Here is a 1,153,433-nt window from a genome sequence, read left to right as displayed (position 1 = left end):
TGGCTCCCCCAGCCCCACCACACACAGACACACAGTCCCCACACTGAACACGCTTACACACAGCAGAAGTAATCAAGTAGAGTGCCTCCCACCCAGTAGAAGGGAGGGACAGACAGGAGAGAAGAAGAGAGGAGAGTCTTGGGGAGCTGCTGACCTACAGGTTAGAGCAGCAGCCTGGCTTCTCTGAACAGGGTGTGGCCCAGCCCTCTTTTCTGACTGAACCTGGCTGCATGGGCCAACTCTGAGTCAGCCATGCCCATCCGGCCCAGCAACTCCAGGCTCCAGAGGAGGCCTCAGCTTCTCTGGCCTGAGCCAGAGGCCAGAAGAGGGCCTGTGTGCGACAGGTTTGCTGTGTGCAAAGGAAAAGCCAGGCTGCAGCCCCCACCAGGGGCATCAGAGGGAGAGGTGACAGGTCATGCCCTGGTTTCAGGCTTGGGGCTCAGAGCTGGGAAGTGACATGAATAAATAGGAATGATGCTTAAGATGAAGCCGAGCCAACTGCTGGTGTTAAGTTTTGTGGTGTGGCTACCTGGGAAGAGCAGGGCTTGGGGGAGGCCCAATGCTGAGCAGAGGGGCTTGCAGGCCTCTGGGGATGTCAGAGGTCCCAGGACTCGCCCCAGGGCCAGTGGAGACCCCCAGAGGGCAGGTCCGGAGGCAGGCATCCTGGCCTGGAGGAGAGAGTGAGGACAGAGAAGGACCCCTCAGCCTCCCTGACCCCAGGCTGGAGCTCCAAAGGGAGGCCTTGTGTGGACTTGCTTGTTGTTGAGCAGAAGGGAAAGCAAGGAGGGCTTGGACAGGCCTGAGGGCAGGCCACTTGGGGAGAGGGCTGGATTAAGGGCTAGCCTTCTCCGTGCAGGAGAGGCGGGAAGACAGAGGGGGCTCTCCAAAGTCCTGACCCAGCCTCAGTCATCAGGATGGGAAGACTTGGCCTCTCGCTGGCTTACATCCGTTCCTGAGGTATTCAAGGCCACCCAGACCTGCCTCTGCTGGGAGTGGGAGGGGCTGGGGTCCATCTGGTTCTGCCAGACTCTCACTGTTGGCTTCATCAGCCCAGGAAGCCTGGGGGATTCACTGGTGGGCTCAGCACCATCACCGCCCCCATCCTGAAAGGTCTTCTGAGGGCTCTCTCAAGGCCTTTCCCAAAAGTTGGTGGGCAGCAGGATTCTGGGACTTCTGGGGGTCTCTGGGTACTTATAAAAAGTGTGTCAGGACTGCAAGAGTTGACTGTGGGAGTAGGGGCAAGGGTACCACTTGTCCAGACAGTCTCTTGGGATGCCACCCAAAAAAGGAACCTTGGAGATGTCCTAGATTCTGTCCCCCACTTTGTTGTACAGATCGCCAGGCGTTTGGGGTGTGAGGGGCTCAAAGGAGAGTTTTCTGCAACTACTCTAAGTTTTGTGGCTTCTGCCCCAGCCCCCGCCAAAGGCACTTCTAGGGTTAGAAACTTCCCAGAGAGAGGGAAGGGGACCCTTCTCCAGACTAGATCCAGGCATGCCTCTCTGAGGACCTTCTAACTCTGAGGACCTTCTAACTTCTCATTCTGCAGAAGAGAAAGCAGACATCCGGGGAGCCGCGGCTGGACGCCTGGACTCCAAGGCTGCCTTCTGCACCAGCCTGGCTGGGCGTCGAATGTTACGCGGTCCCGGGCCCAGGAGGACGCAGATTCTTTGGCGCATCACTGTAACCCGGCGAAGCGCCCACAGGCAGGGCGTGGGGCCCGGCCGCCCGAGCTAATGACAGGGCCCGCGGCCTGTGGGTGGCGGCGGCGGAGGAAGCCAGAGGGATCTGGCTATTTCTGTCCGGGACGCGCCCACAGGCCTGGGCCAGGGATGGCCGGGCTTCCAGGCCCCCACCTCTGTCCTCCCAGCCAAACCCCAGGAGGGGCGGGGAGAGGCGCGGGTTGGAGGGCCCAGGGGGCGGGGGCGCGGGCGGGCGGGGGGCGGAGCGGAGTCCCGGGCCCACCTCCGGCCTCCTGCCCCCCGCAGTCCATTCGGGTCCCTCCACCACACTCCGCTCGGACCCGAGGCCGCCGCGCTGTCGCCGCGGACGAGTGTCCCGCGGCGCACCCCTCCCGCCACGCCGTCCGTCGGGCATGGACTCGGGCCGGGACTTCCTGACCCTGCACGGTGAGTGCTCGGCCTTCTCGCGGGGAGGGGGGGCGTCCCCTCCTGGGTCGACCCTGCGAAAACCCGTCCCCGGCCCAGGGCGGGGGACCCCCTGCTCCTTCGGCCGCCCTCCGCCCCGCCCCGGGCCCGCCCCTCGGCCCTTTTGTCGCATTGAGGAAATCTCGACCCGACTGCCGGGCGCGACCCTGGGCGTTTCCAGGCTTGTCCCGCAGACTCGGCCGGTGGGGAGAAAACGGGTGTGCGAGTCTGAAGACTTCCCTAAAGACGACCCCCGGCCCCGCCGCCTTGGGGTCGACCCCCCTCCCTTATCCTGGTCACGGAAGGCTAGGCTCCAGGGTCTGCTGCACTCGCAGGGGCCGAGCAGGGAAGGAACCGGCATCCACGAATAATCAAGTTCTCTCCGCCCTGTCCGGGCCGCCCGGAGAGGCTCCCCAGAGCACAGGCGTGCCTGGACCGCGTCCGGGCGCGTGAGTGTTGCGGGCTGGGAGGAGTAGGGCGAGGAGGTGTGCGAAGTGAGATGTGGCCGTGCCGCAGTAACTGCCCAGCGCAGAAATCAGGGTCAGCGATGCCCGGGCTGGGAGGAGCAGCCCAATAGCCCCCATTTGCGCACCCTCCTGGCCAGACAGGCTCGTGTCTCCACTCTAACTGCCTGTGGCTCTCAGCTTTGTCCAGCCGAGCTCTGTCTCTTCCGAAAGACCGGGGAACAGTTTGGACCAGCTCCTTGTCCTATCGCAGTCTCTCCAGGAGAGAGAGCAGCCGTGGGCTCCGGACTGCAGGGACTGAGGGGGTCTCTTAGCTGAAGGGGTCCCCAACCTGCACCTGGCATCTCTTTGCGCCAGCCTGGGGGCTTACCCACTCTTAGAGGGCTTTGCACTCCAGCCCCCTAGGTCATGTGCCAGCTCAGCAAACCTGCCTCTCTCACTCCAATCACTGCTTAAGTAAGTCCATCTCCCTCTGTTTTCTAGTACCCCTGGAGTCTGAGACGTTAGTGCCCACCACCTACCCATCTAAATCATGGATAGTCTAAACTATCCATCTAGACCATGATTTCTGTGCTGGCAGTGGAGGTAATAGATGGGAAGGGGAAAGGCAGAGCCCTCCAGCTGTCCACTAGAGACCCCCTGGAACTCAGGGAAGACTCAGATGTTCCTTTCAGCCACTGCCCAGTCTGTCTCACGTTTCCTGGTTGGCTCAGACCTGGGCCCCATGGCCCAGAGAGACCTTGCTCAGTGCCCAGAGCTGTTACCCTCTCAAGGCAAACTCTTCCAGCTGGGTCATGGGTTCCCTGCTTTTTCCAGTGCCCCCTCTTCTCCCCTCAGGACAGAGGTATCCTTAGTGCTCCTCCAGACTGGCAGGGAGGCTGGGCAGCTCAGAGGATCACAGTAGAGACATCTCTTTCTCTCTAATCGTCCCTTAGCTGGTGCTGTCTATCCTGCAGACTGCCACCTCCTCCGTGCCTACTTCACACTCAGGCATCCTGTAAGCCCTCTGGTGGCTTCTGACACAGCTGCAGCTTCAGATCATGTTGGGATGGGCTCCAGCCTCCAGCCTCTGTGGCCTCTGTGCCTTTGTCCAGTCTCTTTCTCTCTGTGTGTGTGTGTGTGTGTGTGTGTGTGTGTGTGTGCTTAGTCACTCAGTCCTGTCCAACTCTTTGTGACCCCATGGACTGTAGCCCACCAGGCTCCTCTGTCCATGGAATTCTCCAGGCAAGAATACTGGAGTGGGTTCCCATTCCCTTCTCCAGGAGTCTGTTTCTAGGCAGCCCTAGTATCTTGCCTGGAGAGGGAACTGTGCGGAGTCTCAGTCAGCACCTCTCAGTCTTGTGGCATGGGCTTGGCAGCCCTGGCCCATCCTGTCTGAGACCTGCCTCTCAAGTGCCTGACTGCCCAGCCCTTCCTGCGGAGCTGGCACAAACCCTGCAATCCAAAGCTGCTCCCCTGGAGGCCCTGCTGCTTCTAGCTCATCACCCCAAATTACCTCCCTTAACTGCCTTTGTCCCCTATGCAACCCCCTACCCACCTTGATTGTTTCCAGCTTGTCTGTCCTGGGATTCCAGGCCCACACAACACAGAAACACACTGATCCACACTGATTTTAACTTTTTTGTGCCATGGACCACTTTAGCAGTCAGATGAAGCCTGTGGACCCCTTTTCAGGATCAAGTTTTTAAATGTATAAAGTAAAATACATAAGAATTCGAAGGAAGCAATTTATATTGAGATGTGGTTCTATCCATAGGTCCTCGAGGAGTCCTTGGCCCTCTGGTTAAAAACCATTGTGTGGTTTCTCTAAAACAGAGGCTTCCCCTTACCCTCAGCTCCCTTCACTGCAAATGAAGAACAACTTGTCTGTGCCCATATTCCAGCTCACCTTCACTAACACACGTTCCCATGCTTTATTATTCTCCAAGGTGAGACCTTAGGCAAGTCACTCTGCACTTCAGTTTATCATTATTATTGCCATGCTTGTCTGTACTAATAACTGGCTTTGCGAGTGACTCACTGTCAGTGCTGGTGACTGGAGCTGCAGTGAGGCAAATGAAGGAACTATTCAGAGGCAGCGAGTAAAAGAGAGGAGTGAGTCAGGCCTCTGGGTGATGTCCTGACCTTGGCACACAGGAGGGGCTCAATAAATAATTGCTGGGTGAATGAAAGTGGGGTGGTAACTTACATGAAAGATCCCACTGTACCAAGCACACTGGCAGCACAGTTTCGTATAGAGTTGGAGTCCTCACCTATTTATCAAAGCAAACCTGTGTTAATGGATTCATTTTTAAGATCGGCATTTTTTCAAGAATTCCATTCGCATTTGGCATCTTGGAGATTATTCCACTCAGGTAGAGAAACTCCCTCAGAAGGAAACAGGCCTACTTGGGATTCACATGTGAAGCAACGGCCCACTCAGTCACAATGGATTCGTTGAGTGACTGAGGTAAAATATTTGGCGGGCTCCGGTGTCCGGCCGAGCTCCATCCTCAACTCTGCCTGGCCTGGCCCCACCCGGCTGTCCGCTAGACCCTGCAGCCCAGGCCGCCGCCGGGCCGGGCTTCCCTCCTCGGCTCAATCTCGCCCAGCCCTCTGGTTCTCCGCCAGGTCTCCCGCTGAGTGTTTAGGATTCCCGGCTCAGTCTCCGCCCCCTGGTCGGACTCCGCCCCAACACTGCCTCCAAAGTCGAGGTACCGCCCTCCCTGCCCCCAAACGGCCATGCTTTCCATCGCTGTACCCTCCCCCGGCTCGTCCCCTGGACTCTGGCTCCGCCCCCCGCCGTCTTCCAGAGTCTGACTCTGCCCCACATCGCCTCCCAGACCTGGCTCCTCCCGCTCCCCGCCTCTTTGGCTCTGGCTCCGCCCCAATCCGCTTTCTGGACTCGACTTTCGCCACTGATCTGCTTCCTGGGTTATGGATTTGTTCCACTCCGCCTCCTGGCCCCGGCTCCTCCTTCGGAGCGTCCCGCCTTCTGAGCTCCGGCCCCTTCGCTCCCCGTCTGGATTCCACTCTCCCTTCATCTCCCGGAGGCATCCGTTCTACCCCTCTGGAACTGGCCCTGCCTTCTAGGATATGGCTCCGCCCCGTCAGTGCTGATTTCTGTATCGCTCCGCCTCTAGACTCAAGGCCCCACCCATCCTTCCAGACCCCGCCCCCACTGGTTCTAGCCCCGCCTACCTACTCCGGGTCTCTGCACCTACTCCAGGTCTCCGCCCCCGCTCCCCTCCGAGGAGGTGGTTCCCACCCTAGGGCCGCGGCTGCCTTCTGGACGCCACACTGTCCTGGGCCAGGTTTGCTGGGCCGCAGGGTCACTTCGGAACGTCATGCAGTGCTTTGGGGTCCGGAGGCCGAGCCGGAGACTGAGCCGCTCCAGAGAGCTCTACTTGCAGGAACAGAGCCGCAAGGTGGCAGCGCTCAATGGGCAGAGGCTGGGTAAGGGATTCAGGGGCCCCGAGATCAGGGGAGGCTGGAAAGGCAGCTGGGGCAGGACGCAGACTGTGTGTCTTGGAGCCTGGACCTGTTTAGTACTTCTGTGAGTGTATGACTCGCAGTGGGGCTGTTTTTGCAGGGTTGCCATGTACTGGGGGGAATGGTTACCCTGCCCCTTGCCACTCTCAAACCATCTTGCTTACACGCCTAGTGGTAATTCTGTCACTTCTATGGTACTTGGGACCACTGTGCAGCAATGAGGATATGCAATGCTGTGTAATCAAATGGCACCAGTGTGACAGTGTGTGATGTGTGATGCTGCACACCATGTTTGACTGTGGGAGACAGATGTGACAGTGGGTGACCCAGACAACTGGGTGATTCTGTCATCTGTGTTATGGGGTGTGTGTTCTATAGATTTTCTGCTGTTGCTCTTTGTGGCAGCGTGCACAGGTGGTGGCTGCATAAGGTAACATTTCCTAGCACTGATGCTGTGGGCAGGCTTCTGAGTCCCAACTCCACCGTGTAACTTCCTTGACCCTCAGTTTCATCATCTGTAAAATGGGAACAGTATTGCCTTCCTCATAGGGTTGTTGGGGTGATTAAATACATGTGCTAAGAACAGGATCTTATTGAAATGTGAACTATTATTACGGTGGCTACTGTTATTATGACAATGATGATGTTCCGGCACGGTACCTTGTTTGGCTGTGTGTGACTCCATGTAACAATGTGTGTCACTGTGTGTGGCCCATTGTCTCTTCCTGGTTGTGTATGGCAGTGTATGATGAGTATGGTGGACTGTGTGACTGTGTGTGTGGCTATATCTGTGTAGCTGTGCACTGCTTTGCATCCCAGACTCAGTCTGTCTTCATCAGGCATCACCCTAGGTACATGGGCAGGGCTCTTGGCATCATACACCCCTATGAGCACTGCAGCCTCTCTGCACTCCCCATACAGCCACCTCATTGTGTGCCACTAGCCTGGGCAGACTGATGAGGCTGCAAGGTCAACCCAGGAGTCCCTGAGCTCAGAGGCCCCTCTTTGCCACCTTCCCACAGGAGAAGATGCTGTATAGCTGAGTGAGTGGGGCTGGATGAAGGGGTGCCTATGGACCTTCTGGCTGCTACGGGAGCAAGGGCCGGGGGCAGACCAAAGGCCTCAGAAACAAAAGGGCCTCAAATGAAGCTCAGAGAAGGAGGTATCTGCTTAGGTTTCCCAGCAGCCTGGAGGGTCACTATTATCAAGACCCCCTTTGGGACCAAGGTCTGTGTTCCGGAAGCCATGTAGGCAGCCAAGGGACTTATCTCTGCCTGACCGCCGACAGGGCCACAGTCTGGCTCCAGGACAGGATGAATGTGTCGTCTGCTCACGGTGTTTTCCAGAACTGGAGGGTGGAGCTCCCACAGGCTTCCGACCCTGTGCCCCCACTCCCATCTGTGCTATGTGTGTGCACCCCCAGATGCCCCAGTTGGGCGGGGGTGAGGGGAGGGGAGTGCAAGCAGAGGGCAAGGGGATGTCCCTCTCAGCTGACCTCAGCCTCAGGAGGGACAGTGGGATCCCCCAGCTGAGCTGAGGCTGAGGCAGCTCTTTCCTCTGGAAGGCAGTGGAAACAACCTTGTCTCTGTTCTCTCTCTTGAGCCCCCCCAGACATAGCCACCAGTTGAGGACATTCTGTAGGAGCCTTCTCCTCCACTGGGTCTCCCCTGGCGCTGAAGGGGAACTGCTGACACTAAGGCGGGGGGTGGAGAGACTTGGAACAAAGGTGAGGGAAGGTCACATCAGACATCACCCAGTGCTGATGGCGGAATAGAGTTTCAGAGAGGGAAGGAAGTTGCCTAAAATCGTGGAGGGGGAAGTGTTAGCATGGGGCTATGTTCCCACTGGAGGAGGGTGACTAGGGAGGGATAGAGGCTGAGGCCTCTGTGTGCATCTGGAGCAGGCTGGCTGGGGTGTAGGAAGTGGGGTCATGGATAAAGTGGGAGAACCTATCTGGGGCTGGGGATCTGGGTTGAGACAAGAAAAGCCTGTAGGCCTAGGCACAGGCCCCTCACACTAGACACGCACGGCTTCTGAAGCCTCCACTCTGCTCGAGCAGGATAAAGACTGCTGAAAAGCCACAGAGTTTTCACTTGGGGGACAGAAGGGAGGTGAGGTGGTCTCTTGGCTCTGAACAGTGCTGGCTGCTGGGCTCCATGTGGCTTGGGTGATAGGCTTGAGATGTGCATTTCACCGTTAGTTACACTGATGGGTCATTATGGTGGTGTGGGGTCCCTCTTTGATCACAGTTGGCACAGGGTCTGCTTGGGATGAGGGATGCTATGAAACCAGGCCTGGTGCCCCTTTGGTGTCTCCTGCTTGGGTCTGGTGGGACGAAGGACACTGTCTCTGTGGGAGCCCACCCCCCAGGCCAGCCTGCATCTCTGAAAGGAGCCGGGTGGGAGGGGGCCAGGCAGTTAGGGTTCCTCTACTTCGGGGCCTTGGGCCAGGTGCTGCCTCAGCCTCGGAAAGGCCTGCACTATGCCTTTGGGCTACTCTACCCTGAGAGGTCCCAGACCCAGGCCACTCAGAGATGGGGTGGACAGGGAGGGATGAGGCATCTCAGCAGGCCTCTCCTGGACCCAATACACGATTCCAGAGCCATTAGACTAGGGAGGCTGTTGGGCTCATGATACTCATGGTGCTCTGGGATCCATTTCTGCCTGTGTTTACCCCTCTTCTTTTCTGCTCTGCCTGATCTTTGGTCCTACCTTCCTTCAGGTCACTCTGACCCCTAGGTGTGATAGTGAGGAGCCTACCAAGTCTTTTGGAGCCAGGCCATTTTCTAGGGGTCTGGTCCCCCAGGTGTTCTTTGTCCATTCAGCTGTGGGTTGCAGGGCATTACATATAAAGTGTGGCCTTGAACAGGTGGGTATCCTAAGGTTTGCACAGCCTCAGCTGGAGTCAGAGATGCCTGAAGGCGGGGCTCCTGAATTAGGTTGGAGCAAGGGTGGTGGAAGAAGTGAATAGAGCGCTGAGGATGAGGCTGGTGAAAAAGGAGCCAGCATGGGGCTGGAGCAGCAGGTACCCTAGAGGAGGTGACATCTTACCAGCTCTGCCCCCCAGGCCTACAGGATGACAAGGACCTACAGGCACTGCTGAAGGGCGGCCAACTCTTGAAGGTGAAGTCCAACTCATGGCGGAGAGAACGCTTCTACAAGCTGCAGGAGGACTGCAAGACCATCTGGCAGGAGTCCCGCAAGGTCATGAGGACCCCGGAATCCCAGCTGTGTGAGTGCTCCCAGAGCACCATGAGTATCATGAGTGGGGAGGGGCAGGGTGCTGCTCCTGCGCTCTGATGGGGAAACTGACACTGGCTGGGGGAGGGGTGGGGCTGAAGGTCAATCGTGAACCACAACCAAAGGTAGGGAAACTGAGGCCTGGCCTGGCGGGGCAGCGGTCAGTCATGCAACCAGGATATCAGGTATGGGGGATCTGAGGCGGCCAGGCTCGGAGAAGGGAGTCAGTTAGATCACTGATAGGGAAACTGAGGCCTAGTCTGGGCTAGAGAGGGCAGTCGTGGACCACAGATGGAGATGCTCACGCTTTTTCGAAGTGGGGATACACAGCCATGGCCACAGACGGGAAAAGTCAGGCTCCCAAGTAAGGAGGGAACGAACAATGTTACCAGCGCGCACAGGTATCCACCCAGACATTTGTGGGAAGGAGGGAAGTTGGGCGGATGGATCAGGACTCAGGTGTGGTAAGGCCCAAAGTCCAAGGGCAGATAAGGCCCTTCCGGGTATTGGTGGACAGGATGAGAGGTGGGGCCACAGGAGGCAGCTCCTCCCTGGGCTGGAGCCAGGACAGGCAGGTTGGGGTGGAGCAGGCTGGGACTTGCATAGAGAGGCCTTGGTTGGTGAGGCTGTGGGCCTGAGGGCTTTCTGGAAGCTTCAGAAAAGGTCTAGGAATTCAGAGCTCAAGCCTGAAGATGGAGAGTGCCTCCTGCAAGGTCTTAGGAAGCAAGCTCTGCAGCTCTGCCAACACAGAACGCCCCAAACATTTTGCAAAATGAGAGGTTCCCTCTGCACCTTTACTTGGTGGGAAAAGTTTAGACCAAAGCTATCCAAAAGAACTTTCTATGATAATGGACATGTTCTATAGCTGTGCTGTCCAATATGTCAGCTACTAGCCACCTGTGGCCCTCGAGCACTTGAACCATGGCTACTGTGCTTAAGGAGCTGAATCCCTAATTTCACTGAATTTGAACTAATTTATATGTGAATAGCCATATGTGGCTGGTAGTATGGAAAGATCACTGCAGCTGTTGTTCTCTCGCAGTCCAAGTCCCTGGAAATTCATCACCCAATCACCTGCCCTTGGCTGTGGAGGGGATGCAGGCTGGGTGAGCCCACTAAGCAGGTCTCTGGGGAATGAGACCAGACAGAGGCTCAGGTGGGAGGAGGAAAGGGAGGGTCTGCCAGGCCCCAGGACACTGGACAGAATCCTGAGAAGGTGTGGCCTGCAGGCCCGCAGCAGGGTCCGATGGAGGGAGCCTGGCTGGGTCCTGGGAGCTGTGGGCCGTGGGAGGTCTGAGCAGGGGAGGGCAGGGTCGGAGGGGATGGAGCCAGAAGGGCTCTCAGAAAATGACACTGCACACATGTCGGTCACATAAGACAGGAGTGACCCAGCCCTTGCCTCTGTCTGTGGCTCCAGCCAGGCTCCTTCACAGACCTCGGCCCTGATACAGGGTTTCCTGTTAGATGCTGGCAGTCGGCGGCACCGTGGGAACGGGGCATCGTACTCTTCGAGCCCTGGGGACTCCCGGAAGCCCATCCACCAGCCAGGACATGTGCATGGTTCCCAGTGTGTGCCAAGCACTTGGCGGGGGTGGGCAGGGGACAGATGGAGGAGTAGGAGATCTGGGCATTGCTAGACCTGGGCCGGTGAGATGGGGACCTTGTACCAGGACAGCTATGGGCAGAAGGGCAGAAGGGAGCTCCCAGCCCAGAGACCCAGCATGAGCAGAGGTGCAGGGATACGAACGCAGAAGGGCTGTGAGTGAAGGGCCTTAATCCTGACAGGGAGGGCCACAGGGGCGATAGCCTGGGGGTTGGGCATCAGGAGTGCTCAGGTGAGGAGTGTCCAAGACACAGAGACAGCTCTGGGCTGGGCATGCCTGTCATCTGCTTCCCTCCTCCTGGTGAGCAGTGAGCCTGCGCTCCACCCCCGGGGAAACTGAGGCCAGGAGCAGCGGACGGGGGGCAGTCTCCCAGTGCTGTGTCTCTGCTTCCTGCTCCCCAAGTCTCCACTGCCTCCCTGATCCCGACCCCACTAGCCTCCCTCCGCTTTGGTTACCGCAGACAGGCAAGGGTTATCAGTCAGGAAGGCATCTGGACTTTCTCTCTGGAGTGGGTGGGGAGCTGGCCCCCACCACCCTGGCTTCCTGTTTTCACTCCCAGTCTGGGGCAGCTGCAGCCAGTGTGGGGCCTGGCAGGGCTGGGGAAGGTGCAGGGAGGGATTAAACAGGAATATCCCCTGCACCCCAGACAGCCCAGGGTCTGTGTGTCTCACACCTCAGAGCCTGCTGCCTGGTATGGCATATGCCTCACACATGGGGCCTGCAGGTGACCTGGAGGCCCTTGGGCACTCACCAGGAAGGACAGGCAGGCTGTTGGCCAGAGCTGGTCTCGACCCAGGGAAGGTGGATGTGGATGGCTTGGGATGGGGTTGGGGCAGGGGCAGAACCTGGCTCCAGATGATGGGAGGCCCAGCACGAGCCCAGCTGTAGGGAGTGGCTCACAGCCAGGTCAGGAGGCACCCTGGGGTTGAAGTGGGGCAAGCAGGGCCTCGCTGCTCCTGGAAGCTAGGAAAGCTGGGCTGCCCCAGGAGGGCCCCCTGCTGTCCCCAAGGATAGAATGACATGGTCTCAGACCCCCAGGGGCACCCTCCAGTCTACCTCTTGGGATCCTGGAGCACCAGCCCTCCCAAGGGGCTCCCTGAGATCAGGACCCATAGATGCATGCAGACAAGGCCCTGGCTGCTCCCGACACAAGCACTTTTCCCTGTCAGTGGACCTCTGTCTCCAAACCCCAGGGCCAGGGCTGACTGAGTGTGGCTCCAGGCTCCTGAGTGGTCAGAAGAGCCTGGAGGCTCTCATGGCTGTCTTGGAGGGAGGGAAAGGGCCCAAAGTCAAGTACACCAGGAAAGCATGTGGCCACCCCTCCGTCACAGGCCCCAAGCTCCAGAGTGGCCTCTTCCAGTCACTGAGAGCCCTGCCCTGCCCCAATCCTCTCCCAGGGGCCCCACTTCCTCCCAGCACAGAAACAGGGGGCCTGGGACCATAGGAGCCCTTCCCGCCCTAAAGTCAACCTCCCTCTCCCTGGGCATTTCCACTCTGCCTGCTGCAGCTGTGTCCCCCTTTCCTCCTCCATGTCAGCCTCTTTCTGTCCCCACTCTGACCATCCTCCTGACCCTCACAGCTCTCTCTCTGCCCCCACCCCCTTCCCGCAGTCTCCATCGAGGACATCCAGGAGGTGCGGATGGGGCACCGCACAGAGGGCCTGGAGAAGTTTGCTCGGGATGTGCCTGAGAATCGCTGCTTCTCCATAGTCTTCAAGGACCAGCGCAATACTCTAGACCTCATTGCCCCATCACCAGCCGATGCCCAGCACTGGGTGCAGGGCCTGGGCAAGATCATCCACCACTCGGGCTCCATGGACCAGCAGCAGAAGCTGCGACAGTATCCTTTTGGGGGCAGTGGACCCAGACCCAGCCTGCGGCTACTGGCTATGCTTATCCCCAGGGCAGCCTCGGTATGGAAGACACCTGGCTTGGGCCAACATACCATAGACTGGGTGGCTTAAACAACAGAAATTAATTTGCTCACAGTTCTAGAGGCTGGAAATCCAAGATCAGGGGCCAAGCAGGGTCGGGTTCTGGTGGGAGCTCTCTTCCTGGCTTGTAGATGGCTATCTTCTGTCTTAAAATGTTGGGGGCGGGGGGCGGGATGTGGGGGGAAAGCGGGAAGAGAGAGTGAGCAAGATCTCTGGTGTCTCTTCTTACGTGGGCACTAATCCCATCACAAGGGCCCCACTCATGGTCTTACCTAAGTCTCTCAAGGCTCTGTCTCCAAATACATCACATTGAGAGAACACAATTGGGGGAAGCAGGGAAGGTACTTGGGCCCTCTTTTGTCTACTCTGACCCAAGGGCCAAACAGCAGTGCAGCTCCGTGATGTCCCTCGTCCCCTCGCTATAACCAGCATAGAGCTGGGAGACTGGGGAGGCTGAGGGGAGCTGCCTGCTTCAATGGGAGACCTAATCTTAGACTTAAAAAAAATATTATGTATCTTTTTTAAAAAGTCTTAGTTTTCTTTTTCTTTTTTAATTTTATCTATTAAAGATTTTTTTTTTTTGGCCGTACTGTTCAGCATGTGGGCAGTTCCCTGACCAGGGATGGAACCTGAACCCCCTGCATTGGAGGCTGACTCTTAACCACTGAACCACCAGGGAAGTCCCCTAGACTTAGACATTTTAATGTTTCCTAGAGTTACTGCATTTTTTTTTTTTCTCTCTGGGAGTTCGGGAGGCCATGGTCCACTCCCACTTACCTCTATCCCCTGTGCCATTCTTTGGGGAGTGATCAAGTTCTCCCAGGCCTGGTATGCAGGCCAGCCAGGGGGCTAGAAACAAATTCACTTCAAAATCTAGGTACACAACAATGCCCTAGTCTATGGTTCAAAGAGGTCAGGCTTCGGGTATATAGGATTAGGGTGGAACCAGTACCAACTCTTTTTTTATGACAGCTTTATTGAGATATAATTCACTTACCATGTAAATCATCCACCAGAAGTGTACAAATCCATGCTTTTTAGTGTATTCACAGTTATGCAACACATCAGCCAATGAATTTTAGAATATCCTCATCATTCTAAAAAGAAACCCATACTCTTTAGCAGTTCCCATTTCCCCACAGCCCCCACGGCCTAGACAACCACTAATCTACTTCCTGTCTCACCAATCTATTGATACTTTGTCTTTCTGGACGTATTATATAAATGGAATTCTACAGTCTTTTGTGAAGGCTTCTTTCACTTAGCATAATGTTATGGAGACACACTGGTGGCTCAGCGGTAAAAAAAATCTGCCTGCCAACGCGGGAGACATGGGTTCAGTCACTGGGTCGGGAATTTAGATCCTCTGGAGGAGAAAATGGCAACCCACTTCAGTATTCTTGCCTGGAAAATCCCATGGACAGAGGAGCCTAGTGGGCTTATATAGTCCATGGGGTTGCCAAGAGTCGGACACAACTTAGCGGCTAAACAACAGGGTTTGTACGCGTCATAGCCTGTATCGGTACTTTATTCTGTGTGCCTAATAATATTCCATTTTCTGGCTATTCCACATTTTATTTATCCAACCAGCAGGTGATGGCCATTTGGGTTTCTGCTTCTCTGAATAATGCTGCTCTGAACATTCGTGGTAAGTTTTTATGTGGACATACATTCTCATTTCTCTTGGATACATACCTAGAATTTCTGAGTCTTGTGGTAACTATATATTTAGACTTCTGAACAACTACCTATTTTCCAGAGAGGAAATTTATACTCCCACCAGCAGTGTATGAGGGTTCTGACTTTTCACGTCTTCACTAATCCTTGTTATCTGCCCTTTTTTATGACAGCTATCCTGTGGGTTTGAAGTAGCATTTCACTGTGGTTTTGATTTGCATTTCCTTGATAGCTAATGGGTTGAACATCTTTACATGTGGTTACTGGACATTTGTATATCTCTTTGGAGAAATAGCTATTCAACAGATCCTTTGCCCATTTGTTGTTCTTTTTAATGGACCTATTTAATTTTAAATTATGGTAATATATGCATAAAATTCGCTGTTTTAAGCATTTTTAGGTGAACAGTTCAGTAGTGTTAAGTACATTCACACTGTAGTTCAGCCACCTCCAGAACTCTTCATCTTGTAAAACTGAAACTCTGTACCCATTGAACAGTAGCTCCGCATTCCAGCCTCCCCCAGCCTTTGGCAACTGCTACTGTACTTTCTGTCTCTATGAACTTGCTTACTCTAGGTTCCTCATATAAGTGGACTCATACAGTATTTGTCATTTTGCCATTGGCTTATTTCACTTAGCACAATGTCTTCAAGTTTCTTCCATGTTGTCACATATGTTAGAATTTCCATCCTTTTAATATGAACAATATTCCATTGTATGTATGCACCACACTTCATTCGCCCACTACTGGACACTTGGGTTGCTTCCACTTTTTGTCTATTGTGAATAATGCTGCTATGAACATGAGTGTACAAGTATCTGAGACCTTGTTTTCAATTCTTTGGGGTACATACCCAGAAGTGGAACTGTGAGATCATCTGGTAATCCTATTTTCAGCTTTTTGAGGAACCACTCTACTGTTTGCCATGGCGAGCACCACTTTACGTCTCCCCAACAGCACTCAAGGCTTCCGATTTCTCCACATCCTTACCAACTCTGGTTATTTTCTTTTTAAAATAAGTATCTTACTGTGGTTTTGATTTGCATTTCCCTTATAATTAATGATATTGACCATTTTTATGTGCTTTTGTACATCTCCTCTGGAGATATGTTTATTCAGATCTCTGGCCCATTTTTTAATTGCGTTACCTTCCTATTATTTAGTTGTGAGAGTTTTTTCTTAATATTATAAACACAAGTCTCTTACCAGATATATGCTTTGCAATTAATTTCTCCCATTCTGTGGGTTCTGTTCTCATTTTGGTGGGTTTCTCTGAAGCACAGAATTTTTTGTTTCGGTGAGCTCTAACACATTTACCTTTTGCTTTTCTTGCCTGTGTTTTTTGTTGTCATAATCCCATGGGCAGAGGAGCCTGGTAGGCTGCAGTCCATGGGGTCGCGAAGAGTCGGACACGACTGAGCGACTTCACTTTCACTTTTCACTTTCATGCATTGGAGAAGGAAATGGAAACTCACTCCAGTGTTCTTGCCTGGAGAATCCCAGGGACGGGGAGCCTGGTGGGCTGCCGTCTATGGGGTCGCATAGAGTCGGACATGACTGAAGCAACTTACCAGCAAGAAGGCTTAGCCTAACTCAAAGACACAAACATTTACTCATATTTTTTCTTATAGTTTTAGCACTTGCATTTAGGTCTCTGGTGCACTCTGAGTTCGTTTCTGTAAATTCTGTGTATGGTGTGATAAGAGAGATCCAACTTCATATTTCTTTTGCATGTAGACATACAGTTGTTGAAAAGACTATTCTTTCCTCATTGAATTATCTTTATACCCCTGTCAAATATCAATTGACCATAAATATGAGAGTTTACTGCCTGACTCTCTATTCCATTTGTCCTTTTTTTTTTGGCCACGCTACACAGGGGGACAACCAGGGATCTGAATCCGTAACCCCTGCAGTGGAAGCGTGGAGTTCTAACCACTGGGCCACTGGGGAAGTCCTCTGTTCCATTTACCTAAATTCCATTTATCTAAATGTCTATTCTTGCACCAACACCACGTTTTAGTTACTGTAACTTTGTAGGAACCTTTGAAATCCTGAAGTGTGAGTCTTCCAAATTTATTTTTTTCAAGAATGCTTTGACTGTTTTAGGCCCCTTGAATTTCCATACGAATTTGAGGATGGGGTTGTAAGTTTCTGCAAAGTAGCCAGCATGACCGTGACAGGTATTGTGTTGAATCCGTAGATTAATTTGGAGAGTATTCCTCATTTAACAGTATCAAGTCTTCTTTCTGATCTGCAAATATGGGGTATCTTTCCATTTATTTAGATCTTTAATTTCTATCAACAGTGTTTTGTGACTTTCAGAGTATACAGTATGCATTAAAAGAATTTGTATTTTTATTCATTTTGATGCTACTATAAGGAATTATTTTCTTAATCTCATTTTCTGATTACTTTACTCATTGCTAGTGTATATCCAGCTCCTTTGGGGGACACATTTTGAACTCTGTAGATTCCCTTTATTGTATGCTTTTCAGCATTTCAGGGGCTTTTAAGTGTTTTTCTCAAGGCTTTGTCTGCCTGACTTTGAACTTTTTTTTTTTAATAAATAATTTTATCTATTTATTTTTGGTTGTGCTGGGTCTTTATTGCTGCCTGGGCTTTTCTCTAGTTGCAATGTGCAGGTTCTCATTGCAGTGGCTTCTCTTGTTGCTGAGCACAGGCCCTAGGTTTCCAGACTCAATAGTTGTGGTTCCTGGGCTCTAGAGCACAGGCTCAATAATTGGGGCGCACAGGCTGAGTTGCTCTGAGGCATGTGGGATCTTCCCAGACCAGGGATTGAACCTGTGTCTCCTGCATTGGCAGGCAGATTCTTCACCACTGAGGCACAGCGAAGCCCAATTTTGAGCTTTCCTAACAGCCCAGTTCTATGGCACTTTTCTGACAGTCACTCCTTTTGCACAGGCTTGTGCTTGGACAATCTCATGCCCTCTGCAGGCTTCTTCTGCCTAAATCTTGAGGTCTTAAAGCCATTCCAGCCTGCTGAAGAGCAATCAGCACTGGGACCTTATGCTTGGGTGGACCACTGTGAACTTGTATTTTTTTTAACCTGGAATTCTACCATAATTTTTTTTTTATGTAAATGTATACATATATTTACATAAAACATACTTATATATATAAATACAAATTTAACTATATGGGTATGTTAGAATGAAGCTTTAAGGCCCAGAAAACCTGCCTCCTCCAGAAACTACTGACATTTGAGTTCTCCCTTTAATCTTTTCTTGATGCATTTCATTTTGTCTAGTGGTGCATTTGCCAAAAATAATGAAGATTAATATATTTGTACCATTTTTTATGTACCATTATGTCATAATTAGTTCCCTGTGTTAGTATGCTGCTGCTAAGTCGCTTCAGTCGTGTCCGACTCTGTGCGACCCCATAGACGGCAGCCCACCAGGCTCCCCCGTCCTTGGGATTCTCCAGGCAAGAACACTGGAGTGGGTTGCCATTTCCTTCTCCAATGCATGGAAGCGAAAAGTCTCGGCTTTAATGACTGTGTACTGTTCCACTGAGTGGATGTACTATAAATTAGTGATCCATTCTTTTACTGTCAGACGTTTCATTTGTTTTTATTCTTTTACCTCTATAAATAACACTGCAAAGGACTGTGTTCATAAAACCTTTCAGTATTCAGAAGTGCTTCCTTACCAATGGACTGCTAGAAGTGGAATTACTGAGTCAACTGGTGTAACAGGTTGATATCTCTACATTACCTTCCTAAGGGTTGTTCCAGTTTACTTTGTCCAACTGATGGATGAGAGTGTCCATTTCACCTCACCCTTACTTGCACTGGGAATATACCTTTAAGTTGCTGATTTTATCATCTAAGAAATTGCATCTTATTTCCAAACTGTTAGTATCTTTGATTACTATCAATGTTTGTAAAAGTTTGGTTTACATCCCTTTCTCATTTAGTTTTTAGGGTCATCATACTCTTTTCTTTTTAATTAATTCAAAAACTTTGCTGCAAATGCTTCCTCCAGTCTGTCAGATAGATGACTTTGTTTTTTCTTTATTTGATCCTCAGAATTTTAAAAATGTTGATATGGCGTGATTTATCTTGTGGTTTCTTTTCTGATTTCTTCCCAAAACCTGCTATCATGTTTTCGTTGTGCTCATGAGTTCCCATTTTCTTGTTCTATAATGAGCTCTCTGTTTTCTGTGGAATGTAGTATGGAGCCTCTCCTTCTCTAGTTCTCAAGTTCAAGGCTGATGGGAGAGATAGAGGGAAAGAAGTGGGGACCAAAGCACCGCAATCATGACACCATGATCCAGGCTTTGTTTTTGCATGTGATGTCCCCACCTTTGATCAGTGGCTTGAAATATGCTGTTTCCTAATAAAGAAGCCTTAAAGGCTTTAGTCAAGTTGAGTAATAATTGTATGTTGAAAAGCAAAAGGACATACCTTGAAATGTTAACAGTAGGTACCCCTGGCTGATAGAACTGTGGGGCCTTTGTTTACTTTTCTTCATTTTCTCAGCTGTCTGTAATGAACCTTTTAGAGTGAGAAAATTAACATTTTTTAAAATTTCAAATTTTCAAATTTCAAATTTTTCTGGGTTCAAAGCCAGAAAGTAGGAAAAAGACTCTTTCATTGGATGTCATATTTCCTCCAAAGAGGCTACCAGGTCTTACCCCTGAAATGCAGATGTGCCAACAGCCAGGCCTGTGGGGAGCAGTGTCTATAGGGGCCCTCAGTCCACCTGGGCCTGGGAGTTGACCGTGAGCTTGAACCATGCCTCTGGCTGGGACCTAGGGGGTACCACGGCTCCTGGGGTTCTTTCCTTACTTCTTGCCCAGCTGGATTCATTCCTGCTTGCGAAAAGCTGACAAAAACAAGGACAACAAGATGAGCTTCAAAGAGCTACAAAACTTTCTGAAGGAGCTCAACATCCAGGTGGACGACAGCTATGCCCGAAAGATCTTCAAGGTGAGGCAGGAAGCGAGGGCTGGGTCTGCCTGGCAGTGTGTCTGGAACACAGCTTGGGACCTGCTCTGAGCCCTGCCTACCTGGCGTCCTGGCTCTGCAGGAATGTGACCACTCTCAGACAGACTCCCTGGAGGATGAGGAGATAGAGACCTTCTACAAGATACTGACCCAGAGGAAGGAGATCGACCGCACCTTCGAGGAGGCCACGGGCTCCAAGGAGACCCTGTCGGTGGATCAGTTGGTGACCTTCTTGCAGCACCAGCAGCGGGAGGAGGAGGCGGGGCCTGCACTGGCTCTCTCCCTCATTGAGCGCTACGAACCCAGTGAGACGGGTGAGGGCCTGTGAACTGCAGTTCTGGGCCCCACACTGCGGGAAGACCCCTGGGGAGACGGCAGCCCGAGTAGGGAGCTGGAGGGCAGGGGACGCCTCAGCCATTTCCAGGGCCCCTGGGCGATATTTCCCAGCCCATGCTGGGCACAACGCTTTAAGACGTCAGATGGGGGCCCAGTCCTGGAGAAGGAGGTGATGAAGTCCTGCCCTCGGGGGGCCTCACCGAGTCTGGGACAGAAGAGAAGGAGACAGAGCCCCATGCTGGGGTATAGTCACGGTCTGGTCAAGAGACTCAAACTTACCCCCTTTCCAAGAGATACGCGAGCACCAGCTCAGGATGGGAGGCGGGGCTGTGGGGGCCCTGCTCCCAGGGCGCTCTGACCTGCAGTCGCCCTCCCGCCTCCGCCTTCCAGCCAAGGCGCAGCGTCAGATGACCAAGGACGGCTTTCTTATGTACCTGCTCTCGGCTGACGGCAGCGCCTTCGACCTGGCGCACCGGCGCGTCTACCAGGACATGGACCAGCCGCTCAGCCACTACCTGGTGTCGTCCTCGCACAACACCTACCTGCTGGAAGACCAGCTCACGGGTCCCAGCAGCACAGAAGCCTACATCCGGTGGGGCAGGGCAACTTGGGCGTGACGGGGCGGGGTGGGGCGTGGCGTGGCGGGGCGGGGCGGGGCCGGGCTTGACCGGGGCGGGACCAAGGGCCTAGCCCACACCCCACCTGCAGGGCGCTGTGCAAAGGCTGCCGCTGCCTGGAGCTCGACTGCTGGGATGGGCCCAACCAGGAGCCGATCATCTATCATGGCTACACCTTCACCTCCAAGATCCTCTTCTGCGACGTGGTCAGGGCCATCCGGGACTACGCCTTCAAGGTGGGCGTGCCCCTGGGGGTGAGGAGGAAGATACTCTGGGGCCACCCACCCCTCTTAATCTACCCCTGGGCCTCCAGGCATCCCCCTACCCCGTCATCCTGTCCTTGGAGAACCACTGCAGCCTGGAACAGCAGCGTGTGATGGCGCGACACCTGCGCACCCTCCTGGGGCCCATGCTGTTGGATCGGCCATTGGACGGGGTCGTCACCAGCCTGCCTTCCCCTGAGGTGCCCCACGGGGACCCGGTGCCCAGAGGAGAGGGCAGGGGACTGGCCGGGAGGCCAGCTGAATCTTGATCAGCTGCCCCCTCCATCCTTAGCAACTGAGGGGGAAGATCTTGCTGAAGGGGAAGAAGCTTGGGGGGCTCTTCCCGCCTGGAGGAGAAGGTGGCCCAGAGGCCACTGTGGTGTCAGACGAGGATGAGGCTGCTGAGATGGAGGACGAGGCGGTGAGGAGCCAAGTGCAGCACAAGTCCAAGGTTCGAGGGGGAGCTGTGGGGGTGCGGGAGCAGCCCTGGGGCCTTCCTCCATCATCACCCTCCATCGCCTTGTGGGATGTTCGCCTTGTCTGAGTGCTCTGTGGCTGTCACTCAGACCCTCTGCCCCCTCTCTCTGTCTCTGTCTGGGTTTCTGGCTCTCTCAGTGCCCACCTGCCCTAATCTCTGAATCTAACCTGGGCCTCCCCATGGCCCCCAGGAGGACAAGCTCAGGCTAGCGAAGGAACTCTCCGACATGGTCATTTACTGCAAGAGTGTCCACTTTCGGGGCTTCCCCAGCTCTGGCACCTCTGGACAGGCTTTCTATGAGATGTCATCCTTCTCTGAGAACCGCGCCCTCCGACTGCTCCAAGAATCAGGTGAACCTGGCCCTGCCTCCCCACCCCCTAGATTGCTGCCCATCTGTCTGACCATCTGAGCTGGCCAGGGCCAGGACTAGCTCCCACCCCTCCAGACATCTCCCAGAGCCGGCACTCCATGATGTTAGTGAGGTGCTTGGGCTCACCCAGAAGGCCTCTGCTTCTGACCAACTCATACCCTTCCTCAGGAAACAGCTTTGTCCGCCACAACGTGAATCACCTGAGCAGGATCTACCCCGCTGGGTGGAGAACGGACTCTTCCAACTACAGCCCCGTGGAGATGTGGAATGGGGGCTGCCAGATCGGTATGGGCTGGCTGGGGCTTGGAGGAGCCCTGGGTGAGGGTTTCTGTCTGGAGGGCCAGGGGACTCTGGGGACCCAGGCAGAGCCAGATTCACAGATTTGGCTTCAGAGCTGGTAATCACAGTTTGGATATAATCTCCCGTGAGCAAATACAGCCTCTGAAATTTCATCATTAGCGCACTTGTCCTTTGAATTCTGGCCCCAGAAATGTAATGTAAGGTTGGTGTAGTGGGTCAGTTAGGGCAGCAGGAGGGCAGTAGGCATTGGAGTGATCCTGGACCCTGATTCTATCTCACTATGTGACTCTGGGCCCCAGTGTGCCCCAAGCCAGCTGGGCTCTGGGACCCGAGACACCCCCAACACACACACACACACACACACACACACACACACACACACAGCCTGTGACTACTCTGTCCTGCCTGCAGTGGCCCTGAACTTCCAGACTCCTGGGTCAGAGATGGATGTGTACCAGGGCCGCTTCCTGGACAATGGGGCCTGTGGGTACGTGCTGAAGCCTGCCTTCCTGCGAGACCCCAACTCTACCTTCAACTCCCGTGCCCTGGCCCACGGGCCCTGGTGGACTCCGAAACGACTCAATGTCAGGGTATGGCCAGCCACAGGGGGGACAGGTGCCCTGGGCCTCCCTTCCCCCTCGCTACCATCCTGAACGCTTAATTATCCCTTGCCTCTCCTCAGGTCATCTCAGGGCAGCAGCTGCCAAAAGTCAACAAGAATAAGAATTCAATCGTGGACCCCAAGGTGACAGTGGAGATCCATGGCGTGAGCCGGGACGTGGCCAGCCGCCAGACCGCTGTGGTCACCAATAACGGTACGTGCTGGGCCTGGGCTGAGCCTGGCTCCCGGAGCTGATGTCTGTGCTGTTGACACGGTGCTTGCACCCGCTAGGTTTCAATCCGTGGTGGGACACAGAGTTGGAGTTTGAGGTGGCTGTGCCTGAGCTTGCCCTTGTGCGCTTTGTGGTGGAGGACTACGATGCCTCCTCCAAGAACGACTTCATTGGCCAGAGCACCATCCCCTTGAAAAGCCTCAAGCAGGGTGAGTGTCTGTGAGGAAGGGGAACGACTCGGGCGGCCGGGTGGGATGGGAGGCATTTCTTGGGTGGGGGCTGGCTGTCCCTCGAAGTATCCTCCTGGAGTGAACAGAACTCTCCTGGTGCATCCCTCCCCACCCATTCGCCCGCCAGGATACCGACACATCCACCTCCTCTCCAAGAACGGGGACCAGCACCCGTCTGCCACCCTCTTTGTGAAGGTGGCCCTCCAGGACTAGGCTCGGGGGTTCTGGTGAGGGCTGCCCTGAGCAGACCCGATGGGAGCTGTCCCAGCCCCTCGCTCAGAGCCGGCAGCCCCGTGCCGCCTTCGGCTCCAGCCTCCTGTCTGCTGCTGCCTCTCGGCAGCCCAGGTGCTGGCCCAGTGCCTGGTGCTGCCCTCACTTCCGTTAGGAGCCACACTGCAGCCCTCTCTCCATCCTCCGGCTGGGCCCTGGGCTGAGGGTTTTTATAAAAATCGTCAAAATAAGTACTGTGGTCTCTCTACCTGGATACCAGAAAAATCCCTGTAAAGCACACGTGCGTGTGTGTACATGAATGTATGTGTGTTGTGTGTGTGTGTACATGTGTGTGTGTGTACATGTGTGTGCATGTGTGTCCCAGAGCCCTGGAGCCCCAGCAGCTCATTCTCTACTCCTCTCCACCTTCACAGTGGAGCAAGGTGGGGGTCGGGGGTGTCTGTTCCCCGGGGCAGGACGGACCAGCACGGGACACACCCACTCAAGGTGGAGGGCATGGAGGGCTCAGGCTTTGGAATGTCACAGCCCCCCTTGCCCCCCCAGTCCCAGAGGCCCACTCTCCTAAGAGGTGGACCTGAGTGACCCAACCCTGAAAGCTGACTCACCACACCTTGTCAGAGCCACTGGCTTTTATTTTAGGGACCAGGAGTCTCCAAGGAGGGAGTGCCAGGAGGACCTCCTCAGGCTCTGGTATTTGTACGGAGGTGCCCGCAGGCGGGTGCCCACGCCTGGACCATCTGGGTGGCACTGGCAGGGCAGGGCCTGGGTTCAGAAGAAGCCAAGCTGCTGCTTCTCCTGCTGCTGCCTCCACTTGGCCATGCTGTAGAACTCCTCCTTGGACTTCCCAAAGATATCTTGGAAATCAGAGTCTGAGAGATAGGCCTGAGGCAGGGTGGGGGCAGGAGAGAGTGGGTGCAGAGGCAGGGTGTCCCACAACCCTGTCCCACCCACCCAGAGGTGCCATCCTCTCCCACGTCTCTCTGCCCATCACCCCATCTGGAACACTCGTCTCCCAGGGCAGCTGCCCATGGCCCACCACCTGTGGGTCACGCCCTGGGTGCCTGCAGCTCAGCTTTCCCTGCACGAGTGTGGGGACTGGGAGCGGCAGGGGTTCTAAGCACCCACCTCCTTGTGGGCCGGGTCCACGCCCTCCGGCAGGTCCTCGGCAGCCTGGTGCCTCAGCTGTTCCCGGGGCAGGCCCCCACTGCCCAGGGATTGGGGGCTGCTCTGGTAGCTGCTGCTGCTGGCGCTGCTGACGGTGCTCCGGCTGCCGGTGCCTGCGCGGGGGCCCAGCTCCAGCTCACTCTCTGAGATGTCCTCGGAGCTCTTGAGGGCCCGCAGGGCCAACGGGCCTGCCCTGTCATTGCCTGGCCATCTGGACAGCCGGAAGTTGACGATCTCCTGCCAGGAGAGGGGCCTCAGGCTCAGGAAGCTGGGGGATGGGCTCCCTCAGGAGGCTGCACTGATCCCCCTGGTCCTCTTGCCCCCAATGCCACTCCTGCCCCTTCCGGCGCCTGGCTCCTTCCCTGCTCATTCTGGCCTCTGAGCCATGCCAGCCCAGACCCATGAGTGTGTGTGTTCGTTAGTTGCTCAGCTGGGTCCAACTCTTTTTTGACCCCATGGACTGTAGCCCACCAGGCTCCTCTGTCCATGGGGATTCTCCAGGCAAGATTACTGGAGTGGGTTGCCATGCCCTCCTCCAGGGCATCTTCCCAACCCAGGGATTGAACCCAGGTCTCCTGCATTGCAGGCAGATTCTTCACTATCTGAGCCACCAGGGAAGGGGGCCCCTAATACTCACGGCTGTTATCTCAGAGATGGTAGAAACTGCTCCCGGGTCACCCGCCACCACCTCCTCGTAGGACTGGGTGTTCTAGGGGCAAGAATCAGGATGGGAGCTTGATGGAGGGGCAACAAAGGGATCAGGTTCCCTCCACAGACCGGAGGTCCCTGGGCAGGGTGATGGCTCCCCCTCAGTATACCAGGGCGGCCCCCTCCTGTGGATTAGGGTGGGGATGGGGGAGTCCAGGTGTCACTCACACTCCATTTGTAGGGGTCCCAGGTGCAGAACCATCCAATGAAGGTGGGAGGCTCGTGGCCCTGCTTGACCAGCACAATGGGTGTGGCCAGGCTCCTCCCTGCCGGGTGGGTCTTCAGGTACTCCTGGCCCCAGGCCACAGCCTCCTGCTTCCACTCGCTGGCAGCTGCCCCCAACCACAGGAAGATCTGGGCCACAGAGGGGGCCTGGCCTTGGGTGGGTGGAGCTGACCTCTTCCCTCCCAGCCCTGTCCAACAGGTGGTCTCAGAGCCCCCCACACATATCCCAGCCAACCAGACCCACCCAGCAGGCTGGCCACACACCCGCACACCCGGAAACATGCCAGGAGGTTCGCAGGCATGCATGTGTGTAGTCAATCCACACATATTTACTGAGTACCAATGGTGTGCCAGGCACTATCTCGGGATGAGGGACTCAACCATGGAAAACACATAGACAAAATCCCTGCCCTTGCAGAGCTTTCGTTTGCTGGGGGAAGCACAAAAATAAGTAAATTATGTAGAATATCAGATGGAGAAAAACAAGGCAGGGAAAGAAGAGTGGTGGTCGTGGTGGTGAAGTGGTAGATACCGTCATTTGAGTCAGGGAAAGCCTTACTGAAAAGACGACATTTGAGTCAAGATCTGAGGGAGTGGGGCTGGGGGATGCTCTGAGCAGAGGAGACACACAGCGCAAAGGCCCTGAGTGTGCCGGCGTGCTCAAGGAGCAGCCAGGAGGGCGTGGGGGCTGGAGCAGAGTGAGAGAGAGGCAGAACCAGGGCTGCTGGGCACAGGGCTTTGCTTGTGCTCTGAGTGGGATGGGAGCCCAAAGGCCTCCCTGCCATACTCACATGGCGTCCCAGACACACACACAAACAGCCACAGCTACACAGACACAACTGTCCCTCACCACTCAGCCAGAAGGCAAATCACGGCCACACACAATCACCCACACACAGACACAGCTGATCCACAGTCACACTGGATCGCACAGCCTGGAAAACATTATCTTGAAACGCCACTGCATCCGGCCACACTGAAACATGATTGCACAGTCGCATGAATACATTCACTCAGGCACCCATACCGTCAGCCAGTGTCACAGCCTCTTGCACAGCATCATTGCTCCTGGCTGGTCTGGCCACTTACAGCCAGTTCCTTGACCACACAGCCATCACACACAGCTGCATGAACACAGGCAAATGCACGCACACCGACAGATGACGATGAAAACACAGCCATACAAAAATCTATGGGGTGCAGTCAAAGCAGTCCTTGGGGGGAAATTCATGGTGATACAGGCCAGCCTCAAGAAAACTAGAAAAATCTCGAATAAACAACCTATTATCTACAAATATTAGGTAAAGAGAACAAAATTAGATAAAAAGAACAAAATCTAAAGTCAGCACCAGCAAGGAAATAATGAAGATCAGAGAGGAAATAAATGGAGATCAAATGCAGGTACATGAAGACACCACACACACACATATATACACACATACAATCACTTTATGGCCACTACACATACACACACACATACACACACACACAATCACTTTATGGACACCACACACATACACACACAATCACTTTATGGACACCACACACACACACATACACACACACACACAATCACTTTATGGACACCACACACATATACACATCAGTTCAGTTCAGTTCAGTTGCTCAGTCGTGTCTGACTCTTTGCGACCCCATGAATCACAGAACGCCAGGCCTCCCTGTCCATCACCAAGTCCTGAAGTTCATTCAAACTCACTTCCATCAAGTCCGTGATGCCATCTAGCCATCTCATCCTCTGTCATCCCCTTCTCCTCCTGCCCCCAATCCCTCCCAGCATCAGAGTCTTTTCCAATGAGTGGCCAAAGTATTGGAGTTTCAGCTTCAGCATCAGTCCTTCCAATGAACACCCAGGACTGATCTCCTGTAGGATGGACTGGTTGGATCTCCTTGCAGTCCAAGGGACTCTCAAGAGTCTTCTCCAACACCACAGTTCAAAAGCATCAATTCTTCCATGCTCAGCCTTCTTCACAGTCCAACTCTCACATCCATACATGATTACTCGAAAAACCATAGCCGTGACTAGATGGACCTTTGTTGGCAAAGTAATATCTCTGCTTTTCAATATGCTATCTAGGTTGGTCATAACTTTCCTTCCAAGGAGTAAGCGTCTTTTAAATTTCATGGCTGCAGTCACCATCTGCAGTGATTCTGGAGCCCCCCAAAATAAAGTCTGACACTGTTTCCCCTGTTTCCCCATCTATTTCCCATGAAGTGATGGGACCAGATGCCATAATCTTAGTTTTCTGAATGTTGAGTTTTAAGCCAACTCTTTCACTCTCCACTTTCACTTTCATCAAGAGGCTTTTGAGTTCCTCTTCACTTTCTGCCATAAGGGTGGTGTCATCTGCATATCTGAGATTATTGATATTTCGCTAGAGTCGGACACGACTGAGCAACTTCACTTTCACTTTTCACTTTCATGCATTGGAGAAGCAAATGGCAACCCACTCCAGTGTTCTTGCCTGGAGAATCCCAGGGATGGGGGAGCCTGGTGGGCTGCCGTCTATGGGGTTGCACAGAGTCGGACATGACTGAAGCGACTTAGTAGCAGCAGCATTGATATTTCTCTCGGCAATCTTGATTCCAGCTTGTGCTTCTTCCAGCCCAGCGTTTCTCATGATGTACTCTGCATATAAGTTAAATAAGCAGGGTGACAATATACAGCCTTGATGTACTCTTTTTCCTATTTGGAACCAGTCTGTTGTTCCATGTCCAGTTCTAACTCTTGCTTCCTGACCTGCATATAGGTTTCTCAAGAGGCAGGTCAGGTGGTCTGGTATTCCCATCTCTTTCAGAATTTTCCACAGTTTATTGCGATCCACACAGTCAAAGGCTTTGGCATAGTCAATAAAGCAGAAATAGATGTTTTTCTGGAACTCTCTTGCTTTTTCGATGATCCAGCAGATGTTGGCAATTTGATCTCTGGTTCCTCTGCCTTTTCTAAAACCAGCTTGAACATCTGGAAGTTCACGGCTCATGTATTGCTGAAGCCTGGCTTGGAGAATTTTGAGCATTACTTTACTAGCGTGTGAGATAAGTGCAATTGTGCGGTAGTTTGAGCATTCTTTGGCATTGCATTTCTTTGGGATTGGAATGAAAACTGACCTTTTCCAGTCCTGTGGCCACTGCTGAGTTTTCCAAATTTGCTGGCATATTGAGTGCAGCATTTTCACAGCATCATCTTTCAGGATTTGAAAGAGCTCAACTGGAATTCCATCACCTCCACTAGCTTTGTTTGTAGTGATGCTTTCTAAGGCCTACTTGACTTCACATTCCAGGATGTCTGGCTCTAGGTGAGTGATCACACCATTGTGATTATCTGGGTCATGAAGCTCTTTTTTGTACAGTTCTTCTGTGTATTCTTGCCATCTCTTCATATACACATAGACAATCACATTATGGCCACTACACACACACACACACACACACACACAATCACTTTATGGACACCACACACATATACATATACACATAGACAATCACTTTATGGCCACTACACACACACACACACACACACACATAATCACTTTATGGACACCACACACATATACACACAGACAATCACTTTATGGCCAATACACACATACATATACACACGCAGTCACTTTATGGCCACTACACACACATATGTATACACACACGCAGTCACTTTACGGACACCCACTCAGCACTGACACGTCAGCCACAGGCACTTGGTCGCCTGGGCTTCCGCGGTCAGAAGGCACACAGGTACACTGCACCCAACTCCAGCGCATGTGAGCCCTAGACACACAGCCACAGCCTCCCACAGGCTCCCCGCGTCTCATCCATAGCCACAGGATCACAGTCCTCAGGGTCTCAGGGTCACAGGCAGTCACTCACCCGCAGCCTTATATGCAGTCACGTGGCTAGATACTCGAAGCCACACACACTCTCCCCAGTTAGACAGGCGCAGGCCCATCCCATTCACACCCCACCCGGGCACCAGGTGACCGCACCTCCTGCCAGGCGTCCAGCAGCATGACGTCATACTTGTCCAGGTCCTCTTGGCTGAAGAACACTACTTCTGTGAGGACCAGGGGGCCCGCCTGGCAGGAGCACTCAAACAGTCGTGGCTGAAAGTCGCACACATCCTCGGGGGGCCTGGCCAGCATGGCACAAGGCTGTGAGGGGCGCAGAGAGCCCTGGGCCTCTGGCAGCCTGGGCCAAGCCAGCCCTCCGCACAGCACCCCTCCACCACCCCTCCGGGGCTGGAACACAACGCCTCCTAGGGCAGGACGCGCTGGCCCTCCTCTGAGCTCCCCGATCCCAGGGTCTACTCCCAAAACGCCTGCCCTCCTCCAGGCCTCCATGTGTCAGTGGAGAAAGCTAGGTGATCTGTCTACCCACAGGCAGCCGAAGCACAAGCTGCCCCGTGAACTTCCCGGGGAAGGAGCACCGGGAAGGAGGGGGGAGCCGGCTGAGTATGGAGGTAGGGAGGGCAGGGAGGGCCCAGGGGAAGTCCTGCTCCCCCCGGAGGGAGAAGCCGCTGGCCCCACCCCGGGCTGGGAGCTCAGGAGCTGCGCCTCAGGCCGAAGGTGGGAGGAGTAGGAGGAGAGAAGCCAGACTGAGAGAAGGGACCGCAGAATGTAGGCGCTCAGGAGACAGTGGGGGGAATAGCCAGGTCCCGCACACACAGAGAGACCAGCACTCTGCTTCCAGAGCCCCGAGAGACCTCTGCCTTTCCTTATCCATTTACACACGACACGCACACTATTCTGGCACACTGCACACACGCTGTTTCCCCACATGTCCCATTACCCTGGGGACACCACCTCTGGGAAGTGCGGGGTTGGGGGACGGCGCTTTTGCCCTCGGGCCCTCTGCGTCCTGGATGGTCCAGGACGGGACCGTGCAGGGAGTACATTTCTCCAGCAGAGGGCGCCACTGCATCGCTCTCCCCAGCATCTTCCCGCTACAAGTCAGTGATGGGGAGAAGAGAGGGGTGGGCTCCTGGGCTCTGTCTAGTTCCCTGTGTGATTCGTAACTAATCACCCACCCTCTTGGGCCTCAGTTTCCTCCCCTCTTCCCAGCCTTGTCACCTCTTGTTGCTGCGGTAGGGCGCCCGGCCCCCCAGAGCCTCCCAGAAGTTGGGAGGCTCCTGACCCTCCAGCACTATCTCCATATCCTCCCTGCAGATGATGGTGACCACCGTCCGCGCCATCTCACGCTGGTCACCGCTGCAGCCCTGCAAGGCAGGAAGCTGGGTCAGGCCCTGCAGCGGGAGAGGGCCTCACCTCTAGCCCCTCAGCCCCCGCTAATGGGGGCCTGGGAGCAGGAGTCACGTGGGGCCTGGGCTCGCGGCCCAGCGTGAACAAGCGTCTCCCTTCCTCCCTGCCCCGCCCCCGCCCGCCCCCGGCTTCTGTCTCCTCAGGCGATCAAGGTCACAGGGACCCTCTCCAGGTCGGAGCACAGGATGGAGACCTCTAGACTTGCAGATCATTCAGGTTTTACGCTGAAGATCAGCTGAAGATCCCCAAGACACTTGGGGAGGGACCTGGTCCCTGAACGAGGCCGGAAGGAGAGGAGGTGGCCCCGGCCTGGCGTGGCTCTGACCTGTGGACGCCCCTGTCCACCTGTCACGTTATAACTTCCCCCAGGTTCCAGAAAGCACAGGTGGCTCTCCGCCGCCTCCCTCCTGGCCTGTCTGAGGCTGGGCTTGCAATCAGCCTCTGCTGAGGAGTGGACTTCCCTGGCCTGGTGCCCCTGCCCCGGGCGTGGGCTACCTTTCCAAACCAGAGGTAGCAGAGGTTGGCTGTCACCAGCAGGAAGACGTCGCTGGAGTTGAGGGCTGAGGCGCGGGCTGGCACCTCCATGGTCCGGGTGTTGTAGCTGTCGGTGCCTTGGATGTGGAAGAGGCTCACGGCGGGTGCTGGCTGCCCCTTCCTGCTGTGCCTGGGGTGCCCCTATGAGAGGACTGGGCCTCAGGCTGAGGTAAGGGGTCCTGGGCTGCCCCCTCTCCCAGGGCGGGGGCTGTACTGCATCAGCACCCAGGGCCCCCTCTTAAAGCTACCTCTATTTTCTGTTCTCTGTGAGTGTGTAGTGGGAAAAGCCCCTTAATCTGGAATAGGGCACTAGGCCCTTTCTAAATGGATCCCTCACCCCATCTCGGAGGGGTCAGAGCAAGGGTCCCCCAGGCTTTAAAGGTGGAGAGTGGAGAGCAGCTGGGTCTGTGTGTGACCCCAGACAAGGCCCCGGCTCCCCTTCTGTTCAGCTTCCTCACTGCGCCCCTGTTCTGTGGTTGGCTCTGGGGATGGGGGAGGAAACTGGGGCAGGCCGGGGTCACCCTCGGAGCGCCTGGGCCTCAGAGAAACACCAGGAAGCTGAGGGGCGGTAGGCTGGCCCCTGGCCTGCAGAGAAGGTGCTCAGCCTGGGCATGGAAAGGCCACAGGCACACCGAGGACTGGGGAAGCCGTGGCGGCGGCAGCAAGGTGAGCCCTACCTGGAAGATCACGAGCTGGCCCTGGAAGATGGCGAGGAAGTGGGGGGGCTCGCTGCCCATGGTCACGTGCTCCTGCACCAGGGCTCCACGGTACCACAGGTCCAGCTCCTCGGCATTGCCCCTCAGGGCGCTGATCTCATGTGCCGTGGCCTGGAGGCCCTGTGGGCGGGAGCGGTGAGGGCCCGCGCAGGTCACAGGCCCCGTCCTTGGCTCCTCCGCTTCAGGGCTTGAGGGTGCCCGCCACCCGACTCAGGCCGGCGCACCTGCCACAGGTACAGGACGTGCTGGACGAAGCCCATCCTCCGGTAGGTGTACAGGACAAGGTAGCAGCTGTCAGCGCACAACTGTCCGTGGCGCTTGGGGTCCACAGGCTGCCTGTGTGAATCCTGGATACACCATATCTGGGGAACAGGGGACCGACAGGCACGGGTGGTGCCTCCACCTAAACCAGCCCACCCACCTGTCCAGCCAGGAAGCTCTCCGCAGCCAGAGGCCGGCCGCACCTGTGCAGGCAAGGGGCTCCCTCCGAGGTGTGCACCCACCCCAGGCTCTGTGCTCCCCCCACAGACCCCTGGGGCCTACATCTGCGCCAGGCTGCTCGCAGCCAGGACTCTGAGTTGGTGTGGAGCACCTGCAACAAACAAGTAGGGAGGACTCCAGAGGCTGCCCCGGCTGCTTCAGGCCACCCCAGCCTGAGCCCACCAGCCACAGCCGAGCAAGGGCCAGACAGGTTCTGCACTGCTGATTGCTGCTCAGGCCAGGGGAGCAGAAGCTGGGTGGAAGCAAGGCCCAGGGGTTCTTGGAAAATTTTCCTTTTCTCAAGTGTCATTTAGAAAAGCAAAGCCTGTTCAAAGACTGAAAAGGAAACAGTCTGTCACACTTAGCATGATTTCTTTTTCCTGTGGGGAGCCAAGCCAGGGAGATCCTGGTCGAATCCTGGTCACCCACATGGGCAGTGAGTCCATGCTGAGATTCACCTGTAAAGTGAATCTGTAAAGTGTAAATCTTTTTCCACCTGTAAAGTGGGGGTAACAGTGCTCACTTTGATGTAGTAAGAAATAATATCGGGGCATCCTGAGGCCTGATAGCAGTCTCTGGAAAAGACCAGAGCACCCAGCATCCTGCTTCTTGCAGAAGAGGCTGACTCCCGTCCCATGCCTCCAGGAGCTGCACTCACCTGGCAGCCAGGCCTCCTGGCTTGAGTCCTCCCCTTGGCTGCCTGTTCCCCCACTGCTGGGGTGGGTGGGTCCCGTCCCTGCCTTGGTACTTGGGGTCTGGGCTACAGACCCCTCCTTCCTGCCTTCCTTGCCCTTATCTCCATTTTCCGCTGGTCTCTGCCTGGGTACCCCACCTCTCCCTGATTCCCTTTCTCCTCTCCTGGGCCTTCAGCCCTCCCGCCCTGCCCTACCCCCTCCTCCCTCTAGCTTCTGTCTTCTCCCTCCTCCCTCAGTCTCTCCCTGTCCTCCAACCTCTCATCCTCTCTCCCTGCTCCCCGTCCTCCTATTCTCAGCCTCCTCCCCGCTCATTGCCACTGTCCATCCATATCAGGGCAAAAGTTGGAGGGAACCTTGGAGAAACTGTATTTTCTCTGACCTTGGCCGACCTTGAGAACTAGCACCCCTCAAACAGGCCCACTGTCCTGTTCCCATCATCCCACAGCACCCGCACACCAGCCTGGGGGCCAGGTGGGACCACAGATTTAGCCCCATTTTAAAGACTTTAAAAAATGAGCCTTCTAAACAACTGAGTCCTGAAGACATTAAGGGCCCTGACCAGGGGTGACCCAGTAAGTCAAGAGGCAACCCTGCCCTATACAGAGCCTGGAAGTAGCCCCCAAACGCTGCATCTCCCAGGACGTCTGTCTGAGCCCAGACAGGGAGCTGACAGGGTGTGACTGTGTTGAAGGTTGGGTGTGGGGGTGTGATCATGTGTGATGTAGAGTTTGTACAGCTACATGTTTGCAACTGTGTACGTAACTGTGAATAAGTGCAGTGACAAAGGTGTATGTGTCTATAATATAATAGGTATGGTTGTGTCAAACATACGACAAAAGGGCACAATTAATTGTCCAGATGTTACTGTGCTGAGTGCCATGTTACCAGCAAGTGGCCACTGTGTGAGACAATACTATCACACACAGTATGAGCTGGCTCAGGGGCGGTGTGGGTATGTGTACACATGCCCCCGAGGGTCCCTGATTGTGTGCAGACGTGCACTAGGGCATACCTGCGACACTTTAGCAGCCACATGGTTCACCTGAAGACATCTTCACCCAGCCAAGCCAGTGCTCCTCACCTGCACGCTCCCAGAAGCGTCGTCCACCATCCTGAGCTGGGCGGCTAGCTCAGGCTGGCTGTGCAGCTTGCCCACGTCTAGCTTCACCTGAAGCAGTTTACCTGAGGGTGGGACAGAGGGTGTCTTGCCCCGCCCATCACACAAAAAGCCCCCTCCAGCCACACCCCTCACTCTTCTGGGCCCTGCCCTGCCCACTGCAGCTCGGAGCCCCGCCCCGCTCTCTGGCCACGCCCTCTCACCCATCCCACTAAGGTTCTTGTTCTTGCGCTGCTGCCCAGACCACGATCGGAAGAGCTGCTTGAACCCGGCCGACTCGGCGCCGTCGTCCATCACCTCCACGCTGGTGTAGCTCGGGTAGCCCTTGGCCTGGATGAAGTTCTGGGGCGGGAGTTGGGTGAGGCGTGTGGCCCAGGGGCCCACTGCTCCACTCTACCCCGCGGGAGCTGCGGGGCCAGCTGTGCACTGAGCAGCATTAATTAACTGAGCTCGTGACCCATATAAGGAGCTGGCTCTGACACTACCGATTTCTCCGAGGTCCCCAAGGACACGCAGGTTCCCCTTACTCCGGGCCTCCGGAAGGGCGGGCTATGACCACCCCTCAGACCCCAGGCAGAACCCTGCCTCCCTTCCTGGAAAAGGAAGGTGGGCCCAGTGCTGGAAAATCCTCAGACCTCAAGGTACAAGACCTTGTACCTCAAGACCACAAGCCTGTGGTACCCTAGAGAGGGGCCGTGTGTTCCCCTGGGATCTGTGGTCAGAGTGTGTCTCCTCCCTCAGATAGGGCAGTGGGTCTCCAGGCTCGGACCCCGGGACCGGGTTATATTCTCCTCCATCAGACAGGGCTCCAAGGGCACGAGGTATCCCCCTCCTGGCTCCAGGGCAGGACTACCCCTCCCTTTAGACCCCAGAACACAGATGTCCCCCATCCTCAGACCCCAGGGTGGCACAACGACCCTCTGAGACAGGGCCCCCAGCCTCACCAGAGCCCTCCTGAAGGCAGCCCCTCTCTCCTGGAGGCTGGCCCGGCGTCCCTGCCACACGTAGATCTTGAAGCCACCCTGATCCAGGATGTAGCAGTTCTGGGATCAGAAGTGGGGCTGGTCAGTATGTGGTCCGGAGTGGGCTGGAGTTATGGAGTGGATGGGGATGGCTGGGACCAAGCCTGCCTCACCTCCTCCTGAAGCAGGTCTTGGGTCAATGGGCAGGTCGACAACTCTTGGACCACCAGATCCTTGCTCTTCTGGCAGACTCTAGGGGACAGGCATGCAGATGTAGGCAGTTCAGCCCCTTCCTGGCCTGGTTCCACTCCAGCTGCCACCGCCCCTCCTGCCTCCAGAAGCAGAAGGCTTGGGGGCTGGGTTCTTCGCAGCCTTGCTATGAAGCCTTGGGCAGTGCCCTGGCCTTTTCAGGGCCCCAGTCGCCTTGTCTGTACAATGAGTTTCTCAGGAAGGCAGCCATGCTAGAGTACAGGCTGAGGCCAAGGTGCCTTATGGCCTGCTCCAGACAGCCAGGAGCCTTTCCTAGAGGCCTTCCTAGAGGCACCACGTGACTGCGGTAATGATGGACACACCCACCCTTGGGACACGCCCACTCCCAAGGCCTGCTCACTGGTAGAGGTGGACATTGGCCTTCTGCAGCTGATTCATCCTCTTGCTGGGCATGGCGGCGTGCAGGCTGCCCACTCTGCGGCCCAGCACAGCTTCCATGATCTCCATGAGGTCAGTGGCTTCAGCCTCATCATCCACCACGCTGACCTGTGCACGACCGCCACGCTCCCTGTCCCGGAGGCTGTGGGTCAGGAACAGGCCCTGCGGGACCAGAGCTGGAAGTCAGGGCCTCCCCAGCATGCCCTCTTCACCTCTCAGACATTCCAGCCCAGACCCTTCCTGTTATTGCTCAGCTCCCAGAGGTGGGGGGCCTGGGGAGGTACCTCCTGATCCTGGTATCCAGGGGTACCCCCAGTGTGGAATCTGGACTCAGCTTGTAGGTACTGCTCAGCTTCTTGGGCGGAGAGCCATGCCCACTTCTTGGGGTGGCTGGAGGATGGGCCCATGGAGGACCATCCCTCCCCCCAAGCCCTGCAGCCCTTTGTTCCTGGGGCAGACACTGACCCGCGCCTTCCTGGCCGCGCTGGCCTTGGGCCCATTCCACTGGATCATCATCCTCCCCAGGTCCAGCAGGAAGACATCACTATTGTTGAAGCTGTGCCAGGAGAGCTCCACCTGCGAGGGCCAGGGTCAGGGAAGAGACGGGGGGTCATACTACCTGGACCCTGGGAAGGCCCACAGCCAGCCCCTGCCCACGTGAGCATAGCTCAGGTGTGTCACTTGTGTGCAGCAAGCTGCATGTATGAGTGTGGTGTGGTGTGTGCGGTGTATGTGTGAGCTGTGTGTAGGCACGCATCGGTGTAAGCACATGAGACCTCAAGGGTCACTGTGTGGGTGTGGCTGGGTGCGTCTCTGGGTGTCTGTGACTCCAATATGCTTCCTTTCACAGGGTGTCCGTGACTGAATCTGGCACTTCTTGGCGCGTGTCCACAGCAGTGCGTGTGTACGTGGACACATGGATACAAGTGGGGCTCACGCATCTGCTTCTCCATGTGTGTAGCTGTGTGTGCTCCTGGGTGACAGTGCATGTGTGCCTGTGTAGGAGACAGTGTGTGATCTGGGGCTGAGGGCAATTATCACCCCAACAGAGGCACTTTTGAGAGGAAAAGTGGGGGCTCTGAATAATTATGGCAGGCTAACAGGCAAAACCTCGGGCTGCATGGTGGCCCTGCATGAGCCAGATGTTTGGTCACTGAATCAATGGGTGATACTGCATGAGCTGGGCGGGACTGTGTTGACAGTAATGTGCACAATTCGGGGCAGGTGTCAGACTCCTGACTGTTCACTACACTGGATGGCAGTAGACCATCTTGTTCTCACAAGATTAGTATTTTCCATCAATATCCTGACAGGAGTAAGGAGCACTCAGGTCTAATTTGCACAAAGGCTCTCAATAGGCCCAGTGGCTCTGGGGTAGCAGTGGGAGAGGCTGTGTGTACCTATGGGTGGCAATGAATATGTGTATGAGAGTGTGGGGCCGTGCACCTCCCCAGATCATCCTCTCTCTCATGGTGCTGCTTACCGGGGCCACCCAGGTGCATCATCTCGTCCGCCTCCCTGTCCTAGGTCTTAATGTGCTCCGGGACAGACGAGGAAACCAAGGGTCAGAGGAGATACGGCAGAGGTGGGGCTGGAAGCTGGGCTCTGCCTTCTCTCTCCTCATCAGGATAGGCCACCGCCCACATTCCCCTCACTGTCCCCACCACCCTCCACACCTCCCGACACTCCAGGACATGCAGTCCAGCTGAGTCCAAGGTCAGGCGGCATCCCTCGCAGCTCTCACCTCGGTGGCCGACACGTGCTTCCCCCCTCGGATGCGCAGCAGTCGCTGGATATTGTACACGTTGGTCTCCACATGCTTGAGGGCAGAGGCCAGGCCTCCCTTCCTGTAGCTGAGGAGAGCACAGGGTCCCACGTGAGACCACAGACTGCCACTCGGGCAGTGAGTGCAGACACGAACATGGGCACGCGCACATGTGGGGACACACATGTGCCTAACATGTATGTGCAAGTAGATATGAACACACGTGTGCAAGCATATGGGGGCAGGACTGTGCATGCGCTTATCCGTGTGTAGATATGTGGACACATGCATGTGCATATCCATGTATGCATGTGGGTATGTGTATCTATATCCGTGTGAGTATAGATGTGTATGCATGGAATTCACGTAACTGTGTATGTGTGTAGGTGGACATGAATACTCACTGATGTGTGCCCACCGGTAGGTGGACATATATGGGCTGGCATGTTTTCTGCATGTGCATGTATACATGTTGCATGCATTTATGTACACACTATTTACATGTATTTGATTCAACAGAATGATCGAATACTGGCAGTTTCCTGTGGTTCAATGCATTTGGTAATTAAAAACATGTTTGAAGCAATTTACAACAAAAGACATATTTATACTGGGCATGGTAACACAAAAGCGAACTCAAAACAAAACTGGGATCCACTCCTGGGTATACACCCAAGAGAAATGAAAAACAAATGTCCACACAAAGATTTATGTACAGTACTGGATGTGAGTAAACTTACTGCAGTAATCACTTCACAATACCTGCAAGTAAAACCATTGTGCTGTACGCCTTACACTGATAGAGTCCTGTATATCTCAGTAAAAATGGGGGCAAAAACTAGCCCAAAACTGTATGCCAATGTTCACAACAGTATTACCTGTAACAGCTAAAAAGTAGAAACAAGCCAAATATCCATTAAGTGGTGAAAACAAATAAAATGTGGTATAAGCACACACGGCATTGTCTAATTCTATTTAAGTAAAATGTCCAGAAGAGAGAAATCTAAACGGATGGAGGGAAGGGAGTATGGGAGGAAGTGGGGATGATGCTAAAGGGTAGGGGTATTCTTTGGGGGGTGACGAAAACGTTCTAAAACTGTGGTGATGGATCACATAAGTCTGTGGATATACTATAAATACTGAATTGTGTATTTTATATGGGTAGGTTGTATGGTATGATTTCTATATATTAAAAAAAAAAACACACAAAACAACTCCAACACACCCCACACGCTGTGATGAGGAAGCCAGTTGCCCCAGCTGCCAGCCACCGCACAGCTTCTGGCCCTATCAGCCCCCTGCCGGTCTCACTCACATGATTCCCGAGCGGAAGTAGCTTCGAAAACAAGCGGACTCGTGGCCTTGCACCTCGCGGTGCTGCACGGTGGCGCCGCCCAGCGCCTCCTTCAGATGCTGCAGGAAGGAGCCCGGCGCGCCCTGCGCCCCCGGTGCCGCCATCTTGCCGACCCAGTAGTGCAGGTCTTTGGGCACGCCCGGTGTGGCCTTCAGGCTCTGGGGGACCTAGGGCCCAAGAGTTTGTGTGTGTGTGGTAGGGGGCTGGGGTCCCAGGGGTGGGTGGGGTGGGCTGGGGCCCAAGGTGGAGGAGGTAGCAAGGGCTTTGGGGAGACTGGTCAGGTGCTTCCGCAGCTAAGAGAGGGAGAATGCGGAGGGGAGGGTAAAAAAGCCTCAAGGGCAGCAGCAGCCTCCTTGTGGGATGCGATTCTTGGGCTCCCAGCCTGCCTCTTCCCAGGGTGGAGCTTAATCTGCATCATCAGAGCCCCCAGTGGGCTGTGCCCCTCCCCCCGCCCAGTCCCCCAAAAGGCTCCTCAAGTGCTCACGTGCAGAACGACATAGCAGTGCTTCTCGAAGAAGTTCCCGTAAGCCGGCTCGGGGACCGGCACCATCTGCAGGTTCTGGGAGAGGAGGGTGCCTCCTGAGGACTCAGGAGAGCAACCATGACCCTCTGGGGTGGGAGAAGCCTAGTCTCAGAGACCCGAACACTCTCCCAGTTCTTCTGTTTGGTCGTGCTGCTCACCTCAATGATCCATATGTGGAGGTCCCTGTGACTCTCAATGTCAGGGAGGCCCCTCCTGGTGTCCATCCTAGATCAGGAGGGAGGGAGAGAGGAAACACAAGCCGGAGTCCTTAGGCTCAGGTTGCCCCCCTTGCCCCCCGGTCCTCTGGGCTCCAAGCAGGAGCTCTCCTCACCGACAGCTCTCCAAAGCCCCTTCGTCAGGGCCTGTGCCCCTTATGACGAGGGATGCATAAACACAAGTGCCAGAAAACCAGGACAGGTACTGCAGATGTCAGCACAGAGGCTTTGCAAACAGGGACCTAGCTTGTGGTCTGCGTTTGTGCTCTTGAAAAAAGGCTGAGCTTGGTAGACAACAGTAGGCTTTGAGTCTATGGACCACCTTTGCCAGACAGAGTTCAAAACAGACAGATGTAGGATCTGCAGCCAGAGACAGGCACTGTGGATGGTGATAGGCTTGCAGAGGGCGAGGGCTCTGCTCAGTAACAACAGGTGCTGCAGGCAGGGACAGGCTCTGCCAACAGGGACACGGCTCTTGAAGTAAGACAGAATCCTGTAGGCAAGATAGGCTCTGCACACAGGGCAAATAAATGAAGGTCTTTCAGACTGCTGCAAGGTGGCCGTGCAAAGAGACACAGCACCTGCAGAGAAAAGGCTCTGTGTACAAGCACAGGCTCTGCAAACAGGGACAGCTTCCTGAGACCCAAGAAAGGGATGGAACAGGCACAGGTTCTCCTGACAAAGATGAGTTCTGTTGACAGACACCACCTTTGAAAGGACGACCTGTGTGAAGAGACACAGACAGTACCTGGGGAAATTCAGACAGGCTGGGCAAACAAGCAAAGGCTGTGAATGCTGAGAAAGGCTCTGCGAACAGTCCTGGGTTCTGCTGGTATGGAGGAGCTTTTCAGAAATGGGAAAGGCTTTGCAAATCTTTGTGGGTGGGGATGAACTCTTAAGACAGGGACTTTTTGCAGAACGGACAGACTCTGCAGATATGAACAGGCACACAGATAGGCAAGGCTCTGCAAACAGGCACAGAGTTACCAGTCAGAGATGTGCTTCTCAGACAGAGGCAACTCTGAAACAGGCCAAAGTTCTCTAGGCGTGGTCAGGCTTAGTATGCAGGGACAGCCACGGGAAACAGCCTCAAATCCTGCACACGGGGAGATGGAAACAGGCTGGGCAAGCAGTCATGAGCTCTGCTGAGAGACTTAGGCTCTGTGAAAAGACACAGGCTCTGTAGACAAGGCCCCTAGAGACAGAGTCTTGGCAAACAGGAGAGGTCTTGTAAGCCCACACAGGCTCTGCAAACAGACGGCCTCTGTTAACAGTGACATCTTTAGAAAGGGCAGGATATGCTGAAAGGAGCCAGCTGGGAAATCAGCTCTGTGGGCCAGCACAGATGCTCCAGACGGGGACAAGATATTGAAACAGGGCTGGGTTCTGTAGAGAGCCCAGGTTCTGCAAACAGGGTCAGGCTTTAGAAAAGGATGAGTTCTAGAAACAGATAAAGACTCCATGAATAGGAACAGGTCCTGTTAAAAAGTACACATGCAATTATTAGGAATAGACCGTGCAGACTGACATGGGCTCTGCCAACAGGGATAGGCTCTACAGAAAGACAGAGGTGCTCACAGACACAGCGACCCCTGGTGGTGAGAACTCTTTGTAGGAGTAAAGCCTGCAGACAGAGTTTCTATCCAGGCAAGTTCAGATAGGCCGTGCAAATAGGCAAAGGCCCTGAAAAACACCCCAGACTGTACAAACAGGGCTCAGGTTCTGCAGACAGAACCTGGCTCTGAAAGAGGAAAAGACTCTGCGAGCAGGACACAATCTAGAGACAGAGATACTTCCTGCCAAGGGAACAGGTTCTGCTGACTCGGACAGGTGCGGAAAACAGACAAATCTTTGAAAACAAGGATAGTGTCTTTAGGCAGAAAGAAATGTCCCAGCCAAGCATGTAAGACCAGCTCTGTAGACAGAGAGGTTTGCATGCAGGGCAGCTTTTGCAATTAAAAAAAAAAAAATAAGTATCTTACCCATGAGGAAAGAGGGACAGACTGTTTAAAAAGACTCAGATTCTCCAAACAGGCTTAGGACAGAAAGAGGTTTGGCAGGGTAGATGAAGATTCTGCAAACCCAGGACAGACTCTGAACATACAGCCTGACTGTGAAGAAGGTGACAGACACTGCGGCAAGTAATAGGCTTAGCCAACACAAGCAGCTTGGGTAAATCAGGCCAAAACACTCTCACATTCTTGATACACAGCTGAACGCTTACAAACAAGCGATGCAAACAGACTGCAGACAGCCATTGGCTCTCCAAACAGCATCTTTGTTGTGCTCCATGGTTCCAAGTGGCACAGGAGAGAGGAGTGGAATGAGAAGGATCTGGGGATGAAGGGAGCTCTGGATTTTGTTGCCTGTCTGCAGGTGACTCTCAACGACCCCGGGCTTCCCTGCACCCCTCCTTCAGAAGCCCCTGCCTGAGATTTGGTCATTGCTTCACTGGTGGAAGTTCTTTTGACCTGTAAATCCCACCACCTGCAACTTTTCCTCCTTGCTGCTGCTTTGCCTCATAGATCCAGAAGTCCCTTCTTACTGAACTTCTCCCCTCTAGTGGTCCTGGTGTGGTGTTCACTCCTCTCCCTTCCTCTCCCTGCTCACCTCCAGCGTGTTATATCCCAGGAGGAACAGCCTTGACTCTGCATGACCAGGGGAAAGGAAGTGGCAGGGGATACAGAGTTACAGAATCAGAGGCATAGTGTGATGGGGGCCACCGAGAGCAGCCCACATTCCTTAGGTCTTTATCCAGGCCGGGCCCAGGCCCTGGTGAACTCACACCGGGAAACACCCAACCCTCTCAAAGAGGGCCAAGGCAGCTATGGATGTGTGTGGGGTGGGGAGGGGTGGGGGAGGGAGCTACCCAGGGGAACCGGGGGGTGGGGGGGAGGGGGGAGGGGGTTCTCGTGGGGCTAGAGCTGCCTCCTCATCCCGAGTTGGAGTCCCCGAGTGCTCATGGCCTGGTCTCCCTCACTAGAGTACAGGGTTCCGGGGCCAGGGGCTTCTCTTCTTATTTACTGCTGGCTCCCACTGCCTGACACCCTAAAGGTCCGCTGGCCCGTGACTGCGGAGGGGAAAGTGGATGGAGTCACCGTGCTCTCTCACTGCACCCGGAACTGCTGTGGCAGTGCCATGAGCGACGGCAGACGTGGTGACCGTGTGATGGTGGTCTCAGGCAAAGGGAAACACGCAGTGAGGTCAAGGGACAGGCATAGTGACGTTCGGCGGTGACGGGCGGCAGCAGTGACTACTGACAGCGACCAGGGCACGGGCAGGCAGTGACGAGAGGTACTGCCAGGAGCTGCAGCTGGGAAGCAGTGACAGAGGGACAGGAAGCCTGGCTGGCTCAGCAGAGGGGTCACCAGGGCTCCCTGTGGGGAGAAAGTGGGGACTGGGCTGGCTTTACCGTGGAGGGACAGCATTACCCTCGAGGGGCTCGCAGGGTGCTCTGATATCTAGTGCTAGCCTGGGGAGTCACACTCTCAGGCTCCCGGGGCCTGAGGCCTCATCCCATGTCACCTGTCTTCCACGTGCTGGGGGGTGGGGAAGGGGTGCTGGGGGTGGGGAAGGGGTGCAAAAAGGGTGGGGCCCTCCCCCCGCCAGCACCCTCCTCTTCTTCCCCCAGGCGGTCCCTTCCTCCCTAGAGTGCCCCTTCTGATCCACAGGCTCTTGCACCCAAGCATGTCCCCTCTTCCCCTTCCGTCACCCGCCCCGAGTGGGGACACATCCCCCCACTCGGTGCCCTCTCCTGCTGGAAGCCCCTTTCTCTTCCCTGGGGGCTCACTCTGTCCCCCCACAGCCCCCTTTCTCTCTCAGATGCCCAGTTCCTCCTCTGACTTGCTCTTCTCTCCTGCTGCCCCCTCCTTCCCTGAGTGCCCCCACCATCCCCCACGCATCCTCTCTCCCCAGCGCCCCTTCTCTCGTGACTCCCCCGCCCCACTGTGCATGCTTCTCCCTCCAGACGCCCCTATCGGTCCCCTGGGTTCTCCTCCGGTTCAGGTGCCCCCTTCTCTCCCTGGGGCCCCCTCCCTTCCCGGGGTCTCTTCATCCCCCCCTTCCCCCTTCCCCCGGGGTGTGAACTTCCTCCTCCTGAGGTACCTGTGAAGGGGCGGGCTCCGAGGTCACTTTGCCTGACTTCCAGGAAGCGAGGAGGGGCGCTGCCTGCTGGAGTGGGAGGAGGGGGGATGGCCCGGGGCCCCCAGGGTATGGACTCTGGGAGACAGACACCCCTATCCCGTAGAAAATCCGCCACTTTCTCTCCCCACCCCCACCCCCGCCCCCAACCCCGCTCCACCCAGAGCTGCTCTGGTTGCAGCCTCCCGGCCCCCGCCAGTGTTCTCACCTGCTGGTTGGCTCCGCTGCCTCCCCAGCTCTGTCAGGCCCCTGGGCAACCCTGGGCCCAGTGACCCCACGTGGTACGCTCCTGATTCGGAGCAGCCCTCCCACCCTGGCCCCGGGAGTCTCTTCCCCCCCCAGCCTACCTGCTGGAAACTGCTCCTGCCTTCACCCTGCCTGTGGGCAGTGCTGGGCTTGGCATGGGGCCCGGCTCTGCCCATTGCCACTGTAACTCAATCCCTGTCCCCGCCTGGCCCAGCAGAACATACCTCAGCGCTTGGCGGGCGCTGGCATTTATGCTGAGTCAGTCACTTAGTCACTCAACAAATATTGACCCAGCTCTCTGAGAGGGGCCAGCCCTGTCCCCAGGGCCACAGCTGGACTGGTGGGCAGAGAAAGCAGGGGGTGGAGGCCTGGGCTGTGCTGAGATGTAGGCTGTGGAAGCCACTGTGACTTCCCTTCTGACAGCCCTTGATCCCTGACCTCCAGGAGGCCAGGCCACCCCAGGAAACTTTAGGAGGAAGCAAGACCAAGGCTATTTATTGCAGGATGGGTTGGCAATCTGGCTCTGTGAGACCCAGGCCACTTCAGAAGGTGGAGGAAGGGGGCCAGGGCTCCCTCCTGCACCTCCACTATCCTTCACAGCCTAAGTTGGGCTCACTGCCCGGCACAGCCTTCCCCAGGGAGCCCTGATACCCATCGTGGGAGAGGCCAGTCCAGCCCTTGCTAGGGCTGCCCCTTCCTTTCCTTCCTGATTGTGGGATGGGGGAGGAGCTGGAAATAGAGCCTTCCAGAAACTCCAGGGTCACCATGGCCTCAGTCCCAGCCACGTGCAGCCAGTGTGGACTCCCCTTCCAATGCAGAAACACTGCTGAAAGCTGCCACTGACCCCAAGACCCTTTCTCCACATTCAGCGCTCACTGCCACTGCTCCCTGTCACAAGTTGAGGCAACTCCAGGAAATCTAGGTCCAACTGTGCCTGGGAGGACGTACTGCCAGTGCGTGACTGTTTAACAGATAGAGTTACTGGGCCCCTGTGTATGAATGGAGGCCTGTGTCACAGGGCACTTGGCCAGTACCTGTGTGTGTCTGACCTGTGTGTGGGAGAATGCCTTTTTGAGCCTCCGTTCCCTTCTGGGACCTGTGCCTGCACAGTGCATGCCTGTGTGAGTGTGGCTCTGCCTACCTGAGCACCTGTTTCCTGGCTCCTTTTGTCCGGTGTCCAGCGAAATGCTGTGCACTCACTTCTCCCCATCTCATCTCAACTTCTCTGCTCATTCTGGTTGGTCTTTGTTCCTCATTCCCTGGAAATGTTTCTTTCCTAGGTGCCAGAGTCCGAAAGCTGGGGGTTGACTCCGTCTTCACCTTACCACCGCCCGCTACAGCCAGAGACTTGCTGACCACCCCTTCCCCTTGAATCAGCCCCCAGCCCAAGTTTTTTCCCCACTGCACTGGCTGCTCCACAGTCTCCTTTGGGGCCTTTCAGTGTCAGCAGGCGCAGAGCTCAGGCCTCCGCTCTTGTCATCTTTCTAGTTTCTTCCCAAGTTCCAGTCCCCAGGCTTTAAACACCATGGAAACGCCAGTGTCCCTTCTGACCCCGACTCCCACTATTCCCAACCTCCCTCAGCCTCCATCCATCTCCTTCATCTGGTCACGTTTCTTCTGGCATGTCTGCCTTCACGCTTGACATCCATGTCAGGCCTTGTTCAGATCTACCTCCTCACAGCCTCTGAAAAGGGCACAAACATCTAGCTGGTTGCTCCAGGCCCCAAACCTGGGAGCCATCCCAAGTTCCTTTTCTTCGCTCACACCCACCAGGCTGGCCAGTGGTTGGTTCATCTGGGCTCCTGGGCCTGGCTAGCCCGCTCTGGAAGGCAGCCTCTCACACTAGTTGGTACCATGAGCTCCTGCATCAGTCTGTCTGGCCCCTATGTCCATCTTCCCACCATAGCCAGAGAGATGGTTCAGCCATACATCAGATCATGCCACTCCCCTGCTTCAGATCTTCCACTGGCATCCCTAAAATAATATCCCCGGTTGCCTGTCCCTTTGGCTGCATCTCCTATCTCTCGCCCCAGTTCTATGTTCCAAACAGAATTCCTGTGTCTCTTAAGATGCGAACCTCATTCTAGGCTCTGGATCTTTGCACTTGTTTCTTTTGCCTATAGGCCTTTCTCCTTGATCTGCCCGTGGTTCCTTTTCCACATTCTGGACTCAACCAATATGACACCTCCTTCCATGCCTGTTGTAGGCAGGGTAGGACACCCAACCTGGCACCATGCAGCCTCAGCGGCTTAGTTGGGGGAGGCACAAGGACCTCTCCAAGACCCCTCCCTTTAGAAATTTCTGGGTCTCTGGGACCTAGAAGAACTTGGGTGGGCATAACTGCCCTACTCCAGTACAGCCTCCCCTGTAACCTGTGAGCCTGGGCCCAGAGAGATGGCAGTGGGCCCAGGGCCTGGCTGGGGCCTAGATGAGCAGCACTGTTTTGTGTCTGGGGTGGACAAGCTCCATGGGATCAGGCCCTTGACACACAGAGAGAACACCGAGGCCCTGAGCAGTGCTCACAGGCAGCTAGTATGCTACGAGGAGGCGGTACCGGCCTCTCTCTTCCTCCTGCTCAAGGAGGGGTCTCTGCCACCTTCTCCTCCTGTTCGGCCACCCTCCCACGCATCTGGGTTTGCAGTCTGAAGGACACTGAGCCTGGTTTGCCTTGGCCAGCACCGCTCTGGCCTTGACTGCCTCCGCTCTCGCCCTGCAGGGTCCGAGGGTTCTCAGCGGTATGCGGTGCTCCCGCCCCTCTCCCTGAGCTTATCTCGGAAGGCCCAGCCCGCCAGCTCTGCTTCAATGTTGACTTAGGCCTAGGGGCGGGGAAGGCGGCGATGGAGGCCGGCCCGCTCCAGGTTCGCCCCCCTAGGTTACCTGCTCTCTGGTTCCCCGCTCCTGGTCCTGGGGCCCCAGGCCTCATCTGAGTCCCTCCCACACAGATGCAAGATGTCACCTCTTCTGTGGACCAAGTCCCACGGAGGTGGGGGGGGGGGCGGTGCGCCCCCTGGAGAGCGTACGGTACCTACACCCAGGATGGGGCGGCCTAACTCGGGTCCTGGGTCCCACGGTCTGGACATGTCCGGTCCCACGCCCTTGAGGAGAGCAGCCTTGGGTCCACGTGGGGCCCCTCCTCCTGATCCCCGCCCCCCCAACCTGGCTGCAGGCCACGGAAGAGCAGTGACAGGGTCCCCGGCCACGGGGGCGCGCATGGTCGGAGCGCGACTCCCCGCGGGCGCCATGGGAACCTCCAGGGCCGGAGGAGATGGAGCTAGCCCTGTGCCCGCGGGGCCATCACTCCATCGGGCCGTGTGGAGGAGTGTCCAAGCCTGATGGCAGCCCAGAGAACAGGCCTAGGTTCCTGAGAACCAGAAGGGCTGCTGTCTTGCGTCTCAACGGTGGGGGAAGTCTGGCCCTGCCCTGTGGGAGCACCCACGCCAGTTAGACATATGAGGGGCCGGGAAGGTGCCATCCCTCACCACTCCTCTGGCCAGGTGAGGTGTTGCTGGTGACCTGCCTGGCCCACTGCTCCGATGTGAAGTGGGGTAGCCACTCTGCTCCCCACCTCAGTATAAAAGCAGGGAGCTATCAACTAGGTGGGGCTCTTACTGGGGCTCCTTCCTCATCCCTGCCTTGGGAAAGGCTCCCAATGTATCGTGTTTTCTGTGTACTTTTCTTGGTTTCCTGAATTTTTTTTTTGGCAATGAACACACGCTTTATCTTTCAGATAGAACAATGCATTCCTCCTAAGCCCTGCCCATAGCTCGTCTGCCATACCTGGGTGTCAGGCCTGGAACAGTTTGGGGTGACTTTTCCTCCACAACTAGTTGGAGTGGGGGTTCTCAGTTCTGGTAGATGACCTTTGAGTCATCTAGGCACTTAAAAACAGAATGTCCACCCTCAGAGACCGAGGTTTAAATGGTCTGGGGTGGACTTAAGGATCTGTATTTTTAAGGGCCCTCAGGTGATTCTAATGGGCAGCCAGAACAGGATCACTGAGCAAGGAGAGGGCACTGGGAAAAGAGCGGTGTGGAGTGGAACACCCAGAGCCCACGTAGCCTGCTCCTGAAGGCCTGAGGGTCCAGCGTGTTCCCCTTGCAAATCAGGCTGATGGCCATGCCAGTTGGTGGCTCATGGGCCTTGAGCAGCCTGTTGATCCCCGGGCAGCCCTGGCACAGATGTGTGCCACTCCAACATCTCAGGTTACACAGACTGTGTGGCTAGCCTCCTATGCAACCCGGTGGCTAGACAGTCGGTAAGCCCAGCGACTGTCTTCTTTCCCAGCCACTCCTCCCCCACCCTCCTCGGCTTCTTGCCCTGGTCTTACGATAGAGAGGTGATAGGTGCTCAAATAAGAAAACATCAGCAGGTCAAGGCTCAGTATGCCAGGTCCCAAGCGAGTGACCTCGTGATGACCTGTTCCCTTCTTGCCTATTCAGGGGACCTGTGGACACTCCCTGGGACACCCCGGCTTCAGGGGCAGCCGCAGTTCTCAACCTTTTGTTTGCCTGTATGCAAAGGTGGGGGCGTGGGGACAATGCCAGAGAAGGCAAGGGGACACAGCCTAGGAATCCAGAACCAGGGAGGCAGCTGGGCTGTCCTGGCTGGCTAGGTGCTCTACAGTGGGGAGGGCACCTAGGGGCCTGGCACAGACTATCTGTGGGGGGTATGGGCTTGTCTCTGAGTAAACACGAAGTTTCCTGGGCTGACACACACACTGTGCCCTGGGTTTAGATGAACAGACATGCCTGGTAGAACCCTGTATTCCTGTGACAGGACTTCAAAGCATTGTCTCCCAGGCCTCGGTTTTCTCATCCACAGAATGAGGATAAGGCCTGTCTACTGAGACTGTTGACCCTAGTGTTTTTTTGCTATCTGAATTAGCTATCTTTATGAAGAGACAGTCCTGAGAGTGGCGAGGCTCTGCCCAGGGCTCTGCCTGTACTTCCTAGTGTGTGTGTGGAGGGGGTGAGGGGGCACCCTTGCAGCCCCTTACTTTCCTGCATAGAGGGGCTGGGTTGAGGGCCGTGTTTCCTGGATGTCCCAGTGAGAGAAACTGTCTTGGGTATCCTTATTCTCTTCCTGGTCCTTTGCCGTGCTTCACCTGGTCACCAGAGCATCTCAGCTAGGGTACGCAAGGGCTGTGGGTTTAGGTACCACAATGCCTGTGGCTCTGAGGGGGCGGGGTGGGGGGTGTGGTTTCCTCAGGCTGAACTTGGAATCCTTGGGGGAGGATGGTGGGCCAGATTGCTTCTGTCTGGTCGTAACCCTGGGCAGAGTGGTTATCTAGCTCCCTTGGAGTCAAGGTCCACAGCTCTTGAGATCTTGGCTGTCCTGCTCTCATTGGCCCCTGCTCTTCAGAGACCCAAGGAGCTGGTGTGAGGCTGTGCAGCTGGGAGAGAACAGATAACACAGTGAGGAGAGGCTCTAAGAAGCAGTCCACCCACAGGAGAGTGCGGTTTCACGTATTTATTTTTGGCAGGAAGGAAATCATTGCAAACCTCTTCACTGACAACGCTCGCCCCTGGAAACGTGCACATTCCACATGTAGTATTTCCCCAGTGATGTTTATCACATTCAAATGTCCAACAGAAATCCATGACTACCCAGACACCAGCATCTCCACCCCTTGAGCAGGGGTGTTAGAAGCTCTCTGGAGAATGAACAGCAGCAGACACCATCAGATTTACAGTAAAATAGGAACAGAGGCAGCCAGTGGACTGTGCACAGGTAAAGGCAAGCACTTCAAACCATCCATTCTTCTCGAACCCTGGCGGGCCAGCCGTCCATCACAGCACCTTTAAAGGCAGAGGCACAAACATCACTAGTGTTTGACCATAGGGCTGCGTGGTTCTGGGTTTCATGAGAAAGCCATCTTGAATGCACAGGGCTGTAGAATGTTGCCAGGTTCTAGACTTACAGACTTCCTTTTCATCCCATGCGTTCACACGCTGCAACCATGACAAGTCAGTGTCACTATGGCATCCTCCTGTCTCCAAGATCATCTCAGCAAGATGGCACCACGTCAGAGGAGCTTCCCCACCAGCCGTCAGCTACGACGGGTGGTGTTTCTTTTTAGGATACAGATGCATTGCTTACAGCTAATGAGTGAGACCATGGACCAACATGTGGGATTCCAGAGCAATGGAAGACAGAGCAGTAACCACCTCCACTGTGCCTGGGCGCCTCCACTCGAGGCCCAGCCAGAGTCCATGACCCATGGTATCCTGTTCCAGATATTAAAGTGAAAAATAATTGTCCAGGAGACTCTATTTTAACCTGGTACCAAAAGGACCATGGAAACTCAGGAGGTCAGATTTTTCATTTGGCTAAAGAGTTGGGGGTGTTTTGGTAACATGGGAAGTATATGGCACAGAGATAGGTTTCCTTAGGTTTTAAAGCCCACAATCTCATAAAAGGTAATAAGTAAAAACAATACCCGTATTTACCTTAAAAACATAAACCCCAAACATTCATCTCATTTCTTGGCCTTATGTTAGAATTCTATTGCTTCATTTACATGTAGATGATTAAAAATATATATATCAATATAGATATTTTGATTATATACATAAAGCAGAATCAAGGGTTAAAATAAGAACGGAATTTTGGAGTGGGGTCGAATAAGGTGCACAGAATCCAGAACTCCCCGGAGGGCCTGCTGCCCTCCTGAGACATTCTGTGTCTGTGCTGGCAGGAACTGGGCTCCACCCCCGCCAGCTCTGCACTGGCCCAGTGCTGTGGCACTCACGGCCTCGGGAATGACCAGGTGAAGGATCTGGCTCAAGCCTGCCAAGTGTCTTCACTCCATCAGAAGTGGGGCACGATTCCTAGGTTTGATGCCCCTGTAATATTCTACAATTTCCTCGCTGCCCGCTAGTCCAAGTAAGACCATGCGATGCCAACAAAGCAGGGAGCACAGGTGAGGGGCCTAAGGCTCTCATCAGGACCGACTTCTGGGTGGATGTCAACACGTGACAGACACTTGACTGCAACATTCAAGACATTTAAGGCAGTGGGTTCATTTAATGACTAGTTTTCTGAATCAAGGTGTATGGCATGTGCAGACCTGCCATATAACTGTCATTTTCTGTGGTCACACTGAGCAAGGGGCTGTTTCTGTGTTAACTGGCGTGTGGATGACTGGAACGCTCAGAGTGTGGGGAGACCTGGTTTCCCCTAAATACTTACTTCTCTCCTGAAAGCACGGCAGTCCGCAGACCAAAGTGCTGTTGGGAGGATGTGATTGGCAGCTGGCTTCACTATTTTGTGAATGAAAGCAGAAAAGAAATTTTACTTTGACACCGCCCCCCCCCCACCCCGACTGTTTTCCAATCTTCATGGTGCCAGTGGCTCCCACCAGAACTCCAGCCTGACCCATAGAGGACTAAGGCAACGGTGCCAGCATGAAAGGGTTCTTTTTAATTATCTTTAAGAGCAATACTTTATATAGACCATCTTACTATCAAACGAGGATCATGGCACTGCTTAAGAGATCTCACTGGAAAAGGCTGCAAAAGGAGCCCCAGCTCAGGGAGGGGGCCCTTTCTTTCCCTGGCTCTGGGTAATGGGTCCCACATCCAGATGCGTCTCCCCCACCCTCAGCTCAGAAACAGGCTGTGCTTCAAAAGAGAAGCCCAAGAAATGGACTTGGGCTGCATCAGCGTGGTGGCGGCTTGAGGCCACAGGTTCTCCTGAGAGAACACTCAGCTTAGCACAAGCTCTGAGGCTGCCTGCAGTTTGAAAAGGACGCCACACCGATAAGGTGCGCCGGCCCTTTGGTCTTTGTTCCCTTCTGAACCTGTGCGGTGGGCACCAGAGAAGGAACGAAGTCCGCAGTCCTCAGTGGGGTGGGACACCTAGGTTTCTGACCCTGTCCAAGTCTGCAGCTTAGCAGTGAGCAGATTCTGAGCGTAGGCACAGTGGCAAAGAACAGTGTAACAGCCGCTGGTCAATTCCATTTGGTGGCAGCGCGGTAGCAGCAAAGAAAATTCCCGAACAGCTCCATGGGTATCCAGCTTTTGAAAAGGACAGATTTAAAATAAACCAATGAACAGAATTCCTTTTTTAACTATCCAAGGGTTTTAGAGTTTTCTGTAACTGCTCTACCCCCAACGACAACAATAACCAAACCAAAAACATACAGAAGTATGGCAGTCGTGTGGAAGCAGAAGTGACATGATGCCACTTTTCAAGGGGAAAAATGTGACCTCAAGACAAATCTGTCACCATCAGAAATAATACGGAGAATACAAAAGGATCTATCATTGCCTAAAGCGTTGAGCCACACGATTGTGGATACATTCCAAACTGGGTCAGAAATGAAGAAACACACTGATACAGTCACAGGATCTCCTTGTGGGAGCCTGGCCCTGAGGCATGCCACAGGTGGTCAGGGCAGCGCGCCTGTTGGGAGACAGGCTCCTGTGACTCACCCCATCCCCTGCCACCCGCCCCCCTCCCACCTCCCAGGTTTTAGAAAATTGTCATATTCATCTTCTTAGAGAATCTAAGACAATAAAAGACTAAAAGATGTCTGGAAATATGTCGCATAGAAAAATTAACTCTCAGCTTAAAATAACATTCAAAAAGGCACTTCATCCTGTAGGAAAAGATTCTGAGTTGGGTCAGCTCCTCTGAGCTGGGGTAGAAGGGGACAGGCTGTCTGCTTGGAGGGGAGGACAGTTGTAAAAGGAAGTCTGATAGATACCAAGCTTTTTTTTTTTTCCCATTTTTTTCCTTTTTGGTATGTTTTAAGAAAAGCAAATCCAGTAAAATGCATGTCCCTTTATGAAATTCATTAAAAGAGTTCATTTTAAAATAGTTGTTTCTGTTCTTAAAAAAGAAATCAGGTAGGTATGGCCACATTCGCCCCGTGGCCTGGAGCACGGCGTGTCCTCACTCTCAGCTCCCGGGGGAGCGGAGGCCAGGCGGGTCCCGAGGCTGAGGTTCCAGGGTGCGCAGGCAGGAGGCGGGCGGAGGCCGGGGCTACCTACTGCAGAGTCTATGCAGCATGCTGTACACGTCGTCCTCCTGGCTCAGGCCCTCGAAGAAGGGGATGAGGTCCAGCAGTTCCGTGTCCGTCATGTCGTCGAACCAGGACTGCACAGGCACCTGGAAGACAGTGCGTGCAGTGGGCAGCAGAGCTGACTCAGGCCTGGGGGCCGCATCCAGCCTGACTGGTCCCCACACCTCAGTGTTTCAAGATCACCAGCACCATCTTCTTTCTTCTCCCGTCCCAGCTAAAATCAACCTGAATCTATCTGGTTCGGGAGGTGGTTCAGGAAGGCAAAGTTAAGTGTATCCAGTTGGCATGCACTTTCCTGTTTTGTTTTCCTGCTGCATAAAAGGTAGCCAGAACGCAGAATATATAACTACCTTGCGTGTGTGCATACTAAGTTGCTTCAGTCTTCCCGACTCTTTGCGACCCTATGGACTGTAGCCTGCCAGGTTCCTCTGTCCATCAAACACTCTTTCTATTGCATCAAACCACTCCTTGCACCTCAGAGCACTTGCAGTCAGAGGTCACCGATCAGCCACTGACATCTTTGAAGAGAGTAGCCGAGGGCTTCTACTTAGTGTCACTGCACAGCATGGAGATGTGGATTATTGCCTCCCATGCTTCGCAGAGTTCAGTTAAAAGGGCAAGTATAACATCTCAGGACATTCTGAGCCACAGAAAAAGAGAGTCTACTTCAGTTTTAGATAGAGAGGTGGGGAGGGCTGCTAGAAGGTGGTAGCAAGAGGTGCAAAGAAGAGACATAAAAACAAATTCGGGGAAGCCAAAAATGTTTTTAAAACTAAGATTTTTGACCCTTTTACAAATCTAAAGACTGTTTAGAAATGTAATAGTTCATTGGTGGTTGTGGTTTAGTCGGTAAGTTGCGTCCAATTCTTTGCGACCCCATGGACTGTAGCCCTCCAGACTCCTCTGCCCACGCGATTCTCCAGGCAAGAATACCGGAGCGGGTTGCTATTTCCTTTTCTAGGGGATCTGCCCGACCTAGGAATCGAATCTGCATCTCTTGCATTGCTGGTGGATTCTTTACTGACTGAGCCACCAGGGAAGCCAACAGTTGATTATGTAATTAAAAAAAAAAAAATCAACAAGCTAAGGAGTAAGCAAAAAATGACTACTCCTAGGGGAAGGGATGGGAATAGGGGAGAGGGCAGGAATGGACACAAGATTTCTCTGAATGTATCTTTGTTGACAGTTTTGTTTTTAATTTTTAAAAAAATTTTGGCCGCACAGCGAGTCGTGCAGAATCTTCATTCACCGAGCAGGGATCAAATCCAAACCTTCCTATGGTGCAAGCGCTTGTGAGTGCTAGCCACTAGCCTGCCAAGGGAGAACCTTTGGTGACAGTTTTGATGCTAAACCATGTAAATGTGTTCCATGACTGAAATGAAATTAAATCAGTCAGGAAAAAAAGCAACAAAAAAATGAACCTTCATGTATATAAGTTTGGTGACATAACCATAGAAAGGATTATTTCAGGTGATTTTGAAACATAGTTTTCTGTTTGTACAATTGCTCAAAAAAATTCCTAAATGCATTCAATTGTTTTATTGTTAGTAATAATATTAAAACAATGCAATTTTGAAACTGTTAAAACTACACTATAGGATGAATCAAATCTGTAATGATGTTAATAAGGAATCATGAGTTTCAGTGTAAGAGGAGACATAAATACAAAAACAAAAGGAAATTAAATAAAAACTGTTACAATTGAATTGGAAAAACCATTGTGAATTTATGATTTTGTCCTCATTCTATAAATAAAAATAAGTGTATTTTAGCTCTGTCCAGTAGAAAGGACTGGAAGCAAAGGACATCCTAGTAACAATGAGAATCCACCCAAACTGTGGTCTCTAAATACCATTTTCACTCACAGGAACCAGGTTGCATAGAAAAATGGCTGATTACAGGGCTGGGGCAAGAAATGGACAAGATGAGCTTGGAGTATCTTGTTGGGCCAGAAAGCAGGAAGTGATCAAAGACTATTGTTATTTGAAGGAGCATCCACTGGCTATAGGTGAACATTTGAGCATAAAAAGGATAATAGATTAAACTATAACATAAAAAAATCCATAGCTTCATAATGGTACCTAAAAAAATTGGTTACTTCTAGAGATTGCTAGAGCACCATCTCATAACTCTCAAAACAGAAAAAATAAAGAAAAAGAACCAAGACTTTACTCTGATTTCCCTATTCAAACTGAATTGTAGGGTAATCAAGTAATCAATGAGAGTAAATTCAATTAAAAAAAAAAAAGAATTCTAGCCAATAGATGTAGAAAGAATGATAGAGTTTAGAAATTACCATTTTGTAATTTCTAATAAAACACTGGATGTAGGCAAAGATCATCAACAACTGCTCACGTTTTTAGGTGAAAAGTCAATTCAAAAATTGAAAATGGATGGATCAGGCTGATAACACCTGAATCCAAAGGGCAATTAAAAATCTTTAAAAGTGGGACAATCTGATGTTATATGCCTCCTGATGTGACGTCACAGTAAGAACACAATACCGAAGCAATGGATGTACCTACCTTGTTTGGATTCTGATTCAAACAATCCAAATAAAAGAAAATATTTCTAGATGATAGGGAAAAGATGAATACAGACTGGATATTAGTGATAATATCAAGAAACTGCTAGTATTATCAGACATGATAATGGGATTAGGATTTATTTTTTTGGTGGTGGTAGGAGGGGCTGTGCTGCATGGCCTGTGGGATCTTAGTTCCCTGACCAGGGATTGAACTCGTGCCCCCTACAACGGAAGCACAGAGTCCTAACCACTGGACCGCCAGGGAAGTGCCTGGAATTGAGATGATAAAAAGAATCCTTATCTGTTAGACACATTAGAAAATGCATTATGTTGAATTTAACTCATCAAAAGGAGCATACTTTAATATATTTTGAATGTTTGTTCAGTTAATGATTATATACTAAGTGAACCTAGTTTGAACTCGGTTTTTGGTTATAAGAGGAGCAACATAGTTATGGTCTCAAGGAAAAGATGCTGTATGGGCTTTCATTGAGACTGGGAAGCCTGGGCTTGGGAGAAGCATCCTCTCCAGGGCCTGAGCTGAAGTCTGGTGTGGCGGCCACTGTGGAAGGGTGAGCAGTCTCCAGTAGGGCTGACCTTGCCTCCTGGAAATGAAGGGCCAGCGGCAGGAGGGCGCCTCTCCTGTTCTGAGATGTGCTGCACCCAGAGACTTGGCACTGGGAGCTGCCACGCTCCGGGGAGTTTTATGTAGGAAATGTTCCCATTGTCTACTTTTTAAACATCATTAGGAGGTGGTAAAGCCTGGTAGTCTCATTTGAAAACCTCACTAAAGTGTTTTATTCATTCTTAATACTTCTGTTGAAGAGGTCACCCAGACCTTCTGAATTTACAGGGGTCACGAAGTCCTGGGCAATAGCCAGATCCAGGAGGCCGGACAAAAACCTTCTCAGTCATGATCCCAAAGATGCTGAGAAGATACAGGCTCACTGAGCACTTACCCAACACAAGCACTGCCACACTTGATCCTCCAACAATCCCATGAATCAGCATGCCTAGAATGCCCATTTGACAGAGAGGGCAACTTTGGCAGAGAGGCTCAGTGAGCATAAATAACAGTCAATGTCATGTAACTGCTCAATGCAAAGCTGGGATTTCACTAAGGAAAGGGCCACGAAACCCCTGCACAGGTGCTTGAAGGTACAGAAGTGGCAAGAGAGCTTAGCTGGAGCCCTGAGTCCCTTTGGTCTGGGGCTACTTACTGCATTCTCAGGATGGAAGATGTAGGAGGCAGGAGAATTGTCCACGATGATCACTTTGCTCAGCTCCCGCCCAAGGCGACTCAGGTCTTTCACATAGTTCCCACGATGGAAAACACACGATTCCCGGAAGAGCCGGGCCCGGAACACACCCCAGCGGTCCAGCAGGTCGGCCACAGGGTCTGCGTACTGGGAAGCGGGTGTCATGGTGAAGGCTGGGGGCCTGGAAGAGCTCAGGAGCCCTGACCTCCTGCAGCGAGAGCCACACTACTCTTCTAAAAAGGGACTTACAGAACTGCAGATGTTTCAAGATCCTGGGTATTTCCCTGACACCCTGGATTCTTCCATTTCTCTCACTTCTCATATCGAATCCATCAGAAATTCCTGTCAGTTTCCTCTCCAAAAATATCTCGAATCCACCCATATCTCTCTGTTTATACTGTCACTCCCTTGTCCGGGCCTCTGTAATCTCTGGCCTGCAGAGGAGCCTCCCTTTTCCCCTGGGGCCTCCTTTCCACTCACTCACTCACCTTGCAGCTGTCAGAACGGCCGCTGGAAAACACCCGTCAGACCCTGCGCTGGCTTCCTGCCACACTTGGAATGAAGCCCCACGTCCCTGCCAGATCCCACATGGCTGCAGCTGCCTCTCAGCTCCACCTCAAGTCACTTGAGCCACGCTGGCTTTGCACATGGTCGGGACCTGTGCATCAGTGTCCCCTCGTCCCCTCTGCTGTAACACGCTCTTCCCCACTCTCTGCACACACTTCTTCCATCTCCTCAGTTTTCGGCGCTTGGCTTTCCTCACAACCTTCCCAGCCCTTCTGGACCTTCCTCTGCAGAAACTCTCTGGCCTGACAGCTGCGATCGCCTCCACAGAGCTCACCACTACCCGGGACCACGTTATGGTTCCGTCATCCGTCAGGGCCTCCGGCCTTGCCTGCCGTGTTCCCTATGACATCACCAGCACCTTGGGGTGCCTACCTCTTGGTGCATGTGCTAAGTCGCTTCAGTTTGGTCCGACTCTCTGCGACCGTATGGACTGCAGCCTGCCAGGCTCCCCTGTCCATGGGATTCTCCAGGCAAGAATACTGGAGTGGGTAGGCATTCTCTTTTCCAGGGGATCTTCCCAACCCAGTTTATGTCTTGGCAGATGGGCTCTTCAGCACTAGCGCCACCTCTTGGTAGGGCTCAGTAAATACTAGTTGCATCAGCAAAGCGAAGTGTGGACTTGGGATCTGGCTGGTGCGCACCGGGCCACACTGCCCCCTTGAGGAGCTCTGAGCAGTACAGCCAGCCCAGCCCCTGACTGTCACAGGATGTGCCCAGACAGCACAGCCACTGACTTGGAGCCCAGGAGTTTTAAGGGAGGGAATTAGAGCCCCAGTCACAGCTGGGGTTCATCCTGCTTGGCCATCTCCCATGGCCTGGGGAATTTTCCCCAAAGAACACTGAAAGGGATGAAGAAATAAAGGGGTTGTGTCTGAGGGAAAATCTTCATACAGACTGAGTAGCTGGGGCTGGAGGCAAGAGTGGCAGCTCCAGGCCACGTAAGGCCAGGCCTCAGCACCAAGACCCAAGTGAGGGGCACAGTCAGAGGTCCTTAGGGGCCCAGAGGCTCTGCTGGAGAAGAGTGGGAAGCACCCGAGGCTGGTGGTGTTGGGAAGGCCAGTGGAACACATAGCACCCCGAGTGCAGAGCAAAGGCTGTCATGGCTGCAGGATGCAGGGCTACAAGCAGCATCCTGGCTCCATGGGTGAGTCCTCTCTTCAGAGACATCCTGATGGAGCAGAGTGCAGGAGGAGGCTGGGTTTCCTGTTGACCAAGGGAGGTGAGCTCAGGGCTCCAGGTGAGGGTAGCGAAGTGCCATGTGGGTCATTTTTAAGCAGCTGACTGTAGCTAATTTCTTCATAATCATTAACAACGGCGGTGGCGTACATCTTTCAAGGGAGTGTCCTAGTCTGGGGCTCTTGGCCGTGGGGATGTAAGCTTCACGTGGGCAGGGACCATTTCGTGTTCTCTGCAGTATGCCTAATGCCTAGGACAGTGCCTGACACACAGCAGGTATAAAGGACATACTTGGTGGGTGAGTGAATGAAGGAAAGACACGAGACGGGGAAGTAGACCCTGTGGGGCTCTGACTGTCAGCAGAGGTTGCTCAGGCCCCAGGGAAGCAGGCCCGGAGGTCCTGCACACCAACGGTGCTGGCTGGGGGCTGAGTTCAGGGCCAGGCCCTGGGGAGTGGCTCCCTGTCAGCAGAGCTGTGCACTAGGGAGGAGAGAAGCTGGAAGGCTGCACATTTTTTTTTTTTTTTTGCCACATGCACTGCATGGCATGCAGAACTTCCCTGACAAGGGATGGAACCTGTGCCCCCTGCGGTGGAAGCGTGGAGTCCAATCCACTGGACCACCACTGAAGTCCCGGGAAGGAAGCACGTGGGGGCTGATTCAGCAAAGGCAGCCTGGGGTAGCAGCGAGAGAAGGGCTGGAGAGACAGATGGAGGGGCAGGTGGGAGCCGTCCAGGAAGAGAGACCGAACAAGGATGTTTAAGCAAGTGCTGGGGATGATGCCAAGAAAGAGTGCTTTCAATTTTGCCAAAAGAAAAAAACAGCTCTCAATCCCCCAGCACAGTGCAACCTTCCTGTTTGTTATTTCTTTGGTTATCACTTCAGGCGCCTCAGCGGCCGAGAGCACTGTCAGAAGAGCCATCGGCACCACAGCAGTCGTGGGTACCATTCATCCGAAAGGGTACCCACTGGGGAAGATGATGTTCTTCCTGAGGCCGCATTCTATTTTCAGCATAAAGAAGACAGCCTGGGGCTCTTGATTCCCTCCCCACTGGCTCAAGCTTTATGGCCTGGTGATGAGCCTGGCAGAATGGCAGAGAGATGGCCAAAACCAGAAATGCCCAGCCCAGCAAAGCAGCACAGCACATCTGGGAACTCAGGGTAAGAGTCCCCAACATTCAGAGGAGGGAGCCTGCATAGAGATGGAACACGGGGGAGGAAGCTGCCTGTGTGTCCTTGGAGCAGGTCTGCAGACAGGCAGACGTCTAACCTGGACTCTGCAGAGCTCATCCTGGGCTCACTGAGGTTCCCTGAGGTGCCCATGGAGACACTCTTGGTGCCACCAACAAATGGATGGCATTGGCCCTGTCAGGGCCAGGGTTGGAGACACGGACATGGCAAAGAGCTCTTTCGAGGAGCAGGGCCGGCCTTCCACACAGTGCAGGCACCTCAGTTCACCTGCAAAAGGACAAACTCACCCACATGGCGGGAGGCAGTGCTGTGAACCTGCCAGGTCCCTCAAACACTGGGTCAAGGCAAAGAAACCACTTTGTTTGGTCAGGGCCATTGTAGATGCTGGGTCAGAGACTCAAACCAAACCGCGGGACCAAAACATGCGTGGCTTATTTTATCATCATGAATAATTATAATAAAGAATGAATACCAAGAGCAGTGACCGTGTGACAGTGCCCAGCACAGCACATGGGAGACTCAGCAGGGGCTCCGCAGGCCCTTGCTGAATAGGAGTCGGGCCCTGTGCTAAGCTCCTTCTCGGCATTATTTCATTTGATCCACCCCACGAAGTAGATGGGATCATCCCTATCTCATAGAAGAAACTGAGGCGAGGGAAGTGAAGTGACTGGCCTGAGGTCCTGGGGCTCTTTAGGGCAGTCAGAACACTCATGAGGCCTCCGTGGGTGGATGAACCTTTGATGCTTATCCTTCCCTGAAACCTGGGTGAGCTGCTAAGCCAAGTGCACAGAGGCCTCAGCCAGTCACCAGATGAGATGCAGACGCCTGTCTCGGTCACACGGGACACGCCTGTGGTTTCCTGGTCTGTGGACAAGCAGCCTCAGCAGCAGCACGCAGCAACTTTATGGAGCGTTTGTTCCCAGTGCTCCTGTCGCTATGGTAACCCAAAAGCCTTTCAGGCTGGTGCTGTGCACATGGCCTGCATCTACCCCATCTGGGGTGGAAACCTGTCACCATGGAAACTGCTTCCCCCACCTTAACAAAGGGCCGGTTGACAGACAGGGGGCAGGGCTGGAGGGGCTGGGCTCTGAGGGCTGGGGGCGCGACCCACCTTGGCCAGGCTGGCAGTAAAGAGCACACATTCAAACAGCTGTCCCATTCTCTGGAGGAACTCGTCCACGTGTGGCCGCTTCAGCACATACACCTGCAACGGCAGGGACAGCATGCAGGTCAGTCACAGCCACCGCCGAGGAAGGCCTGGGGCCCCGAGAGCCCTGGGGAGGAAGAATTCCTAAGCTGGTTCCTGGTTCCTGTCTTCTGCCCCCAGGAGGACTGAACGAGGGGCTGTGTAATATAACATGGCACTGAGGACCAGATACCCCTCACGGTGCACTCCAGGTCAGAGTTTGGAGCAGACTCCCCACCCAGGGGGGAAAGAGAAGCTGAAATGGTGTGGAGGCTTCTGGGGATTTTCAGAACCAGTGAGTGGAAAGGTTGGGCCACGTTCGGGTGACCCAGAGCCTTCATTTCACATGTGTTTCATGGGACATGCTCTGGGTCAGGCCGCTTCTAGACAGAGGCCGTGGTCTTGGGTGGTGCTTCTGGTGGAGGTCGGGGCGTGGCCCACTGCCCAGCAGGTCTGGGATTGCTCCGGTGGTTGCCTACTTGATTGGAACCCTTCTCCTGCCAGAAGGCCTGGGCTGGACGCACAGGAGCAGTAGGGCTGCGTGAAGGGATTCCTTGTCGGTGTGGGAACCGTCTACTTGACACACAACATTAACTCTGCTTCAGTCTGCTCCAGAAACAGATGCTTCAGGGGATGTGAGGCCAGCCTACTCTTAGCCCCAGCAATCAGGCATCAGAAGCAGCCGCCAAGCACAGCGGGGCAAAGGACCACCTTTGCTAGAGTGGCTGGGCTCTGCCCCCAGCTGGAAGCCTGAAGAGATCTGAGGAAACATGGGAGCGGGGAAAGAAGGCAGAGCTGGCGAGAGGAGGCAGAGAAGGTGGGAGGAGGGAAGAACTAATTAAAACTTGAATAAATTTCACTTGAAATTAGCCATTTCCCTAAAATAATTCAAACTTGTTAAAATTCAGTTCGACTCATATTCCTTCAGTTCCAGCTCTGGCCTCAGCCTGAAGTGGTTACAAACGTGAGGGAAAACACAGGCCTTGCCCTTGAAGAGCTCACAGTCTAGAGCAGACATTCAGAAAAACAGATCAAAATAAACATGCATAATGAAAGCTGCAGCATAAGGATAAATTAGTGATGATAAACTTCCCTCTCAAGGGGAGGGAATCACAAAAGGGAACATTTGGCCTGGACCTTGAAGGATGAATAGGAGTTCACCAGGCTGATAAGGATGAGAAGTGAGCTTCCAGGCAGAGAAATTAGTTTGAGCATGAGACCTTGCCTGAAAACACTTGGGGTATTGGAGAATGGCCAGAGCTCTGCTGACCAGCCCTTCAGAGGCAGAGATAAAAGAGGGGGAGATGGGGATAGAAAAGGCTGAAGATGTAGTGTAAAAGGCAGGTCGAGGTGAGTATGCATGGGTTGTGAACGGCAGATGGAGCAGGCTGGAAACCCTACAGGAGGAGGGGCAGAGGGGAACGGGGTTCTGCTCCATACAGAGGAAGAGCTGCTGACAGAGGAGTTTACACAGGTGGAGGTCTTGGTGGGAAGCTTGTGGCTGAGGGAAAGGGCATGTGGAGGGAGGGGCCAGAAGAGCAGGATGGCCAGGATGGGTGCTCTGCGGAGTGGAGAGGCCTGTGGGTAGGGTGTGGCTGCAGTAGCTCCAGGCCTACCCTCTGCTCAGGAGGCTGCTAGGTGCAAGGAATGGGTGCGGCCTGTGATCCGCAGTCTCCTTCGGGATGCTGCTTGGAAAGCAAGTGTTGCTACATGCAAAGGGCAGGAGAATGGTCTGGGGACTATGGCGTTGGTGCCTCTGACAGAGAGGAGGGTCCTGGGCCCAGAGGCTGGCGTCCAGGCCCGCGTCCGCGTGCAAGTAACCGAGAATAGGCCCCTTGGGACCTGCACAGCCTATCCTGGATTACTTGAACGAGGCCACGGCCTTCGCCAGGGCCTTGGTCCTCCTCTGGGCGCCTGTGGCTTCATTCCCTCAGGAGAATGAGTTTTTGATCCCAGCTCTGGAGTGTCTACCACCAGGTGAATCATAGCACAGTCTGGAGGGCTGGAGGAGCTGGGCAGCTTCTTTGAGAATGGGCTGGCCACAGCAAGTCAGGTCCTGAGGGCCATGCTCACAGTCATGAGGAATGAAGGGATTCATTTCTCTCCTAATTTCTGTCATGCCAGTGGACAGCTTCTCCTTCATCCCATTATCTTGTCACACGAGCCAAGATAATAAACGTGGAAGCCTTAACTGCTTCTCAGATGCAGAGTTAATTCTGTGGATGCTTCGGCAAATGTTAAATGCCCAAGTGCCTGCCATTCTGGCTCCCTGATGGCTTTCCAAAGCATGAAGTGTGGAAGCACCAGGGACAGGCTGCTGGCAGGACCTCCTGGCAGGGGGGGAGGGAGGGACTTGAGTACCCGGCAAAGAGCCCTGTGTCAGGAACAGGAGACTGGAGCTCTCATTTTAACTCGTCCTATTGTATGACCTTGATCCAACCCTCTCCCTGGCTGAGCCTCACTTCCCCCATGTGGACAGTGAGGTAGCTGGACCCGTTGACTCCCAAGGCCCCACCAGCTCTGACACCCTGCATTCAAGGGCCAAAGAGACTACCGACATCTCCAAGGAAAGACCCTTGACCCTGTTATGACTCAAGCACCAAGGGTGAGTTTTCCTCCTGGGATATAAACACACCAGGCCACAGGCTCTCCCTTTAGATCTTGGGGTTGACAAAGAAGATGACTGGGGCATTTCTGTGGAAAACCTACAATGTCTTCCCATAGTGTTTCCAATATTTCATAAGTGAAACTATTCCTAGAGGAGCTTCATGCAATAAAAAGGAATATAAGGGGAAATAAAATATTGGAACAAAGATGCATGCCAACTGACTAGGGCATCTTTATTCAAAGCTTCCTGCTGATCCAAAAATGCACACCCTTCCTCCTTTCCCTTTTGGGTTGGGCTTTCCTAAATATTAACAGAACATGATTCAGGAGTGACAAGGTCAGTCTGGAGTGGCTGGCAATCTTTGACAGTCTTTGCTGAGAATCTACTGTAAAGTCAGTGACTTGTGACATTTCCCTGTTGCCTGCTAGGAGAGTAGCTAAAGCAATTACATAGCGAAGTTAATTAGACCATCAAGCTAGGCCAGTGGGGGATATGGAAACTTCTAAAAGTCTGCATCAAATCAAAGAACTATTTGAACCTGCAACCACATCTAATATTTACAAATAGATTATAGCTTCCCTTATAAACGAAGCATAAAATTCATCCAAGTGAAAAAAAAAAGGCAGAAAATCACTGAATTTTTAATAAAGTCTGCCTCCTACTGATTCAGGAACAAAATGATTACTGAAAGGGGAATTTAGAAATACAGTTCATAGAAAATGTAATTACTAAAAAAAATGCTAACTGAAACTCAGATTTAGCTTTGATTTCTTACCTGATGTATAGTTCCATCAATTTCAACAGGAACAATAAAATCAGCATTACTAATAGGCTGGAGAAAGAAGAAACTATAATTAATATGTCTGAAAGAACAAAATAAAACTGGAAACTTTAGCACCAAAAAAGCTTGCCTGGACTAATGTTTTTATTATGGGACAAAACAGTTCAGGGGGACATTGGAGCATGCTTAGGTTCCTCAAAATAAACATAAGCAGGAAAGAATATTATTTTCTGTTCTGAATATTGTTACATTTCAGCATCTTTATTACCCGCCTAGCCCCAACCGCAAAGAGTGCTGCACCCAGCTTGGAAACGAGGCTTCTCCAACCCTGGGCTCTTGCCTAGAGTGGCAGGAACCACTGCTGGCCACCAGGGGGAGGAGGCGAGCGCCTGACAGCCCTAGAGGACAGTGCTTGTTTAGTTGCTACGGCGTGTCAGACTCTGCGGTTGTAGGCTCCTCTGTCCATGGATTCCCCAGGCAAGAATACTTGAGTGGGTTGCCATTTCCTTCTTTAGGGGATCTTCTCGACTCAGGGATAGAACCTGCATCTCCTGCATTGCAGGCAGATCCTTTACCACGGAGCCATCTGGTAAGTTGCACAAATACAGACATGTTCAACACATGGGCCCAAAGTGGGGCCACTGGATATATGGGGTGAGGTCAGAGGCCACAGACCACGACCTTGGGCAGGCTCTTTATCCTCTGGACCTTGGTTTCTCCTGTCTTCCACAGTTAGAGCAATGGGTCTAATGAGTGCCCATGGCTCCATCCAGCCCTGCGCGTCAGTGATTTCCAGCCTTGCCTGGCTGTCTCCTGCCCTGGAGGTGGGGGGGTGGAGTGGGTGGGAGAGCCACCACACCTTAGACTGTTCTGCACTGTGTGATACAATACCTAGCACAGTCACAAACATCTGCATATTTAAAGTAACCCCACACTCAGTGACACTTAAAACTCAAATGTGATTCTTCAGCAGTCACTATTTTCTCAACGACTGACTTGCATACAGTTCTAAATGGAATTCCACAAATCAAGTGGAAATGAACAGGCCCAAGAGAATCATGAGATCACAAACCCTTGGGATAAGGAAGAGAGGAATAGAAGGAGGGAGACTGGGTGTGATGGTCCCTGGGCAGGGGCAGAGGGTAGAGAGTCTCTGGTGAGAATGTGAACTAAAGTCTGCCTTTAAGTCCATTACTGTACCCACACATTGTTCTTTAAGATATACACTGAAAAACTGTGGAAAATACTGGGTCACAGAACCAGTACTAAGCATCCAGTAGAGCACTTGAGCCTTAAGCTTACAGTTTCTTCACTGCTTTGGTTGGAAGGTCACGGATGAGCTTGGTATTTTATAATTTCACAACTAAAATACAGAATGAGCCGAGAAAACAAAAAGCTGAAGGAAGAAGTTCTCATAAGGTCTATTCCACAAAGTATATATAACAAGGGGGCCAAAGCCAGGGCTGTGAACATGTGTCTCTGGGTCTGTGTGCTCTATAGTTTCAAGGAGAGAAGTTCTTAGCTTTCAGGTTCTCAAAGGGCTTTGGGATGCCCAGAACCTTAAAAATCATACAATATTCTGCTTGAAGATGCAGGCAGCTCAGGGAGGGAAGAAATGAAGACATGTTATTCACATCACCTGTGTATCAATGCCCTCTGAGCAGGCCCTGGAAACACCAGGGCCTCCCAAGGCTCCCTCTCTGGAGCCACGAGCCCTCAGTAACCTTGGGCAGTCTGCCTGGTGATGCCCATGCTCCCAGAGCTGCTTGCAAGGAAGCTGGCTATGCTGTGATGACAACTGACCCTTGCCCTAAAGGCCTTTGCTCCTCAGGGACGTGAGAAAGTCCTGAGCATCCTGCCCACAGGGGAGGAAAAGCTTCCAATGCAGTTCACAGTTGAGTTGGGATATAAGGTCACTGAATCCTTGGGATCAATCCTGGGAAGGCCCATGTGAGGCTGTGGAATGAGTGGTACCCATATGCTCCAGTGGTCAGCCAGGCCATTTCTCACTGCCAGGAGGGTGTGTGGCCCCTCCTCCACACTCCCAAGGACTCCAGGACAACTGCCTGGCCCCGACCTGTCAAGGAGGATTCTGTTTAGTGAGAAGCAGGCCCAAAGAGGTATGTTTCTGGCAGAAAGGTCTGCAGGAAAATTTGATAGCTCTCTTGCACTTCCCATACCGCCATCAAGGAGTGACTGACTGGCTGGTGTCAGACACACCCTTCATCTCAGGTGGTGCTTTCAGGTCTTCCAGCAAAGTCAGCAGGGTCATGGGCCGGTGGTAGACAGAGGAAAATGGTCTAACTGGCCAGCAACAGGAGGGCAGTTCCATTACCGGAAACATCCCAAGGAAAACAGGACCAGGACCCCATACGCTTTCTGCTTCTCCCCCAACGCACCAATCCCCTATTCTCAAACTTTTTCATCATTTGCTCATTTCAAACAACTTTAAAAATTGGAAAAATGATTAATTAACTCATTTCTTAGGAGTACAGCCATTGCTGTTCCTTCCTAGAGGCCCAAGCTTCCCAGGTGGCACAGTAGTAAAGAATCTGCCTGCAATGCAGGAGGCCTAAGAGACACTGGTTCGATCCCTGGGTCAGGAAGATCCCCTGGAGGAGGAAATGGCAACCCACTCCAGTATTCTTGCCTGGAGAATTCCATGGACAGAAGAGTCTGGAGGGCTACAGTTCCTGTGGCTGCAAAGAGACATGACTGAGCACATACACACATACATGGAGGCCCTTGGGTAGTTTGTAATTTTGGCTGCTATTCTGGTGGGGAGATGGAGAGGGAGGCGTGAGGGAGGTGACGGAAGTCAGACTGTGATGCTCACGCTGAGCGTACTGCAGCCCCTGGCCTTCAGGAGGGAGGGCATGCAGGTGGATACACACTTAGCCATGAAGCTAAGGAAAAACTCCAGCAAACTCTTGTCATGAAAACCATTAAGATAAATGACTGAATCTGTTCAGATGCCGTAACTCTGAAAGTCTTCCAAAACTTGGTCTGGGAAAATTTCCAGGATAGTCAGTTGCTTGCTAGTTTTCAACTGTGTCTCCCCTTGTCATTCCCCATATAACCTGCAGCTCGCACAGTGCTCAGTTACTCTGACAAACACACAGCGGTGTCCTGGGGCACTGCCTGCCTCGTGCCACCTGGAAAGTATTTCTGCGGGGGGCAGAGTGCTGGAAAACTTAAACTGCATAAGAATGAGGTCTCAGGGATATTGGCAGCCCAGTGGATTTTTTTCCTCCCAAACTAATTATGTTAATATTCAACTACTCGAGTTAATGTTCACCTGAGTTAATAACCAACTGTTACTGGGATTTTATGAACAGTGAAGTCATATGCCAACAAACCACAAGCTTTCATCTTTTTAGTTTTCCATTTTCCAATACAATTGTAGCCAAATCACAAAGATCACTGATCGTTTTTTATGTTGATTTACCTTAAATGAACTGTGCACCAATGTTTCATCTAAATCGATGACCACACATTTCTTTCCATAGTCAAGCACCGTTACCTCTGGAAGGAGGTATTTAGCTGGTGGCTAAAGTCGGGGGAAAAAAAAATCAATATTATTACCTTTATATAAAAGATCAACTAATTCCCTTATTATTGTGTTACACTATGACAGTGAGGTTAGAAATGAAACCAAACATTTAAATGTCTGGTTAGGTGCATCATGGAATTTTATTAAAAACAATAGGAAGAAGTAGCTTACAACTGAAGTTTTACCAAACAAATACTGTGCCACTGTCTGAACAGCTATGATGAGGGCCTGGGCTTTGGAACCAGACAAAGCTTGGCTGGAATATCCGCTCTCTTTCATCAGCTCTGTTTCTTGGCTCTGAGTTGGGAGAATAATACTTACCATAAAAGGTTGTTATCAGCTATAATTGAAGTAAAACATCCAGCATTCTGCCTGGCACATGTGTGGTAGCTATTGCTATTATTAAAATGGACAATATGAAAATGAATGTTCAATTATAACAGCTATTCTAACCATGCACCCCATGTTCTGGGGTCCTATTTCATTTTAAACTCACTATGGTATGTAAGTATATTTTAGAGCTATACTGGACCATAGTATTTTTTTAAGTGACTGAAATTCTGAAAAACCTTTAAGAGGAACTATAGAACCACCAGCAAAATGCAATCCAAAGTGAAAACTGAAAGTCACTCAGTTGTGTCCAACTCTTTGTGAGCCCACCCATGGCCTATACAATCCATGGAACTCTCCAGGCCAGAATGCTGGAGTGGGTAGCCGTTCCCTTCTCCAGGGGAACTTCCCAACCCAGGGATCAAACCCAGGTCTCCCGCATTGTAGGCAGATTCTTTACCAGCTGAGCCACCAGGGAAGCCCAGCAATCCACAGTGACCTCCAGTAACAGGAAACAGAACTAAGACTGGCCCACACGCAGTGCCCTGTGCTGTGCGTGCCCCGCTGTGGTACAACACGGGGTGAAGGTGGCGCTCCATCCCTTTAGTCTGTCCCTGGCAGTCACACTTGAATTCACATGCTGTGTGTTAACCAGAAAACCCACTGATACGTCTTTGTAGTAGCTGACAATCTTACGGTAAAGAGGTCATAAGAGTTAAGGAAATGCTGGATATCTTCAGCCAATCTCAATTTTTGACTTAGAGTATTTATTTCTTGGGCCTTGCTTCAGTTTAGAAACAATTTTAAGCATTTCAGTTTACTCTCTGGCATATTCACTACCCAATATTAACTAGCTAATTTTCTGTCCTGGAGGAAGGTCAGACTCTGTTCTGGAGTTAATGCAAAACAAAACAACAAGAAAATCTCTATCTGCCCCAAGCCACTGAAGAATGGACAAATTAGCTTATCAAATAAAACAAGAAGAAAGAAAAGTAATCTAGAAGTATTTACTTTCAAATGGCTTTCTTTCTTTCTTTCTTTCTTTCTCTCTTTTTGGTTCAAGTTGAACATTAGTCAAGGAATTTGTTTTAATTTTGGACTTCAGCTGGTTCAATAGTGAATGTAACACAGGCGGTCAACAGGTTAGGTAAATTTGCAAATGCAGTGATTATCTTGGCTGGAGGGCTTGTGGGGTTGAGCAGGATGAGCCCTGTGTGGAGACAGGAGCGTTTCTAACGCCAGGGGCTCTCTCTATTGAGTGTGTGCGCTTCATTCTCTCCAACATCACCCAGGAGAAAAGGCCCTTATGGCCTCCCAACTCCTTTGGCGCTAACGAATGCTCACAGGCAGAATCCTCGATGGCGTGGCTCTGGGAAAGACGTGTCTTAGACCTTGGGTGTGGGATCCAGGGTCATGGAAAGGACTCTGACCTTCATTTCAAATCAGCAAGCGACTTTTATATTTTAAAAAATGAAAATAAACCATGGGAATTTCTTGGAAGTCCAGTGGTTAAGACTCAGTGCTTTTCACTGCTGGGGCCTGGGTTCAATCCCCGGTCAGGGAACTAAGACCCTGCATGTTGTGTGGCATGGTCAAAACAAACAAACAAACAAAAAAACCCCCTGCAAAACTTGCAAGAAGTTCTGTATCAAAAAGAGATTTAAAAAGGTATGGTGTAATGAGCCCAATAAATGAACGTAATATAGAGAACTGGGGTTATTTCTGTTGTGTGGACCATAGCAGAAAACATACTTGCAACGAAAATAAAAATTTTTTTTTTAATTTTCTATTTCATAATTATGTAATAAAAACACATTCTGATTGTAAAGAATATAGACACATAAAACACAAGTATTCCCTCTTCCATATCCCCCATTCCTTTCCCCAGGTGTCCCCCTTCTTAGTTTGGTGTGTATCTGCCTAGACCTTTTTCTATGCATTTATAGACTAAAACAACATTTTAACTTTATGTAATTGCCAGCCTGGAAAATAAAGATCTAGAACTTCTATCCCGAGCATATCTGAAAACATCAAAGATCTGCCAAAAGTGGCTCAGTTATTTTCCAAGCTCAAGAATAAAAATTACTTTCTTTGCAGATTTAACCCACACTTTACAAGCATTCTTTGAATTACCAGTAAGGAAAAAGCCTCCCCATATTATTTTAAGAGAGAAAAGAGTGAGTGGGGTGAGAGGCATAATAAGCAAGCTATTGATTTATCATTTGTGCTGCAGAGAACAAGGCCAGGCTGGGGCCATGCACTGTGCGGGGCGGGTGGGGGGTGGAGTTTCGTTAATCCTCAGCCTGGTTCCTAAATGCACGCAGCTTCCCAGAAAGCTCGGCTTTAGATTACTGCCAATTCTTCAGACCATGGGTAAGAATTCTCCTGGACAGCTGCTGTGTCCTCGGAACATGCAAGGACGCTAGACACCTGCAGAAGTGTTCTGTGACTTCAGTGACCTGCTCAGGTGATGCTTGAATCATTAACTAAAAAATGTCCTGAGGCAAATTTTCCCTCAGACCATCATAAAGCTGAAGAATAGGAGAAACACCAAGCATATAAAAAAGGAGCTTTTTCTGAACACGATGATTTGTTCCAAAGCATGGGTGGGCATGGCCAGGGGGTGGGAATAGGGGCAAGAAATCATGGGAGGTGAGGCAGAGGCTAGGTCTGGGGAGGGCACTCACACCAGTGATCTTCCTGGGAGTGGAAGTGAAAGTCCTGTCTTGGTCATGGACTGGCAGCAGGAATAGCTGATCTAAGGTACTCACCCCATAGCACACTCTCACAAACCTTACAAATGCAGTGCCTCTTCTTGGGACACGGATGGTGGTCTGTGCATTTGAGGTTTCAGGCACTGAGTCTGCACACTGTCCCCCACCATCCCCACGCCTCCAAGCTAAGGGCAGAGTCTCAGGGCTGTGGGCAAAGGGGACTCGACACCACCTCTAATGAGAGGAACTGCTCTGCTTATACGCTTTTCACAAGGTTTGCTGTTTATTAAAGGCTTCTTAAGCCAACAGCACAGAAACTTAACTGTTAGAAAACAACTTTCTCCTCTTCTCTTTCAACATTTTTATGGCTCAGCTGCACTGTCTCGCTGGTGCGGTTGGTCTGTTATTCCAGCAACAGCGTTGAACTATGGGGTCAGGTCTACACTGGGGCCAAAGCATTGAGTGCTCACGTTCAGCCTTACCACCAAACTTTACTGTTTCCCAAACTGTTCTCTGCTTTGTTCCTTACGCTTCGGTACCTGACCTTTACCGGACAGACCATGAGGGCCTCAAACCCCAGCTCCCAATTGGGAGTCAAATGTTACTAAGCAGCACGTTGAAAACCAAGTCCAGACAGAGATATCACTTCCAGTAGGTGTACAAAAGATGGGTTACTCAGGACATGATGCGGGGACAACTGACTTGCCATTTGGAAAAGCAAATAAAGCTGGACCTGGGTTACGTGGAAAAGCAAACAAGGGTGAATTTCGACTTCACACCTTACATCAACATAATCCAGATGGATCGAAGATTTAAGTGTGATAATGAAATTGTTAAAACACTAGGAGAAGATGTGGGTCACAGTCATAGAGTGGGGAGATCTTTCTAAGCATGATGTAAAGTTCAGAAGCCATAAAAGATTTCCCTATACAAAATTAAACTTCTTTGTGGCCAAAATGATTATGGACAAGGCCGAAAGATATATCATAAATTTAGGGGAGAGTGCTAATTTCCCTGAAGTTTGAAAAGATAACAGTATAAATGAATAGGGAAGGAGAAATACACATGTACAATAAACTTGTGAAAAGATGTTCATATTCATTCAGGAAGAAATACCAATTAAAGCAATAAATCGATACCATTCTTTACTTTTAGATCAGCAAAGATTACAGTATTTCCTAACTACCATTTTTGATAAGGGAATGGACTCTTGGTGGGAATTTAAACTAGGTTTTTAGAGGATAAATTGCCTTTAATCTACCAAAAATATACAGTATACCCTTTGACCTAGTATTTCCACAACTAGGAACTGATCGCCTAGATACTATCACTCAGGTGCACAAACACATAAGCACAAGAATATTTATTTTTAAGAGCACAGAAGTGGAAACCAAGTAAATGCCATCAACTACATGTAAAACAATGAGGCAGCTTGCTACGGACTAATATCTGGAAAGATATTCAAGGTATCCTGCTAAAAGCGAAAACAATTTGTAATACTCTCGCTTGTTTAAAGATGCTTGTGTTGATTTAGAAAGTTTTTGGCATACAGAAAATACTAGTATACTAGTTTCTAATATACAACAAATACTAGAAGGGTATTCTAAGGAGTGAGATCAAGTTGGGGGATTTTCTTTTCTATTTTAATCTTTCAGTATTTTTTTTTAAACCATGACTTTGAATAATGAAAAAATATGAATGAGGGCTTCCCTGGGGGCTCAGTGGTAAAGAATCTGTTTGCCAACGCGGGAGACACGGGTTTGATGCCTGATCTGGGATGACCCCACACGCTGTGGAGCAACTAAGCCTGTCTACCACAACTTCTGAGCCTGTGTTCCAGCGCCCGTGCTCTGAAACAAGAGAAGCCACAGCAATGAGAAGCCGGCACACTGAAAACAGAGAGCAGCACTGCTTGCTGCAAGTAGAGAGAAGTCTGCACAAATAAATAAAAATTAAAAAGCATGAATGAAAAACTGAATAATGAAAAAATGAGCTGAGTAAAAAACAAAAACAAAATCAAAAGATCCAACCTGCACATATAAACTACAGCATGTGAATAACAAAAGGAGGACTTGTGAAGTGAGCAGCAGCGATGGGCCTCCAGTTGGACCTCCTCTGGGCACCTACAGGCTCAGGGGCACCTTTGTCTTCATGGGCTGGACAAAGCTTTTACAGGGCATGAGGACTTGGTTTGGAGGCTCAGTACAAACCTGACTTCTGATCCTGTGGGGCAGTGCTCCAAGCTCTCAGGGGCTCTCAGTACTAACCACTGCCCTTTCTGGACCACAGGGCAGTGTTACTGTTTATGGAACCTGCAACTTTGACAGGTAGGTGCAGATTTTGCAGGGGACCCAAAGGCTCGAATCCTTTGGCAAAGCTGGCCTCCAGCTGGGCTTGGGTTCAGTCTTCCCTGCTAAACAGCCAGTGGAGGTCACATGGTATCCATCAGTGGACCTGCTTTTCTGGAGGTGATCATTCAAAGATGTGAGTTACTTTGGGTAGGCTTTGTTTTCCTGCAAAGTATTTCAGATGCTTAAAGCCTGACCCACTGTCTCACATGTAGGGAAGGTCTACAGTTTACTAACCTAACACTGAGCTAAATTACAAAAGACATCTTTTCCCTCTTGGCTATTTTATTCTGGGATTCTAGAAAGAGATTTGTGGAGAAAGGGTCATTTGTCTCAGTAAAGTGTTTGCCCTGACAAATACGTTGATTCAACACTTAACTTTATAGATAGCTGTGAATTAACTCTGGAAAAAAACCAGAGCTATCAGAGTACCAGAGGTAGGGGGAGAGATACCACCTGTTGTCATCTGTTGAATGTAGACATGCTTGCAGGAAAAATACACAAAACTACTTTGTTATAAAGATTAAAAAGAGACCCTGGTAGCAATTTCACTGGGTACCCTACTTAAACACTGGATTAGAAAATGGATTGATCCATCTTTTTGATCCAAGTCAGTTCCCAACAAAGCCTAAACCCTAGGCACGCTGGCAAATTCAGAATCATTCCACAAACTCATGCAAGCTGCAAATCAATGCAGAGTTAAAGTTCAGGGAAAAAATTCACAAGTGATATCCACTACCAAATTTGGAGTCAACCTGTTACTTTGCCAACAAAGGTCCATCTAGTCAAGGCTATGGTTTTTCCAGTGGTCATGTACGGATGTGAGAGTTAGACTGTGAAGAAAGCTGAACACCGAAGAATTGATGCTTATGAACTGTGGTGTTGGAGAAGACTCTTGAGAGTCCCTTGGACTGCAAGGCGATCCAACCAGTCCATTCTAAAGGAGATCAATCCTGAGTGTTCTTTGGAAGGAATGATGCTAAAGCTGAAACTCCAGTACTTTGGCCACCTCATGTGAAGAGTTGACTCATTGGAAAAGACCCTGATGCTGGGAGGGATAGGGGGCAGGAGGAAAAGGGGACGACAGAGGATGAGATGGCTGGATGGCATCACCGACTCAATGGACGTGAGTTTGAGTGAACTCTGGGAGTTGGTGATGGACAGGGAGGCCTGGCGTGCTGTGATTCATGGGGTCGCAAAGAGTCGGACACGACTGAGTGACTGACTGACTGACTGAACTAATGAAATCGTTTCTTTCAATGTAAGATCAGTGTCTCTTGGATGCTCCCAGAAAATAACGTTAAAAAGCCCAAGGAAAGACAGATGAACAGACTTCAAGCAGACAATCTGAATCAGAATCTTTATGGATTAGAATACCAATTTCAGGCCATCTGAAAAAAAAAAAAACAAAAAACCTAAGTCCTTCTCTAAGGACACAGACTGTTTGAAAGATCTTGTTTGATACAGGCATCTCAACTGCAGGTTTCTTTTGGGAGTTGATCATTGACCGAAGAGCAATGCTTCCTGCTGGCTGGCCTCAGGCTACCTGGCTCGGCTGGCAGAGCAGAAGGAAGAGGAGGAGCGGTGGGGACAGCCTGTGCTAGGCTCAGACTCTGGTCAGTCTCCCAAACTCCAGGACAGAAGTTGGTGGCTCAAGGGGATACCCAGTTGTGGCAGAGCTGCAGTACAGCCAGCCTGGGAGCGTCAGGGCGGAAGCAGGGAATGGGACGGGGGTGGTCCTGCAAGGTCTGTAAATATGATTGGGCTGATTTTTCTGATGGAGCCATAGCCAAGCTGCTGACACTTGAACAATCAGAAATGGCCTGCTCCCCTGGGAGGGGCGTCTTGGGAACCTGGTACCACTGAAACAGAACCTGTTGCAAAGAACCTCTTTGGGACAAAAGTATGGTCTCCCAGTCTATGGGGTGGGGACGGGGAGAAGGAAGTGCTGCCTTAAACTTATTCAGGAGGTCCTTCTCAGAGAGAAAGGTCAGAGTTTGGTTAATAGATGCTGGTTGCCTTGCTGTTCTTGAGAAAGTTCTCAGAACTTCCTGCTAACAGTTTAAAATGTAGCTTCACTCCCCCACCACCGCCCCCCTAAACACAACAGAGTTCTTTATACCATGATTAAAAAGCTCAATATAAGCCAAATATTAAGAAAAGTCTTTTATATTAGTAGGCCCAAAGCTACAAGATTCTATGAGTGTTTAAATAAAATTGGATAAATATACATACACTTGGTATGGGAATGATCTGCCTCTGGTCACCCTAAGGAGAAAGAAAAAACACAATCATTGTCAGATTTAAAGAGAAATAGATCATATTCTCAAAAGAAACTTCAAAGCACTCTTGAGTACTGCAGCCATATGACCTCCTGTTCTCTGTACCTTGGTGGGATTTAATGAGCAGGAGGAACCCAAGAATAGTCTTCAGTTACTGGGCTCCCCTCTGCCTCCTAGCCACTCCTTCCCCTGACAAACCAGGCCAGGTTCCTGAAGCTCATAAATCATCCTGTTTATTTAAATAGCGCCTCCTTTACTCCCAGGAATTTAATCCTTAATTGAAAAGGAGAAAGGAAAACCCATACTTTACTTTGATCCATGAATCTCTCTAACAACTCGCTTGTTGCTTCTTGTAAGTTTTTCTCCAAAGACTAAAGCCTCAAGTCAATATGATATGCAGGGAAATGGAGACAGTTTAACCAGATTCTGAGGATCCCCTGGCCACTTCTGGCCCTCTTCTAGGGGAGGACTGGGCAAACGGGACAGGCAAGGTGCAAGGAATACCCTCCAAGGACACAGGCAAAGGACAGCTTTCCCATGAAAGCGAACAGAACCTGTATTGGTGGGGAGTGTTCAGAAAATTCAGGTCCCAAGAAAGGGCCTCAACCATTCCTTATCCCCAGAATGCCAGTCACTCCAGACTTGGTCCATGGAAACACTTCATGTTAACATCACTGAGAAAAGCTAATAAAAAAGCAAATTTATCTCCACTGAGAATTTCCAGTTTCTGTGTTTCTTATTCTTTTTCAGCTGATGGATGGGAGGCAATGGGTCACAGCATCACGGTCCCTGATAAGGAGATGCATGGTTCGCGGTCTTCCACGTGGAAGGATTTGTGAAAGTGTATCCTTCTTTATTCAGGGGGGTCACTGGGGACAGGGGTCTCATGAGAAGAAGTCAAACCTGACTGACACAGAGGCTGATCTCTGCTGATTTCTGATCTCTGCTCCAAGAACCATTTAGCAACTTCTAGATTATCTCCAGCCCCTCGTCATCACCTCTGCAGTGTGACAGTTGCTCGTTTCCTCCTGACATACTCTTGACGGCTCTTTCCTTCCTCAGGACACTGGGGGCTTGTCTTAAGGATTCACAACTGCCTTTGTCATCATTAAAGGTGGAGGCATGCTATTCTCCAACATAACAGCGCAATGAAATAAAATCTCAGTTTTCAAGAACTTATGCAGAGAAGTGCATTTCAGAAGCTTTTAAATACTATGGTTCCTAACATCTGGAGATTGGTGGGACAGATTTTAACCAGAGGCTCACAAGCCCACTGGGTCACTGTGGACCCTCTCAGCCCTGCACTACTGACACTCGGGGCCTGTGGACTCTGCTGCGGGGGCTGCCCTGTGCTCTGCAGGGTGCTCAGCAGTATCCCTGGCTTCCAGGCACTAGATGCCAGTAGAAACCCTGGAGCGTCAACAGAAATGTGTCTGAGCGCATGTGTGTGTGCGCGCTCAGTCTTGAAGTTGCGCCTGACGCTTTGTGATCACATGGATGGTCACCCACCAGGCTCCTGTGTCCATGGGGATTCTCCAGGCAAGAGTACTGGAGTGGGTTGCCATTTCCTCCTCCTGGGGATCTTCCCGACTCAGGGATCGAACCTGCCATCTCCTATACTGGCAGGTGGATTCTTTACCACTGACTCACCAGGGAAGACCCACAATGTCACCAGACACTGTCAAATGTTTACTAGGGGAAACAGTCGTCTCCAGTTGAGAACCAAAGTGCTAGCGGGGAGATGGCAAACAGCCCCCGAACACAAGTGCATCTTTAGACTAAGTGAATGCTCAGTGAGGTGAGAGGTAACACCACTAAATGGTTACTTTGGAAGGGCTTGAGGAAACACAGACCACAACCAAAGCTGCTACCTTAGACAGGTATCTGAGCTTGAAAATGACCCCAGAGGTTTACGTGTGTGTGTGAACATGGGGCGTGCATGGATGAGTAAGCATCTAGCAATGGCATTCACTCTGCCTCACTCTCAGTAGTCCTCCATGTCTCTGCCACTGGAGTCTTCAGAGTGCCAACAACTCCTCGCCTCTGGCAAGGGCTGCACACACTTCCATACTTTCATTTTGGGGCAACTGGTCTTCAGTCCAGGCTGTAATTGGGACAGTCGCGATGGCTGTCACACCAGGCCACTGCTCAGAAGCTTTTCTCTAGGACATAGTAAATACACACGATGCATGGAATCATTCTGTCCACATCGTTCTCTCCTCCTCCAGCAGGCTGAGTTCAAAGAGGCAGAGAGGGCCTGGGAGGCAGTGGTAGAGACAGGCCTGCAACTGGCTTCCACATCTACTGAGCCTGGGTTTTACGTTCCAGTGTCCTGATTAGGCAAGTGCAAAGGGCAGAGTTGCCCCGCTTTGACATGGGCTCTTTCTACAGGGTCTGGTCTCACACACCGAAGGGTCACAGATTATGCAAATGATGCACTATTCAGGGTTAATGCTTTAAAAAGCCACTCTGACAAGTGTTAACCGAAGGACATTTCCACGAACGAACACCAGGTCCGGGTAAGTCCAGCTCTGCTGCAGGAGATGCCTTCAAAGACCTTTATTCTCTGGTAGATACAGCTAAGGGTTCCAGGAAACCTTCCAGGAGGAAGGTTCTTCAACACCACCTTCTCAAGCCATTCATCTAGGCAGGTACTCATTAAACAAAACTTTTACTATGACAGCAGTGACTCCTCTCTCTCTCCAAAATGATTGTACCCATGAAGAAGCTATTGACTTTGCATTTGATTTTTCCAGCTTGGCTCATTTCCCAAAGTTCAGGCTTTGGAATCTAACATGTCTTCTTCAGCGTTTAACTAGTTCTTTGTCAGTAGAAGTGGCTGGGACTGTCTCTCCACACATGAACTGATCTTTGTCATAAATCACTTTCACAAGGAGAGAGCAGCTAGGGCACGTTGCCACGTCTTCCCTGTTCTTCAAACCTTCCTTGATGATGCAGAAATTACCCCTACATGGGCAGGAGTAGAAACACGTCCCGGAGTCCTTGTCATGTTGAAGTGCTCAATCTCCACCTTGTCATGAAACACGGCCATTGTCACTGGGCCAGCAGAGGTCTGTCACTTCCGCGACCTGACCCAGGCCGGGGCAGGTCCAACCTCAAGGGCGCTGGCCCAGTTTGGGTAATTCTTCTCCTTTTTTTTTCAATCCTCTACAGGCCTAGGATACAAACTATGTTCCCTTCATTAATAGGGACTCTCTACAGCAATGATTTTCAAACTGTAAAAGTTGATAGTTTAAGGAAAGTACACTGAGGGGAGATATCAGAATACAGGGCTCTGACAGGGTTTACAGGCAAATTTCATTATACAAATTCTACCGACGTATTTTTCCACATCAACTGAGGGTAAGGTTTAACATCTCTTAAGGCAAGTTATCTTTCATTATATTTTTCCAAAAATTTCTCAGCTATTCTTAGATAGCTTTTCTTCTATGTCACTTTTAAGTCTTCCTATTCAGAAACACAGCACATTTCGTAATAAATAAGAGCCACCATACCAAAAGCTTTTAGTGAACTCTCATTTTTTGGTAGTATTTTGGGTTTTCAATGCAAATAATCACACCATCTGCAAATAAAATTGGCTTCCTATCTTTTCCATATTTATATCAATCATTTCATTTTTTTATCTTATTACATATATTAGCCAGAACTGCCAATGATTTTCCTATGTTGTTGGCTGTTTATTTTTAGAAGTCAGCTTTTTATGATGCTCAAATGATATTCTACTGTGTATCTGGCTGTACTGTTGATTGGTATGTAAAGGTTTATGGCTACTATATACGTCATGTATTAGATGCTGTAACATAAAATGTCCCTCTTTCTCCTGTTTAATGCTTTTGGCCTTGAATTCTGTTTGCTGATTTTAACATTGCCACTTTTGCTTTCTATTTATTTGATTTGCTTTGTACACTTTGCCCATCTCTTAATTTTCTACCTTTTTTTTTTGGGTATTACTGTATGTTGGATGCTGGGTCAGAAACTAGTAGCCACCTGCTGTAAGTCATTAGCACTGTTTACCAAATCCAGCTCTCTTTCTGGGCACATGGTAGGATTATACTTTCATGCTCTTTGAAGTTAAGTATAATCATGGGAATAGCTTTGGCCAATAAAAAGTAAGCTGAAATGAGTCTTGTTACCTCCGAGTGAAAACTTTAACAGCCAGTGTGATTTACATATTCCTTTTTTTCCCTGACGTGACATGAGATTACTATTGTTATCCCTGCTTCCTTTTGGCTTATACTTCTGTAATTTTTTTTTTTTTTTACTCATTCTCTTACCATGAACTGTTCTGAATCATTTGGTTTTGAATATGATGTCTGTTAGACAGCACGTGGGTAGAACTTGTTTTTACCTATTGTGATGATCTGACATAAAATTTTTTATTTGATATGTATAAAAGAATATATAACAAATGTTTATGACTAAACAAGGTAGTTAAATCCACTTGTATTTATTATCTGCTTTTTTCCAAGTTTCTGTTTCTCCTCTGGACTTTCCATTTCTTTGTCTGTTCCTGGTTCTTTAACTCTCTATTTCATACATTCAACCTCCCACAACAGAATGTGATAAAAATGTTAAGTGACTCTTCTAACTTGCATCAAATATGTTCTTTCGTTGTGAAATGGGAATGACTGACATATCCTGTAACAAAATGATGAACTTTTTTGGCAATTTCAAATCTTTAAGTTAATGGCTGTACACATACTGTCAGAGAGTCTTCCTAAGGATGTTCGTCAAGGATGGGACAGAGAGCCCGCGGCGGCAGTCGAGCGTTTGCACTGACCTTCTGGAGCCCACCGTTCTCCTCCACCAGCGGCGGAAGCACACCGGGGCTGCTGCCTGGCGGGGCATCCACATTGTAATCACGGAAGCAGCAGAAGAAGGAGCTGAGGATGCTGCGGCTCCTCTGCTTCTTCAGACTAACGTTGCACTGGGAGGCTGCGAAGAGAAACAGGGCCTAGTGTGGTCAACTGTAATTCGATGATACCCGAGACCAAATCACAACTGGAAGATGAAAGGTACCAGGACGTCCCTCTGAGAGACTGCTGTGTGACTCCTAGAGGGCCGGATGGCTGATGAAGTCCAGTCCTGCTGGCTGGATAGAATTCCCCTGACCTTGGCCCAGTGGGGGCTGTGTGCTCATTAGCCGACCCATCCCCGGGGTCAGGTGCCATCTGCATTCCTGAGCCCAGCAGATAAAGTCCTTCAACCCCGCACAAGCTCTACTTCAAAACACAGATCCTTGTAGGTACAAATCAGACCTGGCCCTCGCTGAGAAGCAGTTCTCTTTGAAGTGTGAAGAAAGACTCACTTGGAAAGTGGGTTCCTGGATGCTCCCTGCTCACCACAGACATAAGACTAACTTCATGGGTAAAAAAATAAGATGTGTGAGGGCACAAAGTAGCCCTCTTCTTAAATTCTGCCACTTGTCAAGGAGCTGATAAGAGCCTGGACCTAGAGAGCCTAGGGGCGGACACTTCCGTCACACTTAAAACAGAAACTGCAGGAGAGATGGGACAGAATGCGAAGGTTGGCCAGGACAGAGCCCATCTTCATGAAACACAGGGCAACACTGTGTCACCCACTCAGTCCCTGGCCTGCAATGGACTGAGGCTCCAGAGGGAGGGATGGGTCCTTTATGTTATCTAGGGCTCACAAGACAAGCTGCCACAAGTCAGAAATAAAAGGCAAAAATTAGTGCTGATGAGAAACACGCCTCCGGGGGGACGCTGACAACTTGGAGGTGCAGGAGCGTTTTGCCTGGGAATGCAGTCCCACCACATGCCACGTCTGGGTGGGTCAGCAGCGCTGCACACGGGCTACCGGCACAGGGCCCATGCTGGGGGCTGGCGGGAAAATCACCACCACAGGGAACTATTCAGAACGCGTGCTATTGTGACTGGGTGTCCAGCTCTCCCACAAAGGGATTCTGGTATGATTCCTCTTTGTACACCGAGGGATTTGTATAGTACCCACCCTCTCAAGAGATCACAAAATCTTTGCTGGAAGTCTACAGGCTCCCTTCTACCAGCAGTAAAACCAAATGCATTCAGGTGGAAATTCTGAAAAAGGACAGAAAGGCTGTTTTGCCAGCAGCTCGACAGACAGGCCTGGATGGTTTCTAGCCAGGGGTTGGGCATTTGGCCTAGGAAGTGTGAACTTAAGATCCTCAGTGGGAATTCCCTGGTGGTCCAGGGGTCAGGACTTGGGAGCTTTCATTGCGGGCGCCTGGGCTCAATCCCTGGTCCGGGAACCAAGATTCTGCAAGCCACAAGGTGTGGCTGGGAAAAAAAAAAAAAAAGATTTTCATTCACTCAAGATGAACTTGAGAACCATGAATCTTCAGAAAAGCTGGCTATTTTTTTTTTCTTATGAACCCTTAGGTATATGTCAAAGGGCATCCATTTTCTCATTTCAGGCTCCATACGCCTGGCCCGACTAGACCAGGCCACGAGGACCACCAGGCACAGAGACCTCCTGCACAGCAGTGGTGGCAGCGACAGTGACCACTATTCCCCAGGGCTGGCCCTCTGGGTGGAGCACTTCACAATTCTCATCTCAAACCACCCTCCCAGCCACCCAAGGAGACAGGTGATTGCTTCTACCTCATTGCAGAGAAAATGCAGCTAGGAAGTGCTTGTGCCAGGACTCAAACACAAGTGGGCCTGTTTCCAGAGCACGTGCTTTCCCCACGCACCACGCCGAAGACAATCCTGAAACAGCTCAGGTCAGATTAAGATGGAGGGAACATGCCAAATGGGGAGAAAAGCATGGCCATAAACTCATATTTAATATAAATGATTGCTTAAGCTGTTCTGCTGTTACTATGGGTGTTTTAGTTTTTATGGCTCACTCAAATAACTTAGTCAGAGGGAGAAAAAACTGTCTCTTCTCTGGTTGACAGTACATTTCTCTACAAGTAAACAAGCTGTTTGTTCATGTCTTGCAGACAATGAGCTGTTAACACCCAGGCCGGGCAGTAAATAGCTCTGCAAAACCCTTTCCTGGGTCCTGTTTTCATCAACAGATCACATAAATCTTCCCCATAACTAACAAACTAACCTATATATTAAAAAAATTCCTGACTCTGGAGATCATGAGCTACTTATAACTTCTACCATATGATTACTTGCCTGTTTGGCAGCCACAAACAGGGCTGTGGGGTTACTATTTGCTCGGGTCACTTGGCAAACCATTGCCCCCAGTGGGGAAATGGCAGCTCACTCTGCTCCCTGATCGGTATAGGAAGAGGTGAAGCAGCTCAACTGGTCTCACGGCCAGGGCTGTGGGAGGGTCCGGGCATCTTCCTGCTAAATACGGTCAACATCAGGGCCTGCAGGAACCACCTGGAAGCTGGGGGTTCTGAATCGTCTAATCACTCTTGGGCTGGGCTGGGCCTCTCAAAAGCAGGCTAGCAGGGGAAATGGATGGATTTCCTGAGGACCAGTATGAGCCTCACCCCGCCCGAGACCCTCGCTTCCCTGGAAAGGTCAAGGTAGGGCTGGGTGGGTCTCCTGACCCTGCTGCCTTCCACCCCAGTGGCCACCTCTCCACTGGCTACAATCCAGAGGCCCTTGATTTACTCATAAGCCTCTGCTAAAAGGGTTTCACAGTTGATGTATGAAATCAAAATCTATGTTGCCATGGAAAAATGTTTATAACATTAGGTCGAAAAAGCGAGATAAATGTATATCTGACTTGATCATAATTGTGCAAAACAAACGAAAAGAGATTACAATAGAGAAACGCCTGGCAAAATATATATACCAACGTTAATGGAAATTGTCAGATACGAGTATTTATATCTTTCTTCTGTATTTTCTAAATGCTTGGTGGTCATTATATTTTACTCTAACAATGCAGAAAGAAAATCGTCTTGTTAAGCTTTCTTTCAGCAACTTTGTAAAGCTCAGGAGAAACCACATCCTACTCCTAAGCTTAACCCTTTAGACTTATTCCTCTGCTTTCCATTCTGGGAGGTTTGAAGGGAAAAGCAGGAGAGGGCAACACTGTAAGCCCTGCAGGAGGCAAATGGCCTGGCTGTGGTGGCCCACGCTCACCCCCAGATGGCAAGATCGCCAGCATGGAACACACCTACCAAACCAGACCAGATGAGGCCCATGTGAAAAGAAGGCGCCAAGTCCGTGGTCTGCCCCAGCAGAGTGCTTTCCACTGGCTTTCTCACCTGGCAGCCCACCTGGCCTCTCACTGTCCCTGGACACACAGGCGGCCCTGCTCCTTCTCTTTGCTTAGTCTTGACTCAGCCTCTCACCACCTGTCTTCATTCGCCCCTTTGAATGTCCCTACTGATAACACGAGTGGTCTCATGGTGGCCCAGGGGGCCAGAAGATGGTTTGTATCAGAATTGTTAACAGTAAGATATTAAAAAAAGACAGTTTAATACACACACCTCCTGGTTACACTGAGTTTAAGAATATTTTGGAGGAGTAAAGGGATAGGAACTTCAAACATCAGTCTCAAACATTTCATAAAGATGCCCATGTTTTATCAGATTTAGGAGGCAAACATCATCAAAAAATCATTCTAAAGCTTTCTCTTGCTTTCCCCTGGATCATCTTCCTACTCCTCTCCATGCCCACATGTGCACCTGACTTCTGGTTTCTCTAAGGCAGACTCTTCATCACACTCACAGCCTACCTCCCGCTCCTCCTCTCCGCATTCCCCACTTCTAGAACATCCCTGTTCTTCAGGGGCTGGTTCAAAGCCCACCTCTTGGAAGAAGCCTGTTCCAGTGGAAAGGGTTTATTCCTCAGCCACTGAGCTCCCCAATAAACATGTGTATGTCTAGGCTACATCGTCAGCCCATTCCTCTCTCCCAATTTCCAGGCCACTTTATCCACCTGCCCGCCAGACAGATGTGGTCTCTGGATGCCTCCTAGGAACCCCTCACCCAGCAGGTCCCCTCTTCAGCTAGGGCATCAATCTCCTGGTATAAACATCCATGCTTCTCCCTCTCATTAAGTCACTGGTTTTGATATTCTTAGCAGCTCTTAAACCTGTCCGCAACAATGCCCTGGCTCTGTCATATCCCAGCTGAGGCCCTCAGCTTCTGTCTCCGGACCACTACGACAGCTGTGAAGCTTGTTTCACTGCTGCCGATTCTGAGTCCCCTAATAACTACTGACAGGACCCACCGAGATGTAGCCCGACAAGCGAGGAGACGGTTTGGTGGTCCTAAGTGTGGCCTCTGCAGTCAGCTTCCCAGGTATTGCCTCGACCAGCAAATGTATGTATGGGACCCAAGTTATATGACTTAGGCTTATTGTGAGAGTTAAATGAGTTCTTACCAAGCACTCGGAATGATGCCTATCACACGGTAAGCACTTCATAAATGTTAGCTCTTATCACTACCATGAGTCTCCTAAAAGCTTTTGCTTCATACAGGAGTAAGGGTTCTGCAGGTAAACCTTGGATCACAGGCTGGATTCCGTGGGTACACGTTTGTTCCCTGGCACCTGACAATTAAGAGGCCCAACTTACTATGACAGATCTTGGTCACTTACACTGTAATTTAGAAATGCAAAACTAGAAAAATCTCAGAAGTGAGTTTAGTCAACTGGAGAGGCAGAGATGAGAAAAGAAGAAGGAAGAAAAGGAAGGGTGAGGTGTCCAGATGAATGCTGCTGGGGGCTGTTCACCTGCTTTCCCTTAGGAAAAGAACAGTGCTTTCAAGACGAGGTGATGGAGCATCCACTGGCTCAGCTCTCCTCTGCTGGGCTCTGCGCCTGCCCATCTGCTTCTCACCCGGGAGCTCCTTGCCCCTCACTGTGCATCAAAAGGAGCACCCTCCCAGGTGAGGAGGCCAACAGACCCAACAAGTCTCTCCTGCAGGCTCCCCTCCTGGGCCATTCTGTTCTGCCATCTCCCTCAGGCCCTGGGCGTGCAGGTCCGTCAGAAGTACCGCCCTGCTTCCTCTCTTAGTTCTGCTAAGGAAGATGTGCTCATGGTTGCTCCCAGCAGCTGTCCTTCTCTCCATACAGGTGTTTGGCCCCTGAACATGGACTCCCATAGGGTAGGACTGGGAGATCCCTGGCAGGGCCAGATGGGGTGATCCTAAGATGTCTCCATTTCTCTGAGCAGCCCTAGGTAGGAAATCCTTCTCTGAGAAATCCTGAGAAAGGCTGTAAAGAGCTGGAGATGTTGGGCACGGGCCTCATCCATGTTCCCAGTGCCCTCTGACCATGTGGGGAGTGTGTGACCTTGAGGACAAACAGGCACGGGGCTCTGTTTTCCGGGACACATTCTGAGAGCAAACGCTTCCCTCTCCACCGCTGGACTTGATGTCACTGCAGCCGAGAAGATGAAGACCCTGCTTCCCACTCTTTCTCCGCCAAGGGCTGGGGAGCTTCCACCCTCCAGCACAGCAGACGAGGGGCTTTGAGAGTGCCTACAGATGGGGCAGCTGACATGAGAGCAGAGATGGCTGCCTTCTTTGAGTCTTCAGTCCTCAGGGTAAGACAGGAATCATCCCAAATACCTTCCCAATCCCTCTGGGCAGAGTGCTGGCCCAGCAGCAAGAACCAATATCTTCAAAGCACCAGCTGCCGATGGGGAGTGTAGTAGAAATGCAACATTTTTGCTTATCAGGATCCATCACCTGTCCTTCTGGTTAAAGTTCCACCACTGTCCGCCCAACCAACTCTCAGTGCATAGCCACAGCCCAGCCAATCAGAGCTATGTGACAGGCTTAGGGACAGGCATGTGACCCAAGCTGGGCCAAGGAACATTAGCTTGGGGACTCAATGCTACAGCTATTGAAGATGTTCTTTCTTTGTTGGTTTGCAAAACTGGCAGGATATAAGCCTGGAGCCACTAGGGCCATCTTGGCCACCAAGTGAGAAGCACCTACCTGATCACATGAGCCAACACTGCGGAGAAAGTAACTGGGCTGTGGAGAGGGACAGGCCTCAGACAACACCATCTGTGGACCTGGTTTCAATACACCAGAACTTTCTGGCATTTTAAGCTATATGAAAGAATAGATTCTCTTTTTCTTTTAAGCCAGTATGGATTGGGGTTTATGTTACTTGGAATGGAAAGGATTATCCCCTGAAGATGTGGGCTCCTAGGCATGGCAATGTAGAGACACTGATGAATCACACAGGCACTGTCCTAACCTCACGATACGCACGCCCAGGAGGAGACACGGGAATAAGCAATTCTGATACAGAACGACCCTTGTTACAGTGGGGTAGCCCAGGGCGTGGCTGGGGCCTGGAGAAGGGCTCATGGTCTAGATTTGGGGCATGGAGGGTAGGAGTGATTTCTTAGAAAGAAGTCTGAGAACTGGGCTGACAGCTTCAAAACATTGTTGGAGGGGGCAGGGAAGTAGGGAAACAGCAGTGTGTCAAGGCCCTGAAGTGAGAGGAGCATGAAATCTGAGAAATCAAAGTGGTGAAGAGTATGAGACGGGGGTGAAGTCAGCAAGGCCTTTGTAAACCATGGTGATGAGTCTGGATTTGATTCTATGAACATGGAGAGTGGTGTGATCAGATTTGTACCACACGTGTCATGGCTTTGACTTCCGTAATTGGAACTACTGAGTTTAAATTTTAGATTATGGCTAATGTAGGCTATTATATAAAAGATTTCCAGGATATTTAAAAGTCACAGATGTGGACTCTTTCTGTGTAAAGCACCTAGAATGGAACTTCTTATTTAAAAATCGACTTTAAATACAAGTTACATGGAAATAAAATGGGCTTTAGAGGGACATTTGGGTTCAAGTCTCAGCCCTGCATTTTGTCTGTCCGTGTGGATTCATCTACCTAACCCACACCAGTAACATGGGCGTACCCACCCTCCCAGGGTTGTTGCATGGATGCAGTGGAAACAGGATATGTTTGTGTACGAGAGAAAGTCTACCAGTGCCTTAAGATACAGCAACAAAAACTTTCCGTCTAAGCCCAGTGCACTGCTGCACTATGAACAGAAGTTAGCTTGTACCCAGACGACAGTACTCACAAAAACAGCCTGGCTTTAGGAGAAAACACGTAGGCAGACCCATTTTGTTTTTGGTTATGTGAATTCTAAACTTAGAACGTGAAGAAGCTCTTTAGAACTCTACCTCCTATCTAGTGAAGGCTTCTTTGTATAATAATAATAATGTTAGAAAGTAAACAAGTAAGAACCAGGTCCACATGTGAAACTTAAAGTAAGCCCTAGAATTCAGGCCTTTTCAAGGCAGTCTTACTTGAAATATGATCAGAAATAAAGTGTTGTAGTTAAAAGCACGGAATGCCATGGGGAAAGTCCACCGAGACTGATGGTGGGGTTTGGTCTGTCACTGGGACGAGAGGCAGAAGGCACCACTGAACCCACAACCAGTGGGCATAAGAGGCCGAGAAGGGCGTGTCTTCTGGTCATCCTCTTCTACTTCCTGACCTGACTGGCTTCCTTCTGCATCCAGACCCCAAGGCCAGCGTTTCCTAGTTACTGTGGTAGTTGCCCACGCCGCACCACCACTGCCCTTTGACAATTCTTACGTTCTGACCTGGTTTCAATTCCAGATGTAGAGAGGCTTAGGAACCATCCCAAACCCCAGGCTGCAGAACCAGAATATCTGGAGTTTACCCAGGATCAGGGTTTTGCACACCATCCTCTGTGAGCATCGCACAACCATCCTGGTCTCTGATCTGGTCTATAACTCCCAGCGTCGCCCCGCCACCCCCATCTCTATATGATCAAAAGAGTGATTCAGGGTCAAGACGAAAGTAGCTGACACGTGGGTGGGAATGTTTGCTGCTGCTGCTGCTGCTGCTAAGTCATTTCAGTTGTGTCTGACTCTCTGCAACCCCAGAGACGGCAGCCCACCAGGCTCCTCTGTCCCTGGGATTCTCCAGGCAAAAACACTGGAGTGGGTTGCCATTTCCTTCTCCAATGCCTGTGAATTCATCCCCAATCATTCAAGTGTCTCCCCAAGAGAAAAACTGCACCTTGGCAGCTACAGAGGTCAAGGTTCACCTTTCATTCCCACGGTGCCAAGCCAGCCTGAGTGCTGGCACGGGGTCCAGACTGCCAAAGACCCAGTGTAACAGAATTTCTAGGAGAAAACTGACTTAACACACAAAGTCTACGGCTAAGGTGTCAAAGCACCGAAACCTGCCCTCAGAACCAGTTTCTTTCATGTCTTGAGCAGAACCGAGAAAGGTACTACACGGTAGATTCGCGTCATCCACGTTATTTACAGCAGAATATTAAAAATACGCAGATACCAATGTTATCAGAGCTGCAAAACTGGACACCAGAGTTTCCCAAAGAAAGACTATTTCTCTACCCCTGTGGATGTCAGAGCACAGTACAACCCTGAAGAGGCCATACGACTGCATTTACAACCACATTACCACGGAAAAAGCTAAACACACTTTTTTAAGGAAAGAGGGGGAGTTCCTCTCAAGGGTCGGCTTTTAAATGAATGCACCATTTCTTCTCTTCCAGAATTGGGCTGCAATCTCTGGAATGCATCCCAGGGCCATGGTTTGGAATGACTGTCTAACAGGAAATTCTGGGCAGTCTGTGCATACATTACATTCCTTTCCCACCCTGAACGAGTCGTCAACAAACACAACTTTCCTCTGTTGGAATAAAATGGGAGGTGTGGGTGTGGGGAGAGGCCAGGGCACAGACCGCGCAGGGTTCAAAAGCAGATGTGGCTGCTGAGATTTCAAACACCTCTCGCTCCTAGAAAAAGGACTTAAGTCACTTTTTGAGATGTTCCATCAGTCCCGACTCTATTTGCAAAGGATCGATTTGCCCAGGGAATTACATCTGCCATTCTCTGAAAGAAACGTGCCTTTGGAAGCTCTTTTTCCTGCTGCAGCCTGGAACTGGCAGTGGTTCCTCTAGCAGTGAGAAATAAAGGTGGGGGGCCGGCAAGGGCTGATGGCTAAGAACTGGGCAGGAAAAGCCCTGATCTCATCCTCCAGAGGTGGGAGGATGTGCTTCCTCGGTTCACGGCTGGCTCATAAGAGCCCGCATCAGCTGAGCGCCTTGTTTGTGTGAGCCCTGACACAGCTCACCCGTGGCCTTCACCATGTGCAGTTCCCCATACCATCACCCCATTTTCCAATGAGAAAATCAAGGCTCAGAGTCCATACGAGTATGCAGGGAGGGTTCTGGGGTTCAAAGCCACAGCAGCCGGCTGTAGGGCTCCTGGCCTCCCAACCCATTTCCCTGTCTCTCCCCAGCACTTGATGGATTTGGGTTTTATTTCCAGGGAGAAACTCTGAATATGAGGCCTTGGACCACCTGCCTTCACTCCAAACACTGTACTCTGAAAAGCCCAAAATGAACCTATAACACTCCCAGCAGCCCTATGAGATGCAGCCAGACACAGAGGATGTGCCTGACCCCTGAATGTCTCTGGGCCACCAAACTCTGTGACAGCATCCCAGGAAGGCCCCTCGGCTGGGAATGCCTTTCCTGGCCTCAGTGCTCCTGCAAACCCCTGTGCCCACGTGACGCAGCTCCTGTTGCAGGGCTGGAGATACACCGGGTCTGTGTGGGTCTAGAATATGAACTCTTAACCATCACTGTACAGAGTCTGTTTTTCATACTGAAAGCCAAAATCAGTAGCAGAACAAAGGATTTAAACAGACAACAGACTTATCTTGAGGAAGCAAAGGTTGACATTTAACAGTAATCAAATTAACGAAATGTTTAAACAACAAGGCCGAGTTGTGGATCTAATAAATGAGCAGAAATGATAAAAATAAAAACAGACAGCCAATGGTGGTAATGTTTTGATGGCCTGGGCCCATTTTCTCACATGTTGCTGGTAACTCCATTATCTGGAACAAGCCATATGAAAAACAGGTGAGTGATGTGTCAAAGACCTTGCTGCACTCACACCAGCGGTCTGAGCATCCAGCAGAGCAGGGATGCTTAATTAAATCAGCGCACAGCAACTGGAGCGAATATTGTGCAGCCACAAGAAATGACCATCGTGAAGACACGTGGGGAGGCACATGTGGTCAATGTCAGGCAGGGCATCTCAGACGCTGCGCTGTTCAGCGCTTGTGACTTTGTCTTCTGCTCTGGACAAGCTGGGGAAGGCAGCTTCCAGAAGGTTCCAAGCAGCTACCTCCTTGGAACACATGTTGTTCATGTCTGAGTTCCTAAGCCTAGAAATACATTGGTGCAAAACAGGCCTGTTGTAATGGATGTTTACTGAACAAGCAGATATGTGAAAGGTAACTCAGAACAATGAAAACGACTGATCTGTTAAGCAACAGCTTCTGAGGTTCTTTAGGAGCACACTCAGCCCCGCAGCACGCCTTTCCTAGGAAGTGCTCTTGCCCACAACAAGCCTCCCTCCTCCAAGCAGTTTCAATCTATGCCATGCACACATGGCCAAAGAAGCCAACGCACAGCTCCTGGCTGCGTTTAGTAAAGGTCACAACTCCTGCTTTCTATAAAATAAACAGTGCATGTTTTCTGAAATCAGAGAGATTATATGAAATTCGCCAGTGGAGAAGGAAATGGCAACCCACTTCAGTACTCTTGCCTGGAAAATTCCATGGACAGAGGAGCCTGGTGGGCTACAGTCCACAGGGTTACAAAGAGTTGGACACGAATGAGTGACTTCACTCTAAGTAAGCACAGCAATCTCTGGATACTAGGACTAGGTTAATTACAATTTTTCTTTATATTTTTGTATCGCTTCTCAATTTCTATAATCTACTCATATGTATAGTGGAAAAAACTGAGTAAATATTTAAAATGCTTATTGCTACTTAAAAAAATATATATGAATGTTTTTACATTTCATGAGATACCCTTCTACAACCTTAGTTTGATTGGTTGTATTGGATTCCACTGAATGGATGTGCACTGTGCCACAATTAAACTAACTTTGCATATTTGTGTTGTTTCCTTTAAAAATGTGTCATTAAATGCTGCAGTTTGTTTGCAACAGCAATGCTGGGAACAGTCTAGCTGTTTATCAATGTGGGACAAAATATAATACATCCCAGATGTGCAACATTACACAGTTGTCAAGGAGAAGGCTGCAGTTCCATGTGCACTGATAACAGCTAACACTTATCTTATGTAAGATGCACCAGGCGGTGTTCCATGCACTTTATATATATCTTGACTCACTCAATCCTTTCAGTAATCTTATGAGGTAAGGACTATTATTACACTCATTTTCTAGACGAGGCCCAGAGAAGTTAAGAAACTTGCTCAAGATGACATAGCTAGTAAGTACTAGGCTTTATTCAAACCCAACTGGTCTGGGCTCTTAACCTCCATACTATACAGCCTGATAATGGAGCACATTCTGAGATACAGTAAATAAGAGAAGCACGGTACACTGAAACATACAGTGTGCTACCATCAACCTTCAAATACAAAATCAAATAAATTAACAAAATAAAAAGCACAAGCATGTGCATATTCTTATCGATGGAAAGAGTGTCTCTAGAAGGATTTACTAATGTAAGTAATTGCTTGCCCCATGGGAGAGGAATGTAGAACACACCAGAAAGGAGGAAAAATTACTTTAGTATCCTTTGGATTTTGCATCACGTATTAAAATAATAATGGCATACTGTGCATCATGCATTATAATAAGTAAAAAACTAAACCATCAAAAATAATACTGCAGGGAGCATAGCGTACATAATTTTATGTGCACGTCTGACTTATCCCCTTAGAAGAAATTCCTAGAAGTATAATTGTTTTTCAAAGGCCAAAGTCTTTGAGAAAAAAAAAATGTCAAGCCTCTAGATAACTGTGGACAATCTGCCGCCTAGAGAGGCGGTGTTGATGTGCACCCACCCCCTCACGGGGTGCTCCACTTAGGCTGTGCAAACACAGAGACTTGAAAGGGCCTCTGCCAAGCTGAAAGGTGAAGACGGCAACGTGCTGCTGCTTTAATTTGCATTTCTCGGGCTGCCATCTGAGTTCTACAATCTTCCGTATACTTTCTGGTCATTTCTATTTCTTCTTTTGAAAACTGGTTGTACATTGTTTTGCCTTTTATATTTTGACTTACAAAAGTTTCTTTGATATATATCAGAAACACAATCCTTGGACTAATCTGTACGCTGGAAACTGTCTCTGCTTTCAGTCTCCTACTTTTTTAAAATAGCAGTTATGTATGTGCAGAAGTTTTAAGGAAATCAAATCTTAATATTTTTCAACTGATTCCTTCCCAGCCTATTATATACTATTCACTTATATTTTCTTCTAGTTCTTCTTTAAGTATTTTATCTGTTTGGAGTTTATTCTGGTATACAATAGGCTATATGAACCCACCTTCCCCTCAAAAGACTAGTTAAATATACTAATAATATTTACTGAATAATTCATCCTTATACAATGATTCGGGGATTCTGTTCTACCCTATTCCATTCCATCTGATCCCACTCCACTCCTTTACTTGTGCCAGTAATATATAGCCTTGCTACTGCAGATTTATTGTTTTATATTTAATACTATCAGTCCCCATTTATTATTTTTTCAAAAACTTCTTGGATAGTCTAATCCTTTATGCTTCCAGATGAATGTCAGAATCACTTTATCAAGTTCTAAAAAAGATACAACTGGGATTTACTCACATCAGGCTCATAAAATACACATGCACTAATTTTAGTTAATTCCATTAAGTAATTAAAGGAAGGTTAAAATTTAAAAGTTAAAAAAATCCATTTATTGTACCTTAGTCATAAAAACTGTGCCAAGATTAAAAGTAACTTTGCCTATTAGCTTAAAAATAGGTTGTTAAAACTATGTTTTATGTAAAGTCCCCTGGTAACAACCTATGGGATTAACAACAACAAAGAAAACACCTATGGAAGAGACACATGCATACACACAAATGATAAGGAATAAGTTCATGTCACTATTAAAAAAAACCCAGCAAAGCACAAAGAAGAAAGCCAGGAAAAAGAGAGCCAAAAATGTAACAAGACTGACAGAAAACAATTAACAAAATGTAAGACCTTCCCCATCAGTAATTACTATAAACATAAACAGATTAAACTCCCCAATCAAAAGACACAGATTGATGGAGTGGATTAAAAAAATAGGCTGAAAGTGAAAGACTAGAAAAAGATAATCTTTGCAAATGGTAACCAAGATAAAGGAGAGTTTTACTTATACAGACAAAGTAGACTTTAAGACAAAAACTGTCATAAGAGACAAAAAAGAACATTATCTAATGGTAAAAGGGTCAACTCCCCAGGAAGACATAACAATTATAAATATACATGCAAAAACATCACAGCACGAAAAAATGGACAGAACTTAAGGGAGAAATAGACAGCAACACGGTAACAGTAGGAGGTTTCAATAACCCACCAGTAATGGATAACATCTAGAGAAGACAAATAAAGAAACAGAGGGCTTGAACAACACTTTATTTCAAATGGACCTAGCAGACATATTCAGAACATCCCACCCAGCAAGAGAATAACATATACTTCTCAAATGCACATGGAACATGCACTAGGACAGATCATGGATTAAGTCACAAAACAAGCCTTAAACAAATTTAAGAAGGCTAAAATCATACCTAGTATCTTTTCTTAGCACAACGGAATTAAACTGGAAATCAAGAGCAGAAGAAAAACTGGAAAATTCACAATTATGTGGAAGTTAAACAGCATACTCTTGAATGATCAACAAGTCAGAGAAGAAATTAAAAGGAATTAGAAAATATCTTGAGGCAAATAAAAATGAAAACACAACATACCCAAACTTATGGGATGCAGAAAAAGTATGAAGAGGGGATTTTATAGTAGTAAATACCTACATTAAAAAAGAAGAAAGGTCTCAAGTAAATAACCTAACTTTACACTTCAAGAAATTAGAAAAAGAAGAACAAATAAAGTCCAGAGTTAAAAGAAGAAAGGAGATGATAAAGATTAGAGTTGCTGTTGTTCAGCTGTTCAGTTGTGTCTGACTCTCTGCAACCCCATGGACTGCAGCACACCAGGCTTCCCTGTTCTTCACCACCTCCCAGAGTTTGCGCAAACTCAAGTCCATCGAGTTGGTGATGCTGACTCAATTAGAGTAGAAATAAACAAAATAGAGAACAGAAAAACAATTTTAAAAATTAATGAAACTGAGCTGGTTTTTTAATAAAACCAACAAAATTGACAAATGTTTAGCCAGACTAACAGAAAAAGAGAGAAGACTGAAATAAGTAAAATCTGTAATGAAACAGGAGACACTACAACTGATGTCACAGAAATAAACAGGATTATAAGAGACAACTGTGAACAATTATATGCCAAGACTTCCCTGGTGGTCCAGTGGTTAAGAATCCACCTGCCAATGCAGGGGTCCCTTCCCTGGTCTGGGAAGATCCTGCACGCTGCAGAGCAACCAAGCCCACGTGCCACAACGACTGAGCCCACGCTCTGCAACTACAGAAGCCGACGAACCGGGAGCCTGTGCTCCACACTGAGAAACCACCTCAGTGAGAAGCTCACACACCACAACAAAGAGTAGCCCCTGCTTGCTGCAGCTATAGAAAGCTCATGCACAACAATGAAGACCCAGCACAGCCAAAATAAATTAAAAAATAAACAATTATATGCCAACAAGTTGGAAATCTAGAAGAAACAGATAAGACTCCTAGAAACATACAACCTACCAAGAATGAGTTAAGAAGAAATAGGAAATATGAACAATCCAATAACGATTAGGAGACTGAATCAATTATTAAAAATCTCTCAATAATGAAAATCCCAGGGCCAGATGGCTACACTGGAGAATTCTACCAAACATTTAAGAAATTACTAATGCCAGTCCTTTTCAAACTTTTTCAGAAAGGTAAACAGAAGGACAATAATACTTCAAACTCATTTTATGAGGCCAGCATTATCCTAATACCAAAGCCAGACAAAGACACCACAAGAAAAGAAAACCTCAGGCCAACAGCCCTGATGAATATAGATGTAAAAGTCCTCAACAAAATACTAGCAAATCAAATTTAATAGCACATTAAAAGAATCACATGCCATGACCAAGTGGGATGTGTCTCTGGGATGCAAGGATGGTTCAACACACAAGAGCGAATCAATGTGATACACCATAACAGAGTGAAATATAAAGATCACATGATCATCAACAGATACAGAAAAGACATTTGACAAAATTCAACACTGAATCATGACAAAAATAATTTAAAAACTAGGATTAAAAGAAAAATAACATAATAAAGGCGATATGAAATATCTCACAGTTGACATCATACTAAAGGTAAACAACAGCAAGCTCTTCCTTTAAGATGTGGACCAGGCAAAGATGCCCACTCTGACCACTTCTATTCAATATAGTACTGGAAGTGGGAGCAACTGGGTAAGAAAAAGACATAAAAGGATCCAAATCAGAAAGGAAGAAGTAAGATTATCTCAGCTCACAGATGACGTGATTTTACAGTATAATAGAAAACTCTAAGGATTCCACAAAAGAACTATTAGAATTAATAAATGAATTCGGCAAACTTGTTGGACACAAAAGCAATGTATAAAAATCAGTTGCGTGCTCGCTTCGGCAGCACATATACTAAAAAAAACACACACAAAAAAACAGTTGCTTTTCTATCCACTTATAATGAACAATACAAAAGGGAAATTAAGAAAACAATTGGATTTATAATAGCATATAATGAAAGCCTAAATACTTAGGAATAAACTTAACCAAGGAGGCAAAAAACTTCTACATTGAAAACTACAAAGACTGGTGAAATAAATTAGACAGAACAAAAGGTAAGATAGTCTGTATGCATGGATTAGAAGACAATACTGTTAAAATGTCCACACTACCCAAAGCAATCTACAGCGTCAATAATCCCTATCAAACTCCCAAAGGCTTTTTTTTTTTTTTGGCAGAAATATTAGAAAAAACAATCCCAGAATTCATAAGGAATCACAGAGGACGCCAAACAGTTAAAACAATTTTGAGAAAGAAGAACAAAACTGGAGGCCTCATATTTCCTGACTTCACAACATATTAGAGATTACAAAAGTGTTGTACTGGCATAAAGACAGATATACAGACCAAATGAACAAAACAGAAAGCCCAGAAATAAACCCATGCATACACAGTCAAATGATCTTCAACATGGGAGTCAGCCAAGACTACACAGTGGAGAAAGCACAGTGTCTTTAATAAACGGTATTTCTGAAAACCAGACATCCACATACCAGCAATATGATCGGACCTTTATATTATACCATAGACAAAAATCAACTCAAAATGGATTACAGATTTTAAATGTTAAGACCTAAAATTATAAAACTAGAAGAAAACAAAGGGGAAAGCTTCGTAACACTGCTCTCGGCAATGATGTTTTAGCTATGAAACCAAAAGCACAGGTAATGAAAGCAAAAATAGACAATATGAAATTAAAAAGCTTCTGCACAGCAAAGGAAACAATCAACAGAATAAAAAGGCAACCAACAGAATGGGAGGAAATATCTGCAAATCATATTTTTAGTAAGAGGTTAATATCCAAAATATATAAAGCACTCTAACTCAACAGCAAGAAACCCCAAACAATCAGATTAATAAACTGACATTTCTCTTAAAGAATACACACTACAGCCAACAAGTATATGAAAAGATGTTCAATGTCACTAATTACCAGGGAAATGCAAATTAAAACTACAATGAGGTATCCCCTCATACGTGTAAGGATGATTATCATCAGAACAAATAACAAGTGCTGGCGAGGGTGTGGAGAAAAGTGGAACGTTTGTGCCCTGTTGGTGGGAATTTAAAATGTGGTGGCTGCTGTGGAAAACAACGTGGAGGTCCCTCAAAAATGAAAAATCCCGCATTTTTAATATTAAAAGTATCACCACCATGTGATACAATAATCTCACTTCCAGGTATTCATCCAAACGAACTGAAAACAGGGTCTTAAAGAGATATTTGCACTCTCATGGTCACTGCAGCATTATTCAAACTAGCGAAGAAGTAGAGAAGGCGATGGCACCCCACTCCAGTCCTCTTGCCTTGAAAATCCCATGGACGGAGGAGCCTGGTAGGCTGCAGTCCATGGGGTCTCGAAGAGTCGGACACGACTGAGCGACTTCATTTTCACTTTTCACTTTCATGCATTGGAGAAGGAAATGGCAACCCACTCCAGTGTTCTTGCCTGGAGAATCCCAGGGACGGGGGAGCCTGGTGGGAGGCCGTCCATGGGATCGCACAGAGTCGGACATGACTGAAGCAACTTAGCAGCAGCAGCAGAAGCAACTAAAACGTCCATCAGTGGATGAATGGATAAAGAAACTGCAGTGTGTGTGCATGTGTGTAATGGAATACTGCTGCTGCTATTGCTAAGTCACTTCAGTCGTGTCCGACTCTGTGTGATCCCACAGACGGCAGCCCACCAGGCTCCCCCATCCCTGGGATTCTCCAGGCAAGAACACTGGAGTGGGTTGCCATTTCCTTCTCCAATGCATGCAAGTGAAAGTGAAGTCGCTCAGTTGTGTCTGACCCTCAGAGACCCCATGGACTGCAGCCTTCCAGGCTCCTCCATCCATGGGATTTTCCAGGCAAGAGTACTGGAGTGGGGTGCCATTGCCTTCTCTGGATACTACTCAGTGTTAAAAAAAGAAGAAAATACTGTCATATGCTATACATGACTGTTCCTTGAGATCATCAGGCAAGACGAAAAAGTTCCAGAGACGTGATGTACAACAACGTTCATATGGTTAATAGTACTGAACTGTATACTTTAAAATTCATTAAAGAGTAGATTTCATGTCATGTGTTTTTTCTTCTAACCACATTTAAAAAAAAAAAAACAGTGGGCTTGGAAGGAAGCCACAGCTCCCACTGCTGGAAGGAACACCTCCTGTACTGTATGAGCACTTCACATGCTCACCTGACACAATCTTCCCCTCACATAGGTATCACCACCCTCATCTGAATGGCCTAGAAGCCAGGCACCTAGGCTTGGCCCAAGGATGCACAGGTAGGTACCAAGTAGAAGCGTAATCTACACTCAGCTTGTTAGACTGCAAAGCCTACCCCTTTCTGCTCACTGTCATTATGACCAGCATACCATGGGCTCTCTCTCTCTCGTTCCCTCGGGCCTGTGAGTGACCCACGTGCAGTGGTGGGGCCTGTCCACTCCTGGCTCATCACCACCACAGCCTAACAGTGCAAGTGTCTTCTAGGTAATGGATGCATTTGCTTCTTCTTGTGGACAAGAGACACAATACATTGATAAAATTCCACTAAAAACTGCTATTATTGGGACAGAAGCATTACTAGTCAAAGGAGCAAACCAGTTCACTGGGAATGTGCTTCTTCTATGTTGGTTCTACAATTACAATGTAATTGTATCTACATTTGATCTCTATCCAGTCACACTAGATAGTGGTTCACACCTGAGAAAAGGGAGGAAAGTGAAAGTCTCTCAGTCATGTCCAACTCTTTGAAACCCCATGGACTATACAGTCCATGGAATTCTCCAGGCCAGAAAACTGGAGTGGGTAGCCTTTCCCTTTTCCAGGGGATCTTCCCAACCCTTTTTATATTCATGCGGTTCTCAAGGCAAGAATACTGAAGTGGTTTGCCATTCCCTTCTTCAGTGGACCACATTTTGTCAGAACTCTCCGCCATGATGGAGAAGGAAATGGCAACCCACTCCAATATTCTTGCCTGGAGAATCCCAGGGACAGAGGAGCCTGGTGGGCTCCCGTCTGTGGGGTTGCACAGAGTCAGACATGACTGACGTGACTTAGCAGCAGCAGCAGCTCCGCCATGACCTGTCTGTCGTGGGTAGTCCTACACAGCATGGTTCATAGTTTCATTGAGCTAGTCATGTCCATGTGATCAGGTTGGTTAGTTTTCTGTGATTGTGGTTTTCATTCTGTCTGCCCTCTGATGGAGAAGGATAAGAGGCTTATGGAAGCTTCCTGATGGGAGAGACTGACTGAGGGGGAAATTGGGTCTTGTTCTGATGGGCAGGGCCATGTTCAGTAAATGTTTAATCCAATTTTCTGTTGATGGGTGGGGCTGTGTTCCCTCCCTGTTGCTTGTTCAGTTCAGTTCAGTCACTCAGTTGTGTCCGACTCTTTGCAACCCCATGAACTGCAGCATGCCAGGCCTCCCCGTCCTCTCTTCTTTTCACAGCTATTTGTAAGGCCTCCTCAGACGGCCATTTTGCTTTTTTGCATTTCTTTTTCTTGAGGATGGTCTTGATCCCTGTCTCCTGTACAATGTCATGAATCTCCAACCATAGTTCATCAGGCACTCTGTCTATCAGATCTAGTCCCTTAAATCTATTTCTCACTTCCACTGTATAATCATTAGGGATTTGATTTAGGTCATACCTGAATGGTCTAGTGGTTTTCCCTCAGTTCAGTTCAGTTCAGTTGCTCAGTTGTGTCCGACTCTTTGCGACCCTATGAATCACAGCACGCCAGGCCTCCCAGTCCATCAATAACTCCCAGAGTTCACTCAGACTCACGTCCATCGAGTCAGTGATGCCATCCAGCCATCTCATCCTCTGTCATCCCCTTCTCCTCCTGCCCCCAATCCCTCCCAGCATCAGAGTCTTTTCCAATGAGTCAACTCTTTGCATGAGGGGGCCAAAGTACTGGAGTTTCAGCTTTAGCATCATTCTTTCCAAAGAAATCCTGGGGCTGATCTCCTTCAGAATGGACTGGTTGGATCGCCTTGCAGTCCAAGGGACTCTCAAGAGTCTCTCCAACACCACAGTTCAAAAGCATCAATTCTTCGGCGCTCAGCCTTCTTCACAGTCCAACTCTCACATCCATACATGACCACAGGAAAAACCATAGCCTTGACTAGACGGACCTTTGTTGGCAAAGTAATGTCTCTGCTTTTGAATATGCTATCTATGTTTCTTCAATTTAAGTCTGAATTTGGCAATAAGGAGTTCATGATCTGAGCTACAGTCCACTCCTGGTCTTGTTTTTGCTGACTCTATAGAGCTTCTCCATCTTTGGCTGCAAAGAATATAATCAATCTGATTTCGGTGTTGACCATCTGGTGATGTCCATGTGTAGAGTCTTCTCTTATGTTGCTGGAAGAGGGTGCTTGCTATGATCAGTGCGTTCTCTTGGCAGAACTCTATTAGCCTTTGCCCTGCTTCATTCTGTACTCCAAGGCCAAATTTGCCTGTTACTCCAGATGTTTCTTGACTTTCTACTTTTGCATTCCAGTCCCCTATAATGAAAAGGACATCTTTTTTTGGGTGTTAGTTCTAAAATGTCTTGGAGGTCTTCATAGAACCATTCAACTTCAGCTTCTTCAGCATTACTGGTTGGGGCATAGACTTGGATTACTGTGATATTGAATGGTTTGCCTTGGAAACGAACAGAGATCATTCTGTCATTTTTGAGATTGCATCCAATTACTGCATTTCAGACTCTTTTGTTGACCATGATGGCTACTCCATTTCTTCTAAGGGATTCCTGCCCACAGTAGTAGATATAATGGTCATGTGAGTTAAATTCACCCATTCCAGTCCATTTTAGTCCATTGATTCCTAGAATGTCGATGTTCACTCTTGCCATCTCCTGTTTGACCACTTCCAATTTGCCTTGATTCATGGACCTAATGTTCCAGGTTCCTACGCAATATTACTCTTTACAGCATCGGACTTTGCTTGCATCACCAGTCACATCCACAACTGGGTGTTGCTTCTGCTTTGTCTCTGTATCTTCATTCTTTCTGGAGTTATTTCTCCACTGAGCTCCAGTGGCATATTAGGCACCTACCGACCTGGGGAGCTCCTCTTTCAGTGTCCTATCTTCTTGCCTGTTCATACTGTTCATGGGGTTCTCAAGGCAGGAATACTGAAGTGGTTTGCCATTCCCTTTTCTGGTGGACCACATTTTGTCAGAACTCTCCACCATGAACCTTCCATCTTGGATGGCCCTACATGGCATGGCTCATAGTTTTATTGAGTTTGGCCTCATTTGACCTAAGGCCAAACTGTGGTGGAGGTAACGAAGATAATGGCAACCACCTTCAAAAGGTCCCATGCATGCACTGCTGCACTCGGTGCTGCTGGCCCTGCAGCAGGCCCCTGCCGACCCATGCCTCTGCTGGAGACTCCTGGACACTCACGGGCAAGTCTGGGTCAGTTTCTTGTGGGGTCACTGCTCCTTTCTCCTGGGTCCTGGTGTGCACAAGGTTTTGTTTGTGCCCTCCAAGAGTCTGTTTCCCCAGTCCTGTTTAAGTTCTGGTGGTTCTATGGTGGGGTTAATAGTGACCTCCTCCAAGAGGGCCTATGCCATACCCAGGTCTGCTGCACCCAGAGCCCCTGCGGCAGGCCACTGCTGACCCAAACCTTCACAGGAGATGCTCAGACCTGGTTCTGGCTCAGTCTCTGTGGGTTGGGTGTGTGTTTTGTGCCCTTCCCAGGTCTGAGCAGCTCAGGCGACCAGGTGCTTAGCGAGTGCGCTGTCCCAGGTGGACCATGTGTCTTAATCACCTCCCCGTCCTGGCCGCTCGGTTTTCTGGCTGTGTACCATCTGAGGTGTGCCGTGTGTCTCCTCTGGAGAGATGATCTCAGGAAGATGGGGTTAGCAGCTGGAAGCCTGCCCACAGTTTGGTGGAAGATGCCGTCTCTGGGGCTGAGATTGCAGCAGCCTCTTGCCTTCAAGTCTGCCTCTTTACCTCTGGGCAGGGAGGGGCCAGTTCCAACAGCAGGCTGGCTCTCCTTTGGTATTCACTCAATCCTTTGTTCTGTGCGAGTGCCAGGCTGTGCATTAGGCTGTTAGGTTAGAGCCTTTCACGGGAAAGTTCTGTTTTCCGCAGTTGCAGTTAGGCATGTCTTCTGTGGGTTTTTTTCCTCTCCCGGTTAGATTCCAAAACTCCCTGAAGACCCACCTGTGAGAGGGTTTCCTACTGTGTGGAAACTTCTTCTCCTTCACGACTCCCTCCCCTGGACAGGTCTCCGTCCCTAACTCTTTTGTCTCTCTTTTTGTCTTTTATACTTTGTCCTACTTCCTTTCAAAGAGAGTGGGCTGCCTTTCTGGGTGCCTGGTGTCCTCCACCAGTGTTCAGAAATTGTTTTGCGAAGCGGCTCAGCATTCAAATGACCTGTTGATGAATTTGTGGGGGATAAAGTGGTCTCCCCATCCTATTCCTCTGCCATCTTAGATAAGGTAATGGAATTCCAGTTGAGCTATTTCAAATACTAAAAGATGATGCTGTGAAATTGCTGCACTCAATATGCCAGCAAATTTGGAAAACTCAGCAGTGGCCACAGGACTGGAAATGGTCAGTCTTCATTCCAATCCTAAAGAAAGGCAATGCCAAAGAATGTTCAAACTACTGTACAACTGCACTCATCTCACACACTAGCAAAAGTGAAAAGTGAAAGTGAAGTCGCTCAGTCGTGCCCTGACTCTTTGCGACCCCATGGACAGTAGCCTGCACCAAGCTCCTCTGTCAATGGGATTTTCCAGGCAAGAGTACTGGAGTGGGTTGCCACTTCCTTCTCCAGGGAATCTTCCTGCCCCAGGGATTGAACCCAGGTCTCCCGCACTGTTGACAGACACTTTACTATCTAAGCCACCAGGGAAGTCACACACTAGCAAAGTAATGCTCAAAATTCTCCAAGCCAGGCTTCAACAGTACGTGAACCACAAACTACCAGATGTTCAAGTTGGATTTAGAAAAGGCAGAGGAAACAGAAATCAAATTGCCAACATCTGCTAGTTCATCAAAAAAGCAAGAGGGTTCCAGAAAAACATCTACTTTTGCTTTATTGACTATGCCAAAGCCTTTGACTGTGTGGATCACAACAAACTGTGGGAAATTCTGAAAGAGATGGGAATGCCAGACCACCTGACCTGCCTCCTGAGAAATGTGTATGCAGGTTAAGAAGCAACAGTTAGAACCAGACATGGAACAACAGATTGGTTCCAAACTGGCAAAGGAGTACATCAAGGCTGTATCTTGTCACCCTGCTTATTTGACTTATATGCAGAGTACATCATGCAAAATGTCAGGCTGGATGACGTACAAGCTGGAATCAAGATTGCTGAGAGAAATATCAATAACCTCAGATACAAAGATGATACCACTCTTATGGCAGAAAGTGAAGAAGAACTAAAGAGCCTCTTGATGAAAGTGAAAGAGGAGAGTGAAAAATTTGGCTTAAAGCTCAACATTCAGAAAACTAACATCATGGCATCCAGTCCCATCACTTCATGGCAAAGAGATGTGGAAACAATGGAAACAGTGGCAGACTTTATTTTTGGGGGGCCCAAAATCACTACAGATGATAACTGCAGCCATAAAATTAAAAGATGCTTGCTCCTTGGAAGAAAAGCTAAGACCAACCTAGACAGTATATTAAAAAGCAGAGACATTACTTTACCAACAAAGGTCTGTCTAGTCAAAGCTATGGTTTTTCCAATAGTCATGTATGGATGTGAGAGTTGGACTATAAAGAAAGCTGAGCGCCGAAGAATTGATGCTTTTGAACTGTGGTATTGGAGAAGACTCTTGAGAGTCCCTTGGACTGCAAGGAGATCCAATCAGTCAGTCCTAAAGGAAATCAGTCCTGAATATTCATTGGAAAGACTGATGCTGAAGCTGAAACTCCAATTCTTTGGCATGATGCAAAGAACTGACTCGTTGTAAAAGATCCTGATGCTGGGAAAGATTGAAGGTGGGAGGAGAAGGGGACAACAGAGGATGAGATGGTTATATGGCATCACCAACACAATGGACATGAGTTTGAGTAGGCTCCGGGTTTGGGGGATGGACAGGAGGCCTGGCGTGCTGCAGTCCATGGGCTTGCAAAGAGTCGGACATGACTGAGTGAATAAACTGAACTGACTTTCCAACCCAGGGATCAAACCTAGGTCTCCTGCATTGTAGGAGGATTCTTCACCAGCTGAGCCACAAGGAAAGCCCAAGGATACTAGAGTGGGTAGCCTATCCCTTCTCCAGCAGATCTTCCTGACCCAGGAATTGAACCAGGGTCTCCTACCTTGCAGGCAGATTCTTTACCAACTGACCTATCAGGGAAGCCCAAGAAAAGGGATAATCACCTCAAATAATGCCTCAGGAGTCCTCAATTACCCTCCTACAGCACAGACATTTCCGAGGCCAAAAAATTAGACAATAAAGCTCAAGTCTGCCAGTCAGTCAGTTTTCAATCCTGACCTCAGTTTTGCTAATGATCAACTCTGTACATATGTCATTTGTTGCCAGAGTCTCTGTTCACTGTGAGGCAAGACTGGGATGTCTGGTTATTCTGACAAGAGGGTTTCCCTTGATCAGAGGTCCCTCGCACACTTGCACGTCAGGCCCGTGCATCTGACGACAGGAACTGACACTTCTAAGTCGGTCCCACTGACATACCTGGGCCTTCACCTGCCCAGGGACATCACTGAGGGATCTCCTGTGATGATCTGGTTTTTGGAGCTGGTGGGCTCTCCAAAGACACTGAAGTGGGTAGTTCCTAAGTGAGGGTCAGGATGTAAGTTATGGGTCGGTGTCTCAGGGAATCCAGGCAGTGACACGGCTGCATGGACTCACACGGAGACGCCAGTTCTGTAGCTGCTGAGAAGATGCAGGCCCATGTGGTGGTGACAGTCAGTGGCTGTTTCTTATTTACAGTGTCGAAGGGCATCTATCTATGTCTCTATTAACAAATGAGAACAAAAATTAATTCCTTAATAGCTTCAATGAGGGTCTCTTCCTAGCTCCTGCTGCTCTGCTCACTTTGGCTTTTCTAAGCTTCATCTCTACTTATTTGTGTGGTACATTTTAACTTCCTTTTTGCCAGCCAGCCTGACATCACCTCTCTGACTTCCTGTGGCCTCACCAACCTCTCCCCAGCCATTGCTGGTCATCCTTCTGGGGTCAAGTAGGACTGTCAGCCGCCTAGGGCAGTGAATCCGCCCAGCACATGTCTATTGTGTGCCTGCTATGTGTCAGTGGTCATCCTTCTGGGGTCAAGTAGGACTGTCAGCCGCCTAAGGCAGTGAATCTGCCCAGCACATGTCTCTTGAGCGCCTGCTATGCGTCAGGTAGTATTCCAGGAAGAGAGCAGCGAACAAAGCTTACAAAAATCCCTGCCCTCCCTGAACTTACATTCCAGGGGAAGAGACAGACCATAAATCAATAAACGTGTAAAACACAAAGTAAGCTGGTGATAAGTACTGTAGATCAAAGTAAAGGAAGAAAGAGGTTAAATAGTGGTGTATGTGTGTGTGTGTGTGTGTGTGTGTTTTATTTTAAATAGGATATTTGGGGAAGACTATACTGATTAAGTGACTATGAGCAAAGGCCTGAAGGAGGTGAGGGTGAGCCTTCTGGGCTCAGAGCACAGCAGGTGCAAATGGCCTGACAGCAAGGGGGTCAGTGTGGCTGAAACAGAGTTGAGGAGACAGTGATAGGGGAGAAGGTCAATGATGAAGGACTAGGTCAGGGGGCCTGAAAGCCACTGGAAGGACTTGGCTTTTCCTCTGATTGAGACGTGAAAGTTGTTGGAGCAGCACTATAAAAATGGCAGGCTTATGACAGGACCTGAATAAGGCTATTTAGGGCCAAAGTGAGGTCCTGTGAAGTCAGTAGCTCCGCGGAACACTCCTGCCTTGAAGAACTGCCACTCCTCCAAGGAAAGAGCTGAGTATCTCCTCCAATCTCCTGCTACCCTCCACTGGCCTCCATGCAGACCTCAGCCAGCATTCCTCTTGGACTGTGGCCCCACCTTGACTTGCGTGTTAACACCTGGCCTGTGCCCAGGACCAGATACATACTTTGCAAGAGCTGGTGTAAAATGCAAATGCAGGGCCCCTTGTTCAAAAAAGTAAGAATTTCAAGACAGTAACAGCAGAGCATTTAACCAAGTGTGGGTCCTTTCTGGGACACAGGCTGCGTGCCTGTGAAGCTGGCCCTGCTTATTCCTATTCGACCCAAGAGGGCAAATGAAGGCAAAGAGGGCCCAGGGAATGCAGGCCCCAGCCACTCCACCCCAGCCCCAGCCAGAGGTGTATGGGGACAGCAGCCTTTGCTACATTCTAGAGAGAGCTCCACGAGTCTGAGAGGAGGAGAAAGACAATCCCAGGAGCCACTGTAGGGAGGGCAGCCTCCTCCAGGGTAAGGAAAGCTTCCAGGAGGCGACACTATGAGCCAAGGCTGAACAGAGATGTTTCCTGAGTGCCTCCTTTGCTCTTTGAGGCAAAGAAACCATGCCAGATGATGCTGGCAAATATGCTCGGTGATTGGCCAAGGCTTCCTCTGGGCCGGGCAGTCTACCTGGGGAGGTGGGTCTGCAGCTGAGTCCAGAAGGACGGACAGAAGGCAGGGGTAGGGATGTTTATATGGGGGAAATGGAAAGTTACAAAGGCAAGCAAGCAGCCAGTGTGCTTGAGGGGCAGTGAGGAGGCCAGTGTGGCTGGTGGCTGAGGAGGTACCATGAGGTGGGACCAGAGCCGGGAGGGCTTTACCCTGAAGGCAGTGGAGGCGGGGATTAAGAGAATGTTCTGAAGAAGGAGAAGGACAGAATGAGAGCTGGGCTCTTAGAAGGCTTGGCTGGCAGTCTGTGAGGGACAGACAGCGGGGTCTGAGCCTCACGTAAGTGGGAATCCTGCCAGCCAGGGCAGGGGGGTGGGCGCCTATCCACATGAGCGGGACAGAGCGTTCCTAGCATGGACAGTGGGTCTGCACAGATGGACAGACACGAGAGAGGGTTCGGATGCTCATTTCCAAGCAAGCAACAACAAATAAGAGCACAGCACATCCCTGAGACTGAGTTTTCTGGCCGGATGCCCAAACCACGTGCATCCCGCAGAAGTCCTAATTTTAGAAACCAGACTGGAACTTGTCTGACCAAAATAAACCTGGCCCCAAATATTTACTTTTGTCGTTATTTTGCAATTGTGGAGGCAGGAGGATCAGTGAGAGCCTTGGGACATTTGACACGTTGCCCACCAGGATAGCCTTGTTGGAAAAGCTGGCAGTCATAGTCCTGGGGGTCTCCAAGGACAAGGAAAAGTTGCTGGCATTGGGTCCTTCCTCTCTGTTTTTCAGCCTCTCAAATGTCAACTCTGGACTTCATAACCCTTTTGAATTCCTTTTTCACATGGATAAACAAGCTTTCCAATCCTGGGACAGCAACCAAAAGGGGCAAGAGAGCAACTAGCAATATTTATTTCCATCATATAAACAGGACACACAGAGCTCCTTCTCTCTCTTTAGGCCACAGCATGGAAACAGCTTTCATTTGAATCCAAATGAACTTGGAAAATTCTTACCTCAAGGATTTTAAGGCAAAGAAAATCTCACCCTGGACTATATGGCAAGAGGCATGTTCTTGTCCCTGGTTTTTAAACACAGAAACTCTTCCCTTTTAACAAGAGTGAACTACGAGATTTTATCCACACAACATTTCTCACAGATACGGACAGATGTTTTCATGTTAATTTTGAAAATTCTATCAAATCACGTGTTTATGTTGTTTCTTTCCTATGATTGTACTTTTCTGACAGCCTGAGTGACTGATTTAATATTGTCTGGGTTTTGAATTGGTTTGCAAGTGTGTTGCTTCATTTTTAAAAAACTGAGAAAATCAAGGAATACTTAGAAGACTTGTTAGTATCAACTAGCTACCAGTTTAATAATTCAGATGGAAATATGCACATTTTAATCACTGCTGACAGCCTAGAGTTTTCAACTGTACAATCTGAATTCCCATAAAAGCATGACTCTGTAAGAAGTGTTTTTGGTTATTTGTTCCTTAACCAGGAATTTTCTAGGGTATGAAACTTTACAAATGGAAAAATAGTAACAAATGATCCCAAGTAACCTTTCTAGATAAAAAAGCATAAACCACATATTTCTAAATAAACACCACATTTTTGGGACTGCACACGGAATAAGAAGTACCATGTGATTCTTCCTACACAGAGTTCCACTCTGCCAAGATGGGATATTTTAAGAATCCACTTGAACTATCAGTTAGGCTGGCAGCCTCCCCTGGAATCTTCACCTCATCTTTAAGGTTCCCCCACAAAAGAGCTCAGGGCTCCTTCCTCCAAGGGCCCACTTCCATGTCACTTCAAGAACACCAGAGAGGTGGACGCCAAGCTCAGCTTTCCTCCTGCATCCCCCACAGTCAGTCAGCCACCAGGCAAGGGCTCTCTCCCCATCAGTGGAGTCATCACCCTGGCCCACACCATCACCCCTCTCCCTGGGACGTCACCCTGGACCATGCCATCAGCCCTCTCCCTGGGATCTCTGCAAAGTCTGATGATGACAGGTCTCTCCCCACCCACTCTTCAGAGTCATCTTTTCTCCAGGGCAGCCCCTCGGCAGCCTGAGTGGCTTGCGCTGGGTTGCTGCAATGTGAGATGAGACAAGGTGACACAGGGAAGCAAGGATGCCTGGTGAACTCACACTTCACTGTCCATGGGGGTCACACTGCCCTGGCTTGTCAAACACCCACACACTACAACAGTGCTGCCAGGCCAGTGGGCTCTGAGCCTGGGCTGGGCTCCAGCCTTGAAGATGGCCCTGATGCAGAAACACACACACAGGCTTCAGTGCTTCAGGCCAGGAGGTGGCAAGGCCCCAGCTACTGAGCTGGTCCTGTTCACAAGACTCACTTGCCAATTACTTGTCTGGAACCTGGCAGACCATTTCCCATAAATACTAGGTAATAAGGAGATAAGCTGCCCACGCTAGTCCAGAAGGACTGATTTAACCCATAACTCAACATGGCCACATTTGCAAGGAAAAACAGGAGCGATGTATTTAGGAGAGATTTATCTGACACTGAATGTAAGGAAGCCTGTTAGCTCCTTTAATAAAATAATACCCCAATCCTCCCAGGCTGGGCGGAGGAGGGAGAACCTCCCCACGAGCTAATGCTCATCCTGAGATCCACTTTCACTTTGGGGATCCGGCTGGCCACCGCTGCCCCTGCTTCAGGAGCCTCAAGATACTGCTTTCCGCACCACATGGCCCAGCCTGGGGACAGACCCAGGCCTTCATGCTGCCAGCGCCGCAAGCCCTCAGTCTGAGGACAACGTTCAAGAGCCAAACTCAGTAACTTCCAGGGGCTGCTAGAGATGGCCGCCCTCAGGCTCCTCCCCACAGGCCCCCGGCTGCCTCTGCTCCCCCAGGCAGAGGCCTGCCTTCTCCACCACCTGGGAAAAGTTCTCAAGCACATCTAAATTCTCCAGAGGAAAGGCCTGAGACAAGGGCACGGAGGAAAGACATAGGATGTCCTGGAATGACCAGAGGTTGTAATGACCATTCTCGTAGAGGGGTATATCCCCTTACCATCGTGAGACTGCACAGGCCTCAGAAAGTCATAAGTCTACATCAGCATGAAATCTACAAACACTCCATGTGTGTGCAGGGGTGTGTGTGTGTGTGTGTGTGTGTGTGTAAGTGGTGGTGCTTGGGAGTGCCTTCTCATACCAGCTATGTACCAGGTATTGATTAGACACTGAGAGATTAAAAATAGCTAAATAAGAGAATGTTTCTGTCCTTGAGAAACTCCTAAACCAGTGGGAGGAGAAAGGCACACATCCAATGCCTGTCACAGTATCTCTGACCTGGAGGGTACTGAGAAGGACACAGGTCAAACATGCCTGCAGAGCAGACTCTGGTCCCTCATATCCTCTGCCTTGACTGTGGAGAAGACAGTGCGAAAGGGTCCCCTGGTGTGACGGTCAGCCTGGCACAGACAGGGTGCCACCCTGGGCACGGGAGTGATGGAAAGAATCCTGGACTGCAGCCAGTCTCCAGAGCCTCTGTCTCAGGCAAGGCATTTAGCCGATCAGAAGTTAAACCCTGTATCTGAAAAAAAAAAAAAAAATGTGGTCCTGTGCTGGCCACGTCCAGAAGATGCTGTGAGAAAAAATGACACAACAGGTAACAAAGTCCTGGGACAAGTGTATGAGGCACAGGCAGGGAGGATGGTCCTTGGCCCCTCCACTTTCTCACCCCTCTCTTTGTCTGGGTGGGAGGGCTCTGGCTCCTTGGCTCAAAGAGGCCCAATGGGCACTGATCAAAAGCCATGGGTGGAGGAGAGGACTCAGGACAGGCTGGACCCAGGCCCACAGGGCAGAGGAAGTGCAGAAGGCCCACGGGGGTCAGGAGGGCTGGGAGTGGAGAGAGATCAGAAGACCCTGAATGACTAGGTCCTCTTCAACCCAAGCAAGCACTCAAGCCCAAACATCTGCTCCATTCCACACAGCAAGTGCAACGCACCCTCAGTAAATCCCCTGGGGTTACCGAAAGTCCTGCAGTCCTGGGGTCGAAAAGTATGTGGGATCTTAAACCAGATGCTGTTTTTCCCCCACGAAAGGTCACTGTTTGGAAAATGTCACTACTGAGGACTTTTCCAAACCGAGATGGCCACCAGGGCCTGGCCCTTCACCACCCAGAAGAACTGGGGCCACCCAGCTGGGGACCAGAAGAGCTGGGGCCACCCACCCCTCCTGCCAGGGCTGCTCCGGCCCCCTCCTCTGATGTTACCCTGCAGGGCAGATGCTCCACAGCCTGGGAAACACAGCAGCTCTGAGAGGGAGCAGGGCTATGGAACAAGGCAAGCTGCCAATTAAAAGGAGAAGCAGCTTCTCCCTCCTTAAGCAGCTCCAGCACCAGATGAGTTGTTTCTGGAGACAGCTGCCCCCATGGTCCTCAGCCTCGCCAAGACCTGTGCATTCCATTGGCTGGAAGGAAGGTGGAGGGAGCTCAATTCTGGCAGCTAGGCCAGTCCTGCCCCCAACACAGGATACTGTGGTACTTCTTCAAAGAGCTCAAGCACAGATCATGAATTCCAGAAATTGTTCCTCACTCTTTAGCTAAATCCCTCTGACCTATGGAGGGCTGAATAATGCTCCTCCCCAAAGGGAGCCACATACCCATCCCTGGACCCATGAACGTTACCATCCATGGCAAAGGGAACATGTCAATTTGATTAAGTTAGGGTCTGGAGTGGGAAGAGCCTAGATTATCCAGATGGGCCTTGCATGTAATCCAATCCCAGGGCTGTTGGAGGATGCAAGAAGGCCAAGTAGGAAGTAGGAGGTGTGAGATGAAAGTGAGAGGTTATGAGGAAGGAGTCACAAGACAAAGAACGCAGGCGCCTCTAGAAGCCAGAAAAGGTAAGGAAGCCAATTCTCCCCCAGAGCCTCCAGAAGGAACCCACCCTGCCAAGACCTTGACTTTACCCCTGGTGAAACTGATTTCTGACCTCCAGAAACTGTAGGAGAACACATGTGTGTGTTCAAGCCACAATTTTGTGGTTATTTGTTACAGCAGCCCCAGGAAACCAATACAGCCCCCAACAGAGACGGTGGCACCCTCAGGGCTTCCATGACTCTCCATCTTCTTAACTTAGCTCCCTGGCCCCTTGATCACTCCACCAGCCTCCCTCTCCAACCATACTGTGGGCATCTCCCTTGGCTTCCTCACCGAGCAGAAGACACTGCAAACCCAGCTTCCTTCTCGCTCTCCTCTGGGGCCCAAACACAGCTCCAGGAACCCAGGAGGGGACCTGGGGCAGATGGTGATGGAGACCCCATCATCGTGAGGTCCTTTGGCCCCCCTCCTATTCCGTCCTTGCTGACCCCTCCCTAGCTGCAGGCTCCTCCTTCCTAGTTACTAACTAACTCTCCAGCTCCTGAAACTGCAGCCACCCAGCAATTCCTCAACTTCTCCAGGACCTGGTTTTGAATTAGAAAAATACCTATTGTCATTAAATAACCCCTCCTGGAAGAGGTCCTCAACATCTGTCCCATCTATTTCCTATTCCAGTCTCTACCTCACACTTCACTTTTTAAAATAAAGATGGAGGTGAAAATATATTCAGAGAATCTGCCCTGTCATGCTGTGTTAATTATCAACATGAGGCAAAATTCCAATGCTGTTTTCCCAGAAAAGGGAAAAGCTTTAAATTCTATACTGAGGGTACTGTTTGGCATGTCCTAAGGTGAGCAGTCTTATCTTGGAGCAGCCGAGGTTCAAGGATCCTCTGCTCTCAAGATCCGTTAGCATGTACTTTCCCAAGAGTCCAGGAGTCCATGGTGAAGTGACTTATAGAAAGAAGCATAGTTTTCAAACTTTCAAATATCAATAGATATTCAGTGAAAAATCGTAACTTTTACAAGGACCCCTATTCTAAAACACTAAAAGCTGAGAGGAGCTGCTCTAGGGGGAGGAAGGGAGGAGGAGAGGGGGGAGGAGGGGGAGAAGGAGGGGGAGGAGGAGGGGAGGGGGGAGGAGGAGGGGGAGGGATAGGGTCGAAGTGGGAGAGAGAAAGAAAAAAGGGGGATGAAGAGGGAGGGAAGCAGGAAAAACTGTATCTGATCCACTCAACCCAAGAGGAGTTTTAGGGCCACCTGAAAAATCACTAATGTTACAATCTACTGTTTATATTACATATACTCCTTTTAATAATAAACATTTCCACTGACACAAATCCTACTATAATAAAAGATGCTCTACTATTGTTCTATTCTCGTCATTCTTTAGGGCTCATTCCCCTTCGAGTTGGGAGCTCCTTGGGGGAAGGAAACAGTGTTTTCTTTATGATTCTAACCAGCTAAGTCTGTTGGGTGAATGAATTGAACTGTTTCCAAGCTCCAGGCACTGTCCTTTATTTAAGATTCTATCAATGAGATGCAAAAAAAAAAAAAAAAACCAACGGGATCACAATGAAAGAATGCCCTTAGTGTCATTATAAGGCAATGCAAGCTTTGCTCTACCTAGACTGTGATAGCATTAAATCAAGAGAATGTGTGACGGGGAACTATCAAGAGGATCGACTGATACGGAAAGAGCATTTGACTAGAAGGGCAGGGAATGTAGAAATGTGAACCTGGATGACATTCCTACAGAAAGATGGACCATGTTCACATGCTGGAGGGCTCCAAGAAGTGCATCAAATGCCAGAAGGCTTGGAATGTTCCCCGTGTGTCCCTGAAGGTACTGAGCCAATCTGGAGCAGGGACAGGGAGCTGAGAGAAGAGCAAGCATGTGATGGGAGGAGGGGAGGGAGGACCACAAGGACCTGGGTGGCCCAATCAGACAGGGCCTTCCAAAGCCTGACAAGGCAAGCAGCAGGGCCAGGTTGGCAAGGACGGAAGGGACTCTAACAAACCAGACATGGAGGAATGTACTCCATACCTGGTGGACTTTTGGGTTCCTTAATACATGCACAGGGGAATGAAGTGACCTGCACAAAGTCAGTTTGTTAGAGGCGAGAGGCTCTCCCGAACCCCAGGGCCCTGAGGGTTGTTCTCTTATTCCACAAAGTAAGTGTGCATGTGAGTGAGTTTGTGGAGCACAGGCCTCTCCTGGAGCTTCTGGTGTCTTCCCTGCCCCACCTCTGCTCCCATCTCCCCTCACCTGGGATGACTCCCAGGCCTTCCTCTAGCTCCTCCTCTTTCATACTAAAAAGGCCAGTTCCGAAAAACTTTATGAAATTCTTCCCTAAAAACTCCAACTCACACTCCTCTGTTCTAATTCCAACTATGCCTGTGGGGCTCTTGGCTTATCCAGCTCTTTTCTGGAATTTCCACTGTCAAGCACAACAGCACTCAATGTTATACCTGGTTTGTTCACGTCGTATTCAACACCATATCCCCAGTGCCTCGACGCTCGTACTAATAAGGATGAACGAATGGAAGAATGAAGGTTTCATCACTTAACAGTTTGTCTCTGGCTGAGGACAGGAACTGCCTGATGCTTCCTGTAAGTGCCTTTCAAAGTTCTACATAAAACTCTGATGGCTGAGTTACAGGGTGTACCAAACAGAAACATTTAACAGTAAAACTGTATCTAGTACACTGTGGTCTGGCATTTGCTGTCAGGCCACATTTTCAACTGGATGACATCTACCTAATAAGGTCTAAATTTATTCAGCTATATTGGGATACAATTTAGGACAATTTATCAGCATATAATTTTCTAAATAATTACGATAAGAGTGTCTAACACTTTAGGGCAAAAGATGTGTCATAAATATTAAATAGGCTATACAAATACTTTCTTCTGTTTCACTTGATATAAAGCACAGTGGTAAATTCATTTTACACCTGTAAGACAATTGACATTCTGCCAAGTCCTATCAGAAAAGCTACAACAGTCTAAGTGTGAAACTTCTCTGCCATTGGACTGTGAGCTCCTCGGGAAAGGGACTGAGCGCTTGTCCTGTCCCTCTCCAGTTTGTCTTTCCCTGTACTGTACGTCCCTACTCTTCACTCAATAGGACCAGGCGATAACTTGGTTAAGTGCATGCTGAACAAATGAAAGTGAAAGAGGAGAGTGCAAAAGTTGGCTTAAAGCTCAACATTCAGAAAACCAAGATCATGGCATCTGGTCCCATCACTTCATGGCAAATAGATGGGGAAACAGTGGACAGAGTGGCCGACTTTATTTTTCTGGGCTCCAAAATCACTGCAGATGGTGACTGCAGCCATGAAATTAAATGACACTTGCTCCTTGGAAGGAAAGTTATGACCAACCTAGACAGCATATTAAAAAGCAGAGACATTACTCTGCCAACAAAGGTCCGTTTAGTCAAGGCTATTGTTTTTCCAGTGGTCATGTATGGATGTGAGAGTTGGACTATAAAGAAAGCTGAGCGCTGAAGAACTGACGATGCTTTTGAACTGAGGTGTTGGAGAAGACTCTTGAGAGTCCCTTGGACTGCAAGGCGATCCAACCACTCCATCCTAAAGGAGATCAGTCCTGGGTATTCGCTGGAGGGACTGATGTTGAAGCTGAAACTCCAATACTTTGGCCACCTGATGTGAAGAGCTGACTCATTTGAAAAGACCCTGATGCTGGGAAAGACTGAAGGCAGGAGGAGAAGGGGATGACAGGGGATGAGATGGTTGGATGGCATCACCGACTCAGCGGACATGGGTTTGGGTGGACTCTGGGAGTTGGTGATGGACAGGGAGACCTGGTGTGCTGCGGTTCATTGGGTCGCAAAGAGTTGGACACGACTGAGTGACTGAACTGAAGAAGTGAATGGACAAATAAATGTGTGTGCTGCCCAGTCAAGTAAGTGCCTGTCCTTTTCACACAAGGAAATGGGCATCAGCGCATGGTCACGTGGGAACCTCTCCATACCCAGGACCCTGGAAAGATGTGATGAAGCTGGAGACTCATGGCATCTCCAGTGGGACAGAAAGAAGCAGGATGCCCAGGTACATCCAGACTTCACCTGTGACTTGTGGTACCCAGAATGTTGATGCTTCCTCTCTGGGCCTCGGCTTCTCTGACTCTGACCTTGTTCAACGTCACCTGTTCCTCCGCCTTCCCATCGGAACAAACAAGATATTTATGGGAAAGTACTCTGTACACTATAAGGCACTGTATTAGTTTCCTTAGGGCTATCATATCAAAGTACAGCAACCTGGGTGGCTGATCACAACAGAAATGTACTGTCTCACAGTTTTGGAGTCTGAATTCAAGGTGGTGGCAGAGCCATGTGCCCTCTGAAACCTGCAGGCAGAATTCTTTGCTACTTCTGGGGGTTTGCTGGTAATCCTTGGCTCTTCTTGGTGTGTAGGTGAATCACTCAATCTCTGCCCCCAACCATCACACAGCCATTTTCTTCCTGTGCATCTCTGTCTCTGTGTTTCTTCTCCTCTTCTTATAAGGATACAAGTCACACTGTCTCAAAGGCCCACTCTACTCCAGTATGACTTCATCTTAACTAATTATATTTGCAGTGACCCTATTACCAAATAAGGGGTTCCCAGGTGGCTCAGAGGTAAAGAGTCTGACGGCCAAGCAGGAGATGTGGGTTCAACCACTGGGAAGATCCCCTGGAGGAGGAAATGGCAACCCACTCCAGTATTTTTGCCTGGGAAACACCATGGACAGAGGAGCCTGGCGGGCTACATCTATGCGGTCACAAAAGAGTTGGACACGATTGAGCGACTAAACAACAACTACATTTCCAAATAAGGTCACATTCTGAGAAACTTGGGGTTAGGACTGCAACATATTTTTTGGCGGGACACAATTTAATCCACAACAAACATCATGCGAATAAAAGCACCACATTTAACAGCCACTGAAATAATGTTAGACTAGGTAATTTGGACTAATGTGCCTGCTGAGAACAAGAAAAGCTGGAAAAACATTTTAAACATTCTGCCTGAAGTTACAGAGGATTAGCAAGCAGTGAAGAAGGGAGCCAAGATTTCAGAGAAGAGAGAAATTCTGAGAGGTGATCCCAGCACTGTGGGATGAGTTTCCTCTAAGAATGCTTGCCCCTTTTGGAAGCGTTAGTTAAGAGGCTGAAACGCTCAGTGTCTCTCTGGACACTTTGTGGAACCAGAGACAGTAAAATTGGAGTCTCATCCCCAAAGTGTTCCACCCTAAGAGGAAAGATGAATGCAGATGGGTCCTCGTGGGGACAGAGCCCTCTCAGTCCCTAGAACTGGGTCACAGTTACAACAGACCACAGCTGCCCCAGGGCCTGCCAGAGGAAAGAGAAACTCTCCCCACAGGACGAGGGCATCCTCCAGTTATTTCTGTAAGTTTCTGTCTTTGATGTCTGGCACTCAATCAAAACTAACCAGGTATATGAAAATATAAGGCAATATGAATGGATTCCAAGTTAAAAAACCCACCACACTATAGAAACAAATTCACAAGTGCTGGAAAAAAAAAAAAAAAGGTGTTATCAGAAGTGGAATTTTAAAAAATACTATGCTTAATCTGTTCAAAGAGTTGAAAGATAAAATTGAACAGTTTCTCTGAGAATTAGAAACAAAATAAAAAGAACACATTGAAATCCTGTAACTTAAAAATAACTAAATTTAAGAATTCAATAAGTGGGTCTAACAGCAGCTTAAACACAGCTTGAAGAGACAATTAGTGAATTAAATGATAGGGCCGAAGAAAATACCTAGTTTGAAACTCCAAGACAAAAGGATAGAAAAGAAAGATGAGAGGGTAAGAGATACATGGGGAAGCAACAAGAAGGACTGACAGATATGCAATTAGAGTCACAGGAGAGAAGAGAGAGGATTGGGCAGAAGAAATAACAGCCAAGAACTTTTAAAACTGAAGAAAGACAACAAGCACAGATATAAGATCTTAAATGAGCCCTGTACAAGATAAATAAAAAGAAAATTATATTTAGGCATATCATAGTACACTGCTGTGAAAAATCTTAAAAGCAGACAGAGAGAGAAAATGTTATTATCAAAGGAGAAGCCATGAGATGGGATTTTAATTTCTTAATGAAAATATCGAAATCCAAAAGACTCTGGAATATTGTCAAAGTACTAAAGGAAAATATCCACATGTTTAAAGAACAAATAACCAATCTTAAACAAACTCAACACAGAAATAATACAAGTCTTACACAAGTTATTTCAGAGAACAAAAATGATGGCATGTCCCGATTCACTTTATGAGACTCATTAAACCATGACATAAACATCTGGAAAAGACATTATAACAGAGCAAAACTTTGGGAACCCTTGTTGTGAGCATAGATATAAAAATCCTCAACAGAATATTAGCAAAATGAAGCTAGCAATGAATGTACGTCACAAGCAAATGAGCTTAATAATGTAGGAATGCAACTCATCACATTAACAGAACAAAGGGGAAAATCCTATCAATAGATTAAGAAAAATAATTTGATGAAATTCAACATCTGTTTATGATAAAACTCCCTGCAAACTAGGACAAGATAGAGACTTCCTGAATCTGATAAGTGGTATTTATAAATAACTCTAGCGCTCATCATACTTGACGGTGAAATGCTGAAAGCTTCCTGCTGAGATCAAGGACAAGACAAAGAGGCTTGAATCACCACCTCTGTTCAACATCACACTGGAAAAAGAGAGGTAAAGAAATAGGGAAAACACCTTATTCACCGATGTTGTGATTGTGTGCAGAAATAATCCAAAAGAATCTTCAGACACATTTCTACCATCAACAATTAGTTGGAAGGAAGAAGGTTGGTCTGAAAATATTTCTTGTATTTCATAACACTAAAAATAAACCTTTAGCAAAGGAAAAAAAAATTTAAGGTATGATTTACACTACATCCAAATAAAATATTTAGAAATAAGGAGAAAAATAGGCAAGACCTGTATTTAGAAAATTTTAAAATGTGATTTGAAGAAAATTTTCAAGTCCATAGAAAATGAGGGACATACCATGTTCATGGTTTTGAAGATTCAGTATTGTAAAGATGTCAATTCTCCCCAAACTGGTCTATAGATTCCATGCAATATGAATGAAAACCACAGCAGTTCTTGTTTGTGCATTTTTGTGAAAACAGAAACAGATCATCCTAAGATTTATGTGGAAATGCAAAAGTCTGATAACAGACTTGTTGACTGGATACTGAAACATTACTGAGCAACAGTAAGTAAGAAAAGGTAATTTTGGCAATAGACAAAAAAAACCAATACAACAGAATAGAAAGCGCTGAAACAGTCTCAGATGTACATACATGGTCACACTCAGAGAGACCAAAGCTGCTAGACTCCTGGGACAACAGCTCTGCTCCTGGGCAAGACTCTTCCCCTCTCTGGACCTCAGTTTCTTCATCTATAACATCTCTTTGGACAAGGTCACAAAATTCTGTTGAAATAAACAGATGGAATAAGCATGTCCAGGTAGCAGGATGTCCTCAGTCCTTACTTCCATCTGAAAGCAAGACAGTATGCCATGAAGCCATTCTCTCTCTGCTTTCTGGGGAAAAAAGCAAAAGAAGTGACTTAAGCTCAGTGTCCTGCCACCTACAGATTTTAGTCCAGAAGATTCCAGGCAGTTGAATATAAAGAATACAGCCCACTGAGTCTTTCACTGTTTACTCATTTCAAAGGTGTACAAGGTAGTGGATAAATGGGCAGATCTTGGTTTAAAAATGCTGATTTTTCATTTATATACCTATCAAAGTTTCTAATTAAACTACTTAAACTCTCCTCTGATCCTCAGTTATCCTCATCGGTGAAAGGACAATTATGGTGAAGATTAAATTGAATAATGCCCATAAAGTACTTAGGAAGGTGTCCAGTACATAGGAAGCAATTAATTAAGTGGAAGTTTTTGTTGAAAATATACTGGGGCTGGGTGCTGGGGCTGTGGTGATGATGAAGACAGGATGACAGAAATGACAACCCACTCTAGTATTCTTGTCCAGAAAACTGCATGAACAGAGGAGTCCAGTGGGCTACAGTCCATGGGGTTACAATGAACTGGACAAGACTCAGCAACAGAACAGCAACTACAAATCATTCAGTGCCTAAACTATGGCTAGTATTCAATAAATATGTGTGGTATGGGAAAGTTATGAAATTCCTGGGCTCTCATAAACTCCTGTTTAAAGTGTCAGACTCCCTCTGAAATGATAACCAGATAATCTGCCTAATACATTTCTGCCTTTCATTACTCCTGAAGACTAGGCTTGCTCCCATGTCCCCAACACACACACACACACACACACACACACACACACACACCCCTAGCCTCAGTGAAGATCTTTTCCTTTCTTCCTATCCTGAGTATATGAGGGCTCCTCTGCCTTGTGTAGTCAACTCGTACCTGAGTAGCCTGAAGCCTGGCTAACAACTAGTTGATTTACTGAGGGTCCACCTTACTCAGAGACTACTAATGCAAAATTCCCTATAAAGGAAATATTTCAAAACCAACAAGAAGCTGGGGATTACAAAACCCTATTCTAGAACTTAAGACTCTGGCCTGAAAACATGTGCCTGTAAGGGAGACACCGAGTGTGCTGACTGCAGGGGTGGCTGCAGCCCTCTTGTCCTTTCCTGCTGGAACAGCTACATCACTGCTGTACCTCATTCCCAAGATACCATAAAGCAAGGCGCTCTGAAAGCCACAGGTGAATACCCTGAACTGCAATGAACTGAAGAGGTTTCTCTAAGGACAGTTTTTGACTTGTAAGTATATCAGACTCCTGCTCCTCCCTCTCTGTAGAGAGGGTTCCACCTGCCACCCAGTATCTGAACAGTATCCCGACTCCTGCTCCGACCCTTCCAAGAAGAGAGTCTGAAACCTATGCTGCGACCCTTCCAAGAAAAGAGTCTGAAACCTATCTTGGAAATCCACTAAAACATTAAAAAATTTTTTCTCTGGTGAAATCCCTGTTGCTCCTTAAAGGTTCTTCTGGCTGGGTATTCAGCGCAACTAGCAAGAGCCCACCTGCACCGCAGGTAAAGAAGAGCTCATCGTTCCTCCACCCCCAAGCTGTGCTCCAGCCACACAGCAGTACTTCCCTCCAAGGTCTTCCCTCCCAGATCTTGCTGAGCAACAAGAGGGAACTCGTCATTCTGCATCGTTGACTCGGTCCTGAAGTTCCAAATACCCTCAAAATTGCTACCAAAGGTTGTGATCTCCCCGACTTGTAAAGCCCAGGGAATATTACACTCTGACTTAATATTCTGTCATCTCAACAGAGCATAATGTGGAAAAGTGAAGGTGGCAGCTGTGTAAACCCCTCTGGAGCTCAACCTTTGCTGAGATTTCCTGAGTACAGCAATTAACCAAGTCAGTCTTCTATGGTCAACTGTTTTGAAAGAAGCAGGAGTATTAAGTGATTGAAATGACCCATATGCTCACTGTAACTTCTGCACTGCCCTAGCACCTTGAGGGATACAGAACATCATCTAGCAAACCCCTTTATGTACAGCCGTAACACAGGGCAGAGGCCTGGACTTGGCACACGCAGCAGGAACCTTGTCCTTGGAATCACTGGAGCTTGAGAAGGGCTGCAACCCGCCCGCCTCACCTCCCCCAGACATCAAGGCCCACATTCACCCATAGTGAGCTCAGACCTCTCCCATCAGCCCCTGGTCCCGGAATTCAGTCTTAGTGTGTTTTCCTGGGACAAAGAGACATCTATTTCAGCAGCAAGCAAACTTCTTCCATAGGAAGATAGTCCTGAATTAACAAAAAAAAAAAAAAAAAAAATCAAAGCCAATAAGAATATAATATTTTACAACTAATTTTTTTGAATGTCTGCTATACTGTTGATGCATATTCTTCATAAATACTATCTACTCCTAATGGGCTGAGAAATTTCACAAAATTACCTTTCAATTGAACTTCCAGATCTTTGACTAAAAGCATCCAGCCTAGCCTGTGAGAATCAGAGATTCAAATGGAGTTAAGCAAGTAAAATCTTAGGACCTTATGCTAACTACTGTAAGGTTGCCACGGGCTACCGAATTCTGTTAATACTTCACTCACGTTACCTTATTCGAGCCTTACAACAACGCTACGATGCAGTTACTACAAGTTCTCCTCGCATGAGGAAGCTGCAGTACAGAGAGGTGAAGTCATGGGCCAAACACCACATACAGAGCTAACACGTGGCAGAGATGGGATCTGAATCCAGGCAGTCTGGCCCCAGTGCCCACGTCTTAACCGCTCTTCCCAGAATGTGAAGAGAATGGGAATGGGTGAGATGTTCACTTTGTGGGAAATAAAAGTTTAAAGTTTAATCAGCTTACGTTTAAAATCCATTAGCGTTAGTTCATGGGTCCTGAATTCCCAGCAAGGGTGACTTATCATCCTTTTTTTCAGCTCCCCACACTGGGGGCACAGCATCACAGCCCTGCTCAAGTTCACACAGCCCCACGATCACCATCACAGAATCCCTGGTGGAAAGGACCAGACTTTCTCGCTGTGAGAGGAATTCGAGAACTGGGGTTACCCACCCCAGCCTAGTTCTCTCTGTCCTGCTGCTGACTAGAAGAACACAACCACACCAGGAAAAACAGGAAGCTGGTGAGCAGATACGCCAGAACAACAGGTCCACTGTTCCCAGCAACGGGCAAGAAGAGTGGCCAGGGACAGTGCTGGGTGAGACCTGCGGCACGGCCCTCCTAAAGCACCTGCCTTTGCAGGGCAAGGGGAGGAAAGGGTTCCACGTTTACTGGGCTTCCTCTGTGCCAGTGTTTGTTCGTGATCCCCGGTCCACACCTGCAAGGTGGGTCTGGCCACTTCCTGGCATCAATGAAGGAAGGCAGTAAGGCTCACAGAGCTTGACTGGTTTCCTCAGCTGGGACATCATAGGCAGGGACTGGAACCCGGCTTTGTCTACCTTCCAAGGCCTCAACTGGATGTACTTTTCATCCTTCCATATTGTAAAAATTCTTTCTCAAATTTATCCAACAGGGTATCCTGAGTTTTATTTAGTCAACAAAATAAGACCACCAGCGAATCAGTATCAGTTTCTTTAAAAATTTTTAACGTAAAATTTCAAAAAGTTTTAAAGGGCAAACAAATTCTACAAACAGTTGTACGATTGTGAAAAAGATTAAATATTGGGTAAAGGCTACATACAGGCTTCCTGGGTGGCACGAGTGGTAAAGAACCTGCCTGCCAATGCCGGAGACATAAGACTCGGGTTTGATCCCTGGGTTGGGAAGATCCCCAGGAGGAGGGCATGGCAACCCACTCCAGTATTCTTGCCTGCAGAATCCCATGGGCAGAGGAGCCTGGTGGGCTACGGTCCATACGGTTGCAGACTTGGAAATTACTGAAGCGACTTACCACACACACACACACACACAGGCTACATGCAAATTAATAAGAACAGCCCAAGATCACCCTCAATCCATATCCTACTATATATAAAATACTTAATCACAAGCTCTATACAGTCAGCAAAAAACAAGGCCAGGAGCTGACTGTGGCTCAGATCATGAACCCCTTATTGCCAAATTCAGACTGAAATTGAAAAAAGTGGAGAAAATCACTAGACCATTCAGGTATGACCTAAATCAAATCCCTATGACTATACAGTGGAAGTGAGAAATAGATTTAAGGGACTAGATCTGATAGAGTGTCTGATGAACTATGGATGGAGGTTCGTGACATTGTACAGGAGACAGGAATCAAGACCATCCCCAAGAAAAAGAAGTGCAAAAAAGCAAAATGGCTGTCTGAGGAGGCCTTACAAATAGCTGTGAAAAGAAGGGAAGTGAAAAGCAAAGGAGAACAGGAAAGATATACCCATTTGAATGCAGAGTTTCCAAGAATAGCAAGGAGAGGTAAGAAAGCCTTCCTCAGCAATCAATGTAGAGAAATAGAGGAAAACAATAGAATGTGAAAGACTAGAGATCTCTTCAAGAAAATCAGGGATACCAAGGAAACATTTCATGCAAATGAAATGTTCAATAAAACATTTCGATATCGAACATTTCGATAAAAACATTTCATGCAAAGATGGGCTCTGTTAGGTAGGGACCTAACAGAAGCAGAAGATATTAAGAAGAGGTGGCAAGAATACACAGAAGAACTGTACAAAAAAGATCTTCATGACCCAGATAATCACGATGGTGTGATCACTCACCTAGAGCCAGACATCCTGGAATGTGAAGTCAAAGCTAGTGGAGGTGATGGAATTCCAGTTGAGCTCTTTCAAATCCTGAATGATGCTGTGAAAGTGCTGCACTCAGTATGCCAGCACATTTGGAAAACTCAGCAGTGGCCACAGGACTGGAAAAGGTCAGTTTTCATTCCAATCCCAAAGAAAGGCAATGCCAAAGAATGCTCAAACTACCACACTAGTAAAGTCATGCTCAAAATTCTCCAAGCCAGGCTTCAGCAATACATGAACCGTGAACTTCCTGATGTTCAAGCTGGTTTTAGAAAAGGCAGAGGAACCAGAGACCAAATTGCCAACATCCACTGGATCATGGAAAAAGCAAGAGAGTTCCAGAAAAACATCTTTTTTCTGCTTTATTGACTATGCCAAAGCCTTTGACTGGGTGGATCACAATAAACTGTGGAAAATTCTGAGAGATGGGAATACCAGACCACCTGACCTGCCTACTGAGAAACCTGTATGTAGGTCAGGAAGCAACAGTTAGAACTGGACATGGAACAACAGACTGGTTCCAAATAGGAAATGGAGTACATCAAGGCTGTCTATTGTCACCCTGCTTATTTAACTTATATGCAGAGTACATCATGAGAAACGCTGGGCTGGAGGAAGCACAAGCTGGAATCAAGATTGCCAGGAAAAATATCAATAACCTCAGATATGCAGATAATATCACCCTTATGGCAGAAAGTGAAGAAGAACTAAAGAGCCTCTTGATGAAAGTAAAAGAGAGTGAAAAAGTTGGCTTAAAGCTCAACATTCAGAAAACGAAGATCATGGCATCCGTTCCCATCACTTCATGGGAAATAGATGGGGAAACAGTGGAAACAGTGTCTGACTTTATTTTTTTGGGCTCCAAAATCACTGCAGATGGTGACTGCAGCCATGAAATTAAAAGACGCTTACTCCTTGGAAGGAAAGTTATGACCAACCTAGATAGCATATTCAAAAGCAGAGATATTACTTGGCCAACAAAGGTCCGTCTAGTCAAGGCTATGGTTTTTCCAGTGGTCATGTATGGATGTGAGAGTTGGACTATAAAGAAAACTGAGCACCAAAGAATTGAAGCTTTTGAACTGTGATGTTGGAGAAGACTCTTGAGAGTCCCTTGGACTGCAAGCAGATCCAATCAGTCCATTCTAAAGGAGATCAGTCCTGAGTGTTCATTGGAAGGACTGATGTTGAAGCTGAAACTCCAATACTTTGGCCACCTGACGCAAACAACTGACTCATTTGAAAAGATCCTGATGCTGGGAAAGATTGAAGGCAGGAGGAGAAAGGGATGACAGAGGATGAGATGGTTGGATGGCATCACCGACTCGATATACATGGGTTTGGGTGGACTCTGGGAGTTTGTGATGGACAGGGAGGCCTGGTGTGCTGCGGTTCATGGGGTCGCAAAAAGTCAGACACGACTGAGCGACTGAACTGAACTGAATCACAAGAACCTGCTGTATAGCACAGGGAACCGTGCTCAATATTCTGTAATAACTTACATGGGTAAACAATATGAAAAAGAATGAATATACGTATATGTGTCACTGAATTACTTTGCTGTACACCCAAAACTACACACAACATTGTAAATCAACTATACTCCAATAAAATTTTTAAAAAAACAAACAAAAAATCACCCCTCAATAGTATAATAATATATAAACAGAAACACAAATTTGGAAAAATTTCAACTACTGTATTAATCAAACAGAGCTTCCCTTGTGGCTCAGCTGGTAAAGAATCCACCTGTAATGTGGGAGACCTGGGTCTGATCCCTGGGTTTGGAAGATCCCCTAAGAAGAGAAAGGCCACCCATTTCAGTATTCTGGCCTGGAGAATTCCATGGACTGTATAGTTCATGGGGTTGCAAAGAGTTGGACACAACTGAGAGACTTTCACTTCACTATTAATCAAATAAATGCAATCAACATATATAAGCTATTAAATCAGCAATTAAGAATTTATGAAGCATAATGTTGGCACAAGAACATGCTCAATTCAGTTCAGTTCATTCGCTCAGTCGTGTCCGACTCTTTGCTATGGAGGTACAAATTGCTACTATTCTTCTGGAAAGCAATTTAGTAATTTGTACCAAGAGTCATAGATGCTTTTGTTCACTCCTTCATCCAATAATTTCATTTCCTGAGTCTATCCTAAGGGATTCTTCTAAAATATGAGGAAGTTATATGCAGTATAGATACCTTCTCTTCAGCATCACTCAGAAGTGGAAGTGGAATGCACCCTAAATGTCATTCTGATAAGTGTTGGGATATTTAGTTAATAAAATATTAGCTATTAAAAATGATGTAACAGAGTCTGTGTAGCAAAATGGAAAAATACTGCCAAATGCAAACATTGAGGACAGAATAACTAGAATAAAGATGTAAAAATGCAATTTATGTAACACGTGATTACGGAGATTTGTGACCGTGACTTTGGCAAAAAAATTACCCATGACATGACAAAGGAAACATACCAACAAGAGAAAAGCAGGTGTAAAGTTCAAAGTATATTAAGCAGGCTCTTCTGATAGGCTCACATGCATTCACCTATCTTTCACACACACTTACCTACCTTCCAGGAGGCGCTTCTTAAACAAGAGAGACCACAGGTAGGGTGGTACTCTCGCCTGCTGTGATGGACACTTATCTGCCTGGCGGGCACTGCAGGGGGCTGAGTTTCCAGAAGGGAGCCTGAAGGGCGGCTCACAGCATCCCTTCTTTCAAGTGGTTTCTGGGCTGCATCTGTGTGGTGTTTGTGTTCTCACCCTACAAAGGTCACTTTTGATCCATTAACCAGTTGTGGTTTAGGGGTTACACTGAGGGCTAGAGTGGGGAAGAGTAGGCAAATCGAATAGTAAAAGCTTTTTAAAGTTTCTTTCCAACCTTAAAAAGAAAAACCGGGGGTTGTCTTTCTGTTTGCCTTGCACCTCAGGAGCACAGGCTTTCCTTGCATCAGGCGGAAGCTCTGGGGCTTTCAGGCGGCTCAGTGGTAAAGGATCCACTTGCCAATGCAGGAGACATGGGTTTGATCCCCGGGTTGGGAAGATCCCCCGGAGAAGGAAATGGCAACTTACTGCAGTATTCTTGCCTGGAGAGTCCCATGGACAGAGGAGCCTGGGGCGGCGGGGTGGGGGGTGGGGGCTACAGTCCATGGGGTTGCAAAGAGTCAGACACAACTCAGCAACTGAACAACAGCAAGGCAGAAGTGTTGGGTTTCTGTGCGTGCGTTTCTCTCTGTGCCTGGCTTTCCATGCCCCTTGCCCCAGAGTCAAATTCTTTAATGTGCGTGAGGTGTATCTACGTGTGCTCGCAAACTGTGCATGTGGGATGGGTTTTCTTGTGTGCTTATTTTTAACTCATGGAAATATTGGTTTGCGTATCTCATTTTGATTTTCCACTGAGCACTATGTTCCTAAGATCACCCACCCTGCTGTGTGCACAGTTCCCAGCGGTGGTATCACCCACACAGTAGGGCATGCAGTGTTCGGCCCTCCCTCGGCCCTTCGTTCCTCAGCCCCTTTTCTTCTTCTTTGGCTCCCCTCTGGTCGGCACACGACACGGCACAATGTTCACAGTGCCAAGTGAGCATGACGGCATTTTCTAAAGGGTCTTTATTTTTTTCTTAAGAGAAAACTGTACTTGACATTTGTAGTTTTTAAGAAGGTATCTTTCAGACTTCCCTGGTGGTCCAGTGGCTGGGAATCTGCCTGCCACCCATGCTGGGGACATGGGTTCCATCCCTGGTCCAGGAAGACCCCACCTGCTGTGGAGCAACTAAGCCCATGTGCCACGGCTACTGAGCCAGCGCCCCCTAGAGGACGTGCTCTGCAGCAAGAGAAGACGCTGCAAGGAGAAGCCCGCATGTAGCCACAAAGACCGAGCGCAGCCAAAAACAAATAAATATTTCAAAAAGAATGTATTTTTCCTGTATGTCAAGAACTCTGCGGTAACTTTAATAATTAAGAATAGATATATTTAAAAAGTAGGCTTCCCCAGTGGCTCAGTGGTGAATCCGCCTGCAATGCAAAAGACATGGGCTCAATCCCTGGGTCGGGAAGATCCCCCAGAAGAGGGCATGACAATGCACTCCAACATTCTTGCCTGGAGAATCCCATGGACAGAGGAGCCTGGAAGGCTGTGGTCCATGGGGTCATAAAGAGTCAGACACAACTGAAGTGACTGAGCATAAACAGCAGCATATTTTAAAAAGTATATTCTTAATTTCCCTTATCCTCTCTCAGACCTACTTTGAAGCAGCTGCTCTGAGAAAGGCCACAGGGAGCTGCCTAAGACCTCTCAAGGTCTAGATCTGAATTCCAGAGATGCTTGGAGTCTGCCACGGCTCTTTGATGGCATGATTCTGTAACCTGGTATCTCTGAGGTCAAGCTTTGATCCTGAAATTGACACTCTGGGAGCCACGTACGTCTCCACAAGCGCGTGCAACAGGAAAGTATGAAATGAAGCAAGTTTAGCTGGGACATGAGCAGTGGGGATGTCCCCACGGGGCTCTGTGCCCTGTCTGTGACCCTGTCACAATAAAAGCTGTTTATGACAGCAGCTCGTTAGTCCACACAGACTCCTTCCTCTGTACCACACAACCATCATGTGTGGGCCCGGCTGGTGCAGTCCGCACGGGGCTGGCAGGGAAGGAGCCAAGGCTCTGAGTGTGAGGCTACCTGCCCAGAGTCACAGTGGCAGAGAGGGGTGGGAGTGACGGTCCAGCCTCAGTTGGTCTGACTACCCCTTGCCCTCTCCCCTCCACACAGTGGACGGCACACTTGCCCACTCTTTGGAAATCGGGGTTCCTACAGTCTGTGTCTGCCAGGGCCCCTGTGATCCTTGTCCTAGTGACTCTGTGTTCTAGGGATCACATTCCTGCCAGGCCTTCTCTCCCATGATCCCAGGGAACCAGGCAGGGAGGGACTACTGAAAAATGGGAACCCCAAAGGGCCAGCTCTCCCTTGCTTGCAGGCATCTTTTTTCAGAGCTGGAAAAGATCTTAGGAACCATATCCGCCAGGGCTCTGGCAGGAAACAGATGGCACTCTCAAGCTGGGTAATCTGAGGAGAGTTTAATAAAGGGACCATTTACAGAGGGGCGGGCAGGGGGTAGGGGAACCACAGGCCAGTGTTCTGGGACCAGGAACAGCGCCACAGCTACACGCTGGGACCACAGGGGTGAGGGAGGAGAGGCTACTGGAACCTGAGACGAAGTGCCCTGTGTAGAGGGCTGCCTACCAGGGGCCCAGACCTGGTGACGCCTCAGGGAGGAGTCGGGAGAGTCATTACTTTGGCCTCACTACCTGCCTTTCCCCCAGCCCCCTCCACCCACCCCTCAAATCTCCCGTGGGTGCTCCCCACTGGGTAAAGAGCACAATAGGGGCCAGGAAGCCAGGGGCCCGTCCATACAGTCCCCACAATCAGCTTTCAGAGCACAGGGCAGGGCGGAGGAGGGTGAAGAGTGGATCCGAGGGGCAAATCCAGCACGAGACAGGGCTAACCCAGCCTCCCAGCTGGAGAGGTGGTGTGCCCCTGGAGGAATGGCCTGGCCCAGAAAATCAAAGGTTGAGTTTCAGGGCTGGGCTGGGCACTCCATCCCTGGGTGCTGGGCCACACTCCTTTGCTCCCCATTTGACTTGAGGACTCCTCTTCCTTTAAGCATGACTCAAATCTTGAAAAATAACAGGTCTTCAAAGCAGCTGGGAAGTGTTTGTTTCACACATATGGATGGTGTACTCCAAAGCCACCCCTATGTGGGACAGTCTATACTTGCCCCAAGTGAGTCCTCACAACACTTACCTGGCCCATACCTGGGTGCTATGCCTGACCCAGAGTTGGGGTTCCTACAGTTTAAAGGGACCAGCTCAGGGACTTCCGTCATGGTCCAGTGGCTAAGACTCCATGCTCCCAATGCACGGGGATCGGGTTCAGTCCCTGGTCAGGGAACTAGATCCCACATGCCGCAACGAAGACGGCAGATCCCGAGTATTGCAACTAAGACCCAGCGCAGCCAAGTACATAAATAAATAATTTTAAAAAATGAATAAAGGGACCAGATAATAAGAATAAACACCTTTCAGCAGGTGCCGGCACACAAACACCAGGGGTGGGAGGGCAGGCCTGTGGGTCTGCAGTGGAGCCCAGCTGTGGTATGAGGAGGCAAGAAGAGAGACCTGCATCCAACCCCCTCCCCCTCTCCCCCCAGGGGCCAGACAGCCGGCCCCGGCCCCTCTGTGCACAGGCAGAGCACCGCCCACTCTACACACACACAGAAATAGCTGTGCATTGACCCATGAGAGCTGCCCAGGCCTGGAAAAATCCTCCAGGATATTTTAAAAATCACATGTTCTTCCAAGCCTTTTTAAACTTGACTGAAGAACTGGCTGGCTAAAAAAAGAGTGAATTATTGAGATGCTTCTGGTAGGCATTATCTGAGCTACAAATTCAAAACAAGAGATCAAAATGTCATTTGACTCTCAAGTTTCCTTACATATTCTACAAACCTCACCCCCCTTTATGAAATAAGACTGGCTTCTCAAGTCTTTGGATAACAGACTTATTTAAAGAAAACCAGGAAAAGACTATCACAATGATACTCTTTTAATATCTCCTGCAGATACGAACATGGCAATTCTGTAACTATGAAATAAAAAACATCAGAGAATTTGTTTGGCTTCCAAATTTTTATATTCAGTCATTCCATCTCTAAATGTTTCCTGAGTGCCTATGTTTGGAGCTGTGGGCAGAACAAAGTCTAAGAAGACTCAGGGAGGCAGAGGGTGACCAAATCACAAAGCAAGGTTCTCCTACTTCTGGTAGGCAGTGAGGAGGTGCTGAAAGCGTCCACACAGGGGCCTAATTAGAGTGCATTGTGTTTTGGGAAGCTGTGCCAGAAAGATGCACAGGATGTTGCTGAATGAGCCCCAGAGGTAGGAGGCTGCTGTTACACTGCAGGCAGGATGGGAGGGTGGGCAGAAAACCACTTCTCCAGACTAGAGATGTGGGGAAGAAAGCAGCAGAGACTGGGACCAGTCCCACGTGATACAGCAGGGAGGTGTGTCCTAGATGAGAGGGATGGAAGGGGACTCAGGACCACGTACATGCTTTCTGCACGAGGCGGCGGTGTGCAGAGCTACAGGCTGAGCGCCCAGATGAGGGTGAGCAGGGCCATCCCTGGGGCCCAGTCTTGGAGCCTGGGGTCCCCTAGGTGCTGACTCTCGGGAGCCTGGGGTGCAGCAGTGCTCTGGCTGGGGAGCTGGAAGGATTCCTCCTGCCGTTGATGGGCCGCCGGCTCCCAGCCCTGTTCCCAGGAGTCACCGCTCCTTGTGAGCGGGTTCTCCCTCCGCACAGCTCATCAGGCTGCGAGGTGCTCTCTCAGCTCAGGTGAGGTCAGGACCTGGGCTCCTCCACTCACTAATGTGGGTCCTTTCCTCTGAATTCTGACAAAGGTGTCTGAAAGGAACCAAGTGAGGACCCTCCCCCAAAAGAATTTGCTCAATGGCCAAAAAAAAAAAATGAAGAAACATAACCAGTTTGGCTCTGCTCTGCAATCTGGCTTTCTTTTAAGATTAAAATGCAAATGTCACAGGACCAAGTTCAAAGTTTCAGCGAAGGGCTGTTCCGCTGGCAGTCCAACAGGTGGCCAGCCCACGCAGCCAACTCTTATTCTACAGAATTCTTCAGGTTGAGAAGGTTGACTCCATGGCCCTCCGGCCCCAGATAGTCTGGAGGGGAGCTCCTCAGGCCACGAGAGTGTGTGCTGGGGATCTGGGGAGGAAGGCAGTGCTGTCCAGTGATTTTCTGTTTCAACCATTAGAGTCCAGGTGGGTGCTGCTTGAATAAACCAGCTCCCGAGTGGCAGCGGCAGTGATGGGCCAGCTTGGGGGCTGTCAGAACCAATCACATGTGAACTGGGCGAGTGCTGGCCCAGCACCCGACCTGCCAGAGCATCTCTGGGCCACAGCATGAGCGCGGGGCTCCTGGGCTTCTGTCGGGGGCCCCCATGCTGATGCCACTAGGCCGGCTCAGAGCCCTGGTTGAGCGCAGGCTGGTGGGGGTGTGGCACACCTTTGCCCCCTGTGCACCTGGACAGCCTCGTGATAACTCATGCTAACAGGGCCTCCTGGCCTGGCTTTTGCCTTTGACCCTCAGGGCCCAGGCGTGTGCACTCTCCTTGCATCCAGAATCACAGAGCACCTAAAAGTGCTATTCAAGAGACAGAGGAGCCTTACTCACCCACGCTCCTCCCGTCCCTGGATCACGGAACGCGTCGCTCGCCTCCTGTGTTGCCAAACAACCCTCCCCGCTCTCTGCCCCCACCTCCAAAGGCGGTCTCACACCTTAGGGTTCAAAGCTGTTTTGCAGCGGCAGCAGCTGTAATAACAGCCACAAGGAGCCTCTGCAGTGAGTCACGGCTTCAAAGAATGTGCACACACATTCCCTCTTTTGTGCTGACAACTGGCCCTCACCCCTCAGCAGCCTGGGATGAGGGGCCTGGCTGATGGCGTCTTCCTCGTGGACCACAAGGGCCTCCCTGGGGACGCCTGCAGTCAGATCAGCCCCCTTACCCTGATTCTCTCCTCCACCTTTTTCACGAAACCCAAGCTCTCCACTGTGCCCTGGAGTCTGTACTCTCCAACAGCCAGACGACAGGAAGTTTACCCCTATCTCAAACAGTCTCAAACAACAACTGAGGCCCACCCAGGGGACGGTGTTTCCTGGAGCACAACTCCTGCAGATTCAATGTGCATGGCAACCTAAGAACTATGCAGCTCTGCCCTGAGATTCCCCGAGGCAGCGGGTTGGGGTGAGGCCAGGGCTCCCCCAGCACGTGCCCCAGCCACAGGGCTCTCTCTGGTGAGGAAAGAAGCCACAGTGTGTCAGGTGGTTAAAGGCTGATGGGGGGACCACTGGGCAGGAAGCTTCCGCCTGACCGTGATGCTCCTCACCCCGGACGCTGTCTCTCTGGGGGTTTGAATGTAAGATGCAGCCACGGGAGCAGAGGAGGCGGCTGGCTTGAGTCAGTGGAGGGCGGAGGAGAGCAAGAGAAAGCAGAGGGCAGAAAGGTCAGCTTTCCACACCACGAAGAATCCTGGGGTGTGGTGCAGAGTCACAGACGCCGGATGCTGAAGTGATGGCAGGACAGAGCAAGCCAGACCTCCTGAACAAGGTGCCCGCGGGCCTGCTGGGAAGCACAGAGACCCCCAGGGAATGGACAGTGTGCTGCTGGAACCCATGCCCGAGTCTCCCCATCTCTGGGGATCTCCCAAAGCCCAAGGCAAACTGGGCACACCTCCTGTCAGTTGAGAGAGTCTGACCAGACCAGGGAGGAGGAAGCAGTGAGTGCCAGAGAGATGGAGTGACTTGCTGACACAGACACGGATGGCTGCTGACCCATCAAATATTCGTCTCCCTTTCTAACCGAACCCTGGTTTCTTTAGGACAGCAGTATGCCTGGCTGAACCTTCCCCCACAGAGTCCCTTACAGCCAGGTGGCCATGTGATAGCGTCCTGGCCACTGAGACATAAAGCTGAACGTTTCCCAGAAAGCTTCCGCTTTCCTGATCCAGGGCTTGCCTCGCTTTCTCCTTCTCTGCTTCTTCCTGCCTCAGATGCAGCCGTGTCATAAGCACAAGGGCGAAAGCCACCAGCCGGAGATAGCGGAGGTGGGAAGAGAAGAGGCTGGATCCCTGAAGATACTGCATGAGCCCTGGGCTGGCTCCCTCCAGAAAAATAACTACCTGCCTGTCTAAGTCACTCTTGGTAAAGTTTTCTGATCTCTGGAGCTGAATACGTGCCTAACAACTGCACCTGCCCGAGTCACAGAGCTCCTGGTCAACGGAGGGGGCCAGGACCCCAAGCAGGTTTGTGTGGCTCTGAGCCCACCCTACTTATTTTCACTGGGAGACACTACCGCCTGCTCTCAGAACAGGAGGTCTGCAAATGAACAAGCTGCTGTGTGCAGAGCACCTGAAACATCATAGCAAATGTCCACTAAATACTAGCCGCGGTTAGTACCACTGTTACTAGGCCCAGAGGGCTCCAAGCCACGTACGGCTTTTCTGTTTTAGATCTAAGACCACAGCCCTGTGGGACTCAGACTGGCGTCTCTCCTGAGGAAGACAGAGCGTGGAAGGGGTGGGCCCTCTGGCCTCCCAGGGCTACTGGAAGCAGAGGAGTTGTCCACTGGGATGGACTCCCATGCCCAAAGCCTGCTTGTCCCCAGGAAGAGCACAAATACAGAGTGACCCTGGCCACGATCAGCGGCTCTGAGGACACTCTCCCGGGTCCTTCAACCTGCATGCAGAGAAAGCCAGACAGGCCCCAAGAAGGGGTCCAAACAGGTTTAGTCTGTGGCTCCAGGCACTTAGGCAAACTCACATATTTCTCCTCCTTCCCCAGAAGAAGAAACCAAGGATATCGTCACTTTTCCAAAGGAACATTACAAACAATCTAAGTGTCTAATAAGGAAAGGAAAGTGAAGTCGCTCAGTCGTGTCCGACTCTTTGCGACCCCATGGACTGTAGCCTATCAGGCTTCTCTATCCATGGGATTTTCCAGGCAAGAGTGCTGGAGTGGGTTGCCATTTCCTTCTCCAGGGGATCTTCCCGATCCAGGAATCAAACCCGGGTTTCCCGCATTGCAGGCACACGCTTTACTGTCTGAGCCACCAGGGAAGCCTCTTCCCTGGTGGTCTGATGTCTAATAGTGAGGCTCTATTAAAACGATGCTGTGTTCACAAAATGGAATGAATATTCTGTAGTCATTAAGTATATTCTCTAGGGATTTTTTATAACATGAGAAAAATTCTCATGTATGTGAAAAACAGCTGGCATATTTCCCGTGATCTCCTTATGACATTTATGTAGATTCATATGTAAGAGAAAGTTTAAAGGAAGAAGAATCTTAAAATGTTAACAATGATTAACACCTTTCAGTTGTGGCATTATGGATGACTTTAATGGCTTGCATTCCTCTGTATTTTCAAAAGTTTCAACAGTTCGTTTTACAACTGGATGAAAAATCCTTATAAGCTGAGGAAGGGAAAGCATGTTAATGACAGAAGCTGTGGCATTATTATTACTTGGACAGGATATCTGGCCTCAAAACACGCCGTTTGCTAACAAACAGCGCACATTTCAGTGAAGTGTTTAAAAATGGAAGAGTCCCGATGTGGTAGTCTCTAGTTCCCAGCAGAGGAAAAGCAGCTTCCTCCCCTTAAGTTGGGGCCGGGTCTGAAGCCACAGTCCATAAGTCTTTGAAGCAGCTCTGAACTGAGACCCTGCTGCTCACTGGGTCCCCAGAGAGAACACCCTGTTTCTAAAAGACCTTGGGAATTCTCTGGACTGATTCCATCAATAAATAGGAATACTGACTATCTCTGCCCTGTTCACAGAGCACAAATATACAAGACCTTTGGAGAGGTATGGAGTGGTGTTCAAATGGTTTTGAAGCATTTGGGGTCAGGGCATGGTTTCTCTCCCTAATAAGAGGAAAAGTGAATGAACGATAAGGAGCATGCTGTCTCTGCAACAGAGCTCTCAGTGTAACTAGCACTCCATCAAAGATCAAACTTGTGTTTCTGGAACGGGGTCTAAGCCAGTCATCAAGCCAGCAAAGGCGAACATACCAAGGAGAGGGCTCTGAGCTACCTTCCTGTTTTTCCTACCAAAGAGTCTATGTTCCCATCTCACACTTTTTCAGCATATCATGTCTTTCCTCATATCAAATGTGAGAACCCAGTGGTCGGAAGGTTACTGTTTTCAGCATCTTTCCTTCATTCTTGACACAAACAGATATCCATCCAGACCTGGATGCTTAGAGATGAGTTTCTCATCACCTACCCAATGGTTCGATATATTTGGGACATTTATTTCCCCTAAGCCAAAAGATCAAAACATATAAGAGACGACCAGAAAGCCATTATTAAAAACTCATGCAGCAGTAGACTTTCTTTCAACACAAGAAACTGGGCTTCCCAGGTGGCGCTAGTGGTAAAGAACCCGTCTGCCAATGCAGGAGACATAAGCGATGCGGGTTCAACCTTTGGGTCAGGGAGATCCCCTGGAGGAGGGCATGACAACCCACTCCAGTATTCTTGCCTGGGGAATCCCATGGACAGAGGAGCCTGGCGGGCTACAGTCCATGGAATCTCAAAGAGTGGGACACACAACTGAAGCGACTTAGTACACATGCAGACACACATAAAATTTTAAGATTTTGTTTTCTTGCATTTGGGAATTATCAGAATGAGGCAAGCACGTCTGGATTACTCAGACCCATCTGTGACACATGCAGAAGGTTTCCCCTGTAACTTCCATCCAGTTTAAAGACTCAATCATTTTTCTTCCCACAACATTAAAGTTTAAGAGCCTGAAATGTTACCAGTCTGTGAAAAGCAACATTACCACACAGCAACAGCTCACAGTTCTGACACCCAGAATATGGGCGCTGTAATATAAGAGAGTTATGTAACAGTACAATCCAGACTTTATAAAGAAAGAGTTGGCTAACACAGCAATATAACATGGCAAGAGGAAATGTTTAATCTGTTCGTGCAACAATTTTTTCCAGTCATTAGATCACAAAATGTGACGGACCCTGGAGATCCTCTAACTCCTTCAAGTTGAAGCAGGGGCCTTGGTGGCACCCCTCTAGGGGGTGTGACTGGAATAAAACCTTACAGTGGGAGGTCGGGGAGGGGTTCTCATCTGGACTTCCTGCATATCTGGGTACCGGTATAGAACATTTACATTATAGTATTCACCTCTCTCCCTCACCCGAACATGCTACCTATGTATGTCTCCTTTCTAGCTACTGAAAAAAACCCAACCCTGGTTTTCAAGGCCCTGGTCCCATCTTTCCAGCTTTATTTCACATTCTTCCAAACATCTGCACAGGCTCCTTTCTGTATCTTGGATACTGTCCTCCCTACTGAAGTCGTCTGTCCTCTTAGTATGTAAAACATCCCCTTCTCCATGCAGCCTCCTGGCTTCTCCAACCTAATTCACTCTCACTCTGCTGAACAACCACACCAAGCCTGTCCTTACCTTCTTTACAGAAGGTATGGCCTTCTGTATGCTACTATTTGTATGTTTGTTTTACATGCTTTGTTAGATTGCAAGTTTCCAGAGGACAGGGAAAACACCTGATTCATATTAATTAATTATTCCATGGTCCTTTGTTCATAGTAGCTCTCAAGAAATTCAGAAAAAAATGTGTTCACAACACATTTTTCTTGTCTATAAAAGCAGATCCTGGGATTTCCCTGGTGGTCCAGCGGCTAAGACTCTGAGCTCCCAATGTAGGGGGCCTGGCTTCAATCCCTGGTCAGAAAACTAGATCCCAAATACCACAATGAAAGATTCCACATGCTGCAACTAAGACCTGGCACAGCCAAAAAAATAAATAAACATTAAAAAAAAAAGCAGATCCCGGTGAAGGTTCAACTCACTGCATTTCAGTAATTCTGTGTTGAAGTGAAGTGAGAGTCTCTCAGTCGTGTCCGACTCTTTGAGACCCCACGGACTATACAGTCCATGGCATTTCTCCAGGCCAGAATACTGGAGTGGGTAGCCTTTCCCTTCTCCAGGGGATCTTCCCAACCACGGGACTGAACCCAGGTCTCCCGCACCACAGGCAGATTCTTTACCAGCTGAGCCACAAGGGAAGCCCTACTATGTGAACATGGAATTAAAAGCATACTTTTCCTGTACTTTTTCTCCTTAACATTAGGAAAAATTTCATATAGACAGTGAAGTATGTTTAAATAAATACTTAAATACTTATAAATAAATATGGTCAGCCACCTAGATTCTACCACTTAACATTTTCCTATACTTGCTTTATCATATATCTATGTATACATTCATTCTGTTGTCCATCCATCAATCCATCTAATCTTTCTGATGTATTTCAAAGTAAACTACAGATGTCAGACTTTCCCTAAAAAATTCAGTTCAATATAACTTTTTTGAGGTAAAATTTACATTCAGTGATGTAACCAAGTGGGAGGCATACATTCACTGAGTTTAGACAAATATATAAACCTGACTGAAACCCCCTTACTCCTCCATAAAGAATCACTGTTTTGACTTTTTTTCCATCATGGATTAGTTCTGCCTGTTTAATAATTTCACTCAGCATTTTTTTAGTTTCATAACTGTTCTTGCATCTTATGAATGTACTTTTCTCCTTAATATTGCTAAATTGTATTCTATTGTTTAAATATCCTATTGTTTGCTTATTCATTTTCCAATTGATGGGGATACCTAGGCTTTACTTGTGTTTGTTAATATATATTTCAATTTCCCTTGCAGACATAGCTATGAATAGTATTACTGAGTCAAAGAGGTATATATTTAGTTTTATAAGAAATGCCAGACTTTCTTCCAAAGTGACTGTACCATTTTATATTCCCACCAACATTGTCTGAGAGTTCAAAATTGTGGTGGGAAGGTTTTTGATGTCAAATTAGACTTTTATTTAAAAATAGACACAGGATTATTCAGACTTTCTGTGTCATCTTGTGTTAGTTTTGGTGAGCTGTATTTTTTAAAGAATTTGTATAGCTCATCTAAATTGTTTACTGTTTCAGCACACAGTTGTTCATAATAGCCCATTATTTTTCCAATGTTTGTAGTCCCTCTATTATCCTGGATATTGGTAATCTGTGTTTTCTCTATACCTAGCGAATTTTATTGATCTTTTATAAGACCAAATATTTGGATTTATGGATTTTCTCTATTTATTCTTGATCTACTTTCTACTTCACTGATTCATGTGCTTATCTTTATTGTATCCTTCTTATTACTTATATTGTGTACTTTTCTTAAGAGGAAACCTTCAGTTACTGATTTTTAAGCCAGTGTTATCCAATATGGTAGCCAATAACCACATATGGGTATCTAAATCTAACTTAAACTAATACATTAAAAATTTAACTCCCTAGTTATACTAATTTCATTTCAGGTACTTAATAGTCACACATGGTGAGTGGCTACCAGATTAGACAACATACAGAACATTTCCATCCTCACACAAAGTGCTATCGGACAGCACATTTAAGATCTTTCTTTTTTCTGATACAAATATTTAAAACTATAAAATTCCCTCTATATGCTCCATTAGCTGCATCCTACAAATTCTGATGTGCTGTATTTTCATTATCATTTAGTTACAAACAGTTTCTAATACTTGTGATTTCTTCTTTGAAATAAAAACCATGGATTATATATACAGTGTGTTGTTGAATTTCCAAGTATTTGGGCATTTCCCTAGATAAATTTCTGTTATGGATTTCTAATTTAATTCCATTGTGGTCAGAGGATATCCTATATTCTCTACATATTTCAAACTTTTAAAATTTATTGAGACTTATTTTACGGCCCACAGCTTCGACCGACTTGGTAAACACACCACGTGCATTTTAAAAGAATGTGCGTTTTGCTGCTGTTGGATGTAGTATTCTATACCAATTTCGTTTATGCATTCATCTATACCTTTACTGATTTTTTTTGTATGATTGTTCTATCATTTTCTGACAGTGGACAAATCTCCAACTCTGATAGAGAAATTTGTTTCTTCCTTTAAAAATGGATTTGGTATGTACAATAAGTTACTGCATGGCAACTTTTACTTCACCAGAATGAAATAAAAAGTTCTGATGAAAAGATTTACAAAGCAGCTTTTGGTAGCTCACTAATATGTTGAAGTCTACAATGAACTATGTTGCTTTGTGTATTAACAGTAGTTTGCTGTTTACCAAGACCCTATGAATAACAGTTTCCTCTAGAAGTTTTCCAGTTCCATGTTTTTCTCTACTTATATTTTTCAAACTTGCTAATCTGAACTAATTATGGGATGGAGCAGCTTGCATTTAAATGTTCTTTAAAAAGTATATTTTTGGTTCTACTTCTGGTATGGCCAAGTAAGCGCCTACTGGACTAGTTTCCCTAGAGAAAATAACTACAAACTCTAGAGAAAAATATACAAAAAACAACTACCTGAAGGCACTGTGGAAAGACAAAAAAGCAGGCGTATTCTAGAAGAAGGCTAACACCTGGAAGAAGGGGAAAGATTTACATGTGTTTCTCAGTTTTACGGCTCTGAGCCTGGTGGCAGGCTGCAGTCAATGCCATGCTAGATGGCTAGACTCCAACAGAAAGCATGTAGTCCTTGTGGGGAGAGATTTCGAGAGAACTACAGATACTGGAAAGTAAAGAGAAAATCACAGGAAGTATAGAGCCAAAGAGAGACTCAAATTCAGTGTTAAAACTCTGCCCCATTTCTGGCTGACTCCCGAGCCTGGCATGTATAGAGCAGACTCTAAGCAACTTGGTTAAAGATAAAATAATTGAGCCAAGAACTGAGGTGCTCCTCAGTTATGAGCCAAGAGGCAGAGTTCTTGCCTTTAGTTCAACCAATTAATTGAGAGCTAACGCAAAACCCAAAATAAACAACAATCTCCCCACCCCATAAACTTCTACAGAATTTAGGGGAAGCCACAGTGTTCATACTAGTACAGTGTTCAAAACACACTCTAAAATTATCATGTATACAAAAATAAAGCAAGATGCAACCTGACCTCAAGAAAAAAGACAATCAATAGTGGTCCCAAGATAACCCAGATGTTACAATGAACAGATAAGGATTTTTAAGCACTTCATAATTATGCTCAATGGCCTAAAAGAATAAATGAAAATATATAGGAAACTGTGGCAGAGAAAAAGAAACAACAAAAGAGAAAAAGCTGGAAGCTCTAGAACTAAAGAATATAATACATAAATATTTCAAAAAAAATCATTGGATGAGCTTACAGAATGGAGAAAATTAAAGAGTCAATGAATCTGAAGACACACTGACAGAAATGACCCAACCTGAAGAAGAGAAAGAGAGACTGAACAAGAAAATGAACAGAACATCAAACCTGTAGGACAACATGAAAAAGTCTGGCACATGTGTAACTGCAGTTTCAGAAGGAAAGAAAGAAAGAATAGGATAGGGAAATATTTGAAGAAATAATGGCTGAAAATTCTCCAAATTTGTTATAAAACCTAAATTTACAGATCCAAAAAGCTCCATGAACACCAAGCAGGATAAATGAAAAGAAAACAAACGATAAAGAAAACATCTTGACTGCAGCCAGAGAAAGATGCTACATTATATAAAGGTAACAATGATTCCGGGAACCACTGGATTTTTATCAGAAACCAAGGAAGCCAAAAGATGGTATAGCAGCATCTGGGGAAAAAACCTTCAACCTGGAATTCTATATCCAGTGAAAGTATCTTTCAACACTAAGGTAAAATAAGTATATGGTATGTTTGTTGTATCTTTTAGTCAACACTTTCTATTTTACACTAGAAGTTGGTTAACCAGGCAGCAGTTTGCACATCAATTCAAAGAAACTGTAAGACACATGTTTCTAAATTAATAGGAATTAAAGTATCAAGTGAACTGAGAGGAGGGAAAAAAAACAAAACCACCTCAGTTTTTCCTTTAATATCGAATGGTGGGTAAGAAGTTATTTTTATGTAATCTGACCCAAGACTGGGAATCATTTACTTTCTGCCAGGATCTCCTGGTCTAAACCGTCTCTTCTCGTCCCTCTTTCCCCACAGTTATGCCACTAGGGAAATGAAGAAATAGTTATTTTGATTCCTCTGCACATTATTCAAAGCCTAGAGAAAGAATGCAGAGCTGGTCATTAAAAACTCACCTGCTAAGGTTCAAAGTGAAGGGTGGGCAAACTAACACACACGAGGAAAGAAAACAGCCAGGCAAAGGTATTCTGAAAGGACACATTCAAGTTGAGAATTAACTGCAAATGCTGTGACTGAGTCAATATTTGCCTTAGAAATCTCAACCTGAATTAACACATTTGTTGGACGTGTTAGTTCAGAAACCGTTCCCCAGAGAGCACTGGAAGTGTGACCCTTGCCTGCACATCTGCTCTGGCTTTTATGAGTTCCCTTCATACTTTTTAAAGCTGCTAAGTGTTCATTTTTGTTCAAAGGGTTACCAAACAATCTGTTGGTAACACAAAGATTCCCTTATGCAGGCCATACTTAAACCTAGAACCGGACTGTTTCTCAAACTGTTAACCTCCCAAGCTGACTGCCAAACACAGTTATTAACTAGCCTCTGATATCTAAACAACAGCTGTGTTCTGTCCCGCTAAAGGGCAGCCTCACCCAGACAGTGCCTCTCCAAAGGTCAGATGTGTCCTGCAGCAGGAAGTCCACTCCACGGTTGGTGGCACATGCCGGCACGGCGGAACAGTCTATGTTTGTCCCAATTCCCTTTCCTCCCTTTTGGCTAATCTTCAACGGGTCGTAAATGTTCAGCTCGCCCTGCACAGGAAGCGGGGGCCTGAGACTTCATCCTGCTTGCTCACTGCTGCTCTTGTTCTCACACAAACTCTTTTCACTGCAGATCATCTTCGAGCTGCTGCTGAAAATGGTGCTGATGACAAAGGGCCAGAAGATAAAGTACAAATACCCACCTCAGCCGCACGTACATTTGTTACATATTTATGAAGTGTCAGGCCCTGTTCCAGCACTTTCTTACAATATCCTCCCCCTTCACCCTGTAAGGATCATCCCTCCCATTTTATAGGTAGGGAAGCTGAGCATTTAAATGAACTGCCCAAAGCCCATGTGGCTTTGGAGGGTCACCACAAGACCACCCAGTTCCTTCTGACATAGCCCGGGGTCTTTCTACTCCAGTAACCTTCAAAAGTAGAGATACCCTTCAAAATTCCAACTGGATTAAAAAAAAAAAAAAAGCTTGTCATATTGATGGCAGGTAGGTGGAAAGTTGATTTAAAAAATTTACCTGGAGGAGTAAATGCAGAGGAATAGTTAATGTCATTTTAATAATAATGATGAAGGACTTGCCTTTGCAGATATTAAAATACTTGTTATAAGGCTCATGTGTGAAATAGTATAGTATTTGTTTACCTACACAATGCTTGGCTGACAGTAAGTGCTCAATAAATGTTAGTTATCATTATTATGATATGCTAAGTAGTTTTATACATATTATCTCACTTAGCTTTTTTTTTTTTTTAAGGGTAGGGACATTGCAAGGATAACTATTCCCATTTTACAGATTAGGAAACTGAGACTTAAAGAGTTTAAATAACTTGCTAAAGATTATAAAGTAAGTAAATGGAGTATCTAGGATGCAAATAAGGTGGTCTGACTTCAGGGTTAAGGCTGCTATTGCAACACTAATACTAACATCAAGAGTCTGGGGGGGTTTAAATAAATGTTCATCAATAGGGGACTTGGACAAACCAGGGTACATCAGTATAAAGAATATTTCTGAGAAAGAGGCAGAATTATAGGACATAAAAAGGTATCTACATAGAGAACAGACTTATGGACACTGGACAGGGGTGGGGGAGGAAGGAGAGGGTGAGATGTATGGAGACAGTAACATGGAAACTTACAATACCACGTGTAAAATAGACAGCCAGTGAGAATTTGCTGTATGGCTCAGGGAACTCAAACAAGGGCTCTGTGACAACCAACAGGGGTGGGATGGGGAGGGAGATGGGAGGGAGATGCAAGAGGGAGGGGACATACGTATACCTATGGCTGATTCATGTTGGTATCTGGCAGAAAATAACAAAATTCTGTAAAGCAATTATCCTTCAATTAAAATAAATAAACTTTTTTTAAAAAGGTGTCTATAAGTTATGCCACAGTAACAAGTTGCATTGCATAAGATCTCATTTTTACTGCATAACCATACATGTGCAATCATAGTTGTCTATGAACATACATGTATGCATACATACATGTATATATGCTGTACAAAGTTGTACATACATATGTATCATCCTTTTCCTAACATAGTTTGATACTGATTCAATCTTATTACAAGCATGCATTACTTCTATAATAAACAATCAAGATTTTAAAAAATGGCTCACTACCTGGAAGGTAAAAGAAAGATGTTCTTCTTGTTCAAAGGAAAACGCTTCCACAAACAGGTTAAACCACAACTAACTCAGAGTGCAAGGGGTCCTCCCAGCTGGGACTCGGGTGCAATGGCTCCCCTGTGAAATGGCCTCCAGGCCTGGAGCAGAAGAGGACGCACTGGGTTTCGATGCAGACCAGTCAACACAGACAGCTGTGTCCTCGCTTACGGCTGGCCTGCTGCCCTGCACACCTGTGTGTAGGAGTGGAAAAAGCAATCACTTCTTTCAGACAGGGCTGCTCAACAGGAGGAGTAGGGTGTAAGAAGCGGACAGCTGCCTGATTATCACTAACATCACTATAGTCTCAGTGGTCCAGTTCTAACGAGACTCAGGCAGAGAGCCCAGATATGGATTAGTCTGGACTGGGACAGGCCTCAGACTTACGATAAGCTACCTCTGGGCAGCAGTGATGATGGATGTAGAGGCTCCCCCTGGATGAGGGGTGTGGGCTGGGGGGAACTTGGTCCATTCTATATTCTCTGGACAGATCACTGGGTCAGGCCGTAAAGAACCCTTAGCACCACACTCCAACTCCAACCTGGATACGGGGTGGGAATGGGATACCCAGGTGTACCCCCTGCTCCCTGGGGCTGGCCGACAGACACATGTTGAGTCACACCAGCAGCTTCACATGGTCAAGAAGTGGAATTGTCATCTGATGCTGTATTCAGCTGGTTGGTGCATTTCAGATAGAATTTCCCTGAAGCTGGCTGAATAGTAAAGTGGCAAATCGTTTTCTAAATCCATCTATGAAGGGGATTTTCTCCTTCCTTCCTTCCTCTTTCCTCCCTTCCTGTTATGATGCGTACCCTCCTGCTCAGCCTCATAACCTCATCTGAAACTTGGTATGACTCTGGCAGGAGATGCTCCAGTCACCTGCCAACAGACAGGAAGGTTGTCCCATGCTAAGAAGCCTGGAGACAGAGAGCCTGGATCCGACAGAGACTGTCTGTGCCCCCATCCACCATGCCACTGATGCCTGTGCTGACAAACGCTTGGATGGCACAGGCTTGAAATTTCCCACTGATGAGCAAACTTTCAACTTTTTTCTCCTTTTCACTAATTTTCATTTTTCTCAGAGCAAACAAAAACACATGGTTTAAATCAAACTGCTCAAAACGCTGAAACCAAAACACAGTAACCAAAACACAGTACCTTGAGGCAAACACTTTCAATGCTTTTAGCTTTTTTAAAAACTCAAGTAATATGTTAACACGGCCATTTCTTGGTTTATCTATTTACGCTTCACCGATTAACTTCCTGTTATAATTGCCTATGTCTTAGCTCTTCTGTACCACCTACCACAGTTCTCCTTCCTTTACATTATTACGAGAAGGAACTGCTTACTGAAAAGTCAAGGAGTTTATTTTTTTTTCCCCTTGTAAAATTTTTTTTCCTTGGAGTTAACACTTCCCTCTTTGTTTCGTTTGCTTAATTTTCTATGCATTTACATTCAGGCTTTTCCAGACACTCTAACTGAACTATCAATATATATACAAATATCATTTTCCACACAGTCAAGTCCATCAGACAATCTGTGAATTTCAAAGTAGCTGGGCCTATTTCATATATATTGGACCCCCCCTGGATTGTTTTCCTGTGTCGGTTCCCTGCCTTCTGGGTTCTAGTTCTCTTTCTTTTTCGTTTTCTCATTTTGCTGAAGTATTCTGGTTGTTTCCTAAAAAAGGATCCACAGGAAGCCAAACTTAAAGTCCTTGCAGATTTAAAAATGTCTTTGTTCTGTCCCCACACTTTATTGAAAATTCGGCTGAGCATAACCTTCTAGATGCAAAATAATTTTCCCACAGTATTTTGGTGGCTTTGTTCTTTTGTCTTGTAGCGTAGCTTTCAGTGCTGTTAAGAGCTCTGATGGCATTCTGATTTTCCTTCTTTTGTTTGTGATTCATTTGCCCCCCAAAGCTGTTATACAATTCGTTGTTTCTGGAGTTGTGAATGTTGATGACAGTGTGTCCAGAGAAGGGTAATTTTTTTCATTCATTGTGCTGGGCTCTGGACTGAAAGTTCCTTGACCTTCAGTTCTGAAATTTTTCTTGTATTACTTCTTTGATAATTTCCTTCTCTCGCCTCACAACTCCTATTCAGATATTCAAACTCCTGGATGCTTCACAAAAAATTTTAATTTACTATTTCTCCCCTATTTTCTCTCTCTTCATCTTTTCACTTTGCCTTTTGGAAGCGCCTGATTTTGTTTTCTAGCCTTTCTATTATATTTTAAAAGCATTTAAGCTAGTTATAGTTTTCATTTTTCAAAGTTTCCTTATTATCAAATATGCTAGCTCACCTTTAAAAAACTTTATTATGAAAAATATCAAACAGTTTGGAATTCAAAATAATGCCTTACACATACATGCTCAGTGACTTTCTAGCCATCATCCTTCCTCTACAGCACAGTGTAGTCCAGGGCCTGCACTAAGCTGGCATTCGGTGAATAAATGAAAATTAGAGCTGGCTAAGGCCTCCAAGCTACTGCCAGCCACCTGGCCATCAAGCTAGCACTCTGACCTCCCACAGTGCTCGGACAGGAAGCAATAAAAAAGAACATATTCATCTAAAATTTTGCTCTCATTTGTAAATGTTAAAAATTATTTATTTTAAAAGACTTAAGGTAAAGTTACAGACTGCCATCCAACAAGGCTTTCCTGGGCCTCACTCATTCCCAGGAACCTACTCTACAGCAGCTTCTTACTAAGGCAAATAGCAGGCTCTCCAGTGAGCCCTACTAAGGCAAGCTTTCAGCCTGGCCTGGCTGACAGCAGTCCCCATAACTCTCTCCCCATCCATGACTCTAAAGACCTTGGTTTGAGCATTATCTCTGAAAAGTGTGGGCAACCAATGAACTACTCTGGGTCCTCAGAGGAGATGAGGATGATCCTTGTCTAAAGACGGTTCCAGAAACAAACTGACTTACTAGTCTCTAGAGGTTCTGAGCCTTATGTTATGACAAACATCAAGTAGTCTATTTAAATGTCAGTCTTCTTTTAAAGAAATACTGCACAACTCAAACAGGGCAGTCTAAAAAGTATTTTAGTGGTTAGCACATGAGATCACTTGTGAAGGACTCATAAGACTAGCATCTCTCACCCCAAAACAGAAATAAGCCCCTGGCATCCGCTTTCTAACACCCTCCTAGGCTCTCCTGTACTTAGAATCTGAAGGATGGAACCACTACGTCTGAAGCACCAAGGAAGGACAGAATGGCAATCGGATACAGGAAGGGGATACTTTGGCAACAATAAAAGTTGAGTTTTTACATAAAAATTTGATAAAGACATGATTTTGGAGATTGACTCAGCTTTGTGTCATTTTAGAGATTGATGCAATCAAACTTTTAGCTTAAAATATTACCAAGGATTGAGGAAACACCTGCAACATGGCTAATACAAGACAAAATCTCATACCTCTGAGTGGCAGCAGGTTGACAGTTAACACCGGGAGATGTTTTTCAAGCCAACACGTGCCAAAATGGCACAGGGCGTGTATGCCATCGCCCAGACCCAAACTTTCTGAAGCCTGCAGCTGTGGCCAGGTCCTTCGTCCATCACACCCTTCATTCCTGTGCTTAAGCACATCTTTTCAAAGCACCCTCTCCCCCACCTCGGGTTCTGCTCATGTGCGTGGTTGCAGCCTGTTATATAACTGCCACCTTACCAAAACCAAAATGCTGAACTGCTGTAGAGCTGTTAAATTATGCAAGGCTTGACCTTATTGCTAGGAAATACCTAGCATATTTTAATTGTCTTGGAGGGCCCAGGCAGCATTTTGAAGAGCAATTACTACATTCTTAGTCATTCCTCTAATCTATGCTCATGCAACAAGGGGCGACTGATAACTCTTGGACTGATAACGGTGGAGAGCAGTGAGTCTCATTATTTCATCACAGTTTTCGTGAGATAATTATAATAACCGCAGTCCCTTACTGAACACTTACTATGTGCCAAATGCTGTTTCAAGAGCTTTTCATGCATTAATTTGTTACCTTCATCACCTATCCTGTGGGGTAGGAATTCTTTTTATTTTTTTGTAATACAATTATAATTAACTTTATAGTAATTTATACTCTCACTCTATAGCTGAGGAAACAGCGGCAAAGGGATGTCAAAGGTCACGTGGCTAGAAATTGTAGATACAAGGCACAGACCCAGGCAGGCGGCGTGCCCAGAGCCTGGCCCTCATCACCGCGCAGACGGCTCCTCCTCCTGCCAGCCTGGCCCGGCTGCATGTGCCGGGGCTTGGAGAGCCTGGGCATACGCTTGGGTTTGGTTTACATGGATGCCTTGTGACACAGACAGTTGGCAGGCCCCAGAGCCCGGGCATCCACGCTACAGAAGGTGCTCAGAAACACCCTGGGCCAGGGGGATGCTTCCCAAAGAATTCCACTACACTCAACATTTGCCAAGGTATTGCCTCCAAGGACTTTGAAAAATAACTTGGCTCCTGAGGCCAAATGGCTGTGCACATCAGGAAGACAGGCGCTTGGGCCCAGGCCAGTTTGGGGCCTGAGAAGGTGAACGGGTCACAGCACCAGACTGCTGCTGTCACGTTCTAGACAGGGTGGCTACCCAAGCCTACTCTCGAGATGGGAAGCTTCGGGAGAGCTTAACAGTGTCCACAGGGAAATGTCAGAGAACTTAACAAAGAAAGCAAAACCAAAGACAAGAAAGAGCTCTGTTTCTCAAAGGGTGCGCTGAGGGCTCTCTACATTAGGATCAGCCAGAGATCCTGATGTAGATCCTGATTTTGTTTATTTGGTTTTAATGCAGATACTCCGAGCCTATCCTGTACCTACTGAATCAGGGTCTCCCCCTATCAGGCGTAGCAGTCTGGATTCTGAGCAGTCTGATATATTCTCATCACTGATATCCACTGCTTTGCGTCTCTGGGGCTTCATGTCCAGGCATCAGAGAAAAGCTTTATTTAGAAAGCAGTATTTAATTCAGTGAGGAGTGTTCAGGTCTGAGAATCAGGGTTCCAGTCTCAGCTCCATGAACAACTTGCTGGTTGACTTTCGGGGGCTTGTCTCTTGGCCTCCCTTGACTCTTAATAAGATCAGGAACCAAGGTTCCTCCCAGCTCTAAATCCTGTGCTTCCTTCTAAGTATATCAGAGTGTACTTGTCATACTTGAGTGTGAACTGACACAGAACTGATGAGGCCCTAGGAGGAGCGGTCAGTCAAGCACCCGGAAGGCAAAGATCAGTCAGTCTGGGCTGGAGCAGGGCACTGGGCCTTGACAACTGGGAGAATGTGGGGGCGGCCAGCCCGACAGGGCGGGCATCATGAAGACCCGAGTGTTGAGGAGGCCGGGGAAGGGAGCTGGGAGGGAAACAAAGCAGGTCTAAGTAAAGGGAAGGGTTTAGAAATGACTCTGGGAGGTAAGATGGCTCCAGGTTACAGAAGCTCTGGAAAGCCAGAGAGGGGCGTGGTATATGACAGAACCCGAAAAGGGAAGCAGGAACGGGGTGTTTGGGGAAGATGGCTATGGAGGCAGGATGCGGGGGCTGGGAGTAGGGAGGAGGCCGGCCTGGGAGCTCTGCTAGGAGGAGAAACAAGCTTGTTCTAGAGCCTGTGAGGCCTTGACCTGGATCTGCGGCAGCAGGAGCAGGAGGGGAGAACATGTCAATGGGAAAAGCTCCAGGACCCAGGGATTGTGAGTGGCTCTTACTCGTTTTTACTTCTTGCTTATCTGTAGTTTTTGTTCTCTCGGCAGTGAGCAGATATTGCTTTGTGATAAGAAAAAGAAACATATAGTTCAGCATTTCCTTTGGGAAACCAGCAAACAAATCGCCACCCCTTTGCAGCTCAGCCTTCCTCTTTCTAGCCTGCTTCTCTTTTGACCCCGTTCTCATTAGAACCCTAATTCTCATATTTTTACCCATTTACCCGTACCACACGGTCTTGTCCCTTCACTAAGAAACGTCTGCAGAGCATTCCTTCTTTTCTGGAGCATTCCTTCTGCCATTTTTGGACTGTAAAGCCCCACAGTCATGAAGGGAGGCTGCTCTTGGGGTTCAGGCTCCTGGTCTTAGGAGAGCAGGTCAATCAGCTCCCTGTGGGCCCACAGCTGCTCCAGACCAGGGGTCTACCAGCTCCCTCCCTCAAGCCTGCTCTGAGGAGTCTTTCTGTCCATGAACCCAATCTCTCAGCACCTGTCTCAAAATCTTCTCCAAAAGAATTCCTGTCATCATCCTGGGAAATGCTCGCATCCATGAGCAAGACCACTGGACCTCCCAGTTTCACAACCCTCGACCCTCCCAACTTCTGGGACCATTCCTGTCCTCCCACGGCCACTGAGCAGATCTTCCATAAGATGTCAAGCTCTGAAAACCCACCCTGACCCTGAGCACCTGTCTTCTGGCTTCTTGGATGTCCAAATTCCAAATAAATCCCCAGCCCTTGGTACTCTTCGTAATTCACTCTCCTCCCAGGCATCCTGGATTAAGGTCAATCAGTATGCTGGATTTTCTCATCCTCTGAAGTGCTACGACGCCTCCCGAGCCACCCCCTAGCCTGGTACCTAGTGCACTTTTCTCCTAGAGGAGAGCTGCCCAGCCACACCACTGGGTTCCCTTAAGCCAGAGTTTTATTAAGGCCCCCGGGGGGCTCTACTGCCCACAGCCCAGTGACTCTCTTCTACTGTCAATCCTACTGGAGACCCTCACCACTATCCTCAAGACCCTGGCTCCACTCAAATAGTTTCACCTCCGATTTCACTAAGAAATTGGCAGCTGTGAGTTAATTATGAACATTATTTTCCCTTTCTTTTGGCTCGGAACTCTCCCATATCTTCTCTTGTCTTTCCCTTCTTTCTGGAAGGAATGTTGTACTGCCCCTTGAGGGCTGACTTCTGTGTCTGAGTCCAGGCCCTCCTGTCTTTCAATTGACTATTGCTTCTTTATTGTAGCTTTAAGCTCTCTTTCTTCTCTGGCTGTTCTCCATCAGTCAAGAAAAATGCTTTGACATTCCCCTCCCCTACCACCCTCTCATCTTCTTCTTACAGCCAAGCTCTTCAGAAAGTTTTGCTATTTTTGTAGAAGTGATGCATGTCCATACAAACATTTTAAACAACACTGAAGAGCAAAAAAGAAAATAACTGTTATCCAACATCCTACCACACACAGATATCATTGTTAGAAACCTGGTGACCATGCCTCCAAATTATTTTCTACATACTCATTCATATATAGAAGTATGTATTTTAAAAAAGAATTATGTATTTAACACAGAAGAGGTTATGTTGTACACATTCTTCTGTGACTGCTTTTTGTAACTAACAATATCTCCCTAGCACATTCCCATGTCCACGTCATATGTTTTGTAACTACAAAAGGTACTCTAGGGTGGTCCAGTGGTTAAGACTCAGCTTCCAATGCAGGGTATATGAGTTCAATCCCTAATTGAGGAACTAAGATTCCACACGCTGTGTGGTGCCATCAAATTAAAAAAAAAAATAATAAGATAAAATAAATGTACTCTGTTGCTATTTGCTGTTAAGTCGCTTCAGTCATGTCCAACTCTGTGCGACCCCATAGACGGCAGCCCACCAGGCTCCCCTGTCCCTGGGATTCTCCAGGCAAGAATACTGGAGTGGGTTGCCATTTCCTTCTCCAATGCATGAAGGCGAAAAGTGAATGTGAAGTCGCTCAGTTCTGTCCGACTCTGAGCGACCCCATGGACTGCAGCCTACTGGGCTCCTCCGTCCATGGGATTTTCCAGGCCAAGAGTACTGGAATGGGGTGCCATCTGTAAATAACACAATTACTTCCCTGACCCTTATTGATCTGTTTCCTTTTTTTTTTTTTGGCTGCTATAGATAATGCTGTGGTGAGTATTTTTGCACTTGTGAAATTATTTATTTATGGAAAAAATTTTAAAACAGGTAGTTAGATAAAATACACTCAAATTTCATATATCAAATATACTATTCTACAAACCAGTCTTCCAGAAAGGGTGTACTAATTTAAACATCTATCAATGGTTGTCATTTCCCTAAATGCTTAAGAACTCTGAGTTGTGTTAATGTTTGAAAATTTTTTCCTAATGTAAAGGATGAAAGAGAGGAGAGCATGACCTGCTGATGTTAAAAACATACAAGGATATTTTGTACAACTTTCACCTAGTATTTCGAAAGCATAGGAAATATACAAATTCCTAAGAAAAAGAAGCTTCCCAAAACTTACATGAGAAGAAACAGACTATCTGAATAGTCTGGTATATATTAAGTAAATTAAATCTATATTTAAAAAGCTTCCCAACAAGAAATTTCAGACCTCGAAAGGCTTCACTACTGTAATCTACTAAATATTTAAGGAAGAAATAACACTAACCTTACACAATTTCTTCCAGAGAATAAAATTCTCCAATTTGTTTTTTGAGGCCAGCATAACCTTGATATCAAAACCTCACAAGGACACTTAAGGAGAAAAAAATCACAAGTCAATCTGTTTGGGGTATGATGATAAAGTTACAGGCACTGTTAATATTAACAGGTTTGCTGCCAGTTATTTCATAACTAAGAGAATGGTAAATTTTGGTTAGAGGTCAATGAAAATTAAGATGTAATCTTTTTTCCTAATCAAGTTGATGGACTCCCTCAATTCTACTCATGGACCACTCAGGGAGAAATCTCTGCACTAAAAAACCAGTGTTGGAAGCAGCCTGACCATGCACTCCATCCAAACGAAATCCCACCAGTTCAGAGCCTTCGTGAGGGCCTCTGTGTGCCAGGGATGGCGTGGGTCTTCAAACACTTTTTCAAATGATTTCTTTTAAGATGACTCCTTCTGATTTTGCATTTCACACATTTCTTTGTTCTCCAATACGATTTTCCTTTGGTTAATATGAAGGACTTGACTCAACATTTCACCTCCTTTATCCTCAAAATAAACTGCCACAGAAACAGGGTAGAGCTGGCGAGTCAAGCAAACGACTCCTCTGATGACACCCAGGCTATCTGACAACGCATTTGTAAATAGAGCATTTTAAACCAACATGGACTTTTGTGGCCAGCATGCTACACAAAGCCAGCTTGGCTCCAGGCCCAGCACTCATGACACCCAGCAGAAGGCCACCTGAGAGAAACGTGGCAGGACTGGGGTGCGACCGGCACAGCTGCAACTGAGGGCCGCTTACACTCCCTCTGGAAAGCTCAGTGACCAAGCGTTTCGGATACCTTCCTCAACTCCCTTCTTTCAGGAAGAGAACCAGCTAAATTCAATAACTGCAGTTTTACTGCTTCTGTTGAATTTATCTCTATGGAGAGGAGGCGATATTTTTTTTAAAATTTACCTCAATACACAACTAAAGCCCGGGATTAACATTTTAAATTATGAAACCCTTGGATATACAGAGAAGTAGAGAGAATAAATATAACAGACAGCTATATATTGGGCTAGCCAACTACTCAGATCTTGGATTGCTTAACATTTTGTTTGTATCTCTCTCAAGAAAATAGTCCATAGGAAACAAAACATTAAAGATACAATGGAAGCTACCTGTGTAGCCTTTCCTGGTCCCACTCCCTTTTCCCCATCTCCAGAAACAACCACTGGGGATGTTTTTGTAGTTTTACATACATGCACACCCTATAGAGGCTATTTTTGCATGCTCTCAAATTTTCCTGGTTTGCTATCACCCTCTATGTGTTTTTGTTCAACATCACATTTTAAAATCTGAGCCTTGTGAAAAGATGTGGCTCGGCACATCCCCTTTAATTGCTGTATATTATTTCATTGTCTGAACATGACTCAATTTATTTATCTAGGATTTTGTTTTTATAAGATCTTCTCTAACTAGATCTCAGCCCAGCTCCTCAAACGAGCATATACCTCAAGAGAATCAAGTGGCCCTACAGGCACTGGCTTCCTTTTATTTCTAATAATTCTTAGAAAACGATCACCAAGTTTAAGGGAGAACAAGCACGCTTGTGGTGATGCTTCTGAGCTGAACCAGCAACAAGTGAGGGCAAGGTAGTTCTAAGATATAGTTCAATGTCTTTTCTGGCTGTGAAACAGCCAAATCTAGTTCTGTGGCCTTACCAGAGGGTCTACAAGCCACTAAACTCTTTTGACTAATTCCTTTCTGCCTAGAATAGTTTAGGTGGATTCTGTGTTTTGCCATTTAGAAGTCTGACCAATACAATGGGATTCAAGAATCTTTAAGAACCTTCTTAGCATCCCATCCTTCTAAAATATCTCAACATTCCACTTTTAATTACACACTTAGACATGGTGTATAAGTATTAATAGTGAAGCCTATCACTTCTGCCAGAATTTTAAGAGATAGAAGTTATTCTTACCCCAAGAACCCCATGGATGGGACTCTTAACCTCCACTATAAACTTTAGCTCCTCTCATTTCTACTATTCACAGTTCACAACTGAATATGAAGAGTGTTGATGAGATTTAAGAGTTAATAGCGAGACTCAAGGAAACAGAATTTATTATGTAAATAACAGAAAATGAATTGTAAGAAAATGTGGCCTGTCAACTTGGGTGAGCTCTAGAATTTATCCTGTTAAATATGCTGCCTCTGGCAGAAGCAGAAAGAAGCATCTTTCAGAAAAATATGGTTGCTGTCTTTCAAGATGTAAATCTCAAAGGGCTTATGATATTCTCCAAATATTTCCTAAATTTCCTTTGAACAGAGTCAGTCAGTGGTTTAAGGCTTGGCGCCACTGTTTGGCAGGGACATATCTACATGTTCTAGATCATACAGGCAAGCTACTTATTAACTTCTCTAAGCCTCATTGGGGATTACAATATCTGTATCTTAAGGCTGTTGGAGGATGAACTGAGATCCACATGTACAGTACTTGACAGTCACCATAAAATAAGTGGCAGCTTGCATGGCACTCTGAATATCCTCCTCTTAAAGCACAGCCAGGGCTCACTTATCTGTGCATCCCAAGTCCCTGGTACAGGTGAATAGCATACAATGGGTGTTAAATAAATGTTTGCTGACTAAACGAACTGGAGATAATAATAACAATGACATGTTTATTAAATACTTATGCATTTTGATATGTACTATATACACACACATACATATTGTTAATATATAATCCTCATACACCCATTAGGTATGTACCACTATGAAATGAAGGAGTGGAGAGGTTAACAACTTGTTCACACAACTCAAAAGTGATAGAGCTGGAATTCAAACCCAAGCCCGTGTTCTTGAACATTATCCTGTGTTTCCTGCACCCTGCTCAGACAGTGCAGGAAGGTGACAGGAGAAGGTGACGTTTGAGATGGATCTGGGAGGATAAGAAGAATCCATCAGGCATATAAAGGAAAAGGCATCTGATAAGAGAAACCAGCACGTGCACAATGGAGTGAAATGCACAGCACGTTTGGGTTCAGATCATCACCACGTGGAAGGGGATCCCTGGACAGGAGTCTATAAAGGTGGCCCAGTCTGTGAAGGACTACAGGCTATGAAACACCATGTTTTTATCTTAAGGCCAGTGAGAAACACCTTTGAGCATGATCAGAGCTGTCCTTTGGTAATTTACATCCAGCAGGCTTGTGGATAAAGAAGACAGGAAGACAGAAAAGAAGTTTAGCCACTGACTTGGTCTTCAAACTACCACACAACTGCACTCATCTCACATGCTAGCAAAATAATGCTCAAAATTCTCCAAGCCAGGCTTCAACAGTACATGAATCGTGAACTTCCCGACATTCAAGCTGGATTTAGAAAAGGCAGAGGAACCAGAGATCAAATTGCCATCTGTTGGATCATCAAAAAAGCAAAAGAGTTCCAGAAAAACATCTATTTCTGCTTTATTGACTATGCCAAAGCCTTTGACTGTGTGGATCACAACAAACTGGAAAATTCTTCAAGACACAGGAATGCCAGACCACCTTACCTGCCTCCTGAGAAATCTGTATGCAGGTCAAGAAGCAACAGTTAGAACCAGACATGGAACAACAGACTGGTTCCAAACTGCGAAAGGAGTATGTCAAGGCTGTATATTGTCACCCTGCTTATTTAACTTATATGCACAGTACATCATGAGAAATGCTGGGCTGGAGGAAGCACAAGGTGGAATCAAGATTGCCAGGAGAAATATCAATAACCTCAGATATGCAGATGATACCACCCTTATGGCAGAAAGCAAAGAAGAACTAAAGAGCCCCTTGATGAAAGTGAAAGAGGAAAGTGAAAAAGCTGGCTTAAAAGTCAACATTCAAAAAACTAAGATCATGGCATCCAGTCCCATCACTTCATGGAAAATAGAGGGGAAACAATGGAAACAGGGACAGACTTAATTTTCGTGGGCTCCAAAATCACTGCAGATGGTGACTGCAGCCATGAAATTAAAAGACGCTTCCTCCTTGGAAGGAAAGTTATGACCAACCTAGACAGCATATTAAAAAGCAGAGACATTACTTTGCTGACAAAAGTCCATCTAGTCAAAGCTATGGTTTTTCTAGTTGTCATGTATGGATGTGAGAGTTGGACCATAAAGAATGCTGAGCGCCGAAGAATTGGTGCTTTTGAACTGTGGTGTTAGAGAAGACTCTTGAGAGTCCCTTGGACTGCAAGGAGATCCAACCAGTCAATCCTAAAGGAAATCAGTCCTGAATATCCATTGGAAGGACTGATGCTGAGCTCCAATACTCTGGCCACCTGCTGTGAAGAACTGACTTGTTGGAAAAGACCCTAATGCTTCAAAAGACTGAAGGCAGGAGGAGAAGGGGACGACAGAGGATAAGATAGTTGGATGGCATCACTGACTCAATGGACATGAGTTTCAGCAAGCTCTGAGAGTTGGTGATGGACAAGGAAGCCTGCCATGCTGTAGTCCATGGGGTCGCAAAGAGTTGGACACAACTGAACGGCTGAACTGAAGTGAACTGGTCTTCCACCTCTGAGATGCTGATCATCTCAACATCATTTTTTAAGCGATGTCTTAACATCAGTGGCAAACAGATGGTGGTCTCTATACAAACTGGGTCATACCACCTGGATGAAGATTTTGCTCTCAGGTAGGTTTCACCTGGTTTATTTACCTGGTGGCAAAAGAACTCAAGCTACCCAGTAACTGCCAGGCTCTTCTCTTTTGTTTAGGTAATAGAAACACTTCCTTATTTTGTGTGTTGGGGGGTGGTCAGCTACCTGTGCACAGCCTGAAAGGTGTCCCCCATGTTCTCTGGAGCCTAGGTACTCTCGGCAGAGCTGAGGCTTAGCACATTTGTTTCTGTTCTGGTGACATTCTATGCTTCTGTTTCCTGGATTCCATCAAGATAGTCACTATTTTTACACTATTGTATAACTATGGGAGATTATATTTTAAACTCAAATGCTTGTTTATCTTATCTTGTACTTTTGTATTAGCTTTCTGCAGAAGGATACTCAAGATAGAAGAAATTCTCAGCTCCAATTTTAAACCTGGAAAAAGATATAATGTACAAAGTCTGTTTGGGTAAGTTCCTAAAAAAGCGTGGAGAAAGTCATAGGTTTTGTCTTTCAGAACACCCTTCACTGCAAAATGCAGAGTAAATCTGCCCGGCCAGATTGTAAAATGTCTTGGTCTCCTCTTCTGCTTAAATCATGACCAAAAATTTACTTCTGAGGGAGGGCTGGTACTATATTAAGCTTCACACTGCTTCACATTAAGGAGGCTGATCAAAATTTAAGGAGAGAACAGAGGCCAGAAATAGACCTACACACATACAGTCATCTGATTTTTTGATAAAGATTCAAAGGCAATACAATAGAAAAAGCATGGTTTCTTCAATAGCTGATGTGGAAACAACTGAACATTCGCATGCAAACAAACTTCAATTTCTGCTCTTCAAATGACATCATCAACACCTTGGACCCATCAGGACAGCTACTATCAGTAAAGAAAGTAACAGTCCTGGTGAAGATGTGGAGAGACTGGCATCCTTGTTGTACTGGGCTTCAGCACAAAATGGTACAGCTGTTGTGGGACAGCAGGTATGGTGGTTGCTCAAAAATTTAAATATACAATTACCATGCGATGCCACAATTCCACTCCTGAATATACATCCCTAAGTACTGACAGCAGGGACTGAAACAAGTAATTGAATATCCACGTCCACAGCAGCAGTATTCACAATGGCTACTACATGGAAGCCGTCCAAGTGTCCACTGACATACGAATAAATACACAAAATGTGGTATCTTTTACATACCACGTCTGTAAAAAGATATCTAATACATATGTATTTTTCTCTCCCTCTTTCTCTCTCAATATAACCTTAAAAAGAAATGCTACAAATGGATTCTGGCATGCTACAAACGGATCCACCTTGAGGACTTTATACTAAGTGAAATGTCAGTCATGTAAAGACAAATACTGCCTGATTCCACTTAGAGGGACAATGGGCAGTTATTTAACAGGTACAGCGCTTCAGAGTTTCAAGGTGAAAACAGTTCTGGAGACGGATGGTGGTGATACACTCACAACAACACGGATGTAGTCATTATCACTGAATTGTATACAATTTAGAATATACAATTATTAAGTAAATTGTAAGACAGTAAATTTAATGTAAAGTGTGTTTAACCACAAAAAAATTGGAAAGTCAAAGACATTGCTTAGAGGATGAAAAGACAGGTCACAGACTAGGATAAAATATTTGCAAAACACATATTCAGCGAAGTACTTGTATCCAGAATATATATAAAAAAAGCTCTCAAACTCAATAATAATAAATCAAATAATCTACTGTTTTTTTAAATTGGTAACAGTACGAACAGACACCTCGCCAAAAGGTGAATGGCACATAAAAAGAATATCAGCGTTATCAGTTGTTAAGAGAATAGAAATTAAAACCCCAACAAAATACCACTAGTTGTCTGTCAGAATGGCTAAAATTTAAAAACTGACAATGCTAAGTAGGTGCTGATACCGAGCCACTAGAAGAGTCACACACGACCGGTGGAGATGCAAAACAGCACCGCTACTCTGGAGAACTGTTTGGTAGTTTTTTTAACAATAAAGTTAAATATATACTTTCAAACTGGCACACGCATACAATCAAATACTATTCAGCAAGAAATACCAACAAAGAACTGATACAGGAAACCACCTGGAGGCGCTTCAAAAGCATTTTGCTAAGTGAAAGAAACCAAACGCCCAAGGCTCCAGACGGCATGATTCTGTTTAGATGAAGTTTCAGAAAATGGAAGGAAGCGGAGAGAAGAGAGAGCTGTTCTGGGCTGAGTGTGGAAGGCAGGTAACGGCGAAGGGGCACAGGGGTTACTCTGTGAATCATGGAAATGTTCTCTATCTTGATTACAGAGGTGGTTACATAGCTGTATGAGTTTGGCAAAGCTCACAGAACTTTCCAACTTTTGTCGTTATTGCTAAGTCGCTCTTCGAGTCAAGCTCTTTTGCAACCTCATGGACTGTAAGCCCACCAGGCTCCTCTGTCCATGCGACTTCCCATGTAAGGATAGTGGAGTGGGTAGCCATTCCCTTCTCCAGGGGATCTTCCTGACCCAAGGATTGAACCTCCATCTCCTGCACTGACAGTGGATTCTTTATCACTGAGCCACCTAGGAAGCTTTCTAATTTTGGGTTACATCAAAAAGAATGATTTTTATTATATGTAAGTTTACCTTATTAAAAAACTTAAAAAAAAATCAAGAAGTCAAGCCTGTGCAGTGAAACAGAGTATCCTATGGGATAGAAAAATTCATGCTCACCAGTAAGTACTCATACCCTTGACAGAGTTAACAGCTCCTCCAACTGTATATGCCTGGTGGATGACTAACATGAAATGTGTTTGTTCTAACCAAAGCAAAAATTAAATCTGTTAAACTGTTGCCTCAAAAATGGGGTAAGAAAATACGGCTCTGATGGAGGTCTATGGAATTAAAGTCATTGGTTTCTGATCTGGACATGACTGAGTCAAATACTCAGAACAGATTTATGGTATGCTGAGCACGGAAGCTGGCTCCTGGACAGGACGCAGAGGGAGACATCACACATAACGCTGACTACAGGATGCATGTTTACTGGAACACTGACTTCACTTTGACACCGAAAGGCTACATTTATTCAAGCTGTGTTGACAAAGGAGTGTGGTTTGTTCTTCCAGATACCCTGAAACACTGAAAGCTTAGGTTAAACACTAATTATGAAAGGTAAGAATAGCATCAACCATCACACACTAAGCCACTTCTCTTCACTTTTTAAAGCGCTTTGAGTACCAGGATTTTAAAACATTTTTGGCAAGTAGCCTTAATACAAGTTATAATTACAAAGAAATCTTTCAGTTTTTAACTCAAAGCAGTTTTTAACTCAGAATCAAAATGAGTGATTACTTAGGTGATTACATGATCCTTAGCGTCCATACAGACCACTGTTTATCAGGCCCTGGTTTCAGAGAACTGTGCCACCAGTGTTTTCCGTGCTGACCCCAAATACAAAATTGCCCACATCCTAACCCAGTGCTACAGGCGGTTCCTAAGCCTTTGCTCCATTATGTGCTATTTCAAAGTCATAAGTGTAAATATTTGCCTAATTTAATTTTAAATAAAGCACTGACTATACATTCTCATTTTAAAAATAGTAAAATAAACGTTAAAAGAGTAAAGGGAAAGATACTATTTAATGATAGTAGATTTTTAAAAAGAAAGCTGGGTCATTAAAAATATTGAACTTCAAATGTCTGATAAATCATGATTTAAAATCTGGAAAATAAGTTCCAAGGTAAATATTATACCTCAACATTTCCCAACAGAATCCTGACATTTCCCTTGACCTTAGCATCATATATTACTGCCAAAGCAAGTGAAAAACATATTATATACGTATATGTAAATCTAGAACTGTTTGTGGCCAGAGTGTTTCTTGACTTCTGCCAATTCCTGGCTGAAAGGACTTAGTGAACCCATTGGCCCTATCATGTATTCCCCTTCCTTCACTGCCGAAAGAGAAAAAGTCACTGAATTTCACTGAAAGAGAAAAAGCCACTGGCTTCACTTCTGGGTATATATCCAAAGAAAGCAAAATCACTATCCCAAAGAGGTGTCTGTACTCCCACACTCATTACAACATTATTTATAATAGTCAAGACATGGAAATAACCTAAGTGTCCACTGTCAGATGAATGGATAAACAAGACTCTTTTTATATACACACACACACACACACACACATATATATATTCACATATATATTATATAAAGGAATATTATTCTATCATAAACAGAAGTTGTAACAACATGGATGGACCTTGGGGGCAAGACATGGTAAATGAAATAAGTCAGAGATGGACAAAAACTTTGTGATCTCATTTATATGTGGATTCCAAAACAAAACCAAAGTCACAGAAAAAGAGATCAGATTTGAGGTTGGCAGAGGGTGAGGGGCAAAGGAATTGGGTGAAGGTGGTCATAAGGTACAAAGCTCCAATTATAAGATAACAAGCAACAGGCATCTAATGAGCAACATGATCACTAGAGTTCACAATGCTGGGTGGTATATTCATAAGTCGCTAAGAAAGTGATCAATGCAAAGAAATAGAGGAAAACAACAGAATGGGAAAGACTAGAGATCTCTTCAAGAAAATTAGAGATACCAAGGGAACATTTCATGCAAAGATGGGCTCGATAAAGGACAGAAATGGTATGGACCTAAAAGAAGCAGAAGATATTAAGAAGATATGGCAAGAGTACACAGAAGAACTGTACAAAAAAGATCTTCACGACCCAGATAATCACAATGGTGTGATCACTCACCTAGAGCCAGACATCCTGGAATGTGAAGTCAAGTGGGCCTTAGAAAGCATCACTACGAACAAAGCCAGTGGAGTTGATGGAATTCCAGTTGAGCTATTCCAAATCCTGAAAGATGATGCTGTGAAAGTGCTGCACTCAGTATGCCAGCAAATTTGGAAAACTCAGCAGTGGCCACAGGACTGGAAAAGGGCAGTTTTCATTCCAATCCCAAAGAAAGGTAATGCCAAAGAATGCTCAAACTACCACACAATTGCACTCATCTCACATGCTAGTAAAGTAATGCTCAAAATTCTCCAAGCCAGGCTTCAGCAATATGTGAACTGTGAACTTCCTGATGTTCAAGCTGGTTTTAGAAAAGGCAGAGGAACCAGAGATCAAATTGCCAACATCTGCTGGATCAAGGAAAAAGCAAGAGAGTTTCAGAAAAACATCTATTTCTGTTTTATTGACTATGCCAAAGCCTTTGACTGTGTGGATCACAATAAACTGTGGAAAATTCTGAAAGAGATGGGAATACCAGACCACCTGATCTGCCTCTTGAGAAATTTGTAAGCGGGCCAGGAAGCAACAGTTAAAACTGGACATGGAACAACAGACTGGTTCCAAATAGGAAAAGGAGTTCGTCAAGGCTGTATATTGTCACCCTGCTTATTTAACTTATATGCAGAGTACATCATGAGAAATGCTGGACTGGAAGAACACAAGCTGGAATCAAGATTGCTGGGAGAAATATCAATAACCTCAGATATGCAGATGACACCACCCTTATGGCAGAAAGTGAAGAGGAACTCAAAAGCCTCTTGACGAAAGTGAAAGTGGAGAGTGAAAAAGTTGGCTTAAAGCTCAACATTCAGAAAACGAAGATCATGGCATCCAGTCCCATCACTTCATGGCAAATAGATGGGGAAACAGTGGAAACAGTGTCAGACTTTATTTTGGGGGGCTCCAAAATCACTGCAGATGGTGACTGCAGCCATGAAATGAAAAGACGCTTCCTCCTTCGAAGGAAAGTTTTGACCAACCTAGATAGCATATTCAAAAGCAGAGACATTACTTTGCCAACAAAGGTCCATCTAGTCAAGGCTATGGTTTTTCCAGTGGTCATGTATGGATGTGAGAGTTGGACTGTGAAGAAGGCTGAGCGCGGAAGAATTGATGCTTTTGAACTGTGGTGTTGGAGAAGAATCTTGAGAGTCCCTTGGACTGCAAGGAGATCCAACCAGTCCATTCTGAAGGAGATAAGCCCCGGGATTTCTTTGGAAGGAATGATGCGAAAGCTGAAACTCCAGTACTTTGGCCACCTCATGTGAAGAGCTGACTCACTGGAAAAGACTCTGATGCTGGGAGGGATTGGGGGCAGGAGGAGAAGGGGACGACAGAGGATGAGATGGCTGAATGGCATCACTGACTCAATGGACTTGAGTCTGGGTGAAGTCCGGGAGTTGGTGATGGACAGGGAGGCCTGGCATGCTGCGATTCATGGGGTCGCAAAGAGTTGGACACGACTGAGCAACTGAGCTGAAACTGAACTGAAGAAAGTGAATCTTAAAAATTATAATCATAAGAAAAAAAACTGGTAACTATGAGGTCATGGATGTTCAAACTCACTGTAGTAATCATTTCACTATATGTGTGTATATGTATGTATGTCACGTCATTATGCTGTATACCTTAAACTTCAATAGTGTCACATGTCAACTGCATCTCAATAAAACTGGGCTGAAAATAAACAAATGCTCCAGAGTTAAACTTGAGGCTGTGTAGTCCTACGTTTGCATATGGACTTCCGCTGTGACGTGGGCCACTCCAGTCAAGTGCAGTCTGGGGCAAATTTTGGAAGCCCCCAGACCTACGTCCAGGGCAGCACAGACAGAAGAACAGTTTTCCAGTCACAGGCCAGAGAGCTCTGTCTAGTAGTAACCAGCAGCGCTAAAACCAGAGATAAGCTCCTTTGTGTTTACCCCAGGAAGACATTTCTATCTACTTAAATGGATGCTTTCTCAATTGAGAAACAAAATGAAAGATACGATACAGGTTTAAACCTGCTTGCCAATCAAACAGAATATTAGATCAAAAATACATCTAACTCAGGATATTCGAGAATGCTGATCTAAATTCTGGTGTTAAGACGAAAGCTTAAGAATGCATCCTTTGAAGGCTGGCTCAACAACAGTTGTCACTGAAGCCCCACTGATCTAGACTTGATTTCACACTGAATTCATTATCATTTCTCTTTTTCAGGGACAATCAAGATTCTCAAAGCACTAACCCAATTTGACTTTTACATCAGTCACTAGCACTTTGCTGAAATAAACCTTTAAAGGGACAACTCTGCAATTCTAGTCTTCCTTAAAACAATTTGGATAGGTCTAAAAATTAATCAGGGGACTTCTACTTCCAAGAAGATGGAGTATAATTCTTCCTAATCTGTCCACTAGTACAACTAAAAGCCCAGTTTATAGAGCAAACACAAGCTGACTGAAAGGTGGGGGAAGAAGGCAGAGCAGGGAGGGAGCTGAGAACTTAAACCAAGGCTGGTGACCCCTGGGTTTTCTTTTGCCTCATATAACCCAAACTCAGAGCCAAAGGAGCTAGATATGGGCAAAAATCAACAGCTGCTGATAAAAAAAAAAAAAAAAAAAAAAGTCCTTTCAGAAGCCTATTCTTTGTAACCAAAGGACCAGAAAAGGGACAGTCTAGCAAGACAGGAAACTTTCAGATAATAAAACTGCTCTGCTGCAGAGAACACCACACACGCACACACTGTGGCCCCAACCCCACCGAGGTCAGCAAACCCCAAAGGGCATGTAGATCTCCACCCCCACCAGGGTATAAGGAGGCACCCCCCACCCTGCTGGGGCAGTGGCTGAGAAAGCCATGTGGGGAGAAGGGACCTTCACTCCTAACTGCTGGTAATGGGTCCCTCCCTCTCCCAGTGGTGCCAGTGAAGACCATGTGGCTAGCCTGGACTTCCATTCCTACCAAGGTGTCAGAGGAGGCCAAGAAGATTCAGGGTTTTTAGCCTCACCCACTCCCACTACAGAGATCATGTGGGAGCTGAAACTCCCTTCCTGCCCATCAGTTTGTCAGGAGAGGTCAAGTGGAGATCCTGGACTTCTACCTCTCCCTGGCAATAATGGGGCAGTGTTTCCCCTTCTCTGCTGGAGCAGTGTCAGAGAAAACCAACTAAAAATGAAGCTTTAAATAAGACACAGACTCTCATAACATGATAAGAAAAAGTCCAGATTTCAACTGCAATTCACTTGTTACACCAAGAGCCAGAAGATCTCAAACTCAACGAAAAAAAGACAATCGAGGCCAACACCAAGAAAGCTATTACAATTACCTGACAAAAATTTTCAAGCAGCTATGGTAAAAGCAATTAGGAAGATATTGAAAACAAATGGAAATAGAAAGCCTCAGCAAAGACACAGCAAGTCTTAGCAAAGGAAAACAAGACATAAAGAAAAACTGAATGGCAAATTTTAAGTGAAACAAAAGTTGAAATAAAAAACTTGTGGATAGGCTCAATAGCAGAATGGAGGGGACTAGGAGCAAATCACTGAACTCAGAGATAGGACAAAATTACCCAATCTGAATCAACAGACAGAAGAGTTTTTTTTTTTTTTTTAAGAGTAGTTGGTATTGATAAACCTGTGGGCCTGTAACAAAGGACCTCATATTTGTGTCATCAGAGTCCCAGGAGAAGAGGAGAAAAGAGCAGGGCTAAAAAAGTACTTCAGAAAATAAAGGCTGAAAATGTCCCAAATTTTGTAAGAGACAACCTTACAAATTCAAGAAGCTAAGTGAATCCCCAATAGAATAAACCTGAAGAAATCCACACTGAGACATATCATAACTAAACTTCTGAAAACTAAAGATGATACAGATACTTTGGAAGACAGTTTGACAGTTTCTCACAAAACAAAAAGCCTTCTCACCATACAGTACAGCAACGGTGCTCCTCAGCATTTACCCAGATGAGCTGAAACCGTGTGGGGTCAGTGTTACACGGGAACACTTTCTGCTCAGTTTTGCTATGAACCTAAAACCATCCTAAAAAATAAAGCCCATATTAAAAAACAACAACAACAAACATTGAGGACTTCCCTGGTGGTCGAGTGGTTAAGAATCAGCCTGCCGGTGTGGAGGACATGAGTTCAGTCCCTGGTCCAGGAAGATTCCACATGCTGTGGGGCAACCAAGCCTGTGCATCACAACTAGTGAGCCTGTGCACTAGAGCTGGGGAGCCGCGGCTACTGAAGCCCGCATGCCGCAAAGCCTGCATGCCGCAATCGGAAGCCTGCGCACCGCAACTGCAGAGTAGCCCCGGCTCGCAGAAACCAAGACCCAGCACAGACAAAATTAAATAAAATAGCTAAATTAAAAAAGAAGTTTTCTATAAAATAATACATTGAACTGAATGAAGATGAAAATATAACATCAGAATTTGCGAGATATTGCAAAAATAATACTAAGAGAAAAACGTGTGGCACAGTATGCATATGTTAGGAAAAGGAAACGTCTCAAATCAATAATCTAAGTTCCCTTCCAAGAACCTAGAAAAAGAGCAAAATAAACCCAAATCAAGCATAAGGAAGGAAAATAATAAAGAACAGAAAAGATATCAGTTGACTTGAAAACATTAAAAGTGGTAGAGAAAAATCAGTGAAATACAAAATGGGTCTTTTTTTTTTTAAAGATCAAGAAAATTGAGAAACCTCTATCAAGTCTCACCAAAAAATAAGATGGAAGACACAAATTACCAATATTACAAATGAAAGTGGGGATGTTAGAAACAGGGGCTGTCTCTTCAGACCCTGCAAGCATCGAATAGATAATGAGGGAATAATACTATGAACAATTCTACACACAAATATGACAACTTCGATGAAATGCATCAAATCTCAAAAAACAAAAATGACACAACTTATCCCATATAAAAGAGATGATCTGAATAGCTCTATAACTATTAGAGAAACTGAATTTGTCATTTAAAAATTCCACCCAAAGAAATCTCCAGGTCCAGACGATTTCACTGGGAATGAATACCAGTATTACACAATCTCTTCCAGAAAAGAGAACAGAATACTTTGCAATTTACTTTACAAAGTTGGCACCAAATTAGATAAAGACCATACCCAAAATGAAAAGCATAGACCAATATCACTCATGAATACAGATGCAAAAATCCTTAACAAAATGGTGGCAATGAGAATTCATTAATACACAAAAAGAATTACATACAAAATCATGAGGCTTATTCTAGGCATACAGGATGGTTCAATATTTTAAAATCTATCAGTGTAATCTACCAGATCAATAGACCAAAGATGAAAACTCACATGATCATATCAATTGATACAGGAAAAACATATGACAAAATTCAACATCCATCTCTGATAAAAACTCTCAGAAAAACTGGAATACAGGAGAACTTCCTTAACCTTTTAATAAAGACATACACACACATACATACACAAACAGCCAACAATAGCCAACAATATACTTTTACAACAGTAAAAGACTGAAATGGGAACAAGGTAAGGATGTCCATTCTCACAACTCTTATTCAGCATACTTCTCTAAGTTTTCATCGACACAATAAAGAAAAAGAAATAAAAGGCATACAAATCAGAAAGGAAGAAATAGAAATGTTCTTATGTGATGACATCTTAAAAGCCTTCTATGTTAAAAGCCTCAAAAAACATACAAAGTCTCTTATAACTAATAAGTGAGTTCAGTATAGAGGACATAACAAAGACATACAAAATTAACTGCATTCCTATATACTAGTACCGAACGTGTGAATACCAAAATTAAAAACATAACTAAAATCACTCAAAAAAAAAAAAAAAAAAAAGAAACATGTAACCACTTAGATTGGAGAAGGCAATGGCAGCCCACTCCAGTACTCTTGCCTGGAAAATCCCATGGACGGAGGACCCTGATGGGCCGCAGTCCATGGGGTCGCTAGGAGTCGGACACGACTGAGTGACTTCACTTTCACTTTTCACTTTTATGCACTGGAGAAGGAAATGGCAACCCACTCCAGTGTTCTTGCCTGGAGAATCCGAGGGACGGGGGAGCCTGGTGGGCTGCCGTCTATGGGGTCACACAGAGTCGGACACGACTGAAGCGACTTAGCAGCAGCAGCAGCAGCAACCACTTAGATACGTATCTAATAAAAACATTAATAGGACTTGTATGCTGAAAACCTATACAACCCTGATGAAAGAATCAAAGAATACCATATCTCAATAAATGGAAAGACCACGGTCATGAACTGGAAGATTCAATATAGTGAAGATGTTAATTCTCCCCAAACTGACACACAGGCTTAATTTGATTCCTATCAAATCTCAGCAAGCTTTCTGTAGATAGAGACAAGATTATTGTAATATATATGTATATATAGAATATATAGAGAAAGGAACTAGAACTACTAAAACAAAAGACAAAATTTGGAGGAATCAGGCTATTCTATCTCAAGACTTAATATACAGCTACAATAACCAAGACAGTGGTATAGGCAGAGGGGACAGACACATAAATCAGTGGAATAAAATAGAAAACTCAGAGACCTACACAAATACGACGCGCTGGTTTTTGACTGATACACTGATTTGAAATGCAAAAGAAACTCAAAAGAGGAAGGAAAGCCTTTTCAACAAATGTGGCTAAAGTGATTAGTCAGTCAGAGACAAAAAACTTAATCTAGTTGTGGTTCCCTGACGGCTCAGATGATAAAGAATCTGCTTGCAGTGCAGGAGACTCAGGTTCAATCCCTGTGTCGGGAAGATCCCCCGGAGAAGGGGGATCTCCAAGTATTCCTGCCTGGAGAATTCCACGAACAGAGGAGCCTGGTAAGCTATGGTCTATGTGGTCAAAAGAGTCAGACACAATTGAGCAACTAACACTTTCACTTTCACCTTACAAAAATGAAATCACAACAGATAATGGTATTAAATGTAAAACATAAACTACAAAACTTTTGGGAAGAGCATATGACAAAACACTCAGGTCTAGTGTGAGATAAAGGGTTCTTAGACTTGACCTCAAAAGCACAACCAATTGAAGGAAAAATTGATATATTAAAAACTTTTGTTCTGCAAAATACTGTGTAAGGAGGATGAATAGACAAGCTACAGATAAGGAGGAAATATTTGCAAACCACATACCTGATGAAGGACTAACATCGAGAATTGAAAAGAATTCTCAAAACCCAACAGTGAAAGAAATATCCAATTAGAACATGAACAAAAGACAAGAAGGAACATCTCATCAAAGAAGATATACAGAAGGAAAAAGCACATGGAGAGAAGTTCAACATCATTAGCCATCAGAGAAATCCAAATTAAAACCACAATGAGATACCACTACACACATATCAGAATGATTAATACAAAAAGGTGATATCAAACACTGGTGAGGATGTGGAGAAATTAGATCTTTCATGAATTGCTGGTGAGATTATAAACTGGTACATTTAATTTGGAAAACAGTTTGGCAGTTTCTTTAAAAAGCAAATATGCAACTACCATATGATCCAGCAATTGCATGCCTGGGTACTTTTCCTGGAGAAATGATGACTTCTCTTTACTCAAAAACCTGTCCACTAACGTTTATAGCAGTTTTATGTGTAATAGCCCAAATTTAGAAACGATTAGATGTTCTTCAAAGAGTGATTGGTTAAACTGTGGTATATTCATGTCATGGAATACTATTCTGCAATAAAAAAGAAGAAAATACTGATATAGGCCACAACCTGACTGAAAATCCAGAGAATTAAGCTGAATGAAAAAAGTCAACTCCAAAAGATCACACTGTTTGATTCCATGTATACACATTCCTAAAATGACAAAATTTCAGAAATGAAGAACAGACGAGTGGTTTCCAACAGGCTGAGAAGGAGTGGGAATGGAAGAGAACTAGGTGTAGTTATAAAACGGCACCATGAGGGATCTTTGAGCTGATGGAATTCTGTGTCCTGACCACACCAATGATTTTGTACAAAGGTTTGGCAAGATGCTAACATTAGTGGGAACTAGGTAGGGGGGTCAGTGTGACTGCTTACAGCTGCATGTAAACTTAAGAGTCATTTCTGAATAAAAAGTTTAATATTAAAAAGTTAATCAAATTGAATCTACTTCAAATTTGTTCCACCATCTGAAATAACTATTGCTTCCAAGAATCTTCTCCTTGATGTAATTTTGTTAGCAGCCCAAAGGTTAAAGGTTTCTGAGTTAAGCTTAAGTGTTGCAAACATGTGGAGGAAATATACCTAGTATCCTGGGCCAAAAATCTGCCAAAACAAACTTGCCTACAGAAATCTCATCAAGGGACATGCATTAGCTTACAGAATAATTAACTGTTCAGCAAGAACTGATATGTGCTTGATAATGTTGCATATTAATTGAGAGGCTTTTGTTTTATTATTATTCAACTCCCTTTAATTACTTATTTTCCTCCAAATAGCTATGGGAAATTTCCTTTCGTTAAAAAAATTCATCTGTAAAACACAAGGACATTTTCATTAATATTTAAACAAAAAGGCAAAGTTCCCTCACTTTCCAGCTCAGTCTTTTCCCCAGGGAAAATCACTGTTGTTTGTTTGAAGTATTTTTTCAGATTATTTTTTGTGTGTCTCTAGACATATGTACAGTTTTATGTCTGTGTGTCTGATATTTTTTAAAATACAGACAGGATCACACTGTTTATATTATTCAATTACTTTACCCCCACCCTGCTTTAAAATCTCTTGGAAATGTGCATGTTAGTATCCTTAGATCTAATTTAATTCATTCTTTCTAAGTGCCTTATAGTATTTTGTGGTATTGACGTACTACAGTCTAATCCTTTGGCACTTAGGATGTTCCCGATTTTTTATATTGCAAGCAATGTAGACATTGGTGAAAATCCTTGTATGTGTTTCCTGTAGCATATATAAGGCTTTTTCTCTAGGACAGAAACCCAGAAGTATACCTGACTTCACAGGTATCACCAATATTGTTGATTGGCTGAGATTATACCCGTTCCCACCTATTCCCAATTATCTTCTTTCCTGCGTCCAAACCAAAGGTTGGAGTGACTATGTGACCCAGTTCTGGCCGATTAAACATCACCAAAAGTTTGCTGGGTGGTCCCTAGCAATATTTGTGCTTTCCAGTTAAAAATAGCTGGACCTTTTCCCTTCCCTGAAGGTGGCTATGGTGTTTGGAGGGGTGGCAGCCACATTACAACATGTAGTAAAGTTAAGGGAATCACAGTGATGTCAGCTGTGATACTAATGAGTTGCTGAACTAAAGCTATCGACAGGTACCTCCAGACTGCTTGCTATGTGACAAGAATAAACCTCTGCCAGGTTAAGCTACAGTGTTAAGTCTGGTTTTCTATTACTTGCAGCCAAATATGTTTCTAAGAGATTCAGTACTCAAATATTCTCTAAAAAGTCTGTACTCACTTCATTCTCCCACAAAGGTTTATAACAGTATTCCTTTCCCAAAACTTTTGTTTACTTTGAATGTTGTCAGTCATTTCAATGTTTAAACAAGCTGACACAGAAGAAAAATTTCACAGGAAGTAAAGCATCATTTCATACATTTATTGGACATTCAAATTTCCTCTTCTACAATTTTTCTTGTTCATATCTCTTGACCACTTTTCTACTGTATTGTTAAGACTTTTTCTTATTGATTTGTAAATTTCCAGATAGTAAAGCAGCCTGGGCTAAACTCACACCGAAAACTGCCTCTGTATCTTTATACTATCAGTCAAGTCAAACACGATTACAAAATAAATCTTCGGTGACAGGCCACACCTCCGACAGGGACGATCATGTCTGAGTGCTCACTACCACGTGGCAAAGTGTCAAAAAGTAATTCAACTTGTGCAAACAACCCGGGCCCCAGCCCACACTTACTACTTCCTCTGCAAACCTCCACCTAAAGAAAGGTATATGCAACGGTGACACACTGGTGAACTAGGCAGAGTCTTTAACAGACTTCATCTCATTTAATCCAAATCAAACCCAAAAGGCAGTCATTATTAATCCTATTTTAAGAACAAAAAATAAAAGTAAACTTTTAAAACCAAGAGTTTCTTTCCTATCACAAAATCTTACATTTCAGGCTGCATAACTAAAATCAAAACGATTAAGAGTTCACCTAAAACTTGAGTGATAACAAAATCCATTGTGCCTGTCTAAATATATCAACATGCTTAAGCAAGAAACATTGTTAAACATGTTTAGTGGTTTATGAATCTGAGCAAAGTATTCCAAAGCTAGGTTCTACAGTTTATTGCCACACTATAGTTAACCCAAATTATTTTGTTTTAAAGTGAGAAACTAAACTAAGATTTTAATGCTTCAACAAGAAGCACTGACTACAAGAAGCCACCGACCCCACCCCAGAGAGGCAGGTAAGGAATTCCTCTAATCAGTTATCAACCAACCAATCTGACGCTAGAAAACAAACAAAATAAGCAGTTAAAGATAATACAAGATTGTCATGAAAAGAAACATAAACAAGTTGAATAGAACAGGCACCATCCTTGAATAGAACAAGCACTATCCTTGAATATTTGTACATGGTTTGAATTTTGGATAACTGTCTCCACTTTTAAAAGTTTAGGAGCTAGAGGAAAAGAGAAAGTTGGGGAGGCGCCTGCTCCTGCAATCAGATGGGGAGCAGTAGGAAGGCTGAAGTCCTGACAAACATTTTCCTGCTTTCTGCCACACCTCTCATCACAAGAGCTGTGGATTCTCTCTGGCACAGCATCACACAAAGCACTCAATCCACACTGGAGGAGAAGCAGAGGCATCAAATCTCCTCGATGCCTCCGAGCAAACTGTCCCTGAGGGGACATGCCCAGCCCAGGGACAGCAGGCCCGGGCCCCAGGAACCAACAGCCCCAGCAACAGGAAGGCCAGACCAAGCAAGGCGCTGCCCACTTGGGCCCCAGAGAGACATGGAGATCCATCTGGAGCAGCCTCCTCCAGTGCTTCAGCCCCTCTGTAAGGCACAGAAACATGCCTGGGGGGAGTCTGATTTCTAATTTTACACAAAAGAAAACAAGTCTGCAGACACACAGTGTTTATAGTCTATGGAAACTGCAAATGAGTTGACAAATCGCCAATCTGAGGGGTGACTCTGGTGGGCTTGCCCAGGGATTCCTGCCTGGGGAGAGGTAATGGAGTGTTTCCCCCACCCCCATGCCACTCCTCAGCAGAGCTGCACACCTCACCCAACTGGCACAGCAAGGTTAGTAACACATGTTAAGAAATCTGACTCTCTGCCAAAGTCAAAGGCCAGGCTTGGAGAGGGGAGGGGGGAGCATCCCAGTGGGCTGCTCCTGACCTCAGTGCAGGTGTTTGCCAGGCACACAGCAGGAAGATTTAGTCACAGAACAAAACAAGCCAGATTCCTTGGCCCTTCAAAACTGTCCAAAGCTCAGGCCAGCTTACTAGAGGGACAGTAACCAGGGCTCATGAGAGAGGGGGACAACAGGCCTCCAAGAGGGGCAGGGACACAAAGGAAAAGAGCAATGAGGGGTGGGTGATGGGGCCAAAATGTGCTGGAATCAAACCAGGTCCTTCAGCACCGTGCCGGCTCTCCCGGGAGGGACACACCTGGCACCCAAGGGCTCCTCCGAGGGTCCGTTAGAGCTGGGCCCTAAAGGGGCCACCAAACCCTGTAGATGCACCCAACAGGTGCCACTGAGACAGCAGAGTCAAGCAGGGGGCTAGCTCAGCAATGCTCCCCCCACCCCACTTGCGCAACCAACACACCCAAGCACACAGCCTCACTGTCGGGTGAACACACAGGCTCATGGTCAGGCACAGCACACACACAGTCTTCCTAGGTGTAACTGCACACACACACACACACACCACCCTGCCAGTCCATGGGCACAACATACTCAACCTGCCAGTTCAGTGCTGTGAGCTCACAGTCATGTTCATACACAAACTCTGTAGGGAATGAACACATACAAACTCTGCAGGCTCGGGCTCATGCAGGCACACACACACACACAACTCCACAACCTCCTGGTCAGGTACACACAAACATACATAATGTACACAAGCACACTCACAGCCTGTCAGGAAAACCGGTGCTCACACACCTTTACCATCTCTCAGTTGGCCTGTGCATACCCACAGCATGCAAGTGTACACACACAAGTGCACACACACGTAATCCGATAGACACACACACTCACAACCTATCCGTTAAGTGCACACATAGCCTTCCAACCTCTGCCCACTGCATACACACGACACACACACTTCCAACCTGCCAGAAACACACGCGGGCTCACAACTTCTCCGTCGCGTGAGCGCACACACAAACTCCTGGCCCGCAGGGTCACCCCCACATCGCCGCCACCCGGAGAAAGGCGCACGCCCCCTCCCGCGCCCCGAGCGGCGCGGGCACACTCCCCCTCCCGCCCGCTCGCCTCCCTGCTGCGCACCCCGCACCCACGCACCCCTCCCCCAGCCCGCGCCAGCGCCCGGCAGCCAACTCCGGTCGCGCGGGGAGTGCCCACGCCCCCGGCCTGCGCCCGGCCGGCGCCCCTCCTTACCTTTCTCGCCGGCGCCCGGGGCCCGGCCCTCGTCCTCCTTGGGGTTGGTCACCTGGGTGATGATGGCCGGGCCGTCCATGGGTGCGCGGCGCGGCGGCCGCCCGCCGGCCCGGCCCCCCGGCAGCCAGGCGCACGGGCGCGCGGCGCGGGGGGCGCGCGGGGCCGCGGGCCGGGGGGGCGCTCGCCGCCGCCGCCTGGGCGCGCCCGCCGCCCGGCCCCGCGCTCTGTGAGAGGCGGCCCGGGCTCGCGCCCCCGCTCCCGCCGCCGCCGCCGCCTCTGGGCTGGAGCGGCCGCCGCCTCGTCACCATGAACCCCGGAGCCGCGCCCGGGAGAGCCGCGCAAGGAGAGGCGGAGCGGGAGGCCGGGCGCCGCGGGAAGCGGGAGCGGGCGAGGGGGAAGGAGCAAGCGAGGAGCGAGGGCGGGCGGGAGAGAGGGAGGGAATGAGGGAGGGAACGAGGGAAAGCGGGAGGGCGGGCGGGTGGGTGTGTCCCGGCCGGGGGACCGGCCTCCGCCGCCGCCGCCGCCGCCGGCGCTGCCCGCCAGCCCCGGGGGGAGAGGGGTGCGGGGTGAGACCGAAGCGCTGGGTGGAGGGCGGGAGGGGTTCTTGGGCAGACGCGGGGTGGGGGGGACGGGCTTGGGGTGTAGGGGATTCCAGAGGGGTCCTGGCGGTAGATGTGAGGGCCGAGGTGTGTGGGGGCGTCAGGGGGCCTGGGAAGATGAGTGAGGTGAGCGGCCTGGGGTGCGAAGGCCGTGAGGAGTCTGGCAGATGAGTGCGCTGAGGGGTGTCGGGGGCTAGGCAGAGGCCCGCGGGGGTGCGGGTAGGGCCCCGGGGTCCGAGGCGAGATCGCACGGATGGGAGAGTGAGGAGGGCCCTTGGAAGGATATTTACCGGGAGAAGGAAGGAAGAATAGGAGGTAGAGGCGAGGGATGGGGAGAAGGGTCCCGTGAGGGTGTCTTGGGGGAGGTGCTGCGTGAGGAACATCCCGGCACGGGAAGCGAGGGCTCAGTCACATGGCCTGGAGGGCAGCGGTTTGCGAATAGAGGCTGCTAAGAGTGGTCCCTTACCGCGAAGCGACCCCGCGGAGAGGTTCGGGGCGCTGGTGCAAGGGAGTGAGTACTCGGGAGTGTGAGGAAGGTTCAGGGGGACGCAAGGGTGCGCGGGGCGGGGGTGAAGGTCCCAGAGTGTGGGGAATTCCGAAGGGTCCGGAGAGAGTAGGAGTTGGGTGGGGGAAGGGTCCGCGGACAGGGCTGGAGGCTCCAGGCATGGAATGCCTGAGGAACCCACTTCAGCATCGGCCTCGAGAGCCCGCGTGCTGGACTGTGGGTCTTCGGGGACCAACCTCCTGGCACGTGGCGTCAAGCGGGACCTGGAAAATGGGCATTTCCGGGTGCTCTGCAATAAGGGGCCCAGCCTGGGTAGCGAGTGGAAGGCTGAGGAGAGTAAGGGGCCTGTGGCTGCCGAGCTGAGCAGGGACTGTACTTCTGAAGAGCAGGCAGCCACTGTCAAACCTGGGGCGAGGGCCAGAGCGCTGGCATGAAGCCAAAGTGCCCCCTCACACTTGGAGGGCCCGGGGGCCGTCTCGCTCCCGCGCCTTCGCCTTGCAACTTGGAAGGGGCGCTCGCTGGAAGACCAGTATGCCAGGGGGCGGGGCAGTGCCGCAGGAGGGCGGGCCCGGGAGCGGGGCGGGAGCGCTCGTGCTTGCTCTCCACCAATCAGGAGGATTTGGGAGGGCCCGCGGTGCGTGACGTAGGTGGGCACGGCTGAGTGGGCGAACTGCGGCGTGGAGCGCCCTGCGCGCGCATTTCACGTCCATCCTCGTCGTGGCTTAGAGGAAGCCAGGTTGGTGGGACGTTTTCTCACTCCACGACCCCTGAAACCCCTGGAGCCAGGTCGCGTGCTCACCAGGGGAAGCAACTAACCTCTAAGTTTTCAAGTACACTTCCCGAAGCGCTTCTGGCAAAGGGCAGCCAGCAGACCTAGCGGGTCTCTTCATCAGGTGGAGCAGATAGGGTTCCAGTGTGGGAGACAGTCCTGGGACAGGCGCCCTGTAGCCGAGGCAGGTAAGAAACATTTCAGAGGAGCTACCTAATAAGGTAGTGGGGGGCGGTGAATTTGCCCCCAAATCCAGGACCTCAAGTTACATCTGGGTTTTGAGCTTGTGAGTAGGGCCATTAGCCGGCTGCCTCGCGTGTGCTCCCGTGTGAGTAAGCTGCTCTTATGTCGGCTCCTTTGGGACTGCAGTGAATTGCCTGGGGCAGCTGAACTCTGAAGGTTGAAGCAAAGTGCCCTTCTGGTTAGGAAGGCAAGTCTTAGTGTGAGTAACCCAGTCTCCAGCACATGCCTGGCCTAACCCTCCCTAGTGCAGAGCAACTTAGGGCCCCATGGCACTGAGAACTTCCCTTGTCCCCACTTATAATGCTTTTCTCTTTGTTCTGAGATTATGGCTGGCCCAGGGGCTGGCAAGTTAAGATGCTCTCTGAATGCAGAAAAGGGAACCCTCCTACACTGTTGGTGGTAATGTAAATTGGTAGAGCCGCTATGGAGAACAGTATGCAGGTTCCCTGCAAAAACCAGGGTTGAGATTTCCCTGGTGGTCCAGTGGCTAAGACTCCACACTCTCAATGCAGGGTGCCTGCTTTTGATCCCTGGTTTGGGAAGTAGATGCCACATGATGCAACCAAGAGTTCGCATACCACAACTAAAGATCCCACGTGCTGCAACTAAGACCTGGCGCAACCTCCCCCAAAACAGAGTTGATGTATGATCCACAAGTCCCAACCCTGGGCCCATATTCCAATAAAACTTGCACCCCCTATGTTCACAGCAGCACTGTTTACAATAGTCAAGACAAGGAAACAAATCTAAATGCCCATAGATAGATGAATAGATGAAGATGTGCTACATATATATATACACACACACACAATGAAATATTACACAGCCATAAAAAGAATGAAATGCCATTTGCAGCTGCTTGGATGGACCTAGACATTACCATACTAAGTGAAGTAAGTCAGGCAGAGAAAGACAAATACCATATGATACCACTTACACGTGGAATCTAAAACATGATACAAGTGAACTTACCTATGAAACAGAAACAGACTCACATTTATAGAGAACAGATTTGTGGTTGCCAAGAGGGAGTGCGGGCAGGGGAGGGACGGATTGGAGTTTGGGACTAGCAGATGCAAGCTATTACACGTAGGACAGATAAACAATAAGGTCCTATTGTATAGAACAAGAAACTATAGTCAATATCCTGTAATAAACCATAATGGAAAAGAACACGAATGAGTATATATACATATGTATGACTGAACCACCCTGATGTACTGACACAACATTGTAAATCAACTGTATTTCAATAATATATATACATAGACATGCATTCATATATATGTATATGTGTGTATATATATAACCCAAGGAAGATGATAGGGCTTTGGGTGGACCTGTCCTTTGATTTCTAGTAATACTTATGGAATAGAACAAGTTGAAACTTTAAAAGAACAGAATATATATATATATAATATATACACACAAATGTTCTCTGAATTGAATTTTTAAAAACCATTAAATTCCAAGAGGTCAGAGAGGGATCTGCCAGAGATAGCTGTGCAAGGTGATACAGTTCTACAGTTCTTGGTATATAAACACAGAGATCAGCATCCCTGCTGCCCAGTTAGTGAAGCATCCCATTATCCAGGGCAAGGTGATGTGAGCATGTGCACTCACGTGAGGTAAGGTCTGGATTCCTTTTGGTTGGGGGACTGTCAGAGGTTCTGCTACTTAGCTGAGGCTGGGAAACAGCTCAGAGCCAAAGGAAGTAATTTTTATACACAGATTATCTTCAGTCTGGCCTTTCCTGTCCTATAGATTTTCCCCAGGACCCTCCAGTAACAATTTTCCCATACCTGCATCCTCCACCTTCCTCAGCTTCCTGAGACCACCTGAAAAATAGAATAAAAAACCTATCTTTCCCTTCTTTATCTCAGGTTCAAGCAAGAAAATAACTTGCTTTCACTCCTTCTTCTCTATATTCTATTCATTTAAAGTTTCAATATATTATTTATTTCATAGTATGAATAAAAATCAAAGGACAAGTTCACCCAAAGCACTATCATCCTCTTTAGGTCAGCCTCTTTTCCCTGTCCTTGCCCATATGTTGACATAATTTTTATGTAGCTATAAAAAAACCATGGTTAAAATTATAAGGTGAGCATTTTTCCATGTGGTGACATAATCATCATAACTACCATTCTACATGATTGCATAATACCTCAGTGAATGAGTCTTACATAATATCTTGGTTTTTCAGATGAAGGAAAGATTTCAGAATTGCTACTGGGACAACTGATTAGCCATGAGGGAAACAACATATTGACCTTGGTACCTTATAAGATACCAAGATTGATCAGTGAATTAAATATAGAAAATTCATATGTAAATATACCAGAACAAATAATGGGGGAAGCTTTTTAAAAAATCTTGGATGGTAAAGACCTAAGAGAAACAAAAAGTCCAGAAATTACAAAGGATCAGATCGATACACTTGGCATCATTTGTTCATTCAATGAATATTATATTGAGTACCCACTATGTGCTGCTGGGTTCTGTTCTAGACACAAGATCTCAGAGTAACACAAAATGAGGGCTGGGGAGCTGGATTATGATACTCACACATCAGTGCTATCTAGCAGCTGTCCTGGGGGCCTTAAGCCCCCAGCACTTTGGGCTCTCCGGGAATGGCAGAGAGCAGCCCCAGTGACCCAAGGACAGGTGTCAGTTATCAGAGGCAAAGCACATCCAGCCCCAGAGAGGAAGGCAGTAAACAAACAGTAAAAGGGCTCTAAGAGGACAGTGCACCAAAATCTTGGGTCAGTCACATTTTCCAAACTCCTCTCATGCAGTGTCCTTGCACTATTTAATATTTTTCAATTCACTTGATTTAAATAGGATTCTTTCAACAGAAAAAATTGGTGGATAAGATTTTTTGAGAGACAAATATAAAATGTAGGAAGGACCACCACAGCCCTAAAAAGAAAGAGTTGCACAGACTGAGGGGCAGAGATAGATACCAAGGATTTGGGGGGATGGGCAAGAGTCCAGGCCTGGTGAGCTTTGGCCCTGAGGTGCAAAGAAAGAGCAGGAGGGAAGGTGGGAGTGTTGGTGGGGGCGGCCTGGCCTGGAGTCTCCCAGACATTCCTGGGGAGAACCCCAGGGTGGGAGGGGGCAGTTGGACCAGGAGGTGAGGGATGGGGTGACACTGCTCTGAGGCTGCCCTTGTCAGAGGAACACTGGGTGTTGAGATCAACATGGTGATTTGAAGACAGGGGGACTGGGGAAAGATACAGAAGGAGTGTTCCCAGCAGAGAGAACAGCAGCATGTTGCCAGGCTTAGTGGTGGTGGAGAGCACGCGTGGGGAAAAGTCTGCAGTGGCTGGAGTTTTCAGCTCTGGTGATGTGTAAAGCAGTCATAACCCAGGAGAGGCACCTGTGCTTTACTCTGGGGACTGTGGGCATGACAGGTTCAGATATGTGTTTAGAAAGTTCCTATTGACCAACAGGGTTGGGGCAGGGCAGGAGGCAGGGAAACCCACGGATGATGCTGCATTAACCCAGAAAGGAGCGGAGGGCGGTGTGCTCTGGATCTGCCATTCCCAGCCTGCCCCTACTCTGCTTTGTGGTTTTGAACCTCTTCCCTCCAGGCTCTCCTCTCCCTCTGCTTTTCTCTCTTCTCTGTGGGCATCTCAGTCTCATATTCTGTCTGTCTGTTAGTTTCTGTACCTGTTTTTCTGTGTCTCTGTCTTTCTCTGATTCCAACTGTTTCTGCTTCTGGCTCTATCTTCCTGGTTCCTTTTAGGAGCAGAGCCTGAGGGTGCCAAGTCTTCTGTTGGGAAAGAAGTGGGAGTGGGATCTGGGCAAAGATTCCTGATGGTCAGTCCAGTGGCTGTGAACCTGAGCCCACCCACGATCTCTCTCTTGGGGTCACCTTGGGACTGAATGAGGTTTATCCAGGCTACATTCCTTCTCTCATACTGTGAACCAGGCTCAGAGTTTGAAGTCAGTTCCCCAAAGGCCTGCTTTAGCTTAGGCAGGACAAGCTACACCCACAGAGGTCCTTTTGTATATCCTCCAGGTGTATATTGGGTGCCTTCAGTGAGCCAGGCTTGGGCCAAATGCAGTAGACAAAGCATCCTCAAGGAGCTTGCAGCCTAATGGAAGAGGTAGAGAACTAATCAGAGACTGGCAGCAGTCCAGGGGGTCTCCTCAGAGGAGATGATGCTAACAACGTCATTTTTGAAGCCTTCAGATTCTGGGCAACAGGACTTTTCCATCCATAGTGTCCACAGAGAAGGCTGCATTGAGGACCAGGAGGACATAATGATGAAGGAAGAGATTATGGTCTTGAAGGCCAGGTTGAGTTTGGGCTTTAACCTGCGGGTGATCTGAAGCCATTGATACTTGTTGGGCAAGGCAGAGGCATCATTTAAGAAACTAGTTCAGATCTGTAGGTTGAAGTGAAAAACAACTCAAGCCAGCTTAAGCAACAATGGGAGGGGGACTCGACTGGCTCACAGAACTAAACCACAGTACATGCCGGGGCTAGAATGGTCTGGAGCAGATCCCCGGAATGGAGGAGCTGGAGGTCCCTAGGGGGAGGATGTGAGCTCTTGCTGCCCCTCCCATCACCTGGAGGATCAAGGAACTGGGGAGCCCCCAGGCTTCCTTATGCCCCAAGACACCCTGTCTGTTCCTCACTCAGGTTGCCCCAGGATACCATTCTTAAGGGCTCCTCAGCAGCTCAATTTTTAACCCTTAATACCCATGCTTCCCCACATCCCGATTCTTGCTTTTCAAGAACCCCTCCTCCCCCCATCACACACAGGTCCCTCAACTAAATGCCTGTGTCCACTGCCAGCTGGGGCCTCTCAATCATCTTCTCCCTCTGCCTTGTCCCCAGAGATGCCTTCCATCTGTATCCAGGTGGGATCTGTACACAGAATCCTTCCCACCTAGAGATAGTTCACTCCCAAGGATGAGTGTGTGTGTGTGTGAGTGTGTGTGTGAGTGTGCGTGTGTGCAGGCGCGCGCTTAGTCACTCAGTCATGTGCAACTCTTTGCAACCCCATGGACTGTAGCCCACCAGGCCCCTCTGTCCATAGGATTTCCCAGGCAAGAAATACTGGAGTGGTATACTGAAAATACTTCTCCAGGAAATGGCAGACGCACTGCTGCCAATAGTGAAGTCTACTCCAGACTTCACTCCCAAGAATAATGCCCGCTACTGGGCCAGTGGTCCAGCAGGTGTAGCCTGCCCTCTGGTGGCCCCCATGTTGTGAGGTCCTTTTCATGTGCCCAGTTGGATACGGAAGCTGGCCTCTCTCCCTGCCAGCTCCCCGGGGGGCTGGTATCCTAGCTAGATAGGATACAGCTCAGTTGTGTCCCCCAACTTCATCTGGCTGTTGTGATGTGCACATCTGCCCAGCCTTTCCCCGAGTATTAACAGAAAATCCCTCAGGAATGTGAGGGCTGGGGTGCCTGTCTGCAGGGGTGGAGAGCAAGGGAATTAGAGTGATGTGTTCCACTTGGCAGCCGGTGCTGGAGTAGGAGCTGAAATGGCAGAGTGAATGCTGGCTGCTGGTGAAGGAGAAAAGGGCAGTCAGCCAGCAGTCCCAAGCACAGACACAAAAGGACACGTGGAGTAAAGGTGGTGGTCAGGATGCGTTTGGAGATTTTGAGAGCAAGACTCAGCTGGAGCTCAGATAGACTCCGGAGCCTTGGGCTGAGATGTTGCATCCTTGGGGTACCCAGATCCAAGAAGCCTCCCTGGAAGAGGATACCCCAGCCACTTCCCCTCTACTTCCAAAATTCTAGATCCGCCCTGCCCAGAGAACTTGAGTGGACTGAGGGGACGCAGCCCTGTGTTTTGGTCTTCCCTGGAGCCCTGAGTATGGGGAGGACATGGTCTCACCCTGAAACCCTGTTACAAAGCAACCGCTACAGAGGCAGAGTGGCAGGGCAGACCTGTCACTTCGTCCATGGCAGCAGTGGCTTTGCTGCTTAAAGGGGCCGAGTCACCAAGTCCTAGGTTGGTTTGGTGACTCTGGAGCCAATGAAGCCCCGTGAGGTGGGCCCATACATGGATTGCCCCTTCAACACCTGCCCTGTGTTGGGTCCTCAGTGTCACCTGGCCAGGCTGGTGGAGGCTGCTCTGGCCTGGCGGCTGGCAGCTGGCCTCTCCCACCTACATTCCTCAGCCCCTGGCTCTGGCCCGGGCACGGGTGCCCCCTTTGCTCCCTGACCTGTGCTTGCTGAGGCTGCGTAACCCAACAGGGACAGACCCAGACCTGCCCGCGGTCTGTGGCATGACCTGTTTGCTGGGCAAGTCTGGTCACGGACACACAGCTTGGCACACACAGGAACATTGTGTGCACAGGCTCACACTCATGCCAGGACACAGGGCGCACCCTTGACAGGGCCGTCTCTGCCCAGGCTGGTTTCTCCCATCTTGGCACTGCCCCCTCCTCGCTCTCCAGCCCTCCCTGGAACCCTGGTCTCCTGCCCTCATGGTCCTGAACACTCCTGGTCCCAAACACTCCTTCATGTACACGAACACAAGTGAGGGCAAGGGAGCATCTGTCGGCAATTTCTATTTTTCCCTCAAATGTCCCCAGAGGTCTAGAGGGAGAGAGGCCCAGCCTATCTCTTTTGGAAGTGGAGGAATGGAGAACACAGGGAGAAAAAAAAATGATCTCAATAAATCAGCCCACTTCTTGATTCCACTCTCCCTCCCTCTTCCTTTCCTCCTCCAGTCTCCCCCTCCCTAGTTCCCCACCCCCACACTGTGTCAATGGGCCTCTGCCACACCTGATCTCCCTGCACTGCTGCCCCCCAACACCCCTAAAGCTTCACCCCAGGGAACCACCACCGTACTCAGCTGACTACACAGTCTCATGGCCGTGGCTGCATTCCCTGTGCTCTACACTTGAGTGCTGGGCTGCGGTGGGTGGGTGGGCATGCGGGCCTGTCTCTGCTGAAAGAGGCCCCGGGGCAAGTGCTCCCTCTCTCTGAGCCTCCCCTTTGCAGGCAGGAGCAGGCAGATGACGGTCTGGTTCCAGAAGGCTCTGGAATGAGTGCAAACCAGAAGAGGGCACCCCTCGCAGTCTGAGCTTGGAGACGGGACCAAGGAAGTGAAGTTTCTGGACATCTTTGGATGATTAAAAATTATTTTTAAAACAGTAAAAGTAAAATACTTTGGAAAAACGAAGAAGACACTAGTCACCCATATGAATGTGGCCAGACCTTGAGTGTTCACAAAACTCTTCAATGTTTTCTGTCTCCGTGAGCCCTGTGATGAAGGTGGGTGAGTGCCCCTCATCTTGCTTGCTTACTGTATGCCAGGCTCTGGCTGGGTACCACATGGCCCCAGTGATGAGAGGCCCACTTGGCTGCAAGGAATGAGACTCTCTTAGGGAAGGGCCAGCATGGGGGGCTCACAGCAGGGCTCTCTGCCCAACCCAAGGCCTCACAGGAGCCTAACTAACTCAGATCCTGGAGAAGCCCACCACCTGAAGGTCCCAGGGATGCTGAGGTCCCACTACTGACATGAGGAGCTGGATCCTGACATTCAGGATCAGGGCCACTCCAGCCCAGAGCACCTGTTATTCCAGAATAAGTCATTTGTCACGAATGAGACTCACTTAGGGTCTAAGCACTTGTCTCCTGCTAGCAACTCACTCATTTTCATTTTGGGGGGCCATGCTGCGTGGCTTGCCGGATCTCAGTTCCCCAACCAGGGACTGAACCTAGTCCAGGGCAGTGAAAGCCCAGACTCCTAACCCCGAGACCATCAGGGAACTCCTGACTCACTCGTTTTCGTAAAAAGTGAAAGTGAAAGTTTAAGTTGCTCAGTCATATCTGACTCTTTGTGACCCATGGACTGTATGTAGCCTGCCAGGCTCCTCTGTCTGTCCATGGGGATTTCCAGGCAAGAATACTGGAGTGGGTTGCCATTCCCTTCTCCAGGAATCAAAGCCAGGTCTCCTCTACTGCGGGCAGATTCTTTACCATCTGAGCCACCAGGGAAGCCTATTTCCATAAACCCTGGTTTAAATTCAAAATAGAGAATTCGTTCAGCTTAGCTCAAGTTACTATAGTTGTATAAAAATCACTCGAACACTTAAAAAAAATATTTCTATGCATACAGCTTACAATTTGGGCAGGACTTGACAAGCATAGCTCGGCTCTGCTTTACGTGGTGTCACCGGTGCTTCTTGAAGGCTGGGGCGGGAATCATCTGGAGGCTCACGTTCTTACATTGTGGCTGATGCCAGGTGTCGGCTGTAGGCTGAGACCTTTGGGCTCTTGGCTGGAAAACCTATGAATGGTTGTATCAGCCATGCCTGCTCTGATGTTCCGACATCCTGGGGCCCTGCTGACTCTGGAGTCCCTGCCCATCCCAGGGCTACCTCATTCCTGGAGAAAGCAAATAACTTGTTAAAAACATGTCTTCCAGGTTTCCCTGGTGGCTCAGTGGTAGAGTCTGCTTACCAATGCAGGAGGTGTGAGTTTGACCCCTGGTCCGGGAAGATCCCACTTGTATGAAGCAACTGGGCCTGTCCGTGCGCCACAACTACTGAGCCTCTGCTCTAGAACCCGGGAGCCACAACTACTGAAACTCACGCACCCGAGAGCCTGTGCTCCACGATAAGGGAAGCCACCACAAGAAGAAGCCCTTGTACCCAAACTGGAGGGCAGCCCCTGCTCTCTGCAACTAGAGAAAAAGCCCGCACAGCAACGAAGACAGCACAGCCAAAAATTAAAAAAACAAAACCAGCATGTCTTTCATGCAAATCAGTCAATCCAGAGCCACCTCCTTGATGGAGCTATTATACCCCAGGCCGCTACTGCCCTAATCCCCTCAGGACCAGGTACCAGACTACAGATAGTCCTTGTATCCTAGAGCCCACTGAAACTATTCTAACTAGCCAATCCTAAACTGGCTAACCTGTCTCACTTGTTCCTTTCCATTGACACCACAGTAAAATCTCCTGCCCCAGTTTCCCTTTCTTGCTGTGCCTCCTGACCCAATCTGGTTCTTCCTCGTGTGTGCTACCCCCCACTTCCCCGCGGCATAGTGCAAACCCTTCTCTTGGAAACTCTGAGAATAACAAACTGTCTTTTCATCAGCAATCATCTTTGGCCTTTCCAAGGCCCAATCAGCAGGGAGCCTCCTCTGACTTTAGTATTCCTGGCCCGTGCTCCCCTTGGCCTGCAGACCTATTAACCAGGAAAGTACAATTGCAGAATGAGAAGGGAGAGGTGGAAGGAAGGTCCCCTGGGTCAGTCTGCAAACTGCTTAAACGTATCCTGGCTCTGGCAGACGGGGCTGCACCTTCAAATGAGACCATCCCATGTGCTGCACGGGGCCCCTGAAGGAGGCCCTGCTACTACTCAGAAAAGCTTGATGTGCCAAGAACAACATTTCCCTTTCCGATACCGAAACACATTTTTCTTCCTTTCTAACTTAATTCAACTTTAAAGTTTCTTTTCCTCTTTTATTGATATAAATAAATTTTTCTCAACAGTGGAGTTCTGAAAGATTCTTAGATACCACCCCCCAGTGCTGTGTATGGCTGAGACCAGGAACTGGGGGGCAAGGCTGCTTGCACCTCTCCAAAGACAGCTGATGAAATGCAGGACTTCTGCAGGGGAAGACTGTCTGGACCACAACCACTCTTCTTGTCTCTGAGGACTGGGGCTGCCTTCAGATGGAAACTCCTTTATTAGCAAATCGATTATTTATATAAGGGCTGTCTCTGCAGCTTCCTCATTGGTGCTAAGCTGCTTTAAAAGTTCCAGATGCAGCAAAGCACTCTCCAGCTCTGGTCATGGTTGTTATCAGACTTCACTCAAAATCAACTCAAGAAAACAGCTTTAAACTGGAGACTGCAAACTGGCAACCCAGAGGTGACATCAGCCCACAGGCCCAGGCTTGTAGCAAACACGGTTTGTCATCGTTGTTTTGTTTTTGCTTATATACTGCAGTCTCTCATAATCTTTTTTTTATAATTATAGACTTATGGAAACTTTGCAAGAATAAAGAATTCCATATACTCTTCAACTAGATTCCCAAATGTTAACTTTAATCCCCTGTATTATTATTATGTAGACCATTTGAGAATAAGCTGCAGGCTTACTCCCAAACAGTTTAGTGAATATTTCCTAAAAACAAGAATAGTCTCTTATATAGCCAAGTAAAGTTACCCATCAGGAAATTAACATCATTACAGGAGACCTTCATCACCTGGAGACTTTATTCACCTTTCCTCAACTGACCCATTCTGCCCTTTATAGCAAAAACGAAAATTTTTTTCTAGTTCAGAATTGAATTTAGGTTTATGATGTTAGGTTTCTCTTGCCCGCCACCCCCAGCTTGCTACAGATTCTCCAAGGCTGGGGATCAGCACTTTGGTGATGGCATGGATTTCTGTGTCTCCTTTATGTCTGTATTTTAACGAAAGGTTTAATAAGTTGCTATGAGCAAACTTTGCAGTTATCCTCTCCCTCACAGGAGGGCCTGTAACCTCCCTAAGTGACTACATACAGCCTATATCAGCCGAGGATTTTATTTTTGGGCTTTCCTTGTGGCTCAGCTGGTAAAGAATCCACCTGCAATGCAGGAGACCTGAGTTCGATCCCTGGTTTGGGAAGATCCCCTGGAGAAGGGAAAGGCTCCAGTATTCTGGAGGCTCCCACTCTAGAATTCTGGCCTGGAGAATTTCATGGGCTGTATAGTCCATGGGGTCACAAAGAGTCAGACATGACTGAGCGACTTTCACTCACTCAGTCTGAAACAGTTACTTGGTCTGTCTTTCATGACTTTGCCAGTTGCAAAAAGCACAAGTCAGTTATTTTATAGGATATCCCTTAACAGAGGTTTGCCTATTGTTTCCTCAAGATCAGACTCAGGTTGAGACTTCCCTGGTGGTCCAGTGGCTAAGACTCTGCGCTCCTAATGCAGGGGGCCTGGGTTTGATCCCTGGTCAGGGAACTAGATCCCTCATGCCACAACTGAAAAAAGATCCCGCATACCACAACTAAGATCTGGTGCAGTCAAATAAATAACTACAACAAATATTAAAAAAAGACTGCTGCTGCTGCTAAGTCACTTCAGTCATGTCCGACTCTGTGCGACCCCATAGACGGCAGCCCACCAGGCTCCCCTGTCCCTGGGATTCTCCAAGCAAGAACACTGGGGTGGGTTGCCATTTCCTTCTCCAATGCATGAAAGTGAAAAGTGAAAGTGAAGTCGCTCAGTCGTGTCCGACTCTTCGCGACCCCATGGACTGCAGCCTACCAGGCTCCTCTGCCTATGGGATTTTTCCGGGCAAGAGTACTCAGGTTATTCATTTTTGGCAGGAATGCTCCAGAAATGACATTGTATCCTTACCAGGACATCATATGAAAGGCATATCAGGTTGCTTTACTGTGGCATGATTAGTAACATTTTTGGTAAACAGTAACGGCAGCAACTATAAGGTTTGTTCACTGTAAATGTTGTCCCTTTGTATTTTTCGCCTTTCTAATTTAAAAGCTTTTTGTGAGGAGGTGCTTCGAAACCATGCAAATATTCTTACTTTCATCAAACATTTAGCCTCTCCTTTTAGCATCTGTTGATTCTTCCCTGAATTGGTTACTGCTATCAGGATTCTCCCCAATTCATCAGTGAGAGTCCATTGAAGTTGGTTTGTGTGTGTGTGACATCTCCCATTATTCCTTGTTTTTTTTGGCTGTGCTGCGTCTCCGTTGCTTTCTGCTGGGCTTTCTCTGGTGCGGCCAGCAGGGGCTGCTCTTGGTTGCAGAGTGTGAGCTTCTCACTGTGGCTTCTCTTGTTGCAGAGCAGAAGCTCTAGGGCACGTGGCCTTCAGTAACTGCAGCACACAGGTTCAGCAGTCGCGGCTCGAGGGCCCTCGAGTGCTGGCTCAGTTGCTGCACAGCATGTGGAATCCTCCCAGACCAAGAACTGAACCTGTGACTCTGTGTTAGTAGTCAGAGTGTTATTCACTGGGCCACCAGGGAAGTACTGCCCCTAGCCCCCATCATTTGAGCTCTTCCTTACTTTCTGGTCCAGTGAGGTGTTCCAGGCTCACCTTGTCCTTTCCTGGCTCTAGACCTGGAGTCAGTCATCTGTCTGAGTCTCAATTCTTTTTACTGGAGAAGGATATTTAGGGACCAAGATCTGGGGCCTGGATGTGTGTTCATTGCTGCTGCTGCTGCTAAGTCACTTCAGTCGTGTCCAATTCTGTGCGATCCCATAGATGGCAGCCCACCAGGCTCCCCCGTCTGGGGTATTGTTGATTCTAGGCTTACTCAGTGCACCTCCTTATATAAATTTATCTGTTTATCTATCATCTGTATCAATTTCTCTATCTACATCAGTCTCTTTACCAGTTATTTTCTATATTCAATCTGCAAAAACCATGAGTTTATAGCGATACCTCCAATTCCGATCTAACACCACAAATTTCATTATAGCCTCCTCTCTTCCCATATTTGTAACTCCCATCTCTGGCAGTGAGAAACTTGCCTCTTTTAATTCATTCATCATATAGTTGTATGTTCAATCTTAGAATACCCAGAGAGTAGCTGGAGAGTTGCTCACTCATTCCACAGCAAAAATCCATCCCTTTTATCCACTGCATACATTGCAAATGTTTCCTTTTTGGCCTTTTATCTGTAATGTAGATTGCAAATATTTTCTCTCATTTTGTCATTTGATTTTGCTTATGGTTTTTTGTTTTGTTTTGTTTGCAAAGAGAACATTTTTATGTGGTCAAATGTATCAATGTGTTCTTTACTGTCACTGAATTTTGAGTCATAGTTAGAAAGCCTTTCCTAACACCAGATTATGAAGGAACTCGTCTAAATTTTCTTTTAGTACTTGTATGCTTTCATATTTTACAAATAGATCTCTAATCAATTTGGAGCTTATTCTCTCATAGGGTGTGAGATAAGAATTAATTTTTTTCTTTGTTTCATGGCTACCCTGTTGTCCCAGCACTGTTTATTAAAAAGTTAATCTTTGCACAGTGGTTTGAGATGCCATCTTTATTGTATATTAATTTTCCATACATGATGAAGTTGATTTCTGAGCTTTTTATTCTGTTCTACTGGACTGTGTATGCACAAATACCACACTGTTTTAATTATAGAGGCTTTAGAGTATATTTTAAAATCTAATAAAGCCAGTCCCTGAGACTCACAATAGTTTTTTTTTCCCTTCAGTGTTTCCCTAGATATTCCTGACAACTTATCTAGCCCCATTAAAAAAAAAATTGTCCTCAAAATGTTTCCAACATTTAAAATGGGGAGATATCACATGAAAATACGGATTTCTGGTTTTCCTTGAAAATTAGGGATCCTATCAACAAGGACCTTTCCTTTTCACATACCCAACAGAACAGAGCAGACAGCACTGAAGCCTTTACACAGCCATGTAGTTTCCAGGACTGGATGCGGCCCACTATGCCCTCTGCCCTCTGAGCCCTCACCTTCACACATTTAAATTCCTTGTGTGGCATCTAAGTTGGTGACTCAGGCTTTAAATGATCAGGAAAGTTATATATCATGTCCACACTGAGTCATCTATTTCTCTGTCTCATAATAAGATGTTATGAAAGGGTTGTGTCTGTTTTGTTTACTGCTATGCCTCCAGGGCCTAAAGAGAAGGTTTAAGGCATAGTTGGCACTTAGTAATTATTTATCTAATAGTGTTTATAGATAAGAAACAAGAAATGATAAAAACGTGTTCTCTTTTCAAAAATCCATTCAAAACACATCAAGTAGAACCATTATGGGTGGGAGTAAGTGCTTACAGAGAGCAATTTGGCAATATCTCTAAAAAATTACAAATGTATAGATTGGTTTTCCTCACAGTTCTACTTCTGAAAATTTACCCTAAGTATATTTGCACACAGGCAAAATGATGATTTTCCAGGTTACTTACTGCAGTAATAATAAAAGGTTCAAAAGAAATTTACATTTCCTTTAAAAAGGGACAGATTATGGAAATTATGGTTTACCCATACATTAGAACAACGGAATAATATACAGTAATAAAAAAGAATAAGAATGCTTTCTGTGAGCTGAGAAAAACACAACGTGCCAAGTAGTGTATATAGCAGACTACCTTTTAGGTATAAAAGGAAAAAAACCCCCAAAGATCCATGTGCATACTTGTTTATAAGCATTTGAAGAAAATCTGGATGCACTCATAAGAAACAAATAATACTGATTAGTTGAGGGGTGGGGGAAAAACGGTAAAGAAGCTGGGCAGGTGGGGACAGAGTGGGAGGGAAATTCTCTCTCTTGCTCCCCTGACCCTGAGGAGTAGACTTTAAATCAAATACTTATATATGCACACAAAATGTATCCATATTTTCTAGGCAAGAGTATCGGAGTGGGTTGCCATTTCCTTCTCCAGATATATACCGATAAACATGTATAAAAACAACTACTAAGCTAAAAGGACAACAGAGGAAGCCCTTAGACCCTGAAGTCCAGCCAGGACTCTGGACAACCATGCAATGGAGGCTCTAGGCCACTCACTGGAATTTCATCTATTCTTGCTAGAGGATGATATACGGTGCATGTTAATTCCATTTGACAGAAAAGGCAATGAAATATGTTTCCTCTCCTACTATCTCGCAATCAGATAATCCCAGAGTGCACTTTACAAATTGACAGTCAATAAACCACTTCACCCAGTGGAGAAACAGAGCAAATTCCCAGATGGAATAGTGATATTGAAGCCACAGAAGACAGTCCCCTTCCCCTACTAATGCTTCATGAGAACAAAGTGAAATATTTCAGCTAGTGAAATTGGGAACTTAGCAGAGAAAGAATTTATCAACTATAGTTCTAGCATGATAGAAAGGAAGATCTTCTACAATATGAAAATGCAAAGTCAGGAAATCATCAGAGAATAATAGAGATCTTATACAGGTTTTGTTACATGGCATATGATCAATGTGAAATGAATTTTAAAAAAGAAAATGCATTAAGCTGAGTGCTGTTACTCAAATAAATTAAATGACTGATCTGTATCTGTCATAGCATTTATAAAAATATTTTAAACTGGGGAGCCAAGAGAATAATTAGAACTAACACTGTACAGACAATATTTTAGAAGGATGTACATCACAATAATATTTCTTTTGTCCTTTTTTTTTTTTTTTTTTTTGGTTTATAGATCGAATTTTTCTCTCTATGGAGCAATTACCTTCCTTAAAAAAAAAAATTCTCAAATGGCAAGCTAGTCTGTTTTATACTTTTGCATATATCCAAAAAAAATTTTTAACATTTTTGATAGGCAAAATGCTGATATTTTAATTCAGTATGCCATAACTCAAGATCATATATTCAAAATGAAAGAACACTAATTAAATTAAAAAAAAAAAACCCTTAGCATTAAACCCCCTGAGAGTAAAGATACTTATGTACAGTGAAAAGTGTTTTCAACTCAGGGGCTCAGAGTTTACACTGAAGCATTCACACACACATACACAGATACAAACATGGAAAAGGATCTGCATTAAACACTGCAAGAAGAACATAAACAGCTTAGAATCAAATCTTGTCTCTGTTATCTTTATAAGATGTATTTAAAATTAAGATTTTTCTAGCAATGGCAATGACACTGTAGAGAAAATGTTGCCAAGAGACACCCATTGATTTAGTGGCATTTCACTGACTATTACAAAGGGATTAAGAGTGAACAGCCTTGGGACTTCCCTGGTGGTTCTGTGCTTTCCACTGCAAGGGGCGCGAGTTCCGTCCCTGGTCAGGGAATGGGGACTATAGGTTACAAAACAGGCCCCAGAGAACAGCCTCTGTTGGCTGAGGATCATGTGCTACGCTTCATCGTGATTCTCAATTTCTCAGTAATTCTGCAACTCTAAACGAATGTTGAACTCAAAAATTGCCTTTATACGTTTATGGTTGAAGTATTTTTGTTGTTCTTTTATTTGTTTTTTGAAGCCACACTTCGTGGCTTGTGGGATCTTAGTTCTCTGACCAAGGATTGAACCTGGGCCCTCAGCAGTGAAAGCACCTGGACCACCACGGAAATCCCTTGCTGTTCTTTAAAAAAAAAAAAAAGCTTGTTTGCTTTACTTTCCTCATTTTTCCGCTAATTGTATCACTTAATTTCCTTCTTTTTTTAAAAAATTTATTTATTTTGATTGGAGGCTAAGTACTTTACAATATTGTGGTGGTTTTTGCCATACACCAACATGAATCAGCCATGGGTGTACATGTGTCCCACCATCCTGAACCCCTCTCCCACCTCCTTCCCCACCGCATCCCTCCGGGTTGTCTCAGAGCACCCTGCTTCATGTATCGAACTTGCACTGGTCATCTATTTTACATATGGTAATATACATGTTTCAATGCTATTCTCTCATATCGTCCCACCCTCACCTTCTCCCACATAGTCCACAAGTCTGTTCTTTATTGTTGCCTCTTAGCCCTTTCTCACTAGCCTTTTAGGAAGTTAAGTGTTCTGTTCCCATAAATAACAAAAATATCCACATACCTTCTGAGCAGTTGTTAAGGCTGCCCTGATGGGTCCTGACCACCAGGGGGCAGCTGGGAGCCAGATTATGCTTTCCTCCCAGTTAATTCGTTTTTGACGCCTTCCCTTCTAGTTTTTTAAAGGAGGAGAAGGCTACTGCTCTTCCAGCCACCTACTAGCAAAGTTTCCAGCTCTGCCTCTCATACCTCACCTCACACCCATGGCTTTTGGCTTGTATCCTGGCCAGTGGAGTTTTCTGTTTCTTGAACAGTTCAGGTTCTCTCGTCATGAGGTCTTTGCACATGCTGCCCTGTCTACCTTTCGTGTTCCCTTCCTTCTTCACCTAATTATTTCTCTGTCTCAACCATCACTTCCTTAAGGAAGCCCTCCCTGATCTAGCAGAATGGGCAAACCCTTTCATTCTGTCTATTAGATAGCTCAAATAAAAAAGTGATATCAAATACTGGTGAGAATGTAGAGAAATTACACCTTTCATACATTGCTGATGGGAATGTAAAATGTTACAGCCCCTGGAAAACAATTTGGCAGTTTCTTATACAACTAAATATATACTTACCTTATAACTCAGTAATCTCACTTTTAGGCAATTATCATAGAGAAATGGAAATTTATGTGCCACAGAATCCTGAAATACAAATGTCATAATACATCATTTTTTGTAGTAGCCAAAAACTGAAAAACACCCTTCCACACGTCAGTGGTCAAATTGTGGTACATTCATACCATGAATTACTATAGAAATAAAAAGGAACAAATGATTGATACCTGTAACAACCTGGACAGATCTGAAGGGAATTATACTGAGTGAAAAAGCCAACTTCAAAGGTTTTATATATATATATATACACACCACATATATATTTTATATATACCACATACAAAATATATACCATATATTATATATGTATGTATACATATACCACAATTAAAAGAAATTCAAATATTTTTGTATCTCTGACCCCAATCAGATAAAAGTTACTCCAAGTCCACACAATGTTTGGCAAGGTTTGGGCACACAATTACAAAACAACATTGGCAAACACCAACAAACAGGTTGTTATCCAGTTTGGACTTGGGAATGTATTTTTTCACAGGAGAAATGTTATGAATAGTACTTTGTTTAGTCACAAAACCTATACAGTCCATAATGTATTTGTAGGATAATCCTAGAATTCTAGTGCTTACCCCTATGGAAACTTAATACCCAATGCATTTTCTCAGAGAAAATGAATTCCATTTTCTCCGTGGATGTGAGAATCTCCCTCCTCCCACTCTCCCCACCTGGCTGAAGAGGACTTTCCACACACGGCCATTTGTATGGAAGACACATATGGAAAGTGGGGACTACCTGCAGAGAAAAAAAGGACAATTTCTGGGAGTAGAAATAAATCTGACTAGAATCTACAAATGGAGAAACAAGTTTATATAATCTATGATTCCAATTATAAAATATTCTCTAAAAGGCAAAATTACAGAGATGGAGACTAATGATTGCTAAGGGTCAGAGGTGGGGTGGAAGGGCAGCATATGGGAGTCCCTTTGTGGCTATTAATCTTAAAAAATTTTTTAATGAAGATATAATTGACATATTATATTATTTTCAGGTGTACAACATAATGTGGTAATTAATCTTGATTGTGGTCATGGTTAAAGGAATCTCTACATGTGATCAAATTGCATAGAACTATAGATTACACATGTACACATAAATGAGTATATATATATATAAACTGATGAAATCTGATAAGATCTATAGATTGTACCAATATTAATTCCCCCTTTTAAACATAGTATGTATTATAATCATGTTAGATGTTGCCATTGGGGAAGGCTAGGTGAAGGGTACATGGGACTTCTTATTTTTCAACTGCCTGTGGGGTTATAATTATTTCCAAAAACATTTTTAAAAAATGCAGTGAAATACTTGAAGCAAGTGTGACAAAGTGGTCGTAGGTTCCCAGGCATTCATTATAACACTGTTTGCACTTTCTGAAATATTTTTCAGAATTAAAACAAATGGCATCAGGAAGGTCATTTCTTTTTTGTCTTATAGAAGTGAATTTTAAAATACCTGGAAGTTGCCCACAACCTTAACATGAGTCAACATGGTAGCAAAGCTGCCAACAAGACACAGATGAAAATTCTCATTACTGAATTTAGTTCTATGCTGGCAGCTCCAAGCAGGGAGAGAGATTTGAGGGGTAGCTTTGTTATAGGGTGACAGTTATTTTCTTCTTTATGTCAGAGATGGTACAGGATGTGGAAGCTGTCATAAAAATAGTTTTAGGAACTAGAAATTTCGTTATGTAGGAAAGAGAAATTTTGTAGGTTATATAGTATCTCTTTTCTTATGTTTTGGTGCTGTCATGGAGACAAAGTAGGTATTTTAATTTTAAAGGGAAACTTGGGACAGATGGCTGGGAGGGTTGGGGAGATAGAGGGAAGAATAGAAATATAGACCAATAAACTCTCACATATCCAGTCATGTAATAAAGGAAAACAATAGAAAGGGAAAGACTTGAGAGCTCTTCAAGAAAATTAGAGATATCAAGGGAACATTTCATGCAAAGATGGGCATGATAAAGGACAGAAACAGTAAGGACTTAACAGAGGCAGAAGAGATTAAGAAGAGGTGGCAAGAATACACAGAAGAACTATACAAATATGGTCTTAAAGACCCAGATAACCACAGTGGTGTGGTTGCTCACCTAGAGCCAGACATCCTGGAATGTGAAGTCAAGTGGGCCTTAGGAAGCATTACTACTAACAAAGCTAGTGGTGGTGATTGAATTCCAGCTGAGCTATTATTTAAAGTCCTAAAAGATGATGCTGTTAAAGTGCTGCACTTAATATGCCAGCAAATTTGGAAAACTCAGCAGTGGCCACAGGACTGGAAAAAGTCAGTTTTCATTCCAGTCCCAAAGAAGGGGAATGCCAAATATTCAAAGTACTGTACAACTGTGCTCATTTCACATGCTAGCAAGGTTATCCTCAAAATCCTTCAAGCAAGAACTTCCAGATGTACAAGCTGGGTTTCAAAGAAGCAGAGGAACTAAAGACCAAACTGCCAACATTTGTGGGATCATGGAGAAATCAAGGGAGTTCCAGAAAAACATCTACTTCTGCTTATTGACTATGTTAAAGCCTTTGACTGTGTGGATCACAACAAACTGTGGAAAATTCTTCAAGAGATGGGAATACCAGACCACTTTACCTGTCTCCTGAGAAACTTGTATGTGGGTCAAGAAACAATAGTTAGAACCGGACATGGAACAATGGACTGGTTCAAAATTGGGAAAAGAGTACGATAAGGCTGTATATTGTCACCCTGCTTATCTAACTTCTATGCAGAGTACATTATGTGAAATGCCAGGCTGGATGAACTGTAAGCTGGAATCAAGATTGCCAGGAGAAATATCAACAACCTCAGATACACAGATGATACTACTCTAATGGCAGAAAGTGAAGAGGAACTAAAGAGCCTCTTGATGAGGGTGAAAGAGGAGAGTGAAAAAGCTGGCTTAAAACTCAACATTGAAAAAACTAAGATCATGGCATCTGGTCCCATCATTTCATGGCCAATAGAAAGGGAAACAATGGAAGCAGCAACAGATTTTCTTTTCTTGGGCTCCAAAATCACTGTGGACAGTGATTATAGCCATGAAATTAAAAGACTCTTGCTCCTTGGAAGGAAAACTATGATAAACCTAGAGAGCATATTAAAAAGCAGAGACATCATTTTGCCCACAAAGGTCTGTATAGTCAAAGCTCTGGTTTTTCCAGTAGACATATATGGATTTGAGAGTTGGTCCATGAAGAAGGCTGAGCACTGAAGAATTGCTGCTTTCAAATTATGGTGCTGGAGAAGACTCTTGAGAGTCCTTTAGATAGCAAGGGGATCAAATCAGTCAATCCTAAAGGAAATCAACCCTGGACATTCATTGGAAGAATTAATGCTGAAGCTTCAATACTTTGGCCACCTGATGTGAAGAGCGGACTCATTAGAAAAGATCTTGATGCTCGGAAAGACTGAAGGCAAAAGGACCACCCATTTGGGCAGCAGAGGATGAGATGGTTAGATAGCTCACAGACTCAATGGACATGAATTTGAGCAAACTCTGGGAGATAGTGGAGGACAGAGGAACCTGGCCTGCTACAGTCCATAGGTTTGCAAAGAATCAGATGTGACTTAGCGACTGAACAACAACAACAATTTTTGATAAGGGTCGATGGGGAGAACATTTAATGGGGAGAACAGTTTTCAATCAATGGTATTAGGAAACTGGATATCCAGATTCAAACAATGAGGTTGAACCCTTACCTAACACCATATACATATATATATATATATATAAACTCAAAATGGATCAAAAACCTAAATGTAAGACCTAAAACAATAAAACTCTTAGAAGAAAACACAGGACAGAATTTCCCAACTTTGGATTTGACAGTGATTTATTGGATACGACACCGAAGGCATAGACAACAAAAGAAAAAATAGACAAATTGGACTTCATGAAAATTAAAAAATTTGCACATCAAAAGACATGACCCAGACTAAAAAGACAACCACAGAATGGGAGAAAAAAATTGTGAATCACGTATGTGGTTGGTAAGAGTTTAATACTCAGAATCTATTGAGAACTTCCAAAACTCAATGACAACAAAAAATACATTAAAAATGGGCAAAGATGGAGAAGGAAACGGCAACCCACTCCAGTACTCTTGCCTGGAAAGTCCCATGGACAGAGGAGCCTAGTAGGCTACAGTTGATGGGGTCACAAAAGAGTGGGACATGACTTAGCGACTAAACAACGGAAACATTGTAAATCAACTATATGTCAATAAAAAGTTTAAAAAAAATTTTTAAAAATGGGCAAAGGATCAGACATTTCTCCAAAAGAGATATACAAATGATAATTAGCCCATGAGTCATGTATTGATGTGAGAGTTGGACCATAAAGAAGGCTGAGCGCCGAAGAATTGATGCTTTTGAACTGTGGTGTTGGAGAAGACTCTTGAGAGTCCCTTGGACTGCAAGGAGATCAAACCAGTCCATCCTAAAGGAGATCAGTCCTGGGTGTTCATTGGAAGGACTGATGCTGAAGCTCCAATCCTTTGGCCACCTGATGCGAAGAGCTGACACATGCAAAGAGCTGATGCTGGGAAAGACAGAAGGCAGGAGGAGAAGGGGATGACCGAGGATGAGATGGCTGGATGGCATCACTGACTCGATGGACATGAATTTGCGCAAGCTCTGGGAGATGGTGAAAGACAGGGAAGCTTGGCGTGCTGCAGTCCATGGGGTCGCAAAGAGTTGGACAAGACTGAGCGACTGAACAACAGCAACAGGATGCTCGATATAACTAATCATTAGGTAAATGCAGAGTGAAACTACAAGGAGATACTACGTCACACCTCATTAGGACAGCTACTGTCAACAAGCAGAAAACAAGTGCTGGCTAGCATGTGGAGAAATTGGACTCTTTGTACACTCTTGGTGGGAATGTGAAATGGTATAGCCACTGTGGAAAAGAGTATGGTGGTTCCTCAAAAAATTAAAAAATAGAATTACCATAGGATACAGCAATTTCACATGTGGAGATATCTATCTCCCAAAAGAACTGAAATCAGGGTCTCAAAGTGATGCGAGTACACCCATGGTTATAGCAGCATTATTTACAATAACCAAAACACGGAAGCAAGGCAGGTGCCCATCAACTGGAGAATGGATGAGCAAAGTGTGGTATATTGATACAGTGGAAAATCATTCATCCTTAAAAAGGAACAATATTCTGACATATGCTACAATACGAGTGATCCATAAGGATGTTAGCTGAGTGAAACAGGCCAGCCACCAAAGGACAACACTGCGTGATTCCATTTATATGAGATACCTAGAGCAATCAGAACACAGAGACAGAAAGCGGAATGGTGGTTTCCAGGGGCTGGAGGAGGGGGAATTACTGTTTAGCAGGAATTGAATCTTGGTTTTAGAAGATGAAAGAGGCATGGGGATGAGTGGTGGTGACAGCTGCACAACAGTGAGAAGGCACTTGATGCCGCTGCGCCGGACACTTAAAAATGGGTAAGATGGCAAATTTTACGATTTGTATATTCTAACAGAATTAAAAAAAAATAAGAGCAGACTTGACACAGGGAGATGGCTGGGGAGACAGAGGGAGCTCCAGGGTTCGGGCGGCACTGACCTGGTGGTGCAGAGAAGTACAGTGGATGCCCTATCAATAAGAATGTTTGAGCAGAGATTCAAAGAATGCAATTTCAGGGATGCCAAATACTCCTGTAGTGAGTGATCTCCAGAGTAGGTGACAACTCCAAGATTCAGATTCTAGGTGTAACTGATATATGCTAGACTGTGCTGTTACAAAAGCTTAGAGGAGCCATAATCATATAATACCCAAGAATTTATACTTCGGCCAAAACCATGCAATCAAATATTCCTGAGTCCCCTCCTCGGTATGCTTGTGGTTATAGGCAGCTGCATTATTCCCTCTGTGCATGACTGGCAGGGTGTGTGTGTGTGTCTTAGGTGAGCTCATTTCCCTTCTAAGGCCCCATAAGCGAGGTTCTGGGACATGGTGGGCCGTGGTGCTGGTGGGCATTGTCTCATCACTGACCAGGGCTCCTCCTCTGCCGGCCCATCCTTTAGGGGAGATCACAGAGGGTGCCGATAGTGGGGTTGTCTCTCCAGCGACCAGCACTCCTTCCTGGCTCCTCAGAGCCTCGTGGGACGTCTCTCTGCTGTTCTGGGTTCTTCCTTCCTGCTGGCAGTTCTCCCTATGGTCTGCCTAAATCAAGAGCTCGCCCTCTCAGCCGGACCCCTATACCGTACGTCACACACCATCTACCAAAAGGTTTGGACACATCAGGAGACCATGAGAGACATTTGATATTACGGATATCCCGGAAGAGTCTTATACGGAGAGCCCATGGACAGTCGTCATTTCTCAGAAGAGGTTGGTAAGTAATCTTTACTTGTGTGAGGAATTAGTAAATATTCTAATGATTACTGTATAGTGTCTTAGAACTACCTCCTATTCTGCATAACCCAGCTATCATTCGCTATAGCTGGGTTATGCAGTATATGCTGTTATTACCATGTTTCAAGCCCCTCCATTAAGTGGCTAACTTAGCAGAGATGAAGGAAGTTCAGAGAGAAGATCTGAGGATAAAAACCCAACCCTGAAAATCACCTGTGCTCGGCCTTGCCCAGCCTCTCGAGATCTGAGCCTCAGCCCCCTAGCTGGAGAACAATTCCACACAGAAGGAAAATCACACCCGAGGGCACAGGTGTCCTAAGACACAGTCTCATTCTCAGAGGCCCAGAGCCACCCAGTCCTCACCGGCCTGTATAAGTATTATTGTTTTTGTCTCAAAAGGCTTCAAGGAGCACTCAAGAAAATTATTTGGCTTCTGTTAGGGTGTACCTTCTCAGCCGGGTGTAGAGAAAGACCATGTATTTGTCTGAAGTTATATATCTCTTCAGATTCCAACCTTCTTAGACATTCTAGTAAGTCTGGGTTTATAGAATTTGCTATGGACACACAAGTACCATAAAAATAAATCCTAATAATTATTGCTGCTGATATTAAGCACTGACATGTAGGAGTCTAATGTATACATATTTCCATCAGCTCATATGTTCGTACAAGTTTCAACATGCAGTCAAAAGTATATAAAATAAGTTTTACTATGCACAGTTATTGCCAATAGCTACATTAACAGCAGTATCATTAATAAAACCTTCAACTCAAAGGTAGAGCAACTAAAATGAAAAACTCAGAGGGAATAAATAACTCATGAACGTGTGGTATAGAGCTCTTCATCTTGCTTTCAGTATCTCATATATCAGTATTCACATATGTTAGAGTCTGAGTAAATTCTTGATAGAGCACATGAGAATTACTTGAGAGTAGAAGAAATTCCCAGATTTTCCCTTTTATTAGATTATTGTAAATTATGACATATTTGGAGTATATAGAAAAATACAGACTTCTCTTTCTGATAGCATGATTGACTTTTCTGCTGAAATCTTCTAAAAGTACAGGACGAAAATATTACAGATGCTTTTCTTAAATGATTGACAATATGGCAAGAAAATAAGGCCATCTAGGTGAAGCACTGAGTTCATGGGGAAGCCAGGTGGGGGTGGTGGGCAGAAGGCTGAAGCTGACTTGTGCCTTGGGAGACATTAGCTGAACTGGGCAAACTGGGCTCGGACTTTTTATGGCTCACAGGGAAGGGGGCACTGGAGACACAGTCTAAGAATCCTTCAAGGAGAGCCATCCCAAAGAGATCTCTGTCTTCCTGAGCCTGGGACACCAAAGGGCTGTACCATCAGCGTAAGGCTAAATGAGAGGTAAACTTGCTGAGTCCCAACCCAAGGTACAAAAGCAAATGGCCAGACTGGAACCCTGGTGTTGAATAGAGGAGGAAAAAATATCTCCCCAGAGAACTTATAACCTTGCTCCTGCTCTGACATCAATTTGCAGCCTGCCTCCACACTCCCTGGGTGGTCTGAAAAGAGTCAAGGCAAAAATTTAGTTTAAAACAGTCCTGGATTATTAATTCTCTCATCTACTTTGCAGAAGCAAATGAAAATCTTCCCTGGAGGAAACTACTTCAAATTCCCACAGATACACCCTAAGGAAAACAAGCAATTGACAGGAAAAATGATAGCAAAACACACAGGCAGCAAGGCACCAAGACTGAGAAACAGACCATGATAGCAAGAGACATCAGCTATTGGGAATAACATACACACCATAGAATAATTAAGCTTAACACACTTAAAAAATAAAAACTTAAACATATGTGCAGGGATAAGAGACTTTATAGATGACAAACGAATCAAACAGAACTTATGGAAATGAAAAATATAATTGAATTAACAACTCAAACATATGAAAACAACTGACATTCAGGGGAAAATGTACGGAGACCTGCCACCTACTTTGAAATACGTAAAAATCAGACATGAATGGATGGAGAGAGGAATGGACGAATTTGTGATGAACTAAGTATAGGAAAATGTTAATGGACAGAATTTAGATGCTGAGCACACAGGCATTTACCTTAAAACTCTTTTAACTTTTCTGTGTGCCTGAGAATTTTTATAATAATGTCACACACACAACCATACGCACACACACACAAACTGATGAGAAGATTAGATACTTAGAAAATAAATATCAAGACTTTTAATCCATGAATAAAGGAAGACTAAGCCTTCAAACAACAACAAAAATATTTTTTAAATGAAATAAAATATTTAAAATAACATGCTCTTATTTTAAAGCACTGAAGAGATGGCAAATGTGTGAAATTATGAAGCCAAAATCTGAGTGAAAGTGGCAATGCGGAGATAAAAGGAGGGCTGTGGTCACTAGTCCTGAGCACATGTCAGCCTAACAAGGTTGAGGTTGCTTTTCATGGCCTTGCAGGCTTCAGGGGCCCAGAAAGGTGGCGCTCAAAGGGCAAAAACCTCATTGTAAAAGAAACAGAAACTTCATTCCTACCAGTACTCAACTGAGGAGTGCTGCCTCAGTGCTGAGTATGGCCCAGGGTGGGAAAGTAAGAACCACAAGGTGGCCTTAACACGGATTTGTTTAAATTCGTATTACATGGGTGGCCTGTAAGACCTCAACATATGGTCTCAGACTGGCTCCTGGCAGCAGCAGAAGCAAATGCTCTCTGTAGGAATATACTTTCATCCTATCTCTCAAAGAACTACCACAAATAATTTTTCAAGAAAAATAAGCAACTAACTGTTATATATATGTATGTATGTGTGACACACACAAACACACACAGAGGAACAAAAAGCAAGCAATCAAGTAACAAAAAACCACCAGTTACAGAAGGAAACAAAGTACTACGTGTAAGTATGATCAGGGAAAAAACCCTACAAAGCAGAAAATGCATTTATTGGATAAAAATAGAAACTATGATTATCATGTGTAACGATATAAAAGAAACTTGAAAACACAGACCCTGAATAAGAGAATACAAAGAACTACCAATCATATCTGAAGGAGAACAAAATAGGACTTTCGGGTGTAAGAATATAATTGAAACAAAATTCCCAATAAACAGTTCTATAAACAGATTTGACACAGGCTGAAAAGATACTGAATCATAGCCCAGGATGCTGCACAGAGAGACAATGAGAGGAAAACAGGAAAGGTGAACAAAAAGCTAAGAAGGACAGAGGGAGACGGTCTCACAATCAGAGTTCTGAAAGGAGAAGAAAGTGAAAATGGAGTGTGGAGAATATTGAAAGAGATGAAGAGAACAGATGAAAAAGATATCCAACCACCGAAGCCCAGCAAATCCCAAGCAGAATAAACAAAGAAATTCCACCTGCATATCAGAGTGAAACTACAGCTCACAAAAACCGAGAGAAAAGTCTTTAAAGGAATCCTGGCAGAAAAACAGATCCCTCTTTTGTTTGTTTTTTGCCGTGTAGCTTACGGCATCCTAGTTCCTGGACCAGGGGTTGAACCTGGACCACAGCAGTGAAAATGCCAAGTCCTAACCACTGGACTGCCAGGGAATCACCCCAAACAGACCCCTATTAAAGAATGGACAAATGTGGATAAAAAATAAGGTCCTACCATACAGCACAGGGTATATATTCAATATCCTATGATAAACCATACTGGAAAAGAATCTGTGTGTGTGTGTGTGTGTGTAAATAACTGGATAACTTTGCTGTATAGCAGAAATTAACACAACATTGAAATATCTAGTATGACAAAAGTAAAAGTGTTAGTCACTCAGTCAAAAATGTACAACTGTTTGTCACCCCATGGACTGTAGCCCGCCAGCCTCCTCTGCCCATGGAATTCTCCAGGTGAGAATACTGGAGTGGGTAGCCATTCCCTTCTCCAGGGGATCTTCCTGACCCAGGGACCGAACCTGGGTCTTCCATGTTGCAGCCACCAGATAAGCCCCAAATTAACACATTTAAAATACATTTTAAAAAAGAGATGGCAAATCGATTGACTGCTGACTTCTTAATGGTATCAACAGGAGTCAGAAGATGAAATGACATATTTATCACCAAGAGAAAATAACAGCTGAGTTCTATACCAGCAAGAAGTCAAGAATTTGGCAGATTAAAGATTTTATTCTGTTTAAATAAAACAAAACTGAAATACTGGCCACCAACAGACTTTCACTAAAAAAAAAAAAAATTCTAAAGGATATACTAGGCAGAAGGAAAAATGAGCCTGGGAGTAAAGATCTAAGATAAAAGAAACAATGAGGAACAGAGGAAGTGGGATATACATGAGCAATATTTTGACTACAGAAAGTCACCACAAAAAACAACAAAAGCAAAGACTTAGGAGGCTGAAGTAAAAAATTAAAATGCTTCAGAAGAGCTATCAACTTTAGAGTGTGGTAGTTTAGGCAAGTAAACTATGGTAAGTCTTAAAGTTCTAGGGTATCTGTGTATCCACTTAACATAAGAAGAAAGACTAATGGGGGAAGGATGGAATGTGAAAAATAAGAAAGAAAAAGAAACAAGATGGGCAAAAAAAGCCCCACAAAATAAGATGGGAGAAATAAATTCAATTATTTCATTAATAACAATAAGTACAGGTAAACTAAACATTCTAGTAAAATGACAAACATTGTTAGAATGGATTTTAGAAACCCAACTATATTCTGTTTACAGATGACACATACAAAATATAAGGATAGAGGAAGGCTATAAATAAGCGAACGAGAAATGATATGCTGTATAAATACTAACTAACCAACATAGACCTGAAGACAAGAAAGTATTACTACAGAAGAAGATCACTGCATAATGATAGAATGTCCAATTACATCTGGAAAAGACATCATTTAAACTTTTAAGTACTTAATAAAATAGCCTCAGTCCTAAATAAAAGGTAAAGATGGACAAAACTAAAAAGAAATAAAGAAAAACCCACAGCCGTCACGGGTATGGAGAGAGAAACAGGGTGGTTTCTGAGCGATCCTGAAAGTTCTTAAGCTTGCCTGGCAATGAATGCCTTACAACCTTCCAAATATTCACACAGATGATTTCATATAATCCCATAATAACCCCTTTTCCCTCCATTCCTATATCGCACCCTCCCTCCATTGGTAACCACTAGTTTTTTCGCTGTATCTGTAAGTCTGCCCGTTTTGCTTTATTCACTAGTTTGTTGCATTTTTTAGATTCCACACATGATATAACACACAGTAATTGTTTTTATTCATCTGGCTTATCTCACTGGGCATAATGTCTTCCAAAGTTCATCCATGTTGCTGTGAATGGTAAAATTTTCATTCTTTTTTATGGCCTAGTAGTATTCTATATATATATATATATCACATTTCCTTTACCCATTCATCTGCGGACAGACATTTAGGTTGCTTCCATATCTTGGCTATTGTAAAAATACTGCTATTAACATTGTGGTGCATCTTTTTGAATTAGTGTTTTTCTTTTTTAAAGAGTATTTAGCAGGGACCCTGATGCTGGGAAAGATTGAAGGCAGGAGGAGAAGGGGATGACAGAGGATGAGATGGTTGGATGGCATCACCCTCTCAATGGACATGACTTTGAGCAAACTTCAGGAGATGGTGAAGGACAAGGAAGCCTGGTGGGCTGCAGTCCATGGGGTCACAAAGAGTTGGACATGACTTAGTGACTGAACTGAACTGAACTCTGATTGGTTGTCGCATGGGAGAAGACTGAGTCAAGGGTGACTGCAACGATTTTGGCCAGAGCAAGCAGAATAAAGCTGTCATTTCCTGAGATGGGGCAGCAGCAGTCCAGCTCTGCACGTGCTGTTTGAAAGGCTTATGATCTAGCTGAATATTACAAGCCTAGAATTCAGGGGACAGGACCAGGCAGGAGGCACCGGGGTCCAGTAGGAGACATGGAATGCCAGGAGTTTGGATTGGGGTCTCCAAGGAGTACAGATGGAAGGAGTTCCCAGGTCACAGCTCTGATCTCTTCCAACATCTAGAAGCTGGGAAGAAGAGTGGGAACTAGCAAAGGAGACAGAAGTGGCCAGGGAGGTGGTGGGTGTGCTGCTCTGGAAATCTAATGGAGAGACTGTTCGAGGAAGTGAACCTGATTCCAGGAGAGGAAACCCAGATGGCCAATAAGAATATGAAGAGATGCATGTGCATGGCTGTCAAGCACATTCAAAGCTAACTCCATACCACAAAGGAGATTGGCAAGAGAGAGAATTCCACGTTGGGCAAGGATTCAGGGACAGGCACTCTGCTGAGAGCATCCACTGTGCGGTCATTTCGGAATCTGGAGAATGAGACTGTAACCATGTTAAGATGTTATGTATGTAATATGTCCCAGGAGACATTCTACCCAGTCCCTTCAGGGGACATGGGGGAGGGTGTTCAGTGCACCAGGAGGGTGGAAGCAGTCAAAGGTCTCCTCCAGAGAGACTGGACAAATAAACTGTGGTGAAGACAACGTACGATGGAGTGCTGCAGCTGGACACAACAGACTAGATGTAAACAAAGCAACATGAATACATCCTTAAACAAATAAAAACACAGCCTTTCAGGCTCAATACCATTTAAGAGAAGCATGAAATAATACCATGTACATATACTCCTAAAGACATATATTCAGTTCATTAGACTTGGTGCCTCTAGAAGAGAGAAGAATGTGAATGGGGATGGCAGGGGCTAAATGAGAAAAGCAACACAACATAAAAAATGAATATGATTAACCTACTCTGCATACCCCAGAGTTGTGTAAATAAAGGTATTCCTCTTGCTCAAATTCAGTCAGACTCAAGAATTTGAAGGATACATGTTAGGGCTTAAGGCAGCTATATTCTGAGTGTCTTACACCAGTGGGTATGGCAACTGTTGGTTGTCTTTAACATGTATTCTCCTCTTATTCATTAATGATCCATTCCCCAGCCTCCTTTACAAGTGAATGCATGTATATGACTACTTTCCGGTCAGTGTTGTATGGGACTTCTGAGAAGGCTAGTGAGAAGGGAAGGGGCATATGCCATTTTATCCTCCCCCTCTATTGCTGACTAGGAATGCGGACACAATGGCTGGTACCCTGGTAGCCATATGGGATCATGAGGTAACTTTAAGCCACATGCATAGAAAGAGAGAAGCTGGTATCCTGATCATCCATGAAGCTTGATGATGATCCTGATCATACAATACTTGATGCCCCATGTCCAGTCTTCTTTTATGTGAGAGAGGAACATACTTTCAGCAATGCTTAAACCATTGCTATTTTGGATTTTTCTATTACATGGAGCAAATACTGTTCTAACTGATAAAGTAGGTTCCAAATAGATGTCATATTGGAGAGGATTTCATTTTTTCCAAATCTGCTATTTCTTAGAAGAAAGTTTTCCTGAAAATTCTTTTAAAAATGCCCCCTGCTTATTCATTTATTTGGTGGTTTTGTGACTTCAGAGCGTAGTTTTTATACATCTATTGAGATGTTTTAATTTTTAGGTATTTTTTCAATTATAGAAGAATCATATTAAATAAAGTACACAATGATCTGGACTAGACTTTGAGGTGAAGCAGAGGTTTGGCAGCAGGCCCAGACAGCACAGCCTCAGATTTCAGTGTAGAGCCGGAGATATTTTGTTATATCCACGTTAGTTGGATGTTACATAGAATGAATGGACATGACCTCAGGGTTAGGGGACTTTGCTGGTGGATAGCTGCCAATGATTTGATAGTGCAGACAGAGCTCTGATTTAGCACTCCCATGAATTCTATTACTGAGCACAGTATCTTGATGAATAGACAGACTTTAAGGACCAGAGGTAATGCAGTGGATTATACAACTCCTGATTGAACAGGAGGCACACTTTACTAATTGGCCATTTTTCTTCCTCTTCCTATTGTATCTTCGATTCCTTTGAGTCAGTCAAGGCCTTTTCCTGGATTAAGGCAACAGGAGAGAAGCATATTTAATCAGCACTAGTGATCTGACTGGTCTTGTTAAGTCAGAAAGCATTCAGAGTTAAAAAGTTTGGTTGGAATTTCTCACTAGACCATTGTCCTAAGTGTGTCGGGATCATCAGTGATCTTTGCTGTAAACAAATCTCTTTCTTTCAAGACTTAGCATTTGAGATCTCTTTTGGCTTAGCAATTCATACTCTCTCAGATGTAATTATTTTAAAAATAATTTGTATATGTTTCATTGTTATATGCTCACTATAGAAAATGAAATTTCAGACAAGTAAAAACAAAATGCAAAGCAAAACCACTGACAATCCCATCTACCTAAAGACAACAATTTTTAACCCCTTGGTATGTATCTTTTCAGACCCTCTTCTATATTGTGGTGTGTGTGTATGATTTTTAACCATGGGGCAATAAAATAAATCTTAATAAGTATAAAGCAGTAATTAATGAAATAGAAAGGAAAACCCAGTAGATTTCACTGGTATAGCCAAAGATTTATCAAGACTTATTTTTGAAAAGATCATTAAAATAGATCTTTGTTGGCCTCTTCTAGGGAAAAAAGAGAAAAACACACAAATGAACACCATTTGAGATAAGAACAGGAAGATAACTAGACAGATGGAGAAGATTAAAAATTTAAGAGAACACGATGTTTGTAAATGTGTCAGGATGCTACCCAAAGGCTCCTGGGAAAATGCTTGCTAACTGGTAGATATAGGAGGACTCAGTCTACTAACAACAGTTAGGAACCTGTCCCATTCAATTTGGTCACATTCATCCTAAGACCATCCATCCTAAGACCTAAGAGCTGGCTCATTGGAAAAGACCCTGATGCTGGGAAAGACTGAGGGCAGGAGGAGAAGGGGGCGACAGAGGACGAGATGGTTGGATGGCATCACCAACTGAATGGACAAGAGTTTGAGCAAACTCCAGGAGATGGTGAAGGACAGGGAAGCCAAGCATGCCATAATCCATGGGGTCACAAAGAGTTAGACATGACCGAGTGACAGAACAACAACAAAATCCTAAGGCCAAGGTTCCAGGTGTTGCCCTGGGTGGCTGAGTGACGCACAGAGAAGGTGAGGACCATGGAAGGAAGGTCAAAGATCAGGGACAGTTCCACCACATAGAGTGTGTTCTTTATGTGCAATTAATTAGATGGACCTGCACAGGCTCTTTAAATGTTCATGCGGTATTACATTGAAACCCCATCTTCAATAACCTAAAAAGGCAAAAGAAATTAGCAAAAGAAATTACAGACTGAACTCCTGAATCATTTGCAGCCATTTTTTTTTTATTCCAAACATGTATTTTTGTAAACCTGCATTTCCCAAACAGTGCAAGTGAATTAGAAGTGACTGCATAGACTTGAATACATGTGACTTTGTGAAGAGGAACATCCCTCCCACAAAAATTCCTCAACAGAAACATGGATGCATCATCAGTCAAGTTCTGGAAGTGAACTAGCGTGGGTGCCTGCCATGCAATTAATCACTCTTAAAGCTTTTAAACTCACTCTGCCAGTCACACATTACAATTTGGGAAAAAAACCTTAACACAGGCTGAAACCTAGATCATTGTGCTATAAAGCACTGCATCACATAGGATATTTGGTCATTATCCCCCCTCACATGCTGAAAATCAGAAGACATTCTAGAAGATTCATTTTGACCCTACTGCCACTTCAGCCATTCTTTGCTTGAAAACACATTCTCCGCTGTGTATCTTCTTGCTCTACATAGCTAAACAATTCATGGACTAAAACGCTGCATACTTGGAACGTTTCTAAGGGACAGTGGTTTTCTGCCTTTAATCTGCTAAAGGGCCATTTCCCCCAAATGCCAATCCTTTATTCTGCCTCTACATTTGGAAGTCTGAATCAGGTGTAGCTTTACATGTAACCCATGCACAACTGCATTCCCCTGCCATGACGACTTACCCAAAAATAAAAGTAGAATAAGCTTTCTAAAATGACTGCTATGGTTCCACAGTTTGTGTATCAGCACCCATATCAACCACCCAAGGGATCTGCTACATGTTCACAACAAAAACGAGTCCCAGATGTTTCTAGGAGGCTTGCTGGTTTTGTTTGGAATCTCCTTGCCTCTGGCTCCAGGGCTGAAGGCTACATATGACTTGGTAAAGGAGAACTTTCTACTGGATTTTCTACAAAGCTTAACCAACTTCAGAATGCTGACGGCTTAGTGATGTTGATGGAATTTTTCTGAAGAATTGACTGACAATGCCTCAGTGACCTCAGTAGCAAGTGATTCTGGACACATGCCTGTCAGTCACCATAAAACCACTGGACCCACTCGCTCCTGCCAGTGTCCCTTCATTCCTGAACCTCAAGGCCTCTTTGTGATGGGTTCAAGGCTCACTTAGGGGGTGTTCCAAACTCCTTAGTCCATGTAAACTGAGCATAAGTGAATCATTCTTGAAAAGGGGGCATTCTCTCAATTTCTACAAGGGTCCTTTTTTCATATTTAAAAAGCATCTCAATCCTTGTGAGAGTTGATGACAACCCTAGTGAACACACAGTCAAAAGCTGAAGCTGACAATGCTGTGCAAGAGAATACCAGATAGTGTTCCACAGCGAACCCACAGAGGCAGGAAAGATGGAAATGGGAAGGCGCTGTGGAATCTTAAAAGAACCTTCTGGAGAAGGATCAAAGACACACCAACCCATTCTGTCTGCTTTCCTCAAGAGCCTACAGATGGCTTCTGAATTGGATGGAGCTGGTGAACTGGCCAAGCTGAGAGCCCTGACAATCTGCTAGACTTCCCTTTCTCTGTCTGTGATAACTGGTCAGCTCTCCACTCCTTGCAGCCTGCCTGCTACTAAGCATCAGGAAATAAGTAGAGGTACCCCCTGCCCCAAACTGGCTGCCAGTATTTGCTCCAGCAGATGCCAAGCATGGTTTTCTTAAAAACTGCCCTATCTAGTCTTAGTAACCTCCAGGGTATGTGCTCACACCTGAGTGTCTACCATTCAGAAGCACATGGATCCTAGCTCTGACACTGGTTATGGAGTCTGCCCTTTCCCCATTGAGGCTGCAGAACTGTGGGCCTGCCAGCTATCCTGTGACACTCTCACCAGTGCATCTGCACTCCTTGCAGGAGGCTGGTGAGCGCCCATTACTGCATTTAGTCAAAGTTGCGGATGGAGTTGTCCATGTCTACCGCCTAAGAATCCCAAAAGGTGAAAGTGAAAGTCATTCAGTCGTGTCTGACTCTTTGCAACCCCATGTACTATACAGTCCATGGAATTCTCCAGGCCAGAATACTGGAGTGGGTTAGACGTTCCCTTCTCCAGGAGATCTTCCCAACCCAGGGATCAAGCCGAGGTCTCCTGCATTGCAGGCAGATTCTTTACCCGCTGAGCCACCAGGGAAGTCCTAAATGATTTATTAAAGGACACCATGAAACAAGCAAGAGAATGTCCAAGGAGAGCTGCAAATGAGGTTTCGTAAAGGAATCCATGCTCTAGGCTCTGCTGTGGGAAGATCTGTCTCCCCCGGGCAAAGTGTGCGCTGGTATTCCGAGGGGAGCCAGCAGCACTCAGCACAGTGCCTCAGGCACAGCTGGGGTCCGTACACATCCGTCCTAGCTGAACTCTCAGGGAGAGCTGGTTCCTTTGCCTGCATCTGCCCGTTGTTACCTCAGGGCCTCCACCCCTCAGTGAGAGGCTCTATCTTTAACTTCCTTCTAAGACCAGCCTAGTTCATACCCTTGACCCTCTGGCTTCTGTCTACTCCCATGGTCACTGGGAAGGGAAGCATGATGCATTCCGCATCTGCCTGTATCAGAGTCAACTGCAAAAAAACAAAGACACGCGTGCTCCATGCCAGGTTCGCAAGCGCCCAGCACTCTCATGATTTGCCAAAACTTTAGGTATCTTTGCAAGGACAGGCCAAGTATGTGTATAGAAAAACCTGTCTCCCCTGCAGTTGAGTTCTGTGTCTTTTCAACAACACTCACAGGCCCCTTACATGTTAGCCTCCAGTCAACAAGGCCCTAGGAGAGAGATGGTCTTGTTTCTTGTTTCATTCGCATCTGATGCCATCTGTTTGTGCCTGCGGCTTGAGCAGGCTGTGATAAGTCTCTGAGGACTCTGTCAGACCCTGTTCTTAGACACATCTTCCTTCATACCAGATGGCTTTCCAGCAGCGGCAACAGCAGCCAGGGCTGCTCCCCGTTACTGAGTGTTCACCCCAGGCCAGGTGCAGCGCTCAACACGCTACCTCCACCCTCTCCTTGCCTTTCAGAGAATCACACCGCACTCAAACCTGGATAGCACTGTGCATCTGGTGACTAACACGGTCAAACAGAGAGCTTGCACGGTGAAGGCCATACTCGGCCTTCAGCTCCGCAAGGGAGGTGATGACGTCAGCGCTGTGCCCAGAGCCCTTTACATCGTTTCTGTGTGCCTCCCAGCTTGGGGTGCAGCTCTCTTTTTGAGGACTGCTCCTGAGCTATGGAGGCTCTTTTGCTGGCATGAAGTGAAAACATGTTTATATGTGCCCTGAAGTGACTTCCTTACGTGGCCTCCTCCCCTTTCCTGTCCTGCTTCCCTCATGTCTTTACTGGTGTGCCCTGGGGAAACTTCCTTCATAAGTTACTGTGTGAAAATCCTTGTCTCAGGGTCCACTTCTTAAGAATCCCACCTAAGATACAATTTTAAAAAAAAGACAGGTTGAATGGTCATCTCCGGGAAGGACTCTGCAATTACCATTAGCTGGGACAGCAAGAGTGCTGGGGACAATGGAGACCTCTGACTCAAATTACCGTGAAAAGGCAACTTATCACAGCATTCAGACACAAGTCTCTGCCTGACGGCCACTGATTTAGTCCTGGTGGTGTGTGGACTCTGATGCACTTTGTCCAGGATGAGATGCCATTCTGAGGTTTACCAGATAACCAACTGGCACTGCTCCAATCTTTCAAAATGTCTTAATCCAAGTGAAAGGAGGGTGGAATGCCTGCTCTATAAGGTGATGCAGAGCAGGCCGCAGGAATCAGGTTTTTCCATCCAAATTCCTGCTGGGAATCTTCCAATGAAAGGTACAGATGAAAAAACACTCTTGGTTCTTTAGCACATGACTTCACACTTGACTCCAGGCAACAAAGATGTGAAATGTCTTCGCGGTCAACCCCAACTGCAGTTGATATATAGCACCGCCTGCTTGATGGATTCTTCACACGAGGTTTCTTCAGATGATTTCATCCGCAAGTCCTTTTTTTAACGGCAAGTTCCATTCCAAAGTACAATAAGATCTTTTTTCCTTTAACATTTGTATGAATGTACATGTATTTCCAAGATTTCAGGCCAGATATCAGTGCTTGAGTGAACTATATAATCATTTAATAGAAATAATAAAACATCGATACAAATATAAAGACATAATCAGTATAAAAGGCTTATATTTATAAAAATACTTTTAGGTTAACAGTTTTCCCCTGAGGGTTGACCACACTTGTTGCATCCATAAATATCCCCCAGCTCTGCAGCCGGCTTTCCAAAGTTCGGAGTTCAACTGGAAAAGGAGGTGGTGGTGGTTCCAGTCAGGCGACCTGGCCGAAGTGGCTGCCTCAGGTTGCCACCTGGGCTTGAGAGAATGAGGACAAGAACAGCATCGTGGGGCCTCCGAAAAATCTGGAGAAGATTCTTTCTTCCAAATATGGAAGATACAAAGATCGGGACGACAGGCGAACGACTGGGCCACGTCACGGGGTGGGGTAGCGGGTCACTGGTTTTTCTGGACCCAGTCCCAACTGTCTTCATTCTCTTTCCGGTTCTTCTCAGCTTCAATAATTTCTTTGTACCTTCTGCGAAAGAAGCCCATCTGAAAGGCAGAAAGAGGAGAGGCTGGGTTAGACGTGCTGGAGAATCAACTGTTTTGGTTCCAAAGCTGCCTGGCCTGGGAGGAGGCATGATCTACTTACAGTGCTGGGAAGGCCTGGAAAACTCCTCAGACTAGGCTGATTTAGAAGAAATGTTACATGGAGCCACTCTTCAAAATGCATGGACTCCCCAAAGGCTTTCTTATGATAAGCTGTTTGTTCCTTGCAATGCACTTCTGGTGGAGTGTTTCCCAAACTCTCTGCTGGGGAACACTAGTTATTGAGCTATTGATAGGTTGTTTGGTAGTCAAGAGGTTCCGTGGTCAAATAAATTTGGAGACAATGTATTCTTTTTTTTTTTTTAAGTGGAGTTTGGCGATGTATTCTTTGAGAGATTTGTGATGTACAGGAGAACAGTACAGGATCAAATTAACCCTTTTAGGAAAGGATTGAGAAAGTCAGGGACTTGCTATTTCTCAAGCTTATTTAACTTTTGATAAATCTGTTAATATCCTGTGAGACATTAGCCATTGTGGAACAATTTGATCAATACTGCTGTCATACAGTAGGCATTTAAAAGTGTCTTCAGGTCTGCATCCTACCTTGCTGTCTTCTAGATCCTTCTCTCAAATCTGTGACCCTGGTGAGCTGCTGTGCACACAGCTGGCACTGTGTATCTCCCTAGAACTGGCAACTCCTCCTGAACCGTGATGGTAGTTTCCTTCGCTTAATTCTGAAAAGATCTTTCCTTCTAATGTGCATGGCTTTTCATATGTGGTAAGACGGATTTCCAGTTCTCGCACCGACAGTGTAGGCACTGTTGCCACAGAAAAGCAACCTTTTGTCGTCCAAAGCTGACCTTTGCCCCACGCTCAGGAATACCCGGCATCTCTTGTGCTGTGCTCCCCTGTGTTAGTGGCCTCTGTTTCTGAGGTCAGACGTCTGGGAGTGGGTGTACAAATACCCCAGCTCCCTCTCTCCTTGGGTGCGAAACCCTGAGTATGTGCTCCATGGAAGTTGCCTGCAGGGGTAACCAGCTTGATAACATCCTTTATTAGCTTCCTTCCCTGCCCTCTCCCTCTCCTGGTCCCGCGTCTGTGTTTCCTGAGATTGTCTTCCAAATAAATAACTGCCCCAAATCCCCACTTTGATCTCCTTGAGCAGGGGAAGTGAAACAGACGTGCACTCCTGGCTCACTGCGGGGAGGCTGCTCTGCAGGTTTTGGTACCACGCTGTCACTGGCACATAACCCTCACAGTCATATCTGAAGACCTTTGAGACCAGTGAGCTCCGCAGTCTGCTGCCAGTGGGGGATGTACGCACCAAACTTGCCCTAAACAAACTGCTAAGCAAACCCAGGCTCGCGAGCACATCTAACTCCTTTGTGCATCTGTCTTCACACTTCTTCACCGTGAACCCAGCATCCACTGACTCCCTGCATCTTCCTCCTACCCCTTGAAAGAGGCTTATGGCCCTGCTGAAGATGAAGATTGTTAAGAGAGCTGCCAAGACAGCACCGGTCACCTCCACCCGCATGGCCAAGGAAGTCCTGAGAGCTCCCTTTTAGAGAGCAGCCGGCAAAGTGGTGCAGACTGATGGCCAGGAGGGAGTGGAAGCTTCCACAGAACAGCTGGCAAGGGTCCTGTGTGCTGAGTTTTGATCCTCAAGGTCCATTCTGCAGACAGATATTGAGTTCCCTTATCTTCCCAGCATCAGACCACATCTGTCAGAACCCCACTTCCTGACACCCTCATACATACACTTTTCTCTCCTCAAATCTCTACCACCTTCTTCCTTCTACAAGGGAATGTAGAAAGGAGGCTTGGCCTGAATGTTCTGGAGAATCAGAAAAAGATTGTTGTTGCCGTCCTCTAAGCATACCCACAGGAGGCCAGCAAAGCAACCAAAGACTTTGTGGAAATGTCTATCAAGAAGTTACTGCTTGATATCTCATTCTTGAAAGAGAAAGATGTGATTAACAGAGCAAGTATGTCATGCACACTTTCTGAACTGAGGAGAACATAATGGTAGAAAGAAGGCTGGATGTTACATCAGAATAAGATTTTTTAGCACAGGATTCTGCCTGCAGATAGCATGATGTTTCAGTGATCTTAGGTTACTCACTTTAACTCCAAAGATGTAACATATCTCCACCATGGCACCAATCAAGCAGACCTTTAACTGTCTTCTCCTCTCTTATTATCTTCCACATTTAGGATTCCTAAGGATTTGTGCTTTTTATCTTCAGAGCTTAGCATCTCACTTCTACTTAGTGTCAATGATAAATGTAAAAATGCCCTGTACCGTGGCTCTGCAACAAACACTATCAGGAGACTGAGGCTATTTTTTGCTTCCCAAATCTGCACTGTGACTTGTTTTGATGGCTGAATACAAGGGAAGTGATGCCCTGTCCGTTCCACACTTTAGCCATGCACACTCCCGCTTGCTTTCTCAGATCCCTGCCTGGCTTCCATATGAACGAGTTTGGTCTTGCTGCTGAAAGACGAGTCCACCCAGCTGAGGTCCTCCTGAACCAGACAGCACCCAGCTGCCTGAAGCTGTGGGGTGTGAGCCCCACAAAGATGGGAGGACTGCTTTGTCAAGCTCAGTGTAACCCACAGAATTGTGAGCTATGTAGATGGTGGTTGTTTTTTTAGCTCCTAAACTTCGGTTTGTTACACAGCAGGAGTTAACTGATACAGAATTCCATATTTTTGTCTGATTTATGAATGAATGGATCAACACTCATGGGAAGAGTGGCAGGGGGGCAGCTGACAGGGTTCCAGATGGAAAGAGCATCACTGTGTCCAGTCCTGCTGAACAGACTTGTCTTGTTCCTCTAAAGGGGACAAAAAGTCGGCACGCTTCCTCATAGCTGTTATGCTGGCACGCGGCTTTGATGCAGAGTGTGCAGTCTAGTGAGGATTTAGAGCGTCTGCACTGACTCTCGCAGGTGGCTCTTCTGAGTTCAAGTTTATGTGTGCCACACTTGTTACCAACAAAGTGACGGCGTCATCCTGTAGGAATTATTTTTTCTCAAGTGGAGTGCAGTCACTATTAGTCTTGAAAACTCTGCACCCACTGGCAGTTAACTGTAAAGCTTCTCTTAGAAACAGCCTTGCAAACTCTCCACCCTACTCCAGTGCAGCAGGTCTCCAGAGCCCTGTTCCTAACACAACTTGTGCGTAGTCTCTTAGATGGAAGGCTGGAGCTGCCACTGATGTTTGTCCTTTTTCTCTGGAGCCCAAAGACAATTTCGTAAAACACGGTCCACTCTGATGACTAGGGAGTGCTGGTACAGTTGCTCAGGCTGTGCACTGCATGTAAGTCGTCAGGGGGTACCGCTCAGGTCACAGCTATCAGAGACGTGAAATTTATTGCAACTACTTTCCAGCAGATGGCAGTCAAGTGTCTTTTTCTAACAAAATCAGGTTTTCTGAATTTTCTGACAGATGGAAGTAAAGCTTCTGGAGGACAGGGTGCTGTTTACTCATTTGCACCAGGGTGCCACGGGCTTCCCAGGTGGCTTAGTGGATAAAGAATCTGCCTGCAACGCAGACAACGCACGCAGACACGAGTTTGATCCCTGGGATGGGAAGACCCTTTGGAGGAGGGCATGGCAACCCACTCTAGTATTCTTGCCTAGAGAATCCCACGGACGGAGAAACCTGGTGGGCTACACCCATAGGGCTACAAAGAGTCGGACACGACTGAAGCGACTCAGCACGCACGCATGCACCAAGGTACCGTATAGTGATCAAACGAACTCCATTTCAGAAGAAGAGACCGTCACCTTCATGCTGTTGTTTACAGCCTGATTTTGGCTTTTGATAGACAGCCCAAAGCTTAGGCTCTGAGTTTACCAAGCCATGGTCCCCCAAACAACTGTGACATGCCAGGCCTGCCCAGTGCCAAAGGACCGACTCAGAAGGGCTGGACAGGAGAGGTAGTGCATGGGGAGCCTGGAGTTCTAATTACTGCTCATGCTGGGACCCCAGAGCAGGTCATCTCCTGGCTCTAAGCCCCAGTGTCTTTGTCTCTGCCCAAGAGACGGATGGCATTCTCAGAGCTCTTCCAGCCCTGAAACATAATGAAGGCTTTTTATGTTGGTTCCCAAAGCAAACTCAGCGCTGCAGCTTGTGAAGCACACAGCTGTGTACCCAGCCCTCACACACAGAAGGCTCAGGGCACAAAGTCCTTACCCGGTATCAATTTTTCACAAAGAGCTTTCGGGAACATTAAATTTTGAATTTTTATATTAAAGTATGGATATATTATAAAGTATAAAGAAGTCTAAAACTCTTAAACACAAAGATAAATCAAGACTTTAAAGACACTTCTCCCCTGCAGCAGGCCTTCACTTTCACCCCCACTAGTGCTCATGGTTACTTTGGGGAAAATCTTGAAGAGATTCTGGACAAACTTAGATTTTCAGGGCCAGTTGGGCCCATGCTGAGGGTGCTGGGAAATGAACCATGATGAGTTAAACGAGACCCTAAGTAGCCCCTCATTCAATGCCAAGCCAGTGGAGTCTGCGTTTTCCTACACTTTTCCTGGAACCTTCAAGGGCTTGCTTTGCACTTGAGGGGCAAAAGATTCTGTTTATAATTGATTTGTCTGTAGCAGAGGAAACACTCATGGAAACTCTACAGGAAGAGAGACTCCAGCCAAACTTGGCTCCGCTGGAAGCTGGGGGAGCAGGGGCTTTTCTGGCTTCTTGTCTGTGTTGCTCCAGAGGGGGCCTGTAGTACCACAGGGCGGCTCCTTCAGACCTTCTGACAGATTCACACAACTTTCTGATGCAAACGTGTATCAAAAACCTGCCAGAAAATTCCTAGGGAAACAGCCGGTTTCCCCTTGAATAGCCCTAATTAGGAAGACGCTGTGAGAGGCCTGGGGCCAAGGAAGAAGTGAGAATCACTGGGTTCTGGGGTCCACAGCTTGCAGCATCAGGTTACTCCTTCCCAGCCCAGTCTGGGGTGAGTGAGGGACAGCTGAACAACCCCATGGTGCTTGGTCTTCAGGGAAACCCTCCACCTACTCCTTCCTGGCCTTCGGGATGCCTCCTGGGGAGCTATTCTAAGGGCCTCAGACATACTCCTTCTTTGGACTAACTCAGAGCCTCATGTTTATCAGCCCTTTCAAGTTCCTTGACTATTTACATAGCACGTCTCTGTCTCGAGATGTCAACAGTGCAACATCAATCCAATATTTACTTCCAAACATAAATAAGTCTCCACCGAGTGTCTCTGGCACATGGTTTCAATTGAGACAGTGCAAAGGGGGTGTGTGTGTGTGTGTGCCTGTGCATTTTCTTTCTCTGCAGGAGAAGCAAGGAAGGGCTCTCCTAGTCCAGCTGGAGGGAAGGTGATAACCCCCCAATGACTTCCGGAGGGGCTGCCAAACCTACACAGCCTCTGAGCCTTTTCACAGATTTCTTTTTCTAAGTGCTTCTGCTTGAAGTTTGCAGCAATGGTCTCAAGTGAAAACCAGGCACCCAAAGCCAGCTCCAGAGCAGCAGGCTCTGAGAACAGGTTCGGCTGACGGAGGGTTCGAGTTGGTCTTTCTGAAGAGGGTGGCAAACCCGCTGCACGGCCCAGCTCTACAACACCTGAGAGCAGACAAAGCTGGCAGGTCCTGGGCCTTTTGGGAAGAGGCTGGCCATGGTTCTGACCAGGCAATGGCACTGCCCTTTGCTCCAGGGCATCTCATTGGCAAAAGGGGCCAAGAGGAGGGAGGGGAACGGTTCCTGGGTTGGAAGCAGTAGAGAAGGATGCAGTTTTCTCCTTCACTGAGTGGTGGCCTGTTTGTTTTGGCGAATTGTACAAGGGAGCAGGCAGAAGAGGAGAGAGAAGACTGGGGCCCTCAATGAGGCTTTTCCTCTTGAAGTAAAAACATCCCAGCATCTCTACTCTCTCACCACTTGACTCAAAGGCTGGCTTGATGAACTGAAGGCACTCCTTAAAGGTGCAAGTCCCATATACCATCTGAACAACAATGAAACTTCCTCCTATAAACAGGCCTTTATGACTGTCTTGAAGAGGCCCCAGGGCCAGGCCATTTCAAAACCAATCGGGAGCCAAAGGAAAGGAGAGGGGACTCATTTGAATTTTTCTCCCCTAAAAGAGTTTCCTATTTCAAAGTTTTCTTCCTGCATGGTGGTTTGGCAGGCTACTGTAATCCTCGCACAGAAAGTTTAAATTATGGCTCCCAATGTCTGCTAACAGCCTGGCTCTGGGAAAGCTGATTAGGATCCATTTCAGAATTTGAAGAAGGATCTGGTTAGCTGGGGGCCCCTTGTTGTGGATTTTGTGTCAGAGCCAGGATCTGCCGCTGCCGAGCAGGACAGAGTGCCTGACATGCCAGCGGCCAGCCTTCCAGAAGGCCCAGAGGCAGAGAAGGGGGCGAGCACGAGGCAGGGAGCCTGGAGTTCGGCTCTGGAGAAGGCATTTGCTGACCCTAGAAGGGGCTTCTGTTTCAGACAAACAGGCAATGATGGGTATGTTGGTGGCACCATGGTGACCTGTAGGCGGAGCCAGGAGCTGGTGGCACAGGCTCTTTACCTGGCCCAGTGCTGCTCATGCTGGGCTCGGTCACCATCTCTGGTCACTTAACTGCTTTTCCCAGACTCTTCAAGATAGAGAGAGGGCTCTGTTACTTATTACCTCTGTCATTTCATCCTGAGCTGGCTACCTAGCAGGGATCCAATACTGTTTGCTGAGTGAAGGCACTGGCCAGCTCGCAAGTATAGAGCATGCCGACCTGTAGGCCTGTGTGGCATAAAAAGTCCATCCACACTGGGCCAGCTGCCTTGTACACTTCCAGTACCAAGTCACCATCCGCGTACATTTTGGGGAACAATATTTGGGGCTCATGAACTCAAGGCACTGGCAAGCAACCATATGCAGCAGTGTCAGGAGCTACAGCAAAGGGAACTTTAAGAGATGTCACTCGAGAAAGGGAAGAGGACTTGAATATTGCTCATTTGCCTTTAAAGGTCCCAGTGAAGTGTTTCCTGGTTCACAGTGACAACTAGGTGACTCTCCCCTTGAGAGGACTGGAGGGAATGATATGTGAAATATGGTAATAAGCCAGAATCATTTAGCCCTCCCATCTAACCCAAATATTAGGTCCATTAGTCAACAGATTTCTGGATGGTCAATGTAATATTAGATCTCTATACACAATGAATTTTTCTTAGGTTATAGACATAGAAATCCAAGTTGACAAGAGATCTGTAGTTCACTCAAAGAGAGAGAGAATAGACTTCTTGTTGCCAAGGGGAGGGGGGGATGGGGGAGGGACGGACTGAGAGTTTGGGATTAGTAGATGTAAACTATTATACAGAGGATGGATAAACAACAAGGTCCTACTGTATATCACAGGGAACTATACTCAAGATCCTGTGATAAACCATAATGGAAAAGAATATGAAAAAGTATATGTATACATAAATAAATGAATCACTTTACTGTATGGCAGAAATGCAAATTGTAAGTCACTGTAAATAACTGTAAACATTGTAAATTAGCTGCACTACAAGAAAATAAATTTTAAAAAAGAGGTCTGTAGTTGAAGTTTTAGGAATATATTTCAGTTTCAGTTCAGTCGCTCAGTCGTGTCCGACTCTTTGCAACCCCATGAACTGCAGCAATCCAGGTCTCCCTGTCCATCACCAACTCTCGGAGTCCACCCAAATCCATGTCCATTGTGTTGGTGATGCCATCCAACCATTTCATGCTCTGTCGTCCCCTTCTCCTCTGGCCCTCAATCTTTCCCAGCATCAGGGTCTTTTCAAATGAGTCAGCTCTCCACATCAGTTGGCCAAAGTATTGGAGTTTCAGCTTCAACATCAGTCCCTCCAAAGAACACCCAGGACTGATCTCCTTTAGGATGGACTGGTTGGATCTCCTTGCAGTCCAAGGGACTCTCAAGAGTCTTCTCCAACACCTCAGTTCAAAAGCATCAATTCTTTGGTGCTCAGCTTTCTTCACAGTCCAACTCTCACATACATACATGACCACTGGAAAAACCATAGCCTTGACTAGATGGACCTTTGTTGGCAAAGTAATGTCTCTGCCTTTGAATATGCTGTCTAGGTTGGTCATAATTTTCCTTCCAAGGAGTAAGTATCTTTTAATTTCATGGCTCCAATCACCATCTGCAGTGATTTTGGAGCCCAGAAAAATAAAGTCAGCCACTGTGTCCACTGTTTCCCCATCTATTTGCCATGAAGTGATGGGACCAGATGCCATGATCTTTGTTTTCTGAATGCTGAGCTTTAAGCCAACTTTTTCACTCTTCTCTTTCACTTTCATCAAGAGGCTCTTTTGTTCTTCTTCATTTTCTGCCATAAGGGTGGTGTCATCTGCATATCTGAGGTTATTGATATTTCTCCCAGCAATCTTAATTCCAGCTTGTGATTCCTCCAGCCCAGCGTTTCTCATGATGTACTCTGCATAGAAGTTAAATAAGCAGGGTGACAATATACAGCCTTGACATACTCCTTTCCCTATTTGGAACCAGTCTGTTGTTCCATGTCCAGTTCTAACTGTTGCTTCCTGACCTGTATACAGGTTTCTCAAAAGGCAGGTCAGGTGGTCTGGTATTCCCATCTTTTTCAGAATTTTCCATAGCTTATTGTGATCCACACAGTCAAAGGCTTTGGCATAGTCAATAAAGCAGAAATAGATGTTTTTCTGGAACTCTCTTGCTTTTTCCATGATCCAGCGAATCATCTCTGGTTCCTCTGCCTTTTCTAAAACCAGCTTGAACATCAGGAAGTTCACGGTTCACATATTGCTGAAGCCTGGCTTGGAGAATTTTGAGCATTACTTTACTAGCGTGTGAGATGAGTGCAATTATGTGGTAGTTCGAGCATTCTTTGGCACTGCCTTTCTTTGGGACTAGAAAGAAAATTGACCTTTTCCAGTCCTGTGGACACTGCTGAGTTTTCCAAATCTGCTGGCATATTGAGTGCAGCACTTTCACAGCATCATCTTTTAGGATTTGAAATAGCTCAACTGGAATTCCATCACCTCTACTAGCTTTGTTCGTAGAGATGCTTCCTAAGGCCCACTTGACTTCACATTCCCAGATGTCTGGCTCTAGGTCAGTGATCACACCTCTGTGATTATCTGGGTTGTGAAGATCTTTTTTTTACAGTTCTTCTGTGTATTCTTGCCACCTCTTCTTAATATCTTCTGCTTCTGTTAGGTCCATACCATTTCTGTCCTTTATCGAGCCCATCTTTGCATGAAATGTTCCTTTGGTATCTCTAATTTTCTTGAAGAGATCTCTAGTCTTTCCCATTCTGTTGTTTTCCTCTATTTCTTTGCATTGATCGCCGAGGAAGGCTTTCTTATCTCTCCTTGCTCTTCTTGGGAACTCTGCATTCAAATGCGTATATCTTTCCTTTTCTCCTTCGCTTTTTGCTTCTCTTCTTTTCACAGCTATTTGTAAGGCCTCCCCAGACAGCCATTTTGCTTTTTTGCATTTCTTTTTCTTGGCGGTGGTCTTGCTCCCTGTTTCCTAAACAATGTCACGAACCTCCGTCCATAGTTCATCCAGCACTCTATCTATCAGATCTAGGCCCTTAAATCTATTTCTCACTTCCACTGTATAATCATAAGGGATTTGATTTAGGTCATACCTGAATGGTCTAGTGGTTTTCCCTACTTTCTTCAATTTAAGTCTGAATTTGGCAATAAGGAGTTCATGATCTGAGCCATAGTCCGCTCCTGGTCTTGTTTTTGCTGACTGTATAGAGCTTCTCCATCTTTGGCTGCAAAGGATATAATCAATCTGATTTCGGTGTTGGTCATCTGGTGATGTCCATGTGTAGAGTCTTCTCTTGTGTTGCTGAAAGAGGGTGTTTGCTATGACCAGTGCTTTCTCTTGGCAGAACTCTGTTAGCCTTTGCCCTGCTTCATTATATAGGTCTTCACAATAATCCTACATTTCATTTGCCCTTGTCAGTGTCCTATAAAGTCATTACATTTAGTTAGTGCTTTAAGAGAAAAATATTTTTCTTAAAGAGCTCCTCTGCCAAGCTCCTTACTGCACTGTCACTTTGCCTAAACAGACAACCCACTCTGAATGGCAAGTGTGTTCATGAACCTTGCACCGAGCTTTACTTCTTTTTCCTTCTAAGGAGTACAATCACAGTTTTATCTATGACACCGGAAGAGAAATGAGGTTTCATCTACTTTAAAACAGCAAAACTTCCAGTTAGGTGAATTGTCCTGTGTCATAGTAAGTTTTAAAGAAAAGATTAAGGTTTTACCCACTTTTCGGAACAGCACGCATATGATAGACAAAAGATACCACTAACCCTTTGCCGCTTCCCCCCTCGGGAGGCAGGGTCTATTTCCTGTCCCTTGACTCTAGGGTGGCATGTGGCTGCTTCGACAGAGTACAGTAGGATGATGCCTTCCCAGTTCTGGGCCAGCCTTTCAGAGAACTGGCAGCTCTCACTATGCTCTCCCAGAGCAGAGCCTCCACATAAGATGTCAGCACAGTCTGCTGGAAGGGCCACATGGAGAGGCCCTGAGTCTACAAGGGGAGGGAAGGGGCCTGGCGGAGTCCAGTCGCCCAGCCATCTCTACGGTGACTGTGCTCACCCCCACCCTGTCCCCAGATCTCTCTCCTCTCTGCATGGAATATCCATCTGTCCTTCCCCGCCTGGAAAACTCAAACTGAATCCAAGGTCAGACTTGAATGATACCTCATTTGGGAAATGTCCTCTGACTATAACCAGAGGTTTCTATTAAGTGCTAAGTATTAAGTGCTAAGCATTTGGTCTAAGTTACTTCTATACCTCGAGCTGGATATTAGGGTCTCTGTTTTACAGAGGAGGAAGCTGAGGATCAGAGAGGGTAAGCAGCTCTCCCAAGGTCACACGGCTGGCAAGGGCAAGAGCCAGGGTTCCAGTTCACAGCTGTCAGCCTGCAAAGCCTGCGCCCTCATCTACCATGCTGCACTCTTCTGCTTTTTCATTCCCCTGGAGTGGGGACAGGGGAATTAATGGTGTTCTTCACAGTTTCCAGAACACTCATTACCCAGCACTCACCACCCTCAACTGCATTTACAGTCTGTATGCTCGATGGAGACGCATTCAAGGCAAGTCACAATCACTGCGGCATGCAGGCACCTAGCCCAGTGTTTGGTTCAAAGCAAGTATTCAATAAATATGAGTTGAAATCAAATACTGCTCTTGGACGGTGAGCAAAGCTGTTTGACCTACACGTCGTCACTTGCCAACTTCCTCAGAACTGTTCTAGACCCTTCCTCCCACCCCCACTTAATGGTGACCTTGTCTGGTGAAGGCCCCTTGACTGCCACCACTTCATGGCTAGTCCAAGGCAGAGAGTGCTATCTGCCTTCTTGGACCTGGGCTCTTTGAATCACACACAACTGGGTGACCTCAGGGTGCTGGCCATCCCATGACACCCTCTCCTGCAACTGCATCCTTTAAACAAACACAACAGAAACAAAGCGAAGCAGATGACAACCGGAAGGAGGTGGGAGCGTGTGCTCAGGACAGAGGGTGCTCTTAAGCAGCAGAGCAAAGTGGGGGCCAGAGGGAGGGCCTTCCCATCACAGGAGTGGGTGGGCACAACCACACACTCCCCACTCCATGTGTCTGTCTGGGCCCATGCACCCAGCCATGGAGGACAGTGTTTCCTCTCTTCTGAAATGTCCATACAGGGACTTCACTGGCAGTCTAGTGGTTAAGACTGCACTTTTATAATATAGGGGGTGCAGGTTAGATCCCTGTTGGGGAACCAAAGTCCCACATGCCACAGTTTGTGGTCAAAAAGTAACCAAATAAAAAAAAAAAAAAGAGAGTGAGAGAGAAAAGCAAGTAAAATACAAAGATATAAAAAAGATGTCTAAACTTACTTGAAATTTTTGGAATACAAATTAAAGCAACAGTGTGATATAATTTTTAAAAATGAATAAATAAAATGCTCGTACAAAGACAGAGGAAGTCTCTCTCTCTCTCTCTCTCTCTCTCTCTCTCTTTCTCTCTCTCTCACACACACACACACACACAACCAAAGCCCTTGTTGTCTTCAGATCTCAAGCACTGAGCTGGCTTTGTTCTCTACCCACAGACCAGACGCCTTGGCAGGAAGGAGTTGGAGTTGGAGAAAAGGGAGAATTAAGAATCTATCTGGCCACGCAGATTAAACAAACAACAAATGGACAGGTTTTTTTTTCAAAAAGGTAATATCCGCTCCTGGCAAACATACGGGAAAATAGGCACTTTTGATACACTGCGTGTGTAACCTTTAAAGAGGGCAATTGGCAACATGTAATAAAAGGCTTAAAATGCGTATTTGTTCTGACTCAGTAATTCTGTTTTTAAAGTTTCCTTTTAAGAACATAATAAAAGATTTGTGCAAATATTTGGCTCTAAGCATATCCACTGGTGCAGTTACAAGAAGTGTGAAGCCAGGAACCACCTGAAGCCCAACATCTGAGGATGGGGACCTGCCGACAACTGCAGCCCAAGGACAGCACTGGACACAAGTTTATAAAAACAGGGAAAGATGTTCACAACTCTGTGTTCAGAGAAAGCTAGGCTATGAAACAGTACATGGGGTGCCTTCAAAGCATGGGAACCCGAGGTAAACTTACTTTCAAGTGATATGTTCAATGTATCTTTCTTCAAGCCTGAAACACTTTTTAGGTGAAGAATCTCTGAATTTAAAGCAATCAGTCCAAATGTCAATCTGAAAAAATGTACCACAAGACACTATTTTTCCTGTTTCTAGGCTTCTTAGATACTCTGAAGTATATATATTTTCAGATTGATAATTGAATCTATTGCTTTCACTTTAGACGTCCTGCACTTGAAACATATTAGGTATTTTACCAGATAACTTAATACACTAAAATAAGTAGGTGCTACGAGAATGCCTGGTCTCTATTATGTAGAGAAAAAGGTCAAAAGGCTAAGAGCGCCTGAGTACTTGACAACTTTTTTCTTACTGATATATTTCTATGATTGATCAAGAAATACAAGTTATTTTGGAATCCCAAAGAAACTAATCATTTTAGTTTAAAGCATCCATCCAAAATCATGTAAAAGGCTGTCTCCACTTGCCTCTGAAACCCAGAACACTAGAAAAGCAGGAACTTGGTGTCAGGAAGTTCCAGTTGCAGTCCCTGTGCTCCTCTAGGAGCTGGGAACTCCGTTGAAACAAGAAGAGACAGGACCCCACTCAGCTGGCACATTACCTTCCAGTGGAAGAGGCAGACCTTCCTCAGATGATGACTCTGAAACCATTACTGATGAATACAGAGGCTCTGAAGTCAAGGACCCCAGGTCTCTGAGAGCAAAGTGCAGAGCAAAGAAACTATCCTAGACTTGAGGGTGAGAACACCCCTCTTTCTGGAGAAAGTGACAAGAAGCAAGACGTGAAGGATGAGCAGGTGCTCCCTGTTGAAGGAGGCAGGGAAAGTCTGCCACCTGGGGCACCTACAAATGAACCCCCATGGGGTTGGGAGAACTTCTGATGGAGCCACCTGGGCAGCACTCTGCACACATAGCCTATTTCCATTAGTAGAGTCCTCTGGGTGGAAATCTTTCCCATATTCCACATGGGAGAAGAACAGAGAGTGACTCTGTAGCTTCCTTTCTTATGTTTATGACAAGTAAACAAGCCAACCATCCACATCCCAGTCCCAGCTGTTACTCACCAAGCTTCTGGTTTGGAGTGAGGCTTCCACCATATTGTGTTAGGACTGGTGGCAACTCTGCTAGGGAAGCCCCAAGAAGAAGAGGGTGAAATTCTGGGGTTCCTTCTGAAGTGCGCCAGTCCTCAGGTGTGAATGACCTCATGAGGAGTCAAGATTCCATTCACTGCCTGGAGGGGACCTTGCTCCAGGAAGGAAGTTCCAACATGAAACCTCTTTCAAGGAGCTCTACCCCCTCAAGACAGGAGAGCTGGGCGTCCGGATGGAGACTCCCTGGGGACCCACGATCTCCACTCACCTTCCAGAGCAGCACGGCCAGGAGCAGGAAGATGAGGATTCCCACCAGCAAACTGATGGCAATGATCCACCCCACGACGTAGCCTCGCGGCTCCAGATTGTGCAACGCCTCGAAGACCACCTGGGAGGCAAAGCAAGAGTCAGCTGGTCCCCCCAAAGAAGCACCCACCATGCGAGGGGGTCCAACCTGGGCTTGACATTGAGGCTGAACCGGAGAGATGTGTCCAGACTGCTGTTGCTATAAAACGGACTCTGTTGAATGCTTTCCTGGTTGTATTCTGATGGGTTTTTCACTAGGATCTGAAAAGGCACTTGAAGTCTCAATTCTTGAAGGGCTTGTAAAGACAACAATCTTGATTTAAATACCACGAAGTGAATGTAAGCGTGGCAAAAAACTTTGACGAGGTACTATGTTCTTGATTCAGAAAAGACAATAACAGTCTCTGTTTTATTATGGGTTTTAAAACAAAGGACATGGGTGTGCCCTCCAGATAAGACAGGACTTCTGAGTGTTCAGCGCACTGTGTAACTTACTGTAATTACTGGATTAATGCCAGTTTCCCTAGGAGACTGTAGATCTCAAGGGCTAGGCACAGTCTGCTTTGGGTCACATGGTGATGCCTAGGACACGGAAGGCATTCACTTGAGAAGCTAAGCCCTGGTCCCCAAAGGGAGCCACAGGGTCTTCAGAACCCATGTCACAGTGAGGCAAGCTGTTCCAACTTTTATTAACCGCGGTGCTGTGCTGGCTCATTCCAGTGATGCCAATGGTGTGCCTCTCTTGCCAGCTCCACATCTAAGGACATTACGGTGGTATTCTGAAATGCTCCATCATGAGAGTATTTACACCACTGAAACTGACACACGAATCAGGGCTCCCACACCCTCCTGCCATTGTTTAACATGTATCAGCTCAACACTGACTGCATCCTTTGGCTCTGTTTTTGCCCCACTGGTCCCAGTGGAGTTTATTTTTGCATAATTCAAAGCATCCATCGTGTCCTCTGCGGCCAATCCTCCTAACACCCCACAGTCTCATTCAAGCTGCTCTTTGCTGAAGAGATGGAAATCTCCGCTCTGGGCAGCCATTGTCTCCCTTGGCAGACAGGCTGGCCTGGCCACAGGGCTTTGTCCAACCTGGTCTGTGTCCTTGGAATGTCTAGCCCCTTCTTGGAGAAGCCTACCTAAACCTTGGTCAACCCTGGAAGCCAGTTGATGTTTTGCCTGGCAGGAAGCCCAGGGGTCCTGCTCTCCTGCTCAAGCCTCAGTGGTGATGGGGCCCATGACTGAGCTGACACAGCCTAGCACCATTTATGCTCTCTATTTAGGGCCTGGCTTCCCTCTCTCTAACATTTCTTGTAGGCTCTGTGCTTTCCTTGCAATCTCTGTCTAACCCACACAATCGCTCCAGGAGGTATTAAGCACCATCCTGCTCTGGGCCATTTAGCTCAAGTGGAGTCAAGATTTGAACTCAGGTCTAGCCACCCTCGAAGGCCCAATCTAAGCTGGTCACTAGCACATCATAGAGTGTGTGGCTGATGGTGGCTCTTTAAAGACACTCTGTCAACTAAATGAATCATTCACTGTTTCTCCCTTGGTGAAAAGGAGACCAAATGCAATCCTCTTTGTCTCACTGTCTCCTTTCCTACAGACAGGATAGGAAGGGGGGGTGTGCTGGGGGAGAGGACATCCATGAGACAGATCCTGAATCCAAAATATTATCTCAAGGGAAATCAGGCAGAAGAGAAACCATTCTTTTCTATGTTGGGACAAGTCAAAGAAAACAGCCTACAGAACATAGCGGTCACTTTGGGGAATGGAAATGAGGTTTCTTTGTAGCATATACTCATTGGCTGTGTGCCCTTGGACAAGGTACTTGACCTCTCTGAGCCTCAGTTCTCTCATCTGTAAAACAGGGGTAGAACAGCCCCTCCCCAGAGAATTCAAGGGGCTAACGCACACACCACACCTGGCAGAGTCCACCCCGACACGTGCTGGGTGCTCCCATCAGTATCACTAGCAGTGCTGGCAGGAAGGTTTTTTTTTTTTTTTTTTTTTTGAGGTTGTGCATGGTTGGCACACTTCTTAATTTAAAAAAAAAATGATTTATTGAAGTCAGTATACATAGAGAACAGTGTAAGTAACCTATGTATGCAGTTGAATGCATTTTCATGAACTGAATGTGAAAGAGAGATTTTCAGATATGGGGGAACCCTGAAGAAAGAATACATGGGGGTGAGGGGAGGTGGGATAGAAATGGACTGTAAAGTCTGTCATCTTAATCCTACTCTTTTCTATCTGGTTCAGATTAGAGATTCCTGTCCTTAAAGACAGACTCATGTCTTTGAGTCACTGCCTCTAAAAAGCTGTGGATCACATCATCTCCCGTACTCAGACTCTCTCGTGGTATCAGGCACAGGGGGACGGTGAGGCACCGCAGCCAAGAGATGCGCCCTTGGGCAACCAAGGTCATCTTTCCAGTTTCCTCCTCTGTGCAATGGGGAAGCAGGATAGTCTCAGAAGGTTCCTGGTCTCTGGGCGCATAGTGAAAGGCTGCTGAACTTTTTTGTTGAACTGCCGAGACAGGCTGCGGGCTCCGTGAGGTCAGCTGTAAGCCCCGCCCCTTGGATCAGCCCTGTGGCTGCACGGAGATGCTGCCTGCTGGCGGTGTCCAAAATCCGTATCGGCAAAGCCACTCTGGAGGTCTGGTTTTGTGGATACAGAGACAGTGGAGAGAATCCACTACAGTTTAGTCTGGCAAATTCCACAAGAATGCCCTGTCACTTCCCTGGAATGTGTGCTTAATCTTTTATTATTTTTAGTGATGCCGTTCATCATCTTGGACGTGTGCTTTATGCTTTGGCAGAGCTGGTTCCTACACATCTCAACTCTAATAAACTCATTGTGGGGGAGGGTCTGAGCAGCCGGCAGTTCTAAGAAGCCACATCTTAGATAAAAGCCAAAGGAATAGCAGAATGGACCACAGAGAGAGGCAGGAAGCACTGACAGTCCAGTTGGTTGCCACCATTAATAAGCAGGACGTTCCTGCTAAAATCCTTTATTTTAATCAAAAGAAAAAGTGTTGAATTAGTCCATGGTATTTCTTAAAATGAAAGCACAGTCAATTTAAAATATTATATTTGTTTCAGGTATACAGCATGGTGATTCAGTATTTTTACAAATGATATGCCATTAAAACTTATTAAAAGATAATGTCTATAATTACTTGTGCTGCACAATATATCCGTACTGCTTATCTATTTTATACATAGTTGTTTCCTAATCTCATCCCTGGTACCTCTTTAAATATCTCTGCTCCCCATCCCCAATTATTGCTTAGGGTCAAGCCTGAGCTTCTCTCACCAGTATTATTTCAGGAGCCTTGGAGGAGCCTCTTTGCTGTTAGAGTTGCTTTCCTAAAGCACAGGTCTCATCACATCACTTCTCAGTTTATACTATAGATGGTTTCCCTTTATACTGAATATACAATTCAGAGTATGTGTTATGTGACTGTGCTCAGTCGTATCTGACTCTTTTTGACCCCATGGACTATAGCCTACCAGGCTCCTCTGTCCATGAGATTTTCCAGGCAAGATTACTGGAGTGGGTTGCCATTTCCTTCTCCAGGGGATCTTCCTGACCCAAGGATCAAACCTGTGTCTCTTGTGTTGGCAGGCAGATTCTTTTTTTTCTTCTTTAATTTAAATTTATTTATTTTACTTTGGCAACCCACTCCAGTATTCTTGCCTGAAGAATCCCATGGACGGAGGAGCCTAGTAGGCTGCAGTCCATGGGGTTGCAAAGAGTTGGCATGACTGAGTGACTTCACTTATTTTACTTAGAGGCTAATTACTTACAATATTGTATTGGTTTTGCCATACATCAACATGCATCCGCCACAGGTGTACACATGTTCCCAATCCTGAACCCCTCTCCCACCTCCCTCCCCATACCATCCCTCTGGGTCGTCCCAGTGCACCAGCCCCAAGCTTCCTGTATCCTGCATCGAACCTGGACTGGCGATCCATTTCTTATATGATATTATACATGTTTCAATTCCATTCTCCCAAATAATCCCCTACCTCCCTCTACCACAGAGTCCAAAAGACTGTTCTATACATCTGTGTCTCTTTTGCTATCTCGCATACATAGTTATCATTACCATCTTTCTAAATTCCATATATATGTGTTAGTATACTGTATTGGTGTTTTTCTTTCTGGCTTACTTCACTCTGTATAATAGGCTCCAGTTTCATCCACCTCATTAGAACTGATTCAAATGTATTCTTTTTAATGGCTGAGTAATACTCTATTGTGTATATGTACCACAGCTTTCTTATCCATTCATCTGCTGATGGACATCTAGGTTGCTTCCATGTCCTGGCTATTATAAACAGTGCTGCAATGAACACTGGGGTACACGTGTCTCTTTCAATTCTGGTTTCCTCGATGTGTATGCCCAGCAGTGGGACAACTAATCTCAAAAATATACAAGCAACTCCTGCAGCTCATCCAGAAAAATAAACGACCCAATCAAAAAATGGGCCAAAGAACTAAACAGACATTTCTCCAAAGAAGACAGATAGATGGCTAACAAACACATGAAAAGATGCTCAACATCACTCATTATCAGAGAAATGCAAATCAAAACCACAATGAGGTACCATTTCATGCCAGTCAGAATGGCTGCGATCCAAAAGTCTACAAGCAATAAATGCTGGAGAGGATGTGGAGAAAAGGGAACCCTCTTACACTGTTGGTGGGAATGCAAACTAGTAAAGCCACTATGGAGAACAGTGTGGAGATTCCTTAAAAAGGCAGGCAGATTCTTTACCACTGAGCTACCTGGGAAGCTCCCACTAGGGAGTTAGTCAGACCTGTTAAAAGAGTGCTTTTCTCAAATTTTAATTGTGTAAGAATCACATGAGGAATCTACTTAAAATGCAGATTCTGAACGAATGGGTCTGGATTGGGGCCTGAGAATCCACATTTTGGTTATACTCACTGGTGATACTAATGAACCACATTTTGAGTAGAAAGGGGATAGAGAATACTCCAGGATGCTGTAGAAAGGACATGAAATCATCTTTTGCCTGACTCCCAAGTCTTACATGATAATAAATGGGAAAAATGATACATGCTATAAAGTTATATGAAAAAATCATTATCAATTTAACATACATAAAACTTAAGCTTTGCAGAAAAAGTAGGAAGTTTTTAAAGTAAATAGGTGTTTTTTAATACCATGGTTATTTTTTCCTTTTTCTTACTTTAACTATTTTTTAAGAGTTTCAGCATCTGGAAGCCAAGTTAAAAAAAAAAAAATTAAAAGGAGAGGCTCTGCTCCAACATCTTCTGTTCCAAGAAGACTGACTTACTCTGCTTTTCTCAGCAGGATTAATCATTCTCTGAGCTTTTGGAAACAACAATTGTCAACCTTTCTTAACAGAGAAAACCTGCGATAGCACCCCAATTTGTAAAACAGAAAAAACGTGGAGATTTTCTGTATCTAAAGAAGGTGGGCAGTTAAGAGTCCTGCCTGATCAGCCTCCCTTCCCAAGCCAGTCCCTTTTACCCTAGCCCCTGAACCAACTTAAGGGAACCCACCCTCCACAAGGGTTAGTTTTGAAACCACTGTGGAGCACTTCATCATCCTAGTTCTAAGTCTCCTCACTCTGTAACGTAATGATGTATCTTCCTTTCTATGGACTCCAGTAAACTGAATTCTTACAGAACAAGGATTTGAATGCATGTTCTCCTGTCACCTAGCCCAAGGTAGTGATCCATTATGTGATTCATGAATGTGCAAACTAATAAATTCAATGTCCTTTCTGCCATAACATTAGATGAAGTATGACTATGATTCACTCTGCAACAAAAGAGAGGGAAAGATTTGAAGCTGGAGTTTCTGAGTGTGTTTTTCTTTTTTCTACTTCAAGAATAAATCGGCAAATGTCATTTTTTTTTGAGAATCCTGGCCATCCATCCATCCCATCCATCCATTTGTCTGTCTGTCCATCCATTCAACAATGTCCTATATATATATAAAGTATATATAGGACCTAGTATGTACCAGGCACTGTGGGGATCCTCAGATCAATAAAACAGGCAGTCTTTGCCCTCATGGAACTTCCAGCTTACAGAGAATACTTGCCAGTTTAGACACATAAATGCAAAATTATAATTTAGAAACTGCCCCCAAGGAGAGGTTCATGGTTAGAAAAGACTCTAAGATAAGCATGGCAGTCAGTAAGAAATTTCTGAGGGACTGCCTGAGCTGAGAGTTAAAGGATAAGCAGAAGTTAGCTAGGCAAAGAGGGATAGGAACAACATTCCAAAAAGGAACAGCATGTGAAAAACCTCTATGGCAGGAGACAGCTTAGCAGGGGTGAGAAACTGCCAGCAGACAGCACAGTTGGAGCGAATGGAAGGAGTAAAGCCAAGGGAAGATGATCAAGATGAAGCTGGAGCGACAAGGAAGGGCTGGAGACTGTGTTAAGAATTATATGCTTTACATTAAAGAAGCATGTGACTTCCATCTGAAAACTGGCCCCATATAGCTTCTCGATGGCTGCACTAAATCAAGCCAAACCTGCAGTTATTTTGATCATAATTTCTAATTCCTAAATAACTTGGTTTAATAGGTTATTTTTCTTTTCATAAAACACTGAAATTCAAGCTTCTGATTCTCTTTTATTCACTTATATAATTGCTCCAAAAAGCAATATAGAGCCTCTTTTGTCTTCCTGAGGCATGGCTTTGAGAATTCCTTATAAATAACCCTTAAGAATCATCAGATTCATTCATAAAACTATCTGAGAAAATTGTTAATAAGTATAGGAGGAGTAAGGGATGCTTTAAATACTGCATTACAGATACTGTGGAATTAAACCTAAAAAACCAGAGAGAATTATATGCTTTATCTTAAGAAGCATAGGAAGCCAATGAAAGTTTTTAACTAGGGAGTGACATAGTTTGCATTTTGCAAAGAGCACTGTGGCTGCAAAATGAGTATAGGTTAGCAAGGAGAACTTTGTGTGGGGGTTCAAGGAACAGGCCCAGTACGAAGGCTGTAGAGGAAGTGGTATCGCCAGGGGAGATCCACACTCCCAACGTAACAGGAAGGAATGAGAAAGGAGGAAAAAGACTGAGGCTGAGGGGGAGCCTGCAGGTTTCAGAGGGTGGAGGGAAGGCAGCTGAGAGACGGGGCAGCAGAAGTTCTGATTCGCAAAGGGATAAATGATCGCACCGGAGAAGGCGATGGCACCCCACTTCAGTACTCTTGCCTGGAAAACCCCATGGACGGAGGAGCCTGGTAGGCTGCAGTCCATGGGGTCGCTAAGAGTGGGACACGACTGAACGACTTCACTTTCACTTTTCACGCATTGGAGAAGGAAATGGCAACCCACTCCAGTGTTCTTGCCTGGAGAATCCCAGGGACAGGGGAGCCTGGTGGGCTGCTGTCTTTGGGGTCGCACAGAGTCGGACACGACTGAAGTGACTTAGCAGCAGCAGCAGCAGCAGCAGCAAATGATCGCACAGTAGCAGACTGAGGCTGGGGGGCTTGTGTGTCAGGCGTTAACCAATAAAACATAAGAGAAGTGAGGAGCCTGAGGATCTGTCTGGCTCAACAGATTCCTAGAGGAGGACAGCCATGGGGCGGGGGCAATGACAGGCCCACAGGCTGGGCATCCTGCCTACTGCTATAAACTTGAACGCACCTGAGGCTAGCAAGCTGGCATCAGGGAACCAACTTTCAGTCTGGGGCAGCTGGCAAGCCCAAACCACAGCACTGATTCACTTGCAGGTTTCTGGAAACTTTTATGTTCTGACCACTGTAAATACGCTTAATGTCATAGCTGGAAATGCTCAAGTCTCCAAAAGGCCTGAGAACATGACCAAAATAGAGTACAGCTGGCCCAGGCCTGGCTGGACAGGGGGTTTCTAAGGCTGAGGGGACAGCTCAGCATCAGCAACACCCGAGGGGAGACTCAGCTCCAGGCCCCTCTGGCTGAAGGTCAATTACAAGGGCAAGATGCTTTCCATAATCAACATCACACACAGGTCTCACAGAGGGAAGGAATGTATGTAAAACAAAAAGTGGGGAAAGAAGAACATCTGGAACAAGGAAATGCCATTTTCACCTGCTTCTAATTACATCTAACAGTGGGGGAGGGGGCAGGGAGAAAGGGCTGTGGGAGCTGGAGGAAATGTTCTTAGCGGAACCACATCTTAAATCGCTCTCAGAACAGAGCCTTCAGAAAGCAGCCCAGCTCAAGGGATTCTGAAGACTCAGGCTTATGGAGATGACATCAATGAACAGAAAATAAATTGCATTTGGCAAGCTGGTTGTTGCAAGCTGTGATAAACAAAGATGTCAAACTTGCCCGTGGCTGCGGAGTTTCAGGAATTCCTTGCTCTGTTAGAATTTGCAGAGAGATGAGCTAGACTGGTGCTAATTCCTTAGTTGTTAAGAATGGGTCATATTTGTTGAGAAATTACTGTGTGCCAGACATAGTGGTGAGAGGTTTTATATCTATTACTCCTGAGAAACCTCATGAGCCCTCTTTAAAGGGCGGGGCAGGGGGGCGGGGTGGAGGGGGAACACAGCTCCTTTGCCGTAGGCTAAGGAGGGCCCTCGATGAGTGCTAATTCTCCTGATGAGTAGCTGTGCATCTGGTTAGGGACCAGGCCACAACAGGAAGAGTTCCAGAATCAACAGACCACTAAGTTAGAACATGATGTGCTTCTGAGGTCACTGGAGCCAAGGGTCTCTCCTAAGACGACGGGCCAGCTGTTCACCACCCATGGCTGTGTTTCCTACCAATCTGCCAGGAGTGGTGCTCCACTGTGTGTGGGCCAGACGACAGGACAGCTCGGGCCTCGGGAGCAGAGGATGAAAGGAGCCTTGGGCTTGCAAACAGTCGGCCTTATGCCAGACCTGGCTCTTTCACTGATAAGCTTCGGCGTCTCAGGCTGTCATCTGGGGGCCTCAGTTTCCTCATCAGAGAGTAGATGCAATAATATTTCGCTCACAGGGCGACGTGAGTGTGTCAGGCGATAATCACATCAAATGCCAGCACATCACAAGAACTGAGCATAAATGAACGAAAATGAAATCATTAAGCAAAATGGGGCACAGAAAGGCAAGCCGCGCCGAGCCCCCAGGGTCTGGGTGGAGACCAGTGCCACCTGTGCTCACATCTCTCAGGTCCCTCGATCCGTTCCCTACACCCAATCATGCATTCACCTCTAGCGACTGCATTCCCTCAGGGCATGGGGAGAGGGGGAGGATCTTGGTGCTCAGTGTCTCCTGGGCAGCCTCTGTCCAGTGGCTGACATACAACAGGAGGGAGAAAGCCTAGCTCCCTTGCTTCAGAGTAAGAGAACTCTGAAGTAGTACTTGAGCTCCAGAGCTCTGCTGAGCCTGAGGCCCCTGGAATCCCACTTTTGTTTCCCTCGTTCTCTTTCCCTATCCTGTCTCCTCACTTCTTTCCCCATCTCACCAGGAACACTTCCTTTAAAAAAAATCTTGTACCCACATCCTCATCTGAGGGTCTGCTTCTTGAAACTCTATCCTAAGACACCATCTGACTCCACCTGCAGGCTGACCTTCCCCCGTCCACTTAGAAAATGCCTTCCCTATTTGTTCAGGGGTCACTCCTTCCATGCAGCTTGTCCTAACCTCTTCAACTGAGGCTTTCCCAACACAAAACCACACTGTGGTGTGTGTATGTATGTGTGTGTGCTCAAGCATGTGCGTCTGCACACATGTGTGTACAGTGTTTACCTGTTTGTGCTATGGAAGTCTTGAGGCTAATTTTTTTTTTTCTCATTCATGTTTATTGGAGGTCCAGTTCGTGTCTAGTTAAAGAATCTGAAGGATGGGATAGCAGCCTTGCCCTAAAATACAGACTTCCATAGCAGTGGTTTCCTAGCTCCATAGAGCCCAGGGGTTTGATGAGGACATGCAGAGGCCCCTCAGAGAAAAGAGATACAAATGGGATGAGTTACAGGCACCCCACCTCTGACTCAACCAAAGCACATTTCAAGTTAGAAATGGGTTCTGTTGCTTGCAGAAATGATAATGATAAGCATGACGACAGCTGGAAACCACCGGTTGAGAGTAAACTGACCGTGACTCTTGGGGTTTTGAGGAGGGAGAAGCTATTCTTCATTTGGTTCCTCCCATCCTTGACCATCTCTTTATGCAGTAGGCGTGTGTGTTTAGTCTCTCAGTCGTGTCTGACTCTTTGCAACCCCTTGGACTGTAGCCCATCAGGCTCCTCTGTCCATGGGATTTTTCAGGCAAGAATACTGCTGCTGCTGCTGCTAAGTCGCTTCAGTTGTGTCTGACTCTGTGCAACCCCATGGACTGCAGCCTACCAGGCTACTCCGTCCATGGGATTCTCCAGGCAAGAACACTGGAGTGAGTTGCCATTTCCTTCTCCCATGCACGAAAGTGAAAGTGAAGTCACTCAGTCGTGTCCAACTCTTAGCGACCCCATGGACTGCAGCCCACCAGGCTCCTCCGTCCATGGGATTTTCCGGGCAACAGTACTGGAGTGGGGTGCCATTGCCTTCTCCCAAGAATACTGCAGTGGGTTGCAATTTTCCTCCTCTAGTGGATCTTCCTGACCTAGGGATTGAACCCATGTCTCCTGCATTGCAGGTGGATTCTTTACTGGCTTCCCCATCAGGGAAGCCTTAGGCAACGGGAGCCACTATTAACTGACTGCCCATGTGGATGTACCAGGCGAGGGGCTTTGCATCAAGATGTCATTTGATCCCTCCAAACCCCTTAGGTCCAGTACTCTTGCCTGGAAAATCCCATGGACAGAGGAGCCTGGTAGGCTGAAGTCCATGGGGTCGCTAAGAGTCGGACACGACTGAGCAACTTCACTTTCACTTTTCACTTGCATGCACTGGAGAAGGAAATGGCAACCCACTCCAGTGTTCTTGCCTGGAGAATCCCAGGGACGGGGGAGCCTGGTGTGCTGCCATCTATGGGGTCGCACAGAGTCGGACACGACTGAAGTGACTTAGCAGCAGCAGCAGCAACCTCTTAGGACAGATACTCTACATGTGACTGGCACAGATTGCTAGACCTCTACCGATATAAATCTACCTGTCCAGTTCTATCTCCTTGGCCACCATCATTTCTAGCAAGTGATGATCACAACTTTCCTGTAGCCCCCTACAATCTACTGTCCACACAGTAGCCTGTGATTTTTAAAAAATATACATTGGATCATGCCATTCCCTGCTCAAAACAAATGCCTGCAACAGTTTCCCTTTATAACTGCCCCCTGGAGTTGTATGGTATGACCCTGCCTGTGTCTCCCGTCATGAATGTCTCCCTGTGTCTCTGTTATGGATGTCTTCACCACCCACCAGGTGCTGTGCCCTGCTGTTGCAGCCTTGAGCACGCCAAGCTGTTTGGGTCTTCACACAGCTCTCCCTCCTCTCTGGGACACTCTTCCCTGTGCTTGGCAAGCTAATTCCTCCTCACTCTCTAGATTTCCGCTTCTTTGGAGAAACATTCTTTAGATTTCCCTCAATCTAGAGCAGGTTACTCCCATGGAACTCGCCTCAGTTTGAAAACAAACAAACAAACACGCTGTTTTCTTCTCTTTTTACTGTCTGTTGCCCCCTCGTTAGCTCTGGGAGGGCCTGGACCGTGGCTGTTTGGTTCCCCATTGCATCCCCAGTGCCTCGTACATCGCCTGGCCCATAGCAAGCCCCCAGTACAGTATTCATCAAGTGAAACTTCAAATAGTGACAAACAGCAAACAACACTGGGGTTTTTCTAAGTTCCTTATGATTAGAGCTTAATTCTCACATGGGGTGGTGGGTGAAGGGAGAGACTGCCTACCATCTTCTGATGATGACAGAGAATGGAGGTGTCTCTCTTCTTCCTCCTACTTCTTGATGTAACAAGGAGAACTCTCTCGCTGGGTATAATGTAATTTAAACTATACTTTGGCATGTAAATAGTAAAGTACAAGCACAGTCTATTTGGTGACAGAAAACTGTCAGCTTGGTTCAAGATGCAGTGAACAACAAAGGAACTACAGGCGGAGCCTTCTGGAGCATCTCGTCTACCCCTCAGCTGACGCCTCTGGTTGAGATGTGCTGGTGTGCATTTGGCTTGGTGGGGGTAGTGGCAGGAAGCACAGTGGAGGGGAGATCTCCAGGGAGAAGAAACTAGCTTTCCCATGTTATAGATGTGAAAAGAGAGGCTCACAGAGCTCACCTGAAGCCTGCAGTCACACCACTGGGCCGTGAGGGGGACGGGATTTGAGGGCAGGCTCTTCTAATTCCAAAGGGGGAAATGCAGTGTTTCCTGTTCACAAAGAAAAGCCCAAACTAGAAGGACTGACTTCCCAGAAGGGTCAAGACTGGGAAATGAACTTGACCAGATTCAGAGAAAATGAAGCTGGAACTTGCTGGCCTGATCAGTTTGTTCATGAGAGGCAGGTTTATTCAGAAATGAAAGCAAGGCTGGAGCCAGGAGGCTCCGTTCTAGAGTCTGGTTGAGACTGAGCAGGGAAAGCCCCCACTGGGGTGAGGAGAGCCGGGTCCAGTCAGGAGGCGCTGGCTGGGCCCCAAGGGAACCTGGCAATTTTAACAGAGAGACTTTAAAACCAGTCAGTGTCCGTTCCAGGGTGGACACTTGTACTTGTCAAGGACCTTTTATCCAAGATGGCCCAGTGCCCTCTTGTATGACTGAGTGGCTGCAGAGCAGAGAAAGGAGCATCTGGATGGGAATCAAAAGTTCCGGACCCTATCCTTGGCTCAGCGATGTGAGATCCAGGGCAAGTCGCCTCTTTTTCCTAAGCATCATAGGCTCTTTGTTCACTTGAGGAAAAAGTTTTGTGGTTCTAACTCAGGGAGGGCACAGTGGAGTCTCTGGGGACTTGTAAAAATTATGACCTGTCTCCCCACCTGTAGGGTAAGGGATGGTGATGTCAGAGGACTGTGGGAGGGAGGTGACCAGCTCTTTGGACATTTGGTTCCCGTGGCAGCAGGAGAAGGCCCCAGAAATTTGTCCTATTGAATCAGAAGTAGCTCATTCAAGCACGTTAATTCTTAAAGCCCAAAGCACAAACACTCCTCAACCGCCTATGGACAAAAATTTGCATGTTCTCTTATCAATGGAGCTGACAAAATGGTCTAAATGACTGAACAGAGACTAGCTCAGAAGAGAGTCCTCAATGAGCCAGGGATTAGATGGCCCCATGTTGCCTGGAGTGTTAGAGAAGCACGTGGGAGGGGATGCTCCTCACTTTTTAGCATCCTTCCAGTGCTGGGGAATCCTCCTATGGGTGAGTCTCAGGGTGAGGGGGAGGCTGTACTACAATAGCCAAAAATGCCAGCCACTTGCTCTTCCTGGGGTGCCTGGTTCTCCAGGGACAGGGGCCTAACCAGCTAGGGAGAGGCTCCCACATGACTCTAGAGCACGAGGCTGAGAGAAGCCAGGGAAGTAGTGCCCAGGGTACCATGCCAGGCTCTCCCTGGGGCCTGCCCCAACCTGTGGTCCTGGCCCTGCAGGTTTCTCACATCCCCAGTCAGGCTCTCCCACCTTGCTGGCGATTCTGAGAGCTACCCGATACCATTCTAATCCATTCTGCTTCTGCTAAAAGGAGACAGAATCAGTCTCTCCTGCTGGCACCTAGAATCTCAACCTGGTGCCCACTCCACATGGCAATGACTTATTTATCCATTTGTGGATTTCCATGATCATCACATATGTTGCTATTTCAAAGTATCGACAAAATAGATTTGCTCTGTAACTCACACAAGCCTCCCATATGGCCAAAGAAGGGTGTCTGGGATGGCAGCTCTCAGTAGCACAGCTGGTGTGCTGTAGATTCTTGGTTTGCCCCCAGGGAGTTTCTAGCCTCAGCTGTTGGCAGCTCTCCCAGAAAAGTAGAAAGGGTTGGGTTGGACATAATAGGAAATTCAGTGTATTATATTGGCACCGTCAGCACTGAACATGGTCACTCAGACCTCATCCAGAATTCTCAGGTTTGAGTCTGTACAAAGCCAGGTAAGCTGGTGTGGTTGGTCTTGACACATGGCTAACACTCCGCCCAGGAAGGGCACCTCAAATGTATTATTAATAAAAAAGGAAAATGCCTCAAACATCCAGGACGTATTTCTAGCTATTCACCCGTACGATCTGTAAAGCACTCCCCATACCATGGAATGAAAATAAAAGACACAATGAGTCCCAAGAAAATTATCTGTATTCCCTGTCAGTTGAATTTATCACCATGTACACTTTATGTGGTTAAAAACCGATTGCTTTCCTTTTCTCACCCACACCCTGCTCGCTACCAGCTGCAAATACACTTCCTGTTCATTCCAAGGCCATACAAATATGGTGCCTGATCTCAAATCTTGTGAAATTTTGCCCGATTTAAATTTGGTGGCTAGCCTCTATGGAAAGTTCCCTTCCGATCGATGATTGACAGAGTGCCAGGCATTCAGAAGAATCACGCAGGGAGGAACATGTTTGTTCTAAAAAGGCAATCCTTTCTACTCAGAAAGGATTTATTTTTTCCTGCCAGGAAAGTTGAGAACAGATTGTAGTACTTCATCTTGGCTCATGTATTGAAAGGCAAAGTCATGGAAAGGAGAAAGATGGGGGCACTGTGGAATTCTGAAGGGTGTTCCTTTTTTCTTGGGAGTACGAGAAAAAATTCAGTTGAAAATGAGATCTCCTTCCAAAGAACTCTTGATAATGAAAATATCACCACAGTGCTCAAAATGGAAGAGTAGTTAATGGAAGCAGTATTTTGGGGGCGCACAGATGACTCAGAATCCAACAATGGGATGTCAGGCAATGTCTTTCTGGATCCCACAGCTCTATGTTTTAATCAAAGGCAATGCGCCCGTGATAGTTTTTTCATTTACCCAGGGGATTCCACCTGTAGGAACCCTGTTAATTACTTCCGTTAGCTCTTAATTGGGAACAGTGTGGTCTACCAGAACATTCCAAACCTCTCCTATTGGCCACGTATCTCATCCTATAAGCTTTTTAACTGGAGCTGTGACAATGCGCAGTGACTCTGCATTCTTTTTCACTCCCCAGGTGAAGGTCTGGACTGGCAGTTAAATGCCCAAATGGCAGGGAGGAAAAGACAAAAGCCAACTCCAGATATTTTGATCTCCAGAAACAGTGAGTCTAGGAGTGAAGGACTTCAGCATCATTCCACTACATCCCATTCATTTCCTGTTATTTAAAATGACCAGGTGGACAATTTCTCGATGTGAGTCAAGGAATTTAAATCTGCCTCTGACAGTTCTACCCTGAACTGGGCATGGAATACCCACGCTTTGGGGTAGCTTTAACGTCCTCACAGATTCTTATTTCTTCTGTGCCAGCTGATGCTCTTGTCTTCTGCTCAGGACTGAGGGTTCATGGAGGTCTCAGGGATTTATTTTCTATATGTACCCTTCCTAGCCACCGTTTTATAAGAGTCTCTTTGCTGTGATCCCCATCCTAACATTTAGACATGTGGTGTCTCCCTTGTTACTAGAAAATAAATTAACATGTTTTTCTTTGCAAGCAAATAATCTTTGTGAATTTTTCACTTCTGTAAATTTGTCACAGCAATATTGACTCTTTCAAGAGAGGGTAAAGTCTTCCTGGAGAGAAGTAAATTCCAGGAAAAGGAGATGCAAAAAGCTAGCATCACCACATAGCTTATTGGCAAAATCAGTTCAGAGGCTGCTGTTTTCCCTTTCTATGTCCCTAAGACCTGAGTCTGGGTGTCAAAGGATGCACCTCCCCTCCCACCCCTGAAAATAATAATGCAGCAAAAGTCCAAGGCCACCCCTTTCCCTCCCCTATCTGAATTCCCAGCTGTGACAACTCCCGTCTTGAGGCTGCTTGCCAGCTACACTTCATAGAGGATATGGGGGCTAGGTAGAGAATGTTACTCAACCAACTCGTGTTTAAACACTGTTTATCCATGGAGCAATGGGATTGGGAAGGCAGATGAGGTTTCAGGAAAAGGTGTGAGAAAGATAAAAAATAGTCTTGGTTCTAGAATGGAAATGCAACAAGCGCTGTCAAGGGTACTTCCAGACAATTTCTCTTTTGGCTAGTCATGGCCAGGAGCTTTCACATAACAGCATCCTGGAGAAAAAGGCTATCACAATAAGAGCAGACCGCAGTTCCCCTTGCGGGGCCTGGAAGCCAAGGCAGGCAAGGTCATGGGTCTACCACAAAGCTGACATCTTGGCTTAGAGGCTGTCATTATCCTCAAATTCTAGCATTAAGTCTCCCAAGTCACCCAGATTCCTTCACTCTTGGAAGAGCGCTGTGTGTGGTGGTGGGGGGCCGAAGGGGGGCGTTGTACTCACCGTCATCTCCTCCGGGTTCCCACTGGCTACCTCCACCACTCTCAGGGAAGGGTCCACCTTCACCTTGGCGTGGGTCATGAACTGGATGACAGATGAACTGTCCTGAGGATGAAAAAGTGTAACTTGCTGTAAGACTTTTCAGTCACAGTGACAGGGCCCTGAGATCCTAGGTGGAACTGAAATTCTAAGATTCCATGTAGATCAGACAGAAATTTCTATCACTGAATGAAGCAGAGATTTCCAGTCTCTCTCCTGAAGATTCTTTCATATCATAGTGGATGCTGAAAAGCTCTGGAGTTTTGCTGAGTCAACACATGCAGGCTTGTGTGCTGTGGTTTCCAAGCAGCAGGAGCCAGATATTTGGATCTTGGTATTGACATATTCCCCAAAGAGTAGAGAATAAATAAAACTGTTGAATTGTGTACGATAAATCTAGGTCTGGCCTTCCACAGAAGGCATCTGATTTACATTTCCCAAGCATCTTCCTGCCTTGACCACAACCCTCAAACTCTCCACATGAGTTCCTTTTAATTCCTTCTTTGCTCTTAAATGAAGCTTTTGCGGTGGGGGGTGGGGTGGGGGGGAGGTCAAAGCCCTTTAAGCGGGAAAGAGGGTACCAGACAGAGAGATGAGAAGGAGAAAGCATCTGACTTGTAATAAGTCAATGGTCTGACGAGAAAGGGGATGGGGGTGGTCGGGGGAGGTTCGTCCCAGGTAAGACTCGGGCAGAGCCCATCAGCCACTGTGGGTAGAAGCCTTAGTGTTGGGCTCAGATTTAAAGCCAACAATCCAGATAAAGAGAGAATGACTCCAAGGCAGGGATGGAGAAGGAAGAAGAGAGGGGCTGGCAAAACTATGACTCAGGGAAGGGCCAGAACATCGAGCCAGTGGTCTAGATGGGGCTGCAATGACTATTGAGGGAGAGGCAGGCTGGCTCCCACTGTGGAAACAGGACAGATGGCCGAGCACTCTGCACCCCACATGTGGAGGCAGCTGGGCTCTGCCAGAAAGGTGTCCTTCTATATTTACTCAGGTTGCCTGCCACGCAAGGAGGCACATATTGATGCTAGCTTTGGCCCATGTCCGGTTAAATCTACCCCTGCAAAAGGAAAGAAGATAACTGTCTCTGCGGAAAACAGTTTCAAGGGGCTCAGCTCATCACTTCCAGAGAAACCATGAAGACCCTCTAGGGAGGACACCTGTGGAATTTCCCTGGGAGTTACACACTAATTATTGTCCTTTTAAAAACACCAATAAAACACATTTGAAATGCTTCTTAGAAGCTTGTCACTCAAAAACAAAAAAACAAAAACTGCTTCAGTGAGCTCATATTGAGCAGTAAGTAATTTTCTATGCAGCAATCTTTTACCAGTTCTGTAGATTTATGGTTTTATGGGTCTGGATATACTATCTCTTCAATCTTGGATCATCATTATCATCATCTTGAATATTGCTAATTACAATAATAATAATGATGACTGTCAAAGTTAAAGGCTGAGCAGATTAGGAGGCATGGAACAGATCTCCTGCAGTTGTAGAAAACAAACACTTTGAAAGAAATCGGAATCCTCAGATAATTTAAAAAAATCAGATCTTACATTTCAAATAAAAACTTGTTAAGGTCAAAGCAATTAAACTGCAAATTCCCTTGTCTGGGGCCTGACCTTCAGATCAAAGGGAAATAAACAGAAGCGGCAGCCCAGGTGAACCACAAGGCTGATGCTGCTCCGTGTCCTTAGGGAGGCGAGGAGCCCCTGGAGCCCCCAGGGAGGTGTGGCTGGCTTTGGGCCTGACAGAGGCTTAACTCCATCCCTGAGATTTCTGCTGGTTTCCGTAGAATATCTGCAAGGAAAATGGTCCTCCAACACCCACATACGACACCCCATGGCTTCCTGCTGTCTTGGGGTATAGACTGGGCTGGGGACAGCAGTCAGTGGGATATATTCCATGGTAAAGGGTTGCCACTGATCACAAGGAGAGAGATGCAGACACCAGGCCAGAGCTGGGGACAAGAAAGGCTTGAGGCTTTGTGATTCAGTACATATGACTGACGTGCAAGCAGCAGCCATCTGGGCCGAGGGTGAAGAAGAAACGAGAGTGGCTTGCCACCATCAGAGCCATGTCAGGGCTCTGTCAACAGTGGAAGTGTGGCACAGGCAATAAAACTGTCACCAGGGCCACTTGTCAAGAAGAGGAACTGGATGGGTAAGTGTACAGAATCATAATCCCTCAACCTGAGCTGGGGACCCAGGCCAGGAAGGCACTTCCTGTGATGTAATATTCTGGAATCAAAGGGTGACCAGGGGTGGTTCATGTCGGGCCCTCTCCCAGCTCCACCCTTTTTAAAAGGAGAGAGAGCTACAACAGGGAAGCAGTGCCGTGCGTGTCCAACTTGCCCCTCATCAGTTTCCCTTCAAAGCACCCAGGGAGAGCAGAACCGTTGACAGCTCTCCACCAGCCAGAGACGGAAAGTGGGTAAAACATCCCATATCCCCCGTGCCTGTGGCTTATCAGGCCAACATGTTGCTGCCACGCCTAATTTAAAAAATAAGGCTGGAATGACTATTCTAAGGATATTCACTTATACACTGACAGTTTTATACGGACTGACACACAGTTTTTCCAAAGGAAAATAAAGAGAATCTCTGTGGATAACATGCCTATTTTATCTCCACATGATTGTTTTAAAATCAATTTGTTGGATGCAGCCTTTCATACTAAGAAGTGCTTATGAGAAAATAAATTACAGTGAATTTGTATTATTTTTTTTAACCACTTTTATAAACTCATAAGAGCCAAGTGATCTAAGACTCAATAGGTGGATTCTGTGAAACAAGATGTCATTTAAACAAGGGGTTGGCAATCTATGTTTCATGGGTCAAATCCACCCCTTTGCTGGTTTTTGTAAATAAACTTCTATTGAAACACAGTCACGCCCATTCATTTGAGTATGTTTATGGCTGTTTTCACAACACGATGGTGGGGTTGAGCAATGGCAAGACACTGTATAGCCCATAGGACCTAAAAAACTTACTGTTGACCCTTTACAGAAAACCTTTGATCTAAAATGTGCAAGTTAAAGTCTGACAGCAACTTTTCTGATGGTCCAGAAGCTAAGACTCCGAGTTCCCAATGCAGGGGACTCGGGTTCGATCCCTGGCTGGGGAACTAGCTCCCACATGCTGCAACTAAGACCTGGCACAAGCAAATAAATAAAAAGTAAATATTAAAAAAAAAAGTCTAAGAAACAACTGCACAAACAAAACATCTGGGGTTCTTGCTTAAAAAGAGATGCTGATTTGGTAAGGCCTGAGTGGAGTCCAGGATTCTCAGGTCTCAGAAGCTCCCAGGTGATGCTCACACTGCTGGTCCTTGGACCACACTTTGAATAACAAGGGTCTGGCATGTTTCCCTGGCATTCTTCTGAAGCAGAATTACCCGTGGTGCTGGCCAGGACAGTTTTAAAAGGGGCAGGTAGAGTTTTTCCTGAGGAAACCAATTCAAATGTTTTAAAATGAACTCTGACAGTACAGTTCTTCAGGACTTACCTTCTTCAGTATTTCTGTGTTCAGCAGCATATAAATGTCTATAGTACGACTTTCTTCTTTAGCGAGTGCACTAAGGTTACAGTGCATTGTTAGGCAAGAAATCCCTGTTTTTTCACAGTCCTGAGAAGAATAACCAGAGAATGGTCAAGCTGTATTAAGAACAAAGACAAGAGCACAACATTTACAGAATAGGCATTTATAGATACAGAACAGGTATTTATAGAACACAGCATTTATAGAACTGAGGCCTTTCTGCTGCTGCTGCTGCTGCTGCTAAGTCACTTCAGTCGTGTCCGACTCTGTGCGACCCCATAGATGGCAGCACACCAGGCTCCCCCGTCCCTGGGATTCTCCAGGCAAGAACACTGGAGTGGGTTGCCATTTCCTTCTCCAATGCATGAAAGGGAAAAGTGAAAGTGAAGTCTTTCAGTCATGTCCGACTCCTAGTGACCCCACGGACTGCAGCCTACCAGGCTCCTCCGTCCATGGGATTTTTCAGGCAAGAGTACTGGAGTGGGTGCCACTGCCTTCTCCCGAGGCCTTTCTAGGCAGATGAAATCCATAGGAAGATGCAATCATTCCTTCTTGCCGCCAGAGGGCAATCAAAGGACTTCCTGTCCAGTGGGCACCAGAACACGCCTTCAAGTCAAATCTCACTGGTGTACCTTACCTCAAAACTGGATTTTGCAAGAAGAAAGCAGTGGATTTTGTTTGTTTTTATTTATTTTTTAAATTTATTTTTAATTGGAGGATAATGCTTTACGATGTTATGATGGTTTCTGCACAACAATGTGTATCAGCTGTGTGTATTCACATACACCCTCCCTCTTGAGTGTCCCTCCCATCCTCCCCATCCCACCCCTTAGGCCATCAGAGAACACAGAGCTGAGCTTCTTGCACTATACAGCACTTCCCACTAGCTAGCTATTTTACACTTGGTAGTGTGTATACTGGCAACCCGCTCCAGTGTTCTTGCCTGGAGAATCCCAGGGACCGGGGAGCCTGGTGGGCTGCCGTCTATGGGGTCGCACAGAGTCCGACACGACTGAAGCGACTTAGCGCAGTAGCAGCAATGTGCACATATGTCGTGCGACTCTCTGCCCCACCGTCTCCTTCCCCTCTGTGTCCACAAGTCTGTTGTCTGTGTCTGCATCTCAATTTCTGCCCTGCAGATAGGTTCATCAGTACCATAAGATTTCAAATATATGCATTAATATATGATATTTATTTTTCTCTTTCTGACTTAACTTCACTCTGTATAACAGGCTCTAGGTTCCTCCTCACAACTGACTCAAATTCGCCCCTTTTTATGGCTAAGTAATATTCCATTGCATATATGTTCTACAACTTCTTTGTTTTGTTTTTAAAGAGACACATTTAATATTTTGGGAACATCCCTCTTAAGAGTTTTGAACACAAGGTGTATTTCCTAGATTATGCGGTTTTTGCCTGGAAGTGAAAAATGTAATTTTATACCCATTGTTTATACTGGGCAAATTGGAGGGCTACAAAGTCACAAGACTCAAGAAACCACAGGAGTAAAGAAAAACATGTTTGACCAAGAAAACATATGAATTACAGCTAGGAACCTAAGTTCCAAAGTTACAAAGGAAGAATTCTTTTGTGTTATAGGATTCAAAATGTGTGAATATACATTCATGATGTTTCACATATGGGGTAAAAATTTCAGCCAGATACAGAGCTGCATTTGTCAAACTACGAGATATCAATACATCTAACAGTTCTGAAAGCTGTTAAATAACAGTTGATCATCAGCATTATGTAAGTAAAAATATCCCAAACTTCCAAAAGGCCACTAGTCCTACTAATTCTACCGCCAAAAAAAAAGAGGAGGGAAATGTTAGTGAGATGTGCCATGGCTGTAATAAGGAACTGAAGAGATATAACCAAAGATGTGGAGAAAGGAGGCTTTGGAAAAGCATCTGATTCCACCTTTAACACCTACACTTTTTAAAAAGTTAAGGTGTAGCTTACATAGAGTAAACAGAATAAATCCAAAGGATCCATCTTGACATATCTTTATACACATTCATAACAGATCAAGACGAAGACCATGTCCTGCACCTAAGCAGAGTCCCTCATGCTCCTGCCTATCAATATTCCTCCAAAATTAACTGCTGTCCTGGCCTCCAGTGCCATTGACAGAGTTGCTATTTCTGAACTTCATGTAAGTAAAACACCATCTGTCTTTTATCTCTAGCTCCTTTCACTCAATATTATATCCATGAGATTTATTCATGTTGTTGGGGTGGCAGTTTTTATTGCTTGTAATAATCCAGTGTATGGGTACACTGCAACTGTTTACACTTTCTCCTGGCGATGGACATTTGGATCGTTCCCAGATTACTGTGAACATACCTGTCCATGTCTTTGGGGGATACAGGTACTCACTTCTCTTTGGGACATACCTGGGAGTGGAACTGCTAGGCCATAGATATGTTTAGTTTTAGTATATACTGACCAACAGTGGTATATGAAGTGGTTGGACGAGAACCATCACTCTTGATTAGACTCATACTACTGGGAGAAATGTATAACTTTGTACTTGGTGGGTTGCAAAGGTTTTCCCTTTGCCAGCCAATGGAATCTGAAATGCAAATTTAACACTTTGATAGAAACCTCAGGCTGAAAAAATAGGAGTTGACTACAGTCCTTGTGACTTTCTAAGCCAATTGATTCAAACCAGATTTGAGAAATAATGCCAAATAGAAAACTGGCTTCTCATCTCAGACTTGCCTTCCTAGTGAGGACCACCCATGTGAACCCAACGAGTAAGCAAATTCTTACCAAGACTTTTCTTCCCGACTTTGTGAAAAAAGCAAATATTGTATGGAAGATATTTTCTTGTTCTTGAGGGATGATGCAGGGGGTTGGGTTTTTCTGGAAAGAACAGTTTCCCTTCTCTTGGCCCACCTGAAAATGAAAAGAAATCTGGATGAGTGGTCCATCCCAAGAAAAGATCATGAGCCTGGACTCCCTTCAGAGGTAGTCACGGTGTAGCCCAAAGCCAACTGTTACCCTGGTCCATTCTCTAGGAGACAATAATGGCAGAAAATCTGAAAGGCAGACGTAGTAGCATCAACAAGGCCAAATACTAAAGAAAAGTGGATGCTGAGTCATGAAATGACTGAGATGCAATGGCACACAACACGCAAGTGAGATGTGACTAGGAAAGAGTAAGACTTAAGGAACTTTAAAACCAGCCTTACAGCAACTCTGAGATGAGTTCTTTGTCTGGATATGGAAAATGAGACTCAGGTTAAGTCATTTGCCAACAATCACACAGACCAGAACTCAGGTTTTGGACCTAGATCTTCTGAGGTCCAGCCTTCAGGCATGGTCCATGGCCAGAGGTTTTCAAACTATGCCCCATGGGACCCATAGGGTGCTGTGAAACCCCTTAGTGGATTTCCTAGCGAGGAGAAGGGGGGACCAAGCAGGACTGCTATGGGCCCCCATCTCTATTCCAACTAGAGCATCAACCACCTATAGTGTCATTTAAAACCAGGATTCTGCTACCAAAAAATAAAATAAAAATTGGGCAACCATTGCATTGGGTCATACAGGAGCTTATATGCCCAAGGAGCTCTTGTTGAATTACCTGATTTTGCTTCTGAGAGCTTTTGAGAGGCTAGTGGAAAAACAATGCTGAGCAACAGTGATGTTAAAAAAAAAATCAAAACAATAGTACAGTCTTCCATGTTGGTTTCTTTAAAAACAACTCTATTTTTGGTGCCTCAACTGGGGAAATATTGAAAAAAAAAGAAGCCTCCTTTATATATTATCATATCAAGTTGTTTGTATTTGAAGCCTTGACATGACTTAAGGTCAAGTCACAAAATTAATAGTAATTCATAATTTAGGATTATGTTTACAATTGATTTTAGCCAGAATCATCTATTTAAACTACACTCTTCTATCTTTAATGCCTTTGAGTAAAATATAGTGTGTTTACATTGATTCAAGAATGCTTCAGCTTCTCATTTGTGGTAAGGTTTAAATTTTTAACATGGAAACTTCTAAGTTCAGCTAACAGTACTAATCTTTGGACAAAGAACTATAAAATCTCCAAATGTACTAAATAAATCTCTATTTTATCTTTGAACATGTATGCCTGGATTTACTATATATGCCTGAAGATAAATAAGATGAAGGTTTATTTCCTCAAATTAACTCTTAGAAATAGTGTTACCTTTAAAACTTTCTTATACTTTGGGGACTCACTGTTCTTTATAATACATTGGTAGCCTTTCCCTTCTCCAGGGGATTTTCCCAACCCAGGGATCGAACCCAGGTCTCCTGCATTGCAGGTGGATTCTTTACCAGTTGAGCCACCAAGGAAGCCCAAGAATACTGGAGTGGGTAACTAATCCCTTCTCCAGGGGATCTTCCTAACCCAGGGATCAAACCCAGGTCTCCTGCATTGTAGGTGGATTCTTTACTAGCTGAGCTACCAGGCAAGCCCTTTGCTATACATGCCTGAAGATAATTAAGATGAAGGTTTATTTTCTCAAATTAACTTTCAGAGAATAGTGTTGCCTTTAAAAGTTGCTCATACTTTTGGGACTTACCCTTCTTTATAATACATTGCATTTTGCTTGGTTTTGGCCCTGTTCTGCAGCTTGCAGGGATATTAGTTCCCCAACCAAGAATTGAACCTGGGGCCACGACAGTGAAAGCCCCAAGTCCTAACCACGGACTTCCAGGGAACGAAAGGGACTTCAGTTCAGTTCAGTTCAGTTTAGTCGCTCAGTCATGTCCGATTCTTTGCGACCCCATGAATTGCAGCACGCCAGGCCTCCCTGTCCATCAAACTCATGTCGCTCTTTAAAAGTATTTTGTAATTTGATACTCTCTCAATTGAAATCTGGGAAGATATACCAGCCTGAAATGGTCTCAATCAGAGTTGGTTCTGGATGCTTTTTGAGGTTACTAGAGGCAATTAATGGGAAGGAGGCAATGAGATTTAACATAGATGTGGACATTATTCTGGGGTGCAACTTTTTTAAGTTGTGATAAATATTTTAAAGTTCATTTTTAGAAAGCAAAACATTAGTTGCTTACATTGTGAGAATTGTGAACATCATTTTCAAGACAAATGAGAAAAACAACTGTTGTAACATTATGCAAATGAGTCTTTGTGTCTAGCAATAGCATTTTAGCATCAAACACGAATTCAAAATGTTCTGCATTTCAAATAAATTAGATGAATTGAAGATGATATGCTTTGGAATACTGTCAACTTAAACAGTGGCTTTAATAATGCAATCCATTGATCTCAGAAGATGTACATCTGCATGAAATCATTTTGTGAAATGTGTGAATGAAAAGAAATATAAATTAATCTAGTATTCTTTTATAATTTTCAGTGTGCAATACCTGATTAGGTTAAGTATTATAAGTAGGTATTTACTTTTATAACTGTTTTTAAAAATTAAGGTAAAATTTACATTCCCTAAAAATGCACAGATTTTAAGGATATAGTTTGATGAATTTTGACAAATGAAGTCATGCATATAACCACCATGCCAGGGAAGGGACAGAACATCCATTACTCCAGAAAGATTCCCTGACTCTTTTCCAGTCAATTCCCATCCCCCACCTCAAAGGCAATCACAGTTCTGATTCCTGTTAAGTTGGCCAAAAAACTTTGCTAAATTCACCTCTTTGGAAAAGTGGGGGATTGTGTTCTTTGGGGGTTGCTCTCTTTTTGGGTATACACAGCACCTCGCAGATGGAAAACATTTTGTTCGACCATGTGAGAACTTGAATGTGTGCTCATGTTAATTCCAATCATATTTCACTCGGAAGCATGTGGGTCCCTATTTTCCTGTTTGTCTTCAGTGGCCATTTGCTAAAAGGCTGTTGGAGGGACTGTCCTTCTGTAGCCCTGTAGCATTCACGTTCCCCTGTGGAGCTGACCAGGCTGGGCTCCTCAAAACACATTTCGTCTGGATTGAGAGTGACGGAACTCTGAGTCTTGCAGGATGCACCCGTTCCTAATTAAAATCAGGGTTGGGGCAGAGTTCCTCCTGGCTCCACAGTGGGTGATTCAGGTTTCTAGGCAGGGAGGGGAAGTGGTGGAGCAGAGCCCCAACTCAGCCAGATTCACTGTCATTCCCACAGGACACCAGCACCTTGGGGCAAGGCGCAGGGAACCACAGCAGGAGGAAGGAGGACCAACTTTGGCTCCAACGAATGGGGCAGAGACACAGCTCAGAGCTCTACCTTCCTTTGTCCCATTGGAGTCTCGGAGGGCCTGTGAAAAGGGTGATGATGGGGATGTGATGTGATCTGATGTGACATCTGATCTGCCCTAGGGGAATCTGGAGAAGGGAAGCAGAAGTTGAATTTCTGGTGAATGAAAATCTCAGCCAGTCGTACTCTGACTGTGGTTACATGGGAATCACTTCAACTGGGCAAAATGACAATTTTGGGGGAGGTTCAGGGTGGTCTCTCTCAAAGGAGAATAAAGGTTGCTCCGTGCTGCACAAGTCTGGTTCAGGCTAGCTAATCCGCTTGTAGACACTCCCTCAGCTAAAATGAGCAACTCAGGCCCTGGCTAGGGTCTTGAGGGTGAGGGACTGTTCCGTGTGCATGGATAGGACAGGTGTGACAGACATAACGGCACTCGACACTTGTGCAGCCCTTACTGCACACCCCTGTGAGCTGAGTGCAGTTACTGTTAGCATTTTACAGATGAGGAAGTTGACAGGCAAGGGGAGGCCATGTCTCCCAGAGGGCAGGCAGCAGAGCTGGGCTAGAGCACAGGTCATCTAGCTCCAGAGACCTTCTTGCAAACTTTTCTGCCTCTTAGGTCCAGAGGCTGAGGGTGGGGCTGGGTTGGGGGTCACGGAGGGATTAGGGGTGGAGATGGAGGGGGAGGGAAGCTATCCCTTCCTGTTCTTACCCAGGTCAAAGGGAAGGAACCATGAACCCAAAAGCCCAGAAATTTCAGAGTCCTCCATCTGACCCACTTCTGCTCCATGGGAGATAAAGTGCCTGCTGGCTGGGGGGCCAGGCCACTCCGTGCTGTCTCAGGCTGGAAGGGGAACAGAACATCCCGGAATGTTGTTTCTGGAAGGCAGCTCTAAGATCATGTGGTCCCGTGGCCTTGGCTGACAGATAAGGAACCAGAGGTCCCGAGTTCCGTGACTCGTCCAAGGTCACCTGATTGGTTGGTGGCAGCAAGCGGCACCCAGTGAAGGAATCCTCTGGCACAGATGTCCTGGGCCTTAGTTTCCTCATGTGTGAAATTAGGATGGTGGTCTACATGGTCACTGAGGTTGTCCCCAGTTGTTAATTATGCCCCTTGAGGATTCTCCTGCCTTTTCATTAGCACATGGAATCAGCTAGCCTCCTGCTACATAGATAAGCAATTACTCAGCACCCAGCCCCCACACCTGGGTTCTAACCACTCTCACTGGTGGTGAAGTCTTCAAGGGCAAGCAAGGTTTTCTTCTTGCAGACAATCCAAGTACCATGGCACTCATTTTCCAATGGCTTCATTTCTGTGGCTGACCAAGTGCCGGGAGCCGGCATATTGCATATTGAGTGCATATTGCATATTGAGTGCAGCACTTTTCAGGATCTGGAATAGCTCAACTGGAATTCTATCACTGCCGGTAGCCAGCGTGAGGAACTCCGCCCATGACAAAGGTCATGAGGAAGGAGGCTCGGCATACGCAAAGGCGGGATCGAGCTTCAGGAGTCCCCCTGGAAATTCTCGAGCATATACCCCCAAAACCAGAATCTGCCTACTTTCTGCTTTGTGCTTTCACCTACACCTCTGACTTTACGGGGGGCTGTCCCCCACTACCTCTCTGAAAAAAGTTAGCTTACAGCTCCAGTTAATAATTCCTGGGTGTGACAGTGTTTAACCTACAAACTCCTTTGGAAATCCTCTAGCCTGCCTGAATAGGTTTTTCCGGCCTCATGTGATTGTTCAGAGCCTCCCAACTGTGAGAGGCAGGAGATGTTCTAAACTGTCTAAACACAGATTCTTTTGAGTAGTTAAAAGATTGATTAGAAATTGTATTGGTGAAGGGATTTTCACTTGTTGGGCCAATGTTTGCTGCTAAGTTTCCATATCCCTTACCTGCTGTGTCCCTGGCAGTGTATTGGTTAATATAATTGGTGTAAATAGTAGCTTTAATGTTTGTAACCTGGGACCCTTGAGTTAATTCTTTTTCTTGTTGTAGCCCACCACACCTTTGCGCTGTAGGAATGCAACTTTATCTAATGCTTTTGGAGGGTGGCTCCTGACCAATCACCTTTAGAGAAAAATAAGTTTTCTGAAGAAAAGGTCTTAAAATGTTAACAGGCCTCCGGGCCAGAAGATGATGCAAATCACCTAAGCTTTTGCATATGATAAGTTTGCAGGAAGAAAGCCTGGTTTGCTGCAAGACTCTACCCCTTCCCCCATTATCCTCTGTGCATAACTTAAGGTATAAAAACTACTTTGAAAAATAAAGTGCGGGCCTTGTTCACCGAAACTTGGTCTCACCATGTCGTTCTTTCTCTTACCTTCTGGCTGAATTATTCAGCCTCTTTTCTGCACTAAATTTCCTCACTGAGCTATCCTTATTTCAGCCTCTTTTCTCCACTGAATTTCCTCACTGAGCTATCCTTATTTCAGCCTCTTTTCTTCACTGAATTTTACTGAGCTATCCTCATTCTATTACTCTTTATATCCTTAATTAACATTTAATTAAGCAATTGTTTCCTGATCTTCGCCTACGCCGTCTCTCCTTCGAATACCCTGGATCAGCCGGGGCTGGTCCCCGGCAACCAAGGACTCTGCGGCCATTGCCCCTGCTCAGCCCTGCCCACCCACTTCTCATCTATTTTCCAGACTATCTGACTCCAAACACTTCTCATGACACGGCCGCTCATGTCCTCAGGGAGCTGAAACAGGCCATATCTACTGGAATGTGAATAAAAGAACTTTACCAACACAGAAAAAAGGACAAGAGGACGTGGGACACAGTGTCAAGGCTGAATTTGGCCAAGGCGACTATTGAGGGTTTGCCGTTGCCATCTGGCCTCCACCTCTCGCCTGGTCCTGACCCCAAAGAAAACATTGTGCAAGTTGAAACCAAACACTGGTTGTGATTTGGGAAACTGTGAGGAGCCCAAGAGAACGTGGACATCATTTAGTGGCAGAGTTTCGGTCAGCCTCAGTCAGGGGAATCTTCGTGGTCAGAAGCCTCCAAGGGCACAGGCCTGTCCAAGGATGAAGTATCCTCAGTGTACTCTAGGTAGCTGGGCAAAACCTCATTCAAGATACTGGGTTTGAAGTATGAATTGAGCCTGACTCATGGGTAAAACATGGACGGAGGAGCCTGGTGGGCTGCAGTCCATGGGGTCGCGAAGAGTCAGACACGACTGAGCGACTTCCCTTTCACTTTTCACTTTCCTGCATTGGAGAAGGAAATGGCAACCCACTCCAGTGTTCTTGCCTGGAGAATCCCAGGGATGGGGGAGCCTGGTGGGCTGCCATCTATGGGGTCGCACAGAGTCGGACATGACTGAAGTGACTGAGCAGCTTAGCAGCATGGGTAAAATATTGAAAAAGGGAATTAACTCTCTGTCACCAGGTGTAAAAGGACATCTAGACTCCCTAGAGTGTGGTGATCTGATAAAAGGGCTGGAAGAAACAGGGCGTGTCCATGTTGTAGCCTCAAAAGAGCAGCCTGTACAAGGTGCTAACAGTAGGTGGCTGACTTAAGAGTGAGAGAGAGGACACAGGTGTCTCCCAGGTGCCCAGAACACAACGGCCTTAACAGAGTCCCTGTCCCTGGGCCTGGAGGGACAGGGAAGCCCTTCAACCTGTTTTCTAAGTCTTCCTGCTCCAGGCACATCACCTTGGAAACTGATTTTAGCTGCTTAAGGCCCCTTCTCCATGCTGAGTTCAGGTATAAATGGGAATAATACTAGCTAACATTGGGTGCTAGTCTACAGTTATGAAAGTGAAAGTTGATCAGTCGTGTCTGACTCTTTGCAATGCCATGGACCATACAGTCCATGGAATTCTCCAGGCCATAATACTGGAGTAGGTAGCCATTCCTTTCTCCAGGCTATCTTCCCAACCCAGGGATTGAACCCAGGTCTCCCGCATCGCAGGTGGATTCTTTACCATCTGAGCCAAGAGGGAAGCAAAGCTATGGGGTAGATTTAATCCTTGCAACACCCACTCACAGAGGGTGCTATTGTCAGTAGGTGACCATATGATTTATTGTCTAAATGGGGATATTTTTGAGAATGAAGTGGGGGAGTCAACCAGTCAGAACAGCAAGAAAGACCTGTATCAGGGATGCACCAGGCAACCTGGGACATCTGGTCTCCTTAAGTTTCACTCTATGTTATTTACAGGTGAGAAAACTGAGGCCCGGAGAGGTTAAGGAAACTGTCATGTGCCTATCAGCTCTGACTGTGGAAGGAGCACCATCTCCAAAGTCCCCACCAGGCAAGATTGGGCACTTTCAGGGTGGTATGGCCGTAGATCAAAGTCCCCACCAGGATGCTCCCTCTCCAGCTTCACCTTCCTTGCATCCAGACTGCACACCCTCTGTCCCACTGTATCATGGCTTATCTTTCATTAGCCCTCAGAGCCGGGCTCCTATTGTGACTGTCAATCTTGCCTATGTCTCTTTTTCAACCAGCACGTTAGGCCCTGTCATGAACTGCACTCCTGACTCAGAGAAGGTGGCCCTGCAGGTAGATTTTAGAGGGTAAAGAAACTTCTAGAGAGTAAAGGGGACAGGGGAGAGGGGAACCGCACATGCAAAGGCGTGGAGGTACAAACAGGAAGCTTGGGTCTAGAGAGCCAGGGAGTTCAACATGGTCAAGCATTGGATGAACGGTGCTTGGGAGTAGTGATCAGAAATGAGGCAGGAGAGGTGGGCATGGACACAAAGGAAGACTTGTAGGCAAGTCACAGAGGCGGAGAGTGATCAGGAAGGTGGATTAACAGGTCTCAAAATTAAGGACAATTTTTAATCTCAGATATGTGGTATTATTGGTATATCTTTAGCAGGCTAATGAATGGATTTCCTCTTTCAACTGGTATCAGCCTCATTCCTTAACCATATTCCAAATGACTGGGTTCTAGGAATGGGAAGGGTCACCAGAGTGTCCCCAGCTTGATGCCCTCCCCCCAACCCTGGACATAGTACACAGGAAGTAAGAGAGAAACGGAAGGTTAAATTAATGGAGGAATAAATCCAGTGGAAACAGTTCTTCCCAGGAGCCACGCTTGGTGTCTTCACCAGTGTGGGTCTCAGGTGAAGTCTGGTCTAGAAACTATGTTTGTTGAGATGACTTGGATTAAAGGGGCCCATAGGTTCATTTTTCAAAATAACATGTGTTTCACGTTAACTCACATTTATCTGTTAATCACTGACTTTCTGTTTTCTGCTACATCCCAGGGCCGGTTTTCCGTATCGTGTGACACTGATCACAGCTGATGGCAACTGGGTAAACATGACCCATCCCCTGACTTACCACCTGCTCTTCTAAATTCACACGCCCCTTGAGCTTAAAAACCCAGAGAATGTTTTGAATGCCTACTCTGCTAATTCAATTACCTACTGCCTACTCTTGGAACAAAGATATCAGAAGATAACAAGTCCCTTCTCTGTCATAGAGGCTGAACACTGGCCACAATGGCTTTGGTAATATAAATTTTAAATTGAAACATTATTTCAATGTTCAAAATAAAAATAGTCCTCATAAAAGGATTGAGAAATGATAACTGGTTAACTGGCTAATTTAGCAGATCTAAGATGTTTACTACTAGAAAGATAAATAAAAGCTACACTTCCATTCAGCAAAATGTAAACTATGATAGTTTTCTATAGTCTGAAAGTGCCCTTAATATTCGGAGAAGGCAATGGCACCCCACTCCAGTACTCTTGCCTGGAAAATCCCATGGACGGAGAGGGGCCTGGAGGGCTTCAGTCCATGGGGTCGATAGGAGTCAGACACGACTGAGCGACTTCACTTTATTTTTTCACTTTCATGCATTGGAGAAGGAAATGGCAACCCACTCTAGTGTTCTTGCCTGGAGAATCCCAGGGACGGGGGAGCCTGGTGGGCTGCCATCTATGGGGTCACACAGAGTCGGACACGACTGAAGCGACTTAGCAGCAGCAGCAGCAACAGCCCTTAATATTATCCCTTATGTTAATCACATTGCTATGATTTTCTATTAAGTGTCTTGATATTCACCAAAGAACAGTGAAAGATGACAACAATTTAATAATAAATCCTAAGACAGATACTTTTATGTATCACCCTTCATTTCAAGACTCTGTATAATGTAGACCCAGAATAACCTAGCAGGGGTAGACGCTCAAAATCCCCATTTATTCACTCTGATTTCTCCAACTGCAATGACTTTTTAAAACAGAAGCAGAAAAACAGTGATAACCATCTTGTGTAGTTCCTTATAATGGTTATGCCCAGTTCTATGTTACTAATGTATTTGAAAGATTATGAACACAATTTGTGTGTGTGTGTGTGTGTGTTTGTGTGCATCATTTAAAGGTAGGAGTTGTCAAAGGCATCCTTTGGTAGACTTTTCTCAAGAGTTATGCATTCTTTTGCTTTGTGAAAGGGTCCCCTTGCTTATCAGTTCGGTAACTTATGATTTTCTGATATTTACCTCTGTGGGTAGCTACAGACTCCAATGTGTTCCTACAAATAGATGAAAAGCAACAGCACCTTGATGGTCACAACAGTACAAGGTAAGTTAACCTGAGGTTCTAGCTTTGGACGGGCCCTGCTAGCCCCACTCAGGTGAAGAGCTATGTTCTGGTTTCAAAATGAAATGGGTAAACGAGAATACAGAACAGCCGCCCATAAGTAATAGCTGGTTGACAGACCTGAAGAGCTGAAACAGAAGGAGCAAAAAATGTAACAATGACCTAGCGCCTTTTATTAGTAATTTCTAGAAGGGGAAAAGCAGAGACTCTAAAAAGCCTGGAAAGATCGTAACTTCAAGTCCAGATGTCTCCTCTCTTTCTAGTTGAAAATTATCTTCTAAATAAAAGACTTGCCTCCCCGACCCCCTCCCCATCCCTTAAGGCCACTGTGAAAAGTGGTATTTGATCTGAAAGGTCAGCATGTTACTGAGACCAAAACTAAAACAGAAAATAAAGAGGCAAAGCCTCAAAACCAACATTCCAAAGGAAAGAAAGAGCACGTTCTGTTGTATAATTCTGACCTCTGTATGAATCTGCCATTATTTCATAAAAGATACCACTTCTTATGATAAAAGGCAATGAATTTTTCCCCACCAGCTCTAGGGTTTGGCTAAAACAATGGTATTTTTCACCATCCCCTGCGCCAATTTCCCCTGGTGTCACAGGCCAACATGCTGAAAAGTCAAGAGTGCAGGCCACCACTAAGGCTGCCCTGTGAAACAGGGTTCACTTACATTTAATCGGAGAAAGACAAGTCCCCCTTCACCCCCCATGAGGCCCATTTCAAAGCTTCGGGATGGCCTTTTACTCGACTTAAAGTGCTGCAGATGGCATGTAGTTTCAGAGAAGCAGTGACACCAAAGAATTTCCAGATGTGGTCAGATTCTCTTTAGCAAAAAACTTAAGTATGCTATCTGAGCACTTGATGTGCATGCCAAAAATATTTTCCTTCCACAGATAATGAAACATTTTGGAAGCAGAATAGTCTGTTGATTTGGATAATAAATGAGTCAGTAGCCTCCATGTGGGACATAACATAGTCCCTGGAATTGTACTGGCTTATTTAAACTCCGGCTCTAGTTCTTGGACTGATTTTATGGTAAAGAACAAAGCTCATTCCTATCTTATGTTAAAGGATAAAGCAGCGCACCTATGGATTCACTGAGTTATCTCTCCATTTATTAGACGTATAACTTTGCTATTGCTCTTTTACCAAAAGGTAAATAATAATCATTTTCTGGATGCTGTATTTCAGGTATAAACACCTGTCTAACCTCTTACGCTGCCTTTCTGAGGGAGTACACACAAAAGCCATGAAAAGAGAAACCTAGGTGTCATTCATTGAATCTAAAGCTTCAAGACTTCATGAGAGGCCTGAAATATGCATTTGGGCATATGTTTAGGAGACGTAAATGGAGTTGGCACCCTGACGGCTGGGGAGATAATGACTTTTCACTGTCTAACGACGTTGAGGAAGTTCCCTGTGGTCAGAACATACCTGGTGGGTCTATCAGAAATGAGTTTGCCTGCTTCCGTGCCTCTGATGCACACTCAGTTAGTCCTCGGCAGGTTCAATGAGAACCATGTGTTTCTGGGCAATGACTGATGTGCTGTTTATCCTCAGTGAGATTTCCTGTTATCAACTTTGCTAACAACCCGCCACGCCTGCAGTGACAGGGCTATGTTGCTTTTGAGGAATGAAAAAAGGAAGGAGGAAAGTAAACTGCATAACCATCAACTTTTAAGGCTGATTTGTTTTGAAGACCAGAGAATACAGGCACCTCAGCATCATCACACACATGCTACCATGAAGTGTTAATGCTTCCAGATGTCTCAGAAGCCCTGCGCCCAAACCCTGCGACCTCTGATAACTGCAGGGTCCTCAGTTTAGCCAGTAGCCGGCCCGGCTGCCCTGACTCACTCCCTTTATCTACAAGGGCTAAAGGGCAGCCTCGGCACCACACTGCGCATGCGCACCTGGCTGCCGCGCTTCCCCGACCTTTCAGAGACTGTGGGTTGAGTGTAAGCTGTGCCCAGAAACACACACACTTTCTCCCTGTAGCCAAGACTAAAATTGACCCAAGAGCCCAGGAACGTAATTCTCACTCCAGAATTCCATCAGCCATCCCCTCTCTTTTGGTTTCTGTTGAGAAAAAAAATTAAAGGCCAACCTAATCCCGACATTTCAGGACCTGATTATTCAGCTCATGTTCAGACATGTGCAGAAAGAAGGAAAAAGAAAACGGTTTGAGGCCACTGTTGAAATCAGAGGACTTATGTGTATGTGTGTGTATGTATGTGTGTGTGTGTGTGTGTGTGTGTGTGTGTGTGTGTGTGTGTGTGTGTGTGTGAGACAGAGAGACGGAGAGAGAGAGAGAGAGAGCAAGAGAGATGGAGGCAGAAAATATGTTTTCATATCTCCAGCCCCAAAATTGTGGAGTTTAAGTTTGCTCTTAGAAGCCTTCATTTCTGATAAGTGATTCAGCCCCTTATTTTAAAGTTTTACATTTTAACTTTTCCCCACATTGAAATTAAAGCAACTTCTGTTGTGGGTGACGGGAAACAATCAAAACATCTCTACCCAGAGACTCCAGTTCAGTGCACGTTTTCTGAGTTCCTGGAGAGCATGAGGTGCTCGTCAGATGTGCAGCAGGGTGTGAAGGTGTCTAAGGACACACACCCTGCCCTAGCACTGAGAGATGTGATGTTGACACTAACAGAGTGGGGGCAGTCATCGCCTTCATTTATCTGAGCGCACACTGCGGTCGGGGCACCAAGTGCTAGGGATGCACAGAAAACAAGGTGGCCGTGACCTGTACTTAAACAGTGGTTTTAATCTTGTGGAAGAAGAGAGACAGACAAAAACTGCAATTTCAGATAGTGGTGAGTGCTAGGAAGAAACTAACACACAGGGAAATGGGGCAGGAAGTTGACAGGTTTGCAACTTTAGCTAAAGTAGTCAGGGAAGACCTTCCCCAAAAGGTGAACTTTGGGCTCAGATCTACATTATGAGAAGGAACTAGCCATGCGAAGATTTGGGGGGAGAGTGTTCTCAGCAAAGGCAGGTGCAAAGGCCCTGAGGCAGGACATTCTGGGACAGCATCTGGGAGGGCTTGGTGGAACAGAGGATGTATGAACTGGCTCTTGAGGAATAAGCGGGCTTCCCAGAGCCAGAGGGAAGGGAGAAGCATTAGCAAGGTCATGCGGCCCAGAGAAGTGCATGGTGGGTGGGTCAGCAGCCTTCATGGTCCAGAGTGGCTGGAAGACAAAGTCAGGGTTGAGGCTGGGAGCAGAGGAGGTTGTAGAACATAGCCTGGAGAGGTGAGTGGAAGGTCATGCAGGGTTTTGGACCTCATGGTTTTGTCCATTAAGATCTACTTGTTGATCTTTTTACAGAGAACCTCAGGTTGTCTCGGGGAGCTATAAGGGAAATTATTAGGAGTAGAAATACATTTTCAAATGGTACACCAGGTCATCCCTACCAAAGAAATAATCACTTGTGATAAGGAGAGGCTGGATAAAGATGTATAGTACTTGGGGCTCAGTTTTCAATTTTTATTTATTTGGGGATATGAAGAGAACAAGGAGAATGGCTTAGAATGGGAAAAAGAGAACTAAAGCAACTGTGAACTTTTTCGGGAAGTGAAGTGGGAAGAATGACTAAGAAACAGCTCAACTTCTCCACAGAGGGAACTAGGCAACTGTTTTCCATTTTAGGTTAGAAAACATGGGGAAATTAGAGCATGATGAATTGAAGATAGTCATACAACATGGGATTCAAGGGATATCAGACTGCCTCAACCAGGAGAACTCGCTGAAACACAGTTCTGTGGTTCTGGAGAGAGGTCTCGATTGTATTCTGTTCAAAGGCTAAGGGGTGGATCATATGACCTCCCCCAAAACCCATATAAGGGCTGGAAATCCATCTGCTTCTGCTGGAAAGGGTTTCTTCTTTCCACCCCCGCTTCCCTCTCTTACCTCCTTATCATGTAACATAAGCTGCATTACTAACAGTTAACTAATTTGGTTTTGGGTGAGTCCTTGAATTTCTATAGAAGAAACTGAGAGTAAGGGAGGGGAAAAAAGAAGCATGTGTTTCCAGAGACAAACTTACTATTACCAAAGGGGAAAAGGGGAGGTGGGGTGAAGGCTAAATTAGAAGGGTGGGATGAACATATACATACACATATACACCTTACTATGTATAAAACAGATAATCATAAAAGACCTACTGTAATAACTCAATATTCTGTGATAACCTGTAAGGGAAAAGAATCTGGAAAAGAATATATACACATAGTTGAATCCCTGGCTAAGCACCTGAAACTTACATGATATTATAAATCAACTCTGCTTCAAAAAAGGGGAAAATAGTAGACACTGAAAAAAAAAAAGTGAGTTGTTTAATTCTGCTTTGGGTTATTTGCTGGGTTGCTTTAAAGTACCAGGCCTGGCTTATGTACAAGTTACGTCTTGGCCTCTAGCAAGCCTGCTGCAGGGAGATTTCTTGTTCCAAATACCCTCCAAGCATAACTAAATCAGTGCAAAATGTGTGTTAACAACCAGCCAGCTTCAAAAATCAGTGTTACTGTCAACTGCTGTGGCCAGATAAGTGATTCACTTTGGGGCAGAGATCTCCCCTATAGTGAGCACCAACAGGGACACACGCAGACTCCTGATGTCCAGTTTAGACACCACCATGCAGGGGCGCCATGGGGCTGGGATTTTAAAGGAGAGGAACCAACCGGCACTAAAATCAAGCTAAGAGAGTTACCAGCAAACACAGACTTTGGCGAGACCTTATGAGCAAAGAAGATCACCTCACAAACTCCTGCGACAGCTTGGGTTCCCACCACCCCCAACCACCCTGCTCGCCGTCCCGCCGCCACCATGAAGGTCTCAGCAAGACCTGCCCTGAACACTCTATTTAAAACTACAAATTTCCCCACTCTCACCCCCTTTCCTCCTTTATTCTTCCCCAAAGCATCTCCCATCATGTCATGTATTACACATTTTACTTACTTATTACTTGCCTCTACCAGAATGTAAGCTACATGAGGGCTGGAAATTATTATTTTTTGTCTGTTTTGTTCCCCATAGTAATAGTGCTTGCCATAGGGTGCATGCAAAGTATTTGCTGAATGAATGGAAATGTGGATTTAAAAATCCCCACAACACCCTTTTGTGGCAAGGATTGTCATCACCATTTTATAGATAAGGAAAGGGAAGCTCAGAAAGAGTTAAGTAACATGCTTTAGATCATGGCGTCTCAAATATTAACATGCAAAGGAATCACCGTGTTTAATAAAACACAGATTCTAATTTAGAAAGTCTGGGTGGTGCATGACCGTCTGTCTCTCTACACTTCTAACTTCCAGGTAATGCTATGGCTGCTGGACAGCTACATGTCCAGACAAAATGGTATTCCGAGCCTTGTAGCAGCTGTACAGTCTAGTAGTTAAGAGCAGACATCAACCTAATCATTTATTAACTCTTGTGACTTTAGGCTATCCTTTCGCTTGTGCCTCTGTTTCCTCACCAAATTATCATGAAGATTAAAAGAATGTGTCCAGGTAAAGTATTTGATATAATTTCTCATCTATAGTAAGTTCTTAATAAGTTTATTATTATCATTATTAATGACAATAATATTACTACTACTTTTTTAGCCTAAAAGTAATTGTTCCTTCTCAGAATACTAAGGGAGTATTACTAAGTTATTGGAAGGACTGTTGCTGAAGCTGAAGCTCCAATACTTTAGCCACCTGATGCAAAGAGTCGACTTATTAGAAAAGACCCTGATGCTGGGAAAGACTGAAGGTAAAAGGAGAAGGGGGCAGCTGAGGATAAGGTGGTTAGATAGCATCACTGACTCAGTGGACATGAATTTGAGCAAACTTTGAGAGAGAGCGGAAGACGGGAGATTGGAGTGCCACAGTTCATGGGGTCACATAGAGTTGGACACGAGTTAGTGACTGAACAACAACAAAAAGTTATAGTCTACTTTACTAAGATAGGAAAAGTCTACATTTAAACTGAGAATGATGATGACTCATATCTACTATCACAACATTAGAAACTTCTACTGAATATATTATGTGAGAACTCTGAAGCACGGTCTGAAAAGTGGAATTGCTGGTATTTGTACTTTTAATTCTGATAGTTACTGTCAAATTGTCCTTCACACCAACAGTAATTGAGAGTGCCCATTTTCCCTCACTTTAACCAACAGTGGATATTAACAATCTTTTAGATTTTTGCAAGTTTAATGCGGGGGGGGGGGGGGGACACTTCATTTTCATTTGCATTTACATTGCTCTGATTACTGGTAAGGTTAATGTTTATTTGCCATTTAAATGTCTTTTTTATATGTTTGTCATTAAAGTTTCTTCTTTTGTGAATTTCCTGTTCACATTGCTCCACCCATTTTTATAATTTTGGGCCTTTTCATCTTTATATGTGTACGTCCTTACATATTATTTGTATGTGGACTATGTTGCCAGTATATTCTCTCAAATATCTTTTAGTTTTGTTTATGATGCATCTTGATCACAAAAGACATCGATATTTTCATAGATTTAAACTTGCTGATCTTCTCTTATGGGCTCTAGAACTTGTAACTTGCCTAGGAAGAAGAGCTTTCCTATACAAAGATTATAAAAATATTCAGTACTTTTTACTGATATTTTTTTTTTTTACATACAACTTTTTAATCCATCTATTTTTTTTTTCAGTCAGTTACAGGTTTTCTAAAATTTCTCCCCAAATGGATAGACAATTTTCTTCATATCATTTATTATGAAGGAGTCTATATATAATACTTCTATTGTTTGGGATGATTATTTCATCAGATATTTTTTCTTCCCCCTCCTCTCTATCCTCTCCTCTGGAACTTTAATTATGTGTATTTCAGTAAGCTTTACGGTGTCCCACGGGTCTTTGAGGCTTTACTTGTTTTTCTTTACAGCTGGCCTTCCTTATCCACAGGTCCCACATCTGTGGATCCGATCAACCACAGGATTAAAACATTTGGGAAAAAAATTCCAGAAAGTTTCAAAAAGTAAAACTTGGATTTGTTACATGCCAACGACTATTTATATAGTATTTACATTTTAATTGCAGCTATTTTAAATTCTGTTTACATTGCATTAATTATTATAAGTAACCTAGAGATTATTTAAAGAATATGGTAGGATGTGTGTATGGGCTTCCCTGGTGGCTCAGTGGTAAAGAATCCACCTGCCAATGCAGGAGATGTGGATTTGATCCGTGAGTCAGGAAGATTCCCTGGAGAAGAAATGGCAACCCACTCCAGCATTCTTGCCTGGGAAATCCCATGGATAGAGGAGCCTGGTGGGCTACAGTCCATGGGGTCTCAAAGAGTCAGACAGGTCTTACTGACTAAACAACAACAGGATGTGTGTAGACTATGCAAACACTATGCCATTTTATACACGGGACTTGGACATCCATGGAATTTGGTATCCATGGGGGAGTCCTGGAATCAATGCCCCACAGATACTGAGGGATGACTGTATTCTCTTTACTGTTAGTTCTTCAGACTGAATAGTTTCTACGGATCTATCTTCAAGTTTGCTGACTCTCTGTTGGCTCAGCTCTGCTACTGAATTCCCCAAGTAATTTTTCATTTCACTTTCCAGAATTTCTACTTGGTTCTTTTTTTAATATATATATAATTTCCACCTCTTCATTAATATTCTCTATTTGAGGAATCATTGTTACCATACTTTCCTTTAATTCTTTAAACATGGTTTCTTTTAGTTCCTTAGACATATTTATAGGAACTGCTTTCAAGTCTTTGACTGCTAAGTCTAACATCTGGGCTCCTCAGAGAAGGCTTCTATGGATTCCTTTCCCCATTCTGTGCAATGCTTTCTCTAGACCTATTTCTTTGCATGTTTTGAAATTTTTTAAAAAATCTGAACATTTTAATACATAAGTATTGCAGCAACTCTTTTTGGGGGTGGTAGCTGCTACTTTTTTGGTTTTGCTTCTTTGTTTAGTGGCTTGCCTGGACTAATTCTGTAGAGCTTGTTTCTCATGAAGTGTGTAGCCTCTGATGTCTCTGCTAATTTTTTTTACACTTGTTTTTACTTTTAAACCTGGTTTCCTAGAGGCTGTCCTGGATCAACACAGCTTAGTGGTCAGTCAATGACTGGTCAGATGTTTTACATAAATACCTAGATCTCCACCCTTGGCGGATGGACGTGTGGCTTAGGGAATGCCTTCAAAGGTTAGGCAGTTTATAAGTGTGCCCGAGCTTTTCCTTTGTGCATTCACAAAGCCTCATATTCAGTTGGTTGATTATCTTGGATTTTCTAGGCAAACAATAATATCATTTGCAATAGGGATACTTTGTTTTCTTTCCTGACAGTAAAGGTTATTCATTTCTTTTATTGTTATGACCTCAACATGACTAAACTGGAGAGACAAGAGGAGGAACTCATGCCTCCACTCCGTGCTTAGGTGGCAGGGCTCCCAATGTTCCAGCATCAGGTTGAAGTTTTCTATAAGCTCTGACAGGGGACTTTAGTCAAGAAGAGGAAGTTCCCTTCCAGGCTTGCCTTGCTGGAAATTAAAAAAAAAAAAAAAAAACAACAACAAAAAAACCTAACAAGTGGATGATGTATTTAATTTGTGACTTTTTAGAAGCCCTCATCAAGATAATCATCTGGCTGTACCACCTTTACTCCCTTTACTATTAAGAGTGAATAATGCTCATCAGTTCTTCATGGAGAATCAACTCAGCGTTCCTGGATTATGTCCTACTTTATTCAGGATATATTCTTCTAAAGGGAATTGATTCGGAAACACTTATTTAGAATTTTTGTATCTGTTTTCAAAGTGAGTTTGGCTTGTGGTTTCCTTTTTTGTGTGAGTGCCCATTCTTCATTTCTGGTTTCTGAATCAGGGTTATATTAGTTTTCTAGAACAGGCTGTTCCTTTATCTTCTACTCTCTGGAACAGCTTATATAACATAGGAATTACCTGTTCCTTGAAGGCTTGGTAGAACTTACTTATGCAGCTATCTGGGTCTGGTGCTTTTTTAGGGCACAGGTCTTCAGCTATGTTTCATTTGTCTTTAATTATATAAGTTTCAGGTGTACAACATAATTTAACATCTATATACTACTTTCCCATTTTTTTCTAAGGTAATTGGTCTAGCTATATTATTTTACCTCATATACTTCTTTTAGAGTTTTTATATTTGTGGAAATTATATTTTGAATAATTTAAAAATCTTCTTCATGTGAGTGTAGTTCTTTTATCATCTCTAGGGTTGGTTGTTTTTTGGCCTTATTACTCTTTTTCCTTTCTTGATCAAATTTGCTGTAGGTCTGTCTATTTTATTTGACAAAAAAATCCCCAGCTTTCAGTTTTATTGATGTATGATACTCCCCCTGCCATTTTGTGACTTTCACTTTATCTTCAACAGTATCTTCATTTTTCTTGCTTAGAAGTGAAATTATTTTATTGTCCTTTTTCTAGCTCTTATCATCAATTATAGGTCATTTATTTTCAGTCTTTCCTGTTTTCTACATGTAAATAGTAACATTTTCTTCTGTGTGGGTTTTGTCTACATCCATGAGTTTTGATACGAACAAGCTTTCACTGTCTTTCATTTCTAATATGTTTATCCCTTCCTCTATGATTTCTTTTTTTATCTAAGAAGTTAATTAGGATGGTGTTTAAAAATTCCCAAGTAGTTCTGTTTTTGGTTGGCTGCTGGGCTAAACTTTTGTGGTTAACTTCCAAGTTTATTGCATTGTGGTCTGAGTATGTGGCTTCTATTACTTTGACTTTAGAAATTCTATTGGGATTTGTTTTTGTGGTGTAATACATGGGTAATTTGTGAATGTTCACATATGTTTGAAAAGACATGCATTCCCTTATTTATGTACTAGGAACTTTACTAAGTGCTCCAAGTATGTTAACTTGTCCCATCCTCACCATGAGAGGTAGATAGTCTATTCACAGAGGAGGAAAATAAGCTTGGAGAATTTAGGGGCTTTCCTCAAGGTTACCAAAAAAGCTGGTAAGCAAGCAAGTACTAATGAAACCCAGACATTATGACTCATTTTGTCTTGGTCTTTCTCTCTCTAAGAGATCACAATTGTTAGCTGCATTAGTCAAACATATGATTTTTTGAGGAAACGGTAATAAATTTTCCTGAAGTAACTGTGAATGTGTAAATGTCTCCTTGTTTTTCCATCAGGAGAAACAAAACTACATGTTTTCTATAGCTGTGTGACTGGTTATGTAAAAATTCACTTAAATTACAAATTCTCATTGGACTGTATTTTTAATCATTCTAAAATACATTTTTTTGGCCATTTAATATTGTTTTTGCTTCAATTCTATTTTGTTAGCTATTACTATTGTTATATTTGCTTTCTTTTTGTTAGTATTTGCCTTATCTTTATTTGGATGCCTTACAGTCATTTTAAAAAGTGTGTCTCTTATAAGTAACTTATGCTTGGGTTTAAAAAATACCAATCTGGGAGTCTCTGAATTTCACTAGGGCATTTAATTCATTCTCAGTTATTCTGATTATTGATATGTTTGGATTTATTCTTGCCATCTCATATGTATATATATATATACATATATAAACATATAAAATTTTTTCCTTTGCCTTCTTATTCATGAATTCTTTCCTTCTAAATGCTTCTTATTCTTTAGTGGTTTGGATGTCCCACATTGTTTTTATTCTTCTAAGTTGCCATTAAAATTATTCATGTCAATGTATGGCAAAAACCACCACACTGTTGTAAAGTAATTAGCCTCCAATTAAAATAAATAAACTGATTTTAAAAAAGATAAAACTTTTTTTTGCACATTTAAGCTTTATTTCTATCAAAGTCTTGAGCTAACTGGTACACAAACTTTTCCCCAAACAAGACAAAGAATCTTTGCTTGTTTTCGCTTCCATCTTTCCAGCCTCCTCACTCTCATATAGAGAGCATTTGGATCTTCATACTAGGTAGTTTAAAAAGCTTAAAGGGCTTTTTTTCGGTCCCTTTTGTACTACATTCTTGAAATCATTCAAGTTTCCGATCCACCACTTTATTCTTTTATACCCATTCTACTACGCAGCTCATATACTGAGGGTTTTATTTGAATGGTCAAAATTTTAAATTTACAAAACTCTAGCTTACTCTATTTCATGGGAATACTGTCTTTTGTATCTCTCTGAAAGCATCAATCTTGCTCATTGTAAAATCTTAATCTGTCTGCCTAGTTAATACACCTTCTGGTGTTAGTTCTTTTTTTGATAGCAGTTGGTGGCTCACTCACTGTCCTGGGGTGAATGCTGCTCATTCTGTTCATTTCAGTTCAGTCACTGAGAGTTGGTTTCATGTCCAGCTCCTTGCAAAACCATGGACAGCAGCATGCCAGGCTCCCCTGTCCATCACTGACTCCTGGAGCTTGCTCAAACTCATGTCCATCGAGTCGGTGATGCCGTCCAACCACCTCATCCTCTGTTTTCCTCTTCTCCTCCCACCTTCAGTCTTTCCCAGCATCAGGGTCTTTTCAAACGAGTCAGTTCTTCGCATCAGGTGGCCAGAGTATTGGAGTTTCAGCTTCAGCATCAGTCCTTCCAATGAATATTTAGGACTGATTTCCTTTAGGATTGACTGGTTTGATCTCCTTGCAGTCTAAGGGACTCTCAAGAGTCTTCTCCAACACCACAGTTCAAAAGCATCAACTCTTCAGTGCTCAGCTTTCTTTATAGTCCAACTCTCACATCCATACATGACTATTGGAAAAACCATAGCTTTGACTAGACGGACCTTTGTTGGCAAAGTAGTGTCTCTGCTTTTCAATATGCTGTCTAGATTGGTCAAAGTTTTTCTTCTAAGGAGCAAGCATATTTTAATTTCATGGCTGCAGTCACCATCTACAGTGATTTTGGAGACCCCCAAAATAAAGTCTCTCACTGTTTCCACTGTTTCCCCATCTATTTGCCATGAAGTGATAGGACTGGATGCCATGATCTCAGTTTTCTGAATGTTAAGTTTTAAGCCCACTTTTTCACTCTCCTCTTTTACTTTTAACAAGAGGCTCTTTAGTTCTTCTTTGCTTTCTTCAATAAAGGTGGTGTCATCTGCATGTCTGCTGCTCATTAAGTGGGTGATTCTTGGTGGTCTGCTCATCTTCTGTCTTTTCTGTTGATTGAGTCTGCCTGTGGTGACTGGGTAGTGGGCAGTACTCCCAGGAGAGGTACAGAATAGTATAGGGGGAAGCACATGAGGTTTGAAGTCAGGTAGACCTGGCTACAAATCCAGCTGTGTTACTTACTAGCTGTGCAATGTTGGGCAAATCTTTGAATCTTGGTTTCTTAACTTGGGATAATGACCTTACCTTATGGAGCTGCTGTGTAGATTAAATTTAAAAGCACATAAAAATACTACTAAAGCCTCGGGACAGCAGTAAGTTGAGTTCATCTTTCATCAGTTATTCAGAAATTTTTTTTACTCTTCAGCCTTTGATTAAATGTGATAGATTTGATGGTCTCACACCACTGTCATTAAGCAGGTATGTTTTCCTCAGATCATCCTGGGGGAAAACAATTCAGTCCTCCATTTCTAAATTTAAGCTACTGTATGGTCAGTGATATATCAGGTGTATCTTTTCTTCAGAGGGATATGGACATCCTCATCACAAAACAATTAAAGTTCTGGTATCAACTGACTCATTTTGGCAAAAATTAGATCATGGGCAGCCTTGTCTGGTGTACATGCATTGGAAGGGTGGTTATAATTTACTAAGATAAGGAATAAATAAATAAGGAATAAAGTTCCACCTTTGCACTCTGCAAGCCATCATTTATGACATTTTTCTTCCTACATATTAAGAGCCAAATGCTAAAGCCTTCTCCTCCAGGGTTATAAAGTTGCTCATAGACAGGTTTTCAACTTCAACAACTTGATGTTTGAGTCCTGAGACAACCTCCTATCCCTTCCCTTGAACCTTCGTGCCACGTGAATAAATTTAACTTTGGAGCAGGATTCCACTCAAGTTCCAATGGTCTTGCCTTCATGAGCCATAAAGCTTGTGGCACATGTGCCACCTTGGCCTTGTCTTAGGCCTGTACTCAGGGGCTCTGCTAAAAGGCTCATCCTTGCAGGAGGCCCACAACAAGGAGAGGCTGTTACATTCTCCAGGCCAGGTCTCATCTAGCTGTGTGAGAGCAGCTGTGTCCTCCGTCTCCACAGGAACCTTCTTGCAGGAGTGACTGCCTATGGCTTGCCTCACATGGGCAGTCGGGCCCAGAAACCACTGCCCCCGGCAGCAGCCCGGGGTGGGCACACGAGCACATACACACGATGCATCCTAGAAGGAGTGATGCCCCTTAGAACCTCGCCAACTGTCACAGGAAATGCCAGGGTTTAGTACTCACTGTCACACTGCCAAGACAGCCATCTGCTGTATGCCCCACAGAAGACGTAGAGAGCAGTAACCTTCGGGTGTATGTATAAGAGGTGGGTGGGCTTCCCAGGTGGCACTAGTGGTAAAGAGCCTGCCTACCAATGCAGGAGCCATAAGAGACTCAAGTTCAACCCCCGAGTCAGGAAGATCCCCTGGAGGAGGGCACAGCAACCCACTCCATTGCTCTTGCCTGGAGAATCCCATGGACAGAGGAGCCTGGTGGGCCGTGGTCCATAGCATTTCAAAGAGGTGGACACGACTGAAGTGACTTAGCACACATGCACATAAGAGGTGGGCAGAGAGCATGGAGAACCGGGTGCCACCTCCACTGTACTCCTTCACACGCTGACACTGCCTCTGTCTGCAATGTTCTTGTCCCACATGCTCTCCTGGTGAGCACCTACACATCCCCTAAGCCCTGGCTCCAAAAGCCTGTTTTGTGACGCACGTTCTGTCCCCTCTCCATGGTGGGCTCTGTACCTCTGGACATCCCTGGGTCTGGCCATGCCTCCATGACTGCATTTGGTACAGAGAGCTGCAACTGTATTTCATAGATCTGTCTTCTGCTAGACTGAATTTCCACCTGTGTTGTGAGATTTATTCCTCTTATCAGAGCCTGGCACATCATTGGTGCTTTCTCTGCCAGTGTTTGCAGAATACATCAAGAATGATTCAGCACTTGCCATGATTTTTAGTTCAGATGGACCGTCATTCTTCCCCTTTCTCACTCTATTATTTTCATGGTCCTTCCCACTTGGACTCCTGATGGTCTCCATGGTCACAGTGCCCTGCCTATGCTTTGGCTATGGTGTGGGGAGTCAGGATCCCCACAGGACTTGGCACAACCCCAGTGGGTGGGAGGCAGTGGAAATGCCAAGTCATTCCTCAGACCACCACCAAGGCAGTTTCTAAATAAAATGCAAGCAAGGTGGAGGGGCTCAGGACAATTGCTCCAAGAAAAGAAGATCAGGAACCATGGCTTGGGTGGGTGTATGAAGGGGTCCCACTTCACTGCGATCCTTATACAAATCTTTCCCACACAAGCATTCTCCAAAAGTCATTTTCCATTCACAGCCATCTGGACCTCAAGAATCCTTTGGGAGAACAAAAGACTCTATGGTGAAACCTAGAGGCAGTTCTGTCCTGTCCAGAAACCCCAGACACTTCCAAATGAATTCTGAACCAATAGTTAGAAAACTGTGTCCCAGGCTGGTAAAGAATCCACCCACCAAGGAAGGAGACAAGGGTTCGATCCCTGATCCAGGAAGATCCCATATGCCGTGGAGCAACTAAGCCTGAGCATCACAACTACTGAGCCCATGCTCTAGAGCCCAGGAGCCACAGATACTGAAGCCCTGCGCCCGAGAGCCCCTGCTCTGCACACAAGAGAAGCCACTGAAATGAGAAGCCCAGGCCCCACAAGGAAGGGTAGCCCTGCTCACCACAACTAGAGAAAAGTCCACGCAGCAACAAAGACCCAGAACAGCCAAAATAAAATAAATACATAAAATTTTGAAAAAAGGAAACTGTGTCCCAGACAGGGCCATAGGTGGGGTGATAGCCCAGGCCCTTGGGGTCAGCCAGCATGCCCACCCTCAGCAGGAAGATGGATACCAAGCGTGCTGCTGAAGGGAGAGAAACAATCTGAGGGTCCCCTGCAGTGTGGGGAGGGACGGCAGATACACCCTCCCTCAATGCCAGCTGTCTGTCCCTGGGCTTCAGTTGGCTGAAGAGGTAACTGGCTCCTGGCTGCCCAGGGGCCTGTCCAAGGCTAGGGACTGCTGGTGGCTGAGGGTGGGATCTGGAGGGAATGCCCCCAGGCCTTAGGGGTACTTCTTGGAGAACACAGGAAACAAGTACTGGTTTCTCCTAATAGGAGTGAGTCTGACTTGTACCAAGCCACCCAAATTCCCAGAATGAGAAGCCTGCTCTATCCAAAGTCCTGCAGGGCCAGAGTGGAGGGCATCATGAGCTGCGTGAACCTCACCTACTCCAGTGGGCTCATTCTGGGCTCTGCTGAGCAGGGGCAGGGCCAAGGCTGGGAAGCTGGCTGAGCTGCAGGATGCCCTTGTTCTTGGCCCTTTAGGTTTTACGGCAGAAAGTGTGCTGCCCAGTGGCCTCTGAAACAGTACTTGGGACTCCTGTCTCTTCACTGCATCCATCATGCACCAGCTTTTACGTTTTCTACTCTCATCATCACACTGGTCTCCAGTAATGACTATCCATGCGAACACAGTGCTTCACTACTTGCTTAGTGAGATCTGCTGGCGAGCCTGATTTTCCACACCACACAAATATCATGGGCCTCTGAACACAGGCTGATGTATCCAACCAATGGCTTGGCTGTCCTTGAGAATTCTGCTACATACTTCTGAAAATTCTCAGTACGGTTTTGAAAATCGAAAGCGTCTACTTCTGAGAACTCAGAGAACAGAATGCAGGGAGCTCATAGGACTTGGGGTTTTTGAGAGCCCATTCAGTGGGATGATCAGTCAGGCAGTTCTGCAAATCTTCAGAAAAACCACTTCTCATGCCTTGCTGCCAAGCCAGCTATTTATAAATGCTTCCAAATTGGAGTAGCTCTTGTTTGGTCAGATGATTAGTAAAGAGAAAAACGGGGCTTCCCTGGTGGCTCAGTGGTAAAGAATCTGCCTGCCAATGCAGGAGATAAGGGTTCAATCCCTGATCCAGGAAGATTCCACATGCCACAGAGCAACTAAACCCAAGTGCCACATCTACTGAGCCTGTGCTCTAGAGCCTGGGAGTCGCAGGTACTGAAGCCCGTGCCCTAGAGTCCACGCTCTGCAACAAGAGAAGTCACCACAATGAGAAGCCTGCGCATTGCAATCAGAGAGTGGCCTCCATTCAGCACAACTAAAGAAAAGCCCATGCAGCAATGAAGACCCAGTACAGACAAAAATAATAAATACACAAATTCTAAAAGAGGGAAAATTCTTAAAAAAAAAAAGAGAGAAAAGGGTATGTACTTGGTTCTGAGATACTTTCAGAATCACAGTGAATTACATTTCCTGTTTCTTTCAATAAATAATTTCGTCCACGAGGGAGCAATGTTCTCTACAGCTTTACTGATGTTCATATGAACAGCTCACAGCAATGCTCTGTGAGGAGAGTATCCCCCAGACATGGGGAAAGGTGGAGTGGTTGGAGAGGTAAACAGCATGTCAGGGAGCAGACAGGAGCACGTGGGCAGTGGGAACCTCATGCTAAGTTCACACCATGGTTGCAGTAGGTGCAAGACACTGGGACTCTTCTTCTACTGTTTCAGCGGTGCTCCAAGGCACAGGCACTTCATGGAGCAGGAGTGGAAAACTGTGAGGGGTGGAGATGGCTGAGCAGGCAGGCCAGGAGGGGCACCTATCCTGCATTCAGCATTTCCTGTGGCCCAGGGTTTCAGCCCACGTGACCCAAGAGGACAGCAATGTGGGAACCGTCATCTCTATCACATCATGGGCCTCCTGTGGGCTCAGGTGTGTCACACGCCATGGGCCTTGCTGCCCCACTTTCAAGCTGTCCACAGAGAGACCATCCATCTTTCTGGCTAGCTGGCCCTCACATTCCCATGTAAGAGCAATGATTCAACAACGCCCTCAATGTGGACCACATGCCCTCTCCCTGTGCAGTGACTCTCCCGAGCATCATGCTCCCTCCTTCCCACAAGGGGTCACCCTCTCGTCCAGCCGCTCCAGACTCTTAGGAGCACTGAGGTGATTTTTTATCAGCATGAAACTTTTCCTGAATTCATGTGGAAAGAGTAAATGATGTTTTATAGCATGAACTTTTTTCAGTCCACAAATATCAAATATTTACTCAACACATATTATACTCTAAGTATTGTGTATTGGAGTCCCTAGAGATAAGAGTAGCGAGCAGATAAAAGTCCTGTCCTTATACTGTAGGGGCCAGGAGGAAGATAAACTGGTCAAATATGGAAATATATGGTGTGCCAGCTGGTGATGAGGGTGATGGTGGAAGGGTGGGTGAGAGGTTCTGGGACACAGGTTGGTCAGGGAGGGCCTCTCCAAGGATGTGATATTTGAGCAAGTACGAGAAGGAGGTGAGGGCAGAGGTCATGTGACTCTGGGGAAGGGTACGCTGGGTAGCAGAAGATCCGTGCAAAATTCAGGAGGTGGGAGAGCGTCTTCTATGCTCTAGGACCAGCGTGGAGGCAGGATGACTGGGGAAGAGAGAGGAGGAAGAGGGGAGAGGCCAGAGAGGGCAAGAGACAGAATGTGAAGCTGGCTGAGGTGCTGGAAGAATGTGGAGCATAGGCGAGCTATCGGAGGGTTTTGAGCAGAGGAGTAACGTGACCTGACTTACATTTTGGAAGCCCAGCTCTGCTGCTGGGGCACAGACAGACAGCAGCGGGGCTGGCCAGGGGAAGTGACCTAAGTGAAGAGGCCACTGCAATAAACCAGGTGACAGATGACAGTGCCTTGGACCAGGGTGCTGATGGTAGAGGGGTCAAAAATTGTAACACTGTGATTTGGGGGGAAGGTAGAAACATCAGGTTTGGTGATGGCTCAGATCTGAAGTGTGGGAAAAGGGGTTAAGGGTGACCCACGCCACTGGAAGGATTGAGCAGCCATTTGTGACATGCAGAAGGTCATGGAGGGAAGCAGGTTTGGAGGGGTACCACTGAGAGTTCAGTTTGGTTAAGACAGATTCCTGTTAGGCACCCAGGTAGGGATGGCCTGAAGGTAGCTAACTATCAAAGTCTCTGATTCATGGGAGATACGTGGGCTGGAGAAAAACAACTAGTGTCATCAGCACAGACTGAATACAAAACCAGGGGTCCTGGGGAGATTTATGAGACTGAGTGTAGGGAAAAAAGGCCCTTGGGCCCTGTAGGAACGGGGAAGATGAGGAGAAAGCCAGTGAGAAGAGAGACACCAAGTGAAATGTGATGTCCTAGAAACCAAGGAAGTGGGAGGAATGATCATTGTTGAGACAAAAATCATCTACAGTTGACTTAGGATCAAGCAGAATTGCATATTCTGCATATGAACTTGAGTTTCCACCTACACTTATGTCTTATGCATGAATCCTTCACCCTCCAGGCATCAGTGGCCCTACGAGAATCTTTATGAGTGCTGGTGAATCTTCCCCTTAGAAACACACATTCAGATACATACAAGACTGCAAACAAGTGTGGAGGTTCCAGGAGCCGGTAAAGTCCATCCCAGAAGTCAGGTTCATAAACAGCCCTTGGCCATCCCCAAAGAGGTCTTCTCATGGTATGAACCAATCTTCTCAATGTAGAAGTTCAGAACTTGCAGGTTTCCCAGCTTTTCCAGGTATGTTTCCATAGGTTAGAATGAGTTGACCTTTCTGGGCTCTTGGGTTGAACACAAAACGTGAATGGGCTGGCTCAAGTCTCAAAGCAAGCGTGAAAACAAATGAGAACTCACCACCATCTCCTGCACGTGAAACATCTCTGCTCCACCAGGTGACAGTCGATTGGGGAAGGACATGCTGACAGATGACCCAGGAAGGGTGCTTGGCCCAGTGTTATAGATCTGTGGGTGTGAGACACACACGGCATGGTTTAATAGAAATAGAGATCTTCATTTCATGTCTACATTATATATTCTAAAATCCTTTGAAGTGATACGCAGAGATACTAGGGTTTAGGATCTAGAAGGTCATGACTTGAAATGAAATATCAAATGACGGGAGATTTCAATGACACAGAAATCTTTCTAATGTGCATTAAAACCCCACAAACTTTCAAGTTACCTTATTCCCCCTGTTAGCATTTTCTTATCTTCTGCTGCTAACAATTATACTTATTTTGACCTGGAAATTTACTCATAGACTGTTACACGGGTGGGAGTTTAGAAATAATCTAGATTAGTAGTTCTCAAACTTTTAACACATATCAGAATAATCAAATGGTTTTCTTAAAACCTAGACTGGAGTAAGGTCACACCCAGAGTTTCTGGTTAGGGTGGGGTGGGGGCTGAAGGGTTTGAATATCTTTTTTATTTTGGCCATGCCACATGGCATGTGGGATCTTAGTTCCCCAATCAGGGATCAAACCCGGGCCCCTGGCAGTTAGAAGCTCAGAGTCCTAACCACTGGACGGCCAGGGAAGTCTTGCCTTTCTAAACTTCTCAGGAGATGCTGATGTTGCTGGCCCAGAAAACATACTTTGAGAACCACTGATCTGGTCCAACTCCGTTCCTTTTATAGTTGGAGGTAACTGAGACTCTCAAAGACAGAGTGGGTTATCCCCAAACCAAATGATCTCACTTACAGAAAGGGCTCTTTTTTACTACACTATCTAGCTGATTTGGTTTCTCCGTAACTTTCATCTTACCACTTACGAATACTGTTGGATGACATCTGTGCACATCTTTTCTGTCGCAGCATTTGGTCCTACAATCTTTACCCCTCTCATCCCACACACAGTCCTCCCCATTTTTTGTCTCCAGCAGCCCATCATCTCTTGAGAAGTGAGAGAAAAGATGGCAGCCACTAAAAGACCCATGAGAGAAAGGAGATGGAGCAGAGACTGACATGAAACTCAAGGAAGAAGTGGAAGATGAAGGAGAGTAAAAAAGATGGGCACATGTATAAAGACAGACAGTAGATTAGTGGCTGCTAGGGCTGGGGCGTAGGAGGAATGAGGAGTGTGGCAGGAGGAAGAATGGCTTCTCAAAGATGTCCCTGTCCTAATCCGTGGAAACTGTATGTTATATTACATGGCCAGGGGGATTTCAGGTTGCTAAGAAGCTGACTTTAAAATCAAGAGATGATCTTGGATTATCCAGGTGGGTGCAATGTAATGACAAGGGTCCTTATATAGGGAAGTGGGAGACAGAGTCAGAAACAGGGAAATGTACTGTCAAAAAGATGCAACCAGTCACTGCTGGCTTTGAAGATGAAGGGGGCCATGAGCCAAAGAATGCAGCAGCTTCCAAAAGGAGGAGAATCACCACAGAAGAAAGAAACAGATTCTTCCCCAGAAAGGAACACAGCCCTGCTGACACCTTGCTTTTATAGACCAGTGAAACCCTTGCAGACTTCTGTCCTCCAAAATTGTAAGATAAAATAAACTTGGCACAAAGTCTGTAGTAATTTGTTATAGCAGCAATAGGAGACTAATATAAGGAGTGACTGCTAACAGGCATGGAGTTTCTTTTTGCAGGTGAAAAAAATGTTCTAAAATTAGATTATGGAGAAAGTTGCACAGTGGGGAAAGTCATTGCATTGTACACTTTAAACAAGTGAACTCTAAGGTATGTAAGTGGTAACTCGATAAAGATGTTAGCTTATTTTTAAAAAGATGGGTAGGGGCAAAAGAGAGGAGTGGCCTGGGGACTAGAGAGAGGATTCAGGGCATCTCTGAAGCTGAGGTCAGCAGGGCAGAGCCCGGCGATGGGTTGGACAAGTTAGCAGATCTTCACACTTGGCAGAATATACAAGGGTCTAGCTCCAGCCAGCTCTTCCCTAGAAAACTTGTCTTTGTTTTTTTTTTTTTTTTGCAATAGTGGGTTTTGCTTCAGAGAACAGACACAAAAAATCATCGAGTGGATGAGTAGTTGCTGCCAACTCTTGATTCAAAAAGAACACAATTCACCCATAACAACAACCCTAAGGCACAAGAAAAGGAAGGACTATCCAACCACAATGGAAACCGTTAATTTGAAGTGAAATGTGAGAGCACAGCATTGAAAGGAAAACCTATTGACCTGTCTGGGAAATCACAATTAAAGCATGAGTGAGGAAAAAGAAGTTGATTTTGTTTTGCATTAGTTCATCCACCAGAACCGGACAGATGGAGAGCTTGTATTACCATATTTTTAACAAATGTCTTAATGTTTGACTCTCTGCAAACATTCCCGTGTAACATCTGCATTATTTTTCATCATCATTTTTCAAATGAGGGAAATTATTGATTTGATTTAAAAAAAAAAAAACAACTATTGATGGTCAATAAATTTTTACGTCTGTGAAGAAAAAAACTCTGATGAAACTTTGAAACCAATTCTAAGACCAGTGTCTCTGCCTTTCTCCCATCAGCACTTGCAGAACAATCTTTAAACAATGACATAGCTTGTTGAATATTAGCTTTGAAAAGACCCAGAAAAAAAATCTCTTTGTATGGAAAGTCTCGTGCCTTTTTTCAGGAGAGATGTTGCCAGAATAACGCTTCTCTGATGGTTCAGACAGTAAAGAATCTGCCTGCAGTGAAGGAGAACTGGCTTTCATCTCTGGGTTGGGACGATCCCCTGGAGAAGGGAATGGCAACCCACTCCAGTATTCCTGCCTGGAGAATTCCACAGAAAGAGGCTACAGTCCATGGGGTAGCAAAGAGTTGGACAAAACTGAACGACTAACACTTTCTATTCATTTTCCTGACCCTATTCTCCTCTACTATCTCCACCTGTTTTTGGATGACTATCACCATTAAGCTGGTCAGTGGCTTTCCTGCAGGATGGTCAGAATCATGACAATTATACCAGAAAACAAGCTGTCAGAGAATTGTAAGGAAACTGTCAGCTTTGCTAACCCAAGATTTCCTTTCCATCAGTAACACACACTATCCATCTTTCAGACTCAGCCAATTTCCTTAATCCTGACAGAATGCTATGTACTTCCTCAGGCAACTGATAATCAGGAGGGGAATCTTAGGGTCATGCCAGTCACTCACTCCCAGGGCCCTGATTCCCTAGCCTGTATCCTATGTCAGGTCAGAAGAAAGCTCTTTGTCTGAATACCAAACTTCAAGCTCCCTGTAAAAGTGCCTTCAGAGAAACATGATGTAACCACAGGCTCTCAGATTTCTTTCTTTTTTTAAATAGGAAGAAGAGAACATTTTGTATATTTTTAAAATATCTTTTCATATAACTTCTGTTCTTTTTTGCCTTCTCCTATCAACACTATTTGTAGAGACGTGGATGGACCTAGAGACTGTCATACAGAATGAAGTAAGTCAGAAACAAAAACAAATATCATATATTAAAGCACATATATATATGGGATCTAGAAAAATGGTATAGATGATCTTATTTGCAAAGCAGAAGTAGAGACACAGACACAGAGAAAAAATGTATGGATACCAAGGGGGGAAAGGGGGAGGTTCGGGGGGGTTGGGAGGAACTGGGAGATTGGGATGGACATATATACGCTACTGATACTAGCATAAAAAAGACAGCTAATAAGAACCAACTGTATGGCACAGGGAACTCTATTGAATGCTCTTTGGTGACCTAAATGCGAAGGAAATCCAAAAGAGAGGGGATGTATGTATGTGTATAGCTGATTCACACTGTTGCACAGTAAAAACTAATAGAACATTGTAAAGCAACTATACTCTAATAAAAAATAATAAAAATTTTATTTTATTGAAGTATAGTTATTTACAACGTTGTATTAATTTCTGCAAATACCCTCTTCATTACATGATGTGTGTCATTTGAACCCGTCTAAATAATTTACCTGACGTATCTTTTATTGTAAGACACCTGCAAAACTATAGGTAAGCAATTGAAACTAAAGTGGCTTCCCTGATGGCTCAAGTGGTAAAGATTGTACCTGCAGTGTAGGAGACACAGGAGATGGGGATTCAATCCTTGGGTTGGGAAGATACCCTGGTGGAGAAAATGGCAACCTACTCCAGTATTCTTGCCTGGAAAATCCCATGGACAGAGGAGCCGAGGGGGTTCCAGTCCATAGGGTCACCGCGTTCCAATCAATAGGGTCGCAAAGAGTTGGACATGACTGAGCACACACGAATAAGTAAAATGAAATAACTTCATCTGGCCTTTATCTGTTTTCTGTCCAACTGCAAAAAGCAATGGAGAAAAAGAAACTAACTGTGAGAAGGAATTCAAAACCACAGAGGTCCTATTCCCAGCAATCACTCTAAAGGTCTTGAAAGCAAGAGTGACCCCATCTTTCTCTTTTCCCCTGTAAATCAAGCATAGGGTGTGACAGCAGGGGCTTAGCTGGCTGGGAGGTGACTCCTCTCTGAGCTAGGATGTGTGTTATCCATCATGACTTTGGAGGTCTCCTGCCTGGGAGAAAGCTTTGGCGAGAGGGAGACCATTGTTTGCAAGAGACTGCAAATATGTTACTGTCTTTCTCTGGACCCTCACCCTGTCATTATTTGTCATCCCCTTGGTCCACCTAGGAGAGGCCACAGGGAAAGAAAATAATAATTATTTGGCCATAGCAGTGGATGCCAGACCGAGAAACCATCTTCTCCATAGGGAAGGATGGAGGGAAGGCAGGAGCGAGCTCTGGGAGCTGGAGCTAGAGCTAGAAAGACGTGGGATGTGGATTACGGTACACTGGCTCCATCACTTCACCCCCAGCTCCTGGCAGCTGCTGAGCTACACAGGGGTGTTCCAGGTAACACCCGCCTAATCTTGGCCCCAGCCCAGCAGCTCCCAGCTCTCCACCCTGCAGCATGTCCTCTCCTCTTGGGCCTACATTTCCCACATTTGTCAATTAAGGAGAATATCTGGACGATGCTCGGTCCCCCTAGTTTTATGTTCAAAGACCCTCCTGTTGAACAGTGCTGGCCTTGGGGTCTGTTTTCAGAGAAGGAATCAGCAACTGATGGCTCGCACGCCAGACCTGGTCCACCACCTGCTTTTGTATATCCTGTGAGCTAAGATGGTTTTATACTTTTAAATGTTTAGGGAAAAAACAGAAGATGAATATGTCATAATATGTGAAAATGATGTGTGCTGTGCTGTGCTTAGTTGCTCAGTCATGTCCGACTCTTCGCGACCCCATGGACTGTAGCCCACCAGGCTCCTCTGTCCAGGGGATTCTCCAAGCAAGAATGCCCTGCCCTCCTTCAGGAGATCTTCCTGAACCAGGGATCGAACCCAGGTCTCCTGCATTGTAGACAGATTCTTTACCATCTGAGCAACCAAGAAAGCCCAATAATACTGGAGTGGGTTGCCATGCCCTCCTCCAGGGGATCTTCCCAACTCGGGGATTGAACCCAGGTTTCCCACATTGCAGGCGGATTCTTTACTGTCTGTGCCACCAGAGAAGCCCAAGAATACTGGACTGGATAGCCTATCCCTTCTCCAGGGGATGTTCCTGACCCAGGAATCGAACCAGGGCCTCCTGCATTGCAGGCAGATTCTTTGCCACCTGAGCTACCAGGGAAGCAATTTTATATCATGTGAAAATGAATGAAACTCAAATGTCAGTGTCCACAGCCACAGTTTTGTCCTGTGCATGGTTCCTGGCTACTTCTGCGCTACAGGAGCCTAGTTGTATAGCTGCTGTGGAGACTGGATGGCCTACACAGCCTAAATAGTTACCCTCTGGCCCTTTGCAGAAGAAGTTTTTCCACCCTTGGTTTAGAAAAGGACAATGTCCTTCAGTGTCCACAGTCCATACCGAGTATACCTGCTGGACACAGTGCTTATATGATAAGGAGAGCCAGCCCTGCTCTTTGGGGAGCAGCGTGTTTCCCCCAGGGAAGTTCCCTTCACTCACATTGCTGTGCTCTTGTAAAACCCCACTTTGAAAGGCTGTTCCTTTGTGGGAGGTGTGGGTACCTAGCTAGGTCAGCAAGGAGAAACCCAGGATTAAGCGTGCGTGTGTGCTCAGTCACTTAAGTCATGTCCGACTCTGCGACCACATGGACTGCAGCCCACCAGGCTCCTCTGTCCACGGGATTCTCCAGGCAAGAGGACTGGAGTGGGTTGTCATGCCCTCCTCCAGGGGATCTTCCTGACCCAGGGATTGAACTCATGTCTCCTGCATCTTCTGCATCACAGGTGGATTCTTTACCACTGAGCCACCGGGGAAGCCCCCAGGATTAAGAGGACACGACAAATCCTCGAGGCTGCCCTGCCCACAATGTGAAGAATGATGGAGAACCAGAAGGGGTCCTCTGTGGACCATCTGGCTGAGGATGCATGCTGGGTCCAAAGGTCTGCTGGGGAAGGCTGGCATTCATCATGCCTTTTTCCCTCCAAATACTGAAAAGCAGAGGGGGCTACACAGCAGAGTACCAGGCAGCAAAGGGATTGTTTCTGTGTGTGGTTACAGAAAACACATACACACTCAGGCTGGGAAGAGTTTCTCTTAGAAAAAGCCTGGCCCTTTGGTTGCTTTTCATAGAAGGCACATCCCATGGGCCCGTCCCTTGGTACCCAGTGATAGAGAAGGTCTCCATGGGTGGGTACCTGAAGGGTGACGTTGAGGGGTTGGAAATGACACTCCAGGTCATCCAGTTGAATGAAGTTGGATGCGTCCACAGACTCGCCGTACACAAAGGAGGTTGGAGACATGATTCTGAAAGAGGAAAGCATGAAATCTGTCATCCCAATGCAGGGTCACCGCTATCCTAGGAGCTCAAACATTTGTCTCTATTGAATCTAGAGCTCAAACATCTGTCTCTATTGGATCTAGAACCTGGCTCCCCTCAGGGTCCCCCACCAAATGCTTCACTTCTGGAACTGCTCTTTCTCTCTCTTGTAAATGGACACAGCCAGACCTGTACTTTTTAAGCAGACATTCCCAGTAATGTCTGGTCATCTTAGGTCAAATCAGTAAGTTATGTATGCAATGTACTAGGATTATACTTCTAAAATGAGAAGGAAGACCATGGTAGCTTTGATTTCAGTTTTTAAACTGGATTATAAAATCAGTGAAGTCGCTCAGTCGTGTCCGACTCTGCGAACCCATGGACTGTAGCCTACCACGCTCCTCCATCCATGGGATTTTCCAGGCAAGAGTACTGGAGTGGATTGCCATTTCCTTCTCCAGAGGACCTTCCTGACCCAGGGATTGAACCCGGGTCTCCTGCATTGTAGGCAGACACTTTACCGTCTGAGCCACAAGGGCAGTCCTAGGATTATAAAATTACACGTTTTATTTTGTCATTTGAAAAACATTTTGTGAATTGAAAAAGATTATGACAATATAAGTGAATTATATGTTTGGCATTCTAAGCCCCACTCTGTAACAAATTAAAAAAATAAAGATTTTCAGACTACCAAAATTACTAGAAATTAGGTATTAAAAATTGAGTCCTTACACTAATAGCCTTTTTCTTTAGATTTCAAATGGCTGTGTAAGACGTGATGAAGAATTCCAGCTCAGTGTGTAGTGATGTTTTCAATTTTGTCTGTGTCAATAAACCCCAGGCTCATTTAAATTCCCAGAAAAATAATGGATTCTAGATGAGATTCTAGAAGTCGCTCGCTTGCCTAAACACAATATTGTAAGATTTTTGGTACCAAGTCTAAATAGATAGCAATTAACCTATTTTCAGCTTAAGTGTAGAAATTAGTTTATAAATGTAGTGAGCTGCCACCCAGGTCAAGAGTGGGTTCATTTAAATGAGTGCTATTTTATGTTCCTGGAAAGATCAGAGGTTGACTCATTTGTTTAACTGAGGGCTTCGTTGGGGGCTGTTAACACCTCACAAGGAGGCCTCCAGGGTCTGACAACTGGATCAAGAGAGCCCTGTTTTCTCTTTCATCCCCTAGGACAGGGCTTGGTCCATGGACGTTCTCACTGTGCGTCTGAGGAGAAAGTAAATAAACTACATGGTTAAAAACAGAGCCATGAACAGAGGCAAATCTGTGTTGGTTTGCAAATATATTCCACCAATGCCTCATGTCTAAAGAACGTGATGAAAAACGCCAAGAGGCAGGAACGCCCACCGGAGACTCATTCCTGACACCCAGCAGAGCTGGGAGCTTTGCAGGCATGGCTCCTTCTGCAGCGTATTAACTTTTCTACTTGCGGCTAAGGCCAGGACCCAGGAGCACTTGAATACTGAAAAATGAGAGACTTTGAACCTCTAGAAAGTTCAGCTTGCCTGTGGGGCAAAGGTTCAACAGGTCCTCATTTGATCTAAACTAATTGTGCAAATCCTTTTTCCTCTATCGTGCTCTGTTTCTGAAGCCGGAAACAGGAACTGACTTCTCATTTTTCCAGGCCTGTGTTTTGGCTGAAAACCACCCAGGCTTGTTTTGGGTCCCTGCTGCCTGCAGCCCTGATTTCCAACAATGCCAGAGGCATTGAGCAGTTGTGGGCTTCAGCCAGACAGTGTGCCCACTGTGACTGGCCCTGCCCACCTGCTCTGCAGGAGGATGGGAAACATGCAAAACCAAAGCTGACTAGAGGCTACTCAGAAAGCAGGCCCGCCTTCCCTGGGACGCATTGGCTGTAACCTCTGGCCCAGCAGCCTTTGGCTGAGATTTTAATCCCAAGAATGGAGCTGCCTGCTACCTTGTGGCACTCTGGAGCGGTGGGCGCTGGGAAGAGATGCATGTAAAGGTGTACAGAATGTTCGAAGGAATTGCGGCTTACACCTGTCATCACACTTCTTGTATAATCTACCAAGTGTGTGGGCAGCTGGGAAAGAGGAGAAAACAGGGAGGGAGGAGGGCGTGAGTCACTGTAGCTAAAGCTTCATCTTGCATTTCCAAGCCAGGCAGAAGTGGAAGTGGCAGGGCCACCGGCTCCTGGCCATACAAGCAAACACCAGAGAAGCACAGGGTTCCGCCCCAGGCAGCACTGTGTCCTGGCTACTCACCCCGTGATGGACGTGTCCACCTCGTGCATCAGCGGCACCGTCAGTGTGAGGACGTTGTTGTGAAGGGACTCTGAGCGCTCCACGTTGCCGCTGTGAAGGGAGAGAGGACGGGATGCCAGTCAGCACAGCCTGCCCGCGATGGGCCTCTCCCCTCCCAAAGAGGGACAGCTCTCTGTTCCGTACCTTTTTACCCTCAACTCTGTTTTTGGTCCCTGTATGGCATCACCGTGGGCACTCTATGGTTTCAGTTGTGTTCCCCACCCCATAAAGATGTGAGGGCCAGTAGTGTACAGGGAAGGTGACCCCAGGAGACAGCAGGGGGTAGACAGGAAGGCAGGCAGACAAGCAGGGTATGTGATCCAGGTCAGCCGGGCTCCATCTGACCAGGGAACTCCAGGAGGCAGCGTGGAGTACCCACCCTCATCTTCCAGCTGAAGCCATGGGAGCTGATCAATGACTCCTGAGACCTGCTGGGGGGTGGGGGTGGGGGATTAATTCCCTGGCATGTGACCTATGTGCACGGTGAGTGAGGTCTGGCTAGAGAAAGCCTCAGGCAGAAGGACAGGTGCTGGGAATGGGAACTGTCCAGTGTGTGTGTGGTAGAGGCGAGCTCTGAGAGGTTATGGGTGGGCACCAACAGCGTGTGCTGCTTCTGCAGGGCTTATTCCATGAATAATGGACAACCGAGGTTAGGGCACTGCAGCTGGGAAGACGTTTGCTTGTATTTAGCAGCTATTTCCCATCTAATGGCATCATCCATCATCCACGGACAACCAAGCCCAGGAGAGAGGCCCTGGGTAGCACCATCTCGATAAATACCACAGGAGCTCCTGCTATAGGACTTCTGGCTCAAACGGGTTCACATACAGGCCTCCTCCTCGGGGTGAGGAAAAACAGAAGGGGGAGGCTTGCAGGGTCATTCTGGAAAGGTGACCACAAGGTGGGTGATGGTGTTGAGGGCTACCATGTGCCAGGCACACCTCCAGCCATGACGGAGCTGGGTATTCAGAGTAACCCCAGAGAGAGGGGCTCACCCACTGCTGACAGGTAAGGAGCAGCTCAGACAGATTAGGTAATTTGCCCCAAGGACCCACAGCAACTGCTTTTCCACTGTGATGCCTTTTCCTGATGCCAGATTTGGGGGTTTGGGGGAGGGGAGAAGAGGACAAGAGAGAAGGCCCAGTTTCCCTTCATAGCTTTATGAGATTTCAAATATGAACTGTGATTATTATTGCAGAAAAGCAATCGCCTTGGAAAAAAGCACGGCTATTGGGAACACAGTGCTGAACCTGGCACCTACACTTGGTTCCACCTCACGGAATGAACACGGGGTCCCAGCTGAAAGCTAAGTTCACCCTCCAGGGGTGGAAGGCAGGACCTGCTGCTGAAGTTTGGACACAGCTCATCCGGACCACTTCCCACCACATCATCCCCCAAACTTGTGCAGAGTTCCTCTCCCCACCAGCAAGTGCTGAATGTAACCGTTTTTCAACAGACTCACAGCCCCTCTCCTCCTCTCTCCTATTGTTCTGAAACAATGGTGCTCTGTGACTCTGACCCCTGACTTCTCTTCTGTCTTCCGCAGATGAGGTGACATCCATCACGATTTGCAGAAGCAGCAGGATCAGGTGCCCATGCAGCCCCACTTCCCTGCCCTTCCTTTCCCAGGGGCACAATAAACGCTGTGCAATCTCTGCACAGGAAGGACCAGAGGCAACTCCTGAATGGGTGGGGGGATGGCAACACCTGGGCCTGCTCCCTGCCCCGACCCAGTGTCCTGCCAAGTCTGAGCCATCAGTTCCTGATGGAAGCGCCACCCTGTGCCCTGCCATTTGTCCAGCCACCTGTGGCTGCTGGCAGCTCTGGCCCAACAGTCTCATCTGTCATCGGGGGACCGCTCCAGACTGAGTGAGGTTGCAAAGTTGAGATAAAGAGGCTTAACATCAAAAGGCCCCCAGTTATTCTGCAAGCTCGTGACTTAGGATGCTTCCCAAAGTCTGCAGAGCCAGGCTGCCAGACAGAAGCTCTTGAGAAACTGTTTAGTCTCAACTTTCTGTCCTCCTAAATCCACAAGTAGGCAAGAGAGCTTCAAAGAATGGTGATGGGAAGAAAACGATGATTGGTATTTTAACTGTGGCTTTCAAGATAAGGAGCTTTAAGGATTGTTCTGTCACAGCAGGGAGTCCGGTGCTGTGGCTGCCCTCTGGGACAGTAAGATCAGATTTTCACCAAAGTCTGGAGTGTAATTGGTGCCTGAGACATTCAGCTGCAGGTTTAATAGGCAATATAGTTTCTTTAACAACTGCAATTCAAATAATTAGAAGATTCTGATTATTTAATTACTTAAGCTACCAATACTAGCTTGGCTAGGTGTTCAGTAATGCTATATAGAAATATTAATGTACATAAAAGGATCTTCTTGAATTTGTAAATTATAAGGGTTTTCTTACGTGCCCAGTACTGCATCTGTAAATAACAGGTGCTTAATAGATGTGTGTTGAGTGAAACTGTGCCCAGTACAGAGTTAGGGACTACACAGAGTAATCACTTGATGAGACTTAAAAAAAAATTCAATGCCCAGATCTCATCCCAGACAAATTAGATGAGGATCCCTGTAGGGAGGCTCCCAGGTGATCCCAGTGGGCACCTAGGATTAGAGCACCATTGGTCTATGGACATGGGACCAGGAGATGAAATTTTCACCCTGGTGTTGTTGCGTCCCTCCTTTGATACCTTAGATTAACCCTGAGTGGGACTGGGAGGTAGTTGGAGTTTCTTCTTTTTGACAAGGAACGTCTCTTTCATGTCATATTTCCTGCCCAAATGTTCCTTCTCAGGAATATCAGCTGCCTGAGCTGTTGAGAGACCCAGACAGCACATTGATGGGAGAGTTTTCTGTGGATCCCAGAAACAGCAGGAAAATGACAATTTTCAGGTTTGAACAGGCATCTGCTCCCCTTTACTAAATCCATCTTGCACTCTCTCACTCTGGGCAAGCTGTTGCACTGTATCACTCCCTTCCTCCAAAACTATCATTTTCTCCCCACTGCCGGAGGAAAGCAGTTGAGACTTCCCGGGCCCTGTGTGGCCCAGCCCAATCTCCTCTTTCAGCGCCACCTTCCTTTTACTGCCCATGTATATTCTCCGCCCTTCCTCTAAGACAGTCAGGAATCTCCACCACAGTCCAGTGCCCACCCGCCACATGGGTGTGACAGAGCAGGCTGTGCCATGCACATCCTCACTTGGGCTTCTTCAGCCTGAAAACAGAGTCCTCTGTTCAAATGCCTCCACCCCAGTGAAGCCCTTCTGGATTCTATGGGAACAAAGAATGGGAACAAAGTCTACCTCCTCTGTGCTTTGCATGTATCTCTGTTAGATCACAACCATGAACGACATGACTGTGAAAATAGTGTGAATAAAAAATAATCGTGTCTTGCATAATTTCAAAGCTTGCAAGCCCAGCCAATTGTAATTAGAAATGCTATACTACTCCTGTGGCAGTAATACCCTGACGAACTGCACTGGAAAGTTGTGTAGGATTTGGGTGATTGCTGGGGTATATTTTAACATCCACTTTGGTTCTCATTTCCATCTGCTTTGCATAGCCTATTACAATATATAGAATATAATTAGCGTTTGTCCCACTAGTGCTGAACTAAAGGCCAGAAAGTCATCACCTCTGGAGTGAATGCTGGGTATGACAATACACGGTAAGGAGGGTCAAACAACCACTGTGATGTGCTGTGCTCTCATTTTTAGATGAAAGAACATTCTCTAAAATATTAAAGAAAATGCCCCCCCCCACATCCCAAAATTGGGAAAGTGGCATTAAAAGCAAAAATATGCTAGTGTGGTGGGAGATTGAGGGGCTCTGAAAATGTATGTTTCACAGTTGTTCCAAAGGGAAAATTAACCTTAATTCTGTGAGTTTTAAATAACATTGAGACTAGCAAGACCTCCAGCGAAAAAACAAAGCCCTACCAGTGCCTTTGCTGTCTGCTGTTGCCTTATACAGTATTTGTTGGGGCCTGACCTAAGCTTCCCAAACGCACAGAGACTTCAGGCTTTGGGGGCAAAGCCATTAATAGAAAGAGGCAAGATAGAACTGCGGGTGACGTTGAAAGATTCAGCACTTGGGAAGAATATTAGTCTAATCTTTGGGTAATTGATGTTTTAGTGAAAATTCAAGAACCACTCATGCTGGGGTGAGTATGACAGCATGTTAAAGTTCAAGTTTTGGCTGAGGTACAATAGATGCCAAAATTCAGAGGAAAGCACTAACTCAAGATTTACTACGTCTGGTGGCAAAAATCCAAGCTGTAACATCACGGATGTAACGGAGTTGGGAGAGGAGGATTCTTAGAGACAGATTTTGGAGAAAACGGTCCATAGTCAGGAGGGTGACTGCCTTTTAAGTCAAGTTTTAGGGACCCTCTTCAGGACAGTCAGACGCAGGCCCCAGAAACATAAGGGGAAGGGGCTGCTGGCTCTCCTCTCCTGACCCCACAAGATCGCCTGCCTTTCCAGGGACTGTCAGGGGTGAGACTCCTGAGTGGGATCTGAATGTGAGAGTCAGTGTGAGGTCACCTTTGGTCCTGGCCCTGGGTACAGTCTTGGCAGCAGGAGCTGAAGGCATCTCCAGCTGCTAGAGGCTGAGGTTGGAGGATGTAATGAGGGGGGAAGCACAGGTGAGCATCCCCAGTTGGGGGGTGGACAAGGGGAGGGTCTCCAAAGGAGAAGAGTCAACTCAAGACACCCAGACTGACTGCTCACAGCACTGCCTGTTTAGTAAAACCTTTCTTGTTTCCCTTTGACCTCTCACAACCCCGGCTGTGAGCCTGGAGGGCTCTCAGGAAAAGCAGGAGGGCCAGCAGAAGCACCACTGGAGGAAAGCTAGACAACCCACAGAAAGGCTACCCTCCTCCAGCCTTGCCTTGGGGAGGGGAGGAAGCCTTAAGTTGCAATCAAGTTTTGATTACTTCATGGGACAAGACACTTTGATTATGGATTAATGAATTATTTTGAGGCTTGAAGTGACTATAGGACTATTAACCAAGAGTGAGCTGTGAACCCATGGGACTGTCCTAGACTGTCTCCGAGAACCAGAAATGAACAACCCTTGCCAAGTGGGCTTAAAGAGAGTAGGGATGAAAATGAAGTTGCTTTACGCTTGCCAACGAGTGCACCGTACTCGATGGATGAATCATAATGCTGCCGTCTCCCTCTGAAATTTATGTTCATTTGTTCATGATCCAACCCCTGCAGCCAGCACACTGCTCCCCAAGAGCAGGGATTTTTACCAACTTTGGTCCCTGCTGTATCTCCCCTTGTCTGACACAGTGGCTAGTTGGAGTAAGTACTCGAAGGTTTTGTAGAATGAGGGGTGTTGCCTGCCCTGGGCTGTTCTGCATCTGCTTCCATCTCTGGACCAACCCCTTCTTGACGTGGTTTGAGATGGAAGACTCTCTCTCACTCATCCCTACTCCCTTTTCAGCTCCCACTTGGTGCTTTAAACTTGATGGACACGCACAGGGTTGAGAGGAGTGGTCCAGAGCTGCACTCCTTGCTTAATAACCAGGCACGGCGTATGGGGGTCAGATGCCCAGCTGAGCTGGTGCCTGTTATCCTGCATGACGGGGCTCGTGTACAGAGTCTGGGAGATGACCTTCTCTCTTAAGTCAGAATGTGGGACCAGGAGCTCCTTCTCGGTGCTCGAGGGTGCTGTCCTCCTTGGAGGAAGGCCCGGGTTGCGCACCTTCATTTCAGAGATGACCGTGTGGTTGGGGGAGGAGCCTGAGTTTCACAAAGCTCAGTCCATTGCCTTGCTCTGCACCCCAGATCCTGTGGGCCTCCAGGCCCGGCTGCACGCTAACCTGTGGCTGCGTGACTGCCTTGGCCTGGTTGACTTTTAGCCACTGGTTTTGTGGTCTGCTCACCAGTGTCTGGCCTTCCATTTTCCCAGCCTCCTTTAGTCATGAGATTCCTGATCTTGTTATCTCACCACCTTTCTTTTCTGTGCATTTTGCCTGATCTTGCCCTTCTGAGTGTTTGGTTCAGATCTCCAGACCACCTCTGGGTTGGACCTAGGCCTCTTGGCATGACATTTTGGCTTGAAGATTAAGGCAACTAGAGAAAAAACATGATAATTGAATGCCTGATCCTTATTCAGACTCTGGACCAGTATAATAATGGCTACACAGTCATTCTTGGGACAATTAGAAAGTGGGCTAGAGATTAGATAACAGCCTTGCGTCAGAGTTACAGCTCCTGAATTTAATAACTCTACCAGGGTTATTTAAGAGAATGGCCTCATTCTTAGGAAGTACACGTGAAAGTACTCATGGGTAAAGAGGCATGATGTCTGCAACTTACTTTCAGATGATTAAGGGGAAAAAAACCATACACAGAAAGAGAATAACAAAATAAAAGAGGCAGAGTGTCCAGCCTGAGTGAATCTGTAGAAAGGGTGTATGGGAATTCCTTGTACTATCCTTCACAACATTTATGTTAAGTTTAAAATCATTTTTAAATTAAAATTCAAGTAAAAAGGTTGCCTATCCAATCTATACAATCAAAGCTTGTGTCTCCCTATTCATCCACCTAAATACTTCTCCTTCCATCCCAGTCAAGCCCTACTCAGATGGTAGGTACTTCGAGGCAAGTGTGGACTCTGGCTTGTGTGGGAAGTTTATTAGCCTAAAGCCCCTCCCAGGCACCCCTGACCACACTGGTGTGTGTGAGAGAGAGGCAGGAGCGCAGCCCCGAGGGAAGACATCACTACTGCACAGTCCCCTTCTCTATCTGTCCACTTGGTTCCTAGGACAAGCTCTCTCTTGAGGACCATCTTTTGGGGACTCCACCAACAGGCTTGGCCGGGACCTCAGGCTGCAGGTGCCCTGTCCCTGCATCAAGGGATGCTAGAGCACAATGACCACATACCACGAGAAGTGACTGACCACAGCACACCCACAGAGGACATCCGTGAATGGTTCCAAACACATGAGTTTGGGCTGGAATCCTGACCTCTCCGGGCCAGTCTCTCCTCAGTTGTAAAATTGTTACCTCTGACTGGACGATCCCCAGTTTTTCCCAGCTCCGTCTGACCTGGTGTCTGCACAAGCAGAAGGAGACAAGCACCATCCCTAAGAGACCCAATTCCATGCAGTCATTTGGGGCTTTATCACTGAGCTGTTCCTTCCTCCTCAGAGTCTGTTCAGGCAAAATCATCAAAGCATGACCAGGGCATGACCTTGCTTGGTCCCATAAATCTCTCATCTTAGAAAAAAATTTTAAATCCCTCTTACCTCTGAGCTGTAACGATGAAGCTAAGAACTTCCTCTTCCCCAGACAGGTGGCTTGTATCAAAGATCACGCTGAATTCATACTATGGGAAAAGAAAGTGACATTTGGCGCTAGCCAGCATTCCAAACTTAAATGCTACAGTCTTCTGCAGTTTATGACCTCTGGATGCTCATTTGCACGATAAGCTTTATGGTTTATGCATCTCTTTCTGATGGTTGGGCCAGAGATACAACTTTAGCAATAAAAACCAGCCCAGAGCCCACTCTGGCGAGAGGCATGTTGTCTTTTTTAGCAACTGAGGTTCTCGTTAGGAAGCAATATGCTTGAACTCTTAAACCAGGACTTCCTAAATTTCACTCACACACCATCATCCCAATTTTTGCCACATCTGCTTATCATATCACCTGTGATAAGTACTTTGTATTTTTACTGCCTCACTCTTTCTATTTAAAGACTATTTTAAAGAGAAGAATGTATATCACTATCACAGATGGGAATCCAGGATCACTTGCCATAAAGAGGAGGTCATCATAAAAAGAAATAATGAAAACAAAGTGATGTTGAATTCTGTTGCCTGCTGAAGGCTCTGAGCCTCAGGTCTGCTCTGGTTTGATAAAAGGGAGATAAACAAGTGATAGAGACATTGCAGCGCTACTGGAGACTTCCACCTGCAAAAGGTTAGGATAGAAAGAGCATTGAACAGGTAGTAGCTTTCTCACTGTCAGTCAATGCTGTTTAGCGCTGTGTCCACACATCACCTAAAAGCATCTCAGGTGCTGCCAGTAGTGACCATCCTCTGATTTGGGGAGCACCTTCTCAAGCAAATGGTTTTCACTGTATTCACATCAGGCAGGTGTGGGAATAGGGGAGGACTGCTTGGGTGGGGCTTATAGAGCCAGGCTCCACCACAAACTGACTGTGTGACCTTGGCCAGATACTTGATCTCTGCATTTCAATAAAAAAGAAGAGGGTGGACAAAATGATCCTTAAATTCCATCAAGTTTTGGGAGTCTCAGTTCAGTTCAGTCACTCAGTCGTGTCCGACTCTTTGCAACCCCATGAATCGCACATAGCACGCCAGGCCTCTCTGTCCATCACCAACTCCTGGAGTTCACTCAAACTCACATCCATCGAGTCGGTGATGCCATCCAGCCATCTCATCCTCTGTTGTTCCCTTCTCCTCCTGCCCCCAATCCCTCCCAGCATCAGGGTCTTTTCCAATGAGTCAACTCTTCGCATGAGGTGGCCAAAGTATTGGAGTTTCAGCTTCAGCATGACTTATTTAATATATAAATATTTGGGTTCCTTTATGAAGAATTCTAGGCAATGGTCTAAATCTGCAACACTAGATTCTACTGAGCTGACCGCTACCTGAAAGTAATGAATGTTGGACCACAACTAGAGTGGACACTGGACATCCTTTCTAGACTTTCTGTTGTGGTGAGACCTGTCAGCTTACAGTGAGGGTGGGGAGTGGAGACAGAACAGGAAACAGAGCTGGAAAACACAAATGATGGGAAAGTCAGGGGTCTTGTCTCAGCAAAGAGTTTGACCCAGCAGGAGATCTGAATTAAACGCTCTAACGATCAAAGTAAGGTGAAAAGCAAAAGATTTGGGCATGAGGCCAACGAGAGCCAGCAGCCTGAGAGAGCAGAAAGTCAGGAACCAGGCAGGCTGGTCGTGAGAGACTGAAATATATGGCCAGCAAAGTAAGCAGATAATGTGGTCATGAGGCTTAGCAGATGGTCGGAAGTCAGACAACTCACAGGTCTAAGGGAAAGGGAAGGACAAGCCAAGCTGTGGATAGAGGGAGCCCCATCCCTGCTGGGTTGCTTCTTGGGCTTTCTCCAAGGACTCACCCCCAGACCTCCTGCCTCCAGGTTCAGCCTTGCTACAGGTGTTCACTTCTATATGTGGGAGGAAGGTAGTGACATTACCAAGTTGGAAAAAAAGTCCAACATTCAACATCCATTCTTCTGTTGGCTCAATGACTATTTTCAGAGCTATTGAATTCTAATGAAATTTAGGCCCCAGAAGTCAGGACTGCTTTATTTTTATTGTATTCATTTATTCACCTTTTTTTTTTTTTTATGGGAAGTGATCGATCCTGGATCCATCTATGAAATTGTTATTGCTTAGTGGCTAAGTTGTGTTCAACTCTTTTGAGACCCCACAGACTGTAGCCCACCAGGCTCTTTTGTCCATGGAATTCTCTAGGAAAGAATACTAGAGTGGTTTGCCATTTCCTTCTCCAGGGGATCTTCCCAACCCAGGGATCAAATCCACATATCCTGTGTCTCCTACATTGGCAGGCAGATTCTGTACCACTGAGCCACCAGGGAAGCATCTGCGATATCCTTTCAAAGTATCTCTAAAACTAGCAAGATGCACCCTAGGTTTGTGATGGAGGCTGAATTTTACAACAAGATGGCTACTTTTAAAGTGTTTCAATTAAGTCTGTTTCCTGTTGCTCAAAAGATTTCAATTACATTTTTGTGTGTGGGGGGGGCATATATTTTACTATAGACAATGATGCCTAGGGCGCAGGGTCCTTCTCCTACATCTTAAATGGGACTTGACCTGAATTCTGTCAGCTTTTTCTAAGCCACCTCTTGAGGTTTCCCTTCTCCTGGGATGAATGTGAACAGAATGAGGATCAGAGCCAGAAAAGGGCTGAGGAATCACAGAGATAACAACCACTGCAGATTGGAGTAGGTACATTCAACGAGACTGAGGGGTTCAAGAGATTTGCTAAGAAATGAGCAAACCTTCCTACAAGAATGTTCTACAACTGGTTTGTAAAACAGCTAGTATACATTAGGAACAAAAAGCCTTAGATATTAAAATGGCCCAATTTCATGATATAGGCAGGAGAAAAGGATTAAACTTTCTTTTTTAAGTGGAGAAAAAAGGTAGACAAAGGAACACAAAATTTCCTTCAAATCACAGCAGGGAAAACAGCCTCCATTTTAAAAGGCAGATCTGCCTTGTCTTTTAGGGTCTAGTTTTGTCTCCAAAAATCGCATCTTCTACATGGTTGCACCTTTTTAAAATGATGCCACATACTAGAATGCTCCATGAATCTCCAAATCAGCTAAACCATATTATTGTTTGAGCTTAGAAAATTTAGCTCCTTATAAATGCCAAAATGACTGTAATTTCTTGAATTCTTCTGAATAAACGATTATGTATGTTTTAAGAATTTTAAGAGGTCTCTTCAAAAAAAATTGTGAGTGCCCAGAGGAGTGGCAGCCCGGACTATAGATCACTAGCCAGGACCACATCTTCTCCTAAGTGGTCTCAGGAACTCAAAGTGGCATGCGATGTTCCAGAAAAAATACGTTAGGCCAACCAGATGGTGCTCGACAACATACAAAGGCCATTGTGTGTGTCTCACATTTGAGGTACGTCATGTGGACCAAGGGGAAAGACCACATGTCCACGGCTAACCTGGAGTAGACTTAGCGATGGTCATTGATGTGGCTGGCTGTGCCCAGGCAGGACTTGGCTGGCCACTCCGGTTGCTGTGGGAGGCAGGGGTCGTGGAGGAAACCTCAGGGAGGCAGTTGGCAGAGTCAGTGGCTGATGGGATGGGCTGGAGGCTGCTGCCAAGGAAGTGTCCGGTCCCTGTCCCTTACCTTTGACTTTGACCTCATGAAAGGAAATCCCACACTGCATTTGAGGAAGTCCAATTCTAGCAGTTCACAGGAAATGCCCATTTCCTCCTGAAAGACAAAAAGCATCAACAGATGGGCTGGATGCATCAAGACAGGTGTGTGGAAGGAGCCCCAGGGAGGCAAATCCAGACTTTAGCAAACACGGTTCTTCTTTTGGAAAGTTCTCAGACAACGGTCACTGTTGGTTGGCTGCACTGGAATGAGGAACCCCTGCCAGGCCAAGTCCCTGGTCCTCCTCTGACTGCACACCTCCCCACTCCTTTGCCAGAGGTTCCCTGGGAAGACAAGTGCAGAGGACAAAACCACTCTTCATTCTTAACCAACCCTTTGGTTCTGAACCCTGATGTTCTCCCAGTGAAATGGGCCAGGCCATTTGTGAGCTGGATGTCTCCTTGCTGCTGCTGCTGCTGCTGCTGCTAAGCCGCTTCAGTCATGTCCGACTCTGTGCGACCCCAGAGACGGCAGCCCACCAGGCTTCCCCGTCCCTGGGATTCTCCAGGCAAGAACACTGGAGTGGGTTGCCATTTCCTTCTCCAATGCATGAAAGTGAAAAGTGAAAGTGAAGTCGCTCAGTCGTGTCCGACTCTAGCGACCCCATGGACTGCAGCCCACCAGGCTCCTCCATCCATGGGATTTTCCAGGCAGAAGTACTGGAGTGGGGTGCCATTGCCTTCTCTGGGATGTCTCCTTAGGTTTGGATTAAAAGGCATCCAAGTCACCTTCCTGACCCCTTTTCCTATACCCACACCCTAATCCTGCCTCTCAAGATCTTAGCTGAGGAAAGACAAATGCTAAGAAAATCACACCAGGGAAAACACAGGGATTCTTTTCACAGTCTGAATCAGTGAGGGCTGAGCTGCCTCCCCAGCAAGCCTTGCCAGAGTTGGGGCTGGGTGCAAGGGCAAGGAGGGAGTTCGAAGAGTAGCCAGCCTGGGCTGGACTCTACAGACTGAGGCACGAGGAAACCAGGAGAAGCGCTGTGGAGAGCTGTCATCTTTCCATCTGGACACATGGTTTACAACCAAGGTCAAAGGAAAGCAGGAGGCTCTTCATAACCCATAGAGCCTCTCTGAGTCACCGAGGCCTAATCAAGACTTCTGAGGGGACACAGAATGTTTGCAGATTTTGGAAAAGGAGAAGGCACAGCATAAAACTAGCACTGGCTGAATGTCTAGAAACTGGGGCACTGGAGTTCAATGAGGCTATGTGACTTCCCCAAGGTCATTTAGGCTGACTCTAAAACCTGTCTCCTTCCCCTTTGAAAGCCCTGAGTTTCTAGAAGGAATGAGCACAGCCAACACCACAATGGCACCAAAAGGAACCAACTTGTGTGGACTCTTGCTCTGAAATGCCACCCATGCTTCCTCCTCCCATTGCCAAGAACAGCACCTTTCAGCTCAGACCAAGATTCCCAGGCAGATGGGTGAAATAAAAATTTTCACTGTATGTCCAGTGAGGAAAAAAAAATGTGAGCACTTACCATAAAATACCTACTTAGTTACAGGTTACACAGCATATGATTATACTAATGTATTACGAAGATTATCAAACAAAAAAGTGGAAATGAAAAAAAAAATAACTCATCTGTGAGGTTAGAAGTCAAGATAGCAATTGGGAGGCAGTAAGTGGAAGGTAATAAGTGCTCCCCTTGTAGCTCAGTCAGTAAAGAATCTGCCTGCAGTGCAGGAGACCCGGGTTCAATCCCTGGGTTGGGAAGATCCCCTGAGGAAGGAAACGGCAACCCACTCCAGTATCCTTGCCTGGAAAATCTCATGGACAGAGGAGCCTGGTGGGCTGCAATCCATGGGGTCGCAAAGAGTTGGGCACGATTGAGTGACTAACACTAAGTGGAAGGGAGTTCTTGAGGTGCTGGGGTTTGTTCATTATGAAAAGTCGCTTAATGATTTATGTACTTTTGTCCATTTTCTAAATATCAATAAAACTTTTATTTATAAAATAGAAACAAAACAACCCAAAATAAAAGGAAGCAAAAGATGGGAGATATATAAATGCAAAAGGAAACTACAGCTTATCTTTCAGTATCCGGGTCTAGATATCCAATGGGGATAACTGACCTCAGTGACTTTAAAGTTTTCTGATGGTTCTCCGTGTCCTTAGTCAGCATCTCATGCAGTGGGCTTGGGCCCTCCTGCGTTAGAACTGGTTTGGGAGCATTCTTTAAACATACAGATTTGTGGGCCACACCCAGTGGTCTGAGTAGATAACTGAGTAGACTCTGAGACTGTGGGGCCTGAGATAAGCACTTTCAATACAGGTTAGGTGATACAGTAAGCGTTCTGCTCCACAATGATTTGGCAGCCATTGCTATGAGTTCCCCGTTCTCTGGTCCATTCTACAGGCTGCTTAAGGAATCTTCTTAAAATGCCTTTCTCTACTGTGAACAGAATAAAGCTCAAAATCTGAACTCTGGCATCCATTTGGCCCCTACCTTTCTGAGTACATACATCACTGTTCTACAAATACCCTTTTCTTGGTATCATTTCCACACCTTTTGTCTCAGTTGTTTCCACTATCAGGAACACCTTTCCTCAGCTATTCCTCCATGGTTTTCTTCTCCCATCTTGCCCCAACACTAATGGGTGATAAGTTGGCATATATAATATGGACATGGAACAGGATTTGGAATGGACCCCAAGCATGGACTCCCATGATCAGCACTGAAGATACAGGTCTGAATTACTCTGGAACAGAGGAGCCCTACATTTACTTGGCTTTGATCTAAGACTGCTTCTGATTACCTGAGAGTTGCTGAACTACCTTATTTTTGTTAATTCCAAAGATGCAAGAAAATAACATTAGTCCAGCATTTATTGCCTTATTCCAAGTCTCTCTTCCACCTACTCAGTCTAACAGAAATGAAAATTCCAGTTGGATACTGAGGTGGAGAATAAGCAAAAAGAGCGAAAACCAAAGACTTCTGTAGGAAGGACAGTGCTCAGCATATAGTCATGACTCAAACACTCTTGGATGGTGTCACAGGGAGGAATGTCATGGATCACCCTTCTGTGCCTGCCAGCACCAGCCCAGCCCTCCCGTGGCTATGTAAGTCCTCCTGACTGAAAGGTTTTAATTCTGTTCTCCACTCTCCACTGCAGCAATTAGGGAAAGAGCCTCCTCTTCCCTCTCCCACCCTCAGAGCATGGGCTTCTACATGTAGATGGTGCAGGTACTGCACCCAGAACCCCTTTACTGGATGGCTTCCAGTCCCTGGTTGAATGGGAACTGCTTTGTCTGAGAGGTTATAACATCCTTCCTCTGCAGCCTATGATTGACAGGGGTGCAGAAGGCCACCCCTTTGCCTCAAGGTGAGACCAGCTGTGCTGTGAGATTCATATTCCAGAGCCCTGCTGGAACAGGCTGAGAGCACATCCCTGTTTGCCCGTGTCCTCTGCCCTAGGCTGCTCCTTTATTCCTCTTCTCCCAAGAGCATTTCTGTACTAAATCACTTGCACAGGAATCCCCATCTCAGGTTCTGCTTCAGCGAACCGGACCTCAAACAATACTCTTTACAGATGAGGCTGCTGGTACTAAGAGCTTCTGGAAAGTGCTAGGCATCTGTTCCCAGGTGGGGAGAGCCAACAGAAGGGGAACCCCCACATGCTAATGAATGTTGTTCAAATTCATACCAGTCAAAGGAAGACTTTCTAACTGCAGGTTATATAGCTGCCCCGATTAGGGAAGCATTTCACTTTAAAGCCCATCAGCACCTCCTTTGCTCTGGTTTTATCCAGAGCAGGCTGGGCCATGAACTTAAAAAACAGGGTCATTATGGAGCCAGGTACCAGACCCGCCCCCCCACCCCCAGTCCCTTCCCTGTAGTCAGGCAGGTACCCTGCAGGCACAAGAAGTCTTAGGGAAATTTAAAAAATGTATTTGGGGTGATATGGCTAAATTAAGCCTGGTTTCAGACAGCATCAGGAACAGTGATCTAGTTGGGGAGAGAATGCTTATTACCTCTGCCCAGGAGGTACATGATGAGATTCTAGGGACCACACTTCTCCTTGGCTCTGACTCCTTTCATGCCCCAACCATTGCTCACATTTGAGAACTTCACCTTCAGCACTATTGCAAGACTTATGATGAAGAGCTCTCAGCTAATGAGGAATGTGGACCAGGGAACTGTCTACCCTTTGTCCCTGATTGCCAGACAGTGTAGAATCTGATTACTCAATTCAAATGCACTGAAATCTACTGAACCCTTGTTGCAAAGCTGCAGGCTTTCATGAAATCAACTAAAGTGATGCACAGAAACTGCTCAAACCACTTAAAAGTCTCTGATCTATCTGGATCTGATGTAGTTACTTAACAGTTAAAGAAGTCAAAATTATCCTTGGATGATAACACTTTAAGATATTTCAGAAGATAAGGATTTAAAATGAAAAGATCAAGAGAAGCCTTTGGGGAAAATATACTATCATAAAAACAAGCTTTTTGTGATTGTCCTCAAAAAAACAAAAAACAAAAAACTGGCAAAATAGGAAGTAAAGAATGTTACCTTATGATATAACAGGAATAGTTAAATCCAAAAGCTCCCTATCTAGGGACTCCCCTGGTGGTCCAGTGGCTAAAAGACCCCACGCTCCCAATGCAGGGGCCTGGGTTCAACCCCTGGTCAGAGAACTAGATCCCACATGCCGCAACTAAGACGTGGCACAGCCAAATAAATAAATATTTTAAAACAAAAAACAAAAGCTGCCTACCCAGCACTCAGTTACTTCTTCTGTTTCAGAAATTAATGCACTTCTATTTTAAAGATGCTAATAAAGCAAATAAGCCTTTGCCTTGGGTCTAAGAAATCTTTGACCATTGTAATTAACCCTGTTACAAGAGCTGTTAAGTGTAGAATAACATAAACTTATTTTCACAATCTTCAGTTTTATCTTTCAAGGAAAATCTCAATCAAAACTTAAAAATTTTTACTATCAAGTTTTGGACCCTATTTTAAGAAGATTCACAAAACTAGTCTTTTTCCTAGTCCCCACTTTTCGTTGGCTTGCAGGGACACCCAATCCCATAAAATGCTATCAAGGTTTCTCCCTGGAGATCGATTCAGTTTACATTTTTCTTTTTCTTTTTTAATAAGACCCATTACTCTCAGGGTCAGAGAAACATCAATTAGTATTTTTTTAGAACACGAGATAAACGCATACTCAGTTTGTGAACGTTTGTTTCTGTGTTCTCAGGACTGGGCACTCCGTAGTTTCTGAGTTTGCACTTAATACGTGAACAGGCCTTGGCTCCTCAGGGATTCAGATGAAGGGGCTGCAAGAGGTAGCTTATTTGCTGGTCTGCCTGGCATGGGAGATGCTTGTCTTGGCAAAAACCCTCTCTTTTCCAGACATACCTCGGCCGCCCTGGCCCCCGGGAGCTTGGCCAGTGGAGCCAGGCTCCAGCCCTGCTTGTAATGTGCGGGGTGGTTGGCAGGAAGAATCAGATCATGAAGTTAGTGAGCCTCCTTGGCCTTCAGGCTCCTTTTTCCCAATCACACAGGATTTGACTTTATTCTGGAGCCTCAGTTTTCTCTGACCACCAACACGGTGCCCTGTGCGAGTAGTAAATCCGCAAATCTGGTCAGGGCTTATGCTGGGCGCCAGGGCGGGTGTGAAGTTTAACTTCCCATTTGCCACTTTCTTGTGGGATTGTCAAACTGAGATGACCCTTCCTGTTCTATGACTGAAGTTTGGTGTTCTTCTGAGACCTCTTTCCCTTCTTCCAGACACATGAGGTGTGACCCCATGTGAGCTGGTAAGCTCTGTGTTAACTCAGTTAATAGAGAATTCAGGTGAATTTTGAAAAGCACTTGATCCCAAATTCTCTGAGAATTCAAAAGTGAGAAGGGGTTCTCAATAACCTGGCCCAGTGAGTTAATAGAAAGAGTTTATTCCCAGGAAATACTCTATTGGCTCAACTCAAGGATGAGTCAGCCTGAGCCTCACCAGAAAAAACAGTGCTATTCCCAGAGGGAAATCCTCTGGGACAGGGCCCATGGAATTCCTCCCATACAGCACCTGGACTTGCAGCATAGAAAATGCACAGGCTTTGGCATCAGTGTCCCAATTTTGATGACTGGCTCAGATACGTAACAGCTGTGTGTTGTCAGGCAAATGAGCTAGCCTTTCTACAAGCCTCTACTTTCTCACCTGTGAAGTGAAGCCTTAGCACAGGCCTTGTAAGACTGGGGGCTCAGATGGTAAAGCGTCTGCCTGCAATGCAGGAGACCTGGGTTCGATCCCTGGGTCAGGAAGATCATCTGGAGAAGGAAATGGAACCCACTCCAGTATTCTTGCCTGGGAAATCCCATGGACGGAGGAGCCCAGTGGGCTTCCTCCTGGAGTCCATGGGGTTGCAGAGAGTTGGACACGACCGAGCGACTTCACTGTGGCCTAGGCTATGGGACTGGTGCTGGCCTGCCAGTGCTATGGTCGTGAAGATGGAGTTCACAGACGGCCCACCTCAGAACTAGCTTGTTACATGCCAGGCAGCTCCTCTTATGCCCATGTTACAAGGAGGAAACTGGAACACAGAGAAGTTACAGCGCGTGCCCAGGCTTTCCTAGCTGCCAATGTAAGAATGGGCCAGAGGGGACCCTAGGTGGGGGATACCAAGCAAGGCACAGACAAGGGCCCTCTCCTCCTTCCCCTGAAGAACCCGCAGAAACTAAGCCTGAGCAGGTGGGGAGTACAAACGCAATAAGCCAAGCATGGCCTTTAAGGAACCTGAAGCACACAGGATGCCAGGACATATGCCAGTCATGGCTGATGGCCTGGCAAGGCTGGGGCAGTGGTTACAGGCCTCCTGCCGGATGGGGTTTGGCAACTAACAGCCTGAGAGAACAGAGGTGATTACCCACACACGTGGGGGTTTTGGAGGAATGGGCCAAGGCAACTACTACAAAGCAAGTCCGTTTTAAAAATTTGTCTAAACCCCTGTTTGGAAGCGACGGCCCAGACTATCCTGGGTTTGTTCTTTCCAAGCTTAAAAAAATTGAAGCAAGCAGGAGCTAAAGTCAAAACAAATGTTTGAGACAGATGAACCACATAACTGTTAAAGCCAAATGCCCCTGGGAAGCTAAGGAGTATTGAATTTGGAGCGCACACTTTGAATAAACCCCGTCCCCATCACAGGCGGTGGGAAGTCAGCTGTCCCAGGAGGAGCAATTTTCTGATCAAAGTGGAGACAGAGGAGGCTCCTCCCAAACAGTCCTCTTGGCCCTTAGGATGCTTTAAAACAAGTAAAAATATTCTTGCATTAAAAAAAGAATACAAATTAGAAATGACTTGAATAAGCTGTCTTATTCCTGTAACATGCCCCTCCTGTGCATTACACTAACTCTGAAGAGCAAATCTTTTTATTTTCCAAGATAACGACAAACCAGAACACCTTCCCAAATGCTGATGCCTTCCCCTTTTGGGGATGATGGGAAAACAAACAAGAATCTAAACAAACAAATAGATAAATCTAACAGCTCTAATTGAAAAGCCCAAAGTGAACAGACCAGAAATATGTGTCTTCTAAGGTTTAAGAAGTAATCAAAGTATTTGATTTTCATCCAGGAAGTTTTTCTTTCTGTTAAACAGAGACAAGTAACTTTTTCTTAAGAGTTTCAAAAATTTGTTTCTATTCCTAGATTTTTTAAAAAGGTATTTCCCAGAGCCTACAAATTCTTGATCAACATACTAAGAATTCAAAGTTCAATTCCATCTCATAAATCAAATTATTTTGATTTTCTATCAATCTTTTCCTTTGCCCCACAGGCTGGTTGAAAACTCTACAAGGTGGCAACCTCTCCTGAAATTATGGGGAAGGGTTTAACATCATGGCATAAAAACAATTTATGAGTGGTATTTGCGTGAAAAGGTTTTGTAGGAGTCAAATGTATGGTGGGTACTTATTGAAAGCCCGGCCAGGAATCTTGGTATTAGGGACATACTTACAGTGGAGAGTTCCATCCCACCTACCAGTGCGCCTACACTCCTGTGGGCTCAGAACTCATTTGAGAAGGACCTCCAAGGGCCTTGCTATTCAAAATGTGGTCCTTGGACCTGCAGCATCAGCATTACATGGGAGCTTGTTAGAAATGAAGTTTCGATGAACATTGGGGTACACGTGTCTCTTTCAATTCTGGTTTCCTTGGTGTGTATTTCCAGTTTTTTAAGGAATCTCCACACTGTTCTCCATAGTGGCTGTACTAGTTTGCATTCATTCCCACCAACAGTGTAAGAGGGTTCCCTTTTCTCCACATCCTCTCCAGCATTTATTGCTTGTAGACTTTTGGATTGCAGCCATTCTGACTGGCGTGAAATGGTACCTCATTGTGGTTTTGATTTGCATTTCTCTGATAATGAGTGATGTTGAGCATCTTTTCTTGTGTTTGTTAGCCATCTGTATGTCTTCTTTGGAGAAATGTCTATTTAGTTCTTTGGCCCATTTTTTGATTGGGTCGTTTATTTTTCTGGAATTGAGCTGCAGGAGTTGCTTGTATATTTTTGAGATTAGTTGTTTGTCAGTTGCTTCATTTGCTATTATTTTCTCCCATTCTGAAGGGTGTCTTTTCACCTTGCTTATAGTTTCCTTTGTTGTGCAGAAGCTTTTAATTTTAATTAGATCCCATTTGTTTATTTTTGCTTTTATTTCCAATATTCTGGGAGGTGGGTCATGGAAGCAACCTAGATGTCCATCAGCAGATGAATGGATAAGAAAGCTGTGGTACATATACACAATGGAGTATTACTCAGCCATTAAAAAGAATACATTTGAATCAGTTCTAATGAGGTGGATGAAACTGGAGCCTGATTATACAGAGTGAAGTAAACCAGAAAGAAAAACACCAATACAGTATACTAATGCATATATATGGAATTTAGAAAGATGATAACGACAACCCTGTATGTGAGACAGCAAAAGAGACACAGATGTATAGAATAGCCTTTTGGACTCCGTGGGAGGGGGGATGATTTGGGAGAATGGCATTAAAACATGTATAATTTTCATATAAGAAGCGAATCACCAGTCCAGGTTCGGTGCAGGATACAGGAAGCTTGGGGCTGGTGCACTGGGATGACCCAGAGGGATGGTATGGGGAGTGAGGTGGGAGGGGAGTTCAGGATGGGGAACACGTGTACACCCATGGCGGATGCATGTTGATGTATGGCAAAACCAATACAATATTGTAAAGTAAAAAAAAAATAATAAAAAATTTTTAAAAAATAAATAAAATGTTAATTATGTTAATAAGTAAAAAAAAAAAAAAAGAAATGAAGTTTCTCAGGTCCCACCAGACCTGCTGAGTTAGAATCCATATTTTAAGCAGATCTCCAGGTAACCTCTGTGCATGTGACCATCTGAGAAGCTTTGCTCTACATCACGGACCCATCCACTCAGAGGACATAATGTCAGCCCATGTAGCCCGCCTTCCTGTGCTTTCTACCTGCCAGAGAAAGATGGACCCAGCTGCTGCCATTTGAGGGCTACTGTCTGAGCAAGGACACACTTTTCTGGAGCTGGAGACCCACCTATTGACATGTCCCTTGTCTGGGTCCCCCCAAAGCAGATTCTGGAGCAAGGGCTGGGGTTCAAGTAGGTTGTGAGGTGACCTCAAGTGCTCCCTGAAGGAGTGGGGACATGCACCCCTAATGGGTGAAAATGCTGGACATGTCTCTGCCAACACCTGCCTCTCCTTGGATGAGAGTCGTTCTAGGGATACTGAACTCCCCTTGGCCACAGAAGAGACGAGGCCTGAGCGGATCCTCCCCCAGTGCAGCAGCCCTGCAGCGTGTTGTGGGCACACGCAGTCCTGTTCCAGGGAGCAGCTGCTAACTAATCTCTCCCCTCTGGTTGGCACATGCACTTTGCTGCCTCTGGACACATCTTAGGACTCTCCTTCAAGGACTGGCCTCCTCTTTTAGGGTGATTCCGCCCTCCTTTCTGTTTCCTTGCTACCATGGCAGATCAGCTCCAATCTCTTCCTATCTAGGCCAGTGTAAAACAGCTTCTTTGTGGATGCCCTGTTCTCAGCTGTCCTGAGTCTGGTTTACAAGCTGTCCCATATGGATCTTAACACACTATTTCATTTCTGTGCAAAAGCCTTCAAAGGTTATTAATAGCCTACACCTGTCACTGCTTCATAACTGGGGTGTGCACTGGAACCACCTGAGAGCCACAGACACCGGGCACAGCAGTGCCAGCGACGCAGGCTACTTACTGCACAAGAGACCTGCCTGGGGGTTGGGGGGTTGAAATCCAGCCCATGCTGCTTTCCCCAAGTCCTGCCTCCTGGCAAGAGGCTACGGACCACCAGAGGGGGCACTTCTCTGCAATCGTGTAACGGTGCTGGACAGACTGTGATGATTTTGTGGAAAACTTTGTAAAACAAAAAAAAAGCCCCCTTGGAAGCCCAGCTGTGGACCCACTGAATCACAGCACACAGCACGGGCCAGCGTTTGCTGAAAGCTCCCTGGGAAGTTCCAATACGCACCCAAGCCAAGAACCCTCAGAAATTACATTAAAATCCTTCTTGAAGATTTGTTGTAATTTTAATGTGGGTCCAGATTGCAGGACCCACCTCCAGAGTGGGATTCTTTAGAGCAGAAGTAGGGTCAGGAAATCTGGATTTTGATGCTCAGGCAAACATTCTATATCAGCCTCTGGAACACCAGCCCTGAGGGCTGGCACGGTCACTGCCATTTTGGAGGTTAAGAGATGAAGACCCAGTTAGAAGGGGAAAAAGTGCTTTCCCTGGGGTTCTAATGCGGGTGAAGTCAGAATATCTTTTATTATGGTCCTCCTTGTCTACTAGTCCTCAGACTGGAGCCCTGCCCACCATGCACCCAGAGCACTGACTCAGAGAAGATGGACTCTATCTCCACAGGCAGAGGCCAGCTCCCACACGGTGCCCGCCCCCTGCTGCCCTGGAGGAAGCCCATCCATCCACTCAACAAGTGTTTCTTATTTTGTCTTGAATGGGAAACAGCTCCTGTAGAATAATTCTTATGCATGAGGCACGTATGTTTTCTGTTACGTCTTGCATTCCTTTGTTCACGCCCCCACTTAATAATTATTTATCAAGCAGTCTCCATGTCCCGCATTGGGTCACATGCCTTTACAATATAGTCCTTGCTGTCTTCAGGGGATCTCCCAGCCTGGGAGGTGGGGAGAAGGACCAAGCTGTTCGAGGAATAACTGCACTCACGGCTAAAATCAATCTCTCTCAATAAGAGCATCTTCATTTCCTCCAACCGCACTGCCATTAGTCTTATTTCATTATTATTATGTAATATTATATACTTTCATTATTACTACTATTGCCTTCAGTTCAGTTCAGTTCAGTCGCTCAGTCGTGTCCGACTCTTTGTGACCCCATGAATTGCAGCACGCCAGGCCTCCCTGTCCAGCACCATCTCCCAGAGTTAACTCAAACTCATGTCCATCAAGTCGATGATACCATCCAGCCATATTATCCTCTGTTGTCCCCTTCTCCTCCTGACCCCAATCCCTCCCAGCATCAGAGTCTTTTCCAAATGAGTCAACTCTTCGCATGAGGTGGCCAAAATATTGCAGTTTCAGCTTTAGCATCAGGCCTTCCAAAGAACACCCAGGACTGATCTCCTTCAGGATGGACTGGTTGGATATCCTTGCAGTCCAAAGGACTCTCAAGAGTCTTCTCCAACACCACAGTTCAAAAGCATCAATTCTTTGGCACTCAGCTTTCTTCACAGTCCAACTCACATCCATACATGACCACAGGAAAAACCATAGCCTTGACTAGATGGACCTTTGTTGGCAAAATAATGTCTCTGCTTTTTAATATGCTATCTAGGTTGGTCATAACTTTCCTTCCAAGGAGTGTCTTTTAATTTCATGGCTGCAATCACCATCTGCAGTGATTTTGGAGCCCCCAAAAATAAAATCAGCCACTGTGTCCACTGTTTCCCCATCTATTTCCCATGAAGTGATGAGACCAGATGCCATAATCTTCGTTTTCTGAATGTTGAGCTTTAAGCCAACTTTTTCACTCTCCTCTTTCACTTTCATCAAGAGGCTTTTTAGTTCCTCTTCACTTTCTGCCATAAGGGTGGTGTCATCTGCATATCTGAGGTTATTGATATTTCTCCCAGCAATCTTGATTCCAGCTGTGCTTCTTCCAGCCCAGCGTTTCTCATGATGTACTCAGCACAGAAGTTAAATAAGCAGGGTGACAATATACAGCCTTGACGTACTCCTTTTCCTATTTGGAACCAGTCTGTTGTTCCATGTCCAGTTCTAACTGTTGCTTCCTGACCTGCATATAGGTTTCTCAAGAGGCAGGTCAGGTGGTCTGGTATTTCCATCTCTTGAATTTTCCACAGTTTATTGTGATCCACACAGTCAAAGGCTTTGGCATAGTCAATAAAGCAGAAATAGATGTTTTTCTGGAACTCTCTTGCTTTTTCAATGATCCAGTGGATGTTGGCAATTTGATCTCTGGTTCCTCTGCCTTTTCTAAAACCAGCTTGTTAGCTGTCCTTTAAAAATTTGTTTTTTAATATGTGACACACCACACAGAATGGGGGACTCTTAGTTTCCTGACCAGGGATTGAACCTGCACCCCTTGAGGTAGAAGCAGAGTCTTAACCACTGGACTGCCAGGGAAGTCCCTACCTTTCCTTTTCATTTAACTAAAAACATCTACAAGTTCTTTATTTTTTAAAAATTGAAGTTTAGTTAGTTTACAATGTTGTGCCAGTCTCTTCTGTACAGCAAAGTGATTCAGTTTTACACACATATACATTCTTATTTTTCCACAAGTTCTTTAAATTATGAAATCCAAAACCCAACAGAGTTATCTCCCAGAAGTCTCATCAATGTTGACTTCATAGGAAAATTCAGTTCATCATGTGAACACACAAGTACAGGTCAAAAGTCATTATGACAATAGTCCAAAATACCATTCATAAAACAGCAAAAGCTAGCTGAGGGTCTTCTTGTTCAGAACTGTTGCCTAAATCCTATGAAACCACCATCACCAATATGAAAACCAGACAAAGACACAACCAAAAAAAGAAAATTATAGGCCAATACTTTTGACAAATATAGATGCAAAACTCTTAACAAAATGTTAGCAAGCTGAATCCAACAACACATTAAAAAAGCTCATACACCATGATCAAGTTGTATTCATCCAAGGGTCACAAGAATGATTCATTATAGGCAAACCAATAGGATACACCATATCAATCAAAGAAAAGGCAAAATCCACATGATCATCTCAATAGAAGCAGAAAAAACATTTGATAAAATTAAACATCCATTCATGATAAAAACTCTTATGAAAGTGGATACAGAAGGGACATATCATAATAAAAACTATTCATGACAAACTCATAGCCAATATAATACTCAACAGTGAAAAACAGAAAGCCTTTCTGTTAAAATATGGAACGAGACAAGGATGCCCACTCTCATCATTTCTCTTCAACATAGTATTGGAAGTCTTAGCCACAGCAATCGGATAAGAAAAAGAAATAATAGGTATTCAAATTAGAAGACATAAAATTGTCATTATATACAGAGGATGTGATACTATTAATCTACATAGAAAATTGAGAACTGCTGCTTTTAGCATACTTAAAGCCTGAGAACAGGTCCTTGCAGTGGGTACAGGATCTGTGTTCTGTTAATTTATTCAATAGATACTCTTAGACTAACCTCATGTCAGGCATGGAGGTTCAAAGGCATGTCCCTATCCTATACAAGCTTTGCTTTTAAATACCAGACACAGAATAACTGCCTTGGCAACTGATCTAACTAAGAAACATATGCCAGCTGAGAGTTCGAGCTTTAGGGAATGCCTACGAGAAAAGGGCAGAGTCAGGAGCGCAATTTGCATCTTAGGTATTCATGCTATATGGGCTTTCCTAGTGGCTCAGGTGGTAAAGAATCTGCCTACAGTGTAGGAAACCTGGGTTCAATCCCTGGGTCAGGAAGATCCCCTGGAGAAGTGAATGGTAACCCACTCCAGTATTCTTGCCTAGAGAATTCCATGGATAGAGGGACCTGGGGGGATAAGGTCCATGGGGTCACAAAGAGTCAGACACGACTGAGTGACTATCACTCACTCACTCAGACACTGTACATTAAAAAAAAAAGCCTGATGCCAAGAACCTCCAGGGTCAATACACAACTACAACAATTACCAGCACTGAATTAAGAAGGACCCACTAACATCAGTTCAGTTCAGTTCAGTTCAGTTCAGTTGCTCAGTGGTGTCTGATTCTTTGCAACCCCATGGACTGCAGCACTCCATGCTTCCCTGTCCATCACCAACTCCTGGAGCTTGCTCAAACTCACGTCCATCAAGTCAGTGATGCCATCCATCCATCTCATCCTCTGTCATCACTTTCTCCTCCTGCCTTCAATTCTTCCCAGCATTAGGGTTTTTTCCAATGAGTCAGTTCTTCCCATCAGGTGGCCAAACTATTGGAGTTTTAGCTTCAGCATCAGTCCTTCCAGTGAATATTCAGGACTGATTTCCTTTAGAATTGACTGGTTGGATCTCCTTGCAGTCCAAGGGACTCTCAAGAGTCTTCTCCAACACCACAGTTCAAAAGCATCAGTTCTTCAGCACTCAGCTTTCTTCATTGTCCAACTCTCACATCTATACATGACTACTGGAAAAACCATAGCTGAGACTAGATGGACCTTTGTCGGCAAAGTAATGTCTCTGCTTTTTAATATGCTATCTAGGTTGGTCATAGCTTTTCTTTCCAGGAGCAAGTAAGTTTTATTTCATGGATACAGTCATCATCTGCAGTGATTTTGAAGCCCCCCAAAATAAAGTCTCTCACTGTTTCCATTGTTTCCCCATCTATTTGCCATGAAGTGATGGGACCAGATGCAATATCTTATTTTTCTAAATGTTGAGTTTTAAGCCAACTTTTCGCTCTCCTCTTTCACTTTCATCAAGAGGCTCCTTAGTTCTTAGTTTTCTGCCATAAGGGTGGTGTCATCTGCATATCTGAGATTATTGATATATCCCCCAGTAATCTTGATTTCAGCCTGTGCTTCATCCAGCCCAGCATTTCTCATGATGTACTCTGCATATAAGTTAAATAAGCAGGGTGACAATCTACAGCCTTGATGTACTCCTTTTCCTATTTGGAACCAGTCCGTTGTTCCATGTCCAGTTCTAACTGTTGCTTCTCGATCTGCATACAGATTTCTCAGGAGGCAGGTAAGGTGGTCTGGTACTCCCATTTCTTGAAGAATTTTCCACCTGTGATCCACTTAGTCAAAGGCTTTGGTGTCATCAATAAAGCAGAAGTAGATGTTTTTCTGGAACTCTCTTGCTTTTCCAATGATCCAATGGATGCTGGCAATTAAATTAATGTTAAAGTCATGCTTCCTCTTCATATTGTCAAGAACAGAACAGAGAGACAGTCTTTGTTTTCTAGGGTGATACTTCATTTTCTCTGTATTTGGTCTGAACATTTTCAATTAGTTGGTTAGCTGTTTAAAATGACTTGCAAAGAGAAGGAGTTGCTTTGGGCTATTTTTTTTTCTTTTTTTTTAAATTTTATTTTATTTTTAAACTTTATAATATTGTATTAGTTTTGCCAAATATTGAAATGAATCCGCCACAGGTATACATGTATTCCCCATCCTGAACCCTCCTCCCTCCTCCCTCCCCATACCATCCCTCTGGGTCATCCCAGTGCACCAGCCCCAAGCATCCAGTATCGTGCATCAAACCTGGACTGGCAACTCGTTTCATACATGATATTATACATGTTTCAATGCCATTCTCCCAAATCTTCCCACCCTCTCTCTCTCCCACAGAGTCCATAAGACTGTTCCATACATCACTGTCTCTTTTGCTGTCTCGTACACAGGGTTATTGTTACCATCTTTCTAAATTCCATATATATGCATTAGTATACTGTATTGGTGTTTTTCTTTCTGGCTTACTTCACTCTGTATAATAGGCTCCAGTTTCATCCACCTCATTAGAACTGATTCAAATATATTCTTTTTAATGGCTGAATAATACTCCATTGTGTATATGTACCACAGCTTTCTTATCCATTCATCTGCTGATGGACATCGAGGTTGCTTCCATGTCCTGGCTATTATAAACAGTGCTGCGATGAACATTGGGGTACACGTGTCTCTTTCTATTCTGGTTTCCTCAGTGTGTATGCCCAGTAGTGGGATTGCTGAGTCATAAGGCAGTTCTATTTCCAGTTTTTTAAGGAATCTCCACGCTGTTCTCCACAGTGGCTGTACCAGTTTGCATTCCCACCAACAGTGTGAGAGGGTTCCCTTTTCTCCATATCCTCTCCAGCTTTTGGCTATTTTAATGGTAAGGTTTTAAATTCAGACTCTCTAGAATTGTTTATGAAAAATTTACGATTTTTCCTGGTTCTTTTAAAAAAAGGGATGAGCTGCAGGTTCATAAGACTGACTGAGCCCTGGTATGTGTGTTCTGAACTTGTTGGAATGAACTAAATTTAGGACTGTGTCCGAAGTGGGCTTGTTTGCGAGCGGGGAGAAGAAAGGACCGGTTTATGTCTTGCTTCCGGGGCTCTGAGCCTGAAGAAGTAAATGATAGAGCAGCATTTTCTGTGTCTCTCCCCAATAGGACCCCCTTTGCCTGTGAACCTGGAGAGAGGGGAGGGCATGGGAATTCACACCCCTTTCCAGGGACCCTCAACCAAACTCCCTTGTCCCTGCACCCTCTGAGGTATGACCTCTACTGTGGAGAGGGCCCAAGTTACCCACCTTCTTTCTCACCCCTGAGGACTTTGATATCATACCTTTGCTTGGCTTCCTTCCCCATCCCCTCCGTGGGCTCTTCTGGGAATATATGCTAGTAAATTACTTTAAAATGATGTCTCGTCTCAGGATTTCACTCTAGGAAACTGAGACTGAGATAGTAGGATGAAACCATCACAGAAACATCCAGCTCCCCTCTTTGGTTGGGGCCTCAGGTAGGGGCTCGCCAACCTGGCGTCAGGGAGCATTTCAGGCTTCGAGCAAATGGCCTCCTGGGTCTTGGAAACCTCTCACCTTCTCTAATGCATGCCGCAGGGCAGTGTTTCCCTGGGACTGCCAGTTCCAAGTAACCCAGGATCTTTTAAAACAAAGAGTTTCAGCCACCAAATATTAAGGATGCCAGTGAAGATGTCTGTGCAGACTCCCATGACTCACATATTGGTTTTAATTCACTTAAGTGCCTCTTAAACATAGATTCATTTAATTATTACTCCTCAGCGTTTTCTCGTGGTCCATCTGGGAAGGATGCCTCCCACGCTGTTCATGCCAGGCTGCAGGCAGGGGCCCTGAATGGTGAGTGAAAGCTGCTTTCTTCTTTACAGAGCTTCTCAAGGGAAGGAATGGGGGCCCTGGAAATGTCTTTACTTGTGATCATGATTTTTTTTTTTCCAAACCATTAGGTTCAACTCTTAGTTCTGCCACCTACCAAGTGGTGCCTTAAGTTATTCTGCACCCTCCCTGCCCACGAAAATACAGATGGCAATTCCTTACCTCATACTCTCACTATAAGGATTGAATGAGTTACTATGCTGGCTGCCACCACAGTGGTTGTTCATGCTATTAGGCTCCAGAGAGGGACTTTTCAAGTGTTTTCTATGTTCAGCCACCTACAGTTGCTGGCAAACCTTTAGGCCATAAACCACCTCCAGAATAAGACCCTCAGCCTGGCTGGGCTGCTTGAAAACTAAGAAGACAGAGCTAATATGCATTGAACTTGGACCACACGGCAGACATTGCTTCGAGCACTTTGTGACGATAAACTAATGTACGCTTCTAAGCCACCCTACAAGGTAAGCATTATTTCATCCACTTTGTAGATTGGGATTCGGAGGCCCAAGTGGGTGAAGCAACTTGTTCAAGGTCACAGAGCAGCCACACAGTAGAGCTGGAACTCACGCTGGCAGTCTAAGCAGAACCTGTACTGCCTCACAGAGGCCAGTCTGCAGAGAAGCCTGAGGGTGCCTGTTGACAGTGTTTCCTTTGCTTTGCCGTAACTTGACTAGGTCTCAGAGTCTGTCGTGCATCAGAGACCCCTGCAGGTATGTTTAGAGGCACTCTGCGGGGATTCACCCTAGACTTTCTGATTCAGCAGGTCTGGGGAAGGGCCCATGAATGTGCTTTTCTAATCAAGTCCCAGATGACATGGATGCTGATGTCAGGGGACCACACCTGGAGAGCACTGATGCAGATCTTTAGAAACGCTGGGCCCGGGCAGCACCTACCATGGAGGACAATATAACAAGTGAGAGTGGGGCTCGGTCTGCTGAGCCAGGGGACACCCCAGTGATCCCCTCTGCGGATGCTGTGAGGTCTGCAGGGCCCCTGCCACTGGTGTATGGGAACCCTTCACAGCCACCAATTGTCACTGTGTCACCCAGATGTCATCTTTCTCCAGGCTGCCCCCAACTTCCATCCTGCAAAATGGGGCTAGAAAATGAACTTCCTAGTGATGCTATGGTGAGGAAATGCTAAAGAGGAAGTAAAATGGGAGGAGGGAATGGACAAGCATTTACAGATTGCCTTCTCCATGACTGGCCTTTGAAGTACCATCTTATTTAATCCTGACACTGTAAGTACGTCTCGTACTCTCCACTTTACAGAGGAGGAAAATGAAGCTTTGAGAAGCTGAGCTAACTTGTCAAAATGTGTGCAGCTAGTAGACAGCTGAAGTGGGATTCAAACCCGGGTCAGCTCAGCCCTACAGCCCCTGCATTTCCTCTGCCCCAGGCTGTGTCCCTGTGACTGTCTGGATGGTGGCCACCCTGCCCTGGGCACAGCTGGCGCTGAGCAGGCTGCACAAAGCCTGTGACCCCATGCAGAGTTCCCGCCGAAGAGTGAAGCGTTTCACAGGCAGCAGTTTAAGCCATGAAACAGACTCTGGTCTGTGTGGGGTTTCCCAACCAGAAATAAAAAGGTCAGATGTTGTCTCATCGGCTCCAGGATCCAAGGCCCATCCTTAGCCCAGAACAGAAACAGCAGTGTGACCGCAAGTGGAGTGGCCCCAGGCCTTCAGAAATGACTGCGAGACCCCTTGCTGGAAGCCAGTGTGCCCATCTGAGAGTCCCAATCCTTGTGAGCAAAGCTCAAAGGGCTTTTTATAAAGAGCAAAGAGAGTTTTCTTTGGCACAAGGTTCAGATTTCCTGCCCTGTTCCAGTGACCTCATGAAAGCGTGTGGAAGCACCCCCAGACCCCTCCCCAGTGCCAACAATCTCAACTCACAGCTCAGGCTTCCTGCTTGTTTGGGGAGAGAGCTTGCTTCTCATCTTCTGAATTTGAGACCCTTCTCCCTCCTCCATCTGAGGCTCAATCCACTGCCCTCCTCTGTGTTTGGAGACAACAGGCAGCCCCTTCAGCTAGAACCTTCTAGATAAGCAGCCATGGAAGAGGGAGGCCCTGTGTCGTGAGCACCAGCTCTGCATCTCCTCAGCAGATGAAACTCTGATGGAGAATGACACGTGGGAAAAGAATTCTGGCTTTAAATCTTATGACCAAGCAGCTCTAAAGGGTGAAAGGGAAAGTCACATGAACTTGGAGACGACAAAAGATTCCAATGTTGTTGTCCAAGGGGCTGAGGTCTCTCATGGGTTTCTGAGAAGAGGTTTTCCTAACTAGAAATTCTTTCTACTCCATTGAATGTGTGGGGGGGTCATCATCCCACGCTACAATCTCCAACCAACGGCCTTTTGTCCCAGTCACTTCTAGAGCCCTTGGTCATGTCTCAGAGTTCAAAGTAGACACTTAAGATGGCCACAGAGCACTGGGGCATCAGGACTCGGGTGGAGAGATCTCTTCCTCCATCAGCCTGAGCAAGGCTGAAGGATTAGGATCCATCAGATACTTCCAGCTGGGAGACTCAGTCCAAGTTACTTGCCTGAGCCCATTTTCTACTTTGGTAAGTTGGGTAACGACACTGGAGAAGACATCTGTTTCCTGCCACCTATGATGACTCTCTGCCCCAAGTTTCCTCTGGGGAACCATCTCCTCCCATTGTCCAGGTGAAAGGTCTACTCACCCAGACTCCCTCCCACATGAACCACACTCATGAGCTAAGCCACCAACACTACCCTTTATTGTAAACTACTTTCGTGGGGGTGGGGAGGACATTTATTTCTTGACAGGACTGCCAGTTCATGGATGTCCGGATCAAGCTCTGTCCTTATCTACGAGTTAGGATGGTAACTGCCACAAGACATATGGTGAGGGGGGCGTCTGGTCCCAGACCTGCCACTCACTAGCTTTGTGACTTGAAGTAAATCAGAATCTTCCTGCTACATTTCTGCCTCTGTAAAATGAAGAGGGTCATTGCACCTCTGCTGGGTCAGCATGAGTGTCCCTGAGATGGTGCCAGTGATGATGCCTCCTGTAGCTCCTGCACACAGCAGGGAGTGGGGAGGGGGTTCCTGCCCTCCCCATCACTGTCTGGAGCTGAACATCTGTGAGAATCAACCCAGAACAGTAGGTACAACCCTGTAGTGGTTTTCTCTCTCACAAGAAAGATGGAATCCTTTTATTCTCTCTCTGTTAGAATGGAAGTTCTCTCAAGGGAGTAGGGTAATTCTTTAGAAACACTGGATTCTCGCTCTCCACCCCAGGTTTGCTGAAACCTTGCTCTAGCTCCACCCTACTGGATGCTCAGAGTAAGGTGAAGCGTGGAGATGACAAGATCTCCCATGATCTCCCAGATGACTTGCTTTGGCCCACTAAATGCTGCAGAAGAGATACCATGCCTGTTCCGACTCTCATCTCAAGAGGCCTTGGAATTTCTATCCATTCTCTTGAACCCTTGCTGCAGCCATAGGAGCCCGAGCTCACCTTCTGGACGATGGTAGCCTCTGAGCTCCATTGCTCCCACTGGCCCAAACAACAGGTGACCCACCAGCTCACTGCAGATGCCTGAGGGAGGTCAGCCAAGGTCAGCCAAGCCAGGCCAAGAGCTGAATAACTGCTCTGAGAGTCACAAGAAATATGAAATAGTAGCTGTGTGAAGCTGCTACATTTTGGGGTGGTTTGTTACAGTGATGGGTGCAGAGTCACTGTGCAGAGTAAATGAGGGCACCTGCAAGTGACCCAGACCCAGTGGAGCCAACAGGGAAGTGCTCAGGAAGGGATAGTCATGACAGGGTGGTCACCCATGCAGAGCCCATGCCAGGGAGCCAAAGAAGGGCCCCGCTTGTCTACACTCCACTTTGTAAGAAGCTAAGGTTTACCCTTCTCTGTTGGTTAAACTCTAAAAAGAGGAAGAACCAAAGGTGAAACAAAATCCAAAGGTGATAGTTTCCTTTGATGTGCAGAAGCTTTTAAGGTTAATTAGGTCCCATTTGTTTATTTTTGCCTTTATTTCCGATATTCTGGGAGGTGGATCATAGAGGATCCTGCTGTGATGTATGTCAGAGAGTGTTTTGCCTATGTTCTCCTCTAGGAGTTTTATAGTTTCTGGTCTTATGTTTAGATCTTTAATCCATTTTGAGTTTATTTTTGTGTATGGTGTTAGAAAGTGTTCTAGTTTCATTCTTTTACAAGTGGTTGACCAGTTTTCCCAGCACCACTTGTTAAAGAGATTGTCTTTAATCCATTGTATATTCTTGCCTCCTTTGTCAAAGATAAGGTGTCCATATGTGCGTGGATTTATCTCTGGGCTTTCTATTTTGTTCCAAGGTTAAAAGACAGCCTTCAGAATGGGAGAAAATAATAGCAAATGAAGCAACTGACAAACAACTAATCTCAAAAATATACAAGCAACTCCTACAGCTCAACTCCAGAAAAATAAATGACCCAATCAAAAAATGGGCCAAAGAACTAAATAGACATTTCTCCAAAGAAGACATACAGATGGCTAACAAACACATGAAAAGATGCTCAACATCACTCATTATCAGAGAAATGCAAATCAAAACCACTATGAGGTACCATTGCACACCAGTCAGAATGGCTGCGATCCAAAAGTCTACAAGTAATAAATGCGGGAGAGGGTGTGGAGAAAAGGGAACCCTCTTACACTGTTGGTGGGAATGCAAACTAGTACAGCCACTATGGAGAACAGTGTGGAGATTCCTTAAAAAACTGGAAATAGAACTGCCTTATGATCCAGCAATCCCACTGCTGGGCATACACACTGAGGAAACCAGAAGGGAAAGAGACACGTGTACCCCAATGTTCATCGCAGCACTGTTTATAATAGCCAAGACATGGAAGCAACCTCGATGTCCATCAGCAGATGAATGGATAAGAAAGATGTGGTACATATACACAATGGAGTATTACTCAGCCATTAAAAAGAATTCATTTGAATCAGTTCTAATGAGGTGGATGAAACTGGAGCCTATTATACAGAGTGAAGTAAGCCAGAAGGAAAAACACCAATACAGTATACTAACGCATATATATGGAATTTAGAAAGATGATAACAATAACCCTGTGTACGAGACAGCAAAAGAGACACTGATGTATGGAACAGTCTTATGGACTCTGTGGGAGAGGGAGAGGGTGGGAAGATTTGGGAGAATGGCATTGAAACATGTAAAATATCATGTATGAAACAAGATGCCAGTCCAGGTTCAATGCATGATACTGGATGCTTGGGGCTAGTGCACTGGGACGACCCAGAGGGATGGTATGGGGAGGGAGGAGGGAGGAGGGTTCAGGATGGGGAGCACATGTATACCTGTGATGGATTCATTTTGATATTTGGCAAAACTAATACAATTATGTAAAGTTTAAAAATAAAATAAAATTAAAAAAAAAAGTCCAAAGGTGAAAACAGAAAGATTAGAGAGAAAAGGAGTAAGAAAATAATTGCATAATGACAGCATGGATTTCACCAGGCTGTGAGTGGCGGGATTGCACATTTGAGCCCATTGACCAGTGAGGAGGGAACACTTGTGACTCTGGGAGGCGTGGAATGTGCACAAGAAGCCCTGGCATCACCTTGTTTCACTCTGTACTTGTGTCCCCTGGGGGCTGAGGAATGAACCTCTGAACATAGAAAAACATTATCAACTCAGAAGACAGAGGACCAAAAATGGCCATCAATTTTATTTATTGTCCCTGAACTTTTAAAGCACTCGAGGGCATTGCAAACAGAAAGAAATATAAGAACACAGATGTAATAAAAACAAGAGAGGTGTTTCATAAATTCCTTCAAAGAAATTGTTCCCCTCATCTGCTGATGGTGCAGCCACTCCCAGAGACTCCACCTAAACAGAAAATAACTCATTTGTAGGATTGTTCCTGAACTAAATATCTGTAAATTGTTGGAGCACATTGAGCTCTGTACCTGAACTGCAGTGACCTACATTAAGATGGTTTTAAAATTATCTGTAGTAATGCTTTTGTAAACAAGGAAGTTCCTTATTTACCTTTCTTGAAGTCTGTATTTTATTTGTTTAGGTCCAAATAAAGTATCTTGTACAGTATAGTTTAAATGTCATAATTTTCCAGACTTTTTCATACTTTATTTTTCTTAATGTATACCCAGTGTCAAGAATGGGTCAGGGAGAGCAAAGGTTTACATTCAAACGTCCACTCTCTTCTCTCCAAAACACAAACTCTTAATGGTTCACTTCTACTTAGAATACTGAAATGTCTTCCCTTTTGGCTCACGGACAATCTCAGGCAACTGATTATGGCCAAGAGAAGAACTGACCGATGCTTTTGTTCAAATGGCAGAAAGCAATTAGGGGCTGAACTCAGGCTATGGGAGCCTGGGCTGGGATTGAGGCAGAAATGGGTTTTGCAAATGTTTGATATGCCCCATGTTGTTTCTTCCTGACCCAACTCTGATTCCAGCTCTGGTGTGGGGGTCAGTTTCATGGCCCTCATTCTCAACTACACACCTTGCCAGGACAGGATAGCCCATTCCTTCATAGGCAAGCCTCAACTGGCTGGCAACAGGAGCCTATGAATAGAGGTTCCAGTCTCCTGTCTTCCAGCTAACATTTCTGGGTGACTTTTTAAAATGCATTTTTAATTGGAGAATAATTGCTTTACAAGTTATGTTGGTTTCTGTGAATCAACCATAAGTATACATACATCCCTTCCCTCTTGAACCTCCCTCCTGCCTCCCACCCTTCTAAGTTGTCACAGAGCACTGGGTTGAGCTTCCTGTGTTATATAGCAACTTCCCACTAGCTATCTGCTTTACACATGGTAATATGTATGTTTCAATGTTATTCTATCAATTCATCTCACCCTCTCCTTCCCCCACTGTGTCCACAAGTCTGTTCTCTCTGTCTGCCTCTCTATTCCTGCCCTGCAAATAGGTTCATCAGGACCATTTTTCTAGATTCCATACATATGCACTAATGTATATTTGTTTTTTCTCTTTCTGACTTCACTCCGTTTAACAGGCTTTAGGTTCATCCACCTCACTAGAACTGACTCAAATTTGTTCCCTTTTATAGCTGAGTAATATTCCACTATATATATATGTACCAAAACTTCTGTATCCATTCATCTGTCAATGGATATCTGTGGGTGACTTTATACTTCTCAAAAGGCCCAGGCACCTCCAGCAGTGACCTAAAACCACACACACTCTTCTTTTGTCCTTCCTGGTTCCTGGGCTCCTGCTTCAATAAACCACCTGCAAGTGGCAGGTGACAGTGGCCTGTGGCTAGTAATCTTAGGGAAAGGAGTGGTCTGAAAAACAGCACTTGGGAAAAATCTGAATCTAAAGGCCCAACAGTCCAACTGAAGCTGAGAGGGAGATTTCCAGAGGCAGCTGATGGGAAAGAGGCCTCCTGACATCTTAAAGGGCTAGCAGGCAAAGTTGTCAATGACAAATGGCCTTTCTGGTACAGGCCAGTATGTGTGCAGGGGGAAAGAGAGCAAGATGTAAGAAACTAACCCGCCTGGGTTCTTGCTCTACAAACCCAAACTTCCTCCAATCTTAATCTCCAGCCTACGTTTCCACTCTGATGGCTAGCCCATTCCATGGAAATTGTGGGACCATCGGCCAATCTTTTCATTTTCTGTTGCCTCCATCTTTAAGGCCCCATTTGGAAGAGAATAAACAAATGACTTTGGAAAAGGAAAATACCCCACAGGCCCTGGTGCTGCTAGATCACGCCATCCTTTCTGAAGAGCAAGCCAGTTCACACGAAACCTGGGTGAACTGTGGCTTTAAAAGAGTCCAGATGCTCACCAGGCAGGCTCTTTCCTCTCACTGCCTGATTAACTCATGAGGCACAAGCAAAAGAAAATGGTTGCTGTATGCTTCCAGCCAAGTAAAAGAAATCTCATTTTCCAAAGCCAAAACTAATACTGCATGCGGAAACTGGCTGAAAGTTGATGCCAAGCGCAGGTAGAGGGGTTCATGGAACACACAGCATAACCTTGGCCTGGGAAACAAGGGCTGGGGGTCAGGGTTCTTATGAACCAGGTATACTTTCAGAGAAGCTGAAGAAAGAAGGAATTATGCTGAATTTAGACTTGGTTTTCTTAAACAAGGACCAAAAAATCCATACGCTCTTTGGTTCTGTGATTTTCAGAAGGCCATCTCCTTCTCCAAGGGCTTGTCCCATCTGTGAAAGGTAACCTTTCTGGACTTTAATAGCCTGAGCTTCCATCCTCCTATGACAAGTTCAGATTTAAAACTTGGAACCATCAACTAGCTAATGACCAACAGCAGTGACCAAATGTGTAAGTGGTTCTTTTACGATGACAATTCTGATTACTTTTTTTGGAAAAAAAATGTCTGTTTTCATTAAGGACAGTTTTTTTATGGCTTCCCTTCTAAGGTAAGGAGAAATAATAAATGTATACCCTCTATTTCTCAGATTTATTAGACTAAAGCTTTATAATAAATAAGTGCATAAACATTTTATGGCATTTTATACACAAATTTGGAGGCTCCAGCATTAAGGCAAATCAGAGGCTGAAATACTTGCACAACAGCCCTCCCTGCATTTGAGAGCGGACATCTTCCTGTGGGCCTGCCTGGCGCTTCCGTCTTGCCTCTGCCCCTCGTCTCACGTACTCACTGCATGCAGGCACACAGAACTTTCCTGCAGTGACCTGTGCTCCTTCTGGTCCCAGCATGCTTGCTCTCCCTGAAAGCTGTCCACAGTGCCTCTGGGAAATCTCCCAGGGCACCCAGTGTGTTCCACTCACCACAGTTACAATCAACTTCATGAAGAGTTCAGCAGACATCTAGTCCCAAAGCCCTGGAAGCAGACTGAGGGCAGGGCCTATGTCTGTTTTGCTCATGTATCTCCTGTGCCTAATACGTGTTAATAACATAATTTATATCTGCTGAATGAACAAATGGCACCCTCACCCTACTCATGATTGAGCCAGCTGCCGTTTACATGTTCTAAGAACCTATTTTCCGCTATGTAAATTTAATTCCCTTACACCTTTAGGGCTTCCCTGATAGCTCAGTTGGTAAAGAATCTGCCCACAATGCGGGAGACCTGGGTTCGATCCCTGGGTTGGGAAGCTCCCCTGGAGAAGGGAAAGGCTACCCACTCCAGTATTCTGGCCTAGAGAATTCCACGGACTGTATAGTCTGTGGGGTCGCAAAGGGTGGGACAAAACTGAGCAACTTCCACTTCACTTTCACAGCTTTAGGGTGCACATTTGTGGTTATCTCCCCAAGATCTAGTTCTAAATCATGCAAACAAGGGAGTCTATATGATTCATTCAGGTTCTTATGGTAGAACTTGTCTTTGACTTATTTAGGGCAAAACAAAACAAAAATAAGGGTTTTTATCCCATGAAAATCACAGCATCACTCCATCGTATACCAGGAAATCAGAACATGTCACAGGATTCCAGCTGTTATATGATACAATCTAAACTACTGAGCTTTGGGGGCCTAAAGAGCTTCAGACTTACTGTGTCCACCAGCGTCTCTTCTTCCATATGCCCAACGTTCATCAGGTATATGCTAAAACAGGAAGGACTGTGCTATTTCTACCTTCCTAACCCCACTTAAGGACAAAGCTTTCATGTGTGATCTTTCTTTTATTTAGAGTTCACTTGGGGACAAATTAATTCCAGAGAGGAAAACTCAAGGATGCAGTTACTGCCAGCTCTGCAGGATCCAGAGTAGAGACACGCAGGCACCACAGGAAAGCTTGCACCAGGAGGAACTGGTTGGGAGCTGGGCCTGTGTGCCAATATCCTTGGGATACTGAAGAGAGCCTTGTTCAAACAAACTGCAGCTGTCTCTGAAAATTCATCAATGCTTCCTTGCCTATCGCCTCTTGCATTAAAAAAAAAAAACAAAAAACTGGTGATGTAATGAGAAAGATCTAATTCATGAAGCACCTGGCACTCCGGAGGGTAAGAGCCACAAAGCCATGTGAGCAGCCAGCATACCACATCAGACGTATAAATAAGCCTCTCTATGCAAAAGATGCATTCCAGCACCCTGGAGTCAGCCTGTCTGCACCTGAATCCCTGCTCTGCCCCTTCTTAACCTTGCTGAACCTCGGTTTCCTCACCAGGAAAACTGAGATCATAATTGGACATGTTGCGTTAGGTGGTTGTGAGGGTTAAATGTGTTAGTAAAAGTTAAGCCCTGAGCAGAGTGCCTGGCACATAAATTAGTGCTCCAAAAAGGGCTAGCTCCCGCTGTTGGATTATACCTTGTACATTGCGAGTACAGAGAAAGACTGTAAGCTTCCTGGTTAATTTTGCAAAAATCAGCAAAAGCCTGACATGGACAGATACAAGGAATAAAACTACAGACAAATCTCATTAATAAAAATAGATACAGCAATGCTGAATAAAATATTAGCATCCTGGATCCAGCAACATAGGAAAAGAATGGCACATGATGATAAAGAAGGTAGAACTTTAAAAATATAATTGATCTTACTCAAGTATCAAAAAAGGGAAGCAATATGAATGGCTTAATATCCCACTATTTTAAGTGTTAATAGTTAATGAAAAAAGTTATCATTGTAGTCACCCAATTGATCAAAAACTTTAGATTTAAGTGAATTAGATTGGGCTGTGTTCAGAAAAAATAATCACTGAGAATAAACACTCACAAAACAGATTTATATTACGTTGTGTTACAAAGATAAACTACCCCAAACAGGGTCACTTGAGAGAAAAGATTGTGGTTACAACAACAACAAATCAAAACATATCTGATTGGTTAGATCAGTAAATTGGAAAGTTTCTGCTGTAACAAACAAAATCTGTTATGAAAAAGAGGGCCTGCCTGTTTTAGGTCTGGGTACCCGGAAGCAGACCCTAAGATGAGGATTCACAGTCAAAAGTGAAAGTGGAGTCGCTCAGTCATGTCCAACTCTTTGTGACCCCATGGACTGTAGCCTACCAGGTTCCTCCGTCCATGGGATTTTCCAGGCAAGAATACTGGAGTGGGTTGCCATTTCCTTCTCTAGGAGATCTTACTGACCCAGGGATTGAACCCGGGTCTCCCACATTGTAGGCAGACACTTTACCATCTGAGCCACCAGGGAAGTCCTTTGCATAAAAATGTACTTCCAGGACTTTCCTGGTGGTTCAGCAGCTAAGGCTCTGCACTCTCAATACAAGGGGCCTGGATTCGATCCCTGGTCAGGGAACAAGATCCCCCATGCCACAACTAAGAGTTGACATTCTAAGACTAAAGATTCTGCATGCCACAACTAAGACTGGTGCAGCCAAATAAACCCATAAAAATGTTTACAACGTACTCCCAGGGAGAGGAGTGAAGGAGTGGGGGAGGAAGTGGCCAGGGAGGAAATCAGGCAAGGCTGTGTGGGGTAGGGGGCTTCACCTGATCCCATGGGGACCTCTGGTGTGAGTCACACCTCAGAGCTGTCCTGAACTAGGGTGTGGAGGTTTCATAATCTGGCCCAGAGAATCTTTGGTCAAGGGCTGTCCATGTTGGGACACTGTGGCTTTTCATGACTATAGGTAGAATGGCTCCAATATTCTGAGGTCAGTCCTCCAAAAAAGGAAAACAAGGGATCATCTGTGCTGAGTGTTAAAAGCAAACCAAAGTGGGATGTGTATGCAGGTAAAGGGGCAAAAATGGCACGGAAGATCGGAGAGGATCCGGGTGGAACGCCTGCCAAACTGCTGGCTCTGTGGGGCAACTGGACAATGGCCTGGTGTAGACCGTCATGTCCCTGGGTCATGCTGCAGGCTTGAGATGGGAACCCTGACTCTTCTGGGAAAGTCAGTACAAGTGTAGCTCTAGGAAGAAATCAGAACCACAGTCAAAATTAGACTTAGATTAGAGAAAATAAAGAAATTTAAATCTCTGGTAGCAGCATTCCTGTTAATTGGTTTTTAGTGTTAGCCTACTGATCGATGAATCATGATTTGCTTCTTAAGGTATTGAAAGCATTTAGACAGACTTATGAAAAAATTCAATTGACTTATCTTGCATTTGAAGCTCAATGGGAAAAATCTAATAGGTTGAACCATTTGAAATCGCCAATATTTGGCTATCTTTGACCTAAAACAATACCAATTTCATATGGTTCAATGTAAACCTCTCAAGTTCATGTTTTAATTTATAAGTTATACAAGTATTATATGAATATCTATAAAATGGTTGTTTCAAAATACATGAGTTGGATATTAGATATAAGATTAATAGACGTTATAAAAGCTCTTCAGATCAAAGGATCTTACAAATAGCTTGAAAGCATATTTGACAAGATGTCAGCATCCATTCATGTTAATGTACTTCCTTAATATGATTAATAAAATGTAGAACTCAGGTCTATAACCAGCATGCTGCTAAGTCACTTCAGTCGTGTCTGACTCTGTGCAACCTGACAGACAGCAGCCCACCAGGCTCCCCCACCCCTGGGATTCTCCAGGCAAGAACACTGGAGTGGGTTGCCATTTCCTTCTCCAATGCATGAAAGTGAAAAGTGGAAGTGAAGTTGCTCAGTCGTGTCTGACTCCTAGCGATCCCCCTGGACTGCAGCCTACTAGGCTCCTCCGTCCATGGGATTTTCCAGGCAAGAATACTGGAGTGGGTTGCCATCCAACCAGCATAGTGACCCATTAAAGCTGAGAGTGAGAAGGATGTTCACTATGCCTTCCATTGTTCTCCACTGCCTTGAAATGAGTGGTGGAGCACTGCTCCAGAAGAAGTGAAGTTTACTATCAGAAACAAGGGATTTCTTCCCTGGAGGCTCAGCGGGTAAAGAATCTGCCTGCCAGTGTAGGAGACACGGGCTTGATCCCTGATTCAGGAAATTCCCACATCCCTCAGAGCAACTAAGCCCACTGGTCACAACTACTGAGCCTGTGCTCTAGAGTCCTGGAGCTGCAACTACTGAAGCCCATGAGCCCGAGAGCCCAGGCTCTGCAACAAGAGAAGCCACCACAATGAGAAGCCCAGGCACTGCAACTGGAGAATAGCCCCCACTAGCCGCAACTAGAGAAAAGCCTGTGCAGCAACAAAGACCCAGCACAGCCAAAAATAAATAAGTAAATAAAATTATATAAAAAAGCATGTAGTCTTTAAAAAAGAAAAAAGCAAGGGACTAAAATCACTATTTGTATGATGTGAGTTCTACCTTAAAAAGGTCTAGATTAATGAAACTGAAAAACTAGAATATGTTTAGTAAAGTCACCAGTTAAATTTATGCCAAACTTGAAAGCTTCCCCCCCACACACATACATGTAAAAACCAGCTATAAAATATAACAGAAAAGGACCCCATTTGCAGCAGCAAATATCCAGGAATAACAAGAAGATGTAGAACTTAAGTGGAGAAAATGATGATGCTCTTTTGAGAAAGAGAAAAGAAAAAAAAAAAAACACAGATGGACAGACACAGCAGGTTCTTGGAGGAGAACCCCCAAACAGAAAAAGATATATATATTCTTCCAAAGTTACATATTTAAAATAATTCCAATCACACTGCTACAGAATTTTTCTGAACTTAAAAGGACAGCTTAGCATTTGAAAGAATAAGCATGTGATATTAGGCAGAAAAAGTTGAGTGCTAAGGCAGAAAATTCTCCTTCCAGATATAAAACTGTCACATAAAGCTTCAGCAATTATGGTTCACAGTATGACCATGAGGTACAGAGATCAGAGGACACAACAGAGAAATCCAGAAACAGATCCAAATGTAAATGGGAATTCAGAACAGGAAGACCGAGTAACTGAGTCAGCAATGAGTAGTGTGGGTAAGTAGTGGAGGGTTTAACTGACCTTCTGGAAGCATCTGATGATTTGTAACTATTTGGAAGAAGTAAAGTTGGATCTCTACATTTCTCTTCTTACACCAAAGTAAATTCCACCAAAATGGATTGAAAATGTAAGTGTAGGAAAAAAAAAAACTATGAAGCACTAATAAATATTTGATAAGATATCTGGAGATGGGGAGGAATTTCTAAGCCAACACCAAAGTTAGAAGGTATGCATGAAGGAAAAGATGGATGCTATATAAGAATTAAAAGATTTCTGTTGGGCAAATTATGACTAAATTAAAAGACGAAAGACACATTGGGGACAAACGCCATGGGCAAAGGGTTGCTGCTTCTAAAACACTCTGCATATCCTTTCACATAATATTCAAACATATAAGTAAGTGTATAAAAATGACAAAAAGAAATTTGAGACAAACACATGCCAGCAATTCCTAGTGATCAGGGCTGGGCCGTGGGGTCACAGATCTTTCCGCACAGCAGAACTGACACCCGTCCCAGGCTCGGGGAGCAACAGAACCTCTTCTTATCCCCACACCAGGAGCCTTCTGGGAGGTGAAGCTCTGCGGGGCACTCCTCCAGGGCAGGGCCAACAACTGACCCATCGTTGGGTCCCCGGGTCTTTTGTCATACAATGTAGGTGCTCACGGGATATCTGTGAATTCTCACTTCTCATTTTAGAGGCTGGCTGGCTGCATCTGGAAAGGCTGAGCTTGCATAATGAGAGAATGCTTGGCATGAGAGAATGCTTGGCTTGAGGGGGCACCCCCCGCCCCGACACCTCTCCCAATAGTGCCATCCAAGGAGAGCGGCATCCTTAGAAGGAGTGTTAGATGGCTCTCCTGCAGCTGGCTACCTGGCAAGGGCTCCTGCACAACCCCAACCCGCTCCACATACATACCCACCTCTCCGTCCAAGGCAGTTCTCTGCTCCACCCCAGATACCAATAGCCCAGCTTTCTTTCTTCTGCTCTCATAAAGCTATAGAGAGATGCATTTTATCTGGAAAACAGGACAGAGCTCTCTCCCCAAAGGTTGTGGGCTCTGCAGGGACCTCCTTTAACTCTTCTAGAGGAAAACCGAGACCTCAGTGGAGACCTCTTAGTATACAACTCTAACCACCCGTAGGAACCCACTGCCATTGCTATGTCACACAGACACATGTCTGGGTCAAGGCAAACCTTCATTTGGGAGAAGTGTACACAGTGGACAAAACACAGGCTTGGCCTCCAGACAGACCAGGCTCAGATTACAGCTTCGCTGTTTCCTAGATGTATCATCCTGGAACCACCTGAGCCTCTTGGAGCCTCAGTTTCCTCCTTTAAAAATTGAACTTAAAAATATTAATATAATGGGTGGTTATAATTACTATTATTCCGAGTTTCATAAGTGGGTCTGCTCTCTCACATATGCCCTATCGGCCCTCTCTTGCATGTTCCCTGTCTTTGCTAAAAATAGGTCCCATGATCACCAAATAATTCACACATTCATACCCTACAATCCCACCTGGACCCTGAGTCAGGCCTCTGGTGGGCCATGTGCACATATGAGACAACATGACTTATTCCAGAGACTCAGGAAGCTCCCTGAGCGCAGAGGTGGCCTCCCTGAAGCCAAAGTTTCCAGATGGCCCATGTGGTTTGAAAGCTGTAACTACTCTAATCTCCTTAAATCCTATAGCCTGTGGACTGCTGTTCTGTATCCTCCACTCTATCTCAGTGAGGACCAGAAAGAAGCCAGTGAAAAAGGAAGAACTGTGGCTGGTGACTGAGCGAGGTGTGATGAGGGAGGCTGTCCTGGCCTGTGAGGTTGATATGAGGAAGGGAATGGAGGTGTCATAGCTGATCCTGTTGGTCCACATCCCCTCCCTAACTTTCCAGCTGCCACCATCTGTATTTTTTCACCCTAGAGCTTTTGCTAGAGGCAAATTTCCTCTGTCCCCTCCACAAGGCAGGCCAGAAGCATCAGGATATTAATGCCCTGGGAAGCAGCCCTCAACCAATGCCTGTTGAGGAGGGTGGGTAAAACCTCGGCTCCTCACCACTTGGGCAGTGTAACTCTGAGATGCTCGTGCTATGGACCCTGAGTTCCCCAATGGGAGTAACTCAGTTGTCCACAAGAGCACCTAGCTACATAACCCGACCATTTTCAGCTGCTTTCTTTCCTCTACTTTACCTCCCCATTCCCCTATCTTCACCTCCCAAACAAATTACTTGTGTTTGAATTCTCTCAGGGTTTACTTCTGGGGAAACCTAACCAAGACATGGGTGTCATTTTTGGTTCTTTTAAAGCACCATAGCACAGACACTTTTTAAGTCCTTGAGACTGTAGCTCACATTCCCAACCCTACCAGAGGTCTATAAACCTGGGGCCACTATAGAAATCCACGTAGACAGAAGACAGCTCTGCTGAAAATAGCTGCTGGCTTGAAATGAGGAGGGTGTGCAGAAAAATCTGTAGGCATAGCCTTCGTCCATTGCCTGTCACCCCTCAACAGGCACAGACACAAAGCTGCCCCTCAATGATGAGTTTCAGCACAAAGGCCTGATCTTACACAGAAAGAATCTATCACCAGGTGGGGGTAGCATTTCTCCATTTCTCTGATTCCTGGTGCTTTCCCTTTGAAGGGAGATAAGACATTAGCATCTCTCTACAAACTACTTGTTGTTTAAAAAGAGCATTTAGTACATAAAAACCACTAGTGCAATGCAAAGCCCAATGGAACTAACACAGTAACCATAAAGTAGGTAGAAAGATAGAAACATCCTTCATCTGTCTATATAGGCAATCCATGACTCATTCAGTCAGTCACTCATTCATTCAGTCGGTCATTCAACAATACTGAGATCTGACTACATCCCAGGCATTGAGGGTGTCAGGGATGAATCAGTGACTAAAAAGCCAGTCAGTTGATAGGTTTGATGAAGAAAATCAGGGTAAAGGAATGAGATAGGGATGTCTGGAACAGTAGGATATTTCTAATTAAGTGCCATCTGAGTGGAGACAACAAGGAATTGAGGGAATGGGCCATGTGCACACCTGAAGGAAGAGGCAGTGCAAAGGCCCTGAGGCAGAAACAAGCTTGGTGTGTTTCAAGGAACAGCAAGGAGGCCACTGTGGCTACACTGGAGAGAGTGAGGAGAAGAGCGGTAGATGTGTTCACAGAGGTGGCGATTGGGTCTTATGGAGTCGGATGGGTCCTGAAGGGAAGGAAGCTTTACGATGACTTGGGAAGCCATTGGAGGGTTGTATGCAAAGGAGCGTAACAGGACAAGGGTGGAAGCAGAGAGACCAATTAGGAAGGAACCCCCTGTAGTCAATTACAGGCAAAGAAGATGGTGACCTGGGGCAGGAAGGAAGCAGCGGTAATGGCGAAACACAGTGGCCTTAGGGATGGACTTGGCAGGTCCAGTCAACAGGCTGTGGTTGGACAGCTGAGGGGTGAGAGAGAAAGAGGGAGCTAAGAATGGAGGTGCTGTTTCCTGCAAATGGAACCAGTCTAGGGGATCAGGATTTTGACTTGATCCCATTTCGACCATCCTTCTCTCCTTTTAGAAATGTTTTCATTCATGACGTGGGTACAGTTCAGTTCAGCTCAGTTCAGTCGCTCAGTCGTGTCCGACTCTTTGCAACCCCATGAATTGCAGCACACCAGGCCTCCCTGTCCATCACCAACTCACAGAGTTTGATGTGGGTACAGACATATTCAAAAATTACTGATGTGCGTACTTAAGATGTATGCAGTTTACCCTAAGTAAATTGTAAGTCAAGTGGGAAATGCTATTAAAGATTAAAAAGAAAACCACCCAGTGAAGTATTTAACTGTACTGATAGTTGGCGATGGGTCCAGAAGAAAAAGAGGACTGAGAACGAGCACTGGATTCAGCCAGGCGGAGGGGATGCTTGTCTGCACCTTACTTGCAGTTGTACAGTGGGTCTCAAGCACAGCCTCTGGCTCAGAGGACAGTTCCCTTTTCTTTAGTTGGGCACACATTCTCTTTATTTCACTCAGTGCTAGACAGTTGTACTCAGGATTCAGTGACCCTCTCATCTCTGGGAAGGGACCCCTGACAAACACTGTCCTGAGACTTTCCTCTGGAGTCCTTAGGACACCTCCTTGGTTGTAAACTTCTCTGTTTTCATGTTCTGGTTACCTTCCTTTCCTTTACAGAAGAGCTTACCTTGTTGCTTCCTGCAGGTGGAATGGCTACCACTTTAAAATTTAACACTAGGGAGAAGCAGCATCTTCTCAAGCCACAGAGACAGGGGCCAATTTCCCTAGTCGGCCAACCCAATTCTCAGCAAAGCCTTTGAGAGACTTCTTGGCAGCTCAGACAAGGGAAGCTGGGCCAAAAAGGTGACGTTAGCACCAGCTCAGCCACTTACTGGCTGTGTGACCTCAAGTCTCATTAATCTTTATGAGTCTTGAACATAAAAGGATTGTATTCTCTTAACCTTGGGAATCCTGACTCCTTCATCTACATGTTGGGAATAAGGGCTTATATCACAAAGGACTGTGGTGAGGATTCAATGGGATAAAGTCCCCAGCCCCATGCTTAAAAGATGCTCCATAAAAGCCTCCTCCTTCCCTCCCAGACACTTTGTGAGCAGCTCCACGTCTGCCCAGAGGGCATCACACCCAAAGCACCACCAGACTCCTGCTCTGAGTGCATGTAGGGTCTTCATCAATGTCTTAGTAAGTTACCAAGTTAGATGACCTAAAGTCAGGAACTCTGACTTCCCTCAAATTTTGCTATGCAGGCAAATATCCAGGGATCTTGTTAACATGCAGATACTGATTCAGCACATCTGGGTGGTCAGGTCTGAGATTCTGCACTTCTAACAGGCTCCTAGGTCAGGCTGTGCTGCGGGTGCATGACTGTATTTTGAGTAGCAAGGACATAAATGATGCAGCTTCCAAATAGCATAAAAAGACTAAAAGCAATTAAGAGTAAATGCATTACAAACACATACAAGTGTGCTGTGGCTGCCACATTCGCAGAAATATGTTTAAACCTGTGTGCGTGCGTGTTCAGTACCTTCAGTTGTGTCCAGCTCTGTGAGAATCTATGGACTGTAGCCCACCAGGCTCCTCTGTCCATAGGGATTCTCCAGGCAAGAATACTGGAGTGGGTTGTCATGCCCTCCTCCAGGGGATCTTCCCGACCCAGGGATCAAAACTGTGTCTCTTACGTCTCCTGCACTGGCAGGCAGGTTCTTTACCACTAGTGCCACTGGGCAGCCTGCTGAAACCTGGGGCAGTAATAACTATGCTGGGCTCCTTGGATAACAGTGCAGGCCGAGGCTTTATATTTTAAGAAGGAAGATGCCAAACTGCACACAGTACAGAAACATAAATAGAAGAGTGAAGAGAAGGCTAGCGATACATATACCAACCAGAAGGACAGGGGCTCTGAACCTGGACCTTTCTGGCACAGACTGGCCTGGATGGAGAGCTACAGCACCTCTGCTGGAGGCCCGGGATACAAATACAGTGACATTTTCATTGAAATGGCTTCATCTTGTGAAAACAGGAGATGTAGGCATCAATGATGACAGATTCGGTGGACAGACCGAGATCATCTTATGCTTTATCGGGGTCTAACATCTACTGAAGGAGCAGATGCCCCTGGGCACCACTTAATCAGACAGAGCCAGGTCACATTACCTGCTGGTTCTCACCGGGGCCTCTGCTGCGCCTGACTACAGCAAACTAGGCCTTCCCAACAAGGTATTCTCAAGGCTGACTTTAAACAGAAAATTCTAAATGCAGTAACACAGAGCCTGAAAGAACTTTGGCAGGAGGAAAACAAGACAGTGATTGTGCTGGTCACTTGCCTGTTTGTCCATGATTCATTCCCTGTCCTTCCCCCTTTCCGCTTGTATCTCAGAGACACACACTTGCAAATGTCCCCTTCCAGGTTCCTGCTGGGGCTGACTCTGCTGATGCCTCCAAGTGCCCCTCTTCCCTTCCTCCCCATAAACAGAACCTGGCTGTGCTTGGGGTGGCCATGTGCCCAGCACAGAAAACTCATCTCCCAGCCACCCCTGTGACTGGGGTGGCCACGTGACATGGTTCTGGTTAACAAGATGTACAAGGAAAATGCTGAATGGAGCTTCAGAAGAGCACTTTAAAAGGCGGTCAGGACTGTTATCTTTCTTCTTCTTACTGCCTGGTATGCAGCTACAGTGTTGCAAGTGGAAACCAAGAAGCAATGTGTATGAAGCAGTGTTGAGTAGAAAGACAGAAGGAACTGGGTTTCTGGGCACTGTGTAGTTAACTTAGCTGTTCTGGAATGTCCACTTCGAGATTTGTTATTAGAAAAGAAAACTCAAAGCCTCGTTAGGATCAGCTACTAAAAGCTGCCCTTTGTGTTACATGCAGCCAAACACATTCCTAATTGGTTTTTAAAAAATTTCTTCCACCAATTTATTTGGGGACTATTTCCTTACTTGTAAAATGGGCATTTCTGGTTTAAAATTCCTTCTGTTCAGGATATTCTGGGTCAGGATGATCAGGATGCATGAATTTCTGTTGTTATTTTTTTTTTCTCACTGATTTTAAAATCAGCTGACAAAGGTCAGTCTAATCAAAGCTATAGCTTTTCCAGTAGTCATGTATGCGTGTGTGAGTTGGACTATAAAGAAAGCTGAGCACTGAAGAATTGATGCTTTTGAACTGTGGTGTTGGAGAAGACTCTTGAGAGTCCCTTGGACTGCAAGGAGATCCGACCAGTCAATCCGAAAGGAAATCAGTTCTGAATATTCATTGGAAGGACTGATGCTGAAGCTGAAACTCCAATACTCTGTCCACCTGATAGGAAGAACTGACTCATTGGAAAAGACCCTGATGCTGGGAAGGATTGAAGGCAGGAGGAGAAGGGGACAGCAGAGGATGAGATGGTTGGATGGTATCACCGACTCGATGGACATGAGTTTGAGCAAGCTCTGGGAGCTGGTGATGGACAGGGAAGCCTGGTGTGCTGCAGTCCATGGGGTCACAAAGAGTCAGACACGACTGAGCAACTGAACTGAACTGAATCTACTAGCTTAGGAGAACAGGACCGGCTGGCTAGTTATATTCATGTTCTTGGTTATATTCATATGCTGGTTATATTCATTCTTCCAAATGATGCTGGTGGCCATCAGAGAGCAGAGACGCTCCTTGTAAGGCTGGCTTCAAAAGGACAAAATGACAGCTCTGAAAAACTGGACTGCAACGGGACCACAGCTGGGCGTTCACGTTCTCTCTTAAATTCCAAGTGCCTCCACAGGTGCCAATTCTCTGATTCAGGAATTGGCAGAAACATCCTGTGTGTCACTGATACTGAGAACATCACACAAGTACCTCAAGAGCTCAAAGATCTTTGTCCATATGCTTGTAATATACTTTCAAATCACAAAGTGTACCCGTTGGGGTAATCCTGCTATGCGTGCGTATGTGCTAAGCTGATTCAGTCACGTGTGACTCTTTGCAACACCACCAGGCTCTTCTGTCCATGCGATTCTCCAGGCAAGAATACTGGAATGGGTCGCTGTGACCTCCTTCAGAGGATCTTTCTGACCCAGGGGTTGAACCCTCATCTCTTACACCTCTTGCACTGGCACACGAGTTCTTCACCATTAGAGCCAGCAGGAAAGCCCGATCCTGCTGCAGCCAGCGCTTTTAGTGGTATAACCCGTCCCCTGGCTCCCCTTGGTTGGCACACTCTCTGGTTTCATTGTGCATTTACTTCCATGAGCCTGTACCCATGGGTCTTCTTCAAGGCCTGTTCTTTGGCTTCTGGAGCTGTTCTGTCTGCACTCTCAGAGTGGGGAAAAGTGCTTGGGATTTCATTTCCTCCATAAGAGGCCCTTCACCGAAGACTGGCACTTGTGGCCAGCTTCCCAGCCTTGAGATGGGGCAGTGCTGAGGTGTAACCCCCATTTCAGAGCTCAGGCCAGGCCAGCCTCTCTAGGACGTTGTCCGAGATGGCACCCTTCCCTGGCCTCCACCCCCCACTCCTCACGCGCTCCCTGAGTAGCACATCCCTCTTAAGCCACTTGATACAATCCTTACCTCGGGATCTGCTTCAGGGAAACCCAGGCTGAAACACCTAAGTTCTTCTTGATTTTTTTTTTTAAATAGTTTTCTTTCGTTGGATTTAGCAGATGGATTAATTTCATGGCTTTCTTTTTAAGAGGTGCTGTGCTCCTTTATAAAAAAAGATTTAAAATCCAAGACTCCCCCTTTCCTCTTAAAAGAGGAAATTATTAAATTGCCGTTGTGCAGTTCATTAAGAAAAAAAAAAATTACAGAGGTTTAACATATGTTTTCTAAACTACCCCCCCGCCCCGCCCCCGCCCATACCAACTCCCACCAGGTCTGCCCAAGTCTGCAGCTCTGGAAAACCTCTTTCGTGAAAGATCCTTGTCGTAGCTACAGCTCTGTTGACATTTCTCAAGCAAAACGTAGCCTTCCTTCCCAATGCAGTGAATACACAAATGTAGCTTTTCACATATGTGAAAGCTGAGCCCTACCATGGAACACTGAGGCCACAGTGTGATTTAAAATAGGCGTCCGAGTTTCTCCCCTGCTTCCTCACTGCCAGCTGTGACAGAAAAGGCCCAGCCTTCCTCCCAAGCACAGCTTCACTGTAGGTTAGGATGGCTCTGGTGGTAGGGCCAGAAAAATGCTAGTGCAATGGCCCCAGGTAAGAGGACTTGCAAACCTGGCTTGGTCCCTGCTCCCCACCACCCATGCTCATCCTTTCCAAGAGGAAGTTCAGGGCCAGCAGAAACAAGTCAGAAACACCAAGAGGCTCTAGGGATTTGCCTCTGACAAGCAGGATGGCAAAGACCAACAGTGTGAGAGAAAGAGCTTGCTCTGTATTAGAGCCTCAAATGGGCTGGGATCCAGGTAAGGTTTTTCTCCCTGGCGCTAAGCAGGAGTACAAGGTAAAGCACCAGGGGGCTTAGGGCACTGGATTAAAAACAGGAAAGGGACAGAAAAGACTTATTATTTTCTGAGTATCAATATCCACCCTCAGGGCTCTCTTACAAGGGCAAGCACCAAGTTCATTCATCATCTTAATGGCCCGGCCAAGATGACTATAAACATCTAAGGGTTGCATTTTACTTGAGGCTACTATTAAGTTGACAAGAGACACCGGAGAAAGCAGAACACAATGAAAATCAGTTCCTGCCCTGAATGGCGAGGCGGGTGTGGTGGTGGCAGAGTGCAGGAAGGCTGCTTGAAATCTGTTTACCCTCTGAAGGATGAGGTGCACACATTTCCGTCCGCAAACCCTTCCACAGTGTGATGCTGGGCTACCTGGCTCCACTTAATACATTTCATTTCATCCCTGTGTACAGATGTGACTTCTCTGTGGAACCTTCTATCTGAGAACAGGCCAGGGCACTTCCTCAAACCCAAAGGTACACAAACACAGCCGCGCCTGGCACAAACACAGCCGCGCCTGGCCTCTTCTGCTCTACCTGGGTTAGAAACAGAATCAGTCTTATCTCCTGGCGCCATCTTGAGCGGTCTGCCTTAAATATGAAAAGGGGTTGCCTTTTCTCTTTTCTCCAGGAAAGGCAGACAGAAGCTGGAAGAATCACTTTACAAGAGAAGCAAACTTACGAGCTCTCTATGCATCTTGCCTTAAAGAATAAGCCCCTAAAAGTTATGGAAGCTGCCCTGCTGGCTCTCCACTCCCAAAACAGAGTTTAATTCAGAACTCAAAGCACTCACTCATTAGAAAGAGCAAAACTGGGCTTTCCTTCTGGCAACTTCCTACACCGTTGTTACATCTCCCATGTAAGACCCTGTCATGGAGAAAATAAAAGGGCAAGGCCCCTTCCCTCCATCGCAGTCCCTCCAGACTTATCAACTGAGTTCAGTGACTTACAACCAACTGGTAATGAGCAGTAACTACATGTCTTACAACAGGAAGCGCTCTGAACTGCTCAAAAGTATCACAGGGGAGGGTATACGTTCTCCCCACTGGATTCATGATCACTGGTCCTCCTCACCTGCCTTCCTCTTCCAGATTATGCTATTAAGTGAAGTAAAGACAAATACCCTACGATATCCCTTGTACGTGAAATCCAAAAAAATATTTGCCAAACAGAAACAGACTCACAGACATGGAAAACAAACTTATGGTTACCAAAGGGGAGAGTGGGGGGAGAAGGGGTGAGAAAAGTGAGGAGCTTGAGATTAACATATACACAGTCTACCATATATAAAATAAACAATGACAAGGTGTAGCACAGGGAACTCTACTCAACGCTCTTTACTAACATGTATGGAAAAAGAATCTAAAAAAGAAGAGATATGTGTCTATGTATAACTTAATCAAGTTGATGAACATCTAAAAAAGAAAAACATGACACTGCAAATTAACTATATACTTCAATTAAGAAAAAAAAGGAGTAAGAGACTTTACCAGTAGTCCAGGGTTAAGACTGTGTTTCCAATATAAGGGGCATGGGTTTGATCCCTGGTCGGGGAACTAAGATCCCACAGACAACACGGCATGTCCAAAAAAATTTTTTTTAATAAAAAGAACGGAAAAAAAAATTCTGTGAACACCAGGTTTGAGTTGACCGTCTCCAATTCCCTCCTTCCTCTCAACATACACTCACACTCTAGTCTCTGACTAGCTGATCTGATGCCCAGGGGTGGACATGAAATGTTATCAAGGCTGCAGACAGACTGGGATCTACCAGAATCCAGATCCATGAGCCAAACAGGCAGGCAAGACAATGGGACCAGAACATGCGGAAAACAGCTAAGCGGGAGGTCACCACTGGTGGCCTACAGGCTGGATATGGTCAGCGGACATGTTTTATTTGGCCCATACAACGTTCAGAGAATATTTTAATTAGCTGCCAAAGCCATGAGATTTCACATAAAAATGTGGATTTCTGGCTTTTGCTGAAAAATAGGAAGTCTGACAAACTGGCGCTCACTCCCACCTGGCAATCAGTGACTGCTGCCGGGCGTGGGCGGCCTTCTGTGGACAAGGCTGGAATCCTCCATTCTTCACAGTCTCCACTGTTTCCTCCTGTCCCATACTCGGCCTCCTTCACCCATTTACAGTACCTGCCTTGCCCCATGCCTATAGACTGTGAGGTGTGCTCCTTCAGAAACCCAGGGATGTGCTATGTATGTGCAACCTACAACTTCTGGAGGAGGCCCAGAGAGTGAGGTGCTCGGGCTGGAGATGCTGGTGAGCCCTGCTCAGACGCCTTGCACCCTTTGGGCTGCTGCAGCCCACTTCCAGCTGCCAGCATCTGCATCTCGGTGCCTGAGGACAGTGTTCAGAACTGTGTAGGCTGCTCTGGCCATGCACCTTGTAAGACACTAGTCGTGGGGAATGAACACCCTGAGAAGGCCTAGGCCACTGACTCTTTGGGGGAGTGTGGTGTGTGAATCCCCAGCTCTCTAGCCCCTGAGGCTTGTATCTTGTACTTTTCCTGTAGCTGCTTTGAGGGATAAAGCCCCACCACCCCTGTGATGGCTGGTGTAAAGGTACTCTCTTCATCAGCTGCCCTCACCTGCCTGTATGACTCCGCCTCCTCTCCACTGTTTCCTGCCTCTCCCAAATGTATGAATAGCCCTCGATTTCTTGTTTGAAGGTCAGCATCTGGGAGACCCAAACCAAGACTCCACTTTGTAGAGAAGAGGCGGGGCCAGCAGCCTGCCCTTCTCCCTCTCCCCTGACTCCACGGCAAGACGCGGTGTCCCCTTTGTACCCCAAAATCAGCTGGGCGCTCTCTCACATCCGCTTGAAGCCTACACTGTCCACATCCCTGTCCGTTTCCATGTATGCGTGGTAGTCAATACCACAAAGATGTACTCATGAATCCAGTCCCTTTTTTTCAGTTTCTCTCTCTCACTTATGTGAGGCTTTCATGACAGCAGGAGTCCCAGGTGACAAGCAACTTCAGCACAAAACAGCATTTCTAAAATGTTCCGACGTCACCCTGCCACTTATTGCTCCTTTGTCCTACATGGGCAGCTTCTTTCCACCTGGTGAGATTCCTTTTGTTCCTCCTCCTCTGTTCTCCTCTGCCGTCTCACCTTTGCTTCAGTCCAGCTCTGGACTTATTTGGGCCTCCCAAATAAACTGGCCCACCCACCCCACTCACCGACCCTAGCTCTGCAATGTCGGCCCTGGCTGACATCAACTCTTCAGAGGCCCATCCACCTATCCCCCAGCATTTATCTAGGGATTCTGTGCAACCTGAGACCAGCTGGTACAGTAACAACTTGCTTCATCTTGTCATCTCTGTGCTTCAGAGCAACTTCTCAGTACCTCTGTACAGCACTTGGCACTTTAATTGCTGGCTGACATGCCTTTCTCCCTATTAGGCTGTGTGCTCCCAGGAGCAGGGACCAGTGCTTATTCTTCCTTGTGTCTCCTAGCAGCTAGTACAGTCCCTGACACTTTGCAGGTACTTAATCACTGCTGTCCAAACAACTCCATTCCTGTTCCACTGATGCAAGAAGGGCTAAGTCCCCATGTGCCAAGTGGCACCAAGGCAAGAAATGACAACTCGACTTTATCTTGACTCCGGTGCCACATGAATATATGACTCCAGAGGGCACTGTTGACATTATATTCTGTGGAACTGTGCTCTAGGGTGTTGCTCACCTATAGCCGAAGGTGAATGTGATCCTAAAGTTGTGAGATGCAGTCCTGTTCCGAACCATGTTTTCCCCATTCTTCCTCATTCTCTCTTTTAGCTTTACATAGGTGAGAGGACAGTTAGCAGATGGTCACCCGTGTAACCGGAGAACGCAATGGCAACCCACTCCAGTACTCTTGCCTGGAAAATCCCATGGGCGGAGGAGCCTGGTAGGCTGCAGTCCATGGGGTCTTGAAGAGTCGGACACGACTGAGCGACTTCACTTTCACTTTTCACTTTCATGCACTGGAGAAGGAAATGGCGGCCCACTCCAGTGTTCTTGCCTGGAGAATCCCGGGGACGGGGGAGCCTGGTGGGCTGCCGTCTATGGGGTCGCACAGAGTCGGACACGACTGAATCGACTTAGCAGCAGCAGCAGCAGCAGCAGCAGCAGCAGTGTGTATACTGGCAACCCACTCCAGTGTTCTTGCCTGGAGAATCCCGGGGACGGGGGAGCCTGGTGGGCTGCCGTCTGTGGGGTTGCACAGAGTCGGACACAACTGAATCGACTTAGCAGCAGCAGCAGCAGCAGTGTGTATACTGGCAACCCACTCCAGTGTTCTTGCCTGGAGAATCCCGGGGACGGGGGAGCCTGGTGGGCTGCCGTCTATGGGGTCGCACAGAGTCGGACACGACTGAAGCGACTTTGCAGCAGCAGCAGCACCCATGTACAGCCCACATATTTATAAGCAGTCTCCCCTTAAAGGAAGGAATCTGAACAAATCTAAAAGGAGCCTTGCATGAGAGAGAAAAATCCATCTTAGGTCATATTTTTTGCTCAGTCTCAGAAACTGAGACATCGTTAACTGTGTGCTGACAGAAAAGACTGGAGATCTTGGAGGCAGAGTCTGCGCTCCAAGTTGCTCTGTGACTCTGGAAAAAAGGGATAGCTAGCCATCACACACAGATCTATCCACCCACATCACCTGTTCAGGTGAGGGGCCTACACAGGTGACCCTTGAGCTGAGATGCGAGGTTGGAACAGTTCATTAAACAAACTGGGGTTGAAGTATTCCTGAGTAAAGGCAGCTTAAGCAAGAAATTATGAGTGGATTCAAGGGTGTATGTGGGGGATGGTGACTGTGAGGCTGGGAGGAGGGGAGGCAGGAAAGACCAGGCTGGGAAGGGCCTCTCATGAACAGCTGAGGAGCCTGAGATCCATCCTAAAGAATGTGAAGCAGGAGGAGTAATGAGATTAAATTTCTTCTCAAATTTTTATGGTAAAACTGAGATTATAGACTTATTTTATATTACTATTCAAAATTATTATTTACTGAGGCAATAATTATTGTTTCACATTTGCTTCCTATTGTAAATATTTGTAAAAGTTGCTTTTGCTTACTTTTTTGTTTATTTGGCTTTAATACACTTTTTAACCCACAATACACTACATATGTAAGTAGCCGTTTCTCAGGAAGAGTTTCATGGTTATTTAAGCTCTCTTTGCTTACATGCTGCCAGTGCCTTGCTCATGTTCCCCAGAACGATCCCAAGGGCTGGTCACTTGAGGCCAGTCTCCTTCCAGGCTTGAAGCTCCCCCATCTCTCTGCCTGAGTTGTTTCCTGGCCCCAGGAAAGGAAATGTGGCCCAGAGCCAGGGAAGGCTGCAAAGGCTGGACAGACAGTTAATGCCTTTGGAGCGATTCTTCATGGATGAGAAACAGGAGTTGGTAGATAGACCCTCCAGCAGCTTCCTTACCCCGCACAGCAATGATTCTGAGGGGTGTTCTAGAGTCTGTCTCTCAGAGGAGCTGCAGCAGGACAGAGCACAAACTGCACACGGCACAACCTGCCCTTCTGTGCACACTTTCCCGTCTTGTCCCTTTGCATCAAAACTCATCACTCCCGCACTGTGCCTCCCCCCACCTCATTCTCCAACTACCTGTACCACAGTCATTGTGTCCAGGTCTGCTTTGGGGGGGAGTCCAAACTAGAAGAGTTAGCAGACTTCACAAATTCTTATATATCCAAAGCTATCCTTATTTTGCTTTCACCATGCAGGGCAAGTTGGCTGGGTATAGAATTCTTACTTCACTATGGAACACAATCTAATTATTGCTATTAATGTTACAAAAGCTGGAAAAGAATGAGTTTCTTTGTTTTCTGATAGATACGGGTAGCATCATTTTTACACTGCAAAAACTGAAATATGATGAAGCTGTATGTAAGCATTAAACCATTTTTAACACTTTTTCCTGATGTCTGCAGCATCATTTACAAAAATGGGGATTCTTTTTTGCTGTCTACTCAGGTCTTCTATCGGAGAAGGCAATGGCACCTGACTCCAGTACTCTTGCCTGGAAAATCCCATGGATGGAGGGGCCTGGTCGGCTGCAGTCCATGGGGTCGCTAGGAGTCGGACACGACTGAAGCGACTTCACTTTCACTTTTCACTTTCATGCATTGGAGAAGGAAATGGCAACCCACTCCAGTGTTCTTGCCTGGAGAATCCCAGGGACGGGGGAGCCTGGTGGGCTGCTGTCTCTGGGGTCACACAGAGTCGGACACGACTGAAGCGACTTAGCAGCAGCAGCAGGTCTTCTATTCCAGTGATTCTGGAATGATTTCCATTTGCTGATTCTCCAGCCTCCACCTTCCATATCTAGTCTTCACTTCCATCCTTCTCCACTGCTCTGTTGTTTTTCTCTATAAATTCTCAGAGATCTTCTCAAATACGCCCTCCACAACAATGAATCAGTTTCCTGTACTGCTAATTCTGCTCCTTTCTGATCATAACAAATATTTTAATTCTGTCATTGCTCTCTTGGTTTCATTATAATACTTCCTAATCCCACCCACAAACTTTTTTTTTTTTTTTGCTTCTCTCTCAGCCCTTTCCATTTTCCTCTCAGTCCATTGTTCTACTATCTGATCATTTGCTGGGTTCACTTTTTTTTTTCTTGAATTTTACTAAGAAAACAGATGTTCTGTAAAATTTACTTTTGCTTTCTATTAATAGTCTTTTAAAAGGTATGCTTCCCCTCTGTTTTTGGAGTTACACTTTTCTTATTTAACACATTGGGACCTTTTTGTAGGGCCCATGCTGGTTCTGGTAGTTCTCTCAGTGTGGGTGGGCCCCTTCCTGCCTCACTCATTACCCACCTACGTATTGTTGAAAACTTGCTCTGGGCTGAATGATGCCACTTATATTCCCCAATTGATTAACTTTGCAGTTGTGGTTATAGTCACAGGAAGGGGTTTTTTTCTTTGTTACTCCTTCTCCTACTGCACTGAAGGGCGTGTCAGCCATATGCTTTTCTAGCTGGCCCTGCCTCTGTAGCCACTACATGATATGATGTCTCTGTGCCTTGACACCTTTCTTGGACTAATGCCCACCAGAGCCCAAAGAGCCCGATACCTTGCCAACTTTCTGCCAAATTGAAACCAGTGTCCCCTGTGCCAAAGGTTTTAAAGGTCACTGGGACTCAATGGCGAAGAGATAACATGTGCTCTCGTTGGCCCCGTGATCAGCTACAGGAGCCAATGGCACACCTGCGTCCTGCTCAGGTGCGTCACCCTTGACTGACTGAGTCCCCTTATCCAGGATGTCTCCCCAGTGGTTAATAATGATGGGTGGAAATGGTGCTCCCCTTCCACTTCAACAGGGACAATTCTGCTGATTAATTTATGCTCTAGGGCACCCTCCATCTCTTTTTACCCCACAGATAGACCAGGGCTGGTTTGGGATTTTGTACCCTTCCTCAGACCTTTCCGCCCCATTCGGCTTCCCTCACTTCTTTTCTCCTGAGAACATTCCTCCAATAGATCAGGTGTGCCCAGATTACATGCAGTAAGGAGGGAATGGGGAAATGTATGAAAAACCCAGATTGTATAGTAGGTAATCAATAAATGTGACTTCCCATTCTCCAAATAATTATAGGATTTTAACTTATATGCAGAGTACATCATGAGAAACGCTGGGCTGGAAGAAGCAGAAGCTGGAATCAAGATTGCCGGGAGAAATATCAATAACCTCAGATATGCAGATGACACCACCCTCATGGCAAACAGTGAAGAGGAACTAAAAAGCCTCTTGATGAAAGTGAAAGAGGAGAATGAAAAAGTTGGCTTAAAGCTCAACATTCAGAAAACGAAGATCATGGCATCCGGTCCCATCACTTCATGGGAAATAGATGGTGATTGCAGCCATGAAATTAAAAGATGCTTACTCCTTGGAAGGAAAGTTACGACCAACCTAGACAGCATATTCAAAAGCAGAGACATTACTTTGCCAACAAAGGTCCGTCTAGTCAAGGCTATGGTTTTTTCAGTGGTCATGTATGGATGTGAGAGTTGGATTGTGAAGAAAGCTGAGCGCCGAAGAATTGATGCTTTTGAACTGTGGTGTTGGAGAAGACTCTTGAGAGTCCCTTGGACTGCAAGGAAATCCAACCAGTCCATTCTAAAGGAGATCAGCCCTGGGTGTTCTTTGGAAGGCTTGATGCTAAAGCTGAAACTCCAGTACTTTGGCCACCTCATGCGAAGAGTTGACTCATTGGAAAAGACTCTGATGCTGGGAGGGATTGGGGGCAGGAGGAGAAGGGGACGACAGAGGATGAGATGGCTGGATGGCATCACTGACTCGATGGACGTGAGTCTGGGTGAACGCCTGGAGTTGGTGATGGACAGGGAGGCCTGGCGTGCTGCGATTCATGGGGTTGCAAAGAGTCGGACACGACTGAGCGACTGAACTGAACTGAACTGAAGGAAAATATCATTTGCTCATACTAATTGCTCCAAAAGATAGTCATCACAATATTATTCAAAAGATAATAAAACTGGAACTAATCTAAATATCCAATAGCATGAATTCATAGGCAATCCATACTATATCCTACGATAGAATATTATACAGTCTCCAAGCCGAAAAGAAAAACATGGTGAAAGGAAGTAAAGTAAGAAGCAGGAGGCTTCTTTGTTTACAAAATAATACCACGAAGTCTTTATACTAACAGTGAGGCCAACTCTGAGCTTTCTAGAACAGGGATAATGAAGCTTAGTTGGTTATAAGGATGACTCTGTCCACAGATACAAACAAGCTGAAATGCTCTGGAAAAGTACAGCCATTCCTAATTTAGAGGCAGAGAGAAAGTTCTTCCATGGGCTTGAGTGTGGGATAGTGATGACCCAGCCACCAGTTATCATAAAGATGGGTTCCACAGGTCTGGTCCCTGAGTGAACCCCTCTCCCCCTACCCATCCTCCTACCCTGAACAGGAAGATGGCATCGTGGCACATGACATTCTGTAAAAGAGATTCTGTCCATAGCCAGGTAACAGAAGTCTATGGATACTTGGTTCCCTCTGGACTGAGATTAAATCAGGGACAATTTTGGGGGTTTAGAGGAGCTGGAAAGTATGCTCTTCTTGCATTCAGTGCTTCTGTGGCCTCCACTATCCTGGAGCTCCAGAAGCTACGTAGCATCAGGGAGTCTGAGATATCTCTTGGGAAGTTCTTGGAATGCCATTCTAGATGTCTATATACTTCAGCTGCCCTGTAAGCTGGGCAGGGTTGGCACGTCCTGGTCGAACTATTGAGCCTGACAGGATCTGTGCCTGGACAAAGGCTGCCCACAGCCTGAAGGCTGGCCTAGAGCTCACGTGTGGGCAGGGCCAAGGTTTATCTCAGAAAGTGATTTTGGCTCCGTTTCTACACAGACATCAAGGCACTGCAGTTCACTGCTGTGAACATTTTGAAAAGCTGCAGAAGTTCCCATCAGAAGAGCTGCCCACAGGTAGATAACCTGTCTAACCACAGGTAGACAACCTCCATGGAAGGACGCCTGAGTCCAGTCATTCCTCCTGCTTGCCTGTGGATGAGGTCTGTTACTCTTTCTTCCCCAAAGTGGTTCACTGAGGGGGATTATGGAACAGGAGAGAAAACCAGGTCCTTTTTCCTTTCTGAGTCATGCTATTTAAACATCATTCAAATAAATTAAATTGCTCTTAAAAACGCACTCAATTCATAGAAATAATTTAATTTCCTCAATTCACTAAAATATTTCAGGAATAAGTCAATATGGCAAAGCCAAGGCTGATGTTCATGACCCTTGAATGGAAAACATCAAAGGCATCGCTGGTGATAACTCATGTGATAAGCAGTGATTTGCTTTCATTTCTTATCTGGTCTTTCACAACCACTGCTGACCTAAAGCATGAATCCTGTAGAACATGCGTGAGCCAGAGATGATGACTGTATCATCTCAGAGAAGGGGCCAGAATACAACTGTGTGGAGAGGGTTTCACAAGATAGAAGGGACGGGAGGTAGTGTCAAATACAGATATGGCTCCAATGCACAGTGGGTATTCAGTTTCTTCTTTGGTTTTACCAACAATGCTTTCTAAGTCCAGAAGGAAATCATTGTAATAATTCCAAATGAGCCTCCACACAAAGTAACAGTATTTGCATAATCACTGCATATTCCAGGCTATGATGAAAGTCAGCAAATGCACTAGACACAGGGCCTTCTTACCTTCTGCCACATGTTGATGAAGAAGAGCTCCCGAGAAACGTTGAATGACACGTTGGCATCATAGGCATCATCCCCGAGGTTGGAGATGGAGATGTTTAGGGAGATGTTCTTCACAGCCCCCAGAGCTAGATACGGGGTTTTCTCATCAACGCTAAAAGGAAAAATGAACAGCAATAAGTGTGCTGAAACTTTCACTAATATATTAGTAACATGGAATGTAGTGGGTAGCTGAGAGCAGGGGAGGCAGGTGGGAGAAACTCCTCTGGATCAGGACTACAAATCCCAGGAACCCACTAATTAGCCATGTGTTCTGGGATACCCAGTCAGCCCTCATGGACCTCAGCTTCCACATCTAAGCACGGGGCGGGGGTGGGGGTGGGGTGGGGTTCTGTGGTGTGCAGCCTAACTCACTCACTAGGCCATCCTATGGCTCATGTGAAATCTAGTGTATCCAACTTGGAAAATTATAACACATTTAATAACCTAATCGACTTCCCTGGTGGCTCAGATGGTAAAGCGTCTGCCTACAATCAGGAGACCCGGGTTCAATCCCTAGGTCAGGAAGATCTCCTGGAGAAGGAAATGGCAACCCACTCCAGTATTCTTCCCTAGAAAATCCCATGGACAGAAGAGCCTGGTAGGCCATAGTCCATGGAGTTGCAAAGAGTAGGACATGACTGAGAGACTTCACTTTCACCTTCTTTCAATAACCTAATCATGGATTTTGGTTATAGGATAATTCACTCAACTATTTCTAAGCACCTACGACATGCCAATCACTACTTTATAGGCTAGAGAAAGCAGTGAACAAAAGAGAGTTCTTGCCTTCCTGTAGCTTTAAGGAGACAAAAAACATATACACAAAGAATCAAATATACAGGTCAGATTGGGTAAGAGCAATGGAGAAAACTTACAAAGGGTAAGAAGGATAGAAGGCACCATAGTTGGAGGGAGAGTAGGGTGCAATTTTAAATAAGCAGGTTCAGGGAAGCTGCACTGAGGTGGCCTCTCAGTAGAAACCAGGAAGGAAGAAAGACAGCAAGATGCACAGAATTTGGGAACTAGCAAAGGAGAAGTCATGCCTGGTGTGTTCAAGGATAGCTAGGAGACTAGTGTGGCTGGAGAAGAATGAGTGAGGTGCAGAGTGGGGAGGGGAATGGGTTTAGTGGTGAACGGATGGAGTCATCACAAGGACCTTAGTTTGCCTCTGAGACAGGATCCTGCAGGGCTCTGAACAGGGGATGATATGGTCTGACTTCCATATTTAAAGGCTCACACTGGCTGTGATGTACATGGTGAGTATACTCAGTCAGAGGGAAAGAGAGCCTGGTGAGAAGGTTCTTATAAGAATTCAGGTATAAGAAAATGGCAGCTCAAACCACGGGGGTAGAAGCTGAGGTTATATTCTAGATGTTTCAAAAATTGTGCCAATATATTTTGCTCACAGATTGGAAGAAGGGTGTTCAGGAAAGAGAAGAGTCAAGGATAGCTGCAAGAATTTTAGATTCAACAACTGGAAGGAAAGAGGTGTCACTTATCAAGATGCGAAAGACCAAAGGTATAGAAGGTCAGCAAAGAACATTCAAATGCCTACTGGATTTTTAAGAAGAGACGCTGAGAGAGTTGGATGTAGCGGTCTGGAGTGAAAGCAGGGGATCAGGGCCAGAGACACGCATTTGGGGTGGATTAGAAGTGACCACTAGGGAATACATTTAAATAGAGAAGGGGGGCTCACACTTAGCAATTAAAGATGATGATAAGCCAGCAAAGGAGACAGAAAAAGAGTGAATAAGGAGACAGGAGAAAAATCAAGACAGTCTCCAAGCAGCCACATGCTTCAAGAAAGGAGTAATCAATTTCATCAAATGTGGCAAAGTAACATGAAAAATTAGAACTGGCCTTTGGAATTAGCCATCTGGGGGTCATTGGTGATCTTGATAAGAACTTCTGAAGTGCAGTGTCAGGGATAAAGCTTGTCTGGAGTTGGTCTGAGAGAGGTAGGGGTAGAAGAAATGAAAACAGTGGGCATAGCCAATTCTTTGGAGGAGTTTTTCAGTTAAGGAAAGCAGAGAAATAGGATGACAGCTGGTAGGGGAAATGGCTCAAAGAAATTGCTTTTTTATTTTCAGAAAGGAATTAACATGGCATATTTACATGATACTGGGAAGGATCTACTAGACAGAGGGCAAGTAATGAAGATATGACAAGGCACAGTTGCTGGGTGGCCTGGTGAACAAACAGAGGGGCTGGCCTCAGCCGGTATGAAGTGAGAAAACGGGGCACATGGCCCAGATGCATCAGTAGATGTGTGGTAGGAAGAAATGAAAGTTCCCCTGGGAATGCCTCTCCTTTGCAGTGAAATAAAAGCAGAGTCCAAGACCGGGAAGGGAGAGGAGGAGGGAGGAACGTTTGAAGAGGGAGGAGATGGAGGGAAATGGCAGCCCAGGAGAGTGGGGTAAACAGACCTTCAATGAGATGAGGATGGTGGTGGGGACAAGGATGAAGACGCACATGAGACTGACAACTATTAGGTGATGTGAGCTTCAGACAAAAATCACACTGGAGAACAGTCTCTGATTGGCCAACCAGTTGGTAGCAGATGTGATCAAGCCTACGAGGGTTTGAGTGATGGATGTGCATGTGTGCATGCTAAGTTGCTTCAGTCGTGTCTGAGTATTTGTGACCTTATGGATGTAGCCCGCCAGGCTCCTCTGTCCATGGGATTTTCCAGGCAACAACAGGGGACTGGGTGGCCATTCCCTTCTCCAAGGGATCTTCCAGGGTCCAGGAAATTGAACCCACGTCTCCTGCATTGGCAAGCAGCTTCTTTACCACAAGCGCCACCTGAGAAACCCTGAATGATGGATAGTTGCTATTTTTGGCCACTCAGGATCCTGAAACCTTCCTGTTTGGAGGGAATCTCAAGATTGGTAGGAGAGGAAGATAAGCAGTAGAGGGGGCAGACCCTGCCTTTGCTCTCCTTTTGGTCATTCAAGTGTGGGCACTTAAGTAAGTGCAGTCATGTAACTAAGGGTAGTCAAGTGGCCTCAGTGTGGGTGGTGGATGCTGCCAATTGGGGCCATGAATTCTAAGGGCTGCCCAAAGACACTAGGGCTCTCTGAGATCATCTAAGGCAGTTGCAGAGGAGTTGAGAGCCCAGAGCTGGCATTTTGGGCTAAGCCTTGCCTCTTCTTCCTGCCTCGGCTCTGAACCATATCCTTCCAACAAATTCCTTTTCCACTTAAATTAACATGTTCATTGCTGTTTGCAACCATTAATACAGCATGAAAGAGAAGAAAACTCTCCAAAATCTCAGCAAGCTGTAATACTTTGAAATATGGATTTTTGCAAGGGAGGAATCAGCATTACCCATCTATGAAGAGAGGACCTCACTTTCCTGCATGCCTGGCACGTCAACAAGAATAACATATGTAACGAGAGATCTAATGGCCTTGCTTTTGGAAGCAACACTCTGAGGAAACAAACAAGATGTGAAAAATTAACTTGGAGAAAAGCTTCAAATTCTTGAAAGGCCTCCAACAGATGAAGACCTTAACCTCCAGTTATTGTGGCAATTATTTATTATTGTTGGCCATTTTCATTTGAAACAATTGATGGGTTATTTCTGTCCTCCTGTTTGCTTTTGTAAGATTAAAGGAGTAATCCTCAGGCCTTGAAGAATTATGAGAGTGTTAGCCTCACTTTATCTCAAGAAGGAATTGCATAAGCACCCACAAGTAGCTGCAGAAAGTGTCCACTGTTTCCAAATGAAATATTAAGCATACAGACAAGAGAGAAAAGCTGAGGACAATGGGGCAGGGGCTGCCTCCTCACACCAGTGCTGTTGTTCATGTGATCAGCCTCCTCCCCTCGTGTATATATGGCAAGGGATATCTAACCTTTTGCTAGCCCCCAAAGCTCAGGCCTCTATCACTGAATCATGCAGCAAGGTCATTCCCAGGATTTCAAAGTCAAGTGATGCAAACTTGGCTCTATGATTAAGGAAAGCCAGGGACCTTCCAGGGCCGAAAGCAAACTCAGACGTTGTAACAAAAGAATCTTCCAAGCTGTTTTCACTCTTTCCCCACATCTAAAAATCCATGTACAAAACAGTACATCTCTGTTTCCAAAGCTATTCTTAGAAATGCAATGCAGTGTAATTTGCCTGGTGCTGGGTATTTTCAAACAAGTTGTCCTGAAACCTACAACAGCATGAAGAGCTCCTGGTGTCAGTTCCATTTTTAGAGATGAGGAAATCGAGATGCCGTGAGATAAGGTGGCCAAGTTGCTGGGCTTAGAATTCAGTGCCTCCCATGCCTCTCCACCACAGCCCATGTTCTCCAGCCCCTCTCACTCCTCTAGGAGGTCCTCTTTGGTCTCCCTTCTGAGTGAAATAAATCTCCCGATTAGGAGCTTCTTCAGTCCCAGGACTCCACCAGCTCTTCATGGCATTTCCCAAGGCTGGGTTGACATATTTATTTCCAGGCTATTTGATTAAGGATGATCTCTTCCCCCTACTAGGATCTAGGCACCAGCAGGCAGGAACCTATTTCTGGTTTTGCCTGTCACTGAACCCTCAGGGATAAACGGTGCCTAATTTAGTAGGTGTTCAACAAACTCCTGTTGAATGAATGAATGAATGAATGGCATGGACAACATCCCACAACAGATTGTCAGTTCAACCTTCACATTTACAGGTGAAGATGCTGAGAACCCCACAGGGGAGCCCACTTTGATCAAGGTCACCTGGGCACAAAGGCACTGAGCTGGAACTAGTGCCAAACTGCCTTCGTCACAAAGGCTGCCTGAGCTGTAGCTCTTATATAAACTCCACCTCAGTCAGAAAGGGCTTTGGCAAGAAATGTCTTTTAATGACATCTGAGAAAAACAAGATTCCACAAAGACCAACCCCTCAGACAGGACTGCTGAAAGAATAAACTGGTGGGACACAGCGTTTTTGTGCCAAACATTCCACAGGTGCTTTCTGACTTGCTGAAGAACCATCTTTCTAATGTTCAAGGTATTTTAGTCCCCGAGAAATTTTCCCATTAATTCTAATTTGCTTTCACAGTCTTTTAAGTGGGTCAGACTTCTATGTACACCAATGACTCGTGTACTTTTATACGAAAATCATGATTAGTCATTAACATAAGGTACAAACTGTACAGTTTCTATAAAGCTTATCTTACAGCAGATATCTGAGCTATCAGAAAGGAGTGCACAAGGCTGTATATTGTTACCTGCTGATTTAACCTATGCAGAATACATCATGCGAAATGCCGGGCTAGATGAAGCACAAGCTGGAATCAAGACTGCCGAAAGAAATATCAATATCAGATATGCACGTGACACCACCCTTAGGGAAGAAAGCGAAGAGGAACTGAAGAGCCTCTTGATGAAAGTGAAAGAGAAGAGTGGAAAAACTGGCTTAAAACTCAACATTCATAAAACTAAGATCATGGCAGCCAGTCCCATCGCTTCACAGCAAATAGATGGGGAAATAATGGAAATAGTGACAGACTTAATTTTTGGGGGCTCCAAAATCACTGCAGATGGTGACTGCAGCCATGAATTTAAAAGTGGAAACAGTGAGAGACTTTATTTTTGGGGGCTCCAAAATCACTGCAGATGGTGATTACAGCCATGAAATTAAAAGACACTTGCTCCTTGGAAGGAAAGTTATGATCAACCTAGACAGCATATTAAAAAGCAGAGACATTACTTTGCCAACAATGGTCCATCTAGTTAAAGCTAAGGTTTTTCCAGTAGTCATGTATGAATGTGAGAGTTAGACCATAAAGAAAGTAGACTGCTGAAGAATTAATGCCTTTGAACACTCAGTTGTGTTCGACTCTTTGCGACCCCATGAATTGCAGCACACCAGGCCTCCCTGTCCATCACCAACTCCTGGAGTTCACTTAAACTGATCTCCATTGAGCCAGTGATGCCATCCAGCCATCTCATCTTCTGTCGTCCCCTTCTCCTCTTGCCCCCAATCCCTCCCAGCATCAGAGTCTTTTCCAATGAGTCAACTCTTCGCATGAGGTGGCCAATGTATTGGCGTTTCAGCTTTAGCATCAGTCCTTCCAATGAACACCCAGGACTAATCTCCTTTAGGATGGACTGGTTGGATCTCCATGCAGTCCAAGGGACTCTCAAGAGTCTTCTCCAACACCACAGTTCAAAATCATTAATTCTTTGGCACTCAGCTTTCTTTATAGTCCAACTCTCACATCCATACATTGACTACTGGAAAAACCATAGCCTTGATTAGATGGACCTTTGTTGGCAAAGTAATGCCTCTGCTTTCTAATATGCTGTCTGGCTTGGTCATAACTTTCCTTCCAAGGAGTAAGCATCTTTTAATTTCATGGCTGCAATCACCATCTGCAGTGATTTTGGAGCCCCCAAAAATAAAGTCTCTCACTGTTTCCACTGTTTCCCCATCTATTTGCATGAAATGATGGGACCAGATGCCATGATCTTAGTTTTCTGAATGCTGAATTTTAAGCCAAATTTTTCACTCTTCTCTTTCACTTTCATCAAGAGGCTCTTTATTCTTCTTTGTTTTCTGCCATAGGGGTGGTGTCATCTATATATCTTAGGTTATTGATATTTCTTCTGGCAATCTTGATTCCAGCTTGTGTTTCATCCAGCCTAGCATTTCTCATGATGTACTCTACATATAAGTTAAATAAGCAGGGTGACAATGTACAGCCTTGATGTACTCCTTTTCCTATTTGGAATTAGTCTGTTGTTCCATGTCCAGTTCTAACTGTTGCTTCATGATCTGCATATAGATTTCTCAAGAGGCAGGTCAGGAGGCCTGGTATTCCCATTTCTTGGAGAATTTCCCACAGTTTATTGTGAGCCACACAGTCAAAGGCTTTGGTGTAGTCAATAAAGCAGAAATAGATGTTTTTCTGGAACTCTCTTGCTTTTTCGATGATCTAGTGCACGTTGGAACTTGATCTCTGGTTCCTCTGCCTTTTCTAAAACCAGCTTGAATATCTGGAAGTTCACAGTTCACATACTGCTGTAGCCTGGCTTGGAGAATTATTACGTTACTAGTGTGTGAGATGAGTCCAACTGTGCAGTAGTTTGAACATTCTTTGGCACTGCCTTTCTTTGGGAAAAGGGGCCTGAGTAAAGTATACTAAGACATACTAATCCAATTGAGTGTATTCCAATCAACTGTGTTTGAGTTTGCAAAACTTCTTATACTGTTATTAGGACTGACGTTATATTTGTGACCCACAGCTATATTTGATAATGACAACTATAATAATAGTGTGCTCAATGTGCTACTAAATTGTGCCTAACTCTTTGAGACCCCATGGGCTGTAGCCCTCCAGGCTCCTCTGTCCATGGGATTTTTCAGACAAGAATATTGAAGTGGGTTGCCATTTCTTCCTCCAGGGGATCTTCCTGACCCAGGGACAGAACCCCAGTCTCCTGCATTGATGGGCAGATTCCTTACCACTGAGTCATCTGGAAACCCCTTCACAGATAACTGCCTTGTTGTGGAGTGAAGAGGCTTGTGTAACTCAAAGAACCTATGAGCCATGCCAGGTAGGGCCACCCAAGACAGATGGGTCATAGTGGAGAGTTCTGACAAAACAAGATCCACTGTAGGAGGGAATGGAAACCACCCCAGTATACTTGCTGTGAGAACCTCATCAACTGTTTAAAAAGACAAAAAGATCTGACCAAGGTCAGAAGGTTTCCAATATGCTGTTAGGGAAGAGTAGAGGAAAACTACTAATAGCCCCAGAAAGAATGAAGCTGCTGGGCCAAAGCACAATCAACGCTCAGCTGTGGATGTGTCTGGTGATGGAAATAAAATCTGATGCTGCAAAGTACTGCATGGGAATCTGGAATGTTAGGTCCAAGAATCAAGGTAAATTGAACATGATGAAGCAGGAGATGGTAGGAATAAACATTGATATCTTAGGAATCTATGAACTAAAATGGACAGGAATGGGCAAATTTAATTCAGATGACCATTATATCTACTACTGCGGACAAGAATCCCATAGAAGAAATGGAGTAGCCCTCATAATCAACAAAACAGTCCAAAATGCTGTACTTGGGTGCAACCTCAAAAATGACAGAATGATCTTGGTTCATTTCCAAGGCAAGTCATTCAACATCACAGTAATCCAAGTCTATGGCCCTACCACCAATGCCGAAGAAGTTGAAATTGATCAGTTCTTTGAAGACCTAGAAGACCTCCTAGAACTAACACTAAAGAAATATGTTCTATTCATCATTGGGGATTGTAATGCAAAAGCAGGAAGTCAAGAGATACCTGGAGTAACAGGTAAGTTTGGCCTTGGAGTACAAAATGAAGCAGAGCAAAGGCTATCTGAATTCTGCCAAGAGAATGCACTGGTCATAGCAAGCTCCCTTTTTCAACAACACAAAAGACTACTTTACACATGGCTATCGCCAAATGGTCAATACCCAAATCAAATTGATTACATTCTTTGTAGCCGAAGATGGAGAAGCTGTGTACAGTCATCAAAAACAAGACCTGGAGCTGACTGTGGCTCAGATAATCAGTTTCTCATAGCAAAATTTGGGCTTAAAATGAAGAAAGTGGGGAAAACCACTAGGCCATCCAGGTAGGACTTAAATCAAATCCCCTATGAATATGCAGCAGAGGTGATGAATAGAGTCAAGGGATTAGATCTAGATAACAGTGTACCTGAAGAATGTGGACAGAGTTCCGTAATACTGTACAGAAGGCATCGAACAAAACCATCCCAAAGAAAAAGAAAAGCAAGAAGGCAAACTGGTTATCTGAGGAGGCTTTACAAATAGCTGAAGAAAGAAGAGAAGCAAAAAGCAAGGAAGAAAGGGAAAGGTACACCCAAATAAATGCAGAGTTCCAAAGAATATCAAGGAGAGACAGGAAGGCCTTCTTCAATGAATAATGTTTAAAAATAGAGGAAAACAACAGAAGGGGAAAGACTAGAGATCTCTTCAGGAAAACTGGAAATATCAAGGGAATATTTTGCCCAAAGACGAGCACAGTAAAGGACAGAAATGGTAGAGACCTAGGAGAAGCTGAAGCAATCAAGAAGAGATGGGAAGAATACATGGAAGAACTGTACAAAAAAGATCTTAATAAACCTGATAACCATGATGTTGTGGTCAGTCACCAAGAGCCAGACATCCTGGAGTGCAAAGTCAGGTGGGCCTTAGGAAGCACTGCTGTCAATAAAGCTAGAGGATGTAATGGAATTCCAGTAGAGCTATTCAAAACTCTAAAAGATGATGCTATAAAAGTGTTGCACTCAATATGTCAGCAAATCTGGAGGACATAGCAGTGGCCACAGGACTGGAAAATGTCAATCCTCATCCCAATTCCCAAGAAGAGAGTACTAAAAAATGTTTAAACTATCGGACAATTGCACTCATCTCCCATGCTAATAAGGTCATGCTTAAAATCTTGCATGCTAGGCTTCAGTATTATGTGAACCAAGAACTTTCAGATACCCAAGCTGGGTTTTAGAAAAGGCAGAGGAACCAGAAATCAAATTGCCAACATTTGCAGGATCACAGAGAAAGCAAGGGAATTCCAGAAAAACATGTACATCTGTTTCGTCGACTAAAGCCTTTTACTGTGTAGATCATAACAAACTGTGGAAAGCTCTTAAAGAGATGGGAATACCAGACCATCTTATCTGTCTCCTGAGAAACCTGTATGTGGGTCAAGAAGCAACAGTTAGAACCCAATTGGAACAACTGATTGGTTCAAAATTGAGAAAGGAATACAACAGGGCTGTCTGCTGTCAACCTGTTTGTTTAACTTATATGCTAAGTGCATCATGAGAAATGCCAGCTGGATGAGTTATAAACTGGGATTAAGATAGGCGGGAGAAACATCAACAATCTCAGATATGCAGATGATACCACTCTAATGGCAGAAAGCAAAAAGTAACTAAAGAACTAAAGATGAAGGTGAAGGAGGAGACTGAAAAGGCTGGCTTGAAACTAAACATTTAAAAAAAAAACTAAGATCATGGCATCAAGCCCCATTAGTTCATGGTAAATAGAAGGGGAAAAGGTGGAAGCAGTGACGGATTTCCTCTTCTTGGGCTCTAAAATCACTGCAGATGGTGACTGCAGCCATGAAATCAGAAGATGATTGCTTCTTGGCAGGAAAGCAAACAAGCGTGTTGAAAAGCAGAGAGAGACATCACTCCGCTAAGAAAGGTCCATATAGTCAAGGCTATGGTCTTCCCAGTGGTCATGTATGGTTATGAGAGCTGGACCGTAAAGAAGGCAGAGCACCAAAGAATTGATGACTCCTGAAAGTCCCTTGGACAGCAGGGAGATCAAACCGGTCAATCTTAGGGGAAACCAACCCTGAATACTCACTGGAAAGACTGATGATGAAGCTGAAGCTCCAGTATTTTGGTCACCTGATACAAACAGCCAACCCACTGGAAAAGTCCCTGATGCTGGGAAAGACTGAGGGCAGAGGGAGAAGAGGGAGTCAGAGGATGAGATGGCTGGATAGTATCACCGATGCAACAGACATGAACTTTGGCAAACTCCAGGAGAAGGGGAGGGACAGGGAGGCCTGGCATGTTTCAGTCCATGGGGTGGCAGAGTCAGACACAACTGGAAACTGAACAACATCTGCAAAGCCCAGGATAACAGTGTAGGGCAGTCAAATCCATCTATTCTTCCTGCCCTGCCTTCCTCCTTCCACCCTCCTGCCTATCGTCCCTCCCTTCCTCTTTCTAATCATTTATCTAGCCATCACTTTTTAAGACTACCTGCTCAACTGAGGCACCACGGATACAAATTCCATCCCTCAGGAAGTTCACAGTCCAGTGAAGGAAACAAACGTGAGATATAATCTGATGTCAATGTGTGCTAAGAGATAAGGAAACATCCTTATGAGATCCTTTATGTGATGAGAGTACAAAGAAGGGATTCTGCAGGGACAGTGAGGTTAGGAGAGGGCCATGGGGGATATTAGGCAAGGTATTATCAAGGAAGTGAACCATGAATCCTACAATTAATGGGATGTTAGCCCTGTCAACAAAAATGTGGCTGACTGACTATTCACACACATACAAGCACACACCCTAGTTCTTCCATTCATGGAAATCATATTAAAAAGGACACTGTGAAGCAGAACATATTCTCCCATAGGAGAAATGTCAAAATTGGGGCTGCATTCCTGAGTAAGGATTCAGCATCCAACAAATCACAGATATCCTCAACAATGTGCCATAAAAGCAATGACATAAATTATAGCCACTGCAATTGAAAATCATAAAGAATGATGCCTATTCTTAAAAATGAGCAGACATCATAAAATCAGAAATGGAATTCGACAGCTGAATGGGAACTCATTTGCGTTATCATTTTGCAGATAAAGGCCAGAATTAACCACTTGCCTGCAGCCGCACAGCAGACAGTGCCAGAGCCAGGCAGCCATCCTAATTTCTGGTCCAGCGATCCTCCTTCTATGCCCATTACTCCTGAAGTATATAAAAATACAACTAAATGGTATAAAATTTACATAAAACTTATTTGGGTATAAGATGAGAAAGGAAATTGTAGTTGCTTTCTTACCATTTCAAATATTTAGAACACTGAGTGGTGCCACCTCTTTACGAAAGCTATTGGGGGTGCTTATTTTCCTCTTGACAATTTTCCTTGAAATTGGTGGAGGCAATCAGGATGATTCCAGATGCCTTCAGCAGCTCTGTTGAGCAATCTCCTTCTTGGCACTTTGTTGACAACTATCAGAGCCTTTTAACAATTAGTGCTTAAAACTACAAACATGAAAAAAAATCCATAAAACCACATTTCCTCATCTGATGTCTTCCTATAAGAAATATGAGCAAAAAGCACCAAATAAACTGAGTACTACGTGAAGGAGCTGCACCATGAAGTGGGTAAGAGAAGTCACGCCAAAGGAACAGGTGCTGGATAAGATGAAAGAGAAATACATAGTGAAGAAATCACTGTAGACTGAAGTTATCATAAGAAGTTCCGTAAGAGATGTAGAAATGAGTCACATCTTTCAAGGATAAGGGGCATGAGGGGTGGACAAAAAGGAAGGACATTCCAGGCAGAGAAAAAAACCCAACAGATATAGGGATAGAAATGACTCAGAAATAATAAGAAAAGAGGCAGGATATTCTTAGCAAAATGATGGCTAGAAGGCAAATAGAATATGTAGGATGTGCCCAGATTCCCATGGACCTTGAATGTCAGAGTTCTGACTTTATCCTTGTAGGCCAGTAAACTTTACAGTCATTTTGGGTCACTAATCCCAAGTGTGTTGCAAGTCATTTGATAATATACAATAAGTCACCAAAGAAAGGTATTGTAAAACACAGTAGGTTATGGGTGGTTCTGCTCCTGTTCCTAGGGTCCTTTTCACTACAGCCTCCAAGGCTGCAATTCTATCTGCTACCATCGCCATCTTTTACTGGAGGACTTTTTTTTTTTTTTTGCTGCAGGTCAGTTAAGTGCCTAAGAATTAAGCCACTGATATTCTCTGTAGCAGCCTTCAACCAATGACTGATGGGAACTGGCATGTAATTACCCCAGCTTCCTCGTTGAGTGAGTGGGTCAACCCTGAAGTGCAAGTTCCAGATCTGTGCTGTCAGATACTGTAGCCACAGGACACATGTACCTTTTGAGCACTGACAATGCGGCAGATCTGAATTAGTATAAAAGGTTCCAAAGACTCAGTGCAATAAGGCAAACAAGGATTTAAAAATCTCAAACATTGCTTTTGCATTAATGACACGTTTAAGTGATTTTTGATATTCTAAATAAAATTTGTCACATAAGTTCCACTTTAATTTTTCAGTGTGACTACGAGAAAGCAGTCAGAAAGTTCAAAATTGCCTATGTGGCTTATATTATATTTCTATTTGCCAGAACTGTTCTAGCCTCTCAGTAAATTCTACATATTTTATTTTTAATATATTGCTGATTTGTGACTAGTTTTCAGTGGTATAGTTTTGCTCATATGAAGCAGAGGTCTAGGATAAATAAATTGGGATAAAAACAAAATTGAGTATTTAAAGACATAAAATTGATATTAGCTTCCTGAAACTCACTCAGTTGTAAAAGGTTGTAATACATATTGTAAGATATATTTTTTTTAAAAAAGGAAAGGTACCCCACATATGTACTTTTCTTCCTCAGAAAGTAATTTTTGAATTTTACCAAAACCTGATGCCCCAAGCAGTGCTCTGGGCAGGTGAACCTCATGGGTTGCATGTGACATGGTAGGAGAAAGGAAGGAAGCCACACAGATCTAGGCCATAGGAATGCTTCAACTGTCCTATCTGTGCAGTGGAGGAAGAATTTACATGCTGACTCCAGTTACTGGTTGATGGCTGATGTGGGAGAGAGAGGGCATCTCTTTCAGCACCTCTGGCCCACTACCCAGTGGGCAGAGCAGGCAGACAGATGCAGTTTCTGGAGCCAGACACCAGGCCAGCACACAAGAGTAAAGAGATTTGACATCGCTGACAGTGCCTGCTGATGGGGGCCCTACACCAACTTTACGACCCAGTGAATGAGGCCTTGAGGTCTGTTGCTGGCAGGTCACATCAGCTAATCCTGTTATCTTTGACCAACTGGAAGGGGCTCAAGGCTGTGGAGAAACCCCTCTCCAACCCTTGTGATCCACATTCTGTTCACTTGCCTTCTTGTGCAACTGTCACAAGGATCCAACTCAGATGCCACAGTCTCCATTTCTTCCCACGGACCTAGGAAACATAGGTATGGGTGACCGAACACACCCCTTCCCCAGAGCTGGCTACCGATGGCTTGCACCAAGGGTGCTGTTCTGGTTGTCTATGACTGGAAATCACTCTTAATAGAAGACTAGGGCTGTCCCAGCCCCAATCTAGTGCACCTTAAGACAGACAGGGTACCACCCTTGCTGAATCTGAGGGCGGTATCTGAATTTCTGAGCTTCCTCAGTGCCATTCACTTTGAGAAGAATAACCAGGGACCAATATGAGAAAATACAGATGGCAGCAAGCACAAGTTTATGAGCCCATTTCTGCAAGGCATGCACTCCTAACACTGTCCTTAGCTTCCCAACCCAAGAACGCAATTGCCAATACCTCCAAGGCACAAGTGTTGACACCACTTTGTCCTGGAATGTCATCATGGTTATTACTCTTCAGCCTCTGTTCACCCCACAGACTGAACACTTTTATAGTTAAGTCTACTGCTGTATATGAGAGTTGGTCCAAAGCCCCTGAGAGTCTTCATTACAGAAGCACTTGCATTCAAAGAGCCAGATTGAGGCCGCTCCTCTGTAACACAGGCAACTCCTTAGCAATCTAAACTAAACCATATAAAAACTCATTTTCATATCTGAAAATCCCGACATTTTTATATCTTCAAAGAACAAAGCTGCCAACATCAGCCTTTAGAAGTAAGATGCTAGTGGAAATGCCCTCACCACATTCTGTACACACAGAGGATTATGAAGAATAAGCTATGTCCTGGGGAGTAAATGATAAAAACGTCTCCAAGAGAGATGCAATAACACCCATTTTTATAAGGTCAAAGTTTAGAGATGCATGGTCTTTTAAAGCTGAAATGGACTCCAGAATTGATTATAGAGCAATCTCCTCCCTATTTTGCAGACAAAGACATTGAGTACAAAATAATGTACGTGGCTTAAGAACTTATTGCGTGACTTGTGGTAGTATCATTTTACCTAGTGGCCATGCCAGGATTCAAACCCACTGCACCAGTTAAGGTCTAGCTTAGAAAACAGAGTCCAACCTTATCTTTGACAAAAGACGCAAGACTATACAATGGAGAAAAGATAATCTCTTTAACAAGCGGTGCTGGGAAAACTGGTCAACCACTTGTAAAAGAATGAAACTAGAACACTTTCTAACACCAAACACAAAAATAAACTCAAAACGGATTAAATATCTAAACGTAAGACCAGAAACTATAAAACTCCTAGAGGAGAACATAGGCAAAACACTCTCCGACATACATCACAGCAGGATCCTCTATGACCCACCTTCCAGAATATTGGAAATAAAACCAAATATAAACAAATTGGGCCTAATTAAAATTAAAAGCTTCTGCACATAAAAGGAAACTATAAGCAAGGTGAAAAGACACCCTTCAGAATGGGAGAAAATAATAGCAAATGAAGCAACTGACAAACAACTAATCTCAAAAATATACAAGCAATTCCTGCAGCTCAATTCCAGAAAAATAAATGACCCAATCAAAAAATGGGCCAAAGAACTAAATAGACATTTCTCCAAAGAAGACATACAGATGGCTAATAAACACATGAAAAGATGCTCAACATCACTCATTATCAGAGAAATGCAAATCAAAACCACTATGAGGTACCATTTCACACCAGTCAGAATGGCTGCGATCCAAAAGTCTACAAGCAATAAATGCGGGAGAGGGTGTGGAGAAAAGGGAACCCTCTCACACTGTTGGGAATGCAAACTAGTACAGCCACTATGGAGAACAGTGTGGAGATTCCTTAAAAAACTGGAAATAGAATTGCCTTATGACACAGCAATCCCACTACTGGGCATACACGCTGAGGAAACCAGAATTGAAAGAGACACGTGTACCCCAATGTTCATCATAGCACTGTTTATAATAGCCAGGACATGGAAGCAACCTAGATGTCCATCAGCAGATGAATGGATAAGAAAGCTGTGGTACATATACACAATGGAGTATTACTCAGCCATTAAAAAGAATATATTTGAATCAGTTCTAATGAGGTAGATGAAACTGGAGCCTATTATACAGAGTGAAGTAAGCCAGAAAGAAAAACACCAATACAGTATACTAACGCATATATATGGAATTTAGAAAGATGGTAACGATAACCCTGTATGCAAGACAGCAAAAGAGACACAGATATATAGAACAGTGTTTTGGACTCTGTGAGAGAGGGAGAGGGTGGGATGACTTGGGAGAATGGCATTGAAACATGTATAATATCATATATGAAATGAATCGCCAGTCCAGGTTCGATGCATGATACAGGATGCTTGGGGCTGGTGCACTGGGATGACCCAGAGGGATGGTACGGGGAGGGAGGTGGGAGGGGGTTCAGGATGGGGAGCATGTGTACACCCATGGCAGATTCATGCTGATGTATGACAAAACCAATAAAATATTGTAAAGTAATTAGCCTCCAATTAAAATAAATAAATTTATATTGAAAAATTATATTAATTAAACTAAAAAAAAAAAAAAACAGAGTCTCTGTCAGGTAGTTCTCTGAAAGGGATTAAAATGAGGAATTGGGTACAAAGGTGCTAGAAGAACTGAAAGAGAAAACAAGGAGAGATGAGGAAAACCAGGGATTAAGAGCAACTGTTAGAAGGTAGAGGGACAGTGGGTGCGGGTTGTGACCAGAGCTGGGACTGCCCAGAAGGGGATGAGACCACAGAGGGGATACAGGTATTGCCAGAGATACTGCATGAAGTGGGTGGCGTTAAGGAGAAATATCTTGACTTTTCTCCTTTTTCCCTCTAACCTCTCACTGGCCAAATTTAACAGGAAGTTTGTTGGCAAAGGAGCCTGGGACATGTAGTTTTCCAGAATTAGGCCCCCTAGGAGCAGGGCAAAGAAAGGTGGTGAATGGATTAATGCACGATGGTTTTAGATTCTTAGTCCCTTACTCTTTCTTGGCTTGTAACAAGTTGGGGAAGCTATCCTTTCCCCAGTTTTCTCATGGTGGATTCTGGACAAGGAAACCTTGAGTTCCAGCAAGGGACTACAAAGCAGTCAGTCAAAAATCCCTCTTTCCTACAGGGATGGAATTGTTTTTGTCTTGATGGCTTATTTTAGTTAGTTTACTTTGTTTGCTACTTAGTTTAATTAGTTTTACTCCCTATTCCAGTACCTCTCACTGAAACATGAAAATACAAATCCAAATATCAATTGTCACTGTCATGAAAAATCATTAAAGTTTTCTGATTTGAAGGTTATAGCTATTGTGGCAAGAATTTAGGAATTTATTTTATTAACCAAGGCCATTAAGAAAGATATCACTTCTTTTTTTTTTTCATAAAAACATTCTTTTAGTCAAAAAAACATATATATATATCACCAAGAAACACCCAAAAAAGATACTACCTAAAAGGTACAATTTTGGCTAGATTTAAGAAATCAAATCTAATCTTGTTTTATATTTTAATATACTCTTGAGTTATAAGAGCTGTTACTTATGCCCAATTATTTGTCTTGTCCTGTGGTTATCCTACAGCTGGCCCCACATAAGCCCAGGACATGGGCAACCTCCTGTTGTTTACAGCCTCACCCCGGAATCACCTGCTACAGCTGATTTGATGATCCTCATACTGAGCACCTCAGGGTCCCCTTATTCACACCCTGCAACATGTTTCACTGTGTTCAAAACTCAATGCCACATCTGGACCCACTTGCTTCTCAGGTGCCCAATCCACATGCCTCTGCCACCACTCAGCTTCTCCTCCTGACCTTGGTTTCCCTGGATACATACCCCAGTCATCTGGGCCAGGCTTCAGCTGAATCCCTGGGTCACTTACACAGCTTGTTCCAGACCCCTAACTAGCACCTATCTGGGCATTTGTCTCCTTTCAATACTCTTTAAGAGTCCCTTGGATTAAAGACCTAAATGTATGACCAGAAACTATAAAAATCCTTAGAGAAAAACACAGGCAGAACACTTGATGACATAAATCAAAGCAAGATCCTCTATGACCCACCTCCTAGAGTAATGGAAATAAAAACAAAAGTAAACAAGTGCGACCTGATTAAACTTAAAAGCTTTTGAACAGCAAAGGAAACTATAAGCAAGGTGGAAAGACAACTGTCAGAATGGGAGAAAATAAAAGCAAATGAAACAACTGACAAAGGGTTAATTTCTAAAATATACAAACAGCTCATGCAATTCAATGCCAGAAAAACAAACAACCCAATCAAAAAGTGGGAAAAAGACTTAAACAGACATTTCTTCAAAAAAGACATACAGATGGCTAACAAACACATGAAAAGATGCTCAACATTGCTCATTATTAGAAAAATGCAATTCAAAACTACAGTGATATCACGTCACACTGGTCGGAATGGGCATCATCAAAAAGTCTACAAACAATAAATGCTGGAGAAGGTGTGGAGAAAAGGGAACGCTCTTGTACTGATGGTGGGAATGTAAATTGATACAGCCACTATGGAAGATGGTATGGTGATTCCTTAAGAAACTAGGATTAAAACTACCATATGACCCAGCAATCCCACTCCTAGGCATATGCCCCGAAGAAACCAAAATTGAAAAAGACACATGCATCCCACTGTTCAGTGCAGCACTATTTACAATAGCTAGAACATGGAAGCAAACTAGATGTCCATTGATAGATGAATGGATAAAGAAGCTGTGGTACATGCACACAATAGGATATTACTCAGCCATAAAAAGGAATGCATTTGAGTCAGTTCTGATGAGGTGGATGAAACTAGAATCTATTATACAAATTGAAGTGAGTCAGAAAGAGAAAGATAAATATCATAGTCTAATTCATCTATACAGAATCTAGAAAAATGGTACTTAAGAATTTATTTACAGGGCAGCAATGGAGAAACAGACATAGAAAATAGACTTATGGACACAGGGAGAGGGGAGGAGAGGGTGAGATGTATGCAAAGAGTAACGTGGAAACTTACATTACCATATGTAAAATAGATAGCCAACGGGGAATTTGCTATATGGCTCAGGAAACTCAAAAAGGGGCTCTGTATCAACCTAGAGGGATGGGATAGGGGGAGATGGGAGGGAGGTTCAAAAGGGAGGGAATATATGTATACCTATGGCTGATTCATGTTGAGGTTTGACAGAAAACAACAAAATTCTGTAAAGCAATTATCCTTCAATAAAAATAATTAATTAAAAAATAAAACAACTTGGACTGTAAGGATATCAAACCAGCCAATCCTAAGGAAATTAACCCTGAATGTTCACTGGAAGGACTGTTGCTGAAGCTCTAATACTTTGGCCATCTGATGCGAAGAGCTGACTCACTGAAAAAACCTCTGATGCTGGGAAAGATTGACAGCAAGAGGAGAAGGGGGCGACAGAGGATGAGGTGGCTAGATAGCATCACTGACTCAATGGACATGAATTTAAGCAAAATCCAGGAGACAGTGGAGGACAAAGGAGCCTGCTGTGCTGCAGTCCCTGAGGTCATGAACAGTTGGAGATGACTTACAGACTGAACAATAACAACAAAGCTCTTGTTTTAAATCCATAACTTTAAGAAGCTTTAATATTTATATTGCTTGTGTCCTTAAAATCTGCATAAACCAATAATAATACTCTTTTAAACAGAATACGCTATCTCTAAGGGTGTAGGTTGTAACATTCTCCAAGAGTGGGCTACTATGCATAGAGTTCGAGATGTGCTTCATGTCTTGCCATGCCTTATGAATCCCTTCTAATCACGCAAAACAGGCCCGCATGGCTATTAACTCCAGAGATCACGGGGCACCTCTGTAAGGCATGTCAACTAAAGCTTACAGTGGGTCAGGGAAGTGACTGCTAGCAGTAAGTTTCTGCTTTGAAAACCATTTATATGAAACCAGAAATGTCTGTATGTCTCGCATACATACCCCCTTAGGATGGTTTTATGCTCATTAAAGTAAGCGAAAAGTATTTACTAAGGTGAGCTGAGCTAAATCAATGGTTTCCCTAGCAACATTCAGATCATCCATGTAAACACGTGTTACTTTTTCATTTTGATATTTGGCAAAACTAATACAATTATGTAAAGTTTAAAAATAAAATAAAATTAGAAAAAATAAAAAAATTAAAAAAATTAAAAAATAAATAAAAAATAAATAATACATCTATGTCTTCACTGACTTTGCTAGCATCAATGTGGCCTCAACTTTGGCTCATTTAATAACTCATTTAGTTCAGTTCAGTTCAGTCGCTCAGTTGTGTCCGACTCTTTGAGACCCCATGAATCGCAGCACACCAGGCCTCCCTGTCCATCACCAATTCCAGAAGTTCACTGAGACTCACGTCCATCCAGTCAGTGATGCCATCCAGCCATCTCATCCTCTGTCGTCCCCTTCTCCTCCTGCCCCCAATTCCTCCTAGCATCAGAGTCTTTTCCAGTGAGTCAACTCTTTGCATGAGGTGGCCAAAGTACTGGAGTTTCAGCTTTAGCATCATTCCTTCCAAAGAAATCCCAGGGCTGATCTCCTTTAGAATGGACTGGCTGGATCTCCTGGCAGTCCAAGGGACTCTCAAGAGTCTTCTCCAACACCACAGTTCAAAAGCATCAATTCTTTGGCGCTCAGCCTTCTTCACAGTCCAACTCTCACATCCATACATGGCCACAGGAAAAACCATAGCCTTGACTAGACGGACCCTTGTTGGCAAAGTAATGTCTCTGCTTTTGAATATGCTGTCTAGGTTGGTCATCACTTTCCTTCCAAGGAGTAAGCGTCCTTTAATTTCATGGCTGCAGTCACCATCGGCAGTGATTTTGGAGCCCCCCAAAATAAAGTCTGACACTGTTTCCACTGTTTCTCCATCTATTTCCCATGAAGTGATGGGACCGGATGCCATGATCTTTGTTTTCTGAATGTTGAGCTTTAAGCCAACTTTTTTCACTCTCCATTTTCACTTTCATCAAGAGGCTTTTGAGTTCCTCTTCACTTCCTGCCATAAGGGTGGTGTCATCTGCATATCTGAGGCTATTGATACTTCTCCTGGCAATCTTGATTCCAGGTTGTGTTTCTTCCAGTCCAGTGTTTCTCATGATGTACTCTGCATAGAAGTTAAATAAACAGGGTGACAATATACAGCCTTGACGTACTCCTTTTCCCATTTGGAACCAGTCTGTTGTTCCATGTCCAGTTTTAACTGTTGCTTCCTGACCTGCATACAGATTTCTCAAGAGGCAGATCAGGTGGTCTGGTATTCCCATCTCTTGAAGAATTTTCCACAGTTTATTGTGATCCACACAGTCAAAGGCTTTGGCATAGTCAATAAAGCAGAAATAGATGTTTTTCTGGAACTCTTTTGCTTTTTCCATGATCCAGCAGATGTTGGCAATTTGATCTCTGGTTCCTCTGCCTTTTCTAAAACCCGCTTGAACATCAGGAAGTTCACGGTTCACATATTGCTGAAGCCTGGCTTGGAGAATTTTGAGCATTACTTTACTAGTGTGTGAGATGAGTGCAATTGTGTGGTAGTTTGAGCATTCTTTGACATTGCCTTTCTTTGGGATTGGAATGAAAACTGACCTTTTCCAGTCCTGTGGCCACTGCTGAGTTTTCCAAATTTGCTGGCATATTGAGTGCAGCACTTTCACAGCATCATCTTTCAGGATTTGAAATAGCTCAACTGGAATTCCATCATCCCCACTAGCTTTGTTCGTAGTGATGCTTTCTAAGGCCCACTTGACTTCACATTCCAGGATGTCTGGCTCTAGGTCAGTGATCACATCATCGTGATTATCTGGGTCGTGAAGATCTTTTTTGTACAGTTCTTCTGTGTATTCTTGCCACCTCTTCTTAATATCTTCTGCTTCTGTTAGGTCCATACCATTTCTGTCCTTTATCGAGCCCATCTTTGCATGAAATGTTCCCTTGGTATCTCTAATTTTCTTGAAGACATCTCTAGTCTTTCCCATTCTGTTGTTTTCCTCTATTTCTTTGCATTGATCGCTGAGGAAGGCTTTCTTATCTCTTCTTGCTATTCTTTGGAACTCTGCATTCAGATGCTTATATCTTCCCTTTTCTCCTTTGCTTTTCGCTTCTCTTCTTTTCACAGCTATTTGTAAGGCCTCCCCAGACAGCCATTCTGCTTTTTTGCATTTCTTTTCCTTGGGGATGGTCTTGATCCCTGTCTCCTGTACAATGTCACAAACCTCATTCCATAGTTCATCAGGCACTCTATCTATCAGATCTAGTCCCTTAAATCTATTTCTCACTTCCACTGTATAATCATAAGGGATTTGATTTAGGTCATACCTGAATGGTCTAGTGGTTTTCCCTACTTTCTTCAATTTAAGTCTGAATTTGGTAATAAGGAGTTCATGATCTGAGCCACAGTCAGCTCCCAGTCTTGTTTTTCTATAACTCATTTAGTTATAGAATCAGTATTTGCTTCAAAGGCTACTTTCTTATTAACGAGGCAAACATGAGAAGCCCAAGGGCCCGCCTTGTCCCTTCAAGCAGCTTAGGCTCCCTCCTCCTGCCCCATCTACTTAACTGTGAAAAGAACTGCTGGTTCCCAGCGAACAGAGGAATTCAAATCCTCATCAGCCTTGACTTGAGGAGTAGTTTCCGGAATCACTAAATCTTACAACATCTGGAACAAATCAGGTTCACTCACTGTAACAACTGGATTAAAGACAAAGAATACTTTGGGGGGCAGAGGAATTCCCCAAATTTGCGGGCTGCCCAGAGGTCTGATGTCATGGTGGGGATGGTGTGTGGTGATGGATGACCTGACCAGCAGTGGCCCGGTGCCACCCTGTGCCACACACGCCGCCTGTCAAACCCGGCCACCACACATTCAAAATGCAAACCGTGGACCTACATTTCACGGTCGCTGGCAGGCCAGACAACTCAAGACAGCCCAAGTCAGCAGGGCTACCATAGTCCCTCCATGAGTAATTCTTAATGGCCATCATTTTTCCCTGTTTCTGGCTCAAGAACCAAATAGAGGATGTAAATGGTCACAGATGATAAAGCGTATTGAAATTACAAGTCTACTTGGATTTGGAACCTTCTTCCTGTGAGGTCAGCAGTCTCAGGGACCAGAGGAAAGTGGCTCTTTCCACCTGGGTCCCCAAAGGTAGAAACAAGAATAGACACACCAGGTACAGCACTTCGAACAACCACAAATGCCATGCGTCCACAAAGTGGCTGCCACGTTCACCACAGTGCCCAGGTTTTCTGCTTTGGACCTGAAGTGTTGGTTTTCTAGAGCTCACCTAAGCTATAAGAGACAGTCAGCTGTGTCTTTAACAAACTCAAACAAGGAATGAATGCTTCAGGGAATTTACTTCATCACCAGGGTATTATAGATGCTGGGGGATACAGGGTCAGGCAAACAGTTTCTCCAGTGGCATCTAAGTTCGGTCTCACATTAGAAAAACAGAAAAATGTAACATGACACCAGCCTTATAATAAAGTCTCAGTCCTGGATATTATAATAAAAATCTTTTGTCTATTCCAGTAAGCAGAGCAAAATGTTTGTTTCTCCAACATGTATCTTTCCCCCACATCAGGGAAAACTTCTAGAATTGGGGTTTTTAAACTGTTTTTGTGTCACCAGATACTCTTGGCAGTCTAGTGAATTGAACAGACGCCTTCTCAAAATGTTTTTAAATGCATAAAGGGAAAAAGAGTTACAAAGAAATCAGCTATATAAAAATACAGTGATAATTTTGTCAAAAATATGCGGTTTATGAATATGTGTTCTTTTAAAGATAACACTGAATAATAAGGTTTGGGGTGGATCATACTGATTCCACAAATTTGACATGGGGATGGATGTGAATGATACATTGAAATACCTTCAGCATCAGTGATTTCTATATGTGACAGCCACAAGTCCTGCTAATATGACTCTGCTTTGTTGTCTACATTCATCATTGACTATGATGCTAAACTTCACCATGATGCTAAATTTTACTCTGAAGTTAGTGAAAATTAAGCTGTGACTGTTTTCCTATCTAAGTTCACAGACCCCATGAATTCTATGCACAGACCACCAAGGGATTTGGACCAGGTTAGGAACCTCTGTCCTATGGCAGGTGAGAGGGAGGGACTGACTCAGTGCTGAGAAGTCACCAGTGATGATGAAAGGTCAGGTGGAGGGAGAGATGGACAGCATGCTCAGCCTCCGACGCAGGGAGGAAAAGAAGTGCATTTCTGAAAAGTGTAGGATAAGAGACTTGTAACTGCTGTTGGTTTCCTTCACCTTAATCCTTCTGTCCTGGGACTAACTATGCTGCTACTGCTAAGTTGCTTCAGTCGTGTCCGACTCTGTGCAACCCCAGAGACAGCAGCCCACCAGGCTCCCCCATCCTTGGGATTCTCCAGGCAAGAACACTGGAGTGGGTTGCCAGTATACACACTGCTGCTGCTGCTGCTGCTGCTAAGTCGCTTCAGTCGTGTCCGACTCTGTGCGACCCCAGAGACGGCAGCCCACCAGGCTTCCCCGTCCCTGGGATTCTCCAGGCAAGAACACTGGAGTGGGTTGCCATTTCCTTCTCCAATGCATGAAAGTGAAAAGTAAAAGTGAAGTCACTCAGTCGTGTCTGACTCTCAGTGATCCCATGGACTGCAGCCTACCAGGCTCCTCCATCCATGGAATTTTCCAGGCAAGCGTACTGGAGTGGGGTGCCATCGCCTTCTCCAGGGAATAACCATGAGCCATTTTTAAAACTGACAAACCTGGGGAGGCTGGACGGAGAGGTGCGTAAATGAGAATTTTTTCCTTCTTGGCTCAGGAAGTCAAATAGATTGTGTTCTTTCACACAAATGATAATTTTCTCCCAGAAAAAAAAATATGAAAACTTAAAAAAAAGTTTTTTTTTCTTGAAGGAATACAATTGTGGACTGAAACAATGGCATTCACTCTCGTTCAAATCTCATTATCACAGAAAACACTCTTAAAAAAGAGCCAGTGCTCCTAGGGAAAAAGGCTGCTCACACCACCTGAATATCATGCATCTTTCATGCCCTGAGGACTGTATCTGCCCTTGGCTCCCACTGGGAGGGTATTTTGCAGTGAAAGCCATCTCTCACAGGGGGCCCTTCTCCTTTATCCCAGTGTCTGGATAGTTCTCTTTAAAAACAAAGTCCTGGGGAAGAAACAACCAGAAGTAATCCTAAAAGACACAAAGTCCCACTCACCCCCTGCGGGGACCTTCTATCCATCACCCCACAGGCTTGGTTTTTAAAAATTCAGAAACCCTCCAATTCCAATAAGGCAGATAAAAGCCCACCAGCAACTGTTTTCCCCTGCTCATATCTGATAAACATTGAACTTGGCTTCCTTTTGAAACCCACAGTTCTGAAAAGGATTGAGCCTTCCTGGCCAGATCTAAGAAGGAACAAACTGTGAGGTCTGAGTTCTCCAGCATCTTAGGTGGGGTTTTCTGGCAGCAAGAATTCAGGTTGTTGTGGGGGATGCCACTGGAAGCAGGTGGTCTTGGGTACAGTCTAGCTATGACCCTTATTAATGGGGAGCTCTGGAGCACAAAACACAGCCTAGAAACACCAGTACTTGAGGCAAGAGGCTGGCCTTTTGTACCCTAAATCAGCCAGTCAATGGCTAGGGTTGCCCAGGATGGGTGTAACCTCCCAGGCAAGGTGACTCCCATGAAGCAAGGGCCCTTCTCCAGATCAGAGGAGGGGCAGCTGTGAGCCCTTGGCAGCCAACACTTAATGGCAGCTGGGAACAGGGCACCGGCACTCTTAAAGGTGACAGCCTTTTCCCAGCCTTGTCATTTTCGGGTCAAGATAACCTGGAATGGAGTCAAGGAGAAAGACTCATAAAATCTAAAAGGTCTTTACCTGTAATGTACAGGCAGCTCATGATCTACCCAAGCCTGTCTGTCACCTTGGCTCTGGAGGGAGGTTACTCTTAGGAAGAAAGCTAAAGTGGCCTTTGTCTTCCTTCTGCCAAAAGAAGCAAGGTCACTTTCTGATCCGCCGAAGGTTGTATCAGGTGGCTCAGAACAAACTTGTGTGCATGCTCAGTCACTCAGTCGGACCCAACGAACACTGGAGAGATGTTAATAAGAGGGCGTGTGCAAGAAAATATGTGCAGAGGTAGGTTTACTTCAGAAAACAAAACAACTGTGCGTCTTCGGAATTTGGCTTTTCTTCCAGTAGCTAAGTCTGCCCTGGGATGGGTGAGTCTAGTGAGTGTGGCAAGAGACCAATAGCACAGTCATACAGAATAAGCTGTAAAATCTTAACAACAACAAAAAAAAGCACATGGCTCCCCGTTCTCTCTTGATCTGACAGAAGTGAGGAATACAGTTGCTACATTCTTTTGATAAATCTTTTTCTTAGGCTGAGTGTCCGGTGAGAAGGAAAATGACAGCCATATGATTTTGGCCCTGCTGGAAAGATGCTTACACATAAAACCTCTGGTGGTTGGCCCTACTTGGAAGCCAAGGAAAATATTAGCAAAACTAAAAATAATTAAAAAATAAAAAATAATATTTTATTAGGTACGCCTGTGAGACAGGTCCAGCCTTCCCAGGTGGCTGGAGAGGGAGCGAGGAGCCTGGTCCCAGCCTCTTCTATGGTTGCCATGGTTACCCCTAAGCTCTGTCTTCAAGGCTCCTCTATGGATTCCCCATCCTCTTACCATCCAGATGGAAAATCTCAGTCGGTGTCTGCGCAGCAGGGGGAGGGCTGTCCCTGAAACCCGATATTCGTTGGAATAGATCGCTGCTGCTTAAGTGTGGTAGGGCCTCACACCAAAGCTGGTCCACTCTTTAGGAAGCTACAAATCAGATCCTCCTGGAGATAGGAAGGTATTTCCCACCTGGTTAGCAGCATGTCACTGTGAGAGCAAGAGACAGGCCAAGTTCCCCAAGCTGCCACGGCTATTTAAAGTCAGAGGCCACAGAACACTGGTCTTGGCCTCAGGAACCTCCCAACGGGGTTTTTTTTTCCCTTTTCTTGCTACTCCATTGAACTTTCTTTCTAACCCCAGAAAAGTGACTCAAATCCCTGTCCACCAGCTTCTTGTTCTGCTGCTGAAATACTGTTCTATCCATGAGAATCACTAACCACAAATAAACAGCGAGCTGGGCTTGTTTCCACCCTGTCCGAGTTACTTTGTAGGACAGTGGAGTTGCCAGCCGTCTGTGCTTCTCCCGAGTTGGGCTGCAGTCAGGGCTGCAAAACTGCGCAGCTGTGTGGCCTAGCTCCACCCAGGTCCCTCCCGGATAACGGACCGGGCAGAGGTCAGATCCTCTCTGCACAACATGTGCTGTGGACACTTCCCTCACCTGCCGTTTCTGCTGTCCTCAGGAAAATGGGGGACAAAGCTCCCAGCCCTGTACTTGACTTATGGGTATTCCCTACAGCCAAATTCCCTTCAGCAGGTGGGCAAAGCATGGTGATGCTTGGGGGAGAAGGGACAACAGACTAAGACGCGGACAAACACAACAGGAAACCAAGTTACCACGGTAACCAAGAGTTAGGAGTGTGGAAACGTGGAAAGAAAGCATTCACAGGAAGATAGTGGAAAGAAGCTTCGGTGTCAAAAGGTGGTTTTTGATCCTCTCCCTGGAAATTTCCAGAATGAATTCATCAACTGAGATTCTTTGAGAAAGTGGGTGCAACAGATATTGTCCATGCCCCTATCACCCCCATGAGACTTTTTCAAATGTTCCTGCTGATTTCCAGGTGCCAGGGTCTGAACCTTGCTGGATGAGAACACGGCTGCTGTCTGTCACAGGCTAGAAGGGCCCACCCAAGCCTAGAGAAGCTTTTAACCAACGACTCTCCTTAGCTGATGTACAAACAACCCATCCCCTTTACCCCTCAGAGGCAATCATTTTAAGCTGTGCATTTCCTATCATTCCCCAGTGTTTCCCTGCAGGATGAAGATCCAATATCCCCTGTGCCACCTTGGTATGATGGGCTAACTGATAGCCTCTTTATTCACATCCTTTGTCTTCTGACACACAGATCCTCCCATCAGGAAGCAGAGTTTATTTCCCCATCCCTTGAATCTGGCTGGCCCTGTGTGTGACTTTGCTTCAGCTAACAGAATGTGGCAAAAAGTGAGAAGAGACCAGTTTTGTGACAGGCCTCATGAAATCTTGTGGACTGTGTTCTAGTTTTTGGACCCCTTCCCTGCCCCCAACAGCAACACCTAGCCAACCTGAAGTTGGCTACAGGTCCAAATGGAAGCTCATGAGACCAGAAGACCTAAACAGCTGAGTCACAGAATCTGGAGCTGAATAAATGGTGTTTTTCCCAAGGCATGAAGTTTGGGGTGATTTGTTACACAGCAGTAACTAACCGATACACTGGTGTACAGTGCACCCTTAACAGTAGGCTTCCCTCTAAGTTTCTTTACTCCTCTACCTTTGTTCCCTGCACTTCTCAAATTATTTACACCCAAATCCTTGCCTGAGGGTCTGCTTCACAGAGGACTCAAACTCAGATAGGGTGGAGGGCCTCTTTCCTTGTGCTTCCAGGGAATTCCCTCATGTTCTCATGATTATAACAACCACAGTGAATTACAATTATTGTTTTCATGTGTGTTTCCCCTTCTAGATCAAGAGCATCATGATGCAGTGGTTTATATTCGTTTCCACCAAGCCTGGTACATCCATGATAAGTACTCCATTGATATTTGCCATGTAGGTGAAGGCATCAGCAGTTTATCACTTCTCATCAGGTGAGTAGATGGATTCTGCAAAAGTACTGCACACTTCACTACCTCTTCCAGTGTGTGAATGTGTCTCTTTGTTTGCCTTACTCTGTTCGTCACCTTCCTAGGGGGTTACATCTTGCCCTTTGCCTAGGTAACTATAACAGAAGGACCACCCACAAGCCTATTCATCTTGATGTGGTCCTGAAATGTGGGGGAGACACCTACTGCCTCCTCAGAGAACCCCTATCAGAGGAGGGAGAAGAGAAGAGTGCAGATGAGGAATCCTTAAATTCTCATTCAAAAGAGAGCATTTCACCTTTCTTTCAAGAACATACCACTGAAAAAAACCATTCCTGTTTCCAGAGATTCCAGAAACAGCCACTACAAAAGCCAGCTGCTCTCAATCAACAAACTTCTTCTGCACTTTTTTGTTCCCACATCTTGGGCAGACGGTGAAGGGAAAAAAATATTGAATCACAAGGCTAATATTCTGGCAAGGGCAAAAGTTTTCCAGGATTCTGATCAGTCCTATTCATCTTCCTTTACAAAGTAGTAACAATAATGAGAGAAAAATCCAGCCTACACATATTATAAATATCCTGACTTGAGGCTTAAACCATCATTTGGACCCAGCAGAACTGGTGTCTGTGGTCTCTGGGGAGAAAAGCTTTTGAACAGCACCTCACATGTCAGACATCACGGGGGGAGCATGACTGGATGGATAGGAGGGATCTTTGAGGATGCATTTTTTTTCACCCATCCACCTCCTTTCTGATTGGGGCTTTCTACACAAAGGAAGCTTTATTCCCAGCTCCCCAGTTTTGGTCCTTCTTGTCCAGAATCAGCTGATTGTGACACCCAACAGCAACTGAGGCCAGTGCACAGGAAGAGAGCAGGATGAAGAATTGGACATTTCCAGCTTTGATCACCTCCACCCTGACCACTGTGAGCCCTTGAATAAGTAACCTGCCTTCCCAAGCCTCTGCATCCTCCCACCAAAAAAGAGTGTAATAATATTTACTTCTCATTGTCACTGACCAGATTAAATGAAATAATAACGATAGCTCTCATTGACTGAGTGTCTGCTATAATGCCAAGCTTTCAGAAGCAATTAAATATGTTTTAGCTCACTAACTACTCAAAACAACTTTGCAAGATGGTGCTATTATACTCCCATTTTACAGATGAGAAAACAGAGGCACAGAGGTGTGAAGCAACTTTCCCGAGGTTGTGTAGCTGGTAAGATACTACAGAGGACACTATAGGGAAGCTAGTGCATGGTAGGAACACAATAAACAGGAGTGTCTTCCCCTTCATATAAGAAGACAATGCTACTTCTACCCTATGCTATGCAGTTGATGTTTCTGGTCTTTTTGCCATTTTAAAAAAAGTAAACAATTTACTTCAAACTCTAAATGGCCACCCCATCCTTCACCGTGATCCTGGGTATATTGATCCTCCTCTTGAAGACTGGTTTTCCATGGACATGAAAATGCCCATGAAAACCTGAGATACCCATGAAAATCTCCCAGCCAAGGGTTTAGGGAAATGCACTTGGTCCCCCATCTCCACCAAGATAATTGCATTACTAAGGCTACAGTAATGCAGATGGTGACTGCAGCCATGAAATTAACAGACGCTTACTCCTTGGAAGGAAAGTTATGACCAACCTAGAGAGCATATTCAAAAGCAGAGACATTACTTTGCCAACAAGGGTCCGTCTAGTCAAGGCTATGGTTTTTCCTGTGGTCATGTATGGATGTGAGAGTTGGACTGTGAAGAAGGCTGAGCACCAAAGAATTGATGCTTTTGAACTGTGGTGTTGGAGAAGACTCTTGAGAGTCCCTTGGACTGCAAGGAGATCCAGTCAGTCCATTCTGAAGGAAATCAGCCCTGGGATTTCTTTGGAAGGAATGATGCTAAAGCTGAAACTCCAGTACTTTGGCCACCTCATGCAAAGAGTTGACTCATTGGAAAAGACTCTGATGCTGGGAGGGATTGGGGGCAAGAGGAGAAGGGGACGACAGAGGATGAGATGGCTGGATGGCATCACTGACTGGATGGACGTAAGTCTGAGTGAACTCCGGGAATTGGTGATGGACAGGGAGGCCTGGTGTGCTGCGATTCATGGGGTCGCAAAGAGTCGGACACAACTGAGCGACTGAACTGAACTGAACTGAAGGCTACAGTCAGTCATAGGACCATTATATGTAGTCATGAGATGGTTCTTCCAACTTCATGAATATTCTCATTGTGCCTTTTTACTTCCCTTGAGAGTTCTTTCATTATAGGAGTTGCCTAGCTGGAAGGCACTGACATTTCCACTGGTCTCATATGGGATACATAAAAAAAAAAGTTCTTTTAACTTAGCTGCCATAGTGTATATTTCTCTCTTCTTTACCTTAATCACATGTGATATACTCCTAGGTACTATAAGTATTCAGACAAAAGAAATGAAACATAGTTGCATCACTTTACAAATGGAATTTTCAGTCCTATTTGAAGAAATTAAACAGCTTCCTCCTTATGCCTGGACATTTTGGAAGTGGTGTGTTTTAGAACAAGGCTCAAGACCATTAAAGATTGTAGACTTAATTGAAGAGTTGAATCGTTTTAAGAGACAACAGGCCTGCCAGAATTCATGCTCTCTGGAGAGAAAAATAAAAACATCCATGAGTCCCGGTTACAGATTGCATTTCCTGGCTTGATCCCTGACCACTCAGGGTGACCCAATCACTCCCAGATGTCTTTCTCTCTTTTTTTCAAAACAAAGGCTCCTCAGTCTATGGGTTTTGGCTGCTTCCCACAACACCTTGCACTGTGCTGCCTACCCAGTCATCGGAGGAACTTTTCTCTGTTATCCCTTGGTTTCAACCTTATAATACAGTGGATCACAGCTAACAGGAGAGCTAGGCTCTAAAGACAGCACAAAGGCAAAAATTTTTGTTGAAACTGGCCCCTGGAAACCCTTGGGGAGGCACCATGATGGAGATAAACATCTCTCATAAGCCTAACCCTGTCTAGGTGCTCCTGTACTGAGACCAAGGTGATGTCCAGGGACCTGAGCCAGGATGACTGAGATGATGGGAGAGTTGTTGTTGTTCAGTCACTAAGTTGTGTCTGACTCTTTGTGACTCTCTGAACTGCAGCATCCCAGGCTCCCCCGTCCTTCAATATCTCCTGGAGTTTTCTCAAATTCAGGTCCACTGAATTGGTGATGCTATCTAACTGTCTCATCCTTGGCTGCCCTCTTCTCTTTCTGCCTTCAATCTTTCCCAGCATCAGAGTCTTTTCCAATGAGTTGGCTCTTTGCACGGGAGAGTAGCTGACTCAAAAGTCAAGCTGGACACACTTTCTCTCAGTGGAACAGAGAACCCAACAACCCAAGGCCCTCAGTCCCCTTGCCCTTGCCCCTTTCTCTGCCCCTATCCCTGTCTCCCCACCCCTTTGGTGTGCCCACCTGCATTCCTATTAGGCTAAATGCAGTTATGCTACTATTCTGCTATACCCCCACTGGCTGCAGGACGAAGCCTAAACTCATAGGTGTATCACAATCTGCTGCTTCTCTCTCTTTCTCTCTCTTACATCTTCCTGTGTCCTCCTGACCTGTGTTCAGGCCACAGACACCTTTATCACAACCATTTTTGCGGCAAATATTTTTCTGCCAGATAACTAACTTGTCACAAGGCAATTTTTCCATAAAAGATAAAAGAATTGGTTGATTTACATCACATAAACCTTAGCACTTATACTGCTCTATAAAGTGACAAGGATACGGGCAGTCTTAATGTGGTAGATGAGAACAACTACATAAATTGACTTGATAGGAAACATGGCGATAAAACTTACTGGAAGTATGAAACAAGAAAGGGTAAAGCTGGATTGCACATTATACTAGAAAATGAAAACGTATCAGTTTGCAAATCTTCGATGATTGGAAGGCACAGAGTTGAACCCACATTCCCCATAGAACTTTGGAACGTCTATCACTGAACATGTGACAAGATGCCAGGAACACACAACAGTGTAGAGGCTTCCACAACACAATACAAAGCTCAGTTACAAATGTGCATCTGAGTATTTGGAAACTGAGGCCTCTCTAAATGGAGAAAGAAATCTTAACAGAAAAGAAAAAGTGCAATGCTGAACAGGAAAATGAATACATTTTAAATGTATTCAAATATTATGTATTTTGCAATAGTCTTTTAATTTGCATTATTCATTTTCAATGTTCCACTATGTCCTATTTAATGATGCTCTTACTTTTTCTCTTTTACAGGAGAATTGCCTTACAATCAGTTACATGCTGAAAACATTTGCAGCAAAAACGCTTGTAGCAAAGATGTTTACAGCAGAGGAGCTCATGCCAAAAATATCTCCTGACCACCTCCTTTACCCCAGATGCCTGCAGATCTGCATGGCAAGTCTGCCTTCCAGCCTCTGTGCCTCTGCTCATCTTTTCCCTCTGCTCAGGACGCCTGGAGGCATTCCCCTTGATTCCTTCTCTTGGAAGCTGCTCCAGGGCTCCATGATGACCCATCTATCCCTCTCCCAGCACTAACCAGGCACTGACAGCACCCAGCTGTCCTCTCCCACGCACACTGGGCACCCTGTGAGAGCAGGGCCCACATTTCTTCCCTGATTTGAACAATGAAGGAATGTACACCCCATCCCAGGCAATAACAAATCAATAACGATAACCAAATCAGCTCACTTCTAGTTCAAGCCACCGAGTCTTTGTCAACCAAATTCAGACCTTGGCTTCCATACGCAGTTTACTGATTGTACCTTCTCTCTCTCTGTGCCTGGCTCTGCACAAAGATCTGGTGAAATTCAAAGTAACTGAAACCCTGGGCTTGGTTTTGTATCTCTACTTATCCAATTACCAGTTAATGTTTCTCTGATGGCTCCCTTGGGGGCAACGATGGGCCCAAGAGTATAATGAAGGTTTGTTTAATGGGGGATCCAGCCAACAGGCTATTTTGAGAAACCAAGGGGCCTCTTGGGAAATAACTCACCCGAGGGAGAGGCTCAGCGATTTGGTCCAAAGATATTGATTCGGAGATTTGAAAAATCTCCTCCCCCGATCTCTAGGTCTTGTGTATGAGTTGTAGGAAGATGGAACTACAAGAAAGGCTGAAATAGTACCCAAAACTATAAGGTACCAGGAAAACAACAGGGCGATCCTGCTCTTTATGTAGCAGAATAGATTGCATTATGGTTCCAATTTTTCACCCCTCTCTAAATTTGTCTCCTTTGCTATGTGACTGTAGTTCTCACTGAAAAGGCAAAGCATAGCTTCTAGTCCCTTGATTTTGAGTTTGGGCACATGACTTTCTGTGACCATTAGAATAAGGCTGAAGTTAAGAATACACCAGTTGTAAGCCTATGCCTTGAGAGTTATTGCATGTTTCTGCTTGCCCTTTTATACTGGTGCCATGCCATGAGAAGAATATATTGAGTCCAGGCCATTGGTTCGAGCAGGATGGTCAAAGACACATGAAGTAGAGCTGAACTGAGTCACTCGAGCCTAGTGGAGATCCACCTCCCCTCTGTTGAACCCCAGATTCATAAGCAAGTCAACCAGGATGCAGCTGAATCAAGCCAGGACCAGCCAACCCTCAGTCGACCAACAGATTCAGGAGGAAAAAAATGATTTTAAGCCACTGAGTTTTGACTAGTTTGTTACACAGTACTTTTCTGTGGTTCTATCTAGCTGATATATATGGGAGTCTGGGCCCTGGCCAACCACACCAGTTGTTCTAGTATTATTGGTATCTGGGCCCAGAGAGCAGATCCAATTCTGACCAATACTCTTGGGAGGCCAGGGTTGGGCAACAGAGCCAGCTTTAAGGATAATGACCACGAGCCCTGGGTTTTACTTCTTCACATATGAAGAGCACAATGTAACAGAGATGGATTTGACCGTGCCCTGACAGGGAGCAAGAACATCAGAACTTTTCTAGTATTTAACCTGAGAGCAAGTGAATATTTTCCCACCCCATGAAGTTTTCAGTGATCTAAAATAAATGTCCACTATATATAATCTGCCTCAAAATAAAAAACAAATCCATATATTTTTGTTTCATGTTCCTTTTCCCCTAAAATACTTTTTGGAAGACTTTTCTAAAACTAAAAGTTGTGATCTAATAACTTATGAAGCTTCCTTAAAATTGGTTTCTCTCATAGGTTCCAGAAGGTCCTTCTTACTAATGTTAAAAAAAATTCCAATATCCACTTATCAGATTGAAATAATTTTCTAAGCTTGGCAAAACATGTACTACTTTAATGTACTACACTAAGTTCTAAGTAAAAGTAATGTCAATTAATATTTAAGAGGTTTGGAGGAGTGTGTGTGTGTGTGTGTGTGTGTGTGTGTGTGTTTGAGGAGGTGGTTTACACCTTTCCCCTGATAAATGCAAACAAATGAAGAATTATCTTAGTATTACTTTCCTTTGATGAATTGTAGATTATTTGTCAACAGAAGTAAAAGTGTCTAGTGCAGTTACTGGTTCATGATGGGATATTTCTTTCACTCCCCCCAAACTTAACTCTCACAGTTGAGGCATACAGTATGGATTTCAAAGGATACCTATCAACACCAATGACTATTGTTGAGAAATGGTAATAATTAGTACGGAAGTTAAAATTCTCTGAGAACGAATTGTCTCAAAAGGAACACATTCTCTGATGTGGCTAAATGACTCAGGACCAGCGTCTTCATCCTAAAAGATGACTGAAATAAAAGGCTGACAGAGAGAAAACAGGAAGGCCTTTACAGAAGGTTCACCTTTAGCAGGGGGCTCACATCCTGTGGAAGGAAGCCCTGCTCCAGGAGAGGGGCCATCTGTCCCCTCATCAGGACAGCTGCCCCTCTCCTCCACCCTCTCCTGTCACAGAACCATTACTTATTGTTAAAGCAGATGCTTTAAGTGAGAAAAATAAAAAGAACCTTTATACAGTAATAAACTGGATCATATGGGTTGTCTCAAACAGTTAAATATTGGCCATTTCATATGGTTCAACTTAATACAATGAGTAAACCTAAAATATACATCCCAACATACACACATCAAAAATACTCAGGAAAATTAGACATATAAAAATCCAATTGTGAGATTTCTGAGACTGTAAACAAAACCAAACCCAAACCATCCCCCCCCAAAATAATAGCTGTTGTTAAAATTACAGTATAATATACGTTTTCTTATACTACAACTATTCATTTTAAACCCACCAACTGCATTTACCCTCTTCAGTGGGGAACTCTACACATATAGACTTTGAGCCTGGAGCCAGAACTTCTTAGAACAAGGTGGAGAAGGGGGCACCAGCTCACCTGGAGAGTAACAGGTGACCCTGCAGCTGCAGGTCAGCGGCACAGTCCTCAGATCGGCAATTCCTTTCAAACACGGTCTGTGAGGGAGACACGAGAGGAAGGGTGGAACTGGAGTTAGCGGCAAATGAGTAAATAACAACCAATTACTTCCTTCCAAATCAGCGGGAATTCTTCCCGTGAGCCTGTAACCAAACACACGTCTGTGTGCCCAGACTTGGGCACTGGCACTGAGCCCATACAATACTGAAATATTGGAGTTTGGAGCAGAGAAAGGCTTAATACAGAGCCAAGCAAGGGGACAGGTGGCTCACGCCTTAAAATCTCTTGAGGTCCCCAAAAGTTCTCAGTAAAGCTGTTTTAGTGGAAAGGTGAAGGAGGGGTGAGGTTAGCTGTCACAAACTTCTTCCTGAGGTCAGCTCACCATTTCTCATAAACCTCCACCGGAATCAGTGTTATTCTCTGTCAAGGTCCCAAGGCTCAACTTCCAAGTCTAACCTCCGGGGGCCAGGCCTGACTATGAAGAGGGGTCCCGGAGCAGGCCTGTCCCCCTGCCTGGAGCACTGGTCCAGCTCCCGGCCCAGGTCGTCCAGCAGTGCCCAGCCCAGCTGAGGAGGTGGATCTCAGCCCAAGACGCCCTCATGGATGGTTCCCCAGACCCCACCTGGCCATCATCCCTGAGGGAGCCAGGCGCCCAGCACCGGGCAGCCCTCAGAGTCCTCAGGCCACCCAAATGGGGGCCAGATTCCTCAGACCTTGACCCATGGAGATGCCCGCCACCGTTAGACTGCGAGGTCGGGGTGGGGAGAGGCTCACCGCCTCCTCCAGGCCTGGACCAAGGCCAGTGGGTGGCCATGGCAATGGCTCTGTAGCCTGCAGGACACAACCCTCGGCCTGTCCCCAGGGTCCAGCTCACCTGCTGCCTGAGTTCAGAGGGCTGGAGGCCTAGGAGGCTGAGGGCCACCTCTTACTGCGCTCTCCACCTAGAGGACCACAGTCCTGCTGACCGTTGGCGGAGAGCGACCTCTAACTGTCACCCTCTCCGGTCTCACGTTAATGTGCTAGTGGTCTCGCGGGAATGGCTGCGCCCCCATCCCACCCCTACTACAGTTCCCACAAGCCCCCCGCCTCCAGGGAGCCAGCTGTCTCCACAATGAGGGGTCCTCAGCAGTTAACCCGGAAACCCAAGTCAGGGGTGCCTTTGACCACAGAGCGCACCCTTTATCTGATTCATTTCTCAGGCGATTCAAGTGCTACTTCAAGCAGTTTTTTCAAGAAAGGTATCCGACAGGTATTCTTCCCATCTTTGAGAAGATCTTCAAATGCTCTCAGATAGGAGTAAATAATAACCCAGTCAAGACAACGAACTCTTAGATTACTGTCCGGACATTTCCCTCTGCTCTCCTGGGGAAGCAGATAGTCTGTATTTGAGATGGGTTCTGCCAGAGTGAGGAGATCATGGTATAATTTTAATTCCAAACAGGAAAGTCAAAGGCAATTATTAGATGCTGAGGCTGAGGGCACCACAACAGGCTGAAGGGATTCTGTCTCGGTGGGGCAGCTGGTAGTTATCCAGACAGAGTGTCCTTTCTCTAACAGGGCTGGGCCTTGAGGGCCAAACCTCACCTAGTTCTGGGACCCAACGCTCACTGTGCCAAACTGGACATCTTTCCAGGGGGCTTGCGGTGTGTGCCTGAACTGGGCTTCTCTGTGGAGAGTAGCCAGGAATCAGGAGTGGCTCTGGGGAGGAGTTAAGAGTTTTCTTCTTTCTGTGGGACCTGGTGGGCTTGTCCATCCCTCCCTCCATCTGCTCTCAGCCACTCTGATGTTTTAGCTGCCTGCGTCCACGCTGACAGAGACTCTTCATTATTGCTCATTGCTCTAACCGCTTCAGTAGGATTCTGGAGAGAAAAGCCTGTGGTTGCTTTTCAGTTGTCATCTACATTCACTACTCAACTTCCCCATCATCACTCCTCATATGTGTGGATCCCCCTCCAACACACACAGAGAACACAGCTCCAGGTGACCTGCTTTCCTCCCCAAGGACAAGTCCGGGCGGCTTTTCAGAGCATCCATATGCACTCCAGCAAATGTGCCGGCCAAAGAACAGTCTAGACCCAACCAGACAGTGTAATTTTGCTTATGGAAATTCATATTTCTGTGTCACATTTCCAAGAGAATAATGTGTCCCAGCCAACATTCTCTGCCTTGAGTGTGGGGGAAAAAAAACTCATGAAAGTCTCGGGCAGAAAGAGGACATTCCCACGTTCTTTTGGACAATACTGGGGGCAAGAAGAGAACCAAATTTCCAAGATTTTGAGAGAAGGCATTTGTGCTTTATTTGCCATCTCAATTGAGGAGAAAACAAGAAGTGGATGTGAGGTCTATACGAATATCTCATGTGAGAGTAGAAGGCTTTCTGAGGTTAGAAATGAGGAGAAACATAAAAAGTGGCTTCACCACCAAGACAATGAAACTTTGGGCTGAAGGGCCCTCACTGACACGCTCCCACTGCAGTCTTGCATCTTACTTTCTATTCACAATGTTACTTGACTTTCCCCAAGAGAAACTCTCCTCCCAAATCCTAATAAGCTTTAGACTCCCCTAAACCCAGCTCTGCCCCTGGTCACAGGCTTCTCTTTGCAAGTATTTCTCCCATTTTACAGGCAAGAGATGGTCTGACTTCCCGCCTCTGGAGGTGGGATGGGTAGCAGGTGAAAACTGACAAGGCAGAAGTGACCTACAGCCACCCCATGGCACACAATCTGGCAAGACCTGGTCCCTGCCCTCCTCAGCTCTGTCACCCTGGCTCTCTCATGCGAACCGCCCCTCAGTCTGCCCTTATACCTTCACAACTCAGGGCCTCCCCATAGGCTGATCCCAAAGGCCTCCACCAGGTTCATCTGGTGTGTGTCCTCTCATCCTTCAGTCAGCAAACCAAAACCACATCCCTGAGCCCTCAGAGAGCTGGGGCTCGGTCACAAGTTCTAGTAGTTCATGCACTTTTCCTCTGACTGCTCATCTTGACTGTAACTAATTTATCATTAGGTGTTTCCTGTTTCTCTCCCGTGCTGAAATGATGCTCCATGAAGATGGGGGATTGTATTGGTATTCTTCACCCCCATGCATGCCCTCAGAGCCTGCTGTGTAGAATGTGCCCAGTCAACAGTGGAGGACCCCACATGCTCTGAGAGATGGGGTAACCCCTGGAATGTGAGCCAATGCAAATAACCTGCTCATCAACACAAACCTGTAGCCTCCCAGCAAAGCCCTGTCCCTCAGCTACAGGCAAGTGCAGAGCCTCCCCATGAGGAACTGGTTGCCCTGGTCGGACTTTCCCTTGTACTCTCCTCTCTATTTCCTGTCCTGCAAACTAACTTCTCTGGCTGTTAAGTCCTCCAGTGCTGTTGAACTTCCGTCCAACAAAGGCAAGCACTGAGTCTGCCATATGCACACTCACACACACACACACACACACACACACACACACATTAGGTGAGTGTTTACACTGATCAGCTAAAATTAAGCACAAACTCTAGTGAGAAGATAAGCTCAAGCTCAGAAGTTAATCCAGGACTTAATCTGCACATTTACAAAATTAAAAAAATAACAGCATCAGTGACTCTTGTGAATCCAGATTAGCATTTAGCTCTCAGTGTGGGAGCCTGTGGCTATCACGTTGTTCTTGTTTTAGACATCGCTGTGCATCACTGTCTACACCAGCAAAGGTGAGTGACAATGACGCTGTGTAAGAGTGAGCGGCATGAAGTTTCCTGAGTTAATGGTGCAGTGAGAAGACCACAGAGACAGAGTTGAAGTTGACTCCGTGTGTGTGTGTTTGTGTGTAGACAACTATACATTCTCAAAATCAATGTACAATGTCTCCTGTTGCACTCTATACAATGTGACCCTGACCTCCTTCCATACACAGGTGGGATTGACGCTCCACCCCTTGAATCTAGGTGGATTTGTGGCTGCAGAGAAAGCAGTGCTTTACAATTTCCAGGTTAGTCATCACAAGTCCTCGGGCTTCCTCTGAGTTCTCTTGGGGCCTTTGCTCTTACAATGTAGCTACTACTTTGCAAGAAAGCCCAAGCTTCCCATGGAGAGGCCCACACGGACAGAAATTGACCAGCAGTATCAACTCAAGGCCGCAGGAGTCAGCCAGCATTGAAGTGGGTCTCCCAGCCCCACTGAGCTGCCCCAGCTGACATGACATGGAACAGAAGTGAGCTGCCCTGCCCAAGCCCTGACAAATTCCAAATTCATAAATAAAGTGAATGACTGCTGTTATCTTAGGCCACGATGTTTTGGGATAGTTTGTTATACAGCAAGAGATTAATGGAATACTCCTCAACCTATAGCCTCCCCTACTTCAGGGAATGGTGTGAACAAAAGTGGGCCATGCATTCCAAGCACTGGTAAAGCCTTGGCTTAGGCAAGACCCTCCCCAGGCTGGGAATGAAGTTGTCTTATAGGTAAAATATGAAGACAGCAGCAAATCAAGAGACTCACATCATGCATCTTGTAGACTTAAGTGGAAACTCAGAGATCCTGCGCTTGAGTCTCCCTAGGCAAGGGACAGTTTTGTTTCCCAAAGAACTGAGACACATCTCTCTGGGGCAGAAGCATGGGCAGACTGAAGCCTCAGAATGCCAGCTGATGGCATAGCTCCCGGGAGCAAGTATGAACAATTTCTCCTGTTCAAAGTGGAAGGAGTGCACGTTCTCCCTGAAGCCAGTAGGCCAAACTACCAAATTTTCAGCCTCTCTTATGCCTGCTTCTACGTGTTTCCCTAATCTTCTGGGCAAACACAAGCTCTGTTGCCTAAATCAGGCAATCCCAATCCAGTCAGAAGCAGCCTCTCCACTCCCTCCAGCCTCAACTCTGCTCAGGAAAGACTTGCCAATTTTCTTTTTAACCTGGAAGCAGCCTTTCTGGAAAATGGAAACAGAGCTAAGAAGCCATCATCTCTGACTCCTCTCTGGTTACAGGAGGTTAAATCCCTTCTCTCAAGAGATGACCGTTTCCTCTGACTTTGTGCTCTGGACACCCAGAAGCCTCCTCAGCCTCACGGACTAGATCTCCATGCTGGCTCCTTCCTCACCCTGAGCTTCACCTCAACTTTTTCTGGAGAATATACTTTTCTTTTTAAAATCCTTTCTCCAGCTTCTCCCCCAGTCCTTACTGTTCTTCTTTTAGAGGAAGGTTGCCAGATTTTTCTGTAATGGGCCAGAGAGTGAATATTTTCAACCTAGTGAGCCATGTCGGAGAAGGCAATGGCACCCCACTCCAGTACTCTTGCCTGGAGAATCCCACGGATGGAGGAGCCTGGAGGGCTACAGTCCATGGGGTCGCTGAGAGTCAGACACGACTGAGCGACTTCACTTTCACTTTTCACTTTCATGCATTGGAGAAGGAAATGGCAACCCACTCCAGTGTTCTTGCCTGGAGAATCCCAGGGACGGGGGAGTCTGGTGAGCTGCCATCTATGGGGTCGCATAGAGTCGGACACGACTGAAGCGACTTAGCAGCAGCAGCAGCAGCAGTGAGCCATGTGGTCTCAGCTACAACTGCTCAGTTGTGTTGCTAAAGCAAAAGCAGACATATTTAAAGAAATGGCCATGGTTGTGTCTCAATAAAACTTTATAAAAACAGGCTGGATTTGGCCAGCAGAGTGTAGCTTGTCCATTCTTGTTCTAGAACATTTGGATACTTATTTCTTCGTTCCCTTTAGGTCATGGAGGAGGTGGGGGTTGAACACAATGAATTCAGTTCAGGTTACATCTTGCTCTGAACCAGAGCACAGAGGCTGGAGCTAGCTGTGTTTTTCTCACAAAGCTGTGGCCACCAAGGCCTAAAGAACCTTGGATGCATGTGATGGCTCAATGGCTGCCCTGGTCAAGACTGACTTCAAAGTAGCAGGTCTCCCAGCTGCTTAAGCCTTGTAGGGCCCCTTTTCTCTCACCAAAATCTGCACTGGAAAAAAAAAAAATGTTCCCTAATGATCCAGCAGGAAGTAAGATTCTTAGTCTATCCCAGCTGTCACGTTCAGAGGAGGATCAGTTTCTTGGAGTTGGTGATATTAGCTTTAAAATATATACGATCATTGACATAGGTTAGACACTGTTTATAGGGTTGTTATGGCAACCAAGTCCCATGCTGAGACCTGAAAAACAGGACAATTGGATTGCGTGGGAATTAATGCTTTTCAAATCCCACCCCAAGGCTATTTGTAAGCTAAAATGAGTGAGACATTTCCTGATGAAAATCTGACTTTGTAGAGGATCTCTGCCTGGACAACAGGAGGGACATTTCTGAACTGTAGTTCCTCTCATTGTCCCACGTAAGTTCCCAGAGGTCCCAGCTATACGTAACTCACAGCTGCAGCCCCCAGCACCTAGCACAGTATTAAACATGCGTGTATATGTAAACGCCATGACCTGAGTGTAAAAGGTTTCTCTTTCCCAATTCTGTTTTAATGCTTTTTCCAGAATCCAAAGTCATCCTTGAAAGTGAAAGAAAGTGTTAGTTGCTCAGTCATGTCTGCCTCTTGGCAACCCCATGGACTGTAGCCCATTAGGCTCCTCTCTCCATGGGATTCTCCAGGCAAGAACACTGGCGTGGGTTGCCATTTCCTCCTCCAGGGAAAGTTGTCCTTAATGTGGCACATTAAAGAGCTCAGGGTGGTCCCAGGAATTTCAGCTCTATTGATTCCTGTACCCAAATAACTTAGCTTGGTATTTAAAAGCAGGTCATGTAGACAGACTTGCTTTCCAAAGAATAGCATGTCCACAAAAATAAAGACAAATACTTTATAAAATTAAAGTTGAGAAACTCTTTCTATCTCAGGGTCTATATAAATTGTCCTTTCAGATTTTGAAATCATGGGAGGAGTCCTGTTGGTCTCCCTCTAAACAACTCACATGGTACAGATTTTGCTTCATGCCCTGCCTACCTCCATACCCCCTACTCTGTGGAAAACCTGGACGGAATAAATGCTTCTCTCTTTGGGAACCCTTTGGTTTACATCATGGCCCTATGGTTGGAAGAAAACCCCCTGCTGCCTGAAGGCAACATTTTGATGATCTAGTTCAAACCCTGTGATAACTGAGTGGGCAGTGGAGCTGCTCAGGGAGGTCCTGCCCACCTGGGTCTGCATCTGGCCTCTGGACCTTCCCAGTGCCCTTTCCAGGTCCACCTGGGACTGGGAGGCCTTTTCCACATCACATTTCATGTCCCTCTACAACCTCAGTGTCAACTCTTCTCTAGGGATCTCCTACTCCCCCCTTCCCCAGGACCAGAATTTCTTTCTTTTCCTCTTCTTCTGTGCGTGCACGCATGCACTAAGTCACTTCAGTCACGTCCGACTCTTTGCAGCTCCGTGGACTGTAGCCCCTGGGATTCTCCAGGCAAGAACACTAAAGTGGGTTGCTGTGCCCTTCTCTAGGGAATCTTCCCAACCCAGGGATCGAACCTGCATCTCCCGCATTGGCAGGTGCGTTCTTTACCACTAGTGCCACCTGGGAAGCCGCCTTCTCTTTTTGAAGGGCCGTAATTTCTTTGCCTGGATTTTTATCTTGGAATCATTTTGAGTTCTATGTTTCTTTCTTTTTCTTTTTTTTTTAAAGAAAGTTACTGTTAATTAGTCACAAGATGCAGAAAACAGAACCAATGATTTCAAGGAAAAGGGCTGGTGCTGTCAGAGGAAAGGAAGACTATGCTGTTGCTGCTGCTGCTAAGTCGCTTCAGTCGTGTCCGACTCTGTGCGACCCCAGAGACAGCAGCCCACCAGGCTCCCCCGTCCCTGGGATTCTCCAGGCAAGAACACTGGACTGGGTTGCCATTTCCTTCTCCAATGCATGAAAGTGAAAAGTGAAAGTGAAGTCGCTCAGTCGTGTCCGACTCTTCAAGACCCCATGGACTGCAGCCTACCATGCTCCTCCATCCATGGGATTTTCCAGGCAAGAGTACTGGAGTGGGGTGCCATTGCCTTCTCCAGAAGACTATGCTAGCCAGGTTCTAAAAGCCACTGAGTCAGAGGTAGTCAGGCATTTAGAAACGAGAAAGATGGCTTCAAGCTGGAGAAGATTCCTCTCCTCTCTGCAAGAAACTCACCTGAATGGGCCCCAGGCATCAGTTCAAGTAGCAAGAGTCTGGCCTTTGATTCCCTGAGTCATCTCAGAAGATAATGAGAAAGGGGCTAGGATTTCTTCCCCAGTTAGAGACTGTCCACTGGACGTGCACCCTCGCTTGTTTACACATGCACTCCATGTGCTTGTGGGGGAGGTTTTCAATAAGGCAGGACAGAACAGAAGAAATCTTTACAGGCTAAAGATTTGGGGGAAGCCATTATTTTATTCACTTTATTTTCCACTAAATTCAACTGGTGACTGAACATACAGCCTGGCCTCTGACAGTACGCATGTCCTCTCCTCTGCTCTTTGGATTAACCCTGACGGGAAGCCTGAGCTGCAGACACAGCCAGACATCCTGATCAGACGCTGAACTACACACTTGTTCTCCTCACATGTACCCGAAACTAGATGGTTTTCCCATACATTTCATCATGGTGCTGTTTCTGAAAAGATTAGCCAGAAGCTGATGCCAAACAGATGATGCCTATAAAAGTAGGACTGATCTGGCTGAAACAGGGAGGAAGGTGGACACCTCCTCCTCTAACACACCTCCTCCTCCTCCACTGGGCCAGCCTGCTCCCCTGAATCCAGGTGTGGGCACACCCCAGGCTGGATGGTCTCTGATACCTGTCCAGCTCTGATGTCTGGAAGTTCCTCTGTTCTCTCCTCCCTGCCAACCTCTCAACTTTCCTTTCTTCTGCACAGACTTTGTATATGATAATGAAAATAGTCCTTCTAGCTGCAAGTAACGGCATTTGAAGCCAGTTAGGCACCTCAGCCAGGAAAGCATTACCTAATGTCCAGGCTGAACAAACAGTGAGTTTTCACGGGCACAGTGCTGGCACCCAATACATCCTGGCACTGAGGGGCTGGGGTGGGAGGTCCAGATGGTGATGGTTTCCAGCACAATGGAGGTTCAGAGTTCATGGCTTTGACGTAGCAAAATGTTAATATTAGAGTAAAACAGCTCACCTTTCCCTTGAAAGATGACAAAGTGAGTATTCCTAACACAGCCAATGCTTTTGGTTTCACCAGCCATATCTCCTTCATTGTAGTCTTTGGAAAAAAATATACTCACACACGCACAAATGTGTTGTGGTGTAGGAAGATCGTCCTAAATCGCACACCAGGCTCTCTTGCCTGGGAGGAATTCTTAGAGAGTTCACGGAGCATATACAGAGCTTTGCTGAATCTGTAGTGGAGACATTCTGATATGACGTCCACACTCCACAGGAGGACCCAGCCTTGTGCTCCCTCAGAAGGGCTCTCTTCACTGAGATAGGTTTACTCAACCTCTGTGAGTCAGGCAGTGCTAGGTATTGGGGATCAATAGCCAAAATCAAAGTGTTACCTAATCTGGGTCCTAATCTGGAGGCTCTGGGGGAGAATCTGCTTCCAGGCTTATTCAGGTTATTGGAAGAATTCATTTCCCTGTGGTTGTAGGACTGAGGTCCCCATTTCCTTGCTGACACTCATCAGGGAGCCTCTCCCGGCCTCTCAAGGCTGTCTGCATTCCTTGTCAAGTTGCACCTCCATCTTCAAAGCCAACAATGACAGGCTAAGTTCTTCTCAAGCTTCAGATCTCTCTGACCTTCTGTTCTACCACCTTCCTCCTTCCTCCAAGTGGAGAAAGATCAGGCCTGGCTGGATATTCCAGAATACCCTCCCTAGTGTAAAGCCCATAACCTTAGTTATACCTGCAAAGTCCCTTTGCCATGTAATGCATCATATTCACAGATTCCAGGAATGAGGGTGTGGACATCTTTAGGGTCCATTCTGTCTACTGCAGTGGGTGGCCTGGAAGCCCAGCTCCGACTAGGTCCCTTTGGGGTCCTCCTGAGGAAACCTGAGAGCAGTTATCATTTCCAAAGCTCTACTCTGTGTACAGGTGGGAAACGAGGGCCTCTGTCATTGCCACTAGTATGCTCATCTGGAGGGGGGACATAAGGGCCCCCATGATAGTCTTGCTTCTTTCCCAGCACACAGGCCAGGAGGCTTCCCAGGACTGTTCCACCTTCTTTCAGCAGCTGAGACCCTCTAGCAACTATGAGTATATCAGACAGGACCTTCATGAACTGACCTGCAAGAACTTCCTGGGGCTGCTACGAGAGCTCCTTAGTGCCCCGTCACCCCCACCGGCCCCCCACTCCGCCCCTGGCCCAGGCAGACTGTCTCAAGAAGATGTGATCATCTCCTGTTCCCTACAAGACCAATCAAGTCTAACTCCCTGGTCAGTAACCAGATAGCCTTAGATTGTCTGACTATACCTCCAGCCCTGAAGGCCCATCTCGTTCCCCTCACTTCAGCCACATGGAAGACTATTAGCATCCATCAGTCCCTTCTCTGTTCGTCAAACCTCTCCAGTCCCAAGTATCCAAATCCTACTTCCTCCATGAATCTCCCTCCAATTCTCCCTTCTGCAGAGTTGTTGTTGTTCAGTCTCTTAGTCATGTCCAACTCTTTGTGACCCCATAGACAGTAGCATGCCAGGCTCCTCTGTTCTCCACTATCTCTGGGAGTTTGCTCAAATTTATGTCCATTGAGTTGGAGCATCTTCAGTTGGAAGAGGTCTCGGAGTGAAATTCACACACATTAGTCTGAATCTGGCTTTCTGTTCTATATATGTTATTCTTATAGTCTCTAAGTCTACTAGTACAGCAAAGTTTCATTTATCTTTTTATCCAGGTCTTACATGTAGCAGACATTCAGTTAACTGAACTGCTCTTAGATTTATAGTTCTTTTAAATACCCTTCTGACTAATGGATAAAACACTTGTTGTTACTTTTATATCAAATATTTCTTGAGGAGACAGACAGGCAGGTCTCTGCTTTCCTTATAATTTTAAGGTGGAAAAATACACTCAACAGACTGTACGTCCTACAGAGGTTTTCAGGGTAAGGTGCCAATATCCCGAGTGCCCAGAATCCCAATCCATCCTCAGCATTGGTGGCAACCCCACTGTTCACTCAGACAGCCTAGCACCTACCCTGGAGGCCATTTTCTCCCAAGGCTGTTCTTCACCCTGCAGAGGGAAGGTCTGGCCTCCTGCCTGCCTCACTCACTCCTACTCTCTGCCAAAAGCCTGGGATCCATCAGTAAGCCTGCACTTAACATGCTTTAGTCACTGACTACATGTTATATCCACTGTCTGTGCACTTATTCCACCTGAACTAGACCATCAGTGGGGGAAGACTCTTGACTCTAAAAGATCGCCATAATTTAACCTGCTCCATTGTGCAATCCTGTGCACCAGCATGGGTTTGGTGCCTTTTCGCTGAAGAGACTATGGCACTTACATTTTAATGTTATCTGGCAAAATGAAGAGCTCCAGTGAGCTTACTCCTTCCTGTGAAAGAGGTCAGATGCTCTTTGTGGACCTCTCACATATACACAAGTCAAAAAACAGCTCTGCTTCCCACAGTGGGCCTAGCTCTCAGAATGTTTCTTCCCCTTAAACTGAGCCAACATCTGGAAGACACATGGAGGAAGATCATTAAATTATCTTATATATATATATATATATTTTTTTAATCAGGAAAAGGAGTAAAGCAAAGATCACTCTCCCCAATTTTTTTCTCAGGCTCCTAGACAATCTTCTCAATCTAAGGACAATATTTTTCTTTCATTTTCAACCAAAGAATCACATGGTTAAAATAATAACCTTCTACCCCACACCTCTCTATACTGGGTCCTCCTCTCAGGAGGAACCACTATTACCCATTGTGGTTATGTCCCTTTATGTTTCTTTGGATGGTTATTTCCATGTCCCTAGAAAATTCCTAGAAAATTAGTAGTATCAATCCTATTTCTTCTTGATTTATCGGATTTAGACATTATTTCACTGAATTCCTTCCATGATAGATAAAAATTTAACTCACCTACATAAAGGTCCCCTCCCACCATTCACCTTCCTAGTTTTGATAGGTAGGTAGTTACTCTTAGCTCTTCTACTGTCTCAGTTGTTAACTGCATCAGACTCACCTAATCAGTCTGTTAAAACCGAGGTTTCTGGGATCCACCCCATGAGTTTCTAATTCAAAGGGTCAGGAGTGGGACCCAGGACTTTTCTTTTCTGACATTATCCCAAGGGAGGCTGATACTGCTGGCTGGGTGGCCACACTTTATGAAGCACTGCTTTACTGGTAACCTTTGCAATTCTTTTTTGCTATGTAATCATTTTTAATGTCCAGAGTTTGCAATTCAAGGGCCAGAGCTTTCTCCCAGACTTAAGCTTGCTACTGCTGCTAAGTCACTTCATTCGTGTCCGACTCTGTGCGACCCCACAGACAGCAGCCCACTAGGCTCCTCTGTCCCTGGGATTCTCCAGGCAAGAATAGTGGAGTGGGTTGCCATTTCCTTCTTCAATGCATGAGAGTGAAAAGTGAAAGTAAAGTTGCTCAGTCGTGCCCGACTCTTAGTGACCCCATGGACTTGAGCTTATAAGCTCTAAATTGGCTTGTGAGGCCAGTAGGGGTACTTCTTCTTGTCTAATTTGGTTTCTGGGAAGACTTCAATTCAAGTTCTCAATAGTCATTTAATCAAATGGAAGTATGTTCCTCATCTTCTCCAGCTCTTTCTCATAATTCTAAATCCTGGTCTTTGAAAGAGACAAAAACTCAGCACAACTTTTTACATCTTCTTTTTCTTCAGCGTCCACCTGGGCAGTATATTTATCCTCTGGTACAGGAACGTTCAGGGCATTAAACTTCTCCTCAAAGTCATCCATCAAGCCAGCCTTTGCCATGTTGGCCTTGGAGTAAACCCAGTCGATAGCAGATGGCTTCTCAGGCAGAGTAGCCAACCTGGAGGTGAGCATCTCATTCCAGGACTTGAAGGAGTTAGTCACGGCCTTCCGGTTTGGGGGGGTGATCTCCCCGAAAGCTACCCAGTCAATGGTTTTTAGAGCAAGTTTCTGTCCAGCCATCTTGAGATCCTTTACTGACCTGGGTACCCTTTGAAATTTTAAGTAATAAACAGCTTTTTACAGTTTCATCAGGTTTTACAATATCTTTGGCTCACTAATTTAAAAAATTAAGATATTAAAACAACTTTTGTTGTCCTATATTAAACTCTAAATACTGAACACCAATGAACAGTGCTAGTATTATGGCCTCATGATTGCTGTTCACAGCAGAGCCAAGACAAATGTCATGATTACAAATCCTCCTCTACACAGGTACAAAGTTAAATGACCAGAAAACTCAACTTTTACTTAAGGGGCAATGTTTCTAGTATTAAGATCCTTCTCTTCCATATGCTGTTCTACTGGCTTCACATCCTACCATGCTTTGTTTTATATTGAACCATGACATATTAGCCATATTTTTACTTTTCTGGGAGTTTTTGATTGCCTTCATTTTTTGTATCCATAGAAAACATACATTCTACCTACACTGTGTCCTGATTATTTGCTGCTTTCTTATTATTCTGTCTATGGCTGGCTTCATTCTTCTCAAAGTTCATTAATCCTTTGCTCTAAACTGATCAACTGTTTTTTAGACATGCTGCACAACTGTAATCCTGGAATTTCTTATCATTGGACTTCTAAGAGTTTGTTCTCACATTCAACTTTTTGCTCCTTCTAGCTGTCACCCTTTTTTCTTGGAGTGCATCTTAGGTAACTTCCTTGGAAAGGTTACCAGGGATGTAAACTTTCTGGGTAGTTGCTTGTCTGAATAATGACTTTATTTCAACTTGATTTTATTTCATACTTGACTTTTAGGCTACGTATAAAACCCTAGTTTCAAAATCACCTTTTCTCAGAGCTTTGAAGCCCTTATTTCACATACGCTAGTTTCCAATCTTACTAACAAGAAGTCTAATGGATTACTTAGCGTGACTCTAATTATGTTGGGAGAGGACATATATTCCCCACTATCACCATCCTGTACTCTTTGTCATGGAAGCATTAAGAATTTTCCTTATGTCTTAGGCGTAGTGACATTTCAAAATGATGTACCTAGGATACTTTGGGTTTATCCTGCTTGCAAGCTGGTGGGTCCTTAAAAAAAAAGTCTCTCTAATTTTGGGAGAACTGTCCACAGCTAGAGAGAGTCTCCTTCAAGGATGGTTACAATCCCCCATAGTCAGTCATACAATCCCCCATAGTTCCACCCCCCACAGTCAGCCAACAGCTGACTAATAAGGGTACAAAGGGTCAGCCCCTTCCCCTCAAGGAGAGGATGGCTCTTCGGTGTAATTTATGCTCCAGAGCTCCCAGCCTCAGGCCAAAGCTAGACTTTGCCCAAGAGCACATCCTTGCTCACCCTCCTCCCTTTCCTTCCAGATTTCTCTAAGAACACCAACTCATTAGACCAAGTGCTCCCAAACCCCTGTTTCAGGCACTGCTTCTGGGGAACCTGACCCAAAACCACATGAGACAGACTTTGGGAGAAAATGGGGACATCTTGGTAAAAATCTTATATCTCGAACTCCAAACTCTTCTCTGTGGTTCTATTTACAAGTCTCATCTGCAAGGCGTGGGTCATGATCTGCTAGTTTTCCCACAAGTTCAGAGCAGTCAGAACTATGGAGGGTGGGGCTGGTGAGAGGTTCCACAGCTTTGTCCCCACCCCACCCAGGAGTCTGGTTTAGCCAAAAAACAGTTTTGTCTGACCTTCCCCAGGTCCTGGATCTGTGATGATCTTGGGTGTTAGAGAAAGATTTAGACTCAGACCTGGGATCGCAGATTTCGTGCATATTTCCTGCAACAGAGTCAGCACCGCACATCTTCCAGATTGCTTGGGGCAGACAGGCCAGTGCTGCGACGTGGTGTTAGCTCATGGCTCACTCCTACTCCATATGGTCTTGTACAGGCTGCATCCCATATAGCTCCTCCACACAGCAGCACAGCCGAGAATCTGCTGAGCTCGGGGAGGATGGTGACAGCCTGCACTCATGGTGCTTTGCCTTCCAAAGACAACTGAGCTGAGCTTTCTCAACTCAACCACCAATTCTAACAAGAGGAAGTTCTTGCTTCATCACCCACTCACAGTCCCATCAATAAAACCTGTATGTAGAGCACTCACTAGGTACTGATCTGAGCTCTAGAAATGCTGCAGGAAAAGGATGCAAGTGAGGAGACCAAGCTGCCAGTTCATGACCTCAAAGGGATCATCATTTTCTAATTGTTTGGGAATCAATGAGTTTAAATCACATGGTTATTAGACACAACCCTCCAAATCATACATTTCAGCATTTTGCAGATCAGGAAAGGGAGGCCCAGGAGGGGGTGTGCCCAGCCTTGGGCTCCCATGCCACCGGGGCCATTACTTGTACATGTGCACCTGCCACCTGGGGTCCCAACCATGAGTTTTCAGGTACCTGATTCTTCTGGGCAATCTTTTGTCCCTTTTTCCAGCGGAGCACGGGGGTTAGGGCTGGCAGCTCCTTCTCCTCCTCTCCCGTCACATGCTCGCCCAGGCTGTAGGCGGCCTCGAACACGATGGGGCTGATGACGTCCTGTACTCTCCGCTGAAACAATAAACACAAGGCACGTGAACGGCGGGCGCTGCTGACATGTGCAGAGCATTTCAACAGTTTACAAAGACCTTCCACACGGACCGCCCCGTGTGAGCCTCACAAACCACCCTTGTGAGACTGGATTTTATTGCTTTCATATTTTAAGATGAGGTAATGAGGCCAAGGGCAGTGACTGTCTTGTCCAAGGTCACTCCGCTAATAAGTGGGGGTTTTCCCACTCTACCTTGCATGGTGCGAAATCATGGTCTCTTTAGCATGTGGAAGACATTACCTTAGTCAGCTTCCAAATATTCTTATAAGCTAGTTGGCGGGCTGGCGAGCATCTGTACTCACAGTGCAGCACTAACCCTTCCAATCCATGGGGTTTTGATCATCAAAGCTCTTCTGAGTTGAGATAAATACAGATTCTGTGTTAGGGCAGGGGACCTGTAGACACTGGGGCCTGATGGCTTCCCAGCGCTGGGCTCCTTGGAGCCAGGGGTGAAGTCGGGCTTCAGGCCTGTGTTCTTTCCTTCAGACCCTAGGACTTCAAGAGCCAAGGGAGTGATAGGCTGATAGTCCCAGTGAGCACCGACAAGATGCCAGGCACTGTGCAAGGTGTTCTTGAGAGGTAAGGTGTGTGGCTTACCACACACCCAGAGCATGGGAGCTGGGCTTACTCCCCTCCATTGTATAATAAAGGGAAGATGAAGGCACAAGTTCCCCAGGCCACAAGGCTAATAAGGATTCTGAGTCACATCAGCTCAGTTCCTGGCCTTTCTGCTTCAGTCTGCTCCACTGCCTCCCCGGGACTCCGGCTCCCCCAGGCTCACAAGTTAGAGAGCGAGGCAGGAATAAAGCATTAGTTTCCCTGCATCCCTGGCCAGCACACACTATGGAAGGTGGGCTTTCAAGGGGAGCAGGGCAAATCTGAGAAGTAGCACCAATGAGCCACGTCTCCATTGCCTGCATCTGTCAAGGAGCCGGCAGGCAAGCAGGAGTGAGAGGCGCTAGGTGGGCGGGCAGAGGCCACCCAACCCCAAAGCCTCAAGCAGAGCCAAGGACTTCAAACTACACTCTGTGTAAAGTCTGGTGGAGTTGGAAGCAGGCGAGTGCAGTGTTCAAAACAGTAGAAAGTTTTAAAGTTCCCAAGAGGCACACAGTGAGGAGCTGGCTCATACCCCACCCCACCCTCCTGGATACCCAGTGCCACCCCAGAGGCAGACATGCCTATCGGTTTCAGGGCATCTGTCCAGTCTAAGCACATTTAGGTAAATGATGGCTGCACTTTGCTTTCCTTACTCAGCATGCATCCTGGAGGTGGTTCCAGGTTAGCACATAGAGCTACCCACCCCCACCCTTTTTTAACACAGAGTTGTTTTTTTTGTTTTTTTTTTTTCACAGAGGTCCTTACCCACCAGCATTTGGACTCAGAGCTGCTTAAATAAGTGAATGAATGGCAGCCCATCTGACCATTTGGTAGCAGCATTCTCCAAGATGGGTCTGTGAGCCTCAGTTCCCCGGGAAGGGGGTAAATGAAAGGGTCTGTGATCGAACAAGCTGGGGGGCAGGGGCACCAGGTTAAATAGAGGGGTTTGTGTCTTTTGTTTATGGTATGTTTTTACAGCAACTGCCTCCCAGAAAGAGTAGGGTGACCCCAGGTTTACTGGGGCACAGAACCCTGTGTTTCCTGGGAGTTCCATGGGGGTATGTATGTGGAACAGAGCATGTTCAGAGACATAGAAAATCTCCCACAGCAGCCCAGGAGAAGACATGGCATCCGAGCCAGAGTGGCATGGGAGAGGAAGCAGATGGGGCTGCTGAATGTGGGGCATGGGGGACAAATCACTCTAGGGATGGGAGTCTGAGTGACCAGGAGGTGGCTTATCTCTGTGCTCAGAAAAGCAATCAGCTGAGAAGAGATTCAATCATTTGCATAAATAAAACACAGGACTTCACAGGGGAGTGACAGGTGAGCCTTTGGGTAAGATACTTCCAGAAAATTCTCTCCAATTTCAGATTTTAGGAGCAGATCTTTAACACTCATGTCCTTTCCAGGAGGAAAACACCTACCTGGGATCCAGGTGCCTACTGACTGACTCTCCAAAACAGAATTTAAAGTCTGGGTGCAGAGAACAGTGAATGAGTGCAGTCTTAATGTTCTCACAGATAAATGCTCCAGTGTTTCTTTAAGAATGACTGCCTTAAGGTTCTGCATTTAAATCCTTCATGTCAAAAGAAGTCAGTTATTACATGATGCTATTCTTGTGGGAGGAACGGAGGATGGGGCTGGGGGAGGCAGAAGTCACTGAATGTTTCCTGGCTACCACATGTATTCTAGAAACTGGGCCAACCTCTCCCCCAGACATCCTTTTACTTAATCCACACAATACCTGAGCTGGTGGTCTGCGTTGCTCCCATTTTACAGATGAGATAAACAGAGGCCCCAGAGCTCAAATAAATTGTGCTTCACCCTCAAACCAGTAAGTGACAGAATTGGACTCATTCTTAGAACCAGAAGCAAAATTGCTTTCCTTGAAGTCGTCACGTGCTGTTTAAAAAACATCCCAATTGTTCTGACCTCACCTTGAAATATTACTTAACTACTTAGGGGGACACAGGCCAAGAAAGAAATGTCCCTCATTCCGGGAAGAATGTGAATAAATGACAAATAACTAATTAACAGGGACTTTGCATGAGGGCTATTTCTAAATGTGCAGCCATTCAAGCCATGACCGATGTGGAGAGAAGTCCTAGTTGAGGAACAGCTATTTGGGGTGAGTGATGAACTATGACATCTAGGGGTGCAGATGCTGTGCTCTGGCACTAACTGCATGAGTCAGTTTTAACTAAGATGTCTGAGAAACACCTTCTTATGACATGTCCCAAAAGCTCTGTGCAGAAGGGTCCTACCCCACACTGAGCTGCGGGTGGAGGCAGGGGAGGGCATGGCAAATAGAAATGAGCCGGCACTCCCCAAAGAACAGCCCTTCTTGCCCACACTGTGCTTGGTTTTATCCGAGCTGCAAAAGAAAGGTGGCAGCACCATTTTCATGGCTTCCTTTGCATTTCCGGAAGCACAGCTTCCCTCAGGTCAGCACTGCATTGAAGTGAAGGGACCCCTTAGACGGAGGTTTACGGTTTAGGCGCAGACCCTCATCACTGAAATTTTTTTACTGCTTGAAAATATTCACCACGACACACTAAAACTTCCCAAGCTGAATACACACCTATTCTGACAGACCAAAAGCCAACAATCCACCTCTTTTCTGGGAAAAATCTACTGTAGTCTCCTGTTCTGAAAACTGAAGGAGGCTGCACAGAAAAGAAACCTCAGACTGGTGGCAGATTTTGCAGCGGCTGAGGTTTTATAGGGAACTTGACATGCGTGCAATTCGAAATTTATTGGGTGCTTACTTTACGCCAGGCAACGGGCTGGCCCCAGGGAGACAGCCCTTGAAGGCAACAGGCAGGCAGTGATGACCTAGTCGCATAGGATAGAGGCGGCTTTGGGAGCACAAGCAGGGTACCCGAGCTGGACTAAGGGCTGTCGGGCTTCTCAGAGGAGGTGCTCCTGGACTCAGCAGACAGACAGACGTCAGCCAGAGAGCAGGCATGGCCGGTACACACAGCAGGGGGAGAGGCCACAGCCATCCAGTGGATTACATGTGTTCTGCAAAGGTGGGAAGATCAGGCTTGTGGGCAGGTGGGAGGAGAGATGCTAAAGCAGGGATCAGATTTCAGGGGGACTTACAGCGTGTGTTGATTTCGATCTAAACTCTAGGCAGAGCTGGCAGGTAGGTAAGGTGATGTAAGAGGCTGTGTTACAGAAAAATCCCTCTGGTTTCTCGGATGGAGGGGTGAGACTGAGGTAGGGAGGCCAGCAAGGACACTGTTACAGAAAGATCCCTCAGGCTGTAGCATGGAAGTGGACTGATGGGTGCAGGTCTGCTGGGTTCAGTATAAACAGGGGCCCCAGGGGAAAATGTGTATGCTAAGTCACCACCGTTGCATCTGACTCTTCATGAGCCCATGGACGGTATCCTGCCAGGCTCCTCTGTCCATGGAATTTCCAGACAAGAATACTGGAGTGGGCTGCTATTTCCTAATCCAGGGCATATTCCTGACCCAGTGATCAAACCCGCATCTCTTTACTTCTCGACACCTGCACTGGCAGGCGGATTCTTTCCCACTAGTAAGTACCACCTTGGAGGGCTTCCCAAGTGGCGCTAGTGGTAAACAACCTGCCTGCCAATGCAGGAGACAGAAAAGACCTGGGTTCCATCCCTGGGTTGGGAAGACTCCCTGGAGGAGGGCATGGCAACCCACTCCAGTATTCTTGCCTGGAGAATCCCATGGACAGAGGAGCCTGGTGGGCTATGGTCCACAGGGTTGCAAAGAGTCAGATGTGACTGAAGCGACTTAGCACACACCAATACATGAACCACCTGTATTGGGAAGAGGACCAAGCCGGGACATAGCAGGGGGACAGGAAGCAGCGGAGGGAGATGACTGGAGTTTGGTGAGGAGAGGTGGGGGATGAGAGAGAACCCATGGAAGATGCCCCCCGGTGGACCTGGTAGCCTCTCATCACCACGGGGAACCACGAGAGGGAATGGGTGTCTAAGTCATTCAGCAGTGAACCTACTGAGTTTTGTTACAACACAGAAATCCTCTTCTCACCTCCAGATGCCAACTCCACAAAGCATCTCCCAGAATACATTGATTTGGGCCTAGAACCCCAGGCTTCCTTTCTCTTCCACAAACTTGGTCCCCTGTTCCAGCCTCCCCATCAATGGCCCATCCAAACTCACTACAGACCCTCTGTCTACACTGTGAGCTTGTCCACTTATCCTCCCAGGGATGGGCTTTGCTTTCCTTTGAATTACACCTTCCTCCTCCCTTGGCGCACCTCACACACAGAGCTGCTGTGTTGGGGCCCTGAGAAAGGACCACAGGGCCCAGGAGAGTCTGCTGACAACAGCAAGGGAGACTCTTAAGGAAACGTAACTGAGGACCCCCATTCCTTCATGGGGAGCTCTTCTTTGCTGTTCAAGCTTTTCCTTGTCATTCATGACCTTGCTCTGAAAATGAAATCGAACTAACTCAGAAGAAATCGAAGTATACCCCACCAGGGTATACTTGTGACTGGTAGGGGCCAGCCACACAAAGATCCCACCAGAGGAGAGGACCCTCTGCCCTGTTATCCTAGGGCATCTAGGCTATTGTGAGAGTCAGAAGTCCCAAAGTCTTCTGTCTCCTTTACTCGTGGAACCAGGTAATTTTCCCTGGTGAGTATAAGGAGTGTCAAAGCTCCCGTTTACCTGGCTGATGGAAGATCCGCACCACTGTCTGGGGGACTCTATTGCAAGCCATGCCATGACCCAACACGAGTAGGACTCGAGCAGCACACACCTCTTGACCAGCCAGGTGAACTAGAAACCGACCTCACACTGCTTTTCTCCAAGAAATAAAGGGTTTTTATCCTCCTTAGCTAACTAGCAGCTATAGTAGTAAACTAAATGAAAATAGGAAGGGTTGGTTTTACTTTCAATTTGCAAATAACAGAGAAGGCCAACAAATAAGCAGCTAGCATTAAGCCAGATATTTGGTTTGGGAAAAACCCCCTATGGGTTTTTGTTTTTTTTAAAGGCCTCAGTACTTTTCTTTTTCCAAACATGATCTCTTTGTCCACTCCCTCCTGTATTCTTTCTCAGAATTCCTCTGCTCTCTACATCCAACTCTACTACTGCACACCCAACTCTACTGTCTATGATTACCTTGCAGGCAGTCCGAGAAATGAGAAGTCTTGGAGGTTGGAGGCCTTTTCTGTTCTCTCAATAATCATAACTATGAGAATGGTAGTTAAAGTGTTAGAGGACAGCCTAGAACTGTCACAAGCTTAAAGATTCCTCTAAAAGTAACTGAGGATTTTTGCATTTGTTAGTATTTTGCATTTATTATTAGTGATAATACTAATAGAGGGACTTGTCGAAGATCTACCATCCCACTGAGAACAACCAGAAAAGCCAGACAACACACACATACACACATAAACCTGTCTAAAGGTGTCAGGGAACTATCTAGGGTAGGGGTCCTCAATCAGACCACAGAGCAGGTGAGGGTGGACACAGCCTCTGTATTTATCTGTATTTATAGCTGCTCCCCCTCACTCGCAGGAAGGGCATATTACTGATAAATGTAATGTGCCTGAACCATCCCCAAACCATCCCCCCCACCCCTGGTCTGTGGAAAAACTGTCTTCCGTGGAACTGGTCCCTGCCACCAAAAAGCTTGGGGACTGGTGATGCAGGGAACTCTTTCCTTGTCTGTAAGAAGCCTGGAATAAGAGGCTGAGAATCTGTCTGTGAACTGGTTGCTAAAAGGTTGAGTTCTAGAGTTCTGAGTCCCTGGCAGTCTTATGAGTCTGTGAAGACAAACTTAAAGCTTAGAGCTACTAAAGGCAGCCAGGACTTGAGGATCGTGATTCTAAAGAGAAGAGAAGCATGTAACACCACGTTTGTTCTCAGGACATTGGTGGATTCCACAATGCGCAGGGTTATATGACTAAGAAACCAAGAAGGCAGGGGCCAAGGTGCTGAGAAGACAAGAGAAGCTGCAGTTAACTGCAGACTAGACACAGCAGCGAAGACCAGTGACTCAGAAGACAAGTCAACAGAAAATATGCAGAATGAAGCATGGGGAAGAAAGAGGACAGAAAATTCAGAAATGAAATTCAGAAAAGGCCACAGTGAAAGGCATGACATACTCAGAGTGATTTAGTAGTCTCTATAATTATATGAAACATCCAACCCAACGCCTAGCGTAGCAAAGGTGGGCAATAAATATTGGCTACTGTTATTTTTACCATAACCTTTAAAATGGCAATTTTGATATAAAAATCTGTGAAAACCACCCTGCTGCAAAATGAACAGTGCATGTCGCAAGGACCCATTTCACTAGGAAACAAGCTAAGGCCACATGTGGTTTCATTTAGAGTTCTAGAAATTAAAAAATAAACAAATGAAAATTTAAATTAACACCAAGGGATAAAATTCTGTAAGTTTCTCAACAAGATTAGAGACTTTAATTCTGACTACATACAACTTTGGTCTTCCCGGGGGGTGCTAGTGCTGAAGAACCCGCCTGACAATGCAGGAGACGTAGGAGACGAGGGTCCAGTCCCTAAGGCAGGAAGATCCCCTGGAGGAGGGCTTGGCAAAGAACTCCAGTATTCTTGCCTGCAGAATTGCCTGGACAGAGGAGCCTGGCGCGCTACAGTCCATAGGGTCACAAAAGCATGACTGAAGCAACTGAGCACGTGTGCCATACTACTTTATAGGTAATATCATATGGAAATGGATATCATCATCAGCCTGAAATGTATGATCCCCTGGTAAGCATCAGTGCCCAGGAAGGGCATGAAAGCATGCATTACTCTTTAAGTAACATATTTGCATAAATTATTCTGTTTATCTATGAAAATCACATAACCCCATTGGTGCTTTTTCCTCTTCAAAGATAAAACGATCTCTCCTTGGATACTTGAAAAGGTTTGTTTTTATATTTGAGAGTATGTGTGCAAAAGTGGGGATTGCTTATTTAGTCAACTTATATGTTTATATGTTTGGGGATTTTTTTTTTTCTGCATTCATTCCCAAAACATGCTAATGGGAGATCAGAACTTTTGACTTTGGAAACGATTTCCTAAGAGCATGACACATCCTTGTAGAATGTTCTTTGCAAAGAGACATGTTAATTATACCATAGATAACGCCATGTATCACTTGACAGCTAAGTGATACCACGTGGAACTGGCCCAGCCTGGAGATGATCCAGCTTTTGTGTCCTCCAGAGGAAACGGAATGCTGTCTTAGAATCTAACGCTCCTCCCTTCTTGTTTTAATTTTCTCTTCCTATCACCCATCTTCAAACCTCCAAGGTGGCTCTGATAAAGATATCTGGAGGTGAATATGAGAAGTCCATGGACAGAGAAGCCTGGTGGGCTACAGTCCACGGGGTCTCAAAGAGCCAGACACAACTGAGCAACAAATACTAACTAACTATGAAAATAACACAGAAGAAAAGGCTCCCAGTGTCACCAGCAAAAGAAATACGGCCGGAGTCTCCAGGCAGGCCTTCCTGCTCCACAACCCTCAGCCACAAGCCCTTCATCCAGCTGGCATGTCAGCCCCAATCCTCACGCTGGGACAGAAATGCCCTGAGACCCCCTGGAGTCAATAGTGAAGGAGAAGTGGGAAGGGGGAAGGAGTACTGACTTGGCTCAGCAAGCAGCTGAAAATCCTGGAATCTCCTCTCTTTGCACCTTGACCTGATAAAGCAAGCTTTCGGGGAAGAGGACACAACTGTGCTAAGTGCATCTGCTCAGGCCGACTGCAGTCCCCACCTATGCCTCAGCTCTGCTGACTCCACGTCTGCAGCGCTCTTATCCCCAGGGAACAGGCTCCACCCTCCACGGCCCAGCTCACGGCTGCCACTTCCATGGGACTTTCTTGAGGACACCAGCCCTCTGACCTCAGTCCTCCAGGGTCCTGAGGATGCAGTTTGGCAGTTAATTACTTTCTGTCTTCTACTGCTGTCTTTCCCTAAACCAAAGGCCTTCCCTCAGCCTCCTATTTAAAGTTTCTAAAGTGGGGATGCATCTTATTAACAGCATCAAATAATAGATTTGTTGAGAATATTATTCCTCCTCAGCCCCTACCTGGAAAGCTGTCGTTACAGTGGAAGCCATGTGCGGAGGGAGGTGATGTGGGGCTGGCTCACAGTGGTAACCGCAGCTGCAGAAACCAGATTTCAGCTCTGCCTTGAACTCCCTGGGTCTCTTGACAATACTGTGCTGCGGCAGCAGCCAGGACAGGACATTTAGGTCAGGGTTGGGACGATAGGCATGTGCAGGCAAGAGGGCGGGGTGAGTGGACTGACATTGTAGTGTCTCTCTAGCGGAAAAAACATCAACTAGGTTGCCTGCAGCCAACATCTGGCTGCTGTGTACCTGCCCCAGGTACCAGTGAGGCGTGGGGCAGCAGAGAGGAGGCAGGCAGGACTGTGTGAGCAAACAGATGCCTGGGCAGGAAGTGTGGGAATCTCATGAGAGGGAACCGCCTCCAGCCCCAAAAGGTGCAGCAGTGAGAGTGTCAAGAATCCTCAGAGAGAAGGTGATGAGATGTTCAGCAGGCTGATGGGGGAATGGGAATCAGTTGGTGGGGATGATGTGGAGGTCTAGCAGACGACTGTGTGTTGAGGAACAGAGGCCGCAGACAAGGTGGAGAGCAAGGACTTTGACATCGACAGTCCTGGGTCTAAGGGAGGAGTCCCAGCTCCATCTCTTACAAACTGTGTGACACTGCTCACGTCACTTAATCCTTCCAAACCTGTTTTCTGAGATGTAAATAGCTTGGGCAGGAAAACTTTGCATGACTGTTGAGAAGACAAGAGACTACAGATGCCAAGCACCATGGAGAGCTCCCGGTAACAGGAAGAGCTCACTGTATCTACGGCATCATCACCATCACCATCACCACTTGGCAAAGGGGTGTGGGGCAAGACCACGGGGTGAAGGGCAGGGAGGGAAGGCAGCAGGGAACCGGCTGGCAGGACCTCAGAAATGAGGTGAAGGTCCATCACTCCGTGCACAGTGGGGACTGTTAACAGTTTTTAAAGCCAGTTTTAAGGTAAGAAGCCCAGAGGTGATCTGAAGGACCAACAGGATGGAAAGGGAGGAGGATGGGACTTCAGTGGGGCCAGTGCCCCCACCCCGAGCTGTAAGTTGGTTGCCATCAGCTCCCAACTTCCTCTTATGGAGAAACATCCTTGGTTAAATGAGAGCCACTTCACTCAGGAGTTCTTATGCCCCCTTCCCAGCCTCACTGGAAATGACTGACTGGCATGGGGGTAAAAAAGAGGTTATCTCTTGCCTCAAGGCGGGACAACTCTGTGGTGCATTTCATGGCCCAGAGCTCCCCGTGCGATCAGGCTGAGGCTGCTCTCCAGCTGAGGTCACAAGCTTGATGTACTTCTCCAGCCTCATCCTGCTCCCAAATAATAAATCCTGTGCAAGGAAATCCCTCTCTCAAGCTCTGCATCCAGGGAACCCGACCTCACACAGTAACTAGGGTTACAAAAACTTGTGGCAGCAGAAATACATACTTATATATATGTGCACAATATAAAGATAAAATATGGACTTGAAGGGAGGGAGAGACAAGAGTCCCTGCTCACTCAACATCTCACCCTCAACCACTTGGCAGAGCCAGATCACAGCGCCAGCATCCCTCTTCATCCTGCACCGCCAGACTCTGTGAAGGGGCACAAATGCGGCAGGGATCAGAGAGGAGGCTGTGGCCAGGGAAGTCTCTGATGCCCACAGCCCTGCGGGTCCTGTGAATCCAAGCCTCTTCCCGGGAGAAAAATGGGGCAGAGAAGGCAGATTGTGGTCATTGCAAAAGGTCTCGATAGTGACCAATCAGGCCCTGAGCGCTCCCAGGAGATGGTGGTCGGCAGGTCACAAATCCTCCTTGTTCAGACTCTGTGTCCTCAGGCCTATCTTACCAGCAAAAATGTGACATCAAACAGGACAAGGGGGGGAAATAAGACTCCCAAGGTAGCTCATTCCATATCAGCCTTGACTGCTCCCTATCTTTTAATGACTGTAGTGATGTTACAAAGTATTTATTATAAAAAAGGGTATGTGTTTAGTTGGGCCTGATAGTGTTAAAAAAAAAAAATCACTGTTTTAAAGCATCATGCCATAAAGCATTCTGCATCTTCTTATGTTAAGACATGTCCACCATGGAGCGTGGACTACAATTGAGGCAAGTGGTTTCTACCAAGGAGTTTCCATTCCATCCACTACAGATGTCAGGAGATTCCCATACAGAGCAGATGCCCTCAGTGCCCTGCCCAGATGCCCTTAATCTGCTGGTGCACCCCCTCCTGTAGCTGCTATACAGGCATTGGCTCGCACCTACAGTCTTCTTGGGAGGACTGTCCTTGACTGATGGGACCCTCCTCCTCCAGAGATGCCTTCAGGGGATGCCCTGGGATAGGCAGAATCCTAAGATGACCCCCAATGACCCATGCCCCACCCCTCCAGTGTGGGAAAGATAAACAGGACACAGGTCACTCCCATGACTATGTTACATTCTATGGCAATGGTGTAGGGATTATGCGGATGTAAAGAAGGTCTCCAGTCAGTTGAATGTGAGTTGATCAAAAAGGAGATGATCTGGATGGGCCTCCTTTAATGGAGGGCTTAGTTCTTCCCTGAGCTAAGAAGAGACTGGAGGCAGAAGAGATGCTCTTTCTGCAGACCTTGAAGAAGCACGCAGCTGTGGGTTCCACAGCTGCAAGGGCATGAATTCTGGCACCAGCCACATACGCCTAGAAGAAGACTCCAACCTCAGATGTGACCTGACTGACACCTGAGGGGCTGACCGGGCACCAGCTGGACCATGCTCAGACTACTTATGGAAACTGAGAAATAATAAATGGATTTTGTGTTAAACTACTGAATTTGCAACATTTTCTGTAGCATAGAAAACTACTATGTGCCCCATTCCACTGGCTGGCTGGCGCAGTGGTCTGACAGCTGGCCTACGGGTGGATAAGCTCTGGAAGTAGTGATTCATGCTCCAGAGCTCTCTCATGGGACCAGGCTGAGGCTGGACTTCTTGTGAGACCACATCCTTAACTCACTTTTTTCCCTGCCCCATCCTGTGTCCCTCACTTCTGGGAGCACTCTTCCAGCACAGGTGCCTCAGTGGTTAAGAACCTGCCTGTCAATACAGAAGACGTGGGAGATGTGAGTTCAATCCCTGGGTCAGGAAGATACCATGCAGAAGGAAATGGCAACCCATTCCATTATTTTTGCCTGGAGGATCCCAGGGACAGTCCAAGGGGCCACAGAGAGCTGGACACAGCTGAGCATGCACTCATGCTTCCAGTACATCTCTGGCAGAAATTCCCATTTTGGCTTCTGCTTCTGGGGAACCAGATGCAGGAGACCTTGTAATCAATTCCACACAGAATTTGTTGGTTACAATCTCGTTAAAGAGGTGAGAAAAGCTGAATAAAGTGCGAGGGATGACCTAGAGCTCATGTGTGACCAAAACACAAGCAGATCTGAGTCATTAGGGGAAAAGAGTGGGAACTACACGCAGACTATCATGTTGACCATTATTCTCCATTACTTGCAGCTTGGGGTTTTACTTTGCCCTTCTTTTATTCATTCTCAGAAAAACAAGAGCTAGCACTCCATGAATTAAAGACACAGATCAGCGCTAGGCCTCCTCAAGGCAAATCTGTTTTGTTTTTTTTTTTTCGTTTCTTTTTTAGAGCTGTTCGTGAAGCATCTTTGTCTCCTGTACATGAGGCATCATGTTTTATAGAAGGCACAGTGCCCAAAGAAGAGGGCTGGGAACTGGCCCCGAACAGCTGATGATTTATTACTGCATGTTACATAAATCATAGATTTTTGTTGGTTTTATACTTTCAACCAAAATTATATCATAAAGCAGAGGTTCTTAACCTAGAAGAGAATTCAGGGGGTCTGTGAATTTGGAGAAAAATATGTACATTTTTATTTTTATTAACCTCTCACTAAAATTTAGCATTTCCTTTCATTATAAGTGTACACAGCCAAGACATGGAAGCAACCTAAATGTCCATGGATAGGAAAATGGATAAAGAAGGCATGGTACATGGATAATAGAATATTACTCAGCCAAAAAAAAAAAAAAAAAATGAATGAAACAATGCCATTTGCAGAAACATGGATGCAACTAGAGATGATCATACTAAGTGAAGTCAGATAAATAGCACATGGTATCACTTATATGTCGAATCTAAAAAAATGATACAAATGAACTAACTGACAAAACGGAAGCAGATTCACAGGCATAGAAAACAAACTTATGGTACCAAAGGGAAAGCTAGGGGACGGATAAATTAGGAAGTCCAGGATTAACATATACATAGTACTATACGTAAAACACACAAGGTCCTACTGTATAGCACAGGGAATCATATCCAATATCTTATAATAAACTACAATGGAAAATAACATGAAAAAGAATATATATGTGTATAACTGAATCACTTTGCTATACACCAGAAATTAACACAACACTGTAAATTAACTATACTTCAATAAGCAAATAAATGTAAACAGCAAAGCACAGAAGCATTAAACAGACTTCCAACTCCATCATCAATAGAAATCTGAGGTATCTGCACATCATTTACAAATGGTAGAGTCCTTGAAATATTGCCTATGTTCCTTAGTACTTCAAAATTTCAAAAAAGCGCATTAGTTAATGCATTAATAAAAAGCAGGTATATTATTATACCATAAAAGCAGGTTTTCTTTAAAATATTTTGATATGTGAATTTCAACATAATTGGTTTCTTTAAAATTTGGTCTGTTTTATCTATGCACTTTAAAAGCATTATTCTGAGAAGGGGACCATAGGCTTCCCCCAACTACCAAAGAGGTCCATGCACAGAAACGAACGATAAGGACTTTGTCTTAACGGGAAACTACACAATGAGAGGCACCATCCTGTGGTTTCTGAAATGCTTCAAAGTATGCTTCCAAAGCTGCAGAAAGAAATGCTGTGTTGTTTCAGTCTTCACAGGGTATATGAACTCCCTGGTCTCAGCAGTTAAAAATATACCGTCCATTACATTTTATGACAGGTTCAAGGCCTGAGCTCAAAATCACCCCAGGGCTCCTGGGGTTTTAAGAATTTGGTCCTGGATAGGTATTTCAGGCTAGGGTACAGCAGAGCCGCTACGATGCTGAGAGTTATATGAAAGCATCTGTTTCCCTGTGTGAGCCCATCGGAGGGGGAGGGTAGCGAGAGCGGGTTCTCTGGGCTGCATGTAGCGTTCACTGCCTTTACAAAAAGAATCCTGACCTCTCTGGGGCAGGCCTGCTGCTTCATGAGCCCCGAGAGGGTACCGAGAAAGCTGAGAAGCCTGCCCCAGACCTTGGTGGTGTGTGAAAAGCCTGAACCGTGACTGAGATGAAGAAGAGAGTCAAAATACCGACCGCACAGGATTTCCAAGCTCCTCAAGTCACAGTGGGCCTATCTGCTCAGCTTGGGGGCCAACTGAGCCAGCACAGTTGCTTTGAATGATTTGCAGCTTAGCTTCACTTCATTAGCAAGAGAAGAAAGCAGCTCCCCTCAAACCTGTAATAAAACCAGGTCATTAAATTCCAGTGAATTTCATCAAAACTCATTGACCCTTTGGTCTATTCCATTCTCCTTGCCACGCTGTTTCCACTGGTTTTGGCAAAGATCACAAACAGCTGTCAAGTGGCATGATCCAATGGATACCCTTGCTCTATCCTCATCTCTCCGGATCTGCCCCACTCACAGGTATTCCATGTGGTTGAATCTCTTCTTTTTTTGAAAAATAACTTTTACTATTTTTTGGTCTCACCACACGGCATGCGGGACCTTCATTCCCCAATCAGAGATGGGACCTGCACTCCCTTCAGTGGTGGCCACGGTGTTAACCACTGGTCCACCAGGGAAGTCCTGAATCTCTTCTTCCTGAAGCTCATTTTGCCCTGACTCCTCCAGAGGATGGCTCAGTTCTCCAGTCCCCACTGCTCTTTGTCCTGCTGAGATGATATATAAAGTAACACGTAGCATTTATTGCTTAACCTATCCTTTTCAGTGGTCATGTATGGATGTGAGAGTTGGACTGTGAAGAAGGCTAAGTGCCAAAGAATTGATGCTTTGGAACTGTGGTGTTGGAGAAGACTCTTGAGAGTCCCCTGGACTGCAAGGAGATCCAACCAGTCCATGCTAAAGGAGATCAGTCCTGGGTGTTCTTTGGAAGGAATGATGCTAAAGCTGAAACTCCAGTATTTTGGCCACCTCATGCAAAGAGTTAACTCATTGGAAAAGACTCTGATGCTGGGAGGGATTGGGGGCAGGAGGAGAAGGGGACGACAGAGGATGAGATGGCTGGATGGCATCACTGACTTGATGGACGTGAGTCTGAGTGAACTCTGGGAGTTGGTGATGGACAGGGAGGCCTGGCGTGCTGTGATTCGTGGGGTCACAAAGAGTCGGGCACGACTGAGTGACTGAACTGAACTGATCCTCTCCTACCCCCAAACTAGACTGAATTCTTTGAAAGTAGGAGCCATGTTACCTTCATTTCAGCATGTCCCAGGGCATGAGCCAGAAGAGACACTCAGTAAACATTTCCTGAGATGTATGTGAATTGAAATGAACATTCACCCCAAAAAGAAAGCACCCCCCAAAGAAAGGCACCATTATTCCACAGACCAATCCTATACCTACAGTAAATCCAATATAATATCTACCTTACTAAACATTTCCCTGAACATTTATTTGTTTGCTCTACCATTACTTCCTTTCAGTGTTTAGATCTCACACTTCTTTACTGCTTTTCTTTTCAAATCTTCCCTCCTTCTTAACCTTGGCTCTTTTAAACATCTTTAAGCTCAAAAGAAGCAGTGTCGTACCTATCCACAAAAGCCTTATTAAACCACTTGATAGATATCATTTATTATACCTCTGAGCTAGAGCTTTTGGTTTTAATGGATACTATGGGATCTTAATCCAGCAATAAAAGAGACAGACACTGGGTTCTTATTTGTGGGAAGGGCCTGGAACATGGGCAAACATCTGGGTGAGGTCTCCTTTCCTCTTGGTTTCTCTAGCATTGGCACCTGTCATGTTTGAATTCAACTGACATTGATCAATCAATCACCAGTGACCAGGACTGGGCCACTTTTATAAGTTTTTATAAGTTATCTGGTATAGTCTCAGAATAGGTAATTTTTCCACAAATGGTAAAACTCAGGCTTAAACAAATTAAGTCTGTCTATGTATCATTTTGTTAGGCTTCCCTGGTGGTTCAGTGGTAGAGAATCTGACTGCCAATGCATGAGACCAGGGTTTGATTCTTGGGTCAGGAAGATCCCTTGGAGAAGGAAATAGCAACCCACTCTAGTATTCTTGCCTAGGAAATCCAACAGACAGAGGAGCCTGGCAGGCTATAGTCCATGGGGTTGCCAAGAGTTGCATATGACTTAGTGACTAAACAACAAAATATGATCCCAAGAGACGATTACAATGACCAGGAATCACAGCAGAATACTTTGAACCATTACATTTCTGAAATCTTTGCAAACAGATAATAAAAGAACAGAACTAATTTATCATGCCCTCTTCTCAAGGCAATGGCACTCCACTCCAGTACTCTTGCCTGGAAAATCCCATGGATGGAGGAGCCTGGTGGGCTATACTCCATGGGGTCTCGAAGAGTCGGACGCGACTGAGCGACTTCGCTTTCACTTTTCACTTTCATGCATTGGAGAAGGAAATGGCAACCCACTCCAGTGTTCTTGCCTGGAGAATCCCAGGGATGGGGGAGCCTGGTGGGCTGCCGTCTATGGGGTCGCACAGAGTCAGACACGACTGAAGCGACTTAGCAGCAGTAGCAGCAGCTTCTCATTTCTATTTGGGTAAGATTTATTTTCTTTCCCACCTGGCCATTAGATGGAAACTGTACAAATTTAACATGACCTATGTGCTTTAATTAAACAATTTAGAGAAAGAAAACAAAAATCTCACCTTCCTCTCAAGCAAATATACTACTAAACAGCCCTGCCCTAAAAAGTTTAAAATCTATCTTAAAAAAGAAATAGATAAAACAATTCCATTAACAATAGCATAAAAAACAACAGAATACTTAGGAACAAATTTGACCAAGCAGGTAAAAGATTTATAAGACACTGATGAAAGAAATTGAAGATGACATAAATAAAGATATCCTGTGTTCATGGATTGGAAGAATTAGCATTGTTAAACTGTCCACACTACCCAAAGAGATCTACAGGTTCAACATAATCCCTATCAATGATGGTATGGCATTTTTAATTCTAGTTTACAAGAAATAGAAAAAAAATATTAAAATTCATATGGAAATACACACACATAAACCCAAATAGCCAAAGCAATCCTGAGAAAGAACAAAGCTAGAGGCATCACATTTTCTGATTTCAACTATACTACAGAGCTACAGTAATCAAAGAAGTCTGGCACTAGCATGACAACAGACACACAGACCAATGAAACAGAATCAACTGCCCAGAAATAAAACCGTGCCCATATGGTTATCTGATACTTGACAAAAAGTCAAGAATACTCAATGGGAAGAAAAGTCTCTTCAGTAAATGTTCTGGGAACACTAGATGCTGCTAAGTCACTTCAGTCGTGTCCGACTCTGTGCGAACCCATAGACGGCAGCCCACCAGGCTCCCCCATCCCTGGGATTCTCCAGGCAAGAACACTGGAGTGGGTTGCCATTTCCTTCTCCAATGCATGAAAATGAAAACTGAAAGTGAAGACACTCAGTCATATCTGACTTTTAGCGACCCCATGGACTGCAGCCTAACAGGCTCCTCCATCCATGGGATTTTCCAGGCAAAAATACTGGAGTGGGGTGCCATTGCCTTCTCCGGGGAAGACTAGATATCTACACACAAAAGAATGAAGTTGGATCCTTATATTATCCCACACACAAAAAAAATTAACTCAAAATGGATTGAAGACTTAAATACCACAAGACTTGCTTGAAAACACAAAATTCTGAAAAGCTTTTCGGCATTGGTCTTGGCAATTTTTTTTGGATATGACACTAAAAGTAGAAGAAACAAAAGTAAAAATAAACAAGCAGTACTATATCAAGCTAAAAAGCTCCTGTCCATCAAAAGAAATTATCAGCAAAGTGAAAAAAGAATCTACTGAGTGGGAAAAAATACTTGCAAATCATATATCTAGTAAGGGGTTAAAATCCAAAATATATAAGGAACTCATACAACTCAAGAGAATAAAAACAGATAATCTGATTTTAAAATGAGCAAAGGACCTTAAAAGACACTTTTCCAAAGAAGATACATAAATAGCCAATAGGTACACAAAAGGTATTCAAAATTACTAATCATGGAAACTTAAATCAAAACAAAATGAGATATCACCTCAAAGCTGTCAGAATGGCTATTATCAAAACGACAAGGGATAACAAGTGGTGGTGAGGATGTGGAGAAGGGAACTTTCCTACCATCTTGATGGGAATGCAAATTGCCACAGATACTATGGAAAACACTGTGGACGTTCCTCAGAAACTTGTTTTAAAACTACAATATGATTCAGCAAACCTACTTCTGAATATATATTTGAGGGAATGAAATCACTGTCTCAAAGAGATGTGTGCACTGCCATGTTCACTGTTGCATTGTTTACAGTAGTCAAAAAAATGGAAGCAACCTCTGTGTCTGTCAACAGATGAATAGTAAAGATGTCCCTCACACACACACACACACACACACACACACACACACACACACAGAGGAATGTTATTCAGCCATAAAAAAAGAAGGAATCCTGCCATTTGCAATAGAACATCATGCTAAGTGGAGTAAGTCAGACAGAGAGAGACATATACTGCATGATCTCACTTATATGTGAAGAGTAGACTGGTGGTTTCCAAGGTGGGGTGGGGTGGGGAACAGGTAAGGGTGATCAAAGAATGCAAACTTCCAGTTGCAAGATGAGTAAGTTCTGGGGATCTAATGAACAGCATGGTGAATACTGTTAATGATTATATAATCTATACTAGGAAGCTGCTGAGAGAGTAGCTCTTAAATGTTCTCTCTACACACACACACACAAAATGGAACTATGTAAGGTGACAAGTGTGCTAATTAACCTTAATGTGATAATCACTTCACTCTATATATGTGTCATCATGCTGTACACCTTAAACTTACACAACAGGGTATGTCACTTATATCTCAATGAGGCTGGATAAATTTTTGAAATCTAATTGAAGAGATATAAGAAGCCATGCAACCCAGCCAGCCATTCTATAACTGTGCATCCTCACTCATGAACAAGATTCTTCATCACTGCGGATGAACTTTGCCTTGGACCCCTTGCTCTTCCTCTTTCCCCAGCCAGAGTTCAAGGTGGATCCCAGTATCTTATCTGCCAAGACATTTTGCTCAAGCGCCTGTCACCCAGTAACAACCACCATGGGTGCCACTTACTTGGGCTTTCACTTATTGTCACAGGTTGTATTTCTCAAAGATGGTTACAAAATATCCCTCACTCAACACGCTCTTTTGCAATGTGACCTTGTCAAGAGTTGGAGATATGTGCACTGCTTCCTCTGTCAAGAGTTGGAGTCTGATTCTTCTCCCTTTGAATCTGGGTAGGTCTCAGGACTTGTTGTTTAGTTGCTAAGTCATGTCTGAGTCTTTTGTGACCACATGGACTATATCCCACCAGGCTCCTCTGTCCGTGGGATTTCCAGGCAAGAATACTGCAATGGGTTGCCATTTCCTTCTCCAGAGGATCTTCCTGACCCAGGTATTGAATTTGCATTTCCTGCACTGATAGGAGGATTCTTTACCACTGAGCCACCTAGGAAGCCCCAGGACTTACTAGTCACCATTAGAACACAATGGGAGTGATGCACAGTGATGCTATGACTTCTAGGCCAGGTCAGAATAAACGCTGTGGCTGCCACCTAGTGCTCTCAGGGTACTGTCTCTGGAAGAAACCAATGGCCATGCACAAAGCATGCCCCTCACAAGCCCCCAGGCTACCATGCTGGAGGTGCCAGGGCCAACCGATCCCAGCCTTCCAGCCATCCTTACCAAGGGGCCAGATGTGTGAATGAAGAAGCTGGATGCACATCCTCCAGGCTCAGCTGTCCTAGTCCTGAGCCACACAAGTCTCCCCCAGTTGAGGTTCTAGTATTGTGGAGCCGAGGTGAGCTACACCCAATGTGCCCAGTCCAAATTCCTTGACCGCAGAAGCTTTGAGACAAGAAAATGGGTCTTGTTTTACACCGTTAACTTTAGGGTGGTTTGCTACACAGCAGCAGGTAACTGAAAACACCCCATATTTTGTGATGCATAGTGACTGACAAGTGTCATGAGTGAAGACCATGTCACTCTTGATAAATCTTCCACTGCACCGGGCACAGGAATGTGCACGTAGGTGGTGAACAACTCGCAGTCATTTGACAAGCACTTATTTAGCATACCAGAGTGCAGTGGCGTTTACAAAGATGAATAAAATATCATTTACCTTGTAGGGAAAACAACTTTTCTTTACATGGAGACAAGACCTGTTTACATATAATTCTAACATGAACCTAATAAGACACAAGTGCTATGAAAATTTATAGGAAGAAGGATCAAATTGAAGGATGGATGGGGTATCGGGCAGGAGAAAGTGCATGGGCAGGCAGAAGGTGAGAATGGGGTGCACGAGCGGCAGTGACTGTGTGGACGTTCTGGACGGAACAGAGGCAGAGAAGCACAGAGCAGGTCCCGTATTTCAGCAAGGACAGGAAAAGAACCAAGCGTGTGATTCCAGTTGAGACAGTTTTGCTCAGTGGATGAAAAGTAAGGATGCAATTTACTTTGCTATGCTAAGTCACTTCAGTCATGTCCGACTCTGTGCGACTCCACAGACGGCAGCCCACCAGGCTCCCCTGTCCCTGGGATTCTCCAGGCAAGAACACTGGAGTGGGTTGCCATTTCCTTCTCCAGTGCATGAAAGTGAAAGTGAAGTCGCTCAGTCGTATCCGACTCTTAGCGACCCCATAGGCTGCAGCCCACCAGGCTCCTCCGTCCATGGGATTTTCCAGGCAAGAGTACTGGAGTGGGGTGCCATTGCCTTCTCCGCAATTTACTTTAGGGGAGTTGCAAATTTATATTTTAGTGCCGCATGACATAGAGGGCAGAGCCCCTCTCACAGAAAATGCCAGCCTCTGGTCCTGGGAACCTGGAAGTCTGTGGTCCATCTCTCGCACCAGCTCCCCTTCCTCCCCCGGGGACAGATGACATGGGGACTTAGAGCCTCTACTTCAAGAACTACCCTAATCCGAAGTTTCAAAGAAAACCTCAAAGAAACAAAAAATCCTCTAGACTTGTAAAACACATCATAAAAGAGTGGTCCCGCTCACTATATAAAACAGCATTTGTGTCTTCAACTTCAGGCCACTGAAAAGTCCAGTAAAGGCCTTTTATTGTATGAGGGAAGTGTCTCCAGCAACTTTAAATGCAGCACAATTTGTACCAAGGACAAGCTCATCTACAATGATTCATAAGTGCCAATGGCCTCAGGGGAGCCCCAAGGACGAACCTGTCTGAAATGATTCACATGGTTCTCATGAATTATCTGGAGTCCATGAACCAGCATTCTTCAGACAACTAGAGCCAAAGATGATGAAAAAATTTTTGCTTATTTTGTAAGTCTTAATTGGTTGCATTTGCCTGTTTGCATTTTTGCATTGGTATTCCATATAGTCACTTAGGAGAGAAAAAAAAAGGAAAGAAAGAAAAAGAAAAAAATTGTTAGCACTTTTTGGTGTTTCCCTTCAAAGAGATTGTCCCAACTCTTTTCAGTTAATAGAAACAGCTGAATTTTACGTTCCTGAAATAGTATTTGTGCAGCATTTATGATTTCTTTGATCCTAACCTTTTCAGTGGGTAAGTTAATAAGACTTCTTATATTGGAAAGGGAAACATAAATGACTGAGGCTTTTATGATGTTACCCTCCTCAATCAGAGTAAATTTGACCATAATCTTTAAACGCGTATTCTGGAACTACAGCTATAAAGAGCCCACAGATATCCCCACACACACCCAAACCACGTGTTTATAAGCAGATTAGCTCACACCCAGGGTGTGAACAAAGATGTGCCAAGGAGAAAAAGCCAAGGCTGCAATTCAGATAATTACCTATAATTGAAAATCCCTGCTTGGCTTTCTTTTGCCTGGCCATCCTGGCAGGAATAAAAATAGCTTTGAGGGATGACCACCACTGGTGAAAACAGGGCTACCCCCAAATTAAAGATGGTTCCTGTTATACTTGACTTTTTAAAAAAGAACCAGCTGTCTTTCATAGCACCACATCTGCTGGGGCCATGGGCTCTCTGACATCACTCCCAGGTCTGGGCTGCTCCTGGGAAGTGATGTTGTTTCTACCAGAGTCGATGGACTTTGCACACCTCATTACTATGAGAGACAGCATCTGACATTTTAACCCCTTTCTTCTCTAGAAAAGTTATACCCTAAGCCTAGCATGGCAAATAGATGGGGAAACAGTAGAAACAGTGGCTGAGTTTATTTTGGGGGCTCCAAAATCACTGCAGATAGTGACTGCAGCCATGAAATTAAAAGATGCTTACTCCTTGGAAGGAAAGTTATGACCAACCTAGACAGCATATTAAAAAGCAGAGACATTACTTTGCCAACAAAGGTCCGTCTTGTCAAGGCTATGGTTTTTCCAGTAATCACGTATGGATGTGAGAGTTGGACTGTGAAGAAGGCTGAGCGCCAAAGAACTGATGCTTTTGAACTGTGGTGTTGGAGGAGACTCTTGATAGTCCCTTGGACTGCAAGGAGATCCAACCAGTCCATCCTAAAGGAGATCAGTCCTGAGTGTTCATTGGAAGGACTGATGCTGAAGCTGAAACTCCAATACTTTGGCCACCTGATGTGAAGAGCTCACTCATTGGAAAAGACCCTGATGCTGAGAAAGATTGAAGGCAGGAGGAGAAGGGGATGACAGAGGATGAGATGGTTGGATGGCATCACCGACTCAATGAAGATGAGTTTGGGTAAACTCCGGGAGTTGGTGATAGACAGGGAGGCCTGGCGCATTATGGTCCATGGGTTCGTGAAGAGTCAGACATGAAAGAGTGACTGAACTGAACTGAATTGAAACCTAGGACATGTGAAAAATTAAGTAGTTCTCCATTCAGCATCCATCTTTTATCTTTTGAGTGTTCTTTGCTGTGTAGAGTATAAACTACTCTCTAATGTACTGACTGCTGATACTGTAATTTGAAGGGCAGGACTCACCCAGACATCAAATTCTAGAATGGGAGTGAATTAGATGCCATTCACAATGAACACTCATTCTGCCATCAAGCTTGAGCAAATTTTCAATCTTCCTTTCCTCACCTACAGCCTGGAAAAAATTATGTTGCCAAGTATTTTTCCCTGATACTATTTCCCCATCTGTATGAGTATAACCTTCAACTTCTTCCTCTTTGGGCAAATGAGCCACCCAATTCCTGACCTTTAATCCTCAAGCATCCTGGTTCTGGAGAACACTGTGAGCTCAGCCACCCATCCACATGCCACTCAGCCAAGGCCTCCTGATTACACTTGTATGCTTAGGAAGTGGGCACACACAGAGCGCATCTGCCCTTGCAGAGTCTGTGGATCACCATCCTCCAGAAATTTCTCACACAGGCCAAAAAGTGGGCGTGCACCAAGAAACCACTGAATTTCAAGGGTCTAGGCCAGAGGTGACAGTATTAAACACCAAGGGTTGGAGATGACAAGCACCCTCCCTGGGATCTGCTGTGTCCCACGGAGAGAACAGAGAGGCCGGGGCTTGGGATGGCACAGAGTGTGAGTGGTACATGCCTCTCCATGGACAGCCTTCTCGATGAGCCATTCTCAGCATCACTTTGTTAATCTCACCACAGGAACAGCAGTGAAACGCTGAGATGGCAAAGTGATCCCCCTGCAACTGCCCCCAAATAAGTATGAGTTACAGCACTGCCCCAACATGGGAGGCATGAACCCTGATGAGGATCTTGGAGGGAGCTAGGGTAGTCTGCAAGTTCATGAATTCACAGAACCCTTGGGGCTCAGAGGAGCAGTTTCCCACGAGAAGAAACATTCCTCTAGAACTGCACCGTCCTGTACAGTCGCTGTTAGCTGCATGTGCCTATTTAAATTTAACCTCGTTAAGATGCAATACAATTTAAAATTCAGTTCTCCCCTTGTCCTAACCACACTTCCGGTGCTCGGAAGCCATGTGGAGCTAGGGGCTGCTGTGCTGAAGAGGACGTTCTGAGAACATTGTTACCATCACATCGCCCGTCCAGCAAACATTCTGGTCTTGCCAATTTAAATTGGTCTCTCTGGGAACCTGGAGACCCTCTTGGATGACAGAGGAGCAAATCTTAGCATCTGCTTGGAGTCATAACAGAAAATTGCATTTGAAACAGGATATTTCCTTGTAACATAAGGATTCCAAATGGTCCAAACTCACGATGAAAGATTGACCTGCTTTGTTCAAAGCCAAAATCAGTGTTCTGTGACTTGACCCTAAGACACTGAGGGACTTGGGGGATGAGAATATAGCTCTCCCCTGGACTGGGGGACCCTGGGGGCCTAGCAGCAGTAATTGGGCACCAAGAGCTGTGGTCTTGCGTCAGTGGAGAGGGGGTGTAGGGTTGAATGGTCCTCCATCACGCATTCCTCCCATTCAGGGCAGCATGTCACACCTACACACTTATCACACTCACATGTCACCCACAGGTGGTGACCAGAGACATAAAGCTCAACAACAACAACAACAACCTCAGCCATTTCAAGTTATCGCTGCGGTAAATGACTACATATAAATGACCACACCATGTGATTTTTAACCAGCCTCCCTTGGAGATACACGGACGGCAGAAAGGGAACAAAAGCATCTTTTTAGCCTCAGGCAGTAATAAAACGTTGCTCATGTAGGGCCTGCTGGGTGATTTTTCCAACGCTGCAGGAACCCCCACTTCTTTCAATATGAATCACATTATAGCTCAGATGAGCATATGGTCCAGGTTTATAGAGGACTTTGTGAATACTTATTCCTTCCAGAAACCACATGAGAAAATACTTGTCCCTGTTTTATTAGGGGTGAACAGTTGCATGCTAGAGGGATTAGGAGACCTGCCCAAAGCTGCACGGTAACGAAGTGGCAGGGGCTGAATTAGATTCACTCCCGTCCACTGGGAAGCATGGCAACTTCTTTTTTTTTTAATTACTTTTTTAATTGAAATATAGCATATTTACAGTGTTATGCTAGTTTCAGGTGTTAGTTTCCTTATAGTTACAAAATATTGAGTAGAGTTGCCTGTGCTGCACAGTCGGTCCTTGTTGGTTATCTATTTTATATATAGTATTAGTACTGTGTATCTGTGAATCCCATGCTCCTAATTTAACCTTTTCCTTTGGCCGACACTGGCTATCTCCTTTCTGGCTCCCTTCTCAGTCTTCTGCTCCTGTCCTGTCCATTCTCCACTCAAGAGCTAGGATAATTTTCCTGAAATGCAAGTAAAACCACATACCACTGAAAACCCTTCAGCTGCCCCTCACCGCTCACCTCATTAAACCCACTCACTGAGCCTGGCCCACTCGGCCCCTTGGGACCAGGCTCTGCAGGCTCTTCCATCACCTCCTTCTCTTCTCCCCCGTGCCCACCACGCTCCGGCCCACACCGGCTTCCCAGCCACCCCTCTGAACACCTGCTCCTGCCTCCAGGCCGTTGCATTTGCTGTGCCCTCTGCCTCCAATGCTCTTCCCTCTACACTCAGCGTGACTAACCCTCTCAAACACTTCCCCCTGCTGTTTCCCTCATACCTGTGACAATCACTTCTACTCATTTAATCATCACATGTTTACTTCCTAGCATCCCTAGCACAGGGTATCCTGGCGAAGAGTAGCCACATCTATTTCATCGGCCTCTCAATATCCAGCCCGTAAAAAGGCTCAGTAAGCTTGCTGAATAAATGTGCGAACTGGAGGATGACTGAAGGCCTTCTCAGGCCTTGCCAACCCATCTTAGCACCTTCATGGGTGGGAGGGGCCCCCTCTGAACATCCAAGAACCTCTGCGTTATTTCCCTCGACTTTCTGAAACACACGCCTTTCATGGTTTTAAAAGGGGGTGGGGTGAGAGACACGGAACTCTACCAAGGACACCTGCCAAAAACGACATCTTTCGGGTTTCTGTTCCACAGTGGGCGAAGGAAAGAGAAGGGGCATTGAGCAAAGGTGACGCATAATTAAAGGCTGAGCAGAACAAGCTCCGCACGTGGTCTCCACACTCTTCCCGAAAGCCACACAAAGCCCTCAGTGTGGGGACCCCCTGATAAACATTTACTTTTGAAAGTAAGGTTTTCCTAAATGTCCACTTGGTGCTTCTGATTCTCACAAGGAACCCATTTTCTGCTCCCCTCCAGGCATACACGATAGGGAAATTCTACAGATTTCCATGAACTGCTTTTTTAGAACTAATTATTTTTTATTTTGGGCTGCACTGGGTCTTCGTTGCTGTGTGAGGGCTTTCTCTAGCCGTGGGGATCGGGGGCTCCTCGTGACGATGGCTTCTCGTGTTGTGGAGCACCAGCTCCAGGGCATATGGGCTTCAGTAGCTGCAGCACGTGGGCTGAGTTGCCCAGCAGCATGTGGGATCTTCCTGGACCAGGGCTGATACCACTGTCCCCTGCACTGCAAGGCGAATTCTTAACTACTGGACCACAAGGGAAGCCTCTGAACTGGTTTTAAAAACACCAAAAGGTAAGGCTTCACTTACAATGCATCTGCTTCTAGAACTCACCCGATGGTTGGAACTTTCTCTTTAACCAAGTTTAACACAACTTGGTTAGGAAAAGATTGCCTGGCTAAGGGGAAATTCACCTCCTCACTATTCAGTGAGCATTGCTCTACGACTAAGTCTTACCTACACCCAGTTGTCAGTTTCTCAATGCACTCCTTTCTCCATTTAAATAAATCTCATATATTTCTGTGACTCTAGATGTCTCAGGAAAAAAAAAGAAGTGCTGCTTACTTCTACCTGCCTCTGCTGAAGAGCTGAGAAAGAGTGTGATCTGGGAGAGGAGGCGCAGGAGAAGAACCTTGAACATTTCTTAAAAATGAACTGGTTTCCTTTCTGATGGAAACGTTTGCCCCATCTGTTGTTCCCTTTGCCCATTTCTTGGCTGAACAGGTAGCCTGCAGAGACTGAAGGACACCCAAGCAGTTAGAACACAGCTCGGGCACACTTTGAATCTGATATGTACCCAATTCTTTCATCCAGCTCTGGGCTCTCTCAGTGTCCTTCCCCATCTCAACAAAATAAAACACAGCAGCATGGTGTGGCAGAAAGAGCAGGGCCCTGGGGTCTGAAACCCTGAGTTTGAATCCTTGCATCCGTGATGGCTTGGGTAAAGAATTCAGTCTCTCTGAGCTCAGATCCTCCATCTGGCAAACCAAGAGACACCACAACAAACATGCATCTGAGGGTGTCAGGCACACTGGGTGGGGGAACCATCATAATGAGTTTGGTGAAGCAAAATCCCGTCATGTGGCCCATGGAGAATCACAAGATTATCCAACAAGGAAACTTAGAGATGCTCCATTTAAAGTTTCACAACAGCCCTTAATTCTCAAGAAACACTACATGGCACTTCCCTCTTATAACCACGTGACTGGAACTTGGCATTAGGTGGGGGAACTGCTGAGCAACATAAACCCCACTTAACAAGGCCCAGAACCTCAACGATATTTGAATGGCTAGAATATATGATGCTCCATGAAGTAATAAGGGAACTGAAAGTCTGGGTCAAGTTGGAGAACGTTTTAGCAACTTCAGCTGCATCCAGGTCATCACATCACAGGTCCAGAGCAAAACACACCATCCCGAGAGTGGACGACCAACAGAGAAAATTCTAGGATGGGTGTTACACCCTCACACAGGGGCATTAGAGAATAACGACGAAAATCACAGCCTTTGAGGTAAACCATTAAAGATGGCTTTAAGTTGGGCTTTTCAGATGACTCAGTGGTAAAGAATCCATCTGCTAATGCAGGAACCACAGAAGACTAGGGTTCTATCCCTGGGTTGGGAAGATCCCCTGGAGGACGGCATGGCAATCCACTCCAGTATTCTTGCCTGGGAAATCCCATGGACAGAGGAGCCTGGCGGGCTACAGTCCATGGGGTCACAAAGAATCGGACACGACTGAGCTACTGCACCTTCAGTTCTGCCAAGTAATGGCTGTGTGGCCTTGGACAGCTTATTCACCCTCTCGAAATCTGTTTCCTCCTGGGCAAAAGTACAGTAATGATAGTAACCGTGACCCAGAATGGTGGTTCTGATTAAATAAGATAATGCCCAGAAAACATGCAACACCAAGCAAGGCCTCAGGAAATACAAAATGCCATGGTTAAAAGAGAAACTGTTATTTATAACAACTGTTTGAGTCCATTGACTTTGTAACTGATCTCACTTGGAAAAGGCCAAGAACTAGAAAACATGCTGATTTAATAAGTGAAAGGATTCAAATTACTTAAAAAAGAGAATCTAGGCAGTCCAGTGACTAAGACTCCAAGCTTCCAGTGCAAGGGATGTGGGTTTGATTCCTAGTAGGGGAACTAAGGGGCTTCCCCGGTGGGTCAGCGGTAAAGACTCCACCTGCAATGCTGGAGACGCAGGAGACGCAGGTTCGATCCCTGAGTCGGGAAGATCCCCTGGAGGAAGGCATGACAACACATTCCAGTATTCTTGCCTGGAGAGCCCCATGGACAGAGGAGCCTGGCGGGCTATGGTCCAAATGATCGCACAGAGTCGGACACAACTGAAGCAACTGAGCACAGCAGAGAACAGAGGAACTAAGATCCTACATGCTTCATGGCACATTCAGAAAAACAAAAAGAGAGAGAGAGAATCTAAATCTTAACACAAAATCCATCATCTAATAAAGGAGAATAGCATTTCAAGAGAGCCAGGAACTTACTCTGAACTTTAAAAATGTATTTGATATATATATATATATATATATATATATATATATATATATATATACACACACACACAATAAATAGAAATATATAGCACTGTGGGAATTGTCTTAATGATATCAACTACATCAATGGTTCTGTGACTTCATCCTCACAGGCTGGGTTCTGGGGAAGCCAGTCCAGATGGTGATTAGTGTGCATGAGGATTATTAGGGAGTTCCCTTGGGATCAACACTTGTGGAGGAGAAGGGACTTCAGAAGCTGGCTAGGCAGATGGAGAAGTTAAGCTGTAACGTGAAAGCCTCAGCCGAACCTATTAATTACTCAAGAAATAATTGATAATAATTATTTTTTATTATTATTATTCTTTTTTAATTATAAAGATGAAATGACCTTTCAGGGTTGTTCAGAGTTAGCCCAAGAGGCCCAAGAGGCCCAGACCTTTACAGCTCCATGAGGATTAGCAATGGATGCAGGCTGCTCCTGGAAGGGGATACAACCTTGGACAAGGTTGGCAGGAGATGATGTGCCATTCAGAAGGTTCATGCTTACTACACATTTATTGCTAATGTGATTTTTTAAAATGAACCACAGTGCAGCTTTACTAAAGAATACTACACAGAAATCAACAAGAATGATGGGTAAAATTGTGAATACAATACAATCTCACCTGCATAACACACAAAGAGCAGAAGATATAAAAATACATTTCTATGTCAGACAGAGAAAGACAAATATCATATTACTTACATGTGGAACATTAAAAAAATGATACAAATGAACTTATTTAAAAACAGAAACATATTCACAGACATAGAAAACAATCTTATGGTTACCAAAAAGTGGGGAGGAATAAATTAGGAGTTTGGGATTAACAGATATACACTGCTATATATGAAGCAGAAAAACACAAGAACTTACTGTATAGCACAGGAAACTATATTCAATATCTTGTAATAACATATAAGGGAAAAGGATCTGAAAAAACACACACATAACTAAATCACTTTGTTGTACACATGACACTAACACAACACTGTAAATCAACTAATAAAATACATATATAATTCGAGCAAACTCCAGGAGATAGTGAAGGACAGGGAAGCCTGGCATGTTGCAGTCCATGGGATGGCAAAGAGTCAGACGCAGCTGAGTGACTCAACAACAACAACAATACATACGTGTGTGTGTGTGTTAGTTGCTCAGTCGTATCCGCCTCTTTGTGACCCCATGGACTGTAGCCTGCCAGGCTCCTCTGTGCATGGAATTCTCCAGGCCAGAATACTAGGAGTGGGTAGCCATACCCTTCTCCAGGGGATCTTCCTAACCCAGGGATCAAACCCCTGCCTTGTGGGCAGATTCTTTACCATCTGAGCCACAAGGGAACCCCAATATATACACAAACATATATATTCACATATATATATATATATATATATATATGTATCTATCTCTACAAAGATGCACAAGTAGCTGTCTGAAGAACCATGCTAATATGATTTTTTAAAATGATAAGTTCTTACTAAGTACTGGTATATAGGAAAGCTACTGGTTTTTGTGTATGGATCTATTTTGTGTATGAAATCTATTAATCTAACAGCTCATCTACTATTCTGTTAGATTTTTCTAGCTAGATAGTATCATCTGTAAATGACGACATTATCTTTCAATTTTCACTACTTATACCTAATTTACTTTTCTTGGCTTATTACATTGGCAAGAACCTTCAATAGGCAGTAGCAACAATAGCAAGCCTTCTTGCCTATAGTTCCTACTATGATGCAAAGTATTTCTATATTTCACCATTAAATATGATGCTTGTTATAGGTTTCTGGTTGACACACTTTACTAAATAATTTACTTTAGTCCCTGGAGTTTGATACCTGTATTTTGGCTCTATGGTATATATGCCTCTATTACTGCAATAATAAGGCACAGGGACCTCATTGTGTTATTTGGTTTTGTATATCCTATTCCTAAAACAGTACAGGTTTATAAAGTGAGTGAAGTCACTCAGTCAAGTCTGACTCTTTCCAACTCCATGGACTGTAGCCTATCAGGCTCCTCCATCCATGGGATTTTCTACACAAGAATACTGGAATGGGGTTGCCATTTCCTTCTCCAGGAGATCTTCCCGACCCAGGGATTGAACCCAGATCTTGTGCATAATAGGCAGATGCTTTCCCATCTGAGCCACCAGCGAAGTCCATAGGTTTATAAGAGATCCACAATTAATGTTAGTTGAATAAAAATTGATGGAATAAATGAACAAAGATGTCTTTCAATGTTTTGTTTTAGAACAGTACATTGGGGATATTTTCCATTTTTAGGAAAACAAAGCTATCAATTTGGATTTGATTAACGGGAGTTCTGGTATGTGAGAATTTTGTTAAAGCCTGTGCTGATGGATTTCAAGTCACGTTACTATCAGAGTTAATGCTTAATATTGCTTATGTTGATGGTTAGCAGAACTCATGATGTCTGGAAATTATTGATATTCTATCTGGAATCCTTAGAAAAATATAAGTAGCTTCTGGAGATCATATGAAGCTACCCCAGGAATATGCTGCTTCTGGGGAAATACCAGCATCTAAACTCATGTTAATGAAGCTTTAAAGAGCGAATTCCAATGTTAAAATCTTATCTCCATTTTCCTTATTGCTTTCTGGGAGTAGCACCTGAATAGGTGACAAAGGACCCTCTGCTCTCCTACTGCTCATCATCTGTATTCTTGACCTCTGTGTTCTTACAGGCTGAGCTCTTTTCCAGAGAGCTGTTCTGTTTCTGCTCACATTGCACCTTCCCTTTCTCATCCTCCTCTCAACCCAACCTCCATGGAACAGTTAATGTCTGGGTAAGAGCCATTCTACTCAAGCAAAAATGCCATGGAGGGGAATTGAAAATCTCTAAGAGAAAGTGGAGGCGCAGCAGAAAGAAAGAAACCACAATTCCCCTTTTCCCTCCAATAAGGTTAGAAGTTGTGCAGGAAAAGAGTCTGGCATCTCAAAAGGGGGCTGAAGGGTCTTAGAAGGGCTGGTGATGAGGAAGAGAGGGACCCCTGAGCCCCATCTTGGGTCCATGGGAAGGTCACACTCAAGGTCAATTTCCAGAGCCATGTGATTAGTGTCCATGGACAATGTCAACTTCTTTGTACCATTTACTGAACTAGCATTTGTGTTGTGCTATATCCTACTCTTTTCATCCGATAATTTCACATTAAGGGAAAAGAGGATGGGGCAGGCCAGGCAGCCTCCCATTCCTTCATATACACTCTAGAAGTAATGGAGTGTGTATTTGGCTGTTGGGATAGAGGGTTTTTGTAATCACCTGTGGAAGTCCTAGGAAGGGGCACACTGTCATTGAGAGGATATTGCAGGCAGAAGAGAAACAGAGGGTTTCTGCCTATGGAGCTTCTACAGGGGGCCAGACTGGTCCACAGATCACTTTAAGGCAGATTCCAAGGAGTGACAGGTTATAGCAAGTCTTAAAGTTTAGAGGAGCCTCAGAAAAGGCCTCTCAAGATGGAGATAACTGTGTCATATCTGTGGACTCTGAACCACACAGACCCCAGCCCTGTGCTGGTTCAGGATCCCTATATCCAGCCCAGCCTGGCTGTGCCCTACCACTGATGCTGCAGTGTGGAGTCCGTTCCTGTCCAGGGTCTATTTGGAAGGATGCAAAGACACAGGGCATATCTGGAACACAGGGAAGAATTCACTTTGACTTGAGTAAGCACAGGAAGGCAGCACAAACTGAGACCAAATTGTGAAGGGTCTTAAACATCCAGCTTACAGTTCTCAGAATTTTCTGAGCAGATAAGACACTGACACCCTTTAATACAGAGGGAATGCTTTAGTGCCTCATTCCCTTGTGTCTCTGGTTCCTAGTACAGTCTAGTATATGATAAGCACTGGTTTTCATTGACTAAGTAAGTGATTAGAATTACTGTATTGGGCTTCCCTGGTGGTCCAGTGGTTAAGATCCCAAATGCCACAGGGCAACTAAGCCTGTACACCACAACTACTGAAGCTCGCACACTCCAGAGCCCATGCTTCGCGACAAGAGACGCCAAGGCAACAAGAAGCCCCTGCACTGCAACTAGAGAGTAGCCCCCCACCATCTGCAACTAAAGAAAGCCCATGCACAGCAACAAAGACATAGCACAGCCAAAAATAAATATTTAAAAAATGAATTGCTGTATTTATAAAGTTAGGACGTTAAGAAGTGTTGAGGAAGGCAGAGTAATGAGAATAAATGAAATGCTCTTCTTCTATTCACCTGGAAGCTTCATTTCATAGAATCTCTCTGTGCTGAGTATTTACGTTAGGCACGTATGCATTATCTAATCCTCAAATGACCCTTTGAGATGGATACTATTAGTGTTCCCATATCATGGAAGAGGTTGTGGCTAAGTGGAGAATCCTGGATGGACAGTCCCAAGTGACTCCAGGGCCCACATGCTCTGCCCACCGCATAAGGACCCAATTTTCTACCCCTCCCCATATGTGTGTCCTGAAAATATGACATGGTCACTCCTCCTATAAAGAGGTAAATCTATTTCCCCATCCTTTGAATTTACTTTGGCCAACAGAATGCATCAAAAATGATACTGGACAACTTCTTTGTGCTGCACTTCCACTCTCTGAGAACCTTTCCCAGCCACCATGTAAAAAGGCCAGGCTAGTCCAGGGAATGCAGAGAGACCTTTGTGACCCTGGGGAAGTAAATGACACTGGAGTGAGCCAGCCTCCAGCAAGCCTGAAAGCTCAGCCCTAACACATCAGTGAGCCTAGCTGAGATCAGCCAAGTGTGGCACAGGTCAGCAGAACTGCCCAGCTGACATAGAGATTCACAGACAATAATAAATGGCTGTTGTTGTAAGCCATTAAATGTGCGGGAGTTTTGTTACTCAGCAAAACCTAACCATTACACACACACTTCTGCCGGAGAAAGAACTGAATCCATCCTGCAAGAACAAGGTTCTCAGCAGTCACCATTTCTGCTGGCCCTACTGGTCTCAACTCACCTTTGCCTGTTCATCATAATGGCTTTCATTTCCCTTCTTGGTTATAATTGTTTACAAATTCTACCCAGAAGTCTGCATAAGCAGTAACAAAGGGAGGGCATCACTCACTGAGCTTAAGAGGTCACTGGTGCAGCCTTCTCCACAAACCCAGGGATGCCATAAAACATACCCACCAAAAGGTGCCCTAACCCTCAGTTTCGTGGAGGGATTCCTGGTACGAAGGACCATCAGAGATTTGTGAGCGTCCCTCCCTTCAACTGTTTCTTCCTCAGCCCCTGTTTTGAGATGGTTTTGGCCATGAAAAAATAAAGTATCATAAGCAGAGGGGACTTCACACCGTTGGGATCTAAGATCAGGCTCACTGCTTATGGATTGTGGTGGGGGTAGGGGGTACAAAACCCCACCCAGTAGAAGCAGATGTCAGGGCTGGTACTCCTTGTCGCCAACCAGCATTTCTGAGCTCATTCTCTGCCCACCTTGTCGAACTTTCCCAGTAGACTTTAATTAATCACTGTCATATCCCCAGCACCTAAAAGAGTATCTTGTACATGGTAGGTGACAAAAAAATGTTTGTTGAATGAAACGAAACACTCCCTTCCTACAGAATCTTCCACAGCTCCCACTGCCAGCGAAGGAAGATCAGAATTCTCTGGCACCACATCCCGAGAACACAGGGAGACTTCAGCCCCACTTTTCACACTCCACCTCCTACTTCACAGAGGCAGTGTACCATTTAACTCCTGTGCCTTTCTACCTGCTATTTCTTCAGCCTAGAATTTCCTTTCCTCCCTCTGAGCTCTTTTTCATCTCTATAAAGCTGGCCCATGATGGGTGCTTATTAAATACCTGTTGACTAACCAAGCTAATTAAGGAAGGAAGGAAGAAAGAAACCATCTGCAACCAGGAAATGGTGCTTGAACTTTCCTGCCACAATGGCACAAGTGGATGAAGCTGTGGACTGCCTCTTGGGTCCAATGCACCCCACAGGGCAAGAATACTGACTGAGGGCCAGATGGCCTCCCAGCACCATGCATGGGGACCAAGGAAACCGCCCCATGGCTTTCTCCATGCACACACAGCCATCAGGCTGACAACCCAAACACCAGGCCAGGAAAGGCATGCAGTGGGGATGCAGACTCAACAAGTTTGCTCAAACAGAGGAAAAAGCCAAGTGAGGCCAAGGGGATCTGAGTCAAAGTTCGCTCCTACCAGCATTCCCAGTGCCACCTCCAATGACTAAAATAAAGAGATTAAGTAGCTGCATTTGTTTTGCAGTGTTTGTGCTGCTCTGTCATTCTCTGAAGTATGCATTCTGGACAAGGAGAAACATTTTCCCAACTCAGAAAGTTGCTTTCAATTTTGGTTGTTTTTTTCTATGCAGTTTTTGGACTCCAACCTGCTCCCACACCACCAGAATTCTCTGACATCTGCACTTCTTGAGTCTGTGACGTTTTCTGTGCTGTCTCCCTTAGCCTGGCACGTGGGCTGCCGGGGACATCGTCTGGCCTAGTGGTGGGACTGGAACAGGAGGGCTGCTGACTTGCTCTGGGGCAGACGGGCCTGTCCTCTTGCACAGCCTGGGGCCCTCTACGGGCTACTGTCCCTCCATTAGCCCAAACTTCACCCCAAACTCAGGCCTCAGAAGCTCCCAGCTCCTACCAGCCTCCCAGACATGTCTGGAAACCGCTTGCCTTCTTCTTCCAACTTGGCTTTCTCTTACACATGATACTGCTGCTGCTCTTCCTGATGGCAAACATCTTCCAAATTTGAAATAAACCAAAGATATTATTGGTGGCCTTTCAATGTCATACCAGAACCCTGGAAAGACAGCCTAGGATCATGTGACTCTCTAGGAAAAGATATCTTTTGTTACTATTAATTCTTAAACAGGGCCCAAACTATTCAAAATTAAATGCTAATTTGTGGAACACTGACAATCCCAGAATGGTCTGTCTGGTGGAAAGATAAACCCAAAAGTTTCTGTTTTATTGCCTTGCATGACATTAACCAGTTCTAACTCTGCAAACTCATTCCAGCATGCTTTCTCCCCCTGACTATATAGACCACCTGCTCCTCAGCTGCTCTGTGTGTGTTCCCAAGGTTCCCCCACTTCCTAAAACTTTGCTAACCTTCAGGACACAGCCTGCACCTCACCTCCTACTGGGGAAGCTGCTCCAATGCCTGTAGGCCCCAGTGTGTTCTTCCGTGTGGACACCCAGCTGGAACCCCACACTCAGTCACACAGTGCTTCAGATCACTCCTCAACTGGTTCACCCCTCTTGCATCTCAATCACCACCTAGTCTACTCTTCTGTTTTCCTATAGTACTCCACATTCAGCAGGTGTTCAATAAAAACCACTATCGGTCATTTGTATTCAAGTGGAAGGATGACACATGATCAAATGACAGTTGAAACAGCCACGTTTGCAGGGAGAGGACAAGCCTGGCATTGAGGAGAGAGCAAGGCCTCAGGCAAACTAGGCTTTGAGTCCTGAACCTGGGATCAACTTACAGACTCACTGTCAGGCTAGGTTTCCTCATCTGTAAGAGACATAATAATGTCCCTAACTTTCAGGATTGAGTATTTTGTTGTTGTTGTTGTTTTCTGTTTTAGGATTAAAGGCAATTTATGCAAACTGCCTAGCATGGCATCTGTGAGCTGTTTGGATTTCCTGTCCATTTCCCCGGCAGTTGTGCTGCCTCATACAGAATCCAGAAACAGTAATAGAGAGGGCTATCACTCCTCCATAGCTTCCGAGGGGTTAAAAGGAAGCAGATCCTTCTAGAGGAGGGATGGAGAGAGTCTTGAGGGAGAAGACTGGCGAAAACTAGGAATCACCCCACCCTCTGGCCTATACCTATTCCTCAACTAAATTTAATTAAAAAAAATTTACACACACTTGATGGCCCTTGTTATGTGCCAGGCAATATCCTAAGCACTCTGTAAATACTCACTCAGTTAGTCCTTCAACTGTGATAACCATTTTACATGTGGGGAAACTGAGGCCCTCAGCAATTAAGTGGCTTAGCCAAGGTAGTAAGTGGTAGAATTTAGATCCCAACCTGGGCTGTCTGGCTCCCGAATCTGTGCCCTTAATTATAGCGATGCGGGCTCAAATACTTCATTTCATGCTTTATGTAGAAGTAAAGAAAAACAAAACAAATTTCCCCAAGAGTGGTGTCTCTGGTCTAAAACATGCTAAGTACCCCTCGCTGTTGAATCTCCCCCTGAGGCTTTAATCGAGTTTACAGAGAGCAGTGGGAGATGTCAGCCAAGAACTTAGGCCATGGACTGTCTCCATCTGCCCAGGCTTCCCCACAGACAAGGGTGTGAACCCCTCCCCCAGATGCCCTCTCACATGGTACCCTCTCTCCTGGTACCCTCTCTCCTGGCTCCTGGCATAAAGGCTTAAGAGAAGGCTACCACGTTTGACCTTGGAGACTGGAATGGGGCTAACCCTCACCTGCAGAGCTTCCCCAAGCCCCTGCTCTAGGAACCCATTACTGACTCAGAGCGCATTTGGCCCAGGTTTCCTGGCAGCCTTCATCCCACCTGTGGCACAGCCTGGAACAGCCCAGTGGCAAAGCAGCCTGTGGCTGCAGCCCAGGACTTGGCCTTCAGCTGGCTCTCCTTTTTCTTCTGATGAGAGGAGAAGGGGGTAGCCTGCTTGTCTTGGATCAGACATCCAAGTAATGCCTGCTCCCAGCTCTTCTTGGCATCACCCGCTCCCAAAGCGATGAGCCTAGGGCCAAGCAAAGGAGAGGAAGCTGTGCTGGCCCAGAGAAGGCAGGAACCCCTCCTCACCTGCATCAGGCAGTTGCCTCCTTGCTCCCCCAGGCTCACGGGGACAGTAACCAGATACTCGAGGGGGTGCGATGTCTGGGGAGGCATCCTCTCCTGGGTTACTGAGGATGCTTTATTTCCCCTGATTATTATTAACTCTGTGCTTGCAAACTCCTCGGTCTTATCCTATCAGGTACTGTGGTTTCAGGATGTGAGGGGAAAACCGCTTCCAGCTTTTCTCAAGTGCATCTCCACAGTGTGGGCAGAAGGGACCCATGTTCCTTCACTACTGTCTCTCCTCATCCCCGCATTCACCAAGCAGCCCCGCAGCACCCAGCCCTGCTGCACATGTGACAAAGGGGAGCCCTCTGTCTTGACATCCGCTCCCCTTCCCGCAGACTTCCCGCAGACTATTCACGCTGTTCTCCAAACTGGAAACCCCGGGGTGAGGACCTCAGACTGCCAGCTCCCCTTCACAGCCGCAAGGACATTCACTCACCCAGCTCCCCTGACGTCACCTCCTCACCACCTCCCACGACGCCCACTCCTTCTCTTCATCTTCTCCCACCAGTGTTATATGGAGTTATCACAGGGGTGCCACCAAACCTGGGGCCACCGCTGTGGCCATCTGACTAGCTCTCACCAACAGCAGGTGATGGAAGGGACGTGGTCATCTCTGGGCTGGGATGTTAGGAAGAGGCTATGCATTCCCCCGCTGCTCTTCCTCCTCTTGCCCCCAGGACACAGAAGACTCTGTGGCCCTAGTGGAGGGCAGAGCGAGCAACGGAAGGAACTGGGATCTTAGGACCACCATGTGGCCAAGGCTACAACCACTGAAGAAGAAACTTACTTGACTGACATATGCTCAATGAACACACTTCTAGTGGATTAAGTCAGTGAGAATTGAGGGTTTACTAGTAACAGCAGTTAGCACTGTGTTACCAAAGGCAAGACCAATCTAGACAGCATATTAAAAGGCAGAGACATTACTTTGCCAACAAAGGTCCATCTAATCAAGGCTATGGTTTTTCCAATGGTCATGTATGGATGTGAGAGTTGGACTATAAAGAAAGCTGAGAGCCGAAGAATTGATGCTTTTGAACTGTGGTGTTGGAAAAGACTCTTGAGAGTCCTTTGGACTGCAAGGAGATCCAACCAGTCCATCCTAAAGGAGATCAGTCCTAAGTGTTCACTGGAAGGACTGATGTTGAAGCTGAAACTCCAATACTCTGGCCACCTGATGCGAAGAACTGACTCATTGGAAAAGACCCTGCTGCTAGGAAAGATTGAAGGCAGGAGGAGAAGGGGATGACAGAGGATCAGATGGTTGGATGGCATTACTGACTCAATGGACATGGGTTTAGGTAAACTCCAGGAGCTGGTGATGGACAGGCAGGCCTGGTGTGCTGCAGTCCATGGGGTCACAAAGAGTCAGACACGACTAAGCGACTGAACTGAATTGAACTGAACAAAGGCATACACAGGGTGATCTGGATCTTAAGCGGGGCTAACAAGCATATTTAAGCAGAGAAATAGTGTGAAGACAGATGTTTCAGGCTACAGAGGGAGGAGAGAAAGGGGTTGGAGAGAATGGGTTTGCTACCATCTCCCAAGATGGGGGGTGTAGGAGGGAGTCACGACCCGTACCCTTCCTTTTCCCCTCCCACTGCCATCCACCCTGCTGGAGCCTCTCCATGACCAAAATGACTAAATTCAGGGTCCCCAAACCCACTCACTCTAGGTCTTCATTGCCCTTTAAAATCTAGAGGTAGGTTAAACGTTTAGCCCCTCCTAACCCAGGACAACACCTCTCCCCTGTTCCCGTCAAAGTCACTCCATGTCAACCCAGACCAGGTTTAGGAGGAGAAATCAAGGGCTCTTGGGCTGGAATTCAGGGCTGAAGTGCAGCCCTCAGCCAGGGCAGGCCCTCGAGGCCAGTACTGCTGAGATGGACAGAGCGTAGAGACAGATTCCAAAGGCTCAGCAGGGAAGAACATGCCAGAAGAAGGTCCCAAATCCCACCCGGGCTCAGGAAAGGATGCCCAGGCTTTTTGTTAAGTTCCAGGGACAGCCCGATGGACAGGCCAGGGTTTTGCACGTGAGGAGGGTATACAGTTGAGGAGGGGGAGGCACACTTGGAAAAGAACTACAAATTCAGTCCCCAAAGAAATCGTCCGCCTGACTCCGTTCTAACAGCTGCCAAGTCTCCCCTGTCAACCCCTTCTTCTCCCCAGCTCCCCATCCCCAGCAGCTCAAGGAGGTGCTCACTCCTCACAGGACTGGCTAAGGGCAGGGTGCACTGGGGCCCCCAGATGCCAATGGGATCCACTCCACCCCAGGTTACATAACCTCTCAGCAGCCGCCAAGGTCTGAACTGAAATCTGAAAATGGAAAAGGCTCCAGCAAATAAATTCCAGGGGCATTAGGCAAATGGCCCTTTTAAATCAACAATAACTTTCACTTTTCACACAGACATGATGAAAAGGAGGTGGGGGAGAAAATGAAGAATGGATCCTTCCCTGATCACAGAGTCAATCCTCGGCAGAACCCAGGGTCCTTCTGAAGTGGGGGGTGGGAGGGGCTGCCAAACTCTCCCACAGGCAGGGCCTCCCCTCTGCAGGGCAGGGTGGGACAGCACAGAATGGGAGGATGGGCAGAAGGGTGAGGACTTCCTCAGTCTGAGCCATGCTGATAACCCAGGGCTGCACAAAGGGAGCGAGTGTTTTCACTGGTGGACTCTTCCAGAAACTGCCTTTACTAGGACCAGGGGTGGGAGGGGGTGAGGGGGCGAGCTTTTCAGGGGCTGGCCCAGACTTACCGAGGAGGCCCTCTAACCCTGGGAGCAGTGGGTTAGGCCGGCCCTGCTTCTCCCCCTTCCTCCGCCCCCGGAGGGCCCATGGCAGAGCTGCAAAGGGGCATATGCCCACCTTAGCACAGGACTCCCGAGAGCCTCTTGCCCTGAGGAAGGCTGCCCAGCTGACACCAAGGGCAGGTCAGGTATCTCCTGGAGGGTGTCCAGGGTCACAAGCAGAACCAGGGCTGGTGTGGTCGCAGCTCAATGTTTGGGCTTGACTGCAGCGTCCACAGGAACAGTGTAGCTCCAGACCAAGCCCTGAAACCCCACAGGAGCCAGGACTGGGAACTAGTTAGAGAACACAACCCAGCCCTGCTTCCTGTTGGCTCCAACACACCCCCTCACTCCATGGCCTCCACCCTGCCCTCCGCCCAGCCCTCCTTCCTGTCTTCCTGTCCCCTGGCCCCACTCACCAGAACAAAGCCAGCCAGGAGACCAGGGCCCCATGGTGGCCTGGCACGGGCCCTGAGATCCACGGGGAACTGGCTTAAGAAGAAAAGAGCACCCACAACCTTCTCCATGCAGAATTCCCACCACCAACGTCACTCTTTTTTTTAAAAAGGGGATTCAGAATATAGTGCATTTGATCATGGGCTAGAGGCAGGACTTCAGGGACTTGAGAGAATGGGACAGGGCTTGGTGGCTGGGGGTGGGGAGGGTCACGTGACTGGATGGGAGCAGTGAGCCTGGAACAGGAGGTGGGGGAGGTCTGGGGGCCCAGACTGATAACATAGAGGCCCCCTGCGAGCCCACGCTCTGCACCAAGCCCTAGGAAGAAGGCAGCGAGGGTCATGTCACACCACCCCAATACCTCGCAACTGCCCCGTCTCATTCAGGATAAAAGTCAAGTTCTGTCAGTGGTCTGTCTGTCTCTAAGGCCCTATGTGATCTGGCCCGTCACTTCTCTGACTTCATCTGTGATCTACACACACACCCTCCTGGACACTCCAGGAGAAACAGGCACTTCTGCCACGGGGCCTTTGCACTGGCTGTTCCCTCTGCTTGGAACGCTCTTCTCTCACATCTCTCCCTCCTTCACCTTCTTAAATTGTTGTTCTCATGTACCCTGTCCATCTTATTTAAAATGATAGCCCACCTTGGCAAGAACAAATCCCGTTCCCTTATCGATTTTTCTCTCATAGCACTTATCAGTTTCCAGGGATTATCTGTCCTGTGAACATTCCTCTCTGTATCACTAATAAAAGAGAGATACCCCAAGAAGTGACAGATGAGGGGCACGCTCTGACCCTGCCACTGAATGCTCACTGTATGCTCCAACATGGGTCTGTGTCCAGGCAGGCAGAAAAGTCTGTTTCATGTTTTAAAACAAGGAAATGCTGCTCTGGCCCTGATGTCACAAGGCTGCCCAAGGCTTGCTCCACGTGACTGACCGGGCTATCAGGGGAAAGGTGCATTAGCTTCCATTCTCTTATAGAGGATACACTTCTTACCTCGCAAGGATGCTTTGAACATTGGAAACTGTCTGATAATAAATAATAAACTCTCAATAAATGATGGTTAGTACTATGTTTTATCATTGTAACCCTAGCATGTAAACACAATGCCGGGCATCTTGTAGGAATTAGTATGTGCTCATATGCATGGACAGGTAGATGGACGGACAGATGGACAGTCAGCGGATGGGTAGGTAGATTCTTGGTTGGAATCTCTAAACGATATTATAAACTATCCAGCACACAAAACTCCCCATCGAATAATGGTTTACCCAACATTGCCCTTAAACTGAACCTCAAATACCAGGGCATAAAACTCCATTTGTCTTCAGAAAGAAAAACAATAGCAGAAAGCTTGGAATTCATCACTGGATTTAGGACTTGAGTTTAAATGTATTCTCCCAAAGCATGTGCTATAAGATCATGTGCAAACAGTCACAAGCTCAGCTCTAAAAAGGTGCATATTTCAGGGTTCATGCCACATGGGTCTCATTACCCACCATGGCCTCATCTCTGCCGTTGGACATGGAGAACTTTTTTAATACCACTATTGTTGTTTCAATGAATTGAAGCTCAAATCACAGTCAATACTATTTTAATACAGAATGAGAAAATAGATTCCACTCTATTTTCCCTGATAGACAATGAAATATATGCTAAATCAGGGTTGCTGATAAATCAGCTTAAATCCAAGGTTTCACAGTGGCTGAGAAAAATGTGCTAACACATGGGCAGCACAGCTCCCCAGCCCTCTATGCCCCTGGGCTTGTATTTTCATTCACTGGTGTCAGAGATTTTGCAAAAGGCAGAAGTAAGGGTGTGGACTGGGGACGGAGAGAATTCAGCTTAGCCTGCAAGGCATTTTGTTCCTGAGCGCGTCACAGAAGCAATAACCAAAGGAGTTATAAATTAACAGGCAGTCCAGGATCTCTGATAAAAAATGAACAACACAATGGCCCCCGAAAATGTGTTAATTAATAACATTTAAAAATTCCCCTCCCCAAACTCAGCGCACAATCAATGTATTTGATACCAAAAGCTGCAAAGTCATCTAGTATCAGAATGGTTCTGTTTTCCAGGCATGGCTTCCTGCAGAACTGCCGCAGAAACTTGAAACAGCATTTTGAAAGGGAGACTTCCTAACCAGCAAGGAAGAATCAACCCAGCGTGTCCTTTTTAGGAGGGAACATCTGTGCTCCCCCTCCAGAGAGCAGTCAGTTGCCTAGAGACATCTGTCTGTAAGGAAGCCCGCCGCAGAGCTTCCTAGAAACTCTTATTGCACAATCCAGGGATGGGGTGAGGTTGAAAGAATCTTACCCTGACGTCATGCAGTGGTTCTCAAAGCATGGACTAAAGGCTGCTTGCTTGTAGCCTTCATGTGTATAACATGACAACTGCTGTATCTCTGCTTCTGGTATCAATTAGGATATTTAACAAAAACCTGCTGGTGCCATTCTTTCCCTTCGATTCTGATCAAATAATCTCGGCATAGGCAATACGAGACAAGAACGAGTCCTGAAGTGGCCAATGTGGATAACAAGGCAAAATCTGGAATATCTTGGCAGACTGTACAGTACTTTCTAAATGTCACATATTCTGAGACTTCCCTGGTGGGCCAGTGGCTAAGGCCCTGCACTCCCAGCGCAGGGGGCACAGGTTCAATCCCTGGTCATAGAACTAATTTCACATGCAGAAATGAAGATCGATGATCTGGTGTGCCCCAACTAAGATCTGGTGCAGCCGAATAAATAATTTAAGAAAAAAAATAGGGGCTTCCCTAGTGGTCCAGTGGTTAAGAATCCACCTGCCAATGCAGGAAACATGGGTTCAACCCCTGGTCCAGGAAGATCCCACAAGCTGCAAGGCAAACAAGCCTGTGTGCCACAACTACTGAGCCTGTGCTTCTAGAGCCCACGCTCCACAACTAGAGAGGCCTCTGCTCGCCGCCAACTAGAGAAAGCCCACACCCAGCAATGAAGACCCAGCACAGACAGATATAAATAAACACATCTTTAAAAAAATAAATGTGTCACATATTTTTGAATACTATCCTTACCATTATTGTCATCATTAGATTTCTCCTTAGTCAACAGACCAAAATGTGTGGGAATCATCAGCCAAGTGTAGTGGGTGGGAATAAAACGACTTGCCCAGGATTGCAGCTTGAAAACAGATTTCTAGGCCCCATTCCAGGTCCACTGAACCTGAATCACTGGGCATCTGAATTTTTAACAAAACATTATCTTGATTAGGGAAGTTTAGGAAATACTTTAGTGATTTTCCAACTCATTTGGGAAACTGAAATATAGAACCCCTTTTTTTTTTTCCTGCTTAAAGAAACCAAATGCATTGCTCTGTTGAATGAGGCATAATGGTGTTCAGCAACCCTTTTCAAACTAATGAAGGCAATCATTCCTGGTGGGATTTACATTTAGTCTCCTTGTGTTGAGACTTTTTCTAGCTACAAACACTCACTACATTCCCTTCTAGGAACGTGATGGGCATAAATCATATCTGGGAAATAAATCCCCCATGGAGAAAATGTTGCTCTTGAAAGAATCCCTAATTATTCCAAGGGCATACCAAAAAAACTCAGAGAAAAAAATAAAACCTCTCTACAAGGATTCTCTCTGACGAATGGACACTGCAGGTTCTTGTGAGAAGCAATGAACCTTTGCTGGACAAGTAACGGGGAGAGAGGGAGAGCTTCCTGGTCTGAAATCCCATGGGGTTCTCAGGTAGAAGAAGTGACCAGTGTTAAGGAGAGAGGAAAAATCAGGAGCCCTGATACTCAACCATGTACTTAATGAGCAACTAATGTATCTGCGAGGGTCCTGGCCAGGGACAGATGGCTCTTACAAACAGGGAGAATGAGTTCAGGCAGGTTTAAAAGGAGTCACCCCATCCACACACACACCCTCCACTCCGTGGTAAAGTACATGAGGGCTAGCGACTGCAAGGAGCTCTTGCACCCCCAGGTCTGAAGGTTACTAGAGCCTCACAGTTATTAGAACTAGCCACCTGGCAGAAATGAGGGCCTTCTACAGAGGGTCATGGTCATACCAACCTGTGGGTGGGCACGATTCCACCCTCTTCTTCCAATGCTCCCTTCAGAATGAGCCCAACTAAAAGGCAGTGGGAAGGTCAGCCTCCAAGGGCACTAAGCAGGAAGAATGATGGAGCGTGAGTGTGGAGGGGAGAAGTGGAGACTATCCAACATACCCACGAAGGGCCAGACGTTGTAGTAAGCCGACCCTGATGGTCTTCAGCAGCCATACTGCCTATGGTAGACGGTGTCCCCCATCCCCACCTGGTGCTCACACACTTTTGCCATTGACTCAGAAATTCCTCTCACTAAATGCAAACTGTTTCCCTGCTTCCCTGATGTTTGGCCAGTGAACAGATAAGAAGTGATAACACCCATGCTGAGCTTACCTCTCATGTGTTTCTGCCCAACACTCCTGTACTTCTGCCTTCACCATGAGAAGAGCCTACCCTACCCTGGTAGCCCTCTGCTTCTGGAAAACTGAGAGGCATGGAGAACAGCTTCCCCAGCTAGCCTTCAGCCTTTCAGCTTGAAGCAGAACTATCCAGACATCCCTCAGACCTATGAGACTGATAACGCCTTCTCCTTGTGTGCCCTGAATTGTGAGGTCATTTGTTACACAGTGATAGCTGACCGATAAATCTGTACACCCAGGTGAATGAGCCATTTCAATTCAGGAACAGAAGCTACCAGGGTAGAGGGAAAGGTTGAGCCCAACTGACAGAGCCAGGTTCAACATGGGTTTAAAGGTCAGCAGTGTCCAGTAGGCAGAAAGACCATGTGACATTCCAAAGCTTAGATGGGGCTATCCTGACATTGGAGCCTATCTGCAGTGATACTATAAACGCTTCTCCCAGGGGAACAAACATTTTGTTGCTTTTTAAATTTACACCTAGCCTTGCTCCAAAGAGTATTTAAGGATGCTTACAAAAATGTCCACCATAAAATAGACAAGTGAGAAATGATGGCCTGTGCAAGCAAATACACGCCATAAAGTCATCCTTCTGCTAGAAATGAGCAGCAAAGTTGCCTCTGAGCTTCCCAGTAGTGAAGGAAAAATTAGAAACATGATTTACAGCATGAAGAAGGTACAGATAAGCCAGGAACTCAGATGGAGGACAATTATTTTCTGGAACTGAGATCTAATATACATATCTTCCTGGGGCAGGGCGGGGGGAAAAGACCCTGGGATATGTAGTGAAGAACGTCTTCATCAGAGCCCTCACAGGAAACACAGAATGCCATGTTGACAATGACAATAATAGTGGCAACAACAGCTAGTGCTCAGAGCACTCGTCGTGCATGAGCAGATGTTTTCTAGATGCTCCACATACGACTGACTGACCCCTTTGCTTACTACCCTCTAAGTGGCTGTTGCTCATCATGATCCATAGGAGAGCTTCTTTTAGGGAAACAGGGATCTTTGCCCAGAAGTATAAGGACTCCAGTATCAGCGGTGGAAGTCTAAACCAAGGATGTAGCTTAGAGCACTGCGTGGGATTTGTAATGAGAAATGAGATTTGTAAATTAAATATTCCACTTCTAAATACTGGCAACTGCCAAAGTCTACACTGTGCAGGGCAAGAAACAGCAAAATCTGGCCTCCAGGCCACCAGTTTTCAATGTCTGGCCTTGAAATGGATGGATAGCGTAACCTTCAGGACCTCCACCATAGACGTAATTAATATATTATAACTGGTAAATGCTGAAAGGCAAGGAGTGTGAAGTCTTACTGATGGACAGATTTTGGGGATGCTGACACTCCGTATATTGTCAAGTATAGAAGCTTGAGAACTGCCTAGGCCAGGGGTGGGGCAGATATCTCTTCTGTGGGTTGTAGAGAAGGATGAAGACACCACCCTTGCCCAGAAATGGGACAAAGAAGGTCCAGAAAGCATTCTTTCAGCCTTCAAGATAATGGCCATCACACCATTATTTCTTCAACTACGGGCTGATTTCCATACATGGTGGGGTTGTGTGTAACCTAAAGATGAAATGATCAGACTGTCACCACCCTTCCTCAGACCAGTTGTCACCAACAGTGGCACCAGCCAGCATCATGGCCAGTGTATTCAAACTGCCACCCAGGTAGCCCCCACTTACTCTACTGAGAAAACTAGACCCTCCTTCCTTTCCTTAGGGGGAAGACTGGAGTGATGCAGGAGACAGTAAGAGGGAGAGGAGAAAACAAGAAATACCGTATGTATTCAGCCATCTTCCTCCCTTTAAAAACCAACCCCTATTTGGAAATGTTTGCTGCCTTGTCTTAAACAAGACAAGTGACCTCAAGGCCAAAGAAATAAAATCCCCTGCCTGTCTCGACGCAACAGGTTTCCTGACAAGTTAAACACAGCGGCACTTCAGCTGCTATTTTTAGACCCTATAAATTCTGTTCTTTTTCTCTCTGAAATATTCTTTACAGATTTGCCAAAGACTTTTAATGGGCTGCAATGCATAACGATCATTTCACAAGTACGAAGTCCTCGTTACACGTTTGTTTGCTGTTATTGTCATTATTTTAGGAATATACTCATACTCATAAAACACATACAAGGTTTCTTCCTCGGAGGGAAGGTTGCCTGACCCTAACTGCCCCCAGAGTCTAGATTATGAACAGGAAGAGGAAATACTACCACCAAATTGATTTCCTTCAATGAAAAACTAAGAAGTGAGAAGGAAAGAACCAGGGAAGGAGTCACGTGGAAACCTCCCCCCAACCCAGGACAGTGTCTCTTGAAATGATTCAAAACTCGTATTCCCAGGTGCCCTCACCCCCTGAGATCTTCCAGGTAGATGCTCTGGGGTGGGGTCCTGACTCCCCTCTAACAGTCTTGCCACCATGTGCCCAGATTTGAGGAATGCTGCTCAGATTCTCAGAGCCCACCAAGCTCCTCTGTCCATGGAATTCTCTAGGCAAGAATACTGGAGAGGGTTGCCATTTCTTTCTCCAGGGGATCTTCCTGACCCAGGGATCAAACCCAGGTCTCCTACATTGCAGGCGGATTCTTTACCATCTGAGGTATCAGGGAAGCCCCTTAGATTCCCAAGGCCACCCCAAATCCAGCTGTGGGGTAGCTTTAATTTTGTTCTGACTCTGTTCAAGCAGACAGCACCAGTGAGGGGACCAGTATCATCTAAGATAATATCATGGTGACTATCCAGTGAGGAGACCACCACATTCCAAGCCTTGCTTGATTCTGCTCAACTTGCTTCCAGGAGTTGCTGTCTAAATGGGTAGAGGGTCAGAGCACACCAGCTTCAAAGAAAGAGCTGAGGAGGACCTTGGCCAGCCCCAGGGTATTCTCTCATCCAACACACATGAGCCCCTTCTTTCTTCCAGGTACTCAGAGGATAGCCAGTTAGCACTCTGCAGCTTCTGTCCACGTGTGCAGTCCCCTGCCAGGCTCTGGGATGGGCACCTCTACCCCTCATCCTAGGACTCCTGCTTGATCACGCCCTTTCCTTCCCTCTTCCACATCTAAGACCTCAGCTATTCCTACTATCATCACTTCGCAAAGGTCCATCCCCCTTCTCCAGTGCTCTCCTCCTAGCTGGCCCATCTGCTTCCAGTCTCACCTGCCCTCACCTCAATCCACTCTCTCCTGAGGCCAGAGTGATCTTATGGGAACATTTATCGTGTCACTGCCCTGCCTTCCAGAGCACTGACATCAAATCCGACCTCTCAGCATGACTTATATAGCCCAACCCAATCTGGTCTTCATCTGCCTCTCTGGGCTTTTCTTCATAGTTCATTCAATCCTCCCAATGACCCTCTGAAGTAGGAATGAACGCCAGTTTACAGATGAGACTTGGGAGATTCAGGGAGGTGAAGTCACTGGCCCCAAGTCTACAGCCAGTGATGGTGGAACTGGAATTAACACTTGTCTTGGAAACACCGAAGCCCAGGCTCTTTCTATCGTACCCTGAAGTGCAGATTCACCAGGTTCACAACTGGAACCACGGCAGCAGCCCATGGCTCCTTGTTCACATATTTCCAAAGATCAGACCTGAGTTGATTTTGGGAGAGTAGAATGGCTGCCCACAGGAGCACAACTGGAAAAAATGAAGGAAAAAAAGGGAAGAAAGAGAGAGAGAAAAGGAAGGGAAGGGAAAACAAGGAAGATGAAACAGCAGATGATATGACCAACATCTGAAACAGAATCACAAAACATAGCTGCAAACCTCCATCTGCTTTTGGCCTGTGTGCTGGTAAGTTTCCAAGGCCAGAGGGTGGGGCCAGTACTGATTTTCCTCCGCTCCCTAGAAGCTCCAGGCCCTACTGACATCACCTCTCCAGAGACCTAGCAGACAAAGTGAATCAGCCAGTCACATGGTGAGAGCTCACCAAAGACACTGTCCAGCTGAGATGTCCGGTTCAGTCAAAGTTTCCTTCCCTCTGAGAGCAAAAGGGAAAGCCCTTCCTTTCAACCTTTCTGATTTTTCCCATCCACTTAATTCTTTTTTTAACGTGATGGAACATAAATTGACGTAACTAGATTTTCAGGATTCCCTGCCCTTTTACAGATATGAAGTACTGACACAAGGTTTCTCTGCCAACTCTGATCTTCCTATACTTGTGAGTTCAAACTCAAGCAAAAGAGTCAAAAGGGATATTTTCCATAATGACTTCTCCCTGACTTTCTACGATCGCTGACTAGTGGTGAAAAGCTTCTCTCCTGTCTCTGTACTGTAACATCTGGAATCAGAAAGTACAAACACATGTTTACTAACAGTGCCAATTTTCATGACCCAGATTTTTCCAATTTTATTAATAATTATCAGCACCTCTATCATTATCACATATTAAACTGATAATTATGTAAAAGCCCTCTGCAAAGAGGTTAATTTTTGAAAAATGCTTGACAAGAAATCATTTATAAATGCAGACCCATAGGGAGATGGGAGGTTGGGAGGGGGAGGGACTAAATTTAATTCAACTCAGCAAAAACAGGCTGGGAGCCTACCATGCATGCCCCTGGAATGGTACCTATAAATATTACAAAGAGGAGGTGGATAAGCTCAGGGCTCCCAGAGAACTGGGTCTGATAGGAGGGTTAGATACTACATAGGTTGCTAGAAAGCTTGGCAGAGCACGCCGAGGTCCACACACAAGGTACTTTCACATATGCTGGAACACAGCAGAGACTGCCATGTGCCGAGTGACAGGCATCATTTTCCAACCTCCCTTGGAGGAAGAGGTGGTCATGGGATGCAAGCAGAAATCATCATGAGAGTCTTCTGGGAAAGCTCCTCAAAGGGAGACCATTTAGCTGAGACACGCATTCCTTTGTACTTTTTTCTCTTCCACCTGTCTTCCATCTGGAATTCGGATGTGACGGCTAGAGCTCCAACAGGCATGTTGGGTGATAAGGTGGCTTTGAGGTTGAATGATATGGTCTGAGGATGATAAGCCAGAAAGAGAGAAGGCTCCTGGATCCCGGATGACCATGAAGCCACCAGCCCTGAACTTCCTTTGTACAAGAGGAATTAGGAGAAAGGCAGGCTGATGGGGGTGCTTCCCGAGGGTGATGGGGCCGCTGGGGAGGTCACTGCCCAGATATCAGAGCACAAGTTCTCAGAACTTCCCCTGGGGTAGGGATGGGATACTAAACGATGAGGGACAGTGGGCAGGCATGAGTACTCTGCTCTTACAGGACCTGACTTTCACTCACCAGTTACAAGCCACCACCAAACGGCCTCCCTCTTCCTCCCCCATCTCTGCTTGCTCCTCCTCCTCAGCCCCAGGTGATGGATCCTTGGCTACATACAACTGAACCCCAAGAACGGGGGGGAAACATCCTAGGCCCTTCCTTCTTACTTTCCTTTCCCCTCCCACTGCGATGAGTGGGACAGTGCGATGAGTCCCTGCAGTCCTCAGGGACCTGGGCACAGAAATAGACAGGGACATACCAGAAAGAAATAGGCTTGAGATTATGGATTATCAATCCTTTTTTTTTTTTTAAGACAAAAGGATGCCAAACAAAATTTCTGATCACATTTTAATCCAAATTGGAGTGGTGGGCTCAAGCCTGGGAGACCAGTCTCTCTTGTCTGAACTGGCAGATGCAAGCAAACGAGAAGGACAAGGGACCACTCTGGGCAAGGATGTGTGATAGGGAAGCTCTCCTAAGGGCACACCAAGCCAAGACTGAAGAGGGGGCAGCTGCCACCCTCTTTGAGAAGTCATCCAAAGTAGACCAGCCTCTACTCGTTCCCCCAAAAAGCAGCAACATCCAAGAACACAGACCCTTCTGAAGGAGGTAAGCTTCCCCGCCCTGCCAGCTCTTAAGACACATAAATCCTTACAGAATGAGCTCATCCAGAATTTCCCAGTGATGAATTAAAATTTAGGACCACCAAGCAGGACACATAAAAAGTTCCAAAATCAAACACCCCCCCCCCCCGCCCCCAACAGGAAACACAAGTTTTTAAAGAGCAAAGGAACAGGAGTCAGAGTGTCCTCCCACTAAACATTTCTTCTACATGGAGATGTAGCCCATCTTCCCCACTCCCCAACCCTCAATTTTTTTCTTGAACTAAAAATACCCAACTTTATTAAACATATTGGGCCTAAGATTAAATAGCAAGAATTCTTTCAAATGATATTATTTTTTAAAAGTAAATAATGACCAAGGGATAGAGAATTCCAGATTTTTCCAATACAACATAAAGATGACAGCTCAAGATAATACTGAAGGCCTGCGGGAGGAAAGACCAATATGAGAGTCATCTGGAGCCCTATTTATACTCCAAGTGACACTCATGACTAAACAAAAAAGCGTTTGTGTTCCCACAAATCTAGTTAGATTTCTCATCTTCTGTTCACTTAGCCATCACCTCACAGGAAGAAGTTACAAAGCTGCACAGTAGATGTGGAAATGGAAGGTTTTATTAATTGTTCCTCTTGAATTACAACCTAATTAAAAACAGAACCGAAAAAGACAATTCAGAAGAAGCTTCAGGAAAAAGGCTGGTTATTCCAAGATTAAAGAGGTCACTGGGAAGAAAAGTAACCTTTCCAGCCATCACGCATGCCATTTATTCATGCCTTTTAAGGATACATTAGAAATGAAATGGTAGAAAGGACTGCAAAAGCCTGACTGGATGATACGCTCAAGGCAGACAAAGCTGGTTCTACCGTTAGTCCTGGGGCTTTGTACGGTCATGTTCTGTGGGTCTCTGGGGAGCCCAAGGCCACCCCCTTTGCCTCCAAAGGACACAAAGAGACCTGCAGCTCTCAAAACCGTCAGCTATGAGAGCATGAACACCCTCTGGCTCAGATGAAGCCAAAATCATCACTTGGTTTTTATGAGCATAGTCACTCAGTGTCCAACCAGGATTCCTTTTACACTCAAGAAAATGAAAACAATAAACTGAAGCTGGAGGCATCTCTACCCAAAGAAGAAAAGGGAAACCAGGGCAGTGAGGCTGGGAAGCTCAGCCACATGCGACCACTGGGCAAGGGACTACCCACCTCACCCACCGGGCAGTGGGATGGGGGGCACCTTGGGAAGCCAGTGACCTTACTGGATGTGGTTCTCACCTCTCTGCTCTTCCCACCCCCACTGCCCAGCTGCACTGGGTCAGAGGAACATCACCCCGGGCCCAGACTGCTCCCAGGATGAGGTCCTGAGGGTCAGGGACCAACCTCTGTCATCCAGACACGAGGAAATCCCAGCCGACCTGTGTTCCTGTGCTCCTGAGCCAACTTCATTCTGTAATTTCTTCCTCATACTATTTTTTTCTTTCACAAGTTTTCTTGGAGAACAGTTATTTACAATGTTGTGTTATTTTCAGGTGTACAGCAAAGCAAATCAGTTATGCATATACATATATCTACTCTTTTTAAGATTCTTTTCCCAAATAGGTCATTAAAGAGTATTGAGTAGAATCCCCTGGGCTATACACTAGGTAATTAATTAGTTAACTGCTTTACATATAGTAGTGTGTATATGTCAATCCCAATCTTCCAACTTATCCCTACCTCACACTGATCAGAATGGTCATCGTCAAAAAATCTATAAACAACAAATGCTGGACAGGGTGTGGAGAAAAGGGAATCCACCTACTTTGTTGGTGGGAACGTAAATTGGTACAGCCACTATAGAGAACAGCATGCTGCTGCTGCTAAGTCGCTTCAGTCACGTCCGACTCTGCGCAACCCCACCAGGCTCCGCCGTCCTTGGGATTCTCCAGGCTAGAACACTGGAGGGGGTTGCCATTTCCTTCTCCAATGCATGCAAGTGAAAAGTGAAAGTGAAGTCACTCAGTTGTGTCCGACTCCTAGCAACCCCCTGGACTGCAGCCCACCAGGCTCCTCCATCCATGGGACTTTCCAGGCAAGAGTACTGGAGTAGGGTGCCATTGCCTTCTCTGGAGAACAGCATGAAGGTTACTTAAAAAACTAAATGCAGGGACTTCCCTGGTGGCCCAGTGGTTAAGAATCTGCCTTGCCAATGCAGGGGATGTGGGTTTGATCCCTGGTCAAGGAACTAAGATCCCACATGCTGCGGGGCAACTAAGCCCAGCATACCACAACTACTGAGACCACATGCCACAGTGAAGAGTCCACACATTGCAATGAAAGACCCTGCATGCCGCAGCTAAGACCTGATGCAGCCAAAAATAAATAAAATAAATACTAAAAAAAGACTAAACATAGAACTACTGCATGATCCAGCAATCCCACTCCTGGGCATATATCTGGGGGGAAAAAAAAACATAATTGGAAAAGATCCACGCTTTCCAAAATTCATTGCAGCACTACTCACAATAGCCAAGACATGGAAACGAAATGTCCATCAACAGTGGAATGGATAAAGAAGATGTGGTACATATAGACAGTGGAATATTACTCAGCCATAAAAAAGAATGAAGCGATGCCACTGGCAGCAACATGGATGGACCTAGAGATTATCATACTGAGTGAAGTGACTCAGACAGAGAAAGACACCATGTGATATCGCTTATATGCTTCAAACTTCTTTTCAAGCAAGAACTGTGGCTGGGGCCACGTGCCTGGCTCTCATGGGCACTCCTGCCCCATGAAGCCTGGCCCCTTCTTCAGTCCCCACCTCAACTTCTCCAACAGGACTTCTGATAGACAGTGACCGTGAGTGGGACTTTTCCTGTCCTACCTCATGTTGAACTGAGATCCCTCATAACCAAATGGAGAGCTCAACATGTAGGCATAACTTCCAACACACGCCCACTTTCCCTCAGTAAAGGGAAAAAACAATCGGGAGTCCCCATCCACAGGAAGTGCATAGCAGGAAGGCTATGCGTATTCCTATCAAAAGACACTAAGAGGTTGCCCTAGATCAAGTCACATTCAAACTTTTCTGCCCCCTGCTTCCTCAACATTGTGTCCTGCCAGAGAAGGGCTTCATCACCTTTTGTGCTTCCTGGAGGAGAGGTCCTTGAGACAAAGATGTGGCCTGTTTGCTTCTCTGACTCTGCCCTGGGGACCAGTAGGTACTGCACAAACAGAAGCAGAATTAAAGGCCCCAGAGGGCCCACTGGCTCTGGACTGCCAGGCAGTGAGCCTTCCCTGGGCACGGTTAATGCTCCTCTCTCTTCTTTGGACTCTAGGTTTTTGGGGGTGGGGACATATTATTTTCAGATAGTAAAAAAAAAAAAAAAAAACTAGAGAACTTTCCTGGAGGTCCAGTGGTTAAGACCCCTTGCTTTCACTGTAAGGGGCACAGGTTCCATCCTTTGTCAGGAAACTAAGATCCCACATGCTAAATTGCAAGGCCAAAGAAACAAAAAAAAATTGCACCCATCCCCCTCACCCTATACTTAATTATGACCACCTTGATCTTTTATCAGAATAAAAAATAACTTGAGTTTTAATAACTTGCTTCCATGGTGCTGAAAGCACTTTCCAGACAGCCCCCACCCACTCTGAGAAGCAGACGCTCACTGGTTGGGATGGTCCACACAGGGCTCTTCTGCAGCTGTGCTTTGTCACCCAGGCCTGGAGAGCGCCAGAAATTCAACAAAACAGCACAGCTCCCAGGGTAGGCAGCCAGGCTCTGGGGTCAAACTGGGTTTGGGGCCTGCTTTGCTGCTTTCTACTCATAAGAGCTTAGGCAAAGTCACTTGTCTGTCTGGGCCCCAGTTTCCCCGTGAATAAAGGGGGTGATGACAGCCAGTCCTTCACGGGGCTGCAGCAAGGACTAGCAGAGAGCTGGGTAAAGAGCTTCTAGTGGTGCCTGGATGGGGCGCGCATTCAGCAGCTATTAGATATCATCATCAATGTTACTTCTGTGACTCTCATTACTTTCAGTGGGCTTCTCAGGTGACTCAGTAAAGAACCCACCTGCCAACACAGGAGACACAGGTTCAATCCCTCGGTTGGGAAGATTCCCTGGAGAAGGAAATGGCTACCCACCCAGTATTCTTGCCTGGGAAATTCCATGGACAGAGGAGCCTAGTGGCTACCGTTCATGGGGTCTCAAAGAGCCAGACACGACTGAGCAACTGAGCATGCATGCACACACAATACCTTCAGTTACCCATAAACAGGAGACAGCAGAGAAAGTCGAAGGAAACAGGAACCTGAGCAACACACCAGCAGATGTGGGTCTGTGGACCACGCTGTCACACACTTGCTGAAGGCCTGCTGGCCGCCTGTGGACCCCTACTCCTCACAGTGCTCTGAGCCACCTCTATGCCCAGGAACAGGATATGCTAGAATCTGCTACTGACAGATAGGAGTGTAGGAGCGTGAGCTACACCAAAGACACGTGGTGAGGGTCTAGGGCTGGAGTGACAGCAGCCTCCAGTGGCATCAACTTCCTCTCCAGAAAGAGCCTCACCAGTGGAAATCCTTTTACCAAATGTCCAAAAGCAACTGTGTCCAGCAGTCTGACTCCCTAGCCTTGACTCAATGTCCCTTCAGAGGAGCTGAATCCAAGGACACAGTTGCTGTGCAAAAAGACCCTTGAAGGCAAGTCCAGGGCGAGGTCCTCTGGAAGGTTCTGAGAATGTGCTCCAGCATATTATTGTAAGTCTGGAATAGTGGCTTCCATTCGGCTGGGGTCCTGATGCCTATGTAGACCCACTCTCCACTGTGACCTCAGACCTGCGCTTCCAGGAGAGGGGAGTGGATCTCCACCCCTGGGAAACCTTCCCTGTGCACTGAAGGGATGCAGCTGTGAAGGCTGTGACCTTAAGAGGTCTGCACAGTTAACTGTCCCCACTCTGATGGGCAATGGCCATAAAACATCAGAGATCCTTCCAAAGGCTTCATAAGGAATCCACTCTGGGGCTAAGAAGAGACAACTTAGAAAGTTTAAGAAAAGGTAACTACATCCCAGGGAGAGTTCAACAGCTTTATAGCTTATTGGTTGAAATCCTGAGTTTTAATTTCAGATTGGATCTTAATGGAGCAATCCTTGGCTGCAAGAACTGGATGAATATGGAAAAACAGTAAAGAATAATAAGGAAAAAATCAGCAAAGGTGACTCTTGGGACTGATATTTTATTGCACCACGCTTGATCCTAACGCAAAGGTCAAAAAGCAATAGGATTTTACTCTTTACTTAACCTGGAGCTTCTCCAAGTATTATTCGAAGTTAGGTCGTTCTGAGGATATGAAGAGGATTCAAAAATCAGAGAGCACTTACTCTGGAGGGGAGTGGCAAACAAAAAGGAAATACACTGTTAACAGCCTTAAAAGAAATACCTACCCTATGAAGAATCCCAGCACCGAAAATAAACTTCACATAAATGTAAAATAAACTTTTACGAGCAATCTTCTCCGGGTGCTGATATTTTCTTTCTTCCCATCTGACTTAAATACAAGCCAGGCAGGATGTTGACTGAGGTGAACTTTTCACTTTTAGATAGTAAATGGAATGTTGTAGGTCCTGTGCTAAATATAAATAAATCTTAAAATGGTCTTCAATAAGGTCAAATTCTCAACAGGATGAGACTGACTATATGCAGAGTCCGAGGCTTCTCATGCGAAGTGTGCAGAAGGCCTGCTCACTCTGCCTCACTCCAAGGCCATCTGAACAAATATTTGTGGGGTGGCTGGGCTTCCCTGGTCGCTTAGATGGTAAAGAATCCACCCACAATGCAGGAGACCTAGGTTCAACTCCTGAGTTGGGAAGATCCCCTGGAGGAGGGCATGGCTACCGACTCCAGTATTCTTGCCTGGAGAATCCCATGGACAGAGGAGCCTGGGAGGCTACAGTCCATAGATAGGGACGCACAGAGTCAGACATGACTGAAGTGACAGCACACATGGTGACCCAGAATCCCTTTCTTCCCCCAGCATCACTTTCTTCCCCCACTTTCACCGTGTTCAAACTGACCTGACCGTCTACTCAGGAGCCTCACCTATGACCCCCTATTCTGAGAACACATCACATTCTCTACTGTCACTGTAAACAGTCATCTACTTTTTATAGTGCAGCCTTGATATGCCTCCCACTGAGTGGTCAGCTCTGTGTTCCTTCCCCTTGAATTTGAGCAGCTGTGACTGCCTTGAACAGCAGAAGTGATGTTCTGTGACCATAAGACTAGATAATAAAAATGCATGTGCTTCCACTCAGCTCTGTTGAGACTCTCTCTAGGAACAAGGCTGCCATGCTGGGAGGAAGCCCAGCACCTTGAGAGGCCACAGGCAGGTGTCCTGGCTGGTAGTCCACCCAAGGGTCCTACCCCTGCCAGGTGCCGGCCAGACATGTGAGGGAAGGTCCTGGACCTGGGCATCTCCCCACTGAGGCTTTAACAAGCCCTCCCCCTCTGCTCAATCTGAACAACCCACAGAATCCAGGAGCAAAATAAAATAGTTGTTTCAGACCCTGAGGGTTTGGAGCAGTTTGTTATGCAGCAAGAGTAACGAGGCTACCACATCTTCGTGAAGAGAATCACAAATTTGAATGTGAAGCCCAAGTCACAATCAAGCCAGGTGTCACACACATGGGAAAAGGCTAGTACCAGAGGAGGAGAGGAGTTTACAATCCCACCAGTGGTTTAACCTCCCAAGAGCCTGGGCCAGTCACTCCTCTGAAGTCTTCAGTGTATGAACTATAAAATGGAACTTCTGCTGCTGCTGCTGCTGCTAAGTCACTTCAGTCGTATCCGACTCTGTGTGACCCCAGAGCTGGCAGCCCACCAGGCTCCTCCGTCCATGGGATTTGCCAGGCAAGAACACTGGAGTGGGTTGCCATTGCCTTTTCCGATAAAATGGAACTAACAGAACCTAATAAGACCTTGTAGGGATCACATGAGACCCAGCACACAAAGGCTCTTTGATGCGTGAGGCATTATTAACATCACATGTGAGGTCCTTTCAATATCTCATATATCTTCCTTTTAGATATATGAATCCCATGACTCCACAAAACCTGGAAAGGTCTGTTGAAAACGTAGAATGAGATGTGGTGATGAAAGCAGCAGCAGGTAAAAGCTCAGATGAGGCTTAACAAATTTCCTAACTGTACCATTTTTCCTCCTTCTAGCTGACTCTTCTCCAGTAGACTGGTTGTCTCTAAAATGGGTAGGTAGGAGAAGGAAATGGCAACCCACTCCAGTGTTCTTGTCTGGAGAATCCCAGTGACGGCGGAGCCTGGTGGGCTGCCGTCTATGGGGTCGCACAGAGTCGGACACGACTGGAGCGACTTAGCAGCAGCAGCAGCAGGAAAACTACAAATTCTATTCCTAAAAGTGTGCATATACAAACAGCATGCTTTACTGGTGTTTCCATGGCTCCAGGTTTAGAGTGACAATAAAAGGTGTTGACTTTTTTCTATAAGTGCAATTCTAATTGCATGACATGTATTACCTTATTCAGTCCTCCTAGCAATCGTATTAAATAGGTTCTAATATTAGCCCAATTTTATAGGTGAGGAACCTAAAGTACAGGGAGATCATATAACGCAGTGACGAGGTAGCAAAACCTTAATTCAAACAACAGGCATTGTGAAGCAGGGCCCACACTGACCACTGCACGGCAAGGCTTCCTCAAGGCAGTCTTCTTGAGGGTAAAACGTGAACTCCCATTCAGTTCACGTCCTATCTAGTCACTGGGAACTTATACTACAAAGTCCTCTTAATAATATTCTACCACTCAAACCACTTTAAAGAAATACAAGGAAATGACAAAAAGGACTTTCAACAAGAACGCAGCAAATACATGTTTTCTCTTCCACCTGGACTCCATGTCTGAAGTACCTGTTCACGTGTTCAGAGTCCCCGGACATGTTTACACCTCAGGACCCAGCAGCTTCCCGATGGTCATTCATGGGCCACCTTGTACAGCTCAGATCCGAGTGATATTCTGAGGCAGCACTCAACAGGTTACCCAAACAACTTATAAAACCCCAGAAGTCTCTCCAGCTCAGAAGCCATGTGGCAGGCATTTGGTTCTCTTCTCTAACAAGAAATGCTGTGTCATCAGATGCCCTTTTGAATGTTTGAGACTGAAGGACAAGCAGAAGAAATGAATGAAATAAAGAATGACGGGTCCTTGGATGGTGAGCTGTGAATGGGACAGGACGCTCCCCTGTCGTCTTCCAGCTGCGGGATCTGCTTGGCTGCCTCATGCCTACGGAAGTAGTAGGCAGATCCCCTCCTCACAATCCAGACCTCCTTTGCAGTCCGGATCAAAGGACCAGTGGCATCGCCATCCCAGGAAGCAGTCCGAAATGCACCTTCCAGCTCCCTCCCCAACCCACTGAACCAGAAACCGTGTTTAACAAGTCCTGCAGGTGATTCGGCTACCCACTAAAATATAAGAACCATTCACCTCAAGTGAGCCACAGATGTGAATCTCACAGCCACATAAGGGCTCTGGTTCACTTTGGCTGAGTCCTGGTCCCCTCTCTGACTAATGTTTACACAGTACTCCCAGTCCCTTGAATGAGATCACACTCAGGACCCTTCTGAGGTTTCCAGGTGGTTTCGTGGGATGGACTCGGCCTTCTTGTCCAATTGTCTTAATCAATCATTTCAATCATCGAACCCAAGCTCCAGGCAACACAGGTATGGTCTTGTGAGACCCCCAAGCACAGCTCAGATCTTGCATGCTCCCCCAAGCTTGTAGACAACTCATGCTGTGACATGCTGCGTCCAGGTGACCACCCTGCCCAGGGCTGACCCCTGGCCAGACAGCAGCTGCTCTGGACACTCTGTGCTGCTGTGTACCCGCTTCTGCCCTTAGCAAGTGCCTTTGATGAGATGTCTTCCATCAGCCAGTCCTCCCAGGGTCCACCCACTGGGCCTGTTCTTCTGCTTTAATTATCACATCTATATGAGTAGTTGATTTGTTTGATAAAGGTTCAATCAATTCTTACCACCAAACTGACAGATTATTTTATAAATCAAATCTGATGAAGTGATCACTGTCTACAGTGGTCCGATTTTCAAGTTAAGGAAAACACTTATACTTTATAGAAAATATAAAATAAAAACTTAAAAAATTATCACTCTCAAATTGATATTTCCTTCTCAGAAAAAGTGGGCCATGTCTCTGTCCAGAACCTGTTTGTTAGGAAATAGGAGAGCACGATGAACCTACTACGCAAGAGACCCACTGCTGCTGCATACCGTCCTAGCATCCAACGAAAACAGCTGAGCCTAATTTGACTCCTGACTCAGGGCTTTCTGGTTCTGTCCACCTCTCACCACGGGAGTCTCATAACTTGATTCTCACCGAGCACTACTTTGGGGATATTCTTTCCTAACATCATCTCATCTCTCTACTCTCCAAAAGTATTCCATTTCATTCTCATTTCCCTTTTGCAATTAAAAAGAGAAAGGACCAAAATAACAGTCTGTCTCTTCAGAAACTGAAGGAAGCCCTCAAAGGTCAAAGTTTGCTTTGGTGAAAAGGTCAGATGTTCTCAGTGGTCCTCACCGAGCTCAGTAACAGAGGTAGATCTTTCTCCCTGAGGAATCTACCATGTCCCCTGATTCCTAAAACCAGTCTGACAGATAATACCAAAGGGTGACAGAAAGGGGAAGGGAGCTACCTGCTAGACACCAGCAACCCAGATCTAGCCACTTCCAGAAACACAGTTTCTGTGTGGTTCCAAAGCAACCTGCAAAACAAGCGGGTCCCCAAACTGTTCGCTGCAATTCACAGCAATATCATACTGCCACTCCTGTCCCAAAGGGTCCCTCCCAGTAAGAGATCCAGTGTGTGAATCTTCTGGACACTCAACATGTAAGAACAGCAACAGCCAGAATAGCACACAGAACTCCAGAGCTGTCCAGCAAAAGCTGCCAAGCACTTGAGAGGTGCATCCTGTTTGGTCTTTGCTGGACCTCCCAGAGGTGCTCAACCAAGGCCAACAGTGGCCAAGCCCAGGGAAGAAATGCTAAGACTCTGGTTGAGGGGGTGCGGGTCAAGGCAGTGGCTTTGGGACATGGCAAAGTCGCTGGCCAACCCCACTTCCAGGGAGCTGCTGCTGCTAAGTCGCTTCAGTCGTGTCTGACTCTGTGCAACCCCATAGACGGCCTCCTACCAGGCCCCTCTGTCCCTGGGATTCTCCAGGCAAGAACACTGGAGTGGGTTGCCATTTCCTTCATTCATAACTGCATGATCCTCAGAGAGTTGAAAACCTCTCACAGGCATGACTCACAGATACACATTCTCCAAGAAACCCTTAGCAGCACCAACATTTTGTCAATATTATAAGTTAGAGGCCCAACCTGGCTTCATGCTCAGCAAGTACTTGGTCCCCCGGAGCCCACAGTCTGTCACACTGAGGTTTCCCCCATGCATACAAACACCATGCCACAGGGCCTTTGCTCATGCTGTGCCCCCACCCCCAGCAAACACCAACCCATCTCCAGTGACTCAGTTCCTCTCTCAAACTTGCATCCTTCTGGCCTCCTGGCCTTATTGTTGTTTAGTCGCTCGGTGTCTGACTCTTTGTGACCCCGTGGACTGCAGCATGCCAGACTTCCCTGTCCTTCACTATCTCCCACAGTTTGCTCAGACTCACGTCCTTTGAGTTGATGATGCCATCCAACCATCCCATCCTCTGCCACCCCTTCTCCTCCTGCTCTCAGTTTTTCCTAGCATCAGGGTCTTTTCCAGTGAGTCAGCTCTTTGCATCAGGTGGCCAAAGTATTGGAGCTTCAGCTTCAGCATCAGTCTTTCCAATGAATATTCAGGGTTGATTTCCTTTAGGATTGACTGGTTTAACCTGCTTGCATGCAGTCCAAGGGACTCTCAAGAGTCTTCTCCAGCACCACAGTTTAAAAGCATGAGTTCTTCAGCACTCAGCCTTATTTATGGTCTAACTTCTTTATCACAACCATACATGACTACTGGAAACACCACAGCTTTGACTATACGAACCTTCGCTGGCAAACTGATGTCTCTGCTTTTTAATCCTGGTCTTGTAGCTATTAACAAAACTAACCACTTCCCCCTGGGTCTCTCAGCACTCCAAACCTTGTGTGTATTGTGTCGCTTACTTACATTCTAGGTGTGTGTTTGTAACATCTTCCCCACCAGATGCTGGCTTGTGTTCATGATGTCTCATTCATCTCTGTACTCCAAGGCACAGAACAATGCCTCCAGTACAGAGCACCAGGATTTAACTCATATGAGCTCGTTAGACCAGAGCCCAGGAAGGTGATCATTTGGGCAACTGCATCAGCATAGAGTATCACCTGACTCACCGCATAACCAATGTTACCTGCTAACTCTGCCAAAGCAATTGAGAGAATCACAAGATTTTCAAAGAATAAGACACTGAGGGAGCATCTGGGCTAAGCTCCCTCTTGGTGCTGGGCCGGGGAGCCTAAGGCTCATGCCTAAACACCTCTAGTGATGAGAAACTCACTACCTCATGAGATCATCAATTCTAAAGAACACCATAAACCACAGATGATGAACACACGAAACCCATCCCGTTCAGATCTCTGTCCTCTGTGACCAAGCTCTGCTCAAAGTGAAAGTGTTAGTCGCTCAGTCATGTCCAACTCTTTGCGACTCAATGGACTCTAGCCTGCCAGGCTCCTCTGTCCATGGGATTCTCCAGGCAAAAATACTAGAGTGGGTTTCCATGACCTTCTCCAGGGGATTCCCAAGACAGGGATTGAACCTGGGTCTCCCACATTGCAGGCAGATTCTTCACCGTCTGAGCCACCAAGGAAGCCCTTAGCTCTGCTGAGGACCATGGCTAATCCACCTTAAAATCCCCAGCACTTATCTCACCAAAGTGGAGCTAAAGTAGGTGACTCAAGTAATTGTGCTGAAAATAGATCATTAGTTTTGAGCTGCTGCTACTGCTGCTGCTGCTGCTAAGTCGCTTCAGTCGTGTCCGACTCTGTGCGACCCCATAGACGGCAGCCCATCAGGCTCCCCCGTCCCTGGGATTCTCCAGGCAAGAATACTGGAGTGGGTTGCCATTTCCTTCTCCAATGCATGAAGGTGAAAAGTGAAAGTGAAGTCGCTCAGTCGTGTCTGACTGTGGACTGCAGCCCACCAGGCTCCTCCATCCATACGATTTTCCAGGCAAGAGTACTGGAGTGGGGTGCCATTGCCTTCTCCAGTTTTGAGCTGAGCACTCTTTAAAAGAACGTATGGCATTACACCAATGTCAGTTTCCTAATTTTGATTGTATACTATAGACTGGTGAGGTGTGATCACTGGGTAAAGGCTACATGAGCAGTTTCCATACCATTTCAACAACTTCTTATGAGTCAAATGATTTCAAAATAAAAGGTTGTTTAAAATATATCATATATGTACACATGTGTATATACATATACCCATGTATTTATGTACATATAGAATATACTTTTAATAATTATTTGTGTGTGTATATAGAGACAGACAGGCAGACACAAAGAAAGAGACAGGGAGAGATGGGAGCCAGGGTCACTGCCCTGGGCTATGTGCCCATACAGGACTGCTTCGGACATGGACACAAGATTTTTCTGTGGCCTTTACCATCTATAAGAATCATAAAAGATGTGACTAATGCCATTACCTCATGGTCATGCCCTCTCACCCATTCTTTTATACATCCTGAGACCAGCGAAATCCGACCAGTTCATCTGCCAGTCCCCCTAACCCCACCCCACATCCACATACCCCAGACAGAGTATGAGGCAGGTTCCCACATATGAATCAACTCAGCCTTTAACCAGCAGCCAAGGTAACACTCCAAGATCCCTAGGAGACCACAAAGTGGGAAGTAAGCAAAGCCACAAGGAGCACCCCCCACGTGCTAAGCCCTCCCTGGGGTGCTCTGCACCAGTTCTCTCCTTTAATTCTCAGTGCAATCCTATATTGTGCCCATTCCACAGGAGAGAAAAACTGAGGCACCCAGGAGGGAGGAATGTGCCTCAGGTCATCAGGCTGGCGAGTGCAGAGATGGAAGTCAGACCCCAGCTGGGTACACACTCAGCGCTGGCTCACGACAGGAGAACCCCTGACCAAGGGTCAGCAAGGATGCTGGGTGGGTTTTCAGAAGCCCAATATCCATCCTGTTTTGTACACACCTGTTAACTTCACAGATGCCTTAAAGGCCAACACTCGTTTCTACCCATCTCTAGAGATGGTGTTTTTGAACATCTGTTAAGTCCAGGGGCTTCTTTTAGTTCCTGTCTCCTTGTTAAATCTAGGTGGGGATGGGTGTAGCTGGAGAACCAGGCCCTGGAATTTTGTTTGGAGCTCAAGGTCCTTCAGCGAAAGCACCGGGGCCCCCCAGCAGCACAGTGTTTGCGTGGTTGGCATCTAAGAGATGCTGGTGAAGAAAACGGGCAAGTATACCCGACTTGGTGAAGCATCACAATTTTTAAAAAGACACCCACTTATCCAGTGGCTGTTTCCTCTTGTCATAAATCAGCAATAATTTAATGATGGGGAAGAGGAGTGTGGGTCACATTTTCTTCCATTAAGACCAGCAATCAATCAAGCCTGCTAACAGCCCAGCTAAATTTAGCATGAGATATGGGTTTTCAGAAAGTCCTCTACAGTGTGGGCGGCCACTAAAAATATAACAAAACAATGAAGTCACCAGAGGATGGATAGAGGTCTATAAATGGTGGGGACCCTAGAGATTGGTATTTGGGCCTGCTCAACCTTTAAACAGGTCTTATCGATGAGAAAGACCTAGAGAAAAGTCTCTAGAGGTCATCACTAAGCTCTTCCGTTATGAAAACGTAAAGCTGAAGAAGAGTATCTGTGTGAGTAGGGAAAAAAGAAAAAGGAATGGGTGAATCCAAATTATTGGGAGAAAACTCATCTACATGGTAGCAATATTTCCTAAGCTTCAGGACAAAAAAAAAATGTGGTCAAGTACATGTGGGAAACACTGAACATGCAAAAGAGGGAAAGTGTATCCCTCTTGTGAACACTGACTTCGAAAAATTCTGGGAGGTCCTCCAATAAAGAAACACATCCAACATTAAACACAGTTTTTTCCATAATCTATTTGAGTACAGGCCTTTGTTTTCTTCTTGAGTGTAAAACCTGTTACCATCCTGTGGGGGTGGGTGGGTAATGCTTTGAGAATGCTCCCATAAGGGATGAATATACTTTATGTAGTCGATGTAATTAAACAGGCCCTTAGCAGCCTGGATGAGAGGGGAATTTGGGGGAGAATGGATACATGTATATGTAAAATGAGCTCCCTTGCTGTCCAACTGGAACTATCACAACATTATTAATCGGCTATACTCCAGTATAGAATAAAAAGTTTTTAAAAATTGCAAAGCAACTATAAAAAGTAAAAAGTAAATAAAATAGGCCCCTGGGTGTCATCAAAGACTGTTGCGTAAAAATGATCAGTTTGTGCGCTGCTGCCGCCATGCAGAACGACCAACAGCACTGGGAACTGTCAGGAAAGATGGGAGAAACCAAGTCAAGCCCAGTGTCCTGGGTACAAGCAGGACTTTCAGATGAGTGTGATGGCCTTGTGACCAAAGCCAACATCAGATGGAACACAAGCAGCTGTAACACTGACCCAGCAAAGCCCCGGATAGGAATTCATCCTCCTGAACCTGACAGCCAGATGCTGAAAGACGCTCACCACAACACGACAGCAACAGGGGATGGCAGGGGGTGAGCAGAAAAAGTGTGGGCACATCCAGAATGGGGAAGTGGGACTCTACCACAGACCCCTCAGTTCCGAGGCAAGCAGTGTGGGCTGAGCGCCACCTGTACCACAGGCCCCAGGAAGGGCTGGTTGAAAGTGCGCTGATTCAACCCGGATCTGGTTACCCCAAACTTCAGCAGGGAGTTGCTGGCAACTCTCTGAAGGCAAATGGAGAAGCTCTCGCGTGACGACTTTACAAGCAATCAGGCCACGTGGTCTGACAGGTATTCATCTACTTTTAATTACAATCCCACAAAATATTTTAACTCACATCTGTTCCACAGTATCTTGGACAACACACACAGAAATCAACTCAAAATGAATCACCAGCTTCATGGTAAACTTAGCAGTCAAGTATCTTGGGCATATGTTCACCCTGGACCTAGTCCAGCTTCTTCTAACAGTCAAGGAACATTTTACTGAGCAATTAGTCAATGTCAATTTCCCTGCCTGATGATGGCAATACAGCAAGAAATGAGACAGTCCTTGATGTCAAATCTTACAAGCTTTCAGGAGCTCTTCAGGGATCTGTCATTAATAAAATTATCCCAAACCTCTCTGAATCCATTTCTCTTTCTCACTCATACTGCCCTGGCTGTAACCTAAGTTTAGGAATCCTTTTGGTTCATTAATTGATAGGTAGGTAAAAGACCCTGATGCTGGGAAAGACTGAAGGCAGAAGGAGAAGAGGGTGACAGAGGATGAGATAGTTGGATGACATCACCAATTCAATCGACAGGAACTAGGGCAAACTCTGGGAGATGGTGAAAGACAGGGAGGCCTGTCATGCAGCAGTCCATGGGGTCACGAGAAGTCAGACATGAATTGGCGACCAAACAACACAAAGGGCACCATGTGCTATAAGTTAACATGTTTCTCACCAAGCGGATGGGAAGTGAAACATCAAGCCCAGGAGAGCATAGGATGAAAGAGGAGCAGATGTCAGATTCAAGAGGGCTGCATGGATAAATGTCAGTGTGCAAACCAGACCAACAAGTACTGCCTCACGGTCAAAGAGTCAAGGCAGCGGTCGTACCAGGTGAGAGGGTGAGACCAGCCAGTTTCAAGGACTGCCATCCATCTGACCTCCTTGATACAGGCATCTTCCCTGCACTGTTGACGGGAAGGAGCAAAATTGGCTGCCTTGAATTTCTTCTCCTTTCCTCTCTCTGACCTCTGGTAGGGGGATGGCTAAAAGGTCAGACACAGAGGGAAAAAGGAAGAAAAACAAAGGATGGATATTTCACTGATGGAATAAAAAACTGGAGACCCAAAGGAACTGAGGATGCTGAGCCCTGGAGGAAACAGGAAGGAGCGGGGGGTGCTGGGACAGACAGACAGATGCCTATGGCTGCCCAGGGCAGGATAAGGAAGGGGTGCCATCACATGAGGTGGGCTCTGGTTCAGCACATGGATGGGCTTTTGAGTGATCTGCACCTCCCAGTGCTGGGTGGGCTGCCAAGCACGGTGGGATCCTCCTCCTACAAGCCGGGTGGTCAGAGCCACGGGACACCTGGAGCGGCCCCCATGCACTCTTCACGGCTCCCCGCTCTGAGAATAGGGAGAACACCACCAGCGGAGCAGCTGAAGGCAGAGGAGCTGAAGGCAGGCCAAAGCCGCCTTTCCCAGGCGCTCCACACAGGTGGGGAGCAGGATTCATGGCTCACAGGAAATGCTTACATCCTGACTTCAACCCAGGAAGCACTGAACCAGTAATAGCGCTCGCTGACTTCACGCACCTTTTGTCCCCTCCAAGCCCTCTGAGTGTTAACAGGCCTGACAAATGAGTCTCTGGAGGTCTGCACTTGTGCCCATGGGCAAGGACCACAGACACGAGAAACGTGGGCCTCTGCCACCCCTAGGATTTCCTCACTCGTCAATTAACTCCCCACCGCCATTATGACCCTGGAATCCCTAACACAGAGTCTGATCAGCGTGGGCTCACCAGCACTGACGCCTCAGCTGAGAGCCACGGTGCAGACATTGTCAGCAGTGGGATGGTAAGCACTGTGACTCCCACAGGCTCTGAAATGCTGGAAAGATTCCACAGACCTTCATCACCACACTACGGGCGCATGGGCTTCAGGTACCCCAGTTTAAGACATTCAGAAGCAGGCTTTCCAGTCCAAATATGAAAGCATCCTTTATGATATTAATATGTTTCTCAGAACCACAGGTGACAGAAGCTGTACTTTTCCTATTAGTTGATGAAGGACATGTGTTCACGTATTTGAATTTACACTCAGGCCCCTGCAGCCACCCCCAATGTCCCCAAAGGAATCAGGTTTGGCTCTAACCACTGCGCCCACTTCTCTCACGAGGACATAAAGTGCAGCCAAGACACACAGGGGATTTCAAGACCCAGCACCAAAAAGAACGTAAATAACTCACTGATAATACTTGCATTGATTAGAAGTTGATAATATTTTGATATACTGGGTTCAGCGCTATTAAAATTAATCTTACTTGCTTTAACTTCTTCAACATAGCAACTAGAAAAATGTACCATTGCAAATGTGGCCCGCAGTCCCTTTCTATCGAACAGACTTGCTCTAGAGTTTCCTCTCTGGGAAAATTCCTTCTTTGGGACAGAAGTCAAGGAGGCACCTCTGCCTTGGGGCCTGAGCACCCCTCCACCTAGCCAACTTCTAGCACCCAAGCCAGGAGCAGCCCAGGGAGCCGCAAGGCTGACTTCTGAGACAGCACAACTGCTCTGTGCGGTCTGGTTACAGATGACATAGCCTTGACCCACTTCCTGAAATTGCCCGGGCCCCTCCCTCACTCCTTCCAAGGCAGGCCCAGTGGTCTGGGAAGCGCATGGTACAGCGCATACATGTCGCTCCACAATCACCATCTGCTGGGTCTCTGTGGTACATAAGAAGCTAACTCACAAAGGACTAAAAAGAGGCAGGGAGGACACCTGTCCGGAAATTCCTGCTCAGGGCATTGACTGAAGACTCTTACATCTGTGTCTGCATATTTTCCACTGTACAGAGCTTAGCACTTCATAAGCAAGGTCTTGTTATAGCCTCACACCATCTCTGTGGAGTAAACATCTGGGCCCTGTATTAGACTTACACCCAAGGACAGAGCTTGTCCAGAAAGCAATTCCTTGTTTGTTTTTAAATAAATGATGCCAAAATGGTTATGCTCTGTATGTGTGTGTGTATGCATGTGTGTGTGTGTGTATGTTCATAAAGTCTCATTCACCAAATTCTTTCCAGGATCAGAAAAGTCTGATTCATTACATCAGACAAAAAAATAATCTCTCCTTTGAAGTTTGATCCATTAATTCCACTCAACCCTTGAAATGGACTATAAGGAAGAAATGACATTAAGAACCTAATCACACATTATAAATTACCTATACCTCAATTTTTAAAAAAGTCTTCAAGTTGAAAAAAAAAGAAGAACCTAATCAGTCACTTGACGAGCATTTGGGGAGCCTAGTTCATACTACGCCAAATATCCCTGACCCAAAAGAGCCAGTAATCTAACAGGGAAGGCTAAAAACTAGTATGAAAGTGTCATGGGCTGAACTGTGTTCCCTCAAATTCATATGTTGAGTCCGCAACCTCTTGTACCTCAGAATGGGACCAGATTTGGAGAGAGGGTAATTAAGTTAAATGGGGTCTTTAGGGTGGGCCCGAATCCAGTAGGACTGCTATTTTTATATGAAGAGGAGATTAGGACACAGACGAGTACAGAGAGAAATCAGCAACAGGACCCCCAAGAAGGCAGCCATCTAAGGCCACGGAGAGAGAGAGGCCTCGGGAGAAACCAGCCCTGCTGACCCCTCGATCTCATACTTCCAGCCTCCAGAAGCGTGACAAGTAAACTCTGTTGTTTAAGCCACCTCGTCTGTGGTCTTTCTTATGATGGCCCGAGCAGACTAAGACACCGAGTAACACCGGTGGGGAAAAGGCCCACATCCGAGCACGCGGACGGGAAGAGAGAAGGGCAGTTGGGGGTATCAGGTGGCAGTGGGCAGCCGTTCTGCAGAGGGAGCCTCACCAAAGCTGGACCTAGAGGGGGAGGTAAGGTCTGCACCAGTGAAGGTGGGGGAGGGCAACAAGAGGAAAAGCAAAAAGCCTGGAAGGCCCGGGGCTGCCTGACTGGCCAAGTCACAGCATCCAGAACAGATGCCCCAGCAGACCAAGGGTTACTTGAAGGCAGGGCCGAGTTCCGCCTTCTCCATCTCTCCAGGGCTCTCCATCTCTTCAGTGTCTGGCACACAGTGGGTGCTCCATAAATGCAGTGGCATACATAACTTCTCATCCAAACTGAGAGGGAAAGTGTAACCAATAATGACCACGTGAGACAACAGGTGCACACCCGGGCAGAGGTCAGCACAGCAGTGATGCGTGCAGAACTGAACTGAAAATAGAGACACGTGGCATGAAGGGCAAAGCTGAGGACTGAGATGGTGCCTGCTATAACCTGCCTGGGGAAAAAACGCATGTGACCACCAATTTGCTCCTAGGAAGAACTCAGATGATGTCTCATTCTCTGTTTGCCCCCAAGAAATGGTGCCCCCCCCAAAAAAAATCATAATTATTCTGCTTAATGGACTTCCCTTGTGGCTCAGCTGGTAAAGAATCCACCTGCAGCAGGAGACCCTGGTTCAATTCCTGGGTCCAGAAGATCCTCTGGAGAAGGGATAGGCTACCCACTCCAGTATTCATGGGCTTCCCTGGTGGCTCAGATGGTAAAGAATCCTCAGGAGACCTGGGTTCGATTCCTGAGTTCAGAACATCCCCTAGAGGAGGGCATGGCAACCCACTCCAGTATTCATGCCTGGAGAATCCCTATGGACAGAGGAGCCTGGTTGGCTACAGTCCATGGGGTTGCTAAGAGTCGGACACAACTGAGCGACTAAGCACAGCACAGCACATTCTGCTTAATAAAAGCATGTACTTCAAGAAGCTCCTAGTCTTTGTGAAAGAGAAAGATTTCTGACATGGTCATGCCCAAAACACTCCAGTGAAGTTAAACAGAAATGCTGAAAGACTTGGGCTCAGTAAACTGACTGCTGACAACACTGTCCTGCAAATAACAGGCAGTGAGGGAACATGGAAGAAATCACAGCCTGCACCAGCCCTCCCATGAGAGATGTGCTCTCTGTTACTAAAGCATCAGCATGAGCCCCAGAATCGCACAAGATCAAAAGGAAGCCAGAGCATAACCACCAGAACCTATGTTTTCTAGCTCCTTGGTTCTGAGAGTGTGGTCCATGGACCGGCAGCATCGGTATCACTGGGGAGCTGGTTAGAAATTCACCCCAGACCTGCCACGTCAGGACTGAAAGAGGTCCACAGTGGCGCTAGTGGTACCCATCTGCCAACGCAGGAGACATAAAAGACGTGGGTTCAGTCCCTGGGTTGGGAAGATCTCCTGGAGGAGGGCACGGCAACCCACTTGACAGAGGAGCCTGGCGGGGTACAGTCCATGGAGCTGCAAAGAGTTGGACATGACTGAAGTGACTTAGCACACACGCATGTGAGTGACTGGTGTGCAAACTGCACTTGAAGGAGCCTTTGTAAACCAATTCAGCAGCTCTGACACGCTCTGTTCCAGGTGGAGGAGGAGGTCAGCTAAGAGAGTTGTTCTCTTCCCACATTTATTTCTTGTTTGCTCCATACTTTTTATTTTCTCTTCACCATCTGTTTCTAATCATTTTTTAAAAATCCCCCAAACACCTATGTAAAGAGTCTTGATCCATTTCAAACGCAGAGGCAGCCAGGAAGAGTAATTGATTTCCGGGTTAAGGAGAAGGGAAAGGGGGCCCGGTGCTCACCAGATCCCTACTAGGAAGTCTGTTTTCTTCCCACTGTCATCTGAGGAAGTACAGAGACCCAGCTGAGGCACTCACCTGAGACCCCCCATGGCTGAGCACAGATCAGATCAGCCCAGCCTGGCACCCTCCATCCAAGCGGAAGAGTATACTTCATGTGCTTCACAAAAGGAAGTTGAAAAGGAATCTCTCCATCCAGTACTAGCAAGAGCATCAGGATCCAGGTGGCTCTTACATCCTAGAAGGCAATTCTCTGATATGCCTCAAACCTTAAAATGACTTCCCTCCCGACCCACCAATTGTATAGACCTCCATCCTCGACACTGCCACTTTTTACATAGTTTTATGCCACAGAGAAGAAAACAGAAAATATCAGATGCAAGACTGTGACACTCCTGAAATGATCAGCTCAGGGTGAGCCACCCAATTTTCATTTCTAATTGTGCTTCCCTCCTCCCACGATTATGGCCTATGGAACTCTGGAGAGAAAGACCAGGTTCCATAGCCCTCTTAAAACTCAGGTTTTAATCAATGTAAGTGCAAAGTGAAACAGTCATTTTGACTTCAACCCAGTTATTTATGTTTCTACTTGGCTCATGATTTTTGATCTATAAATGACTGTGTCCTGGGAAGACTCTATATTCTACTGTAACAGAAATCTGCACTGTCCGATATAGTAGCTCCTAGCCACAAGTGGTTGATTTACATTTAAACTTTACAATTAAAAGTAGAAATTTCTCAGTGGCACTCACTCCAGTTCAAGTTCTCAACAGTCATATGTGGTAGTGGCCGCCACATTGGGCAGCGTAGATATGGCACATGTCCAACTTCACAGAAAGTGCTACAAGAGAGCGAAGCTCTACACAGTGGAAACTGACATTTCCCAACCTCCCTTAAGATATGAACACTAAACGAGTTGTTAGTAGAAATCACTGTGCTCTGTGCTCAGTCACTCAGTCACGTTCAACTTTTTGTGATGTCATGAACTGTAGTGCCTGCCCCCGCTACCCCCCGGCTCCTCTGTCCATAGGACTTTCCAGGAAAGAATACTGGAGAGAGTTACCATTTCCTCCTCCAGGGGATCTGCCCAACTTAGGGATCGAACCTGCATCTCCTGAATCTCCTGCATTGGCAGGTGGATTCTTTACCACTGCACCACCTGGGAAGCCTAGAAGTCATTGGGAGCCCTTGAAAAGGGCCTCAGAATCAGATGGCAAGAGCAGGTTGCCCTTCCCCCTTCTTTCTGCATGGAAAGAAGACACAGCGGCTGGAACTCAGCAGCCATCTTAGGACCAAGAGGAAAGGTGTACTGTACTGAGCACTCACACTTCCCTTCCCTTTCCTCTCTCTCTCTCTCTCTCTCTCTCTATCTAGCTCATCTCATCAAATTTCGTGGCTGTAAACAACTATTTTCTGATGACTCTCAAATTTATACTTATAACCCAGACCACTACTTCAACTGTAGGCTCTTATACACATATCTCCACTTCACCATCTAATAGGTCCCTCAAACTCAGTGTGTCTAGAACTGAACTCCGGATCCTCCCCTTAAAGCCTGGTCCACCTGTAACCTTTATGCTGAGCTTTAATCAATGTATTCAGTCATATAACCACAAGCACAATCCCATTAGAATATTTTTATCACTTCCAAACTTCCCTCCTGACTCTGCAGCCAAGCATGGATGCCACCTCCCACCCCAGAAACTCTGATCTGCTTTCTGCCTTTTGCGCTGGTCTTTTCCCCAGAATCACAGTAGTAGCCTTTTGAGTCTGGTTTCCTTCCCTTAGCATAATACTTTAGGGATCTGTGCATATCATTCATATCATAAAAATACATATATCATATCATATCAAGCACTTCATTCTTCGTTATTGCTGAGTAGTATTCCACTGTACAGCCTTTCAAACGGCAACCGCTGCTTCCCTATTCTGCTGTTGGGCATTTTATAAGGAAAAAGCAAGCTGTGCAGCAGTGTGCCACAGTATGCTTCCGTTTGTGTAAAACACAGCTTTGTGTATTCACTGACAAGTTCTTGGAAGACATGTACGAGAAATTGGAACTTTGGGAGAGAAATGGGGGTGCCGAGAGACATCCTTTCTTTCTATAACTTTACGTACAGCTTTAAAAATGAGTAACTATGTGCATATATTACTGATTAAAAAAAAAGTTTTAAGATGACCTTCTCCATCTAAGGTCTGTATCCTTTTCCCCAAAACGTACAACTTTTGGGGGTCTATTTCTTTGACTTATCAGGATGATTAATAAGAGATTTTATCAAGAGATTTAAGTATTTTTTTCCAGATAAAGAAGAAAATCTTCTGGTTTTTCTTTCTCCTCTTCCTCACACAGAGGCTTTCTTTACTCCAACTTAATCCTTCCTTGTGCAAGCCAAGTCGCTTTAGGTCACTCTGCAATCCTATAGACTGTGCTCTGCAAGGCTCCTCTGTCCCTGGGAACTCTCCAGGCATGAATACTGGGGTGGGTTGCCATGCCCTTTTCCAGGATGTCTTCCTTAACTGTTTCTTAAACAAGAAAATAAAAGCCTCCAACGGCACTGAAGATTGACATCCGATGGATCCAAACACTCTGCAAACTCACAGTCTATCCTGTGACTGAAGCTGGCCCGAAGGCGTTTTTTTGGATGTGAACATGGAAAACAACTACGACACCTGGGCAGACCCCAAGGAGTGACCTCCGAGACTGCCTGCTGGCTGCTGTGCTGCCCCGCCTCTGCCAGGCCAGGACCTGCGGCAGTTTAAGGTCCTGACTCCCTTGTCCTCCAGCAACACAAGAGAACAGCCTCCTGAACATCTGCAGCTACTCAGAGAAGCCAATGTGCTTTTATATTCCCTTGTCCAGTGTGGAGTGTTTTTTTTTTGTTTTTTACATTAATCCTGTTGTTGGCTCCCTTGACAGTGTCTGACACGTGATTTTGCTCACCAAAGGTCTTCTGGAGGCCTTTAGAGGGGGTCTTGGATCCCCACAGTTGGGAGTGAGACAGCTGACCCCTTGTTCAGCCTTGCCTGGGCTTCTGCACTGCCCTTGTATAGACTCAAAACTATCACCCTGTTTTCCCCGCTCCTGAAAAGGCTCTGGTCTGATGGTCAGACATGACTACCTGACCTCATAAGGGCTGGCTCTCTCAAGGGTTCGTGCAGGACTTGAAGATAAAGCAGCACAGTTACCATCCAGGTAAATATAGAGACCAGAAAACCATGGAGTGATGCAGGAATATAGCCATGCTTCCAAAACTGTCCACTTCATCATCTCACGCCATCATCTCCCAGCCTGAGGTGCAAGAGAGGTGAGAAGCCCCACCCTGCAGAGAAGTTCCTTGTGACCACAGACTCCAGCCGACCCAATTGGCCACTTCAGCACGGCTGGGTCTGACAAGCATCTATTTCATGCTGCTCATTCCCAAAGCAGGAGTCAGACAACATGGAACAAGCTCTGAGTAGACAGGAAGCCGATGGCAATCTCCCTGGAGCCCAGGACACCGTTTGGCTGAGGATGTTTAAGACATCATGACTTACTGAGCCTTCAAACGCAGACAACTCTTCAGCAGGGAAGAGCAGGGAGTCACTGCTAATCAAAGCAGGGCATAACCAGGGTTTAGGGCTTCCAAGGTGGGGCTCATGGCACGGTTTCCCATGGCATATTGGCCAGGCTCTAAAAAAGGACCCACATAGTTGGAAAGTTACTTTGCAGTCAATCTTCCTTTAGTCTTTCTGACTGCATCAAAGAGAAGTTCAGCCTGGTGCCAGCATGTCTTCAGTACCTCCCCAGCACTCTATAGCTTCCCCTTTGAACACACAGGAAGAACGGGTCACTTCTTCAGAGACTTCAGCAAATAATGGAGCCCACTTAGAATTCAACGACATTGTTACATCCTCAATGTATTTATGTTTACAGCTTCTCTCTCTTTTGGCAGGCAATAATCAGTGTTCTACTTACAGGAGTGTACAAATTATTTTATCTGAGTCAAAAAGCCGATGGGAAAAAAATAGGAAATACAATACCACAGGAGGTACATGTTCGAGACCAAAAAAATGCAAAAACCATGCAGGTGGTAGGTACATGGTGACACACGGAGATAAAACCAAGGCCTGTGGTAACTCGAGCGCCAGAAATGCTGGGTGAACACAATAACTAAGGCTGGTAGGTGTGAGGGGCATGTTCCAGAAGAAAGGGGGTCAGTTCACCTCGACAAGAGCCCAGGGCACATGTGAAGTGATGTGGAAATGTGCTGGACAAGTAAACTGAGGCCAAGTGATGGAGAGCCCTGAGGCTGAGAGGAGCTGTGTGGATCTTCACTGGTGGCCATGTGGACTCACAGAGATCTTTAGACCATTTCACTAGTAGAAGGGGGCCATCCCCCAAACTGGGCTAGTTTCAGGGAGGAGTGGAGACACACTGGGGCTTGTGGACTCTGAGGGAGAGATGCCAAGGAAGCGGCTAGAACTGCCTTGGCTCTGCTGACTGAGTGAGGCCCTGAGAATGGACCCACACCCCCAGGAGGATGCAGCTTATCACAGAATTAGGTACTTCCTTCCCCGGTGGCTCAGTGGTAAAGAACCTGCCTGCCAGTGCAGGAGACGGAAGAGACGTTGAGTTTAATCGCTGGGTCGGGAAGTTCCCCTGGAGGAGGGCATGGCAACCTACAGCAATACTGTTGCCTAGAGAATCCCACGGGTCGCAAAGAGTTGGACGTGCCTGAAGTGACTGAGCACGCGCACACGGAGGCCCCACAAGGGCTGTGAACGGAACAAAACACGGGACAGCATGGCGAGCCTGGGAGGCAGGTGTCCGCCAAAGCAGCTTTCTGTGATCCAGATACTTATCACCATATATGGACTGAAAACTTCAGGGCGAAAAGAACGAACAGGGGAAAAAAAGATTGGAATTGGCTTAAAGAAAAAAAAGAAAAGAAAAAAAAAAACCTAAAGATAGCCTAAACAAAACACACCCATCCCCTCGTGCCTGCCTCCCTGTCTGCGTGCCATATGGCGTGTGATAAGCGAGAATGCTTTTATCTCTCTTCCTTCACTTCTATAAAGCCCAGCATCAGCCCCACGGAGAAGGCTGCACGGTGCTCTCAGGCCCTGCTGCCCTGAGGAGCCGCTCCCAGCCCCCAGCCCCGCTCCAGGAGGTGGCCAAGCTGCCATTCCCTGCCCCCAGCACCGCAGCCCGCCTGGGCCCCACAAGGGCCACTGCCTTCCCAGCTGTTTTCCCAAAACTGGAGAAACCACAGGCCAGGCCAGCCGAGCCACAGCACAAGCAGCCTGCCAGCCCAGTAGCTTTCACCTTCGCTGTTCCCTCTGCCAGTCCCCAGGGTCCTCTGCTATGGCCCAGACAATGCCTGGTAGGAAGAAACTTCCCACATGGCTATAAATTATCAAGCCACCTCGAGCATCTCCTGAGCCACAAAGGCATCATAAGCTTGTGCCTTCCTGATTGCTCACACCACCTCTGTCTCCTTGCATGACAAAATGACCAGGCAACAGCTATGTTCCAAATTTTCTAGATGCCAAGTTCACTGAAGCCCTGCTCTCTTGCTCTTCCCTAAAATGACCCAAATAATCCCATAGAGGTACATGCCTGCTCTGCACTTCTGAGCCCTGCCCTCATCCTCCAAACTCTTCTGACCACCATCGCAATCTCTCTTCTTGTTAGTCATGTTTTGATGGATGAATTAAGTACCACTCATGGGACGGAAGGATATCAGTCAGACTGACTCTTCCAACTCGATGCCCAGTTAAATCTGAATTTCAGATAACCTATCAAATAAGTTTTTTTTAATTTTATGGATAAGTATATCCCGTGCACTATTTGGGATATACTTTCATACTAACAATTAGATTTGTTGTTTATCTGAAAATTCAGTTCAACTGGAAATCTTATATATTTATTTGCCAGGTCTAGCAACCCTAGATATCATCAGGCACAAGGATAAACAGCCTTGGGCAACTCTGTTCTTCCCTATTTAATCCTCAGAAGCCACCACAGAAATGGTCCTGCCTCTGGCCTGCACCTCTGTATTGCTGTTTTCTGAGCGCTCTCTGCAAAGGTCCTGCAGGCTTTGAGAGGCTCTGTCTTGCAGCCAAGACCCCAGTAGCTACACAGGAAGGGCTAACCTCTCAGTCAAAGCAAAAAGTCACAAGATTCCGGAAGGAAAGTATCTGTAGAAGAGACCAGCATAAAGAAGCCCAGGGGGACATCCCTGGCAGCCCAGAGGTAAAGAATCCACCTGCCAATGCAAAAGACCCATGTTCGGCCCCTGACCCGAGAAGATCCCACACGCCACAAGCTAAGCCCTGGGCCACAGCTGTGGAGACTGTGCTCTAGAGCCTGGGGCCACAACTTCTGAAGCCCTCGAGCCCCGTGCACAGCCCATGCTCCAGAACGAGAGGAGCCACCACAACGATAAGCTCATCCATAGCAACTAGACAGCGAGCCCCGCTCGTCGCAGCTAGAGACAAGACTGCAGCAGTGAAGACCCAGAGCAGTCACAAATAAACAAATGCTTAAAACATTCAAAAATAAGGAGCCCAAGACAAGACACCCCACCTCCAGGGGGTGTCAAGACACCAAGTGCGAGCCCTTGAAGGCCTGGCAGTGTCTGGCACGACAGCCTCATACCCAAGTGTGCACGAGCCGACAGCATCTTAGACCCAGAAGGCTGGGTGGCCCCTTGGCTTAACAAGAGCATGAACTGCTTTATAAAAGGCCCTCACCCTTCAGGCCAAGGGCAGCTGGTCTGGGCAGGCCCCAGCACGAGTCCTGGCAGGAGACAGAGCCCAGCCCCACTGAAAAGCATCTCAGGGGCAAGGACTCAGGCTCTGGGCCAAAGTGCCATGGATGTGTGCGGCATTCTCTATCTACAAGCCAGAAGCATGTAGAAGCAGCTGTTATTCTCCTGTTCTGGCACTAACAACATAATAATAGAGGGACACTTCATCTCCAATCCATAGACTATTTTTGCTATCATCCAGAAAGCCAGTGGCTAATAATAACATGTTGAACTACATGTAACTGCCATTTTTGTAAGTCAAGAATGTTAGAAATTGGCAATTACATATGATCCAACCAAATAATAATAATGCTGAGTGCCTGCTGTGTGGCAGACTCTGTGCAAGGCCCTTTAAGAATATTTCATCATATAATACTTAATCTTAATTCTGTGACTACCTTTCAAGGTAAGAGATGCAGAAACTGAGACACACATGTGTCAAACCAGGACACACACCAGGTCTGTGTGACTCCAAAACCACATTCATCTTATTGACCATGTGGTTGGGTCATGGGGGTCCTTCCACCTCCTATATGCTGTCTGTCTTTGCCTAGGGAGTCAGTGGCTGGACGTTCCTGCAGCACTGGGCACCAGACTCCCAACCTGATAGTACCTGTCTGCACACAGGCCTCTCTGTAAGTAATCAAAGCCTGGCTGCTGGAAACTAGAAGCAAAGTATACTTAACAAATAATTTCAAGAGGAGAAAAACACTTTGAAAGATTATGTAGAGTGAGGGGGAAAGGGGCCATAAAATGCAGCCCTAAAATAAATAGAAAGTAATCAAGAGAGAAAAATCAAACCAGCTATAAAACACCTTAACCATGACTACGAGGTAATAGGTAATGAACCGCTGATAAAGGCATCAGGTACAGTGTGATGCAGCACCACTGCTGACCCAAAGGCATGTGCTTTTGTGGCTCTCCTCTGAAAAGATTACTGAGCCTCACTGAGCGGGGAGGACAAGAAACCTCCCAAAAGAAGAAGGCAAGGCCAGAAAGCACCATTCTCAGAGGCGAAGACCAACACAGGAAGATCAATAAAGAGCTGCCCGACTCCGCTTTAAAAAAAGAAACAAATGTTCTCCTCCCTGTAAAATAAAATTTTGAAAGAGCGTACATAATGCAGAATAAAAGTTTCCACCAGTTCCAAATGAACATCTGCAGAGATCAAAGTCTGAGGGAAAGCAACTGACCTTCACGTGGGCCACATAGTGATGGCACGTCTCCTCCAAGTGCACCAGCCGCAGCTTCTCGGAGACCTGGCCCACGGACTCTCCCAGCAACACCAAGTAGACCCGGGGCAGCTGGCTCTTCTCTTTTTTGGCCACATCAGCCGTCAGAACATAATTCAGGCCTGCCAACGAATAAGGTCAAAATGTGAGTGAGGACACACACAGTCGCAAGGCCCCCTCCAGACACCCTTAGAGGGCCGCACACTCACTTCAGATGACACGCAGCCCTCCGCTGCACAGAGGACTGACGTCAGGCAGCCCTGATCAGTTCCATCTCACAGAGACGTATGCAGCCAGGGCCCCCCCCAGAATCCAGAGAGACCAGGCTAGCCAGTCTTCCTGGGGATTCTCTGGGTTCCACACATCACAGCTCCCCCTGATTTAAACCTCATGAGTTATCAACTGAGCCGCCAGTATACACATGAGTGGCTAGCTGTATCCAACACAGTTAGTGTCATTAAAGGCGGCCATCACAGCAAACCCACAGAATATTAAGAGAAGCTACTGAAACTCCTGGGCTTCCCTGGTGGCTCAGAGGTTACGGCGTCTGCCTGCAATGCGGGAGGCCTGGGTTCGATCCCTGGATTGGGAAGATCCCCTGGAGAGGGAAATGGCAACCCACTCCAGTATTCTTGCCTGGAGAATCCCATGGACGGAGGGGCCTGGTGGGCTACAGTCCACAGAGTCACAAAGAGTCGGATACGACTAAGCGACTTCACTTTCACTGAAACTACCAAGGTTATGTGGAATACTGACTCCTATAATGAAATGGGGCATATGCCAAAACAGGGAGCTATCGCTCCCCCGAAACAACTGACTCATCGCACAGATGTCGAGCAGGGCTGTATAACTGCTGCGTCTATTGGACTGTGGCCATCCGTGGCCCACTGAGCTGGGCACTGTGTAGGCATACGAGACACATCAAAGAACAACACGGGCAAACCCCCTGCCCTCATAGAGCTTTCACGCAGGGAAACACAGAGGAGGCTGAAGCCGACTCCACTCCCGGGCCGCCATGGGGTGGGACCACAGGGTTTAATGGTGCCTACTGGTTCAACAAAATCATGACCGCTGTGAGGTCTGTATTGAGGTGCACCCCTAAAAAAGAAAACCTCATCACCTGTGCCTCAACGTGTCATGCCAGGGTGGCAGAACCTATTGTGACAAAATGTGGGACTTTAAAACATGGTCACAATACAGAACACACATTGGATAAACCCCAAAGTTTTCAGCTCCATTATTTCAGAGTTTGTCAGCAAGTATGTGACAATGTGTTTTATTAGGTAAGTATGGCTTTAGTATCAACAGAACCATTTCACTGCTCTTCTGTACCACATAACACTTTTTTACATAATACTATGTCTTAGCTGCTTTGTAGATTCATGACCAGATGAGACTGCTGAGCAGTGGGAAAATGGATGACCCAGCCCCTGCCCTGGCTCCACACACAAGCCTCCTAGTAGCTGGGCTCTTGTACCCCAAAAAAGTAGCCTCACGCCTGCCAACATTTAACTATATGAGCTGGGGCCGAGGGGATGGCTCTGCCTTTTAATAACATCAAAGGGATCAGCCACTAGGGAAGGTATGAAGGGGGAAAGTGACCTGGATAGGCATTCGGCAGCTGCCACAGGGCATATTTTTGATGCATTTAATGGTTTTCTTGGGCCTCTGCCATCTCAGGGACTTTGCCGGGCTACGCCAGCAGATTCCTGGTCAGCAAGGGCAGGTCTGCCCCAGCTTGTTTATTTCAGCAAATAGCTGATTTCCAATGTGAAGCTGGGTCACCAAGAGGTACCTGAGATCTGGATGGTGATATTATTGAAAAGAGAAGAATGCATACAGGAAAGTACTTCAACAGAGAAAGCACAGGAGCCTACACAAGACTTACACAGCGCTCTGACAGCAGTGGGGCAGGAAAGGAGGTAGGCTCGTAGAATGTGAAAGGTTTCAAGCAAGCCTAGGGACCAACTCGATCAAGAACTTCATTTTTTCAGATGAGGAACTGATGCCCCAAGAGGGAACAAGTAAAGCAATTATCCTCCAATTAAAAATAAATAATTTTTTTAAGAAAAGAGGGAACAAGACTTGCTCCTGGCCAGAGAGCGGAATCTGGAGCTCTCCTCAATCCCCAGTGTTGGGCTACTCCTATCACAGTGGTTCTTGGTACGTTTTTACATTATTGGATCAAAAACTCACATTCTTTGAATGCACAGACAGCAGAATCAAACAAGTATAGAGATCTGGAACTGAACGTTAGCCAATTGACTTTCTCTTGATCACAATTTCCCTGAGCAACAGCCAAACAGTAAGAAAGAATAAGTAGAAATGAAGTGAGTTTCCAAGCTCCATTTAGCAAGGTCGGGACAGGAGATGGGCATTGCTGAAGATGAGCCAGAAGACCTTGCTAAATGGAGCCCCTTCTGCAGTCCCCATCTGGCCATCCCGCCAGGTGAGGGAGCCATAGCTGCCCTTCCACGGTTGGGTGTGAAGGGTGACCATGGAGAGAACAGCATGTTTGAACCATCTTGTTAGCAATGAATGGCCAAGCCCAGAGAAAACCGGGTGGAGGCCAGCACAGGAAGACAGCGCAGATAGCATCAGTGCCCCACCCACATCCTCTTGGCTTTTACCATTCCTCTGCTGTCCAACCCAACTTCTAAACTGCTGGTACCTGCAACCCCTTTTCCCAAGGGCTTTGGTGGCCCCACCCATTGGAACAGCCAGGAGCACCAAGGACTAAAGCCCCTGGGACAGCCCTCAAGAAAGCGTGACCCCAGTTCCCCGGTCCCCTGGGTCGGGTAACTGTGAGGTGTGTCTACTCTGGCTCCCAGGCTTCCCCAGCAGGCTTCTGCTCTGGCAGTCCTGTTAACAGAGGTAACAGGTTCAGTAACACATGCTCTATTCTGCTGCCGTGATGGTTTCTGGTCAACTTGACTAAGCCACGGTATTTGGTCAAACACCTATCTGAATGTCACAGTGAAAGTACTTTTTAGATGAGGTTGGCGTTTGCATCAGTTAGTGCTTAGTTGCTCAGTCATGTCTGACTCTTTGTGACCCCATGGACTGTAGCCTGCCAGGCTCCTCTGTCCATGTGGATTCTCCTGGCAAGAATACTGCAGTAGGTTGCCATGCCCCGCTCCAGGGGATCTTCCCAACCCAGGGATCGAAGCTAGGTCTCCCTCATTGCAGGTGGATTCTTCATCGTCTGAGCCACCTTCGAATAAAGCAGATTACCATCCAGGATGTGGGTGGGCCTCACCTAATTAGTTGATGGCCTTAAGAGAAAAAGACCAGGGGTGCCCCCCAGAAGAATGAATGTTGCTTCCAGACTGCCTCTGAGCTACAATATCTTATACTTACATATACAGTATCCAATATCCTCATGATTCTGTTTCTCTGGTGAACCCCGACTACTGCAGCTGCCTTCCCTTCCTGTCTCATGGTGCTGCTTTCCTATTGGTATTTCCTGGGATCCCCTCCTGAATCAACAGTGTGCATTCAAATCTTTGCCACAGGCTTTACTTCTGCAAGAATTTGAATTAAAATGGGGCAAGTCCAGAAAACAGAATGAATTTGACCCTCCATATGTGCCAAGAACTGTGCAGATATTTTACAAACATCAAGATTAGTCCCCCAAAACCCTGTCTAACTGCAGAATTACTGGCCCAATATATTTCTTTTGCAACTCAAGCGAGAGGAGAAACAGCTCTGAGTCACTAACCCTGACCTGAGGACGACAACCGCTGTTCTGCTCTGGGCAGAGTGTACTCATGCCAACAAGCTCACCTATCAGATATTTCTAAAGTGTGAATGTGTACAATCAGACTAGATTCATCTGATTCACCAAGTACAATCATTTGGGAAACATTTCATCTTTTGAACTGCCTACTCAGAGCTTCTCCCTGATTTAAAATGTACTTTGGTATTTTAAATTATACAATAAGAAGTTAGCACCTTATCAAATCTCTCTTTTACAACAAAACCAAGAGACACATCATGGGAAACCCAGCCTGAGGGAGGAGGCAGCTGCTGGAGTGGGAAGAAGGGCAGATCATCCTGACTCTGACCGGTGATTTTTAAACAGCCCCCACCCCAGATGTGTCTAAAAGGAAGCCCCCTGCCCCCCACTGCCCCAGGCAGCAGAGGAGACGCTGGAGAAACAGCTGGGCAGCTTGCTTGGCTCAGCAGCCCGCCTTGTGGGAAGATGGGAGCATCGGGCTGGCAGAGTTGCCAATGGCCTCCCTAGCTCAGTCAGCCGGGCCCAGGGAGGCGCTGGTTCTGATTAGGGCCTGCTCCAACAGCGCACATCACAGCCTCAGCTCTCCTTCTGGCAGCCTGTGTCCCTGCCATGTCGAATGATGTCATCTTGATGGAAAAGCTGATCTGCCTGGAGTCATGCTTCCAGCCTCCTCCTTTCCCTACCCCCCAGCTAGTTCCCCAGGGCCCCCCACACCGGCCCGGGCCAGCAGCAAGCCAGCTGTCTCGCATCAACGTGGCTCTGGTCGCTCCCGGCGAGTTTTGATTCATTCCCATTCTCCATTAGAACATGATTTCAGCTACGAAATTCTACCAATAAATCCTCCTTCCAGACTTATTCTGAGCTTCCCTTCAAGTTTTCCAGGAGAGAGGGGAGAAAGAGACTGTTTCTACTTTCCTAACTTTTCTTACCCTCCCCCCAAGCAATGAGATGGCAATTACAGTAGGTTCCCCTCTCCTCACAGAACATGGACTTGCCTCATTATCCCATCTCCATGCTGCCTGAGAGACCAGAAGGAGCTCAGAAAATGTTCTCCATGTGCAAAAGCTCTCCGGAGTAAAAATGCACCCCGAGGACCAGAGGAAGGGTCTGGGTACAAGCTGCCTGGTGTCAACCCCATTTCTGCCACTGGCTTGCATGACCTTGGTGCCATTTCTCAGGATCTGGCTGTACTGCCTGTCTGGGGGCAGGACAAGCTCCCTGCTCACTCTCAGCCTCACCACACTGCATGAGAGCCACTGAAATATGCGGGTGCCAGGTCAGAGCACAGAACACAACCACTTAGGGCTCAGCCCTGCCTGGTTTCCACCTAGCTTTCCGGAGATAGTCCAGAATTGCCTGCTTGAGTCTCAGACTCTGAGGACTGACAAGTGTGTTTAGGCTTCAGCCTGGCCAGCAAGTTAGGTACAGGCTTGGTCTGCAAGTAAGGAGCAGAGGCCTCTTAGGCACAGCCATCACCTGCCTTGCCTATGGCAGCCAGGAGGCTCCCAGGAGCCTCACACTGCTCCCCAGTCCAAGAATGAAGATTAGTAAGACCCGAGATGGGCTGAACTCTTGTATTAAATGGCTTGATGAAACGTTATAAATGTGTTCTGGGGGCTGCCTAAATTGGGCATGTTGTCTGCAATGCAGGACTGCACTGGAGCAGCCACACATGCTCCATGAGGGCAAAGACCCTGCCTGGTCCATTCCGCCCAAGCACACGGTCTGGCACTTCTTAGAACTTAGTAACTATCTGTTGACTGAATGAGCCACACAGGAGTTTCAGTGACTCCCTGTGATGGGTTTAGGAAGCTGTTGCTCTGCTCGGCTGGGGCAAGGACTCTGCAGACCTCATTTCTGCCTTGCCTGTGGCTCTCTGGGAGACCCTGCCAAGATGGAGAGCTCGAGGGAGGCTGCAAGGCTGCAGGAGGGGAAGGGACTTCTCATCAGCTTAACCCAGAGACCGTTTTCCATGCAGCTGCTTCCAACAGCAGTTAATTCTCATTTCTTCCCCCACCCACCCCCCGGCGAGCCCTAGAGCCAGCCTCACTGCAACCCTGAGATATCCCAATGGCACCAACCAGTGTCCCCACCTCCGAGGTTTAGATGCCAGGTCGGCAAGGTCCCTTCTCCAAGCTTACAGGTTCTGATGACCCCAAGCAAGTGGTCCACCCTACATATAACATTTTCCCTTTGTTGTCCTTGACCAGAGGTTCTCACATCCTAGCCAGCTGCAGGTTTGTTAAAACCTAGGTTGCTGGGCCTTACTCTCAGAGTTTCTGAATCATGCAGAATTCACATTTCTGACAAGATTTCATGTGCTGTTGTTGTGGCTGGTCAGGAACCACCTTTAAGATCCCTCATACAGGCTTATAAGCAGCTTCCTGTGGTTACTACAAGGTCCTCCATGACCTGCTTAACTGATTCCCAGCGTTAAATTCTCTCTGTTAAAATAACTGGTGTGGTTTCCATCCTCCTGGATGGACTTTGCTAGGCTGTCATGGGGGCCAAGGCAGAGTCGCCCCCATAGAGAAACGCTCTATTTCCCATAGTACCACCAGAAGCCACAGTGGCCCCTCTAGTGGCTTGGGTCACCAGCTGGCCCTGAATGTCCTGTGCCCAAGCGGGAGCCATGGATTTTCCATTACAACACAGAAAATGAAGAGGCAAATGGAGTCCCTTCTCTGTGTGTATGCCTGAGCTCCACCAGGTCCCAAGGGAGAGAAAAAGCTAAAGAGATGACTATAAGTCAACTGCTTACAGTCTCCCCAAAACATTCTCGGGGTGGTCCACAGCTGAAGATGCCAGCAGACATATACCACTTCTGACAACTGTTCAGAAGTACCGAGCACTCCACTGGGCACCTCCTTATTGCACTGCCCAGGCTGTCCTGTCCAAACACAGCCATTCTGCTGACAAACTCTGCTCTGGATATGCAGAGATTCAGACGTGACTGGAAGATGCCCTCTTGCCAAGCACACCATGGCCAAAACCACCACTAACATGTTCTTGCATCTTCCTCCAGCAATGAGAGTAAGGAAGGCTTGTAACCGGAGCTCCAGCCCTGGGCTCCCAATGCAGAGGCCTGGGCGATGACACTGAGCTGGCCAGCACCAGCTACTGGGCCGGGAGGAGAGCAGAGGACGTCTGTGCACTGAAGGTATCCCCATCTTTCCTGCATCTGGAAACTGGGGACCTGATCTTCCTGATGGTGAAGAACCCTGGGGAAGCTTCTATGGAGAACTCTACCCACATCTGTATCCACAGGGCTACTTCAGTGCCACCATCACAGCTTCCCATGGTTCCCTCCTCAAACCTTCTACATTTCACTGCCAGCTCATTTAGGGGCAGATTTCTACATTTCTCCCTTTACTGCAAAAACTAAGCTATCGCTCATTTCCCTGAATGCCAGGGAAAGGGCCAGAAAATGCCAAGGATAGATAACTTCCTGCATTGCTCTGCAAATACCCAAATTCTCCAGTTACCATCCTCTTTAAGCCTGACTCTTAAATAAATGTGTACAAACATCCCCTTAGACTGTCAAGAGATATTGGATTTCATCAACGACCCCATGTGGCAGATGGAGAGTAAGGAAGTGACATGTGGTACTGGGGAGGAGCGCCTGCTCAGTGCTCCACACCCTAAAGCGGACCTTAGCCAGGTTTCTGCCCCTGGGGGCACTACTGGATGTCATCCAACAGCCTGTCTCTTCCATCATCCTCCACCACTGAAGGGCCATGACTAGCCCAGACCTACATTATAATTCTGCTTGGAGATCACTGAAAGAGGCCCTGATGACCAGGGTCGCTGAAAGGGGCTCAGGTGACCGGGGTCTATGAAAGGAGCCCCTGACTGCGGTCTATGACTAGAGCCCCAGAAGGAGACACTTGCTGGGGGCAGCATGAGAAAACACCCACATCTCCTCCTGGCTCAGCCCTTGAATCTACGAATTAGAGTTTGCTCTCGCACTTATGTCATATGCTCTGAAATCACTCTTGATCCAAACTTGCATTTTGGTTTCTTCTCCTCTGTTCCTGCTCTACCAACTTACCTCCATCGTCACCACCACAGTGATGTGGTTAATGAGTCTGACAACTGTGTATGCAGCTTCAGGATCAAAATAGAAACTCTTTCTAATTCCCCTTAAAAGCTCCATGAGGACATGGCTGGCTCATGCAGGCACACAATAAATATTTGACAAATGAACACACGCATGAACTCTTAACTGCTTGCTTTTCTTAAGAGTTCTAGAACAGAATAATTCTGCTTATTTTTAAATACACCAGAAGTAATCTTCAACTCAGCAATTCTTTTAAAATGCTTTTTAATGGAGTCCAACTATATCACGAGTTGGTATTTGATAAAGGACATACCATCTGATTAGGCAGACGATATATGAGTCCCAAGACCATCAGACCATTTGTTTTTCCTAGAGACTGTGGTGCCTTAAACAATTAGGGAGGTGGTAGGAAATTGTTTTTGGAAAGCAATAGTATCATCAGACCAGAATTCTACTTTGGCTTCACCAAGAGCTGTATGATCTGGACCAAGTATCTTTCTCTCATTGGATTTGCACACAAAAAGTTTGTTAGCTCTCTCTCACTACCCAAGTTCCAAGTTCACAGTAAATTCATATTCAGTTTTGAAATTTGAGTTCTTTTTCAAAAATCCATAAAAAAAAATACAGAATTTCATGAGTTTATTCAATCCACCTGAAGATCAAGAGAAATGTCGATGAAACAAGCCAGAACAGCAGTCTCCAACCTTTTGGCATCAGGGACCGATGTCACTGAAGACAATTTTTCTATGAACTGGGGTAGGGGAAATGGTTTGGGGATGATTGAAGAGAATGACATTTTTTGTGCAGTTTATTTCTATTATTATTACATCAGCTCCACGTCAGATCATCAGGCATTAGATCCCAGAGTTTGGGGACTCCTGGCCTAGAAGGACTAGCACGTTGTCATCTAAGGCAGAGCATTCAAGATGCAGCTGGGAAACTGACCAGTGCAGGCACGTGTGTTCTGTGTGTCTGTGTGTCTGTGTGTCTGCACTCCGGAGCAGGGCATCTCAAACTTCAATGTGTACCAGCATCCTGTGGGGATCTTACTGAATGCAGGTTCTGGTTCAGCGTCTAGAACAGGGCCTGTGATTCTGCGCAACTAACAAACTCCTAGGGGATGCTGACACTGTTTGTCCAAGGACTACATGTAAGGAGGGAGAGGAGACACTCATGACAGTAAAAATGTCTAAGAAAGTCAAAGAATCCAGGTCCTTAATGGTGGTGCTGTGGGCTTTTCAAAATTTTTTTTGTTTTTCATTTCCTTGGAGCTCTCCTTTCTTTTATTCCATCAGCCTTTCAAGTAAAAACAAAAGACTTCTTAATCTGCACAACTGCTCCAGATTCACTTCCTTCAGGTGATCACACACTCTGACTGCTAAGCCACATTGATCCCATCTTGTTCCAGGGCTTGATCCAGTCTTGGAACTAAGCCAGCAAGTCGACCTCCGTTTGTCAGAGAAATGGCAGGGACGGCTGCCAGTGGCCAGGGTTTTCCTGCCTCTCCTCCATCATCCGAAGCTAGCAAAGGCAGCTCCCTGCCTTTTGGAAGCCTGAACCTTTGTAAAACTCAGCATGCTAATCTCACCACTCATCCTGTCTCCGATTCCACAGTAAGGAGCATGAGCCCTCAACATCTGGCTGGTGCTGCAAGCTCAAGGGAGAGCCTCCAAAGACCCACTACTTTTTTTCCTAACTACACAAAATGTTTCGAAAGGGCCAGGCTACCCACTGCATGTCCACAAGACCCACCACCTATCCTGCCTGTGGCCCAGTGAGGTATCAGTATGGTCCAGGGACATTTGGATAAAGGATGCTTAGAGTCAAATATTATTTTTCTGAGAGCTGGAGGTTGCACTGAATTGGGAAAATAATGGTAAGAAGAGCAGAGGGGGAACCTCAGGGAAAAGGGCATCTAGCCCGTGGACCCGCTGCCTATAAACCCAGCCAGCTGGCACTTCAGGAAGGAACTCCAGAACAGCCCCTGGTTGCCCATGATCCCACAATCCCACTCCAGTTAGGATGGCTATGCGGAGCCCTGACTTGGACTTGTGTGTTACCTATTTCTCCCGGAACGTGTTTGCCGTGGAAGCTAAAGCAGGCGGTGACGTTGAGGCAGTTCACAGGCTGCTGGCCGTCATGACACTGAGGCGCCGTGATGTTGATGGAGGCGGGGAGGAAGATGGAGACATCCACTGTGATGACGGGTCTCGCCCTACAGGTCAGGAGGAACCAAACGATAACTAAGCCAACAGGACAAATCCTAGGGCTTCAGCCCAGCATCTGAGTAAAGTATGAAACAGCCTGAGTGAGAGAAAATGGCCAGGGTGCTCTGTGAATCCTATTCTCTGGTGTCTCAGCTTATTTCCCAATAAAGAACAGTTATCTTCCCAATAATAAAGGCCAGCTAGTTGTTAATAAAACACATCTGGTTGAAGCCATAAATGAACCACCAGATGTTGGGAGATTATTTTAAAATTTCACCAATTAACTTTTGATTTCCATTTTATTAGGAAGATAGGAACAGATTTAAGAGGTATCCCTACAGGGGGATGCCATGACTCAAGAAACAGATGCACAAGCAGGAATTCCCCAACGCATTTACTGCCATTACTGCCATGAACTGCAAAGTCCCATCCAGAAACCTTCCCTCTTCGTTTACTCCCATCAATTAATTAAGCACTTTTTCCAAAAGACCTTGATGAATGGGGTCCCAGCTGGTAACAGCAAAGCATTTCAGAGCTGAAGAAATCACCCTTCCTAATAACTGAACCAAGTGAAACCCAATAAACATGCACACTCCTATCACCGACAAGGACCACCCTCCAGTGCTTGATGGATGGACGACATCAATTGCTGGCCTTCCGGGGACTCCCCAGGGGCCCCCTATTAGAAGCAGGGAGTGAATCACACCATTCTGCTCTGGTTGCAAACATCTGCTGAGGGAAGATTCACCTAAACTGTGGCTTAACCTTCTCCCCTCCAGGCCTCACAAAGAGACCCTTTTACCCCCAAGGAGCCCCAGCCTTCACGCCGCTGGGGTGATATAACAAGATTAAGGGGCTTTAGCAGCTTGAGAACAATGACCTCACTTGTGTTCAATGATCCAGCAAAGAGCACCCACGGGGACAAGACAGATGGGAGCCAGGACCAACACCAACTTGGAGAAAAGAAAGCATTAAGGAAAACCTCGAAGAAGAAAGCAAGCAAGGAACTTCGTGGCCCAGATGGAGTTAGGGGATTTCACTACTGCCAGCACTGCCTTGAGATGCGGCTTAAGAGAACAATTGTGACAAGTAGAAAGGAATTACGGGCAGACCCAGCTGCAAGTCTAACGAAGTCAGACAACGGCAGTCCCTGGAAATCCAATATCTGGTTTCCAACTTCTTTCTGGGTTCATCCTTAGAAGATGCTCAAGTGTTCCTTAGCACCCCAGCACTTGGATTTCTTCCTTCTCTGTGTCCACACCTCACCTCACCTACTAACTAAGGCCACTGTCCATGTCCAAATTCATCCCATCAGCCTACAGGCCCTCCAAGGGCTGGGATCCTGCTGAATTCATCCTGATATTGCCTAGTGAGTAGGTGTTCAAAAATCTTGTTAAATGAACTCATTTACAAAACAGAGTCACAGACATAGAAAACAAACTTATGGTTACCAGGGGATAAGAGGGTAAAAAGACAAATTGGGAGATTGAAATTGACACAAACATACTACTATATAAGAAAACAGATAACTACTAAGGACTTAACTACATTGCACAGGGAAATTTTACTCAGTACTCTGTAATGAGTTATATGGGAAAAAAATTTTAAAAAGAGTAGATAAATGTATATGTATCACTGATTCACTTTGCTGTATACCTGAAACTAACATAACATTGTGAATCAACTATATTCCAATAAAAATTTAAAACAACAACCACTCTTGTTAAATGAAATCTCTCTAGTCCAAGGAATCGAAAACTACAGGAAGGGCCAAAGTTTCATCAAACAGACAGGGGCACCAGCAGAGCCAGAGTCCACTCTGTGAGACTTCACCTGCCTAGCACATGTCCTGCCAGGCCACTGTGCAGAAGTGGCCCAGCCCTCCCACTATCCCAGGGCCCCTCATTGGGGGAAATGCCTGCTTCCTCCTCCCGGGATAGAGCCTGGCAGAGGAAGGTGAGGTGAGCAGGAAGCAGAAGTGAGCAGTACAGACAAAAGGACTTCGATGAGGGTTGTTAAAAGAAAAAAAAAAAAAAACCAGAATCCTTTGAAATGACAGGCTGAGACCTTCACAAGCACCTCTCCCTCCAACATCCGTCAGATCAGTTCCCCCAAACCTTTTTGTTTCAACTCCAAGTATTGTTTCAGGACCAGGAAAAGCCCAGAAATCTTTCATAAGCCTCTCTGATCACTTCCTCAGACCTTCTATGGCATAACACCAGGAGCCTGTCACCCTAACACCGGACCTGCCCTCTTGAGCTAATCCCAGAGAACAAACTTCCTGAGGCCAGAGTTGGGCCAGCCCACACCCTGGTGGGGGCGGGAGACTGGGTTTCATGGGCTGAGATGAAAGCAGAGGGGCACCCAAGGGCAACGCTGCAAATGCATGGAGACTTTAAAAGAAGCTGGTGGCTGCAATGCTTTTTTTTTAATTGAAGTATAGTTGATTTACGTTAGGTTGGTTTCAGGGATAAAGTGATTCAGTTAAATATATATACTTATGTGTCTATTCTTTTTCAGCTTCTTTTCCCTTATAGATTATTATAAGATATTGAGTAGAGTTCCCAGTGCTACACAGTAGGTCTTCATTGTTTTCTATTTCATATCTACCAGTGTGTATATGTTAACCCCAAACTCCTAATTTATCCCTTCCCCCACCTTTCCCCGTTGGTAATTATAAGTTTGTTTTCTATTTCTGTTTTGTAAATAAGTTCATTTGTATCATTTTACAGCTTCCACGTATAAGTGATATCATATAAGATTTGTCTTTTTCTATCTGGGTATGATCTGAGTCTGATCACTGAGTATGATCATCTCTGCTGCTACTGCTAAGTCGCTTCAGTCGTGTCTGACTCTGTGCGACCCCAAAGACGGCAGTCCACCAGTCTCCTCCGTCCCTGGCATTCTCCAGGCAAGAACACTGGAGTGGGTTGCCATTTCCTTCTCCAATGCATGAAAATGAAAAGTGAAAGTGAAGTCGCTCAGTCGTGTCCAACCCTCAGCGACCCTATGGACTGCAGTCTTCCAGGCTCCTCTGTCAGTGGGATTTTCCAGGCAAGAGTACTGGAGTGGGGTGCCATTGCCTTCTCCGATGATCATCTCTAGGTCCATCCTTATTGTGGTAAATGGCATTACTTCACTCATTCCTATAGTTGAGTAATATGCCATAATGTGTGTGTACACACTCCACATCATTAATCCATAGAATACTTCTTTCTGATGGTTCTCAGTTTAAATTCTGATATCTAATTTGATCATGGTATTTCACTTCCAGGTAGATAATAAACCCAATCAGGACACCCTGGGACATGATGTTACTCCAGTGACCCTGGCCTTTTGTAGAGTCAGTGCTGCCTGCATGGCAGAGACAGGAGGAGCGATAAAGAGCCTACACCCTTGGTGAAGGTGTTAGACCACTAACCATACCCTACGTAATCCATTACTCCAGGGAGCTAATTCACGTCTTAAAGTGAAAGTCACTCAGTCGTGTCCGGCTCTTTGCCACCTCGTAGACTATACAGTCCGTGGAATTCTCCAGGCCAGAATACTGGAGTGGGTAGCCTTTCCTTCTCCAGAGGATCTTCCCAACCCAGGGATCGAACTCAGGACTCTTGCATTGCAGGCAGATTCATTACCAGCTGAACCACAAGGGAGGCCCAATTCACATCGACCTAGTTGAAAACCAACCTCAGAAAGGTTTCTCTTAACTGCAGCCCAAAGCGTTCCTAACCTACACGGCTCTTGACTCTCCCCCTTAGAGCAGAACAGGCATGCTGTGTATGGTGTGTGTGTGTGTGTGGTGTGTATGTGATGTGTGTGGTGTGTTTAAGTGTAGGGTGTGTGTGTATGTGTATGTATGGTGTGTGTGTGTGTGTGTGTGGTACATGCACACACAGGCATGGTTTCCTGGCTCTCCTCCATTTTCTGGTCTCTCTAAGACCCTAAGGTGACTCCAAGTCTATCCCTACTTTCCTGTCAGCAAAGTCATGCCTGGGGTGCCCCCTTAGCTTCATCAGCCAGAGTTTCCAGACTTTCGGCTCACTGCTGCTCAGCCACATGCAGCACCTTATCAAAGGGTGCCAACCTGCCCGGTCCCCTGGACTCCCTGGGCGATCCTTCCTGCCTGCTCCTCCCTCTCTGAGGGGCCCTACTTCGTCTCTGGAAGCTTCCCTGCTCACCCTGAGCCCCTCACACTCCTGGAAAAGACCTGAGGTGGTCACCCTCATCCACATCGCAAACTGAATCCTACACTGAGCCCAGTCCCCACCCACAGTCCAGACACCAGGCACTCCCTTCCTCACCTCCTTAGTCCCTCCTCCTCCCCTCCTCCCTTCCACCTCTTCAACCTCTCCAGGCCCCGAGAAAGGAAGGGGGTCAGGGTGAGGTTCAGACAGATGAGGGTGAAGCTGAGGGTCACTTTGGTCCCGCCCTCCAAACACCCACTCTGAACCACCGCCATTCCCACTTCCCCCTCTGCAGTCAAGCTTCTGGAAAGAAGGTAAGGTACTGTTTTCCTGCTTCTCCTCCTCTCACCCACCCATGGCCATCTGGTTTCGGCCGCTGACTTCTGCAGACTTGCCACAGCAAGGGCGCCACTGCCCTCTTACCGCCAGCTGCAACCCCACTCGGACCTCACCCTCCCCTGACTCTGCTGAGCGTGGCACGCACACCCTCTGACAGGCAACCCTGCTCTGTTGTCCTCACGGCATTTAACACAACCTAGAATCGCCTCCTTTTTTAAACTGATAAAACCTCCAGGTCATTTGGTTTCCTCACCCCTAACATGAGGCTCCTAATCACCATATCTCTGTCATGCAGTTGTTAAGACTAAAGGTTAAAATGCAGGGGAATCCCTGGTGGTCCAGTTGTTAGTACTTCACACTCTCACTGCCAAGGACACGGGTTCGATCCCTAGTTGAAGAACTAAAATCCCAGAAGCTGAGAAAGTGTGGCCAAAAATGAAATTTTTAAAAAAAGAGTTCAAATATATTCTTCCAAAAACAGACGAACAATTGCAGTCTATTCAGTCAATGGAACACCACTCAGTACCAGGAAAAAACACTGCACAGCACACAATACAGCTGAGTCTCAAAAACATCACACTGAATGCAAAAAGCCAAAAACCAAAGGGTGCGTATGCTCTAGCTCCATTTATATGAAATTCTAGAACTGATCCAGGGGGACAGAAATCAGAAGAGCAGTCGTCTGTCAGGAGAGGGGTGTGACTAGAGCGAGGCAAGAGGACACTTCTTGGAGTGACAGAAATGCTCTTCATCTGGATGGGGGTAGAGTCACACGGGTGTGCACACTGGGCAAGACTCATCAAGCACCTGCCTAAATTGTATGCAGATTATACCGCAACACGCAAAGCAACAAGAGCGAGGAGTTACTACACAGCAGGGCTTAGACAGTGCCTGGCACAGGTAGGCGCTTATCAAACAACAGCTGTCTTATTATTAACTGTGTTGGTTGCTCTCCACAGTACAGCCAGGGCTTCCCTAGTGGCTCAGTGGCAGAGAGTCTGCCTGCCAGTGCAGGAGGCACAGGTTCGATCCAAAAAGATCAAACCAGTCAATCTTAAAGGAAACCAACCCTGAATACTCATTGGAAGGACTGATGCTGAAGCTGAAGCTCCAATACTTTCGGTCACCTGATGCAAACAGTCAACTCACTGGAAAAGACCCAGATGCTGGAAAGATTGAGGGCAAGAGGAGAAGGTGGCAACAGAGGATGAGATGGTTGGATGGCATCACTGATTCAATGGACATGAACTCTGTCCGGGAGATAGCGAAGGACAGGGAAGCCTGGCATGCTGCAGTCTATGGGATCGTGAAGAGTTAGACACGACTTGGCCATTGAACAACAATGAAGTACACCCAAACCTGACGCCCAGCTGCATCTCAGCAGGTCAATGCACAGGGGCAGATGAATGAGGGAATGGGTTACCGTGAGCTCGGGACCCCCAGGCACCCCTGCCATGGTTGTCTCGGCCATCATGGACCTCCTCGTCCGCACCGGTGATCCTGGCTCTGGTCCTAAAGTCTGCTCTCTCCAAATGCTCCCAGCTGTTCTCCTCTGTGGACTCTACATCTGTGCCTGTTAGAGTTCATCCACCTCATCCGATTCTACCCTCCATGCCAGGCTAGGGTCTGGGGTCTCCCATCCATGGGTAACTGCCTTGCTTTACATTTACACCTACGTGTGAGGAAATCCCTGGAGAGCGTTGTCCCTCACAAAAGAGGAAGACGACAAGCCCCTCTGGGTTGGAGCTCACAGCTGCAAGCTTATAAAATACAAGGATGATGAAAAAGCAGAACCCATAAGATATGCCTTAAGCCAGAAGCTCCTGGTTTGGGGAAGGCCTGGTTTCCACTAACAGTAGCCGGGGAATGTGTTTTATTCAAGGGGAATCCTGAGAAGCCAGAGCACACTGTGCGTGAGAGTGAGCAGAAGGACTTTGTGAGGCCACCAGCTGGAGCTTTGGTCTCTCAAGTCCAACCACAACCATCTGTAGCCATGAAAGCTGTTCCACCTGAGAAAACACCAATACAGAGAATGGGGTGATAAAGGCGAAATCCAACCCTATGGAAAGTAAAGGATCCATCCCCCTGGAGGAGGAAATGGCAATCCACTCCAGTATTCTTGCCTGGAGAATCCCATGGACAGAAGAGCCTGGCCTGCTCCAAGGGTCACAAAGAATAAGACATGACTGAGCAGAAGCATAAAATTGAACACTTAAACCAGGCACTGTTCTAGCTCACTGAGCTCTCATAAAAACTTAGGATATTCAGTGAGGTGAGCACTACTGCCTTTTTAACAGGTGACCATCCTGAAACAGAGGTTACCAGCCTTGCTCAGGAAACTCATCTCGTAAGGGCAGAGTTAGGGCTGAACCCAGGCCTCCTGGCCCCAGAGTTTCCACTCTCAACCTCAAGACTATTCTGCCTCTTCAACAATGTAATATTTGGGGGAGGGGGGAACGCCATATTAAATTTATTCATTTCTTTCCAACCTGATTGGCCATCTTAAATTAACTCTCAGGAATTAAAGAAGGAAAGAATGAAAAAGAAAAAACTTGAAAGCTAAAGGCCCTTAAGGCTAGGTATCTGATAAGAAAATATAATCCAGTCTCTGTTTAGACCATTCTTAGAGTAGTTATCATCTTTTCTAAATCTTTAGAATATGTATTATCTATACTGCTCACATAGCACCTATTACATACTGTATTATATTGATGATGTTTTGTGATGTATTTATGGCTTGGTCTAACTAATCCCCTTGATTCAGAATGCCTTAAATATTATGTTTCCCCACAACTTTCTGCCCATTGCAGTGCTCAATAAAGAAGTAGTGGATTTTAAAAGTAGCAGAATCTCTGGAGTAACAGAGTCACTTCTGGCTCAGGAACTTTACACTCAATCTTGAAAATGTAAATTATCCATGGATTTTCTGAAAGATAGTTCTGGCTACTGCCAATTTGACAAAGCCTGCAAATAGGCTTTGTGGGTAAGCGTGCGCAAGGCAAGTAACTTGAACAACTTGATGTTTTTCATCACCTAGAGTTAACTGGTTCCCTTAGAAGTTCCTAAGCCCCTATCTGAGGTGGTCCCTCCTTCCAGAGGAGGCTGTGTAGCCCTGAGGTAGAGACTCAAGAGAAAGGCCCTGCTGAATGAGAGGAATCCAGGGTGTGGAACTCCATGGCCTCTGGGATCCCTTCCAGCTCTAAGATCCTACTAGCCTATTTTAGAAAGTTCTGCAATCAGGTTGTTAACAAAACCTAAGAGTTGGCTCCCACTCCAAAGTGTAATTCTGCCTCCTCTGACTCATACAGACAGAAATACTTGGAGAGGGTTCGTGGGTGGGACGGCAGCCTACTGGCCTTTGCAGGAGGGATCCAGACGGCATGGGCTTCACAGTGAACTCAAGTCCCTCACCCTCTGCTGTCAGCAAAGAGTGAGGGGGCAGGAGGCTCCCAGTCCCTGGGGAGCTGGGGACCAGGAGGTGGGGAAGTGGAGATGAAGGCTGTAGGTAGGGATGAACAGATGGGACAGGGCAGTGTCATGGCACCCCCGGGAAATGACAGCTTGTGTACAGCACATCCACGGAAAGGGCTGTTCACGGAAAAAGGCAGAAACCTCTGCCTAGAAGCTCCAAGTCTGCTATCCTTACACGTGTAAGCCACTCAAGGCCCACCAGCTGGAAACCCTGGGATACAGGATACCAAGAATAGGGAAACAAAGGGAGCATTCACAATTACCGAGCACCTCCACATGCAAGGAACAGGGCAGAGTGATTGCTGACGGATGATAAATAAATCCCCTGCACCGCCCCCCACCCCACGCAATTCCATCCCTCGCCCACAGAGAACCGAGAGGAAAGAGGGAAGCATCTCACCTTAGGAGAACCACACTGTCCGACATGAAGGCTCCAACAGTCATATCTGAAAACAACAAGTTTACAGATTTAGAATCTTCCTGAAGCCCATCTCACCCACCCGCTGTCGAGGTGCTCCAACATGATGGAGGCCAGTCTCGAGGTCAGGGGCTTGCAATGGCTTTGCAGGAGTTAGAGCCACACTGTCGTGTATGGCGGCCCATCGCCAGGTGTGGCGGCTGAGACCCCAAAGGGTTCTGGTCTGCACTGAGACGTACATGTAAAACAGAAACTGATTTCAAAGACTTGGCACTAAAAAATATTAACTATTTCACTCATAAAAAATGTTTGTATCGATTATATGCTGACATGATAATATGTTGATGCTGCTAAGCTGCTAAGTCACTTCAGTTGTGTCCGACTTTGTGCGACCCCATAGATGGCAGCCCACCAGGCCCCGCCGTCCCTGGGATTCTCCAGGCAAGAACACTGGAGTGGGTTGCCACTGCCTTCTTCAATGCAGGAAATTGAAAAGTGAAAGTGAAGTCGCTCAGTCCTGTCCGACCCTCAGCAACCCAGTGGACTGCAGCCTTCCAGGCTCCTCCATCCATGGGATTTTCCAGGCAAGAGTACTGGAGTGGGGTGCCAATATGTTGATACATGGGGCTAAATAAAACATTATTAAAATTAACTTCATCTGTTTCTTTTTATATCATTTTTTATGTGGCTACTAGAATGATTTAAATTACATAAGTGGCTCACATTATTTCTTTTGGACATTAGGGATTCAGAGGGGGGACACTTCGAATCAAATGACTCCTGGAAGAAGCTCTAGGTTCTGCAGAACATGAGAACTGTCTCCATTCCACCCCTCACTCTACGTGACTACAGAGACTCTCTGTGTCCTTGTCTGCACAATGGAGATAATGATCCCAAATGTCTTCTTCCAAAGCTGACAGCATTTCACAATATTTAAATCAGAGCACATTTATTACATACTTGCTCAATATAATAGTTATTAAACCCATTAAATCAGACATGAAAATAAGAAAACTCATGAAAATACTTGGCCAACTATAAATCAAGACAAGTGTTAGTTGGTAATGTTTATTCCTAAATAATTTTAATTTAGGAACTGTTCATTTATGCAACAGTTCTCTGCCTTTTCTCCCCTCAAGTATAATAAAACCCTTCAGCCCTGCTCCCCATGACCACTTACAAAACCAAGCATCTTAACCCAAAAGCGTCTGAATCCCTCCATCTACAAATGCCCTCAATTAGGAAAAACAAAGAGCGTATCCATGGACTGCAGGACTGCTAAAATCCCTGCCCTTGGGTGTGCATGTTAATTTTGCTATTTTCTAACAGTCTTTTTTTAATTGCCTGGATATTTGAACATAAAAGAATCTGATGCACTTGCCATTTCTCTTATGAAAAACTGCAAGGTAAGAAATCCACGTGTGTTGTGAAATGTGACCACACCTGCTCACTGTGCAAATATAGAGGAGCAGCCTGAGCCCTCATTTGCACTACAATGTGGTCTCTGGCACCCTAAGTCCTCTGAGGCTCAGCATCCTTGTCTGTAAAAGGGGGAGACACCTGTATCTCTAACTACCTATGGGGGTAACTTTATAATGCACATCGCACAGGGAAGCAATGGACAGTACTGCTAAACCAATGGACAGTATTGTTTAGGGACAGCCACAAATTGCCCAGAATAAGAACTGCTTTCTCAAACGTAAAGACTTAGGATGGTCTACAGGGAAAAGTGAAGAAGTGAAAGTGAAAGGCGCTCAGTCGTGTCTGACTCTTTGAGACCCCAGGACTATACAGTCCATGGAATTCTCCAGGCCAGAATACTGGAATGGATAGCCTTTCCCTTCTCCAGGGGATCTTTCCAACCCAGAGATCAAACTCAGGTCTCCTGCATTGCAGGTGGATTCTTTACCAAGTAAGCTATGAGGGAAACAGACCTCAAAACTGACCCTTTTCTGTTCCCACTCCTTCTGGCTCTGCAGATTTACAAGGATGATCAAAACTCCTGTCTATGGGAAACTCTGAAATTCAGTACCCTGTACAGAACTTCATTCATTTCCACAGATCCTTCTGAGGCATTTTAAATGGAAAGAAACATTTTCTCAAGCTAGCACGATGGCCTACAGTTTCAGGGACTTTTTTTCTGAATTCCACGATGATTTGGGATTTTTTTCACATCTTCTCTTTGCTTCCTCACCCTGCCTGCTTCATCCCCTTCAAACAGCAAAGGGTCCACTATTCCATTGCCCAGTCAATTTCACCTAAACCAGATATGACTGAGGACTGGGGTGTGAAATCGTACGTTTTAACTCAATTAGCCTCAACCACCACAAGGCATTAATTAACCCCGAAGACAAGCCAGCCAGCCTTGAATGGCAAAGGTCTGTTTTCTGTGTCAGGGAAAGAACATGGTTTTCTTCCTGCTCCAAGTGTTTCTTTCAATACTTGTCTTGTGTGTGTGTTTGGGGGGTGGGGTGGGGGTTGCTCCTTCTCCCCTGTCAAGAGGAAGACACCTCAAAATATGCTCAAATATTACGGAAAACATGAGGTTTCACTCCTTATATTCTAAATGTGGAGAGGGCTTTTTGTCTTCATGAGAAAGACTTGCTGCCACGGAAATCACTACAAAAATCCACCCTCCTGGTGCTTAAACCCTTCAGAGCAGATCATTTTAAAACTGAAAAAAAAAATTAATTTTAACACTACTTTCATCTTAAAAAGCAAACACCAAGCAAAACACCCTGTTGTACTTGTGTGAATTTTTCTAAGCCTAAATAGATGTGACCACACTTACCAGACTGGTTATCTTGGCTTATCTCATGTGTCTTTCAAGAAAAATAGCTTACCAGGATAACTATTTCCATCCATGTCAATGCCTCCCGATATGGACTGACCAAACATCCGCAGCACCGGACTTATCTTCCGCCCCGACAGCTTCTGCAACAGATAATAGGGAGCTTGAGCCACCGGAAGGAGCACGGTCACAAATGAGAACCTGTGACTGCTTTAGCCCAGCTTCTCTCGGTCACTTGGTCTTGAAGTTGGTCAAAGAAAAAAAAAAATTGTTGTCTGAATTTGATCGGGGGCTTTAGCAGGCAGTTGAAGACCTCACACTCCTTTATTAGTACTTGCCTGAGTCAAATGTCACCATTTACAACTTCTTCTCAGCTCGGTGCTAGTGAACAAACTGCCTAGGTGAATGTGTTAGTGTTTTGACGTATTGAATGAAGCTCCAAATGGATTAAGGTCAACTGCCGTTTCTACGGGAAGTTCTGTTTTGTTTTTATACAGGTCTAGCTGGCTGGAATCCTCAGAACCCATTCTCCTCACATCTCTCTACCTAAACATGTACTAAACATGGAACACTCCTAAGGTGTACACGCGAGCCCAGTCCCAACACATCCACCTAGAAAAGACGACCACGTGGAAACCACCTCTCCATCAAGCCAACCAGAGGATGTGCAGGCTCCTGAGAATCACAGGCAGGACGAAACAGCTCTACCTAGTACATCTAAAATTCCATGGTCCCGAATCTTTTGTAAACTGAAGGAAATTCGGAAAAAAAAAAAAAAAAATCAGCTGAAGCTGCCCTGAAAGGCAGCCTTCAACCAACCATTCAGCACTGACAGCTCTTCTGCCAGCAGGCCATAGCAGCATCTGTACTTATCTCTTCTTCGTCGTCAAGCCCAACCTGTGCTAACACAGCACGTGCTGTACTGGTTCAAGAATATTTATTGTACACCCAGCCTTTGTCATACACCCACACTTGTGTGGCACAGCTCCACACAAAGATGCCAAACTTTTCGAATCACGAAAGTGCCATGTTCTGGGATCTGACCTGTTACTTCTTCCCTTTCTCTAAACAGTCTCCCTGGTGAGGCTTCCCTCCCAAGGCCCTCATTGTGGATGGTAAGAGAAATGCTTTGTATTCATGCCACACAGCAGCCTCCATGTCAAACCCAGGTATATACATACCCAGGGCTCACGTGGGACTTTCTTGCCTGCAAAGAAGTCACAAGTATGGTGGGGGTGCGGGTTTCTAAAGGACCTACATATGAGATAGCAGGGACTTCCCCAGCAGCCAGTAATTGCAAATAACCCTCCTCCTGCCACCTCAGTGAAACCATCCAACAGGAAGCGTGCAAGCCTTAAAGTAAAAATCAGAGCACTGCAGGAAACACTGAAGAAAAATATCTCGCTAACAGACAGAGCCCTACGTTCCCCTGTGGCTCTGTCTAAACAAACACGGATGTGCGTCTGTGTGTTTCCTAAAAGCCACATTTTGAAGTGGAGCATCTTGCTCTGAGGTCCAAAGATGTGAGCAGCAGCTTGACCTGAGTTTGCATTTCTGAGATATGCTGTGGCTGGGACAAGCGGGGAAGAGTGAAGGGGTGGTCCTTTTGGGGGTGGCGATGCAGGCTTAAGTTATCCCACAGACATCTGCAGGCCATTATGCCATAAAGCCAGGAAGATAAGTCCGCTTGGTGCTAATAACTCTAAATGAAAACCAGGAGCCTTGGGAAACCTCCGCTTCATCAGCTTTACATGCGGTGTCCTGATGGCAGGACAGAGATCACAGGGGCCGCGGGGACATGCCCGGGGGGCTCTCAAGTTGAGAAAGGCACGGGAGGATCTTAAAATCAACACTTTTCATGGTAAACTCAAGGAAGAGGAATGAGTTACAGAGTAATATGGAAGAACTTCAGACCCTGATCTCACAATGTATCCAGCAGAAATAATACCAATCTGGGCCAAAGAAAAGCAATCCCCTTGCCCAGACTTGTTTCTGATTTCCTCCTCTAGTTCACCCACACAATGCCCGCTCTGTCCAAGCCTGGGCCCTGGACAATCTGGCATTAAAGGATTTTTTTTTCTTCTTTTAAAATCACGAAACTTATCACATATACATTAGGAGCTTGGAAACGTGTAATCACTGGTTGCTCCTTTTCTTTTTTTTTTTTAAAGAGCCCCAAACCACTTCTCTTTGTTAGAGCTAACGAGCCAGGCTGCGTGCTGACAAAGGCAGGACGGATCCAGCTGCTGATCCCTGCTTCCTATAAAGACAATCCGCGCTGACCACAAAATGTATACTTCAGTTGTCTGCAGGGATCCCTCCCAGCAACACCACAAAACACAGGAGGGCCGCAGGAGGAGGGGAAGCGGGATCTCTCAACTTGTAATCGCCTCTCTGTGCAATTAGCTTCCCAGGTCCGGCAACAAGCTTCCAGGAGGAAGCGTGGAGAGTGACCTCGACGGCTGCCCAAAGATGCCTACTCCCTGGATGACTTTCAGCTTGTGACAGTGGGAACAGAGCCCCCTGACCCACAGCAGAGCAGCCCCTGGGGACGGATGTGGCCCCCACATTTCCCCCGGAGCCCTCTGCCTCCTGCTGCATCGGCTGAATCCCCTAGGAGTTTATTCCCACTATTACTCATTTCTCACCCTAATCATTGCTGGCTCAGACGGTAAAGCATCTGCCTGCAACGCAGGAGACCCTGGTTCGATCCCTGGGTCAGGAAGATCCCCTGGAGAAGGAAATGGCAACCCACTCCAGTATGCTTGCCTGGAAAATTCCATGGACAGAGGAGCCTGGTACGCTACAGTCCATGGGGTCACAAAGACTCAGACTTACTTGTTTCTAATGCACGGAGCATGGTCCATGTAGATGAAGGCCCCTCGGAGTAAATATGCCTCCCAGCAAAATAAGCTTCCCAAATTCTGTTTTCCAACGGAGCTTCCCTCAGTGTTCCTTTTTCTGATGTGGAGTTGAGGGTAGTGGTTGCAATAAGAGGGTTGGGAGTTAAACTGGCAAAGTCTCAGTGGCTAAGTTGCTACTTCCTAGCTGGTGACGATGGGCAGGTCAATTCCCCTCCCTGGGCTAGAGTCACCTCATATAGGAAAGGTGGATGACAAAGGTGCCCATGTCACACGGCTGTGATGAGGACTGAAGGTAAGACAGCAGAGCAGACACTCAGGAAGCGTCCCTGCTCTCACCAGCACCTCCCTCGGCACCTGCCTCCTGCTGGAATCACAGAACCAAGCAGGGGGCCCAGAAGAGGGAACCTGGGCTCAACTGGCAGCCAACCAACCAGCCCTTGACCCTCAATCAGCTGACTCTTATCTGCTGCAGGAAGCACAATTAGGAATGTATACACTGAACTTAACATGTAGGTACTACCCCTTAAAATCAACTTGTAAAGTCTTTTCCTACCTAGAGACTTCCATACATGGACAGGTTTCAATACTTCCTATTTCATTGTATAGAACACTTTATAAGAAGAGGACTCAGTTCAGAGTTTGGTTTCCTTCCTGATATTCAAGATATGAGGCAAGTTTCTTGGTGACGAGAAGTGTCAGCTTGAGTAGAAGAGGGCGAGACAGTAATAAACGTTCAGTAAATCAGTATGGGCTGATTGGAAGTTTCTTGACGTGCACTCAGTCCCTTTCTGTTGCTGACTCGCTAGAAGAACCCAGGCCTGTGCCACTCCACACACAGACATCCACAAACATCCTGATCATGCTTCTGTCCAGAAAGGGACTTCCTTTTTTCCCAGGAGCTAGGCTTGACACGATCAGCAAGATTGAACTTCAAGCAAAAAAACAGAACTCACCACTTCCACGTTCCCAAGTCCAGGGGAACGAGGCCGGGGCTTTGATAGTTTTAATGCCAGTTTTGTGGCAACAGCCCCGTGAACAGCTTTCAGGTCCCTCCTCCACAGACCATTGTCATTCTAGGTCATATTTTACAGGATAATCCGTTGGCTCAGCATAGATGGTTGACAAAACAGTAACCAGAAAAGGCAAGCCTCCTCTTATTCCATAAACCACTCTAACTCTGGCTAAGAATTTGGATATTATCTTCTATAGGCAGAATGCCTCCCTAGATATGAGCAAATGTGGGAGTCTATAAATATGTTCAGATTTAAGAAGCAGTATCAGTGGTTTGCATCCTTCACTGGAGGGGGTGAAGGTGAAGGCAGGAGCAATGTTGGATGTTGTGTGCATCTGTAGAATGAATGTATGAACAGCGACCAAGACATTCTCACGCCAATTACCATGGAATACTGAGGGACCATCCCCCTGGCATCACCGTGATAGATGTACACTGCTCCCGAAAAGTCATCCTCCTTAGGTGCGCCAATGGCCACATCTGGGGAAAGAAGAGCAGTTCTGGGTTAGAAAAACCATGTGGAATAATGTTAGAATGGATTCTCTAATTCCCACAGGATGCCTAGAGAGTTCTTGATTGTTACTTGTTCAGGCATTAAACTAAGCACACGATCTCTTAGCAGCAGAAAGAAAAAAAGTAGAAAGAAAATTATAGAAGTTGAGAAGAGTTTAGTACCAGAAAAATTTCTACCTCATCTTCACAGGATAAATTATTAACTTGTGCAATAAAAGAATGTGAATATCAACCACCCACCCTAATGTCTGTCCATCAGAGAAGAGAGTTCCATAGACAATGGTTACTGCATAGCTGAGAAAGTCAACTCTATCCTTGGGTAAAGGAATTATATAAAACAGTATTCATTTTATAAAAAAAAAAAAAAAAAAAGAACAAAAAAACTCTGTGTTACTCTCACAAACTGACAACTCCTGGGACAAGGCTGAGATCTTTCTCCCTTTCTTCAATTTGCTTCTAACAAAAGTCATGTGCCTGTAGACGGGAAGTCAAGGGTGAGGGGCATCACCCACCCAACCTCAAGCAGAGGTCCCCAATATCTGAATGGAGCCCTCTACGGCCAGTGGAATTACGGATTCAAAGGAGCCTGGATGCCCAGCCTGAGGCCCATGTTCCACCTTCCACCTCAGCCCTCCCCACCAGTGACGTGGCCGCCACCAGTCCTGGTGTCTGAACCTGGCACATACAGCGATGGGAGGACGTACTGAACAGACCAAAACAGAACTTCAGGCCAAACAGAACCAGAGGTCGTGCATACACACCTCCACCCCTCCCAAAACTCACACCTTCAGTCAGTCCAGCGTGCTCTCAGAGCATCGTGGAGCATCAGAAGCTCAGAAGCAAGAAGGGTTTGTGGTGAGAGGAAGCTGGTTCAGACTTGGCCGCCACAGAAGCCCCTATGCACTGAGCTGACGAGGAGGGATTTCACAGAAGCAAAACTCCATCAGAGTCAGGGCTTAGCCCTGTGTCTACATGGAAAACATGGTCTCACAGGTATTTTCTGCCTCGAGTGCGTGGACAGGCCTTCCCTCGGGCGGGTAGGCCTGGAGCGCCCACACCAGGGCAAGTAAGAGGACCGAAGCCAGCTCACTGACCTGGGAACCCATCATCATCCAGGTCGCCCAGGCTGGCGATGCTCTCCCCAAAGTGTGCATTGTAGGCACCGTCTCCGCTCAGGGTCAGCTGCTCCTCCAGGACTCCCTGGGAAACAGGATGGAGGGAAAACGGAAAACAAAACAAAAACAAACCGAACAACCAAAAAAAGAATGAAAAAACAGAGCTGGGAATGCTGCCCTCCCCCGTCGCACACCCATGGACAGGAAACACCTGGGCAGAATCCCAGGAACCCAAACGTCCCCCCGACCCACGGGCGAAAGGAGCCCCTTCCACGTGGGCACCATCGGGGTCTCTGATCACTTGAGACACATTTTAGAGGGAAGGAGACACACTGTTGGCCAGTGACTAAACCTCTCCTTGTCCTAACACTCTCTACCAACCTATTTACCTGCCTACCTGCCTGTCCTCACGGTCTCCTCTCCCCACAGTATCCCCAAAGTTGTTTTAAAGGAATACATATTTTCATTTCTGATCTCCAGTGCCTTTGCTACAAATTTATAAAGCTGTTTTGCAGGATGCATGTATTAGTGATCTTGACAGAGGGACTTGTGGTTCAGAAAAACTTACAGCCAGTAGTTCTTGGTTAAGGGGTGAAAGCGGTGGTAACAGGACACAAAACCATGCCCATTTTCATATCTGGTTTGTGTTTCTTGAGCAAACACCAACCAACGGAGGGCAGGGTCAGTGGTGATGGTGGCAGTCAGGGCCACACCCACTCTGCCCCCAAATTGTTGACATGTGACCATCAGCATGTTAACACACAATCTAACGTTTTGAGGCAGAAGAACGTCTAACCCTGCTCCTGCATAGAGGCACTCAGAGCCACGGTACACCCACAAGCCATCCCAAAGCTTTCATTATGACTAAATCTTTTTTTCCATTATATACAAACACCTTTCAAAAAATAAATATGTGATGATTTCTTAAGCCAGTGAAACCCCCACCCCACAACACAATGCGCTGATTTCCTCCCATCAGCATGGTCAAGAGGAGAAACACTGATTCCTGGCATGTACCAGGCGCTGTATCTTCCCATCCTCATTTAAATCACACAGTGACTGTATATGGAAGACCTTATGACTCTGCTCACTTCATAGATGAGCAAACTGAGCCGCTGATTTCAAGCTATTTGTCCCCATCACACAGGCTATGTGTGTAAGTGGGAACACCAACATTCAAGAGCAAGTCACCATTTTTTCCCACTGCTCCACACTGCCTGAAACCTTTCATCACATAGGATGAAGTTCAACAGAAATAAGCATACCCTGGTACTCTGGTAATCCCAAGGCATTAAGAAACATTGGTTGACCATAGGTTGTGTGGGTGCCATGTGCCTGCAGAAGGTCTGGGCAGTGATCCTGCTCATAGATCCCATGCCCTGGGGCTGTTGGGCTGGTCACCTTATGGTCTGACAAGTTCACACCCGTGCAAACACTGAGTCAGTCTCCTGCAAACACGGTGGCCGGCAGCTACTGAATGCTGACTGCTCTCATCTCCATAATGACTGCCTCCCTTCTCCCCTTCCTGCCCCGTCTCCCTCCCTGGAAGGTCAGTATAGAAGCAGGTGCCATTGCAACAGGTACCAGGAGGCTTCTCCCCAAAGAGCTTGCAAACATCCAAGAAAGTCCAAGGCTCTAACATCCCCTGGCTCCTCTCTAAATCACTTCCCTTTCTTTCTGGCATCTGCCCACCTAGCTATAGCTAAATACCACCACCCCCTCCCAATGAGGATTACTCAACTAACTTAACATCTTAGTCACAGCTTATAAGTACACTTTTACTAACTTTTTTGATTATGAAAGAATTACATTCTATTTGTATAAAGATAAAACTAAATATCTACCCAAGCATCACCACCCAGAGAGATCTGTTACTAACTTTATGTATTTTGTATATTTTTAAAGGTTGATTGTATATGCGGTTTTTATCCTGCTTTGCCACTGATTATCTCACAAGCATTTTCTCAAGTTAGCAAAAAGGCTGGTGGTCACAGGATTTGTTCACTGAACCATTTCCCTCGTGTTGAATACTCTTTCTTCTAGATCCTGAAAAGATTCTGCTTTCTCTTTGGTTTCTTGCTCCCACGGGTACACTGTAGTCCCTCAGCTTCTGCCCCCACCCAGCCTCCCCTGTGCTGCAGAGACATCTTTCTGACCCACCCATGTTCTTTTCCCAGTTCTGCAGATTAAGGGACGTCGTGACTACAGCCTGTGGCCAGTGCTGGTCCCCACCGAAGCCCCCCTCCAAGTCCCACCATGCTGAACTGTGGTCCCACTGCCTGACACCTCAATCTACGTGGCCCAGCTCCCAGCCCACTCCCACCTGTCTGTCTAACTCCTATTCTTCTTCAAGGTTCCTTCCAGCCATCATGTCCCCTGAGAAGGTTTCTCTGTGTACATACTCCCAGGGAGGTGGCATAACCTAGAGATGAGACATGCTAACCCCAAAGTCAGTTTGCCTACGTTTCAAATCTCAGCCCCACCGCTTTTTACCTGTGTGATTTGGGGCAGCTGACTTAACCTATCTGAGCCTCAGTTTTTCACCTGAAAAATGGGGACCCCGTGATACCATGTGCATATGTCATTGAGATCATTCAAATGAAGCAAGAGAAACAGCTCCTGGTACACGAGGAGCACTCAGTGCTAGCATCTGGATATTTCTGGGCCCCTGTATGTCTGCAGTCATCACACTGCATATAACTTGCCATAGATGAAACACGGAGCTTTCTGAAGGTAGGAAGCAGGTCTGTTCACCTCCTCTGGGTGATGGGTCTCAGTCACTACTCCTCAGGCCAATGTCTCTTTCCCTCACCCCGTCCACACGTTGCCCAGCTCTGTACTCACATTTCCTTTGTTGATGTAGACGGTGACCTGCCCTTCGTCCCTGATCTCAGAAAACATGGGGGCCCCCACCAACAGGTCGGAGAGGCCGTCAGTGTTCAGGTCAACTGCGCATAAGGAGGAGCCGAAGTAAGAGCCCATCTGCAACCAAGTCGAGTTGCGACAAAGCGTTCAGTGTCCGCCCTCACACACAGGGCCCCCACCTCCCTCCAGCCCCCCAGCCTGACAAGCATCTGCTCCTGAGCCCCTCAGAGGCTGCACCAGTTGTGCTGCCTGGGAAGCAAGAACGCCCGGGCAACAGTGGATCCCAACTCCCCACGCCTCCCGGCAGCCGTGTGGGGACCCCAGTCAATGGGAGACCCATGCCACTGACTTGGAGCCCCACCAAAGGGGAAACAAATGAACCAATCCCTGGAGCACGAGGCTCTGCTTTTACAAATTTACAAATGCAAGCTAAGCCTGCAGACATAGGTAATAGCCATAATAAAAGTGCCTCATATATCAGACATTTGACAAGGCCAAGCAAGTTAGGAATATGGAATTTCACAACAGAAGGCAGGCATGAAAATAAACCGTTACATGAGAAACAGATTACGCTCACCCAGTCCTGGGCAGAAATGAAGACTGGCTAGGAAGGTGTGAGCTGAAGTAACAGAAGAACGTACAACTCATAAGATTATGTGATGAATGAGGGAATACAGCCAGGTTATACTGGCTTAACCATAGCTCTATCCAGTACCTGTTATTTATTTATTTTTTTACCATTTTTTAAATCGAGGTATAGTTGACATACAGTGTTTAGTTTCAGGTGGACCGCAAAGTGACTCAGTGATGGATTATTCAGATTCTTTCCCATTACAGGGCATTACAAGACACTGAATACAGTTCCCTGTGCTGTATATACAGCAGGTCCTTGTCGATTATCTATTTGATATATAGTGGTGTGCATATGTTAATCTCAAACTCCTAATTTACCCCCCTCCGCCTCCCCCTCCGGGAACCGTAAGTTTGTTTTCTAAGTCTGTGAGTCTGTTTCTACTTTGTAAATAAGTTCATTTGCATCACTTCTTTTAGACTCCACCTATACATGATATAATGCGATATCTGTCTTTCTCTGACTCAGGACCTGTTATTTTAAATCAGGGGTCTCAAACGCAAAAGCCGATGGGATCCAGACAGGTGATATAATAGGAGTAAGAGAAAAGCAAATGACAGCACAGGCATGCTGGCCGGTGACAAGTGACGCTCAGCCCATTTGTCTAAGAAACAACAGAGAGTGGTGGGGACCGCGGCAGATCAGAGTCCCTGGGCCCAGTGAAAGGAGCAACTTCCACCCAGGGGAAGTCAACTCCTGACTGACCCAGAAAAGGCCACCTGTCTCATCCTTTAAGAGAAACTGAAGCTCTAAAATTTTATTTGAATTGCCTATTTTTAAAATGCTGACAACTAATTCATATTAAAAAATAATAAATAAACATACCATGCAGACCAAATGAAAATTTTTGTAGGCTGTGTCCTTTCCAAGGGCTGTGACCTCTGTTTTTAATTAAAAAAAAAAAAAAGCTATCCTTTTAAAATAAATGTTTTCAAGTAAAAGGGCTCTGGTTTTACAGACATGAACAAGCATTTTCTTTTGCTGTTTTTTGGCAGTTAACCCAGGGGAGTTTGAGAGAGGTGGAGGGTACTTTGGTCCATTTCCTGCAACTCGGCCTGGGACAGGACTCAGAAGTCCCTCCCCAGTCACGTGTCAATGCCACTTCCACCCACTCCCACTCGCCCCTTCCCAAGGGAGAAGAGCATGGGGAACTTTCAGAATCATGGAGGTGGGGGCAGAAACCAGCTGATGGTCACCAATTCAGTGGCCTTGCCAATATCCCTATCTTGACTTTCATAAGAGAAACCGCTAAGACCCAGGCAAGGCCATGAAGACCGAAGTTCCTGGCTGTTCTCTCTGGCTGAGTCCCAGGGGAACTATTTGTTTCATTCCAATGGACTATTTAACTTGGCATCTTCATCAGTGTTCAATCAGAAATCCCCGTACGTGAAGTTTCCTATCTAAGTTTTGACATATAAACACTTCACATGCTCAGTTAACGCAATAAAACTTGGATAGGGCAATGACATGCTTTGGGGTGCGTGTTCCCAGATCAGAGCTCTCCCAACAACCTGGAAATGTGGGGATACACGTGGTGCTAGTGGTAAGGAACCCGCCTGCCGATGCAGCAGACGTAAGAGACGCGGGTGCAATCCCCAGTTGGGGAAGATCCCCTGGAGAAGAGCATGGCAATCCACACCTGTATTCTTGTCTGGACAATTCCATGGACAGAGGAGCCCAATGGGCTACAGTCCATGGGCTCACAAAGAGTCGGACACAACTTCAGTGACTGAGCGTGCACGCACATGTCTCTACTAGCAACAGAACTGCACGTGTATTGGTGATTTCGTACATGCACCTGACAAAGGATGCCAACCAGTGAAGACCACAACCCTTTGGGGTTTTGTCTCTCGTACAGTGAGGCCAGGAGACAGGACTCTGACCAGATTCTGGTCACACAAAAGCAGAAGTGCACTGGGGGTTTCCTGAGTCAGAACCTTCCTTTAAGTGTGGCTCCAGACACAGGGGTAAAGCAAAGACATCCTTTGAAAGTCTGGGGTCATGTCCTTTCCCGCTGTAATAATGGAGAAGTCAGAGGGACAAGAATTTCTCATTTCTTTTGACAAAAGCAGAATAAGACATCTAAAGGGAGTAACGGTCTATTTCAAAATCAGCAAGATGATGACGGGGGTAAAGCTGGAAGATGGTGAAACAAGAGGGCACAATGAAGGACGGATGCCACCACAATTCAAGGAGAGGGCGAGAAGAGCCTGGAAGAAAATGAACAGCAGCTCTGAAGCTGGGAGGGGAGACAGCTGGCCCTTGGTCCCCTCCTCAGGAAGCCCCGCTGTGTCAGAATGAGGACACTCGAGCTGATCTGCAGGCTGGTCTGTGCTGGAACCCAAATCATCACATCCTCAGGAAGATTCCCTGTCATGCCACCACTCTCAAATCTGCTCCCCAAAACCTGCCCACAACTCAGGCAGAGATGGGCGGCCATGACAGCTATCATGCAAACCAGGAGGGTTCTGAGAAAGAGAAAAGGGCACAATTATGGACGGCTGGTTCCACCAGGATGACCAGCATCAGCTGGGTCTGTCCTGGGTGCAGGCAGTGGAGGTGGGGACACAGGGAGCAGAGGGAGGCACAGTGACCGCTGAATCTGAAGACACTCTAAAAATGGGGTGACAGGGGGTTCAAGGCCCACAATTCACTTTAAAGAGTCCTTAAAAGATAGTAGTTATGTAAGGTGACAGACGTGCTAACAAATCTCAATGTGATCATCATTTCATAATATATATGTGTATCAAGTCATGCTGTACACCTTTAAAGTGTATATATCAATTACATTCAATAAAGCTGGGGCAGGGTGTGGGGGGAGAAGGAATCCTTAATTTCATGCTTTCAAGCCCAGCATACTGGAAGGGGAGGAAAGGGAGGGAGGGTTTTCCACAGGAAAACTCACCCACTGATTTTTTTTGGAGAAAGAACTAAAATGTTAGGCTACATTTACCCCTACTTGCTCTTTGGAACTCTTTTTCTCAGAAATGGCATGGGGGTTATTTCTTTTCTAACTTTAGAGGTGCTTGGAAATCCTTTTTTTTTTTTTTTGCAGAATCACTCACAGACTTTTTCCAGTGTTGTTGCTTTGGGGTTTTGGAAATGTTAAAATAACACAGGCCAGCATAGTTCCCGGGGGAAGGCAGCGCTGCTCTCAGGGAAAAGCTCGCAGAACTGGGTCGGGTGATGTACGTTTTATTGAGAAGGTTATGACAGTTATATACTAAGAATACACATGAAGGCAGTTAAAACTGCAAATAAAAAAAAAAAAGCTCTACTTGTGAGTGGGACTTTTGGAACTCAGAATGTGATTCCCCAGCAGAACAATACACGATGGTGCCAGGCTGGCAGGAGGCAGGTGTGACACAGCAGGACCGGAACTGGGGCGCGCAGCCCACCCAGGAAGGAAACAATCATTTTCCACGCGCCGCCCCCCACCCCCGACTTTTCTTAGGGTAATGATAGGAATGTCAAAGGGTGATTCTACCTATCTCCTCGAATCTCCCTCCCAAGTCCCAGGTATTCTGTGCTTCTTCCCTGGAGCTCACTAAGGCCTCCACCAAGACAAGCCTCCAAATCACCCCCTTCACTCCCTGCCTGAACTTGCCTCCTCTTAGTGCAGCCGGTCTCACCAAACAATCCTGCCAGCCGAAGCCAGGCTAAGGTGTGCACCACTGATAAGCCCATGAAAAATGGTACTTGTTGATCAAAGGAATCTCTACCTGGCTTAATTTCAGAACATGGTACAATATAATGGAAACTTACTGGAAATGGGGAGGGAATTAGCAAGAGGGTAAGGATAACATGATGACACAGGCAGATAAACCTTGCCAGAACTAATTTCAGGGCAGCCTTCCCCAGCTATTTCTATTTCAAAGTCCTAAAAGGAACCGGGTGATCTTTGTTTGGTTTTTGTGGGGCAACGGTCCCTATGGCAATGAGGGCAGAGGGCTCGGGATGTGAGAAGGAGGGGCAGCTTTGGGTTGATGAGATAAGGGAGAGGGAGAACCACTTGTGTGCAGGCCTCCTCTGAAGATAATCGGTCATATATCTGTACTCAACAATGCCTGATCTTTCTGGAGTTGGGAGAAAGGCAGAGAGAGAGGGACAGAGAGGCAGAGAGATAAAGGCAGAGAGAAACAGGGCACACAGTCTTTCTGAGGAGTATCTGAACCATGGACAACCTTTAAGACTTCTGTGCTATAACTTGGTCATGTACAAACTCATCCTGCTACCTGTCTCTACAACACGCATGAATCCAGGATTCTGCAGGTCACACACGATGCCGAGAAAGTCAAGGCTCCAACATGCAGTAGAACCAACATGTAAACGCAGGGCACAAACAGGCCTTTAAGCCAACTTTCTAAATAAGAACTGATTCCGACATGATGACACCTCATAAACAAACAAAAAGACACTAATCCCAAGGATCTCACCTTTTTACCTGAAGCTTGAAAAATCTTAATTAAGGTGCCTGATCTTCGGTCAGCTCTAAAAATATAAACCTATGGAAGGAAAAAGAATCCAGGTAAGAAGTGAGCAATGACCAGGTATTTATCAGCATTCTCCTGGGGGTCCTACTTAAATGCCTGAACAGACACACAAGTTTGCCTACACTAGCTGATGACAAGTTATTTTACCAACTTTACAAAGAAAGTATCCTTTAATCCTGAGGCAGAAATCACCCCCATGCCTCCTGAACCACATCATCTACGGAGGCTGTGCCTAGTAAGACCCGAGGAGCTTCCAAATTGCTACCAAAAAATCAACTCCTGGGAGAAATATTTTCTTCCTTGAAACATTTCCTTCACTCCAGTTAGTTAGGGCCTTAGCAGGTGTCACAATAAAGTCAGCCCTTGGTGTCTGCAGTAAATGGGGTCCAGAACCCCTGGGATACCAAAATCCATAGATGCTCAAGCCTCATATGTAAAACAACATAGTGTTCGCATATAACCATGTAATCATCTCTACATTACCTAGAGTATCTAATACAATATAAATACTATGTAAATAGTTGCAAATACAATGTATAAATACATTTGTACAGCAAATTCAAGTTTTGCTTTTTGGAAATTCCTAGATTTTTTTTTTTCCTATTTTCATTCACGGTTGGTTGAAACCACAGGTGTGGAAATATAGATACGGAGGGCCAATTTTGTAAGACAGAGGGGTAGATGGGAGAATTTTAGACAAAGCAGTTTTCCAAAGTGGTTCCACAGAACATTAGTTTCATGAGATCTGCTTGGATAAATATGAGTTTGGTTTGGAAAATGACAGAATTAAACAAATTCCTTTACTGGGGACCTTTCAGAGCCTTTAGCATCAGCATGTACACCGTAAATCTCCACCACAGCGGGGACTATTTGCACAGAACTTCCTAAATGACATGAGTATCTAAGTTTTTCTCCAAGTGGCATCTTAAAGGAAGAGCAAATGTCCCATGAGAATCAGTGCTGGGGAGCCTCCTGTGGGGTAAGGAATCACCATCTTACTGCAAATGCTTTCTTGCCCTGACACCAGAAATGATGACCAGCAAGATCCTAGAGGCCAGAGATCCATCTTGGGGTCCTCAGGAAGCAAGTGTGTACCAGTTCCCATGCCTGGGAATATGGAACGATCACCAGCTTTGCTAACTATGACAGTTTCCCAGTGCCTCTCATGTGCTCTGGCTGAAAGCAGCAGCTTCATGTTTGTCTTTGTTAACTAGATCCACGATGCCCTCTGTCTGGTTCTATCAGTTTAAAGTACCACTCTCATCCTAAGACTTGACAGGGACTACACAGTTTTCCCAGCCATCTGAAGAAAAGACAATACAATCAGATCACGTTTTCTTGACTGGTGATTTAAAACCAACTGGTGATTTAAAATCAATTGGTGATTAAAAAAAAAAAGAGGTTGTCAGCACTAAGGCATCCACATCACTGTGAACTGGGAGGCAGGCACGTTTGCCAATGCTACAGAGATGCCTGGTCACACGCAGCTCCTCCCAGAAGAGATTATCCATATGAGGACAGCTCTTGGCTCTGTTCCTCTACCATGTAGAGAAATTCATGTGGCTCAGAAAGACCTACGCCTTGCTTGAAGTTATCAGAGCTCATTTGTCCACCTCCCCTGTACTCAGGCCCTGGATTTTTATCTGACTTCATTTGCAAGGAAAATGACATCTGTGTCAACAGGGACTGGGGCACATGCCCCAGAAACATGAGCGGCAACTTCTAACTCCTGCCGAGGAGGATCCGGAAAATAACCCTCAAGACCACCCAGCAGTCACGCCTCATCTGCTGATCAGACTGACATCCTGGCTGAAGGCTCCAGTTAACAGTGGTCTCGGTCCACCTGGGCCTCTCCAGAATCCACTTTTCCAAGTCCATGGAGATACAATCAGATTCTATCATGTGTCTACCCCTATGGATTCAGACTAAAGACCATTCCTCTGTTCAGTCTTACCTATAGGACAACTACAGAGCTCGTTAAAATGCAGATTCCTGACTCATTCTAGACAGACTCAACTGGATTTCCTTTAGCCTGGAGCTAAAGATCCAACAAGCACAGTTCTCCATATCCCAGGCCCCACAGATGCCATGATTCCCAAAGGGATTCTGACTGCCCTATATTTGTGGAGTCTTTTCTACACTCTGGACAGACAATTTAGGGAAACACACCCATATATTCCCACTCTACCTTCTGGGCTGAACCAATCTTGTTCTAAAACATTGGAGAAAAACAAAAAATATGAGAATCTAGGCCTAAAAATAAAGAAATCCCCAAAGATATCTGGGACTAGATGTGGCTCCATTAAGTCAAATTTGGAAAGGGTTTGGGAAGGGGAGGGTTTGGGGTTGGGCAGCGCTAGGTACCATTACTTTGGAGGATGCCATGATGCCAGGGGTCAATCTTAATCATTCCTCAAATAATACAGAGTCAGTCATGTAAAACATTCTCAGATGACAACGTGTAGAAGACACAGAGGTCTAGAAGAACACTCTGAAGAAGCTTTCAAATTAAATTCTCAAAAGAGGCTGAGTGAAGACAGGTGATTCAATATTTCATCATTATCCAGCAGCATGTTCACATCAACGTGAGCTGACAAATCTCTGAAAAGAGGCAGTGCGCTTCCCCTCCTGACCCCATGCTAGTTCACACACTTTCCTCCTCACCTTCCCGATGCCTTCATCCTGCGGGGCACCTCCTACCACATCAGTGGAGGACACGTGAGAAAAGTGGCCGGCAGTAACTGCATAGCCTGCAAAGGACAGAAACCAAGGATGAGCTTGAGAAAGAAGAAAAAGACCCATCAGAAGACAGTGTCTCTCAAGCATCTTTTATCTGGACAATTATGATCCAGTTATTCTTGGAACATAAATTGCACATGTGCTCAGTCGCTAAGTCATGTCTGACTCTTTGTGACCTCATGGACTGTAGCCCGCCAGGTTCCTCTGTCCATGGGATTCTCCAGGCAAGAATACTGGGCTGGGTTGCCATTTCTCCTCCAAGGGGTCTTCCTGACCCAAGGATCAAATCTGAGTCTCCTGTGTCTCCTGTACTGGCAGGAAGATTCTTTACCACTGAGCCGGGAAGCCCCAGGAACAAATGGCAGCTGTCAGCCTTCTCACTGTGGAATGGCTCATCTCACAAAAAGACACATTCACAAGGACCCAGGGCAGGAAAGAGTGTTTTCTGAGTGTCCTCTTTTGAACAGGTGCTATGCCAAACATTCTACATCTGTTTTTTTGTTGTCGTTGCTCCTTTCTGAAATATAATCCTCATACAGTAAATTACACACATCTGACGTGTAGAATTTAATAAGTGTGGACACATGGACATAACCATGCAGTCACCACCCAGAGTGACTATAACCACAGAATCATAAGCCCAGAAGGTTCCCTCTTTCCTTCTCCCAATTACTACCCCATTCTGATTTCCATCACCATGCATTACTGTGCCTGTTCTAAACATCACTCAATATAACATCTGCAGACTTCCCTGATGGCCTGTTGGCTGAGACGCCACATTCCCAATGCAGGGGGCCCAGGCTCGAACCCCGGTCAGGGAACTAGACCCCACATGCCGCAACTAAGATTCGCAGGCCACAGTGAAGAGTTTGCACAATACAACTAAGACCAAGCACAGCCAAATAAATAAAAATAATTATTTTTTTTAAAAACCCATAACATCTGTGAGGTTTAGCACATGCTGCTGAGTACAGTGGCAGTTTCTTTTTATGGTTGAGTATGTTCTCTTGTATGACTATGTCATAACGTCTTTATTCTCCTAAAGCTGGGCACTTGAGTTGCTTCCTGTTATTTCAACTTTATTGTGAATAAAACTGTTGTGAAATTCTTACACAGGTCTTCAGATGCCACTGCCTCTAATCTCCCAACTCTATGAGGAAGATATGATTATTTCTTTCATTTCACAGATATGGGCACGGAGACTAAACGTGGGTAAGCAACGTGTCCGAGATTACTCAGCAAGATTCAGATCCAATCTGTGTGTCTCCCAAGCTCCTGTCATGAGCCGTTACACACATCCCTTCCTAAGAAAAGGGAGAAAAACGCTTACAGTTGGAGGGTGGATAGACGGATAGCTGAGCAAAGAATCTGGTGGCAAAAGGAATCTAGAAGTAAAGGTAAAAGTTGTCTGGGCTTGGTCTTAGCGTCTCCTGTTTTCTGAGAGCCCTGTTGCAGCAGAAACCCTGTACAGGTTGCCACGTATTCTCCAAACCTTTTCCTTAGCCGCAAACCCTAGTGCTATGATCATAAGATGCTTGCATTTTGTGTAATGTCATATTATGATCAATTCTCACTCGCCAGGTGACTGATTTCTCTCAGGCTGGAGGTTCATATTCCCTAACAGCATGATGAGTGCCCGCAGAGCTTCATGTGACCCTGTGTGCACGAGCTTCTGAAGCATGAGGGCCTCTGACGGACACACAGGGAAGAGCCACAGGCCCCAGGGCTCAGAGGGGCTAACCTTGACCCGAAGGCCATGTCCAAACTGGGCTCCCTCCTGCTTTCTCGTCATTCTCTCATCTAATAAACGTGTGCTGCCCCAGGCACTACACCAAGACCTGGAAATGTCAGCCAACTCCCCTCCACAAGGAGCTCCCAGTCCCAGGGAGAGGTCACACCACTGGACTGTGCTGTCTGCTGAGCGCCCAGACCCTGGGCTCAGAAAGTACAGGCTCAACCCCAGCTCTACTACTGATGAACCATGGGACCTCGGCAGATTATATGACTTCTTCACCTCGGCTTCTTTTCCTATAAATAACGTCTGCCTCATAAGATTGTTCCAGGAATTAAAAGAAATAATATGCAGAGCCTGACATGACATGGAGTAAGTCTTCAATAAATGAAAGCATTAACGAGCTGGGAGCATAGAACAATCAACGTCTCAAAGACTCTGAGTAAAGGTCTCAGAGCCTGTGTTACTGGCTAAAAAACTTGTAGTTAGAAGGGGAAAAGGCAAGTCAGCGAGTTCCTCCTGTCAACTCACAAGTGAATCTCTATGCAAACGGCGGTAAGGGGCTCCCCCAGATTTGAAATAAGTGTAATAAGTGAAAGAATGTTGTTTTCTCATCATTAGGTCTTGCTAAATTTAGCTTCATTTTCAGCCCAGAATTGCAACATTTAGGGCCTGAATTAAAGAAAACAGGCATGTCAAATTGTCTTATACACAAGCAAAGACAGCCCCTCTCTGTTCTCTAATAAGCATGGGCTTGTCCCAGGTCATTCTGGCCTGGTGGCTGCTCACGTAAGTTGTGTATATTTTCTTTCCAGAGGATTAAAAGGATTGAGAAACAAGAAAAGTTTTTCTGAGCCTTTAATTAAACTTTAGGATTGGGGTGCCATCTGTCACGCTCATGTCTGGTTCTTATTATTTCTATCTGCAACCAGTCTTGTGACCAGGAAGCAGAGACCTCACTACAGGAAAGTCCTAGAAAACCAGAATTCTCTTGCATTCATCTTGTATCTAATCATCTGAACCCAAGCATTTGCTACAATAAGAAAAGAAAATGTTTGCTTCTTTGGAGGTTCAACTGTCAGCTTTGTAATGAAATCACAGTTTAAATTCAGTCCCCTCTTTTGTTCTCCTATCTGCCTTCTGTGTGTGTGGCTCAATGTTGAGGTATCCTGGTTAAAAGTGCAACTAACTAGAACAATAGATGCAAAAGCCAAGGAACTCTGCTTCCCACCAGGAAAGCGGTCACTGGCAAGCTTGGTGGCAGTCTCTCCCACTTCCCCTTTCCTACCTGTCATCCCCCTGAGCTACTCACCCAGGTAGGTGTACCTCCTGTTCATGATCACTTCATCATTCAGTTTGAAATAGGTGTTGTCCGTGAGGTTCAGCACTTTGACTGTCCCAGACCAATAAAATGAGCCTGGGGCGCCCATCACCACCAGCTCCTACGAAAGAGAAACCCAAAGGTGAAAAGGGAAGGAAACTGAAGAGGGGATAGAGGAGTGTGGTGAGATCCACAATCACAAGGAACTCGTAATAAACTAAAGATGCCCCACCAGAACTTTCTTTATGAGCAACACAAAAAATTCACATTTATATTATTGACAACTGCTAAGATATGGAAGCAACCTAAATGTCTATCAACAGATGAATGGGTAAAGAAGATGTGGTACATACAGACAATGGAATATAGTCATAAAAAAGGACAAAATTTTGCCACTGGTTGCAACAGAGGCCATTATGCTAATGAGATAAGTCTGACAGAGAAAGACATCATTAAGTCTTTCCTTCCCCTATAGGAAATCCTTTCTCTTTTATTATATTTTCTAAAGTATCTACACCATAATAAGAAATAATAAAAATTATTCTTCAAACCAAATCATTGACTTTTCATTCAACAATATTTATTAAGCATCTTTTACTAGGTAAGAAAGCTTATACCAGGTCCAAATATCATTCAAGTCCCTTTCTACAACATTCCCTGGGTAAGACAACATGGAAATGTACAAAATACTTTAGAAAATACTCTGTCCTAAAGGGTTACAATAAAGACAGGTATGGGCCTTCCAGGCTCATGGAGACGCCAGACGCTGCACAGGTCACACCGCTCGTGGCTGACACGCACCCACCCACCCTCTTACACTCTTATGCTTCAGAAACATCATTCCTGGCTGACCCTTCCCTGCAGAGCTGAAGCTGCTGGTTTCCAACGAGTTCTCAGAGGCTAGATCCTGCCCAAAGAGGTCTGAGTTTCTGATGGCAATTCATAAAGTGACACTGAATTCCAAGAGTAAATATCTGAAAAAAGCCAGAGCCATCTAAATAGAACAGCAGAGAGAGGAGGACAGAGAAAGCAGAAAGAAGAGCATGTGTGTGGCAGCAGCAGCAGGACAATATTTTAAGCAACACGTGTTTCGTGGTCAATTTGGGTAACAGCTTTAACAAAGCAGCACGTGAGCATCACTGGAAAGAAGGCCACTAGACTCCAGCCTGAACGGTTTGCTCTTGATAATTCAGGAAGGTGTTGACTAAGAATGACCATTGAGAAGCACTTCATTTTAAGGTTCTAAGATCCTATCTGGGCTACCCTGGTGGCTGAGATGGTAAAGAATCTGCCTGCAATGCGAGAGACCTGGGTTTGATCCCTGGGTCAGGAAGATCCCCTGGAGAAGGGAATGGCAACCCATTCCGGTATTCTTGCATGGGAAATCCCATGGACAGAGGAGCCTGGAGGGCCATTGTCCATGGGGTCACAAAGAGTCGGACACAACTGAGTGACTAACACTTTCACACTTTCACTTTCAGGGTATCTCACTGTTTTATAAAAATATATCACTTTCTGCACTTAGGATACATCTCTAGGAAAACACAAGCAGTGCACTCACTCATTCGTTCATTCTCCTTTTACTTATCTGTTCTCTGTAAGGGACTGCCCAAGTACTAGCAGGGACATGAGAAAGACAAATGATCATCAGAGCAGAGAGACTTTCTCCTTGGCCTTGAGCTCAGGAAGAAATCCGTAATCAGTGCCCAAACACCGGGAGCACAGAGGGTCATAATGAGCAGTATCCCCAGTGCCAGCTGCACACACAGTGTAGAGCTTTCCCCACCGGCAGCCTTTCCTGGACCAAAGCTCTGAGCATCACCAGAGATCTGAAAGGCTCTTCAGGCGCCAGGCAGTGGAGGTGCTGCTTTCTGATAATTCAGATCAATCCAGGGAAAAAGTTAAGAAATGTACATTGAATGTATCACTGCATCCTCTCTCTCAAACATTATAAAGAGGATAAGACAAAGCCATCTCTCCCCTCAAAAACATTTAAAACGAAAAGCATTTGTGTTTTTCCCCCTTTCCTCTTAGTGTTCATGCCCCCCTTCTCCCTGCAGTTCAAATTATTAATAGATAAACTGAGGCCCAGCCTGAGACCCTCAGGGCTGGGGGTAGGAAAAGAGTGTCTCTGTGGGACTCCCTCCTATTTGGCTTTTTCCATCCGCCGTGGGTGCAGCCTGGGCCCTTTTGCCCCTGCCCACAAGTGCCAGGAAAATGTGATCAATGCTTGGCTCCTCACCACCCAGGAAATAGCCAGCACAAATGTAACACACAGAAGTATGCGCTCCTCCAAAAGTCCAAGGTCACCCCTGCCAAAATCCCATCAATAATCAGCACGGGCCTTTCCACAAAGGGCAGAACTTCCCAGGTACCTGGAGCTACCCAAGATTTAAGCTGCGGGCATTTCTCGGTGCCCTGCAGATCGGCACAGGCAGGGAGGCAAAAGAGTCCTCAGGATCTGTGACAAAAGTCTATGTCGAACTAATTTCTACCCAAATGTCCCCAGGTTCTCATGGTGGTGTCCCAACGCTGGCGGGGCTGGGCTGTCTTCTCACACTGCTTAGAAGTATCTATCTCTGTTATCCTAGGCTGCAAAAATAAACATGTTCCTGAAAGTTCTCTTCTTGTCCTCAACGCTGGGCTAAAATTTATGTGTCCACAGCTCAAACAGCTTTGATAACCAGGGTCACTGATCTTCAAGACAAGCAGTCGCCTTGGGCCCAAGAAGTTTGGGACAACAGGGCCATGACCGGAAGGCCACGGAAGCACATCCAGCTTGGGAGGCAGCTGCCCATCCTGTGCAGGGAAGGCCCAGCTCCCAGTGAAGGCAAACCCAAGTGACAAGGTCAGCGGGAGGGCAGGAGAGGGGTGCAGGGCTGCCTGACCCCTTCAACCGCATTTCCTGCCTGGCCTCCAACAGCCGAAGTTCCAGAAACAAGAGAGTCCGCGAGTTCAAAGACCTCCTGTTTAGGGAGTGCAAAAGCCTGGGAACTGAACCAAAGGCCAAGGGCCCCTGTGGCTAGAGATGGCGTGGCCAGGTCAGGACTGAGCCCTCCAGACCCTGCCCGCCTGCAGCGCTCCACACACCAGCGCCACTGCTCCCCAACCACGCTTCCCTTGGGCTCTGGAGCCCAGGGCCTGGGATCCCAACAGGTCCTCTGGTTCCTCTGGGAACCCGGGCTGGCACGGCCCCCTGCTTACCCTCTGCACCCCTGATCTTCCTCCTCTTCACCCCCCAGCCCCAGTGTCCTCATCCTTCTTGACTCTCCAGCTGGAGATACCTGCTCCCCAGGACTCCTCCTCCCCTCTAGCTCCCCACCACCATCTCTGATGAATTCTCATTTCTGCAATGACTTGACTTTCTCTTCCCACTGTCTAAAGGAGGTATTCTACACACATACACACATACACACATACACCCAGAGCCCCCCAACCCCAGACCCATGCTAAGCACACCTGTGTGCTGTGCTTAGTCATTCAATTGTGTCTGAGTCTTTGTCACTCCATGGACTGTAGCCCACCAGGTTCCTGTGTCTGTGGAATTCTCCAGGCAAGAATCCTGGAGTGGGTTGCCATGCCCTCCTCCAGGGGGTCATCCCAATCCAGGGATCAAACCCAGGTCTCTTGCACTACAGGAAGATTCTTTATCATCTGAGCCACCAGGGAAGCGTATCTAGTCCCCTCAGAAACATACTAGGATTGGTCACATTGAGGCTACGTTCTAAAAACATTCGTGTGGCCATCCCATGCCATTACCTCACATGGCACATGTCTAAGGCAGACCCCGTGGTTTGCCTCTTCCAGTGGGTTCTTTCTGGGGCAGCCCTCTTTCCACTGGTACCACCATTCCCCAGAATCCTGGCATAAAACCTCCTTCCTCCACCCCACAGTCCTCTGCTTGCCCAGCCCACTGACACTGCCTTCACATTCTCTGACTGCTGTCATCCTTTTGATTCCTGAAGCATCCCCCTCCCCAAGCTGCCCTGTCATTTTGTGGCAGGACCACATCACAGCCTTCAACCTGGCCTCCCTCCAGGCTGCCCCACTTCCAGACTCCTGGGCACAAGACCTGCCCAAACAGCCTTTCTTACAGCACGGCCACCACCGTGTCTGTCACCTGCTTGCAAACTTACAGCAGTTCCCTGTTGCCGACTGGGTTGAGTCGTTCTCACTAGATCTCACTGGAGGAATAACAGCCACAGAAATTGCACCACCTAAATGCTCACTGAGATGGAAGATGGTGACCTTGGCCTACAGCAGGATGGTATTTCAAACCAATGAGGATAAAGAAACTATTTAACAAACCAGTATCAGAACAACCAACCACACACTTAAGAAAACAATGTTCATTTCCCTCACATAATATTTGCAAACATAAATCCAAGATGGATTAAAGATATATTTTTTAATCTATAAAAGTGGCATAACAAACTACAGGTGACCATTTCACACTCCTAAGATGGGGATGACCATCCTAACAGAGAGGTCTAGAATCCAGAAAGAAAAAGATTGTTAGATCTGACCAAAGATGAATGTTCACTGTCTGTAAAGGAACCATGTGTCTGTTAAGTCTCTTCAGCTGAGTCCGACTCTTTGTGACCCCACTGTAGCCCACCAGGCTCCTCTGTCCATAGGATTCTCCAGGCAAGAATACTGGAGTGGGTTGCCTTGCCCTCCTCCAGGGGATCTTCCCAACCCAGGGATCAAACCTGCATCTCTAATATCTCCTGTGTTGGCAGGCAGGTTCTTTACCACTAGCGCTATCTGGGAAGCTGTGATGTGTATTTTACTACCAAAAAAAAAAAAAAGCACGGATACAAGGAGACAAATTCGGGGCCAGTGTATCTCCAGCCAATGACCATGGCTCTTCTGAAGGGTGATGACAGTGGTGATTAAAGCTGTCATATCTGGGATGTACTCTGGAGGTTAAAACAATAAGACTGTGTATGATTAGAAGTAAAGTAAAAAGTACATTTTTTTTTTGGCCTGAGCAGCTAGCTGGATGATGGGGCCACTTACAGAGCCTGGCATAGAACTTTTCCCGTGGCAGACCACCATAAAAACGAGAAATGAGGAGCTGATGTGAAGAGTAGACAGACAGTGGGTGAGAATCACATGAGAAAATAGTCCCCTAAACAGGGGCCACCAGCCAAAGGTCATGGTCCGACAGAACAGATCATAAGAATCCGAAGTCATGGTCCTTCAGAAACTGGGAAAGGGGGTGGTTGGGGCTGTGCAGAAAAACTGAGTCTCTCCTCTAAGGAGAAGGATTGCTAGGAGGTGATGTCTGGATGCTTAATGTAGCCTCACACCTGCTGGCAAGAAGACATAAACTTAACTGGGCGTTGTCTCTCTCCCACCCCCTTGAATCAATTCCTTCCATAGGTCTCAGAGTCAAACTGACTCCTGGAGAAACCGTCCGAACGGGGGTCCAAATGGGCCAGCTCACCCCCTCTGCCCCGTGGCCTCTGGCCAGGAGGTGCCCCCACCAGTGGCAACATCCTTCCCTGGATGTGAGGACCAGAATTCACACAGAGATCAAGGATGGGACCAGGGGGCGCAGGGGGATCAGAAGACTCACCTCAAAGGGCCCCTGAAACCCCCATTAGCCAAGAAATGAACACCCATGAGAGAAGAGGGGCCCAAACAGCAATACCCACCTCGGTGAAGAAGCCCGCTATCCCGGCCTGGCAGGAGCCGTGCTCCTCTCCGTACTTCTTCTTGTACTCTAGAGGGGCGGGGAGGGAGAGAAGCAGACCACAGCCTCGTCAGTGTGTGCCAGGCGTGTGTGGAGCAGCCCGGCGCGCTGGCCACGGCCCCGCGTGCGGCTGTGGGCAGGGCCTAGGGACGCCGTGCAGACTGGGGCGCAGAAGGAAAGTCTCAGGAATCCACCAGACCTCAAAAATCCAGGCTCCGGGGCCATCAGGTAGTGAGGCTGCCAAGTGCCCCGACGGACTTCCTTTGTATGTGGGAAAGGAGGAGTGGCAGCCACCGTAATTAAGTGGGAGGCTGGTGACAATTACTTCATTCAGCCCAGAAAGGATGGGGAGCCCCAGGAGGAAGGAAGAGCTGAAAACATGACCCAGAAACAGAATGATGTGGCCATCGCAGTGTGGAGTCCCCTGGGAGACAACGAAGCCTCCCAAAAAGACACTACTTCCAGCTGGAGGCAACACGCCTTCCAGCCCTCAGAGCCCAGGCGCTGCAGGAAGAGGGCATCCTGCTGGACCGGCCCCAGCGCACGGTGACAGCATCACTCTGAACTCCTCGTGTGGAAGGAAAAGGGGAGACCTCTCCAGGCCAGAAGAAAACACACGGAATGGGTTCTCTTCCTCCGCCATTTCCTCAACTCCCAGTACTCCAACCCAACAAACGGGAACTCTGTTGCTACTGTTTCATATTTCCCTTGGCATTTTAAGTTTAGCAGGTTCTGGGCACTGTACCAGCTGTACTCACATATCATTTCATCAATCCCTCATCCCTGGGAACGCATAGGGCCATTTGTAAACAAGTGAAAGCCCCAGAGGCTCAGAGCGGTTAAGTGACTCCTCCGAGGGCACACAGCTAGTAAATGGCAAAGCCAGATTCTACCCAAGTGTGGCAGACTGGGAAATCCCTCATTCTTTCACCTCTGTGACTGATCAAAGGTTTTGCAAAGTGAGTGGTTATACCAAACCCAGAAGGTGACTAGCCATTTGAAATAATGACAGGGGTAAAGACATGGAAATGGAATGATGTCCAGCTTAAGTGATTAATTACCTGTGAAACTGACTTGGCTGGACATAGACTCAGGGCGGCCCCCGGGCACCTTCAGGTCTAAGCTACCCTGTAAAACAACCCAGTGACCCCCTTCCCCATGTCACTCCCTGCCTCCCCAGGCTCCTGACAAGTCTCTGCTTCCATTAAAAGCAATATAGTTCATTCTGAAACACAAAGTAAATAATACAAAGGAACAATGAGGCTGTGATTGCAACACAGTGCCACTTCCTGCGGCCCAGAGTGTGTCCTGGAAGAGAAGCGGGGGACGGGCTCAGGGGAAATACACAGAGTAATTCAGTTTCTAACAACACTCACCGCAGAGCCTGGTAACATTTTCCAGTAAGTGGCCATTAACCAACTGCTAAATTACAACGGAATGTCAATGGAGTTACTCCTCTTCCAGGCGAGGGCTAAATCAGTTCCTTCTGCCTTGTCCTGTTATTACAAAGAGAACTCACAGCCCTGACAGAAAGCAACCCAGTGACGATGCAATGCAACTTCTCAGCAACATCTTGCACCCAGGGCCGGGAGCAAGGCTTGATGCAAAGTCATAAACAGATCCTGCATCAAACTGTATGATGGCAAGAAATCACAGAAATTAATAATAAATCTTATATCAAATAGCACAATGGCAAGAAGGATCGGAATGCCCCAACTGGAACAAACAGTCATATTAAATGTGGAAGGTCTGGCAAAAAGCACATCCACCCACCGACTCTAGGGTTAAACACCCAATCCTAAGTCTTGGACAAATGAAACGTACAAAGGAAATTCACATGAGCCGAAGGAAACTCCGGTGCAGGACACAGGAGTTCAGCCTCATAAATTTAGCACATGAGTAGGAATTATGTAGGAATCTTTCATGCTTTAAAGAAAGAAGTCTCAAGGTCTCTTTTGTGACAGGGGCTCCAAAAACAGACGGAAAAACTTGTCTTTCTCTACATCCCCAAACTCCGCTGGTGAGCTCTGAGCCAGGAGCAGACCCCAGGGTTCCTGAGGTAGACCACAACCATTCTGGGATCTGGGAAGGTCCCAACCCCACCCCAGACCAAAGGCCAGCAGGGGAAGCCCTTTGACCAGCACCCTTGCCTCAGCCAGTATCTTGGCATCATTCAGAGGCCAGCCCGGCTCCCTGAGCTGGGACAGCCTCTTCCAAGGTCTGTGGACCAGAGACACACAGGCAGCAGGCACCATCACACAGGCTCCGATGGTCCTAAAACCCCAGGGTCTATACCTGCCTCCTTGGGATGCTCTAGAGCAAGGAATCAACCACATGGGGCTCCTGACTGGTACCCAAGACTCCTGATGAGAGGACAGGCCATGTTCTGACTGTCCAGAAATGTCTGTACTCTGGTTAACCCCTTCAACCTGGAACAGGATCCAGTCCTATGCTTCCACACTTCAGGGCCCCTCCCTACTGCACCACACTCTTCAGCAGGCAATTGTGGCAACTCCAATCTAGCAAGGCTCCACTGGGATGTGTAGCTGACATTTCACATTTCACAGCTTTCCAGAACCTTCCAAAACCCCTCCTCAAGCTTCTCTGCCCAGGTGACCTTGCAGGTAAAGTGATCCCCTCTCTCCACTTCAAAATGTATTCATCACATAGTTTATTCAACACCAAGACAAGTTCACTGATCTCAGTGCCTCTAATACAGCCCTGTACAAGGTATGGTGTGTGCAGGTGAGGCTTTGCCAAGGAAAGGGGTGGACGCTGTTGTCTGTGCCGACACAAGGCCCTGAGCAGAGACGCAAAGGGCCCAGCACATTCCTCCAGACGCTGAGTACCTGGACTCTCCAATCTGCTCACCTTGGACCTCTGTGCCCTCTGACCTCCCAGCCCTGCCCTCTGACCTCCACCCCAGCCTTGCTTGAAGAGGAGCTGTGTCCTGGGTGCCAGGAACCCTGCTTCTCCAATGGGTGCCGTCACTGACCCGGAGCCCTGAGGATGATGGTGGGAATGACTAGAGCAGGTCAAGGATGCACAGCATGGATTTTTCTGGGCTTTCCAAACCTAGGTTGGTTGATTCTACCTTAGGCAATACCATCTCCCTCTAAGGCTGCAGGAGGAACTGGAAAGAATACTCAGAACCAGCTCTTCAATCCCTGCCTACCCCCTTGGCATGATCCTCCATGCACAGTCCTCAAAGCTCTGAGAACACAGATGGGATGGCCACGCCCAGCACTCCTGCGACAAAGTGCTCTTCTTCTAAAAGTCAAACTCCTGTGAAGAAGTGACGTGAGCAGCCCTTACACAACACTTCAAAGTTATTCCTGACCAACTGAATCTTGAGACTAGCTACCATTGTGCAAACACAGCCACCCAAACCCCAAGTCAAGTTCTGTGCCTGGCCTGCCCCTTTTCAGTAAAAATCAAACACCCACACTGTGCTGGCCTACCAGATATTCAAAAATCCTGATTCAGAAAGAAGTGCTCTAAGAAATTATCTGTCAAGTGAGCAAGGCCACACAACAGATAAACTAGCGCCTCAGGGTGCAGCGGTGGCCCCTGGGGCCTGGGCTCGGGCTACGGGGGCCTTCCCAGCAGGCACTGAGTCCTGGGCCACAGCATGCTCCAGTTGTTTCCACTCTTTTGAGTGTTATTTCCATGAGTTAAGGATACTACTGTTACTTTAACCTGATTCCTTCTGCAAGAAAAAAAAAAAAAATATATATATATATAAAATAAGATATGGCATCCAGTTCCATCACTTCATGGCAAATAGATGGGGAAACAATTGAAACAGTGAGAGACTTTATTTTCTTGGGCTTCAAAACCACTGCAGATGGTGACTGCAGCCATGATATTAAAAGATGCTTGCTCCTCGGAAGAAAAGCTATGACCAACCTAGAGAGCATATTAAAAAGCAGAGACGTTACTTTACTGACAAAAGTCCATATAGTCAAAGCTATGATTTTTCCAGTAGTCATATATAGATGTGAGAGTTGGGCCATAAAGAAAGCTGAGCGCCAAAGAATTGATGCTTTTGAACTGTGGTGCTGGAGAAGACTCCTGAGAGTCCCTTGGACTGCAAGGAGATCAAACCAGTCAATCCTAAAGGAAAATCAATCCTGAATACTCACTGGAAGGACTGATGCTGATGCTAAAGCTGAAGCTCCACTACTCTGGCCACCTGATATGAAGAGCTGACTCATTAGAAAGGACCCTGATGCTGGAAAAGATTGAAGGCAGGAAGAAAAGGGGACAAGAGAGGATGAGGTGTTTGGATGGCATCACCGACTCAATGGACATGAGTTTGAGCACATTCTGGGAGTTGGTGATGGACAGGGAAGGCTGGCGTGCTGCAGTCCATGGGGTCGCAAGGAGTCAGACATGACTGAGCAAATGAACTGAATTGATAATATATATAAATATATACAAATACACAATACATAAAAACATATATATAATACATAAATATATATTTTAATATTTTGTATATCTTGTTTATATTATATAATACATTTAAATATTATATATATTATATATATATGTATATATAAAGGGCAGGTTGAAGTTTCTAAACCAGTTCTAAAACATAGGCCTTTCTTAAAAAAAAAAAAAGTATATATATACTTATATATATATGTAGGGCAATCTATCATACCTATATGCTAGAAAGCTTGCTTTTGCTTGTCGACACCTGAGAAGCAGGAGAGCCTCTATGAGAAGGGGTGGGTGTGGAGACAAGGGGCTGCCCCACCACAACACAGCCAGGTCACACAGCCTTGCTCTGTGGATAGGTCAGGAAGTACAGGGTGGAGGGCTGGGACAGGACCGCCAGTCTCCTGCGTTGCCAGGAAGAACTGCCCCTGCACACACAAAGGCAGTGGGCCCCTCAGTCTCCACCCACTCAAGTCTCCAAATGCCCTCAGGACGTGGCCGGGCAGAGAGGACCACAACCTGCCAGTTTCCTTCCTCTCCGCTATAGAACAAAACGTGTGTCCACCTTGAAGCAGCAAAAGAGAATCGGGCTTGGCAGGACAGCAGCACACAGATGCTATTACAAACCTGACTGTTAAACGAGGGGAACTCAATCAGGGAAGCAAGGCATGGTGGCCTAGGCATCCCTCGGAGGAGCTGGGAACAGGCTGGAAAGCTCTTTCTGATGTGGGTGGGTCTGAATTACGTGGCCTGCGTCATACACTTTGATTCAGTAAGATGTATGGCTCCTTCAGCCTAAAAATGGTAGTATTTTCCCTTGGTTGAGCTGCTGGTTTCACTAAACCCTGTCTAAACAGCAGGCAATTCAGAGAGGAAAAAAATACTGGTTTCCAAACGTTCACAACCCACAACTTGATGCATGGAGTTTACACTAATGAATTTAATTCATTCAAGAATTAGCCTGGGTGGGGTCGCTTCCTGCACTCTTCCCAAAACACTGGTGGGATAAAACCAATCCACTGAAAGATCAAGATGCACTATACAGTGTAACATATATTCTTCCTACTGAACTCTTCCTTTTATCCATTCGAGAAAGTTTCATCTTAAAGCAAGTCTTTTTAACACATCAATTTAAAAGCTATCTTTCCATAGTTTCTTAGCTTAGCCATGAAATAAAATACCAGATGGAAAAAACTGCTTCCCACTCTTCATGTCTAAATTTTTGCTCAATTTCTGAGTGAATACTAACCAAATGATAATAAAACAATTTGATTATACAAATGAACTTATACACAAAACAGAAATGGGGCTTCCCAACGGCTCAGTGGGGAAAGAATCCACCTGCAATGAAGGAGACGCTAGAGACACAGGTCTGATACCTGGGTGGGGAAGATCCCCTGGAGGACAAAATGCAACCCACCCCAGTATTCTTGCCTGAAAAATGCCACAGTCAGAGAAGCCTAGCAGGCTACATACATACAGAGAAGCCTAGCAGGATCCATACAGTCCATAGGGTCGCAGAGAGTTGGGCATGACTAAGACATCACCAGATGGTCAACACCGAAATCAGGCTGAATATATTCTTTGCAGCCAAAGATAGAGAAGTTCTATACAGTCAGCAAAAACAAGACCAGGAGGTGACTGTGGCTCAGATCATGAACTCCTTATTGCCAAATTCAAACTTAAATTGAAGAAAGTAGGGAAAACCACTAGACCATTCGGGTAGGACCTAAACCAAATCCCTTACGATTATACAGTGAAAGTGACACATAGCTTCAAGGCATTAGATCTGATAGACAGGGTGCCTGAAACTATGGACAGAGGTTCATGATATTCTAGGAAGCAGTGATCAAGACCAAGAAAAAGAATGCAAACAAGCAAAATGGTTGTCTGAGGAGGCCTTATAAATAGCAGTGAAAAGAAGAGAAGCAAAAGGCAAAGGAGAAAAGGAAAGATATATCCATCTAAATGCAGAGTTCCAAAGAATAGCAAGGAGAGATAAGAAAGCCTTCCTCAGTGATAAATGCAAAGAAGTAGAAGAAAACAACAGAATGGGAAAGACTAGAGATCTCTTCATGAAAATTAGAGATGCCAAGGGAACATTTCATGCAAAGATGGGCACAACAAAGGACAGAACTGGTATGGACCTAACAGAAGCAGAAGATATGGAGAAGAGGTGGCAAGAATACACAGAAGAAGTGTACAAAAAAAGACCTTCACAACCCAGATCACCACGATGGTATGATCACTCACCTAGAGCTAGACATCCTGGAATGTGAAGTCAAGTGGGCCTTAGGAAGCATCACTACAGACAAAGCTAGTGGAGTTAATGGAATTCCAGTTGAGCTATTTCAAATCCTGAAAGATGATGCTGTGGAAAGTACTACACTCAATATGTCAGAGAATCTAGAAAACTCAGTAGTGGCCACAGGACTGAAAAGGTCAGTTTTCATTCCAATCCCAAAGAAAGGCAATGCCAAAGAATGCTCGAACTACTGCACAATTGCACTCATCTCACACGCTAGTAAAGTAATGCTCAAAATTCTCCAAGCCAGGCTTCAACAGCATGTGAACCATGAACTTCCAGATGTTAAAGCTGGATTTAGAAAAGCCAGAGGAACCAGAGACCAAATTGCCAACATCCACTGGATCATCGAAAAAGCAAGAGAGTTCCAGAAAAACATCTACTTCTACTTTATTGCCTATGCTAAAGCCTTTGACTGTGTGGATCACAACAAACTGTGGGAAATTCTTAAAGTGATGGGAATAACAGATCACCAGACCTGCCTCCTGAGAAATCTGTATTCAGGTCAGGAAGCAACAGTTAGAACTGGACATGGAACAACAGACTGGTTCCAAATAGGAAAAGGAGTATGTCAAGGCTGTATGTTGTCACCCTGCTTATTTAATTTATGCAGAGTGCATCATGAGAAATGCTGGACTGGATGAAGCACAAGCTGGAATCAAGATTGCCAGGAGAAATATCAATAACTTCAGATATGCAGATGATACCACCCTTATGGCAGAAAGCGAAGAAGAACTAAAGAGTCTCTTGATGAAATTGAAAGAGGAGAGTGAAAAAGTTGGCTTAAAACTCAACATTCATAAAACTAAGATCATGGCATCTGGTCCCATTACTTTATGGCAAATAGATGGGGAAACAATGGAAATAACGACAGACTTTATTTGGAGGGGCTCCAAAATCACTGCAGATGGTGACTGCAGCCATGAAATTAAAAGATGCTTGCTCCTTGGAAGGAAAGTTATGACCAACCTAGACAGCATATTCAAAAGCAGAGACATTACTTTGCCAACAAAGGTCCATCTAGTCAAAGCTATGGTTTTTCCAGTAGTCATGTATGGATGTGAGAGTTGAACTATAAAGAAAGCTGAGAGCCGAAAAATTGATGTTTTTGAACTGTGATGTTGGAGAAGACTCTTGAGAGTCCCTTGGACTGCAAGGAGATCCAACCAGACCATCCTAACGGAGATCAGTCCTAAATATTCATTGGAAGGACTGATGTTGCAACTGAAACGCCAGTACTCTGGCCACCTGATGCGAGGAGCTGACTCATTTGAAAAGACCCTGATGCTAGGAAAGACTGAAGGTGGGAGGAGAAGGGGATGACAGAGGATGAGAGAGTTGGATGGCATCACCAACTCAATCGACATGAGTTTGGGTAAACTCCGGAACAGGGAAGCCTGGTGTGCCACAGTCGATGGGGTCACAAAGAGTTGGACACGACTGAGCAACTGAACTGAACTGAAGCAACTAAGCACGCACAAAACAGAAATACAGAAATAGACTTACAGACATAGAAACCAAACTACAGCTACCTAAGGGGAAGGGGGGAAGCCTAAATTAGGAGTTTAGTATTAACACATACATATTACTTATTATCGGAAAAGGCGATGGCACCCCACTCCAGCACTCTTGCCTGGAAAATCCCATGGACGGAGGAGCCTGTCAGGCTGCAATCCATGGGGTCGCTAAGAGTCGGACACGACTGAGCGACTTCACTTTCACTTTCACTACTTATTATACATACATATATATATATATATATATATATATATACACACACACATATACCATACATAAAATAGATAAGAAGCAACAAGGACCTACTATACAAACAAGGAACTATACTCAATGTTTTGTAGTAATCTTTAAGGGAAGAAACCAAAAAGCCTCAGTTTTCTTGTCTGTACAATGGACATAAGAATAGTTACTCCCCTATGATGTGATTATCCAGTAAAATCATAAATGTTAAGTACCAAGCAGAATACCTGGAACCCAGAAAGCGTCTGCTTGAAAAATATTTGGTAACTCTAAATCTGTCAGTGTCTCTAAAAGGAATAAAGCTGAAGATATCCATCACATAGATAAGCAATATTAGAAGAGGAGATTCATAACATTTGAATATCTATAAGGAAACGGTTAGATGACAGAGTTTAAGTGGTCAACAATTCCACACAATGTATGGAAACATGTTTGAAGTGTAGAATATTTTTGTGCCCAAAATAAGAATTCTTCACACAAAAGGAAAAGCTTGATGGGGCTCCTTGAGCCCAAGAGTCACTGCAAGAGATCTGGCCCCTCGTCTGGCTCTAGCTGTCCCCTCTGGTCACCCTCCAGCTTCCCCTCGAAGGGTCCTTCTCTGCATTAACGGCCCTTAATATGGGGCTGCATGTGCTTTTTTTTAATTTGCTGTATTTACTTAAATGAGATAATGTTTATTAAAGCTCTTTGGAAACCATAAAATCCTATGTAAATGTAGAGCTCTTTATTTAATAAAAATGTATGGGTCTTGTTCTTGAATTTTTAAATGGATTAACTTAGCCTTTTATGGTTCTCCTCAAAACAAAAACACAACAAAACAAAACCTCAACTGCTTTTCATTTGTAAATGGACCTTGATTGATTTGTATCCCCTGTGGAGCCACAGGCCACAACATTAGAAGAAGAATCTTCGCATCTAAATAGGGGATCTATTTATTTCCTTCTCTATAAATGATCTCTGTCGTGAGAGATGCAGAAGAAATTAGGAATTAAAGGCCTGGCCACCCCCTGATACAAAGAAAATGGTACAGAAATCTTGGGAATCCATGGGACCATTTTAAGGGACAGTAAAATTAGACAGATTAAGACCCCAATCATTCCAAACTTGAGAACATTTAAATATGGCGTAATTTAAATTTTACATCCTCTACATAAAAGAGGAGCGCTTACCAAGCAAATAAATTTTGCAAATAGGATTTTCAAAGATATTTTAAAAAATATAATATTTTCAAGGAATCCTAAAATCTTTTTAGCAATACCCAGCTTTCTACCCTCCATTATTCATTAAAGCAGGATCGCTGGATATCTTCTGTGAAGACGAAAGGAGACAAAAATAGTACTTAAAAAGTTAATTAGAAAATTCCCTTTTACTGAATGATCACTGTGAGCTAAAAACTGTGTTCAGTTCAGTTCAGTCGCTCAGTCGTGTCCGACTCTTTGCGACCCCATGAACCGCAGCACGCCAGGCCCCCCTGTCCATCACCAACTCCCAGAGTTTACCCAAACTCATGTGCATTGAGTTGGTGATGCCATCTAACCATCTCATCCTCTGTCGTCCCCTTCTCCTCCTGCCTTCAATCTTTCCCAACATCAGGGTCTTTTCAAATGAGTCAGCTCTTCACATCAGGTGGCCAAAATATTGGAGTTTCAGCTTCAACATCCATCAGTCCTTCCAATGAACACCTAGGACTGATCTCCTTTAGAATAGACTGATTGGATCTCCTTGCAGTCCAAGGTAGTCTCAAGAGTCTTCTCCAACACCACAGTTCAAAAGCATCAATTCTTCTGTGCTCAGCTTTCTTTATAGTCCAACTCTCACATCCATACATGACTACTGGAAAAACCATAGCCTTGTTAGGCATATTATATACTTCAAATATCTCTTTTTTATTTTTTTTTGGCCACACCGTGCAGCTTGTGGGATCTTAGTTACCAGACCAGATAACCACAGAGAAAGCAGAGTTCTAACCACTGGACTGCCAGGGAAATCCCAAATACCTCTTGTGTGTGTGTGTGTGTGTGTGTGCGTGTGCGTGTGTGTGTGTGCGTGTGTGGTGTGTGTGTGTGTTAGTAATAGGGATTAATCTCTCCATTTTACAGAGGAGGACACTGAGGTTCAGGGAGGGCGGGGGGTGGCGTGGTCTACCCAAAGTCACCCAATCAGAAAGTAGGAGCTATGGGTTCAGTCGTAGGAATGAGTGAGTGGTAAAGTCAGATTCTGAAACTAGATCTAATATACAGTGGTACCCAACTGCATTCATCAGTGTTTGACTTGGAATATGTTTTGTTAAGTTAGGTGAGCTGCTCCCAGATTATTTCATATCAGTGAGAATAAAATGATAACTTGTTTACACACCTCTCCTGCCAAGCTCTGGCTTCTTGCCTCCATGGACTCGAGGGCAAAGGATGAAAGAAATCCCTGCACTTGATTTTATCAATGCACTGACTTCACTCTGGGGGGTACTAAAATCCCATGACTCAGTTAACACTAATGTTTTAGTGTGTGCCCTGTAATTTACAAAGAGTTGTCCCTGTCTGTCATCCCACTAAACTTCTCATTTTCTCACACATGTTGATAAAACCAAACCCCATATGGTAGTAATGATGTTCTCATACCAAATGAACGGTTTGACTTAGGGATATGCCCCATCCACATTTTTTGCGTCCTAAATTCATTTTTGTTTCCAATTCTCTCTACATTTCCTGGTTCCAAACAGAATATTCTGATAGCATTTCCCACCTAATGAGAAACAGGAAGCACCTGAAGAGCCAGGAGAAAAACGAATCTGTGCCAAACCAAAGACCAACTTTTTAAGAATTAAAATGTTTGAGACATTGTAGACAGGTGCCCACATTCTTAGAGGCTCTCCAAATTAAATCAGCCTTCTGACCTTCTGGAGAGAACACAGCTGACCCTCACCGAGACCCACAGTCGGGCCATGATTAGAGAACAGTGTGCAGTCTTTCTGAACACTTCCCCCTGCATTTTCGCAGGGGCTTCCCACAATAACCCTCAGAGGTAAATGCAATGGAGGCATTACCGCGTCCATTCCCATCGAGGGTCCCCCTAGAGTGTGAGGCCACAGAGGCAGAAGCCTGGGAGATGGCGCCACGCCCAGCCCCACCCTTGGGTCTTTCCACTCTTCTGCCCTGCCCAGCACCCACCATTCCTCTTTTCCATGGGCCCCAACAGGCTGCCAACTCTAGGCAGGGCTCTGTCTTTTTGGTTGCAAAATGAAATAATCCTGCCTTAATGCAACCTTGAACGTGGATGCAGCCTGGGCCCTTGGAGAGAGGTCCCTAGCCATCTACACGGGCACAGAATAGTCTCCTCACTCAGCTCTGCCACTTTGGAGACATCATGTTCCAACTCTGTTTTCCCCTATAGATGGGGAACTTCTTGGGTTTTATCCATCAGGTACTTATCACAGGGCATAAAAGGTATTCGGTACTTAATAAAACTGCGTGGACTCTATCCCTGGTAGAAAAATTAGTCATCCTACAGTAATTAACAAATGCTTGCTTGGCAGATAGTATATTAGCAAACTGTTGTAGCTGTTGTTCAGTCATTCAGTCATGTCCGCCTCTTTGTAACCCTCCAGCGGGCCAGGCTTTCCTGTCCTTCACTACCTCACAGAGTTTGCTCAAACTCATGTCCATGAGCCAGTGATGCCATCCAACCATCTCATCCTCTGTTTCCCTCTTCTCCTCTGCCCTCTATCTTTCCCAGCATCAGGGTCTTTTCCAATGAGTTGGCTCTTCACATCAGGTGGCCAAAGTACTGGAGCTTCAGCTTTAGTTATCGGTCTTTCCATTAGCAGATATGTTATATTAGCATATATGTGCTTAGTACATACAATCTTCCCTCAGTATCCATGAGGGACTGGTTCCAGAACCCATGCAGATACCACCAACAGAAGGTGCTCAAGTCCCGTCTATAAAATGGCACAGCACAGCTGGCCCCTCGCAGCCCTGGGTGCAGAGGGTCAACTGTAGTCCTTACTACCTACCTACCTACCTACCCTCCTATCTGTCTGTCTAATCTGCGTATGCCAGCCATTGCTCTAAGACCTTGTGAGCTTTAACTTAATCCTCTCCACAGCCTCATGAGGTAGGTTAAGCACACGAGGCTGTCACTCATCTGAAGTCATGGCATTCGTGAGCGGCAGAGCCAGGACTGGGGCTCTGGGCCCAGAGTCTTGTGCTCTTAGCCACTACACTGCTTGGCCCCCTCCTTGTGCAGCATGTAATGAAAACTGGGCCTGAGCAAGCCACCCCACATCTCTGGGCATCAGTAAAGACAAAGAGGCCAGGCTGGGTGATATCTGAAAGGTTCTGTCAAACTCCAAAATACTTCCCTTGCACTTCACCACCACATGATCCCCTACCTGGAAAAGACAGCTCGCATTACTTGAGTTTTTCCACATTAAGAGAAAATGATGGTTGCCTTAAGTTTAGACCACAAAACAGGGAGATGGAGATCCCAAAGCTGGCGCACAGGCAAGGGCCCTAAGTGTGGCCTGCAACCGCACACCTGCCAGTCCCTCTTCAAGAGAAATCTGAGCATCTGCCACCCCTCACCTCTTACAGGACCAAAAACTACAGAGACGTTCTGTTCAGTCCCCCACTGTTCTAAGGGGCTGCTTGAACCCCAGTGGTCCCCACCTGGTTCCATCCCATACTCCCCCCTCTGGGCACTGAAAGACTCAGGATCCTGATGTGTGTGAGCCCAGTGGGGGAAGAAGCTCGGGCAGAGGGCATGACCACTTTGCTACTTCCCTTGCTGGTTCCAGCTGGTCGTCATTAAGTCAAGGATCAAGCACAGAAAAGAGTGATTCTGGAGACTGGAGCCCATCACTCAGCCACTGTTGCACAAGGAATGTGGGTTCCTGAGACGAGCCTGTGCCAGTCAACCATCGACGTGCAAAAACCAGGAAATCTCCTTACAAACAATGACAAGCATTTATTTCTCACAAGCACATCTACAGGTCTGCTAGGGTTTGGATTACTTGGCTGGCCTCTGGCTGCATGTCTGGGGTTCAGTCTGTTACACATGTCTCCCTTCTGGGACCAGTGAATGATGGAGAACATGTTCAGGGTGATGGTCTGAAGTACCTGGAGGGGTGGGTGGAAATACATGAGGCCTTTTTAGGCCTGGGCTTGGAGCTCACACTCTTCTGTGAATGACGGACACGTGCAGCAGACGTGACACCCTGCCACCTGGCCCCATCCCGCACTCCTCGGCTCACACAGGCTTTCATGCTCCTGCCAAGGTCAGCCCAGAGCCTCCCGCAAAGGAGACAGGCAGGTGCTCTTGAGAACACCGACACCCAAAACATTCATGTTCCCCTCCCCTGGTGACTGGACCCTTGGGACAGTTCAGTCACCCTCTCTTCTTTTGAGAGGGTTAATCACTGGCTCCTATTTAAAGCTCATTTAAACCAGAAACACCAAAACACAAACAGAAATCCCCCCACCCTCCAACCTCTGGGGGACAAAATGATTTGCTGAGGTCAGACAGATGCAAAACTCAAAACCCAGGTCTATGCACCATTTGCTGTTTGAGTGACCTTTGGCAATTAAATGCATCCTCACTGGTACCAGGAGAAAGGCAACACAGAAGCCCACTCACAGGAGCCCCCCAGGCCCCCTCAACACTTCTATCACACGGCCTGACTTCCACCTGCCAGCCAGCACCCACATCTCTCTGCCTGGGGACTTGCCCTGCCCACATACGTGGCAGGGCAGGATGCCCAGTGGATACAGACCCAGCTCCTCCTCCCTCAGGCAGGAGAATTGGGAAGTGTGTGTCCTGCACTGGCCCTGAGATTGCATCCCAGTGGCCCAGCCTGGTAACTCATGGGCAACTTCCACACATGTGCTGCTTTCCCCGTTCTCACTTTCCTGCTCCCCACTGGTGTTCTGGAATAACTTTCAAAAGCAACTAACCCAAGTGAAGAAAGATACCAAGTTTGCATGAAATGAGAGAATATATAAAAGTGCCCAGGCCAACCACATTCTACTATTGACTCACCCACACCAACTGCCAGATAACAGATGCTCTGAAAGAGTGAGCCACGGCAGCTACATGCATACATGGACATGCGACCCCAGCTCCCTCGCCTAAGGGCTGTCCTCCTGCTTTCTGACACCCGTGGGGGTGTACAGAGGAGTCGCCAGGGGTGGCAACGTGGCCCTATTTCACAACATACCTTCTGGGAAAACCAGAGTCCTGGTTCTATTGCATAACTAGCTGACTTCAATCCCCACCACCTCCATCAGTCCTACCAACTCTCTCACTATTCCCCAAACTTACGAGGTACCCAGTCGGCAACAATCTGGGGCGGTCAGGACACAGTCCTGGCCCCTTATCTATATCTGACCTATCCCTCCCTCTCTTGACTGATCACATCATCATCCATTTTGCAGGTGAGGTTTCCCTTATGACTGTGGCAGTTCTGAGATAAACAGGGCCAGAGTTCAGCTGCCTGGCATGTTTCTGCCAGAGCTGATCAGATGCTCACGTGGGATCAAAGAAAGGGTCCCCCTCGCGGAGCAGAGGGTCCGTGCCTCCTGCAGGGACCCGGCCTTTCCCAGGGCCCCTCTTCAATGGCCACAAAATTGGAAACATGGGAAAAGCCACGGAGGCCCAGGGGAAAGGTGGCCACGGGCTAGTGGAGATTTCTGTCCAAACAAATAAATTAGGGAGGGAATTAAAACATAAACAGCCAAGCACTTAGCTCACTTAAAATTAGGCTAAGAAAACCCTGAGAGCACAAGTTATAAAACTGCAGTAAGTGACACTGAATCCTTAAAGCTCAAATTCAGCTGAGCTAAGTCATGATGTTCAATGGTCCCAAGCCCAGGCATTAGAAATTTCTAAGCAGGGAGGCTGAGAAAACATTTTCCTTCCCAGACTCTAAGCACCCCTTGGTGAGGAGCTCTCAAGACCACGCTGAGGGTGCACCCAACTCTCCGGCATCTGCAGGGTGCGTGCACTGCATGAGAATGAAAACCAGACTTGAGATGTGACAGTGACTTAACCCTGGGCCTTCTCTTCCCTCTGTCTCAGGGCAACTGTCCACGGGTGTGGCCAGGAGCTACCTCAGGAGTCTTATGACCATCTGGGAGCTGCACGGGACTATGGAGACCATCTGAGCCAATCTCTGAATTTTCAGGGGAAGGAAACAGGCCCAGAGAGGGAAAGCAAGTTTCCCAAGGCTGCACACCATCTGGCAGTGTCAGGAAACCGAGAGGCTGGTGAATTTCAGTCTGAGACTTCATAAAGCTTGGGGAGTACCATGGGCTCTGTGGCACAGATGGGCAAGGCTGGGAAAGGCCTGGAAATGCTGTCCCTTCCCACCTTCCTCACTACCTGATCCTCAGACACCAAAGGGCCACCCGGCGACACGGTGCAGCCCTCCTGTTGGAGTGTGGAAAGCAGCGAGGAGTGTTTGGATGGTGGTATGGAAATGGGTGGGGGTTGTCTGAGATGTGATATGGGTTGGGGGCAAGGGAGGATCAACCGGCACTCACCTTCATAGCAAGGGATCAGCGTCCTGCCTTTGGCCTGGAGGTTGGACGGGATGATGTAACAGAAGCCGTGGGGCAGGATGTGGTCTGTTTCATAGTAAATGTTCTTCCAGCGGTGGGCACAGGCCTACGGGACAGAGAGAGGTTCAGAGCAGGACAGTCAGGCCAGGAGGTCACAAAGCAGAGCCCAGCAGTACCAGGCAGTTCTGTGGGAGCAGAGCGGCACAGACTGGCTGGGAAGCCACATTCTCTCCCACCCAGCCCCGGCGCCATGCTAGGCATCAGCAGACCGTGGGAGCTTGGTCGGGGGTGCCCCTGGGAGGCAGCAGACAATCAACAAACATATAAACAAACAAGGAGCATAACAAATGCTGGGGAGAAAGGACACAGGGTGATGGGCTAAGGATCTAGCAGTAGGGAGGACGGTTTTCACCTGGAGGCCAGGGGCGGTCGAAAGGATGAGAAAGAGCCAAACACCCTGGGCACAGAGGGAATATCAGGGGCAATGGAGAAGAAGGCTTGCAGAGCCAAGAGAAAGAAAGGCGGCCTGTGGGGCTGCTCTGGGGCAAGCTAAGGTCAGAGAGAGGACAGGGGCAGTCCCCGGGGATCTTGCAGACCTCCAGGATGACTGTGACTTTAGTGGATGTGCCAATGGAGGGTCTTACACAGGTGAGTGGTGTGGTCTAACTCACAACTTGGAAAGATAATTGGGCTGCCAAGTGGTGACTGTAGGTAGGTGAGGGTAGAGGTGAGCATCCAGGTGAGAGATGCTGCTGCCTGGACCAGGATGGGGGCAGTGGAGAGCGGAGAAGGGGGTGACCTCAGGATGCAGAGGTGGAGCTAACGGGCCTGAGGACCAAAGGACATGCTGAGAAAAAGCTAGAGACAAGAGGTGTTGCTCTGCCCACAACAGACCCTGATCTTCACGGCACCACCTGCTTGCCCACTCGAGCAGTCGCTGGCCTCCATCAAACTTGAGGCCCTTCAGAGTCACCTGGAAGTCTCACTAAATCACACAGCACTAGGCCCCACCCTGAGAGCTGGCTTGGCCAATCTGCAGGACCCTGAGAATCTGCATTTTAAACAAGCTCCCGAGTGAGCCGAGGCCACTGATCTCTGGAGCACCTTCAGAAGTTCGTTGTCAGGTTCAGGGCAAAGAATTCGGTTGAACCGTAAGAAACTGCTGACGTGTAACTGTTTTATATCATTAATCAGAAGTAAAGGTTTGTTGATGGTCTTTTGAAGTGAATTTACATACATAAAAACGCAAAAATCTCAAGTGTACTGTGCACAGATCTCAAGTGTGCATGTCTGTCAAAGCCATCTAATGAGTGTGGTCAAACACCTACATTCCTGTAACCAAACCCTTAGCAAGACAGAGAGCATTTCCATCTCACCAGGATGGTCCCTTGGGCCAAGAAGTGGCCTGAGCACCCCCCAAAGAGGTGACATCTAAGTAGATACCTGAAGAAAGTGAGGGAGCAGCTGGGAGGGGCCCTGAGATGGGTAAGAGCTTGGCATGGGTGAGGAGCTGAGACCAACCCTCTGGTCATCTCTAGAGGGCAGTCTCCCGGCACTGGGGTAGCACGTGCCAGGAGACGCCAGGAGGGAAGACAGTCCTGGGAGCCAGAAGCGAGAATACAGATCCATTCCCACCAGCCCTGGACACACCCAGCCTCATGTTCAGATGCACCCGCAAGGCTGGTGAGAAGCCAGACTGCTTCCTGCAAAGTTGTTTACCCTGCCCAGCCCTCCCCATTGCTCGTGGACATTCACACTCAGTACGGTTGTCAGGTTGCTTCACTCTAGCCAACAGATTCATTTTCTTAAAAGACTGCATTTTAAAGTAATCAGTTTTTAACTTATTTGTTCGTATCAAACACACTGTTTCTATAGGCTGTAACATTCAGCATTTGATTTTCCCAGGTGGCACAGTGGTAGAGAATCCACCTGCCAATGTAGGAGATACAGGAGACCTGGGTTTGATCCTTGGGTGGGGAAGTAAATGGCAACCCACTCCCCTGGAGTAGGAAATAGTGACCCACTCCAGTATTCTTGCTTAGAAAATCCCATGGACAGAGTTGCCTGGCAGGCTACAGTCCACAGGATAGCAAAGAGTCAGCCACGACTGAGCACACAGGCAAGCAACATTCAGAATTTACATGGCCCACATCTGACCTCTTCTGCAACCCTGAAAGGTGGGAAGATATCTTAGAATTCCCATTTTGTATATGGGAACCCTGCGTTTTAGACTGTGTTTTGCTCAAGTTCCAGAGCTGGTAAGGGCTGCAAACAACATGGAAACCCAGACTTCAGAATCCTCCTTATCTCACTCGGAAACATTTCCAACTTATAACTCCCAATTCCCACCTAAGAAGCCATCAAAACCCACCCTTTGGGGCAGGTCAGGTAGCTATTATCCTTACAGCCTCCCCAAAGGTCTTAGGACCCCAGAAATGACCTCTCTGAGGTTGAACGGGATGCCAAGGCCACTGGACGAAGGGAGTGGGGCTCTCCAGGGCCTAGGTATCCCCGAAGTCACTTGATGAAAAAAATCACTGCCTGCCAACCTCTCTGATCTTCATCCCTCCAAGCAAACCACCCAAGGGCCACCGACAAAGCCACTCCCTACCCATGAGAAAGCAAGGGAACTCAGAGTGGCAGGAAATCTCAGCTTGCCCACACTCTGCCTCTTGCCCTACGACAATGAACGTGAAAAACAATCTCTTGTTATTCCTTATACTGCAAACCACCTCCATTCCTCCCCATTCTGTGCTGTTCTGTGCTTCTAGCACATCTCGATAGACTAAAATCATGTCAAGCAAGAAGCTAAACAAAGCTATCATTCAGTGGATAATCACTCCATTCCACTAAGTTTTTATTTTTATTTCCAACTACATTCTGATAGCTTCCAAACTTGAATCGCTTACCATCCAATTAGCTGGTAAATGAGTTATCTTTTAGTTTATGGATTTGGCAAAGCCCCAGGGCTTTCCGTGTTTTACTGTATGTATGGGTTAGAGGGACTGTAAAGGGAGGCGGGTGTTTGTCATGGTGCACACTACTCTTATGAGGATGGACCTTCTGTATTTCATGTCCAGCTTATTGCCTTTTTTTTTTTTAAGTGTCATAAACTATTTAAGGAGTGATCTTGGGGAATTCCTAGAAGAGCCAAAGATTGCATTCACAGCAAACTAAACTAAAATTAAGGCATTCTGTGAGGTCAGAGATCAAAGTGTCAAAGGCAGTTTGCATGTAAGAAAACAAGAAAAAGTGTCTCTGAACATAAATTACAGAAAGAAAAGACTGTTTAGCCCTGATTATCCTTCTACATACACACATGTCAATCTGACTCCAACATTAAGAAAAATTCCTAGGGACTGTCTCCAAAGCATTAAAATCTCTATCAATCTTTCCAAATGAATTCTGCTGTGAGAGAGAAGGGTGGGGGGCAGGGAGGAGACAGGGACCTCCAACAGGAAAAAGAGAGCACCCTCTGGAAACAGCAAGACTTACTCCAACTCAGATTCCAGAAAAGTATAACAAAAGGGGGAAAGGTCTAGGACCACCCCACATCTCAGCATCTGACATATTTCAAGTTACAAGGGTTGTTTTTGCTACCAAAAGAATAAGAAGGAAATAAAGAAGCAATTTATTTTGAAGGCCTTTTTGTGGTATGACAATGTCCTTCCTGGATTAGGGGGGCAGGTACTGGGCCCCTCCAGATGGCTCTCCCGCCACCCCACCCACCCTCACCATGCACAGATGACCAGAGCTTTTCCCATGCCTCAGGTCTACCCAGCACAGTCAGGAGCAGACAGGCCGTCAGCCACTGAGAAGACGGGGTGCAGGAGATCAGGGCCCTGATACCACAGATTCCACCCCCCAAAGCAGCTCCCCTTCAAATGGAGGAGGGGGTGGCCCGGGAGGCCCAGGAATGGCGACTACTGGGGTTCTGGGAAAGTCATTCTGAGAATGTTCACCTCCTGAAAATTTATTAATATATATACAGCTGGGGAAGGGGCGGCAGGAGCCACGTCGGGCCGTGAAGGGGCAAGCAGCAGCCCTTGAAGCAGTCTAAGAAGCAAGCCAAGGAGATGGAAGAGCAAGATAAGGCATCCAAGGAGAAGCAGAAGAAACTCGCCGAGCTAAAAGTGAAGGCTGTGGGGAGAGGCCTCCTGGCCACAGATGGAATTAAGAAATCTGGCAAAAAGCAAGTTGTTCCTTATGCCTGCGGCAATGATGACTCTTAGCTGCATTCCTGTTTAAACATCTGGATCCCCTGCCACAATATCTGTTGCCACCTATAGCTAGAATGAAGTGTTGTCTTGGAAACCATTGTTCATTTAAGAATAAACTTTTATAAAAAAAAAAAAAACAACTATAAAAAGAGATGTATACAGATGATTTGGGGCATTTTTCTGCATGGCTGTTACTGCTCAACAAAAAGTTTACTTAAAAAAAAAATCAGGAAACAAAGCAACAGAAGTAAATGCAAAGTATATCCTGTGGCTTTGAAAAAATGGCCAAGATGAGAAGTGGTGAATAGAAAGACAGCAACAGCCCTGACCCTTGGAAAGGAAACAGCCAAGAGACAGAGCTGGAGAACACCTCTTCCTCCCAGAAGTCAGCTAGTTGCTGTCTTTAGTTGTTGCCTGAGCCTTGCAGACTCTGCTGAAAAACAGAAAGGTCAGACTTGAACACTGTGAGCTGCGCTCCCAGGCTGAAGAGACGGCTCAGTGCCCATGCCGGGTTTGTTGGGTAGTTATTACCAGAAGTGACTTTCCCCCTGTTTCTTGAACTGTCATCTGCACACTGGGGGTGTGGGGTGAAAGTACAAGGGGAAGGGGCCTCTAATCCCGATGCTGTGTCCATGTGTGTTATCACTTGGTCCCTGGGGTGCCGGAAGAACCACAAGGTGGTGGATGCGAGACTGGCAGGCACTGAGCTGAGGGCAGCCTGCCAGACAGGCCCAACATCCTGGATCTTGCCAGAGCTGGCTGGTGGGTCTGTGGACCAGAAAATGCCATTCATTATCAAGGTATTTAATTCTCCATCACAGCTTTCAAACTCTCTATCCGTTCTTTACTTTAAAGTCAGCATCAGATGCTACTTTCAAAAAGAGCTATCCCACCTCTCCCATTTCAAATCCAACCTTGGAATCCAGTATTATGCTTCTTGGGGATATAGGTGTGAAGCCAACACCCCCAGACAACTACAGAGTTCTCAAAATGCGATTGAACGAAACATATCTTCCTGTTCTTAATTTTAAAATAAACACTTGCCTGCCAGAAAGTTTTGACATAAATAAGACATGAAAGAAAATTCAAATGGATATGAAACCTCCAAAACAAAAATATGGACTGGGTCACCCTCCTTGTCTCCTAATGTCACCTGTCAGTTCCAAGGGGCATTTTATAGCCTTTGTCTCATGCATCCTCAGCTGCTTAGAGTCAGCCACCAAAAAGATGGCAATTGATTCGGTTTCTAATTGCTTTAGTACTGACACTCAGTCCCTACATTAGGGCTTCCCTGGTGGCTCAGACAGTAAAGAATCTGCCTGCAATGCAGGAGACCTGAGTTTAATCCCTGGGTCTGGAATATCCCCTGGAGAAGGGAATGGCTACTCACTCCAGTATTCCTACCTGGAGAATTCCATGGTCAGAAGAGCCTGGCAGGCTACAGTCCATGTGGTCGCAAAGAGTCAGACATGATTGAGCGACTAACACTTTCACTTTCTTTACATTATTCAAACATACTTTCAGAAGCCACTCCTTAGAGAGACCTTCTCCTAGAGCTGAGAGTGGAAAGGGTCAAAAATTTGGTCTCTATCCCCAAGTGGCTCCCATTAAAAAGGACATATACGCACAAAACAAGTCATGCACATAAGATAATAACATAACGCTGAACTTCTGATGACCCAAAGATGCTCAGCTTTTTCCTGACAACACCATCATGGTAACAGGCTTCATGGAGGTGGCAGAGTCTAAACCAGGGAGGACAGACTGGACCTGGGATAGGCCTTTCCTGACAAGATGGCATACGTGCTAAAAGCCATGAGAAGAACTCAACAAAAAACAACCCATTTTAAAAAATAAGCAAAGGACCTGAACAGACATTTCTTCAGAGAAGACAGACAAATGGCCAACAAGCCCATGAGAAGATGCTCAACACCACTAATCGTTAGGACAATACAAATCACAGTGAGATACCACCTCATACACATTAGGGCAGTTCCCACACACAAAAAATAAAGTGTTGGCAAAGACATGGAGAAATTGGAACCCTCCCCTTGTGCACTGCTGGGAAGCATGTAAAATGGTACAACCACTGTGGAAAACAGTAGGGGGGGTCCTCAAAAAATCCAAAATAAAATCACAATAAGATCTAGCAATGCCACTTTTGGGTTTATATTCAAAACAACTGAAAGCAGGATCTCCGAGAGAGAGTTGCACACCAATATTTATAGCAGCATTATGCACAATAACCAAGACACGGAAGTAGGACTTCCCTGGCGGTGCAATGAACGGCACAGGACTCCATACTTCCACTGCAGGGGGCACAGGTTCGATCCCTGGTCATGAAAATAAGATCCTACATGCCACGCAGCATGGCAAAAAAATTTGTAAAAAAAGATGTGGAAGCAACCCAAATATCAATAGATGAATGGATAAAGCAAATGTGGTATATATATACAGTGAATATTATTCAGCCTTAAAAAATGAGGAAATCTTGCCCTATACTTCAATATGGATGAAACTTGAGGACACTATGCCAAGTGAAATAAGCTGGTCACAAAAAAGACAAATGAATCATGCAAATGGGATCATACAGTATGTACAGTAGCCGAACTCTTAAGGAAAGAAAGTTGCCTGGGACTGGGGGGAAGAGTGAGGCTGAATAAGTTTAGAGTTTATTTTGCAAGATGTAAAAGTTCTAGAAGTCTGCTGTAAAACAATGTACATATAGCTCACTATACTATACACATAACAATGGATACCATGGTAAATTTCGTGTTGGTTTTTAAGATCTTTTTTGATGCGGATCATTTTTAAAGTCTCTATTGAATCTGTTACAACACTGCTTTTGCTTTCTGTTTTGGTTTTTTGACCCTGAGGCATGTGGGATCTTAGCTCTCCAACCAGAGACCAAACCTGTACCCCCTATACTGGAAGGAAAGTCTTAACCACTGGACTGGCAGGGAAGTCCCAACTTCATAGGGTTTTTTTCTTTTAAAGATTTACTTTGGTTTTTGGCTGTGCTGGGTCTTCATTGCTTCTAGAAGGCCTTCTCTAGCTGCCGTGAGCAGGAGCTATTCTTCGTTAAGGTGCATGGGCTCCTCATTGCAGTGGCTTCTCCAGTTGCAAAGCATGGGCTCCAGGCGCACAGGCGTCAGTAACTGTAGCACATGGCTCAGTGGTTCTGCCGCATGGGCTTAGCTGCGCCACTGCACATGGGATCTTCCCAGACCAAGGATCGAACCTGTGTCCTTTGCATTGCAAGGCAGATTCTTAACCACTGGACCACCAGGGAAGCCCTCGGGTTGTTTTTGACCACAATACAAAAAAGCCACGAGGAAAACAGATGCTGCTGGATGCCTCTCCTTCCCCACCCCCCACAGAGTAGCTTCCAGAATAGACGCTACAGTAATTGCATAAAACATGAAAAAATTAACTCTGCATACAATGAATTAGAACAGGAGCATCACACTCCAGCTAGTCTTTTCCAGCTTCCTTGGCTCAATGGTCCCCCTGATCCTCACCGCTCTTCACGTCCACAGAGACAGCCCCTCCGGGTACTCTTTTGCAATGATGCAGAACCCTCCAGGAAGAAGCTCTCGGCCACACGGAGGTCATCCTTCCATGGGGAGGGGAAGCGTTTTCACGGGAGCAGCCTCTGCGTCGAGGATCGGAGCTCTCGGGGACTGTGTACTGTGCTGCCACTAGACCCCCATCTCCTTTGTTCTGAATACTGACCTCAGGCCACTTTGATTTACGGATGGATCAGCTTCTTGTCTTCCTTCCCACAGGATGACAGACAAGCCTCCTGGGCCTGGTCATGCAGTCAGGGTCAGGCCACCATGTCTGGGGGAAGGCAGATGTTGGAGAAGGTCCAGGGCAGTGGGTGACAGTGATTAAAGGGCTGGAAACCAAGGCAAATGCTGGGCTGGGGGGCTCAGCATGACCCACGGTGTCTAGTAGGGAGGCCCTGTGATGCTGGCGACAGCATCCAGCTGCTTCCTCTCTCCCCAGAGGGGCCCAACGGGGAAACGCCTGATTTGTGCTGAGAGGCAGGCAGAATTCAGACCAACAGCCCTTACCACTGAGAAGCTGAATGCAAAACGGGCTCCTCAGAGAGGGCTCAGAAACACTCTGCCTAGATCCTTAAGGAAAATCTGGTTTTCCCTGTGGATTAAATATATGTGAAACCCCCAGCTTTACAGCCTGTGGCCCAAAGGAAGCCCTCCAGAAATGGCAGCTAATATTATTTTCCCTTCTCAAAAACATTTATATAGCTTTCAATAAAAGGCCTATGAAGTCAGAAACATAAATACATGTATACATGAACACATGTGCCAGGCTCTTCAATGAAACTGGGCACGTTAAGAACTTGAGTGTTATACCTTAAGAGAAAAGTGTGAAGGACAAAAGTGGACAAAACAAGACCTCTGGGTCAGTTACAGATTCTGTTGAGACCACGTTTCCTCTGTGCCAGCCGACGCAGCAGCCAGTGGACATCTGTGACTACTGAGCACTTGCAATGTGGCCAGAGTGACTGGATATTTTTTTTTTCACGTGGACCAGTTTTAAAAGTCTTTACTGAATTTGATACAGCATTACTTCTGTTTTACATTTTGTTTTTCTGGCCAGTAAGGAACATAAGAAAATGACTGGGACGACAAATGTTCTGTATCTTGATGGGTGGGTGGTCACACAAGTGTGTATAAATGCCAAAACCCAAACTGTAATCTTAAGATCTGTGCAGTTTATGGAAGGGCTTCCCTGGTGGCACAGTAGTAAAGAATCCGCCTGCCAGTGCAGGAGGCTCAGGTTGGATACCTAGGTTGGGAAGATTCCCTAGAGAAGGAAACAGCAACCCACTCCAGTATTCTTGCCTGGGAAACCCCATGGACAGAGGAGGCTGGGGAGGGTGGGGCTATAGTTCATGGGATCGCAAAAGTGTCAGACACGACTCAGCAACTAAACAACAACAATTTTATGTAAATTGTAACTCAATTTAAAAAGATACCCACAGGAAAATGCTTATGTAATGATCGAAATTTATTTATACAAAGCACTTTCCACATACATTTCATTTGCCCTTTTTCAATAGCCACATCTCAATACCCTGGAATAGACATGATTAACATTTGACAGACAAAGAAAATAAAAAGATGAATCATTTGTCCAAGCAGTCTTCCAGAAGAGGCAATCTCAAAGCCATGCCCTTATCGCCATGCCATCCAGCTTTGCAAAGGGGTCAAAGTCATTCATTTCCAGGCTGCCACCCCCTCCCCACGGCTCCCCCAGGAGGCCTTACCAGCACACGGCCATCGGCCTTGGGCTGCCGCGCCAGGCTGACCCCCATCCATTCATCATCTCGGTCTTCCCGGCAGGTCTTTCCACAGGGCATGCCCCGATTCTTCCCTGAGGAAAGACAGGAAAGTCAGACCTGGCCTGAGGAACGCTGTTGTCTACCTTCCAAAGGGCAGTCTACAACCCACGCATTTGTTACTGTCAGTGAAAGCAAATCCCTGAGCCCAGTGAGGCCAGACGATACAAGTCAGGGGTGGAGAAGAGAAAGGTTTAGTGCAGGGCCCTGCAAGGAGACAGGTGGCTCGTGCCTTGAAACCCCAAACTCCCAGAAAGCTCTCAGCAAAGGCCTTTCCTAGGAAAGGTGAGGGAGGGGCTGTGACAAACTTCTTGGTGTCAGATCCTTTGTTCCTGAGGTCAGGTCACAATGTTCCCATAAACCTCTACCCAAACCAATGTTATTCTCTGTTCTGACAAGACAGGACTCAAGTCCCAAGACTCAACTCTCATTCTCCGAGGTCCAGGCCTGGCTATGAGGAGGGGTCCCCGAGCAGGCCCATCCCCCTGCCCAAGGGCTGGTCCAGCCCCCAGCCCGGGTCCTCCTGCCAGTGTTCAGCCCAGCTGAGAGGCGGCTCTCAGCCCCAAGTACGCTCAGGGTCAGGGACCATCACTGCTGAGGGAGCCAGGCACCCAGCACCCAGCGGCCCCTAGGCCGCCCAAATGGGGGCTGGGTTCCTCAGACTTCAACCCAGGGAGGCGCCTACTGCCATCGCGCTGCAGAGGTCAGGCGAGATTCCCGCCTCCTCCAGGCCTGGGCCAGGGCCGGTGGGCCGCCGTGACGACGGCTCAGGAGGACACAGCCCTCGGCCTGTCCCCGGGGCCCCGCCTCCCCTGCTGCCTGAGCCTGAAGGCCTGGAGGGCCGGGGAGAAGGCCGACGTCAGCCTCTCACCACACTCTCCGCCGAGAAGAACGCCGCCCTGCCGACCATTGGCGGAGCGTGACCTCTAACCTTCGCGCTAAGGGTCTCGGGGAACAGCTGCACGCCCGCGCCTACCACATCACCAGCCCTTAAATGAGGAACTTGCAACAAGATGTAAATTGACTCCACCACCATGTATGTTGTTTAATTCATCCGACTTTTTTTCATAGCAAGACTTTTCACCAAGGAAGCAAATTGCTGATGTATATTACAAAAAAAGCTCCTTAATTTGTTATGGACCAGTAACAGCCCACAAACCAGTCATGGAGAATGCCACGGACACCTCTCCTATTCTGCTAAAGAGAGGCATGACAATTCCTCATTTAATGAAAATAATAGAAGATCTTGAGGAGAAAGGACTTTGGCGAAATCGAGGACTCGAAGTGATGACTTCCGTAAAATAACTGCTACTTTGAGAACCGACTCTGTGCCAAGCACAGTTCTGTGTATTCACTTCTATTATCCCATCAGTCCTCTCACAGTAATCCCTGTGAGGTGGCTATCATCCTTCTGATTTTACAGGTGAGGAAACTGAGGCCAAAGAGCCTCGGAGACATCCAGTGAGACATCCAGTGAGTCCCAACAAGTAACAGGCAGAGCTGGGCTCCGAACCCAGGCAGATCTGACGTCCAAAGATGATGAACTTTCCATCAGACCAAGGGGGCTTTTAAAAACACCTATCAATCATCTCTTTGCCTACTTAAATCATAAAACCTAACATTGCTTTTAATGGCCTCCCATCTTGTACGTGGAACGGAATCCTAACACCTTACCCCAGTTCACCATGCCATCCTCCCCTGCTTCCATGGTCCCCTGCTTACCACTCCAGGGATGCTGGGGCTTGCTCTGGATTTTAAAATGCCACAAACTTTCCTCCCATTGGAGATTCTGCCTCTAGCACCTGCCCAGCTAAACGCTGTGCATCTTTCCAGTGTCAAAGTCACTTCCCCAGACCCTCCAATCTAGATCAGATCAAATACTCACCTCCCCTCTTCTCTGATCTTTATTTGTTTTAATGTCTTTTTTACCTACTAACTAGTAAGGCCCAGGATAGTAGGATCTTTGTTTGGTATATCCCAGTGCGTAGGAAGTAATAGGTACTGAGCACATGATGAATGGATGGGTAGATGGATGGAAGGAAGGAAGGAAGGGAGGGAAAGAGGGAATGAAAGAGAGATGGAAAAGTGAGTGAATAGTTAGGAAGAAAAAGAGGATAGTATGAGGGTGCAGAACCCATCCCCATCTTGGCAGTGAAAAATCTACCCACCTCGAGCCATGTCCAGTTCGGTGCATCTCCGGTCAGGGTTGGTGTGGACTCGGCACTTAAACACAGCCCCAGGGGACTTCACTGAAGTGCTGTACTTGGAATCCGCCTTTGGTGCACCCACAAGGACCCTGCACATCAAGAATAAAGGGCGTTCGGTCACAATCCAGTGCCAGGCAAGTGCAGTCAATGCTAAATCCTCACCCAGCCGTGAGTGTGTTGTCTGAATGCTCTCTGGGAGACATTCCCCAGAATTATACGGTGCTGAGGGTGGTGGTGGCTGGGGGAGAGGCAGAAGGAAGGGCCTCCTACTGTGAACCCGTCATGATTTTAACGTGCCTAGAGAACATCTGAGTTTGCTTGGGAACACATACCACCAAAGGGTTCCTATCCAGAATGTATAAAGAATTCCCCCAAATCAACAACGAATAATAGACCAAAGACTTGAACAGATGCTTGACAAAAGAAAAGCGGCCAATAAACATATGAAAAGATGCTCAACTCTATCTGTCACCAGAGAAATCCAAATGAGACACCACTTCACATCCTGTAGAAGACTAAAACCAGAAAGACTGAAAACACCAAGTGCTAGCAAGGATACGGAGCACATGGGACCCTCACCCTTCCTGGGCACAGTGTGAATGATCACAACCACTTCGCAAAACAAATCAACTATACAGCTATAGAAAGCTATACAGGTGTCTGCCCTCAGACCCAGCAATCCGCTTTCTAGGAACATACCCAGCAGAAACGCACACATACGTCTACAGGAGACACGCACAAAATATTGGGTCTGTAATGGCCCCAAACTACAAGAAACCCTAAGAGCCATCAATGCTAGAATAACTAAACTGTGGTGTAGAAACAGAATTCTATACAGCAACGAAAAATCAATGAACAGTCGACTGCAACCTCATGGACAAATCTCACAGACACTGAGCAAAAAATACAGGGGACAGTAGTGTACTCAGTGCCTGAATCCGTTTATCTGACATTCAAAAGCAGGTGAAATTTCAGGGTGGTGTTAGAGGTCAGGAACACACTGACCTCTCGGGAGAAGAAGGCAGGGTATAACCAGGAAGAAGGGTTTCTGGAGGAAGGTGCTTGAAAATGTTCTCTTTTTCAAACTGAGTTGTGTTTATACAAATTTGTGAATAATTTAAAATTGTGAAATTTTATTAAAAATTTATGAATAAACAAAAAATGAGAAGTTTAGAAATGCCATTTCTACTGTGTCCCACTCTTGCTCCCCACCCCACGATATGTACCTTTAGGGTGACAGGAAAGAAGTAACAACAGAGTGAAATTATAAACCACAACCTCTAGCCCAAGGCACACCAGAGCTAGATGAGTTTGCCTACAACAGGGCAAGAACGTGGCTCTACGTCCTTCATCTTGAACCAAAAAGCTGCCCTGAGGATGTTGCTGCTGCTGAGTTGCTAAGTCATTTCCGACTGTTTGCAACCCCACAGACTGTAGCCCGCCAGGCTCCTCCTAGCCCATGGGATTCTCCAGGCAAGAATACTGGAGTGGGTTGCCATTTCCTTCTCTGGGGGATCTTCCCAACCCAGGAACTGAACCTGCATCTCCTACTTTGGCAGATGGGTTCTTTACCACTGAGCCACAAGGCAAGTCTGCCCTGGAGATGAACCATCGTCCCCAGCAGGACCCTACTCCCCAGAGGAGAAGAGCAAGATGTGCCAAGACGACAGAGAGACACATTTGGGTATAGAACATGTTACAAAAACAGTTCTGACCTAGAGTTTTGTCCCTAGTTTCTGCAAAGTAGTCAGTGGAAGAGCTGTATCAGAGAATACCAAGCACCCTTGGTCAGGCACGGCTGGCACTGAGCTACAAGGACCTGTACAATGAAACTTTAAACAGAATCCATGCTCATGCTTAAAGAGCAGACAATGCCACGCCACTCACTCAGCGGAACAAGGGCCTATATCTGATTCTGTGAGTTGCCCATATCTCACGCAGCCCAGAAAGGAAGTGCAGTTCCCCTCCCAAGAGTATCAGGCATGTTATGAAAAAGCTCATGGCCCCCTGGCCTGGGAACGGAATGCATTCTCCTTTATGCATCTCTGGACAAGGTGACTAATAGCACAGGTTACAAGGACCTTATACAGCCTCCCTAGGGCAGCAGAAAGCTGAAGCAGGCTCCTCTAACTCGTTTCTGAAAGCCTCCTTCATCTTGGGATCTCAAATGTTCACCCCAACCCTGGTCTCAGAATGACACTGCTCCCCTCAGACACTCCGGCTGAGCAAAGAGGTGTAGACCCTCAGATTAGACCACGGAGGACTGAGACCCTCAGACAGTCATTCAGCAAAGGTTGGCAGAGCCCACGAGGGACACCACCCTAATCTGCTCAGAGACATGGTGTCAGGTTCATAAGGAGCCACATGGGTCCCTGTGCTCAATCCTTCAACCCCCAGGGAACAGGAAGGGTCTCCTTACTGGAGCCTTTCTTTCCAGCTCAGTCTTAGAGTCTGTATATCTGATCCTGTGAGGAATCGAATCACACCACACTGGGTGTGAGAGGAGCCGGGCCCCCAACAGTGGGGGTTCCTCTAAGCTGCCTGCTGCTGCTCAGTAACACCCCAGGATCTGTGCCCCCCTGACCCCGCACCCAGGGCTCCCAGGGCAACTCCCAGCCTCAGTCTCACCACGAGGGGCCACAGCTGCAGAATCCCAAACAGAAGTGGGGCTGGAACCCACTGCCTCTGGAAATCTTAGCAAGCACTTTCCCGAGCAAGCCACGACACCTCCATCACCCACACGAGGGCAGTCGGGCCAGTCTGTGGCTGCTCTCTGACAAACGCAGAATGATCCTCTGAAGGAAACTCCAGTGAGAAGAAAGCCACATTAAGGGATCAATTTCCCCCCTGGCTTTGGGGGCTGAGCTTTGGAGTCACTGGAGCCAGCTCTCTCCGATGCTCGTTGTGTTTGCACAGGTGAGAGGAATTAGTAGTTTGCCATGTCTACGCTGAAACACCCACCACCCTTCCACAAGGCAGACTGCAGGAGCTGCTGCTGCTGCTGCTACTAAGTCGCTTCAGTCGTGTCCAACTCTGTGTGACCCCATAGACGGCACCCCACCAGGCTTCCCCGTCCCTGGGATTCTCCAGGCAAGAACACTGGAGTGGGTTGCCATTTCCTTCTCCAATGTATGAAAGTGAAAAGGGAAAGTGAAGCCGCTCAGTCGTGTCTGACTCTTTGTGATCCCATGGACTGCAGCCTACCAGGCTCCTCCATCCATGGGATTTTCCAGGAGCTGGGGAATGTCAAATTCCTCCTTCACTCCAAAAGCCCCATGGGACAGGGCTGGGTCCAGAAATTCCCACCAACTCCAAATTTATATCAGCACAGTGAATAAATGCTAACTGAAATCAGATCAGATCAGTCGCTCAGTCGTGTCCAACTCTTTGCGACCCCATGAATTGCAGCACGCCAGGCCTCCCTGTCCATCACCAACTCCTGGAGTTCACTCAGACTCAACATCCATCGAGTCAGTGATGCCATCCAGCCATCTCATCCTCTGGCGTCCCCTTCTCCTCCTGCCCACAATCCCTCCCAGCATCAGAGTCTTTTCCAATGAGTCAACTCTTCGCATGAGGTGGCCAAAGTACTGGAGTTTCAGCTTTAGCATCATTCCTTCCAAAGAACACCCAGGGCTGATCTCCTTCAGAATGGACTGGTGGGATCTCCTTGCAGTCCAAGGGACTCTCAAGAGTCTTCTCCAACACCACAGTTCAAAAGCATCAATTCTTCCCGCGCTCAGCCTTCTTCACAGTCCAACTCTCACATCCATACATGACCACAGGAAAAACCATAGCCTTGACTAGACAAACCTTTGTTGGCAAAGTAATGTCTCTGCTTTTGAATATGCTATCTAGGTTGGTCATCACTTTCCTTCCAAGGAGTAAGCGTCTTTTAATTTCATGGCTGCAGTCACCATCTGTAGTGATTTTGGAGCCCAGAAAAATAAAGTCTGACACTGTTTCCACTGTTTCCCCATCCATTCCCCATGAAGTGGTGGGACCGGATGCCATGATCTTCGTTTTCTGAATGTTGAGCTTTAAGCCAACTTTTTCACTCTCTGCTTTCACTTTCATCAAGAGGCTTTTGAGTTCCTCTTCACTTTCTGCCATAAGGGTGGTGTCATCTGTATATCTGAGGTTATTGATATTTCTCCCGGCAATCTTGATTCCAGCTTGTGTTTCTTCCAGTCCAGCGTTTCTCATGAGGTACTCTGCATATAAGTTAAATAAACAGGGTGATAATATACAGCCTTGACGAACTCCTTTTCCTATTTGGAACCAGTCTGTGGTTCCATGTCCAGTTCTAACTGTTGCTTCCTGACCTGCATACAAATTTCTCAAGAGGCAGATCAGGTGGTCTGGTATTCCCATCTCTTTCAGAATTTTCCACAGTTTATTGTGATCCACACAGTCAAAGGCTTTGGCATAGTCAATAAAGCAGAAATAGATGTTTTTCTGGAACTCTTGCTTTTTCTATGATCCAGCGGATGTTGGCAATTTGCTAACTGAAATAGATGCTGCTAAAAACAAACAAAAACGCAAGAACTAAATGAGGGGGAGAATTCACTGTGTACAAAGGAAGGGAAATGGCTGCAAGAAACAATGGCAGGGGACTTTCCTGGCGGTCTAGTGATTAAGACAGCATTCCCAATGCAGGGGTCACAGGTTCCATCCCTGGTTAGGGAACTAAGATCCCACATTCCATACAGCACAGCCAAAAAATAGATCTACATTTAAAATAAAAAAGAAAGAAACAGTGGTCTATTCCTCTATTGGGTATCCAACCTGGAAAGCTTAAATCCCAGGATGGATTCTCCCAGCTGAGAGCTGAGACAGAGAAGCAAAAATTTATTTCAAAATCTAAAGTTGGAGAAGGGAGACTTCCCTGGTGGTCCAGGGGTTGGATCACCACACTTCCACTGCAGGGGGGGCACAGGTTTGATCCCTGGTCAGCGTACTGGGATCTCACATGCCATGTGGCACAGCCCAAAAATAGAGAAAAAAAAATGTTGGAGAAAGGACTTGCTGAATCATACTTTCCTTCGAAGCCCAAGGTACTCAATGGTTCCAACAACAACAGCTGATGAAGTACCCGATTACCACCGTCTGGTTCAAACTCTTAATCAGCTGCTTGGAGGAGGAAGTTTCTTCCCCCCCAATTCCTGTGTGACAGGAAATGAAGCAAGAGATAAGGGGGCATGTGTGCACACATATGCCTGACATTCACAGGGTGGCTCGAGGGAGGACGAGCCTGTATCTCTGTGTTTACAGAACATCATGGCTTCCTCCACAGCCTGGCACTGCTCTTTACCTAGGCTGCAGGCCAGTAAGGCTGCTCCACAGGCCAGCTAATGAGTTTGCCTCTTCTGAAGCCCTGCTATCGGCCGGGCTGATCCTGAGAGAGAGGACAGAGTTCAGGGCATGCCACTGAAAAGATGACATTGGCTTTTTCTCTCACTCTGAGTTACACAGACATACCCTCCCCCTCAAATCTTTCCTGGCACTCTTGATAAGACAGTAAGATGCTTCTTCCTTCTGTACAGTTACCATCTCAAGGAGCCGAGCGTCCCCGCCAACAGGCTCCCCATGAAAAATCATCTGGCTGCTTCGGACCTTTGCTTGACTTCAAGTTGCAGTCCTCAGAGCAGCAGCACGGAGAACCACTGGGAGCATAAGGGGAAGGCAGAATCTCAGGCTCCATCCCCTTTCCACTAGATCAGAACGTGTTTTCTGGGTCTTCCCTGGTGGCCCAGCGGCTAAGACTCTGAGGTCCCAATGCAAGAGGGCAGGATTCGATCCCTGGTCAGGGAACCAGATCCCCACATGTCGCAACTGAGAGTTCAAATGCCACAACTAACGATCCCTCGTGCTGCCACGAAGATCAAAGATCCCGCACATAACAAATAAGACCTGGCACAGCCAGCCAAATAAAAAAAAATAAAACAAATCTGTTTTAAAAAGAACATGCATTTTTTACAAACTCTCCAGGTGACTTCTAAGAAGGGTTCTAGAACCACCTACACTGATTACAATCACTCTCATCTGGGGCCAGTATGAAGAGATGACCCCTGAGAATCAAGCTCTCCTCTATCTCACTCCCAGTTAAAGATGCACAGAAACTGCCCAGGCACTTCCCAGTCTCCTCCTTAACTCAGAACTCGGGTTCCTAATTACAAGGACCACCAGCCTGTATTGGGCACGGGGAGTGTGCAGGTGTTGGGCTAGGCTCCCTCTGGGCTGAACTGCATTTCATCTTCACCACAAGCCTGCGGGAGGCACTGATATTATTCCTCCTTTACAGATGGAGAAGCAGGTGACCACACGAGGTCATGGCACTCACCTGAGCCCACAGAGATGCCAAGTGCAGCACGCACCCTGGCAGTCGGGTGCAGTGCCCACTCCCCTACTCTGCCCTCCCCACATCAGCCAGAAAGGAGGAAAAGGGAGTCGACAGGTGCCAGCCGCTCACAGGTATGACCCTGTCTGGAAAAGGTGCCTCATGCTCTGCAGGTGACCCTGCGCTTAAACTCTGGATTGGAGGCTCCGTCCCCAAAGGATGAGAGGAAGCCTTTCTCCTCCCCATAAGGCTGAACTTCACTCGCCTTCCCACTTTCCCAGAATATTCACTTTGCTGGTGTAAAAGTGCTGCCCAGAGGTTAGCCACCCCCACCCCCTCGCCCCACCCCGCCCCGCCACTCTGAAATTTTATTGAAGTAATGTGTGCATGTGGGCTCAGTCGTATCCGACTCTTTGCAACCTCCATGGACTGTAGCCCCATGGACTGTAACCCCCACAATCTGTAGCCCTGGGTTCTCCAGACCAGAATAGTGGAGTGGGGTGCCATTTCCTTCTCCAGGGGATCTTCCCCACCCAGGGATCAAACCCTCGTCCTGTGTCTCCTGCATTGGCAGGCAAGTACCAGCTAACCCACCGGAGAAGCCATTATTTACAGTTGATTTAAAATGTTCTGTTAATTTCTGCTCTACAGCAAAGCGACTGAGCTATTCATATATGCTGCTGCTGCTGCTGCTGCTGCTGCTGCTGCTGCTAAGTCGCTTCAGTCGTGTCCGACTCCATGCGACCCCATAGACGGCAGCCCACCAGGCTCTGCCGTCCCTGGGATTCTCCAGGCAAGAACACTGGAGTGGGTTGCCACTGCCTTCTCCATTGTGTGAAAGTGAAAAGTGAAAGTGAAGTCACTCAGTCGTGTCCAACTCGAACCGACCCCATGGACTGCAGCCTACCAGGCTCCTCCATCCATGGGATTTTCTAGGCAAGAGTATTGGAGTGGCTTGCCATTGCCTTCTCCGATTCATATATAATCCTTTTCATATTCTTTTCCATTATGGCTTGTCACAGGATATTGAATATACAGTTCCCTGTGCTATACAATATGACCTTGATGTTTAGGAGAGAATAAAAGCAAAACATTCTCTGGTATAAATTGTACCAGTGTAGTCTTAGGTCAGTCTCCCAAGGCATTAGAAACAAAAGCAAAAATAAACAAATGGGACCTGATCAAATTTACAAGGTTTTGCAACAAGGAAACCTAGACAAAATGCAAAAACAACCTACAGAATGAGAGAAGATATTTGCAAACAATGCAACTAACAAGGGATTAATTTCCAAAATATATGAACAGCTTATACAACTCAACAACAACAAAAAAAAACAAGCAACCCAAACAAAAAACGGGCAGAAGACCTAAATAGACATTTCTCCAAAGAAGACGTACAGAAGGCCAATAGGCACATGAAAAGATGCTCAATATTGATAATGACTGCGGCTGCTGCTGCTAAGTCGTTTCAGTCGTGTCCGACTCTGTGCAACCCCATGGACTGCAGCCTACCAGGCTTCTCCGTCCATGGGATTAGAGAAATGCAAATCAAAACTACAATAAGGTGCCGCCTCTCTAAATGAGCAGTTCACGCACCTATCTGGAAATGTGGGCCCATCTGTTCATCTGCCGGCCCCAGCCATGCTCATGGATTGTCTGATTTCCTGTCCGAGGCAATCCTGCCAGGCAGCGTTTCGTGTTTTTACTGAGACGATGGGCACACTGCTCGTAAGTGGCAGGGCTGGGGTCTGAACCCAGGGGCCCACGTCCAAGGGCGTGCTCTTTCCAGTCCCTGTGAACTCCCTCCTATGTGGCAGGTTAAGTGCACTCCATTTTTCCAACACAGCCACTTCCTTGGTTGACCCGTGTCAGGGGAAGCTGGTCACCAGGGCTCCCATCCAGCCACCCATCCAGCTCTGAACCTACCCCTCACCCTCTGAGAGCAAACCACGGGTCAGTTCCCCAGGGACACAGGTAGTAGGAAAGGGTTGAACCACAGCTGCCTCCTCAGGAAGGCTTGGAACGGACACTGTCCCCAAGGTTTCCTCTCTCCCACAAATACCGCAGCAGTGATTCGGAGGCCGAAACTACAGCCAGATCAAGGACAGCAAGTGGGGATTAAAAACCTTAAACCCATTAGGTCTGCTTTCAGGCATTTGATCCCCAAACCAAAACTTCCCCGGGGACCCATGTTTTAGTTACAGGAGTGGAATTCAATCGCTGCATGTCCACCGCACCTCAGGGAAACCCCAGGAATCACTCCACGTCCATTCCTAGGCAAAACACAGCCAGGACTGGATGAGCCGGAGCCAGGAAAGTTACCTGACCATGCCAAATCCTGCACTCCCTGAGAAGGAAACTGGTGGAATTCCACGACCAACGGGGAAAGAACAGAGTCACAGGGAAGGGCCCGCCTCGGAGAGGAATTAAACCCCCTTGGCCGCCCTGGATGGGAATAAAGGGTCCTCAGAGGCTGCTGCCCCGGCCAGGGGCTCAGGCCCTGGTAGATACACCCAGAGACGGAAACATGGCAAAGAGCTGAGGTTTTCCTTCCCCACCTGAGAGCATTAGGTAGACATTAAAATCTGAGAGCCAGAGCACGTTGCAGAACTCCGGAAACCTGGGTCTTGAGGTCTTCCTATTGGTTTCTTGAAAAAATTTTTCTTCTCTAAGAAAAACAGGTCAATACTTTTACATTTACTTTTTTTTTTTTTTGGCTAAGATCCTCACCAGCTCCTTGGAAGTGTGGATTTAGCTCCCAGACTTATCTGGATGCTGGCATGAAGGACAGGGCTCCCCAGAATAGGAATGGCTTCCAATCTGCTCTCTGAGAGAAGGAAGAGCCATGCGAAATGACAGGTTTTATCGCACCCTTGTCAGAATGGCCATCATCAAAAAAGACTGCAGATAACAAATGTAGAGAAAAGGGAACCCTCCCACACTGTTGGTGGGTATGGAAACTGGGGCAGCCACCATGGAGGTTCCTTAAAAACCTGAAAATAGAATCCCCATACGATCCACAATTCCATTCGTAGAAAACAAAAACACTAATTTGAAAAGATACATGCATCCCAATATTCACAGCAGTATTATTTACAATAGCCAAGACTTGGAAGCAACCTAAGTGTCCAGCGACAGATGAATGGATAAAGATGTGGTATATATACAATGTGATATTACTCAGCCACAAGAAAGCAAGCAAATGGCAAAATTTCAAGAACATGGGTGGACTTGGACGGTGTTATGCTTGGTGAAATAAGTCAGAGAAAGACACATACTATATGCAATCACTCATGTGTGGAACCTAAACCATAAAACAAAAAAATGAACATAACAAAACAGAAACAGACTCAGATACAGGGAACTAGTGCTCGCCAAAGGGGAGAGGGAAGCAGGGAGGAGCAAGACAGTGGTAGGAAATTGTGCGTGTGTTAGTCACTCGATCGTGTCTGACTCTTGCGACCCCATGGACTGTAGCCCACCAGGCTCCTCTGTCCACAGAATTCTCCAAGCAAGAATACTGGAGTGGGTTGCCATTCCAGTTTCCACGGGATTTTCCTGACCTAGGGATTGAACCCAGGTCTCTGCATTGCAGGCAGATTCTTTACTGCCTGAGCTACCAAGGAAGCCCTAAAGAGGTACAAATTACTGTACATAAATAAGCTACAAGCATACATTGAACAGCACAGGGAATGTAGTCAATATTTTATAATTACTTTATAAGAAGTATAATCTATAAAAATATTGAATCACTATGTTGTACACTTGAAACACATAATATTGTAAACCAATTATACTTGGATTTTAAAAAGATTTTTAAAAACTTCAGGCTTTACAGTCCCACAAGTCTCCTATGAAAATAGCCAACTCAGATCTTTGGAAACAGACATATGAATAAATAAACAAAAATGCAGACTGATGCTGGGCATGACCAAAATTTTACAGACGACACATAATAAAGAGCGTCTCATTCATTTCTGTATGGAGTGCTGATGCTCAAATTTTGATAAATGAATGAATCAACAAATGCTCTGAAAGCAAAATTTTAGCATATGAAGTCAGGATGAAGATCATTAGCTTGGAATGCTGGCTCAAAGAAACAGGAAGAAACAGCTACTCAGATTTATCCAGGTTCTACTACGTGGTACACGTTATGTTTCAGGCTTTGCAGACATAATCTCATTTAATTCCCCCCACAATGTCATGCAGTACAAACTCTCTTTGTTCCTCTTTCACAGAGGAGAGACTGAGGCTCAAACACCTAAAGCAACTTGCTAAGAACACACAGCTTCTAAATGGGGGCGAAGGCAGGCTGGCAGGGCCACTGTACATCTCGGCAGCGCACCTGCTATGGCTCAGACCACAGATTTGGTTGTTGCTAGGGAACCAGGTGGCAACCCACTCCAGTGTTCTTGCCTGGAGAATCCCAGGGACGGGGGAGCCTGGTGGGCTGCCGTCTATAGGGTCGCACAGAGTCGGACATGACTGAAGTGACTTAGCAGCAGCAGCAGGGAACCAGGGGCCCTAAGGAAGGCAGAGTCAGGAAGGACCCCACTCCCCTGAGTGTAGAACATCCACTTCAGGACCCGAGCTGGTGGAGAGGTGGTGCCAGGACCCTGCATACTGCTGCCCTTGGAGGGGCCTGCACACAGCCAACTTTGCTCTGGGGTGTGTGCGTGTTGCAGCATTTCCAGGCTAGACAGTCCAGAAGGGCTGGGAGAGGTTCAACATACCAACAGATGAACTGAGATGGAAGAAATTCATCCCATGCCTTTTTGACGCTGAGCTTTGCAGGGGGCGGGGGGCAGACCTAAATCATCTTTGCTCTCATACTTCTGGCCATTTATACAGAAATTCTGAGGCTGAGTGGGTTTCTTTAACAATATTACAAATCCAGGAGTGAATCCTGAACACCAGCAGAGGTGGCATCCTTCCCCATCTACTCTCCAAAGGAAACTTTTTCAGTAAGCCGTGGGAGCCAGGAGCACTCAAGGGAGCAGATGGAGGGAGGGAAACCCAGAGAGGTTAGGATGGATACAGGGAATTCCAGAACGTTCCATATTTCCTAGGACATATCTGTCCTAACTGTGACCTAGGGTGAGCGAAGACCCTACAAACATCCCTGGCAGGATGACTGGTCCCTCTTTCCTGAGGGACTGAGCATCTCTGGAAAGCAAAACCCCAGTATCTCCACACAGGTAGCCAGTGGGTCCTGAATAAACATCTGCAAAGGGTGTCATTGGTAAGCTTCCAGAACCTTCTCAGGAAAGCAGGACAGAGTCTCACAACACAGATGTCTGGGTGCCTTGAGGCCCTAAACTCTTCTTGAGAGGCAAAGGTGCAGGCCTCAGTTCAACTACTCTGTCCCTCCATGCCTCAGTTTCCCCCTTGTGAATGAGGCTACAATGACGACTAGCTGAAGCAATTGTAGGGAATGTTGAGTCAATACACATGAAGCAGGTAGAACGGTACTCAACATGGGCTAAGCAATCAGCAGTGCTGTGGCTGCCGCTGCTACAAATTTAAACTCGTAACAAGAGTCCCAGAAAAGCAGAAACTGGGGACCAAGTGACCCTGTGGTTTCAAAGACTGGATTCTCACCAATCTTGGATTCGCTTTCACTTCCTAAGGCTCCCTCTAGCAAAAAAAAAAAAAAAAAAAGGTGATGATCAAACACTTTTCTCTGCTTCGGCCTCAGTTCAACTACTCTGTCCCTCCAGATCCACACAGCTTAAGGCTTTGTGGGTCACAAGATACCAGGGTTGCAGCTCTGGTCAGAGGCTCAGGATAAGGTGGGAGCTCTCTTCCTCCTCCGCCCCTCGCCTGTGATTTCCCCGAGGTCAGGAAGAGTCACCCTGCAAGTCTGCTTCGGGGCTTATCCTAACAGCCCAGAATCCCAGCACTGCCTGGGCTGATACAGCAGGATGAGCAGGAGCACAGATTATCCCTGCCACGCCACAGGCCGAGGGACACACCTCACACGACCCTTCACACATGACGGGCTCCGTGTCTACCACTGAGCCCAGCACCTCGTCCATCGGGCTGCAAGGGGACAGTGAGCTGACAGCCGCCAGCTGCCGCCCCTTTCAGGCAATCAAGCTGAGGCCAGGCCTTCCCCAGGCAACCACGGGGGCTGACTATGATCATATGGGGTGCTGGGGATTGGGGATGCCCCTGTTGAGTTAGCTAAGACTTCTTCTTACTGATGTTTATTGAAGTATAGTTGAATTACAACATTGTTAATTCCTACTATAGAGCAAAGTGATTCAGTTGTGTGTATATATATATATTATATATATATATACACATTCTTTTTTTAAATATTCTTTTCCACTATGGCTTATCATAGGATATTTTTTAAATTGGAGGACAGTTACTTTACAATGTTGTGTTAGTTTCTGCTGTACAGCAATGTGAATCAGCTGTTAAGTATACTTATATCTTATTCCTCTTGACTCTCCCTCCCACCCCCTCATCGCACCCATCTAGGTCATCACGGAGCACCAGGCTGAGTTCCCTATTCTATACAGCAGCTTCCCCCTAAGTTGACTGAGACTTTTATCAGGCCCGCATCACCGTCTGAGGCTTTCCCTGCCCAATTCTGTTTCATCTCCCCTGTTCTTTCATCCGCCTTACTCCCCGTACCCATAATTCTTTTCAACTCCTATCTCTGTCTTAGCATCTGCTTCCCAGAGGACCCAGACTGACCGAGGGCCCCAGTGCACACTGATTAGCCAAGGCTGGAATGGACCCTGGTCAAGGCATGTAACTCCGTGAGCCTTACTTCTCCATCTGGCAAACTAGACACCAGTCACCATGTGGTCCTGAAGATTCCCCTAGAGACTATCACACTTGTGAAAGATTGGACCTCTTGCAGATGCCCAGCAAGTCCTATCTGATGGGGTCATTTGTTTTGATTTCTTAAAGTTACATTTCTTAAAGTTTCAAGTTAAACCCTTGAAAGCAAGTGGTTTCTGAGAACACCATGGCTGCTTTTAATAAATGTGACAACAGCATCCTCCGCAGACAGATCACAATGGGAGTTATCAGAAGGAGACTGTTTCCTGACCAGCAGCAGCTCGCTGGGGACTCAGAGCTGGCCGGGGCCCGGCCCTTCACACTCTCACACTCTGGGCTGTTAGAGACTGGCTGGAGAGAGTCTGTCTTCTTGCCTTGGAAGGTTCTCTCCGGAGTGTGACAGCTGCCTCTGCCCCGGCCAGTGTTCAGCACTAGCTCAGGAAACAGCACCCTTGCCAGTTTCTTGAGATCTTCAGGGAAATGTCACGGAAACCCTCAAGGGATGCTGTCCAGGGCCCCTTAGAACTGGGGCCTCATACGCGTGTCATCTCTTCTTGAGCACTTTCAAAAAGCAGGCACTGCAGGGCTAGTAAGAACCTGGAACAAGATCTGAAAAAGCTACTTCCAGAAAACCCAGATGGGGAAGTGGGGTTACAGCCCAGCCTGAGAGCTGGGCAAAGACCTCGCCACAGGGGTTATGAGACAGCCTGGCTGCCACCAGCATCTCTGGGTGCCTCTGCACAAAGCCAGGTCGGGGTGGGGAACAGGGCCCATGGTCCCAGCATCCCCCTTCCAAAGGTTCTATTTTCATGGGGCTCTTTTCTGCCTATCAGAACTCCCCCTGCCTGCCTGAGGACCTGCCCTCCCACATCGGAGCCCACATCTTATTTCTGCCTGACGTACAAGGGGAGAAGCCCACAGTCTTCTCATCCATCAGGCTGAGTGCATTTTTCATTCTTGAATCGCTAGCCCTCAGCATAGAGCAGGCACTCCAATGTTTGATGGATGAAAAGAGGCTGACAGCTATTAAGTTTTAATTAAATTTAAGCTCCCTCATTTCAGTTTTAATACTCAGATATGCAGAGGCTGACTTTTTTTTCTTGGTTACATTGCCTTTGGATCTCTATTGAGCTGTTTAAGACACAAGTCAGGGACTTCCCTGGCAGTCTGGTGGTTAAGACTTCACCTTCCAATGCAGGGGGTGCCAGTTTGATCCCTGATCAGGGAACTAAGATACCACATGCCTCATGGCCAAAAAATCAAAACATAATACAGAAGTGATATTGTAACAAATTCAATAGTAACTTAAAAAAAAAAAAGACACAAGTCATTGCTTCAAACAAGCACTGGAACTCTCCACAATGGTGAAAATGTTCTGTGTGCTGTTGAAAACAGCACCCATAAGGCACCTGTGGCTACTGACAAGTTGAAATGTGGTGGTGTGACTGCAGGTCTGAATTCTTCATTTTATTTGGCTGCAATTTTTTTTTTTTTTTGGCTACACGGTATGGGATGCAGGATCTTAGCTCCCCAACCAGGGATCAAACCCATGCCCTCAGCAGTGAAAGCACAGTCTTAACCACTGGACCACCTGGGAAATCCCTGGTAGTAATTAATTCAAATGGCAATACAGCTGGCTCGTGGCCACTGCACTGGCAGTGCAGAACCAGCTAGCTTGTTCTCTTAATTCTCAAGCTTCATGCAAATGAGAGGATGCCATGTTCCCCTCGGCTCTGAATCGCCTCCTGTTCCTCACTGAGTGATGCTCAGACAACCTTAACAAAGCGAATGCCGGCGCCTCTTCCATTTCCGAGCACTTGCTCTGGGCCGGAGCACAGCCGTCTTGATGTGTCCCGGGAGATGGGGCAGGAAGCACGTCTCCAGAAAGGAAGCCAGGGCACCCAACCGCCTCAGACTCCGGGGCGTCTGGGGCCCAGAGGAAGGAGGGGAGGGGAGGGTGTGAAAGAACCCCGTTCCGGGGCCTGGACGCCTGCCGGGCTGCATGTATTTATCTCACAGGGTGTCACAGTTGTCTGCCCTGCAGCTGAGGGACTGTCCATGTCTACAGGAAGGGGACAGAAATCTGCTCTGTCCGTGTTCCCTGGTACCTCTTGCTTGTTGTTCAAATGGGGCAAGAAGAGCTGGGGGTGGCAGGTTTGGGAGAGGACGCTAGCTCAGGGCAGGCAGACAGGGATCACTGGGAAAAAACAGAAACCGAGTCCCTTGCTGTTTGCATCCAAACCGATACCAGCGACGTCTATCACACTCCCTGGGGTACTGCGGTCCATCTGGCCAGGGGGACAACGCTCACTGCCCAGAGCATGCGGCAGAGGCCACTCAAGCCACACCCTCGGAGAGAGGTGGGGTCGTGCTCCGTTCTCAACGCAGCATGACTGCAAGTGCAGGATGAGGGTCCGCGGCTCAGAAGGCAAGCCCCCCACCACCACCCCACACACGGAGAGCTAGGACCTCAGGTCAGTGACAATTCTGGTTTAAAAACGAAATGCTTGGAATGCTCAGTTATGGGGTTCGAGAAGACACAGACTAGTCCCCATAACTAGTTCTGCTGACAGAGCACATGCGGGTGCTCTGTGATGTGTGCCTGGGGGGCCCTCGGTCCGGGGACCCCTCCTCTCTGACCCCTGCAGAGCCCCCACTCTCCCCGCCACGCAGCACTCCCCTCCCTCCTTACCTTACACAAGACAAATCCTCCCACCTGTAAAAGGTGTTTAATTAGCATGAGGCAAAACTATTAAACCATGAAAGACTGAATGAAGAAGCTACAGAATAATCTCTGCTCAAGAAGAAAGACGAAAGACATGAGGTTTAGTGAACACCGCCTTCTGTTCCATTCAGAGTTTCAATACATGACTTTTCCTCGTCAAGTCTACCACTTACACCCAACCCGACTCTGTCATCTTTTTGAAGTCTCCTTCATGTAGGTGGCTCTGCTCCCCCATTGGACTGGAGCAGCCCTTTGGTACATTACTCCACAATTAATACATCCCCCTAAAGTTCACATTTCAGCTTCATTGGCACTATGGAAACTCAGAGAAAATGCCTGAAAGCCTCCCTCCCTCTCTGACAGAGTGATTCTAAGCCCAGGAACTTATGCAAAGGAAATAATTAAGGATGTCCGCAAGGCTTTTGTTAGAAGGATGTTTACCCTGCTGCTGTTTATAATCGTGAATCATTGGAAACAACTTGCCTGTCCCTCAAGCAAAGCTAAAAGATCCAGGACCCAAGAACTGCCTGGTAGGTAGAGCCCAACCATCAGTCACTAAGTCAATCAATAAACCCCAGAGCTGAAAGTTAAGGTAGAGACCGAGTAGCAGTTCCAGATTCCACAGGGCCTGAATCCTACAAATACAGGACAACTACCCTTAAGAAAATGAATACAAAATTATGAGTACAGAATTAAGCACAGGGCCTGGGTAGAGGCCTATGCAAGTGGGAGGCCTTTGGAGGAAGTTTCGTGATTATCACAGTAAGTCTAGCCTCTAAAGATAGAAGGAAAAGAAAGAAGAAAATAGGAGATGCTGGAAGTCTCTTCCTTCAAAGGCCATGGTATACCAAGACTGGGCAACCCAGTCAGCAGAGAATAATGTTCAAGGTCTAAGACCGAGAAGCGAGAGAAGGGAGACAAGATGCTTGGCGCTGGTTGAGTCGCTCAGTCATGTCTGAGCCCATGGACTGTAGCCTGCCAGGCCCCTCTGTCCATGGGATTCTCCAGGCAAGAATACTGGAGTGGGTTGCCATTCCCTTCTCCAGAGGATCTTCCTGATGCAGGAATCAAACCTGGGTCTCCTGCATTGCAGGCAGATTCTTTACTGACTAAGCTATGACAAAAGCCCAAGATGCTTGGAAGAAACAGCAGAAGGATACAAGTCAAGGAGATAAGCAAGAACTAATACAAAATCAAGGCAGTGTGGAGTAGGGGAGAGGCAAAGGAAAAGCTGCTTTAAATAGATCACAGGAGGGATTAGTTGGTACTTGAAAATTTATAGGGACAAGAAGTCAGATAAAAAGAGCAGGCTGTTGGGAGATTGGGATTCTACTATGTGTAAAATAGGAAATTAATGAGAACCTACTGTAGAGCATAGGGAACCCTACATAATACTCTGTGGTGATAGAAAGGGAAAGGAAATCCAAGCAAGAGGGGATATACATACATGTATCACTGATTCACCTTGTACAGTGGAAACTACCATGACACTGTAAAGCAACTATACTCCAAGAGAATTTAATAAAAATAAGTCATGGAGATGTAATATGCAGCACGGTGACTATAGTTAACAATATTGTATTGCATATTTAAAAGTTGCTAAGAGAGTAGTAAAGTCTTCAAAGTTCTCATGGCACACCAAATTGTAACTGTGTCTGATGACCGATGTTAGGATGAACTTATTGTGGTGACCATTTCAAAATATATATGTATATCAAGTCATTATGCTGTACACCTGGAATTAATGTTATGTGTGAATTATATCTCAATAATAATATAAAAAAAGAATAAGAAAAAAAAGAGCAGCCCACTCAGTATAAGAAGCAGAGAGAAAGCTTTTGAGACCAGCAGCCTGGCTGTGATGAGGGGCTCCTCTGAATCCCTGAAATATCTGCCCCACATCTCCCGTGACACCACGGCCACTAACCAGCATGACCCTCCATCCTCAACCCCTCTCTGCCACATACCCTGGGTCTTTCCCTGCACTTGCCAAATTTATTCACATCACACAGGCTTTCCTCATCCCCTTTTTTAAAACAAAGCAGACTGGGAACATCCCTGGTGGTCCAATAGTTAAGACTGTGCTTCCACTGCAGGGGGCCCAGGTTTGATCTCTGGTTGGGGACCTAAAGATCCTACATGCAGTGCGGCTTGGCCAAAAGACTTTAAAAACAAAAAAAGCAGACTGAACTCTTTTTCCAGGTCTTGACTCCCCCTACTTGCTCTGAGCTAGGGCAGCTTCCACCTGCGGCCCGTCCAAGTCCAGGAGGTAGGTCCTGGCAGCTCTCTGTACGGTAAAGGTCCTCCCGCATCAGTGATGCTTCAGCTTCCCCGCCTGCCCCTCCTCAGCAGCCCCCTGCCCCGACTAGTCCTATTTTTGACAGCCCTCCCCACATGCTTTGTGCCAAGGTCACACGGTCCCGGAGCCTAGCCTCGGATCCTGGGATGTGTTCTCTACCTGCTCCTGCCCAGGCCACCTTCTCTACCAAATTCAAAGTCCACAGGGCACACTGAGTACACGGGATGACACAGAAAAGGTGTCAGCCTGCTTTGCTGTCAAGGGGGGATTTGGCAATTGCAGGAAATGACAGTTGGCCTTTAACTCAGGAACTGGGGTAAACAGTAGGGAGGGAGACAGGGAACTGGGCAGGAGCTACACAAAGACCTTCAAAGCTGGTTCTCCTGGAGGCAGCTCTCCTAAACGTCATGATTGTTAAAGGGCTGGCAGGTCACAAAGTTCCCGATTTTCCAGGAATGCTCAAGACGAATCTACCAACCCTCCCAGTTCCATCAGTCTCTGTCCAATTCCAGGCGGAACTGCAAGCTGAGCACAGAGGAGGTCTTTGCCCTTCCAGCCTGCAATCCCTAAGGATGCTCACAATAAAACCAGTCCAGGACTAGCTGCCGCCTAGGCCCCACTGGGGAACTATCCACCCTCTAACTCTTTGAGGAGTGCCTGACCCCTCCTGGGGTTGTTTCATTTGCCCTTAGGCGGGAGGAAAGGGCCAAGGAGAGACCAACCTCCCTGGTGCTTCTCCTCTGGGGTTGGCCACTCAAGCTCTGTGCCCCTTTGCAGATGGTGCCTAATGAGGAGAGCTCTCAGGGGGACTTTCAGGGGGCAGCTGTCCTCCTCGACCTCTATACAGTGCTTGTCTCCAGGGCAGCCGCCTCCATGTGTGGTGAGACCCAGGCCGCCCCAGAAATCACTCACTAGCCAGCCCTACCGGCCTTGTCACTGAGTGTCCTGGATTGTCCCCCTTCCCTGCCTTCCCGACCCTCTCGGCTCGCTTCCCCAGAGGGCCTGATGAGCCTGAGGACCACTCAGTTGGCATCTCCCCCAGGAACACCGAGCCCACTCCCCCTCGCATTTCGCGGTTACACCGCTTCCAGCTGCAAAGCCGGCAGGAGACGCCTAAACCGGGAGAGTTGGGGGGGCGGGGGGTGTCACCAAGAGTTCTCGAAACTGAGAAGTCTGCCGGTCACCCCGGAGAGGGACGTTCGAGGTGCTGGCCCGGCCTCCCGAGCCCCGTGGAGGCAGAGGAACCAAGTTACTTCGCGCCCCTGAGTTAAGCCGAGACTGCCTGGGAGGCCGAGGGGCAATCCCGGCGGTTCTCCCACCCGGAGAGGCGCCCGGCCCCCTCCTCCTGGGGAGCCCACCGGGTCGTCCGGGAGCGGAGACCGTGTCTTCCCTCGTCCCTTCTTTTCCTAGGCGGCCGGGCTGCACGCAACGGAGACATTTAAATCGCCCCCTCGGGACGGCGGCATGGAGAGGCCGGAAAGGCGGCGGCGGCCTCGGGGCTGCAGCGGGACCGGGCCGGGCCGGGCCGGGCCGGGCCGGGCTGCGGTCGGGGTCCGGGCCGGGAGGGCACTCACCAGCGCGTGTTGTCGTGGAAGTGCTCCAGCACCGCGTAGCCGAAGAAGGACCCGGCAGGACCTTGGAAGCGCACTGGGCGCTGCGGGTCCAGGTTGTAGGCGCCCGCAGGGGTCCCTGCAGCCACCAACGCCAGGAGCAGCGCGCGGAGCCCCCCGGCGCCCCTCTGCGCCGCCGAGCCGCCCATCCCCAGCTGGCCGCCGCCCTCCCCTGAGCCCCGCGAGCAGGGCGCCGAGCGCGCCGGCGGAGGGGCCGAGGGGTCCGCCGACGGCCGAGAGTCTCCTGGGGGCCGGAACTCTGCGCTCGGGCTCAGGAGGGACGCGGTGCCGGGCTGGGGGCGGTGGGCCGAGCGGGAGCCGTAGGACAGCACAGGGGCGGCCCGGAGCGGCCGGCGTCCTCTGTCCAGCCGAGAAGTGTGCGCGCTCGGAGCGAGTGGGTCCCGGGCCGGGCGGCGCTGGACTGCGGAGAGGCGCGCCCGCGGGGTGGGCGGCCTGAGTGGCCGGCGGCGGAACGGCGCAGCAGCGCTCCCTGCGGGCCGCGAGCCCGGCACCACCTCCCGCGGCCGCGGAGGAGCCCAGAGACCCGCCCCAGCGCCCAGTGTCCCCGGCGAGCCCTGGGCGCCGGGTCCTGAGCCCACCCTACTTGTATTTTGTGTTTTTACTCTTTATTTCTTGATATGTCTTTGTAGGAACCATTAATTTTATTAATTTTTTTAAAGAACCCACTTTTAACGTTAATGATTTTATTTCTGTAACGCATTTACTTTCCAATTTTAAAATTTTATCAATTTGTTTTTTACCTTTCTTTTCTTCTACTTTCTCTAGATTTGCAACATTTTTCTCTAGTACCATGAGATGAACGCTTAGATTTTTAGCCTTACGATTTTTCTTTTTCTAATATATATTATTTGTAATATGCATTATATATAAATATTATACTGCTCCTTGGAAGAAAAGCTATGACCAACCTAGACAGCATATTAAAATACAGAGTACTTACTTTGCCAACAAAGGTCTGTCTAGTCAAAGCTATGGTTTTTCCAGTAGTCATGTATGGATATGAGAGTTAGACCATAAAGAAAGGTGAGCGCCAAAGAATTGATGCTTTTGAACTGTGGTGTTGGAGAAGACTCCTGAGAATCCCTTGGACAGCAAGGAGATCCAACCAGTCCATCCTAAAGGAGATCAGTCCTGGGTGTTCATTGGAAGGACTGATGCTGAAGCTGAAACTCCAATACTTTGGCCACCTGATGCGAAGAGCTGACCCTGATGCTGGGAAAGATTGAAGACAGGAGGAGAAGGGGACGACAGAGGATGAGATGCTTGGATGGCATCACTGACTCAATGGACATGAGTTTGAGTAAGCTCTGGGAGTTGGTGTGGACAGAGAAGCCTGGTGTGCTGCACTCCATGGGTCTCAAAGAGTCAGACACGACTGAGCAACTGAACTGATGATACACGTGTACACACACACACTAAATTTCCCTGTGAGCACTGTTTGAGCTGTAATTCCACAAGTTCTAACATGTTGAAAATATGATGACAAATGTAGGCTTTTGTTGTTGTTCAGTCACTAAGTCCTGTATGACTCTTTGCCATCCCATTCCAGGCTCCTCTGTCCACATGCGCATTAAAAAAAAGGTATGAGGGAGTTCCCTGGTAGCTTAGTGGTTAGGATTCTGCGCTTTCACTACCATTGCCCAGGTTCAGTCCCCAGTCAGGGAACTGAGATCCAGTGAGCCACAGATCATGTCCCCCTGACAAAATAATAACAATAATAGAGATGAGGAAACTAAGGCACTGAAGCTAAGTGATTTATCTGAGTGTCCCAGGATGAACAGCAAGGATTCAAAGAGAGGTCTGAGTGGGGAGAGGGCAGGGATAATATGGGGGTGGAGGAGTGGGAGATACAAACCATTAGATGTAAAATATGCTTAAGGATGTATTTTGCAACATGGGGAACACAGTCAATATTTTATAATAATTGGAGTGTAACCTTTTGAAATTATATTTTTAGAATTTTTAAAAGAATGGACATAATCAAAAAAATTGATAAAATATAAAACAAGTAAGCAATAAATAAAATTAATAATGCCCCCCCCCAAAAAAAAGAGGTCTGGATGTTTACCTGAAACATTAGTTATGGTTACAGTTGAGATTGTGGGCTATTCTTGCTGACTTACACATCATCTATCCATCTATCTTCCTACTTACCTATCCACCATCTATCTATCCTTTTGTACTGCCTAAGTTGTCTACAGAGAGCCACCAATGGGATGTAGAAGATGCTCTATCCATAAAGCCAAAGCATTCATCAAAGTGAAATCCTGTTAGAATAGCCTGGCCTCTGTTGAGGGGCCGAAACTCACTTGCACTCCCAGCATAGGTTAAGGAGACCAGCCAACCTATGGAAGAAAGTTATCCTTACCATATTGTCAAAGAAGGGAGAGAAAGCAAAAGGGCCAAGATCATTCACAACCTGATAATCATTCTCTAAATGATTGATACTTGGCTTAATATGCTTGTTGATGTTAATTCTTCAGAAGTTGCCGACTTTATTTTTTTATGTAAGACAAACTACATTTCCACATGGTTTTGAAATCCAGAAAGTTCATAGGAAGGGCAAGTACTATCACCAAACCTTCAACTATAATAGCAGGCAGAGATTTAAACAAATACTTTACCATTGAATTATTTCATATGCCAAAAACTCCCACTGTTATTATCGAGTGCAATATTTCCAACCTGCTTCCATGCTCAAAACAAATGTTTTTTTCCAGAGATCCAAATTTAGTGAAACTGCTTTAAGTAACAACCATCAGTGTTAGAATAGGTAATGCCACATTTTTAAAACATGTCTTCAGTTCAGTTCAGTCTCTCAGTTGTGTCCAACTCTTTGCGACCCCATGGACTGCAGCACACCAGGCCTCCCTGTCCATCACCAACTCCCAGAGTTCACCCAAACTCATGTCCATTGAATCGGTGATGCCATCCAGCCATCTCATCCTCTGTCGTCCCCTTCTCCTCCTGCCCTCAATCTTTCCCAGCATCAAGGTCTTTTCCAATGAGTCAGCTCTTTGCATCAGATGGCCGAAGTATTGGAGTTTCAGCTTCAGCATCAGTCCTTCCAATGAACACCCAGGACTGATCTCCTTTAGGATGGACTGGTTGGATCTCCTTGCAGTCCAAGGGACTCTCGAGTCTTCTCCAACACCACAGTTCAAAAGTATCTATTCTTTGGCACTCAGTTTTCTTTAAACATGTCTTACCTCAATTTAAATATTAAGACTATCATGGCACTTGTCAAAAGATAAAAATTTTTGAATGGTATTTCTAGGTTGTGGTTTAGGGCAATGAGTAAGGAGCTCTGGTGCTTATAATCCCAGTGTGGTGGGTTGTCGGATGGATAGCCTGTGGAGGGTGCCAGGACAAAAGCCCCACAGACTGGGTGGCTTAAACAACAGCAATTAATTTTCTAACAGTTCTGAAGGCTGAAAGTCCAACCAACGTCAAGTTGCCAGCAGGGCTGGTGACCGGTGGGAGCTCTCCCCTTGCGCTGCAGCCAGCCACCTTCTTGCTGTGTGTCATTCAACCTCTTCCTCATGTAAATGCATGGAGAGAAAGCCAGCTCTCTGATGGGTCTTCTTATAAGGGCACTAGTCCTATCGGGGAGGGGCTCCAGTCTTATGACCTCTTTTAACTTCAGTTACTTCCTTACTTGGAGTACAGTCACACTTGGGGGTTAGCACACACAAATTCTGGGGGGACACATACCTTCAGCTGTAGTAACATCATATAGGTCACCTAGAGAAGTTACTAAACTCTCCAAGCCTCTATTTGTAAAGAGAGGATCATGGAGGTTGTTGTGGGCTTCAGTGACATATGCCTTGGAAAGCACACTGTACTGTGTTTGGCACATAGGAAGCAAGCAATAAATGTTAGCAATTTAATATTATTATGATGATGATGCAATTTATTTAACTGTTAGAAATAGCTGTCTGTATTTGGAGTAAAAGAGAAAAAATTCAAAACACTGTTCTTAATGCAGCTTCATGGTTAAGTGGGCAATTTTAGAACCTTCTTTGACTTAAAAGTTCAAGACCTTGGCTTCCCATGGCCTGGCAGCTATAACCTCATCCTCCTGTCGGTGGCCCACCCCAGCTGGGCTTCCTTCTCTACAGTCACTTTTGTAAATTGTCAAATCTGCCTCCAGATTTGACAAATTGTCAAATCAGCTTTCCAGATGTGAGCCACTAGTGGACGCTCCTGAAATATCCTCCTTAGTGATTTCCTGCAGCTGCTACCCACTGTTCTGAGGCTTTAAATGCAGTGTGTGCAATGCCTCTGTATGTGTGTGTGTGTGTTTGTGTGTGTGTGCGTGTGTGCGCGCGCACTACCTTTCCTCTGTGCTCCTAAAAGGCTTCCCTGATAGCTCAGTTGGTAAAAAAAAAAAAAATCTGTCTGCAATCCAGACCACCCCCACCCCGCCATTTCAATCCCTTTCATAGTTATTAACTGCTTCCCTCACTGGAGTGCTTTCTGGAAGGGCTGGCTTCACTGGTTCAGCTCAAACACTCAGCAGCCTGCTAAGGCATTCGAGCTTGGAGGGGCACTTCCTCTTTCTGTATCATGTGGCATCACCTGAGGGTCTCGGGGGTACTCACCGGGTGGCAGAGCTTCTCCGAAGGACCCAGCACACCTTCACGCACGTGGCTGGTGCTCTGCTGGGAACGACTGAAAGTCTGAGCTTGGCTGGGACGTCAGCAGTGACACAGACACACAGCCTCTCCAACATGGACAGAACTGTCCACAGTTTCATTTCTAAAAAAATGGTCACATGTTCCCCTCTGATGGTGGGACCTGGTGAACTTTCCCCAACATGCAAGCAGCAAAGATGCAAACCAAAGTGTCCTGACAACAATTGGCATATGTGGTCTGTACTGGTGGCCTTTCAAATACTGAGATTCTTCTACAGACACGAATGTTGCCCACAGGTTCCATTCAAGTTGGACAATAATGCATCAGTTACAGTCTCTCCTCTCAACACAGGTCTCCAGGAATGAGACAAATGTGGTTTTGATCCATAATAAAGTTGGAAGATCAGAAGGGGGTTTCCTTTTAGATAAGAAATCTTGAAAATCCCTGAAACATGGAAGTCAGTCTAATCAGATTTTGAAAGGAATCCTACGCTTAGGCACACATGGGAGAGGACTCTTCCTTAGAAGAGGAGATTGGGCAGTGGTTCCAATGATGCTCAAAATCTGAAGGTACCGGAGAGCAGGAAATAGCAGCTTAGAGCTCCAAATGGGGCATGAGCAGGGACACCAGAGTAGGAACTGCCAGGGCAGCATGCCCTGTCCTGTCCTCACTGCCCCTGGGACCAGGCAGCAGCAGTAGAGCTATCTGCTTCCATGTGGGACCACGAAGAATGAGTCTTTAGACAGTGTCCCAGGGGATGGATACACCAGGGACGCGTGAGGACTTCCTGCCCCCAAGAGAGCGCCCTCTGGTGGCACTGTGTTGACTCTCACCCCTCATCCTGGAGTGGGGCACGACAAGGCAGAAGACCAATCAACCAGGGTCCTCAAATATGACTTCTCAGCTAAGTATCAAAAGCAAGAATGACGTCACCCTCTTACTGTAACAATTATGCTGAGGAAACAAAGCTCATAGACTGAGCTGAACTGAATAATTGCTCTTCTCAAGGAGATGCAAGATTCAGTTCAGTTCAGTCACTCAGTCGTGTCCGACGCTTTGCGACCCCATGAATTGCAGCACGCCAGCCCTCCCTGTCCATTACCAACTCCCGGAGTTCACTCAAACTCAGGTCCATCCAGTCGGTGATGCCATCCAACCATCTCATCCTCTGTCGTCCCCTTCTCCTCCTGCCCCCAATCCCTCTCAGCATCAGGGTCTTTTCCAATGAGTCAACTCTTCGCATGAGGTGGCCAAAGTATTGCAGTTTCAGCTTTAGCATCAGTCCTTCCAATGAACACCCAGGACTGATCTCCTTTAGAATGGACTGGTTGGATCTCCTTGCAGTCCAAGGGACTCTCAAGAGTCTTCTCCAACACCACAGTTCAAAAGCATCAATTCTTCAGCGCTCAGCTTTCTTCACAGTCCAACTCTCACATCCATACATGACCACTGGAAAAATCACAGCCTTGACTAGACAGACCTTTGTTGGCAAAGTAATGTCTCTGCTTTTGAATATGCTATCTAGGTTGGTCATAACTTTCCTTCCAAGGAGTAAGCGTCTTTTAATTTCATGGCTGCAGTCACCATCTGCAGTGATTTTGGAGCTCCCCAAAATAAAGTCTGACACTGTTTCTACTGTTTCCCCATCTATTTCCCATGAAGTGATGGGACCGGATGCCATGATCTTCATTTCCTGAATGCTGAGCTTTAAGCCAACTTTTTCAGTCTCCTCTTTCACTTTCATCAAGGGGCTTTTGAGTTCCTCTTCACTTTCTGCCAAAGGGTGGTGTCATCTGCATATCTGAGATTATTGATATTTCTCCCGGCAATCTTGATTCCAGCTTGTGCTTCTTCCAGCCCAGCGTTTCTCATGATGTACTCTGCATACGAGTTAAATAAGCAGGGTAACAATATACAGCCTTGACGTACTCCTTTTCCTATTTGGAACCAGTCTGTTGTTCCATGTCCAGTTCTAACTGTTGCTTCCTGACCTGCATATAGGTTTCTCAAGAGGCAGGTCAGGTGGTCTGGTATTCCCATCTCTTGAAGAATTTTCCACAGTTGATTGTGATCCACACAGTCAAAGGCTTTGGCATAGTCAATAAAAATGATGACTGATTTGATTTTTATTTTAAATATTTGATCATTGAAAAAAAATTCAACATACAGGCTGAATAGTAGAATAGGTTGCCAAAGAGTAAATCTGCGAGTTGTAAAATCAAACCAAGAATTCCTCTAGAAGGTACCTAAGGTTTTAAAATATGAAACAGAAGTTAAGAAATGTAGAATATAAATTGGACTTTAATGGATAAACAAGGTCCTACTGTAGAGCACAGGGAACTACATCCAGTATCCCGTAATAAACCACAATGGCAAAGTATATGAAAAAGAATGCATAACTCAGTCACTTTTTTGTATGTAGAGCAGAAATTAACACAACATTGTATATCAACTTCAATATAATAAATTTTAAAATAAATAAATAAAATTGAACTTCACCAGAGTTAAAAACTTCTGTTCTTCAAAAGACATTATTAGGAGAATGAAAATACAAGCCCAGACTTGAAGAAAATCTCTGCAAAGCAGATAACTAGTAAAAGACTTGTATCAATAAGTATTAAAGAACTCTCAAAACTCAATGATACGAAACAACTCAAAAATATGCAAATCATTTGAAGACTTAACTAAAAAAGATATACAGACTGTAAACAAGCACATGAAAACACATTCAATATTATTAGTCATTAAGGAAAGGCAAATTAAAACCGTAAGAAAATCTGTTATCATGACATGCCTATTAAGATGGCAAACATTTCAAAGACTGAGTATACCAAGTGCTGACGAGGAAGAACCAGAACTCTCATATACTGCTGCTGGAAACGCAAAACGGTGCAACCAACCTGAGAAACAGTTCAACAGTTTCTTTAGAATTAAACCTATACCTACCCTATGACCTAGCCCTTCCACTCGGAGGTATGTATCCAAGAGAAAATAAAGCTTATGTCATACAAAGACTTGACCACAAATGTAATCACTGTATGTATACACACACACACACACACACACACACACACACACACACACACACACAGTGTTTCTCAGATTTATGTGCCCATGACTCCTTCTGCCTCCTCACCTATTACCCAGCTTGCAGAACCACAGCATATGCAATGAGACCGACCTAGGACCCATCCTAGCTCAGCTCTCACACTAGCTGTGTGCCCTTCAGTAAAGTGATTTGCACTTTTAAAACCTCAATTTTCTCATCTGCAAAATGGAGCTGGGGTCAGGACTAAAGTAGCAAGTGTCAAACACCCACCACATATACGGTCGTAAAAACCTTTCCCAACCCAGAGACTGAACCCACGTCTCCTGCACTGCAGGCAGATTCTTTACCATCTGAGCCACCAGGGAAACACCCTACTCCCCCAAAAACACTTTAATCCATTAATCATCCCAGAAATTAAACCCATCATATTGATAGTTTCCCCAAATGCACTGACTTTATTTGGAATTAGAGAAACTAGCATTCAGTCATCTGGAGTCCAAAGGTCCAAGAGGAGAGACATGGAAGTGCTTAGCACTGACTGCCCTGCAGGCCCATCTGCTCTGCATTAGCTGCTTTTCCTATGTTTGTTATTCCTGGTGTTAAATCTCCTCCAATTCTTGTGTGAAAAGTTCGGACGCACAATAACCTCTTTATCACATTTTCAAAATCTGGGCCTGTCCTGGAAAGTTTACACCTTTTCTTGTTGCCATTGTTTTCATGTGGATTTGGGTTTCTGAAAAAAGGCACTTGGAACACTTTACTGGAAACCCTTCTGTGTACGCTGGATGCAGACAAATCTCGTCGAAGAATGAAAACGAGATGTCAGAGGAGTTACAACCACACCACGTGGTCTCTGTGTTGTTCCTCAGCTGTAGTCTTGCAAGGAAGACCCGGGGCTGAAGCGCGTGGTCAGAAGTCTACGGCTGATCAGCCCCCTCCCTCAGCCTCTCTCCTTTGGGGGTGAAACTGCATAATACCAAAAAGAGAAACAGAGACATGCCAATGTTAGGATACGGAATAAAAAAGCACACATAATTATGTAAAAATATGTATAACACAATAACAATACTGGGGACCACTCACTGAGTATTATTTGTGTGCCATGCTTCGTTCACTTAAGTGCTATTTAAACCTCAGAATAAGCCTATGAGTTAGGTACAGAACTTGTGAGGACTCTGAGGCACAAGTGATAGAAAATTCACCTCAAGCTGACTCATAATATAAACGGATAGTTACTGGATATGTCAGTTAAAAATCCTGATTTAGTTCCGGCATCAAGTGAGACTTGATTCAGCAACTGCAAAGGATATCCCCAAGGCTGCAGATTTCTCCTTTTCCTCCCTGCCTTTTCTTATTGGCTTTCTCTTTGGAATTCGTGCAGTCAACCCAGAAATTCCAGGATTTCCCAAGATGGCAAAATGAGAGATCAAAAATCCTGTGACAGAAATGAAGAATCCCTCTGATGAGAGCAGTTAGTAGACTGGACATGACTGAGGAGAGACCCTCTGAGCTGGATGATATGTCAATAGAAACTTCTCAAATTGAAAATTCAAAACGGGAAAAAAAAAACTGGAGGAAAAAAGGGAACAGAACAACTGGAACTGTGAGACGACTATAAAATGTGTCACATACATAGTATGGAAGTATTGAAAGAAGGAGAAAGGAGCAGAAGAAAAATTTAAGGTAATAATGAAACTGCCCCCAAATTAATGTCAGACAGCAAACCACAGATCCAGGAAGATCAGAGAGCACCAAGAAGGGAAAATGCCAAAAGAGAGAAAGAAAGGGAGAGAAGACAGGAGGGAGGGAGGGAAGAAGGAAGGAGAAAGAGAAAGAGGCCCCTGGGAGCAGGCTGAGGTGCACAGACAGCCAGGGCTTACCTACACACTGACTTGAGATCAGTTCAAGAAAGTGTACACCTTAAAGAAAAAAAAGAAAGAAAGAAAAAAGACAAACCCTACACATCTGTGCCTGCTCAGTCGCTTCAGTCATGTCTGACTCTTGGCGACCCTATGGACCACAGTCCACCAGGCTCCTCTGTCCGTGGGATTCTCCAGGCAAGAATACTGGAGTGGGTTGCCAGGTCCTCCTCCAGGGGATCCTCCTCCAGGGGATCCTTCTCCAGGGGATCTTCCCAACCCAGGGATCTAACCTGTGTCTCTTTGTGTCTCCTGCATTGTTAAGCAGGTTCTTTACCACTAGCGCCACCTGGGAAGCCCTCCCCACATCCAGACGTATCGTATTCGAACTGCAGAAAACTCAATGTTAACGAAATAGATGAGTCCACTATCAGAGTTGGAGACTTTAGCACCCCTCCATCAGAAACAGACAGACTCAGCAGACAACCAGTAAGGACGTGGCTGAACTCCACAGCACCAAGAGCCAATCCCGAAAGGGAGACCCGCACAGCAGGAGACCCAGAGCAGGCAGAATGTTCCACGAGTGGGCCCCGGGTCTGCCCCCTGGGAGAGGCTGCCTCAACACTGTTTCCTGGGCCTATGCCCCACACTCTGGGGGAGGTTCCTTCTGTGTTGTCCTTGGCCACTGGAGGCTCTGCCCTCTCTAGGGCTGCACCAGGTCACAAACCCTGTGCCACCTCCGAGACTCTCTTGATGACGTCCTTCACCCACAGTTCTAGGAATCCACCCTGAAAACATCCTTCCAAATCACAAAACACAAGATCAAAACACAAAGCATATACATAAGGTCATTCACTGCAGCCCTATTTGCAATAGCAACTCAACTGGAAAGAACTCACATGTTTGTCAGTAGGGGTCTGGTTGAATAAATTACATCCATGCAATGAAATTCTGATGTAGCTGTAAAAAGAATGAGGAAGTTTTCTGTGCACTGGAGTGATCTCCACGATATATTGTTCAGTGGAAAAAAAAAATACACAAGATATACAACAATGCATATAGTATGCCAACTTTGGTGTAAGGAAAAGGGGGGAAATACATATATGTGCCTATTTTTGCCAGAAGAAACACTGAAAAATGGGGTCAAGTGTCGGAAGGGAAATGAGATTTCTCTAAGGATGCCTCTTAATACTGTTTTGACTTTGAACTGCACAAACGTTTAATATATCCAAAAATAAAGTTACATCAGAAAGGAAAAAATGCAAACCCCCAAACCGAAGGGAGAGATCTAAGGATCCAGTGACCATTAGGAGTTGGTGAGGAGACACGGAAGCCTTTAACTGATATGGGGGTGACGTACCAGGAGCAGGTCTGGGGGATCAGGATTCAGCCTGGGCCAGGCTAAGGTCGAGCTGCAATTACACAACCAAGCAGAGACGTTGCGCGCGCAGTTGCGAGAGTCTGGAGACCAGGGAGGAGATATAAGTGAGCGCCACTGGCACGCAGCGGGTGTTTAAAGCCAGGAGACAGGATGAGATCACCGAGGGGATGCAGATAAGAGAGAGGAAAAGCCTGGAGCCTGAACCCCAGGGCCCTAGGTTGTCAGCGGTCAGGGAAGATGAGGATGTCCCGGCCAGCGAATCGGGAGGCGGAGTGGATTCCAAGTGAGGGGAGGGTTTCCTGGAAGAGAAAGGGGCCACGTGTTCGACTCAGATGAGAGCCAGCGAGACCACCTGCCTGCGCAAGGGTCCTGGCCGAGGGCAGTTTCCAGGGAGGAGCTTAACGGGAATGGAGGCAAACAGGTCAGGGATGGTGAGCGTAGTTCTCTCTTTTTAAAGTCTTTTCTCTAAAGAGGCAGGGAGCAATGGGGTGATAGGTGGGGGGAAGACGTGGAATCCCAGAGCTTTGCCTTTTGAGGCAGGAGCGGGACAGCCTATTTGGGAGCAGCTGGTGAGGGTTCAGCAGTGAGGGGACAACACGATGGCCAGAGAGAGGGTGTAATAATATAACCTCTACCAGGAGGGAAGTGCTCCACAAGGAGGACCAGCCTCTGGTTCTGCCCGTAAATGGCCACAGACCTGTGAGTGGCTCCTGTCTCCAAGGGACAATCAAAGTGAAACCGCCTCCGTCAATCAGCACCCGGATTAGATATGAACGGCGGAAGCCTCGCCAACCGCTCCAGCTCTCAGAGCTTCCTGGGAAGATCTAGGAGGCTCTTGAGCCCCCGTGTGACTCTCAGAGCTTCCGACAAGCCTCTCTGCAAGCAGTCACATCGCTCACACAGCCGTCCAGGGTCAGAGGACAGGGGACCCCACAGAAGCCATCGCCGCTGGCAGCCAGAGCACCACACCCAGGGCCCAGACAAAACTAGAGACGGGAAGGCCCGGGATGAAGAAGTCTCTCTCCCTCTTTCTTCACAGCTGTGCCATCTGCACACTGGCCTGACCCGGTGACTTGCTTGAACCAACAGAAGGTAGTGGAAGCAACAGCATGCAGGAAGGGAGCTGGGCCTTATGGAGGTCTGTGGGCTCCCACTGTCCCCAGCCCCCTGCTGCGCTGCCCGTGAACAAGCACGTGCTCCCTGCTGGACTCGGGGTGACCACACAGCAGAGACCAGACAGCCTGGCCCCTGGACCAGCACATCTCAGCAGGCACAGAGCTGACTCCAGATGCACGTGTGAGCCCAGCTGAGATGGGAAGAACATCCGCCAGACACAGCCCAAAGGGCCAATCCACAAGCATCAATTGACACATCCAACTGATGTCCACTGGTGACCAAGAAGAATTCAGTCACTGCTGTTTACAGCACATCTTTGGTGAAGAATTATTCAATGAGACTTTAAACCTCTGGGCACAACAGAGTGTGGGCTGAGGCCAGGCGTGGGAATGGAAGGCAAAGGCCTGAGGGAAGGACCAGCATGAGTAGGGTGGGCCCCGAAAGTGCACAGCACAGGATGGCACAGCTGGGCAGCCCTAGATCCGACCTGTGACCCCACACCTCTGCCCACCAGCCTGACACACACAGGCCTCAAGGAGGTAGATTCCTGGAGCTCACATGACCAGTACAACCCCAGATCACCCCTCCTCAAGAGGTCATAGGTCCCTGTCCACCACAGTCTGGCCAGAATTCTCCTGCAGTGTAGAAGCTCTGAGGAGGAACAAGGTAGACCTTCAAGCCAGTCATCCAAGGGGCACCCTGCTGCCAACACAAGCTGAAAAAAGCTGCAGGAGAATCACAGAGGAGAAAAAGGGTTTCACTTAAATCAAGAAGGCAAAAGGAGGGCTTCCTTGGTCACCCAGTGGTTAAGAATACTCCTTGCAATACAAGGGACACTGGTTCAATCCCTGGTGGGGTAAGATCCCACATGCCTTGGGCAACTAAGTCCCAGCACCACAACGACTGTGACTGCTCTCTGGAGCCCTCAAGCCACAGCTAATGAGCCTTCACATCCTAAAGCCTGGGCACCGCAACTCCCTGTTCGCTGCAACTAGAGAAAGCCCTAGAGCAGCAATGAAGACCCAGTACAGACATACATAAGTATTTGGGGAAAAAAAGAAGGCAGAATGAGACTTCAGACCTGAGACGGAAGATACTGAGGATTGTGTTAGCGATTCAGCCTGAATTTGAAAAGGCCCAGGTTTGGAAGGTTTGAAATCATTGAGTCCAAGGTTCAAATCCTGCCTTCTAGATTACTGGCCTGCAGCTTTCTGACATCCACGGTGACCCAGTTTCCTCACTTCTGGCTGTTATGAAAGTTAAAGGAAATAAGGCATGCACACATGTACAGTGAGTCAGCCAGGGCCAATTCATCTCCATCCTATGGTTCTGAAACCTGAACTCTCAACCACCGCTTCTGATGAGCAAACATGTTTCAACGACCATCATATCTGCTCTGTCTGCTGAGGGCGCTCTCTCCCCCTGCCCTCCCCACTCCATCTCTAGTTATGCAATTCCAGCATATTCCATCACTCCCAAGGAAAGAACCCAACTGTATATCATCCATCACACGACCACGAGGCAGGCATCTGACATTTTCTGATCCTTGCGGCATTTTATTGTTTAAGCTATCTTTGTCATGGCTCAATAAAGCTTCAACTTTTAAAACAACTAAGTCAGTCAGTTCAGTCGTTCAGTTGTGTCTGACTCTTTCTGACCCCATGGACTGCAGCACACCAGGCTATCCTGTCCATCACCAACTCCCAGAGCTTGCTCAAACTCACATCCTACAGTCGGTGATGCCATCCAACCATCTCATCCTGTGTCATCCCCTTCTCCTCCTGCGTTCAATCCTTCCCAGCATAAGGGTCCTTTCTAATAAGTCAGCTCTTTGCATCAGGTGGCCAAAGTATTAGAGCTTCAGCCTCAGCATCAGTCCTTTCAAAGAACATTCAGGAGTGATTTCCTTTAGGATTGACTGGTTTATATCCTTGCAGTCCAAGAGTCTTCTCCAACCCCACAGTTCAAAAGCATCAATTTTTTGGCACTCAGCTTTCGTTATGGTCTGACTCTTGTATCCAAACATGACTACAGGAAAAACCACTAAAGGTGAACCCTAATGAGTCAAATGGGACAACAATGCCTACACCCTCTAGGAGGGCTTGAATGCTGTGAGGAGGAGAAGATACTCCATGAACGTTCCTTCCTCCTCCATCTTCCCACTTAAACAGGAGCAGTGAGCTCTGCGGCTGCCCTGGAGTGAATCTAATATTAGGCTGTGTAAAAGAGCAGAAGGCAAATAGTCTTGTAAGAGTAGAAGGAGGGAGAGGAGGAGAGAACAAAACAGAGAGAAAGAATCCAAGGGTAAGACACTAGCCCTGCCCACTTCCACGGGGTGCAGAGATGGCCCTTTTATTCAGGGACACAGCTGTTGAGCAAACAGATCTAAAACACAAAGGGAAACTCATTCAGGCCATGAGGGTGATCCACCTTGTCCTTTGACAGTCACTGAGGGACTGCCAGCCACTGGGAACCCCAACAACAGGAAAAGAAAAATTCACAAACAGAACAACTATCTGCGGAGAAAATAAGAGCTGTAGGATAAAGGAGGGGGAAAAATGTAATTCCAATTAGTATTTTCAAAGAGATTTAAGAGAAAGTTTTCATTAGAAGACTAGAAAGTGAAAGTGAAGTCGCTGAGTCGTGTCCCACTCTTTGTGACCCCATGGACTGTAGCCCTACCAGGCTCCTCCGTCCACGGGATTTTCCAGGCAAGAGTACTGGAGTGAGTTGCCATTTCCTTCTCCAGGAGATCTTCCCGACCCAGGGATTGAACCCAGGTCTCCCACATTGTAGGCAGACGCTTTACCATCAGCCACCAGGGAAGCCCCCATTAGAAGACTACTTCAGTTTAAAAAAATTAATATTGAAATTATTAACATCACAAATATAGAACCTTAAGTTCAGCTTTAATTTCATTAATTATGAATCTACCAAATTTCAAGCAATTATTTTCAGGAGGTTTTTGTAACTTCATTAAATACCCTTTGCTTGAAATTACTATATTAATAAACGTATTACATTTGATTTCCTTTATAAGCATTTCATTCGGCTTCCCTTGTGGCTTAACTGGTAAAGAATCTGCCTGCAATGTAGGAGACTTGGGTTTGATCCCTGCATTGAGAAGATTCCCTGGAGAAGGGAAAGGCTACCCACTCCAGTATTCTGGCCTGGAGAACTCCATGGACTGTATAGTCCATGGGGTCATAAAGAGTTGGACATGACTGAGTGACTTTCACATACATAAGCATTTCAGGATTCACAGAACTCTAAAAGCTCCCAAGTACTTAAATAATTCATTATTTGACCAAGGTTGATAAATCTAACGGATAAAACTTAATATCTATCTTGGTATCTTAAATATTCCAATATTATTTATAAGCTTAATAAAGTTTCAGCTTAAAATCACAAATCTAAATCAATTCTTCAATCATACGTTTTAAAATGAATCCAAGGCTAATTTATTAGCTCACTTAATATGCCAATTATCTTAAAAATACAAATAACCCCAAAAGATTAGGACCATGGATTTATTTCAACATTTACATTCGATTCTAAATTCAGAATCATCCTAGAGGATGATCGTGTTCTTTCCAACAACTTTGGGCCAAGCCTGAATGTTGGATTAAACTCCGGGAGCCTTGGTTTACTCCACCTAAATTTGGAGGTGCCCACTGGAGTGAAGATCCCCGTTGACCCTGTGTGATCAGATGTTCAGAAGTTACAGGAGACTTGGTGGTCTGCGCTCTTTCTGGGCCGGAGTCCTGCTTCCCTGAGAGCCCAGGGTGTTGTCTTCTAACCCTCAGGCCCAGCCCTGCCCTCGCCCCCCAGATTAGGCCTCCCCCAGGGTTGCTCACTGGGGAGGACACCTGGATTCTCAAACCCACAGATGGGTGCCTCCTACCCTCCTCAGCTGAGTACCCTAGGCTAGGCCCCTAGACGCGCCAGCAGCAGCCCAGTGCCTTCACTGGCCCTGGGAGTAGCCCCCTGCTCACAGCTGGCCTGGACTGAGGAATAACTGACTTACTGTATGAAAGAACAATCAGGGCTAGAGGAAACACGTATTAGAATCAGAAGGCAAGTCCAGGACAGGAGAATAGAGAGAATCAAGCCAGCAGGGGCAGCCCAGGGGTTCACACTGAAACAGAATCTCTCTGGCTACAGCCTTGCAATCTGTATTTTAGAATTTCAGTGGGCCCATTCTAATTTTAAGAGTTATGAAATGTGGGACCTAAATTTGGCACCAGGCTTCCATGTGGCCAAAGGGAAAAGAGAAACATGTCATGTGATACATAAAAGAGTTCTCATTGGCCAGAAGAGAAAATACATTGACACTTTCCCTAGCACTTGTCTATAAGTAAACTTCTTACCTATTGGTGACCCATAGTTGTAAAGAACACATAATCATTGATTCCCTTGAGTTCTTCCTTACGGAGGCCTTTGAGTATCACCCAAGGTACGGACTGAAACTGATTAGCAAAAGCACTTATACAGGGACCGAGGAAACATGGGTTAAGGGTGTTCTTCCTGTTGGTCTGAATACATCCAAAGAGAAAATTTGTTAAGGTTTGTGGATGGCAGAATTTTTTTCAAACAAAACCTCATGGAGAACCTCAATATACGAAACAAGTAAAAGTGGAGCAGCCCTGAGAGGAGGCCCAGAACCTCATCCTTTCGTCCTGCCCCTGGCTCTGCAGGGTTCCCTGAAGCATGTCCTTCGGGGAAATACACTTACACTTGTGCCAGCAGGCAGGCTGGACGCCCTGTATGAGCTCAGCTGACTGATAGTGACTGTACTGAGCTGAGAAGTGTTTTGACAAACTGCTTGCATTCAGCTCCCCAAATCGTCACCTGCTCACTGCATTCACACCCTTACAAATCCTTTCTGAATCCTCCTCTTGAGAGATGGTGTGAATTTCCCCACCCCTGAATTCTGAGTTTGGCCCAGGTTGTGATCTAAGCAGAAGCTTCCAAAAGGGTTTGCAGGTTGCCATTTCTGCTCCTGTATCTAAACCTTTGTTACCGTCAGTAGAAACTGTTAAGAGGCTAGATGAGAATTTCAGGCAAGGCTTTACTGGGACCCCTGCTGCGGCACAAGGGAGCAGAAGCAACAGGGTCCCTTGCTCCCAGTGGCTGGCTGGTCTCTTAGATGCGGTGGGGTGGGGGATGGTGGTTCAGATTGGTGGGTCAGGCTGGAGGGGTGGCTTAGGTGGTCTGCACACCCCCTTGGTGGTGCTGTGTGCAGGGACCATGTGTGGGGCCCTGCTTTGCTCCCAGTACCTGACAAGTTTGTGTCTTATTGTTCATAATTTGTCCCAACTGCAAATACACACAGTTTCCTTAGTTCCTTATAGTTTCCCGTATTCTGTTGCTCAGGGAGAGTTTGTCCAGGTGCAAATACTGCAGCAAAGGGCCCGCGATCCCACCCTGTCTCAGATCCCTTGGCTAGTGAGTAAATGGCCAAGCCAGACCTGGAAGCCTGGCAGGCTGGCCCCACAGTCTGCGTTCTTAGCCAGCATGCTATGTTGCCTCTCCAAGACATTAGGGAAATTTAAGCTCTTTGGAGCTTTCCCAGGTTCTTTCCCTGGGCCTAACCTAACCTTCAAATCTAAGGTGGCTTAATCCCCTCCCCCCAAAAAAATCTAGGAAAGTAGGAATGAAAACAGGGGAGAGACCCTCTCTAGCTGTACTCATTTCTCCTGGTGTGTCCTGATCTACTGTGATGTGTGTGACAAGTAACTGGTTCCTTAAAATATTAATATTTGTGATGAACTCACTTATAAAACAAGTGAAAACAAAGCCCTAGTTCTGCTCATAACTGTATTCTTATTGGTCCCTTGTGTTCCCATGTCTTAAGAGAGAAAGAGGTCTTTAAAATTTTTCCCAGTCTTAAAATGTTTTTTTTTGTTTTTAATTACAGAAAAAGTACTGGTACTTTTTATCTTCTTTCTTAATTCACTTGTTCATCCATTCATTCATTTATATTCAATACACATTTATTTTGTGCTTATTACATATTCCAGGTCGTAAGGATACAACTGTAGACAAGACAGATAATGAGCCTGGCCTCTTGGAGTTCTCATTCTAGTACAAAGAAAACAATAATTTTTACTGCGGGCAGGCAATACTTGATGCCCTGAAAAAAACTAAGGAAGGATGAGGAAATAAAGATTCCATGGAAGTGACCAGGGAAGACCAGTTATAACCACTATTATGAATTAGCTGCTAATGCTTCTAGTTTACATCTATTAAAAAGTGAATGTTCTCTGTCACAGAGCACCAGGTTGCGCTCCCTGCATCATACAGCAAATTCCCACTGGCTATCTACTTTACATACGGTAATGTATACGCTTCCATGCTGCTCTCTCCATTCATCCCACCCTCTCCTTCCTGCCCTGTGTCTGCAAGTCTGTTCTGTCTGCCTCTCTATTCCTGCCCTGCAAATAGGTTCATCAGTACCATTTTCCTAGATTCCATATGTATGCATTAATATATGGCATCAGTTTTTGTCTTTCTGACTTACTTCACTCTCTATAATAGACTCTAGGTTCATCCCTCATCAGAACTGACTCTAATGCATTCCTTTTATGGCTGAGTAATATTCCATTGTATATATGTAGCACAACTTCTTTAACCATTCATCTCCGACACCCTAGAAGGGGTGGGAAGTTCAAGAGGGAGGGGACATATGTACACCTATAGCTGTTCACGCTGATGTGTGGCAGAAAGCAACACAATATTATAAAGCAATTATCCTTCAATTAAAAATAATTTTTAAAAAATATTTTTTAAAAGTGCATATATCTGGAACAATATATAGAATTCTTCAAATCACTAAATAATACGCACTAAATATATACTAACTACAATCACATTGTGTAAGAGACCAGCTTCAGGGAGGATAGAGCAGACATATTTCTCCCTAAGCCTCCTACTAAGTACAGCTGAAAACCCTGGGCACTGTATTAATATATAAAACAAACCTAGGAAGACTTGCAAAGTGGAGTGGAAGAGGCAAACTGGTCAGGGCACTTGGGTCCTGAGGCATGACATGCCATGAGCTTCCTCTGCCTCGTATACGTCAGACATGGAACTGAAGAAACTGGCTAACTGGAAACACTGGATGCTCAAGCGAAGGACCAGCAAAGGGCAGCCTGGCAAGACAGAAAGCTTTTAGACAACCACCGCTCTACTCCAGCCATACACATAAAAAACTTCCAGCAAGAAACAATGTGACCTGCCTCCAACCCCTGCTAGCAAAGGCATAGTGGGGAGCTTGGGGCTCTAACTTCCTCCAGGCTGTAAGGAGGCACCCAAAACTCATGCAGGGTGATGTCAGAGGAGGCTGAGCAGCAAGCAGGTGTAGAAGAAGAGCAGGCTCAATGGAGAGTGGACTTTCACTGCTACTCAAAGGTAAAAAAAAAGGTGAAGAGATCACCCTCCTGTGCGGTCAGTAGAGGTCTAGTGGGCAACTATTAACTCGATACCCCCACCCAGCAGTGATGAGGAGGACCTCCCCACCTTTGGCGTCAATGAAGGCCTAGTAGAACATCTGGACTTCTATCCCATCCTTTACCTGACAAAGATTCTAAGGCAGCCATCAGACATGTGCTTCAATGAGCAATTACAAACACGCTTAAAGCAAAGAAACAGAACGTCTCTGCAAAGAAATGGAAGATATGAAGACCTGAGTGGGAATTTTAGAACTAAAGAATACAATCATTCAAATTAAAAGCTCAATGGATGGGGGACTTCCCTGGTGGTCCAGTGGTTAAGACTTTGCCTTTCAATGCAGGGGTGTGGGTTCAACCCCTGATTACGGAGCTATGATCCTGCATGCCTCACAGACAAAACACCAAAACATAAAACAGAAGCAATATTGCAACAAATTCAGTAAAGACTTCTAAAATGGCCCACATCAAAAAAATAAATAATCATAGTAATAAAAACTCAGTGAATGGGTTCAACAGCAGAAAGGAAGGGACAGAGGAAAAAGTCAATGAACTTATAAATAGAACAAGAGAAATTACTCAATCTGAACAACAGAAACCAAGCTGGGGAAAAAAAAAGGGAGGGGGGGAACAGGGCCTCTGGGACTCGTGGGACTATAACAAAGCATCTAACCTGTCGTTGGGGTCCCAGAAAGAGAGCAGGAAAGGAAGAAGGAAGGGCTAAAAAAAATACTCAAATAATGGCTGGAAAGTTCCCACATTTGGTAAAAGACATAAACCTGTAGGTTTAAGAAGCTGGGCAAAGAGAGACCTAAAGAAATCCACACCAAGATATCACAGTCAAACTTCTAAACACTGAAGACATCACACTATCCTGCAACAACTTTTTCTTTTTTTGCACAGTGTGTCAGTTTTCACTATGTTATGCTAGAGTAGGGCTTCCCCGGTGGCTCAGATGGTAAAGAATCCACCTGCGATGCAAGAGACCTGGGTTCGATCCTTGGGTTGGGAAGATCCCCTGGAGGAGGGCAGGCAACCCCCTCCAGTATTCTTGCCTGGAGAATCTCCATGGACAGAGAAGCCTGGCAGGTTACAGTCCATGGGGCTGCAAAGAGTCGGATACGACTGAAGTAACTTAGCAACTTAGCACGCACTCGCATGCTATAGTAACAAATGACCCCCAAATCTCAGTGACTTATAATAATAACTACTTATTTCTTACTCTTGTTACACATCTGGTCAATGTATCACTTATCCCAGGGCCCAAGCTAAGGCAGAACTCTGTCTCATGTCTTTATCATAGTCTCATGACAGAGATAAAAAGGCAATGGCTGAACTATGCAAGGGCTCTTAAAACTGCCGCTCAGATGTGGCAAAGTCATGTCCACTCAAAACTCATTGACCACAGTCATACAGCCAATCTTAGTGTTTAGGTAAAGAAATGTACTCCACACACTCTAACAGTAGGTACTGTGAACCCTGATAACAAAGTATGTGGATGCATGATCCAAATACAGGGAGGGGGAGAAGAACTGGAAGCAACAATCTAGTCCACCACAATCTGCTCACTGGGTCATAGACATTCATTTCCTTCCTGACTGCCCGTCAAATACATTCATCATCTTCCCAAAATTTCCCCAAAGTCTCACCCAATTGTAGCATCAAACATTATATCCAGGATCTCGTGAGCCACCCCAGATCTTGAGTTAACTTTTCTTGGAAACCTGTGAATGAGAAATACGAATTATCTGTCCTACCCACCCCCAACACACAGTGGTGGGATGATAAAAAGGGGCAGGGAAACACACTACACATTCCCCATTTAAAACAGCAGGGCATGGGACTTCCCTGGTGGTCTAGTGGCTAAGACTCAGAGCTCCCAATGCAGAGGACCCAGGTTCGATCCCTGGTCAGGGACCTTGATCCCACATGCTGGCACAGTCAAATAAATAACCATTTTCCAAAAAACAAAATATAGGGGAGGGTGGCCCAATCCAGGTGTGTGGTAAGCAAGAAGCAGCCTTCCTGCAGCAGGGGAATAAGCAATGGAAAAATTGTAAGAGATGCACCCATACCCACAATTTAACTCTTCAGAGTAAAATTTTAAATGGCCGTATTGTTTACCGAGTGTCGTATATTCACATATGTTTGGTGTTTGGACACTTCTGAAGAACTTGACAACAAAACCTGATTGAAGAGGATTTTAAAGGAAGGCATAAGGGAACTGTTATTACTACAGAAACAATGGCTGGAGTGTGGAAGGAAGGCCTCTGCCTCGCCCACACCCCCACCTGCACACCCCTGTAGCACCGCTGCAGGCACTGCTATTTCAATGCATCTTTGACACTTCAGATCTGAGTGAAGCTCAGTTTTGAAGCAGTGCTCTTAAGAGTATACTGATTCCGAATGCTCGCCCACACATCACATCTTTGGAATGTTTGGGGAAAGAGTGCCAGACAAACCTGGCACACGGTCTTCTGAAGTGTGTCCGTGTTTGGCAATCAAAGGTTGTTGAGAGAAAGACGGGTTGGTCCTGGACTGTTCTTTCCAGTGTGCTTACAATATGGACAGGCCGATCATCATGGAGTACTGAATCAAAATGACCATCCTAGATGTTCAACAGTAGAGAACATGGTGTTAAATGATAGTATCCTGAGGATAAAATATCATGCAATTAAAATCACAGGAATTTTAATGGGCCTTAATATAAATAGACTTATCATTGTAAGCATGTATACACACACACACACAGAGCCTATTCTCCCATACAAGCTCTGACACATTAGAAAAATACTCCATGATTAAATGCATTAAGAATCTTTCCAAATACTTAGCAATTCAGCTCTCTTGACAAACAGTTCCTCATTATAATTCGCCCAGACAGAACATAAATTCTAAACTACTTTGAAGAGATTTCAATTTAGGAAAAAACACAGTAAGCACATTTCATACAGTAAATAAACTTTATTTTTCTGTTCTGAGATGATATTGCCAACAGTCACAGATTTGCATACGATACAGTTATGTATTGGCTATTTACAATTTACAGTAGTATTTTTTCCTCTGAAAAATATAAGTACAAAAGCTAAGTAAACAATGAGGTACTGCCATTTGGATTTATCATATGTCAGAGCTTAAAGAACTAGTCTTCAGCAAATATTCAACAAATCAATCTGGATAAAATAGTCAATTAAATGCTCTAATTTATCAGAAAAAAATCCACTAAATTTCACCTCAAAATGTATTGCACAAGTCTTTAAAAAAAAAAAAAAAATCACCCTAGAAATAAATAGGAAAGTCAAGCAGTTCTTTAAAAAGAGGGACAAAAAGAATGGAAGAAAGGAACATGAAGTGAGCCCATAAATCAGGTTAAGTTATTCAAAATATCTTTTAAACAACACAAAACTCTTCCCAACAACAACAACAAAAAATTGATAACCCCCAAAACTATTATTGTTTCTCCACTGATATAATAATCTATTTTAAAGGCAGTCTGCAATCTTTCCGAGGGCCAATGTCAGATTTTTCTTGGTCTTCGGGCTACATGAGGGGCCCTGAATACAGCTTCGTACTACCAACAGCAAATGTACACAGTTTTCCAGGTCTGTCCAGCATCACTCTCCCAACTTCTTTAAGATGAAGGCCGCAGCCATGACTGGAAAAGAAAAAGGATGAGGAGAAAAAAGAAACGAAAAAACAAAAAAACTTTTAAAGCTAACTTTTTGGGAGATTTATTTTTTCAAGTTAAATTATATTAAAATTATATAGTCTGAAGACTGAAGTACAAATATTCTAAATATTAAATCCTGAAGGAATCTTCTGAACATTACGTCCTTAGAATGATCTTTTTAGTCAGCAGTCCTGAAAGCAGTATTTGTATATGAAATCAGAAACTGCAGCCTTGCAGCACATACCGAAGGCTGCCAGGTCATGATTAGAGAAAGCCAGGAGAAAGCGTGCTAGCATGGGAGAAGCCTTCAAGGATGCAGGCTAGATTTAAGAGGAGAAAAGGCTTTTCCTTCTTCTCTATTGATGTTTCTATATATTACAGTTCTCCTAGGATGCTAGGCATAGCAGCAAGGGACAACTACCTATTGGTTTAAAAAAATTATGTATGCCTCATCTGAAATTAACAAACTTAATTTTAAAACCTTAATATGTTTAGAAGACATGATGTTAAACCTTCCTAATAAGATTTCTCTAGATAAGATTCTAAAAGCCAGTGGTCAAATCAAGTATGAAGTTAAAAATGCATAAAAATAAACCACCAAAAAAGATTAAGTAACAGAGAGAGTCTTTCAGTTCTAGAGAAAGTACTACAGTCGTCCCGACTTTATTATAATCCACCACTCAGGACGTATTTCCAAGAGTTTACAATTTATTAATATAAAACTCATTCAACACACGTTAGTCCTAAAAATCTAGAGAAGATAAGAAAAAGATCTCCTGTGATATTTAAAACCATTTTTCAGTTATTATTTTCAAACGTGAGCTTGCACTGTTGCAGGAAGAGAAGTTCATGTGTGATTCAATAATGTTGCACAATGTCAATGTCATGAGAGACCAAAAAAAGGCTGGGAGGACTTTTCTAGTTCAAAAGAGACCTGAAGAATATGACGACAAAATGCAATCTCCCAATGGATCCTGAAATTTTAAAAATTATGAGACATTATTTGGAAAACTGGGAAATGTGAGTATTTACTATATATTAGATAACAGCATTGTGTTAATATTAAATTTCCAAACAGTGGCAACTGTATTGTGAGTATATAGGAAAAGGGTCCTTATTTTTGAAGATACTTAGTAAGATATTTGATTTATGTTTGGCAAGTAACTGTCAAATGCTTACAAGCACAATGTTTGCAAGCAACTGTCAAATGTCATAGAGGAGAAAAAATATATATGGAGAGAAATCAAGAGTGAGAGTGAGAAAATCTGGCAAAACGTTAATAACTGGTAAATATAGGTGAAGGGTGTATGAGTATTTACTTAAATTTTACAAATCTTGCTTGAAATTTTTCTAACTGAAAGTTGAGAAGACAATCAAGTTACCAATCAACAGAAATGCTACATGGTAGCATTTTAAGTGATAAATGATGCTATTTAAATGCAGTAAGGAGCATGATACAGTATTTATAATATTATAAACAAAGGTAAAGGTGAGGACTTACTGAGTTAGATATGGAATTTACATGACTAATGATAGCTTTAGACAATCACCAAAACAAGTTAACTGATACACATTAAAAATAAAAATGAGATTCAAATGTAGGCAGAAAGGATATTTGAACTTAGAAGGTTAAAAAAATGCTGTACATTAACATTTAAAACTTGATACTGTTAGTTGCATGTTAGTTCAATTAATAATCACAGAGAATCTTTAATTATAAATAAACTCTATTGACTGTGATTCAGCTTGTCACTTGTGAAAATTCATGCAAAGTTTGAGATAAAGACATACCCTAAATTTTTAGGGAGTATTAAATCATGCTAATAACATGGATAATATGTAGAGGTGATGGGAGGGGTGTTTAAATGTGAGGACAATCAAGTGTATCCAAACATTTTAGATGCCTCCACCTCATTGTACTAACACATTAATTAGAAACAGCCACATTCAATTAAAGCAGCTGCCTAAGGGTCTCCTCAGGACAAATGTGTTACTTTGCTATACTGTATGCTTCCCTGGAGCAGGAAATGGCAACCCACTCTAGTACTCTTGCCTGGAAAATCCCATGGACAGAGAAGCCTGGTGGGCTGTAGTCCATGGGGTCGCTAAGAGTCAGACACGACTGAGCGACTTCACTTTCACTTTTCACTTTCATGCATTGGAGAAGGAAATGGCAACCCACTCCAGTATTCTTGCCTGGAGAATCCCAGGGACAGAGGAGCCTAGTGGGCTGCCATCTCTGGGGTCGCAGAGTCGGACACAACTGAAGCGAGTTAGCAGCAGCAGCAGTGCTCATTACTTCAGACTAGCCTGACTCTAAGCAAGCTGTGTAATATTTTACATTCTGGATTTGTGAAATATATCACTCTTATCTAGAAAATGATTTTTCATTTCTCTCTCATAATCTTTATTAACTTTGAAGACCATTCTCAAGAAATAAAACACAAATAGGAATATAAAATACATAAACATTTTTAGGGGGATTTTTGGGCAAAATTTCAAACAGCAATTTTGAAACTTTCAATTGCTATTTAAAGAACTAAAATTTCCTAGAATTATGTAACATTGGTGGTGGTGATTATTAATCTACATATTAAAGCAAAATTAACAGAGAATCCCTGTATTAACCCATAGCATAATCATATTTTCATTAAACAAAAGAAAAAAGAATTCCAGCAAAATGGTTAGTATCATGCAATACATTTGATTTTTTGCACAAAAGACACAAGACATATTATTCTTCACTCACCACATGCTAACTAAGCACAGACTGATGGTTTACTCAGAAGATACCACTGCGAGGTGAAGTATACTACAAAGCCAGGAAGAAAAAAAGCTTATTGGGTTAGTTTTAAGACTTAACATAACACAGAGATTATATGTGTTTATGAACTTCAAAGGATTAAACTGAATGTACTTAAATTTCTCACATATCCCCAAACCAAGGAATCTATAATCACTTCCTCCCATCCTAAATAACTATAACACTACACAGTGGAGATTTTATTCGGAACTTAAAGAACACAATTATAGATGTACTTTATACTTAATTACATATTTATATGCTAGATATAATTAAGTCATGATTATTCAGTTTATAAAAGGATCTGCTTCATAATTCCATTCAAGCATACATTACAATTTGATTTACGTAATTTCATTTTACCACCAACAATTTGGGGGGAAATGTTGATGAACGTGAATACAGTGCATCCATACATTGAATTTACTCCTAAAATATGTTAATTTTATCAACGAACAACTCTCTTGTAATTCAACACCATATTAGAAAATGGTTTCAGGAATGATGACCCAAACCAAAGTTTGCCTTCAAAGGGACCCAACCTCTGCAAACACAGTTTTACTGTAGCAACCTTTTGCAATAAATTCAATGTCCTATTTAACATGGTCATAATCCAAGATTATTAACTGACTTCCTAGTTTGCTTTAAAACAGTATCAGCAAAGACAGGAATTGTTTATAAGATCTGAGCCTACTCTTAGTGTGACCAACCTTGGAAGCATCCTTTTATTTATCATTTATATTTAATGTGCAGTTAGTAAGAAGCAACAAAATCAAAAGACAAACTAGAAAATAATATTTGCAACACACACAACACAATAAGGCTAACATCCTATTGGAAAACTTGTGGGAGTATGCAAAAAATATATATATGTATGTTCCCTGTGTCTATGAATGTTAAGTATTGAAAAACTAAAATAACCTACGTGTCTATGGATAGGAAATTGATGAACTCAACTGCAGGACATCCATATATCAACCAATCAAAAGAAGAAGGTAAATCAGTTTGTAATGAGGTGGAATATAAAAATAAGTGAAAAAAGCAAGCTGTTGCACACTCTCATTTTTATAAAGTCAAATACCTAAATGATAGAGGAATAAATATAATTATGTAATTATAAAGCTGGGGATGTTCCCAACACCAACAGCAAACATGATCTTGTCAGGGTGGAAAGAGCTGGGAGGCTGAAGATCATCGAGGTCTCCCTTTCTAAGCAATGTTCCTGCATTGTCTGCAGTGTTTCTTTGCAATGATCACACACTATGTATTCTGAACAAAATTAAGAGGCAAAACCACTTTTAAGAAAACAAATACATGGTCTACAGGGGCCATATTTTTCACTATGCATCGGTTTTACGTGCATCTGTTTCTTGAACCCACCTTGCATGCAGCTACAGAGACCATGCAAAGGAAAACGGAAATGTCCACTGGAATGGAGAATGTTTATACCTATTGATACTGAAAAGTTCTGATGGTTTTATTAATTCAGACTGATCGAGGATGTGACACGACACAAAGGATCAGCAAGAAAACAAGGCAATAACAAGGTCAACAGAAGGTCGGTCTTTAAAACCGACCAGATTAGACGGGAAATGAAAGCAAGCCAAACCTTATTCAATAGAATAGAAAAATTTTCTTTTAACAGAGTCAAAGGAAATAGTCATTAAGTTTGCTAGCACCCTACAAGAACCACTTTTTAAATAACAAAAGAACTTCTCAATCCCAAGAGATCATTTAGCACCTCATTTTAAAATAAACTTTCTTACTGTAATTATCCTAAATAAATAAGACTTTCTTTAAAAAAAAAAAAAAATCTGATGGTGTAAGGGCAGTCTTACTCAATTAGACAATGAGATGAGCTAAACACGTGCGTATTCACTATTGCTCCCATCCTGAAACTCAAACTACTCTGGCCATTTAAATTACCTAAACCATCACAAAATCAAGTATCAGGCACAAGATGCTAAAAACTGAGAGGAGTAAAAAGGCTGCCTTAGGGAACACAAAGCTATGTGCATCTGGCATGTGTCTTTAACTTCTGACTCCTGCATATAAGACCTTTTTTTCTCACTTGAAAGAACTTCAAAATTTACAACTGACTTAATACTTCAGAGGAAAAGAAACCTTGCAGATAGAATAATCCAACATACTCATTTCGCCAAGCAAGGCCAGAAATATGAAAAGTGTTTGTTTGCTCAAAGTCATCCAGGGGCTGAGCTGTTGAGCACTAACTAGTTCTCCCCACAACAAAGCTGCTGACACTCGAAGGTGCAGGGACTGGAGATGGGACACGGCTGGAGCAGGTATCCTTCCCATTAAATGACTTGACTGTCGTACTCAGTGAGGTCTTTCATGATTTATCTTGAACATTATTAGATTACCTTTCCAAATCTCATTTTCTAGGAAAGACTAGTCCTATCCATTGCTACATGGTGGCTAAGGAACCAGCCCCACCAGCCCCACCAGTCGCCCCAGCATCACAAAACTCCAGCTGGGGCAGTAAACATACTTTGGTTCTTCAACAATCCTAGCAAGATAATGTAGTTTTGTGAAGAAACAAAGACTCTGTGAAGAAACAAGTCTCAGAGATTCTGAGACTTGTCAAATGAAGGATTAGAATTCCTTCTCTCCACATGGTGATCCTTAAGTAAACAGACTTTAATTAGGCTCAGCAATGTAATCTTACTTAACAGATAATGGTTTCTCATCTACAAAGTATGTTCTTGAAATTAGGTTAAACTCTGAAACCACTTATTAAATAATAACTGTTGAATTCTGTAGTGGGGTTTCTCAAAGACTATAAAACTCACTGAGGGGAAGGGAGATACATATGGTACAGAGGTGCTATATTGAAAAATACCTTATGAGCAGTCAGGGACAGTTTTTGATCCATGCCAGAAAGCAAACTTATAATCATTAGGATTATAAAGCAAAGGTTTTAGACAGTATCCCTCCTCTAGTATCTGTTAAATAATGCCAACGCTGATATGGCCCACACTGTCAGCACAAAGTGCAATGCACCATCTCTCAAGCGCCCCAATTACTAACAGACAGAGGAGGGAGCTCTGCAATGCGGTGGGGTTTGCTTGGCTTACTTATACCAGCTTTGCAGCCCTGAAATTTAAAATAACATAGCAGTCAACACTGCTGATTTTAATAGAGAGGAAACTGTAGCTGTGGTTATAACAAATTGCATAAATGGCCCATCTGGAACATACATTTAAATTAAAGCTAAGGTGACTAAGTAACTTTAAAATGATTATTTAAAAACCTTCTAAAAAGCTTTGCTTTCTACACATTTAGACGTCTTTCTACTGGATACTTCTACAGAGAAAGAGCAGTCATCACTCTTAGCAGTGTTTCACTCTCATCAGGTACAGCTCATCAGTGTACGAAGTTAGTTGTGATTTCTTTAAGAGGTTTGTTCAAAAACAATGATTCCCATCATTCATTTATGAATGACAATGACCTTAAAGCCAATGTGACTTAGGCTTCCACTTTCTCCATATAATCTTAATTTTCCATCAAATAAGGAACAATCATGAATGACTCTATCAAGTACCAAAAATCTCTTTATATTGACAAAAGTTTAATCAAATCGATGTATACGTAATCTCTGAGATCTCCCTCACTTCATGCTTACTATAACATTTCAAATTTCCTAAGCATCTGCTTTTATAACTTGAATTATATTACATAACCATGTCTTTTATTCATGTATGAATGAATGGATGCTTTTCCCTCTGCCTAAAATGAAAGATTCCAAAAGGTCAACAACCATACCTTCCAAGTCTTCAATTTTCCTATATTCGCCATAACAAGCATCAATAGAAGAGTCAACTGAACTCATTTATTAAGCAAAAGATTTAACTTATATGCAGAGTACATCATGAGAAACACTGGGCTATAAGAAGCACAAGCTGGAATCAAGATTGCCGGGAGAAATATCAATAACCTCAGATATGCAGATGACACCACCCTTATGGCAGAAAGTGAAGAGGAACTCAAAAGCCTCTTGATGAAAGTGGAAGAAGAGAGTGAAAAAGTTGGCTTAAAACTCAACATTCAGAAAACGAAGATCATGGCATCCAGTCCCATCACTTCATGAGAAATAGATGGGGAAACAGTGGAAACAGTGTCAGACTTTATTTTTGGGGGCTCCAAAATCACTGTAGATGGTGACTGCAGCCATGAAATTAAAAGACGCTTACTCCTTGGAAGGAAAGTTATGACCAACCTAGACAGCATATTCAAAAGCAGAGACATTACTTTGTCAACAAAGGTTCGTCTAGTCAAGGCTATGGTTTTCCCTGTGGTCATGTATGGATGTGAGAGTTGGACTATGAAGAAGGCTGAGCGCGGGAAGAATTGATGCTTTTGAACTGTGGTGTTGGAGAAGACTCTTGAGAGTCCCTTGGACTGCAAGGACATCCAACCATTCCATTCTGAAGGAGATCAGCCCTGGGATTTCCTTGGAAACTCCAGTACTTTGGCCACTTCATGCGAAGAGTTGACTCATTGGAAAAGACTCTGATGCTGGGAGGGATTGGGGGCAGGAGGAGAAGGGGGACGACAGAGGATGAGATGGCTGGATGGCATCACTGACTCGATGGACTTGAGTCTGAGTGAACTCCGAGAGCTGGTGATAGACAGGGAGGCCTGGCGTGCTGCAATTCATGGGGTCGCAAAGAGTCGGACACGACTGAGCAACTGAACTGAACTGAATGATGGATGAGACTGCTTAAAATAGTAGTGGAAGTCTGGGGCTTTCTTTCTGAGCAGGTCAGCCTCTGGGATAAGTAATTAGGAAGGATCAGTCACCAATTCATCCCTATCTAGAATGAATACCACTTTATTCATGAATAAACAATGTAATATTTTGCAAAGATTGCTTTTCAGTTAAACTCAAGAAAGAAAGAAAGAAACTTTTCCATCTGTCTTCAAAGGTTTTTTGTGTGTTTTTTTTAAATTTTATTTATTTATTTTAATTGGAGGCTAATTACTTTACAATATTGTAGTGGTTTTTGCCACACATTGACATGAATCAGCCATGGGTGTACATGTGTTCCCATTTTACATGATTCACTATTTACATGTAATCTATTCGAATAGTTTCTTTCAAGGCAAAACAATCTAAGGCTGCATGTGGGGGACCGGCCGGGGCAGGGGGGCCAGGGGTACCGGTACAGGATGAGGGCAAATGTCCTACCACATTGCCAAAGCAGTGACTTAGGACGAGCCTATACTATATTCCAAATCCTGACAAACTGCAGCCTAACAGTAAGAGGAGAGGTTGGCCATACCTCATCATCAAGTAGCAGCTACAGGAGAATGAATGAAGATTAAAAAAAAAAAAAAAACTTTCTATTTACTTCATTTTAAAATATTTTCTTACATATCTGGACCATAATGACAGAATCATGTCAACAGGCTCAAACTGCATTGGAGATTTTGTTTTCATAAAGACAATTGTTTTACTCAGTGAAGAGGAAAACCACTCTGAGTGAACTACAGGTTACAGAATTGGATGTTTGCTAGAATTTAAAACAACATTCTCTCTAGTGATGAAGGGCATACATTATAGTTACCTACTTCTCTATCAAAAATACCTATAACCAGAGCTAACTACAGAGGTATGAGAATATTTTTCAGACCACTAGATACCAGGGAGAAATGTTTTAAGAAAAAAAAAAAAAAAAACACATAATTAAAGGCTAGCCAGAATAGCTGCAGTTGTCCCAGAAAATATATACAGATAACACAATATACAATGGAGTTGGGCCTAAAGTCAGGGATGCTGGATGACTTTAAAGGATGCCAGGAAGATGTCAGAGTACGCACTGGGTCAAAGAAAAGGAGCATCACAGGGGGCTGATAAGTGCCAGGGGGGTTAGCCTGTAGGATAAAAGCCTTCCATCCAGGCCATCTCAGGGTTTTTGGTTGAGTTCCACAGGTTAGAACCAGAACAGACTTGCGACCCCAACAGAAAGGGCTATTTGGGCTCGTGATAAGCCAGAATTTGTTTAAGAAACACACACAGTCAGTAGAGATAAGATGGTATTCTTTGAGATGTAACTACTTATTGACTTAGTCTTTCTTACTGGAGACACTCAGATGTAGGCTAACCCATCACTAAAGAGCAGATCTTTGTTTGCTTTAAATAGGAGAGTAAAAGAAGAGCAGTACTGTCATCACAAAACAGGTAAAGAGATTGCAGGGGAAGATGTGCAAGTCCTGCAGGCTACTAGTAAGACAAGAAAAGACAGAAGAAAGAGAAAGTTTGGGGTCAGACAGGAAACATCACAGAGTTCATACTCTGCTTAGAATGGATCTTATTCTGGTATTGGTGCAGACAAAAAGAAGTTAGGCAAGGGCAATTTTGTATAATTTATGAAGTGTGTACTTGTTTCATTTCAATCATAGCTGACTTCACACAAAAATTTCCCAATAATTCAGTTATCTATTGATATTTTCCCTTGTAGGGTAAAGGCCAAAAGCTAAAAAATGCTTTTCTTTCACTAAGAATTATTATATTTGGAAATCAATTGAAATAGATTTAGGAACTATAATCTACCAAACACCTACATCATGATATAATTTGGTTTAAAAAAACTATTACTCAACATACCAGAACAAATGCCTTTTCTGTCCTTCCCAGAAAGAGCCCAAGTTCCAGAAATTTCATACAGCTCATGTAAGTGTCAACCTCATATATATTATTAAATATGATTGTTCTTTCCTTGAGGGCATCCATTCAGATTTGCCCTCAGTTTAATATTCATAATGTAGTTTCATTTTTCAGGCTATACTACAATAAAGATGAAAACTTTTAAACTTCTCTTACCAACTCAGTCTTTGTAAATGAGACAGAATGTAAACAGACAAGATAAAGTCGTCTTCTATCTGTAGGCTATACTTAAAGCTTACCATGAGTCGAGCATCTTCTCGTTCCAAAATTTTCTGGGTCTGATCATCAGGGAACTTCAGTACAGTGGTTATAACCTTTGCCATGGTCTACAAGAAAGACAGGAGACAGTCACCAGGCAGCAGGGCAGATGGCTCTCACCCCATTCTGACATGTCCTGCCAGCGGGATTCTTTAGTGCTCTCAATGGAAGCCACGACCAAAGAAGTATGATGTGAAGGTATCAGTCAAGGAAATAACAGTCAATTACAGAATTTCAATTTGAAAGGACCCCTCACAATGCCTGGGTTGATATTATTTTAAGAAGATGTATTCACAATAGCATGAAGCCATATAAAGTTCTAATGTTCTTGGCCCTTTGTCTTATTAAAATGAAACTTTATTACTCATTCATTTTATAAGGCTTTTTATTTGTAGAAATCTATCTAATAAGTGATGTATTGCCAAAACATATGCTCTAAATAATCAGAATTAGATACTCCCAAGTTCCGCTTGAACTAAATCACATCATATATCTCATAAACATGGGCTACTGCATGAACATGAACATGCTTATAGGTATTTTTTTAAGACATGCAGCACATCAGCCTAATAGAAATACAAATTACATTTTAAATAAACACAAGATGTTTTGTTTGGTAGAAAACAGGATGAATCAAAACATTACACATGGTGGCTTGCAAAACAAGATCATAAACTGTGCAGATCTAAATAAATATACCGTAAGCCAGACTGTCACCCATAAGCTCGTGGAAAATTCTCCTCAAAGGCTGAAATTCCCTATTTTGTATCAAGATGAGATGGTTTGAGGGAGACAGAGAGGAAAGAAGATACCACTTATGAAATAAGTAGGATAACAAGGTCAGCGCTCACATACAAGTTCAGGTACTAGTGCTCTGTTGAGGACGAGGAGCAGTGCTCCTTACTGTAGGGCTACAGAGGACGGGGAGGCTCACCCAGGAAACTGACTCTTAACATTCTGTGTTCACAGTTACGTGACTGTGCATGTGTTCTGGGCAGACTGCAGGGAGGGAGGGAAGTGTGACTGCAGAAGGTCACGGAGCAAAAGATGACATAATATAGTTAATCAAAATTTTAGGAACACACAGCATTAGGAGAAAAGCATAATTATTTCCAGGAAGAATGGAGATGTTAGAAAAGAACTAACATTTTTTAAATTCCTATTATGTGTTAAACCTAGGCAAGGCACTTCATGTATTTCTAATACTTATTTCAACTAACAGGTCAACTAACACTATTCTTCAACCCCAAACCCCAAACCATAAAGAGCAAGATTTTAGAGTCTGACTCTCCTTCCTTTATCTTTGCCTCTGCCAGCTTGGGAGAAAGCAATGGCACCCCACTCCAGTACTCTTGCCTGGAAAATCCCATGGACAGAGGAGCCTGGTGGGCTGCAGTCCATGAGGTCGCCAAGAGTCGGACACGACTGAGCGACTTCCGTTTCACGCCTTGGAGAAGGAAATGGCAACCCACTCCAGTGTTCTTGCCTGGAGAATCCCAGGGACGGGGGAGCCTGGTGGGCTGCCATCTATGGGGTCGCACAGAGTCAGACACGACTAAAGTGACTTAGCAGCAGCAGCAGCTGCCAGCCTGATGATCAAAAAAAACCTTTAATACAACTTAGTTCCTGGAGAATACCAAAGGCATTTTACAAAAATCCTCACCCTTTAAACTGTATTGCCTAGACAGAATAGAATCTTCTGTGCTAAACTGAAGTCTAGAAACCAAGCATATATGTGGCATGAAATGGCAAGAGAAATAAGCAGTAGTAACTGTTTCAATATTCTTTTTATTAACACTCTGTAAATTTAGCTTATCAAGTTCGAATAACCCGAAAGTCCACTTATACCCATTATGAAACCATATATATTATACACTTAGGCACAAACATGTAAAAAAAAAAAAAAAAGAACTGTGGCTAGTTGCCTCAACACACTTCTAAAAACATTAAATGGGAAACCCACCTCTAAACTCATCAGCGATGCTGAATTTGCAGCTTGTTACCCAGTAAAGACTTACAGCTCTTCCCTGGCTTTAATGGAAAGCCCAGGTTCTCTGCCATACCATGGGAAAGAAATCAGCCTGTCTACTCTACATACAATATCCTCAGGCCCTGGGAAGTAAGGAAAAGTTCAAATGAGCCACCTGGTTTAGAAGTGGCCTCTCCTACCAGGTTTTCCTTAGAGAATTCAATAAAGGATAGAATGAGAAACAGTTTCTATTGAAAAGGAGAACAGGCTGAATTTAAGTACCAAAAATAGCATGAAGGATCAAAATCCAAGAAAAAAAGTGCCAGGACAGAAGAAAGACCGGAGTTTACTTAACTTCATACTGTAAGAATGTGTATCACACATGTGGTCTAAAAAATCATCTGCCTCATAAAGTAAGGAACAATGTGTGCAAAAGCAAGATGAAGAAAGACAGGTGGGATGACATACAGATCCTGCTGGACAAGAAACAACGGCAGATGATGACCAAATCACAAAGGCCATTAATGTATTCTGGCTCATCCTAAAACCACAGCCTGGTCTCCATTTCAAATTCTTTGTTAATATACAGGAACTGGGCAAATCAACAAAAGAAATGTCTAAAAACAGACATCATGTCTACCCTTGAGTGCATCAACCCTTGCTTGAAAATTTTTAGGGCCACCCTCCAATAACCTACAGGTAGAATTCTGAAACACTCCAGGCCGTCTACACCCTGCAGCCCTAAGCAGAGTCACTTCCACATCACAGAGGCAGTGCTTTAGTTGGAGCAGTCTCCCTGTCATTCGAAAGCCCACACTTACTTTCCTGTCTAGGACTTTCTGTCTGGGCTTTCCTCCTCTCTGAGCTCATCTATCAAAATTTATGCCCCCTGGTAAAGGCCTGTATACACACCTCCTTCTCCATGATGCCCTTGACCTCCCCACAAGTAAATATGGGGGTGCTGCTTTTCAGAGCCCTTGCTACACTCTGTATCACACTGTGCCTAGTGAGAACAGGTCCACCTTCCCACTATATGGTAAACAGCTTAAAAGTAGGGATGATATCCATTTTCATCTCCAGATTCATCATGGAGATAAACATCAGGCCACATACAGTAAGTGTTCAATAAATATGCAATAAATTAAACTGAGTATCTATTTCAATATTGACTTATAAAATGTGATGGCAGAATGAAAGACTACTCATTCTTAGTAACCAGGAAAGCACACTGAATGCTGAAGATACAGCTCACACAGAGGCTCCTCAGCAGAGATGCCTAGCTGCCTGGGCCTCAAAAACATTCCTTATAATATAAGCTGTCTCCCGAGTCACAGCCCAGGATAACTGCAGAGCTCCGAAAGCACAGGCTGAGACCTGGCTGAACTGGCCCCACCCCAGAAGGTAACTGCTGCTGGGCTGGGCCTTTCTTTAGGAATCAGACTCTGAAAGGATCTCACCCCATACATGATTGCAACCTCCAGGACACACAGGCTGAGGCAGTCACACTCTCATTTCATAGATTGAGAAAAGGCTAAATAGCTAATTTAGCAACAACTCTGGGATCATAGCTTTAGACTCACAAATATAACCAAAGGAGCTAAACTTCTGAGAGGCTATTTTTCTTAAAGAAATGCTTTTCTCCCTTCCCTGCAATAACAAGGTAACTTTACCTAAGCCACCTCAAATATAGGCTGCTATCCAACAAGGGCATAGTAATAGAAAGTTACAATTCATTAGCTTTGTTTTTTAAAGATAAGGAGAAAATTCAGTTTTAGCTATCCTTTGAATTAAAAAAAAAAGTTTTTAAGAAAAAAAGGCACTGAATTACTGTGAATTAATACATCCATCTTATGATGCACATTGAGGATCACACTGGATATTTCTTTAACTTGAACTATTTCATACACTGAAATTAGATTTCTGTTGTATCAAGGATTCAAATGATCTCTAGCCCTGTAATTCCTGATGTTTAGCAGAATCTAAAACCTATAAATTCTTAATATTCTCTTAAGAGATTTTTTAATGCCCTTATTTTTAGGTCTTATTTGCCAAAACAACCCCTGAACTGTCTTAATTCCTGAATTTAGCACTTAGTAACTCCCACAAACCAATGAATTAAAACACTGACTGACTGTTTCTTAGAAAATGCATTATCCCATTCTCAGCAAACATATAAGGACAATGTAAAAATTCATGAAGGTAAAAATTTGAAACAGTATCAAAAACAGAAACTGCTTCAAATGAAAAATTTTGTTTTAAGCAATGCTCATGAATTTTCCTAAGTATATTTAATTAAAGATGTATTTACAAAATGCCCACTATAAGGCTTTTAAAAACACTGCAGGGATACAAATAACAATAAGACTAGACTCCACTCTATAAGGGACCTTATAGCAAATTTAACATCCTAGAAAACAAATTAACCAAGCATTATTACCTATGCAGTGGGGTCATTTTTAAATGATCAATACTCTATATGTACAAGAATAACTTTCTTACACTGACCAAAGTACAATATTTCTAAATACCCCTACATAGTCATTCTTAATTAGGACCATTTCCAATACTATCCACACTACCCTTAAGTCTCCATGAAAATGAAATTTCATCTCCTAATCTTAAGATCTGAAGTCAAAAATAGCCACATGCTTCACAAAGTATTAAGTCAAAGAAATTTTTATCTTTATTATTTAGCATCAACAATCAGTATTTTTAAATTAATATTTTATAAATGTAACAAATATAAGCAAGATTTGCTAACTCACTTTTGCAAACTCAGAGCAATAACACAATTACCTACTGCCTACTATCAGCATATATGGTCTGCTAGCAGTAAACACACAACATCAATATGTTTATTAAAAATGGGATACATTTCCTTCTAAATTTAACCATATGACAAATCACCAGACACAATTTATACCTTAGTCTCACGACCCATCATATACTCAAAAAGCACTTTGCGCAAATACTCAAACTCCGTAGGTTCTCCAAAGAGTGAGACATCAGTATGGTACAAATTGCCACCTGTCAAACAAACAAACAGATTAAACTGTAAAGAGAAAACCAGATAAGCTACTTAGCACTTAGAAAAAGATAAACTAAAACACAAAGTAACAAAGAGAGAGGCTTTACTCTTGTATCAACTGTATTATATTAGATTGCACTACGATATGTATATACATTGTATACTATAATGTATATAGCATTCCAACTGGTATTTTTCCTTTAGAAGAGAAAACAAGTATTATTGCAGCAGTTTTATTTCTCACATCTTCCCCCTCCTCCAAGCCTTGACCTTCTTCTGCTTCATCTTTCTGGCATAACAATTTAAAAAGACAAGGCCTAGGGAAGACGAAGATTTCTTAAAACCAGTATTTCTCTCCCAAATACTATGTGGTTGGCTTCAGATAGTCTATGGTGACTAAAATGAACAATTATTTTTACTTTGTTAAGGAGTTCAGTAGCTCATCAGAACTGGACATGGAACAACAGACTGCTTCCAAATAGGAAAAGGAGTTCGTCAAGGCTGTATATTGTCTCCCTGCTTATTTAACTTATATGCAGAGTACATCATGAGAAATGCTGGACTGGAAGAAACACAAGCTGGAATCAAGATTGCTGGGAGAAATATCAATAACCTCAGATATGCAGATGACACCACCCTTATGGCAGAAAGTGAAGAGGAACTCAAAAGCCTCTTGATGAAAGTGAAAATGGAGAGTGAAAAAGTTGGCTTAAAGCTCAACATTCAGAAAACGAAGATCATGGCATCTGGTCCCATCACTTCATGAGAAATAGATGGGGAAACAGTGGAAATAGTGTCAGACTTTATTTTTCTGGGCTCCAAAATCACTGTAGATGGTGACTGCAGCCATGAAATTAAAAGACGCTTACTCCTTGGAAGGAAAGTTATGACCAACCTAGATAGCATATTCAAAAGCAGAGACATTCCTTTGACAACAAAGGTCCGTCTAGTCAAGGCTATGGTTTTTCTTGTGGTCATGTATGGATGTGAGAGTTGGACAGTGAAGAAAGCTGAGCGCCGAAGAATTGATGCTTTTGAACTGTGGTGTTGGAGAAGACTCTTGAGAGTCCCTTGGACTGCAAGGACATCCAACCAGTCCATTCTGAAGGAGATCAGCCCTGGGATTTCTTTGGAAGGAATGATGCTGAAGCTGAAACTCCAGTACTTTGGCCACCTCATGCGAAGAGTTGACTTATTGGAAAAGACTCTGATGCTGGGAGGGATTGGGGGCAGGAGGAGAAGGGGATGACAGAGGATGAGATGGCTGGATGGCATCACTGACTCGATGGACGTGAGTCTGAGTGAACTCTGGGAGTTGGTGATGGACAGGGAGGCCTGGCGTGCTGTGATTCATGGGGTCACAAAGAGTCGGACACGACTGAGCAACTGAACTGAACTGAAACCTAAAAGCACTGAAGTTTATATCAAGTTTTCTAAACTGTTTCGAAACATAAGGTAGATAAAATAACTTGAATGCAGTAAGTAGTAATGCCATTTTAGTGGTTTTCAAATACTTTGATTCAATATCTTAAAGACTGTCACAAAATATATAGTTCATCTATTAGATCAAGTTCCATTTCAATTTAAAAATAAAGAATAAATACAGTTCAAGTATATGAAATCGTAATATGAAAAACTTTCATCTGAATAAATTCATAATTCTGTGTTATGTGAAGTCTAAACTCGCATTCACTTCCAGTACAATGGCACACTAGGCAATCTGAAAAGCCTTCTGCACTAAGAACTATCTAAAAGCATAGCAAAGAGATTAATGTGCAGACTCAACCATATTGCTAGGACTGTGGACAGGAATAAGTGAACTGATAGACACACTGTTTTATAACAGTGCCTAACACCTAGTACTATATGTGTGTCAGTTATTAAAAAACTACATGTGTGTTCATTTTACAATTTAAAACAGAAAAAAAATGAAAGTATAAAATCCTTAAGTTGAAACTAAAAAAAAAAAAGAATCAATACTATATTCTTTATGTATTGCTGGGCACCAGTTTAGCAGTTCTATCCTAAGAATCACACATGTTGACTTAGCTATGGAAAACAGTCTTTGAAGCAAGAGTCTTCTCTGCAATGAGCCATAGGAAACATCCATGTTGGTTTTCTCTTCTTTTTGAAGTGTGTTTTGGAAAGAATCTAAAGCAAGTCCTTGTTTAATTAAAAACTGTATAATAACTTATGCTATTTCATAACAATAAGTAAGAGCTTTCAAAAACACAAAAGAATGTGAAATGGCTTAGATTCATGCCTGACTGCCTTACAGGAAAAAGCAGAAAGCTTTACAAAACATTTAGCAAAATAAAACTATTCGTAATACAGCGAGGCTGTGCAACTGAGAATGGGAAATTGTTACAAGATTATTCAAAGTCATGACCATCTCAAGGGAACAACTACATAAAGACTCAAGCTTGTCTTCAGAATTCTTTGTAAGCAGCATATATAATTTAAGTCAAGAATACTTCTAAATCATCCTTCACCACTTTGAAATAAGTTATTTTTATGAAATTCTTTTATCCTTAAATCCTGGTTTAAATATAGCAATTAGTATTACTGTAATTAGTAAAAACAAAACCAAACCAGAAGCACTTAAAATATATAACTCTGTGTTTATATGGGTACATGCAGTAGAAATTATGAATGTTTGCATATACACAGAACAGTCTGGAAAAATATACACAAATCATAAACTAGGTCCATTTGGAAAGTGGAGAACAAAGTGGGAACCTGCAGTTTCACTTCTACATGGCAACACTGATTTTTTTCCAAACAACAAATACACATTAATTTTGCTTTAGATTACTATTCTTCTTTCCATAAAACTAGCTGTTATTGATGAATTTACATACATTCCTTCTGAAGAATGAGATTAGCAAAGACAAAAATAAAAATCATCCAGAAGTCCCCCAACACAAGATATGCATGGATAACATGACGAGAAATCACTCCTACCTCTGTAAGGTGTCCCTACAGTTGTTGCGTATACATTCTTCTCATATTTCTTCAAACGATCTTCTAAATTGTGAATCTAAAAATAACAAATATTTCAATCACAAGATTCATATGGAAATAATGTTTAAAAAAAGACTGCTATAGCCACTAGATTTTTATAATGTGCAATACAGAATATAGACAAAAAGAAATTAATACATATGGTTTCTTAGATATGACACCAAAGGCAGAGACAACAAAAGGAAAAACATCAAATTTCTGTGCCTCAAAGCACATTATCAAGAAATTGAAGACAACCCACAGAATGGGAGAAAATATTTGCAAATCATATATCTATTAAGATACTCAGCAACAACAAAAAACAATCAGATCAGATCAGATCAGATCAGTCGCTCAGTCGTGTCCGACTCTTTGCGACCCCATGAATCGCAGCACGCCAGGCCTCCCTGTCCATCACCAACTCCCAGAGTTCACTCAGACTCACGTCCATCGAGTCAGTGATGCCATCCAGCCATCTCATCCTCTGGTGTCCCCTTCTCCTCCTGCCCACAATCCCTCCCAGCATCAGAGTCTTTTCCAATGAGTCAACTCTTCGCATGAGGTAGCCAAAGTACTGGAGTTTCAGCTTTAGCATCATTCCTTCCAAAGAAATCCCAGGGCTGATCTCCTTCAGAATGGAATGGTTGGATGTCCTTGCAGTCCAAGGGACTCTCAAGAGTCTTCTCCAACACCACAGTTCAAAAGCATCAATTCTTCCCGCGCTCAGCCTTCTTCATAGTCCAACTCTCACATCCATACATGAACACAGGGAAAAACCATAGCCTTGACTAGATGAAACTTTGTTGACAAAGTAATGTCTCTGCTTTTGAATATGCTATCTAGGTTGGTCATAACTTTCCTTCCAAGGAGTAAGCGTCTTTTAATTTCATGGCTGCAGTCACCATCTGCAGTGATTTTGGAGCCCCCAAAAATAAAGTCTGACACTGTTTCCACTGTTTCCCCATCTATTTCCCATGAAGTGGTGGGACCGGATGCCATGATCTTCATTTTCTGAATGTTGAGCTTTAAGCCAACTTTTTCACTCTCCTCTTTCACGTTCATCAAGAGGCTTTTGAGTTCCTCTTCACTTTCTGCCATAAGGGTGGTGTCATCTGCATATCTGAGGTTATTGATATTTCTCCCAGCAATCTTGATTCCAGCTTGTGTTTCTTCCAGTCCAGCGTTTCTCATGATGTACTCTGCGTATAAGTTAAATAAACAGAGTGACAATATACAGCCTTGACGAACTCCTTTTCCTATTTGGAACCAGTCTGTTGTTCCATGTCCAGTTCTAACTGTTGCTTCCTGACCTGCATACAAATTTCTCAAGAGGCAGATCAGGTGGTCTGGTATTCCCATCTCTTGAAGAATTTTCCACAGTTTATTGTGATCCACACAGTCAAAGGCTATGACATAGTCAATAAAGCAGAAATAGACGTTTTTCTGGAACTCTCTTGCTTTTTCCATGATCCAGCAGATGTTGGCAATTTGATCTCTGGTTCCTCTGCCTTTTCTAAAACCAGCTTGAACATCAGGAAGTTCACGGTTCACATATTGCTGAAGCCTGGCTTGGAGAATTTTGAGCATTACTTTACTAGCGTGTGAGATGAGTGCAATTGTGCGGTAGTTTGAGCATTCTTTGGCATTGCCTTTCTTTGGGATTGGAATGAAAACTGACCTTTTCCAGTCCTGTGGCCACTGCTGAGTTTTCCAAATTTGCTGGCATATTGAGTGCAGCACTTTCACAGCATCATCTTTCAGGATCTGGAATAGCTCAACTGGAATTCCATCATCTCCACTAGCTTTGTTTGTAGTGATGCTTTCTAAGGCCCACTTGACTTCACATTCCAGGATGTCTGGCTCTAGGTCAGTGATCACACCATCGTGATTATCTGGGTCGTGAAGATCTTTTTTGTACAGTTCTTCTGTGTATACTTGCCATCTCTTCTTAATATCTTCTGCTTCTGTTAGGTCCATACCATTTCTGTCCTTTATCGAGCCCATCTTTGCATGAAATGTTCCCTTGGTATCTCTGATTTTCTTGAAGAGATCCCTAGTCTTTCCCATTCTGTTGTTTTCCTCTATTTCTTTGCATTGATCGCTAAAGAAGGCTTTCTTATCTCTCCTTGCTATTCTTTGGAACTCTGCATTCAGATGTTTATATCTTTCCTTTTCTCCTTTGCTTTTCACTTCTCTTCTTTTCAATAACCCAGTTAAAAATGAACAAAAGACACTGCCCTAAAGAAGATACACAAATGATAAGATGCTTAACATCATCAGTCATTCAGTTCAGTCACTCAGTCGTGTCTGACTCTTTGCGACCCCATGAATCGCAGCACGCCAGGTCTCCCTGACCACCACCAGCTCCCGGAGTTCACCCAGACTCATGTCCATCGAGTCAGTGATGCCATCCAGCCATCTCATCCTCTGTCGTCCCGTTCTCCTCCTGCCGCCAATCCCTCCCAGCATCAGAGTCTTTTCCAATGAGTCAACTCTTCACATGAGGTGGCTAAAGTACTGGAGTTTCAGCTTTAGCATCATTCCTTCCAAAGAAATCCCATGGCTGATCTCCTTCAGAATGGACTGGTTGGATGTCCTTGCAGTCCAAGGGACTCTCATTAGGGAAGTACAAATTATAACCATAATGAGATAGCACTTCATACCACCTAGGATAGCTATAATCAAAACACCTGCTGGGGAGGATGTGAAGAAATTGAAATTCTTATACTTTACTGATCAGAATGTAAAATAGTATCCACAATGTAAAACCATTTGAAGGCTCTTCAAAGAGCTAAACAAGTAACTTCCATATGCTCTAGCAATACCATTAATGAGTACGTAACTCAAAAGAAGGAAAGAAGTGTTCAAACTAAAACTTGTAAACAGTGTTCCTAGCAGCACTATGCACAATCGGCAAAAGGGAGAACAATCCAGCATAATAAGAAGCAGAGGCGTCACTTTGCCAACAAAAGTCCGTATAGTCAAACCTATGGTTTTTCCAGTTGTCATGCACAGGTGTGAGAGCTGACCATAAAGAAGGCTGAGTACTGAAGAACTGATGCTTTTGAATTGTGGTACTGGAAAAGACTCCCAAGAGTCCCCTGGACTGCAAGGAGATAAAACCAGTCAATCCTAAAGGAAATCAACCCTGACTATTCACTGGAAGGACTGATGCTGAAGCTTCAATACTTTGGCCACCTGATGTGAAGAGCCAGCTCACTGGAAAAGACCCTGATGTTAGGAAAGACTGAAGGCAAAAGGAGAAGGTGGTGGCAGAGGATGAGCTGGTTAGATAGCATAACCGGAGCTGGTTAGATAGCATCACTGACTTTATGGATACAAATTTGAGCAAAGTCCAGGAGACAGAGAGGACAGGGAAGCCTGGCATGCTGCAGTCCATGGAGTAAGAGAGTCAGACATGACTTAGTGACTGAATAGCAACAAGAAACAATCCAAACACACATCAACTGATGACCACACTGTAGTATCATCCATACAATGAAATATTATTACTCATCAGAAAAAGGAGTGAAGTACTAACAAATATTACAACATAGATGAACCCTAAAAACACTATGCTAAGTGAAAGAGGCTAGGTTAGAAAGGTCATGTATTATATGATTCTATTTACATAAAATACTCAAAATAGGTATTTTGATTAGTTGAGCATGCCCTGGAGGAGGGCATGGCAACCCACTCTAGTATTCTTGCTTGGGGAATCCCCACAGACAGAGGAATCTGGTGGGCTATAGTTCATGAGCTCGGAAAGAGTCAGACACAACTGAACGAGTAAGCACATTTATATAAACTACTCAGAACAGGTAAATCCACAGACATAAAAAACAGATTAGTGGTTGTGAGATACTGGGGAGAAGGTAATGGGGAATGAATGCTTAATGGGTACAGGGTTTTTTCTTTTGAGGGTCATGAAATGATCTGGAACTCGATAATCACGATGGTTTCAGAACACTGTGAATGAACTAAATGTCAACTAATTGTGTACTTTAAAATGATTAAAATGGTCAATTTTATGTGTTTACTACTATAAAAATAATCAGTACAAAAATTGTTATGCTAGGACAGTTTGAAGACTTGCGTGTGCTAAGAGAAGAGAATTTTAAAGCAGTAAACTTGAGATAGATGAGAAAAGCAAAAACACTAGGAAAAAAAATAATAAGGTAACACTGGGACTTAGTATCTATCTTTGGGAATTTTTTAAAAAATATTATGAAAAGTTTCAAACATACTCAAATACAGAAAGTATACTACAGTTAATGCCCGTCACCTAGTTTCAACAATTATCAACATTTATATGTACATATGAATTGTAAAAAACTGGAAAACTCCTAAAGACTTAGTCTTCAAACTCAGCCAGTTGACTTAGGTCACTCTTCCTCCAGAGTTTGGAAAAAGACTAAGTATCATGCACCACAGGTATACATATACTGGTGTCTGCATGCCTGTGCATCCTTCTAGGTGTGCACACACGATCCTACTTAATCACTAGATAACTTACGGACAAATAATATTAGACCAAGACACTATAACCACTAGGAAAAAGCAGGAAAGACTGACGTTAATGTATTTTCCCTCTGATAAAAGCTTCTTCTATAGAACTTAAGTCATTACAAATTGTTATCCAACATGTTAAGCACTAGAATAACAGGATGCAAATGTTCCTGTTTAAATATACGTGATCACAAATTTATAAAGATATCCTCCAGCACTTTCAGATTTAAAAATAAAATTTCCTGTGAGACAAGATTGGAAAACCAACTATTAAATGAGTATTAAATCAGTTCTTTTTAAAAAATTAGCTAAATGAGTTCCAAGAATATACTTATATAAATCAAGGAAGTCATTTCAAAATTAAAAGCACCAAATAGACCTGTACCTGTTCTCTGAACTCCTGCTCTTTCAACTTTGAGTCACTGATTAGAGTAGTCTTCTGTGCTAGTTGTGTCTGAAAGAACAAAAGGTCAGATCTGAGACTGTGCGTTTCATCATCACTTGGACACATTTCTATACTGCCTGGTAAGTTCTTCCTTGTTAAAACAAGTCTCTTCATATTTTAACTTAAAATACAGAATGCTCCTGAAAATGGATTACCTTCACTCAAATTCAATGAAAAACTAGTCTTACCTGTAACTCCATAATTGTTACCTAAAAATGGAAAAAAAAAAAAAAAGAAAGAAATAAGTCCATACACTAAAATCTACAAGAAACAATAAAATGGAACAATATGAAATCACAAGGAAACAAAAATTCAGTGTTACAGTCTTAAGAGAGTGGTCAGATTTGACATGAGGCAACTTTAACTACTTGCTTTTAAACCTGGTCTCTTTTGCTATATAAACTATTACAATGTAAATATACATGTGTGCGCTCAGTTGCTCAGCTGTATCCCACTCCGTGACCCCATGGACTGTAGCCTGACAGACTCCTGTCCACGGAATTTTCCAGGCAAGCATACTGAGGGGTGTTTCCATTTCCTCCTCCAGAGGTAAATATACATAAACACAGGTAAACACCAAGAAAAATGACTAGAAGGTCACTTGTGAAACTCCTAAGAATGATGACCACTTGGGAAAAGAAGGCACCCACCAGGAACGGTTTATCTATATACATCTGTATTATCTTTTTTTTTTTTTTTACAAGAATATATTTATCTATTATTTGTACAATTTTAAAAACTAAACACATTAACATCTATTTATAACAGATGGGCTCTTTAGGGAAAATTCTAAAGGACCATTTCTGGGAATCCACTGTATGCAATAATCACAAATTATTTCTCACCCAACTCAACACTGATATATAGTTCAAGACCTCTCAGAAGCACCAAAGATGTTCAAGAAGGAAAATAATAAAAATTCAAAAAGAATAAAATAGAAAAACATTTTTTTAGAGCAGGAATAAAAATTAAGGATATTCTCTCCTTTCTTATGCTACAAGTTAAAGGACTCAAAAGACCTCCTGAATATTAATTTCACAACGTTTCAATACTCTGGCATCTTGACACAGGTCTCAAGGCCACTTTATACAACATCAGTACTTAATTTGATACTGAGGAGAACACCTTAGAGAGTACAATACATGTATCCATCTCATAGGAAGCAACATTTCACAGTACCAAGTATATTCAAATAGTGACCAAGTGGCAAAAAATTTTAAAAATAAAAAAAAGTAAATATTAAATGTAACTAGTAGCTATTGAAGAAAGAAAGGAAACTGGCTCATTGCTAAAACCCAGAATCTGTGCACCAAGTGGCCCAGTGGTCTTGCTGTTGTTATTTGGTCACTCAGTCACATCCAGCTCTTTTTTGACCCCATGGACTGTAGCCCGTCAGGCTCCTCTGTCCATGGGATTTCCCAGGCAAGAATACTGGAGTGGTTTGCCAGTTCCTTCTCCAGAGCTGTTTATAAAGTCCTTTTCTCTCCATTTTGGAAAACTGATCCATGCAACTGGTTATCTAGAAAATTACTATCTGGTCACTGACTTCTGTGATGAATCCTCTATAACTCTGGAGGATGAAGCCATGAACAGTGTCCACCTCTCCCATGGCCCTCTTGACAGTGCTATGAAGATCACACTAGATGAGTTAGAACATATCAGAAGGAGGACGGCACACTGCCCTGGCCTCTCGAATGAGGGCTCACAAGCCCTGAGGATATGCATTTGTTGGGGTGCACAGCAGGTCAAGAAGCCACAGGGTAAACATGGTCCATCTTTCATAGCATCATTTTTACTTAAAGACTGGGATTATAAAAAAGCCTAGATATGTAGTGCCAGATCTCTTTGAATTGAACCCAATTTTCCAAAATAATCCCCTTGCATCTACAACCAAGGAGAAAACACTGTTTTTCTCAAAGGTATATAACGAAAACCATTTTTATGTGACTACAAATAAGGATATATTATAGAGTAGAATATAAAATGTGTTTAAATTTTTAACACAAAATATAAAAATCTAAAACTGAGATACATTCTATGGACTGTTTTTGGCTCTGCCCCAGGGCTACAAGGTTAACTGTCCTCTGCTGTCCTTTCCACAGGGAAGCCTGAGAAGCTTTGGTATCACAGAAACACCTAGGTTTGAAGTCTGGTAGAGTGGATTTATATTCCCAATACAACATTTACTGTGTGAGTGCCAACATTTTATTTAATCTCTTTGAAATTTAGTTTCATACTCTATAAAGAGAGGCTACAACTTCTCTCTTCAAAGATTTTTGTTAGGGTTAGATGAGGTAGGTGTGCATAGTAGGAGGCGAGTCAACAAAAACGACAATGTTTTCAAGGACTGAGTAAAGCCCAGTCCAGGTCCCCTCACTTTATCGCTGCCGGGAGTCTCCTCCTGCTCTAGCCTTTGCTGGTATTTCTTCTGCAGGTCCTCAAATTGAGTCTGCAAATCCGTTACTTTTGCAGTCATTTCTTCTTCACGAGCCTTTGGAATAAAAAAAGATATATATGTTAACAAACATCTCAAAAAGAATGCAGTAAAGAAGCAACATGATATTGCAAACTACCTCTGGAGGAGAAGCAAACACCTACATATTTTCTGAAATATAAACCACTATTTTATTGTCATTCATTTCTGTGCTCTGAAAACTTCCATTCATGCCTCACTTTTAACTCCAAGCCCTTTTTAAAGCTGCTCATTATTCCTAGGATCACTTTTCCCACCTTTAGTCCTCTTATCCCCACCCCATAAAGCTCGTCAACCTGACCCTTAAACTCGGGTTCCCAGGTTTAAGCAACATACAGGTGTGTGACAGCATTGTGACTGAACTATAATACACAATCTATGTTTTAAGACTTCCATACTAGGATTTAATTTCCAGAAAATATCCAATATAAACTAGCTTTATGCACAGCACAAATCAACTAGCTAGACGCTTACTAATCAAAAGAAGTATGGGTTTTTCCCTCCCCCAGCTCCTTGGGATGGGCTGCTCAAGTCAAGATGGTTCTCTGTCTTAGTTAGCAAACCTGCACGTCTCCTACATATCAGACTGAAAACCATACCAGTTCTTCTTTGGAGTAAAGTGTTCAACTATAATCCATTTCTGAAGGGAAAAAAAAACTGTCCAATATATCAGTAACTAACTAATGTAAGGTATCCATTTGCCTTGACCTTGGCAGAACACAGACAAGGCTGCAGAAGTAATATGTCACTTATTGGTTGAAAACTCTTCGTACAAAATTTGGCAGACAAATCATTCTCTCTTCTGTTCTGACTGCCCTGCTAAAAGGCCTGCCCATCTTAACATTTTTTCATTTGTCTTGATAATTGCCATCATTTGTTGTATAAAGCAGTCTGGACCACTCCTTGCTCTTATAAATCTTGCAATAACCTTTGTGCTAAAAGGACATTTGGCGTTGGAATATTGATCAGATTTGAGTAATGAAGACAGGACAAGTATTTGCTGAGTAAGAGGCTAAACAGGAAAACAGCCATAAGCAGGTATCTTGATTTAACAGAAGCTGACTTGTCAGAACCAAGAAATGTCATCATTCTCAAGAACAGGTCCAGAGGCACAAAATAAAGAAACGAACCATGAGACACCTCAAAAGTCTAAATAACTTGATAACTTATAATTTGTCATGAAAATTCAAACAAATAAAAAAAGAATGAAGCCCTTCTCAAAACATAAGCGAAGCAGAGGTCTCTCGTAACTAGCCTCCGACATCTGCCACAGAGGCACTCAAATATAGCCTCCACCCCTCACACATTACTGACCAGAAACTACTGTAAATCTATAACTGCCTGCAGTTCTGGCTTATTTACCATTTTTATTCCACCATCACATATACTGTGTGAATGTCTTGTTGATGTGGCCCAGCTTTGTCTGAAAGATCACCTCTACAGCTACGAATTTGGTTAGGCTCCAGTTCTGCTATGACAATTAGCTACATCTGACATTTCCTTTGACAGCTGGGAGAAACCAATCTGGAGCAAGCCCACTAAGAATTAGAAAAGAATCCTTGATGTGTCATTTCTAATTGAAGAAACAGGTCTGTGGTTTCCTTTGTAAAAGTTTTTTGTCTTCTTCCAGAGAGGAGGGGGAGCAATATTGCTTACTCTTAAGTAAAAATGGTAAGAAAAACTAAACTATTTATGCACATACATGGAAATTATGTTTTAAAGACTATTATGCCAAAGCCAAATCACTAAAATGTGCTAAATGTCAAGAAGAAATCAGTCTTGTATCTAACATAGCTGTAAGAGTGCCTCCCTCCCAGTGAGGCTGCTCTGAGGTTGAGAAGGCAGTCAGCTCCCTTACTTGTCAGACTCAATTCCTTTCAGATGTCACCACCATCTTTTCCCAAAGGAATGCTCCCTTGCCTACCAGGTGTCACTGCCTTCAAATTCACCAAGTGTCTAGTATGTGCCAGGCATTTGGCTAGGTCCTTAAGACTCAACATGGATAGCAAGATACCTGGCCACAAGATACTAAGAGTCTAGGGGAGAGGACAGATACATTAATACATTCCTACACACATATGTATGTATGATAAAAATGACATGTCGAAAGGAAGTAATAAATATAAATAAATATAGAATATCAAAGGAAGACAGGTGCAATTCATTCTGTTTTAAAGGGTTGCAAAAAACCTAACTGAAAACAATATGCTGCAGAAAAGCACATTCAAAAAGCTAACTTTGGGTAGCTTTTTATAACAATTTTTTTAATAAGAATTAATAAGAATTTTTTTTTCCCAGTCTGCATAAGGAAACACAGGACTATGACATAAGAGACTAACGGTCACCTGTGGAGGGAGAAAGGGAACAGGTCAGAGAATACAGAGAACAGTGTGGGTGCAATTTTCATTAGGCACCATCCTCCAAGTATACTTTTTATATTATTTTGATCTTTAAACCATGGAACATATTTGACTCAATTTTTTTTTTTCTAAATACAAGTTGAATTTAAAACTTAAAAAACTGTCCAAAGAGAGATGACAGCCAGCAGTACTAACTCATGAAGTGTGAGAATGAGCTCTTATGGCGCCAGGAAAAGCAGGAGCAGAGGTGAAATACGAGGAGAAGGAGTTAAAGCTGAGCTCGGCTGCACCACAGACTGACCCAGAAGAGGGGCACCAGGACAGAGGGAGGACACTACACGTGCTCAGGGCAGGGGATACGACCCCACCTTCATTTCCAGACACTCTGACAGGAAGAGAGGAAAAACCAAGAGCAAAGAGGCCAACTGGGAAATTAATACAGCAGACCAGACCAGATGCAATACAGTAGCCAGGACCGTGGAAGAAGTGGTGGAATTAAGAGGAGGGGAATGTTCAATGTGCTTCAGTGAAACACTACAGCTGAAAGTCTATTACATGTTGGAGACCATGCTGGAGATAACACAGTTAAAGGGAGAAACCTGCTCTCTCCTTAGGAAGTCAGGGAAAATAAACAGATTTCATGTCCTAAAAGGTGTGTGGACGTGGACGCGGATGTGTTAGGCGCTGAGAAAGACAGGAGGCATGAATCAAGGATGACAAAGTTCTCAGCTTTCTCCAGTGGGGAAGCAACTCTAAGAACGTGAGCTAAGACAGTAAAGGCAGGAAAGTGAAACTGTCTCTGTGTTCCACTTTGCTAGTAACAAATCCCACAATAACTTTAATGGATGACAAAAACACACCATTCTACAATGTCATCATTAAGACAAATCATCGATCCGATAATAGCTTTTTTAGAGGGAAAAAACACTACTACATAATACATACAAATCTCATATAAAACTCCAATTCTGGAAATTTTTAAGTGGGAGAATGGTAACAGAATATGTCTCAAAACCAAAGCAATATGGTGTGTGCTCAGTATTGGTAATACTAATACCTTTTAGTTATATTTACTCTTTAAAAAAAAATCTTCAAGACAGAGTATGTATCTGGGTGTTTAGATGGGGAGTTGATTTAATTACCAAGTCAGTCCTGGAGCTGGCACTGGACCAGCTCTGAGGCCACACCGTCTAACACAGTAGCCGCTGGCCACCCTGTGTAGTAGGTATGAGCACTTGAAATGTGGCTAATCCAAGCTGAGACAGGCTATACATGCAAAAATACACCGACTCTCAAAGAATTAATATATATATATAATATGTTAAATAAAATATATATATCATTTTTATACTGACTATATTCTGAAATGACAATGCCTTGGATATAATGGGTCAGTTGCCATATTATTAAAATTAAATTCACCTGATTCTTTTCTTTCTAATGTGGATACCAGGAAATTTTAAATCCCATTTGTGGCTTGCATTGTATTTCTAGTGGACAGTGCTGGTCTAAGGTACAGGAAGGGGTCTGCGGAAGAGTCCACCCAACTCCTCTGGCCCATCCTCTACTTCCTTTCTCTACTGCTCTACTGCTCCAAGCCTGAAGCTGGGGGGACCATTTATCTTCTAGTAAACACCACATCTTCCAGAAGGAACCATACAGAGGTCAACTGTCACCTGTCTCCCTGTTCACTGACCTCTCTACCTACAGAGGTGTGTTGTGACCTGCAAAGTCTACCTTGTGCTACTGGTCCCCTGACACACACATTCAGAGACAGAGAGAGAGTTCACAAAAGGGAACAGTACAGCTCTGGCACAGTCTGTCCCCTGCACATGAAGCTCCCTGACTTAACTGCCCATGATATATAACTGTTCCCTTCCCCAAGTTCCTTTCTTAAAGAGAAGCCTTTATAAAATACATGAAACTAACAGTCAGCGCTCTACTGCTCACTTTGTAGTTTTAAGGAAATCATTTAACTATACTGAACTCATTCTCCTTCTGCAAAAAAATTAAATAAACAAACAAACAAAAAAAACAAACAGAAAGTAAACCTAAAACTAGCTTTAACGTATCTTCCAATCCCAACATTCTCTAAGCATTCAAGAAACAATGATATTTTTGAAAGCTTTGCACACATATACTCTACGGAAGTATAAGAAAATGTGAAATTATTCAAATTTTCTTTCATACTGAAATCTATAGCTCAAAAACTATATTTAAAAAATCGCCAAAGAATTGATTCTTTTGAACTGTGGTGTTGGAGAAGACTCTTGAGAATCCCTTGGACTGCAAGGAGATCCAACAAGTCCAACCTAAAGGAAATCAGTCCTGAATATTCATTGAAAGGACTGATGCTGAAGCTGAAGCTCCAATCCTTTGGCCATCTGATGCAAAGAGCTGACACACTGGAAAAGACCCTGATGCTGGGAAAGACTGAAGGCAGGAGGAGAAGGGGACAACAGAGGATGAGATGGTTGGATGGCATCACTGACTCTATGGACATCAGTCTGAGTAAGTTCTGGGAGTTGGTGATGGGACAGGGAAGCCTGGAGTGCTGCATGCAGTCCATGGGGTCACAAGGAGTTAGACACGACTAAGTGACTGAACTGAACATTTATATTCATGTAACATATCCCAGAATTTCAGCTTTTTCAATTATACTTAAAATAATTATGATTAGAATCTATTCCTGGCTCAGACCTCTACTGCTGCCACAGCCAGACTAAGGCAGGATTCTCTGGTTTACCTATTCCTAATCATCAAATGGTTCTCAGTACATTGTGAACTAAGGCTTGCAGTAACTAAGAATCTGCACTCCAAGAAAGAATAATTTACATTGTTTTATATTCAAAAATATTCTGGAGTCTGAATACTCACTAGCATTCGTGGCTTATCTTTATACATAAAAATGACAACACTAATCTACCACTAGTAGAATAAATAGTATACTGAATTTATCTTTCAACTGCATATAAGATTTGGCTGATGTATTCTTTTTTTTCATCTATCTCCTCCCTTGAGATCAACAAAACTATGCAAATTGGGTAGGGATGAATAAAGTTAACTAGCCCTCCCAGAAAGATCCCAGTTAAGCTCATACACACACTAACTGTCTTAAACACAAGCTCTCAATTCTTAGTCTGCTGATCTCACAATTTGATCTGAATCTGGGAGACAGAGAAGAAAGTCCATTCTTCCCCTTACTAACACGCTGTTGCTTCAAGTATGCCTGGTAAGCAGACATTGATCAGAAAACTACAAACCTAGCAGAAATCAAATAGACTCCTCATAAATCTGCAAACAATGGAAAAATACTAATTTGAATAACATTGAACTCCCCTCCCCAAAAAAACCCCTCTACATTAGAAAAACAGGAAATCTGACAGCCCAGTCTTCTTTACCATGAAATCTATTTCACCTAAATTTCAAGAGAGAGAGAGAAAATAAGGTACATCAAGGATTTCTTCATATCTTTTCGCCGTTCTCTTTAGATCATCTTCTTTCTCTGCAATTTTTTTATATAACTGATTTGTCTCTTCTTGATGGCTTTCTAAAAGTTCAGCCTCCACTTCCTGGGCTTTATCTAATCAATAAAAAAATGGACACATACAAGAAAATATATTAGGTAAGAATTAATATCTATATCCCAGTATCTGTAAGAATCCCTGTTCCAAATTATCAATAAACTTGATTAAAATCAACTGATCAAATTGATCAAATGTATCCTGCTCAGGGAGCAGCAGTGCCTTCATCAGGTAATAATCAGCTAATGCTTTCAGATTCCTCCACCTGCTCCTTCCCTCTGAAAGGCAAGTCACTTTCAGGCAGCACAGTTTCCATCAGTGAACTTCCTTGGGCAAGAATCATTTTGTTTCTACTGTTTGTAATTACATAAAGCACTTAGCACAGTGTGAAAAGAATAAGCTTAAATTATAAATAGCCACTGCTGACTGATTCTCATTTGGTTTTTATTGAATTCAAAAGTTTACTTACCGATGGTCTCCTTTATGGTCATTTCCAGTTCCTGTTCCTTTTGTGCCAGCTGTGTATGAAACTCTCTCATCAGCTGTTTTAATGTGGAATTGTGCTTCAACTCAAGATCTTCCTGCTCCTGTCTGAGTACCAAAATATGAAGAGCTAATTGTTGTTATACAAAAAAAGCAGTGCATATAGTCTGATCTCACTGGTATCAACCATATTTAAGGGTGTGTGTGTGTGAGCACGCATGTGTGTGTCTCCAGGCACAGAAAACTTCTGGAAGGCTAAGTAAACTATGATTAACTCTAGGGAATGGTCCTGAGGATTTGAGAATTTTCATTTTCCACTTAAAATTACCATATACATCATATACCATATATATCATATACATCTATATAACATTAATACTAAAAATAATAAAACAAAAAATAATTACTGGGTTATGTACCTAATAATCATCATCTCATATGCAAGGAAAGGGTTTTTTCCCCTTAAGTAGACATGGAAAAACACTGCTTCTTGCATTTAATTGCTTTTATTTCTCTTCAGTATTTAACTTACTATATTTATGCTTGATACTAACAAATTTAGGTTATGAAATTTAACTGTATTAAGACACAAAAAAGATTTCATTAGGGAAGATTACCTTAAAAATAATCATACTGGGGAAAAAAAAAAAAAACTTACTTGGGGCTTCTCTGGTGGTCCAGTGGTTAAGACCCCCCCTGCCAATGCACGGGACACAGGTTTGATCCCTGGTCCAGGAAGAACCCACATGCCTCGGAGCAACTCAGCCCATGCACTACTAACCACTGAGCCCACCTGCCCAGATCCCGTGCACCACAACAGAAGCCACCACAGTGAGGAGCGAGCGAAGAGTAGCCTCTGCTCACGGCAACTAGAGAAAGCCTGCACACAGCAACAAAGACCCAGCACAGTCAATAAATAAAATAAATAAAAGCTTACTTGATTTTCTCTTCCATTTCTTTTTCATACTCTTTCTTTATTATATCCAGTTCTTGCTGATGCTCCTTCCGTAGCATTCGAATATCTTTCTGCAGTTTAACCACCTCCTGGCTCAGCTTCCGCTTCTCCTGCTCCGCCCCTGCTAATTTAAACTCCAGGTCATTGTGATCGGCCTCCATGTTACTAAGCGAGCTGGGCTGAACCACGTGTGATGTGGACTTTCCTTCAGCACCTTCTTCCAAAACTTCTGTGGGTTTACTTTTTCCATTCATCTGTTGTAGAGCCTGTAAACTTTCAAGTTTTGAGGTCAGCTCTTCGATTTCAATTCTGTGTCCTTCCCTCTCTTTCAATAAGCAGGAATCCAGCTCTTTCATTTTTTGCTCCAAGATCTGACAGGTCAAGTCCTCCCCCTGTAGCGTTTTCTGGACATTGTCAACCACATTTTCCAAGTTCTGCTTTGCCCCTGCGTTATTTTTGTCTCCTTCTGCTTCCAAATGCTGGGAAGAAACCAAGGAGTGTTTCTTGTTTTTTCCTTCAAGTTCTTCTTGAAGCTGATTTATCATCACTCGATCCTCATGTTGTTTTGCTTCGGCCTGTTCTATCTTTATTAAGAGCTCCTGGTATCTGCACTGTATTTCAGAATGAGAGGAAATTATTTCTTCTTTTTCCTGCTCCAGCCTCTGCACTAGCATTTCCTTTTCAATTAAATTTCTTTGTAAGACACCAAGTTTTTCTTCACATGCATTATGCACACAGCCTTGGGAATCTGCTTCTTCTTGCTCAGTACACACTGCCACATTTTCTGACAATCTGGGTACAACTGACGTTTCAGATTGTGGTGAACTTTCCGCGGACTTCAGTTTTTCTTCCAAGATGTGAATTTCTCTGTCTCTTTCCTGCAGTTTTGTAGTTAGCTCACTCAGATGGCTTTCTTTGTCTTTTCTGTATTGCTGTTCTTTCTCTTCCATTTGTGATAACAACTGCTTCTTGATGGCAGCAATCTTTTGTTCAGCTTTTTTCTTCAATTCTGCTAATTTCGCAGCACCTTCTAATTCAAGTCTATCTTCCAATGCTTTTAACTCTTCTTCTTTGCCTTTCACAATTGAATTCACATGTTCCAATTCTTTCTTCACAGATTCAAGTTCAGATTTCATGGAAGATGCTTGCTCTTCAAGTCTTAAGACTTTTTCTTCAGCCTCTTTAACCCTGTTGTCCTTCTCTTCTCCTAACTCTTGGATGTGTTGGAGTTTCTGAATCATTTCTTTCTGTTCACTATCCTTTTGTTGATGGTAATTTTTAAGAACTTCATTTAAGGACTCAATTTCAATTGTTTTCTGAGCAACATGCTCCTCTAATTCCACAATTCTCACTGTTTGAGTTTTTAACTCAGTCTCTAAATTAAAATCCCTTTTCTCCATCTCACTCTTCTTATCTTCCATCTCACTCTTTAAATATTCAAATCTTTTCTTTTGCTGATCAAGGTCCTCCTTCAATAAAGTTAACTGCTCTTCCTTTTCACTGGTTTCCTTTGTTTTTAACTCAAGCTGCACCTGCAATTCTTTACTAGTATTTTGGTACTGTGTAAATCTTGATTGTGCTTTCTTCTTCCACTCTGAGAATTTAATGGACAAGTGATCTGCCTGTTCCAGAGCAGACGTTTTCTCTTTACTCAGAGTTTCAACTTTCAAAGATAAATCTCGCACTTGATCCAGCAATTCCTGCTGTGCTTCATCATGTCGCTTACTTAGTGATGAGATGGCTGCTTCTTTTTCAGCTAGGCTGATGCTATTCTGAAGCTGAGCATTCAAATCAGCTAGCTGTTTACTAAGACTGCTGATCTCAGCTTTTTTTTCTTTAAGCTCTTCTTTCATCATGGTGACAGCATTGATGTTTTCTGACAACTCTTTCTTCAACTGTGTGATACAAGATTCCTTTTCTGAAGCTGCCTGTTGCTGATTTCCTCCTTCCTTCTGTAAGGCTTCCTTTTCTGTAACAAGACCTTCGATATCAGCCTTCATGCTCTGAATCTGACTTTCTTTTTCTTCCAACTGATGTGCAGCATGTTGAAAAGAACTATTTAGTATATTCTGCTCTTCTGTTAGCTGTCTAAGTTGTGCTTCTAATTCAGAAACCTGGCAAGTTTTGCTTAGTAGTGCCTCCTTCACTTTAGCTGTGTGCTGTTGACAATGGGAGATTCTAGAGAGAATGGCACTGATTTTACTACTGCTGATGTCGATGAGCTCACTTGTTTTAGCCTGTAGTAAGGCTTCGGTTTTCTTAGAGTAAATGTCTAGCTGAACTGCTAGCTCCTCGGACAGTTTTTTGAATTCCAGGCTTTTGTCCTCTAGGCTTTTCTTACTGCTGTCGTGTGAAGATTTCAGACTCTGGAATTCTTCATCTGTGGTTTTCAGCTTCTCAGTAAACTCCAAAACCTTGAGCCTGTCTTTTTCTGCCAGCACCTTCAGTTCAGCTACTTGCTCTTGAAGAAAAATGTTTTCCTTCAGAGAGCCATTCAAGTCAACCTCCAGCTTTTCAAGTTCAGCTTTTAGTTTAGCCTCATTCTGTGTGAGAGAATCCATGAGAGCAGCATTCTGCTTCAACTGTCCCTGTAATTCCTTTAACGCGGTATCCTGCCTAGCACCCTCTTCCTTCAGCCATGCCATTTCCTTGTTCATCTCTTCTTTTTCACACCCAAACAGGAGCATCTTTTGCTTCAGTTCTGCTACCTCTTGTTCTTTCTCCTGTAACTGGATATCATGTTTTTCCTGAAGTTCTTCAGCTTGCTGACTAAGTTTCCGTTCCCAGACTGCTATGAAATCATCGAGCTCTCGCCTGTGTGCCTCAGTGAGACTTTCTATTTGCTCCTTTTGGTTTGTCTCCAGTCTTGATACTGCATCATTGATTCCAGCTGAGTTAGCCTGTGCCATTTCCAAAATTTTGGCATTGAACTGTTTTTCTTTCTGACTGAGCTCCAGAGCAGTATTTTCAAGCTCTTTTTTAAGTTTGGCTTCCTGATCCAACAATTTCTTCTTTAATATTTCTTGCATCTCCTTTGCTTTCTGCTTAATTTTTTCCATCTTTTTCTCTTGATTTTTAAATTTGGCTTCATATTCCTCTTGCAAAACACGAATACTGTCCTCCTTGGCTGATAATTTCTGTTTGAGTATTTCTGTTTCTTTGCTCTGGGCTTCTCTCATTTGTAAAATAACATTTTCCTTTTCCATTAAGAGTTGCTTTCTCTGTTCCTGCTCTGTGTTGTTATCTTTAAGTTGGGATTCAGAGAGCTGGGTTAAAGATTTCACTTTTTCTTCCATTTCACGATTCTGTTTTTCAAGCTTCTGCAGTAGATCCTGCACCTGGATTTTGTGAGCGTCTAACTCAGCACAAACATCCTTCTTTTGAGCTTCAACTTCAGCTACCTGTTTAGTAAGAAGAATTCTTTCTGTTTCCAAATCCAACAACTGCTGCTGCAACTGGGCCAGCTGCTCCTCATGGACTTTAGCCTGCTCATGCGTTGTGTTCTGCAGTGACTGGAAAAGCTCCAGCTTAGTCGATGCCTGCTGGAGTTCCCCTTCAGACCTTTTGATGTCTGCCTCTAAACTTTCCACACGGGCCTGATGTTCTTTTAAATGCCTGTCCTTTTCCTTCAGAAGAAGCCCAAGTTGGTTAATTTCATCTTTTAAGGCCTTTTCAGTTCTCTGGATAGAAATCTCTTGTTCTTTAATGATATTGTCAACCTGTTGTTGGTGATGATTTTTCTGTTCATCCAGCTTGGCCTCTAATTCCTGCTTCACTCGATCAGCTTGATCCTTTAGTACAGAAAGTTCTTCTTCTAGCTTGTCACGCGTTTTTAATACTTCCGACAGTTCAGACGATAATGATTCCAATTCTGTTTGCTTCACATCAAGCTTTTCTAAAGTCTTTTCATTCATTTCTTCTATGTGGGCCTGAAAGAGTGTCTCTCTGTCTTTCACCAATGTTTCTTTCTCTTGCTCGTACTTTTCTCTAAGTTCTTCCATTTCAGTCTGATGCTGCTGCTTTAAGACTTGGAGCTTTTCAGTCCAAATGTTATCTTGCTGATGCTGCAGACTTTCCAATTCTGTCTTGTGTTTTTCAACCATGATAGTAATTTCTTTATTGTGCTTATTTTTTTCAGCTTCCAAATGACTAGTTAAATCTTCTGATTGATTTTTATTTTCTTGCAAGCTTTTTTCCAAAGAACTTTCTAATTCGAGAATTCTCTGTTAATGAAAACAGATGTGTTTTTAATTTATTAGCAATGATATACACAACACGATGTCCACACCTCCTTAAAAATTACAATTTAGATAAACAATTTTGCGTGTCATATCAAACACCAGAAAGGGCAAAGAATCTGTGCTCGGTTCCTAAAGGAATCATGTAATGAAAAAAAACATTCTATTTTTTACACAGCTCATAATTCCAGATTCTATTTGGGTAACTATTTCAACTATCTACTTTTCAAAATCATTCTGAACGGATAGTGGCGGGGGGAAATGATAAACTAGATAACAGTAATTGTTGGTTGAAAGATCAGTGTTTTTTTCTGTTTTTAAAAAGCCCTATTATAGTATTCTATTACTTTTATAACTTAATTTTGAAAGAAAAATAATGTATCTGGCTTTTACACAAAAAATTATTACTTAGAACATGTTTTTCAAAAAGAAGGAACTTACATCAAAGTAATTTACCAAATTTTACCAAAGTAGTTTAGAAAAAGTTAATAGTAAAATATTATTATCTCATGAAAATATCAATCTTGATTGAAGGAAAAAGAGCTAATTAAGGCAGAGCCAAGGAATATCAGAACTGGAATGGTATTAAGAAATTATCAGATCCAACCTCTTCATGTGACATGTAAGGAAATTAAGGTATAATTAATTTATAAAGCTAACAAGTGAAAGATGCAGGCCTCCTGAGTACCCATTCCCTTTGACTATGCCACCTTACAAAATGTTGGAAGTGGGCTAGTAAGACACAGTTTAGAAATACGCATAAGAACTGAGACTGTTTCACTGTCTAAATCAGAGCAAAAAGGCTTAAAAAGTCTAAGTACTATTAATTCACTCCTAATAGGTCAAATATTTCATGCACTGTTAAGAGAAAGAACAGAGGGCCTTAAAAATGTGAACACTGAGATAGACATACTTACCTGCTCATCACAGGATGATTTTTTAATATGGGAAAACGGGAGAAAAATTAAGTCTAAAAGTAGAGCAACAGGGTAACTAAACTGATACAAACAGAAAATGAATTATGTCCAGACATGGCATGAGATGAAGGTGAAGAGGTAAGAAGGTGTCAGGGCAAGTGCTGCCTACAAAAGGAGGCCTCTTCCTAAGGACGAAGGTGAGTAAGCAGTGGAGCAAGGATGCTGCACTGCTTACTGAGGGCACAGAATCGGAGTGAGTGCCTGACAAACACAGTCAACCAAAGGCAGAGAGTCAGGAGCACCATAGGCAGACACCAAACCACTCCCACAAATAGCTCTGACTATCTAAAATGGAGTGTACGTATGTGTGCGTGCTCAGCTGCGTCCTGACTCTGCGACCCCATGGACTCTAGCCCACCAAGCTCCTCTGCCCACGGGATTCCCCAGCAAGAATACTGGAGCGGGTTGCCATTTCCAGGAGCACACGTATATGTGTATCTAAACAAAGTCTTTGCTACAACTTTATATTGACTGTAGAGATAGTAAGAGTTTTCATGTATTAATACAAATAACCCCACAGCCCAGGGCCCTGAATAGTGTTTAAACTTACAGTTCTGTATGTCTCTGCTTCTTGTTTAAGGTCCCGAAGTTTATTTTCACTCTCTGTGAGGATTGCTTTCTTCTGCAACTCTAACTCTTCCAAGGCCAACGATTCTTGCTGATCTTTTTCTTGAGTGATCTTCAAATACTCTGACTGACTTTTTTCCTGTGCCAAAAACAATCATACCACCTTAGACCCATGTAGATCTTCAGCATTCTCAAAGCACTGCCACAGAAATCATTCATTTCATTTGATCTGCACACCAGACCTGCAAGGCAGGCAGCATCGTATCTCTCTCTTCTCACACTCTGGTCTGCAGAAACAGGGCATAGTGGCTTTTCCAGTATGGTCTGGCCAGTCTTTGCCACAATTAAAACTAATATGAAAAATTTTGTTTCCAGTAACCCTACTGTGCGAGTGCATGCTAAATAAGTCACTTCAGTCATGTCCAACTCTCCGCAACCCCATGGACTGCAGCCCACCAGGGTCCTCTGTCCATGGGACTCTCCAGACAAGAATACTGGAGTGGGTTGTCATGCTCTTTTCCAGGGATCAAACCTGTGTCTCTTACGTCTTCAGCACTGGCGGGTGGACTGTTTACCACGAGCACTACCTGGAAAGTGTGTCTACTATGTACTCACTACTTAAAATGCTTTGCAAAATATCACTGAATGTGCAGGGTCACATAATTCTGTGCCAAAAACAATCATACCACCTTAGACCCATGTAGATCTTCAGCATTACCACTACCACTTCTCTAGAGTTTGATATTTCTACTCTAGGCCACAGACATATAATTTATATAAATTTAGGCTGTAAATTTGTATAATTTGTGAGAAATACCTTACTATAATAGGGAATACCACATGGAAAAGCTAATCAAAATGAGATTACATGTGAATACATGGATTAGATCAAGGAACTCTAAAAACCTATACAGCTCCTAAGATCTGGCCCATTTCACTCTGTGAAGTATATTGCTTTAAGGAAAGATTTTGTACCATACTGTAAGCAGATTGGTTTTTTAAAAATTAGTTTCTATAACATCAATTTTGAAACATCATTTTAAACATACTAAACTGTTTAACATGAACTATAATTTAAATGCATTGCCATCTATGCCCATAAATATAAAAGAGGAAATGCTAATAGTCTGCAGAATTGACTCTCAATGCCAAACTAACTTCTTTGAAAAACTAGGTAGGAAGGGGACGAGCACGTGTGCAGGTATGTGTGCTTCATGTGTTATTTGTGTCCTGCGCTCACTAGGCTGAGTATGTCTGAAACTATCGATTCCCAAAACACAGTATTAACAAGGTCAATGTTCAGAGTGCAGTGCCCCAATTGTGTGCTACTTGCTCAGTCATGTTCGACTCTTTTGCGACCCCCTGGACTGTAGCCTGCCAGGCTCCTTGGTCCATCGGATTCTTCAGACAAGAATACTGGAGTAGGTTGCCATTTCCTTCTCCAATTACAGTGCCCCAATTACTCCAGCATGAAAACCCACAGCAGGTTTTAACGACAAGAATTTTTAGCACCATCCCCTGCTGTATTTATGTCCCTAGTGTCTCGCTTTGTTCCTTTAATTTCCATGCTACTCTTTTAAATTTATGCTGTCCTGTTGTAATTTTTAAGTACTCTTGTAAACAACTTCAAATCCTTTTTGGACCAACAAAGAATACAAATATGTGCCCATACAGATGTATATTTCACAACCATGAACTAAACCCCTAACCTCAGCCAACAGTACTGTAAATCCATGTGTCTCTTGGCCCCACAGAGATTACAGAACTCCCTGACTCAGTTCAAGGATCACAGCTGCTGGAAAGCCTCAGAGCCCCAGGTCCAAAGCAGAGTGAAAACAGAAATGTGGAAAAGAAAGGAGATGAAAATTATAAAAACTATTTCTCATCCTTTCACACTAAAAGTATTTTTTAATTATACCTATTATCTTATGGATAATAACTTCATGTAAAAACAATAATCTACATTTTTGGCATTAATACTTCTTAAGGTAACTTATCTAAATAGGCTTTTCACTATTTAAGTAAAATATTTTTTGTTTCAAACTTTCAAATTATACCATGCCAACAACTCTTTCTTATCTTTGCTTTTTTGGTTATTGTTTTAGTTAGTTCAGCCAATTTTTTCTTATTTTACTTTTTTTTTTTAACATCATATAGACTGAAAATTACTGATATCATTCTACATAAAAGGAAAACTGCATATGTGCTCAGTCGTGTCCAACTGTTTGTGATCCCATGGACTGCAGCCCACCAGGCTCTTCTGTACATGGGATTTTCCAGGCAAGAATACTTGTTCCTCCAAAGAATGTTCCCAACCCAGGGATCAAACCCAAATCTCCTGTGTCCCCTGCATTGGCAGGCAGATTCTTTACCATGTGCCATCTGTGAATTTGGTCATTTTCATTTTGTCCTCTTTAAAATGCATTCAAGCAAACTTTCTGAGCCTTAAGCTCTGATACATTCAGTCTGGTATCTGATATCTATCAAGACATTCTTGCTAAATTATGGAGTTGCTGGCCAATTGCTTCAATTAACCTATCCTCCCCTTTATTTCCCCCAATCATAGCCTACAGCCAGGGTGAGAGGAATGATCTACAAACAAACTGATTAATGAAAGCTTGTTAGATGAGCAAATTTAATTTTCAGACAATACTAAATTAACAAATTCTGACAGCCTCATTCCTGCCTACAGTCAGTCTCTCTGCATCCTCAAAGGCCAAGGCTGAGAGTAGTGTGATCTCAACCTAGAAGGCAGGGATGAGGGCGTGACAACTTTATAATAAGGGAAAAACAAAATACTGTAGGTACTTACAAGAGCTATTCTCATTTGCTCCTGAAATTCTGTTTCTTGGGTCTGAAGCTTCTTCGTCAGTTCCTGCTCTTTGCTAGCCAACTCCTTTTCATGAAGCTTCTGTAATTTAGCAATTTGTTCTGAGGATTTCTAAAAAGCAGCCAAATAGTTAAAAGTGAAACATCCAGATAAAACATGTCACTCTACAACAAAATAATACTTTATTATAGTTCAATCATCAAGCTAACAGATTCCTAGGAGGAACAATCAGAACATATTTCCCACATAAATCAAAATTCACCAAATTCTTGAGAGTTTAAAGAAAAACCAGTAAAGTGTTGCTCCTCATTTAGGACATGAAGGGCTACAGCTTCAACAGTCAATCCTATGGGGCTGAAGCTCCAATTCCACATGTTACAAATATGTTCCCACCAAACAAGATGGAGAAGCGTAGCAAGGGGAATACGGATGCGTTGAGAGAGGGCATTCCATCATGGGCAAGGTGCCCTGGCTGCACCCATCTAATTATGCCTACCTTTCCAGGCATGTACTACTACTTACTAAAAAGTTTAAGTATTGGTCTTGTTCTTTTTTGAATAGGAAGACTCAAATCTTATAAACATGTCAAACCACCCTAAATAAATTCAAAAATTTAATAAAATCAAATAAAACTACCAAGCAAATGAGGGAAGGCCCACTGGACAAAATAAACATGGAATAATAGCCAATCTCTTCTTAACATAAGAGTAATGAGGAGGGGCTATCAAGCAGTAGAACAATATAAAACTAGAACATATTGTAAAACTAGTATTAGTGTAATACCAGCATATGATCAGACAAAGCAGTGGAAGAGCACAGAGAATCCAGAAGACCCATACACAGCACTACAATAATTTAGTATGTAATAAAGGTAGTATGGCATGTCAGAAGGGAAAACACAGGTTACGAAAGAAATGATTTGAAGACTACTAAGTAGTCATCTGGAAAAAATTTAGGTTGGATCCCTACCTCACTCCTCACACTAAATAAATTTTAGTTGGATCAAAAATTTAACCATAAAAAATGAAAGCATAAAAGTGTCACATGAGAAAAACACTTTTTTTTTTTTTACTCAATTGAGAATGTCTTAAAGCAGAAGAAAAATTTGCTAACATTTAAGGAAAAGAAAACTTTTCTGCATATCGCGCCCCCCCCCCAAAAAAACAACAAAAAATGATAAAGACAACAAATTGAAAATTATTTGGATAAAAATATCTATCTCCAAGGGCTAATTTTTACTACAAATAAAAAACTTCTGTGAGAAATCAGTAAGAAAAAGTCCAACAGTCCAAGAGGAAAAGGAATCAGGATTTGATCAGGCAACTCAAAACAGAAAACTATAAATTCCATGTAAACATACAAAAACATGTTTGTCATACTGGTAAGAGATATGTATATTAAAACTACAATGATGTCATTTTTAACTTAGCTCATAAAGACTTTTAAAAAGTCAGGTAACAACATCTTTGTCGGGGTGGGAACATATTCTAATACTTGAATATAAATGGTCCTCCATCAAGCTTGTAGCAACTAGGCAATAATTAAAAATACACATAACTTTTGCCTGAGTAGTATTTCACTTCTAGGAATCTATTCTAAAGAAACAGATGTTAGTGAATATGATAAGGATATTCACAATTTCCAACAATAAAAACTGAAAGTCTAAATATCTATCCATCAGCATAAGACTGATAAAATTATGAGCTATTCATAAAATGAAGTCCTGAGCTGTCTTTAAAACAAAAGGGGCATCGTTATTAACTCAATAACCAAGACAGATTATTAATTTGGAAAAGCAAAATACAGAACATTAAAAATAACATGCCATCTTTTATTTAAAAAAAAATTAAAGAGAGGGTTAGAAAGCAAACAAGAGAAATTATATGCAGAGATTATCTCTGAGAAGTATACTCAAAAAGATACACATTCATTTCTTTATCAGAATGATTTTTTCCTATATCCTGAACATCATGAAATGGACACGGTCTAAAATATAAATTACTCTTCTTTACTGCAGACAGTGTAGGAAGAGCATAAGACTTAAGTTTCAAAATTGCTATAACCCACTGCAATCTAGAATTATTCTTACTTTTGTGACATCAACAACCTCCTGCTTCACGCAACTTAATTCCTGTTGAAGTCTGACACGTTCCTCCTCACTTGCTTTTTCAATGGCTTTTATTTGCTCATCCATTTCTGCTTTCATTTTTCTCCGTGCTTCTTCTGTTTTTTGGGCTGTACTCAGGGCTTTCTCAAGTTCCTCAAAAGCTATAATGAAAACAGCAGAAAACAAGTATCTCAAGAAATACTATTATTGAGCTAAAGTGTTTAAATTCAATTGATGGGAACTAAGAGCAGCAGTAGCAGGACGTGTTAAAAAACTCATCACTGTTTAAAGCCAAGACGTATTTGACTGGTAGTTTAACAAAGCCACAAGAAAGGTCCAGTCACTGAAAGCAATTTGTCATTGAGTTCTGGATTCAGATGTTAAGATGGCTTATACTGTATGAACTTAGGCTCAAAGTTGGAAAAAATATTAAATGACTAAAGATTTGCCCCACTCTCCCCACAAGTGTCATTATGGATAGCAAATTCATAGAAATGAATACTTGTACCTACTTCTGTAGCATATAATTGCAATTGCTTCTTTGTCTGCTATGCAAGTTCTTGTCTATTATCAATAACTAGGTAACACTATTGTATACTCACTGGGATATTTTTAAGAATGAAAAAATTATTCTTTGACTAATCGTATTTTCAAAAAAAAAAACAAACCTCTTAACCATATAATAAAACCAGGGTTTTCTCCCTAAACATTTACTGACTGAATCACATATTTAACCAATGTATTTTGATATGACACCTACTACTTATGTAAGTTTCAAATTAATGTAGCTAACTAGTAAGAAATCTTTTCCTGTTTCAAAAGTGTACAAAAAGGCACTACTAGCAGGGAGTTTTGGGGGTGAAATAAGTAAGAATACAGCTCTGCAAAAACAGTCACCTGGGCTACAACAGTAAGATCTTTAAGGACAGCTCACCCAGCATCAAACAGAATCTGACAGCATGGGTACAAGAGCTGAGTAACTAGACACCAAAAATACATGAGTATGTGTGTTTATGTATATTTGTGTATACGTGCATGTGTGTGTATGCATGTGTGTGCTGTATGTGTGTAAACACACACGTTCTCTCTCCTCCCCCCTTCTCTCTCTACTGACAGAACAATATCCTGTGAAAATCCTAGTGCTATTACATCCTCAACTATTTTCTTCAGTCCTCAAAGAATAGAAGACTCCCCTTTACCAAAGAGAAGAACTATAAATAAAACACCAATTTTCAAGATGGGTTTTAATCCTTTTAAGAAATAAATATTCAGGGTGACAATTCATTGACACATGCAGTATTTTCACTTTCAGTGGTGTAAGAAATGTGGAACTTCAACTGGTGGTATCCCATAAAAAAGCCCCTTCATTAACTACAATTTCACTTAACAGATAGTGGTTTTCACAAACAAACTGCATACTAAAGACAAACTTGTATTCTAAAGCATTTTCTTAATGGTGAAGTATAGTAGGTATAGAAAAAGGCAACAGAAAGGTGGAATTCTGCTAACAATTGGGAAACACAACTTACTTTGCTTACTACCTTAAAAAAAAAAAACTTCTCTGGCAATCATGCATTTGATATTAAAAAAAACCTATCCAACTTATTCATTTTATATGCCCAAAGTATAAAACCATAGCTCAAATAAGGTCTAAATTTTAAAGAAATATTAATTAAGTTTAATTATTTTTAAAGATTGCCTACTCCAACTTCAGTGATATTTGCCTGCAAACACCAAGATGATAATCCTTAGACATAAATATTCTGGTAAATAAAATATTTAAAGGAATATGATATATTTGTTTTAGATATTCTTTTACTATAAATTCTAGTGTACAGCATAAATAAACATCTCTTGCTCGTAATAAGAAATTAGTTTCCTTGTTTCTCAAAAACCAGTCAAGTGAGGTGATCAATTACAGGAAAGAAATCTTGTAACAGGGTGCGTACTGCTTAAGTTTGAGCTGAAGGCTTACATCTGGGAAAGAAAAACATGGAAAAAGGAATGATGGTATTTTTTAATGTTTGGATGTCATCACAGTCTTTTCATTACAGCTAATATTCGGCATATAACATTGTATCTTAGCATTTCTAAGCACTTCACAGAAATATCTTAAATCAGGCTCTAGAGAACCTGAAGATAGTTATGATATTCTTCCAGCAAGACCCAGTTTTAAATGAAAAGCTTCTATCAATTAAGCAAAACAAAGCTGTACATAGTCAATACCAAGTGAAACTTCCGTTTTTTAAATTCCAGAATCCAATACAGTATAAAAACAGATACAGGGCTCTCACTTTCTTAATCAATAACAACAAAAATCAATGCCACAAAGTTCCTTTTGGATATAATTTTCCAAAAGTTAATCTTCCTAACCATACTCAGTAAATTTTAGTACATTCTATATGGCATTGTAATTTTAGTGTTTTAATACTCCAAAACAGTTAAATCAGTTGATTATCCATCATATAATGATTAATGTAGGACAGATCTGGTTCCAAAGTTCTCATCTAAATTTAATCCTTTCTTCCCATGCTCTGCCACCTTGTCAAAAAGCCATGTAATTTTATACCTAAAAGGACATCTTTGAGACTTTTAATTCAACATCTTTATTGAAATGTAAGAACTGAGTCCTCCAACTTTTCCTTTGGATGATAAATCAACTTAACTATACAAGGTTGGAGGAACAATCCTTACCTTGCATTATTTTCTAAAACTAAGAATGCTGGCATTGATCAGGCTCAGCTGAGCAGTAACATACCTTACTGAACCAGAACTTTTTTGAACCAGTTACTGATGGCTTCTAACTCTCAACAAAATTCACCATGTTATACCTCTGATAGACTTAGAAAAACTCACTGCTTTCCATCTCCATCGTGCTTTATGAAAATGTTAAGTCCCCCCAAAACAAAATTTTAAAGAGGCAGCAAAACACGTTTCTATATCCATGTACAGAAAACTTATTTCAAACACATTCTACACTGCACCACAAATGAAGCCACTTCCTTACAGGAAGTCTGCCTCCAAAAACGAGTCCCATTTCAATGCTGAAGGAGGATATGCTGAGAGCCTACTTACTAACCAGAAACATCTCACCTTCTGATCCTGCGACCACCAGATACAGTAAGTGGAGTCCATGGCCTGTAATATTCTAAATGTGAATTCCCCCTCCCCTTTCCAAAAGGAATCTACACTAGGATTTTAACATTGAGTACTAAAGAGGTATGTTCTGAAGGCCTACGTAATTTACCTTCCAATTCCAAACAACATGAGTGAGTGGGGAGAAAGAAAGCGTGCATCAGCCCCAGCTGACGAGCCTTCTGCCAACATGCAGGAGTGCGCGGGGAAACCGTGGCCACAGCACACATCAACGGGAAGGCTAAGCACCAGCTGCCGCCAAATGTTGCAAGAACACATGGTGTTCTTCCAAAGCAAAATTCAATGTATCTCAGGCAATTTTCGTTTTCAAACAAAAACCTGTGAAAACATTTCTACGAAAAATGTAATATACCTGAGGAATAGTCCTCTATCAGTTACAAACACAGGTCAGACCTTTTACTGCCAGCTCCTTACCTTCCCCTTAGACAAGGTTCTCTTACATCCGTGGGAGGTATAAAAATGAACAAATGCTCACTATACAAGTTACATGAGCTCAGTAATCCAACCATTCATTCATCATATATTTATTAGATGTTTGCCATTTGTCAAGCATATGCTAGGCACTGGGTGATATCAAGAAAGTATTTCACAAAGACAGTTGAAGTTATAAGGTGTGTGTGTCAGGGGCGGGGGGTGCAAGTATAAAAGAACTAAGCCTCAGGCTAAGCTAGGACAATTGTGGCATTTGCTTTTGTCACTTCAGCATCCTTCCCCGCACCATCCTCAAAGTCCTAACCAGTCATATTAATAATAGCAAATGCCAGAATTCTGAGATTCTAGGCAGTGTTACTATTTTGTAGCACTGTCCTGGAAGACACTTTATGACAAAAATAACAAGACCCACTCTACTCCCCCTGCAGAGAATAAGGAAAGAGGCAGAAAAGTGGAGAGGCTGGCAACCTCTACATTAACTAAGAAGATGAATAATAACACCAAGAATGAGTAAGTAAGCCAGTGCCTATTTCTTTATTCCAGCAAAAAGCTGCCAGAAATGCATGAGGTATTAAAAAAAAAAAAAAAAAGCTAGTACTACGAAATGAATAAAATGCAAATTAACAGAAAAAAACAACAAAAAGTTCTTATCAGAATTCCCACCCAATCATCAAGCCTCTTTTGTGAATAAAAGCAAAAGTCTAGAGCAGCAGGTTTCAAAGTCTGATCTCAAAATCCTAGAGTCCTGAGACTCTCTGAGGAGCTATGAGATCCTCTTTTTTCCAAATACTTATCTGCATGAGGGCAGATGTTCTTGATCTATTTCAACCAAATTAACATATCACAACAGACTGAATGTAGAAACAGGCATGAAGATCCAGTTATCTTCTATTAAGTTAAACAATAGATAAGCAAAGATGTAAAATAAGGTTTTTCTTCACACTAAATTGTGTTTTGGGAAATACAGGTAGTTTTCATTAAAGCATTTATACTTACATGTAACAGGTTTTTAACTGTTATTTTTAAATGAACTATTTTTTAAATTTCTTAGCTTTAATTTCTAATATAATAAATACCAATCCATATTACCCACATAATAAAAACTCTTTGGAATCCTCAATAATCTTTAAGAGTACAAGGAGATCCTTGTGTCTAAAAAGTTTGGAAACCACTGGTCTAGAGTTTACATAAATGAAAATAAAACGATACTACCACCCAGCAGCATAAACCAGCTAGTGCCAATACTTGTAAGCTGGGGCCTTCAGAAATCTAATAAATAATCACATTTTGCAACGGAAATCTACTTTCAAGCCACTTCCCAAAATACATAACAAAATTCACTCTAACAGATTAACTATGCTTTGACCTTTCAAGTTTTTACAGATCTATCCAGATTTTCACATACTCCTTACATTAATCATGTGAATTTATCTATCAAATATTTTGAAAACTTCAGGATGACCTTGAAAAATCTTAGGCTAAAGCTAAGTAAATTTAATTAAATTGAAAATATGATTCTGTAATAAATGTGTTCCTCTAGTTGCTGATGCTTTCCAGTAACAGTGACAATTGCCAAGAACAGAAATTAGTGCAGGGTGACAATGACTTTCCAAAGATATGGATGCACAGCTACTACTGCAGAAATGCACCAAGCACCTACAAATATATGATTGTTAAATAAACAACCTATATTAAAATCTAATCCCATTTAAAATAATCAAGTTTTCCATCAGGTATTCATTCAGTGCCAAAATGTGTACTTACTATTTGCCTAAAATGGCACTCTTAAATTCTACTTTAGTTCCTAATTTTTTGCCTGAGAAACATGGAATTTTCTTTGTAAAGCTTATACTAAGTACCCATGATAAGGAAAAAAAACAGCCCTTACCCCAGTCCTGTTCATACAAGGCTTGGGAAAGGCACCATGATTCACTTATTGGCATGTGTGGATGCACAAAAATAAGATGTTTCGTGAGACTTAAGACTCCAAGAAAACTCTGTGACAAATTATCAGCAACTAACAAAACACTTAAATACACATGTGATTTTTGTTTGTTATATAAATATGCATAAATCTTACACATTGTTTAAAAAGAAACTATTTTAAAGGGTTCTTCAAATAAATATGTTCCACTGAATGCCTTTGGCATTATCAGGCCTATCCTATACAAATGAAGGAAAAAAAAAAAACACAACTTATTTCCTGAACACACACAACATGACAATAAAAAAGCAGACAATGTTATGAGTTAATCTACATTTTAAAGTGCAGCCAATCATATAAAACACAGAACTTCAGCAAAAACAGGGTACATGAAAAGGAAACAGGGTTTATGAAAGTTAATTCACTCTGGAAACTTTCCTAATCCAAGCAGAATATTTTACTCATTTTGCAGAATTGTAGGCAAAAACAATGGGGGGAAGGTGTTAATACTACGATGCGGGTTTTCTTTTATAATGGCTATATTTAAATAACTTAAAAATAACTAACAAAAAAGAGTAGAAATTTATGGGTCAGACTTTATCCTGAGAAAAAATTCAAAGATGGAATAAGCTATATTATAAAGTTGTTATAGTATTATTCATAATAATGAAAATAGAAAATAATCTAAGTGCTGATCAACAGGGAGATGGTTAACGATGTACATGCATTCTGATAAAGCCATTAAAATATGTTAGTACATTAGCAACATGGAAAAGTTCTCCTAATATAATGCTAAATAAAGAAAAGGGAGCATACAAAATTATATGGACAATTATGATTACAACTATATAAAATAAGGATTATGGAAAGACTAAATCGAAGTGTATTGCAACAACAGTGATGTGCTTTCATTTTCTCTATTTCCCAATTTGTTTTTTGTAATATACTACATTAATGATTAGCCAGCTACTCTACCTCCTATTTCAGTTAAAAACATACGCACATACAAAATAGCCAAGACTTAGTGTGAACTTAACATTCTCTACAGGTGCTGAACTGAAGAGATAATATTCTAGACAATTAGTAGTAATACCCAGCACGTGAAAAAACACCATTACATATTTAAGCTGAGAATTCTCCAAATTTAAAATCTGGTTACTTGATGATATGACCATCTATTTTAAAATAACACCTAGAAAGGAATACTATCAACAGTGTTGTACAATGCTTGTAACAAAAATATTTCTTTTTTGGCTTTCTTTATCCACTGAAATAAGTAATTTTAACACCACAAAAGTGCTACAGTACTGGGCTTCAGAAAACACGCCCAGCAGTTCCACTGTAGGGCTGAACCGAGTAAGTACTACAGGCTGATACAACATCAAGCAGGCGTGTTACCATGCACCCACAGTCTAAGTATTTTATGATAGTATTATTCTTTTTAAAATCAGAGACACTCAGATTTCCTTTGTCCTCCAACGTATGAGAAGCATCACAGTTCGTCGAGAAAAACTGTGAGAAGCAGTGCAATAGACTGTTTTCTAAGAAAAGTAGTGAGGAATGTATTTGAGCTGATTTGACCTCCAGAATAAGTGTGCCCCCAAAATTAGTTATTTGTCTGCAAATACCCACATGTCAAGAACTGCTAAATATATAAATTAATTTTTTACAAAAAAAATGCATTAGAAAAAAAAATGCATTAGAAGAGTTCAGATTCTTTGATAATTATTTTATCTACACATTTACTTCTAAAAATCTTAACCATTTGTTTAGCCTTTGAATTTTAAATCTAAGAGAAAGACAAACATTTAACAGAGAAACTAAATTCTCCAAGTGCCAGATGATATTCATATGCTACTACAGAAACTCTACTTCCTTTACAAAGACATTTTCTTACTTTTAGTACTAAATTTGGACTTTTCTGTTAATTGGAATAATCACTTATAGGTGAACCAAGAACCATATTATATTTGAACAATTCTGTTCAGACTAAACTAAAACCATTAGATGAAATTCAGTTGATGCACAAAACCAAGTTTCATTATAGATTTTAAAGGACAACATCCTCATATGGAATCAGTATGCTACAATTTTCTATCATAAGCCCAATAATTATGACTACAAATATAATTTCAAAAATATCTATAAAAGCACTCGTTGTTATCCAAAGACTTTCCAAAGTAAGTATTTCTATTAAATAACTATAAATGTTAATTCTCTAAGTATTTATTAATTTTAAATACTTTGACAGTACTATAAACAGATAAGTTTTTAAACTTATAGGCTATGAAATATTTATAAACAGTTTTATGAAAATCATATTTAAAGACAAAATACATAAAAGGTACAAACTACCATGTATAAGCACAAGGAATACAGCCAATATTTTGCGTATAAATGGAATACAACATTTAAAATTGTGAATCACTATGTTATATACCTGAAACGTATATATCAACTAAACCTCAACTAAAAAATAAACAAATCAAGACAAAATATACCCGAGTTTCAGAGAAGTAAGAGGAGGAGGACTATACTACAAAACCGTTGACTGCAACAGCAGCCTGGGAAATTGTTATCCTACATATGAATTAACTGTATGTTTCACCTGCCTTTTCATCATTCACCCCAATTTATTTGTTATTCATGGGTTTCTATCCCCTCATCAAGATATACCTCAATTTAAAAAGGAAATGAAACCCTTCACCAGCATCATTTTCTCTCAGCTGGCTACAACAGTCAACAAAAGCAATCCTAAAAATGAAAAGGCTTGACATGAGAAGCTGAGACTTTGCAGTAGGTTCTTCCGTTCACAGAAACCAGTGTTTAACAGCATCTCACAAGTCTCCAACTGCTTCCAGGAAGTTGTTAGAGATTATAACCTGAGAGATTTTTCTACTAATGTTCTCTAAAGGGAAATCTTCTTAGGTTTCAAACAACTTCAAGAAGATATTTTGGAGCACATCTAGTGTGAACCAACTACCCCTCCCATTCAGACCCATTCCTCTCCTTAAACCTTACAATCTGGTTTCTAAAATCATTTCTGAAATTGCATTCTAGGAATTGAATCCTCATGCAAATTAAAAGAAATTTTAAAAAATCTTCATCCCACCTTCTGCATTTTTGGAAATGCCTCCTATATTCCCCAGAAGCCTAAGTTTCCACAATTCCTATGATGTCCCAAGTTAATTTTTTTCTTCTCATTTACTTCTCTTCACCAAATGCAAGATCTCTATGTTAACAGCCCAGACACCGGATGCAAAATGCCCCAGATTCAAATCCTGACTACCCATTTAGTTTCTGTGGGTGAATCTAAGCAAGTTACTTAACTTCTACCTTCTTAAGTTTTCTTGTCTCATTCCTTATTTGTAAAATAAGAATAAAAGTAACACACATGTCATAGAAATTTTAAGGATTAAATACAAATACATACATGAGTGACTACGAGCAAGGCATTCATGACAGAGCCTCGCATAAAGTAACTGCCGGCCATCCGCAGCAGGCGCCACCGCTGCTGCTGCTGCCAGGAAAGCAGTCTTTCAGGGAAATCAGCCTCTTTTGTAAATTGAACCATAGCCTTCAACCTTAGGCTAATGACTCCAGAAAGATGCTCCAATTTCTTATTTCCAAATTTCTACAAGTCAATTCCATTTGGAAAGCTCATAATTGGCTTAAATTCAGAGAATCTAAGCAAACTCATCATTTCACTCCATTCCTCAGTGTCCCCATTTAGACTTCCTTTATTCTGGCGTCATGTGATTCATTCAGTCTTCAAACCTTAAATCGCTGATGTCTTCTTAGACTCCTACTTTTCTTCTGCCCCTTCAAGCTGGCTGGATACCAAATTCTGCAGAATCAACCCCTCCTCTTCTTCCCAGATCCACCATCCTAGACAAGGCGGCCAAAGCTCTCAGTTCCCAAAACCTGGGTTTCTACCTTTGCTCTTAAGTTCAACTTTGTACTTCATTTCTTTTCTACATACAAAACTGGTTTCCATCACATTTATACTTTCCTATTACTGGTTCCTAACATGGAAAACACACCAAAGTCTAAACTCAGCTACTCAGTATCTTTACAGACTTTAACAGTCAGTTCCTTCACATCCAACTTCATTTTCCACTTCAGCAAGAATGATTTCCAGCTGACACACACCACCTGTGGTCACTGTGCCTGCTTATGATCTAGAACCTGAAATGCGTGTTGCCCCCGCCTGTCTGCATAGGCCCACTCTATTCACTGTCTGAGGCCCAACTCAAAACTCCCATCTTCACGAACCTGAAGGTCCCATTCACTTACTCTCACCTCTTTCAAGCACCTCTCCTTTTTTGTCTTGCATTACTCAGTATCATACCCTGCTGAACACTGTGCTGGTCTCAACACTTCACAGCCTAGCATTTGTTGGGTCAGAACATAATGCTGCTATGTACAATGCTGAATTATTCCATCATTCTCTTAAAAAAAGCAAACTGTATCTTATACTTTTTGTTTATCCCAAAGCATCCATAAGGTAGCAGTTATTTAGTATGTACCACACTGTGCCTACCTGGGCTGTTCCAAAATGTACACCTAAATTTTGATAGTCCAAGGCAGTGGTCACCAAACATTTTCCACAAAGAGCCAGATAATAAATACTGTAGGCTTTGCAGGGTTCTAGGCCAAGCATGAGCTGCATTACCAGCACAGGCCATAGTTTACCAAGCCCTGCCTCTTCTAAGGAACAGTCTACTGTATCTTTATAAAGAGGCTCTAGAGTTGAACGTTTTTATCCATATTTAACTAATTTTTCTAAATGTTGGTTAATCAAGCACTTCACCTGACTTCTGAGTTCCAATATAAAACAAGTAACCCCTGATTTCTTACCAGCTCTTTCAGACTTTTCTTTCTGTTCCCGTAACTCCTCTCCCTGGGTAGTCATCTGTTTGATGCGACTGCGAAGTTGGGCGATTTCTTCTTCTTTCATTTCCAGGGTTTCATGCATCTGACGTTTTGTCTCTGCTATTACCATTCCCTAAATAGAAGTGCAGACTCTAAAGCATTTGCATAACAAAACTGCATTATTAAGAGCACACAACAAACTTACTTTCAAGGGCATAAGAATTATTTCAGTATTTCACAAACTGAAGTCTGTGTCCTGAGTATACACTACACTATGTACTACAGTAACTTCAGTTACCTGGCATATCAGGGTATTTTTAATATAAAAATTGTTTTAATAATAGTTGAAACTGTTAAAAACACATTTTAGTTAAAAGATTTATCATCTTTTCATAAATGCTTACTATAATTTTCCCTGTCTTATTAAACAGTTTACAATAAATCAACAAAATACAGCCTTTTGTACTTGGCTCACAACCAACCGTGATTACTGAACTGTGCTCTAATATGGGGGAAGACCCAAAGGCTGCCAAGAGTATAAGGTCACCGCTGCCATACTGGATGGACCAAGACTGTGGTACAGATCTACCTGGTTTTTCTCTTTCCTCTTGTGACAATCTCTGGTCCCAACACCACTCCTTATTACTGTCAGTGGGGCAATCCCATTCCTCCAATTTGCTAACTGTCTTCCCACTTTCTGGATAATCTACACAAGAAATGAAGGTCGCTGGGGGGAAATATAATCAAACAGTAGATGTTAAATCAGTCATTTGCAACTAACAACAAAAAAAAAAGTGTAGTTCAACTTGTCTCTTGAAAACTAAGACTCTGTGACAGCTAGTTTATGATATTAACCTTACTTCTAGGGTTTGTCAACTCTTGCTTTAGGGTCTGACTCTTCCAGACAGCTAATATTAATGAACAGATTAAAAACCAGGTAAGAGGGGCATTATTACACAAATTTCAGAACAAAATTGTGAGCCTTCAGTTTCCTCAAAAACCAACTCACAGTGGAAAAAAAGAGATAGAGAGAGGAGTGGAACCTATAGATTTAAAAAAGCCTTAAGAGTCACAACATCAAACTGCAATAAAAGAACCTCATTTGGATTCTGCATCACAAAAAAGAGCAAAAGTGTATGAGACAAAAGGGAAAATCTGAAACTGCTGAGATAGTTGACTGTTATCAAGGAATTGCTATTAAATTTTTAGATGTGATTATAATAATGTCATTATATTTTTATAAAAATAAAAATAGTCCTTTATTTTAAAAGACATATTAAAATACTTATAGAAGAAATGATAAAGATTTCTTAGATTTGCTCTAAAACAATCCTAGGATGAGGATACTGGCAGCTGGGAATATACACATGAAACAAAATTAGCCATGAGATGTTAAGCGTTGAAGTTGGGTGATAGATTCACAGGAATTCCTTTTATTAATCTCCGTATTTTCTATAATAATTTTCTCAAAAATTTTTTTAAGCAAAGTCTTTATGAAGTTAATGGAATATAATCTAGTAAAGTGGACAGAATGAAAAGACTGACAATACATTTCAACAGCAGAACAGCTCTGATACTTTCTTAATCATATGGTCACTTAAAATCTGTAGCTCTAAGTACCAAACTAAAGAACATGGTGGATGGTATAGAACTAATTGGAAGCTACTTTGAAAAAAAAAAAAAGGACCCATGAACTTGGCGCTGAAAAACTTTAGTCAAAACTGTTTGTTTGTTTATGAATTTTTTTAGTTGTCTTTGCTGTCATAGCTGAAGCTACTGTCCCAACTCTAAACTGCCAATCTCACCTATACACTGTAAAGTTTATTTTCAGAAATTTTTATTTATGCTAATGTATATATTACCACTGCTGTACTTTTTGGGCAATCTGTTTCCATTATATTCGAAAGACAATACTTACATCATTCACATTTAGTAATGCCTTAACTGTAACTAATTTAACTTTTCTCTAAAAAGTAGTTATGTACTATAAACAAATTTCTTTTGCAACAGCATTCTAACCTAGAAATCAAAATGCTGACTGGATCAAGAAATCACAGATTCAGCTTCACATGATACAAAACTAATAGTTATATAAATCTAGAAATGAAAACAAAGAGGTTTTTTCATGGAAGCAGGCATAATAATTTTGGAAAGCAGAAGTCTGAATGCTTCCAATTGCTTCCAAAAATGAACTGGGGCGGGGGGCCTTCAACAAATTTTAGTATCGTAAGTTTTGTTGTTTTACCTTATCTTGTTCAAGCTGTTCAATTAAGTTCTTTGCATCACGCAACTGAGTGATAAGTTTAGTCTTCTCAGCCATATGAAGCTCCTAAAAAAATTTTAAAAATTCATTTCCATCTCTAATAAAGTTTCTTCTTATATGCGAACTCTAAACATTTTATCTAAATTTGAATACTCCTACAAGTCTAGTAGGAGAAAAGAACACAGGATGTGTCAAAAGGACGGTAAACGGTAGACTCCCAGGGCACTAGGGGGCCCTCTCCACGCTGTCTACGGAGGAAGGGGCAGGCCTTCCAGAGGAGGTGCAGGCCGCGCTGGGGCCTGTGGATCTACCGTCACTGGGCTACGGTAAGCCACACTCATTCGCTCTTTACCTTCATCTTTTCTAGTTCTTGAAGTCTTTCATCCAGTTGCTCCTGCAGGGCTTCTTTCTCACTAGTTAACTGCGCACACTGTTCCTTATGTGACCGAATGGTCTCCTTGCAGCGCTGCAGCAGGTTCTCCTGACGCTTAACTCTCTGCTGAAGTGCTTCCACTGCTTTAGCAGAAGCTCCATCTCCCACTGTCAACAGTAAAGCAGCATAAACAGGGGCTGTCAGTAAAGAACCTGAGGACTCCCCTGGATTCTGTTAGTGCACAGGAATGTATGGTCATCCCAACGCTTTGCTATACTCTGAGCCACTCAGAGAAGAGAGGGATGCCCTTGCCAACTTCTACTTTGCAGCTGTTTGTGTGATCTGTAGCTGAAGGAGCTGAGCAGTACATTCACCTCTTCCGTGGTTGCACCCCAGCCCAAATGACACACAGCACTCTTGAGTTAACACTAGTTAACTGAATCCACCCTCCTTAAAAGACAGTCTCATGGCCATCCTTCACTCTTTGCCAGTGGCCCCTGTGTCTCAGTGCCTGTAACAAAATGATCTGTAAAGCATTCCTTCCAAAGCATTCTCATCTTGTCCAGAAAGGAGTCCTGGCATGTAAACTTTCTCCACCTCCTTACATTAACGAAACAGGCCAGAGAGTTTTTCAAGAGCCCTTACAGGCTGGCTGCTCAGACAGATGGCTGTTCAGCTCTTTGCTCTGGTGCTGGCTGGACCAAAAGTTTATCATCAATTTCTTTGCAAGGAAGCTAGTAAACAAAAACTGGGAATTTTACTGAATAGATAGCTCAAAGTCTCTAAGACTAGGATGGACTACAACTGGATTTTAAAACAGAATTTAACTATTCTTTCTTTTCAGTTAGAAAGCAAATAATAGGGCAAATACTGGGATCTTTTAAAGTAGAAATATGTAAGCAGTATTACTCAAAAACAAAAGACGACAAATATGACAAAGAGCATATTCCTTAATCTTGAGCAGACCTGACCTTTTATATGAAGTCTAGCTACCACTCTCAATAAAACAGTATAATGTAATGAATTTCAATGACAATGCAAATGTATGCTACTCATGGACTTTCAAGTAGTAAAACACTTACTTACTTTCTCCCAAATAACAATAAATAAAAAGCCCCAAAACCATCAAAACTCTTGCATCTGTTAAAAACAAGACAACAGGTCCAAGATGGAGGGATATGTTAAGCCCCAAGCCACCAAACTGAGACTTAATTACAGTTTTGACCTCTCCCAGAAATGGAATCTTAAGCCAGTTCAGCAGGAATCACCTGGTCAACACTAGAGAGGTCACATGCCTGACACACCCCTGCATCCTCCAAAGGAAAGGGACCTTGTCACAACCAATCCACTCTTTGCTACTCTAACTTCCTTGTTCCACTCTCTTCTGTCTATAAAAGTCTTTCATTCCTTCATTTTGTACAGCTCCCAGGAGCTCTTTTGAATCTGCTAGAGGAGATGCTGCCCAATTCATGAATCACTGAATTATGCCAATAAGATCTTCTAGATGGACTCAGTTAAATTTTGTTTTTAACGCATCTTTCTAGAAATATGAGGGTCAGGGACATTTTACTTCTACCTCAGTCCATGGCTATTAGTTTCCGCCCTAGAATCTCTCAACATCCTCCTCTAGGTTTTAACTTAACCTCCTGACAAGCTGAAGCTTACCTACTGGCTCTACATCACTGTCTGTGTTCTCTTTAGTGACGCCTTCAGCCTCTGGTTCCATTTGAGGCAGTGGTTTTGGTAGATCAGCATTCACTGGGCCATTTCGTAACCGTTGCTTCAGCAAAGAAACCTAAAAACAAAAAGGTTTTCATTAGGGGGAAAAAAAAATTATGGCAGTAGTACTTTCTTTAAAACAGAGAAGGGAAGAGTAAAAGGTATCATTTTTGCTATAATGGAGGGAAAACAATAAAAGTACAAATTTACTCCCAGTGCAACCAATTTTGGTATTTGCTATTTTCAGTGATATCTTAGCCAGAAAACACAATAAATCAAAAATTATCCTTAAAACTCAGTTGAAAAGCAGAGAGTTTTAAAAATAGGCCTTTAAAAAAAAAATCTAGAGCCTATCAGATATTCCATCAAAATCCCTTTATTTTCCTTTATCCAAAAATTCCACACTTTTTTTTTTTTACCTGAGTCTGGAGAACACTGATATACTGATCTTTTTCCTCTAAAGATGCATCAAACTCCTCCTGAAGATGTTTTTTTGCTTGTTGGTCCATTTGAAGCTCCTAAAACATAAAGGATTCACAGGCAGTTTTCAGTATAAAACAAAAAATATGAACCTGAAGTTTTCAAAACTTAAAAACTGATCAACCCAGACTGTATTACTCTTAAGGTATAAGCAACAATAATTAGAGAATAATTAGCATTTAAAACAGTAGTATTTACCTCAACAAATAATTCTGTTCTTTAAACAGTATAAAGATCCAAGAAGAGAAAACATACTTTTAGACCTTAATCATTGCTGAATTAACAATTCTGTAGAAAGGATTTAAAAAATGTTACTTAAGATAAAGGTAAAACTTTATCCTACTTTAAGACATCTTACTGCCTGTGCTATCTTAAACTCACTTGATCTAAAACTGAATGGTTATACAGTAAGTAACTAGATAATCAACAGAGCCTTCCTTTTTCCAATACATGAATTGCCAAAATCAGAAGCTTCCTCAAATGAAAAGGTTGACCTACTGGATCACCAAACAGTGATATTTCAAGTTCTTGACATTACTTAAAACACTGCTTTTCTCAGGTCATTAATAAGCTGCTGCTGCTGCTAAGTCGCTTCAGTCATGTCCGACTCTGTGTGACCCCATAGACAGCAGCCCACCAGGCTCCCCCGTCCCTGGGATTCTCCAGGCAAGAACACTGGAGTGGGTTGCCATTTCCTTCTCCAGTGCATGAAAGTGAAAAGTGAAAGTGAAGTCACTCAGTCGTGTCCAACTCTTAGCGACCCCATGGACTGCAGCTTACCAAGCTCCTCCATCCATGGGATTTTCTAGGCAAGAGTACTGGAGTGGGGTGCCATTGCCTTCTCTGCATTAATAAGCATTCCTAACTAAATCCAATGGTCTTTACCTCTCCACTCAGTCTCTAATAATTACTTCCTTAAGTGAGGTACCTGCTTTCTGCAGGTGCAGAGCTCCTCCCTATAGTCCTGTCTTTTAGAGTTTCCACCATGTCCTTCATTGATTCTATCGGCAGCTATCCCTCTGGGCTCAGTTTCAAGTCCTCAGGGCTTCTCCCTGACACGTGCTCCATTAGAATGCTGGAGATTAACACCTGGAACACAGTGGATATTCCATCCAAACCCCTCTCTTTTTCTAGGATTTGTACTTTTCTCATTCTCTAAGCTCAAAATAGTCAAAGTCATATTTTATTTTTCTTTGCCGATCTCTGCATATAACCAAATTCTTTCGTTACTTTCTCCACAATGTTTAGGTCCTTTTTCCCCATACATAACCATAATCCCAATCTCTAATAATTTTGAAGATTAATTTCCTTCAGTAGGCTTTCAGAGAGAATTCTTACCTCAAGTTTTCATCTGATTTAATCCATCCCTCACACAACTCTAGAAACTTTTCTTCAAACAATATTTTCAAGGACTCATAAGCAACGCCCTCTTCTTGAATCGTTTCAAATTTACTAATTCTCAAAATGCTGAGGTACTAACTGTCCTCTCTTCCCAACACCCACACAGCCTCAAGGTCTCCCAGCACAGGGTCTGCTCCTCTCACTACTGGCCTGACCTTCCCCCACAGCCGGAGTCTCCAAATGCTGGTCTTAAGATCAATACAGGTTTTTCTTAGACCTAAAGATCTTTCATCTAAACAACTGTATCTTATCCTGAGACTATGTCCTTCCTAATTGTTATTAAAAAAAATTTTTCTTTCATGAAATAATGACAATAAAAGAACCTAGTTCCTCATTCCCAATGTCCTCACTTGAAAAAAATAAAAGTAGCCCTATGACAAGTCTCTGGTCCCCCATTTCTGGAAGGAAATGAAAGGTAATTTCTCAGTCCATGAAATCCCAAAGTCTGGAAAGCCACTGTCCCCCACGAACCTGCACAGGACAATTCTTTAGTATGGAACAGCTGTGCATCTCCTTAATAGCAATGCAGTCCTTTACTTTCTTTAAAATTCATTTCTTCCAAATAATTTTCTGCTGCTGCTGCTGCTAAGTCGCTTCAGTCGTGTCCAACTCTGTGCAACCCCATAGATGGCAGCCCACTAGGCTCCTCTGTCCCTGGGATTCTCCAGGCAAGAATACTGGAGTGGGTTGCCATTTCCTTCTCCAATGCATGGAAGTGAAAAGTGAAAGTGAAGTCACTCAGTCATGCCCGACTCTTAGCGACCCCATGGACTGGAGCCTACCAGGCTCCTCCATCCATGGGATTTTCCAGGCAAGAGTACTGGAGTGGGGTGCCATTGCCTTCTCCGAAATAATTTTCTACTTTCTACCATACTAGATACCAGCCCACAAAAACTTCTGTGATTTATATTAATATGACAGTTTTCAGGTTCTGAATGTTTTCATCTCATCTTAAGAAGTCCTTGCATACAATGGAAACAATTTTTAATCATGTCCCCTCCTCCTTCCTCTTGCTACCTTATTCTACCACTAAAAACTTCACAAATAATAGAGACCATGGTTATAAAGGAACTGTCTACTTACATCCTGACTACAGCCTACAGGGTGGCTAGCCAGCTGTCCACCACCACTGTAACAGGGTCCCACCAGCTCCAGAACTGGACCCAGCACCAGGGGTTACTTTCCACTTTCAGAAAGTTCTTCTGATTAGATCCTTGGGGTCACTAAGAACAACCCTAATCCTTCTTCCATGTGACACTACTTACAGACTCTGAAGCCTGATTCCTCTCCCAATAAATCTCCTCTTCACTATCCCCTAACTCAACAAATGATGCTGCAATTCACTGTCACCCAAGCCAAAAGTGTTGGGGTCAATCTTGACTCCTCTCTTTCCCTCTCAATCATCAGCAAACGCTCAAAGTAATAGCAAGTCTGGCCATTTCCCACCACTTCTATCCCTGCCACCACTCCTACCAGCACTACAGCTGTAAGACCTGTTAAAGGGCTCTCACTTCCATTCTTGATTCCCTATAATGAATTCTTCAGAGAGTAACCAGTGTGTGACCACCCTCTAAAGGCCTCACTCAACCTTCAATCCTTTATGCTGCTTCATTTCCCCTAATAGAACTGTTTACTACCTAACAGCGTGTTGTATATGTATGCATATACGTATGTGTGTCTATGTCTTACCCACTAGAAAACGAGCTTCATTTGGTCAAAGACTTTGTCTTATCCATCCTTATATATTTGGTATCTAGGAAACTGACCTTTGATGTAAAGCTACACTATTTGAACTTTTTAGCACAATAATAAATGGCTCTGTACCATTACTAAACATAACAACCAATTCAATAATTGTCCTATTGTTGGGCCATTTGGACTGTCTGCAAATTCGGGCAAATCCTGGAATTAACATTTTTATGCAGAAGTTTTATAAGATCTTTCTGATTATTTCCCCAGGTATTCTGATGAGTGGAATGTATCAAATATCTTTAACTTAAAAAAAACTTTTGGGTAAAAGTGCCATATTATTTGTCCCTCAACAAAGTGCTAAATGTACCCTCTTTTCTAGTAATAATAGAAAGTGTGACTGAGAAGAAACAAAACCTGAACTCCTACTCAGCCCAAGACTCCACATTTCTAGTTTGACCTCTAAGACATGTCACAGAAGTGTTAATATTCAGAAAACCATGCATAGGGGTCAGGGGCCATGCAGTGGAGAGGCTGGAGGAGGTGCGAGTATAACAGCTGGGCATCTTTTCTTTCTGGTGAACGTTAACTATACTTGTAGAACAAATACACCACAAGAGTTAAAAAAAAAAGAATGTATATATTATGCTTTATGATCTAACAGCATAGATATGGAAAAGGATTTTTAAATGTTGGAAGGATTGCAATAGCATATAAAAGTGCATTTAACTAATTTCAGTAATCATAATTGATGATGATAGTATTCAGTTCAGTCATTCAGTCATGTCCGACCTTTGCGACCCCATGGACTGCAGCACGTCAGGCTTCCGTGTCCATCCACAACTTCTGGAGCCTACTCAAACTCATGTCCATCGCATCGGTGATGCCATCCAACCGTCTCATTCTCTGTCGTCCCCTTCTCCTCCCACCTTCAATCTTTCCCAGCATCAGGGTCTTTACCAATGAGTTGGTTCTTTGCATGAGGTGGCCAAAGTATTGGAGTTTCAGCTTCAGCATCATTCCTTCCAAAGAACACCCAGGACTGATCTTCTTTAGAACGGACTGGCTGGATCTCCTTGCAGTCCTAGGGACTCTCAAGAGTCTTCTTCAACACCACAGTTCAAAAGCATCAATTCTTCGGCGCTCAGCCTTCTTCACAGTCCAACTCTCACATCCATACATGACCACAGGAAAAACCATAGCCTTGACTAGATGGACCTTTGTTGGCAAAGTAATGTCTCTGCTTTTGAATATGCTATCTAGGTTGGTCATAACATTTCTTTCAAGGAATAAGCGTCTTTTAATTTCATGGCTGCAGTCACCATCTGCAGTGATTTTGGAGCCCAAAAAATAAAGTCTGACACTGTTTCCACTGGATGCCATGATCTTAGTTTTCTGATTGTTGAGCTTTAAGCCAACTTTTTCACTCTCCTCTTTCACTTTCATCAAGAGGCTCTTTAGTTCTTTGCTTTCTGCCATAAGGGTGGTGTCATCTGCGTATTTGAGGTTATTGATATTTCTCTTGGCAATCTTGATTCCAGCTTGTGATTCATCCATGCTGGCGTTTCATATGATATACTCTGCATATAAGTTAAATAAGCAGGGTGACAATATACAGCCTTGATGTTCTCCTTTCCCAATTTGGAACCAGTCTGTTGCTCCATGTCTAGTAATAACTGTTGCTTCTTGACCTATATACAGATTTCTCAGGAGGCAGGTCAGGAAATCTGGTATTCCCATCTCTTGAAGAATTTTCCACAGTTTGTTGTGATCCACACAGTCAAAGGCTTTGGCGTAGTCAATAAAGCAAAAGCAGATGTTTTTCTGAAATTTCTTTGCTTTTTCGATGATCCAGTGGATGCTGGCAATTTGATGTCTGGTTCCTTTGGCTTTTCTAAATCCAGCTTGAACATCTGGAATTTCATGGTTCACATGCTATTGTTGAACCCTGGCTTGGAGAATTTTGAGCATTACTTTGCTAGCGTGTGAGATAAGTGTAACTGTGTCGTAGTTTGAACACTCTTTGGCATTGGAATGAAAACTGACCTTTTCTAGTCCTGTGGCCACTGCTGAGTTTTCCAGATTTGCTGGCATATTGACTGCAGTACTTTCACAGCATCATCTTTTAGGATTTGAAATAGCTCAACTGGAATTCCATCCCCTTCACTAGCTTTGTTTGTACTGATGGTTCCTAAGGCCCTCTTGACTTCACGTTCCAGGATGTCTGGCTCTAGGTGAGTGATCACACCATCATGGTTATCTGGGCCATGAAGATCTTTTTCGTATAGTTCTTATACGTATTCTTGCCACCACTTCTTAATACCTTCTACTTCTGTTAGGCCCATATCATTTCTGTCCTTTATTGTGCTCATCTTTGCATGAAATGTTCCCTTGGTATCTCTAATTTTCTTGAAGAGATCTCTAGTCTTTCCCATTCTATTGCCTTCCTCTTTTTCTTTAAACTGATCATGGAGGAAGGCTTTCTTATCTCTCCTTAATATTCTGTGGAACTCTGCATTCAAATGGGTATATCTTTCCTTTTCTCCTTTGCCTTTCACTTCTCTTCTCTTCTCAGCTATTTGCAAGGCCTACTCAGACAACCATTTTGCCTTTTTGCATTTCTTTTTCTTGGGGATGATATTGATCACTGCCTCCTGTACAATGCCACGAACCTCCATCCGTAGATCATCAGGCAGTCTATCAGATCTAAACCTATGAATCTATTTGTCACTTCCACTGTATAACTGTAAGGGATTTGATTTAGGTCATACCTGAATGGTCTAGTGGTTTTCTCTACTTTCTTTAATTTAAGTCTGAATTTCGCAATAAGGGGTTCATGATGTTATTTCAAGTCTACGAGGTTTATAATGTTGGGATTATGGCCAATGAGCAATTTTGGATCTTCTCAATTATCATCAGGTTCTTCCACAAATTAAGTGTAAGGAAAAGAGAGGGATGAAGAAGACAAGTAGACTTAGAGAGACTTAAAAGATACATCAAAAAATTTTTTACATAGGCAAGACTATAACATCTCAAGGTATGCACTTAGGTGATAAAACCTTAAAAGAAATACAAGGAAATACATTTAAGTTAGCATGGCAGTTACTTTTGGAGAAAGAGAAGGTGCTGTGAATGGGCTGGGAAGCACAGAGGAGCTTTTGGATGGCCAGCAACATTCTTGACCTTGGTGATGGCTACACAGTGGTCACTACATATGTGGAAGCTATATTTTTGTCATGATTTTCTACATCTATTATAGTTTATGATTAAAAGATGGTAAAATGATTATGATAAATGATATAGCAGAGACCTAAAATGCTGTTCGCTAACCAATTTAAGCCAATATTTTCGAATCTTCTTAAGGTAGGACCAGAAACAGAAATTAGCAAAGCATGATTCCAAATGATAAATATTTGCCTGGATATGATAGTTTATTGTAAAAATTACACCCTTCCTCCCAAATTACAAGAAACATAATTCTTGTTTTACTTCACCAAAAAGGTAAAAAGGTTGCTGATTAGGAAAAAACAAGAAGAAGCCTGAACTACCTAAAGAGACAGGTTAGCCTTAGAAGTTGTCACTGACTGTCTATGCAGGCAAATTATACTCTATTGTTAAATAAGCCATTCTTAAGTCATTACAGGAACATCTTAGAGATATAATGGATTCATTTCAGACCAACACAATAAAATAAGTATTGCAATAAAACAATACTTTTGGTTTCCCAGAGCATGTAAAAGTCATGTTTACACTATTTACACTAAGTAACTATTTAGTGTGCAACAGCATTAAAAAAGCACATACCTTAATTCAAAAAATATTTTATTACTAAAAGATACCATCATCTGATAACAAAGGGTTGCCACAAGCCTTCAATCTGTAAAACTGCAAGATCTCTGAAGCACAGTAAAGTACGATAAAATAAGGTCTGCCTGTAATTTCACCAACATGTATCTTAGGGAAACCACACAAATAAAAACTAAAAGAACTGACCCCTGGTCTTGTAGGCTGATCTGGCTAGTTTTCACTATAATGGGGTACATATGAAACTACCCCAAAACATAAAACAGTCCTGATAAATATGAGAAATTTAGTCACTATTCTCAAAGTACTATTCTCAACTTACCTCTCTTAACTCTCCAATCCTCCGAAGTGCTTTATCCTGACTCTGACTTAATATACCCTTTAATTTAAAAGGAAAAAAAAAAAAAAGCTGGTTCAAACAATCACATGACATATCAATGACAATCAAGTTAAAAAGATCACAAATCACTGAATTTTATTTCCAACATCCTTTACTTCTGCAACTATGCAATCACAACTCTCTCCTGCCACTTAGTGGTAGATTTATGTACATCTAGAAACAAAAAACCAGACAAATCAAAGAAACACAAGCAAGGTACTCACAGAACTTAGGAATAAGATGACCTTTTGAGAATGAGTTTATGGATTATTAATAATACAATGCATTAAATCAGAACTATTCTCCCACTTCTATAGACCACATGTTTAAAAAATTATCAAATTAAATACTTTACGTGTAATAATCTAATTTCCACACTTGTTACGGACAATTATAATAGTGAAATCAGCAACAAATAACTGATGTTACTATTCTCAACTGGTTATATTCCAAACCAAAGTCATATAATTTAATGTTGTACTCAAAGCAGACTATTATTAATGGTAAATTAAATATTTGAAAATAATATACATGGGGAAATAAAGTTTACCAAAACTCACTTTACAAATAATTTTTTGGTTATACAATTAATGTCTCTAAATGGGACAAGACATTAAACTGTTTTAAATAACTTCTACAGTAAGAACGAAGACCATCTGCATTTTACAAATAACAGCACCATCTGAACTGGAGTGCTACTTCCCCTTAGCTCTGACATGTGAATTATCACCTGGGACACCTGCTGGGAGATTTCTGGCCATGAAGAGGATGACAGAACAGGGCAGAAGTAAGTCACCAGGAGAACTATCATCACTCCTGCTCTCTACACACTTAACCGAGGGCTTTATGAGCAGCAACCTCAGCAAACAGAAGAGAGGATGCTTATTTTTGGACCCTGACACAAGGATAAGAAACAGATGTCTTCAGGTATTTGAAAGTGAAGTCGCTCAGTCATGTCCCACTGACTCTTTGCAATTCCCTGGACTGTAGCCTACCAGGCTTCTCCATCCATGGGATTTTCCAGGCAAGAGTACTGGAGTGGGTTGCCATCTCCTTCAAGTTGTATATTTATCTACCAGTAAAACAAACATGCAGCCTACAGACTGACCCACCAGGAAACAGACTTGAGAGAGGCAAGCAAATTAAATCCAAACTTCTTATATACTGCATACTTGAGGAAGCCCATCCCTACCAGAGGCAAAAACATTTGAGACTTCTCCCATTCTCTGCATCAAAATTCCTAATAGTAAAACAGGTTAAATACTTTGGTCATATGAAAAATTATTAAAAGCCAGGGTCTTATTACAATATCCTTTCTAATTTTAAAATTACATATGAATCAATATAAATAGCCAATAAATCACTTACTTGTAGCTTTTTCTTCTCTCTATGAAGAGTCTGATAAGCTGTAACAAGCTAAAATAAAGAAAAAGTCATTAATAACATCAGTCATTCCTACATAAATGCAGTTAATTGTTCTAAGCTCTGCTAAAACATCTCATTATGAAAGTCAAAAAATAAGTCAAAAGAACCCTTTAATAGACAATTCAAGCTAATTAGATGCATATGCAGTTGAAACTAAATAATATAGGTAATATATTTTTAAAAAATAAAGTGTAACTTGATTATAAAAATACTAAATTACATTTGATTTCACCTAGACACATACCTCACATACCTAATTCACAGAATGGGATTTCACCTAGACACATAAAATGGGATCTCACTTAAACACATACCTCACATACCTAATTCATAAAATGGGATTACAGCCCATCGCCTAAAGACTACTTAAACTATGGTCACAGATCAGTCTCACAAACAAAAGCATCACCTGGAGCCTGCTATTAATAGAAATAGAAGTTCTTAGGCCCCACCTCACACCAACTGAATGAGAAGCAGAGGGAGGGTGGAGAAAGAGCAATGTGAGAATCAGAAGGCTACAGGCAACAATCTGCTCCAAAATTTTACTAAGAGTCCTGGCCAAAGGGCCTCAGCACCGGTGAAGGTCTTTAACTAGATACTGCCACACACTACTCACCACCAGGATCCAGCGGAGCTAGGGAATCAACAGTTCAGCCAACGACAGGCGTAAAGACCAGGCCGTAACATGAATTAGAGAACATGAGGAGGAAATTTTCACACTAGCAAAAAAAAATCATGCCCTTACCTCACAACATTTCCCTTTGTAGCCATTCAACCTTCGTTCCGTCCTCCGCAACCACTGGATCAACTGCTCTTTGCTGAGACTGTCTAAATTCCCAAGTGAGTCTTCAGTCTCACTCTCCATATCAGAGGGTGGATCAAAGAAGGCAGCAGAAGAGTCCAGGTCGAACCGATTCAGGGATTCTCTAGAAGACGTGCGTACCAAAGATTCTTTAGAGGAAGATCGGACTAGAGATTCCTTTACTGGACTCCGAAACAAAGACTCCACAGACGGCACCCGGAGTTGGAGCTTCTGTGCAAAAGACTGCGTGTCACTTGACTACAACCAAAACACAACAGAACATGGGAGTTAAAATACACATTTAGACTTCTATTATTCCCTAATCACCAGCAAGAATCTGTTAAAAGCTCTAGCACATTTAACTTCATTCCTGACATTTTACACAATAAATTGTTTGCTGAAAAACAAGAGACGCCCGGTTATTTCTGAAAAGGCTCTGGACCTTGAGTCTGAGGACTGGGTTATAGGTCCCAGGTCTGTCACTGAGCAGTGGAATGACCTTCACTGAGTCACTTCCCTTCGGTTTGCCCATTTGTAAAAAAGAAGGAAGCCATGCTTTCCCAGCAGACCTCACCTGTGCGCTGTAAGATTCATCCACTAAACTAAGATCCTTGGAGGCAGGGGCCAACAATACCACAGTGTACACCCAGGACCGCAAATGGGGATATGTACTGTGAGGTGTGAAGTATGTGGCTGAATCTGGAGTCTGCCTGGAGGTGCAGTCCTTAACACTCTTCTCAGGCAGAGAGTAGGTAACGCAGAGTGAACCCATTTTGCTCAGTAAGAGAACAAAAGGCAGAGCTGACTGGCGACTTTCGGCTCTGCTCTACTTACCACTGTCTTCGGGGAATAAACGTAAGCATTACAAAATCATGAAGGGCAGTCAGAGTCTGAGCTCAAGCCCCTCTGCGTGGATCAGTAAGCCTCATATCAGAAACAGTCATCAGCAAGAGCTATTCTCTTAATTAGCATATTAATGATAATGCATTATTTTGTAAAACAGCCATGGAAAATACTATAATTCAATAACTTGCATTATTTAAAGCAGCATTGTTTTGTTCACATGACAGCAGTCAGTACTTAAGGTGTTTCCTAGAAACTCATTCTCATTAGTGCAACAGGGTCACTGCAAGATCTCAAAGATGCTAGGAACGAAATGCTCAGAGGAGACTGAGGCCATGTGCAGGCAAAGATTACAAGACAACAGAAACAGTCTCTTTAATACACAATAAAAAAAAATCAGACCAGGAATACTTTATAGATTTTAGAGATTTAATAATAGTAGTTGGCAGGGTGTGAGTTAGCAGGGGCTCACCCTCTTCATCAGCACAGAGATTTACCACAGATTAGTAACAGTAAAAACTGAAAACAACCCAAATATTCACCACTGGAGGATATATCAAGTACGGTGTATGTACGAAGATTCAAGACATACTATTATTAAACGGGAAAACTCAGGTTATAAAATGACACATACACCGTGAGGTCGTTTTGATTAAAGTAGTTACGTATAGTTTTGAATCGGTATGTATGTGCCCACAAACACCTTGAGAACCAGGCTGTTAAAGGACCAACGCAAAAAGTTAACAGACGGTGGGTCTGAGTGGTTAGACTTTAGGTGATTTTTACTTTCATTTTTCTATTTTCGTGTACTTTGCCATTTATTCTTTCCTAATGTGCAAGTTTTACCTCTCTTCTGGGACAGGGTGGAGAAAGTCTTAAGGGAGAGGAGGGACCCTCATGCTCAAAACCCTGAAGACCCACTTTACGCCTACTCCATTACCAGCCACTTCTGACCCACACAAAAAGTGCTTTTCAGCTCCTACAGACAATCTCCTTGTAACCTGCCTAGGGCAAACAAGTGAGAAATCTGACTAGCACTAGAAATAACTGTTATTTTAGGTGAGCCAAGACTAATGAACAATGTCAAGGACATTATGTGCAGAAGCTGGTAAGCTGGGTAACTGTCACATCTACTCTGCTTGGCAGGAAGGTGACTGAGTGTCACGATTTAGCCTGTTGGGCTGCCGAGCAAAGCTGCCTAAGTTTAAATCCTGGTTCCACCACAATCAATGTTCAAGACATGAGTCAAGTTACTTAACTTCATGAGTTTTGTTTCCACCTCTCTAAAATAGGGATGATAAAAATAATAATGATGGTAATAGTAATACTACCTACCTCATAAGGATGCCACAAAGACTGAATTTGTTAACATGTACACGCAAATTGCTTATAATGTAGCAAATATGCAATAAACATTGATTATCAGTATTAGAGAAAGAAGACTAAAAGACAAACTTTACTTAAGCACCATACTCAAGCTTATGTGGCAGACTCTTCTGGCTCTACGATGCAGCAGCTTAGAGCACAGGCTCTGCAGCCAGACTTCATAGGTTCAAGTCTTCCTTCCACCACTGACCAGCAATATGACCTTAGGCAAGTTACACTGCCCCTCTATGCCTCTGTTTCTTCATAAGTAAACTGGGGAAAACAGCACTCACCTCCCAGGGTGCTCATGAGGAGTACTACACAAGGACATGTGAAGCACTTCACGCCATGACTGGCTTGAGCTGTCATCACCAGATATCCAACACTATCTATCAAGAGATATCTAATCCTCCCTTCTTCCTTTCCACCAGACGCCAGTTTCGTTCAGGCTAACAATACAGCCAGGTTAAACATTCACCTTCTCAAATATGAACTAAAACCACAATGACACACTACCACATATCCACTGGAACGGCTAAAATACAACTATGGAAAACTCCAAGTATTGGTGAGGATATAAAGCCATCCATTTTGGAAAACTACTAGCATTTATTAACATTAAAACTAAACACATATGTACTCTGTGGACCAGCAGTTTGATCTGCTGGAGAAGGGATAGGCTACCCACTCCAGTATTCTTGGGCTTCCCTTGTGGCTCAGCTAGGAAAGAATCCGCCTGCAATGCGGGAAACCTGGGTTCAATCCCTCAGCTGGGAAGATCCCCTGCAGAAGAGAAAGGCTACCCACTCCAGTAGTCTGGCCTGGAGAATTCCATGGACTGTATAGTCCACAGGGGTCACAAAGAGTCGGACATGACTGAGCAACTTTCACTTCACTGTATATCCAGTACAAATGTATAATTATGTTCAACAAAAGACATGCACTAGAATCTTACAGCAGCACTGTTCAAAACAGTGCCAAACCTGAAACTACTGTTGATGCTCATCAATAACAGACAGGAAAAATCAACTGTTGTCTGATCATCAATGGAATACTAGACAGCAACACGGAGAAGGCAATGGCACCCCACTCCAGCACTCCTGCCTGGAAAATCCCATGGACAGAGGAGCCTGGTGGGCCGCAGTCCATGGGGTCGCTAAGAGTCAGACACGACTGAGTAACTTCACTTTCACTTTTCACTTTCATGCACTGGAGAAGGAAATGGCAACCCACTCCAGTGTTCTTGCCTGGAGAATCCCAGGGACGGGGAAGCCTCGTGGGCTGCCATCTATGGGGTCACACAGAGTCAGACACGACTGAAGTGACTTAGCAGCAGCAGCAGCAGCAGCAGCAGCAGCAGATAGCAACAAGAATGAAAGATTAATAGCCACAAACAAGAATATACATGAATCTAACACTAACAGTATTAAACAAAAGAAGCCAGACACAAAAGAATATCCACTTCTGATTCTATTTACATTAACTCAGAAACAGGCAAAATTAATCTATAGTGTTAGAAGCCACAACAGTAGTTACCCCCGCCCCCAGTGTGAGAGGAGAACAGAAAGGAACACAACAGTTTCTGGGAAGCTGGTAATTTCTGTTTCTTGATTTTGGGTGCTGGTTAGAAAGCTGTGTTTAGTTTGTGAAAATTCAGAAAACTGTATATGGAATACATGATACTTTTCTGTATGTAGATATTATAGTGTGATACATTACATTTCAATTAAAGGATTTTTAAAATTAGCTCTGAGCTTCCCTGCTGGTTCAGTGATAAAGAATCCACCTGCCAATGCAGGAGACACTGGTTCGTTCCCTGATCCAGGAGGATCCACACGCCTCCGAGCAACTAAGCTGCGCCCCTATGAAGCCTGTGCTCTGGAGTCCGGGAGCTGCAACTGCTGAGCTTGGCTGCCCTGGAGCCCGTGCTGTGCAACAGGAGAAGGCACGGTGATGAGGCCGCACACCACAACTAGAGGGCGCTGTGCAACAGGAGAAGGCGGGGCGATAAGAAGCCGCACACCACAACTACAGGGCACTGTGCAACAGGAGAAGGCAGGGCAATGAGAGGCCGCACACCACAACTAGAGGGCGCTGTGCAACAGAAGGCAGGGCGATGAGAAGCCGCACACCACAACTAGAGGGCGCTGTGCAACAGGAGAAGGCACGGCGATGAGAGGCCGCACACCACAACTAGAGGGCGCTGTGCAACAGGAGAAGGCACGGCGATGAGAGGCCGTACACCACAACTAGAGGGCGCTGTGCAACAGGAGAAGGCAGGGCAATGAGAGGCCGCACACCACAACTAGAAGGCGCTGTGCAACAGAAGGCGGGGTGATGAGAAGCCGCACACCACAACTAGAGGGCAGCCCCGCTCACTGCAACTGGAGCAAAGCCCACACAGTAACAAAGACCCAGCACAGCTACAAATAAAAGAACTAACAAAATTATTAAAAATATAAATGTAAAATAATAATAAAATTAGCTTTTCCCAGACTCTGGTTCAGCCACGAGTGGGCTGTGTGCCAAAGCTCAGCCAATAATGGATACTACTGAGTGGGACTCTAAAGGATGGGACCTTCCTCAGTTTTCTGGCAGTCCAGTGGTTAGGACTCCACCCTTTCACTGTGGGGGCCTGGGTTCAGTTCCTGGTCAGAGAATTAAGAGCCCACAAGCCACACAGTGCAGCCAAAAACCACGATGGAACCTTCTAGAAGAAATATTACTTTCCTGATAAGGAATGTGTCTTTTGTCCTATTGAGAATGGAGATGTATTTCCTGGAGGCCAAACTTGGAACTGTGAGGATGAAAGGCAGTGATGAGAATGAGAGGAAAAACGGAGGGCAGGACAGGAAGCCAAAGGGAAAGGGTCTTTAACAACTGTCTCCAGCGCTTCTGCTACATAAGAAACTCAGCTCCCGCGGGCTCCAACCACTGCCAGGCTTCTGGCACCAAAGACATTCCCTGATTTGTAACTACTGTTTAAAAAGCTGATGGGGATTAGGGGGAAAATGTATAAGGAAGAATAAATGAACACAGAGTTACTTTTTAACGCCTTTCTGTCTCACCCGCTTGACCCTGTTTTCACTCCTCCTTCCTATTTCCCCAACAGTGTTATTGTTCAGACTTTTATCCTCTGCCAGCTGGATATCTGTAGCAACCTTCTGTTCTGTCAGATCTCTTACCCACCGGTCTGCCGCTGTGTCACACAGTCACTAGGATTTTTAGGATTTCTTCCTAAAATATAATTCGGTTCATTTCATTCCAGTTCTTAATTTGAACTCTCACTTAATAGAAAGATCAAAATCCTTCACTTATGTTCAAGATTCCCAGTTCCCAAGACCCATTTCTTTGTAAAATCACCCCTCCACGTAACAGAAACTTAAGTTCTACTAGGGAACTTCCTGTTTCCTGAGCAAATGCGTTGTCTGTGTGCCTCTGTGCTATCGCCCACAGTTTCTATGCATATGGAAACCCAGACATCCTTCAGAAGTGAGTTCAAATTTCTAGGATTTCTCCCATCAGAAACTGCCTTTCTTAATCGCTAAGCACTTTACCAGGACCACTCCTGGAGCACATACTGCCTTCTGACTCAACATTACTTACTCGCTGATACAACAACTAACTGTTTATGCCTTAAAACAACTACAGAGATAATACAGCACAGTGGTTAAGAACAGACTTCCTGATTTGAATTCCAGCTTTACTACTTACTAACTTTAAGACCTCTGTTTCAATTTCCTCATTTATTTAAAAAAAAAAAAAATTAGTAGATTGTTATGAGGATTAAATGGCCAAAAACACTTAAAATAATGTCTCGTATAGGAAGCACTAAATATGTTTTCCTACATTGTATCCACTGCACACACACCCTCACCCCAAACTTTATACTCTTTTAGGACAGGATCCATATTCTCTATTTCTGTAGTCTTGCCTCAGTGCTTTCCACAGGAGGTGCTTAGGACACATTTGTTCAGCTGAACCCTAACCTGGCAATATGATAATGATGATCTAATGGGAAAACTTGAAATACTCAATGATTGATCAAAATGATACATATCATTTTTTATATAGTATATCTTATTCTAGAAATCATGGGAAAGCATTAATACGACACCAGTAACACTCTACAATAACGTTCATAAGCTTTATTCATAATAGAAAACTTCAAGCAGCCCAGGTGTCCATCAATAGGTGAGTATCTACAGAATATTCATATAGAAAAACTACACAACAACAGGTAGGAACAAACTACTGATAAGTACAGCAAGGATGAGATTCCAAAAATACTGTGCTGAGTGAAAGAAGCCTTCCACAGAACAGTGCACTCTATGAGGCCACTTACATGAAAATCTAAAATAAGCAAAACTAATCTGTTGCATGGTGGAAAAAAATTAAACCAGGTTGCCTCTGAGAGGAGCACCACAAGGGAACTTTCTGGGGTGATGATAATCTTCCATAACCTGTGGCTGGGTTTGGCACATACAACTGTCAAAACTCAGTCAGTGCACATTTGAGGCTTGTACATTTCATTTTATGTAAAATTCACTTCAAAAAAGAAATTATAAACACTGATCTCTAGATAACGATATGCATACTAAAACATTAGTACTGTGGCCTACAACTTTGAAAGGCATCAAAAAAATAAAATAGATTGAGGTACAAATAGAGGAATGAATATATGGACAGAAAAAAGAGTATGGTAATGAATGCATCAGTGACAGAACTGACGCGTTAGGTACACATATGTTCACTTTATAAAGTTCTTTCAACTTTTCTGTATGTTGGAAATGTTTCATAACTATTGAAAATAAAATTAAAAGCAGTCTTTCACTTCTAGCAGTATTCAAAAACAGCAACGAAAATTTCAAAATTTAATTTTACTACTATAATTTCTTTTTTAAAAAATTAATGATTTTCAAAACCAGACTTTTTCCCACAACCTAAAAAAAAATAACAGCATATGAGAATGGCCATTTAAATTCCTATGTTTTGCTCTATTGAATTTAGTGAAACTCAGTTGTTATTTTTTGTTGTTTTTGCTGAAGTTTAGAACATACAATGATATGTTCATTTCAGGCATGAAACATACTGATTAGATATTTTTACAGATTATGCACCAAAGTTATTACAATATTACTGACTCTATTTCCAGTGCAGTACATTACACATCCCTATGACTTATTTATTTTATAGCTGGAAGTCTGTAGCTCTCTATCCCTTCGCCCATTTCGCCGTGCCACCACCCTCCTCGCCTCTGGCAACCACTACTCTGCTCTCCATATCTCATTTTAACAACATAGAAATTTAAATGAGGCAATGCATGGCAAAAAAAAAAAAATTATAGCTGGGGAGACTGATGTTTTTGTCAATCTATGATAATTCCACTATCAATAACTAATCACTAGTCTCTGGGCAAGTAATTTAAGGTTTCATGCCTAATATCTTATCTACACAATAAGACAGTAATACTAGATCCTATAGTTATCCTAAACTGCCAAAACACTAAAACTATAATCAAACTATTTCACAGCTTCTCAGATAAGGATGAATGCTCATATATACTTGTTTTACAAACTATATTTTTCTCTATTACATGGTGGCATACACTGATTATTTTCAAATGTCTGAGTTTTTTTTAAGTCTGTCTAAGGTAAAATGTCCGGAGAAGGCAATGGCATCCCACTCCAGTACTTTTGCCTGGCAAATCCCATGGACAGAGGAGCCTGGTGGGCTGCAGTCCATGGGGTTGCTAGAGTCGGACACGACTTCACTTTCACTTTCACTTTTTACTTTCATGCATTGGAGAAGGAAATGGCAACCCACACCAGTGTTCTTGCCTGGAGAATCCCAAGGACAGGGGAGCCTGGTAGGCTGCTGTCTATGGGGTCGCACAGAGTCGGACACGACTGAAGCGACTTAGTAGCAGCAGCAGCAAGGTAAAATGTCAACCTATGAATGAAGAGTCATTTTGATTAGCTGAATGTTATGTACTGATTACCTGAATTTTGTGTACCAAATTAAACTGAAGAGTTAACTACTGTTAAGTATAACAGACATTTTTTTGAAAAGGGTATACTACACTTTTTTGCTTTTTTAGATAAAGACAGTGAGTAACCCTTTTTAATGACATCTCTGCCACAAACTGTGTGCCAAAATCTACTGATTTACAGAAGATGATCTACCCAGTAGTAAGGGGGTCACAAGCAGCTACACTTTATAAACTCTTGGGCTTGCTTTTCACCATCTCTTCTACCTTGGTGTTAACTCTGATTTCCTGCTCCCAATTACAGTAAGCATTCTACCTGCTTCAGGGATATCCATTGTTCCTAATTTGCTAACAGCAACCAACAACCAACCTGTCAGAATTTTGTATAAAAGCAAACGGACTCTGAGTGGAGGTGTCTCCTTGTAACAAGAATTAAATGAGATCATGTACATAAAATGATCAACAACACCTGAGACACAGTAAACGCAATTAACACAACTAACTTTCTGAATATCACACAAGTTCATTCCTCACCTTAATCAAAACTTAAGTCTCTCCTGAATTTGATCAAAACATTGGTTGTTATTCACTCTAGTTCTTGCATTCACAATTATATTCAATCTGTTTGGACTATTCTACAATAGAATAAGCATTCTAAATAATATTTTCTGATAAATATTCCTCAAAGATCACTGGATCTGTCCAGTAACATTTAGACTGATGCCTCCCAATATTTTACCCCTCCTTCAAGGCACTTGCAAGAAATTATGTATTTGTAAAAGGAGAGTAAAAAAGTTGGCTTAAAGCTCAACATTCAGAAAACAAAGATCATGGCATCCGGTCCCATCACTTTATGGGAAATAGATGGGGAACAGTGCAAACAGTGTCAGACTTTTTTTGGGGGGGCTCCAAAATCACTGCAGATGGTGACTGCAGCCATGAAATTAAAAGACGCTTACTCCTTGGAAGAAAGTTATGACCAACCTAGATAGCATATTCAAAAGCAGAGACGTTACTTTGCCAACAAAGGTCCGTCTAGTCAAGGCTATGGTTTTTCCTGTGGTCGTGTATGGATGTGAGAGGTGGACTGTGAAGAAGGCTGAGCGCTGAAGAATTGATGCTTTTGAACTGTGGTGTTGGAGAAGACTCTTGAGAGTCCCTTGGACTGCAAGGAGATCCAACCAGTCCATTCTGAAGGAAATTAGCTCCGGGATTTCCTTGGAAGGAATGATGCTAAAGCTGAAACTGCAGTACTTTGGCCACCTCATGCGAAGAGTTGACTCATTGGAAAAGACTCTGATGCTGGGAGGGACTGGGGGCAGGAGGAGAAGGGGACGACAGAGGATGAGATGGCTGGATGGCATCACTGACTCGATGGACATGAGTCTGAGTGAACTCCGGGAGTTGGTGATGGACAGGAAGGCCTGGCGTGCTGCAATTCATGGGGTCGCAAAGAGTCGGACATGACTGAGCGACTGAACTGAACTGAACTGAAAAGGATTTGGGATTAACTGGGGATGTTTCAAGGCCCAGGGACTTGGCCCAGAATCTGACTGGCCTCCCTGAAAAGAATGAGGTTCTCAGCTCACAGGTAAGCTGTTCATGGAGTTTGGGAAGCTAGACAATACTTTAGAATGTTTAGTCTGCATGATTTAGTTCATAAATCAGACTGTTGAGAAACTGCCCATGTTCGTGCTCCAGGTCCACAGAATCAGCAATGTTACTGCCCTACACTAGACACTGTTGAGAATAGCCAGGTTAATGATGAATAATCATCAGTAAAGCCAAAAATAATAAATGTTCATCTCAGACACTGCTATCATTAAGATTTTTTTTTAATGAATTTCTTTCTTTTTTGGAAGGAGTCAAAAGAAGGTTACATGAGTCCCACTCTCCAAATAACTTTTTAAAGTCAAAGATAAACTTAACTCGCTAGTAATAAGATATTCTGCATTAGAACAAACTTTAAAAGAAAATGCCATTTTCTTTACATCCCCATTCTAGAATATGTAACTCAACATGTCTTTCAGTATGGCTTACTCCTAATCTTTTACAACTATAAAGTCAGTCTGTTTTTCAAAGTTTTATCTTCGGTGCCATTAAGTTTTTAAATGAGCAATAATGGAAACTTACAAGACTGGTGTGTGTATATATATATATATATATACACACACACACACACACACATGTATTACTTCACTTTAAACTTTTTCCAAGAAACCATCAACAAACTTGGATTTACCATACATACTGTATCAAGTGTTTGGACATCACTGTGGCTAATAATATAGATTGACTGACACTGAAATGACTTGCTCTTTCTTTTAAATAACATTTAAAACAAACCTGAGGAGTTGTGGGTTCACTTCCATTAACACTGTCGGGAGATTTTGTGGCTTGGAAAGACGCATTCTAAGAAAAACAAAGAAACACTGTAAAGAGAGGATCAGAAAACTAAAGTTTTAAAACCGTTAAGAACAAAGGCCAAGTACCAAAACCTATTAGACACACATATCTATTAAACAAAATTAGTAACTGCTCAATTATTAGAATTTTTTCATGCAAGGCAAAACTAGTATGGTAAGTATTTTAGAAAATTCATTTTGCTATTTTATCTGTAACTAAATAGCAAGGATTAGTATGTAGCAAAATTTACAAACTAATCCCATGCCTCTCCCCATTACCATCACCCCAGTTTTTTCCCTCAGTACAAAATTAACATCAGGAATTCAGTCAGCAAAACTCATTCAAGTAGAAAACTATCCAGAGGAAGTAATGTCAACTGTTCCTTACAATTAAATACTATTTAAAGTTATTCGGGCTAAGCTCTGAAAAATATCTTCCTAATAAGAAATGGAAATGCCTCATTCATTTAAAGCCACCAGTCTAAATGAAATTGGTAGGACAGTTTTCAGAAAAACTTAAAATTAAAAATAATTTCTTCCACAAATGAAAGTTTTTTGTTCTGTTCTGTTGGTATGACAAATGTTCTAAGTTACACAGCATTCTACTTATTACATCAAACCTGTGTTAGTTCCGTAAGGTTTGATATTCTTCAAGATTCAAAATTCTACACTATTCATAATACACTAAGTGTCTAACTAAAATTAAACCTACAGAAGCAGCTCATGATAAAGTAACATCCATGTTTTAAACAAAAGCATTCAACCAAATACTAGTCACTATGTTTCAGTAACTTGGTGCTTAAAAAGTACCAAGTTTTCCCCTACAACCTCTTAGGGCTAACCAAGAAAAGGTCAAATATATGACTCTTCTTATTCTTAAATACAAGTGGGGAAAGCATGCAACTTTGCAAAAGTGTTCTCAAATTTCTGAACTCTCATTAGGTATCTGATACTATGAAATTATTAATTTTCGCTGTGATAAATGTACTATGATTTTGTAGCTTTAGTCTTCATCTTTTAGAAATATATACCAAAATAGGTAGGTAAGATTTCTGAAATTTGCTTCAAATAATCCCATGGGGATGGGGGAGAGGGGTATCTGCATGTGTGATGAGGGCGGGAGGGGTATGGTTAGGGAGGTGTGAGGGGATGGTATAAGATAGCCATGAGTTATTATTTGCTGACACCGGACAATGGATATTGGGGGAAGGACAAGTAATCTTATGCAATTTTTATTGCTATTTCCACTCTTGCTATATGTTTAAATTTTTCCCTTATAAAAGTTTAAATACCTTGCCCCTCTAACATAAAAAGAGCTATAAAATTTTATCAGTCCAAGACACCTCCTTAAACTTACACAGGGGAGAACAGTTAGGGGAATATAGGAATTAACTTTTATCTTCCTCTTCTCTGCCATTTCAAAGAATTAGAAGCTGGATACACGGCATACATTTGTACAACATTGCAATTAATGCTTTCCAGCCCTAAAAATATCCTACACTACACACTCTAAAATAAAAGACATATTTCACAGAGATCAGCAAGTCTCTCTGCCAGGCAATTGAAAAGTAATTGTCTATGTGCAGTAAAAATGCTTTATGTATACTTCATATTCAGTTGCATAGAATATTAAAAAGATGTTTACTCAAGACTAAAACTTTAATAAATAAAATTAAATTAAATGAATTTTATTTATCAAGGGAAAAAAAGAAAAGTAACTGACCTTTAAATTATGGAGAAAGCAAACAAGAGGGCTCCATAAGATATTCTATTGTATGTAGTAAAAAAACCTGGTACATTATTGTGATCCATACAAAAACAGCTATTCTACAACTGTTTGAAATACCACTCTACCAAACAAACAGCATAATATTTAAAAACTTTTCTTTCCTGTACCTATATTTTAATTTACTTGCTATACTATATATCAGGCTCCCCTGGTAACTCAGACGGTAAAGAATCTGTCCACAAGATTCTTGCGGGAGACCCAGGTTCGGCCCCTGGGTTAGGAAGATCCCCTGGTGAAGAGACTGGCTACCCACTCCAGTATTCTTGCCTGGAGAATCCCATGGACAGAGGTGCCTGGAAAGCCCCAGTTCACGGGGTCGCAAAGAGTCAGACATGACTGAGTAAGTGCAAAAAATACTATATATCTGAATAAATGCAAGACAACTAAAGAAAGTACTGAACTATGTTACCATGAAAATGTAAGTTAGGAATCTCTAGAAACAAAAATTACAGATATTGTCACTACATATAATGCCTTCTTCATTTCTGCCCTGCAAATTCTTTCTCATCTTTCAACTTTCAAACACCTCTTATTTTGTGAAGCCTCCTATGGCTGGCCTGAGGGACTAACACATTTCCTATGCTTGTATTTTCTTCTACAAAGCCTTACTTCTTTTGAATTGTTAAGCGTATTTTGACATTTTTGTCTCAGTACTAACTACAAACGCTTAGAGAGCAAGAACCCTACATTTGCCTGACTGATAGCAGAGGCTCAGGAATTGCTTCTTAACCCCTTATGCAGCCCATCTTTCAGTGCAAGAAGACTTCTGAATGCCTCCCGGCAACAGAAGCCCAGAGAACTAGCTCAACACACGTCAATACTCAATGGTCACCAACACTGTCTCCTGGAGGCAATTGTGAGATAACAAAAAAATGTTTCTGAAGTGCATTTAATTTAAAAGTACACACAGGTTCCCTGCCAGATTTGTCTTCAATTATGATTTGTTACATCTTTCAACAATCACTTTTAACTGCTGTAAGATTATACCATGGTTTTATGTGAGGAGAAATATTATTACCAGAATAAACAAACAAACAAACAAAATTTAAATAAGATTATCACAGACTTTTAGCCTACTTACCATATTTTAAATAGTTCTAAAGGCTTCATTTTAAAATTATTAGCATTTTTTTGTAATAGGATAGGTATTCAATATGAATTGTTTTTGTGTACTTATGGAAGTGGACCTAGAAGAAGTTCTATTTTTTTTTGTCAAGCCTCCATTACTACTACATGAAGTGGAACATCATTTTATATTTTTAAAATAAGTTGGTAAGTTATCTCTAACTGGGACTCCTGTCTCCCTCTCAGGACTGAAAACAGTGAGGTATAACTGGTAGCCCAGAACCAAGAAGAGACCTCTATTCCTGAGAGCCAACCTAAGGCGTCACAAGAACTCTCAGCTGCTTTCTTTCCTAAAACCCAGTTGAGAAGGAAGGTAATACAGGATTGCTACTGACCACATGCAGACCAAGTCTTTGCTGGCTGCATGAATAAGTATGTGAGTGCGTGCTTAGTTGTTCAGTTGTGTTTGACTCTTTGAGACCCCATGGACTACAGACCGCCAGGCTCCTCCGTCCGTGAAATTTTCCAGGCAAGAATACTGAAGTGGGTTGCCATTTCCTCCAAGGATCTTTCCAACCCAGGGATCAAACCTGTGTCTCTTGCATCTCCTGCACTGGCAGGCATATTCTTTATCACTAAGCCAAGTTGGAAGCCCCATGATTAAGTACAGAAATGTTCTAATTTCATCACCAGCTGCTTAATAAATTAAACCAACTCTTATTGTTTAAAAAAAAACCTCAGTCCCAGTTCAGCTGGTGTTCATTCTAACACCAAAAGCTAACCTTACTTGGCAATCAAACTTCTAACTTTTAATTTGCTAAATTTACTAATTTAGCAAATTTTCCAAAGTGGAATTATACACAAGATTCAAAATTGTATGAATTCAGTCAGCTGAAAGATAAAGAGTAATTGTTTCCTTTCAAATGTTTTATACACAGAAAACTGGTAGTCTCCCAAAATAAGATGCAACTAACTTGTTACAGTAGACTCCACCTGCCTACTCAATATTGCTTAATTACGGATTTATATACAATGATTTTTTCATTCCTAAAAATGTGAGTCACATCTCAAAATATTCTTGGCCTCCTACCATGAGTAGAACAGAGATTCCTAGCAATACATACCTCTTTTAGTTAATGAGCAAACATTCCCTAGGGAGGAAAACTTAAGAGTTCATACCAAGTGAAAGTATTCTTCGCTATGTTAATGAAAACAGTGTTAAATTTTGTTGCTGTTAAAAAGCTAGCAAACACACACCAGCCATCAGAACTCAGCAGTTTACGCTCTGATTTTTTTAGAGCAAGGTTAGCAGCACAGCACTGAAGATGCTTTGAGAGGTGGTCAGTGACAAGCAACATGAGATATGCTTCTAGAATGACCAAATTACTCTGTTTCCCCACACAGGGAGTGCAGAAAGCGGTGGAAGGACTCACCACACTTTCAGTCTGGGTTTTAGGCTGCTTGGAGGAATCCAAAGCAAAGATAGTATACTCAGAGAGAAAAGCAGGCTCTGCTATCATCCCGGCTAGGAGCTGTCTCATTCAGGGTAATGAGCAGAGGCATAAACATAAAATAAAGGATGAAAAACAAATCATAAGGGCATGTTGCAAAGTTCTCATCCCACAAGCACGCACACACTCCAGTGGCCTTGCGCTAGCACCACTCCACCCACAGAAATAATAAGTTCCTGGGAAAGTTCAGGGAGATGAGCTGAGCTGTTCTGGACCTCAAAACTCAACTTTAAACAGCTTGCTTATTGACAGACAAATGATGTATGCAACAGGCACCCTAGCACACACCACGTCTGGCAATTCAGCATTAAAGTCTACACCAATAAGAACAATTCATGGTAAACAACACAAAGTCTTAAATACTGAGCTGCTCCTTTCTATAGACAGAAAAAGACAGCATGGAAATTTATGGGGCAGATAAACACACAAAACTTTAATCATTTATTTGTACTTATATACAAATAGTCTTCTCCAATACATACAGCAGAAATTTTTAAAACAAATTTATAGTAAGTTTTAAGGATAAATTCTATTATACTACTGATAGCTCTTTTGATATACATTCTTATCTGCATAATTTTCTTTCATAAACTGTATACTATATACCAAAATACTATCATGATTTAGATGTGTAAGAAATTATAATTAAAATGAACTTTTTGATGGTGGGGGTTACACAAACACACAAGTAAAAAATTACATTTCTAATTATTTTTCCCTACCTAGCCCATCTTGGGGCCTGCTTTTTTTTTTTTTTTTCCTGTCCACAATTTTCTCTTCTTTTTCAGGAAATTATTATTACTTCATTTACCTTACTGAAGATACTTGTTTTTCAAAGTCTTGTCCAGACTGCCCTTTTAATTATTTTAATTTCACCTGGAATAAATTGTTACAGCCCAATTTCTGTTTTTATTGGTTGTCTTCTCAGCATTTCTTTTATCATTTTCATTTACAGGCTCCTTTTCAGGAAAGCATTACCCTTCCCCTTCCTTCTGTGCTCATCCCTCCTTATCCAGTCAGTCTGACTCCCTGGGGCCCAGTCTGGGTTTCCAGCCCCACAGCAACACAGAGGTTATCACAGATTCAGTCACTAAGCCCATGTGAGGGAGGTATGGTTCAGTTCTTGGTCACAAAGCCTCCCTAGAGACAGCAGCTTCTCACAATGGGCCACAGAGAGCTCTAGGCAAAAGCTGGGAAAAGCTCTTCTCAGCTGTCTTTCATGCGTGCCGTGAGCCCCACTTTAGCCTCTGGCCTGTAGCACTAAAACAAATTCTGGCAGCACAGAACCCTCCCGGTCCTTCTCAACCAGAGTTCAAAGAGAAAATTAAGTCCTAATGCCAGACCTGAGGCATCTGCTAGCTAGCATCCACTGTTATATGTCATGAATTAGTATATCCCCTATGTACTACTCTATCCTCTTTTAGGAAAGAGACCCTAAAAAGCTTTGGGGTTTTATTTTTTTGTCACACCGCATGGCTTGTGGGATTTTAGTTTCCCGACCAGGGACTGAACCTGGGCCCCAGCACTGAAAGTGGAGAGTCCTAACCACTGGACAGCCAGGGAACTTCCAAAAAGTTTAGAATCTTCTAGTAGCTCTACTGTGACGAGAAGAGGCCCTGTTTCTATCTTCCCAAACTCTGTTATATATAGCTGTTGTAGCAACAACTTACTTTTTTGAGTCAAATTTATTTCATTCTTATTTGCAGTAACGTATACATTAGGTACATAATACACTTAGAAAATACAAGAAAAAAAAATCCACTATAGCAGTATATGAGAAAATACACAGTACAGACTGAGGTTAAATCATTTTGATTAAATCCAAGATCATAAATTATAGCCCTATTTTGTCTATATGGGTAATTTTACTAAACATAAAAACATACAGTCTTTAAACTGAAAAGACAGCAAAAAAAGGACAAGGTGTCTAATGTTCCCTAGCTCTAATTAGCACTGAAAAGACCAAGGGTATATAAAGATGGTAAAAACTAAAAGAAAAAACAAACCCACATATCAAGCCAGAAAACTGGGAAAGTAGCAACACAGATTCAAGGAATTTCTGGTAAAGTCTCAGGGTACCTGAGACTTAAGAAAAATAAGTCATCAAAGATCAGCCTGCTACCCCAGTTAAAAAAAAAAAAAAAAAGATCAGCTTGCCACTGCAATCCTGAGGATGCTCAGTACACTCAGCAAGAGAATGGAACCAACTGGTTCATCATTTGTTGAACAGATAAAAACACAGACAGAAGACTCATATTACTAATACCAGGGATGAAAGAGGGAAAATTACTACTGTGTTTACAAAATAAAAAGGATTACAAGGCAATAACTGCATGCCAACAAACAATATGGGTGGCATAAAGTACCAAAACTGATGCAGGAAGAAACACAAACTATTAACAGAACTGTAAAAAGTGAAGAGACTGAATTAGTAATCAAAACATTTCTCATAAAGAAAAGCCCAGATCAGATGGCATCATTAGTAAATTATACCAACTATTTAAAGAATTAATACTAAGCTTAAAAAAAATATATATATATATACACATATACATATATATGTATATGTGTATACATATATATGTATATGTGTATATATATATATATATATGTGTGTGTGTGTGTATATATATGAGGGAACACTTCTCAATGCATTTTACGAGACCAATATTTTCCTGACACCAAAATACTGAAGACCAACAGACCAATATCTCTTATGCTGCTGCTACTGGTGCTAAGTCACTTCAGTCGTGTCCGACTCTGTACGACCCCATAGATGGCAGCCCACCAGGCTCCCCCGTCCCTGGGATTTTCCAGGCAAGAACACTGGAGTGGGTTGCCATTTCCTTCTCCAATGCATGAAAGTGAAAAGTGAAAGTGAAGTCGCTCAGTCGTGTCTGACTCTTCTCGTCTTCGCGACCCCATGGACTGCAGCCTACCGGGGTCCTCCATCCATGGGATTTTTTGGTGTCATTGCCTTCTCCAAATATCTCTTATGAATAGAGACCAAAAAAATCCTTAAAAAAAAACCTAGCAAACCCAGCAATATAAAATTAAACACCATGAACAAGTGGAACTTATCCTATACAGGGTTGGTTTAACACCCAAAACCAGTTAATACAGTACATCAAACAAACAGAGTAAAGGACAAGGTCACAGGTCAATCTCAAGATGCAAAGAAGGCATCTGAAAAAATCCAGCACTGCTTGACGGGAAAAACATTCAACCAACTAGGAACGGCAGGGAATTTCCTCAACATGAGAAAGGGAATATACTAAACACCATGTTAGCATCATACCCAATGACACAAAGACTAACGCCTTCCCCCTTCCCTTTAAGACTGAACGCCTTCCCTCTGAGAGACAAGTAGGTCTGCTTTCACTACTGCTCAACTGAAGGTTCTAGCCAGGGAATTAGGCAAGAAAATGTAATAAAAGACAGCAGATTAAGGGAAGATATAAAACTGCCTCTACCTCCAGATGACGTGATCTTCTACAAAGAAAATACTAAGTAATCCACTAAAGGAATCATAGAACTAATAAGGTTAGCTTTGAAAGTCAATCCATTTAGGGGCAAAATTAATTCCAACTAATAAGTATCAGCAAGGTTATAGGATAACAAGATTAGTAATAATTTATAAAAATCCTATTTTTTCTGTAGAAGAACAAGAAAACTAAAATGAAATTAAGAAAACAATTCAATGTATATTAACATTAAAAAGAATATTTGTGAATAAATTTTAACAAAAGTAGTATAAAATTTAAGCTGTGAAAACTATGAAATTTTTTGAAAAAAATAAAGAAGATCTAAATACATGAAGGAGTAGAGGGAAAAGAAAGAGGAAATAGTAAGTTTCCAATTATTTAAATCTGATAAGTGAAAGTGAAAGTGAAGTCGCTCAGTCGTGTCCAACTCTTTGTGACCCCATGGACTGTAGCCTATCAGGCTCCTCCATCCATGGGATTTTCTAGGCAAGAGTGCTGGAGTGGATTGCCATGTCCTTCTCCAGGGGATCTTCCGACCCAGGAATCAAACCCGGGTCTCCCGCATTGCAGGCAGACGCTTTACCATCTGAGTCACCAGGGAAGCTCTGATAAGGATGGCACAAAAAGAAAAGTATAAATCTCTCTCTTTACAAACAGAGGAAATGTAAATAAAATAAGTATCAGACAACAACAGGATATTAATAATGCACTCTGACTAGTAGAATTGATTCAAGGAATGACCAACTGGCTTAATATCAGGAAACCTATTGATTTAATTCATGTTTTATCATTAGAGCAAAAGAAAAAATATGAGAACTGAATAGATATCAAAGGCAATCTAACAGGCTTATCTTCTATTTTGATTAACTGACAGAGGGTAGGTAGGTTATAATCTAACAGTCTAACAAAGAAAAAAGCATATCCAGCTTTGAAAGTCAATCCATTTAGGGGCAAAATTAATTCCAAACTTATGAAAAAATATTTCTCACCCATCACTTTGGAAGATAATTCTTAATAATTCTTAAAGAACAACACCTTCAGAAGCCCCGAAACAAAGAATAAATTTCAAAAAAATGCTTAGGACCTGTCAAAAGCTGAGAGTATCAGGAATCCCTGTTAGGGGTCATCACATGAAACAGTGAAAATTTTCTGGAAATACAAAGACAACTACTGAGGTAAGAGACGGCATTTTGTTTCTGAAAAATAGCTTATATCAAGAGAATAAGAAAGAAAAGGGGATATCTTTCTTGAAGCTTGGGAAAGCATCTAGTCCAAAGCAGCCTGATGCTTCATTATTTCCTTCCCTACAGTGTCACTCTTAATATAAAATGTCCTGTCTGTGCTGTTCAACAGATGGTGAGTATAGATAAAGCTTTTTCTTTTCTGTACAATAATGATCTTTTGTATATGATATACAAATTACAAGTATTTTCATACTTCTGAATTCACTTGCCCTTCACAAGAACCCTGTGAGAATGGATACTCATTTTACCACAGTTTAAAGCTGAGGCTCTGAGAAGTTAAAGGAAGCTGCCTAAAGCCACACAGCATGTAGGGATGGAATCCTAGGATCCTTTTCTACTCCAGGCTTGTGCTGCATGTAGGGAAGCAAAAGAACATACAGGACATGTGCACAGACATCTACTCACAGAACAGAATCCGTCAAACAACTCAAATACTAAAGTTCAGCAGGCAAAGACAGAGAGAGAGGTAACCCCCATGGGGCCCTAATCCACGTAAGGCTCCATCTGCTTCCCTCCCCTCTGGATGGGACCTAAGCAGAGACAGTGAAGCAGGCCACCCTGTCTTCCCAGGCTGCCCCCAATAACAGCGCAGGAAGCGCCCACCACGTGCCCAGCAGCATGTGAGGAGAGGGACATGCTGTGCGACTGGCTATCCCCACAATCCCAGGAGGAAGGCACTGCTGTTCCCATCCTGCTGCTGCTGCTGCTGCTAAGTCGCTTCAGTCATGTCCGACTCTGTGCGACCCCATAGTCGGCAGCCCACCAGGCTCCCCCGTCCCTGGGATTCTCCAGGCAAGAACACTGGAGTGGGTTGCCATTTCCTTCTCCAATGCATGAAAGTGAAAAGTGAAAGTGAAGTCGCTCAGTCGTGTCCGACCCTCAGCGACCCCATGGACTGCAGCCTTCCAGGCTCATCCGTCCATGGGATTTTCCAGGCAAGAGTACTAGAGTGGGATGCCATTGCCTTCTCCGGTTCCCATCCTACACATGAGAAAATCTAAGTCACTGAAAAGTTAACTTTCAAAGATCCTTCAGCCAGCAAAGCCAGACAGTTCCAAAAACCACCCCCTTCTCACTCATCTATTCCAGGTATTACTCCAAACAAACAAACATGTTCTCATTCTCTCAGAAAAGTCTTCAGACTGAGCCATAAAAGGAATGCAGGAGTTACACCTGTTGCAATACAGATATACCTTGAAAACATGATGCCAAGTGAAAGAAACCAAATGCAAAAAGTCACATATTGTGTGCATCCACTTGCACGAAATATCCAGAAGAGCTAATCCACATCAGCGGTCACCTGGGGCTGGGAGAAGGGGAGAATGACTGCTTAATGAGTAAGCAGTTTCCTTTAGCATAATGAAAAGTCGTGGAACTAGACAGATGTGATGGATGCACAACACTGTGAATGTAATAAAAGCCACCTTTAGTTCACTTTAAAACGGTAAATTTTATATTATAGGAATTTTATCTCAGTAAAAAGAAAAATCAGAGTGGAGCAGAGGGCAGGTAGTTCATTTGCCTAGTTAGCCCTTTACCTGATCCTACACTCCATACTGCTCAAAGGCACGCAGCTCCAGAGGCAAAGATTCAACTCAAGCAACACAAAGGGGAAGGAAGCCTGTGCTGAGGGTACTGAGGCTGGGCCTAGGAGCCCAGGAGAGAGTATCAGCCCAACTGGACAGATTCACTGTCTGTGCAGGATGAGATCCCAGAGCCCCACAGACCTCTGTGTCAGGGCACATCAACCTACTCCCCTTGGCCTTCAATGTCTACAATCATACAGATGATTTTTTACATCCCTATAAGGAAGCCTCTGAGAAGGCAATGGCAACCCACTCCAGTACTCTCGCCTGGGAAATCCCATGGACGGATGAGCCTGGTAGGCTGCAGTCCATGGGGTTGCTAAGGGCATGACTGAGCGACTTTACTTTCACTTTTCACTTTCATGCATCGGAGAAGGAAATGGCAACCCACTCCAGTGTTCTTGCCTGGAGAATCCCAGGGACAGAGGAGCCTAGTGGGCTGCCATCTATAGGGTCACACAGAGCTGGACACGACTGAAGCGACTTAGCAGAAGCAGTAGCAGTAAGGAAGCCTGGGGCTTCCCAGGTGGCTCACTGATAAAGAATCTGCCTACCAATGCAAGAGACACAGGTTCAAACCCTGGGTCAGGACTTCAGTATTCTTGCCTGGGAAATCCCATGGACAGCGGAGCCTGGCAGGCTACCTACACTCCATGGGGTCGCAAAGAGTCATACACGACTTAGTGACAAAACAACAACAAGGAAGCCTGAGGCACTGCTACCAAAGACAGACTTATTTAGATTTATATAAAATACTTACTAACACGGGAAACCAGACACATTAGGATTTTCCCCAATATCTGAGAACAGGCAAAACATTAAATTGACCAGAAAATCAATGTAATGAAACCATTCTACTTCTCAAGCTTTCTAGATAACACAGACTTTATGTACCTCCTGGAGAGACAGACAAATAAATATTTGTATTTTGAATTAAACTTCCACATTTTGCTAAAAAGAAACTTAAAACTAAAAGTGAGGATCCCATCACTGACAGAGTATCTTTCACCTCAAAAGTTTAACAAAATGAAAAACCCAGGGAGTTTGAGAGAGAGCTGATGACTTAAAAAGATAATTTTATGTAATGTCCTTTTAATCAGTAACTTGATCATGAAATTTAAAAGTCCCTTATTTATTTCAAAATAAGTTGACCCAAGGTTTACATTTCACTTTGTGATCAAAAATATTTTTTAGAGTTGTTTAAAAATGCTTTGGACGAAGTGATGATATTGCTTTGGCTGTCAACCAGAAACCATTTCCTAAGCTATACCTAAAAGCACAGGAGCTTTAGTGCTGGAATATGGGGAAAAATTAAAAATAACCTTTAGCTTACTTAGCCTGCTGTAAAAGAATGCTGAAACCATCCCTTTCAGAAAGGATTACTTTGTAAAGATACATTCAATTTAAAGGTCTTAAAGTATCCTAGAAAAAACAAATCTTAAAAAAAAAAAAAACCAATAGTAGCAATCAACAGTTATTTTCATTGTTTCAACTGTATGTAAGCCAATATACCATAATATCAACCAATATACTAAGTGTAGGAATGATGCCATTAACACCGCTGCAAAAAGTGTTTTTGCTGCTCAATATTCTAGCTTTCATTCAAACTGCTTTCACATATAAACTAAATTCAACAACATTAACTTGAAATCTTAAAGTTAAAAAAATGCAATATTGTAAATAATGCATAAGAAAATAAGATTGCAAAGAAAGTATGCATATACTCTATACTCGTATATAACTTTGTCAGATTATTTAAATATATACACTAAGGACACAGTATACTATTAACTTTCAATGCAAAAACTACTATGAAGTTTTTATTTTGCTATCAACATCTACTAAATAATGGTTTTCAAAAATACACCCTATGACCTAGCAATCCCATTCTTAGAAATCTATCTTACAGAATAACAGCATTGCCAATTATGCATTACATACAATTCTCAGTCCAACACTACTTAAAATATTGAAAGGTTATAAAATTGGATTCATAATACTGAAACTTTTTCCAAACTAATCTATAGAATCAGTACAATCCCAATTCAATTCTCTGTACATGTGCTTTTTGTTGTTGTTGTCAGTGTTGTGTTTTGAGTTTGTTTTTTTAAGACTTGAAAATCTGATTCTAAAATTTGCATGAAATTTATATGGGAAGGTATAGGAATAACTAAGACATTCCAGAAGAACAAGGCAGTGCTATGGACTGAATGTTTGGGCCCTAAACCCCAGTGATATCTGGTGATGGTACTTGGAGGCAAAGCCTTTGGGAGGTAATTAGAGTTAGATGAGGTAAAAAGAGTGGGACCTCTATGATGAGATTACTGCCCTTACAAAAAGTGAAAGACAAAGACAGCAGGCTCCCTACTCCTCCATTTCTCCCTAGGTGCATGCAACAAAGAAAAGTTATGCTAGGACATAATGAAAAGATAGCTCTGTGCATCTCAGGAAGAGGGTCCTCACCAGATACTGAATCTGTTGGCACCTTGATCTTGGGCTGCCCAGCCTCCAGAATTCTGAGAAATAAATGTCTGTTGTTTAAGCCAGCAATCTACAAAATTTTGGTTTTAAAACCAAGACAGGGAAGACCTGCTCTACACTGAAGGCAAGATTTAATATAAAATAGTTATGAAGACAATACGGGAACAAGTCAAAGACAGAGCAAACAGGAGAAGAGAAAATAGAGTCCAGAAACAAATCCACTCAAATATGGACACAATTTCTGGTAGCACAGTAGAGCAGTGTGGAAAGAATCAAACAACTGGATAGCTACAGGGGGAGAAGGGTGGTAGTGAAACTTGATCCCTACCTCATACCATATTGAAAAAACTCATTTCCAAGCAGAGTATAGATTCAAATGTGAAAGGTAGAACAGGATAACACAGGCAAATACTCTCAAGGATAAGAAAAGAATACTGTAATAAGAAATGAAAAACACTAGACATAAAATAAAATATTGATAAATTGGACATTACAATTAAGAACTTCTGTTCAAAGGACACCATTAAGAGAATAAAAGGCAAGAGACAGAAAGGAAGTAGATATCTAGAAGGCATATATCCAATTAAAAAAACTCCTATCCATACTGTACAAAAAAGAACTCCTACAAATCAATAAAACAAAGATAAACCAACAGAAAAATGAGCAAGAGCCTGAAATAAGCACTTCACAAAAGAAGTTATCAATACACAGATGAAAAATGCTCAGTCCCATTAGATGAAATACACAGATGAAAAATGCTCAATCTTATCAGTCATCAGAGAAATGCAAATTAGAACTACAACAAGAGAACATTACAGCCACCAGAAGAGCTGAAATTCAAGACAACTTTCATCAACTCCTGGTAGGAAGGTAAAGTTCTACAACTATCCTGAAAAAGACCACAGGCATCAGCTTCCAAAGTGTTAACCTACATATACACTTTAACCCGGTGGCTCTCTTCCTGTAAGTGGGCAGCGAGAGAAGTGCACAAGACTCTTCACAGCAGCACAATTTGACATAGCCAAAAATTAGGCAACCCACAGTTTAATTATAATGTTTACGACAGAAAGCATACTTAAGAGGTACTATTTAGAAAAAGCAGCAGCAGCAGCAGCATATATCAAAAGGGCAGGACGACGGTACTCTTCTGTAGGGGAGGGAGGAAGCATTACAGTGCCAGCAGTTTGCCTCTTCTTGACCTGATGGTGGCCACACGGGGATTCACTTCATAAAAATTCACTGATGTGTGCACTTTGTTTTACCCTATTTTCTGTACTTCTGGGACTCTTACAATCCTTCACAGAAAGAAAAAATATTGGAAAAAATCTAATCTGAGCTATGGTGCCAGCTGCATGTCACTTGGAATCAGTAGTTACTTCAGTGCTTCCAATCATAATCTGAAAATATGGGACTTCTCCCCGAATAATGTTGAACAAATTGTTAGCACATCATTCTGAAAATTTCAAATATTAAAGGCAAAGTACATTATCCTCTCAAATTAAGCTATATAAAGAAAACACACTTTATAAAAGCAAAATTACTATTAGCAAAAAAAAAAAGTTACTAAAAAAAGATCTAGGAATTAAATAATTGACATGTCAAAAAAATTTCCCATTTTTCTTATAAACAGAAGCATAATAAGCTTCTTGTAAGTTTATTAAGGAAGAAATTCTAAACTTACCTCTCTGTTGGGTGTACCCTCATCAAGTGACTCTGTAAATGAAGACGTCCTGCTCCTGGTTCTCGTTGGTGTTGAAGAACTGGAGGAAGCCTAGATTAAAAGATTATTGCACAAATTAGAAAGACTACACTCGTGAGCACACGACATACTATATAGTCCTTTCTCACAGTACATGCCCAAAGAACCCAGTAAAAGGAAGGAAAAGAGCAAATACATGGAAAATGAAAAAAGGTAAATGAAACGTCATCAACTAGCAGACCCAGGCTACCCACTGGGTCCTTGGTCTGATTCTGCTACCAACTTGAACTATGACCTTCACTAAATTAACTTTCTGAATGCTAAAATAAACCTCAAAATAAGGTTGTGATGATAAAATTATTTTATTAGGGGAGACTGAAACCAGGTGAGAAGTATATGAAAACTTTCTATACTATCTTTGCAGCTTTCCTATAAATCAAAATTATTCCAAGTTCATTAAAAGCAAGTTTGTCAATTCAATTGTGAAAGTGCCTTCCAGCTCTAATATTCAATTATAATGACCTGTGGAGGTAAATATGTCTCTAATCAAAGGTCTTACTTTGAGAATACTGTGCACACCACAGCCCAGTACTGAGATGCCAGTCCATTAGTTCTGTGAAGGACTTCAAGACTCCTACAATCCTTAGTACAAAAACGCGTAGGATAAACGTAAACAAGAAGCTCCAAATTGAAACTAGAGCCTGAGGTCCACTCTAAGGTGAGCTAAAAACAGTCCTAAAAATATAAAACCAACATTTCAAGATGCCCTCTCATCCATAACAAGATAGGCCTTAACCCATCTACACAAAAAATAACGTCTTGATGTCTTACCCTTTTGTAGTCTGTATAGCACCACATAAATAAAAAGTACTTAGTAAATATTTGTTAAAATAAATGAACAAATGGAACATCCATCTGTCAAGTCAGCGTGTGCTGCTGTGTCTATGCTGGAACAGAGAGGTCACAAGAAACTGTGTACACACATACACACACACATATGTACATATTCAGTGTACAATTAAGTTTAACATTTCTAATCAACACAAACGTTCAGTAAATGGTGCTGGGACAAATGGCCATCCATATGGGGGAACAAAATCACTCAGACCTTTAGTTTATACTTAAGCTATATTAAAGATTTAAATGATTTCCGGGACTTCCCTGGTGGTCCCGAGGTTAAAATTCTTCACTTCCACTGCAGGGAACTGCAAATCCCGCAGTCCTCTGATTGGGGAACTAAGAGCTGAATAAAACATATTTTTATGTCAGAAGCAGAAATCAAAAGGAACAGTTTAATTGGGAGGAGGAGAAAACATCAACAAAATGTGACAAAAGTTAAATAAACTCTTTTTCTAAAAAGCTCTTATAAGTACTTAAGTCTGAACTCCAAAAACTCACCAACCTAGTCTTCTTTTCATCTAGGGCAGGTGACCTGAGCTCGCCCAGTGAACACACCCACATGAGACTCTGAGTCATATATGGGCGGTATGAGAAAACAGACATGCAAAATTAATAAAGCTCGTCAGCTGGTGAGCAGGGAGACGCAGAGCTTCCTGCAGTCACACACAAGAGCTGTGCATGCGAGAAGCAGTGCGCCAGACTGAGGCGGCTGCAACATTCTTAGTGCTGTCCCCCAGCTTGGCTGAGCAAAGCCATCAGCCCAGACTTTCAGGCCCTCCTTAAAATTCTGTAAGTCACCAACTATTTATTCATCAACAGATCCCTTTTCTGCTTAACTAGCTGGGCTGAGTTCTGTTGCTTACAACTCAGAATTCCAACACACACGTACCTTCTAAAAGATGAACCAGAAAAATCAACACATGATAGAAGGAATGTGCAGAGGGTACCTTAAGGGACTCAACCAAGGCAAAAAACAGGAAGAGTGAGGCCTCAAAATTTTAAACAACAAAATAGTTGAATGTGAAATAAAGTTGAAGCCTTATCAATGTTTTAGAAGGCAAAGGAGAAAAGGAAAGATATACACATCTGAATGCAGAGTTCCAAAGAACAGCAAAGAGAGATAAGAAAGCCTTCCTCAGTGATCAATGCAAAGAAATAAAGGAAAACAATAGAATGGGAAAGTCTAGAGATCTCTTCAAGAAAATTAGAGATACCAACAGAACATTTCATGCAAAGATGGGCACAATAAAGGACAGAAATGGTATGGACCTAACAGAAGCAGAAGATATTAAGAAGAGGTGGCAAGAATACACAGAAGAACTATACAAAAAAGATCTTCACCACCCAGATGATAACGATGGTGTGATCACCAACCTAGAGCCAGACATCCTGGAATGCGAAGTCAAGCGGGCCTTAGGAAGCGTCACTATGAACAAAGCTAGTGGAAGTGATGGAATTCCAGTTGAGCTATTTCAAATCCTGAAAGATGATGCTGTGAAAGTGCTGCCCTCAATATGCCAGCAAATTTGGAAAACTCAGCAGTGGCCACAGGACTGGAAAAGGTCAGTTTTCATTCTAATCCCAAAGAAAGGCAATGCCAAAGAATGCACAATTGCACTCATCTCACACACTGGCAAAGTAATGCTCAAAATTCTCCAAGCCAGGCTTCAACAGTACATGAACCATGAACTTCCAGATGTTCAAGGGATTTAGAAATTGGAAGAGGGCTTAGATAAGGGAGAGTAACCAGAGATCAAATTGCCAACATCTGCCGGATCTTCAAAAAAGCAAGAGAGCTTCAGAAAAATATCTACTTCTGCTTTATTGACTATGCCAAAGCCTTACTGTATGGACCACAACAAACTCTGGAAAATTCTTAGAGTTGGAAATACCAGACCACCTGACCTGCCTTTTGAGAAATCTGTATGCAGGTCAAGCAGCAACAGTTAGAACTGGACATGGAACAGCAGACTGGTTAGAAATTGGGGAAGGAGTGTGTCAAGGCTGGATATTGTCACCCTGCTTATTTGAGTTATACACAGAGTACATCATGAGAAACGCTGGACTGGATGAAGCACAAACTGGAATCAAGACTGCCAGGAGAAATATCAATAACCTCGGATACGCAGATGACACTACCCTTATGGCAGAAAGAAGAACTAAAGAGCCTCTTGATGAAAGTGAAAGAGGAGAGTGAAAAAGTTGGCTTAAAACTCAACATTCAGAAATCTAAGATCATGGCATCTGGTCCCATCACTTCATGGCAAATAGATGGGAGAACAGTGGGAATAGTGACAGACTTTATTTTCTTGGGCTCCAAAATCACTGCAGATGGTTATTGCAGCCATGAAATTACAAGATGCTTGCTCTTTGGAAGGAAAGTTATGACCAACCTAGATAGCATATTGAAAAGCAGAGACATTATTTTGCCAACAAAGGTCCGTCTAGTCAAAGCTATGGTTTCTCCAGTGGTCATGTACGGATGTGAGAGTTGGACTGTGAAGAAAGCTGAGTGATGGAGAATTGATGCTTTTGAACTGTGGTGTTTGAGAAGACTCTTGAGAGTCCCTTGCATTGCAAGGAGATCCAACCAGTCCATCCTAAAGGAAACCAGTCCTGAATATTCACTGGAAGGACTGATGCTGAAGCTGAAACTCCAATACTTTGGCCACCTTATGCGAAGAACTGACTCATTTGAAAAGACCCTGATGGTGGGAAAGAGTGAAGGCAGGAGGAGAAGGGGACAACAGAGGATGAGATGGCTGGATGGCATCACTGACTCAATGGATTTGAGTTTGAATGAACTCTGGGAGCTGGTGATGGACAGGGAGGCCTGACGTGCTGCGAATCATGGGGTCACAAAGAGTCAGACACAACTGAGCGACTGAACTGAACTGAGAAAACTTACATGTGCTTCTGTGTGCTTAGTCACTCAGTCGTGTCCGACTCTCTGCGGCCCATGGACTGTAGCCCTGCCCAGCTCCTCTGTCCATGGAATTTTCGAGTAAAGAATACTGGAACGGGTTGCCATCTCCTTCTCCAAGGGATCTTCCTGAACCAGGGATCCAACCCATATTTCTTATGTTTCCAGCACTGGCAGGTAGATTCTTTACCACCAGCACCACCTGGGAAGCCCCCAAAAAATGTATGACTAGAAGCCAACACTGTGTTTAGAAAATGGGAAAGGAAAGCAGTCACTGGACAGTGTTTACCCAGGACTGAAACTAAATCACAAATATTCAGAGCACTTCAGAAATAATTCTCACTGAGGTTGAGGGAAACGTAATAACCCTTCCCACCCATAGCCATGAATTTCAACTCATACCAGCTTCAAAGACTCTAGATGTTTCAAACACTACCAATAAGACTGGGAGAAGCTCCATTTGTATCTCCTTTTATATGGTTATATGTAGTATCTCCTTTAATAAAACGGCTATTGAGAGGGCAAAAGTTAGGAAAGTATTTAGTTTTATTAGGCCACAGGAAGTAACTCATAGCCAACCCTCTCTGCCGTGATTACAACATCTCCAAAAAATTTGGGGGTTAATAATTCAGCTTTCCAAATAGTCAGATGCCAAGAAAGGGCTACTCCAGACAAGGATCTCCAAATCACTTGAAAAGTACACCTCTACTGTGAAACTTCTTAATTGGCACAATGATTTCTCATATGAGCCTAATCTTTAACTGGAGCCTCATCAGCTCTGGAAAAATCAGCAAAATCAAATGTTGGGGTTTATGAAGTTAAAGTATAGATTCTAACACACACTGCCCTCAGAAAAGTAGTACCACATGGCCAAGCTTGGCCTGATGGTTTGTAGGTCTTCCTCTGGAGTTGCAAAAGTAGGAATCAAATGAGGGAATAGATGTGACTGCAAAGTATGAAAATATGCAAAAAAAACCAACTAACTGTATTTGAGTATTTATCCCAAAGTCTTGCATCTTTAACAGCTATCCTCACTTTAAAATACGTAAGAATTTACATTCCTTCAAACTAAATTTGTTCTAATTAATCCTCACAGCCATGAGAAATCTGAAGACAGATGTCTAAGCTGTTTTTCAAGAAACCTGATGGTTATATCCAGGCTCACAATATTTTTATTGCCAACTGAATATTAATTGACCATAGCCCTCAACTTCATTATAAGAAAAAAAAATTTTAGTCACCGTGGTACTCAGAATTCGAAGATGACCCAAAATCACCCTCACCTTGCAAATATGTGGTATCATTGCCCTGATGATCTTACCTTTCAGAGCAAAAAGGATTTTGCAGGTATATTTAAGATTACTACTCAGTTGACTCTAAGTTAACTCACAGAAAGGAGACTATCTGAATGGGATCAACCTAATCACACAAGCCCTTCAAATGAGTCCTGAGTCCAGAGTCCAGAGTCCAGCGGTGGGGCAGCAAGCAAAGAGGTACTCCTGCAACCCTGAAGGAAAGCCAAGGCCTGTGAGGGTCAAGCGGTGAGAAACTGTGGGCAGCACTAGCTGCAAAAGACAGTGAGAAATAAGGACCTGTGTCCCACAGCCACAACTGCATGAGCATGGACCAGGATCCTCATCGCCAGTGAGAACACAATGTGGACAGCAACTTGATCTTAGTCTTGGGAGGCCCGAGCACAGAAGCCAGTCATGCCATGCCAGACTTCTGACACACAGGCTGTGAAACAGTAACTGGGTTATTAGGCAGTAAGGTTGTGGTGATGTGTTGTTACTCAACATCAGGAAACTAACGCAGTCACCTTTAAGAACAGTAGCCTTAAGATTTAACCATCTTGAATTTATAACTTTAGATACCTGTATCTATCTGACAATTCAGCTGTCTTGAATATGGTAGCTCTTTATAGGAAAACTCTCAGATAATAGAGCCCAAATGGAATAAACTTTGATTAACATAGTTTTGACTAATATAGAATTTCTCAGTAATACAAATATCTAAAATTTGTGTTGTTATCTTTAGAGTGTGCTGTTCAGCCTAAGATTAATGCTTTTCAATGTCTAATTTTTTTGGTATAGTTAAAATATATTAGATACATTTGATGTAATAGAGATTTAAGAGTTAGCAGCTACGTTTATTAACATTATCTTATACAGACAGCATGGTATGGTGAAAGCACTTCGGCTGGGTTGTGGAATCAGTTAGAGGGTGGGGATCACCTTTTTTTTTTTTTAATGAAGGAAATATTTTGGGTCAAAATATGGCATCTTATGTCGTAAAGATGAAGATTCTATAAAACTTTTGTCTTAGAAGTGTCTGTGCAAAAAGAATGGTATTGTTGTTTAACTGCTGGTCCCAGTGAAAAAAATTTGAGAAACAGTGATCCAGAGAGTACCGGGGAAGCAGATAAGGGACTCAGAAGAACTGCACGCTAGCCCAGATCTTGCAGCGTGCACCCTGATCCAGCCACATAAGCATTCTCAGCTTTTCACTTTCTTGTCAGGAAATTGGGGATAACTGTCCTCCATACCTCCATCTGTTTCAGCCTGTTACTAGTTTAGAAACTAGATAACTACATCTAATAGAATTGCAGACAAAATAAACATAAGGAAATTCTAAATGAGGGATTTTTTTAAACTGTCTTTATTAATAACTTACATTAATTATGGATTATTAAGTTAGTGACATTAAAATTTTGGCTGCCCAGAAGCCTTTTGACATTACTTACTTCTCAAATTATAGCCCAAGTAGACGAATGGCATTCTTACACAAGCCTAACATCTGGCTTCATTTCTCCCCGCCAGACCCACGAGTAACCAAATCACAGCAAGGACACAGTCACAGACTCCTCCTCACCATGTACTCCTGAAAGTCTCTGCCAATCTACCTGACACCCCAGCTATAAAGGAATGCCAAAGTAACCTGGAGTTAATATGTCACATAAGCCTTTATCTACTAGTTACAAAATTATTAGAACTTTCCATCATGTCTTTAGTAAAGTACCTTCTACATCCTGATGTCTAAACAGTAGTGCCAGAAATCAAATATTACTGCTTATGTTATAAATGTTCACCTCTCAAAAACAGCCCTTTAATATAGTGAAGTCCACTCATTCAAAAGTAATTTAAGGAGACTTCTGGTTAAAAATATGGTAGGTGAACCAAAGTTTCTTATTTTTCTCTCCCCTGAAAAGAATTGGGGCTTCCCTGGTGGCTCAGTCGGTAAAGAATCCACCTGCAATGCAGGAGACAGCCTACGATGCGGGAGACCTGGATTCAATCCCTGGGTCAGGAAGATTCCCTGAAGAAGGAAATGGCAGCCCACTCCAGTATGCTTGCCATGGGAAATCCCATGGACAGAAGAGAAGAGCCTGGAGGGCTACAGTCCATGGAGTTGCAAGAGTTGGACATGACTTAGCAACTAAAACACCACCCAAAGAGTTAAATTTCAACCAATTTTCAGAAGAATGGGTGTGGACGAAAGAATACTAAAGTGATAATACAGCTGCTGCTGCTGCTGCTGCTGCTGCTAAGTCGCTTCAGTCGTGTCCGACTCCGTGCGATCCCATAGACGGCAGCCCACCAGGCTCCCCCATCCCTGGGATTCCCCAGGCAAGAACACTGGAGTGGGTTGCCATTTCCCTCTCCAATGCACGAAAGTGAAAAGTGAGAGTGAAGTCGCTCAGTCATGTCCGATTCCCAGCGACCCCATGGACTGCAGCCCACCAGGCTCCTCCGCCCATGGGATTTTCCAGGCAAGAGTACTGGAGTGGGGTGTCATTGCCTTCTCCGATAATACAGCTAAGGATACTACAATCCCATGGAGAAGGGAACACTGATAAGAAGCAAGCCTATTTTCATCTCCAGAGCCCTAAAAAGATTTAAGACTTCAAAGTTACAATGCAAGTTATAATGAAGAAGTTCAGAGGCAGGACCAAAATCAGAAAAATTGGTTGAAAGATCCCCATGTCCCTGGTCCCACCTTACATAGCCTCTGAAAAACCAAAGGTTTATTTTTCTGGAGCCATTTCAGCTCCAACCTGGATGAAACCAAGCACAGTAAGACAGGAGTGAAGGGCAAAGTGTGTGACTAAAGCTAGAGGGACTAATTAGGTGATATTCTGCACAGTGAACAGTGGAACCTCCAGCACAATGCTTCCGAAGCAGCTCGGCTTATAACCTGGCACCCCCTGCCCAAAAAACAAAAGGCTTCACTGGAGAAATCAAATGACATCTTAAAGATCTCAGGTTATCAACAGGTAGATATTTCTCCCGATAATAAAGCCAATTGCAGCCTATCACCCAGCAGGGAATCCCAGTGTTGACCACATGATACTTCTAGATAGCATCAGATTTTTAGTGTCCTGCCTTTAAATATGGATACCCCAGAGCAGTCAGTAAAGAAAATTTCCAATGTAAGAGCCAACAACAACAAAATCCACCAAAAAAAGAAATTAAAAGAAAACTTCAAAACAAAAGAAAAAAATCAGAGCTATAAAAGATATATCAGCGGACTTCTCTGGTGGTCCAGTGGCTAGGACGCCACACTCCCAATCAAAGGGACCCAAGTCTGATCCCTAGTCAGAGAGCTGGATCCCACATGCTGCAAATAAAGATCCCACATGCCACAAGTAAGACCTGGTGCAGCCAAAATAAATAATTTTTTTTTAATGTTAAAGATATATCAGTATAGCAAGAGCAATGCTATGAAAAAGCAAAAGACAAAAATAGCCTTTGGAAAATTTAAAAACAGAGTAGGAAAAATTAAAAATTCAACTGAAAACTAACATTGTAAATTAACCATACTTCAAAAAATAAAGAAAACAAAAAACTCATTGAACAGTTAGATAAATTGAAGCAAACTCTCAAAAATAGGACAAAAAAAGGAACTTCCCTGTGGTCCAGTGGTAAGACCCCACACTTCCACTGCAAATAAAACAAAAAACAAATAAATAAATTAAAATAGACCATGAAGAGTAAAAAATAATAAATAAGAGACTCTATCCTGAAGGTACAAAAACTAACTGGTCTTCCAGAATAGAAGAGAAAAAACAAAGGAGAGGGTATTATCAATGAAATAATATCTAAAATTCTCCAAGAATTTAAGCGCAGGAGTCACCATACTTAGTGAAGCACAATGCAAAAATAAATCTACACAAAGGCATGTTCACCATAAAATTTCAGAAAACAAGAGAAGATCCTAAAGTCTCCAGAAAGAACACAGAGGACAGAGCTGGGAGGCTGGAGGAGACAGTGTGTTTTGTTTTGTTTTAGCATAACAGTCTTTTAGCAGGACTTTATCTTTTAAAACTACAGAATGTATTACTTTGATAAAAATAAAAGCAAAATTTCATTTTAAATGTTTATTTAAAAATCATGAGTATCTAATATATCCAGTAAAAGGTACCCCATATGATTTAAAAGCATAATACACAGATTAAAAGATGATCTATTTCTCATCCTAAATCTCATCCAACAGTTGATAACAAATCATAAGTGAACTGATGTTATTCCCAACATTTCAGACACTAGATACTGATAACATCATCCATGCTAACTTAGCCAAATAACTCTATAAAATAAATAAAATAGAAAAATCAGACATCTTTACTAATCTAAGAAATATGCATTTGTTAAGAATTCATAATTTAAAAGACAAATATTTAAGATAAATGCATGTTTATGCAGAGTGGTATTAGGTTTCCAGTACAAGAATGCAGACTGAACACTGTTTACTTCTCTTCCTCCCAAAAACCCACTGAAATGAAGGATTGAAAAAAAAAAGTAGAAAAGCAGATTAACTAAAACTCTAGAACAAGAGAGGGAAAATCATAAGTAAAAAGAACAAATTTTTGAAGAATAAAGGCAAAAGGATTCTAATTGGTGGGGAAGTCAGGGCAATGAAGCCATAACTCCAAACATACACAGAAGGCAGCTCTGGGAGAGGCAAAAGATACTTATTGCAACAGGGGGGCAGGGGAAATCAGCTTTATACACTAGAAGGGATATCACTACTCTCAGGAACGTGTCTCACGTCTGTGAAACAAACAGCTACACGGGGTCAGCCTCCTTCAACCCAAACACTTCACCAGACAAAACAAACAGCCAAATACAATGAGTAACACCTTGGAGGAGTTAGCGCTCCAATTGCAGAGGCTGGCACCATACAGCAGCAGGGTAACAACACACCCCAGCTTCACCACAGCAATCCCAGCCCTGCCCAGTCCACGTCAGTTTAAGTTTCAAGATAATTACCAGTGTCCCCATTCATTAAGAATGTTTGGATAATAAATCACCCACCTGGTCTTCATAAATATAAACCAACAACTAATAAAAACAAGACATTTTTCTCAAAAAAAGAAAAACAATATGACCAGTATGAATACATACAAGTATAACAACCTAGAACAATTGACAGATCAAGGAACAGACTTTAAATATGCATGTATACATAACACATAACATCCTGGGAGAGTTTTGAGAAGCTCTGCTGCTGCTGCTGCTAAAAAAAAAAAAAAAAAAACAAACTAAAAGTACTGTGGTTAAGAGAATGGGCTTTAGAGCAAGACTGCCTGGGTTCATATCTCAGCTTTATCACTGAGTTGTGTGGTACTAGCTGTCTACACAGACAAGTTACTTAATCTCCCTTGGCCTCAATTTCTTATCTGTAAAATGAGGATAATAAAAATCCATACCTTTTATTATTTCATGTATTAATTTAGATAATACATGCAATGCACCAAGAAAACATCTAGGTAATAATAACTACCCAAGTTGACTAGTGTTAATTTGTGGAAATTAAATGTGATGACCAGAATAAATTCAATAGAAGCAGCTGAAATAAAAATCTGAAATCTATCAAAGCAATAGAATAAAAAGGAAAAAAGGAATAGTTCAAAAGAGGGGAAAAGGATATACAGAGAATTTATTTAGAAACATTAATAAGATTTTAAAAATAAAGAAAAGGGGGAGACTAAAAAAAAAGCAAAGAAGAAAACTAGACATTTTTTAGCATCAAAGAAAAAGAAAAAAGATTCAAAGATCAAGTTAACCACCAATACAGAAAAAAACAAGTTTGAATTAGACTTTTCATTTGCACACAGGATGCTAGAGCATATGCTATGCTATGCTATGCTAAGTCACTTCAGTCACGTCCAACTCTGTGCGACCCCATAGACGGCAGCCCACCAGGCTCCCCCGTCCCTGGGATTCTCCAGGCAAGAACACTGGAATGGGCTGCCAGAGCATAAGGGAGAAATAAAGCCAACAGCCTGAGGGAAATTTTTCAACCTAGAATTTTATAGCTAGTCAAGTAAATGTTTACGTAAATGAAAACATCTTCCTAATATTTTGTGATTTAGGAGGTAAAGAAACTAAATGGTTATTTAAAATCCTGTATTTTTAACAACACATTAACTGAAGTTCTGCATCAAAGTTTCCAGTCTTGCTTTCTCACCTGGGCCCAGGAGGATGCTTCTGAATTTGCTCACAGCTTCAGTGGGATGTAAAGTTATATATAATTTGCATCTATGTCTTAAGGTCTTTGAATATCACAATAAGCTCAAGAGACAAAGCTTCTCTCAGAAGTTTTTCCTCCAGTTTTTCCTATCAAACTAAGAGGCAGATGAAAGAACTTTGTACGGCCCTTACCCTATTCAAGTTTCACACTGATTTTTTAAATTACATAAACAAGAACTGTTCTATTACTTAAAATATAAGAACTTAATGTATATTCTATACAAAGCAATAGAAATAGCCACTATATGCTCCCTGATCAAAATACAGATTTAACACTCAAGACACTCTGATTCTTCTGATCTAAATGTTTCTCTCTGGGAGCTATGCTTTTTAGATTGAGGATAATTATTTTGCCAAGCGACATTTATAAAAAAGACTATGTTCCTTCAGAAAGGGACTCTTTTCCCTGCTTGTGAAATTTTTTTTTATTCCTATTACACAAACTATTATTTTGAGACCCCACTCTAAAAAATTATAATCCTGCAAGTTTGGGGCGAGCCCACATTGTTTTGTTTTTTATTGTGGTAAAGTATACACAACATAAAAATTATCATTTTAAACATTTATAAGTGGACACTTCAGTGGTATTAATTATACTCACATTGTTGGGCAACCATCAGCACTATCCATCTCCAGAACTTCTTCATCCTCCCAAATTGAAACTCTATCCTCATTAAACAACAATGCCTCGTTTCCCCCTCCTCTCTTCAGCCATAACCACCGTTCTATTTTTTGCCTCTCTGATCTTGACTAATCGAGGTAACTCACACAAGTGGAATCACAAAATAGTCCGTTTGTGCCGCTGCTTTTTATAATTAAGTTTTAGTAATATCTGAGTGAGTGAGTGAGTGAAGTCGCTCAGTCGTGTTCGACTCTTTGCGACCCCTTGGACTGTAACCTACCAGGCTCCTCCGTCCATGGGATTCTCCAGGCAAGAATACTGGAGTGGGATGCCACTTCCTTCTCCGAGTAATATATGAAAAGGGCTGCAAATGTTAAAACAATATTCTTTTATTCACGGCACTATATACATCCTAACAAATTAGTAAGTATCCTATATTACTCTTTATTAATTTTTATCAAATTTATTCTAAGGATTTTAAAAATCTAAGTATAGATATTTGTTGTTAAAAAATTAAGTGAAACTTGATTTGAAATTGTTTAATTTTATTTTTAAAGTCAGAGTTGACCAAATGTTTACTTAAAATAATATTTGCCAAAGAAGGGTTGAAATAATCTCAGCTCCAAAGAGAAGTGACTGGGGACTACAAAACGGTGTCTTGCATTTATTGAATACTTTCAAAAACTGAAGGAAGCCCAAAGTATTAATATCACGAACACTATCGTTATTACTATTACTGAAAAGTTTTGCAAGTATTGTGATGTAAACGGTTCATTTATCCCAGAATTATCAACACCTGATGACTCACTCTATTTGAAACATACCTGTCAAGCAATATCACCTCTGGAAATCAAGCTAAGAACCAGGAAAGATGTACACAAGGGCCTCCAAAATCTCAAATCAAATGTCTCAATTTGTATTAATGCACTAAAATGCATTAAAGAATCTCTTAGGTACTTGCCCTTATTTTACACAAAATTTTAGAAATTCAGGGTCTTGTCTTGATTTAAAGCCCAAAGCAATTTAAAACCTGGGAGAAGACAGACATTGGGCAGATAGCAAGGGAGGCTACAAAGTAATCAGGAAAACTAGACCAAGAACAAACACATAAATCCTCCTGAGCAGGTAAAAGCAAATTGTCTTTCACACCCCATTAAATTCCTGAGGGTATGGCACCCTCAACACAAAATAATTTATAGTCAAAAAACAAGACATAATATTATAAAAATTCAGGATCCTTTGCATGAGAAAACAAGGACATGTTTTATCTGTTACAAAAAGATTATCCCATCCAAAAATATTTGTTTTGCTTAATTCACACTTGAAAGAAATCCTTAACTCTAAAAATAATAATTCAGAATTTCTCAACTTGAAGGGTTCTGAATAGTTAAGGATCAAGACAAGGAACAGAATCAAGTTTCTATCAGCAATTGATCACTAACAATTTACTTTTGCATTCTGGATAAATATATATATATATATCTACTATATATACACACACATATATACTCACTATATATATACACACATATATACACCCACGATATATATACATATATATATCCACTACGTATACACACACATATAGTTACTATATATATACAGTCATCAAAAAGGATCGTTTTAAATCTGTACACAAAGTGCCATTTCTTGCTCCACACGCACTGTCTTACCAGAGTAAGACATACGAACTGGGAGCCCTAATGCATTACCTGTAACTAGCCCTTTTACCATGATTCTAAAGACAACCTCAGGTTTCCCAAGTGGTTCAGAAGGTAAAGAATCCGCCTGCCAAAACAGGAGACACAGATTCAATACCTGGGTTGGGAAGATCCCCTGGAGAAGGAAAAGACAACCCACTCCAGTATTCTTGCCTGAAAAATCCCGTGGACAGAGGAGCCTGGCAAGCTACAGTCCATGGGGACGCAAACAAGTGGGACAGGACTTAGCGACAACAACAACAAAGACAACCTCCCTTTGTTGAAGATCGATAGTAATTCTTTTTCATGAAAAAAAGATAACATGGACAAATAAAGCGCCAGCAGCTTGGAGCATGTCCTTCTTAAACTATTTTCACCATGTCATACTTTCCCCACAAAACTGGGATCACGCTTTACATGCTGTTTTCCAATCTGTCTTTTAATACCAGTTAGAGCCTACTTCTCTGTGGGCTCTAACTCTAGCTGTCTGACATCAGCCAAGTTACTTAATTTCTCTGAATCCCATTCCAGGTGTGAAAGATTCTACCTTGTAGATTTATGTGACAATGAAACAAATTACCCAAGCAAAATACCTAGCACAGTAAAAACCTAGTAAATACTGGCATTTTTCTAAGGCTGCAGAATAACCAACCATATGACAAAACTTATCTAACCAATTCTCTACTGCTGAATATTTTTGGCCACATTTTACCTATTAAAAACAACACTGAAGTGAAATTCCATGTGGCTAACTCCGTAACACATCCTGAGTTCTCTTTTAGAATTTTTAGAGGTGGCATCCTGGATCAGTGATACGTATACAGTCCCTTACATTCACTGCTGTGCCTGTTTCCCCACATTTCTCACTTCATTTTATTTTTTCTTTCTTTCTTAAATTAACAGTGTTTTGTAAAATTTTAAAAGCGCACGGTAAATGTAATATATTTAGTATTGAAAGTAATATATTTAGTATCCAAATCTTAATCACTATTTACAATTCCCTTGGGAGAATGAACAAGTTTTCAGGTACCATAATATAATATACCTCAACCACTGTTTCACTCTACAGAAGCTTTAAACTTCAATTTACAGTTTCAGAATAAATTCAATGCAATAGATTCTTGATTTAGTAGTTATTGGTCGTTAGTTTTTTAAAAGTTATGTAAGATAAATGTTCTGTTTCAAATGTTTTAGAAATGCCTGTCAAGTAGTCAAAACCCAGCTTTTCGTGTAGACACTAAATCTGTTGAGACTCAGAAAAGCTGGGAAGCAATTTAGCAGAAGCCCTCCTCATTGCTGAAAGAACCACGTGCTGCCGGCAACCAAAACACACATTCACAGCGGCTTAGGAGACTGTTTCTGCTTCTTTAAATTAACACTACTAACGCGCCTCCTTTTTCCTGGAAATTGTCATTTCCTGAAGCAACAGCATTCGTGAAAAACAAACATTAACAAGACTCCTGAAGAAGCAGAGCTGCGGACGCGCGCAAGCCCTGCGGGCCCCACAGTGGCCCGCCCCTCCGCCCGTCCCGGATCAACCCAGTAATGCGAAGTGACGAACTCGTGACAGCCTCGGGCACTGGACGCCGGCCACGCCGCCACCTCTCTCGGGTCCAGCGCTTCTGCAAGCAGCCCGGCCAGGAATGGCTCAACCCCTGGCCCTCACGCCTGGACCAGGGTTTGGAATTAAGACTCCGTCACGGGCCAGGGGCCCCTCCGTTAATCAGTCTCGGGTCGGGGATGAGAGAGGGGGACTTCAGTCCAAAGGTTAGATATTACAAGGGATCCTGGTTTTCCCATTCCGCCCTCACTCTTGAGTTGGGGGTCTCGGATGCCTGGGGGAAACCTTCTGTATGGGTCAAAAATCTTGCAAGATCAGAGCTCCTCTCATTCTCAGACCTGGTTGGGCATCAGGGGTAAATTAAGAGGTCAGGTGTTACAAACCCAACCACCCACAACCTACTCTCCAGAACTGAGTTCTGGGATGGGGGGCCGGGGTCAGGACTCACGGAGGACCTGGACCGCCCTGAGCTCATTCCCAGGGAAAGATCTGGGGGAAGCCTCTGGTTAGAAGTCAAGGGTCAGGACAAAACTTCCGCTCTCCTTTGCCCACGAGCCGGTGTCAAGGGTTGTCGGGAACCAGGGGAGCACGGAGGCCATAGTACCTGAGGGGAGGCCAGCGCCTGCTGGAGCTGCTGCTGCTCCTCACTGATCTTTTGCTTCAGTTTCTTGAACATCGCGCAACGCGGGGTCCTGAGGTGGATGAAACCTGGGGGGCGAGTGCTCAGAGAGACCCGGCCGCGGCGGCGGCGGAGGCTTCTCTACACCACAGACCGCGGGGGCCGGGCCTCGCCGCCTCCTCCTTGGGCTCGCGGGCCGGTCGGGACACTCGTCCTGCGGGTGTCGGCGTCGCCGCCGCCGCGTCTCTCTGTTCTGGATGCCACCGGTTGGCCTCGGCCCCCCATCCAGCCCCGGCGGCGGCGGCGGCGGCGGCGACAACGGCAGCAGGTGAGCAGTGAGAACAAGGCGCCTGCGCGGCCTACGTGGAGTTCGGCGAGGGAGCACTACCGAGCGCCGGAGGGGACAAGCTGGAAGTCCGGCCCGCGCATGCGCGCTGCAGGGTCGCTCCCGGAAGGTGCGGGACTCGGCGCTGCCCACCTTCATTGCGCGTAGACATGCCCTCGGAGCCCAGGAGTGGGGTGGCCTGAGCCCTACACTGACACACACCCGGGCTGCGGTGCTGCGAAGTCAGGTGGGGAGGGTGCTGCTTCTCTCAAGGACCGCAAAGCTGACTGTCCCGCCGCAAAAAAACCTGTTGTGTGGGTGTGAGAAGAGGGGATCCGGGGGACCTGCCGGGGACTGTGATTGACAGTGTGCTTTTGTTCAGTATTTGTGATTTGGATTTTTTGTCTTCAGTATCTCGTATTCCTACTGCTTCCCAGAGTGGCCCTTTTCCCTATGCTGGGCACTTCCAGGGGTCAAGAAGTGCCTGATAGGAAGCTCCCAGGGTTCAGATGTTTCAGGCTGATATAGTTTGGACTTTGCCTGTGTATATATATAGGCTTCCCAGCCTATATATATATATAGGCTACTGATAATAGAATCCCGCTGCCAACGCAGGAGACTAAGAGAAATGCTTCCGTCCCTGGGTCAGGGAGATTCCCTGGTGGGGGACATGGCAACCCACTCCAGTACTCTGAAGAATCCCGTGGACAGAGGAGCCTGGCAGGCTAGTCCATAGGGTCGCAAAGAATCACGGCTGGAGTGACTTAGCGTATGCACGCACATATGTTGTGCTTCGTTCGTTGGGTAAGTCGCGTCCGACCCTCTGCGACCCCATGGACAGAGGCGCCAGGTCTCCCGCATTGCAGACGAATTCTTAACTAGCTGAGCCACCAGGAAAGCCCAAGAATTCTGGAGTGGGTAGCCTATCCCTTCCCCAGGGGAACTTCCCGACCCAGGAATCGAACTAGGGTCTCCTACATTGCAGATGGATTCTTTACCAGCTGAGCTACCCGGGAAGCCCCCACATACATACATACATACATACATACATATGTAATATATATTGTGAATTTGAGCGAACACCAGGAGATAGTGGAGGGAGAGGAGCCTGGCATGCTTCCGTCCATGAGGTTGCTAAGAGTCGGACACGACTTAGCAACTGAAAAACATGTATGTATTAAAATATATAAATTCCTGAAATTGGTGTATTTTCACATATTCCTTCAAAAATCTTTATCATTCTAAGTGCCAGGTCCTTGGTGACCTTTCAGTCCTTGACAGAACAAGTAGACAAAAAAATTGGTAACAATGTAGAAAAGTTGAGTCAGCTAACTTTGCCTTATCTTTTTTTTTGATAAGACGAGAAAACTGCAAAACACATGTTCTTTCTGGATACACATGGACCAGTCACCAAGATAGACGATGTGCTAATTCATAATACAGCTTTCAGTTTCAAATATCATATACTGTGTTCTCGGATCACAAAGTAATTAAATTAGAAATCAGTAGCAGAGATATCTAGAAAAATCCCCAAATGTTTGGAAATTATGCTGTGCACATCAAAATAGTTGATGGGCCAAAGAATAAACCACCAGGGAAATTAGAAAATATTTTAGAAGAATGAAAATGAGAACAAAGCTTACCAAAATTTGTGAGGTTCAGCTAACACAGTGCTTAAAAGAAAAATAACAGTATGAGGTGCTTTTATTAGAAAGAAAAAAAGATTGGAAATCAATAATCTACACTTCCACCTTAAGTTTGTAAAAGAAAAAATTAAAAGTGAGTAGAAGGAATGAAATAAAAGATACTGAGCAAAACGTTAATGAAATATAAAACAATAAAGAAGAAAACAACAAAACTAAAATTTGGTTCTTAAAAATGATTAATTGGTAAGCCCCTAGTAAGACTCATGAAGAGAAAGGAAAATACTAGTTATCAGTATAAGGAGTTAATGAGTGCTTATCACCACAGATTCTATAGATATGATAAGAGAATACCCGACAAATTATCAAAACATAGATGTCCTTCAGTCAATGAATGGATAAACAAACTGTAGTACCTTTTTACCGTGGAATACTACTCTGACATCTAAAGGACAGAGCACTGACACTCGAAACAACCTGAATGGTTTTCCTTAAAGTTTCACTGAGGGAAATAAATGAGACCCAGAAGAAGTCATACACATACATGAGATACATGACAACCAAGATGGTTGTTCTCTTGCTGTCTGTACAGTACATCCCCTGCTCAACCGGTCTCTATCACACCTACACCCTACTCACATGACTGACCTCCCCTCTTAATCATTGATTTGATCAGTAAATACCTGCATACTTGTCCCGGGGCCCAGCTAGCAATTGTTCTCATCTCTAGATCAGAACCTCACCGCTAAGATAGTTTATCAAAGGGAAGATGATGGACATGCTCCTCTATTGGTTTCCCTGATAACTATGAACCAACTGGAGGTCAATTCCCCCTATGACTGGTAACCTCCCTCTACTCCCCACCACCCCAATAGCGAAGACTAGTGCCATGTCCTGCCGCTCATTGCGCGGTGTCAATCCCAGAGCTTACTTCAGCCACATAAAATCCCCCTTGAATTAAACCTATGGTGTCTCTGTTTTGCTGACTCCAGACTCTTTCTTTGGTCTTGAGAGTGGGCAGGTAGAAGGCTTGCAGGCCTGTGAGATGCAGCCCAACAGATTCCATTTATGACATTCTGAAAAGGCAAAGCTATAGGGAGGGAGAAGGGATCTGTGGTTCTAGGAGTTTAGTAGGGCAGGACTGGGATGGGGTGGAAGTGGTATTAACTACAAAGGGGCAGGACAAGGGAATCTTTGGGATGATGAAACAGTTTGTAACACAACTATAGTGGTAGATGTACAACTTTGCATGCATTTGTCAAAACCCAGAAAGCTATATACCACAAACACTCAACTTCAGTGCATGAAATGTTCTAATAAAAAAAACCTGAGGCTCTGAATTTCACCGAAAGTAACACAGTTTGGATGTGGTAGAGGCAGCATCTGAACCCATAGTTTTCATGGCTCTAAAGCCCACGCCCACACTGCCACCCCACACTGCCTCTGGATCCCTTACCACAGAGACATACACTCCCACCGACACTGACTTTTCAATGTTCTCCAATACTTTGCTCCAAAATGATCAACTGATTGATATCCAAGTGTCCTCAACAACATATATTCTTTCAAAATAAAAAAAGAAATTTTATTTTGTACATTGAGAGCACTTATCCACAAATGTGAAAGCACTACAGCTGTGTTGTTCTTCACATACCAGATTTGTCAACATTTGTAAGGGGTAGCGGGTATATGTGTATATATGGGATACATATGTAGGGGATATATATGTATAACGCATATGAAAGTGAAAGTGTTAGTCACTCAGTCGTGTCAGACCCTTTGTGACCCCATGGACTGTAGCCCACCAGGCTCCTCTGTCCATGGGGTTCTCTAGGCAAGGATACTGAAATGGGTAGCCATCCCCTTCTGCAAGGGATCTTCCCAACCCAGGGACTGAACCCAGGTCTCCTGCATTGCCAGCAGATTCTTTACTGTCTGAGCCACCAGGGAACCCCGTATATCATATATATGCATACACATTTTGGCTGTAGCAAGTGAGAGATCTGGAGTGGACTGAAATACTTATATTCTTATACTGTTTTAATGAACTTTCACAGGAGCACTTTGAAATATGTTTTTAATGTTTACTTTCAAAAGAATATCTTTTGGCTACATTAATTGAAGTTATATAGGCACTGCCCTGGCAGTCTAGTGGTTAAGACTCCATACTTACAATACATAGGGCAGAGGTTCAGTCCCTGGTTGGGGAACTAAGATCCCACAAGCCATGTGGCATGGCCAAAAAAATTTTTTTAATTAAAGTTATAAAACAGTTGGAAGACCTCCCATGAAAGAAAGGTCTGCACATCAGTATCTAAACTTAGACTATGACTCTTCCAGGAATTTAGCTTACTCTCCAGCCTGAGGCCTGTCCTTAAAGAATTTTTCTTTTTTTGGTATCTTTGTTTTTAATTTAATTCCCATTGTAGGCAGAAGCAAGGACACTAAAGAAAACTGAAGGGCTGCATATTATTGCTAATGCATAATGAAGAGCCAAAAAGTAACTTTCCCAAGGTCATATGATCTCAGAGACAGAACTGGAAACCTATCTCAGGCCTCTTGCCCTTTATCCTGGCCTCCAGCTATAACCTGTTTCACATTCCCTTCTCTTCTGAGACACACCCTGCTCAATTTTTTAAAGTACTTCAATTTAATTTTTAACACTTTTGTAATTGTTTACAAATGTCCTAGGACTGTTCACACAGCTGATAACAGTTTAATGAGAAGAGTCCTTGGCAGGGAAAACCCAACAGAAGGCTGAGTAAAAAAAAACCTTATTCTAAGAATGAGGCCTCTTGGTAACAGAGAAGGGCTGAGAGAATAAAGGTGAAGTGTCAAATTCCCTGCTCCTACTGAACAACTATGTGATAATCAGACTCCTAAGTAAACAAATTCAGTCTTGCAAACCTTTGAATCCTTACCTCATATTTAAGATACTGTGTGGAAGAAAGGGCTGGACAGTGTAATAAGTAAGCTCATAGTCAAATTACAGCTTTGCCACTCATTATTAACAGTTCTGTGATGGGGAGAAAATGACTGAATGTCTTCACGCGTCAGCTTCTTTATCTGTAAAATGAACGTGCATCATTGTATCCATCATAAATTTCCCATGAAGATTAAATGAGTACTTGGATAACAAGTTAGTATCTTGGGGAAAAAAGTCAGATTTATTCCTCACATCTGAAAAATGAAATTATTAAAGTAGTAGAAGAAAACATGGGAGGATTTATTTTATAACCCTGGAGTGCTAAAGGCTTTCCTAAATATAACACAAAATCCAGAAACCATTACAAAAAAGGTTTATTTACATGAAAGGTAATTTTCTTATTCTGCATGTCAAAAATGCTATAAAAATTTTTAATGCTTTAAAATAATGAAATATTGTGTAATTGCTCTATAGTAGTGATATAACTATACGGATAAATATATAGTATAACATGGATGAACCTTACATAATATTGAGCCAAAGAAAACAAAGAAAAGAATATATACCACATTATTTCATGTAGGCAAAACTAACCTATGGTGTTAGAAGTCAAGGGAAATACTGTCTTGGGGTGTAAGAAAGCCATAGCAATAAGGAAGGAGATTTGAGGGGAGATTCTGGGGTTCTTGCCAGTTGCATTCTTTGTCATTGGTAATTATACAGATGTGTTTGAGATATTTTTGTTTCCTGATTATTGTGGTGGGTATCCATGTTAAAACTCACAAAAGCATAAATCAAAATTAAAATTCAATTTTACCCGATGTAAATTTTGAAATAATAACAGTTTGCCATGAAAACAAATAGGCATAAAATTAAAAAAAAAAAAGAATGAGGCAGCTTATGTATACAGATTATGGGGAGATTGCAAGACATTTTGTTAAGTCAGAAACCAAAGTGCATTGTGGTGCACACAGCAGACTATCATTAGTGTGATTAACAATTATATTCATTTATATATGTGAGGTTAAATTGCATGAAGTTACTGAGTTTTAACTTCAAAAATAACCGTCATATAGTTCAACATATGTATGTATGTATATTTGTAAACAATAGGTATTATACAATAGAATATATCTGTAAAGACACATAAGAAACCAATGACCGTGATTGCCACCAGTGAAGGAAACAAGGCAGTTGGAAGTATCAGTTGTAGTTGTATCCCTTTTTATCCCTTGAATTCATCACCCAAGGATGGATTAACTATTCATTCAAAAATTAATTCTAATATGCAAAAAAAGTAGGCAATGAGCAATACTTTCAAAATTTTAAAGAGAAATTGTTTTCAGTCTCAAATTCTCTTTGAGTCAAATAATTAATCAGTCATGTATGTGTCCATAAATGCTTAGGAAAAATACTGAAGGCTACACATCAAATTATTAGCTTTGGATACGTTAACTCTGAACAATGTAACTAATTAAAATGGGGAATACAAATTTTGCTTTTCACTCTGTGTGTTTCTTTATGCTTTGAATATTTAAGATGTATATCTAAGACATAAAACCAAAGGTGTAGCTAAGCCCCAAGAGTAGGCACTGTACCCTTCTTGCATCTGTCTCAGAACAGGACACTACATTAACTGAATTTGCAAAGGAAAACAGGCTCACTAAATAATAGTGAGATGTGGATATTTCACTCCAGAATCTAGAATTTCTAGTCTAGATTTTCTAGGGAGAACAAAAGTCATGGTTTACATTGTTTAGTGCACAGTATTTCGCTCCAAATCATCTTATTAAATATATCTTTTCTCCTCAAACCACCCTACCTGCTGCCCTGTGGTAGTAATCTCCCCATGCAGATCTCAGCTTTGTCTGGCTCATTGTCCTCCACCATCTCCAAGATCTCTAGGCATTTCGTCTCTCCTTTCCTCAAACAGAGCCTCCTCTGCCCCACCTCCCCAATCTTCCACCCCCAAGGATGGAAGTCTACCCTGGACAGGAGAGGCAATTGTTACAGGAAGTTGATTTTGCACTTAGCCAAAAAAAGATCCTCTAGTTACTAGGCACTGTAAGAGAAAGAGAGGAAATCCTAAGCATGGCAGAAAGTGAAGAGGAACTAAAAAGCCTCTTGATGAAAGTGAAAGTGAAGAGTGAAAAAGTTGGCTTAAAGCTCAACATTCAGAAAACGAAGATCATGCCATCCGGTCCCATCACTTCATGGGAAATAGATGAGGAAACTGTGGAAACAGTGTCAGACTTTATTTTGGGGGCTCCAAAATCACTGCAGATGGTGACTGCAGCCATGAAATTAAAAGACACTTATTCCTTGGAAGGAAAGCTATGACCAACCTAGATAGCATATTCAAAAGCAGAGACATTACTTTGCCAACAAAGGTTCGTCTAGTCAAGGCTATGGTTTTTCCTGTGGTCATGTATGGATGTGAGAGTTGGACTGTGAAGAAGGCTGAGCGCGGAAGAATTGATGCTTTTGAACTGTGGTGCTGGAGAAGACTCTTGAGAGTCCCTTGGACTGCAAGGAGATCCAACCAGTCCATTCTGAAGGAGATCAGCCCTGGGATTTTTTTGGAGGCAATGATGCTGAAGCTGAAACTCCAGTACTTTGGCCACCTCATGCGAAGAGCTGACTCATTGGAAAAGACTCTGATGCTGGGAGGGATTGGGGGCAGGAGGAGAAGGGGACGCCAGAGGATGAGATGGCTGGATGGCATCACTGACTCAATGGACGTGAGTCTGAGTGAACTCCGGGAGTTGGTGATGGACAGGGAGGCCTGGTGTGCTGCGATTCATGGGGTCGCAAAGAGTCGGACACGACTGAGCGACTGAACTGAACTGAAGTCTTCTTCTGTCACTGAAAATCTTGAAAGGATGATACTTGCAATTTAAGAAAGTTAGAGGGGATTCCCTGGTGGTCTAGTGTTTGGGACTCCACACTTTCACCATTGAGAGCCTGGATTCAACCCCTAATCAGGGAACTAAGATCCTGCAAACCATGCAGTCAAAAAGAAAACAAAAATTAGAGTTAAAAAAATAAGACTTTTTACTGGTATCTTCTTAACCACGGAGATTTGTTATCAACACGTAAGCTAAGGTTCTTTAGCTTAACCAGACACTAGGCTCCTACAGGAATAGATGAAATAGATGAAAAGAAAATGAAATCGAATGAGGCATAATTAAAAGAAGCAGACTTGACTTTTCAACCCAGGGACAAAACAAGAGGTGGAACACGTGTGACGGTCTGGGATGCTCGTGGCTGCACCTTTTAGACCTTCAGAGAAGAAAGAGCGTGTGTGTCCACCGTCTACCAGGGGTCATTACCAACCAGCTGCTCCGTGGCTCCCATGGCACCCAGGAGGTGCTGTGTCATCCTCCCCTCACACTGGGCAGACACCTGAGGCTTCTAGTCTCGGTCAAAAGCTCCACCCATCCCACCTCCAGGCCAAGCTTCGTCTTCAGCTTGTGAAAGGTTGAAAAGCAGAGCAGCATTCCTTCCCAGGGAGAGCTCTCACCTCAGATCACTCCTGGCACACCAATTCCACAGCTCCCCAGGGGCACACCCAGGGACCAGCACCCAGATTCAGCCTCCAGAAGGACTGAGACACTTTGGTTGATGGGCGTGCACCTGTGTGGAGTCCCCACCTCCCTGCACGCTTGGCCTCAGTGTCGTCTGCATTTCCAGGCACAGTAGAATTCTAATCTCCTGTCTTGAGCGTAGGACACTTGAAGGGTGATGGGATTCAACATACAAATGCTCATGCAATATTCTGAATAAATACATTTTCTTTCTCTCAAACTTTGAGGCTTCCATGTCATTACAGAATTATCTCACAAGAATCATACTCAATAAACTGCCCTCTCTCAATGTCCCTGAAATGTGTGATTCTAGAATCTGATTCTTTCTCCCTTTAAAATGAAGTGTTAGTTGCTCAGTTGTGTCTGACTCTTTGCGACCCCATGGACTGTGCCCACTATTCTCCTCTGTCCATAGAGTTCTCCAGGCAAGAATACTGGGGTGGGTAACCATTCCCTTCTCCAGGGACAGACAGATTCTTTACCATCTGAGCCACCAGGGAAGCCCCTTTCTCCCCTTGAAAGGGCATTATTCAGAGTGCAGTGGCTGCTACTTGAACAGTCTTTGAGAGAAAAAGACCAGCCTCTCTTGTATCTTTTTCCATTTTGTATGAAAGAATTGCCTGTGCTCCCAGGGCCGAGGGACAGATGCCAGGCTGAGATGTAGCCTAGCAGTGTGCAATGGCTATGAAAATATTGACTTTTGACAACAGGCCCCAACCACCAACTGTGACAACTCAGCAGCTGGTTTAACTCAGACAGATAATCTGTTGGGTACAACGCCTCTGACCCCTACCTCAGCAACCGCACAATAACACTGACTTGTTTGTTTTTCTTTTTCAGCCACATCCGTGTGGGATCTTAGGGCTTCCCCCTCCGTGGCTCAGTGGTAAAGAATCCCCCTAAATGCAGGAGACCTGGCAGGAGCTGTGGGTTTGATCCCTGGCTTGGGAAGATCCTCTGGAGAAGATGAAATGGCAACCCATGCCAGTATTCTTGCCTGGATATTTCCATGGACAGAGGAGCCTGATGGGCAACAGTTCATGGAGTAAAAGAGTTGGACACAACTTAGCGACTAAACAATGTGAGATCTTAGTTCCTGGACAAGGGATTGAACCCACGCCCCCTGCATTAGAAGGTGGAGTCTTAATCACTAGACCACCAGAAAGTCCCCAGCATCAATTTATTTGTAACTTATGGAACAGATCTTCCTCTCTATTGCTATAACTTTCCCACCATACCTAGGAAGGAGGACATTGAATTACAAAGGAACACACAATCGAAGAGATGGTTGTTAAGGGTTCACGACACCAAATGACTTCCCAGGTGGCTCAGAGGTGAAGAATCTACCTGCCAATGTAGAAGATGAGAGTTCAATCCCTGGGTTGGGAAGATCCCCCAGAGAAGGAAATAGGAATTCTCTCCGGCATTCTTGCCTGGAAAATCCCATGGACAGAGGAGCCTAGGGGTCATTGGGGTCGAAAAGAGTCAGACACGACAAAGTGACCATGCACACACGCATGCACGCATAACACCAATAGGCTGCCATTGACTCCTGGTCTGCAGTACATTCTCAGATGCACCTTGGCCAAGTCAAGTAGAATTTGGCTGAGGCCAGGGTGCCATCCTGCATGGTGGACTCCCCTCCTCCAGCCATATCCCTGTACATTCCATACAGCTATAGAGTCTGTAATGCTCAGAAGCTGAAGTTGAACCAGTAATGCTGAAGATGCTGAAGTTGAATGGTTCTATGAAGACCTACAAGACCTTCTAGAACTAACACCCAAAAAAGATGTCCTTTTCATTATAGGGGAATGGAATGCAAAAGTAGGAAGTCAAGAAATACCTGGAGTAGCAGGCAAATTTGGCCTTGGAGTACAAAATGAAGCAGGGCAAAAGCTAATAGAGTTTTGCCAAGAGAACACATTGGTCATACCAAACTCCCTCTTCCAACAACACAAGAGAAGGACACACGTGGACATCACCAAATGGTCAACACCAAAATTAGATTGATTATATTCTTTGCAGCCAAAGATGGAGAAGCTCTACACAGGCAGCATATACAAGACCAGGAGCAGACTGGCTCAGATCATGAACTCATTGCCAAATTCCAAATGAAATTTGGCAAATTCCATCGCCAAATGGAAGAAGGTAGGGAAAACCACTAGACCATTCGGTATGACCTAAAGAAAATCCCTTATGATTATACAGCGGAAGTGAGAAATAGATATAAGGGCCTAGATCTGATAGATAGAGTGCCTGATGAACTATGGAATGAGGTCCGTGACATTGTACAGGAGACAGGGATCAAGACCATCCCCATGGAAAAGAAATGTAAAAAAGCAAAACGGCTGTCTGGGGAGGGCTTACAAATAGCTGTGAAAAGAAGAGAAGTGAAAGGCAAAGGAGAAAAGGAAAGATGTAAGCATCTGAATGCAGAGTTCCAAAGAATAGCAAGGAGAGATAAGAAAGCCTTCCTTAGTGACCAATGAAAAGAAATACAGGAAAAAATAGAATGAGAAAGACTAGAGCAACTGAACTGAACTGATAGAGCTTGAGGTTTGGCGGCAGAGGGGAGACACTGGCCCCACCCTACCTGCTGTTGTTGTTCAGTCACTCAGTCATGTCCGACTCTTTGCGACCCCATAGACTGCAGCACGCCAGGCTTCCCTGTCCATCACCAACTCCCAGAGTGTACTCAAACTCATGTGCATCGAGTCAGTGATGCCATCCAACCATCTCATCCTCTGTCATCTCCTTCTCCTCCTGCCTTTGATCTTTCCCAGCATTAGGCTCTTTTCTTTTTTTTTTTTAATATAAATTTATTTGTTTTAATTGGAAGTTAATTACTTTACAGTATTGTATTGGTTTTGCCATACATCAACATGAATCCGCCACAGGTATACACGTGTTCCCCATCCTGAACCCCCACTCCCTCCACCTTCCCTGTACCATCCCTCTGGGTCATCCCAGTGCACCAGCCCCAAGCATCCAGTATCATGCGTCGAACCTGGACTGGCAATTCGTTTCATATATGATATTATACATGTTTCAGTGCCATTCTCCCAAATCATCCCACCCCCTCTCCCACAGAGTCCAAAAAACTGTTCTATACATCTGTGTCTCTTTTGCTGTCTCGCTTATAGGGTTATCGTTACCATCTTTCTAAATTCCATATATATGCGTTAGTATACTGTATTGGTGCTTTTCTTTCTGGCTTACTTCACTCTGTATAATAGGCTCCAGTTTCATCCACCTCATTAGAACTGATTCAAATGTATTCTTTCTAATGAGTCGGCTCTTCAGATCAGGTGGCCAAAGTATTGCAGCTTCAGCATCAGTCCTTCCAATGAATATTAAGGACTGATTTTCTTTAGGATGGACTGGGTGGATCTTCTTGCAGTCCAAGGAGAACTAGGTAGTCCATCTTACCTAACTATTCACTACCCTTGATATCTGTTGGCTTGGAATGGGAAAACAAAAGTTCTCAAACATTCTTCCTCCCTCAACCCCATTTTCTGATACCTTCTGTATCAGTCAAGGTCTATTCAGGAAAGCATAGTCTATACTACTGTCGACTAAAAAAAAAAAAAGATGTACAACTTGAGAGTTGTGAGTTAAGTTTTATTGGGGGTAAAATGAGGACTGCAGCCTGGGAGGCAGCATCTCAGATAGCTCTAAGAGACTGCTCCAAAGTGGCAGTAGGGGAGAGTCAATACATAAGGTTTTGGTGAAGGGGGAGCACAGAGTGCCTCCCTCCACCCTGAACTCCCTCAGAGGTTGCGGAAGGTCAACAGCTATAGCAGCATGGGGTTCCATCTCCGTAGAGGCAGATGGCAAATGCCTTTGTTGTTCAGTCATTGGCAATGCTCTTGGTAAGTGCCAATTTTGTATTTGACACTAGCTATGGGGAACTCGGAGAAGGCAATGGCACCCCACTCCAGTACTCTTGCCTGGAAAAATCCCATGGACGGAGGAGCCTGGTAGGCTGCAGTCCATGGAGTCGAAAAGAGTCAGACAAGGCTGAGCGACTTCACTTTCACTTTTCACTTTCATGCAGTGGAGAAGGAAATGGCAACCCACTCCAGTATCTTGCTTGGAGAATCCCAGGAACTTCGGAGCCTGGTGGGCTGCTGTGTATGGGGTCGCACAGAGTCGGACACGACTAAACTGACTTAGCGGCAGCAGCAGCAGCATGGGTAACTAGTTATACAGGTATTGGAAATACAAAAAAAAAAAACAAGGAAGGCAACCTGGAGATTAGCAAGAGCAGGAAGATACCACCATCCCCCGGGGTTGGAGGAACCGGGGCAAGAGGCAGTGCTGACAGAGTCCAGGAGTAGGTTCAGAACTTCAAAGTTGGTGCCATCTTACTGCTTCATGCCCCTCCTCCCACTCTCAGTTTTCTGCCAACGCTTCCCCCTGGCAGCACCCAGTTGGCAAGGGAGCCTGAGAAACGTAGCTGTAGGTCAGCTGTTGCCGGAAGGGAGAACCCTTCCAGGGCCCAAGAGTGGGCTCTTATCTAACACTGGGAGGTAAATTGTCTGAGGAGACACACGAGCTGACAAAGCACGAGATTTTATTGGGAGGGGATTTCCCAGGCAGAGGACAGCAGGGTAAGGGAGCCCAGCAGGACTGCTCTGCCACATGGCTCGTGGTCTCAGGTTTTATGGTGATGGGATTAGTTTCTGGGTTGTCTTATTAGTTTCTGGGTTGTCTTCAGCCAGTCATTCTGACTCAGAGTTCTTCCTGGTGGCGCATACATTCCTCAGCCAAGATGGATGGCAGCGAGAAGGATTCTGGGAGGTAGCCAGACACATGGTGTTCTTTTGACCTTTCCCAAACTCTTCTGATTGGTGGTGGCTTATTAGTTCCGTGTTCCTCACTAGGACTTCCTGTCGTAAAATAACTCACACAAATGGTGCCTGGCCGGGGTGGGCGGTTTCAGTCAGTGTGCTTCCCAATACCAAGCGTGGAGTGTGGAGCTGAGGACAAGCTGAAAAAATGACCTGCACATTCTGAAAAGGTTACTTGTGCAACCGTAAGAGCTCAGAGTCCTCTACAAGCAGACTCTACACTATAATCAGACTGCCTTGCCCAGGGCAAAATGCACAGAGAAAGGGAGTCAGGCATTATCACCGGAAGTGGGAGCAAAGACTTTACCTGCTGTTTACTAAAGGAGGTCAGGCAAGGTCAGCAGTTGCAGAAGAGCAGGAAGGAGGGAAAGAATCTGGAGAAACAGGATTTTGTAGGGGAGATTAGGTAAGATCTGATTTGCATTTTTATGAGAGAAACCTGGTTGGGGCTTAGGACAGGGCTTCTCAAGCTTGGAGAAGGAAATGGCAACCCACTCCTGTATTCTTGCCTGGAGAATCCCATGGACGGAGGAGCTTGGTGGGCTACAGTCTACAGATCGCAAAGAGTCGGACACGACTGAGCGACTTCACTTTCACTTTCTCAAGCTTTATTGTACATACACATCACCCAGGGACCATTCAGCAGGTGGGGTGGGGCCTGAGATTCTGCATTTCTAGCAGGCTCCTAGGTGATGTTGATAAGGCTGGTCCATTGAACACACTGAAAGCAAAGATTTAGGGAGACTCTTGGCGTGCATGTGTGCTAAGTTGCTTCAGTCATGTCCGACTCTTTGTGACCCCGTGGACTGTAGCCCACCAGGTTCCTCTGTCCATGGGATTCTCCAGCAAGAATACTGGAGTGGGTTGCCATGCCCTCCTCCAGAGGATTTCCCAACCCAGGGATCGAACTCCTATGTCTCTTATGTCTCCTGCATTGGCAGGCAGGTTTCTTTACCGCTAGGGCCACCTGGGAACATTAGGGAGACCCTTGAGTCTGTGGAAATACTGACTGGGATGATCCATGAAGGAGAAAGTTTTGATCCCGAAAGAGATAAAGACGATAGAAGAGGCAGTGCGCCTGCTAGTCCCAAGGATTTGTCTCTTGCTTCCAGAGTTTGGACAGAAGAGACCCAGGGACGCCCCTCCTTCTGGCCTCTGGCCATCCATCAACCTCTTTTCCACCCACAACCTCTGGGACTGTCTTCTCAGCTGTCCTCTGCACCCGGGGAATAGCCAACGCCTTTTGTGTGTGTGTGTGTGTGTGTGTGTGTGTGTGTGTGCTTAGGTTCTTACTGACCAATCAGAAACTCTCAGGTTCCTTAGAATTATTCCATCCAGGTGGAGTGTGGAATCTGCATCTTCAGACGTGTTACACCTACCTCTCCTTGGCTTTCCAGTTCAACCGCAATGATGCAGCTCTTGGGGGGGCATGGACCATTTCCTTCTCAGGTTGGTTGAGGAGAAGCTTGAGGGTGCCCAGCATCCTGGAAGATGCAAAATTAGTGCAGCGGCAGCATCTTCTTCCAGAATGTGAGAAGCCATCCCAAGATGAGTTGAGTGAAACCATGGAAGCCACCATGGTCCTGGAAAATCAGGCCTTTTTGGATCTGCATGCCCCGGCTTCTGCCTGTGCAAACCCCATCTCTGTGACTTGCTGGAGAGCCATGTTCTAGATGAGGAGGTGAAGCTGTCAGGGAGATGGGTGACCCCCAACTAACCTCTGCAGGATGGCCACCCCCGGGCTCGATGAGTATCTCTTTGAAAAGCTCACCCTCTCTGACACTCTCAGTGATGTTAAGATGACAGGAGTGCCAACCAGCTGCACTTAACATACGTTATTAATACAGCTCCCTGCTTCACTTGCTGAATCCAGGATTCCTATTACAACACTCCATGAAAAATAAATGAGCGTGGTAATGGCTTCAACCCTGTGAACTAACACATTGAAAATATCCAAAAAGACCTAAGTATGGAGCTTGTGAAAAGCAGCATCTGGGACCATTTTTTAATGTAAGAAAAGATCTCAGGGGTGATTTTTGGCATCTGGAAAGCAGCTGCCACCAACAGTAAAGGCTAGCTATTTATCTTTAGAATAACTCTAATTAGAGGCTGACATAATGCTCAGTCTCCAGTTAACTAACATCGATCGCCAAAGAAAAGAAAACCTGGGAGGTGACAGACATTATGTCAGAGAAGGGACTTGTTGCTGGAGAAACTAAGCAGTGATCAGCTCCATTTTATTGGTTGTGAATAACCTGATTTTTTTTTTCTTTTTTGTCAAGTGCCCACTTAATTTCTTCATTGGATGTCTAAATAATTATTTCCAATTTAGTGTAACCAAAATAAAATTCTTGATTATACCTTCACTGCTGATGTACCTTCTTAGTTTTTAGAATTTTAAAGTATAGTTGATGTACAGTATTTTATAAGCAACAAGTGTATAACGGAGTGATTCACAACTTCTAAAGGTTATACTCAATTTATAGTTATTATAAAATACTGGCTAGGGCTTCCCGGTGGTCCAGTGGTTAAGAATTCACCTGCCAATGCAGGGGTCAAGGGTTCAATCCCTGCTCTAGGAAGATCCCACATGTCCTGAGGCAGCTAACCCCGTGGCCCACAACTACTGAGCCAGTGCTTCAGAGCCCACGAGTCACAATTCCAGCGCGCCTAGAGCCAGTGCTCAGCAACAAAAGAAGCCATTGCAATGAGAAGCTGGCACACCACCAGAAAAGTACCAACTAGAGAGAGCCAGAGCACACCAATGAAGACACAGTGCAACCAAAAATAAAATAAATCAATACATGCCCTATGTTGTACAATATATCCTTGTAGCTTATTTTATACTTTTTTTTTTTTTTGCCACACCTCATGGCATGTGGGATCTTAGTTCCCTAGTCGGGAATTAAACCCTCGTCCCCTCAGCAGAAGCTTGGAGTCTTAACTGCTGGACCACCAGAGAAGTCCCTATTTTATACCTAATAGTTTGCACCTGTTAATCTCCTATCCCTGTGTGCCCCTCTCCATTTCCCACTGGTAACCACTAGTTTGTTCTCCATGTCTGTGAGTCTTGTTTTTTTGTTATATTCATCAGTTTCATTTTTTACATTCCACGTACAGGTAATATTATACAGTGTTTGTCTTTCTGACTTATTTCTCTTGGCATAAGCCCTCCAAGTCCATCCATGTTGTGGCAAATAGTAAAATTTCCTTCTTTTTTATGGCTGAGTAGTAGTCCATTGTGTTCTTCTTGACTTAAGTTTTTCTCCTTGTCTCCACTCCTTCACTTCTGCTCCCTGATCACCTCCCTAAAAGACTGTTTGCTCCTCAGTCCTTGCTTTTTGAGGAAACCCAAACTAAGGCAGGTGACATAAAAGGAACAAAGAGTTCTTAAGATATTACTAGATCATTATTTCAAAGAAATTATGAATATTGTGCAGAAAGGACAATTGACATATACTTGGAAGGGCAGCCATGATTCAAGACTCATGAGACACTGATAACTGGGAGTGAGCTGGTAATATCTTCCCTTTCTTTTTTTCATGCAAAACATTATCCCAGAGGATGGGTCAGGACAACTATCAAGAATAATCCTTCGCAAATTATAAAGTCCATCCCTGCTCAGCTCCATCCTTCCCCCATCCTGCTTCCAGCCCCTACAAGTGCACACTGAGGACACTCCCCTCGGTAAACCCTTGGAGTCGAAGCTCTGTGTCAGGCTCTGCTACCGGGGAACCTGACCTGAGAGAAGAGTACAGGATGATGAGGGCTCTAGAAAACTTATCACATGAGAAGATGATGAAGGAGCTGAAACACTCAGTCTCTGGGGAAATGTGTGGAAATGGGAATAGCAGATACCTTCAAATATTTAAAATTTAAATAGTAAAACAAGGACAGTTTGGATAGAAATTGGGCCAAGGCAGAATTTGGATGAGCATTAGAAAGAACTTTCTCATACTCAAAGCTTCCCAGCATAGCCATAGACTGCTTTGCAGTTTGGCATCCTGCGTGGAAAGTATTCACCTAGAATCCAGGGGACCACTGAGTGGGACAAAGGAGGAGGAACCCTGGACCTGGGTGGGTGAGTCACTGGACCGAAGGCAAGGCTCTAGATGTTATTATTCTAAGGGCCACAAGATGGCAGCAGAGAACTCACTCCAAAGGCAACGGAATAGAAAATTCTGGTTCTTTTCACAGATTTGATTCGGATCTTCATATATTCTAGGAGGCCTTGTGTACACCATTATAAGCCCTTGCAGACTCATGACACACAAACTTGCAAAGTCAAAGCATTTCTCCTAAATCATATACTTTACTACTGGAAAAAATGGTAGAAACGGGTAAACCTGATCACAAAGATTACACTGAATCAGGGTAAACACATTTTGTCGAATCTGATACTGATGATCTTGACCTGCAGATTTCTACTTCCAGCCATTGTGTACCTTCCAAAAGGGGACTCTGTTTGAAACAGACTTAACCAAGGGCCTATATGTTGGGCTTAAGTCTATGCTTGCTTGTGGTGTTCACAGAAAACATTCTCCACATTGCTAGGGGACCAACCTCAAGTCTACACATTCTCGAAAAATACAGGGACGTGTCGGTCTTTTCACTTATTTGGCCAATTAATTTTAGCCACTCTAATAGCTGTATACTATTTCATCATGGGTTTGATTTACACTTCCCTAGTGACTTAATGTGGAGAAGGAAATGGCAACCCACTCCAGTGTTCTTGCCTGGAGAATCCCAGGGACGGGGGAGTCTGGTGGGCTGCCATCTCTGGGGTCACACAGAGTTGGACTGAAGCAACTTAGCAGCAGCAGTGACTTAATGGGAAAAGGCAATGGCACCCCACTCCAGTACTCTTGCCTGGAAAATCCCATGGACGGAGGAGCCTGGTGGGCTGCAGTCCATGGGGTCGATAAGAGTTGGACACGACTGAGCGACTTCCCTTTCACTTTTCACTTTCATGCATTGGAGAAGGAAATGGCAACCCACTCCAGTGTTCTTGCCTGGAGAATCCCAGGGATGGGGGAGCCCGTGGGCTGCCATCTATGGAGTCGCACAGAGTTGGACACGACTGAAGTGACTTAGCAGTGACTTAATGGACTGGGAAACAGACTGTTGGAGGGCACAAACAGAACCCTGTGTGCACCAGGACCAGGAGAAAGGAGCAGTGATCCCACAAGAGACTGACCCAGACTTGCCTGTGAGTGTCCAGGAGTCTCAGGTGGAGGCGTGGGTCGGCAGTGTCCTGCTGCAGGGTTGGGGACACTGAGTGTAGCAGTGTGTGCATGGGACCTTTTGAATGAGGTCGCCACTATCTTCACTACCTCCACGATAGTCTGGCCCCAGGTAAATAAACAGGGAAGGAACACCCATCAACAGAAAATTGGATTAAAGATTTACTGAGCATGGCCTTGCCCATCAGAACAAGACCCAGTTTCCCCCTCAGTCTCTCCCATCAGGAAGCTTCCATAAGCCTCTTATCCTTCTCCAGCAGAGGGCAGATAGAGTGGAAACCACAATCACAGAAAACTAAACAATCTGATCAATGGACCACAGCCTTGTCTAACTCAAAGAAACTATGAGCCATGTCATGTAGGGCCACCCAAGACAGACGGGTCATGGTGGAGAATTCTGACAAAACGTGGTCTACTGCAGAAGGGAATGGCAAACCACTTCAGTATCCTTGCCTTGAGAACCCCATGAACAGTATGAAAAGGCAAAAAGATTGTACACTGAAAGATGAACTCCCCAGGTCGGTAGGTGTCCAATATGCTACTGGAGATCAGTGGAGAAATAACTCCAGAAACAATGAAGAGATGGAGCCAAAGCAAAAACAACACTCAGTTGTGGATGTGACTGGCAATGGAAGTCAAGTCCGATGCTGTAAAGAACAATATTGCATAGAAACCTGGAATGCTAGGTCCATGAATCAAGGCAAATTGGGAGTGGTCAAATAGGAGATGGCAAGAGTGAATGAACATCGACATTTTAGGAATCAGTGAATTAAAATGGACTGGAATGGGTGATTTAACTCAGATGACCATTATATCTACTACTGTAGGCAAGAATCCCTTAGAAAAAATGGAGTAGCCATCATAATCAACAAAAGAGTCCAAAATACAGTACTTGGATGCAATTTCAAAAACGACAGAATGATCTCTGTTTGTTTCCAAGGCAAACCAAACCATTCAGTATCATAGTAATCCAAGTCTATGCCTTGAGCAGTAATGCTGAAAAAGGTGAAGTTGAATGGCTCTATGAAGACCTAAAAGACCTTCTAGAACCAACACCCAAAAAAGATGTCCTTTTCATTATAGGGGAATGGAATGCAAAAGTAGGAAGTCAAGAAACACCTGGAGTAACAGGCAAATTTGGCCTTGGAGTACAAAATGAAGCAGGGAAAAGGCTAATAGAGTTTTACCAAGAGAACGCACTGGTCATAGCAAACACCCTCTTCCAACAACACAAGAGAAGACTATACACATGGACATCACCAGATGATCAACACCAAAATCAGACTGATTATATTCTTTGCAGCCAAAGATGGAGAAACTCTATACAGGCAGCAAAAACAAGACAGGGAGCTGATTGTGGCTCAGATCATGAACTCCTTATTGCCAAATTCAGACTTAAATTGAAGAAAGTAGGGAAAACCACTAGACCATTCAAGTGTGATCTAAATCAAATCCCTTATGATTATACAGTGGAAGTGACAAATAGATTCAAGGGATTAAATCTGATAGACAGAGTGCCTGAAGAACTATGGACAGAGGTTCGTGACATTGTACAGGAGGCAGGGATCAAGACCATCCCCAAGAAAAAGCAATGCAAAGGGGCAAAATTGTTGTCTGAGGAGGCCTTAGAAATAGCTGAGAAAAGAAGAGACGTGAAAGGCAAAGGGGAAAAGGAAAGATGTAAACATCTGAATGCAGAGTTCCAAAGAAGAGCAAGGAGAGATAAGAAAGCCTTCCTCAACTATCAATGCAAAGAAATAGAGGAAAACAACAGAATGGGAAAGACTAGAGATCTCTTCAAGAAAATTAGAGATAACAAGGGAACATTTCATGCAAAGATGGGCTTGATAAAAGACAGAAATGGTATGGACCTAACAGAAGCAGAAGATATTAAGAAGAGGTGGCAAGAATACACAGAAGAACTGTACAAAAAACATCTTCACGACCCAGATAATCACGATGGTGTGATCACTCACTTAGAGCCAGACATCCTGGAATGTGAAGTCAAGCGGGCCTTAGAAAGCATCACTACGAACAAAGCTAGTGGAGGTGATGGAATTCCAGTTGAGCTATTTCAAATCCTGAAAGATGATGCTGTGAAAGTGCTGCACTCAATATGCCAACAAATTTGGAAAACTCAGCAGTGGCCACAGGAAAAGATCAGTTTTCATTCCAATCCCAAAGAAAGGCAATGCCAAAGAATGCTCAAACTACCACACAATTGCACTCATCTCACGTGCTAGTAAAGTAATGCTCAAAATTCTCCAAACCAGGCTTCAACAGTATGTGAACCATGAAATTCCAGTTGTTCAAAGCCAGAGGAACCAGAGATCAAATTGTCAACATCCACTGGATAATTGAAAAAACAAGAGAGTTCCAGAAAAACATCTATTTCTGCTTTATTGACTATGCCAAAGCTTTTGATTGTGTGGATCACAACACACTGTAGAAAATTCTTAAAGTGATGGGAATACCAGACCACCTGACCTACCTCTTGAGAAATCTGTATGAAGTCAGGAAGCAGCAGTTAGAACTGGACATGGACCAACAGACTGGTTCCAAATTGGGAAAGGAGTACGTCAGGGCTATATATTGTCACCCTGCTTATTTAACTTATATACAGAGTACATCATGAGAAATGCTGGGCTGGAGGAAGCACAAGATGGAATCAAGATTGCCATAAGAAATATCAATAACCTCAAATATGCAGATGACACCACCCTTATGGCAGAAAGCGAAGAACTAAAGAGCCTCTTGATGAAAGTGCAAGAGGAGAGTGAAAAAGTTGGGTTAAAACTCAACATTCAGAAAACTAAGATCATGGCATCTGGACCCATCACTTCAGGGCAAATAGATGGGGAAACAGTGGAAACAGTGTCTGACTTTATTTTTCTGGGCTCCAAAATCACTGTGGATGGTAACTGCAGCCATGAAATTAAAAGACGCTTGCTCCTTGGAAGAATAGTTATGACCAACATAGATAGCTTATTCAAAAGCAGAGACATTACTTTGCCAACAAATGTCCGTCTAGTCAAAGCTATGGTTTTTCCAGTAGTCATATATGGATGTGAGGGTTGGACTATAAAGAAAGCTGAGCACCGAAGAATTAATGCTTTTGAACTGTGGTGTTGGAGAAGACTCTTGAGAGTCCCTTGGACTGCAAGGAGATCCAACCAGTCCATCCTGAAGGAGATCAGCCCTGGGATTTCTTTGGAGGGAATGATGCTAAAGCTGAAACTCCAGTACTTTGGCCACCTCATGCAAAGAGTTGATTCATTGGAAAAGACTCTGATGCTGGGAGGGATTGGGGGCAGGAGGAGAAGGGGACGACAGAGGATGAGATGGCTGGATGGCATCACCGACTCAATGGACATGAGTTTGAGTGAGCTCCGGGAGTTGGTGATGGACAGGGAGGCCTGGCGTGCTGCGATTCATGGGGTCGCAAAGAGTTGTATACAACTGAGCAACTGAACTCACTGACTGAGTGACTTAGTAATGGAGCTACAACATCACATAGAAGACTAAACCTGCTTGTAGACTCAAAGGAGTAAATAGAGAAATAGGAAGAAAACCAGGAACATGCATCACTTATGGAAGCCAAGTGGAGAAGTGACTCAGAGAGTGGCCAATAGGATCAAATGATGCCGTATGAGGTCTGAACATCCTCCTTTGGATTTAGTGCCTGGGGGTGACTTTACCAAAAGATCCTCGAGTAGAAATTGGTTCCAGCTTCCAGTCTCTTTCCACATTTCTAGAGTGAGTCCCACTGTACTGCCTGCTTGGCAGTGCCCTTTCGCTAGGTGTCTGGGTCCCAGCTCCAGGGCAGCCCTCCTCAGAGCTCCTGAAGTCAAAGCACCAGCTGGTACCTATTTGCAGTCATTCTAAGTCCCTAGGGCATGTCCCAGGCTCTGTTCCCTGGGAAGCCAACCCCGAGACGGAGATTAGAGTGCTGAAGCTTCATCAGGGAGTGATCTCAGGACCATCGACCTCTGGAAGAGAAGGGAAAGCATCAGGACCAGATGAGGGAGAACTGGGCTGTGATGCAGGCTCCACCAAGGCTCAGCCAACCCCACGGGCAGCTGTGAAAGGGCATGGCCCTTCATTGTCGTCTGCTCGAGCCCTAAATGGAGACATCATTGGATGCAGGGCATTCTTAGGAGAGGGGTGTGATCCCGGGTGAGGGGACTCCTCCCAGATAAAGGCAATTCCCATTCATAGCTTAGGGCTGTCAGCCAGTACCACGCTGTAGCTTATTCCCTTCAGTCTTGAGTGGGGATCTAGGTGGCACAATTAGAATTCACTGCAAGGGTTTCTCCTCCAAGCCTCTACATTCAATCACCCTAACCTCTTCCCTTGGCTTCTCACCTAGGTGTTAACATCTCTGGATTACCTCCTGTCTGCTTTCTGCATTCTCCAACACCTGTCTCAGCAATTCCTCACACTAGAGCCTCTCCTCCTGTTCCTGTTGCTGACGAATGCACTTCTTCCACCAAAGTGACGCCTATGCTGTCAGGAAGGAACAGGCAGGGTGAGAAACCCCCACTTTTGGACTGATTTTGTGCCCTTTTGACCAGGTTGCATATAACCCTGAAAGGTCAGGTTGGGAAACATCAGGATGATGTTTTACTTTCAGCTCATTGGTACTCCCAGAGTCTCCTACTGGTACAGCAATCTGGAGTGAAATAACCAGTGACCCCACATCCTGTGCCCTCTGAGCGTATGCCCTGCAGGTAGGAATGCATCTGAACCCTCGGAGCCCCTTCCAGTGTAACCCAGTAACGGCATTTCTGACCTACTAGTGCACTAAATGGCTCCCTCCTGATCTGAAAACATTAACACAGTCACAACCTGAGCAGAAGCCTAACTTCACGTAGAAAAGACTCAGGCCTGAGGCTCAGTGACTGAAACATGGTCTAAATGGGTCCTAAAGGGGTAGGCGAAGAGTTGACTCATTAGAAAAGACTCTGATGCTGGGAGGGATTGGGGGCAGGAGGAGAAGGGGACGCCAGAGGATGAGATGGCTGGATGGCATCACTGACTCGATGGACGTGAGTCTGAGTGAACTCCGGGAGTTGGGGATGGACAGGGAGGCCTGGTGTGCTGTGATTCATGGGGTCGCAAAGAGTCGGACATGACTGAGCAACTGATCTGATCTGATCTGAAAGGAATAGGAATGAATCGATGGTTTCTTCTCTCCATTTCAGGCTGCACCAAATCTGGTTTTCAGTAGAACTAAAATGCAAGAGACCCAGACCAGCATATCCTAAACAAACAGCTCTGGTCAGTTCATCAAGGATCCATCAGCACATTTACGTGTAGACACAGGGGTTTCAGGAGACACATCTGAACTATAATTCGCTGGTTTTCATCACCAGCATTAAGAAGCAGTCAGAATACAGTTCGCTTCAGTTATCCAGAGCACAGTTTATTAATGAGGAAGGATTATGATTCAGATGATTAATTTCACAGGGGGAGTTTAAACCCTGGTAAGCACCACTCGTGTAATATGTACTATGAACTTGATTACAAGGAAGAAGCAAAACACAAATCATTAATACCCCAAAAATCCCTCACTGAGAATAAGTCTCCCCACCTCCCACGACGTACTAAAGACTTCAAATCTAAAAACCTAAACATATGTTACAACATTTAACATTAAGACTGAAGTTTATCTTTTTAAATATGCTTTAAAATACACTGAGTGTCTTCTCTCCTTCCCTTGATTCTCCACTTATGTGAAGAAGCCTTTTTCATTGTTTTTCTCCTCCATGTCTATCGTCTTCTCTGTCCCCGAGCAGGACCAAGGAGGACTGAGTAGATGCTGAGGTTGTGACTGTGACGTCTGCTCTGCAGCCCGTGTGTGCTAGCTCCGGAAGTGGTCCTCGCTGCTGGGGGGCACCTCCTTTTGTAGGTTTGCCCTGCTGGTCTTTCCGGCAGCTTCAAGCCAGGGATGCTGAAGGACCTGGTGGGCCGTGTAGCGCTTTTTGGGGTTTACCACCAGCAACCGGCTCACCAGATCTTTGGCAGCTGTTGGAATGATAGAAGGATGGAAAAATGAGATGGATGCAGATGGTTCGGAGTTTTCCTTTTCCGTACAGGAAATAAGGACACAAACATCTGTGTTAGCAACAAGCGCTGGACCAGAGCACCAATGGCCCTCAGAACTATCTGTCATGATGGAAACTTTCCACATCTGCACTACCCTCCTAGGACTGCTGAGCATTTGAAATTCATCTGGTGCAACTGACGCACTGAATTCTTCTTGCATTTCCTTTTAATTCACTGACACTTAAATTCAAATAGCCCCATGCAGCTACACGGCTACCATGTTAGACGTGGAATCGTGAGGTCAGGCCCACCACTACCACCCACGGCGCCGTCCAGCCCAACAGGACACACAGAGGCCATGAACCACACTTAAGCATATTTTAAATGTGTAAATCAAGGGAAAGATTTCACCTGAAAGGGCCAAAAGGGAGGAGGACCACACAAGCTTCTGCTCCACTAAAAGTACCTCTGACCTTCACCCTCTGACCTTCCAGAGCTCCTGTGCCCCGAGGACGCCCCTAGAGACCTGACTATTCACAGGTAAAATAAGCATCTCTAGTCTGTCCGACTCATAGACACTTCTGTATGTGAGATGGCTTTGATCTTTCCAAATGAGGATTCCACGTTTCTGATATTTTTCCAGTTCTGAGGTTCTTCAACTGGCTTTGAGAAAAGTATCTGGTCACTCCAACTGGTGGTGAGACTTACATCTCAAAGCAAGTCGTGTGTTTGGGATGCTATGGAGATCTACACAAAGCTAGCAGGAAATAAAGGAAAGCAGAGGATGTGGACGGCCCAGGTACCGTAGCCAGTTCTCTGGGTATCGTTTCACACGTCTGACCTGAAAACAGGCTCTGCAGTCAGATCCCAGAAGGGGCTCGGCTCCCCACCCCCACCCCGCTCCTGCCTGGGAAGCCCAAAGTCTCACCATCAGAGATATTGTCCCAGTAAGGAGCCAGGAACTCAAAGCGGCCGAGCTGGATGATGTTAAAGAGCTCCTCCTGGTCCCTCTCTGGGCTGCGGAATGGGGGGAAGCCACACAAGAGGATGTAGAGGATCACGCCTGCGGCCCACATGTCCACCTCCAGCCCGTAACCTGTGCAGTGGAGGCAGACACACATCATCTCTTAGCTGCTATCTTGGTATGGAGCGGGTCTCAAAACCACACATTCAGCCAACCAGACAACTCTGTGTGTATCCATCCTGATGTCTCTATTGAGTCAGTGAGTTCAAAATTTAACTCACCCCGTTCCCATCTCCCAAAGAGCTTTCTTTTCCAACACCCTGTGTTAGCTGGCGTGAGCCCTACTGCCCTGGCTTCCCACAGTTCATGTAGCCTTACTTGTTTTCTATTTTCAAATATTTATTTACTTATATGTTTATTTGGCTGTGCCAGGTCTTAGCTCCGGCGTGGGATCTTCAGTCTTCACTGTGGCACGGGAACCTTTTGTTGCAGCATGCAGGAATCTAGTTCCCTGACCAGGGATCGAACCTAAGTCCCCTGCATTGAGAGTGCAGAGTCTTAGTCACTGGACCACTAGGGAAGTCCCTAGCTTATTTGCTTTCTTTCCTCTCTGACCCAAGAGAGTAATGCCTCCATTAAAATGTCCATAGTCACTCACTACTCTCCTGTCACACTGTCACCACATTAGCACAGCAACTCTGCTGGCCACACTGAGTTCACATTCGTTTGTGGGGAACCCAGGCTAACCCTCCCCATCCAATTGCACTTCCCTCTGCTCTACTGAGGCTGGGTTTTCAAAGTCTGTACCACCCAACTTCCATGCATAGGCTAATCTCTGTATCTTGGCTTCCCTGATGTATTTGCTGCTGGGATAAAACTCTCTCTTCTCCCCACCCCCAAGCTTATAACCCATCTAGAGCTTTCCCATCTTTAGCCATCATAGGTGGTTTAACTGATTTCTCCTGGAGTACAAGGATGGCTAATTATAATTATTCACATACTTGGAGCCATATAATAATGATGAAGATGATTTCCTCATATATCCTTTACAGAGTCTATCACTTAAATAGTCCATTGGATCCGTAAACAATATGCAATATACATATATTATTCATGGGGTTTGAATTGGGACCTCCTTTTCGTTTAATTGCGAGGTTAGAAAAGGAGTTTTAAAGCCAATTACCTTAAGAACTGCTCCATATCTCTCCCTTAGAGGTAGCTTTGGGTGAGTGGCTAAATGACCTTGCTTGCTTGAGTTTCCCATTCAATTCTCCACCATCTTTCATCTCACTGTCCCACCAACACACATACACACACACACACACACACACACACACGCAATCTCTTCTCTGTAATAAGAGCAGCCCTGATGAGGAAAAAGTTCTCATGCTTTGGTCAAGGAGACCTACTTCAAATATTTAATATACAAGTGCAAATGCAGAGCCAATCTCTGAGATTTTTAACTGCTTCATGTTGAAAAATGTGAAATTTAAATATGAAAAAGTAAACACTGGTTAGTAAGCAAGTGTAACTCGAGCCACGTGTAACTTTTACCTTTCTCAGAGAGGATTTCAGGAGCTACATAAGTTGGAGTCCCACACACAGTAAATATAGGCCTCACCACATGCTTTGCAAGACCAAAGTCAGCCAGTTTCAAGGTGGTAGATTTGTCCTCATTTCGCTGAACCTGTAAGAAACCAAAATCCCCAAACCACCAAAATTGTGATGAGAACAAAGAAGGAATAGAACAACGAACATAAAAATTCAGGACAAGCAAACAAGAAAACACAGGTGCTTATAGATTAACCTGACACTGACAAATTCAACTTGATCTCAGTGACACTTGCTTACTAAAGAACCAATGAGTTAGATTTTCTCTGCTGTCCAATGTGGTAGTACCATACTGTCACAGATGGCTATTTATTTAAAATCAAATCAATTTAAATCGAATTAAATTAAAAATTCAGTTTCTCAGATGCACTAGCCACGTTTCAAGTGTTCAAACGCTGTCTGTGGCTAAGGGCTACCATAGGACCACGAAAATCTACAACATTACCATCATGACAGAAAGCTCCATTGGGCAGCACTGAGTTAGAACAAGGATCAGTGATGTTTTGAGCAAGTGTGTGCATGCCTGCTCAGTTGCTTCAGTCGTGTCCAACTCTGTGACCCCATGGACTGTAGCCAGACAAGCTCCTCTGTCCATGGGATTCTCCAGGCAAGAATACTGGAGAGGGTTGCCATAACCTCCTCCAGGGGTTCTTCCCAACCGAGGGATCGAACCCAAAAACTGCAGGTGGATTCTTTATCAACTGAGCCAGCTGGGAACCCCATTTTCTGAACACAGACTAGCTTTAACGAGAGCTAGAAAAAATGCTGTGGGTAACACAAAATCTGAGCAGAGGAAAAAAAAGGAAAGGAAGAGAAGTAGGAAATGGAATGAAAAAGTAGGCAAATAAGCAGTGGAGGCTAAAATTATATGGTTTACCTAACAAACACCTCTGTCACGTTTCTTCAAGGCCAGGCGTTGTTTATAACATATTGCTACTGCTAAGTCACTTCAGTCATGTCTGACTCTGTGTGACCCCATAGACGGCAGCCCACCAGGTTCCCCCGTCCCTGGGATTCTCCAGGCAAGAACACTGGAGTGGGTTGCCATTTCCTTCTCCAATGCATGAAAGTGAAAAATGAAAGTGAAGTCGCTCAGTCATGTCCGACTCTTAGCGACCCCGTGGACCACAGCCTACCAGGCTCCTCCATCCATGGGATTTTCCAGGCAAGAGTACTGGAGTGGGGTGCCATTGTCACATAATCCTCATTGCAGTCTTGTGAGGCGCTCACATCCCCATGTTACAGATAAGGATATGGAGGCACGGTGACACAGTAAATGGTGAGCTGCAGTTTGAACCCCAAACACTTGGGCTTTACAGTCTGTGCTTATAAATTGTGTATGACCCCAGATCTTCCAGCAAAGGGTTATTTCTGTTGCAGGAAGCAGCACTTATTGGGGCTGGAGGGCATTAGGCAGGGCTCTGGTTCTCCCTGGGCCCCATCAGTCCCACGGCACAGTGACACCCAAGAATGCAGGGCGGGCAGCCCTGCCCCCCCACCCCCACCCCCGATCTCCCCAGACAAGGGTAAGTGCTCCAAATATGCTTTGGTTCCTGCCAGAGAGCTTACATCTCTGTAAGCAGAATATGTCTTAATCACTGAGCCCGAGTCACCATTGCGCAGGCTAATCAATGTCTCCATAATTAACCTGACCTAATGGTATCAAGATTGCCCAGAGAAATATCAATAACCTCAGATATGCAGATGACACCACCCTTATGGCAGAAAGTGAAGAGGAACTAAAAAGCCTCTTGATGAAAGTGAAAGAGGAGAGTGAAGAGGTTGGCTTAAAGCTCAACATTCAGAAAACTGAAGATCATGGCATCTGGTCCCATCACTTTATGGCAAATAGATGGGGAAACAGTGGAAACAGTGTCAGACTATTTTTCTGGGCTCCAAAATCACTGCAGATGGTGATTGCAGCCATGAAATTAAAAGACGCTTACTCCTTGGAAGGAAAGTTATGTCCAACCTAGATAGCATATTCAAAAGCAGAGACATTACTTTGCCAACAAAGGTCCATCTAGTCAAGGCTGTGGTTTTTCCAATGGTCATGTATGGATGTGAGAGTTGGACTGTGAAGAAAGCTGAGCGCCGAAGAATTGATGCTTTTGAACTGTGGTGTTGGAGAAGACTCTTGAGAGTCCCTTGGACCGCAAGAAGATCCAACCAGTTCATTCTAAAGGAGATGGCTCCTGAGTGTTCTTTGGAACGAATAACGCTGAAGCTGAAACTCCAGTACTTTGGCCACCTCATGTGAAGAGTTGACTCATTGAAACAGACTCTGATGCTGAGAGGGATTGGGGGCAGGAGGAGAAGGGGATGACAGAGGATGAGATAGCTGGATGGCTTCACCGACTCAATGGACGTGAGTTTGAGTGAGCTCCGGGAGTTGGTGATGGACAGGGAGGCCTGGTGTGCTGCGATTCATGGGGTTGCAAAGAGTCAGACACCACTGAGCGACTGAACTGAACTGAATGGAAATCATAGATGTAGAGCTAAAACACTCTTCTGCTTTGGTCTGTGTGTGGAGACAGACAACAGCCCTGAAGAGGACTGGGGAGGTAATTATGAGAATAATTTACAATAGAAAATCTAGTTTGGAAGGGAGGGACAAAAAACCACATGCTGACTTAAGTTTCCAGATGGGCCATCTTCATGAATCCCATTTGCTGGGTGACTAATGAAAAAAATCTGTGCCTTGCAAACATATGTAAATATTCCCAACCAAATGATCAGCAGTAAAAGCATGTGGCTGATTGAATACACCAAAATAAACCATGTACACCTTTGCAAAATAACAAAGACACCCTCCCCTTCCTCAAAGAAACCCCCTGATTCTAAAACCTGGCTGCATAACAGAAGGAGCAGATGAAACATGAAGGAGACTCAGTCGTTCATTTTGAAAATTTTCATGAGATTTATTCTGAAAATGCATTATGTTAAAATGTCCATGTGCTGATAGACATATTTTTCAAATACCAAATCTGTTTTCTTAAAGAAAATATTTTATGGCTTTTCTAAAATAATATATTGCTTCTTATCTCCCTTGCTTTTCTCTTCAAGCCTCCAAATGATGAGACCCACAGCAGAAGCTGAGGGGTGGGTAAGATCTGCAGGGCTGTTTGTTCCTTCCAGAAAGTGAGATGCATCGTGTTTCTAATTCTTCTGTCTCCAGCCTCTGCTGTCATAAGTTATGTAACATTTCTCAGGGCTGTCAGGGTGGCTTGAGACTTCTTGTTTACTTCACCTACAAGACCAGCCTAACTACATTTAAGCTCACACCCTGACAGTGTGAATTTTGTTTTGGGCTTTTTGTTTTCCAACAGGCACTTCACAGTCTTGGCTTTGGAACCGTTCTTATCTTAATCCTTAAATTCATATGAGTGACATCCTTCTGGAATAACTCTTCCTCCTAGAATTTGTGGAAAAAAATTTTTTTTAATTGAAGTATAGATTGACTGCCCCGACTGGCTCAGCAGAAGAGTCTGCCTGCCCATGCAGGAGACAGAGATTCGATCCTTGAGTTGGGCAGATCCCCTAGAGGAGGAAATGGCAACCCACTCCAGTATTTTTGCCTAAAAAGAAAATCCCATAGACAGAGTCCAAAGGGTCGCAGAGTTGGACATGCCTGAGCACACACACAAAGTTGATTGACAATGTTGTGTTAGATTCTGGTATCCAGCAAAGTGATTCAGTTACATATATATATTTTTTTTTCATATTCTTTTCCAATATAGTTACTTATAAGATACTGACTATAGTCCCTTGTGCTATACAGTAGGACCTTCTTGGTTAGCTATTTTATACATAGTAGTGTGTACCTGCTAATCTCAAACTCCTAATTTATCTCTCTCTACCCTTTCCCCTTTGGTGACCATGTTTGTTTTCTGAGTCTGTTTCTCTTTTGTAACTAAATCCACTTGCATCATATTTCCAAGTCCACATATAAGTGATATCGTATTTGTCTTTCTCTGACTTACTTCATTTAGTATGATAATCTCTAGATTCATCTTTTTAAAAAATATTTTTAACTTTTTAATTAGAGTATAATTGCTTTATAATGTTGTGTTAGTCTCTGCTGTCCAACATGAATCAGCTGTATGCATACATATATCCCCTCCTTGAACCTCCCTGTCATCTCCCCCATCACACCCCTCTAGGTCATCACAGAGCGCCCAGCCAAGCTTCCTGTGCCTTACAGCAACTTTCTTCTAGCTGTCTATATTACACATGATAGAGTATCTATGTCCATGCTGCTCTCTCACTCATCCCACTCTTTCCTTCTCCCTTCTTCTGTGTCCACAAGTTCATTCTCTATGTCTGAATCTCTCTTCCTGCCCTGCAAAGAGGTTCATTAGTACCATTTTTCTAGATCCATGTATATGGGTTAATATTCCATATTTATTTTCCCCTTTTTGACTCACTTCATTCTGCATGACAGACTCTAGGTTCATCCACATCTCTACAAATGCCCCAATTTCATTCCTTTCTATGGCTGAATAATATTCCATTGTATATATGTACCACATCTTCTTTATCCATTCATCTGTCTATGGACATTTAGGCAGCTTCTTGTCTATTGTAAACAGTGTCACTATGAACATTGGGGTGCATGGATCTTTTCAAATTAGAGCTTTCGCCTTTCCCAGATCCTTTGTGCATGAATGGGATTGCTGGATCATAGGTAACTCTATTCTTAATTTTTAAGGAACCTTTATACGATTCTCCATGGTGGCCACAGACAATGTACATTGTGCAGAACTTCTGAAACCATCAAATTCTCCACCCAAATGGGCAACTCATCTAAAACATCCTCCCACCGGGCTATCATTCACTTTGGCTGAAATCTCATGATGAAAAGATCCCACAGCTTCACGTGGCAGACCATACTGATTATAATCAGCTTAACATGTGAGGAGGTTCACCCCATGCTGATTCAGAATTTCATCCTCACCCTTGTTTTCTAAAATCTGCCCTCTGGGAAGGACACACCACTTCCAAAGATGGGAAACAAGTACCAGGACCCTCCCCCCAGGTCACCTCTGGCTTCTCTAACAGGCTCCCAGGTGGTACCTTCCTGGCCCATGCTTGGCTGAGGGCCCGCCCACAGCCCCTGTGCCCGCATCCGACCTTGCCCTCAGCCCAAACCTCCATTTCTCTGCCTACAGGTCTATCTAAACTCACTTCTCTAGGTCACATTCCTTCTGGGGCTTGTTTTCAATTGCCCTCCAAGACAGAGTGTTAGAGATTATATGTTACTTCAAGGACCGTTGATCCATCTAGGTCCAAAGTCCCTTTTCCCAGCCACACCAAACTCCCCTTCTTTGAATCCAGGCAATCTATATTATTTACATTAGCAGCCCAGTCACATCTAGACTGTCTCAAAGATTCAAGAGGAATCATTCTTTTTCTGAGCCATTAACAACTTCCTCTCCTTCAAGGCACAGCAGTCTGGTTTTTTAAAATTAATTTTTGGCTGTGAAGGCACAATTTAAATATGATCTTGCAATGATCATCTCTGAACAGTAGGTGGCAGCACAGTACAGACCAAACAGCAAGCGGCTGCCCTAAGAAAAGGGATAAAAATCTTATTTATCTTCAACTTCTTACTTGATCCTTCATGTTTCCTCTGGCCTTCTCCCTCCAAGTTTCCACTTCTAACTGTCCATGAGGACTGGAATGACCTTAAAAACCAATTCACATGGAAACTCCAATGTCTAAAATCAACTTACATGTCAACAGCAAAAAAACAGCAAAAAAAAGCATGACTGAAACAATCAATGGGGATGAAATTGTCCCTGGGACCTGTCACATGACCAGCCTATGACATGCCTCTGGTGTCTACACATCATCACTTCTCCGGCTCCTGTTTGCTTCTCCCAGGGCCCAGTCAACACCACACAGCACATTCCAACCCCGCCAAGGGAACACAGGCTGACAGAGAAGCAATTAACGCTGATATTTCAGCAAGCTGGAAATTCTCATAATTAAAACTTCTTTTGCAAGCTCTCAGGAGTCTACATAGCCCTAAAGGAAGAAGGAAACTAGCATCTTATCAAGAAATATGGTCACTAGAAATAAAGTAAGCTCAGTAACACAGCCCTAAAATTTTACTCTAGGGCCCAATTACCAGATATAAATATTTCTGCTGGTGAAAACAACATGATAAGCTTGTTGGATCCATTAAGAGTTCTTGGCACATTCTGGAAGTCTCTAAAGGCAGCCACCATCAGCCATGTAATCAAAGGTTAGTTCTGACATCATCACTCTCCCATTTGGCAGAGACAGGTATTGATACAGACAGTAGCCATCCATTAAAGGAAGAAACAATCACTTTGATAATACAAAGCAGAATACAAAATTAAAGATGACCCAAGAGCATTAATTGATGGGCAGCAGTCACCATGGTGATATTTGCTAATATTAACTCTCAAAAGACCAGCCAAATTTGCAACATAATTATAATACCAGGAAATTTAGAGATGACACCTTTCTAAACCCAGATAATGAGCTTATTGTCAAATCCAACACTCCCCAGATCTCTTTCTGAAAAACCACAATGCACCGATGCTGAAGTAGCATTGAAATTCTGACGTAGTATGTTGAACTTCAAGTGAATGTATGCTTAGTCATGTCTGACTGTTTGCAACCCCATGGACTGTAGCCCACCGGGCTCCTCTGTCCATGGGATTCTCCAGGCAAAAATACTGGAGTTGGTTGCCATGCCCTCTTCCTTCCCGACTCAGAGATCGAACCCATGTCTCCTGCATCTCCCACATTGGCAAGCAGTTTCTTTACCACTGAGCCACCCGGGAAGCTCATGTTGAACTTTACTCACCCAGAAAAGGACAAACACAGTTTAGAAATGTGATAGGCCCATTCATTCAGAAAAATGCCAGCTGACAGATTATCCACAGGATACAAGAGATATTCCCCTATGCCACTAAATTTGGCTCAGATCTGTGGCTTTGTACAGCTTCTGAAGGGGCCACACCATCATGAAAAAAAAGCTTTTTATTTAAAAACAAAAAAAGTGGGCTTTCTTAAAAAACAGAAAATAGGGTCTAAATATTAGTTACAATTAACACCAGTTAACAACTCATGTACTAGTTTGAAAACATAGCTATGCTGCAGTTTTCATCTCTCTCTCAAGATACACGCACACACACACACTTCACTGCCTTCAAGGGCACTAAAACATATATGAACTGAGATATAAATCCCTGAAGAGTTGCTGAATGACTTCTCTCAGGCAGTTAGCTTGTCCACACTAAATACACTCCTTGAAGTTTTTTTATTTCCTGAAGCAAACCTCTTCATGCTATCTGCAAGTGCTGACTTTCTTCATTTAAAAAACTATTGACAAGTCAGTCGCTTAACACAAATGAGAGTCTCTCCTGCCCAAGAGATGAGCCAGCTTGACAACCTGGTTCTGGGACCTCGCAGAGAAAACTCAAGCTCAGATGACTGTCCCCTAAAGAAAACGATCCTACAGGGTAAACAATCTTACTCCACATCCTCAAGAACATGTATCAGTGTTCTAATGATTTTTTAAGCACAGGCCCAAAGTGTCCCACACCCAGGCCTCTAATCTGAATCATTCCTGCTTACACAACTCAGTGAAAACAACAGAGGATCTATAAAGAACACTGCTCTATCATGATTTTAAAGTGGCCACTGTAAACAGAGTGCCACATTTCACACACAGGGAATACTTGGGCTCAGACCCCAAAGAAACAGAAAGAAACTAAAAAAAGTTTGAGGACACTCAACTCATGCAAACATGGAATTCTTCAAGATTTCCTTGGTGGTTCACTGGTTAGGACTTGGCGCTTTCACTGCTCTGGGCCCAGGTTCGATCCCTGGTCAGGGAACTAAGATCCTGCAAGCCTCTTAGTGTGGTCAAAAAAAAAAAGCAAAAATGAAATTTTTCAAAGGGAGATTTACTCAATGGTAATTCAGATCACTCAGGCAGTTAGTCAGTGTTCTGCAATTCTATGAATTTAGGCAAAAACAAAGTTGTTTGATTGAAGGGTCAACAAGACCTCACTTCACCAGATAATTTGCTTGACTCACTCAGAGTTTCATTCTGCTTGTGGGAGCAATTTAGGCAGATGAATGTACTGGGATGATGTTTCCAGGCTGGCTCTACAACCATGAAATAAAAGGAAACAGGCTAATTCCCTGCCCCCGCCCCAGTAAAAAAAGTACGGTTTACAGAGACCATTGTCTCCATCTTCTCCAGCTTTATATGCAGCAATCTGGCTTTGGAGTCTTCCTCATGATGTGCACCGTAGTATCAGACTTGTTCTTAACATCTTAATAATGACACCAGCTGCCGCTGATGGAAGGCTTGCTATTCACCAGGCAGCACACTGGGGTCTATATTCATCCACTCATCCAACTGATATTTATTGAATATCCACTATGTGACAGAACTGGTCTAGGTTTCACGGTACAGTCTGAATAAAACAATGTTCCTGCTGTCCTAGGACTTTTCAGGAAGAGCAAAGAGAGAAGAGACAAATAAATATGAAACAGATCAGGTGGTGATTGAGGTTACAAATAAGAAGGTGGAATAAAGGGCCAGAGAGTGACTATGTGAAGCGTGCTGTCCTAACGAAGCCCACTAGGAACACAGCTGAAGCTCAGAAACATGTTCAGTTGATTGCCTCATCACAACAAGCGAGGAGGTGCACCTTGGGGATCCAGGCGTCTAAGCAAGAGGGTGTTCAATGAACTAGTAAGATCTGGGCTGTGCCAGCTAATTTGGAAGAGGGTTCAAGAAAGTAGGATTTTGCAGTGAATTGGATACTGTCAGGATGTGAGGGTAATTCTGTGACTGGGCACCTTGGTAATTCTTATCTAGAAGGTGAGAAGAAGATGGGGCAGTGAGTCAGTCCCCAGGAAGGGAATATGTAGCCACACTTGTGGTCTGGACTATCCTGTTCTTATCTGGATTTGGACATCATGATGAAGAGGCCTTGCTTTTGTCTGGATCCATCAAATGGCTACCCACTCCAGTATTCTTGTCTGGGAAATCCCATAGGCAGAGGAGTCTGGTGGGCTACAGTTAGTTCATGGGGTCGCAAAGAGCTGGACACGACTGAGCACACATCATGGTCCCAGAGTGACCTTATTTCACGTGGGTGTTTGGGGAGATGGTTTGAATCCAAAACCTGAACAGCTGAGCTGTGAGTGGAAGGCTACCTCCTGGTGGTCTCGGGCTAATTGCCCCTTTCCCGCGAACAATCCACCCTCAACCGTACAAGATAGGTACCATTACTATTTCTTATTCATAAATGAAGAGACAAAGCCCCAGAGAGACAAAAGGGCTCTAGAGGCATCATGAGGCTCATGATGCTAGAGGCTCATGGAATCATAGTTTCCTGACCAGGGAGGAACCCTGACCCTCGGCAGTGACAATGCTGAGTCCTAACCACTGGACCACCAGAAAATTCTTAGGACCAAGTCTTTTTAATTCCTGTGGCAAGACATTTTCTTCAAAAGGGCCAGGGGGCTTTCAATGGGAGCATGGGCTCAAAGCCTACAGGGGAAGCTGTTACCAGCAGACACCCTTAACACCTAGGCCAGAAGATGTGCAAATGCCCAAGAAATGAAGTCCATGTGATCACTGTCCAAGTGAAAATACTCTTCTCCCAGGGATGAGGAAACATTTTCCTTTCTGTTTAAATTGAAAGGCTACTTTCTCAATAATTTAATCAAAACCCATTTATTTCCACAATTTTTGAACTATAAGCAAGTTTTACATAGTGGAACAAGTATGTTAAAAAAAAAAAAAAAAGACCATAAAGGTAATGTTCCAGGGATTTCCATGGCTGTCCAGTGGTTAAGACATCCTGTTTTTACTGCAAGGGGTACAGATTCAATCCTTGATTGGGGAACTAAGATCATGCATGCCACATTCTATGGCCAAAAAAAGGAGAGAAAATTTCTTAGTCTGAACAAAAATGAAAATATAACATATCAACATAAAAAATTATATACATACATATATATATATTATATTATATATATGTTATGTTCTACAGGCTTCCCAGATGGCTCAGATGGTGAAGAATCTGCCTGCAATGCGGGAGACCTGGGTTTGATTCCCGGGTTGGAAAGATCCCCTGGAGGAGGGCATGGCAGCCCACTCCAGTAGTCTTGCCTGGAGAATCCCCATGGACAGAGGAGCCTGGTGGGCTACAGTCCATGGGGTCGCGAAGAGTCAGACACGACTGAATGACTTAAGTTGGGCAAGCACAGGGATGTTCTATAGTCCAAGGGTAACAAAATTGGTGACCATTCCTATGTTTTGTATCTCTTTTTTTTTTTTTTAATTAAAAAATCATTTTTGTCTGCACCTTGGGAAATGTGGGATCTTAGTGCCCAGACCAGGGATAGCACCTGGCACCCCCTGCATTGGAAGCATGGAATCTTAACCCCTGGACCACGTGGACAGCCCCTGTCCCCCTGTTCATCTTTCCTAACTGCCCTCTCCCACCAGGGCAGGGCTCACCAGCAGATTCTCCGGCTTGAGGTCCCGGTGGACGATCCTCTTGTCGTGCAAGTGCACCAGCGCCTTGCACAAGTCCATGAGCATGAGGGCGGCCTCGCGCTCGGGGAACTTCACACTTTCGATGATGGCGTCGAACAGGTCCCCTCCCTGCACGTACTCCATGATCAGGTAGATCTCGGCGTCCGTTTCGTACACTTCGTGCAGTTTCACGATGTTGGGGTGAGAGAGGCTCTGAATGATGAGGATCTCGCTGTCCACCATGTCCTCCTTCCCCTTGAGCTTGGACTTGTCGATGATCTTCATGGCGTAGGCCTGCCGGGTGCCGCGATGCCTGCACTCCTTCACCACCGCAAAGTTCCCGTCGCCGATCACCCGGCCCGGCTCGTACTGCTTTCGCACGTCGGCCGCCAGGATGCCCGCAGGCCGCCGCCTCCTGCCCGGCCGCTCCGCCTTGCTCTCCTCCGGCCTCGTCTTGGGCTCCTTTTCGATTCTGGCTGGCGGCTCATCGCGGGGAACCATCATCCTCCTCGCTCCGGACACCCCGGGCTTCTTCTCCTTCTCCGCCTCCTGCTCGTCCCCTCCGGTCCTGGGGAGCTTCTCCGGATCCAGGTCAGCGTGATGCTCCCTCCGGAGCCAGCCTCCCGGCTTGCTCCTGCCTGTGTTCCTGCCACCTTTCTCCTCTCGGCGGGGCTGTGCTTCCCCAACAAAAACGTCCCTCTTGGCCTTGGCTGCAGCAGGGGGATGACCCTCCTGGCCTCCGGGGTCTCTGTCCTCTTTCTTGTCGACGCTTTTGCTGGGTCTCCTCGGTTCCTGTGGGGGGTGCCCAGGACTGCTCCGGGGACCCTCCTTCCAGCCTTCTTCCCCACCCTGGGGCTTCTCCTCCGGGGACCTCCGGCAGCTCCTGGTCCTCACCAGCCTCTCCACGTCGTAGCGGGGGCACCTGCCCAGGTCCAGCTCGCTGGTGCCCAGGGACAGTCGCTCCCTCTGCAGGCCCTGCTGGAGCTCTCGCTCCCGCTTACACTTTTCACACCTGATCAATTCCCCCGACGTCTTTTCGATCTCCACCGCCAGGTGCTTCTCTCCACTGGCACGCCTCTCCAGGGCGGCATCCTTGGGCGCCTTACTGCCAGATTCGGGCTCCCACTTCCCCTTCCCCCACTTCTTCGGGGTCCTCACCCTGTCCTCCCCGGGGGTCTGCTCCTGGGGTCTGATGGCCGCCGGGGACCTAGCAGCCTCACCGCTGCTCTTGGTGGTCTCGGTCTCCCCACAGGGGTGACCCCCCTTCCCAGCTTTGCTGTAAAGTCTGCTTCTCAGCCTTAGAGAGGGGATCTGGCTGTGCTGCTGGGTCAAAGTCAGAGCCCGGGCTTTGCTGGGGTACAGTTCCTCTATAGCCACCTGGATGTTCTTCAGCGTCAGTGGCTCTTTGCCCACCGCTATGAAGGCATCTCCTTCCCTGAAGAAATCAGACACACTCCTGATTTCCCGGCCTTTGAGGTTGAACAGCTTCCTCACACGGTCACTCTTCCACCTGGGAAAGCCCAGGGCCTCTGAGACGTCGGCCAAGAGCTGCTCAAAGGTTTGCACCGATCGCCTATTGAGGAGCAGGGTGATCTTGCGGAGGGGGTGGCTGCCCACCTTGACCACGGTCACGACCCTGGGCTTCAGCAGGCTGTTCTCAGTGTTGACGGGGTGAAGGCCACTCTGGGGGCTGAACGCAGGCACCACAGAGCTGCGTGATCCCAGGAATGGTTTCTCCAGGCTCCCTCGGCCAGCAGGCAGCCAGGTGCCCTGCAGCTTCCGCTCCGTGATTCTCGAGCTTAAACATTTTAGAGAATGTTCACAGAGACCTCGATGTCCTATGGGGGGAAAAGGACAATACAGTATTAGTCCGGTTGGTTCAAAGAGTCCTTTGACCAGCTCAGTTGGTAAAGAATCTGCCTGCAATGCAGGAGACCTGGGTTTGATTCCTGGGTCAGGAAGATCCCTTGGAGAAGGAGATGGCAACCCACTCCAGTATTCTTGCCTGGAGAATCCCATGGACAGAGGAGTCTGACAGGCTACAGTCCATGGGGCTGCAAGAGTTGGACACAACTTAGCAACTAAACCACCACCAAACCTTTACTAAGATTGTTTTCCCGGTGGCTCGGGTGTAAACAATCTGCCTGCAATAGCAGGAGACACATGCAGGAGACGCGAGTTTGATCCCTGGGTCGGGAAGATCCCCTGGAGGAGGAAATGGCAACCCACTCCAGTATTCCTGCCTAGGAAATCACATGGACAGAGGAGCTGGGAGGACTACAGTCCAATGTGGTTGCAAAAGGGCCAGCCACAACTCAGTGATCAAACAAACAAACAAAGTCATTACTAAAGATGACTGATACTGTCACAGGTTAGACGTGTGCTTGTTGAGGATCTGCTTGAAACAATGGAGCCGTTACATGTGAGATCTCCTGCCCAGTCTCCTCCAAGAGCGGCCAGGAATGCAGTATGGAGTTTGCACTGGGCCTGAGGTGCCTCCCCCAAGTCCCCTGGGTACCAGGATGCACCACACCTGGGGAGCCCCTTCTAGGCAAGGCCTGACCCTGAAGGCAGCTCCCACTATCCTAAAGTGACCTGACTTTCAAAAATCTACAACTGAGATAAAAGGTCCAAAATTTGCTGCCCAGGAAATACCAACAAGAGGTCAGAACTTTCTGGAACCTTAAAAAACCCAAATCTTTTTTTTTTTTTTCCTGCTAAGTCACAAAAGATTTTTTTTTTCAATTCAAAAATAATTGAAGTACAGTTAATCCACAATGTTGTGTTAATTTCAGGTGTACAGCAGAGTGACCCAGCCACACACACATATATACGTATCTAGTCCTGTCTAGATTTCCTCTTACCTCTAAAGAATTCAAATCTTACCCACCTCTTTGCCAAGAACAGTTTTCTTAGCTTGACTTTCAGGGTGAGGCAAGATGTGAAGAGGTTATAAGCACAGATCTGGATTTGAATCCTAGAGTGGCCACTGACCCTATTTGTGAACTTGGACAAATTACTCACAATCTGTTTTTTTTTTTTTTTTTCATGTATTAAGTGAGAATGATAACACCTTCCTCCCAGGATTTTGGGGGAGAGTAAATGAGGAAATGATTATGATTCACTTGAGCTTGACACATGGTAAGTGCACAGTGATGGTCAGTTATTAATACTGTCCTTGTGATCTTAATATCTCTCTCGTATGATCATTTCATTCTGGTAGCAAAGGACCTCATGGGCTGAAATGACACGGTAGTCTTCTCCATTATCAAGAAAAGGAAACAAGGAAATCAGAGTCATTTTATTCTTCAGAGCTTTAATAATGAGAATGTGCTCATTCTCATGATGTTTCCTGATAAACTGACTAAATGAATAAAACAAGACTCTGTATTTCCTCGTCAGATATACCCAGCTTTACCTCATTTTATTGTGCTCCATTTTCTTATGCTTTGAAGATATTACATTTTGTATCAATTGAAGGTTTGTGGCAACCCTAGGTCAAGCAAGTCTATGGACACCATTTTACCAAATGGCATTTGCTCACTTTATGTCTCTGTGTCATATTTTGGTAACTCGCACAATATTTCAAATGTGGTCATTATTGTTATATTTGTGATGGTGATCTGTGACCAGGGATCTTAGATGTTACTCCTATGGCTCACTGAAGGCTCAGATGATAGTTAGCTTTTTTCTTTTTTCACCAGTAAGGTATTTTTAAATTAGGATATGTACCTTTTTTTTGGCTGCTCCAGATCTTTTTTTTTTTCTTTCCTTGAACTGAACACATTTATTTTTTAAATTAATCAATTTAATTGTAGGATAATTACTTTACAATATTGTGGTGGTTTTTGCCATACATTAACATGAATCAGCCACGGGTGCACACGTGTCTCCCCATCCTGACCCCCTCTCCCCACTCCCTCCCCACCCCATCCCTCTGGGTTGTCCCAGAGCACTGGCTTTGAGTGCCCTGTTTCACGCATCAAACTTGCACTGGTCATCTATCTTACATATGGTAATATACATGTTTCAATGCTATTCTCTTATATCATCCCACCCTCCCCTTCTCCCACATAGTCCAAAAGTCTGTTCTTTACATCTGTGTCTCTTCTGCTATCTTACATATAGGATCGTTGTTACCGTCTTTCTAAATTCCATATATATATGTTAATATACTGTACTGGTGTTTCTCTTTCTGACTTGCTTCGCTCTGTATAATAGGCTCCTGCTCCAGGTGTTAGTTGTAACATGTGGGATCTAGTTCCCTGACCAGGGATCAAACCCGGGCCCCTGCATTGGAAACACAGTCTTAACCACTGGCCACCAGGGAAGTCCCTGTACACTGTATTTATTAAGACATAATGCTACGACACACTTAATAGACTATAGTGGAGCATAAACATAACTTTTATATGCACTGCAAAATCAAAAACATTGTGTAACCCACTTCATTGGGATAGTCACTTTATTGCAGTGCTTGGGAACTGAACTCGAGACAGCTCCAGGGTACAACTGTACTTGAGACAAAAGTGGTTTAATTTTCATTTCCGCCCAGGGTAGAAAAGGAAACATAAAAATGATAGAATACGGAACTCAGTTAAAACCCAAGGATGGGCTGCAAATTATTAAAGCTGCCCCGCAGGACCCCTATGTCATATCCTACATGCAGGAACCTGCCATTTAGGCTTCCTTTAAGAAGTTTTAAATGATTATTTTTAAGCGCCTCTGAATTGTAGCAGACACTCCAGTTTTGCCAGGATGGGCAATTTGGCCCAGCATATTGACAGAATGTTGTGGTTCTTCTTTTTTTTTTTTTGGTTTTTAATTATAACATACAATCTGTTCTGAGATGATTTCCATCTAGACACAGGTGTCTGATTAGATGACACGTGTGGCCCTACTGATTCTTCCCACATGCCATGAATTTACAAGCTTACCAGTCACGTTTGCAGTTAAACTATTTATTTACAGAGGTCTGTCATTCCTTTCTTCTCATAGTCTCCCTGATTGGCCTCCATTTTCGGCTGAGAAAGTTGAGCTGAGAGAGCAAGAGCAGAGGTCTCCAGGAGTTGCACTAGTTCCCGTTTCCTCAGGAAACAGGAAGAATGCCAAGAAAGGTGACCCTCAAACGCCTGTACACAGAGGGATTGCTGCTGCTGCTGCAATCGTGTCCGACTTCAGTCGTGTCCGACTCTGTGCGACCCCAGAGATGGCAGCCCACCAGGCTCCCCCGTCCCTGGGATTCTCCAGGCAAGAACACTGGAGTGGGTTGCCATTTCCTTCTCCAATGCAGGAAAGTGAAAAGTGAAGGTGAAGTCACTCAGTCGTGTCCGACTCTTGGCGACGCCATGGACTGCAGCCCACCAGGCTTCTCTGTCCATGGGATTTTCCAGGCAAGAGTACTGGAGTGGGGTGCCATTGCCTTCTCTGACACAGAGGGACTAAGTCTTTTCATTTGTTTTCCTCAGGGTGCTTCTAACAGAGTGGGACCCTCAATACATTTGTCAGGCTAAGGAAAGGGAAAACATGTCTGTGGCTCAGGTGGTAAAGAATCCGCCTGCCAAGCAGGAGATACGGATTTGATCCCTGGGTCAGGAAGATCCCTGGAGAAGGAAATGGCTACCCACTCCAGTATTCTTGCCTGGAGAATCCTGGATGGAGGAGCCTGGCAGGCTAGAGTCCATGAGATCCAAAAGAGCTGGATGGGACTGAGTGACTAAACAATTCCAGGAAAGGTTCAGGGCAGAACCAGGAGGACAGGGAGCATTCCGTGAATACATGAGGGATGCAGGAGAGTTTAGCATGGAAGGGGGTTCAGGAGGGGCCCAGTGGAAGTCCAGGAAGATCCCATACAATAGTACTCTTGGAGTACAATAGGAGACATACAATAGTACTCTTGGAGCAAGACAATCACTGTGGGTCACACATTCAATGGTGACTGAGGATGACAGAGGCAAGTCAGGATGAGAACTCAAGATCCGAGATAGTGAGATTTCAGAGTCCAGGTGTAGTGGTAGATGACTTGGCCTGCGGTACCCAGAGTCGGGATGGGGGAGAGGTGGCCATGCCCTGGGATAGCTGTGCCCCAGCTGGTTCCAGCAGACCCTAACTCAGAACACATCCTCATTCTTGGTGGTTAGGAGAGCACTCTGGGCTCACTCCATCCCTGAATCCAGGAGAGGCTCCACGGGGGTGGCCTCCATCCCAGGGCACAGGCACAAAAGATATGGAGACAGCGTAGCTAAGTCTCTGCCACACCACCATCACTCATGCACAGCCCACTGCCCTGGTGTTCTCAGTTCAGTTCAGTTCAGTCGCTCAGTCATGTCCGACTCGTTGTGACCCCATGAATCACAGTACGCCAGGCCTCCCTGTCCATCACCAACTCCCAGAGTTCACTCATATCCACATCCATTGAGTTGGTGATGCCATCCAGCCATTTCATCCTTTGTTGTCCCCTTATCCTCCTGCCCCCAATCCCTCCCAGCATCAGAGTCTTTTCCAATGAGTCAACTCTTCGCATGAGGTGGCCAAAGTACTGGAGTTTCAGCTTTAGCATCATTCCCTCCAAAGAACACCCAGGACTGATCTCCTTTAGAATGGACTGGTTGGATCTCCTTGCAGTCCAAGGGACTCTCAGGAGTCTTCTCCAACACCACAGTTCAAAAGCATCAATTCTTCAGTGCTCAGCCTTCTTCACAGTCCAATTCTCACATCCATACATGACCACAGGAAAAACCATAGCCTTGACTAGAGAGACCTTTGTTGGCAAAGTAATGTCTCTGCTTTTGAATATGCTATCTAGGTTGGTCATAACATTTCTTTCAAGGAATAAGCGTCTTTTAATTTCATGGCTGCAGTCACCATCTGCAGTGATTTTGGAGCCCCCCCAAATAAAGTCTGACACTGTTTCCACTGTTTCCCCATCTATTTGCCATGAAGTGATGGGACCAGATGCCATGATCTTCAGTTTTCTGAATGTTGAGCTTTAAGCCAACTTTTTCACTCTCCTCTTTCACTTTCATCAAGAGGCTTTTTAGTTCCACTTCACTTTCTGCCATAAGGGTGGTGTCATCTGCACATCTGAGGTTATTGGATATTTCTCCTGGCAATCTTGATTCCAGCTTGTGCTTCTTCCAGCCCAGCGTTTCTCATGATGTACTCTGCACAGAAGTTAAATAAGCAAGATGACAATATACAGCCTTGACGTACTCCTTTTCCTATTTGGAACCAGTCTGTTGTTCTCAAACTCCCTTAAAACCTCTGTGATCTAGAGCCAGAGTGAGAACTTGGTACCCCTCCTCCCCAACGTAACTAGGATCTACAAAGGTAGCACTTCTGGTTTTGTCTGTATCATGCTACTAGGGAGTCCTGGGAAACACAATCTCAAGAGCAATTATTTTTATCTTCTCTTCCATAAGCCCTTCTTCCTCCTTGAAATTTCCTGGTCCCGGGCAGATTTTTCTTCTTTAAAGGGAAGAGAAAAAATCAGGAGATTCTGAATGTCTGGTCCATCGGCAAGAAGAGCAAACAGCCTGGAGAGGAAGAGCCTAGAACATCCCTGGGACCCTGGGTTCAATCTCCAGGATCAGCTCCATCACCCAAGGAAAATAGTGCCCTGAGGACTTTGGGGCTGACTATAAGCAGCACTATCCAGGACCTACCCAGATAACCTGACCATGTCCACGCATCTCCAACAACTGACAAAATCAATTAAGTAGAATTGTATAAAATTGCTAGCAGTTCTACCAATTACATCTCAGAGGATGGTTGGATGACATCACTGACTCAATGGACATGAGTTCAAGCAAGCTCCAGGAGATCGTGAAGGACAGGGAAGCCTGGCACGCTGCAGTCCATGAGGCCACAAAGAGTCGGACACGACTTAGCGACTGAACAGCAACTGCCAATTACCTTAAAAGGGAAATTTCATATGGCTCAACCTAGCACTATCTTGGATAATAACCCCTACTCTGTCTCTACACTAACAATAGTTAATCAAAGTAGGCATAGTAAAAATTAAGTGTCCTCATTCCCAGTCCTCAGCCACCAGTTGGCAGTTTCCAGGAAGGGCACGGGAAAGGATGCCCTTGTGGCATCGTTTTTCTGTTAATTTCCTATAGCAGCATAAACTGACCTCAGCTTGACAATACCGCTGCTTTTGCCTCAGATGAATGTTTACAGGGTTTTCCCAGCACCCATCAAGCCCATGCATGCAGCAGAACGTTCACAGAGCCACTTGTCTCCTTCAGAGCCTACGGGAGCTCCTTATTATCATCTCTGAGGGTCAAACCCAAACTCTTCAGCTTGACATGGAGCAGCACCTCACCCATCCCAACCCCACTCTACCTGGGGTAGGAGATAGATGGGCCCCTGGGCAGAGCAGCTGGAGTTTGTCAAATGGAGTAAAATTGAAGCTTTGTTTTCCGCAGATGCTCCAAGGACAAAGTTAATGGCAGGAGCTGAGCTCTGCTGGAGTAAAGAGATAAGAGGTCTGCTTATGAGGTCAGAGAAAACTCCCCAACTGCACACGCAGTTGAGGAAGCCTCCTCAGGGGTCAAAAACGAGGGCGTGCCATCCCGTAATAAGTGTCGTCAAACCTCCCACTGGCCTCTGCGCTGGAATCCATCTTGGCAAAAAAGCTGCTCATACATATTGGGTGGGGCGCGCTGGAAGGGTGGGTCCTAGAACAGGTCAGGTGTAGGAAAAGAAATGAAATTACTAGCCAAAGGTAAACAAAGATCCAGAAGAACTGCCTGATATATATGATTTAACTGCCTCTTTACTGCATTCTTCCTCACTGGGGAGGGCGCCCATACCCCTTCTCTCTGGGTGGTATTTCTGCCTTGCTTCAGTCTTAAACAAACACAATGTTTCTCTGGGTGCTCTCCCACATGTTATACTGTATCTCTGATAATAAGCTTTGTACCTGTTTTTACAGTTTTTGCCTCTTTGAGAAATTCCTATTTCAAACATGGCAAGAGCGAGGGGAATTTTGTTTCTAGCCTTTTGCCCCGATGGACTAGCGGCTGGGACTCCGGCTGTTCATCCAGGCTACCCAGGTTCAGGTCTTGGGCAGGGAACTAAGATCTCTCTTCCGGACGGTTCACTGCTGTCTCTCTGAGATGGCATCCTCACTCCTCCCACCCATCCAAGCCTCACCATCACGTAAGACCTAAGACCCGCATCCACCAACAAACCCTCCCTGACCTCACAAGTTCACAGTCACAGCTCCCTCTTCTGAAGCTCTGTTCATTCATTAAAACAACGTTTCACATGAATGCTTGAGACCCTTCCTTCTGTACACCTCAGCTCACTGTTACTTCATCTTCCAAGGTTTATAAATATTCCCCCTCTCAACTAAACTCAGCCTCACCAAAAGCAGAGGCCATGGATTACGCAAACTCCCTTCCTCTGTCCCAGGATATATAATAAGCATGTGAGACTGGGGAAACCCGTTTCCAGTACTAACCTCAGCATGCATATCAGGTCTCAGGCTTCCGGTTCTCCTTGCAAAATAATTGAGCGTTTCTAGTTTCCTCACTGGTTAGACATCCCACAACAGACCTTAACTAAATGAAACAAATGAGATAAAAGAAAATATGGTCACAGACATCCACGACTACCAGGAAATGAGACAAGGTAGCATTTGCCAAGGACAGATGATACAGGGAGGGAGTGTATTTCTTCAGAGTTTTGTGAAGCTTCCTTTCCGAGTTGCACAAAGAATGTGAACACAGGGTCAGAAACGCTCATTTAAATCCTGGTCCTACCAGGCTGAGTAGCTGTGTGACCTTGGGAGCACTATGTGACCTCTCTGAGCCCTCTTCCACGTGGGCTAACTCTGGCACCTTGCCTCTGCATGCTGTTTGGCATAGAGTGGGCACTCAACTGTGTCTGTTTTCTTCCCTCTCCAACAGAACAGGTCTCATAACCTTCGGTTTTCTCCCAATCCAAATACATGTCAAGGGCGAAGAGGACATGATGCTAAATGTGACTCGGCAGGGTGAATTTGTCATTTAAGTAGCGACTGAAACAGAAAACCAGTAGGGACAGGACATTAAGAGAAACACCCAGGCAGATCTAAGCATCCGGCTCCTGTGGGTAGATAAACTTCCTGCTCACTGATCCTAGGACTCTCTGGCTGGTCTGAGCCAATAAACTCAGTAACTGCAAGAGCATTTTCTGTTATTACCTCTGATGGGTTTGGCTCCAATCAACTGTGGCCTCCTCACTGCTGTCACAACTCAGATGAATTAATGTAACCTCGTTCCACAAGGGTCAGCTCTACACCTTTTTACACTGAAAAGGCTACCAAAATGACTGGAAGTCACATGAACCCAGTTTCCTATCCAATGATTTATCATTATTTTGTCCAGGCTGCTAATCATCAAGTTTAGGGTCAAGGGGGAAAACACACACACACACACACACACACACACACAAGGAAAATATACTGCTAACATGAATCTTTTACTTATATTCTTTCACGAAAACAAAAGGAGTATACCATTTCCTGCTGCTGCTGAGTCGCATCAGTTGTGTTCAACTCTGTGCGACCCCATAGATAGCAGCCCACCAGGCTCCGCTCTCCCTGGGATTCTCCAGGCAAGATTACTAGAGTGGGTTGCCATTGCCTTCTCCAATGCGTGAAAGTGAAGTCGTTCAGTCATGTCCGACTCTTCAAGACCCCACGGACTGCAGCCTACCAGCCTCCTCTGTCCATGAGAGTTTCCAGGCAAGGGTACTGGAGTGGGTTGTCATTTCCTAGTCATTAAAAAAAATGCAGTACATGTGTACCGCATTTATTTATTAATTTTTGGCTCTGCTTCTGAGGTATGTGGGATCTTAGTTCCCCAACCAAGGATCGAACCCAAGCCCCCTGCCTTGGAAGCACCAAGTCTTAACTACTGGATCACCAGGGAAGTCTCTTTCTAGTCATTTTAAACCATACCCATAGGTCTAAATTACACCACAAAGAAAAACTATGCCTAAGCTCAGCATCCACTTTGGAATTCTCGCCTTGGCTCCTATAATAACACACTAGAAAAAGAAATAGGAGAATCATACCCAAGTTGCTATAGGACATAAATAATATATGATCACTAACTATTTACAAATTCTGAGTATTAAAAGAAATGGAAATTGGTGTTTTAAAACATCTGGTTAATAAGCAATGCAACAAAAAAAGCCCATGCAATGCATCAAATGACATGGAATCTTCCTTCCTAACAGGGAAGCTCCACTTGAAATTCTTTCCCTTTATCAACCTCTTATTCCTTGATGGTGTCAACAGACTGATTACTGGTGGCCTCAGTAGGCAGTGCTAAGAGACAATTCACTTCCATTTGTCTATGGGAGAGGGAGAGGAATTGGCTGAAATCATTTTCCTTTTCACTGAGTAATCATTTGTCCTGGGAGTTTTCCAGGGGCTGTTTGGGAACAAACTCATTTTGCTCATATGCAAATCTGAGGCAGGAGAAACATTTGCGAACTTACATTTGATTATGCAAACATCCCAAGGAGGGTTTTCCTAAACGAATAAAAAATTGGAACGCAGCCTTTTACTAAGCCTAGTTACTGTTTCGTAACTAGGAAGCCTGGGTAATGTCTGTATTGATCAAAGCCGGGAAAATTAACAAGGGTAAGGTAATAAAATAAAATGGTGCTATTTACTGTCTGTCATCACCGATGACACTCTAATGTCATCACTAATTAATCTTTATTACCGACAGGACATCAGGAACAGAGTAATTAGAAAGACTTTCTCCTGCTCTCATCTCAGAAAAGTCCCAGGTTTGGGGTTCTCTCTTACCTGCTAACCTTCTTGTGCCAGTTCCAAGTGCCTCCCAGCATGTTGGCACAAAAGCTCTCTAGGGTCTCTGGGTGAGGGATGTTTGCCAGTACTTGTTAGAACAGATGCCTGATACATTTTTCCTAAGGTACTCGCTGATTTAATAATGACATTTACTGTCCCAGCTACCTTGAAATTGTGATGCATTTTATGCGGTGCCTCTGTTGTTTACACACACACACACACACACACACACACACACACACACACACAGAAGTCGCTCAGTCGTGTCCGACTCTTTGCGACCCCATGGATTGTAGCCCACCAGGCTCTTCAGTCCATGGGATTTTCCAGGCATGAATACTGGAGTGGGTTGCCCTTTCCTTCTCCACTGTTGTTTACAAGGGGATTCTAAAGTACGTGTCTTTCCTCATTTTAAAGCTCATCTCTGAGCCCCTCAATATCTCTCATCCTCCCCCGCTCAGTTTTCTGGCTCACCCTGATCTGGTCCCATTTCATCAGCACGTCACGGTTCCCACTTTCTTCTCTGCTAGCTTTATTTTGTCTGATGAATCCTCCTGCTTATGCAAGCCAGAAGGTATTCTCCTCTCTCCTCAGACATTCCAGGTCATTGCAAGACAAAAAGGATCCAGGACTGACGTATGAACTTTTCCCTGTTGTCACTGACCTGCTTCCTTTGAGCACCCTGCTAAAGTGGGAAAACCAGCGGCTCCCACTTGGCAGGGCTTCTCAAATGCTAACTGTGACACCCCCAGGGACCATGTTAAAATGCAGATCCTAATACAGTCCGTCCGGGTGGAGGGTGGGGCTGAGATTCTGCAGCTCTAACAAGGTCCCCAGGTGATGCAATGCTGCTGGCCCCTGGACCACACTTTGAGAAGCACATCTATAGGCCTAAGCTATAGAGAGAAGCTGCAGGTAGGGGGCTCAGTAGAAGGGGGCAATGTAGGGCCCTAGGAACACCCTGGCAGCCAGGGGACAGCAAAGCAGAGGGAAGTGAGGAGTGAATCACGAATGGAGGAAGAACCGGAGCCCTGATGCATCTGAGCATCCTGAGGATCCTCATCCTGGTGCCCCTGAGGATGAGGTGACATCCTCCCCAGGGGGGACCCTGAGGATGCCCGCTGAGGTCCTGTGAGAACAGGCAGCGCCGCTGGGACCCCATGCTGGGCATTACTATTAACACGACCTTGTTTGCTCCCAGGCTGGTGAGCTTCAGATATCTCAGTAACCACGACAGATAACCTTCTCTCCACCCTCGGTTTGTCCAGATGAACGCTTCTCCCGCCTTCTGCTCGTTCCATCGCACGAAGCCTTCAGGCTCCTCTTTTTGCCCGCTGCTCTGTGTCCCACCATTGTCCCTCACATCGGTCCTTCTCTGATATCCAATGCCAGTTGGCTTTGACCGACGCTTCCGCTGAGGATAGCTTCTCTTTCAGGCTGACCCCTGGGTTTAATGTTTCTTCCAACACTCCCCAGCTCACCCACGTCTGGGGTATCACTGCTCACTCAGTAAAATTACAAGAGGGCACAGCTCCCAGGCCGGGCTGTGGTTTCCTATGACCTAGATTTTTAATCCTGACTTGTTGGAGCTCAGAGATTCACAATAACCTTGACTGAGGCTGATGTTTTGCTTCTCTCGGGACTGTTCAAGGCGGTTCAAGGGGGTGTGTTTATTTGGAAAGGGAGCACTAAACTACATCCCACCTTGGGACCCGTCTCCAGCTGACTTGATCCTCCCAGACTTTGTATTTTCCTTCTTCTGTCTGGTTATCACACCACAGAGCCTTCACCGGCCCACTGGTCTCTACCCACCTGTGTCAGAACAACATTCAAACACTGGGCTAGACAGAGCTTTACCACGCTCTATCCCTATAGGTGAGGCGCAGCAACCATTCTTTATTTTTGCCACACTCCATGGCGTGTAGGATCTTAGTTCCTGACCGGGGATAGAACCTGCACCCCCTGCATTGGAAGCACAGAGTCTTAACTACTAGACCATCAGGGAAGTCCCTGTGGCAATCATTCTAAAAGCAATTCCTCCACTGTCTTTTTTCTAGAGAGATGAGCCTAGCTTACTCATTTCTGCATCTCTGTGCTCTGGTTGGACGGATCTCAGAGTGATGTAAAGACACTTGGTGTATCTGTACCATCCACCAGCACCTCCCTGTAGACTCTCATCCCTCATTATCAGACGCATATCTGAGGGGCAGGCACAGACCTCCACTATCCGTTATTGGGAATGCTCTGGTGGTCCACTGGTTAGAACTCTGTGCTTTCACTGCCAAGGGCGATGGTTCAATCCCTGGTGGGGAAACTAAGGCCCCACAAGCTGCATGGCACAGCCCAAAACACAAAAACAAAAGACCTGCCATTGCTTTAAGCACAGAGGAAGCAAAGAGCTTGTGGATTCTTAGAAAGTGGTTTTTAAATGATTTTGATTTCTCTGTAAGACAACCTCCATGTGCAACGTATAATTAAATAGCAAGCAAGTAAAACAATTCAAGAGAAAATGTTCCAAAAATATATATAGTTTTCATTCATGTATAGGAGAAATGAGACATTTGAAAAACACTGGGGCTGCTTATGTAAAATAATAATAAAGGAATATGATGAATAATTTTGAGCCAATAAATAAGACAGCTTAACTAAATGGGTGGATTCCCTGAAAGAGACATGTTACCAAAGTTAACTCAAGAAGAAATAAATACCCTAAGTAGTTCCACTGTGCTATTTACCTGAGGTTTATTTTATTTTTCTTGGCTGTGCTGCACTGCATTGGGGATCTTAGTTCCTTGAGTAAAGATCAAATCCACGTCCCCTGCATTGGATTCTTGGAGTCTTAACCACTGGACTGCCAGGGAAGTCCCTACCTGAGGTTTAGATACACCAGACTGAGGAAGAACTTTATATAAATATTTAAGGTATGGTCATTACATGATGGGTTGGATTTACTGGTAAAAAATTCTCAGAAATTGCTTATATGGAAATATTCATCTTTTGTAAACAAAAGCAATGTCATGGATCAATCTAAGAAAGATACAAAGAAGGATCTTAAGAAGGACCATGTGTTGAAGGCAAAGGCCATGTCAGTGAAAAATCTGTGGGTATCAGAATTAAAAGGGCCAATAGTCCAACACCCTCAATTTTTAGATATGACTATAGACCAGAGAGGTTAAGCAATTAGCCCAAGCCACACAGCCAGCTACTAAGAACTGAAACAGACCCTGAATCTTTCTGAGCAACAGTTCAGACAGGTTTGGGGGAGTCATTTGTAACCATGGAATAAAGCAAAACTCATGGGATTAGCCAGAGGAAACAAAGCCGGACTCAGACTCATCAACAGGCAACAATGCCTAAGCAGAGCAGCCTCAGTTTAACTCTGCTCCAATTATTAAGCCAGCCAACATCCCAACTGGGCAAAATAAGGTCACCCAGTGTTCCTGCAGCTGGCAATAAACAAGTGAGCTCGTCCTTGATCCCTGTAGACAGGATGAGCTAAAAAAAACAAAAAACAAAAAAACAACAACTCCCCAAAATGAATTAAGATTCTAAACAAAGAAGAGTGATGCTGGGGGAAAGCAGATTAAGGTGTAACCTTTTCTTCCTTTAGGAAATTAAAACTGGACTTGGTTTTCCTCTCATTGGAAAGTAGGGAAGTCACAGTGCAAGGACTCTGACTGCATCCAATAAGTATTTGATACTATAAAGCTCCAGCCCAATACCCAACCTGAGTATCAGAGCCACAGGGTCCTCAACTGCACCTCTGCTGGCAGAGGTGTTCCTCACTGCCAGGGGAATCTGCACGGCCAGCACCAGCCCCGCCTCCCAGGAGACGGGAGGTAAAGATGGTAACAAGAGGACAGGCAGGAGGTCACCTACACAGAGGAAGCACTCAGTACCTCGTAGTTAGATCAGATTGACAACGGCGGCACCAAGGCAACAGCTCTCCTACTAAGAAGACCATCTCGGGACTTCCCTGCTGGTCCAGTGGCTAAGACTCTGGGCTCCCAATGCAGGGGGCCCGTGTTTGCCCTGCGCCCTGACTGGGGAACGAGAGCCCGCAGACTGCAACCAAGAGCTGGCATGTCGCAACTAAAGATCCTGCGTGCCACGACCAAGACGAAGATTCTACAGGTCACAACTAAGATCCGATGCAGCCAGATAAACAAATATATATGTAAAAATGCCAATCTCAGTGAGTAGAAACTTACATGGTTCCCTCAAACAGCCCCACTGCTACATCTAGGCCTTTTGAGAGCATCATTTACAAATACTTTTCACAAAGGCTGCTTCCTTCCAAGCCTTAATGGGGTAAACCTTGGCGGCTCTGGCTTCTCCATTTGGGGTTAAGCTTCTTCAGGATCCCTTGTAATGCCGTCTCTTGACACTTGCCCAAAAATACGTGATTTGCAGGGATGAAGCCTATTAAGTAAAAGGGCCTTGCCTGGCAAGATTCCAAACACCCAGCCCTGATGGCAAGCTTGTGGCAGACTGTCCATAAACAGGTATTGCAGGAATGAACCTAACAACTCCATAGTCATTTTTAGGAAAACAGCCTCACAGTCAAGTTCACAATTCTCAGAATGGCCCAGGTGATCAAGGCAATCCTGTACTCAGAATTTTTTTTATCTGTTTCTGCCCCCAAACCTACTGACAGCTCCTCAGTCATGGATGCTGCAAGTGCCCACTCAGACGCCCTTACCAGGCTGCAGCTGCCAGCTCTTCTGATTGATGGGGACGGGAAGGGTACAAAGACAGGGCCCTTACCCCACAGGGAGACCAGCTCCTTGAGGCCCAGCAAGTCTCCCAGCTGAGACCACATCCTTGCTTAGCTGCATCCCTTGCTCATCTTATTCCCCCACCTCCTTCTCCTGTTAGCCCTCCCGCCAAAGTCACCCGCACAGGAATCCCTACCTCAGGGTCCGCATCCAGGGAACACAGACCCCCACCACTGCCCCAAATTATGAGAGCTCTTTACATTTGGTTATTTTAGAGGATAGACCCACACTGCAAGGCATGTGGGATCTTAGCTCCCCGACCTGGATTGAACCCTCAGCCTCTGCAGTGGAAGTGTGGAGTCCTCACCACTGGACCACCAGGGCAATCCCGAGAATAAGAATGAGCACTAAGCGCTTTGCGTATGGTGGCATTTTTCCAAATTCCTAAGTAGAAGGCATTCCTTCTCGTGCGTTTCATTAAAAACAAAAGGCAATGAGGATAAAACCCCACCATGCATGTTTTTTTCCTCCGTTAACATCCTCACTTAAGAGCACTTGACACCCACACATTGTGTGTATGACCACAGGGAACAAGCTGAGACAAAAGAGGCCCCGTCTGCCTCCGAACCCACCCTTCCCCACCTCGACACAAACACTCCACTTGCCTTTCTAGAAAAACCCCTTAGCAAGGACACCCACTTTGTCCTCTGATGAAAAAAGCACAGGAAACTTACAGCACCAGGCAGCCGCCGGTGTCTTTGCTCCGTCCTATAGACAAAGCAACTGGAAAAAAAGCCCATAACTGACAAACCTTCCCGAGAACATGGAACCCGCAGGGGTCTTTCCACTGGGTCTCTGACTTTTTACTTATCCCCCGTTTCTCCTTAATGCAAGTGTGGATTCCTGGTTTTCTTTTCACGCTACAGGACTGCTTTGGCAAAGACAGTCTTTGAAACCAGCAAACCATAATAAAAAAAAAAACACAAACAAAAACCCCAGCAAACCTCCTCAGTTATACTGTTCTTGTAGAAAATGAGCAACACCTGGGAATTCTAAATTTAATATTAGTGGCATTAAAGAGAAAGCAGTAGAGGTTCTAAAAGCCGCAGCACAGCAAACATAACTTTGCACTTGGGCACTTCCTCATAATGAGTTTACTGGGGAGGTCTGCCAGCCCTGGGCATCGCTTGACTCCAAGTTCTACAAAGAAAAAGGAGCTTCCATCTAGTTCCTTTTTCCTTTTTAAATTAACATTTCCATGATTTTGGTTTTCTTAACTCAAACACAGTACATAAAATAAAAGGACTCCTTCTATTTTGTTTTACTTTAACCAGTCTGACCTGTCAGTTCTGTCTTGTTTGCCACTGCCAGTGGCCTCTGATGGCGTCTTTTATTATCCAGACTCAAAATACAAACATGTCATTACCAACAAGGGGCAGTCGTCAAAGGGAAGACTGTGATGTTGGAGCTACTGATGTCTAGGACCAGTCAGAGACACCTACAAGCGAGTTTCAAATTCTGGAGAGATGCTGTCTCAAAGAGAAAACACAGTGACCCCACGCTGTTTGTCTCACAGCATCTGTAACTCTGCGCTTAGACTGTGGGTGGGCTCCAATGATTCCTACCAAACGCCCGGTTCCTTTGTATACCTTTTCTCTCTATCCCTCCTTCGCTCCCTTTATTTATTTATTTTTTTGACCACACCTTGCAGTATGTGGGATCTTAGTCCCCCACCAGGGATCCAACCCGTGGAGTCCTAACCACTGGACTGCTCAAGGGAAGTTCCTTGAGTTCATTTCAACGCTAGCATATATCCATTTGTTTATTCAGAGCCACTTGGAAAGGCAATTAGGGCACAGGGAATCTAATGAAAGCTTTGTGTTTTTCACTTCAAAATACAATTAGCTAGTGGTCAACTATAAGGCCAACATTTTAAAATTACATATATTATATTGTTTTCCTATATAACAACAACAATCAGTTGGGAAATACAATTTTAAACTAAGAACATACATAATGTTAACATACATATAATTCCTAGGAATGAAAAATACATATGATCAACCTAAGTGTTAGGCGGTCGGACTCTTTGTGACTCCATGGACTGTAGCCTACCAGGCTCCTTGGTCCATGGGATTTTCCAGGCAAGCGTACTGGAGTGGGTTGCCATTTCTTTCTCCAGGGGATCTTCCCAACCCAGGGATCAAACCCAGGTCTCCTGCATTGTAGGCAGATGCTTTACCATCTGAGTCACCAGAGAAGCCCAAAAATACTGGAATGGGTAGCCTATCCCTTCTCCAGGGGATCTTCCCAACCCAGGAATCGAACCAGAGTTGTCTCCTGCATTGCAGGCAGATTCTTTACCAACTGAGCCATCAGGGAAGCCCATAAGAAAAATCACAAAACGGAGAGAGGAAATAGGATATCCGTTTAAATAATGGTTCCAAAACGTGAAGTCCTAATAGGTTAAACATATCAGTTCTTTTCAACTGGGATTTGTAGGTTTGATGCCATTTAAGCACTAATGCAATTTTTAAAGACAGACAAGAGGGAAATGAGTAATGAGGATAGTAAAATATATTATAGAGCTATAATTACAATGCCTTGGTACTTACACAAAAAGAGCTGAATTTCACAAAAAAGAAAACTGTAGCCCCAAAATAGATACTACCTCACATGAGAATTTAATGTATAATAAAGGATCATTACAAAGTAATTGAGAAGGGAAGGATTTTTATTCAATACTGGAACAACTGGATAATAATCTGGAAATGCAATGCACTTGGATTTTTATTTGACAAGCATGTACCAAAATAAATTCAAGGTGAATTAATTACAAGTCATAGAAAAACAAATAAATGGTACTTTAATATTAAGTACCATCTTAGTATTTAAGTACTTAAACATTAAGTACCATCTCTTCAAGCCACTGAAGAGAGAACAAGTTTGGAAAACAGAAACATTAAAGATGATCACAAGTAAAAGATCCCAAGAGTTCTTATGTAAAGAACTTTAGTGATGCCACCCTACCCACAGGGACAGGGCCAATGCTGGGTGTCCGGTAGCAAGGTGCCTCAACCGGTCAATGCCAAGAAGCTCAGTGACTACCATAATACAAGCTTCTTGCCCCTGTGAAATCCCACTGGACTGAGCACGTTCCTCCATCTCAGATCCTCCCAGGTTGCTGCCGTGGTGGGAGAGACACTGTGCTAGTACCCTGACTCTTAGTCACTCTCATGAGAAGTGACACACAGCACTTCCACCCACCCAAGCAACCCAAAGGGTGTTGGGGCGGACTGTCCTCAAAGCAGACTTCGACTTGGGTGGGACTCTACCTAAAGCAGAGCCTGGGGGAAGGCTTTGGGTTGACCAGGGGAGGTGAGCCTGGGACATACTGGAGGAGGCAGGAGAAACGAGGCAGCAGACGATCATGAATGAGCAGGTCACTGCTGTGGGCAACCTGGCCTCAGCCCTGCTGGGAACCTCTGGGGAGAACAGGCAGAGGACGTCCAAGGGTTGGCCCACCAGGGGGACAGGGAACTGTGGTATGTGTCTACCCGTCGCCCCCATCAGTGGTTCAGGGCTGCTCCCAGGAGCACTAACCTCCCAGCACTTCCGGGCCAACCATGCCCCTTGCAGCCAGGGAAAGCCTTCCAACGGGGCTACAGTGCATTGCAGGCAAAGCGTCAGGACAGGGGCTGAGGCGGTGCCATGCAACCATCTCATCCACTGTGGGGGACTCACAGCATCTGCTAAAGAAGGGAAGATGTGGATATCTGGAGAGCACCAACTGTCTCTGCCACAGATGTAAAGACCCAAGCTCCAGAGGATTCTTCAGCCAATCTGACACCTACAGAGCATCTGAACGAAACTGAACGACCAGCTTCATCCAGTTCATTCCTGGAAAGACACTTCTAAAACCAAGGCTATTATTGCTGGGAGATCTGCTCCCCAAATCAGCCCTGAGGTGCAAAGATGCTTCCTGAAGATGCCCTGGACTAGCTTGTGGGTGTGGAGATGGCTGTTAGGAAAAATACCCCACCAGTTCCGGAGGATTCCAAGCCTGTTTGCGTGTAGTATGTGGTCTCTGAGGGTGACCAGTAAGGACTAGCTTACAAACCACTGACCACAGATTCCAAAGAAAACCAGCAAGGGAAGCCTGCATGTCTCCCTGGAGGCCCTGGGAGGTGCTGCCATGAAGGTGACGCCTATGTAGAGACCAAGAGACAAGTGGAAATTTGTCAGGCGTGAGGACAGACAGGGTGGATGCCACTTTCGGCAGCTTTTTGCTCTTGTTGATGGTTAGGTTAATAATTGATACCAAAGGGAAATACCAAGTTACCTTTCAAATGACTTAATGTGAGACTTCCCTGGTGGTCTAGTGATTAAGAATCTGCCTGCCAATGCAGGAGACAGGGGTCCGATCCCTGGTCTGGGAAGATCCCACATGCCATGGGACAAATGAGCCCACGTGCCACAGCGACTGAGCCCGATCTCTAGAGGCCTCGAGCCGCAGCTACTGAGTCCACGAGTCCAAGAGCCCGTGCTCTGCATGAGAGAAGCCACCGCAGTGAGAAGCCCTCGCTCCACAACCAGAGTAGCCCCAGCTCACTGCAACTAGAGCAGGTTCCCGCTCAGTGAAGACCCAGCGCAGCCAACATAATAAATTTAAAAATATATAAAGCCAACTTTTAAAATAAATTAATTCATTAATGCCAAAAACTTTCATTAATACAAGATTTCACTCTAGCCACCAGAGATTTGTTTTTGTGACCTTTTTCACATGTGTGTTTGGGTGGCCTCATGTTCTCTGCCCTCCTCTGCTGCAAAATGCAGTTTCCATCCTTCTCATTGCATAATTACCTAGAGACCATTTAACCAGCACCATGCTTGCTCCCTCCTCAGAGAATTTTTTGAGCTTCTCTGTCCAAAAACAGAAGGAAATGGCAACCCATTCCAGTGTTCTTGCCTGGAGAATCCCAGGGATGGGGGAGCCTGGTGGGCTGCCGTCTATGGGGTCGCACAGAGTCGGACACGACTGAATCGACTTAGCAGCAGCAGCAGCAGCAGCAGCAGCAGTCCAAAAACACAGAGCAGAAAGTGAATCGTTGGTGCTCTTCAAAACTGAAGGCAGATCACCAAGCTCACGTGATATGGGATGACAGCTTCAATCTCAAAACCATCCCCAGTTTTCTCAAACGATTATCACTTTCCTCCAACATACAGAAGACAAAAAAACGTGTGTTTAGTTAGGCAAAATGTTACCAGATCCTGGCAGATTCTGACCTTCTCCAACGGGTCAGAAGTGGCAGGCACAAGAGATGGGTTAACTCGGAACCTCCAAATGAACACTAATGAAACGTCCTGGAGAGGGAGAAAAGGACACTGCAAGATATGAGAGCTTCTCAGAAACTGGTTCAGGAGGGCTTTGGTTAATTAGAAAAAGTGGGGTGATGGAGGTGGCTGGACACAGTCTGCCCTAAAGCTCTTCTGCTCCTCCCGTGGATGCATATGGTCCTCTCCTGGGACAGAGGCACCCTCAACTTCCCCCATTCTCTGACCCCCACAACCAAGAGTCAGCTCCTCCCAATCTTTTCCTTCACCGTCCACATTTGGTCAATATCCAAGTCCTAGGAACTCCACTTCCTAAATGTCTCTCAAATCTGATGCCTCCTCTCCACTCCCTTAACTACTGGCTACCTACATGCACCTTCTCCCCCGCCCCATAACATGGGACCTGAACCATCTGTCTCTGACCTTTCTTCCTACCTGTCCCCTCCCACACCCATGGACAAAGTGATGTCTCTGAATCATAAAGTGGGTCATCTCTCTCCTGCTTCAGCTGAACAACTCCAGTGGGTTTCCACCTGTTTCTCGAATTCTGGGGAATCCTCAGATATACTCTAGGGGGTTCACAATTTTCCAAAAGTATTTTTTATTTAACTTTGTGCTTTCACTTGAATGATCCTCTTTTTAAAGATTATTACTAGAAAATCAACAGAAACATATTCTGGGTCATCTGAATGAGGATGTTATGACCAAGTGCTACCACATAATTCCACTCTGTGTATTCTGGCATTTATGATGTATCTGGTCACAAGAAATAGAATTATTATTTTAATATTATTTTAATTGTCACAGGCTAGTGAGAAAACAACAAATCAGACTTAAATCAGACAAAGGAAACTGAGAAGTGAGCCATCACATGACGTGTGTGGCACAGCACACAGCATCCCAAACTCATAAGAACCTGAAAAATCACCCAGAAACAGTGATTTAGTTTTAGTTTTAGTTTTAATCCATCACATTAAATTCATGGACTTAATCTGAATTTATTCAATTTGCAGCTGTGTTGATATTTTATTCATACATTTGTTTTGGTTTTACGGTCACAAGGAAGCTCTAAATATGAAAAGTTTAGACATATTTAAGGCTATCACATATTTGAATTGCACTGTAATAAAAATAATTTTAGCCACCACTAGACTCTCTAGCATTTTTCCTCCTTTAAATAAATTCACATATTACTCGCATTTGAGAAACTCAGGCCCTCAGAATGAGGCTTTAAGTTACAAAACACAGCATATGTGGGAGAGACAGTGACATTCTCTGACCTTCCCATCCACACACCCCTCATCATTTCCCACCCCTCTCACCATTGGTTCTGGCCAATGGGCTGCAACACAAGCAGCGATGCATCAGCTCCAGGCTGAAGCACGGAAGAGCCAGAGAGCAACCCTCCTGTGATCTCATCCAGCACTGGCGACCACACAGCGGACAATTTTTCCCAATGGTGTGGCAGCAAGAGGGGAACTCTCTGTCAACTTGGCCTTCCACTGACCTACGAAGAACACACAGTACGAGTGAGAAGTAACCATTGTTGGGTGAAGCTACAAGGGGATGAATTTGATCTGTTACTGCAGCAGAGCTTAGCTTATCCTGACCTCACGAATGGCCATTCACCTCCCTGAACAAGCCCTTCCCATCATGGTCCAGGCTGCAAACAACTTTTAGTTCAATGACCTGAACACACCAAACTGCTTCTTGGCACCTTACCTTTGCTCATCCTGTTACTTAATCCTAGAATGCCATTCCCCACACTCTTCTGTCCTCCTCCTCATCCTGCCATGCGATTCATCCTTCAAAAGCTAGTTCAGATATAATTACCACCAGGACATTTTCCTCCCTTCTCCAACCTTCTGTCCCGCATTACCCATGAACTCTACAGACTGCTTTCTTGCCATGTGATAATTACATGTTTACATGCCTGTCCCCACCCTACCCCCAAACACACTGTTGCAAGATCAGCGGCTTATTCATCTCCACACTGTCAAGACCACCACGCAGGAGAAGTAGGCAGCATTCGGCAATTTGGCCAGGAAAAGCTTCCTCCAGAGGACTTGTCCTAAGGTACTGCAAGGAAGCTGAGTTGAGATCCATCACCCCCCAGAGAAAACACTTTACCGAACAGCAAAAGCTCCAGGAAGTCCCAGGCGTCTCTGCCCCAGTTCCAGACCAGACACGCGGGGTTCTGAGAAGCCTGAGCCATCCTCATCATCTCTGCAAACTCAGTGCTCTTCAGCCCCCACTAAGGACTCAGACTTTACCTGGCAGGCCTTAGCCTAGGCTTTGTTACTCAAAGTGTGGTCCACACTTAAGAACTAAGGGATGGGATTTCCCTGGTGGTCCAGTGGCTAAGACTCTGAGCTCCCAGTGCAGGGGCCCGGGTTCAGGGAACTAGATCCCACATGCCACAGTGAAGATCGAAGATCCTGTGTGCCATAACCCAGGGAAGCCAAATAAATAAATAAATAATTTTTTTTAAATAAGAAGAACTGAGTAGCTAGTGAGAAAAGTGGAACCAGACCCCAGACACCTGGGTCAAAACCCACATTTTAGCAAGATCCCAGCTGATTCATATACTTTCAACATTTGAGAGGCACTGACCCAAGGTACCCAAACAGAATCTCTCCATCCTGACAGGTAACTTTAATAACCATACTTTTATATACTGATGTATGCAATTATATCGCAATAAGACTGAAAGATGAAAAAGAATTCACAAAAAAACACAACACTTTCTCATCATAATGATATCTGTGAAGTGTTTTATATCACTGAATTCTCAGAACAATTCACTCACGTCCATTTTACTGATGAGGAAACTGAGGTTCTGAGTGGTTGAGTACTTTGCCCATCATCACACAGCTCTGAAGAGTCAGAGTCAGGGTTTGAAGGCAACTCTCTTGGACTCAAGAATTGTAATCCCCATCACCACACACTGCATGACACCCTGCCATTCAGGAACAGCCTTCCAGATCTTCCAGCCTTCCAGAGATCTCCATTTCCCTTCACCCAGCCGTACCCATCACCTCTGACACCACTACGCCTCTACATATACCACTCTCCCCAAGACACTGCCAGCTCTCCCTGGGCAATGATTTTATGGGCTTGGTCAATAACTGTTGATGAATCAATAAAAATATTTTCTCCTTGATCATCAGACAACCCTTTGAGGATGGCTGGACAATGACTATTAAGCTAAGAAGGTGAAGACTCCGAGGTTCCCAGAGAAGTCCAATGCCTTGCAGCAGGTCACCAGGAAGCCTCAGACCTCTGGGAATGGACCTGAACTCCCTGACTCCCAGGACAGATGTCTGCTTCCCCATACTTCCACTCTCCCTGTATTTCCCTCTTCTGACCTACATTACCAGGAAGTTAAAAACATCCTTCCCAAAGAACTCCCCAACATATGCATCTTCAAAAGGGGCTCTGTGTTACTGACAGATGGGCCAGATTTAGACATTCATAGGAGGCCACCACAGAAAAACCTGGGAAACTCTGGATACCAGATACAACAGCCCCCTGGATGCAAGGAAAGAAAACATCATCAGGCAAGAGCCTTCAACTAGTGAAGCCTATCCAAGCCCCTCACAAGGAACCCAAATCCAGGCAGAGGCCCCTGGAAAGCCAGGCTGGTGGAGACCCATCACCCTCCATGGTCAGGCACCAGCCGGTCCCTGGAGTCTGTGGTACTGTGATTCCACTGGTCAAGATAGCCCTTCCTTTCCCTTTATTGTCTTCAGAATGAAGCTAAAGGGACTTCCCTGGTGGTCCAGTGGTTGAGATTTTTGCCTTCCAATGCAGGGAGTGTGGGTTCAATCCCTGTTCGGGAAGCTAAGAGCCTATAAGCCTCATGGCCCAAAAACCAAAACATAAAACAGAAGCGATATTACAATAAATTCAATAAAAACATTAAAAAGTGTGCACATCACAACATTTTTTTAAAAAGAAAGAAGCTAAGACATTTACCCAGCTCCACATGTAACCAGAGAAAAGCAGGACACCTGCCTGAAATATTCAAATATTTAGGAAAACATGGGAGGGACATTTCCCTCGAACTGGTTAAAAGAGGGTTGAGGGAAGGCAAGAGTGAGATCCTGTGGACAATGAAGCAATGCTCCATTTTGTTTTGCATTATGCCAGAGCACCATGCCACCCTTTGGGCACTCACCGAAGGCACCCAGATGAGGTGATTAATGGGCTCTGACTCCCTGTTGGTTAAACTAGTGCCTAGGCACAGAGCTCCATCCATCAGGAGGCACTTTGTGAAAATTCTTACCAAGGCACTCTGCAGGCTAGCACAGGCTGCCCAGAGCTCATGATATAGTCGTACTCAAGAAATGTTTGGCTCGGTTCCCTAGCATCAAATCCTGAGATAGGAATTTCCTAGGAAAGTGTTTCATTAGCAAGTACCCCTAGGAAAAATATTGGTAGGGGAGTGAAGATGTGAAGCCAGAAAGAGAAGCCAGAGCAGCAATGATGCCTGGAGGTCAACACGATGCCACTCTACAGTGGATTTCTACAGATTCCAGAAGCCCCAGCAAAGAGGGTCTTCCTCCAACAAAGAGGAGAGGCTGGCAGCTGGAAATGAAAGCACCCGGGGTCCCAGTGTGCAGAAAGGGCTCTGAGGGGACACTGAGCGACAGTGGAGAGTCCCTGACAGCCCAGGGTTCAGTATTCCTTTCTCCAAGGTTCACCCAAAGCATGGCCACGATACTGCTGACTCAGTTATTCTGCAGCCTCATGGGGTTCTCATATTTCTTTTGGCTCACGCAAAAAGGACCTGGCTCAAAGACCTTTCAAACCTTCATGGAATGAGTTACAGAGCCTCTTTCAGAATTGTTTCCTGACTCTCTTCTTTCTCCCATGAAGCATTTTCTGTCATTGCCCAAAGCAATTCAAATATTAAGCTGAAATGTTTTCCTGAAGTTGGGCTGCCAGGGAAACCCAATAGCCTTTTCCTTTTTTTTTTTGTTTTTTGTTTTTTGCTTGCTAGGCCCCTGCTTCTTGCCACCTTGCCCCTTAAAGATAAGCACAATGCTTGGCTACTATTCTAAATGCCCCATTCGTTGTGTTAGCTCAACACTAGCTTGCAGATCACCACTATAAGCAGTAAATGGACTAAGTTCACGGCTCCTAATCCAGCCATCAAGGCACAGGATCACCTCATATCAAGACAATCGACATGGAAGGACCCAGCTTCAACTTGACAGCTGTCATCTTGGACAAGACAGAAAGTAAAGGAGATGGAATCCACAGTGGGGGGCGGTGCAGGGGGATGGAAAGATGACTAACCATTGACAATGAGTAACAACTGAGTTCTCTCCACAACTTCTCCTCACCCTCCCCTCTCCCAGCAGGCAGATACCCCGAAAAGGTGTCTCCAGACACCTCTGCCCAGCCCTGTACGGCCTTCTCCCGTCTCACAACACCTCACCCCAGAGTCAGACAAGGGAAGGCTGTGGAAATGCGGTCCTATATTTGAAATCATTGATGGGATATTTCACGAATTCATTTTCTTTCCTTTTTTTTTCTGTTCATGCCCCAAATGCTCTGCCTGGAGCCTTTTCTCCTGCGGTCTTTAGTTCTTCTCTGTGTTTCTTTACTTCTAAGGAGAACTGCCTTTCCTTTAGACGGGTCACAGAGCTGCAGGAAACCTGGGTTCAAATCCCAGCTTGGCTGCTATCAAGCCATGTGACCTTGGGAACCTCCGTTTGCTCATCCGACAAATGGGAATAAATCCACCTTCCTTATAGGTCTGTGGAGAGGATGAAATGAGGTCAACTCTAGGTAAAGCACCTGCGACGTCGAGATGCTCAATACAGATACAGGCCGGATTGCTCCCTCGCGGCTCCCCTCTCCTGCAGCCCCACCGCACCTTGCAGGATGTCCCCGCGTTTCCCAGGCCGGCCCCTCTGGACAGCGAGGGACAGGAACCCAGCTCGGGATAGCGTTAACCCCGAGGAGGCGAGTTGCAGCTGGTGTGGACACACACACAAGCACACGCGCGCGCGCATATACACGCGCGTACAAGCACTGCGCGGTTGCTCCGGGCACCCCCGCGGGACCCGCACTGAGGCCCCGCCGCGCACGGAGCGGGGTCTCCAGTCCCGGAGACAGAAGGGCTCCCCCTATTCCGGCGGCGGCCCCGACCCGGTGGGCGCCCGAGCGCACAGCACTTACCCGGGGTGGGCCGAGTGGGGCAGCCGGGGGCGGGCCGGGCGGGGGGCGGCGGCGGGCGCGGGGCAGGCGTGGCGGCGGGCATGGCTCGGAGGCCCGGACACTGGGCAGCGGCTCGACGGCAGGGCGGGCGCGGCGCTAGCGGCGAGGAACCCGCGCCGCCTCCTCTGCTCGTTCCCTCCCGCCGCCCGCCTTGTGCTGCGCCGGGCGACAGCCACGGGGAACGTCTCCGGGGGCGCCGGCTTAGCAACCGCGCGCCCGCCCCGCCTCCCTCCCCGCGCCCGCCTCGCCCCGCCCCGCCCCGCTCCTCGCCCGGCCCTGCAGGCAGGTGGGGCCCGCTTTGAACTTGCTCGCGCACCCCTTTCTTCTCCAGAGAGCGCCCGAGGTGGCCCTCGGGGACCCCTCTGGAGCCCCGCCTCCCCCGCTGGCCGGGCGCGCCCTGAGCTAGGAGCGGTCGGGCTTTGAACCTGAGCGTCGCCCACGTCCTCTGTGGGTGGCGGACCAAAGGCGTTCCCAGGACCCCGGCAATCCTCACCCCTCCTAGCGGTTCAGAGACCAGGCTTCCCTCATCGATCCCTTTCCCCTACCCCATCCCCACTATGGTCATATACGGACCCCGCAGCCGCCCCCTGCGTGCCCCCCAGACTCAGAGACCTGCTCCCCCTCTGTTCACACCAGTGACCTCTAAGATATAGCTTGCAAACTGCCCTCCAGCCCCATGTCTTCCCGGTACCATCCAACGGCTGCTCAGTGCCCCCTGCATTTTTCTACCCCTTCCAAGCCCACCACGCTCATAATCCCCCCCACTTGCAGAGATCCCCCATGTCTGCAGTCACAATCCCGTCTCCTCAAAGACGGCTCCCAGGCCCCTCCCGGGAGAGATGATTAAGGCAGGGAAGACCATGCCGGTGTTGGGGAACAGGATTTGCCACTCCAAACGGTCTCTCTTCGAAATATTATTTTAAGCTGGTTATTTGACAAACAGCAGAGAGGGGAAAAACTCTGAAAACCAAGTAGGAGTTACCCTTGTGTAACATTTATATTTGTAAAGGAAATCTCCGTTTATTAGATGTCTCCTTTACCTGGAAGAGAAGGACCAAATCTCTAAAAATTCCTTTTTCCCCTCCTTTCATTTCTAATTCTTTACTGAGTCTTGTCACATCATTTCTGAGTTTTTCTTTTTTTATTATTATATGAAACATATATTGTTATTCTCCACATTTTTAAATGGAACTAACATAGAGCAATCATATTATTTCCCAAACTTATTTGAGCACATAGTTATATTAATATATCACGAACAAATGGTTCTATACGAAGAATAAATGACAGCTCATGTGCAAGACCTAGAGAAAGGTATTTAAAGAGAGATGATTTTCTCTTTCTTTCTTTTCTTTTTTTTTTTTTGTCTATTTCATGAGGTTTGTGGGATTTTAGTTGAACCTAGGAACTTGACGTGAGTGTACAGAGTCCTAACCACTAGGTCACCAGGGAATTCCCTAAAAATTCTAATCATTGGAGAAAGCAATGACAAATCTGCATCACAACCTTCCCCCTTTATAATGTGATTTTCCTGGTAACCTCTACACCCTCAAGATCCTCTTTTGTCTTCAGTTGAGGATGGTATGTAAGGCGAGGGCTTTAGCCATTTGGAAAGTTACTCAGTTTTTCTGGGGCTCTCCCATGTATGTGTGTATGTTTGCTCAGTCGCATCCAACTCTTTGTGATCCCATGCACTGTAGCCTGCTAGGCTCCTCTGTCCGTGGAATTTCCAGGCAAGAATACTGGAGTGGGTTGACATTTCCTACTCCAGGGGACCTTCCGGACCCAGGGATCAAATAGCCGTCTCCTGTGGCTAATGCATTGGCAGGCGGATTCTCCACCATTGCGCCACCTGGGAAGCCCTTTCTCATGTATACCTGTTGTTAAACTTGACTTGATTTTTCTCCAATTAGTCTGTCTCATGTCAATTCTGAGACCAGCCAGAAGACCCTAGAAGGTAGAGGAAAATTTCTTCCTTACCACCACCTACCTCTCCACATGGTCACTGACATGATTACAGCAGTGGTCTCGATTTTCCTTGATCCATCAGGTCACCGAATGGCCTTGTCTGGTGTTGGTGTTCTGTGAACTTGTTCATGTTGACAACACCTAGGCTGAGGACCAAGCCTGTTCCCAGATGTCAGGATCTGTCTTCCTCTTCCTCACACATAATAAACACTCTAGGAGAAGGCTCTACTACATTGGTTCAGCAGCTCAGAGGTGATTTTAGGACTAAATCTCTTTCCGTAGCATCCTTTAACATATTACCTTCTCTCCTCAGACTCAGATGGTTGCCTCAGGGTCACTGAACGGCTGCAACAGCCTCTGAAAGCCACTGTACAAAAGAGATTTGGCTTCCAGCTCGTTTGATGGCCACAAAGTGGTCATCAGGGACCATTTGCAACAATAGTGAACAAAATGACAAATGACCTGCCTCCCAGTCACTCCTCTCTAGTAGGGAGGAGCAAATAATGAGATAGCAAGTATGGTGATAAATGGCAAGGAGAAAACAAGGAGAAGGGAATGGAGGTTGGGACTGTGTTGTTTTAGGTTGGGCAGACAGGAAGGGCCTCACTGACAAGATATTTGAGCAAAAGCCTGAAGGAAGAAACTATCTTGAAATTTCTCTTGGTGGTAGGTAGCCCCTTGGCTACTTAAATATTTTCTTTTTAGAAGCCACTGCAGCCACTGTTCTTGACTCTATGATTTAGGAGTAGACAAAAGTTTCAAAACCAAAGTTTTAGGGAATTCCCTGGAGGTCCAGTGGTTAGGATTCATGCTCTCGTTGCCAAGGTCCCAGGTTCAATCTCTGTTCAGGGAAATAAAACCTCATAAGCCTCAGGCAAAAAAAAAAAAAAAAAAACCCCACAAAAACTGAGTTTAGAAAAAGGTTTAACTTTTGTGAAAGAGGATTCGGATGACTTGTTTTTTCTTTCTTGTAAAAGAAACAGCCCAGCAAGGTTTAATTACTGTCTACATAATCATTTATAAATTCATTAGATAAACACATTAAACACATACAAAGAACAGCTTAGCTCAAGTTATCAGATTACCTCCCAATAGTGAGGGATAAACATGATACATCTCATTGAATACTGGAAGAAACAGTTACCTGCTCACTGAACACATATTCTCTTTCTGACTTAGTAACAGACCCCAATTTTTAGCTGAACACACTGCAGCCTGGAATAAAAACTAGATTTCGTAGCCTCCCTTTGTTACTGTACCAAACTGTGGTCGGCTTGCCTACTATGCAGCAAAGCCGGTCTACTGATACCAGGTTGTGATAAAGGAAAGTACAGTGTTTATTGCAGTACACCAGCAAGGAGAATGGGCCACTCATTATCCAATGGCTGAACTTGCTAATGTCTTTCAGACAAAGTGTTTTTAAAGGCAACATTTGGGGTGAGGGTTGCAGCTCATGGCCCTTCTTCTGATTGGTTGGTGGTGAGGTAACAGGATATTTCAGGAATCTTAATCATCAACATTCTGGTTCCAACCAATCTGAGATCTGTGTGCTTGTGGTCAACATATGGTCACCATTCTCCATTTGGGTGGGGGGGCGCCTTGGTTTCTGCAGAGCAATGCAAATATATGCAGCAGATTGTTATGTATATTCCTTGAGGAGGAATGAGGACTGTTTTGTAGTGAACTACTGCTTAACCTATCCTTAGTGTTGTTGCTTGACTGCCTTGGCTTCTGCATGCCCTCACTTCCCTAATTAGTAACTGCTTGAGTCTGCTCTTTGGAACTCAGGAAACTCCTAGGAGACTAATGCCTTTTTCAAGGAACAGGGGGCACAGAGGGGCTTTTGTACCCCAAAAGGCCCTGCAGGCACCTGCTCAATATTACCTTCTCCTACCTTTTCTTTCAGACTCCTCCAGCCTGAGAGGTCTAGGGGCAGGATAAGAAAGGGAATAAAACTTCAGAAAGGAACTTGGCAGGTGAACTCCATCTTAGTGGGGAGTTCAGACAGCTTCACTGTCTGCCTCTCAACCCTCACCTCCTGCCAGTTCCCCAGGGAGGCTACAGGCTCCCGCTAGTGCAAATTCCTTGCTTTGTCTTGGCCACCGTCTCTTTCCATCCACTGTTCCATCTGCCCCATGCAGCCCTTACTCAAGCATCATCTCCTCACCCTAAGTAAACTGCAATGCACCTAACAAGTCCTAACTATTCTGTCCTCCCTATCAGCGGAAGATAGGAAAGTAAGGTGTTGAAATGGCTGCATCGTGATCAATCTGGATCCCCTTCAGTAATAACAACTGGCACAGTTAGTGACACATTCCATCCAGCTGGTGATTCCTGTCAACCTTAAAGTCAGCCAGAATGCCTTGGTCGGCTTGGGCAGACTCATCACGTACGACTCAAGTCCACTCTGGTAGACTTCTTTCAACAAGGAAGAAGTCAGGGAATTCCCAGGCAGTCTAGTGGTTGGGGGCTTCCCAGGTGGCACTAGTGGTAAAGAATCTTCCTGCCAATGCAGGAGACTTAAGAGGAGTGGGTTCAATCCCTGGGTTAGGAAGATCCGCTAGTGGAGGTGATGGAATTCCAGTTGAGCTATTTCAAATCCTGAAAGATGATGCTGTGAAAGTGCTGCACTCAATATGCCAGCAAATTTGGAAAACTCAGCACTGGCCACAGGACTGGAAAAGGTCAGTTTGCATTCCAATCCCAAAGAAAGGCAATGCCAAAGAATGCTCAAACTACCGCACAATTGTATTCATCTCACATGCTACTAAAGTAATGCTCAAAATTCTCCAAGCCAGGCGTCAGCAATACGTGAACCATGAACTTCCAGATGTTCCAGCTGGTTTTAGAAAAGGTAGAGGAACCAGAGATCAAATTGCCAACATCCGCTGGATCATGGAAAAATGAAGAGAGTTCCAGAAAAACATCTATTTCTGCTTTATTGACTATACCAAAGCCTTTGACTGTGTGGATCACAATAAACTGTGGAAAATTCTGAAAGAGATGGGAATACCAGACCACCTGACCTGCCTCTTGAGAAACCTATATGCAGGTCAGGAAGCAACAGTTAGAACTGGACATGGAACAACAGACCGGTTCCACATAGGAAAAGATGTACATCAAGGCTGTATATTGTCACCCTGCTTATTTAACTTCTATGCAGAGTACATCATGAGAAACACTGGGCTGGAAGAAGCACAAGCTGGAATCAAGATTGCTGGGAGAAATATCAATAACTTTAGATATGCAGGTGATACCACCTTTATGGCAGAAAGTGAAGAGGAACTAAAAAAGCTCTTGATGAAAGTGAAAGAGGAGAGTGAAAAAGTTGGCTTAAAGCTCAACATTCAGAAAACTAACATCATGGCATCTGGACCCATCACTTCATGGCAAATAGATGGGGAAACAGGGGAAACAGTGTCAGACTTTATTTTTTTGAGCTCCAAAATCACTTCAGATGGTGATTGCAGTCATGAAATTAAAAGACGCTTACTCCTTGGAAGGAAAGTTATGATCAACCTAAAGCAGAGACATTACTTTGCCAACAAAGGTCCATCTAGTCAAGGCTATGGTTTTTCCAGTGGTCATGTATGGATGTAAAAGTTGGACTGTGAAGAAAGCTGAGTGCCGAAGAATTGATGCTTTTGAACTGTGGTGTTGGAGAAGACTCTTGAGAGTCCCTTGGACTGCAAGGAGATCCAACCAGTCCATTCTAAAGGAGATCAGTCCTGGGTGTTCATTGGAAGAACTGATGCTAAAGCTGAAACTGCAGTACTTTGGCCACCTCATGCGAAGAGTTGACTCGTTGGAAAAGACCCTGATGCTGGAAGGGATTGGGGGCAGGAGGAGAAGGGGACGACAGAGGATGAGATGGCTGGATGGCATCACTGACTCGATGGACATGAGTTTGAATGAACTCCGGGAGTTGGTGATGGACAGGGAGGGCTGGCGTGCTGCGATTCATGGGGTCGCAAAGAGTCGGACATGACTGAGCAACTGAACTGAACTGAACTGAACTGAACATATGAAGAAGTAAAATTTGGTGCCTTGCCGCACCTTCTCCATTTCCTCCAAAGACAGAACACAGAAAGGTGCTGACACTATGGCAGGGATCTGTAAACTTTTTTTGTAAAGAACCAGGTAATAAATATTTTTGACTTTGTGGGTATGTTGTTTAGTCGCTAAGATGTGTCCAGTTCTTTGTGACCCCATGGACTGTAGTCCGCCAGGCTCCTCTGTTCATGGAATTCTCCAGGCAAGAATACTGGAGTGGGTTACCATTTTCTTCTCCACGGCATCTTACCAATTCAGGAATCAAACTCACATCTCCTGCATTGGCAGGCAGATTCTTTACCGCTGGGCTACCTGGGAGGCCCTATGGTCTCTGTTACAACTATTCAAAAATAGCATAGGCAATATGTAAATTAATAGGCATGGTTGTATGCCAACAAACCTTTATTTATACAGATTGACAATGAGCCAGATTTGACTGTGCCATTCATAGAGTCTGCAGATCTTGCCTTAGAGCAGCAACTTTCAGTTAAATACAAGAGTCAGGCAAGGTCTGTCCACTTTCTCTCTGTTTATCTTTGAGGACAGCGTTCATATCTTGGATGAGTTTCTGTCCTTTATATTAAGATGAACAGAAAGAATTTATTTGAGGCCAACTGAATCACTGATAAGCTTATTTTAAAGTTTTATATAAGAGAATCTGAGCCCCTAACTTCAGAATTTCCTTATCACATTCTCAGTTCTGGCGGGGTCCATACATAGGCATGAACCATGCATCGCATTTTGCAAATATGCTTGTACATATGTATGGCTTTAACTTTGTGTGCCTCCGTGTTTTTTTTTTTTTAAGTTTTTATTGAATTTGTTACAATATTGCTTCTGTTTTATGTTTTGGTGTTTTGGCTGCCAGGCATGTGGGATCTTATCTCTCCCACCAGGGATCAAACCCATACCCCCTGTACTGGAACTAGACTGCCAGGGAAGTCCCCTGTGACCCAGTATGTTTTATCCTGGAATCTTAGCACTGGCTGCTATTTACTTATTATCTCTTCTTTTTTTTTTTTTTTTTTGAGGACAAGCTTGGTAATTCAAGAGAGATTACACATATTTTTGTGTTTCAGTCTGTCTTTCTCAGACTTAAGCCCAGTTCTGTTTTCTAGCTTTTATACCTAATTATAGGCAGTGTTTTGAGAATGTCATGTCCTGTGATGCTTGAAATCTTGCCCTGAATCTACTACTATACTGTATGGGCAGGGGAATGTTTCAGACTTGCCCTTTATTACCATTCCACATTTGAAAATCATTTAGTAGTTTTGCAAATGAGTTTGTTTTTATTGCTACAATAGAGAAACAGTTATCTGCATCTTGTTTTCACTGCACCAAGTGCCATATTCTCGGGCATCGGGAAGGCCCAGATGGCAAGTTTAGCAGACATTGGAAATAAACGGATTTCTTTAAAAAAGCAGGAGCTTGTATCCAGGAAAAGGGGTGTTGCATTTTAGATGTATTCCTGAAATCATGTCTACACACAGCTGACACAGTTAGCTGAAACAGAGTGGAGAGATTATATGCATCAACATCTTCCACGGGAAATCCTGCACTTTATCCTAGGCAAGAGTTTTGAATTCTTCGTTGTTTTTTTTTTTTTTCTGGACTTTATATACCATGCTGCATGGCTTATGGGATCTTAGTTCCCCAACCAGGGATTGAACCCTGGGCCCCAGCAGCTGAAAGCAGTGAAAGCACTGAGTCCTAACCACTAGTATATGTGTGTGTGTGTGTGTGTGTGTGTGCCCGCGCGCGCAATAAGTTGCTTTCATCTTGTCTGACTCTTTGCAGCCCTATGGACTGTAGCCTGCCTGGCCCTTCTGTCCATGGGATTCTCCAGTCAAGAATATTGGAGTGGGTTGCCGTGCCCTTCTCTAGTTCAGTTCAGTTCAGTCGCTCAGTCGTGTCCGACTCTTTATGACCCCATGAATCGCAGCACGCCAGGCCTCCCTGTCCATCACCAACTCCCGGAGTTCACTCAAACTCACATCCATCGAGTTAGTGATGCCCTCCAGCCATCTCATCCTCTGTCGTCCCCTTCTCCTCCTGCCCCCAATCCCTCCCAGCATGAGAGTCTTTTCCAACGAGTCAACTCTTCGCATGAGGTGGCCAAAGTACCACCAGCTTTAGCATCAGTCCTTCCAATGAACACCCAGGACTGATCTTTAGAATGGACTGGTTGGATCTCCTTGCAGTCCAAGGGACTCTCAAGAGTCTTCTCCAGCACCACAGTTCAAAAGCATCAATTCTTCAGCGCTCAGCCTTCTTCACAGTCCAACTCTCACATCCATACATGACAATGGGAAAAACCATAGCCTTGACTAGACAGACCTTTGTTGGCAAAGTAATGTCTCTGCTTTTCAACATACTATCTAGGTTGGTCATAACTTTCCTTCAAAAGAGTAAGCGTCTTTTAATTTCATGACTGCAATCACCATCTGCAGTGATTTTGGAGCCCAGAAAAATAAAGTCTGACACTGTTTCCACTGTTTCCTCATCTATTTCCTGTGAAGTGATGGGACCAGATGGCATGATGTTAGTTTTCTGAATGTTGAGCTTTAAGCCAACTTTTTCACTCTCCTCTTTCACCCTCATCAAGAGGCTTTTTAGTTCCTCTTCACTTTCTGCCATAAGGGTGGTGTCATCTGCATATCTGAGCTTATTGATATTTCTCCCAGCAATCTTGATTCCAGCTTGTGCTTCTTCCAGCCCAGTGTTTCTCATGATGTACTCTGCATATAAGTTAAATAAGCAGGGTGACAATATACAGCCTTGACATACTCCTTTTCCTATGTGGAACCAGTCTGTTGTTCCATGTCCAGTTCTAACTGCTGCTTCCTGACCTGCATATAGGTTTCTCAAGAGGCAGGTCAGGTGGTCTGGTATTCCCATCTCTTTTCAGAATTTTCCACAGTTTATTGTGATCCACATAGTCAAAAGGCTTTGGTATAGTCAATAAAGCAGAAATAGATGTCTTCCTGGAACTCTCTTCATTTTTCCATGATCCAGTGGATGTTGACAATTTGATCTCTGGTTCCTCTGCCTTTTCTAAAATCAGCTTGAACATCTGGAAGTTCACGGTTCACGTATTGCTGAAGCCTGGCTTGGAGAATTTTGAGCATTACTTTACTAGCATGTGAGATGAGTGCAATTGTGCGGTAGTTTGAGCATTCTTTGGCATTGCCTTTCTTTGTGATTGGAATGCAAACTGACCTTTTCCAGTCCTGTGGCCAGTGCTGAGTTTTCCAAATTTGCTGGCATATTGAGTGCAGCACTTTCACAGCATCATCTTTCAGGATTTGAAATAGCTCAACTGGAATTCCATCACCTCCACTAGCTTTGTTCGTAGTGATGCTTTCTAAGGCCCGCTTGACTTCACATTCCAGGATGTCTGGCTCTAAGTGAGTGATCACACCATCGTGATTATCTGGGTCGTGAAGATGTTTTTTGTACAGTTCTTCTGTGTATTCTTGCCACCTCTTCTTAATATCTTCTGCTTCTGTTAGGTCCATACCATTTCTGTCTTTTATCAAGCCCATCTTTGCATGAAATGTTCCCTTGTTATCTCTAATTTTCTTGAAGAGATCTCTAGTCTTTCCCATTCTGTTGTTTTCCTCTATTTTTTTGCATTGATCACTGAGGAAGGCTTTCTTATCTTTCCTTGCTATTCTTTGGAACTCTGCATTCAGATGCTTACATCTTTCCTTTTCTCCTTTGCTTTTTGCTTCTCTTCTTTTCACAGCTATTTGTAAAGCCTCCCAGACAGACATTTTGCTTTTTTGCATTTCTTTTCCATGGGGATGGTCTTGATCCCTGTCTCCTGTACAATGTCACAAACCTCATTCCATAGTTCATCAGGCACTCTATCTCTCAGATCTAGTTCCTTTACATGTTAAATAATATATAAAGAATTTTTCTAGAAAAAAATTCAAATTTCTCATTCTCAGGTTTGAAATAGACATTTTACTTTAATCTAACCCTTTGGGTTCCCCTAGAGAAGGCAATGGCAACCCACTCCAGTACTCTTGCCTGGAAAACCCCATGGACGGAGGAGCCTGGTGGGCTGCAGTCCATGGGGTCGCTCAGAGTCGGAAACAACTGAGCGACTTCACTTTCACTTTTCACTTTCATGCATTGGAGAAGGAAATGGCAACCCACTCCAGTGTTCTTGCCTGGAGAATCCCAGGGACGGGGGAGCCTGATGGCTGCCGTCTATGGGATCACACAGAGTCGAACATGACTGAAGTGACTTAGCAGCAGCAGCAGTGGCTCAGACAGTAAAAAATCTGCCTGCAGTGCAGGAGACCCAGGTTCAATCTCTGGCTCAGGAAGATGCCCTGGAGAAGGGAATAGCTACCCATCCTAGTATTCTTGCTTGGAGAATCCCATAGACAGAGGAGTCCATAGACAGGCGACAGCCCATGGGGTCACAAAGAGTCAGACACGACTGAGTGACTAATACTTTTTTGGTGTCCAACCCATTTGGGAGATTTAGCTCCTTCTCTGAATATTCTCAACAATCTCTACCAAAGAGGAGAAGCCCAATGCAAGAGGAGAGACAAACATTTTTGAACCATCAGTCAGGAGCTTTTGTAGAGGGACACCGCTTTTAAGCCCAGAACTCTGTGAGGTAGGGTCATTCTTGCCATTTTTCTGAGGATGTCTCCTGTTCTTAAACACTTGAGCAAGCTGAGAGTCGGAGAGCATAAGAAACTCACCCAAGGTCACTGCTGCTGCTGCTGCTAAGTCGCTTCAGTTGTGTTCGACTCTGTGCGACCCCATAGATGGCAGCCCACCAGGCTTCCCCGTCCCTGGGATTCTCCAGGCAAGAACACTGGAGTGGGTTGCCATTTCCTTCTCCAATGCATGAAAGTGAAAAGTGAAAGTGAAGTCGCTCAGTCGTGTCCAACCCTCAGCAACCCCATGGACTGCAGCCCACCAGGCTCCTCCGTCCATGGGATTTTCCAGGCAAAAGTACTGGAGTGGGGTGCCATTGCCTTCTCCGACCCAAGGTCACACAATAGCCTAATAAATTGCAGAGGCAGAATTGGAACCCGGGTCTGTCTGATTGCAGCACACATCCACCATACCTTGCTGGCCTGATCAATGTATCCATTTATTCATCCAATGAATAACCACTGAGCACTTTGGGGGTATTTGCTATGTTCAGTCTGCACCAGAGCCTGAGGACACAAAGATCATGAAAAACAATGAAGAGGGACTGCCACCAGGGTACAATACATTTCCGATAGGATTGATGTGACCTCCTCCAGGTCAGAATCCCCCCAATTCATAATTTAAGTTTAAAAATTAAGAGTAACCATATCCTTCTGAAAGACAGTCCCATGGTTGTATCTTCCTAAAAGATGTAGCATTGACTAATTAGATCATAACCCTGAAGTATAAGCGTACACAGACTGTTGACATCATGTCAGAGAAGTCATCTGACTCATGAATTTAAGTAATTTCTCAAACCAATTTAGTTCTTTAAAAATCTAGATTACCTTTGACTTTCTATTAACCACCATATGAGACCTAATTCTAGAGTCCTGTTAGTGTAGAACTCACCAGACTGTGATGATATATAAAGTCACTATTTCCTAGTCTCTAACTTGGGTGTCATTATTCTTTCAATGTAGTCTTGAGCTTTTTTTTTTTTTTAATGCTTAAAAGTTGAAAGTTCATTCTATAACCTTGATAGAACATCTTTAGTTTCCAACAGCAGTTCTAGTTACTTAAGGGATGATTATATTATTTCTTTCCCTTGAATCTTCATGGCTATATGAAGCCTTTCATAGAATCCTAAAAGTGGTAAAGAAAGCAGTATTATATACATTGCAACTCTAAATGTTTTAAATGTAAATAGTGAAGATTCTAGTAAAAGCAGTAAATGTGAATCTGTCTGTGCTGGAACAAGTGACTAGGGTATCATTTCACACAGTCAGAAAGATCGTTTGCTTAATTGTTTTCAAAAAGCAAGTAGGATGGAAACTCTCCAGACGTCCAGTGTTTAGTACTCGGCACTTTCACTGCTGAGTGACCAGGTTCGATCCCTAGCTGGGGAACTAAGTTCCTAAAAGCTGCACACGTGGCTCCCCACCCCCCACCACAAAACAAAAACAAAAACAGAATGAATAAGCAAAATAAATTTTAAAAATAAATAAAAAAAACAGGTAGGAGGTTTGACAGTGAAGATGTGAAATCTGATCATCACTGCATAAGCAATCTACTGACCCCTGATGCTCAAGAATTGTCTGTTTTGAAATTTTCAAACAGATGGCAGGAAGTCATCTATACCTTTATGATTCTCAAACTAAGCACAGTGACAGAATCACAGTTACAGGTAAACCAAATTTTCCCCACTTGCCCCAGAATAAGTCATATGTTCCAGTGTGAAAATAACTGATTATTAATTAATGGTTGAAGAAAAGGACTAAGGCTCTAGGGCTTCCCTGGTGCCTCAGACTGTAAAGAATCTGCCTGCAGTGCAGGAGACTCAGGTTCAGTCTCTGCATTGGGAAGATCCCCTGGAGGGGGAAATGGCAACCCACTCCAGTATTCTGGATACAGTATTCTAATATCCTCTTGCCTAGGAAATCCCATGGACAGAGGAGCCTGGCGGGCTGTAGTCCATGGGGTCGCAAAGAGTCGGACACAACTGAAGCAACTAACACTTTAATTTCACTTTACACTGGTGCGTGACTCAATTTTGAACTCCTTATACCAAGGACAGAAGTGGTATGGACCTAACAGAATCAGAAGATATTAAGAAGAGATGGTAAGAATACACAGAGGAACCAGAGTTGGTGATAGACAGGGAAGCCTGGTGTGCTGCAGCCCATGGGGTTGCAAAGAGTTGGATGTGACTCAGCGACTAAACTAACTGAACTGACAGCAAAAACAAAAGTAAATATCTTGTAATATCAATCACAGTAGTCAGGACAAAATTATGCCTAGAGGCAAAGCAGAGAGGGATATTGCCAAAAGCCATTACCAAATGACAGTACAGGAAGTCTTGTAAAATCAGTGAGACACACAAGAGGAAAGAGTAGTCTATATGATGTGTGTGTGCACATAATAAAAGTTTCTTCAACTTAGATTGGGACAAAACACTGCAAAATACAATCTCACTCTTGACCCAAGCATGGCACATTCACAAGAGAAAAGATCTCAATGACTTTCATGTACCAGGATGAGAGATTGTTTGGGCAGCTTTGTTATAAACTGGAAAACAAGTGTTGAACCAGGGTTGATGGAACATCAGCCACACATGAAGCAAAAAAAGAGTATATCTGTATAGTTCAGGGCCTGTTCCTGCAGGCCAATCCATACACAACTTTATTGGCAGAAGACAGGCAGTGACTGACCATCAGCATGCCCTCTGGTCGTTGTATCTGGAGGGAGCCAGTGAAAATGACTAACATGATCAATTCACGGTGACTTAACCTCCACTCTCTGGGCATGCAGTGGGAAGAAATGGGCAACAAGACTCTGCTTAGCATGGTTTGTATGAATCACATTCAAGTAAGATCACAGTCAAGAAGTCCGTTTCCATTAAATTATGGAGAGGAGGATGAGGTTATAAAAATGTATTTTTTTCTTGTAACTAATATGTAAGGAAAGACCTCTCCTGTCATTCCAAGCGGGCTTCCCAAGTGGCATTTGTGGTAAAGAAACTGTTAATGTAGGAGGCATGAGACTTGGATTTGATCCCTGTATCAGGAAAATTCCCTGGAGAAGGGCATGGCAACCCACTCCAGTATTCTTGCCTAGAGAATCCCATGGACAGAGGACCCTGGCAGGCTACAGTCCATAGGGTTGCACAGAGTCGGACACAACTGAAGCAACTTAGCACATGATTCCAAGTGGCAAATGGCAGTGACATTTTCAGTATTTTAGAGATGGTTGAGCTTCTAGCCTCAAAGCTAATGTATCACAATCATAAATACCCAAAATAAGATATCAGGGGAATTCCCTGGAGGTCCAGGTGGTTAGCACTCTGCACTTCTACTGCAGGGAGCACAGGTTTTATCCTTGGTTGGGGAACTAAGATCCCACATGCCACATGGTGTGGCCAAAAAAAAAAAAAGATATCAGAATTTCACAAGGAGGTTGAACTCTGGTATAAAAGATTCTAATCATCAAGTAGGAATTTTTTTCTCAATGTTTTCTTCATTCATCAGAGAAAGAAGTCATTATATTATCAATCAGGTTGACAAGTCACATTCAAACACTGCACCAGACCATGAAGAAATTGTCTCAGAGGCCAAGTCAGTCAAGGGCAGGACAGGGCCGTAGGCAGTGTTCCACTCCAGGTTCAAACATTCACCCTTCTGGGCTCCCCGGGCAGTGAAACTGTTGACCTAGCAGCCTCGAAAGATAGCCTTCAGTAAGAAATTGCTCCAATATCCAAACCAACTAATGAAGCTATCAGACACCTGCTGGTGTCCTCTGCTCCTAAAATTATGATTTAGTAGAAGCAAAGAATTAGAGAAGAAAACAACGAGGGAGTTATGATGGCCAATTATTGAAGCTGACAGATACCCTGGTGGTGGAAAAAAACACTCTTCTCCTAGGTGATCTGAAACTATTGTTATTAATCTTGACTTTTTAATGTCATGCTTTGTAACATTTGAAAGTTGTGATGATTTTTTTTTGAACTAAAGTTGGTAAATGGTGTGATCTAAATTCCCATGGGTTGTTTAAATTTAAAAACAGAATAAATTATCAAATAAGCATATTAAAAACAAACAAAAAGCGATGGAAACATAGCTCTTTTTGCAGTACAAAAGCAGGGCAGGGCAGTCATGGCCGAGTCTGAAGAGCCATTGTTCTGTGAGGAGTTCTGGTCTTTGTTTTTCACACTCACACAGAACCTTCTCAGTTTGAAATCTCAAGAATTTTGCAAGTGTTCCATGAATCTTTAGACCATCCCACTTACACTGCGAGTGGGTGGAGAACAGGAGACCCAGGGAAGTGAAAGAGCCTCTTCTGTGTCAGAGACGAGAATAAGGATGAAAAAAAAAATGTCCTTAACTTTGTTCTGGTTCATTTTTAATAATGTCATTTGTGAAACATTTTAGCAACAATAAAATCAGAAAGAAAAAAAAACAAAACCCTCCAATCATCCCTCAGTTTCAGAGAAGGTAGAAAATGTAGATTTTGGTAAAGCTATTTTCAGGAAAGCATTTAAAAAGCACAATTATCTAACAAAGCAAAACTGATAATTATATAATTCCACAGCATTTGGCAGCAGGATGGCTTTTGTTTCAAGGAATGGGTGGGATTCATTGGATGCCTTCATGTCTGCAGAGCTTGGTGCTTCAGACTGCTAGAGATCTCTGGTGCAAAACAAGGTTAACATCAATCAAAGGTCTTGCAGGAACAGACACTATTTATCTTCGTCTTTGGGAAAACAAAAGTTGAAAAGTACAAATGGAAATTACTGGTAATGAAAAAGTCAAGATATGGTTGAAAGAATGCTGTCTCTGAAAAATGAAAGCAAATGACATATAATCAGAGACAGAAGACTTGACTCCCAGAAAGGTGGCACCTCCTACACCTTGAACTTTAAGAGGGGATCAGCAGGTCTTTGGAAGAGGTGTTGAGACAAGAGGATGTGATGGAGAAATGATGAGCACACCAGGGAAACTGAGGCCGCAGGCGTGAAGGAGATGTTCTGTGAGAAACAGCAGAAAAGACGAAAGAGAGGCAGAAGGCAGAGCTCAAAGGACAGCATTTATTATCCACCCCCTGCCCCCGCCAGCCAGTTGTCCAAGCTCCTCCAGCACCAGCAGCATCCTAGTTGACCAGATGACTAAAGACTTTGGTCCCCTTTGCTCAGTCAAAACTTTTATCCCAGGCTGTGCTCTCTGTGACTTGACAACTGAGGCAAATGGTCCAACCAAACTTCTTCTTCCTTAAGATATTGATGCCTTTGTGCTGTGTGCTCAGCTGCATCTGACTCTTTGCAACCCTTTTGACTGTAGCCCACCTGGCTCCTCCATCCACGGGATTTTCCAGGCAAGAATACTGGGGTGGATTGCCATTTCCTCCTCCAGGGGATCTTCCCAGCCCAGGAATCAAACCCATGTTTCTTGAACTGGCAGGTGGATTCTTTACCAGTAGCACCACCTGGGTTACCTCTTCTTCAAGAGTTTCTCACAAAGCTAATGCCTCAATCCAGTCCTGTGGGCTAAATTGTATCACCCCACTGCTAAATTCATAGGTTAAAATCCTAATTCCTAGTATCTCAAAATGTGACTGTGTTTGGAGATAGGGTCTTTAAAGTGGTGATCAGGTTATATGAGGTCATTAGGTTGGACCCTAATTCAGTAGAATCGGTTTCCTTATAGGAAGTGGAAATTTGGACACAGAGTTCCACAGAGGGAAGATCGTGTGTAGACACTGGGAAAAGACAGCCATCTGCAAGCCAAGAAGCGAGGCCTCAGGAAAGACCAAACTGCTAACAGCTTCATCTCAGCGGTGGAGCCACCAGAACCAAGAAAATATACTTCTGTTGTGTAAGCACCCCTCAGCAGACCTGGTTATCATTAGTGGGGAGACAGCCCTAGTCACGAAGGCCTCTAGTTCTCCTCTCCTTAAGCCAAACATACTGTCCCCTCCCCACTACATAGAACTCCCTCTACCTCTCCCTGACGACCCCATCCCACTCACCTACTCCCATCACTGCAGGCTGAAAAAAAAGGAGGTGTGGACCCTTCAGATTGCAGGCTCTCACTTGACTTTTTAAAATATCTCCTATAAAAAGGGTAGGCAAAACAGTGTTTGTCCCTTGGCAAAGACTGCTTCTCAGATATATTTGCGGATTGCAGTTCACTTGAACTGAACTCCGGTGGCTTCGTTCCACCTGGACACCCCCAAGCAGCCTGTGCATTTTTTTTCCCTTTGAGTTAAACACAAAGAAGGAACAGAAGGAACGAGAAATTCAGCCACATGCACCTTCTTTCATGTCCTGACTCCTCTACACACACACACACATATGCACACACACACACTCACACACATACACACACACACACACACACACACACGTGTATCCTGCCTATTCACAGCTGGGCCTGGGGATAGGCCATGTTTCCTCCTCCAGCAGTCAGCCTGACAGACTAACATCTCCAGAGTCTACTTTTGTTCTAAATAGGATTTCTACTTCTTTAAAAAATTTATTTGAAAATCCTTGATAGGAGGAAGATTAGAGTTCTTCCGGCAAGTGTTTCTATTACAAACCCAGACCTCCTTGAAAACTCTAACCTCCTTGAAAACTCCTCCTTTTGATGAGCTGAGAGAATTGACGATCAAGGTCAGCCATCTCTCAGTTAGGTCTGAGGACTCCGATGTTTGGACTTCCTATCTCCAGGAAGACAGATGGCATCTTCTCACTTTGGTCCAGCTGTTCAGCCATCTCATAGCCTCCTCAGGGAAGCTGGGGGTGGGGGGGGGGTGGGGGGCGGAGATAAACTCTGACCCAGAAGCTTTGAATAAAAGAGAAAAACTCACCAACCTTGTCTGTTCTGATTCCTCCTCTGTGAAGTCAGGAACATTCCAGGTGCGAGGCTCTTTCCCTCCCGCGGTTGTGACTGACCCTGTATTGTCCCCGGGAGTTCCGCTCCTGGGCCAACGCGACCAGAGACATGGTGGGAAAGAAGCCCTGAAGCTATCAGCTAGGAAAAGGGTCTTTGTGAGCAGTGATTTAAAAAAAACAAACAGGTGCTCCCCAACTCCCCACTGCCAAATAACCACCTGCAAAGTGAGCAGTCAAAATAGTCAAAGGATTCCAGAAAACTGGAAACACGCTGACATCTATGTGAAGGAAAACTGAAACAGGGAGGAAATTGGTGGAATAGAAAATGGAAGAAAAGTGTTTTTTATCCCAAGAGAACTACCACCCTGTCTATCTTTGTACAATTGAAGCAAACTTACCTGTGATCCCCACAGGCTAGTGCTGGAGAGGTGAGTCCTGAGGGGCGGGGCTCCATGGAGCTCTCACAGCCTCAGTTCTCATCTGTATAATGGGTGTGATCCCGACATCTGCCTCACGGGGTCGCTGTGGGTACTCACTCGCCTGTATGAACAGCAGGGAGGTACTCTGCATAACAGCTGTTACAGTGGTTGTTTGCATCGTGTCAAGCTCCAGTGGGGCTTCCCTTGTGGCTCAGTTAGTAAAGAATCCACTGCAATGAGGGAGACCTGGGTTCGACCCTTGCGTTGGGAAGATCCCCTGGAGAAGGGAAAGGCTATCCACTCCAGTATTCTGGCCTGGAAAATTCCATGAACTGTATAGTCCTTGGGGTCGCAGAGTCGGACACGACTGAGCGACTTTCACTTTCACTTTTCAAGCTTCATAGCTAGATGAGCGCATCTTCGAAGCTCAGGAAAGAAGCCAGGGAAGGTAGCAGGAAGATGTCATCGGTTGGGAGACTCAAGGGTAAGGATGCTCTCGGGGAGTATACCTGCGCCAAGATTTCTAAGAGGCCGTAGCAGGGTCAGGTGATAAAGTTCAAGGTGTAACTGATGGATGACCTTAGAAGCTGAGGTGCCCTCTGGCTGGAGATGCACACCAGTTGGATGGGGGTCAGCTGGATAAACAGCCCAGGACAGAGCTAGACCTATGGGACCTCAAGGGGTGTCTCCAAGAGGATCCTTTCCTACCGGATTATCATAGCCTCTTTTTTTTTTTTAGATTTTTTGACATGAACCATTTTTTAAAAACCTTCATTGAATTTCTTACAATGTTGCTTCCGTTTTATGTTTTGGCCCCAAGACATGTGGGATCTTAGCTCCTCCACCAAGGATGGAACCCACACCCCCTGCACTGGAAGGTGAGGTCTTAACCACTGGAACGCCAGGGAGATCCCTATCATCACCTCTTAATATCACTTTGTAAGCACAGGAGTGGACCGAGCATGCTCCTCTCTGACCACCTCTTTGAGCAACAAGTGTGTGCCCTCCTGTTCCTGTTTTCATCTCCAAAAATATCTTTACTGTTCTTTGTGACCACACATAGACTCCAAACTATTTTTAAAATCCCAAGTCTTACAGAGTACTCAAGATTACCACCAGCAGCAACTTGGAATTAAATTTTATTTTTGTTTGTTTTTACTAATGTGGATTGAACCATAGAGCCTCCTCTTCAGCATGAGTTTTCAGGGAACGATTGATGTCTGCATTTCCATGCCAGCGTATCTACATCTTTCTAAAACCTGACCTATATTCAAGGTATCCATCTGAAATTTGAGTTGTCTCCAACTCTGCACTTGCCTGGAGACTCTGGAAGTGGACATTTATTTGGGTACTTCTAGGAATGTTTCTAGACTTCCTGCAACTCCGGAGACCCGGGTTCAATCCCTGGGTTGGGAAGATCCTCTGCAAAAGGAAATGGCAGCCCACTCAAGTATTCTTGCCTGGAAAATTCCATGGACTAAGGAGCCTGATAGGCTACAGTCCATGGGGTCGCAAAGAGTCGGACACGACTGAGTGACTTCACTTTCTTTTTCACAGGAATGCTTCTCTAATGGAAAGCCCCGAAAGTAGAAACGCAGATAATATACATACAATGAAATATTCTTCCGCCTTAAAAGGGAACGAAGTTCTGCAGTATGCTACATGGGTGAACCTTGAGAACCTTATGCTGAGTGAAATAAGCCAGTCGCAGAAGGAAAAAAGCCGCAGGAGTCCACTTAATCGAGGTCCCTAGAGTGGTCAAAATCAAAGATGCAGAGTGGAATGGGGGGTTCCAAGGGCTGGGCGGAGGGGAAATGGGGAGTTGTGCAATAGGTACAGTTTCAGTTTTGCAAGGTAAGAAAGTTCTGGAGATGGTTGCACAATAGTGTGAATGTGTTTAACACTGAAAAGTAATAAAGATGGTGAATTGCATGTTGTGTGTATTTTACAATTAAAAATGATGACAATTAAGAAACAAAAAGTAGAAATGCTGAGTCCAAAGGTGAGTCCTTTTTTAAACTTAATACTGTCAGCGTGCCCTCCAGGAAGGCTGTCCTGGTTTTGTTCCCATGGCTGTGGGTAAGCCCACCTTCCACAGCCTCATTGGCAGGAGTGTCACCAAACTTTTCTCCACCGTGATTTGGTTTTGGCAAGCAGAATGGCAAAAAAAAAAAAAAAAAAATTGGAAGAGGACAAACACTCTCAACTTGAAGTGTAACAAGTGTTCATCTGGAGACTTCACTGATGGTCCAGTGGTTAGGGCTCCACACTTCCACTGCAGGGGGCGCAGGTTCCATCCCTGGTCTGGGAACTAAGATCTCCCATGCCAAGCGGCAAGGCCTCCCCTACCCCGCAGAAAAGGATGTTTATCAGCTTGGTCCCTCCAGAAGCTCCAGAGTAGCCACAAAGAAAATGCGGGCTGCAGCATTCTGCAGGGTAGGGGTAAATCTCCCAATGATGCATCTGGAAACTCAGGAGTTATTCTCGTTGTCTTCCCCCAACCCACTCCCTAACCTTAAAATGATGACTCCAAATATCACAGAGTGGCCTACATACTTGCCTGAAACAGCTGTCCTGCAGAATCACAAAAACGTGGGCTAAAAATAGCCTCAGTCTCTAAAAAGGTTGGGCCCCAGGGAACAAAGCCCTCATAGAAAAATATCTCCACTTCCATCCAGGCCACACAAAGCTGACCCAGCTCTGTCCCTGGCGCTCGTCATCCTCCGTGACCACCTCTCCCTGCCCTGGAAATAGATGCCTGGCATCTTTTTGGCTTCTTGGTCCCTCAAGGGAAGGGAGGCAGGGTAGGAGGGAAGATAATGCAGTTACACCCAAGCTCCAAGCTTGTATCATTATTTCCATGTTATAAATGCCTGCACGGGCTCAGATTTTAAATAACGTGTCTGAATGCCCACGGCCAGAATAAGTAGCCAAATTTCAAACTTAGGGCTTGCTTCCAAGATCCTGTGGTGACAGTACTCCTTTCTGAGCAGCCCATCACCCCAAAGGACTCTATCAGACACTCAGGTCACATCCCCACTGAGGAGGGTGAGATGCTGTGTTTTAAGCAGAGAACACAGGCTCTGAGTAGGGTAGGATCCTGCAGAACTGGGAGGCAGGTTTCTCAACAACAACCCACCTAAAGAACGCCTGGTACCTTGCTGATGGCTTTCCCTCCCTCTTAGTGAGTGAGGAGACACATTTTTCTGGGTGGCAAGTGGGAGTGTGCTCAGCTCCGTAGTCATTGGCAGGCCTGCTGTCTCTGCCATTGTAAGGTATGCGGGTCTGTCAAGTTCAACTCTAAACCTCTATGGGGTTGTGGGGGCTGCTGGATGGGGGATGGCTCCTGGTGGCCCCCACCTGCCTTGCACTCTACAGGCACAATCTCTAAAGCATGTTTAGAGGGACAGGCTCGATCGGGTAAAGACAGTCTCAGTGCCGAGGAAAGAGACTTAAGGGGTGAGGGAGAGGGATTACCTGTCCTTTGAGTCAGGAACTTAAGGACCATCCAGGAGTGCAGATTTCTGACAATCACATAGAATCAATCTGGGAACATGTTGAAGGGATCTCAGACTCTGAGTCAGCTGGAGATAGGGCGTGTGTATGTGTGTGTGGGAGAGACAGAGGAGGAGGTTAGGCACCGAGATGAAGCTGGTGTCATGCCTGGAGAACCCGTGAATGCCAGATTCCCGTCCTGCACAGACCCCAAAGGAGGCAGATGCATGACAAGAAATGACCAGTACACACGGCACAATGCAGCGTGCATGGTCAGTCGTGTCTGACTCTGCAGCCCCATGGACTGTAGCCCACCAGGCTCCTCTGTCTATGGGATGTCCCAACAGGAATACTGGAGTGGGTTGCCATTTCCTCCTCCAGGGATCTTCCCGACCCAGGGATTGAACTGCATTGGCAGGTGGATTCTTTACCATGGCGCCACCTGGGAAGCTACTGATACAAGGTTGCTGCTGCTGCTGCTGCTAAGTCGTGTCATTCGTGTCCGACTCTTCGCAACCCCATGGACTGTAACCCACCAGGCTCCTCCATCCATGGAATCTTCCAGGCAAGAGTACTGGAGTGGGGTGCCATTGCCTTCTCCTAACACAAGGTTACGTTGTTATTAAATACTGGGCCCAAAACCTGCCATACCAGATCCCTAGTCTCTAGGAGGTCGCATTCCAGCCCTAGGGGTGTGTGGACTGTGTCTGACTAGTCCCAGACTAAATGGCTCCTTGGACAGGACCAGGATTCAAGGCTGGCTCTCCTGTCTCCCAGGGCAATGTTCTTGTTACCTATTCAGAACCCTGCCTGTGTGGAAACACCCAAAGGGAAAGAATTTACACAGGCAGGCCCTCAAGAGATGGTGCAACCAGCTGTGGGTCTTTGGGCCCCTAGATTTCTCAGTTTCAGAAAACACAGCAAGCTTCTGTCTGCCATCAGTAGCCACCAGCTGACCCAACCCTCCCCCACCTAAGATGTACCAAGTTTTAAGATTTACCCCTTGAGTCTCTAAGTAAAGAGATGAGAAATAAACAAGTGGACAGACGTATGTAAGAGAAATGATTTAACTTTATAAAAATGTGATCATACAGCAAGATTTTTTTTTCTTTTTCTTCTGGCAAATGAAGTTTATAAAAACACCTGGAATAAAAAGTAGAATCATAACCTAATAAAAATTAAAAACCTTACATTTCAAGGAAACAGAGTTATTTCAGAAAGACAATGAAGAGAAAACAAAGAGCAGCCAGAGCGGCAGCGGCACGGGGAGAGGGAAGAAGGCAGGTTCAGGGGGGATAAGGAAACAGCGACTGACTAACGTGAGCCTGACCTTTGGCACCAGGGTGGGCTCAGGACTGGGGGCAGGGAGGGCAGTGATCATGAGAGAGGCAGGTGGGCTTCCAGAAAGGGACAGACCAATGGCTCAGTGGGCAGCAGTGGCCTCCTGCAAACAGGCCCACGGTCCCCTCCTCTTCCCGGACCTGCAAGCCATGGGGCAGTGACTCACGGCCAAATCCCTATGAATTTGCCCCAGTGGGGAGCTCAGTGTGGGGAAACTCATCGGAATGTCAAGGTCAGCCAGGGCGACTTGCCACAGAGACCCAAGGAAACTAGACAGACAGGGCTACACACAAAACACTGTTTGGAATGTCTGCACCAGCCAAGACAGGGTAGAGACAACCCTGGAGAGACAGGCCAGGAACCCACCGCAGCAACATTCCCCAGCCTCTCCTTCTAGGGAGCTGGTCCTGAGGCTGGCTGCTCCCCAAGGAGATGGGGAATTCTTGACTACATTCTGAGGTAGTCTAATCGCCACTTGCACAGGCGGCTGAGAATGACCTCAACAAATGGGGGCAAGGCAGGCAGAAAAGTTTCCACGGAGAGAAAAGGCTAAAGTATATAACAGAAGGAACTGTCACAGGTGGGCTTGGAGACGACCACAGTGCAGCCTGGGGTCGGGGGTGGCTGGCAGTGTGAATGGAGATAAGCAGATCTGGGGAGGGCATGGTTCTCAGGCCAGGGCAGCCGTAACACTGAGGTGAGGGGTGTACCTGCCCCTGACTGGGGTCACGCTGATGATGAGCCAGAGAACCTGGGGGCCTCGGGGGGCAGGGGGTGGGTCCCAAGGTGGGTCCCAAGGCTATGACTCTGGTCATCTGAGCTTGTTTTAGGGAGAACCAGTCCTGCTGGACTTGAACTTGGAAAAGCACTTAAGAGGCCCCTTCTCTGAGGAAGCAGTGTACCCTAAGTCACCACAGAGAGAGAAACGCTAAGGATGAAAAGCAAAAGTGATGTCAGACCCCCTCATCCCGCTTTCGATGCTAATATATATTCTTTTCCTCTTCTGCCCCAGCACTTGGGATTCTAAGTCAGGAAGGAACATTCTGAAGGTTTAAGAAGCAGCAGCCATGTGGATGTTAGTGCTTCTTCTTTGCACATTTCCGAGGACGCCTTCTGGGACGGAGCTCACCAAAATCTTCCACTTCATTTTCATAAACATCTTCTTGAATGACACCTATTTAAAAAGCAGAAAAAAAAAGCAGAATGGTGATTTTTTTCATTCTACTGTAATATATGATAACATCCTAGTAACACCTAATGTTGAAAAAAAGGAAAAAAAAGCCAGAGCCAGAGTAAACATCCTTCTCCAGAACGTTCTTTTACAGACTAGCTGCTCTGCCCTTCTTTTAGAGGCCCTTTAAATGAAAAATAAGTCCAACAGAAACCAAATTCAACCGCACCTTGAGGCGGTATCCCAGTTATGTTCTTCTGTTTGAAGCAACCACAAAAAATCAGTGTCATCAGAGACTAAAATCTAAAAATTATCGGCAGAGACCTTTGTGTCAAGTCCTTCCCAGTTTTCCCCAGCTCCAGGGTTTGGGTTTTCCAGTAGCATCCGGGTCACGAGGACTCACTGACGGGCAATCTGGGACAAGTGAAATACTAGAGGCCGAAGAAGGAAGATACTGCCAAGAGGGGGAGGCGTTCCAGACCATACAGAATTCGGCAAGAAGACTCTGTCAGGAAAGAAACCCCGGCTCACTCTATACCAGCTTTAAATTCTCTGAAGGAAGACGTATGCCAAGGTTCCCCAAAGATTTTGTTTGTTTAGTTCACAAAGTTGTTTAATATCCCCAAGCCCACAACAGTGCTAATACATTCCAGACATTCAATATATAAATACACTCATGGAATTACATGAAGGGCTTGCACAGGCAAACATTTATCAAGGGATACACTCCGCCCATCCTGGGAGTCACTGTACAGAGTACGAGTAGTAATAGAGCATCACTGGTAGCAGCTCATGAGTGGCAAAGATTTTTGGAAAAGCAATAAGCCGAGTAACAGTCCTCACAGTCAGATGGGGGAGCCCAGTCACTCTGCTGCTACTGATCAGAGTCGCTGGGGGCGGTGTTCCTAGATAGTGAGTGACCACTGCTCACAACACAGGCGGCCCCACTGCAGACTGACCGGGGAGTCAGCAGAACCAAGGGCCACGAGACCCAGAGCATCACCCTGGGATGAAGGATTCCTCACCTTCCTCCTGGTGCAGCTCTGTTTTCCTCAGCCACTCCTGTGCATCCCTGACGGACGGGATCAGGATGTTGACCAGCCGAGCCATGACCTCCTCCGCTAGAGAACCAAAGAACCAGGGCTTTGAGTGAAGGGGCGGCTGTAGGGATTAGGACACTCAGTGCTAGCGTCAAAGCCCCCACCTCCCAGGCCCTTGTCGCCACTTCCTCTGAGAAGGGCAGTGAAAGGCTGCTGTCTGCTCCCAGGAGCAGAAACTACATGTTCCTGTCTGGAGAGACTGCCAATAGCAAGCCTTTCGAGGAAGCTTTGCAAACTGTTCTTACCTTCAACTGGACTGTCTGAATTCTAGAATGATTTAAACATATACAATTTCACTAATTTTATACATAACTTCCCTCTTCCCTCGTGGCTCAGTGGTAAAGAATCCACCTTCCAATGCAGGAGATGCGGTTTGATCCCTGTGTCGGGAAGATCCCCTGGAGAAGGGAATGAGGACCCACTCCAGTATCCTTGCCTGGGAAACCCCATGGACAGAGGAGCCTGCAGGCCACAGTCCATGGCGTTGTAAAAAAGAGTCAGACATAACTTAGTGACTAAACAACAACATACATAATTTCTACTCAGTGTTGCTAAGATGTAGCTAATAAGGATGTCAGAGGAAATCTGATTCACAGATCACGTAAGAATTCTTTTTAGAGGCTCACACTGGGTATGGTGTGAGGACCCTCCTAAAAGGAAGGACCAGGTATGCAGGCTAGATCTTAGTCAAGTCAAAGTGTTAGTTGCTCAGTCGTTTCCGACTCTTTGCGACACTATGGACTGCAGCCCACCAGACTCCTCTGTCCATGGAATTCTCCAGGCAAGAATACTGGAGTGGGTAGGTATTCCCTTCTCTAGGGGATATTCCCCACCCAGGGATCAAACCCAGGTCTCCTGCATTGCAGGCAGATTCTTTACCATCTGAGCCACTAGATCGGGTTCAGCCCATAGCAGGTGCTCAAGAAATCCCTGAATGAATGAGCCAAGGAAGGTTTAAAGAATTTTCTCAAGACTGGAAGCATTCTCCTTCTATCTTCTCCATAGAATTGGTTAGCAAACCCTTTTCTTATCTGTCATGCCAGGGGAAACCACCCTGCCCTAAGATTATGACACACTGGTTAACTGGGAGAGGGGGGATCCAAAGAACGGGGCTTTGCTGGGACTGGAGAACACATGGTCCTCACTTGTGTCTCTGCTGCTGCCAAGATTCCAGCATCCCCAGGTCAGACCTCACTACAAAGGGGCTCGACTTGGACACAAGTCCTCAAAGCCCGGGTTCCGCCACCATCTGGGCCCGCCTTTCGAGGACCCTTACCATCAGCCCAGGCCTTCCGCCTGTAGAGGTCCTCCACCGAGTCGGAGACCTTCTTGATGTTCTCTTGGACCTTCCTCTGTAGTATGTGGCTGTGCTCTTTGGAGCCCAGGTGTTTGCGGCCCCAAGCGCTCTGCTCCATGTCCTGCACCACCAGCTTGCCTTCCTCCATAGCCGGGTCCACCTTCTCGCGGAAAAACTCCAAGTACCTCTGGTAAGCCACTTGCTGACTCTGGTGGCTTTCCAGGAGGATGTGCTGCTCGTAGGACTCACTGCTCCTCTCCCAACCTTGCTCATCTTCCAGCTCCGTCCCAGAAAGGGCTACAGCCTCGGGAGCCGCACCCTCAAATGCCTGATCTGGGGTGAAGTAGTTCTCGGGCCCGCGGGCGAACTTGACCCCGCACAGGTCGCACTGGGTCCGGTCCACGTCAGCCTTTTTGAAATTCCCAGCCGCGGGCTCCCTGCCCTCCTCCCTGAAGTGCTCGGCCTGGCCTCCTGCCCTTCCTCTCCTCCATCTGATGCACAAAGACACCACCAGGCATACCCTCCGCATCTTCTGGCGGATGGAAGCCCTCCGCAGCTTCTGCGAGAGGACAGCGTCTAGGAGGTGGTCCCCCTCCAAGGCCAGCTCCTCCGGCTCGTCCTGGCCGACCTCGTATTCGGGTTCAGCCAAGTAGCCCACAGGATCCATGGAGAACAGGCGGTTCAGCCTGACCTCCTCATGGTAGAGACCCCGCACAGCGGTCCCTTTGGCGTGCCCACTGTCCCACTGCCAGTGGCAGTCCATCAGGAACTCTTCATCCCGCTCAAAGAGCAGGTCCTGCAGCGCCTCCGCCACGGACTTCACGTTGACTGCCAGCTGCACTTGCTTCACCACTCTAAGCAGGCGCTCGGGGACCCGGCCCGGGCATTCTATGCTCAGCAGCTGCAGCCTGGCTTCGAGCTCCTGGAACTGGCTGGACAGGAGAGGCTTGCAGGATGGCTGCAGCACACCCTTGGTGTTCACCAGCATCACCAAGCACAGCACCAGGGTCCGCTCGGCCTCCCCGGAAACCACGTAGTCGATGTCGCTGAAAGCGTCCAGCAGGACGTTGAAGTTGGCGTTCTCGCAGCCGCAGAGCACCTTGACGAGGTAAGACAGGTGGAACCGGAACTCCTGAATGGCCCTGGTCAGGTCCTTGGGTCTGTACTCCTGAATGATGGCGAACACGTCCCCGGGCTCCTGGTCCTTCTTGCTAAACAGGAACTCCCAGTAATGCAAGAGCGCGATGTAGCTCTTCGGGAGGCACAAGACGGCATTCTTGGAGAGGCGGGCCAGGACCACCCCGCAGTGGATGAACTGCAGCTCCAGCAGGGCCACCGTGTTCCCGATGCTGGGGATCAGTGGCTCTTTGCACCTCTTGACCAGGACATTCATGAAACGGAAAAAGCGCCTCTTGTAGTCTTCTGGGTTCCTGCACACGTAGAACTGGCGGATGGAGTCCTGCAGCAGTCGGATGAAGCACAGGTGGGGCTTCTCCGCACTCTCGTCATCCTTGTTGGGCGCCAGCATGCCGAATTTCCCTTCTATTCCTTTCATCCTGCTGCCTCTGTCCCTGCCCCTTTTCTCTTGTTCAGACTGCAGGGCTTTGAGTTCCCGGTTGTACTGGTCCTCCTCCTGGTACAGCAGCTTGTCGAGCTCATCGGGGTAGCTGGAAGAGAGAAGAAAAGCCTGCATGGCGCTCAGCCACAGGTCCGTGGACTCCCGGCGGCTTCGGGCCCGTTCGTTTTGAAACAGGACGTGGATGTATTCTTTCAGGGCAGACCTGTAGGATCGGAAGGATTTGTAATGTGGCTTGAGGACTTCTTTGCACGCCATGGGGTTTTCTGACAACACTCGCTGGTGGAAATGCTTAGGGAAGACGACATTCAGCAAAGATTCGCAAAGGCCGTGCTTGTCCAGAGACAAAATGTAATCAATCTCCTCAAGTCCTTCAGCTAAGACTTTAGAGAATACTCTTTTGGCTTCCAACAGTAACCCCTTGATGGCCACCAGGTGTATTTTTGACTGGACCAAACACTTGGCCTCGTGACGCCGCAAAGGCCTGTGGAAGTCTTCACAGCGTCCATCCTCGCATTTTAAGCCCACGAGAAACTTCATGCAGACACCCGGGTAGGTCTTTGCAAGCAGGCTCTCTGTGATCTGACATAGTCTGCTCAGAAGGTGTTTGTTTAGGGCTAATTTCACCTGATCCATCATTATCAAGAAATGGTCTTTTGTTTTCTTCTCTTTCAAGTTCAAATCCAGGTCAGAAATGATGCGTAATATGGGTCCGGGGTCGTTCTGAGCTATCTGACAGTACTTGGCATCCACCTGCAAGATCCCAAAAAACTCGAAGCAAGACTTGACCATCTCCTTCTCAGCGTTGGTGGTCACCCTTCTGAGGGCCCTGACCAGATCGAGGAGGACCCCGAGACCCCCCGGAGCCAGAGCTAGGACATCCTCAGGCTGGACCTCACAGTGGCTGGTGGCTTCGTAGAGCGCCTCCACTGCCCCTGCCGAGTGGTTGAGGGTGTCAAACTTCAGGAAAGCATCCTTGAGCTTCAGGAAATCTCTCATGATCACCCCCTGCAGGAAGTGGGCCTGGGCGATGCCAGACACCTGGTTGGTCTGATGGCAGAGGTCCAGGGCTTCTCTGAGGATGGCCTTGGTAAGGTCAACGTCGGAATCCCTGGCCACGTTGAGACGGGCGGCCGCTAGCAGACACGAGGCCTGGAAGTCCTTGTCGGCAGTGAGCCTGGCAGCCTCCAAGAGGCAGCCGTGCTGCTTCATCAGCAGCGCAGCCTCTTCCCTCCGACCTTCCCTGTTGAGCAGGTCGGCGGCCTCCGTCAACCGCTTCCGAGATGTGAGGAACACCAGCTGGTCTTCAATATCGAGCTTCGAGAGCACAGCCATCATCTCCTTCGTTTTATTCATGCTCAGGTACTTGGCTGCAGCTTCCAAGTAAAACTGGCTGGCAGAATAGGTGAGCTTGGAGACAGGAAGGGCCTTGGCTCTTAGCATTTCTTCATACCTGCAAAGACAGACAACACTGATGTCAACTGGGCATCACCCCATATAAAATTTATAAAGTGCAGAACAGAGCAACTTGTATAAAATGGCACTTGTAGACAGGACCTGCCAAACTGGACCTGAAGTTAGCCAGCAGGTTTATCAAGACTTCATTTTATGCTATAAAATTAATTCTTTATTCCCCAAAGGAACCCAGCACTAGTATGTTTAATTAATGAAATATAGTGGAGTTTCACAAAAAGAAAAAAGAAACAAACCCAAACAAAACCAAAAAAGAATAAATATTAAAAAAAATTTGCAAAAAAGAATACAATGGAGTTGCACCCTAGGCAAGTGACATTTACGTTAGAAGTCAACCTGTAGGGCATAAAGTATGCATAGTCAAAATTATTCTTGGGGAAAAAAAATCCCTTAAATTTGCATAAGAGCTTGCTAATCATTTTGGGTATATAGCCTATGGAGGCTGATACCTGATAAAGGAGAAAGTGTGGCGATGGGGGCTGCAGACACACCAGCCATTACATCAGTCTTCCTCTTATTATCCAACTTGCGGCTTTTCTCTTTTTACCAAGAATGCATGTGATTGATTTAGTGTGAGATGAATGAAGCCTTGAAGTCAAGTTCCCTTTGACACTGTTGATCCAAGTGAGTATATCCCACATACCAATTTTTAAGGCACTGGGCCAATCCAGTGAAACATGCCTACTTTTGAACTCTTGCAGGGGACAAAACATATTTCCTCACAACCAGAGATGCCCAGGAACCTCCTGCTGCCCTGGGGTCATCTTACAAACATCAGATCCCCTCTTATAACAGGACCTCTCTGAACGGGTATGACTGAGGATGAGCTCCTCTCATAAGCTTTGGCTGATAGAATAGAGGGCATTTATAGCACGTTTAAGGAACTAACCAGGTACTTGGTTTTCAAATCTAAAATGTTCTAATTACATGTTAAGTCAGGCCAGCTAGCAATTGAATTCTACATCCAGTATGTAGAGCATTCAAAAGACTCTCAGACAAATCAAGTGCTAGGCTCCAATTAGTACTGACGACACTTAGATCTCAACTCAACATATCAATAAAGAGTTGGTTGAATATCTCAGGAAAGCTGATAAACAAAATAATGAGAGACCCCAAAAAATGTTTCTGGGGAAATATTCAATGCTATCCTGACAAAGTGAGAACAGAAGATTAAAATAATTGAAAGTACAAAAAAACCCCCCAAACCCTCTCAATTGCTTTCATCATATGGCATCACAAGGGAACTGTCCTGGTCAATTACATAGCACCCTGACAACTGGGTACACAATCAATGCCACAGCTGGCATCCTGCTACAGACTGGTGGTTTGTGACCCCTACAATTCATATGTTGAAATCCTAACCCCTAGTGTGACTGTATTTGGAGATGAGGCCTCTAAGGGAGTAATTAGGGTTATTTGAGGTTATAAGGGTGGAGTCCTGATCTAATAGGATTCCTTATAAGAACTGACAGCAGATAGGGAAGGAAGAGAGCTTCACCAGTAGCCCAATTGACTGGAGCCCTGATGGTGAACTTCTCGCCTCCAAAACTATGAGAAAATAAATTTCTGTTCTTTAAGCCACCCAATCTATGGCATTTCATTATGGCAGCCTGAGCTGACTAATATATACATACTGTGTGTATCTTATGCATAATAGCACCGAAGACCTGGATAAAGAAATATGCTCGTTTACTGTGACACTAGACAGTTACTGTTCCATTTCTCAACATAAAACTCAATTTCTTTATCCAGGTGCTGGTTATACAAGTGTGGGCTTCCCTGGTGGCTCAGACCGTAAAGCGTCTGCCTACAACACAGGAGACCCGGGTTTGATCCCTGGGTCGGGAAGATCCCCTGGAGAAGGAAACAGCAAACCACTCTAGTACTCTTGCCTGGAAAATCCCATAGATGGAGGAGTTTGGTAGGCTACAGTCCATGGGGTTGCAAAGAGTCGGACATGACTGAGTGACTTCACTTTCTTTCTTTTCTTTATACAAGTGTGTTATCTTGTGAAAATTATGCACTTTTAAAAACTATATGATATACTTTAATAAATGCTAACTTAAAAATATAAAGCTTGAACACCTGGTCAATCCTGTTCATTTTGTCACATGTATAATTTAGTAGAAAGCAAAGAAAATACAGAACTAAGCCACAGCTTACTTTTCCAGGAGCTGCTGAGCAGAAATGCAGAACAGCAGCCTCTGCAATTCTAGCTGTCTCCTTCCACCTGGAAGACATCCTACCAGGAGGCATCAGGAGGTCTGATGTTTCTAGAGTCCTTATCAGCTGTTAACCCCATCTGTTTCCACTTCATCTTTGGAACATCAGTTAGGCTGAAGGCTCAAGGAGGCTCCTCTAGGTCATGTATAAAACTTGTGTGTCATACAACTACGGGCATGTGGGCATACATATTATATACACATGTATCAGTGCCCACAACCCTGACTGCCCACTCGTGCTCTGACCTCTATCTGTCCACGTCAGTGAAACTGTCAACTCAGCTGGTAAAGGTGGAGAGGTCAGAACCATCAACCAGGAAATTGCTGGGCATGTGATATACATACTTGCAATAATACATCCTTCATCTTCTTCTGCCCCTTCTCCTCATGACACTGTGTTCAAGGAACTCTTGACTCAGCACCAGGCCACCACTCAAGTGTAAGGAGGGTGACTGGCCAAGCCACTTCAGAAGAGCAAGATAGGGACTTCCCTGGTGGACCAGTGGATACGACTTGGTGCTTCCACTACAGGGGGCACAGGTTTGATCCCTGGTTGGGGAAGTAAGATCCCACAAACCTCATGGTCAGGGATAAAAACAAAAAGAAGAGCAAGATAACACCTCCCCAAGGAGCAACGGAAAGGCAGGGCTTGGGGATGGGGAAAAGGAAGGAAGAGAATAAAACCACCTACTTTTCTACTGCCATAGCAGCTTCTTCAAACAGCTCCTCTTGGCAGTACATTTTGAGGGCTAGATCAAATTCCTGAATCTGCTCAAAGCATCGGGAAGCATCTTTGTAACACTGACTTCGCTTATAGAAATAGGCGGCATCTCTTACCTAGGACAGAGTAAAATTTTATTCAGTATATTTATAACAATTTTTCATCTTAAAAGTAAACCAGGGGAGGGAGGAGGGAGGAGGGTTCAGGATGGGGAACACATGTATACCTGTGGCGGATTCATTTTGATATTTGGCAAAACTAATACAATTATGCAAAGTTTAAAAATAAAATAAAATTAGAAAAAAAAAAAAGGAAAAAAAAAAAAGTAAACCAAAACCATGAATAATAAAGAGGATGTTTGTAAGTCTGGAATCTGTTAGAATCCAGTGAAAAACACTAAAACCTAGGTAATTTAGGAAAACTAATTCTTTTCATGAAGAAAAATAAAGTGAAATATCAACCTCACACCATACACAAATAGAAGCCCCAGGTGGTTAAAGGTCTAAGTGAGAAAGCTATTGAAGGAGTGTGTGTGTGTGTGCGTGTGTGTGTGTGTGTGTCTCAGTCGATACTATTACTACCAAGTTACTTCAGTCGTGTCCGACTCTGTGCAACCCCATAGACGGCAGCCCACCAGGCTCCCCCGTCCCTGGGATTCTCCAGGCAAGAACACTGGAGTGGGTTGCCATTTAAGTCCTATCTAACTCTTTATTATCCCATAGACTGTAGCCCTCCAGGCTCTCTGTCCATGGAATTCTCTAGGCAAGAATACTGGAGTGGGTTGCTGGTTCCTCCTCCAGGGGATCTTCCTGACCCAGGGATCGAACCCAAGTCTCCTGCATTGCAGTCAGATTCTTAACTGTCTCAGCCACCAGGAAAGCTACATTGGAGGAGAATGTATGAGAATATCTCTGACTTTGAGGTCAAGAAAGTCTTCAACAAAACTCAAACCACACAAACTTCGGGGGAGATATTGATGGATCTGATTACAGTTGACAATACAGATTTGACCTACATGGGTCGACTTATACACAGATTCTTTTTTTCAGTAATAAATACTACAGTCCTACATGGTCTGCAGTTGGTTGAATTCCTGCTGTGGAACTGAGGACACAGAGGAACCTCAGATACAGAGGGACAAGTATAAACCACACATGGATTTTCAGCTGTGTGGAGGGTCAGAGCAACACCGACACTGTTTAAGGGTCAACTGTACATCTAAACTGTTCAGCTGAGGGCGTGTGAAACGCAGTTAACAGAGAGAATGGAAGCATTATATCTAGACCAGCACTGTCACAGGGAGCCTTTTGTGAATGTGGAAATGTTCTATATCGGTTTATCCATCTATCTGTCCAATTCTGTATCCACTAGACACATGTGGAGGCTTCCCTGGTGGCTCAGACGGTAAAGAATCCGCCTGCAATGGGGGAGACCTGGGTTCGATTCCTGGGTTGGGAAGATCCCCTGGAGAAGGTTACTCACGCCAGTATTCTTGCCTGGAGAATTCCACAGACAGAGGAGGCTACAGTCCATGGGGTTGCAAAGAGTCAGACACGACTGAGCGACTAAGCACACACACACATGTGAACAGTGGGCACGGGAATGTGTGGACAGTGCAAACAAGGGGCTGGATTTTTACGTTTCACTTAGTTAATTTTAATACAAATTGCCACATGTGGCCGCTGGTTACTATACAAGAGTAGGCAGGTCTAGAACATAAGATGGATTCCTGCAAATATAAGAAAAAGACGTTCAGGAAAACTAGACAAAGGTCGTGAACTGGCAATTTGCAGTGGAGGAACCTTGAATCCCACTGACTTGGCTCTCCCAACATTTCTTGGACTGGACAGGAGCTCTTAGCACCTGCACCACCGGGAGGGCAATAGAAGCCGCAACATCTGAGCCTAAGCCACTACTCGACCCTCCTAACTGGTCTTTCTGTTTCTACTCTCACTGCCTACTGAGCTCTCTTATTCCAATAAGTTGTTTCACATCATTCCTCCAATCAGTACTTTCACTGGCTCCCCTCATGCCCGAACAAATCCAGCCCCTATCATGGACCTGCAATCTACTCCAGTATTCTTGCCTGGAGGATCCCATGGACAGAGGAGCCTGGTGGGCTACAGTCCATAGGGTCGCATGGAGTCAGACACGACTGACACGACTGAAGTGACTTAGCAAGCATTCATATCATGGACTGGGGATTCCCATGTGATGCCAATGCAGGACACGAAAGAGACGCAGCTCCCTGGGTTGGAGAGGTCCCCCTGGTGTAGGAAGTGGCAACCCACTCCAGTATCCTTGCCTCGGAAATTCCATGCACAGAGAAGCCTCAAGGGCTACAGTTACCGGACGCGACTCAGCACACCATGAACCACGGGATCCTACCTGATTCATTCTAGCCATCGTCTCTGGCTCATTTTACCATTTTGACCCCACTCCCTCTGCTCTGGTCAAACTGGCTTCCTTGCTGTTTTTCAAACTCGATCACACTCTCCCACCTTGGGGGCTTTTGTCTGCGACGCCCTCCAGCTATCGTGATCTCTGTGCAAAAGTCAGCTCCCTGACCCTGCCTCCATCTCAAACAGCAACACCATGAGACTTCTCTGGGGGTCCAATGGTTAAGACTTTGCCTTCCAATGCAAGCGGTGGGGGGAGGGCGGGTTCTATCCCTGGTTGGGGAGCTAAGACCCCACATGCCTCAAAGCCAAAAAACCCAAACATAAAACAGAAACGATGTTGTAACAAATTCAATAAAGATTTTAAAAGCAGTCCACATTTAAAAAAAAAAACCAACCAACACTTGACATCCTCTGTCCCCTCTGCCAGCCCTCATCCCTGCAGACATCTTCTGCACTACTGGCTCTGTCATCTCCCTCCCACGCCAGAAAGGGAAACAACAAAGGCAGACGCCCCTGCTCTGCTGCCTGCTGGTCGCCAAGCACCCACAGTACTGGGTGGGAACAGGGGGTCTACTTATTTGTTGAATATTTCATTTCCTAACTTGACTGGCTGCATTTGAATTCCAAAGAGAAAACAGAATCAAAATGGGACCAAAAAATGCAATATGCTAGGCCCTCTAATAAACCTCACTGGGTTTTATTTAACAAGAGAAGCGACACAAAATGCCAAAATATGAACAAGATTCAGGTGTGCATTTTTGCTACATCCAGAGATCTCACAGACCAGGGAACTCCCAGACCCATCTTCATAATCTCCATATTCATAACCTCTAGCCACCTTTTTCCTCTCCTCAACAAGGCTGACTACTCAGAAGGAAACCCCTGGGGTGAACACAGGCCCCCTTAGGTGCAAGCGTGCACCCAACTGGATCGAGAGAGAGGAGGGCTGACTGTTTTAAGCAGGCCCCCAAGTGGGTCTCTGGGCTCCACCACCCAGAGCAAGGGCCCTGAGCAGTTGCCAGGGAAACCGCGTTGCTCTTTAGAGATGTAGCAAGCAGGCAAGGCAGAGGAATCCCTAAAAGGAAACCTTCTGCTCCCATGGCCCTCCTCACACACCCTCTCCCCAGGATCAGCACGTTTGGGGGCAGGGAACAGAGAGGCCGTTTGGCCTAGGGATTTTGCAAAAGGTGGTCCATTTGTATTGTGCTGGCTAGTTTGCTGGATGACCACAAGAGGTCTGATGCTGGCTGAGGGTTGAACAAACATCCTTCCGGGGAGGGGCTTGTGCAAAGAAAGGGACCAGACTCTTCCCCGGATGGGGCTCAGAGATGCTGGAATGTGCTAGGGAGAGAAGACAGGAGGAGGTGGCCCCAGTGGTCAACCCTGGGGACGTGAGGAAGGCTGGCAGGTGTGCTTCCAGGACCAGGGTGGCCTCCACATCTTGAAGGGACTGGGGTCGTAGAAAGGGACACAGGCTGGACATCTGCCCTCCTGGACCCCATCTCATTTTCAGAGGCGGAGCTCGTTAGCCTCGGGGAGGCAAGATGAGCAGACAAGGACGGGGTCTCTGGCTCAGCCAGCACGGGCGCTGCCAGGCAAACAGGGAAAAGCGGCCGGTTCAGGTCTTTCCCTTGCAGCTGCCACCGCTTAGGGCCCCAGGGGCTGGTGCCTTGGAGGCTGGAGGCTGGGAGACGAAGATGGAGAGTTTGGAAACCATCTAGCTCTGAAATCTTACTATCCAAACTTCCTACCCACACTGAAATCCCCGTTCCACCCCGCTTCTCCCACATCCTAATGAGTCACACCCCATAGTACACATGGGGCGAGGCAGGCAGCCGTGGGAGGGGGGAGGGTCTTACCTTTTCTGACACTGACTGGGGGCCACACTTCAAACTTCCCAGTAGGTACCATCCCCACCCCGCCCAAAGCCTTGGTTCAGGAGTTCCTGCAGTTCACATACAGACACGGACACTCCGCTCCCTACTGGAGGGTCAATAATGCTCAATGCAGGCAGAAACACAGCACCCGTGGTAAGGACCAGATGGCCGCACGTCCAACCCGCCACAACAGGTACAGTAAAATGAACTGCTTCGTATTATTCACAGTAGCCAAGACACGGGAACGACCTAAGTGTCCATCCACAGATGACCGAACAAAGATATGGTCCATACACACAATGGAATACTGTTCAACCACAAAAAAAGAAAGAAACTCTGCCACTGGCAGAAACATGGATGGACTTGGGGACATTATGGTAAGTGAAAAAAAAGTCAGAAAAATACTGTATGATATCACTTACATGTGAAATCTAAAAAATACAACAAACCAGTGAATAAAACATAAAAGACGACTTACGGATCTGGTGAACAAAAGAGTGGTTACCAGTCTGGGGGGAGGGGCAAGAGAGAAGAGAGTGTTAATAGCGTTAAGAGGTATAAAGTATTAGGTATAAAATGAGCCACAGGATATTTTGTACAATATGGGGAATAGAGCTAGTACTTTATAATGACTATAAATAGAGTATAACCTTTAAAAATTGGGAATCACTACACTGTGCATTGTTAACATTAATATTACTGCACTTCAGCTATACGTCAATAAAAAACTTCTTAATTTTAAATGAACTGCTTCATGTACAGGATTTGACTAGTTAATAATATTGTACTGTATATGTGAAAGTTGATGACAGAGTAGATCTTTAAAAAATTTTTTATTGTAATATAGTTTATTTATAATATTATATTAGCTTCAGGTGTAAATTCTTGAATTTGATATTTTTACAGATTACACACCATACAGAGCTACTGTAAAGTATTGGCTACACTCCCTGTGCTGTACATTATATATTGTAACTTACTTATTTTATACCTGGTAGTCTGTGCCTCTTCGGAGAAGGCAATGGCACCCTACTCTAGTACTCGTGCCTGGAAAATCCCATGGACGGAGGAGCCTGGTGGGCTGCCGTCTCTGGGGTCGCACAGAGTCAGACACGACTGAAGCGACTTAGCAGCAGTAGTAGCAGTCTGTGCCTCTCAATCCTCTTCACCTATTTTCCCACTCCTCTCTGGTAACCACTGGTTTGTTCTCCACACCTGCGATTCTGTTCTTGTTTCGTTCTATTTGTTTATTTTTCAGCTCCCACATACAAATGAAGGTGATCTTAGGTTTTCTCGTCGTAAGAAAACCAGACTGTCACTATGTGTGGTGACGGACATTCACTAAACTTACGGCCATGATCATGTGTAATGTATCTTTGTGTCGAATCGTTACATTTGTACAATTAAAACCAATATAATGATATACATCAATTATATCTCAATAACAAGGAGGACAGATGAATCTCTAAGAAAATCATCACCACTCGGATGTCAGAGCAATGCCAAATGGCCATAAAAATCTCTAAGTGCCTACCCTCGCCCTGGGAGTTCATCTCATTGTAGACAACAGCAGTCTGTGCTGTGCATGGCTGACCATGCTGACAGTCCTGTGTCCTGGACCTCCAGGTCTCTCCACTGGCGCTTCTAGAATGATGGACATGTTCCATCACAGCATGCAATGAGATGTGGCTTGCGAGACCTCAGAACTGAATTTTTGACTTTATTACACTTTAATTAACTTAAATGTTTCATTAGGTAGCCACTTGTGGCTAGCAGCTGCCAGACTGGTCCCTGCAGACCTAGAGTAAGGGCTGTGGGACACAGAGAAACCACCATGTATGAGCCAGACCGTCCACCCAGGCTGACTCCAGACTGAACACAGAGAAAGAGAAGGCAGGACTCTTTGAAACCCGTTTTCCCTTATGTGAACATGTGGCCTCCCTGTGGTTAATAACAGGTCACAAACGCTCGTAGAGACATGGACACACAAACACACACATACACAGTCCTTGGAACCATCTAATCTTTGAGCAAATGGAGAAAGAAGGGCCACCCACAGAGTCAACACAGCCAACCTCTCTCTCTTGGGAGGACAGGAGCCCTCCCTGATACAGGAGGAAGGAGGCTGCAGCCCCCCCTCCACTTGCCCAGTGGAGCCCAGTTCTCCCAGGAGCAGCTGCGGGCCGGGCGTACCTTTCCCAGCCGCTCGCAGAGCTGGGCACACAGCTGGAACTCCTTGGCATAACTCAGACACTTAAGGCACAGCTTTGGCTCCTTGCACTCCAAATAGGTCTTAGCCAGCTCCAAATACTCCACCTGCTTTTCCCTGGGAGGGGGAAACAAAACAGAGTTTCATGGGCTATGACACCAATAAACTGAACTGGCAGCTCCCATCAGAGCAAACCTGAAATGACACCGAGACTCTTTGTTTTAAAATTTTATTTATTTTTAACTGAAAGATAATTGCTTTATAATATTGGTAAATTCATCAACATGAATTAGCCATAGATGAGCATATGTCTCCTCCCTCTTGTGCTTCTCTGCCACGTCCCACCTTTCCCCATCACTTTGGGTTACAGACCCCCAGTTTGAGTTCCCTGAGTCATACAGCAAATTTCCATTGGCTATGTTTTACATATGGCGGTGTATATGTTTCCATGCTGCTCTCTCCATCTCACCCTCTCCTTCCTCCCCCTGCCCTTGTCCATAAGTCTGTTCTCTATGTCTGCGTGTCTATTCCTGCCCTGCAAATAGGTTCATCAGGACCATCTTTCTAGATTCTGTATATAGGTGTTAATATATGGTATTTGCTTTTCTCTTTCTGACTTACTTCACTCTGTATAACAGGCTCTAGGTTCATCCACCTCATTAGGGCTTCCCTCACAGCTCAGTTGGTTAAAAAATCTGCCTGCAGTGCAGGAGACCCCTGTTGGATTCCTGGGTTGGGAAGATCCCCTGGAGAAGAGATAGGCTACCCACTCCAATATTCTTGGGCTTCCCTTATGGCTCAGCCAACAAAGAATCTGCCTGTAATGCGGGATACCTGGGTTCGATCTCTGGGTTGGGAAGATTCCCTGGAGAAGGGAAAGGCTACCCACTCCAGTATTCTGGCCTGGAGAATCCCATGAACTGTATACCCATGGGGTTGCAATGAGTTGGACATGACTGAGCGACTTTCACTTTTCATCCACCTCATTAGAACTGACTCAAATGCGTTCCTTTTTATGGCTGAGTAGTATCCAGCATATATGTACCACAGCTTCTTTAGCTATTCACCTGTTAATGAACATCTAGGGACCATTGTTAAAGTCTTTATTGAATTTGTTACAGTATTGCTTCTGTTTTATATTTTGGCTTTTGGCTTCAAGGCATGTGGGATCAGACCTGTACAACCTGCATGGGAAGGCAGAGTCTTAACCACTGGACCGCCAGAGAAGTCCCCCTGTCCCCCCAGGACTCTTACTTGAGGCTGACTTTCTTGGATTTCATGTTCAGGGCAGTGTTGTGGGCCAGAGCCAGCTTCTCCTTCTCAAGCGCCCCTCCCTTTTGGTAACATTTGGCAGCAACCTGGAATAGACCAAAGGTTTCTATTCCCAGCAAGGTCATGGAGAGGACACAGGAATAAGAGTTAAAGCGTGAGTTGTTCCATGTTGGCACAAAGCCCTGGGTCTCACTGCAGCTGAATTCAAGAGGAGGGGCAGGAAGATGCTGACATGTTGAAGAAAACAGCCACAGAAGATAAAGCCCAACAGAGTTCGCAGTTAACACTTCGGACTCAAAGCTTCTTTTTGGAAACACCCAGAAGCCATGGGAAAGGCACTTCAGACATGTTTTTACAGGTCACCATAACAACACTCTCATCTAATCTTCAACAGCCACACAGGAGACGTTTCATCCTTCTCACTGTATTTGATAGCATCCTCAGGTCAAGGACATGAACAAACTGGCCCGAGGTCACCCAGCGGCTTTTCTGGGTTCAACACAGGTCCCCTCTAGTCGGTAACAACCAGGGCTAGTGGGCAGGGTGGGAGGAGCAGGGGTAGAAATGGGGACAGAGCTGGTGTCCCAACACACATCCCAGAAAATGACTGACCAGAGCTTTGTCACATGCAGACCTGGGTGGAGCAAATGGAAAGTGGCAGATCTCTGTCCCAGGGGAGTTGGCCTGTGTCCCGCCGGCAGAAAGCTGCTGACACCGTGCCTCCAAGGCAGAAGGTCACATTCTGCCCAGCATGTAGAGATTAGGTCTCAGGATGGGTGAGGGAAGGATTAAGTGGAACTTACTGATGTCCTGGAGAGGACATCATCTCTCCCCCTACTCTCCCCCAGACTCTCTGTCCCAGACTCCCCAGTCCTGTGGGCCTGCTCTTATTCCTGACCCGTGCTATGCTCCTTTCTGCTACAGGGCCTTTGCACACATTCTTCCCTCTGATCGAAATGCTCTTCCATCCCTCCTCTGCCTGGTTAACTTCATGTATCCTACAGGTCCCAGCTCAAGGCTCCCCTCAAAGCAGCCTTCCCTGGCTTCTCCATGCAGAACAGGTGGTTCTGAAGGCAGCTGGTCATTCATCTATGACACAGGGGACAGCCAGCACAATGCCCTCTTCTGTACATCTGTCATGCCTACCGTCACATCCCCCTGACCTAAACACAATGCAGGGCTCACTGTTCAACAGGAATATGATCAGTGAATGAATCGCAAGGGGTTTCCATTTGTACGGTGGTTCTGGGACACTTGCTGACATGCAGCCAAAATCAGTATGCCTCCTGAGTCCCAAAGCCCTTGTGCAGAGCCAAAATAAACTCAGGTGAGCAGGAGGCTTTTTATAACAGTCTCATCCGTGCCGCTCCCCTTGAAGGATTTTAGAGGCAAACATTCAGAAGGTATTTTCAAAGGGATAAAGAATTATTGGAAATCCATGGGCAACATGTATAACACCAGCCGTGTTCTGCAGGGAGGAAGGGAAAGAGTGAATATAGTTTTCCTATTTCATACCCACTACCCACTGCTCACACAGTCCCTCCATATCCCCTATCTGAAAAAAAATAATCTTGGTTTTATAACAACAGCCAGGTGCTTAATGTTCCTTGCCAATTACAAGAAGGATGGGCAAAGAATACAGTTCGGGGCTCAGTCAACTTCTGCAGCTGCAGGTTTATGGAAATCCTATCCTGACACAGCCAAACACACAACAGTGCAACCTGCCTTCTCCTCCCTCACGCCTGATGGCAGGGGTGGCCACAGGCTTGCACCCTTCCCATCCCTCTTACGGAGCAGCTCTACAGCTTCTCCCCTGGGGAGTGCAGCCTGTTCCCCGTTCCTCCCGATAGAAGGAATCCTCAGCAGGCAGAGACGGGGACCCTCCCTCTTCCTATAATCACCTGCTGGTACTTGGTCAAAATGAAAAGCTGTCCTGACTGTACAGGGGGAGAGGAGGACAGGGAGCTTTCTGCACGGTAGGTGACCTGATGTTACAGAAGCAAGAGCAGCACCAGAAACATGACCTGTGATCCCCCTGTCCTGGTGACAAATGCAGTGATGAGAGACCGGCTGGTGAGGCCCGATGAGGCCCCGGGACACGCAGACTCACCACTTACCTTCCAGCACTGGTGTTTAGCGTAGTAATCTCCTTGTGCGATCCACTCCCCAGGGGTCGAGGTCTTAACAAACATGCTATCATCAAGGTCTAAAAGGAAAGAGAAACGTGGGTTTGCCTCTCTGCAGATTCCTTCACTGAAACCTGTTGTTAAGGGCTCAATTTTGTTGTGACAAATTTCAAGCGTTGATGCCCTAAACTTTGTCGCTTGGAGTTTGACTATATTTGGAGACAGAGTCTTTAAAGAGGTGGTTAAGGTAAAAGGTCATGTGGGCGGGCCCTGATCCAATCTGATGGGCATCCTTAAAAGAAAAAGGGCGGGCTTCCCAGGTGGCACAGTGGTAAAGAATCTGCCTGCAATGCAGGAGACGTAAGAGGTACAGGTTCCATCCCTGGGTCAGAAAGATCCCCTGGAGAAGCACATGGCAACCCACTCCAGTATTCTTGCCTGGAGAATCTCATGGACAGAGGAGCCTGGCATGCTATGGTCCAATCAGCTCAGTTCAGTCACTTTGTCATGTCTGACTCTTTGCAACCCCATGGACTGCAGCACACCAGGTTTCCCTGTCCATCACCAACTCCTGAAGTTGCTCAAACTCATGTCCATCCAGTCGGTGATGCCATCCAGCCATCTCATCCTCTGTCGTCCCCTTCTCCTCCTGCCTTCAATCTTTCCCAGCATCAGGGACTTTTCCAATGAGTCAGTTCTTCGCATCAGGTGGCCAAAGGATTGGAGTTCCAGCATTAGTCCTTCCCATGGATATTCAGGACTGATTTCCTTTAGTATTGCCTGGTTTGATCTCCTTGCAGTCCAAGGGACTCTCAAGAGTCTTCTCCAACACCACATGTCAAAAGCATCAATTCTTCAGTTCTCGGCTTTCTTTATGGTCCAAATCTCACATCCATCCATGACTACTGGAAAAACCATAGCTTTGACTAGATGGACCTTTGTCAGCAAAGTAATGTCTCTGCTTTTGAATATGCTGTCTAGGTTGGTCATAGTTTTTCTTCCAAGGAGCAAGCATCTTTTAATTTCATGGCTGCAGTCAAGCTGCAGCCCAAGAAAATAAGGGCTACGGTCCACAGGGTTGCAAACTCAAGTGTGACATGGAAATCACAGAAGTGACTAAGCATAAGAAGGGCATCCTTATAGGAACTTCGCTGGCAATCTAGTGCTGAAGACTCTCAGCTTCCACTGCAGTGGGCACGGGTCTGATCCCTGGTCAGGGAACTAAGATCCTGCATGCCGCGTGGTGTGGCCAAAAAAATAGGAAAGAAAAGAGAGATTAACACATACAAAGAGACACCAGGAGCTGACACAGAGGAAAGACAGTAGACAGCCAAGAAGAGAGGCCTCAGAAGAAGCCAAACCACTAGCAGCTTGATTGATCTTAGACTTCTAGCCTCCAGAACCGAGACAATAATTTCTGTTGTGTAAGCCGCCCAGCCTGCGGTACTTTGTTGGGACAGCTGGAACAGATGAACACCTGTGCTGTCTGTCTAGCGGTCATGTAACATGGAGTTTAGCTTACCAAGCCAGGTCATGGAGGGTTTGGGGAGAAGGAGGTGGGGGTGAGAAAGGATACTCTTTGTTTTTTGAACTGTGTTACCTTCCTTTCCTATGGCCATGAATCAGAAGACAGACAGTAATTTATAATTCCTCCTTGAAAACCCAAAGCCACATTGCTCTTGGCAAACTCCCATGCTGGGCTTTAGCAAGGGATAAGGTGACGGGATGTGACAGGATTTCCAAATGTGCACTTTGTCCTCATCACAGGAAGCAATCTGACACACTGTTTTTTTTTCCTGGCCATGTACCTTGTGGGATCTTAATTCCCTGACCAGGGACCGAACCTGGACCCTCAGCAGTGAAAGCGCAGAGTCCTAACCACCGGACCACCCAGGGATTCCCACAGTCTGACACATTCTTGTTGGTGGATACAGACGACTGCAACCACCTCATGTTGGTTCCGTCTATGAGCCTCAGCAGCTGGTGGTGACTGCACTGGCCCTCCCCTTTGGAGGACCTCCGAGCATCGTCAGCCAGGGATCGACACTCCCTGGGGCTTCCGAGCCACAGCTTCATGAAACACATGAAAGGCTGACTATCTGGCAAACGCCGGAGCCAAATCTGAGACTTCCAGGGCAATGGCTGTCAACTGAAGGAGCCAGGCAGACAGGTCCGCTTTGTCCAGAAGGTACACAAGCACATGCTAACCTTGCAGCCTGACCCTCCCTGGTGCCGTGCGCCGTGTGCAAAGCTGACTGTGCAGCATCCAGCTGTGACACCACGTGTACTGAGTGCCCAGGTGACACCTTATTCCCACAGCAAAGCCCTGCAGTAGCTCTGCATCTGGCCGGTGACCTCTGCCGGTGCACAGTGAAGAAGCCCCCCAACTGCAAGGTCACCACACTCATCCCCAGTTCCCCGCGTGGTGGAAACAGATGTCCTCAAAGACTTTACCCCGTGCAGCTCACAACTCACAATGAAGGCTGGATTTCTTGTATTCTTCATGCAGCCAAGAGATAAATAGCAATCCTTTTTCATTTTGAATTTTTTAAATTAAAAAATAAAAAATTGCTATCTTTGAAATAGATAACCAGTAAGGACCTGTTGTAAATCACAAGGAACTGTATTATTACACAATGACCTAAATGGAAAAAAGAAGTTGAAAAAGAACAGACACATGTGTAACAGAATCACTTTGCTGTACAGCTGAAACAAACATAACACGGTTTAACACCTCTACTCCAATATAAAATAAAAAGAATTTTAAAAATGGCCTATCTTGATGATCTCTTATAATGGGCACCAGATTGTGAGAATAAAAGTGAATATGAGCTGCCGGAAAGAATAAAAACCACCATGGTAGGCCAACCCACTCATTTTGCTTTTAGTAATAGTTGAGGAAGTGGAGGCCAAGGAGAGAAAGTGGGAGCTGAATTAATCCCTGTGGCTGTTCAGGTGGAGAGTTCTAACGAGAAGGCAGCTTACCCTCAAATCTTCGACTTTTCCCTTTACAGCACCACAGTCAGGTCCCAGAAACACAGTGTCTAACCCCAGTTCCCAACTGAGCCTTTGGCTGGAACGGGAAACAGTCTCCATAAAACTGGCTTACTGGTTTGTTGTGGAGCCTGGGACTTTCCTCCCATCTTTAGAGGAATTCACCCTGGCTTGGAGGAGCCAGCCTCCCCCCAAGAAAGAGAACAGTTTTCTTCTTCATGAGAGTTGATTATTTCTCTCCTAGTTATCCCATCAGGAGAACTTCATTCCATTTTTTAATTAGCTAGCTTTTGTAAATTATGAAAACAATACATGATAATGTTGGTCTAAAAAAAAAACCCGAACACTGCAAACAGCACAGAAGGGTATAATGGTGGAAAGTTAAAGAGGTCCATATCTAGTTAACAACCTCACCCCCACCAGTCCAACACCAGAGGAACCACTCGGAACAGTTTCACCTTCAAGGACACTTAAGTCGTATCTAGTTTCTTACAATTACCAGTGGGGCTGTAATGAGCACTTTGGTGCATGTATTGTTATCTTGGAGCTTTTATATAAGAGTCTCTCTGGATGGATCCCTAGAAGTGGAGTTACTAGGTTTAAAAGTACATGCTTTCTTTATCTTAATAGATATTGCCAATCAGCTGCCCAAAAGCCCACAGAAATTTGTTTTCTTCCAATAAAGCCTATTTTCTCTAACCTTTGCCCATGACTCTCACCTTTAAAGGACAAATAAAAGTTCTTCCTGAAGGAGTCAACGCTCCCAATCTCATTACAACCCCACTCTCCCATGCACTTTAAAAATAAAGAGGAACACATTTCTCAGAAGAATATGGAAAAAAAGTGCTTTCCAAAAACTATAGCCTTTACACCTGGCCATAGAGCAGGTGAACAGTAACATGCTTTCTCGCCAACAACCAGAATATTTTGAGCGCTCACCTTTGTTTTCATCCGTTTTCACAACTTCAACAAATTTCCTCTTCATGAAATATTTGAACGCAGGAGCCCGCTTCTCTGGGTTTTCATCAAAGATCCAGAGGTTGACCCGAGCCCGGGTGATGGCCGTGTACAGCTGCTTCAGCTCCCCGTTGAGGAGCTAAAGACAAGACCGATGCAAAGACTTGAGTCTTCAGGCTACAGTACCAGGTGTCTCCCTTCAACGGGCTTACTCCCATTTTGGAGAAATATTCAAATAGTAAGTTTCACAAAGTACAGCTCAGACTTGAGCACATGTGGGGAACTCTCCGAGGCCACAGTACAGGGAAGCTCTAGCAAGGGGTACCCATAGTACACCCTTGCGCCTGCTGTGCTTGTCCATTTTGAAATAATTACAGACGCATAAGAAGTTACAAAGATACTATAGAGACGTCCCATGCATTTTTCACTCTGTTTACCCGAATGCTCACATCCCACCCAATGACTGTAACTTACTTTTTCAAATGTCTTTTCTTTATTTATTTGACTGTGCTGGGTGTTTGTTGTAGCACGTGGTGCCTTTAGTGGCAGCATGTGAGATCTAGTTCCTGACTAGGGATCAAACCCGGGCCCCCTGCGTTGGGAGCACAATCTTAGCCACTGGACCACCAGGGAAGCTCCTATCGGAACTTACCTTAAAAATCGGAGCAGTGAGAATTCCCTGGTAGTCCAGTGGTTAGGAGGCTTCTCTCGTGGTTCAGGGGTAAAGAACCTGCCTGCCAATGCAGGAGACTCGGATTTGATCACTTGGTCAGGAAGATCGCCTGGAGAAGGAAATGGCAACCTACTCCAGAATTCTTGCCTGGGAAATCCCATGGACAGAGAAGCCTGGCCGGCTACAGAGTTGGACACAACTGAGCGATGGAACAACTAGGGGTTAAGACTCTGAACTCTCAGTGCCAAGGGCCATGTGTTCAATCCCTCATTGGAGGACTAAGGTCCTGCTAAAACAACAGTGGCTTTGTGCCCACCCAGAGGCTTGTAAAGCTTGGCGGTGACTTAACAACATGTGCAGAGCCTTCCAGGTATTTACAGGAACAGCTGGATAACTGTTCTTCTGTTTGTTTTCTACTTTGTAGAAGACATAAAACTGAGCTAGTATCAATAGTTTCTCCCAAAGCTTTCACACTGGCTGGTTCGGTTTTCTGTCGTGTTGCCCTCACCCTTGACGCCTCTCGAGATCTCCGCAGAGCTTCTCATCTCTGGCCTCCTTCTGAGTGATGGAACTGGGATGCTCAGGGAAGCAGGGTCCCTTCACAACAAGGCTGGAAGACAGCAGTCTCCACTGACTACAGTCGTGGACTTCACTTCTGAGTTCCCCATTTCTGAACAGAGACGAGTTCCAAAGGTGAACAGAAGGTACTACCCTTCTGTGGTCCCTCCCATCAAGCCTGGCTGTCTGTTGAGAAGCAGGGCTCACCAGCACTGAGATGGCCTCCATTCCTATCCTGTCCTCCACGCCCTGGTGCTGACAGTCAGGAAGATTTGCAGCACAGACTCCACCTCTAACTCCATCTTCTCAGCCGAGCCCTGCTTACTGGCTCCCCATCAAACCAGTGTGTGGACCCCTGCCTGATACTCACCTTGTACATTTCTGGATTCATGGTGACAGCCCGGCCCTGGGAGGAGCTGCAATTGTCCAAGGGCACCTCAATCATCGGCTGGCTTTCCTCTCTGCACCCGGAGGATGAAGGAGTAAATGAAGAAATGATCTTCCATTCCTTGTAAGCCTGAACAACGAAGACAAATGCAAGACCAGCAGAAAACGTTTCCGTAGTATACACCCATCCTCCCTGGGCCTCACGGAGAACTCAGCCCCTTTGCCTGGCATAGGGGCCAGGCCTTCAGTACTATCTGGGAGGACAGGACTGTTGTATGGCCTCAGTTGGGGTCCGAGCCCAGGTAGCCCAGCCAGGGACCAGGGCAGTTACCGCAAAGACCCCAAGATGCTTGGCCCGGACAGCCAAGAAGCAAATACAAGTGCTCACTTCCAGGAGAAATGTTAGGGCCCGGAGCTTCCTATTGTTGAAAGTGTGCCCACACACAGAATGGAGAGAGGAAACCAGCGTCCTCACCTCTATTCACAATGTGTTTAAGAAATTCCACTTAGATTCAGTTTTTAAGACACATGTGTTGCTTAGCGTGGTACCCTCAGGGTCCATCCATATTGTCAAAAATGGCAAGCTATCAACTGCATAGTGACAAGTGGAAACTAATTTTTTTAAGGTTCATTTTATTTTTCATTTTTTGGCCATGCCCTCAAGGCATGTGGGCTCTTAGTTCCCCTACCAGGAATGGAACCCACACCCCCTGCATTGGAGGCACAGAGTTTTAATCACTAGTTGTGCCCAGAAAGTCCCAGAAACTAAATTTTTGGTGGTCAGTATGCTGTACAGTATGTACTAATAGAAGTAGAAATACAACTTTGCATATAATCAACTTATAAGCCAATGCTACCTCAATAAAAAATGTCTAAAAATATAAACACAAACTAATTTGTGTTAAGCTCTGGGTTTCATATGACTAAGAATCACAAATAACAAAGATTAATCACAAATAACAAATTAATAAAAATTTAATTACTGCTGTTACATGTGAATAGTTACCAATGTTTAGATGAGTAACAGAACAAAAATGTATTAATTCATAAATTATTTTTATATCTATTCTATAAAATATATAGTCTTGCCTTTATGTCAGCAAAATTACCAGCTGTGTTATAACTGGGGTGGGGGGGATGGCTTCCCACGTGGCAATAGCGGTAAAGAACCCACCTGCCAGTGCAGGAGACATAAGGGATACAGGTTTGGTCCCTGGGTTGGGAAGATCTTCTGGAAGAGGGCACGGCAACCCACTCCAGTATTCTTGCCTGGAGAAGCTCATGAACCGAGGAGCCTGGCAGGCTGCAGTCCATAGGGTCGCAAAGAGTCAGACATGACTAAAGTGACCTAGCATGTGTTATAATGGACTTTTCACATAATTGTTTTTCAGTAAATGACCAGGATTAAGAGACGTAATTGCATCCAAAGTGTAAATAATTTGAAATATTTTCACTGAAAAATATGAATGATAGGAAATGTAGGAATAAAAAATTAAAATTATTTTCTTATGATTTAGAGAAAAAAAGACACATGCGACAAGATTCCCTAACCAAGTGATTCAATCAAGGATGGAACAAAGGAATTCCCTGGCAGTCCAGTGGTTAGGACGCCGTGCTTCCACTGCAGGGGGCCCAGGTTCGATCACTGATTGGTGAACTAAGATCCCACATGCCAAGCGGTGGGACCCAAAAAAAAAGGATGAAGCAAAATTCAGGAGCCATGGGGTACACTGTGCAAGGTGGACTCTGAAATCAGACTGAACAACTTATATCCCAATTTGTCCATTTATTATGTGACCCTGAAAAAAATGGCTCTTCTAGGTTTCATTTCCCTGTTCTGTAAAATGGGGATGAGAGAACTACCCACCTTTGTTGGAAAAATAAAAGGAGATAATCAATGTCAAGTGTCTATACAGTGGGTGATAAAGAGTCACATTTTAGCCAAATCAAAGCACAAAACCAAGGTGACTTGTAGACTAGAGTTTGCAAATATTTTTGGCTTTGTGGGCTATATGGCTTCTCTTGCAACTGTTCAACTCTGCTGTGCTGTGCTTAGTCCCTCAGTCGTGTTGACTCTTTGTGACACCATGGACTGTAGCCCGCCAGGCTCCTCTATCCAAGGGGATTCTCCAGGCAAGAATACTTGAGTGGGTTGCCGTGCCCTCCTCCAGGGGATCTTCCCAACTCAGGGATTGAACTCAGGTCTCCCACATTGCAGGCAGATTCTTTACCATCTGAGCCACCAGGGAAGCCCAAGAATACTAGAGTGGGTAGCCTATCCCTTTTCCAGGGGATCTTCCCAACCCAGGAATTGAACCTTGGTCTCCTACACTGCAGGTGGATTCTTTACCAGCTGAGCTTCCAGGGAAGCCCCAAAGGAGCCCTATTCAATAGTAAATGAATAGGCATGATGTAACACAATAAAATGCTATCCTTGACACTAAAATTGAATTTAACACAATTTTCACATGCCACAGAATATTATTTTCATTTTTTTCTTAACCATTTAAAAATGTAAAAATCTTTTTTAGCTCACTGAGCTGGGTTTGGCCCCCCACGCCGTGGTTTGCAGACCCTCGGGAGGCAAACCTGACTGGGTTACTCGCAGTATTTACAGCCAGGAATCCCCATGCAATTTCAGATTTCCTGCTTTACTGTGTCTGTAGGGAGTCGGTACTCAACTCTCCTATCCTTCAGTTTTTTTATAAAATGGTGATACCTGCCACCTATGCATCTTTTCAAGGATGATGGAGGTAGAGGCGTACAGTGCATCACCTCCTTTCAGTTCCTCTGTAATGAACTCTATAAATACTAAGTTAAATGCTTTAAACACTATTACATAAGAGTGGTTATGCTACTCACCAACTAGGGAATTAATCACCACGTTCTAAGAGATGCGAATCATGTAATCATTTAAGTAAATGGAAGCTGAAAAAAATTCTTCAAGACACATCTGTGAAATCTTTTCATCTTTGTAAAGCTGTTTACCCAACCTGTTTGCCAGAGGAAGCAGGCCAAGACCCACGTGCTGACATCTGAGGGGGTCTGGCGGCCGGCAGAGGTGCAGGCTGGCTGAACTTGGAAAGGCCAGAGGAGCACCTGTATTTCAAAACTGCTCGAAGGAGGTGCAGAAGCTGTTCATACAGCACACGACTAAGCTGCTGCCATGAATAAAACACATCTCACTCTCAAGACAGAGCCTCCGAGGAAGGAGTACGTGTATGGATGGCAAGAATGCAGGCTAGCAGCAATTTTGGTAATAACAAGAAGCATTTAGAAATCTTCCAGCTTCTTCTCTGGGGATTAATAATTGTGAAGGAAGAAGGCTTAGAATCTGCCAGCAAGGCTTCCTTTGCGGGGCTTTTTCTCTAGGTTGGTTTAGCAACCCTTCAAAGTTGTGGTTTTGAAAGTCCCTCCTGTCTTCGTTACACATGAGTTGGGGGGAAGGGGGTCCCCACTGGGGCAGAGTGTCAATGCCAAGCACCCCTCAAAGTCCCCACAGGAGGAGAATTCGGGGGTGGCTGGGAGGATGACTGCCCCTCCCCCAAGTGAGGCAGCAATCTTACAAGAGAAGGCCTTGACCTAACCATTCCTCGGTTCCTTTCTCATCTCAGAAGACAGCCCTAATGTCCACGTGGTTGAACAGGTAACAGTGAATTCTCTGAAGAGAAGAATCACAAGCAAGGGCAACAAGAAGCCCCCTACACACACACACACACACACATACACACACACACATACACACACACACACATACACACACACACACACACACACACACACACTCACACACACAGGGTGTCTGCCAGACACACACTTCAGGGATGGAGAGGGGAGTTCTCCCCTGTATCAAACAACAAATACCCTTTAGCAGCCTTCTTTCTTTGAAAGAAACCCCACGTGAGCAGCCAGACCATGGACATGTGGGGACTTACGTGACTTCTGTCTTTCCTCCCTTTTGCCTGAAGCATCTCCTCTCGTTTGCTGACCGGCACCTTTTGGTCTCGTGGTTGTAAATAATAAACTAAAGGTGACCTCTGTGCTGGGAGTGCATGATTCCATTCTCTGGTATTTGGGAAGCCACATACCAGAAATCTTTCTAGAATTCTCATTCCATTGTGGGATGAAGTGGTGTTACCATAGGACTTAATTTGTAATTGTTTCAATTTCATGCAACTCACTGAGCCACTGATGGGAGTTTGGGGTTAAGGTATCCAGGATTTTGTCATTCCAGGATCAAGGTGAGAGACACAGAGTGGACCACAAGTTATGAGCCATAAGTCCGGATCTCGTGGAGCTTCTTACCAGCACAAGCATACAACTGGCACTTAATAAAGGACAGGAACAACAAAGTCTTACCCCTTCCTCTTTTAGAAGAGCCTCGGTCCAACCATGACCAATGGATGTATTATGAGAGAAAAAAGTTAGTCCTCAGAGATTAAAAGTGGTTCTAGGGTTAATGAGAGTGCATCTGATTTAATTAGCAAAAGTCAATAGAAAAGGAATGCACTTGAGCTACCGTAATGATATGTTCATTGTGGAAGATTCTGGAAGCTGATTTGCTTTGCATGCGGGGCATTAAAAGGAAAGGAGTACAATGGAAATATCATGAGATTTGGAACTCAAAGCATCTGAGTTCATCTCCGAGCTCTGCCACCTATATTAGGAATTCAGGCAACTTAACTTCCATGACCCTTGGTCTTACATGTAGAATGAAGGTCATAGAAATACACACACCCTCAGAGGGTTGGTGGAGGATAAAGTGAGATGATGTATTCAAAAAGCACTTTATAAACCGTAAAGCATCCATAGCAATATTAGTCATAATTATCATCAAGGCAAATGTGACATTTAAAAAAAAAGACAAGGAACAAAACCCAAAGGACCCCCTTTAAAGGGTTGTTTCTGGGGCAGATTTTAAGGAGTCGAAGCTAACAGTGCTCTTGATTTGAGTATGAAAACAGCCTCGGAAAGCACGCGCCATGTGCGATGGGAAATCTGCCACGGGGACCAGGGTGCAGCCAGCTAAGTCCCCACAGGAGACCCAGCAGCATGGTCAGCAGCCAGCCTGAGCTCCCACCAGAGACGGTGGTGAAGAGCATGCAGTGGCTGCAAAAGTGAGAACCACTGAGTTGGTGGCTCTATCCATAATGTACTGAGCTCGGGAAGAAAAACCATCACAAGGACTCAGGAGCCAAGTCAAAACAATGGGCCGGCACAGAGGTTACTGGGGGTCAGTCCACGGACTCTTGCACTGCCATCGTGGGCAAGGGCAGCAAGCAGTGGTGGCAAAGCCATGCCAGAAGGGCGCTCAGGCAGGGCGGCTGTTCTCGTCCCCTGCATCACCTGATCCCGTGGCAGGAACCAAAGCTCCTATGTCTTCCCGGAGTCGTCTCTCTACGAATGACCTTGCCCAGTTCTGTCCTCAGAGAGTGGACACTGCTAACCTTGCCTTCATTTGTCAGGCTCTCCTTAGACCGTGCTCCAACTTGAGCATCCTTGGCAGTCAAGGATAACAGCAGCTAGTGAAACACAGAAGCTGGTACTTGGGTGCCAGGCATTCAGAAAAGATGAATCCAAGAGAGCAGGGAAGGGCAGGGCACGGGGAGAGCCAGCCCAGGACACACTACGAACCAATCCACAGCCACTGTCAAAACACACATCCAAACACAGAAAACCTCACACCACGTGGATGATGCTCCAAAACAGAAATGGTCACCTGCGACAAACTCTTCTATGCAGCTCCAAATGCTTTTTCCTGGAGTGGAAGTGGAGTTCAGACATACACAGGCTGTGCGAAAAAAGAATTCAGTATGGCATACCTCAGAGTCAGTAAAAAAGTTGTAAAGGAGGACATCATCGAATTCTAAGCCTTTGGCTTCGTAAACTGTTAACACAAGTGCTAATCCCAGCTCTTCTGGAATTTTCTCCTTTGCCATTTCATTAGCTACAAGAATTACCTTGGGGGAGAAAAAAAAAAGGATTGGAGAGAAAAAACTTCAAATTGTACAAACAGAAATCTAATGAAGCTGAGTCTATTTTTCTGGGAGGCAGGTAATGTCTCCAAAGAGGAGTGGCTGGCGTGGACTAGGTCAGCCAGGCTGGTGGGAATATTAATAATAGTCACTCACTCATCTTTGAAGCCTCCTCATCCTAGGACAGGAACTACTGAATTCTACCTTGTGGAAGAACTCAGCTTCTCAAACCGTTTTTCAATTGCAAACTGCCCTTTGTTTTAAAACATACAATCTCATGAAACTCACCTGGTGAGCTCCAAATTCAATGGGCTGGGTTTTTCTTTTGTTGCCTCGAAGCAATATTGCCAGGTCACTCACACTACAGGACTCCAGGACAATTGGCCGGGGACCATCGAAAAGGCCAGAATCCCTTGGAAGGCGGTCGAAAGACTCAGGGAAATAGAACTGAAGTAAATCTACCACTCCAGATGCCAGATTGAGGATTCCTGGGATAAGACAAGAAAAAAAAAAAGTCAGATGTTACACAATACACCAACATGGCTGGACTTTTGGGTTTTTTTTTTAATTTAATTTTTTTTGGTCACACTGAGCAGGTTGTGGGATCTCAGTTCCCCAGCCAGGGGTTGAACCCGGGCCCTTGGCAGTTAAAGCCCAGAATCCTAACCAGTAGCCACCAAGGAACTCCTGGTGGAGTATTCTGTTTTCTTATTTTAGTTGCTTTCTTCCCCCGAGAAGCAGTATTGGTCCTGAGAGTACATCTAATTGTGGACAGTTTTCAGGTCCAGTTAGATTTTATCACTTTGGCTCTGGGCTGTATTACTCTGGGTACAGCAGACAAAGGCAGGGATGCGTTTACTGTCCTAAGAAGGTTTTGTAGAATCTCATTCCTGGACTACGTTCATGTTAGAGAAAATGACCTCATGAAGAAGAATCAAGGCAGAAATGTAATCTAAACACTTAGAGCTGTTAGAATGCTAACACAAAGGGCTAATATAGTGCAAAAAAACCCAAGAATTATCATGTCCTCTGTCATTGGCACTTAGAGCACTGGAGACAAGGTTACATGCTAAGAGCTGGATTTTTTCTTTTTTTTTAACTGTACTGGGTCTTCATTGCTGTGCATGGGCTTCCTCCTGTTGCAGGGGTGGGGGCTACTCTCTAGTTGTCACGGGTGGGCTTCTCTTGTTACGGAGCACATGCTCTAAGCGAGCGAGCTTCAGTGGCTGTGGTGCATGAGCTTAGTTGGCCCACGGCATGTGGAATCTTCCCAGACTAGGGATCAAACGCGCGTCTCCTACGTTGGCAGACAGATTCTTAACCACTGTACCCCCAGGGAAGTCCTAAGAGCTGGATGTTAGCTGGGACAGCAACCTTGGCTTGCATCTCCCTTTTCCACTACGTTTATACCCAGGGGAGAGAACACTATACTAAGAAAAATTGTCAGTGCTAGATAAAGGATTTTCCAAAGAGCTTTCTCCCTGGGTCCCATTTCTAAGTGCTGAAGTAACAATGACAGTGAGGCTTACTATACAACAGGGTCCTTCATAACAATTATCCTGTTTAATCCTCACAGCAGCCTGGTAAGACAGACCAGACTACCCTACTTTTACAACCAGGGACTCGGAGGTCCGAGAGCTTCAAGAGTCATGAGCTGGACTGAATACAGATCATCCCAGGTCTCCTACTGATCTTAGGGGCTGTGCGCTCTTTGCCCGACACCAGATAGAATTCTGTGAAGTGGGCATAGGTGTCCCCATTACTATTACCAAACAGTGAAGGTAAATTCTACTATTCAATGCTACTATTATTAAAAGTATGCAATATAAAGAAATCAAGAACACAAGTGGAAACTGTTGAATCTAAGCACATCAGCTGCCATGGTGGTTCAGAGATGTACATTAACGAGAGGATCAGAAAAAGGCATGGAAGTGTTCATTGCAGTGAAAAACTGGAATCCACTTAAATGCCTTTCTAGGGAACTAGATGAACATTTTTTTAGATGAAACTATTTTATATGAACATAATCAAAGAATGGGCTTCCCACATGGCTCAGTGGTAAAGAATCCACCTGCCAAAAAAAAAAAAGAATCCACCTGCCAAAGCAGGAGATGCAGGAGACAGAGGTTTAAACCCTGGGCTGGGAAGATCCCCTGGAAAAGGAAATGGCAAACCACTCCAGTATTCTTGCCGGGATAATCTCATGGACAGAGCAACCTGGTGGCCTACAGTCCATGGGGTCACAAAAGAGTCAGACACAACCTAGCAACTAAACAAAAAAATCAAAGAATAGACAACGGTTCAACCATAAAAAGCAGTGAGGTACTGAAACATGCTACAATATGGAAGAACCTTGAAAACACTGTGCTAAATGAAAAATATCAGACACAAAAGGTCACATATTATGTGATTCCATTAATATGAAATGTCCAGAATAGGCAAACCTACAGACACACAAAGTAGACTGGTAGTTCACAGGGGTGGTGGGGGCCAGGGGTCGGGGAGGGGGATGAGGAGTATCTGCTAGTGTTCATGGGGTTTTTTAATCACCCTTTTGGGGGTGATTAAAATGTCCTGGAATTAGTGGTAATAATTGCACAACCTTATGAATATATTAAAAGATGACTAAATTGCACATTTTAAACAGGTGAATGTTATGCTATGTAAACAAGGACCTCAATTTTAAAAAAGAATAAAAGATGGGGAGAAATATTCACTAAACATATATTCACTACCTAATCAATAAATGTATATGATATATACATATATGCATATGGAAAAAAGATCAGAAGGAAATGAAATAAAACATGAGTAGTGAGCAGCTTTACAGGCGGCTTAAAATTTTTTTTAATACTTTATGTGTTTTCTAAAGTCTCTCAACTCTAATACATATTATTGGGGCTTTTTCTGGTTCTATACACAGAAACATTTACACACAGTCTTCCCTCCATCCTGAGAGGAGGTGGAAGATGGGGCATAAGCAGTGATCATCTGGGTGGGTTGCTGAGTATATTAAAAAAAAAACAAACATTGTTCACAGGAACAGTTCCCTCTGTGGAAAAACTTTAGCCAAAGAAAAAGTTTAATCAGAGAAGTGAGAAAATGTGGAAGCAAAAAAAAGCAATCCAACAAGACTAAATAATCAACGTTTAGTCATTAAGCAAAGTCAAGGACCTTTAGTTCCTCCTCAAGGATCAGAGATATTCTGAACCATATCCTCTGAGCAGTCTAAGAGATAATGAAACCCCCATCAGCTGGAAGACGTTAACTACACGATGAAAAGACTATAGCCATGACAAGCTGCCACAATTCTGAGAACTGGCCTCAAGCAATATGGGAACAAACTGACCCTGGAGCTGAAGAATGACTGTACTTAAAACAATCAGAATGACACTTATCAGACCACCACACAACCAATTTCAAGATAATGGTGAGAGCTGACTATACTGTTTTTGCACGTGCACCCTTCCCCCGTCTATAAAAGCTCTTGTCCACTGATAGGGCAGTGGAGGCAGGGAAGTCGACCTTTGAACCATTTGCCTGTCTCAGAAATAAAGCAAACTTTCCTTTCCACCAACCCTGCTTCTTTACTAGCTTTTGAGCAGAGAGCATCTGGACCCCTTGCTATAAGGTCTAGGCACACAACAGGAGGCCGCACTCTCGCAATATCTGGCTCTCATGGTTTCTGGAGTGCAGCCGCTGCCATGACACCGTGCACGGAAGGCTTTGAGGAACCTGCTGCTCGTGGCTTGCTGGCCCTGAGAAGGGGGCTTGGGGAGACATCCTAGCAGCTGCTGAAACCATTTGTTTTGAGGATCCTCCCTGTTTCTCCCCTGCTTGGCACTGGCTGCCAACATACTTCCCCTTGGAGGAGTGGAAACGTGAATCTGGACAAGATGAGGCGCTCCAAGACCCAGTAAGTCCCTTGGTGTGCACCCGGCTAACTCCTCTTTTGAGCATGAAGCGCTATTTAGGCATTTTGTCAGTTGGTTCTGATGTCTGTCTGCCACTGGGGACTGTTTGGAAGCAAGAGTGTCATTTGGGCATTTTTGCCACTTGGTTCTGACCTATGTCTAATATTGAGGACCCTTTGTGAGCAGTGAGTGTCATTTGGTTCTGATATGTGTCAACCACTGAGGACCATTCATGTTGGGGAGGTGTTTGTTTGGGACTCCATATGGGTCATCTTCTCAGTGGATCTGTGACCGTTCTGTCTTCTGATGTGTGAGTGTATATATATATATATACACACTCACACATATTTATATTCCATTTGTGTGATTGGTATTCTTGCTGCCTTTTGTAAAATTGGAAATTCAGGTTCAATTCATTAAGAAAAATTTAGCTATGAACCTCTAAGAAAAAAAAAGAAAGATAATTTTTTTTTTTTTAAACACTGTGGGGCCAATGGCATTCTTCACACTCCAGAGAAAATTGGTTAAGATGAAACCCTTTTGAAAATCTAAAACTGGTTCTTTTTGCAATATTCAGTTAGAGAAAGGTGGCTTCATAAAATGCTGTTTTCAGAATTCTGACCCCAAGAGAATAAAAATATACCTAGAAGAAAGCTTGAAGTTAACTCTTATCAAGTCCTTGAAATAAGAGCTCATTCCCTGCGATTTCAGCCTTGGATTAATTAGTAGAACTTCAAAAGATATTTGGGTTCATTAAACACTTATCCTGTGCCACAGTAAAGAGAAAATGTGCTGTGAGAAAAATGTATGTTTTTAGAGATTATGGAATATGTTAAGTTTGCAAATCAGAAAATGCTGATATAATAGTTCATTTACTTGTTTCTTGGTTTTACTATCATCTTTTAAAAGTTAAAAACTCTAATATGTAAAAATGATAAGGGAAGCATTTCAGGATGTAAAGCAAGTAGGAGATGTGTTGTCAATAAGGTATAAAAAATGAAAATACTTTTGCTGAAGGATAAAAGAAGAATAATTTTGTCTGGAACGTGGAAAACAAGATGTGGAACAGTCATAAACTAGGTACTAACAGCACTGAGAAATGCATGAACTGCAGCTCCATGGTATTAACATGCAGAAATCCCAAAAACATTGTTATAAGCAAAAAAAACAAAGTTGTAAAAAGGTATGTCTGACATGAGTCCATTAAACAAAATGTTCAAACATGTAAAATAATACTCTATGTTGTCCATGGTCAGATGGAGAACATAGATGGTGAGTTGGTGAGGAATCTAAAAACCACATAGGAAGTATTCTCTGTGCCTCAGTTACCTCCTTTGTAAAATGGAAAACATGCCTTCTTTATAAGGTTGTTGTGAGGATTAACAACAGATACCCATGGGAGTTCCCCTGGTGGTCTAGTGGTTAGGATTCTGGACTTACATCACCACGGCCCAGGCTCAATCCCTTGTCAGAGAACTGAGATTCCACAAGCCACATAGAACAGCAAAAGAAAAAAAAAAAAAAACAGATACTCTATGCAAACTGCTTGGCATCATGCCTGGCACAGTGAAGAGGAACATGTGAAGCACAAATTAAAATCACCTGAGTTAGCATTATCTCCCACTACCTCCTACCACCCTACTTTTCTTGCTTCTTCTGAAAGAAAAGCTACTTTCAGGATTAATGACTTGTAATTCGTGTATCATTTTACAGTACAGAAGCGTGTGCTTCCAAAGTGCTTTAACAAAGTTCTCAAGCAGTTGTTTACATGTTCCCCTGAAATGTTTCCACATCATGGCCAACGCTTTAAACTGTTATTACTTAGAGGTTTATTTCCATTCAACCACAGCTTAAATCATCAACCTAAGAATGAGTAGTGTTATTTACTTAATTTATGGTTACTAAAGGGGGAAAGCAGGGAAAATAAATTAGGAGATTGGGATTAACATATACACACTACTATACATAAAATAGATAACCAACAAGGACATACTGTATAGGCACAGGGAACTCTGCTCAATATCTTGTAATAATCTGTAAGGGAAAAGAATCTGAAAAATTTTATATAACTGAATCACTTTGCTAGATACCTGAAACTAACATCTATATCATTAAAAAAAAAGAAAAAAGGGGGGATTCCCTGGCGGTCCAGTGGTTAGGACTCCCTGCTCTCAGGGTGGAGGGCTCAGTTCAATTCCTGGTCTGGGAACTAAGATCCCACAAGCCACATGCCACACCACCCCATAAAAGAGACAGAAAAAAAAATGAGCAGTGGCAAAAATCCTAAGATCTCTTGTTCATGAGGGTAGTTACTAACAAATGCCAAAATACTGTACTTGGCTCAGCTACAAGAGCCCAACAAAACTAAGTCACAGCTTTAAAACCAGCCCAAGGTCAGTGCCAAGCACCTCCCCCATAAGGCAAGCCCAAGGCCTGGACATACCGGAGTGGGACCTGTAGTTCTGGTACAGCTGGTGGATCTTCTTGGGCTTGCGCACTGCGCACTGCTTGTCCACAGCGTTCCTGCTGGCGTAGTGGAACAGGGAGCGCAGATCGCTGAAGCGGAAGGCCACGCCCTTCATGATGCTCTGGGCCGTGTCCCCCGTGAGGAACATGGCGTTGGGGTCGTTGATGCATTTCATCAGCAGCGCCAGCTCGGCTTGGGTGAAGTCCTGGATCTCATCACCATAGAGCTCGTGGATGGACCACGGGAGCACCTTGAGCTTCGACAGCCTCCGGGACAGGTTGTACAGAACATCCTCATCGTCAAAGTACCCTTTGTGAGACCTAATCTGCTGATACAGGCAGAACAGCCCATAGATCTCGCTCCGGTCTTCCTTGAAATTGGGGCACCGCTTCCGCCCTAATTGCTTGTATGCTTCTTCCGTGAGTCTCCCCCCGGGGCAGCTGAGGGCCTCAAAAGACCCCTTCAGAAAAGATTTTATTTCTTTCCAGATCAGGGCAGGGTTGTAGGAGGTTTTCCCTTTGATCATTTTGGGCCATATCTCATTGACAAACACCTCAAATGTCACATACACCCGGGGGTCGCTGTCGCTCGGGCGCGTTTCCACAGTTTTTTCCTCCTCGCTGTAGTCCCCATCAGCCTCAGCCTCCTCCTCCTCCTCCTGCCAGTTGGTGATGGTCAACTCTTCCTGAGTGGACCATCCTACGATGGATCTTTTCAAGCTGCCATCTTCGTTTCTCAGAAAAAACGGTTTGGGCAGAGAAGCATCGAGCAGGAGGAGCAGCTGCTTGGAGGTGACAAACAGAGGGAAGTTCTCATCCCTGAGGTCCTGGAGCTTGTGAACATTGGGTTCCAGCGGTTTGTAGTGACTGGTGGCCTTGGTAGACTTGGAAAGCTCCACGAAATTCCTCTGCACCTCCTGGCACAGGACGTGGTTCTTGGTCACGAAGATCTGATGTAAGTGCTCCAACTGGGGGGGCTCTTGTGGGGCGGGTTCTTCCTCCCCTTGGCCGGGCCCTCCTGGCTCCCCACCGGCTCCCTCTGCACAAGCTTCACTCTCCTGCTCCTCCTCTAGGCAGCCCACTGTTCCCACCTCCACGGATCCTTCCTCCTCCTCCTCCTCCCCTTCTTCCTCCTCCTCCTCTTCTTCTTCCCCACCCTGACCCTCCTTTCTGGGTTCCAGTTCCAACCTTCGCTTCAGCCAGATCTGCTTTGCCAGCAGCGGGCTCCCCGCCTGCTGGGCTTTCTCCCAGTAGCCGTGGAATTTCTTCCACAGCCTGTACAGGCAGCAGGTGGTCTTGCCTGTGCCGCTGCGCCCAATGAGGATAATGGGTTCCAGCGGCCTGGGGTTGAGGCCGATCACCGCGTACTCGAGCTCGCCCACCCGGAACGGGTACTCCACCGTGGCCGTGGTGTCATTGAGGATGTTGGAGGCCATGTTGGTGCTGAAGCTGTGGAACTTCATGATGTTATATTCTGTCTCCACCGCGCTGGCTGGGGGGAAGTACTCGGGCTCGGCGCGGGCCCCGCCCTTCTCGGCCTCCGTGTCCTCCACGTAGCAGCGGGGGATCCACTTTTGGATTTTCATGTTGGCGGACACTGGGCCCTTGTTGATGCCCTTAAGCTTCTTGCGCAGGATGCAGGACAAGCCCCGGTTGTAGGCGCTGCAGATGGCCTGGATGGAGTAGGACAGTTTGTTGTGATCTAAGACGATGTCCCAGATCCGTATGATTTCCGTGTAGACCCGCCCGGACTTCTCGGTGGGGTGCATGCTGCGCTCTGCGGCTATGATCTTCTCGGGGTTCTCGCTGCACCGCGGGGAGAAGTCAATCGCCAGCTCCCACAGCATCCGGGCCGCCTTGTCCAGCTTGGCCTCGAAGAGCTGGATGCTTCCTTTCAGGTTCCTCAGCCGCTTCCGCAGGCCCGGGGTCCACTCACCATTGCCCAGCTTCTGGATGGCCAGGATGATTTTCTTCTTCATGACCTTGGACATGACCTTGCTGGACAGCTTCTTCAGCATTTCTGAAGTGCACTCGATCTCCCACGTCATGTTCTCAAAGTCCAGGAGGCAGATGTCCATCTCTGACACGCTCCAGTCATCCTGGTCGTCGCTGCCCTCTGTCCCCCTGCTACCCTCAGGAAGGAGCTGTGCGGCCGAGAGGCCTGCCTGCACATGTCCCTCTGCAGCCTCCAGGGCCCCGGGGTTGTTCCCGCTGCAGTCAGAGCCCCCCGCCCCCGGGGCACCCTGCAGCTCTTCTTTCTCTCCTTCGGTGCCAGCTCCTGTCTCCAGAGTCTCGGGGCCCTGAGGACAGTCTTCTGGGAGGGATGAATTCAATTCCAGCTGCTGAATCAAAGCCGTGATGTCCTGCACGAGGCAGTCTCTCTGGGAGCAGGGCCTGGCAGCCTCAGGCTCCAGCCTCGGGGCCTGGGCATCAGGGAGGGTCTCCCAGCTGTCAGGGACCCTGGCTTCTTTGGGTGGGGCTCGCACAGCACCCGGCAGCAGCTTGGAGGATCCCTTGACCTGAGCAGTGTGAGCAGGGGCCGCCGGGCGTGGGGGCTTCCCAGGGTGGGCGGCGGCGTCCTGCCGGCCCCGGCGCCTGGTCTCCATCAGGGCTTTGTTCCAGGCCAAGAGCAGTGGGTCGTTCTTCTTCACGCGGTACCGCGCGTCTTTGCCTTCCTTGTTCTTCAGGTTGAGGTTGATGTCAAACTTCGCCAGCAGACCTACCAGCTTTCCCGTGCGTTTGAGCATGCCTTTCTGGAAAAGGATATGCATCAATGTGTTCCCGCTGCCGTCCTGCATGTTGGGGTTGAGGTAGGAAAACTCCTCTGGCTTGGACCAGAACAGATCCAGCAGGTGGCTGAGGAAGTTAAAACCGATGTCAGCTGAAAGACACAAAAACCCTGTGAGCACTAGACAGCTATTCTGGGGAGCAGAGATGCCAGCCGGGGAAGGGCCTTAGAACACAGAGCTTCCCCAAGCATTTCATAACCCAGTGGTTCTCAACTGGGGGCAATTTGCTCCCCAATGGACATGTGGCTATGTCTGGAGACACTTTTGATTGTCACAGTTTAGGAGGTGCTTCTGGCATCTAGTGGGTGGACATCTCACAAATGCACGGCACAGCCCCAAAACAATGAATTATCCTGCCCAACTGTCGGTAGTGCCAAGGCAGAAAAACCCAGAAATCATCTTAATATTCCAATAAGATCTTTTATGTCAGGACCCTTGAAATTATGTAAATAAATGAAAAGTATGTGCAGCTATGGATGGCCGACTTTGGAACATAAGAATTTTCTTCATCAGCCCACTCTGACCACTCACAGTGATGGTCACTCCTTCCCATTGAGCTATGGGTGAGGGGCCAAGAGATAGGGGCTTGGCCAAGAAATAGGCCTTTTCCAGACCGCTGGCTTTCCCAGTAGGAAAGACCAAAGACCACAGCATCCTTTCTAATACCCAGTTTCGTCCTCAAGAAAAAGACTGCTGACAGAATGAAGCCTACCTTTGATATCTAGAAAGATGTGGAGCGCAGCATGCAAGGGAGTGTCACCTTCCGTGAGAGAAATATTTCGGGGGTCTGCACCCTTGGTCAAGAGGACGAAGGCCATGTCGAAGTCCTCATGCTTCATGCACACAGCAAGCGGCGTCTCCTGGCTGCTCTGGAGACCCTCCAGCAAGGCTGGGGGAGGCAGAGAGGATACAGTGAGCCACGTCCCAGGGGTGGGACCATTTCTGCCCTTTAGCCTAAAGCAAGAAAGGGTGCTGACCCCACTTCCAAGGCCCTCCTGCCACCGCCCTTTCTGGGAGGCAAGGGCTTCCCAGTGCCCTGGGGGGAAAGCTTGCCCCCTCCACGTGTCCTGTCCCTGGGCCTCGTCTCCTTTCCCATCTCTCCAGCTCCCTCTCCCACACTGCAGCAGGACCATCACCAGCACTGCCCAGGAGTAGGGACGGTGTGAGCGACTGAACTCCCGGTGTCTGTCCAACCCTCTCCATGACACACACTCAGTGGCCAGGACGTGAGCAAGCTTCCCACTTCCTCTGCTTCTATGAAGCTTTTCCCCGAGAATGCCCGTTGGCCCTCATTGATCATATTCCCTGACATGTCCCCACGTGCAGACCACTTTCTTTTTAGCTCAGTCTACGTTTCCCCTCTGCACTGCAGGCTCCCCAACCTCCACCCTCTTTGGACCTGCAGCCTTCTTGCACTGCTGCTTGCTGGCAGCCATGAATTCACTCTGCATCCTTGGGCCCTGGCACCTGACCCCAGGGAGGCCTTCGATAAGAGTTTGCTTCATCAGGAACAAAACAGGAATTCCACAACTGCCACGGTTTTTGGTCAAAGATAGTAAGAGTCCATGTCAGGAATGGGTTTGAAGACATTAATATGCAACCTTCCATCTATCTCCTGAGACCCGTGGGTAAGGCCAACACTGGAAAGCTTTGTAAGGCTGGGAGCTGGGACCAGTGTGGCATCACTCCCTCTGAAGGTGATTTCCCTTAACCTGCAAGGCGGGTGGAGAACCATGCAGCCAAGGCACTCTGCCCAGATCCTGCATCCATGAACACACTGAATATTCAAAACAGCCCTGAGAAAGAGGGACTACTGTCACTCCCGTTTTACAAATGAGGAGATGGAGGCCAGTTCGTAGTGGCCTTAGGAAGGGGTTTTGGAGGGGTGGGGGTGTAGGGAGAGGAGGCTGGTGTTTCCAGATTAGCTTTAAATAAAACCGGATCCAGCAAGCCGTCTGCATGCTCCAGACACACACCCAGCCAAGTGTGACTGTGCTGATGAAAGCGGCAGATGTTCCCACCCACCCATTATCTGGCCGTTTCTTTAAAAACAAGCATCACAGATCCCAATCATGGATGGGAAAAGAACACCGCAGAGTTTGACTAGGACCCACACAGCGTATCAAGTGCAAGGACTGGTCCAGCCGAAGGTCAGGAGGAAACGACTACTGTGGCTGCACCAGGGCTGACGCCCCTCCACAATCCTGACGTTTCTCACACAAAACACAAAGGGAAGGGAAGAATTCACAAAAGTGCCTTCACCTGATCACTGCTTCCAGTGAGAAGATATGGAGGAGAAAGAGAATGAGGCGGAAGGAGAATCCAAGGGACTTCCCTGCTGGTCCAGGAGTTAAGACTCCATGCGCCCAATGCAAGGGCTGTGGGTTTGATCCCTGGTCAGGGAATGTCCCACGGCAAGGCCAAAAAATAAATACACTTTTTCAAAATTACAAAGGAGTCTCTGAAATCAAGTGAAAGCGCCGTAACCTGCGGCACCTGGACTCCCCGGGCTTGACCCCGATGCTGACTCAGCATCTGGGACTCACCTCCATGGTCTATCAGGCAGTCCAGGAGCAGGGTCCTCCTCTGGTCCCAGGCCTTGAGGTGGGGGAGGATGGCACAGAGGTCGAGGGTCGAGAGGTCGCAGTCTTTGATGAGACAGTCCCCGAGCGGCGGCTGCCCGCTCACCTTTCGGGTCAGCAGCAAAAGCACTTCGGGCCATTTCTGTTTTTCCAGTAAAAACTTGAGGAAGGTGTTGGCACAGTCACGGTCAATGTCATAGACCAGATCAGGAGGGATTTCTTTCAAAAACAAGAACACATCACACTCCAAAAATAGGTTCCTGTGATTTCTGTCCCCAGCCACAACCCTAAACAGAGGGACATCACTGCCCCAAGTTACAGGAGACCATAAACAGTACTTAGTTATTTCGGCCATGCTACTCAATCACAGGTGAGCCTCAGTGACAGCACTCGCCAGTGAGCTTGAGAAGGTTGGAAATACCTAAGGAATATACAGTCTTAGCCAACAGAAAAGAGAAACATCTGTGGTATTTTAAAAAGGATAGGGACTTCCCTGGTGGTCTGGTGGTTGAGAGTCCATCTGCCAATGCAGGAGACATGGGTTCGATCCCTGGTTCAGGAAGACCCACATGTTGCCATGGGGCAACTAAGCCCATCTGCTACAACTACTGAGCCCTCGCACCAAGAATTGTGTTCCACAAGAGAAGCCTCCACAAGAAAAAGGCTGTGCACCCCAACTAGAGAGTAGCCCCTGCTTACCCCACCTAGAGAAAGCCTGAGTTCAGCAAAGAAAATTCAGCACAAACAAATAAATGTTTAATTGTTTAAACACTCATTTAAATAATTTTAAAGTTTAAAAAAAATGAAATAAAAAATGTAAATGGATCATATATGCAAATTCCAGGAGGATGCATGAGAAACCAATAACAGAGGTTGCCCTAGGGATGAGATTTAAAGACATAAGTTCAAGGGGTGGATGATCCACTTTTCACTGGAGAATGTTCTGTGTTGTTTGAATGTTCTCCGTGTAGATCATGACATTTATTTTTTAATCACTTCTTAAACAGGACAGTAAAAAAGAGTATTAAGGTGCCTAGAGCATCTTTGAACACAATTGAAGGTTGTCAGAAACCTTACCTTGCAAAGAAGAAAGGATGCGCAAGAACTTCTGAACCACTTCTTGCTTCATAAAGTTTTTCTGCAACAAGTGACTTCCTGAGTTCATATATGTCACCAGTTGCTCGCAGACTTTCTGGAAAATGTCCCCCTCGTTAGCTGGTCCCTCACCAGTGCTCAGTTCTGCAAAACACCCCCAGATGCTTCTTGTGACTGCAGAGATCACACAGGCATAGATTGCAAAGACAATCACACCTCTCCACCCCTCCATGTAGCCAGGCAACTGCAGAGCACCTGTTCTCCCCTTCCACCACTCTAGCCTAGCTTCATGACCTGCTATGACAAGGAGAATGTAGTGATTGTGAGTTTTGTGCCAGTTCTGAGCCTGAGCCTCAAGAAGCCTTGTTTAGTTCTATTCAGGTCCAGGCTAGATAAGACTCATCATAAAACAAAGATGAATCAACCCAGTGGTCCAAACTGAGGCCCCACAGATATGAAAGAGCCCAGTCAAGATCAGCAAGAGGCAGACACTTGAAGAAGTTCTGTTACAGCTATGAGAATAGCCAAGCCTCAGTGGCTGAGCTGCAGGATCATGAACTAAAGAAGTGTTTGTTGCTTTAAATCACTAGGTTTGAGGGCTGTTTGTTAAGTAGCAATGGATAAGTGATACAACAGTTCAAGGATATAACAGTAGGAGGGTAGCTTACTGCAGCAGCAACATCTAACTACACACCAGCCACCCACACATCTAATTGGCAAGTGGAAAAAGCCAAGAGTAAGGAGCCAGCTCTCTAGCCAAGAGGGAAGACACTAACCGCTCGGTTCAATTTACTGAGAAAGTAGTTATGATTAGAAATCATCCAATAAAGGAAGTCTGAAAAGGGGCAAATGCTTTATTTGGTATCAGATTATACACTCAAAAAGCCCTTCTGGTTAACATGGAATCTTACTAAACAGATCAACCGGATGTGGGCTTTTCACACCTGGCTTAAGTACTATCATGTGGTGAAGAGGTGAATGCATGTTCAATGTCATGTTCTAACAGAAGCAGGGACACTTTAAAGGAGATGGAAAAATAAAAGCATCCCATCAGCAGTCAGGTCTCCCACAGCAGACCCCAAGCCAAAGATCTGTGTGCAAATAGTTCAAGAAAGAAGAGACCAGTGAGGGTGGGGGAACAGGTAAGGGCTGGGGAGGAAGCAGGCAGGCTGTCAGCCCCACGGTCCCCTGGGGGATCTGGAGTGACTCACTCAGAGCTGCGCTGGCAAGGCAAGGGGAATGGGCTTTCAGATTCTCACCTCTGTCTGTCACTGTCCACAGCCTGCCTTGAGTGAGTGAGTGAAAGTCGCTCGGTTGTGTCCAACTATTTGTGAACCCATAGACTATACAGTCCATGGAATTCTCCAGGCCAGAATACTGGAGTGCCTTTCCCTTCTCCAGGGGATCTTCCCAACCCAGAGATCGAACCCAGGTCTCCTGCATCGCAGGCGGATTCTTTACCAGCTGAGCCACAAAGGAAGCCCAAGAATACTGGAGTCGGTAGCCTATCCCTTCTCCAACGGATCTTCCCGACCTAGGAATCGAACTGGGGTCTCCTGCATTGCAGGTGGATTCTTCACCAACTGAGCTATCAGGGAAGCCCTAGAGGCTATAAATTCCCATGCACTTCTGGTTTGAAGGAGCCTGAGCAAAGCAGGCTCCATAAGCCCTTAGGTTGTTCTCTTTGAGAACGAGCCTTAGGTGTGGGCTCTGCAAAGTGAAGGCACATCAGGGAGCACACAACAGTGGGAAGGGACCCAGGGGACCCAAGCAGAGCTCCGACGTCACCTGCTGTGCCTTCTGATACACACCTGGCTCGCCTTTCAAAAGACTGGGTCAGAGAGCCAGAAACACACACACACACACACCAACTTCCCGGGCAAGCCCCCACTGCCTTCTAATCAAGAGACTTTCCGGTGCCAGACAGAAGCAAGACCACTCTAGCACTAACCTCTAGAGAAAAGGAAGTGGAAACCCTTGGCACAGGAAGACCCACATCACCTAAGCTAGCAGCCGGCTCTGAGGCAGAGAACATGAACTGTGTAGTGTAAGAGTGACTGAACAAAACCCCTGGGCCTGGCATCCCACCTTCATCCTAGAATGCCTCTGAAGACACAAAAACAGTGATAATGCACAATACAGGAATAGAACCCTTGCTAAAGGAGGAACTTCCTTCTCCACCAAGCAGGTGGAAACCTGGCCACGTGTCCCCTGCCTCCTGCCTCACGGCATCATTCTTCGGGGGGGCAGTTAGTTTAGTATAAAATCATTTGAAACTGAACAGAAAGATTACCAAGCTTGACAGTAGAGACAGTTAGATGCAGTTGTATAATAATGGGTGGCTGTGTGGTTCAGAATAATTAAGAAGGTGGTTATAGACCAGAGAAAGGTACAGAAATCAGGCAAGAAACTAGAGAGTGATATCAGCAACACAGAAAAGCATCAAAGGAAATGTGCTGAAACAGACAGTAGTAGCTGTGGGTCGGCATCTCTGGGTAGGTACACGTGATTTATTACTCTGAACCTGTCTGCTTTTTCCTAAATTTTCTATAAGCTTAAGAGAGAGAAGAAACTTTGGGTTATAAGGTTATTCATACATTATAATCACAGGTTTTTTAGAAAGATGACTATGTAAGTAATGAACAACCCAAAGACTAGATAAAAAATATGCCAAAGTGTAATTACAATAAAGTTTTGTTTTTATTTTTATTTATTTAAAAAATGTATTTATTTTTCTCTTTTTTGGCTGCTTCCCAAGACATGTGGGATCTTAGTTCCCCGACTAGGGATCGAACCTGTGCCCCTGCAATGTAAGTGTGGAATCCTAACCACTGGCCGAAGGGAAGTCCCTCTGTGTTTATACAAAATGATATTTTTACAAATTTTCTACAATGGTCATATTTAATAGATATATACAAGCAGATTCAAAATTTAAAATTAAAATTAAAAGAGATCGTTTAAAGCTGCAGTAGTGCTCAGCTGTAATAGTTCTTGTTGTGTGTGTTAGTTGCTCGGGTGTGTCTGACTCTTTGTGACCATATAGATTGTAGCCCATTAGGCTCTTCTGTCCATGGGATTTTCCAGGGAAGAACAATGGAGTGGGTGCCATTTCCTCCTCCAGAGGATCTTCCTGACCCAGGGATCAAACCCACATCTTCTATGTCTCCTGCATTATAGGCAGATTCTTCTTGTTAAAAAACAGAAATATATCATTTCAAAAGGAGATTTTGCTTTTGTATGAAATCTTCCTTTCGAGGTAAAAAAAGATGAAACTGACAAGCTTTATTACAAACACTTTATCAAGTGAAATTTATGTAGCCATCCCATTTTTATAAAAGAAAATTAAAATATATAACTGTAAATGCATGGAATAAGAGTAAATGACCAAATCACAACTATATTAATGTTTCCAGGTAGGTGGGTTTATGAAGAATATTTTCTTTTTTTAAAAAAGAATCTATTGATTTTATAATAAAGAAAAAGTATCATCAATATCGCATGCCTTCATTTACTGAAAAAGAGGGCATTTTGTGGTGCTAAGGGACTCAAGGTTGATACACCATGGCCTCTGAATCACGGGCTCCATCTATGGGGGAAACACACAGAGAAGGTCAGAGTCCTCTTAGTCCTGGGCAAGAGGCACCTTCACAGAGCAGAAAGCAGCTGGTGCCTCGGGGAGGACCAGAGAGAAAGGCTTCAGAAGCCTGGATTTATTCTCTGAAAAGCCCTGCACCAGTGAATCAAAGGAAAAATCACCACCGACCGAGAACAATAACAATAGAGGCTCCAGTCTCCTTGGTCCTGACGGCAGTCCAGCTGCTAGAGAAGGTGGACATGCTGCCATCTAGTGGTTGTCATGAGAGGCAGGGAAAGACAGGTAACCCTGACCTCTCAGGTTCACCCCCGCCCCCAACCTCCCTACTGCCCTGTGGGCCTTGCCTTCCCCCCGCAGCTAGTGAGAAAGGCCCTGCCCTGAATCTGCTGAATCAAAATCTGCATTTAAAAGGCTCCCAAAGGATTCACGTGCATGTTAATGGAAGTTCTTATTTAGAGAACAGCAGAAATCTTCACCGAGACCCTATATTTCTCAGGCTTTCTCACCTACATGCAAAAGCCACCCAAAGATAACCATCTCCATTTTCATCAGAATGGGGCACAGTAACCGCCAGAAAGAGCCAAAGGTGAGAACATCTTTTATCCTAGCCTATATCCTAGCTGTTCATCTGGGCACACAAGCTAGTGTCCTAATGATGCTTTACTCAGGACCACAGATGTGAAAAACGAAACCATCAAGTGGACTTCCTGGTGGTACAGGGGACAAGAATCTGCCTGCCAATGCAGCGGACATGGGTTCGATCTCTGGTCCAGAAAGATTCCACATTCCTCAGAGCAACTAAAGCCCCTGCACCACAACTACTGAGCCTGTGCTCTAGAGCCCGCGAGCCCGTAGGTCTCACCACCTCCTGAAGCCCGTTCACCTAGAGCCTGTGCTCTGCAGCAAGAGAAGTCACCATAATGAGAAGTGCACGATAGGCTTGTGCACAGCAACGAAGCCCCAGCACAGCCAAAAATAAACAAACTGTTGTTGTGGTTTAGTTGCAAAGTTGTGTCGGACTCATTTGTGACCCCATGGACTGTAGCCCACCAGGTTCCTCTGTCCATGGGATTTCCCAAGCAAGAATACTGGAGTGGGTTGCCAGGCGATCTTGCCAACCCAGGGATCAAACCCACATCTCCTGCATTGGCAAGTGGGTTCTTTACCACTGAACTACAGGGGAAGCCCTAAAAATAAATAAATGAAGTTTTTAAAAAACCCATCAAGTTAAAACTCAGGTCAGGAGCAAGGGTACCAACCCCCTAGGTAGCATCTCTTCCTAAAAATAATGCTTCCATTGTGCCCACTAATGTGTGAATGGGGAGAGATTAAAATCCATATAATCTTCATTTTTATGAAGATCTACCTTCATTCCCATGGCCCCAGGCCCTCCTTCTGCCCTTCCCTCCCACTGTCTTCTCAACTACTACTCTGCACAGAAAACCATTCTGGGTTAAAGTCTAAAATGACACTGTCCGATACAGAGGCCCACTAACTTAATTACATAAAAATAAAGTTAATAAAATTTCAGTTCTTCAGTTGCTTCTTGTTGTTGCTCAGTCGCTCAGCTCAGCCACGTCCGACTCTTTGCAGCCCCATGGACTGCAGCACGCCAGGCTTCCCTGTGTTTCACTGTCTCCCAGAATTTGCTCAAACTCATGTCCACTGAGTCAGTGATGCCATCCAACCATCTCATCCTCTGTCGCGCCCCCTTCTCCTCCTGCCTTCAATCTTTCCCAGCATCATGGTCTTTTCCAATGAGCTGGCTCTTTCACATCAGGTGGCCAAACTTTTAGAGTTTCAGCTTCAGCATCAGTCCTTCCAAGGAATATTCAGGACTGATTTCCTTTAGGATTGACTGGTTTGATTTCTTTGCTGTACTAGGGACTCTCATGAGTCTTCTCCAACACCACAGATCAAAAGCATCAATCTTTGCTGCTCAGCCTTCTTTATGGTCCAACTCTCACATCCATACATGACCACTGGAAAAACCATAGCTTTGACTAGACAGACCTTTGTTGGCAAATAATGTGCTTTTTAATATGCTGCCTAGGTTTGTCAAAGCTTTTCTTCCAAGAAGCAAGCATCTTGTAATTTCATGGCTGCAGTCACCATCTGCAGTGACTTTGGAGCCCAAGAAAATAAAGTCTGTCACTGTTTCCACTGTTTCCCCATCTATTTACCATGAAGTGATGGGACTGGATGCCATGATCTTAGTTTTTTGAATGTCGAGTGAGTGAGTGTGTGTGTCTGTGTGTATGTGTTGGGGGTGGAGGGGTCAGTTTTCCCCCTCAGGTGGTGAGGAAAACAAACCCCAGTGTGGCCAGGTGGAAGACAGCCTATTCAAAATGACCTAAGCACCCAAAATGACTTAGACACAGTCCAGACATCACGGATGTTCGTGCCCCCAGAGAGGAACTGGGCCTCTAGTACTCATCTTATCCAAGTTCCTCTGACCTTTGCTCTCCCTCCTTTCACCTGAAAGATTTTTTTCCCCACACCTGAAAGCGTGCCTGATCATTCCTGGGGAAATTAAATCCCAGGAGATAAGAGGAAAATAGTCTTCCAGACCCAGGGGAAAACGATAGAAACAGTCCCCCATTCAAGTTATGTTTCTGTGTCTAAGACCTGCCAACAGTCACATCCTCTTTCAGGGCCCCTTCCCAGTAGTACAGGTGCCCTTCTAGACGGCCTCTATGTGCTCAAAGCAACAGGAAAAGACTACGTTTCGCCACTTCTCTGACCGTTTCTTTGTTTTCTTAGGAGGGCTTGCCTGCCGTGCCATGTCAAACTTCGAAAAAATACATGCCTGTGCTTTTCTCCTTCCTTGTGAATCTAACATAGGGAAGATCCACTTAAAAATCCAAAGGAGGATAACAAAGGGAGGGAGGGCTGGGTGAAGGAATCCTGGATGCCTGTTAGCCCACACCCGGCAGAGCCCCACTGGTTTCTATCTCAACGTCTGAAAGATGCTCAGTCCTCATTTTATCCACTTGATGATGATTCCCCTTCTGAATACCTGACGAGGCCTAGGAAGTACTGAACTCCTTGAATCCATAACTGCTAACAGGATCCACGGAGTTTTCAATCAATGGCAGAAAAAGAAATGATCCTCCTGAACATAAAACAGCCAAGAAATCCTATCCACTCTATGACCACAGACTCTAGCATAACAACAGCAACAACAAAGATAGCAGCAGGCGCGTTTTCCTGCTTCTTAAAGGAAGGGGGCTGGGATACATATATACGCACACAAGTTTTTAAAGGAAAAAATGAAAAGAAACAGAACCAGATAGAGTTCTTAGAAATTAAAACTGAGTTTCAAATTTAAAAATGCAATAGACAAGCTAAATTATAAAAGGAAAAGCTAAAGTCCTAGTTAAAGATCTGGAAAGAAAAAAGAAAAAGAGATAGAAAGCGTTAAGGAAAGCAGAGGAGAAGCTCATCTATGTGAAAGTGCTGGCAAAGAGACAGTGGAAGGAAACAGAAGTGATAGAAGATCATTTCCCTGAGCTAAAAAAAGTTAGACTAAAAGGGATCATAAGGTGCTAAGCAAGAAGAATGAATAAGATACAGTCCAGGGAAATTCCAGAACTCTAAGGACAGGAAATTCTAGAAGGGACAATAAATAAGACTGACATTTCTTCCAATCAGTAATGGAGGCGAGAATACAAAGTTGTGAGGAACGAGGTTTTACAGCATATTTCACAAACCCAAGAGATCACAGACTGTCACACACCAGAAAAGGCTGCCGTTAAACTGTGACACATCACTGATCATGAAACGCAATCCAATTCAAAGATGGCAAAATGTGGGGGGAAAGTGCAACTGAGGATCGATGAAATACAAGGCCTAAATGCAGACCAATTCTCAGTCTAAGGACAGAATAAAGACATTTCAAAAACCCTATAAGTCTACTATGCACATCTCCTCACTGAAAAACTTACTGGAGTTGGTACTTAGCAGAGCAAGAAAGAAATCTAGACAGACAGCATGAGTCACAAGTGCTGCATGTGAGTGCAAGAACTGAAAAAAGCATACGTGTGCTGGGGCTACAGTCTAAATAAAAGTCTAAACAAACCTAAAATCATTTGTGTGTACTTACACACCTGTACACACACACATAGACAATGATGTGTTTGTATGCTTCATCAAACTAGGATGCTTAGAGAGTATAATATTTCAAGAGCAAAGTTTTGAGGGCATTTGATGATTCTTCTCATTGGGTGCAATATGCTACTAGTTGTAGAAATCATACTTCCATATAAAGGCAATTAATGTTTTTTCAATTTTTAGAATCAGTCTATAGGTGAAGCACAGAAAATTCAGTCTATAGGTGAATTAAGGAACAGATGTAAATGGCACAAATCACTTTACTAGGCAAAATTCAACAAGGGCTGACTTGCTGCGTTTTATCTTTATAGCAGTCAGTCCATAGATGCTATCCAAACGGACAGATTAAGAAATAGAGTTACAAATGTACTTTTAATTGTTGGCTGTGGTTGTTTCTCAGAAGTGGGCTTGATTTTTGTTATCTCCTGTTCTGTCTGGTTTTTTTCTTTTTTACTATGTGCATGCATGGAAAAAAAAAAAATCACGCTTACTGCCCAAGGGTAGACTTGGCCAAGTTCCTAGAATGTAGTAGACACTTTTAAAATAACAGTTGTCTCATTCTGTCTTTCAAAAAAAGCACGCAAGCTTTCCAAAGACTGGGAGGTCTCACTTTCATCTTCATGTGCTAAGACAAGATATACTGATTTGTACCTAATTTCACAGAACCAGTTTTGCCCCTTCGAAAAAGTTAATTCCCTGGAAGCTGTACCTGAGAGGTCCTTAGAACACGCTGCCAGCTTTTCCAAGTGGCTGTTGATTTTGTCAATGGCTCTGAAGTTCTTGTTCCTCTTCAGCACATCCACAGCAGACCGGGACTGTCGATCCACCAGGGTGGGGTCAGCCCCAAAGCGCAGGAGCATCTGTACATCCTCTGTTTGCCCTAGAGCAGGCCAAAGTGAGAAGGAGGGGTTGTCACGGTTTCTTCCATAAGGAGAGGTCCCCATGAGCACACATCTGCCCGGTTCCCAGCCTGAGTGGCCTGGGGCAAAGGAACCAGAGTCCCTCTGTTTACAGAAGCTGAACTGCTGGCCTTGGGCAATCCAGCCGAGTCCCCGGAGCCAGAGTCCTATGTGGAGTGGGAAGGACAATAGCTTTTAAGAGGTTCAGAAGTGCACTCCTCTCTACCTTTCTCCCATCTCCTTGGCAACAAGCAAGGAGAGGGGGATTCTTGTTACTAGGCAACAATTACAGCTGTAAGGATGACAGCAAGCTGTGACTTCAGATTTCTTTATTCCTTAGGGAGGAAACAGAACATACTTCCAAAAAAAAAAAAACAGTCTGGGGACAGGAGAAGAAAGTGGCAATTGTTTTTGCATCAGGGTTTTCTTCCCTGTTTGAACCTTCATTAACCCCACTTCTGGCTGCTGGCTCCATCTGCTGCTTTAACATTTATTTGCCAAGCATCAAGGGGTCTCTGTGATCAGATGCAACTGTTTTCAGAATGTACCAGGTATATTCCTGGAGGTACGAAGACTTATGTGAGCACCGAGAGTTACAAGAATCAGTGCCTAATTCCCAGCTTCCAAACACATGCTTTCTGACAATTCACCACGTTGACAGAGCACCTCTACACCAGACAACATCCTGCTTGTGATGCTATCCTTTCCCATCTCCCCAGTCACAACTGCTCGCCGCTCATCTTACAAAAATAAGGCAAAATTTAAAGTCATACTTCTCACCTATCAAGTATTGCACTGTGAAAGGCAAAATTCTCAGACCCTGAGACTCTCAACCCCTGGTATACACACACCTTCTCCCAGTTATCCATTTAATACTAATCTAAACTCTGCTGTGATGAGACTCTGGAAATGTATTTAACTTCCCAAAGCAGTTGACCTTAAGATGGGGAGATTAACCTGGTCTGATCACATGAGCCCTAAAGGTCAAAGGTCTAGAGGTCAGAGATGGAAGAGCACAGAGATTCAGACTATGAGGGATCTGATGCACAAGAAGTTCTCTCCTGCTGGCTTTGAAGACAGAGGAGGCCATTAGACAAAGAATATGTGTGGTCTGTGGAAACTGACAGCAGCCTCTGGCCAACAGCCAGAAAGAAATCAGGGACCTCGGTCCTACAACCCCTTCATGGATCACAGCCCTGTCATGGCGAATGGTCTTGCATAACTCAGTGAAGCTATGAGCCATTCTGTGCAGGGCTGCCCAGGACGTATGGGTCACAGTGGAGAGTTCTGACAAAACGTGGTTCACGGGAGGAGGGGATGGCAAACCACTCCACTATTTTTGCCACAAGAAACTCGTGAGCAGTGTGAAAAGGCAAAAAGATATGATACCAGAAGATGAGTCCCTCCAGGTCAGAAGGTGTCCAGTATGCTACTAGGGAAGTGGGGTAGGCAATTACTAATAGCTCCAGAAAGAATGAAGAGGCTGGACCAATGCAGAAATGATGCCCGGCTGTGGATGAGATCACCACCCCAAACGTGGTGGTGAAAGTAAAGTCCAATGCTATAAAGAACAATGTTGCATAGGAACCTGGAATGTTAGGTCCATGAATCAAGGTAAATTGGAAGGGGTCAAGCAGGAGCAGGCAAGAGTGAACATCAGTTATCTTAGGAATCAGTGAACTAAAATGGACAGGAATGGGCAAATTTAATTCAGAGGACCATTGTATCTACTACTGTGGACATGAATCTCTTTGAAGATATGGAGTAACTCTCATATTCAACAAGAGTCTGAAATGCAGTACTTAGGTGCAATCTCAAAAATGACAGAATGATCTCTGTTCGTTTCCAAGGCAAACCATTCAACATCACAGTAATCCAAGTTTAGGTCCCAACCAATAATGCCAAAGAAGCTGCTGAAGTTGAACAGTTCTATAAAGACCTACAAGACCTTCTAGAACTAACACCAAAAAAAGCTGTCCTTTTCATCATAGAGAATTGGAATGCCAAAGTAGGAAGTCAAAGAGATACCTGGAGTAACAGGCAAGTTTGGCCCTGGAATACAAAATGAAACAGGGCAAAGGCTGACAGAGTTTTGCCAAAAGAAGGCACTGGTCATAGCAAATACCCTCTTCCGATAACACAAGAGATGACTCTACACATGGACATCACCAGATGGTCAATACCAAAATCAGATTGATTATATTCTTTGCAACAAAAGATGGAGAAGCCCTATACAGTCAGCAGAAACAAGACTGTGGCTCAGATCATGAGCTCCTTTTTGCAAAATCAGGCTTAAATTGAAGAAAGTAGGGAAAACCACTAGACCATTCAGGTATGACCTAAGTCAAATCTCTTATGATTATACAGTGGAGCTGATGAATAGATTCAAGGTGTTAGATTTGGTAGACAGAGTACCTGAAGAACTATGGACAGAGGTTCATAACATTGTACAGGAGGCAGTGACCAAAACCATCCCAAAGCAAAAGAAATGCAAGAAGGCAAAGTGGTTGTCTGAGGAGACTTTACAAGTAGCTGAGAAAAGAAGAGAAGCGAAAGGCAGTTGAGAAAGGGAAAGATACACCCAACTGAATACAGAGTTCAAGAGAATAGAGAGATAAGAAAGCCTTATTAAGTAAAGAATGCAAAGAAATAGAGGAAAACAACAGAATTGGAAAGACTAGAGATTTCTTCAAGAAAACTGGCGATATCAAGAGAACATTTCATACAAGGATGGATATGATAAAGGACAGAAATGGTAAGGACCTAACTGAAGCAGAAGAGATTAAGAAGAGGTGGCAAGAATACACTGAAGAACTATACAAAAAAGATCTTAATGACCCAGATAATCATGATGGTGTGATCACTCACCTAGAGCCAGACATCCTGGAGTATTAAGTCAAGTGGGCCTTAGGAAGCATTACTACGAACAAAGCTAGTAGAAGTGATGGAATTCCAGCTGAGCTATTTCAAATCCTAAAAGATGATGCTGTGAAAGTGCTACACTCAATATGCCAGCAAATTTGGAAAACTCTGCAGTGGCCACAGGACTGGAAAAGGTCAGTTTTCATTCTAATCCCAAAGAAGGGTAATGCCAAAGAATGTTCAGACTACTGTACAACTGCACTCATTTTACATGCTAGCAAGGTAATGCTCAAAATCCTTCAAGTTAGGCTCTAGCAGTATGTGAACCAATAAATTCCAGATGTTCAAGCTGGGTTTAGAAAAGGCACAAGAACCAGAGATCAAATTGCCAACATTCGTTGGATCATAGAAAAAGCAAGGGAATTCCAGAAAAACATCTACTTCCGCTTCACTGAATACTCTAAAGCCTTTGACTGTTGGATCACAACAAACTGGAAAATCTTTAAAGAGATCGTAATACAAGACCACCTGACTTGCCTCCTGAGAAACCTGTATGCAGGTCAAGAAGCAACAGTTAGAACCAGACATGAAACAACAGATTCAAAATTGGGAAATGAGTACAAGGCTGATGTTGTCACTCTGCTTATTTAACTTATACTGAGAGTACATCATACAAAATGCTGGGTTGGATGAATCACAAGCTGAAATCAAGATGGCCAGGAGAAATATCAACAATCTCTGATATGCAGATGATACGACTCTAACTGCAGAGAGATAAGAGAAACTAAAGAGCCTCTTGAGGAGGCTGAAGGAGAGTGAAAAAGTTGGCTTAAAACTCAACAATCAAAAAACAAAGATCATGGCGTCTGGTCCCATCACTTCAAGGGAAATTGATGGGGAAAAAGTGGAAATAGTGACAGATTTTATTTTCTTGGGCTCCAAAATCACTTGAGGACAGTGACTATAGCCATGAAATCAAAAGACGCTTGCTCCTTGGAAGCAAAGCTATGACAAATCTAGACATCATATTAAAAAGCAGAGACATCACTTAGCCAACAAAAGCCTGTCTAGTCAAAGCTATGGTTTTTCCAGTGGTCATGTATGGATGTGAGAGTTGGACCATAAAGAAGGCTGAGCAGCAAAGATTCATGCTTTTGATCTGTGGTGTTGGAGAAGACTCTTGAGAGTCCCTAGTACAGCAAGGAGATCCAACCAGTCAACCCTAAAGGAAACAACCCTGAATATTCGTTGGAAGGACTGATGCTGAAGCTAAGGTCCAATGCTTTGGCCACCTGATGTGAAGAGCTGACTCACTGGAAAAGACCCTGATGTTTGGAAAGATTGAGGGCAGGAGGAGAAGGGGGTGACAGAGGATGAGATGGTTGGATGGCATCACTGACTCAATGGACATGAGTTTGAGCAAGCTCCGAGAGATAGTGAAGGACAGGGAAGCCTGGCACACTGCAGTCCAGGGGGTCACAAAGGGTCAGACATGACTTAGCGACTGAACAACAACAGTCCTACAAACACAAGGAACCCGATTCTGCCACAATCATGGGAGCCTGCAGGAAGGCCCAGAACTCCAGATGAGAACGCAGCCCCAGTCAATACCTTGATTTCAGCCGGGAGAGATTCTGAGCAAAAAACTCAGTCAGATCGCACCGGACTAGTGACCTATAAAATAGTGAGCTAATAAATGAGTGTCATTTTAAGTCACTAAGTTTATGATGATTTGTTACACAGTAGAGAGAACAAATGCAATTACCAAAGTTGCCCCAAAGGTGGTAAAAATGCCTGATTTCCAGAGTATCAACCTAAGGGAAAATTAAGTAGCTGGCAAGCCCCTTTGAGAAGGCACCACGACCCATGATCCTACCTCCTTCCCCCAATTTTTTCTTTTATCTTTCATAACTACTTACAGAAAATTTAATATACTTAGGTTGTTTTAGTGTTCTCTGTAGTAATAATAATTTTGTAATAATTAAATCCAGAAAAAAAATACTTAATCTTGAGTCACAAAATTTTTTTTAATTTAAATCTATATAAGTACTTTTTCTCGAGAAGAGTTATCACTAGGTAAGATTTTCAAGCACAAAATATATCAGAAAAAGCTTTTTTCTGAAAAGCAAGCTGAAAATACAAAAAAAAAAGGGGGCGCATAATTTGATATTTTTGATTATTAAAAGCCATCACGGGATGGAATAGGTAAAGTGGTCAGTTGCGTGGGTTCCCTACACCCGAGTCTGAATGGTGCTGCCACTTACGCTTGGTGAGGTACCCTGGCGAGTGGGCGGCAACCACGTGGAGGACAGTGCAGCCATCCTCATCCTTCTGGTTGATGCGACCTTTCAACTCAGGCTTGTAGTCCATTAACCACCTGAAAAGATGGCTTTCCCCTGAAGGAATGAATGAGTGGTGTTATTTCCAACAGACCAGAAAGCAGCAAAGCAAACCACTGTGCACACCAAGGGAGCCCAAGGGAGCCCAATGGGGCATCCAACATACACTGTCCCTTGCCACACACAGGTGTGGAGACGGAGTTTGTGTGTCGGTGTTTTTTGTTTTTATTTTTTTAAAAACCTTTGGCCACACCACACAGCATGTGGGATCTTAGTTCCCTGACCAGGGATCAAATCTGTGCCCCCCTGCATTGGAAGTACTGAGTCTTAATCACTGGACTGCCATGGAAGTCCCAAAATGTGTGTGTTGAAAGCACAAGTCATAGGAAGTTATTCATAGAAAACTTAAGTTCAATTCCCTAGAAGCAGAGCTGTGCTTAGTTGCTCAGTCATGTCCAACTCTTTGCGACCCTTTGGACTGTAGCCCACCAGGCTCCTATGTCCATGGGACTTCTCAGGCAAGAATACTGGAGTGGGTTGCCAATTCCTCCTCCAGGGGAATCTTCCTGACCCAGGGGTCAAACCCATGTCTCCTGTGTCTCCTACACTGCAGGCAAAGTTTTTACCCACCGAGCTACTGGGGAAGCCCCACTTCCTAGAAGCACAGCCTGTGACAAGGATTCTTGTATGTGTGATTTATTGGCAGAGGGAGCCGGGGAGAAAGAGAGGACGGAAGCAGGGCAGGGGATGGAAGCAAGCAGAGATGTGGCCTCAGCTGAGCGGCCTTCAGCCTCCACCCACAGGGAGCTTGTGGATCAGGAACTGCACCACAGCACTGACCCACCTTGAGGTAGGTGCTCTCCTTCCGTACCCCAGTGGCAGTCAATCCAGAGCTACAGACCCACCCCCAGGGAGGGAGGGGTGTGCCTATTGGCAAACAGCAGCTCACTGGCAAACAAGGCGGCTGTGGTGTAGCAGGAGACGGGGGCACTGGTCATAGAGGACCAGCGCAGGGCACCAACAGCACCCCACTGCATGTCTATAGATAGGACAGAGATTTCAAATTCCTCTCTTAGACTCCTTCCAGTGGGTTCTGAAAAGCCGCACAGTTCTGCCAACTCTGTGGACACCATTTGTCACCATGTCAGAGTTTTCCTCTGAGAAGAGAATCAGGCCTAAATGCGAAGACTTGATCTTATCCACACCTGCCTGTAACCACAGGAACAAACTTAAAAAGTAGACACAGAGAGGGACTGTGACTTTCATACCCAGAGATGCTCCTAATTTGAAACTGGGAGCATTGGATTAGATTGCTTTTATTCAGACTTTATACTTTTAAATAATTTAGTCACCAAAATGTATATACGTAAATGCTCATATGAATTCTCCAATATATGAAATGCATAATTAAAGGGTAAATCTGGCTGAAGCAAAGATGGTGGCTCAGGTCTTTCAGCCCCTGGGCATGCCACTCCTATCCTGAGAAGATGCTACAGCCTAGAAAGGGAAGACAGTGTAGACAAGCCCTCTTGGTTCCTTCTGGCTCTAAGATTGGGTCAGTATCCAACACTGATGCTACATATGCTTGGAAAAAAAAAAAAAACAGGTTTCTATCTAAGGTATAAATGTGGATATTGTATGTGTGTGTGTTTTAATGATAAAAATATTTTAAAATTGATATCCTATAGCCAGGTGGTAAAGGCTAAAAATGCAAAAAAAGTATATATATATATATGAAAACAGGATTACTTAAAAAAAACACACAAGCCAACTGCATCAGCAATAGCCAGTGTTTACCTTGGGATTTCCCCCACATACACATTAGTTGATCCTCTGGTTGAGAGGGAAAAATGAACCCGGAAAAAGACCACGGCTGACTTGGCCAGCAGGAAGAAATTCCACAGCTCCCCTGAGAGCTCTGTCCAGCAAAGGCTGTCTGTCGCAAGGCCCGTTTTTGAATCCCAGGGCCCCAGCCTGCTGCCAGCATCTGTCTGAGAACACAGAATCCTTTCAGTGTGGGCCTCCTGTAGCTGTGAGGTCCCAGGAGAAAGGAAAAGTGGTACTATTTCCTTGCTGCCTTCATATATTTGAATAATCCAATCATTGACTATTCAGATCATCTGAATAGTCCACATCTACACGGCCACATTCTGGTTTCACAGACCCCGAGGTCTGAGCTGGAGGGCAGCGTGGAGGGCGTACCACCAGGAAAGAACTCACCGGCTTGGATGCAGAGGCGCATGAGGGTGTGCAGAGGGTACGGTCCTATGCTCTCCACATTTGCACCCATGCAGACGAGCCACTGCACTAGCGTGGGCACCTGTTCCACTTTCTCATAACGTCCGACGCAGACGTATTTCTAGGGGAAAAAACACACAGGAAGAATTATGGCAGCTGCCACATCAATATGAAACTTCAGACTCTCCTTCCCCATAAAGTTTGGGGTTTTTTCCTTCAAGTTTTATTGAGATATAATAGACATACAGAGCTGTACACATTTAAGGTGTACAGCATAATAATTTGACTTAGGTACATTGTGAAATGATTATTACAAGTTTAGTGAATATCCTTCATCTCATAGAGACACAAAATTAAATTAAAAAAAAATTTTGTGATGATAACTCTTAGGATTTACTCTCTTAACAACTTTCATACATAACACATCACAGTGTAAATTATATTTATCACATTGTACTTATTTATCATCCCTAATACTTATTTATCATATAACTGGAAGCTGGTGCCTTTTGATTGCCTTCGTCCAATTCCCCCTCATCCCAGCCCCCACCCAAAGAGTTTAGAATCAGTAAACCCCTGATTCACTGTGGCCACAGCCTACAATCACCATAAACAACAAATCTGCAGTGAGGCAGCTGAAGGGGAGGGTCCCAGTCACCATTAAGTGGGGAGAGGTCTGACTTGAAACCGTGCATGTCAAGAAGCTGCTGCTGCTGCTGCTAAGTCGCTTCAGTCGTGTCCGACTCTGTGCCCACCAGGCTCCCCCGTCCCTGGGATTCTCCAGGCAAGAACACTGGAGTGGGTTGCCATTTCCTTCTCCAAGGCATGAAAGTGAAAAGTGAAAGTGAAGTCGCTCAGTCGTGTCCGAATCTTAGGACCCCATGGACTGTAGCCTACCAGGCTCCTCCGTCCATGGGATTTTCCAGGCAAGAGTACTGGAGTGGGTTGCCATTGCCTTCTCCGTGTCAAGAAGCTACCTTACCTCAAAGAGACTTTTCAGTGATAAATCTGGGACGTGGAGATTTCTTGGAAGCCGGTCTTTCTTCACTGACAGAAGCAGAAATGACTGATGAAAGGGGAGAAACAGAAAAAGCGGGAACAATTATGTTCTCCACATGGGTTATTAAAACAAAAGTAATCTTAAGCTTTAGGAACTTTAGGAACTCAGAAACAAAAGACAAAACCGGACAGCTTCCAGCCCTGGTTCTTTTTTTTAAGCCACCAGCCAAACTCTTTGGCCTTAACCAGGATAATCCAAGTGTCTCTGTCCGGTGAAATTCCTATTTGTGCTGAGATATGGGTTTTCTCCACCTTTCCTCAAAGCCTGCTGAAGACGGGAGTAGCTGATGGCGGGCAGCACTGGGAGAGCACAGGGGCAGGGAGGTAAAGAAGTAATCTCCTGCAACGTTCTTAAAGCTCAGCGAGCAGAAGAAACACATCCTTTTGAAATAACCCATCCCAATTTATTCTGCAGCACCTTAGTGCTATTTGGGGTCCATGAGACCCTATTGGGGGCTGTGTTGGAGCGGCTCCTATCAGAGTGGGAGCTGACTGTGTACGTACGTCACTTCCAAATCCAAGCCCTACGGTTGACTTAGCAGCTTGAGACTGGCCATGGAAATCGAGAACATTTACACTACCAGTCAGTTCAGTGGCTCAGTCGTGTCCGACTCTGCGACCCCATGAACCGCAGCACGTCAGGCCTCCCTGTCCATCACCAACTCTCGGAGTTTACCCAAACTTGTGTCCATTAAGTTGGTGATGCCATCTAACCATCTCATCCTCTGTCGTCCCCTTCTCCTCCCGCCTTCAATCTTTCCCAACGTCAGAGTCTTTTCAAATGAGTCAGCTCTTCGCATCAGGTGGCCAAAATATTGGAGGTTCAGCTTCAACATTAGTCCTTGCAATGAACACCCAGGACTGATTTCCTTTAGGATGGACTGGTTGGATCTCCTTGCAGTCCAAGGGACTCTCAAGAGTCTTCTCCAACACCACAGTTCAAAAGCATCAATTCTTCAGCACTCAGCTTTCTTTATAGTCCAACTCTCACATCCATACATGACAACTGGAAAAACCATAGCCTTGACTAGACAGACCTTTGTTGACAAAGTAATGTCTCTGCTTTTTAATATGCTGTCTAGGTTGGTCATAACGTTCCTTCCAAGGAGTAAGTGTCTTTTAATTTCATGGCTACAATCACCATCTGCAGTGATTTTGAAGCCCAGAAAAATAAAGTCAGCCACTGTTGCCACTGTTTCCCCATCTGTTTCCCATGAAGTGATGGGACCGGATGCCATGATCTTCGTTTTCTGAATGTTGAGCTTTAAGCCAACTTTTTCACTCTCCTCTTTCACTTTCATCAAGAGGCTCTTTAGTTCTTCTTCACTTTCTACCATAAGGGTGGTGTCATCTGCATATCTGAGGTTATTGATATTTCTCCTGGCAATCTTGATTCCAGCTTGTGCTTCTTCCAGCCCAGCATGATGTACTCTGCATATAAGTTAAATAAGCAGGGTGACAATAGACAGCCTTGATGTACTCCTTTTCCTATTTGGAACCAGTCTGTTGTTCCATGTCCAGTTCTCACTGTTTCTTCCTGACCTGCATACAGGTTTCTCAAGAGAAAGGTCAGGTGGTCTGGTATTCCCATCTCTTTCAGAATTTTCCACAGTTTATTGTGATCCACACAGTCAAAGGCTTTGGCATAATCAATAAAGCAGAAATAGATGTTTTTCTGGAACTCTCTTGCTTTTTCCATGATCCAGCGGATGTTGGCAATTTGATCTCTGGTTCCTCTGCCTTTTCTAAAACCAGCTTGAACATCTGGAAGTTCACAGTTCATGTATTGCTGAAGCCTGGCTTGGAGAATTTGGAGCATTACTTTACTAGCGTGTGAGACGAGTGCAATTGTGCGGTAGTTTGAGCATTCTTTGGCATTGCCTTTCTTGAAGTGGCAAATGCCACAAATTAGGATTTTTTTTTTCCCTCGAAAACCCTATTGTTAAGTCACTGACCCTAAACTAAATCTGAGAGAAGTTAAGCAAATTTTCCTTTTCAGACAGTTAGCACATCCTGAGAGGTCCCTACTGGGATCATCCAGGTACGCTGGCTGGTCCAGGAATTCTAGGCTTGGCATGACCTTGACTGGTGATCCAGACTCAGGATCCACTTCCCTCATGTATGCTCTTGCAAGTGGGCATGGGACCACTGGAACTCAGCCTGTGGCTACATCTTGCTTCCAACTTCTTTCGGTTTGATACCCACATTATTATTTTCTTTTTAATTTTTTAAGTTTATTTATTTGGCTGCACCAGGTCTTAGCTGTGGCGTGTGGGGTTTTCCATCTTTGTTGCCACATGCAGGATCTTTAGTTATGGCATGCAAATCCTTAGTTGTGGCATGTGGGGTCTAGTTCCCTGACCAGGGATCCAACCCAGACCCCTGCATTGGGAGCTCAAGTCTAAGCCCCTAGACCACCAGTGGGTGATGCCCACTCCTAACTACTCACCATAAGCAGGCCCCACAGCCCAGACTCACCCAGATGATCGGTTCAGAGCTCTGACAATCCTGATGGCTGGCTTGGTTTTTATAAGATGTTTTTCCCTACAGTGTTTGGAAGTGGTCTGGGCCCCACTGCTGGTAGGATATGGGGCCACCACTTGGGCTGGACTCCTGGGCCTCCTTGGCTGGCTGGGTGGCAGCCTGCCAGGAGCTGCTGGGCTCCCACTCCCTCCTTTCTCACCCAGGCTCCGGGGCTCTATCCACGTTCATCCCACATGGGGAAGAGGGGAGTAGTAGACAGAACTACTTTCCTGCTAATGATGCCAAGAGCTTCCCACTCACAGATCTACCCTAAATTACTGAATTTCAGAACTTATAAAAATAAAACTAGAAAGAGCTCTTAGTTTACCCATCTTATCAGAAAAAAGATCCTAGATCTCTTGTTACCGGGGCCCTGGATTTCTGATTGCTGATTTCCCAAGAGTCTAGCTTGCTTTCCTCCCCGTCACTGTCTCATCCTCAAGACTATAATATGGGGGTGAGCTTCCGGGAGCCTGTGGCTGGACTTAGGGAGTTCCTATGAACTCCCTGAAGCTACACACATAATTGTGTATGTGTGTGTGCATGTGTGCACGAGTATGCACGAAAAGAGAGTCCCAGTGATCTCATTAGATTCCCAGAAGCATCCATGACCTTCTAAAAAACTGAAGAATCCTGTATCCTAAAGTCACCCTGCCTTCCTGGGTCCAGAGTCCCTTCAGGCTGCACATAGATTTTTCTGGTCTGCACAGCTTTAAAAAGCCTGCCGGCCTTTTCTAACCAAACTCCCTCTCTGGGCCAGCCCACTCTCAGGAGCGATTATAGGCCACCTATAATTGTCATTATGGTCAGTGACAGCCACTGCTCATTGGGTACTGAGCACACTGGTGCCAGGTGTTACAAAACCCCTGGGGCTCAGTGTCTGGCACACTGCAAGCCCTCAGTGAACATTATTATCACCAAGGGCTTACGGTGATAATGAGGATAAAATAATATAATATTATTATCAGGTGCTATTGGTCCCTGATTTCTAATCCTCCCCCACAACCAGGAGGGAATAGGTTTATATCCTGCAACCTACAAGTGAGGAAGTGAGGCCCAGAGAGGAAAGAATTAGCTCAGAACAGTGAAGGACTCGGATTCAGGGAGGCACCTGTGTGGCATGGAAGCCACTGGGCTCCTTCATCCTGTGGATTCCTGGCTGTGGGTTCAGGTCCTGTAGTCTCGCTGCTACCCGAGGGTACAGTCTCTTGATGTCATACATCAAGAAGCACAAGCAGGTCATCAGGCCCAAGCTAGCACATGCTGCCGTATAAAGACAATTACAAAGATGAATAGACAATCACTTATTTTCCTCATTCCACGTCACCATTAGCATCTGGACTTTACACTTCTTTGATGGCAATGGAGACAGGGAGCACAGAGTTGCCACAAACTGTTTTCCAAGCTTAAAAAACGGAAACTGGTGAACTAATATTATCTCAGTGGCTTTTCATTAATGGCATGACAGTGAAAAAGTTACTTTCGCATCAAGATAAACAAGTACTGAATTATAATTCCCCAGTGCTAGCAGAGGGAAAGAAATTTAATCAAATTAAAGAAATTCAATTTGCCTTTCCTCACAAGAGAGCTATCTCCTTTTACTTACATGCCATAATCCTTTCTTTGCCAACTTTTCTATTACAGATTGCCACACTTCATTGGAGAATCCAGTAGTGAAAATACGATCAAAGCAGGGCAAGAAACTCTGCAAAACAATGGGGTCACCTGAAAGAAAGTTCCAGAGTTTAGAAATTTTAACTTGGGGCAAGTCTAGAACATCTAGGAAAAGGTCCTCCAATTAAGAGCACACATAGACAAATGATAAATTTAAAAATATCAAAAAGAAAAGAGAGCAACTTCCTTGGTAGTTCAGTGGTTAAGATTCTGAGCATTCAATGCAGGAGGCACGGGTTCCATCCCAAGCAGCCAAAAAAAAAAAAAAAGAGGGGCCATAGAGGATTATGGGAGTGGGCGGCATGAACAACTGGGTATAAGACAGACTCAAGGATGTTTTGTACAACATGGGGAATACAGTCATTTGGTAATGACTGTAAATGGAAAGTAACCTCCAAGAAGGGCATAAAAATTTTAAAAATTAAAATAACAAAGAAGGGCCTTTTCAAAGCATGAAGTCCTGTATAATTGAAGTGGCAATCATTTTAAGTTCAGGCTAAAGTCAGTCCCTTAAGGCAGTTTATTGTGAGCTATTACATAATAGCTTCTCTATTTGCTGAGCCCAGTGATATATGCTGTATTAATCCCTCAAACCAACCAATAAGGCAGTGCCTATTAGTTCCATTTATGGAGGAGGAAGTGGGCACTTAAGGGAAGTTATTAAACTCACTTCCTTTAAGAAAAATGTGACAAATATTATTTTCATCCAACAGTGAGAAGCTGTGATAAATGAGGTCAAGCATTGTGGCTTATCATGCAGCTAGGCCATGACAAAACCAAGACGGAACCTAGATTGAGCAGTTCTTTTAGTCAGTTTGCATTCTTTCAGCCTAGAGGCCCATCAACATTTTGCGTCTCATGACCCTGCAAACTTGTGGATGACAGTATCCAAGTGGGACAGGTCAGGGGCCAGTATAACAGAGTCCCTCTTCCAAGGTTATCAATTTCCACAAATGAGTAGCCAAATAGCAAAACAAACATACAGTGTACAAACAGGATACACAATTTTCATAAATATATTTTTCAAAATTTAGAAACTGGGCCATGGGCAAACAGTCATCCTCCAAACAGGTAGAAAAGTCAGGATTGCGCTGTTTTAAGAAGTCCTGTTAACTGCCCCCTGAGAATCCAGATTTCTTAGAGGGGCAGCCACACTGAAGAGTCAGTTGTCTGGAATTCCCAAACTCTGGTCTGGCTTCTGACAGAGCAGTGCTGTTAGTTTTTCTTAACCGTTGGATTGTACACTTTTTTATTTTCTGGCCATGCCACATGGCATGTAGGATCTTAGTTCCCCAACCAGGGATCCAGCCTGCACCCCCTGTGCTGGAAGTGCAGAGTCTTAACTAGTGGACTGCCACAGAAGCCCCAGAACAGTGGCCTTTAAAAGACACAAAGGGAGGACTTCCCTGGTGGTACAGTGGATGGGAATCTGGCTGCCAATGCAGGGGACATGGGTTTGATTCTTGGTCCGGGAAGATTCCAATGCTGCAGAGCAACTAAGCCCGAATGCCGTAATTACTGTGCCCCTGTGCTTCAACTACTGAAGCCCGCACACCTAGAACCTGTGCTCCGCAACAAGAGAAGCCACCACAGTGAGAAGCCCAGCCCCGCAACAAAAAGCAGCCCCAACTCGGCGAAACGAGAAAAAGCCCGCATGCAGCATCGAAGACTCAGCGCAACCACAATAAACAAATAATTAAATTAAGTTTTAAATAAAGACATAGAGAATAATGAGGACATGTAGAGAATGGGACAAACCAACAGGCTCAGAGGAAAGGGAAGCAGGCTTTAGTCACTGTCAGCAAAAGGCAGATGGGAGAGCTGTGATTCATTAGCACCTGTCTGGACACTGACGTCTCTGCTGGGAGACACGGCTAAGCCCACCTCTAACTACTTCCCACCTACCACCTGACACTGCTCTCAACCCCTCTCTGTGCCAAGCTTGCCAAAAGTCTGTAGGATCCCCTCCACAGATCACAGAAGTTGCTTTTCCACAATCAAATCAGGAACGGTTGGATCCGTGTCAGTCAGATGTATCATCAGCAGTAATTCACCTGTTTCTGAAAGCCAGGACCATTTTCCAGCAATTCTAACATATGCCATTGCTCACATTCTACCATCTCTAGAATCGGGACGTGTGTTGCTCTTGATGCTGTCTCAACAGCAGAACATAAATTAGTGGCACAGGGACGTCCCTGGCAATCCAGGGATTAAGAACCCCCACAACCGCCCCCTCCACTGCAAGGGGCACAGGTTCAATCCCTGGTCGGGGAACTAAGATACCACCTGCTGTGTGGTGTGGCCAAAAGATAAAATCATAATAATAAAATTTTAAAATAGTGGCACATCTTAAATTAATGCAATCTTAAATTTGATCAAAAACAGTATTGGAAAACAACAGCCTGGTCATTGGTAGAACTTTAGACCGTGCTGTGATACCCAGGGAAAGAACTCCTTTGTCCCTGGCAGGGAATTTTTCATATTATGTTTCATACTTGTCTGTTTTTGGCAACTCAAGGACACGGATAAAGCCGTATCATAGGCCAGGTCGTCAGACTAATAACCTAATGACCAATGCAAATCACCACCTCCCCCCACATGCCCACCCCCACCCGGGTGTGTTCCTAGCAGACTGTCAGCTTCCATAGGACCCTCCCTCAGTCCCTTCAAATTGTTTTCATGGCAAACAGGAACACTTCTTGACATACTGGAGAAATACATGCAAAAATCACGTAAAACATTAGTATAAGTAGGGACAGCCCTATGGATAGCAACACAGAAAGCTTAGGTCTGCAACAAAACTGGAAAACTGGGACAGCTTTAAGTGATTTATGCAAAAAGATGAAGTTGTTTTCGCAAAGGCCTGGGCCATCAAAGCTTCCCATGTGTTTTCCACTGTAAAGTTTCATTCAAACTGCATGAAGAAGCCACAAAGAAAAACACCCTGTAATTATCTCCCCAGAAACCTGAGTCCCCAAGGAGCCATTCAAAGACAATCACAAGGCCTTTAAAAGAAAGAGAGGGCAGGCCTCCCCCAGTGCCGACTTACTGCCCATCGTGGTGAAGACTGCCACCAAGAAATCAGCAATCTGGGTCTTGTCCTGGCTGCTCCTCACGAGCCGCAGACCCTCAAAAAACATGCGAGCGGCTTCATAAGGCTGGCACAACCCCAGCAAGGAATAACCAGCTCGGTAGTACCCCTGCAACGAGAAAAAACAGAATTGTTAACGTGCCCATCTCTTCCAAACTGCTGCTGAAGTCAAGGCAAGATTGAGGATCAGAGGCAACAGACTACAAGTAAACACTGATTTCCAAGTAAACACAGATTTCTAACAAGCTCTGGATATAGACTTTCCACATTGGATTCTATGTCACAATGCTCCTATCAAGTGGTAACTGGCAAGAAAAGAATCCCTTTCAAGTCCATGACACATACAGCATCTAACATTGGAGCCAGCTGGTGTCCTCTGTTCCCAGGTGACTCAGTGATGAAGAATCGCCTGCCAATGCAGGAGATACAGAAGAGACGCAGGTTCGATCCCTGGGTCGGGAAGATTCTCTGGAGGAGAAAATGGCAACCCACTCCAGCATTCTTGCCTGAGAAATCCCATGGACAGAGGAGCCTGGTGGGCTATGGTCCATGGTGTTGCAGTCAGACATGACTAACTGGCTGAGCACACAACATAAGAACCAGAGAGAAAGGAGCGGGCCTGGTTCCAATGGTGTATGTGGTTTATGTATTTGTGCCTTAAAACACAGCCTGAGCAAGAAGGCAGAAATGAAACCATGTAGTCCTACAACAACAGTGTTCTGGAAAAGAATGAGATTGTCATGTCAACACAGGAGCTGTTCCCTGCTCCTTTCAATCGAAGTAAACACGATTTCCCATGGAAATGGCAAGCACTGAGGGTCACTCAGCTCATATTACAAGCAGTATACACCAGAGGCCAAAATTTCTTTTGGTTTCTGTAGGGAGAGGAAAATCGCAATGATTAATAGAGGGAAATGGTCTAGTTTTGCCTGTATGCAAACTGTTAAGCCCTTGAGAAGGAACAAAATGATCCATATTGCCTTCCCCACTTTGACCACTGAAATGAATCAGTATCAGGGGCTACCAAAACAATTTTCTGTCTAAAATAATACAAGGTGTTCACCAACTGGGTTCATTAAAAAAAAAAAGCAAGTGCCTGTGACGTCCCTGATGGTCCACTGGTTAAGAACCTGCCTTGCAGTGCAGGGGAAGCAGGTTTGATCCCTGGTCAGGGAACTAAGATCCCACATGCCACAGGGCAACTAAGCCCTTGCTCTGCAGCTAGGAAGTCCGTGTGCGGCAACAAAAGATCCTGTATGATGCAAGGATGATCCCAATTGCCACAACGAAGACCCAAGGCAGTCAAATAAATAAACACTTAAAAAAGCAAGCACCTGAAATTCAACTTAAATTTTGGTGAAATTCAACTTCACCAAACCTCACATTATTTACTGATTTGTTTGCATTTTAACAAGTCTAAAACCTTAGATGACAATCAGAAAAAGGAAGCAAGCAGCCAAGTAAGCTAGTACAGAATTTCCCATTTCTTTGCCTTTCTCAGGTCTAAGTTTCGCCTTTTATTTTGGAGGGAGGTGAAGGGGATCAGAATACATCACCCCAAAATGTGACACTTTGGTACAAGGATTCTTTTGAGATGAAGGCATCTGAGATTCAACAGACGCAGAAAGAAGCCTTCCCGGAGCCTCCCTTCTTTGATTAGAAGCAGAAACTCCAAGAAGGATCGCCATAAAACCCCTCTCGCGGGGAATTCTTATGACCAGGAAGGAGACAAACTGAAACTTGCAAACAGCAAAGAACATGCAGAGACTATGAATTTTGGTGTAAATACATCAAAACAAAATGAGCTCCATCGAGACCACCTCTGGACTGAATCCACCAATAAGCCTGGCTCCACTCTCCCCTGCAAACGTCTTTCAACACTTGGCCACCATCCTTCCTACTCGCCTCCAGATGCTGTGCACATCTGACTACAGTGCAAAGAGAGCTGAATAAGAAGCACTCCTAAAGACACAGGGACTTCCCTGGCAATCCACCTTAGGGCTCCCAGCTCTCAATGCAAGGAGTGTGGGTTTGATCCCTTGTCGGGGAACCAAGGTCCCCCATGGACCTTGCAGCCAACAACAACAAAAATAAACATGAGAGATGGAAGAGTCAAGACAAAACAAACAACAAGGAAGGGAAGGAGGCAGCAGCTCCGGCGTCCAGTCAGCCTACCTTTACGTAGGTCGGATCCCACTGGAGACACTCCTTGGCAGCCCCGTAGGCCTCGTTCCATTTCCCAAGGCTGTAAAATGCATTGGATTTGTTGCACAGCAGCACAGCCAAGTCCCTGGGGGGGACCCTGTGGGAAAGGACCAACCGGTAGTCGGTAAATAGTTGTATTGTCCTGCAAATACAGAACCCAGTCCTTGAAGGCCACAGTTCTGATACTGATTATTTTTGCCATGGTGATGGGGTTTCAGCAGGAAATGTCCTAATTATACCTATGACATCTGACCCTCACAGCCTACAAAGGTGAGGTCATCTGCAACGTCCCAGGCGCCCTTCCTCACTCCCAAATCCTCTCCTCCCACCTTTTCATGACAAATGTTCTCAGCACCTCGAGTCCACCTCCTCTTGACCTCCACAGGACTTTTACCCCTTAGAGTCCACTGGTGAAGATGCTGTAAAAAGGACAACTGGTCCTCAGGGCGGAGAGGTTGGGAGTTCTCACTGAGCCTTCACAAAGTCCAGACACCGCGGGAGCCACCGCACATACACGTGCATGCTGAATGGAGCCAGAGCTCCTCAGAACACATGACCACACTGTCCCCACGGAGCCTGTGAAAGATGCTGGGTGAGCACTGTTCTAGCACATAGGCAGGGCCACCCAAATGGGAGGGCACCCAGGGCCAGAGTGCAAAAAGAGGCACCCATACCATGTGGCCAACCTTCCCTGTCCCATACAGTGGCCACAGACCACATACAGCCATGTAAATTTAATTAAATCAGAAAGGCAAGCTTCAAATTTAGAACTACAGGCACTCTTTCAGGGCCAGTGAGCCAGGCCGGTGCCCCTCACCACTCTCTCTTCTCTTTCCATCTCAGCCTTCATCCTGCATTGCAGGAGATGTGATGTCCAAGCTCAGTCCTCACCCCTAACCTTGGAAGGCACTCTGAAAACTGCCTGCAGGTAAGAGGCCCATGCAGATGCTAGGAGCAGGGACCTGGACAGGAATTCTGGGGTCCTGGTGGAAGGAAGCAAGGCTCTGAGTGGGTAAAGCCCCTGCCCCAGACTCCCTCCAAAGGGAGGGCACAGCTGGAGTAAGGCAAAATCGGGCCTCAAAAGCACAGCAGGTCAGGGCCCCCCTGCCTGGTTCTTTGTTGTTCAGTTGCTAAGTCATGTCTGACTCTTTGTGACCCCGTGAACTGCAGCATGACAGACTCCCTTGTCCTTTACTATCTGTCTCTCAGAGTTTGCTCAGATTCATGCCCATTGAGGCAGTGATGCTATCTAACCATCTCATCCCTGCTGCCACCTTCTCCTCTTGCCCTCAATCTTTTCCAACATCAGGGTCTTTCCCAATAAGTCAGCTTTTCACGTCAGGGGGTCAAAGTACTGGCCTGGGTCTAGGGGTCATACTGCTGCAAGGTTATTGCTGAAACCAAGTTGGAAGAAGCAAAACACAAAATATACCATAAAAAGTCAACAGAAGTCCAAGTGCTGTTTAATTCAAGACACACAAAATGGAAAAGCAAGGCTTATACTTCCTTTTTTTGAACTACTTTCATGTAAAAATAATACAAACAGGAAAGTTAGGTAATACAGATACCCACAAAAAAATAAAGCAAAGTAAAAATCTCCTCTACTATGTCCCCACCCGCAGGGCTTTCTGTATCTAGTTTTTCTCCGTGAAGTATGAGGGCCCAGAAGCTCAGAAGAGGTGCTGAGTCTGTCAGAGGGTAACTGACAAGGGAGCTGTGACCACAGTGTAGTAGACACCAAGTGTCCAGCCCAGACACCATGGCCAGTGCAGCCAATCCTAGCAGGAATGAGTGCGGGCTGCAGCTAGGATCTCCTTGAGCCCCATTTATCCTCAGCCTTATGGGAGCTGCCTTCTCTCCAGGAAGTTATACCCCTGTTATGGATTGTGTTCCCACCAAATACATTTGTTGAATCCCCAACCCCTAGAGTGATGGTATTTGGAGCAGGGGCCTTCAGGAAGGTGATTAGGTTTAAATGAAGCCAGGAGATCGGGGCCCTCATGATAGAATTAATGCCTTTATAAGCAGAGACATCAGAGTGTTCCTGTTCTCTCCACCATAGGAGGACACAGTGAGAATGTGGCCATCTGCAAACCAGGAAGGGAGCACTTACCAGGAATTGAACTGGCCGCCACCCGGACCTTGGACTTCCCAGTCTCCAGAACTGTGAGGAACAAATTCCTGTTGTTTACTCCACCCAGTCAATGGCAGTTAGTTATTGCAGCCTGAGCTGACTAATCACCCCACTCTCTTGGACAATTCCTAGGGGCCAGACAGCCTACCAGCTAGTGAGTGAAGAAGCAACAGGTATCAGGTATCAGAAAGGTCAGACTCCTTGTCTTAAAGAGACAGTTCTGCAGTACAACTCAGGGTCCAGAGCTGACTCCAGTGGAGACACCATCCCTACCCGATCCTGCTTCCCTCCGTCCCCTTCTCCCCAGGACACCTGCTCGTGGACCACAAGCCCTGTGTCAGCTGGCAGCAGCAGGAAGGCAGGTGACAGGTGATGGGCTCCGGGATCTGTATCAGGAAGGTCCCATGAAAGGCAGGACACGAGGGTGCAGGCAGGTGTCCCTTTAGCTGTCATGCATCTGCTATGTGGTGGCGTTGAGATGTGAGTACTCACCATGTGGTCAGTCTACCACCACAATCTGACACTACCTTTTTCTTTGCAAGACAGAAGGGGAAGTCAAATTTCCCCCGATGAATGAGGCACTCTACCAGCTCTGATCTGAACTAAGAGGGGGCAGAATGACAGAACTACAAGCCCAGGTCAGTTACAGTCAATTCCAATCCAGCGTAGACACAGGAAATAGGAGGGAGGAGGTGGGAGCCATGTGTCAGGAACTCAACTCAGTGCCACTTCTAGGTACAAGTTTACGCTGTATACTCCCTACAAATGTCAACCTCTGCTTCCTCTATTACAGCTGTGCCAAAGAATGATGTGGTAACCTCTGGGGACCCCCAGGACCACTTCAGGTAGTCCCCAAGGTCAAACTATCTTCACAATTGCAGTTAGCTGAATAATGGGTTCCAAATAATGTTTTCTTTTATGGCAAAAGGAACTTGGGAGATGGGATTAATTTAGGATCTTGAGATTAGGATCTGGAAGAGGATACGATCAAAAGTGTACTTGTAAGTGGGAGACTGAGAGAATCGGCCACAGGCAGAGGAGAAGGAGATGTGATGACAGAAGCAGCGACTGGAATGATGTGCTTTGAGGAGGATGCAGGAAGGGACCACAAGCCAAGGATACAGGCAGCCACTCAAGGGTGAAAGAGACAAGGAAATAGAGGCTCCTCCCCAAGGAACCCGGCTTTCCTGGTGGCTCAGATGGTAAAGTGTCTGCCTACAATGCAGGAGACTGGGGTTCAACCCCTGGGTCGGGAAGGTCTCCTGGAGAAGGAAATGGCAACCCACTTGAGTATTCTTGCTGGAAAATCCCATGGATGAAGCCTGGTAGGCTACAGTCCATGGGGTCGCAAAGAGTGGGACACAACTGAGCGACTTCACTTTCACTTTCCCCAAGGAACCAGCCCTGCCAACACCTTGCTTTTTAGCCTCACAAGACTCATTTTGGACCCCTGACCTCCAGAAACACAAGATCATAAATGTGTATTGTTTTCATCCACAAAGTTGGTGGTCATTTCTTACAGCAGCAACAGGAAACTAATACAATAATACCGAGACTTAGGTGCCTTTTTCACAATCCTTCTCTCACATGTGGATGGGGAATTTTCCAAAGGCTACCTGGAGTGTGATGTCACAACAGACTCAATGCAGAAACAGATGTGAGAAGCCAGATGTCTTCCACTGAGACAGACATTAAAGAGACTTGCAAATATGTAAAATGTGAAACTCTTCTCACTACATTTTTGGTTTTGAAAAGTAATTCCTCATAAAAACACTGCTTGTGTCAGCATGTCACGGGTTTATTACTGATATTTTAAAATAACGAATAAATACATATTTTAAATGTTTCTCAGTTTTGAGTTCTAATACAGGCTTTATTGATAACTACACCAACAAAAGCTCTCTGGGATCCTCCATAATTTGTAAGCAGGCTGTGATCCTGAAATGTTTGGGAACAGGTCTGCTAGAAGCGGAAGGGGCAGGGGAAGAGGTGAGCCTTAGTTCCTGGTGGCTTGCCCTGTGGCCAGGCCAGTGGCTTAACAGCACAGATAAACAAGATGGAATGAATGGCAAGTGCAGAGGCTTGGAGACAGAGTCGGTCATGCCAGGAACTCTGCTGGAACCAGACAAAAGGGAAAGTTTTGCAAGGTTGATCAACAGCCCCCTGGGTTTCAGTTTCTGTTTCCTGAATTCCTCTAGCTTCACTGAGACTGACTCTGCAGAGAAGATAAACAGAAAGTGGGAGGAGAAAAGAAACTGAAACTAGCTGGTGTGATAAAAAGTGAGAAAAAAACAAAAGCAAGCGAGTGAGGCAGGGAGAAAATCCAAACACTTACCCCCACTGGTACAACTGCAGGAGAATCTGGATGGCTTCATCGTACTTTCTGATGGCCAAAGAGAAGTTCCCACTCTTAAAACCCTGGTTGCCAGATTCTTTCAGCAGCTCGGCGTAAGCTGTGGGGTCCATCCTGTGAGGAGACGAGGGAAGGCTGGCGCACGGGCTTCCGTCCTCTCCCCATCTGCATCGCTCGGAGTCTGAAGGGGCAGGTTGTTCATCCTGGCCCCTCCCACCAGCTGAAGGCACACCCTGCCCACACCCCTCCCCACCCAGGGACCAGACTGAGTGTCTGATCGCAGACGGTTTCTTTCTCAGTTCTTTTCTGACCTCTGGAGCAGCGGCCAGAACGATTCCATTTATTCTGTGTTAATGACCAGGTAGGCTGTAAGGAAGGAGGCAGCTTCCATGCCCCAGAGAATCTGAAGGACCTCCCTGGTGGTCCAGTGGTTAAGAATCCGCCTGCCAATGCAGGGGACGTGGGTTCGATCCCTGGGCCAGGAAGATTCCACAAGCTGTGGGGCAACTAAGCCTATGCACCAGAACTACTGAAGCCCAAGTACCTAGAGCCCACGTGCTGTGCAACGAAAAAAGCCCTTGCGATGGGGAACCCGTGCACCGCAACTAGAGTAGCGCCCCCACCCCTACCCCGCATGCGCAGCAGTGAGACCAGTGCAGCAATGAAGACCAAAGGCAGCCAAAATAAAGAATAAACAAAAATTTTTTAAAAAGATGACATGAAGCTGGCAGGTGGTGTGCACTAGATAAGTGGCAGCTCTTCCCACAACCGCCACAAGCATTTCTCTCTCATTTACCCATTGCAGCATCTCAGAAGGAGGCACCATTTTCACTGTTCAGATGAGGAAACTCAGGCTCAAGAAGTTCAAGTCACTTGCTTAAGGATGGGCTAATGGGTGTCCCCAGTTCTGACCCCAGTTCCAAGTTTCTGCCCTTGACCCTGTACTGCATCGCCTACTCACTCAAGGAGTTTAGAGTCCTTCCACTGTCTCCAAAGGTCCTAAAAGCCTCGAAGTATTTGTCCCTGAGATTGCTATTGTCCACTTACCTGTCTGCATCCCCTGGGAAGCCCTTACCCCTTTCATGACTCCTATTTCATTCATTTGGTAGCCCTAGCACAGAATGGGTACTTAAATATTTGCTGTGTAATGAATTAGAATGCCAGACCCAGAGAGGCTGCTTGTTACCGATTCTCTCTGGTGTGGCCTGGAGCCCTGCCCACCTGATGGGGCTTCAGGAAGTGTTTGCTACACCAAGGTAGTGGACAGGAGAGGCCTCGCAGAGCCTCGAGAAGCAGCTGCCAAGCAGGCAGGGAAAAGGTGGGGGTCAGGGACTTCCTTGGTGGTCTGGTGGTTAAGACTGCTTCCACTGCAGGAGGCATGGGTTTGATCCCTGTTCAGGGAACTACGATCCTGCATGCCACATGCTATTGCCAAAAGAAAAGTGGGGATCAGAAGAGATGTCCCATAGAATTTTCTCCTCTCAAGATATCAGAAGGAGAGGTAAGGCAGTGGGGAAAGTCTTAAAAATGAGGACACTTCAGGTGGTTGCATAGGCCCTGCACCTGTGGGGGCAGTACAGTCTATCGAAAGCCTTCTTGACCAGCACGATCATTGTACAAAGAATAATCCCTGTTGTTTGTATCATTTCAAACCTTGGCAAGGGGTTTGGGAGGCAGGGAAGCCAAGCCAAGCAGACAGAAGTGGTGGCTTATTTTCCTTTTAAAATATTTATTTGCCTGTGGTAGGTCTTGGTTCTGTCGTGTGGGATCTAGTATCTCCAACCAGGGATCGAAACCGGGCCTGCTGCATTGGGAGCACCGAGTCTTAGCCACTGGGCCAACAGGGAACGGGAAGTCCCGGTGGCTTATTTTAAGCCCATGAGTTAACTGGACTTTTGAACTGCATTCCTGCATTCACCACGCAGAGCTATTCCAGAATGAGGCATGTTATTGCTAAACAAGTCAAAATTAAAAATTCCACCTAGACTTCGCATTAAATAATCTCTAGATTCTATGACTCACATTTATACAGAGATGACAGAGGAGACCATGAGAAAAAGTTTATACAATTGATTAGAGAATGAAAACATATGTTTCTCCTTCAAATATTGCCAGCCAGGCGTCAAATAAATAATTTTAAAGTGGCCATTTTTGGACAGCTAGAAATAGGAAATGTCTGTAACAACTGACAAAGGGTTAATATCCCTCCCCCTTTTTTTTTCCTTTTGGCTGCACCACGTAGCTTGTGGGATCTTAGTTCCTCAACCACGGATCGAACCCAGGCCCACAGCCGTGAAAGCACAGGGGTTTAGCCACTGGACCACTAGGGAATTTCTGGTACCCCTCTTTTATAAAAACCTTTTCACTGCAAGAAAGGATCAACTTGATCAAAATGTGTAAGGCCACAGTCAGAAAATTCACAAAGGGATACAAGTAGTTGCTAAATACATGGACAGTAGATATCCAGGATCACCATCACTAGTAGCAAAAGAATGAAAAATTAAAACAGCAAAGGGTCACTAGGAAATACTTAAAAGAGTGACCCCCAATGGTGGGAGCTGTCACATCCGGCTTACAGGAGAAATATACTAGATCACTGATATACTTAGCCTCATAGACGTTCACCACAGTGAAAAACCAGAAATAACCGTAAATATTCCATAATGTGTAACGGATTTGAATCAGTTGTAAAGCACCCATATGGTAGAATACCACACAGTTATTTTTAAAGTCATGTTGTAAAAGAACATTTAATGATAGGCTACGTTAGTAAATCAAAGATAGAGGCTACATAAAAAGGCACATAATCCCAAATTAAATTTTAAACACATCTAATGTACTGAAGACATGCCAGAATGTTAACAGCCTCACCACTGGAATTAGGTAGGGTTTTAATTTTCCTCCTTGAGCTCTTCTGAATTTCCAATTGCCAGAAAATGTGCCACCTTCATAATCAGACCATAAATGTTATTAAAATGAGACTCTTTAAGGGCTTAATTAAAGAATTCAAACACAAAATGTTTCCACTGTACTTACAATAAAAACGATTCACATCTGATTTTTCTCTAGAAATTAAGTGAGCTCTAAATGTTATGAGTAGACATCCAATGTTTTCATCCCCTTACATCTTGGCTTTTTCTTGGTACAGTCACACGACAAGGGAAAGGGGGATTGCCAACCACAATGAAAGTTTTTTGCTTCTCAACAGGATTTATTGACAGTTACACCTTCATTACAGGGAAGAATGCTTTACATGGCTGCCTCAGAATGCTTAGAGCTCTGCTGTCGAGAATTTTTTTTAACAAGTGAGCAGTCTATTTATAGGATGAAACTGTTAAACACAGTGGTAATTACCTACCGTAATGACAGTACTCCTAAGAACGAATCTCATCATGTCATTTCATTCTTACCAGAAGCCCCAGGAGGTAGGCTGGATTGTGTCCCCATTTGACAAATAGGCAAACTGAGGCGAGGAGCACTCAGGGCCTTGCCATAGTCCCAGGGATAGGGGTGGTGCTGGAATCCAAGCCTAGGTGGACTGGCTTCGGGGGCGAGACTCCACTCTGAAGAAACCAGGCGGAGGCTAAACAGTGAGCGGCAGTCAGACCCCACCGTGTGCGGCACTGGCGGGCCACACATGGATCCATCACAGTCCGCACTTTCAGTTTTTCTGTTTGTTTTGATGTGGACCGTTTTTTTTAAGTTTTTATTCAATTTGTGACAATATTGCTTTTGGTTTATGTTTTGTTTTTGGCTGCGAAGCATGCTAAGTCCTGTCCAACCCTTTGCTACCCTATGGACCATAAACCTCCAGATTCCTCTGTCTATGGGACTTCCCAAGCGAGACTACTGGAGTGGGTTGCCATTCCCTCCTCCAGGGGATCTTCCCGGACCAGGGATCGAACCTGCACCTCTTATTTCTCCTGCACTGGCAGGCAGATTCTTTACCACTAGTACCCCCTAGCTCCCTGACCAGGGATCAAACCAGCACCCCTACCCTGGAAGGTGAAGTTGACCACTGGACTGCCGGGAAAGGCTCCTGCACTTTCAGCTTTGTCAGCGGGGCTGAAGCTAAACGATCAGAAGGTAAAGACAGTTTCACAGGGGCAGAGTCTGCTTTTGCTCAGCTTCACTATATCCCCAGGAGGATTCAAGGTCCAGTTGTTGGGAGGTGGCCAGGGCTGCTTGGCAGAGGAAGCAGAAGTAAGAAAAATGCAAATGCACTGGCGAGGTTCTGAAACTAGCAAGTTAAAAACAAAGCAGGCGTGGGCTGCTGTCACTTTGTATGTGTGTCTTTATTCTGTTTTGTCTTTTATTGAAGGATATTTGATTGTTACAGTGCTGCATTAGTTTCGGGTATACCGCAGAGTGATTCGGTTATACATGCACATATCTATATTCTTTAAAAAAAAAATTCTTCTCCATTATAGTTGCATTGTGTGTATACACATGAAGAGTTCTATAACTGACTTACAGGCGCCAGACTGCAAACAAGATGGGCTCCAGGCAGCTGAAAGGGGCAGAGAGAGAGGCTTTTCCTCTGTCCCTTATCTGGGTACGACATAACAACTTAACAGCAAATTTGTTTACTTTTTTTGTTTCTTGGTGGTGGGGTTTTTTTGTTTTTGTTTTTTAATTGAAACCCTTTCAAAACATCCTCAAAGTAGTGAACAATCCAAGATCAACTCTGGAAAGCTGGGGGTACAGACAACTGCAAAAACAGAGGGCAGAGACAGCAATTCTTAAAACCGACTCCTTCCTGCTCCCACAGAAAGGTGGGCACAGACAGCACGGGATAAGAATGCAAAGTCAGGACTCATTCTGAGGACTACGATTTGCTTTCTTTGCTGTTCCTTCTTTTTGTCTTGGGGGAAAGGGTGCAATTTCCACACTTCCTGCGCTGTCTTATTCCCACCTCTGAGCACTGTGTTGTCTTTCTATCCCATCCAACATCTACTATACACAGATGAGCAGTACCTGCCATCAGGAGCTCAATCCTCATGTAATTACTTCCACACAATATCTTGACATAGAACATGGGCTTACAGGTTGCCACAAATCCTCCGTTCAGTGCCCACAGGAGTACGACTAAAAAATTATCTCATGGCTCCATAACTTCCCATAAATACAGAACCTTAAGTTTCCACCCTACTCACTCCCTTAACAAATAGAGCAAAGACGCACAAAAGCAAGACCCAAGTGTACAAAACTGCTCCTGACCTTGCAAAGCAAGCATGAAGAAAATGTTCTGACGTGATTTTATGAAGCAGCTTGGTTTCTGTCTGAGGGGGACAGGGAAGTTTCAGTCCACAATTGATCCCTGCTGTTCAGAATTGCCGATACAGCCAACTGAAAGTCCTGTTTCCCCTGATGCTCATATTAAGACTGGACTCATCTCAGATTGACTCACTCTTGTCCTGCAACTAACCAGTACTTCAAAGTATGCTTTTTGTTAAATTCTTAATGGAACATTTCTCTGTGAGGAGAAAAGCAGAAATAGGACTCCTGGGAAGGTCATAAGTTCATGCTGCTGCTGCTAAGTCGCTTCAGTTGTGTCTGACTCTGTGCGACCCCATAGACGGCAGCCCACCAGGCTCCCCTGTCCCTGGGATTCTCCAGGCAAGAACACTGGAGTGGGTTGCCATTTCCTTCTCCAATGCATGAAAGTGAAAAGTGAAAGTGAAGTCTCTCAGCCGTGTCCGACTCTTTACGATCCCATGGACTGCAGCCTACCAGGCTCCTCCGTCCATGGGATTTTCCAGGCAAGAGTACTGGAGTGGGGTGCCATCGCCTTCTCCGAGTTAGGTTCATATTGCTTTACAATTTGATGTTTATGGGCTAAAAATTAACACAGGACAGAAAACCCTAAACAACAGGGTCCTACTGTATAGCACAGGGAACTGTATTCAATACCCTGTGATAAACCATAATGGAAAAGAATAGAAAAAGAATATACATATATATATAACTTAGTCACTTTGCTGTAGAGCAGAAATTAACACAATGTAAATCAACTATGCTTCAGTTAAAAACAACAACCTTGTATCTGTCCAACCTGAGAGACGAGACATAGACTTTCAAAGAAAAACCAGAGTAATAAGAAAAATTTTAATTAAGCAAATATGCAAGTCTATACATAATTCTCATGGAAACTTTTATTTGGGGATTCTCTGACAGTTCAGTGGTTAGAATTTGGTGTTTTTATTGCTAGGGCCAGGGTTCAATTCCTGGTTGGGCAGGGGGGATTTTTTTTTTTAATCTCTTTAACAACAGCCACTGGCACTTGTAAAATTGCAAGACTGATGTGGAAAAAACAAACAAAACTTTACTCAAAAGATAGTCTTGAATTTTAAACTTTAATACACAACATGTTTCTTTTTTTAGTTTTATTTTATATTGACGCATAGGGCATGGCAACCCACTCCACTGTTCTTGCCTAGAGAATCCCCATGGACAAAGGAGCCTGGTGGGCTACAGTCCATGAGGCTGCAAAAAGTCGGACACGACTAAGCACAGGTAGTTAATTAACAATGTTATGTTACTTTCAGGTATATAGCAAAGCGATTCATTTATACATATACATGCATCTATTCCTTTTCAAATTCTTTTCCCATTTAGGTTATTACAGAATATTGAGCAGAGTTCCCTGTGCTATATATAGTAGGTCCTTGTTGGTTATCTATTTTAAACACAGCAGTGTGTGCATGTCAATCCCAAACTCCCAATCCACCTCTCTCCCCATAACATGTTTCTGTTTGGGAAAATTCACTATTACAAAATATCAAATCCTCTCTAAATTAATTAATGTACTTTCCAAAAAAATTCCAATTAAAAAACATGATATTTAAAGAAATTAATGCAAGAATTCTCAAGTTCATCTTAGAATAAACAGGACAGACTAGCCAAAATATTCTTAATAAAAGAAGTATAAAGAGAAAATCTTTTCTGACATTTTTAAATGTATTTATAAAACTCAACTAAGTTTTAAAAGTATGATATTAACATGAAAACAAGCAGATCAGTGGAACAAAACAAAATATCCAGTAGTAGACATATAAAAGAATTCCATGTATGAAAAAGGTAGCTCTTAAAATAGACAGGGAAAGAATGAATCGTTGGTAAAACTGGCACAATATCTGGAAAGGATGTTAATTTTTCTTTTTGGCTGCAATGCCTGGCATGCAGGATCTTAGTTCCCTGGCCAGGAATTGAACCTGCGCCCTCTGCAATGGCAGTGAGGAGTCTTAACCACTGGACTGCCAGGGAAGTCCTGGAAGTTAAATTTCTAATTCATAGTATTTGGTAGGCCAAACAACAGACACACATACACACACTCCAAAGATGCCCATGCCCCAACCACCAGAACCTGTGAATGCATTACGTGACGTGGCTAAAGGGCCTTTGTAAATAGACAGAATCCAGGCTGTTTTGTTGTCGTCATTGTTTAGTCGCCCAGTCGTGTTTGACTCTTTTGGGACTCCATGGATTGGGATTTCCCAGGCAAGAATACTGTTATGGGTTGTATTTTCCTCCTCCAAGGGATCCTCCCCATGCAGGGATCAAACCTGCGTCTCTTAACATCTTCTGCATTGGCAGGCAGATTCCTTACTACTAACAACACTGGTGCGTGTTCATTCACTAAGTCATGTCTGACTCTTTGTGACCCCATGGACTGTAGCCCATCAGGCTCCTCTGTCCATGGGATTTTCCAGGCAAGAACACTGGAGTGGGTTGTCACTTCCTTCTCCAGAGAAGCCCTTATCTAGGTGAGCCCAATCTAATTATATTAACCCTCCAAAGCAGAAAAACTTATCTGGCTAGAGTCAGAAAGATGCTGGAGAAGCGGAAGGCAAGAGAGATGCAGAAGCAGACGTGAAACCTGAAAAAGACTAACCCCATCGCTTCGTGCCTCGAAGATGGAGGGGAAGCAACGGGAAGGGATGTAGGTGGCCTTGGAAAGAGAGAGAGGCTCCTGGGTGATAGTCGGGTAACAGGAACCTCAGTCCCACAGCTGCAAGCAACTGGATCTTGCCAACAACACAAATGAGCTTAGAAAAGGATTCTGGGCAGACCCTCCTAGCCGCCAACATCTTGATTTCAGCCTCGTGAAACCTGCCACAGGAACCAGACTTCTCACCGACAGACTGTGAGATTATCCGTCTGCATGGTTTTAAGCCACTGTTTGTGGGCATTTGTTACGGCAGCTAAAGAAAACGAATACACATCATACACCAAAATTCCTTCTAAGTCGATGGAAAAAAAAAATGCTAGTGTCAAAAAGACACCAGGGCAGTGAAAAGCAATGGCTGGCACACGCAGCAATGTGAAGAACCTCAAGAATATTATGCTAAGCCCGACTCAGAAGACTGTAGGCTGTGGGATTCTATTTGGCTGATGCTCTAGAACTGGCAAATCTAAGAAAGCAGAAGAGCGGTTACCCAGGGAAGGAGACAGGGTTACTGACTGGAAAGGGGGATAAGAGCACTTTCTGCGAGATGGAATGTTCTTTTCGGTGATTGGGGTGGGGTCACACAGGTATGTACACTCATCAAAGCTCACTGAACAGGATCCTTAAAATCTGTGCCTTTGCTTAGATGCAAATCTCTCATTTTTTAAAAAGCGTTGAGGAAAAAAAAAAAAGCCCTAAGAGAAAATACAGCTACAGGTTTCAGATTATCTTCAACTGCTCTAGGAGGAAACCTGGTCAGATCTAATCAAGTGCCACACACACAGGGCCTTTGCCCCAGTAGTTCTACTTCTGGGAATCAATGTTGCAAACCGATTGCACACACAGGAAATGGTATGACATTATTCACTGTCTAATTGTTTATAATAATAAAAGACTGGGACGAGCTTGAATGGCCATCAACAGAGGACTGGTTTAATAAATTAGAGTGCAGCTGCCCCCACAATGAAGTATGCACTTTCTTTAAAAACAAAGAAAAAAAAAAAGGGTGAAGATGAAAAAAAAGGTGAAGATGCTTTGTATTTCCTGATCTGGGATAATCTGCAAAATATTTTTGCACAAAGCAAATGCAGGATAGTGTATACATTACACTCCATTTTGTGCAAAATTTTAAAAGACAGAGGGGAGAGCTAAATAAGAATATATAGATCTGCATTTGCTTATATATGAATAAAGAAATTCTGGAAGGATGCATGAGAAATAAAATTACCTTTATTGGGGTACGGGGTGGAGGAGGGAGACCTAATCCCACCTTTTCATTGTAACCTTTCTGTATTTTTGATTCTCAAATTACATAAATTTGGAGAGGCTTTAATGCGATAAAAAATTGTAAGTATCTTCACATTTAAGAAGGCCATTCTAATGATACCAAAAGCAGAAACCACACAGTGATAGCCATGAATTCATTAAACGTTTAAAACTTCTGTACATCAGAAACCTCAGAAAGTAGTTTAATAACACCCTAAGCAGCAAGATTATGGATGGAGAATCAGTCTCACACACAGCTGATGACAAGACTTAAGTAGTACAGCTTCTCTCTACAGAAATACACAAGCTTTTCACACAGCTGCTAGGAATTTATTCTACAGACATATTTCATTCAAGGACATGAGGATATTAATTGCCTCATTGTCTGTCAAAGCAAAAAGGATACAAATCCAAGAGCCCAACAAGTGGAGACATTTATACAAAGAATGTACCACTCAGAATAGAACACTATCATTGTTAAGAATAAATAGGGCAAATCCAAATGAAGAGATGTCAAAATACGCAACGAAGGTGAATAAAGCCAGTTGGAGAACAATTTGTAGAACAACTTGGAGAGTCTGAGGACAGGTTAGTGTACTTGTATATATCTGATTTGATCTATTGGGAGAAGACACTAGAGAGACACTTAAGAGAGGAATAAGTGGAGATCTCTGGGGAGATCTGGAAAAAAATGGAGAGGATGCTCCTCAACCATGGGAAAATAGCTTTCTGTTAAATCACCCAGTTTGTGGTCATACAATTTCTTACTGCAGACCTAGGAAGGTAATACCTCTCTGAATATGTTCTCAGAATTACTAAAATAGAAAGGATTTCAGAAAGTGAGATGGTTGGGCTAAAATTTTCAGAGCAAGGGAAATGCTCTAAGCCAAATCTCCCCAGGCTCAGAGATTTGGGGGGCCCGACCACGGTCACACCGGGGTATCAGGGCTGAGATCCAGGCTGATACCTGTCTCCACCCAGCATCCTGGTCTATAGCACCTGTGGGTGGGCAGGGAAGCCAGGACTAGAACCCACTGTTGCCCAAAATCCAGGAAGGTTCAGGTTAGTGGTACAGGCCATGGAGATCTCCATTATTTCTGTGTGATCCTTGTAACATTTACAGAACCTTTGTTTTGTTTACCCAGCAAAGAGAAAATATTTTGTTAAAAAACACAGCCCTGAGGTTATACAGAGTGAAGTAAGTCAGACACAGAAGCACAAATATTGTATGGTGTCGCTTATGTGTGGAATTTTTAAAAATGGTACAAATGAATTTATTTACAAAACAGAAACAGAGTTACAGATGTAGAATAATCTTATGGTCACCAGGGGGGAAAGGAAGGAGAGGGATAAATTGGGAGATAGGGATTAACATATACAGACTACTATACACAAAATGGGGCTTCCCCAGGGGCTTATCGATAAAGAATCCACCTGCTATGCAGGACATGCAGGAGACCTGGGTTTGATCCCTGGGTTGGGAAGATCTCCTGGAGGAAGGCATGGTAACACACTCCAGTATTCTTGCCTGGAGAATCCCATGGACAGAGGAGCCTGGTGGGCTACAGTCCACAGGGTCCACAAACAGCTGGACACGACTGAAGTGACTGAGCACGCACACACACATAAAACAGATAACTAATAATGACCTTCTGTATAGCACAGGGAACTCGACTCAACACACTGTAATGATCGATATGGGAAAAGACTGAAAAAAAGAGTGGATACACGTATGTGTGTAACTGATTCACTATGCTGTACAGCGAAAGCTAACAATATTGTGCATCAACTATACGCCAATAAGAATTAAAAAAAAAAAAGAAAAACATAGCTCTGAGGGAAGGGAAGAAAAGACCATAGCCCTCAGATCTGTTTTCACAGGGGTTCTCTGAAATTGCCAGTCAGTTAAGCAGCTGAGAAAAATCTGTGATTCAAGGCCTTGAATGAAGAGTGGAAGGGGTCAGTGCTGTCAAGTATGAAAATGGACCCAAATCCTTCTCTCCTGCAATTGTTCCTTTGAATGGAAGGCCAAGGTGCGTGCAGCGGGGTCCAGGATCTCACGTGGGCTCTGGGTGCCAGACCTGCAGGCCCGAGAGTCCCCTTCCCTGGGGTTTTGGACTGGAACTTTGGGAAAAGTTCCCCACTCAAGTAGGCAGCTCCAGACGGGCGCAGCCTTATCCCCCACCCCAACCCTGAAAAGAAAACCCTCTCGGTGAGAAATAACGGTACCTTTACCCAGAGAAAGGAGGGGCAGAAGGAGGGCCTTCTGGGGCCCTACAACCCCACATTTCCCTGCCTCTGAGGCCCACAAGCTCCTTGCCCCTTCCCTGGTTGCCAAAGACAGTAGCAGCCTTCCAGAACCTTCCACCTTTTGCCCAAGTCCTTGGCAATTTTTCTTTCATTGACTAGTGCCTATTCCCCCCCTCTCTACAACTTCACATTAGACACAGCTCCCTATCAGGGGTTCTGCCTCCCCCCACCCTCCCACCCAGCCCTCTGATCACAGTATTCCTTCCTGCAGGGCCTGATGAGGCTTCAGAATGATTTCGGCATCATTCTTTCTAGGTGGCCACACATTCACACCCCAGATGAGTCCTGTGTGCCATTCTGTTTGCATAACAAACACTTGAGCCAGAATGAATCTGTGCATCCAAGCATTAACACTCAAAGTGCCCTATAGCAGCCCAGTGCAAGTCACCTGTTCCCCACCTCACCCTCAGCTCTGTCTCCCCTAAGAGGCATGCAGGTCCCAGAACAGCCATCCCCAAGCTGGGTTCACACACACCCTCTGGACACATCCTCCCCATCTTTGTTATTAGCTCTCCTTGCCCCAGACTAAGGGGCTTCCCAGGTGGAGCAGTGGTAAAGAACCCACTTGCCAATGCAGGAGACACAGGAGACTGAGGTTCAATCCCTGGGTCAGAAAGATCCCCTAGAGAAGGAAATGGCAACCCACTCCAGTATTCTTGCCTGGGAAATCCCATGGACGGAGGAGCCTAGGGGGCTACACCCCATGGGGTTGCAAAAGAGTTGGACACGACTGAGTGACTAGGCACACACACGCACACCTCAGAGTCACCCAGCTCCTGCTCAACTTCTTTATCACCATCAGTGAGACATCCCTGGATCCATCAGATAACAGGCTGCGCCCTGGTTACAAAAGCCCTCCAGGGTCTTGAGGCCCCACCCCCACCTCCTCTCAAGCACAATTTCCATAGACGTTCCAAAGGACTTTCAGACCTGTGGTCCTCCTCCCCCACTGACACTCTGAACCCCAGCAAACCTGTCACCTGCCGCGCTCACCCCAGCTAAAGTCAGCCCTGCTGCTGTTAACATTTCTGCCCAGGCCCTGTGTGTGTAGCTTTTAAAACCGCTTAGGGCCCTGAGTTAGGACCTAACCAGTTTTCAACATATTAAATATATTTCCCCCACAGTCTCAGTATTTCAGGCCCTGTGCTAGGTCTCAAAAGCTCCATGCTAGCCACTGTTTTTCTGCTCTCCCCCGTAGACTGAACTCTTAAGGCACAAACTAAATTTTACAACAAGACACAAATGTTAAGAAAAGCCAACCACACAAAGTACAAATCAAAAACAACCAAGATCATACTGCCAAAGCTGTTGGTTATTGGGGGAAAACCAAGGAGAAAGATGACCCAAATTTATAAGCACCTGTTGAAAATCCAAAAGTCAGCAAACAGGGCCACATGTCACCTGTGATATGACAGTGCCAGGCACTGAAAAATGCTAACAGCAAAGAATAATCCTATAAATCAGTGACTCCTAGATTTTTTTTTTTTTTTTTGACCAACAGTAACATTTGCACACACAGGAAAGAAATCAAAGGGAGCCTAAATAAGGTTGCCAACTCCTTGATTTGCCAAATCAGAATTTTTTTTAAGTGTACCATCTTAAAAAATAAATAAATGTGTGCCATCTGCTGTCTGCATAATTTCACAAGAGACGGAATCTTTTAACTCCAAAAAAAAAAAAAGACAAGAAAGAATGTAAACTCAGATTAAAGAAGTTCATTCTCTAAGGAAGGACAAGCTAAGAGCTTTTGGGCACATTTTAGTATTGGATAGTGTGCAGGTGAAATGAAAGGCAAATGTTCCAAGTCTCTAAAACCACCAGGGCACTGGAAATATTGCTGAAGGGCCGAGAAGGATACATCTCAACTCCTGGCTCAGAAGTGGAGTCTTAATCACTTGACCCCCAAAGAGGAAGGCCATAAGGAGACCCCCCTCCCTGTGGTGGCCAGTTTCTCCTGTGTGTGCCACAGACTGGCCTGTTTGCACTGTACTATCTGGATGAGGGCAGTCCTGGGTAGCTGCATGATAACAGGTAAAATTCACCAAGCACTTATTCCACGCCAGGCCCTGTGCTAAGCCCTTCTCAGACATTCTATCATCAAATTGTTCCTAACAGTGCCAGTGAGGAAGGTATAATTATGATCCCAGTTTTACAGGTCCAGAAACGGGTTTAATCGAAGAAAAGGGACGTCTCTAAACAAGGCACAAACCTAAGTCTGATACCAAAATCTGTGTTCACAACACCCTGAGAGGTTAAGTGAAGAAAGGGTCAGGGGACTGGGGAAAACAGAAAGGGTGGCTTTGAAAATGAAAATCGAATGCCCAAAACAGTGACCCTGAAAAGTTGGCATTCCGGACTCTGCCTGAAGACCAAAGAGGGTGTTCCACAGGGGCACGCACAGGCTGCTCGGAAGTCTTGACTCAGGATCTGTGCTAAATCCAGGCGGCCCAGCTACTGCCACAGTCCCGGTATTTGGGCTTCCCACTCTCCCTCAGAGCACCTGGGAGCTACGGATGGTTGTGAAGTGGGAGCAGCCCCAAGGAAGGCACAGCCCCACCCCCACCCCACGACAGCCCTAGAACAAAGGTCAGCCCAGGCGGGCTCCGCTCCACACCCCTTCCCAGGCCCCTCTGTAATATTTTGCTGCTGCTGCTCTTCATTTGCTAAGTTGTGTCCAACTTTTGCAACCCCCTGAACTGCAGCCCTCCATGCTACTCTCTGTGGGATTTCCCGACCCAAGGATCAAACCCATGTCTCCTGCGTGGTAGGTGGATTCTTTACCGCTGAGCTACCTAGGACCCTGTAACATTTTAGATGCAGATTAATGGCCTCTGTTCCTCCTCCCACCCCTCTGAAAGGCAAGACAAACCAGTGGAGAGCCTGAAACACCATCCACTGGGGCCTGGGAAGGGTCCAGAGGTGCCCAGGAGCTCCCCTAAATAAGAGTCTCCCCCAGACAGGGTCCCTGAAAGGCACCTCCTCAAAGGGAGGTACCTTAGCAACGCTGGGGAGATCTGAGTCCCTCCGAAGTTCTAGCACCAGCTGACAGGTTCCTGAAACACAGGGTTTTGCCCTTGGTCTTGAAAAAAGTGTGAACTTTGGCCAGGCTGAAAAGACAGCCATCCGTTTTCCCAGCCTTCTAAATAAAATACAAAGCTGTTTACACACACACACATCCTTCAACTTACCTTTCCAGCCTTCTCCCTGTTGTAACCACATGATCCCAAATTCATCTGGCCCCTTCCCAGTCACACAGCTTTGCAGTCACAAGGCTGGGGCCAGCCCCACAGGGAGGACAAGCGTGCCTCCTCCTCACAAAAGACCAAGTCCACAACCCTGGGATCCAGTCCCACTGGGGCTATGCCAGGCCTGGGGTCAGACAGCCAATTCCCTAACCCTCACCTTCAGCTTCTTTAACGCTCAACACGGCCGGAGTCACCTCTATGACTGGACTTCCTCTTTCCTCAGCCAGTCAGCAAGCATTGAGCACCTTCTGTGTGCCAGGCCCTCTGCTAGATGCCAGGACATGTGCAGAGACCCACGTCTCTGCTGCCCTCATGAAGCTCACACTCGGGGGCAGAGAGACCTGTAAAACGGGCATTGCTTACAGTATTTCTCCGAGGAATAAATAATACACGAAAGGCATTTAACACAGAGCCAGGCACAAAGTCAACTATCGGTAGCATGCACGAGGGCTAAGCCGCTTCAGTCGTGTCCAGCTCTTTGCGACCCTAACGGACTGTAGCTCGCCAGGCTCCTCTGTCCTTGGGATTCCCCAGGCAAGAATACTGGAGTGGGTCACCATGCCCTCCTCCAAGGGATCTTCCCAACACAAGGATTGAACTCGCGTCTCCTGCATCTCCAGCACTGCAGGTAGATTCTTTACTCACTGAGCCCCCTGGGAAGCCCATATTGGAAGCATACAAGGTAGCATATTATATTGGTTTAGCATACAAGACTTTTTGCTCACCATTTTTCTTTTTTCCTCTTTCATAAAACAATATTGTTTAAATATAATTGATATATAACCTTTTGTAAGTTTAAGGTGTGCAGTGAGTTGATTTTTTTTTACAGTTTTTTTACTCTTTTGGCCTAGCCTCGCTGCATGTGGGACTCTTACCTCCCCAACCAAGGATCAAACCCACATCCCCTGCATTGGAAGCCGGAGTCCCAACCAGCAGACCACCAGGGAAGTCCCCAAGGTGTTGATTTTATATTTATCTGTTTCAATATGCTTGCCACCATAGCATTAGCTAATACCTCTATGATGACAGACAAGTATCATTTCTTTTTTGTAATGGGAAAAATTAAGATCTAGTCTCTTGGCAACTTTGCGGTTTATAATACAATGTTGTTGGCTATTATCATTATGCTGTGAGTTAACTAGATCTCTAAAACCTATTTATCTGGGAGTTGTTAAAAGACATTTGCCCACCTCCTTCCTCATGGCCTCCTGCACGTGCCCAGTCCAAGAGGACCATTCCAGGTGGGGTGAACCAGCGGCTACGCTCACCTAGTAGAACCTCTACACACGTCCTCGTGACGTGTTTGTATACAAGGAAATGGTGCTCGTCATTATTCTTCATAACAAGCTGCCCCCTTTATCTGGAATGACCCTCTCTTCTCCGGCGCCCCTCAATCCGGCCTGCTGGAAGTGCCCTCCATCCGTCTGGGCGTAGCACAAAGCTTACCTCCCAGACTTCGTCCAGGGATGGAGGATTCAGGAGCTGGGAACCCTTCTGGAAGGCTTGTCTGCATGTCCACTCACCCTTTCTCCCTGGGCTGCCCGGCACTGACTCTGTTCTGCCCCCGTTAGCAGTGCCTAGGTCTCACGTGCTTAAATCCTCCATCGGCCAGGATATGAGGTATACTGGCCCTCTGGTATGTGAGGAGCACAACTGCCTTGGAAAACGAGAGAGCAAAAAGTGGCAAGACCAGGTAAGACGCTGACGGGAGAACAGAGGGTATATTAGAGACAAAATCTGAGTCCACATTACAGAGACCCTTAGTAACTGGACAGTGGGTTCAGACTCCAGACGCCAGTGAGCCTTCGAAGTTACCAATTTTTGAGGCTCGAGGTAGAGTGGACCCTGATGGACAATGGATGAGGTGATCCAAGGGTGATCACAGGCGAGATCCCCAGGGACCGCAGCTGGACACGAAGCTCATCCCAGTTGACACTTGTGATCCAAGTACTTTTCACAGTAACTCAAACTACTCAGTAGAGTGCGGTAATTCTCTATATTTTCTGTTGTGCAGCTTCCCCCCAAATGGCCTGGTTTCCTCTGAACATGCTACCCTATAATGTGCCACTCTGGCATAGTGATTATTATTTTGTATCAAAGGTAGTTGAGAAACAGCTGGTGCGAAAAGGACACTCTGACCCTCCTTCCCCCTCTGAAAGCAAAAAATAAATTTCCCATGGGAAAGGCACCCTCTCTGTACCAGAAGGGTAGGAGGCATCCTTATCAGCAGAGATAGAGAATTTAGGGTGAGAGAGCTGTGTAAACAAACCTTATTATTTTTTCACCAGTTTATTACCCCAAGCCCAAGCCCCTTTGTCAAAGCTCCTTGTTTCTTTGCCTAAAAGGCATAAAAGCTTCCTGAATCAGTTAGACTTCTTTGAGTCTCATATTTTTATGGCGCACCCATATGTAGGAAATTAAATTTGCTTTTCTCCTGTTAATCCCTTGTGTCAATTTTAATTATTAGAACCAGCCAAAGAACATAAAAGGAAAGAAGGGAACACTTTTCTACCCCTGCACCTTCAAAAGGTCATCACCGTTTTCTAAGGTCAGCAATCTTTCTTTTCATTGACAGGAGGACTCAGCACTTACAAGATAAAAACATCTCAATCTAGATGTCATCAGAACTTCAAACAGAAATAGCTAAATCCAGACTCGGCTTGTCTCCGACAAACACATAGGAGGTCCCACCAGCTCACCAGGTTCAAAGAAGCTAAGACAAATGTGCTATGGGGATGCAGGTGGGCACTGATGCTGATGTTCAACGCCCAGGCAAAAGATGGAGTTGATTCAGGTAAACTGGGTCGGGGTTTACAGGTAAGGCTCAGTCACACTTTCAGATGTTCCATAAAATCAAGGAAACAAAGCAATGCTCACTTAAGAAATCTGAGACAAAGAAAAATGTCTGATCAGGCAAAATGGACAACCTTAGTGACCGAAGGGAAGAATACTGATCTTGGTTTGGGCATTGCGACATTTTGGGGTTCGAAAGATGTCTGTTTACCTGCTTCAATACCTTTTTTTAAAGTTTCTTATTTTGCCTTTTTAAAATTTTGTATTGAGGTATTTCAGGTGAACAGCAAAGGGACTCAGTGATATACATCCATTCTCCCCCAAACTCCCCTCCCATCCAGGCTGCCACATAACATTGAGCAGAGTTCCTTGTGCTATGCGGTAGGTCCTTGTTGGTTACCAATTTTAAATATAGCAGTGTGTAGTTCCCCAGTGGTCCAGTGGTTAGGACTCTACATGCTTTCACTGCTGAGGGTGTGGGTTCATTCCCTGGTCAGGGAACTAAGACCCTGCAAGTCGCACAGTGAAGCCAAAAATTAAAAAAAAATAAAGTTTAAAACCAAATGTTCTCTCCACCCTTGCCACTGTCCCACCATAGATCTCAGTGGTAACATAAAGAGTCATCTTTGCTAAAGAGACTGTCCATTTCCCCCTAGTTCTTCCTTCTTATAAAGATGTGTCCAAACAAAGATTTCTGGGCCTTAAGAAACTCAGGCTACACTTCAAGGAAACTTGTTACAAAAGTTATGAGACACGGTCAGCTGTGTCAGTGCCTGGAAACCCAGAGGCAGGGCGCCAATCGGTCAGCTCCACTTTTCTGTCTGGAAAGGCAATGGAATTGTTCTTGGAGGCCAAGGAAAGCACTGCCACACCCAGGACAATGACCAGAGGCCCACAACCCAACCCCACTTCAGTTTTTAAGAGCATCCTCAAGGTCACTTACCTTTCCCACCTAGACAGAGGCTCACGTGCTCTATTTTGCCCGCTAACAGAATCTTCATCCCAAGAAGCAAAAATAAAATACTAAGAGGGTACACAGCATAGCAACGGGCCTTTGGTAGCAAGTGCAGGAAAAAAGAACCGATCAACAAAGAGACGTTGAAGAATTCCATCAAGTCTCTTTTCGGTCCCTGAGAGAGTGGGTGTCTAAGGCCAGATCTACTACTAATTAGCTGTAACGACTACCAGGTGATGAGCCTCAGCTTCTTCATCTATAAAATGTTCACTGCCCTGCTGCTGACCCCGTTGTGAAATTGTGTGCAGAGACTTAAAAGAGTCCCCTTTGGAATGTATGAATCCAGGGCTCCTGGCAGCCTTTCAGCATTCTCCTTCCTGCTTACTCAAAAAAAAAAAAAAAAAAGACAATGGCAAGAAGCCGTTCCTCTGCTACCTCCCCAGCACTCACAGGAGGCCCCACCCATTCACTGGGCTCCTGGGAGGCAGAAAGCCTGGTGGGGCCAGACAGATGGAACCAGAGGAACCAGAAGCATCCTTCAGCCTGCCTTTGCAGCCACAACCTCTAGTACTCTCCTTACTCAAGTTTGAATCTCAGCTTCCTTCATGTCTCCTAAACCAATTCATCCCTTCCAGACTTAGTTCCCAGGGAAATATGGATACTCTCCTCCACCTCTCTGGGGGTGCCTCAAAGAAGCTTACACTTGCCACTGCGGACTGATTAGTCAGTGATCAAACCAAGTTAACAGATTATGACTAGGTTAAAAAAAAAAACAAAACAGAATATGGAATAGAATAGAAAATATCACTGTCCTCACTCCGTAGAGTGTAAATATCCTGTGAGGCTCTTCTTGGGGGCTTCCCAGATGGCACTAGTGGTAAAGAAAATAAGAGACACCGTTGGATCCCTGAGTGGGGGAACTCCTCTGGAGAAGGGCATGGCAACCTACTCCAGCCAGTGTTCTTGCCTGGAAAATCCCATGGTCAGAGGACCCTGGCAGGCTACAGTCCACGGGTTCACAGAAACTCCCACATGAGTGAATCGACTTAGCACTCACGGCGCTCTTCTTGGAGTTTTACACTGATATATGCATGTGCCTGGGTGCGGATCTCTATTGTGGATCTCGGTCAGGAAAAGACAGAAGCTTATAGGCTGGAAGCAGTGGGATCTGACCCTGGGGACAGATGCCCCCATACACCCATTCCCCCTCCATCTCCTGTGGAGGATACAAAGGCCGGCAGAGGGTACTCAGAGCTCATGCATCCATCCTGCAACTGTACAAAACAGAGATGGCTGCAAAACAATTGAAACTTCTGACTCTCCTCCAGGGTAGTACTTTCTATAAAGCACAAAACAGGATAATCCACAAAAGACCAAGCCATCCGGGTAACAGTCTTGCCTCAGAAAGGTGCCTGGCACTTGGGAAGCTCAGCGCCAGGCAGGGGCTGAACCTGGGTGCTGAAGGCCCTGGGCTCCCTGCTTTCCTCCCACGTAAAGGACTGATTAGGTCAACAACTGGACTGGGGACTAGAAACCTCAGAGCCCACCCCTTTCTCGCTCCTCTTAAAAAAAATTTTTTTTTTTTGGCAAATTGTACATCTCCCGATAAATTTTGCCTGCTGCTAAAGTCACTTCAGTCGTGTCCGACTCTGTGCGATCCCATAGACAGCAGCCCACTAGGCTCCTCTGTCCCTGGGATACTGGAGTGGGTTGCCATTTCCTTCTCCAATGCATGAAAGTGAAAAGTGAAAGTGAAGTCGCTCAGTAGTGCCCGACTCTTTGCGACCCCATGTACTGCAGCCCACCAGGCTTCGCCGTCCATGGGATTTTCCAGGCAAGAGTACTAGAGTGGGGTGCCATTGCCTTCTACAAAATTTTGCCTAGTATGAACCAAAGCTTGCAGACTCCTAGAAACGCCCCTAGCCGGGAATCGGGCTGCAGAAAGGCAGTTTCAGCCAGGTGGCTAATGCTCCGGGCTCCCAGTAGGTGTGCGGCGAGGGGGCGGAGTGCATCTCCCAGGCTCCAGGCTCCAGGCTCCAGACTCCGAGCCCGCATATGCAAACGCTCGGAAGCAGAAGCCTGGGCTTTTGGGACTCCGCCTCTGAACCCCGGGCCCTTAGTGCTATCCCCTCCTCCCAACTCTTCTGGCCGAGGACGGTGGGCCTGAGGAAAGCCCAGCTCACGATCGGGCGGGCTGGGGAAGAGGCCTGCTCGGGGCTGGATTCGCCAACCTCCTCCAGCTAGGAAGCGGCCAGCACTCCCCTAAGGTCCCGGCAAATCCCGGCCCGCGCCCGGGCGCCGGCCAGTCCGACGCGTGCCCCGCGGGCGCGTCCGCTGGTCTTAACATTCGCTGCCCTGGGATCTACCGGAGGAGGCGGGAGGCGGGCCCCGGAGCCGCAGATTTGGTGCCGGGTTGGGGACGTGGCAGGCCGCGCGCCGCCGCAGTCCTGTCGCAACGCGCGCCCCTTCCCCAGGCGCCAGGAATCCCGGAGCAGCCCCCCACCTCCACCCCGCGCCGGACCCCGCGCAACAGGCCCGCGTCTGCACCTAGATGAGCGCAGGGACCGCCTGCCCCGCTGCGGCCTCGGGGGACGCCGGCCCCAGCGCGCGGCCGCCTCCCTCCCGCCGGAAAGAGGCACGGCTGAAGGCCGGAGGCGCCCCCCGCGCGTCCTGCGCCTCTACGCACCTAGTTACCCGCGCGTCCCACATGGCCCGCGCCGCCGCTGCCGCCTCGGGAGCCGCTTCCCCGGGGACGGACTCAGCGGGCGGGGTCGCCTGCTCGCGGTAGCTCGGCCCCCTCCGCTGCGACGAGCGGGGCGGGGGCGCAGAGACCCCGGCGCCCGGCTGTATGCAGCCGCAGACCTATTCCAAGTTTCCACGTAGTTGCGAGGGCCCGAAAATTGTCACGTGCACGTCGCCGCTGGGTGGGAGGGGGTGTTTGTCATCGTGTGTTTTAAAGAGGCGCTTCGATGTCTCCCATCTCGCGGGCGAGCGCTCCAATGGGGTTGCTCTCGGCCACCTTTGGAAAAACGAGTGCTTCGAGCCGTGCACCTCGAGGGACCGGGCGCGCGCACAGCCCCCTCCGACAGGTTTTGGTCACGGTGACTTCTCACCCTAGCTAGGCCGCCGCGATTGTCCGGGAGACAGGAAATGGTCAGCCAATGGCCTTGAGCCCCGCCCCCGGACCTCTCGTCCCCTCCAACAAAGAAACTAGGGGGGCAAGCCCGGGGTAGATGCGCCTCGTGCCCATCACCTCCACTTCCTATCTGCCCCGGTTGAGTCTTATCTTGGACATGGAGTACTTACTGGGTGCTCGGCCTTCCATTCTAGGGGTGCTGGTGGAAAGAAGCCGGCAAGGCCCCCGACATCTTGACGCTCACCGGCATGCTCATGGCGCCGGTGGAGGAGTGACCCTCTCACTGCAGGAGGGAATAGAAAGGAACCTCCTGGAAGGGCAGTGGTCCCCGAAGGAGTTGGGGGGCGGTTAGGACGACCTCAGACTGCATTTCCCTGGCGCAACAATCTGCACAGCCTCCTACCCACCACCTCTGCTTGGTCCTCAACTTCTCCGGAACTGGGATCCCTTTCCTCCACGCTGGGGATTTGGCCCAATCAGAGAGCGGAGCCTGCAGCTCTCCCTTGGGCCGACTGGGGCCTACACTGCCTCCTGGTGGTTCTTACACCCGTCTAGGGGAGCATTACAACCGAGGGATCTCGCGGGGCTTGAACCAGAGGAATAGTAGAGTTTTCAATGAGGCAAGGAAGATTTGGTGACCCATGGACACACCTATGGATGTGAGAGTTGGACTGTAAAGAAAGCAGAGCCCGGAAGAATTGATGCTTTTGAACTGTGGTGTTGGAGAAGACTCTTGAAAGTCTCTTAGACTGCATGGAAATCCAACCTGTCAATCCTGAAGGAAATCAGTCCTGAATATTCATTGGAAGGACTGATGCTGAAGCTGAAACTCCAATGCTTTGGCTACCTGATGCGAAGAACTGACTCACTGGAAAAGGCCCTGATGCTGGGAAAGATTGAAGGCGGGAGGAGAAGAGGAAGACAAAGGATGAGATGGCTGGATGGCATCACCGACGTGATGGACATGAGTTTGAGTGGGCTCCGGGATTTGGTGATGGACAGGGAAGCCTGGCGTGCTGAAGTCACGGGGTCACAAAGTGCCGGACACAACTGAGCCACTGAACTGAACTGGCCACACCTAACGCACACAGCCTATGGTACTTCTTCTGAGTCAAGAAGTAGCCTATCAGTCTAGCCAGTGTTCTCTGTGCTTCTGCAATCTCACCTCCTCCCATTTCTTCTGTGCATTAATCTCTCCAGATACCGCACTGCATCACATACAGTTCAAAAACTGTTGATGGCACCTCTATTGCCCTTTAGCAACTGGGCACTTGAGACCTTCACAATTTTACCCTACCCTTCCAGGCTTAGCCTCCTCATACACACTCTACCCCAGTGGTTCCATGACTTGACTGCACACTGGAATCATCTGAGGGTCTTTCAAAAATACTGATATCAGGGAATTCCCTGGCAGTCCAGTGGATAGGACTCTGAACGTTCACTACAGAGGGCCTGGGTTGAAGAGCTATGATCCTTCAGGCCTGTAGTGGGAGGGGTGAACGGAGGGCAAAATAAAAGAAATGTTTGATGTCTAGCCCCTTCTCCTACTTAATCTGTTTTAATTGGTATGGGGTATGATATGAGCCCAGGATTTTTAAAAGCTCCCCTGGTGACTATGGTGGTGGTGGTTTAGTCGCCAAGTCCTGTCCAACTCTTTGGCAACCACGTGGACTGTAGCCTGCCAGACTCCTCTATCCATGGGATTTCCCAGGCAAGAATACTGGAATGGGTTGCCATTTTCTTCTCCATCCAGAGGATCTTCCTGACCCAGGGATTGAACTTGAGTCTCCTGCATTGCAAGTAGATTCTTTACTCCTGAGCCACCAGGGAAGCCCCCTGGTGAGAACAACATGGGGCAAATTTGGGAAACAATGTTAGTCTCCAAATCATTGAAGGTGTTTGCCGTTTCCCAGACATCATTGGTCCTTTCACTTTTAAGAAACTTGACATATCCTTTCTTCGTTTCCCCAACATCTTCCAGTTCTGCATTTAGAAAAGGCCCTTGCAACTTCTTCCAGCATGTCTCTCTGTCTCTGGTGTGGTTGTTTTTTTTTTTTTTTTTTTTTTTTGCCAACTGCAAGGAATCACTTTTTCCCAGAAGGCCTAGTCAAGTTCTTACAAGGAAGGCAAGCCAGGAGATTGGTGAGTGCAGAAAGTTTAAAAGATGCCTCTAAATTTTGATGCTTTGACCAGTTTCTATAGCATCTCAGAATCTTTTTTTTGTTTTGTTTTGTTTAGAATCTTTTTATCATACTTCTTCTTCTGTATCTTTTATCATAGTCTTCAAAACAGCCACATCAACTTAGTTCTCAAGAGTTGCCTTCCTTTTAAAAATTGTTTATTCTCTCCCTACTACTTTTATGTCTTTATCAAAACTATTCATTCTCACAGTTAAAAGGGCAGTCCCCCCTTCCACCTGATCTATCCCCCCAGGGGCCACAAACCACTTTTACCTCTGTCAGTCATTTTGATGGCTGTATTCATGTCCTGAAAAATGCTCTATTTCTTGTTTTGTGTCTGTTTTTTGTTTTTTTTCCAATTTTGTTCATCATCAAATAATGTTTTTTTCTGATTGTGCTTGTCTGAAAACTTTCACTCTCAATATAGTTCGGCTGGGTATAGAATTCTAGGTTGGAAATCATTTTCCTTCAGGACTTTGAAGCTATTATTCCAATGACCACTAACTTTCACTATTGCTGTTGGGAATTCTGAAAGCATACAATTATCCAATTTATGTGACCTCTTTTTTTTTAATTTTAAGAAACACTCAAAATCTTTTATCCCCAGTGCTTTGAAATTGCACACTGATATTCTGTGATGTGGGTCTATTCATCCATCCACTGAATACTGAGTAAGTTCTTTCAGTATTTCAGGCTCTTTGATTCTTGGAAATTATCTTAAATAATTTTATTATTTCTTCTCCTTCATTTTCCCTATTCTCTCTTTTTGGGAACCCTATTATTAAAATATTGGACTTCCAGGGTTGATCTGTATCATAAAGTCCCCTAATTTTCAAGCCACTTCTCCTCTATTTTCCATCTTTCTGGGGTTTCTTTTTTTTTTTTTTTTCTCTAACCTTTGAGAAAGTTCTTCTGATCTTTCTAAATGAGGTTTTTGTTTTTTTAATTTCTGATACCACATTTTGATTTTTCCGAGAGCTCTTTCTTATTCTGTAAGCATTCCTTTAGTGGTCCCCATTCTCTTTTCCACGATTACATACCTTTTCTAATTTCCCTGCAGATATAGTAGCTTTTGTTTTCTCTACATAGGCTCTGTTGCTTGAGTTCCTTTTTCTGTTTCTGTTTTTTGTTTTGTTCTCCTTGTTATGGATTTTCCTCAGATGGTTATCAGTTCAGGATTAAGAATGAGGGAACTAGATGTGCATCAACAGAGAACAACTGAATAAACCATGATATACTCACACCATAGAGAACTATGTATGCTTTTGAGTCATCAGGAGGATCACTATTTAACACTATGGGATAGTGGGCAGAAAATACTAAGTGGGGAAGAGTAATATGGAGAGGTCAATATTTTAGTGCATGTGCTTATATTTTCAAAACAATGGAAGGAAAATAAAAAACTAAGACAAAAGATTACCTATAAGGGGAAACAGAGTAGAGGGGAAAGATAGGGAACCTAGGCTTCTTTAAATATACCTTGTTTTATAGTTTTGACTTAGAAACCAAGGGAACCTTAAATATCATTGAAAACTTAAACCTAATTTCTGAAAAGTAGTTTCTAAAATTGAAACCATACTGTAACAAATAAATGTATATCAAGTGGGTAGCACCACCAAACAAAAATTATTTCAAGGGACTTTAAAACAGATTTGTTTTCCCTAAGGGAAAAAAGAACCATCAGAGAAATCTTGAATTTCGTAATCTTACATCCTTATTAAGTAATATTGGTATGTTTTACAAAAATTCTTAAAAGCATTTATTTAGAGACATTACTTGGAAATATCTTTATTACCCAGTAGTGTGTATAAATTAGGATAAGCAAATAGTCAATTACAATCAATTTCATTCAGAATCAAGATTTTCAGTGTAAGAGAAAAGAAATACAAATACAAAATCAAAGAAGTAAAAAAAAAATCAAAGTTAAGGAAAATTGTATAAACTGAAAACTAAAATGGAAATATCAGAATGAATTGGCAGTTTATTGTCTGACTCTGTAGATTCTCATCTTTGATGTGATGCATTATTGCTGGGTTTAATAATAGCAGGCATCCCTGACACACAGGGATAGTCAAAGCTATGGTTTTTCCAATAGTCATGTATGGATGTGAGAGTTGGACCGTAAAGAAGGCTGAGCACCAAAGAATTGATGCTTCTGAACTGTGGTGCTGGAGAAGACTACTCCCTTAGATTGCAAGGATATCAAACCAGTCAATCCTAAAGGAAATCAACCCTGAATATTCATTGGGAGGACTGTTGCTGAAACTGCAGTTCCAGTACTTTGATCACCTGATGCAAAGAGCTGATTTATTGGAAAAGACCGTGATGCTGGAAATGATTGAAGGCAGGAGAAGAAGGGATCAACAGTGAATTAGATGATTAAATAGCATCACTGACTCAATGGACATGAATTTGAGCAAACTCTGGGAGACAGTGAAGGACAGGGAAGCCTGGTGTGCTGCAGCCCATGGGGTCACAAAGAATCAAAGATGACTTAGCAACTGAACAACAACTGGTACCCAGGAGGCACTCTCTAAACACCATTTCTTTCTACAAGGAACGAGGACTCTTTAAAGAAAATCACTGATTCCAGGATGGGGAAGGAAATGTACAAGTTGAACCTGGTATGTTTGGTTGTTCCACAAAGCAAAGAAGCTATCAAAGAGAATGAAAATGAAGAAAGCCTATGTGAATTATAGGATCATTGTTGCTTAGTTGCTAAATTCTGTTTGACTCTTTGCTACCCGATGGACTGTAGCCTGCCATGTGCCTCTGTTATGGGACTTCCCAGGCAAGAATACTGGAGTGGGTTGTCATTCCTTCTCCAGGGAATCTTCCCAGAAAGAGGTTGAACATGAGTCTCCTGCATTGGCAGGTGGATTTTTTTTACCACCAAGCCACCAGGGAAACCCAAATTATAAGAACAAAACAACACATTATTGGAGTCCTTGAAGGAGAATCAATGGAGAAAGGAGCAGAAAGCTTATTTAAATAATGACTGAGAACTTCCCAAATCTAGGGAGAGATTTAGATATCCAAGCTTATGAAACTCATTGGTCCCTAAACAGATTCAGTCCAAAGAGATCTTCTCCAAGATATTAAAATAAAACTATCTAAACTCAAAGACAAAGAGATTATTTAGAGTAGCAACATAAAAAAAAAATTCTCACATACAAAGGAACCCTCAACAGGCTATCAGTGAAACTTTGCAGTCCAGGAAAGAGTGGGATGATATATTAAAAGTGCTGAAAGAGAAACTGCCAACCAAGAACACTTTACCCTACAAAGCTGTCTATTCTTCAGCAACAAAGGAGAGATAAACCCTTTACCAGGCACACAAAAGTCAAGGGAGTTCTTTACCAATAGAGCTGCCTTACAAGAAATGCCAAATGGTGTTTCTCAGGCTGAAATGAAATGATGCTAAATAGGAATATGAAAATATAAAATAAAGGTAAGTATATAATCAAATCCGGAATACTTTAGTACTGTAACACGATGGTGTTAATAACTTAATTCTAGTGTAAAGGTTAAGGGCTTCCCTTGTGGCTCCAAGGGTAAAGTGTCTGCCTGCAATGTGGGAGACCCGGGTTTGATCCCTGGGCTGGGAAGATACCCTGGAGAAGGAAATGGCAACCCACTCCAGTACTCTTGCCTGGAAAATCCCATGGACAGAGGAGCCTGGTAGGCTACAGTCCATGGTGTCACAAAGAATCGGACATGACTGAGTGACTTCACTTTCATTTTCATAAAGCTTAAAGAACAAAAGTATTAAAAATAATGGAAAGATTGAGGGCCCGAGGAGAAGGGAACGACAGAGGATGAGATGGTTGGATGGCATCACCGACTCAATGGACATGGGTTTGGGTGAACTCCGTGAGTTGGTGATGGACAGGGAAGCCTGGTGTGCTGCGGTTCACGGGGTCACAGAGTCGGACACAACTGAGCGACTGAACTGACTGACTGACTGACAGTTGACCCTTGAACAGTGAAGGTATTAGGGGCACCAACCTAGCACATAGTCAAAAATCCACATATAAGTTAAGTTGGCTCTCATATCTAAGGTTCCTCTTTATCTGAAATTATGCCTCCACATATTCAACCAACTGCAAATTGTGTAGTAGCACTTACTATTGAAAAAAGCCATGTACAGTTGGGCAGCAGGTACATGAAAATGTGCTCAACATCACTAATCATGAAGGAAATGCAAATCAAAGTTACAGTGAGATATCACCCCTCACTGGTTTCTGTTAGAATAGCTGTCATCAGAAAGACAAGAGACAAGTATTGGTGAGGTGGAGAAAAGGGAACACTTCTGGACTGTTGGTGGGAATATAAATAGTATGTAGCTTCCTCAAAAAACATAAAAGGAGAACTGTATGATCCAGCAATCCCACTTCTTGATATTTATCCAAAGGGAATGAAATCAGTACATTGTAGAGATATCCGTATGCTCATATTCACTGCAGCATTATTCACAATAGCCAACATAGGATATGGATAAAGAAAATGTGATGGATAGATAGATAATGTATAATGAAATATTATTCAGCCATAAGAAAGGTCACTGCAGATGGTGACTGCAGCCATGAAATTAAAAGAAACTTGCTTCTTGGAGGAAAAACTATGACAAACCTGTCTAGCATATTAAAAAGCAGTGACATTACTTTGCTGACAAAGGTCCATATAGTCAAAGCTATGGTTTTTCCAGTAGTCACGTATAGATGTGAGAGTTGGTCCATAAAGAAGGCTGAGCGCCGAAAAATCAATGCTTTCAAACTGTGGTGTTGGAGAAGACTCTTGAGAGTCCTTTGGACTGCAAGGAGATCAAACCAGTCAATCCTAAGAGAAATCAATCCTGAATATTCTTAGGAACGACTGATGCTGAAGCTGCAATACTATGGCCACTTGATGCAAAGAGCCTACTCATTGGAAAAGACCCTGATGCTGGGAAAGATTGAAGTCAGGAGGAAAAGGGGACAACAGAGGATGAGATGGTTGGATGGCATCATTGACTCGATGGACATGAGTTTGAGCAAGCTCTGGGAGATGGTGAAGGATAGGGAGGCCTGGCGTGCTGCAGTCCATGGGTCGCAGAGTTGGACATGACTGAGCAATTGAACAACAACAACATAAGAAAGAAGGAAATCTTACCATTTGCAAAAAACACAGATGAACCTAGACGACATTATGCTAGGTGAAATAAATTGCACAGAAAAAAGCAGATACCGTATGATCTTAGTTATATGTGGAATCAAAAGAAAAAAAAAAAGCCAAACCCATAGAAATAGAGAGTAGAATGGTGGTTAGTAGGAGGAAATGGGGACATACTGGTCAAATCTTTCAGTTATAAGTTCTGGTGATATAATGCACACCAAGGTGACTAGAGCTAACAATACTGTATCGAATGCTTGAGGGAATTCTGTGGTGGTCCTGTGGTTAGGACTCTGAGCTTTCACTGCCAAGGGCTCAGATTCAATCCCTAGTTGAGAAACTAATATTCTGTTAGTTGTTCAGGATGGCCAAAAAAACCCAGAAAAGAAACCCACAATAAACACTTGAAATTTGCTAAGCGAATAGATCTTACACATTTTCACCACACACCTACACACTCCCATATACATAGGAGCTACGTAAGGTAATGAATGTGTTCATTCTGGTAATCATGTCACAAAGTATACATATATCATGTACATTATGATATGTACACTTTAAATACGAACAATTTTATCTACCAACTGTACCCCAACAGAGTTGGAAGAGAAAAAAAAAAAAGAATATTAATTTGAAGGCGCAGAAAAGTCACCTGGCAAGAGCATCTGTGTATCTCTCTTGCCCGAGTCTGTAGTTTGTTCTTTATTACAGTGTTTTCAGGGCCAGAGCCTTGAGCCACATAGCTTTCTGCTTTTCCCATGTGGTTGGTTGGTTTTTTGATTGGTTGGTTGATTGAAAGAATATAAGCTCTTTTCTCTTGAAAGTGTCCAACAGCTCACTTCAGTGACCTTGAAAAACTGAAAACTGATGGGCAAACTGGGGGATTAGGCCAGAATCATCACTGTCAAAAATATGAACACAAATGACAACTGAGTGACTAGGAGCCACAGTGGCCACTATACCAAACGACACAGACCCAACACAAATAACTAACCAAGCAAGAAAGACAAATATTTAGATAAATTATCAGGAACATAGAGTACACAAATAAATGTCAGCTGATTTTTTTCTTTTAAGAGAAGAGCTTACCTAATGAGGAAGTACAATTTATTTTCACTCAACATTTACCAGCATTTATGTTTTTTAAGTGTTTATGATAATTAAGTTGTTGTCAAGAGAGTCCACTAATTAAGTCTGATATTATTAGCTCCATTTTACCAAAGGAGAAACCAAAGAAATAAAAGGGCTTTCCTGATGGCTCAGTAGGTAAAGAATCTGCCTGCAATGCAGGAGACCTGGTTTGATTCCTCAGGAGGATCCTCTGAAGAAGGGATAAGCTACCCACTCCAGTATTCTTGGGCTTCCCTTGTGGCTCAGCTGGTAAAGAATCCGCCTGCAATGAGGGAGACACTGGTTCGATCCTTGGATTGGGAAGATCCCCTGGAGAAGGGAATGGCTAACCACTCCAGTATTCTGGTCTGGAGAATTCCATGGAATTCATGGGGTCGCAAAGAGTCAGACATGACTGAGTGACTTTCACTTCACTTCACTTCAAAGAAGTAAGAGGTTAAATGGTTTATTAGACAACCAGTTTGTCAAAGGGCTAAGACTAGAGAACACAGATGAACTCAGAATGGACTTAACTATGCTTCTTGGACCCTGACTTCTGTCCACCCTGGAATCTGGTGCTGAAGCACGATGTCATTGAAGACCATTGGGGTTATCACCCATTCATTACACATACTGTGTAATGTCTTTTTTTGGCCATGCAGTACAGCTTACAGATCTTAGTTCCCTGACCAGGGATCGAACCAGTGTTTTCTGCAGTGAAAGTGCAGAGTCCTAACCACTTGACCACCAGGAAATTCCTAAAACTGTTTTTCATTTCAGCTTTACTAGAGCTGAGTCTTAGTGTTCTGAAAGTACCAGTTAAGTGTCATATATGTTACTAATTTATCTTGCTGACATAGGAGGAGGGGCAGTGTGGACTATGTACAGTCCAACCTTGAAACACACAGATATCTATAGCCACACACAGATACCTACACCCACACTGAGAATTGCACATTCTCAGAAATGTGTACGAATGAGTAAACCAAAGAACATGCTCGATTAAGTCCATGCAGCTACACACACCCACACACACACACACGCTCTGTTTTCATTTCCCCATCTTGAGCACAGCTAGTCACATCTGATGGAGAAGGGAATGGCAACCCATTCCAGTGTTCTTGCCTGGAAAATCCCATGGACAGAGGAGCCTGGCAGGCCTCCCTCTGTGGAGTCACAAAGAGTCAGACACAACTGAGCACATTCACACATGAGCCCACCAATGCTCCACTGAAATCCCTGACCAGCAGGAGCCACCCTCTCAGCCTCTGAGCCAGCCCTGCAGAGGCCGGTATCTAATCTGGAGCCTTCATGCTCACATTCCTGACCACTGATGACATCGACCTTGAAGGGTCAATCCTGGAGCCTCCCGTCCCCTTAGAACCGTGGTTCTCAACCAGGCATGAGTTTTCTCCCAGGAGACGTTGTGCTTATCATTACTCAGTGGGGGGCAGGGAGGGGGGAAGGGTCCTGCTGGCATCTACTGTGTAGAGCCTGGGATCCTGCTAAACATTCTACAGTGCAGAAGTCAGCCCCTCATGGGGCAAGACTGGGAAACCTTGCCTTGCAGAATCAGGGGACAACTGTCCTGGCCTCAGCAACTTGGGGCTGATTCCTCTGTGACAGCTGGCCACGGTTTGTACCACAGGATCCCACCCTTGGACACAACTGTTGTAGGAAGGGAGAGGCCCCCCTACAGGGCCCCAAGAGTGGGCTCTTGTCTAACACTCGGAAATGAATTGTCCGAGGAGACACATGTGCTGACAAAGCAAGAGATTTTATTGGGAAAGGGCACCCGGGTGGAGAGCAGTAGGGTAAGGGAACCCAGGAGAACTGCTCTGCCGCGTGGCTCGCAATGTCGGGTTTTATGGTGATGGGATTAGTTTCCGGGTGGTCTTTGGCCAACCACTCTAATTCAGAGTCTTTCCTGGGGGCGCACGCATCGCTCAGCCAAGATGGATGCTAGTGAGAGGGATTCTGGGAAGTGGATGGACACGCGGTGTCTCCTTTTGGCCTTTCCCGAACTCTTCCGGTTGGTGGTGGCTTATTAGTTCCATATTCCTTATCAGGATCTCCTGTCATAAAACAACTCATGCAAATGGTTACTATGGTGCCTGGCCAGGGTGGGCGGTTTCAATCAGTGTGCTTCCCCTAACACAACTACTCGGACTCGATTGGCAGACATCTGTCGCAACGGCAGCCATGGCCGACTGGCCAGTTCCCAGTGAGCCCAACTGGTGCGAAAGTGGTTACGACAGGGACCAGAGCGACACTCTGAACCAGGCCGTTTCTCAGTTAATGTGAACGAACTCTAGCCTCCAGTTCACAGTAACTGAGAAAATGGTTGAGTAGGGGCCTCCCCAATGGCTCAGCAGGTAAAGAACCTGCCTGCAATGCAGGAGACACAGGAGACTCAGAGTCAACCCCTGGGTTGAGAAGATTCCCCCGGAGAAGGAAGTGGCAACCCACTCCAGTATTCTTGCCTGAAAAAAATCGATGGACAGTGGAGCCTAGGGGGCTTCAGTCCATGGGGTCGCAAAGAGTCTGACAGGACTGAGTGGTTCAGGCACAGAGCTAGAGCAGACGCCCAGGGCAACTGATAATGGAGAGAGAGCAGCAATATGGGTCAGACAGATCAACCACGTTTATTGTCCCTGATAAAACTAAACGTCTATGCCAGATGCAGTTGGCAATGGGAGGGAGCAGGGAGCGCCTCAAAGGCTGGTTTGCCCTGACCTCCTGAACTCCAGGTAGCATGATGAAATAATGTTGTTTACACAGGCTGTTTTTGCAGCCTGATAATGGCCTTGCTGCCCACTTGCATGTGGTAAATTCCAAAAGTCTCTGGATGACTCATCTCCATTCTTACCTCCCTTGTAAACTCGGGCTGACCATCCACCAGCCCCGCCTCCCCCTCTTCACCACTTCCTGCTCAGTGCCCCTTATTCTGTTACAGAGCCTACCACAATTTACTTGTCATCTACCCCAGACAGCATCCAAATCTAGGATTTTCTTTCCTTGTTGATTCTGTACCCCCCAGCTCCCTGGCACTTAGCTACCACAATGCTTGTGGAATTAATGAGCAAATAAAACGTTATCCGTGAGGAAACTCAGGTCTCCTGGAAGCTGGGGGGTGGGGTAGTGGGTGGGGGGAGGAGGGATATTCAGCAGGATTTTGCCAAGAAATTTGCATTTCAACTTTGAAACCGATTTTCCCGGGGCAGGGGTCGGGGGCAGGGAGGAGCAAACGAAGAACAATACCGAAATGAAACTGAAAGCTTTTGAAAGGACAGAAAACGCTGCTGGGTTTCGATGGTGACGTTGGAAGGGGGAGCTGGGAAGACCGCAAGTGGATAGTCACTGACTGTAACCGAAGGTTCTTAAAGGCTAACTGAGGGGTGCGGGTTGTGTAAGGACGACGGAGGTGGCGGCAAGAGAGGAATCGGAAAGCGCTTCCAGCACCCTGACGACAGCCACCGCACTTGGGAAGAGCTTTACTTCCTCCCCAGCTGGGAGCGCCCTTGCTGCTTTGGAAATGCGCCACCATGAGGCCCAGCGTACAGCTATACCCGGGGACGGGCTGGGGATTTACCTCCACTAGCAGAACCCACTCCAGTGTTCTTGCCTGGAGAATCCCAGGGACGGGGGAGCCTGGTGGACTGCCGTCTATGGGGTCGCACAGAGTCGGACACGACTGAAGCGACTTAGCAGCAGCAGCAGCAGCAGCAGCAGAAACGGGTCCCATCACGTCCTGGCAAATAGATGGGGCGAAGATGGAAACAGTGACAGACTTTATTTTCTTGAGCTTCAAAATCACTGCGGATGGTGATTGCAGCCATGAAATTAAAAGACTCTTGGTCCTTGGAAGAAAAGCTATGACAAAACCTAGACAGTGTATTAGAAAGCAGAGGTTAAAAAAAAAAAAAAGAAAGAAAGAAAGCAGAGGTGTTACTTTCCCTACAAAGGCCCATATAGTCAAAGCTATGTTTTTTCCAGTAGTCATGTAAGAATGAGAGAGTTGGACCATAAAGAAGATTGAGTGCCAAAGAATTGATGCTTTTGAAGTGGAGAAAACTCTTGAGAGTCCCTTGGATAGCAAGAAGATCAAACCAGTCAATCCTAAAGGAAATCAACCCTGAATATTCATTGGAAGGACTGATGCTGAAGCTGAAGCTCCAATACTTTGGCCACCTGATGTGAACAGCAGACTCATTGGAAAAGACCCTGATGCTGGGAAAGGAGGAGGAGAAGGGGACGGCAGAGGATGAGATGGTTGGATGGCATCATCGGCTCAATGGATGTGAGTTTGAACAATTCCGGGAGATGGTGAAGGACAGGGAAGCCTGGTGTGCTGCAGTCCGTGGCGTCGTACAGAGTCGAACACGACTGACTGAACGACTGAACAATGACAACGAGCAGAAACCACTCTGGCTCAGCGCTTCAGGGATGTGCATTCAGTTCAGTTCAGTCGCTCAGTCGTGTCCGACTCTGTGCAACCCCATAGACGGCAGCCCTCCAGGCTCCGCCTTCCCTGGGATTCTCCAGGCAGGAACAGTGCAGTGGGTCTCCGTTTCCTTCTCCAATTCATGAAAATGAAAAGTCAAAGTAAAGTCGCTCAGTCGTGTCCGACTCTTTGCAACCCCATGGACGGCAGCCCACCAGGCCTCCCTGTCCATCACCAACTCCCGGAGTTCACTCAGACTCACGTCCATCGAGTCAGTGATGCCATCCAGCCATCTCATCCTCTGTCGTCCCCTTCTCCTCCTGCCCCCAATCCCTCCCGGCATCAGAGTCTTTTCCAATGAGTCAACTCTTCGCATGAAGTGGCCAAAGTACTGGAGTTTCAGCTTTAGCATCACTGAACACAGATTTCTCTTACAGCAGCTGGGGACAAGCAGAAGGAAGACCACGTGCCACTCGTCTCCCAATCCGTCATGCCTTCCTGGAGGCTGACTGCTTGTCTCCAGTTTTCCTTCTAACTAGTCTGTAAACAATTTAGAGACAGAGGTTTACTCATCTTTGCTTTCCTACAGAGCCTTACACTCTGTAGGTGTTTGTTTTTTAAAAAAAAGCTCTTTTTAGTGTATGTATATGAAGATGATGTCTTAGGCAAATTTGTTAAAAGCTCCAAAAAGAAGTCAAATAAGCCAGGCCCCCAAAGGACAAAGACTGTATGATTCCACTTGTGTGAGATACTTAGAACACTCAAATTCACGAGGAAAAAGATGAACAGTGGTTACCAGGGACCGAAGGGAAAGGAGGAGAAGCAGTTGTTGGCTAATGCTTATGGACGTTGTGATTGGAATGACGAAAAAGTTCTGAAATGATACAGAGGGGATTGTGAATGTACTTTACACCACTGACTTCTACATTTTGACATGGCTAAAATGCAAATTTTACATGATGTTATTTTACCACAACTTTAAAAATGAAAGAAAGGAAGACTAGCTTTATTAACATCACATAAAACAGAATTTAGGTCAAAAAGCATTAGATGAGTCACTGCACTCTGACAAACGTTTCAAGTCATTGAGAAGAATGCCCAATTCTAAATGTGTGTATACCAAATAACTACTTCCACATATGTAAAGCAAACGTTGTCACACTGTTTCTTCAATGAGAAAGTCACATGTTGATGGGAAGTTTTATCAATGCTGTATAAGTAACCTGAAAAAAATTCTCCTACATATCTCCAAGACATGTATAAAAATGTTTTACAGCAGCGTTATACACAATAGCAAAAACCAGGAACAACCTAATATCCATTAGCGGTTTCTGTTGTTCACTTGGTGAGTCCTGTCCCACTCCTCTGCGACCCCATGGACTGTAGCCCACCAGGCTGCTCGTCCATGGCATTTCCCAGGCAAGAATACTGGAGTGGGTTGCCATTTCCTTCTCCAGTCTATCAGCAGAAGGGACAAACATATTAAGGGAATGAAAATGAATTAGCTGCAGCCTCAGGTAAAAAACATGGGGGAACTTTAAAATGTACTGATTTTAGAGTTTTTATTATTTTTTCAGCTGGAGCAAGGTTTTACTTAATTTTATATTATTTTATTGCAGTATAGTTGATATAAAGTGCTGTATTAGTTTCACATGTGCAACAAAATGATTCACTTATACATGTACATTTTTTTCAGATTCTTTTCTCATGTAGGTGATCACAGCACATTGAGTAGAGTTCCCTGTGCCATACACTGAGTCCTTGTTGGTTACCTACATTATATATAGGAATATATAAGGTAGATATATACTTATATACAGAAGTATATGTATGTAAATCGCGAATCTTGATTTATCTCTCCCCATCACATTTCCGCTAGGCTAAGAGTCAGACACGACTGAAGTGACTGAGCAGCAGCAGCAGCAGCAACCGTAAGTTGGTTTTCAAAGCCTGGGAGTATGTTTCTGCTTTGTAAGATAATACAGTTTGTGTCAGTTTTTTTATTGCACCTATAACTGATCACATATGGTATTTGCCTTTCTGTTTCTGACTTGCTTCACAAGATATGGTGATGTCTAGGTCCATGCTTCTTGCTGCAAGAAGTATTATTCCATTCTTTTTATGACTGAGTAACGTTGCGCTGTGTACAGGCACAGCTGCTTCTTCATCCATTCATCTGTAGGTGGACGTTTTGGTGACTTCCAGGTCCTAGCTGCTGTGAATGGTGCTGCAGTGAAGGTCGGGGTGCACTTGTCTTTTCAAAGGAGGGTTTTCTCTAGATATATGCCCGTGTGAATGGGATTGCCCGTTCCTACAGTGTTTCTGTATTTCCTTTTCTATGTAACCATCATAGCGCCTGTCAGCAATTTACTTTCCCACCCACGCAGAGGGGGGGAGGGTTTCCTTTTCTCCAGTCCCCTCCAACATTGATTGTGCGTAGACTTTTTGCTGATGGCCATTCTGAGTGGTGTGAGGTGATACCTCGTTGTGAGTTAGATTTTCTTTTTTTTAAATAATGAGTGATGTGGAACATGTTTTCCTGTGATTTTCTGTATTTGAGTGTGAGTAGAATTTCCCTCTGAAATTGGATTCTTGAAACTCTGGCCTGTTTTGCGTTGTTTTTCAATATCCTCTCCCAGGTCATTTCTTGAAGGCCCATGTCATTTACAGGCCCGCAACCTGGTGGCTCAGATGGTAAAGTGTATGTCTACAATGCTGGAGACCTGGGTTCGATCCCTGGGTTCGATCCCTGGATCGGAAAGATCCCCTGGAGAAGGAAATGGCAATCTACTCCAGTACTATTGCCTGGAAAATCCCATGGACAGAGGAGCCTGGTAGGCTACAGTCCATGGGGTCGCTAAGAGTCGGACACTGCTGAGCGACTTCACTTAACCTCTGTGAAATGCCCCAAAGCGCGTCTACTACAGTTGTTGATACCAGGAATGTCCACACGGGGGCAGCACTTCCTCCTGCCTGCCCCTCTGATAACAGTCAAGCAGAGTCCCAGAGACTCCTGTGCCTGGGTTGGAAATGAGAATGGCACGTGCCAGAACAGCACCCAAGGACTTATGTTCCAGTATTTTTACTCCTTAATTTTCACCCCCAGAAAAATCCCAACCCCTGCCAAGCCGAGATATTGGGGATATAGCACTCAGTTCCTGGTGCATCTCTAAGGAAGGAGGCTGGAAGTGGGAACCCCACCACCTGGATGCATGGAGATCTGGTGACTTTTTGAAACCTCTTCTACCCACAGGGCCAGCATCCTTTAGCTACACTAGGCTCCTTTAGCTTCAGAAGCCCCCTTCCCCTGGCTTGAGATTGTAAACTTGCTGTTTGCCGGGAGCCACCACGGGAGATCCCACCCGTGACAAAGGTCATGCGGAAGAGATCTGACAGGCAAAGGCGGATCAGGCCTCAAGGGACCCCCTGAATCTGCTCGAGCATCTACCCCCAAACCAGAATCTGTCTGTCTTACTGTTTTGTGCCTTTCACCAACTCTTCTGACATCAGCAGGGGGCTTTTCTCCGGACCACTTTTCTCTGGAAAAAGTCAACTTAGGGCTCTAATTATAAGTCTCCTGGGCATGATAGGAGTGTTTCAATTCAAACCCCTCTGATGGCTTTCTAGCTTGCCTGACAGGTTTATCCATACTCTTGCAATTAACACACGTGATTGTTCACAACTCCCCAACCTTGAAAGGCACGGGAAGCCAAAACATTCTAAAAGTCCTAATGAGCATAGAGTCCTTTAAGGGATGAAAAATCATTAGAATAGATAGTACTGGTAAAGGATTTCATTGTTGAGGCAATGCTTGCTGCCAAGTGCCCATATCCCTTATCCATTGTGCTGCTGGGAGTGCAATGGTTAACACAGTTGGAATGTGAGAAAAACAAGCAGCAGCCTTGGAATTAACCACATCAGACCTTTGAGCTAATTGGTTCTTCCTTTGTTGTAACTTACTGCACCTTTGCTCTGAGAGAATGTAACTCTGTTTAGCACTTTCTGAGGCTGACATAGATTAAAAATATAAAGAAAAAACACTTCAAGGGAAAATAAGTTTTCTGGTTGAACAGCCTTTATCAAAAAAGGGTCATAAAATGTCCACAGGCCTCCAAGGCCAGAAGATATCATACCGAACATTGTTTATGGGAAAGGTATGCAGAAAAAATCCTGGTTTTGATAAAGACAAACAGATGTAATGTTTGGGCTGACTCTGTATGACTGCATCTTTCATTTCCCTCTATGTACAAGTCAAGGTATAAAAGTTCCTTTTGAAAATAAAGTTAGGGGCTTTGCTCACCAAAGCTTGGTCTCCCCGTGTCATTCTTTTTTTTTTTTCCTTTTCTCTCTTTTTCTCTCTCTGTTCTTTTTTCAGGATGACTCCTTAGATCATAGGAGCTTTATTGGCTTTCTGTGTTAATCAAGGAAGATCAAGCCTCTTTCTCTTCTCTTTATTCTTTCTCCTTTATGTCTTATCGTTCAACCCCGGACTATCAGGTTTCAATCCATTATAAGACCTGTGTCATCTCTCTCTCGCCAGGCAAGAGCACTGGAGTGGGTGCCATTGCAGTCTCCCATGAGGCTCCAGGGCAGCTGTATTGAGTAGTTGTGGTCACAGGCTCAGTTGCCTCGCAGCACCTGGGATCTTCCCAGTCCAGAGATAGAATTTGTGTCCCCTATATTGGACAGGCAGATTCTTATCCACTGGACCACCAGGAAGTCCTGTTTTTATTATTATTCCATACAGGTTATTGTCACATGTGTTGTAGAATTCCCTGTGCTGTTCAGTAGATCCTACTTGATTATCTGTTTCAAACATGTGTATGTATATATGTATTTATGTGTACCTGTTAATCTGAGTCTCCTAATGTATTCCTCTTCCCCCAACTTTCCACTATGATAAGCATAAGCTTTTTTCTAATCCTGGGATTCTGTTTCTGCTTTGTTAAGTAATTCAACATATATTGGTTTTTCCAAGCAACCTGTAAGTGAACACATATGATATCTGTCTTCCTCTATTTTACTTCACATGGTATGATGATGTCTAGATCCATGCTTGTTGCTGCAATGGGTGTTATTTCATTCATTTTATGACAGGGTAATATTGTATGGTGTATACCTCCCACCTCTTCTTTACGCACTCATCTGATAGATAGACCCTTATCTCACTTCCGTGTCCCCACGGGTGATAATAGTTCACTGCAGTGAACTTGTCTTTTTCAGTGAGGGTTTTATCCAGTTACAGGTCCAGGAGAGGGATTGCTGGATCCTATGGTGGCTCTATTTTTTTTTTTTTTTCCTATGGAACCTTCACAATACATGTCAGCCATACTCTTTCCCACCCACAGCAGAGGAGAGAAGGTTCCTTTCGGCATTGACTGTGGGTAGACCTTTTGTAGATGGCCATTCTTAGTAATGCGATGCGGTACCTCGTTTTGGGTTACGTTTGCGGTTTTAATAATGAAGGATGAGGAGCATGTTTTTCTGTGCTTTCCTGTTAAAGCGTATGAGTAGCATTTCCCTCTTGAAATGGATTCTCTAAAGTCTGCCCTCTTTTACATAGCTTTTCAATGCCCTACTCCAGAACATCCTAAAAGATGATGCTGTGAAAGTACTGAACTCAATATGCCAGCAAATTTTGAAAACTCAGCAGTGGCCACAGGACTGGAAAAGGTCAGTTTTCATTCCAATCCCAAAGAGAGGCAATGCCAAAGAATGCTCAAACTACTGCACAATCGCACTCATCTCACACGCTAGTAAAGTACTGCTCAAAATTCTCCAAGCCAGGCTTCAGCAATACATGAACCGTGAATTTCCAGATGTTCATGCTGGATTTGGAAAAGGCAGAAGAATCAGAGATCAAATTGCCAACATGCATTGGATCATAGAAAAAACAAGAGAGTTCCAGAAAAACATCTGCTTTATTGCCTGTGCCAAAGCCTTTGACTGTGTGGACCACAACAAACTCTGGAAAATTCTTTAAGAGATGGGAATACTAGACCACCTGACCTGCCTCTTGAGAAATCTGTATGCAGGTCAAGAAGCAACAATTAGAACTGGACATGGAACAACAGACTGGTTCCAAATAGGATAAGGAGTACGTCAAAGCTGTATATTGTCACCCTGCTTATTTAACTTATATGCAGAGTACATCATGAGAAATGCTGGGCTGGATGAAGCACAAGCTGGAATCAAGATTGCTGGGAGAAATATCAATAACCTCAGATATGCAGATGACACCACCCTTATGGCAGAAAGTGAAGAAGAACTAAAGAGCTTCTTGATGAAAATGAAAGAGGAAAGTGAAAAAGTTGGCTTAAAACTCAACATTCAGAAAGCTAAGATCATGGCATCTGGTCCCATCACTTCATGGGAAATAGATGGGGAAACAGTGGAAACAGTGTCAGACTATTTTTTTGGACTCCAAAATCATTGCAGATGGTGATTGCAGCCATGAAATTAAAAGGTGCTTGCTCCTTGGAGGAAAAGTTATGACCAACCTAGACAGAGTATTAAAAAGCAGAGATATTACTTTGCCAACAAAGGTCCGTCTAATCAAAGCTATGGTTTTTCCAGTGGTCAAGTATGGATGTGAGAGTCAGACTATAAAGAAAGCTGAGTGCTGAAGAATTGATACTTTTGAACTGTGGTGTTGGAGAAGACTCTTGAGAGTCCCTTGGACTGCAAGGAGATCCAACCAGTCCATCCTAAAGGAGATCAGTCCTGGGTGTTCATTGAAAGGACTGATGCTGAAGCTGAAACTCCAATACTCTGGCCACCTGATGTGAAGAACTGACTCATTTGAAAAGACCCTGATGCTGGGAAAGATTGAAGGCGGGAGGAGAAGGGGACGACAGAGGATGAGATGAGATGGTTGGATGGCATCACCGACTCAATGGACATGAGTTTGAGTAAACCCCGGAAGTTGGTGATGGACAGGGAGGCCTGGCGTGTTGGAGTCCATGGGGTCGCAAAGAGTCGGATACTACTGAGTGACTGAACTGACTGACTGACTCCAGACCATTTCTTGAAGACCTGTCATTTACAGCTGTTGTTACCAGATATGTCCACAGGGCGGCAGCACTTCCGCATGTCCACCTCTGATCACCTCAGGCAAGCAGAGCGCTAGCGATCCTCCTGTGCCTGGGTTGTATACGAGCGTGGAATACAAGACCCAAGGATTTGTGTTCCCGTATTTTTACCCCTTAATTTTTACCCCCAGAAAACCCCAAACCCTACCAAGCTGATGTACTGGGGGTGTACTCAGTTCCTCATGCATCTCTAAGGAAGGAGGCTGAGGTGGGAGCTCCACCAGTTGGATGCATGGATGCATGCAGGGGACTTGTGAAACATCCTTTCCCTGGGGAAGTCCCCTTTCCAGGTCTGGAGATTGTGTTTTTGCCCAAAGGGGACCAGGCACCCCGGAGGTGCTAATTGCTGGCACATTCTCTGAAGTTCCCTCTGCCCAGGATACTCCTGCCAGGAAACCCAGGATCCTCAGGGTCAGTGGAAGTGACACCATAGCAGGTCACCAAGGCCTCAGGGGAATACAGTAGGCATTTAAAAAAAATTTTTTTTCGTCTTTCTCTCCTTTGGTTTCTTCTTTCTTCTTTTTTAAAATTTTCTTCTTGCTTTGTACTGGAGTATAGTTGATTTACAATGTTGTGTTTGTTTTAGGTTTAAAGCAGACTAATTCAGTTACACATGTGTCTGTTCTTTTTTGGATTCTTTTTCATATAGGTTATTGTCAGGTGTGGTGTAGAATTCTGTGTGCTGTTCGTTAGGTCCTATTTGATTATCTGTTTCAAACGTGTACACATATGTGTACTTGTTAATGCACACTTGGGTGCTAAGTCGTTTTAGTCACGTCCAACTCTTTGAGCAACACTACGGACCGTAGCCTGCCAGGCTCCTCTGTCCATGGGGATTCTCTGGGCCAGAATACTGGAGTTGTAGTCACGCGTTCCGGGAAACAAACTCACTCAGAAGGACAATGCAGATAGTGGAGTGCAGTCTATTACACCGGCGGGCCCAAGGCAGAGTCTCCTCTTAGCCAAGGACCCCGACCAGCATGTGTGAAAATCTTTTACACCCCATGTGTACGTGTCTGAACCCACCTCCCCAAATTCCTTGAGACTTACATACACCAAGGAAAACACAATCCCAGTCACCCCATCATTCACGTGCTATGTGCTCATGTGCTCAGACAGTCAAACAGTTAGCCGATAATCAATAAGCCCGAGGTTACACTCCGATTGATACGGAAAAATGTATGGCCTGTCTGGAGGAAGGGGTGATTAGTGTATGTTTTCTCTTAGGCGATGAGTAACCTAGATACGATCTTCAAGGTTCCCCTGTCTGGAGGGGGGTCTTATCCTTCTGTTGTTGTTCTCATAGGCACTAAACACAGAGTTCAGAGTCCATTGGAAAGGTGGCCGAGCATGATCAGCATGAACAGGCCTAAGATGGAGTCCAGGCCCTGTGAATTCCTTCTTCAGAGTGAGTTGCCATGCCCTCCTCCAGGGAATCTTGTCAACCCAGGGATCGAACCTGCAGCTCCTGCATCTCCTGCATTGCAGGCAGATTCTTCACCCACTGAACGACCTGGGAAGCCCACTTGTTAATGGGACCCTTGTAATGTATTCATCCACCCCTTTCTCTCCACTTTGGTAACCAGAAGTTTGTTTTCTAAGTCTATCTTGTTTTGTTAGAAGAGTTCAACTAGTATCAGTATTTCCATTCCAGCTGTAAGTGATCAAATATACTTGCCTTTCTCTGTCTGACGTAATACACCTGGTATGATGATGTCTAGGCCCATGCTTGTCGCTGCAAATGGCATTGTTCCATTCTTCATATGACTGGGTAATGTTGCATGATGTACACCTACCCCCTCTTCCTTATGCACTCATCTGTTGCTGGACCTTTTTCTCACTTCCGTGTCCTCGCTGGTGATAATAATACTGCAATGAACATTGGGATGCAAGTGTCTTTTGGAGTGAGGGTTTTATCTGGATATAGACCTAGGAGTGGGATTGCCAGATCCTATGGTGGCTCCACCCCTCGTTTTTTTATAGAACCTTCATAGTTCCTGTCAGCAATTTACTTTCCCACCTACAGCAGAGGAGGGACTGTTTGCTTGTCTCCAGTCCACTTGGCATTGACTGTAGACTCTGTGCTGGTGGTCATTCTGAGTGGTGTTGGGTGATACCTTGTTGCTGTTTAGATTTGCATGTATTTAATAATGAGGGCAATTTTGGAAAATGCCAGCAAATCTGGAAAACTCAGCAATGGCCATGGGATTGGAAAAGGTCAGTTTTCATTCCAATCCCAAAGAAAGGCAATGCCAAAGAATGTTCAAGCTACCACACAATTGCACTCATCTCACACGCTAGCAAAGTCATGCTCAAAATTCTCCAAGTGAGGCTTCAACAGTACATGAACCATGAACTTTCAGATGTTCAAGCTGGATTTAGGAAAGGCAGAGGAACCAGAGATCAAATTGCCAACATCCGTTGGATTATCAAAAAAGCAAGAGAGTTCCAGAAAAACATCTACTTCTGCTTCATTGACTATGCTAAAGCCTTTGAGTGTGTGGATCACAACAAACTGTGGAAAATTCTTAGAGATGAGTGTACCAGACAACCTTGCCTGCCTCCTAAGAAACCTGTATGCAGGTCAGGAAGCAACAGTTAGAACTGGACATGGAACAAGAGACTGTCCAAATTGGAAAAGGAGTACGTCAAGGCTATATATTGTCACCCTGCTTATTTGACTTATATGCAGAATACATCATGAGGAATGCTGGGCTGGAAGAAGCACAAGCTGGAATCAAGATTGCCGGGAGAAATAACAATAACCTCAGATATGCAGATGACATCACCCTTATGTTAGAAAGTGAAGAGAAACTAAAGAACTTCTTGATGAAGGTAAACGAGGAGAGTGAAAAAGCTGGCTTAAAACTCAACATTCAGAAAACTAAGATCATGGCATCTGGTCCCATCACTTCATGGCAAATAGATGGAGAAACAATGGAAACAGTGACAGACTTTTTTTCTTCGGCTCCAAAATCACTTTGGATGGTGACTGCAGCCGTGAAATCAAAAGATGCTTGCTCCTTGGAAGAAAAGTTATGACCAACCTAGATAGCATATTAAAAAGCAGAGACGTTACTTTGTCAACAAAGGTCCATTTAGTCAAAGCTATGGTTTTTCCAGTGGTCATGTATGGATGTGAGAGTTGGACTATAAAGAAAGCTGAGCACTGAAGAATTGATGCTTTTAACTGTGGTGTTGGAGAAGACTCTTGAGAGTCCCTTGGACTGCAAGGAAATCAAACCAGTCCATCCTGAAGGAAATCAGTCCTGAATATTCATTGGAGGGACTGATGCTGAAGCTGAAACCCCAATCCTTTGGCCACCTGATGACTCATTGGAAAAGACCCTGATGCTGGGAAAAATTGAGGGCAGGAGGAGAAGGGGACGACCGAGGATGAGATGGTTGGATGGCATCACTGACTCGATGGACATGAGTTTGAGTAAGCCCCAGGAGATGGTGAAGGACAGACAAGGAAGCATGGCGTGCTGCAGTCCAAGGGGTCGCAAAGAGTCGGACACAACTGAACTCCACCAACAATAACCCAGAGGGTCAGCATCCTTAGCTGCAGGAGGCCCCTTTACCTGCTGAGCTCCCACCCCCTGTCCGGAGATTGTGGTTTTGTGCAGAGCGGACCAGGCACCAGAGGTCCACGGAGGTGCTGATTGCTGGCACATTCTCTGCAGCTCCCGCTGCCCAGATACTCCTTCCAGGAAACCCAGGACCCTCAGGGTCAGTGGAGGTGACACCATTGCAAGTCACCAGGGCCTCAGCAGAATATGTTATACAGTCTATTTTTTATACTTTCTTTCTCTTTTATTTTCTTCTTTCTTTCCTTCTCTTTTTTTTTTTTAAACTTACTTCTTACCTTATATGGGAATATAGTTGGTTTGCAATGCTTTGTTTTAGTTGTACAGGAAACTGTTGCCGTTATGAATATACATATATCTATTTTTTCTACATTATTTTTCCATATAGGTTATTGTTGTGTAGTTGTAGAATTGCCTGTGCTGTTCAGTAGATCCTACTTGATTATTTATTTCAAAAATATGTATATATATATATATATGTATATGTATATTTATGTGTACTTGTTAATGCAAACTTCCTAATTTTTTCTCCGCTTGCATCTTTCCACTGTGGTAAGCATAGGTTAGAAGAAGGCAATGGCACCCTACTCCAGTACTCTTGCCTGGAAAATCCCATGGACGGAGGAGCCTGGTAGGCTGCAGTCCATGGGGTCGCTAAGAGTCAGACAGGACTGGGCGACTTCACTTTCACTTTTCACTTTCATGCATTGGAGAAGGAAATGGCAACTCACTCCAGTGTTCTTGCCTGGAGAATCCCAGGGACGGGGGAGCCTGGTGGGCTGCCGTCTATGGGGTCGCACAGAGTCGGACACGGCTGAAGCGACTTAGCAGCAGCAGCAGACCTTTGGTGATGGCCATTCTGAGGAATGCTTTGTGATATCTCGTTGTGTGTTAGATTTGCATTGTTAATAATGAGCGATGTTGAGCATGTTTCCCTGTGGTTTTCTGTTAAGGAGGATGACCAGCGTTTCCCTCTTGAAATTGGACTTTTGAGAGTCTGTCCTGCTTTGCCTTGCTGTTGGATGCCTTACTCCAGGACATTACATCAAGGCCTGCGTCATTTACTGCTCCCAGCCTCCTCTTCAGCCCCTCACAAAGCTGTTGTTACCAGAAGTGTCCACAAGGCGGCAGCACTTCCTCATGCCCACCCCTCTGATAACTCAGGCACGCAGAGCCCTAGAGACAGTTCTGTGCCCCGGGTTGTAAATGAGAGTGGAGAGAGTCAGAACAGCACCCAGGGACTCGCGTCCAGTGTTTTTACTCCTTAATTTTCATCCCCGGAAAAAGCCCAGACCCTGCCAAGTCCCTATACTGGGCATGCAGTACTCTGTTCCTGGTGCATCTCTTAAGGAAGGAGGCTGGAGGTGGGAACCCTACCACCTGGATGCGTGGAGATAGGTGACTTTTGAAACATACTTTTGCTGCACTAGGCTCCTTTACCTGCAGAAGATTCCGTCCCTGGCCTGGAGATTGTGGTTTTGTCCAGAGGGGACCAGGCACTAGAGGTCCACAGAGGTGCTGATTGCAGGCACATTCTCTGCCAGCTTCCTCTGCCCAGGATACTCCTGCTGGGAAATCAGGGCCCTCAGGGTCAATGGAGGTGACACCACTGCAGCTCACCTCAGTGGAATACAGCAGGCAGTCTAACCTTTTTTCTGTTTCTGTTTTGTTTTCTTCTTTCCTTCTTTTCTCTTTGTTTTAAAATTTCATACCTTATATTGGAGTTTAGTTGATTTACAGTGTTGTGTTTGTTTTATTTGTACAGAAAACTGTTGCACTTTCACAGATGCATATATATATATATATATTAAAAGTTAATTAATTTATGTATTTTTGGCTGTGCTGGATCTTCACTGCTGCTCAAGGGCTTTCTCTAGTTGTAGTGAGCGGAGGCTACTCTCCAGTTGCAGGGCACAGGTTTCTCATTAGTCTGGAGCATGTGGGTTCGGTAGTTACGGCGTAGAGGCTTAGCTGCCTTACAGCACGCGGGATCTTCCCAGACCAGGGATAGAACCTGAATCCCCTGCATTGGCAGACAGATTCTTATCCCCTGGACCAGCAGGAAAGTCCTCTCTCTTTTTGGATTCTTTTCCTGTATAGGTTATGGTCAAGTGTGTTGTAGAATTCCCTGTGGGCTAATAGATCCTCGGAGAAGGCAATGGCACCCCACTCCAGTACTCTTGCCTGGAAAATCCCATGGATGGAGGAGCCTGGTGGGCTGCAGTCCATGGGGTTGCTAAGAGTCGGAGAAGAGTGAGCGACTTCACTTTCCCTTTTCACTTTCATGCATTGGAGAAGGAAATGGCAACCCACTCCAGTGTTCTTGCCTGGAGAATCCCAGGGACGGGGAACCTGGTGGGCTGCCGTCTATGGGGTCGCACAGAGTCGGACACGACTGAAGCGACTTAGCAGCAGCAGGATGTATGTATGTATTTATCTGTACCTGCTAATGTGAACCCCCTAATGAATTCCTCTTCCCTAATCTTTCCAACGCGGTAGCTTTTTTTCTTAGCCTGGCACTCTGTTTGTGCTTTGTAAAGTAATTCAACTTGTATCAGGTTTGCGATTCCACCTCTAAGTGGCCACATGTGATGTTTCCCTTTCTCTGTCTGACTTACTTCACGTGGTTTAATGACAGCTAGGCCCACGCTTGTTGCCACAGTTGGTATTGTTTCAATCTTTCACGACTTAGTACTATAATATGATGCATACCTACCGCCTCTTCCTTGGATAAAGAAGAGAAGTGGATGAATGTTCATCTGCTGATGGGCCTTTTTCTCACTTCTGTGTCCTCACTGGTGATAACAGTGCTTCAGTGAACTTTGGGTGCACCTGTCTTTTTGAATGAAGGTTTTATCTGGATAGAGGCCTGGGAGCGGGATTGCCGGATCCTATGGTGGCTCCATTCCTTGTTCCTGCTCCATTCCTGACTAGGACTTTCCTAGTCAGTCAGTTCAGTCACTCAGTCACGTCCGACTCTTTGCAACCCCATGGACTGCAGCACGCCAGGCCGCCCTGTCCATCACCAACTCCCGGAGTTTGCTCAAACTCATGTCCATCGGGTCAGTGATGCCATCCAACCATCTCATCCTCTGTCGTTCCCTTCTCCTCCCACCTTCGCTCTTTCTCAGCATCAGGGTCTTTTCCAATGAGTCAGGTCTTCACATCAGGTGGCCAAAGGATTGGGGTTTCAGCTTCAGCATCAATCCTTCTAGTGAATATTCAGGACTGATCTCCTTTACAATTGACTGGTTTGATTTCCTTGCAGTCCAAGGGACTCTCAAGAGTCTTCTCCAACAACACAGTTCAAAAGCATCAATTCTTCGGCGCTCGGCTTTCTTTTTAGTCCAACTCTCACATCCATACCTGACTACTTGAAAAACCATACCTTTGACTAGACGGACCTTTGTTGGCAAAGTAATGTCTCTGCTTTTTAATATGCTGTCTAGAGTTGTCATAGCTTTTCTTCCAAGAGGCAAGGGTCTTTTAATTTCATGGCTTCAGTCACCATCTGCAGTGATTTTGGATTTTCCTAGTTGCTGTCAGCAATTTACTTTCCCACCCACGGCAGAGGAGGGAGGGCTTCCCTTTCTCCAGTCCCTTCTCGTGTTAGTTGTAGACCCTTTGCTGATGGCCATTCTAAGTGGTGTGAGCTGTACCTCGTTGCGGTTAAGATTCGCATGTATTTAACAATAAATGTTGTGGAGCTTGTTTTACTGTGGTTTTCTGTTAAAGAGTGTGACAAGACTTTTTATCTTAAAATTCGAGTTTTGAAAATTTACTCTAGGTTTGTTTTTTGATTCCTTACCGCAGGACATTTCTGAAGACGTGTTATTTACAGCCCCCAAACCTCTGTGTATATAAAAGTGCCCTTCAAAGCTTCTTGTGACGTTGTTGTTACCAGAAATGGCCACACGGCGGCAGCACTTCCTCAGGCCAACCCTTCTATTAACTCAGGCAAGCAGAGCCCTCCAGACAGTGGTCTTCCTGGGTTGTAGATGAGCGTGGAATGTGCCGGAACAGCACCCAAGATCTTGTGTTCCACTATTTCACCCCTCACTTTTCAACTCCAGGAAAACCGCAAACCCTGCCAAGCTGCTTTACTGAGCATGTGGTACTCTCTTCCTGGTATATCTCTAAGGAAGGGGGCTGGAGGTGGTGGGAACCCCCCGCCCCTGGGTGCCTGGAGATCAGCTGACTTTTGAAAACTCTTCCACCCAGAGGGCCAGCATCCTTTAGCTGCACTAGGCTCCTTTACCTGCAGAAGCCCCCTTCCACCGTCTTGAGATTGTGTTTTGTGCAGAGGGGACCAGGCACTAGAGGTCCACGGAGGTGCTGGTTGCTGGCACATTCTCTGCAGCTCCCTCTGCCCAGGGTGCTGGGAAATACAGGATCCTCAGGGTTAATGGAGGTGACACTATTGCAGCTCACCAAGGCCTCAGGGGAAACGTTAGGCATTTATTTATTTTCCTTTCTATTTAGTTTCTTTTTTTTTTTCTTTAATTTTCTCCTTGCTTTATATTGGATTATAGTTGATTTACAATGTTGTGTTTATGTTAACTGTAAAACAGACTGATTCAGTTATTCATGTATCTGTTCTTTTTTGGATTTTTTTTCCATATAGATTATTGTCAATTGTTGCATAGGATTTTCTGTGCTGTTCTTTATTTGTGTGTGTGTGTGTGTGCTGTTCTTTAGATCCTGTTTGATTATCTGTTTCAAACTTGTATGTATGTGTGTGTGTGTATATATATATATATTTTATATTAACCTCCTAACTTCTTCCTCCTCCGCCATCTTGGCACTGTGGTTACCACAAGTTTGTTTCCTAAGCCTGGGAGTCTGTTTCTGGTTTGTAAAATTGTTCAATTTGTAGCAGTTTTTCCATTCCACCTGTAAGTGATCAAATATACTTGCCTTTCTCTGTCCGACTTACTTCACTTGGTATGATGATGTCTAGGTCCGTGCTTGTTGCTGCAAATGGCATTGTTTCATTCTTTTTATGACTGAGTAATATGCATTATGTATACCTGCCACCTCTTCTTTATACACCCATCTGTCAATGGGCCTTTTTCTCACTTTCGTGTCCTTGCTGGTGATAATAGTACTGCAGTGAACACTGGGGTGCAAGTGTCTTTTCGAAATCAGGTTTTACCCAGATGTATGTTCGGGGTAGGATTGCCAGATCCCATGGACAGAGATGTGTGGCAGGCTGCCGTCCATGGGGCTGCAGAGTCAGACATAGCTAAGCGCCTAACACACGTGGTGGCTCCATTCCCCGTTTTCTTTGGAAACTTCATGGTTCCTGTCAGCAATTTACTTTCCCACCCACAGCAAAGGAGGTAGGGTTTCCTTTTCTCCAGTGCCTTCTGGCACTGACTGCTTATAGACCCTTTGCTGATGGCCATTCTGAGTGATGCGAGGTGATACCTTGTTGCGGTTTAGATTTGCATGTATTTAATAATGAGGGATGTGGAGCTTGTTTTCTTGCGTTTTTTTTTTTTTTTTAATGAGTGTGACTGAAGTTTTTCTCTTAAAATTTGATTCTGGAAAGTTTACCCTGTATTGAATTTTTCTTTGATCCCCTACCCCAGGACATTTCTTGAAGACCTGTGTCTTTTTTCTGCCTGCAGTGCTGGAGACCTGGGTTCTGTCCCTGTGTCGGGGAGATCCCCTGGAGGAGGAAATGGCAACCCACTCCAGTATTCTTGCCTGGAGAATCCCATGGATGGAGGAACCTAGTTGGCTACAGTCCATGGGGTCGCAGAGAGTCAAACACGTCTTCACTTTAACTTTGTGTCTTTTTTCAGCCCTGCAGCCGGTCTGTATTAAGTGCCCTTAAGCGGCTCTTGGAGAAGGCAATGGCAATCCACTCCAGTACTCTTGCGTGGAAAAATCCCATGGAAGGAGGAGCCTGGTGGGCTGCAGTCCATGGGGTCGCTAAGAGTCGGGCACGACTGAGCGACTTCACTTTCACTTTTCACTTTCATGCATTGGAGAAGGAAATGGCAACCCACTCCAGTGTTCTTGCCTGGAGAATCCCAGGGACAGAGGAGCCTAGTCGCACAGAGTCGGACACGACTGAAGTGACTTAGCAGCAGCTTAGCAGCAAGCTGCTCTTGTAAAGTTGTTGTTACCAGGAATGTCCACACAGCGGCAGCACTTCCTCATGCCCACCCCTGATAACTCAGCCAGCAGAGCCCTAGAGACAGTCCTGTGCCTGGGTTGGAAGAGAGTGGTATGTGCCTGAACAGCACCCAGACTTGTGTTCCAGTATTTTTACCCCTTACTTTTCACCCCCGGGAAAATCCCAGACCTTCCCAAGCCGCTGTCATGGGAGTGCAGGACTCTGTTCGAGGTCCGTCTCTAAGGAAGGAGGCTGGAGATGGGAACCCCAGCACCTGGACGTGTGGCGATCAGGGGACTTTTGAAACATCTATCCAGAAGGCCAGCATCCTTTAGCTGCACTAGACTCCTTTACCTGCAGAAACTCTCTTACCCTGTCTCAAGATGTTGGTTTTCTCCAAGGGGATCAGGCCCTGGAGCTCCATGGCGGTGCTGTGCTGGTACCTTCTCTGCAGCTCCCTCTGCTCAGGATACTCCTTCCTGGAAACCCAGTACCTTCAGGATTTTGGAGGTGACACCACTGCAGGTCACTAAAGCCTCAGTGAAATACAGTAGATAGGGCTTCCCCCCAACCCCTTTTCTTGTAAGAACAAGTTAAATGTCATACTTTACATGCAGTTGTGCAGTGAATGGGTGTTAGTCGCTCAGTCGTGTCTGACTCTTTGCAACCCTGTGGACTATAGCCTGCCAGGCTCTTCTGTCCATGGGATTCTCCAGGCAGGAATCCTGGAGTGGGTACCGCTTTCCTTTTCCAGGGCATCTTCCCAACCCAGGGAGGATTCTTTACCGTCCAAGCCACCAAGGAAGCCTGCAGTTTAGTGTTTCTTAATCATCTATAACATCAGCAGTTATGTAAAAAAGTGGTTAAGTGTTTGAGTTGACTTCTTTCAGTTATTTTTAATATAAAGTAAAATGTACCAATAATGGTACATTTAAAGAAGCCCTTTGTTATGAGTGCTTTTGCATGCGTGCATGCTAAGTCGCTTCAGTTTTGTCTAACTCTTTGCAACCCTATGGACTGTAGCCCGCCAGGCTCCATGGGATTCTCCAGGCAAACTGGAGTGGGTTGCCATGTGCTCCTCCAGGGGATCTTCCTGACCCAGGAATTGAACCCGCGCATCTCTTGTCTCCTGCATTGATAGGTGTGTTCTTTACCACTAGCACCATCTAGGAAGTGAAAGTGCCTTTGGGATGTGCTTAATATTAGCACTTATTCCAATGCCCTCTCACCCCTCTTCACCTGTCAGTACCTAGCTATCCCTTATGTAAGCATGTAACAGTAAATTTTAAGTGTAATCAAATTGGTGAACAGTAATTCATAATCAGTGACGTATAAGCAGGACCTTACAGATTTCTTGAATTTATCAAGTAGGTTTTACTTTTTTAATCTCTAAATCCCTTTCAGGGGTTTAAAGATATTTTATGTTTCAGTAATTATTTTACTCATAGGGCATGCTGCTGCTGCTAAGTCGCTTCAGTCGTGTCCAACTCTGTGCAACCCCATAGACGGCAGCCCACCAGGCTCCCCTGTCCCTGGGATTCTCCAGGCCAGAACACTGGAGTGGGTTGCCATTTCCTTCTCCAATGCATGAAAGTGAAAAGGGAAAGTGAGGTCGCTCAGTCGTGTCCGACTCCCAGCGACCCCCATGGACTGCAGCCCACCAGGCTCCTCCTTCCATGGGGTTTGCCAGGCAAGAGTACTGGAGTGGGGTGCCATTGCCTTCTCCGACTCATAGGGCGTATTTGCCTCTTATTCCATACAGTACTTGACTTAAGTAAACCAGCGCCACGGGTTGTTAAAATGATCTGTGTAGTTTAAGTTACTTTCCTGGAGGTCCAGTCATTAGGGCTCTGGGCTTTCACTGCAGGTTGTGGGTTTAATCCCTGGTCAGGGAATTAAGGTCCCATAGAACCTGTGGCATGGAAAAAAAATTATCTATGAAGATGACCACTGCTCCAAGGATGGGGTCAAATTGCCTGCAGTCTTCAATTTGCCAGCAGTGTGTAGTTCAGAGTAGAGTGCATTGGGGGAGGGGAAAGGATAAAGGACATGATGCAAGATGAGGTAGGAAAGAAAAGGGTTGTATGGGTACAGATCACGCAGGTGGACCATGAGGACCTTGGATCTTATTCTGTGACAGTAAGCCACTGGAGCATGCTGAGCAGACGACTGGCATGCTCTGATTTACATTTTAAAATATGATTAGCTTGTTGCTGTGTGAATCATTATGAGAGAAGTATGGAGCAGGGCATATACCAAAGAGAATAGTGGGAAACACGGGCGCGCACATCCAGTGAAAGACACCAAAATGTTCGTAGGAACTTTATTCATAACAACTACAAACTGGACACAACCCAAATTTCCACCAACAGTAGAATGGATTCATAAACTGTGGTCTAAGTCACATGACAGAACACTACAGAGAGGTATTAATAAATGAATCACAACATGGATAACTCACAGATACAATGCTGAGCAAGAGTACACAGAATTATTTACATGAAGCTTTAAAACAAACATATCTCTGGTGATAACGGTCAGAACAGTGGTTATCTGTGGCAGGCTGCGGGTGTGCATAGGCGGGCAGTGACCAGGGTGCTGGAAGCGTTCAGTGTCTTGATTTGGTTGATGGGTTCTAGGGTGCACATAAAAATCTACAAGGTGTGCACTAAGTCTTTGCATTTTACTGAAGGTAAATTTCACCGCAATTAAAAAGAAAAAATACTTTCAAAGAAATTTTGTAGAGAGAGAGAAATACAGCTATGTGTTAGTTGGTAGTATCGTCTTCCAAATATCTCTGCTTCTCTTCCAAGGCACGCGGAAGGATCACACTCCCTGGGCTTGGGGTGGCCATGGGATCTGCCCTGGCCAGTGAGAGTGCTTAAAGGGCCTGTAAGTGACTTGTCCTACTTTTTCATTTCCCTAAATGAGCAGCCACACCCTAGGTGATATCCGCTTGGTCAGCTCGAGCCCCAGAATGAGGACCATTTAGAGCATGGATCAGTGAACACTCTCTGAAGGCTCACATAGTGAACACTTTATGTTTTGTGGGCTGGACACTTTTTTCTGTAACTCCACAACTCTGCCAGGGTAGAGGAAAAGCAGTCATAGATAAGGCAGAAACAAATGGGCAAGGCTGTCTCCCAAGGAAATTTTATTTAGACAAACAGGCCATATGACACACCTCACCCACAGCCTTCAACCCCTGACTTAAGAGCACAGGCCCACGCCAGACCACCAGAGAACAGCTGGGAATCATGGTTGTTACCGCACAGCAACCTAGCCCATTGATACAGAAATAGGTTCTGTTTTCAAAAAATCTAGAGTACTGAACACTGACTTAGTTGGCAGGCATTCTGGAAATTGCTGCTGGAGAACGGAAGAAGTAATTTCTACAGGGTAATGCCTGTTATGGAATGGAAGAATTCCCTGGAGAGAATCTGGAAGGCAGAGAATCTCTCTTTAAGACAAGGAAACAAAATATTTTATGGTAGCTGTTGGTCCCATTTGACAAAACAGACAGGAAAGAGATGAACTCAGAAAAGAGTTCATCAGTTTGCAAGCAGAAATACAAGGGGATAAAGAGAGTTCACAAACTCAAGTACTTATTGGGTAGGAAGAGGCGACGTCTCAATTACAGAGAGAGATAAAAATGAGAAATCCTTTATGTCAAAGGTTGAGTAAAACCCAGTTTTACAGCAAGGATCAAATCACTGGATGACAATCACACTTACTGTTAAAATCTCTGAATTAGTTAATGGGCCTCAGTCTAAAAGTCCAGTTAAGAGTGTAACACCAGTTAATCCCTTAAGCTGGAAAAAATGGCTCAGGGACAAAAGAGACGAAGGGTATGGCTCTTTCGCAACACCTGGAAGGCCAGGTGACCCAGAAAGTAAGTTCAGAGAGGCATGAGACCAAGAAAGCGAAGGAGCAGAGCAAATCCAAGCAGCATACACGGAGCGCACAGCACTTCCGGGTTACCCTCCTCAGGGAGGTGATGAGTGATGAGGACATTCTGCAAGTAGGAAAGCATGTGAACGGAGTATCTAGTGATCGTAAGGGCTGACTGGGTCCTTCTAGTATTTTGTGAAATTTACTTACTTTAAAATCCCAGAAGAGCCAGAAACCATCTGTAAAGGAAAAGAGCAGGTGGTTTTCTCCCAGAGTTGATGCTTACAGAAGGAAAACAGATATTAACTCTTAAGCAGGTATTATCTTTTTCTGGTACCGAATGCAACTGAAGTATTGTTTTAGTCCACTACATAGTTGTCCAATCTTTCTCATCCAGGTTCCTTTGTAAGCCTGCCTTTAGCAATTAGAAAGAAAGAAAAAACGAAGACTTCTATTATCAAGGAGGTAAAGACAGTACTACATGGTGGATATATGAATATACTTCATGTTACTACTTCATGTTTACAAGGGCCAATTACAGTGTCTCCTCAACAACATTCACACAGTAAATATTTGAGCCACATGCCAAGCACTGAACTCAATTCTAGAAATACAATTCCCTAGTCACAAAGAACTTAGTTTCATTTCTTACTTGGCAATTGGTGGATAAGTTACCCAGCAAGCAGGTCATCGCAGAACTAGAGAAGGTCAAAGACTATGAAAGGGCTGCGAAGAGTAGAACAACAAATATTTACTCATCCAAATATTTACTGAAAAGCTAGGCACTGCGCTAAGCATTAGATGAACAGTGAGCAGGCATATACATGGTCCCCAGGCTTGCAAAGCTCACAGTGTAGCAAGGATCAACAAGAAGGATCAATGAAGTGTGCTGTGTGTGTGGCTGGGGAGAAACAGGGTATTTAGAGATGCATCGTAGGGGCACTTGGTCTAGAGGGAATGGATGAAGGCTTCCTGGAGAGGTGGCGTATGAACTGCACCTTTTCCTAAGAGCAGTGGGTGAAGCAGAGGAGTGACTGACCAGACTTCGGAGCAATCTGGCTGCAGCGTGACAAGGGATGACAACCAGACAAGGGGAGACGGAGGAGGCCACTGCTGTACTTTAGGTAGGCTGATGGCCTCAACCAGGAGAGTACACTGGAGAACTGAGGAATGTTTAGGCAACAGACTTCACAGAAAGGTGTGTGTGAGTGGATGTGATGGATGAAGAGGGAAAGGTCATGGAGACCTGAGTCTGGGGCTCGGGCTGTGCCAACTGGATGGTTGGCAGTGGTGGTGCCATTTACAGATAGAGGGACCAGGAGAGGAGGAGCAGTTTGGGGGGACAAGGTCAAGGACATGTGTGATGCCTATGAGACAGCAAAGTGGACTTGAGTTAGCAATTAGATACGGGAATCAGGGACGGTCAAGAAAGGAGACATTAAGTTGGAGTCATTTGCATACAGTTGGCAACTGAAGGGATGAAAGAAAAAAAAAAGATCAGCTAAGGAGATGATGTAAACAAGATAGCTTAAAACCAAATTAAAAATTCCCAAGGACACAGATGTTTAAGAGAAAGAGGTGCCTGCAAAGAAGATGGAGAACGAGTTCTTGGAGGTGGTCTCTCCCCAGAGCCAAACTAAGCAAGCATTTCGAGGAGGGCGGTCAGTGGTAGGAAGAGGCTTGGCATATTGACAAGGACTTGGGAAACTTGGTAGAGTGATCAGAGCACAATATGGGACAGCGGGAATACAGACAAATCTTTGAAGAAAACTAGTAGGAATGGGAGATACTGGGACACAAAAGTTTTTAAAAAAAATAGTACTTACTTTAACCATATTCACGGATATGACAGGACCAGTAACAGCTATATTATAAAAAGTAACTTGTAAAGACTGCCATGCAGTTACAGAATTACTTAGTACAGAAAACAGTAAAATACACACTTTTTTTTTTTAACAAACAAGGCTAATTTACATAGCAAATTCTCTATTGTTCAGGGTTAATTTAAAATTCTGGGCTTATATCTCCCCCAGTCAGTGACTACAGAACTAATTTTATGATCACCCTAAGGAAAACATATAATGGAAATTCACAAAATATACAAAACTTCAGCATTTGAGAAACTGGAGTTAGAAAGCAGAATCAGCTTCCAGGTCTTCCAATTATCCTTTCCATAAGGCACCTGCCAAGTGAATACTCCAAACTGCTGGAAAATTACCGGCAGATGTTTTTGTTCTTTTTTTGTTTTTTTTAATCTGCTGTTTCTCCAGACGTTTAAGCTTACTCCCTGTTAACCCAAATCTTAACTTGACCATTCTCGCTAAGTATCTTAGTAATATAGAACACTTTCTTTTCTGCCCTAAACTAATTGTGTGTAATAAACCAGAGCCCTTTAATCTGGCTCAGTGCCAACTACTGATTTATAAATGCTGTTGTGAGCTACTAGAACCTATCGGGGCCTTGACTGTATCTTACCAGCCAAATCTGGAATGCTGGAATTAGTTTCCGCCATCAAATGTTATCAATTAGCCTAACTTGTCCTTCTAATTCTGCTTCTACCGGTAATTTGCCTTCTCCCTCAAAATCAGATGATGTACTCGGGTTGGGGGTGGTCTGCTGGAACTTTGGGAGGAGTAAGTTTATACTGTGCTGTGCTATCCTATGCACAAGGGGAGGGTGTCATTCATGCTCACATGCCAGCAGAACTTCCTCCTAATGAATGTCACAATTAAAAACAGTCTCCTTTGTTTCCCTACATTCTAAAGGAGGGGATACTGTCTGATTGAGAACCACTGTCAAGATTTTGGTTCTATTTTGATTGCTCAGGCTTCAATTCCTTCTAAATTCTTGTTTATTCTGGTTCCTTGAATTTGCTGAATTAGTGACCATAGAGAAATGCAGTCCAAGAGTTAAGACAGGACTTGAGCACAAGTTTTCAAATGGTACTTGAGCGGATCTCTAAGTTGGGTCCTGTCCTTAAATCATTTCACATATTTGGCTTTACTATAAGATTTTTTAATGGTTGACATAAATTTGAAAATTACTGTTTTAGTCCAAAGCAGGTGCCTCACTAAAATATATGGAACTGCTACAATCAGTAAATAAAGCTGCTTCTGGAGAGTTAAAATATTTCCCCTTGTGCAGTCTTAAATACACAATGTGTGAGACAATGGCAAGTTAATAATAAATCCACTTAAAGTCACAAACAACATTCGATACATCACGTTAAAATAAAGGATTGCCTTTTAGCAGGATTTCTTTATAAAGCTGCAGCACCCAGGCCGATGGGACAAATAAGCTAAAATAGCTCACAGCTCGATCCTGCGATGCAAACATCTTCTCTTTCTCATCCTTTTCGACAGGGCTAAACTGTCTAGAGTACAAAGAATGACTAGTGGGCAGCCCCTAAGAGTCTATACTTACCACAGTCTTCTAACAGGCAAGCTCATAAAAACGGCACCCAACTGCGAAGCATTCACGGGAAACTGCCAAAAATCGGTTAGTCTGATTTCCAAACTGTGAAAGCCTCCTAAACTAGCAATTTAAAACAATTCTTGCTCCTCTGACTAAAACTTTACTCAACTTGAGTAAAATTTCCTAAGTAATATCATTATCACTACCATGGGGCAGGGGAAGGTGAGAGAGAGGAAATATGTCTAAAGTAAGTAAATATATTTACTTTAGACTCAGAAACATGTCTACAAAAAATAGTCTCCAACATTTTGATAATTAGATAAACACCTCCACTGTATGTACGCTCCTCCTTTGCAGAAGCTTCTGCAGTTGCTATGTGAGTTTCTGCAAACTGGCTCAAACATATATTTAAGAAGCTGATACCTTCAGACTATACGCATCAGAATTGTAACACATTTTTGGTTAAAATAAGAGCAAAATTTCTTCAAGACACCTTAAAAACAGACTTCTGATTCAACTCCCATTTTAGTACTAAACTTCTTTAAAAACAATTTTATCAAAAAAGCAAAAGATAATGACTTTGCCATGAAATTCAGTTTTAGAAAAAAAAAAGGTGTCTGCAGGTGTCAGTCCCATGTTGCCTCTTGAGATGAAAAAAAAAATGTCTAAAGCGTATCAATTGTGATCAATTTTGATGAAGAACATGGTGCCTTCCCACAATCCAAATTAGCACACTTGAAAGTCAAACAGATGTTTGCTTTTAGAACTGGATTCTTGTTGAGTGTTTCAATGTTGTACTACAAGAGTTTATGGATGGGATTCATTTCTTCCTCTCACAAGATCATCCCAGCGCGGCTCTATTTCAGTGGTGGCAATCCGAAACAGGGCGTGGAGGTGTTCGTCTGTCAAAGGCTGGCTCAAAGTGTGTTGGTTTCGAGTCAAATATGAAAAAGCCTTTTCACAGATTTTGCTGCTATCAAACAAGGATGCCACCTTACAGGCAACCCCTTTGATAATCGGGTAAGATTCTGCAGGCAGACCAGCATAGAACTGCCCTAAATCTTTGGTTCTGTATTCCTCCCAAAGGTTAGCACTTGCCTGAAGTTTTGTGAGTTCCACCCTTACTGAAATAGGTGCATATTCAGGTTTAAAGCTAAATGGATTAGCAAAAAGCTCTAAGTCCTTCTTAATGAACTTGAGGTCCTTGAAATGTCGCTCAAACTCTTTCTGTAGGCGACAGATCACCGCTCGATACCTCTCAAGATCGAGTACTTTTTCGTCTTCTTGAAGATTCTCTTTAAGCTCATCAACCACTTGGCTCAAGGAAGCAAAATGTGTCAGGTTTTTTTCCTCGACTTGTCTCTGAAGTAAATTCAGCTTCACTTCAAAGGCACAGATATGGTCAAAGGCGGCGGCAGCGAAGACTTTGCTCACTCTCAATAGTTCGCTGATTTCTCGAAGGTGATCCATAATATCCACCAGGAAGCCAAAGTCACAGAGCCATTCCTTGTCTGTGAAATGGACCGTCGTGGCTCCTATCGAGACCAAGAATGTTTCTATCTCTTTTCTTAAAGAAAATATTAGTTTCAAAGTCTTCCCTTTCCGAAGCCAGTTGTTCAGACAGCGTCCGTTAACCCTTTCACCGTGCTCTGATTCAGATTCAGTCAGTAAAGCCTGAAATTCCGGCCGCCTCACGCCTCTGGTCTTAATCAAAACTATCCATTCAGATACGGCATTTATGATCTGATTAACATCCACATCGTAGGAGCTCAACAGTTCCAAGTGAAGAAATCCTGAATAGTGGATCACATTCCAACAGTTGGGGCTTACAGCCTTTTCTCTCATGTATGACACCAGTCCTGAGTTCTCACCAATCATCCTCAGAGTGTGGGTCGTGGTCAGTCCAACCATGCGCTGCAGGCTAAGCCCGGCCGTCTGCAGGGCCTCAAGGATTGCCGCCATGAGGGCGCCAACACTGAAGTGATGAGTCAGGTTGATTATGGTCAGAAGCTCTTCGTGCACCTCCAAATCGTGGCCGACGCCGCGGACAAAGACCAGCAGGTAGTTCTCATAGGCCACAAAAGCCTGGTCGTCCAAGGCAAGGGAATAGGCTTTAAAGTCCTTGGCTCGGTTAAAAAGTTGACTGCGTAGATTCTGGTGAATGTCCAGGACCCTCTGCCGCGTGGTCTCTGGAGATAAATCGATGCCATCCATAATGCCTACGTGATCGGGCAGCACGTCTCTCAGCATTACCGCCATGCACCGGTGCACAAAGTCCCCCTCGCCCCAGCCGCAACCCTTCAAGGCCAAGAGGCGGGCGAGTCCCAGGCCTGCACGGGCTATTCTCTGCTCCGGAGTGAGCGGGGCGGCCTCCGGAAAGTCGCCGCGACGCAGACGCTCCACCAGCGCCGCGCGCTCGTCCTCCGTTACATACCGCTCGTAGTACTCGTGCTCGGCCTCGTAGTGCTGCTTGACGTCGAGTTCGCCCGTAGCTGCGACCAGGCGGCGACAGACCAGACACAGGGCGCCCTCGCCCTCCGGAGGCTCCACCACCAGGTACCGCTGGGTCCACTCGGCCCGGAACGCCCGAGACTCGTCGATTTCCATTTTGCTCCTCTTGGGCGTCATCCACATTTCACGGAGGCCACAGGAGATGGGCCGACCTCTGGGAGGCCGCAAGCAAAGGGGAGGAAAGAGCAGGAGAGGGGCCCCAAGCGCCTCCTCCGCTCTGCGCCAGATCACCCCAGCGGCGGACACCAACCTGGGGCACCCGCGCGTCCTTTCCTATTGGCTGGAGATTTCGTATTCCCTAGCCCCAGGCAGGAGCCAATAGAAAGAGTAGGCCGCGATTGCAAGCGCGCAGGCGCACATCTTTCTAGCTGCGAGGCGAACGGAAGCCGTGTTAGGGCGGGACTAAGAAACCGGAATCACGGACTTCACGGGCATTAGAGCTGCCCAATCAGTAGCTTCCTGGTCCGGAAGTGACGCTACAGCCCGAGGGTTAGGCTGGATTTCGTCAACAGGATTGAGGGAAGGACGTGGGCAAGAAACTGTATGGAGATTGGCTGGAGGTACTTCCAGTGAGCTTCACGCCGTGACCCGGGGATCGTCTGGCGCCAAAATGTCGCTTGTAGCGGGGGTTATCCGGCGGCTGGACGAGACAGTGGTGAACCGCATCGCGGCAGGGGAAGTTATCCAGCGGCCGGCTAATGCCATCAAGGAAATGATTGAGAACTGGTACGAAGGGAGTCAAGGCTTTCTCGAAGGCCACTACGTAACGGACCGCCGCTATGGATGGCGCGGACACGCCTCCCTGCCCTGAACCCAAGTGTGTGTGGTCGCGGCTGCAGAGGCCCAGGCTACCGTCTGCTCCCCTCACGTGTCTTCGAGCGGTCTCGCGAGACTTTAGGGTTGTTGGGGGAGCAAGGACAGTAAACCAGTATTTTAGCATCATTGTTTTAATGATGCTATTAACTAAGAAACCTTTTTAAACTGTATATGCAGAAGGTGCAAGTTTTTGAATGTCTAAAAGTTTTATAATTTAAATTTCTTTCTTCTTTCAAACGGTACCATGGGTTATCAGTTTCTTGCTTATTCCATAAGTCGTCCATCGACATTCAACGGTACAATTCACTTTGAGTTATATTCAAAATTAATTGTTGGGAGAGTTTAATTTGTGATTTTCCTATTATTGCCAGGTTAGTCCCCATTTAGAATTTTTTAAATTATTTTAATTGTAGGCTAATTACAATATTGTATTGGTTTTGCCATACATTGACATGAATCAGCCACGGGTGTACATGTATTCCCCATCCTGAACCCCCCTCCCACCTCCCTCCCCATCCCATCCTTCTGGGTCATCCCAGTGCACCAGCCTGAGCACCCTGTCTCATGCATCGAACCTGGACTGGTGTTACCTGTTTCACATGTGATTTATACATGTTTCAATGCTATTCTTTCAAATCACCCACTTAGGATTTTCCTACCCTTTTTGCGGAGTCACTTCGAAGATCCCTTATCTCTTGGGGGTATTCCGGGGATTCTGATGTTTAGAACTGTCACACAACCGTTGTGGAGGGAAGAGGTTAAAAACGTGGAAAGAAGGTTAGATGTAAACTGTAAACTTCAAAAAGGGCAGAGGCTCCTAGTATACCTAAATGTGTCGGCTCCTTTGTGTTGAAATGCTTTGATTGATGTGGGGCTTCCCAGGTGGTCCAGTGGCTAAGATTCTGTCCTCCCAATGTAGGGGGCTGGGGTTCAATCCCTGGCCAGGGAACTAGATCCCACATGCTGCAACTAAAGATCCTGCGTGCTGCAATGAGACCTGGTGCAGCCAAATATTTAAAAAAAAAAAAATGCATTGATGTTAATACAATCCATACGTTAAAGGGAAAAAACAAGTTCCAGTTGGAAGGTTTGTAAAGGGATTGTTCTGAAAACATAAACAACCATGGGGATAATGAAAGAACAGTGGGTCAGAAAGAACCACCAGGACAAAGGAGGAGAATTCGAAAATGGACAGAAGAAGCAGGGAATCTGAGCATTGTCTCTCCTTATGACTTTACTTATATAGTTGGCAAATGGGGGCTTTTGTTTCTCCAGTTTTAGAATTAACTAACGGAGCAATTGAAGTGTGTTAAGGTACCGTTCAGGAACACCACACATATTAGATCACTGGCTTACAGTTCTCCAAGAAATTTTGTATGGCGTCTAGCTGTGCTGTTTTTAATACACAAGTCGAGATGGCTAAATGCAACTTCAATTCAGGGACTCCTGAGAAAGTTCTTTGATATTTAAGTAACTTATTATCTTATTTCTGAATAAATAATTATCTTCCTAAAGAGGAGGTAAGTTCTTTTTCTCATGCAGCCCCAGGCTGATTTCTTTTCTCTCTCTCTAGATGTTCTATGCTTGTAGGCTTTTCTTTGAAGGGGTAATAAGGTGTATTTAATTTTCTGCAGCACCATTTTTTTCTTTCTCCCAACATATATTTTCATAAAGAGGCTAGTGGAGAAAAACTTACAGAATTTTTTCCTTAGTGACATTTTGTAAGGGTCATGTAGGGTCCTGGGGCTGAATAAAGTTTGAGTAACAGATGGTAGAATTAGTTTAGAACTAAAGGAGCAGAAATGTTGCTGAATGTCCTATTGGAAGTGATGGTTGCCCCCTCTGCCCCTCTCTTCTTTCCTTCCCTCTCTCACAACATGTAAGCTGATAACATTGTGGTCTCAGAGTCTTTAAGACAAAAGAAAAACACATTCATCAGTCTTGTATTTGAAGTTTATTCTTATGCCTTGATTCATTTTAAAATACGTGCATTGGAATAACTGCAGAGTGATCAATTACTATTTTTTTGTTTGATTTGCCAGTTTAGATGCAAAATCCACAAGTATTCAAGTGGTCGTTAAAGAGGGAGGCCTGAAGTTGATTCAGATTCAAGACAATGGCACTGGGATCAGGGTGAGTAAAACCTCAGAGCAGCAGGATGTTTGTGTGCTTCTTGTGTTGCATCTGCGGGAAGTGGTGGACCTTTGCCCTGTTCTGGAAACTTCAGGCTTTTATGGGTGGGATTGTTTGAGAACTTCAACAATAAATATTTATTGAATACCTATTCCATGCCGGGCAGCGTTCAGGAGAGTAAGGAGGTCAGGGATGGAGTCATGAGGCCGTTTAAAGGTTGAGTGTTCTGAGCATAGAGAACAATACACACAAAGACCGCAAAATGGGAGCTTGCCTGACATGCTGAAGAACTAGCAAGGAGCTTGGGGTGTCTAGGACGGGGTGGTGGGGGCACTGGAAGAGTAGCAGGAGGTGAGGCCTGAAGGGGAAGCAGGCTGAGCATGCAGGAACTTGTGGGATGCTGTACAATCTTTGGCTTTTACTCTGGATGAGGAGGGACATGATTAGAACATTTTGGGCCAAGAGGTAATGTAACATGGTTTGGCAAGTTTTATAAGAACTCTTCTGTCTGCAGTGTGGAAAATAGACTGTAGCAGGACAGGACAGAAGCAGTGGTATTCTTTGTTGATGATGATCAACAAAGCTCTCAGAATTTGCTGGTGTAGGGAGTAAGAGAGAGGAGCCAAGAATGCCTTCAAGGTTTTGGCCTGTGCAAATAGAAAAAGAAGCTGCCATTTACTGATGGGAAGGCTGTGAAACAGGCGGATTTGGGAAGATCAGAAATTCATTTGGGGGTATGTTAAATTTAAGATGTCTGTCATTTGGATCCATGAGTGAGTTTGGAGTGCAAAGTAGAGGTTTGCTCTGGAGATAAAAATTTGGTGTAGTGCATTTAATGGTATTAAAAGCCGTGAGACTCACACGAAGAGACACTTGACATGATTAATCATTAGGGAAATAGAAATAAAAACTTCAGTGAGATCCCACTTGACATCAATTAGGATGTTTGTTATAATTAATTAGTTACTAAAAAGATTGTCACCATATCCTGCCTGCCATGTGCTTCATACAGTGGGGTGTCACTCCAGGACCTTTCTTCAGATGTGTAAGCTCCCTCATCCGTTAAACCTTTGATGTCTCAAAAAGGAAATATTGGCAAGGATGTTGATACTTTGGAGCTCTTGTACATTGCTGGTGGGAGTATCAAATAGTGCAGCCACTGTGGAAGAAAATTAAACAATTGCCATATGATCCAGAAATTCCACTTCTGGGTTTATACCCAAAAGAGTTGAAAGCAAGGTCTTAAAGAGACTTGCACACTCATGTTCATAGCAACATATTCATGATATTCCAAAAGTGGAGGCGACAGATGAGTGGATAAACAATATATGATAAATACATAGAATGGAATGTTATTCATCCTTAGAAAGGAGTGAATTTTTGACAAATGCTAGTACATGGATGAACCCTAAAGACAGGATGCTAAGTGGAATTAGCCAGTCACAAAAGGACAAATACTGTTTGTTTCCACTTATATGGCATACCTAGTGTAGTTAAATCTTTAGAATCAGAAAGTAGAATGGTGGTTCCCAGGGACTTGGGGGAGGGGGAAATGGAGAGCTTTTGTTTAATGGGTACAGTTTCCATTTGGGGAGATTTCAGAGTTCTGGACATGGAAGTTGGTGATGGTTGCACAATATTGTGAATGTACTTCATACACCTAGAGAGGGTTAAAGCGGTAAATTTTGTTAATTATTTTTACTGCAATTAAATATATCTGTAAATTTTTAATAAAGGAGTTTCCTAATACAGTAATAATTTTTGTACAATCTGTGAGCCTGCATGAGATCATCGAGAGAGTGAGTGTAGACAGAGCGGAGGTCTAGGGATGGAATTGTGGATTATCCGCTGTCAGGGGAGCCGAGACAGAAGCAGCAGGCCAGGCTGAGACCCAGGTGAGTGAAGAGGAGGGAATGCCAGGGCCTCGTGAAATTCTGGAGCCCAGAGAGGAGGCTCCTGCTGAGTTAGAACTCTTCTCCCAAGAGCATTTTCTTCCTGGAGTCAGTCCAGAAAAGGGAAATTCAGAAAGACTGGGAAAAACGAGTAACATAATTATTTACTTGTTTCTTTGCACCTTGTAGAAAGAAGATCTTGAGATTGTGTGTGAGAGGTTCACCACAAGTAAACTGCAGTCCTTTGAGGATTTAGCTCATATTTCTACCTATGGCTTTCGGGGTGAGGTAAGCTGAGGATGAAAGCAGAGTGTAAATATCCTCCTATGATAACATTTCTGCCGTTTGGCAGCCTGTGTTTCTCAACAGGTCAGTAAGGTATCACACTTTTTACTCGTTCAGTTCAGTTCAGTCACTCAGTCATGTCCGACTCTTTGCAACCCCATGGACTGCAGCACGCCAGGCTTCCCTGTCCATCACCAACTCCCAGAGTTTGCTCAAATTCGTGTCCATTGAGTCGGTGATGCCATCCAACCATCTCATCCTCTGTCATCCCCTTCTCTTCCTGCCTTCAATCTTTCTCAGTATCAGTGTCTTTTCTTATGAGTCAGCTCTTCACATCAGGTGGCCAGAGTATTGGAGCTTCAGCCTCAGCATCAGTCCCTCCAGTGAACACCCAGGGCTGATCTCCTTCAGAATGGACTGGTTGGATCTCCTTGCAGTCCAAGGGACTCTCAAGAGTCTTCTCCAACACCACAGATCAAAAGCATCAGTTCTTTGGCGCTCAGCTTTCTTTATGGTCCAGCTGTCACATCCATACAGGACCACTGGGAAAACCATAGCTTTGACTAGATGGACGTTTGTTGGCAAAGGAATGTCTCTGCTTTTTAATATTATGTATCTCCAGAGACACCCAAGTCTCTTGATGGAAGAAGACTGTACCACTTACCAAGTTTTCTTGTCCCAAATCAGATGTGAATCTCAGGCAATACTTAGATCTGAGTACCAGTATACCAAAAGTACAGGGAGAGAGGGAGCATGGTACAGGGGCTGAGACTGGGAAATCACGTGATAAAAAACTTGTTTCCTATAAAGTGAACTGCACAGGGGAAGAAAGGCCAAGAAGGGAGCAAGAATCAGAGGTTAGGGGGATTTAAGAGGTATATGAGCCAGCTCCAACGTGTGGGTATTACTTGGATCCTGATTTGCACAAACTAAAATTGTTTTGAGACAGGTAATTGAACTCAGATTGATTATTTGATTTTATTGAGAAATTACTGTTAATTTTCATGATATAAAAAGTTTCATGGGGTTTTTATTTTTTGAGTCCTAATCTTTTAAGTTATATTCTGATGTATCTATAAATGAAATTATATGGCCTATCATGGGAACGTATGATATAGAAAATGGATAAAAATACTTTTAAGACTAAAATAACTTATATTTTTATGACAATACTCTGTGAATATAAAGATATCATTCAGTATATGTAGGACTACATAAATTATAATGGCTACATACTGTTCTATTACTTACTTGTCCTGTAGTCTATTTAAAGGTTTCCTGTTGAACGTTTATGCTCTGTGCCATTTCTTTCATGCCTAATGCTCTGGTGAACATTCACATGTACAGTGTGTTTTGTTCAGTTAATTTTCTTAGGATAAATTTATAGATAGAATGTTTGTGAGTAAAAATACGCATACATTTCCAGTAACTTATATTAGCTTCCTATTGCTGCTCCCCTAAATGACCACAATCTTAGTGGTTTAAAACAGTACATGTTTGTTATCTTACGGTTCTAGACGTAGGGGACATGGGTATCACTATGCTAAAATCCAGGTGTTGGCCGGGCAGTGTTCCAGCTGTATTCTGGGGGCTTTGGGGTACCAGAGAAACTGTTTGGGGGTAGTTATTTGCGGGGATGAGAGTGAAGGGAAGGGAAGGGAATGGAGCCAATTATTTTTCATTTTAAGCCTTTTTATAGTTTTTAAATTTTTTATCATGTGAATGTATTTTTACTTTGATTTTTTTCTTTTTTTTAATTAAAAGGCAGCTTTTTATGACCCAGTTGCCACAATTCAGATCAAATCCAGGTGGTCTGAAGCACCCTCCAGCTCACAGTGAGCTCCAAGTTGTTCCAGGAAGGAGTAGCATCAGACTGTGAACCTTGAGGTTCCCCTGACTTCAAGTAGGTCTCACGTCAGCCCTGGCAAAGCAGTTTCATTTTGACTTTGCAACTTCCCAAGTCAGTTCCTAAGCCCAAGGCCTTCTGTAGCCTTAGCCCAGTTGTAGGGTATCTTTGGGGTTGTGATTAAACAGGGAAGATTTACTGAGGGATTGCTATGTGCCATCCATGTTTTCAGCCCTTTGTATGTATTAACCGTTTCACACTTGACAACTCTGAAAGAGTAGGTTCTATTATTATTGTCCTGTTTGACATACTGGGAAACTAACACTCAGACTTTAAGAAGTGTGGCTGGAGTGCACAGCTGGAAAGTGGCAGAATGGGGAACTGAGCCCTGGCAGTTTGACTCCAGAGTCTGTGCGGTTATCCTCTTACCCCAGTGCCTGTACAAAGGCCCCTGAAGCAGCTGGATCATCTGCCAGTGGCTTGCTTTCTTCATGGTGTTGGGTAGTGTTGTAGTTTTGGATGTATTTCATGTCCTTCATTATCCAAATCTCGAAATCATTAAAAAAAAAAAGTCTCAAAATCGTTTACATATTTAATAATGAAAATTAGGACTTCTCTATACCTCAGATGGTAAAGAATCTGCCTGCAATGAAGGAGACCTGGGTTTGATTCCTGGGTCAGGAAGATTCTGGAGAAGGGATTGGCAACCTACTCCAGTATTCTTGCCTGGAGAATCCTGTGGACAGAGGAGCCTGGCGGGCTATAGTCCTTGGAGTCACAAAGAGTCAGACTGAACTGGGTGGAAATTAGCTCATCACAATTCACCAGGAAAGTCCAGCTAGGACCTGGTAATCTCTGAGCCTGAGCCATGGTCCTTGTTAATGAACTGAAGCTGCCACCACTGTATTTACTGTTTGTGCAGATGTTGTCACATATCAAAATGCTTAGGTTGTGTTTTTTTATGCTGTGATGTCCTGTGAAAGGAGATACAGGTTCCAAAGGAAGGGCCAGTGAATCAATCTTGATTTTCAGGGGGAAAAATAGTCATTTAAAAAAAAATTTGTTTTGTCTTAACTGCATAATTAAGAATTTTTATTTCTAAACATAAAATTGCTTACAGAAAACAGTTTTGAATACAGTTTACAACACTGTCAATTTGGAGTGATTCCATTATCCTATTTCTGAAGGTAGCTTTAAAATTGTTAGAAGACAAGTCATTGAGAATATTAAATATGCCTATAACTCTACACCTGAACACAGTTGCTGTTAACATTAATTCTTGGTTGTGTTTTCTTTTAGGACTTTTATATGTATATATTTTTTCCCCTTTTGTTCTAGTAATTGTGCTGTAGATTCCGTTTGATAGCTTCCTTTTTTTTTTTAACCTGTCATCAAATGAGTGAGCAGAGTGCTCGTTGTTGCCATTTGTTAATACAAAACAGAAGAGGCAATTTAGGGAACTTCTCCCTTAATGCGAGATGGGGGTGACCCAGGAGTGGGCGTTTCTTTCACTCCATGTCCTTTGCTTCCTTAGGCTCTGGCCAGCATAAGCCACGTGGCTCACGTCACCATTACAACCAAAACGGCTGACGGGAAGTGTGCATACAGGTATAGTGCTGGCCTCTGCTTAGCGTATAGATTCATCCCGAAACATGCTTTGTCCTGCAACTCAATGTAATCCTGTCTAAACACGAATGTTACCTTTTTTTGCCTAGATCTTGGGTACATTTTCTTTCCTCCCTTTGGATTAGTTGGTAATCCAAAGGGGTGGTTGTAAGTAATAATCTTCCTTCATGAACTTGTGAAAGGTCCACTGTAACAGATTACAAGTGCCTAGCACCGTGTCTGTTACGCTGAGGAGGGCTGAGTCAGTGGGAGCTGTGATGTCACTCTGCCCCTTGGCCCTTCAGCAGGGCATGACTTTGGCCTGATTACGCGGCTGTGGCTGGGGTGCCAAAGGATTGTGACTCCTTAGCTGCCTCTGATCCCGGCCACACGTGAGTGCCACTGTGGATTCCTTCCCACAGGTGTCCATTGGCTGTCTCTTATGCTGGCACAGAACAGGAAGGGGATTCAAGAAATCAAAATCATGCCTTTGCTGTCATAACCGTTGGCCATTACTAGTGAAAGATGGGTATTCAAATCTAATTCCTGCCAAAAAGGAGAATTTTTTTCTTATCATACAGAGTGTTAGTTTATACAGAAAACAGCTTCAACAGAGGGCAGTTCAGTCTGTTTCTCAGCCCTCTTCCACAGATGAGTGTGTGCCGTCCATGTTATGGACGATGGAGCATTTCAGTCTGCAGCACTTGGTGCTGAAGGGGGTTGACTGGATGCAAATTGCAACAGCCCTAGGACCTGGCTGCAGATATGATTAGAATCTCTTCTCACAAACAGGGGAGGCGCTTGTGAGTGAATGTCTTCTGAAATAGCCTGGGGCACAGACTCCATTTCTTTGCCTCTGGAATGTTATGCCCCTGCTTGGGACCTCTATAGCTTCCCCTGTGTGGCAGGATGAAATCCAGAATCTTCCAGAATCTTCGTCATAGCAGCTCCTGCGCTCCCCAGGTGCTCAGTCCATCTTCCCAGCCTGTCCCCACAGCTGTGCTGCTACATATTCTAAAGCTTCTGTGCTTTTGTCTATCTTTTCCCTTCCTGGATGGACTTCCTGCCCTCTCCACTTGAGAAGAGAGCAGTCAAGGGCCCAGGTGAAGTGTCATCTCTTCTGTGACACTTCCTCCCACCCTACCCCAGGCTCAATGTTTTCCTTCTCTGGACCACTGGCGTCTTGTTCCACACTTCAGGAAACAATCTGTCCCCTCACTAAATCAAGAACCTCCCAAGGTCTGTCTCTATTTCAGGGTGTTTACAGGCCTGATACATGATAGCCTTTCAATAAATGATTGCAGAATTATTGAAAAAATGTTACTGTCATCTTAGGCAGTGTCATAAGTTTTGTTTGTAGCCCAGAACTCAGAAACTAAAAATGTAGTAGTTGGTAAACAAAAAAATAGGGATCTTTTCCCCGCTTCTTTGGTACCCATTTAGGATGGTTATGGAAGTAGAAAAAGGGAGGAAGCTGGTAACTCAGACAACATATAACATGGCTATATTTTAATCTGTTGTTGATGTAACTTACTTTTTTACTCTTTGGAGAAGTATCCTCTATTAGCTACCAGTATCTCTTATGTTTTCTGATAGAGCTCATTACTCAGATGGAAAGCTGAAAGCACCTCCTAAACCGTGTGCAGGCAACCAAGGGACCCAGATCACGGTAAGAACGGTACACAGGAGGTGACGTTGTTGATAAAGAGGTTTGTGTAAATACTGAAATAAAAGGCAGAATTGTTTCTGAGTTCTCAAAGGATTGATATAATGAATATTTACCAGTTAATAGAAGCCTCAAGATATCACCCTATAAGAAAGAGAAATGATGATTGATTTTTGTGACATGGCAGCCTGCCCACCACCTCCTTTATTTTAAGAGGCTGGGAGATTCTTCTATTGAGATGGCAGAAATTGGTGGCAGGGTAGCTGCCATTGAAAGAACCTTAAACGTGACTCCAGAAGACAAGTCCAGAGTCCTAACCTTGCCACTCAGCAGCAGTGTGTCCAGAGGCAAGTCATTTAATGGCCGTTCATCTTACTTTGCTCCTCTATCAAAGAAGGATGGCACAAGGAGTATCTGACCACTCATTCAAAGGGCACTTGAGTAACACAATTGTGTTATGAATCAGGAGAAAGGCTGTTAAGCTGCCTTATTCCTGTGGTGCCACGTTTGGTGTGTTTCTCTTCCAGGAGCCCATGAATCACCCTGCTATCACGTTACACGTGCCACCCCTGCACCCCTGCCCCAGCCAGGGCACATCTGCTTGAAGGCCCCAAGCCCTGGGCGTGATGAGGCAGGTGGGGGGCGCAGCAATGAGGAAATGAATGTGTACTTTGCATCTCATGTTGACCACAGTATGATTTCTAAGAACCCCCAGAAGATCTAACATTATTTCTAGTTTGCAAAGGTTTCATGCCATGTGGTGTCACAACGGTTTATAGGTTTATCTTTGCCCCACTGAATCCTGTGCTGTTTTGGGCAGGACTGTGTATTTTATTTGTTGTCTTATTCCCAGCACAAGGCAAAGAGCCTGACATGGAGGTGGACCCCAGTGCCTCTCTGAGAAATCAGTGAGTCAAGTGGGAGCCTTGCTTTCTCTTGTTAAGGCAGCCCTGTCTCCTGCCCTGTCTTCTAACACTTAGAACTGTGCTGGTGGTGAACACAGTTGGACTCTCTGCCTTAAGACCATGCTGTACTTCCATATACTTCTGTGAATTTACAAAAAACAACCTTCTGTTCAGGTGGAAGACCTTTTTTACAACATATCCACGAGGAGGAAAGCTTTAAAAAACCCAAGTGAAGAGTATGGAAAAATTTTGGAAGTTGTTGGCAGGTACAGTCCACAATCTGGGCATGGGTCTCTGAATCATTCTGTCACCAGAGAAATGTGTTCTGGTGTTAGAAATGGAGAAGAGTTGCAGAGCTAAATGGTAAGCAGCAATACCAGCCCATAAATTGTTTCTGGTCAAAGGTTAGGTCAAGGTTATTCTCTCTGTCTCTGAAAGAGAATAACGTGCAGGAGGTGTTCAGGCTACATTCTCAAGATGTCTTTAAGACAGCCCAGATCTTCCGAGTTTGTGAAAATAAAATCAGAGACAAGGAGGAGTAAACGAATTCTGGGCTTTCTGTCACGTCCCCAGGGGAGAGCAGTTGTTTGCTCTATCTGTGAAGGGTCTTTGGTGGCAGGCAGAACAGACTGTAGCTAACCTAGGCCCAAAAGAGATTTATTGAAAGGCTAGGAGTGACTCCGCAAGTAGAAGGAAGTGTAGACAGCTGCTGCTTGAAGAGGCCAAGAAGCAAGGTGGCTTCAGGGTTTTAATGTAGTGTCTGCGCCCCAACGCTTTTCATTCCTCTCCTGAGTCTGCTCAAGAGTGTCTTCTGGGAGAGTGCATCTGATTGGCGTAGCCTGGGTCCCCCCCGTTGTGTGCCCACATCTGTGGGGAGGTGATTTCTCGATTGGCATTCTCAGAAAGGATATACAGGTGGAAGGGGGATAGGTGGTGTCCCAAAGGAAAGAGTAGGGGCTGTTAACAGAGGGAGAAGGGACCCAGGGCAGGTGAAAACAGCATCATGTTCAGGATTGACTTAACTTGCTAGTATAGTGGCCCCAGCATGGCTCCTTGAGCCTGCGAGTACTTGAGTTGCAACAGAGGTGTGTTAACTATTTCTCAGTATTGCTACAAAATCTAAAATCAGTAAAACACGTGCTTCTAATAAGGTGGAATGGACTTCATTAGATAAAGTCCACTCTGTTAATAAAGTGGAATAGACTTCCTCATCAAGTTTCTTTGCTTTTTCCCCTGGAGTCATATGAATCAGTATCAGAATGTTAATTAGCTCCTGTAAATAGAGGCATTCTGGGTGACTGTTTTGGTTCTAGGTGTGGTAAGTGAACTGTTACTGAATAAGTGCGTTTTGCTAGGCACAATCCTTCAGTTCCTGGGCCCCATGGAGGGAGGAGGAGTAAATGGGAGCCAGCGGAGGAAATGCTGGGAGATCCTGAAGCAGGACCTCGTGGGGAGGAAGACATGGGTGAGGAGGGGGCTGTGTTAGGGTCTCAGAGAGAAGAACAGTACAGGGGGTGGTCAGGCTACATTCTCAAGAAGTTTTTGAGGCCACTCAGATGAGTTTGGAAATAAAACTAGGCAAGGAGGAGATTGTATTGAAATACCCTCAAGTCTAGTCAGCAATGCATGGAAGCAAAAGAGAAACCTGTGTTTTGTTCATTTCTGCCACATTTAGCAATGAGGTCTTCATGCAGTCTCTGCTGGTTTATTTTCATGTGGGCAAAATATGATATTTAAAGATATGTTTGTTTGTATGTATCTTTGTGTAGATTAGTTAACTCCACTCATTTAACTACAAGGGGGCTCCTTCTCCTATGGTGCATTTGGCTTCTCTTTTTTACTATTTTGTTTTTTCTCTGCCAGGTATGCAGTACACAATTCGGGCATTGGTTTCTCAGTTAAAAAAGTAAGTTCTTAATTTATAAAGGATGGTTATGTATTATAAAAGTAAGAAGGGCTTTTTTTTTTTTTTTAGTAGTTGGCTATGGAGACAAGGTCATGGTATTTCAGTCAGCCCTGTTCTCTTTATCAGCAAGGTGAAACTGTAGCTGACGTCAGGACCCTGCCAAATGCCACCACCGTGGACAACATTCGCTCCATCTTTGGAAATGCTGTTAGCCGGTATGCTGATAACTTGCATTTTTTAAAATCTTCTGTGTTCTGTCACATTATTTTGGAATCTGTTTACACTTGCCTGAAGAGTTTTTTTCAACCAAGTGCAGGCTTGTTTTTATGCTTCAGGCTTGTCGTGCTTCAGATTATTTTGTATAATCAGTGCTTCTTGGGTGCACGTCATATCCTAGGTGGTCTGGCTGCAAACTGTGTTTTCTCTCTAGGTCTCTGTCTTCAGAACATCTCGGGTGTAGAAGAATTCTGTCCTCCGTTGTTCCCGCTTGTCCTTGTATTTTCATAATTGTCACTGGGATTGCATTTATTACCACTCAACATTTATTCTGGGCTTTGTGCCAGAAGTTAAAGATATAAAAACAAGTAAAATGTTTCTGCACTTGAAGACTTCCCTGTCTGGTGGCAAGCAGTGTCGTGTCCCTAGATCTTCATGGTCAAAGCCTCAGCAGGAACATTGCTTGTATTCTGGGTTTCTCACGACATTCCCCTTGATGGGTGAAAGCCACTGTTTCAGTACATATCCGTAGCTTAATCTCAGGGCTTTGCAAAGCCCACAGTGTCTGCGTCATAATCAGAGGGGACAATACTAAGCGCCTTCTGTATGCCAGGCAGGCCCCAGAAGCTGGGGGTACACAGGTGAATGGGACCGCCCCTGACTTTACCTTTTCCAACAATCTTAAAAGCAGGAGCAGTAGTCCAACGACTCAGTTTTCTACTCCAAAGGGGACAAGTTACTCACCCTTTGAACAAAATCAGGTTCCTAACTAGAGAACAGTCAATTTGCTTTTAATTACCCTTTTGTTACTTATCAAGTATTAAAGAATTATTTTTCCAGTTCTGCTCCCAGAGCAAACAGAGTTCTGTTGACCAAATTTTAAGACCCAGTGAAACTTTTAAGAGCTCCTTGGCCAGATTCTAAGATTCAGAATTAGTTGTTATGAAACTCTTAGACAGTATAAGAAACTGGAAATCCCACGGAGGAGCAGGTCCCAAAAGAGGTTTCCCGAAAACCAGCCTCTTTTGGGGAGAGAGGGCCTGCTGGTTCGCTGCATGGGGAAGCATGGGAAGCTGTGCTCTACGCAGACTTGGAGTACACACCATTGCCTGTGGAGCATCAGCTGTCCTTCCAGGAAGCGTGTAATGAGCTTCTGCTCCTTGCTGGGCACTGTGCTGCGGGGTAGAGATGGGGAGGAGGGAATAAAGCAGGAAGGATTCTTGTCCTCAGACGACTCATTCTCTATCTGGAGAGACATAGGAAATAATTATTACATTCATTAGTGACTGCGCTCAGTGGCTTAAAGGAAAAGTATAAGGTGGGGCATCTCCTGAGATTAGGGAGAGAGATTGTCATGGAAGGCTCTTTGAGGAGGTAATCCCTAGATACAGCGGGTAAGGAGGAATTAACTAGCCGGTGTGTGTGCCAAGTCGCTCCAGTCGTGTCCAACTCTGTGAGCCCATGGACTGTAGCCCTCCGGGCTCCTCTGTCCACAGGATTCTCCAGGCAAGAGTACTGGAGTGGGTTGCCATTCCTACTCTGGAGATCTTCCTGACCCAGGGATCGAACCAGTGTCTCTTATGTGTCCTGCTTTGGCGGGCAGGTTCTTTACCACTAGCGCCACCTGGGAAGCCAAACCAGCAGAGGGAACTTTCCAGCTGGAGGGACTAGCACTTGAGAGGCCCTCAGGCAGAAATGAGCGTGGCTCATGGGGGGACCTTGTTTCATCTTAATAGATGTCCCTGCTCCTCGTAAACACACTCTGGGGGGCACCACACAGGAGCCTGTTATGTTCCCCATCAGCAAAGTAAGAGATTTTCAGCAGAGATGATTTCGTTGGAATCTCGTCTTTGGGGCTGAGTTACTAAGATACATAGAAGTTTCAGCAAAACAACATCTCAGAACTTGACTTGCCATGTCCCAACAGTGACAGTGACGACTGACATATCATAAATGCTTGGAAAGTGTAGCTAGGTGGGTGAATGGGTGGCTAGATGGGTGGGTGAGAGGTTGGATAGACAAATGGGTGGGTGGGCCTGGACGATCTTAATGAACCAAGTCTCTGGGATCCACACTTGGCAGAGTCAGTTTACGGGAAGGAGCCCTGATTTTTCCAACTCTGATTCTTTAGAGTGTTTGAATTTTCCAGGTTTTTGAAAAGCCTCAAAATTTCTCATTTTTCCAACCAGAGAATTGATAGAAGTTGAATGTGAGGATAAAACCCTTGCCTTCAAAATGAATGGCTACATATCCAATGCAAACTATTCAGTGAAGAAGTGCATCTTCTTACTCTTCATCAACCGTAAGTGAGAAGGAGCTATGTGGGGAAATCACTCCACAGGGAACTTTCAGGGGCCATGGAGGAACTTCTTAGCCACAGGTTTGATCACACCCAGGGAAACATGCAGAAACGTGGTTTAATTAGGAAGTAGTTATTTCTGCCCTGAGTCTCCCCAGTCCTCTCACACGTGCTCAGTGTTGGCTGCCGGTTGCGGAGTCAGGTTCTTGCCTCTGAGAGGATGCCCAGGAGAGGGCATCCCAGCCCCTGTGAGCCAGTGCAGCTTCCTCCCTTCTGGCCTCAGGGCCTTACCAGCAGGCCCAGGGCAGACCTTTGTTCTCTTCTTACATAAGACCCACTGTTGGAAATTGCCCGCAGGGCACAGGGAGGGGGTATTTTAGGTGCAGGCAGGGATTTTTCCTTCTTTTAAATGAAGTGTAGTTGATTTACAGTATTGTATTAGTTTTAGGTATACAGCAAAGTGAATCAGTTACACACTTACGTATATATTTTCGGATTCTTTTCCATTATAGGTTATTGCAAAATATTGAATATAGTTCCCTGTGCTATACAGTAAATCTTTGTTGTCTGTTTAACATACAGTGGTGTGTATTGGTTAATCCCACGCTCCTAATTTATCCCTCTTCCGCCTTTCTCCATTGGTATCCGTAAGTTTGTTCTCTATGTTTGTGAGTCTGTTTCTGTTTTGTAAATAAGTTCAATTGTAGTATTTTTTACATTCCACACAAAAGTAATAGAATAATTTGTCTTTGATTTATTTCACTTACCATATTGCTGCAAATGGCAATATTTCATTCTTTTTTATGGCTAATATTCCCACTGTAAACGCTTATACAAAAATACACACCACGTCTTCTTTGTCCACGCATCTGTTCACGGACATTCGAGTTGCTTCCATGTCTTTGCAGCTGCGAATTTTGGGGTGCATTTGTTCCTTTTTGAATTGGAGTTTTCATTTTCTCCAGATGTTGGATTATATGGTAACTCTATTTTTAGTTTTTTTTTTTTAATTAATTTTTATTGGAATATAGGTGCTTTAGAATGTTAGTACGGCAAAATGAATCAGCCATCTGTGTCCATATATCCCCTCTCTTTTTTTTTTTTTTTAATTAATTTTATTTTATTTTTAAACCTTACATAATTGTATTAGTTTTGCCAAATATCAAAATGAATCCACCACAGGTATACATGTGTTCCCCATCCTGAACCCTCCTCCCTCCTCCCTCCCCATACCCTCCCTCTGGGTCGTCCCAGTGCACCAGCCCCAAGCATCCAGCATCGTGCATTGAACCTGGACTGGCATCTCGTTTCATACATGACATTTCACATGTTTCAATGCCATTCTCCCAAATCTTCCCACCCTCTCCCTCTCCCACAGAGTCCATAAGACTGTTCTATACATCAGTGTCTCTTTTGCTGTCTCGTATACAGGGTTATCGTTACCATCTTTCTAAATTCCATATATATGCGTTAGTATACTGTATTGGTGTTTTTCCTTCTGGCTTACTTCACTCTGTATAATAGGCTCCAGTTTCATCCACCTCATTAAAACTGATTCAAATGTATTCTTTTTAATGGCTGAGTAATACTCCATTGTGTATATGTACCACGGCTTTCTTATCCATTCATCTGCTGATGGACATCTAGGTTGCTTCCATGTCCTGGCTATTATAAACAGTGCTGCGATGAACATTGGGGTACACGTGTCTCTTTCCCTTCTGGTTTCCTCGGTGTGTATGCCCAGCAGTGGGATTGCTGGATCATAAGGCAGTTCTATTTCCAGTTTTTTAAGGAATCTCCACACTGTTCTCCATAGTGGCTGTACTAGTTTGCATTCCCACCAACAGTGTAAGAGGGTTCCCTTTTCTCCACACCCTCTCCAGCATTTATTATTTGTAGACTTTTGGATCGCAGCCATTCTGACTGGTGTGAAATGGTACCTCATAGTGGTTTTGATTTGTATTTCTCTGATAATGAGTGATGTTGAGCATCTTTTCATGTGTTTGTTAGCCATCTGTATGTCTTCTTTGGAGAAATGTCTATTTAGATCTTTGGCCCATTTTTTGATTGAGTCATTTATTTTTCTGGAGTTGAGCTGTAGGAGTTGCTTGTATATTTTTGAGATTAGTTGTTTGTCGGTTGCTTCATTTGCTATTATTTTCTCCCATTCTGAAGGCTGTCTTTTCACCTTGCTAATAGTTTCCTTTGATGTGCAGAAGCTTTTAAGTTTAATTAGGTCCCATTTGTTTATTTTTGCTTTTATTTCCAATATTCTGGGAGGTGGGTCATAGAGGATCCTGCTGTGATGTATGTCAGAGAGTGTTTTGCCTATGTTCTGCTCTAGGAGTTTTATAGTTTCTGGTCTTACGTTGAGATCTTTAATCCATTTTGAGTTTATTTTTGTATATGGTGTTAGAAAGTGTTCTAGTTTCATTCTTTTACAAGTGGTTGACCAGATTTCCCAGCACCACTTGTTAAAGAGATTGTCTTTAATCCATTGTTCCTTTTTGAATTGGAGTTTTCATTTTCTCCAGATGTTGGATTATATGGTAACTCTAGTTTTTTAAGGAACCTCTGTACTGTTCTCTGTAGGGGCTGAACCAATTTACATTCCTACCAACAGTGGAGGAGGGTTCCCTTTTCTCCACACCCTCTCCAGCATTTATTATTTATAGACTTTTTAGAGGTTAGGTCAGACTCTTAGTGTGTCGTTCACTTACCTACGCACTGGGCAGGCTCCCTCGGGTGGCAGGGACGAAGAACACTCCTCCAGCGTGTCTCAAGTTCAGAAACCTCAGTGAAGGGCCCCTTTTGTTAGGTTACGCAGCACAGCGACATCACCGAGGCAGCTGTGGGTGACGTAGTGAGCACTCAGAATAATAGTTTCCTCGCTCATAAGATCACGGCCTCTTTCATTGGAAATAAAAAGATGTGACATATCCTCTGCTCCACCAGGTCAGGAAGTAGATCGTCAACAGGTCAAGAGTCTGGGGAGAAAAGAGAGCCGTGTTGTTTGAAAATAGATCTTCCTCTGATTTTAGTCTTATCTTTCCAGCTTTTATCGTTTTCTACCCTCTCAAGCCTACCTCATCTCCTAAATTACTCTCCGCATGCAGTCAGAGATTTGTACCCCCTGAAATGCCTGGAAAATGCACTTGCCCTTAAGTCTCTGTTCAGCTGCCCCAGTGTTGGAGCTCCCTGAGCCAGCGTGGCTGCCGCCTCCCCCACCATTGAGCACACCGGCTCCAGTGGTGGCCCTTACCACGGGGAGCTGGAACTAGTTTATTCACCAGCGTTTGTTTCCCTGCTTGTAGCCCAGAGTGTATATTTGCAGAATGAGGTTCTGAGCAGGGGCACGCGGTCTGCCTGGGCTGCCGGGGAGGGGTGAGGAAGGGAGCAGGGAGGCAGAATTGGCTGTTGTTGCTGCTCTGGGGAGAGGAGAGCCCCACGCCCCCAGTGAGATGCTGGGGGATCCCGATGGTAAAGGGGGACTGATGTGGATGTCGCTCCAGCCGTGTTCTTCCTGAGCTGATGTCCTGGCATGGTATTGGTGTGCACCTTCACCTCACCCTTTAGGACACATAGGAGCTAATTCCTTTTATTTTCTAGATCGTCTGGTAGAGTCAGCTTCCTTAAGAAAAGCCATAGAAACGGTGTATGCAGCGTATTTGCCCAAAAGCACACACCCGTTCCTGTACCTCAGGTAAGGCAGCACTGAATTACTCACTCAGGATTCATAGGGAAGAGAAATTCTGTCCAGCTATCCTCTCTGAAAGAGCCATGGACTTGTTAATTAGCCCAGTGAGAGTGAACCCCATATCCCACTGGCCCTTTTCACAGGTAAAAGGCACAGTTTTCCTTTATTTATTCACTTCTGCTATAGAATCCCACCGAGAGCTTCCCTTGTGCCAGGCAGTATGTTAGTGAAACAAAAGTGAACATCGCCTTGCCCCTGAACCAAGAGGAACCTGCCTTAACCTGGCAGAGAAATCCTTTTCTCCTACGGGTCCGTCCAGCGCCCTCTACTGACAACACTTCACACTGCCACGCTCCCTTATCAGAGCTTGCAGTGATAGATGCTGGCTTTGACCTGAGGCAGTAAGTTGATGGCACAGCCTCTAAACTGACTTTTATGCAACATTTTAATGTTAGAAAGTTCTCTCACATATATTATTTTTTGTATATGTTTTTACCTCCACATAATACTGAACAGTAAGTAGGGACAGGTTCATGGTTACATATGGGGGAACTAGTCCTGAGACATTAACACATTGTTGACTGGGGAATTTTTGCAGAAACTGACACCTGTCATTGATGAGTTGTTATGTACATGAATATTGAAACACTCTGGTCTATAAAGTTTGGGTAACAAGAGACATATTAATAGTTTGCTGGTCAGCTAATTATTAAATGCCTTGGCCGTGAGTTATGGAATGAGAAATTCCGCTAGCTCTGGAGTGATGGTAATGACAGCTGATGGATGATAAATGTGCCGGGTGCATGCTAAATGCTTTACACGAATTTAATCCCCAACATGTATTAGGTCCAATTCACAGGAATTGGAAATCAAGGCATAGAAACATGCTGTAACCTACCCACAGCCACTCAGCTCTCAAGTAGCAGAGTCAGCATTTGAACCAAGGTCACTCGGATTTGACCTTCAAGTCTTAACTACTGCATCATTTGGCCTCCCCAAGTTTCCTGCCCACCGCAAAGATTGTGAGTGAATTTCCTGCATTTCTCACTGTGTTATATAGCTCTTCTCCTTTTTCCTGCCAGTCTAGAAATAAGCCCCCAGAATGTGGATGTCAACGTGCACCCCACGAAGCACGAGGTTCACTTCCTGCATGAGGACAGCATCCTGGAACGGCTGCAGCAGCACATCGAGAGCAGGCTCCTGGGCTCCAACGCCTCCAGGACCTACTTCACCCAGGTGGTGGCGCCTCCTCAGCTCTTTCCCCGGTGCCTTTGCCACTGAAAATGTGCCCTGTCACCCAGGAGTGCCCAGACATTTCACTGTTGCTTTATAAGACTTTCTACTTACTTTGATAATTTTCTTTCTTTTTTTTTTTTGGCCATGACCTGCAGCATGCAGGATCTTAGTTCCCTGACCAGGAATCAAATCCATGCCCCCTGCAGTGGAAACTCAGTGTCTTAACCACAGGACCACCAGGGAAGTCCCACTTTGATAGTTTTCTTTAAGCACCTTTCTTGAACCCAACTCTGAAGGTTCACGGTGTTAGCCCTGAGCCTGGAGTCGTAAGGCACTGAGTTCTCTCTCTGCCTCTTTCTGGGGTCTTTAGACCACCTTCCTAGGAAAAGGGGCTGTCTGAAACAGAGTGGGGCACCTCTCTCCTGCATTCCCTACTGGAGATGTTTAGAGGAGGCTCATCCCCCATATCTGGGGGCAGAGCGCAGGGGCAGGGCCCTGGGCAGGGCCTTTAGTCAAGCCTTGTTACCACTGTGTGACTGACTTTCGCTGACCGCCACATCTCCCTCAGTAAAGATGGAGCTGGTCACCCCCACACCCAAGGACGGTTATAAGTGGTTGGTGAACAGCAAGTGGAAAATGTCTGGTCCAGGACCTGGCACCATTCAACTTACTACAATTATCCAGGTTCTAAGAGCATTGATTATAAACTGCTCCCCTTCTCTGGGGCCTCAGTTTCCCCATCTGTACAATAAGCAGGTGGTAGTACCATCTCCAGTGTCTGGTTGCAGCTCTGAGGTAACTGCCCAGAGTAGTGAGAGTGGGTTCATCGGAAACACAGTGGACACCACAACTAGAGAAATGGAGCCTTTTCCCCCTTAAATCACACTGGGTCCTGGAAGCAGGAAGTGGGCTTCTGTGAGCCCTGCTTCTCTGAAAACTTTCAAAATGGCCAAGCAGGTGAGTGCCTCCCCAAGGGCATTCCTGGTTACCTGCAGAGAGCCTCGATGGGGGATGGTGTGGGCTCCAGCAGTGAGCAGAGTGCCCTTGGGGCAGCCGCGCCTGCCCCGGGACCTGCACACGTGCAGGTTGTTGGGGGGTGTGCCTGAGCCCTCAGAGCGGGTGCTGATACGGAAGGGCTCCATAACTGTCGGTGGTTTTCATCCATTGTTGCTGACTCAGCCTCAGTGCCCTTGACTGCTCCCTCCCCAGATACCCACAGAAGCCCCCTGATGGGCTGCTGAGGTTGCAGCAGAGACGGATTCCTCCCTTCACTGAGGCACCCACGGTCTAGAGTCCACATCCCACATGAGAGAAAAGCAGACTTGGAAGGGAGGGGGCTCTTGTCCCAGACTTGAGCCTCAGAGACGTGAAGGAAGGGATGTGGAGCCTGGGCCCCAAGGCTGAGAAGGAATTAGATGGGCGGAAGGGGACAGGGGTGCACAGGATGTTTCTGGCAGAGGAGAGGATGAGGATACAGGCTTGGCCAGGTGGTGGGGGAGGGCTGCAAGATAAGAGGTGTTGAGGATCTGAATGCTGAGCGTGCTGTCAGCGTTCTCCATGCTGGCTGCCTGATGGGAATCACCTGGGCCCTCCCCGAACCAGTAAATCTACCTCAGGGGGTAGGTCTGGGCGTCGGTGGTTTTTAAAAGCTTGGCCAGGCATGGGCATGCGTAGGTGGGGTTAAGCAACACTGGGCATGTGTGAAGGCCTACGCTCACTGCAGAGTTCAGGTCAGTTTGAGGGGTTTCATCAGCAAGGTAAGGAGTGTAACTTCAACGTGATGGGAACGGACAGGATCTGGTTTGCATTTTACGAAGAGCTCTCTGGCTGCAGCATGGAAAGCGGATGGAAACCCACAGCGACTTGGGCAAAGTGAGGAGGGAACCTGGACAGAGGACATATCTCTGATCTCTGATCAATAGTTGAAATCTGGAAATGCCAGCACCTGGGCCTTAGTTGGCTGGTGGGAAGGGGAGGAGAGGCCTGGAGGAAGGGGTTCACCGGAGTCCCGGGAGGCGTCTGTGGCTCTACCAGAAAAAGAACCTCTCGACTTCCCTGCTTGTCCTGTCCTGCATGAGGCAGATTTGTTAGATTCCATTTTCTTTCCCGAGATAACTCCGTGTGGGTTCTGACACGTGTGTCTTTAGAAGGAAGGTGGGTTTCTGGATCAGAGGACCCGCCTCTGTCTGTCGGTGCACTGTTCTGGGTGAAGGTCTCCATACTCAGACTGTCCCCGCTCCCCTGCGGTCTTCAGAACACCTTCTTGCCCTGGCTCCTCACTTTTTGGCCCTGGGTTGCCTTCTTCCTTCTCCCCAGCTTGGGCCTTGCCCTTCGCTCCTGGGGCCAGGACAACAGCAGCCCTGGTTTGCTGGGTTGCCGTTCGGTGTGAAAATTGGGAAGCCTGGTGGTGCTTGTGGCTTGTTCCAGCTCCATCATGTTGGACGAGGTGTTTCACTTTTCTGGACTTAAAAGTGACTCTGCAAAGTAGTTTTGTTAGTTTCTGCCTCCCCAAACCCACCTGTGGATTGCACAGGCAGATGAAGTAAGTACGTCGCAAGTAAGTATCGCCGTGGTAAGGTTCATCAGTGGGCTCCGCTGCCGACAGCGGATTCACGGTGATTCCTTCACCGTGAAGGTCACCATTAGTGATTAGTTTCACCATTCCTTGATGGTCATTGCCTGAGCCAGTTATTTCATTAAGATTGTGAGATTATGATTTTCTTGATTTTATCATTTCTTCTTTATTAATAAACCAATTTTTTCTGTAGCAAAAAATTTTCGCTCGTTTGTTAGTTATTGGGTTATCCTGAAATACAGTTTATGCCAGAAAGAAAAGATAAATGCTGAGTTCTTTGCCTTTGGTGATCAGTTTGCAGGGAAATGGGTTGGTGTCCTAGCAATGTCCGTTTAATGACTTTTTTCTGCCTATCTCATCTCTCTCCTTCCTGCTTTCCTTTCTTCCTCTCCATTTTTCTCTTTCTTCTAGTATTTTGTCATAGCTGTTAACAAGCATCATAATTCAACTAGTTTTAGTTAAATTATTCCATCCTTGACCAGCAGAAACCACTTCAGGCTGGTGCTCTTGTCCTTTTAACCCAATTACTTGAATCTTTGATAATTTCCTTGTTTCTGATAAGATAGGATTTTTGTAGGCTCACTGTATAGTTTCCCAGCCCATGTCCTGAAATTGGCCACTTTTCCAAAGAACTGCCTTATTTTAGTGGGGGATGGTATTTAGAAACTATAGTCTGGGATTGAGGGGCGTGGGGGGCTCCTCATTGCTGCTGGGTGGTTACTGCTTCCAGGCTTTACCAGTGCACAGAAGTAGGAAATACGTATTTTTAAAAATAGACAGTCGGAAGGTGGTTGCCAGAAGCTAGGGGAGAGTTTCCCCTTGGGAGGATGGAGGTAGGTGATGGTCACACAACGTTGTCAGTGTACTTAATGTTGCAGGACTGTACACATGAAAATGGTTAAACAGGTTTTATGTTATGCATAATTTACCACAGTAAATGTCTTATGGCAACGAAAAATGGACAAAAACATATGAGCTTTACACGAGTGTTTTTATATCAAACCACTTTTTAAATTGTAAGGATTTTGCTGAATTTTTGATTTTATATTGTCTATTTCCATCTTTATTACTTTTTTGGCCATGCTGTGTGGCGTGCGGGATCTTAGTTCCCTGACCAGGGATCTAACCCAGGCATTGGGAACCACCAGACCACCAAGGAAGTCCCTATATTTGTGTATTTTTAATTTCGTACTTCAAATTTTGGTCAGAATTCCTTCTATAATAATTCTGTAGTGATAATTATACCTGGTTCTAGCTTCTGCTCCATTTTGGGGCCTGTACTTCTCTACTTCTTATTCTGAATCTTCCCACCGTCTTCTTTTTTGGCACAGACTTTACTGCCAGGTCTTCCTGGCCCCTCTGGGGAAGCAGTTAAATCCACAGCGAGTGTGACATCCTCATCCACTGCTGGAAGTGGTGACAGAGTGTATGCCCACCAGATGGTCCGCACAGACTGCCGGGAACAGAAGCTCGATGCCTTCCTGCAGCCTGTGAGCAAGGCCCTGTCCAGTCAGCCCCAGGCTGTCGTCCCAGAGCACAGGACAGATGCTTCTAGCAGTGGGACCAGGCAGCAGGACGAGGAGATGCTTGAACTCCCAGCTCCTGCTGCAGTGGCTGCGAAGAGTCAGGCCTTAGAGGACGATGCAACAATGAGGGCTGCAGACCTGGCCGAGAAGAGAGGGCCCTCTTCCAGCCCCGAGAACCCCAGGTATGATCTTGGGCGAAAGGCAGCTGGCCTTCTTTGTTCTTTGCTGAAACTGCCTTCTAACTTGAACTGTCACAAACTCCTTGCAACCTTCTCTCTGCCTGTTCACCATCTCCCTCCAGAGGGATGGTCCACTGTCTGCCTTTGACCACGGCTTGAGAGTCACCCATCACAGTGGCCTTTGAAATACCTTAAACGTTCATGATTCCAAACATTATTTGAAAACATTTCAGAAAAAAAATCATATTTATCATTTGATTTAATAGTGAATTCTAGTAAAGCCTCAACAGCAGAGGTGGCTGGGAACGGGGACCTAAAATACCTGGAGGATTCTTCATCCTTCTCCAAGCTGTTGTCACTTCTTTCAGAAGAAGCAGAGTTTCTCAGTTTAAATTATGAAACTTCCTGAAGCGCATGGGCTAGTGGTGGGGAGCTAGAGGGGGGGGACAGGAATAGCTGGACCAATGACTGTCAGTTTAATTGTTTAAATTGGAATATATTTGCTTTATAATTTTGTGTTAGTTTCTGCTGTACAACAAGGTGAATCAGCTAATTGTATATGTATACCCCCTCCCTCTTGAGCCTCTACACCCATCTAGGTCATGACAGAGCACTGAGCTGAGCTCCTTGTTCCATATAGGAGCCTCCCACCAGCTATCTAGTTTACTCATGGTAATGTATTTATGTCAGACCTACCCTCCCCTTCCTCCTGTGTCCACACATCTGTTCTCTATGTCTGTGTCTCTATTCTTGCCCTGTAAATAGGCTCATCTTCACTATTTTTCTAGATTCCACCTATATGCATTACTGTACAATATTTGTTTTTCTCTGACTTGAGTCTGTATGATAGACTCTGTGGCCATCCATATCTCTACAAATGACCCAATTTCATTTCTTCCTACGGCTGAGTAATACTCCCTATATATAAACACGTGCCGCATCTTTGTCCATTTCTCTGTTGACGGCCATTTGGGTGGTTTCTGTGTTTTAGCTGCTGCGAGTAGTGCTGCAGCAAACACTGGGGTGCAGGTATCTTTTTGACTTGTGGTTTTCCGAGTGTAGTAGGAATGCTGGGTCATATGGTAGTTCTGCTTTTAGTGTTTTAAGAAACTTCCACACTGTTGTCCACAGTGGCTGTGCCAATTTACATTCTCATCAACAGTTGAAGAGGGTTCCCTTTTCTTCACACCCTCTCCAGCATTTATTGTGCGTAGACGTTTAATGATTGCCATTCTGACTGATGTGAGATGATACCTCACTGTAGTTTTGATGTGCATTTTCCTAATAATTAATGATGAGCATGTTTTCATGTGCTGCTTGGCCATCTGTATATTTTCTTTGGTGTTCAGTGTACGCTCTGTGGGTGCTTTAAGGACATCTCACTGGAATCTGTAAGGTATGTGTTCCTTTCTCAGTGTGTGCAGGCAGTGTCCCTGGAACTCTGGGTGAAGTCCTTTGCCCAAGGCCACGTGTCTGGTGGCTGACCACCAAAACCCTGGCTCTAAATGCCCACTGGAACTTGGGCCTGTTACTTCACCCCGTTTGCTCATTTCCAAGTCAGTCTAGCAAGACGACTTCTAAGGATTTGTTTCCAGAGAATAATAAAGGATGCTAACACTTACTGAGCATCCGCTGTGTGCCAGATACTTTGCATGCATTAGCTCAGTTCATGATCTTAACAGCCCTGCCGGGAAGTGTGACGTTTCTGTTTATCACTTGGGAAGGTAACGCCTCGAGCCATTGACTGCACAGCAAAGAAATCTTTTTAAACCAGGAACCAGAGTGCATCACTCCTTGCTGAAAACCACTTGGGGTGAAACCAGCCTGGCTGCCCCAGCCCATCACTCTCCTCCCCTTCGTGGCGCTTTGGCTGAACTAGTCCCTCGGCCCAGGAACTCTCCAACCTCTTGTCACCGAGGTCTCAACTCAGATGTCACCTCTCACCAGAGACTGTCTTTGTCCATTTAATCTAAAGTTCTTTCCTTCTCCCCTCATTCTATTACGTTGTTTTATTTTCGTCATAGCATTTGTGGCTACTTAAAATGATCTTTCTCCTGTTGCTGTTTGTCCCACTGGAAAGCCAGCATGGTGAGGGCAGGCACCTTGTCATGGCTGTATGAGGTTGGTATTATATAACAGTGATGGATGGAGGGCCAGGTAGAGGATGGAGGGCTGAATGAATGAGACGTGGCGAGATCAGCACACTTGCTTGAGGCCCTGCAGGTCTCTGGGCTGAGCCATGTCCAGTGGCCCCTTGCTTGGGCCCCAGAGGTGTCTGAGAAGCAGTATGCAGGAGAACAGACTGATCTGACTGGCTCCCTCATGGGGAGGTGCCCCCCCGCCTCCCCAAAATGTGCAGATTTGGCACATAGAAGCTACTTCCTTCTCCAAAATGCGAGCCAAATTTGACTGACTTTAAAAACTTTAAAGATAGTGTTGACCTGCCAGTTCTTCATCTCCTTTGCAGAAAGAGACCTCGGGAAGACTCTGATGTGGAAATGGTGGAGGATGCATCCCGAAAGGAGATGACAGCCGCTTGTACCCCCCGGAGAAGGATCATCAACCTTACCAGTGTTCTGAGTCTCCAGGAGGAGATCAACGAGCGGGGCCATGAGAGTACGTAAGTGCCAAGGCTGCCTGTGTCTCCTGCAGCTGGAACTGCTCTGGTGAAGGTTTGGGAAATGCAGGAAGCATGCATGTCCTGATGGTCTCTGCAGTGCACTGAGCAAAGCTTGCTTTCTTTACTAATCCACGGCGGCATCAGCTTCAAGATAATTGACACCTGGGAGAGAAGAGAAAAAGTGAGTCTCTGGTTTCAGCCAGAGCGAATCAGTACTCGGGTTAAATCAGGGAAGTCAGTAGATGGTCATTTAAAGCGGTGGTCCCCATCCTTTTTGGCACCTGGGACTGGTTTCATGGAAGACAGGATTTGCATGGGCTAGGGGGGCGGGGGAAGTGGGGAAGGGGGGATCGTTTGAGGATGATTCAAGTGCGGTACGTTTACTGTGCACTTCATTTTTATTATTATTACATCAGCTCCACCTCAGATGATCAGGCATTAGATTCCAAAGGTTGGGGATCCCCGCTTTAAAGAATCTTGAGTTTGTTTCTATCTTAGCTAAAGGCAGCGTGCCCTGCTTGGGGTATACTGTGGCTGAGAGTACACAGGTCTGGAGGGCCCTGGTCTGTATCCAGGCAGCTACCACGTCTGCTCTGTGACCTTAGCCTTTCTGTGCCTCAGTTGTTCCTTATCTGTAAAATGAGGTTAATTTTACCACTGAAGATTACTGGTGCTGATTAGAGGTAAAATGTAAGTGAAACACTTGGTACAGAGTAAGGAGTCATAGCTATTTTTGTATCCTGAAGATAAAGTGAAAAATCATTATTATTTTCCTCAGAAACAGCTTTCAGAACACCCAAGTATAGACCTCCATTTGAGTCCCTGTTGCTCTGAAATGATGTTTATGGTTTTAGGAATGAAAAGAGGGCTCATCATCTCCCGGGGATAAATTGATGCAGGGACTGAGGTGTGTGACAGTGACTTGTCCCTAACAGAAGTCCGGACCCCACTCAGTGGGTCACAGGCATGCTCTGGGTGGGTCCGTCGTTGCTGGGCGGTGTTGCACCTGAGTCTGTGCAGGTCAGCCCTGTCCTTGCCATTTTTCACCTACTGCACATTTTTGATTAAGCAAGTTACATTTTATAGCAGTGTTGGAATTTATCTTAAAATAAGACAACCTGGACTAACTTTTAAATGAAATGAATGGCCGAGGAACAATTCAGGGCCTTTCCCACTGATCCTTAGCCTTCTAAATAGCTGTTCTGGCTCAGACGCCCCTTCTCTCTTCTCTCAGTTCCCACTCGTTGGAATGAACTCAAGCCTCAGTTTGCCCTTTCCTTGCTAATTCTTTCCCATCTTCTCACTTTGGGCCCTTGTCTGTCTGCATATGGGGACAGGCGTGGGGTCTGCTCCCTCGGGAAGGCTGCCCATTTCCTGTGATTAAGGCCTTGCCAGTTGTAGATGGCACTGCCAACTGGCTTCTGATTTCTGTTTCCATGGAGATTTGTTCCCCTTGCTTCTTTTCCTTCTGTTACTGGCTTTCAAGCTGGGATCTTTAAAAATCATTTTTAAATAATGAAAGGAAGGTGGGCTAAAACTTGATTTATTTAGCAGTCTCCCTCACAATTGTTTTAATTGACAGACTCCCTCAGATTTGGAATTTACTGAGTTTTCTCTAAGAGTTTGTATTCCTCATGCAAAGCAGGCTATTTAAAAGTTATAATTTCAGTGAATTTCTGAATAGTTGCTAACTATTTTCGGTAAGGTATAAATCTAATCTCTACCAAGTTTGGTTAGGTTTAGAGTCCATTGCTAAGGTGACGATGAATCGAAATATTCTAAAATTGTATGTTCATGCATATTACCTCATTTAATTCTAGAATAGTCTTATGAGGGAGGCAGAGTAGATGCTGTTATCTCTGTTTTAAAGATAAAGAAATGGAAGGTGGAGAGATTAGTCGGAACATCCCCACAGTGCAAAGCTGGCCTGGGTGCCTGCCTCGTGGAGGGGGCGGTTGTTGCTAGCCCAGCCTGCAGCAGGGGGCCTGGTCCAGGGCTTACTTGCAAAACTAGATCAGCTGCTTTAGATCACTTGATAGGATGAGCATGCCACGTGATCCCTGATCCCTCAGACTGAGGCTGTTTTCAGATGAGCCAGGGCCGGGTTTTCCAGAGGAGTCCTGGTCTTGGTGTGGAGAGTAGGGCTGCCCTTTGGAGCCAAGAGAATTCCGTTGAAGCTCCTACCACCTACACCATTCTGTAGCCAGTCAGAAATCTATTCACCTTTGTGGGGCATCTTTTGTATGTTCTGTGAACCGGTGCTCCTGTTACAGCCCTTACTTGGCTGTTGTGATGAACACCTGAGACATCCGAGCAAGGGGAGGGTGGGGACCTCTGACTCAGGTCCTGCCTGTGGCATCTGTTTATACAGCCCCAAGCAGGGAAGCTGGTTTAGTTGAATGCCTACGGGGATCTCTCTAAAGCTTGGATTTGGGGAAGTAGGCTAGAACCTGGCTGCACTCCCACAGAGCTATGCCCTGGCCCAGGAAGGAAGTCAGATGCTTTTGATCTTGGGTGGCCTGGGCCAGCTTGAAGCGGGGCTTGGATTCCCAGCCAGAGGTTGACGTTGGGTCACAGCAGTGATAGTCAAATCCTAGCCACTAGACCAGTGGTCATTGACAAAGCCCTGGCCCTTTGGCTTTGCGGGTAAAGAATTCTCACAAAGACAGAAAGCAGTGAAACAAGTGAAGTATTTATTAAGAGGAAAAAGTTAAGTACAGGTGGATAAACACAGCTGTACTGACACTGAGGGGACGCAGGCTGTCGCTGAGTCTCGCCCCTGAGGCAGTTTGAATTACTGTTGTGGGGCATTTTTTCTGGTTTTTCTTTGGCCAGTTAGTTTGATCTTTCTGGTTCAGAGCCCATATTTAGTATATCTCATGTGTGCACACTCATCTGTCAGCCAAGATGGACTCCAGAGAAGAGGTGTAACTTGGCATCGCTCCCCTTTTGCCCTCCAAGGAGCTTTCTATTCAGGAAGGTCTCCCTTGAGATTGAGAAAATGTGTGGTCTCTTATCTGGGGAGGGTCCAGCCTCCTCTCTGGATTGTCTTGCTATTGATATTTAGGAGTTTCTGTCCTCAGGGAACGAACTTCAGTTGGTCAACCTGGGTTGGGGGGCACGTCTACCACCTGCCTCAAATCCTCCCTGAGAGACACAGACCCCAAGAAATTTTTATTAGGAAGATAAAGGGTAAAACTTTGGTAGCTTCTTAAGCTGGCCAGGGCTTCGTAGACCCTATGTAGTCGGGTTCATGGAGCTCTCTCCCTATCTCCTTAAAGGGCTCTAGGTTGGTCTTTCAGCAGGGTCTGCTGTGGGGAGTGACTGGAGTCCCTCATCATCCCTGTTCTGTGATGCCCCAGAGAAAGCGAACTACTTAGATAAGCAAAGACTAAAGACCAGTAAAAGACCGTTATAATCAGACTCAAGCAAGGGTAGGATCTGGTTATACAAGGTCAGCATATCTTTGTTAATCTCAGGCTTAAAATTTAGTATCTTTCTCTATTTCTAAAATGAAAGATCTGAACCTGTTGGTCCCAGGCCGCCTCCTTGGACTGAAAGGTCTTAGTTGCAGATTTGCAACAGTATGGAAAACAATGGGGAAAGTTGCTCAGTCGTGTCCAACTCTTTGCAACCCTATGGACTATACAGTCCATGGAATTCTCCAGGCCAGAATACTGGAGTGGGTAGCCTTTCCCTTCTCCAGGGCATCTTCCCAATCCAAGGATCGAACCCAGGTCTGCTGCATTGCAGGTGGATTCTTTACTGGCTGAGCCACCAGGGAAACCCACCAACAGAGCACTGGGCAAAATATGAATCAGTATGGCTGAGAAGAGGAAGTTTGTAAGAAAATGTTGCTAAGGAAAGGGTTAGGCAAGAGACATTAGAATTTTCTTCAATTGGAAAATGAACAATTCTGACCCTGTACATTACTGTTCTGAGTCTAGGGTCTCTGGTGGAAGACCATTTTCCTTCAGGAACTTGGTTAAAATTCCTTACGGGATGGACATTGCTTGGGGTAAGCAAATCCAGCTTTCCATCAACTCAGTGGAAGAAGCATGAATTTGTGCAGTGCAAGCCAGAGAGTTGTCTGTTCATCCTGTGGATAAGGGAAAGAGGTATAGAAAAGCTAAGTCAATTAGTAGCTTCATCGTAGCACCAGTCAGGCCATAATTGAGTCACCCAGCGTGGGCAGAGAAATTTGGTAAATTCCAAGAGCGAGAGTGAGAGCAGAGAAGACAATAGTTACCCAAACCTACCAGAACACATCAGTTACTCTGTAAGTGGATTGGTGTACCAGAAGGCAAAAGGAAGATAGTAGCTATTACTTAGCATAGTGTCTAAGATGTCTTTCTGTCCTTTTTGAATAAGAGGTTTAGGTCTTGGAGTGGCTTATTCATCCACCTGGAATTTTCAGGCTGTCTTGGGTCCTCTAGGTCCTGTTGAGCCGTGCTTCCCAACCTTTTTGGCACCAGGGACCAGTTTCGAGGAAGACAGTTTTTCCATGGACCGGGGTTGAGGGGCAGGGGATGGTTCAGGCGGTAATGCGAGTGATGGGGAGCAGCAGATAAAGCTTCACTTGCTTGCCTACCACCTCCTGCTCTGTGACTCAGTTCTTAACAGGCCTCAGACCACTACTGCTCCACAGCCCAGGGCTTGGGGACCTCTGCTGTACAGACTTGGAGAAAGGGGTGGATTCACAGGGATGATTGGAATGTGGGTCTTCAGGTTCCTGTAACATATCAGTGGAGACAGGTTTAATCCTGGACAGATGAACCCAGCTGGTGACCCCCTGGAGTTTGCTGTAGGAGTACTCAGCAAGATTTAGTAAGGACCTTTCCATTTTGTGAGTAGCTAGTCGCCAGGGTAACTGGGACTGTCATCTGGAGAGGACTGCACTCTGTTGCCCTGGACCTGGCCTAGGCTTATAATGTAACTGAGGTGAGCCTGGGTTTCTGGGTCAATTAGCGTGTCCAGAGTAAGGAGTGGCTCTCTGTGTGTCATTTTGCAAGGGCTTAACTTAGTGGTAGTTTCAGGAGCTGCCCTGACCCTTAGGCAGGCTGTTGGCAGCAGGATACCACGACTCTAACGTTTCCTGACAGTTTGCCCAAGGTTTTGTTTCGAGTACAATTATCCTGTTCCACTTTTCCTAAGGACTGAGGTCTTTAGGACGAATGGAGGTAGCACTTAATTCCCAAAGTCTGTGAAATCTATTGTGTGATTTTTGCTATAAACGAAGGTTCATTGTCACTCTGAAGGTGATGGGGCAATCTGAATCTAGGAATAATTTCCTTTAGGCGCACCTTAGCCACCTCAGTTACCTTCTCTGTTCTATTAGGGAAGGCCTCCATCTTACAGTTAGAGTACCTGTAAAGACTAGTAAGTATTTGAAGCCCTGGAAAGAAGGCATCTGAGTGAAACCTATTTGCAGTCCTCTCCTGGATAAATCCCACATTGCTGGACTGGGCTGACGAGGGGGAGGCTTGACTTTGCCTCCTGGATTATGGGTGGTGCAAAGGGCACAGCCTCAAGTTACTCTTTTAATTGTCTCCAGGAGCCCTTTCCCTGTAAAAACTTAGAAAACAACTACAGGCATTGCATCTCTTCCAGATGGAGAGAATCATGTAGCCCTTTAGTATTTTTCCAGTGGTCGGAGAAAGGAGTGAGCAGTTTCTGATCTGTGTGTCACCAGCCATCTGCTCCCTTAATTTCCCCCTCTGTTTCCTGCCTAGGTCTCTTCAGAAATTGAGTACCTGGGTATAACATTAGAAGGGGTAAGGGATAGAATTAAAGCCATTTTTGTTATGGACATCAGGGCTACTTTGCTCGCTTCTCAGTCAGCCCTGTCATTTCCTCAGAAAATTTGAGAAGTTCCCTTTTGGTGCCCATGGCAATGAATGCCTGCTACATGTTTTGGTTTTTGAACCGCTTCTATGAGATGTACAATCTCAGCCCCACATTTTACAGGGAAATTTCTTGCATTTAGAAGTCTTCTCTATTTCCAGATAGCTGTGTGGCATGTAAAACGAAGGCATATTTTGAGTCTGTGTATATGTCTATAATTTTTCCTTCCCTTAGGATGAAGGCTCACATTAGGGCTCTTAGCTCAGCCTTTTGGGCTGAGGTGTTGGATGGCAAAGATTGCGCTGCTTTAATACTATAGTTGCTCACAATAGCATACCTACCCTCCTGACTCCATCTTTAACGAAACTGGTGTTAGCACTTCCTCAGTTTTCTATGGCCTGGTCTACAGGTCAGATCAGCGGGCACAGACCTGGTCAAGGGTTTTGAGGCAAGAATGTGTTAGCTCTGGGCTTTTGGTGGGCATTAAGGTAGTGGGGTTGAGTGTGTGGCAGATTTTGAGGGTTGGTTCTGGAGAGTCAAGGGGCAAAGCCTGGTACTTGATAAGGCACCCTTCTAATTTGCCTGTTATCTCTGAAGTTGCTGGTACTTGTGAGGGGTCTGGATTTCAAGTGGCTGTCCAAAGACAAGGTTGTTAGGTTTTTCTACCAGTAAACCAGTGGCTGCTATAGCCTGGAGGCAGTCAGGCCAAACTTGGGCCACAGAGTCTAGTTGCTTGAAAAAGTAGCCTTTAGGCTGAGGAACTTCCCCTGGCTTCTGTATAACGACCCCCCAAGGCTGTCCCCCGCCTTTCAGCCATGTACAAGATGAATGGCTTTTTCAAACTGAGGAGACCCAGAGCAGGGGCTCTGGTGAGGGCCTGCTTGATATTATTAAAAGACTTCTCCTGTTCTCCATTCCAAAGTAACAGTTCTGTATCTGGGCCTTTAATGGCTTCATATAGGGGCTTAGCCATTAGTCCAAATCCTGGAATCCAAATTCTACAAAATCCTGCCATGCTCCAAAAAAGATGGAGATGTTTCTTTGTCTTTGGAGTGCTGAGGCCTAATATGGTTTGTTTTCTATCTGGAGATAATTGTCTATTTCTGGAGTTTATAATACATCCCAGATATTTAACTTGTTGCCTCGTGCCTTTTTCTGAGAGACTCTAACCCCGGGCCCCAAGGAAATTAGGGACTTTCGATGCTATTTGATTTGAAGCCTCCATGGAGGGCCTCCATGTTAAAATATTGTCCAAATGCTGTGGAATGATCCCTTCGTTTAGGTGCGTCTTTCCTGGTTCCTTTCCTAGGGCCCGGGCCGACGGGTGTGGATTGTACTCCGAGGCAGTACTGTCTGTGTGTACTGTTGCATTTGGCCTGAGTCAGGGTTAGTCCACCTGAAGGCAAACAGACACTGAGATGAGGGATAAACTGGTATGCCAAAAAAAAAAAAAAAAGCCATCTTTGAGTCTAGCACAGTGAACTATTTGACATCTCCAGGAATCTGGGCTGATACGTTGCAAGGCTTGGCCATAAGGGGATGTGTAGGGGCCACTGAATCTTTCACTGCCTTAAGGTCTTGCGCTGTATTGTATTCCACATTTGGCTTAACAGCTGGCAGAAAAGAAGCAGTGCATGGAGCCTGGAGGGTGCCAAGAGGCCGTGTCTTAAGAATTTAGCTGCACAGGGTTGTAAACCCTTCTTTGCTTCCAGCTTCGTAGAATATTGTCTCCTGTTGGGATAGGCAGTTTCTGGCCTAAAGCTGATTCTTACATGTTGGGCATTTGCGGCCCTTCCGGGGATTCCTTTGTCTCATACCGAAGGGTCTGCTGTTTGTAGAATATGCCTGGGAATAGGACTTTGCTCTTGTGGCTGATGTTAGAGGTAAAATAAGGGGCTGCCCAGGTCCTCCTATCCGGAGTATGGCCCTGAGGAAACTCAGAAGGTCTCTCCCAAGGAGAGGGGTAGGACACTCGGTACAATTGAAAAGGCATGCGAAATCAGCTGCTGCTCAAGTTGGCAGTGAGAGGCCCAGTAAAATAATGGGTGCGAGACTTTCCCTTGACACCCATCACAGTACAGCTTTTGAAGGAAAGAAGTTCAGCGTGAGGATCAGGACAGGGTAAGTGGCTCCCTTATCAATTAAAAAATCGATTTTCTATCTGTCATGTCCAGGACTACCTGGGGCTCCTTGATGGAGATAGATGTCTTGTTGTGGGGAGCCACCGGAATCCCCGGGCCACCTCAGACGTCCAGCATGGCCATCTCAGGAGTGGGAGCCCTACTTCCCTTCAGGAAGGAGTGAAGTCTCTCTTCCAGTGACTTGTTTGTAGTCTGGGCATGGCCCAGGGGGATCTTTCTGGCAATCTCGGGCCCAGTGGCCAGTTGAATTGTAATTGTAGCATTTCCCCTATTGGTGTTACCTTCGGACAGATAGATAGTTGGACTTTCTTGGTGCCATTGGGTTGTCCTGAGGTTATAAGCCACGGGTGAGAGCAATGGCTGTCAGTTTTGCCTGAGCCCTGCCTGTCTTTCCTCATGTTGGGCTCCTTCTTCCTCCTCAGCTTGGTCTCCATTATTTAGTACCCCAAAGGCCACCCCCTAAGAGTTGGAGCATGAGTGTTTGTGGGCCAAATTGTAGCTTCTGGAGTTTCCACCTAATATGAGGGGCAGCCTGGCTGATAAAGTGCTGTCCCAGTAGGGACTGACCTTCACAAGTGGAGGGATCTATGTTGGTGTATTTCCTAAAAGCCTCCACACGCCACATGTGAAAGAAGGATGGATTTTCTTTTTCTTCTTGGTCATTTCTTTGACCATTTCATAGTTAACTGACTTTGTGATACACTTTCTCATCCCTTCTAATAGACATTGGATAAATGCTTCTTGGCTTCTGTTCCTTCCCGGGAATTATAATTCCAAGAGGGTTCCTGACCCAGGACTGTGTCTCCACTCAGAGCATAACGTTTGGGTTGGTCTCTGGCAAACTGGTCAGTTCCCTCTGGCCTGCTGTCCAGATTCTTTGTTTTTCCTCAAAAGTACAACAAGTGGATAGGACTGCTTGGACATCCTTCCAGTTAAATCATAGACCAGAGTGAGGACCTAAGACCATTCAACAAACTTACTAGGGTCTTCAGAAAATTGGCCCAGTTTCTGTTTATACTGGGCTATATCAGTTAAAGAGAAGGATACGTACTCTGTCCCTTTTCCATTTGCCACTTCTCTGACAGGGCATAATTTTCCTAAGCCTGCGTGATGGGAAGCTCCACTGTGAGTTACCCCAGAGGGACTAGTCTCTCTCCTTTGGGGTAACAGAGGGTATGAAGGGACATAGGGAGGTGGAGTTTGCGATTGGTCAGAGGGAGTGGGAGAAGTAGATGACTCTGAAAAAGTACAGATGCTGTTATTAGGAGTGGGGGAGCTAGATTCCCCCCGAGAGATGGGAACTTACAAGGGGATCATCTAAAATGTCAGGAGAGTCTTCTGGTTCCCCAGGTTTTTAGTGTATGTGCTGCCTAAGCGAGCGCTTTCCCCAGGGTTTGAATTATGAGACCCATATAGGGCGAGATGTTGGTAAAGGACCATGGAAGCCTGAACACAGGGACTCTCACTCCACTTTCCCATCTTGCGGCAGTAAAGATCCAATTGCAGAATGGTGTTATAATTTAGAAACCCATTTTCAAGGTATTTTTCTCCATTCCCCAATTTATACAAAGACCAGGCACTGTGACAGTAGAATTTGTTTCTCCTTTTTTTGTTGTTCAGTCGCTCAGTTGTGTCTGACTTTTTGCAGCCCCAAGGACTGCAGCACACAGGTTTCCCTGTCCCTCACCATCTCCTGGAGTTTGCTGAAACTCGTGTCTGTTGAGTCGGTGATGGCATCCCACCATTTTGTCCTCAGGGAAGCTCTCTCCTTTATTAGCCCTTCAATTAAAAAGTCCACTTCTTAACGATACACTCCAGAGTGTTTCTCCTGGCTTGGAGGGGGATCCTCCCACGTTGAATAACCCGCAACCAGAAACAAGAGAGCGCTCCTGGAATGGAGTGTGGCGTCCTGGAAATGTTGACCAGGAGACATTAACCTGAAGGGGTTTGGGGCATCCCTGAAATTCTCTTCAAATCTGATGGGATTTCATATATCCTCTTCACTCTCTGGTTGGTTTCTGGCGCCCAAGATACGCTTCGCAGGGCACCCAACCCAGCACAGCTGGAGAAGGGCTTTTGAACCAGTGTAGACAGGTTGCCAGGACTTCCCTCAGGGATCTGTTGTTTATAGAGCTTATGTCCTATGATAAGCCTTCCTATGCTGGAGTGTATTCCCTGAGACTGAGCATCTACAAAGTTTATAATTCGGGCTTCTGGTAGTGGCTGGCCTCATAGGCTCTCTGTAGCAGTGTGGAGGCTGCCATGCCTGGAGTGAAGGGGGTCTAGTAGATGTAAAGAGGAATCCTTGGAGAAATTGGAGCTGGGTACTATGGAAGATGGCATGGGGTTCAAGGCTTGAGGGCCAGGAAGTGGAGAAATTCTCAGTAGTAAATTTCTGACTTTGAGGTGAGAGACTAGACTGCTGAAGAATCCAGATCCTTTGTCCTATCTTCCTGGCAGCTAAGATAGAATTGGGGGCACTTCTGGTGGTCCAGTGGTGAAGACTCTGCGCCTACAGTGCAAGGGGGCCCGGGTTTGATCCCTGGTCAGGGAACTAGATCTAACATGCCATAACTAAGAGTTCTCACATGCCATAACTAAGCAGCCAAATAGATAAATAAATGTTTATAGTAAAGAAAAAAAAAAGAATTGGAAATCACCTGGTTTTGTCTGACACAGATGGCACTGAATTAGGCAGTGGCAGGGATGCAGTTTAGGAATGATATATAGGAAATCTTTCCATAAAAGGGTGCAGAGAAAAAAAGTAAGAAATAGACCTTGTTGTTCAAGTAAAGTGGGAAAGAAAACCTTAGTGGAGGTTTCTGTATGGAAAAGTTAGTGAGAGTGAGACCCCTTGGGCTCCTGCATGGTCGGAAATTGTGTTTCTGCCATGTCCCGAAGGACAGCATCAGCTGTCACCCAGACATTTGAATCTGCGCAACCTGGGAAATTGCCCTGCCATCCCCAGTGTTGCAGGGAGCCGTAATGCTGTGAGTGGGCAGACGTGGCCTGTGGGTCTTGAAAGTGAAGGGGATAATGAGAGAAAGAAAGCAAGAGTTAAAGCCACAGCTGAGCAAACTCCATGGTTTACCTTGACTTCTCGAATTCCCGAGTTTTGGCACCAAATACGATCTTGGGTGGCCTCGGCCTGCGGCTGCTTAGAGCCGGGCTTCGGTTCCCTGGCCAGAGATTGAGGTTGGGTCACAGCAGGGAGAGCACCAGGTGCTCGCCACTAGACCAGTGGTCAGTACTGGCACTCCAGCTTTGCAGATGAGGAATTCCCACAAAGATGGAAAGTGGTGAAGCAAGTGAAGTATTTACTAGAAAGGAAAAGTACAGTCCATGTGGACAGACACTTGGGCAGACTCAGAGTTGCCGGGGCATGCTCTTGTGGCAGTGGAATTCCTTTTATGGGGCATTTCTTCTCGTTTCCTTGGCCAGTCATGTTGATTTACCTGGTTTAGAGTCCAAATTTAGTTTATATCTCAGGATCCTCCCATATGTGGGTCTTAGCCACATGCACCTCTTAGCCAAGATGGACTCCACCAAAGAGGACTTGGGGTAGCGAGCATCAGTTGCCTTCTCTCCCCTTTTTACCTCCAAGGAGCCTTTCTGTGCATGTATAATTGGGGAGGTCTCTTGGGTTCAAGAATGAGAAATATGTGGTGTCTTATCTTCTATCTGGGCAGGGCCTCTCTGAGCTTTCCTGCTATGCTTATTTTGAAGTTTCAGTCCCCAGGGAATGAGTCTCCTATCGCTTTACCCTGCGGGAGCCCATCTACTTCCTGCCTCACTTTCCTTTAGCGACATTTTTAGTTGCATTTATTTGTGTAATTATTTCATTATGGTGCCAGGCAGAGTGCCTGGCTTAGGGACTCAAGAGATCTTTCTGAAGGAGTGATTGGGAAGAGCCACCTCAGAGGCGGAACCCTGGAATCTGTAATCTGGAGGGATGTCAGGGTTGAACGCTCCATCAAACAACCCTCTTGAGTCTGGATGTATCCATTCCTCGTGAATACACTTTCAAGCAACAAGTGAGGTTAATTTCTGGCCCAACATCCAGTCACCTGTTCGTGGAATTAGGCTCATCCTGGATTAGTAACAACCAAGTTACTTATTGCCAGTCATGTAATTTTGATCCATTAATTAAGGAGGATGAGGAATGTCGTAAGTTACTTGCTAACACTTAAATCAGAAAACGTGCTTACCGTTTATCCGCAGCTTTATTTTCTTGGTCTTCGGTGCACAGTCCTGGGTCTTAATGTAGACACTCTTCTGTGTTTGTCACCAGATGACAGGTACAAAGTATGCTGTGCTGATCCCTGAGGCAAAAAACCCACTGAATAAGCTCAAAGCCCTGACTTAAAGGAGTCCATACTGTTGTGGGGGGTGTTTGGTAAATTGCCGGCTGTCTGGGACAGAGACAGAAGGCCACGTCAGCCAGGGTGACATTTGCCTGGGAGGGCTGCTGGATTTGCTGAGGCAGGGCCAGAGGCCCTGGCCCCCAGGGGCTGCGGGCAGGTGAGAGCTTGCTCCCGGAGGGGCCCTACGGAACCGGAGGACTGCTCGCCCTTCCTCTGGGCACCTTCACTCGCTGGTGCTCAGAGACACGTGCTTAAGATGTAGGGTGCCCTTGTGAACGTGGATGTGTGGTTTGGCTTTGAAGCACGGAGGATTTGGTCCCATCTTGGTGCTGCTAGAGTGATAGGGAGATGCCCGCAGGCCCCCAGTGCTGTGGGCATAACTAGGGAGGAGCCCTGCGTGTCTTCCTTGCCGACCTCCTGCCTGAATAGAGCCCTGCCCCCGGGCAGGCTGCGCTTCGGTAGCTGTGGATGCGTCAGAGCTCCCATGAAAAATGTGTATGGAAAAACCTCTGATCCTTTTTTAGTGGATTACACTGCTTCGCTTGTCTCCAGTGCCTCATTATTCAAGATTATTTGATGTTCTCCAGCTTTTAAAATAATCATTTTCCACCTACGCAGAACATCCTGTAGAGACATTGAGTTTCCAGTGGGAACAGAGGGGAATACTTATTTTAAAATTAGGAAAATAAGCCTCTTTTGGGGAGGGGGAGCAGAGAGTGTTGCAGAACTTATGTAACAGTGCAGGAACTCACATGTGGTGCCTGAGTTTAAAAAAAAAAAAGTGATATAGAGGCTTATTGCCGTCCCTAGACCCTTGCCCTGTTGTCTCCAACCACTCTGTTCCCCTTGGTAGTGGTAGGGCTTTTACTTCTTTCATTAAATGTATATTTATGTACTCAGGTGCACAGGCACTCAGATAAATTAGTAGATGCAAAATTGTGCTTATAAAACATAGGTAGGAGCTACAGGGGAAAACATGAACAACACCGGTGTTTAAAGAAACAGTGGTGTTTAACACTGCGTAAAGGAGCAACAGCAATGTGCTGCTTCCCCGTCCCAGCCTCTCCCTCCTCTCTTAGGGTAGCTATGACCTTACAGTTTGTGATTATTATTTCCTTTCTTTTATTAGAATTTTACCACCCATGGTTTATAGCCCTACAAAACTTATTGTTGTACAGAGTTTTAAACTTTATGTAAAGGGAAATACACTGTATTTTTCGCAGTGTATAAAAATACGCACACCCGTTGCTAAAAAGCATCCATCTTGCTACACTCTGGTTTGCTTTTTCTGTTTGTGATAGATTCCACTTTCTGATTCTGCCCTGTGTTTAATCGTTCATTCTGCAGTGGAAGAACATGCAGGGGACTTCAGGGCCCCCACCTCTGCCTCTCAGCCCCCATCCCCTTTCCTAGGCTTGGGCAGATCATGCGCTTGGCACACTGGCTGGCAAGCTCTGTGTAGGGTCGACACACAAACCAGCTGGCTCCTAAAAGTGACAGTTTGTCTTCCAGACGGGTCGCCAAGTGTGTTGTCCCTCCAGCAGTGTAGACAGCTGCTTTGCTTCAGGTTTTCTCCAGTGTTTGATATTGTCAGGCTTTTTACCAGTTTCTTGGTGGTGAAATGGGGTCTGATGGTAGTTTTCATTTGCACTTCCTCAGCCATTGATAAAGTTGACTGAGTATTTCCTCTTGGTAAGTGCCTGTTTCTAGCCTTCTGCCCACGTTTCTGTTGGGTTTTTGGTCTTTTCTGATTTTATGAGTGTTTTATATAATGTAAACGTTAATCAGTTATATGAGAACATCTTCCTTCAGTTTAGGGTTCATGTGGTATATGTTTTTTATGAATGTTTGTGTGTGTGTGTGCGCGCACGTGCGAGTGCGTCTGTTAGTTGCTCTGTCAGTCCAACTCTTTGTGACCTCGTGGACTGTAGCCCACCAGGCTCCTCTGTCTATGGAATTCTCCTGGCAAGAATACTGGAGTGGGTTGCCATTTCCTTCTCCAGTAATGAATGCTCCCCTCCATATATATATATATTTTTTTTTTTTAATTAAAAAATTTTTATATTGGAGTCTAGTTAACAATGTTGTGTTAGTTTCAGGTGTACAGCAAAGCCGTTTACATTACATCCCACTAAAGTGTAGGAGGTTCCTTTTTCTCTATACCCTCACCAGTATTTATTGTTGGTACATTTTTTGATGGCTGTTTTGACTGGTGTGAGACAATAGCTCATTATAGCTTTGATTTGTATTTCTAAGCAATACATATCTATATATATGGAGATATATATATATATCTTCTTGTGTATTTGTATATATATGGATATATATATCTCCTTTTTCAAATTCTTTCCCAATTTAGGTTATTACAGCGTATTGAGCAGAGTTCTTTGTGCTATACAGTAGGTCCTTGTTGGTTGGTTGTTTTATATACAGCAGTATGTACACGTCATTCCCAAACTCTCAGCCTGTCCTCCCCCCAGTCCTTCCCCTTGGCACCTGTAAGTTTGTTCCCTCAGTTTGTAAGTCTGTTTCTGTTTTGTAAATAAGTTTATATCATTTTTTTAAACATTCTGAATATAAATGATATCATACCATATTTGTTTTTCTCCATCTGACTTAGTATGCTCATTTCCAGGTCCATTCTTGTCCCTGAAAATGGCATTATTTCATTCATTTTAATGGCTGAGTAGTTTTTTGGGGCTCCAAAATCACTGCAGATGGTGACTGCAGCCATGAAATTAAAAGACGCATACTCCTTGAAAGAAAAGTTATGACCAACCTAGATAGCATATTCAAAAGCAGAGACATTACTTTGCAAACAAAGATCCGTCTAGTCAAGGCTATGGTTTTTCCAGTGGTCATGTATGGGTGTGAGAGTTGGACTGTGAAGAAGGCTGAGTGCAGAAGAATTGATGCTTTTGAACTGTGGTGTTGGAGAAGACTCTTGAGAGTCCCTTGGACCGCAAGGAGATCCATCCAGTCCATTCTGAAGGAGATCAGCCCTGGGTGTTCTTTGGAAGGACTGATGCTAAAGCTGAAACTCCAGTACTTTGGCCACCTCATGCGAAGAGTTGACTCATTGGAAAAGACTCTGATGCTGGGAGGGATTGGGGGCAGGAGGAGAAGGGGACGACAGAGGATGAGATGGATGGATAGCATCACCGACTCGATGGACATGAGTTTGGGTGAACTCCGGGAGTTGGTGATGGACAGGGAGGCCTGGCGTGCTGTGATTCATGGGGTCGCAGAGAGTCAGACACGACTGAACGACTGAACTGAACTGAGTATTCTGTTGTGTGTGTGTGTGTGTGTGTGTATACATCACATCTGTATCCATTCATTTGTTGATGTTTAGGTTGCTTCCATGTCTTGTCTGTTGTAAACAGCACTGTAGTAAGCATTATGATGCATGCATCCTTTTGAACCATGTTTTTCTCTGGATATATGCCCAGGAGTGGGATTACTGGCTCATATGGGAGCTCTGTTTTTAATTTCTTAAGGAACCTCTTTTTGTTTCTTAAGGGCTTCCCTGATAGCTCAACTGGTAAAGAATCCATCTTCAATGCAGGAGACCCTGGTGCGATCCCTGGGTCGAGAAGATCTCCTGGAGAAGGGACAGGCTACCCACTCCAGTATTCTTGGGCTTCCCTGGTGGCTCAGCTGGTACAGAATCCACCTGCAATGCAGGAGACCTGGGTTTGATCCCTGGGTTGGGAAGATCCCCTGGAGAAGGGGATGGCTGCCCACTCCAGTATTCTGGCCTATACAGTCCATGGGATTGCAAAGAGTTGGACACGACTGAGCAACTTTCACTTTCAAGGAACCTGCATACTGTTCTCCGTAGTGGCTGTGCCACTTTGCATTCCCACCAAAGTGTGGGAGGGTCCTTTTTGTCCACACCCTCTCCATCATTTATGGTTTGTAGACTTGATGATGACCATTTTGACTGGTTTGAGGCAATGGCTCATTATAGTTTTGATTTGCATTTCTAATAGTGATGTTGAGTGTCTTTTCATGTGCCTCTTGGCCATCTGTATGTGTTCTTTGGAGAAATATCTATTTAGGTCTTCTGCCCACTTTTTGATTGGGGATTTGGGTTTTTGATACTGACTCTCATGAGCTGTTAATTTTGGAGATTAATCCGTTGTTGGTTACATCATTTGCAAATATTTCCTCCTGTTCTGTAATTTGTCTCTTTTGCTTATGGTTTCCTTTGCTTTGCAAAGACTTTTGAGTTTGATTAAGTCCCATTTGTTTGTTTTTATTTCTATTACTCTAGGAGATGGGTCGAAATATACATTGCTCTGATTTATGTCAGAGTGTTTTGCGTATGTTTTCCTTTAAGAGTATATTATATAGTATCCAGTCTTACTTTAAGGTTTTTAATCCATTTTAAATTTATTTTAGCATATGATGTTAAAGAATGTTCTAACTTCAGTTTTTTACATGTAACTCTCTAGTTTTCCCAGGACTGTTTATTGAAGAGACTGTCTTTTTTCTCTGTTGTGTAGTCTTGCCTCTTTTGTCTCAGATAATTGACCATAGGTACATGGGTTTATTTCTGGGCTTTCTCTCCTGTTCCATTGATCTATATTTTTGTGCCGATACTATATTGTTTTGATGACTGGTTTTATAGTATAGTCTGGAGCAGCTCCATTTTTCTTTTTCAAGGTTGCTTTGGCTATTTGAGATCTTTTGTGTCTTCATACAAATTTTAAGATTTTTTGTTGTTGTTGTTCTAGTTCTGTGAAAACGCCATTGGTAATTTGGGAGGGATTACATTGATTCCGTAGATTACCTTGGGTAGGATAGTCGTTTTTACAGTACTTATTCTTCCAATCCAAGAATATGGTGTATCTTTCTGTTTGTCATCTTTGGTTTCTTTCATCAGCATCTTACAGTTTGTGGAGTACAGGTCTTTTGCCTCCTTAGGTTTATTCCTCGGTTTTTGTTTCTGTTTTTTTGATGCAGTGGTAAATGGGATTGTTGCTTTAATTTCTCTTTCTGATTTTTTTGTTGTTAATGTAAAGAAGTACAACAGGTTTTGGGTGTTTATTTTGTGCTCTGCAACTTTACTGAATTCATTGATGAGCTCTAGTAGTTCTCTGGTAGCATCTTTAGGATTTTCTGTGTATAGTATCATGTCACCTGTAAACAATGGCCGTTTTACTATTTCTTTTCCAATTTGGAGTCCTTTTCTGTATATTTTTTCTTATTGCTGTGGCTATGACTTCCAAAACCATGTTGAATAAAAGTGGGGAGAGTAAACATCCTTGTCTTGTTCCTGACCTTAGAGGAAATGCTTTAGCTTTTCACCGTTGAGTACAGTGTTCGTAGTTTTGTCATATATGGCCTTTTATGTTGAGGTACATTCCCTCTAGGCCTACTTTCTGGAGAGTTTTTATTATAAATGTTTTGTTTTGTCAGAACCGTTTCTACGTCTGTTTAGATGATTGTGTTTTTTTTTTAAATGATGCATTTCTGGCTGTTATGTGTCTTCGTTGCTGTGGGCTTTCTCTAGTTGCAGCAAGTGGCAGCTGCCCTTCATTGTGGTGCGTGGGCCTCTCACTGCGGTGGCTTCTCTTGTTGCAGAGCATAGGCTGTTGGCACACTGGCTTCAGTAGCTGCGGTTCGTGGGCTCAGTCACTGCAGCTCTTGGGCTCTTGTGGCACACAGGCTTAGTTGCTTCTCAGCACGTGGGACCTTCCCGGACAAGGGATTGAACCTGTGTACCCTGCATTGGCAGGCGGATTCTAAACCACTGGACCACCAGGGAAGTCCTGATTATATGGTTTTTATTCTCCTATTTGTCAATGTGTATCACACTGATTGATTTGCAAATATTGAAAAATCCTTGTTTCCCTGGGATAAATCCCAATTAATCATGGTGGGATTAAGCTGCCACTTGGCAGCTCAAACAGGAAAGAATCTGCTGACAATGCAGGAGACTGGGGTTTGATCCCTGGGTCAGGAATATCTCCTGGAAAAGGGAATGACTACCCACTAAGGTATTCTTGCCTGGAGAATTTAGTGGACAGAGAGGAGCCTGGTGGGCTACAGTCCATGGGGTTGTGAAGAGTTGGACAGGACTGAGTGACTAGAGAGAGAGAGATGGTTCTTTTAATGTACTGTTGGATTCTGTTTGCTAGTATTTTCTGGATGACTTCTGCATTTATGTTCACCAATGATACTGGCCAGTACTTTTCTATTTTTGTGGTATGTCTGGTTTTGGTATCATAATGATGGTGTTTGGGGCTGTTTCTTCCTCTGCAGATTTTTGGGAAGAGTTTCAGAAGGATACGTGTTAACTCTTCTCAGAAGGATACGTGTTTGATAGAATTCACCAGTGAAGAATTCACCATTCATGTGATCCTGGACCTTTGTTTGTTGGGAGCTTTTTTATCACAGTTTCATTTTCAGTACTTGTGATTGGTCTGTTCATATTTTCTGTTTCGTCTTGGCTCAGTCTTGGGAGATTGTACTTTTCTCAGAATTTGTCCATTTCTTCTAGGTTGTCCATTTTATTTGCATATAGTTGCTACAAGTAGTCTCCCATGATCCTTTGTATTTCTGTGATGTCTGTAACTTTCTAACTTTTAAAAAATTATTTATTTATTTATTTTTCACGACATGGGTTTTCGCTGCTGTGTGCAGGCTTTCTCTAGTTGTGGTGGCTTCTCTCGTTGCAGAGCACAGGCTCTAGGCGTGCAGGCTTCAGCAGCTGCAGTGCGCGGGCTCAGTAGATGCTGCACACAGGCGCAGTGGTTGTGGTGCGCAGGTTCATTTGCCCCAAGGCTTGTGGGATCTTCCCAGACCACATGTTGATCCCCTGTGCCCTGCATTGGTGGGTGGATTCTTAACCACTGGACCACCAGAGAAGTCCCTCTGTTGTATCTTTTCCTTTTTTGTTTCTAATTTTATTGATTTAAACCTGCTCCCTCTTTTTCTGGATGAGTCTGGCTAAAGGTTTATCAGTTTTTAAAATTTTTTCAAAGAATCAGCTTTTAGCTTCATTGATCCTTTCCAGTGCTTCTCTATTTCATTTATTTCTGCTCTCGTTTTTATGATTTCTTTTCTTCTACTAACTATGGATTTTGTTTGATCTTTCTCTAGTTGCTTTAGGTTTAACGTTATGTTGTTTATTTGATATTTTCCTTCTTTCCTGAAGTAAGATTGTATTGCTATAACCTTCTGTCTTTGAACTGCTTTTGCTGTGTCCCATCAGTTTGGAATCACCATGCTTTCATTGTCATTTGTCTCTAGATATGTTTTGATTTCCTCTTTGATTTCTTCAGTGATCCATTGATTGTTTAGTAGCATATTATTTAGCCTTCATGTATTTGTGTTTTTTACAGTTTTTTTTCTCTTGTGGTTGATTTCTAATTTAATAGCATTGTCAACTTAAAAAAATGCACAACATGAGAGTTGCAAGTTAAGTTTTTTGGGGGCCAAATGAAAACTATAGCCTCGGAGACGACATTTCAGGTAGTTATGAGAAACTGCTCCAAATAGGTAGAGGGGGAAGGTCAGTATGTATGTGATTTTGGTGAATGGGGATTACATGCAGTCAGTCACATATTTTTGCAGAAGGTCTTGTGAGGGTTACTGATAGTCACAAGGAGCAGATGTCACCATGAAGGAATTTAGTGCTTTTCTAGATATGAGGAGATGCAAGAACTGGACTCATAAAATCAGCTCCTGAAAATACCTAATTATCTGAAGGCCTGTTCTGCCTGTTTTTCTAGAGAACAGAGTGTCTCATTCCTGATGCTCCATCCTGAACTCCCTTCCAGGGGTGTTGAAGGTCAGCAGCACATGATTTAATCCTTGTAGAGGCAGATGGCAAGTGCCCATGGCAAGTGCTGTTTTGTAGTTGACAGGCCCCTTCATGGTAATAAATTCATTCCATGGTGCTAGGAAGGTGCACTCCTAGATGGTGAAGATTTTGATGATAGACTACTCAGTGTGGTCTTATGAATGGTAATTAAAGATCTCTGGACCACTCATCTCATCTTCTAGTTTTTTTTGGTCCAAGAAAAAAATTCCCTCTTATTGCATCTTCCCATATCTAGAATTACACTATTACAGTCATTGATCGCATACAGAATTATATATTTGATCAACTGCTTCAAGTTGCCTCAGTATGTTAGTCATTAAGTCGTGTTTGACTTTTTGTGACCCCATGGACTGTAGCTGGCCGGCCTCCTCTGTCCATGGGATTTCCCAGGCAAGAATACTGGAGTGGGTTGCCATTTCTTTCTCCAGGGAGGTCTTCCCAACCTGGGGATCAAACTCTGGTCTCCTGCGTTAAAAGTGGATTCTTTATCATCTGAGCCACCAAGCCACCAGGGAAGCCATCATTATTTTTTTGGAGGCTCAGTTGCACATTTGGTAATACAAAAAATACTAATCTTGTAAAACAGGCAAAATGCCAATAATATAGCTAATAACTTTAATAGAGTTGTAAGTAAATATTTAAGCCAAGAGCTTCCCACACCAAACTGATTTTTGAAGAGCTCGTCAAGACTAGGGTGTGGGTCAACTTAAAGCACAATTCTGATTTTTCATATGGTTCCTTAAATGTGTTGTATGAGAGGATTCATCAGGTATGAAACACAGCATTCAGTTTGAATTATGGTACAGGTGTGTCCCTGAGATGCTGTAAGGACATTACAGGTCATATAAATTTTTGCTTTTCTCATCATATAGACCTCGGAGTTCAACAGGCTTATACCCCAGTTACTGTCATTTAAAGCCTGTTGAGTAAATGTTGTTAAGGCTTTGATATGACCGATTACATTCTGCAGTCCTATTGAAGGCACAAAAATAGTTGTTAAGTGGTCATACGAGTGGCATACAGATCTCTAGATTGCTTGGGGTCATCTCTGAATTGTTATGTATATGACTTATGGCCATGGCACTCATATGGTACATTTTCCTATCCATCCCAGTGGAAGCCAAGGCCATAAATCAGTACCACAAATCCACTGAGTTCCATTACTTGCAACCCAGTGACTCTCTGGTGGTCTGACTCAGTTCCATACCAATCATTGTCTCTAAGGGTAATTATATGTAGGCATTGTTCATAAGGCACCCAGCCAAATTTCCTACTGTTACTAGGCTTAGTTTGATTCACACTTAGTATGATTTAATTGTTCCCAACATAGAGAAGCTTTTAAACTTAAATGACAATATAAATCCATCCCATAATTGTGGAAGGTTTCCTCTTAATAGATGACAAGTTATAGCTTTTGATTGAGACTTAGCTCGTTGTTCTGATTGAGTTTGATGCTAAAGGAAAATTTGTATCTGTGGCCAGGGTCAGAGTGGGTATTATTTATTTCATGAGTAGCCTGAACAGGACTGGTCTTGCTTCTAAAATAAATTTCCTTAGGGCTATCCAATCAGAGCCTTGGAAGGGAGAAATCTACCAGGGTAAGCCAGAAGTAGTAGACACAGGTAATTCACCACAAACCCAGTAAGTAGATTGATTTTTAAAATTAGCAAAGAATCGTGCCCATGATAGGAAAACATTTGATTCATATGCAAAGGTCCAGGAAGTCAGGAAAACTATAAATGATCATATGTGTCAGTTCCATCATCTTGGGTAAACTGTCTGCTTCGCATGTCGCCTTCTCATCCTGGTGTGAGTACATTTTCTCCTTTATTTGAGCATTGTTTTAAGGTGAATTTGAGGTCAGCAGTCCTCTCTACAGACCAGTGTGTCTCAGGGCCACTTTTTAAGTGGAAAATGTAAATCCAACAATCAGTTTCCTTTGGTTTTGCTGCACATGAGCTAGTTAAGAGTGCCTGGTGAGGGCCTCTCCATCTGGGTTGTAGTGAGTCCTTTAAATGACATCTTTTCCAATATACATAATCTGGTTGCACATCATGGAATATCTGATCTTCATCCAAAAATAGATGACTATGATAAACTTCAGAAACAAGCTTAAAATGCTCTTTTAGGAGTTCAGTTAAGCGTTTGCAATAATATAACATGTTCCCTTTTAATAATATATGTTCATAAAATCCTTCATCTAGTCTCATTGGTCTCCCAGTGATCATTTCAAAAGGATACAAAGGCTGTTTCCCAAAGGGAATTGATCTTAGGTTGAGGAAGACCAGTGGAAGGGCCTTTGGCCAAGGTAAGGAATAAGTTTCTACGATTTTAGCCGATTAGTATTTACTTATTTATTTTTTCCAATTGATTTTTAATTGTTCCATTTGTACTTTCTACTAGCCTAGAGGCCTGGGGGTGGTAAGTACAGTGGAAATGCTTCATAATTAGCCCAGTTTTGCAAATTTTCTTGACAAGTTGTCCAATAAAATGGGTTCCCCATCACTATATATTTCTACAGGGACTCCCCAAATGGGAATCACCCTAGTATTCATTTGCTTACCAACTGTGCAGTGGCTCTTCTGCATGGAAATGCCTCAACCCAATGTGAAAGCATGCAAATTATAATAAGTACACGCTGGTAACCTTGAGAGGGGCCATTTGGATAAATTCAATCTGCCAAATTTCAGAAGAGCCAGAAGGTAATGGCAAACTTCCCTGAGAACTATGTAATGGCTTTCCTAAGTTGTATTTTGGACATTTGGTGCACCTAGAATAAATTTTCCAAGTTACAGTGAAGGAGCGCTTCCAAAAATACTGTTTTACCCCACCCTTACTGTCTTATCTGAGTTCCAGTGAGTTAGCTTATGAATTTATTGTAAAATGGGGTATTAGAAAAATACAGCTTTCCATTTGGGCCTATCCGGAGCCCTTTGTTGGAGCCAAAACTCACTCCTTTTTGTTTTCATGTTTCTTCTCCTTTTGGTGCTGTTCTTAAAAATTTAGCAGGGTGTCAGCAAGGTTACTGGGAGGCTGAAAAGAGAAACCCACTGTTAGTTGACTTACCATTTTGCAGAGCTGCCGTCTTGGCAATGTGATCAGCTATGGAGTTCCCTTTGGCTTCTGTGGTGTCCGGCTCTGAATGACCTGATACCTTAATGATAGCTAATGCACTTGGTAGAAGAATTGCATCCAGTAATTCTGCATCTTGTCCCCTGAGGCTGCCCTGAGGAAGTTAAAAATCCTGTTTCCAAAGCATGCCAAAATCATGTGCTACCCCAAAAGCTTTGTGGCTGTTGGTGTAAATATTACAGGATTTCCCTTGCCAAGTGGCAGGCTCTTGTTAGTGCTATTAATTCAGCTTCTTAGGCAGAAGAGATATTAGGTAAGGGACCATTCTTAAGGATTGGTACTGGAGAAACAGCAACATAACTAGTACCAGTACATAACTGGTACTTTCCATGAGGTTCTCACAGATATGAACCATCAGTGAATGATATAAAATCAGGATTATCCATAGGGCTTTCTTGGAGATTGGTCCTGGGAGATAACAGATTGTCAGGTAAAACAATACAATTATGTTTTTCATCATTAACATCTAATTCCTCTGGAGCAAGGTGGCTAGATGAAGCTTGTTGCGTCTGTGAAGAATTATATTTGGTGAGAGCAAGATAGTCTCATGGGAAGTTAATCGACTTGCTGAATAACATTGTTTGTGATGAAAGTTTAACAAGACTTCCACAGGGCGAGGAACAAAGATGGTCTGAGAGTGACTCATGATTATCTCCACTGTGGTCGGACACAGCACAGCTGTCCCTGTGACAGCCTGGAGGAGAGGGGAGAGGCCCCTGGCTACTGAACCTAGCTTGGCTGTAATAGCCTACTGGCTGGCAGTGAGGCTGTGGTGCTGGGCTAGTGCTCCCAGTGCAGTCCCCTTGTTTTCGTGAACAAAGAGGAGGAAGGGTAGGTCATAATTTCAGTGCCCCAGGGCGGGGCCTTGGCCAGAAGTTGATTGTTTTTTTTTTTTAAGATCTTCATGGCTTCAAAATGTTCTGCATTTCAGCAAAGAGGTTCAGGTTGGTCTTGTTTGAATACATTATATACTAGTTAAGAAATGAAGGGTGGTGTCATCTGCGTATCTGACGTTATTGATATTTATCCCAGCAATCTTGATTCCAGCTTGTGCTTCTTCCAGCCCAGCGTTTCTCATGATATACGCTGCATATAAGTTAAATAAGCAGGGTGACAATATACAGCCTTGACGTACTCCTTTCTTGATTTGGAACCAGTCTGTTGTTCCATGTCCAGTTCTGACTGTTGCTTCCTGACCTGCATACAGGTTTCTCAAGAGGCAGATCAGGTGGTCTGGTATTCCCGTCTCTTTCAGAATTTTCCACAGTTTATTGTGATCCACACAGTCAAAGGCTTTGGCTTAGTCAATAAAGCAGAAATAGATGTTTTCCTGGAACTCTCTTGCTTTTTCGATGATCCAGTGGATTTTTGCAATTTAATCTCTGGTTCTTCTGCCTTTTCTAAAACCAGCTTGAACATTTGGAAGTTCACAGTTCACGTATTGCTGAAGCCTGGCTTGGAGAATTGTGAGCATTACTTTACTAGCATGTGAGATGAGTGCAGTTGTGCGGTACTTTGAGCATTCTTTGGCATTGCTTTTCTTTGGGATTGGAATGAAAACTGACCTCTTCCAGTCCTAAAAAAGCCTCTTGATGAAAGTGAAAGAGGAGAGTGAAAAAGTTGGCTTAAAGCTCAACATTCAGAAAACAAAGATCATGGCATCTGGTCCCATCACTTCATGGCAAATAGATGGGCAAACAGTGGAAACAGTGTCAGACTTTATTTTTGGGGGCTCCAAAATCACTGCAGATGGTGACTGCAGCCATGAAATTAAAAGACGCTTACTCCTTGGAAGGAAAATTATGACTAACCTAGATAGCATATTCAAAAGCAGAGACATTACTTTGCCAACAGAGGTCCGTCTAGTCAAGGCTATGGTTTTTCCTGTGGTCATGTATGGATGTGAGAGTTGGACTGTGAAGAAGGCTGAGCACCGAAGAATGGATGCTTTTGAACTGTGGTGTTGGAGAAGACTCTTGAGAGTCCCTTGGACTGCAAGGAGATCCAACCGGTCCATTCTGAAGGAGATCAGCCCTGGGTGTTCATTGGAAGGACTGATGCTAAAGCTGAAACTCCAGTACTTTGGCCACCTCATGCGAAGAGTTGACTCATTGGAAAAGACCCTGATGCTGGGAGGGATTGGGGGCAGGAGGAGAAGGGGACGACAGAGGATGAGATGGCTGGATGGCATCACTGACTCGATGGACGTGAGTCTGAGTGAACTCCGGGAGTTGGTGATGGACAGGGAGGCCTGGCGTGCTGCGATTCATGGGGTCGCAAACAGTCGGACATGACTGAGTGACTGAACTGAACTGACTGAAAAGATGAAGGAAAAAGTTGGAATTCAATTCCTACAGTAGCTTAAAAGTCCTAAAAATCCCTTAATTGTCTTTTTGTCTTTGGGACAGTTAAGGTTAGGATGTCTTTCAGTCTACCCAGATCAATTAAAAGTCCTTCTTTAGATACCCTGTGTTCTAAATATTTTATACTAGTCTTACAGTATTGCAGTTTTTCTTTGGACATTTTATGTCTCTTTAAGGCTAGCTTCTGGAGAAAATACAGGGTGTTTTGTTGACTGTTTATCGAAGATTTGAACACAGCAACAAATAGTCTACATACTGTATCAAACCTGACTTCTGAGGACAATCCAGATCATCTAGATCGGCTTTTATTATCTGAGAGAGGTAGATGAGGCTTTCAGTATAGCCCTGTGGCGTACAGTCCATGGATATTGCCGTTCATTTGAAGTGAAGGCAAAAAAAAAAAAATACTGATCATCAGGATGTATAGGGATTCTGAAAAATGCACCACAGAGATCTATCACCAAAAGAAATCACTGTTTACAGGAAGGTATAGGAATTTGGCACTACAGAATGTTGAGGGATAATATTAATAATAGCATTGATAGATCTCAAGTCCTGTACAAATCTCTAGCCTTTGCCATTTGGTTTTCTTAACCAGCAAAATGGGAGTTATTACAGGGGCTGGAGGCTGGAGGAGAAGGGGATGACAGAGGACGAGATGGTTGGATGGCATCACTGACTCAATGGACAAGAGTTTGAGCAAACTCCGGGAGATGGTGAAGGACAGGAAAGCCTGGTGTGCTGCAGTCCATGGGGTCATAAAGAGTCAGACACGACTGAGTGACTGAACACCAACAACAAGGACTGGTGCAAGGCACAATAAGGCCTTTCTCAGTGTGGTCTCATAGTAAGGGTTTTGTTCCTTCTGTGGCTTCCTGCCTTAATGGATATTGGCAAATACTGGGCAGGGGCTTTTCCTTTTCTGTAGTAATTTTGATGGCAGATGCAGAATGTATTCTTCCAATGTCGGTAAAATGAAGTGCCCGTAATTCTTAAGGTACTAAGCCGAGCAGTTTGTCTTGTTCGGTGTCATCCTCATCAGGAGTCACAGACATATCTGATTGGTCCTTCAGATCTAGATACATTTCTCCCTTAGGAGTAAAGGAAATATGGGCTTCGTAAGCTTCTAATAGGTCTCTGCCTGTCAAGTGAACAGGAGCACTTTATACTAGAAAAAAGGAGTGTCTTCCTTTAAGTTCCCCTAAGTAGAATTCTAAAGGTAGTGGTTTAAGTCTTAATAGCGACTGAGCGACTTCACTTTCACTTTTCACTTTCATGCATTGGAGAAGGAACTGGCAACCCACTCCAGTGTTCTTGCCTGGAGAATCCCAGGGACGGGGGTGCCTGGTGGGCTGCCGTCTGTGGGGTCACACAGAGTCGGACACGACTGAAGTGACTTAGCAGCAGCAGCAGCGCATTAGAAATGCCTACCATCTGTATTGAGGTATTACTCTTGAGGGACAGAGCCTTTAATTTTCATGGAGTTCAAAAGTGAAAAGATGGCCCTAGTATCTCTTAAAGCTTTGTTTCTCTTTGTATAATCATTTCTACTTTTCCCAGGTTGTTAAGAGAAGGGGAAAGACTCACCACATTCCCTTGGAGCAGCCCTATTCTAGTTTAACTTGAAATTCTGGCCTAAAATCCAGTTTTCCTTCTAGGCTTCTTTTACTTAACTTACAGTTCCTTTTCTGATATTTTGGTTTTCTGCAGTAACAGCAAACTTTTTGTTTCTCTCAGTTGGAAATTACATGGAGGTTGGTTAACCTTCAACTGCTGTTGGGAACTTAATAGTGCAATTGAAGTTTCATGATTTTTGTAGATATCCCCCTTTGTTTTTAGTGGTTTTGAAAAGTTGATCAGCCAGTGTAACAAGGGCATTTGTATGTAATGTGGGCCAACTTAGATTGTGTCTTTTGCCCAGAGTAGCCAAATCCTCATCTAAGCAAAGGATCATTTTAGTGGTTAGAGAATGATTCAGGTGTCAAGTCAGAATATTGCTTAAAAGTTTTTTAAATCTCTCATAATAATCTGGAATTCATTCATCTGGTCTTTGCCTGTACTGTTGAATCTTTATCCAGTCTACAGTTTTTGAAAAAAGCTCTGGGATAAGTTCGAGGGGTTTCTGAGCTAAATCCTTGCATTTATTGCGAGCTTGTGAACTGTGTGATTCAAAATCCATTAAGGAGTGTTTCTCTGTCCATTCATTCTCTGCTTTGCTTTGAGAAACTAATAAACTGTATTAATTTAGATCTGAAAACCCGAGCTCGTAGGTCTGGATGGTTAACTCAGATTCGTTGTTGTTGGAGTCACTAAATTGTGTCTGACTCTTTGCTCTCCCATGGACTGTAGCTCCCAGGCTTCTCTTTCCATGGAATTTCCCAGGCAAAAATACTGGAATGAGTTGCCATTTCCTTCTCCAGGGTATCTTCTCCACCCAGGGATTGAACCTGAGTCTCATGCATTGGCAGGTTGATTCTTAACCACTGAGCTGCCAGGGAAGCCCTTAGATTCCTTAGCAAATCCCAGTGGATCCTGACTTGGATCAGGAAATTCCTTAGCTAAGGCTCTAAGGTTCTATTTGGGTCCAGGGTATGTATGTGAGCACCGAGGATGGGTCACCTCTCTAATAGGTTTCTCCTTAAAGGGAGCTGTAATCACTTCTGATTTTTTTATCCTCCTTTTCTGAGGAAAGGGGAGCAGCAGGAGGCAGAAGAGTTGGAAGAGAAAGAGTGAGTGTCTGGGCCAGGCTATTCAGATAGAAGAACAGAGGGGGAGAGAGAGTCAGCACTAGTGGCTTTTTTTAGTTCTGATATAATTTCAAGCACTTTTCTGTTTGTTTCCTGCGAAGAAGTTATTGTTTCATTTCTTCTTTTAGAAGCTTCTAAATAACCAATCAGAGTGAGATTTCCGTTCAGTCTGTCTGATCTTACAGCTGGCTTTTCTAACTGTGCATGCAAAAATATCAGTTTTGGACTATCAAAAGAACCCCAATTTGACCATTTTAGGTTGAGATCTCCTTTAGATATAGTCTGCCCATTTCACTAAGTACTTTCAAATATGAACTTTATATGTGTTGTACATGAATCTGGCTTGGGTGTTCGTTGGAGGTTTGTTTTCTGATGCCCCTCGTTTCTGTGTTTGAGTCTATTTCTCATTTTAAGTTGAATTTGTCAGGGGTAAAATTTACTAATGAAGTTGTGTGGTGGGTCAGTGTGCTGTTTGTGAGCTTAACTCCTCTACTGCTGCTAAGTCACTTCAGTCGTGTCCGACTCTGTGCGACCCCATAGATGGCAGCCCACCAGGCTCCCTGTCCCTGGGATTCTCCAGGCAAGAATACTGGAGTGGGTTGCCATTTCCTTCTCCAATGCATGAAGGTGAAAAGTGAAAGTGAAGTCGCTCGGTCCTGTCCAACTCTGAGCAACCCCATGGACTGCAGCTTACCAGGCTCCTCCGTCCGTGGGATTTTCCAGGCGAGAGTCGTTTCAACCCTTTTCTTTATCTTGGTTTTTCTCCCTTGGACAGTCTAAGACCACCGTAGGTGCTTGGATCGCTGAATGGCCAATTTTTATTCATGACTCCTGGTGAGCAAATATTTCAGTTAATGATTAGTTTTCCCTGTGGGACCCTGCATGGTATGAGGATGCTGTCTCCACCATTCCTGTAAACTTTTCAGTCTCCTGAGAAAGTCATAACTGGCTGAGAGGAGTCTTATTCCTTTTCTTCGGAGCTCAGTATTTTTCTTGGGCGGAGGGGGGTAGGGCCACACGGGACTTTGTTTTTTTTTAATATACATTATTTAATTGGAAGGTAATTACTTTACAATATTGTATTGGTTTTGCCATACATCAGCATGAATCTGCCATGGGTGTTTCCCATCCTGAACCCCCCTCCCACTTCCCTCCCCATACCATCCCTCTGGGTCATCCCAGTGCATCAGCCCCAAGCATCCTGTATCATGCATTAAGCCTGGTCTGGCGATGCATTTCAGATATGATAATTTGCATGTTTCAATGCCATTCTCCCAAATCATCCCATCCTCACCCTCTCCCACAGAGTCCAGAAGACTGTTCTATACATCTGTGTCTCTTTTGCTGTCTCACATACAGGGTTATTGTTACTATCTTTCTAAATTCCATATATATGCGTTAGTATACTGTGTTGGTGTTTTTCTTTCTGGCTTATTTCACTCTGTATAATAGGCTCTGGTTTCATCCACCTCATTAGAACTGATTCAAATGTAATCTTTTTAATAGCTTAGTAATACTCCATTGTGTATATGTACCACAGCTTTCTTATCCATTCGTCTACTGATGGACATCTAGGTTGCTTCCATGTCCTGGCTATTATAAACAGTGCTGCGATGAACATTGGGGTACATGTGTCTCTTTCAGTTCTGGTTTCCTCGGTGTGTATGCCCAGCAGTGGGATTGCTGGATCATATGGCAGTGCTAGTTCCAGTTTTTTAAGGAATCTCCACACTGTTCTCCATAGTGGCTGTACTAGTTTGCATTCCCACCAACAGTGTAAGAGGGTTCCCTTTTCTCCACACCCTCTCCAGCATTTATTGCTTGTAGACTTTTGGATCGCAGCCATTCTGACTGGCTTGACATGGTACCTCATTGTGGTTTTTGATTTGCATTTCTTTGATAATGAGTGATATTGAGCATCTTTTCATGTGTTTGTTAGCCATCTATATGTCTTCTTTGGAGAAATGTCTGTTTAGTTCTTTGGCCCGTTTTTTGATTGGGTCGTTTATTTTTCTGGAACTGAGCTGCAGGAGTTGCTTGTATATTTTTGAGATTAATTCTTTGTCAGTTGCTTCATTTGCTATTATTTTCTCCTATTCTGAAGGCTGTCTTTTCACCTTGCTTAGAGTTTCCTTTGTTGTGCAGAAGCTTTTAAGTTTAATTAGGTCCCATTTGTTTATTTTTGCTTTTATTTCCAGTATTCTGGGAGGTGGGTCATAGAGGATCCTGCTGTGATTTATGTCAGAGAGTGTTTTGCCTATGTTCTCCTCTAGCAGTTTTATACTTTCTGGTCTTATGTTTAGATCTTTAATCCATTTTGAGTTTATTTTTGTGTATGGTGTTAGAAAGTGTTCTAGTTTCATTCTTTTACAAGTGGTTGACCAGTTTTCCCAGCACCACTTGTTAAAGAGATTGTCTTTTCTCCATTGTATATTCTTGCCTCCTTTGTCAAAGATAAGGTGTCCATAGGTGCGTGGGTTTATCTCTGGGCTTTCTATTTTGTTCCATTGATCTATATTTCTGTGTTTGTGCCAGTACCATACTCTCTTGATGACTGTGGCTTTGTAGTAGAGCCTGAAGTCAGGCAGGTTGATTCCTCCAGTTCCATTCTTTTTTCTCAAGATTGCTTTGGTTATTTGAGGTTTTTTGTATTTCCATACAAATTGTGAAATTATTTGTTCTAGCTCTGTGAAGAATACCATTGGTAGCTTGATAGGGATTGCATTGAATCTATAGATTGCTTTGGGTAGTATACTCATTTTCACTATATTGATAATTCTGATCCATGAACATGGTATATTTCTCCATGTTTCTCTCATTTCTATCATTTTTCCATGAGGACACATGTATTAGTGTCCTCTTTGATTTCTTTCACCAGTGTTTTCTAGTTTTCTGTATACAGGTCTTTAGTTTCTTTGAAAGTGAAGTTGCTCAGTCGTGTCCGACTCTTTGCAACCCTGTGGACTGTAGCCCACCAGCCTCCTCCGCCCATGGGATTCTCCCCGCAAGAATACTGGAGTGGGTTACCATTTCCTTCTCCAGGGGATCTTCCTGACCCAGGGATCGAACCCAGGTCTCCTGCATTACAGGCAGACGCTTTAACCTCTGAGCCACCAGGGAAACCCCCTTAGTTTCTTTAGGTAGATATATTCCTAAGTATTTTATTCTTTTCGTTGTAATGGTGAATGGAATTGTTTCCTTAATTTCTCTATTTTCTCATTATTAGTGTATAGGAATGCAAGGGATTTCTGTGTGTTGATTTTATATCCTGCAACTTTACTATATTCATTGATTAGCTCCAGTAATTTTCTGGTGGAGTCTTTAGGGTTTTCTATATAGAGGATCATGTCATCTGCAAACAGTGAGAGTTTTATTTCTTTTCCAATTTGGATTCCTTTTATTTCTTTTTCTGCTCTGATTGCTGTGGCCAAAACTTCCAAAACTATGTTGAATAGTAGTGGTGAAAGTGGGCACCCTTGTCTTGTTCCTGACTTTAGGGGAAATGCTTTCAGTTTTTCACCATTGAGGATAATGTTTGCTGAGGGTTTGCCATATATAGCTTTTATTATGTTGAGGTATGTTCCTTCTATTCCTGCTTTCTGGAGAGTTTTTATTATAAGTGGATGTTGAATTTTGTCAAAGGCTTTCTCTTTATCTGTTGAAATAATCATATGGCTTTTATTTTTCAATTTGTTAATGTGGTGTATTACATTGATTGATTTGCAGATATTGAAGAATCCTTGCATCCCTGGGATAAAGCCCACTTGGTCATGATGTATAATCTTTTTAATGTGTTGTTGGATTCTGATTGCTAGAATTTTGTTAAGGATTTTTGCATCTATGTTCATCAGTGATATTGGCCTGTAGTTTTCTTTTTTTGTGGCATCTTTGTCAGGTTTTGGTATTAGAGTGATCCCAACAGTTTCTATGAAGGCAGCCAAATTGAGGAAAAGTGTCGGATCAGCTTCTTGCCTACCCGTTCAGTCAAGACCACTCAGTCTCCTACAGCTGAGCAAAACCTGGTATCTTTCAACTGAGCCCCCCACCCCACCCTCCCAGTATCTTTCAACTGAGAGGGCAGGTACTCCTTATACACTGTCACATAACACTCAGAATCATCAGCCAGTGTGGGAGATCTGAGAACTGTAAGAGACTTACCTAAATTCATCTGGACTCCCCAAGGAGACAGAGGGGTACAAGGGGCCACTGCTAGTACCGAGGCTCTAGTTCCTCATAAAATTCAGGCAAAGGAGGGAAGTCCACTCTGGGTCACTTTGTTGGTTGCCATAAAACTGTCAAATGCACAACATGAGAGTTGCGAGTTAAGTTTTATTTGGGGCAAAATGAGGACTATAGCCTGGGAGATAGCATTTCAGGTAGTTCTGAGAAATTGCTCCAAAGAGGTAGTGGGGAAGGTTAAGATATATGTGACTTTGGTGAAGGGGAAGTACATGAAATCCAGTTATTTTTGCAGAAGGTCTCCTGAGGGTTACTCCTAGTCATGAGGAGCAGATGTTACCATGAAGGAATTTAGTGCTTTTCTAGATATGAGGAGATGCAAGAATTGGGCTCATAAAATGAGTTCCTGAACATAATCTAACTCTCTGAAACATGTTATGCCAGTTTTTCCCCAGCACAAAGTGCCTCATTCCTGATCTCCACCCCTTACTTCCTTCAGTTCAGTTCAGTCGCTCAGTCGTGTCTGACTCTTTGCGACCCCATGAATTGCAGCATGCTAGGCCTCCCTGTCCATCACCAACTCCCGGAGTTCACTCAGATTCACGTCCATCAAGTCAGTGATGCATCCAGCCATCTCATCCTCTGTCGTCCCCTTCTCCTCCTGCCCCCAATCCCTCCCAGCATCAGGGTCTTTTCCAATGAGTCAACTCTTCACATGAGGTGGCCAAAGTACTGGAGTTTCAGCTTTAGCATCATTCCTTCCAAAGAAATCCCAGGGCTGATCTCCTTCAGAATGGACCGATTGGATCTCCTTGCAGTCCAAGGGACTCTCAAGAGTCTTCTCCAACACCACAGTTCAAAAGCATCAATTCTTCGGCGCACAGCTTTCTTCACAGTCCAACTCTCACATCCATACATGACCACTGGAAAAACCATAGCCTTGACTAGACAGACCTTTGTTGGCAAAGTAATGTCTGTGCTTTTGAATATGCTATCTAGGTTGGTCATAACTTTTCTTCCAAGGAGTAAGCCTCTTTTAATTTCATGGCTGCAATCACCATCTGCAGTGATTTTGGAGCCCAAAAAAATAAAGTCTGATACTGTTTCCACTGTTTGCCCATCTATTTGCCATGAAGTGATGGGACCAGATGCCATGATCTTTGTTTTCTGAATGTTGAGCTTCAAGCCAACTTTTTCACTCTCCACTTTCACTTTCATCAAGAGGCTTTTTGGTTCCTCTTCACTTTCTGCCATAAGGGTGGTGTCATCTGCATATCTGAGGTTATTGATATTTGTCCCAGCAGTCTTGATTCCAGCTTGTGCTTCTTCCAGCCCCGCGTTTCTCATGATGTACTCTGCATATAAGTTAAATAAGCAGGGTGACAATATACAGCCTTGATGTACTCCTTTTCCTATTTGGAACCAGTCTGTTGTTCCATGTCCAGTTCTAACTGTTGATTCCTGACCTGCGTATAGGTTGTCAAGAGGCAGGTCAGGTGATCTGGTATTCTCATCTCTTTCAGAATTTTCCACAGTTTATTGTGAGCCACACAGTCAAAGGCTTTGGCTTAGTCAATAAAGCAGAAATAGATGTTTTACTGGAAGTCTCTTGCTTTTTCGGTGATCCAGCGGATGTTGGCAATTTGATCTCTGGTTCCTCTGCCTTTTCTAAAACCAGCTTGAACATCTGGAAGTTCACGCTTCACGTATTGCTGAAGCCTGGCTTGGAGAATTTTGAGCATTACTTCACTAGCGTGTGAGATGAGTGCAATTGTGCGGTAGTTTGAGCATTCTTTGGCATTGCCTTTCTTTGGGATTGGAATGCAAACTGACCTTTTCCAGTCCTGTGGCCACTGCTGAGTTTTCCAAATTTGCTGGCATATTTTCTGCAGCACTTTCACAGCATCGTCTTTCAGGATTTGAAATAGCTCAACTGGAATTCCATCACCTCCACTAGCTTTGTTCATAGTGATGCTTTCTAAGGCCCACTTGACTTCACATTCCAGGATGTCTGGCTGTAGATGAGAGATCACACCATCGTCATTATCTTGGTAGTGAAGATCTTTTTTACTTCCTTCAGGGGATGTTGAAGGTCAGCAACTGCAGCCACACGTGACTTAATCCTTACAGAGGTGGATGGCAAGTGCCCGTTTGTAGTTGATAGCATTGTGGTCAGAAAAGATGCTTGATATGATTACAGTTTTCTTAAATTTGCCAAGGCCTTTGGTGGCCCAGCCTGTGATCATTCCTGGAGAATGTTCCTTGTGCATGTGAGAAGAATGTGTGTTCTGCAGCATTTGGATGGAATGCTCTGTAAGTATCAGTTACTCTAATGTGTCATTTAAGGTCTGTTTACCTTGTTGATTTTCTGTCTGAATAATTTTTCCATTGATGAAAGTGGGGTGTTAATGTCCCCCACTATTATTGTGTTATTGTTGATTTTTCCTTCTATGGTTGTTATTATTTGCCTTATAAAGGTGCTGGTATGTTGGGTACATATTTATTCACAATTGATACAGCCTTTTCTTGGGTTGACCCCTTAATTGTTTTGTAGTGCTCTTCTTTCTTTGTCTTTTGTAACAGTCTTTATTTTAAAGTCCCTTTTGTCTGATACCAATATAAAATATTGATATAAATATTGATACCCTGGCTTACTTTCCATGGAATACCTTTTTCTGTCCCCTCACTTTGTATGTGTCCCTAGATCTGAAGTGGGTCTCTGGTAGACAGCATATATGTAGTCTTGTTTTGTATCAATTCAGACTGCTTGATATATCAGTCTCTATATAGACAAGATTTTAAATTGCTGGTGTTTTAATTTCAAATGCATTTCCAATATCCTGTATTTGTCCAATATCCTTTCTCACAGTTACTGGTTTTGATATTACATCTGCAAGCATCTGATTTCCTACCTTTTATTTTAGGTTTGCCTTTCCTAGTGAGCTTTTCTGTTAATGATTTTGTTTCTAGTTGTGGCCTTTTCTGTCTAGAGAAGTTCCTTAAGCATTTGTTGCAAAGCTGGTCTGATGGTCCTGAATTCTCTTAGCTTTTGTGTGTCTGTAAAGTTTTTGATTTCTCTGTTGAATCTGAGTAAGAGCCTTGCTGAGTAGACTACCCTTCATTGTTGTAGGTTCTTCCCCTTCTTCACTTTATATATCGTGCCACTCCCTTCTGGCCTGCATTGTTTCTGCTGAGAAGTCAGCTGATAATCTTATAGGAGTTCCCTTGTTTGTTTGTTGTTTTTCCTTTATTGCTTTTTAATATTTTTTTCTTTGTCTTTGTTTTTGTCCATTTGGTTACTTTGTCTTGGTATGTTCCACCTCATGTTTATGCTGCCTGGGACTGTCTGCTTCCTGGACAGGGGTGATTGTTTCCTTTCCCATGTTAGGGAAGTTTTCAATTATTATCTCTTCAAATACTTTCTCAGGTCTTTTATATGTTTCTTTTCCTTTCAGGATCCCTATAATGTGAATATTGATGCATTTAATGTTGTCCCAGAAGTTTCTTAGACCTCATCTGTTTCATTCTTTTTTCTTTATTCTGTTCTTTGGCAGTAATTTCCACTATTCTGTCTTCTAACTCACTTACCTGTTTTCAGCTCACTGTTCTTCTGCTTCAGTTATTCTGTTATTGATTCCTTCTAGTGTATTTTTCATTTCAGTTATTCTGTTGTTCATCTCTGTTCTTTAGTTCTTCTAGGTCTTTGTTAAGCATTTCTTGTGTCTTGACCTGTGCCTTCATTTTTTTCCCAGATCATCTTTGCTGTCTTTACTCTTTTTCCTCCAGTAGCTTGCCTGCCTCCACTTCACTTACTTGTTCTTCTGGGTTTTTATCTTGTTAATTCATCTGGGATACATTGGTCTACTGTAATTTTGTCTACCTTCCTGTGATTTTGGTTTCCACTTTGCAAGCTGCAGGGTTATAATTCTTTTTGCTTCTGTCCACCCCCTGGTGGATGAAGCTGTCTAAGAGGCTTGTCAGGCTTCCTAATGGGAGGAGCTGGTTCTTGCCCCTTCGTGGGAGGAGCTGGTTCTTGCCCGCTAGTGAGTGGAACTGGAAGTTGTTCCTCTGGTAGGCAGGACCACGTCAGGGGCTGCGTTTATTGAGCAGCTATGTGCTCAGGAGGATTTTAAGCAGTTTATCCCAACCTGTTGGTTGCTTAGCCTGAGGCATCCCAGCACTGGAGCCGACAGGCTGTTGGGTGGGACCAGGTCTTAATGAGAAAATGGCCCCCTTCCAAGAGGGCTCACACTGGCGCCTCCTGTGTCCTTGTCCCCACAGTGAACCACAACTGCCCCTACCTCTCCCGGAGACCCTCCAATACTGGCAGGTACTTTGGGGCCAGTCTCTTATGAGGTCATTACTTTTTTCCCCTGGATCTTTATATCCTTGAGATCCTGTGTGCACCCTCCAAGAGTGGGGTTTCTGTTTCCCCCAGTCCTGTGGAATTCCTGTGATCAAACCCTCATGAACTTCAAAACCAGATTTTCTGGGGATTCCTACTCCCATTGCTAGACCCACAGGTTGGGAAGCCTGATGTGGGGTTCAGAACTTTCAGTCCTCTGGGAGAACTTCTGTGGTATAATTATTTTCCAGTCTGTGGGTTGCTGCCTGATTTGATTTCATCACTGTTGTGCCTCTCTCACTGTCTTGTTTTGGCTTTTTCTTTGGATGTAGGGTATCTTTTTTGATAGGTTCCAGTGGTTTTTGTCAGTGGTTGTTCAATAGTTGTGGTTTGGATGTTTCATTAAGAAGAGGTGAGCTCATGTTCTTCTCTGCCATCTCATCTCCTTGATTCCTTGTACTTCAGTTACTCCTTGGTGTAAGGAATGGCTGAGTCTGCAATCACTCCACCTTCCTTTGGAGTCTCCTTCAGCTTCTCCAGTTCCTGGGCAGCTGTGTGTGTTCGGTTCTCTGACAAGGGCTCCAGGCTCTGTCTCCAACACCTCGCCCTTACAAGACGCTAGTGGACCAGCTGCACTGCTACCTAGGCAGCGAGGGGGCGCTCTAGATCGTGAAGGCTTTTCATGAACAGAAATTCGTAGATTTAATGTCGGCAGATTTTATGAGTTTATTACATGTTGGATTTTTTTTTTTTTAATGAAGCATAGTTGATTTACAGTGTTGTGCTAATTTCTGCCGTGCAGCAAAGTGATTTGGCTATATATATATATATGTTTATTCTTTTTAAATATTCTTTTCCATTGTGGTTTATCATAAAATACTGAATATAGTTCTCTGTTCCGTACAGGAGGACTTTGGTGCTTACCCATTCTGTATGTAATAGCTCATGTTTACTCACCCCAGCCTATCACTGCACCCCTCCCCAGCCCCCTCCGTCTTGGCGATCACAAGCCTGTTCTCTGTATTCATGACTGCTTCACGGGTAGGTTCATGTGTGTCATGTTTCAGATCCCACATGTAAGTAATACCGTGAGTTAGTTTTCTCTTTGCCGCTGACTTCACCGAGTATGATAATTTCTAGTTGCATCCATGCTGCTGCACGTGGCATTACTTCATTCTTGTGTATGGCTGAGTAGTGTTCCATTTTGTGTGTCTTCTCTGTCCATTCATTTGTTGATAGATATTTGTTTCCATGTCTTGGCTATTGGAAATTGCGCTGCTGTGAACAAAAGGGTGCCATGTATCTTTCTGGATTAGAGTTTTGTGTGGATTTAGCTTCCCTGGTGGCTCAGATGGTAAGAAATCTGCCTGCAATTCAGGAGACCTGGGTTCGATCCCTGGGTGGGGAAGATCCCCTGGAGAAGGAAATGGCTCCCCACTCCACTATTCTTGCCTGGAGAATTCCATGGACAGAGAAGCCTCTTGGGCTGCAGTCCATGGGGTTGTAGAGAGTCGGACAGGACTGAGCATGTATGCATACACTGATGCAATAAGTCTCCACTCTTGACCACTGGAAGCAGAGTTGCTGGGTTCGGGGTTTGGCACACCTTGAAGGTAAGGTCCAGGATGTTTGTTAGAAGAGTCTGATATCTTGTTAACTTTCTGCTGGTCAGCCAATGATGTCCTTTGACTTTCAGCATAGATTGTACCTGATGAGAGGTTAATACATCTAAGCGTTGTCACAGGGTGAGCTTGGATACCTCATTAACAAGCAGGGCTGCTACTGCCCACAGCCAGCTTGGCCATCCCAGGGCCGCAGAGTCCATTTGTTTTGGAAAGTGAGCCACAGGTCTCTGATCCATTCCCAGCTTTTGGGTTAGGATTCCTAGTGGCTAATCCCGACCTCTTCATGCACATATAGGGTAAAGGGCTTTTCCATGTTTGCAAGCCCCACTGCTGGTGCTCTGCTAAACTAAGTCTTTAGAGTCTCAGAGGCCCTTTAGTTTACAGATGGTCCTTATTCTTTTGAAGGGGTTCCTTTCTCCTCCCTTTAGAGCCTCATATCGGAGTTTAGCTATAGGGCTGTCATTTAGAATCCAGATATGACAGAACCCAGCTGTCCCAAGAACGCCTTGGAGTTGTTTCTTGGTGGTTGGAGATGGTATGCACTAATTGCTGTTTGATCTATGGCCAGGGTTTGTTTGCCCCTGGGATCAAGACAAATCCTAAATATTGAACTCCTCGCTGTGAAATCTGAGCCTTCTTGGAGAGACTTTTATCCACTTTTTGCCAGAAAACTTAGGACCCTATCAGTATTTTGATCTGAATCACTACTTATCAATGTCATCAACAGATTGTAGCAGAGTTCTCTTCTCAAGGCTCAGTTCCCTTAATTCCCTTGCTAATGCATTTCCAAAAAGATGGAGGCCTTCCTGGAAACCCTGGGGAAGCACTGTCCAGGCATATTGGTTAGCCCCCAGGGTGTCAGGGTCCCTCCATTCAAAGGCAAAAAGGCGTTGAGAATCTGGATGTTGGGGAATCCAGAAAAATTCATCTTTGAGGTCCAAAACAGAAATACTGAGTGTCCCCTCGCAGTTGGGTGAGGAGGGTGTGTGGGTTTGGCGCCAGTGGGTAAATAGGGATGACGGCCTCATTCACTACTGCTGAGTCTTACACCAACTGATACTGCCCGCTAGGCATCTGGACAGGAAGGATTGGGGTGGTGCAGGGGGACTGGCAGGATCTGATGAGTCATGTTTTAGGAATTTGCTGAGCAGTAGTTGGAGTCCCCTCAGGGCCTCAGGCTTCCGAGGATATTGTGTCTTCCAGGGGTGTTTTCCTCGGGCCTTAAATCTTATGTTTTATTGGGGGAGCACATTTTGCCCTTCTTGGCATTGAGGTATCCCAAACTACAGGATCTACTTGTCAAATTTCCTAAAGGATGTTGTGGGGGATATTTTGATGCCCACCAGGTGGGTCATCTGGGATTGCTCACATACGCATTCTCTGTTTGGATTCTTTACCTCCTTGGACTTCATCTTGTCCTAAGATTATGTAGCAGATCTCACCCGAGGAGGAGGACTGGGCATTCTGGCATGTACAGAAAGGAGTGAGTAGTAACAATAGACCCGACGTTGCAGGCAAGGGGGAAATGTAAATCACCTTACCTTTAGCTGGCCAAGCCAGAACAGAGCAGGTATCTCCAGTGTCCACAGGAAACTCTGTTTTCTTACCTGCCACATCGAAGAAGGCTCTCTGGAGTAAAGAGGGTGGATCAGGTGGGACGTGGAACCGGCCAGGCACCTGAGCCTGTCAGTTGGGGTGTGGAAATCGCTCACAGGGAACTGGGGCCAGTCAGTGTCACCCCTCTGGCATCCCACAGGAAGGTGCTCAGGACAGCCCCCCTCCCAGTGCCCCCCTTTCTGACAAAAGGCGTGACTGGTTCAGGCCCAGGTGGTTTCTTGGTGGTGCGTCCAGCCTTCTCAGCCCTCCATGGTCCCCTTGAGGTGGTAGGTGAGTCGGAGCTGCCAAAAGCTGTGTTTTCTGTATTAGCCTCTTATCTTGATTGGCCTCCTCCATTAAGTCTAAGTTGTTATAGACCTTTACAGTGGGGTTTGGGCCCAGCCTCAAGTTTTTGTCATTTTCTCTGGATATCTGGAGTAGCCTGAGTGATAAAATGCACAGCCAGTAATGTCTCGCTTAAGACTCAGGGTCTGTATTGGTGTCCTTTCTGAGTGTCTCCGTCACTGGCTCAGGAAGACTGCTGGGGTTTCATCTTTTTCCTGTGTAACCTCTCAGGCCTTATAATAACTCACAGGCTTTGGCACACCTTTTCATTCCTTCTGATAGACAAGTAATGTAATGTCTCATCCTAGCCTGGCCTACACGATTGTCATAATTGGATTGCGGGTCATGTTCTGGGGTTACATACCCGCGCCCCCCTCTGCACCCCTCCTCCACCTGATGAAGTTGGTGGTGTGGATTGGTGGCCAATAGGCCATCTGCTATTTCCCTGGCCTTTTCCAGTATATGCTCCTTTTCATGCGGGGTGCAGCAGTGGGCCAGAATAACCCTGATGTCCTGCTATGTGTGAGAGAAAGCCAACCCCAGCCTGGGAAATTTACCCCTAAACTTGTCAGGGTTCTCTGAGAACCTGGCAAACCTCTCCTTGCAGATTAACCCAGTTACTTTAAGATCTCTCTTTGGGATGTCCTCCAGGGGCCCCTTAAAGCACCCCAAAGTTAACTGGAAGTCAGGAAAGTTTCATTTAGAATTTGCTATTTGAAAATTCTGTTAAAAAGTTTTAAAACACCCAGGCAGATAGGATCATAGGTTTCTGTGAAACAGTCCTTACTCCTTGAGCTAAGGTGGGAAAAAATAAAAAGTCGATGTAGATCACTTAAAGGCACAGGGACTCACACAATCTTTTATCAAAAGAGCGTCCAGGACAGCTTTTGTTCTCCTATGAGAGAGGCCAATCCAGTCCTACACCAGTCTGCTCTTAATAAAATCCATGTACCTAGTTACATGTAATCCAACCTTAGAAAATCCCGACCACATACAGAATTCTTTTTCATTGCCCCTCCTCTGCAAATCGTCTGCCACTTTCTGTAGCTATACGTTGTGTCGTGTTCTCTCCCCATTCAGAGGACTCTCTGTGACCCCGTGAACTGCAGCACTCCACCTTCCCTGTCCTTCACTATCTCCCAGAATTTGCTCAGACTCCCGTCCATTCAGTCAGTGATGGCATCCAACCATCTCAACTTCTGTCGTCCCCTTCTCCTCCTGCCCTCAATCTTTCCTAGCATCAAGTGGTCTTTCCCAGAGAGTCAGCTCTTTGCATCAGGTGGCCCAAGTATTGGAGCTTCAGCATCAGTCCTTCCAATGAATATTTGGGGTTGATTTCCTTTACGATTGACTAGTTTGATCTTCATGCTATTCAAGGGACTTTCAAGAGTCTTGTCCAGCACCACGATTTGAAAGCATCAGTTCTTTGGCACTCAGCTTTCTTTATGGTGCAACTCTCACATCCATACATGAATACATGACTATTGGAAAAACCATAGCTTTAACTATATGGATCTTTGTTGGCAAGGTGATGTCTCTGCTTTCTAATATACTGTCTAGGTTTGTCATAACTGTTCTTCCAAGGAGCAAGTGTCTTTTAATTTTGTGGCTGCAGTCACTGTCTGCATTGATTTTTTGAGCCCAAGAAAATGAAATATGACATTGTTTTCACATTTTCCCCATCTATATGTCATGAAGTGATAGGACTGGATGCCATGATCTTTGTTTTTTGAATATTGAGTTTTAATCCAGCTTTTTCACTCTCCTCTTTGAACCTTCATCAAGAGACTTCTCTTCACTTTCTTCCATTAAAGTGGTATCATATGCATATCTGAGGTTGCTGATATTTCTTCCGGCAATTTTGACTGCACCTTGTGATTTATCCAGCCTAGCATTTCAAATGATGTACTTTGCGTATAAGTTAAATAAGCAGAGTGACAGTATACAGCCTTGATGTACTCCTTTCCCAATTTTGAACTAGTCTGTTGGTCCATGTGTGGTTCTAACTGATGCTTCTTTACTTGGATACAGGTTTCTCAGGAGGCAGGAAATGTGGTCTGGTATTCCCGTCTCTTGAAGAATATTCCACAGTTGGTTGTGATCCACATAGTCAAAGGCTTTAGCATAGTCAGTGAAGCAGATGTTTTTCTGGAATTCTCTTGCTTTTTCTGTGATCCAGTGGTTGTTGGTAATTTTATCTCTGGGTCTTCTGCCTTTTCTGAACCCAGCTTGTACATCTGGAAGTTTGCGGTTCACCTACTGTTGAAGCCTAGCTTGAAGGATTTTGAGCATAATCTTGCTGGCATGTGAAATGAGTGTAATTGTATGGTAATTTGAGAATTCTTTGGCATTGCCTTTCTTTGGGATTGGAATAAAGACTGACCTTTTCCAGTCCTGTACCCACTCCAGTGTTCTTGCCTGGAGAATCCCAGGGACGGGGGAGCCTGGTGGGCTGCCGTCTATGGGGTCGCACAGAGTCAGACACGACTGAAGCGACTTAGCAGCAGCAGCCACTGCTGTTTTCCAAATTTGCTGGCATACTGAGTGCAGCACTTTAGCAGCAGCATCTTTTAAGATTTGAAATAGCTCAGCTGGAATTCCATCAGCTTCACTAGCTTTGTTTGTAGTGATGCTTCCTAAGGCCCACTTGACTTCACACTCCAGGATGTCTGGCTCTAGGTGAGTGATCACACCATCGTGGTTATCTGGGTCATGAAGATCTTTTTTGTACAGTTCTTCTGTGTATTCTTGCCACCTTTTCTTAATCTCTTCTGCTTCTGTTAGGTCCTTGCTTTTTTTATCCTTTACTGTGCCTATCTTTGCATGAAATGTTCTCTTAATATCTCCAGTCATCTTAAAGAGATCTCTAGTCTTTCCCATTCTGTTGTTTTCCTCTGTTTCTTTGCATTGTTTACTTAAGAAGGCTTTCTTTTCTTTCCTTGCTATTCTCTGCTACTCTGCATTCAGTTGGGTATTATCTTTCCCTTTCTCCTTTCCCTTTCATTTTTCTTCTTTTCTCAGCTTTTTGTAAGGCCTCCTCCGACAACCACTTAGCCTTCCTGCATTTCTTTTTCTTTGAATGGTTTTGGTCACCACCTCCTGTACAATGTTAACGAACCTCTGTCCATAGTTCTTCAGGCACTCTGTCTACCAGATCTAGTCCCTTGAATCTATTCATCACCTCCCCTTAATAATCATAAGGGATTTGATTTGGCCATACCTGAATGGCCTAGTGATTTTCCCAACTTCCTTCAATTTTAGCCGGAATTTTGCAATAAGGAGCTGATGGTCTGAGCCACAGTCTGCACCAGGTCTTGTTTTTGCTGACTGTATAGAGAGAGCTTCATCTTCAGATGCAAAGAATATAATCAATCTGATTTCAGTATTGGCCATCTGGTCCATGTATAGAGTCGTCTCTTGTGTTGTTGGAAGAGGGTCTTTGATATGACCAGTGTGTTCTCTTGGCAAAACTGTTAGCCTTTGCCCTGCTTCATTTTGTACTCAAAGGCTGAACTTGCCTGTTACTCCAGGTATCTTTTGACGTCCTACCTTTACATTCCAGTTGCATATGACTAAAAGGACATCTTTTGGTATTAGTTCTAGGATGTCTTGTAGGTCTGCATAGAATAATTCGACTTTAACTTCTTCAGCATTAGTGGTTAGGGCATAGACTTTGACTGTTGTGATGCTGAATGGTTTGCTTTAGAAATGAACCAAGATCATTCTGTCATTTTTGAGATTGCAACCAAGTACTGCATTTCAGACTTCTGGCCTGGAGAATTTCATGGACTCTATAGTCCTTGGGGTTGTAGAGAGTCAGACAAGACTGAGCGACTTTCACTTTCACTTTTCATTCCTTCAAAGGGATTCTTGGCCATAGTAGTAGATATAATGGTCATCTGAATTAAATTCGCCTGTTCCCGTCCATTTTAGTTCACTGATTCCTAAAATGTCGATACTCACTCTTGCCATCTCCTGTTTGACCACATCTAGTTTATTTTGATTCATGGACCTAACCTTGCAGGTCCCTATGCAGTATTGTTCTTTGCAGCATCCAGATTTACTTTGACCATCAGACACATCCACAGCTGGACATTGTTGCTGCTTTGGCTCAGTCTCTTCATTCTTTCTATAGCTATTTCTCTGCTCTTCCCCAGTAGTATATTGGACACCAACCAGCCTCAGGGGTTCATCTTTCAGTGTCATCTTTTTGCCTTTTCATACTGTTCATGGGGTTCTCAAGACAAGAATACTGAAGTGGTTTGCCAGTCCATAAATTGGTAGAAAACATTTCAGGGTGGCACCATACATCTTTAGTTTCTCTCTCACAAGACAAAAGTAGATAAATTTAGACCTAATTTTTAGCAATTAATGTTCCAGTATTTTATCCTATTTGAAATTGTCTGGATATTCAGTTAATGCCTATCATTTAACTTATTTTTAAACTTACCAAAATTTGGAGGGACTATTTTAGATGAAAGTTTTCAAAACATGATTAGTCCTATGGGGCTTACCAAAAAGTTCTTATCCCAGTTACCTTTACTTCAAAATTTAATCATATCAGGTTGTTTTCCCTGTTGACAGATTTTATAACAGAAACACTGTGTGCTTATTTCTAGTAACCCTCAGTTCAGTTAAGTTCAGTCACTCAGTCGTGTCCGACTCTTTGCGACCCCATGAATTGCAGCAGGCTAGGCCTGCCTGTCCATCACCAACTCCCAGAGTTCACCCAGACTCATGTCCATCGAATTGGTGATGCTGTCCAGCCATCTCATCCTCTGTCGTCCCCTTCTCCTCCTGCCCACAATCCCTTCCAGCATCAGGGTCTTTTCCATTGAGTCAACTCTTCACATGAGGTGGCTGAAGTATTGGAGTTTCAGCTTCAGCATCAGTCCTTCCAGTGAATACCCAGGACTGATCTCCTTTAGGATGGACTGGTTGGATCTCCTTGCAGTCCAAGGGACTCTCAAGAGTCTTCTCCAACACCACAGTTCAAAAGCATCAATTCTTCGGCGCTCAGCCTTCTTCACAGTCCAACTCTCACATCCATACATGACCACAGGAAAAACCATAGCCTTGACTAGATAGACCTTTGTTGGCAAAGTAATGTCTCTGCTTTTGAATATGCTATCTAGGTTGGTCATAACTTTTCTTCCAAGGAGTAAGCGTCTTTTAATTTCATGGCTGCAGTCACCATCTGCAGTGATTTTGGAGCCCAAAAAGATAAAGTCTGACGCTGTTTCCACTGTTTGCCCATCTATTTCCCATGAAGTGATGGGACCAGATGCCATGATCTTAGTTTTCTGAATGTTGAGCTTTAAGCCAGCTTTCTCACTCTCCTCTTTCACTTTCATCAAGAGGCTTTTGAGTTCCTCTTCACTTTCTGCCATAAGGGTGGTGTCATCTGCATATCTGAGGTTATTGATATTTGTCCCGGCAGTCTTGATTCCAGCTTGTGCTTCTTCCAGCCCAGCATTTCTCACGATGTACTCTGTGTATAAGTTAAATAAGCAGGGTGACAATATACAGCCTTTACGTACTTTTTTTCTTATTTGGAACCAATGTGTTCCATGTCCAGTTCTAACTGTTGCTTCCTGACCTGCATATAGGTTTCTCAAGAGGCAGGTAATGTGGTCTGGTATTCCCATCTCTTTTCAGAATTTTCCACAGTTTATTGTGATCCAAACAGTCAAAGGCTTTGGCACAGTGAAAGTGTTATACTTAACACTCATGTCTCTAAAGACAGGTCTGTATTGATTAAGCACACAGGTTTAAGCCAGACAAGCCAATTTCTATAGAACCAGAGATCTCATAGTTTTCCTGCTTGAATTGAAAATGCACCTCTCCTTTTTTCCCCTCAGTCTAGGGTCTACAGATCAATCCAGTACTTGCTGAGAGCACAGACAGAGCAATTACATTGCAGAGGGCAAGGAGAGAGATGCAGGCCCCTCCAGCTCAAGCAGGAGGGGAAAATGCAGGCTCCTGTCTTTTCTTTCTGTTCTTTAAAGTTCTAGCAAGTACCCCAGGGCTGCCGTCTCAGGGCATGTGGGCTGTGTTTGTATTTCAAGGCTTAAGTCCTCCACCAGGCCTACAGTGTCACAGAGACCTGCAGAACAGCTGGACAGACAAAACTGCATCATAAAGGTAGCAATCACAAAACTTAAAGACACAAAAATCTTTCAGGATAAAGGGGCCGGTAGTGTAGGAGTGAGGACTGAGGAAGAGGTAAAGGGAGGAGGGACAGAAAAGACTGAAAAACAGAGAGAGTGCTGTTTCTACCCGCCCCCCTGCAGGTGTCTGTTCAGGCACCAAGCAGCACACTTCCGGAAAGGGCCAGTGAAGGAGGGGGCGCCCTGTCTGCTGCCCACCCGATGCTCTAGCCCAGAAGCCAGCCCGTTGTCTGTGGGACTGCAACCCAAAGGTGGGGCTCTGACCACGCGGTATATAGCATATATAGTGTACAGCATATAGCAGTCTGCCGCTGCAGCCTGTCCCAGCAGGGCTTCTCTTGGGGGCAGGAAATAAAGGTGAGAATATTGGGACAGTCAGACTTGGAGCCACAACATGACCTAAGGGCGGAACCTCTGTCACTCTCCTGAATCTCCAGGGGGAGCCCTCTGGCCCGGGGTCTGTGCAGTGTGAGGCCAGCCTCTCCACCTCTGCTCGCCACCTGCCAGAGGAGCAGGTCTCATAGGCTGAGAGGAGGGATGCTGTAGCTGCCCGACGTCCACTCTTGGGAGGGTAAGACTGAAGGAGAGGACAGAGAGAGAAGATTTCAGGAGAGGGAAAAGGACGAAGGTGCGGGGAGGCGTTGCCTGAGTGAGGTACTGAGGCCCCCAGGGGCCAGGAAGGCAGTCTTAAAACGAGGTGATGCTGAAACAAGCGGTCAGGTGACCACTTGTCACCCGGGGTGGCTGCATCCCACGGTCCCAGAGGGGCCCAGATCCTCTACCCAGAAGGGGACGGGCCCCATGTTGGGCACTGCAGAATATGTTACCACCCAGGGTTCTTGGCCTCCTTGACAGAGGCCGGATGAAACATTCAGGCGCGGCCTTCTTGGGGCCCCTGCTGCAGCGGGGGTCAGGGGGACACAGACCAACAGGTTCCCTTGGGCGCCTCCCACTCATTTCAGTCTATGGGTGTCCTTTGCCCAAAAGTGGGTCTCTTGTAGGCAGCCTGTTGTAGGCTCTGGTTTTTTAATCGAGTCTGCCACTCTGTGTCTTCTGATTGGAGCATTTAGTTTATCAGCTTTTAAGGGAATTCTTGGTAGATATGTATTTATTGCCATTTTAACCTGGTTTTCCCAGTTGGTTATGGATTTCTTCTTTGTCCTCTTTGTTTTTCCTGTTGTGGTTTCATGGTTTTCTTCTGTATTATGCTTGTGTTCTCTTCTTGGTTTGTGAATCTGGTTTGTGGTTATCATGCTTTTCAAGTGTTAACCGCATCCTATATCTGCTTGCCTTAGGCTGGGAGTCAAGCACATTCTAGGAAATGAACAAATATATATACGTTTTCTTTCTTCCCTCACATTTTATGATTTTGATGTTCTTTTTTGCATCCCTGTGCTCATCCTTTTGGTGTTTTCACAGTGGTAATTATTGATACTGACCAGGGTTCTTGGCCTGCCTTAATCAGTGGAAATCGACTGGAGGCCAGATAAGAAATTCAGGTATAAGGCTTTATTCAGGCTTCTGCGCTGGCTGCAGGAGTGAGTGAAAACAAATAACATGTTCACATGCTCCCCAAGTGGGGGACAAGCTTGTTCCTTATATGGGGTGAGGGTAGGGTAGGGGTGTGTTGGGGGAGGGGGGGGCGCTTAGGTGGTCTTGCCCCCCTCTCTGGTGGTGGTGAGTGCAGCCGGGGCGTGCACAGTACCTGCTTTGGCTTGGGACACCCAGGTTTGGTTCTTGGCTCTTCAGAAATGACATCTTTTTTTTCTCTTTTTGCCTTTTTTGTATCTTTTGGTCCCAAATTTGTTCCAACTGTACACACACAGGGTTGTTTTTAGTCCCACCTATTTTGTAGCTTGAGAGGCTTGTCCAGGGCCAAGCTTTGCAACACTGCGGCAAAAGCTCCCAGGTCCCAGGCCTGTCTCATGACTTTCACAGATGGTGTTTTATTTTTTTGTTTTTAATCTGTATACTGGCTTATTTAGGTGATTTGCTTTCCAATTGTGAATTTCTATTTTCTATAGATTCTTACTTTTCTATTTAGAAAGGAACTTTCTATATTTTGGGCTTCCCTAGTGGCTCAGATGGTAAAGAGTCTGCCCGCAGTGCAGGATACCTGGGTTCGATCCCTGGTCAGGGAGATCCCTTGGAGAAGGGAATAGCAGCCTTCTCCAGTATTCCTGCCTGGAGAATCCCATAGACAGAGGAGCCTGCCGGGCTACAGTCCATGGGGTTGCACGGAGTCAGACATGACTGAACGACTAACACTTTCAGTATTTCTTTCAGGATATATTTAACATTGCTATATTCTTTTAGTTTCTGGTTGTCTGAGAAATTGTCTTTCCTAGTCTAAATGATAATTCTGTTGGGTAGAGTGTCTTAGGTTGCAGATTTTTCCCTTTCAAGATTTTGAATATATCTTGCCATTCCCTTCTGGCCTGCAGCTTTTCTGGCTGCAACTACCAGAAATCAGCTGCTAGCTTTTTAGGGGTCCTTGCTGCCTTTGGTTTTCTCTTTCTGCCTTTGTAATCTTCGTTTTTAACTTTTGCCATTTTTCAAAGAGTGTGTCTTAAGTTTACCTTGTTTGAGAGTGTCTGTGCTTCCTGTACCTGAGTATCTGTTTCCTTCTTTAGGTTTGGGAAGTTTTCAGCCATAATTTCTTCAAAAACATTTTCAATCTCCTTTTCTCTTTCTTCCCCTTCTGGAATCCCTATTATACATAGGTTGGCACGCCTTTTATTGTCCCGTAGGTTTCTCATGGGCTTCCTAGGTGGCGCCAGTGGTAAAGAATCCCCCTGCCAGTGCAGGAGATGCAAGAGGCGTGGGTCTGGTCCTTGGGTTGGAAAGGTAGGAAATTCTTGCCAGGAAACTTGCGTGGACAGAGGAGCCTGGCGGGCTACAGTCCATGGGGTGACAAAGAGTCAGACACGACTGAGCGCGCACGCACTAGAATCTACTAGGCTTCTTCTATTGCTTTCATTTTCTTTTCTTTTCTTTTTTTTTTAAATTTTATTTTATTTTTAAACTTTACATAATTGTATTAGTTTTGCCAAATATCAAAATGAATCTGCCACCGGTATACATGTGTTCCCCATCCTGAACCCTCCTCCCTCCTCCCTCCCCATACCATCCCTCTGGGTCGTCCCAGTGCACTAGCCCCAAGCATCCAGTATCGTGCATCAAACCTGGACTGGCATCTCGTTTCATACATGATATTTTACATGTTTCAATGCCATTCTCCCAAATCTTCCCACCCTCTCCCTCTCCCATAGAGTCCATAAGACTGTTCTATACATCAATGTCTCTTTTGCTGTCTCGTACACAGGGTTATTGTTACCATCTTTCTAAATTCCATATATATGCGTTATTATACTGTATTGGTGTTTTTCCTTCTGGCTTACTTCACTCTGTATAATAGGCTCCAGTTTCATCCACCTCATTAGAACTGATTCAAATGTTTTCTTTTTAATGGCTGAGTAATATTCCATTGTGTATATGTACCATAGCTTTCTTATCCATTCATCTGCTGATGGACATCTAGGTTGCTTCCATGTCCTGGCTAAGCAACTCCTACAGCTCAGCTCCAGAAAAATAAATGACCCAATCAAAAAATGGGCCAAAGAACTAAATAGACATTTCTCCAAAGAAGACATACAGATGGCTAACAAACACATGAAAAGATGCTCAACATCACTCATTATCAGAGAAATGCAAATCAAAACCACTATGAGGTACCATTTCACACCAGTCAGAATGGCTGCGATCCAAAAGTCTACAAGTAATAAATGCTGGAGAGGGTGTGGAGAAAAGGGAACCCTCTTACACTGTTGGTGGGAATGCAAACTAGTACAGCCACTATGGAGAACAGTGTGGAGATTCCTTAAAAAACTGGAAATAGAACTGCCTTATGATCCAGCAATCCCACTGCTGGGCATACACACTGAGGAAACCAGAAGGGAAAGAGACACGTGTACCCCCAATGTTCATCACAGCACTGTTTATTGCTTTCATTTTCTTTTAAAATTTGGCTTTCTGTCTGCTGTCCTGAGTGGGTAATTTCCATTATTCGAATTTTCCAGGTCACTTATTCATTCTCGTGCATTATTTATTGTGCTATTCGTTGCCTTTAGTTCATGAGCGTTCTAACTTTTTCTTAGCTCCTCTCTATAGTTTCTAGTTCCTTTTTCTAATGTTCTTCATTTCTGTTGACTGATGTGGTTGTTCTGTCGCCGCATTATGTCCACCTCTTTGCACACCCATGGACCGCAGCATGCCAGGCCTCCCTGTCCCTCACCATCTCCCGGAGTTTTCACATGCACACTCATGTCCATTGAATTAGTGATGCCATCCAACCATCTCATCCTCTGTCCCCTTTTCTTCTTCTGCCTTCAGTCTTTCCCAGCATCAGAGTCTTTTCCAGTGAGTCAGCTCTTCGCATCAGGTGGCCAAAGTATTGGAGCTTCAGCATCAGTCCTTCCAGAAGAGTATTCAGGGTTGATTTCTTTTAGGATTAACTGGCTTGATGTCCTTGCAGTCCAAGGGACTCTCAAGAGTCTGTTCCAGCACTACAGTTTGAAAAGCATCAATTTTTAGTCACTCTGCCTTCTTCATCGTCCAGCTCTCACATTCGTACATGACAGCTGGAAAGATCATAGCCTGGATTATATGCGCCTTTGTTGGCAAAGTGGTATCTTTGCTTTTTACCACACTGTCTAGGTTTGTCATAGCTTTCCTGCCAGGAAGCAGTTGTCTTCCAGTTTCATGGCTGCGGTCACCATCCACAGTGATTTAAAAGCCCAGGAAGAGGAAATCTGTCAGTGCTTCCTTTTCCCCTTCTGTTTGCCATGAAGTGATGGGACTGGATGCCATGATCTTAGTTTTAACACTGAGTTTTAAGACGCTTCTTTCACTCTTCTCCTTCACCCTCATCAAGTGGTTCTGTAGTTCCTCTTCACTTTCTTCCATTAGAGTGGTATCATCTGCATATCTGAGGTTGTTACTATTTCTCCGGGCAGTCTTGATTCCAGATTGTAACTCATCCAGTCCGGCATTTTGTATGACGTGCTCTGTGTATAAGTTAAACAAATAGCCTTGTCGTACTCCTTTCTCAATCCTGAACCAGTCAGTTGTTCCATACAGGGTTCTAACTGTTGCTTCTTGACCCATATACACGTTTCTCAGGAGATAGGTAAGATGGTCTGGTATTCCCATCTCTTTAAGAGTTTTCCACAGTTCGTTATGATGTACACAGTCAAAGGCTCCAGTGTAGTCTTTGAAGCAGATGTTTTTCTGGAATTCCCTTGCTTCTCTATGATCCAGCGAATTTTGGCAGTTTGATCTCTGGTTCCTCTGCCTTTTCAAATTCAGCTTGAACATCTGGATGCTCTCAGTTCACATACTGCTGAAGGCTAGCATGGAGGATTTTGAGCAGTACCTTACTAGCATGGGAGATGAGTGCCATTGCCTGGTGGTGTGAACATTCTTCAGTTCTGCCCTTCTTGGGAATTGGGATGAGGATTCACCGTTTCCAGTCCTGTGGCCACTGCTGAGTTTTCCAAATTTGCTGGCGTATTGAGTGCAGCACTTTCACAGCATCATCTTTTAGGATTTGAAATAGCTCAGCTGGAATTCCATCACGTCCACTAGCTTTGTTCGTAGTAATGCTTCCTAAGGCCCACTTGATCTCACACTCCAGGATGTCTGGCTCTGAGTGAGAGACTATACCACCATGGTTATCAGGGTCATTAAGATCTTTTTTGTACAGTTCTTCTGTGTATTATTTCCATCTCTTCTTGATCTCTTCTGCTTCTGTTAGATCTTCACCATTTCTCTCCTTTATTGTGCCCATCTTTGGATGAAATGTTCCGTTGATATTTCCAGTTTTCTCAAAGAGATCTCTAGTCTTAGCCTGTCTGTTGCTTTCCTCTCTTCCTTTGCACTGTTCACTGAAGAAGGCCTTCTTGTCTCTCCCCGCTATTCTCTGGATCTGCATTTAGTTGGGGCACCTTTCCCTTTCTCTCTCGCTTTTTGCTTTTCTTTTCTCAGCTATTTGTGAAGCCTCCGCAGATAACACTTTGCCTTCTTGCATCTCTTTGGGATGGTTTTATTCACTGCCTCCTGTACAGTATTACAGACCTCGCTCCATGATTCCTCAGGTGCTCTGTTTACTAGGTCTAATCCCTTGAATCTATTCTGTATTCATTACCTCCTCTGTATATTCATTGGGGATTTAAGTCATACCTGACTGGCCTAGTGGTTTTCCCTGCCTTTTTTTAGTTTAAGTCTGAATTTTGCTATGAGGAGCTGATGATCTGAGCCATAGTCAGCTCCAGGTCTTGTTTCTGCCGACTGTATACAGCTTCTCCATCTTTGGCTACAAAGAATGTAATCAATCTGATCTCAGTATTGATCATTTGGTGATGTCCATGTGTAAAGTCATCTCTTGTTTTGTTGAAAAAGGGTGTTTGCTTTTACCAGTGTGTTCTCTTGGCAGAATTCTGTTGGTCTTTACTCTGCTTCATTTTGTACTCCAAGGCCAAACTTGTCTGTTACTCCAGGTATCTCTTGACTTCCTGCTTTTGCATTCCTGTCCCTTATGCTGAATAGGATATCTTTTTTTTTTTTTTGGTATTCTAGGTTTTCTAGGTCTTCATAGAACTGATCAACTTCAACTTCTTCAGCATTGGTGGTTGGGGCACAGACTTGGATTACTGTGATTTTGAATGGTTTGCCTTGGAAATGAACTGAGACCATTCTGTCATTTTTAAGGTTGCACCCAAGTACTGCATTTCGGACTCTCTTGTTGACTCTGAGGGCTATTCCATTTCTTCTAAGGGATTCCAGCCCACAGCAGTAGATATAACGGTCGTCTGAATTAAATTCTCCCATCCCCGTCCATTTTATTTCACTGATTTCTAACATGTCGGTGTTTTCTCTTGCCATCTCCTGTTCAGCCACATCCAATTTACTTTGATTCATGGACCTAATATTCCAGTTTCCTCTGTGGTACTGTTTTTCACAGCATCTGACTTTACTTTCGTCACCAGACACACCCACAGCTGAGCATCGTTTCCTCTCTGGCCCAGCCGTTCATTCTTTTTGGAGCTATTAGTAATTGTCCTCTGCTCCTCCCCAGTAGCATACTGGACACCTTCTGACCTGGGGGCTCATCTTTCAGTGTCAAATCTTTTTGCCTTTTTACACACTTCATGGGGTTCTCCCTGCTAGTGTGTTGGAGTGGATTGCCATTCCCTCCTCCAGGGGACCACGTTCTGTTAGAAGTCTGCACTGTGACACACGGCACGGCTCACAGCTTCACTGAGTTACACAAGCCCTTTTGCCATGACAAGGCAGTGATCCTTGAGGGAGATTTCTGTCAATAACCTTTCTTAATTCCTTGAGTGTTTTCATTATCTCCATTTTGAAATCTGTGTCTGTTAGGTCTTTTTCATTGTTCTTTGTGGGGAATTCTCTTCATCGTTTAACTGGGAGTGGTTTCTCTGCTTCTTCATCCTCTTGCTCTGAGTTAAGGAGGAACGGTTGTCTCTGTTGGAGCAGGAGTCTTGGGGGCTGTTCCTATGTGGGCGTGTCCCATGTAGCCTGTGCGGGTTTAATATAATGTGAGGGCTGTTTTTATTTTTACGTGTTTGGCTGCGCTGGGTCCTAGGTGTGGTGTGCGGGATCTTCAGTCGTAGCAGGTGGGGTCTAGTTCCCTGACCAGGGAGTGAACCGGGCCCCCTGCACTGGGACTGCTGAGCCTTAACTACTGGGCCAGCAGGGAAGTCCTGTGAGGGCTGTTCTCAGTGTGTGCCTGTTGGCCCTTTGGTCAGCATGTGCTTGGTGTTCTCCCCTTGATGCAGGGGGTGTGCAGATGCGGTGGCCGGTGCCAGGTAATGGATTTTTCAGTGGCAGTGGTGGCTCCTGCGCAGCCCAGCAGCTTTGTGATGGGAGTGGAGGCAGCACATGACTGCCTCTGGAGGCTGGGAGCGGGTAGCCTGCAGCTTGAGACTGCTCCTGCAGCCCGGGGGTCGGGGGCGGTGGGTGGGGGGGGTGGGCGGCCTCTAGTGACCGCTCCAGCTCCCGCTCCCGGACCTTGTCCCGCCACCCGCAGCAGCCCTCGAGCAGGAAGAAAGGCTGTGATGGTGGGGCCTCCCCTCCCCCTGCGCCCCCCACAGTGGTGCCTGTGGGAAGCTCAGGCTTCTTCCTCAGAGCCCATTGGGTGTGGCCACACCAGACTGCAGCCCCTTGTGCTGTGTCTACACAGCACGGCCCGCCCCCCCGCGCCCTTTCCCCAGGCCCGCTCTTGGGAGTGCAGAGCCGTGGCACTGACCGTCTGAGCAGGCCTGGCCATGCTGAGCGCCACAGACCAGACCATGTTCCTCTCTGAGGCTCTGAGGCTCCCCCTCCGTCCTGGCCGATCTCCCGGCTGGTGAGGGGACTTCCCAGCACGCAGGTCCTGCGTGACCTTTCCTCTTTCACAGCTCCCTCCCTGTGGCACAGGTCCAGTCTCATTCCTTTCTTGCCTTTTTTTTTTTGTCCCTCTCGGTTACATGGAGATTTTCTTGGCCTTTCAGAGGTCTGAGGTCTTGTGCCAGCATTTAGTAGATACTCGGTGAGAATCCTTCCACATCTAGATGTATCTTTGATGCACCTGGATTTTTCAGTGGCAGTGGTGGCTCCACTGGCAGTGGGTGGCGGGACAAGCTCCGGGAGCGGTCACTAGTTGCCCCCCCCCGCCCCCCCAGGCTGCAGGAGCAGTCTCAAGCTGCGGGCTGCCCGCTCCCAGCCTCCAGGGGCAGTCATGTGCTGCCTCCACTCCCATCACAAAGCTGCTGGGCTGCGCGGGAGCCACCACGTCCACCTTGTGGGAGGAGGTGCGCTTTGTGTCCTGGTGTTCCGCCACTCTGAATGGCTCCTGTATCACACAGTGACCTTTTTATGTAGGGAATTCCTTCTCACTCTGGGATAATTAAATCATTGCTCTTTTGTTAGCTCCTAAAATGCTTATATGTAAATCTCTTGTCCACCTGGGATTTAGTTTTGGCATATGGTGTTATATTCATAGTTTCTATGTGTCTGATTGTTCCATATTACATTGTTAACTCTCAGTTTGTTTGAATTTATCCAGTATTTTTTGCTCATAATTCTTTCCCTCAGACCTTTGATGGTGTACGGACCTACTTCCTCTTTGAGTGGGGCCGTGGATGGAAAGCTTTTTGTTTTGTCAAATCCATCTTTATTTTGGTAAGTGTCTTTGCTGGGTTTAAAATTTCAGAGTTGCAGTTACTTTCTCTGAGTGCATTGAAGGTATTAGTCTACCACTTGTTGGCTCCTTCTATTGTGAAAATTCAAGTGTCAGTCTTTTTTTTTTTTGGCCTCGCTGTGCAGCTTGCAGAGATCTAGGAATTGATGAACTGGTGCCCTTGGCCATGAAAGTTTGGAGTCCTAATCACTGGACTGCCAGAGGATTCCCTGTCAGTCCTGTGTTCTCTTACTTTGTGGTGATCTCTCTGTGTCTCTGAGTGCTTTTAGGGTCTCTTTTTTTTGGTATTCTGTTTCTCTCAGGTGTAGATTTTGTTGGGCTTCCTGGAGCTGAGGCTTGGTATCATTCATCACTTTTGGGACCTTCTCTGATACTTTGTCTTGAGAGTCTTCAGTTACTGTCTCTCCCTGTTTCCTAGCCCTTCTGCAATTTTAATTACATATTTATTTTCCTCCACATTGCATAAGCTTTCCTGTTTTCATGTCGTCAGTCTGTGCTCCTGATAGTTCTACCTTTTAATGGCCTTGCCAACTTTGTCCACTCAGTTGATCTTGATTTTTATTTTTAAAGATTCATTTATTTTTGCTTTTTGACTGTGGTGGATCTCTGTCGCTGCACATGCGCTTTCTGTAGCTGTGGGGAGTGGGAGTGAGCGGTGTGCAGATTCTCGTGGTGGTTTCTCTTGCTGCCCGGCGCAGGCTCAGGGCGCGCAGGCGTCGGTAGCTGTGCCGTGTGAGCTCAGTGGTTGCCGTGCAGGGGCTTGGTTGCTCCGCGGCACGTGGGATCTTTCTGGACCAGGGATCAGACTGGCGTATTTGATTGCATTGCAAGGTGGATTCTCAACTACTGGATCACCAAGGAAACCTGGATCTTGATTTTTAATTTCGATTCTTGTGTTTTTTATTTTTAGACATTTTTTTTTTTTTGGAAATCTCCTTGATCATTGTTTAATATGAACTTTTAAAAATTAGTTCTGATTTTAATTGTTAAGGTTGAGTCAAAATAAATCATTTTCCTCATTGTTTACCATGAAATTTTTACCCTCATCCATTAGTATATTAAAATACAAAAGACCTTGTGTCACATGACCTTGCCAAGGGTGCAGATAAAGACAGTTCTACTTTTTTTCCTTTCATATTTTTACAGTTTGCTTTCCTTGCCTCACTACAGTGTTTAGAACCCACTATACAATGTCAAGTAGAATGAGTGAGCATGGGAGTTGTTATCTTTTTCTGTATTGTGGAAAGAATGCATTTACTGTTTCACCATTAAACGTGATGCTAGTTGGAGGTTTTACATTGATAGATTTTTCAGATTAAGGAAGTTATTTTCTATTCCTAGTTTGCTGAGGGATTTTTTTTTTTTTTTTGTCTGCGCTGCACAGCATGTGGGATCTAAATTCCCCAACCAGGGATTGAACCTGCACCCCCTGTGTTGGAAGTGTGGAGTCTTAACCACTGAATTCCCAGTGTTAAGACAGTCTCTGAGAGTTATTATTTAAAAATCGTTGTTGTCAAATACTCTTTCTGTGTCTGTTAAGATGATTATTTTTTCTCATTTATTCTATATGGTGAGATTTTCCAAATGCTGAATCACCCTACATTCCTGGCCTAATCTCTTCTTGATCATATTATTCCTTTTTTCATATTGCTGAACTTAATTTGCTAATTTTTTGTTAAGAATTTTTGTATCTGTGACCCACAAGGATATTGGTCTAAATTTTTCTTTTTTTAATGTTTTCTCATATTAGGGTTAGGATAGGGTTATGCTAGCCTTGTAAAGTAGGAATTACTGTCTTCCTTTATTTTTTGAAAGTTTACGTAGAATGTTGTTTCCGTTTTTCTTCCTATTTTTTAAGTTGAACTGCAGTTGATGTACAGTATTGTTAGTTTCAGGTGTACAGCAAAGTGATTGTTACACACACACATTCTTCAGATTGTTTTCTGTTCTAGGTTATTACAAGATATTGAAGATAGCTCCCTGAGCTATAGATTAGGTCCTCGTTTATATCTGTTAACCCCATACTCCTAATTAATCCCTCCCTACCCGCTTTCCATAAAGCGGGTAACCATAAATTTTTTTTCTATGCCTGAGTCCTTCTGTTTTGTAGAAGTTCATTTGTATTATTTTCTAGATTCCACATATAGGTGAAATGAATTTTGTCTTTCCTTGATCATTGTGATAGTCTGCGACTTTGTGTTTTAATACCTCTTAAGCACACTGTGCATGCTTACTGTTTTATCTTTACTGGAATTTTCAATCTTTAAAACTTGGCAGATACTGACTTTGTGATTTCTTCTGGGTTCTAATTCTTGGTGCCTAGTTTTGACCACAGAGGTCCTGGTTCTTTACCTGTGAGGAATTATTTGAAGTCTGAATTGAAGATTAATTTCTCCAGAGAGAATTTGCATTTGATTCTAGGAGGGACCTGGAGGAACAGTCAGCCCTGGAATCAGTTTAAATTAAAACTTCGACAGACTTCTCAGGCAGCCTGCTTAGCATGAATCCTGGCTGCAGAAGCGGGCACGTGACTCCTGTCACAGTCCCCATTTCACCCCATTCCTAGGCTTTTCAGAGTCTGCACAAACTGAAGTTCATGAATCCTGCAGTTCCTCTGCTGTCTTAGTTTATAAAGGGTTTCAGAGCGCTTGTTACTTCTCTGGCTTCCTGCTTTAATCTTTTGGCAATTTCTTGTTGGATTTTGAAAGATTAATTCTATCTTGTTCCTTTTTTGCGTGTGTTTTCAGCAGTTTTCCATGTTTCTAGCTCTGGTGCTTGGTGCTCTGAGGTGCAGGGAGGTGTTGGGGGGCCACTCCTGACCTGTGTCTTGTTTTCCAGCTCTCCGGGAGATGCTGCATAACCACTCCTTTGTGGGCTGCGTGAATCCTCAGTGGGCCTTGGCACAGCATCAGACCAAGTTATACCTTCTCAACACCACCAGACTTAGGTAAATCGGTGCAAACGAAATGCAGAGCTGCTAGGACGGTGGTCCTGGAGACAGAGGCAGGAGAAGCTGGGGAGAGCAGGATGACAGTCGGAAAGGGCCCAGCTTCAGAGGCAGACATGTGTGGTTTCTCACCCAGGCTCAACATTTACCATTTATGTGACCATGGACAAGTCACTTTGATAACTGAATCTCGGATTTCTCTTCTGTAAAAGTGGGGTATCACTATTAATTCACAGGGTTTTGTGAAGGTAAGATGATGTGCTCTGAGCCGGATGTTGAGAGCTTGGAGCTGGTGGGGTATTCCAGCCTGTGTGGTGTACAGCAGGGGCTGCGGGCTGCTCTGCAACACCAGCTCTCAGCTGCTCAAATCCAACTGATTGGATTTAAAGCTGGGATCAGGTCCCGTGATGCAGGGGCTGACTGAATTCAAGTGGTGGGGGAGGGAGGGCTGAGCGCCTGGGAGACTTTGAGGGAGAAACCCCCCTCTGTATCAGGGCCCCCCGCTGACACAGTGAGGAGGGAGGTCACTTGGGCCTCTGCCGACGAGGGCCTCCAGGGCAGGGAAGGGAGGCAGGGGAGGGGTGAGAGGGCCTGACACCTCCTTTCCTTTCAGCTTTGGGATGGAGCCAGGGCCTGTTCGAGCCCTGAGGAGCCAGTGGGGTCCAGGAGCATGGGGTGGGCCAGCTCGGCAGCGCCCTTTGCCCAGCACGCAGCTGGTGACATTTATGGTTGTCTCCAGGGATCTTGGAGGATGAGCTCCTGTTGACTCTAGAACCTCTATTAAATATGGTCTCAAATCGGTAGTTCGGGGGGGCGTGGTGCCACCCTCCATCGCCAGACACCGTCACTTGGCCATCGTGGGACTCTGTCCTGCTGAGGTCCCACGTGACCTCCCTGAGCTAGAACTGCCCCACCGAGGAGCTTACTGCGGGCACACTCGGCCTTGGGTGCTGGTGACTCCTTCCTCCTAGGCTCGGAAACCCTTAGTGAGGTCAGCTCAGGGCCACTGTCTTTCCTGAGAAGCCGTGGGCTCGCCCAGTGAGCTCTTACTGGTTATTGGGATCCTACTCCCTTTGTTTTTTCTTTGCCAGGAAATCTAACTGCATGATTTCCAAGATCCCAAATCACAATCGTTTCGGTTCTTTGATTTCATGATTACAAACCTAGGCCAGTCCTAGAATCCTAGCTGCTAATAAATGGGAACAGTTTCCCAGCGAGCATATGAACTGGCTGAAAGTGGGGGTTTAGACTTGGCTTCTTCCCTCCCCACTGACAGCCTCTGAGCCAAGACCAGCCAGCAGCTCTCTGGGTACCTCGGTGTCCCTGCTGCCGTGCTTTGTCTACTTTAATAACCAAGTCTTTAAACAAGACCTGGGTGGTGCAGGTTTCTTTCATTAACTATGGAGTACAGTCATTTCAATTCTGTGTTTCTGCAGGTAGGTCAGTATATTGTACACTTCACAGCTGCCTAAACCATCCCCCATGCAGCCCGAGTCTGTCCACTGTTGACCACACGGGAAGTCCCTTGCCCTCCCCGTACAGCCCATATTTCTAGATGGTGGGTTGTAAAAGAAATGGTTTATACGATTCTTTGCCAGTGGGGAATAGTGAGCAAAAACTGCTTAACTTTGTCACCACTGGGTGTCAGAACCTTTTACCGCACCAGGAAGGTGGGGACAGAGTGCGGGTGTTGGCAGGGCAGGCAGTCTCAGCGCCGTGACCAGTGCAGGTCCCAGGACTGCTGGAAAGGCCTCCGTGAGGCCGCACGCCTTCACCCCACCGCGTCTCGGGTTCTCACTCCCATTTTGTCCCTGCCCCTTGGCTCTCAAGCACAGATTCTGCTTTTCCTTAAAGTCACTTCATTTTTATTTTCAGTGAAGAACTGTTCTACCAGATTCTCGTTTATGATTTTGCCAATTTTGGTGTTCTGAGGTTATCGGTAAGTTTATTTCCTGCTTCTCATTTCTGAGAGTTCAACAGCTGGTCATTTCTGAAAAGAGCCCTACCCCGTTATCTTACTTATTGTATATTAAGTGTTTCTAAATGTGATTAGAAGAGTTTATGTATGAGTTGCATATGGAAGTATCCTTACAATAGTTTTATACAAAGCAGAACAGTCATTTGGTAGCCAACTTAAAATGTTTATTATTATAGAAACTAATACATATCTACTTAAAACTTAAAGAGATAGAAGCAGAAATAAACATTCTCTAAAGCCCACGACCCAGACACAACCCCAACTAACATTTTAATTTAGAATTAAAAATCATACCATCCATGTAGTTTTATATCTTCTTTTTACATTTGATATACAGAAAAGCCCTCTGGAATTTTTACTGGGATTGTGTTGAGCGTATTCTATAGATCAATTTGGGGAGAAAAATCAATTTATTTCTTAATAGTCACATTTTTTGGATACTATTGTAAAAGGCATTTTTTACAAATTGTCAATTGTTTGTTGCTATTATATAGAAGTACATACAAGTGTTTTGGAAATTCTATCTTGCAGCCTTGTTAAACTCACTTATTAGCTGTAGCTTTTTTATTGATTCCAGCAGATTTTCTAGGTATATGACCATCGCATCTGTGGATAAAGACAGTTTTATTCCTTCCTCTCCAACCCAGATGCCTTTTCTCTCTCTTGCTTGGTTGTACCGGCAAGAACCTAAGTACAGGCTAACCAGAAGTGGTGAGAATGGAAATACTCCTCTTTTTAATCTTGGGGGAAGCATTCAGTCTTTGACTGTGAAGTGTAGGTTTTTTGCAGACGGCCCTTAGGGTGGTTGAGGAAATTCCTTTCCATTCCTTGTGTGCTTCAGGCTTTTATTCAGGAAGGGAGGCTGAATTTTTTTCAGATGCTTCTTCTGTATCTGTTCAGATAATTGTATGGTTTTCCTTTTTTTAGTTTGTTAATATAGTGAATTACATTGATTGGTTTTCATATTTTAAACCAGTCTTGCATTCCTGGGATAAGCCCTGCTTGTACATGATGTATTACCCTTTTTATAGTTTACTGGGCTTGACTTGTCATAGTTTGTTCACAACTCTTGGCGTCTGTATTCCTGCACGATGCTAGTTTGTGCTCTAGTGCTCAGTCGCGTCCGATGGTGACCCCACGGACTGCAGCCCACCAGGCTCCTCTGTCCATGGGCTTCTCCAGACAAGAATACTGGAGTTGGGTGCCATTTCCTTCTCCAGGGGACCTTCCTGGTCCAGGGATCGAGCCCCCGTCTCTTGCGCCTCCTGCATTGGCAGGTGGGCTCTTCACCACTAGTGGCGCCTGGGACGCCCTCCTGGTTTGCAGTTTTCTTGTGTGTGTCTGGTTTTGGTATCAAATACTGGCTTCATGGAATGAGTTGGGAAATAGTTATTCCATCTTCAGAAAGAGTTTGTTTATAATTGTTAATGCTTGAAATGTTTGGTAAAATTCATCAGTTGAAGCCATCTGGGCCTGGAGATTTCCTCACAGGAAGATTTTTAAGTAAAATTTTTAGTGGTATAGAGCTATTCATGTTAGCTCTGAGGGGCCTTTGTATTAAGTTTAAAATTACTTGTCCATTTAAGTTTTCAAATTTATTGGCGTAAAGTTGTTCCTAATCTTTTGTATTCTTCTAATGTCTGTGCATCTGTAGTGATGTAACCTCTCATCCCAACGTTGGTCATTTATGTCTTCTTTTTAACTTGGTCAGTCTAAGGTTTGTCAATCTGGACCCAAAGAACTGACTTTGGTTTCAGTGATGCTTTTGTTGTTTTTCTGATTTCAGTTTCATCGACACCTGCTCTCATTTTCTTATTTCCTTACTTCTACTTAAAGTGCTGTGAAAATTTCCCAAGTGCTGCTTTAGCAGCGTCCCACACATTCGGATAAGTTTTCATTTTCATCCAGTTCAGAATACTTCTAAATTTCCTTTTGATTTTTTTTGACCCTCACATTATTTAGAAATATATTACTTAGTCTCTTAATTATTTGGAATTTTCTCAGAGATCAAGTATTGATGTCTAATTTAATTCCATTTTTGCAGAGAACGTATTTGAATCCTTTTACACTTACTGAGACTTGTTTTATGGCCCAGAGTATATTCAGTGTTGGTAATATTCCACGTGCATTTGCAAAGAATTTGTGTTCCGGTCTTGTTGAGTAGAATGCTCCCCAAATGGCAGGTGTTTCACATTGTTGGTGACACTGACGCCTTGTGTATGCTGATTTTCTGTCCACTGGGTCTGTCAGTTACTGGGGAAAGGATGTGGAAGCCTCCATGTAACTGCATGTTTCTCTTCACGGTTCTGTTTCATTCTTCATGTAGTTTAAAGCTCTGTTACCGAGTGCATAAATATCTAGGATAGCTCGGTCTGTTTGTTAATTGACTCTTCTGTTACGGAAAAGTAAGAGCAGTGCACTGTGGGTCTGTAACATGTAAAATGTGACAACAGTAACAGTGTTCAGAGGGGAGAAATGGATGAAAACTGAGGCATCTTGTTTTTCACGATAGATTTCAGTCTCCTTCCTAACAGATGATTTACCTGAATGTCATTTGCTTTAACGTGCTTTCCCTCCCCCTTGCTGTAGTAAGGCGGTAGGAAGAAATGAAGGTTCGGCCTCGTGAGTTTCTGGAAATATGACAGCGAGGTCTTTAAAGCTACACAAAAGGAAGTGCCTTCCGTGGCTTTGCCTTTCCCAGATTTTCAGCAGGTCTTTGTCGGTGACCTTCTCTGTTGAAATGGCCATTGGTGAGGAGAACCTTCTTTTGTAGATTTTCAAGTGTCTTTGGGGGAATTGAGGAATGAGTGCTAGATTTGTGGCTTCTCACCTGCTGAGGTGACAGTGGTCTTGTGGGAATTCAGGCAGTGTTTGGAAGCCCTGTTAACGCTCGCTCCTAATGTTCCTGCCCCTTCCTAGGAGCCAGCACCACTCTTTGACCTGGCCATGCTCGCCTTAGACAGTCCCGAGAGTGGCTGGACAGAGGAGGATGGTCCCAAGGAAGGACTTGCTGAGTACATTGTTGAGTTTCTGAAAAAGAAGGCTGAGATGCTTGCAGACTACTTCTCTCTGGAGATTGATGAGGTGGGTGAGGGCCGTTTTTGTCTCCCTTGTAAGTCCCCCTTGATCTCTGGGACTTGGTTTGCTGTGTTCAGTTGGTGAGCAGACCTAAAGAGCAGGTGGCTCTGCTATGTGTCAGCAGAGAAGGCTCTCTAAGCATTTGCCTCTGCTGCCCCCCAGGGCCCAACGTGGTCGCCCAGAATAGCAAGTCTGAGGACAGGATCTGGAGCAAGCGCCAGGGAGATGGGATTGGTTTAAACTGTAACAGCATGATTTCTTATCCCCCTTGTCCAGGAAGGGAACCTGGTTGGATTACCCCTTCTGATCGACAACTATGTGCCCCCGCTGGAGGGTCTGCCTATCTTCATCCTCCGACTGGCCACAGAGGCAAGTGATGGAGCACATCCTGATGACAGTCCTGTGAGGCGATGAGTGTCGGGGGGTAGGGGGGTGCGGGCTTGCAGCTCCACCATCATCTGTGATGATGAGGAGGAAAAGGGTAATGAGGCTAAGGCCCCTCTTGTGCCCACCCACCCCAGCAGTACTCAGCAGTTCCAGTCTACAACTTTATCGCCTAAAAATCATGTGTACTTTTAAGTTGTCTGTTATCTCCATTTAGAAATGGAACGTGTTTAAAGCATGTGCATATGCTGACATATTGAATTCTCTCTTTGGATCAGGTGAACTGGGATGAAGAAAAGGAATGTTTTGAAAGCCTCAGTAAAGAATGTGCGATGTTTTACTCCATCCGGAAGCAGTATGTGTCTGCAGAGTCAACCCTTTCAGGCCAGCAGGTACAAGGGCGATACACGCTGGTGCTCCAGAACTGGGATGGGCCCTCACACAAGCCCGCCCCTCTCTGAACTCCTGTGATCCAAGGCACACCAGCTTTAGCACAGTGGTCAGCTCTTACGAATTTTATCTCCTTCTGAAATACTGCTGGAAGGTACCTCTAGAGTGATCTGTCAGATGTACAAACAAGCCATTGTAGTGAGAAAAGGTGGGCTCCAGGGCTCGGGGGCCCGTGTCCCCACTGTGAGCCTGGAGTGTGCAGCCACAGCCGTCACATCCCGGTCAGTCCCCCGCCTCTCTCGCGTGTGCCCCACTCTGCCTCTGCTGTGCCAGGCGGGCCTGGCTGTAGTGGGCCAGGTCCCCAGCTCTTCTGAAGGGAGGTCCCTGGGCTCTTCATGTTTCCACGTCAGATGACAGTGCTTTTCAATCCACAACTATTTTGGGGGGTTTGTTTGGGTGAGGAGAGGTGACTGAAACACAGGCACACCTTAGACATTTTGCAAGTTCCGTTTCAGACCACTGCAATAAGGCGAGTTGCACAAATTTTGGGGTTTCCCAGTGCATATAAAATGTTATGTTTACACCCTCCTGTAGTCTGTTAAGTGCAATATATAGCATTGTGTCTTAAAGCCAGTATATATACCCACATTTAAAAATGCTGTTGCAGAGATGCCACCCATAGATGTGGTGCAAGGTTGCCAGAAACCTTCAATTTGTGTTTATAAACAAAACCACAACAGTCTGCAAAGTGCAGTAACACAAGGTCTGCCTGTGGTGTCAGACGGACATGTAGTCACTGTAGCCACATAACCGTCTTGGTGACGGCACTCGTCCTCTGAGGTGACGGGCTGTGCTCCATTCCATGGGTGAGGACGCTGAGGGACCGTTGTGGGGTGTGTTCAAAGTGACGGTGGAGTGTACTTCCTACTGCTGCCGTTCAGGCACCACAGTCAGGAGGAGACATTGCTTTTTAGATGCTGCTACAGTGAGCACTGTCCCTGAATGGAAACAGCTTCCATGGGGGAAAGCATCACAAGAGCCGTGGCTGCTTCTCTTCCCCCTCTCATTGCTGTGCTCAGGCCTGCGGGATCCCTGAGAGGCTGGCCTAGAAGAGAGACGTCTCAGGCATGAGGTCACACAGCCCCTCTATAAGCCACCACAACTCCCCAGGCCCGGCGTACACGGGGATGTGGACTCTACCTTGTCTCTTCCAGAGTGAAGTGCCTGGCTCCACTGCAAACCCCTGGAAGTGGACTGTGGAACACGTCATTTATAAAGCCTTCCGCTCCCACCTGCTGCCTCCAAAACACTTCACAGAAGATGGGAACATCCTGCAGCTTGCTAACCTGCCTGATCTCTACAAAGTCTTCGAGAGGTGCTGACTGTGGTCGTCTGGGGACTCTGGGATGGTCTGTTCTTCCTTTTGTGTCTTGATGTCGGTAGGTGGAACTCTGACCTCACGCACGCCTTCTCACTAGGAGCACTGCTTCATGTGTGGCAGATTGACTATAAATAAATAGCCACATTTGTCCTGAGCGTGATTTATTTAATTTCATTGCAAATGAAATCCATTTTCACCTAGTGTATACCTGATTGTGTTGAAGACTTCCAAAAGTAGTTTGAAAGCCTCCTGGACATCTGATAAGAAGTCTGAATGGCCTTAAAAATTTTATATAGATCATGCATTGATTTGATTCTTTTTATATTCTGATGAATTTCTAGTATCAGGTGATAGACATTATGTTTTTTATGCTTTTAAAAGGCACCTGAACCTATGAGAGACTCTGATGGTATTGTCAGTTCAGCTTTCTACATGGTCAGTCTATTAGTACCTTTAATAACTAGTGTAAAAAAAAATTGAACAGTCCTTATGCAGTGCATAACAGGCATGAGTTTTTAAGTTAGCCTACTTTGTTAACGGCTATCAATAATACCAGCATATGATAAAGGCATTTCTAGGCATTTTTCTTTGAGGGGTGTTATAAAAATACAAACTTGAATTAATATCAGCCTGCATTTAAGAAATGTGCAGTCAGCACTGGGAGGAAGAATGCCTGTAGTACGGAGGTAAAGTCCAGAAGAATCTTATGAGAAGTGGAGCCATTCCATTTGGAAAAGACAGGGACAAGGACAGGCCGCTCTGGGAGGAGCAGAGGCTGAGCGAGCACGGAGAGGAAGAGGGACTCCAAGGCCGCCTCCTGGACCACACAGGATGTCGGTTCCAGGCATGGGAGTCGAGGATGAATCTGCATCCCAGAACATGCCTCGCCACTGCCCACTCCCACATGAAATCACCTCAATTCAGGACATTGGTTTCCATGTTTTAAAAAAAACAGAGATAGATGATAATTATTCTAAAGAAGAGAATAATTATTAGAGATCTTATTCATATTTAAGTTAACTTTATTACCTAGTTTCATGTCTAATTTTATCTTATGTGGCCTTAATTCATTAGACTTCCCCCGTATTTTTTGTGTAAACACGTTGAAGATACAATAATCATTTCCATAAAACCACTTCGATTCTGAGAACGACAGAGAATCACAAATACTGCAACATGGCTACACACTCCACGGCAAAATCCTCTCGAACTGGGTACCTTTAAAGATGAAACCAAGGTTCTTAAAAGAAATTTTGTATTTCAGATTATTTTTCCTTAAGGAGAGAAGAGGGGTGTGAGCTAGGAGGGGCGTGACTGCCATGATTTGTTTTAAAGGCTCCTCTTAACGAATGTGTCAGTAGCCGACTGTAGGCAGAAGGGTGTGTTTAACAGACTCTTGAGGCCGACCTCCGCCTGCCTGGCCTGCCCTCCCTCCTCCTCCATCAGGCTGGTCTGAGGTTTCATTCCACAAATAAGCAGCAGATGAAATACTTTACAAGATACAGCACAGCTGATGTGAAGACTAAGGCCCCTACTCTTACTTTAAGAGCAACAGGCCCTGGGCGCCCCTGCCCCATGCAATAAAACAAGTTTTATATACACTTCCCATATCCTTTTCTAACATTTTCTTATATAAATTTAAATATCTTACAAAAAAGGCTTTTTCCTCCAAACATACAAATTTGAGTGAAACATATATTCCCCACCAGTGAACTTGTTTCTTCACTAAATATAAACACTACCTGATATTAAGGGTAAGTGTCTCTTGGCCCCTGGAGATCACTGTAGTCTGAATTGCACCGTGGAGAAGGCACTTGTGTTTCTGAGGTCTCCAGGAAGTATCTCAGCGGGCGCTGAGCCGCTGTCCTCCAGAGCCGGGCCCAGTCACTGAGGCGGCTGGGGAAAATGGTGAGTAAACTTGATTCTAAAATTACGGAAATAAAAAATAACGGCATGGACTAGTTCTTAGTCTAGAATCAAACTACACACAAAGTGTTCATTCATGAAGATTCAAACCTGTTTCATTCTCTCATAAATTAGAAAATACAAAGGTGGCTATCTGAATGCCAAAGCTCAAACAGTCCTGAAAGGGGTCTGCGTCAGTGGCCGAAGGGCAGCCCCTCGGGGCGGGCCTGGGGCCGGGCGGGGCCCTACTGCTGGGCCAGCAGCGCCGTCCTGTTGGCCTTCATCTTCTCCAGCCGCTTGGCCAGGTGGCTGTTGGTCATCTCCATCTCCTCGATCTTGTCCAGTGCTGTTCGGAGCTGCAGACGGGAAGAGAGCGGTCACTTGTCGTGGTCAGAAACAAAGCCCGCAGGGCTTTCCTCTGCACTCTCGGGGAGATGGAATCACTGCCAGGCAGGGTGGCTACAGGGCACCCAGCGGTCGCTATGTTTTCAGCCAGCCAGAGGTGTGAACCAGTGGTGCTGAGAGATAGGGCGTACAGACACACACCTCATCTAAAACAAAAATGAAACCTTTTCCTCACTATCTGAGCAAAACATAAAGTAAATGGCAGTCCCCGTGCAGGTCACAGAGAAACCAACACAGAGTAAATGATCCCACTGCTGTGTCACTGAAGACTGGAGCCACGATGAAATTCCTTACACAGCAAAGAATGTGTTTCCAAAGGAGCTTTTCTTTTTAGGAACGTTATTTCAAGAAGCATAATAAAGTAAGTACCTCTCTTTGTAGCTTCCTCTTCTCTGCTTTCAGCTCATCCTCGACTTTCTCCGCATTCTCAGCAGCGGTTCTGTATCTCAGCACCTGCCCCTCCAGGCGGCTGATCTGTGAACACGAGAACAGTCCTCAGGGGCTGCCACGGAGCCACCAGCTGTTTCGCAGCCAAGATGGAAACACAAGTCATAACAGACTCCAAGCAAGCGAGCACTGACGAGCCCCTCAGGGCGAGCCAGAGGTCCTCTCAACCCAACTGCTATTTATAAACCAAGAACTGTCATCCTTCGAGAGGATGAGCTGTGCAGTCATTACAGGGCCAGTTTCCCATGTTCGGTTTTATGACGACTACATTGTTTAAGAGCCACAATAACATCGCGGGAGGAGATGCCCCGAATGGAGAAGTCATTAGGCTTTCTAAAATGTGCAAGAAGGGAATATATCATAAAGTACCATCTTCTTGAATTGGCTCCAAGAAATGGAAGTATAGCTTCAGTCTTCCTTCATAGAGAAGGCAGAAGTCCTCTGTTGGCTTCTCCACTTTAACATGGAGCTTTTCTAGAAATCCAACTGCAGAGACAGCTCAAAGAAACCTAGGCGCTCATGGGGTTAGCCACTGAGATGCAGGAAGCAGATGTGTTGTCAGGGGGCCTGAAATCACTTGGCACCACACACAGGAAGGACTTACACTTTGCTCCAAGGTGGTTATATCCTGTTCCGCTTTTGAAAGCTTAAACTTGTATTCACTAATTTGTCTGTTGGCGTCTCCTAGAAGAGAAAAGAATAATAAACCTCTTGCAGAGATGCAGGTGTGATGAGAGGTGGTGAGGCCTGCCTGCTGCCCAGGAGAGGGCCGTGCAGTGCAAAGCACACAGGCCACCGCAGCAGCTCCCTTCACCGGTCCTGGCACATCTGTGCTCCGGGACATGCCTTGTTACTGAAGCACCTAGAAGAAATTCTGATGCGTGCAAGTAGAGCTCTAATCAAGGAGCCCTGCTGTAAACACAGCAGGGCCCCTGCCCTGGCTCCCCTGACCCCAGGCACCCTGCTCTCCACACCAGGGCCCCTTCTCCCCACCTCCGAGTCTAGCCCAGCCATTAAGGTCCTCAGTTTTCACCTTCTTCATGACCCTCCATAGTTAACTATAGCTTCTCCTTCCTTTGTTGCATTTTTTTGCACTCTTAGGACATTTATCATGTTTCCCTAACATTATATAGAACATAGGACAGCACAGGTCCACGGGTATGTCTCAGCTTCTTGAATCCACCTCTGTTTCCAGCTAAGTGCTCCGCACATAATGTACGCTTAATATTTACTGAAATAAATGCTTTTCAGTAGTATGTTGTGATAATGCGTTAGGGATAGAGCTGGAAATCATTAGTTTGTTTCTAGGTCAGATATACAGCTATTTAAAACAAGAAGTTCAGAAATCCTGGGGGAGAAAAATTCCTTCCAGCAATCCAAATTTAACAAAAATGTTAATGGTAAGTTCTAATTAAGCTTTTGTCCAAAAAGGCCTATGTGGCCTTACTCAGAATATGTAGAGGAAAAAGGTCATGGCGGAACCAGTATTTTAAAATAAGTTATCAGAAATGCCTTATTGAAATTGGAAAAACAAAAAAGTCTCCCCTGTGTGGATTATACATTCTTCATATACAGATGTCTCCCTACTGTGGAATACTGGGGATACAGTAGGTGTTTTTACAACATTCAGTAATGTGGGGCAAAACCAGAAAGGCAGGAAAACTGAATTCAGATAAACTGAATGGGCTTACTTTGTGGCCTGTTTTAAATTCCATCTAATAAAGACTATTTCTGGGAAAATTCTGAAACCACTCTGCAGTGGTGTGAGTTAGTTCCGAATATATCCCTCCAATCATCTAAGATAAACTCCCCAGAAAAACTTATCAGTAGGAAGGATGCTTACAGATGACACAGGAATGTGAAAAAGGACAGTGTCACGATGTCACTAGCTGCAAGATGTTCTAGAAATCATGTCACCCAGAGGGGAGAGCACTACCAGGAAGCACACCAGCTAGAAGCAGGCTCTTCAGTCCGTGACTGACTGGGACAGCTTTTCTGGTCCCCCTGAGGGCTGATCTTTGGAACCACAGGCTCGCGCAGCCCACCCAGGGGAGCGTGCGGCCCAGGCTCACTCTGCATCTCGATGAGCTGCAGGTCCGAGCCATTCTGCAGCTCTGCCAGGTCGCCCGCTGTGCCGTCTCTCCCGGAGCACTTCTGCCGCTCCTCCTCCAACTGCAGCTTCAGCTTTCTAATCTGAAGAAGGAAAGGCTCATCAGTGAGACCCAGCCTCTCAAATGAAACAGATGTTTTGCCCCGTGGCCACATCTTAGAATAAGGCCACAGATGATTCACTCAGAGACCCTCCTAACTCTGCTCAGGTGCTGGAGGTCAGCTGTGAACAAATGTTCAAACAGAGAGAGCTCCAGGACCAGGGGTCCTAATGAAAATAGCCATATTTCATTATTTGTGTTCATCTGTAGAAAAGCACATCTTAGGGTATTTTTAAGTTTTTGTTTAAAATGGAAAACCCCACGGCAGTTAGATGTTTCTTGTTCTAATTTGAGAGTTAGGTCAAATATTCTTATTTAGAAAGCTGTATACAGAAATAATTGGAAATATATTTTTGAGTTTGGCTACAAAATTTACCATATTTTACCCCAAATAGAGGCCATTTATAGCAGCTTACTCATTAATAGCCCCAAACAAGAAACTGTTGAAATGTCCATCAACAGAAGGGTAAAGCAAATAGTGGTCCATGTATATACAAAGGAATTACTGCTTGGCCAAAGAAGCGAATATACTGCTGACACATGCAGGAAAATGGTGACTTTCAAGCTAAGTATATGCAGTGCAGAAAACTCCAGAAAATACAAACTGAAGAGACAAAAAGGTACATCGGTGGTTTCTGGAGAAGGGGAGGAGGTGGGAGAGGAAGGAAGGTTTACAAAGGGACTCAGGGACTTGGGTTTATGCACGTTTTTACCATGCTGATTGGGGTGACGTTTCACAGGCTGCTGTCCCCCCAAAGTTCGTATATTACAGTCCTAAGCCCAGTGCCTCACAGTGTGATCTTATTTTGGAAACAAAGTCACTGCAGAGGCTCTTAGTTGAGATGAAATGATACTGGAATAGGTGGGCCTTGAGTCTGGTGTGCCTGGGGTCCTTAATCAGAAGAGTGCCGCGCGGACAGAGGGGAGCCGTGTGACAGAGAACGTGGTCAGCAAGCCCAGGGGCCCAGCGGCTGGCCGTCGGGAAGAGGCCTGGGAGGCCCCCGCAGGCCTCCGGAGGGGCCGCGCTGCTGACACACCACCCTGGGCCCTCGCCTCCACAGTGGGAGAGCCCTCTGCCCTGCACCGCCCACCCTGTGGTGCTCTGTCACTGCGCCCCTGGAAACTATCTACGGATGTGCACCTGCACATTTTAAGTGTGTGCCCAGGTGGTGCTTGTGTGCCAGCACAGGTGACGTAAGAGATGTGCTTTCAGTCCTGGGGTCGGGAAGATCCCCTGGAGGAGGGCATCGCAACCCGCCCCGGTGTTCTTGCCTGGAGAATCCCCTGGACAGAGGAGCCTGGCGGGCTCCAGTCCGTGGGGTCACACGGAGTCGGACACGACTAAGCACACACACAACAGCTTATTTTATGTCAATTATAACCTAAGTTTTTTAATTTATAAAATAAAAGATAAACTTGAGGGACTTTGGATTGGGAAAAAAGGTCCAGCTGGAGACAGCAGTCCCATGAATGGAAAAGAAGATTAGATGGACAGAGCTGAGCTGAGGGTGAGGCCTCTAGCCCACCCTGTTTCCTTCCACGCTGCACGGCCGGGACTGGAGCCTCAGGCAGAAGGTGGGAGGCGCGCTCTAGAATCCTGACGAGCCTGAAACACAAGTCCAGCACACCCACGGCGAAGGTGCCCAACCAAACAGCCAGCCACATCAGGCTTCACAGAAACTCGGATGGGCCCCACCAACAAGCTGCCCACCAGCTTTTTAGTATTTCACTTTTAAACAGAAAACTAAATAAATCTACATAAAAGAACATCTGGAATGAAACAAACTATGCAGACAGAAAAAATTAAAGGGGAGCAAATCAACCAACCTATCAATGTTGTCTGAGATAAGTGAAAATGCATCCTTGAAATGACTTCAGAACTACAACTCCGTAAAAACAAGAAGGCAAAGTTGAGAACATCTTTTAGAAAGCAGAACACATGAGATAAAAGGGATGGAAAACCAGGAGAGAGAGTATCTGGCTTGAGACCTATTCCCCTTCCCCCCCAAGTCAGAAATCAAAGTCGAGCTCCCCAAATGCCTACAACACTTAGCCCCAGAGACGCAGGAAGCAGAGCCCGCCATCCTCGCCCACGTGGGGCCACCTCTGGGGCCAAGCCCAGGCCTCACCACGCCTCCCGTGCCCTTCCTCCTCGGGTCAAAGGTGAAGCTGCGTGCTCAGAGTGCCGACCGTCCTTAGCTCCATCCCCAGGGGGCACTGGACCAAGTGTGCCTGCCCCTCCACGGGGAAGGGTGAGCTGGGCACCAGGACTGAACCCATCCTTCCCGACAGCTTTGCCCTTTCAGCCACAACATCACTACCCGCCTCAGGGCAGCCAGGACTAACTCATCTTCCCTGTCGTTCCTCCTTGTGTCCATCTCAGGAAGGCTCACCCTCCCTCCCCTGTGCTCGTCCCCAAAGGACCCTAGATGAGCCCGACTCTGTCTCCACTTCCTAACCTTCCCCAAAGCCCCACCCTTGCGCTGCCCCCTCTGGTTACCTTCTGTCATCAGCAGCCCCTCCGTCCCCTCTGCACGTGCCCATCACCCGAGCCTGCTCCCCCGAGGGGCTGCTTCCCCTGCAGCCCGGCAGCCCCTCACCCCTGCTGAGCCCGAGGACGGATCAGGGTCCCTTGCTCTCCTTGCTGTTGCGCACTCGCCTCCCTCTGGCTCCCTGAACTCCTAATGCAGCTCCCAATCACATCTCCTCTTTATAAACACTCACCACCATCACCCCGCACTCTCGTCACCTTTGTGGCTCCTAACATACCCGCAAGGTTATTCCTGCCTCAAATGTTGGCAAATTCAAAACCCATCTGAGCAGAGGATCTCTTACAATGAATCCCTCGGTTTCTGGAACAAGGATCTTGCCATCTACCCCACCCCACCCTCAGCTGCTTGCTCCCACTGTCATGTACCAGATCTTTTCACTGCACACCAGCCAGCCCTACCCAGTGCAGCCCCGTGCATCTTCCAACCACTACTCTTGATCTTTCCAGTTCATTCTCTCTGCACCCAACTCCAAAAATCCTTCCACTCCACAGGCACCTACGACCATTGTCTGCATCTTCTCTCCATTGTGCCTTGATGTCTTCCTGGATTTCCCATAAAGCTCCTTACCCAGCTTAATCTCAAGGCTTATCAACACTCTGGCATATGTCTGCCGGAGTCTCACTTGGTGAAATCTAACACTCTGCTCACTCCATGCCTACACCTATGCTGCTAAATGTGCCTGGAGAAACAACAATGCTTTCACACAAAATGCCAAACCGCATCACTGAACTTTCATAACACCAGGGAGAAAGGAGAGAATGGGCCACACTTCCAGAGGGGGAAAACAGGTCACAGATAAAAATACCAAAAATCAAAATATCCTTGAAATTCTCAATAGCCAAACACAGGAGGCCAGAAAACACTGAAACAATTTCTTTGAAAAACAAGATGAATGCAAATGATTACAACAAAGAAGTCCATACCCACATCAAACTGTTAATTGAATAAAGGGGTAAGGTGACATTTTCATTCCTGTTAAGAAAAATTTATTGCCCCCAAACTGTTCTCCAGAAGCTGCTGGGGGATGTACCCGAGCAAGAGAATGGAGGTGGAGGGAGGGAGGCCTAAGACGCCGCGGAATGGGGTCCAGCCTGGAGCTGTACAGGCAAAGGGAACCTCAGATGATGAGCAGGGTGGTAAGGTCTCTGTCCCCAGGGAGTGAGCCAGCATGTTCAGAAGGGCTGAGCCAGACGTGTCAGGAACCAGAAAATGGAACTGAGGGAACACAGGAGGCATCGGAAACACCGAGTGTGGGCCGAAACCATTGCTGGAGTCTGCAGCTACGAGAAGCCAGGACACAGGAAACCAAGCACGTGATGAGGCAACCACGGTCCTGATCTGAGGGGAACCACGGAGATGTGAAGGAGATGAACCCCAGAATACGCCCCGCGGTTCCGCTGTGCGCGGTGTTCACAGGCTTCTGATGACACAGACCGATGGGAGTCACGGGAGTCACGCTGTCCCTTTGTGGGGAGGGAGTGGGGACGGGAATGCAGATGTCGGGCAGGGAGAGGGGATGAAGGAAGTGAAGTCCCCACGCTCCACAGAGGGGTGCCACCAGGACCGCCTTAAGCAGAAGAGCCGAGAAGCAGCGTAGGCACGTCACACAGAAGCGTACAGGGCAGTGCGCACCTCCTCAGTCAGCTAAGGGGCCAACATGAGAATCTGCCTTCTTAACAGGCATACAGAGCTGACTCCCTAAGCTGTGTCCCGTAAAGACTAGGAGACAACAGAGGTAAAAATGACTTTTTATCCTTCAACTCTTGAGTAATGATGTCTGAAATAAGCACATGTCTTTCTGGTGCACATTTTAATTTGCTCACGTTTTGCCACATGATTTAGTCAGTTACAATTAAGATTACCCTCCCATGAGAATGCCTTTACCTGTGATAGTAGCTCTTCCTTTTCCCCAGCGAGTTTTCGTAGCCTTACGTCTAAAACAAATGAAAAGTTTGTAATGATGTAGTATATAAACAATTTAAAATAATTCTTCAAATTCACAAATAGCAAACATCTGATAAACAATTTACCACTTTGAGTATCAAAAGACATGAAGGCTTTAATGATGAAAGGAAAAGTACTAGATGATCCAAGACATATTTCCACACAGTTGATGTTTATCAGGCACTGAATACATTTGCTCCCAAGAGCAGTGATTTTCCATGTGAAGACAAATGAAAGTACAAAGATCATTTCCTTGTTTCAAAACTTTTCAAGTTTTACCAGGAGACAATCCCCTGAAAGCCAAGGGTATCCACACAGGCTTTTAAGCCCTTAGAATAAGAAAACAAACTCCGGGAGACAGGACAGGGCTGAGAATGAGCCTGAGAGGGGGTGCTGGAGCCAAGAACGCACAGGAACACAATGCCAGGCGCAGGCAAGGCCCACAGAGCCTGTGTGTGTTGGGGGGTGTGGGGCGCGCACTGAGACGTGGGCCGTCAAGGCTCAGCAGAGGCTCCGCAGCAGGACCACGGGGCCGCTCCTAGCCTCAGGGGATGGATGCTCCCTCCCAACACGCAGGAGAACAAGCCTCTGGGCCGACGGGATGCCGACAGAGGACGGGCTCCCCACGGTCAACCAGTCACCGCCAAAGGCTCCAGCCACCCCACAAGGCAGAGGAAACCCTGCAGCTGCCCGTGGCTGCACTCGCCCGTGCTCCATGCGTGCTCCGCTGTCAGAGGGCTGACGGTTACGCTTCCAGAGTTCCCTCCTTGAGAGCGGGCCTGCCGCTGTCATATACACATTCTTCTAGGAAACTGACATATGCATGAAAATTAAAAAGGAAGAAAGCTCACTTTTCATATAAAAGTGGCTGATGCTACAGTATCCACCTGTGCCATCCTCTAGGACTGGATTCTGAGTGGACACAGCAGATGGGCATTTTCCTGAGGGTAGTGTCATTAGGCTCTCAAAGCATCGAATTCAAGTGGCTTAGCCCTTAAAGCATTACTGACTGGGGGATTTTTGTAGAAACTAACGCTGGTGGCTGGCAATTTGTTATGTAAGTGAATATTGAAACGCCTCTGGTCAATAACATTCAAGTAACAAAAGACCTATTAATAGTTCCTGGTCAAAAAGCTGCTAAGAGGCTCAGAAGCCCTGCTCTGGAATAACAGTCCTCTGATAACTTTTGGTCATCTGTTTGGTGCCTTAAGAAGTGCAGCGGCAAAGAGCTACAGAATCCTGGCGTGAGTCACAGAACAGAAAACCAGATGCTCCCGGAAGAAGAAACTTTGAACACGCTCAGGAAGCCACCGACCACCCTCTGGCTCCCCGGGACAGACGTGCTGGATTCTCTCTTCCCAGAAAGTAGTGTTTAAATGACAAAGCCACATACACACACCCACATGCTTCCGACCAGGGGCCTTCCCCCCTAACACTCACTGCTTGGCAAGGGCCCAAGTGCTGCTTTCCCAAAGTCAAGGACGTCTTAAGACAGCGTGCCCAAGTGTCTTCCTCTCAAAGGATGTCGAGAAGGCTCAGACCGCCCTGGCTTTTGTTTTCCAACAGAGGATGTGACCAGGTTGATGTCCAGGGGGACAACACGAACCCTAGTCAACACAGCGGCAGTGTCTTACCGAGCGGCCCTTCCCCTGCCGACTCCAAGACCTGGGCGGCTTCCTGAGACACGACGGTGATGGCCCCGACTGCGGGCTCCTGGTGGACGTCGCCATTGGGAGTGCCGTCGGGGATGATGACTAAGCCGTGTTTCTGCAGGGAAGAAGAGACCCAGTGTCACAGCAGAGCCCCCAGGGAGGCAGGAGGCGGCAGCACGGTGGCCCTGTGATGACACACGCCTGCTGCGGGGACCCCTGGTCAGCACCAGCCACACGGGGTCCAGCTCTGCAGACGGACTCGCACCTACCAGCTCTGGGCGGGAGAGCCAAGGACACTCTGCGTTTAGGAGGCAGAGGGGACAGGGCGGCAGGAGGAGGAGCAAAGCGGCGAGGAGCTCACGTACCTCTCCCACCTCCACCGCTGCCTTCAGCTTGGCCAGCTCCTCCCGGAGCGCGTCCCGCTCGCTCCTGAGGCAGCCCGCGTGCTCTTTCAGTTTCTCAAGGGCCTGGTTTGGATGGGGCAGCAGGAGAAAGGGCACAGAGAGAGAGCAAATGAAAGGGAGCAGAGCAGCGCCTGATTCAACTTCAAAAGATAAAGCGTCAGGGACAAGGAGGCCTTAAGAGCTTTGGACACAAGCAGTTAGATGTGGAGGGGACACAGAGTCCTATGCATCTAGCTTCAGAAGAAAGTTTTGTAGAAAGTGGTTAATCGTGTGTAAATCTGGCAGAGCATGCTTAGCACATCAGGCAAGAAAACAAGCCCTTTTTAGTCAGTGAAAATAAACAGAGAAGGAAAGTGAAGAAGAAATAATACTAAAATAAAGTTTTCCTGACAAATCTCCCAAGTACGCTTTTGTTAGGTAGTCCAAAACCCACATTTCATGTTAAACTGAACTAGTATATTCAAGAATATACTTGATTTTTTAAAAAGTAAAAATGGGTTCTGGAATAACCAGTATATATACAATGTATTTTAATTAAATACTGGCTGCAGTAATTGTTCTCTACATCATATGGTAAAATATTCCTCATATACCACTCAATTAAAAATAGCTACCCCCCCCCCCGCCATTTCTCAAGGATATGTTTTTGTTAATTAAATGCAACTAATGGTTGTTTGCTTTTCTGATATACGTTCAAAATGTGAAAAACTGATGAAATAAACCCAGCCCACTTATGGAAGGTAGCAGAATATGGGTTTGCAAACAGGCTGTTGAGTCCCGGCACCTACTAACTGACCCGTGCCTCAGTTTCCTCACCGGAAAAAAGGATGATGTCAGCACCACCCACGGGCCCAGGCTGAAAGGAGTACTCAGTGGCAGCACCCTGCAGTGCAGAAGATGCAGGAAGGTTCAGGAAAAGCCGGCCTGGATTCCTCGTGTATTTTCCCTGTTGTTGCCTAAAGCTCACAGCTGTCAGAGCTGAGGACAGTGGAGCAGAAGCAGGAACACGTTTGGTCCACGCTGACGCACTGTTATGTCATAAAATAGCCCAGACTTCAAAAGCCACCCAGGTCAAGCAGTGTGTGCAGACATCTAGCAGCTGGGCTATTTGAAAAAGCCTTTGTCTGCACATTCGTTCCCACGTTTAATGTTTCGACCAGCGTTCCCATTCATGCAAGAAGCTGAACTATAACAGGTAACTCTCCTCTTGGTTTAGAGTCTAGAAGTGGGCCAACTGCTTAGTTACTCACTGCTGAAAAGCTGGACAACTTTCTAAATCATTAGAATCCTATTTTCCAACCAGTAAGTAAATAAGGGACGATGGCAACTGCCATTTGTGTAGCTCCAGGTCTTAAAATTGACGGCTCTCATGTATTTTTATATTTAATTTTTCCCTTATAGACCCTGTACTTTCCTTATCCCCATTTCACAGATCAGAAAATTGAGGCTCCGACAGGCTATGTTTTTTATCCAAAGTCACAGTACATGGCAAAGCCAGAAAATGAATCCTGTTTTTTGGTTCAAAGCCCTCGCACACTCTATATGTATCATCACCCCATGAAGGCCACAATTATCTTCCCTTACTGTCTCCCCGGATGCTATGGGAAAGTAGTTCACAGGACAAGTCCTATTCCTCCTTTGCCCAAACTGCAATGTGACCATCCAGCTTCCTCTTTCAACAATTTACGTTCATACTGTGTGTCGAAAGTCTGCCTGTGAGTTAATAATGTGCATTCCTAACACACAAGGCATTTAGTCTAACACTTCAAGCCAGTATTATCTATCGCTGTTACATTACTAGCAAGTGTAACATTAGGACAGCAGAGCCCAGCACCGCCGCCCCGTCTGCGGCAGCCTCTCCCCTCTGGGCTGCTGTTCTGGTTACAGGTGTCCACGTGCACTGTCGCGCCATGCATCGCCACACGCACCGGGGTGGCGGCCACCGTCATAGCATGCTTGGTTAACAACACGAGAAAACCCCTCAGGAACGGACCAATTTGAAACTGGAGTTCTAGCAAATGCTAGTACATGGCGTTCGTTCCTTTTCCCAATCTTACAGCAGACTGTATCTTTACTTTTGGACTTTCAAATTTCACCTTCCCATAATTATGGGTGGGAAAATAAAATACATCCTGCAAATCCTCCCATCTTACCACAGAGTTTGAAGACTACTGAAATACCTTATAACTGGACCAAATGCGTTCACACTGGATCTGAAATCCTCTGTATTACCTGACCATATAATCACTGCTCTTGGGCTTGTCTTCCATAATTGTTCCTACAGTAGATTTTTTTAGGGTAAAAAGTACAGCTTGCGGAGCTTTAAATAATTTTTACCCCTGACCTAACCTCAAATTCTAGGGTCAAGAAACCTGAAAGGCTGAACTTTTGGACAATGGGTTATAATTACATAGAGGCACAAATATCTTTAGTGAGAATGGGAGTGAGCCTTGTGCGAGGCTGTAGGGACATACAAGCCCTCACACACACCGATTCGACACATGACCCCTGGGTGCTCAGAACGACTCTGGTGCTAGACGAACGACCGCTAGGGTCAATGGAAGAATTAAAGAAAACTGAACTGAAATTAAAGAAAACTATATGAGAATAAGGGCCATGTTCCTTCATGGAGCTACTAAATTTAAATCTTGATCGTGAAGCTAGAGACGTGATGTATCAGGTAGTCACAGATACTTAAAATGCATCTTTTAAAAGTCAAGGGAGGACCACCTAACACACAGTATGATGGCTACTACTGAAAAAAAAGAGTGTTGGCAACAATGGAGAGAAACCGGAACCCCTCTACAGTGCTGCTGGAAAGGCAAAACGGTGCAGCTGCTATGGAACACAGTATGGCTGTTCCTCAAAAAATTAAATTACCATATAATGTAGCAATTCCCCTCCTGGGTATGTACCCAAAAGAAATCACCAGAAGAGATTTGCAAACTCATGTTCACAGCAGCGTTACTCACAGCAGCAAAAAGATGGGAGCAGCCAAGTGTCCATCAGCAAATGAATGAGCACACAAAGGGCACAAACACACACTGGAATATTATCCAGCCTTAAAAGGAAGGACTCTGACATAGGCTATGACACGTCTGAACCCTGAGGACATGATGCTTAGTTGAAACAAGCCAGTCACAAAAAGACAGATACTGTATGATTCTACATATAAGGTACCCAGAATAGTCAAATTCACAGAAACGAAAGTAGAATGGGGGCTCCCAGGGGACGGAGGAGGACGCCCTGAGGAGGAGTTGTTTAATGAAGTTCAGTTTCAGTTCTGCAAGATGCAACGAGGTTCTGTGGAACCTCCAATGTGAATCGACTTAATACCACCAAACTCTTTACTTAGAAATGATTTAAATGGTCAATTTTATGTTATTTTTTGTATGTTACCACCACCACAACAACAAAACAATTTTTTAAAGCAAAAGACGGACAAATTTTTGATGCATAAAACACCTTGGATGACTCTTAAGGGGAATTATTCTCAGTGAAAAAAATGTAATTTCAAAGGGTTACATACTGTGCTGCTGCTGCTAAGTCACTTCAGTCGTGTCCAACTCTGTGCAACCCCATAGACGGCAGCCCACCAGGTTCCCCCATCCCTGGGATTCTCCAGGCAAGAACACTGGAGTGGGTTGCCATTTCCTTCTCCAATGCATGAAAGTGAAAATTCAAAGTGAAGTCGCTCAGTCGTGTCCGACTCTTCGCGATCCCATGGACTGCAGCCTACCAGGTTCTTCCGTCCATAGGGTTTTCCAGGCAAGAGTACTGGAGCGGGGTGCCATTGCTTTATAAAACATTCTTAAGATGACAAATTATAGAAATGGAGAAGAGCAGTTGCCAGCACCTGGGATGGTGATGCTGAGGCAGCAGATATGACTACAAGAGAGCGATAGGAGGGACCTCTTACAGTGATGAAAATGTGCTCCATCTAGATTAGATCAAGATCAATGCCCTGATTGTACTATAGTTTTACAAGATGTTACATTTTGGGGAAACTGGATCAAGGGCGCACAAGATCTCGTGAGTCTACAATGATTTCCAACATTTTTTAAAAGTTTGGGCTTCCCAGGCGGTGCTAGTCGTAACAAACCCGCCTGCCAATGCAGGAGATGGAAGAGAGATGGGTTCAGTCCCTGGGCTGGGAAGACCCCTGGTGGAAAGCATGGCAACCCACTCCAGTATTCTTGCCTGGAGAATTCCATGGACAGAGGAGCCTGGCGGGCTACAGTCCATTGGGTCACAAAGAGTCGGACATGACTCAGGGACTGAGCCCCACCATGACCAGCTAATTTCAAGCAGAACAAGACCTTAGGTCCTCAGGCCAAAGTTCTCCTCCTCTCTCTTCCTCCATCTCCCCTGACAAGGTGAGTCTCCACAACAGAGCTCCTATGCCATGAGGAGGTTGCCAGTCAAAAGGCTACCTGGGATGAACTGGCAGGAATGTTTTCAGTCTCCAGAGTACTTGGGATCTACCTAAAGGTCTTAGCAAAAAGGCACTGAGGACTTCTTCCTTATCTGGGCCCCTGCTCTGGGGAGTTACGAGGATACAATTAGAGGTGACGTCACAGTTTGGCAGCGCCAGCAAAATCTTACATTCCTATCCACTTCCGTAATTAAAATGATTCTAATCTCTTCCTATTTTATTCACCAAAGATTTATGGGATGTTAATAACTTCTCCCCCACCACCCTCTATCCTCTGCTTCTTCTCCAGATTGTTACAATGTAAGAGCATCAAATTACCCACAGAGTTTGAATTAAATGCCTATAGCTGTTTCTGCATAAAAATCCTGGGAAAATAAAGAACAACTTCCTTAGAAAGCTCCTGCTTGTACGTTTTACAAGCACAGAGTCAGCTGGAGAGAGGAGTTCTTTCCAGGCATAGGATCGGGTTTTCCCAGGGAACTTTCTGCCTTCTGCTAATTTATTTCACTCTGTATAAATGCTCAAAGATAATCAAAGGACAGAATTTTAGGAGTCTCTAAATTACATTTACATTGGTCTATTCCTTGTCTATGAGCTTCAGGCCAAATCCCAGTTTCACTTCATACCCTAATGCTTTTATCTTTCCAAAGCAGTGTCTCCTGGAGTTCGAACACCTCTTTTGTCATGGTGTCTATTTTCTGCTGCATACGCTGCTTCTCCTGCAGAGGAAGAGGGGAAGAGGAAAAATAAAAGAGCAGGAAGAAAAAGAGGATGGGGTGAGAGGGAGGAAAGCAGAAGAGAAATAAAGCTGATAAAGAAACTTAACAAAAGGAGAAAGTCTGTGATGAACAGGGAAAGCAAGAGCTGCTTGTGGGAAGGAAGGATGACACGCAGCGTCTCGGCGCCGTGACAGCCAGCGAGGGGACTGGGAACAGCTGTCCCAGCCACAGCCACGGCAGCCAGCCAGTGGGCTTCTGCACACGCCCAGCTAGCTCCACACGTGTACTCTTCTGCTCATGACTGCCCTTCCTCAAACATGGGACACTTGCACTTCTAGAGAGGGGAAGTCAGACTATCATGAGCACGTGACCCTTATCACTGACAACAAGCAGGAGTTTCTGAACTCTATTGTTTTAAGCAGAACTGAAAACAACGAGAGGGACACAGCTCCATCATTCTGAATTTCCTTTAGCAGCAACTATGATAGCAAGAACATCCTAAGTTACAAATGAACAGTCACAGCAGTTTTAGAAACGCTTGGATTTTGGCAATCAGCAATTCTTAACTCTTGGGTAGGCAGTGGTGCACAGTTTATACCCTCTTACATTTAGCAGGTTTTCTTTTCTGCCTTACTGGTGAATTATCATCTCCCACTTTCCCTACTCACACATCTCTCATGTACTTTACCGTGTGGTTCTCAATTCTAAAGACCAAAAAGCGTTATTTTGGCATAGCCAAGATTCTTCAGTTATAAGTAAACGTGCATATTAACATCTGGTGGTGGTTTAGTCACTAAATCGTGTCTGACTCTTGGGACTCTACGGACTGTTAGCCCTCCAGGCTCCTCTGTCCATGAGATTTCCCAGGCAAGAATACTGGAGTAGGTTGCCATTTCCTTCTCCAATATTAACATTTGAAGGATGTTAATTCTAAACATAAGAAAATACCTAAAACTAAAGTTTGTATACCCAGCACCGTAGGCTTTTAAGTTAGAGACCATACTGACAAGTTGTAAAAGTCAAGCATTAAAATTCCTCTTAAATGCAATCATCACATTAAAAATTAGAACACTTAATCAGTTCTAATGTATGTTACTGAATTTGAGAAGCAGCTCCCAAAGCAGTTTTATCATTCTTTTGAAACTGTAATGAGGAAAAATATATATTTTAACTAGAAAAAGAAGTAAGTGGCTGGCATACTGACACACAAAAACAAGAAGACAAAAAGGGAGAAGAAGTCATACATTATTTTTAAATGCCAACAAGACACAGAGTTTGGATAATATACTTCTTGCCATATATGGAAAAACTAAGACAACTAACTCCATATGTAACCTGATATTTTCAAAGGCTATCTGTTTGCATTTAGAATTCACAAATTCTACCCGCTTTCAGCAAGCCAAGTTGTTATTCTCAAGAATGACAAAAAAGTAACATAAATCCACAAATAGAATCACTTCTTTTCCTCCATTAAATCATTTTTAAAGTCATCTGCATGGGGGGAGATTAAGTGAGTCAGATCCGTGGGGGAAGAGAAAAAGGAGGGGGAAAAGGCAGGGGGGAGGGGAGTCCTGAGCCACTAGGGACATGGATGAGTTGAGTGTGACACAGGAGAGGCATCTCAGGTCGCTGGAGCGGGCCTCCCTGACATCACCACGGCACCGCTGCTCATCAGCACGAGACGCGCTGGGAAACCACGCTGAGGAAGCAAACAGGAGCCAGTCCCAGCAAACCTAACCCCATATTTATTAAAAAATGGCAACCTCAGAGGAAAACCACATTTAAGGAAAAACAGAGATGCATGCCAGGTAGCAGGCCCAAAAGGATGAGAACTGCTGTCAAAGGTCTCCTGGAGGCCCACGGGGCTCCCCTCCTAGGACCCTGCCGCGGTCCTAGAGCTCCCTGCCGGGGGAACCTGAGCCGCAGTCTCAGCCAAGCTTCGCTTCTGTCTCCCACCAGGTATCCAGACAACTTCTTTTCATTTAGCCATTTCAGAAGTGCACCTACCTGAGTGAAGATCAAACTTCTTCTTCCCCAAGAATCCTGTCCCCAAATACAGCATTCACTACATTCCCAAGGACCATGGTACCCTGTGGTGTCTCCTTTTGCCCACTTCCTAAGGTATCGTTAGGGGAGAATGTGCTTAGGAATAAAAGACAGTAACAAAAGCTTCTGCTATTAAAAAGAAAATACTTAGAGGGCTCACAGTAGTAATTTTTAAGCCTGCTCTCATGTTTCACACTTGTAAGACGTTAGGGTGCAGCCAATGTGAAGAGACAGGACAGGGTTTGTGGCATTTTAACCCCCTTCCCTCCCAACACACGCGCCCTCATTCCGTTCAGTGCATTTTCTCCTCAGAAAAGGTCTTTCCGCAGCTCCCGCACGTACCTCAATGAGCTCGTCTCTTTGTCGGAGGCCTTCTTTAAGCTCGTCCATCTTGTGCTGCAGCACGCTACACATATGTTTCTGCCTTTCCAACTCCTGTTATTGAAGAAGTGATACGGTTAACAGAGATGGTGGCACACGCAGACTGGAGCAGCTACAGTGTAACAACAGAGAGGCTGCGTGTGACCTCAGACACACACCTGCACCGCCACGCACTTAGAAAAATTCTGCATTCTATGGAAAGGCTCAGGAAATTCTCAATTTTCATCTCATATGGTTACATATCGAGAAAACCCAAACTAATCAATGGCAAAATTACTTTGAATAATGAAATGACTTTAGTAAAACAACAGGTTATAAAATTAACATGCAAAATTCAAGAAGTGCCACAGATCAAAATAAGAGAGAAGATACAAGAAACACACTATCAAAAAATAAAATACATACATGTAAACTTATAAGATATACCCAAAATATATATGAGGAAAATAATATAAAACATTCCTGGAAGACAGAACAGAAAAGTAGGACTGAACCAATGGAAAGGCATACGATGCATCATAAAAATATAGGTTCCCCCTGAAATAACCTATGCATTTAATGCAGTCCAAATAAAAATAACAACAGGTTTTTCTCTCCACAGAGCAACATAAGTTGATTATAAAGTTTATTTGGGAGAAAAACAAGAAAAAATAGCTGGAAAAACACAAAAAGAAAAAGAAAGCTAACCTTACTAGATATTGAAACATTATAATACAGCTTATATAATTAAAACTGTTGTAATGGCTCATGAATACAGACCAATGGACTAGAACAGAAAAATCCAGAAGCAAGCCCAATTACATATTAAACAACAACAAAACAAAAAGCGGTTCAAATCAATGAGAAAAGCTAGGCTTTTAAATTAGCAGTGTTGGCGTAACTGGATACAAACATGGACAAAGAAAACTGGAAGCAAACTTCACAGTATACAGCAGAAGAGATGCACAGAAAGAAAAGGGAGAGAAAAACAGAGACAGAAGAAAGGAAGTTAGAAACAGTCACTAGAGAAAAGATGAGTGTATCGCTATAACCAAGGAGTGGAAAAAACATTACTAAAAAATGACTTAAAAGTCCACAAACAAGAAAGGGAACGGGGTAAAAAAATTGGACTACATAAAAATTTAAAACTTTTGGGAAATTCCCTGGAGATCCAATGGTTAGGGTTTCGTGCTTCCACTACAGAGGGCAGTGGTTTGATCCCTGGTTGGGGAACTAAGATTCCACAAGCAGTTGTAGTGGCACCAAAAAACAAAAAAACAACTTCTGCACGGCAAAGACACTATCAACAAAGAGAAAGACGAGTGACAAATGACCACAGAAACTGTTTTACCAAGTTTTATCGGAGACAGAAAGATACCAACTTTCCACATAAAGAGCTTCGAAAATTAGAAATGAGGAGGGAGAAAACCCCACTATTATTAGAATAGGCTAAAAAAAAAAAAAAAAAGGGACAGTTCACAGAAAAAGAAGTACATTGCTCTGAGTATGAAAAGATGCCCATACTAAGAGAAATGCAAAATAAAACTGTGTTTCTCACCCAAATACCAATAAAAGTCCCCAAAGTTAACAATATACTCAGGGGAAAGTAGTATGGAGAAGGAAACAGGCCCACTCTTACAGTGTGTGGGAATACAAAATTGTACAACCCCGACAAAGGAGAATTCATCATGTCCAGCAGGGTTACCAGGCCTTCTGATCCAGCAAACTCATTTTTCTGACTTGCACAGATACCGGCAAAAATACAAAAAGACCTATGCAGTACATTGGTTTTGCAGGACTATTTTGAAGAGCAAAAGACTGCAAACAACTCAAATGTCCATTAATAGGAAACTGGTGGTACAAACTGTAGTATAGTGATACAAAAAATGAAAGAGAAAGAGCTCTCATCAGGTGAGAGAGTCAAGATACAGGAAAATAGTACAGTATGCTACCACTTTCTAAGAAAGGAGAAACACAAATATATTTTATTTTTTGAATGGGGAAAAAGGTCTTCTTAGGATTAAAAAAAAAAATGGGAGTATAAACCATTTAATTTAAAAAGTTCCCTTAAGGAAGGAGAAGAGAGGGATAAAAGAGAATGAGACAAAAGACTGACTTCTTTGAATTTTTTTTGTTACTGATTTGACTTCAGATCTGTGTAAATAATTCACAAATTGTATAAAAAATTTCATAGTGGAAGCAAGCCAAGTGTCCATCGACAGATGAAGGACAAACAAAATGTGGTACATAAATACAGTGGAATATTATTCAGGAAGAAAATCTCATCACATGCTATGAACATGAATGAACCCTGAGGACAGTATGCTAAGTAAAATAAGCCAGTAACAAAAAGACAAATATGATCCCACTTATATGAGGTACCTGGGGGAGTCAACCTCATAGGGACAGAAAGTAGAACTGCTGCCAGGAGCAGGAGGAGGAACTGGGGGGTTGTTTAATGGATACCGAGTTTCAGTTTTACAAGATGAAAAGTTTTCGAGAGCTGTTACACAACAATGTGAATGAACATTAATGAAATGCATACTTTAAAATAGTTAGGATGGTAAAGTTTGTTATTTTTTTTAATCACAATTAAAAGTAAAAATAATTTCATAATAAAAAAGTTGAAAAAGCAATTCCTAAATATTGAAAGGAAATGTAGTGAACCTAGCTATATGTATCCAGTTAGTGGTATAAGCACAGAGAAACTATTTCAAGTAACTTTAAAAACAATGGTTGTACTATATACAAGCCTAGCAGTAAAATAACAACCAAACACAAAAAAACAAACATGCTTTTAACTATTTTCAGTAATTATACTGCTGGTGGTAATGCTGGTATTGCTATTCTAGGTACTGTGGGATAAAGCGATGAAAATAGAATATAACAAAATTACTCCCATCCCTAGTGACTCTGAGAACTGGGAAGGGTAGTTTCAGGAGAAGGAGATACGCATATGCAAAACAGAGGTCAAGTAAAAATCCTAAATCTGAATAGAAATTAGCACTTATACACATAACATATTTTGACTTTAAAAACAAAAGCATACCCCGTACACACATGGCCCTCATGCAGCACTGAAAAGGCCTGGAGACAGTCACCAACACTGGCATATGCACCGAGCACCCACACTGCTCCAGCGAGAGAGCCAGGGCTCCCCGGGCTCACGGCCGATTCAGGTCTGGAGCAGAAAATGTACCAGACAAGCCCTGAAAACTTGCTTACACTATACAGCAAAGAAGCTATCAGAGCCAATCAGACTCAGGCCGAAATTACTTGGGAATCAACCTGAAGATGTTCACTTTAGACAAAAGTGGGACAACTTGAAAATCAGTAAGAATAAAGCTACAGTGGATGGAAATCATCAAACGAATTCCTCCCTTCATAATGGTTTTTAAAAAATAATTAATAATTGGTCACTGTGAGAGGATGCTAAACATTTCTTATTTTGAAAACTTGTAAACAAAGGAAAAGAGTCATGCTTTTATCTTGCCTTTCCTCTGTAAACTGTTTCACTGAGTAATAAGGGATGAGGGGCAATTTACACGAATAAATAAAGCAGAGTCAAGTGAAAAGACAAGTTATGGAATGGGAGGAAATATTTGCCAACCACGTATCTGATAAGGAACTTGGATCTAGAATATACAAACTCTAACGATGCAATAACACAAAAATAATCCAATTTAAAAATGGGCAAAGGATCTGAACAGACATTTCTCCATAGAAGATGTACAAACATTACACATATCAAAATATACTCAAAATCATTAGTCATCAGGGAAATGCATTCCAAAGCCACATCTCCTAGGATGGCGAGGAAGAAACTCAGATAAGAACAAGTGATGGTGAGGACTTGGAGAAATCAGAAACTGCACACACGGCCGGAGGGAATGGAAAATGGCGCTGCAACCTGGAAAAGGGCCTGGTTACTCCTTAAATGTTTGAACACAGAGCTGCCGGATGACCCAGCAATTCCACTTCTAGGTATAATATTTAAAAGAAAGACGAATGTTCCCACAAAAAAACCAGTACACAAATGTTTACAGCAGCATAATTCATCACAGATAAAAAGTGAAAAAAAATGTCCATCAATACACGCATGGATAAACACGGTATGTATCTATACAATGGAATATTAGGCTATAAATATGAGCGAAGTACAGATGCATGTACCACACAGATGACCTTGAAAATATTAACCAAAGTGAAAGAGGCCAATTATAAAAGACTACATAGTATATGACTCCACTGATATGAAAGGCAACTAACTCTACAGCAGAGACAGAGAGGAGAACCCGCAGTGGTTACCGAGGCTGAGGGGCTGAGCGAGAGGACTGCTGAAGGGTACGGGGCTGCTTGCTCACGTGATGAAACATTCCAAAATTGGTTGTGGTTGCATTTGTCTGTGAAGATGCAAAATAACCCACTGAACTGTATACTTAAGATAGATGAAGTATATGGTATGTGAATTTTATCTCAATAAAGCTGTTTTAAAACAATGATGAAAAATAAAACAGTAAAGATAAAAACAGAATGTTATTTTGCCACCCCTAATCAACTAGTAGATATAGACACCCTGTTGCAGTATCACAGAGATGCCCTATACCTGGGCCTCCTGAAGGAAAAGAACCTATGAAGTAGACTGAACCCGCGTGTGATTAAACCTCTAAACCTAACTATTTATAGGAAACACAGAAGAAAAAGGAGCATGGTAGAGAACCATGTTAATGAAACAGCAAAATCCCCAAGACTGTCAGAAACTGTTAAGAACAGCAGTCCAGTTTCTTGAACCCATAAACTACAAGAGAGAAAAAGAGATGAAAGGAAACCTATAAATAGAGATCTGTGAGACGTGACAGCCAACTCCAATGTGTGCAACTCACCAAGACTCTAAGTATAAAAAAGAAAAATCATTTATCACGTTTGAAACAACTGAAATTTTAACAATGACAGGATATATATAGTATGAAGGTCTTGCCATTATATTTTTAAAAGAGAGGACATGTTTAAATTCATATTAAATTCAGGAATATTCTGGCGGTCCAGTGGTTAGGACTTGGTACTTAATACTGCCCAGGATCTGGGTTCAATCCCCGGTCAGGGAACTAAGATCCCACAAGCCATACAGTGTGGCCAAAAATAAATAAAATAATAAACTCATATTAAAATATGGGACTTGCTTCAAACAAACTGAGTGGGGGGAGTTGACATGGTAAAACTGGCTATGCACTGATGGCCTGTTTGGGGTCAGTGATGGGGTTCAGGAAAGTTCATGATATGCTTCTCTCTCTCTCTTTTTTTTGGGGGGGCGGGTCTGTTTAAAATCTGCAATAGAACATTTTGTTATATCTCAGATAAACTGTAAAAAAAAAAAAAAAGGAAAGGAAAAAAAGAAAAAGAATTCCCTACTATAATGCAGACATTCCTAACCAGGCATTCTGTCCCTGAAGTATAGACACAATACGTAAGATGCAGTTACCATAATCCCAGCAGAAAACACGAAAGACATTTTGAAAGGTGGCATGAATATTGCTGTGTAAAGGAAACAGGAACATCTCCTGTATGAGGCAGTATCTGTTTAGGAGAAGAGAGGCTGGGCTGAAGGTGCATCAGAGACAGACATGCCCACAAAGTCTTCTACATCACCGTATTTGAAGCAGATTCCCAGGGCATTAAAAAAAACACACACAGACTTTTCAAAGTCAAAAACACAAGATTTAGAAACAAAAACAAACTGAAAAAACCCCACAACTCTATGTATACTAAGACATCTCTATATCCTAGAAAATAACAGGAGGGAAAATGAAGTTGGTTAAAACAGCTTATCATAGGGATTTTTTTTTTTTTAATGCTCAAGGTCATTGGAGTAGATAGATAAGAACTCATTTTAGTACTGACCATTCAATACACAGCATGAGCTTTTCTTCTGTTAGAAGCAAGAGCCAGAAGCAGACATGAAAAATGTGTGGCAAGGTAGAAAGAGAGTCCAAGGACTAAGAAAAGTACGATGGCTTGGACTCTCCAAAACTGGCTGATGAGATACAGGAAGAATCAAAGAGGAGCCCATCTACATCACCACATAGTCAATGAGCCGCTGTCATCAATATGAAAACACCCAGAAACCTCTATCACCTTATCTAGATGCAAGTCTTCTTATCCTACTGTTTTTGTTTATAGACATTATTTTTCTGAGGAGTTTAAGGCAAAATCCAGCAGAAACTACAGAGTTCCTAAATACCCCTGAGCCCCCTCCCCACTCCCAGAACAGCCTTCCCCCGCTATCAACATCCTAAACCAGAGGGATATATTTGTTGCCATCAGTGAGCCTACACTGACATGTCACTGTCACTGAAAGCCCATAGCTAACATTAGAGTTCATGCTCAGTGTTGTACGTTCTGTGAGTTGTGATACATGTACAACGTATGATATAGAATAGCTGCTGCTGCTAGTCACTTCAGTCGTGTCCGACTGTGTGCGACCCCAGAGATGGCAGCCCACCAGGCTCCCCCACCCCTGGGATTCTCCAGGCAAGAACACTGGAGTGGGCTGCCATTTCCTTCCACTGCTGCCCTAAAAATCTCCTGCACTCTGCCTCTTCAGCCTTCCTTCCCCTAGTTCAGTTCAGTTCAGTCGCTCAGTCGTGTCTGACTCTGCGACCCCATGAATCACAGCACGCCAGGCCTCTCTGTCCATCACGAGCTCCTGGAGTTCACTCAGACTCATGTCCATTGAGTCAGTGATGCCATCCAGCCATCTCATCCTCTGTCGTCCCCTTTTCCTCCTGCCCCCAATCCCTCCCAGCATCAGAGTCTTTTCCAATGAGTCAACTCTTCACATGAGGTGGCCAAAGTACTGGAGTTTCAGCTTTAGCATCATTCCTTCCAAAGAAATCCCAGGGCTGATCTCCTTCAGAATGGACTGGTTGGACCTCCTTGCAGTCCAAGGGACTCTCAAGAGTCTTCTCCAACACCACAGTCCAAAAGCATCAATTCTTCAGCTTTCTTCACAGTCCAACTCTCACATCCATACATGACCACAGGAAAAACCATAACCTTGACTAGACGGACCTTTGTTGGCAAAGTAACGTCTCTGCTTTTGAATATGCTATCTAGGTTGGTCATAACTTTCCTTCCAAGGAGTAAGCGTCTTTTAATTTCATGGCTGCAGTCACCTTCCCCTAACCCTGCTGCAAATACATCGTGACACTTTGTAGAAGTGACAAAAACAGACTGGAATGAGCATTTTCAGTCCTCAAGAAATCCCTAGAGAGTCTACAGTAATAATGTGGGTCCCTTAGAGGTTATATTAACACCTTTTCTCCCTTTATTATGTACAAATACAGATTGTTATTGCTTCTAACAATTCACCAAAGCACATTTCCTAAATTCTTTTTTTTTTTAATACAATGTACTGCAACTTATTTCTTCATAGTAATATCCATCTGTTCTGCTTGGGCTGATTTCAGCACTTTTTAAAAAATCCAATAAACTTTTAAGGGAATGCAACTTGTTTCCTGCGGCTGTCAAAAGGCAAAACCAGGCCTTGGGCAGTGGCTTTTATTTTCCATCTGCACATTTTAACAATATAGCTTACAAATCGCTAAAGAAAACATCTGCTGATTTCTGATCCACATCTCCACACTGTTGTTTCCAAATAACTGGTTAAAGACTTCTCCCCAATCATTTAGAAAACAGGTTCTCTTGAAAAATGAGAGAAGAAAAGAGAGAAGAGAAGAAAAAAAGAAAAGAGAAAAAACGAGCCATCTCACTGAAAGCCTTTGGAGCTTTGTGGAGTTCCAGTTATAACAGGAAGAAGTAATTCACTGTAATTGTCAAATTAAGAGACAGAAAATAAAGATAAAATTTGAACTGCATTCTATTTTCAGAAACTAAAGGATGTGATAAGTTCCCCCTTATGAAAATAAACTAAATCTTATAAAAATTAAAAAAGAATATTCCAGGAATGGCAGTCTCGTGTTCTGTCGATCTCCTTGCACCAATCCGTTTTTAGGGAAATACCATTCCCCGGGACCCTGGCCTCTTCCATCAAACCCAGTACTTAAGAAAAAATGTTAATTCTCCTTTATTCTTCATCGATAATACTAACAACCATTCACTGAACACATACTATGTGCCAAGTAAACACTTTATAGGCAGTAATAATCATTAACCCCTCACCACAGAACTATGATGTAGGTATTACTGGCCCCATTTTACAGAAGAAAACAGTACTTTTTAAATAGCAGGTTTTAATTTTCTGACCCCAGAGAAAGGCATGATGTAAAATGAGCAAATTACCTTTGATTTTTCTTCATTTTCTCTATAAAATTCCGCCATCTGTTCCTCCTGCTCTTCAATAACATCCTTTAGGGTATCTACTTGGTATATCAAATTGTTCTTCTCATTGTCTAACTGTGCATTGGAAACCATGGCTTTCTTGTATTTTTCTTCCACTTCAGATAAAGACTCCTAAATGAAAGTCAGAGTCATCAGTCTAACATCTCAAACATACCCATCACCTATAGCCCTGGCACAGACACATGAAGATGCATTTTTGCAAAATACAAGCAGCTCTGGAAACGCTGTTTAGTAACAAGCACATGAAGCAGGAGGACGACAGAAAGCCAAGAGTACCACTGCAAGCACTCCCTGGGCTCTCCGCTGCCCAAGGAAACAAGCGGCGGTGCAGCCTCTGAAAGACGAAGACATGCAGACAACACGGAGGAGTCACGGGAACAGTCACAAAATGAAGGCTCCTTCACGTTTTCAGAAATGGTACTCCTGCAGTTTCAACAACAAGCTATCTGGTACTCTGAATGCAATGACAGGGAATATAGCCTCTTTTTATACAAGCAAATTTCATACTCCTTTGAATTTCACCATTTCTTGGATCTGTGTTTTCAGTACTTTCCTCTTCTCCATGATATTAATAAATGTATCCACATTTTCTCTGGAAATTATTCAAATATTAGCCATTTAAAATAAGCGACACAAAAACAATTATTTTTTTTAAAAAGAGCTACCAGGGCAATTCCCTGGTGGTCCAGTGGTTAGGACTCCATGCTTTCGCTGCAGGGCCTGGGTTCAATCCCTGGCTGGGGAACTCAGATAACATAAGCTCGGCTGTGAGCCCCCCTCCCCGCCCCCCAAAAAGTGCTACCACTAAATGCCTAAATTTTTATATACTTCAAAGTTTCCTGCCTAAAATAGCTTACAGTCTATTTTTGAATAGCTGCTTCTATTTTGGTAGATTACTATTACCCAGCAACTTTTTAAAGCTAAAAAGAAAAACATTTCACATAGAAAAAGATCATCACTTCTGTATTTTTAAAATGCTGATGCAAATGTTAACAAATAAAAGAGCAATGATATTTGAACTGAGGGTTCTGAGAGTCCAGAATCCTTTACACATCTATGATCAACTGATATTTGACAAGGGTGCCCAGACAACTCAGTGGGAAAAATAGTTTTTTTTATAAATTATGTTGGGGCAACTGAGATCCACATGCAAGCAAATAAAGGTGGACTCCTACTTCACACCATACCCCAAAATTAACTCAAAATGGATCACAGTCCTAAATTAAAAGCCAAAATTATAAAACTCTTTCCCCAAAACACAGAAGTAAATCTTTATGACTCTGGAGTAGGCAGTGGTTTCTCAGACATGAAACCAAAAGAAAAAAACAGACTTTATAAAAATTAAAAACTTTTATGCTACAAACTATATCATCCAGAAAATAAAAAAGACCATGCAAAAAATGGGAGAAAACATTTGTAAATCTTATGTCTGATAAGGTACCTGTATCTAGAATATATAAAGAACACTTAGAAATCAAGAATTAAAAGACAGACAATTCAATTTTAAAATGGGAAAGGATGTGAACAGATATTCCTCCAAAGAGGGTATAAAATGGTAAAGAATATAAAAATATTCTTAATATCATTAATTAAAGAAATAAGACCAAAACCATAATGAAATACTACTCCAGACTTAATAGGATGGCTAGTAAACATAATCAAAAAAACAGATAACAAGTGTTGGTGACGAAATGGAAAAGCCAGAATCCTCATACACTGCTAGTGAGAATGTAAAAGAGTGCAGCTGCTTCGGGCCAACAGTCTGGCAGCAAGTCAAAATGTTAAACATAGAGCTGCCATATGACCCAACACTTCTATTTCTAGGTAATCTGCCCAAGAGAAATGAAAAGATATATCTATACAAAAAACTGGACACAAATGTTTGCAGCAGCATTATTCATAATAGATCCAAACTGTAAACAATTCAGATGCCTATCAACTAATAAATGGATAAACAAAATGTAGTAAATCTATACACTGGAATGTTACCCAGCAATTTTTACATATATACACACATACATACACACACACACAGATGCATGTTATGGCATGGATGAATCTTATGACATGGATGAAAACATTAAGTAAAAAGTCAATCACAAAAGACAACACTGACTAGTGGTCTGGGAGTGAAGGAATGGAGAACAACTGCTGATTAGTATGGGGTTTCTCTCTGGGTAATGAAAATACTGTAAAACTGGTGATGTCTGTGCAACTCTGTGACTATGCAAAAAAAAAACCAAACCACTACACTGTACACTTTAAATAGGTAAATTTTATGGCATGTGAATTTTACCTTAATAAAGATACACAAACACATACACTTAACTGTTTGCAAATCAGGAGTATATTAATGTTTTGGGGTTTTTTCCCAGAAAAAATGAACAAACTTTTAGGCCAACTCCATACAGTACAGAATTTGGAATGATTCTGATCCATCTTAGAGACAACTAGCAAAAATGAAAAAAAAAGAAAAAGAAAAGTCATCCTCACAACTCAGTCCCACACAAAATGGGGTGTGACTGCATGAACACCAGAATCTGAGGCAGTGTAAGCAGCAGCTGCAAGGATACAACATATAAAGTAAAACTGACATAAAATGTATGGAAGTCACTTTTCTTTAAACAACAGACCACAGAGGACTAGTTTAAGTGTCAAGTAGTTTTAATGATTTTAATCTAGTTCACACAGTGATACCCATAAGGAATTAGTTTACTTAAATGTATCTAAGGAATTGATTTTCAGTGTAGGTTCTAGACTAGAAGCAACAACATTATCTAGGACCTGGCTAAAAATGCAAATTTTCAATAACCCCATCCTAGACTTTTTGGATGAGAAAATCTGGGAGTAGAATCCAGCAATCTGTGCTATTAATGAGATCCAGGTGATGATGGATGGAAGTTGGAGTGGGAAAACACCCCTCACAGGCAGACGTACTTGAGAATAATGTCATAAGCAATGACCCAGCATTCTTTTTTAACAGGATATAGGTACACCGACAACCACTGTGCTTTGCCCACCAACTGGATGATTTCGTAAATGACTTTTTTCTTCTGTTTAAAAGACTCATTTCAAGGATAAACATAATCTGAAGTCAAGTTCAATTATACACTAATTATGAATTAAGAAAAGGGGTCTTATCTATTCAGAGTTTCAAATAAGGTGAATCTGTTTTCTGTATCCTTCAAAGAATGCAATAAATGGTAGGTCAAAAAGAGGAAAATGTTCAAAATAAAATGAAAAACAAGTAAGAATTCCTCTCAATCATTTGCTTTCCTGATACATTATGTTACACTCAATACTTTAAAATGAATGTACTGACTGAAAAGTCCTGGATTTGTTCCCTTGATCTAAGATATTTCCAAGTCATAGCTCCAAAACTTGGAGAGGAGAGCAATAAGGCTACGGGAGCACACAGGCACACTGACTGGGGTTCTCCTGATGTCACCAGTGCCCACACACGGCTGTCCGTGGTGTCCAGGCGCCCCAGGAATGCTCTCCACAGGCCTCCCCCCCTTTCTGGTCCTGAGTCTTAACTGTGTGCCTCTGGGCCACAATCACCCGCATGAAGGTTCTGGCTGGTAGTTGGCCCAAGTCCAGTCACGCCAGGGCAGCTGAGCAAAGCCTTTGCTTGTTAGGTTCATACTGTGCTCCTGGGGCATTGCCCAAGTCACCTTTCTGAATGCCTTGTTTACACATTTTTAGAGGCCTGGTGTCTATGTTAAATAGGGAACTACCTGTGTTCAGAGAAACTTACAGTAATTCATAATATTAGACCTGGACTTCTTAAGGAAACACAGGGAAGAGCATGATAATCAAGTGCCATTTATAATTAAAAGGTCTGCCACACACCTACACTTCTTTGGAAAACTGGTAGCCATTCTTGCCACCATGTAAAAAGTGAATGTGTTAGTTGCTCAATCGTGTCTGACTCTTAGTGACCCCATGGAATATAGCCTCTGTCCATGTAATTCTCCAGGCAAGAAGACTGGAGTGGGTAGCCATTCCCTTCTCCACGGGATCTTCCCAACCCAGGGATTGAACCTGGGTCTCCTGCATTGCAGGGAGATTCTTTACCATCTGAGCCACCAGGGAAGATCCCTATTTAAATTTGCCTCCAAATTCTTTAAGGCACTGAATGTGTGTAACCCTTTTTGACCTATATGTAAAAACAACACCAAAACACAGTCCTCGTGCTTCAGGGTCTTTCCACCACAGGGGTTATTTACGGTAATGCTCTCTCTCTCAGATGCTTCTTCCTCCTATTTCTAACACTGACTGCATTTGGTGACAGAAATAGGCAATGCTCTTTTATTTAGCTTGGAAGAATTTTAAGGTTTAATTCTCAATAAAAAAAATATTCTTAGAACATTTCTTAGGTTTTTGCCTAACTCAATTTCGTAAGGCTAAGACACAAGGGATATGTAAGCATTTTACAAGGTTTAAAAACTGAGTCCAGCTACCTTTTGCTGAATATTCCACCAACTACACCACACACGTAAATATCAGCAGAGACTGGAAGTTCGCCTTTCACTGCAGGTTAAGCACATGCTTGAAAGACAAACACTGTTAGTAAAGCCATGTGCAGTGGGGTTAAGAGAACCCGTGAAACCACCGTTACTGACACTTCTGCGCACAGACAGCATGCTTGGGCTACAGAGAGGGCCCTGATACCTTTAGTTCTTTAAGCCCCTGCATGTATCTCCCTTCTACATCCTGAATCTGGTCCTTAAGGTCATAGATATCCTGCAGGACATAGGAATGAACCATTGCATAAAACCACACGCAAAGTCTCAAAGGATTCATGAAAATGTGAATTACTTCTGAATAGACCAGACCAAAAGAAGAGAAGTCACAGTACACAAACGTGGCTTCCACTCCAAACAGCACAGGTGATGCTGCGGCTGGGAAGGCCCTAGAGTAACCAATTCAACAGAGTAAAAATTTTCTTGGCATTGACTCCTGTTGAAGCAATATTAGCAAATGGGGGCAGGGCTGTGTATGGACAAAAGCTATCGCTTATAACAGTTTTTAAAACACAATTTTGAAAATTGTATAAATCATTTAAATAATTTTGAGTATAACACTTCACCGAGAACTAGTAAAATATGTAGCAAATTAATTACAAGCTGAAAATTTTACTGAGTTATGCAGAAGTTTTTAAAAAATGTAAAACCAGGTATGAACCAAGTTGTCTTCCAATGACTTGGTTACTGCCCACAATTCATTTGGGAGGAAGAGAAATAAAGGGAGGGAAATTAAACACAAACCTTTTTAAATACAATGTCAAATGAGACAGTCTATCCTGAGGACACCATTTAAATGATGACAAAAGTCTTTGCTCCAAATGTTACCATAATCCTTATAAAAAAAGTAAAGCAGGTCAAATTCTAAATGGAAAATATTGTCTCCCTTGTACCCAACCTTGCTATGTAAGATCTATTCTGGATGGTTGATTTAGGTTGGAAATAACAGCTACAGGCCCTTGAACCTAACTACAATTACAGGCAGGAACAATGGCCCGCTGCACAGAGTTATATCACATAAACATTTCCCCTGCCTCTTCATTCCCTCCCCGGTGGGCTTGTCTTTTACTCCTCAGTTCCCTCAACAGACACTTATCAAGTGCCTATGCTGTGCTGTGCTTAGTCGCTCAGTTGTGTCTGACTCTTTGTGACCCCATGGACTGTAGCCCGCTCAGTTTCTCTGTCCAAGGGGATTTCCCAGGCAAGAATACTGGAGTGGGTTGCTATTTCCTTCTCCAGGGGATCTTCCCAACCCATGGATAGAACCCAGGTCTCCTGCACTGCAAGCGGATTCTTTATTGTCTGAGCCACCAGAGAGGGCCTACTAGGAGCCAGATACTAGGACATACAAGCTCATTTCCTTCCAAGAGGTTGTAAATGGCAGCACAAGCTGAGTCTGACGCTGGAAGGCCCTATTCTCCTGTCTTTCGCTGGACTAGAAAACAGCACTTAAAGGCAAGAGCTGAGCTTATTTACTTTGCGTCCCCCATGCTTCTGCCTGGTACTAAGAGCTCAACAACAAGGGCCCCTTCAGAGTCAGAGCCAGCGTGACCTGGGCCGCCTCCTGCACAGCCACTGCCACTGCAGCAATCCCCTAGCCTCTGCTAATCCTCAGCCCACTGTACAAGCTGCCCGTATCACACAGCAGACTCCTGCTCCTCACGGCCTGCAATCTGACTGGGTCACCGACGGTCCCTCCCTCCTCCTCTACTGTGTCGGGGGAAGGGGCGCCCACCTCCCCCCAACCTTATCTGGACATTCCTCTCACCTACTCAGGCACTTTATGTTCAGTTATTCCTCTCCTTTCTTAACTTCAGGGTCTCTCTCTACTGGCTCAATCCAACCCATGAAAATAAATACTAAGGCTGCCTTTAAAAGAAAACAAAAACCCTCTCTTAACACTATTGGCCAATCAACTTCCAGTCTCCAACACTCTCTTCAGAGGAAGCTGCCTGCATTTCCTCCCATTACAGTTTTGACTTGCTCATCTCCTCCCCACTGTTCAACCACAGAGGAACAGTTCTTGCCTCCAAGGTTTCTTCCAGCCTGTGGTCAACCTTTAGGAATGCAAATCCGATAGCAGCGCTTCCCTGCTTCTTATCCCACTGTCGTCAGGGTGAACCTGAATTCCTTTCAGGCGGCCACACAAAGTGTTTTGAGATGTGGCCCATCAGTACTCCTCCAGCTTTCTCTCTCATCCATTACGAATCCCCACTTTCCATCCTATCCTCTGGCAACTCTGCTACACAGATAACCTTCTGGTTCTCTGAATTTATCAGAGAACACCTTCACGCTTCGGCTTCTTTGCCTGGTTAATTTTTACTGTTCCTTCACTCCTTGTCTCCTCTGAAAAGCCTTTCATTATCTCTTCCAATTTAGACAATGCTTCTCTGAATTCCCTTAACAGCCTTACTCTTGCTACTATGGTAGTACCACACCACCTGGCTTTACTGGTTTATATCCACTTGTCTTCCATGTGAAACAGTGAATTCCTCAGGTTTCCAAAGTATGTTTTACTGCCTGAACCTATGGGGCCAAGTGCTCGATATATGCTGAATGAATGAATAAATGCAGTTTTTATTACCATCCTCGCCCCGTTCCTTACAAACAGCTTGCTTAGCAAATAGACATTCATAGATATCTTGAAAGGGTTATTAATGAGACTGGAGGCTCAACTAATGGGTTAAATGAGCTTTCATTACTCAGGTATTTCTGTCATCCCAAATATTATCATACTTGTCTTATCATGAAACTGAGCGATAACTGTATTCAAGCAGCCAAATAATACTATAATGGCTCAAAAGACTAATAACCCCCAAAGTCTGGTTTCCCGTACATCCACATATTTTCCATCTAAAATGTGGCCAATTATTTGAAAGGATGACTTTTATATACATTAGAAAGTTTTTTTGGCATTTGTAAACTAGCAGAGCTCATTCCAAATACCATCAAATCTTCAGGAAAGAGAATAGAAGAGAATTAACTAATCTCCTTCCTTTCAGACCCTAGTCACATTCTTGAACTGTATTAACAATTTTTTTTTAAAGGACTCATACTTCTTTCCTTCCTACCAAGTCACATTAAATGTTAAATGGTTCTAGTATACTACAAAGAAGCCAAAAATAAAAAATGTTTATAAAAAGCAAACCAAAATGGCGGTTTACCCGCAATTCACTTAATGAGGTGTCTGGGTCTATTAAGCTGCTGGTATCCCCGCTTCCTCGCCTGGATGAGTTTCCACTTAGAGGGGTGGTCGCTGAGGCAGAATTTCGAGATGAAGGCTAGAGAAAAAGACAGATGACACTTTTAAGTCTTAATTCTTTAAAAATAAATTGCTGTGGAAGCTAAAAGTGGGGCAGGGTGACAGGAAGAGCTCTAACGCAGTGTGGATAAGAAGTTACCGAATGCAGTCCACAAGCAGTTCAGACTGGACTTGGTGGGCGGGGGGAAACGGGGGTTACCCAGAGATGGGCCCAGACATACTCAGCACAACTGCGTTTGCTCACTCTTTTGGAATCTAGGATTCATAATCACTAAGAAGGAAACAGTTCGTGTGAAGAGTTGTCTGTTTTCTAAGTTTATCTTTACTGTACTGTAAACAGCGCTGGGGTGAGGACATCAGCTTGATTTTGAACAGTTCCAGAATGCTCTGTTGGTATGCTAATTATCAGGTTCCTGAAGCTGCTTCTTTAGAACCTTTTCTTTTCCTAACACTTTTTGATAAAAGCTGGAGACACTGTCTGCAGCTGAGAGCAACAGCATTTTGCCCTCAGCTGTGGATGATGCTCCTGAATTAATAAACGGCAGAGATTTGGGCAGACAGTTCAGCAGACAACTAGCCACATGCGGTGACTGAGCACTTGGAATGTGACTGCTCCAAACACAGAGTTCTTTCTCAGGTGTGAAATACACACCAGGTTTTGAAGTCTTGATGTGGAAAAAAGAATGTAAAATATCTCACTGATAAGTTTTCATGTTGATTATGCTTAAAATATTTTGGACATAGGGGTTAAATAAAATATATCATTTGAATTAATTTTATCTGTTTCCTTTTACTATTTTAGTGTGGCTGCTAGAAGATTCACATGTGGCTTACATTTGTGGCTTGCATTATATTTCTACTGGACAGAACTGGCAAACCATTGTAATGGTTTCTTCTCAGGATGAAATTCTAGAGGACCGAAAATCAAAAGAGCAGCCACAAGTTTAAGAGGTGACATGCAAGGAAATAAAATGCAGTGTCTCCTCTCTTCCCAAGGCTTCACATGATTCAAGTGCATAGGAATTTGGGGGTCAAGGACAGGAAGTAGATGAAGAAAGGAACAGTAACTCCATGAGTTAAACTGTTGTAAAATCAAGAATAAAATAGTAGTAGAAAGTAAGCTAGTGACCTCGAGAACTTAATTTCTTTAGGAATTTATATACTCACCCTTGTGTAATTTTCAGCATACTGTTTATCAGATTTTTCATCCAACTAGAAAAGAACAGAGATAAAAATCAGAAAAGATGTTGAGCCTTTTGATTTTTTTAAGGGGGAAGAAAAAAAGAAGTGACACCATTTGAGTTCTCCAAGTTCAACTGATATTTGGATCCTAAAAGTAAACATACTAAAACTGAAATAAAAGTTGGGACACAGAAGACAAGATGTTAACTTCAACTCCTATTCAAGGAAGACAGCGTAAGCAAGCTATCCTTATGAAAAAAGTTAGAACTTTTGCATAGATTTTTCTTTTCATGGTATTTGAAACAATTAAAAGAAAACTACATATAAATGTAAACTCTAGCATTGCAAAAGTTACACACACACAAAAATACTCATATATGTCAGAAGAAAAAGTCTGATAAAACCAAAAGCCAATAAACTTTATTACATTATTAGTACACAGGACACACAGATAAGGCTAGCACACTTAGCCAAAAAAGCTCAGACTGGACTACAGCATGTTAAGTGTATCCTCAAAAACATTCTCCACAGTCCGAGGATTTGGTTGTATGCTTCTGGTTTTTGCTTTTTAACTAATATATGCACAAGTATCTAAAAAAAGAAAATCAGACAGCACAAAGGGCATGTGCTTCCCTCAAGGGCAATCTACTCCCAAGTCTTTACAAAACTCTAACAGTGGTGTCCCAAGCACATCCCATATATTCTCTTTTCCCTCACCATGTTTCAGAGATTAGAGAAAGTATTTTTCTTCATGGCATTTATCACTCCCTGACCCCATGATACTTATTAATCTATTTAGTATCTGATCTCTCTCTTTAATGTAAACTTCATGTCTGTATGTTCTTTTCTGTATTCCTAACACCAAGAATAGCACCTGGCATACAGAAGGACTGAGAACTTGTCAGATGAGTGAATAAATGAACTACACTTCTTCTGCGCCTACAGGCTGACCTCATTTAACAGTTGTGTAGTATCCTACTGTCTGGAGATGGCATAACTAGCTATCCTCTCTCACAGACAGGCCTTATGGTCGTTTCCGTCAGTGTTTCGAGAAGAGAAGGACCTTAAAGGTCTCGCCTAAAACTCTGACTGTACAGCTGAGGAAAGAGAAATTTTAGATCTTGCTGAAGGATGAACAACTAAATCCCAGAGCTGGATCCAGATCTGAGTTTTGTCAATTTTTTCCCATTATTTACCTGTATATACTGCCCCAATTACCACTAGGGAGAAAAAAAAATCACAGAGAAATTTAACTAAATGAAAACATACCCAGACCCCAACTTATAGACCAATAATCCTTCCAGCCCAATCTAGAGAAGAGATGTGAAAACTGTCCTCAGTTAATTATTAAAACACAAAACATCATTATTTCTGGCTCAGTTCAGATCACTTCACTCTAACTTCCTCATATTTGAAAGTTTTCTTTTTTTAAAAATTACATTTATCATGTTCATTTTCTGTCTCAGTAAACACCTTTTTCTATAAGTACTAAATCAGAACATAAATCCTGTCTTAGCCTTTGAATTATTTTTGCTGCTTCTTACTACAATACCCTTAAAAAAGAATGGACATTACTTCATTTTGACTTCTTAAAGTCACATATGAAGGGTCTTAAACAAGCAGTAACAATAGTTTTTCATGTTGGCAAATACTGCCATAAGAAGGAATTACCTTCCTCATGTCTATACTAGTAAAAATATATTGCTTAATATTTAACGTGTCATTCCTCAGAACAAAAGAAATACTACATCTAAATAGACTGCCTTATTCTCCTTAGAGTACCTTCCAACTCTCTTCTAATGAGTTAAAGAGAAAAACAGGCAGCATTCAGAAACAATCTTCCAGGTCCATCTGAAATTCTGTCCCCTTAAATCGCTCTCAAACAAATGACCCCCAACCCATCCATTTCTTAACAGGCAGACACCTGAGCGAAATCTTACAGTTAAGAGGGGGCATGAGTGACCCAGTCGACCACAGGGCTGATTCTCCTGCTGTCACTCTCCTCTGACAGGACTGCCGCAACCCAGGCTGACCACGCGCCAAGCTTCAGACTGCGGAGCAGCAGAAGCACTGAGAGCAGCCCCACCGCAGCCCGGTTGTTTTGGCTGCAGTGACTTGGCCAGAGACTCCCCAATTCTCCTCCTCGTGCTGCATTATGCCAGCCTTCCATTTAGACAAAAAGCGAGCTGAAACCTGGTATTCTAAATGCCCAGGAGGTCCACAGAGCTGCACTGCAACAAGAAGCTCGTGTTCAAAATGATGACCCAGACTCCACCAGACCCTGGAAAGGGTCTTAAACAGAATAAAATGGAGTCATTTTTAATATGCTAAGGTATAAAAGAAGGAAATGCTGCTGGTAAAAGGGTACAAACTTGCAGCTGTAAGATAAATAAAGTCTGAGGATCTAATGTAAAACATGGTGACTATGGCTGATTTTTCGAAAATTGTTGTTTATGAATAACACAGAAAAAATGAATAATGTAGTAATATGAAAAGTCAGAAAACAAAGGCTCTCTATATAATACTATATGGCCACAATTTTGTAAAACAAGCAAATTAAACTGAGATAGAAAAGAAGACTGAAAATAAATCATTAGTAAAGACCTCAGAACTTGCTTATGAGTACTGACGACAGCTTACTATTCTCAAAAACTTTCAAGTACATGTTATGTCATTACATTCCTAAATAATTAAATATGTATTTTTCCAATCGAGAAAAGGGTTTCCTTGATAGTTGGAAATGGAAAGCTAGCTAACAGGCTTCTAATATTTTACATTCGTGTTAATCTGCAAAGAAGAGCACATGATGGCAAACTTCACTGCTGCTTTCAAGAATTTCAAATTATCAACCAGTAAACAAAGTGTCAACTGTCATCTTTTCTATATTTCGGTGATAAATGCTTTTATCTTATCTATGTCTGGGGAAATCTGAAAATGCTTTGCTCTTAACATCATAGAACACAGATCGTTTCTCTTTAAGTCCAAACTCCATGATTATTTGTTGAAATTAGCACATGAAAAATATGTGTCCGACTCTGTGCGACCCCACAGATGGCAGCCCAGCAGGCTCTGCTGTCCCTGGGGTTCTCCAGGCAAGACACTGGAGTGGGTTGCCATTTCCTTCTCCATTCTTAGAATACATATCTTGTCAAATCTTCGAAACCCTCTGTTTCAAAGAAAGGTATATCTTATTCTCAGATGAAGAGGCCCATTGGCCATGTCTCAGCATATGACTACTGTGACCGATAATTTTGTCCTACTAAAATGGTAAAACATAACGGAATTTTTTTGAATGGAAACAATTTTAGTTGTGAATACATTTTAATACCGTCATTTGAAAGTGTTGTTTAGAAATAGAAAGAGTTGTTTAGAAATAAAGATGCATTTTGTTCTAAATTATATTTCTTTTTTAAAAGAACACTGGAGATGTGATATAACTGAGCTATGCATATCTGATATGGAGAGCCACTTTCAGCAAGCAGCAACCCTTCTGTCACCCATATCATAAATCCAATATACTGTGTGATCAAGAGATAAGAGTATTATATTAAGGCATTTGAACAAACTTTATTATTTTAGGCTGTGCTAAGAGGCAAAATTAAGGATATTACATAGGTACTTAGACAACCATTCAGGAAAAAATAAAAATCACTGCGGCTCATAGGCTATAAAACAGGGTGCTGGCCAAGTCTACCAACTAATGCTCTGGAGAATCTTGTGCTTATGTTATAAGGTGCACAGCATGACTTGATATGCATAGCCTACATGGGGGCTTCCCTGGTGGCTCAGTGGTAAAGAATCCACTTGCCAATGCAGGAGATGCAGGGTTTGTCCCTGGATCGGCAAGACCCCCTAAAGAAGGAAATGGCAACCCACTCCAGTATTCTTGCCTGGGAAATCCCATGGACAGAGGAGTCTGGCAGGTTATAGTCCATGCGGTTGCAAAAGAGCTGGACACGACTTAGCGACTAAATTAACAACAAGAAGCCTATATACATGTGTATCAAATCCAAATCATTAGTTATGTATCTTAAATATGTATAATTTTTATTAAAATGTGTAGATAATTACTGGGAGAAGAGTTTTATTTGATTAGAAGCAGCAGTGCAAGACTTTAAAAATAAAGTCAATCTTTTCACTTCTGTATAAGTTACTAAAATAAACTGCGAAGAAATAAACCTAAAAAAGGACCTAACCAGTAACTCAGACATCACATTAGGTGCTAAACAGAGTCAAAGTTTTTAAGAGAAAGGGTGTACATAATAAATTAAACTGATTATATCTATGAAAAAACAGGTTAATAAGCAAATTAATAAAATAGGCAATATTTCAGGTGAAGGACCTGGGAGCCAGTCTTCTATTGGGTGCAAAGAGATTCTTTGATCTGATGAAAGCCAAGACAGGGGCTGTTGCTCAGCCAGCTCTGAGAGCCAACAATCTGGAACACTTGAGGACCACACTTGGAATTGTTTTCTAGGATCAGCCATTCAGAAGTAGCTATTTAAATACAATCTGTGATGTGCTAAATGTAAAGAACTATCTCTTCATTAAAAAAAGGGTCTAATTTTTTGTTAAGAAACTCTGCCTCATCTGCTTCAAAGAGTTGATAACTAGAGCAGTTGTTGGTTCAAGGGCAAAACAACACAAAAACAACACTAATGTCAGCAACAGAGAGGTGTTACAGACAGAAAATCAGGCTGTTAGAAATACCAGGCAGGCAGACATCTGTTGCTGTGGGTTCCTTCATTAAGGTAAATGCCTCCAGGCGTTTCTACTGGACACTCTTTCCTAAATGCAGCTCCCAATGAATGTGAGGGCTTCCCAGGCAGCCCAGTGGTAAAAGAATCTGCCTGCCAATGCAGGGGGTTCAGGAAACACAGTTCGATCCCTGATTGGGAAGATCCCCTGGAGGAGGAAACGGTAATCCAATCTAGTATTCTTGCTGGAGAACTCCATGGACAGAGGAGTCTGACAGGCTACAGTCCATGGGGTCGCAAAGAGTTGGACATGACTGAGCACAGAGCACACAGAATGAAGTGAAAGCAACGGGCAGGCACTTCTTCAAAGACAACGCCACAATCCAAATGTTTACATCTATTCGGATTCTTCCCAGTTATGGTTAATTAGTGACATTTTACTAAGTAGTGCATTTTATTGTTCAACCTTCAAAGTCCACCTAAAAATTTATAGATTCACCAAATGAAAAGAGAAGAAAAAATTTAAGACCGATCAGGAATATCTAAATATGGGAAAGGTATTAGATGGTTTTAAGGAGTTTTTTTTATCATTTTGTTAGGTCTGATACAATAAATAAGAAAAAAGTTCTTAACTAGAGAGGCATACTGAACTATTTATTGGAAAATGGCATGATGTACGGGACTTGCTTTAAAATAATTCAGGGAAAAAAAGGAGGGAAAGAGGAAGAAACAGATGAAACAAAATTAGCAAAATATCAATAATTGTTCGGGCTGCTTCTGGAAAATTTCCATAGGAAAAATTGTTAAAAAAATAAGAACATATCAATGTATACATTTTGAAACAAAACAAAAAACTATTCAATGCTAGTGTACTCAAATTAAATTCTGATTTTAAAATAGCTACTGTATTAGCTGTTAGTCACAAGCCTGAGACAGTGGGTCCCCATGCGCTGCACTCACGCTGGTCAGATCTGGGATGCTCACGTCATCCACGTCGGAGACGACGCTCCCCCTACGATTGGAGCGGCTAAAATAATCAGCGGCAGAAACCTTTCAGTTAGAAGAAAATGAGATGCTTTAACATTAAGGAGAGAGAGAAGAAAACGATAAGAACATTGTCATATGAGGGGAAACCTTTTTTGTTGTGTGATAAAGTATCAAGAAATGAAATGAGGGAAGTGCTGTGATTACTTACTCAAGAAGGTAAGAAAGAAATGTAAAGGGTTCCAAAATGACATCACAGCTCCCTAAAATAAACTCTTATTAATTTTAGTCAGAGTTCTATGCTACAGAGATCATCATCTACTGCCTGAAGAGGAGCATCACCCTCACCACGAGGGATTCTAGGACAGCATTTACCTAAAGCCTCTACTATTTTCCACAAATGTCTAATGCATTGTAGCTGTCGACTCTGTTAAGCACATATATGCTGAATGCAGAACTACCTGCAGAGTATTTATTGTGCCTTTTACCCAGTTTCCACAGTTTCCTCTTTTTCATACTTCTCAGGACCAGGAACTGTAGAACAAAACAACGAAGGAACTACACTGGCGTCTTTCTGGTTTCCTAAACACAACAGTCTCTTCCCACCTTAGCCGTTGGCACTGGCCTAAGAACTCTCAGCTCAAAGCTCACCTCCCAGAGAAGGAGACGCCTTCTCTGATGACCCCATCCCGAAGGGACACACACTCCACTCAATGTCCTCTATCATGTCACCTGCTTTTCTCTTCACAGTCTCTAGTTTACTTTCTCCTTTTGTTCCTTCCTTTACCAGTTTTTTCCCCTATTTCTTTCATTAGGATGTAAGCTCCATGAAGTCAGTAATCTGGCCTGTGTAGCATACCACATTATTCCCAGCAATTAACACAGTGCCTCATATATAACTGGTACTCACTCCATAAGCATTTGTTGAATTAAAAAACAATGAACATTTTTTTCTTTTTATTGAAGGATAATTGCTTTAATCAATGAACATTTGTTACCTCACTCATCAGCTACTGCTTACCTCGGCTCTGTCTGATTACCTAGCTCAAAAACTCTTCTCTTCCAGAAAGGAATCTGGAAGCCCATCCACAAAGATGCCTTCTTTAAGGCTTACAAATACGAAGTTTTATGAAGAGCTGAGATGATCACACAATAGTATTCTTGTTTTCAGTAACAGTAATGCAACTTAAATTTACATATAATACTATAAAGGTACCCACCATCTCAGAATTTTGATAGTTCATTTACGTGATATATTAAGCCTACCTACAAAGATAGTTACTACATGCTCATTAAAGAAAGAAATAAATAAAAATAATAAATAAAGAAATCACTATTAACGCAACTAATAGGTTGGAGCAACGGTCCAAGCTGCTGCCCCTTCCACTCCATCACTTTCCAGGGTGTTTGCGGGTGGCGGGGACTGTTCTTTCCTCTTCAGCCGTGATTATGAGCACTACCTGGCTTGCCAAGGAACCAAAACTGTCTTAGTTCAATCACTGTATTTCTGGCAACAAAGCTCACAGACTCTTGCTGTTACCCTTTTCCAAGAAAAACTTGGGTTCACAATCTTTCACAAAACATGACTCAAAGTAAATGGCCTTCTAATTTCTTAACGGAATTATAGCCTCTCAGTTATTGGGCTCTCTTTTTTTCTTTTAGCTCTAAGCTGACACACCATTCTCCTCAATGTAATTTTCAAATCAATTCTTAATATAGAAAAAATGTCATCAGCTCTCTGTAAAATTCCTTGCTTCATCAAAAAAAAAAAAATAACCTGAAATCACATAATTTATATTCTAATGTAGCTATTTCTTACCTTTACAACTGTAACTCTAGTTGAATTCTAAGACAATATTTTTAAATTTTGCCATCAGCAACTCAAAAAATTCACAGGTCTTAAAAGACATATAAACAATAGTTAAATACATAGCAAAGAAAACTACTAATTAATGGCAGCATGATTTGTAATCCATAGTAATGAGTTTTAAAGAATGTGGAAACATTAATCTTGTTTGAGGATTTTTTGTTTTTGGTGAACTGTGCATATACATGCATGTGCATAAAACAGCAACAAAGAATAAAAAGTGAAAATCCGTCAAGTACATAATGACTAGCACATAAGAGGTGTCATTAGGAAAGCTTACACAGCCCACTGAGAAAATGTATTCTCAGGAATACATTTCTGAAGGTAAATTATTCATATAAACTAAATTTGAAGAGAATGCTCATTTTGTCAAGTGCAAATTTCAGTTTGCAATAGATTTCATGTGATCACACAGTGTTGCAATTTTAAAACTTATTCGATGTGTTTGCATGCAGAACACGCTCACCACGCTGTCCCTTCGCCCACGGCTGGCACAACCAGAAGACGCAATGCTTGCGGTGTCATCGTCGAGAAACTACGGATATTAAAAGCAGATAATGACAAAGATGCAGTTTCACCATAGGTACATGGTCTTCCCGTGACCATACGCACAGGAAGGCAGGCTTTGGGAAACACGCAAATGCTCCCTATGAGTATCGATTGTAATTAGCACCACTACTGAGCACCATTAAACCAAAAGGCTGTTTTGAGGCATAATGAATAATCACCCAAAACCAAAAGATAGTTCCAAAGAGCACAAAGATTAAAATAGTATTTACTTTACCTTTTAAGTTAAATGAAAGGAAAAGGGGGGTGAAGCATGTCTCTACTAGCCAAAACCTGCTAGGGACCTCATGCTTTTTAAACCTCTAGGCCCTCTGGGAGCCACTGATTACAATGCATTATAATCTTATAATTCATTAAGTCAATAAATACACTGTCTTTTAGTTTGGGAGAGAAAAATAATCTTCTCAAATGAATTTATGTCAAACACAGAATTTCCTACCACCAAGGACACTGAAATGATGATTCCTGTTGCCCTTTACTCACTCCTGTGCAGCACATGGAGGTATTCTAACATCACTGCGCAGCCCCCTTGCTCTTTCAGCAGCAGTGGAAGACGCACCTTCAGTGTGTGCAGGCTGCCTCCATTCTGACGTCACTAAGGAGCCATTCTGGCATCACTGGGGTACTAACTCTGAGGCCCAGCTTGCAAATGAAATCACATTTAGCCAGCACACAAGGACAAGATTCTATACTCGACTAAAAACATTACCGTAAGTTTTTTTTTTTTTGGCAAGGGACCATCACAGCGGGGACACTAAAAATGACATCAGGCTCAAGAATTGCCAAATGGAATTTTATTACCAGGTGGGTTAAAACTAAACTTCCTCCTGTGAAAAAGCTTTTATCTCCTTAAACATCCCTTTAATAACTTTTTGTTAACTGTAAGAGTGGAATCCTTGATAAATGTCACTTGGAAATGGCAGGAAAAATGAGTCAAACATATACACAGAGGAAAGCCCATATAACTTGCCTATTCTACTCCACAAAGTAACCTATGCTGACCTTTAAGACACTGCTTAATAATTTCTCCAATTTTAACATCATCAAGAATAACAAGGTGTTTCCTAAAAAAGTCACTATTTTCTATTAAAAACAGTAATTAGCACAGTCTTTATGGTGGGTAATATGGTAATATATAAATGTACATACTCTTTGGTTCCCATCATTTCATGATTAGCAATTTACCATGCAGATCTATCTACTCATATAAGTACACAAAAATATACTTGTATAAGCATGTTCATTGTACAAGTATCTGTTGAAACAAAAATCTGACAACCTAAAAGCTCATCAAAATGGGAGCAGTTTTTCAAATGGACAGCCCACGCACTAACAGAATGATGATACACTGCCATTAAAAAAAAATGTGCTGACATAAAACTAATCCCCAAGAGGCACTCAGTGGAAATAGAAAGGGACATGACTTATTTTTTAAAATCTTTTAAATGTCCCCCCGCAAAAAAGAATAAAATAAATCTTTATATACTGATTTGAAAAGATACTGTGAGTAAAGAAACAAGTTAAGCAGCATTATATACATGAATCACTTGCATACTGTTCAAACGTCATACACAAACAGAGGCTGCATTTGGGGGACAGAAACAGGAGAATAGGGGCAGAGGACTTTTACTTTGTACTTTCCTTAAGCTAATATTACGTTTATAAATTTAAAACAAGTTTTAATACTCTAGAAAGACTGGGTAATTAGAATCATCCCAGTTTTGTGTTTTATGTAGCAATTTTTAAAAAGTTGATGTATTTCATTTCTTCTCTCACTCCACTGATTGAAGGGCTAGGAAGCAAGTGGAATGGTTCAATGTATAAAGTAGAGACGAAAAGGAGAAAGAAAAAGGACAGGGCAGCTAACTCACACCCTGAATTACCACCACTGGGGGGAAAAAAAAGAATTTCCAAATGACAGTTACAAATAAATTAAAAAAAAAATTCTAATGGCAGTAGATTCAGACTCATTTAAGAATTATGTGCTACGTCACATTCATACAGCAACCACCAATTCAGACAAATTAGTTCTTGAGTTTGTGTACTGAAGGAAAATGGCAACCCATGCAGAAAAGGGTGAAACACACCACACCCTCAATATTCTGAACTGTGAGTACAGATTAATGAACCAATCAGAAGTGTCTACAGAACATGCAAAGAGACCAGGCAGCTCACCACAGGACTGCTTCGGGATGAACTCGCTCTTGATGAGTGAAAACTGTATTCAGATGGCTATAAAGTTTCCAAGAAGACAGGTTTTACAATAATGATCAGCTCCTTTTCCCGCTGGGAATACATCAGTGCCCCTGGACCTGACTCACCCTGGTTCCCAGGTTAAGGTAACTGTTACTCCCCCGGCTGGAGCCCTACTGCTCCTACCCTCATGACCCAGGAGCCCACGGCAAGAGCAAGGAGAGAAGAAGGGGGTGCCCCGAGAAGCGCTATTCTCATCCTCTCCCTGAGGAACTAATGAGCCAGAAAAGAGGTTTCTCTGCTTGTACTGTCTTCACACTTGAAGCCTCATTTTGCAGCAAGCGCTTCCTCACAGCTTGGGGGAGAGTCACAGTTGACAAGCTGATGGGTCACAGCTTGGAGAGTTATTACAGGTCTGATTAACTGGCTTTTTCTTTGTAAGTAAACTGTGCCCACCTACACCTCGCCCTCCTCACCACCTCCCCCTGCTTGGACTTACAGTTCGAGAACCGTAAGGGTTATATAATCCACCATTATACAATGACACCTGAAGAACAAAGGAAATGCCATTTAGCCATTCAGCGTCAAAGTTATTTTCAAAGTCATATAACTTCTTCAAAGTACTCAGTTCCAAAAAAGCTGAAGAACAGTGTTGAAGTGCACAGCCTCCCGAGGTGATAAGACTCATTTATGTCTGCATAAATTCCTGCGTCAGCCTCAGTAAAGCTTCAGGCTCACACTTCATTTCAAACAGCACCACTGGTTACAGCATTGCCTTTCATCATGTTATGAAATTAGGAGAACATTTACCAATTTATTCTCTCAAAAGAGGGAAGAAAACAGGTAAGAAAGTGAGGTACAGAAAGCTTTGCCCACTGTCATGATAAAACTAAGCACAAAGCCTCAGGTTCCCGGTCACTAGAAGAGGCCACAACAAAACAAACAGCCTGAAAGCAACCAACTCACAATTGCACATTACACAGAGCGATTGTTTTGGCTTTCGAGTCAGCTGGCTTCATTAGAGCCGAGTATTGATGTGGCCAAGGCCACAGCTGTTCCCCTCCAAAAATACGACATCCCATGCCTAGGCAGCCATCTCACACAAGTATGCAAGTGGAGTGGAACCCATGCAAATCCACCTCCTCTATAGGAAGCCAATTCTAGGCAAGGGCCCACCAACAGCCAGCAGTATCTACCACTGTGAGGAGAATACACTCATTTTTACTCCCCGAAAGTTCTGTACTATAAGCACAGGCAGCACATTTTGCAGTACACACAGCACTAAAGCCACGTGTCCTTGGCTATTTTGGAGGAAAGATGTCAAGCTAGAGTCAGCACCATGACAATGGCTTCGCCAAGAGTACACACACTGGAAGTGGAAAATACAAACCAGACTGGCACTTCTCAGCAGACCAGAATTTACAGTGGAGGAGGCCTATGGAGAAAGTGCATGATTTAACCCAAAGGAAAGGAACCGGCAGCTCTGAAGGCCCCACACTCCTCAGGAAGTACTAACCCTGTAGCTCTTGGATGTCGCCAGAGGGTCGCTGTACAGGGAGGAAGACTGCTAAGCAACAAAAACAAAACACACACAAACACACACACACACAAAAAACACAAGCAAGAAAAGAAAGGGAGAACTGGTCTCACAATCATGAAAGCTTATGTTTATTCTATATTCCATAATTCACCAGTAATTCATAAGTGTTTAAGGCAGCTAAGTACACACACAGTGAGAAAAACTTAACCGTTAGAAGTCTCTTTAACTATCAATTTTAAGGGATCAGAAAGAAAAACACTTGGAACAGTTTTCTATAAATGTGTTTTAAGTCCCATTGGTCTTTGAACATTAACGTTAGGAGATGAGAGGGCCACCTAAGGAAATGTTCTGGGAACAAGGGCCATGGCACAGGGAGTGTGCAAACCGTGGCCACATCGCAGCAGTTACCAGCAGCTCCTTGACATCGAATGGGCTTATCCTGATTACTGGGGAGCCAGGTAATGAGCTCTGAGTTATTGCTATAAACACTCTTTTCCAAGTGGATTAGAAAACCTATATTTCAGAACAAGCCATGGGCAAAGTACTTTAGTTTAATTAGATAAATTATACTGGTCACAGTGAATCCATGCATTAAACAAGGCACAGCATTATTTAAAAAGGAATTAAATCTTTTTTCCTGATGTCATCTCAATACATTTTCAGTTCTTTTTCACTAAGCCCAATCAGACATGGAAAATAAGACTAAATCATGTATGCAGGTTTTGACAACTAAATTATTTTAAATATACTGCGTGCCATATATTTAATATGTTCTAAACGTACGGTGTGCCAAATGCCTTGAAAGAACAAGAGATTCTCACATTACATAATTACATTCTTCTCATCACATATTTTCTTGGTCGTGGTGCTCAGCTTGTGGGATCTTAGTTCCCCAACCAGGACTGAACTCAGGCCCTGGCAGTGGAAGCGCTGAGCCCTAACCACTGGACCACCAGGGCATTCCCTCTCATCACACTTATAGTTCATATCTCCACATGTACACTTTTAGTAAAAGGACATACACCGTGATATGTATTGATGCCTACAACTTATTTTGAAATGTGCCCTTCCCAAAAAGATGGACTGATGGAAACACAGTGGGACAGTCAGACAGATAATTACACGATAAAGGAAATATAGTAAAAATGTTCATTGTCGAATCTGAGTATAGGTATGCGGGTGGTTACTATACAATTCTTTGAACTTTTTTGTAAATGTAAATATTTTTCACTTAAAAAATTGGAAAAAATGGTACTCATTAATAAATGTGGTGATTCAACAGTTACCATCATTTAAAGATACACTCACACAGACAATGTGAATTCAGTTATCACAAACCTGTACAAACACAGCCATTCACAGATTAGTCCTAACTAGTCAAAATGCAAAACAGGGGATTAGAAATGTGTTAAAGTTGGATAAAACAAATAAAGCCAAAAAATCTTGTGACAAACCCGAGAATAGTAGGCAGAGGTGGGTTTGCTATGTCTAAGACTGCTATAGTTTCTTTGGTCAAAGTAGAGGCCACTCTGCAAAAAGCAAAATCAAACACATTTTTCTTAGGTTAAATGCTGTTAACCTAACAACAATGACAAAATTGGATATTGCCAAACCCCTTCTCCAAAACAATGATTTTAAAGATTTGAATTATATTAAGTCAAAGTCAAAATAACAGCGATTTCAAGTCTCTCAAAGAAGACTAATATTAAAGGTTAACTTTTCAAACCAAATCATTGCTATTTTATTTTTTATTTTTTTTACTTTAAAAAGAATATAAACCCTCAGATAAAATAGAAAGGAAATAGGAAGTGAATTATTCTCATGTCACACTTAGGAATGTCCTTGAAAAACCCAGGATGAATGGATAATTACTACTTTTATAATCTATTTGGAAACATCACAGAAATCATTAAAGCTATTTTTTTTTCAAAACTCCTCCTATTTCCATTATTTGTTCAAATAAACTGATCAAATTAAATTACCAAAGAAAGAGTGTGAGCAGTAAACATGGTTTGGTCTACGGCAGGTTCATCTTCAATATACTAAGGGAAGCAATTACATTACTGTGATTGCTTGAGGGGGGAAAGAAATCATCTAAACAATTTCAGCCATCTTTTTTGCTCAAGGTTAAGGAAGCCCAGGCAATCTCTGACTGAAAGACGGCTCCTCCACTGTTGACACTGCAATAGGGGACAGCCCTCCTCCCATCGCAACCCTGCCCTGCCGACCCACCTGCACCACACCCTCTGAGAGGCTCCATGACTCACTTCTCCCCAGAGCTCCCAATACTCCACCTGCCAGGTCTCACTAATGTCCTCCCATTTCATCCTCGCCTCCTTCCTCATTTCTACCAGCCAAAGGCTCCCACCCCGCTCTCCACCTCACCAATGGCCAGAGCCCTACCCAAGGGAGCCCTGAGTTAGCAAGGAGCTTGGGCTGCACTTCCTCTGCCAGTGCTGTTGCAACTTGACAGGGAAGAGGTGTTCCCAGCACCCCAAATGGGCACTGTAGACATTTTTTTTTCCCCACAGCAACGCCATTTAGCAGGTTGGCTGGAATGGAGAACACTATTAGTCCTACAGTTTAATTACACTATAGGTTGAAGAATTTTCTGCAAGACAGCATGGGAATTCTGCCATCATAAACTTTGTTGTTTCTACCAGAAAATTAATTTCAAGTTCCCCAAATCTCAAATGTATAAAACAATCATTCAGAATGACAGCTACATGTGAGTTTCGTACTGCCTATAATACCACAACTGTGCTTAGTTGTTCAGTTGTGTTCGATTCTTTGCAACCCCATGGACTGTAACACACCAGGCTCCTCTGTTCACAGGGATTCTCCAGACAAGAATACTGGAATGGGTTGCCATCCCCTCCTCTAGGGGATCTTCCCAACCCAGGGATCGAATCTAGGTCTCCCGCATTGCAGGCAGATTCCGTCTGAGCCACCAGGGAAGCCCAATATCACAACTAAATCAATTCAAATATCCAAAATAAGTTATAAGAATCTCACTAAACCTATTAAGGTACAGTCCTCCAAAGGGCAATTCATAGATGAAAATACAGTATTAATGAACTTAGTGTGACACTTTCCTAACTCTAGCCACCAGGGTTAGCATACGTTAGTGAAGTGCAAGTCGCTTAGTCATTTCCGACTCTTTGCGACCCCATGGACTGGGGCCTGCCAGGCTCCTCTGTGCATGGAATTCTCCAGGCAAGAATACTGGTGTGGGTATCCTATCCTTTCTCCAGGGGATCTTCCCGATCGAGGGATCGAACCAGAGTCTGCTGCATTGCAGGTGGATTCTTTACCAGCTGAGCTACCAGGGAAGCCCATCATATGTTAACTTGATATTAAATCTTGTAAATGAAAACAAAATTATTTTTAAATAAGGTTCTGGTAAGTCATGTTTCAGTATATTATCAGGTTTCAATAATGCCTGAAGAGCACACTAATGCAGTCATAATTCTTAATTTCCCTGAAAGGATCAGTGAATTTTACAACCACACAAAATACTGTGATATGAGACACAACAGAACTAACCAGTGGGTCTTTATGAGAACCAGAAGATCTCTTCTTCATTCCGTAAGAGTGACTGTAAGAATGATTCTGGAAGTAAATATTGATGTTAACTTTAAAGATCACATAGTGCAGTTTTAAGATAATTTAATAAAGTGCATCTTAAAATCATACATAGAAAAAGGCCCACATGAGACATCGAGTAGTCTACATGCACGCACCTGTTAGTGGGAAACGGGCTCAGACACACAGCCTGCCCGCATACCAGCATCCCCCTCATCCCTGCTGTGCCATCCAGCTCGGTGCTGAGCCAGCTGAAGACTGAATTAGGACTCAGAACCAGCAGGCTCTAAGTGGGGGCCTTCATGCCACACCTCATTTGAGTCTCCGCTTCTTTAAAAAGGTATGAGTGACAAGAGAGGCCACTTCCTTTTGCAGTCCTCCTTACCTAAAGGCCAAAGAGCAATCCTGTGTATCCATCAAAGCACGATGAGAACGGAAAACGTAACACGGCACTGCCTGAGACAGTCCTCTTAACCCGAGTTACGGGTCCCGCAGCAGGTGCTGCTCAGCGGAGAGCAACCTACACAGCGTGGTCTGTCTCATTAGAGCAGCATCATTAGATAATAACCTGACATCCTTGGATGTAACTTCTAGGAGTCAGAGCCAAGTGCATGTGAGGGGATAGAAGACAGCAATACTACTAAACAGGACAACTGGCAGAGAAGAAGTGCAATGTGGATATGCACCTTTGGTCTGAAAGGAGGAGATGCAGCTAGAAGGGGCCTAGCCGTCAACAGCCTGCTCGACACACATCACCTGAAACATGCACAGCTAGATCCTGAATCAGTGATTACAAATTCATTCTCCTTTTTTTAAAGTCCATATCTTTCTTTTAGACATTACTACTCTGAACATAAGAGCTGTGGCAACGTGTGGATACATTAACCCAAGAAAAACACACTACAGGTAAACTTCCTTGGCCAAAATGACATGCCATCAAAAATAAACCAAATCAAGCAAAAAGGAGTGGAGGAACTGACGTTTCAGTTGTCACCTGAATCCTCTCACACCTGCTGGCTTGTGACACGGAACATAAGACATAGCAGGTATAGCTGTAAAACATGCTGCTGTAGTTCAGTACATCTCACAACACCGCTGGAAACAGGTCTTCCAGGGCACTGAGTATGTGTCAGCTGGGTGACTCATCATTTTAAGATGAGTCCTGAATGGGAAAGCAAAAAATTTTTATATGATCCTGAGATCTTAAAAGGCAAAGCTATTCAAGTGCTAAACCATGCCACAACTACACACTAGAATTTGCCGTTAGTCATATATTTCCCCCAAACATCACAACAGACCTGTGACAAAGTTAGACATAATCTAGGATTAGCATCACCAATTGTTTATAAAGTGAAACTATATTTAACACAAAGTCATGCAATACATACTAATGATGAAAGTCTTGATGATCTATCCTTAAGAGCATCATACTGGATTTCAGGAAAAGGTGGAAGTTGGTTGTATTTCCAAAATCAGAAATATAAAGGCGGGGGGAAGCAACATTCATAAAATTATGAAAAATCCAGCACTACTTTAAAATCCCCAAATTATTCAACATAATAGCTGTGACACCTGAATTAAAGAATACTCTCCCCCCCTCACTCTTTCCTAGTATAGGTTATTGTTAAACTACATGTACAGGAAAAACTTCCTGTTCTCATTCAGATCCAGAATGTATAATCAGTAATGTTCAGACGATTCACCCCAGCACAGTGCAGCACAACACACCCAAGGAAGCCTTTAAACACAGGGATTAAGCATCCTAACGGTCTGTGAGCATCGTTGTCCATCATGTGAAACGTGGCAAAAGCAAGTCATGGAGAAGCAATGAAGCAGGAACACACAGCTATGATGAAACTTACCAAAAAACAAAACTAAAAGACAAACAACTGCAGCACTAAAATGGGGAGAGCTCCCTCGGATCTGCTTGTGCACACACCTGGAAAGCACCCCTTCTCAAGAGCTTTCGCTATGAAAAATAGCGAACAAAGCTAGAAACCTGGTCAGAGCAAAGTGTGGAATGGATAGTATACATATAAAAGTGGCATGAAATATAAATCAAAGAAAATAGATATAAAATTTATGACGAGACCAGAAAACCATATTTCCTGTCGGGTCTTTAAGAAAATAATACGTTTAGCACCACATGTCAAATCCAAGAAACCAAATTAAATAGTAACTACTCAGATTTGTGTTTTCCTAATTTTTTTAAGCATTCTAGTCAGATTTTTTAAGCAATCTTGCCCAGAAGAGCAATGTATAAAACAAAAGCAATGAACAAGTTCCTCAGGTAGTTTGGTAAAAATATCTTTCTTTTGCAACTCTTATACCCATTTAGGATCTTAGGGAACACTATTCAGAAACCTGATCTAAAGTAATGTTTTTCTAAATGTGGACTGCAACTTATTAGTAGTTCATAAAATCAATTTATGGGTTCAACCAACATTAAAAAAATACAAAATACTAGAGTGGATCACATACAGTAAATATTATTTTTTTGAATTTGTTTCTGTATTTTTTATATACTTATATACATACAAAAACAGGCACATCTCTGCATATGAATACTGGATTACAGTGTAAAATGTATTCCTGTCATAGAGGCTGCAATTTTAAAAAGCCTAAAATACACCAAAAGGTAAAATTTAAAAGTGTAGTTCTAATAAAGCATTAAAATAATAGTTCAGACAGAACAAAGGTTTCAATTCATACTTAATGAGATGATCATTCACAAAAAATAATGCAGAAACTCCCCCAAATGTATTTCATAAGTATAAGGCTAAGTGGTATAATTTTACCACTGGCAAAATTAAATTCAGAGAAAATGATATTGCAATAAATACTAAGAGGTACTGAAGCAAAATATCTGCATTTGCATACTTTTCTTATATTATGAAAACAGAATATAAAGTGTTACTACATGTGTAAAAAAAAATCTTGTTTATCCAAAATTTTCTAAAATGCCTAATGGTGTGCATTTGGTGGTAAATGATGTGCGTGGTAAAGTCACTGTGGTGAATGACATTTCACTGAAAATAAAGTTCCTTCTCTATGAAAGTTTTACCTGTGACTTCTTTCAGTTAACAAAATACTTTTGTTTTTTTTTTTTAAAAAAAAAAAACAACCCATGACCAAAACACGTATTACTCAAATCACACACTCTTGCATATAAGCTATTCCATCCTCCCAAACAGGTAAGTTCATTGAAGGAATCAGTCTTAGTTCTCATCCTCTCTGTAACACCTGGTCTTCTGCAAAGGCATAAGATTTAACAAGTTGAACTGAAAATGATCTACTTTGATTTTCTTTTTCTAAAATATAATGCAGAGCTCAGATAGTTTTATTTTATTTATCTATTTATTCAGCTGTGCTGTGAAGCTTGCAGGATCTTAGTTCCTTGACCAGGGATGCAATCTGGGCCCCAGCATTGGAAGAGTGGAGTTCTAACCACTGGACCACTAGGGAATTCCCTCAGTTTTAAAAACTGGTGAATCTGGTAGGAAAATCCACAACTTGGACATCCCAATTGCTACTACTGGTTGTACACCTGGTGAACAAAAAGAATCCTCCAGTATGTGACAGTTGGCATTTATGTTGTTTAAAAGCAAACGATTCATCAAAGAAGAGAGAACTGAAAATATTTCCAAACTTCCTATTATAAAAAGTATTAAAAAGCAGGCTACAGAAACAAAAGTTCGGCAAGTGTTTGTTTCTGTGGGAATGGACCTATTGCTCAAGCCCCCGGGCGCCGTGAGACAACAGTGAGTGCACAGTACTAACGCTGCACATTTCTCTGGGCTACACGCCACGAGGTCGTCACTGCTGGGTGTGCGGGCTCTGCTCCAATGTGTCCCCGTAACGTCCTTCGATGGGCTCTTCCACGGAATTAAACAGTGTAGGAGTAAATGACAGAATAATAAATTCCAAGCATATTAAAATTAAATTCATTAAAATTGTACTAAAGCCACTGATATATAAATAGGAACTAATAAAAAACAACAGTAAAGCTCTCCACCAGTGAAAACTGTGATGCATCCCTACCACTCTGATTCAAGATTACCTCATTTTCTAATTTCGGATCTCTTCCTTATAGTCTTCTTGTATTTCAATACATAAAAGCAGTGACCAAGCAGTCAGTCAGATTTTTTTTTTTTTTAAGGTAGATTGCTTTTTAAAGAAGCACTGTTTCAATTCTAAACTCAGGGCTTTGATTTAATCTTCCTTCCCCAAACCTACCATCTTCAACCATCTTGAACTATCTCTGCCTTATTTTTATACAGAAAGTCTATAGCATTGATACCATCTCTAGCCCCACATAGCTTCAGGCAGGACACTTTTCAAAGAAAGCAGTTAACTGGACAAAAGGAGAGATCGAAGTCCAAAGAATGTGGCATGAAACCATAAACACATCTTCCTCATATCCAAGTACTGCTAATGTTCATGTATCAAATACAAGGTCCAAAAGTCTTAGACTTTTTAATATACAGCTCATATGTTTAAAAAAATAACCAGAAAAGAAATACCAAAACCCCAAATAATATAGCAAACCCGAATAAAATTTAGGTCAGGGTTTTAAGCCATCACATGTATTTTTACAGAGAACACAAGTTGTCTACATTTTCGGTATAATATAGATGGTAAAGTTATTCTAAAAGGCAATAATCTGATGAAAATTTAAAACTCCCAATATTATCAAGTTAGAAAAAAGAAAAAAACTTATCTCAACTATATTTCTTTTATACTGTGTTATTAGTAAGCTTTCATTTCAAATCAGACATTTCTAAGAAAGTCTAAAAATTTAAATATTGTAAATGCACACTAACAGTAGTACTGAAGTCTCTACAAGGTAAAAATTTTACTAATCTTGAAGTTTACAGACTGCTTTTTAAAAATATTAGGAGTTTTACTTTTTGCTACATAATAGCAAATTTTCATAACTACCATAATGAAATAAAATACTATGTGAGTTCTAGTTATATCTTAAATTTAACGATGTAATTTCCATGAAATGAAAATCAATCTCACTTTATAGACACTGAGTAAACAATTCCTTATTTAATTGCAGATTTATTTTTTGTTTGTTTACAGATTTGTTTTAAAAACAAATTAGGTTGAACTTGGATGGCTTTACCATTAGGTTAAACTAATATGTAAGTTTCCCATGCAAATTTACAAATAACCAGCTTGAAGACTGTGAACTTCACACTATGAACATTACAATAAGTCATATATTAAAAAAAAAAAGGTGAGATGGGATTATTTTCAAAGCCCTCCAAGCTCAACTTTTAAGCTTTTGTTAACTCCCTGTGAGGAAAAAAAAAAAAAAAAAAGGCACCAAAATTTCTCTAAGGAGAAGCAAGACTAATTTATTATCTTAAAGCTCTTTTCCTTTAAAATCATTCTTAAACCACTAGTTAGATTTCTATAAAGGCTTTTTAATATTCTTATAAATCTAAATTTTTATAATCAACCAAAATGTTTATGATTCAAGTACTAGCTTACTAATTTATTCCAAAAAGACAGTAGATTATATTCACAATAAGAAATATAACCACTCCTGGCAACAACTGTACATTCGGAAAACATCATCTCGCCTGCCATTCAATTTAGCGCATATGCATGTGCAAAATTTATGGTAAAAGCTGCACTCAGCCAATACGCAACAGATTGTAACAAAAGGAAAATTATCTAAATAAAACATGGTCTTAAGAACGTAAGTGAATAAAAAAAAAAAGAAATATAACCAGAGTAAAAGACTATTTAAGAATGCAAACATGTCAATAACTAGTATACCAGAACACACTCAGTTTAATACAGTGTATTTTCAAGATAGGAAAAAATACAAGATAGGAACATTATACAAGATAGGAAGAAAACTAGACCTGGGGATATTAACAAATATAGATCTTAACAAGAACAGAATTTTACTGATGAAAAAAAATCTAGATATAAGCACATATACTCTATTAATAATGTACAAATTAAAAGCATTGCTCTAAGGCAATGTGCTTTAAGCACAACTCATTAAGAACAGAGATCAGCTTTTTTGGCACAATATGCAAGCCTTTAATGAACAATTTCTCATTTATTTTGATTTACGATGATATAATAACTAAAAACTTGAGACAAACTACAAAATATTAATCAAAATATTGAAGCATGATCATTTCTATAAATATGGTAAGACAGGCGTTTTAAAAATCAGTTCAATTTACCACTGAATAAAACTATTAGTCACCCATGCCACCAAATAATAAATTTCATTAAAAAAATTATCATTTAAAAAAATCTGAAAGTAGGAAAAATCTGAAAGTTAGAACCATGCAGGTGTTATTTTATAAAATCAATCTTATTATTTTGTAATGATTTTACAAAATCAAAAGTCCTTTTACAGAAAAAAAGTAAATATACATGTTAATAGATGAAAATATTTACGATTTTAGAATTGATTTACTTATAGCAATAATTTGAGAGAAAATACCACTTTCCAATGAAAAGAACTTTACCAATATTTTCTTTTTTTAGAAAAGACAAAGGGATAGCTTTGCTATTAGGGTGTAAACAACTTAAAATACCAACCCTGTGACTGCCAAGACTTCGAATGGACAATGCATCCTCAACTCCCTGATAAGATAAAAACAAACACAGTAAAGGTGTGTGAGTGGCTGCAGCAAGCTGATGAGGAAAAGTATCAGAGGCAAGTTTGTAGGTTATTACAAACCAGAGAAGGACGACGATGACTGGATCTGTGGGAAGACCTGGCTCTTTCCGACTCTTCCTGGGAAGGGAGAAAGTACGTGGACAGTTAATCACTGAGCAGAGGGCTGCCTATCAGAACTGAGCACAGAGGGGAGTTTCCTCAAAGCTGAGTTTGGGCAGTCACATCCCTCCCTCAGTTGGAAGGGAAGTAGAAATCATCTCAGCAATGTTTTCATTTGAACAAGTGTATGTATGTCTGGCCATTTGTAGAATGTACTCGATATATGACCAAGAGAGCTCAATATACCAAGATAAAAATTAGTAAGTATACTTAACCAACAGAAATTGAGGTCAGCATTAAAAGCAGATTTTGATCTATTTTTTATGATGTTAGTTTATGCAAAGCAGGAAGAAATGTTTATTACAGATGTAGTTTACAGTGAAAATGTATTCTTTTAAAAAGGTTTGGGTTGTAATTTTGCGCTCATTGCCAAAAATTTTTTTCTTTTACCACTATAACTGGGAAAGCAAAGAACAACTAAATGAAACAGCCCCTGACTGTGTATTGTTAATATGAAAAACTACTTATAATTATGAGAAACTAAATACTTTAGAGTTGATAAAGTTGCTTCAAAAGTTATGCCTTATGAAGACTGTAAAAACAAAACACACAAAAAAACCCAATTGACTAAATAAATGTAATTCTAATTTTTTCCATATTCATCTATTAGCACTGTGGCATTAAGTACTGAGTCATGTGAAATTAAATGACTAGTCCCTAGAACCTAATCAACTGTAAGAAACTTCTGATCTTTCAGAATTTCAAAGTTTGGAGTGTCAATTTGCACTGACTAAGAATCTACACACAACTGGCCAACTGGGTTCACAGGTAATCAACACTGCTTTTCCCAAAACACACCAAAACTTCAACACCCCATGACAATACAGCACAAGCATCATGCAGATGGAATAATTGGATGTGGCTACGCCTGATCATTCATTGTGAATCCAGCAACAGTAATTCAACTGAAACACCACAATTTAATGCTTTGTTTTGGTCATGATCTTTGAATACAATTCCAAAAAACGCCTGCTTGTCATATGTCGTGTACATTGATGCATTTGATCAAATCTGCTCAGAAGTCTGTTTATATGTACCAGGATGATTCAATAATTCAATGTTCAACATGGTGCTCTGATCTTTAGGAAATCATCACTGATTCACAGTTTTGTTATGTAATAGACACATGTGAGCTGTAAGAAGCCAAGCAAGTTTCTTTCCTCTCTTTTGACTATCAGGTGACGTATCACAAAACTTTGGGGGGCATGAGTGTTAGCCCAGCAGGGTAGGTACAGCTTACTTATGGTAACAAGTTCTAGGCTAGTTAGCTTTGTTAGTTGAGGTTAATTCTATGTGCCCCCTCCTAGTGTTATTTGGGGTACCAGGGTGACATATCAATACAAGGTTTAACGTTCAGTTTTCTCTTTATTCTATCCTTTCTTTTCATTCCACCTACCACACAGGCGCACTTTTAAAAACCTGCCTCTAAAGAGCACATCCCATTAAACATGCAGCAAAGACAGATGAATTCATATTTATCCTTAATTATGCCTATTATAAAAATAACTCTAAATAACACCACAGTAAGTATCGGAATATCTCTAGATTTACACAGCTTTCTTTTTAGCACCATTTGGAAAACATGACCTAATGAGTTCAGAAAACTACAGAATAAAATATAAGCCCATAGAGGCTGGCTAATTTAAAGTGACAGGATACAGTTTATTCCACAGTCATAACCTACACCTGAAGCCAGCACTGTTCAGCAGGCCTTTCATCGACAGTGGAGATGCTCTGTGTTTGTGCTATCTGGTATGGCAGCCACCAGCCACAGGTGGCCACTAAGCATTTAAACTGTCAGAAGTGCAACTGAAGAACCAAAGTTTAATTTTTATCAATTCAAGTCGAAACCTAATTACCCACATAAGGCTAGTGGCTACCATATGTACAGTGAGGCAAGCTCAGAGCAAATTTTTATTACACCAAAAAGACTCCAAGCACATACTTCACTAAGAGTCTGCCGTGGAACACTACTCTTCCACAGAAAGGCGGGCATTCCACGTGGTCTTTAACTACTGCCTTTACCTGGAATGCTACCGCACAGTGGCAGACAGGGAGATACAGAAGGAAACCCTGTATAAACCAAAGACCCTAGCACCAAATCTAGAATTATTTTTAAGAGTTAGAGGATCCTTAGAGATCATCTAGTCTGATCCTTCCATTTTATAGTACAATAAACAAAAAGCTGCATCACAAAAAGGTTAGGGGTCAACAAAGCTAGAAAGCTGGACCAGCATTCAGACCTTCTGACTCACAATACCACTGAACCAATCAAGATACTATCCTATACTGGCCAAATCCAGATTTAACTACATACAAAGAACATGAAGAAAGGGGCAAGGTATCCTAGTTTTCTACTCTGGAATACAAAAAAAGCTTCATTTCCCAGGTATTTCTAAAGGACTATTAAAACTGCCAAAAGGCTTTTTTAAAAATTAATCACCAGAAAGTCAATAGAAAAAGATTTCAGCAACGTTTTTAGGTACCAATTACAAGGCAGACTATCCCTCTCCTTCCACAGTTCAGAAGACAAAATATTTTCACTGTCTTGGGAAGCCTTATAAATATAAAGGATGAATGAACAGGACAATGCCTTCAAAGAGAGTTTTCTATCTTTTAAGGCTTCCTGGAAAATTATGTTTGATACATTTAAGTTAGATAAATGGAAATGAAATATACCCTGTTTTTAAAAGTTCTCTAAGTTTTTTTTTTTTTTTTTAAAGCTGACAGCCCTCTGCATATACCTGGACATCTCTGACAATAAATATTGGATTCAAGGGGGGAGCTATCCCCCTCAGTTTTTGTTTTTTTTTAATTAATTCACTTATTTTAATTGGAGGCTAATTACTTTACAATATTCTGGTGGTTTTTGTCATACATTGACATGAATCAGCCATGGGTGTACATGTGTCCCCCATCCTGAACCCCCTTCCCACCTCCCTCCCCACCCCATCCCTCAGGGTTGCCCCACTGCACCAGCTTTGAGTGCCCAGTTTCATGCATCAAACTTGGACTGGCAATCTATTTCACATATGGTAATATACATGTTTCTATGCTATTCTCTCAAATCATCCCACCCTCGCCTTCACCCAGAGTTCAAAAAGTTTGTTCTTTATTATCTGTGTCTCTTTTGCTGTCTCGCATATAGGGTCATTGTTACCATCTTTCTAAATTCCATATATATGTGTTAATATACTGTATTGGTGTTTTTCTGACTGACTTCACTCTGTATAATAGGCTCCAGTTTCATCTACCTCATTAGAACGGATTCAAATGTGTTCTTTTTAATAGCCGAGTAATAATACTCCATTGTGTATATGTACCACAGCTTTCTTATCCATTCTGCTGATGGACATCTAGGTTGCTTCCATGTCCTGGCTATTGTAAACAGTGCTGCGATGAACATTGGGGTACACATGTCTCTTTCAATTCTGGTTTCCTCGGTGTGTATGCCCAGCAGTGGGATTCCTGGGTCGTATGGCCCCCTCAGTTTTAAATTAGGAAACCTCACAAACTGCATTTGCTCTTTCAGATTCCCAACACGTCACTGCTTCAGACACCCGGCTTACAGGCAGCAGTACTGGCTAACCTAAGACTACCTGGGGGCCCAGAAAGACACAGGCCCTTTTCTTCTTGGTCCGTCCACCTCCCACTCCACCATCAGCACATGGGGCACCCTTGCATCCCTTTGAATTCCGGCTCTGCCAACAACTAAAGCTGTTCACTTTGCCAACCCTTTCTCACCTACCTATAAAATGGAGAGAGTGGACCTGTCTTACAATGGGGACTGAACACGTATGTAAAAGGTATGAGCACAATGCTATGCTATGCTAAGTCACTTTAGTCATGTCCGACTCTGTGTGACCCCATAGACGGCAGCCACCAGGCTCCCCCGTCCCTGGGATTCTCCAGGCAAGAACACTGGAGTGGGTTGCCATTTCCTTCTCCAATGCGTGAAAGTGAAGTCGCTCAGTCGTGTCTGACTCTCAGCGACCCCATGGACTGTAGCCCTCCAGGCTCCTCCATCCATGGGATTCTCCAGGCAAGAGTACTGGAGTTGGGTGCCATTGCCTTCTCCATGAGCACAATGCTGGCACACAGACATGTACTCAACATTAGCTTCATTCCTGAACCTCATGCTCCGGTGTTCCCTATTCACATCCAACAGCCCACTCACGGGCGAAAAAAGTGCTAAATTAGGAGAAATTTTTAGTATAGGAAGATTCTTCCTTCTAGTCATCGATAACCCAATTGTTTGTCTATGCATTAATTATAAATTTATTAGTAATTTATATTTTACACTGTGATGCTCACATGCCAACTTCTATGATAAGTTCATAGACAGAAAGCAGCCAGAAAGACAAGGATAGGATAAGAAGTTAGAGGAAAAATCAGTTTGAACGAAGTGCCAGAAGGGGTCGGAATGTTAATTATTCTATCTGAAACAAAACCCCACCTTCTCTGCCTGTCCAAATCCTACCTATTAGTTAAGACTTGGACACCTGCGTTTTAAACCCTAACCCAAACTGCTCCTTTCAACATAAGAATTAAATATTAGACTTTTAACATAGGCTTTTTTTATTTAATGCTTTGATCTGCCCTAAGATATTAAAATCCTAGGCAATTTAATTTGAGAACTATAATACATAATTATAAAAGGAAATTAATATTTCCACTTTTGCAATTAAGAATTATTTCTCTTAACTCATGCAAAAATATTCTTAAGACATCATCAGTAATATTAAGCCAGTTACATGCAGAAGACACTTGAATTATAAAATAAGCTATCTTTAATAACAAGAAAGGACAGATTCTACTCCAAAATAACAAACACATACATGAGGAGTGGCTTAATTTTAAGTAACCAAACACCTTTTTTCTCTCTTTTTTAAAATATCACAATGAGAAGTATGATGAAGTTTTAAAATTTGTAGGTAAATACAATCATAAATATTTAAATTCTGGTTATACCTTAAAATGCTATTCTAGAAGGGATTTGCTTATGAAAGTTGCTTGTTATGCAATTAAACAGTGGTTCTTAACCTCTTAAGGATCACAGACTCCTTTTGAGAATCTGATAATAAAAATTCCTGTGGCCATTTCACATGAAAATATACACATACTCAAAACCTGGCATGGGATGTCCTCACCCCATCCCCCAAGCCTATTCACACACCAAGCTAAGAACCCCCGCAACCAGAGGCAGCAAGGGCACTTATCAACACTGAAAAAAGCTCAAATTTAGGACTGACTCACAGTAAGTCATACATTACTGGTTGCAATTTGCTCTTGCAGCTAACAAATTTGGGAATGACAGCGTAAGACTTGAAAGGAAACTGAGAGAACTAACAACATAAAAGTAATTTTCAGAGGGGATGAAAGAATGATTTGGTTCATCTTTCTATGAAGAACCTGATATAGCTTTTTAAAAAAGAGAGAAAAGAAGAAAGGGGCAGGGGAGGAGAAGGCGGGACGGAGAGGGGTGGGCAAATTTTAGGGACAGAAGAACAAATCCACAGAGAGAAAACACATTCATCTACTCAATCTTTCTTGGTCAGGAGCATTTATGAGATGAGCGTGAGGCTCTAACTACAACGAAAATGGCCGGACTCCAAGCACACATTTGGTCTACTACAGGCAGAAGAGACACTCGCTGACCTTTAGGTTCAAACATGACAAACACTCCTACTTGGCAAATGATTAGTCAATGTTTTACTTTGAGATTGCATATTTCAGCAACTGATCACAACATGCAGGGCAGGCAATTCTGGCCTACCAGCCACTTCTGAATCTGTCCCCATTTCCGGTCAAAGGAATGATGAGAGTGCTACAAATGCAAAAGTTTCACAAACTCAAGTTTCCGACAGACTGCCTGCTATGGAAAGTCTTAAACTAATCACATACATTTGTCCTGAAAGGCAATGATTGTTAATTCAAAGTTACACATTCAAAATACACAACATACTAAGCTAAATATGTTCAGTCTGCAGCTCAGAGAACTACAAATAAAACTTAAACTTAATAACTCTATTCTTATAGTTCACTACAATTTTAGGAATATAAAAGACAATGCATTGTATTTTAACATTTCATCTCAAGCCAAGAACTGCATTCAATATTTGAAGCTATGAGGTAAAAAAAAAAAAAAAAAAAGGCAATATATTAACCGTTTTTGGCTTTGTTTTTGAGCTGTGACAATATGGCCTCTATACACATCTCTCTAACTCATTAACAGAAAATTCACCACAAACCTCAAAACAAAGTGTTTAACATTGCCCTGCAGCTTTTTTCCCCCTTTAAACTAAAACATCAGAAATGGTTTTTATGGGAAGTTTCAAAGTCAGGTCAATGTCAGAAGGAAAGAGTAAAAAAGAGTATTTATTTTCTTTTAAAGCAGCCCAACTTCTATATATGTCTAGTTATAAAATTTTTTTTCTTTTTTGCTTTTCTCACTGATAATTAAAAAAGACGGAAATGTATTAGCTATACAAAAGTGTAACATAAAATCAATCACAATTCCACCACAGATAAACCAAAGTACTGAGAGTAATCACTTCTTTCCAGTAGTTTTTGATCTATATATGGATACTAGTTTTTGTAACACAAGACTGGAGTCCTAAAAGTGCTACAATTGTGGGATTTTTTTTTTCCATTTTCTTATACGAAGATTTTCCTCCATTATTAAGTATGCTTACAAACTATATGGCTGTATGATTTCACAGAGCTTAACTATGTATTTATCACGATATAGTCAAAATTCTAGGACATTTAGGACTATAGTAAATAATTCTGTCACCTCTAAGCCTTCTTTGGCTATTACAAGGACTTTATAACCCAACAGTAACTTATGACAAGAGGTATACAGGTGTCTGCTGTTAATTTCAAACAAATATTGCACTAACTTGCTGACACAGAATGGCTCATCAAAACACATACATCAGGTTACTCTATTCCCAGTATTTCAAAAGGAACCAGGTTTACTTCAGAAGGAAACTAGCCTTCTGAAGTAACGACACAAAACGGGGTTATTTTCCCCAGTTACCTCTTTTTGCTGCCGTTCCAGTTCTCTCATGCGGATATCTCTTGCTTCTGCCCGGGCAGCCCGTTTTGCTGCCAGCCTTGCCTCTGCCTGAAAAGTAACAGAAAGATTCAGCTTTATTTAAAAACCAGTGCCTCCAGCACCATACCTCTAGACCAGCCTGGAGGAGAGAGAGCCAAAGAGTGGGGACACAGGGTTGCCCACCAGCAGCCTGGTGACCTCTTCAGTCTACACCCCCTCCACAACTCACTTCTTTTTCTAGTCTCAGAGTCTCCTGAAATCTGGGCCTTCATGCACAACTGTCTGACTTGATGACATATTCAAAACAGTTTACACTGTTCATTGTAGGTTTCTCCAAACTTGCTTTTTCCAGTATTTCTTTCCCCATCAGTTTAATCATACAAATTGGAAATGGCAGGGCTGGCCCCTATTTCACTGTGGGCATCACCAATATTCACTCTCCAAGTGCTGTCAATTCTTGACCAACTCTTGGGTTGAGTTTCCCTCCAACCCATCTCTCTTTCTTTATGCTCACGATCCCTGCTTATTTCAGGAACTCTTCCTCTCTCTCTCTCCGAGATATGCTTCACATGCCATCAGATTCACCACTTAAAAACATACAATTCAATGGGTTTTTAAGTATATTCACAAAGTTGCACAATTATCATCACCATCTAATGATACTTTCGTCACCCCAAAAGGAAAACCTGTACCCATTAGTTGTCACTTCCCATTACCCAACTCCAGCCCCGGGCAACCATCAGTCTACTTTCTGTCTCTCTGAATCTGCCTCTTCTGGACACAGCATATAAATGAAATCATATAATAACTCTTTATCTCCTGGACACTGCAACTGCCTCCAAATCCATCTACCTGACTCTAGACTCGACTCGACAATTCATCGTCTATGTGGTTACATGACTGCCCATCTGCCTTACAAAACACATTTCTGATCAAATCAATCATTTTGCTCTGTAAAACACTCCAGGGGCTCCCCCTCACTCACTGTTAAAGCAAAAATTCCATGGACCAGCACAAAGAGAAGGCAGGAGACGAAGAGCAAAAACAGAGATAGTTTCTCCCAGTCAGTTCTCTGCCTTTTTTCCCCCAGTTGGCCCCAGCTTCACCAGCTGCATCCACCCCTCTCCATTCCTGGACCTCATCTCCTGGGCTGGGAGGTTCAGCCTCTCTTCACAGACTGTTTGCTGGCAGGAGGTATTCTCCCTTCTCTCTCATTCAGCGACCACACTACTTTCTATTAAGAGCTCCTCCAGCCCCTCTGTCACAGAGTAATGCTCTACGCACATGCCCCTACTGTGACTTATGACACTGTGTTAAACGTATTATATGGTATTAAAATTACATGCTCTGTCACCCCTATGCCTCGGTGTCTGCCAAACAAACAAGACATTTCCAGGCCATGGGCCAGTGTATCAAGGAAATGAGGCAACAAAACAGCCTGATGTACCACATGAAACTAAAAAATCTCTGTCGTTTCTCTGGGAGTGGTTTCCTGGGTTCTTGGCCGCATTGTAACTCTGATTCAGATCCCTCCTCTGATAAGGACAGTAGCTGCTGCTTCTCTTGTTCTGATGATATTTGTGCCCAAGCCTCACAGTAGGAGGGCTTCCCAGCTGGCACAACAGTAAAGAATCCACCTGCCAATGCAGGAGACACAAGACACGTGGGTTCCATCCTTGGGTCAGAAAGATCCCCTGGAGTGGGGGCAAGAATAGTCCAGTATTCTAGCCTGGGAAATCCTACGGACAGAGGAGCCCAGCGGGCTACATACATGGGGTCACAAAGAGTTGGACACAACTGAGCAATTAAGCCCGCAGGCACACTCACACTAAGAAGAGACTCAGGCAAGGTTTAGAAGGATCTACTGTGTGTAAGCACCACACTGAGTGCAAAAAGTACAGAGCAGGACATGCCATTTCTGCCCAAAGACTTCACAGTCTAGCTGAGAGAGACAAACACACTGCTTAGAAGGAGGACACCTGCAGGAAGGGGCAACGGGTTTTGCCAGGCAAGGTCACAGAAGGCTGCTAAGAAGCATAGACAGTGTAAGAGTTACTACTTATTCAATCTCAATTTTGGCATTTTCCTAGTCAGTTTTACACATGTTTTAGTAGCAAAAACCCTGCAAAGTGAATTGCAATCTACCATCCTTAAGCTCTCACACCGTCATCACCAGAGCAATTAGTTTTCTCACATGAATTTTCCAATGGCCTCTATCTTTAAAACACCTACACTCAGACTTCCCTGGTGGTCCAGTGGATAGGAACTCACCTGGCAATGCAGGGGACACGGGTTCAGTCCCTGGTCAGGGAAGATTCCATAAGCTGCGGGGAAACTAAACCCATGCAACACTACTATTGAAGACTGCCTGCCTAGAGCTGATGCTCCACAACAAGAGAAGCCTCTGCAGTGGGAGCCCTCATACCGTAATGAAGAGGGGCACTGGCTCACTGCAGCTAGAGAAAGGCCACTCACAGCAACGAAGTGACCCAGCGTGGCCAAATAAATATGTAGTTAATTTTAAAATACACCTACACTCTCCACATTCTTTCCCCCTCTATGAATGATCACCACGTTCTTACCAGAACGTGTATTTTACAAAAAAAGACTTTAAGGCTAAATTATGCTTCAGCACATAATAAATACATCTACACTTGCAGCCTCCCTTAGAAATTTATCGAGAATGCCGATTTAATCCTTCTGATATCTGTGGCCAATTCTGCACAATCTATTCTAAAATGGGAGCTCTCTAACCAAACAGAAGTACAGGTAATTGAAATCTATTCTCTAATAAATTCTCTTGCACAACAAAAGGGAAGGGACCTAACTGCTGTGCAACAGAAAGACCACGGGCTTCAGAGCCACAAACACACCCTTCTTTTTGCTACTTAGGCAACTCTAAGCGAAACTCGGATGTTACCTCCCTTGGAGACAGTATTAAATACAGCAAGCTTTAAGAGATAAAGAGGTTTCAAAACTACTTTATCTGTTTCTTTCTTATACATTGCTCCCAGGTTTCTGATAGCAGGAACAGCAAGGGGCCAGCAGTCACTCCAATCTGGTAAGACAAGAGGTGCACTCTATTCTTACACTGACACATTTTAACTCTTTTTTTTTTTAATTATGAAAGTATGATAACACATTTATAGGAGACTTGGAAAACACAGAACAAAATTACATATAGTTCCACTATATTTTATAAGCATTTTAAGTAGATAAATTAGTATTTTTAGTTGGAGTTTCAAAATCAAATTCTCAAAAATTAATAAAATACATAGAAAAGTAGAAAGATATAATAGACCTGAAAAGCACTGTGAACCAATCCAACATAATTAGGATTTATATGATTTTCACACAACAGCAGGATACAAATTCTATTCAAATTCCCATAGATTATAAACCAGGAGACACTGGAACATATCCAGGGACATAAAACAAGGTGCAAAAATTTCCTGGTCTAAAAGTATTGAAATCATACAGAGTTTGTTCTCTTAACACTGTGGAATTATGTTAGAAATCAATATCAAAAACATTTGAAATTAACCCCCATATTTCCAAGTGCAATATGACATTTACCAAGAGAGATCTTTGACTTATAGCCACTGAAAGCCTCAATAAAGTTACAAGACTGGAAAAACACAGAGCATGACTGCAAAGAAAGCATTTAAGTGAGAAATTAGTATCAAATGAGAGCTTAATGTCAAAGATACTTTAAAAAACCCATGTATACGGAAATTAAATGTCTACTTAAATGATGAGTGTGTATCAGAAGTCATAACAAATAAAGTTAGAAAATATGTGTAACAGAATAAAAATGAAAAGAGAATTTATCAGAATTTGCTGCATGCAGCTAATGCAGCTCAATGCAACTAAATATAATGTGAAATTTTAAATAAGGTATGAAAATAAATAATAGATCCTAGCATAAAATTGTGTAAGATTTGAATAAAACCTGTACTTTAGTTAATAATACTGTGAAGTGAAGTGAAAGTCACTCAGTCGTGTCTGACTCTTTGCGATCCCATGGACTGTAGCCTACCAGGCTCCTCAGTCCATGGAATTTTCCAGGCAAGAGTACTGGAGTGGGTTGCCATTTCCTTCTCCAGGAGATCTTCCCAACTCAGGGATCGAACCGGGCCCAGGGATAAAACCGGGCCCAGGGATAAAAAAAGCACTGCAGGCAGACGCTTTACCGTCTGAGCCACCAGAGAAGCTAAAATAACACTGTATCATATGTTAATTTTGTGTTTGTTTGTTTACAACAGTATTTCTTTATATTCTCAGAACTGGATTAGAAATTTCAAGTCTCATTCAAAATTTTTTAAAAAATCACTAAATAGTAAGCTTTCTAGACTTTTAGCCGTAATACTAGATATACTGATATATGTTTAAACAGTCAAATTATAGGTACACAAACCACACTTCAAAGTAGCAACACTAGCACCTTCCCCTCAGGATACAATTGTGTCAAAAAGCTACCACAGCTTAGTTTTAACCCATTCTCACAGATACAAAATAAAAAAGATAAAACAATAAAGGACCACAAGGATTGAACTAAGTTCAATACAAAGGTTGGTTAATAAAAATGAAACACAGAATCACCACTTGACCCAATAATTCCACCTCTGGGTACATACACAAAGGAACTGAAAGTAAAGACTCAAAAGAGATATTCACACACCAAATGTTCATAGCAATATTACTCATAAGAGCCAAAGGGTTTAAACAACCCAACTGTCCATCGACAGATGAATGGATAAAGAAAATGTACATACATTTTCCATACAATGGAATATTACGTTTAAATTTAAACAGCAGGAAGCTCTGACTATATGCAACAACTGTGATGAATTTTGAAGACACTGTTGAGTCAAATAAGCCAGACACAAAAGGACAAATATTAAATGCTTCTGCTTATCTCAGGTTCCTAAAATAGTCAAATACCACAGGGATAGAAAGTAGAACCGTGGTGTCCAGTGTGGGAAGGAGGGGATGGGAACTGTTATTTTAACAGGTACAGAGTTTCACTAAGGATGCTGAAAAAATCCTGAGGATGGGCAGCGGTCGTGACCGCACAGCAGTTTAAATGTACTTAACGCCACTAAACTGTACACTTCAAGGTGATCAAAATGACTGACTTCGTGTGATGTTTATTTTACTACAAAAAAAGTTAGTTAATTTAAAAGTTAGCGTAACACATGAGTGAAATCACAAGTACTGAGGAGCCTAATTGAAGTATCTGTATGGTCTTTAGGCTGATATGACCCAAACTTTTAAGGTTAATAGGAAAATTCAGGAACTGGAAATTCAGGTTCAGAAATTACTTGTAAATCTATCTAGTAAGCACTGGACCAGGTTTCTAAACATGAAGATCATTCCAAGGAAGCCAGTCGAGAAATAACGATCAAGCTCTGGCAATATATCAGGACCCAATTCAAAATGTACTAATTCTGTAAAGGGGGGACCCTTACCTTTGCTCTTAATATTTATAAACCTGAACAGTGCTTTGAGAATGATCTTCATAGAATCAAAACTCAAACTTTCAAGATGACAGAAAAGATGAGACCTCACATTAATATTACCACCATCATTTGGGCACTTAGCAAAGCTAGACGGTTATTTACACTTAACTCACAAAGTAACCCCTTGATGTAAAGAAAGATGAAGTAATTGGCTTAATGTCCCCTGGCCAGCAAGTACTGGAACTGAGATCCAGATCCTAAGAATTTGATTCCAGTTCATGCTCTTAACTGTGTTGCCACAATGTATATCTTTATACCCCAAGTATAAGAATGTATCCTTAGGCAAATAATAAAAGTTTACTTTGGATGAATTATCCTATGATTTTCAATTCAGCATAGACTCTTTTCTGTGAAAATGTACTATTCTGGTTCTCTTTTTTCTTTGACCAGGACTTTACACCAAATGTAGTCAATCTTCTGTTACACACAGCCTTTCCTCTCGTTTTACTCCCTATTTTCAATTATCGACCAACGGGAATGACTCAAATCTTACATCTCGGGCTCTGACCAAAAGCAAGGCCTATATTTCTAACTGTTTGGTGGATCTCTTGTCATGCACTAAGAGTGGATAAAAGCAACCTCATCCCCATGAATACTCTATGCTTCCCTGTTTTTCAATCTCCAGAAGTGGAACCCTTGTTGAAAACTCAGCCTCAGGGATTCCTACTTCTTAATCAAACTTTCTTTACACTATCCCTTGAATCCAACCTTTAATCTTCCTTCCAAGCAGGCCCTCACCACTTTCATCTATGACACTAACTCTAACTTCACTTTCTCCATTCCCACTCTCCTCCCATCCCTGCTATTCCATATTACACACTGTTAAATTCACCAAGAACTGACTCATTGGAAAAGACCCTGATGCTGGCAAAGACTGAAGGCAGCAGGAGAAGGGGACGAGAGAGGATAAGATGGTTGGATGGCATCACTGACTCAATGGACATGAGTTTGAGCAAGCTTTGGGAGTTGGAGATGGACAAGGAAGCCTGGCGTGCTGCAGTCCATGGGGTCACAAAGAATCGGACACGACTTAGACTGAAGTAACTAAATTCACCAATATCCAAAAGAATCCTTACACTGTTACAATTTTAAATTTGGATTCTGTTACTGCTTAGTCAAATAAACACAGGCAAACAGGCTAAAATAAGCTCAGTGTGGCTTCCACTGGCATCCCAAATCAGAAACTCAACCAAGGCCAATCCTATTCTAAGTATCTGTCTTGTGGGTCTACAGGTAAAGCAGGATCTAGCCCACCCAATGGACAATACCCTGCTTCCTTGGAATATAACCCCCATGTCAAATTTCACTGTAAACTATTCTAGGGGGAACAAAGTTATGTTCATTTAAAAAAACAGTTTGAATCCATCATCCTAAGAGTCAAAGGCAGGAGTTTACTATACAGCTATATAACAAGGTAAATATATGTATAGACATGTAAAGTTATATAACAATATACATATAAAACATAGATGGACGTGTCTATATACAGAGACACACACACCCACCCTACTATGATGTGAACTCCACCCTCCCCTGGGACCTTGCCTCAACTATCTGATCTTTCTCCTGCCTGCACTCTCTCCCTCTGTTGTCCTTCTTATCCTAAGTAGGTTAAAAGTCTCTCCTATCTTTAACAAAGGGCTTTCACTGCCATGGCCCCGGTTCAGTCCCTGGTTGGGGAACTGAGAGCCCATAAGCTGTGCGGCCAACAGACAAACCGTCCCATCCTGGATCGACTCTGTCTCATCTTCTCTTGTCTCTCATCTTCTTCTATTCTCTCACCTCCCTCCTCATTCTCTTCAAATGACTGCTTTCTGGGTTCTGCCCAAATCATTTCAGAGAAACTGCTCATGCCAAAGTCACTCATGACCTCTGACTACCAAACCCAGTAGAATTTTTCTCTTCTTATCTTGCTTGTCCTTTCTGGATTTCCCATATCACTGCCACTCCGCTCCTTCTGAAACACTCTTCTCTGGGCTTTCTGCAATGCTACTCTCCCCTGGTTTTCCTCGACTCTCTGATCTGCCTTCTTCAGAGTCCGACCTTTAATGTAATCAAAGCTTCCAGACTTCATCTCACTCTCTTCACTGTATGTCCACCCTAAGTTCTCTCTCTGGGTGATAGTGAGAGTCTGCAGATCTCTGCATCCAACAGACTTTTCTCTCTCAGTCCTGACCCAACTGGCTGTCCCACTGGAACCTCAGATTCAAAGCATCACAAACGGAATTTATCATCTTTCCCTTAAAGTCCCTCTTCCTCTTTATATCCCCATCAGTGCTCCCATTACCCCCAAAACTGAAACAAAGGATCACCATAAGGCTCCTCTGTTTTTAGCCTCCATCCACACCCAGTCACTGTATCTCAACTATCTACTACATCTCTATATCAACTATCTACTATATCTCAACTATCTACTCCATCAAGATTCTCTCTCTACCATTTCTCCAATCCAAATTTCCCTCTTCTTTCCCATTGTCACTGCCTGAATTCAGGCTCTCATCACCTCTCCCAAGATGACAACAAAGCCTCCTAACTCATTTTCTCCCTACCAGTCACTCTACATGGTGGCTAACTCTGGAAAAGGTTTTACCCTTCAGTGGCTCCCCTCAGCTGCCCAAATAAAATGTAAACTCCTCAGCACACAAATCCCATCCTGATCAGGCCCTCTGGCCTCTCCAACATTAGCTCCCACTCCCCCCAACCTTTCTTCAGCCAAACCAAGCTGTTACTCTGGCAATTTCCCCCATGTTCTAGCTGTTTCACACCCACATGCCTGAGAACACTTAGAAAGTGACACAGAAATCCATAAAATAATACTGTTTATAATCATACATGTTAGAACTTTTAGAAGAGGAGCAGGAAGGCCACCTCAAGATTCTACTATAGTGGCTCCCTGTTGGGGCAAGGGAAGTGGAACTAGGACTAGGGATGAAATAAAAAGGCCCTAAACTTGGTTTACGATGTCTTCTCCCTTTCTTCTTACCTTTTTAGGAAAAGGTCTGAAATAACTGTCCCAAAAGGATACTTAAACTATTACTAAAACCTTTCTGCATTCAACCTTTTTCAAAAAGAACAGAACATGAAAACACACTCAAACGCCTTTAAAGAACAGAAACCGCTAGCTTTTGAAACTTCTGTCCCACTATCATATGGGACAGTTTTAAAGGGAGGCAAATTCAAATTTCATGATTAGACATAAATGCACTGAATGGAACCAAATGCGGAATTGCCAGCCTGCACGTACATCCATAATACAAAATCCACGCAACTGGCATGAGAAAGAAACATAAGGTGTTTGTCCCTCAGCTATGTCCAACTCTTTGCGACCCCAGGAAGCCCGCCAAGCTTCTCTGTCCATGGGATTTCCCAGGCAAGAATACTGGAGTGGGCTACCATTTCCTTCTCCAGGGGATCTTCCTGATCCAGGGATCAAACCTGGGTCTCCTGCATTGCAGGTAGATTCTTTACCATCTGAGTTATTTAGGCATTTACAGACTATGCTTTAATTTCAAGAAATCTGAAATACAAAATTATACAAAGTGAAACTGTCAAGGAAAATGACTAATTCAGGTAGCTAGGTCTCAAGAGTTTACTGTGCTTAATTTTGTTTATTCTTCCATGACACTCATGCCAAAAGAACACTGAAAGACAAGCTGAGACATAATATTTATTGTGTTGCTACGGTTTCCAAATTAACAAATAAAAACCATTACTCAACTTCCTAGCAACTTCCCTTTAGTAGAAAATCTTGGGTACCATTTTTCTTAATTTGATCTTACAGTATCAACCTTTTTTTTTTTAAAGCGTTTGGTAGTTGAAAACCAACTATATAAACTTTCCTGGGCATAAATAACAATATTAGATAAAATCTAAGGAATTTTAATCCATTTTCTTCTGATGTCTAACAACTGTATCTTCCTTTTATTCAGAAATCTTCTGACGGCAAAATATTCTTTCAGAATGAGAGAAGAAATTTAAGACTACAAACTTTATTACTGAGGTTTGAATACAATCTAACAAATAGATAGCACAGGAAAGCTGAAACTTTGGCTCAGCAATGACATGTCTTGCCAAAGGAAAATGTGATTCACAGTCCCAGCAGAAATACTCTGTGTGTGTCTTGGGGGCTGGGGGTGGGGGTTGCTAGTAATGACTTTATATTTAGGACAATGATACTGTGCTATCTGAATTTTTTCTCCAAATGCCTATAAGTCACAGGAATGGTGAAGATAATGACAATGAATTTTATACCAAACATATTTTAGTCATACTGGCACAAAACTTCAGGCCCAGTAATCCTCCTTTAATTCTGGTTGGAGGGACAACTCCAGGAACAGTGAGACATGAAGAGGAACGTTGGCCATCACAGAGCCAGGGCTCTGGATTGCAGAGGGAGGGCTGCCCCAATCACATGGGCCCCTCCCTTTGCCTTCATTTCAGTGGGTCAATGAGGACAAAAATGAAGACAGGTGCGTTCATGCACTAATGGCACTGGAAAGATTCCTAACTGACTAAAAGTGACAACTCTGTCAAAGCATCTGTTGAATAAAAACATTAAGTACAGGACTTCCCTGGTGGTTAAAGATTCTGCCTGCCAATGTAGAGGAAATGAGTTCCATCCCTGGTCTGGGAAGATCCCACAGGCCGCAGAGCCACTAACCCTGTGAGCACCACAGCTGCTGAAGCCCGTGCACCTAGAGCCCATGCTCTGCAATGAGAGGAGCCACTGCAGTGAGCAGCCTGTGCGCCCCACCGAGAGCAGCCCGTGTGCCCCACCATCAGAGAAAGCCCAGGCAGCAACCAAGACCCAGCACAGCAAAAAGTAAAGCAAAAAACCAGTGACTACAAAGTGGCAGAATTTTTTAAGAAAATCCTTAACTGGGCAGAAATGGAAAGAAAAGCATTCATTTTTCATAGCTCTGAAAAGTTAACTCATATTTCATAATCTTTTTTGTGTACCACCACTGAGCGTATTAAAGAAGAGTAATTCTGCCTTCTGTGGAGTTAACTTTTCAGACAAATCCAATTGGGACAGAACAATCTGAACCAAACACAAAAGGATGATCAAAGAAAGTGTCACCATCAGGAAGACTCGAGATATGACCTGGAGTTCTTTAGGGCTCAGCCTGAGGAGTGACTACCCTCAACTCTACACTTTCTCTCTAGACAATCTCATCCACAGCTCATGATTTCAATCACTTTCTACAAGTGCACAAGTCTCAGATGTGTACGTAGAGCCCAGGACCCCTCCTTTGAGCTCCTGACCCAAACCCCCAAACTGCTTCTTCAAAATCTCCACAGACACATTAAATTCCACACAGCCTAACATAAATTTATGGTCTTCCCTCTGCAAACGTCCTCCACACAGTAATGTTGACTACCATCCGACCGGATGCACAACCCCAAGTCCCCTGCCCTGCTACCCAACCACTGCCACTCACTAAGCATCTTCTCTGTCTCCATTCCAACCATCTCCCCCCATCCCACAGTCATCACTTTAGGCTCGGCCACCGCTGCCTCTCATGACTCACCTCCCTGCAACCACTACGGTCTCTTTCTGGTATTATTAATAATAGCATCTCCAACCCACAGGAAAGTCATCTTTTGAAGGCACAAATCTGATCACGTCATACCCCTACACAAAATCCTTCATTTTTCCCCTTTCCTCTTTAGAATGCAGACCAAAATCATATTAGGTTCTCAACCTAAGCCTTACTGACATTTGAACCAGAGAATTCTTTCTTGGCGGGCAACTGTCCTGTGCACTGTGGCATTTTCAGCAATATCCCTGACCTCTCCCGATAAATGCCAGTAGTGACAGGCAAAAACATCCTCATACGTTGCCCACTGTCTTCTGTGGGACAAAGTCACTCGCTGTTGAAGGCCACCAGCCTACATGATCTGGCTCCTGCCTCTCCAGCTACTCTCCTCCTTGCTGTCCATGTCAGGGTTAACAGTGCTATCCTGGAGGCACAACAATTAAGAGTGTAGGAGCCCAAGTGCACTTGTCAGCCCGACCCCTTTCTAGCTATGCGACCTTGAGCAAGTTACCTCACTTCTCCATGCCCTGGATTCACCATGGATAAAATGAGAACAGCAGACCACCCCACAGAGTTATCAAGAGGATTAAGTCTGTTTAAAGGGCTCAGAACAGTGCCTGGTACATAATTAGAGCTCAGCAAAAGTCAGCTGGTGCTATTCCTTGAATTCTCCATATCTTTCGGCCTCAGAAGCTTGTCCCATGTTCTTCCCACTGACGGTAAAGCTCTTCCTGGAATCTGACAGCTCCTCCTAAATCATTCCACTCCTTCAAAACTCAACTGAAAGGGCGCTTCCTCAGGGAAGCCTTCCCAAAGCCATCAAACATGTCAAGTCTCCCATCACACTCTTCAATAAAATCATTTACTGTTCACTCAAAGCACTTAGCACGGCTGTAAATAAATATATTATTACGTTTGCTCAATTTTAAGAATACCACTGGTTGTAACATACACCGACAACCACAGCTTTCAAGACAGAAATTACAATATTAAATGTAGACATTAATTTTAGGGTCAATTTTTTCCTCTAGCATCTAAGCTCTACAAGGGAAATGACCACATTAGACCTGTCCATCCCATGTCCTTACCTAACACAGCACCTATGAGAGTAGATGCCCAATAAACATTTACTAAATGAATGACACTCAAAATTCATGTTTCTAAAAAAACCCACTTTATTCTTAAATGAAAAATGGTACTAATACCCATAATCATTATTGATTATGGAAATTCTTTGCATTTTAAAAAACTGCTATCCTTGACAAAAGTTTTTTATCCTTAATTCAACACTGCCTAAAAATGAACAGATGACTAGAACAAAACAGCAAAATAACTATGAGGAAATCATTAGCTCTATCAAGCTATCGTGGCTGTTATTCCATAAAACAGTAATACTGGACAGTATTTTTTAAACTAAGCACGGTTCTTCCCTTTGTATCCTTCTTCTCAGTGTGCTAATCCATAATCAAATTTCTGGTTTTCATTACTAGATGGCTGGAATCTACCATTTTAGGCAGCAAAATAATAAAATGCAACCAACTGTCCATCAACAGATAAATGGATAAAGAAAATGCAATACGTACATACAATGGACTATCATTTATCCATAAAAGAAGGAATTAAGTTCTTTAAAATGGAAGAAAAAGAGGAATGAAGTTCTGACACTTGCTACAACATGGATGAATCTTGAAGACATTACGCTAAGGCATTAAGCCAGAAACAAGAGGACAAATATTGTATAATTCCAATTATATGAAATATCTAGAATTAGACAAATTCATAGGGACATAAAGTAAATTAGAGGTTACTAGGAGCTGAAAGGGGGCAAAGGAGTTATTGCTTAATGGTTACAGAACTTCTGTCTGGGGTGATGAAAAGATTTTTGAAATAGACAGTGTTGATGGTTACACATATTTTGACCATAGCCTAAAAATTAGTCATGTAAAAACCATTGAATGGTATGCTTCAAATGAATTACATGTTATGTGAATTATATCTCAATAAAGCTCGTGTTAAAAAATGAAATTCGAACGTTCTAGCAGTGACAAATGGTAAACAGCCATAGAGCTTCCTTTTATCCTTAGTATTACAAATAGGTTTGCACACAGAATATGTATACATGCAAACTCTGCTCAACATGACAGTCTCTCTAACTCCTATAAAAGATCAGTTTCTATGCTTGTCATTGATTCTGTTTTTTAATTTATTTTCTTCTGGCTGTGTCGGGTCTCAGTTGTGGCATGAGGGATCTTTGATCTTTGTTGTGCTTGTAGGATCTTTTTTTTTAAGTTGCAGCACATGTGAACACTTAGCTGCGGCATATGGGATCTAGTTCCCTAACTAGGGATGGAACCCAGGCCCCCTACATTGGGAGTGCAGAGTCTTAGCCACTGGACCGCCAGGTAAGTCACTGTCAATGATTATTTAGATTTAAGAGAATTGTGCAAAATGAGTATGAATTTTGAGGGGGTCCTGAATCTCAAAAGAAATCACAGAATTTTAGAACCGGACAGACTTTCAGATCATCAGGTTCAAAAATAAGCAACATTCTGATGACTTTCATTTGAAGGGAAGTGCAGAAAACATGTTTTCTTCATCATTTCAGCTCTACAACAAGGAAAGGAGTAATATTCCAGGCTTCAGTGATGCTGTAATCAGACTGCCTGCAGACTCTTCAAGACCCTTCTACTTCTCAGAAACACTCACTGTAACACTCACGAAACTGACTGTGGTAAGGCGGCATAACTGGCTTTCATCCTTCCCCGTCCTTCTCCCTTTCAGAGGCTAGCTACCTAAGGGTCCCCAGTTTCACATACTCTGTGCTTTTAGGTAATTTTCACTGACAGGCAACTCTCCAACTGCATTTTCCCCAAACCTGTGGGACAATCAAAGTCACACAAGCAGGAAAGGTAATAAGCATCCCGATAGGCCTTCTGACACCCCGGAGAACCTGCTGGGACCTCCCCCAACACCTGCTCTCACAAGCGCCGTGACAGACGTGCCCTCCCGAGAGAGCAGCAACACACCTACCACAGCACGGCAGGACTTCTAGATCCATCCGCACTCCTCCTTCACAGAGAAGTCTTCAAACATTCCAACATTTTCAAAAATCTATCCAGGTTTTACAAGATAAAAAGAATCCTGGAGATCGATGGTGATGACGGTTGCACACGTGACTGTATTTAAACCCACAGAACTGCACACTTAAAAATGGTTACCGTGGTCAATCTTATGAGTATTTTATAACAATTTTTAAAACACACTCAGTTCTACATATTAGCACGCAAATTATTCAGTGTGCAGAACACAATCATGCCCCTTTTTCCTTTTCTTCTTCCCTCTAGTTGTCTGATTTGGTGCCAACTGAGATGCATGGAAACTTGAAAAAAAGTAAGCAGGAGGAAAAAGAAGCTATTTTTGTTTATTTATGGCATGTCCTATCTGCCTCAAAAAGCAATTTGAAGTGAGGAAAGACAAATTAAACTCTTAAGATTAAACTTTAAAAAAAAGATTAAGCTATTTGTCATTTTCAGTTGTTACGAGGGTTCTGTTAGTTTTTATTCCTAACCCAAGGCATCTGCGTGTGTGTGTGTGTGAAAGGATGATTCTATCAGAGAAAATAAAAATTGGGGGCTATCTATGAATGCCAACCGTTCAACGTACGAATGGACAATAGAGAACTGGCTATTAAAACTTGAAAGAGAAAAAAGAATCACAAAGGATATACGAAAGAATTATTAAGACTGCTAAACCTATTTCCTCTAAAGTTTCACAACAACTACATCACACTTTAGGCATTCATTCTTGCAAATAAAGTCTTGAAACTTAAAAGTAAAAACTAGTCCTTTTAAGTTTCAGGTTTAAGCTGACCAGATCATTAGAGTTGGAATATTCATGTTCAGAGTTCGGAAGACAGAAATGAAAACTAGGAATAGTGGCCTCTTAAACTTTTTATAAAAATAATATTGTAACTTTAAATATAATAACTGGATTAAACTTAGTTATTTCATAGCAAAGTAATAAGGTACAGGGAGGAAACAACCTGTAAGTATAAAAAACTGATCATCCCAGATGGGTTCTTCTGTGTACTTTGCTTCATGGTTCCCATGACTGGCCCAGGAAGGAGTATGTTTGTGTATCTGTATGCGTGTGTGCACATGCATGTGTATCTGTGTGTGTGTGCATTTAAATACAAACCTATAAGCTCACCCTCACAGATTCAGATTTAGCAAGTACGGGGTAAGGCCTGGTAATCTGTATACTGAAAAAGCAACCTGAGAGATTCTGATGACCATGTTTAGAGTACTTATCTTAAATAGTTTTTTGCAAAAGAATATTTTACTTCTTACTTCCTATTTCAACTTATTAAGAAGCAACAAAATAGCCTACTGCAAGTCTAACACCATGGTAAAGTTTACATGTACTATTTAAATGTGACAACAGTTCTATAATACAGGAAAGGAAGGTGAAGTCGCTCAGTCGTGTCCGACTCTTTGCAACCCTGTGGGCTGTAGCCCACCAGGCTCCTCCGTCCATGGGATTCTCCAGGCAAGAATACTGGAGTGGGTTGCCATTTCCTTCTCCAGGGGATCTTCCTGACCCAGGGATCGAACCCAGGTCTCCTGCATTGTGGGCAGATGCTTTAACCTCTGAGCCACCTGGGAAGCCCCTATTATTCCCATTTTACAGTTGAGGAAACTGAAGTACACAGTAGTTACTTAACAAGATTGCTTAACCAGCAATGAGTACAGCCAGAATTCAAAGCCATGCTTGTAACTCTCCAAAGCCCAGCTCTTCTGGAAGTAGTATGATTCGGAAGAATGAACAACAGCTTTAAAAGCTGAGTTTGAGTCCCAGTTTTGATACCTTTCAGACATTAATCGATCAGTTTCATCTGTTTCCTCATTTGTAACTAAGGCTAATAACAACATCTCTCCTGGGCTTACCTGGTGGCTCAGTGGTAAAGAATCTACCTGCCAATGCAGGAGACAAGAGTTCAACCCCTGATCAGGGAAGACCCCACATACTGTGGAGCAACTAAGCCCACGTGCCACAACTTTTAAGCCTGTGCTCTAGAGCCTGCAAGCCGCAACTACTTAAGTCTGCACACCCTGGAGCCTGTGCTCTGCAACAAGAGGCACCACGAGAAGCCCGTGCACTGCAACTAGAGAGTAGCCCTCACTCGCTGCAGCTAGAGAAAAAGCCCTCGCAGCAACAAACACCCAGCACAGCCAAAATTAAATTAAAAAAAAAAAAAAAATTTTTTTAAATGAAGAGTGTCTGTCCACTTGAAATGGCAGCCTTTAAAAAAAAATTCTATCCTAACTTATAGGGTTATTTTGAGAATCAAGATGTGATTTGATTTAAAATCATGAAAAGCTACAGAAAAACAAACTATTAATGGAGAAGATAGAGAACACTAAAAACAGCATGGCACAGACTTCATTTGAAATTTGTTATTTGAATCCAAGTTCTGCTATTTCCTAGCTGTGTGACCTTAGGGAAGTTACTTGTCTTTTCTGTGCAATCATTTCTTCATCTGTAAAATGGAGACTATAATAGAACCAATTTCACAATTCTGTGGAGATTAAATGAATTCAGTTCAATTCAGTTGCTCAGTCGTGTCCAACTCTTTGCAACCCCATGGACAGCAGCATGCCAGGCCTCCCTGTCCATTACCAACTCATGTCCATCGAGTTGGTGATGCCATCCAACCATCTCATCCTCTGTTGTCCCCTTCTCCTCACGCCTTCAATCTTGCCCAGCATCAGGGTCTTTTCAAATGAGTCAGTTCTTCACATCAGGTGGCCAAAGTATTAGAGTTTCAGCTTCAGCCTCAGTCCTTCCAATGAATATTCAGGACCGATCTCCTCTAGGATAGACTGGTTGGATCTCCTTGTAGTCTAAGGGACTCTCAAGAGTCTTCTCCAACACCACAGTTCAAAAGCATCAATTCTTCAGTGCTCAGCTTTCTTCACAGTCCAACTCTCACATCCATACATGACCACAGGAAAAACCATAGCCTTGACTAGACGGATCTTTGTTGACAAAGTAATGTCTCTGCTTTTGAATATAGTGTCTAGGTTGGTCATAACTTTCCTTCCAAGGAGTAAGCGTCTTTTAATTTCATGGCTGCAGTCACCATCTGCTGTGATTTTAGAGGCCCCCAAAATAAAGTTCATTTTAAATGCTTAGAAAAGTATTTGTCACATAGTAAGCACTCAATGGGAAAGACTAGGAATCTCTTTAAGAAAATCAGAGATACCGAAGGAACATTTCATGCAAAGATGGGCTCGATAAAGGACAGAAATGGTATGGACCTAACAGAAGCAGAAGATATTAAGAAGAGATGGCAAGAATACACAGAAGAACTGTACAAAAAAGATCTTCATGACCCAGATAATCACGATGGTGTGATCACTCACCTAGAGCCAGACATCCTGGAATATGAAGTCAAGTGGGCCTTAGAAAGCATCACAACAAACAAAGCTAGTGGAGGTGATGGAATTCCAGTTGAGCTATTCCAAATCCTGAAAGATGATGCTGTGAAAGTGCTGCACTCAATATGCCAGAAAATGTGGAAAATTCAGCAGTGGCCACAGGACTGGAAAAGGTCCATTTGCATTCCAATCCCAAAGAAAGGCAATGCCAAAGAATGCTCAAACTACCGCACAATTGCACTCATCTCACATGCTAGTAAAGTAATGCTCAAAATTCTCCAAGCCAGGCTTCAGCAATATGTGAACTGTGAACTTCCTGATGTTCAAGCTGGTTTTAGAAAAGGCAGAGGAACCAGTGATCAAATTGCCAACATCCACTGGATCATGGAAAAAGCAAGAGAGTTCCAGAAAAACATCTATTTCTGCTTTATTGACTATGCCAAAGCCTTTGACTGTGTGGATCACAAGAAACTGTGGAAAATTCTTCAAGAGATGGGAATACCAGACCACCTGATCTGCCTCTTGAGAAATTTGTATGCAGGTCAGGAAGCAGCAGTTAGAACTGGATATGGAACAACAGACTGGTTCCAAATAGGAAAAAGAGTTCGTCAAGGCTGTATATTGTCACCCTGTTTATTTAACTTATATGCAGAGTACATCATGAGAAACGCTGGGCTGGAAGAAACACAAGCTGGAATCAAGATTGCCGGGAGAAATATCAATAATCTCAGATATGCAGATGACACCACCCTTATGGCAGAAAGTGAAGAAGAACTCAAAAGCCTCTTGATGAAAGTGAAAGTGGAGAGTGAAAACGTTGGAAAACGAAGATCATGGCATCCAGTCCCACCACTTCATGGGAAATAGATGGGGAAACAGTGGAAACAGCGTCAGACTTTATTTTTCTGGGCTCCAAAATCACTGCAGATGGTGACTGCAGCCATGAAATTAAAAGACGCTTACTCCTTGGAAGGAAAGTTATGACCAACCTAGATAGCATATTCAAAAGCAGAGACATTACTTTGCCAACAAAGGTTCGTCTAGTCAAGGCTATGGTTTTTCCTGTGGTCATGTATGGATGTGAGAGTTGGACTGTGAAGAAGGCTGAGCGCCGAAGAATTGATGCTTTTGAACTGTGGTGTTGGAGAAGACTCTTGAGAGTCCCTTGGACTGCAAGGAGATCCAACCAGTCCATTCTGAAGGAGATCAGCCCTGGGATTTCTTTGGAAGGAATGATGCTAAAGCTGAAACTCCAGTACTTTGGCCACCTCATGCGAAGAGTTGACTCACTGGAAAAGACTCTGATGCTGGGAGGGATTGGGGGCAGGAGGAGAAGAGGATGACAGAGGATGAGATGGCTGGATGGCATCACTGACTCGATGGGCGTGGGTCTGAGTGAACTCCCGGAGTTGGTGATGGACAGGGAGGCCTGGCGTGCTGCGATTCATGGGGTTGCAAAGAGTTGGACACGACTGAGCGACTGATCTGATCTGATCTGAAGCACTCAAGGGTTAGATGCTTGAATGATACCCGATTTTGTAAATGAAGCATCATATCCAAAAAAAGAATTAAAATATCTAGTGACAGTACAAAAAGAGCCTAAAACATACTGGGATTTCCTCCCCTTATAGAAATCTGGGTATGTAAATCCCGTGGATTTTGGGATCAAATATTCTGAGTAGTTTCAATTTTCAACTAAACTGTGTGGCTTCCAAAATACTTCATTCAAGTAGATTCTTAAGATCACTGTGAAGTGTTAGCTAATGCTTCAATTTTAAATATCTTTTTCCTTTTTATCTAAAACTATCTCACCAATTTTTAAAAATAATTTTGTTAAGGTATTATCACAGTTTTGTCATCAGATTTTAGAGAACTTCCCTCTGCCTCAAATATCCTCCTACAAAATTTGACTTTTAATTCAAAAGCTAAGTAGCTTACAAAAGGAAAAACGTAACAATGAGCTAAATGCGAAAAAAGTCTGTGTGATATGTCAAAAGGAAACAGCACTAGTTTTACATGAGTTATTTACTAAGAATAACGAAGAGGAAGTGATGAGGGAACAATTCGCACCCAAAGAATACAATCTGAAAATGCTCTAAGTGCTTCTTCTACCAGGTTAGTATATGATCAGGTCTGCAACTGCAGACAGAGTCTGAAATCAAGTTGGCTCCTCACTGAGAAATCACAGCTGGGAGTTATCCAACATGTCCAATATGCAGCAGGAAATGCTGCCAGAGATCTAATAGGTGACACTCCTTTCCTTTTTGTCCTTTTTTCTGAGTTGTCAACAAACCAAAACAAAAATGCTCCAGAAGCTCTATTACTAGCTAAAAGTTAAACACAAAAATTCCATTGGAGTTATTTAAAAAACTGCTAAGATGCTGAATCTGACCAGACACCAAATAAGGTCTGTTTCTGTCAACAATTATACTGTGCTTCCTGGAATATATTAACGGTAGAGTCCAAATGAGCATTTCTACAATATAGCTATCTATCGTATCTTCAACATTCTAATTACCTTAAGCTTCAATAATGAAGATTAATTATAAATTTCAAAACATTAGGACAAGTCCCTGGAGGTCAACTAAACCACAAAAATAAAATGAAAAATTAATTTTACATAACTTGAATAAATACCCAAGTAAAGAGATAGTAACTGCATTTTATTCTAGTACAATATTTTGGAGGCTGTATTTAACATCTAATTCACAGCAAACATTCTAAACTGGCTCAATGAATGACTCTCTGTATTTCTCCCCCCAGCACCTTTACAGCATTCTCTTTCGTACAACTCAGTGTGCGAGGGGTTTTCTAGACATACCTCTCTGGCAATGTTACTCAAAGCTTCATCTTCTGCAGAAAATCGGTCTTTCACAGGTGTCCTTTTCCTTCCAGAACCAGGAGTCCCCATCTTGTCTTCTAAACAGTCTTTAAACAATGAAATGTGACTTCACTGTTTTCAGCCCTGAAATAAAAAAGAAACAGAATAATTTAGGATGTTTCTCTTTATATAGTTTTAATACTCATTTATACTTTTAACAACGAGAAACTATATGTATCAATTACTGAAATTAGTCACCACTTTGTCTTCCACCATCAGTTTTTTCCCAAATATATTTTAGAATATTTAAATTTATACTAATTACTAAACCTTCTATGCTTTTCACCATATTATCCACAGCAATCTATGAGAACATATTATATTAGCTTCAGAAAACTGCGAACAGTAATAATTTTACTTAACAGTTTAAAATTACTAGAGCTATTTCTAAAATCTATTTCCATTCTAGAAAGAAAAAAACATTTCACAGAAGTCATTCAGCCTAAGACTTTGAGAGCACATATTCAACAAAGTTTAATACAGAGCCTTAAAGCTACAAAGGCAAGTTGGCTTTTAGTGTAAATCAAGAAACAATTCCACTTAAACCACCGTTGTTGTATAGTGGCTAAGTTGTGACCAACTGCAACCCCACAGACTAGAGCCCGCCCGGTTCCTTTGTCAATGGGATTTTATAGGCAGAAATACTGGAGTGGGTTGCCATTTCCTTCTCCACGAGATACTCCTGACCCAGGGATCGAACCTGCGCCTCCTGCATTGGCAGGTGGATTCTTTACCACTAAGCCACCACGGAAGTTACCACATTAAAAAAAAATGTTTATTATTCTGCAATTAGCAATAAACATCAACATCTGTTGTTCAGTCTTTAAGTTGGGTCCAACTCTTTGCGATCCCACAGACTGCAGCATGCTAGGCTTCCCTGTCCTTCACTTTCTCCTGGAGTTTGCTCAAACTCATGTCCATTGAGTCAGTGATAACTATCTAACCATCTCATCCTCTGCTGCCTCCTTCTCCTTTTGCCTTCAATCTTTCCCAGCATCAGGGTCTTTTCCAATGAGTTGGCTCCTCGCATCAGGTGGCTAAAGTACTGGAGCTTCAGCATCAGTCCTTCCAATGAATATTTAAGGTTGATTTCCTTTAGGATTGACTGGCTTGATCTCCCTGCTGTCCAAGGGACTCTCAAGAGTCTTCCCCAGCACCATAATTCAAAAGCATCAATTCTTCAGCACTCAGCCTTCTTTACAGTCCAACTCTCACATCTGTATATGACTACTGGAAAAATCGTATTTTTGACTATATGGACATTTTGTCAGCAAGATGATGTCTCTGCTTTTCAATACATTGCCTATGTTTGTCATAGCTTTCCTTTCAAGGAGCAAGCATCTTTTAATTCTGTGGCTGCAGCCACTGTCTGCAGTGATTCTGGAGCCCAAGAAAATAAAGTCTGTCACTGTTTCCAATTTTTCTCCTTCTATTTGCCATGAAGTGATGGGACCAGATGCCATGATCTTAGTTTTCTCAATGTTGAGTTTTAAGCCAGCTTTTTCACTTTTGCCCTTCATGGATCACGGTCTTGTTGTGGCAAAGGCGCTTGCGTAACTAAATGAAACTGTGAGCCATGCCGTGTAGGGCCACCCAAGACGGATGGATCATAGTCGAGCATTCTGACAAAACGTGGTCAACTGGAGGAGAGAATGGTAAACCGCTCCAGTGTTCTTGGCTTGAGAACAACCCCATGAACAGTACGACAACCAACAACGTCTAGGGCAACAAACCCTGAATGCCTGCCATTGCCAGGTAGGTACTATAGGAGGTATTAAAAATACAGTGATGAACAAAACAGTGATGAGATAGGCCAATGACTAAGAATATGTCTATGGGCCTATTATTATTGTTATTATAAAATAGATGCATTTTTACAAAGGAGAGAAGAAAAAAGTCATCTGCTAGGGTTAAATAACAAGGACGATAAAGACCATCTAACCTTTCTAGCACAGGGTATTTGAAATTAAAGACATTAGTGAGAGAATGTATCCCAAATTACATGACTCCTTCTCTCCTATACACATTCCTGGGCATGTAGCTTTTTAAATGAAATATCCATTCGTTTTTTCCTAGCTTTAACAAAATAAACTGGCGAGGGACTTCCCTGGTGGTTCAGTGGTTAAGAATCAGCCTTCTAGAATGCAGAAGACGCAAGTTTGAGCCCTGGAGGACTGGGATCCCACACGCCATGGAACAACTAAGCTCATGAGCCACACTACTGAAGCCCACAGGGCATGACTAGAGCCTGTGCACAGCAACAGAAGATCCTGCGTGCTACAACTAAGACCCGACACAAGCAAACAAAATAAATAATAAATACATAAACCTGCAAAATTTCATTTGATGACAAGCCACAAAGAAAATCTCAAGTAAGTTTGTCCTAATAGAATACACTACTGAATATATTAAAAGTATAAGTGACTTTAATGTATTGGAATGAACTTACTTGATCCAAGCAAAATAAAACAGAACTCATCAATTCATTCTGCCCAAAAAAGTTCTCTCTGATGAAAATTCAGGCCATTCCTAGCTTAGCTGACTCCGTTTTTTTTTACTCCTACACAGCTGCCTGTTATCTTTGTCAATCAGAATGAAGACTGATGATAGTTTTATGATTCTGCCATAGAAAATATACCTCTATACAAGAAAGTCCATGCAGTCCATGGAGTTGCAAAGAGTCTGACATGACTGAGCATCTGAACTGATACAAGAAAAGGTTCATTTAAAAGGAAACAGAAGAAAAAAAAATAAGAATGTATATTGGAAGGCAGCACATGATTAAATCCTAGCCACCAATCAAGACAATTTCTGGAAAGCACAGACGGTTTTTTTTTTCCCCAGAAATATGCCATCATTCTTAGCCTCAACACCATTTTAAAGATCATTCACTTGTTTAATAGTAATGCTGTATAAACACCAGTCACCCACTGAGAGAAAAGCAGCATGCAACAGAAGGTTCTTTTTCAGAGTGGAGTGACAATTTAGCTGATGCTCTCTGGGATCATCCAATATTTGCCCTTCAGCCAACTTTCCAAGGACTCACTGAAAGACATTTCATAGAAGTGGGATACAAAACATAGACATTTTCCAATTCCAGATACACAAAAATAATTAGAGAAGAAAAAAAGATTTGGCTGGAACTGTAGCAAAGTTTAACAGTAGTTTTGTTAGAAGAGTGTTTTTTCTTCTTGATTCTCTAAAACTTCAATAGTATTGGGGGGAAAGAGATGCATTTAAAAATAAAAGCTTTCATATCAGAGAATAAACTGGCCCCAAAGTGGATTGCACCCAAATCAGGCCCAATATGCTACCCAGCTGAGACACGCTGTCTGACACCACCACCAGTGGCATGCTTTTGAATAGAGGATTTCTTTCTCCTCTTTTCCCATAATCCATTTTCCTTCTTTCTCAACTAATACACTGCCTTAGACCTTAGAGCTGCCAGGATATTCCTTAGCACACAGATTTAAATAATTATCTTTGCTAGGGGGCTTCCCTAGTGGCTCAGTGGTAAAGAATCCACCTGCCAATGCAGGGGACATGGGTTCGAGCCCTGATCCAGGAAGATCCCCACATGCCATGGAGTATCTAAGCCCACGCGTCCTAACTACTGAAGCCCGAGCACCCTAGAGCCTGTGCTCTGCAACAAGAAAAGCCACTGCGATGAGAAGCCAGTGCACTGCAACGAAGACCCAGCACCACCAAAAATAAATAAACAAAAAATTTTTTTTAAGAATTATCTTTTCTTAAAAATGCCTAAAAACCAAAACTGTTTCAACAAGCTCCAGGCTAAGCCACCCTGAGAGAAAGATGACAGCGAAAAGGACGGAGGCGCAGGATCACAGGGAGGAAGCGGAGACGACTTCCTGTCTCCCGTGTCCTCTGAGACCCATCTACAAGGGCACCCAGGGGTTCTCACGCATAACTGGCCAGATCCCGCCACCTTTTTCACCTGCACGTGAGGCAGATCAGTCATTACCTATTTGAAAAAACAATTGAGGGCTTTTGAAAAAATTACATTGTTTGTATTCTGTAAGGAGACATCCTTACTGACATTAGAAAAAAGTAAGGTTTTCAGTTCCTATGTAACCATCTTCTAATAACTCTAGAAGAGTCTACATCACCGACAGGGGGAAACCTTAAAAGAAATAAGATTTCTGGCATAGACAATAGAAAACTACTTTCAATGAAATGACAAAATTAAAGATAGACTCGAAGGTGACCTCAAATAAATTATTTCCAGTTTCGGATTCTAAAGTAAATTTCTATTCCAAGGAGGTTTTCTCAAGAACAGTTTTCTTTGGGAGCCATGTTAATTTCTTCCAGCTTTTCCTTAGTGCTATCAACCAAACCCAGAGCTAAACCTTTACACCCCCTGACAAGAACAAAACTGCCTGCATTTTTGTGAACTCCTTTATCCAATGTCAAGTTGATTTTCTCCAGATGGTTTTGTCATTAAGTATTTGTCTACCTAAAGGAAAGAAAGGGTGCTGTGAAATATAAATCTTCCAAAACAGATATATCAATAAGGCTTTCTCTTCTCCAATAAGCTTCTCATGCAATACATTTCTGAAAAATAGGCATTTTGCCACATTAAGTGGCATTTCAATCATGATACGGTTCACTTTTATGAGAACAGAATATCAGTGTGTCATATGCTAAATATAGCACACTTAGATAGTTCTGTCTGGATCCTGATGGGTACAGTTCCCTTATATTGTAAGTATTATATTTCATCATAGAAAATTCAACATACTGGTGTTAAGTCTTTTGTGTCAGCATTGCCATTACAGGTAACCCAAGTCCATACAATAAAACATTTGGTAGTTACTTATAAGCAAATCCCAGGATCCAGAATGGCAGCTGAACTGTAATTAGAGCGACTGGAGCTGCTGCCACTGGATAAGATTTAAATCGAGAGGCTCTGAGCTGGTTGCATGACCAGTTGCTGCTCTGCTCTTCCCGCTGCCTACGCCTTCTTTTCTTCACCCAAAGAGCAGAAATAACAACTGTCTACACTCTCTGACATGGCTAATGTGAGGCTCAAGTGAGTTAAGATAAATGCAAGCACTTAGCAGACAAAATGTTTCAAGTGTCTTGAACTAACCAGCTCTTTTACATATTTAGCTTATGAAGCTGACAAAAGGGCATTCCTAGCCTTTCTTTAAAATTTTTTATTTTTAACTAAACAAAAGTATCCTCAAAATTGCTTCTACCAGTATGCTTCTTGTGATATCGCTGGCCATGCTAAAAAAACATTTTAAGGTACTCTGTGGTATTCAAAGTCTTTTTTGGAAAATCTGAATGAATACACAAGTTCAGAGGTATAACTGTATAATGCGTGTTAGTCACCTTATTAGAACACAAATTGACTTAGAAAGACAAAGGTCTTTAAATGGTACACTTAAGATCTGTGCGTATATCTCTATGTAAATTCCACCTCAAAAGAAAAGGACCTTCAAACAAATACTGAACTCTAGTCAATGATGCACATACTGAAACATTTCGAGTTGAAGTATACTGATACCTTCTACTTATTTTGAAATGCATCCGAAAATAAAAAGGAATAATGGATAAGAGGAGAATGGAGAAAGAACTACATGGGTGACAACATACAATAAAATATTAATCGTAGAATCCAGGTGGTAGGTACAAGAGTGTTCACAGACCTCTGTCAACTTTTTTTTTTAAGCTGTGCCACGCAGCTTGCAAGATCTTAGTTCCCTGACCAGAAATCAAACCTGGGCCCTGCAGTGAAAGTGTGGAGTCCTAACTACTAGACCACCAGGGAGTTCCCTCAACTTTTTTGTATGTTTGAGATTTTTTATAATAAAATGCTGGGAAAAAAGTAACTGGTTGACAAAGGTAGATGACTACATGAACAAAAGGCATGGCAACTGGGAATTGCAATTAAAAAATCTTGATTTGAAATAAAAAGGAAGGCAGAGGTAATCGCAGTATAGAAGAATACCAGTAGTTACACACACATTAGGAAGATTATGGGGAAAGGAGAGAACATGAATTCCTGGACTAAAAGAGAAAAAAAAAGAGGAGGAGGGGGAAGGGCACAAAGAGCAGGGGGAGGAGAGGGGGAAAGAAGAAAAGAAAAAAGCAAGCAAGGAAGGGAGGGAGGGATTGCAGAGACATCAATTCTGAAATATCTAGATGAGACCATTACACAGAACCCACAAAAGCAACAAAAGGAACACCCAGAACTTGAGGCAGAGTAAAAAATGAAAAATACATATATGAGGCAAAACTGGACGGCCTGGCAGGACAAAGATAGATAGATACTAAATACAAACTAAATCTCAGGAAAAGTATCAGAACCTATAATGGTTAATTTAAACTCATCTTTTATAAAATACAATGCCTATAAAAGGTCAAAGACTTGTATAGTCACATCTCCTACTCCCACATTCAGTCCTCCTAAGAATTACCGAAAATGTTTTTTAAAGTCCAATATTTTGAATACATAGTATTCTTATATACCCAATACAACCAATAATCTTTCCATTTCCTCTTTTCATAAGAGTACATGCCAGGGGTGAACTTCCTTCCTTGCTAACAATGTTATTCAATAAATGAACTCTAATGGGCTGTACAGAGAAGGCAATGGCACCCCACTCCAGTACTCTTGCCTGGAAAATCCCATGGGCAGAGGAGCCTGGTGGGCTGCAGTTCATGGGGTCGAGAAGAGTCGGACATGACTGAGCGACTTCACTTTCACTTTTCACTTTCATGCATTGGAGAAGGAAATGGCAACTCACTCCAGTGTTCTTGCCTGGAGAATCCCAGGGACAGGGGAGCCTGGTGGGCTGCCGTCTATGGGGTCGCATAGAGTCGGACACGACTGAAGTGACTTAGCAGCAGCACCAATGGGCTGTATGTTAAACATGATTTATAATACTACATCATCAACTGTGCAGAACCTAAATCAGGAAGATGTACTCTTACCAACAACTGCATTCTCAGCTTGTCCTAAGAAGTAAATCATGTTCAAGTAGTACCATTTGAATGGACTCCTTTCCCCACATCTTTAATTATCTCAGAAATGTATGGCCGCATGTTCAGAGACTGAATGGGAAGGAGAGAGAAAATTATATACAATTGAAGATAGGTCCCACTTAAAAGTGTGAAATAAAGCAGAAAATAAGAAAACAGCAGAAGTACTAGGGTTAAAAACAGAAGCTCAGGTGACAAAAAAACCCAAACAAAAGTGATAAAACCCTAAACAAAAGAAAAATGTAGAAGTGTGAAATAAGGATATGATTTTCTAATGTAATATGAAGGAGATTCTAAAATTAGGAAATTTTAATAAAAGAAATCATATACCTTTAATTTTCCCCCTTTCAATGAAGATCTACTGAAAATCTGCAAGGCACTACGTACATACTAATCATTGCCTTGTAAGTGGAAGAAAGAGTACAATAGGAAAATTAAAATCATAAAGAGGTCAGAGAGAATGTAGCTATACCATTTTAATGTATTCTTTCTTTTTTTTAATCAAATAATTAATTTATTTATTGGCCACACTGCAGGGCATGTGGGAACTTAGTTCCCTGACCAGAGATCAAACCCATGCCCCGTGCAGCAGAAGTGAGAGTCTTAACCACTGGATATCAGGAAGTCCTGTCTACATATCCTTTCTCACTATTCAGAGAATGGTGTTCTCTGAGGCACAAAGGTTTTTATTTTGAGGAAGTCAATTCACCTATTTTTTTCTTGTGTTGTAAGACTTTGATGCTGCATAGCTAAGAAAGCACTGTCTACCCCAAGGTGACAAAGATTTACTCCATTTTCTTCTAAGAGTTTTGTAGCTTTAGCTTTTACACAATCCATTCTGAGTTAGTTTTTTTTTTTATATGGTGTGATGCAGGGATCCAACTTCATTCTTTTGCATGTGGATATCTACTCTTTCCAATACCATTTGTATGACAGTTCTTTCCCTCCTGAACTGTCTCAGTACCCTTGTTAAAAATAAACTGAATATAAAAGTAAAGGTTTATTTCTGGCCCCACAATTCCATTCCATTGATTAATATGTATATCCTTATGCCAGTATTACACTGTCTTGATTACTGTAGCTTTAAAGTAAGTTTTAAAATTAGGAAGTATGAGCCCTCCAACTTTGTTCCTCTTTGAGACTGTATTGCTGTTCATGACTGTTCTGGGTCCCTTATCTTGCCATACGAATTTTAAGATGAGCATGACTATATTTCTGCACCAAAAATTGAATTCTGCACTGTCCAAGATCAATTTGTACAGCAGTGTCATCTTAACAATATTAATATTCCAAAACATGAACATGGAATGTCTTGCCATTTATACAGATCTTGTTTAATTTCTTTCTCCAATATTTTGTGATTTTCAATGAACAAGTCTTGAACTATTTAAATTTCTTTTCCCATCACAGGGGTCATTTTAAAGATCAAGTAGATATATTGAGTACGTTTTTATAAACTGTAAAATGTTTCAGAAATATAAGGTGTAACTGATGCCAAAAAAAAAAAAAAAAAAAATTTGAAATCACAATAGCAAAAGAGGTGACAAAGCAAAACTCAGAAGTAAATCCCGTGGCTAAAGTTAATCTCAGTTGAGCCACAAGTGGGTGGGTAGGTGGGTGGGGAGCTGTGTATTTTCAAACATAAATCTAACCCTAAATCTAATCCAACGTCAGACCTACATACTTTGTAGGAAGGCATTTTTCTCTATTTCCAATTAACTAGATATGTTCAGTTCAGTTGCTCAGTCGTGTCCGACTGTTTGTGACCCCATTTACTGCAGCACACCAGGCCTCCCTGTCCATCACCAAAGCCCGGAGTTTACTCAAACTCATGTCCATCGAGTTGGTGATGCCATCCAACCATCTCATCCTCTGTTGTCCCCTTCTCCTCACGCCTTCAATCTTGCCCAGCATCAGGGTCTTTTCCAATGAGTCAGTTCTTCGCAACAGGTGACCAAAGTATTGGAGTTTCAGCTTCACCATCAGTACTTCCAATGAATATTCAGGACTCATTTCCTTTAGGATGGACTGGTTGGATCTCCTTGCAGTCCAAGGGACTCTCAAGAATCTTCTCCAACACCACAGTTCAAAAGCATCAATTCTTCAGTACTCAGCTTTCTTTATAGTCCAACTCTCACATCCATACATGACCACTGGAAAAACCATAGCCTTGACCAGACGGACCTTTGTTGGCAAAGTAATGTCTCTGCTTTTTAATATGCTGTCTAGGTTGGTCATAGCTTTTCTTCCAAGGAGCAAGCATCTTTTAATTTAACGGCTGCAGTCACCATCTGCCGTGATTCTGGACCAAAACAAACAAAGTCTCTCACTGTTTCCCCATCTATTTCCCATGAAGTGATGGGACCAGATGCCGTGATCTTAGTTTTCTGAATGTTGAACTTTAAGCCAACTTTTTCACTCTCCTCTTTCACTTTCATCAAGAGGCTCTTTAGTTCTTCTTCACTTTCTGCCATAAGGGTAGTGTCATCTGCATATCTGAGGTTATTGATATTTCTGCCAGCAATCTTGATTCCAGCTTGTGCTTCATCCAGCCTGGCATTTCACATGATGTACTCTGCATATAAGTTAAATAAGCAGGGTGACAATATACAGCCTTGATGTACTCCTTTCCAGATTTGGAACCAGTCTGTTGTTTCATGTCCAGTTCTAACTTTTGCTTCTTGGCCTGCATACAGATTTCTCAAGAGGCAGGTCAGGTGGTCTGGTATTCCCATCTCTTTTCAGAATTTTCCACAGTTTATTGTGATCCACACAGTCAAAGGCTTTGGCAGGGGAGGGAGGTGGGAGGGGGGTTCAGGATGGGGAACATGTGTACGCCCGGGGCGGATTCATGTTGATGTATCCCAAAACCAATACAATATTGTAAAGTAATTAGCCTCCAAGTAAAATAAATAAATTTATATATATAAAAAAAGCAAAAACAAAGGCTTTGGCATAGTCACTAGAACAGAAGTAGATGTTTTTCTGGAACTCTTGCTTTTTTGATGATCCAGCGGATGTTGGCAATTTGATCTCTGGTTCCTCTGGCTTTTCTAAATCTACCTTGAACATCTTGAATTTCACAGTTCATGTATTGTTGAAGCCTGGCTTGGAGAATTTTGAGCCTTTGCTAGTGTGTGAGATGAGCGCAATTGTGCGGTAGTTTGAACATTCTTTGGCATTGCCTTTCTTTGAGAGTGGAATGAAAACTGACCTTTTCCAGTCCCATGGCCACTGCTGAGTTTTCCAAATTTGCTGGCATATTTAGTGGAGCACTTTCAACAGCATCATCTTTTAGGATTTGAAATAGCTCAACTGGAATTCCATCACCTCCACTAGCCTAGTTCGTAGTGATGCTTCCAAAGGCCCATTTGACTTTGCATTCCAGGATGTCTGGCTCTAGGTGAGTAATCACACCATTGTGGTTATCTGGGTCATGAAGATCTTTTTTTGTATAGTTCTGTGTATTCTTACCACCTCTTCTTAATATCTTCTGCTTCTGTTAGGTCCATACCATTTCTGTCCTTTATTGTGCCCATCTTTGCATGAAATGTTCCCTTGGTAGCTCTAATTTTCTTGAAGAAGATCTCTAGTCTTTCCCATTTTATTTTCCTCTATCTCTTTGCACTCATCACTGAGGAAGGCTTTCTTATCTCTCCTTGCTGTTCTTTGCAATTCTGCATTCAAATGGGTATACCTTTCCTTTTCCCCTCTGCCTTTCACCTCTCTTCTTTTCTCAGCTATTTGTGAGGCCTCCCCAGACAGCCACTTTGCCCTTTTGCGTTGCTTTTTCTTGGGGATGGTCTTGATCACTGCCTCCTGTACAATGTCACGGACCTGTCCACAGTTCTTCAGGTACTCTGTCTATCAGATCTAATCCTAGGTATGAAGCAACAGTAAAAAGAACTACCTGTCCTCCTACTAAACTTACAAGGGTGTGTTTTCTTTTTGAAATATGTGTAATTATAACTGAAATACTTTCATGAAAAAAAGTAAAAATCAAAATATGATAGAAGAATAGGATATCTGCCACTGATAATAAAATAGAAGGGATCAGAATTAAGTCCCAAAGAGGGGGGTAATTAGCTTTAGACTTTAGTTTCTCCTTCTGACTGGGAGTGAATTCTACTGACAATACTCACATTAACTCTATTCTATTAGTTAAAAAAAGAAAACTTAGAACATAATACAACAAAAGAAAAAATTACATGAATAAAGACAATCATTTTAATTTCTTTTTAATCTATAGCAAAACAAAACACTAAGCTGAAAATGACCCAAACTGACAATAGCTTTAAGTCAAGGCCAGTCAACATGATTCAATAAATTATGGCATTAGAAAACTCATGGGAAGCAAATAAAGACAGGGACAAGTTTGATATCATGCCTACAAGGTATAAAAAGGTGACAAAATGGCATGTAAAGTGTGATTGAAATTATGTAAAATTTTGTACATATGAATAATAAATGGCAAAGGAAACTGTATAAAAATTATTTTTTCTTAAGCTTTATATATTGTAGATAATCACCTTACCAAAAACTGATTTAAGCTACTAAAGCTATAATTCTGGGGCTACCTCATAGTATGAAAACATGCAAAGAATAATCAGCTTTGACACTGTATTAAGTTGATGAAGGGGGAAGATTCATTTGACCTGAGTACTACAAAGTAGGACTATAAAAATTTATGTTGGTTATATCTGGTAAAATCATAATTTTCTCACAGATTTCACACCAACCAAGACTCTTATGGACACAACGAAATTCTAAGTAAACGAAAAACACATTATTAATTTTAAAAAGAATGAACACCATTAGATTAACCTTAAAAATGTAATAAAATGACAACTCTGACTGGAATCAATAAGTCAAAATTAGAACAAAGAAGTAACCATTAATGTTACCAAGTCTTGGGTAAGACATCAATGTTCAACTCTACATGTTTTTATGATTAGAGCAAAATTCTTTGAAATTCTGGGTTTCTCTTTAGATCCCTATGACTCTTCCACCATGCATTCACCCACTGGGGGAAAAACAGTGGTGGCACAGGTACTTTTATAGCAGAAAGGAAGATGCCAACATTTCCCTTCTCTTGGGCCATGCTGGTCAGGTTTGTGTAGCTTAAACTTGTCTCAGAAAGACAAAATAATTCCCTGAAATGGCAGGCAAGGTACTGATTAGGCTCATAAAAGGAAGAAGCCAACAGGTAAAATATGATATAAGTACAGTGTTCGTGAGGGAAGGATTAGAGAAGAGAGCACAGCTGTGAGAGTCGGGGATCCATGTGCCACTCCAATCCAAAGACACAGGCAACGAGGGCCACTCCAGACACAGTACTTCTGCTCATAAAAGACTCAATACCAACACTTGGTGGGCTCCTTTTTATAAACACGAACAGACCTTCCCATACCTGCTCATCCACTACCCCCAACCCCCCAACACATACTGACATTCGCACACACAAAGAAAAAGAAATCATTAATAACTTCTCTGGGACTTCCCTGGCGGTCCAGTGGCTAAGACTCCACTCTCCGACGCAGGGGGCCTGGGTCTGATCCCTGGTCAGGGAACTAGGTCCCGCATGCGACAACCAAGATCCCACAGGCTGCAACTAAGATCCACTGCAGCCAAATTAATTTTTAAAAGTAATAACTTTCCTGAAGTTAAGGCCATGGGTCACCAGATTCAAAAGGCCTACAGAATGTACAAGTCCTGAATCTACACCAAGGTATTTCATAGGGAATTCTTATAGTTAATTTCAAACATGGGAACAAGAATGATTTTACAAGCTTTCCAGGGATGAAAAGATCAGGTCACAGATAAAGGATTAACAATTAGAATGCTTTCAGTCTTCCGGAAAGAAAAATAATTCTGGCAACAAGAAGACAAGAGTGATGCCTTCACATTCCTGAAAGAAGATTACAGACCCTCTGTGTGGCTTAAGCCCAGCCACACCGTTCTGTTCTTATGCATGCACGCTCAGCTGTGTGTGTGGGTTAGTCACTCAGTCATGCCCGACTTTTTGTGACCCATGGACTGTAGCCTGCCAGGCTCCTCTGTCCATGGGATTTTTCCAGGCGAGAATACTGGAGTGGGTTGCCATTTTCTCTCCCAGGGTCTATTCTCAAACTTGATTACAAAAGACTTCAGGCTACCATGTTTTCAAAAAACTTATCTTTTACACCCTATGTTAATAAGTTACTAAAGGTACCTCTCTAATGAAAGAGAAAATCAAAAAGAAGGAAACATAGCATACAGGAAATAAATCCAAGACCGAAGAGGTGAACGGGATCAAGCCATCCCAGGGTGACGGGCATCCCAGGAAGAAAGCTACAGACTGAAGCAGTCACTGGTTCCAGAGACATAACAGAGGGCAGCATCGCCCAAATCTCCACAGCCTTTGAGACTTCTTTTTAATATGAGCTGAGCTGGCCCTGGTTTTTAATCTGAATTTAGTCTCTCTTGACCCCATGTTGATGAAGTTCCCACGGTTTCACCCCCAGCTGCCTAGATGGGAGGGAGGCCATATTTCACACCATGGATATATTTCTCTTTTACCTACTGCTAACAGATAGAGCAGGAAGAGCCTGAAAGAACAGTGTACTTCCCCAACCATATTTCTTCTTGGTACTTAATACCTTGTAAAGACTTCAGCTCCACCAAGTGCCCCGACTGTGATGAGTCTTAGGGTTTCTCAGGACTTATTAGCAAACTTTCCCAAGGACTTAGCAGAAAGGACTCAAGAAAGACTCTGTCCAGCTTATCTGCTCCTGTCAGCCTTCATTTAATAGTGGCAACATGGGCCTTTCTGTTCTTAAGTAGGTTTAGATTTGCCATTCAGTTTTTCAAAACTGTCAAAACAGAGCCTGCCTAGGGATAAGTACTATGGTAGAAATTGGCCTACTGTTCATCGAGTCATTTCCCTTTCTGGCCCAGTTATACTACATTTCTGGGGCTTCCCAGGTTGCACAGTGGTAAAGAATCCATTTGCATGCAGGAGATGCAGAAGACTCGGCTTCGAACCCTGAGTCAGGAAGATCTCTAGGGGAGGAAATGGCAACCCATTCCAGTACTCTTGCCTGGAGAATCCCATGGACAGAGGAGCCTGATGGGCTACAGTCCACGGGGTCTCTAAGAGTCGGACATGACCGGGCAACAGAGCACACATGCACGCTACATTTCACGACCTTCCTTGCATTAGGAGCAGCTAGTTGACTCAATTCTGGCTCATGGAACATGGACAAAAATGATGTATGTCCAGGCCCATCAAACTTGCCATGGAACCCACCACACTCCCTCTCTTTGCCCTTGAATCTGTCAGCCAGAGGCAGAGAGTTCAGTCAAGTGTAAAAGTCTCTGAGTCCCATGGAAAAGCAGAGTCACGAGATGAAAGTGGTCTGAGTCCTCAGGTGACTGTGTGGAACCAGCTACCCCTTCGCCAGCGGGAGTGAGAAAGAAGCTTTAAAGTGTTAAACTACCGAGACTTCGGTGTTTGTTACAGTAGGTTAGCCTAACCTGACAGACACGAAAAGGTGATCAAACCATTCAGTTTCTCAAAATTAAGTCACAAATTGACTAGGAATACATATTTGGAGGACGGGATGTGATTACAGAGCAAGGCAGGGAATGGTTCCAAAAGAGTTACTGCCATGTAAAATGGGATTATGATTACTGGGAGGGGAAAGAGCTGCCATTTAAGAATATTGGCAGGAAACTTTGAGGATACTGAATGTTCAACTTCTTGGCCTAGGTAGTGAGACCAGAGGTGCTTATTTTATTATTCTTCCTGAAACTGTATTTTTGTTTTCTATTTCTCTATAGGTATTTCACAAATAAACCACAAATTACTAAATCAGAAAGAGCAGACATGTGAAAAATCTATTGGAGCATTTGGGGAAAATAAGGTGACTAGAAAACCCCCTCCCCCTCCACAAAAAAGGTCCTTAAATCTCGGGGGGTGGGGGGGTGGGGGCGGGGAGGGGTGGGAAAGAAAGTTAAGCAAGAAAGGAAACAATCATGGTATTAATTCTTGGCTTAAGTCGTAAATAGTATTTAGTTATAAGGAAGACACAACTATGGATTTAAAATTGCAAAACTAGAATGTTGCAGCGAAAAATAGAAGAAATAATGAAAAAAATACTACAAAACGATTAAAAAACAGCAGTTTTCCACCATTTGAAGATACTCTGAAGTGCATATATGTTTTTTACACAAACATAGGTTTATACAATATGTGCTATTTTGTAACCAGCTATGGCTGATGCTATGGTGGCTTCCCACTCTCGTTTACATCTTTGTGTGAACACCTCCCTTGGAAACTGGGCAGAACTCATGACTTGCTTCTACCAACAGACTATGACAAAGGTTACAAGATGTCATTCCCATGATTATATCACACTACATGGGGCTGTCTAACCTGAAGAATCGCCCTGGGCTTTCCTTGATGCTTTGATGAAGTGGTCAGAACATCCAAGGGTCAAGAACTTCAGGTTGGCCCTAAAAGCTGAGAGCAGCCTTTAGGAGCTTGAAGACAGCCTACCGATGACCAAGCAACTTCTATTAAGCAAGAAGCCTCAGTCATAATTTCACAAGAAAATTAATTCTGCCAAAAACCTAAGTGAGCTTAGAAGCAATTTTTTCCCCCAGTTTAGTCTTCAGGGGAGAATACAGCCCAGCCATGAAACTGTACTGCATGAGCTGACTGCAGCTTCATGAGACCCTAAGAAGAAGACAGTTTAACTTTGCTCAGACTCCTGCCCCCAAAGAAACTGTAGGATAATAAATACAGGATAATAAATGTGTGTTAAGTTGCTAAATTTGTGCACAGAAAGCAAATGCAACTGCTTTTAAAACTGGATGAATGAATTCAGCAAAGTTGTAGGGATAAAAAATCAACACAAAAGATCAGCTGCATTTCTATACACTAATAACTGAATGAACAACTAAAAAGGAAAGAAAAAAAATACCATTTACGATAAGAAAAAAAGAACAAAATACTAGGAATAAGCTTAACCAAGAAGGCAAAAGATCTGTTCACTGAAAACTACAAAATATTGCTAAAAGAAATGAAAGGACACATGAATAAACAGAAAGCTACCTCCTGTTTACGGACTGGAAAACTTCATATTGTTAAAACGTCAAAACACCCAGAGAAACCTACAGCTTCAATGTACTCTCTACAAATCCCAATTACAGATTCTGCAAAAATGGAAAAACCCATCCTAACATTAACACTCCTATGGAATCTCATGGGACCCCAAATAGCCAAAACAATCTTGAAAAAGAAGAAAAAGGAGGCATCACGCTTTCTGATTTCAAAACTTACGAGAAAGCTACAGTAGCCAAAACGTGTTACAGGTGTATAGAGAGACACAGAGGCCAATAGAATTTAACAGCACAAAAATGAACCTGGCATACATAGTCAAATGATTTTCAGCAGGGGTGTCAAGGTCAGTTAATGGGGAATGGACAGTCTTCCCAACGACAGGTGCTGGTAAAACTGGAAATCCATATGCAGAAGAATAAAGTTGGACTCTTACTGTATGCTGTATACAAAAATTACCCGTTAGTAGGTCAAAGAAATAAATATAAGAGCTGAAACTGTCTGTAAACAAAAAGGCTTCTGATGTTTGACATAGCAGATTTTTTGAAGAGGACACCAAAATCGCAGGCAACAATAGGAAAAGTTAGAGGAAGTGGACTTCAAAACTAAAAACTTTTGTGTATTAAAGTACACTATCAACAGAGTAAAAAAAATCGACCCATGCAATGGGAGAAAATACTTGCAAATCATATATCTGATAAGAGATTAGCATGTGGAATATATAGAGAACCCCTGAAACTCAACAACAACCCATTCAAAGATGGACAAAGGACTTGAACAGCTGCTTCTCCAAAGATACACAAATGATCAAAAAACACCTGAAAAGATGCTCAACATCATTAATCATTACGGAAATGCAAGTCAAAACCACAATGAGATAGTACCACTTACCCACTAGAATGGCTACTATTTTTAGAAAGAAACAGAGAGGGAGAATCTTCGACACAAGAGTGTCAAAGATGCAGAGATGCCAGAACTTCTGTACACTATAAAATGGTGCAGTTGCTACAGAAAATGGTATGGCATCACAAAATTATTGTATGATCCAGCAATTCCACTTATGGGTACACATCCAGAAGAAAAGCAAGCAGGGCTCCAAATAGATATATACCTGTGTTCAAAAGCAGCATTGTTCACAGGAGCCAAAAGGCGGAAGCAACCCAAAGGTCCATCAACAGATGAATACACAAAGTATTTATATATCCATATATGATAAAAATATTATTCAGCTTTGAAATCAAGTGAAATTCTCATACATGCTACACAACATGGATGAACCTTGAAGACATTATGCTAAAGGAAATAAACTAGCTATTTTATAAGACTAATACTCCATGAGTCTACTTACATGAGGTGTCTAGAGCAGTCAAATTCATAGGGACAGAAGGTAGAATGTGGTTACCAGGGGCTGGGGAGCAACGAGGATTATTGCTGAATGGGTAAAGAGTTTCCCTCTGGGAAGAGGAAAAAGTTCTGGAGATGGATGGTGGTAACGGCTGCACAACAACGTGGATGTCCTTAATTGTACACTTAAAAATGCTGGAAATGGTCAATTTTATGTTACATATATTTTACCACAATTAAAAAACACTTTGGATAGAGAGCAAAGGATGAGTGTAGTAAGACAGCAGGATAGAATCTTATTTCCTTGACTATCCATTTGGACGTGGGGAAAAACATCTCATCTAAATCGGATTTCTTGGGACGTCCCTGGTGGTCCATTGGTCAAAAGTCCACCTGCCAATGCAGGGGACACAGGCTTGATCCCTGGTTCAGAAATACCCTATGCTGGGGGCGCAATTCGGCCTATGGGCCACAACCACTGAGGCCTGTGCTCTAGAGCCCACGCTCGGCGGCGAGAAGCCCACACCACAGCTGGGGAGGCCGGGGTGCAGCAACGAAGACCAGTGCGGCCAGAGACAAGTCAATAATTTGTTTTTAAATGGATTTTTTTTCTATTTTTAGTCCTATAATCTTTGGATCATTTAGCAACAACATATACGCTTACTAATTATGTTGTGATTATACAAGAAATAACACAATAAATACAATTTGTTACTGTAAGTGATTAAACCATTTAACAGAAAAATAAACACTTCAACATCCTAACTCCCTGCACACAGCATAGTTTAACTGCTCCTAGCTGTTAAAATGTTTCTATTGAGAAAAGTGGGAGATATAGAAAGAATAACAAAGTGATCAGAACAAACAACTTAAAAGTTAAATCTGTTTCCTAAAGCTGTAATTTTATATCCAAACCAGTTAAAAATTTCCTGTTTCTAGAGAAGGAAAACTAAGACATAGAAGGTTCAAACTGAAAACAATGGGAAAAGATGACTGTCATTTTTAAAGGAGGATTTTAATAATCTATTTCTGAGAAAATAAAAACACCCTGATAAGCCCTTGAACTTCAAGATTTTCCCAACCTCTTTTCCACTCTCCCTCTGCTGTGCTCTCATCTCACTTTTTTTTTTGGAGGAGAAGGGGAAGGCAGGGACAGGGAAGCAATATAACAAGATAATAGGAACATGACAGATAACAGGAATAGAGAGAAAAACAGTGATTATTTTTTCTATTCACACTGAATACTAAATACATCATCATCATCATCAAATGCTAGCAATCCAAATTTCTGAGGGAAAGGAAAAACTCAATTTTCTGGAGTGCCAGCCTACTCTAAAGCAAAAGAAAGGAAAACGGCTGCAGGTTTTGCATCTCTAAATGCAGGCTGTGTGCCAAATTCTTCCAACCACCTCCACTCTAACCAAGGATTTGGATAAATATGGTGACATGAGCCTTGATCAAACAAGTGGCACGCTAAGCTCTTTAACAGCTTTCTGGCCTAAGAAGCTCTGAGATCAGTTAAAGAACGTCAAACCCAAGCACTTTACTAAGTACAGAAACACCAAGGTTTCATGAGAAAGCATCTGGTACAGAAAGGCAGCTATGCTGGGACACAGCATCTGGTAATAAACCAAAAATTTAGAGCGAGAACTTTCTGATATTATACATGGGGCTGCACAGTTCTATGGGAAGAAGAGAATGAGAATTCAGGAAGAAGCTTATTCCTCTGTATAAACTCAATAATCCTTTTTAAGGTCTCTGAACTGGACTACTATTTCAGCTCGGGACATGGCCTCCCTACTGGGGTAAGAGTAACGTCTTTTCCCCTGGTGTAGAGCATTAGACTGATTCTTGCCAAACACTCAGAACCAGACATGACATCAATACTGCGCTCTTCCTTGCGCATTCTTCCACAATGCTGCCCTCGTTAGCTTTCCTTAATCAAGCTCACCCCACACAGAGGGAAAACAAAAGGAACCTGGATCTTAGACATGCACGCTAAGCACATTTTCACCCCCAAACTGAGCCTTAATCTTCCGAAGGCAAAGGTCCTTTATAAGCTCCCTCTTCTGTTGCCATCTTCCTAAACCGCAAGCCTTCCTGACTTGCAGTGGGGCCAGGACACATTGTGGTTATGTGGTAGGTTCTGTCAGGAGAGTTTTGACAAGGCCTCAAAATAGACCCTGGGCACCGGCCAAGGAAACTGCCACTCACAAGTTCCAACTTTGTCCTCATACATTAGCTCCCCAGCACTTCCTACCCACCCCCGCCCCTGCCCAGGCTCTCCTTTTAAAAGAGTAAAGATTCTTGAACTCTTGCTAGTCTTGAGTACGCTGTATAACATTGAAATTAAAAATGAAAATCTTCCTTATTCTGCTCAGGAACATTTTGCAGAATAAAGACTAAATCTGTACCTACCTTCTGCCTTGAGAAATTAATCCATCAATAGCATTCTGGTTTGTAAAATGATTTTTGGGTCTCAAATCCCACAGAGGTTTATTTTATTATTAATAGATTAGGATGTGGAAGGTAAAGGAAGCGAAAAAATAGGCCATTTATTTCCCATGTGACTAATATTTGGCAGCAGACTTCTGCAGGGCAAGAAGTGAAACTGTGTATGTTTTTAATTGATATTGGTCATAAAATCCTAAAACAATCAAGCTACTTCAAAAGGCACTCATTTAACTAGTATCACCTAATATAAATGAAGTAGTCTGTCTATAATCGCACGGTCTTCAAAGTACAGTGCTTCTACCTTTCCCAGTATAAATAAAATCACCCAGCTGTCACTCTAAGGGGTTTAAAATTACCTTATAAAATACACTTGCAGTATATTTTTAAATTGCAAGGAGTAGAAAGGATACAAAATAATTAACAGCTCTTTTCTCCTACAAGGTTAAGAAGAAAGGTAATTTCTATTATAAAATGAATCCCAATATAAGCTTGAAATACATTTTTAAAATTTCACAATTTAAGTCCCAACCTGCACTCACACTTCCAGAAATAAATCCCACATACACACTTACACACCACAGCGAAGGCTTACACATGAGTTGTTCATTACAGCATTGTCGTTGTAGTTTAGTCACTAAGTCGTGTCCGACTCTCTTACGACCCCATGGACTCTAGCCCATCAGGCTCCTCTGCCCATGGGATTTCCCAGGCGAGAATACTGGAGTGAGTTGCCATTTCCTCCTCCAGCGGATCTTCCTGACCCAGGGATAGAAGCCTGCATCTCCCGCATTGACAGGCAGATTCTTTACCGCTGAGCCACCAGGAAAGCCAAATGTCTGGAACAGGGAATGTTAAACTGTGGGAAATGAGCAAGTTTTGTTTCATCTACATTAGACAGGTCAGCTAGTCTTTTTTGAAAAACAGATGGACATATGTGCTAATATAGAATGATCTCTAAGACACATCAAAGGTCAGAAAGAAAGAGACAGGGCATTTTTTTTCTTAACACAGGAGATTATATATGGAAGAGAAATTTTGGAGAGACACACAGGAAACCATTAACCGGAAACCACTGCTTGGATTACGGAGTTGGGTGGCAGAGGGAGTCAAGCCTAGAAGTTTATCGTGGAAAGGAAACTTCCTTTTCACCATGGGACATTTTCTTTTAAAATGTTTTATCAATTTTAAAAAGTTCTACAACCACTGAAACAGAAGGGAGCACTCTCCTTCTGTGGATGCAATTTTCCACCTCTTCTTAATCACCTGTACTCTTCTTATCTACTGCTCTTCCCATCTCTGCTGCTGCTGCTGCTAAGGCACTTCAGTCGTGTCTGACTCTGTGCAACCCCATAGACAGCAGCCCACCAGGCTCCCCTGTCCCTGGGATTCTCCAGGCAAGAACACTGGAGTGGGTTGCCATGTCCTTCTCCAATGCATGAGAGTGAAAAGTGAAAGGGAAGTCGATCAGTCGTGTCCGACTCTTCGCAACCCCATGGACTGCAGCCCACCAGGCTCCTCCGTCCATGGGATTTTCCAGGCAAGAGTACTGGAGTGGGCTGCCATTGCCGTCTCCTTCCCATCTCTAGACCAAAACAAAAGCACACATATGGAGCAAATCTCAGAGCTTCCACGAGAAACAGAATCCCTTCTCCATCCCCCAATCAAAACAAAGATATAACAGAACAAATGAAAAAGCATTAGCATACAGTAAACCCAGTTTTTAGCCCAGTGTTGGATTCCTTTTAAGTCTGCCTTAATTTATTGAAGGCCAAAGTTTTAAAGTGAAAGCACAATGTGCAGCACAGATCATTTCTAGTGGTGTCCTATCTATTATCTTAAAAAGACAAAGTGGAGCAAAGGGCAACGTTATTTTGCTCAACCCTTCTTTCTGAAGTTTTAAAAGTTGAGTTTTGAATGATGGTCATAAACTCTTTACTGTATCTAACTGAATAAGGTGGTACGTATTTCCGGTTAAAAGACCATCTCTCCATTCCGATCCTCCAGAGAGAAAGCAAAGGCAAAGGCCTATGCCACGGCCTATTTGTAGGTATGATGGAAAGTGAGCCTATGGTGAGGACAGAATGTGTTTCCTCTAAAATGATCCTCATCAACATTCCCAACATGGTGCAGGGAGATTCCCTGCCCCCCCCCCCCCCCGCCCCCACGCCCCATGTATCTTCGATTCTGCTCCTCTTCACAATAGAAGCAGGGTAAACAATTCACAAAGAGCTTTGCAAAAAACTGTTCCCTCTCATTTCTAGTAAAGATCTGTTTTTGTTTTGAGAGAAAAAGAATCTACTTTGCCAAACATATTCTCTGAATCAGTTTTTCCCTTCATTGTGGAGATGCTTAAATCCTGACCTAAGAAGGATTCTCTTACCCATCAGGACTGTCAGTTCGGGTGATTTCCACAAGGGATTTTCCAAAAGGGAATCTGTTCAATTGGAAACTGAAACTCACTATTAGTTGGACAAAAACCAAAACCAATATTAGGGAACACTCTGAATATAAGAATGGATATCCAAGGAAATAAAATGCCAAAATTTAGTTCAAGAATTAATAGAATTTACTAAGCAAGATCAACAGGGCAAATTTACCATTACTTAATAACTGATAATTAACTATAAAGTTCTTTATAAATCAATATAAGTTGATTTCCAAAAAAGAAGAAATCAAGGCTAAGAGTATCAAGAACTCTGTGATTCAAAGTCATTTTGCTTAGCAACACTTTAAAAGCCAAAAATGATCAAGTTACATTCCAGTAATAAAAAGTTACTTCTAATTTAAAATGAATTCATTCCCATAGTGAATCACTACTTTAATATACACTTTCTTCTATGACAGAACTGAAACAGGAGCTCTGTATAGTCTTCCCAGGGGTCTCCGTGGTAAAGAATCCGCCCACCAGTGCAGCAGAGGCAGGTGAGAGCCCTGGGTCAGAAGACGCCCTGGGGGGAGGAAACGGCAACCCACTCCAGTACTCTTGTCTAGAGAATTCCACGGATTGGACTCTGGAGTCTGGTGGACTAAAGTCCGCTGGGTCACAAACAGCTGGACACAACTGAGCATGTATAAAGTCTCATTCCACCTTTTTAAGGGCAGATTTTCCCAAATGGGTAAGGTCTTTCCCTCAAAAGACTGCTTGTTCTCTGTACTGCAGATTCTTTGAATGAACTTTTTCCTACCTTAATGATGGTAGCTGTCCTTTTCACTGACATTTATTTTGTTTCTAGACATTTATCTTCCTGGAGTGGGTAAAATCACAACAATCCACTTAGGAACAAACTATTCTAAATGCTAAAGCTTCTGCAAAAGTCCACTATTTGTTTCTCTACCATACTTCATGACAATAATTATGCAGCAACAAACCTAACAAAAGCCTCAATGCAACACTTCCTAGGAGAGAAGGTATCTAATTAAACAGGCGGTAACAAACCTCAAACTTTCCTCTATTCCAAGTTTAAGAACCTTATCAATGATTCATTCACACTGCAAGTGACCTAACTTCCTCAATGAATCACACTTTCTTAAATTCTTATTCTAAATGAGTATAATAGTCATCATCTCTACATGTGTTGAACACAGCATCAAGTTGGTCAAACTAATTCTGTAAGACCTTCAAACCACAGCGAACCTCAAGTCCCTGCCAAGTAACTTATCTGCAACACTTTGCCTTTTCCAACAATTGCACCTCTCCAAACTGATGCATCCCCAAAATAAACATTTAATCTTGAAACACTTATTTTAAACACTAAGAACTGATTCATCCACACCCTGCCCTCCATCTCTCTGGTTCCACATTGTGATGCCGTGAAAAAGTAATGGCCACTTATCCTCATACTCATCCTTTAATCAATGAACCTATACTACACTTTTTCTTTTTAGGGCAGAAGTGCTGAGTCATTAAATGGAAACTCAAAGAAAAAGAGTTACAAGCAGTTGAAGTTTAGGATCCCATTATTTCCCTGGCCAGGTCTCCACAGCCTGATGTTTGTATATCCCACGGTGGAAAAAGCAAAGCAAACACTTGAACTTTTTTCCCCCCTTCCCGTCGAAGAAAGAACAAGAGATGGGTTTCCTTAGGTCCTCTGGCTTCCAGCAACATACCCACGGGCACGAGAAGCAGGCCCGGCCGGAGCTATATAATTTAACAATCTGGGTGTGAATAACACCTGGCCGTAGTCAAGCATTAACCCTGACACTCCTAACAAGGGCTTGTTCTGGTCCTGCTTCATTCAGTTCGGGTCAAGGAGGAAGGGGAAAAAAAAAAAAAAATCCCATACAAGCTCTACGCCCTCCACCGGCCTGACGCCTTTCCCCGGGTGGCCGGCCGGGGACAGACCGAGGGAGTGGTGCGTCGGGGAGAGGGAGAAGGAGCCCTAGCACCCAAAGAGCAGAGACAGCGGCCCGAGTTCATTTCTCCCACAATGGGAGAATCGCTGTCCCCGCCCGCCGATCGAGGCTGCGCGTTCGAGACCCGGCGTGATGCCCGAGGACGCCGCAGGCAGGGGGCGACCTCGACCCCGGGGCCCCCGGAGGGGGCCTGGCCCCCAGCAAGGGTCGGCGGCAGCGCGGACTTCGCCGAGTTGCAGAGGCCGGGAAGCGGGGGCCCCGCTCCCCGCCAAGGCTGGCGGGAGGAGCGGCCCTTACCTGCGTCCGGGCGCGGGCTGTGGCTGCGGGCGCCGCCGGGAAGGGCCGGAGCGCGGCTCGCCGACCGGGAGCCTGCCGGAGTGAAGGGCGAGGGGCGCGGAAGGTAGACTCGATGCCAGGTCCCCGGCCAGGCGGGCCGGGCAGGACGCGGCGGCTCCCGGCGCCTACGGCCGGTCAGTCAGTCACGCCGGTGTCCCCTCGGCGCCGCGGCTGAGACAGCGGGAACCGGCCCCCGGGAGGAGCCGCAGCCCGGGCGGCGGGCGGCGGAGGCGGCGGAGGGGCGGGGCCACAGGGTCGGCGACCCGCTCACCCGGAAGTACTTGTGGTCGCGGCGGCGCGCGCTGCGCGACGGGCTTGACCCCCCGCGGCCGACTGCGTGCCGCCGGAGGAGAAGAGACCCGGGACCCCGAGAAGGGTGGAGGCTCGGGCGGCCTCCTGAGGTGGCTCCTCCAGGCCCGCAGGGCCCACCCCGCCCCTCCGCCCCCAGGACGGGGGTCGGGAATGTGAACTGATGCGCGTGCCCGTTGGCGGCTACCCCTGCCTCGGTCACCTTAAGCTGTCCGGCCTAGAGGGCTTGGGTGAGTGGGCCGGGGCGGCAGTTCTAACCGTTGGAACGTAGGTGGGTGGGTGCGGTCGAAGCCCTAGAAGCCTTATTTCCAAAATGAATGATTTTGAAATGATTTCCGGTGAAGAAAGCTGGGGGCGGGGCTGGGGGGAAAGGGAGTCTGCTCAATATCTGATGGACTCTGAGCTGTCATTCAGTCCGAGAGTTTCAGTCGGGATCCACCAGCTTCAGGGCCCTGAAGAAAGACCAGAGGTCCTGCTCTTTGGGAAGCTCATCTTCTAGTGGGGTGGACGGATTTAAGCAAATAAGGTTGACAGATTGCGGTGAGACTCCGCAGGTGATACACAAAGGTGATGAGAGATCCTGTAGGCGAGACCTCTGGCAGGAGAAGACCTCCACAGGGAAGTGGCAGTTGGGCAGCCTCCTGAGAAGAAGGCACAAAACACTTCGATACAACTTTACCTCCGGGACAGTAATAGGTTCCAGGACCCGCTGAATAAGCCCATGATTCCATGTTAAGAACCTGGCTCGAATGCCTTATAAGGGCTGTTTGTGTGCTGCCCACCCCTGCGATTTCAGAAGGCTTGCTCACCTTTCAGAGTTCCTGAGGGCTGGAGTGCGGCACTGCGAGGGAGGCGTGGATTACGGAACTGTGGTCTTTAGGCAGAGAGACACCAACAGGTGGCTTCATGGCAGGAGGATCATACCATCAGCCTTGGAAAGACAAAGTCTCTAACCTCGCGCTCTTTCTCTTGCCATGTCGCTGTTTTTCTCAAACCTGTGAACAAATATTGAAACTTGTTTTTACCTGGGATCAAGAGGGGCTTAATGTCCCCCCAAAATCATACTATGTTACGATCTGAATAAAAGGATTAATGACGTGTTTTGCTCAGTTAAAGATAAACTAAAAAGCAGACTTGCAAGAGAGAACCTATTCAGGTACCTGAATAATACCAATAATCCAATAATGTTTATTAAGTATTAGTTTATGTGACTGCATAATTAATGGAAAGACTGTTTGGAATGATATTAGGATTGGAAGGGACTTCCGTGGTGGTCCGGTGGTTAAGACTCCGTGCTCCCAATGCAGGGGGTCTGGGGTTCAGATCCATGGTTGGGGAACTATTAATAGATCCCACATGCCACAACTAAAAGATCAGGCATGTCACCAATAACAAGGAAAAAGATCCTTCCAGCCACAGCTAAGACCTGGTGCAGCCAAATAAATAACTACAAATAAATGTGTGTGTATGTGTGTGTGTGTGTGTTTAGGATTAGATTCTCTTGCTTTTTAAAATTTTACTTAGTCACTTGTTTCATCTCATATCAAACTAACAGAGAAAGAAAGTTCTTGCTGTGTCTTCTGGGAAAACCGGGAGGGAGCTCACACAGTATTTGCACAACATTCTACTAAACTCTTAAATACATTATCCCTTTCAGGACTAGGACCGACCTTGAGATATGGGAGTTATTATACCCATTTTAGTAATAAAGTCATTGAGATTCAGAGAAATAATGATTTGCCTAAGGTAACAAAACTAGTAGCTGAGAGAATCTGAGATTTGAAACTGAATTTGAAACTCTCGTCTTTCTGGCCCCAGTACCCCTTTTACTTTATGCCGTGTTGCTATAATTTTAATATTTAAGAGGGAAATATAAATGAAGCATCCAGTCAAGCAAATGTCTATGTTGCTCTTGTAACTTTATTATGAAAGTATACTTTAAGGTAAAGTGCTATAAGGCAATTTTGGAAATTCTCTGTTTTTATTTCTCCCACAGTAGGATATTTGCCATCTGTTACCCCCCCCCCAAAAAATTTCACTTGTTTCGCATGTGTCTTTTGAAGGCTCCCAAGAGTGTTCTGATGCTAACATTTTGTTATTGCAAGGGGATCCTTACTAAATGCATCACTCTGAACTGTTTCACAAGCAGTCTTTCCCTGCACATTCTTTCCACCAAAAATATGTGTTCCCAGATCTTTATGGAATATTCTGACATGTGAATGCCCCCAGGTCTGTGTGAGCTAGCTGCTTTAGGGACATATTAATAGATGAAGGAAAAAAATTTTTTGAGCAATGAGGTGGTAGGATTTGTACATTTTTGTTCATTTCATATCAAATCCTTCACATTTTTCTTTGATGATGTCAAGAAATAAAAGTTTTCCTTTCTCAAGAGCAGATACTCATTTTTGCGGTTTTCACAAAATTGACTTTCGCAGACAATGCTATGTTTCACTCTAAGCAGTTCTCTGGAAAACATTAGTTCAAACATTAAAAATAGGATGCTACTTTTCAGGCCTCAATCTTTTTATTAGTAAAGTATGTGTATGTAAGCACACTTTGAAAGCATTTTAAAAATTTTAAAAACTCCTTTCAAACCCGTGGAAACCTAGCAAAGCAACTCTTTGTTTATGTGTATTTGCTTTAAATTCTGTTTCCAAAAATGCTTTCTTATCTAGATTTACTACTTTTTCTTGCTTTCCTTTTTTTGGTGAGGAGGGGAATTACAGACTCACCAGAAGTTACAAAAATAATACAGAAAAGTCCTCTTTACTCTTTATCCAGTTTCCCCCATTGGCAGCATCTTATATATCTATAAAGCATTATTAAAACTAAAAATTGACATTTCACTGTCTTTTGATTAGTAGTTTCTTTCTGTGTTTCATCATATTAAAAATTTACCATTTTGCAACAATTCATTTGGCTCTTCTCTCTTTCCTAAATTAGCAAATGATAATATTAATAAGCTTGCCACAGTGCTTGTCTAGAATTACAAGTTCACTAAAAAATTTTGTGAGTTAACACACTTAAATGTGATTTATTTGTAAGATTTTTGCTTTTCCTGCTTATATTGTACCGTATCTTCCTGCCCTAATAAACCTATAAATTTATACAACTTGCAAATGTGTGTTTTAATATATACCCTCTGACCACTGAAATATTTGCAAAAAGATTTCTATTAAGGAAAGCAAAAGTTCTCATTTGACAGAAAAGGGAAAAAAAGTTTGTAAACATCTAATTATTCACATGAGAATGCTATGATCTGTTGGTTCGGAAGCCATATCTCACGGCTAATTCTGACTCCGTCTGGATTCTCCTAGAGAGAGCAGCTCATCCTTTCCTCTACCAGACAGCAAACAAAGGAAAGAGAAGTGTAATTTCCTTTCTTAAGTCTCAGTGATGTAGGAAAGGATGATGAGAGGGAAGAATTTGGACTTTTGTGTTGTTGTTCGGTTACTAGGCCGTGTTTGACTCTTTACGACCCCATGGACTGCAGCACGCCAGGCTTCCTTGTATCTCCTGGAGTTTGCTCAGATTTATGTGCACTGAATCAGTGAAGCTATCTAACAATCTCATCCTCTTTTGCCCCCTTCTCCTTTTGCCTTCAATCTTTCCCAGCATCAGGGAGTTTCTTGTAGGTATCAGTTATGTATAAAGGCCTCATCGCGATAATCCAGTGATGGCTTTTCTGTATTGTATGCTCTGTAAATGAGTAATCAAACATCATTCATATCACGGCTCATTTAGCAAACTTACTTGCCTGCTGTGTACCAGGCACCCAGTTTTGCACTGGTAACATAGGAACACAACAGGGTCTATTTTTAAAATGTGTATTAAGCTCTTCCTATGTGCCAAATATTTCCCAGATGCTAGGGATTCAAGGAGGAGTAAAAAGAAAGCTGTGTGAGAAGAAAGTCTTCTCTCATGAAACTTACTGTCTGGTAAAGGAGATAATCACACAAAATTCACTCTATAATCCTAATAGGTGTTACTAAGGGTAGGTATGTGGTGCCTGAGGGTGAGGAGGAGGTAGAAGACCCCAGACTGAGAAGCTGCAGCTGGTCTCTTGCTGATGCTTCGAGTTGCGGCACCAACAGGAGCACTGAGCCCTGACTGGGTGCATTCTCCTGGGTTTCTTAGTCTGACGCATGTGCAGAGAAGGCCCTCAGTCTAGCGGAAGGACAAAAGGAGGCAGAAGTCACCAGCTGGAATCCATCTCGGCTGAGAAATGCGTGCCAACACCAGGACCAAGTGAGATGATGATTGGCCAGAACCTGCCCCCCCCACACACACCCCGAAAACTGCCCCTATGTTAACAATCTAAGCCGACCCTGTTGGGGGCAACTCGCTCCAAGTTCACCTGTGTGCTCCCTTTATACTATTTTGTTTTTTCCACACATACTTGTTTCTTCCACACATACTGTGTTTCTAATAAGTGCTTTTACCGTTTTCACAGTCTTGGTCTGTTTTCTTTCATTAAAGGAAACGAGCTGAGGTCCTTCTTCCAGCTTTTCACCACCAGAATCAAGGGCATTAAAGTGGAATTCAGTCTAACCTGAGGTATCAGAAATGACTTCTAATAAGAGATGCTCTAAGCCAAGATTTAAAACCTCCTCAGAGTAAACTCAGTGCAGAAGTTGGGGAAGAGCAAGGAAGACCACAAAGACCTCGCAAGGGACAAGCAGAGTCCCAGGGACTAAAAAGAAATGAGGGAGATGATGCGAGATGAGTCTAGAGAACTAAAGGGCCACATGCAGGGACCTACAGTCTTCCTAAGGATTCTTATCTTCATTTTGAAAGTAACACAAATTGGAGAGTTTTTAGTAGGAACGACATGATCAGACTTTGTGTTTTTAATGATCACCTTGATTTCAGTGTAAAGAATTCAATCCTTAAATAAGTATGCCCTTGGTGCACACTACAGGCCAAGTACTGGTCTGTGTCCTGAGTCCACAGCAGTGGACAAATGCGGACTCCCTGTTTTTGAGGATCTCATAGACAATACATAAATAGTACATAAGATGGTGAGAAGTGCTCTCAAGAATATTGGAACCCAGGGACTTCGCTGGCAGTCCAGTGGCTAAGACTCCATGCTTCCAGGGCAGGGGCCCAGGTTCGATCCCTGGTCAGGGAACTCGGTCCCATGTGCTGCAACTAAGACCTGGTGCAGCCAAATATTACAAAAGAATATTGGAACCCAGGTAAGAATAAGAGGGTTAGGGTCTAGTTGTTTTATTAGTTTGAACCATATGAAAGTACTGCTCTCTTTGCATCTTCCTTCTCTTTTAACCTCAGGATGATATTTAGTTTATGTGGCACAGCTGAGGAGAATGACATTAGAATTACATCATTCAACCTAACAGTTGGAAGAGTCAGAGAAGTCCTAATGAGGTGACCCAGAGGCAAGCCATGCAAACTCACAGCAGGGAGAGCCTCCCAAGCAAAAGGACAGCAGATGCAGAGAATGTACTTAGAGTGTTTGAAGAAGAGAGAGGAGGCCAATGTGGCTGAAGAGTAATGGACAAGAGGGAAGATTGGTAGCAGGGGCCAGAGGGTGCTGGGTCTTGTAGACCATGGTATGAAATTTGCTCTTCTTTGAATGAGATGAGCTGTTGAGGAATTTTGACCAGAGGAGCTGCAAGACCTGTCATTTTTATTTTTTTTTTTTTGCTTTTATTATTTTTTTTTAATTTTATTTTTAAACTTTACATAATTGTATTAGTTTTGCCATATATTGAAATGAATCCACCACAGGTATACATGTGTTCCCCATCCTGAACCCTCCTCCCTCCCCATACCATCCCTCTGGGTCGTCCCAGTGCACTAGCCCCAGGCGTCCAGTATCGTGCATCGAACCTGGACTGGCATCTCTGTCATTTTTAAAAGGACTGTTCTGTTCGTGGTAGATTTTAGGAAGCCAATATACAGATGGATCACTGTAAAATCTTTCAACTTTGCTGTGTTTTTAATTTTTCTTAATAAAATGAGAAGACTTTCCTCTGCTGGATTGTAAACAGACTTTGGTGAGGGGTGGGCAGGGAGGGCCATACTGCAATAATTCACACAGGAGTGGAGACAGACAGAAATGGTTAGATTCCAAATAAATTTTGAAGATAGGGCCAATAAACTTTGCTTACAGAATGGATCCAGATGTGAGAAAAAAAGATAATGCTTAAGGTTTTAGATCTGAGCCACTGGAAGGATGGGGTTGCTATCTCTTGAAATCTGGAAGGCAGTCTATTCAAACAGATTTGGAGAAGACTTTTGGGACAAGGTGAGTTTGTGATGCCTGTTGGACATCTAAGTGGAGATATCAAATAAGCAATTGAATATACAATCAGTAATTCACAGTAAACATTACGATAAAGATATAAAGATCAATGCCTTGAGAATTAAATGGAAATACTCTGTTGAGCCTAAAGCCCGTGACTCATGCTGTTGTTCTAGGCTAGTTTGTTTGTAGGTGGTTATCAGCTACTTCGTATTACCATTCAGAATATTTATATACATTACTATGTTCTGTTCACTTATGTGCATTACTATCTGCTATTCACAGTTTTATTTTTTAATCTTGGTCTTATTTAAACAGATTATACATTTCTTGAGAAAAGATCTATTTTCTCTTGCACACTTCACAATGCTGTATCACAGACATTTTATAATGCTCATATAGTAAATTATTGGAATGTAGAGTTTGCTGTTATCATAAAGCATCCATTTTCTTACAAGTATTTAATTTGGGCACTTGTAGCTCTCCTCTGAAAATAAGGGTAGAATTGTGATTTTCAATCTATTGCACCTCCAAGCCCATATCAAGTCAGAGAAGTAAAAGAAAGCCTTCTTATGTGACCTACTTAAACTCAAAAGCTCTCGCACAGCAAAGGAAACAAAATGAAAAAAGACCCCAGATTGGAAGAAAATATTTGCAAATGATGTAACTGACAAAAAAACCTACAAACAGTTCATGATGCTTAACAGCATCAAAATGAACAACCCAATCCAAAAATGGGCAGAAGACCTAAATGGACATTTCTCCAAAGAAGACATACAGATGGCCAAGGGGCACATGAAGAGATGTTGCTGCTGCTAAGTCACTCCAGTCATGTCCGACTCTGTGCGACCCCACAGACGGCAGCCCACCAGGCTCCTCTGTCCCTGGGATTCTCCAGGCAAGAACACTGGAGTAGGTTGCCATTTCCTTCTCCAATGCCTGAGAGTGAAAAGTGAAAGTGAAGTTGCTCAGTCGTGCCCAACTCTTAGCAACCCCATGGACTGCAGCCTACCAGGCTCCTCCGTCCATGGGATTTTCCAGGCAAGAGTACTGGAGTGGGTTGCCATTGCCTTCTCTGGAAGAGATGTTAAACATTGCCAATTATTAGAACATTGCTAATTATTACTGAAAAATGCAAATCAAAACTACAATGAGGTATCATCTCACACCAGTCAGAATGGCTATCATCAAAAAATCCACAAACAAGAAATACTGGAGAGGGTGTGGAAAGAAGGTAACCATCTTACACTGTTGGTGGGAATGTAAATTGGTACAGCTACTATGGAGAATAGCATGGAGGTTCCTTAAAAAATTAAAGGGAGGGTTATCATATGACCCTGCAATCCTACTCCTGGGCATAGATCCAGAGAAAAACATGGCCGAAAAGGATACATGCACCTCTGTGTTCACTGCAGCACTGTTTACAATAGCCAAGACATAGAAGCAACCTAAATGTCCACTGACAGAAGAGTGCATAAAGAAGACGTTGTACATAAACACAGCCATATTATACAGCCATTAAAAAGAATGAAATAATGTCATCTGCAGCAATATGAACGAACCCAAGATTGTCATTCTGAGTCAAGTAAGTCAGATAAGCAGAAACATTGTATGACATACCTTATATGCAGAATCTGAAAAGGTATGACACAAATCAACTTGTTTAAAAGCAGAAACAAACTCACAGACCTAGACAAGGAACTTACGGTTGAGGGGGAAGGATGGGGGGAAGGGATAGTTAGGAAGTTTGGGATCAACATGTACACACTGCTATATTTAAAATGGATAACCAACGAGGACTCACTTTGCTCAATGTTATGTGGAAGCTGTAGCCTGCCAGGACCTTCTGTCCATGGGATTATCTTGACAAGAATACTGGAGTAGGTTGCCATTTCCTCCTCCAGGGGGATCTTCTTGACCCAGGGACCGAAAGTGTGTCTCCTGAAGCTTTTGTATTGGCAGCTGGATTCTTTGCCCACCTAGGGGAGAAGGGATACATGTATATGTATGGCTGAGTCCCTTTGCTGTTCACCTGAAACTATCACAGCATTGTTAATTGGCTATAATCCAATACAAAATAAAAAGGTTAATTTAAAAAAAAGAGCCTTCTTAGAAAAAAGAAAGGCTCAGCTCTCCTCCATGTTAGCTTAAAACTCAGACTTCATGTGATAGCAAGACAGTTCCCAAGAAGTTCAAGTATACATGCACCCTGTCCAAGTCCAGCAAGAAAGAGATCCTTCCCTGTAGTCTTGGATTCACTAATGGAACCAATATGGCTACCTGCCCATCCCTTAACAAATTACAGAGCTTGGAAAATTCTGTGCTGTGATTGGCCAAATATGAGTCATACACTTTACCTCTGGTTCACCCAAAGAGCATGGACTAGAGAAGAGGAGTGGTTCTCCAGGAGAAACTGGATCACTGTCACCGAAATAAGGAAATGGATGAAAAAAAGTCAAAGTGTTAGTCAGTTATGTCTGACTCCTTGTGACCTTATGGACTGTAGCCCGCCAGGCTCCTCTGTCCATGGAATTCTCCAGGCAAGAATACTGGAGTGGGTTGCCATTCCCTTCTCCAGGGGATATTCCTGACCCAAGGATCAAACCCAGGTCTTCTGCATTGCAGGTAGATTCTTTACTATAAGGAAGTGGACTTTGTTGTTGCTAAGTCATGTTCAACTCTTTGTGACCACATGAACTACAGCACAGGCTTCCCTGTCCTTCACTGTCTGCTGGAGTTTGCTCAGATTCCGTCCATTGAGTCGGTGATGCTATCTAACCATCTCATTCTCTGCCGCCCTCTTCTCCTTTTGCCTTCAGTCTTTCCCAGCATCAGGGCCTTTTTCAGGATGGATAGCAAGGATCAAAAAACAATGCATGCTACACCTAGAACTGCAAAGGCCTAAGCATTGTTACTTCCTTAAGCACTTGAAAGAAGTTAGTAATGCCATGCATGCACTTCGAATCTCTTCTGATTCTGTCTACAATACTGCATGTCCCCCTGAATCATTCAGCTGTCACATACTCACTTGTCACTGCTGAATGAACCTCAACCAAAAGTAAATGCATGCACCTCAAAGTTAACCAGCTGGAAGGGTCAGTATCTTAGCACGTCACTTTCCAGGATCCTCCCACCGAGGCATGCAGGTAGTTTCTTGTCCTGCAGCTCTTTCCTATTGTCAGCCTGCCTGAAACATATTTATTTGCCCTCAGTACCCTGGAGGCAGGGTGGCTGCTAGCTAAGGTGCCTGGGAAACCACTGCAGAGGCAAGTGACAATGAATCAGCTTAAATTCATCTTCTAGGATATTTACATAATGTAGAATCTTGAAAGCAAAATGTATCTACAGATATGTCTTTTTAGCTTCACCATTTCCATTTCTTTCTATACTAACAGGTACTCTCCCACCACCACCACCCCCAGCCCACCCCCCAGCTACAAGATGATCTAACTTGTTTGGCTTTTTTTTTTTTTTTTTTAACATTTTAGTTCAAATGTTGCTGCAGTAAACGGATAACTTTGGTATAAAGGAAATGTTGACTCTACCTATGAGTCTGGAATTTGGGTCCCTCCTCCTCTTTGCTGCTTCCCTGGACACCAGACATCACATTCTCTGTCCTAGGACCTGTTTCGAGTTGGTCATAAGACGGGCAGAAAATCAAGCCAAATCTAAATGAATGGTTGTTGAAGTTACTCTCATATCCTGGAGCTGTGTGTGTCATGAAACAGGCTGCTTTAATTAAGAAGCACAGTTCTGATCAGAATCATTGCTCTGTGGTCCTGTTCATCAGAATTTCATGTTTGGAAACGGGATTTGGGTCTGGTTAGTTTTAAAATCTCTAATGTGGGAAAAGGTAACATAGGGTAGTGCTAACCATGCACTTAGTGAACAGTATGTTCTAGATGATTCCAGTATTGTTAATGCTGTATGTAGAGAATTACAAGAAGAGATACCCAAATGTTACCTTAAGGAATGGAATTATCAATTATTTAACTTGATTGCTTACTTTTCAAAATAGTCCTAGATGACATGTACCACATCTGTCTCCGATAAAGTAATTTTTAGAGAAAGAATAGTTTATCATGCCAATATCCCAGAGTCAAAATATGCAACAAATACAAGTGAAAAATCCATCTAATTGTGCTTCTCACTGCTCAAAACCACTGTGGATCTTTTTCTTGCTTGGCATACATCATTTGTTCTTTCCTTTAAAAAAAGCAAACCATGTCCTGGATTCTTGGGAGTAAATGAAAAATACAAGTATGGCTCCTGCCTTCCTAGAATTAACTAGCTAACTAACCAGCTAACTTTCTAGTGGAGAAATAAGCCGACAGCAAACCAAGGGTGTTACAGTCGATAACAGTTCTAGGCATCCCTCACCAAAACACCCAACCCTCCTTCTACAGAATAAATTCTGTCCTTGGCACATCAGGGCTTCTGTCACAGCTCAGATGGTAAAGAATTCCCCTGCAATGCAGGGGACTCTGGTTCAATTCCTGGGTTGGGAAGATCCGCTGGAGAAGGAATAGGCTACCCACTCCAGTATTCTTGGGCTTCCCTCGTGGCTCAGCTGGTAAAGAATCCTCCTGCAATATGGGAGACCTGGGTTTCATCCCTGGGTTGGGAAGATCCCCTGGAGAAGGGAAAGGCTACCCACTCCAGTATTCTGGCCCGGAGAATTCCATGGACTGTAGAGACCATGGGATCGCAAAGAGCTGGACAGGACTGAGCGACTTTGGCTTTCACTCACGTGGCACATCAGATGACAAGCATGTTGAACTGTCTCGTGGCAGCACTGCTGCTGGTCAGTGCTTCAGTGTGAGCCTCATCCCTATCTTGTTCACAGGGCAGTTTTCAATTATCAGGGCATTGTTCAATTATTCAAGTATTCATGCACATAGGAAACAAACTTAGGGTTACCACAAAGAAAGGGGGATGGATGAGTTAAGAGGCTGTGATTAACATACATACCCCACTATGTGTAAAATAGATAACAAGGACCTACTGTATAGCACAGGGAACGATACTCAATATTTTGTAATAACCTATAAGGGAAAAGAATCTGAAAAAGAGTATTGATATGTGTAACTGGGTCACTGTGCTTTATACCTGCAACTAATACAACATAGTAAACCAACTATACTTCAATTTTTAAAAAAGAAAAAAAATGATTCGCGTGCTTACTTGCCCTTATTTTACAAAAATGAAAGTCCAAATACTAGTTATAGAAAATGTAGATTGTATAAATGTAATTTGAATGATACAAAGATGAAATTGTTAAGTGTGCCGGAAGGAGTGAATCTCTAGCCTCAACCAGACAATCAGGCATTCAAGATTGTAAACAGAGTAAAAGAAAGGAGAAAATCAGAGAGCAAGAAAATCCTGGAAATATTCATTGTTAAATGTTGTAGCTAAGAGTTTAGGTATGTTTAGAGATTTTGATCTCACGTCTTAGCTCCGTAGGAAAGGATTCCTCCTAAAACAAGTCAGTTTGTTTGAATTTTAGATACATTTGCAGGAGTGCTTTATGTTTGAAAGTTGGAACTGCCTTTGGTTTTCACCATTGGCTGTATTCTAAATCAATTATCACATCAGTGATGTTAACACCCACAAGTTTATAGTGATATTAAGAAAAGAGAGAACTTACAAACCATCTACAAGTTGCTATCGTAAGTGGCTAAATTATATATTGATGGTAAAAGAAGAGGAAGAGTAAAACATGCATTCTGCCTTTCTTGGACAAATTGTATTTTAGGGTAGCCAAAGAGTTGTTAAGGAAAAGTCCTTCTGTATGAAATATTTCCTACTAATAAATGTAAAAGAAATGATTTAAAAAATCATTTCAGAAACTAAAAATATATCATATTTAAATAACAATCATCAGTGGCTGCTAAAACCATTGAAAGATTGATGGATAGAGTTTGAACGGATGGATTGAGTGGACAACACCTGGACCCACTGATCAGCTGTAACATCACTAAGAGTTGAGTAACCATACATCATACACGTCCTAAGGTGGTGCAATCAAAAATATACTGTGTCACCTACGAAGTATTTTTGCCATTCCCCCAAATACTTTGAGTTTGAATCCAATCAGTCCTACAAACATAGCTATCAGTTTATGGGGAGAAAGGAGAATGAACAATTTAGTAAAGTGTCAAACAACACCAAGAAGATGTAATCAACCAACCCAAGAATGTGGAGAGTTCTATAGGACAAATGAGAGGATTTCCTCAATAAAGAAATTTACCTTAATAGGAGATTTAGACACCAAACAACCAAACAGACTATGTGAATCCTGATTGGACCCATCAATTATAAACAGATGTCTCAGACGTTTTTGAGCCAGTGGGGAAATGTGACCAAAGGCTGGATGTTAGATGATGTTAATATTAAGGAATTATTAATTTCAAGGTGAGTCACGTTGTCAGTGTCGTAATGGTGTTGTGTGACAAGCACACAGCGGCGATGTTTTTTAAAACAATTTGTTGTCTATTATGGACATAAAATGAATAAGGGTGAAATCCTACCATCTCTAGGACTGACATTAAGATACTCCAGAGGGGAGGGAGAAACAGCAGGACAGATGAAAGATGTTTAGGTGAGGGTTGAGAAGGGTTCAGACTCGGCAATGGGGAATTCCTCGGTGGTCAGTTGCTAAGACTCTGTGCTCCCAATGCAGGGGCTGGGCTTTGGTCCATGGTCTGGGAACTAGATCCCACATGCTGCAACTGAGTTCGCAAGCCACAGCTAAAAGATCCTGCATGCTGCAACAAAGATCAAAGATCCCGCATGTCACAGCTAAGACCTGGTGCAGCCACATAAATAAGTAAATAAAGGTAAAATGTTTTAAAAAAGGTGGAGTGATGGGTTTATGCTGGAGATGGGGTTTAATATTACATTCTCTATATTATGTGTATGTTTTATATTTGCCATAATAGGATGTGAAAATTTAAATCAATAATGTATACACACAGGCTTCAGGGCAGCTTGTTTCTGCACCTGACTTGTTACCTGGGGAAGAGACTGAGTGAATGAATCCAAAGAACTATTACACTGGGATCCCTGAGTCATTGTGGGTGTACCTATCTAAATGTGTAATCCCAAGGGAAGGAGCATCTCCCTTTCTTTTTTGTGGAATCCTGAAGGGAAATACAGCAGGAACAACCACTGTGAGGACAAGACCCTCAATCCAAATCACTTCTTTTGGATGGCTGTGTATCCACAGATGACCAGAGGAATGGTCGCTGAAGCCCTCCGGCACACCTGGGGCTGCAGGTATAATTATCTCAGACTGGGGTATTCATCTATGGGCTTCCCTGGTGACTCAGACAGTAAAGAATCTGCCTGCAATGTGGGAAACCCGGATTTGATCCCTGGGTGGGGAAGATCCCCTGGAGAAGAGAATGGCATACGTATAAGGTATAAGGACATTGTGCTTGAATCCTGCGGGCAGCAGTGGGCGTTGACAAGACCACTGCTTTCCAAGGGCACACCTTTGGAATGTTCCAGAGTCAGCAATGCCACCAGGCTCCTAGCTGATACGGCACTAGGCTAATGCCTTTCAGAGCAGTCAGCCCTGGTTGCAGTGGCTGTGATTCCTAGATGCAGGGAAGGAGGTGGAGCCAGGAGAGAAGGGGAGGTCTGGGATTCCCAACGGACTTAGCCATGCGGGGCTTGTCCTGACCAACCAGAGACATCCCTACGGTGAGACTCAGCTGTTTGTCAGCTGGTGAAGCAGGATTTACTCATCACCCCGTTCTTGAATTGCATGATTGTATCATTCATTATATTACATGGAAATGACTCTGACCAGATTCGGTGGTGTGACCAGGATACTCCTCCCACTCCCTGTCTGTTGTGCAATCTTGGGCGGGTTGCCCTTCTTTAAACTAGGATAATAATATCTTGCCTTTCTACCTCCTGGGTTGTTGTGAGGCACTTAAGAGATAATATATGGAACTATAATTTTTGTGAACTATCAAACAGTATTCAAATACAAGGGATCATTATGGCCATTAAGTGACCAGCTGATTTACATCTTAAAGTCACTTATTTTTTAAAATTCTCTGCTGATAATACATGTTTAATTAGTACATTATAAAACAAGATGGTCAAGAAACAACTACAGAGACATTTAGCTTATAGTGTGATCTTTCTGTGTTCTCCAATGTGACATAGGATCCTGGAAATAAAATTTTAGGACTTCCCTGGTGGTCCAGTGGTTAAGAATCCGCCTGCCAAGGGAGGGGACACAGGATCGATCTCTGGTCCAGGAAGATTCCACATGCCGTGGGGCAACTAAGCCCATGTGCCACAAATGCTGAGCCCATGAGCCTAGAGGCCATGCTCCATAACAAGAGAAACCACTGCAATGAGAAACCCATGCACTGCAAGGAAGAGTAGCCACCCCCAACCACCACCCCTGCTCTTCACAACTAGAGAAAGCCCACAGACGATAGCAAAGACCTGGCACAGTCAAAAGTAAATAGGAAATCTTACTCATATTTTACAGTTAGAGCCTTGAATACATGCCCATCAGTTTATGACACAAATAAGTTGCTGTATATATTCCATAAGTCACGCTTATTATTTTACAATCTCAATTTTATAATATTTCTTCTGTTCAATGATGTATAATGAACCGGGAAACTAGACCAGAGTTGGCAAACTATGGCGCATGGAATAAATCTGGCCATCACCTATTTTTGTATGGCCTGCAAACCGAGAACCATTTGACATTTGGAAACTTTAAAACAAACTCAAAACAAGAATATTTTATGACATGTGAAAATTATATGAAATTCAAACTTCAGTGTTCATTAACTGGAACACAGCCACACCCACTCATTTCTGTCCTGTATGTGGCTAAAATGACAGAGCAGTTATGAGAGAGACCATATGGACCACAAAGCCTGAAATATTTACTGTTTGGCTCTTTACAGAACAGCTTGACTAACACCAGAATAGAGGATTCAAAGGGACAGAGGTGAAAAAAAATTTTTTTTTTCTGGGATGCTAGCTCTCTCTTAGGATAAATAAATCTGGGGTATATGAACTCAAATTATGTATATACGATAAAGGAAATTCTTAGTTATGGTTGTAATACGCAATGACCAGTTCTGAGTCAATTAAAAAATTCTATAATATAGTAAGTAAAATACAGATAAATGGAATACAATTACATTGTTAAAAATATGTTCTCATTTTTCTCAAAGTTGATGCCAAAGTAAAGAGAACTGGACAGAGTATATTTATCCTCTAACAGAAAGTAGAAACTGATGCTGATTAGGGAAAGAGGAAATTTATTGGAAAGAGGATTCTGGAGCAGTTCCAGAGAAAGGACAGCAAACCGGTGAGCTCCAGGTCGCCAGCAGCAAGAGACCCTGGTCCCGCTCTCAGGGCATTTCCACACGGTTTCAGGAGGCTTCTATTTGAATTTGGGGAAGAAATAAGCTGATGGGCCCAGTTTGTGGCTGTGGAGGCCAGGGGTGGAGTAATGTGAGTGGGAGCTTGCTGGAATCCCATCGTTGGAATGAAGAAGGAACAAAGAGGATGTGAAAGGGGAAAAAGGATGCCAGGCAAACAAAATCCAACAGATGTTCTCATCAGGAGCGTCTCAGGAAACACAGGCTTTAGCCCCAACATCAGCCCCAAATGAGTAAATGTGAATAAGTCATCTCATTGTGTGGCAGGGGTATTTACATTTTTTGTTAATATGAAAGGAGGGCCACAATTAGACCCACCTGCCATAAAACTATTCCTTGGTCACAGTACACAAAATTCCAACCCTCAGAACAAAAATTTTAAAGGTAAAGAACAATCCTTCCAGAGGGTCAGATTAAAAGATAACTGTGTAGGCACTATCACCATTTCTACTCAGCACTGCACTAGTTTTCAGCCAGTACACATCTTAAGAAAGTGAAATAGCCAAAGAGATTGTACAGAAATAGAAAAGTTATCATTTTTACAGAAGTTGTGATTGTATGTATACAATGCTCAAAAACTCTATTAACTATTTCAAATAAGAAGTAAACTCAGCAATGTCACTGAATGAGGGTCAATGTACAAAATTTCATCTTATTTCTGTATCAGCAACACAATAACAAAATGAAATTTAAAAAAGGTACCATTGACAAAAATAGCACAAAAACATTAAATATGTAGGAATAAATCTGACAAAAGATGTGCAGCCAATTTCCTCAAATTACCTATAAATTAATTCAATTCCAGTGAAAAATCTCAGAAGAGCTTTAATTTTGGTGGAAATGAATCAGCTGACTCTAAAATTTATAAAGAAAAATGCAAAAGGTGAAGAATAGCTGAGGCAATTTTGAAGAAGAAAAACAAATTTGGAGGATCTCTGTCTACTAGGATGGCCAACTATTCTAGTTTGCCAAGTTCTGAGGGGTTTTCTGAGATGCAATACTTCCAGTTTTAAAACCTAGAAAGTTAAATATATCAAATTACTATTTTGTACATCTTGAACTAATACAGTGTTATATGTCAATTATACCTCAACAAAAATGTGGGGAGTGGGGGACTACAATGTACTGGGAAAACTAGGATTTAGTATAGAGCTATCGTTAATAAGATGGCATGATATTGGCATGTGCATATAAACAAAATAAACCAATGAGAGAGAACAGAGAGACCAGAAATAGACTCATACATACATCACCATCAGGTTACGACAGACGGCAGAACAGTAGGCCTTTTGGGAAACGGTGGTCTATTCCATAATTGGTACTGAGTAAGTGGCTATCCATGGGGGTGGCGGAAGACACCTCAATTTCTAATTCAACACAAAAAATAAATTCCAGATGGACTATGTTTCTAAATATAAAAGATAAAACGATAAAGCTTTTAGGGAAAAAATAGGAGAATGTTCAACCACAACATGGACAAAGACTTTTTAAATAAGGTACTGCTGCTGCTAAGTCACTTCAATTGTGTCCAA

The 1,153,433-nt window shown here is 44.7% G+C and overlaps 10 protein-coding genes, 2 long non-coding RNA genes, 4 other non-coding genes and 2 pseudogenes across 88 annotated transcripts; 5 read left to right on the top strand and 13 right to left on the bottom strand.

Moving 5' to 3' along the window:
* The first annotated feature begins 1,998 nt into the window (after nt 1–1,998).
* PLCD1 (phospholipase C delta 1) lies at nt 1,999–23,396 on the top strand. Of its 3 annotated transcripts, none has more exons than NM_001081576.1 (15): nt 1,999–2,126; nt 9,146–9,310; nt 12,533–12,761; nt 19,361–19,490; nt 19,591–19,822; nt 20,235–20,436; nt 20,553–20,697; nt 20,775–20,924; nt 21,017–21,175; nt 21,393–21,552; nt 21,741–21,857; nt 22,284–22,462; nt 22,555–22,687; nt 22,765–22,914; nt 23,063–23,396. In NM_001081576.1, exons 1-15 carry the CDS (start codon nt 2,093–2,095, stop codon nt 23,146–23,148), a joined length of 2,271 nt encoding a protein of 756 aa, NP_001075045.1. In that variant the 5' UTR covers nt 1,999–2,092; the 3' UTR covers nt 23,149–23,396. The 3 variants fall into 3 exon arrangements, with proteins under 3 accessions (NP_001075045.1, XP_005222429.1, XP_059735439.1); XM_005222372.4 differs by lacking the exon at nt 1,999–2,126 and adding an exon at nt 5,493–6,043; XM_059879456.1 differs by lacking the exon at nt 1,999–2,126 and adding an exon at nt 7,607–7,805.
* Nucleotides 23,397–23,754: 358 nt separating this feature from the next.
* On the bottom strand, nt 23,755–49,091 carry VILL (villin like). 19 transcript variants are annotated; one of them, XM_059879922.1, is made up of 22 exons: nt 44,030–44,132; nt 43,647–43,712; nt 42,641–42,919; nt 39,486–39,552; nt 39,289–39,363; nt 38,766–38,971; nt 37,430–37,538; nt 36,151–36,261; nt 35,648–35,847; nt 35,211–35,289; nt 35,020–35,118; nt 34,279–34,417; nt 34,040–34,140; nt 32,008–32,145; nt 31,745–31,903; nt 31,029–31,208; nt 30,345–30,490; nt 29,262–29,406; nt 25,207–25,392; nt 24,968–25,039; nt 24,292–24,567; nt 23,755–24,048 (listed from the first exon to the last, which is right to left on the bottom strand). In XM_059879922.1, the coding sequence occupies exons 4-22, from the start codon at nt 39,549–39,551 to the stop codon at nt 23,935–23,937; spliced, it is 2,601 nt and encodes an 866-aa protein (XP_059735905.1). In that variant the 5' UTR covers nt 39,552; nt 42,641–42,919; nt 43,647–43,712; nt 44,030–44,132; the 3' UTR covers nt 23,755–23,934. The 19 variants fall into 19 exon arrangements, with proteins under 19 accessions (XP_059735905.1, XP_059735910.1, XP_059735914.1 ...); XM_059879927.1 differs by having other exon boundaries at nt 42,641–42,855; XM_059879931.1 differs by having other exon boundaries at nt 42,641–42,855; nt 43,647–43,709; nt 44,030–44,054.
* Nucleotides 49,092–52,905: 3,814 nt separating this feature from the next.
* On the bottom strand, nt 52,906–174,261 carry CTDSPL (CTD small phosphatase like). Its single transcript, NM_001193081.2, has 8 exons — nt 174,171–174,261; nt 80,279–80,433; nt 75,431–75,463; nt 67,699–67,800; nt 64,245–64,301; nt 60,787–60,879; nt 56,704–56,889; nt 52,906–53,042 (listed from the first exon to the last, which is right to left on the bottom strand). Exons 1-8 carry the CDS (start codon nt 174,247–174,249, stop codon nt 52,917–52,919), a joined length of 831 nt encoding a protein of 276 aa, NP_001180010.2. The 5' UTR covers nt 174,250–174,261; the 3' UTR covers nt 52,906–52,916.
* On the bottom strand, nt 62,657–62,746 carry MIR26A-1 (microRNA mir-26a-1). Its single transcript, NR_031150.1, has one exon. It is a non-coding gene; the product is annotated as a microRNA mir-26a-1 (primary transcript).
* Nucleotides 62,657–62,746, top strand: MIR26C (microRNA mir-26c). Its single transcript, NR_036381.1, has one exon. It is a non-coding gene; the product is annotated as a microRNA mir-26c (primary transcript).
* LOC101902747 (diphthamide biosynthesis protein 3-like) lies at nt 75,473–80,270 on the bottom strand (annotated as a pseudogene).
* MIR2367 (microRNA mir-2367) lies at nt 114,183–114,261 on the bottom strand. Its single transcript, NR_030982.1, has one exon. It is a non-coding gene; the product is annotated as a microRNA mir-2367 (primary transcript).
* Nucleotides 174,262–213,085: 38,824 nt separating the features above from the next.
* Nucleotides 213,086–574,781, bottom strand: ITGA9 (integrin subunit alpha 9). The gene is made up of 28 exons (NM_001192718.2): nt 574,456–574,781; nt 554,681–554,808; nt 552,441–552,547; nt 542,904–543,027; nt 526,822–526,889; nt 521,150–521,279; nt 518,031–518,116; nt 515,310–515,378; nt 510,222–510,359; nt 507,357–507,462; nt 506,135–506,229; nt 501,926–502,016; nt 499,065–499,110; nt 490,524–490,678; nt 480,626–480,786; nt 400,791–400,940; nt 385,332–385,408; nt 349,564–349,714; nt 299,187–299,273; nt 295,551–295,630; nt 288,247–288,336; nt 285,884–285,992; nt 279,128–279,235; nt 250,324–250,449; nt 247,516–247,635; nt 243,968–244,069; nt 227,592–227,711; nt 213,086–213,588 (listed from the first exon to the last, which is right to left on the bottom strand). Exons 1-28 carry the CDS (start codon nt 574,638–574,640, stop codon nt 213,490–213,492), a joined length of 3,108 nt encoding a protein of 1,035 aa, NP_001179647.1. The 5' UTR covers nt 574,641–574,781; the 3' UTR covers nt 213,086–213,489.
* LOC107131653 (ATP synthase subunit d, mitochondrial-like) lies at nt 397,905–400,780 on the bottom strand (annotated as a pseudogene).
* A 2,206-nt stretch (nt 574,782–576,987) lies between the features above and the next one.
* GOLGA4 (golgin A4) lies at nt 576,988–707,320 on the bottom strand. 13 transcript variants are annotated; one of them, XM_059879789.1, is made up of 28 exons: nt 706,920–707,320; nt 703,335–703,418; nt 691,060–691,149; nt 680,505–680,603; nt 676,159–676,224; nt 665,559–665,873; nt 664,757–664,804; nt 663,332–663,388; nt 656,055–656,153; nt 655,582–655,711; nt 653,896–654,083; nt 653,526–653,609; nt 651,266–651,413; nt 640,876–641,054; nt 638,769–638,897; nt 635,940–636,095; nt 630,157–634,397; nt 629,206–629,327; nt 628,665–628,795; nt 622,757–622,870; nt 620,568–620,588; nt 620,320–620,388; nt 615,387–615,462; nt 612,318–612,421; nt 607,407–607,493; nt 596,469–596,614; nt 595,656–595,730; nt 576,988–583,165 (listed from the first exon to the last, which is right to left on the bottom strand). In XM_059879789.1, exons 1-28 carry the CDS (start codon nt 706,989–706,991, stop codon nt 583,117–583,119), a joined length of 7,179 nt encoding a protein of 2,392 aa, XP_059735772.1. In that variant the 5' UTR covers nt 706,992–707,320; the 3' UTR covers nt 576,988–583,116. The 13 variants fall into 13 exon arrangements, with proteins under 13 accessions (XP_059735772.1, XP_059735776.1, XP_059735774.1 ...); XM_059879793.1 differs by lacking the exon at nt 653,526–653,609; XM_059879791.1 differs by lacking the exon at nt 663,332–663,388.
* Nucleotides 707,321–730,915: 23,595 nt separating this feature from the next.
* Nucleotides 730,916–773,327, bottom strand: DCLK3 (doublecortin like kinase 3). 2 transcript variants are annotated; one of them, XM_024983350.2, is made up of 5 exons: nt 772,740–773,321; nt 744,660–746,515; nt 734,078–734,210; nt 732,488–732,655; nt 730,916–731,538 (listed from the first exon to the last, which is right to left on the bottom strand). In XM_024983350.2, exons 1-5 carry the CDS (start codon nt 772,819–772,821, stop codon nt 731,375–731,377), a joined length of 2,403 nt encoding a protein of 800 aa, XP_024839118.2. In that variant the 5' UTR covers nt 772,822–773,321; the 3' UTR covers nt 730,916–731,374. The 2 variants fall into 2 exon arrangements, with proteins under 2 accessions (XP_024839118.2, XP_059735963.1); XM_059879980.1 differs by lacking the exons at nt 730,916–731,538; nt 732,488–732,655; nt 734,078–734,210 and adding an exon at nt 737,031–737,549 and having other exon boundaries at nt 772,740–773,327.
* A 21,987-nt stretch (nt 773,328–795,314) lies between these two features.
* TRANK1 (tetratricopeptide repeat and ankyrin repeat containing 1) lies at nt 795,315–893,702 on the bottom strand. 7 transcript variants are annotated; one of them, XM_024983138.2, is made up of 25 exons: nt 892,347–893,702; nt 870,506–870,637; nt 868,150–868,200; nt 866,007–866,133; nt 863,790–863,940; nt 860,673–860,791; nt 856,467–856,550; nt 855,467–855,605; nt 853,172–853,303; nt 847,856–848,026; nt 839,421–839,582; nt 838,308–838,562; nt 836,474–836,650; nt 832,950–835,853; nt 826,881–827,080; nt 826,440–826,577; nt 820,601–820,747; nt 818,982–819,138; nt 815,040–815,128; nt 812,905–813,008; nt 811,635–811,767; nt 805,133–805,278; nt 799,150–802,199; nt 797,799–797,894; nt 795,315–796,776 (listed from the first exon to the last, which is right to left on the bottom strand). In XM_024983138.2, the coding sequence occupies exons 2-25, from the start codon at nt 870,634–870,636 to the stop codon at nt 796,679–796,681; spliced, it is 8,961 nt and encodes a 2,986-aa protein (XP_024838906.1). In that variant the 5' UTR covers nt 870,637; nt 892,347–893,702; the 3' UTR covers nt 795,315–796,678. The 7 variants fall into 7 exon arrangements, with proteins under 7 accessions (XP_024838906.1, XP_002696986.3, XP_059735959.1 ...); XM_002696940.6 differs by lacking the exon at nt 892,347–893,702 and adding an exon at nt 891,727–892,134; XM_059879976.1 differs by lacking the exon at nt 892,347–893,702 and adding an exon at nt 889,029–891,532.
* LOC132343481 (uncharacterized) lies at nt 829,930–871,528 on the top strand. The gene is made up of 4 exons (XR_009492333.1): nt 829,930–830,508; nt 853,953–854,096; nt 866,880–866,964; nt 868,099–871,528. It is a non-coding gene; the product is annotated as an uncharacterized lncRNA (long non-coding RNA).
* A 30,476-nt stretch (nt 893,703–924,178) lies between the features above and the next one.
* Nucleotides 924,179–931,937, bottom strand: EPM2AIP1 (EPM2A interacting protein 1). The gene has a single exon (XM_005222591.5). The coding sequence runs from the start codon at nt 931,806–931,808 to the stop codon at nt 929,982–929,984; it is 1,827 nt and encodes a 608-aa protein (XP_005222648.1). The 5' UTR covers nt 931,809–931,937; the 3' UTR covers nt 924,179–929,981.
* A 245-nt stretch (nt 931,938–932,182) lies between these two features.
* On the top strand, nt 932,183–1,025,349 carry MLH1 (mutL homolog 1). 8 transcript variants are annotated; one of them, NM_001075994.2, is made up of 19 exons: nt 932,212–932,411; nt 934,544–934,634; nt 936,716–936,814; nt 940,192–940,265; nt 941,859–941,931; nt 943,008–943,099; nt 944,697–944,739; nt 944,866–944,954; nt 947,145–947,257; nt 950,864–950,957; nt 952,034–952,187; nt 956,094–956,470; nt 958,935–959,083; nt 1,017,876–1,017,984; nt 1,019,860–1,019,923; nt 1,022,882–1,023,046; nt 1,023,317–1,023,409; nt 1,023,703–1,023,816; nt 1,025,029–1,025,349. In NM_001075994.2, the coding sequence occupies exons 1-19, from the start codon at nt 932,296–932,298 to the stop codon at nt 1,025,194–1,025,196; spliced, it is 2,277 nt and encodes a 758-aa protein (NP_001069462.2). In that variant the 5' UTR covers nt 932,212–932,295; the 3' UTR covers nt 1,025,197–1,025,349. The 8 variants fall into 8 exon arrangements, with proteins under 8 accessions (XP_059735735.1, NP_001069462.2, XP_024838609.1 ...); XM_024982841.2 differs by having other exon boundaries at nt 932,290–932,411; nt 934,549–934,634; XM_005222490.5 differs by having other exon boundaries at nt 932,290–932,797; nt 934,549–934,634.
* On the bottom strand, nt 990,563–990,635 carry TRNAY-GUA (transfer RNA tyrosine (anticodon GUA)). Its single transcript has one exon. It is a non-coding gene; the product is annotated as a tRNA-Tyr (tRNA).
* Nucleotides 1,025,350–1,027,190: 1,841 nt separating the features above from the next.
* Nucleotides 1,027,191–1,136,126, bottom strand: LRRFIP2 (LRR binding FLII interacting protein 2). 27 transcript variants are annotated; one of them, XM_005222411.5, is made up of 28 exons: nt 1,135,858–1,136,069; nt 1,111,239–1,111,382; nt 1,090,898–1,090,984; nt 1,089,632–1,089,682; nt 1,083,757–1,083,813; nt 1,083,615–1,083,659; nt 1,078,424–1,078,465; nt 1,076,997–1,077,062; nt 1,074,905–1,074,979; nt 1,073,427–1,073,477; nt 1,073,301–1,073,345; nt 1,072,410–1,072,457; nt 1,071,893–1,071,949; nt 1,069,617–1,069,685; nt 1,067,260–1,067,349; nt 1,061,588–1,061,632; nt 1,060,323–1,060,439; nt 1,057,307–1,057,378; nt 1,052,573–1,052,743; nt 1,044,257–1,044,349; nt 1,041,776–1,041,868; nt 1,036,676–1,036,777; nt 1,036,293–1,036,425; nt 1,034,599–1,034,648; nt 1,030,025–1,030,145; nt 1,028,557–1,028,636; nt 1,027,875–1,027,979; nt 1,027,191–1,027,456 (listed from the first exon to the last, which is right to left on the bottom strand). In XM_005222411.5, the coding sequence occupies exons 2-28, from the start codon at nt 1,111,326–1,111,328 to the stop codon at nt 1,027,346–1,027,348; spliced, it is 2,166 nt and encodes a 721-aa protein (XP_005222468.1). In that variant the 5' UTR covers nt 1,111,329–1,111,382; nt 1,135,858–1,136,069; the 3' UTR covers nt 1,027,191–1,027,345.
* Nucleotides 1,136,127–1,136,207: 81 nt separating this feature from the next.
* On the top strand, nt 1,136,208–1,139,317 carry LOC100848011 (uncharacterized). Its single transcript, XR_239312.5, has 2 exons — nt 1,136,208–1,136,435; nt 1,137,022–1,139,317. It is a non-coding gene; the product is annotated as an uncharacterized lncRNA (long non-coding RNA).
* Nucleotides 1,139,318–1,153,433: the final 14,116 nt, after the last annotated feature.

This window comes from Bos taurus, chromosome 22 (assembly GCF_002263795.3).
Source record: "Bos taurus isolate L1 Dominette 01449 registration number 42190680 breed Hereford chromosome 22, ARS-UCD2.0, whole genome shotgun sequence".
In the NCBI taxonomy this organism is placed as follows: Eukaryota; Metazoa; Chordata; class Mammalia; order Artiodactyla; family Bovidae; genus Bos; species Bos taurus.
This window is presented reverse-complemented; position numbering and strand designations above follow the sequence as displayed.

Coding starts and splice junctions, on each gene's coding strand:
- PLCD1 (XM_005222372.4), top strand. CDS start 5,935: ATGCAGTGCTTTGGGGTCCGGAGGCCGAGCCGGAGACTGAGCCGCTCC. Junction 21,176..21,392: donor AAGTGCAGCACAAGTCCAAG/GTTCGAGGGGGA, acceptor CATGGCCCCCAG/GAGGACAAGCTCAGGCTAGC. Junction 21,858..22,283: donor GAATGGGGGCTGCCAGATCG/GTATGGGCTGGC, acceptor TCCTGCCTGCAG/TGGCCCTGAACTTCCAGACT.
- VILL (NM_001191121.2), bottom strand. CDS start 41,834: ATGGAGCACAACAAAGATGCTGTTTGGAGAGCCAATGGCTGTCTGCAG. Junction 29,407..30,344: donor CCCTACCGCAGCAACAAGAG/GTGACAAGGCTG, acceptor CATGCTGGCCAG/GCCCCCCGAGGATGTGTGCG. Junction 24,049..24,291: donor TGGACCCGGCCCACAAGGAG/GTGGGTGCTTAG, acceptor ACCCTGCCTCAG/GCCTATCTCTCAGACTCTGA.
- CTDSPL (NM_001193081.2), bottom strand. CDS start 174,249: ATGGACGGCCCGGCCATCATCACCCAGGTGACCAACCCCAAGGAGGAC. Junction 80,434..174,170: donor CCCGGGCGCCGGCGAGAAAG/GTAAGGAGGGGC, acceptor TTCTCTTCGCAG/CCTCCCAGTGCAACGTTAGT. Junction 53,043..56,703: donor TCTTCCATCCTGAGAATGCA/GTAAGTAGCCCC, acceptor ACTGTCTTCCAG/GTGCCTGTGCAGTCCTGGTT.
- ITGA9 (NM_001192718.2), bottom strand. CDS start 574,640: ATGGGCGGCTCGGCGGCGCAGAGGGGCGCCGGGGGGCTCCGCGCGCTG. Junction 554,809..574,455: donor TTCCACGACAACACGCGCTG/GTGAGTGCCCTC, acceptor CTTGATGTGCAG/GGTCCTTGTGGGTGCACCAA. Junction 515,379..518,030: donor AGGATGAAGGCATCGGGAAG/GTGAGGAGGAAA, acceptor TTCCTTCCATAG/GTTTATATTTTTAGAGCTGA.
- GOLGA4 (XM_059879789.1), bottom strand. CDS start 706,991: ATGTTCAAGAAACTGAAGCAAAAGATCAGTGAGGAGCAGCAGCAGCTC. Junction 680,604..691,059: donor AGGGTACACCCAACAGAGAG/GTAAGTTTAGAA, acceptor TGAATGAGACAG/CTCCTAGCCGGGATGATAGC. Junction 595,731..596,468: donor TTCAGAAGACCGTGTGCCAG/GTTTGTCTGGCA, acceptor TCTCATTCACAG/GTTTCCAAGAAAAGTTAACT.
- DCLK3 (XM_024983350.2), bottom strand. CDS start 772,821: ATGCCCGCCGCCACGCCTGCCCCGCGCCCGCCGCCGCCCCCCGCCCGG. Junction 746,516..772,739: donor CCCCACTCGGCCCACCCCGG/GTAAGTGCTGTG, acceptor TTCCCCCCATAG/GACATCGAGGTCTCTGTGAA. Junction 734,211..744,659: donor TCAAGCCGGAGAATCTGCTG/GTGAGCCCTGCC, acceptor GGTTTCTTACAG/GTTCAGCGAAATGAGGACAA.
- TRANK1 (XM_002696940.6), bottom strand. CDS start 891,749: ATGTGGGACGCGCGGGTAACTAG. Junction 839,583..847,855: donor GTGTTCTAAGGACCTCTCAG/GTACAGCTTCCA, acceptor GGTGTTTTGCAG/AACTGAGCACTGGTGAGGGA. Junction 836,651..838,307: donor CTGCCTGATAGACCATGGAG/GTGAGTCCCAGA, acceptor TGCCTCCCCCAG/CCTTGCTGGAGGGTCTCCAG.
- EPM2AIP1 (XM_005222591.5), bottom strand. CDS start 931,808: ATGTGGATGACGCCCAAGAGGAGCAAAATGGAAATCGACGAGTCTCGG.
- MLH1 (NM_001075994.2), top strand. CDS start 932,296: ATGTCGCTTGTAGCGGGGGTTATCCGGCGGCTGGACGAGACAGTGGTG. Junction 940,266..941,858: donor GACGGGAAGTGTGCATACAG/GTATAGTGCTGG, acceptor GTTTTCTGATAG/AGCTCATTACTCAGATGGAA. Junction 1,023,047..1,023,316: donor TCTCTCTGGAGATTGATGAG/GTGGGTGAGGGC, acceptor CCCCTTGTCCAG/GAAGGGAACCTGGTTGGATT.
- LRRFIP2 (XM_005222411.5), bottom strand. CDS start 1,111,328: ATGGGGACTCCTGGTTCTGGAAGGAAAAGGACACCTGTGAAAGACCGA. Junction 1,089,683..1,090,897: donor TGGAACGGCAGCAAAAAGAG/GTAACTGGGGAA, acceptor TTGCATTTGTAG/CACTCTCATCATTCCTTTGA. Junction 1,028,637..1,030,024: donor GCAGCTCATCGAGATGCAGA/GTGAGCCTGGGC, acceptor TTTCTCTTCTAG/GAGACGCCAACAGACAAATT.